A 1,153,433-nucleotide genomic window follows, 5' to 3' on the forward strand; every position below is an offset into this window, starting at 1 on the left:
GTCATCAAACAAATCAGAAGTGATTTCTGGCGTTCCCCAGAGTAGTGTTATAGGCCCTCTGTTATTCCTTGTCTACATGAACAATTTAGGAGACAAACTGAGCAGACATCTTAGGTTGTTTGCAGAAGAGGCTGTCGTTTGTCGCCTAGTAGAGTCATCGGAAGATCAAAAAAATTGCAAGACGATTTATGTAAAATAGCTGTATGGTGTGAAAATTGGCAATTGACCATAAATAGTGCAAAGTGTGAGGTCATCCACATGATTGCTAAAAGGAATCCGTTCAGCTTCAGTTACACGATAAATCAACCTATTCTATAGGCCGTAAAGTCAACTAAATACCTAGGAATTACAGTTACGAACAACTTAAATTGGAAAGAACACACAGAAAATGTTGTGGGGAATGCGAACCAAAAACTGCATTTTATTGGTAGAAGATGCAACAGATGTGCTAGAGAGACTGCCTACACTACGTTTATCCGTCATCCCTAGGAGTACTGCTGAGCGGTGCGGGATCCTTACCAGATAGGATTGACGCAAGAGATCGAGAAAGTTCAAAGAAAGGCAGCACGTTTTGTATTATCGAGAAACAGGGGAGAGCGTGTCACGGACATGATACAGGATTTTGCGTGGACATCATTAAAAGAAAGGTGATTCTCTTTGAGGCGGAATCTTCTAATGAAATTTCAATCACCAACTTTTTCCTCCGAATGCGAAAATATTTTGCTGACGTCAACCCACATAAGGAGAAACGATCGTCATAATAAAATACGGGAAATCAGAGCTCTCACAGGGAGATACAGGTCTGTTCCTCGTCGAGCTACTGTTCGTTTCAGTTTTGGCAAGAGTATGTGTCGTGTTCCACCCGGCTCTTTAGAAGTTCACGATTGGCTGGCTGATGTTATCCGTGTTACGCCTGATCAGGTAGATACTGCTTACTTTGATTCTGATTTGTATGTGTTCTTTGTGAACTTTTATGATGCCGTTCGGGTCGAACGGCTTCTCTCTCGGGTTGGTTCTAAAGTGTTGTTTCACATCGAGATGGTTCCGTTAAGTCAAGTCCTCCTTGAAAATGCGGCAATCGAGTATACTCAGGTTAGAGTTTATAATCTTCCTCCTGAAGTGGACTATTCATTTCTTAAAACAAGCGTTGTTTCCGTTTCGAGCAATACGACATGTCCGATGGGAGCGCTGGTTAGCACAACATCGCTTGCAGTGTTATAATTGTATCCGGACTATGGACATTTTCGTTAAAAAGAATATTCCTTCCCACGTAACTGTTTGTGGTTATCGGATTCATGTTACGTATGCAGGGCAAGAGGGAACATGGTTTCTCTGTAACGAAAGCGGTCATCTCAGATCCGATCGTCCGCACCGTACTACTGTTCTGACGTCGTCTTATCAAAAACGTCTTCCTTTAACATTAGCAACATAGTGTCTTCGTAGTCTACTGACAGTCAATCTCCAGCATTAAGCGATGTTGGGGCAACATTACCCCCTACTACTCGCGAATTTCCACCGTTAACGGCGCGTCCCAGTGCGGCCTCTGTCCATGTGAGGACGACAGCTCCAGCAGCGCAATCAAACGCCGGCGGACGGAGGACGATACAGATTTCGAGAGCGCCCCTCTCCAGTCTCATTCTTCTGATACAGCGTTGACAGAGGGTGCACCTTCTGGCGATAATGAGTTAACCGGTCCGGGTGCCCGAGCGGTTCTAGGCGCTATAGTCGGGAACCGCTTGACCACTACGGTCACAGGTTCGAATCCTGCATCGGGCATGGATGTGTGTGATGTCCTTAGGTTAGGTTTAAGTAGTTCTAAGTTCTAGGGGACTGATGACCTCAGAAGTTAAGTCCCGTAGTGCTCAGAGTCATTTGAACCATTTTGCTCAGAGCCATTTTTGGTAATGAGTTGGCTACTGGCGTTAATTGTGATTCCAGTGTTACCAGAGATGATGTAGCTGCTTCTGTTGATGGTGAAATGTGTGTTTTATCTGCGTCCCCCACTTCACCTGAAGACGCGACGGTTCCCGTGAGTTCAGATGTTCCCGCAGAGACGTTGCCTGCTGGCCAGTCTTTACAGTGTCCCAGTGAAATACCAACCCTCCTCCACTCTGAGACGGTGGGGCAACGGGATTCTACGGGTTCTCTTCCTGATGATCAGGTGATGCAATCCGAGGCCGGCACTTCATTACCTGTGTCTTCTGTACCTGATGCTGCTGTAAGTCGTTTTGAGTTCAAATGGTTCAAATGGCTCTGAGCACTATGGGACTTAACGTCTGAGGTCATCAGTCCCCTAGAACTTAGAACTACTTAAACCTAACTAACCTAAGGACACCACACACATGCATGCCCGAGGCAGGATTCGAACCTGCGGCCATAGCGGTCGCGCGGTTCCAGACTGAAGCGCCTAGAACCGCTCGCCCACTGCGGCAGGCCCGTTTTGAGTTGTGCTCCCCAATTTCCGATGAGTGCAGTGGAGATGGCTCCTCTATCAAATCGGAGCTTCATGTGCCCCCAACCCTTCCACGTCAAGAATGTATGTTTTCACGGAGTGGTGTGAAACAGCGTTTTCAACCTGCACGTGCAATGGCGCGTCGTAAAAACAAAAACGAGGATTCCTCGGCTTCCGGTGGGGGAGGATTAGAATAATACCATCTTTCCACCGCCTCCGGACGTTGAGGAGAGAAGGGCGGGATGAGTGCTTTTTCCTTGGTGTTCTTTCATTGACCTTACATGTGCTAGCGGATGCACGCATATACATTTCTCACCCTCAATGTTAATAGGATATGTTCCGAATTACGGCCTGCTACGTTACGCCAGTTTATTTACGATTCCCAAGCTGATATCGTGTGTTACAAGAGGTATTATTTGATGTGTTTTGTCTTCCTGGATACTCTATGTTTTTCAATGTCGCGCCTGAAAATTCTACCGGTATGGCTTTGCTTATCGAGATGGAATCCCGCTGATAGAAACGCTAGATGATGGTCGCGGTATAGGCTGTAGTTTTTATGACACCTTAATTCTTCTTTACGCTCCGTCTGAATCCGGTCGTTCATCCGACCGCACGCAGTTTTATAAGGAAGAAGTTGTTTCTTTACTCCGACGGAACACGCGCCAGGTTCTGTTGGGGGCCGATTTTAACTGCGTCTTACGTCGTGTAGATCAGACCCCCAATTATACATATCGTCGTGAACTCAATGATATAGTGACGTCTTTGCCTCTCCGAGATGCTTTGGTTTGCAGATCCTACATTGCTGCGGTTTACGTTTTTTTCAGCTACTCCAAGTAGCCGACTGGACCGCTTTTATTTATCTGCCCCCATAAGTAGTCAGCTTCTATCGATTGATGTAATTCCTGCCAGTTTCACTGATCACTGTGCTGTTTCAGTGACTTTTAACCACATCCCGCAGTGGGTCCATCTTTCACGCCCCTTATGGAAGCTAAAAAACTTACATCTCACGGACCCCTCTCTGGAAGGCATCATCGCAGACGTATGGCGGCGGACAATCCAGTCCCTGGTGCGTTATCCCTTAATTTTAGAATGGTGTGTTACCTTTGCTAAACCTCGGATTCGAAATACACTCAAGCATTTTAGCGCTGAAAAAGCGGCCGCAATAAGACGAACTAGGGAATTTTATTATGCCGTCCTTCGCGATCTTCACGATAATGTTCGTGATGCCCCTTGAGAGTCGTAGACGTCCACCGTGTGAAGGCAAAACTTCTGCAACTCAAACGTAGGCAAATGGATTATGTTCGATTGCGTTACAAGCCTCGTTCAATCGTACAGGATGAGTTGGCCTCTCTCTATCATCTTCTTCGGCTTCACAAGTAATCTCAAAGGACGTGTCTTACTACCATTCGTTCTCTAAATGGGCGTGAGTGGTCCTCCCAATCTGATATCATGCGTGAACTTTACCAGTACTTTTCCTAACTTTATACTGAAGTGGATTCAGTCGATCCACCGTCTCTTGATTTTACCTCCCTCCTTGATAGTGTTGTTACGCCAGCTCTCAACGAAGAGTTTTTCTCTGTATTCCATCGCAATGATATACGTGATATCGTGGCTCGTTCTCCCTCCCACAAATCGCCTGGCTTCGATGGCCTTCCCAAAGAATTTTATATTCGATTTTGTCCCCTGATAGGAGATACTATAACTTCTATGATGAATGAAGTATTCCACGGAGGCCTTCTCCCGCCCAGCTTTAAGGTTGCTAAAATTGTCCTAATCCTCAAAAAACAGGGACGTTTGTGTGTGGATCGGGTCCACCCGATAACCCTCTTCAATCATGATTATAAAATAGTGGTGCGAGTGGTAAATAGCAGACTATCGGTCTTGTTGGCTACCATCATCGCGAGCCATCAAAGTTGTCTTCCGGGTCGTACTCTCCTGACTCCTGTTGCTGAATGTCGTGATCTCATTTCGATTGCTTCCACCATTCCCGTGCCAAGCGCTTTGCTTTTCATTAATTTTCACCAAGCGTTCGGCCGCGTTAATCGTGGATTTCTTATGCGAGTGACTGTTGCTTTTAACGATGCTGCACGACGGCTGTTTAGCTCTCTAATTACAGGTATTCGGGCGTCCATTGACGTAAATGGCCGTCTTACTTCCCCCATCGCGGTGAGTCAGGGAGTCCTTCAAGGGAGTCCATTATCTATGTCACTCTACGTTCTGTTTCTGGAACCCTTATTGCGGTCTATAGCTGCTCGTTTGGGTGGCTGGTCGCTGTTGGGAGAAAGGTTTACCGTTCGTGCATATGCTGATGACGGTATGGTTCTTCTCCGAACTCATGATGATATACCACTGCTGAAGGAAGTTTTGGATGCTTTTTGTCGTCTTACGGAAGCGCGGGTTAATGACCAGAAATGTCGCTCACTCAGTTTGCGAGGACTTGACGCTGTTGAAATTCCATGGGCTTTGAAGGTCACCCGACGTCAATCATTAGTTGTTATCATTGACAGTTGTCCGCTAAAGATACCTACGATCAACTGGAAGTCTATCACGGATATGATTCACTGAGCAATCATTGAACACGAGCGTCGCTCTCTCTCAGTTCTTCATAAGGTCCGGCCCATGGAAACATATGTGTTAAGTAAGGCTTATTTTATTGCACAAATCTTTCCACTTCCTGCGATGATGTACCGCAAGCTGCAAAGTTTAACTGGCAGGCTTATCTGGCGCAACTCTATTTTTGGCGTGTGTTATGGGGTAACGGAGCGCTCCCGCCTGCTGGGAGGTTTGGGCCTCCCTGACACACGGGTTAAGGCTTCTGCCTTATTCATCCGTCGCACCGTTTTAACATGTCTACGCGCCCTCCAGTCACTTACAGCTCGCCTTCATGACTGTATACGACCGGCGAGTTTAACACTTCCAGTAGATAGTGGTAGCATTAGTTATAAACTAAGGCACGTTAAGGAATTTTTTCTTGAAGTCAGTTATTTAGGAGTAAATATCCTTTCCCAAGCGAGTCTCTCCCTAAAAATTCTGTTATGCCGCTGGCCAGTTCCTCACAGTATTCCCTCTGTGGAATCCCTGTCACCAGAAACGAATTGGAAGATTGTTTGGTCTAACGTTAGCCTCCCGATTTTTCCGATGGAAGTGGCGTCCTCGTGGTACCAAGTTGTTCATGATATTGTACCTACCAACGTGCGACTTTTTCGTATTTGCCTCAGTGTGACGTATCGCTGCAATCGTTGCCATGAAACTGATACATTATATCATCGGCTGATCCCCTGCAGTCATGGTCATTGGAGATGGCTTCGCTGACAACTGGCTTTTCTTCTCAGGACGTCGGAGGCGGCTATCTCGGGGGAGATTCTCTTGCATCCCGATTCAACCTTCTTTCTCCAATCGAAGAACACTGCCATCATCTGGCTTGTTGGACATTATGTCCACTACGTGATGGTGAGTGGATATGACGCAGATCCGAGTGATTTTTCCCAATATAAGGCCACAGCCCATTGGACGTGGCTCAGGATGCCATGTTATCGAGAGATTTTTTCTAATATGCTGCGTCTTGCTTTTCATCGACAAGGAGTTGGATGAGTTGAAATCCCCCCCCCCCCTTTTTTTGTGTGGGCGCTCTTGTTTGGATTTAAACGTTACTCGATGTAAAAGTGATGGAGGACAAAAGGTGTGTGCACGTTAAAATTAACGCCATATTCCTTTATATATGTTTTTCTGATTTAACCCTTTTGTTTTTGTCGAAATAACTTCTTTTGTTTTATTTTTAATTGATTAAAAGGTATAGAAAAGAAAAAAACAGCGTAATGGAATGTGAATCAAATGCCAGCTCATGATTTGTTGGTTCAAATCACTCTAGCGTCGTTTTTTTTCCTCGTTCAATTAAAAAAAGTGGCTAACGAAAAAAAAAAATGCCGCGTCCGGCCATCCTGATTTAGGCTTTCCGTGATTTCCCTAAATCGCTTCAGGCAAATTCCGGGACGGTTCCTTTGAAAGGGCACAGCCGACTTCCTTCCCCATCCTTCCCGAATCCGATAAGACCGATGACATCGCATTGCAGTTTGGTCTCCTCCCCCAAATCAATCCAATCCCTCTTATTTTCATAATTTCAGAAAATCTCCTTAGGGTATGACGCCAAAGAGTGAAAGGTTAAGGATGGCCGGGGACAATAAGTAACTCGGCACAAATATTGCTGACTAAATCCGGGCTTCTTACGAAACGAAATGTTTGTAATCTTGTTCACAGGATGGCTGAAAATCCCAGCTCAGTCTGTCTTCTCATGCTACAGTGCTAATATTCTTGGAAATCTCTAATGACGTCTTACACACTTAGAAACTAACCTCTCGTCTGACGAAGACAGTCGTAAGACGCAGTGGCAATTTCTCCAGATATGTTGACGACGATATTTTGAATTATCGCTATACTGAGTGACTGAAACGCAGTTCAGGTATCTGTGAACGTAAGAATACGTTAGAATTCGTTTTCTACACACGAACTTTACGGTACTGTATGGCTACTTACGTATTAATTACACTGTTAATATTTTCACAATTGTTTCTTTAATACAAAATTAAAGCCAGCGGAAGAACAAATTTAAAACATGCTTACTAATGACAGTTTTCTTGAGAAGAAATTTTCTGTGTCGACAAGTGTAATTTTTTCATTAGGTGATAAATCGCAGAAATCGCAGGAGTCACAGAAATCGCAAAAATCACAGGAGTCACAGAAATCACAGAAGTCGCAGAAGTCACAGCAGTCGCAGAAGTCTCATTGGTAGAATGGACTCGTTAACTGCGATTCTTAACTGCGACAAATCACAGTTAAGAATGACAGATACTGAAAAGTAGCATTCATAGAAATCACTGATGTCGGAAAAACGCAGTTTGGCCCATCACTAGTCAGTACCATGTGGGAGCTATAAGTCGGCGCGCGGGCTCCTTAGTTCTGATCGGGAGCAGTCGCCAACAGTTGGGAGACTTCGTGCCGTAGTGACTATCAGATGTTCGTTGCCAATTGTGCAGCGTACCACTAGCCGTTTTTCTCTGCAACGTCGTCTACTTTGTAGCTGAGCTCTAATATTACAGCTTCCAATATGACAGTTGTGGTTAATACCCCACATGTCTACAGATTTTTGCAATGTTACCACAGCAGAACTCATCTGTTTAAGTGTAATGAAATGAAAACAATATTATTGAGTCATATGAATGCCCCACTTTTGTTCTGAGACAGTTCAAGACTCTGGAGAAAAATTTTACGCCTGATATTCTACATGGCAACTGCACACACAACAACTTTTTGCGCTATTTTTTCGAAAAAAGTGATGATGCGGTTGCTAGCGCATTGCAGGGATACCTTCTACTCCAGTTCAAAAAAGGAAGCCGATTATCAGAAGCCCGTGGCAGCTCAAAACATACGTTTCTGTTGCCTGTACTGCATACTTACAGTGCATGAAGGCGGAGTTAGTTTCCCTTCGCATCCCACCTCCCTCGCAGCATAACCTATCCGCAACCCCTGCTCACCAAATGCCATGATACATTTCGCGAGTAGTAGCGAAGATGGATCGTTCGACAAGTGTTACCATGCGCAGCAGAGCTAAACAGTTTGCGAGTGAAAGTTTATAGGTTTCGGTAAGCAATATTTGAAAATTTTATAATGTTCTTATCGAGAGGGATAAAAAAAGGTGCTGTCTCAAAACATTGCCTTAAAAGTAATTATCATTTAGAACATAAATTAAGCATTTCCACATCGAAAAGGCAGCAAAAACAGATTTGTCGTTAGGTAAACAAAAGAAAGCTATAACTGAAAAGACAGAATTTATTCATGAAACAAGGGCATATTACTCAAAGCCAACATCCCACTGGAGAAGGTAGACGACCTTGCAGTCCGGGAATGGCTTCAAATGCAAATACCACGTATGTACTGTCGATCAATAAAACGTCACTGATAGTAAAACTATGATTTTCAATACCTCTTTCTGATATTTCTATTTCTTTATTCTATTGGATAGGGTCTGGAGACCTTCCCACAGCCAAACAACTAAGGGAACAATACATACCACGTTATGCAAACGAAATACTAGCAAGAATAAAAGTACTTAGCAGGGAAATCGGACTTGCCTCGAATCTGCGACGATGCTATTGACTCTTCAGGCCGCTGTGTGTTCGCAGTCTTGATCAAGACTCAAGATCCAGTATCTCAACAAGAAATATGTTTGGTAGAAGGTGCTTTTCTATACGTTGGGAACAGCAGAACGTATTCTCAAACATGCTTTCCAAATAACCCTGAGAATGTAAACTATTTAGTAACTGATTCTGACCTGTATATCTTAATACGTTGTTAACTATAGAAGGGAATTACGGGACAACATTTGATCCACATTACTTGCTAACCTCATAAATTCAGCTTGTTCGGTGATGTCTTGCAAAGGAATCTGAAAGAGCTTAATGCCATTGTGTTATAAACGAAGAACTGTTTTCGTATGTCAATGAAAATGAAACACTCGTTCCGTTCATATCCAAAAGGAAACTTCCCAGATGTTTCAACTTCATTGTATCCCGAGCTTATGTTGAATAGTTGAGGAAGTTGCTTCAAGTCACCTGCTACATATATACAAATTCAGATATCCTCCACTCATTTTCCAAAGAATTGTTATTAAAATTGTGTTCCCGTGTCAAACTGGTTGGCAGAAATGGAAGATGCCAGATTTTGCAACATGGTAAAATCCCAAGCAGCATTTCTTTTTTAAATTGTAAGTTTATTGCAGACTTCGTTTTGGAATTATCTGTATTTGGTTTCAAAAATAACAGAACTGGAGAATAGGATGCATGTAATTGCTTCTAGTCATGTTGGCGACATATTGAGATTATAGAGGGATTTAGTGACTCGTTCAAAAGAGATGCGGTTGTGCTCTTGCAAAATGTTAGTATTTTAAATGTAAACAAAATTGAAAAGCAGATGTCCCCAAGTGACGTTAACATGTTGTTTGGAATTCTTGACGATTTATTTCGTCTATCTAATGTAATTCAATGAAACTATACCAACATTTCGGTATTACGTGAATAAACACAAAAATTATCTTCTTTAAACTGTTAAAGTAGTATGGGTCCAAAAGAAGTGAAAATTACTTGTTCGACTCATCATTCAAGAAACATACAGTGGTTGATTACTTACCGTACCAAACAGAAAATTATTTTAACTGTGTTGATTGAAGAGTACTGTAGAGAACTGAAAATAGTATGAGACTGATGATTTTCGGCAATCTGACAGTTCGGTCAGAGTTTATTCCAGAGATAGTCTTTATGACTGACAATGTTCACTGAAGTTAATATTATAACCAGGACAGTTGAAAGTGCTTTTGCTTAAGATAGGAGTTTTTGGACGTTCAAATGTGCTAACTGCTTATCAAAAAATTTAAAAAATTTAGTGGCTTACATCTTAGGTAACAGAAATCTGAACACGGTCAGGACAAATTAATGAAAATTGATCTTCTACTATTTTTATACGTCGGAACCAGCTGCTGTAGCTTCGCATCAACAGATTACCCCTTCGCATCTTAACCAGCGACCAAGAAAGACCTGGGTGAGTGTTTTTCTTTCCACTTGCGAGTTGTCACTCGGGAACCTATAGTACTGGTACCACATACATCTGCGTATTTCAAGTGGTACCTCCTGTAGGAGACTTAGTATCACTTCGGTAAGAAACTGTGATCTTTTACCCGTTAAGATCTCTTCAGTGAAGTAAGGACCAGTCACACAGTGGAATGTCAACGTTTAGTAAGAGATTTTTGGAGACTGTCACTGAAGTTCAATTTTCCTCAGCCAACACAGATTCTCAGCGGCCCAATAACGCATATTTCTTACATTCGCCTTTCCATGATTTGTAAAGGTTCCCTTGTCGATAAAGAGAAGTCTTTGAAAAAAGAACCTACTGTTTTGATGTCGCCTCAGAACCGAGTGACAGAATGGCGAGCGTTTTCTGCAACGCCCCTTGTTAATCTGCGCCACACGAAACGGATGGAAGCTGTTTTCACGCAAACAGCCATCAACGCTGGGCTGACGTATTGCAGAGACACTTGCAGACTCCCTGGAGCTAATATGTGGTTTAGGAACAACAGTTGCTAGAACATTTACTTGTTTCGCTCTGCTCGCTACAGACTTGCTCCTTACCCCCTGCATGGAATTCCACTTCCCTTCCAATAACAATTTTTTTGCACATTTATTGAATTGTCATTCTCGTTGAACACGGTCTTACGGAATACCATTTCGCCTGCAGCTCAACTTTTCCTTCATGGAGTTCCTTCTGCGTACTCCACAAAGAAGTAGCGTACCTAGATTGTCTAGGTTTGTGAAAGACATTTATTTTTTAGAACTAATCAACACTCGACACACGTGAATGACGCAGACATTTCCTCTGTGTCTTTTTATATCGGTATCGCGGTGGTGCAACACTGTTTCCGCGTTATCTCATGTGATGTATTTTCCTACTAAATGAAGTCATGAACTTCCGCATTAGACAGCAATCGGTTTCATGTTCAAAACAGATCAATTTTAAGCTCTAAACCTTGTCGTTATTCTCAAACTAGTAAATGATGTTGAAGAATGAAAAGGCTTTGAATTCTCAATATGAGTAGCAGAAATCATTATAAGGGGTAGTTAAAATGTTCAAATGTTTGTGAATTCCTAAGGGACCAAACTGCTAAGGTCATCGGTCCCTAGACTAATTAAACTAACTTAAACTAACTAATGGTAAGAGCAGTACAAACACCCATGCCCAAGGAAGGACTCTAACCTCCGGCGGGAGGGGCCGCGCAATACGTGACATGGTGCCCTCGATCGCGCGGCCACTCCGCGCGGCTAAGGGGCAGTCAACTGGAAACGAGAGACACGGAAAAAAGTGAGTAACTGTTTATTATTTCAAAGGTAATCGCCGTAACTGTTAATACATTTATCCCACTGTGAGGTAAAGATGGTCAATACCTTCGTGGAAAAATGTTGCGGTTGCCTACGAAACCATGATTGTACCCAGGCATGCACCTCTTCGTCCGATGCATATCGGATGGAGTATGTGTAAGGGCTTCCCAGCGAAGTTTCTGTAGCGTACTCCAAACAACCTTGGCAACGTGCTAGGCGGGTATTACTCTGCAACGGAATGATGCTGTCCGTCAATATTCCTGGGTGTTAGGACTACGTTTTAGAAGTTTCACTAGGAAGCCCTTACATATCCTCAATACAGTTTCGATCTCTCGCCGTTATGGTTTCCATATATTTGAAGTCCTGAAGAAAGACATTTATGTCCCTCGATTTGTTTCGGACGATGAGATGCTTGACTGGGTACAATCATAGTTTCGTAGCTAACAGCAAACATTTTTCCACGAAGACATTGACTGTCTTTCTCACAATGTGGTAAATGTATTGACAGCTACGACAACTACTTTTGAAATAATAAACAATATGCCTACTTTTTTCAGTCTGTCTCGTTTTCATTTCACTGCCCCTTATATACACTGAAGCGCCAAAGAAACTGGTAAAGGCATGCTTAATCAAATACAGAGATATGTAAACAGGCAGAATGCGGCGCCTCGGTCGACAACGCCTGTTTAAGGCAAGTGTCTGGCGTAGTTGTTAGATCGCTTGCTGCTGCTACAATGGCAGGTTATCAAGATTTAAGAGTGTTTGAACGTGGTGTTACAGTCGATGCACGAGCAATGGGATACAGCATCTCCGAGGTAGCGATGAAGTGGGGATTTTGCAGTACGACCCTTTCAAAAGTGTATTGTGAATAACAGAAATCCGGGGAAACATCATATCTCCGACGTCTTTGCGGCCGGAAAAAGATCTTGCAAGAACGGGACCAACTACGACTGAAGAGAATCTTCAACCTGCCAGAAGTGCAATAATTCCGCAAATTGCTGCGGATTTCAATGCTGGGCCCTCAGTGAGTGCCAGCGTGCGAACCATTCAACGAAACATCACCGATATGGGCTTTCAGAACCGAAGGCCCACTCGTGTACTCTTGATGACTGCACGACACAAAGTTTTACACCTCGTCTGGGCCCGTCAATACCGACATTGTACTGTTGATGACCGGAAACATGTTGCCTGGTCAGACGAGTCTCGTTTCAAATTGTTTCGAGCGGATGGACGTGTACAGGTATGGAGTCGACCTCATGAATACATGGACACTGCATGTCAGCAGGTGACTGTTCAAGCAGGTAGAGGCTCTTGTAATGATGTGGAGAGTGTGCAGTTGGAGTGATATGGGACCCCTGATACGTCCAGATACGACTCTGATAGGTGGCGTGTACGTAAGCATCCTGTTAGATCACCTGCATTCATTCATATCAATTGTGCATCCCGACGACTTGGACAACTCCAGCAGGACAATGCGACACCCCACACGTCCAGAATTGCTACAGATTGGCTCCAGAAACACTCTTTTGAGTTTAAACATTTCCGCTGGCCAACAAACTCCCCAGACATGAACATTATTGAGCATATCTGGGATGCCTCGCAACGTGCTGTTCAGAAGAGATCTCCAACCCCCTCGTATTCTTAAGGATTTATGCAGGATTCATGGTGTCAATTCTCTCCAGCACTACTTCAGACACTAGGCCAGTCCATGCCACGTCGTGTTGCAGACTTCCGCGTGCTCGCAGGAGTCCTACACGGTATTAGGCAGGTATACCAGGTTCTTTGGCTCTTCAGTGTAGTTCTTACTGAATAACATCTATGGTATTAACATACTTACTAAAAGAGATATCTGTCTCAGGATTCATTTGTGTGAAAATATAACTACGATATCCTGAATGGTTCAGGAAATGTCTGATGTGAACACTAAGCTGAATCGTCGTCTGTCAAACTTCACCAGTCTCTAGTTGTAAAGCGCAAGGAATTGTTTAATCCAAATTCGTAACGGATGTCTTAAAATGTATTACGAACTGTACAAATTCTCATATGCGTTTTGTGAAAAAATATCGATGTTTGGCAACTTTAAGTTCACAGTTATTGAACAGGAACTGCTCCTTGTCGTTCCTTGCACAGTTGGAAAATTTGGACCAGAAGCAAGCGATACGGTATGCGACGTATATGCGAATGGATTATGGCAGTTGCAGAGGAAGAGACTCGCAGTCTGGCGAGCGTGTTATCTGCGAAGTGCATTAGCGAGGCGGCAGCAGCACGGCCACCACTGGGGCGGCATTAGAAGCGGGACACACTCCGCCCTGTGAGTAAGCCCGGAGCGACAGTCCACCAACACGTCCTGCTCGTCGAGGCGGGATTCCGGCCCGCGCATAAGATAGCGGGCTTTAACTGCAAAAGCGGCGGGACAACGGAAACGGGAAACCAGGCCGGGGGTGGGGGGTGGGAGGTGGGAGTGGTGGTGGTGGGGGGGGGGGGACGGGGGGGGGGGAAGAGAAGAAGCCACTGCTCTCTACTTGCTGGACGATGTGTGCCAGACGCTGCATAGCTGCAGTTCCCCCATTCTCAAAGCAACGGATGGGGAAGGCTTTGCATACTTCAAAAGACGCAAACATTCGTGGAGGCCTGATAATGCAATACCTCAGGGATCAGTTTGGTGTCCTGGTTATTCAAGCCATCACTATCTGAACAGTTATTCCTATAACACGAAAATTAATAAAGCTGAAACAAAAATTTTTGTTATGAATAGACAGAACGCCTTGCTCAAAGCTCACTTAACAATGAGTGACTGGAGACAGTAATTCCTTCGACCCTAGAGAGTAAAAGTACATCATGTGGAAGATCAAGGAATGATATTACAACCAGAATCTACCAGGCAAAGCCTGCTTTTAACAAGTGACGAAACCTTTACACGTCTAGCTGCATAGAGAAAAACACTGATATAAAGAAGACTCAACACCGAGACGGTGTTGCGCGATATACACGAAAGTTGTTAGGTGTGTTTCTACATCTGAAAGATGATGTCAATCAAAATTTCGTGCCAGTCGCATAAAAGTGGCGCTACCAGCGTCACTATGAGGATGTAAATCAGGTTTACTTTAAATATACGCTGTAACTGTTTTGAGCGATAGCAACCTTTCAGATTAGACGTGTTTACTTGATGCTAGAATGCCATTAAGGTGGCAAAGGCAACATTATCATCACCTCACCGAGTTTGAACGAGCTGGTGTAATAGAGCTACCAGAAGCTGGATGTCCCTTCTGCGATACTGCAGGAAGACTTGGCAGAAATGTAGCTGCTGTACTTGACTGCCGGCAGCAAAGGCTGCGAGGATATACGGACGAAGGAAGACGGGCTGGATGGCCACATGGCCCTACTGACAGGAAAGGCCGTCGTGATCAGCATATGGCTTTGGCAAGAAGATGGGCTCTGGATGGCCACATGGCACTAATGAGAGGGAAGACCGTCGTGTTCAGGATACGGCTCTCACAAGGAGACCAGCTCTGGATTGCCACATGGCACTACTGAGAGAAAAAATCGTCGTGTTCAGCGTATGGCTCTTGCAAGAAGACAGGCTCTGGATGACCACATGGCGCTACTGAGTGGAAAGATCGTCGTGTTTGGCGTATAGCTCTCGCAAGAAGACCGGCTCTGCATGGCCACATGGCACGACTGTGAGGAAAGACTGCCATGTTGGGAGTATGGCTCTTGCAAGAAGACGGGCTCTGGATGGCCACATGGCACTACTGACAGGAAAGACCGTCGTGTTCAGGGTACGGCTCTGACAAGAAGACCGGCTCTGGATTGCCACATGGCACTACTGAGAGAAAAAATCGTTGTGTTCAGCGTATGGCTCTTGAAAGAAGACAGGCTCTGGGTTGCCACATGGCACTACTGAGAGGAAAGATCGTCGTGTTTGGCGTATGACTCTTGCAAGAAGACGGGCTCTGGATGGCCAAATGGCACTACTGATAGGAAAGACCATCGTGTTCGGCGTATAGCTCTCGCAGGAAGACCGGCTCTGCATGGCCACATGGCACGACTGAGAGGAAAGACTGCCATGTTGGGAGTATGGCTCTTGCAAGAAGACGGGCTCTGGATGCCCACATGGCACTACTGAGAGGAAATACCATCGTGTTCGGTATATGGCTCTCGCGAGAAGACGGGCTCTGGATGGCCAAATGGCACTACTGAGAGAAAAAATCGTCGTGTTCAGCGTATGGCTCTTGCAAGAAGACAGGCTCTGGATTGCCACATGGCACTACTAAGAGAAAAGATCGTCGTGTTTGGCGTATGGCTCTCGCAAAAAGGTGGGCTCTGTATGGCCACATGGCACTACCGAGAGGAAACACTGTCGTCTTTGATATATGGCTCTTGCAAGAAGACGGGCTCGGGATGGCTACATGGCACTACTGAGAGGAAAGACCATCATGTTCAGTGTATGGCTCTCACAAGAAGAACGGCTCTGCATGGCCGCATGGCATGACTGAGAGGAAAGACCGTAGGGTTGGGAGTATGGCTCTTGCAAGAATGGCTCCATGGCACTACTGATATGAAAGACTGTTGTGTTTGGCGCATGGTTCTCGCAAGAAGACGGGCTCTTGATCGCCACATGTCACTACTGAGAGGAAAGACCCTCATGTTCGGCGTATGACTCTCTCAAGAAGATTTGCTCTGGATGGCCATATGGCATTACTGAGAGAAAAGACCGCTGTGTTCGGCGTATGTCTCTCGTGCTTCGTAGTGCATTTGCAGCAGCAATTCGAGCAGCAGTTCACACCACAGTGACACACCTAAAACAAACCGGTTCCTTCATAGAGACCTCCGAGCCAGAGGCTCTGTAGCGTGCATTCCATTACCCCAAACCACCGCCATTTGTGACTCAGTGGTGTCAAGCGATAGCTTACAGGCGGGCACGATGTAGGTCTGTTGTGTCTTCTGATGCAAGATGGTTGTGCCTCGGCCCCAGTGATGGTCGTATATTGATTGGAAGGAGGCCAGTTGAGGGCCCACAACCAGCTTGTCTGCGTGTTTAACACTCTGGACCTATACCTAGGGTTATGGCATCGGGAGAGATTTCGTATGACAGCAGGAGCACTCTCTTTATCACGCCACGCACCCTGAGAGAAAATTTGTACAACAGTCTGGTGATTCGACCTGTTCTGCTGCCATTCACGATTAGTATTCCAAGGGGTGTTTTGCAACAAAATAACGCTCCCCCACATACCGCTGTTGTAACGCAACATGCTCTACATAGGGTCGACATGTTGCCTTGGCCTGCTTGATCACCAGGTCTGTCTCCAGTCGAGCCTATATGGGACATCATCGGACGACAACTTCAGTGTCAACGACAACCATTGTTAACCGTCCCTGAACTGACCGACCTAATGCAACTGACGAAACTCCACCCCACAAACTGACGTCTGGCATCTGTACGACAGAATGTATGCAAATTTTCATGCTTGCGCTCACTATTCTGGCGGTTACATCGGTTATGAGTGTACCAGAATGTCACATTTGCAATGACTTACTCCGTGCTTATATTAACCTGTGATCTTGCAACGTTAATCACTTAAATAACTTACCTAGACAAATGTATTCCTGAAATTTCGTTTCTGTACATTAATTATTTTTTGTTACTGCGATTTTTTTCCATTAGTGTATCTCAGGAAAGATCCCACAAAGACGTTTGTTTGGAGTGTGCTGCTAAGTCACGTCCTCCATAAACAGCCCTTTTCAATCTATCCCAGACATGTTCGATAGGGTTCATGTCTGGAGAACATGCTGGCCACTCTAGTTGGGCGATGTCGTTACCCTGAATGAAGTCATTCAAAAGATGTGCATTACGGGAGCGAGAATTGTCGTCCATGAAGACGAATGCCTTGCCAATATGTTACCGATATGGTTGCACTATCAGTCGATGGGTGACATTCACATACCGTAGAGCCGTTACGGCACCTTCCATGATCACCAGCGGCGTACGTCGGCCCCACGCAATGTCACCCCATAACAGCATGGAACCTTCACCTTGCAGCATTCGCTGGACAGTGTGTTTATGGCGTCCAGCTTGACCAGGTTGCCTCCAATTGTCTGGCTGAAGGCATATGCGACACTCATCGGTGAAAAGAACGTGATTCCAATACTGAGCGGTGCATTTGGCGTGTTGTTGGGCCCATCTGTACCACGCTGCATGGCATCGTGGTTGCAAAAATGGATCTCGCCAGGGACGTCGGGAGTGAAGTTGCGCATCATGCAGCCTATTGCGCACAGTTTGAGTCGTAACACGACGTCCTGTGACTACACGAAAAGCATTATTCAACGTGGTGGCGTTGCTGTCAGGGTTCCTCCGAGTCATAATCCGTAGGTAGCGGTCAACCACTACAGTAGTACCCGTTGGGCGGCCTGAGCGAGGCACGTCACGGTTCCTGTCTAATGTATCTCCTCCATGTCCGAACAACATCGCTTTGGTTCACTCTGAGTCGCCTGGTCACTTCGCATGTTGAGAGGCCTTCCTGGCACAAAATGACAATGCGGACGTGATCGAACTGCGGTATTGACCGTCTAGGCATGTTTGAACTACAGAAAACGTGAGCCGTGTATCTCCTTCCTGCTGGAATGACTGGAACTGACCCCCTCCGTCTAATATTCGCTGGTTATGCATAGTTGTTTACATCTTTGGGCGGGTTTAGTATCTCTGAACAGACAAAGGGACCGTGTCTGCGATACAATATCCACATTCAACGTCTATGTTCAGCAGTTCTGGGAACGGGGGTGATGCAGACTTTTTTTAATGTCTGTATTTAAACAAATGATTTTCTATCCTGTGTTCACTGTTATTGTCCAGTGTGTACGTACAAATGGTTCGGTACACTTCCTTTTCCATGTTCCGCCTCTTGCAGGCAATGGAAGCCTCTTATTCCACAAGTGATAAATAGTGGACATGAGTTTCTGCTACGGTTTAACAAAAAGAAGTCACCTCGAGCCCATGTTCTCAGTTTTAAAGATATCCACGTCACAGAGTACCATGCTGTTAGTCGTTGGCCCTTTTTTCCAGCGTCTTAGAGACACACCAAAAAATTAAACATTAGAAGTCCTCGATCGGTCCACATGCCTAAGGTGAAGGAGTGTTATTATATTTAGTTGATGGAAAAGTGCAGTACAACGCAACTCGAACCACAAGACCGACTGCAAACTATTTAATCCTCAGACTGATATTTTCGTAGGATACCGCGATACAGAAAAGTTTCGCCGAACAACAATGCAACGACTAAGCTGATATCCACAACCAAAGGTCTTTCATCCTTAATATAAATAAATGTTAACATCGCACAAAGTATGCGTTTCCAAACCATGTTTATTTGATATATTTTTCTTGTCAGGGTGAGTACTATCCCCTATTAAAGTAATCTACACTTTTAACACCTTGTATAGGCGACCTTTTTTATTGTTGTTAACGATATATTATACACATATTTTTATGTGATTGTATATAGTACATTACATACGTTACAACTTGAATTAATTATATCTGAATGGGTTGCTATTTATTGAAACTTCATTCGTCATGGAAACTTCATCTTCACTATTTAATTATTGTAATCTTTGTACAAGCAGATCATTCCCTGAGGGGGAATACTATTATTTTTCGAACGTGTTCTTCAACAGTAGTACACACTTGAATATTTTAATAAAAGACTGCTCCTATCTGTTGTTAATTCATGAAGGATTTGTGAAGAAATTTTGAACTAGTCCAGCCATTAAGCAATGTTGTGAGGGACCAATATTGTCTACTCACAATTATTTTATTTCATTTCATGTTAACAAGCTATGGTTTTCCCTCCCTGCCCACGTGACTAACTTTTGATACGCAAGTATTCTCTATTTTCTTTCATGAACTTTGTATTCGAGTCGGCTAAACAATAAGATACATTATGGTGGCGCCTGTATCGGAAAAAAATAGTAACTACACGAAACACCTCAGAGGGCTGAGTGTAACCACTGGCCAACAGATGGTAATATGTTTATACTAATGTAACCTAGTCAAACAACGAAGACTTTAAAAACAATAAACTGTGATAAAAGAATAATACTCCTTTGGTGGATATATATCTGTGACGTAAAAAAAGGACTTCATATAAAATAATGGAAAAATTGCTGGCTTTGCTGTTTGTTAATACAAGAGAAAACATTGAAGTAAAACATTTTTGCTTTATATTTGCTTCTATCATTTAATGTTATCTAAGGGAATGTTGGTATTTGATTATATTAATTGTGTTTTGGTAGCGACAAACATAAAAGGCGCAGCTGAACGGCATTTTTTTTAATTCAAGCATCCTTCTGCTACATAACGTTTCTTATACTATCTGCGAGTCAAACGTAGTAAGCTGAGTTGAATTTACGTTTCTGCAGTTTATTGCAGACATAATTTGAATAGAGAAAAAAATTAAGTAAGATAACTGAAAATTTTATCAGAGCAATGCACAGCCTTTTTATTTTCATCGGCTTTACTAACTTAAAGATAAAAGAAACGAGCCTTAGACCATATTGATGTTAGAAGAATACGCAGTAATAGAAAAAAGATAATTCTATTGGCAACACGTTTCAGTTCGTGTAGCTACATAAAGGCAGTCACAGAAACGTAAATGGAGCTGATATTCAGTATACATTTTTATTGTACTATCACACATATGACCGTCTGACCAGGATTCGGGATTCAAAAACAAAACAGAAGACTTCTGTATAGCAGAATTATTAAATTTTTTACTGCCAGTGAACGACAGTAGATGACAAGTTCTATAATACTAAATCGGCACTGCCATTTTCTAGCGTTCAAAAAGGGATTCACAAACACTGGCAACAACGGCAGGACTTGCAGTCTTAAGACATCTATTTTTTATATTAACATTGATAGAAATAAAAATTTCCACCGAGTTTGCTCACTAGTAATAGCTTAGGTACAGACTGAAGCTATAGGTAACAAGTATAAGAGTCATACATAGTGGATGATACTTCCCTTATTTATGTTTTGCTATTTTTGTGATTGGCTTTAGAGGATTGAAGAGTGGATAGAATCTTGTACTGTGCGTTGGTTATATGAAACAATGGACAGTAGAATTGGATTTGTCTTGTATCCTAGATGCGTGTTTAGTAGAAGAAGGAGGGTACTGGTTTACTTATATTTTGTATGGTTTACTGGTGTATTAATTTTGCAGATTTGTCAAAGTGGCTGAGGAGGAGACTGCGTAAACACTTTTAACTAGATTTATAGCCAATCAACATAAAGAGAAACACGAGGAAACAGAAATAAGGATAGCAAAGACTTAAACCAGTTCGAAAGTTTCTTGGTAGAGGAATGCATCATTCACATTCGCTTGATTGGACGATACTAGTCTTACCGTTCCTATTAGTGTTTATTGCAAAACCGTCTAATGGTGTTTACATGTCAATGGCACGTTAGATGGATACACCGTATTCGGCGAATATCTGGAACCGCGAGACCGCTACGGTCGCAGGTTCGAATCCTGCCTCGGGCATGGATGTGTGTGATGTCCTTAGGTTAGTTAGGTTTAACTAGTTCTAAGTTCTAGGGGACTAATGACCTCAGCAGTTGAGTCCCATAGTGCTCAGAGCCATTTTTTTTATTCGGCGAATATTTACTATTTGGACGATATACGAGAGAGGATTGTCAGAGCATATGCTTCGATAATTTCTGATGTATAAGGAATACCACTCAATCCATTATTAGAAGATTGCAGTACTGCATTGATACCAATGGTCATCACTTCAAACACCTTCTGTAAATGGACGTTCATGCCACCTCTTTGACCTTCGTTGACCTTCAAAGACCTCACACATCATTGGATTCGTCTCAATAGACGCCATCAGAATATAAATACCAAACGATACCATCCCATTTAAAAAAAAAAAAAAAAAAGTTCACCTTCATATCTCTGAAACCAACCCACCTAGCAACAAAAAACCAACGTTATGTTATGGCCCCCGTTGTCCGATGCAACATTTGTCCCACAAATTTTTCAGCTCCTATCATACTTTCGGAGATATTCTTGGTGGCAATAGTTAGTTACTCACCCTGTGTATGTTTCGTCTCTTGTGCAAGGCATCATCAATTGTCTATAGAGATATTTTGAGATGAAATCCGTAATGATTAGTAGCAGCTCATTTAAATTTCCTAATTACTGATCACAAGGTTGGTTTTTTACGCTTACGTGCATTTTATGTCATCCTCGTCTATCTATGTGTTCTTCTGTGCGTACTAGTTGCAAATAGTGTTTCCAATTGATATGCCACATTTAAAAAGCTCATTCCATTGAGGTGACAAAAGTCATGGGATAGCGATATGCACATTTATAGATGGCGACAGTATCGCTTGCACGAGGTATCATAGGGCAGTGCATTGCCGAAGCTGTCATTCGTACTCAGGTGATACATGTGAAAAGTTTTCCGACGTCATTATGGTCGCACGACGGAATTAACAGACTTTTAGTGCGAAATGGTAGCTGGAACTAGACGCGTAGGACATTTCATTTCGGAAATAGTTAGGGAATTCAGTATTCCGAAATCCACCGCGTCAAAGTGTGCCGAGAATACCAAACTTCAGGCATTACCTCTCTCCCCGGACAACGCAGTGGCCAACGGCATTCACTTAATCTCCAAGAGCAGCGGCGTTCGGTAGAGTTGTTACTTCTAAGAGACTTCAGCATTGCATGAAATCACCGCAGAAATCAATGTGGGACCCACTACGAACGTATCCGTTCAGGCAGTGCGGTGAAATTAGGTGTTAATGGGCTATGGCAGCAGACGACCGACGCGACTGCCTTTGCTAACAGCACACCATCGCCCGCAGCGCCTGTCCTGGGCTCATGACCGTATTGGTTGGACACTAGACAAATGAAAAACCGAAGGCTGATTAGGTGAGTCCCAATTTCAGTTGGGGAGTGCTGATGGTAGCGTTCGAGTGTGACGCAGACCTCACGAAGGCATGGACCCAGGTTGTCAGCAAGACATTTTGCAAGCTGGTGGTGGCTCCTTAATGGTGTAGACTGTGTTTACGTGGAATGGACTGGGTCCAACAGAACTGATCATTGAAAATGCTTATGCTCGGCTAGTTGGAGGTCATTTACAGCCATTTTTGTAGATGACCATGTGCCATGTCATCATGCCGCAACTGTTAGCGATTAGTTTGAAGAACATTCTGGACAATTCGAGCGAGTGATTTAGCCACCCAAAGCACCCCGCGTGATTCGCATTGAACATTTATGGGACATAATCTGGGGACCAGTTCGTGTACAAAACTCTGCACTGCCAACACATTTGTAATTGTGGGAGGTTGTAGAGACGGCATAGTTCAATACTTCTGCAGGGGACTTCCAACGACTTGTTAAGTCCACGGTATGTCGAGTTGCAGTACTGCGTCGGGCAGAAGGTGGTCTGACACGATATTAAGAGCTGTCCAATGACTGTTTTCACCTCAGTGTACAATCCAGCACACTGCCGATCGCCTTGCTCGCATACTGTAGGGGTAACTGAGAAATCATGGGTGTTACGTTATAGGTTATGTGCAGTGAAATTTTTAAAGACATGTACTTCGTGCATCTGGTACATATAGAAGAACACATGGCAATATGATAAGACAGAAAAATGAATGTAAGTGTAAAAAATGCAGCCGTATATTTACAAATAGTAAGACAATTTAAATGAGCTGCCAGAAATCACTATAGATCTTCTATCAAAATATCATACTTAAATAAATTTCTTTATATTCTTCACCACTGATGATGCCTAGCAGTAAGAGGCGAAAGCCGGCCGCGGTGGCCGAGCGGTTCTAGGCGCTTCAGTCCGGAACCGCACGACTGCTACGGTAGCAGGTTCGGATCCTGCCTCGGGCGTGGATTGTGTGATGTCCTTAGGTTAGTTAGGTTTAAGTAGTTTTAAGTTCTAGGGGACTGATGACCTCAGATGTTAAGTCCCATAGTGCTCAGAGCCAAAGTAACAGGCAACATATTTTTGCTAGCCACAATTATATTATATTTAGTTGCAAAAGACGGAATTTTCCTTGAACTGTTTAGTAACGAACCGGGCTTCTCATGGCATCGTATTTGCATGCCTCACCAACTACCTAATTACAATTCGAACTACACTACAGTCCAAACAGTTTTTACTCTAAGACACAATCGAAGTAACATAAATATTCCCAGGTCATTAGAGGCAGAAGACAAGCTGGGAATGGAAAAAGCTGGAGACGAAAATCAGCCTTGTCCGTTCCATTAAAATTACCCCAACATTCGTCTTGAGCCTTTAGAGCGTTTTAAAAGTCTGTGATGAAACAGGTACTTGAATACCGCTTTTCTATTGTGCCACTTCACTCGCTTGATGTTGATTATGAATGTAGCGGTATGCCTAGAGTATCATGTTGCTCAGCAAAAAATGCTGTCACTCAGTGTCGACTTCTCTTGTACGTCACATTGCCAGCTAGCTGTCATATAGGCAAACACAATCACTTAATAGATAACACCTTATATGTCATGCGCCTATAAATTTTGAGAATTATTTCGTGATACGGCAACCTGCGATATTTGAATCTAAGGGTTGATGTATGTTTGTACTTATAGATGACACTGAATACACCAGCACTAAAGGCGGCCAATATGGTAGTGAAAGCGTTTGGGGAGGTATCATCTACGGATCCGAGACTATTCACTGATGAATGCAAACTGATGACCACCTGCTTAATACCGTGTTGGGCCACATTTGGAAAGCAGTGCAGCATCCATCCTGCGTGGCATGCGTTCGACAAGTTCTTGGTAGGTTTCCAGATGTATCTGGCACTAGTCACGCAATTCCCCTAAATTACGAGCGTATGGTTTGTGAGAGCGGAGCATTGCAGGTGTGTTCCATTAGGTTCAGGTCACGCGAATTTGGTGGCCAAGGTGTCAACTTGAGTTCACTTCAGCCCTCCTCAAACCACTGCAGCACGATTCTGGCCTTGTGACGAAGATAGTTACCCTGCTGGAAAATGTCGGGATCAAGTATGAAGTATGAAGGGATGGAGGTAGTTAGCAGTAAGGTTCACGTAGTGCACACCCGCCGTGGTGCCTTCGGTTGCTACCACACGTCCCACGGAAGTACAGATGAGAGTGCCCCGTAGCATAATAATGCCCCCATCGACCTTCGTCCTTGGGACGGTACATGTTTCTAGGAGCCGTTCGCCTGGATGCCTGTGTGTCCAGACACCACCATCGACCTGGTGTAAGAAACGTGATCCACCCGACAGGGCGACACATTTTGATTGATCCACCGGCCGATCTCTATGATCATTAGCCAACGGCAATCGCAACTGACGATATCGTTGGGTCAACTTGAGAACGCGTAGCAATCGTCTGTTGAGGAGCTCCATTTTCATCGACGTTAGCAGCAAAAGAACTGCTGAGCCCGATGAAACACGGACTGTCTGTTAAGCTACGGAGCGTGACTTATATCTTCGTTTTCACAGTGATACGAAACTGTGCTCTACTTGTCAGACGTGACTATTGACATAGTTCCTCTTGCGTTGGTGACCTCTGTTTTAGGCCTCTCGAATGGCTAGCGGTCTCGCTCCGCCTGGCGCGTAGGCAGACCCGCGCAACCAGCGTTGCTAGAGGGAAGGCTAGCTTGCAGTGGAGTTGTGATCAAGTGATTCACGTTCAAAACACTTAAGCTAAGTTTATATGCATGAATTTACTCCATCGTTCCACTAACTTTCTATAACTCTTCCTTAGATCGTTCTTTAACGTGTCTGTATCTATGCATCCTTTAGATTCTTTTCATTATATCACCTTACTTTGGCAGACTTTTCTGTCTCTCCTTGTTTCATATCCTTATCTGTACGGTGACTCGATCGAAATACAAGGTATTCATTTAGTAGGACTTCGACGCTTCCTTTCCTCTACGTGTGACTTGCGTCAGTTCTTAAACTTTACGATCTACAGCGACGCAATGCCTATCAGAGGGCTCGTCCATCCACTTTCACAATAATTCTCTATTATTCCACTCTCGTACATCGCGTGGAAAAAACGAACACGTATATCTTTCGGTGCGATCTCTGATTTTGCTTTATTTTATTATGTTGATCGATTCTCCCTATGTAGGTCGACGTCAAAAAAATATTTTCGGGTTCGGAGGAGAAAGTTGGTGGTTGAAATTTCGTGAGAAGATTTTGCCGCAAAGAAAAACGCCATTGTTTTAATTATGTCCACTCCGAATCCTGTATCATTTCGGTGACACTCTCTCCCCTATTTCACGATAATACAAAAAATGCTGCCCTTCTCTGAACTCTCTAGATGTACTCCGCCAATCCTATCTGATAAGGGTCTCACACTGCGCAGCAGTATTCTAAAAGAGGATGGACAAGCGTAGTGTAGACAGTCTCTTTAGTAGATCTGTTGCATTTTCTAAGTATCCTGGCAATAAAACGCAGTCTTTGGTTAGCCTTCCCCAGAACATTTTCTATGTGTTCCGTCCAAGTGAAGATCTTCGTAATTGTAATTCCTAGGTATTTAGTTGAATTTACGGCCTTTAGATTTGACTGATTTATCGTGTAACCGAAGTTTAACGGATTCCTTTTAGCACTCATGTGGATGACCTCACAGTATTCGTTATTTACGATCAATTGCCAATTTTCGCACCATACAGGATCTTTTATAAATCGTTTTGCAATTTGTTTTCATCTTCTGATGACTTTACTAGTCGATAAACGATAAACGACAGCATCATCTGCGAACAACCTAAGACGGCTGCTCATTTCGTCTCTTAAATCGTTTATATAAATGTTGAATAGCTAAGGTCCTATAACACTACCTATGGGAATGCCAGAAATCTGTTTTATTCAATAACTTTGCGTCTGTTGCTACGAAGTGTGACCTATGAAGTCACATAACTGACACGATACTTATATCCAGTTCCCCAAAAAGGACACACACGCACATTTCAAAAATACATAATTAAAAAAAAGTAAAGAACAAGACAGGTATAACATTACGTCAAGCACATCAGGATCCAGCCGACTGCACCGAGGTACTTACTCAGCGAAGGTCAGTTAGGGACAACTCCCGAATAATCGAGACAACTCTGCGCATGGCACTAGTAGCTGCTAGTACTACCTGGCAAGAAAAAGGATCTTTAAGGTCAACAAACAATGAAATCGTAAATTATATTTAACCTCCCAGTCATGAAACTAAACACAATATGGCTAAGAGCGTAATTACACACTCACAAACCAATAAAGGGGCAGAAACCAAGCTCTCCAGCATTAATAGCAAAAACCAATCGAGCCTTATTACTGAACACACACCAAAATCTCAACAAGGAGATAAGGAGATTTGCCCGCCAACCGCAATTCAGTTTGTAAACAAAGTCCGATGGCGTAACTGTAGCAAGGGGCTGCTACGCGGGACTGAAACTCAGCAAGATTTGAATGGATGCGCACGGTTGGCAAACGAACTTCGGTTGAGTTAGCAGACAGTACCTTAAATACCAAGCAATTGGCACGAATCCTTTTCTCCCAGAATTAACAAATTAGCTAGCATGCATGAAAGCTATTTGCAGCAATAAATGAGGTAACTTAAACCAAAGGGCACGAAGCTATCATATACAAGAAGGTAAAAAACACAGTTATCTTAATCACGGAAAGTCCCAAATTCACTGGTGGTACAATAAGCAGTCGGTACAAACACGTGCAGGCCTCTTGAACTAGCACTCAACGTACCCACGACCGGGGCTTTAGCAAACAGGAAGACTGAGTCACTATTTTTAGAGCTCTAATAGCCGTGAAGGCGAGTACGGCGCATAAGCAGATGGCGACACACTAGGAGACACAATAACAAGGAACACTTTGCGAGCCTCAACCTGTCCTCAAGCTCACTCAACAGAAGTAAGGTACCTCACTATAGTTCTAAGACGCCACGCTTCCATCTTAACCAAGGCGCCACGACGACGGACTTCAGCTGTAGGAATAACTTCGGTCATCTCGTGTCCTCCAGAGCCGCCAGGATGAAAACTTATTCTCGGACACATCGTCCCAGGGGGAATAATGAAGTCCAGTTGTCCGATAGAGAAATCGAACGAAATCTTTTCCTTCTTCTGAACAGCCCTATACATTGCAGTATGCTGAAACGTCATAGGTATATTCATTACTCGATGCATTCGCGGACTGTGCTGAAAAAAAATCATGGTTCCAGGTGAAAATATGCCACTGTAAGCAGTCAGAATATGAAATTATCTGTTTTGACATCAGTATGCTGTTTTCCGGTTGGCGACGCGTTTTGATTTCTTTTGTGAAGTGACTGTTTGTATAAAGGGTTAAGAAGTTTGAAGTTTTTCGTATGAAACGCAATGGAAGGATAGTGTGCTGCTGGTAAAGTTGTTTTATCAAAACGGGGGCTATAGCGGCGCTGCATTACGGGAATTGGCTGCCGCGAAGAGACCCCATATCAATAAACGAGCTAAAGAATATGATCAAGAGATCTAAAGAAACAGGAGAAATAGGTGGTCCAACAAGGAGAGAGAGGTGGCATATCCCCATGGCAGTTGAAGATGCCGTAGCTACAGTATAGCGGACCGAGTAAAAGATCCTCAAATTCTGCAGCCAGTGCTCGAGCTGTATCACGGCAATTGTTTCCCCCCCTGTTCAACAGTTCAAAAGCTTTTATGTAGCAGTTTACACTGGTATCCCTACAAGATTCAGAATGTGCACCATATGAAACCCCAGAATAGGCTATAATGCTGTGACTTTGCTCTTCGTTTTTTTATGCACTTGGAAATGGATGACATGTGACCGGCAAATAACTTAATAAATCACTGTTTCATAATTTTCTCGCAGTTGCATCTGCGCAGCATCTCGGCCGGGTGGGACTGTGTATAATCCGCTGTGTTTTGGCAAAAGATTCAAATTTTAACACGGCAACAAGAAAAATGTGCAAGTTTTACTCAAAATCTGTGACACTTCACTGAAAGCGGTGAGTGGTTAACAAGCCAGGCAAAAATAAATCGCTGCATTTTCGGCTGGAATTCATTTCAGATACGGTACTAGCCGAAGCAGAGATGACTGATCCTTCTCAATGCCCAACATGCAGGTGCGGGCGTGGAGGGGCCACTTAATATTTACAAGAAGTGTGAGAGTAGGCTTCAGTTTAGAACAGCATTTCTCCTCCAGCGCTCGACATCTCCCCTACAGCATCTGCCCGCAGCCCCCACCACTACCACTCTCCCCAAACGTGCCCTGACGTCCGCGCATCTACCACCAACGGTATTCTGTGACATGGCCAGCGTATTTGACATAAATAATTCTTACTTACCCTGTCTACATACATTAAATTTTCATAAACATTAATTACTGACAAAATTTATTAACATGTTTGTTTGCAAAAAATGGTTATAAACTTGAGAAATCAAGTAGCCAAAAAATAGGCGAAGCACTGGGTTGTAGAATCTTGGAGTTGAGAGCAAATTTAGTAGTGCATGGTAGCAGCGTATGCGACTATGTCTTGTGCATGGGTGTGAACTTTTGTGGGCAATCGCAGAACACAGCGGGCGGCGAGGTATGTCGCGCCAAAAATGTAGTGCGAGATGCTGAAGACTGTTCCATGACAGATTTTTACACTTTCCACTATCGCCTTGACGCTGATACGGTCGTCTTCGAGTACTAGGTCCTTCACTTCTCTTGAGAAATCTGGTTCTTCACAGACATTCGGTTGCCACTTCGTCATTCGGACTTGCGTGACCACTCTGTAAGCGTTTACGCCACCTAGCCATTGTGTTACATGATGGTGCATTGTTATCGTACTCTTCTACCAACTAAGTATGAACTGTTGCAACGTTGTACCCCTTGAAATCCAGAAAACGAACTATCGCACGATACATCACATTATAAAAGAGCTACACCAGACTCCAACCTCGCTGTCTCCCACGGATTGGGGCTGGCTACGTTAACGTAATGGCAGGTAGCACTTGTGCAAAGATGTGGTGGTTACATGAAGAAATGTTTCCTTTATTTAAAAACATGCGGTTGGAATTTTCTATGGAAACTGAACTCAGCAACTGCTTTGGTAAATGGTTCGACAAACGGTTAACTTCTGCCCTTGTCCACGTCTAAAAAATAAAATAAAACACCTTGCTGTTACTGACGCTCAGTGGAAATCTTGAAATTTCACTGGGGCGGTGGTAGAAATCTCGGCAAAACTTGGCTAGACATTTAACGGCGGTCAGAATTCATTACCGCCATCGGTGGATGACTTAGAGCTTTTCCAAATCCAGAGAGAGGTTAGAATTTTAGTAAGGACACTATTCCTTCTGCCTCCAAGAACGATGGTCTTGCTGCAGCCTCTTGGGCCACACACACAAAGATGCTAACTTCCACACTGTTAACCGCCACACACGGACGGCGCACACAAAGTCACGAGTACTGGAATTTATTTTGTGCGATTCGAGCAGCAATGATTTTCCGTGGTATAATTTAGGGGACGGGGTTTTTTTTTAACTTTGCGGAGTTAGTCGTTGCGGTAATTGATGACCGCAGTTAGTTCTGTGATTTGCAAGATGTACTTAGCATCTTTGAACGGTGTTATCTCTTTCGAGTTCACTTTTCATTAGTGCTTTCTGATATACTTTCCGCTTGAACATTGGCTATATTCATTACGCGGTCCCAAAATTAAAATTGGTACCAAGATCGGAACTAAATGTTATTGTTTCTTTAACATCGTATTTATTGTCATCTGGTTGAAGCTTTTTCCAGTGAAACGCACATTAAGGGAAATAAATAGCATTTTTTCTAAGTGTGCATTTTCGTTCGATAGTTGGATGCCTCTCTTAACTAATCTGAGGTGTCGTGTGGTGGTTGATCTGTGTATTTCATGCATGACTATTAACTTTTAAAGGTGGACTTACCGCTGTTAAATTCATATTTACTAAGACGTTGTCCATGCTGCAACTTGTTTTATTACCTTTTAAAAGTAAATTCGCATGATTGCATAGCGAGCAACACTCCGTTTGCCGATCACGAGTACTTTAATTGTTCCATCTCAGTGGTATGCACAACCACAACCCCACTACACTATCTCGCATGGGGATTACGAGATACTCGTTACCTCTACATTGAGTTCTATGACGATTTCTTCTTGTCGCCTTCCACAGTCATGAGTCAGTAGCCTGTGTCACAAAATATACAGGGAGTTTGTAAATTCCCGTTACAGACTTCTACTACTTATAGAGAGGAGTGAGTGCATAATATTTTGAAAACGAACCCAAGCCTGGAAACGTCATCCAAAGACGGTACAGAACGTCAAAGTTGTGGGTGCCAGCACTTGTAAATGTATGTATATACAAGATGACTGCGTGATGACGTTACAAACTTTCAAAGGTGATGGAAAAGGAGCTGATGTTTACTAGACATTTTTCCTTCTTTGGTCCATACTACCACCTCTGAAATTTCCTACCCTACCATCTTAGCAACAACAGTATCAGTAAATGTATTACACTGTCAGAGGTATCAGAACGATTTTAGCTGTAACTTTCGACTCGTTCGTTTCTGTTACAGGGACCTTACCTCAAACTGATACACTTGTCCTTCGCCATCACCCTAGAAAGATTGTAGTATCATCACGGAATCACCCTATAATATACGGGGTGGTTTGAAATTCCCGTTAAAAACTTCTAGGACACGTAGAGGGTAGTGAGTACATAACATTTTGAATAGGAACCCATGTCCGGAAACGTATCGTTTCCGTTCTGCGACAGTTTCAATGCAGATGATTATCTCATCCACACCCATGTGAGGAATGTACTTAGGCGTTACCCAGTACAACTGTTGCAATCCATTTCAAAAGAATACTGACGCGTTCCGTTATTACTTACGCATTTGCATTACAACTTCCACCTTATGGTTTACATTAGTCGACAACAACAAGAACCCAGCATCTACGGCACCAGCCGCAACGTACCGATGCATTACAACAGTGGCTCGATGTGGCGACCACCAACGCTGTTACACACATTGTACCTCCGGAGCATGTTCTGGTACACTCTCTCCATCCCACCTGGTGCCTCTTCATTGTCTTGTGCAGCGGCCAGAACTCGTGCCAGCAGATCTTCCTCTGTCTCTACAGGTGTCTCATAAATTAGGCTCTTCATACGACCCCACAAGAAGTCCATAGGGATTAAATCCGGCGCTCGTGGCGGCCACGCGGTTGGACCACCACGGCCTATCCATCTTTCACCATACCGTCTGTTGAGATGTCTCCTGACAGCCAGTGAAAAGTGAGGTGGTGCTCCATCGTGCTGAAACCACATTTCCTGACGGACATTCAATGGCACAGCTTCCAAGAACGGATCCATTACGTGTCGTATGAAGACTAAGTACGCGGGATTCGTGAGCTTTGATGGAAGGAGGTATGGTCCAATCGCATGACCGTCCAGAATACCTGCCCACACGTTAATTCCAAACCTGTCTTGAAATCCCTGAACATGCGTGGCATGAGGGCTTTCGTCCGCGCAGAATACAATCCGTTGTGAACCCACATTCATCTGTGAAGAGAACTCGACGTGGAAACAGGGGCACGTAGATGCAACGGTGCAGGAATCATGTGCAGAAGCGACGCGTTGTGGAATGTCTGCTGGACCCATAGCGTGTACCCTTCGTAAGTGGCACGGATGTAATTGTTGCTCATGCAGGACGGCCGGCCGATGTGGCCGAACGGTTCTAGGCGCTTCAGTCTGGATCCTCGCGACCGCTACGGCCGCAGGTTCGAATCCTGCCTCAGTCATGGATGTGTGTGATGTCCTTAGGTTAGTTAGGTTTAAGTAGTTCTAAGATCTAGGTGACTGATGACCTCAGATGTTAAGTCCCATAGTGCTCAGAGCCATTTGAACCATGCAGGACGTCCAAGACGGTACTGTGACTGACAGCCAATGCACGCGCAATTTGTTAGCGAACTCGTTGACGGGCCATCTTCAATGCGACGCAGTACACCTTCGTCAAATTCGGGAGTGCGGTGTCGCCGTGGAGCACCACAGTCCTGCCTCCTCACGGTGAAGGTACCCGTTTCGCGTAGCCGTTGTGTAACTTGGACAAACAGTTTGTGAGATGGTGTGGGACGGTGTGGAAAACGTTCGTGATACAGCCGACTAGCAGCTCTTCCGTTACCTCCACCTTCGCCATACACAATGAGAATATCTGTGTACTACGCAAACGTGTACTGCACCACGTTTCCTCTATCAGTGATGCACAAAAAAATGGTTCAAATGGCTCTGAGCACTATGGGACTCAACTGCTGAGGTCATTAGTCCCCTAGAACTTAGAACTAGTTAAACCTAAGGACATCACAAACATCCATGCCCGAGGCAGGATTCGAACCTGCGACCGTAGCGGTCTTGCGGTTCCAGACTGCAGCGCCTTTAACCGCACGGCCACTTCGGCCGGCTCAGTGATGCACAGGTATTGACTAGGTCTCACAGCAAAGCGGACAATAAGTGACATCCGGGGATCGTTTGACGTAGTACACGTCATCGTGTCTACCCTGTCGCATACCACGACAGGGAACTCTGAGACGTTTCTCTTGCCCTAAGCAGACGTTGACGAGGTACACATCTGAATTGAAACAGTCGTAGAATACAATTCCGGACATGGGTTCCTATTCAAAATGTTCTGTATTCACTACCCTCTACATGTCCTAGAAGCTTGTAACGGGAATTTCCGACCACCCTGTATAAATACGTTTATAGGGGCTGACTCCTGTACTCTGACGCTCTGCAGCATCGTTCGATGGCGCTTCTACACTTAGGTTGTTATTTAAAATATAATATACTCACTCTCCTCTGAAAGCACTGGAAGCTTGTAACAGGAATTTTCGAACCCCCTGTATTTCGCGTTTGTATCGATTGCATACAAAAGTGGCTCGATTCGTCCTTCAAACTTCATGTTAGCCATAGTGGCTCTTGACAAACCAAAACGGTTCATAACCTGAAAATTTTGCAGCATGTTTCAAACACACGTGGAGACCGTTTTGCCCAGCCCTCATAAAGAAAGTGTACGTAGCTATTCGATTAATAATAATTCCAGCAGAAGGAAAATGACAAATCTGATAACCGCAGTCGCGGGTCGATTACATAAATACACACTGAGACAAAAAAAGAGGCCTCATGAAAGAATTATTCGAACGGAACGGAAATTGATAGATGTGATGTACATGTTCAGACAAACAAATGATAACAATCTCAGAAAAAATGGATGATTTATCCAAGAGAAACAGTTTCAGAAATCGAGCAAAACAATAATGCGTTGATCCACCTCTGGCCCTTATACAAGCAGTTATTCCGCTTGGCATTGGTTGATAGAATTGTTGGATGTCCTGTTCGATGAGATTTCGGGATTGCAGCCGGATCACAGTGACTTCTTGCCACGATATTTCGGCTGGCAATCGTCCAGCCATCTTCAGGTGAGTGTCCGTCACTGGAGACTGGAAGTTCCCGGAGTCAACTTTATAGTAAAAAATTGGCGAGAAAACGCATGCGCATTGGTCTCCGTCACAGGAGCGTCCTCTATCTATTGTTGGATGTTCTCCTGAGAGACATTGTGCCAGATTCTGTCCAAGTATCGCGTTAGATGGTCAAAAACCCGAGAAGGTTGGAGGGTCCTGCCCAGAATGCTACAAATGTTCTCAGTTGGGGAGAGATCCGGCGGCCTTGCTGCCAAAGGCAGGGCTTAGCAAGCACGAAGACAAGCAGTCGACACTCTCGCCGTGTGTGGGCGTGCATTGTCTTGCTGTAAACCCTCAGAATGGCTTACCAGGAAGAGCAACAAAACGGGGCGTAGAATATCGTCGACGTGACGCTGTGATGCAAGGGTGCTGCGGATGAGAACCAAACGGGTCCTAATGTGAAAGGAAATAGCAGACCAGGCAATCGCTGCTGGTTGTGGCCGTATGGCGGGCGACAGTTAGGTTGGTAGTACCCCACTGTTGTCCGGGCCTTTTCCAGACAAGTTTTCGGCCTGGAATCTCATTGACCGGAGTAGAATTGTCTTCAGTGATGAGTCCCGCCTCGAACTGAGACCCGATGACCAACGGAGACGTGTCTGGAGACGTTCCAGACACTTGTGGAGCACGAACCTGACTGTCACCCGCTATACATAAAGCACACACACCCGTCATACATAAAGCACACCACTGGCAAGACGCAATCAATACTTTCACTGCGCGATAACAACGGTGAAGTCATTGATGACAGTGCCACTAAAGCAGAGTTATTAAACACGGTTTTCAGAAAGAAACCAAAGAAGACGAGGTAAATATTCCCGAATTCCAATCAAGAACAACTGCCAAAATGAGAAACATAGAAGTATATATCCTCGGTGTAACAAAGCAGCTTAAATCACTTAATAAAGGCAAGGCCTCCGGCCCAGATTGTATACCAGCCAGGTTCCTCTCAGAGTATGCTGATAAAATACGTAGCTCCATATTTAGCAGTTATATACAACCACTTGCTCTCAGAAAGATCCGTACCTAAAGACTGGAAAATTGCTCAAGGTACACCAATACACGAACAGAGAAGTAGGAGTAATCCGCTGAATTATAGCCTATATCACTAACGTCGATTTGCAGTAGGGTTTTGGAACATATACTGTATTCGAACACTATGAAGTGCCTCGAAGAAAACGATTTATTCACACATAGTCAGCACGGATTCAGAAAATATAGTTCTTGTGAAACACAACTAGCTCTTTATAGTTATGAAGTAATAAGTGATATCGACAAGGGATGTCAAATTGATTCCATATTTTTAGATTTCCAGAAGGCTTTCGACACTGTTCCTCACAAGCGTCTTCTAACTAAACTTTGTGCCTACGGAATATCGCCTCAGTTGCGCCACTGGATTAGTGATTTCCTGTGAGAAAGGTCACAGTACGTACTAATAGACGGAAAGTCATCGAGTAAAACAGAAGTAATATCCGGCGATCCCCAAGGAAGTGTTATAGGCCCTCTATTGTTCCTTATCTATATTAACGACATAGGAGACAATCTTAGTAGCCGTCTTAGATTGTTTGCAGATGATACTGTCATTTATCGTCTTGTAAAGTCATCATATGATCAAAACGACTTGCAAAATGATTTAGATAAGATATCTGTATAGTACGAATGTATGGTATGAATAAAGAAAAGTGTCAAGTTGTTCACATGAGTACTAAAAGAAATCAGCTAAATTTCGATTACGCGATAAGTCACACAAATCTGAAAGCTGTAAATTCAGCTAAATACATAGGGATTACAATTACAAACAACCTAAATTGGAACGATAACATAGATAATGTTGTGGGTAGAGCAAACCAAAGACTGCGATTCATTGGCAGAACACTTACAACGTGCAACAGGTCTACTAAAGAGATTGCTTACGCCACGCTTGTCCGCCCTATTCTGGAGTATTGCTGTGCGGTGTGGGATCCGCAGCAGGTGGGACTGACGGATGGCATAGAAAAAGTACAAAGAAGGGCAGCTCGTTTCGTATTATCGCGAAATAGGGGAGATAGTGTCACAGACATGATACGTGGAGTGGCGATCATTAGAACAAAGGCTTTTTTCGTTGCGACGGGATCTTCTCACGAAATTTCAATCGCCAGATTTCTCCTCAGATTGCGAAAACATTGTGTTGGCACCTACCTACATAGGGAGAAATGATCATCAAGGTAAAATAAGAGAAATCAGGGCTCGCACAGAAAAATTCAAGTGCTCGTTTTTCCCGCGTGCCGTTCGAGAGTGGAACGGTAGAGAGACAGCTTGAAGGTCGCTCACTGAACCCTCTGCCACGCACTTTATTGTGAATAGCAGAGTAATCATATAGATGGAGATGCGTGCCAGCCAGGAGCGATGGTCGGGCGTGCCATTTCATAGCAGGACCCCTGTGGTTGTTATCCGGGGCACCCTTACGGCACAGCAGTACGTCGTCGATATTCTACGCCCCACTTTGTTGACCTTAATAGCAAGTCATCCTGAGCTTACGTTTCAGGAAGGTAATGCCCTCACAAACACGGCGAGAGAATCTGCTGCTTGTCTCCATGCTTGCTAAACCCTCCAATTGCCAGGAAGGTCGCCGCATCTCTTCCCAGTTGGAAACGTTTCAGCAGTCTCTTTCAACCATCTTGGGATTTTGAAGATCTAAAGCGCTCTTTGGACATAATGTGCCACATTATCGCTCAGCAGCACAATCATCAGTCAATGCCGAACTGAGACACTGCTTGCATAAGGGCGCGATGTGGACCAAAGCGTCATTGACTTCTTCGATTTGTGAACTTTTTCCTCTTGACTAAATCATCCAGTTTTTCTGAAATTGCCGGCCGGTGTGGCCGTGCGGTTCTAGGCTCTTCAATCTGGAACCGCGTAACCGCTACGGTCGCAGGTTCGAATTCTGTCTCGGGCATGGATGTGTGTGATGTCCTTAGGTTAGTTACTTTTAAGTAGTTTTAAGTTCTAGGGGACTGATGACCAAAGATGTTAAGTCCCATAGTGCTCAGAGCCATTTGAACCATTTTTCTGAAATTGTAATAATTTGTTTGCAACGATTTCCGTCACTTTCGGGTAATTCCTTCGTGGTGTGTCTTTTTTATTCTTTGTCTTAGAGTGTATTTAAAAAATCACAAAATTTCGTGTGAAAATTTCTAGTAAAATATCAATTTTTGTTAGTACTCTAGACGCGCTGATGTTTTGTAGACATACAGGACAATCGGATAGTGAAGTAATTTTAATGTCCGCCAGTTACACTGTATAAAAAAGTCACAAGATGGCGTATATCGTTAAAGAAAGAAGCAGTTGCATTCTCGTTGGCTTTGCAGTCATGCTGCCGCGCAGTGAGACCTTTTCCGCAGCGGTTGGCGACTGGCGCACAGCGCCAATGAGTCCCCTCCACCCCCACCCCCACTACACCTAAATAGCCGCAGGAGTGCTCAGCGCAGGCTGTCCAGTAAACATGGTTGCAGCAACTACATTTTACCGATTTAGACACTTTACTGTGTCTCCACCATGGCAACGCGGTTTGTTCTGCTAGCTGGCTGCACGTCACACACTGATGCTGCTTGGGTAATAATTGCCATGCCTGCCGCACTTTGCGTTCAAATCTCGTATCTCTCATGGTCAATAAGATCTCGCATCTTAGTCTCAAGGTGGTTTCCCACGTTTTATTACTTAGGACTCGCTAGCGCTGGACGAACACTTACTTCACCATTGATAAGTTTTATCTTGTAATTTCCATGGAAGACTGACAATGCAACGAGTAATCAGGTATAGTAAATTGGTGTAGATCCATGCTGTAAAGCCTATCTTGCATTCTATTGTGTTTTACACTGAAGCGACAAAGAAACTGGTATAGCCATGCGTATTCAAATACAGGGATATGTAAACAGGCAGAATATGGCGCTGCAGTCCGCAAAGCCTATATAAGACGACAAGAGTCTGGCGAAGTTGTTAGTTCGGTTACCGCTGCTACAATAGCAGGCTATCAAAATTTAAGGGAGTCTAAACATAGTGTTATAATCGGCGCTCGAGCGATGAGAGACAGCATCTCGAGGTAGCGATAAAGTGGAGATTTTTCCATACGACATTTCACGAGTGTACCGTGAATGTTGTATACATGGAAGAACCCTGGAAATACTAAAAGGTATCAGATAGATTATATAATGATAAGAAAGAGATTTAGGAACCAGGTTTTAAATTGTAAGACATTTCCAGGGGCTGATGTGGACTCTGACCACAGTCTATTGGTTATGAACTGCAGATTAAAACTGAAGAAACTGCAAAAAGGTGGGAATTTAAGGAGATGGGACTTGGATAAACTGAAAGAACGAGAGGTTGTACAGAGTTTCAGGGAGAGCATAAGGGGACAAATGGCAGGAATGGTGGTTATAAATACAGCAGAAGAAGAATGGGTAGCTTAGAGGGATGAAGTAGTGAAGGCAGCAGAGGATCATGTAGATAAAAAGACGAGGGCTAGTAGAAATCCTTGGGTAACAGAAGAAATATTGAATTTAATTGATGAAAGGAGAAAATACAAAAATGCAGTAAATGAAGCAGGCAAAAAGGAATACAAACGTCTCAAAAATGAGATCGACAGGAAGTGCAAAATGGCTAAGCAGGGATGGCTAGAGGATAAATGTAAGGATGTAGAGGCTTATCTCACTAGGGGTAAGATAGATACTGCCTACAGGAAAATTAAAGAGACCTTTGGAGAAAAGAGAACCACTTGTATGAATATCAAGAGCTCAGATGGAAACCCAGTTCTAAGCAAAGAAGGGAAAGCAGAAAGGTGGAAGGAGTATATAGAGGGTCTATACAAGGACGATGTACTTGAGGACAATATTATGGAAATGGAAGAGGATGTAGATGAAGATGAAATGGGAGATATGATACTGCGTGAAGAGTTTGACAGAGCACTGAAAGACCTGAGTCGAAACAAGGCCCCGGGAGCCAGTCCTGACAAAACTCTACCGTCTGGTGAACAAGATGTATGAGACAGGAGAAATACCCTCAGACTTCAAGAAGAATATAATAATCCCAATCCCAAAGAAAGCAGGTGTTGATAGATGTGAAAATTACCGAACTATCAGTTTAATAAGTCACGGCTGCAAAATACTAACGCGAATTCTTTACAGACGAATGGAAAAACTAGTAGAAGCCGACCTCGGGGAAGATCAGTTTGGATTCCGTAGAAATATTGGAACACATGAGGCAATACTGACCCCATGACTTATCTTAGAAGAAAGATTAAGGAAAGGCAAACCTACGTTTCTAGCATTTGTAGACTTAGAGAAAGCTTTTGACAATGTTGACTGGAATACTCTCTTTCAAATTCTGAAGGTGGCAGGGATAAAATATAGGGAGCGAAAGGCTATTTACAATTTGTATAGAAACCAAATGGCAGTTATAAGAGTTGAGGGGCATCAAAGGGAAGAAGTGGTTGGGAAGGGAGTGAGACAGGTTTGTAGCCTCTCCCAGATGTGATTCAATCTGTATATTGAGCAAGCAGTGAAGGAAACAAAAGAAAAATTCGGAGTAGGTATTAAAATCCATGGAGAAGAAATAAAAACTTTGAGGTTCGCCGATGACATTGTAATTCTGTCAGAGACAGCAAAGGACATGGAAGAGCAGTTGAACGGAATGGATGGTGTCTTGAAGGGAGGATATAAGATGAACATCAACAAAAGCAAAACGAGGATAATGGAATGTAGTCGAATTAAGTCGGATGATGTTGAGGGAATTAGATTAGGAAATGAGACACTTAAAGTAGTAAAGGAGTTTTGCTATTTGGGGAGCAAAATAACTGATGATGGTCGAAGTAGAGAGGCTATAAAATGTAGACTGGCAATGGGAAGGAAAGCGTTTCTGAAGAAAAGAAATTTGTTAACATCGAGTATTGATTTAAGTGTTAGGAAGTCGTTTCTGAAAGTATTTGTATGGAGTGTAGCCATGTATGGAAGTGAAACATGGACGATAAATAGTTTGGACAAGAAGAGTATAGAAGCTTTCGAAATGTGGTGCTACAGAAGAATGCTGAAGATTAGATGTGTGTTCACCGCGATGTCGCCAAACACGGATGCGACCATCATGATGCTGTAAACAGAACCCGGATTCGTCCGAAAAAATGACGTTTTGCCATTCGTGCACCCAGGTTCGTCGTTGAGTGCACTATCGCAGGCGCTCCTGTCTGTGATGCAGCGTCAAGGGTAACCGCAGCCATGGTCTCCGAGCTGATAGTCCATGCTGCTGCAAACGTTGTCGAACTGTTCGTGCAGATGGTTGTTGTCTCGCAAAAGTCCCCATCTGTTGACTCAGGGATCGAGATGTGGCTGCACGATCCGTTACAGCCATGCGGATAAGATGCCTGTCATCTCGATTGCTAGTGATACGAGGCCGTTGGGATCTAGCACGGCGTTCCGTATTACCCTCCCGAACCCACCGATTCCATATTCTGCTAACAGTCATTGGATCTCGACCAACGCGAGCAGCAATGTCGCGATACGATAAACCGCAATCGCGATAGGCTACAATCCGACCTTTATCAATGTCTGAAACGTGATGGTACCCATTTGTCCTCCTTACACGAGGCATCACAACAACGCCGGCCAACTGCTGTTTGTGTATGAGAAATCGGTTGGAAACTTTCCTCATGTCACCACGTTGTAGGTGTCACCACCGGCGCCAACCTTGTGTGAATGCTCTGAAAAGCTAATCATTTGCATATCACAGCATCTTCTTCCTGGTGGTTAAATTTCGCGTCTGTAGCACGTCATCTTCGTGGTGTAACAATTTTAATGGCCAGTAGTGTAAAATGGGTCTTACTACACTACTGTTTGGAAAAGGTGAAACACCAAGAGCGAAATATGTGATTACAGTGAAATTTAGTCCACTGTTTAGGGACCTAACACTACACAAATGTTTAGAATTACACACCTGTACAAGCACTTTGACTGTGAAGATTCAGTACGGAGTAGCGCCACCACGTGCTGCAATCATATTCGTTAAACGTCGTGGCATGGAATCAAAGAGAGCTGGTATATACTGCTGGGGAACACTTTGCCACGCGATCTGTAGACGTGTCTACAAAGCATCAACTGTGGCTACAGGAGGACCTGAACGAACAAGTTGCCAAGTAACCGTGGCCAAGATATGCTCGACGGGAAACATGTGGGTCGAGCAGGCAAGCCAGGATGTAGTCGTATTCGTCGTTCTTCGAAGAAGGCTTGCACAGTCCCCGCCATACACGACTGGGTGTTGCCCTCTTGAAATATGGCGTGTGCAACGGCCTGTAAGAGGGTGTAATCTCCCCCCTCCTTCCTAATTTCAATTATTGTCTACAGTAAGCATAGCCTCTTACGAAAAATTTGAGAGGAGCGAAGATTACAATAAACTTTCTAGTTTACTTAGCTTTTCGTGTAGAATTGGCTCCAGTTCTTCTTGTCTAGGGGTCTGATTCTTGAAGTTGAAATTCTCACATTTTTGTTGTTACGTTAATATATTTTGTCAGATTTTAGTATATCATACAATCTTTTGATTTTTCACGTTAACAAAGCTGTAATTATATTGATCGCTCAAAATACAAAAATACGTCCTATCACATCAGAGGCATGCTTGCGTATTGAACCAGGGAGCTAGAAACGACGGAGAGGCTTCGTCCTGCCGTAGCCCTCAGTGGTCCACAACCCCAAAACAGGCTACAGCAGTTCACCCACCTCACCGCTGCTCCACGCCGAACCCAGGGTTATTGTGCCGTTTGGCCCCTAGTGGACCCCCACCGGGAACGTCTCATACCAGACGAGAGTAACCCCAGTGTTTGCATGGTAGAGTAATTAATGTGAACGCGTACGTGGAGACAGTGTTTGCGCAGCAATCGCCGACATAGTGTAACTGTGGGGGAATATGGGGAACCAGCCCGCATTCGCCGAGGCAGATGGAAAATCGCCTTAAAAACCATCCACAGGCTGGCCGGCACACCAGACCTCGACACTAATCCGCCGAGCTTCCCGCTCGGGAAGCAGTGCGTTAGACCGCACGGCTAGCCGGGTGGGCGAGGAATGCTTCCTCCTACTTCACTCAGCGGAAATAACAATATTCCAAATGGTTTACAATTTTTCTTGACAAATGAATTTCTATTAGTTTCATAAATGAATCCAGAAATAAACATAATGAACAGTACTAGATTGTGTAATTTGTAAGCGTGCCAAATAATTCGTAATTTCAAATATTTCTGAAAAAAATAATTTAAACTGTACATCCAGAGCTAGTACTTTATTTATTTATTGTTCAGCTAATTCAATCTATACAAGATGTAGCCTCTTTAAGTTATTAAATACATTTTAAGAGGTTTTTCCATGCATCTCTGTCCGCTGCTGTCTTCTGCCAGTTGAAACCCGCACCTTTCCTGACTTCCTTATCCCAGCGATCAAATGGTCTCCCTGGTAGTCTTCGTTTTTCTCTGGGACTCCACTCTAAAACTGATTTTGTCTATTTTCCATCCTTCTTTCTCGCAGTATGTTCTGCCCACTGCCATTTTAGAGTCTTAACCCGTTCTATAATATCTTTTACCCCTGTTGCTGCTCGAATGTCTTCACTTTTCTGTCGATCTTTCTTAGTGAGACCTAACATTGACCTTTCCATAGCTCTCTGAGCAGTTCTAAGTTTCCTTTTGAAAAATTCATTTAAAGTCCAAGTTTCACACCCATACGTTAAAACCGGTAGGGCACACTTATCAAAAACTTATCGATTGTAAAATCGAAAATAAAGTAATTCCTTTTCATAAATTTTAGCTTGAAATATAACGCATTGTGGATAAAATTATATGAAAGTTTTCAGAAGAGCAGCTGAGATAATAATGACCTGTCCAAAATTCGAAAAATAATACTGGTGTCGACAACTTCTGTTGAGGAAAAGTATTGCTAGAGGAGGATGTCCCGTTACAAGGAGCAGTTCCTGGGGCTGTAAATCCTCCTCGATGTAGTGGTAGCTGTTCAAATTGCTTTTAAGACGTAGGAGGAGAGATCGTGTGTTATAGGCAATGGCACCTCAAACCATCGCACTTGGCGTTCGTCTGCTATGCCACTCAACAATAGTGTGCCGGAGTACGTTCACTACAGCGGCATTGAAAGTGTATTCGGCCAACGCTGGAGGACAAGTTGAAGTGAGACTCGCTCGGAAACACAACGTTTAGCCACTCAGCGCGGCAGTGTTGGCGTCACATGCCAGTTGCAGCCTGCGGCGTTGCTGGATTCTGGTCAATGGCAGCCGACGCAATGGCAAGCGTACCACCAGTCTAGCCTGCAGAAGACGGCGTCGAACCATCGACAGCCCGCATCTCGTGGTCGTGCGGTAGCGTTCTCGCTTCCCACGCCCGGGTTCCCGGGTTCGATTCCCGGCGGGGTCAGGGATTTTCTCTGCCTCGTGATGGCTGGGTGTTGTGTGATGTCCTTAGGTTAGTTAGGTTTAAGTAGTTCTAAGTTCTAGGGGACTGATGACCGTAGATGTTAAGTCCCATAGTGCTCAGAGCCATTTTTGAACCATCGACGCAGACATGTCCACACCCGTTACAGTGCTCCAACGTCATGCCAACACTGGGGACGAAGCTGTTCTGCCCGTTACGGCCAAGCGGACAAGATAGTAGTCATCTCGCGCCGCGGTCGCATTGTGTCATCCAGTACCCTGTCGGCGTTGCGTATGGCTCTCTTCTCTTCACTGGTTACACATGCGGCTCACTGTTGAAGCAGCTTGCTCTGTTCGAGCCGCAATGTCATGGAACTACAGACTCGCCTCCCGGAGACCAATCATTCTGCCCCATTCAACCGCACTCACACGCCGATATTCCACCCTGTGATGTCTGCGAGCGGCGAGTTATAGCGGCAGTTGGTTACACATTTCCACTTCATGTGACGGCTTCGCACTGACTAAGCGTTGCGTAACACTGACGTGTCCGGCCACACAAAAGAGGGCGCTGCTGGGCCTACGTGCACGACACCTATGTGCCATTTAAATTATTTGTTGCAGTTACGCTGCTCTACACGTCCTCTTATCGTGGCGTATCGCAAACCACCGCTTCTGAGTGTTTCACTTTTTGCGAACAGTAGTGTACTCATAGCGGAATCTGAACCACTATTTAGCTTGGATTCCTTCGTACAATGTGTTGCAGAAGGAGGATGAAATACACTCCTGGAAATGGAAAAAAGAACACATTGACACCGGTGTGTCAGACCCACCATACTTGCTCCGGACACTGCGAGAGGGCTGTAGAAGCAATGATCACACGCACGGCACAGCGGACACACCAGGAACCGCGGTGTTGGCCGTCGAATGGCGCTAGCTGCGCAGCATTTGTGCACCGCCGCCGTCAGTGTCAGCCAGTTTGCTGTGGCATACGGAGCTCCATCGCAGTCTGTAACACTGGTAGCATGCCGCGACAGCGTGGACGTGAACCGTATGTGCAGTTGACGGACTTTGAGCGAGGGCGTATAGTGGGCATGCGGGAGGCCAGGTGGACGTACCGCCGAATTGCTCAACACGTGGGGCGTGAGGTCTCCACAGTACATCGATGTTGTCGCCAGTGGTCGGCGGAAGGTGCACGTGCCCGTCGAGCTGGGACCGGACCGCAGCGACGCACGGATGCACGCCAAGACCGTAGGATCCTACGCAGTGCCGTAGGGGACCGCACCGCCACTTCCCAGCAAATTAGGGACACTGTTGCTCCTGGGGTATCGGCGAGGACCATTCGCAACTGTCTCCATGAAGCTGGGCTACGGTCCCGCACACCGTTAGGCCGTCTTCCGCTCACGCCCCAACATCGTGCAGCCCGCCTCCAGTGGTGTCGCGACAGGCGTGAATGGAAGGACGTGTCGTCTTCAGCGATGAGAGTCGCTTCTGCCTTGGTGCCAATGATGGTCGTATGCGTGTTTGGCGCCGTGCAGGTGAGCGCCACAATCAGGACTGTTACGACCGAGGCACACAGGGCCTACACCCGGCATCATGGTGTGGGGAGCGATCTCCTACACTGGCCGTACACCACTGGTGATCGTCGAGGGGACACTGAATAGTGCACGGTACATCCAAACCGCCATCGAACCCATCGTTCTACCATTCCTAGACCGGCAAGGGAACTTGCTGTTCCAACAGGACAATGCACGTCCGCATGTATCCCGTGCCACCCAACGTGCTCTAGAAGGTGTAAGTCAACTACCCTGGCCAGCAAGATCTCCGGATCTGTCCCCCATCGAGCATGTTTGGGACTGGATGAAGCGTCGTCTCACGCGGTCTGCACGTCCAGCACGAACGCTGGTCCAACTGAGGCGCCAGGTGGAAATGGCATGGCAAGCCGTTCCACAGGACTACATCCAGCATCTCTACAATCGTCTCCATGGGAGAATAGCAGCCTGCATTGCTGCGAAAGGTGGATATACACTGTACTAGTGCCGACATTGTGCATGCTCTGTTGCCTGTGTCTATGTGCCTGTGGTTCTGTCAGTGTGATCATGTGATGTATCTGACCCCAGGAATGTGTCAATAAAGTTTCCCCTTCCTGGGACAATGAATTCACGGTGTTCTTATTTCAATTTCCAGGAGTGTATATCAAGAGATACGAGGGGACTTCAAAAAGTAAATTACACATTGTCATCACAGCCCAGGTAGCTTTTATTAACTGCTGCACTGCACTTCAAAGCGACACAGATACGTGACACTTATTTTCAGCATACTCGCTAAGTTTTTTGAATAAAACAGTCTACTGCTACTGAATCTCGGTTTGCAAGTTCCAAGTTTTGATCTGATGATGGCAGTAGCCAAAATGGAATAAGAAATAAAGTAATACCGGTTGTAATGGATGTAAGTGCAGATATTTTTATAAGTGGTGCCTTAACATGTACAAACATCAGCGTGTTGAATTTTTTTCTCTATGTCGCACAGTCTTCCCAAACAAAAAAAATGGTTCAAATGGCTCTGAGCACTATGGGACTTAATATCTGAGGTCATCAGTCCCCTAGACTTAGAACTACTTAAACCTAACTAACCTAGAGACATCACACACATCCATGCCCGAGGCAGGATTGTAACCTCCGACCGTAGCGGTGGCGCGGTTCCAGACTGAAGCGCCTAGAACCACTCGGTCACACCGGCCGGCTTCCCACAAACAGATCACAAACTTTACGACCTGATGTTTTCCTGCATAGTCGTATCTGCGCCACACCATGGACTATGTCTGTCAGTATAGAGTAACAGTTTTATGTGCAAGTGTCCACACTTCAACATCTGACCTACTGGCTAAGGAAAAATAAACATTAATGGCTTGCTATTGCCACTTGTACTTGCAAGTACTAACCAACCTAAAAACGTACGACTTCTAGTAGCTATAGTTATTAGTTTTAGATGACGTAAATACTGATGTAATGTTCAGTACACTATGCTCAATGACCAGCAGAAATATCTGCAATTATATCTGTTACACCCTGTATGCCGGCCGTTGTGGCCGAGCGGTTCTAGGCGCTTCTGTCCGGAACCACGTGGCTGCTACGGTCGTAGGTTCGAATCCTGCCTCGGCCATGGATGTGTGTGATGTCCTTAGGTTAGTTAGGTTTAAGTAGTTCTAAGTCTAGGGGACTGATGACCTCAGATGTTAAGTCCCATAGTGCTCAGAGCCATTTGAACCATTTGAGCATCCTGTATATTAGTCGATTTATACGGTTTCACTCACAAAATATTCACAGTGATCGCAGACTTCTACATGAAATGTACACTGAAGGACCTAAGAAACTGATGTACCTGCCTAATATCGTGTAGGGCCCCCGAGCACGCAGAAGTGCCGCAACCCGCCCTGGCATGGACTCGAATAATTTCTGAAGTAGTGCTGGAAGGAACTGACACAATGAATCCTGCAGGACTACCCATAAATCCGTATGAGTACAGGGGGGGGGGGGGGGGGTTGGAGATCTCTTCTAAACAGCACGTTGCAAGGCATCCAGGATATGCTCAATAATTTTCGTGTGTGGGGAGTTTGGTGGCCAGCGGAAGTGATTGAACTCAGAAGAGTGTTCCTGGAGCCACTCTGTAGCAATTCTGGACGTGTGGGCTATTGCATTGTCCTGCTGGAATTGCCCAAGTCTGTCGGAAGGCACAATGGACATGAGTGGATGCAGGTGATCAGACAGGATGCATACCTACATGTCACCTACCAGAGCCGTATCTAGACGTATCAGGGGTCCCGTATAGCTCCAATTGCACACGCTCCCCACCATTACAGAGTCTCCACCAGCTTCAACAATCCCCTGCTGACATGCAGAGTCCATGGACTCATGAGGTTGTTTCCATACTCGTACACGTCCATCCGTTGGATACAATTTGAAACGAGGCTCGTCCGACCAGGCAACATGCTTCCAGTCGTCAACAGTTCAATGCCGGTGCTTACGGGCCCAGGCGAGGCGCAAAGCTTTGTTTCGTGCAGTCATCAAGGGTACACAAGTGAGCCTTCGGCTCCAAAGGCTCATATCGATGATGTTTCGTTGAATGGTTCGCACCCTGACACGTGTTGATGGTCCAGCATTGAAATCTGCAGCACTTTGCGGAAGGTTGCACTTCAGTCACGCTGAACGATTCTCTTTGGCTGTCGTTGGTCCCATTCTTGCAGGATGTTTTTCCAGCCGCACCGATGTCGGAGATTTGATGTTTTACCGGATTCCTGATATTCACGGTTGTTGTTGTTGTGGTCTTCAGTCCTGAGACTGGTTTGATGCAGCTCTCCATGCTACTCTATCCTGTGCAAGCTTCTTCATCTCCCAGTACCTACTGCAACCTACACCCTTCTCAATCTGCTTGGTCTATTCATCTCTTGGTCTCCCTCTCCCGGCGTGATGGTATGGGGTGCCATTGGTTACACGTCTCGGTCACCTCTTGTTCGCATTGACGGCACTTTGAACAGTGGACGTTACATTTCAGATGTGTTACGACCCGTAACTCTACCCTTCATTCGATCCCTGCGAAACCCTACATTTCAGCAGGATAATGCACGACTGCATTTTGCAGGTCCTGTACGGGCCTTTCTGGATACAGAAAATGTTCGACTGCTGCCCTGGCCAGCACATTCTCCAGATCTCTCACCAGTTGAAAACGTCTGGTCAATGGTGGTCGAGCAACTGGCTAGTCACAATACGCCAATTACAACTCTTGGTGAACTGTGGTATCGTGTTGAAGCTGCATGGGCAGCTGTACCTGTACACGCCATCCAAGCTCTGTTTGACTTAATGCCCAGAGTATCAAGGCCGTTATTACAGGCAGAGGTGGTTGTTCTGGGTACTGATTTCTCAGGATCTATGAACGCAAATTGCGTGAAAAAGGAATCACATGTCAGTTCTAGTATAATATATTTTTCGAATTAATACCCGTTTATCATCTGCATTTCTTCTTGGTGTGGCTATTTTAATGGCCAGTAATGTATAACAGAGTGAGCCAGTCATAACATCACCTTCAGATAAGGACACAGTACCTCCGACATGAGCATGGCTAGTAAAGGACCGCGACAGTCTCGCGGCTGATTACTGCTTTACTTTGCATAGGAACGATGTGCTGCAGCGAAACGCGGCGTGGGAGCAGGATGGCGCCAGGGGCGTCAGACACGATGTCCGCCGTGTAAGGCAGAGCGTGCGCCGCCTCGCAGATTCTAATAAAGGCTGACAGCTGTGAGGCTCCTCAGGAGCCGCCCGGGGCGCTGCCGCTGGGCGGACCGTGCAGATTAAAACGATAAACAAGGCGTGCCCAGGTGCAGGCGCTGCCCGCGCTAATCTCGTGCCGTGAGGCCGACACCTCGCTATGGTGGGTGCTCATCCCGCCTACAGAAACCTCTCCTCACCGGCCAGATCGAGAACGACGAGACCCCAGCCAGCGTCCTAGCATTCCAGCCAGACTGCAATATCTGGTCTTCCCCGGCCGTCTTTTACGTTTAGGGTAGGAGTATCTGCGACCACACTGAGGAGGCCCTAGGTGTAGAACAGCGCTGCTCACGAAGCGGTTGTTCCGAAGTCAGAGGTAACTGCGATTTCAGTTGTAGTCTCCGACGGCAGCAGCAAGTGAAAGGACTTAGCGTTGGAGTGAGGCTTTTGGAAATTCTTCAGTGAACTTGCTTATAAATACAGAGGGGTCCAAAAAAACGTATCCACTGTTTAAAAGTCCATAACTTGCAAACGGAATTGTCTCATTTTTGGTGAAAGTGTAGCTTAAAGTCCAACTTAAAGATATCACTGTAGGTGTTCGATACCTAAAGGTATCACTGTAGGTGTTCACAATTAACATCCACACGCAAACGATGCCGCCGAACTGCAGCACGAACTACTGACTGCAACATGTTCAGTTGGATATTTGCACATGAATGTACGATGGATTCTCGAAGTTCGTCCAATGTGCGTGGCTTTTGTCGATAAACGATGTCCTTTAGTGTTCCCCACAGGTAAAAGTCCAGAGGAGTTAGGTCTGGGGAACCTGGTGGATACTCCACAGCACCTCTACGGCTTCAAATTTGTCTCGATTTGTCTCGAATGCGATGAATCGTCAAACGTGTCTCTGTTTGATACTCATTTCGCCATTGCCGTTGAACCTCATTAATGTTTTCGTACTTAAAATACCACTTCAAAACTGACTTCCTTTCATCGAATGTAAGCCTTGCGCCAGTCATGTTTACTCGAGTAACTAGGTGCAACTAAGAACAAAACAGTGACTATCTGGGGACTGTCATCTGACAAAACAAAACAACGCAATACAACGCATGTGTGGCGATTGCCGGAACTACGAACTATTACACTGCGAAAGATGAGATAACTCCGTCAATCGGTTTGCCAGTTATGGACTTTTAAACAATGGATACCTTTTTTTGGACCCCTCTGTATATTCCGAGATATTCATTTGCATGCAAATATCCTCTGCTGTAGATGAACTTCAACAATGAACAGAAATACCGTTAAGTTCAGTACATCCGTTTCTTTCATTCCCCCTTGAAACATTAGTTCAGAATGCTATACTAGAGCAATGTATACTGCTCAAAAGAATTAGGGGAACATGACTTTGGGCGTCTGTCATGCTCCACTGAGCAATTCACAAATTAAGCTCACAACAAAATGTAATTATATCTGCCATCGTTTGCACAAAAGAACTGAACTGTGCGATATGTGTCGGAAAGGAAGTGGAAACGGTCATTCATTCCATCGTCCTAGGTGCTTTTCATTGGACTTTGAGAGCTTCAGTGACCTCCGTGAACGTTTATCACTGCCTGACAGCTACAGAGGTCACCCTATAGTATCCGTTGCCAATCTTCTTGGAGAGTCTGTGTTGGAACAGGACGACGAACGCGTCTATCAAGCCTGTCCCACTTACGCACGATAGGTGTTATGTAGGGACTCGCCGGCCGGAGTGGCAAAGCGGTTCTAGGCGCTACAGTTTGGAACCGCGCGACCGCTACGGTCGCAGGTTCGAATCCTGCCTCGGGCATGGAGGGGTGTGATGTCTTCAGGTTAGTTAGGTTTAAGTAGTTCTAGGACTGATGACCTCAGCAGTTCAGTGACTCACTGCCGGCCATTCCGTTACCTCAACGTCCAGGCTTCGAACGATATCCCCATCCCCGTCGCATAGGCCCTGGCTTTGGATGGAATTCAGTGCCACCACCATATGCAGCCACTACACGGTCCAACAGGACCTGGTCGATGTACTGCCTGGCGGTAAGGCGACCATGGACAGCGTCAATATCGTTATGGCCGTCAACACTGAAACCTCCTCACAACATCACAAGATCTTGGAATTCTGTCGGCTTCCTGGAGAACATTTGGTAGATACCGCTCACCACGAGTCTCTACACACGAACACGGCCATCATCATGCCTCAGAGAATGTCTGGCGTCGTCTGTGGACAAAACATTCCGCCAGTGGCGAAGTTGCCAGTTGACGTCGGAATGGCAGAACTGAAGGCGAGATTCAAGATGTTGTTGTGTGAAGCGGAGTACTCGAACAGGAGTCTGGGTTATAAGATCCTTTCACGTAACCTGTTCCTTACAGTCAGATCGCACACAGCGTCTCCAGTGGCCCTAGTGAGATCGTCTTGCAGCGCTCTGGCGGTATCCGTACTACGCCATAACACAGAGACGGCCAAATACAGGTGTGGCTGCAATGCGTCGGCGATCTCGTCCAACTAGATTTGTGTGCTGATCTGTCTTTCTGTAGCGTGTCCGCAATCTAGGGATGACAGTTGAAGAGACATTATCATCTGCATCAACACGGCTGAAATTCCATTCTTTTTGGATCAAACAGACCGCCCTTGCAAACTGCACTGCATTAGGATATCACATTGATATGCTTGGTTGAATACAACGTCCACGAATGACAACCGCCATCTGTGTACCACTCTAGAAAACACTGGGACAGCGGTACTCACTTCCTTCTGAGCGGTCACCTGTTTCTGTAATGCGTAACGTAGACAATAGATGGTAAATGATTTTAGTTGTTGCCTTCATTGAAAGCGAAAATCTCAAGCGATATGATAATACGTGATGTGAGGAAAGTAAGTGGGAAGAAAATCTTTCATCAATCATTGAGTGAAAATCTGTTACATATTCTCGTCGACTAAGAGCTTCAAAGCCGCTACTCATCTTCGAGCTCCAGGAAAAGAATTTCGTGGATAACAGATCGATCGAGGTGGGGGCACAGAACACTGTCTGCCCGCAGCTTACCCATAACTATTTTCTAGGTCTGTTAAAACATTTCTTCCATAACAAATTTCTTCACAAATGCTGTGTACTTCTGGAGAACCTTCCCTAGAGCTCCGTATCTTCCATTCATATTCTCTGTTACTCATTTGCTGTACTTTTTCCAAATCAAACTATGATATTTCACAGTATTACCCCTAGCTATTTACATCACACTCCAGATTTTTACCTCTTATCTTGTATCTACAGCTGCACTCTTCAGACCATCGTGAAGTGCACGGCAGAGAGTACATATCATTGTACCAATTATTAGGGTTTTTTCTCATTCCATTCAAATGTGGAGCACAGAAAGAATGCTCATATAAATGACTCCCTGTGTGCTTTTATTACGCTAATCATGTCCTCACAATCAGTATGGGAGTGAGATGTATGGGGTTGAGTCATCATGTAAAGCCAGTTCTTGAAACTTTGTGAGTATGATTTATTGAGCTAGTTTATGTCCATCTTCAAGTGTCTGCCAGTTCAGTTTCCTCATCATCTCTGTGACACTCTCCCATGGACCACACACACTTGTGATCATTTGTGCTGCCCTTCTCTGTATACATTCAATGTCCCCTGTTAACCCTATTTGGTAAGCGTCCACAGATTTGGGCAAAATTCTAGAGTGGGTTACGCTGTTTCGTATACAGTGTCCTTTGTACACTAACTGTATTTTCCTAGCATTCTATCAATAAACCAAAGTCTGCTACTTGCTTTGTACATGACTTACTCTATGTGATCATTCCATTTCAGTTCTCTATAAGTATTCCACCCAGGTATTTGTATGAGTTGTCCAATTCCAACTATGACTCATGGACATTATATCGCAGGAAACTACTTTTTTTCATTTTGTGAAGTGTACAGTTTTACATTTCTGAATGTTTAAAGCAAGTTGTCAATCTGTGCACAACTTAAAAATCCTGTCAAGACTTGAGTGAATATTCATGCAGTACTTCATTACAGATAAATGTATTATTTCCAAAAAGTCTGAGGCCCATAATGTCATTAATACTGAACATGATCAGCAAGGGTCTCACATATTTCTCTTGGGCATCCCAAACTTACATCTACATCTACCAATGACTCTTCATCCAAAATAACTTGCTGCATCCTCCCTACCAAAAATCCTCAGTCCAGTCACAAATTTCACTTGATATCCTATATGATAGTACTTTTGATAATAAGTGTAGTTGTGGTATTGAGTCAGACGCTTCCCAATACCAAGAAATACTGCATCTACCCGACTGCCTTGATCCAAAGCTTTCAGTGTGATGTATGAGAAAAAAGGCAAGTTGGTTTTCACATGACCAATGTTTAGGAATCCATGCTGGCTGGCATTGAGGAGATCATCCTACTCATGATATCTCGTTATATTTGAGTTCAGAATATGTTTTAAGAGTCTACAACAAATCAATATTAATTATTGTAAATGGGTGTGATGTGTTTTCTTCCAACAAATGGGCATGTTTTCTGATATCTATGACAGATTGTAGTTAAAAAAATTGTTTAACTCAGCTGCAAATTCAATATATAATCTAACAGAGATTCCATGGGCCCTGGAGCTTTGTTCAGTTTTAATTATTTCAGACATTTCCCAACACCACTGACACAAACACACATTTCATTCATCTTTCAGTGGTGTGAGGGATAACTGGGGAAAATGTCCTGGATTTTCCTTTGTAAAGGAACATTTGAAAGTGCAGTTAATCATTTCTGCTTTTGCTTTCTACACTCAGTTTCAGTTCCTGTCTCATCCATGAGTGACTGGATTCTAACTTTGGTGTCATTAACAGTCTTTACATATGACCACAATTTCTTTGATTTTTGTGAAAGATCATTTTACAGCTTCCTGCTACAGTAATCATTGAGGGTTTCATGCATTTCTCTTTGGACAGCTTAATGTGTTTCACTCAGCATCTCTCTATCTATAGCCCTGCTGCAATTATGAGAGCAATTGACTGAAGTGCACTGTGCAGTGTGGTGCAAGGTGATATCTTTACCTTGCTGGTGGCGTTTGTCTTCTGTGTTTGTAATGTGCTTATGTTACCAGTGTCCCTTTCAAAATGTATTTTCTGAATAAATTATGGTTATATATTACAGTACACCATTTCATCATTTGAAGTTATGGTAACACCACAAAAGGGCTCCTACATTGGTGACTTGTAGATTATTTCATGCAGAATATTTACAAACAGGGTCAACAGTTTAATCATCATATACAGTGGATACTCCTCTGAAGACACTTTCTACTGCATCAGAAACCAACAATACTTTGCTCTGTACTCCAACCAACACAAGTCCAAACACATATGTGCAATCACATTCTCACTCAAATTCAGCTGATCAAGATGTTTCTTCTTCGGCAAGCTTGCTAATGTGAAAATCCCACCATTCTGGTCAACAAGCTGTAAACTGAGGTTTCTTCACCTAGAAGCAATTTTTCACAAACACTAAGTGCAGAGTGATTTTTTTTTGTTCTTTTTTTTGTTTTGTTTTTAGGGCGCAAAACTGCTATGGTCATTAGCGCCCGGTCCGTGACTTAGGAAACAGTAAAAAACCGAAATTGAAAACCAGCAGCAATGGGAACGAAAGTCATAAAATTGGAGAAACTAAAAGCAGAAAGAAGGCTTAAAAATCCACTACAGAAAGGGGTTGGTTGTCCCCAAAAAAAGCTTAAAATGACTGACGTCATTTCACTGGCACTAATAAACTTGAGAACACGGTCGGCTGAGCGCGTGTCATCTGCTAAAATCGACGATATATCAGGCGATAGCTGTAGACGGGAGCGTAACGGATTAAAATAGGGGCACTCAATTAAAAGGTGTCTTACCGTCCACAGCTGAGAGCAGTGGGGACAGAGTGGGGGAGGACCGCCGCTTAAAAGATGTCGATGGCTAAAAAGACAGTGCCCTATCCGGAGTCTAGTTAAAATTACCTCCTCCCGACGACGCGTTCGGGAGGAAGAGGTACAAGCACAAGGAAGAGCTTTCACGTCCCGCAATTTATTATGGGTAAGTGTCGACCAATGCGTGTGCCATAAATGAACAACACGTCGACATAAAACGCTCTGTAGATCGGCGAAGGGAATCGATTGAATAGCTGGCCGAGGAAGAGAGACTGCAGCCTTGGCTGCAATATCGGCCGCCTCATTTCCACAGATACCAACGTGTCCCGGGAGCCAGAGGAACGCCACGGAGACGCCCCCCAGGTGGAGCAAGCGCAGACAGTCCTGAATCCGGTGGACCAGAGGGTACACAGGATAAAGAGCTTGGAGACTGAGGAGAGAGCTGAGAGAATCTGAGCAGATAACGTACTGTATCCGCTGGAGAACAGCGTAAAGCTCCGCAGTATAAACCGAACACTGGTCGGGAAGCCGAAAGTGATTTTGGGTGTCGCCAACAATATAGGCACTCCCTACACCTAACGATGTTTTCGAGCCGTCGGTGTAAATAAATGTGGCGTCCGTCATTTGTGCACATAGAGCAGCAAATGCCCGACGATAAACAAGTGAAGGGGTACCATCCTTGGGAAATCGACAAAGGGCACGGAGCAGGCAGATCCGGGGATGGAGCCAAGGCGGTGCTGTACCCCAAGTTGTCAAGAAGGTTTTAGGAAAGCGAAAGGAAAGAGAATGGAGCAGTTGACGGAAGCGGACTCCCGGTGGTAGTAGGGAGGAGGGGCGGCCTGCATACCCGACATCAAAGGAGGCGTCGAAAAAAAGGTCATGGGCTGGATTAGCAGGCATGGAAGACAGATGGCTAGCATAACGACTCAGAAGGACTGCTCGCCGATTGGACAGCGGAGGTTCAGCAGTCTCAGCATAAAGGCTTTCCACAGGGCTGGTGTAAAAAGCTCCAGACACTAAACGTAATCCACGGTGGTGGATAGAGTCGAGACGCCGAAGAATAGACGGCCGAGCAGAGGAGTAGACTATGCTTCCATAGTCCAATTTCGAGCGCACTAAGGCGCGATAGAGGCGGAGAAGGACCACTCGGTCCGCTCCCCAGGTGGTACCATTCAGGACACGGAGGGTGTTAAGGGATCGCAGACAGCGAGCCGAAAGATAGGAAACGTGGGAGGACCAGCACAGTTTTCTGTCAAACATAAGACCCAAGAATTTAGCGACGTTGGAAAACGGAAGGTTGACAGGACCTAGATGTAAGGAGGGCGGAAGAAACTCCTTACGTCGCCAAAAATTAACACAAACGGTCTTACTGGGAGAAAAACGGAAGCCGGTTTCGATGCTCCAAGAGTGGAGGCGATCGAGACATCCTTGAAGACGTCGTTCAAGAAGGCTGGTCCGTTGAGAGCTGTAGTAGATCGCAAAATCGTCCACAAAGAGGGAGCCCGAGACATCAGGAAGGAGACAACCCATAATTGGATTGATGGCAATGGCAAACAGTACAACACTCAGCACGGAGCCCTGGGGTACCCCGTTTTCTTGGGAGAAAGTACGGGAGAAAAAAATGGCTCTGAGCACTATGGGACTTAACATCTATGGTCATCAGTCCCCTAGAACTTAGAACTACTTAAACCTAACTAACCTAAGGACAGCACACAACACCCAGCCATCACGAGGCAGAGAAAATCCCTGACCCCGCCGGGAATCGAACCCGGGAACCCGAAAGTACGGGAGAGAGTAGTGTTCACCCGCACCCTAAATGTGCGCTCTGCCATAAATTCGCGAAGAAAAAGGGGCAGACGACCTCGAAAGCCCCAAGAGAACAGTGTGCGGAGGTTGCCTGTCCTCCAACAGGTATCGTATGCTCTCTCCAGATCAAAAAATATTGCTACTGTTTGCCGTTTCCGGAGAAAATTGTTCATGATATAAGTGAAGAGAGCAACAAGATGGTCAACTGCAGAACGATGCTTTCGGAATCCGCATCGGGCAGGTGTTAAAAGACTGCGGGATTCCAGCCACCACGCTAAATGGTAATTCACCATACGCTCCAAAACCTTACAGACACTACTCGTGAGAGAAACGGAGCGATAGCTAGAGGGGAGATGTTTGTCCTTTCCAGGTTTCGGAACAGGAACGACGATAGCTTCCCGCCATCGTCTGGGAAAAGTACTGTCGGTCCAAATTCGATTATAAAATCGAAGGAGGTAACGCAGACTATGGGTTGATAAATGCAGCAACATTTAGACGTGGATACCATCCGGTCCTGGGGCGGAGGAGCGAGAAGAAGAGAGTGCATGTTGGAGTTCCCGCATGGAGAAAACAGTATTGTAGCTTTCGCGATTTTGAGACGAGAAAACAACAGGTCGCACTTCCGCTGCACGTTTCTTCGGGAGAAACGCTGGCAGGTAATTTGAAGAGCTCGAAATCTCAGCAAAGTGCTGACCCAACGAGTTAGAAATTGTGACGGGGTCCACTAATGTGTCATGCGCAACAGTGAGCCCAGAGACTGGGGAGAAACTAGGCGCGCCTGAGAACCGTCGAAGCCGACTCCAAACTTCCGAGGAGGGAGTGAAGGTGTTAAATGAGCTAATAAAGAATTTCCAGCTTGCCTTCTTGCTATCGCGGATGACACGACGGCATCGCGCTCGGAACTGCTTATAGTGGATACAGTTGGCCAAAGTAGGATGGTGGCGGAAAACGCGGAGAGCACGTCGCCGCTCACGTATTGCATCACGGCATGCCTCGTTCCACCAAGGAACTGGGGGGCGCCGGGGCAATTCGGAGGTGTGTGGTATTGAATGTTCCGCAGCTGTAAGAATAACGTCGGTAATATGTGTGACCTCATCGTCGACGCTGGGAAAGTGACGGTCATCGAATGTCGATAGAGACGAAAAAAGTGTCCAATCAGCTTGGGCAAACTTCCAGCGTCGCGGGCGCATGTAGGGCAGTTGAGGATGCAGTCTAAGGACACATGGAAAGTGGTCACTCGAGTGTGTATCATCAAGGGCGAACCATTCGAAGCGCCGAGCTAGCGGAACAGTACCGACCGCAAGGTCCAAATGAGATAAATTTGTCGTGGAGGCAGACAAAAATGTAGGGACCCCAGTGTTGAGGCAAACTAGATCTGCTTGGTGGAAGACGTCTAGCAATAGTGAGCCACGTGGACAAGGATGTGGAGATCCCCAAAGCGGGTGGTGGGCATTGAAGTCCCCAACCAGCAAATATGGGGGTGGAAGCTGACCAAGAAGATGAAGGAGATCAGATCGTGCCATTGGTGTGGACGATGGAATGTATACAGTACAAAGAGAGAACGTGTATCCGGAAAGGGAAAGACGGACGGCGACAGCTTGGAAGGAAGTGTTTAAATGGATTGGGTGATAATGGAGAGTTTCATGGAGAAGAATCATGAGTTCTCCATGTGCAGGAGTGCCTTCAACAGAGGGGAGATCATATCGGACGGACTGAAAATGAGGGAGAACAAAGCAGTCATGGGGACGCAACTTTGTTTCCTGAAGACAGAAGATGACCGGCGAGTAGGGTCGTAAGAGGATCGACAATTCATCCCGATTGGCTCGAATACCGTGGATATTCCAGTGGATAATGGACATAGGGTGAACAGAAAATGGAGGAATGTGACCAAGGTCGCTGTCAACTCAGCGACTGCTCAGAGCTTGCGACCGACAGCATGGAATGGCATTCAGCCGAAGGCAGAAGATCCTGATCCATAGGTTGGTCAGGAACAGCTCCTGCCACCAGCGATCGGCCGGTTGATCGGCCGCCAGCAGTGCGCCTCGGCGACACGGAAGACGGCCGAGGGCGATTTCCGCCAGGTGGTGCTGTAGATGGGACACGCCTTGGCGGAGAAGGAGAGGAACTGTGTTTCTTTGTAGCCTTCTTGGAAGTAAGATGTTTAGAGGAAGGAGGAACCGATGGTTGGGAAGTTGCGGTACATAAAAACTCTTCACGAGTATGCTCTTTTTTCGAAGTCTTGGTGTCTGACTTTTGGGCTTGAGATTTAGCATAACTTGACGAAGGGTGAGCCAGAGAGTGGGCAGGCTAAAGTGGTGATGTGGAACGGGTGATCTTTGCGCTGGCCGATCTGACGACCATGGCACTAAAGGTGAGGTCGCAAGTCTGCGTGGCCGCCTCCTTTGTTGGCCAAGGAGAAGCAAGGACAGTTCTGTATTTTCCTGTCTGAGGCACGGTGGGCTGTCGACTGGCGAATAATTTTCGAGCAGCAAAGGTCGACACCTTTTCCTTTACTCTAATTTCCTGGATGAGCTTTTCGTCCTTAAAAACGGGACAATCTCGAGAGGAAGCAGCGTGGTCACCCATACAGTTGATGCAGCGAGGGGATGGAGGTGGACAAGCACCCTCATGGGCATCCTTGCCACACGTAACACATTTGGCCGGATTGGAACAGGACTGGCTGGTGTGATTGAACCGCTGACACCGATAGCAACGCGTAGGGTTTGGGACGTAAGGACGAACGGAAATTATCTCATAGCCTGCTTTGATTTTCAGTGGGAGTTGAACTTTGTCAAATGTCAAGAAGACAGTGCGGGTTGGAATGATGTTCGTGTCAATCCTTTTCATAACCCTATGAACAGCCGTTATGCCCTGGTCAGACAGGTAGTGCTGAATTTCTTCTTCAGACAATCCATCGAGGGAGCGTGTATAAACGACTCCACGCGAGGAATTTAAAGTACGGTGCGGTTCTACCCGGACAGGGAAGGTGTGTAGTAGTGAGATATGCAGCAATTTTTGTGCCTGGAGGGCACTGACTGTTTCTAACTACAGGGTGCCATTCCGTAATCTGGAACAAGACTTTACAGGACCTGCAATTGCGTCGACACCTTTCTGAATAATGAAAGGGTTGACCGTGGAGAAGTGACCTTTGTCAGACCGAGAAACAACAAGGAACTGTGGCAACGAGGGAAGAACTGTCTGTGGCTGAGACTCAGTGAACTTACGCTTGTGAGCAGACATAGTGGAAGGTGAGGAAATCATTGCGGAAGAATCCCCCATGATTACCGGCGTCTCCGATGGCGTGCTCCTCCCTTGTGGGGGCTCTCTCTGAGGGCACTCCCGCCTTAGGTGATTGTTCACACCTCAGGTCACACCTCCCGACAAACGGACGGAGGGACCAATCGGCACTTTCGGAAGGTATCAGCTCGGGTAATTACCCCTCCCTGGGCCTGGCCGTTACCAGGGGGTACGTACGTGTCCTACCTGTCTACCTGGGGCGGGGAATTACGCGTTACCCCGTCACCGGCTACGCATGGAAGTGCGTGGGTCGGCCTTCAGACACGCACAGGGAGGAAAAAAGAGAAAGGGAAAGGAAAGAAGAGGGGTCTCAAACGCCACAGCGGAGAAAAGGGCAAAGAGAAGAGGGAAGGAAAAGAGAAGGACAGAGGAAGGACGAAGACTTGCAAGTGTAGAAAGCAAGGAATTTGTAACAGTTTCAAGCGTCCGTCTCTGGACGTAGGCACAAACCATACTCCCAGAGGGGGAGAAAGGGAAGGAAAGAGCCAGGGGTGACGGGGGGGGGGGGGGGGGCGAAGATGGGGGACGGGGAAGGATGCGGAAAGGGAGGGTATACAGCCCGGAAAGGAAGGAGGGCCACATTAGCTCGGGGTCCCGTGCTCGCTACGCACGTATCCACAAAAGAGTTGTGGACCCCCTGGGGGGGGGCATAGTGATTTTGACAGATAAGTGCAAGAAAACATTGAGGATGTGCTAAATGACTAGTCACACACTTCTATGAAACACACATTGATTGAACTTTATTTGTTGCCTCAGCGTGAATGTTTGAAAAACTTCGTGCAACCGAAACCTTCTTAAGATTTAAGGGAACTGCACTTGTTTGCACATAAAGATTTCCTAAAGGAAACCGCATTACATCTCACATGGGTTAACAAACTCCCAATTAAATTATGCCCCGTGTTGGTGGCAGATACTAATCTACCTTTGGTAAAACTTGCAAAGGAGGCTGACATTATGGCTAGCTACTAAGAAGATGATTTCAGTGATGAGGTTTCTCCATTTTCTGGGTGTGACTAGCTTTGAACCACGCATGCCACCTCAGCCAGTGCTACCAATGCCAGTTCATATGACTTCTCACCTAGGTCTGCACCTGCCAAAAAAATCTCTTGTGTATAGAGAACTGAACTCTAATGACAATACAAATGCTGCACAAAAGATGCTACTTGATATTGGATCAACAAAAAGTTTTGACAGAAAGCTACAGAACATGCAGTACCACACAATATTGCTAGTGGGAACTTCAATAAGAACACAGACATTCACCATGTACAGTGCTTCAACGCTGCAGTAGCAGCTCGACAGTGCAACAGGTTGTTAGTTAAAGACAGAAACACAGGATGCAATGTTTTAGTTGACTGAGGATCTGAGATTAGCGTTTTTTCATGGCATCTGTGATCTGAGCTGATATCAGCTACTTACCATTCCTTGACAGCAGCAAACAATGCACACATCAATTCCTATGGTGCATGAGAGATCTCATTACACCTTTTTGCTGATTTGCCAGAGGCTGTACCACTTGCAGACATCATGGCTGTACTCATTGTCAAGCCGCTTGTCAGCATCTGGTTTCCTCATCATGGAATTTCTCTTATAACCACCATGGGCTGCAGGCAACAGTTTGAGGGTTCTCTGTTCAATGAGCTATGTAACCTTTGTGGTAGTCATCACATTTATACCACAAGCTATCACATGGCCAGTAACAGTAGGATGGAGTTCATGCACCGCTCCCTGAAATCTATTCTCATGTGGCACAAAGATGCTTGGATCAATTAATTGCTGTGAGCTCAGCTAGGGCTATGGACGGCCATAATGGATGATTTGTCTTTATCATGAATGCAATTGGTATTTGGCAAACAGCTGTGTGTTACTGGTGACTCTACCATGTTAACAGTCCATACAACTCAGCCATCTTGTGACCACACAGGATCTTCAGCCACATAACCGACAACACCACAGACAATGTCATCCTTTCATTTTCAAAGAATTGAAAACAGATTGGTTGTGTAATGACGCTCTACATCTGCCTCTTACTCCTCCATATTCCACCCACCCCCACAAGTGACATCAAAAGGAACAAATGTCTTCATCATCTGCAAAGGCAGCATGTACAAAATGTATCCATTGAGTGACTTAACGTCTGCTTTCCTTGACAGTTTGACAATTCTCTGGGTTGGCACGAGCATGACACCAACAAGCAGCAGTTATGCTCCTCTTCACTCTAAATCCTGCAATACCTGGGTGGGATCTGTCATACTTTCTGCTCTCCTTCCCCCTCTCCCCCCCTTGCCCCCCATACTTCTACTGTAATGACTTGCACAGGCAGACTGATCACATGCAAGTACCCGGATGTTCCCAGAATGCCAGGATATCATGCAGACAGACAGTGTCAGGACACTGTGACTTAGCTGAATGAAATTCCTGTAAAAATTTCTACATTCTCTGTTGGTTGCCCCCTTTCTTCTTTCCTTGACTGATTCTGAAATGGGCCAGTGATGTACCTGCTCCAGCAGCCTGCCAAGGGGATGTGTTTGTCACCATCCCAAAGTCATCAGTGAGGACAGAAGAAAGTTGAGGCACAACGTACAACTTTCCAAGGGCTGATGGGTGGGGAGGGGTGCAAAGTGATATCTTCAAATTTCTTGTGTTTTGTGTCTTTATGTTTTTATTATGCTTATGATACTGGTGTCTCTTTCAAAGTGTATTTTCTGAATAAATTATGGCTACGTGTTATCATGGTTGTGAAAGGGAAGGATTGATTAAGAAATGAGTGAGACAGGTTTGTAGCCTATCCCCAATGTTACTCAATCTGTGCATTGAGCAAGCAAGAAAAAAAGCACAGAAAAATGTGGAGTAATAATTTAAGTTCAGGGACAAGAAATGAAAACTTTGAGGTTTGCTGATGACATTGTAATTCTGTCAGAGACAGCAAGGAATGTGGAACAGCAGTTGAATGGTATCGATAGTGTCTTGAAAGGAAGATATGATATGAATTCAGCAAAAGGAAAACAAGGATAATGGAATGTAGTCGAATTAAATCAGGTGGTGCTTAGGGATAGATCTGTGCATTAGGAAGTTTGTGTGGAGTCTGGAATGGAAGTGAAACGTTATCATAAACAGTTCAGACAAGAAGAGAATAGAAGCTTTAGAAATATGATGTTACAGAAGAATGCTGAAGATTTGATGGGTAGATCTTGCAACTAATGTGGAGATACTTGATAGAATTGGGGAGAAAAGAAATTTATGGCAGCACCTAAGTAGAAGAAGGGATCAGTTGGTAGCACACATTCTGAGACCTCAATTGGAGGGAATTATGGGGGTAAAAATTGTAGAGGGAGACCAATAGACGAATACAGTAAGCAGATTCAGTAGAATGTAGGTTGCAATAGTTATTCAGAGACGAAGAGGCTTGCACAGGATTGAACAGCATGGATAGCTGCATCAAATCAGTCTATGGACTGAAGACCACAGCAACAACAATGAAAATTGAAATCAGAATGTTTGTTTTATTAGCTTTGCAAGCCAGACACTATCAGAATGTGAACATGCTTACTCAGCTACAGAACTGGAAACATTAGCAATAGTCTGGGCATTTAAAAAGTTTAATTATTACATTTGTGCAAAAAGAATTAAAGTTTACTGCAATCATCAAGTGTTAATCTTTGTGCAAAAAGAATTAAAGTTTACTCTAATCATCAAATGTTAATCTTACTGTTGTCTTGCAAATTACTTCACCCACTCTTAGTGCACTGTTTCCACAAGAATACTGTTATATTTCCAGTAAGGTAACATTTTGGCCAATGCATTATTATGATTACCACAGGGAGTACCAGAATACACAGAACTTAATGAGAAATCTAATGATCACAGTGTCACTCTCATGAAAGGTAACAATTGCAGACAATACTACCTAGATATATGCAAAAACATGGCAGAACTATGGAATGCTAAGCCGCTCTGCTACAAGGTTAAAACTTTGCTTACACTAAATTTATCAGATAAGATAAAACAACAGTAAACATTACAAAGTAAGTTCTGTTTTACAGGCATGATCCAAGATTTGATGTGTGCTGTGATTGTGTACCAACTTCATGCTAGAATGCATTAATCTGGAATACCCTTAATTTGTGGAGCCACTATGGTGCATCCATATGCACTAAGATCACCCTATACAGCTACTTTCTGAACATGAGGAGACGTATCCTGCTACTCTTGAAAATATGCCAAATATATCAAAAAGTTAAACTCACAAACAAGTGTTGTCATACAGAACTACACCCATAAAAACATCAAAACTGCTGGAAACCATAATTGCTGTTGCAGGCAACGCCATCAAATAGAGATAGGGTTAAATATGTGAGCACAGTGTACGATGTTTTTATCAAGTATGTTAAGTTACATGCTACACAGTCCACTGCAGGAGGATTCATCATTAAAAGAATAATAAACAGTTACATTCCAACAGTTGCCAAACCTACTACTCTGCTATCAGATAATACTACAAACCTTACATGCCACAAATGGAAAACATTTTTACATAAAAATAACATTAAACAAATACTTATATGACACTTTCATCTACAAGGAAATCTGACCAGATGTATTTTTTTTTGAGAATTCAGTCAGTTCATTAGAACTTATGCATATGGTAATCAATCCAATAGGGTAGAATATTTAGGTCTCTGAGCAGGGTTGAATGATTTGCCACTACACAACACACAAATTACACCAGCAGAACTTATAAGTAGTATGAAGGAGAGCAATGAATGGATTGATCCTCTTCCTCAAATATGCAGAGACTCGTGTTGATGGTAGAAAAGATGAGATGAGCTCTAATTTCACTTACTGAACAAGCACCTCCAAGGAAGAATTATATTATAACAGAATATTACAATGACAACAGAAGTACCAGGTATGAAAACATATTTTGCTGAAAACTCACCCAGTGTCATCACTTATATGAGAGAAAAACTGCAAACAGCTATATAAGATTGTGATTATTATGCATGCAGGGAGTTATCTTCTGGCACACCCCATAATCAAACAGATTAAGGGGTTGTATGTCAATCACAATCTGAAGAAATACTTTCACATGTAAAAAGGAATTTATCTTTATTGAATTAATGTTTAGTACTTAGTTTAACTATTAGTTATGAGTGAATTTGGATTAACAAGTGCTGATGGTAAAAGAATTGATGATATTTGAGAAAAGATTTGTATCAACTAAGAAAAGACTTAAGATGTTTTTGTGAGCAGTAGTTAAATGTTCTAGGAGAAAGTTTATGGTAGTGAAGGGTAACTGAACAAAACTCCTACTGCTAGACTAAACACATAGAGTGCACTATTTGCTAGGCATTCTCTGCCTGGAGTATTAAACATATTAGAAGATGTATGTAAGTAGTAGTTGTAGGCTGAATTGACCAGACACACTGTAGTGTTACATTACATATGCTACTTGATTAGTACACAGTATTTTTGACAATGAGAAAGTGTGAATGAAACATTCTCGGTTTTCCAGCCACATCAATTTGATTTTATTCATGTATGCCATCGTGAAAGACTCCAAGGACACAATGAGAAAGTGTTCCAGACACTGAGTACATCCTATTTCATTTTTTGTTACCACAAGTAGTTGTAATAAATCATTTAGATATATTACTGTCTAAGACTTTGTAAATATTAGTCTTAAGTAAAGCAAGGAAGCAAGTCTTGTATGAGTGCAATTTCCTGGCTTCTTGCAATTTTGAACATTCCTCAGCTTTGAGCCTCAATTTTCTTTGGACTTTCATTACCCTATCCATGTCCCATGCATTAACTTGACCTGACACTCTATGTGATGGTTAGACTTGTCACTCTACAACTATACAATGTTAGTCTAACCTGTCAATAATGTGTTCCTAATATGAAGTAAGCACACATGCTGGTCAGGTCTGAATCATAACTGATATGATAAAATGATAGAGAGTTCCCTTCATTGCAGTGTATGGCAATAATTTTTACACCATAAGATGGGATAAATGTCTTGTAAATATGTTAATAAGGAATATTATGTTAGAGGCACTTGGATTCTGTGGGGAAGGAAATGATGTAGACTATCATTTTTCTTTTAGTGTTCAACCCTGAGGTTGGTTTGCAGCAGAGCGCCATTCCTCTCTTCTCTCTGCCTTCCTCTTCATTTCCATGTATGTGTTACATCCAACATCATTCATGATCTGTTGCATGTATGATATTCTTTGTCGCCCCCGCTGATTCCTTCCCTCAATAGCTCCTTCTGCTATTGTTCCAATGATGTTGTTGTGTCATAAAATGTGCCCTACAAGTTTTTCTCTTCTTGTTTGGATGTGCCTCCTCAGAGATCTGGTTTCCTGTACTCTTCTAAGAACCTCTTCATTTGTTACTTTGTCTCTCCAGCTGATCTTCATCATCCTTCTATAATACCACATCTCCAGGGCCTCTAGCTGTCTTCTCTCTTCTCTTCCAATTGTCCATGTTTCACATCCGTATAGGGCCACACTCCAAACGAAACCTTTCATGATACGTTTCCTTATTTTCAGACTGATGTTGTTGGTGGTGAGTAAGTTCCTTCTCCCATTAAATGCAATTTTGGCCTTTTGTATTCTGCTCGTAATTTCTTTCCGGTTTCTACCATCCTTGTGATTTTGCTTCCCAGGTAAGTAAATTCTTCTATCACTTCCAACTCCTCTCTTCCAATTCTCATTCTCAGAGGTTCATATTCTGCTCCTGTACTGCATCATCACTTAAGTCTTTTTCTTGTTTATTCTCATTCCATACTGATTACACTGAATTTTTTCCATTGTTCTGAGGACTTCCTCTAAATCTTCTTTTGCCTCCGTGACTATAGCAATATCATCTGCATAATGTAGCATGTCTTTTTTGCCCATTGATTTTGATCCCCACCTCAGTAGTTTCTCGAACTTGGTCTACAGCTTCCTGGATGTAAGCATTGAATATAAGAGGAGAGAGAGCAGATCCTTGTCTTACCCCTTTTCTAATATTTGCTTCTTGTTCCTGGTGACAGTTCCCAATCACTTCCACCTCATTCTTATAGAAACTGAGTATCACACGGATGTCTTTGCACTTTATTCCACTTTTCCTCAGCACTCTGAACATCTCTTGCCAGATAACGTTATCAAATGCCTTTTCCAAGTCTACAAAAGCAATATAAGTTGGTTTATTTTTCTGTAATTGCTTTTTGATAACAAGTCTCAGTGCCAGAATCGCCTTTCTTGTTCCCAATCCCCTTCTGAAACCAAACTGATCTTCACTCAGCATATCCTCCACCTTCTCTTCAATTATCTTCAGAGCTATTTTTATGAGAATTTTTTATGCATGTGATATTAGGCTTAGAGTTCAGTACTGTTCACATTTTGTAGCTGCTGCCTTCTATGGTATAGAAACAATGATACATTTCTGGAACTCTGTCGGTATCTCTCCTGCATTATTGATGGAACTAATAAGTTTAAGCAGCATCATTTTCATGCTGTCATCAGCATTCTTTATTAGTTCTGCAGAGATGTCATCAATACCCATTGCTTTATTGTCCCGTAGTTCTTTTAGAGCTCTGTCAAATTCTTCTTGCGGAATGTCATCTCCCTTATCATCTTCGTCTACTTGCTCTTCTCTTCCTATTACTTCCTCCGAAAGAGGTGCTCCGGCATACAACTCCTCTATGTACTCTTTCCATCCCTTCATCCTGTCTTCACCAAACAGCATTTTCCCCTCTTTATTTTCTATTGTGCCTGAAAGTGTTGTTTTACATTTGTTAAAAAATTGATTTGCTGTTCTGTAGACTAAATCAGTTCTTCCGTTTTGCACATTTTCTTCCACTTCCCTGTACATTTCTTCAAGAAAATTTTCTTTTGCTTTCCTAGCTTCTCTATTAACTAAATTCATTTTCCTTGTTCATCAGTTGCATTTTTGTATAATCTCCTGTTTTCTATAAGCTCAATAATATCTGCTGTAATCCATTTCCTCTTATTTTTGGGTTCAGTTCTTCCATCTATCTTTTTGCTACTTTGTATATACGAGATTTAATTTGATCCCAGTCTTCATTTACTCCATCATGTTGAAAATTTTTAGCTAGGTTGTCTGTTTCACGAGCATAGTGCTTTGCCAGTCCCTCAGTTTTCAGTTTTTCTGGTTCACATTTAAGTTTTACTGGCTTCTTCTTCAAACACTTGAATCTCAGTGAACTTTTCATCAGGACCAGGTTATGATCACTGCCTATGTCTGCAGATGGATAGCTCCTGCAATCTTGTATCTGGTTCCTAAAACGTGCTTTCACTGGGATGTAATCAATCTGTTGTCTCCTCAGGTTTCCAGGGGCCTTCCATGTGTATCTTCTTCATTTGTGATGTTGGAAAAGTGTGTTTGCAACAACTAATTGGTGCCTCAAGCAGAACTCAATTAGTCAATCTCCTCTTTCATTTCTTCTTCCAAGTCCATATTTGTCAACAAATCCTTCCTCCGGTTCTTCACCCACAATCACGTTCCAGTCCTCCATGGCAATCAGGTTTTCATCTCCCTTAACATTTCTCATTGCATTACTTATTTCTTCATATATTTCATCAATGACTGCATCTTCTTCTTTGGGTGTTGGCATGTATATTTGTATTATCACAGTGTCCTTTGGTTTGGTTTCAAGTTTGACTAGTATTATTCGAGAGCTATATTGCACATATCCCTTGACACATGAGCCATAGTTTTTCCTCAAAATTATTCCAACTCCTTCTATTCCTGGTCTATCTTTGTCAGTTCCAGTGTGAATGACTCTGTATTCTCCAGACCAGAAATCACCTGGTTGGGGCCATCTCATCTCCTATATGCCTAGGATATTGATTTCCAATCGTTCCATTTCAAGTTTTACATTTTCTAGCTTCCTACACTGAAGCAGTGTTCTCACATTCCTAGTGGCTATGTTAAAATTGGGATTCTTTTCCTTCACATTGTCTGTATATTTTGCAATCCCCACCCGGAGATCTGACTGGGGGCTATTTTATCTCCGGAAAATTTTACAGAAGATACTAACTTGGTTTACTGCTGATACTTGGAATAACCACAGTTCTTTAATGTGGTATTTTCCTTTTGCCTTCCACATCCTATGCTGTTGACCATCAGCTGGTTCTTCCACCTTTGGAAATGATTTCTCTTTTCCAGGGCAAAAGGGTGCCCTGTCCAACAAATGCTGTTGTGATGACCGGTCATCCCTCTGTCCCTTTCTATGCTAGCCATCACATGAAGTGACGTTGCCCACTATCTACCTCGTGGAGGTGTAGATCAGGAGTTTCCCTTCATCGGGTCTAGACTATAAATTGTTAAAACATTGGACTATGATGTTATGAGCTCAGTTTCTAGGAAACAAGATTCTTATGACTGTAAATAAGTGACATGATAAGACAGTGATGAACACTACAAAGGTAATGGTGGCATGGTCAAAGCATGTTGCAGTGGACTTCAAAATAAACCAAAAGATTGCCAGCGCATGCTTGTAATGGGATGTGATACTCGCCAGTGACATACTCATCGATGGGTCATCTGCTGCTGGTGTGATACAAATTTATGACAGTGCTAACCAGTGTGAAATGTGACTTCTGCTTGCTAGGTACACAGAGACTCACACTGAAGGATCCACTGTTATGACGTGCAGGAGTTGGCAACCCCAAATGTGCCCGACCATTGCTGAGCATAGTGCTCACCTGTAATGTCACTGTGGACGTTTGGTGCACCAACATTGTTAAATGGGAAATCATGTTTTGAAAACTAAAAGGACTTGCTGAGAGAGACACTAAAGATGTGCATGTTATACACATCAAATAAAGTAATGACTATAGTTCAAGCACTCATTCATCATGAGCTTTAGTAACTGTATTTGTATTTTGTATATTTATTGGTCCTGTGAATGATACACTGTACAGGGGTACATAATGATATAGGACAAGTCAAATGTTATGTAAACAAAAGTGACACTTCAAAAATGAAGAATATAAAAGAATCTTCTTGAAATCCCCTCCCCCCACCTCCTCCCCCCCCCCCCCCCAAATAAAAGCTAAATTCATTCCATGTACCAATTAATGTTATTATTGTGTTTGACATAAGGAAAAAAAACTGTTTTTTGTAAGCTAATGAAATATTCCGTCAATGTAATTTGTGTAAGTTTTCCCCTGCATAGTATTCATCCAGTTGTACGAGCGTCTCATGTGATCCAACTACATAATGCTATATAAGGCAGAAATGAGAGACAAGAAACTCTGGATATAATATCATGCCCATTCTTCAATGACGAAATCTCCTGCCCAAAATCTAATCATTCAACTGAGTCCAGTCTCAAATGACAACACCAACTCAAACAAATCCCCAGCCTGTCACATCTGATCATATTGCTACAGCCTTCAACATTCAATCACAGCACAACCAACATGAACTGTTCCACCTCAATTCTGTAAACAATAAATGAAATTTGTACTGTGTAACCTCTGTAACCACTGATGTAGTGATACAACATTTATAAGAACATTAAAAATTAATTAACTTTACTTAAATCACAATTTGTTTCAAAAAGTGTAATTCTCCAAACATTACTTGTTTAAACTATCTGGAGCATACTGAATTCAAGTCACTAAAGCAAATGCTAGGCACACGATGTGTTACAGATGGAAACATTAAAGCAGGGGTGTGCAACATTTTAGCTTATCTGGGCTATGGAAGAAAACGAGTGTTTCTGGACCACACATAATACACTTTACACTAACAATACCCACTGAGAAAATAAAATTATCATAGCTTTACATAAACTTTATTGGGGCTGCATGTGGGCTGTGAGCTGTGGGCTGTGGGTTGGAAACCTCTGCACTAAACTATTTGTAATGACTGTCTTCAGAGCAATTATTCACCAAAACTGTTGTATTATTTATAACAGTTGTTTTGGACTTTTCAAATTAATGCAAGAACCAAGTACAATATAGTGTAACTTCTGTGTAATGAAATGTGATAGTGAACTGCTACTATGACCTATGTGTACTATGTTATGTGAAAGTAAACCTAAAAAATTATAACTTAATGGTTGCCCCAATATTGTTACCAATAATATCACCACTATTTGAGGGGGCAATGTAAGTAAGTTTATGGTCAGTTTAAGGATGGTCGTTGTAACATAGATGGGAAGATGAAAGAATGTACGAAAAAAGACAGTGTTATCATTCCAGGTGGGGTGAATGATGTCACAAGGAAATTTGAGGATTTCAAATGTGCCCTAACTGATTCTCTTCAAAAGACAGTCCACACAAAAGTAATCTTGTGCACAATTCCATACAGATATGATGTGCAAAAATCGAACAACAGAATCTATGCTACAAAGAAATTTTCAATGAGCACTGCGAAAAATTACGAGCATGTAATGGTAATGGATGTCAATTCATTTCTCAGCGGAAGTGATTATACAAAGCATGGACTTCACTTACAAATGGAAGGCAAAGAGAAATTATGTAGACATTTACAGCTAGTAATAAGAGACCAGTGTGCAAATACCAGCTCTGATGCACATATAGTATGAAAACCTTTCAATAAAGATGTAAGTGAAAACACAATAAAAATCCACAACAAAAATGGACTTACAACTCAACAGTGATGAAAGAAAAATGAGGAGCCACAAGAAAGAACCATACAATGCCATCATCACTCAAAGAAGATGCAGCAAAATAAAACTATCAAAGACCAAACCAGGGTGTGATACCAGCAACAGCACCTCGTCCAAAAATAGCAACTCAACTAAGTTCCACAACAAAAGAAGTTCAAGATACAACAAGAAGAAATGTGCAACTTCATTCTGAATCAGCATTGTTGAAGGCTGTGACAAGATCTTCTACATGACAATGCAGACCTCCAGCCAACAACCAGGATTTCCCGGGGGGAGGAACAACAACAGCTCCCAGATAGCAGCTCACCAAAATACAACAGATGCAGAAAGCAAACTCCATAAACATGCATTAGAGTAGAACTTGGTGAGTGGTGGCCCAAAACTTTATCTACAGTCTAAAGAGCATAAAAAAGCCATCTGTCCCAAAAGAAAACAGACACTAGTACCTCTTAAAATATTACACCATAATGTGCAGTCAATGTTCAATAAATTATTAGAAATAGATCTATTCCTGAAAACTAATTTACAACTAGATATTCTCTGTAATTCTGAGCATTGGCTAACAAAAGATAAAATTGAAAAAAAGCGCTGGTTGGAGAATATAATCTAGCTAGTTTCTCTTGTCAAATTGAAAGTGAAGGAAGTAGTAAAGCTATATATGTTAAAAGGAATGTGAAGTACAAACTTCTCACAAAGCATATTAATATGCTGATAGAAAAAGATTTTGAATTTTCCTTAATTGAGCTTGACAGACTTTGATGTACTAATACTGAATGTGTATAGATCTCCCACTGGAAATATCCAGACATTCAGTCACTTGCTTGAAGCACTACTAAATAAACTTTATGCACTCAATAAAATTTTGCTAATATGTGGAGATTTTAATATCAACTTCCTTAAACCTGGAAAAAAAGATGAACTGCTAAATATTACTAATTCATTCCATCTATCCCCAACTGTTGGTACCCCAACCAGAATCACTGAAAACTCGAAATCATCTCCCAAGCAGATCTTTATAAACATAGGAAAAGATAGACTGCTATCCACCGTAAAGAAGACATGCCAAGTTGCAGACAGGCTTGATTAAAAGACACACGCACATAGCTTTTGGCCACAGCTTCATCAGTAATGACACACACACACACACACACACACACACACACACACACACACACACACACACACACAAGCAAGCACACCTCATGCACACATGACTACTAACTTCGGCCCGAGATACTGGTGTTGATGTCATATGTGCGTGAGGTGTGCTTTCTAGTGAGTGTGTGTGAATGTTACATGTATGTGTGTGTGTGTGTGTGTGTGTCTTTCGTTACTGACAAAGGCCATGGCTGAAAGCTATGTGTGAAAGTCTTTTAATCATGCCTGTCTGCAACTTGATGTTCTTCTTTATGGTAAGTAGCAATTTGTCTTTTCCTACATTGTTGATATTCATACCTGGAGTTTCCATTGTTCATATTTATAAATGTAGAATTCAACTGAAATCATTAATACAGGTTACAGTAACCATGAAGCCCAGATGCTAGCAGTGAATTTAAACTGCTAAAAGCAATGTCCTAAAAAAACTATAGTGCAAAGGCAGGTTATTGATGAAAACATAACACTTTTAATTATCTTCTAAGGACTGAGAAATGGTCAAAGATATATGAAGCAAATGATGTTAATATCAAGTTTAATTCATTTCATAAAACATTTCTTCACTGTTTCAATAGTGCATTTCCATTAAAGTCAAGGAGAATTGGAAATGGAAGCACAAATTAATAGATAACAAAAGGGATAAAAATCTCTAGCCAAAAAAGCACTACCTGAAGAACTAGATGAAACACAATGATGTTGATGACAAGTTTAGAACATATTGTAAGTCTCACTGTACTTTTTACAAAAAAGTAATTCAGCAAGCAAAAAAGGTATATAATGATAAATTAATAGCAGAATCTAAAAATAAAATAAAAGGCACTTGGAAAGTTCTGAAAAATGAAACTAACAATGAGTACCATGCTACAAACAAAACTTTGGAACTGAATCTAAATGATGAGTTGACACCAGAACCAGAAAAAATTGTAAATGTTGTTAATGACTATTTCAGTACAGTAGCTGATAATCTGATAAAGAAGAAATGCTACAGAGCCCACACTTAACACCCAGTGCATGTGGAAACCAGAAAAGCATCAATGTTTCTCCACAAAACCTCAAACACTAAAGTGCTCACAGTCATAAAAAGAGTAAAAAATAAATACTCCAGTGGCAGTGGCAACTTACCAAACTTTATTGTAAAGAATTGTGGGAAATACATTGTAGAACCATTAACATTTATAATTAATGCATCTTTTAGTAATGAACTTTTCCCTGAGCACCTAAATGTGGCTGAAGTTACCCCACTCTACACAAAGGGACCAGAAAATGATGTAGCCAATTACAGGCCAGAAGCACAACTCAGCACATTTTCAAAAATATTTGAGAAATTGTTTTACACCAGATTAGAAAATTTTATTAACAGATTCTCTTTAATATTGGAGCACTAGCATGCATTTAGAAAGCTAAAAGAATAAGCACAGCAGTGCATGGATATCTCAACACAACTTTAAAATCATTAGCTAATAAAGAAATTAATTATGGTATTTTTTGAGATTTGTCTAAAGCTTTTGATGTTATTGATCACACCATACTTTGTAGAAAGTTAGCTAATAAGGGTGTGAGAGGAACTGCAAACTAGAATCATATCTGTCAAGTAGAGTGCAAAAAGTTGAAATGAAACTTGAGAAAAAGAATACTAATGTTCATCAATATACTGTGCACTCCTCTGAGAAAATGCGTTAGATATGGTGCACCATAAGGCCGACCCTGGGACCCATACTTTTTCTGCTATTTATTAGTGAAAAAAACATGAAGCTTACTTCAGGGTATACTGCACTATTTGCAGATGACACAAGTATTCTGGTAACAAGCGCAGACAAAGCTGAGCATTATCAAAAGATTAAACCACTTGTTCATCACTAAGCGAATGGTTCAATGACAATATTCTCATCATGAATGTGCAAAAAAACCTGCATAAGTTTCAGGCTCTCATCTCAAAAACAAGAAATCTCTGACTTGCTCCTAAACAACCAAGAACTCTCCAGTGTGATCTCCATTAAGTTTCTTGATATATGGCTTGAAGAAAATCTTAAATGGAACACTTATGTCAATTATATCTCAAACAAACTGTTAACTGTGTGATATTCTAAGAGTACTCAGCAAATCAGTCACAAAATTAGTCCCTACACAAGCAAATATATTGTTCTTACTTTCACTCCATATTACAATAAGGGATCGTATTCTGGGGGAACTCACTTTGCAGCAGAAATATCTTTAAAATGCAAAAAAAGGCAATACATGTAATATGCAATCTGAAATATAATGAATCAGGCAGGCAACACTTGTTTACATTTATAGTATTATAATCATTTGTTAAAACCTACCTATTAAGCAAAGACAGCCCAATAACATTAAATGAACACATTCACAGCTATAAAAGAAGACAGCAGTCTGTCCTACATACGATTCGGTCCATAAAAACTTGTTTTCAAAAAATTCTCCTACATGTTGGGATACAGATGTATAATAGCTTACCAAGTTAAAGAAAATACAAAAAATACCAAGAGTTTTCACATACAAATTAAAAAAAAATCTTTTGGAGCAAAACGTTTACACAGTAAGTGGTTTTTTTGAAGACGGTAATAAATGTTAACTTATTTCATAATAATTGGCCACTTAAGCCTGATTACAGTGCATGTTTCCTTCAAATATGAACAAGCAATATTAAACAAACTTTCATGAAACAATTGAAACTATAAATATATAATTGTAAAACTTACTTGTAAAAATGTATTCTGACCTTTTCAGTATCATAGGTGCAAATTGTACACTATTAAGATTATTTGGAACAATAAAACAAAAGACAATACAATTTCAGTGTGAAAGTGAACCTAAGTTGATGCTACCAAATTAAAGCAGAAATCACTGATGTGAATTATGACATTCCTTTGTAAATAAGAGAGGCATGATTCATCTTCTATCCTTTGTCACTTCCTTTCTGGTTCTCACTTTTTCAGATGCTTAGCATGTAAGCATCGTTGTAATTACATGTAAGAAATTTTGTAATAATAATCGTAATTACTATTTTTGTCCATGCTTCATTTGTAGATTATCGTTGTTACCTTTTGCCACTAAAGATATGAAAAATTAACTCTGTTTCAGTGTAAATGAAGTTGGAAGGAGATCATTTTGGTGATATTTTGATTTGTGCACCAATCACACACAATTTTATGTACATTTGCACACTACAGAAAAGTTGAAACTTTGTAATTTAAGTTTATTACATGAAGTCCCATTCCAGCACTACACAGCCAACATTTCACCCATCGCACTCAGTCTTTCTCCTTTATCCGCTACTTCTTCCTCCCCCCCCCCCCCCCCCCCACCACCACCACCACCATCACCACCACCACCACCACCACCACCACCACCTCTCCCCTGCCCTCAGTCTAACCTGCAGCACTTCACAGTCTGCCACCTCCCACCATACTATCCCTCCCCCTCTTCACCCCAGCCTTCTCCTTACCTCCACCCAGTCATGAGTCCCATCATGCACTGGTGCTGCTGCTCGCAATGTGTTTTCAGTTGCCTGACACTGTGTGTGTTGCATTTCTGCTAGCATTAATGATATGAAATATCAAGCCTTGGTACAGGGATCCCTTCTTTTCTTGAATTTTGTAAGTAACATTAAATACTGCTCCCCAAATCCAAAAGAAATTTTATATGCTGACCTGCAAGCATATTGATTTTGACCAGTTAGAAATGTTGTGAAACTTAATAACAAATAAAACACTTCACTATGTCAATGAAAGCTACTTCAGTGTGACAACCAAAAAACAGCAGTAACAGATTTAATTCCAAAAGACAAAATTTGAAATACAGCTGTATATTGGAACTGATATTGCACTAAAGATACTATGTAAAACTACTGGGAAAAACAGTACAAAATACACTTCTATGGGATATGACTGTCACTCTGGCAAGCAAACTGGCTGAAAATACAGAGCGAGTTGAAAAGGACTTTACAAGTTTGGGGTGATATAGAAATTTCTTGAGACATCTAGAAGAAATGGTAGATGTGTCATTTTGTAGCAAACAATATTTTGGCTTGATGTGACTATCCTTTGTAATGTGGCAAACATCCCAACAATGATTAATTTCTTCCCATGTTTATTGCAGCAGATCAGGCATAACTCGTGCAACTGTCAATGTAGATTTGATTTTTCAGGTTGACTAAATTGTTTGGTAGGGGGGGGGGGGGGGGGGGGAAGAGAGATGGCTATGCAGTTGGCCTTTCATGGTCGGTCTACTGACCTGGGAAGCAATTATTGAGGAAACCTCGAACTTCTGTGAGGAAATGAGGTGGTACACCATCTTTCTGTTAGTGAACCATTTCATGTTGATCTGGGAATTAAAAAGTTTTCAAGCATAACCAAAACCCACAGTGAGCAAGCTCCACACTAGTGAACGAAGTCATTTTATTTGTGCACTATGTTGGCACTCCTGGTAGAAGAATGGAATACTGATGCACTACTTGAATCAAACTTGAGGTTGTTTCCTACAAAATGGCACTTCTACAAATTCTGTTAGTTTCTATATCATTCCAAAGTTGTAAAGTCTTTTTGACTCTCATTTGCAATAAATATATTTAACAAATACTGTGATCATACCCATGTACAAAGGACTGCTTATCACACACTAAGGGGGTGGGGGGGGCGGGGGGGGGGGGGGTGGAGGTGATTAGAGTTGAATGTCCTGTTTATACAGCAAGGTTATTACAGATGGAGCAGAAACTCAGATTACAGAATTATGCAGAAGGAAATTGGGCATGCCCTTTTCAAAGGAGTGATTTAGGGAAATCATGGAGAACCTAAATCTGGATGGCCAGTCAGGGATTTGAATACAATTTACTGATGTCATCCAATATAAATTATGGAACAGCAGTATGTGTTGCTGCAACATAAGCAAACCTTTACAATCTTTTAAAGTTAGAGGAAAAGGCTAAAAGATAAAATTAAAACTCATGCTGCAATTTATTCTATAAAGCAGGTATATTAACCATTATAAAAATGTATATTTTTATTTGATTATGCTGGCTCATACACATAAACAAATTGTAAGCTCTGTCCTTGACAAACACAACACTAGAAACAAAGATCAATTTCATCTTATAAGCCACAGAACTGCATTGTAATTTTAAGAAAAAGAAAGAAACCTTTCCGTGTGCAGGGCTGAGATTTCCCAATGCATTTCCAAGTTCCCACACCTCTCCCCACTCCAAAATTTAAAACCAGACTACAAAGAATACTAAATGGCAACTCATACTACTCACTAGATGAGTATCTCAGCTATACACAGAATAAAAAAGTTATGTAGGCTTCATGGGTGTATACCAGTATTACTGAATGCAGGGTGTCTGTAATTGAAATTCTAGTTTCAAAATGCTGTAGATAGAAAGCCACTGCTCATAATGACGTCAAATTTGAACAGCACATTATTTGTACAAGGGAAAAGGTCATGGGACAAAAGTAATTGAACGAAAATTTTTACCAATAGATGGTGCTGTAAACATCGAAACGTGAAAGGGGTTGGCTATAGATGACAGATGAATTGCAGTATGATGCCTGTGGCTCATGTTGCACATTACACCATCTGTACTGTTCAGTTTGTGTGACTGCACAAATTTGGCAGTCAACAGTTTTGGCATTGCTTGTTAGGTAAGCCCCTCCACCACAGCAAGGTTGTACCAACTTGTATGGGAAAAATCAGTTTTTAATTGTCTTGAAGCCAAAAACTGCATAAAAAACAAAATGACATCAGTTTCAAATCATCATGAGACTGGCATAGGATATGACCAATACAGTGTCCACTATTTTCTGCCTCAAGTTTAAACTGAGAAATAGCATGTTCCATAACAGACTGTAATGTCTTGGGGGTCACATTCAGAATGTGTTGCACAATTAGTGCCTTCAGTTTAGCTATATATTTAATTGGAGTAGTGGAAAGTGCATCTTTTAGATAACCCACAGCCAGAAGTCATGCAGATTAAGTTCAGGTGATCTGCACAGTCAAGCTGTAGGGAACTGATAACTGATAATTCTAGCATTGCCAAAAAGCCTTCAAAGCAGCTGCTAACAATGGCTATCTAATGTGTGGAGGAGCTCCATCTTCCACAAAAATAATCCTACCCACACATCCATAGCATTGATATGCAAAAAGACTCTCGTAGCATTTACTAGGGGTGGTACAGGTAACAGATCTCACAGGACTCATCTCCTTGATGAAATATGGCCCTATGATAAAATTATGCTGTCAACCCACATTTTTTGTTACCCATTTCTGCAATCTTATGCTCCATGGTCATTCACTGTCCACTTCCACGTGAGCAAGAAATTCCAGAGTCAACATTTGTCTTATTGGTAGGTCAGCAGGAGGGCAATTCCTGAAAATGGATTGATTTCATTTTGGGTGGCAGTTCAGGACATTTCACAGGATTTTATGCACTATGTCCACAGACATGTCCCAATGTTCGGACAGTTCGCCATGAAACTGCATGTTTGCACTTCATTGTCCGATGCTTATTGCAATGTTTGTGGCCATATCTTTCGCAGACATTAGATCAACAGCTTTCCTGCCCCCTGCTACTTACCTTTCTAAATTTTGTAATCTTTTCTCCAAACACATATTAACATCAGAACAATACCTTTATTCATAACCTTTGAGTTTCAGTAGCTTCTGGGAGGACTACTGGCACGCAGTCACCATTCTTGTAAAAGCCCCAGAGCTGTGTGCCATGAATCTGTTATTAGTGTGCATATTCTGATACTAACAGTGCCACTTGTTGGTCAGTCCCCCCCCCCCCCCTCCCTCCCTCATGACACTCCTCCTGTGCCAGTAACACACTGTTTTAAATTTGAGATCATTCTGAGCAGTGATTCTCTTTCTACAGTGTTCTGAAATTGGAACTTAAATTATGGATACTTTGTATAAGAACTCAGCATTCAGTTAGTCACTTCTTAAATAAATAATCTAAAATAAGTCTTACTTACTAAGATGAAGTGTTTTCTACCTTCCAATCAAGCCTTGCCTATAAGAAAATTATTTGTAAACCTATCTTTTCATATCAGAGTTTGTTATAAAATGTATGTAAAAGAATTATGAACTGATGAATTCAGGAGAATAACTATTATTATTATTATTATTGATACTTTACATGTCCATATATTTACTGATTGGGAAGAAACAATGGTATAGTAAACATTGCCGTGAATTATTTTTCTTTTTTTTTCCAGGGAGTTTGTTGCTAAGCTGCAAACCCATGTGAAATGAGCCCTTTTTGCACTGTGCAATATTGGTGTGAGTTATGTGAAAGTTTATGTTCAGTTTTGTTTTGCCCTTGGCAACATCACAGTCTTTTGCAGCCTTTTTTTTTTCTTTGGCATTTACATTTACTTGAAAGAATAGAAATGTTTCTCTAACATAAAAGTGTGAAAGTAGGGTTGCATTGTTCCCTTATTTTGCTTCCATTTACTACTGTAATGACTTTTTGTACATTGTAATAATACTAAGTGATACTGGAGAGTTTCTTTGGAATATAAAACCATAAATTATTTGGTAATAAATACAAGCCTAGTAGCATTGATAATTGTTCCCATATTAGTGCTAAATTTCAGAGATCTTAAGAGATACCTCTACAAAGTTAATTCATTTTAGGTCTCCTTGCAGTCACATATCTACACATATTTTTATTGCTCATTCTTAATTGAAACAACAGCAGGTTAGCAGGTTTATGTGAACCCTTATTTTGATGAGTACAAAAATTTGTTTTGGCAGTCTTATTGTTTTTTTATGATTAACTGGTTCTCATATGCCCAACTACTGACTGACAATGTGAAAAAGTTTACAAATTGCTCCAACTCCTCATCATTTTCAGTATTAAGTAGAGCTGTGGTATCACCAGCAAATGGTATAATTTTCTGACAAGAAAATCCACATTTAGGATCATATTATTCATGCACTACTTGCCATTAAAACTGCAAAACCAGGAAGTATAGCAAATAATGAAATCTTACTTATTGTGGCTAAACAGTATACTAGCAAGAATACACGATTAAATTTCTAGGAAAATTGGGGATGTACAGATTGCAGCAACAATAACTCTGACCCAGTTGGACAATGAGTGGAACTGAGCTTGGATGACAGACAGATATGAGTACTTCATTCCATAATGCTTTAGCTCTGCACCAGAGTTCATTAATTGTAGTTGCTGGTGAGTGGTGGTGTACTAGTCTCTCAACCCATGACCAGAAGTTTTCAGTGGATGAGAGAGCTGGAGAGTGTGAAGTATGTCAGATCAACATACACGAAATGTCGCCCTGTGATACCCTTTTGAAAAATGACGTCACAGAGAGCTCTAATATAGGGCACAGCAACTGGCCTTAACACATCAGAAACATAATGGCTGCTCTCCAAATCACTAATCACGTGAATCAGAGATGAGCATTTTGTGCACTCAATCACATCCCATACCATCATTCTTGATCCTGGGCCCATACGATGATGATATATACAGTCTAGAAATATGGGGTTCTCCTCAGTGTCTTGATCCACAGACCTGTCTATCATGATGGTGCATGCAGATCTGGGACTTCTCTGAAAAGAAGATGTTGTGCCACTCCTGTGACTAATGATGTCATTGGATGTCTCTTGCTGCTGCCACATCAAAGAAAGCCACAACAATGATCACCATGCTGACAATTTACACTGATTTATATGTTGTCACACTAACTGAAAAGAAGCCCATTTTCTGTGTCAAGATACATGATTTTGGTGTACAATCCTGTACAGCCAAGTAAACTGTGTCTCTGTCCTCTCAGACACTAGTCATGTGTGTCTATAGAGATCCTGCATAGTGTTGAATATAGCCTTCCTGAACCCATCGGTTTCATATTCATATGAGCAATCCTACCATCAATATAGTGGAATGATGAGTTGCAGTCTTGATAGTCCACACTACTGATGGTGAACATTCAAATGATATTTCTGAATGAGAAAGCTGCTGCATAATCATTCCTTAAATACAGAATATAGACAGCAGTCTTCCACCTCCTGCGTGCAGTTTCGCTGAAATGATAATAATCTGCATGTAGCATACTCCATGCCAATTTGAAATTTTTTTACACTTCCTTCATGCTGTTTCACTTTTAATGGCCACGAGCGTATACAGCAGGAATGGAAGGTGTCTCATAACTGATCCCTAGTAGCACCTCGTTTTTGGCTAGACCCTCACTTGATAATGTTTCAGTGCTTACTTTGATCAGTGTACCTCACCAATATCAATTATTTCTGATTACTAAAGAATGAATTCATCCACATATTGGAGAGGATCAATATACCATAAGTGTAATCAAAATGGATTCTTTGGGTTTTGTGTAGTTTTTGGTTGAATGACAGTTGAACAAACACGTGAGTTGAGGTAGGTCCAGAGATGATGAACTAGTAACACTCTCCTAAGGAGTTATTTTTTTAATGGCATTGAAGTTGTAGTAACTATGTCTGACCTTGCAATTAAATGTTTCGGCAGTTCCAGTGGCAGTGGGTGTAATTCTAATATGCCACACACAGTTGGAACATTTTTGTAGCATTAAGGATATAAATGTGATGTGTATATCACAGCATTGGCTAACAAGAAACCAAGACGATAGTTTCATCCCTCAAGGATATGGCGTAGTGGAGGTAATGTGTAGAAAACAAAGAAAAAAATGGTTGTGCTGTAATTTACATCAAGAGTAGTTTAAAATTTTAGTTCTTTAATACTGGTTGAAGAAAACATAATTGTTACCCAATATAGGTCTCCAAATGCTGGTATAAATGTATTTTTCATTCAGTTTGAATTAGCAGTTATGAAACAGTTTAAGTTTAAAACAAACATTGTTGTCTGTGAGGATTTTAATATTGAAATGGAAGATCCAGAGCAACATGATTTCAGAATGTTTTGTAATATATTAAGATTTTTAAATTTGCATTGCCCAGACAAGTGTCCTACATGTAATAATGCATGTCTAGATAATATTATTGTTAATTTACATAGAGAAGAATATGTGATCAGCCTGCCCAGAGGTGATTTTCCAGATTATGATCCACTGCTTTCATCATTTTATCATAAGCAACCACCTTATTCCAATGAATTTATTGTGGGATGAGTAACAGACCACAGAGATTTATTGACAAGTGAAAGAACACAAATTGGTACTTAGTACACAAGAGTAAAATAGGAAAAGCTGGAAATGAAAATAATTTTCATAATTTTTTAAAATATGGAGACATATAGCATTCTTCTTCCCTTATCTATAAAAGTTAGCTCTATAGGTAAATATAAAAATAAAAAAGTTAACCGGTGTATAAAGAATGGGCATAAGTTAGATAAAAAACATTATCTACTGTACTGAATATACAGGGTGGTCGGAAATAGCCTGAAAAGCTAGGGGAGATACTGCTGGGAGGTAGTTGTTAAGAAAAAATTAAAAATCTATATGTTGCACCATTTCTGAGTTATTTAGCACTGAAGTTCGCCAGTCAGGTCATTGAGCATGCAAATTCAAGCTGCTTGCCAGAGACTAGTGTTGCTAAACTTGTTCTTCATTCGGCTTCCTCAGACCAAACAAATGTAGCTTTTGCTCTACTAGCAATTTTACTACTTCCAAAAATTGCACTTTTTTAACTGGTAATAAGCTTTTGCACAAATGGTAACTCACGGCCCCACATATGTCTGTGCATTATCCTATTTTAGCACATGCAAGTGCTTGAATTTGCATGCATAGTGACCAGATTGTCTAATTTCAATCATAAATAATTTGGAAATAGTGCAACATATCAAATTTTTTCTTAACAATTATTTCTCAGCACAACCACCCCTGCAACATCCTTGCATGCTTTTCAGACTCTTTCTAACTATCCTGCACAAAACTGAGGATAATTGAGGGACTGAGCAGAGGAATGTGGTTTGCAGTGCTTACCTTAGAAGTAAAAAGCTGTCTATCAGTTTTCATCTTTCATTGAATGGAATGTGCAGATGTCCATTTAATATATGCGGATTCTGCTTGTGATATGTGTTATCATCATCTGGCCACCAACTGCACAGAAGTGAGCAGTGAGTAACTGCATGTGCACAACTGACAATGCACAAGTGTGATTAATGCCTTTAGCAGCTTCAGTTCTTCTACCACTTGTTTCAGGATCATCATCAGAATCCTGAGAAATCAGCAGTTGTTAAGAACAGCCTCACAAACAAACAAATTTCTACATACAGGGATTCTGTTATTAAAGAGTGGGTAGAAATAAGAACATATGAGGACAACTTCAACTGGGACAATGTACATAATCTTAATGGTGCATGGAACCAAGCTCTAAATGCTGAGAACCAGCAGAGAAATTTGTCACAATGTTTACACTCCCATGTAAGTGGTGGTGCCACCACTGCAGGTGTTGATGCTATGTGTGGGAACATGACATAATTGCCAACCAATCAAAAGCCATCCTGACCTGTATAAGACCACTATAGCAGCAGCCATGCTGCAAGTTTCTCCTGACAAAGACAACAGTGGTAATCATCAAAAGCACAAATTTTGACTCTCTATTAACATGGCAATAAATTAGAGGACATTTTATACAAGAGTGTTGTCACAAAAAAACTTTGTTCTTATAATTTGCCCTATTGGAACATTCACTCCTCCATACACTGAGGTGATAAAAGTCATGAGGTGGCAATATTCACATATACACAAAAAAACTTTGTTCTTATAATTTGCCCTATTGGAACATGGTGGTAGTATCGTAAGCACAAGGTAAAAAAGGCCAATGCATTGTTGGAGCTGTCACTTGTACTCACATGATTCAGGTGAAAGGTTTTCGATGTGATTATGGCTGCATTACAGAAATTAGCAGACTTTGAGCACAGAAGGGTAGTTGGCACTAGATGCATGGGACATTCCATTTTGGAACCTGTAAAGAAATTCAATTTTCCGAAATCCACAGTGTCAAGAGTGCACCAAGAATACCAAATTACAGGCATTACTTTTCACCACGGACAATGTAGTGGCCAATGGCCTTCACTTCATGACCAGGAGCAGCAGCATTTGCATAGAGTTGTCACTGCTAACTGAGAAGCAGCACTGTGTGAAATAACCTCAGAAATCAATGCGGAAAGTATGACAAATGTATCTGTTAATAAAATATGGCTAAATTCAGTGTTAATGGGCTGCAGCAGCAGATGAATGATGTGGGTGCCTTTGCTAACAGCATAACATGCCTGTAGCACCTCTCCTGGACTCGTGACCATATCAGTTGGACCCTAGATGACTGGAAAACTATGACCTGGCCATATGAGTCCCACTTTCAGTTGGTAAGTTCATATGTGGCACAGACCCCATGAAGTCATGAACACAAATTGTCAACAAGGCCTTGTGTTCCATAATGGTGTGTACTGTCCTCTGGTCAAACTGAACTGATCATTCAGTAGAAATGATTATGTTGGTTATGTTTGACTACTCGGAGATCATTTGCAGCCATTCATGGACTTCATGTTCCCAAACAACAATGAAACCTTCATGGATGACAATGTGCTATGTCACTGGGCCACTATTGTTCACAATATGTTTGAAGAACATTGTGACAATAAAAGAGAATGGTTGGCCACCCACATCACCCAACATGAAACCCACCGAACATTTATGGGACATAATAGAAATATCAGTTTGTTTGCAAAATCCTCCACTGGTCCAGCAGATGTGAATATTCAGAGAGTTTTAAAGTGAAAATAATAAATATCAGTTATTAGCGATACCTGTATCATGAGAGAACAGTAGAACTAAACTTAAAGAGCTCAAAATATAAATTATACCCAGGTGTGAGTATGAAATAATTCTCTCTCTCATGTTAAAATGCACAGGTCAGTTAAACAGATCATCATAAATACAACTATGGCCTAAAGATAATTATAGCTTCAATAATAAAAGATTAAACTGATAGGGACCCAATAAATGCATGGAGTGTATTTTACAACAGACATTTTTAAAAGAATATTAAAGAGTTCTCATCTCTGGATGCTGATATGGCGTGAAACAATACTTACAGCCAAACTTTTAGATTTAAGTAGGAATCACACATAGTCTCTCTCATTAAAACCTATTTATTTATAACTATTTAAGTCCCATGCACCCTCTCACAACCACCTACTCCAGTCCTGTAACCCGGAAGGTGTACACAATCAAAGGCAGAGCCACATGTGAAAGCCCCCACGTGATTTACCAACTGACCTGCCTACACTGTGAAGCTTTCTATGTGGGAATGACCAGCAACAAACTGTCCATTTGCATGAATAGACACAGGTAGACAGTGTTTGTTGGTAATGAGGGTCACCCTGTGGCTAAACATGCCTTGGTGCACGGCCAGCACATCTTGGCACAGTGTTACACCATCCGGGTTAGCTGGATACTTCCCACTAACACCAACCTGTCAGAACTCTGGAGATGGGAACTTGCCCTTCAGCATATCCTCTCTTCTCGTTACCCACCAGGCCTCAACCTCTGCTAATCTCAAGTTGCCGCCGCTCATACCTCACCTGTCATTCAACAACATCTTGCCTCTGTACTTCCACCTCGACTGACATCTCTGCCCAAACTCTTTGCCTTTACAAATGTCTGCTTGTGTCTGTGTACGTGCGGATGGATATGTGTGTGTGTGCGCGCGTGCGAGTGTATACCTGTCCTTTTTTCCGCTCCCGTGATTGGAATGACTCCTTACCCTCTCCCTTAAAACCCACATCCTTTCGTCTGTCCCTCTTTCCTGATGAAGCAACCGTTGGTTGTGAAAGCTTGAATTTTGTATGTATGTTTGTGTTTGTTTGTGTGTCTATCAACATGCCAGCACTTTAGTTTGGTAAGTTACATCATCTTTGTTTTTAGATATATTTTTCCCACGTGGAATGTTTCCGTCTATTATATTCATAACTATTTAAGTAACTTAGACATGGAACAGACTGAAATTTACCTATTTGTATTTAAACCTGTACTTTTGTATTTGTAGCTGATACATTAAGTGTACAAATACTTACAATGTAAACTGTTGAAGGACACTCGAATAAATCAGTATTCACAGTGGTTTCTTAACTGATGATTCTCACCTGTCTATGTCCAAGAACTGTGGACACACACATACTACATAGTGCAGCTTGCTTCTCTGCAGTTATAGACTGCTGTAAATTTTGCCTAGTAAGAAATAATATCTATTTCTTGCAGCTGACTACTGCCACATTTATTATTATATTGCAACTTATATTTCAGGATATTATTGCAAACTTACTCATCCGAATTATCTGTGAAAGGTTGTATGACAACTGTTTGACAACATGCTAATTTCCTCAGGTGTTCATCTGTGTTCCAGGCAGTATATTAATATTTCATGGATTTCTTTCCACAGTATATTGTAACAATATGCAAAAAGTCCATTTATAGAATATTAAATTAATTTACATTTAAATGTAGCTGCTTCCTAACGATTTACAGGTGGGTTCACATAACTAACTCATTCATTCATTCATTCCTGTAAATCTCATCATGAAGGAGAGCCTTCAGAAGATGTAGAACAAGTTAAGTTATATATTAACAGACAGAACTGACCACTGAAAGCTACTTCTGTAAAATATAGCAATAAAAAGTTATGAATAACACTAATCTACTCATACCAATAACTACAGGAATTGTTTCTAAATTACGTTATATACATTTATCTTTTCACAAAATACTATTGAAAAAATTTAGAGGAAAAACCTGCTTTGAAATGAAGATAGTGCCCCCCTCTTCCATTCCTTAACTAGTAAGAGTTAGTTATTTGCATTTAATTGTGGCTTTTCACTTTGACATGGAACAAGTTAGTTTATAGCTATAGTGCACTTTCTCAGCGAAAAATATGACAACATTCTGAGCAAATATCATACAAAGCCATTATGAAACTTTACACAGATCACTATCAGCTGTCCATATACAACCAAAGTCAAGGTATGTTCAATACAAACATAAAAGATTTGCAGAATTCACATCCCTGAGTCCAAATATTCTGATAAAATATAGAGAGAGTGGTCAATGAAGTATTCTTTTACAATGATTTTGAAAATCTGGGAATTCTCAATGTCCTGCCTGATGTCTATGGACAATCTGTTGTAGACTTTTTGTGAAAAGTATAAAACTGTATTCTCAACCATAGATAGGAATCCATAGCCAAAAATCATTTTCCCTAGTGTTATGTTTATGAATTGCACATGTCAGTGATGACTGGCTATTAAATTCCATTAATTCTTCCTAACAGCATCTCAAAAAAGGGCAAGAGTAGAGCACTGAAAGCAGACCTATTAAACTAACAACAGACAGGCATTGCATATTCTACCACCAAACATATTGTTTGTACTTTTTTTAATGTTTTTGAAGGCATCAATCTTTGTACATTCTCAATTATTTGTCGAATGTATTCCAATCTCTGTCTTCCACTACAGCTTTTACCCTCTACAGTTCCCTCTACTACAGCGGAAGTTACTTCTCAGTATCTTAACACATGCCCTGTCATTCTGTCTCTGTGTCTTGTCAACGCTTTCCATATGTTCTTTTTTGCCAAATTCTGTGCAGAACCTCCTCATTCTTTATCTTATCAGTTCACCTAGTTTTCAACATTCTTCTGTTTTGTTTTGTTTTGTTTTAGGGCACAAAAACAATTAGGGTCATACACGCCCATGTCAGAAGACAAAAAGAGGAATTAAAAATGACTACAGATTAATCCCAATCAACAGAAGAAAAGACAGGTAAAAACAGGGATGTGGATGAAGGACTATAAAATATGCCATAGAGAAATGGAGGTCCTGAACTAAAGATTAAATATCCTTCATCAAATTACTATGATGCATAAAAAGTAAAACACGGTCAACAGCCTGCGTGTCGTTCACTAAAACAGCTGGTAACTCAGATGGCAAACACAAATGAGAACATACGTGATTAAAAAAAAAGGGCATTCCATCAGGAAATGGTGAGTCATCAAAGGTTGAGGACAATGAGCACAAATTGGTGGGGGAGTACCACTTAACAAATGGTGATGGCTTAAGAGACAGTGCCCAACATGCAACCTCACTAAAATGATCTCCTCATAGTGAGAGGGTCAAGAGGAGGTTGTCCAAGCTGCTCGGAAAGGCTTAGTAGCCCATAGTTTGTTCCCATGATGGGAGAACCAGTGGTGATGCCAAAGTAACACCACCTGCTGACAGATGGCAACACAAAGATCATAGGAGGGAATGTAAGAACTAGTAGGCTGAGGTACGAGGATTGCAGCCTCATCAGCAGCCTCATTTCCTGTCAGACCAACATGACCAGGAACCCACATAAACATCACAGTGGCTCCATCAAGAGTGACCAAGTGACAGCATTCCTGGACCCGTTGCACTAAGGGATGGATGGTGTACAGCACACAGAGGCTTTGAAGGACACTGAGAGAGTCAGAGCAGATGGTGCAATTGAAAAGCTTGTGTCGTCAAGTGTACTGTGTGGCCTGATATAGTGTGAAGAGCTCTGCCGTAAATACTAAGCAGTAATGAAGGCACACCCGACACCTCAATGTACACAAAAGTACTATTGCGAAGTTCCGTGAGAAGGTTGTGAAACTGAAGGTGATAGAGTGAGGCTGGAGTAGTGCCTTAAGAAGTGAGTGAAGGGCAAGGTGAACATGGGCTGCTGCACAAAGCCAAGGTGATGAAGGGTTCACACCCATTGGGAAAGTGGTAGGTAGTGTGAAGTTAAGCTGCCAGAGCAAGAGCTGAAAGCGAACTCCAGGAGGTAACAGAGAAAAGGGACGTGCCCCATACTTGTGATCAAAGGAGTCATCAAAGAAGGAGACATAGGATAGGAGTCCCTGAATGGCAGACAAATGGCATGCATATCTTTTATGGAGAAAGTCACAGCAGCAGGACAGAGGTAGTTCGGCAGCTTCCGCACACAGACTCTCAACCGGTCTAGTGTAAAAGGTGCCAGCGGCCCAGCAGATGCCATGATGGTGGCTTGTATTGAGATGTCATAAGAGGGATTGGTGTGCAGGTGCATAAATGAAACACATATAGTCTAGTTTTGAATGGATAAGGAACCAGTACAAATGGAGGAGGATGGTTTGATCTGCTTCCCAGGAAGTACCACTGAGGACATGTAGGACACTGAGGGACCACATATAGTGGGCTGCCACGTAAGACATATGGAAGGACCAAGAGAGTTTCCTATTGAACATGAGCCCCAGAAATTTCGTAGTCTCAGTGAACAGAAGGGCAACAGGCCCAAGATGTAAAGACAGTGGAAGAAGCCAATTGCACCACCAGAAATTCAAACAAACAGTTTTTTCAGTGGAAACTCAAAAGCCATTGTCAATGCTTCATAAGTAAAGATGACTGAGAAATTGCTAAAGACACTGCTCAATGAGAAAGGTCTGTGGAGAACTACAATAGATGGCAAAATTGTCAATGAAAAGGGAACCGGAGATGTCAGGCAGGAGACAGGCCATTATAGGGTTAATGGCAACGACAGCAAAGAGGAAGACACTCAGGATGGAACACTCAGGTGCGCTGTTTTCCTGGATGAAGGTGCCTGAAAAGGCGAAATCCACACATTCCTTGAAAACTTGATCTTTTAAAAACGCAGATGGATGTGGCCATGGAAGCCCCAGCTGTAGAGAGTATGGAGAATACCAGCCCTCCAGCAGATGCTGTAGACTTCTCCAAATCGAAAAATATGGCCATAATCTGGGATTTCCACAGAAAACTATTCATGACATGGGTGGACAAAGTGACAAGATGGTCAACTGCAAAACGGCGTGCTCAAAATCCACACTGTGTAATGGTTAGCAAATAATTAGACTTGAGCCACCATACCAGCTGGGTATTGTGACATTTGCCTGCTTTATTATCTCATTGCTAGTCCTCGATGATGTACATCATTGCTATACTGGCTGAAAAATGGGGGTATGGAAGTTTAACACTAACTACTGTAAATGATGTAGCCGACAGTTCCATAGTTGTGTTTAACAATTCTTTACTTTCACTCTTCACAACCCCCCAATATTACACAATTAATATGGCCAGTTCACTATTGGTTAACCTTTGATAAACCTCATTAATAGTTTTCAGGCAAACATCATCCTACTGCTGCAATAGTTTACTGTTGATTATCTATGAGCAGTAAAACCCTAACCACACAGTTCTTGTAGAATAATATGGTACGTATTGAACAAACACTGACATTGTTTTAACACATGGCCTATTTATCTTACACTTATTTCACAGTTAAGTTGATGCATTGTTGTTCTTCTAACTAGCATATGTTTCGCGTCTGAAACTTGGCCTTGGACTGACTGCCTCAGTACCAAGAATCAAGGGTTAAGCTGAATTATTTGTTTCAATGATGAAATTAACAGATATAGTTACACAAACAATACTTTTGACAAACCTGGTAATTACTTTGGAATTAATTAAGGGCTGGCTTTTCTAACATATATTTGCATAGAGCCAAATAAGTACTTTAAGAATAGTAGTGGTTGTTCCTCCAAATGTTTATAATTAGTACAGAATTTATATTTGTTTGTAAGTCAACAACAGAAATTAAGTTACAAAACGATTACTGATTTCGCCCTATAACAAAAGATATTAACTAAGAATAGTCAATATAAATCAGGAAATTAATTACATACACAAAACTCAGCACAAAATTAGATCTGATGCTATATTCTTTAAAACTGAGGGCCAACATTCTTCTTTCATGAAAATGCAGATTATACTTATGTATGTTATTGGTAATTACTAAAAAAAATGAATTTAAGGAGGCAGATGGCAAAACAGGAAGTAAAAAGATCCCAGCTCACTTTGTCACAGCATGAATCACACATCCCATCACCTTGTGAACATGGCTTGTGAGAAAAATGGGGTAGCAGCTAGAAGGAAAGTGTTTGTCCTTACTAGGCTTAGACATAGTTTAACAGTGGCATTACACCAGCTTCTGAGAAATGTCCCCTCTGCCCAGATGCAGTTGTACGTATGAAGGAGAAAGTGCTTGCCCACAAGAGAAAGGTGCTGCAACATGTGAATGTGAACATCATCTGATCCTGAGGCAGAGAACTGAGATGAAGTGAGAGCATATCTAGCTCCCTCGTAGTAAAGGTGGCATTGTAGAATTCACTACTCTGAGAAAAGAAGGGTATTGCCCAAACCTCCACTGCTCATTTCCATTAGAGGAAGGCAGGGTGATAGTGATAGGAGCTCGAAATCTCCACAAAATGGTGGCCCAAGATGTTGTAGATAGCAATAGGATCCACTATGACACTGTCTGCTACTGTCAGGCCGGAAATTGGGATATGAACCTTGGATATGAACCTTGATTCCAGTCAGCCACCAGAGGTGGGCCCACATGACAAAGAGAGAGTGGAACTGGTAAAATAACTAGTAAATGAAATCCAGCTAGATTTCTTGCTATCCCAAAGAATACATGACACTGTACATATAACTGTTTATAATGAATGTGAAAGGCATCACGGCACTCCTCAGTCCACCAACAGACTGGGACACGGTATGGGAAAAAAGAAGTGTGAGGAATGGAATGTTCTGCAGTGGTAAGGATAATGTTTGTAGGATATTCTACCTGGTGATAGCAACTGGTGCAATGTTGTTCATCAAAGGTTGCCAGAGAGGAGTATAGCCTTCAGTCAGCCTTAGGAAACTGCCATTGAGGGGGAGAGGGGGAGGGGGGAGGGGGGGGTAAGGACACATAGGTGGGGTAGGAGCCAGCAATCGGATGGCGCATGGGAAAAGTTTGCTCAAGTATGTGTCAGAGAGAATGGACCACTCAAGATGTTGGGCAGTGCAGAAGGAGAGGTCCAAATGGGAGTAGGTCAGAGTGAAGTCTGAAAGCCACATTCTTCTATAGCATCACATCACAAGTGCTTTGATTCCCATCTATTCCAGTTTTCCCACCAAATGCACATTCTCAGAAATTTCTTCCTCAAATTAAGGCATAGGTTTTCTTGCTTCACTTGTCATTGGCGATTTTGTTACCAAAGTAGCAGAATTCCTTAAGTTCAAATACTTTGTGACCATGAATTTTTATGTTAAGTTTCTCGTGATATTCATTATTTTCAATCCCTAGTCTGTACTCCTTAAATTGTTCATGCCATTCAGCAGGTCCTGCAATTATTCTTCCTCGCCTTCGCTGGGGTTAGCAATGTCATCAGCAAATCTTATCATTGATATCCTTTCATCCTGAATTTTAGTCCCACTCTTGAGCCTGTCTTACATTTCTGTAACTGCTTCTTTAGTGTACAGACAGAACAAATAGACTGCATCTCTGTCTTGCGCCATTTTTTTTTATCTGAACACTTCATTCTAGTTCTTACACTCTTGTTGTTTTCTTTTGATTCTAGTATACATATAATATTGGGCATCTCTTCCTATACCTTACTCCTATTTTCCCAGAATTTAAAACATCTTGCACCATTTTAAACTGTCAAACACTTTTTGTAGGTTGACAAATACTACAGTTGTGCCTCAAATTTTCATAAGTCGTGCTTCCATAATCTAGTGGAACCTCACAACTGCTTCTATTGTGCCTTTAACTTTCTGAAAGGAAGCAGATAGTCATCTAACTTATCTCTGTTTTTTTTCCCATTCTTCTGTATAATATTCTTGTCAGCAAGTTCTGTGCAAAAGACATTAAGCTCATTGTGTGATAGTAATCACACTTATCTGCCTTGCTATCTTCAGGACTATGTGGATAATATTTTTTTGAGAGTCTGATGGTATGTCACTAGACTCATACATTCTACACACGAATTTCAATAGATGTTTGGTTGCCAGATCCCCCAATGATTTTAGAAATTTTTAAGGCATATTATCTGTAATTTTCACCTTATTTAATCACAAGTCTTCCAAAGGCCTTTTAAGCTCTGGCTAATAGTGGATTCCCTACGTCCTCCATATCAACTCCCATTTCTTCTTCTATCATGTCATCAGAAAAGTTGTCACCTTCATAGAGGTCTTCAAGTATTCTTTTCATCCGTCTGCTCTCTCCCACCTGTGTTTAACAGTGGAATCCCCATCACGTTCTTAACATTGACACCCTCAGAGTTTGTTTCACTGTTCCTGTAGCCGGAGTCCTCCTGATGACCTTCCTTTTTCATTTTCTTTGCATTTTTCCTGCAGCCATTTCACATTGGCTTCCCTTCACTTCTTATTTCATCCATTCCTAAGTGATTTATACTGCTGTACTCCTGCCTTTCTTCAAATCTTTTTGTACTTCTTTTATCAACCAACAGAAGCATTTCTGCTACCGAATTTTTATTAGTAGTTACCGTCCTTGTACCTATGCTTGTCTGCCAAGTTTATGAGACTGCCCTTCTCAGAGATATCCATTTCACATCAACTGAACTGCTTACTGTACTATTCATTATTGCAGTATCTACAGCCTCAAGAACTTCAAACATATCTCATCATTCATCGGTATCTCAGTAGCACACTTCTCTCCACACTGATTCTTCTGGAGGATTTTCTTAAACTTCAGTCTCCTCTTCATCATTAGTAAACTGTGATCTGAGTAAATAACTGCTCCTGGGTATGCCTTACAATACAATATTAGATTTTGGAATCTCTGTATAGCTTTGGTGTAATACACTTGGGGTATTTCTGTATCTCCAGATCTTTTCCGAATATACCACCACCTCTTGTGATTTTTGAACAAAGTATTCACTATTGCTAACTGAAAGTTATTGCAGAACTTAGTTATTCTTCCTTACTTCTAATCCCTACTACCACACCCATATTATCCCATAACTCTTGGCTTCTATTTCTTCCACTACTACTGTGTTCCAGTTCTCTATGACTGTTAAATTATCATCTCCCTCTATTTATTTCAAACAATATCCCACATGGGCAAGAATAATATCTTCAGTACATCACAGTTTGGATCTCAAAAGAGTTGCTCAGCTATGGTTGCTACATTTTGTAAAATAAAAAGAAGCAGTGTTGATTCATTATTTGTCTATAACAATATTTTAAGACTAAAAGATGTATAATGTCACACACAAAATTACATAGCCATTCCATATATTTAATGGGGAGCACAAAATATTAATTGTTTTTCTTTGAACTTTCGGCATGTTTTAATAAATATCAGTCTCCGCAAATTTAAAAACTCTGAACAGTACATGCCTTCATAGTTCAACATCATCTGGATTCTACCTTTAATAAATATGTTGAACATCTATTTGTATCACACCAGTTATTTTTCACAAATCGAAAAATTTGCTCCACAAAGGCACTGACGTCATGGCTACTGAATAAATATCCTATCATCTTGTAAATATTTGGTACACCTTGCTCAGGAACTGAAGAAAAGAATTTAAATCATTTTTTATCGTAATCAGTAGGAGAACAGATTATATGCATTTATTTGCATGTTGCATATGCATTTACATATTTGGCTCCTTTTCACTGATCATTGCATTTTTTAACTAAAAACTGGTGACAATATATATTTTTTTCTCTATGTTTATAATATTTTAACAATTTAGATGGGCAGTCTCTAGTTGATCTAGTTTTGATATCTCACAGATTGACTGCGACCTGGAAATGCGTGCTAGTCCCGAGCCCCGGTTAATCCCTTCCACTTTATACCATTCGCATCAGCAACAGTTAACTTAACCTGCACAAACTTTCAGTCGCATGTCCATTGTTTCAGTTTAGCTTTCTGTTTTCTTGTACACAGTTGAACATGTTTACAACATGTAGTGTATAATGTGTTGCGCACCATGCCACCCAAAAAAAGAAATGTTGTTTCATGGATAGCTGACAATCCTGGAAAATTTACTTATGACAGAATATTTTTATATTGTCGAGTTTGTAAGAAAAACGTTTCAGGGAAAAAAAAAAGTTTTAAATAGACCGGCATGTCAAGACAAGTCTTCATATCCCAGGAATGCAGAAGAAAGGATCATGACAACAACTTCTGTCAACAGCAAGTTGCAGTAACAAGGATTTTTCCAAAGGTAACCAGAAAAAGTCGGTTTAACCCAGCCAGAGGTTGCGCTCCTCATGGTAATGGGCGCGGTCGCACCCAGCCCCACAGACCTGAGAGTCATTTTAGCTGTTTAATGTTGTATATTTAGCTGACCTAAGTCATGTCATATGTTTACCATCATTCTAGAATACAATAAAATGAAACTTAATATAATAATATGTATAATACATGTATTTACAAATTATATTTATAAAGAAATGTCATAGGAAATATATGCTAATAAACAATGTTTATAAATGAGAAACAAATTTTAATAGTATGCTTTACGTTTGAACAATCTTTACTTATTATTTCATACATTGGTATTTTGTTTTCATATCAATATTACTCGAACAAATGTAACATCTTTTCCTGACTTGGTTCGATCTCTTAGAACTGGTTCCACTCGATGGTTGTTGATACAATATTGCAAGTAAGTTGTCAATCGATGATCTCAGTTGCCTGCGAAGATTTTGCATGTACTTCCTCCATTTCACCTGCTCAGCAACAAGACCAAAAACAAGTTCTTTCAAAAAGGTACGCCTTTTTTCAGAAGAGTATATTTTTGCGAACTTACACTACCATTGCATTAATTCCACTAACATTCACCGGCCTTTTGGCAACTGTTTCAATCAAGAATTGGGTGCAATACAAATTTTGTTTATTTGCAATTCCAGGTGGTAATTCTTTTTTATTTTTTCTTACCGTCCCAACCATTGTCAACCTATTATTCAACAATTTTTCAGCCAGTGAAAAGCTACTGAACCAGTTGTCCAGAGTAATATTTCTGCCGATATTGTGCATAGGCTTCGTCAGACACATCACCACATCATGTGGAGACATGCCAGTCGAGAAGGGTCCAGGCGGTTGTTTTCCAGAATAAATTTCCAAACTGAGGGTATAAAAGGTCCATGCACCGGTAAGACCAAAAATCTTTACATCGTACCTGGTGGGTTTTGAAGGTATATATTGCTTGAAAGGACACCTTCCTCTGAAGGCCTCAAGCCTTTGGTCAGTTGCAGCTTATTCCCCAATAGTATAGCACTTTTGGAAATTACCGGCTACTCGTTCAAAAAGTTCTCTAATTGGAGTTAGTTTATCACCTTTTTCTCTCTTTTTACAAGTCCGTTTATCATCAAATCATAAATTTTGTAATAAAAATCTAAGCCTCTGCATGCTCATCACTGCTCTGGTAAACTCCTCACCGCTTGTATCATTAGCCCATATTTCCTCAAGGTTTGTACAATTCAGTTTTTTCAAATGAAGCATATATATTACACCCACAAATTATTTCAGATGATGCTCCCTATATGATCAAAGCAGGAAAAGCCCTCCAAGTATTTTATCCCAATTTGATTTCTGTGACATGCATTTCTCATGGAGTACATTTCCTTGATGTCCATAAAGAAAGTGTTTCTAAAAGCTCCTGCTCGCATCATGACCTACAAAGAAAAACTACCAGATGTGCCTTTACATCCTGAACCAGTGATAATTCATTGGGTTATGTGGGTCAAAACTGTGTTGTTTTATAAATTGAGGTCATTAGAGGGGTAGTAAATTACTTCAATAGTGCAGAGGCTTTGGCAGTTTTCCAGTGTAAGGAAGCTTTTCGTGATTCTGGCATTAAAAAAGACATTGCAGTGATTAGCACTCATTTTCCCCAAAGACCTGCAAGTATTACAGCTTGAGACTCAAGGTTTGGCATTGAATGAAACTATTCAGCTAATGAATAAAATTATTTTAGTGAACTCCTCATTAGCGGAGGTTTTCCCAAGAAAACTTAAAGAAAAGTTTGAAAACAGTTTAAACAATAACTCAGGCTTTGAACCCTTGTGCCAAATTGATTGTTTTATTAATGGTATGGGTGAACTTTTACCAGAAACAGTAAGTGCCAACATAGCACACAAATTCAAATATTGCCCAATTACCTTCTCCGCTTGTAAAAATTTTTTGAGTAATCGAAGACACAATCTTCCTACCGAACATTCGAAACAGTACTTGGGTGTTTATGTTTACAATAGTAGAAAAATGTAAAATAAATTGTAAATGATGCTTTGGTCCAATAGTATTAATTAAAAGTTAATGCTGTTCAAAAAAGTTCATGATTGCGTGTTGCTTTTTAAATAAAATATTCGGAGTTTTTGAGGGTGCCCCTCTGCATACAATGTATCTCAAAGTTGGTCCTGTACATATTGATTGTTTCTCTGCAACTCACTCGCATTGCATCCACTTGTTATCAACAACAATAGCAAAAAGGGAACAATTCTTGAAAGATGGCATGCATCCCCATTTTGCAAATAATCCCAGAATGGCCACCTACCTAACCTCTACGACAAAGTATTCACAAAATGATATCAGTGTTCTAAATGTACTGATTTTTCGCGTGGCCAGCACTCTTCCTCATAACTGATATGCACAGGTTCGACTTTGAGATACAATCCATGCAGTAACTACCATGTTTTTTTTTTTTTTTAATTGTTATTGTGCATATTTCAAAACTTTTCGTGCATTTTAAGCATTTTTCGTGCATATTTACATGCATGTTTTAAGATTTTTATGATGGATATAATCTGGTCTCTAGTAATCAATGTCTTTGTTAACACTGCTGCTAACGTAATCTTCATAATAGCGTCTGTATAAATATTTTCACTTTTATAAAATAATTCTACAGCCTTTTCAAAATCCTGGAACTCAATCCCTTTCTGCAGAGAAAATCTTACAAGGGATGTATAGAGGCTGTCACCTGTCATATCTTACCTTTTCTGCAGATACTGAAGCATACTGTTATAAAAGCTCTCAGGGTCTTCAGTTACCTTCTTCTCTTTCATTCTACCTTCTTCTGTCCATTCAGGGATTCTTTTGCTCTGGTGCCAAAGAAGTTGTCTTTCCTTCTTTGCTTGATTTTAGAACTGAGAAGTCTCATTTGTTTGTATGTCTCAAGTATACTTAAGATCAGACCTTTCTAGCAAAATTCAAATGGCTCTGAGCACTATGGGACTTAACATATGAGGTCATCAGTCCCCTAGAACTTAGATCTACTTAAACCTAACTAACCTAAGGACATCACACACATCCATGCCCAAGGCAGGATTCGAACCTGTGACCGTAGACCTTTCTAGCACTTGTAATAGTATTGGGTTTCGGATGCTGTGTATATAAAATATCTGTCAATTGTAAACTTAATTATGTTACATTCATCATTAGAACAATTGAGCGTTCAGTAAGCTAGGGTTGTTATTTCTTAGCAACTAATACATGGAATGTCTTTCTCCAGTGTTCACATTGGCATTGACAGTGCAGTACTATGACACATAATTCCCACACAAATTGTGTTTTTCTACATTCTCCAGTACCACATCAATAACTGTCATAGATGTTTTCTCAGCACATTCAGTAAAATCTAGAAGTTTATGCTGCACTCCCTTTCAAATAGCAAAGTATCGGACACAAAATATGAACATTTTTTGATTCCTGTATTTTGATGTATCAGTTGCCAATGAAAAACAATGTTACAGTCTTTTCTGGATACCTTAAAATAGACACCAAGCCATTAGCACATTTAGAAGCAAGAACATTCTTCACAATCATTTCCATGTTAGTGTGTCCACGTGAATTTTCGGAAGAAATTGCAGGACCACTAAAAATATGGGACAAGTTTTTTCAGTAGTCTACACTTGAATAACTTAGATCATATTTCATTGCACGATACACTAAACCAAGTTCACATATAGTGCTTTTATTGAACTCTTCTTTCCTGTCTAAGTTAACAAAACAGCTCAGTAGTTTATTTGATTGTCCAGAATTACCCTTTACCTTGAGTTGACATCCTTTTTATTGTGAATGTTGGCTCAGATCAGTCAATCCACGATTCAAAATACTAATACACTTCCTAAGCATAGAACAAAATATTTGGCTCTTGTCTGGTTCTGGGTTAACCCAAGAAAATGTATCTTCCCATTACTTGAGATATATTTGGTTATGTTTGCCTTGAGATCTAAACTTCTTTGTGGAGAAGTCTTTGATAGATCTTTTTGGCCCTCAAATATTTTTAACTTGAACCTAAGTTTCTAGCAAAGACTGACAGACTAAGAACATACTCCGAACCATGCTTGAATCATACTTGAGCTGCTGGAGAAAGTAATCAAATTACTGTCATTGGTTGTTGCTTTGGTTTGGAAGCTCACTCATTGCCAACGTAACCATAGAAACTGCAACAAAGTCATTTTGGAAGAAGGTAAGTTTGAAGATTATTTTTATTCCATAAATAAAATTTGTAGTAGACTTAAATATGAAATAGAGAATTATTCACCCAGAGTAAAAAATATATGATGGAAGAAAATTTGGGTGCAAAAATGGAAGAATGCATGAGTGGAAATGGAAGAATACAAGCGTGGCTGGTCAGAATCAGATCATCATTGATAACATTAAGACAAATACAGAAGACTGTGAAGCAGAAGTTCTGCAAACAGCAGTCACTGATCATGATGGGTTGTTGTTTTGCATGTACAAAAACAGGAGTTCAAAAATATAAATGCATCAAGACAAGAGAGAAGTCAAGGTTATAAATCTAGAAAACATGAGCACTTTTAAAATAACACAGAGGAAAGAAGACTGGATAGAAGCACTTCAAGAACACAATACAAATGAGAAGTGTGACGCATTTCTTAACACACTAATGCATTATTTTCATGCAGTCTTCTTCAGAATTACCTGTCAAGAAAAGCATGTTCACAGTAGGTAATGGATTACTAAAGAAATAATTGAACTCAGGATTAGAGTGAAAGGTCTCGAACATGGAACATGGAGAGACAAACTGTATCAGAATAAGTACAGGCAGTCAATAAGAGAACCAAAAGTAAGTTCAATGAAAAGAGCCATAGCAAATTCAAGTCATAAAAGTAAAACAGCATGGAACATAATCACCACTGAGAAATTAAGTCAATGAGAAGTGAGAACAATATAGCTTCAGATGGGACAGAAATTGCTAGTATGCTCAACAACAGTTGGTGTGCAAAATTTAAAAGGAGATGAAATCATCACAGGTCAAAGCATGCTAGAACACTTGGGAACCAACCCACTTGATGATTCTGGAACCAGTAACAAAAACACAACTCACAAAAGTAATTCAGAAAATAAAGTGAAGGAAGCCTGCAGAAGGTGATAAAATATCAAATTATTTAATGAAGCATATGAATGAAGAAATAACTGAACCACTTTTGGATATACCAGACTGCTCATCCGGATGAAGATTATTTCCATAAAAATTAAAAAGTAAATGTAGTAGTACCAATATATACAAAAGCCAACAAACATGACCTGAATAACTACAGACTAGTATCTTTAATCTATGGGTTCTCAAAAATATTAGATATGCTCATATACAGTAGGATGACCACATTCCTACAGAAACATAAAGCTGTATGTGACAACAGAATCTGGATGCAGATGTGAAATCAGGGATATTAAGTACTGTACACCAAACAGATCTGTACTTGGCCAGTTTGTGTTCACCCTATTTGTAAACAAATTCAAAGCCAGTGAAACAGATTAAAAAATGTATACCAATGAAATGATAGCGAATGTAGAAGAAAACCTGTAAACATTGGAAAGAGGGGTGGTTGTGTCATTAAATAATGCAGCACAACGGCTCGTACAGAATGACTCAACCACGGATCTAAAAAAGACAATGTTCATGGCATTCACAAATAGAGAAAATAAAGCTCATACAGATATATTCATAGCTGAAACAAAATTGAAAGAAAGTATCTCTATGAAATTTTTGGGATCTACAGTCAAAAATAATCTCCAATGGAGACAACATATAGACAATATCTCTCGCAAATTAAGCACCATAATATTTATTATGGAACAGCTTGACATTATGCTAGTAAGCAACTCCTATGTACAGTATAACATTCCCTATTTGAAGCATACTTACAGTATAGAATTACTGTTTACGGAAACTCCAGTAGCAATAATATAAAAAGAATTTTTGTATAAGAAATAAGGCTATTAGAACAATTTCGAATAGAAACAAACAAACTCATCCAGAACTGCCTGCTGTAATCTGCAAATATTGTCTTTCCCATCTATGCACATATACAAATCAATACTTTCATTAATCACAGGGAATACATTCCTAGAAAAAGTGCAGATGTTCATTCATACACAAGAAAGGCTATCTGAGACATATTCCTCAAAGATTGAGAACTGCTCAAAAAGGTCCTCGACACCCAAATGCCCAACTGGTAAAGCATCTTCCTAAGAGGCTATAGGACAGTGAGTGAAAGGACACTCCAGAAATGACATTCCAGTAACTTCCAAATGATTAGTTACAGAATTTTTGTAGTGTAGAGGAGTATATGCATAAAGAATGAGGAATGCTGTTATTATTTATCTTTATGTATGTATGTATGTATGTCCTGTAACCAACTGAAAATATTAAAGTATGTGCATGTAAATAGTTCCTTGGTTTATACTGTAATATGACAATAAATTACGTTGACCTGTCCTATATTACAAGTACACATACTGTACACATGTTCAACTGAGAATTCCATTTACCTATTCACTCACCAAATTTTACAAGCATTAAATAAAAAACAGTACCAGCTGGTACTTTCTCTGACCTATATGAGGCATTTGTAAATGACAGTACCTTTTTAGATAAACTGAGATTTTGTGCAGTTAAAAACAATGGAAAGTCCAGGGTGGAATATCAACAATATTAAGAAAAGGATAGCCTGCTTCACACCATAGAGATGATACACTTTCTGCAGTCATGTATGCATGAGGTGTGCTTGCGAGTGTGAATGTGCGTGTGTGTTTTCTTTTCTTTTATGAAGGCTTTGGCCAAAAGATAAATGTGAGTTGTAGTTGTGCCTGTCTGCAACTCAATATGTCATCTTTAAGGTCAGTTGCAATTTATCCTTTTCTCAATATTGTTTTATGGAATTGCTGATATAGCCAATCAATGGATAAAGTCATATCCAACCAAAAGAATGCAGAAAGTTGTACTTAGTAATTAAACCAATGCAATCAGGAGAGATTCTTAGAATAAACTAAGAAAATTTAACATAAAAATCTGGACCTTCAAATCTACCGAGTTTTGTTACATCTTCATCAGTTAATGTCTTTGATAAAGTTAATATCTTTGCTTCAAATGTTATCTTCTTCCTTGGGAACACTGGGCAGGAAGTTGTGTGGAGGCAAGCCACGTATGTGATGTGCTAAAAAGTAGACAATGAAGCTGGAACTAATAGCTTACGGAAAGTGAATGAATGTTAGATTTTGTTATTCTGATGTTTGAAGAGTTAAAAGAAAGATATTTTTCTGATTTGATAGTGTTACATCAGATTTTCATAAACCTAGCATCAGTGGCTGTTCTTTGTACAAAGAAGACCAGCAGCATTATCATACCTTTATAATAAGACAATGAAGCCAACTTCAAGACAATCTGCTAAATATTTAGTAAAATGAATATACCCTTCAATGCAAATCCATCCAGGATAATGACAAATGTCCATTCCATGGACAAGTCATTGTGTAACCAGTACTGAATCAGTAACTGCTTCCACAAAGCTCAACTTTATGTCCACTATTGTTCCTCAGATATGTAACAGGCATTCTGTCTAATATACAAGAAGTAGAATTAGTTCTTTTTCCAGATGACGTTAGTATTATAATCAATCCAAACATACATACAGCAACAGAAAAATAGTAAATAATGCTCTTGAAGTATTAACCAATGGTTTTCTGTGAATGATCTCACTCTCAAATTCAAAATGACAACATATTCATTTCTGCACATCTAGGGATATTGCACCAATAATAAGAGCAGCAAATGGTAAGGACATAATAAATAGGGTGGCAACATTTTTAGGTGTCCATATTAATGAGAATTTGAACCAGAAAAAGCACATTTTAGAAGTTCTAAAATAACTTGGTTCATCACATCTGCACTTAGAACCATTGTAAGTCTTTGGAAGATACAAATTGTGACGTTGACATATTTTCATTCAGCAATGTCACAAAGAATAATGCTCTTGCGTAACTCATCAGAAAGTCTTCATTGCTCAAAAATATACTGTAAGAATAATGTGCAACTGTCACCAACAACCTTATTGTAGACATTTGTTTAAAGATTTAGGCATATTGACTACTGCTTCACAGTATATTTATTCCCTCATTACATTTGTCCCTTTGGAACTGCAGTTGATCATTTACAACCATGATGTACACAAAAATACCAGAAGAGAGAAGTACATTCATTACTTCATATTATGATTGTTTTTAGCACTAAACAATTGCACAATGCAGCAACCAAAATTTTTGATCAGTTACCCAGTGATACAAAATGTCTGACAGAAAGTAAAATTTCAAAACAAATTGAAGAAGTGTCTTCTTGACAACTTCCATTATTTCATAGAAAAATCTTTATTTTTTTTAACATGTAAAAGGTAATAAAATAATTTGTTCTGCATCATTGTAATTTATCATACGAATGACCCATTGAACATGAAACTAACAAATATACTGAATTATCCACTCAATACCCTCATACATTTCCTTTCTCTCTTCATTTTCTGTTTGTGAAATTGGCATGTATAATTGAACTACTGTTGTTAGCTTTTGCTTGCTCTCAGTGTTCACAGTAGCTCACTTTCTGCTCTACCTTCCTACCCACAACGAATCCTACGCCCATTGTACCATTTTTGTTACTGTTGCTATTGCTAGTACCCTACATTCATCTGATCAGAAATCCCTGTCTTTCAATTTGACTTCACTGATCCCAACTATAGCTAGACTGAGCCTTTCCATTTCCTTTTTCAGATGTTCTTTTTCCCTACCACGTTCAAACTTCTGACGTTCCACACTTGTAGCAGGTTATCCTTTCATTGGTTATTCAATCTGTGTCTCGTAGTTTCTCCCCCTTACTAGTCCCCTCTCAAAGACCTGAATGGAAGAACAATCCAGAATCTTTTGCCACTGGAGAAATCACTGTGGCGCTTTCAATTACTGGCCACATGTCATGTGGTTATACACTATGTGGCTTTAATGAAGCCATTTCCATTGGTTTCTGTATCTGCATGTCATTGATCTGAGTCAATTCATCCACCTCTTACAGGCAGTTTCCCACTCCAAGGACACGAGGTTGACTTGAAATTCTGTCTATTCTTCCACTCTCTTTGACAAGGCCATTGACTTTTTCAAAATTTAATGGCAATGGACAGGTTTAAACCCAGGCCCCGGTAAGTTTTGATTACTAGTCAAAGATGCAATTCCTGCACTATATTATCCAATTAGCATCACCAAATCATGTATTAGAGAGATCAGAGTGCCTTTAAAAGACAATGGATTTCTGTAGGAACTGAGAAAAAAGTCGCTTCATCTTGATAAGTCAGGGGCCTAAGTCAACCATGCCTAGGTGTAGTAAGTAAAATTAATTTTCCATGTACCTACAATTTCATTATAAAATGCACATGTATGTGACACTTACAATAAAATAATCAGAAACTGAGCGGAAGAGGTTAACTGACCTAAATTCTTAAGAGGATAAATGAAATATGTCTGCAGTAAATAAATTCTATAGAATTTACATTACATATATAATAATTACTATTTACTGTATTCTGCATTATTATTATTATTACTTGTAAATATAACACTTCATCTTGTCGATTGAAGAAGTAATCAGGTGACAGTGTTTTGTATTTTATTGTAGCAAGAAATGGTCTGTGGTAAATTCTTCACAGGCTTATTATTCAGAAAGATTTACATTATTCACAATAAAGAACATATGTCAGTCTCAAAATATATTAGTGTTATGGAATGTACTATAAATCACATTCTTGATGCTTGAAGAGTTACAGCTTTTTTTAGCACTGTCCCACCAGAAGAATTTACAAAAAATATTTACAAAGCTCTTTAGTTAACAGTAACTTTCAAGTTTTTCTGTAAAACTAGGCATTAATATTTTTTGCAATATCCCATATGCGGTATTTTGCATATATTAGCTGATACAAAATCACAAGAACAAGGCACAGTATCTACATACAATACATGACAGTACACTTTATCTTGTAGATATTAATACCTTAATCTGAGGCACTTTTTAGATTCCACTTAAGCTTCTTCATAGGCATAACTGTCAAATAGGAATCCTGTTATACTTATACTGAAACACTATCATTCTCTCACATTTCCTTAGAAATTGTGCTGCTGGTAGTTAGAGTTATGGATTCACTGAAAGTAAAATTACATACAGTTCATCAAGAAATGATATCCACTATCACTCAACACTATCACACCAATCTTTTCAGAAATTTCAACTCTTACAATATCAATGTTCACACTTACACTCGTCATTCAAAAAATAATTCCCACTGTATTGCGACATTTGGCCTTCTTTGTACACTTCAAGAAAATACCTAAAGAACACTGTTAGCAAAGATGTCTACAATGATCTTCAGCTAAGAGCTGCTTCTCTTAATTCCCTCTCTTCAGGTGTCAGAGCAGCAGAGTAACTTGATGTGGATGACAGAAGTCTTCGCACTGACTGGTGCCTATTGTTTGAAATATGTCCATTTTCTCGTACTACATTGTCCAGTTTGCTTGCTTTTGTGTAGGTTGTGGTAATCTTCTTGGTTGATGAAAACTGGTCTGATGTTTTTACCTGTGAAGTTAACGTACTACTTTAATATAATGTAAAATTTCATAGTGATAAATTAGACAAGGAAAAGATTAAAATTTATATTTTGAGGAAGTAGTCATTGAAATTCTGTGTCTACACTGGCACATCAAGAGGAGAACTCTCAAATATTTGAAACAACTCAAAATATTTGTTACTACAAATATCTAACTGTAAATAACGATCTGTAGACTATCATTAATGGTAGTAAGTTACTTATGAAGATCCCTTCTTGCCTATTACACTTAAAAAGATATCAGATTGGGCTTTCACATAATTAACAGGACAACCTCTACTTTGTATAACTTTGCATGTAAATACTCATATAATTCGTAATAGCTGCCAGTATCATAGAACTCTCATTAAGCTGTTAATATCTGTGAATGGTTTTTTATATCTTTTGATTTGGAAAATTTAAATGAAACATGTTATAATATAAATGTGAGGAAGTTGATGACTCTTGGACTTTTGGTGTAGGAATACAATAAGTGAGTACAACAGCTGACCTCTCAACTTCTGATAATGATGCTGTGAAGACAAACATTTGTTTGATCAAGAGACCGATACTACACAACACAGAATTAAGGACATAGTCATTCACAATCATGTCATTTTGTAAAATATTTAGGGGTCATACTACAGTGTGATAACTGGGACAATCCTGTCAAATCACTATTAGGGGAATCAAATAGAAAAATCAGATTACTGTAGCTGGAAGGCACTGTTCTCATTAAACCTCACTATGCATTCACCATCCTCCCAAGAAGTTCCCAGAAATGTTTTATTCCTGGCATATAAGCAATGCCAGTGCAGAAACGATGGTGGCAGCTTGAACTAAAACTGTAAGCATGAGATGTGCACTGGACCAGCCAGTTATGAAAAGGCAGTGTTGTGTGTTGGACTTGTGGTCACATTGTGTCAATGTTGTAGTGTAACAGAGTAACATCTGTATATCAAGAGTTGAAAATGTTTTCCAGACTCTTTTGAGGAAGAGAAAAGTGTGTGTGGAGTTTGTCCCATACAACGTGACCGCCAAACAAAAATGATGTGTGCACCTTCTGCAACTTGATTGTAATGCAAAACAGAAAACATCATCATGTCTGTTGATACCTTGTGTTATCAACACAAAACTACCACAAAACAAAAAGGTGCAGAAATTCATGTGAGGTGTCACGACTTTGATGACATAACCAACATTCATGCCAATGTGATGTACAAGATGAACAAAATTCCAAAGAATGATTTTTCTGATTGCAACTTCACATGGTTTTATGAATGTTCTGTACATTGTACTCAAAGAGGGGGGCAGGTGGGGAGAGGGAGAGTGGGAGGGGTGGGGCGATGTGTGAGTACCTCAGTCACCTGAAGCATTAAAGCCATCATCTTAACTTTTTTCATTAATCCTGTCTCAAAGCATTTTGTACTGATGGTGTACATACTTCGCTAGCCATGGTACAGTGCACTGTGGGGGGAGGGGGGGGAGAAATTTTACCAGTATTATCTGTTTTCACTCCTATTCCATTCATATTGTTGCAGAAGAAGCTCAGTAGTGCAGTCACTGTGCTGTAGTGGTTATGATACTAGACTGTTGCATGGAGGGTCATGAGTTCAAAACTCACCTGAACTGTAAAATTTTAATTTCTATTTTCGGTACGAGTACATTCTAGAAGTATCCACAAATGTCAAGAATCATTGTACTGGAATGTTCTGTAACTGTATATATACCATACATGTTCTGGCCGGAGGCAGTTCACTCCGTGCTCTTGTATGTGCAAATGCTGAATAAACCTTTTTTAAGTGACATTAGTGTTCGTCATTCATCTAATTACACCTTCTTCTACCTGACAATATATTGTGGGAGGAAAAAGTAATGTCTTTATGCCTCTTTTCATGCTCTGTTTTTTCTTATGTTATTCTCATCATACCTACACAAGATATACAATAGTGGCAGCATACTGTTCATTGTCTTCTTCAGATACAGATTCTGTAAATTTTCCTAACAGGGATTCACATCAACTACATTATCATCAACTACATTACCATCAACTACATTACCATCAACTACATCATCAAATATTTCTGTTACACTTTTATGTGTCAAACCAGTGTGTAATGATCCTAGAAACCCATTCCTGGATTTGTTTGATATCTTGTCATGCCCCATTAATAAGGGCTCCAAACAATGCAACAAACTCTGTAACTGGTTGCACTGACATATTTGGGTAAATATAGAGAACCAGTATTCGAGGAAGACTATGCAAATATTCAGCTATCCCCATCATTGCATAGGGATGCTGAGAAGAAGATAAGAGACATAAAGGTTTTGACAGAGAAATAAGGTCCGTCAGTTTTCCCCATTCTCAATACACGACTAGCATAGGACAAAAAATCACATATATCGGTACAAATTTCCCTGTCATACTCTGTACAGTGGCCTACAGAGTATAATTTTAGCTTTAGATGTAGATGTAGGTTTTCACAATTCAGTGCTTGAGGTGAAAGGAAGGAAGGAAGGAAGGAAATGTAAAATCTAGCAACTAACATTCTAACATTCACTTGATGATCTTAAGAGTAATCTAGATCGCTCGTTTATCAGCTGTGCTTCAAGAAATTGTTTTCATACTTATATGTTTTTTTATAAAAATCTAATTATATTTTACATGTGACATTAAACATACAAAATTTGTGTGGTGAAAAACTAGGAGCACACTTCAATGCTGATCATCTCCGTTTTGCAACTGAGTGCCTATGAAGCACTGCACTATTTTAAATAGATTTTAACAGTTCATTACATTAGATACTACTTTACTGCAAATTACGTAAAACTTTCAGTGACAAACAATGCACAATAAGTACTTACAGTAAATACTGCTAGGCCAAAACCCAACACAAAACCACCCAGCACATCCCACCAGTGGTGCCTGTGGTCTGTTATGCGGGTGAGGGAGCACAGGAGAGCCCATGTGAGACACAGACACTGCAGCCAGGGCACCAGCAGGTACGTGATATCTCCTGGCACACGGCACTGCACGAACCACTGTTGGCCGTCATGAAGAATGTCCATAAGTATTACGTTGCATTCTGATCAGTTTTACACATAACTAATAGTGATATAGTCTACGATCTATAACTTCTTCTACATGTATCAAACAATGGAAAATCCAGGATGGAATGTAACAATATTAGAGAAAGAAAGTTGCTACTCACCATATAGCAGAGATGCTGAGTCACGATAGGCACAACAAAAAGATTCACACAATTATAGCTTTTGGCCATTAAGGCCTTTGTCAGCATGGGAGATTTGTTTTTGTACCTTCTTTCCAGTCTCCCACCGCCTTCCAAAGTCCCACAGTCTGGCCACAGAAGAGCATTCCCCTCATAACTCAGTACCATCCAGGAATGGAGCAATTGAACTACATTCTCCGCTAGAGTTTCAATTACCTCTCGTCGTGCCCTGAAATGAGAAATGTCCTCCCATCTAGATCCTAGACCGGTCCCATACATCCTCCCACCACCACCTACTCCAGTCCAGTCACTGACATCACCTATCCCATCAAAGGCAGGGCTACCTGTGAAACCAGTCATGTGGTCTATAAGCTCAGCTGCAACCACTGTGCTGCATTCTATGTAGGCATGACAACCAACAAGCTGCCTGTCCACATGAATGGCTATCGACAAACTGTGGCCAAGAAACAAGTGGACCACCCTGTTGCTGAACACGCTGCCGAACATGATATCCTTCATTTTAATGACTGCTTCACAGCCTGTGCCATGTGGATCCTTCCCACCAACACCAGCTTTTCTGAATTGCGCAGGTGGGAATTTTCCCTGCAAGACATCCTATGTTCCCATAACCCTCCTGGTCTGAACCTTCATTAGTCATTGTCCTCATCCATCCAGCCGTCTCCCTGATCCCATTCCAGCATCACACAGCTGTCATTTCACCACCACACCCATTCTTTTAATTTCTTTTTACTTCTCTCCATTCTGCTACTTACCCCTCCCCCTCCCCACCTTCTCTCCTGCCATCCGTTTAAACTGCAGCACTTCACTGTCCATCACCCCCACCATACTATCCCTCCCTCTCCCCACCCCTGCCTCCTCCTTACCCCCACCCAGTTGTCACCCCCACATGCACAGGTGCTGCTGCCTGCAGTGTGGTGGTTTCTGTTGTCTGAGACTGCAGATGTGTGTGGAAGTTGCATTTTGGTTTTGTGTGTGTGTGTGTGTGTGTGTGTGTGTGTGTGTGTGTGTGTGTGTGTGAGAGACAGAGAGAGAGAGAGAGAGAGAGAGAGAGAGAGAGAGAGAGAGAGAGAGAGAGAGAGACAATTGCTGACAAAGTCCTTAAAGGCCAAAAGCTACAATTGTGTGACTCTTTTTGTTGCATCTATCACGACTCAGCATCTCCGCTATATGGTGAGTGGCAACTTTCCTTCTCTAATATTATTTTGTCTACATATACATGCATACTCTGCAAATCACTGTGAAGCATGGTATCATTATTAAGTTTTGTTCCTGTTCCAATTCCATTTGGAGAACAGGAAGAATAGCTGCTTAAATAACTCTGTGCATGCCATACCTAGTCTAATTTTGTCTCCATAGGCAATACAGGAGTCATGAATAGGAGCATGAAGAATATCTCTAGGTTCTCCACTTAATACTGGCTCTTGCAGCTTTGTAAGTAGGCTTTTGGGGGATAACTAATTCAGGCTTCCAACATTTCTGTGATGCTTGAATCAAACAAACTTGTGACCATTAGCGGCACCATTCTTTGCTTTAGTCCATTTTATTATGCATCTCGCAGATTTTAGTAGTATCCTGGGCTGGGTTCCATGATTGTTTCTTAAGAAATCACCTTTGTAGACTAACTACATTTTCCCAGTATCTGCCACTTGTCTTACCTAAACTGAGCCTACATTACATTCCATTTAATATTCCTAGAAACTGTTACACTAAGGTATTTATATGAGTTGGCTGATTCCAGTTGTGAATCACTGGCATTTTAGTTATAGGATACTACTATTCTCTATTTTGTGACATACTTGTGAATCAAGTGGCTGGTCTTTGCAATATTTTAACACTTTCAAGGATCTGACTGAATATGTCTGCAACTTTTTTTACACAGTCCTTGATTATACATAAATGAATCATCTGCAAAATATCTGAGGTTACCATTAATATCAGCTGCAAGCTCATTATACAAGACCAACAGCAAGTCTCCCAACATACTTCCCTGGCAGACACCTGAAATTACTTCTACTTCTGCCAATGATCGTCCATCCAAGATAACTTTCCTCATCCAATATACCAAGAAATATTTGGAAGTCAAAAATACTGCATCCATCCAATCGCCTTGATCCACAGCTTTAAAGATTTCATGTGAGAAATAAACAACATGTGGTTTGCATAATCAGTATCTACATAGCTATACTCTCTAACTAGACGTTTTACACTCAAACTGGGCAGAAATGTCAATGAAAGACCTATCAGTCTGTCAATGTGTTTAAGTGAATGTGACAATGTCCTGATGAACACCTAAGTATCAGTAGCACATGAAATGTTATTCCAACTGCATTATCATAATAGCATGAGAAGATGTAGATGAAAAACTGATTTTGGAAGTTTTAGTAATTGATCCCACATTGATCCTTCAGCTAAAAGTTATTGGCTAGCTGAAAGGGGGTGGGGGCATGGGGTGTCTGTCTTAATGATCCAACTACAGTAGCATCATGTAAATTATATGTATGAAAATTTACAACAAGAGAGAAGATTATGCTGCTAGATAAGGAAAGTGGAGAATTACAGATACCAAAGTTCTTCACCACCACTACCACCACCACGTTGCATCTACACTCTTAGTTCTTTTCACCTTTTTGCCACATTAGTTAGGCAGTATAGTTAAAACTACATGAAAATTCTACCACACCAGAATAATGAAGACAGCCCCTTTAGCGTTAGAGTGAGCATACAGATTTCCTACAACCCACCTGAAAGATTTGGTTAACATAAACTTGGAACAATGTCATATTTTACTCCAGTATGACACATTTCTAAAGTGGCTATAACGAAAAAGAAACTCAATATTGATTCATTGTTTCTAGTTCACAGAATATCTGTTTTGTCTTGTACAGCCATCTGAATGTCCCAGGTGCAATTATTAATTTCAGCAAAGTATTTTAATGACATTTATTGTAACAACTCACCATTGTAAAAACTGATGCAAACACTGATAATGAAGCATGACCTGAGGGGAAGGATTTTGTTGAGTCTCGTACATACCAGTTCCCAACATCCTTATTGGTACATGTGAAATTATTCACATATCTGAAATGAAAAGACAAGTGTTGCACACATTTAAGAGCTCTCACTCATTTTAAGAATGATGCAGCACCTAACTGCAACAATAAATGACTCAGTTACAGATTTACTTAGACATGAAAAAATACAATAAAACTAGTAAAGAAAAGTAAAACAAGGAAAAACTGAACTGGGGATGAATAATGCTGTTGTGTTTTAATAGGAATCTACTGTTCATTTCTCAGGTTTTTTCAGCAATGATAAATGTTTACATCAGTGTATGAAGGTGCACTGAAAAGTAATACCTCCAATTTTTTAATGTGAAAAACCTTAAACCTTTTTAAACAAAACAAACTTCATTAACATTCAACATGTTTATTCTTCATGTCTACATATTTATTTCTCAACATAGTCACCAAGGTGACAAACATTTCTCTCAACAAGAGACCAGTTTGTTGAATGTTTGATTTCCCTAGGGTTTTCTTTAACTTCCGGAAACAGATGAAAATTGAATGGGACCAACTTGGGACGGTATGGAGGATGATCAATGTCAGTGAATCCAACACATCTGATTGTTGCAAATGCCGCAGTGCTCATGTGTGGTCTGGAATTGTCATACTGAGAGAGAAGGTGCTCCATGTGTGTATGAATTCTTCAAATTCTGAACTCCTGCTGTTTCTCATAAACCACTGTAATTCATTCCACACTGCCATGTTACAGACTACAATTTGTAGCCATCTAGCTGCAGATGGCTGCAAATATGTGGATCTGAAGAATAAAGATCTCAAATTTCAGAATTTTTTTTATTTGAAAAGCTTTAAGGGTTTTCACATTAAAAAACATTGGAAGCATTACTTTCCAGCACACCATCGTGTGAGTGGCTGCGATGTTTGGATCCTTACATGTTTCAACACTACTTTAGTTCATGGCAGTGGTTCAAGCACATTTTATTGGAGTATGATCTATTTTTCACTTTCCTCCTAAAACGTAATATACACAGAAATAATCTGAAAAAACTATTACCATAATCATCATACAAGAATGCAAAATGAATGTGAAAAATTTATCTTTTTTCCACATGTCTCAAAATAGTGGGATGAAGAATGAGATCACCTATAGGAAATAAAAGCTTGAAAGGTAGTAGAAAATCGTTTTAGAAAAACACTCTTACATTGTTGTTGAATATTTATACATCTGCTAATAACATAGAATAAACAAATAAAACTAAACAACATAAGATCCAAGAAAAAAGGATATGTCCTAGATTTTACACATCAGCACCACCAAAGCACTCCCACAAGAACAATATACTAATTAATAAACATATATTTCTGTTACAATGTCTGATCCAATAAATATTCTTTTTTAATAATGTTTTTAAGAGATTATGTAACATCACACCGTATTCTGATCTTTTATCATTCTTTATACCTACTTACAGTATTTTAAAATTGCAACTGAAACAATAATATGCCAGCAGGGGCAGAATTAACATTAATGATTTCTAAACATTCCTCTTTAATTTTGAAAAATGCACTAACATCCTGCCAACAGTGAATGTAAAGCTGTCTGCAATATTTGCTGTCTGAAATTATCTTCCCAAGAATCCTTCATTTCAAAACACTTGAAACTCTTGTTTCAAATGAGAGAAACTGTCATATCCTTGAGTGTCAAGCAGATGGATACCAGATAAAGGTGTGCCTTCAGCCAAAATCTCCAAAGGAAACATGGTCAACAACACCACATTGTCCTTCAAAGAAAGATGTCATTGCTTATTTCATTGCTTACAATGAATACATAATGACATTGGTTTAGAGGATCAAAGATTAGTTAATGATGAATGTCACAGCAGTAATTTATATACCCTCAAGTTATCCATGACATCAGGAAAAACAACCAAAAGTTTCACATGATTTTCCCACCATACCAATGGCATCTGTCACACTGCATGTGAAACAACTAATCACTAGATAGAGAGAAACATCAAATTAATGTCTCATTTACCACATTCATCTGAATCATCATCTACAGACTTCTTTTTGTTCCCTTATGTCAAACAAAATGCATGGACTGTGCTTCTGATCATCCCAAGTAGCAGCTGAATCTCTCTAAAACAGTGTTTTTAAGATGTCAACATCAGAGTGGAAAATTTTTTCCAGAATTGATTCAAATGCACGCAAAAGTATATAAAAGATATGTTGGATATTTTTAAAAACAATAAAACAATTTAAACTGAAAAATATTGTTTTTGCATAATTGTTAGGATGGTAAAATATGGGTGTGTAGATTTTTCGTGCCTCATAAGTTGTGTGTGACCAAACATTTTACAGTTAAAATCACAATTAATTGACAATATTCAGTACTGCAGCAAAAGCCTACATGGCTGAGATACTTCAAGACGACAGTTCTGCTGAAATGCTTTGCACCAATTTTGCTGGTTACTACACTGACAGAAATGGGAAGCATTTATCATGAAGCACCATGCTCACCTTTGTGGAGATGTTCATCACATGATAGGTACTAAATGATCAAAGTTTCATTCCACTCTTAACTGATGCCCATTGTCAACATCAGCATGATGTCTTTCTTCTCTGGCAAGAATAGACTTTAGTGCTCATTGTGACACAGAAGCTAACAGCCTCCAAATGCCATCTTAAGGAATTTCTTGCCATGGCTAACACACACGATGTGTCAGTTCATGAAGACTGATGGCTGGAGGTGGGTTTTAAAGTATACATTCTCCTATTGCATCCCACGTGGGTTTCATGGGTGATGCAGATGACCAGGTACAGCATTTCAGGGTCCATATATGCCTTCTGGCATTTGTAGTGTGAAATGAATTGCAAAGTCTTGTATTATCCTGTTGGAATATGTCACTGGTACCCCAGAAAAAAAAGTTGAGTCCATATTGTCACCACTCCTCCTAGTCACGGTACAACAGCTAACTGTAGGTGCGATCTGTCAAAAAGATGGTGATAAGCTCCACTTGCACTTGCTTTGGTTAGTTACCGTATACTTATCATTCTTCATATGTAGGAATGACTTTTTCCTGTACTGAAATGAGGCTTGCATAAGAATGAAATTTTAAACAACATATCCCACAGGAACAGCAATCCTGGAGTTTGGAAATGTTTGATCAAGGTGTCTGTGGTGTAAAATTTTCCATTTACATTTCCGTGGTTGTAATTTTAAAATAATGTGTGTTGTGACTCACCCGTCACAGTTTGGTGGCTGCGTGGGCCGGCAGGTGTCTAGGAAGTGCGGCCTGGGCTCCCCCACAAGCACCTTGCCCACCTCGGTGGTGAGGAAGACGATGGCGAGCCCCAGCAGGAAGTCGCGGTACCAGCGCGACGCCTCCCACAGGCCCTGCATGCAGCACTGCTTCTTCGTCTTGGGCACGTCATACTCGTTTAGGAATGCCACGCACAGCGTCTCCACCACCCAGATCTGGTCCAAAACAAACCAACAAGATGAAAGTTCTGTTAGACAGGCCACTATCCGCTATCCGGCATTTGGTGACTATATAGCACGGTATGCTTCAATGCGGTGTCTAGTAAATATGCAAATATACTGTTACTGCAACTCTGAGACGAATGTGTCTCAGGTAATTTTATAAAATAAGGCAACACCATCTTTGAGTGATTAAGGGACCTGCTTCTATTAAAGGAAATGCAAAGTCTTTACATAAAGTATATTTCAGATAAGGTTTTTGCGTCCTTAAGTTACCCAATAGTACGGAAAAAGTATGTTTATTTAGATGGATAGACGTAAGAAACCTTACACTTTCTGTGGATGTTCGAACATAGTACGTTTAGTTATCTTGCAGGGAGTTACTGCAATAAGTTACAGTTTTTTAAACAGAATATTATGTTGTTCTATCAGGTAGCTGTTGTATTGTGTACAAATGAATTCAAAACATTTAAATAAATTTAATTTGGGCCTCTAGAAACATTCGGAGTTTTTGAGATGGGTGCTACATGCTGTACATATTTGGCTGTGTTCGGATGGTGCTCTTGTGTCGGAATGTTCATTTTAAGGAAGATGTCCAAAGAAGTGTCCATTTTCCTGAATGCGCAGCTTGATGTGCCATCTTAATGACCTGGTGGCGAGATGTAAATTTAGTGACATCATGGAGCGGCAAGCTTCCTCTACACGCTGTTTGAAGTAACGTTCAGTTATGTTAGACTGTGCAACGTATCTTTACAGTTCCGTATACAAGGCAGGTCGGAATACACGAACAGACGATGTTCGGTCAGCCATGGGCACTGACGGGAATAAACAAGTCAAACAAATCCACCGAGTACTATGACATGTTGTTGATGCTCAGCGAATGCCTACACGACAATATAGCAGCCTAGGCTTATACCGTGAGCAGGCGCGGCTTGTAATTAGAGGCTCTGGGGCGAAGCCACCGCAAAATTTATAATAAAATAAATATCTCTGTAAGTAATCAGAACGCATTTCGCATATTCCCATTCGGATGTAAAGAACATCGGTTAACGTTTTTGGAACTGCTGATATGTAATATCAAGTGATGTTTTTCGAACAGGTAGCAGCTAGTCATAATGCCACAGCATGCTGCGCCTTGAAATGCCGCTTAGCTCTATGTAGCATAGGTATGGGGGCGTGTCGGAGGCTATGGTGTTTCGGCGTAAAGCTATCCTACCAATCTGCGCACAATTTTCAAGTTCCACTGCTTACATCAAAAGATAATGAACAGAGCCGCTGAAACTTTGCTAACGAATCTTTGTCTCTGTATTATGCTTTCATGCGTCATTAATCGACGTTTAGTATTATTATTTTGATAGTGTTTTAGACAGCTTTTTTGGCTATTCTAATTCCAACCACTGTTGGAATAAGTTTGCAGATGTCTCGCCAGAATGCAATAGAGTACAGTACCATATCACCAACTCTCACACCCTCTCTCCACCCCTCTCTTTGTTTCTCTCTCTCATATTTATTTATTTATTTATTTCTACAATGGTTTACATCAGTTTACAGCTTGAACATTTAGCTATTTTTCGACATAATCACCACTTCTGTCGATTCATTTTTGTAGACGCTGAGGCAGTTTTTGCATGCCCATGTCATACCAGCTCGCCGCCATGCTGTTCGTCGTCGGAGCTGAATTGCTTTCCGGCCAAACGTTCTTTTAACCTAGGGAACAGATGATAGTCAATGGGCGCCAAGTCAGGACTATGGAGTGGGTGGGTGATTATGTTCCACTGGAACTGTTGCAGGAGAGCAACGATTTGCCCGGCGATGTGTGGGCGATCGTTGTCAATGGAGAATGTGTACGCCCTTGCTCAGCATTCCTCTTCTCCGGTACTGAATTGCCCGTTTGATTTTTTTCAGAGTCTCACAGTACCGGTCAGCGTTAATTGTGGTCCCAGTGGGCATGAAGTCTGCCAACAATACCCCTTTCCGACCCCAAAAAACGGTTGTCATGACTTTACCGGCAGACTGTGTTTGTTTGAATTTACGCGGCTTTGGCGAAGAAGGATGCCGCCACTGGCGTGATTGTTGCTTGGTCTCAGGTGTAAAGTGGTATGCACAGGTTAAGAAATGCGCGGGAAGCATCAACTCGTTGCCGCATGTGGTCCTCAGTCAGCATACATGGCACCCATCTTGCGTACACCTTCCGGTAGTTCAGTGTTTCCGTTAAAATTCTGAGAGCGGTGCTTCAGGAAACTTCAGGAACCAACATGCAGTGATCATCCAGGTGATCCGCTGATCTTCACGCATGCTTTCCTCAACCTTCAACACTGACTCCTCAGAAATTGACGGTCTCCCGCTCCTTTGTTCGTCGTGAATTTCGGTCCGACCAGCTGCAAACTCTCTACACCACTTGCGAACACTTTTGACATCCATGCACGACTCACCATACACTGACGTCAATTGGCGATGGATTTCAATCGGCGCAGTGCCCTTTGCGTTCAAAAACCGAATAACTGCGCGCAATTCGCACTTGGCGGTAACATCCAACGGGGGCTCCATTCTCAACGGCTGCCAAGCCAAGACTGAGCGCCTCAGCGCAACGTGCGCATGTTTACACACAGCGCGTGAAGCACTCTTCGTAACAGTGTGACCAACTGCCACACAAACAGAACTCTGTACTTATATATATATATAAAAAATAGGAGACCTTACTTTTGGAATTACCCTCGCATATGTAGCGAGAGTTTCACGAATGATTAGAGGAAAAACTGCGCGAAAAATACCTCATATGCAAAATATGTCCCGTTACTGTAGTTTCCTTGCTTGCTGACTGCGGGTAAAGTGCGTTATTGGCTCAAATGGCTCTGAGCACTATGGGACTTGACAGCTATGGTCATCAGTCCACTAGAACTTAGAACTACTTAAACCTAACTAACCTAAGGACATCACACAACACCCAGTCATCACGAGGCAGAGAAAATCCCTGACCCCGCCGGGAATCGAACCCGGGAACCCGGGCGTGGGAAGTGAGATCGCTACCGCACGACCACGAGCTGCGGACAAAGTGCGTTATTAGCAAGTTTCTTTTTGTGAGTGTATTATACATGAGTTTAGAGAGTTTTACTTTCTTGTGAGTAACAGCAGCATACGACGAGTTCGAAAGTAGTACAATATAAATTCAGTGTGCAGTATGTCAGAAAAAGTTTGGGACATGCCGTTAGGATGAATGTGAAGGAACTTGAGGCGCCCAGACCCACCAGTGTAAACCCAAGCAACAGTTATACACTCAATTTTAACCGAGCAATGTACAATCGAGCTAAATAGTTGTGTGCGCTTCGTCACTTAAAGTGCATATTTTTGTAATACACAATTATAAATACGACAAATACGATGTGCAAATTATCACGGCGGTCAGCCAATCATAGGACAACATCCGTGACGTCAAGGAAACACCACTGCTTCGTCACGTGAACTCATAAACGCCGTGGTTTGGGCGCACAAAACACTAAACATCTGAGGTTTAGGAATAAAAATACCAAAAATATAAAGCACACAGCGAAGTTACCATACACTGCATTAAAGATCTCCGTAAAATGTGTCCTTTATTACAGAGCGGTCTAAGGCGCTGCAGTCATGGACTGTGCGGCTGGTCCCGGCGGAAGTTCGAGTCCTTCCTCGGGCATGGGTGCGTGTGTTTAGGATAATTTAGTTTAAGTAGTGTGTAAGCTTAGGGACTGATGACCTTAGCAGTTAAGTCCCATAAGATTTCACACACATTTGAACATTTTTGTCCTTTATTACGGTTTGTTGTGGTAAACTGTCGGGAAATGTGACGCTGGAGGATCAATAAGCTACTTGTAGATTGTGTCCTGGAGTTAGCTTTTGATGTCACTTACTGATTGACTATAAAACGGATAGAAGATACCATATGTTTGGCCAGAGTGTGATATAGCCGCCGCCGCCCCCCCCCCCCCCTTCTGAAATCTTGGTTGTGGTGACAGATTGATCTGTAGCGTGGCTCAAGGTCTAGATCAGTTCCCCAGTATGGAAGTGCTTTCAGGAAAATGGGCTCTCATTTGAATACCTCATTTAAATGAAAATTCAGTCACCACAACATCCAGCTGAACACAGCCAATATGTACAGCAACCTGCACTCACTCCTAATTGTTCTAGCTCCCTAAGTAAAACTGACAGAACTTATGTTTGAACTGATCTGTATACAGTTGGTTTAAATACTTCAGCTATATCATAGAAAAAAATACGTCCTATTTTTGAAAAATTCCAAGTCGTTGCTGTAATTCTGGAAAAGTAAATACCTGAACTATGGACATAAATCCGTAAGAAGAGAAGCATTTCTTATGTATTATTTTGAAAGTTACAGACAAAAACGTAAAATAGATTTCGGGAGTTTCTTCCAACAGTAGTCGGGTGCAATTTCTATGGTGTTTCGGTAGATATGTACAATTTCATTTTGAGTCGCGATCCTACAAAGTCACTACATAAAGCAGTCTCTTATTACTGCCGCTCGGCGTCTGCTCCACAGTATGGCTATATAAGCACATCAAGAATAAATGGCCTTGATTGGATTGCACATAAACTATCATTAAAATTACATATACTGTACATTGTGTTTATGCGGCGTCGTGTGTCCGCGCAACATTCAAAGTGCTCATAATTACATCACACAAAATGAGATAAAAAAATAATATTCTGCCATTATCCAGTAACATACAGTATGTAATGCTTAGAGCCCTTACACTAACTGATTACGTTACGGGTCTAACCACTTTGAGTTGTTCATTCTGACTATTTCGGTCGAATGACGCGAAAATGTGAGAGATACAAAGTCTTAGCAACAATTCCCGTTCGACTCAAAAATCGATAGTCCTTCAAGATTTGAAATTTATGCTCCACACAACTTCGCATACGTTCGTGAAAGATCGGGTGACTTTGCAATCCCCGTTTATTACCAAAAACCCAGATATTTTGATATCACTGACTCATGGTGGCACCTTAATAAATTAATTAAGATCCTTTCCCTAAGAAATTCATTAAGCTTCCGAGATATCCAGTGAAGTCACGACCGGAATGCAGATGATCCTGACGTACGATACAGATTACATGGCTGTTGCAATGAATATGAGCTACGAAAAACGAATAAAAAACTTCAATTCCACGGAAACTAATTCAGTTTATTGGACTCAATTTGATCTCGCTAAGTCCGTTTCTCCCATTAAATAGCATCCCCAGCTAGTTAATGACTCCACGAGCTGATCAGGCCTCTTCGTGCTAACCACACGGTGCTCACTAAGCCATATGCTTGCCCAAGTTTTCTGGAACGGAAAGAGTTCATCATTCAACAGCCGTGACCAGGAAACGCACCTACACATTTTTATAAATTTTCCGTACTGGAAGAATATTTTGTGAATCACAGTATATCGTCCTTGTCCAAACTTCGAAATCACCACTGCTATTCAAACAGCACTTTCTTTGCAGACAACCGTGGTTCCTACACCCAGAAGGCCTGTCAACCGACTCTTCTACTTCGCGAGCTCCAAGCATCTCAACGAAATTGTTTAAAAGATTCAGGCCTTTCAGTCAGCATCAAGAGCAGATTGTAGGTATTTTCATACGTCATTTCCTAGTCCCGTTAATAGGACTTGAGATGTAACTGATTCAACAAGGAAATAATAAATTGTTAGACACAGAGTTACACAGAACTGTAGGACCCCGGCAGGTGCGAGACAGAAAACATTGTTTTTCTGATGTATTGTGTGTCATTAACAATATTATAATAATATAGATCGATTGTTGAGAAACGCATATGGTTAAAGTGGACATCAATTGTGCAGAGCAAATATGTTGTATGCCTAGCTAAAACACGATACAAATTATTGAAAAAAAACAAGGGAAATTGTTAAAAGTCCAGTAGGAATGTAAATACATGCAAAAGTAATGTAAATCGCGACAGTATCTCAGGTCTGTCTATATTTGTCATTGTCTTCGCCACTGGCTGTGTTTACAGTTGTCAGATTTGACTAAATTATTTTTGTCTTAATGGCAAGAATTGTAATTAAACTGTATATTGTACTACATCTATTTTGGAACTTCTCTATCGAACGGGTACATAAAATCACACAACTTTTTTTTTTTCATTAAGCCCTCGGGACTGGGGTCTTCTGGACCAGGTAACCCTTTCGTTCTGTCAATAACCTGTGTGTGAAATCTTATGGTACTTAACTGCTAAGGTCATCATCAGTCCCTAAGCTTACTCACTACTTAACCTAAATTATCCTAAGGACAAACACACACACCCATGCCCGAGGGAGGACTCTAACCTCCGCCGGGACCAGCCGCACAGTACATGACTGCAGCGCCTTAGACCGCAATAACCTGTATTTAATGTTTATTGCTTCGTCTTACGTTCCGTGTGATCCTTGAAAATTCAGTTGACTTTCTTTAGACAAAACTTTATTTGGTGCAAATTGTAGTGTCGGTAGCTGGACCGACACCGTGATGTTGATTGCTGAAAAGGAATGCTAAACTAACGCTGTAGCCGATAGTGCACGCACGGCAATAAGCATACGGGCGTGAAGTCTGGAACATAAAAACTTATGAATGAATAAGAAGAAAAGTAGGTAGATGCTTTTTACTTAACTTTTAATAATTCCTTGGAATACATCTCTCTTGAATACTCGTAAGCTATAGGCACTGATACAAATGGCTCCTTGCTAGTTCGTAGCCATTAACTTCTGATGGCTATTCTGTCTCTCGGCTAATGAGAGAGAAAGGCTTCGTACAACTGGGCGATAGCTAGGTTCGCGTACAACTGGGCGGTAGCTTGGTTCTCGTACAACTGGGGTCGAGTCCACTCTCGTATCACGAGACCTGCCTTGGTGGTGGCGCTAGGTCTGCGATCACAGTGGCGACACGCGGGTCCGACAAGTACTACATGGACCGCGGCCGATTTAAACTACCACCTAGCCAGTGTGGTGTCTGGCGGTGACACCACATTCCTCCCCCGCAAATCGGCGAACGGTCGTGTAATAAGGCTTCCGCCCGCCGTGGGGAGGACCACATGTTGACGTATGCGATGAGGTGGGGAGCCTAACAACAGGCGAGGCTGTGCCACCCGCACCCGGCCATCCGGTCCGAGGGGAGCTAGGAAACGCCTGCAAAACTAGTCCAGGGTGCACGTCAACATGCGGTGTATGCGCCCGTAAAGAAACAGGAGGGGCCAAAGTGTCGACCTCCATTGCGTCGGGGTAGCCGACGCGCGATGACATCATGTGGTCCGGAGCGGGCGGGCGTTCCATGGCGGAGGACAGCTGGTCACGGGAAGCGATCGGCGGCGCGTGACCCTGGGAGGCACTTGGCGGCTGCAACGAAGCGTCGAATGCGGTCGGCGGCGGCGGCGGCTGCTGCTGCTGCTGCTGCTGCGGCGGCGGCGGCGCGTCGCCATGGGGCAAAATGGAAGGCATCGTCGGTAACACCTGGGGATGAGGCGAGCCAGTAGATGGGTCCCCAGGGCGCTGACCGGACGGCACCGTCGCTGAAAGCAGACGGGGAGCGGCAGAACCCGAGCGACGACAGAGGCGCAGCTGATTGAGATGCCGACGCACCTCACCAGAGGCCCCCAAAACCAAATACATCGCGCGGCCGAGGCAGCGAAGAATGCGCCCTGCGAGCCAACGCCGTGAACCTCGATAGTTGCGATAAAATACAACGTCGCCTGGAGCAAAAGCAGGAGTCTGCCGCTGCGCAGGAACCTGATGCGGCGGATGCAGCAAAGACATCAAGGTGCGATGAGGACGACCGTGGAGCAACTCAGCCGGCGAGCGACCCTCTCGGGGCTGAGAGCGATACGAAGACAAAAAGAGCAACAATGCGTCCTCCCGAGAATGCGACTCTTTCAATTTCAACATCTGTGACTTGAAAGTCCGGAGCAATCGTTCAGCGGCACCGTTGGACTGAGGCGAAAACGGCGCGGATGTCAGATGTTGAATACCATTGGCCTGGCAGAATGACTGAAATTCTGCGGACATGAATTGTGGGCCATTGTCGGAAACAATAGTCTGCGGAAGACCTTCAATGCAAAAGATAGCAGACAACGCTTGGATGGTGGCGGAGGACGTCGTGGAAGACATCCGGACAACAAAAGGAAAATTACTGAAGGCGTCGACCAGAACCAACCATCGAGCATTCCAGAATGGACCAGCAAAATCAATGTGCAAGCGTTGCCAAGGGGAAGTGGCTTTTGGCCACGCAAAGACTTTCCGCGGCGGTGCGGACTGTTGTTCGGCACACGCCGGGCACGAAGAACACATATTCGTAATCGCAGCATCGATTCCGAACCAAGTACAGTGCTGACGAGCAAGTTGTTTCGTTCGCACTATACCCCAATGTCCTTGGTGAAGAAGCCGTAAAACAGAGGACTGTAACGAACGTGGGACCACGACTCTGGACTGATCATTATCAGAACGCAACAACAAAACACCACGTCGAACAAAAAGTCTCTCCTTGTGAGCAAAAAATCGGCGAACCAACGGATCCTCGATCCGAGACTTTGACAAAGGCCATTGCGTAGCAACAAAACGTAAAACAGTAGCAAGGACAGGGTCAGCAGCTGTGGCTGTAGCGACACGACGAAAATCAATCGGAAACGATTCGACCACTTCATCGGTTTCCGCATCAATGAACATGCAAGCAAGTTCGGAAGAATCGAATGCTTTATCCTCAGCAACAGGCAAACGGGACAACGCATCGGCGTTTCCGTGCTTAGCAGTGGACCGATACAAGATATCGTAGCGGTACTGCGAGAGGAAAATAGACCAGCGAATGAATTTCTGCGCTGTACGTGGAGGTACAGGCTTGGTCGGATGAAAAAGCGATGTCAAAGGTTTGTGGTCTGTGATGATGGTAAAGTGACGACCATACAAGAAATCATGGAACTTAGTAACACCAAACACGAGAGCTAAAGCTTCTTTCTCTATCTGTGAATAATTTCTTTGCGCAGACGAGAGCAATTTGGACGCAAAGGCAATAGGGCGATCATGGGAGCCAACTTTGTGCGCAAGCACAGCACCGATCCCGAAATCCGATGCATCCCATCCTCGTCGCCAATAATTGTAGTGTCGGTAGCTGGACCGACACCGTGATGTTGATTGCTGAAAAGGAATGCTAAACTAACGCTGTAGCCGATAGTGCACGCACGGCAATAAGCATACGGGCGTGAAGTCTGGAACATAAAAACTTATGAATGAATAAGAAGAAAAGTAGGTAGATGCTTTTTACTTAACTTTTAATAATTCCTTGGAATACATCTCTCTTGAATACTCGTAAGCTATAGGCACTGATACAAATGGCTCCTTGCTAGTTCGTAGCCATTAACTTCTGATGGCTATTCTGTCTCTCGGCTAATGAGAGAGAAAGGCTTCGTACAACTGGGCGATAGCTAGGTTCGCGTACAACTGGGCGGTAGCTTGGTTCTCGTACAACTGGGGTCGAGTCCACTCTCGTATCACGAGACCTGCCTTGGTGGTGGCGCTAGGTCTGCGATCACAGTGGCGACACGCGGGTCCGACAAGTACTACATGGACCGCGGCCGATTTAAACTACCACCTAGCCAGTGTGGTGTCTGGCGGTGACACCACACAAATAAAATTAATTAATTTTCTTCATTAATTTTGTAATCCTACTCGTCCAATGCATTACAGGGGTCTTTCAGACCCCTTAGTAAACATGCCATCTTTCTAATGGTTTACTTTTCTTTTGTCTCAATGGCAAGCTATGTTGGCAAGATTACTTATAACAGTTAACACTTCGCCACTGTTACAGCCATTATTGAATATTCAGAAGTACTGTGGACGCTGCAGTCGAGTATTCTTTTGATAGTAAGTGTTTATCGTTAAGCTAAAGTTGTTTCGTTGAGCATAGGTTCAGCTTCACAAACAAAATAATTTTGCAAGGTAGGCTACGTTCATTATTTACTTACAGCTTGAATTCCATACTATCTGTTAGAAGTAAAAGCTCATCGTCTGAAGTCATAGCAAGTGAAAAAAATTTTGAATCAACGATTTTCGATTGGCTTGAAGATGAAGCTCTCTTTGATAAAGAAGATGACATTAGTCCAGTGACTGTCTCCAGGAGAATAAGTGTGTCTTCTAGCATTCCTAGTAAGAAAGTAGTGAAAAATCAAATAAAAAAACTACAGAAATGCTGATTTCTTTATCGCACATGATGGAACTAAGTGAAGCAAAACAGCGCCTCCAACCATGAGAATTCGAGTATGCATCATGAAAATTTCACCTGTTCCAGTAAGAGGTACTGTTATTTTCACTCCTAGGAACGCACGGGACTGCTTTGTCTCACAAAGAACGCTAAATGAGACTGTGCACTGTACTGATTTTGAAGGTGGGCGCATCGCTAGTATAAAAAAAAAATGACAAAATGTTACGCCTGAGGAAATGAATGCTTTTTTGGGCTCCTGATTATTGCTGGTGCAGGTAGAAACTGGGATGTGCCAATCAAAGAGCTCATTCACGATAACTTTGCCAATTCTACTTACCTCGCCACATTTTCAGTTAGCAGATTTGAAGATATACGAACAGTCTTGAGTTTTGATGAGAAACGGACCAGTTAGGCCAAGGGAAAGAGTGACAACATGACTCCAGTTTGCTACTTTTGGGAACTTTTCATATAAAACTGTCGACAAAGGATGCATCCCAATGAAACTAACTATCGATGAACAACATGTCCCTGCAGAGACCGTACCAAGTTTATTCAGTACATTCCCAGCAAACCAGGCAAATATGGAATCAAAATACTTTGGCTACGTGATTTTTGACTTCATATGCTAGTGATGGTTTTATCTATACTGCAAAGTCAAAACAAATCAGTGTTTCTTCCACAACAGTAAAAACAATAATGAAGACACTGAGAGACACCTCAGCAAATATTACCATGGATAATTTTTTCACAACTGTTCCTTTATTTGAAGAACTACTGCAGGACAAGACAACAGCAGTGAGAACTTTGACTCAGACAGACAGGAAATTTCACCACAAATGAAAGCTTCCAAGTCGAGGGAAGTTGTATCATCAGTTGGTTTCAAAGACAATTTATGTGCCCAAAAAGAACAAAAGTGCCATACTGTTAAGTTCTTTGTACCACACTGCCACAGGAGATGGAGGACATAAAAAGAAACCAGTGTTCATTTTATTCTCTAACAAAATTAAATAAGGAGTTGGTCCTCTTGACCAGACGGCACGTAGATACACATACAAGAAGACAGTCAAGGAGACAGCCATTCATCATATGGACAAACATTATGGATGTAGCAGCCATAAATGCCCTGTGTCAAATTTCACAGGAACACCCCAATTACCAGGAAAGAAGATCCGACAAAAGAAGAATTTTACTCAAGAAATTAGGGCATGAAATAATATATTATCATATGGAGTCCAGAGTCAACAACCGACGCCTTCAGACGAATGTTCTACAAGCCATGGCACGTTGTGGAGTTACTCGCTAACGGCCTAATATTGTGGAAACTGGAAGATCACCAAAAACCAAAAAGATGATGTTTCATGTGCCTACATCGACAAGACAGACAAAATGGTCAAATATGCAGTAAATGCTGCACAAACATTAGCAAAGAACATAACGTAATTATTTGCAAAGAGTGTCTCTTTCAATGAACAGAGATCTTCTGGTACTCTCAGTAAAATTAAAAGAAATTAAAAAGCAATTTATGACAACGCTTGTATACTAAAAGGTGACACTAACGTAACAGATATTATGTCATCATTCTGTTATCGTGTGACCGAATTTTAACGAATTCCTTTTAGCACTCATGTGGATGACCTCACACTTTTCGTTATTTAGGGTCAACTGCCAATTTTCGCACCATTCAGATATTTTTTCTAATTCGTTTTGATCTTCTGATGACTTTATTAGTCGATAAACGACACCGTCATCTGCAAACAACCTAAGACGGCTGCTCAGATTGTCTCCCAAATCGTTTACGTAGATAAGGAACAGCAAAGGGCCTATAACACTACCTTGGGGAACGCCAGAAATCACTTGTGTTTTACTCGATGAATCATATCCCATTATTTATTATGTGCACGGGACCGCCATCAATCGCCGTGATTTCCGTGTAATTTATTGCCTTTGAATAAAAGTGTCATTTCCGTTCGTCTCACTGCCTACTTCTTTCACTTTCCTTCTGGACTATACCGTAGCCGTTCTTTCTATGTGTGGCCCAAGTTTCATCGAGCTGTGTTACTTTGCAGCGACATATCATGCGAAAGTTACTTTCGTCCATAAGTTCTTCATACCAGTGTATTGTATACCCCGTATACGAATTCTGCATCTGCATACTCGTGGGACAACTCTCAGCTTGGCGCCACAAGCGGCCACTTGTCTTGATTGAGCTTTAAACCCGTCCTGCCTATATGACAGATGCTGTTGACGACAACCTCAAGCCCACTATCGCACTACATTACTTTGTCCCCCCTGTACCTAACAGGCACACAAAATTCCTTTCTCAAAAGCAATGCTGGCAACGACAAACAAATCGACAGTTTTCGTTTCCGTAGGGCGTAGTATGAAGCACATAGTGAGGACGATTTGTTATGACTGACTCAGTTTACATATCTTCAAAAACGGAATTGCAAATATCTACGAAGCAGCAGAGGAAATTCGCCTTATGGCTTAGCAGTACACACCAAGTTTGTTATAAAAGTTCTGTACAAGTCCTTACTGATATTACTGTATGTTGCAAGTGTAATGTGTTGAAAAACAATAATACAAGCATGGAGTTTGTTTAAAGGGGAATATTCTTACGATTTAGATTGCTAACATGGATTGAAGGAAGAATACTCCTCTCATAAGCGCGACGGGCATATAATAGGAATTTCTATGTAGTGAGCATTCAGAGGAGCAAAACGGAATTTTATGTTGCTAGCATACACTTCCTCCAAAGTCACGGTATAAAATTTGGCCGCATACGCCGAGCAGATATTGAATTCGTTACATCGCTAGTAAGGACATATTCCGTTCAGAAGTATCATGGAATTTGTACGCGCAGCTGATACGCATCGTAACAGTCTGCATTCAGTATCTGGAATCGACTGCTTTTCAAGCTTTAAAGAAAAAAGGCACGGATATTTCGAGAGTCTGCACTACATGTCATAGCTTACATTATACGTTTTTTGTTACACAAAAGAAGTGATAGGCTCCGTTATTTTTTATAATCTGTGCTGCACTTTATCGTACTACCGAGTCTTTGCTTTAATAAATTAATGCTGCAGAGGCATTGGGAGTTCTCTTCCTGTGACGCCAAAGTGAAACTGACTCGGAAGTCTTCGAATTTGGACGAAAAACAATATCTTTACGTTTAGTTTAACCTTAACAAAACCAAAATATTAATCACACAATCATTTCTTCACGCCATATGTATTAATAACACAATTTACTACTGTAAACTTTTTTTAAGCAAAGATAGTGGTGGTTGTTCTGAAGCAATGTCAAGCTGTCGTACATAAACCGTATCAGCAGGAGACGATTGCTCGAAATGTTTGTACTATCAACAGATTGACTGACAGCAAAGTACTGAATTTATCAAAAACTTGTGTCATAAATATATACATGACCATGCAGTCGCATAAAGAAGCCCTACGGTATTAACTCTTTATTACATCGTATCGCGATGTCTTTCAACACACAAAGTGCTTCTTACTGCTTCGATAACCGTAACTGGATATTTTTAGTGCTCATCTTTGTAAAGTAACTTTTCCTTCTCTTACCTCTTTCGATTTACATCCGTAGCAGCAACAATTACCATTGCTGAAATGAAATGAAATGTCGTACGGCTAGGACCTCCCGCCGGGTAGAGCGGTCGTCTTTTGAGCTGACGCCACTTCGGCGACTTGTGCATCGATGGGGATGAGATGATGATGGGGAACGACACAACACCCAGTCCCTGAGCGGAGAAACTCTCCAACCCAGCCGGGAATCGAACCCGGATCCCCTGGCATGACAGTCCGTCACACTGACCACTCAGCTGTCGGGGCGGACACCACTGCTGTTACACACTTAATTCCAGGTTGACGTTTGCGAAACGCACACAACGCTGTGCTCACTCCGTAGACATAAGCTTATTATATACTGAGTATTACATATTACTTATATATTAAGTATTATACTCGCTACGGTACATTACACTGTTCCACAGAAAATATGGGTACAATGTAATCAAGCTATAGTTCGCAATTTCAGCCCGCAACGGGTCGTCACAAACTGTAGAACATACGTAACAATCATCCATGTAGCCTGGGTCAAGTTAATCCGTGGAACAGCAACCCGTAACGAAGTCCAGTAAACAGTCGTGACTCCAAAGTACTGTGTAAGCAAGGTAAATAACGGGCGGTTATAACTAAAGTGCAGAAAATCACAGAGGTCCAATGTGGGTTGTAATTATCTTACGGCAGCGAAACTTCGAGGGCATTGTAATGCGTCAATGAGGATCCGATTTACGTTGGGAAAAAATTAGCTCCAATTTTGGCCACCAGGAGCAAAACTGGCGCTGGGAATGCTAGAAAGACGAACAGAAATGTTTCCATGTGTAACGGATTAGTAACAGGAGAATAGAAGGTTAAACAAGTGAGAAAGGCATAAAACGTTATCAACAGTTGCTCGCAGCGTTCCGGTGGTATCTGGTCCCTGTATACTATCTTTCAGAACAGGTAGAGACCAAACGTGTCACTGGTAAACTCTTTCTGTTAGATGTTCCCGAGGGTCAAAAGTCACATAGATTCAAATCAGATGATCCTGCATGCCATGCATCTGCAAGACGTCGGCAAGTATCACAATCGTGGAAGGTTGCATTAAAAAAATCTTTCACTGGGCGAGCGACATCAGGTTTTGCCCCATCTTGCATGAAAACAGTGGTTTCCTCACAGTTGCGCTCTTCCTGTACAAGGTGGTGTCGATAACGTGCAGACGTCATGGTACACTTGACAGGCCCTCTGGGTTTATTCTTTTCAAAGACGAACTGACCAAGATTAAAGATGCTTCTGAATCAACGCTGCACATTCACATACGGCGAGTGCATTGGCACTTCGTGCAGAACACGCGGTTTGACAGTACCACAAATTCGGCAGTTCTGTATATTCACTGCACCCTGTAGTGTAAAATGTGCCGCGTCACTCCATAGAGTATTATTTGGCGGCCACGTGTAATCTAACTTCGATCCGTGCCAGAAACCGAAGCGGAAATTCAGAACATGGCTGCGCATCATAAGGTCTCAGTTGCTGCACCGTCTGGATCTTGTAATATAGACAGAAAAACTTTGTGCTGTTGACCATGGGATGGACAATTCTCAAGACATTGCAAGACCACTAGCACTAGCTGCGACGCATGCGGAATGGTCAGTTACAGCAATGGCAACTTCGTCAGTAACTTCCACTGAGATAAGAGACCTTCCTCTTCCAGGTGCCACACCTACTTCCCCCATTTTGTCGAATTTTATCACCACCATTTTTAAACGATTTAATGATCGCCCCTCTCTTCAGGCCTCTCAGTCGGCGATACTCACTCAATGCTGCACTTTAATCGTTCCTGTTCACATAAAACAGTTTCACCAACAGCGCACCGTCTTTCTGCTTGAAAGGCATACTGTTCATTCACGTTATTGTTTGTCAAATGACAGCGTGGATGTCATACAGTCATACGAACAGTGTATAGCGCCATATTTGCAAAATGGTTCAAATGGCTCTGAGCACTATGCGACTTAACTTCTGAGGTCATCAGTCGCCTAGAACTTAGAACTAATTAAACCTAACTAACCTAAGGACATCACACACATCCATGCCCGAGGCAGGATTCGAACCTGCGACCGTAGCGGTCGCTCGGCTCCAAACTGTAGCGCCTAGAAACGCACGGCCACTCGGGCCGGCGCGCCATATTTCCACCTGGTGGCCAAAATTGGAACTAATTTCAAATGTTCAGACATGTGTGTGAATTCCTAAGGGACCAAACTGCTGAGGTCATCGGTCTCTAGACTTACACACTACTTAAACTACCTGAGGCTAAGAACGACACACACACACGAGGGAGGACTAATCTCCGGCGGAGGGGCCGCGCAATCCGTGACATGGCGCCTCAAACCACGCGGCCACTCCGCGCAGCGAACTAATGTTTTCCAGCCTAAATCGGTTCCGCTATGACATCTGCAAATCTACCAAGTTTGGCTGCATCTTATAATTACAGTCTACACTGCACCTCTGTGAGTAGCCGCACATTAATGATAACCACGCGGTACTTTAGCACAGCATGATGCGATGTGTCTTGCACCGGCCCGGTGTCACGGTTTTATCTCCAGCTCTGCGTCAGCGGCGAGGCCCAGTGGCTATAGAGTCAATGCGGACGTGCTGAAAGTGCGGTGTCGTGGCTGGTGGGAAGCATCGAGACCATGCAGTTTGCTTACAAAAGTGTACCGATTTTGAGTGAAAAGCTAAATAACGCGGACTACCGAATAGTAGCTGCATGTTTCAAAATCCCAAACTTTGACTAGCTGTGTGCTAGCACCATTAAAACTTTGGCGTTGACTGCGTGTACAGCAGTGAACAGCACACACAAGTAATAGGAAGCTTCTAGCACTTCGAGATTTTTTTTTTACTTTATTTAATCTATGGTCTTTTATTGAACGAGCCAGTGCGAAACGATATTTGTGTTTTCGTTGACTACATGAAGCGAATTTCGAGTAGCAATCCCTGTTGCTAACTACTGCGCGAAAGCCCACATAATTTGAAATTCTCGTTATTTCGTATACGATTAAAAAATGGTTATTGCTCCGAGGTGATTATTAGGACGCGTCAGCTTTGAGTAATGTGAGGATCAGACTATGTGACACGGGACAGATCAGCTGAAATCGTTTCTTCAAGCTACATGCTGAAGTTAATAATGAATGTTCCTTCATATAACAAAAAACCAATTATCGAAGTGCACAGATAATATTCTGAACCAAAACGCTACACTACTCTTAGATGAAATATGGAATAATGTTTATGCTGAGGTTAACGAATACACATTGCGACATATCAGTTTCATTTAGCGAATATTTCGATGATTAAGTACAAATGACAAAATTTTCCTACAGCGTACGAACACATTGATTCTATCCTCTATTCACACATGTTGACGACTACTATACTACATACCTTAATTTCAATACATGCACTCAACATACAAATGGGTTATACAAGTAATTGAACTTTCGCTACCTGAGAGGGCTCCCATGAAAACGAGTGATCGTAGGACACAAACTTTGCGAAAACATGTATAAGGACATACGGAGGAGAGAGAACGAACAGCCCACAGGAAGAACCACATTTTAATTTCCACATGAGAGTAACATGTGTTAATTGTGTACCATGTTTACGTTCCAGGCTTAAACGTTGCTCACTCAGTGTACTCACGACAGCCTGGAATCGCATTTCACAACTGTTCGCAGCACTTTTCCGACGGTGGACTATGGAATGTTCAGCTATCGTGGCACGACTCGTACCCTGCTTCAAGATCGCAGATCGCGTCCAGCATTCTCAGCCATGTGAAAGGGGGCTGTCCTATTTACCATGACGATTTTCAGGATGTTTCGGGCATAAATGCGAATGAAGCTGTGAATTTGATAAACGTACTCAATCTCTGTAATATCGATATAATCAAATTAGTTGTAAGACTGTGTTTGAGACCACAGATGTTCGTCAGAGTAAATCAGATAATATGTTTTGAGGAAAGTTATTGAGCAAATAAGATTATGTTAGTGGAAGAATGTGAAAACCAGCCTTTAAGGTAGTCCATTTACAACATTACGTGTGGTTGAAGTTTGCTGCAGAAATTTTACAGTGCAGCATATCGTCCTGTCTTATACTTGAAACAAGTGTCAAGGAAGGTAACTGTACACACGACTTATCAATACATATTTTTGCCAACTTTATGAAAAGGTGTATTGTCGTCTTGGGTTAATTAAGCATAGTTAAACTTGGAATCTTTCTTCTCATTTATCAGTTGTTAAAATCAGTTCTCTATTTTCATTTCCTTTCAAGATTGTTTGCACACTCGCATTGCACATCGTGAGTTATTCGAATTGGTAAGATGCCTTCTTGCATTGCACAGCGCAAGTGCGGCAAATGAAATTTGATTTCTAGCAGTCACATGTTATTCGTAACAGCGACAAGTTGCAGAGCAGACGAGCGTTCCGTGCGCGCAGGTAGGCCAATAAGTTGAATTATCGTCACAGTTGACGTCCACCTTTCTCTGCCTCGTGATGACTGGGTGTTGTGTGCTGTCCTTAGGTTAGTTAGGTTTAAGTAGTTCTAAGTTCTAGGGGACTGATGACCATAGATGTTAAGTCCCATAGTGCTCAGAGCCATTTGAACCATTTTTTTGACGTCCACCGTAATGCCCAGTGATTGTACTCTGAGAATGTGTTTGTGAAAATAATACATCAGATCAGTTCACTTCAGAAGCGTAATACCATTCAGACTTCAGTGAAGTGCTATCTTGTGAATTTTCAAGCAATTCTATCGGAAGTTAGATGCATTAATTTTTATGCTCATTGGCTCTGTAATTACAATAACAGTTCATATACAGTGATGGTTTGCAAGACTAAGGATAAAGATTAGCTATATCCAGGTTCAACATTTTGTTTAGTAGTCAGATGGCACATGTAAATTTCATTGAAAACGGATTGCTTTCTCGCAGGCGAATTGTTTGATGTACAGGTTATTATGGATTTCAAGTCATATTTCCATTCTTAGTTAAATCCTCATATAGTTTACGAATTAGATGTTCTAATAAGTTTTACGTGTATTTCAGACAAGTTGACAAAAGTACTATCTGAAAGCATAAGAATCTTCCATGTAGCATGAGTGACATCAATAATTTGTGGCGCAATTTTCAGTTGGTGTCTCCCAGGAGCAATTCCCAAATCGCCATTAATTCGAACTTATTAATCATGTTCTTCAACCTCGGTACGGAAAGAGAACCTCTCCGTATTCTTTTAACGCGTCGATATTCGCGAAGGGCAGCACCACTATTGCTGTTTTTTATAACACAGCTTGACGAGTAAAGCCCTACTCACCTGTCCCAGAGACCCATATCGACTGTCGGCAATTACAATGTGATTCAATCCTACGTCGCCGTACTAGTACCGGCGCCTAACGGCTAGTCACGACACTAACTGCAGCGCCGAGTCTAAACATCATTCCTGTTTCCAGAATGAGAGCACTTGCCCGCGAAAGGCAAAGGTCCCGAGTTCGAGTCTCGGTCGGGCACACAGTTTTAATCTGCCAGGAAGTTTCATCATTCCTGTTGTGTACCCATATGGTAAATAGTTTTCCGTTTGCAATGGCTGAATTAGCGAAAGTTTAATTGTAACTACCCTGTATGAAACTATTATTACTCACAACCATGGCCAGGTTCCACGTTCGAGACTCGTTTGATCATATTGTTTTAATTTAACGGGAAGCTCCAGAACAGCTCACACTCATTATGTATCCTCTAACTTGTGGTCTAACGTTCCATACTCAGATTTCCATCTGTTACCAGAATGAGATTTTCACTCTGCAGCGGAGTGTGCGCTGATATGAAACTTCCTGGCAGATTAAAACTGTGTGCCCGACCGAGACTCGAACTCGGGACCTTTGCCTTTCGCGGGCAAGTGCTCTACCAACTGAGCTACCGAAGCACGACTCACGTCCGGTACTCACAGCTTTACTTCTGCCAGTACCTCGTCTCCTACCTTCCAAACTTTACAGAAGCTCTCCTGCGAACCTTGCAGAACTAGCACTCCTGAAAGAAAGGATATTGCGGAGACATGGCTTAGCCACAGCCTGGGGGATGTTTCCAGAATGAGATTTTCACTCTGCAGCGGAGTGTGCGCTGATATGAGACTTCCTGGCAGATTAAAACTGTGTGCCCGACCGAGACTCGAACTCGGGACCTTTGCCTTTCGCGGGCAAGTGCTCTACCAACTGAGCTACCGAAGCACGACTCACGTCCGGTACTCACAGCTTTACTTCTGCCAGTACCTCGTCTCCTACCTTCCAAACTTTACAGAAGCTCTCCTGCGAACCTTGCAGAACTAGCACTCCTGAAAGAAAGGATATTGCGGAGACATGGCTTAGCCACAGCCTGGGGGATGTTTCCAGAATGAGATTTTCACTCTGCAGCGGAGTGTGCGCTGATATGAAACTTCCTGGCAGATTAAAACTGTGTGCCCGACCGAGACTCGAACTCGGGACCTTTGCCTTTCGCGGGCAAGTGCTCTACCAACTGAGCTACCGAAGCACGACTCACGTCCGGTACTCACAGCTTTACTTCTGCCAGTACCTCGTCTCCTACCTTCCAAACTTTACAGAAGCTCTCCTGCGAACCTTGCAGAACTAGCACTCCTGAAAGAAAGGATATTGCGGAGACATGGCTTAGCCACAGCCTGGGGGATGTTTCCAGAATGAGATTTTCACTCTGCAGCGGAGTGTGTGCTGATATGAAACTTCCTGGCAGATTAAAACTGTGTGCCCGACCGAGACTCGAACTCATTCTGGAAACATCCCCCAGGCTGTGGCTAAGCCATGTCTCCGCAATATCCTTTCTTTCAGGAGTGCTAGTTCTGCAAGGTTCGCAGGAGAGCTTCTGTAAAGTTTGGAAGGTAGGAGACGAGGTACTGGCAGAAGTAAAGCTGTGAGTACCGGACGTGAGTCGTGCTTCGGTAGCTCAGTTGGTAGAGCACTTGCCCGCGAAAGGCAAAGGTCCCGAGTTCGAGTCTCGGTCGGGCACACAGTTTTAATCTGCCAGGAAGTTTCATATCAGCGCACACTCCGCTGCAGAGTGAAAATCTCATTCTGGAAACATCCCCCAGGCTGTGGCTAAGCCATGTCTCCGCAATATCCTTTCTTTCAGGAGTGCTAGTTCTGCAAGGTTCGCAGGAGAGCTTCTGTAAAGTTTGGAAGGTAGGAGACGAGGTACTGGCACAAGTAAAGCTGTGAGTACCGGACGTGAGTCGTGCTTCGGTAGCTCAGTTGGTAGAGCACTTGCCCGCGAAAGGCAAAGGTCCCGAGTTCGAGTCTCGGTCGGGCACACAGTTTTGATCTGCCAGGAAGTTTCATATCAGCGCACACTCCGCTGCAGAGTGAAAATCTCATTCTGGAAACAGCCCCCAGGCTGTGGCTAAGCCATGTCTCCGCAATATCCTTTCTTTCAGGAGTGCTAGTTCTGCAAGGTTCGCAGGAGAGCTTCTGTAAAGTTTGGAAGGTAGGAGACGAGGTACTGGCAGAAGTAAAGCTGTGAGTACCGGACGTGAGTCGTGCTTCGGTAGCTCAGTTGGTAGAGCACTTGCCCGCGAAAGGCAAAGGTCCCGAGTTCGAGTCTCGGTCGGGCACACAGTTTTAATCTGCCAGGAAGTTTCATATCAGCGCACACTCCGCTGCAGAGTGAAAATCTCATTCTGGAAACATCCCCCAGGCTGTGGCTAAGCCATGTCTCCGCAATATCCTTTCTTTCAGGAGTGCTAGTTCTGCAAGGTTCGCAGGAGAGCTTCTGTAAAGTTTGGAAGGTAGGAGACGAGGTACTGGCAGAAGTAAAGCTGTGAGTACCGGACGTGAGTCGTGCTTCGGTAGCTCAGTTGGTAGAGCACTTGCCCGCGAAATGCAAAGGTCCCGAGTTCGAGTCTCGGTCGGGCACACAGTTTTAATCTGCCAGGAAGTTTCATATCAGCGCACACTCCGCTGCAGAGTGAAAATCTCATTCTGGAAACATCCCCCAGGCTGTGGCTAAGCCATGTCTCCGCAATATCCTTTCTTTCAGGAGTGCTAGTTCTGCAAGGTTCGCAGGAGAGCTTCTGTAAAGTTTGGAAGGTAGGAGACGAGGTACTGGCAGAAGTAAAGCTGTGAGTACCGGACGTGAGTCGTGCTTCGGTAGCTCAGTTGGTAGAGCACTTGCCCGCGAAAGGCAAAGGTCCCGAGTTCGAGTCTCGGTCGGGCACACAGTTTTAATCTGCCAGGAAGTTTCCATCTGTTAATTTACAATATTACTTAAACTACAACATCACTCGTAATCGCTGCAATCTTTGTGAAGTCGAGAATTTATATTCGTCCACCTCTTAATTTTCTCTTATTCATTGGATTACAAATAACGTACTGGATCACTGATTTATCTGCGCTTATTGATTCTCCACCGTTGAAAAACTACTTTCGTATTACCCTCTTCTCTTCCCAGCATTTGGCTTCAGCTACGTCTTGCCAGTTACAATTTTCTATTTTTTTCCCTTGAGCTTTCCAATGAACCTTTACTTGTAATGTCCTTTTGACTTACGTTCATCGAAGTTTCCCCACCGTGGTTCTACTTTTACTTCCTTCGAGTCCATTTTATTGTCTGCTCCACGTGCCATAACCTGTCTCTGGACCATGATTGTCGCAGGAATAAAATAGTTTATTTTAAAATCACTTGTTGACATTTATTTTGCGACTCGTAACCCTCCACTGACATTGCAATAGGACCCTCCCGCTGCTCTTATAATTTAGCCACCCATTCCACAACATCTAAGTTCTCGGTATCAGTTCTGGAAGAGTTTCAATACTTTTCCTTGTTCTGTAACCCGCTATTCTTCAGTTATTCCTTCTCTCATCACTTCGTTTGTTTTGTTTTTTCCATTCCCCATTCTTCTGTGACTCTTCCTTTTATTTCACACTACAGTGCTTCTGAATTCTGTATGTGTAATAGTAAAAGACTATAGTAACTGTCAAGACACATTCTTATCATAAATTAATTGTACCTTAAAATTCTGTTCGACATTCTCTCCCGGTTTGATTCGGGTTTGGCCGTCGCAAGGTTTATCATTTAGCGCGAACCACTTGACAGCCATTTAAATAGGAGACAACAAAAATGTGGATTTATTGTTCTCGGTTCATCATGTACAGTACAGTATAGTATAGCATAGTATAGGTCATGTCTTCTTCCTTTACATCTTTAGTTTTAATTCGTACTTTATCTATGGATGACTGTTATTCAGTTCTCTTTTGCAAGAGGTATCAGGGTTATTCCTCCATAGCTCTGCGTATTCTTTCTCGCCAGTTTTCTGAGTAAGTTTCCTGCATCTCTGAGCAATTTTAAGTATTCTACTCTGTAAGCAATACATAGATGATCCAATTTCTGATTATTTCTGTGCGTTGCGGTTGTACCACCTACAGTCCAACCATTGTCCATAATGCAACTCCTACGGGCCATTAAGACAAGTAATAAACAAAAAATTGCGTTAATACGTCAGTGAAGCTACTTACAAAGATGAGAGGCAAGAAGAATGTTCCCAGAAGAAGTGTGGTAATGCCTATGGTGTCGCCCCTGAACTTGAACGAAATTTTTGGGTCACCACAGTAATACCCTGTCTTCGCACTGGGAATAACTCCAGACTCTATCAAGGCGAGAAGAACAGCAACTGAAACAGACGAAGGAGGAATATAAAGATCAACAGGAGAAATCTCAATTAATAAAACAAGTTGAATTACATATCAAAGTACTGTGTAAGCGTGCACATGAAACAGAATTTTGTCAATTGCAAAAAATGCATATGCATTATCTTATTAGACATCACCGGATACCAAAGCGTTGGTTAAGACTATTAAAGAAGTTTACGTTAGCAATCATTAGATTATATAAAGTAAAAGACTATTTACAGGTCGATAATTTTCAGTACAGAGCACTTTAATAGCAATAAAATTCAGTTGTGTAGAGTCTCAACGAGGGAGTGTCAGGTATAGGATAGGGGTTATGTTAAAATCTGTGGCCCCTTAAAACTGTTTGGATTAGCCATATTTCATGTCGGGCAAACACGCCGCTTCTAAAATGCCCATACCCAATAAATGTAGTTTATATACCGCCTCGCACAAATGTGAAGTACCCCATACGCATACATGGTCGGACGTCAATGTAACTTCGTACACGTACACACCATCGACGGGGATATAAACGATTACAGATGCAATTCTCTGTGATAGAACAGCCCCTAGGGTACACTAGCGTTGTTCGTGTTCAGTGTTGTTACCAGGCCTGGTAAGGTATACAGGATTGGGGGGGGGAGGGGGGGGAGAACAGTACCATATGGTGAATGATTACTGTGTAGGACAAGGAGATGCTGCATGCTCTTCTGAGACAGCATTATCAACACCTGGCAGGATTTGAAACGGGCGTCATTGTGGGTTTTCAATTTACCGTCTGCTCGAATCGTGCCATGCGCATATTTCTAGGACATTCGGATGTGACTGTGGCCCGATGTTGGACTGCACGGAAACTTAAGGTCATGCATATTCGTTGTCCAGGTTCCGGCTTACCACATTGGCCCATCACAAAAACAGGATGGTTGTACTGTGCACAAAGCACACAGCAACCTCCTCCTATGTGCGCCTGCTATCCGTGAACAAGTAATGGGCTACCTGCAACATTCTGTATCATATTGCATCATTGTTCAGACACTAACTGCAGCCGGACTAGTGAATTATCTCCCATTCGTAGGATGCCGTTAATATCACAACACAGAAGGCTGTTGTTGGAGTGGTGCCTTGGCTGGGAAGCATCTACTGCTGATAAATGGCGTCGCGCTGTGTTCAGTGATGAATCGCGGTTCTGCACTACCCCGTATGTTCATCAATGGTGAGTATGGTGGAGACCCGGTGAGAAGTTTCATTCTTGCAATGTTTCAGAGGTGTGCTCCGATGTTACTTCTGACGTCATAGTGTGGGGAGCCATTGCGTATGACTTCATCTCATGTCTGGTAGTGATCGAAGGAACCCTTATGGTACAGTGGTACGTCACAGACATCCTCATCCTCATGTAATACTTAGCATATAATAGTATGGTACTACCATTTTTCGACAGGACAATGCTCCTGTAACATTGCACGTGTCCCTATGAACTGTCTGCGTGATGTTGAGATACTCCCGTGACTAGCAAGATTCACATACACTACTGGTCATTAAAATTAGCTACACCAAGAAGAAATGCAGATGATAAACGTGTATTCATTGGACAAATATATTATACTAGAAATGACATGTGATTACATTTTCACGCAATTTGGGTGCATAGATCCTGATAAATCAGTACCCAGAACAACCACCTCTGGCCGTAATAACGGCCTTGAACGCCTGGTCATTGAGTCAAAAAGAGCTTGGATGGCGTGTACAGGTACAGCTGCCCATGCAGCTTCAACACGATACCACAGTTCATAAAGAGTAGTGACTGGCGTATTGTGACGAGCCAGTTGCTCGGTCACCATTGACCAGACGTTTTCAATTGGTGAGAGATCTGGAGAAGGTGCTGGCCAGGGCAGCAGTCGAACATTTTCTGTATCCATAAAGGCCTGTACAGGATTATCCTGCTGAAATGTACAGTTTCGCAGGGATCGAATGAAGGGTAGAGCCACGGGTCGCAACACATCTGAAATGTAACGTCCATTGTTCAAAGTGCCTTCAATGTGAACAAGAGGTGACCAAGACGTGTAACCAATGGCACCCCATACCATCACGCCGAGTGATACGCCAGTATGGCGATGACAAATACACGCTTCCAATGTGGGTTCACCGCGATGTCGCCAAACACGGATGAGACCATCATGATGCCGTAAACAGAGCCTGGATTCATCCGAAAAAATGACGTTTTGCCGTTCGTGCACCCAGGTTCGTCGTTGAGTACACCATCGCAGGCGCTCCTGTCTGTGATGCAGCGTCAAGGGTAACCGGAGCCATGGTCTCCGAGCTGATAGTCCATGCTGCTGCAAACGTCGTCGAACTGTTCGTGCAGATGGTTGTTGTCTTGCAAACGTCCCCATCTGTTGACTCAGGGATCGAGACGTGGTTGCACGATCCGTTACAGCCATGCGGATAAGATGCCTGTCATCTCGACTGATAGTGAAACGAAGCCGTTGGGATCCAGCACGGCGTTCCGTATTACCTTCCTGAAGCCACCGATTCCATATTCTGCTAATAGTCATTGGATCTCGACCAACGCGAACAGCAATGTCGCAATACGATAAAGCGCAATCGCGATAGGCTACAATCCGACCTTTAACAAAGTCTGAAACGTGATGGTACGCATTTCTCCTCCTTACACGAGGTATCACAACAACGTTTCACCAGGCAACGCCGGTCAACTGTTGTTTGTGTATGAGAAATCGGTTGGAAATTTTCCTCATGTCAGCACGTTGTAGGTATCGCCACCGGCGCCAACCTTGTGTGAATGCTCTCAAAAGCCAATCATTTGCATATCACAGCATCTTCTTCCTGTCGGTTAAATTTCGCGTCTGTAGCACGTCATCTTCGTGGTGCAGCAATTTTAATGGTCAGTAGTGTATCTGTTCCCAGACCAGCTCGGGCGTCAAACCAAACGGGGTAGCGCAGTGGCTACCAAACTGGACTAGCATTCGAGAGGACGACGATCCAAATCCGCGTCCGGCTGATATGTTTTCCGTGATTTCTCTAAATCGCTTAAGGCAAATGCCGGGATGGTTCCTTCGAAAGGGCACGACCGCTTTCCTTCTCCATTCTTCCGTAACCACAGCTCCGTCTCTAATGACCTCTTTGTCGACGGCACATCAGTCTCCTCCTCGGGCGTCAGCTCTGTCCCAGTGCCCGTATGCGGGATATCAAGGGCCAGTTGCAACAGCTATAGGCCACTTTTCCTCAGGAGAGGATACAACGGCTTTATGACACCATTCCCAACCGAATCAGAGCATGCATCCGGACCAGTATGTTGCAACATCATACTGATAAGTGGGTTCATATACCCAAGTTCTTTCAAACTGTAGCTCGACTTTGTAATCAGTGAAATAACATCACATATCTTCTCAGCTCGTGAAGTTTCATTTCGTTTCCTTCTCCCCTTCTGTGTGTTTTTCTTTCTTTGTCAGGCAGTGAAAATGGACCCTCTGGGGTTTGGGACTGATTTACTCTGAAGTGTGAAGTGAAAGCCCCACTTGAACGAAACTGAGCAAGACAAGGTCATTACAGATGGAGCTAGAGCTCGAAACGCACAAAATGGGGAAGAAAATCGGCAGTGAACTTTTCATAATGTATATTTCGACTTTTGCCTAAAGTGATATAGGGAAACCTGAACCAGGGCTTGCTCTCAATCCTCTAATTCCTCCACGCCGACCAAGTGACCAATTCATTGTAAAGGAGAAAAATTTGCACTTCAGCTAGACAGACAACATTGTCGCGACCCACAGAAAGACTTCACGTCTCTAAGCATTCTGAAATGCCTGAACTTTTTTTCACAAGACGTGGAACGTAAACTTTTGCAGTCATTCGCTCTGCCACACCCCCACTATTAGAGATGTTACTGAAAATATCGTCCGTTTGCATTAATGTACAACTGACATCTGCGAACTGATAACTGTTTATCACGCTCAAAACAACCAGGCGCTTCACGAATAATGGCTGCGGCTTCAGCCAAATGGGCGATCAGCTCTTCTGGGATGTATCAGCGTCTTGTACACCAAACGCTTCATTCCCCAGCCCCCACCCCCCCACCCCCCCAAAAAAATGGAATCCATAGGTGCACAGCAGCTTCTCTAAAACAATATTCATTACCTAGAGCTTGACCACCGTGTCTGACATCGCTAGCATTAAAACCTTCATGGACTCCAAGCAGAGAAACGGAGCACCTGTGCCTTTTGCCACATAACAAAGTGTTTCTTTTTGCCTTATCTAAATAATTCGAAATCGTTTATGCGTAGTGCTTTTGGAATTATATATTTAATACATAGCAATAGCACGCTTTGTCGCATACCCAGTAGACCCGCTGATCCCTTCTTCTTGACATTAAGGTGAACAGCCGGCCGGTGTGGCCGAGGGGTTCGAGGCGCTTCAGTCTGGAACCGCGTGACCGCTACGGTCGCAGGTTCAAATCCTGCCTCGGGCATGGATGTGTGTGATGGTTCAAATGGCTCTGAGCACTATGGGACTTAACTTCTGAGGTCATCAGTCCCCTAGAACTTAGAACTACTTAAACCTAACTAACCTAAGGACATCACACACATCCATGCCCGAGGCAGGATTCGAACCTGCGACCGTAGCGGTCGCGCGGTTCCAGACTGTAGCGCCTAGAACCGCTCGGCCACCCCGGACGGCTGTGTGTGATGTCTTTAGGTTAGTTAGGCTTAAGTAGTTCTAAGTTCTAGGGGACTGATGACCTCAGATATTAAGTCCTATAGTGCTCAGACACATCTGAATCATTAAGGTGAACAGATGTTCTCACATCGCAATGATTTTTTAAATAACCTAGAGATTCTGCATGTAGAAGCTGCATATTCGACAATGAACATGTTCTCTAGCTCTGTCACATTATGTAAGGCAGTAACTTAGAAGGTCGCTTCACCACAAGAAGCCGGGGCCCCCCATCGACAATCTGTATCACTCTGCTAGTACGTGGCATTCGCTGAGTCTGAGCGCTTCATAAATAAAGTTTAACGTTCGCTCCGAATTATCATCGCATAAATCCTTTTCAATGTCTAGTTTATTTGAGTTAAGCAATTATCACTGCCTAAGTACAAAACGTGGAATCAAGATTCCATAATTATTCGAAGGACAGAGCTTTTGAAGTAAAACTGGCAGTAGTTATAGCACTTTATCGGCCATCACATTTCGTGTGAATATGTGCGCAGTAAAAACAGTGCACGTAGTACAGGTAGACTAAACTGTTACAAAGTTCTAATTACAGCGAGATAATAGGTTGAAAAAACCTGTGAACTACTTAATCGGTTCCACGTAAGCCACAACGTATGCCGGAACCAACACATTAGTGCATTACTATAGCAACTTTTTAACTGTTTTTGTAGCTAAAAGACCTGATGTAGGACAACAAACGAAGGTGGAGAAATTTTCTCCACAATATATTACACTCTTGCATCAACAGACAGTTCACATATAAAAACAGAACCACGTTCAAACAACTTACGGGAAGGTAGACAGGTGAAGTCTTCGGCAACCGCCAATATTTCGACGGGTGTTCACACTGTTAACACGCACGTTATCAGGTGAGTGATGAAAATAACGAGGTGGCACGTAAGTCGATGGCCTACCAACATAATTTGTCGTATTCTGCGAAAACTTATTGTAAGATTTGTTTTTCGACCACCATCTTATATCAGTGCTCTTTTAGGGTCTTCGGAAGAGGAACTTTATTTGCGTACCTAACTCCTTGCAGTCGTGGCATGCCATACGTTGGTCAGACCATTAAGACCGTCGAGGACCAATGCATTAAGCATAAGCATCACAGGCGCATACGCCAGTCGAGCAAATCTGCTATTGCAGAACATTGCCTTGGCACCGGTCATCGTATGGAATATAGCACGGAGATTCAGACATAAATTTTCCAAAATATGTCCCGTTTGCACAATACACGAAATGGTGCCAATACAACAGAATAAGATACGACAACACAACAATAGATCCATATCTATAAGGTAACACAGGCGAAAATATCTGTCAATGATTTTCTACAACCTCTCTGACCAAAGTATATAATAGAGTCAATACAATATTGGAAAATTTTTCGTCATCCTAGGTTTTCGAGAGTGGATAGCTAACAGTTAATCATCTGTCCACCAGCATGTAATATAAGCGGCGAGCAAATTTTTTTGAATGGGAAGAGAAACGGAAACGATTGTGGGTGATATATCGTGGATATTATACTACAATGCGAGGACGTTACAGAGCTACAGAAATCATTTCAGGATGGACGAGCAAACATGTCGCTTTGGGCCAATGAAAGAGCCCATCATAACTGCAAAGGAGATACCCATTTAAGAAATACTAGGAGGGTAAAAATCGTAGAGCGAGACCAAGAGATGAATACACTAAGCAGATTCAGAAGGATGTAGGTTGCAGTAGGTATTGGGAGATGAAGAAGCTTGCGCAGGATAGAGTAGCATGGAGAGCTGCATCAAACCAGTCTCAGGACTGAAGGCCATAACAACAACAACATTTCTGCTAAAGACCGTCTCACTGTTACGGTAAGACTTTAAGCGATAGATGAAATTTTATTTCAAATAAAAGCACAGCCTACGCAGAAAAAGACTTCTTTCAAGAATTTTACACCGTCTATAAACCTATCCATAAAAGAAACTCTTGTTATTTGTCACGTATAGATGCATTCAGCCATTTCAGTTATTCCTAACTTCGCGGACCAGTACCTGCTTAAACGCCGCTGATCGATGCAGCTAGTTTCTTATATGCTTTTAACCGTTTGTAGCGGCTTTCTTATCCGCATTGTTTGGATAATGCAGCGTTCCATTCTCTCCATATTGCTAAATGGTCAGGGGTGTAACAATCTGTGGCGATATGAAATGGGACGATCACATAGAATCAGTTACGGGTGTAGCAAGGGGGCTGCTGGCTTCGGTTCACACTACGGATACTGGGAAAGTACAGTCTAGAAAGGAGATTGCATGCAAAATATTAGTGCGATCCACCAGGTGTGTGAAATCCATATCAAACAGGAGTATTAGGAAAGGGCAGCACGAACGGTCACAGTTTTGCTTAACCCTCGGGAGAGCGTCATCGTTTTAGGCAATCATTTTTCCAGCGCTCCATAGGGGAATGGAATGGAATAAAGTCCTAATAAATGGTACCAGTGGAGGGAAACCTCTGTGATGTACTTCATAGTGTTTGCAGAGAACATAGACGAACTAACACACAGTACTACGGAAAGCTTCCTCTGCCACGCAGTTCACAATGGTCTGCAGAGTACGGTAAATCTTGATGTCGTTCTAGAAACAGAAGCAAAAGTAGTAGTATTTCATCTGCTCTTAGAAGCACCATATATGTAATGGCTACTTTTCAGAGACAAGATAGGACCATGCTCCAACTTCATCAAATATTTTTAGAACAACAATATCTTTTACGAAAGTACCCATCTAATACTGTCAGATATTTACAAAAGGGCTTTTATAAAAGTGATGTTAATATGTTCCAGCGTAATACGCGACTAAGCTGGACGGAGGTCTGCCAGTAGTAGCTTGCGCGGCGGTGCTTGGCGGGCCAGTGTTAATTGCTTCAGTGGGAGTGGAATACCCTCCAAGACAGAAGACCCTGACCGTGCGGAGACAGACTGCGAGACGGAGTTCTGGAGGCTGTCTGTCGCAGTGACAGTGACACGAATTGCATTATTGCACGTTGATGCATGTACCAGTATTAGTGGAGGGAATTTTTAATATTTCATCTAAGAAAGTGTGTCGGGTGCTATGCTCGTACATTGTGCTCCTTTGTTTCCCGCGATTGGTGGACTACGAGATCTAACACGCAAATAAAGCGTTTTCGTATCCATGTCCCTATAAGATATCTTGCTCTTTACGTGAAGACTCAGTACTTAAACTCTCGAGGTGCCTTTTTGCTACGCCGTGTATATTTGAAGCCTATGTTCGTTTCCCATACGGCAGTTACTACAGCTAATAATATTTTGTTTAAAAATTATTGTGCCTAGTTTGTTGAAAGATTAGCTGTCTGTTCGATGTAATATTATAAGCCGTTGACTAGCCAACTTACCAAAGCTAAAATAAAACTAGAGAACTCCGTCCTCAACGTACGTGCCAGCGTGTGTAGTGCCAACAGTAAAATTCGGAGGCAGTGATGTTATGGTGTGGTCGTCTTTTCATGCACCCCTTGTTGTTTTGGGTGGCACTATCACAGCACAGGCCTACATTGATGTTTTAAGCACCTTCTTGCTTCCCACTGTTGAAGAGCAATTCGGGGATGGCGCTTGCATCTTTCAACACGATCGAGTACCTGTTCATAATCCACGGCCTGTGGCGGAGTGGTTACACAATAACATCCCTGTAATGAACTGCCTGCACAGAGCCCTGACCTGAATCCTAAGAACACTTTTGGGATGTTTTGAACACCGACTTCGTGCCAGGCCTCACCGACCGACATCGATAGCTCTCCTCAGTACAGCACTCCGTGAAGAATGGACTGCCATTCCCCAAGAAACCTTCCAGCACCTGATTGAACGTATACCTGCAAGAGTGGAAGCTGTCATCAAGGCTAATGGTAGGCCAACACTATACTGAATTCCAGCATTACCGATGGAGGACGCCGCGAACTTTGAAGTCATTTTCAGCCAGGTGTCCGAATACTTTCGATCACATAGTGTACCTCCGAATACTTCACCAGATAATTAACTACAATGTTATCGCAAACTCGCAGCAAATCTATAAGAGACCATGAACCGACAAGTGTTGAATGTCTGAGACTGGAGGTCTCATCGTGTCTCATACGGGCCGTGAACCTAGCAGTAAAGTCAGTAAGTAAAGATGTTACCAGACCGAAGGTTAGTTTGAATACTGCAGTGCTTTAGTTTCATGGTCCTATAGAAGGTGTCATGCCCTTCCTTCCTCCGAGCCAGTTTTAGGGGAACCTACAGTTTAACATGAACTCCGAATTATGGTGTAACTCGGCATTTGACACATTGAGACATCATTAGCCGAGGGGAAAGAAGCGAGAGCTGTCAAAAAGTCCTAGGATCGACTGCCGATCTATATGCAGACTGGCCACATAGCAACGCATACGATGTAGAAACAATATAACAACAAAAGAATTGCTTAAAAAGCTATTTGAGTTCCAAATACCTTGTGGTCTCCTACACACAACGAGGGAAAGCACCTCGTCAGCGTAAGTATACCTGCGACTCGAGCTATCTTTTCATGACTTTTTGTCAGGGCGTTGTAAGTACAGGGTGATCGAAAAGTCAGTATAAATTTGAAAACTGAATAAATCACGGAATAATGTAGATATAGAGGTACAAATTGACACACATGCTTGGAATGACATGGGGTTTCATTAGAACCAAAAAAATACAAAAGTTCGAAAAATGTCCGACAGATGGCGCTTCATCTGATCAGAATAGCAATAATTAGCATAACAAAGTAAGACAAAGCCAAGATTATGTTCTTTACAGGAAATGCTCAATATGTCCACCATCATTCCTCAACAATAGCTGCAGTCGTGGAATAATGTTGTGAACAGCACTGTAAAGCATGTCCGGAGTTATGGTGAGGCACTGGCGTCGGATGTTGTCTTTCAGCATCCCTAGAGATGTCGATCGATCACGATACACTTGCGACTTCAGGTAACCCCTGAGTCAATAATCGCACGGACTGAGGTCTGGGGACCTGGGAGGTCAAGCACTAAGAAAGTGGTGGCTGAGCACACGATCACCACCAAACGACGCGCGCAAGAGATCTTTCACTCGTCTAGCAATATGGGGTGGTCCCAATAAAACCCCATGTCATTCCAAGCATGTATGTCAATTTTTACCTCTCTATCTACATTATTCCGTGGTTTATTAAGTTTTCAAATTTATACTGAGTTTTTGATCACCCGGTATATTAATGGCCTCGTGGATAACGTTTGAAGTTCGATGAGGCTCTTCGCAGATAATCTTTGTATGTAAAACAGCTTCAACGTTAGTGAATTGTAGCGAAATGCAGGAAGACTTGCAGAGGTCAATGTTTGGTGCATGGATTGGCAGTTGACCCTAGAAGAGTAATCAATATACAGACGAGGGGGGATGGGGAGCAGGGGGGAGAGGAGCTGCGGGGTACTGCTGTAAATGTAGAACATCAGTACTGTAGATGGGCATTCCTTGGCAAATTTGAGAGAGCTTCTGATTACTTCGTTTCTAATTCATTAGCCCAGTGCATCAAATGCCAGCCGTGGTGTAATGCTTATCCACTTGTACGTGTACCACTTTAGAGACTGAGAGGTTATTAATTCAGACGTGAGTGGAACAAGCCGCAGCCGTACTGCTTGCTTCAGTCTGGGAACCATCCAACAGGCGCTTATCTTAATAGGACTCCGGTTGGTCACATATCCTGATAACGCGGTCGCGATATGCCCATCAAAAAGGTGTCGTACCTCATGCGGCAGACACAGTGTACTACAGCAGAGATAACGTGTCTGTCAAGGTCTCCTGTTTTTATCCCAAGGCTATCGCGCACCAACAAATTACATATGAAAAGTGTCCTTTTGTGATGAGGGAACGATCACAGTGTAAATACAGAATACAATAATAGCAGGAAGGCAAGAAAACTAAATTCCTCAGGCATGAAAATCACAATTCATCCCAATATTACAATAGAGACTCCTTACAGAACAAAAGGGGCGAAGGAATATATTGGTAAAAGAGTTTACAGACAACTACCAATATTATGTCACAGTTATGTAGCATGGCAGAATCCAATAGATTGAATTATGCGTCTAAACTCTACTATAATATATGACTAATTATTTCAAATCCATGTCTGGAGTATCGACACTCATGAAAGGAAAGCTGAGGAATTATGATCCGCCTGTTCCATTTGAATTTTATATTATACTACAAAAGACCCAATTTCTCAATATATACAAGATAATAAAAAACGAAAACAAAGTCATGCAATATATGGCTCTGGAACAATTTACTTACTCTAGGCCAGCGGAAACCAGTTTTCTGGAGAATTCTCCATATTTACAGATAAAAGCGTTGTTATAACATAGGCACTGAAGTTTGATTAAACAATTCCTGCAGCAAGGATATTGATGCTTATAAGACCCAGTCTGTGGCGAAAGCTTTTAAGCCAGCCACAAACTCGAACAAAGAGAAGAACTTCTATTACAAGAATAGTTGAGAAGCTTAAAGAATAAAATTTTCTTCCATTATGGCGTATGTTTTTAAGGGTAAATTAAAACGAAGGAAAATCTAACTTGCGTAGCTCACAGAGATTTCACTTCTATCATTATGGATTTTGACAGTCAAGCTAAAACATAGGACCAACTGGCCGCAACGTTAACACTGTATTCCAGAAAGATATGAACGAATTCCAATACGCCACATCAAAAGAAAGTCTTCCATTACTGGTGTGTGTGATTATGGCAAACACAAATTTTAGCACAAATGCAGACCTTAAGGCACTGCACACTTAAAAAATCTTTGAACGCTGCGCCGAATAACAACAAAGCAGTTTACGAATACACTGCTGACATAAATCATGGGATGCCACCATGCATTTATTAGACAGAAAAATCATGGGTCGCACAACATTGTTGGCTGGGAGACTGATCACTTTTGTTTTGCCGTGTATGTGCGTAAGTGTATCTGGTTAGAGGGGAATAATGTTAAGATTCATTCTGGATGGGTGGTGTTAAAAGTTCGGGTCCTGCAGAGGCAGAATGCCAAGAATAAAATAAAAAATAATCTACATGCAAAGTATGTTTGATCCTGAGGTATCATAATATCCTGAAGTAAGTGTTATCTCGTTACTTTACAGCGTCACTAGCCATGTTTTCTTGCGACAAAGAATAACACAGAACATACGTGTCCTTATTGATAGGAATATTCATGGCTCGCTAGGAAAGACTTATCTGTCACTACGATTTCTTAATCACTGTTTCGTCGATTATGCAACAGGTGATGAAAATGCGCTTACAGATCAAAAGCAGGTCTGTGCAAGATCGATCACGTTACCGGCAGGAAAATTGAAATTTGAATCAGTAAATATGATTAACGACGCATGATAATTTAGACTTTTCTATAAAGTAGAAAATAAATCAGGAGATAACATTTTCTTCTATCAACGCCAACAATAGTAACGCCACAAGCACTCATGTTGCATACAGGATACCGTTACAGTTGAGGCATTTAACACGTAGGCCGCGCATGTGACCTCAACCAGAAAGGCTTCCTTACGGCAGGCTGTTAGCAGTTAGCCACACGATTAGATAATGACGAGAAGGAAGCGGGGTTAGGCTTTAATGTCACATAGCCCACAAAATCCTGACTTCGAGCTCCGACTGGACGAGAATGAACAAGGGAATCAACAGTGGGCTTCCAAATTGAACGATATTAGCTTTTTCATTATACGGACGACACTTAATTATTATTATTAATTATTATTATTATTATTATTATTATTATTGTTTCTTTCTTGTCTCAGACGTTATATCTGGTTAAAAATGGAAGGTGAAGCAGACCTTGATCAAGCGTCTCTTCCTTTTAACTGTATGGTATATGTTACATTGCATTTAGGAACTTTCGGGTAATTGAACAAGTGTCAATAATTACAGATTTCTGTAGTTATATATATAGGTTTGGATGTAGCTGTATTGCATTGATGTACTGGTGGATATTGTGTGGTATGACTCCTGTAGTTGATAGAATAATTGGTATGATGTCAACTTTATCCTGATGCCACATGTCCTTGACTTCCTCAGCCAGTTGGATGTATTTTTCAATTTTTTCTCCTGTTTTCTTTTGTATATTTGTTGTATTAGGTATGGATATTTTGATTAGTTGTGTTAATTTCTTCTTTTTATTGGTGAGTATGATGTCAAGTTCGTTATGTGGTGGTGTTTTATCTGTTATAATGGTTCTGTTCCAGTATAATTTGCATTCATCGTTCTCCAGTACATTTTGTGGTGCATACTTGTATGTGGGAACATATTGTTTTATAAGTTTATGTTGTAAGGCAAGCTGTTGATGTATTATATTTGCTACATTGTCATGTCTTCTGGGGTATTCTGTATTTGCTAGTATTGTACATCCGCTTATGATGTGATCTACTGTTTCTATTTGTTGTTTGCAAAGTCTGCATTTATCTGTTGTGGTATTGGGATCTTTAATTATATGCTTGCTGTAATATCTGGTGTTTATTGTTTGATCCTGTATTGCAATCATGAATCTTTCCGTCTCACTGTATATATTGCCTTTTCTTAGCCATGTGTTGGATGCGTCTTGATCAATATGTGGCTGTGTTAGATGATACGGGTGTTTGCCATGTAGTGTTTTCTTTTTCCAATTTACTTTCTTCGTATCTGTTGATGTTATGTGATCTAAAGGGTTGTAGAAGTGGTTATGAATTTGCAGTGATGTAGCCGATGTATTTATATGAGTGATTGCCTTGTGTATTTTGCTAGTTTCTGCTCGTTCTAGAAAGAATTTTCTTAAATTGTCTACCTGTCCATAATGTAGGTTTTTTATGTCGATAAATCCCCTTCCTCCTTCCTTTTGCTTAATGTGAATCTTTCAGTTGCTGAATGTATGTGATGTATTCTATATTTGTGGCATTGTGATCGTGTAAGTGTATTGAGTGCTTCTAGGTCTGTGTTACTCCATTTCACTATTCCAAATGAGTAGGTCAATATTGGTGTAGCATAAGTATTTATAGCTTTTGTCTTGTTTCTTGCTGTCAATCCTGTTTTCAGTATTTTTGTTAGTCTTTGTCTATATTTTTCTTTTAGTTCTTCTTTAATATTTGTATTATCTATTCCTATTTTTTGTCTGCATCCTAGATATTTATAGGCATCTGTTTTTTCCATCGCTTCTATGCAGTCGCTGTGGTTATCCAATATGTAATGTTCTTGTTTAGTGTGTTTTCCCTAGACTATGCTATTTTTCTTACATTTGTCTGTTCCAAAAGCCATATTAATATCGTTGCTGAATACTTCTGTTATCTTTAGTAATTGGTTGAGTTGTTGATTTGTTGCTGCCAGTAGTTTTAGATCATCCATGTATAGCAGATGTGTGATTTTCTGTGGGTATGTTCCAGTAATATTGTATCCATAATCTGTATTATTAGCATGTTGGATAGTGGGTTCAGAGCAAGGCAGAACCAGAAAGGACTTAATGAGTCTCCTTGGTATATTCCACACTTAATTTGTATTGGCTGTGATGTGATATTATTTGAATTTGTTTGGATATTAAGTGTGGTTTTCCGATTTTTCATTACTATGTTTAGGAACTGTGTCAATTTAGGATCTACTTTGTATATTTCCAATATTTGTAGTAACCATGAGTGGGGTACACTATCAAAAGCTTTTTGGTAATCAATGTATGCATAGTGTAGCGACCTTTGTTTAGTTTTAGCTTGATATGTCACCTCTGCATCTATTATCAGTTGCTCTTTACATCCTCGTGCTCCTTTGCAGCACCCTTTTTGTTCTTCATTTATAATTTTGTTCTGTGTTCTATGTGTCATTAATTTCTGTGTAATGACTGAAGTTAATATTTTGTATATTGTTGGTAGGCATGTTATGGGGCGATATTTAGCTGGGTTTGCTGTGTCTGCTTGATCTTTAGGTTTCAGATAAGTTATTCCATGTGTAAGTGTATCAGGGAATGTGTATGGGTCTGCAATGTAACTGTTAAATAATTTAGTTAGATGTGAATGTGTTGAGGTGAATTTCTTTAGCCAGAAATTTGCTATTTTATCTTTTCCAGGGGCTTTCCAATTGTGAGTAGAATTAATTGCTTGGGTGACTTCATATTGCAAAATTATCACTATTGCTTGGGTGACTTCATATTGCAAAATTATCACTTCAGGCATTTGTGGTATCATCTTCTATGTATCTGTTTCTGCTTGTATCCACTGTGCATGCCTGTTATGTTGTACCAGGTTTGACCATATGTTGCTCCAGAAGTGTTCCATGTCTGTTATGTTCGGTGGATTGTCTATTTTAATGTGTGTGTTATCTATTGTCTAGTAAAATTGCTTTTGGTTTGTGTTGAATGTTTGGTTTTGTTTCCTTCTATTTTCACTTTTTTTGTATCTTCTAAGTCGTTTGGCCAATGCTTGTAATTTCTGCTTCTTTTCATCTAATTGCTCTATCACTTCTTGTTGTGAGATTTTACCTAACCTTTTTCGTATTTTTTCTGACATTTAATTTCTTATAAATTGTGTTAGCTGTCCGATGTCTTTTCTCAGTTTTTCTATTCTGATCTGTAGCCTGTGTTGCCATGCTGGTTTTGTGGGTTTCTTCTGTGTGTTGGTTGGTTCTGATCTCTGCCTAGTGTGTATATTTAGTGTAGTGAGTGCTCCTATATAAACCAGTAGTTGTAACTCTTCCATAGTTGTGTTTTCATTTATTTTGTTGTGTATGATTGTATTGATAGTTTTTATTGTTGTTTCGACTTGTGGGTTATTTGGCAGTCTATGCAAGAATGGTCTAATGTCTGTATTTGTGTCTTTGTATTCTATGTATGTCAGCTGAAATTTTTCTTCTATATCTAACATGTGTGTCACTTTGTGTTCTATTTGTGCTCGTTCTGGTGGCTGTCTTAAGATTTCGTTTTCCTCTGACTGTTTAATTGATGCGTGTTGTTCTTTGTTTGTTTGCTCTGGGATGTTTGAGTCCATTACTGTGTTTTCTTCTTCTTCTAATTGCATATTATTTTGTTCCAGTATTTGTTGTTCTTGTTGTTTGATGTTTTCTAATTCTGACTGGGGTATCCTGTTATTTTTGATTATTACACGGATCTGATCAGCTAGTCGTTGTTCTGTTAAAAATTTTAATTCTGGGTATCTGGTAATAAATGTTGTGTATACTTTTGATCTGTATCCAGTTGTGTTGGTTCCTAGGTTTGTTGCTTGGTAATAACAGAACATGAGGTGTCGATTAACTTCATCTGACCATCTCATCCTCTGTCTTTGTTTTCTTTATAGGGTGGTTGCAGGAAGCATATCCTGCAAAATACTTCTATTTGGATTTGAATCACTTTCCAGTTGGCTAGCAGTGTCGTTACCATTGTGGGCGGGCATAGGGTTCAAGCGTCGTCCCCGACCATGACGGCGCTTGTCCGAGGCTTCTTTAGTTCTGTTCTGAACCAACTAATCACACTAAAAGGGGGGTTAGCCCTATTAGTGGTTTGTCCTTTCCGTCACCTTTTACGACTGGCAGAACATACCGGAGGCCTATTCTTTTCCCGGGCCTTTATTATTATTATTATTATTATTATTATTATTATTTCTGAAGGAACGGACACTATTGACGATCTATTATGTACGAAATTACTTCGAAATTAATTCCTTGACTGTGAAGTCGTTGACATCAGCGTACTAGTTCTGATCTACTACCCAACAGTGACATACGGGAATTTGGGCCGGACCAGGATTCGAACCCGGATTTACGGCTAATTGCGAGGTCTCTCTTTAACCACTTTGGCTTTCCGTCCACGCTCCCCAGACCATCCCAAACCTCCACACACCACACTGTCTACATTTTGATATCGTAGTCCACTATATAGCACTATGTAGCAACATTACTTGGATTCCTGGAACAGTGAGAATGAGACAATGGAATCTAAGTAATGTTGGGAGCACTAAATGATTACAGTGGACCACAATACAAGGATTCACCTGCCCTTACCGATATGTTTTATGCAACCCACAACGCCTTTAAACATCACTTATCAAATTTTCATATTTTCTCACTCACTACATGCAAGCTATTAGTTCTACACAAAAAAATTAACTGGACATTTTTGTACGAAATTTAGTTATTTTTTGTACTGTGATACGTTTTCGCTTGAGGCGTCGGTTTCAGAGTTACTGATGAAAAACGCATGTGAGGGTCATTTTTCTACGTTAACAGTTCGTAAACTACGGCCTCTAGCAAAATGTATCCCAGTAAAAAATTTAAGTGCATTAAATCTCCTACAAAAAGGTCATGTTTTTTCTGTAGGACTAATAGTTTACGCGTAGTGAGCGAGGGAGTATGAAAATCTCGTGCTTGGTATTTGAAGGCGTTGTGGGCTGCATAAAACCCATTGGTAGGGGCAGCTGACTCGCTCTGTGTGTCTTGACATACACAGGGTGCGGCGCTTAAATCTGGACAAGTTTCAATTTGAATTTCGCACCATATCTTAGTTCCGCCGGAGGTCGCAATCGGCTTTCTTGAAAGCCATAGGCATCTAGTAAACAGTCAGAACCTCAAAATGGCCGAGACGTTACGGACGAATGCGGAGTACAATTGAGAACCGCGATTATCGAAAGTCTTCGCGCTGGGCGTTCGCCCTCTGAAATAGTTCGATTCTTTGGGTACCCGAGATCACCTGTTTACGATATTGTGGCCAATAATAATGCTTCGGAGAAGTCTGAGGAAGGATCCGCTAAACCGGCGAAAAAAGCTCATTCGAGGAGACGCATCGCATGTCACGAACTGCGGCAGTTGTCGAAAAGACTCAGGCGCTGATTTCGCAGGACCTAGGGCAATCGCTAAGGAAACTGTAGTCAGTATTGAATGTTAACGAGCGAAAAATGAGTCTGATGGCAGAGGAGGCCCTCATACCAGCCATTTAGTCCAAAACCGTCTCTCGGATAACGTAGGCGTGTTCTGGTCAAAGGAATTTAATATCGCATCTCTACGCACCGCTATCGAAACAGTATTCGTGAATATGGACAGCGCTGTTTTAAAGAGTTTGAGTTGGTCATTGCGGCTGCAGTGGGTTACATCTAGCAACGTTACGCTTGAAAGATACCATTATTTACATGTAAAAAGATCTTCATTTTCATTAGTATTTTTTTAACAAATCTGCTTTTTTTAAAAGTTGCATTTGTTCGGATTTAAGAGCCGCATCTTGTATCAGCGGTGTAATGCCACATGACTGGATGGTACCAGTTTTACACTATCTACTACGTTCCAAAGCACTTGGTGTCCTCTTTTAAGCGAATGACTGGTATTTTGCCTGGTGAGTTACAAGAAACAAGGAATCAAGATTGAGATTAAACGTCCCATAGGCAACTAAATCCTTAAAGACTGAGCACTAGCTCCGACTGGACGAGGATGAACCAATAAATCTATAGTGGCCTTCCCAAAAGATTGGATATTCACCTTATCAGAAACGTCTGGATGGCTGGGTATTATCATAACCGCTCCTCTCGAACTGATTTCTGGCGCTCCTACCCGTTCAGATAACACAGGAACAAAAACAAATGTATCTTGTTGTGGTAGGGAATTATGACAGTTGAAATGGCTGTGATCCATGTGGCAACAACGGAATCATCGGCTTAAAGTAGGAAAGATATTCGCTCGTGAGTGCAGGTAAGATTCCACAGAACAAAAACACAACCAATGGAATACTACTACTACGTCGTAATACACGTAAAACACTTTTAAAAATTCGAACTGTGACAATTCAGCGAGAAATCTCTTAAATCACACTAACGATTCACAACAATGAGTGCTCATATACTCGCATATTTTAAAAAAACCCTATATAGTTTTCAGGATGTGGAAAATAATTGCATTAACGAAGGGACGTTCTACAAAGTAAGGAGTAGCATGTCTTCAGAAGCCTAACGCTTCAGTTTCTCGTCACGTAAACACTAGGATTTAAAGTAATTTATCAGCTGCAATAGGTCACGGTTCTGGTTAAATCTAAGTACGTATATTAATCACGACTTTCGCTCCCTGAACCAGAGACATTCATCAATTCTACGTTGTACGCTTTCTGCGAGTACACACTGTAGTACCTTGCACCACAGTATGCGAAGTTCGCGAAAGAAAAAATTTAATTACCGACGTTCTTCACTATCGCCGTATTGGAACAGACATTTGGGTCCCTGTTACCATCCCGAACGAATTTTCTGTTTTCTGTGGCAAACAAAGCATAATTGAGTAATAGGCGCGAAATACTTGCGAACATATTCATGTCGAAACAAATCTATAGCATACCACGCGTTCATTAACAGACTAATAACGTATCGTGATATGTATTCTCATTTGCCATTGTGGACAACCACCAGCTATATTGGAATGACAATGAAAATTTGTGCTGGGCAGGGACTCGAACCCAGATTTCCCGCTAACCGCGAGCGGTAGCCTTACCATTAGGTATCCGAGTACGAATCACGGCCAGACCCAAATTTCCATACGTCGTCAACCATGTGTCTACAATCTGCACTCGTACATTCATTAACTACATTCCCTTACAGGCGAGTCATTTTACTTGAAAGTCGCATGCCCAATGACGGCGGATAAATACGATATTTCAGTGCCTGTTTTCTTCACAAGTACGATGCAAAGTTCTTTCGGACATGCGTGCAATGAGTGTGGATCGGATTCCAGTAGTTTTAGCAAATGACTACAGCCGCCAGACGATCTATCACCAAGGTATCAATAGCGCCATTCATTCAGGTAATGCACAATTCAACAGTGTCAATGGAGTGTTCGATAATCAACTAACATGCAACTACACTGAGGCATCGTTCATAAAAATAAATTGCAAGGATATACAGATAACATCACTTACCTAATGTAACCCTAAAGTTAAACTTTAGACTCGTGTAACTATCTTTCTTACAATCATTAAAATAGAAACAACCTTTAACTGTTGCAACGATCATTAAGTTTACAGAGGGTGCAATTATTTAAGTGATTGGTGGAAGGCGTATCAGTCCACGAGATCTAAAGCCTTTCTTGTAACACGGAAGAGAAGATTCCACACGGTTAGCACTTTACGCTCAGAGATGAATATTGGATATTCTTTAAAATAAAACCGAGAACACAGAATTTCTGTCGAATTAAAGTGGTGATATTACATCCGGTTATCAGCCGTGCCGCAACTCCACATTGATGCGAAGTGCAGTATCTGAAGATGAGCAGTAAAACTGTTGAAACGCTGTTTCTCAGATGATAACCAGAAACGATTTGATCAGAATATTAAATTATTTTCTAAACGGAAGTAGTCTGTAAGAAAAAGCAAATGATTAACATAACGCAGACAGTTCTTAGCGCTGTGAACCTGGCGTTAAGAACCCGTGCTCCAGCTCTTCTACAACTCTGGGTTAAAGATAGACGGCCTCCCTCAGCAGCTCACGTTGCCATTTTTTGGGGCATCGTCGCTCCGTGCATAGCGGGTTTCAGTTATAGTCAGAGAGAAGACTTTTATACCAGAATTTTCGTGACATTGGGGTAGGATGTGTTTGCGTTCCATTGTTAGTGAGCAGACATTGTGATAACGTAGGCAACTCTGTTCAATCTCTAATCTGTCTGCCGCGCCATATGGCAAGATTGTTCCGTCTTATGGGTAAATTAAATTCCGCACCCCTTTTCGACGCTTCGAACACCGTCTGAAGCAGAAGGTGTCCAACACGCGGCCTAAAGTAAGTATCAATGCGGCACACGATCTGAAAAAAAAAAATAAAAATAAATAAATAAAATAAATCGCCCGTGCAACTTGAGCCAGCAGTCTCGTTCTTATAACCAGCCAGACCATCAGACGCCCCGACCTGTTATCTTACCGTTACTTCAGTTGCAACTGAGAAATTAAAGAGTTAGAGACGTATAATGAAATTAATTTATGCAAACATAAAGAAATTATGTGTTATTTCTGTTCGATTGTGATAAAGAACCTTTTCATCGTAGGTGTGACCATTACAAGTCAGCAGAAGTTAGACTTTTTTTGCTCACAGATTATTATTAGTGATAAGTACACCATGTGCAGCCCTAAAATACTCGTGTTCTTCCAGTGTGGCCCAGGTAAGCTGACTCTGTTGGGCATCTTGGTCTAAAGCTAAGACAGAGTAAGAGAACTAGCACAATTAGGTCAAATAAGAGTAAGAACAGACGTTGTTGTTCCAGCGAAGGTTAAGTATGAGTCGGCGTTTCAAACTAATATCTACAATATAAGAGCAACGTAATGTTGAAAGGAAATTAAAAATATAGTGTATTCATTTTCACTAACGCTGTACGCGCAGTTTTTGTCATTTACGGCCGGCCGGAATGGCCGTGCGGTTCTAGGCGCTGCAGTCTGGAGCCGAGCGACCGCTACGGTCGCAGGTTCGAATCCTGCCTCGGGCATGGATGTGTGTGTGCAGTCCTTAGGTTAGTTAGGTTTAATTAGTTCTAAGTTCTAGGCGACTGATGACCTCAGAAGTTAAGTCGCATAGTGCTCAGAGCCATTTTGTCATTTACGTGACAACATATGGAGGAACAACTGTAAAAGGCTATTTTGATTTCTGATTACAAACTCTTTATCCTGTTCTCACGAAGCAGTTGGCGGTCTGTCGAAAACAACTAGTAACCGACAATTTTCAACAAAATAAGTGTGATGAAAGATGCCACTCATTGTTTAGAAGTTGTATTTATCGAAATAAAAGACGGAAACTGAAAGGAAAATCGATAAAACGGTTCTTTCATTTGTTATAGAAGAGATGCAACAGTAAGTCTCCTTGTGAAGCTCTAACAAATTAATTCTTCATTCACGAAAGACAGCCAAGCACTGACTAGTGACAAACCGAAAGAACATAAAGACAATAACTTTGTTGTCGAAACATTTCTTCCGTCTTTTAAGATCTACATCTATATGGATACTCTGCAAATCACATTTAAGTGCCTGGCAGAGGATTCATAAATATAGATATATGTAAATATATATATAAATTCAACCAACACTGAAGACTTATGACTAGCTCAGGGACAAAAAATTTAAGCTCATCTGCAATGACTTGTGGAAACGAAAGGAGAACCTACAACACTATTGGGAGAGTGATAGTAAGGTTGGTTCGTCTTAAATATAAATCCATCATTCATTCAGTTCATTGGACGTGTATAGTTTGCGTAAATTATTAGACGCCACTTTCGTTCGCCGACAGTCTTTGAACCGAAGATGAGGACGTTAGGCACTAGAAAAGGCTTAACAGGGAACTAGGTGTCTCCTTTTCAAAGGAGCTATGCCGGTAATCGTCACCGTGGACTAATGGAAACTACGGAAAACCTAAATCTGTGTCGGCACGGGGATTTGAATTGCCCTCTTCTCGACTGCTCACACAGTGTCTTCGCTTCACCACTGCGCCATCTCACTCGGCAAACATTTTTTTCAATTCTAACGAAATATCTGCCATGCTGCTGTGGACTCATTTTGCGTAACGCGCAGTATCATGGAGGGGGAGGGGGGATGAGGAGGAAGGGAGGGGGTACTTCATGCCCACACTAAAAAAACTGAAAAAATACAAAATCTATTAACTGCTGTTAAAAAAAAATTCTTTTAAAAAACGTACAGATGTGTTAGAAGTGTCCTGAAAATGAAAATAATCAACACTCAATAACGTGTACTACCAATGGGTGGTCACTTTACACCCACTAAGAAACTTTAAAAATGAAAATTTCGTCAGTAGTTGTTGACTGTCACTCACAACATACTTTTTGAAGAGATATTGATATGTATTAAGGTCCTGAACCTGACATTCACTGGAGAAACTTACATTTAAACTTTGGAGATCTGGTAGAAGACTTTATTAAAGACAGTGCTTTTTTCAGAATTTTAAAATATAAGGTAACTTACTAGATTACAATATTTTCAAAAGTTGGGAACATAATACAACCCCCGCCCCAGGTATTGCGAGGGGTGAGTATTATGGCAGTATTATGCAACGATTAATTTCTTTTTGTCGGTGTTCCTCGCAAGACGATGAATAGCTGTAGTACTCACTATCAATTCGCCGACTGGAATATGGCAATTCCCGTCGTAAGAGTACACAGTCGAGTTAACTTTCTGGTACTCTTGCAGTTTTACTATTTTTTTTATTTTTTAGCATATGCGGATCTATTGCCTATTCGCCGATAGCGAATCATTCCTATTACGAGCAATGAATTCAAAAACTAATTACACAAAAGCTTCGAGAAAAAAGTACAGCTGCATTACAGTGAACGGCCGCGGAATATACTTTCAAGCAACTTCTTTGTAAACCCAACACCTTCGAGCATACTTTTCTGCATATTATGACAAATCAAAAAAAAGACAATCAATACCAATCCAGGTTTGACACACCGAAAGCAGTACGCGAGAAGTGATATTAGGCGTAGTCTGCGAAATCAAGCCACAAACGCACAAACCTGTGCTAAAGAATGTACAGCAAATTAAAGCAGCCAAAAAGAGTTATGTAATAACAATGGTGATAACGCCAACTATCTTCCACCGCTGTATCAGATAATGACAGCGTCACGCAGATAGCATAATATCTACAGCATTTGTTCCAAATGCATTAAGTTCATCATCAATCATCTTCTATTTGTAAATAAACTCTTTCAAAGTAAAGAATAAAGCAACACTACAGTCCGAAAGTGCAAGACAAGCGTGGGCCGTACATTTGGTTGGTTGATTGATTGATTTGGGAGATGGGAGCGAAACAGCGAGGTCATCCATCCCATCGGATTCCTTTCAAAGGAACCATCCCGGCATTTGTCTGAAGTGATTTAGAGAATCACGGAAAATATAAATCATGATGGCCAGACGCGGGATAGAAAAGTCGTCTTCGCGAATGCGAGTCCAGTGTACTAGCCATTGCGCCACCTCGCTCGGTGGATTGCAGTCAATTAACTTACGAAATTGGGTTTTTATGTTTGAATGTGTGGTCTCAATTTCAATGTGGTACCAACTCTACCACCGAGCGAGATGGCGCAGTGGTTAGCACATTGGACTCGCATTCGGGAGGACGACGGTTCCTGATTTAGGTTTTCCGTGATTTCCCTAAATAGTTCCAGGCAAATGCCGGGATGGTTCCTTTGAAAGGGCACGGCCGACTTCCTTCCCCGTCCTTCCCTAATCCGATAGCACCGATGACCTCGCTGTCTGGTCTCCGCCCCCAAACAACACAACCCAACTGCATTCCACCATAAGGGTACACGTTCCACAGTTACTTTATATTACGTGTCGTTCAGCGAAGCTTTGAAACCTATAGCCGCGAAATCTCGGAGGTACAGGCTCGTAAACGACTGTGTACATACAGGAAACTCCGACACATATGTTTGACGTTCGTGATTCCGCAGTCTTCGCAGAGTAAGCGTCAGGCGCTCCTGACCTTGGCAATATCTAAACAGTTTATGTTTTCCAAACACTAACAGGCGACTGCGGGGCTCGTGTGTTCCTTATACATGGGAGTCTCCTGGGAACCGACACTGCCTCCGTCGCAGGGACAACAGTCGTATTGTGTGGTTATTTGCTTTTCAGGAAACCACCACTTGCAGCCACAGAATTACAGAAAAGCTCAGGTTACCTACATTCGTTCGAAAGAATTACGAATTTGGAACTAATCATGACCGTTGGCTGAGAAATATTGCGTCCTCCGCACGTTGAATTACAAGGGCTGAACAAAAATATGATAATCCTGTGAGCAGTGCATGCTTGAACATAAATGCAGATGTTTCCAGAATGAGATTTTCACTCTGCAGCGGAGTGTGCGCTGATATGAAACTTCCTGAGAGATTAAAACTATGTGCCGGACCGAGACTCGAACTCGGGACCTTTGCCTTCCGCGGGCAAGTGCTCTACCAATTGAGCTACCCAAGCACGACTCACTATCCGTCCTCACAGTTTCAATTCTTCCAGTACCTCGTCTCCTACCTTATAAACTTCACAGGAGCTCTTCTGCGAACCTTGCAGAACTAGCTCTCCTGGAGGAAAGGATATTGCAGAGACATGGCTTAGCCACAGCCTGGGGGATGTTTCCAGAATGAGATTGTCACTCTGCAGCGGAGTGTGCGCTGATATGAAACTTCCTGGCAGATTAAAACTGTGTGCCGGACCGAGACTCGAACTCGGGATCTTTGCCTTTCGCGGAAAAGTGCTCTGCCAACTGAGCTACCCAAGCACGACTCACCGCGAAAGGCAAAGGTCCCGAGTTCGAGTCTCGGTCCGGCACACAGTTTTAATCTGCCATGAAGTTTCATAAATGCAGATGCTAGCCAAGCTTATTAGTGGCGCTGTTGTAATATGCTCATGAACGGCACCTGCGCAATGTCATCGATACGTTTCACGTGTCAGTCGTGGTCGGAACAGAGTTCTGTGTTGTAAGTGCATTATGTCGTAGTAAAGCGAATTCGTACGGGGGCAAATTGTTGAGGCTCGTATGGTGGTGCTTCCGTGACAAGAGAGTAGAAGTGTTTGGTGTTTCAAGGGGCATCGTATAGAAGATTTATATCACATACAAGGAAAGCGGGAAACATCATCGACAAAGTCACAACGTGGACGAAAGCGTGTGTTAAGTGATCGTAACAGACGGCCGTTGTGGAGGATTGTGGCGATAAATAAGGGAATGGCATCTGCATAAGTCACTGCGCAACTGAATGTAGCTGAAATGGCTCTAAGTACTATGGGACTTGACATTTGAAGCCATCAGTCCCTAGACTTAGAACTACTTAAACCTAACTAATCTAAGGACATCACACACATTCATGCTCGAGGCAGGATTCGAACCTGCGACCGTAGCAGCAGCGCGGTTCCGGACTGAAGCGCCTAGAACCGCTCGGCCACAGCGGCCGGCTTTGAATGTAGCATTGGCGAAACCTGTCGGAGCCAAAACAACACGAAGAGAGCTCTCTATAAGCACGGAGCTGCAATTTCAAAACCACTCATCAGTGATGCATATCCCCATAGCAGAAAAAACGCGGGCCCGAAGCTATAGAACGTGGAATATCGAGCAATGGAAGGATGTCTTTTGGTCGCTTGAGTTATTACCTACTGTTTCCAGCTTCTGGCCAAGTCTGTCTCGAAAGAGGGAAACAAGGCGGGGGCTCTGTGATGATATTGGCAGCCATATCGTGGTATTCCATGGGTATTCTGCGACGTCGCATTGCTGCGAAGGATTGTGAGACCATTTTGGATGATCAGATCCGTCCCATAGCTCAGTGTTTGTTCCCCAATGGTGATGCTGTATTCCAAGACGACGGAGCCCCTGTTCGGAGAGTTCGCATCGTCTACGACTGGTATTGCGAATACTAGGATGAATTGTCCTGTCTCCACTGGCCACCAGTCAGCAGATCTCTATACTGTTGAGCCTTTGTGGGCTAGTCTGGAGAGGAGAGTGTGTGATTGCTCTCCACCTCCACCACCGTTACACGATCTTAGTACTACTTTGCAGATAGAATGGTATATGATTCCCTTAAAAACCTTACAGGGGCTGTATTTACCCTTCCCTAGAGGAATGGAAACTCGCTTCAATGCCAACATGTTTTTTGCACCTTATTAGGTATGGCAATGTTGACTGGAATACTATTTAAAATTCTATAGGCTATTTACAATTTGAACAGAAACCAGATGGCAGTTATAAGAGTCGAGGGGCATAAAGGGAAGCAGTGGTTGGGAAGGGAGTGAGACAGGGCTGTAGCCTCTCCAAGATGCTATTTAATCTTTATATTGAACAAGCAGTTAAGGAAAAAAAAGAAAAATTTGGAGAAGAAATAAAAACTTTGAGGTTTGCCGATGACATTGTAATACTGTCAGAGACAGCAAAGGACTTGGAAGAGCAGTTGAACGGAATGGACAGTGTCTTGAAAGGAGGATATAAGATGAACATCAACAAAAACAAAACGAGGATAATGGAATGTAGTCGAATTCAGTCGGGTGATGCTGAGGGAATCAGATTAGGAAATGATACACGTAAAGTAGTAAAGGAGTTTTGCTATTTGGGGAATAAAATAACTGATGATGGTCGAAGTAGAGAGGATATAAAATGTAGACTGGCAATGGCAAGGAAAGTGTTTCTGAAGAAGAGAAATTTGTTAACATCGAGTATAGATTTAAGTGTCAGGAGGTCTCTTCTGGAAGTATTTGCATGGAGTGTAGCTACTATGGCAGTGAAACATGGACGACAAACAGTTTAGACAAGAAGAGAATAGAGGCTTTCGAAATGTGGCGCTACGGAAGAATGCTGAAGATTAGATGGATAGATCACGTAACTAGTGAGGAGGTACTGAATAGAATTGAGTAGAAGGGGAATTTGTGGCACAATTTGACTAGAAGAAGGGATCGGTTGGTAGGACATGTTCTGAGGCCTCAAGGAATCACCAGTTTCGTACTGGAGGTTAGCGTGGAGGGTAAAAATCGTAGAGAATAAAGAAGAGATGAATACACTAAGCAGATTTAGAAGGATGTAGGTTGCAGTAGGTACTTGGAGATGAAGTTTGCATAGGATAGAGCAGCATGGGGTGCTGCATCAAAACAGTCTCTGGACTGAAGACCACCACCACCACCACCACCACCACCAACAGGTATGGTAATGAGTTGTATTTTTGGTGTTTCCATATTTTTGTCAACCTCCAACACATGAACGATAAGTAATGCTTAAAATCAATATTGGCGCTGTTTGTGTTTGAAGATGCTCCCTCAGTACTTCAAGTGTACATATGTATAATCAGGCATGTCAAATTATGCCTTCAATATAAATCTGAGCCAAGTCAGAAAAAAACAGTAATTTTTATAGCGAACTAAATATAAGGCAGAGCATTTCTTCGAGAGGTGGAAGAATTAGCTTCTTAAATAAAAACTCAAGATGGGAAAGGACATTGACAGATACTGCTACGACTCGTCCACTTAGGCAGTCATAGAATATCCAGCAAAGGATGAGAGAAAACGATGTTCAGGGTACAAAAAGTGTCATTTGGAGTAAAATTGCAGTTTTAATGTACTGTATTTGTCATGTACAATACATCTTTTGAATCCTTTTTCCATGTTGTAGACAGGTGTTTGAAAGGGAGTGTCTGCTGTTCACGGAGTTTATCTGGACGCGGAGCTTTCGCTCCCGACTGCCTCCGGTTGAACACAATACATGTGATCTTCAAAAGCGCCTACTTCGTAAGACAGGTATCTATAGTTTCCTCGTTAGTCTGATGTACCTGCAGACAAAAAAATAGCGGAAATTTTTATGTGTGCATATATTTCTGGGGTATTATAAGTGCGCGGAAGTATTCAAATCCCTTATCTTTTGAACGTATGGATCCAGAATGTCCAAATCCATTATGCTCAGTTCTGTGTAAACTAGATCGATATTTTGCAGAACATGTTACATTTTGTTCTCCAAGAGGATGAAACTGCCAAACTGGTGGTGAGGTCTGTTGCTCATGATTGAAATTAAACTAACAGGAATAGTTAGTTTTGGCTTGGAAAGAAGAAAAAAATAAACTAGCAAAGCAAATAAAGAAACATATTTTAACTCCTCCCAAATAATGAAAAATTTACCTGAGTGAGCAGTTATATTAATAAAGAGAACAATATTTTCTCTTCTCCGCTCTTGGAAAAGCTGCCACACATGTTTGTAATCATGCAGTACTCTGTTTTACTTCAAAACATATCAAGACAAATAAGTCCTCTCTGGATGAGTATTGTGCTCCTTCTACGTCACTACAGAATCTGAAATTCAACTTAAACTGTATGAAACCTCTTCCGCTGTATTTCGTCAGAGACCGTCGCCTCCTTTTCCGCGTGGCCTCCTACAGTAGTTCTGCATGCAACCGGAGTTAAGAAACTGTGACTTACTCGACCATTAACCTCATCCGGTGACCAGCTCTAGGCCAGGACAAACAACACGGCCTACCTGGATAACAATGCTTTTGTTTTTTCTTCCTTAGTATTCCTGGACCCTAAAGTAGAGGAGGATTAAGCTTATTAGTTCCATGTTCGGCAGACTTCTGCGTACAGAATAGATTGAAATATTTTTTTTTTTTTTAATGCTGTAAATTGACATACAGTTTTATCGTCATGACGAGTAAAGGGCACTCTAAAAATTAATTACGTTAGCAACTATTAAAACTGTGTGCACTGCCTCCGCCAGTTCCTTGCGATTCCATCTACAGCTGCCCTAAATACAGATTTGACATGCAACCTTCACTGATTTCAGAAATAAAACTAACAGAAGTAAAACTGTGAAAACGTTTGTGTTACAATAAGCTGGAAAATTCCTCTAAATTGATTTCGTTCATAAATACCGATAATTTCGATGATTCTTATAATTTTGTGATAATTATGTTAATTTGTCCACAAATGACCTGTCCAAATTAATAGTGTATTTTACGTTGCTGAAAAATGGCACGCACTGTGCCACGGCTACATAAATGCAAGATGTCACCAAAGAGCAAATTTTACGCGATTCACGGTTCGCGAACTTGAGTGTTTTATGTTACACGCATGTCATAGTTTTTTGTAGGCCGAATAAGGTAAATGATGATGTCAGCACTGTAAAGAACTGTGCTTCCGAGGTAAACAGAGCCAACCGTCCAATCAGGATAAATTTTCAAATAGAATTGTAAGTAGAAACATTTACAGACAAAACTCCCTTCTCTCAAGAAAGAGTTACGGAAGAATTGAGACTCCGTGGAATAAGGTAGCTCTGAGTGACCGCAAAGGACCATTGTCCTTTCATCCTGCACATCTCATAGGACAGGTAGTTAACACGTGAAAATATTAAAACATGGCTTGAAAATTCTGGAAAAATACAATAGTGTCATTCTAGACATGTTTCCACAAGTGCTGCAAATATTTTCGTTAGTAGAAATCATGTTTTAAGACGCTGCTATATTTTTGTCACAAAATTGTTTTGAAAAGGTAATTTCTTTAAAAGTTTCGATTTTGTACGGCGTCTTCCAAACACATTGCTTTTTTTCTAATAAATCGATATGAGAGCATTAACATAAGTAAACAAACTTATAGGTAAGTTGCTTCTGCTCGTGATGGTGTAGGAGGAGGAAGAGCGATATTTGCGCCTCCTTAAGCCTTCCTTGTTTTACAGTAGAAATTAGAATACCATATGTATCTCGCTAGACATCCAAGACACGAAAGGGTGAAAGGAGAGAGTGCGGTGTTGCAAAAAATACGTTATCACACTTAGCAAGGCAGTGTGAGAAGCTCTCCCTCGCCGGAAGCTACCGATTTCCGTAACGAACCCAAACGGTAGCTTCCTAATGCAAAATCCGTTTATAATTTGCTTGTATGGACCCGGGTACTTACCAATAAGTAGTTTCTTCCGTGTCTTCATTCTAAGCGTCGCACACGCATACGCCCGGCCGCTGCCGTCCTCGGCGCTAACTGTCAAGAACGAAGCGACAGCTGAAAGCGGAAGGAGGACGCTGATTGGTCTACCCGTCTGACGTCACATCACATGACTCGCGTCTCTCTCCGGCCGTGAGTCACGTCGGGAAGAGTTGGAGGTAGGTTACGATTCGCCAGTCTGCCACAGCTGTTGCTTGTGTGCGGACGCTCGGACGTGGTACAATCTCATTTCGATAAGTAGTTGCCCACATACATCAAGCATTTCTTTATATCCGCTGCTCCGTTATTCTCATAATGTGCAAACAAATGTGTACGCAATCAGTAAAATAGGTTATTTGAAGTATTTTACCAGTACTTTAAATGTGGTCTGTGAATACAGTGATAACCAGGTAATGGGGAAAAAATGAACCACGTTTTACGTTATTTATTATCTTGTCATCAAGAGTAAAACATATGATGCTGGCAACAGTTCATTATTTTCACTAGATTTTAAAACATAAATATTGTCGAACACGTGTTTGGTTCATGTACAAGATGGCTTTAAGAAATAAAATCACCGTTAATGGAGTTTTGACTAAGTTCTGCTCCAATTTAAATGATCCACTCTAAAATGTGTGAGATAAAGCTCTATAAGTGTTTAAGACGTAACTCTTCTTTCTTAACAGACTAACAAGGGAACCCTCCTTACTGTAAATCACTGATTTTGATGCGCTTCCAATATGTTGTAGAAGCACTTACCCTGAGTACCTGGCTATCCGGTTTTTTAGCAACGGGCCTTGGTTTTAGAGAAAATTGATTCTGAAGTCCATTGCGCGCTTTGTATGCACGTGGCATTACATATTTTCCGAGCAAGTCAGCGTAGCGCAGCGGTAAAGGTTCACGGCTACCGCACTGGCGGTACCGTGTTCGAATCCTGCTCGCGGAGTAGATTTGCAGCGTATTTAATGGCATTTGTAATTTCGCCTTTTGATTCTTCGTTAACTTCTCTACTTGCGGATCTTCTTCTGGCTGCACTACTGCAGAAACACTTCGTTCTTCCATTTCACAGAATTTTTCGAACACATGGCACTAGAGACGCTTCGCGAGCAACTGACGTAGTTAGATGCGAAGGTAAAGGAATGCAACTCGCATCCTCATTGGCCGCAACTAGGAGCTGGGGTTCCCGTTACGTCTAACGATCAAGGGAGAGGGGACGATAATGGGCGGAGATCGATTTCAGGTAATACAAGAAGCGACCGTTGTACGAACATTTGGAACTCCAACTGCGACCCACAAAAGGAAAGAATATTTGAGAAAATTAATAACTGAAAATATCTTTATAATTTCGCACACCTTACACTGTTTGTTGATATTCTTTGAAATAAAATTGAAAAATTGGTAGATTTTGAAAAAAAAAAAAAAAAAAAAAGGCACACGAGCAGGTAACTCCAGCGCGGTAGCCGTGAACATTTATCATTGTACTGCGCTGAATTGCTTGGAATATATATTAATGTTACGGGTATACAAAGTTCGCAATGAACATCAAAATCGATGTTCTCAAAACCCAAGGCCCATCGCTAAAAAACCAGAAAGCCAGGTACTCAAGGTAAGTGCTTCTACAACATATTTGAAGCGCATCAAAATCCGTGATTTACGGTATGGAGGTGTAAGTGCAAAACATGCAATACCTTCAGAAATAATGTAAACATGTGAAACTAACATTCGGGCTGTGTGTTTCCACTAAGCATAAATCTGGTAAATAAAATTCAGCTTTGTAGCTATTGTCCGCAGCGCCCTAAAAAAACCTCTATAGAATTTCTAAGTCAAACCAAACCAAATCAAGAATCCAAAACTACCTCTGCACGATATTAACCTGGCTGTTTACAGTGTATATGGTAACAACCACAGTCGCTTACTTGGAATGACACACATTTTCACAAAAAACAGGCAATATTACGAGTGATAATGGTAGCGCTAAAAAGGGGTAAAATATAAAGACCAAGCAAAAGAAGCAACGAAAACGTGTTTACTCTGCTTATTTCATCTCATATGGTATCATATTACTGGACAGCTCTTCGCGTTCACAAACAGTATACACAGATGATGGGTGAGCAGTGAAGACGGTCTGCAGTGTCAGTTCCCGAATTTGAAGTGCCATTCCGGCACATAAAATCCTGCATGGGATTTTTCAAAAGAAAATGCATCATTGATTCAGTGAACAAATACAGAAAAAATTTGTACTAGGATCACCAATCCTTAAACATTATACACAAACTTGTACATAATTGTTTAGGCTCCATTTTCAATAGGTTTCCATCAACTTGGATATCAAGGTCTGTGTTATCACTCGGATGTTCAAGTAGGAAAGCTTCTTAGCTGTTGACTCAGTAGTGTACAGGAGTTGCTCACAATACTTTAGGTCTTTCGGTACACTGGGTTCCTCAGTGGTATATACTTCAGCAAACCCTTTCCTTTAATCTTTGATTTTTTTTTTTTAAATCAGAGGAGGAGGATATTAGTGTTTAACGTCCCGTCGACAACGAGGTCATTAGAGACGGAGCGCAAGCTCGTGTTAGGGAAGGATGGGGAAGGAAATCGGCCGTGCCCTTTCAAAGGAACCATCCCGGCATTTGCCTGAAGCGATTTAGGGAAATCACGGAAAACCTAAATCAGGATGGCCGGAGACGGGATTGAACCGTCGTCCTCCCGAATGCGAGTCCAGTGTGCTAACCACTGCGCCACCTCGCTCGGTTTTTAAATCAGAATTCTGTGAATTACGCAGTATCTTATTCCATGATTGCGCAGCTTGCGTTCGCCTAACTCCCACGAAACAAATGAAAAAATAAATTAATACCTTGGTGCCGCCACTTTAATAGACTGGAGATGCTGGAAACATCTCTTAAAACCCCAGTACTGTAGGATTGGTTTTGGGACATAAATGTGCATCATAGGTGGTTCCCCCCAACCGACATGTGGGTAAATACATTAACGACAAGTTGCTACGTCCCTGCGAAATTCATTGGAGGATGGAAAAAATAAACAGCTGGAGAGTACAATGGTGTTCTGGACAGCAGATATGATTAACAACTGGCATCCGTACGTGGTGATGACGAACAGAAGGAAATTCCGGACAGAGAATCTAAAACAACACATTTATGAGACTGTTTTAACCCCCAAAGCAACCTTCAGGGGGTCCAGCGTTTCTGACGTAGTGCAGTCGCGTGGATGTAATGGTTTCCGAAATCTAAATGAAATTCCTGGATTTAGAAGAATGACACATTCACGTTACTTACAGGAAGTTTTCTAATAAATGCACCTCTCGCATTAGACGCACATTGCTGATCACCATTATGGTAACACTATTTGCATCCTGCCATGGAGATGGTTTTGCAACTACCGCTAATAATAGACACGAGAATGTCACTCACGTTCACGACTTCTTATACCTAGGGATGTTACGGGATGAACAATGGAATCTAAAATTGAAACTTACAAGGTAGCACTCATATATAACGTACCAATTTTGCATGTTCTTTAGTGGGTCGTACTTTCCTCATGGTGGTGTGTTAAATATACAGCGTGTTACAAAAAGGTACTGCCAAACTTTCAGGAAACATTCCTCACACACAGATAAAGAAAAGATGTTATGTGGACATGTGTCCGGAAAACAATTTCCATGTTAGAGCTCATTTTAGTTTCTTCCACCTACGCTCAATGGAGCACGTTATCATGATTTCATACGGGATACTCTACCTGTGCTGCTAGAACATGTGCCTTTACAAGTACGACACAACATGTGGTTCATGCACGATGGAGCTCCTGCACATCTCAGTCGAAGTGTTCGTACGCTTCTCAACAACAGATTCGGTGACCGATGGATTGGTAGAGGCGGACCAATTCCATGGCCTCCACGCTCTCCTGACCTCAACCCCCTTGACTCTCATTTATGGGGGCATTTGAAAGCTCTTGTCTACGCAACCCCGGTACCAAATGTACAGACTCTTCGTGCTCGTATTGTGGACGGCTGTGATACAATACTCCATTCTCCAGTGCTGCATCAGCGCATCAGGGATTCCATGCGACGGAGGGTGGATGCATGTATCCTCGCTAACGGAGGACATTTTGAACATTTCTTGTAACAAAGTGTTTGAAGTCACGCTGGTACGTTCTGTTGCTGTGTGTTTCCATTCCATGATTAATGTGATTTGAAGAGAAGTAATAAAATGAGCTCTAACATGGAAAGTAAGCGTTTCCGGACACATGTCCACATAACATATTTTCTTTCTTTGTGTGTGAGGAATGTTTCCTGAAAGTTTGGCCGTACCTTTTTGTAACACCCTGTATTTATGTGTAGTGTGGGTGACTGATGACTCTTTGGGTAGTGTAACGTGTACTTTGGATAAATGTGGCAAGGAAATAGAAGAAAGAAATGAAAAATAGTTCCAACAAACAGTCTCTTGCTCTCTGGTAGGACCAAATGGACAGTCGAGCTTAATATACCTGTCCGACGAGCAAACGATAAATAACAGTTTCATATGCCGTCATTCCGTGAGCCGGAGCGAGTTGGTTTGGGTATTAACCCGGAACACTGGCGCATAGGTTGTTGACCAGGGATTCTATTACTCTTTCCAATCAGAACAGCAGAGTTTCTTCGACTGCCAAGATTTGGGCCTGCTGCTCCTGGTTAGAACGCCTCCGCAATAGCGAGCGTCAGTGACCTCTCCTTAGGGGAAGAGTCTTAAAATTGATGAAGAAAATAAATAACTCAGTGGCTCTTGCCAGCAACTCATCGCGACATTGCCTGCCGAACTATACTCGGCCTTTGCGTCATCAGGGGCACAATGGCTTTAGGTAAACAGCAGCAGTGTTTTCCCAGGGATTAGATCCTTCTGTGTTTGCAAGGCGCGTCGTGCCCACTGAAGAGGTAGCGCCGAGAGAAAACACTTGTCATTGTCCTCCCGCTCGAGTCTGGTTTGTCGCTAACCATCTGTTCTCTAAAAGCACAATGGACGTGGCAGGTACAACCATATTCGCAGGTTCAGCTCTACCATAGGCGTATTATTACATCTTTTTTTTTTTAATTTGAAAGAATAAGTACCGCCACTTGTCGTACAAGCCTATTGAAAGTGAAGAAATGCCGGACAAGGATACTGCAGGAAAGCGACTATAGTATATGCGTAAGAGACCACCACCAAGGGATGGAGGCAGTCTAAAGTGAAACATGCAGCATTGTGGCGTGATCTTTGGCAGTTTGCTACGTCGTGATTGCAACGGTGGGACGTCGTCAATCCTGGCTATATTTGGATCTAAGTATAAGTTAAATAACCGTGTAGAATTAATAATGCAGAATTAAAAAAGCCACTCACTAGCTGTTTAAGTGCTACAATTTACGTTTTAGTGCAACGGGTGTGTTTGTTTCTGAAAGCTGCATCCAGTGAAATCGCCTACCTAACCATGTTTCTCCTTTTGTTCTCTGAAGCGAGACGGAGTAGTTGTACCGTGCATCCACGTCGGGCATTAACACTGAGTGCACGCAATCCTACTCCTTAGTGGGGATCTTGCTTGTAGGCTGCACTGTAAGAAACATCCGAGCATGATGTATTTTGTAATAAGGGCGATAAGAATTTGTTTACTGACTACTCATTTCTTTCCGATATAGAGGCTTTTAAATTCCACGCTCACCCAATCTGTCGCCCAGCCGTTATGCCGTCCTCAAATGTGTCGTGATTTGTGGCATTGTAAGACGGAATTTCAGGCTGTGAAGCTTCTACGATAATGAACAACAGAGCAACGCCAAATACTGGATTCCCAAAATACGTTACGAAATGTGAAACGGTGTAACGCAAGTCTGTTTTCCATCTCGCAAGCCTAACCGCGCAGACGCCATCTAGGAATACAGTTTTCTGAAGTTAAGATGTCTCATTTGGAGGTTTCTATATTAAAATTTGCGTGCTATGAAAATAGTTGCTTCAAGGCAACGGCGGACTAACGATTCAAAATGAACGCGTCGTTTTTGGTGTGATTTCTTACAATGCAGCTCGAGAACGGTACTTTGGTGGCTGCTACTACTACATCCTTAAGTGCGAGTTTATGGATGGCAATATACGAGTAGAGCTCTGCAGACATTTCACTCGACAGATTTCTGCGTGCATTTCCGGTGATCGTATAGAAACAAAGGCTGAGATGACCTTAGGAGATATGGAGGAATAAAGGGAAAGTTTAATGACAGCCATGACCCATGTTCCACTTAACTGATAGTGTACAACGAAAACTTTGAATTTTAGATATGCTTCCTGGTCGAGCATAAAATTAACTCCTCATAAATGTTCCAAACTTCGTTTGCTTTTCCAAATACGTTGTCATTGATATTCAGTCTAGGGAGAATTGTAAAACGTAAATGTTACTACCCCTCAGAGATTAGGCCTCAACGGCTGTTCCTACTGGTCGACTCTGTAATAAGGAGCGCTCTATAATCGTGGGCCATGTAATCAGCAGTCGCCAATTCCTACAGCCACTGTTGCCAGTAGATGAATCCCGATGATGCCGCTGCTTCCTTACTCAAACAGCTCCTCATAAGCATCACGAGGCTTATGGCCCACGTTCAAAACATGCCTACACCTCCCGCTGCCCCCCCCCCTTTCACACACACACACACACACACACACACACACACACACACACACACACACACACACACACAAAAAGAGAAGCACACACTGAGGCACCGGTAATCGAACCCGGCTTCTGCACCATAGTCAGCGATGCTTACCATTCGGCAGGATCCAGGAAGAATTGTAATGTTATTTAAATTTTTCCACCGTTTTAAGCGCGCTTTGCATCCACCGACGCCTCCAAAATACTCTTCAGGATTTTTTGCAAGGATATTAGATTGTTGCTAATATAGTTATCGCAAAATTAGAGAAACTAGTATAGAACTTTCACCTTTAAGTAAAACAGTGCTCACTTTTTTTCCTTTCACACAACTATTTCATACGTATCCATACCCCGAAACAAAATCTGTGTGTCGTGCTCCAGACACAATCAGATGCCGTTAGAGTGATGCTCAGTGATCTTAGGTAGGAACAAAGAAAGTCTCTTGCGGGAGTAAGGAGGGAGGTCAAGCAGCTGAAACCGCAGTTCGTGGATTTAAGCCATGGCAATTGCTGATGTCAGACACGACGCATTGTCTTGGTGAAACAAATTTTTCTTCTTACGCTTGTCGTTTCTTCTTTCAGCTTGTCAAGTAATGCCGCGCTGTAATAGTTTTCTCCTTTTTCTCTAGCACCGTCTGGTGAACTTAAGCAATGTTATCGTCGGCGGTTGCAGTTTGTGCCCAACCCGAATGCTCGTCGTCACCCTATTTGGTACGACCGCGTCGCTTAAACTATACTGCCCAAAATTTCACAGTGGCAAATGATGGTACAAAGTCCCCGTACAAAGCGTTTAACTCGTGTTTAATTTGCGCAGGCGTATTGCCTTTCAAAAACAAAAATTTAGTGACAGCTCGATGTTCGATTCTGTCCATTTTCATGAAAACACTCATCGATTCACTAAAACAGCTGTCAAACAACAACTGAGCGTCCAAAATGTACGAAATTTTGATGAGTGCCTTACTAAGCACGCGCAAACAAATTCCTCAACTTTTGTTGACATATGCTGCTATCTCATGTTAAGCAGAGGGGGGCCAACCCGCGGGCCACATGCGACCCATAGTACGTTTCAATACGGCGCAAGAAGTGAGCATCTATCACAATAAAAAAATAATAAAATTCCGTTTATGTAAAGTTATGATAAACTTAATATTTTCAGCTTGAAACTCCCGCCCAGTGCTCTTCTCTCATTGGTCCATCCCGTCTTTTTTTTCTGCGGTTATTATTAGTGCCAAGTATATTATTTGCGGCCCAAAAATGGTCGTCTTCTTCCAATGTGGCCCAAGTAAGCTAAAAGGTTGGACACCCCTGATGTCGAGGCTACAAACTTTTCAGAGTACACCCGCTTTGTTACGGGTCGTATCTGAAGCCCATCGAGGTGTGTAGGGCCTCTAGCAATCAACTGAAAAATATGCTGCGTTAAATGCAGCTTGTAATTCGTGGAATTTCTTGACTTCTTTCATGCAACTTTACTCTGTATAAGTTAGGTGTGAAATTTAGAGATTGGTATATGAAGAAATTTAAACGTATCTAATAAGATGTAATGGAGGGGGTTGAGCCATGACCTTCCTGAACCCACCGTTGAATCCGAGCGTGTTGCGCATTCGATAGTAATGTCAACGCTTTGCTCGACTTGTAATACAGTTTATTTTGTAATAATTCTGTTATGAATGCTCACTACATGGTGCAGCAGAGGTCAAGCAGAAATTTGCGAAAAAGGAAGACCAGTAAACAGAACAATTTGGCGCTCTCTTCGTTATTTAGCTGATGCACAGCCATCTATCGGCTGCTCGCCGAAACCGAACCGTGTTGCTCAAAGCTGCCGCCAGATGACTCGACTGCCTGGCGACGCCTCCAGCGGCTAGACGAAAGAGCGTCAGTTTACATAGATCGTATATTGTATCCCATTCAATGTTAATGCTGAATAAATGAAGCACATTAGCTAACAAATTAAAACTGCTAGATTGTTTGGCTTTGCAGCCAATAATATCGGACATTTCTGGGAACGCTTTCGACAGTTAAAACTTCACACATACATACCGACAATATATTCGTTTACAGAATTACCCAGGGAGCACAGTCCCGTCCCATGAAATAAACATCTAGCAAATCGAACTCGCATCCTGCCCAGCAGGGCCGGTTCGAGAACGTATTTCCACAGAAGCGACTAATAATTTGGCGACGCTCCCCTTCGTACATTATCACCCGCATAAACTTACGATACTGACTATGATACGTACTGTACACAATCTTGCACTTGGCCAGGGGCGCCCGACACATTCCCATGGCGTCTCTCTGAACTTTGTGCTCCGAGCGGCTATTACCAACTGTGGTACACCAGCTATAGAAATCTTACAGCTGTGACAGCTTGGTACACCTGTTAGCTTCTCGCCCAAAGTGACGGTTTGTGTCGCTTGGGCCTCAAACTGACCCCATCAGTTTGAAGAAATGCATAACATGAAATGAACGTTGGCTAGCAGAGGAAAGTACCTAGAGCCATTTGTAGTGAAATCTCAAAATTATTTTTCAGTCGCTGCGGAGCGACTCTTGCCGCCACGCCCACCCACTTCCCCTTCTACTACATATGTCCTGGGTATATGTTTTTTCAACACAACAATTTAAATGAGTTCCCTATCCAAAATACGCGTTTCACTTCCATAGGTGCCTGAAAATATGTAATCTATACTGTGTTATCAGATATCGAAAATCTGTTTTTGATAACACAGAAGTAAGAGTTTTTTACGGGAGGTTAGGTTGTTGCAGTTCTCCTTTTAATGTTTTGTTTCTGCTGTTCCCGCGGCACTGTTGTTGTGAACACTTACCTATGGAGGTCTCTTAAGCTCTGCACTCGCTCACGTGATAGTGATGGTCTTGTAGGGAATAGTATAAGGGATAATCAAATGAAAAAAGTAAGTGAACTGTTTATTATTTCAAAAGTAATAGCCATGACTTAATACATTTATCCCTCTGTGAGACAAGACGGTCAATGTCTTCACAGGAAAATGATTGCGGTTGCCTACAGAATCATGACTGTATGCAGGAGTGTACTGCTTTGTCCGAAGCCAATCGACGGCCACGAATGTCTCTCTTCAGCGTTCCAACATCCAACAATATGGAAATCGCATGGGCAGAGATCGGGACTTTATGCAGGATGTGTAATGGCTTTCCAGCGAAACTTCTGCTGTCTGCTCTAAACACCGTTGGCAATATAATGCATCAAAATATATTAGCCAAGTGGCAGTGGACGAGCAATTTACTACAAACATATGAAGGGATGCAGACCCAGGTTTTCAGACAGAAAAAAAGGAAGCCACGAAAGAAGTAATGGAGATGCAGCAGCTTCATCGTGGCCCTGGCGTCTGTCGAAGAGGTGTGTGTGTGTGTGTGTGTGTGTGTGTGTGTGTGTGTGTCTCAGAGAGAGAGAGAGAGAGAGAGAGAGAGAGAGAAAGAAGAGAGTTAAATACAAAGGGATCATCTGCTACAAATGCGTCTTATATATTTTTTTCCTGTAGACCAAATGTGGGATTTCAGCCGAAATTTCTATTCGTCTTTCCCATTTAACAATGATTTAATGTAGTGTATGAAGACATTTAGCCTGTTGTGCAGATTAGTGCGATGTTGCCGAAACTTTTATGTATGGTGCTTGTTTTGCGTTCAAATGTTTACTACATTGGTCTCAGATTTTTTTGTTCAAATTTCCTGTATTCGTTGCAAAATTAACTTTAATTTTTCCTATTGTCTTCCTTTCCTCCCAAATTAGGACTCTCAATTGCGTCTCTGTGCGATATAATCTGTCATGCTATCACTAATACGCGATGACTATGCGTATCTGAAGTAACTTCCCATGTCCCATACCCATGTTTCACTGGCGCGACTAGAAACGGTTAAGTCGAAATTTCGATACTGCGCCCTAATTCCATACTTCAGTTGTAATTTAAAACATGTTTTGTTGATGTTTACTATCTGAATTGTTTTACTACAACAGAACCCGCGACAAATAAATTTCATAATTTGTCAATTTCCAACGCCCCAATCAAACACGCTTTTTCAATTGTAACTGCGTTATTTTCATATCTGTAGTAGGCAGCATCTGGTGCTGAGATTACATTCTTGTTTAATTTCCTTACCGAAAGTGAAAACAAATGAAAAATCTAAATCAAATTAGTATCAGCAGCAGTTCGGAAAGGAATTGTGAAGACATATGTAAAAATTCTATACTGGTGAGGGTGAAAGAATTCTGAGAAACATTTTTATGACCTTCAGTGTCCAAACAAACGAACGTGAGAATTAATTTAACAAAACATAAGGAAATAATAAATTAAATATACGTATAATAGTTGTTCTGTAAGTATCACTGAAAGATATTCTGTGGTATTTGCCAAATCAACCGCTATGTTCTCGACTCATCACGGTTAAAATAACTTTTTCTGTACATTTGGATTTAAAAATGTTGGTGTCATTACATGTTTTACTGATATTTGATCATTTAGTGGATAAGACTACTACGTCTATTTGTTGTTTCTGTTCGAGTATTTTATGAGCTTATTCGGAGTGCATACTTCAAAAACGTATCTATTTATGCTCTAAAAGAGGATTACTGCATAAGAAACAGTAGCAATTATACGTCACTGTACGTTAAACTGTAGGTTCTCCTACAACTGATTACGCCTTTTCATGGGTAGGAGGAAGGAGAGGGAAGCTTTTCAACAGGATCATGCCTAACAAAAGAACTGGCGTTCGAAACAACCTTAGGATTGAGAATAGGTGAATCTTTTCACGTAGGAATTATTTAACTTTTAATTATGCTCTCTTTCCTAGTAAACTGACTAATACTGTAAAAATCATCCGTGGATAAATATACTACCACTGCCACTACTACTGCTAATTCAAACAAAACTGTAAGCAATAACATATCAAAAATAGAATCTTCCCCTACTGTTCATATGGATTACAGTGTCAATCTGAAGTTATCAGGGATCTAACTTTTCTAGAAACCAGACTGAGGCTCTAAGAATCAAAGGACTGAAAGGGAGGCAGTAGTTTAGAAGGGAGTGAGACAGGTTTGTTCCCTATCTCTCTACGTTATTCTGTTTCTGAAGCTAAAGAGAAATTTGGAAAGAGAAGAAAGGTCCAGGGAGAAGAAACAAAAACTTTCATGTTCGTCGATGACACTGTTATTCTGTCAGAAACGGGAACAGTTGGAGGATCATTTGAATGGAATGTACAGTGTCTGGAAAAAAAGGTCGTAAGGCGAACCCCAATAAAAGTGAAGCAAAGGTAATACAATGTAGTGTAATTGAACTGGGCGATATTGAGGGAATTGAGACTAGGAAATGTGGCAGTAAAAGTAGCTGACAAGTTTTGCAAGCTTGGGAAAAAAAACAACGACGGAAGTAAAAACTCAGACTCCCGATATCCAGATATGCTTTCCTGAAAATGATATACGTTAACATCTGTTATAAATTTAATTGTTAGGGAGTCTTTCTGTGGGTATTTTTGCCAGCCGGAGTGGCCGAGCGGTTCTAGACGATACAGTCTGGAACCGCGCGACCGCTACGGTCGCAGGATCGAATCCTGCCTCGGGCATGGATGTGTGTGATGTCCTTAGGTTAGTTAGGTTTAAGTAGTTCTAAGTTCTAGGGGACTGATGACCTCTGAAGTTAAGTCCCATAGTGCCCAGAGCCATTTGAGGGTATTTTTCTGCAGTGTGGCATTATATGGAAACGACACGTGGACTCTTAACAGTATAAATAAGAAGAGAACAGAAGTTTTAAAACTGTGGTGCTATAGCAGAACGCTCCAGATTTTATGGGTACACCGGTAACTAATGAAGAGGCATTGAATGGAGTTGGGGAGAAAAGAGTTCGATGGTACAAATTACTTGGTTTGGATTGAATTGTGTGCGTGTGTGTGAGAGAGAGAGAGAGAGAGAGAGAGAGAGAGAGAGTGAGAGAGAGAGAGAGAAGAGCGAGCTGGTAGGGGAGGAGTGGGGTGGGCTGCAGAGGGAGACCAATGCTTGACGTGACTAAGTAATTTCAAATGTTCGCAGGGTGCAGTACTTGTACAGATGTGGGAAGACTTGCACAAAATAGAGTAGCGTGGAGCGCTCCATCAGACCTGTCTTCATCAATACTCGTGCAAGCATTGCGACATGTTACAGTGTTAAGGTGCATTTACACAGACAATATTTTACGTCAATATTTGTTCGAAATAGCGTTGCCCTCAGCACTGATATAAAGTGGCTGCAATACACAGCAATTTTGCGCCTGGGCCGGACAATATAGCTGATGTTGCAGACTGTTGAAGGTTTATTGCTGACATATTACCGAGGGGTTGCCAAGGTTGGAGAATATTTCGTACTGAAGGGCACTATGTAATTCTGTCCTTGTCTGTAAGTGGCTCCCTGTTGCTTTCACATTTGTTTCCGGTTTCTCTCACCGACAGCGCTGCACTCAAGATTCTGACGAGAAGACCTTACAGTCTCGGGAATTCAGTTCCGGATGAGGCGTCGCAGGTTAGCAGTAAACCTCAAAGAGGTCCACGCATAAACGTTGAAAGCGCAGTAGTCAGAACATTAAAAGAAAAAGGGCTCTAACTTTCTACGCGCAGCTCCTGTGCCGGTGAATTTAAACACTATGGCAGCACAGCGAAATGGCTGCGTCTGTAGCTGATTCGCTTGCCACGTAGGCGATTCAAGTTCTGTCCTATCTTCGGATAACTTTTTTCATTTTATTTTTTTATTAATTATTTCAAAAAATTATAACAACTTGCAAGTAATGTTAATGGCCTAAAGTGTTGTCAGTTACATCATAAACAAAATTTCATTTATGAAATGATTATTACACATAATTAACATAAAATGTGAATTACAGCTAAGGGTCCATCATCAGCCATAACTGCGAATTTTTAATGAAACGTTCCGGTATGCTTCCAGGCTTTCTGATGAAAGAGAAGTTTTCACGAATATTAAAGGAGAATGTTTTCCAATATCTCTAAAAAAATGTCCTTCATGTAAACTATCGCCCTTCATAAACTGAGCAAGATGTCAAAATATTCTTTTTTGTTTTCGATGTTTCTACGATGATTATCATTCTGGCACTAGTCTGTAAATTACGAGATTGACAAAAAACGACGATATTGCAAACATTTTCGTATAAATAAAACTCTACCAGAAATTTTGATACAGTGGTTATTAAAGCTTTGATTTACCTCCATTAAAAGTGCGTTTGAAATTAGTCAACTTTTGAAAAAGAAAATATTAATTGGAATTCAATTTTTAATATAAATTAGTTGAAACAGTCATTTCTTAAACGAAATTCTTTATGATTTGTTGTGGTTATTGTTGTGGTCTTCAGTCCTGAGACTGGTTTGATGCAGCTCTCCATGCTACTCTATCCTGTGCAAGCTTCTTCATCTCCCAGTACCTACTGCAACCTACATCCATCTCAATCTGCTTAGTGTATTCATCTCTTGGTCTCCCTCTACGAGTTTTACCTTCCACGCTGCCCTCCAATACTAAATTGGTGATCCCTTGATGCTCACAACATGTCCTACCAACCGATCCCTTTATTTAATTTTGCTTTTGTTCGAAAGTTTGCGCTCCTGAATTTGTCCATTTGTTTTGCTAGTTAATTCTTATTGTGAGTTTATTGTGTGCAGCAGTGGCAAAGTGGTCAAACGAGAGAACTTTGAATTTTATAAATGCAATTCATCAACGACCATAGCTGTGGGGCGTCGAAAGTAATGTATAGAAAGTTCGCATTCTGAAAAATAACATTTGGCAAGTCGTTGCTGATTAGCTCTGAATCACGATTGATTCCGTTGTGAAGTTTATCACGTGTGTTTCCGTGTGCTGGTGAACGGAAAGAAAATACAAAAACTTGTATGCTCGTTTCAAACTTACCTTAATGAAATCCCTCAGCCCTGCTACCAAAGCGTCGCATACTTCCGGTACCAAGAGGCTCATTGAAGAGTAGTGCCCATTAAAGATGTATGTTAGAGTTCTGTACGACCCACCGGTAATTAAAAACCGAAGGGTGATTGGTATATTCGTGCGCTCTCTCAGATTTATATTAGATTAGCAATTATCGGACCAACTGCTTGTACGAGATATTCGGTATCGTGTCCGGACGTTATGGTAAAATACCGGAAAGAGGTATGTAGTTCACGAGTTAAATTTTCCGAAACATTCCGCTTACTTAAAAAAAGAATGCATCCACGAAGTTGAGCTCATTTTTTTCTAGCTTTATTCCTTGTGTGCTGTAAAAGCAGTAGAATCGTATTCACTTCTATTAGTTCGCGTCCGTCTATTTTGCGGCAGTAGCGTGTCCCCGTGTAAGCACTTCTGCCCCCTAAATGTATTGCCCCAAATGTTGCCGGGAAATAGCGGCCGGTACTGTTGTGGTGCATGTGGCCGCAATTCGTGCAGCCCCAATATTGCTGGACAACATTGTCGGGATATACTGTCGGCAATATGACATTTTTATGGCCCTTGTAAACGTAACTTTAGAAACTGTTGCGACTGTATGAAGCACAAGTGCCCACTATTGTGTACCGGAGCTCGGCTGGTTATAGCGTTGACGCTGCAGGGCGTTGAGCGGTGGGCGTGTGAGGCACGCGAGGGTTTCCCACGGTGCCGCGAATTGGCAAACCGTGGCCCGGAGGGGGCCGCGACAGCCGGGAAGCGCCATTACCACCGCCTGCATTCAAGGGCGCTCCAGGGCCATCCAGCCGCCACGTGCCACACAGACAGTGCTGGCCGCACCTCGATCGTGACCAGCCTCTGTAACAATAACACCACGAGTTTTAGGTCGTTAGCCTCTCAATCTGCTCGAAAGATGAAAGGCTGGTCCTTTTTTCCGTTTTAAGTCGATAAAAATGAAACTCTCATAGGGTCACTTTTCTGCCTGCCTGTCTGCCTGTATGTCTGTCCAACTGTCACGACCCCTTTTTCTCAAGAATGGGTAGCGATATCAATTTGAAATTTATGTCATACACAGTCTCTTGGCGGTGTAAACAATTTAACATTCTAAGCCTATGCAGTCAAAAGTTACGGCCATTTATGTCACATAGTTTGATTCTCACTAACTCACTAATCAAAACCTGTAGATAAACTATCTATATACAAATCGAGCCTGGTGGTCTAGCACTTTAGCGCGTGCCTGGAAACGGAGAGCGTGCGGAATTTATTCTTTCTCCGGATGGTGTACTGAGGTAGGTTAGGGACAAGCAAGTCGCCGAAGTGGCGTCCAGTACAAAGACTTGCACCAGACCATTGAACCACACGAAATTATTGTTCTTATCTACATACATAATTAAGTTTTTACGGACCACTTAGAGAGCGAGACCTATTCGCACTCGCCTCTATTTTTTTTAACTGCCGTTCTCGCACTCGATGTCGACAGGACATTAAAGAATGCATTTCAGAATTGTCCCGATATTGTTTAGGGAAACCACAGAAAACTCGGTCTTTCAAATGTAAGTCCAGTGCATGCGAACTGTTGACCATTCTCTTCCTCCTCCCCCAGTCTTAGGTGCCGACAGTTCAGGATCGTGTAGCAGCTTCAGGTCTCCAAGAAGCATTGGACAAGCAGCGGATGTTATGCTGCGGTGTCAAATGGGGGAGTTGTGAACATCGATGGTTACAGACTGTTGATATTTCCAATACCAAGTGAGGTGGGGAAGTGCCCAAGTGCCCAACACAGAGGGGGGGGGGGGAGGGGGGGGGGGACCAGGCGGCTGAGTTCATTTAATTAAAATTCCTATCCAACCACGTAAATTCTTCCCATAGTCCTCTTCAAATATGAGTGCCCTGTCTTTAATTACCTCACTGTTTAAGAATACTATACTGTATCCTTCCATCCTTTTTACTGTAAGCAAAATTTCAGTGCAGCAGTAAACACCAAACTAGCAATATTTCTACAGTGCATTACCTGCCAACAAGAAAACGCCCAGCCGCATTACGGTCACAGTAACCATTTCTTTTTACAGTTTAAGAGGAAACTATTTATTGATTTATTCTACCTGTCCGAAAGGTAGGTCGCCAAGTGAGCGTGCATGGTTCCATGTACGGACTGCATTAATTCCATACCGTCACCTGTAGAGGTTTAGGTTTCAGTTAATAGTAGCATCGTAAAATTCGGATTTCTTCGTGCTAGTCATACCTCAGTCGATTAATTATACCATGCATGTCTTCCCAGCCCATAAAATTGTGAAAGGCATGGCAGTGTTTTGCCCACCAGAGCATACAGGCTGAGGTGTTAAACATTTTCACTTCTAATTACTTCGGCTCAGATACGCTTGTGATCTCTTTTCACCTAGACCAGAGGCTTAATAAACAAAAGCAAACGCGATTTTGCAATTTCATCTACCACTGAGGTACAGGCGTACATTAAAAAAATGAATTGTGGAACTTTTTTGTTGATCTGACAAACTATGGGGTGAAAATACTTTTAATATCTGCTGTTTCAATGGCACATTTTCCAGAAATTTGCTCTATTGCACCTCTCTATCGATACTGATGTAGAGATTACGTGTCGCTTGCCCTGCGGCCGCTTCGGTTTGCGTGAACAGTGCCGTGAACTCCATGGCGGCGTAACATCAACCGGAGACAACAGCATAGGAATGCACATATCGAATGTCTTCTTTTGTCAGACTTACAGAAGAGCTGTGTCACTGAATTTATCTCTCAAAAATCTGCTATTCTAGCCCAAGATATATCACAGTTGTAATTTTTTTTTTAAGTTAAAGCCTGTTTCTCGATAATCAAGTTGCGAAGTTCACGAGCCCCTGGTTACTACTCATCCAGATGAAAGAGCCCCTGGTTACTACTCATCCTCGCCCGAAAACCTCAAACCACACACACTACTCATCCAGATGAAAGAAGTTACAAATACATTTAACGAAGCGAAAGTTATTTGAAGTAAAGACCTTAGGCGCCAGTGCACAGCACAGCGGGTGCACAGTCTGATGGGACAGGGATGGTGGTCAACTCGGCCGCTTGGCAGGTGTGCCGTGGGAGCGCCAGGCTGCGCGGCGCTCCTAATTGCTCTATCTCGGTCACGCCCGCCCGCAGCAGCTTGCCCTAATGCCCTCTGTTCCTGCAGCGCTTACCAGTGCCCATCTCTGCTCAAGCGCGTGTTAATGGCAGTGGTCTCAATGTTTCCCTGTAGGGTACTAGTGGTTTTCCTCTCTGTTGAGAGCCAGTGTAGCCTTACGTAACTCATCGTGTGCGCCTAGCGCGATAGCGAAGCATTTTTCGAACTTGTATAAGTGCGTGCCAAGTGGTCAGCGCAGTCGTTGCACGTGAGAACGAGAACTGTGTGAACTCAGTAAAAGCATGCACGAGATACACTTGTGGCAATTACTCCCAAGCGAAGCAATGCGAAACAAAATGTGAACATAAGAAGTGAACTGCCCATCGTGTGAATAAGTTTGATCCAAACTGGTATTCTTAAACGGGCTTTCAGCTAAGGAAACAGAATAGGCATGACGACGTTAGAGGTCCTACGGAAAGATGGGTGCGGGGGAGCATGTTTTGTATCTCCACGGTGAAAGGTGCAGATTTTAATACCTGTATGGCTCAAATACAAGGACATTACTTGAACTGAAGTGTAATTTTCACCTACCAAATAAGTTGTCAACTAAAGTATTCAAACATTTTCATTAACTTTTCTGCATGTTTTCCTAAGAGAAAGAAAGGGAAAGAGAAGCAGAAGGATGGTGATCAGGATCGATGAGTAACGGCGACGTAACACATCTAGAATTCCCTCAGAACTCATTTGTAAACGTGATCAACCTTTTTGTAAATACATCCATTTATGGTGGCAGTACACAACAGTGCCAGCCAGCCATGGCAGCCTAGTGTTACCGAGCTGAGAAAGTCTTTAAGAAGTAGTCAGTAGGATCACTCACCCTTCTTCACTTTTGTCGGTATTCTAGAGCAGGAAATTCCTAAGTGTCTTCGCATACCTTTGCACTGCACTACATATTGTGCTACCACGAGCACTTGATTTTATAGGAATACCATTTGCAAAATAAGACAAGAATGTCTAGAAGCTGAGAGACGACAATTACCAAAGAAAAGAAAGTTAATTCGAGTTAACAAAACAGATACAGTTAACGCGAAGAAGCGGCGTTACTCGGTCTTCGAGATAGTAATAATAGTAGTTTGAAATATCGTAAGGAAAGCCCTAATCTCACAGAAGCTGTCTGCTATCGATGGAATGCTTTTACGCTTTGAAGATGAAAAGATGTTATTAGTGCTACGGAAACAGTGGACGAAGTTGTTAAAAAATGTTAGAGTTTTTATATTGAGTGTTACCTTGTATATCGCTGTCAGATTAGTTCATCAGTTTCAGGCGTCAATCCCCTGTTTCTTATATGCATATTATTTCCTCCTCTGCAAAAGGAGAGTGAAGACGGATTTCAATGTTCCACCTACACCTCTCTTTTTCACGTGCAGTAATTTCTTGTAGCATACAGCCCATATCTCACTCCAGAGCAAAACCCTATACAGCGTTGCTCCCATTGCCAGGTACATACACGTTTGACCAACCTACTGTGTGTAGATTTGATTGCTTAAGCGAATCACTTGATATATGTCTCGTACGTCTTACTGTAAGGAATAATACGATGCTACTCTGTGCTATTTAAAGGTGTCCCGCCATATTACCAAGTAGGCGTATCTGCGTATCCAGACTTGACACAAAATGTGTCAGTTTACTTCGTTAGTCCTGTCATTCACATTGACAATTCGTAAGAGCCTTTTTTCAGTTTCTCATGATTGTGCAATATTGATAAGTTATGAAACGAAATGTGATACTCAACCATAAATGTGTATGAACCTTTTACATGAACAATAATTCACTCCTCAAAGTCTACAGGGTGTTCAATGATTGCATCCGGCAGACTTTTTCTTACACCGGTGCGCAGACGAATAGCTGTTTCCTGCTCTCGTAGCGAACACTGTGGGTACGTCAGACACTATATTGTAATTTTTCTAGGTATGTGATAGGTAACACCAAGAGGACGCTGTAATATACGAACAATGGGACGGCCACCTGCTTTCTTTGAATGTTTTTCACTTCCTTCTTCGCCTTGTCAGAACACATGGTAGCCATTCCATAATGCTGGAGAGGTTTCACGTTGACTGCTCAAATTCATTTAATCATTTTTTTTCGTGATTCTTTTGAGAACATCCTGTGTATAGCCATTTTCGATAATGAGGTGTAGTTTCTACCTGGACACGTTTGCAGTCAGAATATTCGTCTGACTGAGCTGACAACCTTCACCAGTGAATTATACTGCATCTGCATCGATCAGAAAATTGCTAACGATGTGTCATAAATCGGCAGCTCTTTATTGGACTAATTTTATTCAATGACGCCATCAACGGAGGATACTACCTCAATCAATTTCTAGAAAATTTCGTGACCTAACTCAAGGACCACATGAGAGTCAACAAACAGAATTGTCCAAACGACTGATGTTTATTCCACTTTTAGACCTATTATTTGCTGATACTGGTAGATATGGTATATCTCCGGATCTTATCCTGTTGGATTTATACCAATGTAGTTCACTATAGAAACAAGTATACGAAACTTTGTGTGTGGTTTTTGGCTACTCAGCCATATAGCCGGTACATCAGTGTTTTTGTAATCTCTGACACTTTTTATTCTGTACTTATCACACAAATTATTTTTTCATTTCATTAGTTTAATCATCTTATATGAACTTTGAGACGGACATATCTTTTCAATTATATTCTAAATTTATACGCAGGACGTACACAGTACTGGCAAATTGATGACAAACTTATGCACACGCAGAACTCGAAACAGTGCCCTCCAATTGGCGAGGGAGTGCAACTATTCCGAAACCACGTATCTTAGCTATTCCAATGCAGACACAGACACCCACTACTCAGAAAATAACTAACAGAAAATGTTCGGTGTTGTTAAGCGTCGTGCACAGACACCCCTTAAGAACGTAATTTAGAGCAAAGTGCACTGCCTTACGTACCATTTCAATTTTTTTTTATATGTCACACTTCTGGCGTTCATTTACACTGACATATGCTAGGACAATCTGGGTTAATGCAGCTCCAACACATGTGCGCTGCCAGCTTGTCATACAGAACGCAGTTCTACGAATCATAAGCAATGCCTCACGATACACATGCACTGCGGACATACACAATCAATTACGCTTCGACAGCAACGGAACTCACAACGCGACTGTACACGAACTCGAGACACTAACAGCTCCTTCATCCACAACTACAACCATAACCAAAGGTGAGGCCCAAAAATACTTATCGTTCGGGATTTTTAATCACATATGGCAAGCTTAAACTAGGCACACAGTCCACGCATTGTCGCCGAGCCACTGTATTATGGCAAAAATGACTGGCGCTGCCACTGTAGGTCTTATAACCCACAAACTGACAACAACAAGAAGCCGAACATGCATTACCCACCCGACATCCTACAATGAGAGGCAATTGTTATGATCAAATTGACCTCTTTGATGGCGACTTTGGCATTTTATAGATACGCTGACGCCGGAGATGACCCACAAGACAAACACTACCGGAAAAAAACTTAGTACTCCTGGAAATATGACGTCGATTTCGATGACGGCATAAGCCACCTGGGGGATGCTAGATGTACTGATAATGGTTTCAGCGTCGTTCCCCAACAGATAGTGTAGTGGCACAGCTACAATACTGGCCATTAAAATTGCTACACCACGAAGATGACGTGATACAGACGCGAAACTTAACTGACAGGAAGAAGATGCTGTGATATGCAAATGATTAGCTGTTCAGAGCATTCACACAAGATTGGCGCCGGTGTCGACACCTACAACTTGCTGACATGAGGAAAGTTTCCAACCAATTTCTCATACACAAACAGCAGTTGACCGGCGTTGCCTGGTGAAACGTCATTGTGATGCCTCGTGTAAGGAGGACAAATGCGTATCATGACGTTTCCGAGTTTGATAAAGGTTTGATTGTAGCCTATCGTGATTGCGGTTTGTCGTATTGCGACATTGCTGTTCGCGTTGGTCGAGATCCAATGACTATTAGCAGAATATGGAATCGGTGGCTTCAGGAAGGTAATACGGAACGCCGTGCTGGATCCCAACGGCCTCGTTTAACTAGCAGTCGAGATGACAGGCATCTTATCCGCATGGCTGTAACGGATCGTGCAACCACGTCTCGATCCCTGAGTCAACAGATGGTGACGTTTGCAAGACAACAACCATCTGCACGAACAGTTCGACGACGTTTGCAGCAGCATGGATTATCAGCTCGGAGACCATGGCTGCGGTTACCCTTGACGCTGCATCACAGACAGGAGCGCCTGCGATGGTGTACTCAACGACGAACCTGGGTGCACGAATGGCAAAACGTCATTTTTTCGGATGAATCCAGGTTCTGTTTACAGCATCATGACATCGCGGTGAACCCAGATTGGAAGCGTGTATTCGTCATCGCCATACTGGCGTATCACCCGGCGTGATGGTATGGGGTGCTATTGGTTACACGTCTCGGTCACCTCTTGTTCGCATTGACGGCACTTTGAAAAGTGGACGTTACATTTCAGATGTGTTACGACCCGTGGCTCTACCCTTCATTCGATCCCTGCGTAACCCTGCATTTCAGCAGGATAATGCACGACGGCATGTTGCAGGTCCTGTACGGGCCTTTCTGGATACAGAAAATGTTCGAGTGCTGTCCTGGCCAGCACATTCTCCAGATCTCTCACCAATTCAAAATGTCTCGTCAATGGTGGCCGAGCAACTGGCTCGTCACAATACACCAGTCACTACTCTTTTGAACTGTGGTATCGTCTTGAAACTTCATGGGCAGCTGTACCTGTACACACCACCCAAGCTCTGTCTGACTCAATGCCCAGGCGTATCATGGCCGTTATTACGACCAGAGGTGGTTGTTCTGGGTACCGATTTCTCAGGATCTATGCACCCAAATTGCGTGAAAATGTAATCACATGTCAGTTCTAGTATAAAATATTGGTCCAATGAATACCCGTTTATCATCTGCATTTCTTCTTGGTGTAGCAATTTTAATGGCCAGTACTGTATCAGTGTGTCACCTGTGTCAACCCTTTAATAGGGAATGCTCACAGCCGGAAAGCTCAGTGTGGTGCAAACGTGTAAATCGAGCGGGCAACCATGCCACAGAGATGCACTCTGCTTCCTGCAGCTAACTGAGCGAATCTGAAGCGGGTCAAATTGTGGCCTTCCGAGTGGCGGGATGGTTCCTTCGGAGAACTGCTACACAAATTGGACGTGCTGCGTCAGTTGTGTAACGATGCTGCTATCAGTGGTCACTTGAACATTCTGACAACCGTAGGTTGTGGACGTACTCGCAGCACAGACGCCTGCCAGGATGGTCAATATTGTAAGAGCAACAGTGGCAGTGAACTGGAAACTTCTAAAAGGACGCTCTAATTTTTTTCCGGCAACGTAGTTGGTGCCCACTGTGAGCATTTCCTCATCACCATGCATGAACTATCGCTGCTAGAAGCATAAATACGCCCGTAGCCGTACTACCCGTCCAGACTTTCTACACGGTGCCTGCCATCACGCTTTCCTGATCTTCCTTTCACCGACATACACCTGCTATTCTGCAATCACTTTTCTATGTTCTAGATGAGGCAGTATTAGTGGGTGATCGCACCCAGACGTTCGGACATCACACTCGCGCTTCTCATGACTCCTGGATAGAAATACTAACCCTTTTGCAAAGGTGACTGTAGAACTTTTTGTGATGGCCGCCATGCAAGTGCGTACGCGCACGAACACCATTAAATAATAATTACAATTCACGCTGTACATGGACGTTTATAAAATTGGGGCAGGGAGGAACGGAGGGTTCTAGTAACTTTTTTAGACAATTTTTCCATTTTCATTAATGACATTTCCCTTTTCTTCTCAATCTGGAGGTTTGTTCGCAACATACCTCGTCCCCCTTTCTCAGCCCTCTTCTGCCGTCTCTTCAGTTCACATTACATTTGTACTTGACTGGCGTACGGAAGCCTTGGCCTCCCTCGTGCGTTCTGTCCCGGAATTTTTTCTTCCACCATCTGCTCTGCGATAGGACAATGTCTGTACAGGTGCCCACCGCTCCCAGCGGGTGAGACACTGGAATCACCTTCTGAGAAGTGGGGTTCAATGCCCAATCAGTCCACCCAGGTTTAGATTTTCCGTGGTTCCACACACCGGCAATATGTCCTGTTTTGTAGAACGCTCCTGTACTCTTTATTCAGTCTCTCCAAGGGTCTTTACTATCTTTCTCCAACACCAAGCATCAAATGCTTGCAAACGTTTTTGTTCTGCTCCCTCTTCTACTCATATAGCTGAACCAGAGAGGTCAACTTTTCAAACTAAACTACTCAAACAATAGTTTCCTGTTGTTTAACGTAATACTGTTTAACGTTTCTTCCTCTCACTGAATACTGTTTCAGCGTGTGCAATTCTCAATTCTCAATTTAATTAACTAGCAGTTTCTAGGATGCTCTTTTATTCTGCCACGTAGATACATAAACCTGGTGACTATTTTCATGTTTTCCCCGCCCAGATTTAAGTTTGTTGAACTGACACTTTGCTACCATGGTTTCAATTTTGTACTTGTTTATTACGTATTATGTGTTTCTGAAATGGAACACATTTTCCCTATGTATTATTACTCCCACAAAATAAAGACTTTCACATTAACCCCCCTCCCCTCCATGACCTACACAAGTTATGAAAGAGTAAAGTGAAATGTGGATGACAAATGGTCAGGTTAAGCTGCGGAGAATAGTGAAGATTAAATGGATACATCGGATAACTAACGTTGTCGTGAATCGAATTATGGAGAAAAGAAATTTAAAGAGCAACTTGGCTAAGACAAGTGGTCTTTTGATACGACATTGATTTTTTTCTCTTTTTTTGTTTTCGAATCGTGTCCATTCAGTCAACTCAGTAATGATGGACGATAAGATAACGTATTGGAGGCGACTTTCTTGTCAGTTACGACGGTACGAGTGTAAGAACAACACAACGCCCAGTCCAGGAGCAGAGAAAATCTCCGACCCGGACGAGAATCGAACCTGGGTCTCCATGGTTAGCATCTATCACGCTGACAGAGCATCTAACGAGGCAAATGAGGGCATTTTGAGACATTATAGAATTGTCAATACGGTAACTAAAGAAAGTGTGGTGGTGGGGGGAACTGAGGAATTGTAGAGCGAGACCAAGACTTGCATACAATAAACAGGCTCAAACGGATGTAGGGTGAACCAGTTAGGCAGAGATTCAGACGACTGCAGAAGATAGACGAGCATGAAAGTTGCATCAAACAAATATTCAAGCTGACGACGACGACCACCACCACCACCACCACCACCACCACCACCACCAACAACAACAACAACAACAACAACAACAAAACAACACCGCCACCGCAGCAATAACAACACAATAGTAGCAGCAGCGGCTCAGTTTACTCCATCTTCATCTTAAATGTTGAGCACGAAGGGAGAAAGGCTGTTCACATCTACACTGATGATAAAATAGAACAAACTGAAAGCTACACATGTTTAAGGAACAATTATACATGGGGAAAACAATAATAGGCTTAGATTCGCAGACAACGTGAGACAATTAGCAGAATCCAAACACTGCCTTCAAAAGGCCAATGAAGCACTACATCTACGTGATTACTCTGCTATTCACAATAAAGTGCCTGGCAGAGGGTTCAATGAACCACCTTCAAGCTGTCTCTCTACCGTTCCACACTCGAACGGCATGCGGGAAAAACGAGCACTTACATTTTTGTGTGCGAGCCCTGATTTCTCTTATTTTATCGTGATGATCATTTCTCCCTACGTAGATGGGTGCCAACCGAATGTTTTAATGATTGCCACCCCAATTCACGTATGATGTCTGTGGCACTATCTCCCATATTTCGCGATAGTACAAAACGAACTGCCCTTCTTCGAACTTTTTCGATGTCATCCATCAGTCCCACCTGATACGGATGCCACACCGCACACCAATACTTCAGAATCGGGCGAACAAGCGTGGTATAAGCAGTCTCTTTGGTAGTCCTGTTGCACCCTCTAAGTTTTCAGCCAATGAATCGCAGTCTTTGGTTTGCTCTACCCACAACACTATCTATGTGATCGTTCCAATTTAGGTTATTTGTAATTGTAATCCGTAAGTATTTAGTTGAATTTACAGCCTCCAGATTTGTGTGACTTGTCGCGTAATAGAAATTTAGCTGATTTCTTTTAGTACTCATGTGAATAACTTCACACTTTTCCTTATTCGGGGTCAATTGTCACTTTTCGCACCATACAGATATCTTATCTAAATCATTTTTCAAGTCGTTTTGATCATCTGATGACTTTACACGACGATAAATGACAGCGTCATCTACAAACAATCTAAGACGGCTACTCAGATTGTCTCCTATGTCGTTCATATAGATCAGGAACAATAGAAGGCCTATAACACTTCCTTGGGGAACGCCGGATATTACTTGTTTTACTCGATTACTTTCCATCTACTACTACGAACTGTGACCTTTTTGATAGGAAATCACGAATCCAATCGCACAACTGAGGCGATACTCCGTAGGCACGCAGTTTGGTTAGAAGACGCTTGTGAGGAACGGTGTCGAAAGCCTTCTGGAAATCTAAAAATATGGAATCAATTTGACATCCTCTATCGATAGCACTTATTACTTCATGAGTATAAAGAGCTAGTTGTGTTTCACAAGAACGATATTTTCTGAAACCGTGCTGACTATAAAATGGGGCAGGGGCTAGACTCGCCTGGAGGGGAGGCTGTTCGTAAAAGACTGGCCTTCAAATAAGGAGAAAAAGAAGTGAATTGGGAGTCCATGGGGTCACGTTACCCAAGGTCGAGGAGGCCGGCTGACCACTAGCGGCTATCTTAATTGCCGGCGCGTTAACTGAAAGGCGTTGCCGACCGTAAATTTGTGGAGGAGCCTTTGTCCGGATGGGACCGCCTCAGTCGTAACAAACTTGCCGGCCCAACTAGGGGCAGTAAATCCCGCGCTCCAGCCCACAGGGCATTCCCTCACGGCGCTAGGCCAGCAGGCATGCGGCCTGCCCGAATACTAATGCACGGCGGCCGGCGTAACATGCCGTGCTGTACTCACAGTTCAGAGCACGCTACCAGGACAACGCCACAATAGGAAGATTGGTACCCATTGGCCGCCCTGTGTAGCCGAGCGGTTCTAAGCGCTTCAGTCTGGAACCGCGCGACCGCTACGGTCGCAGGTTCGAATCCTGCCTCGGGCATGGATGTGTGTGATATCCTTAGGTTAGTTAGGTTTAAGTAGTTCTAAATTCTAGGGGACTGATGACCTCAGATGATAAGTCCCGTAGTGCTCAGAACCATTTGATACCCATTGCAATAGAGCTTGTCACAGAGGACACGCTTAGAAGGCAGTGGACAATTCAAACTTAAGAACCTCGTAGCAGATAAAAATGTGTTCCGGACCGATATTCGAACCCAGAACCTTGCTTGCCTTTCGCGGGCTATGTCATTACCAACTGAACTATTCTGCCTAACTTCCAAATTTCGCAGAACAGCCGTAGTTAACAACGTTTATAATCTCCCCCCTCCTTCCTAATTTCAGCTGTTATCCACAATATGCAAAATCTTTTATGAAAAATTTGAGTGGAGCGAAGGTTACAATAAACTTTCTGGCTTACTTAGCTTTTCGTGTAGAGTTGTCTCCAGTTCTTCTTGTCTCGGGGTCTGATTCTTGAAGCTCAAATTCTCACATTTTAGGCCCTCATTGTTGAATTGACCTAAATAAATTTGAAGTTTGTTGTTGCAGAACTTTTGTTGTTACGTTAATATATTTTGTCACATTTTAGTATATCATAGACTTGAATTTTCACGTTAACAAAGCCGAAATTACATTGTTCGCCCACAGTACAAAAATACGTCCGATCACATCAAAGGCATGGTTACTACTCCTTCATTCTGCGGTAATAACCGTATTCCAAAGGGTTTACAAATTTTCTTGACAAATGAATTTCTATTAATTTCGATTATTTCATAAATGAATCCAGGAATAAACATAGTAAATAGTACTAGATTGCGTAATTAATAACATAAATTTTAAGTGTGCCAAATAATTCGTAGTTTCAAAAGTTTCTTTTAAAAAAAATCATTTTAACAGTACATTCAAAGATAGTACTTACCGATCGTAGCATCGAAAATAAAGGAATTCCTTTTCATAAATTTTGGCTTGAAGTAAAACACATCATTTACAAAATTATATGAAAGTTTTCAGGAAAGCAACTGAGATAGTATTAACCTGCCCAAAATTCGAAAAATAATACTAGTACCGACAACTACTGTTGAAGAAAAGTAATGTTATAGGACGATGTCCCTTTACACGTTATAGCCCACGGTTTATGGACATGGTGCCATGCCGTTGACCTATTCTGCGCAGGATATTGTGGTCGATGCGCAATGACCAATTTTCGTCCGTAGCATTGGGCGAGTTCATTCGCTTTTTCGGAAAGGGAGGCCGACATTACCTTCTCTCGGCCGGTCGGCTTCTCTCTGGAATGACGCAATCGAGACGCACGCCCTGTAGTGTCTCTCAAACGATTTTAAAGAAACTGCTCGGTAAAAAAATTCATTTTTGCATTACTAATAGCTTTATATGTTAACTTCATGATGACGTACCCATCACTTCGTTAATCGTCATAGTTATTGTGATATTTGGGTTTAGTAAGACACTGCACGAAATTTGAAAAAGTTTGCAAAGAAAAATAAGGGTCACTATAATTTTGCATTTGCTACATATTACATAAACGTGCTGCAGCATATGAAATTTAGCCAACATATTGCATTTTTCTTTGGAATTGGATACAGATCTCTATCTGTCACCAATCTCGAATAAATTGGTCTGATGTAGCAAACTCATCTGCGATAGCGCGCGCCAACGACAAAGCCAAAATGAAATATCCACAGCATTACTCATATTTCATAAATGGTTTGAGATATCGATATGAGGTTTTGGCAAATGACAGCATGCAAAGAGGACAGTTCAAATGGCTCTGAGCACTATGGGACTTAACATCTGTGGTCATCAGTCCCCTAGAACTTAGAACTACTTAAACCTAACTAACCTAAGGACATCACACACATCCATGCCCGAGGCAGGATTCGAACCTGCGACCGTAGCAGAAGAGGACAGTATTTTGCCTTATGATTATTATGCAAAACTTCATTATGTACCGTGTTATTCTACGAACTACAAACGTTTTTGTTGAAAGAATAAAATTTTTAAGGGCCACCGGTAACTGGTTAAACGAGAATTACTTTGCGTTTTGTAACAGCGTAAGTGAATACATATGGTTAGTTTTGTATCGAGGATGTACTGTTTCATTAGCTATTGACCTTACTTTCCTTCAGTTCCTTAAACTTAACAAGTCATTTTTTTTAGAATTCTCCCACAACTGCGTCTGCACGACATATTAGTGGAGTGACAATGTGTAAATTCCGCTGAGTTTTGGCGAAAGGAGCAAATTTTAACATGGCAGAAAGGGAAATGTACGTTTTACTCAAAATTCGCCACTCGTGTCGCTTTTCTGAAATTTGCAAATGGTTAACAAACCAGGCGAAAATAAATCGCTGCTTTTGTTGTACATTCAGCGGAATTCTTTCTAGACTTAACTGTAGCAGAGGTGACAGGCCTTATTGAATGGTCACCATGCAAGTGTGGGCGTGGAGGAGCTCCATTTAATATTTACAAAAACATGTGAGTGCGACCTTCAGTTTAGAAAGGCAATTCCCCTCCAGCTCTCGGTATTTCCCCTACTGCTCCCGCCGGCAACTCCTACCACTTTCGCTCTCCCCAAGGCGTGCCCTGCCGTTTGCGCATCTACCGGCCACATTACTCTGCGCGCACTCTACTACCGTGACGTCACACGCACGGATTGCCTACTTGCGGGGCACAGGCTGCGGCGGTTGCTTTGTCAGCGCGCGCACTCACTCTCACAACATACAGTGGTTGGACAAAAATATGGAAACACTGTACGAAATACATGCTTGAATATAAATGCAGATGCTAGCCTCGCCTGAATTTTGTACTGTCGTATCTGACCATAAATGGCACCTGTGCAATGTCCTCAGTACCCTGCAAGTGTCAGTCGTTCTGTGTAGTTGTGAGGGCATTATGCCGGAACTACGTGACTTCGAACATAAGCAAATTGTTGGTCCTCGCACAGTGGGTGCTTCCGTAACCAGGGGATGCAAAGTATTTGGTGTTTCAAGAGGTACGGTATTGAATGTAAACCGCAAACAGGGAAAGCGAAAAAACATTATCCGCTAGGTCACGATGCCGACGGAAGTGTGTGTTGAGTCATCGTGAAAACTGGCTTTTAACAGGACTGTTACGAGAAATGAAGATACGACGGTTGGAAAAGTCACTGAAGAACTTTATGTTGCGCTAAGGGAGCTCCAGAAGGTGGAAATTGCCGGGCGAGCTGGATCTCCAGAACCACTCATCAGTGATGCAAATTAACGTAAAAAGGGAAACGTGGCGCCGAAGCCATAAAACCTAGACTATGGAGGGATGGAAGAAAGTCATTTGGTCGGATGAGTCTTGTTTCACAGTGTTTCCATTTCTGGCCGAATTTACGTTCCAAGAGTGAAACATGGCAGTGGTTTGGCGATGATTCGGGCACCGTATCTTAATGTTCCATGGGTCTCACGGTTATTCTGCAAGGTCGCATTACTGCCAAGGATTATTCGATCATTTTGGATGACCAGGTTCATCCCATAGAACAAGCTCTATTCTCCAATGGTGATAGTATGTTCCAATTAGGGCCGTTGATAAAATATCGATATACTGATTTTTACCCTATATATTGATATGGCAATATCGAGTGCTGGTATTTTTATTTATATATGTTATTTTTTTCGGAATTTTCGGTAAATATTTGAAACTGTTCTTTTGAAATTGCAGAAGAACGAAATTGTACTTTCACTGTAAGAACGAGTTACTTCTTTTTGAGCTTTCGTCACGTCCAGTCTTTCTCTTTGACTGTGTGAAGTCAGTATAGGTGGCACAAATTAGCAGTCCGATTGCACAGGGGGAGGGGGAAATGCTGACGTAATCGGCGCACGGCGCCACCAACAGAAACTGCAACATTTAACTTCACCACGCAATTTGGACGCTACGACTGCTACGTCGTTGGCGTTTGCAAAAATGAAAACACCGGGAAGTCGACGTGAAGGATTCCAAACAAACCCCGTATGTGACAAAATGGACCTAGCGGACACCTTTTATTGTGTCATTTAAATGCAGTTACCATTGTGTCTGGGCCCGGTAGTTGAGTGGTCACCGTGACAGAATGTCAATCCTAAGGGCCCGGGTTCGATTCCCGGCTGGGTAGGAGATTTTCTCCGCTCAGGGACTGGGGGTTGTGCTGTCTAAATCATCATCATTTCATCACCATCGACGTGCAAGTCGCTGAAGTGGCGTCAAATCGAAAGTCTCTCCTGCAAAAACCTTACAAGCTTTTCAGTCTGTTCCTGACCACCTTGCACATTACTATCTGAATCGTTCACCCCGTCAGCCGATCACAGTTTCAGTATGGTAGCCATTTGCTTTCGGGGGCAACAAAGATTCGATTTTCAATATTTCATTTGATTACTGACTTTAAAAAATTAAAATTTTATCATTCTACTCAAGTAGTAAAGTTAGAAACTAGGTGTGCCTTGAGTAATAGTAAACTCACTGCGCGTAAATTACCCAAACTACATTCAGACAGTGATTAAGAATGAGGGCACTTAGCGACTTGCAACAAATTTTACACATAGTGCCAAACCTTTCTGAAACTTTTTCTCGCTGATACCCCAGCAAAATAATGAAAGGAAAAAGTTTACCACTTACTATATTTTCGCAGTTTCTGCAGGATCAGACATGACTCTCTAATTTATTACTTCTTTGTTACTAGCTCTATTCGGAACAAATGTTGTTAATACAATCTACATATAGCACTGAATGCAATTGCGAAATTATATTATTGTATGACTTGTAGTTCAGGAGATATGACGTCATAAACTTTGAGATGTGAGAAAAAAATGGATGTTGGAAGACATTTTATGCATGATAGTTCGATGCCTCAAAGAACTAGGGATGGAGACAATATTGGTCGAAAGATATTTGATTAATCGTAACAATGTACGCACGGAAATCCTATGACGAGTAATACGGAGTTGCGGATACCGCGCTAAGACACGTATGAAGCTGTACTGCAACAACTGAAGCCTATACTACAAAATAACCGATTTAATCTATAATGAAGCATGTATGTGGCAGTTGCAGGTGTATGGTTCACGAGATCCAATTCATTTTCCAGCGTAATCTGATGAAGACACAAATGAATTAATGACATTAGCTGCTAATGGACACTGATTTAAATCAATGGGGTAAGTTGAAAATTTGTGCTGGACGAGAATTCGTACCCGGGTCTCCTAGTATGCAGATGCGGTGACCACTGCGCCATACGGACACAGTCGTCATCGCAACTGCACCGAGTAGCATAGCACACCTCCTGTCAGACCCCAACTCTCAACTTATCCACACGCTACAGATGTAGTGCTCCTTACCAATTATCCTAATTACTCGCGGTATGTCACCGATTATCTTAACAGTTAGAGCCTGGTGTGCATCTGCACTGAAATGATAAATTGGTCGTCCTCACCTTACATATACCATGGAATAAAGGTGTGAGGAAAACTATTTAGGAAATGTAAATTTTCTTGAACGGTGTAGATTTAATTGGTCATCCTGAAAGAAAACAATGTTCAACATCATTGTACTAGGAATATTTCTTCCTTCCTTGCCCCATTTGACAACTCTTTCCATCCTTACCGCAGTTTGGTTCTTTAAAATGCTATACGAAACAGCAACAGAAACATCAAAAACAGGACTAGAGAATGGTTATGTAATTCTCATTAGTTGTAGTAGTAGTAGTAGTAGTAGTAGTAGAAGAAGAAGGTTCAGAAGTAATGCATTTCATGTTCAGATTCATCAGACTCCGCCGTTTACCGTCATTCGACGTAACAGCGCGACGGAGGAGGGCTACGGCAATTCGCAACAGTCTGTATCTTTTGTCTTGACGGTCAGCATTCCTTTCGTCGCCGATAAACAACTTTGCAGAACATTTGTTTTGGTCTGAAGACAGCAGACCTTAAACACAAACATTGCTAGTGTTTGTATGCTGAAATATAAGCAAACTAACGTACGTCAGCTCACTTTTTGCACACGCTTCTGACGAGCAAGTGACGTAACAAATTCAAAGCTAAATACAGGAGACGCTGTACTTGAGTTCAAGTGGCTGAGTTCGAGCATGCACAAAGTCAAATCGCTGGTCCCTTATGGCCTTCATACATAAACTTCGCAAAGCAGCTGTTACAGGATTCTACGTACCTTTGTGCGTGCTCTGCTGGAGCAAATATTCACCAGAAAAAAAACACATATGCCACATCTATATTACTAAACGGTTAAAACGATCAGCAAGAACCCAGTTGCAGGTAGCCTCTCTAATGGCTTCCAGGAGCATCAGAAATATGATTTTCTGTGCTTCATATAATTATTGGCCGAATTTAAAAGTGTGTGTGCGTGCGCGTGCGCGCGCGCGCGCGCGCGGCAGCGCAACTCAGAGCCCGCAAACTACACTGGTTTTTTTTATGCAGTATCTGAGAATGAAAGCACTTAGTGATATTCTGAAAAATTATGTGTGAGATGGATTCTATAAAGAATCGGCTGGAGGATTCTTTAAAGAATCGGCTCGAGGGATCACTGGTGTATGACTCACTTAATAAACTATCGAAGTTAAGAACCAACACTACCGCGAGCTGCAGTGAATGAAAGTGTCTTCGTAAAGGTGTCCGCACAGAACTGCTATGTTTCATGATCAGGTCTTAGGACCTGCCGGATTGTTTCCATCAAAGCTTAATATCCTGTGGTAGTGGAAGATTTACAAGAAATGTCTAAAATGTTTGATGCACGTTATCCAACAAGAAAACAGCAGATACTAAGAAAATACCTTATTCCCCTTCAATCACCAAGTTTCTCCTACGAATGCGAAAATATCTTGTTGACGCCGACCTACATAGTGAGTAACGATCATCATAATAAAGTAAGTGAAATCGGAGCTCGCACGGAAAGATATAGATGTTCGTTTTTTTTTGCACGCGCTATTCGATAGTGGAATTACAGAATTAATGTGTAGGTGGTCTGCCACGCACTTAAGTGTGATTTGCAGAGTAGCCATGTAGATGTAGAAAGTAATTTCTATTGCACGTATTCACGACACAATTTAGCAAGTGTACAAGTCATTATTTGGGGGTAAAGAAAAGGACTGATGTCACACGCATTTGGACGCTTACCGAAATGCGCGTCCGATAACGGTGCACTGCTGCGATCGTAAAGTTTGCCGACTGTATTCTCTGTGCAACTGGTAGCTCCAGGCCTTATCATCCGCCATGATAAATCTGAAATGTTACATAAATGTGTCACATGTCTCACTGAACTCTTCGCCATTTTCTTCTGCATTGTCTTCAGATTGAAATTCAATTTGTATTACTCAAATAGGGAACAAATCTTACGCTTACTCAGATTTTGGCGAATGAAGGCCATAACATGGCCCTCATTCATCCGACGTCAATCTCTGAGACATACACTGAATTTTTTGGCAGGCTCTGTGACATTTGTTCATTCTCGTTAATCGTTATAGGTGGTGATGACCAGGTAATTGGTTTATTACCAAAGGCTTCCTTTTCGTCCTCAATACGTTTTAACTAAACTTAAATGCATTTTATATTAATGGGTTTTCTTCCATACACTTTTACCGACATAATATTTGTCTTTGTTGGTTTTTATCACAATTTAAATTTAATTTTACATTTATTCGTTACCTGATTGCGATATGGTAGGAGTCTTCAGCCTTATGATGTCTGGCTGGACGCAATAGACAAATACACTCCAGCTTGATTTGTTCGATATTTCTCTCCGTGTATAGGTCAACACAGGCAGGCTATCAGACAAGAGACAGTTGCTCCTATTACTTATGTTACAAAATTATGGGGACCTGATGGTAGTGCATTGCTTTGCTGGATTATAGGTCAGCTTCTGAATTGAAAGAAGAATATGACTTTGGTTCATACAACTTACTGTTGGGGACATGTGTTATTAGTCACATTCTAGATCGAGAATGATATGCGATGCACATCATGTCGTCATGTCTGTGATTCTTTCAGCCCTATGCTCCAAAATGTGCGCAGATACTTCAACAGCACAGTTCGCATGTACCCGTTCTTGTAACTTAAGACAAGCGAGAATTTTTCGAAAAATGTAATTTCTCTTCAACACGGATTCTATTGGAGGTATTCCTGCGTTTAATGTAAACTGAGGCGCCCACAGTTCATGTTCATCTCCACACCATATTAGAGCTTTACGAAAGGCTAAAAATGGGGATGATGGCATCGGGCATCGCGATTGCCGTTCATCCACTTGCTATCACTATACTATCTTGGCGGAATCATCAGTACTGCCCCAGACAGCTTAAGTGTTTTCGGTGAGTAAAGTTTTTGTCCCTTGCCCTCGTTAAGAGCGTTGTACAGGGTTTGTCTGATGGTGGAACTAGACTTCTAGGCCTATTTCTCTGACAAGGTAGCTTCCCTTAGCCAAAATACACCCTGTTTCAGAGCACCGGAAACTCGTACCGCGCAGGGTTACGCCATTCGCCTTCGAGGACATGGAAGTAAGATTTGCTGCCTGACCCGGCAGCGGCATTTTTCATCGTTTTTGTGTCCTAATGGCAGGAAGAGAAATGTAGATTGCAGGAAAAATTTAATATATTTAATGTGAATGAAGAAATAGTGTAGTATAAGAACAAATGGAAAGAGCATTCAAGAAAACTGCAACAAACCTGAACACCAGACTCACTTCTGAAGTATAAACCAAAACCGAGGTGAAGGCCGTTCGGTCAGCCGACGGAAAGATGTCCATGACAAAAATGACCAACGTGAAGTTTCAGGTGCTAAAGTAAAAAACTTCCTTCTGCACTGCATACCAACAAGAAAACACGATAACACCAGGACCCAAAAATGATCCGAAAACGAACTAAATTTTGTGATGCTAGTCTTCCACATGTGTCAATAATTGAATATGCACGGCAAACGATATCGCATCTCATAGTACTTCAGAATCTTCCGCAAATAACTAGCAGTGAACCATGGATTTCAGTCGAAACAATCCAGCAGATAATAACTCATACATACATACATACACGGATTTACTCAATTTCTAGGTGAAGGTTTTACTTACATTTATTCCAAATTCAGCGATTCGTCTTTCAATGGCAACGATTTAGTGACACGTGTTTAAAAGTTTCATCATTTCGTAGCATCACTATTTGTCATAGTTACAAGGTATCAGATTCTTGTATTCCTTACAGTTTCTTTCAACTTTTACACTAAATTGTGAACTGTGTGTTAAGAGAGATACCTGAAGAACAGTCTACAACTAAAACACCTATAACAAGGACGAAACCGGAGTTGCATAACATTGACTTCCATTACACTCTCACGTTCATGGTTTCTCTGGTTTTCCCTTGGAAGATTCCATTCTCAGTCAGAATATTGGCCAACGTAAAGCTGGTCTACATAGTTTCATTCTCAATCTGCCGAGCCACGGACAGCTGGAGATCATCGACTGCTCCATATGGAGCATCGTTAGTAGCAGAGGTAACACTGCTATTACGTTTCTGAAACGGGCGCACAATCGTTTCTTCCGTTACATACGGATCACAGGTGGTTCAAATTTGCTAAGTGAAAGAAATTCAGCAATGTGTGCGGGGTTTTCGTTTTGTAATTAGCTCGTGGCACTTCTCCTAGCTTCTTAGTAAGTGGAAATGTAGGCCCCTCTAAGCGGCGTTGATTGAAGCGAAGATGAAAACTTGATACTGTAATGATCAGTTATGTTATCCAGTGACATCATCTATCGCGGTTTGACAACACAATTTCACATTTAAGAATGTAAAGGATACAACTGTTAATATTTTATTGATACTCGTATTTTGCGTATCTTAAATGGCCATCAGGAACTGACTAAATGAACATCTTTGACAATATTCAATTGTCTCCAGAAGATGGCCTTTTTAGGTAAACGATATTCGAAAAATAATTGCTAGTAGAACATTCTGCATCTACAATCACAATGCTTAGGAAATATTTTCTGCAACAAACTTCTATACACAATCCGTCCAGCGATTGTGTTAATGTAGATTGTAAAGTTTACAGAGCCTAATTTTTTTAATTACTAAGCTCCTTTTCAATTGTTTTGTACATAAGTGCCGGCAGTTGTCTACTGCAAAGGCATAAATTTTGCGTTACACTGTAATATTTAATACTACTCATACATCCAGTGTGGATGGAATTCGTATGAAATATAGCTACGCGTCAGCTGCAAATTCTATTTACATATCCTCGTTTATTAATCAACCTAATGTTCACACACACGTTCCTATTTTAATTGACTCAAATCATTTCTCTTTGGTTTTTTCGCTCATAAGAAAGTGTCATTTACTTTGGAGTTTCTTCCATGCTTTTAAAAAACGTGGCCACGTTAATGAAGTAAAACAAAATTGTCGCACGAAGATGATGATGCTACCCTTTGAAATATGTCATCTAAATAATTGTTTACTTAGCTGGTTTGTATATTCTCATTAGATACGTACGTTTTTATTTCTTATAATTTCCTTTAGTACTGTGTGATTTACATTTGACTTACATACTTTATTGGGACATGATTCTGTTTTGGTTTTCTCAGCTTGGATCTTTCCTCTGCGTTAAGTTCCAAGGATACTCAGTTATTTATCGTAGTGAGTATATTATTTTCTTTGACCAATAGCATCGCGAGCTGCAGGAAGAAGTAGAATTGCATCTCTGGACGAAACAATAGCTTTTGTGCGCAGATCGTTCGAGCGCAGTCGATCGCCTGAGTTCGTAGCAGTTGTGAGCGGGTGTTACAATGTGTACAGGTCCGATATTATTCTTGCTGTTACATGACTGAGAACAGATTTCATGATTGAGAATTAGGATAGTAAGTTAATGGCCCAATACAGGATCAGGACGTCTGTGACCACAAGTTTATTTAAACGTTATACCATAATAATTGTGCAAATCTTACATTTATATAAAACATATATTTGATTGCCTGTTGTAAATTCTAATCTCATTAATGTAGTTTGCCTTCGCTGTCTGGCTATCTTTAGTTATAATACATTCCCAGTCTCGAAAAGTGAAGTGCTTGTTGGCAGAGCTTACATGGGTCAATAAATTAAAAACTGTCACACTCAGTTGGAGAGAATCTTGGGTTCAACGAAAAAGGTGAATAGAGAACAACGTAAGAAGTAAATAATCCTAATAAACATAGGTCCGGAAATCAATGGTTTCCCCGATATGATGTATTATGGTTCAAAAAAAAGGTTCAAATGGCTATGAGCACTATGGGACTTAACTTCTGAGGTCATCAGTCGCCTAGAACTTAGAACTACTTAAACCTAACTAAACTAAGGACATTACACACATCGATGCCCGAGGCAGGATTCGAACCTGTGACCGTACCAGCAGAACGGTTCCGGACTGAAGCGCCTAGAACCGCTAGGCCACAGCGGCCGGTTCTACTTGTTCGTTTTGATTCTACCTATAACGGTCCAACGCCTTTTATACATCGGGAGGAGTAGATGTAACATTGATCTCTTTCCGCTTTTTAGTTATCGGCCTCCCGATCCACTTGTTAACATTTCGTCTGCGTACAGTACGAATTGTCACGAATATGCGATGTCGCCCGCGAATAAGTCGGAGTTAGTTGCAAGCTAGACACAACAGTCTGCACGCCAGCCTACGGGACGCGACTATCTTTGACCGGCGCTGCGAAACGCGCACAGCGGGTGAAGGGGTTGCATTGTTGCACCGTGGGAAACGGACAGTGCTTGACGTGATTTGGTAACGCAGCAGGGACAGCGCGGCACGCATGACGTGTCCCATTTTTGTATCTGCGCTGTACTGTATTTATAGTAACGAGCTTACCACTGGCTGGGGGAGGTGGCATTGTGGTGGCCACAGCTGCCGCCGTGGGGCATCAGGAGCTCCCTACGTGGGCCCGGCGAACACATTGTAGGCCTCAGCACGCACGCACACACAACCCCCCCCCCTCCCTAACACGTCATCCCCCTCCTGTAGCCGAAGGACGTGCCACTCGATAAAACAGGACACGATCTCTCTGTCGGTGAAAAAAAAAAGGATACCCCGACATGGGGGAAACAATGGAGCACACCCCTCAGCGGTTCCGTATTTATGTGCCTCGATTTGGAAAAACAATGGCGCGTTTTTAGGAGATGCCAGGCGTTGCTCACTTCCTCTTTGAGTGTCCTTAGCGACTCCGGACGACGCGGGACGACTGTACGTTTGAATGTATTTTCTAGCTCGCTCTTAGTTCTAATGGTTGGCGAAGCTACTGACACCAAAGTTACAGGTTCTATTCCCAGTGGCATACTCTAATTTTTCTGGCAAAGAAACGTCTGGAAGTGTGTCCACCCAGTCTCTTGAGTCTAAAAGAAGCTGTTAGATTAAATAAGTAGTGAAGTATGCACACAAACTGCGGAATTAACTTCGAATAGAAAGGCTCGCACCCGGCTCTGAGCCACAAGATGTTGGGCTTCTTTCTATCTTTCTAACTAATTCATTCCTTATAGAGCTCGAGAAAAATCAAGTTCTCGTCTTAACAGCACCACCCGATATCAGACTGAAAAAAAGACAGCCTTCTGACTGCTTTGACGCGACCCACTACGAATTCCTCTTCTGTGCCAACCTTTTCAAGTAGCAATTGCAACCTACCTCCTAAATTATTTGCTGAATGTATTCCAATCTATGTCTTGCTCTGTAGGGTTTATCCTCTACAGTTCCATCTAGTAACATGTGTTAAAGAGTGAGATTAAAATGCAAGGTGAAAGGATATAAATGATAAGATTCGCTGATAACATTGCTATTCTCAGTGAAAGTGAGAAAGATTTACAGCATGTGTTGAATGGGACGAACAGTTAGTTTAATGAGTACAGAATATGGATTGAGGGTCAATCGAAGAAAGACGAAAGTAATCAGATGCAGCAGAAAGGATAACAGTGAGAAATGTAACATCAGAATAGGTGATCACTAAGTAATCCATGAAGGACGGAGCAAGGAGGACATCAAACGCGGACTAGCATTGGCGAAAAGGGCATTCCTGGCCAAGAGAAGTCTACTAGTATTAAACGTAGGCCTTAATTTGAGGAAGACATTTCTGAGAATGTAATTTTGGAAGCCAGATGTTCTACCATCCTGTCCCTTCTTCCTAGTTTCCTCGCCGATTCTACGGAGAACCTCATCATTCCTTACCTTATCGGTTCACCTAATTTTCAACATTCTTCTGTAACACCATATCTCAAATGCTTCTGTTCTTTTCTGTTTCGATTGTCCCACAGTCCATATTTCACTGCCAAGTAATGCTGTCTTCCAAAATTACATTATCAGATTTTTTTCCTCAAATTAAGACCTATGTTTGATAGTAGTAGACTTTCCTTGGCAAGGAATGCCCCTTTTGTCAGTGCTAGTCTTCTCTTGATGTCCATTTTGCTCTGTCCATCATCGATTATTTTGCTGCTTAGGTAGCAGAATTCCCAACTTTTTCTACTTCATGATCACCAATTCTGATTTCAAATTCCTCACTGTTCTCATTCCTGCTACTTCTGGCTACTTTCGTCTTTCTTCGATTTACTCTCAATCCATATTCTGTACTCATTAGACTCTTCAGTCCATGTAACACTTCCTGTAATTCTTTTTCACTTTCACTGAAGTTTCAATGTTATCATCGAATCTTATCATTTATATCCCACTCTGTAACCTATTTATTTACGTCTTTGCTTCTCCGTTATACAGACTGATACACGTGTAGATAGCTATCCGCCAAATCCGAAAGGAGAAAAGTCAACACTGATAATAGGCACACACTTCATGAGCATGAACCTATTGCTCAACGTCTTCGCTGCAGGAAAGCTTTATTTCAAGTACTGCTCCCCTAATGAACTCAAACGCAGAAGAGAGGCTGCAATGCTGGCAGGATAGAACTGAACGTGGTCGAATACCACCAAAAGATGAGCTACTCTCTTGAAAGCAGCCTGATCACTTAGAGGGCTTCGTTTGAGAACTGGCCGAAGTAAACCTGCCATTCTAAAATAGGGACTCTGCGATAACCTAGTTGCGTTCTTTGCATGTAGTACTAAGCAGACTCTAGGCGCTACAGTCTGGAACCGCGCGACCGCAGCGGTCGTAGGTTCGAATCCTGCCTCGGGCATGGATGTGTGTGATGTCCTTAGGTTAGTTAGGTTTAAGTAGTTCTAAGTCTAGGGGACTGATGACCTCAGATGTTAAGTCCCATAGTGCTCAGAGCCATTTGAACCATTTGAACTAAACAGACGATGTGCCACTTCGTCGCTACACTTCATTTAAATGTCATACAGTGGTTGTCGTACACACGCTAAGAAGTAGTAGCTCCCGTCGATACCAAAATGTATACGCTTTCGAAGTTTCTAATAGCAGTAAATTTGCATCAGCTATCCCGGCCTTCGTTACTATCGCTTTAAGGAAGCCATTCTGAGAATCTAGCGCCACCTAGGTTGTTCGTTTGGCTTGAATGAATTATCAGGTCATCACTCATTTGCACAATCACCACTGCCATCAACAAGTAGAGCGGACGGGTATGGCGTTCCAGTGGGGACAAGCATGAGCAGAGGCACGGTTCCGTCTGTGAAAGCCTCTGGGCTGAGTATGCAGTACAAGCTTGCCAACCCTTTACACCTCACTGTTCTGAAATGCCGTATAGCATTATTGGCTTCCATCGGTCGCGTAGTGCGCGTCTCTTTATTTGACGCCATTTTGGCGATGTGGACGTCGATGGCGATGATGGAGGCAACACAACATCCAGTCCTCGAGCGGATAAAATCTCCGATCCGGCCGGGAATCGAACCCAGACCCCCTGAATGGCAGTCAGGCGCGCTGACCTCCCAGCTAAGGAGGCGGACGTTTTCTGTTTTCTACGAAGCCTTGGGTGAAACAATTTTCTTCCTCCAAAGCGGCATGCAAATGTGCAAGCCTGGAGAGAGACGAAGCCAACTCCACCCAGCCGGTTCGAGTTACGCGTAGGCTGCGTAGTTCATTGCGCCAGCGCAGGAGCGGCGAGGGCATTGCCATCCGGTCCAGGCCGGACGTCACATCCGCTCAGATGTCACTTTCCTTATCTGTCGCCGGTCGATTGCTGACGTTTCATCTGCACCGTGCAGAACGGGCTGCGGAGACAGGTTCTCTCGCGACGTTTGTGCGCCGAGGCACTTCCCACTTCGCTGTATTTGCTTCTAATCGGTCACGTTTCGACGGCCGACTCGCAAGTGTCACGGACCAATTTACCTGAGAACGTAGTCTTTCATGAAGGCACTGTTACATAAAACATTCACGGACTTCTTGCAGCCTCAGTTCAGGGCAAAATTTCAAGCTTTCGACGATTACCTCCATCGTCTTCGGCAGGAGCAACTGGCTGTCAAAACTGCTGCTGTGGTAACCTTATATAGCCCATAGATGGCTTCTGAATGGTCAAAACTAAAGTTTTGTCCCAGGTTCCTACATACTGGGATTCCACTTCAACCGTGACAGCGGATATAACCTGCAAGCGAGCTCTAGATGCAGAGAAGAGACAGACACTCGTAGCATTGTTTACACTACTATGGAAGCGGTGGTGCCACTAGCACAGACGTTGACACCATCTGCGACAGCATTACGTAATTACCGACCAATCAGAAGCGATATATGACTGTGAGGCCCCCACAGTAGCAGTTTTGGCAGTCAGTTGCTCATGACACAGGCGATGTAGGCAATCGTCAAAGGCTTCAGTTTTTACCCTGTATCGACGCGGGAAGAAGTCCCGGAATGTTTTGTACACCAGTTTACCTCATTTCACTTTACTGAACTCTGCTAACTTAAAACGCTCTTCTGTACAATATAATGTAACAGCAGAAATAAATAGTATGCGTATCAAACATTTAGAGATGGTTCCGGGCACATGATTTTTCGTAGAGGCTGCCTTTTCAGCAAGAGACGAAATCCATGAGAAGATCGTCTCCGTGGTCTATTGATTAGTGTTATTAGACAGTAATGAGGAGGTCCCAGGTTAGATTCCTGATAGTTATCTCAAATTTTTCTATGGACCACACAGCCACAGCCTTCGGAGGCCAAACAGGGAAATGATTGAATGAATAAGCACCGGTACTGAGATACCGGCCGCCTTTGCGGACTTAAATCGAAAGATTTGCAACGGGCTTTATATACCCGAAGAGACACTGTAACTAATTTCAGGGTCTGAGAAGAAACGATCTGATATATAGGGCGTCCGGAAACAATCTGAAAACCTTGTAAGGGTGACTTAAGATCGGTCGTGCTCGGAAAGGACTTCAGAAAAATTCTGATACTTTGCGCCATTTCCGAGTTGATTAGCGTCGAAGGTAGCCAATCAGGCCGTTGCACGCGCAAATTCAAGCGGCTCGTCAGAGACGGTGTCACCAAACGTGCTCTTCATTTTGTTTCCTGAAATCAAACAAGTGAGCGACACAAAAATTTGACATGGGACGGTAGTAAAAATCGAACCCGAGCCAAAGTCTGGGTAGTTTCGTGGGCTATCATACATGTTATGAGAACAACTGGCACTAACTGCTTCGGGCGGGCCGCGTGAATTTGTGCGCCCAACGGCCTGATGGGCTAACTTAAGTACTAATTAGCCCGGAAACGGTACAACGTACCAAATTTTTCCTTAACAATTATTTATCAGCACAATCTATGCTGCAATTCCCTTAAGAGCTTTTCAGACTGTTTCTGACCGCACTGTATATTGCTGTAGTTCTATGAGATGTCGACATTTAGTTGCACTATAAGAACACTACCTGTCTTTACCACACTCTATTGTGGTCAAGACAAATAGTGTTATTAGAATACATGTCTGGTACTGTGTGTGAGGACTTATCCTCGTTCCGTATTCCTTGGAAAGAACGATGATATACAGGAAGTTAGTTTGTCCATCATAAACGACGTTTTTTTTTTTTTTCTAAAGGCCGCTGCTGTATCAGTAACGACGTATATAATAAAGTTTTTGCACCAATTGTTTTTCTTTTTCCTCCAGGCGCAGAGAATTATTTGCTTTCACTTGTGCTGTAGGAAATAATTCTTGAATACAATGTCTGTGTGTTATTCTGCTTCTGTATCGCTGCACTCTTCTTTTTATTTTCTCGCTTCGTTCCGAAACGCGAAAAATATCAGCATCTAATTTCGAAAATATTACGTTGCTCTCGTACATTTCTCAACGATTGTATGTAATTTGTCGTTTGGCGGATGAGCTCTTGGGGTGGAAAGGATGTGGAAAGGGACGCGGGAAGTCCGTTTCAAGCCAACAAGCGAGTGGCCGGGTAACCGAGATCCAGACAGCGTGGTGTCCAGACTCGCGTGCTACTACTGCTGCCGGCTGCGTAGCGGCGCGGCCGGAGGTGTGCGCGGCACGCCCACACCTTGCTTCCGGTCACAAGCGGTCGTCGCTAGGCGGCGCGCCATCCACAGTCCGCACTCCGTCTCGATTATTCTGTCAACTACTGTTAACTATTCTAGAAAGAAATATTCTTTGCATTCACTGTCTGCTAATTCCCGTCGATAAAACTTGTAGATTTAAGTTTTTCAGTGTTATTTTCACCTTCTTATTGGTCAACTGGGATAACTACCAATTCCAGATGATCAGATTACTGTGTGTTTCACTTTTGTCCATTACTTCGTGCTCTACCTATGTTCTCTTCTATTTTCTTATGTCCATGTTGTTCCTTTCGGCCTTGCCGCAGTGGTAACACCGGTTCCCGTCAGATCACCGAAGTTAAGCGCTGCCGGACTGGGCTAGCACTTGGATGGGTGACCATCCGGTCTGCCGAGCGCTGTTAGCAAGCGTGGTGCACTCAGCCCTTGTGAGGCAAACTGGGGAGCTACTGTTTGAGTAGTAGTGGCTCCGGTGTCGTAAACTGACATACGGCCGGGAGAGCGGTGTGCTGACCACATGCCCTTCCATACCCGTATTCGGTGACGCCTGTGGGCTGAGGGTGACACGGCGGCCGATCGGTACCGTTGGGCCTTCCAAGTCGTGTTCGGATGGAGTTTAGTTTATGTTGTTCCTTAATTCTTAATTTCTGTATTTAAAGCTTTCTAAATTTAGTATTTAATTTTCCCGATTCTTTGATATTGTTTCTCTCTAGTTCTTTTCTTACTTCTCCAGTCCACGCTATTGTTGACTTCCTTTTTTTCAGAAATACAGTGATGTTTGTTTCGTTAGACTGTTCTCATTTACTGGGCAGATCTGCCCAAAGAGGATTATTTCTCTTACTTTCTGGCCGGCCGGTGTGGCCGAGCGGTTCTAGGCACTTCAGTCTGGACCCACGCGACCACTATGGTCGCAGGTTCGAATCCTGCCTCGGGCATGGATGTGTGTCATGTCGTTAGGTTTAAGTAGTTCTAAGTTCTAGGGGACTCATGACCTCAGATGTTAAGTCCCATGGTCCTCAGAGCTAACTGAACCATTTTGTTACCTTCTGTATATTTTAGCAGTATTTCTCACTCTCCAACCACCTGTAGCTTGTGTTACATCCATTATTTTTGTAAAAATCCGTCTATCAAGGGTTTCTACGCTGTCCTACGTAACTTTTTCTTAAGTATGCTTTGGGCATCATGCATATAGTCAGAGATCAACAAGGAGTCAAAATCCAATATATTCAGGGAGTTACATTTTATTGTGCATGTATAGGATACAGCACACAAAATATAAGCCTACCCAGATTATGACATATTCTGATGAATCTGATATATTTGCAATGTATACACGAGAATGACACTTCAAAACCCTCACAAATTCCCGAACGGGACTCTTAAACCGCGAAACACTACACCTTGATGACGGAGGCAAGCAAAGCGCTAAGTTCACTGTATCTTTGCCGGCCGCGGTGGTCTCGCGGTTAAGGCGCTCAGTCCGGAACCGCGCGACTGCTACGGTCGCAGGTTCGAATCCTGCCTCGGGCATGGATGTGTGTGATGTCCTTAGGTTAGTTAGGTTTAAGTAGTTCTAAGTTCTAGGGGACTGATGACCACAGAAGTTAAGTCCCATAGTGCTCAGAGCCATTTGAACCATTTCACTGTATCTTTCATACAATGTTCCGGAGTAAGAATGGCACTAACTCGTCACAGAGCGTAATAATAACATATATTGCTTCGTCTACTTCTTCTTCTTATGCTTGAGGATGATTAAGCATGAATCTCATTTCTTCTTCGCGAATTGTTCAACCATTTCGTTAGTCTTCCTAATGTAAATATATATAAGCTAATGTTAATTCGGGAAGCCATATGTTGTTTCTAATCTGTTACTAACATTTAATGTCAAAGTAGTACGTTTTAAGTCCTTTCGGAGTCACCCACCGTTTCTCGTCTGACATTCGCAAACACTATCACGTGTTGCGGTAGCCAAACATTGTTTTTTTCCTTTTCTCATGTGCTCAGTTCTTTTCAGAAATTGCGTTTCAGCAATTTGTATTTCAGGCATCCCAAGATGTAGAAACCAATTTTTATAGAATTTTATTCTTATTCTTATTTCCCCGTCAGGTCTTACATTTTAGTGAGTCATGGGTGACCCCGAAGAAAAAAAATTTCAAACTGAAAATGTACATTTGTTTTACAAATATTGTAATAACAATGGGAACAAACTTTGACATGGACACCTTATGTAAAAGAAAAATTACAGAATTCGGTTTAAATATATGTAATTAGTTTATGTCGAACTTGGTCGTACCAACAGCTTCCACTATACTTTAACATCGGGTATGTTTCAAGGAATCGTAATAGGACCGCCATCGTTTTCTGAAAACAGAAAATATCAAAATATGGTGTCAGCAGCGCTATCAGATTGTTCGCTGAGGATGGTATTGTCTATAGGAAGATTTCGTCTTTCGACGATCGTAACAAAATGCAGAACAACTTTGACAGAATTTCCACTTGGCGCAATGAATGGTGGCTCTATTTAAATGTGGATAAACACAATATAATGCCAAGGAGAAAGAGGGAAGCAGGCACATCTGATTTAAGAGTAAGTAGTTTCCATGCGGTAATACTACGAAAGGACACTAAACGGAAAGAACAAGTGAAATCAATGGTGGAAGGATGAGTGACAGATTGTTTTTTTTTTTTCTCTCTCTCCTTATAGTGTTCTTGGAGTGAGCGGTGCGGCTGTAAAGGAAACGCGTGTAAGACTAGCCACATTACTTCTAGAATGCCTACTCCAGTGTTCCAATTCCTTATCAATCAAGAAAAACAGGCATCGAACGACTTCAGAGACGCGTTGCTGGGATTGTAACACATCGGTTTAGCAGATCCAGAAGTTAAGAGCAATGCTCGGGAAGCTTCAATGGAATTTTTTGGAGGAATAACGACTTTGTTCCCGGGAAGTCCTGTTGGGCAAATTCAGACCACTGGTTTTAGGGGGAGACTGCCTGCATCGTGCATGTCCTATAGACATCACGAGGAAAATATGAGAGATAGAAGAAAGTACACAGGCACAAAAAGTTATTTTTCTCTTGCTCCATGAGCGAATAGAATAGGACAGAAAATCTCTCTAATACTGGTACGAAGTACTCTTCATCAAACATAGTGTGCGTTGTATTACATGTTGAGACAAATGGTACTGCTAACACCATTCTATGCGACCTTGTCGAGGCCTGAGAAATCGTGGAATTCGATACGCAGGTGACCGTCTCGAGTGACGGTAAGGGCGGTGTGGGACAGAGAGAGGGGCTGGAGGTGGGGGTGGGATGAAGGGCAAAGAAGGAGAATGCAGGCGGAAAAAAATCCATCTCCTGCTAGGGCGCGGCGGTGGTGCACAGTTTCTGTTCACCAAATTGTGATATGTTCTGGGTAGAATCGAAATTCTCTCGTGGGATGTGCATGCGATATTTTTCAGACAGTCCGCTGGACTGTGATCTCACATAACGGCATGAACGAACGCCGCAGTATAATGTGCAGTCAGCACTGTGACACTTCTATACTATGCAAGAACACTGAACGTGACAAAGAACACTGCACTCTTAACTAACCTAAGGTAACCGGTCGTGTCTAAGACCAAGACTGCACTGCAGTTACGTGGTTGAACGAGCAGACGCATATCTCGCTTCTTCCAGTATAGTACAACATCGATCACCTATGTGAGCATCTTAAATAACCACTTGTTTGATTAACATCGCCTTTTCAATTACCACATCATTTAGTTAGTTAACCTATAATACCGCGATTCTTTAAAAAATCGAAGTCGCGCGTATAAAACAGCTTCAAAATCTGATTACTATACTAATGAGTTAATGTGCTAACTGTCGGGTGGCTATCATTAAAGTACAGTGTGGGCTGTAATTATCGTACGGCAGCGAAACTTGGTATATACGCTAATGCGTTAATGTGGAACAGACTTTCGCTGGAGAAAATTAGTTTCAGATTTGGCCATCAGGTGCAAATTTAGCGAAGTGAATTTAAGAAAGATGTATAGAAATATTTCCGTATGTAATGAGTTAAGAATGGGACGTAGGTAGAGAAAGTAAAACTAGCAAGAAAGGCATAGTGTTAATTTCATTAGTAACAGCTGTTTCCACAGCTTGTTCAATATGAGCATAGGAGGCGTCGACGAGATGCTGCATCCGCAAAACAGCGTGATCAGCAGTTGCTCGCAGGGGGTGGAATCTCTACGCTTGCATGACCTGTCGCAGTCAGCAAGACATCCGCTACTGCTCTTACTACCCGCCCTAGCTATCGCCCCTTGGCGCTTGGCTTGGCACTTTTTTTCCCCTCTGCCCTTCAAACCGCTACCTTTCGCTCGACTTTCGACCCAATCTATCTCCAGATGAGCGTGTGTTAAGGGTTAACCTTAACCAGACGTACGCAAACATCGCAGTCCCCACATCCTGCGACACCTCACTTTAGTGAAAACTAACCCTTTATGCAGAGATGGCAGTAGACCTTTTGAGTTGGCCATCATGCCGGTGTGGGCGTGGAGAGGCTCCACCTCTTGACGAAAAAAAATGTTAACTCTCAGCTACGTGTTCCTGTTTATAGCCTTCAGACAGGGTAGAGACCGAACGTGTCCCTGGTAAACGCGTTATTTGACGTATCTCAGAGCCAAAAATCACGGTTTCCGATCAGGTGATCTCCCAGGCCATGCTTCTGGAAAACATCTGGAGAAAAAACATTCATGGATTGTTGCATTAAGCAGATCTCTCACTGGGTGAGCGACATTGCATAAAAACGGTGGTTACCACACTGTTCCGATCTTTCACATGATGTACAAGGAGGTTGCGATAACGTGCAGACGTCACGATACCCCCTACAGGCCGTCTGGTTGCATTTTCTTCAAAGAAGAACGGACTGAGAATAAAGGTGCTTGTAAACCCACCCCACACAGTCACATACGGAGAGTGCAGTGGCTCTTCGTACGCAACACACGCTTTAGCAGTGCCCCAAATTCGGCAGTTTTGTATATTCACTGCTCCCTGTAGTGTAACATGTGCTGCGTCACTCCACAGAACATAGCCAGGCCACATGTCATTAACTTCAATCCGTGCCAGAATTCGTAGGGAAAATTCAGAACGTTGCTGTAGACCTTGAGGTTTCGGCTGCTGCAAAACACATCGTAAGACTTTCCGTACTGTTGAACATGAGATGTGACAGTTCTCGTGGCACTGCACGAGCACTAGCACTAGCACTACCAGGGTGACGTACTGCATGATCAGTTACAGCAACAGCAACCTCGCCAATAGCTTCCAACGGGATGGGATGCGTTCCTCATCTAGGTACCACCACCCAAGCTCAGTATGTTTTCGGAAGTCACTATTATTATTTTCTTTAAAGTATTTAATGACATCAGGCCTCTCCTCAGACTTTTCAGCCGGCGATACTCTCTCAGAGCAGCACTGTATTTGCTGCCATTCACAACAAACAATTTCACTAACAGCACGTAGTCTATTTTCTCGATAGCCATACTGTTCACTCACGTTATGGATTGCACAGTGCACGAATTGACAATATTTACGTATAAAATCACTGGTGGTAGGAATTCCTCGTGAATGTCTGCCGTGAAGGGTAATAATGAAGTAGTGAAGGTGTTCTCGACCTGAATACAGCAGTGCTTTATTAGGTATCGTCCTGTTGGACAGAGTATGGTCTTGCTTTACTCTCGTCTTTTAACTGCCTACCTCTCACCAATTATAGGAACTCCTAACCACGAGATAACTTGGAACTTTTCACTTACACAAATCATACCCAGAGGTGAAAGGAACAGTGAGTTACATAAAAACGTCATAGTACTGACCGGGGAATGAACTCGGAACCTGCGAATTTGTAGTCTTAACGATTATTGATTGACCACAAAGCTGTATAGGTCCGAATCTAAATTAGATGAATGTGTGGTGCTTGTATAACAGTGTGACATCAACGCGGTCAGAACAATGTGCACAGCGCTTGATTTGCACCCGCGGCAACTGGAACTATTTTTTTCCCCAACATAAATCGGTTCCGCATTAACGCATTAGCGTATCTACGAAGTTTCACAGCGTAAGATAATTACAGCCTTCAAAGGTCTTCCGTGAGTAGCTACTCTTTAATTATAACCACACACTACTGGACGTTAAGCACACATGAGAGAAAAAGTTTAGAAAAGGTCTGAAACTACGCTTTCCGTTTGTTGGGAGTCGCTACGTGCTCTCATTATGAAACACTGGATGAATATGATCTGAGTAATCAGCACTCCATTTTAAGCAAAAGCTAGTTTCTCAGTCATCTCAATGTTTACGACATCATCTTTCTTATCTATCTGTCGTAGAATGATAATTTTGCAGGTATAGTCAGTGATATATGGAGATACTGTCTGCAAACAGTGTTGCGAATAGAGTCGGTAGCAAAGAAATAATAAATTGAAACGTCATACCTGATGCGCCATCCGGGAGACAGTGTTACCGCAACTGTACGGACTATCTCTGCTCGCCTCACGGCCGACCCACACTCCCATCGAGCACCACCTGTCTGCAGCCCCTGTCCATTTCCCCCATATTCGCTCTTCTGAGATTCCTACGGGAGGTCGGACGTATCTGTTCATCCGCACTGAAGAAGGTGGATTCATTGCCCAGTTACGCGTATCAGATTATAGAAATGTGTGGTGTGTCTTTCCGACATGGCGCAATGGTTATCGCACCTCTCTAGTAAGCTGGAGATCCCAGTTTCGAATCCCGGTCCGGTACATATTTTCACTAGTCGCCGCCGATTCTGCGTAATGTCCCAATGCAGCTGACAACAGTGACCCCTTCCCCCTTTTCCCTTTTTTCCCTTTTCCCTTTTCCCTTCCTTTTTCATTATTGCCCTTAATGGCAGACATTCACGAGGAATTACTACCACCATTCATTTCGTAAGTAAATATTGTCAATTCATACACCGTGCTAGGAGATGTGCCGTTCCCATGAAGCGTAACGCTACACGTGCCGGTCAGCATCTAGCCGTACCACGTATAGGCAGTTTTAGGCACAGGGCTAGCTAATTTGAAATGCTGTAAGCAGCAGAAAGCAACTAAGTTTAGAGACGCTACTGCTATCACAGACTGAGGACGTAGGGCCTAAGTAGAATGAAAAAATGAGATTGGCGCAGGATAGACAGAAGAAAGATCAAGAATGGAACTACGAAACGTAGTACACAAGAATACTGTGATTCTACTACTCTTTAACATTATCAACAGTTACTCAGAATTCACATTCTCCCTACTTGTGCCCGGTATACGAGACGACGCTTTCTGCACTCAGCTTGTTGCTTTGTTCTTTCCAGGCCACTCCATTATAAAGCAACTCCTGTCTTAGAGTGAGAAGCTCTCACAGCGCTAGGTGCATTCTGCCGTTGTAGACAGCGCTAGAGCGTAGCTAATTGCCTTCACGGGTTCAGTGGCATTTCCGGGATGCGGGCAGCGTCCTTTCACGTTCTCAGTTGCTGCACACAACAAGGCGATATCTCCATTAAAACTTGAGTAATTGGTTTACATACAACAGGAAGGTGCTTCACTGCAAGAAAACGAAATGAACTTCGTAAACAGTAGGCCTACTCAGCCAATGGACGGACACATGGACTCCTAGTTCATCGCAGCAACGCTAGGGGGTCCCAAGCATGTGACAGTTTTAGACCACAACCGTTACATACTTAATTTTACGACTCCAAGTTCACTTTTATCATTTAAATAACTTATTTGTAAACACAATGCCAGGTATGTAAAATAGAAGTCATTCTTGGAAATGAGTACTGTCATAAGAAGTTTTAAGTCATTGTTTTTAACGGTTTCATGTAGTATGTACGGAAAAAGCCGTGACTATCCTGTCACCTGGCTGCTGAAACACAGGAAGAGTTAAGCGAAAAGCAAAGGAAGTTTAAAGATTCACGCCTTGTAAATGATCAAGTCGTTAGAAACGGGAACAAGCTCAGAATGGACATGAATGAGAGAAAAAAATGACAGTTTTCTTTCAAGAGTTTGTCCCAGCAACCGCCTTTGTTGGTTTTGGGAAGTCAGTGTCTTAACAACTGCTCATATTGTTTAAAATATACAGCATTCGAGGTACGATATGTAACTAAGCGCATCAAACTTAATTTTGAAGTTCAGTAAATTTTTTCAAGACTTGGGAACAGCAGTGATTGTTTCTGAAGACTTTTATTTATTTTTGTTTTTAATTAAAATGGTGGTCACAATCTCGCTAGTCGAAGAGTAAGTTCTGTTTTCTGTCATCCGACTTATACGTACGGGATAACTAATATTTTAACCGAAGCATAAAATTATGAAAGCCATTTCCGTTTTCAGTGAGTCGATAAATAGACCTCGTCGAGGCATCAGATATACTAGAATCTTCCCTGTTCTATCAGAGAGACGAGGAGCCTCCATATAGTTCTTAAGCAGAAAAAAATAAAGCAAGCGGTTATATTCGCGAAGTACTCTATATTGTTATTTACCAAAGACCAGAAGGAAATTACATACCTGGAACTGTAATGTAAATATGCTCTAACTGCCTACGAATACGTCAAATGTCAACTGGTGTTTTATTCGGTAAGCTCTGAAACACGGCGACAGACTTTTTTTTATTATTTTTTATTTACACTCCTGGAAATTGAAATAAGAACACCGTGAATTCATTGTCCCAGGAAGGGGAAACTTTATTGACACATTCCTGGGGTCAGATACATCACATGATCACACTGACAGAACCACAGGCACATAGACACAGGCAACAGAGCATGCACAATGTCGGCACTAGTACAGTGTATATCCACCTTTCGCAGCAATGCAGGCTGCTATTCTCCCATGGAGACGATCGTAGAGATGCTGGATGTAGTCCTGTGGAACGGCTTGCCATGCCATTTCCACCTGGCGCTTCAGTTGGACCAGCGTTCGTGCTGGACGTGCAGACCGCGTGAGACGACGCTTCATCCAGTCCCAAACATGCTCAATGGGGGACAGATCCGGAGATCTTGCTGGCCAGGGTAGTTGACTTACACCTTCTAGAGCACGTTGGGTGGCACGGGATACATGCGGACGTGCATTGTCCTGTTGGAACAGCAAGTTCCCTTGCCGGTCTAGGAATGGTAGAACGATGGGTTCGATGACGGTTTGGATGTACCGTGCACTATTCAGTGTCCCCTCGACGATCACCAGTGGTGTACGGCCAGTGTAGGAGATCGCTCCCCACACAATGATGCCGGGTGTTGGCCCTGTGTGCCTCGGTCGTATGCAGTCCTGATTGTGGCGCTCACCTGCACGGCGCCAAACACGCATACGACCATCATTGGCACCAAGGCAGAAGCGACTCTCATCGCTGACGACGACACGTCTCCATTCGTCCCTCCATTCACGGCTGTCGCGACACCACTGGAGGCGGGCTGCACGATGTTGGGGCGTGAGCGGAAGACGGCCTAACGGTGTGCGGGACCGTAGCCCAGCTTCATGGAGACGGTTGCGAATGGTCCTCGCCGATACCCCAGGAGCAACAGTGTCCCTAATTTGCTGGGAAGTGGCGGTGCGGTCCCCTACAGCACTGCGTAGGATCCTACGGTCTTGGCGTGCATCCGTGCGTCGCTGCGGTCCGGTCCCAGATCGACGGGCACGTGCACCTTCCGCCGACCACTGGCGACAACATCGATGTACTGTGGAGACCTCACGCCCCACGTGTTGAGCAATTCGGCGGTACGTCCACCCGGCCTCCCGCATGCCCACTATACGTCCTCGCTCAAAGTCCGTCAACTGCACATACGGTTCACGTCCACGCTGTCGCGGCATGCTACCAGTGTTAAAGACTGCGATGGAGCTCCGTATGCCACGGCAAACTGGCTGACACTGACGGCGGCGGTGCACAAATGCTGCGCAGCTAGCGCCATTCGACGGCCAACACCGCGGTTCCTGGTGTGTCCGCTGTGCCGCGCGTGTGATCATTGCTTGTACAGCCCTCTCGCAGTGTCCGGAGCAAGTATGGTGGGTCTGACACACCGGTGTCAATGTGTTCTTTTTTCCATTTCCAGGAGTGTATTTATTTTTTTTTATTTTTTTTTTACTACTTGGTGGTTCATGGTGTGGGTTCCTGTAGTCATGTCCTAGTTCATGAACCACGGGCAACGTATGAGTGGACAATTAAGTGGTTCCGACAGTCGGGATACCAGTTACTTTGGAATAAGGCTGGACATCTCGGACATATTCTGAGTCGTGGTCACCTTTGTGCTCATGCGGCAAAGACTACCAAATCCACCGGTTAGTCCCTCAACCGTTAGGGTTAAAACTCAATGGGACTCGGGGCAAGTAAGGCTAGCAACCTGCTTCCCTGGTACTTTAAATATGATGCTGGCAACAATCAGAGCAAAATGCCTCGGACCTTTGGAGGTGACGGAGTCCCACCTCTAACTGACAAACCAGGAACTCCTAAGATACGAGTTGGCAAACAAATGGTAATGAGATGGGGACCTATCAATATCAATGGGGGCTACTCTGGGAAGAAGGTAGAGCTAGCAGAGGCTGCAAGTAAGATGGGGCTGGACGTTTTAGCTGTTAGTGACATTCGGGTAAGGGGCGAGAAAGAAGAGGAAGTGGGAGAATACAAGGTCTACCTGTCAGGAGTCAAAGCAGGAATAGCACAATCGGGTGTAGGGCTTTACATCAGGAAAGAAATGGAACCCAGCATAGTTGCAATAAGGTATGTAAACGAACGACTGATGTGGATAGATTTGACAGTGTCTAGCAAGAAAATTAGGACTGTGTCAGTATATTCGTATTGTGAAGGGACAGATCAAGATAAGATGGATAGTTTTTATGAGGCACTCAGTGATGTAGTTGTTAGAGTAAAGAACAAGGACAGTGTTCTGCTCATGGGTGATTTTAATGCCAGGATTGGAAATCGAACAGAAGGGTATGAAAAGGTTATGGGTAAATTTGGAGAGGATATGGAGGCCAACAGGAACGGGAAACAACTCTTTGATTTCTGTGCCAGTATGGGCTTAGTAATCACAAACTCCTTTTTAAAACATAAGAACATTCACCGGTATACTTGGGAAGGCAGGGGAACCTGATCTGTCATTGACTATATAATAACAGATCAGGAACTCAGGAAGGCTGTGAGGGACACACGTGTATTCAGGGGATTCTTTGATGACACTGATCATTATTTAATCTGCAGTGAAATTGGGATTGTGAGGCCGAAAGCGCAGGAGGTCAGGTCCATATGTAGGAGGGTAACAGTGGAGAAACTTCAGGATAAGGAAATCAGGCACAAGTACATAACAGCGATCTCAGAAAGGTACCAGTTAGTTGAATGTAGTCAATTACAGTCATTGGAAAAGGAATGGACAAGGTACAGGGACACAGTACTAGAAGTGGCTAAAGAATGTCTTGGAACAGTAGAGTGTAAAAGTAGGATGAAGCAAACAGCTTGGTGGAATGACACAGTCAAGGCAGTCTGTAAAAGGAAAAAGAAGGCGTATCAAAAATGGCTACACACTAGAACTCAGGTAGACAGAGAAAGTTATGTTGAAGAAAGAAACAAAGCCAAACAGATAATTGCAGCATCCAAGAAGAAATCTTGGGAAGACTTTGGAAACAGGTTGGAGACTATGGGTCAAGCTGCTGGAAAACCATTCTGAAGTGTAATTAGCAGTCTTCGAAAGGGAGGTAAGAAGGAAATGACAAGTATTTTGGACAGGTCAGGAAAACTGCTGGTGAATCCTGTGGATGCCTCGGGCAGATGGAGAGAATATTTTGAAGAGTTGCTCAATGTAGGTGAAAATACGATCAGTAATGTTTCAGATTTCGAGGTAGAATTGGATAGGAATGATGATGGAAGTAGGATCACATTTGAGGAAGTAGAGAAAATGGTCAATAGATTGCAGTGCAATAAAGCAGCTGGGGTGTATGAAATTAAGTCGGAACTCATCAAATACAGTGGAATGTCAGGTCTTAAATGGCTACACATGATAATTGAAATGGCCTGGGAGACGGGACAGGTTCCATCAGACTGGACAAAAGCAGTAATCACACCAATCTTTAAACATGGAAACAGAAAAGATTGTAACAACTACAGAGGTATCTCTTTAATCAGCGTTGTGGGTAAAATCTTCTGAGGTATTGTTGAAAGGAAAGTGCGAGTATTAGTTGAGGACCAATTGGATGAAAATCAGTGTGGGTTTAGGCCTCTTGGAGGTTGTCAGGACCAGATCTTTAGCTTACGGAAAATAATGGAGAAGTGTTATGAGTGGAACAGGGAATTGTATCTATGCTTTATAGATCTAGAAAAGGCATATGACCGGGTTCCTAGGAGGAAGTTATTGTCTGTTCTACGAGATTATGGAATAGGAGGCAAACTTTTGCAAGCAATTAAAGGTCTTTACATGGATAGGCAGGCAGCAGTTAGAGTTGACGGTAAATTGAGTTCATGGTTCAGAGTAGTTTCAGGAGTAAAACAAGGCTGCAACCTGTCTCCACTGTTGTTCATATTATTTATGGATCATATGTTAAAAACAATAGACTGGCTGGGTGAGATTAAGATATGTGAACACAAAATAAGTAGTCTTGCATATGCGGATGACTTAGTTGTGATAGCAGATTCGATTGAAAGTTTGCAAAGTAATATTTCAGAGCTAGATCAGAAATGTAAGGACTATGGTATGAAGATTAGCATCTCCAAAACGAAAGTAATGTCAGTGGGAAAGAAATATAAACGGATTGAGTGCCAAATAGGAGGAACAAAGTTAGAACAGGTGGACGGTTTCAAGTACTTATGATGCATATTCTCACAGTATGGCAACATAGTGAAAGAACCGGAAGCGAGGTGTAGCAAAGCTAATGCAGTGAGCGCTCAGCTACGATCTACTCTCTTCTGCAAGAAGGAAGTCAGTACCAAGACTAAGTTATCTGTGCACCGTTCAAGCTTTCGACCAACTTTGTTGTATGGGAGCGAAAGCTGGGTGGATTCAGGTTACCTTATCAATAAGGTTGAGGGTACGGATATGAAAGTAGCTAGGATGATTGCAGGTACTAGTAGATGGGAACAATGGCAGGAGGATGTCCACAATGAGGAAATCAAAGAAAAACTTGGAATGAACTCTATAGATGCAGCAGTCAGGGCGAACAGGCTTAGATGGTGGGGTCATGTTACACGCATGGGAGAAGCAAGGTTACCCAAGAGACTCATGGGTTCAGCAGTAGGGGGTAGGAGGAGTCGGGGCAGACCAAGGAGAAGGTACCTGGATTCGGTTAAGAATGATTTTGAAGTAATAGGTTTAACATCAGAAGAGGCACCAATGTTAGCCCTGAATAGGGGATCATGGAGAAATTTTATAAGGGGGCTATGCTCCAGACTGAAGGCTGAAAGACATAATCAGTCTTAAATGATGATGATGATGACTACTTTCTTGGGTGGTCTTGTGCGGCCACTAACTGGCGCTGTAATTCATCGCAGGTACGGTGAGTTGGGTTGGGAACAGTGTGCTAAGGCGATTTCTATTGTGGCGTCATTAGTTTATGGCTTCCTCTTCATGAAATAAATCGTTGTTGGGTTGAAAGCTAAACCGGCTAGTTACAAATCATTACCGTAGAGGGCAGCAGGCTTATATGTTCCAGCATCCTTGTTTCGACAAAAATAAACAAACCAGTATTTGTAACGCCACCTCCCTGAAATTTCACAATCTGAACATTCCACTCTCATCTGCGACATCTCGTCATTCCACATACGACTTTCTTACATTGTGTTGGTGTCTGCCAGAATAGTAATTCGTAAACGAGGACAAATAATAATGAGAGAGATGGCGGTGTCATATTTGAATGTAATTCCCATGGTCATTCTGAGTCATCACGTTCCGTCGGTTCCTTAGTCATTCTAGTGCAGAGCCACCGACGATTATATAATGAATCATACATGGTGTCAACATTTATCGTGGTAAAAGAGTGCACAGCTAGAGATTATGTAAATGTTCAAATGTGTGTTAATTTCTAAGGGACCAAACCGCTGAGGTGGTCGGTCTCTTAGACTTACACACTACTTAAACTAACTTAAGCTAAGAACAATACACGCACCCATGCCCGAGGGAGGACTCGAACCTCCGGCGGAAGGGGCCGCGTAATCCGTGACATGGCGCCTCTAACCACGGGCCACTCGGCGCGGCGATTTTGTAGATCTGACATGCTTTAGCGGTACTCAAGTACTGGTAGAAGAAGTACAGGGCGTTTCAAAAAGAAAGAGCAGATTTCAAACATTTATTTCTCAAAAACTACAAATGATAGAAACACAATTCAAACGTTTCTTGTCAGAGAAAGGTTCAAAGTTTTTCAATGGTCCGCGCAGAAGTTCCATGCAAATCCGCAGTGGCGCTGGCGTTTGTTTGTAGGAAAATGGCGACGACACCACAGGAACGATCATTTTGTGTGCTGCAATTTGCAAAGTTAGAGTCCATTGTTGGTGTGCAACGTGCATTCCGCCGTCAATTCAACAAACAGCCGCCTCGTCATAAGCAAATTTATGAGTGGCATCACAGATTCGTAGAAGATGGTTGCATCTGCAAGCGAAAAAGCACGGGTCGTCCACGCACATCGGATGAAAATGTCGAGCGTGTCCGTGCAGCTTACGAAAGGAGCCCTAGAAAATCCACGGCACGGGCAAGTCACGAACTAAACATGTCTAAAACAACGGTATGGCGCGTTCTGAGTAACCGTCTGCACATGAAGCCGTACAAACTGCAGTTATTGCAAGCATTGCGTCCTGACGACCACAACAAAAGGTTCGAATTTTCAACTGCAATTCTACAGGACATGGAAGAGGACAATTTTGCCGAACGATTAATTTTTTCAGATGAATCAATGTTTCACATTTCTGGTAAAGTTAATCGGCATAACGTACGAATTTGGGCGAGTGAAACTCCGAGGGACGTTATTCAACATGAAAGAGACTCACCAAAGGTTAACGTCTTTTGTGCAATTTCGGTAAACAAAGTTTATGGACCTTTCTTTTTCATGGAGAAAACTATCACAGGAACCATTTACCTGGACATGTTAGAAAACTGGCTATTTCCTCAACTTCAGGAAGATTCAAATCACTTCATCTTCATGCAAGATGGCGCCCCACCACACTTCTCTGAACCTGTACGACGGTACCTAAATAACACCATTCCAGGACGGTGGATTGGAAGAGCAGGAGCACAAGATCAATGTCATCGTCTGTGGCCTCCCAGGTCACCAGACCTTACTCCCTGCGATTTTTATTTGTGGGGGTACAAAAAGGACTGTGTTTATGTCCCACCTATGCCCGCTACTCTTCAAGAGGTACGACATCGAATTGTTGCGGCCGTGAATTCGGTAACTAAAGACCAGTTGCGTCGTGTGTGGCAAGAAATGAGATACCGGTTTGATATTTGTCGTGTAACAAATGGTGCTCATATTGAGGTACAGTTTTGATATTTGTTGTGTAACATTTGGTACTCATATTGAGTGAAGGACCGTTGGAATTGTGTTTCTATCATTTGTAGTTTTTGAGAAATAAATGTTTGAAATCTGCTCTTTCTTTTTGAAACGCCCTGTATTTTTAAGCAATATCTTTGGTAGAGACAATGCAGTTTGTCAGTCAATGAATTTAAGCTAATCATTTGCTTTATCCACCACTCAATTGATATGATCGTGTTACACCATTCGTCACTGTGACATACTTGGGTGGGGGAGAACTACTCGTCTAGAACGTAATTACGGATTAATGTATTCCCACTGCGTGCAGTTCCCAACATTAGAGAGAGAGAGAGAGAGAGAGAGAGAGAGAGAGAGAGAGAGAGAGAAGTACGCCTATTCCTTTAGCTTCTTTTTGCTTTTCAGATCATACATCGGCAATCTATCTTCTGATTTGTGAAAAGCCTTTAGTTGGAATTAATATCTTCCAAGTTATTTATATGAGATTCTCAGGTTTGTGAACTTGCCATCGTGTGTCGCTGACGACTGTCTGATAAAATGAGCTCTACGATTTAAAAATCGTAACGTTTAAGCGTCTCAACATTTCTCTGTGTAGGTTATAGTGAAGTAGTAAGGCGCAAACGATCGATGTCTTCATTCACGCTTAATGGCTGTTGCACGTCAGATTACGTACACAGTTGTACGTGAGTGACTGGCCTGTGTGTAGTGTACAGTTCTACTTGTACATTTCAGAACTTACACATTGATTGAATCCTGTATTTTATGTTATAATTTTGGATCTGGGTTGGCATGACAAATTCTTTGTAAATCTGTCTAAGCTCTTTGAAAGTGTTCGTTTTATTGCTATATGTAAAACTTCTAATAGCCGATTATGGGGTAAGAATATTTTTTCTCGATTTTCACCATTTATGTCAGTAACCTTCGGTACTGGCTTTTCTTTAAGAAGCTTGACAATGGATGCGTGTCTTACACGTATTTTACCTCTTTGTTGTAAAGATAGAGGATAAAATAACTCTTTAAGTGGAACTTTACGGAATTTATAGTTTAGTTTTTCGTACGGACTTCAGAAGATGATCTCAACTGTATCTGCCTGTCTTCGTGCGAAAACATTTTGTTGTAAAAGCTGTGACAACTCAACCAACTTGGCGCGTTTGTATAGTGGACCGATGCGAGAATCTGTCAAATTAGCGAAAAAATATAAAGGGGCGGATATCATAGGAAGCTTCGGTGGGAAACAACGGGATAAAATACATGTCAACAACTGTTCCCTTGAAGACACAGATATAGGTGTCGTTTATTTGTTAAATTTAAAGTTAGCCCTTGGACACTCACTCTCCTCCCCTTTCTCTCTCTCTCTCTCTCTCTCACACACACACACACACACACACACACACACACACACACACATCCGAGGCTTCGTCTACAGCAACGCTCCGAAGTCATTATAAGCCAGTTATGATAGATGATAGACTTCCATGCACCATTAAGTTTGCAGCCGCTGTTCCGCTTGAAGTTATTGATAAACGACAGTGCGCCTATAACCTCAGTTGTGAATAAAAGCAACAGGGAAATCTGTTACGTTGTTTCGCTTTAAACATGGGCGCTGACACCACTAGCGTCCCTCCATGGCAAACATCACTTACGACCTCTGGTAGGATCATGGGCCAATTATTCATTCAAAAAGTGTCCCCCTCCTCAACATTTTAGCACTTCTTCTCACGCTCTCTATGTGTATCCCACTTCGTCACACGGATCCCAATCACATCGATAGTGCTACACATACAATTCAGTAGAAGCGCAAAACCCCATTCACCCCCGCCCTCAAATCTCTCCACTCTGGGCTGCTGTAATGCCAGTGTCAAAGACATATTCCCTATCGCCCACTTCCATACCGCCATACCATATTCGAAGGGAAAACAGACTCCCTCTCTCCAAATAAGAACTCCGTGCTGACATCTACCCGTCCTACCAGATACAGCCCTGCCCCTACGCCCTACCTAAGATCTAGGTTCTGATGCCTCATCCACTTTCGTGACCACCATAACGCCAACGCCACTCCTCCGTGTTCCAGCTTCCACCTATAGGTCAAACACTTCTCTCCATCTCATTCCACTCCCAAATATAACAATCCATCCATGAGCCCTTCATTCTATCCTGCTCTGTCCCTTGCCTTACAGTACTTACTTCTGGAATTCCTGTGAGCAATATCTTCATCTACATCACTGATATGTGCTTTTACAGCAAAACTATAAGCAAACCTATTTTATCGTAATTTAATCTTACTACTGATTACTTCTCAATACTATTAAAGAGCATTTACTTTCTCCCCCTCCCCATTATTGAGTAGGGGATGCGAGTGAAGGGAATCAAAAGAGCAATTAACAAGTCACAGCAGTCAGTTGCTGTGAACGAAAATGATGATGAAGCTATCATCCGAAGATCAAGTTTTTACTCTAATCTGATGGGGCAGGAACACTGAGGTCGTTTTAGCCAAAGACGTCGCCACAAGAACCTTCTTTCCGAGCAACGATCCTATTGCAATTCCCAGTTATGAACGACTGACGTTACTTCCGTGAAAGTTCGTGGGCGGTTGCTTCACTGGAATACGTGCCGAATGTGGTACCACTTTTCGCGCGGCGCGTTTAATCGTGGAATGTTGGGCTTTTAAACGAGGCTGTCCCGTTAGTTGATGGACGCACCCCGCACAGTAGCGCCTGCACAGCGGGGCGGCTCGGCGATCAAAAGGCGTCGTTAAAGGTGGAACTGGGCGTGGGGGCGGCGGACCCACCGCCACAAAGGAGCCACGGCGGCGCACACCTGCGCGCCATTCAGGCCGTCTGCTTTTGAGGTCTCCTGGCGTTGCGCGTAAAGCGGAGGGGCACTCCCACGCACCGAGGGACTGCGTAGGAAACGTGGAGCAGGCGACGCGCAGGTGGCCCTCTGGGTACAACGTGCGACCCAGCCGCGCTCTTCGCTGCCGCAGGCGCACCAGCCAGTGAGCATACATTCTTGTAGGGTCCGCGCAGGATACGGTAGCCGACGCGCAGTGACCAGTTTTCGTCCAGTGCGCTGCACGAGTTCATTCGTTTGTTCGAAAGGGGAGGCCGATTAGTGTTCTCCAACGTTCGGCCGGTCAGCGATGACAGAATCGAGGCGCACGCACTGCAATCTTTCTTCAACGATTTTACAGAGACTATTTGAAAAAAAATTTCATTTTTGCTTTACTTGTAACTTTATATGTCAGTTTCATGATGATGTGCCCATCATTTCGTTAATGACCATAGTTATTGTGATATTTACGTGGAAATAAGGCACTGCGCGAAAATCGGAAAAGTTTGCACTGAAAAATAGAGGTCGGTATGATTTTGCGTTCGGTACATATTACATGTGTTGTTGCGTATGAAATTTAGCGAACATATTAAATGTTTCTTTAGACTCGGGTGGAGGTATCTGTCACCAAACTCTAGAAAACTGATCAGACGTAGCACATCCATTTGCGATTGCGCCGCGCCAGCGATAAGGCCATTGTGAAATATCCACATTCCTCATATTTCTTAAACGGTTACAGATATCGAAATTAGATTTTGGCAAATGATAGCACACAAGAGGAGAGTATTTTGCCATATCGTTACTATGTAAAATTTCATAATCTACCGTGTTATTCCACTAACTACAGACTTTTTCGATGAAAGAATGTAAGTTTTAAGGGCCGTCGATAGGTGGTGAAATGAGAAATGCTACAAATTTTGGAACAACGTAAATGAAGACATTACACGTTTTTTGCACCGAGGATGTGCTTCCTCATGAACTATTGACCTTACTTTTCCTCAGTTCCTCACTTAATAAACTTACTAAGACAGTGTTTCAGAATTCTCTCGCAGTTCTGTCTGCACAACATATTACTCAGGTGAGACTGTGTAAACTCCACTGTGTTTTGGCAAAAGAAGCAAATTTTAACCTGGCCCCTAGAGAAATGTGTAGGTTTTACTCAAAATTCGCCACTCATGACGCTTCTCTGAAAGATACAAATGGCCAGGCCAGGTGAAAATAAATCGCTGCATTTTCGGCGGAACTCATTTTAGATACTACCCAAATCAGAGGTGACAGTAGATATTTCTGAATGATCAGCATACAAGTGTGGGTGTGGAGGGGACCCACTTAATGTTTACAAAGAAAGTGAGCCAGGCTCGCCGTTTCCCCTACTACGCCTGCCCGTAACCAAACCACTACTGCTCTCCTTGCCGGTCGGAGTGGCCGAGCGGTTCTAGGCGCTACAGTCTGGAACCGCGCGACCGCCACGTCGCAGGTTCGAATCCTGCCCCGGGCATGGATGTGTGTGATGGTTCAAACGGTTCTGAGCACTATGGGACTTAACTTCTAAGGTCATCAGTCCCCTAGAACTTAGAACTACTTAAACCTAACTAACCTAAGGACATCACACACACCCATGCCCGAGGCAGGATTCGAACCTGCGACCGCAGCAGACCCGCGGTTCCGGACTGCAGCGCCAGAACCGCACGGCCACCGCGGCCGGCGATGTGTGTGATGTCCTTAGGTTAGTTAGGTTTAAGTAGTTCTAAGTTCTAGGGGACTGATGACCTCAGAAGTTAAGTCCCATAGTGCTCAGAGCCATTTGAACCATTTTTGAACTGCTCTCCTCACGCGTGCTCTGCCGTCAAAGCATCTACCGGCCACGGCATCCTGCGCGGACTATAAAAGGGGTCCCAATCATCTCGAAAATATAAAGTTACGGAATTAATATTTTGTTTGTTTTCCTCGAATAACAAGACAGATACTGAACTTAACTGACGAGAGAAGAAAATATCTTCATATTTATACCAAAGATCTTCGGACTGACAATCATACAAGCCTCACAGAAATCATAGTAAATCACTTTCAAAGCTCATTTCGATTTCACAAAAAAAGCAATTGGCTCTTACTGAATTACAAAGATATGGGAAATTTGGCAAATATTACTAAGTAATGTTGCTGAAAATCATTCGTTCTCTCGTATTGACATCCGGTTTATGTATGGTCCGTAGCTATTTTTTCGAACAAAGCCAATCTAGCGGCGTACGAGCTTGGCGAAATTTTGCGTTCAGAGGAGACAGACACAATAGTTCAAGTCTCCACTTGTGGAAGATTCGGGGCGAGAGCCCCATTACCACCACCTAAGCAAAAATACATTTGACATCTTCATTGAAGGTTTACGCTAATTAGCCTGTTTCTATGCCCACTGTTTCTCTGGTCTCTCAGGGTCCCACTTGGCACCAGCTCGATATGTCGATATTTTCAAAAGGAAGCGACATTAAATGTATGGTAATCCTCCAGCGTTCCTACAGTCCCTTACTTTATTCAGCACACTACACTCTTAGTTCCGTCTACACTAACGGAAAATAATCGCAACAACCAAAAATAATGAATATAGGCTAATTAAACTTTGGAAATATATTTGTCTAGATAACGTATTTAAGTGACTGACGTTTCAAGATCACAGGTTTATGTAAGCGCCAGATAAGCCATTGCAAATGTAAAATGCTGGTAAATTACATTAATAATCAGTGTAGCCCGATGGTTAAAAAATGGTTCAAATGGCTCTGAGCACTATGGGACATAACTTCTGAGGTCACCAGTCCCCTAGAGCTTAGAACTACTTAAACCTAACTAACCTAAGGACATCACAGACATCCATGCCCGAGGCAGGATTCGAACCTGCGACCGTAGCGGTCGCGCATTTCAAGTCTGAAGCGCCTAGAACCGCTCGGCCACCCAGGCCGGCTCCCGATGGTTACTCTGCAAGCTCGCATTACTGCCAAGGATTACGAGACGATTTTGGCTGATCAGTTTCATTCGATGGAACAATGTCTCTTCCCCGGTGGTGATGCTGTGTTCCTAGACGACTGAGCCCCTAGCCACAAAACTAGCATCATCCAGGACTGGTTTTGTGAGCACGAGGATGGACGTCGCATCTCACCTGGTCGCCAATCAGCAAATCTCAATAGTACTGATCTTCGTGGTTTACTTTGGAGAGTAGGGTGCGTGGTCGCTATCCACCTCCACCATCGTTACCTGAACTTGCCATTATTTTGCAGAAAGAATGGCGCAAGATTCCCTTGAAAACCATACAGGACTCTACTTATACATTCCGAGACGTCTGGAAGCCGTTTTAAATGCCAACGGTTTACCTACAGCACACTAGGGAAGGTAATGTGCTGTGTTTTTGTAGTTTCCGCATGTTTGTACACGTCCTATATATTAATTATACGTTTTCCTTCTATTGCTGTACAGAATCATTTCAGTAGACTCCATCATCAACGCTTTCCTCTTCGCATATGTCCATGTTTCGTTTCAACACAGCAGGATCGGAATCAATATTCTGTTGTAAAATTTGGTTCTTATTCGTTTGTTCCGCAGGGCTTTTTGTAGTGTACTATACATCTATCTTATTCAACTAGGTTTTTTCCCTAATGACGTCATTATCTCTATTGAAATTGAAATACATCCTAAATATTTGTAATGTGGCACTTTATTTATTTATTTATTTATTTATTTATTTACACATCAAGTTCCGTAGGACCAAATTGAGGAGCAAATCTCCAAGGTCATGGACCGTGTCAGTACATGAACTTACAACATAAAAGTAACAACAGATAAAAATAAATGTTGATGAACCTCAAAAAAGTCAGACGATAAGTTTAAGTAAACGCTATCAGCAATACAATAAGAATCAGCTTAATTTTTCAAGGAACTCCTCGACATAATAGAAGGAGTGACCCATGAGGAAACTCTTCGATTTCGATTTGAAAGCGCGTGGATTACTGCTAAGATTTTTGAATTCGAGTGGCGGCTTACTGAAAATGGATGCAGCAGTATACTGCACACCTTTTTGCACAAGAGTTAAGGAAGTCCGATCCAAATGCAGGTTTGATTACTGCCAAGTATTAACCGAGTGAAAGCTGCTTATTCTTGGGAATAAACTAATATTTTTAACATGAAACAACAATAAGGAATATACATATTGAGAGGCCAATGTCAAAATACCCAGACTCGTGAACAGAGGTAGACAAGAGGTTCGTGAACTCACACCACTTATTGCCCGAACCGCCCGTTTCTGAGCCAAAAATATCCTTGTAGAATGGGAAGAGTTACCCCAAAATATAATACCATACGACATAAGTGAATGAAAATAAGCAAAGTAGACTTATTTACGTGTCGAAGTATCACTCACTTTTGATACCTCGAATAGTAAAAATGACAGTATTAAGTCTCTGAACAAGATCCTGAATGTGGGCTTTCCACGACAGCTTACTATGTATCTGAACACCTAGAAATTTGAACTGTTCAGTTTCACGAATCATATGCCCGTTCTGTGAGATTAAAACGTCAGGTTTTGTTGAATTGTGTGTTAAAAATTGTAAAATCTGAGTCTTACTGTGATTTAACGTTAGTTTATTTTCTACAAGCCATGAACTGAGGTCATGTACTGCACTATTTGTTGCACAGCCGGCCGTTGTGGCCGAGCGGTTCTAGGCGCTTCAGTCTGGAACCACGCGACCGTTACGGTCGCAGGTTCGAATCCTGCCTCGGGCATGGATGTGTGTGATGTCCTTAGGTTAGTTAGGTTTAAGTAGTTCTAAGTTCTAGGGGACCGATGACCTCAGATGTTAAATCCCATAGTGCTCAGAGCCATTTGAACCATTTTGAATGTTGCACACAACATCCTTTACTACCAAGCTAGTGTCATCAGCAAACAGAAATATTTTAGAGTTACCCATAATACTAGGGTGCATATCATTTATATAAATAAGCCATGGTTGTTGGTTATTTTTGGGGAAGGAGACCAGACAGCGAGGTCATCGGTCTCATCGGATTAGGGAAGGAAACCGGCCGTGCCCTTTGAAAGGAACCATCCCGGCATTTGCCTGGAGTGATTTAGGGAAATCATCGAAAACCTAAATCAGGATGGCCGGACGCGGGATTGAACCGTCGTCCTCCCGAATGCGAGTCCATATAAATAAGCATACGGTCTTCCAACAAACCAGTATTTTTCTTAGTATAGCCGTAACCATTGGCGGTCAGTAACTAATAAATAAAAAATATTCGTACGCCGTGAACATCAATTTTTTTGATCACTTTGTCATCTATTAGGAATGTCCCAATTTCGAAGAGAAAAAGCTTGGTTCAACTGGATTACGGGAACGCGGTCATCTACTTATCTATACGCTTGTTCGACAAAGATACATCAGGGAGAGGCTGGCCTTATTAACTCGGGTTAAGTGATTTATAGCGTGTAGAACTAAAATGATCAGTCAGATCAGAGTTTGAAACTTCGTGTAACCTGGTATGAACCCGCGCGCGTTATGTGGATTAGTGGGAGAGGAGAAGCGGGGTGGAAAAGGGAGGGAAGGGCAACGGAGTGGAGTTGTGTGCGTGTACGTAGGTCGTGAGCGAACGGAACATTGGAGTACTGAAAGAGCCGCAGACAACTTGTGTCGCGCGTGACGGACGCGCTATGCTAACAGCCTCCAAAGACTAATGGTGACGCCCCTGCAGCAGCGGCAGTCAGAGGAGACAACGGCGGTAATTGGGCTTGATTTGTGCCGGGGTTGCCGCTTGTGGGCCATTAAGCGGCGCCTGCGGGGCGTAGCCAGAGACTGCTGCTGGCGCGACAATCACTTTCCCTGGCGTGGCGGCGCACACAGCCGTAGAATCCTGTACGCTTGGACGTACAGCTATGCCAAACGCATCATGCTCTTTGTTTCACTAAATATCACAACTTCGTGAAGACTTAACGGTAGTTACTTTGGATGTCTCATCACAACACCTATTTTTTTGTCGTCAGTCTCCTGACTGGTTTGATGCGGCCCGCCATCAATTCCTCTCCTTTCCCAACCTTTTCATTTCAGAGTACTACTAGCAACCTACGCCCTCAGTTATTTGATGAACGTATTCAAATCTCTGTATTCCTCTACAGTTTTTACCCTCTGCAGTTTTTACGTTATTCACTAATGTCTTACAAAATGTTCTATCATCCTGTTCCTTGTTGCTGTCAGTGTTTTTCATATATTCCTTTCCTCGCCGATTCTGCGCAGAACCTATTCATTCCTTACCTTATCAGGCCACGCAATTTTCAAAATTATTCTGTAGCACCATGTCCCTAATGCTTCGTTTCTCTTCTGTCCTGATTTTCCCACAGTCCACGTTTCACTACCACACAATGCTGTGCTCCAAATGTACATTCCTCTAGCAACAGTTTATAATTCAGTATGGTTTGTATACACATGTTTTGCTTTAAGCTTATCTGCATTGTAATGCTTATATGGGATTACTGATAACAGTAAATAAAATAATACATGCGCCACAATGTATTATTATTATTATTATTATTATTATTATCATCATTATTATTAGTAGTAGTTTTGGATAATTAATCCTCTGTCTTTTGGCAAAATATCATATCATGAACAGCAGCAATCGTTCTACATTAACTGTTGTGTAAAGGCCCTCATCTAGACTTTACAAACCATTACGGTCTCCTGCTACATTGTTCTTCCTTATTTTTCTAATACCATCCGTCCAACTTCCATTAGATCTGAGTTTCGAACCTTTTTTCTATCTTTCTTCTATCATCTAGAGAAGCAAGTTGGAGGGAATCAAAGAGCAAAGAGGGATAGGGGAGAAACATGATGAGCAAGTGGAGGGGGAGAAAGCAGATGAGCAAGGTTGGACGTTAAATCACAGGAGAAAGGGGAGGGAGAAATCGCAGGATCGTGTGTGTGTGTGTGTGTGTGTGTGTGTGTGTGTGTGTGTGTGTGTGTGCGCGCGCGTGAAATTCTAAGGGACCAAACTGCTGAGGTCATTAATCCCTAGACTTACACACTTCTTAAACTAATTTACGCTAAGTTACACTAAATACAGCACACTCACCCATGCCTGAGGGAAGACTCGAACCTCCGGATGAAGGGGCCGCGCAATACATGACAGGGCGCCTCAAACCTCGCGGCCTGGAGCATGTGGGGGGGGGGGGGGGGATGGGGGGAGGATAGAAACCAGAGGTGCATGTGATTGGGGTGTAGAAACTACATTAGTAATTGAGGGGGTAGGGGAAGAAACCATTGAAGCAAATGATGGGGGAAAAACCACTGAATCTAGTGGTGGGGGGCAAGAAACTATTGAAGCAAATGGTGGAGGAAGAAACCACGGAAGAAAGCACTGGAGCAAATGTGGAGGAGAGGAGAAACCACAAGAGCAAGTTTGGAGGGGAGCAAGTGGTAAGGGGAGAAGAAACCACTGAAGCAAGTGGCAAGGGGAGAAGAAACCATTTGAGCACGTAGTGAGGGGAAGAACTGGAGCAAGTGGCGGGGGGGAAAAACCGCTGTAACAAGTGGTGGGAGAAAGAAATCACTGCAGCAAGTAGAGTGGAGAACAAAACCACTGGAGCAAATGGACGGAAGAAGAAACCACTGGAACAAGTAGAGGGGAGAAAGCACCAGAGGGGCAAGTAGAGGAGGAGTGACCAATGAACAAAAGTAGAGAAACCACAAGGACAAGAGCAGAGAAACCAGAGCACTAAAGGGCAGGGAGAAGAAACCCGAGAAGCAAGTGGCGTGGGAAAAGAAACCGCAAGAGCAATAGGAGGCTGGCAGAGCGCGGAAACAAAGAAGTGCAGAGGAAGAATGATTAGAATTTATTCTCCAGGATCAAGTCAAAAGCTAAGTGTGTTTAGGTTCGAAAATGTAATCTGCTGTGATTTTGTTGAATGCAAGCTCACAATGTTAAATTGAAGTGATTTAGGGTAACCATAGGATACAAACTAGAGAGGAGGATGTTAAGTTGAGCCCTTTTCCTCCGAGAACGAGACTCACGTTATCCACTTTACCACACAAATAGGTTAATGCTATGGACGAGCTTTCTGGCGTCTCATGATACTTGATGGCATCTTACAAATATGCCTCCTCACATATTTTTAAAATGCTATCTTCCATTGATAACACCAAATAACTAACATGTTTAACAACAGAAAATCACACTCCTTTTTGCCGGCCGATGTGGCCGAGCGGTTCTAGGCACTACAGTCTGGAACCGCGCGACCGCTACGGTCGCAGGTTCGAATCCTGCCTCGTGCATGGATGTGTGTGATGTCCTTAGGTTAGTTAGGTTTAAGTAGTTCTAAGTTCTAGGGGACTGATGACCTCAGAAGTTAAGTCCCATAGTGCTCAGAGCCAATTGAACCAACACTCCTTTTTCGGACAACTAGTAGCATCGGCACTACAAGAGGAGGTTGCCGGAGTCACATAGATGGAAAGCAACTGCAGTGCGTGCCGAGGAACAGAGTCTGGAGCAGGTGGTGCTAAGCACTGTAAATACCTTCCCAGTCCGACAGCACGGAGAGAGTTTTATGGCTCACTTCCTTTTATTGTTCTCACCAGCCGTTGAGAAAACGGCCGTTCACAGGGTTACGAGTCTGCCCTCCGTTTTATATCTCTGTCTACGCTCAAACTGACAATGAGGATTTCGAATGTCTGTAGTGTTATCCGGTAGACGCGTTAGAAGCCGCGTTATTATGCGAGGTTTATGGCCCATGAAACCTTCTACATACATTCCTATTGTATTCTTTTACTTTGGTCCCAGCTATATTTCCCTAAAACTGGCCACAACAGAAAATTATATTTCTTGCACTCCTCTCATAATACATGCATTTTAAGTAGGCTAACAGACAGATAGATGACAAATACTTCTCATGACTTACAACCATTTTATGGTACTATAGCGTCAAGTGTTTTTAAAAATAACAGACCTCAGAAAAGATGCTTTCGTAGTGAAAGTGATATTAGTTTAGTTCATTAGTCATTCATCGTTGTGTTTTCTGTGGAAGACTGTATACTGCTCAAAGTAAGTTGGCGACCATACAAGTTAACCCTTCATCTGGCTCTAGAAGACGTTAAGAAAGTCCCAAACAAATACTGCAATACATCTCACGTAGGAGATGTGTAACCGTGGAACAGCTAACACCTCCAGGTGTCAGACACTCAGATCGGTCCCAAACGTTGTATGTCGATAGAGAATCAACCAAAGCTCCGATTTAGTTCGTATTATGAGCTGTCGTTCAGCAGAGTGGGCGCAAACGTTAATTAAAAATAACACCAGAACTACAGAGCACATCAAAAGCATAAGTGTGAGCAACCAACACATGTTGCTTCCGTGGGAAAGTTGATAGTGCCTTCGATCCTCCTACCAAGACTCCCGAGTTCAAACCCCAATGATGACAATCTTTAACTGTATTATGTGTGGAAGTTTTATATGGGACAACGTGTTTCTGACATGTAAACGGCTGTTTGGAGTTTACAGCTATGTTCTCTTGGCAGTCTGCTTTTGCTCAGTTTCTTTGAAAGGAGTAAACCTATAGAGTATATCTGCAGTTTGACAGAATATACAGTCAGAATAGAAAAATAAAGAGATAATTGCATCACACGTGCGGAAGTAATAGTAATAATAATAATTAATAATAAACAAAATAATAAGATCAATAATAAGTACATAACGTTCAACTAACGAAGCGAAAGCAGACTGTCAAAAGAACATTGCTACAAACTCCGTGAAACCCTTTTACAAGTCAGAAAAATGTTATCCCCTATAACAATTTCATGCGTTAACAGTTAAAACAAATATAGTCACTGGTAGGATTTAAACGCGGCACGTTTGGTACGACGACCTAACGTGCTACCATTTAACCCACGCGAGGTCTACTGTTCTGCCACTCACAGATACGCTTCTCCTGTGCTCCGTGGCTCTGGTGATACTTTTAATTGCCGTTTACTTTATCCACATATAACGTTTGGTACTGATCTGAGTGTCTGACATCCGGAGGTGTGTGTGGCAGTATGGCAAGGCTACTACATTGGCGATAACGCTGTGTGGCTTGTGATCAAGTCAGGTAGGCAACAGAGCATCAAATTAGCCAACAACAGACGAATGAGGATATTGAGCCGCTTGTGGAAGAGCGATACGACTTCCTGGCTGCCATATAGTGGGTCTCTCGAGAACATGCCCGGTATGCTCAATACAACTTAAGCCCTCCGAAAACGCATGGCTCTAACATCTGGTAGGTTTCACCTCTGCACTGTAGCAGGTCATGTACTAGCTTTTGAGGGGACAAGCATCTTCAATGGACAGCAATGAATGACCAGTGACACCGCCTTATGGCAGAACAAACCGATGAGGACATCTTCTCCATCCAGTAAAGTCAGAAAACGATTTTAGACGATACGGAAATGCTTTTGTCAGATGCTGTTTATTCTTGTTCACGTTACAACGTCCCTTCTAGTTAAATCCGGGCTCACCAGACCGTGCGATTTTTATCGCTTGACTTAACAGCACATGCGTATGTTTCGTTTAGACAGAACCGTGAGTCGCCCAACAGTTCCTTTACATAGTGCTAACGTCATTTATATAACGTCATTTATATAATTTAAAACATGTTTTGGGAGTTGCTGTAACTCTACTCTTCAATGAAACAGAAAGATGTCCAATTTAGTCTTAAATTTCATTAAATTACGTAGAAGGTATTAATATGTATTGAAAGCCCTTTATTTCTGTTTGTATTCCGAAGTAGCATGTATAAGATAGCTGGTGCCCTTGTGTGATATTATAGCGAACGTCGTCCGTGAGAACTAATAACCACTGTAGCGCTACGTCTCAAATACTGGAATACTAACTTGGGACCATATTTCTGCACGATAACGCTCCAACACTTATTGGACAAAGTGTTGAAACTTTCCTCGCTACGCATAAGAGCTGTGTCATCCCTGGCTAGGTTCCTGGACTGAGAAGTTTTCGACGAGAAATACACTGAAACGCCAAAGAAACTGGTACAGGCATGCGTAATCAAATACAGAGATACGTAAACAGGCAGAATACGGCGCTGCGGTCGGCAACGCCTATATAAGACAACAAGTGTCTGGCGCAGTTCTTAGATGGGTTACTGCTGCAAAAAAGGAGGTTATCAAAATTTAAATGTGTTTGAACGTGGTGTTACAGTCGGCGCACGAACGATGGGACACCGCATCTCCGAGGTAGCGATGAAGTGGGGATTTTCCACGTACGATCATTTCATGAGTGTACCGTGAATATGAGGAATCCGGTAAAACAAATTCTCCGCTGCGAGTGGAAAATGATCGTCCAAGAACGACGACTGAAGAGAATCGTTCAACGTGACAGAAGTGCAACCCTTTCACAAATTGCTACAAATTTCCATGATGGCCATCAACAGGTGTCAACGTGCGAACCATTCAACGAAACAACATGGATATGGGCTTTTGGAGCCGAAAGCCCACTCCTGTACCCTTGATGACTGCATGACACAAAACTTTACCCCTCGCCTGGTCCCATCAACGCTGATATTGGACTGTTGACGACTGGAAACACGTTGCCTGGTCAGACAAGTCTCGTATCAAATTGAGGTTCAAATGGCTCTGAGCACTATGGGACTTAACATCTGAGGTCATCAGTCTCCTAGAACTTAGAACTACTAAAACCTAACTAAACTAAGGACATCACACACATCCATGCCCGAGGCAGGATTCGAACCTGCGACCGTAGCAGTCGCACGGCTCCAGACTAAAGTCCCTAGAACCGCTCGGCCACTGCGGCTGGCCGTATCAAATTGTATAGAGCGGATGGACGTGTACGGGTATGGAGACAACTTCATGAATCCATGGGCCCTGCATATCAGCAGGGGACTGCTCAATCTAGTGGAGCTCTGTAATGGTGTGGGGTGTGTGCAGTTGGAGTGATATGGTACCTCTGAAACCTGCATCCATTCATGTCCATTGTGCATTGCGACGAACTTGGGCATTTCCAGCAGGACAATGCGAGACCCCACACGTCCAGAATTGCTACAGAGTGGCTCCAGGAACACTCTTCTGAGTATAAACACTACCGCTGGTGACCAAAGCCCACAGACATGAACATTATCGAGCATATCTGGGATGACTTGCAACGTGCTGTTCAGAAGAGATCTCCATTCTCGTACTCTTACGGATTTATGGACAGCCCCGCAGGATTCATGGTGTCAGTTCCCTCCAGCATTACTTCAGACATTAGTGAGTCCATGCCACGTCGTTTTGCGGCACTTCTGCGTGCTCGCGGGGGCTCTACTCGATATTAGGCAGGTGTGCCAGCTCCTTTGGCTCTTCAGTGTATAAAATAACATCTTCAAATGGGCTGCGTACTTGGTTCAAAATAATGTGGCCAGATAAACTTCGGAAACATCAAACTCATCTTCAAATTTAAACTGAATAAAAACCGCTGTCATCCATCCGAAGCTCGATTCGAAAAGAAGACGTAGAGTTTAACGCGAAGCGCGGTCGTAGAGTGAAACTTCCTTTCTGACGTACGTCATTATTTGGGATGTAGGATACTAATTAAGTTCCAGAGAAAAACATAGGTCCATCTGGAGATCAAATCACGTATCTTGAACATTTTTTTCCTGTCTTAACCGTATTGCAATTTCAGAATGTGTTACACCTTATAGACGCGTCTCACTTTCATTGACAAAGCATCACTGGTGATTCTGTGAGTATTGCATACATTATAAAGCTTTTCCTTTTTTTTATTCTTATATGTTATGAACTGTTTTTGCTTAGGAATGTGGTACGTAAGTAAACTGTACACTACACTGATTAGCAAAAGTTATTCTCTAAAGCGAGTGAAAATGAGGAAACATTGTTATGTACTGTAATGTGTGCCATACGATGCTTTGGCAATAAAAGCGAAATGCGAGTGATGTAACACTCTGAAAAAAAAAAAAAATATGTAACAGCTGCTGTGGAACATGTCCACACAAACAAACGTATTATAAACCTTTAAATTTGTGAAATGAAACGTCGCCACAGACGCACAAACTTTTTAAAAAGGTATGTGGAAGCCTGGAGTAGCTACACAAAATGCGTGCTTCGTTGCAGTACTGTAGCATTAGCATCACAGTTGTCAGCTAAGCCGTCCTCTCACAGGACGTAGAAATGCACGTGGACGTCATAGCGCATAATTATTCGATCATCTACACTGCGGAGCGTGAACTCAAGAATCTGGCACGGCAAATTTTTGCCTCGTGGAGAGGGAGCCGCCATATTGTATGGCGCTAAACATCGTGTTTGGTGGGCTTGCTTTCTCATAGAGTACGTGGTACGAATACAAGCTGTTTCAGAGCATCAGTAAATTGAGGATCTTTCGAGAACGCCTCGTTTTAGATACGATTTATTATAGTAAAATGACAGCAAGCTACATATCGGTAGGGGAAGATTTTCTGTAGTTGATGTTTTCAATGTTATAACTTGTGTGCTACGAAAGTATACCGTCCTAATCATACGTTCCGATGATCTATTAAAAGCGCTTCTCTTTGATACAGTTTGCATATTAAATATCAAATAATGACATGACATTTGTAGATATAATTTTTACGTAGTGTATGTATGCCGTATACGGAGCCCAAGATACGAAGTCAGGACTGTGACGTAGTTGACAGCGTCGTGAGTTGTGTGCAGTTTACGGAGTGATAGCGTGACAGTGTCTACCCATGTTCAAAATTTTTTTCATATTTTGTTTTCTAAAAGATTCTGGGTCTTTCTTATTCATTTAATAGAAGAATTATCTCGAATTCGACGTTATTTATTAGAAACAATGTATTTGCCGCCATGTTGATGGAATTGCCAACGACTGGAATGTTTCCCTAGTGGTTAGAAATCTTAACGTGACTGGTACTCTATATCAGAAAATAAAACGAACTGCGTACTGGAAGTTTTTGCTATTATGAAACTTTCTGTGCAATATATATATACCTATCACTGGGTTTATGGACTGGCTCATGTTTGCATCCTGCTAGTGAAAATCTATTTCAGTAATGGTGAGCAGCTTCTATTCGAATGACATTACGAAACGAATCTCAATCTTGGAATTTACGTGATTAAGTGCGTTATTTGAGAATGATGTTAGTCAATGCAACATCGAGAATAAGGATGTTATGCTTGCGGAAACTGACATTAGACACTATACTTTAACTATATTCAACTTAAAACCGAAATTTTTTCGAGAATTTAACTAATTTAACGAATGTCTTCTACTAGTATATACCTCAGAGCGTTATATAGCATTACGTAATGTTCCTCTACCAGCAATTCAATCGCTGTTCATGACATGACACCGACGAGTCCATAGTCTTCTTCGTGATTTTATTTGCTTTTGTATGCCCATTCTTTTGACAGGAGGTCTTTGGGACGATGGCCGTTTACTATTGTGAGAAAAATGAAACACCTACAGCCGTCCTTACGATTTTATTTATTTTGTTGCAACCAATGTCGGCGCTTTGGTGTCAATTGGCAGTTGAGGGTTAGAGTGCTGACGCCGAAGTTCTCAGTCTGCGTAACCAGCTATGCTGGCCACTGATGCGATATATGTATATAAGGATAGTGTCAACTCCTTCCGCATCAACTACAACCCTAAGATGGCGCATTGGAGGCCCGAAACTAGTAACAACAAAATAAAATCACAAGGACGGCTGTAGTGTTTCATTTTCTCACAGTTTTTTTTTTTTTTGCTGATCCTCGACAATCGTGAACAGAGCTAACACAGCTGTTGAAACCGCGTCCTTGCGTCCTTTTTGGTAAGGAAACTGTGTGGTTTTCGTATAAAATAAAACAGACAACGGCCGCTGGTGAGTGCAAATCACGTCAAGCAGCTCGTCCCGTGTGCCGTCGGCGCTGGGTCTCGAGAGGTCGGATGTCCTGTCCGCATCAGTGTCAACTTTAGCTGCCTCGTCGCGTGGGAGGACAGCTTTACGTATCACCACTAGACAACTACGGCACAACCTCAACGCTTATTAGATAGTTCCCCACGAAGGAACTTTTTGTCTAATAACAGATAGGTTGACCAGATGCAATTGTTTAAAAAGGACAAACAGCTTCAAAAAGGAGGACAAAGGAAGAAGAAAGGACACATCAAACGGGTCAACTGCAGATGAGTATACCACCCGTCAGCTTTGTACAAGTCACGTGACTGCCGGGAATTACCGGTAAAACTAGTAGTTGATTGTTACTGATGGTCAGGTGGTGGTTAACTGAGCAATATAAAACAAATTAAGAACATTGATTGTGGTGACAGTGTGGCGTCAATTGTTTTGTTATGTCAACAACACGGAATTGTTTACAAAGCGAAAAACCATTCACCTCCATTCATTCAACGCACCGCTACCAACATCTACAATTCAAGCAGCAGCTGACGACATGTAAACTGTACTTTAACCTCCTGAATACAAATAAATTGAATGACTATGAAACAATGAAATGAAACCATGACAGTTAATCTGTCGAGTTATTTCTTACCTTTATTGGCCACTCACTAAGACGTGCGTTCCAGCTCCACATATCTTACATTCCGCTTCAAATTCATTTCTCCCTTTCTTGAAAGCTGGATATTTGCAGGAAAGGACATCAGAAAATGTACACTTTCGTTTAGGCACAGCCAAATATTTTACGTGACTCACTCGATTAAAAATTAACTCACAAATCACACGTGCACTACAGGAAGCCAAGCCAATACAAAGGGAAGATACGAAACGAAAATTTTAAATAATCGATATTTGTATTCGCTTATAGATCGATCAACGATAACATCGACGATCCTGGTGCCACCTACTAACCTTCGTGCGTGTTTATCACGAAGGCTGTGCCAATAGTTAAAGTATTTAAGAAAAGAGCAATAGAACGGGACGAATTGTAAAGGTAACTGTATTACGCTCTGCTTTGCGAAAAAGCCGGACACTGTAAAAATCCGCCCGGAACCCGGACAAAGAGCTAAGAGGAGGACATGTCCGGATTAACCCGGACTTCTGGTCACCCTAATAACAGATAACTTGCGGTAGGAACGCAGAGTGATACATGGGTGCTGCGAATCCCGAAGTCCGCGGTGCCGCAAACGACAGGGCGGCCATTGAGGCGACGCGGGCTGGCTGCAGGCGCCATTCATAAGCGGCGCGGCTTACGGGTGCGTGTGGCATGGGGCACGCGGCCGCAAAAACAGGCGGTGCTGACGTCACGGGCGAGTCAACAGTGGCCACCAGCACACAGCGGCGCGGAGCAGATGCTCGCTGACCGCGACCGCGAACCGGCGCACGCCCGGCGGAAGCAGCGCGGAAGCCAGCGGACGACTGATATAGCTGCGTCTGTCGAAAGGTCACCAGCCGCAGTTACGGACCGAGTGCACCCAGCAGAAATATGCAGGGTTCCTGTGTAAATAATGAGGAGGGAGCGGCCGCTATCACAGCCTGATGCCGTACTCAGGAGGGACGGATCTCTCACCATGAAACACGGCAAACGTTGTATTCATTGTGGTTGTTGCACGCTCAGAAACGAGATGGTACATCACAAGGAACTTGCTCCTCAACGTGATCTGCGTCCGCAGTGTTCTCCGGCGGTACTTGACGGGCGGCTGTCGAGGTCGAAAAGTTGCTAGCCGAACAAATAAAGAATGACAGAAATTTCATAATACCAATTTATTCTTCAATAAAATGCCCGCTTACACCAATACACTTGCGGGCATGCTCAGATAACTTCTGCAAACCATTCAAATAAAAGGTCTACGATTTCGAGTCCAACAAAGCGTTCACAACGTCAATCACTGCATCATCATTATCAATTCGGCGTCCTTTAAAGTCTTTTTTTTAGGTTTGGGGAAAGAAAAAAGTCTGGTGGAGCCAAATCTGGAGAATATGGCGGACGACGTAACAATTCGAACCCGCAGTGACGCAGTTTCTAGTGTTGCGGGGGCTTTGTGCGCCGGTGCGCTGTCCTGATGCAAAAGAACTCCCCGCGCCTTTTTTTAATCTCTTCTCTCAAAAGGCGCGGAGGGTGCAGTAGTATGATGTTTTGATAGTTACGCCCGTTTGCAAGTAATCTATCATAATTACCCCTTCTGTATCCCAGAAGACCGATGCCGTCATATTACCAGCTGATTTTTGCACCGGGATTTGTCTTGGGGTAGAGGATGAAGGATGTTTCCGTTGTTATGACTATTGTTTTGCCTCAGTATCAAGGTGGTGAACCCACGTTTCGTACTTTGTCAAATACCTTGCAGGAAAGCCGTCTTCATCCGCTTCAAATTGGCGGACGATTTCTTCGGAGCATTGTACACGCTCCCGTCTCTGATCTGCATTCAAGTCTTTCGAGACCAACCGAGATGAAACGTTCTGCATTCCCAAGATATCCACAAAATTGTCATGAGCTCGCCCATGGGAGATTCCAAATGTGGTTTCAAAGTGCTGCAACGTTGTTCGACAATTCTGCAAAATCGTATCGTGAACTGCAGTCACTGTATCATCAGTGGCAACGGAGACAGGCTTTCTCCTCCTTGACGCATCTTCCACACTCCTTCCACGTTTGAAGTCGGACACCCAGTTTTTCACTGCTGCATAAGACGGAGCACTGCCCTTAAGTGTATTCCGCATGTGGTCCGCAATTTCCCTGGGCGTCATTCCCTTCAAATGAAGATATTCAATCACAGCACGGCTCTTGATTCTCTCGATATTCCCCATTTTGCTTATACTACGGTATAAAACGCATCCTCGAGGCAAAACTAACGAAGCTGGAGCCGCGAAATTTGACTTTCATACCCGCAAAGGGTCACCATAAAAGTAGTTTCAAATGGTTCAATGGCTCTAAGCACTATGCGACTTAACATCAGAGGTCATCAGCCCCCTATAAAAGTAGGTGGTGGTGTTTGTGCGGGACATTACGGTAACTATCTCGGGCTAGAAACTTTTCAACCGCCGCTCGTGTATTTGACTTTCACAAATACGCGAGAAAGTGTCTCAGCCCGGCAATGTGTTTTCTTAATGCCAGTGGTATCTGTTCAGTTGGACATGTTCGACAGAACACACGACACTCGCGATGAAGCAGCTGGGACATATACATGAATATTTTGAAGTGAAAGGAATCGATAGGAAATGGGACGGGAAAGAGATACGAAGGGAATAATGACTTCCACATTGCGGCAATGCGAGGGCGAAGGCTGAAAATTTGTGTGGGACCGGAACTCTAACCCAGATGCTCCGCTTCTCTAGAACGGTTGCTTTAACAGCCTCGGCCCTCCTGACACACTTTCCGTCAAACCCAAATTCCCAACTTCTCGCTTGCGACACCGCAACGACCCACGCCTATTAATCCTTCTCGAAGGAGTTCGGACGTTGGTTGTGCATCCGCACTGAAACAAACAGCCGTCGCTCCGATGTAATTATAGACGTGAGGGGTGTTGGGAATTCTGATCTGATGTCAGGATGGACATGCGCTTAAGGCAACCAAACTACAGAAGCGGAGCAGCCGGGTTCGATTCCCGACCCAGCATAAATTTTCAGCTCTCGCCATTGCATTGCCGCAATGTCCTGGGCATCTCGAAGTCATTATTTCCTTCCTTCCCTTCCTCTTTGCCCTCTCTTTTGCTCTCCATTCCTTCCACCTTAAAATGTTCACGAATGTGTCTACTGTTGTAACTGTTTCAACACTTTACAAGTACTGTTCCTCTTTCACTGCGTCTATTAAAAGGCAAATTTGCTTCCGCGTCCAAGTGCTAGCCTGTTGTTCGTCTGTAGTAAACGCTGCACTGAAATACGAAGGAATCAAACTGCTTCCAATCACAACAGTGATTTATGTTTCTAAACAATGTATTTCGAGCCCTCGGGGCTCATCTTCAGATGCCTGGTCAATTTACATCGTTTTTGAATTTAGTAGGTTACTGCTGGTCTATTTCCAGTCGTGGTTACACAGTTTTCAAGCTTTGTATGAGTAGACATCTTTACATGCGTACTTACTGAATACCCGGGGAATGCCCGGGTATGTATTTATTCTAATCTTGTATTAGTCCATCTCCTCCTTCTCCCCCTCTCTTTCCATCTCCTTCGCCCCCTGTATGTCGATCTCCTCCACCACATCTCTATCCACCACCTCCGCCCCGCCTCCCACGCACTTTTTGTCCATCTCCTCCTCCTCTCTCTCTATCCACCACCTCTTTCCATTGCCGGCAGCGGTGGCCGAGCGGTTCTAGGCGCTTCAATCCCGAACTGCGCGACTGCTACGGTCGCAGGATCGAATCCTGCCTCGAGCATGGATGTGTGTGATGTCCTTAGGTTAGTTAGGTTTAAGTAGTTCTAAGTTCTAGGGGACTGATGATCTCAGAAGTTAAGTCCCATAGCGCTCAGAGCCATTTGAACCTCTTTCCATTTCTGTCTCCAAGTTATCACTCTCATCCCAAGAGGAGGCTGTTGCTTCTTAACCCTCCTTTCCAGATCGTAACTAATATATGCACCAAATTTGGCTGAAATTATTTCCGGAGTTTAAAACCAACTTTCTGCCCGAGGTTTTGCCCATGTAAGCACATGTAAACTACATTTCACATATTATATTTAACATATTTCACACGTACCTCTTGCGAATTTCGCCCTGGAGTTTCATTTTCTCGCAGTTCAATGTTTTTGACGTCATATCCCCTGAACTATGTGCTGTAGAGTAATGTAATTTTGCACGTACATCCAGTGGTATATGTGGTTACTGTTTGCGAAATGTGTTGCCAACAGAGTTAGTAGTAAACAAGTAATAAATTAAAACGCCAAACGTGATGCCGTATTTTTCACGTATCTCAGTGTTTGACGTCATCTCTCCTGAATTATGTGTCGAGAATGATATATTTTTGTAGGTACATTCAGCGACATACGTGGATACTGTCTTCGAAATGTGTCGTGAATAGAGCAAGTAGTAAAGAAATAATAAATTAAAACGTCCACGCTTCATGCGGCAGTTTTACTGCATGAACATCGAAAACGCAGTAACCGATAAACTCTTTTCCTTTCATCATTTTGCGGAGGTTGTCAAAGAGAAAAGGTTTTAAATTATATGTTTAGTTTTTTGCAAGCCACTAAGTGCTCTTATTCTCAAATACTGGTTGCTAAATTTGTGAGTATTCCAGCGTCATGGGCAACATTGCTTTTTCAACCCCACCCTCACCCCTTTGATGGGCAGGTGGTTCTTACGACACAGCGATTCTTTCCAGACAGTACGTGATATGCGTAACGAGTTTGGCAGAAATTGGACCAGTGGTTTAGCAGGAAATGTGGGACATACATACATACATATATAAATTTTCATAATATGTATGGATACACATTTTACGTATCGCAGCAAATTTGTAATCAACATCCAACTCAGTCACAAGACTAGGAGAGGAAAACACACTATTCACAGCAACAGCCAACAGCAAAGGCTGTCACAAAATTTCGTTCAACCTAAATACCTGCGTCTCATCATGAGCTTGTAGCAGCTTGGGAACTAGTTAATGGTATGAAAAATAAATTTTATGAAACATTCAAAAACAGTGACTAGCTGCGTATTATACCCAAATAAATCGCCAATATAAATCACAGTTGGAGTTCGCCATCCACAGTGGATATAGTTAATTGACTTTATTATTTTAACAACCATCACCACCACTACTTGCACGACCGCATCATTGCAATCCGAGAGAGAGGTGTTGAAGTGCACAGCAGACATACATAAAGGCCAACTGGCTCCGTGAAATGCGCAACGTGGGGCTCTGTCTGCCTGGCAGCGGCAGGGGAAAGATGGGATCACTGGAAAGTGGTCACTGTCACAAAGATCATCATGGAGTGACCAATGTAGGAAAGCCACGAGAGCAGGGGACGAGATCGTGACATCGATAGCAGAAGAGGTGCTGTGAGTGGCACTGAACTGGATAGGGGAATCGTCGCTGAGGAGGCACAAGTCAAAGGCTGTAATAAGTTGGTCAATTAGAAGACTCCTACCCATCGAAGTGGCACTCACCCACAAGGGGTGGTGGGTATTGAAGTCGCTGAGGAGGACGTAAAGAGGCGGGAGTTTATCTACGAAGGTAGGCAGTTCAACGTAAGGAAGTGGCCTACTTAAAGGGAGATACACATTGCTAATGGTGACTGCTGCTGGTACCGCTATTGCTAATGGTGACTGCTGCTGGTACCGCTATTGCTAATGGTGACTGCTGCTGGTACCGCTATTGCTTCCAGGTTGATATGAATGGGGATCCAATCAATAATGGCATTTGTGAAACCAAGGTTCAGACCCCTCTAGATGGTGTCACAGAATGCCTGATAACCACGAAACATTGGAGAGAGGTCATCACGGAAGTGTGTTTCACTGGATTGGAGTGTAGCGAGAGTCCAAATTAGTCAAAGAAGCCAATGGACGGTCATGTCATCGGTCAGTGGTTGTCATCGACAAAAATGGCGTGACATCCATAAAAAAGAAGTCAGACGCAGGTTGTGAGGGAGGAGACAGCACTTCTGGGACCACAGTAGGTGCGTTGTCGTGGGACTTACGTTTCTTCTTCTCTTTTGGAGGAAGCAGAGAGCAGAGCACAGAGGTAGAAAAGGCATCTGCAATATCCGGGACTGAAAGAGAGCGAGCAGCCTTGGGGCGTAACAGATGGGGTGTCTTGTGTCCAAGTTGTGATAGTAGGCTTCTGGCTTGAGAAACGCCGGGGGGGGGGGGGGGGAGAGGGAGAGAGAGAGAGAGAGAGAGAGAGAGAGAGAGAGAGAGAGGTCCCAGGGGGGAGCCCCACCATCGGTGGATGCCGAAGAACGGGGGGCACCTCCTCGGTCGTGGAGGGGGTGTGGCATCTGGAGGAGAAGGCACGGGAGCTGCAGAGGAAGGGGAGGGTTGAGGGAGATGAGGCTGGTGTAAGGAGGAAGAGGGGGAAGGATGTAACAGAGGCAAAAGTTGAAGAAAGTGACACTGGGTGGAGTCTGTCACATTTTTGGGAGCCTCAGCATAAAATACGCGATCCAGGGACTTGTACTCTTGGATCTTCTTTTCTTTCTTGTAGGCTGGGCAGTCTGGCGAGCATGGAGAGTGGCGGTTGTAACAAGTTACACACACAGGTGGTGGAACACAGCGGCTTCCCTTATGAAGTGGAGTCTGCAGTCATCACACAGATGGTCCACCATATAATGGGAAGACATATGCCCAAAACACAAACACTGGAAACACCTCATGGGTGGTGGGATGTACAGCTTCACATCGTATTGGTAACACATGACCTTGACCTTCTCTGGGAGGGTATCTCCCTCGAAAATCAGATTAAGGGCGCCAGTGTTGGTGCGACTGTCTTTATGACCGTTCTGCACATATCAAACAGAGTAAACGCCGCGTCGCTAGAAATTATTCCAGAGTTCCTTATCAGTTTGCAGGATGAGGTCCCAATGAAAAGTCACTCCGTTGAGCATATTCAGTGACTGGTGATAGGTAATAGACACCGGGACGTCGTCAAGACGATCACAACCACGAAGAGCTGCAGATTGGTTAGCAGAAGAAGCTTTGATCAACAAGAGTCCGACTGCATCTTGCCAAGAGACTCCACTTCCCAAAACATGTCCTTAAAATTCTCCACAAAAAACAATGGCTTTGTGGCACTGAATGGGTTCCCAGGTACCGGGGAAAGTGTTTCATCCCAAGAAGGTGAGTCTGGGTCTCCTCCCAGGGTGTAGCCAGGGAAGGGAAGGTTGCAGGATCATATGAAGTAGCGTTCAATGACCATTTACCACTTGGAAAAAAGGCCTTTGGGAAAAGGCCAGATTTTTGCTGCTTGATACGCTTCATGTGCCAAGCATCCACCCTGACACAACTCACTCTGATCAGGGGTCCTCCCAATGAGCGCCACCTCGCCACAGCAAGGGCCATCTGGCATGGTGGTCATTGCTGGGAGTTCCGATGCTCCACAATAAACAACCACTCCTTGGCATACATGGGGAGCCAACGGCTCAAGTGTCAGCAGTGCGATTCCTGTGTTGTCAGGGGACTGAGCTGTATGGGTACATAACAGCCCCACCACATCGACTGGCTATATGTGCTGGAAACCTAGCGGGGCAGACGGGGGGGCTATGGTGGGGAAGGAAGGTGGGAGAGGAATCTATGCCGTAGACACTGGGAAGGGAGTTCTTCCCCAAATGGCCGGCCGAGGTGGCCAAGCGGTTCTAGGCGCTACAGTCTGGAATCGCGCCACCGCTACGGTCGCAGGTTCGAATCCTGCCTCGGGCATGGATGTGTGTGATGTCCTTAGGTTAGTTAGGTTTAATTAGTTCTAAGTTCTAGGTGACTGATGACCTCAGAAGTTAAGTCCCATAGTGCTCAGAGCAATTTTTTTCCCCAAATGACTAAAACTGAAATCAGAAAATTTTGAAGTGGAGGTCAAACCCTAAGAGGGGATCAAAACGCCATAAAAGATGAAAGACCAGGCGAGATGAATTGTAAGGAATACAGGGAACCAGGTAGATAGTCAGATCGACATAAATCAGAACACCAAGAAAGAGGAAGGTGGGGAAACGGGGAAGAAGCGATGATGGGGAGGAAGTGAGGGACACGGTGAAGGAAATACAGTCAGGGAAGGAAGAATGGGCTGCAATAGCTCGGGGCCCTGTGTGTGCCATGTATGAACTCCCACAAGAACCGTGAGCCCCTTCATGTGCCACACAGCTGACAGTGTGCGTGCGTGGTTCGAAGGGTACCAGGATGAGTTTACCATATTCCCATGGTCACCAAACTCATCTGACTGAAGCCCAGTCGAAAGTACTGGGACCACTTGGATTGGACAGTTCGCACAATGGATCCTCAACCGAGAAATTTAGCGCAGCTGGCCAAACGTTGGAGTTGACACAGTTCTACATCCCTTTCTTTACGTATCGCAGTGATCTGCACTGCCAAGGATGGTTATTCAGGCTTTTGACAGGTGGTCACATTGATGTGACTGAAAAGTGTATAAATGACGATGGTTTGGGTTATTAGTTTCCTTGGGCAGTAAGACTTAATGCTCATGAAATATGCATTTAGTGAAGTGAATGCGCTCAGTCAGGAATTCCACCTCTGCAGTTACGCAGACGAACTCGTGAGCACCAAGTGCGTCTAGAAAACTGGCGAGACAACTATATCAACGAGTAATGAAATGGGCGTGAGTGGGCTGCAAGACCTTGCGTCTGGTGAGAGCAATATTTAAACGGCCAGTGGCTCGGCTTGCTCGCCCTCGGTTGCAGCCCTGAGTCATGCGCTGCTCTCCCAAGAAGGCGTCGCCGTGTGACACCTCCGCGCCCGTGTTTAGAGGCGGCAGTCTGCGCCCGCACACCCCAGCTGCACTCCGAAGCTGCAAGACCAGCCCGCAGTAATCCCGTCGGACGGCGTGGGATGCTCGGGCCAGCCGGCAACAGCGTCGGTAGGTTCTCCAGCAATCGCGGATCTTTCTTGCATACACTGATGAATATACGTTGCACACATAGCGCCTTAGTAATTATTTCCCTCAACTTTGGGCGTACCGCAAGGGATTATTTTAGGCCCATTACTTTTAACATAATACAGACAGACCCCGTTACACGCGGATTCGTTACCCTGTTTTCACATATGCACGATTTTAGTGTTAAGTACAGAGCTGCCATTTGTTTACAGTACGCGGAAGCACTAATGCGTTAGCGCAACTCAACGCTCATCTTCTATCGTGATCGTCGTGACGTGAATCGTCAGTTCTGATCAGTGGAGCTGTGAAGCTGCAGTTGACAGGTCTGTATTTAAAATATCGGATAAAAGGAAGGAATCTGTGCCTGTCTAGGGAAAGACGCGTGTACAAAAGTCTCATTCATTAGAAACGAAGCTAGAACATCTGGATTGCTAGGTGAAAGGTGAGCGTATTGTTGACATTCATCCGGCTTTGAAATCCATTGTGAGAACTATTCGTAGCAATGCGGAATCATTTCGGAAACCGGCTCAATCTTCAACTGGTGTAAGAGTGCCTAGAGTGACCAGATCTCGCCTGGAAGCGATAGGAAGACTGGAAAAAATGCTAAGCCGTTTGACAAAGAACCACAACCAACAGCACGTGCCTCTATCTGGAGCTGCTATTCAATTTACAGCCAAGAGCTTGCACGCAAATTTAACGAAGGAGGAGGAAAATCCAGCACCGCTTTCGATCAAATCTGGTTGGTTTGCTCGGTTCAAGCAGCGTTTTGGCTTTCACAACTTTAAACTGACATGAGAGCCAGCTGCAGCAGACAAAGTTGGCACCGAAGATTTTAAAAAGATGTTTAATGAAACTGACAGAAAAAGGCTATATTGCGTAGCGGGTTTTCGACTTTGATGAAGCAAACTTATTCGGAAACGAATGACTAGACGCAAGTTCATTTCTACTGAAGAAACAACACCATCTGGCTTTAAGTACCAAGGACTAACACACTCTTCTTTTCGGAGGAAATATTGCAAGGGGTTATAAATTAAAGCCCCTTATTATCTACAACACAGAATCCTAGGACACTAAAGAGTTTCAACAGGAGCAGCCTTGGATGGAGTAAAAAAGGTTGGATGACTTCTACTATTTTCAGTGACTATTTTGTTATGGAACTGAATAGAGAACTGAAAGCCTACTGTAAGAAAGAAAAAATTCCCAGCCACACAACTTTCATTACTGATTCAAGTCAAAACACTGAAGTCCGTTTCCGCCACCGAACACTACATCTATACTGCCACCCATGGATTTGGGAGTTATTTCTACATTTAAGGTATTATCTGCATAAAACTTTCTCAAATCTCATAGAAGAAAGTGGAACTTACCGTCAAGAGTTTTTGGCGACTGTTTAATATTAATGTAGCGAGTGGTGATATTAAAGACGCTTGGACTGATATCACTCCAAAATGCGTGAATGGTGTGGAGGAGTCTGTGACCCGATGCTGAAACAGACGAAGATGAAGTGATGTCACCACTGCAACGAGAGAAACTGCGGACATGGCACGGCATGCTGCATTCACTGACGTCTACGAAGAGAATGTCTGTGGCCCTCTAAACTCTCCTTCTGAGAATCTGAGCAAAGAAAATTTGCATGCAACGAAATGCGTTAAGGAAACTGAATTGCTTACAGGACCATCAGATTCTTTCGATGTAGATGGTCCAGAGGCAATTCAGGTTGTAGATGGATTGAATGATTTGGTTTTCGCTCATTACTGTATGAATCAGCTTCATATTTTTAAGTGTATTACTTTTGCATTAAAATGGATTTCAGAAAGGCGATAATGGTTATTTTTGGTAAAAGTACTAAGAACCTCTGCTACTGTAAACTCAATATGTAAATAAATGAGCCGACCGATGTGGCCGTGCGGTTCTAGGCGCGTCAATCTGGAACTGCGTGACCGCTGTGGTCGCAGGTTCGAATCCTGCCTCGGGCATGGATGTGTGTGATGTCCTTAGGTTAGTTAGGTTTAAGTAGTTCTAAGTTCTAGGGGCCTGATGACCACAGATGTTGAGTCCCATGGTGCTCAGAGCCATTTTGTAAATAAATGAGAACATAACCCCATATTTTACATATAAAATTACTCTCAATTTACGCGAATTCGGTATGCGTGGTGGTTCCACGGACGTGACTATCGCGTATAACGAGGTTTACCTGTATATAAATTACCTACTGGATGACGTTGTAGTTCAATGAAGCTTTCCGCAGAGGATGCTGTTGTACACAGAGGAGTCGTAACGCTAGCAAATTGTAGTAAAATGCAAGAAGATAGTCGACTCTTGGTGCAGGGATTGGCAAATGACCCTCAAAATAAACAAGTTTGAAGGATTACGCATAAATAGGGGAAATATCTATTAGTATATGATTACACGAGTATAGTAGAACCACTGAAAGTATTCAAATTCATAAAATATCTACTAGAATGCGTCTGGAACTTTTTAAAGTCTAATGAGTATATAAACTAATTGCAGGTAAGGCAGAAGCCAGACATAGTCACTGGAAGTATCCTCAGAAAACGTAGTCCACCCGGAAAGGAGATACGTTGCCATAACCTCGTTCGACCAGTGCTTGAATATTAATCGTCGTGAATACTTGGGGTGAAAGGAATGAAAAGAAAATGGCGTGGGAAAGGGATAGGAAGGAAAGAATGACTTCGAGCCACACGGAGCATTGCGACAATGCAGCGGCGAGAGTTGAAGATTTGTATCAGACCGGGACTCTAACCCGAACGCTGCGCTTTTCTAGAAAGGTTGTAAGGGGTTCACCACCCTGCTGGAGCAAATGTAATCTCGATGTATTGCTCACTTGCTAGGACAACAATTCACAGGCGCTGCCTGAGACATAAAATATCTTTGCCCCTGTTAAAAGAGAGCTGCAATAAAGTCGCAGGTCAGAGCACTCTCTGCCACAGTTGCAATCGCTCACTGCTACAGTGTAGTTGTAATCTGTCGCTGGTATAGCGCAGTTTATAGCTAGCAGTTGTTAATGTCACAGTGCAAAACAAATTGTAAAATTTTATCATATGGAATTGAATAATAATTGAGATCAGCCGCAGAGCTAAATGATACCATGGAATGAGATGACGATCAACAAATGAATAATTGTTAATATAATGAAAAATTAACAGTGTAATTAAGTCAACCATCTATTTTATAATTTTTATTGGCATGCGCATAGGTAAGTCACTTGCCTCAGATGTTAATAAGAATTTGTTTCAATCTTTTCTTTTGTGATTCGTCAGCATCAGTTGACCCAGATTTGTAATATATTAAATTTTCCCGTGTAATGGATTGTAGATCTTTATCGATAACGTAAAAAAATTTCAGAATATAATTGTTTCTACCAGGCAACTATAAAAGTATAATTTCCTCTTAAGTCATTCTCAGTCCCGAACCAGTCATTTATCTAAATTAAAAATATTCCAGAATTTTTGTCAGATCATAGTCATGTGCTCCTTAGTAATCAGACGACCAGCTGTCAGCTGTGTCACTAAGAAAAGTCAGTTTTCTAGTAATTCAGATCTCAGACAAATGTTATCCAGTATTAGTAGATAGGCCAGCATTGCACTAAGCTGCGCCATTAACGAGCAGATATTTAGACAACGTTATCCGGCGACACCATCACGAGGTAAGAATTTTTCAGTTTGTTTCTCACGAACAGATTCAGATTGATTTCACAGGGCAATGGCGTAGCGCTGTTTATGTCAAAATTTATCAGGTTTTCAGGAGTTAAGATTTATCAGTTTTCGTACGTCAGAATTTAATTATCCAAATTTAATTTTTTTTTTATTTTCTGTTCGGAAAGGTTACACATTGCTATTTTTTTTTATTTATACTGGAAGGTTACAGGGTTACCTTAACCGCTTCGACCATCCGGACACGCTTACCGTAAGACCCAAATTCCCAACTTACCGCTCGCCGCACCGCAAAGACCCCCGCCCATTAACCCTCTACTCGCAGGTTTTTGATTCCCGTAGGAGTTCGGCCGTTGGCTGGCACTCTTTCGTCAAACAGCCGTTGTACCCACAGAATTGTAGATGTGAGTGGTATCTGTTCTGTCACAGTCTAGTATCCGTACCATACAGAGTTGACAGAGGAAACAGGTAAGACCCAAATAAGAGCAGCGCGTTTCGGTACAGGATCATTTCGTAAGTGCGAAAGCGTTACGAAGATGCTCAGGTAACTGCAGTGGCAGATGCTACAAGAGAGGCGTTCTGTACCAGGCGTGCTTTACTGTTTATGTTCCGAGAGCGTATGTTGCTGAAAAAGTTAACCAACATATTGCTTCCTACTGCGTACATCTCGCTAAAAGACCATGAGAGTAAAATTATAGAGACTGTAGCTCACAGGAAGGCTTATCAGCAATCGTTCTTCCCGCGAACCACTCGCGACTGGAACGGAAAAAGGGAGGGAGTCATGGTGGTACACAAAGTACCCTCTTGCAGAATACAGATGTAGGAGCAGACAGTGTTATCGCTGTCTACGCCAAGGATGAAGCTAGTGATATACTATCAGGTTTTGTTAAGCGGCGAGTTTGTTGTAAGCGCTTTACACGACTTCAAGCGTCGCTTAGCATTGGCTTCAGAAATGTGTGGCTCATGAGGAGCTCCTCGATCATTGTACCCCATTATTTTTTTAACTCCCTACACACAGACACTGTGTTAGCAGGACTGGTGGTAGCACTTTGGAACTGACGAATGATTTCTTCCAGTGGTTTCGTGCGACTCTTACAACCACCTTCTGCAATGCTCGATGGTATCTGTGCGTCAGTACAGGAGATCAGCCTGGTCTTGTTTTAACGGTGCTGGTTCCTTCGCGTTACCACCTCAAAGTAACATCTCCAGCAGTCGATTTAGGTAGCTTTAGAATGACTGAAATCTCCCTGATGACCATGTCTCTCGGATGCCACCCAATGACTAGTTCACGTTCGAAGTCACTGAGCTCTTCTAGCCGACCAATTCTCCTCCTACTGCTTCTCTATTGAAAACTCAATACTCCTTGTCTCCTATTATACCACTGAGTCAACCTCTAGTGACGTGTAGCGGACAATTCCGCTTTGCATAGTGATGGCCAGATACTTTCGATCCGACAGTATATCAAACTAACTCTGGAAAAAGTGAGAGTTCTTAGTAATTATGATGCCGTTGTGTTAGTGTAAAATAAAGGTGGAGATATTTTTACATAACGGATGTAAAACGTTCGTCTAAGAATGGGTTGACGAATTTGTGGGTCCATAACAAAATGTGGGAGCCGCTTTCTCAGCGAATAAGTGGTGGAACCTGTGAACTCGGATTCAAGACGTGTAATGACGATTTGAGAAAAAGTACAGTCAATGAAGGTAACTTTTTACCAGTCGTGGTATCTTTGTACCACGTACCACTTACCACTTTTGTTTCAAATGGCTGCTGCTCCACCTACTTGCATTATTTTGTACTAAAAGTAACAGTTTTATTATGTCTGTGATTTCTAGTTAGTGTTTCAGTTGTCGTTATAACTTCCTACAAGTTCTTAGGCTTGTGATTATCCTTTAATTGGGTTGGCTCAGGAGAGTGTTTCTGTCGACAGGGATTTAAGTTTAACAATGCCAGGTCGAAACAAATATTTTGACATTCCGAAGTATATCTGCAGCACTGAATTAACACTTTTTTTACTACTTCTTAACACCTGATTTCTTTTTTAAGGCCTAGTCCAAAGTTATCCTGAATGAAAGCCTAATTTTGTACCAGCATTAAAACTGAAATTTTAGTCTAATGGCCGGCCGGAGTGGCCGAGCGGTTAAAGGCGCTACAGTCTGGAACCGCACGACCGCTACGGTCGCAGGTTCGAATCCTGCCTCGGGCATGGATGTGTGTGATGTCCTTAGGTTAGTTAGGTTTAAGTAGTTCTAAGTTCTAGGGGACTGATGACCTCAGAAGTTAAGTCCCATAGTGCTCAGAGGCATTTGAACCATTTGAATTTAGTCTAATGGAGCATAGTTAGTATACTTTTTCAGTTTCCGAAGCATTCAGTAACTACAGATGTAAAATGTTACGACGGTTGTTAGGAAAGTGAGGTCCGATGGGGTACGAACCCACAATGTGGGAGTGTCTCTGTTAATTCCGTCGATAGTGTCACGTCGCTCTTTTCAGTTCTGAGCGCACAGTGAGTACGTAAAGGTGCTCAGAACAATAGTGTCTCCTGCCAAGTATAAGGGCCTGGTGTGAGATTTCGCCTGATGTTATGCAGTCCACATAATATAACTGTCATACGTTTCATTTTGCTTGACAATTCTCGGCCGCACTCTGAAGGGACATTGAAGATGTTCCTGCAGCGTTTTCGATGTGAAGTGTTTGATCACCCACAACAGAGCCCGTAACTAGCTCAGAGTTTCATCTCTGCTCACATGAACAACGTTCTGCCACAGACAATGAGTTGTAGATCAGCGTAGAGAACCGGCAGGAAGCACAGGCGGCTTTCTTATATGACGAGGGTATTGGAAAGTTGGTGCAGCGCTACGAAAAACGTCTAAATCGGAGCGGCGACTATGTACAGAAGTAGCTGGAATGTGTAGCTAACTGTTGCAAATAAAACATTTTTGATTTTCACACTGGTTTCCATTTTGCGACCGATCGGACCTTACATGCCGAACAGATCACGTACAATGTCTGTTGCGGTGTGCAACCTATCTCGTGTCCAGTATTTTCAGAAAATACTGAAAAGTGGTACAGCGACTGAACGTTATTGCGTAACGGTCTTGGGCCGTCGAGTTGAAGCAGAGTCGACCGATATCGGCCCGCGACAAAATGGTCTTGAATCACGACGAAGCATCTTTCAGTCATTTGGCATTGCATTGGCAATAGTGCTCCACATGTGCTTTAGAACAGTTCAGAAATCAGCTTTGGCCATTTTGTAGTATTACCTACCTTCAGAAAAATGTGCAAAAACAAACAACAAATTTACACCGAACAGAATGGAGTTTACGCAGAGATGGAATTATTTTCCTGAGAAAATAATCTGCTGTCGGACGCGAACAGTTTTGTTAAGATTAATGATTATTTTGCGAAAGTTTTAATGCTGGAAAAAATTACTATGTTTTTACCATACAGTATTGATAGCCACAGTTCCGTCCTCAGTCTCACACTTTCATCGTTATTATGTTATTTGTCTGTGGTACCGGCCATTGTCTGACTGCCAGACCTTGGAGCCGCTATTTCTCATTCAGTCAGCTCCTTAGCTGGCTGAGTGCACTACGTTACAGTGCCTCCCACCGGGGAAGAATCCCTAGCACTACCGGGAATTAAAATCCGGGTCCTCTGCATAGCAGCCAGACACACCGACCACTCAGCTACGAAAGCGGACTTAACGACGATGTTAGCAAACTCTTAAATCCACTGCCTTGCCATGCCTGAGTTTGTTACTTGTAGTAGCGAATCGCTTGTGGTAACAAGATCTTTGCACCACTTTCTACTTCTCCCTGTTTTTACACTACAAAAGAGCTCGCTCCCTATTCATTATGACCTCAATAGACCCAAGTAAAAGAAATGGCCCGACTAGGATCAAAATCTGTATAATCAGGTGGAGAAAGAAAGCAATGTGAACCCAGTGTAGCTTTAAGCAGAAGAACGCCTGTCATTAGAGCGGTCGGGTGGTCGTCGGGAGAAGTAAACTATGGAGTAAAAACAAATTTGAAGTCATTTCTCCCAAGGAGATGAAATTATAAAACTAGAATTACACACGTGAACGTACAAACGAAAAAAACGAAATATGCAAAGAAAGCATTGCCGAAGAGATAATTATCATCAATTTTTCTTCGTCAACCTTTCTCCATCCATTGCTGGACAAAGAGTTCATTTTTTTAAACTATGGCCATATTCCTCACACTGATATACAGTAATTTTTTCGTGTCGAGAAGACATTTAAGGTATTAAGAAGGGACAACTCTGAATTCGTCCGAGCAGGAGTGAAATTCTCCATGAAGTTTACAGCACTGCTTACTTGCGTCCCTCGTATTCGACTTTTTATTTCCACTGCTGTATTTCAATCTATCTAGTGGAAACGGAAGTCACGTATATAATACGTTGTGCAATCGTGCAAGATACAGTCCTGAGGCTGGACGCCTGATAAACGCAACTATTCGAGCGCGGTATATTTCCCGGCGTAGATCATGAAGGGATAGTTCCGAAAATCGATTCGCACTTTGCTGCATCCATCAACGCGTTTCCAAGTCGAACGCTCGTTCGTCACGCCCGAGGATACGACTTCACCTTGCAGAGTGGCCATTCGTTACGGACGATTTTACAAGCGAAATTCCTCACTCGTTTCGTGGACGCAGAAAAGAGTTATCCTTGTTTTTATGGCAGACAGAACTGCGCTACAAGTTCCAGCTCGTCTTAAACACCCCGTGATTACGGTCATCGGAGGACTTCGCTAACAGAAGGAAGGGAGATTAGAGTCCATAATGGGGTCACTAGAGGTAGAGCAAAATCCTGAATGGCGAAAGATGGGGAAGGAAATCGGCAATGCTCACTGAAAGGAACCACCATCCAGGCATTCGCCTCACGCGATTTACCGAATTCACTGAAAACTATATCTGGATGTGGGCTGTGGGTGGAGGGGGTAGGATGGGGGCGGGGTAGAGGGCAGGAGGGATTTGAACCGCCATCCTTCCGAATAAAACTTAGGTGTCTTCTCACTGCGACATACCGCGTGGATTGTGATAACGTATTGCGGGAGGTATAATCGAAACGATAGAGAGAGAGAGAGAGAGAGAGAGAGAGAGAGAGAGAGAGACAGATAGATAGATAGAGAGAGAGAGAGAGAGAGAGAGAGAGAGAGGAATACAAGAAAAGACAGGAGAAATTTAAGTCACAGCTGCTACATGCGCGACTCACTAATTTTAGAAATATCGGATGTCACTCAGTAACGGTATCGCAAGACGGTATCTTATGAGAATTGCTAAAAGAAATGGCCATTGGCTATTTTTGTGTTTGTCTATCTGACCAGTTTCCTGAAACCATGATTTTACGCACAAATTTCTCACGTTACAATTCAGTTAAATGACAACTAGTATAGCTATTACACAGACCTGCTCGTATAGCTTACAGCGAGCTGAACGACACCTAGATCGAATCCGTATGCTGGATGAACGATCGTATGTTGTCCGTCCAGAAAGTTCTGGGACATATTCGATTCCTGGCGTACAAGAAATGTCGGCGCAGTAACTACGGTAGCAGCTTGAACTAACAACTGTAAGCAAAAGAGGTGCATTCGACTAGTCAGTTGTGAGCAGTTAGTGTTTAGTGGACGAGCGACCTGGTCAGTCATCGTCGTGTAACAAATCGCAGTGGAGCAATATCTCTGCGTTAATTGATCAAGACATTCTCCAGAACGTTTTGGAGAAGGGAAAGGTGTGTGTGGTTCGTACCCCACATCATGGCTCCTACACAAAAACAGTGAAACGTGGACGCTTGCCGCGACGTGATTGAAATACAACATACCTACCATTCTCTTCTGGAAAAAATCACGGGTAATTAGATCTGGACTTCGTGTTAGCAATACGAACATATCACAAAACGACGAAGTGCAGAAATTCACATCAAGGGTCAACGCTATGACGATGTAACCGACATTCAAACCAGTGTGACGCATGAGTTGAACAACATACCAAGAAAAACTTTTTTGAGTGGGGAGATTATGTAGAACACATGAAGCCTTAAAACCATCATCTTAACTTTTCTCTATTTTTATTATTCCAGCCTCTTAAATTTTTGTACTGACGGGGTAGATCTGGACAAGGACATCGACCAATCCGAGTGTGGTTTTTAGAGTTTCCAGCAATAGCCTACGCAAATGGCAGGCTGATCTCCAATCTCTGCCCCAGGAAATACGACACACAAACTGTTCTGTACCTGATTGTATTTTAACGAGGCTGAGGCAGCTCACAGATGACGCACATGACTTTCTTCCGTAGATTAAATGACAATTGTGGTGGTACAAACGGAATCCAGCCACAAAGATAAAAATGAGTTAATTGCCTAGTCATAAAATACACTGACGGAAAACATCACAAAACCAAATAATAATTAATGTAGCGTAATGAAATTTCGGAAACACGTTTCTCTAGGTAGCACATTTAAGTGATTAATACTGAAAGACCACTAGTTAATATAAGCGAGAGATAAGCCATTGCAAATGTGAAATGAAGGCACTCTTCCATTAATAACCGGTGTAACCACCAGAATGTTAAATTCGGTGAATGCAGCGACAGTTAATGCTGGTCGTGGTTGAAGCTGCAGTTATCGTCCGATGATGTCCCATATGTGCTCGATTCGAGACAGATCTCGTGATCGAGCATGTCAAGGCAACATGTGGACGCTCCTCAAGGAAACATGTCGACACTCCGTAGAGCGTGTTGGGTTACAACAGCAGTATGTAGGCAAGCATGTTGCAAAACATCTCCTGGAATGCCTTTCACGAATGGTAGCGGCAACACCGTTCGAATCACCAGATTGACGTACATATTTGCAGTCAGAGTGCGTGGGATAGCAATGACAGTTCTCCGCATATCAAATCGCACTCGAGACCATAACTTCAGGTGTAGGTCCAGAGTGTGTAGCACGCAGGTAGGCTGTTGCAGGCCCTCAACTGACCTCCTCGTAACCAACATGGCCATTACTGGCTCTGAGGCAGAACCAGCTTTAACCAGGAAACAGCATACCTACACCCTGCCTCCGATGGGCTCAAGCTTGACACCGGAAATAGCAGTGGTTTGATGTCAGTGGAATGTATGCTACAGGGCGTCTGGCTCTGAGCTGCCCTTGAAGTAACCGATATGTAACAGTTCGTTGTGTCACTGTGGTGCCAAATGTTGCTCAGATTGCTGCTGCAGTTACAGTACGGTGTGCCAGTTCCATACGCAGAACAACATGGTCTTTATGCCCTGGTCTTCTTGCGACCGTATATTCTCATGACCAACACTGCCAGACATCATGTACGGTGGCTACATGCCTGCCAGGTTTGTATGCAGTATCGCTGAAGGAACATCCAGCTTCACGTAACCATATTACACGCCCTCGTTCGAACTCAGTAAGCTGTTGATAATGACATCTTTGTCGCCTTCAAGGCATTCTTGACTAACATGAAATCACGAAGTCCAATCTCAAAGGTAGCTAAAGCTCACGACCGTTACAGCGTGTATTTAAAGCAAACCTGATTTACATCCTACTAGCGCCACTTGTGTAACTGGTGCGAAATTAGACGTCATCTTTCCGATGTAGAGCCACGCTTACCAACTTTCGTTTATGTCGCACAACAACTCCTTGGTGTAGCGACTTTTTTCCAAATGGTTCAAATGGCTCTGAGCACTATGGGACTTAACATCTGAGGTCATTAGTCCCCTAGAACTTAGAACTACTTAAACCGAACTAACCTAAGGACATCACACACATCCATGCCCGAGGCAGGATTCGAACCTGCGACCGTAGCAGTCGCGCGATTCCGGACTGAAGATTTTTTTCCGTTAGTGTAAAAGGTATCCCGTGACAAGAAAGACGGGTGACTGTTACCATAAATAGTAATAGAAATTATAGGAAATAATATAATAAAAACGGGGAAAAGTAAATAATCAAGACTGGGGAGTCAACAAAAAAAAAAGAGAGAAATGTCAAGAGACCGTTACTTTAGAGGCTACGGTATGTAGGAAGAGCTGGGAGGCAGTGGAGAGTAAAGGACGTTTCAGTGTCAAGGAGAAGTGTTATTGTCGTTTCAGCAAACAAATGAATAGCCGTCTTCCGAAGCCAAATTTATCGGTCAATTCTATGCTAAAGTAATAGATTATTCCACAGTAGAGTTCCCGCTAAGGAAAAGGATTTACCAGAAGTTGCCAGTCATGGAGTGGAACGAAAATAGGTTTGCTCTGATGACAACGATTATCTCTCCTATCTTGTTCAGATATTAAGGCCAAGGAGATATTGCACCCCCTGATCACGTGGAAAAGCAGTGTGTACGGAAATGTATGTTATTATCCGCACACAATCGGTGTAACTGTGTATAAAATGGTCAAATATGATAGGTATATGACGTTTCGTCCTTTCCTATCTTAAACAGGCGTTCATTAGTAGTTCCAGGTTCTATGACGTGTCCTGAGTAGGTCTTTTCAGGATGACATTTTAATCAGTAATTAAAAGTAAAAGTTGTACATTTTTCAAGTGAGAACGAAAAGGGGCTCTCATATTTTTGAGCTGTGTGGAGAAATGATAACATGTTAGAAGTTGTAATTGCGTTCAACCCAGTTTCGGTTTTCAACAACGTCAATTTTTACATCTACGTAAATACTCCGAATGTCACCATACAGTCTTAGCGTAGGGTACTATGAACCACAGCTGGTCATCCCCTTTCTGTTCCACTCGCAAATGCAATGAGGGGAAAATGAAGTTCCTCTGCTTTGTTCCTATGCGATATGAAGCTTTGAGGCATTATACTATTTCTGCAGTCATATCGCAGCTGTTATTACTGTAAACTTCAATTTATTCTTCTTGTTTTCCTCGTCTTATCCCGCATCTTCACAGTCGGCATGTTAATTGCTGGATATGGTAATGTTAGCGGTAAAGGGTGGCCGGGCGTCTTTCCTGCTGCCACCCCTTCCTTCAGGGACAGAATTTGCGTACGCCATCTGCCTGCGACTAGCGTTAACCCCTGTGAAAGTTTGCGAACGCTTTCTAAATGGTTGCTAATCACGTAACTGATACATGACGTGGGCAATAGCCCTGTATTCACCTAGTCGGATGTGGAAAACCGCCTGAAAACCACGTACAGGCTGGCCGGCATACCGGCCCTCGTTAATCGAGAAGAGAAAGGCGTTTTCCCGGATCCCGGAAGCGGCGTGCTAACGCGCGCCGCCATCCGGGCGAGTACTGTAATCTTCGTCAATAGTTCCTTGAATATAAGCTAAGGAAGAGAAATTTAAGGCTGAGACCTACATATGGGAGATATTCCCAAAATATCGGTCGAAAGTGCGTCAAATTGCCAGACAGAACTGAATGTGGTTTTCGATGGTATCGAGAAAGACCAGTTGTAACAATGCAGTCATTGAAAGACTTGAAATTATTGGTAATGTCTATGATCTGCAGTTTTTCTAAAAATGTAATAAGGACGTGACCGAGATTTGCTGCTGGACTATGTAGCTAACTGCAGAAACCGTACGAACAGTCTGGAATGAGAGTGTCTATATCAATTTGAAACACGATCCTTTTGTGCTGGGTAAGCGAGAACGGTGGACTTAAGACACAAAGGAGCGGCAGCGCGTCGCTTTGCTGTGATATGTTTGTTGTGGAGGGAGCGGCAGCGGAGATGGCGCGGAACCCTGACCTAAGCCTTGGCAGCGCTGACGCAACGGGACGATGCCCCCGCGCCGTGCCACCATTGCGCTGATTGGCTGATTTAGGGCGGCCTGTCCCGTACACACGCGGCTGTGCGACAGCTGGACCTCAGATGTCGTCCATTGCCGAGAGCTCCTGAAGCTAAGCCAGCCTGCGGAAGGTCACTCAGTCCGCGTCTCCAGGCCAGTCTGTTTGTCGTTCGAAGAGGCTTCTCTCTTTCCGTAACAGGCCCAGGCAACGGTTTAGTCAACAACGTGTCTTCCAAGTACAACCAACGAATCGTTTCAGCTCTCTAAGTTGTAACTGTGTATCAAATTCACGTGTCTTACCCTTTGTGGACATAGGTAGTTGCGTGGAACCACTAGTTCTGTGTCTCTCAGAATGCGTGACGAAGTAAGGCTGTTTTGTAGTGACAGAAGAGCCCTAGTTTGCGTAGACGGAAATGTAGGGAGTAGAGTCCAGGTGTTTCGGAGCAGAAGAAGGAAGGAAGGAAGATAAGGATCATTAGGGACTGAGCGCAAGCTCATATTGGCCCACCATGCCGAAAGAAATCGTCCCTGTCTTTTCCAAAGAAACAATTCTGGTATTGTCATGATTTATGGAACCCACAACTTAAATGCGGTTGGCTAGACTGGTGTTCTACAGAACTAGTCTTTCTGACAATGTGATAAAGAAATGGTTTGCACGAGCTCCTAATCTCGTCTGTCGTTTTTGAACGATGCGAGATTAGGGTTTAGTGCCCCGTCCACGACGTGGTCATTAGAGGCAGATCACCACTTGGATACAGCGGGAAAGTAAATCAGATTGTCGTTCTGAAACAGCCATCTTAGCATTCGCGTTAACTTGTTCAGAGTAACCAGGAAAACCAAAATTGGAATGGACGACTAATGATTCGAACCCCACTCCTTTCGAATGCGAGTCCTGAGAGTTAATCATTGCGTAACCTTGCTCGTTTTCTGCCGTTGTATGATTTTCCCCGTACGCAAATGAAGACATGACATTTCATTTCATTTATTACTTATCTTTTGATTAAAATATTTCCGGCGAAATACAGCACAGAGAAATTTTCTCTTATTCACTAACCTGAAATGAGATATCTGCTTGCTACTGAGATCAAATAGACAAAATTTTGAAAATGCTCGCCAGCAGTAGACGGAAATTGTCGTCTTTTCAAATTCCATATCAAATGACATTTTCACTTCCATCAAAGGTAGCATGTAAAATAGTAAACTTCTACAGTAAACGAGATTATAAAATTTCGATATACGTATTTCCATTTACCTCGAGAAGTTACACCTTACATTTAAGCTTCATTCTCTCCCTTCTCCCTCGTGGTCAATAACTGCACAAACAGGACACAAACTCCACACGTCGTCATCACAGTCATCCACACTCAACAGATAGACTAAGACAACGGACGATATGCACGAAAAACAACTTTCCAACAAAGCAACTGGATCTACATCTACGTATATATGCCATAAACCACATTACAGTGTGTGGCAGAGGGTATTTCATGCACTGTTGTGACATCTCCTCTTTCTGTCCTAACAGCGAAAACCAAAATACTGGCTGTTTTCCAAATTTTGACAGTAAACCAAGCTGTGATGCAGGACTGGAGTTGGATGATCACCTCTGTGATGCTTTCACATTTCTCTTGTTTTGATGTTCTCTATTTTCTCTATCAATTTTATGTAATAAGGGCCCCAGGCAATGAGCAATGCTGTAGTATCGGTCGAATGGCAGTTCTGTAAACTACCTACTCCATGGATTGCCTTCACTTGCTGAGGATTCTTTCAATGAATATCAGTCTGGCTTATGCCTTTCCTACGATTAACTTTACGTGATCATTCCGCTTTAAATCGCTATGTCTGCATTCTTTCAGATACTTTGTGTATGCGACTGTTTCCTGTGACTGTTCCCCAACACATTTATCAAGTAATAACGGGTTTCCGTCTATTTATGCGCAGTATGTTACGTTTGTTTATGCTGAGGGTGAATTGCCAATAGCTGCACCAAATGTCCGTTCCCTGCAGGTCTTCCTGCACTGCACTAAAGTCTTTTAGCATTGCGACTTGTGTTCGTACAACAACATCATATGTGAACAGCCTCATGCACTTTCTGTCGATGTTCACCAGGCCGTTTATATACACTCTAAGAAAATCAAGAGATGTACCAGGAAGGATTTATTCAAATTGGTGACAAACTGTTACTCATACAGGTACCAATGGAAAAAATGCAAAATTGTAAACTTTAGCTTCCGATGAATGAATGTGTGACGCTGCAGTGCAATACAACCGCGGCTGGCAAGGATAGTAAACAGGGGACGTGTTGATACCAGGGCATAAAGTCTCTGCGAATTTCATTCTGCGTACTCAGTTGGACAGTAACTGTGCTTCTCAGACAGTCTTGTGAGCATTAAACGCAAATGTCAGCATTTGAGAGGGGACATGTAGTTGGGCTCAAAGAAGCTGGTTGGAATAATCGGCGAATCATTGGACATTTGAATAGGAGCGATACCATTACTCAACGATGTTGAAATTAATGGGTGTACCATGGCGAAACACAGCATCAAGAAAGAAGAGGTCGACTTAGAGAGACAACAGAATATGAGGCCCGAACAATTGTCAGAGAGGCACTCGGAGCCCTGGATTCATCGTCATCATCGATCCGACGCGCATCTGGTGCTTCAGTGACCACAAGGTCCATTAATAGATTCAAAGAAAGGGGACTGAGCTCGCGGCGCCCCTTGTGCCGACTGCCATTGGCCTCTGCACACCAACAAGCCCGTTTGTAGGGGTGGCGGGAACATTCGCAGTGGAATCTCACTGACTCGAGCAGAATTATTGTCTTCAGTGAAGAATCTCGCTTCGAACTGAGCCCCGATGACCACTGAAGACGTGTCTGGATACGCCCTGGGGAGTGGTGGGACATCTACTAGACTGTGGTCCACCATACGACCCGACAACCAAGAGCGATGGTCTTGAGCGCCATTTCATCTCACAGCAGGACCACTTCGGTTATCATTCGTGGCACACTTACAGGGGTATGTCCACAATATTCTACGCCTCATTTTGTTACCCTTAATAACAAGCCATCTTGGGTTTACATTTCAGCAAGATAACGAGAGTTTATATTACTTGTCTTCTTGCTTGCCAGACTCTACGTTGGCCAGCAAGCTCGCTGGATCAGTTGAGAACTTTTGGAGCATTATGGGCCAGGTCCTCCAACCATCTCGGGGCTTCGACAATCTAAAGCGCCAGTTGGAGAGAATATGGAACGGTGTCCCTCAGAGGACATCCAGCAATGCTATCAAACAATGCCAAGCCGAATAACGCTTGCATAATGGCCAGATGTGGACCAACGCGTTATTGACTTGCTCAATTTGCGAAGCTCTTAATCTTAAATAAATAATCCAATTTTTTTTGAAATTGTAACATTTGTTTGTCTATAAATGTACATCGCATGTACCGATTTCTATTTTATTCGAGTAATTCCTCTGTGGTGCGTCTTCTTTTGACTTGGAGGGTGTATTCTGGTCAATGAAGGACCTTTAAAATTCCCTTGTGGGTAAGCCCAAAGATGCTTTTATGTTAGGAGATATCTCTACGTTAAGAACCTACTAACTAGGATCTTCCGCGGAATGTCATATGACTAATTTTAACGGTAGAAGGCAAACTTCGTCGTAAAACAAGGGCTGTTTCAGAGAAACTGTCAGCCATGTGGGAAAGAAGATATATGAACGGGTTTTTCCACGCAGACGCAGTGAGTCAGCACCCGTAAACAACCAGCTGTCACTCGCCAGATAGTGTAAGCCGTTGGACTTTCGAGTGGCACTTGTGAGCATGAGCATGTTTCGCTTATATCTTGTTATTGTGCCGCTTCCGTCGCAGGCTAGGAGATAAAATGTGCGCACTTAAGACAATGAGTTCAAAAGCGTGGCACCGTTATCGGTAAAGTTTCCGACAGCTCACTGCCCTCCTGAAGCTGCGCATTGTTGAGGTTCGTCTGCCCTTTCCATCGGTAATTTCGAATAAAAATATTTTGAGGGCACCGTCATTGTAAAGCACTAGCGACTTTTCGACCATCTTTGCAGCGGTCCTCTTCAATGATTATCAATTACCATTAGGGCCAATATTTAGTTGCCTGAGTGCACACGTGTGTCTACGAAGGTACAGATAGCCTCACGTACTTTTCACTGAATATACTGGTATTAACGCTTCGTCAAAGGAGCCTGATATTACATCCGGCGTTTCGTGGGGAGGGAATATTTTTCTTAATTTATGGCCAATTTTAAGTTTGATGTCCTGCAATCTATGTTAATGCCATAAACTCAGTCACTTGAAAATGGCATAAAAGGCCGAATCTTGGGTTGTAAATAAATAAACAAAAATAGTCAACTGGCGGTGTGTTCACTTAAAAATTATTGAACGACAGCTGCTCAGCAACATCAAAAGGAGTAGTATAGTTGCGTGGTACATGAAGTTTAAACAGACTGGCAGTGTGTTGGATCTTCCGCGTTCAGGACAGCCTTCGGTCAGTGAACAAAGTGTCGGAGCTGTCAACAGCCGTTCTTACGATACCATTCCAGATCTACTCTAAGCGCATCTCGTGGATTAGGGATTCGTAGGACTACTGTGTGAAGAACTCTACAAAACAGATAGTATCTGCTTGCCTGTAAGTTCCAGATATGACACGCATTACAAGCAGATGTGTAACTTGCCGAGCAGCTTTTGCGACTGAGATGTTGGCAGGAATAGACACCAGCAATGAGTATCTTCAACGAATTTGTTTTTTAGATGAGGCTACTTTCCACATATGAGGTAAAGTTAACGACCACAATGTGAGGATTTGGGATTCGGGAGGTCCACACGTTGCCTTAGGTAATTTTAGGGATTCCCAGAAAATCAATGTGTGGTGTGGTTTAATGCACAACGGAGTCACTGGGTCTTTCTTTTTTGTTGAGAAATCAGTAACAGTTAATATCTATCTGGACATGCTAGAACAATTTGTGGAATCGCAACTGAGGGCTTGCAGGCTGATGTGATTTTCCAACAAGATGGTGCACCACCGCATTGGGGACTGCATGTTAGAAATTTTCTTGATGAAACATCTCCTAAGAGGCGGATTGGGTGTGATGGTCCCACTGCCTGTCCTGCAAGATCACCAGGCATAATGCCTTTAGATTTTCTTTTTGTGAGGGAACGTGATGGACAGGGTGTACGCTACACTGGTATCTGATCTGGATGCATTAAAAGTATAACAAATGCTGTTGCCAGTGTTACACAAGGAATGTTGTCAAACATGTGGCGTGAACTCCAATATCTATTAGACATTCTTCGAGTAACGGACGGCGCACATATTGAAGTTGATTTACATCGTAACAAAAACTTGGGATTCAATATTTCATTGGTCACAAACCACAAATTTGTAAGTTCTATAGTATTTGCAAAATACATATTGGAAGTTGTACAGTGACGTCAGGGTCATCCGGATTTCGTTTCAAGCGAGTAAGGAAACATTTGAAAGCAACTGGACTTCCATACACGGTTCCCTTTCCTGTACAGATGCTCTGCTCTATCTAACAATCTCCCAACAAATGTAATTTTTTCGTTTTGCCTTCCTTAGTACTGATTTTATATGTTTGTTCCATTTCAAATGCTCTTTATCATTCCCCCCAATTATTGCAATGATGTGACCTCCTGAGCCACCAGCTCGAAGGTACGTGGACCAGAACTAAACACTTCAGAATAAACAATGTCGTCCATCGACAGAATACTGCCAAAAGTCAGACGGGATAGGTCTTTCCTTTCCTGCGTAAATCTTGAAACTATGCAAACAGACAATGTTTCTACTAGGACCGAGCGAGGTGGCGCAGTGGTTATCACACTGGACTCGCATTCGGGAGGACGACGGTTCAATCCCGTCTCCGGCCATCCTGATTTAGGTTTTCCGTGATTTCCCTAAATCCTTTCAGGCAAATGCCGGGATGGTTCCTTTCAAAGGGCACGGCCGATTTCCTTCCCCGTCCTTCCCTAACCCGAGCTTGCGCTCCGTCTCTAATGACCCCGTTGTCGACGGGACGTTAAACACTAATCTCCTGTTCCTCCTCCTACTAGGAAGCGCCGCGCGGGATTATCCGTGCGGTCTAGGGCGCTGCAGTCATGGACTGTGCGGCTGGTTCCGGCGGAGGTTCGAGTCCTCCCTCGGGCATGGGTGTGTGTGTTTGTCCTTAGGATAATTTAGGTTAAGTAGTGTGTAAGCTTAGGGACTGATGACATTAGCAGTTAAGTCCCATAAGATTTCACCCACATTAGAACATTTTTTACTAGGAAGCATTTCGAAGAGCAGATTAAATTATTTCTCTCCCCCTTGTTTCTCTGCTTACAACTGACAACGAGACTAAGCATTGTAGTATCTGTGGATAGCGCATGCAACTCGTTATTAACTGACAAAAAACACAAGCTTATACTTATATGGATATGGTGTCTGTTCTTTCGGACATGTCCGACATGACCTGCAGGCGTCTAGAAAGAAATTAGAATTATATTAATACCTTCAGCTGCTAACGGGCGTTGATACATATCAACGGGGACAGGTGAAAATGTGTGCCGCGACCGGGACCCAAACCCGGGATCTCTTGCTTACATGGCAGACGCTCTATCCATCTGAGCCACCGAGGGCACAGAGGATAGCGCGACTGCAGGGACTATCTCGCGCACGCCTGCCGCGAGACCCCACATTCTCACCTTGTATGTCCACTCACTACATTCGTAGTGTCGCACCCCAACACACTCATTACTCGTGGAAGACATTCTTACCAAGTCCCGTAAGAGTTCGGAGAATATGTGTGCATCCACACAGAAGAAGGAGGTCATGGCTGGTGTTGCCAGAACTATATACTTATATGGATATGGTGTCTGCTCTTTCGGACATGAACGACCCTCGCAGTGTTGCTGGGAAGTGTAAGGGCAAATTTCGTCTGCAAAAAAAGTTATTCCCCATGATGTGATCCATCAACCCTAGTCATTCCTTGCAGAATCTTTGAAACACCCTGTGTGTGTGTGTGTGTGTGTGTGTGTGTGTGTGTGGTTTTTTCTCTGCATCTAACGGTCTTCTCGCAAACACATCACATAATTCACTATCTGACATTTTCTGCACGATTGTAAATGCACCACAAATTGAACTACGCCTGTCAGTATTGGCTAACCGTTTTGCGTCCAAGCATTCACACATTAACACCTGACCTGCTATACAGGGGAAAATAAGCATTAATGGCTTCGTCTTGCCACGTGTACTTTGAGGTATTTAACCAACCTAAAAAGTAAAACTTCTAGTAACTATAATTATTACTCTGCAAACGAAGCAAATACTGATGTAATATTGTTAAGTAAGCTGTTCCTGTCACCAATAAAAGTGCCTGGATTTATAGCCCCATGTTATTCAGTACGCTGTCCTCAGTCACCAATAAAAATATCTCATCTTACAGGCCAAATAAATCCTGGTGGCAAACGAGCGAGGTGGTACAGTGGTAAAGACATTTGACTCGCATTCGGGAGGTTGACGATTAACGAGCAAATCCCCATTCGATTAGCCAGCATTAGGTTACCAATGGCATCGTCGTTGACGGGGTTTCAAACCATAATTATCCTTACTTTTATCTTAGGTACTTTTCTTTTCCTGCAGGCGTAAGAAATCATCATTCATCCAATACGGAAAGAAGAGCCAGTGCTATATCACTCTAGTTAAAGCAGACTGTTTTCCAGTTGAAATTAAAAACTCTGCAGTAACGAATAACACAGGACATAGTGAGCGAAACATTTTTCTTTTTATACCTGAAAAAATTTCGTGACTACCACGTACCCCCCTCCGTCGATAGTCCCCCGCCCGCCAAGGGTGTAACTTCCTTCGGCTTGGGAATCAATGCTTTACTGTAATAAGAGGAGATATAAGCTTTTCACTGAATAAGACATTTACGTGCTCAGGAGCAAAAATTTAGTATATGTGAACTGAGAGGAGCCTGCACCCGAATATACGCCTACGCGGGTAAATACCACGGTGATAAAGTAAGAAAACACGAACACATTGTAATACAAAAATCCTGCAGCGTCATCTCTGTGGTGGGCAGCGTTACGTATGTGATACACGGCCCGAGGCTCTCGACCCAGGGTCACGGCGCATTGTGTGCTGACGGCTGAGGGCCCGGCGCGCCCCCCACGGTCATTACGCCTACTTAAAAATACACGGCGTCCCGTTGTGGCAGCCGACACCCCGCCGCGCGCAGCCTTATTGATGGGCCCATCTTCCGGCTCCTGAGCGCGCCTAGCCGGCCGCCTATCGAAACATCAACGTCCTCCGAGAGGCTGCCGCCCTCCCCCTCGAGTGCTTTGGCCTCGCCGCGTACTGGAGGGCGTCGTTCTCCCGCAAGTACTCTCAGAGACCAACAAAGGAATGCGTGGCCGAGTGCGCGGCTAGCGGCGTCACAGCATCTGCAGCCGGACGCAATGCACCTTACGAACTTGCTGCATCCACAAAGTTTGAATTATCACCTCGACAGAATCAAGCCGAGACCATGATTCTTGGTGACGGTTTGATTCTTTTCTACATATTCATCCATCAGTGCGACACATTTTTCCCAAGATAGTAGGCTGGTTAGAGATCTTCGTTGTAGAAGTGTATATCTTTTATAATCCATTACATTTCGGGCATGCAGCGGCGCAAATAAAATTTCCTCCACTGATATTTCGGCCGCGTATCGTCCGGCCATCCTCAGATGCAACAAATGCAACAGCGGAAACTTAAAACAGCTGTTGCATTTGTAGATTTAACCGCTGCATACGATACTGTGTGGAGGCATGGTCTTCTTAGCAACATACTTGAGATTATCCCTTGCCAGACCTTGTACGAATTACTAAGTGATACGCTCGGCAATAGAACCCTTGAAGTTGATCTAGAAGGAAAGAAGAGTCGAACCATTGTTTCAAACAACGGCTTACCCCAAGGTTCTGTATTGGCACCATTACTTTTCAATGTCTACATAAGCGACATACCAACAACAAATGCGCGGAAGTTCTGTTACGCAGATGACATAGCACTGGCTGTGCAACACGAAAGTTTTGAACAGTGTGAAAACTCCCTTAACCAAGACCTCGGAGTAATGGGTAAATACTTCAGATCTTGGAGATTAATTCCTAACCCAATAAAGTCAGAAGTTACAGTGTTTCACTTAAACAACCAACAGGCAACCTGATCCCTTGACGTTACCTTTGCTGGTAGAAAGTTAAAGTATAACCCAAACCCAAAATATCTTGGTATTAAATTGGATAGATCGCTTACATTCAAACCATACCTAATAGATACTCCTACTAAGATACGTACAAGAAATAATATTATTCAAAAGCTCGCCAATACTAGCTGGGGAGCTGATGTACATACTCTGAAGATTTCTTCTGCAGCGCTGGTATACTCTGTTGCGGAATATTGCAGCCCTGTTTGGCTTTACAGCAGCCACACGTCTAAAGTGGATACTCAACTAAACAATATCATGAGAACCATAACTGGGACCATTAAATCCACCCCACTACCTTGGCTTCCTGTTCTCTGCAGTATAGCTCCACCACATCTTAGGCGGCAATCCGCCTCAGTTAATGAATGGCGTAAAATCTCCTCCAATACCAACCTTCCAATCCATCAGGACATTGCCCCAAATCTTTCCCGACTAAGATCTAGAAGACCACCATGGAGAACAGCTCAAAACCTTATGGCTAAGTCTTAAGATGCTATGGATTCATGGAAAAATGAATGGTCTCAGAGTGGACTATCCAAGAACTGCAATGAAATATCACCTGGTGGAAACCTACCTGGTACAAACCTGCCAAGAAGAACTTGGATTATACTCAACAGACTCAGAACTGGTCATGGCAGAAGCGGCGAAATGCTCTGTAGATGGGGTATACGAGATTCACCACAGTGCGATTGTGGACATCCAGAGCAAACGATCTAGCACATCATTCAGGAATGCCCTAAACGTGCGTTTAAAGGATCCATTCGAGAACTTTATGCAGCCTCCCCTGCAACGGTCGAATGGATGGAAAACCTAGACATAGAACTTTGAAGAGACTCTATAGATTCCATATATGTGATTGCTGAATGACCTTATAGCAACAATTTCTATATGATAAATTTATCTTATTTATGACAAGATACCTTATTGTAACAACCTGTGTATGCCTACTTTATCATTAATTGAATGTCCATAAGACGAGACATTATTTGTGTGTTATAATGTATGTTGATTTTATCTTTATCTGTCCGTATGTATTTAAACATGAAACCATTTGTACTTGAAAACCACATACGCTAAATAAATAATCCTCAGAGTGAGTCACAGGACTGACGACAAGATGCCAAACGCGGCCTTATATGCACCACCAGGCGGTACTGCGCATGCCGGTCACAGTTGCTGGTCGGCGGCAGAGACATACGCTTACACATGCGCCGCCTGTGGCGAAGGCGTACAGACATTCGATTCGATTATCGATGTATGATCGGCGGAGGTGACACGATGACGACTTCACTGCAGTTTAATTACTCCAAGAGCCGGATTCCATGCTTTGTCCAAATTAAACCCATATTCATTACGCCGCGAGAAGTTGAAAATGCACATATATTTTTTCTGTTCATGAAAAGTTCTACCATGCAAATCACCTCGCTGTCATTTTGTAGACGCCTTCCATACAATGATGTCTTCGCCAGAGGAAAGAGGGAGAACTGTAATCCAATCAAAGCGCCAGCTACACTTTTTTTTTTATTTTAACTGTCACGACAGGTTTCAGACACCAATATCCAAACCTCCAGATATCAGACACTCAGATCGGTACCAAACGTTGTATATCGATAGAGTATCAACCAAAACACCGATTTAGTTCGTGCTATGTGCTGTCGTTCAATAGAACATGCGTAAACGATAATTAAAAGTAACACTTGATCGACGGAGGACAGAAGGAGATTGAAAGATGGAGATCTCGCCTGGGTGAGTTGATGGAACGTGAGATCATCGTAGCAGAGGTACTCCGTCCAAATCCCACCGATGACAAATGTATTTTAATTGTTCACACGCCAAACTGTTATATGGGAGAACATTTTCCTGCCATGTAAAAGGACTTTTCGGAGTTGGTAGAAATGTTGCTGTGGCAGTTTGCTTTCGCTTCTTTAGTTGAAAATAGCAAACCTGTAGAGCTCATTTGGATACATAAGTGTGATGTTCTGTCGGACATGTGCGACAGAACAGGCACCATTCGTAATGAAGCAGCTAGTGCATTTGTAGTTTCAGAGAATTAACATAAACAATAGGAATAGGAGAATAAAAAACAATTGCATCACACGTGCGGAAGTGTTATTAGTCCCATAACACTTTCACTCATAACATACTAAAAAAGTTGTCAACATAGGGGTTTGAACCCAGGACCCTTCACACGACGGTCATGCGTTCTACCAACTTCCCCACGAAAGCTATGCGTATTAACTACTCACAGTTATGATTTACCTGTGCTCCGTAGTTCCGGTGTTACTTTTAATTAAAATTCACATCAGTTCTGCTGGACGAGAGTGTGTGCCTGACACCTAGAGGTTTGGGTGTAAGCAATATTGACAAACGAATTACAATCGTACAAGTTGTATGAAAAATACAATAACAGACATCGTCAAAGAACAAAGAGAGAAAATAGTGTTGCATAAAAACTCGTCTACACTTTCAGAAAATAACATACAGGGTATCCCAGAAGGAATGTTTAGTATTCAGGGACATGACAGGAACGATCATTCTAAGCCAAAAATTCTACTAAACGTGGGCTCCTGGATGCATGGCTTAAAAGGTATGAGCACTTGTTCATTTTCGCGACAGTGAAATACCTCTTCTACTGAAGCAGTGCTCATAGCTTTTGAGGTATTCATTTTTGAGTCCATGTTTAGTGGACTTTTTGCAACGAATGATCGTTCTTGTCATATCCCGGAGTATTCATTACTCCTTGGACGCCATGTATATAACTGGAACTTAAGTATCTAACATTGTGGGAGTGCATACACAAGCTGATGAGACATTAGAAATGATGGTATTTATGTAAGCAATGGTATTCACAGATACAGACGGTAGATGGCAGGGAAGGTCGACAGGGCGAAGTTTTATGAAAATAAATGCAAGGAAACACCTCCACGAACCATGGCTGAATGTTGTACGTATCTTTTTAAGGCGGAGTCTTTCGGATTCCACTGATGTACGGATTGAGTGTAAGGTTGTTACCCGCCTTTGCATGGATTATGATATCTCGCAGTATTTTCCCCATCAGTACAAGTATTCCGTTTCTCCTGTCTATAAATGACTTGAACTATTCGTTCAGCTTCATACTGCCAACAAACATTAAGCTTAGATATGCGATCTACTTGACATACTAGACATATGTCGCTCACACTGTCATCGAATCATGTCTGATTTTCTGAAGTTTACGTAGATTATCTTCCATTTATTTTTATTTAATGCGAAATGTTTTTAGTACACGAATTGTAAATATGACTCAATCATTCCTAATTTCCTTACAGTGTACAACCAGGAGATTTCTTTATGATGCATTGATAATTCTTCGATCAAACAGATTACGTCGTCCATTAGATAACAATTCCCAGACGTACCATACACCTGTCTAAAATCTATGAACTTAGCACCCGCCGTTTCGCTTCGATCCATGACCGTCGTATAATGTGGACCAAAATTCACAAAGGGGTTTAACTGGGCATAACTCAATTCATCACGACTTTCCACTGATATTTCATAAACAAAGACTAAGGACGGAAGGATTGTTTACACCTGAGAGTATAATGTACAATAGAAAGGAGAAAAGAGTAAATAAAAAGTTATTTACAGTTATAACCATTTAGTGATTTAGGGCCCAAAGTGTATTTGTTTAGGGTGGAGCCTGCCACATGGTTACTCTCAAGTTTTTTCTGACGGGTGGAAGCCTTTCTTTCTCGAGCTTCATCGTGGTATTTGATTACGTGGGCGAGAAAAGATTTTTTATATTAACTGAATCGGAAAGTGTTCTTCAGATTAGAAGCGAATTTCTCGAACGAGTATTTACGTAGAGTAACAGGATGCTCCAGCGCGAGTCGTTGACCGCCGAGAGAAAGAAGAAAACATTTCCATGCACGACGGTATTGAAAGTCAGTGGCAACAAATCTTTTAGACTGACAGCCGTATCTCTGATACCAAAAGTGCTGAACGTGACCGTGAACCCTGCCAATATAAATTTTCTCGTGTTCTTGTATTCTGAACACAAGAAGCGTCATGATTGTTATTCAAATCGTCACCGTCAACATATTTCTGCGTTATCTTCTAAACGTCCGATCACTGCTGACGCTATTCGAAGTCAATATTTGGTAACGCAGTCCGCTGTGACCTGCTACTTAACAGTCGTGAAATGAGGAAAAAATAAGGCAGGCGCATTGAGTATGACCGTTTAGCGCCTGAGTTTCAAGGAATAATTTGATTATTCACTTTTAACGCTATATTTCATATCTTTGTGTGTACAGTTTCTCGTACGATAATCTAACATATGTTACGCATACCTTACGCACCTTTATTTCCTGATAATACTTGTATGAATTCTCGTCAACATTAAGGTCTGCTGTGAAGATGGACTTAGGCTCGGAAAAAGTTGCGCAAAAAGTTTTCTTTCACCAGACGAAATTTCTATTTCAGAGTTTGTCTCACTCTTGAAATAATGATGATGTAGGTCCATATTTAAAAGAATCTGATCAAATCTGTTTCGACTTGGTCGTTGCCGCTACGCAGTGCATTTTGTTGCGATGTAGCAAAACGATATTGTATCATTCTGAGAACGTAATTAATACCAACGGTCGCACACTGAACAAAAGCCTGAATTCGCACTTTTAGCGATTCGAATCCTCGTTCATTCATTCTTATTCAGTTATTCTATTTTAATGAATGTAGAATAATGTTGGTCTAATTTCTTGTTCATTTTTCGTGAGTAGAGTTAGATTTACAACGACCTTACCTTCGACGTAACGCTGCACATTACGAAGCTCGCCACATACTTCTTAGTGTATAGTGGACTTGGAAATCTTGATAGTTTTTATCCTGACAACCTTTACAGATTTTATGAGGCTGGTTATTTGTATATGAATGAATCAATGTTTGTTTGTAACATGGGACACTGAGAAATAAACAACTGAGAAAATACAGATTAACTGCAGTTTTAAGATCACCGTTAATCCTTACAATCATGGTTTCACCAGAGTCTTATTTACAAATGCAAACACACAAACGTTAATCTGCATTTACAGGAATATAGGTAAGAATTACTCGTTGGATGGTAAGGTGTCAGACAACAGATCCACAGATTCGAGGTTCATTCCCATGCAGGTCCTAGAAATTTTTCCATCACTTACCTTTGTTTTACTTCTGGTAATGATGATACGATACCCAGTTACAAATCGATTTTAAGTGCAGACTCAAATGTTGGTTCCACGGTAACTGGCTGGTAATTCAGTCGTGAAATCTGAGGAACACAAGGACACATCGGTCGTACTAGCGGAAGGTACCTATCAAGGCACTCAAACTAAGGTTGAATGAAAAAAGATTATGATTTAACGACACGTCGATGAAGAGATCATTATAGCCGGAGCACAAGCTCGGATTGGACATGGATGGGGAGGAAATCTGACATGCCCTCCCAATCAAAAGGATTTTCCGTGAGTGAAATCATTAAAAAGCTAAATCTGGTCGTTCTGATAGGGATTTGAACAGCTGAGTTCCCGAATACGAATCAAGACTCCTAACACAGCACCACTTCGCCCGGTCCTTTACGTCTAGGACAGCTTTCTATCTTGTTTTAGCCGATTTTAGCATAAAACAAGTGTTTCCGCGCAACGTGAATGTTCCTAGACGCTTTGTGTCCAGTGTTACTACGACCAACAACGGTTACAGAAATATATCCTTCCCAAGCTACAAGAATTAATGACTGTAACAAACCGACGATGGCCGATGGGATAAGGATATAAAATCTAGACTGGAAATAGCAAGAAATCATTTCTGAAAGAGAGACATTTGTTTACAGCAAATACTAATTTAAATGTTAGGAAATCTTTTCGGAATGTCTGTCTCGAGTGTAACGTTGCATGAAAGTGAAACGCCGACGATAAGCAGTTCAGGCAAGAAGAGAGTAGAAGCTTATAGAACGTGGTGCTACAGAAGAATGGCGAAGATTAGTTGGTTATTCACCTGATAACCACGAAAGAGGCACTGATTTCGATTAGGGAGAAAATTTTGTGGCGCATGCTCACTAAAAGAGGGGATCGACTGATAATGCACAACCTGAGGCATCAAGATATTGTCAGTTTGGTCTTCAGATTGAAGACTACAACAACAACGAAATACCCTCACCAGAGGGGTCAATCCAATTAACCTTAGAACGCTGGTGAAACACTGATGAAAATACACCTGGAATGCATTTTTCGGTATGCACGGAATGTGAGCTGATATGAAACTTCCTCCCAGATGAACCGTTTTGCCTGATCGAGAGTCGAATTCTGAACTTTTGCGTATCACGGAAAACTGATCCACAAACTGAGCGACCCAAGCACGACTCACGACCCGTCCTCAATGCCTTACTTCCGCCATTACTTCATCTCTGATCTTCCAAACTACACGAAAGTTCTCTCAGAGGTATACTTTCTTCCAGGAGTGCCAGTTCCGCAAGTTTCAAAATACAGCATATTATTAGTGGTAATAAGTACATCGTTTTGGAGCAAAATCCATCTTACAGTATGCAATAATACATGTCATTCTAAGGTGGTATCTGAAGTGAATTTCGCTGCATACTGCTTCAGCCCGAATACGTCATGCACCACGGATAAAAAATATGCTGCATTGAAAGTGGGATATTTCCGAAAGAAAGGAAGGAAGGAATACTATGGTTTAAGGTCCCGTCGACGACGAGATCATCAGAAAAGGAGCAAGAAACGAGTAAGGAAGGATGTGAACGTAAAGGGCCCGTGCTCTTTGTAGAGGAACATTCTCGGCATTTCGTCCAAATTATTTAGGAAACACAGAAAACGTGGTCTGGAGTGCCAGAAGGGTGTTTGAGCCCCTGCAGACTCCAGGAGGAGACCAGTGTGTTAACTATTGCGCCACCTCGTTCAGTGACATTTGTTGTTTCGTAAGTTAAGATCTCTTTCTCATCCGGCAGTTCTCACACCAAACATCCGCCGCGTGAAAGCCACCTGGCACACGGAAGGAGGTACACAATATTTCCGACACTGCTGAAGAACACATCCTGTTGTTGTCACTCTCCAGTGTCCGGTTGTCGTGGAATTCGTTCCACTTCCTTTCCCGTCGGCCTGCGAATTTTTCTTTGCTCGCTGTGCATAGTCGGCAGCCGGTAAGCCAGTCTGAACCTCATGTACAGCTTCCGCAATATACGAACTACCTACAAACTTTTCCCTTTTTTTTTACGTAGTGTTTTGAATGGAAGTGATGACGTAAGCAACAATTCGCACGTTTAGTTCTATTGGATAGTAGTTGTGTTTGAAGTTAAAATTTATTATTTACAAAGTAAGTAGTCAACACAGTAAACTTATTCAGGAGAAGTTGGTTTAAATGTCCCTGACACCATCTTATTTAAGTTTTCCGAGGTTTACATAAATAGTGGTAACCAAATGCCGGAATGGAATCCTAAAAAGGTGGCAGCTGCTTTGTTCCAAGCGCTTGCTAAAGCTGACACACATAGCTAACGCATGTTGAGTAGTTGGATGTAATTTAAGTTGAAACCTCTGACAGGGGTGGATACGGCTTGCTTAAATGCAGCCACCAAATAATTTGTTAACCATACAGGGCAAATTTTCGAATTCGTTAGAGTTGCCTGTGTGCTTTCGGTTTCTTACCGGATCGCGGCACAAACAACCTTGTTAACAATTTTAACTATAAATGCGAACATTTTTGGTTAGGCTTTACCGTGACTTATTGACATTAAATGAAACAAGTTTACTGTTACCAGTCACTGTTTATTTGTCTCCATGACGCGTTTCAAGGGGTTTAAACTTCCGTCATCAGGTGGATTTACGTTTGTTGGTATGACATGTGCCTGTGTGTTGTGTTACGATTTTTGGGAAGAACTTGTGGCACTGTCTAGTGGGAGAAACAAAACACTATTTCAGAACATGGTTTTGGGTTTCTTTTGACAAAAAACTAAACTTATATCTAACGGTGAAAATAAAATAAGTAAAATAGAGTACATGTATAAATGTGATGTGTTACGACAGTAAAAGGAACCTGTGACCACTGGAGGTACTCTATTTACTTATTTTATTTTTACCGTTAGATATAAGTTTAGTTTTTTGTGAAAAGAAACCCAAAACTATGTTCTGAAATATTGTTTTGTTTCTCCCACTAGACAGTGCCACAAGTTCATCCAAAAATCGTAGCACAACACACACAAACGTCATACAAACAAATGTAAATCCACCTGATGGAGGTTTAAACCTTTGAAACGCGTCGTGGAGATAAATAAACAGTGACTGTTAACAGTAAACTTCTTGTTTCACTTAACATTTTTATTAACAGAGTATAGTTCTTGGCGAGGACGGAGATAAATTACATATATATTTATGTGGAACAATAGAAGTTCGTCGTCACAAGCACCCGTTGTTCGTGGACGGTTAATATTAATGAATTCCGGTAACATGGGAGAGTGAGAGACGGGGTGGGAGGGGCAGGGGGGGGGGGGGGAGAGAAGGGGCTGCGGCGACCAAGCGTGCCGATGTTCGTGGACCATCGATCAAACCATTCACACAGTTCTGGAGTGGCAGTATGGTGCATTGTCTTTCTGAAGACACGGTCGCCTGCAGGATGCTGTAAATGAAGAAACGCACGTACATGACCGGGTAGGAGACTTCAGTGTCATTCTTAAGTACAGCTGACGTATTAGGAGGCCCCCACACGAGAATACCTGAATTAACTACCCGAATGTTGCCTTGTTATTATGAGGAATACACCATTTAATGTGGTTTTCGACTTACTCTTAAACTTCTAAAAAGAACAATCGCGCTATTAGCCTCAAAGGATTGACTGGAATCACGGGAGTCCTCCAGCTCAATGGCCGCATAAGGATTTGAACCTTGCTCCTCCAGAATGAGAGACCATTGCATTAAGAACTAACCTCACTCGGTAGCGTATGTCAGTGAGCTCTTTGCGGAGGCGTTTATTTGATTCAGTTTATTGGTTTTCGGCTTACAAGGCCATCATCATGCAGTAACTTTCATTGTCTGATGATGGTTTTGTAAGCCGAAAACTGGTTTACTAAGCCAACTGAAAAGGTCGCTGGAATTGGGTTCTAACTCTCGCCCACGTAAGATAGTCTGAGTACGCTATTTGTTTTATTTTTGAATGCACCACAAGCTGGTAACAAGTACAGGGGTGGACAAAAATATGGACACCCCGCGAGAAATGCTTGCTTAAACATAAATGCAAATGCCAGCCAAGCGTGCAATGTGCAACGTTATATTTGTCCAAGAACGGCACCTTTGCAGTATCCTTAACATGTTACAAGTGTCACCGTACTCCGTGCAGTTCTGAGTGCACTATGTAGGAGCTAAGTTAACTCGAACACGGGCAGATTGTTGGTGCTCATATGGTGGATGTTTCCTTAACCGAGCGAGCTGAAGTGTTAGGTGTTTTCAGGGGCACCACAACGAAGATTTATACCGCATGCAGGGAAAACGGACTACGATCATCTGCTAAGTCACAACGCAGATGAAAGTGCGTGTTGAGTGAACGTGACGGACGGTCATTGAAGAGGATTGTAACGAAAAAATAACAGGACTGTAGCTGAAAAGGTGAATGCAGAACAGAATGTCGCACTCACGAACCCTATCAGAACCAAAACAATACGCAGGCAATTCCATAAGAAGGGAATTGCAGCAGCGCTGGAATTCGAAAAGGAGTTACCAGTGATGTAGATGCCCGCAACCGGAAAACGTGTTGTAGAAGTCATAAAACCTGGACTATGGAGCAATGGAAGGAAGACATTGGGTAAAATTAGAGTGTTTCACACAGTTGGCAACTTTCGGTCGAGTGTACGTCGGACGAGTGAAACATGGAATGTGTTTGCTAATGATTTGGACAGCCATATCGTTGTAACCCATGGGCTCCATGGTTACCCTGCAAGGTCGCATTACTGCCAAGGTTTATGTGACCATTTTAGCCGATCAGATCCATCCCGTGGTACAATATTTGCTCCCCAATGGTGACGCTGTTTTCCAAGAAGACAGGGCCCCTGTTCACAAAACTCGCATCGTCCAGGACTGGTTCTGTGAGCACGAAGATGAACTGTCGCATCGCCCCTGGCCACGACAGTCACCAGATTTCAGTATTATTGAGCCTCTGTGGCCTACTTTGGGGAGAAGGGTGTGTGAACGCTATCTACTTCCGCCGCCGTTACTTGAGCGTGCCACTGTTTTGCGGGAAGAATGGTATAAGATTCCCTTGAAAACCATAAAGACCTGTATTTGTCCATTACGAGACGACTGGAGGCATTTTTGAATGCCAGCGGTGTAGGAAATCGATTTAGGTATGGTAATGTACTGTGTTTTTGGTGTTTCTATGTTTTTGTCCACCCCTGTAATTCCATATTTGCCGTTGGTAGCCGCGGTCTGCTATATAAATGTTTTCGACTGGTTGTATTTACGTTATTGTTTTCAGGGAACATACACACATCAAAAAAAGTTTTGCATCACCTCGGTACCAACAGTTCCGGGACCTGTACAGAAAACTGGAATAGAGATCAACAAAATGTCATTTCCGCCCTTATTATTTCTCATGAAAACCACACATTGCATGTTGTACCACCATCCACTGAGAGCTTAAGAGGTGCTGATCCAAACTGCTGTAAACATCGGTACCTCTAATACCAACTAGCACGTCCTCTTGCACTGATGCATGCCTGTATTCGTCGTGGCATACTATCCAAAAGTTCATCAAGGCACTGATGGTCCAGATTGTCCCACTCCTCGACGGCGATTCGGCGTAGATCCCTCAGAGTGGTTGGTGGGTCACATTGCTCATAAACAGCCCTTTTCAATCTATCCCAGGCATGTTCGATAGGGTTCATGTCTGGAGAACATGCTGGCCACTCTAGTCGAGCGATGTCGCTATCCTGATGTTCACGACGGGGACGCGAATTGTCGTCCACGAAGATGAACAGATGAACACCTCGCTATCGGTCGGAGGATAGCACATTCACGTATTGTACAGGCGTTACGGCGCCTTCCATGACCACCAGCTACGTACGTCGGCCCCACATAATGCCACACCAAAACAGCAGGGAACCTCCACCTAGTGCACTCGCTGGACAGTGTGTCTAAGGAGTTTAGCCTGACCGGGTTGCCTCCAAACACGTCTCCGATGATTGTCTGGTTGAAGGCATATGCGGCACTCATTCGTGAAGAGAACGTGATGCGGTCCATTCTGCATGTTGCTGGGCCCATCTGTACAACGCTGCATGGTGTCGTGGTTGCAAAAATGGACCTCACCGTGAACGTCGGGAGTGAAGTTGCGCATCATGCAGCCTATTGCGCACAATTTGAGTCGTAACACGACGTCCTGTGGCTGCACGAAAAACATTATTCAACATGGTGGCTTTGCTGTCAGGGTTCCTCCGTAGGTAGCGGTCATCCACTGCAGTAGCAGCTCTAAGGCGGCCTGAGCGAAGCATGTCATCGACAGTTCCTGTCTCTCTGTATCTCCTTCATGTCCGAACAACATAGCTTTGGTTCACTTCGAGATGCCTGGACACTTCCCTTAGTGCGAGCCCTTCCTGGCACAAAGTAACAATGCGGACGCGATCGAACCGCGGTATTGACCGTCTAGGCATGGTTGAACTACAGACAACACGAGCCGTGTACCTCCTTCCTGGTGGAATGACTGAAACTGGTCGGCTGTCGGGCCCTCTCCGTTTAATAGGCGCTGCTCATACTCGGTTGTTTACATCTTTGGGCGGGTTTAGTGACATTTCTGAACAGTCAAAGGGACTGCGTCTGTGATACAATATTCACAATCAACGTCTATCTTCAGGAGTTCTGGAAACTGGGGTGATGCAAAACCTTTTTTTGATGTGTGTACAACAGCCAAAAACTCAAAACTGGTTGAATTAGTGCATAGAATATCTACATTTCTGAGCTTTTCATTTATTAAGAGCCAATATGTCTTCAGGTGTATTGCATAGGAGGTGTTACAGAGTGACAATCAGGGGGAAAAGGTCAGGAATGGAAGTGATACAGGGTTACTACTTCTCCTGCGACATTTTCTCCTGTCTCTCCATCTCCTCTCCCCTCCCCTCCCACCACCTGGCGAAAGTGAACATCTCAAATGCTGTCAACCCCGCCGGTAACCAAGCGCCGCAGTAACTGGAATGACGTAAGACTAACTGGAGCCCTAGACGTCAGAAATCTATAGCGCGTAACATTGGTAATACATGTGGCTGGCTCTGTAATTTACAGGCTGATGCTCCTCGTGCTGTCAGCCAGCCATCGCATCACAGCGGCTGCAGGCAGTTAGCATTCCAGCCGCAAACAAGCGTGCTTACGGCAGCCATCAGGGGTCGTTACGGCGGCAGCCACTGCCGCAGCCGTGCCCGGCTAGGAGTGGAGCGGAGCGTGCTGAGGTCCGCTGCGAGTGGGCAGGAAGCGGGCCGGGACCGCCGGGTCGCGACCTCCGCCCACGACACAGCCGCACACGCTTCCTAGTCAACACGGCTACGTCCACCGCCACGCTGTGCCGTACCCGAACAAAGACGAATACAGAGACGCTTCCAAGGTTATTCTACGACGGACGTTGAATAAAAAAAGCTTCACATCTTTTTTCTCTGACAGTTTCAGTTGAAGAATATGCCAAGTTTGTTGGATATCTTGGAAAATTTCGCTTCAACCTCTATAGTTTCATTAAGTTCCCGTAGGTGTCGGCGCTATTTGCAGTCTGCGTTCCAAGCAGATAGCTGTCATTGAGTTTCTTTTCGTGGAAAATAAGATCTTCGAAGATAATCAGAGGCAGAAACCTGGCAGTGAACGAAAGTACGATGAGTAGTTGCGCGAGGCGTCTGTCATCATCGCAGTAAGGTCGCGCGAATGCTTTCATGTTCCGCGTGCTGGCCGGCCGCACACAGCTGTGACTCCTGCAGTGCTGGAACGTGTGGACACACTCATTCGAAATGATCGACGGGTCACAATCAAACATCTCGCTGCGGAACTGGACGCCCCTGTTCTTTGTACTGACACACTCCTCCACAAGTTGGGGTACTCAAAGACTGTGCCTGTTGGGTTCCACACCACCTAGAAAACCATAAAGTCATCATATATATAAGATGACTTTTGAACATTATTAAGGTAAATACATTGTTTTCTCTCCATCAAAATCTTTCATTTGCTAACTAAGCCTATCAGTAGTTAGTGCCTTCAGTAGTTAGAATCTTTTGTTCAGCTGGCGGTATTGGAACACGCTGTATTGCAGTAGTTTGAGTAACGAAGATTTTTGTGAGGTAAGTGATTCATGAAAGGTATAGGTTATTGTTAGTCAGGGCCATTCTTTTGTAGCGATTATTTAAAGTCAGATTGCGTTGCGCTGAAAATAGTGTGTCAGTTTAAGCACAGTCATTTATAATTTTTTAAGGGGACGTTTCAACCTCTCCTCCGAAGAAAAACTTCAGAGCCACAGCCTCAGCCGGAAAGTTATGGCGACGGTCTTCTGGAAGTCTGAATGGACTTCATATCTTCCCTCATGATGCAACGATCAAACCTGAAGTGTACTGTATTACCCTCATGAAACTGAAGAAACGACTTCAGCGTGTTCGTCGACACAAAAATGAAAAAGAACTACTACTTCTCCATGACAACGCGAGGCATCACAGAGAGGAGCTCACGAAACTTCATTGGACTGTTCTTCCCCACCAGACCTACAGTCTGGTTCTGGCACGTTCACATTTCCGTCTATTTGTCCCACTAAAGGATGCATTCGGTGGGAAGCAGTACGTGGATGAAGGGGAGGTTATTGATGCAGCATGATGCCGGCTCCAACGTCGACCAGTAGAGTACTAGTGTTGTGGACTGGCAAGACAGCCAATCCACTATGACAGGAAGCCGAAAGGCACGCGTTTAAACTCACGCAGGCTGGCGTGAGGTCTGGAACAGGACAAGGAATTTATAGTAGCAAAGAACGTACGTATCTTCTGGAATACTTAACTTTAATCCATAATTGGTGAACATCGCTCTTGACGGTACAGGTTTTACAGCATCAATAGTAACTGGCAATGGCGCCTTGCTAGGTCGCAGCAAATGACGTAGCTGAAGGCTAAGCTAACTATCGTCTCGGCAAATGAGAGCGTAATTTGTCAGTGAACCATCGCTAGCAAAGTCGGCTGTACAAATGGGGCAAGTGCTAGGAAGTCTCTCTAGACCTGCCGTGTGGCGGCGCTCGGTCTGCAATCACTGATAGTGGCGACACGCGGGTCCGACGTATACTAACGAACCGCAGCCGATTTAAAGGCTACCACCTAGCAAGTGTGGTGTCTGGCGGTGACACCACAACTAGGATGCGGGAATACCGGCCCTCCCAGTAAGATGGCGTAAAGGCCGTCGCATTAAATGGAGATTACAATGAAAAACAGGGTTTTGTAGCCGAAAGACTGAGGAATAATACAGTGTATTGGAATCTTAAATAAAGCGAAGTTTCTTTCACGAAGAACGTGTTGCGTTACTTATTGAACGTCCCTTGTATAACACGCATCTGTATCACCAACCGGACAGCATGGTCACCCCAGTTCACTTGCAGGTTGCCCATCTAATGGCCTCCAAGGGACAAAAATTTGATTTTATGTATTTCGTACCATTTTGACCGAATTTAAGAATTTAAAATACTGCCATATCTACACATAACGAGATATACCATTACGTAAAAGTTTAACACAGTAAGACAAGTTTTACAATAAGTGTATTTCCAGTTGCGAATATGGACAACAATGAGCTGTATAATGGAATGACGACTATGAAAATTTGTGCCGGACGGGGACTCAAACCCCGATTTCCCGCGTACCGTAAGCTGCCACCTCCAGAAAGCGGCATCACTTCTGCCTCTATGCTGTTCATTTTTGGAACACAACCTACGACCAGCTTAGAGACAGAAGTGATGACACATTCTGCAGGACCTGACCATCATTTTGGAGGACAATGCTCAACCACATGCAAGCTGTTACTGATTTGTTTGACTGATGGGGCTGCTAAGTGCTGTACCACCTACTGCACTCCCCTGACTTAGGCCACGTGAGTTCAACTCGGTTTCTAAACTTAACACTTCACGGCGTTCGCTTCAGAACTGCTTCAAATTCGTCGGGAAATAGACCGCACCGCTCTAACTTAACACAACTGGCACAGCTAATAGTATACTACGACTTCCACATCGCTGGCAACGGGTTATACACAATGCTGGTGACTACTTCGAAGGTCAGTGAAGTGTTGGCAGAAGAGCCAACACCGTGTTGCTAGAAGAGGCCGAAATGCACGCTTTTAACTCACGCAGACTGGCGTGAGGTCTGGAACAGTTAAGGAAATTAATAGTAGCAAATAAAGTACGAAGATCTTGGAATACTTAACTTTAATCCATAATTGGAGAACATCGCTGTTGTTAGACATTATTACACTGAATATAAACTGGTAATGGTGCCTTGCTAGGTCGTAGCAAATGCCGTAGCTGAAGGCTAAGCTAACTATCGTCTCGGCAAATGAGAGCGTATTGGTCAGTGTAGCTTCGCTAGCAACGTCGGCTGTACAACTGGGGCGAGTGCTAGGAAGTCTCTCTAGACCTGCCGTGTGGTGGCGCTCGGTCTGTAATCACTGACAGTGGCGACACGCGGGTCCGACGTATACTAACGGACCGCGGCCGATTTAAAGGCTACCATCTAGCAAGTGTGGTGTCTGGCGGTGACACCACAGTCAGTAAAACTTTGAAACACTTATCTATTTTGTACGAGCTGTAAATGAAAAGTTGCCACTGTTAAAATTCCAAACCTCGTATATTCCTGTACTGAGAAGACATTTTACTTGAAAGTCGCTTGCCCGGTGTCGGCAAATAAAAACGATATTCAGTGTCTGTGTCATTCCGAATTACGATCCAACTGCGAATACATTTCGTGTATCTAACAACGCCAGTAATCGGCGCAGTGTCTGTGCCTTCAGACATGCAAGCACGTCTGAAGGAACTTCTCAGAATATTCAGAATAACACAGGCACTGCAATATCAAAGAAGTTATTACAGTTAACAACTTTGTGTATGCCTTGAGGTAGCGTAACTAATGTTGCACTAATTACCCACACTATTGCATAACGTCTGCAAATAATTGTCTGCAAATGCATATGCAAGTGGTGGACAAAAATACTGGAACGCCAAAAACACAACATTTTACCATCCCTAATACGGTGTAAGAAAACCATTAGCATCCAAAACGGCTTCCAGTCGTCTCGGAATGGATAAATATGCTATGGTTTTCAAAGGAATCTTACAGCCTACCATTCTTTCTTCAAATTAGTGGCAAGATCAGATAACGATGATGGAGACGGATAGCTATCTCGCACCCTTCTCTCCAACGCAGGCCACAAACGCTCACAAATACTGCTATCTGGTGCCTGTGGTGACCAGGCCAGATCCGACAGTTCAGCCTCGTGCTCACAAAAACCAGTCCTGGACGATGCAAGCTGTGTGACCAGTGGACCCATCGTCTTGGAACATAGCATCACTACTGAGTAACAAATATTGTACCATGGGGTGGAGCTGATCACCTAGATTGGTAAATAATCTTTGGCAGTAGTGCGAGCTTGCAGAGTACCAATGGGGCCAATGGAATACCACGATATGGCTGCCAAAATCATCACAGATGGTTCAAATGGCTCTGAGCACTATGGGACTTAACATCTGTGGTCATCAGTCCCCTAGAACTTAGAACTACTTAAACCTAACTAACCTAAGAACATCACATACATCCATGCCCGAGGCAGGATTCTAACCTGCGACCGTAGCAGCCGTGCTCTTCCAGACTGAAGCGTCTAGAACCGCTCGGCCACAGCGGCCGGCAAAATCATCACAGTACCCCCGCCAAGTTTCGCTCTTGGGACGTAAACCCGGCCAGAAGCTGGAAGCAGTGTGAAACAAGACTCATCTGACGAAATTATTTTTTTCCCCTGCTCCATGGCCAAGGTTTAATGGCTTTGGCGCCACGTCCCCCTTTTTACGGGGATTTGCGGCACTAACGAGTCGTATTGGAATTCAAGCTCAGCCTGCAATTCTCTGGTTATGGAGCCCTGTGTTGTTCCGGTGCCGGCAGGGTACGGGAGTGTGACATTCAGTTCTGCCGCGACTTTTGCAGTTGTCGTCCCCTTATTTTTCGTTACAGTTATCTTCGTTGACCGTCTGTCGCGATGATTCAACACACACTTCCGTCCGTGTTGTGACGTAGCGGATGATGTACTTCCTCTTTTCCTTTATGCGGTATAAATCTTCGATAAGATGCCTCTTGAAACATGTAACACTTCGGATCCCTTGATTACGAAAGCACCCACCATACACAGAAATCTGTTTTGACTACGACTGATACTTTCAACGTAATGAGGACATTGCAAAGTGCTGTTCGTGGTCAAATACAACAGCTCAACATACAGGTTGGCTAGCATCTGCATTTGTGTTCAAGCATGTACTTCTCGAGGTGTTTTTGTCCAACCCCTGTATATTGATCCGATATTCGATCATGACAGCACTTAGCGACTTTCAACGAAGGGGTCATCTGAAAGTTTTTCTTGCTGATATCCCCCACAAAATAATGGAAAGAAAATGTTTATTGCTGATTACATTTTCACTTTCCATGCGGTAAAACTTCATCATCGAATACGATTGGTGTTTTAAAGTTGAATAAAAAGTACACTGTTTTTCTTCTACCGATTTTTTGTTTATTTCGAGCTAGTTTTCCGCTTATTATGCCACCTTCACGAAACAACTGACTAGCGTCTGGAAGGGACACTGATTCTTGGGTAATCACACCTTATAGTCAGTCGAAGATACAAGTACTTGGATAGCGTGCTGTGCATCAAACTTCTTTTTTAATGTTCAAAAATGGTTCAAATGGCTCTGAGAACTATGGGACTTAGCATCTGAGGTCATCAGCCCCCTAGACTTAGAACTACTTAAACCTAACTAACCTAACGACAGCACACACATCTATGCCCGTGGCAGGATTCGAACCTGCGACCGTGTGTGCGCGTGTGTGCGTGTGTGTCTGGTCCTTTCCTGACGCCAGTCAGTTGTTTCCCGAAGATGGCCTAATAATCAGAAAACTAGCTCGAAATAAACAAAAATCAATAGAAAGGAAACAGTGTACCTGTTACTCAACCTTAAATACGGAATTGTTTTACCAAGAAGTAACGGAAGAATCCATAAATAAAAAACTGACATTTTAATTAATCACTTCTTTACTACTATTTGCTACATATTTTGCAGACACTGCTCACGTATACAACTGACTGTACATGCAATGTTATATATGATTATGTGACACGCAATTCAGGAGATACGAAGTCATAAATATTGAAATACGTGAGAAAATAACTGGTCTTAAAACAGAGCACAAATTACTCAGACTACACTCATCCAATGCTCATCCAGTGTATGATACTGAGAATACTTAGCTTAAAATTATTTTTAGTCCGATGCAAGTCGCTGTTTTAAAGAATCGGTTTTATTTATTTTTAAAATTTTCCTTTTCCTTCTGGGAGGAAGAGGGGGGGGGGGGGAATGTCTCAAAATGCCTGCGCGAAATTTTTCTTCTGTCCACCTAGATCTAGATATAGGTCTTATGTGATTTCCCTAAGAATCTTAAGGCAAATTCCAGGTCATTCCTTTGGAAAGGACACGAGCAATTTCCTTCCTTATCCTTGCCCCATCTGAACTTGCTTTCCGTCACTAATGACATCCACGTGAAGGGAATTTACCTGGTGATCATCTTGCCTTTCTTAAATTCAATTAAGATGTGGAAAATATGCGGAACAACGGCATTCGATAGTAGATGAAATTAGGATATTGTCGTGTATTCAGGCAATGTGGAATACAGTGAGCCGCGCGGGATTATCCGAGCGGTTTGGTGCTGCACTCACGGACTGTGTGGCTGGTCCCGGCGGAGGTTCGAGTCCTCCCTCGGGCATGGGTGTGTGTGTTTGTCCTTAGGATAATTTAGGTTAAGTAGTGTGTAAGCTTAGGGACTGATGACCTTAGCAGTTAAGCCCTATAAGATTTCACACACATTTGAATACAGTGATTTATCATCAGTCGAGCGCTGTTCGGGCGGATGAGGCACGTGAACTATTTGGAAAAGTTTCCGTGGTGCTCTGTACAGAGTGCAGTTCGTCTACAGACATCATGAGACTTACGGCGCAGAGAAATTGTTCTCGCAGTTCGACAAAATTTTTGCAGATGAGTGTACAAAAATTTGCAATAATTATTGAAAATTTGCACTAACAATTAAAACTATGCAACTTACTAAGTAAAAGAGTAGTAGGTCGTTACGTCTTGTTCGAATTTTGGCTATGGATACAGTTGATTCTGTTTTTATTTTGTGAAGTCCAAGATGGCGCGACGGACAATACGGAATATCTGATATTTCTTTACTGTACAGGTGTTGAGAACGAAGTTCACATCTGTGACCTCTGAAAACCGATGAATGAATTTTATTTTGTTTATTACTGGTAAGTAATCCGTTTAACACTTTAAGACCAATTTGAATTATATTTTATGTACATTAATATGTTTTCCTCCAAATTATTTGATATTTTTTACCACTATATTCTGTAACTCCCGACTACTGCATATTAACCCTCAAGTGCAACTTCTTTTTAAAACATCACTTCGGTGGTAAGTATTTTTAAATTTTATCGAGAGATATACAAAATAATTGAAGTTTATGATAAAGTGCGTTTTCTCAGATCTGAGAATGAGTTCAGCTTTTAGATACGACTGCAGAACTATATGGTACTTCTCAACACCCGAACTTAATCTGTAACTTATCGAATTCTGTTGGTGATCGTTTTGCACTCTATGACGCCTCATACCACCGTGCGTGGTGCTGGGCAGACAGGACCATGACGATCGCAATCTGGCGACGTTCGTTCTCCTCGGAGACTCCACAAACGGATACATCCATAGAGATGCTGTAAGCAGATCCGCGACTAGTCTGAAAAGGCGACGTGATTCCACTCTCGTCGAATTCCGAAACGCGCCGGTAGACGTTTCCCCTATCTCAAAAGAGGCGTCATACGAACTTACCACAAACAATCAATAATCAACCGCGATTTTCCGGTGAATAACCTGCTGTGTAATTTTTGTTTGAATACAGAAGCAGTTGCTCTGTAATGATTATAGTTTAGATTTGCAGGGCTGTAGCCACTTCACGACAATCTTGCGTTTCTTTCGTGATATCTTCACGGCGCTGCAATTTTCATGGCCAGCAGTGTACACTGGGTGACTCAGCTGCCCTTACCGCTGTCGTTTTATGCAACGTGCAATGTTATAACCGACCTTAAAAACCAATGCGAGATTTTCATGTTCTCTTGGTCGCAACGTGAAAACCTTTAGGCCTACAGAAAAAATGAACAGGACCTTTTTGCAGGAAATTTATTATAGTTAAATTTTTTATTGGGATATGTTTTCGCTGGTGGTCATAGTATACAAGAAAAACGTACAAAACGGAGCTTCAATCGAACCCCCACGGCCACCCCAACATTCGTCCCTCACCAGTCAGGATTTCTAGTACGTTGCTCGTGGCACTCCCTCGTACTGCTGTATAAAAATTTCCAACTAGATGAAGTATTCCCTATTTTCGACATTTCTTTACCTCCATTAGCCGGCCGGAGTGGCCGTGCGGTTCTGGGCGCTACAGTCTGGAGCCGAGTGACCGCTACGGTCGCAGGTTCGAATCCTGCCTCGGGCATGGATGTGTGGGATGTCCTTAGGTTAGTTAGGTTTAATTAGTTCCAAGTTCTAGGCGACTGATGACCTCAGACGTTAAGACGCATAGTGCTCAGAGCCATTTGAACCATTTATCTCCATTAGTTGTGCTATTACGCCACTAACATTGTGTGCAATTTCGTTAACATTATTAATTTAAACGTGCCTGTGAGGGTAATGAGCGAAAAACGACTTTTGTAAACGTTACGCTAAAACTAATTGCGTTGAAAGTTCGATCTTGGTTTAAGCCTTACAAGCACAGTAGTTTTGTAGTCACTAGGCCTGGCGAATAACACGGCGTAATTGTCTGTTTCTTGCTGTTAACATTCACAAAACTGTTAGGTAAAATTTACACAGACATCAGTATTACAGTCTGCAAGTGCTCAACTTGGACAGTGGCCTAGTAGGCCAGCCAGTGAAGACCAAAATAAAGGTCGAATGTGGAAAACAATTCGTGTAGTCGCAAACTTTTGTATGTTGTGGGAGGGAGTGGTATGTCCAACATACCAGAAATCCTGACCGGTGAGGTCTGAGTGTGTTAGTGGTCGTGAATTTGAGGGTAGTTTTTGCACGTTTTTCCTTGAATAACTCGAAAACTACGGCCTCTAGAGAAAACGTACCCAAATACAAAATTTAGCTAGATTAAATTGCTACAAAAACGTCCTGTTAATTTTTTCTGTAGGACTATTGGTTTGCGCGTAGCGAGTGAGAAAAATCTCGCGCATGGTTTTTGAAGGGTAGTTATAACATAGTGGGTCGCATAAATCGACAGCGGCCTGTACATTAAATACGATGTATCCACCACTGTGCCCTTGTCAGCCTGCGATGTATGGGAGCTACGCGAGAGGAGACACGACAGAAGCTTGAGGCACGCCCACGGACAGATGAAATATGGAGTCGTTATTGTTAATGCTGACACGAGGAACGATGTAATGTATGTGACGCATCAAGTGGGAAATGATAAACGAGATGCCTGGGATGTGAATAGGTGATTGAAGGTCACACATGGTTCCGGTCTGCCGAGATGACTACACAGGATCTACGGTGGAATAAATCCTGGACAGGCTTGTTTTCGTCGTCACAAAGTCACGTTCTAAGAGTTTTGCGCCAACAGTGTATTGTGTCGGATTTCAGGTAAAATAACTGAGTATGGTAACACTGGTTTTAATCCTTCAAACAAGAGGCAATGCATAACGTGCTTGTTCTTCTTCAAACCATCGAAGATTGACTTCCCCCTCCGTTCGAATCTCTGTTATTTGTCACAAAATTGCACTGCTTTCAAATAATTGGACGATATAAAAAGGCTGTTTTGGAAAAACACACACACACACACACACACACACACACACACACACACACACAAAGTCTAGCACATGATCGCGCCACCAGCTCAAAGTCAAGAGTTAAGAAGTTTCAACATTAATTCGACGTACCATTTAAGAATAAATTATGTTATTGTTGTTGTTTTTGTACTAGTTAGGTATGGGTGTGAATAGTGGTATTGCTTTTTGATTGGTATTTGAGCGTCAATTTTAACACCATACTGCTCCTAACACATCGATCCGGAGGTTCTGTGTTACATAGTGAATCTAATTTCAGGGCGAAAGATGTACATTTGGGTTCAAATGTAAGTGAAGATACAGTTGACAGGATCTGTCAATGATTTTACAAAGAGAGCCCAGAAATCAGCATGTCAGCAGCTAGATATCTACAGAAACAGGGTATACCCTACGGAACTGCAGAGGAACCTGTACAAAACGCAGCCAAAAATGGCCAACGTTCGCCCGCTGGGAAGTGGGTCCTAGTTTTAGCGTAGTGGGTGTGCTTTGCGTTGCTGGACCTAGACAATAGCGCAAACTAAAGAAGCAGGGAAGTTCTGAATCGACAACAAGCTACGCTGCTTTATTCTGTGGAGAGTCTTAGTGAAGTTGTACCACCTTCGTCTGAGAGGAACCATACTTCTGTGGCTACTACCAGCGCATTTAAATTCACTCATCCACACTTCCTAGTAATTATTCAAGGACAGACTGGGAAAAGAAAGGGGCTGCTAATGAAACGTACTCTGTTTCCAGTTACTTAATCAGACAATAGGAAATCCTCTGTGAGACTTTTTAATAAGCTAGCAGGACGCGATAATTAAAAAAAAATGAAAGCAGGCCACAACAGAGTACAGGCACAGTATACACAACTTAATAGTTCCCCTTTCCTAAACTTCACATAATCCTCTCAATTTTTCATTACTTCCCGCACTGCCTCTTCCTTCATATTTTCTCATTCTCCTGTCTTCATTGAGTTCTTTTATTTTATTGAAATTGTCTATGTAATCCATATAGTCTGCAGATGGTATCTGTTCTCTCGGACAGAAGGAACAGATAATGTCCGAAAGAACAGATACCGTCTTCACATAGATAAGGCTTACCGGCCAATGATCTTCTTCAGTGCGGATGCACTCACATTGCTCAACATTATCGGAATCGGTAGATTGACTGCCGCGAGTTATGAGTGTAGTGGGCAGGGACACTACAAATGTAGTGTGTGGACAGAAAGTTGGAAATGTGGGTCTCGTGGGGAGCGTGCCAGAGATAAGTCCCTGCAGTCACACTATCCTCTGTGTCCTCGATGGCTCAGTCGGATAGAGCGTCTGCCGTGTAAGCAGGAGATCCCGGGTTAGAGTCCCAGTCGTGGCACACATTTTCAACTGTCCACGTTGATATTTATCAACACCTGTAAGCAGCTAATGGTGAGGATTGCATTGTAATTTCATACTTCGAGAGCTGCACGATCACCAATGGTACCTATTCTTTCGGACATCTTCATATAGGCGATAATGAGGTCGAAGTGGCGGCGAGGTGTGTGCGGCGGGGGTGGGTGGCGGCTGGCCGGTCCCCGGGACGCAGCGGGCCGCGCCTCAACGAGGACCATTCTCGGCAGCGTGCTAAGTAATCTCCGCTCCAAGGCCGCCAAGGAAGCGCCGCGGCAAAAAAAGCGAGGCGCGTGTCGCCGGTTCACACGCAGCCACCACGCATCGCCGTGCTGGAGCGCGGGGGCGTGTGCGTGCCCGAGGCGGCAGGGCCAGCCCACGAACCGCAACATCCAGACACGCTGAGAAGTCTACGCACGTTACTAAAAGAAATAGTCATCAAGTTTTAATTATAAACTCCAAAATATAAAGTTAGTAATTATGTTTGTTTGCGGGTACATGTCTTCAGTCCTCTTATACGTACCACAGTACTGTAGCACGTCGCTAGAGGAGTCAAAAGGAAATGGTGCACCCCACTGGCTGCTTGATTGGTTGGTTGTTGGAGTTAAAGGGCCGGCCGAGGTGGACGAGCGGATCTAGGCGCTACAGTCTGGACCCGCCCGACCGCTACGGTCGCAAGTTCGAATCATGCCTCGGGAATGGATGTTTGTGATATCCTTAGGTTAGAAAGGTTTAAGTAGTTCTAAGTTGTAGGGGACTGATGACCTTAGAAGTCCCATAGTGCTCAGAGCCATTTGAACCATTTGGAGTTAAAGGAACCAAACTGAAAGGTCGTCAGTCCCTTTATCCTATATGTATTGAACCAGGGATAATCTTCGGAAGAAGGATACAAAATGAAAATCCTGGAAAGCCAGATTGTAAGGAAGATACAATAAGACAGAAATAACATCAAGGAGAAGTAATAAGGGAGTGAGAGGGCGTAAGGTGGGGGAGCTGCTCTGGCCAGAATGCAGTTTAGGTCCCCAGAATACGGCATACGGTGGGAGAGACACCCTCTGTATCCCACCATTGTCACCTAACCAACCGTCTACTACTACAAGAAAACGAGCAGCACAGATAAGGTGATAAAATTCTAGGAAAGATGATGTTGTTGTTGTTGTTGTTGTTGTTGTTGTGGCCTTCAGTCCTGAGACTGGTTTGATGCAGCTCTCCATGCTACTCTAGCCTGTGCAAGCCTCTTCATCTCCCAGTACTTACTGCAACCTACATCCTTCTGAATCTGCTTCGTGTATTCATCTCTTGGTCTCCCTCTACGATTTTTACCCTCCACGCTGCCCTCCAATGCTAAATTTGTGATCCCTTGATGCCTGAGAACATGCCCTACCAACCGGTCCCTTCTTCTTGTAAAGTTGTGCCACAAACTCCTCTTCTCCCCAATTCTATTCAATACCTCCTCATTAGTTACGTGATCTACCCATCTAATCTTCATCATTCTTCTGTAACATTACATTTCGAAAGCTTCTATTCTCTTCTTGTCCAACCTATTTATCGTCCATGTTTCACTTCCATACATGGCTACACTCTCTCCCACCGTATGCCGTATTCTGGGGACCTAAACTGCATTCTGGCCAGAGCAGCTCCCCCACCTTACGCCCTTTCACTCCCTTATTACTTCTCCTTGATGTTATCTCTGTCTTGTTGTATCTTCCTTACAATCTGGCTTTCCAGGATACTTTCATAAACGACTTCCTGACACTTAAATCTATACTCGATGTTAACAAATTTCTCTTCTTCAGAAACGCTTTCCTTGCCATTGCCAGTCTACATTTTACACCCTCTCTACTACGACCATCATCAGTTATTTTGTTCCCCAAATAGCGAAACTCCTTTACTAATTTAAGTGTCTCATTTCCTAATCTGATTCCTCAGCATCACCTGACTTAATTCGACTACATTCCATTATCCTCGTTTTGTTTTTGTTGATGTTCATCTTATATCCTCCTTTCAAGACACTGTCCATTCCGTTCAGCTGCTCTTCCAAGTCCTTTGCTGTCTCTGACAGAATTACAATGTCATCGGCGAACCTCAAAATTTTTATTTCTTCTCCATTGATTTCAATTCCTACTCCGAATTTTTCTTTTGTTTCCTTTACTGCTTGCTCAATATACAGATCGAATAACATCGGGGAGAGGCTACAACCCTGTCTCACTCCCTTCCCATCCACTGCTTCCCTTTCATGCCCCTCTACTCTTATACCTTCTTTCTGTAGGAAAGATAAAACATTAAAAACGACAAACATGAAAGAACAAGAAGAATAAAAAGGTGGGAAGGTTAGGAGTCAGGCAAGACTGCTGAGGATGGGGCGCCATGGGACTCCTGGGCCAGAGCAGGCGAGGGGTGCCCCTCCACCCCCTCTGGCGGTCAGTGAGGCCGAAGTACCCTATCTCGAGTGAAACGTAAAACCAAGCCAGCCGCTTTGGCGTCGTCCACTAGCACCAGAGATCGTGTGTCAGGAGGATTAAGAGATCGCCGAAAAGCAATCAGATTTGGGCAGTCTAGTAGGATGTGAGCCACCGCCAGAGAGACACCACATAGGCAGTAAGGTTGATCCTCGCGTCGGATAATGTGGTGTGCGTCAGCCGAGTGCGGCCATTGAATATCAGAGAAAGGACACTGCATTCCCTGCGAGAAGCGCGACAGAAGACTGCCACGTGGTTGTGGTCTTCTTTATTGTCCTCAGTTTGGGAAGTCAGGGCGAACCATTCCGAGTTCCAGGCATCCAACAATGCACACCACTGCTAAAGCGGAGTATCGCGCGGTAATTCGTTTTCTTTATTTGAATGGAAAAAAGCTGCAGCCATCCGTGTTGATTTGGTGGAAGTGTTGGGCAACAATGCACCATTATATGGTACAGTGGTTAGGTGGCGCAGACGCCTCCACAGTGGTCAAACAAATTTGAATGACGAATGACGAAGAGGGGGACCGTCTCTGCGACAAGATGTGAAGGCCATGCTGCTCGAGGACCGGACTGTTTCACTCGCAAATAGAGCGAGGAAAAAACGACTATCTAGATGCCTCCGTATGAGCCCTAATTTTTGGTATTTTAAGGCCCTTATGCGCAGTGTATGTTGGCGACAGTAGAATTGTTTGACAGTCAGCTTCAAATGCCGGTTCCCCAAATTTTCTCAGTAGTGTCGCCTTCCCTCCAGGGATTCCCATTTGAGTTCCCAAAGGGTCTCTATAACACTTGCATGTTGTTCGAACTCACAGGTAACAAACCTAGCAGCCCGCCTCAGAACTGCTTCGCTGTCTTCCTTAAATACGATCTGGTATGATGCCCAAACACTCGAGCAGTACTCAAGAATAGGTCGCACCAGCGTCCTATATGCGGTCTCCTTTATAGGTGAACCATTCTTTCCTAAAATTCTTGAAGTCGACCATTCGCCTTCCCTGCCACAGCTCTCACATGCTCGTTCCACTTCATATTGCTTTTGAACGTTACGCCCAGATATTTAAACGACATGACTGTGTCAAGCAGGACACTAGTAATACTGTATCCCAACATTGCAAGTTTGTTCCTCCTACTGATCCGCTTTCTCCTGATATGGATGTGTTACAATTTTCACAGTTGCTGTTCCGTTCTTTTGATGTAGTTGTGTCTAATATCAGACCTGGCTGTCCGATAAAACTAAAAAGAAGGTAATTACGTGCCATACTACAAAGTCAGACGTCTGTTTAATTCGCGCTGTATTTTGGCGTTTTTTTATCACTATTTTATCTCCGGCACTGTTTTTTATGCAATAATTGCTAAGTTGCGCTGTGGTTCGTAGTCCACAATAACCTGTAGGGCCCAGTAATTGGCTGAGTGAGTCAGTCCGCAGGTCAGCGCAAGGCAAGAGCGTACCAATTCCAACAGGACAATCCGTAGAATAGTACTGCACTGTTCATACCACCTTTGAGGTGGTCATTCAGTTAACTTATTTCTTTACTTGAAAAGAAGTCAGTGTCTTTTTCCTACTCAGTTATTTTACTTATTAGTGAATATCTCTTACATTACGGAGAGGAGGCTGATAAGTCTATATTTCATCTTTCTCCTTTCTTATTGTTATCAGAAGTTTCCAATGACGTGGCGCGTGGATTACATTCGTTACCAAAAATTAAAGTACAAAACTGAAGTCGTCATCAACCCTAAATGTGGTCGAACATAAAATGTTATAGAAATAGTAATAGCAGAGTTAGTATCACCCCATTTACATCAGCTCTGAGAACTGGCTCACTCTGCTAGTTATCGGGGGACTTCAGTTTAACGTGGAATCCGAACCACGGTACAAAACTGACTTGAGTGGCTACGCGAAGACATGTACATAGCGTAAAGCCCTTGATGACCAGGCTGTGTCCCAATTTCTGGGATTAGGTTCTAAATTTCTCTGAGTCTGTCATGCAGAAAGCATTGAAAGCAAGCGCCGTACGGCATTGTTGGCTGGGAAATATCGAGAGTTAGGTTCAGCTGCCTAATCGAATAGCGCTTTCTTCCTCCACGCACAGTGACCCCCTGTCCTCATGGTGTGAGAAATGTATCTCTTGAGTGTAGGAGACTAATGGGTGAGAGTATTTTGTTGCTTTGAACAGGATGAGGCATTCAAATAGGAATATTAAGAAAATGGTACATACTGGAGAGTTTATCATATTTATTTTTGATATGAATCCAGACAACGTCCTTGGCTTCGCACACATCGTCGGAGTCTAACGGCGAATCCGACGACGACGTTGCATAGCATCTCTAACGGAACGTTGTTTATTTCTTAGCGAATTAGCTTTTTCAAATTCATCTGTTCTGTGACTCTTGAATGATTTTCCTGGAAAACTTTTGGCTTGAGGCAATCACCAAAGACATCTGGATCTGATAAATCTGGTGAAATGGGAGGCCAAGGAATACCGCCATTTCTGCTGACGAGACGACAACGAAATGCGAGCCTAAGTAAATCCATTGACGCTGCAGCAGTATGACTTTGTCGCACCGTCCTGCTGGAAGCGTGTTTCTTCACCTGGATCACAGGCATCGAGTTCAGGCAGAGAAAGCGTTACCAACACGCCACCGTGTTCACCCTGAAAAAAGTGAGGTCAGTTTATTGTCCGAGATGATACTGAGCACCAAAGTTACTTTCTTGAATGGAGAGATGTTTTATGGAGACAATGCAGTTTTTCATGAGACCAATATCGAAAGTTCTGCTTGTTAAGAAAACCGGTGAGGTGACAATATGTTTCGTCTGTTGCGTCTGGGGTGGTCACAACAGTAATTCGTAGACTAGGAAGTAGGAGACAGACCTGGATAGCTGGGCACACTACAGAACATAAATAGACAGTGCTATGAACACATTTACATATTTTGAGAAACAGTTCATGTTGAACACACCAAGCATTTCAAGTTGGTTGGTTGTTTGGGAGAAGAGACCAAACTGCGAGGTCATCGGTCTCATTGGATTAGGGAAGGATGGGGAAGGAAACGGGCCGTGCCCTTTCAAAGGAACCATCCCGGCATTTGCCTGGAGCGATTTAGGGAAATCACGGAAAACCTGAATCAGGATGGCCGGACGCGGGATTGAACCGTCGTCCTCCCGAATAGCATTTCAAGTCTCTGAATGTCTTATCAGCTCAACAGAAAGCTATCTTTCTAGCTGCGCTGGTTCTCACAGACCTAACTATGACGTCGGCAACCGCTGTACCGTGCAGTTTAACTGCCGAACTGAGGAGACTATCTGCACTGACAAACTAGCTCCCGATCACTGTCGTCGGCGTCCTTTATGCCAGCGCCGGAGATGGCGTTCGTGTCGCGTGTCTTCCCAGAGAGAGGTGGAGCGGCGTTTGATTTGCGTGTACTGCCATACTGGCGCCTGGCGCCACACCTCTGGGTCCGCAGACACTGACGGTCGTCTTGGCGAGCTTTTGACGGCCAGCTCATTCATTGTGAACATTCACCATTTTCTCCAATAACATACAACATAAGTTGACAAAGGCGCATGCGGCTATTGTAATACTGAGGTTGGAGGGCTTGCACAACCTGCATTCGGTATGGATGGTGGTGGAGATCATTCCTCAAAATCCTTCTCATATCTGTTGCTGAGACCAAGATCTGCGCTGTGCCATCTAGCTGATTTTTGTGGACTTTCAGAAAAGCACACAACCAATATTCTCTTGGTCTCAATGTTTTCTCGTTGCGATTCATAGTGTACTCCCGGGTGTTCTGCCGCGATGTTGTTTCCATTTTATGCACGATATTTCGACGACCAACACAGTCGTCTTCTTCAGAATGGTTGGCAGCGAGTACACATAACAGCAAAACTCTCAGCGCCTGAATGAGACGGTTAGTCGGTCGTAGAAATATTGTGCATAAAATGGAACCCAAATCCCGGCACAACATTCGGAAGTACACTGTTAATATTCTCTTGGGCCTGGCTATTTTTACACCATCACCTATTTTTCTGTGGTTTTACCAGTAGCTTCAAAGTTTCTCACCCAAAGGTCGACACCGTTGAAAAAAATGGGTAGGGAAGTCGTGGGGGTAAATTACACTCTCAGCGGAAAGCGTGTTGAGCTTCAACGAAACTACAGGCACAGGGTCAACTCGCTCACTCCCATAACTCATCCACCACGGCCGCCAACCAGCCCTCAAATATTACCGTTTGGCTGCCTGCCCATGTGTGATGAAAGAAGGAAGGGGACGGGACCCACAGAAGGCTTGTACTATACAATGAAGATGCCTGAGAGCAGAGTAGATGAATCATATAAATGAGCAGTGACGAAAAGCAGTGATCGGAGTTGTCTGTATCGCTACGGGACTCAGCTCCAGGCTTAGCTGTGGGGCCCCGTCATGGAGAAGTCATTAGAGGCGCGTTAACTTAACGCTGTTTTTGACGTAATGTCGTAACCGATAGTGTAGCCATTTGTTAGTCACTATCTTTACTGTTACTACAGTCAACTCGCCTTGGATATGTGTGTTAGGTTAACAACAGCCAATCACATTTGAAAAATTATTGAATATGTCGTTGACACTGTAGGCATGAGTCTCGCAGACCGAGTCATACCTACATGAGAGCGATTAATACACAGAGTAGAATACTGTGGACCTTTCTCGTCTAGCATATTTCTCCGATGTACACCAAGGAGAACACCCTTTTAAAATCCAGTTCATTTTTTGAAACTTTGGGTTCAGTGATAAGACAATCAGAATAGTTGGAACATTTAAGATAGTGGACGGACGTTATAAAATTAACCCAACTATCTAAATATATAAAATTGCAACCAGTCACTTTTTTTAAAAAAAATAGGTATTTATTTCGTGAACCGGTTTTTGAACCTTTTAAGGCTCATCTTCAGATGGTATTCCAGCAGTTACATAGCTATTTCAAGCATAGTGCTGGATAGTGGCTCGCGACAGTATGGGCGGGCTTTGTTGTTAGTATCCATCTGTCTTTTTCCGTTGAGATGGCCATTTGGTACCACACCACTCAGTTTTACACAATATGTATTCATATACACTGTGATAACGAAACTTTTGCCAGCATCTGGCAGAAATGTATAGCACCTGCTGGATGCTGGCAGAGGTTTCGTTGTCACAGTGAATATGCAAACATGTTGTGTAAAACTGAGTGACGTGGTACCAACTGGCCATCACAATGGAAGCAGATTGATGGATACTAGCAACAAAAAATGGTTCGAATGGCTCTGAGCACTATGGGACTTAACAGCTGTGGTCATCAGTCCCCTAGACCTTAGAACTACTTAAACCTAACTAACCTAAGGACATCACACACAGCCATGCCCGAGGTAGGATTCGAACCTGCGACCGTAGGAGTCGCGCGGTTCCTGACTGAGCGCCTAGAAGCGCTAGACCACCGCGGCCGGCCTAGCAACAAAAGCCGCCCATACTGTCGCAAGCCAGCACCCAACATTATGCTTGAAATAGCTATTTAACTTCTGGAAAACCAGCTGAAGATGAGCCTGAAAATGTTCTAAAATCGGTTCATGGAATGAATAAATAACGTTTTTTTAAAGTGATTATTTGCAGTTTTATGTATTTACATTGAATAAACAGTCACGGATTATAAAACAGCCATAATGGATAAGCTTATCCTGGCCATATTTTACAGGTTGAAAGACATAGAAAAGTTACGTAATATAAACAACAATTATTTCAGCTGCTGTCTCTCGACATGAAGGTAGCTGTGCCGCCCAACACGACTAGATGTATTAATCTTTTATATTACATTGGAGTTTTTCGGATACATGAGATGCATGATTGCCGCCAAATGATCTCGAGAGGACCTTTCATAGTGGCCAGCGTTGGATATCCTCTACAAGCATGTCAGTACAGGCAATCCTTACTACTATGTAACTTTTCATGGATTTTTTACCCGACACCAGCGAAGACAATGAGACATTCATCATATTCTCAGAAGTTCTGCGCTACAACTTTATGAATGTTAAGTCACATGCTAGGCCAGATGACGACGATGAATGCTGCCTGGCAACGTTCGTTCTCCTCTACGTCTCCACTCAAGAATGTGTGCATGGTTACGTTATACACACAAAAGAAACTCGTCTTAAAAGACGACGCGGTGTCACTTTTACACTGATAAGCCAAAATATTGTGACAACCTGCTTAATAGCGTATTTGTCCAGCCAGCCGGTGTGGCCGAGCGGTTCTAGGCGCTTAAGTCTGGAACCGCGCGACCGCTACGGTCGCAGGTTCGAATCATGCCTCGGGTATGGATGTGTGTGATGTGCTTAGGTTAGTTAGGTTTAAGTAATTCTAAGTTCTAGGGGACTGATGACCTAAGATGTTAAGTCCCACAGTGCTCAGAGCCATTTGAACCATTTTTTAAGCGTATTTGTCCGTCTTTGGAACGAAATACATCACCGAATCTGCGTTGTCAGGGATCCGACAGTTTACTGGTAGGCTTGTGGAGGTATGCGGCATTAGAATGTGTACGCACAGCTTATGTAATTCCCGTAAATAACGGGCCGCTAATTTGCGTACGCGGTGATGGCGCCCGGTAGCAACCCGGATGGGCACCATAGGATTTACATCAGGTTTAGTCGCCGAGACATCAACGTGAGTTCACTATAGTGCTCCTCAAACCGATGTAGCACGTTTCTGGCACCGAGACGTCGCTATCGGGGAAGACATCAAGCATGAACGGATGCAGGTGGTTCGCAGCTGTCAGCGTGTCTGTCATTACTAACAAAGGTCCCATGCAAGTGCAGGAGAATGTCTCCCACAGCATAATGCTGCTCCTAAGAGCCTCCGTCCATGGTGCAATGCACGTTTCGAGCCGCTATTTAACGCGATGACGGCGTTTGTGGAGAAGACCAGCGACCTAGTACAGCAAAAATGTGATTCACACGAAAAGCCGACATGATTCCATTGGTCAACAGTCAAATCCTTATGGTCCCGTGCTCACTGCAATGGTAATTAACGATGTCGCTATGTGAACATGTGAACACATGCGGAGCTCGACGTTGAACAATGTGCGATGAACGGTGTACTCTGAAGCACTTGTGCATGCACCAGCATGGTGCTCTTTCGGCAGAGATGCCATAGATCACCGTCTATCCTACTTTACAGAGCAAACAAGCCTCCGAAACCTACGTTCTGTGAAGAGTCGTGGACGTCCAACCAACCATAGTTTCACTGACCTACCTCGTTCCGTAGACGTTCACGGGAGTAGCACGTGAACATTCGACCAGCTTCGCCGTTTTCGTGATACTCGTTCACAGGCTCTTTGTAATAATAATCTGCCCTTTGTCACAGTCGCTTATCTCAATTGATTTTCCCGTTTGCAGACCATTTCTTCGCTAGGATGATCCCCCTTCCATGTCTGCTCCGCTTGCGTACGTTAGTTACCGCGTCTCATGCCCGCAACGCCACCAGGTGGCATCCAACGTTCCGGTGGGCAGTGCACATATTGTTTTGGCTGATCAGTATACGCCCAGTGTTGTTGTGCGCACCACTACCGGCGCGCCCGTCTGCTGCCGCTCACTGCAAGACTGTAACAATGGTCGCCATGCTGACAGTCTGTGGTGCTTCAGACGTCGTCGCACTCGGGCGCTAGTCGCGTGGGACAATAGAGATCCAGCATGGGTTTCAGTATGGTCCTCCAATTCCGTATTCGCAGGACAATAGCGGGATCCCGACCAAGGCGAGTAGTAGAATCGCCCAACGATAAACCGGAGTCTCGATCCAGCCGCTGTCCAGAGAAGTCACAAAAGATTGTGGAATGAAACAAAATCCAACGAGCAAGCGCTAAAAAAGAAGAAGAAGAAAAAAGGAAGAATGGGAGGAATGCATCAGGGAGTGGTGCGGGCCCTTGAAGGCAGCTGTGTGGTAAGACAGGTGACCATTAGACCTGCGTCTGCCTTACGAGCCGTTGACGCTTGAGAGCCCGGGGCGCAAGACGCGCCGCTCCCCCCACCAAAGCGTGGACTGTGGCCGGCGATCAGACCGGTAGGTAGATGGGGAACTTGTCAGCCGCGCCGCGGCCTCCCAACCTGCAGGTATGCGGCCAGGCGCTTCCACTGTTCCACACACCTAATCTCGGGGGAAGGCGTGACGCATTTTCCTGCCCTGACCAGGCGCGCTCTCCGGCTTCTCTCATCGTTCTACCGGAAACGGCACAAGATCTTCGCTAGTTATTTATTATAGTATAGAAGAAATTCCGTTGTAGCCGTTAACGTTACTGAATATTTCCAAATGCTGTCGACTAGTCCTGTGCATAGAAGGATAACAAGTGCAATGTTCTCACGTGGACAGACAATTCAGACGTAACGCTCTCACGGAATGTCTAGGCAGATTTGTGATTGGCTCTGGGCACAGCTGAATTACACAACACAATACGTTTACTGGACGGCGAATGTACAACAACAACGAACGAAAGTCGGGTTACGTCTAGTGATGCACAATATGACCTCTAATATCCTCAATATACAAAACGCGTTATTGGGCAGGATCAGCAGCAGCGGCAGCAGCAGATTGTTCAGGGACGATGCTGTAGTCTACAGGAGCGTATAGTGGTTGGATAATCATAGGGAACTGCAGAAGACTGACAAAATTATCATTCTTTAGATGTTGACAAATGAAAGAATGCCTACAACACGAAAAAAGAGCCCAATAGTACGCGATTACAAGATTAGTGGGCAACACCTTCAGCATGTGACGTATATACTGGTAATACTAAGAAGTGTTGGTTTGGGTCTAGGAAAGTGCAGTCTGTATAGGAAATTGCAGAGAAGGCTATAGTAGGACCAATTTTAGAATGTGGTTCCATTGTTTGAAGTCTTTATCAAGCACGCATAACAGCCGGAGACAACAGATATTGAAAGAATTCAAACGTGCTGCCAGGATCATTTTACCAGAAATACTTGGGAGACTTAAATTGAGAATCCTCACAAGAAAGGCAACGTATTTCTTCTGACACCTTGCTCGGTAAATGTAGAGAACCTGTATTCGAAGAAGATTGTGCGACCGTTATGCTGCCATCTACGTACACTATCTCATCAAACGTATCCAGACACGTATTAGTGGACATTAATATGGGGTGTCTCCACCATTCGCTGTTATGACGGCTTCGTTTGCTGAATGTGGAAAAATGGCAGCACATTCTTCAAGAGCCGGAACCGGAGAAGGGAGTGATGTTGGTCACTGGAGTCTGCAGCGTAACTGACATTCCGACTCACACCGTAGGAGTTCCAGTCGGGTCAGGTCGAGACACTAGGAGGCCACTCCGTTTCAGGAATGATATTTTCCACAAACCATTGCCTCACAAATGCTGGTTTAAGAAAAGGACCGTGATTCATCACTCCATATCACTCGTTTCCAGTCATCAACTGTCCAGCATTGTCGCATTTTACCCCACCTCAATCTTTGTTTACCACTGGCTACAGATATGCGTGGCTCATGAAGAGCTGCTAGACCATTGTACTACATTACTTTTAATTTCCTGACACAGTCATTGTGCTACCTCGACTGCTAGTAGCTTTTTGGAACTCACGAATGATTTCTTTCGCTGATTTCATACGATTTTTTTAGAGAAACTATCAGCAATGCTCGATGTTCCCTGTCCCTCAGTTCATGACGTCTGCCTAGTCTTAATTCAGCTGTGTCCGTTAGTTCGCGTTTCCACTTCACAGTCACGTCACCAACAGGCGAGTTGGGCAGATTTAGAAGGATTGGAATGTCTCTGTTGAATCTCTTCTAAGATAATACCCAATAACTACTCCACGCTCGAAGTCAGTGAGCTCTCCTGATCGTACGATTCTACTGTTGTTGCTTCTTTACTGACACAAAACACTCCCCGTCTCTTTCATACTGGCAGGTCTGCCTCTCCTAACATCTAGTGGTCAGTTCGGCATTACATAGGAGTGCCCTGATACTTTTCATCAGATAGTGTTTCCCTCGCTTTGCGATCATGAGAATAAGGTGAAAGTAGTGAGGCCGCGTATAGACGCAAATAGAAGTCACTTTTCTCTCGCTCAGTATACGAATGCAATCGAACAGGAAATGTGTAATATTAGTACGTATTTACTTGCGAAGTATAAGCACTGATGTACGAGGGTCGTTCAATAAGTAATGCCTTACATTTTTTTAAGAAAGCCATTAATATACATAGACAAACTTCCTTGTTGGTGCTTCACATTTGATGTTTGTTCTGTCCGCCGGTGAAGTTTGGAACCGTTGTGGCAGATGGCAGAGCCGTAGTACAGCGTTAAAATGGCGTCTACATACGAGTCAGGGTACAAGCAGTGTGCTGTTATTGAATTCGTGTATACAGAAAAAGAAACCGTGGTGAACATCCACAAACGTTTTTGTGCAGTGTATGGCGATGCTGTAGTTCATAGGAGTGCAGTTGGGCGATGGCTAAAGAAAGGTACAGCCTCAGGAAATGCAGAAACAGAGTTCCATGATCAGCCACCCTCGGGATTTCCTGTCACAGCCACTGCTCTAGACATGCTGAATCGTGCGGATGCCATTATTCATGCCAACCGACGCATCGTAACTCGACAATTGGCTCCACAGTTGCCGGGCAGCATTGGAAGTTCGTCTGCAATGATCAAGACTCTCTCAAATTCAAAGAGGTGCTCACACTGGGTTCCAAGAATGCTCACAGCGGACCACAAGATTCACAGAAAGGCCATTTCATCTGATCATTAGGAGGTACGAAAGCTGAGTGGACCACTTCGCGCCAGAAATAAAAAGGCAGTCCATGGAGTGGCATTATCATCATTCACCACAAAAGAAGAATCTCTAGACAACCCCCTCTGCCGGAAAAGACATGGTGACAGTCTTCTGGCATCTGTGGCGTCATTCTCGTGGGTGTGGTGCCACGAGGGTCAACCATCAATTCAGTGGTATGCGTGAAGACTGAATAAACCCAAGAACCGTTTCCGACATGTTCGTTCGGACAAGACTCCAGCAGAATTCTTGCTCCAACACGATAATGCACGACTACACACTAGAATGAGAACCCGGGAACACATCACCAAACTGGGCACGACATCATTGCCTCATTCACCCAACAGTCCAGACCTGGCACCCTTGGACTTCCATCTCCTTGGGCTGCGTAAAGATTCTCTACGGGGAACACACTTTGAAGATGACGAGAGTGTCAGTAATGCAGTGAAAACATGGCTACGCCTACAAGACAAGCGTTTTTACTAGCAGGGAATACATGCTCTTTCACAACGTTGGCGTACGTCCATAGAAAGCGATGGAGACTACGTAAAAAAATAGGACACGGACAAGACATGCTGATGTACAGTGTCACAAAATTGTGATTCTTAACAATAACTATATCCTGAGAAAAAAAATGTGGCGCGTTACTTATTCAACGACCCTTGTAGGTGTGGAACGTCCACCGTGGCCTTGTTGGAAACAAGTACAAGGAATGAAGGCGATTAGTTCGATGTCACATCGGCGTAGAGCGCATTTGGAGAAGGATGGAGAATAAAAGCGATCGTAACTGTTCGAAGATATCGCACTTGCATTTGCCTCTCATGAATTATGGTAATCACGAGACTCTAAATTAGATTGCAGGACAAGAATTTTAACCCGCTTTCTCTGGAAGGTGAGCCCAGTACCTTAACTGGTGCGTAACCTCACACGGACTTCGTGCGCCTTGTACACCAAGGATTTTCTTTGTCTGCTTGGCGCCGTCATGCTTCGATTACATGGCGCGCACCGTTCGATTCTTGTCCATGTTGGATATGGTTTTTGTTTCGGTCGCTGGATAACCTTCTTGAAACTACAGCGTTGCCTTTCTTCAAGCGGAGGAATATCGTTTTTCTCAGTGAGAGAAGCGGAGCAGTGGTTAGCACAATGGGCGCACATTCAGGACAAACGTGATTCAGATCCACATCCGGCCATCAGGTTATCTTCGGTTTGTTGCATCGATCGAAACGGAAGTCGGGATGCTTCCCTTGAAAAAGGCACGTCCGGTTCCCTTCTCTATTCGCACTGAATCCCAGCTAGTGCTTCGTCTATGATGACCTAGTAGTCAGTAGGAGTTTTTTAACACTTAATTTTATTTATGGGTCTACTACCCAGCTATTTGGCCAGTAGTAAAATTACGCACTTATATGTCTCACTCACAGTATTTCGTCGGCAACCAAAGTCAGCTAGGCTCTCAATTGTGATCCGTTGGCAATATAGTGTAAACGACTTTAGTAACAGATTTTTGACTGTAAAAGCGGCTACACTACTAACAATCATAACATTCTCGCTTTCTGGATTTCACCGCCACCATTCCCCGCATGGTGAAATGCGACCGCACAAACAACCTACAGCTACATTTATACTCTTTAAGCTAACTTTACGGTTTGTAGTGGGGGACAATTTCCTGTTCCGAAGACGAGTGGTGCGTAGGAAAAACCATATTGGTAATTCGCTGTTTCCCGAATCTCTGTAATTTTAATTTGAAGGTCTTTTAGCGAGATGCCTTTAAGCCAAAGAATCAACAAAAAAAAAAAAAAAAAAAAATGGTTCAAATGGCTCTGAGCACTATGGGACTTAACATCTATGGTCATCAGTCCCCTAGAACTTAGAACTACTTAAACCTAACTAACCTAAGGACATCACACAACACCCAGTCATCACGAGGCAGAGAAAAAGAATTAACAGCTCTACCAAAATTTACCTTGCGACTTAAACTAACAATGGGAAATATTAGAAAATGTTAATTTTTATGCAGTTTCATTTTTCTGTTAAGTCCTTAAACGTGGTGTACTCAAAATCTGACTGACGTGTGCGCAGGGTGAGGTATTTTTAATTTGCTGTGTGTGAAACTATCTACGAGGAGCGTTCAGAAGTAATTCAACACTTTTTTCCTTCAAGTCGGTTGTTTTTAGTCGTGATTCCAATACACCATATTATTCCCCTCTCTTTCGGATACAAAATTCTAGTTTTCAACGTAATCTCCGTTCAATGTGACAGCCTTAAGCCATCTTGCTGCGAGAGCCTGTATGCCCGCATGGTAGCACTCTTCTGATGGACGTTAGAGCCGACGTGGATCCTTCATTGGGCCAAACAGATGGAAGTCGGAAGGTGCGAAATCCAATCTGTAGGCTGGATGACGAAGAACAGTCTAACAGAGTTTTGTGAACTCCTCTCGGGTGTGCAGACTTGTATGAGACCTCGCGCTGTCATAGAAAAGGAGAAGTTCGTTTGAATTTTTATGGTGACGAACACGCTGAAGCCGTTTCTTCAGTTTACTGAGGATAGCACAGTACTTTTCAGAGTTCACCGTTGCACCATGAGGGAGGAAATCAAACAGAATAACCCTGTCAGTGTTGTAAGACGCCCGGGAGTACGAATGGGTGGGGTACTTTAAACTGACTTCTCATTTCGTGACCGTGCGCCCTGTCCACACCACGTACCTTATAATCCCGCGGCGGTCGTATTGTCCTGTTCCACACTGCTGTTGGCTTGCCTGAAATTATCTATCGAAATATGCAAGCGGGTTTAGGGGAGCCACTCAACGTTGAAACACAACACTGTCCTATGCCTGGTATGAACATCTATGTTCTGAGACAATATGGAACCACAGGTTGCACTGTTTACACTCTAGCTCGTAAATGTTTATCCCAATTAACAATCTTGATGATAAACAGTCCAAAATGTTATACGGACGAGCGTACGCGTAACCGACACGACGCGGCTGATTGTTGATAATGCGGAAACGCGATGATCGAACGCACGTCCTCACACTCGCTACAAGACACTGGCACTTGACTGCACTCTTTTATGGTAACTAATTTCTACTGATTCACATCAGTTCATTCTGGGAGACCGAATACGGCGCGGTTGATTGATACTGTACGACACGCAACGAGAGGATACACAAATACGTTATCGGCGGCACTGCTCATTTTTAATTACACCTAGACGCACTTTCCTCTGAATTACTTCCATATTTCATCACTTTACTGTAATAGCACTTGTAGCAACACTTCAACCTGAATACTAACAATGCTTTTACATGCAGAGCTACACACTACACAACGTAACAGTTTCGTGTCCCGTGCTCGACTCACTATAGACGCGGCTGCCCGCAAAGATACTCCACAACTAAGCCAGCGATATGACAATACGCTTACAGTGTCACAAAAGACTGTCGCCACGACTTTACCTGCCGAGGATGCGGCTTTGAACTTTTTCTTCGGAGGAGAGATGGTGTGGCGCCAATCCATGGATTGTCGTTTTGTTTCTGGTTCGAAGTGACGAACCAATCATAGTCTGGGAAGATGGTCGATAAAAAGGTGTCTTAATCAGTCTCGTAACACGCGATCATTTCCGCACAGGTGGTCCATCGTTGCTATTTACGGTATTCTGTTATGCTCTGAGGAACACAGTGGGCAGACACCTTTGAGCACCCCAACTGGTGGACTAGTGTGTCAGCACTACCAATAGATACGTCCAGTTGAGCTGTGAGTTGTGTGATTGCGATCCGTCGATCACCTCGAATGAGAGTGACTGCACGTTCCAATAGTACAGGAATCTCAGCTGTGTGCGGCCGGGACATCGGACAGGTTTGCGCGACCTTGCTACGCATCGTCCAACGACTCACCGCGCTTTTGTTCACTGCCAGGTCTCCGTAGATATTCTGCAAGCGCCTAAGAATACCTGCGATTCTCTGGTTTTCCGACAAAAGGAACTCAATGACAGCTCCTTCCTCGGAATACACCTCCTTTACAGGTGCCATTTTGAAGACGCGTAATGCGCCGCTACCTAAGGGAACTTTATGGAACTATACGAGCTGAAGCGGGAATATTCCACGATGTACCACAGAAAATTACGCATTTTTTCAAGAGAAATTGGTCGAGAACAAAAATGTGTTGCATTACTGATTGAACGCCCCTCGTATATGACGAAATTAGCTATTTTTGTGTTTTTTGATGGTTGCAACCGAGACTGCCTTTATTCAAACAATATCATAACCGCTACTGCACCAGACAGCCAATGATGGAATCGGTTGAATATTAATTTTGTCCCACATGCTGACTTATTGTCAGCTTGCAACTGTGTCTATGTACATGGTATATGCTTATGGATTTTACACTGCCTACCGATAAAATTTCAACATCAGCAAAGACAGCAAATAATGAGTACACTAGAAACAAAACGTGATTAAATTTGTAGGAGATTTGTGTGTCCACAGGGTACGAAATTTAGTTCATAGGCCTGTCAACTCTAGCAGCAACAACGCCTCTAACCGAGGTAGGCACCGAATCGAGCTTTGCTTGGATGACAGTTCCAGACAAGCCATTGAATGCGCCTTCAACTCTGTGCCCGAGTTCATCAATCGCCGTAGCGGTGAAGCGATGGCGTAGTTGGTGTGCCAGTCTGTCGGCAATGTATGGCCAGAAGTTTTCAGTGCGATGAGAGATAAGGAGAATTAGTTGTTTACCGAACAGTTGGACACACTACAAAAAAAGGTTTAAAATGACTCTGAGCACTATGGGACTTAACATCTGAGGTCATCAGTCCCCTAGAACTTAGAACTACTTAAACCTAACTAACGTAAGGACATCACACACACCAATGCCCGAGGCAGGATTCGAACCTGTGACCGTAGCGGTCGCACGGTTCCAGACTGAAGCGCCCAGAACCGCTCGGCCACTGGACACACTACGTATCGTGATAGTTTAAGAGAGCATGGGCGATATGCGGTCTCTCGTTATTTTATAGAAAGACAACGACACGGATAGCTCGAAGACAGGGGTCAGTCACCGGCCTTAACACTACGAAAATGTAATGGCTGGTGCCCAGATTATCAGATGTACGAGCCAGAGGTGATCGTGTTGCATTCCATACCATCAGACCAGGCGCTGGACCCTGATGACCATGACGAATGCCTCCAATGAAAAGACGACGTGGTGTCATGCCTCTGTTCAGTGCTGCCATTGGTCAGACCACTGTCAGCCTGCTCTCTCTACTGCCGCGTCAAAGCAGTCCGTAACAATGATCACTGTAGTAACAATGTCCATATACCTACGCACTGTCCGTGTTGGTACTTGTGTTACTCCAACAGGCAATTTCCGGAATCGATACGTCTGTCCTATAGCGAGCTAGTTACGTGGGCCCAGTGAGATCTTCTATGGTGTTGGGAATAGCTCTCCTGTACCAATCTATTCATATTCGCATAAAGGTCGTTGGATCCTCAGCAAAGGGAACACAGATATCGCAGGACGATGAACTGCAGTTTCGATACGCCACGGAATTGTTACTGTCTTAATTGCCTTCAAATGTGGTTTCTGAATGAGAAATCCGCTGGTTAATCTTTTCTGTGAGTTTATTTATCGATCGTTATTTTTATATTTCTAGTTCACTGTTTCTATTGGAGTTTACATTGACCTTTGTCATTTCGAGATAGTGAGTGGAGCTGTGGACGCTAGAACATTGTATGCCAAGTGGAAAAATCGGAACATTTGTGACATATTCTTCTGCTTCAGGTCAATAGAGGGATGACAGCAGCGGAGGCAGCCAGAAACATTTGCGCCGTGTATGGGGATAATGTCACTGGACAGACCACGGGAAGAAAATTTTATGGACGACCGTTTTGGTTTTAGTGACCCTCCACGTTCAGGAAGACCTTCGGGTTTGATGAAATTTGTTTAAACGCATTAATCCACGATGATCCACGTCAGTGTACTCGAGGACTCCCAAATGTAGTGAACTATTCTACCATCGTGCGACATTTGCATGCAGTGGGGAAGGTTCAGAAATCGGGTTTATGTGTATCGCACGCTCCAAGCTAGAATCAGAAAAATGAGCAGGTGGCCATATGTGCATCTCTGCTTGCTCGTCATCAACTGGCTCGTGAACAGCACCGACCATTCCTATCTTGTATCGTTAGTGGCGGCAAGAAGAACGTCTTTATGCTATCATAAGGAAAAGAAAGGAATGGTTGAGCCCAAACAGAGCAGCTATTCCCTGTACAAACACTCGCACGCATCTACAAAAGATAACGGTATGCATCTGGTGGAACAGCGACGGTTTGGTGTGCTACGAACTGCTTCCTCGAGCTGTAACCATCACTGCTGACATTTATTGTCAACAACGGTGACATCTTGCAGACGCCATCCAAGACTGCTTGAAGTGGTGCAACTCCACGACACCGTCCGCCCGCATTCTACTAGACTGACGACAAACAGTATGCAGGGATTGGCTTGGGAGGTCATTCCGCAATCACCTTATTCACCTCATTTTGTGCCTTCATACACTACTGGCCATTAAAACTGCTACACCAAGAAGAAGTGCAGATGAAAAACGGGTATTTATTGGACAAATATATTATACTAGAACTGACATGCGAATACATTTTCACGCAATTTGGGTGCATAGATCCCGAGAAATCAGTACCCAGAACAACCACCTCTGGCCGTAATAACGGCCTTGATACGCCTGGACATTGAGTCCAACAGAGCTGGGATGGCGTGTACAGGTACAGCTGCCCATGCATGTTCAACACAATACCACAGTTCATGAAGAGTAGTGACTGGCGTATTGTGACGAGCCAATTGCTCGGCCACCATTGACCAGACGTTTTCAATTGGTGAGAAATGTGCTGGCCAGGCCAGCAGTCGAACATTTTCTGTATCCAGAAAGGCACGTACAGGACATGCTACATGCGGTCGTGTATTATTCTGCTGAAATGTAGGGTTTCTCTGGGATCGAATGAAGGGTAGAGTCACGGGTCGTAACACGTCTGAAATGTAACGTCCACGGTTCAAAGTGCCGTCAATGCGAACAAGAGCTGACCGAGACGTGTAACCAATGGCACCCCATACCATCACGCCGTGTGATACGCCAGCATGGCGATGACGAATACACGCTTCCAATGTGCGTTCACCGCGATGTCGCCAAACACGGATGCGATCATCATGATGCTGTAAACAGAGCCTGGATTCATCCGAAAAAATGGAGTTTTGCCATTCGTGCACCCAGGTTCGTCGCTGAGTACACCATTGCAGGCGCTCCTGTCTGTGATGCAGCGTCAAGGGTAACCGCAGCCATGGTCTCCGAGCTGATAGTCCATGCTACTGCAAACGTCATCGAACTGATCGTGCAGATGGTTGTTGTCTTGCAAACGTCCCCATCTGTTGACTCAGGGATCGAGACGTGGTTGCACGATCCGTTACAGCCATGTGGATAAGATGCCTGTCATCTCGACTGCTAGTGATAGGAGGCCGTTGGGATCCAGCACGGCGTTCCGTATTACCCTCCTGAACCCATAGATTCCATATTCTGCTAAGTCATTGGATTTCGACCAACGCGAGCAGCAACCTCGCGATACGATGGACCGCAATGGCGATAGGCTACAATCCGGCCTTTATCAAAGTCGGAAACGTGGTGGTACACATTTCTCCTCCTTACACGAGGCATCACAACAACGTCTCACCAGGCAACGCCGGTCAACTGCTGTTTGTGTATGAGAAATCGGTTGGAAACTTTCCTCATGTCAGTACGTTGTAGGTGTCGCCACCGGCGCCAAGGTTGTGTGAATGCTCTGAAAAGCTAATCATTTGCATATCACAGCATCTTCTTGCTGTTGGTTAAATTTCGCGTCTGTAGCACGTCATCTTCGTCGTGTAGCAATTTTAATGGCCAGTAGTGTATTTTCACCTTCTCCGCTCTTTGTTGAACAACCTTCAAGGAACTTCCCTTCCGGATGAACATCGCTCGACGAGTTGTTCGCCTCAAAAACCACTTGGTTTCTACAGTTGCGGATTCGAAAAGATACCCCACCGTTGGTACACTGTTGTAAATAGTGAAGGAGAATATATTATTGATGACTTAAGTCTCTGCTGTGTTTATTAAACTTACTGAAAAACACTACCAACTTTTGTACCAACCTAATTAAAAGGATGTAGATGGAATTACTACTACCTACTTGTACTCAAAGGTTAACATTTGCCTATCCAAGCATGTGGTAAGTATCGTTCGACAAAATCTGGCGTTTCTTGGACTCCACCTTCATGATGTTGCGCTTTTAATGGCCAGAAGTGTATTTTTGACGGTACGTGCGATATGTAGGTCACGAGTATGACCACATATGCGACCTTACTTGATAATGACAATTCGAATGACCTGTAGTGGCGAAGCATTTTGTGTGAGACCATTGATACTGCTGGTCTAGTATTTCTTTCCGCCGTACTCAATAATTTTATACTAGTCTTTTGACTTTTAGATTGTTTATGTAAGATGCAAGTATAAAAATGATTTGGCGTCGTAGCATCACGTTCAGAAAATGTCTCCAAATCTCTAACCGTTCACGAAATATTTGCCACTGCCAAAGAAAGTCCGTATGTTTCACTCGCTGCTCGTTTCTCAAGATCGCCCAGCGTTCCCTTATGGAGAATGTCACGAAATCTGCTCAGCGCTTTAGAAGGACAAGAAGGGGAGAGTATTTCCTTCGGGATAGCCGGTTAGTTCCCGAGTGGCGAAGCAAGAAGTGGCGTACAGCTTTAAGCAAAGTGGTACTTCGGCGAGGCAGCCGGAAGCGCTGGGACATGGCGCGTCGGCTGCTTCAGAGGGAGGACAGTGTTCCAGCAGGACACGGGGTAAAAAACACTGAGCGGTCAGCCGAACAACTCGGGAGCCGTCAAGAGTCAGTACAAGGCATGGCCTTGTACGGAGTCATCGCCGTTTATAGCCGGGGACGCAGCAACCCGTTCCGCGATATACGCTTAACGGTAGCCGAGCCAAAACGAGCAACACGGGAATGGGCCGGGATGCGCCTGGGTCCTCGCCGTCAACTTATGTGCACAAGCTGCGGTTGTCGTGTCGCTAAATGTACGTCTGCTGTACCCTGGACAAACATAGGTAGCAATTGTGGGGGGTGGTGGAGGGAGGGGGAGCATTCGGACAATGTTAATACGTTCGTACCATCTCCCACCACATATACTGCGACTGTCAACAACGGAGTCACTCTCGTACAATGCAGACATTTGTCCTTCCGTGTAAATTGACGCTGATGACCTAATAATACGGGGGTTGGAACTTTAATAGAGGCAACTATTTATTTACAGCGGTACAAAATAGATACGTGTTTCAAAGTTTTACTGACCTTCAAAGTAGTCACCAGCATTTTGTATAACCCGTTGCCAGCGATGTGGAAATCGCAGCATTCCTCTCAGCAGTCCCAGTTGTGTTGACAGTTCGAGCGGCCCGGTCTATTGCCCGACGAATTTGTAGCACTTCTGAAGCGAATGCCGTGAAGTGTTTCCTTCAGTTTAGAAATCGAGTTGAACTTACGAGGGCTTAAGTCAGGGGAGTGCAGTAGGTGGTATAGCACTTAGCAGCCCCATCAGTCAAACAAATCAGTAACAGCTTGCACTGTACGTGCTTGAGCATTGTCCTACAAAATGATGGTCAGGTCCTGTAGAAAGTGTCATCACTTCTGTTTCTAAGGTGGTCGCAGGTTGTGTTCCAAAAATGAACAACAGAGACAGAAGTGATGACAGTTTCTGCAGGACCTGACCATCATTTTGTAGGACAATGCTCAAGCACGTACAGTGCATGCTGTTACTGATTCGTTTGACTAATGAGGCTGCTAAGTGCTACACCACCTACTCCACTCCACTGACTTAAGCCCTCGTAAATTTGATTTCTAAACTGAAGGAAACGCTTCACGGCATTCGCTTCAGAACTGCTACAAATTCGTCGGGCAATAGACCGCGCCGTTCGAACTGTCAACACAACTGGCACTGCTAAGAGTATACTACGACTTGCACATCGCTGGCAACGGGTTATACACAATGCTGGTGACTACTCTGAAGGTCAGTAAAACTTTGAAACACGTATCTATTTTGTACGCGCTGTAAATAAATAGTTGCCACCATTTAAGTTCCAACCCTCATATATTTCAAATACTTAATTATTTCTTAATTATCGATTAACAGGAGCAAAGCTATAAAAGGTATTCTGCGTCACGCGCCCACATTCGATATTTCATAAGAGCTACGAGATAGTGAATGCATTCGATGTATTGAAAAAAAAAAAAAATGTTTTAGGCAAGCTAAAGTACGTGGAGGGCGCTGTTATATTTTGTGTGGTTGATATTTAATACCAAAATACGGTATCAACGGTTTTACAGTGAATCTATACTCTAGCGGCATGTCAATGTTACAAGGAAATAATTTATCAAAAATAGCTTGTAAATCTTCGAAATGAGAAGTCGAAGAATACCGAAGTGATGGAAACAATGCATACATGATCCACACTGACTGCTATTCGTCGAGTACTGGTTCGCATTTAACATACTCTCACGGAATTTTTTTACAGATTTCAGACAAAATATTAAAAAAATAAAAGTACACTCGTATTCAGAAAAAAGAATACCTCGGACGACAAGAGATAGGATGTTCGTATTCGCAGGAAAAAATTACTAGCGTTTTACTACCTCTATTTAGCATGTGTCCTGTTGTCTACTACACACAGGTTCCGGCATGGGCCCAGATTTGTGCCATGCGTGATGGCATTAACACGTGTAAGGTGCGAATGACGTCCTGTGGGAAAGCCATCCATGCCACATTCACCTGGTTCCAAAGTTCATCTGTGATGGTTGGCAATGAGTCACAGCACTGCTCTCGTCATTTCAACATACCTCCACACGTTTTCAGTTGGCGACGACTCTGGTGAGCCAGAGCAAAAGGCTGACATCCTGTGACACCAAAAGGCACGCGTTCCTGCAACATGTTGTCGTGCATTGTCTTGCTGAAAATGGCGTCTGGGGTGTCCAGCAGAATGGGTATGGCTATGGGTTGCAGGATTTCATTCACGTAGGTCACACAGGTTGCAATGCTTTGGACACGCACCAAATGTGATTCGTGGTTTTACCACCCCCCCTCCCCACCCACCCACCAACCCATAAGGCCTTGAATTGGCGTTGTGTGTCTTGCACGAATGCAGTCACTGAGATGCCGCTCGCTCCCCCTGTCTGCGGCGAACCAAAATGCGGCCATCATTTTTAAACAAACAATCTGGATTCGTCCGAAAACAGTATCTGATGCCATTCCTGTCCACAGTGACGTCGGTCCATACACCACTGCCGTCTAGCATGTTTCTGCACATTCGTCAAATGTAGGCGGGAAAGTGGACGATGAACACGTAACCCATGCCGTAATAAACTGCGGCGGATTGTCACGCTTGATAGTGTACGATGCGTTACATGTTCCTTTGTTGTGCCAGAGACGAGGAGGATGCAGATCTGTCCTGTGATGCTATTCAGACGAGGTGTCGATCTTCTTGGGGGGTGGTTTGGGTGGTGCGACCTGACCCATCTCCTCGTGTTCTACGGCCTTCCGTGAAAAATTCTGCACACACACGTTCCACTGCCGATACCCTTCGTCTCACACCAGCAGCAATTTCCTGGATGGATGCATCACATTATCTTATGCCAATAATGCGCCCTATTTCAACCTCACGGACTGGACGGTACGGTTCGTGCATACGTCTGAGGGACACGTCTGCTCAAGTCACACTGATCCATTACCTTCGGCTTACAGCGACAACGAGAGCAGCAGGCACATTTCACCGGTAGGTGGTGTCGCACCGCGATATGGTTCAAGTGCTACATGGTTCAAATGCTAATCATTTCTGCAGAACATACTAATGTACATGTCCTGTGAATATGAACGTCGTATCTATACCCGTTCAAAGTGTTCTGTTTTTCTGAACATGAGTGTACGTTGCATCTATATCGCTGAGGATAAAACAGAAGGATTTAGGTTGACGCCTCCAAGACGATGAGATCATAAAGGGAACACAAGTTTGGAATGAGTAAAAATGATGTTGCCCTTTCCAAAAGACCAATCCTGGAAACCAGGAAAAATATAAATCTTCGTGGATAGATTCCCGAATGAGAATCCATTGTCTTTCTATTGCGTCACCTAGTCTCTCTGAAGGAAAAAAAAAAAGCATTTATCATGCAGCGTAATATTCCCTTTTGTAAATTGTTTGCCAAAAATGTTGTTTCATTATCTTCAATTGTTTATGAAATATTAGATGTGTACAGGTTCCATGGATCGCGCTATATATTATCTGATTAAAAACATCTGGAAAACCATTAGGGACATTAATATGGGGTGTGTCCACCCTTCGTCACCATAACGGCTACTACTCTGCTGGGGACACTGTCAATAAGGAGCCTGAACATCAGTGGAGGAATGACGGCCCATTCTTCCTCAAGGGCCGAAACCTGAACAGGTAGTGGTGTTGGATGCTGGAGTCTGGAGCTAAGATGACGGTCTCACTCATCCCAGCGGTACTTGACTGGGTCCAGGTAGGGACTCTGGGCAGGATAGTGGATTTCAAGAATATTGTCGTCCACAAATCATTGCCTCACAGACGTTGCTTTATGAAAGGTGCGTTGTCATGCTGATACAGTCATCGCCTCCGAAGAGTTCCTCACCTCCATGCATTACACAGTGCTGTAAAATATGTTTGTATCCTTCCGTACTTAGGTTTTTTTAAGCACCATTAGGGGACGACTCTCTGACCACAAAAAACCCGTACCGGAAGACCACCTCCTCCGTACCTCACTGTAGGCACCACACATGATGGCATTCGGCGAGCCCAAGCCCTTCCATTGGACTGCCACAGGGTACAGCGTGATTCATCACTCAAATTCACACGTTTCCTATCATCCACTATCCAGATACGTCGCTGTTTACACCAGTTCAAGCGTGGCTTAGCACTGACTTATGAGGTGCTGCTTGACCATTGTACTCATATTCTTTTAACTCCCTATGCACGATCATTACGCTAGGTGGACTGCTGGAAGCGGTTTGGAACTCACGAGTCATTCCATCCTCCGCTTTCATGCGATTTTTTTTACAATTACTCTCCGCTATGCTCGACGGTTGCTGCCCGTCACTACACGAGTTCTGCCTGCTCTTGGTTCAGCTGTGGTTCCTTCGCGTTTGCACTTCACAGTCACATCGCAAACAGTCTAATTGGTGAGCTGTAGAAGGGTTGAAATGTTCCTTATAGACTTTTACCCTTGGTGACGCCCAGTCACTAGTCCACGATCGAGATCACTGACTGCTCCTGACTAACTCATTCTACGGTTACGGCTTCTCTTCTGACAACACGATATTCCCCGCTCCCCTTTTATATTGGCGGGTTCCCCTCTTGTGACATCTAGTCGTCAGTTCCGCATTACACAGGGCTTCCCGTTTACTTTTGATCAGATAGTGTACATATTAACCAATATGTGTGACTGTCACAGTGGCGATCCGACTACACTTTCCGTCTTCAGTGGGGAGAATTAGTATTATCACCGGAATCTCCTCAGAATAACTTAGGGAAGAAATATTGTGGTTTAGTTTAGCAACGACAAAGTGGTCATTGGAGACGGAGCTCAATCACGCACTGACCAAAGATTCGTCGGTAATTCTGCCGTGATCTTCTCAAAACAACTGTCAAATGATGACAACTGAGGAATTACTTTTAAAAGCTTCATATTCCGAAAAACACCACTGGTAGGTAGGTGAGGAACTTGTTGCCCAGTGGCCACACAGCTCCGCAGTTCTGCCTGTCACTGACGTCCCAGATAAGGGATGAAGGAATCGCCGATTGGAACGCCAATATATTATAGTGCAATATTTTGACTTAAGTCCTACGGCTGTGCAACTATGTCGCTAGTTATATAATAAGATCTGCATTTGTACTCCACAAGATATCTTACTGTTTGTAGCAAAGGATACTTCTGGTATCACCTGGCACCACTGTCATTCCCCTCTTGTAGATCCTTTCGCGAACGGGAAAAACGACTGTCGGGAATCCTCCGTACGAGCTCTAAATTCTTTATTTCCTCATCATCCTAAGTATATGGGAGGGCATAAATGTCGGCCGACTCGTCTTGGATCGTAAACTCCCAAAATCTGCGTGATGCAGAACGTCTCTCTTGTAGCGTCCACTACCAGGATTTTATCATCATCTCTATGACGCTTTCGCGTTTACTGACCATATCCATGACAAAAAAGGCGGCCCTTATTTTTACCTTCTCTATTTTCTGTCTAGTAAGGGTCCCTAGTGACGAGCAATACTGAGGAATCAAGACACAAAGAAATTAGAGACATCCGCTCCGAACGGGCAGAAACAATAACGAGTCTTTCTGCCTATTTTATTTTGATGATCAACTACTGTTCCTTAACACAAAGCGTCGGCCAATACCCACAAAATGGAAGAAATGTTGAACATGTGACATCAGCAGATTACGTACCTCGTCGCACTCGTGCAGCTGTTGGACTTGAGGGTGAGGAATGACGGAGCGACACAATACTTTTATTCGTGCAACGGTGCAAATTTCGACCACCTTTTGTAAATGATCTCTTGTAAACATAGAAGTTACAGAATTATTGTCCTTACTGCAACTAAGTGCAAGCTGTAGCTGTTCTTATTTTGTGTTTCTTTCCTTCTGTCCCTTCTTTTTTTGTTTACAGTCGTTACATAGTGAAGTAAAAAATTTGGAAATTTGTGGCAAGGCCGTACGGGACCAAACTACTGAGATCATCGGCCTCTAAGCTTACACATTACTTAATCTAACTTACGGTAAGGACGACACACACACACACACACACACACACACACACACACACACACACACACACACACACACACACCCATGCCCGAGGGAGGACTCGAACCTCCGACAGGGGCAGTCGCACGGACCGTGACAAGACGCCTCACACCGGGCGGCTACCCCGCGAGGCAATAAAATAAAAGTACGTCATTTACAGGTAGCGACGCAGTTCGGAAGCTTATACTTATTTACTTGCGACGCAATACGGTAGTTTTTTGCTGTACTGTACTTTGCAATAAACCAACGGAGACAACGGGACCGGTAAATAAAATAACAAATCTTACCTCAAAGTAAATACATAACTGTCTAACGCAACGGAAAACGTAATGTCTGCCAGACGCAAGATTCGAACCCCGGGCTCACGCGCTTAAATCGCGCAAGTGGGCTCAGAGCCGTACTGACGGAAATACTTGACTTGGGTTGTGCTGACCATGTGCGACAGACCTAAAGGCTCCACCGCTGCACGTGCCGAGAAGTACGTCATGTGGTGACGTACCATGTTCAACATTTATCTTCCACTTTTGTGGTATTTCCCGATATTTGCGGCCCCATTTGTCTCACATTGAATTACTTGTCTCAGCGTCATCTCTGTCGCTTCGGACGTTTTTAAACGTTAATAAGAACCACCCCGTATATTGGAAACAGTAAGAGCTCTATGATATTCCTGTATGATACCCCAGACATCTGACGATACAGGCCGGTGCTAACGACGTGCTCAGTTGTATGTGTTGGAACACACAAGAAAGCTGTCGATCTTTTTTAAGCAATTTTACTATTGTGGTACTAAATGTATTAAACACGCCTTTCTGTAAGTATGGTTGCGAAAAATTCTGAACTATGCTTTTAGAGTGGAAGGAGTATTTTGATACGCTAATAGCTTTTTTTTTTCGTTCAGAAGTAGAGACGAATATGTTTCTCCTACGAGAGGAGCAGTTCGTGGGGAGAACACGAGGGCGACGATCACACTTCGTTAATTCCTTTAAGGTTTTTTTGTTTACCCTTTGTAAGTTAGGCCGGTATTACACTATCAAATTTCTTTGTCAAACATTTAATCAAAGATGTGATCAAATATTCCGTCAAATATATTTGACAAAGATCTTTGACGTAGCGCTACAAGGGGCATTACACCGTCATCATATTTTTCGTCAAAGTTCAAGATGGCTGACAACAACAACTTGTTACTAACCGCAGAAATTGCATGTACCACAATTACACTATGTGCTCATGCAGAAGAGAAGCGGGGGAAAAATGGAAACATACCCGGGTGAAGCCGTGGGTTTTACGACGACACGATAAAAGCATTTAACAAAACTTGCTACTTGAGCTTTAGTGGAGGACGTCGAGCCGTACGTCAATAACTTAAGAATAGATGAGCATACATTTCTGTATGTGCTCAGTGAAGTGTATCCTCGTATCACAAAGCACAATATTCACTTAACAACTGCTACATCTGCGGAAGACAGGTTCACTGTAACACTCCTATTCCTTTCCAGAATGAGATTTTCACTCTGAAGCGAAGTGTGCGCTGATATGAAACTTCCTGGCAGATTAAAACTGTGTGCCGGATCGAGACTCGAACTCGGGACCTTTGCCTTTCGCGGGCAAGTGCTCTACCGACTGAGCCCAAGCACGACTCACGCCCCGTCCTCACAGCTTTACTTCTGCCAGTACCTCGTCTCCTACCTTCCAAACTTAACAGAAGCTCTCCTGCGAACCTGCAGCGAGGCCCTAGATTTGATCAAATGTTGGACGACATTTGACAATGTTCCCTATTACACCGTCAAATATCTTTGACAAAGATTTTTGACAAAGATATTTGGCAAAGATATTTGGCAAAGATATTTGACAAAGAAATTTGACAAAGAAATTTGACAAAGAAATTTGACAAAGAAATTTGACAAAGAAATTTGATAGTGTAATACTGGCCTTACAAGCACGGTGCCGGAAGTACGACGATCAGTGCGACCGGTGGCAGTGATTCGGGTCTGTTGGTGGTGTGCACGTGCTGCGAGCTGCGGCTACGAGCGACTTGATGCCTTGTTTAGACTGCAATGCGCAGCTGCTGGCACCACAACGTGATCACGGTTGGAGGCGCCCGCTTCACATGACATCAACATTGCCGCACCAGATGTCAGAGTCCAGTGCGCATGCGTTTCTAACAGTACCCCCGTTACTCACAGATACAGTCCTGCTGGTTTAAATATGGACGACAGTGATAACCGTTATCAAGTGCAGGCTGATGCTGTGCAAGAGAATAGGCCTACCGGGGACAAACACTTCTCTCCCATCTACGACCAGCATTAACTCTAAAACGACTGTTTCGAGACACTGACCTGCCTTCTAATCCAATTTTTTGCTTGTTTCTACTAAGACATTGCAGATTCGTTCCAGGAATATTCGTTCGATTGTCCCAGGTTTGTTCCTTCATCCAGCTTTTCGAACGGATCTTGGGCTGCTCCTGTGACGACCTCTGCAGGGTCTTGTAAAACCTTAGGGCCAAAATTGTGCAGATGGTAGACCAGCCTAAAATGAGTGCTTTGAGGTAAGAAACTAATGGTCACAAACAAATTTTTAGCTTTGCTGACTAACTTTCACCTAAGAGGTGTATTTCCGAACACTAAAACGCAGTTAATCTGTTGTACAATATTATGAAACACATTTTATCGTAACGTATTATGATGTTTTCGGGGAACGAAAATCTTTCACCATTGATACCGCAAACAGAGATCTTAAGCAATTCAACCCGCTCTGTATGTCCATGAAAGCCAAAGCGCTGTAGACATCGGCACCCGCGTTAATTCCGCGTTCCTTGACTTACGGAAGACATTTAATACAGTCTCGCATTTCGTTTAGTGAACAAAGTACGAGCTTACCGAGTATCGGACAAGATTTGTGAATGGATATGGGACAAACAGAACTCAACATGTCCTCGGCGGAACAAAATCAACAGAGGTGAAAATTATTTCAGGAGTACCACAAGAAGCCCGCCCGGTTAGCCGTGCGTCCTAAAGCATGCCTTTCCGGATTGGGAGAGAGCGTCTGATCCCCGGCAGTAATCCGCCGGGAGGACGTGTGTCGAGGTCCGGTGAGTCGGCCAGTCTGTGGATGGTTTTTAGGCGGTTTTCCATCTGCCTCGGCAAATGCGGGCTGGTTCCCCTTATTCCGCCTCAGTTACACTATGTCGGCGATTGCTGCGCAAACAAATATTCCACGTACGCGTACACTACCATTACTCTGCCACGCAAACATAGGGGTTACACTCGTCTGGTGTGAGAAGTTCCCTGCGGGGGTGGGGATCCAACGGGGGACCAAACCGCACAACAACCCTGAAAGAGTGGTTCGTTGTGGGCGGCGGAGGGGTGAAGTGGACTGCGGTAGTCGTCGTGGGGTTGTGGACCACTGAGGCTGCGGCGGGGACGGAGCCTCTCCGTCGTTTCTAGGCCCCCGGTTAACGTACAATACAATGTAATTCCACAAGAAAGTGAGAAATAGCCGTTACTGTTTACAATATGTATACGCAGTCTAGTCATGTTAATGTGACCACTGCTACTATTCGAGGTCAACGAGGAGTAACAACTCACAGACGGCAGCTGGCACCACAAGCAGTGGAGGGTGTAGAAAACATGTCAGGGATGTGGAAACCACTGCAGTCGTTGTCGTAATGCGGAAACACAGCGATTTATCTAACGTCCAGAAGGGCAGTATCAATGGCTTCCAGGGAAAGAGTGGGAGCATTTCCGAAATGACTAATCCTGTTAACAGTCCGCGTGGTTAAATTGTAATGTGCATAGAAAAATGGCACTAACCAAAATCGGCGCCGAGGAAACTGTGGTGCACCACGGGTCATAGATGACATGGGTGAACGATGACTGCGGATATGTGTACGGGTGAACAGACGTGCAACTGCTGAGCAAATAACCAACCACATGAACCAAGGGGCTACCAGAGCGTATCCTCAACGACCATTTGGCCGTGCGGGGTAGCCGCGCAGTCTAAGGCATCCTGTCACGGTCCGCGTCGGAGGTTCGAGTCCTTCCTAGGGCATGGGAGTGTGCATTGTCCTTAGCGTAAGTTAGTTTAAGTTAGATTAAGTAGTGCGTAAGCTTAGGGACCAATGACCTCAGCAGTTTGGTCCCATAAGACCTTACCACAGATTTGCAATTTCAACGACCGTTGAGCAAATGTTGCTGCATACCATCTTTCACAGCAGGCGCCTACTTCAAGCACTCAGGCTGACCGCTTTTCGTCAGCGACGAAGGCTGGAATTTGCACACCAACATCGGAACTAAACGTCCATGAGTGGTCACAGCTGGGCTTTTCAGATGAATCAAGTTTTATAATCCATCGGACAGAAAGCAAATACCCTGCAATAATCTTCGGAAGAGTCGAGGTCAGAGGAAGGAGCGTTATGATCTGGAGAATATTTTCGTCAGATCTCATCATTCTGAAAGATACGATGGAGCAACACAAGTATGCATCTATCCTTATGGACCATGACCACCATTACACCCAGTTTATTTTCCTCGGCATAATGGCATCTACTAGCACCATCATGCGACGCGTTACACAGTTCGCAGTGTACGTAAGTGTTTGGAAGGACATCAGGATGAGTTTCACGCACTTCCTGGCAACTAAACTCCCCAATCCAGAATCTGTGAGACCACCTCGATCGAGCTGCACATACCATGGGTCTCAACCGAGGAACCTAGCGCAGCTGGCCATAGGACTGTAGTCAGCATGGCGCCAGATCCCTGTCGGTACCTTCTAGAACCTTGCTGACACACTTCCTGTACGTCTCGCAGCGGTACGCGCTGCAACAGGTGGCTATTCAGGCTTTTGACAGGTGGTCACATTAATGTGAGTGGAGGGTGTGAATGGTCCAGTGGTTAACTTCAGAAGTTTCATGAGAGTATTTGCAGAAAATGTTGTCTATAGGGAGGTAGCAACGCCAGAAGACAGTTGGGGAAGATCTGCAGAAGGTCATGATTTGCGTAGCAACGGGAGCAGACCCCGAACGTAAATAAATGTAACGTATTGCTCATAAATAGGCGAAGAAAACAATTACTTTTCGATTACACTATGGCGACAAATCATTGGAAATGGTAACTATCAAAAAATGACTCGGAGTTGCCATCTGAAGTGGAGAAATTGGAATGACGGTGTAAACCAAACTGTACGAAAAGCAGATACCACGATGAGATTAAATTGAAGAATTTTAAAGAAAAGTAATTCGTTCACGACAGAAGTGGCTAAAGGAACATTTGTTCGGCCGATTCTTGCGTCTTGCTCGTCAATTTGGGACCCTTGCCAGGTTGGTCTCGTAGAAGATAGGGAAGGTTCGACACAGTTGGGCACGTTTCGTGACGGGATCATATGGTCGACGCGAGAATGTTAGAGATCCTCGGCAAACTCTGTTGTACAGACGTCTATTATTGAAATTCCGATAGAGCACGTTCCGGGAAGAGTCGGGTAACATATTACTTCCACTCATGCACATCTCATGAAATGTCCACAACAAGAAAATGAGGGAAATTAAAGCTCATACGGAGATTTACCGACAAGCAATGGAACATAGAAGGGTGGGGTGACGGGGCAGGGAGAGAGAGAGAGAGAGAGAGAGAGAGAGAGAGAGAGAGAGAGAGAGAGAGAGAGAGAGAGAGACCACACCACAATCGCCATCAGCAGTCACACAATAAGATGTCTTGCAGAGTATATATATAGATGAAATCTTAGCATACGATTCGAAGAGAGTAGTACACGTAAGAATAAGTTTTAGGACACGTGACATCGCGATTAATAAAAACTCGGGTGACGCAGGATAGCGCTCTGACAGATGAGACACACATGGCCTGTCCCACTAATGCGTACTGTAATGGAAAGTACCGGAGGACGGTCTACGAACCGCCGACAGTTTTGCAAGTGTTTACGAACAGAAGAGATTGTGACGGCGCTTTGTGCCGCTGTGCGTTACGCAAATGGCTGCGAGTTTTACGTCGTTTTCCCAAATCCGGCAGCCTGCGGTGCAGGACCAGAGCACGAGATTTATAGTGTTTACAGTGAGCAAGGCGGGACTAAAGACAAGTCTACGGCGGTCGCGCCGCCGCCTGCTGTGACAAACGGGGCGCCGGCCTTATGATGTACTGCATGGAGGTCCGACAGCGAGGTCCCAGAGTCAGCGTACTCTGCATCTGAAGAGACAGCGCCACCGTTACGAAGTGGTGGCGCTCTAAGGAACACTGGTGACAAGCATGTTTATTACTGTTTCTATCCAACTTACGTTCGGTGAAAGAAGCGTTGTATGGTACCCTTGCCGTTCAACGGCCTAAATTAAAAAGTCTCTCTATTCCTCTCCATCTACATCTGCATCTGCAGTCTGCAAATCACTGATAAGGATGGCAGAGGACGCTTCACACTGAACTACATATTGGGGTTTCTTCCCGTTGCATTCTGCTGTGGAGCGCCGGAAGTGTGACTGTTTTGCCTCTGTGGCCGGCCTTTGTGGCCGAGCGGTTTTAGGCGCTTCAGTCTGGAACCGCTACGGTCGCAGGTTCGAATCCTGCCTCGGGCATGGATGTGTGTGATGTCCTTAGGTTAGTTAGGTTTACGTAGTTCTAAGTCTAGGGGACTGATGACCTCAGACGTTTAGTGCTCAGAGCCATTTGAACCATTTGCCTCTGTGCATACTGTGAATAGTGTGATCTTATCTCCGAGGTCGCTAATGGAGTGATACGCAGGAGACGGCAGTATATTCCCTGTTTCCTCACTAAATCCTGATTCCTGAGGTCTTGTAATCAAGTTTTCGTGGGATAATTGTAATTTTCTTCAAGCGTCTGCAATTTCAGGTTTTCCAGCACCTCCGTGATGGTTCCCCGTGGGTCACACAGACCTATGACAATTTATCGTGCGCCCTTTCCCGTTGGTTCTGTTCACTACAGGGCCCAAATTTTTCTTAGGGACACTTAATAGTCTATTGCAAGCTTCAACTAAGCACAGAGACAACGCTGTTCCGGCGAAATTTTGTACTACAGCAAATATGACTGGCGTTGCCATGTAAGTTCATACAATCGACAGACAGGCAACGACAGGGAAGCCGCACACACGAAAACGCAAACAAAACCCACACGACTTTCTACCCCCGACGGCCGTTTTATGATGAAACTGATCGCTCTCGTGGTGACCTTGACCAAAAGGCAAAATCCACTTTCCACGTGACAATACAGAAAATGAGAGAAGACGGAAAAGAAAGGAAACAATTACAGCTGTGTCTCGTGGGGTGAGTCACCAGACGAAAGTAGTTTTAACTGCCTTGCAGGCCACAGGAGCCGATTACTGCCGCCCGAGCTCCCTGTTATTATCCAGTAACGCGAGGCATAAGCGTGGTTGGCTCCTGCTTTTACTGCTCCACCGCAGTGACAGCGAGGAAACTGAGTCCCACTTTTATTACTCACCAGGTTACCATTAAAAGGAACACAGACAACAGAAGCTAGAAACGCAGAGACTACATTTACTGCTTATCCAGTTCCGTGCGTGTACCTGTTGTCAGTGTTAACCAAGATCACATAATAAAGTGATATGCTGCTTAAGTATGCTTGGCAAGTATTAACGCTGCCTTATTTGTTACGGTTCTCTCCCTCCCTTTGAGTGTCCCTCGGAGACCAGAGTCTGAAACTGCAACACATTATCCGCTAAGAATTCCCCCTGTTGGCCTGTTTCGTAATGCAATGGAATGTATTCATTGTACTTAAAGAAATAAATTAGTTGCCTAGCCATAAAGGGGTAAGAATATTTACAGGGGAAATTACTGCCAGACTTACGCCTTATGACGGAGTACAACTTTTCTTCCAATTTTTTTTCCGTACATGTTTTCTGATTTTATCATCAAGCATGAGAAAAGACGCGACTGAAATTAGGGAGAAACGCAATCCTGATGTAGGTGCTCCGTGGTTTCCCTATTGCACTTCATGTGATTTGAGGGATGGTTCCATCAATAAGGCTTCCTTATCCCTGGCGAGCTAAGTTTTTCTCACTCTCTAGTGACTTCGACAATGTGTAGACACGTTCTGTTCTTTCTCACTTCTGTTACTATCTTCAGAAAGTATTTTTGAAAGTGAAATGTTCATGTTATTAATGTTGTTGTTGTTGTTGTTGTTGTTGTTGTGGCCTTCAGTCCAAAGACTGGTTTGAATCAGCTCTCCCTGCTACTCTATCCTGTGCAAGCCTCTTCATCTACGAGTAACTACCGCAACCTACATCCTTTTGAACCTGCTTACTGTATTCATATCTTGGTTTCCCTCTTCAATTTTTATCCCCCCACCATACCCTCCAATACTGCATTGGTGATCCATTGACGTATTAGTATATTCATAATAACTTTCTTATTGCAAGTAATGAGAAACGTAAGTGTAACTATATGAAAAGTTTAACTGAGAGAAACCATGTACTTCCTCCAAACAAAAAATGTGTTTTCAGTATTTTGCTAGATTAATTTTGCGTGAAAGAGCGGATGAAAATTTTACAGCGTGCAGAAGTAATTGAAAAAATAGGTGAAACGGGGTACTGTTCTCTTCCTGAAGAGAACTGAGCACCACATTGTTTTACAAGACATGTATGAAACGACTTAGCCAGTTGTAGGAATACCTACTCTGACCTGTGACTGTCTTTACATATTTCGCATATAAATAATTGACTGATGTGAAAGAAGCAGTAAGTGACAGAAAAAAAGTCTAGGACCTACCGTAGATCAAACTCGAGACCATTCGCTTTATAGTTGGCACCCATATTGTTTTTGTTCCGTCAAATACATTTACAAGCAATTAACGATTTCTGACAAGCCCTCATACAGTTAACCAACACAACACGAAGGTCATAAAAATACATAAAATAATTAACAGAAATTACGCAGACGAGTATAATTCAGCAGAGCTGGATGACATTTTCCCTAATAAAATGTTCAAATCTGTCAAGAGTCCATGTATCCAACCATTGCTTATACGTTTCGCCCTGGTTCGATTTCCATCATAGTTTTACCTTATCCCTGTCATTTTGATGCATTATTGAAATTCTTAATGTTATTTTTTCCAATAATTTCTTTATAGTACTCTGCTTCAATATAGATATTTATATTCCTCTGTTCTGGCCGGTTCTCTTATGTTTAACATGATTTACAAAATTATTGCGCAGTTACATAACTACATAATTATTCTGGTTTGGGAATTAAATCGCTTCCGAGCGATCAGTTCCGCCGCAGTTTTTTATGTCTCGTCGTTTCATCTGAAGAAGGCTGCCTGGTCGTCATTCGAATCCATACAGCTTTATTGCACTTGAAATTAAAGCGATAAATTAGCATACAAACTAATCCGCATTTGACATACAATATGATTCCACTGAGTCTCCTTGCATGCGGTCTGTCGTTGCCTATTGAACCCCGACGTACTATGTATGAATTTTTTATCATCGCTCCATATCCTATCAGTAGTCAATCAAAACCTGACGTATGCTCTTACAAAGATTTCCCTAGGTTGTCCTAACGTAATGTCATTTATTTAACAAGTTACTTGTTTTCAAATAATTATCCTTTATTTTAATAATAATAATAAGTTTTTTTTACAGCTGTTGCTATTTCTAGTATTTCAGTAGTCAGTGCTGTTGATATTCCCTGTTTCCGCTTGTGGACTTTGGGCTTCCATGAAGTCTTTAACTTCTGTACTCCAATTCTGTCAGACAATTTAGTGTTTATGGTGGGTAGAGGAACATTATGAACAAAATGTATTTGATTTACCACCTCGATGTCATCGTCTGGCGATGTTCTGCTAGCGTCCATCGACCGCGGTTTTTTTCTGTCCAGCATGCACAGATTGCACAAACAAAACAGTGTCACAAACACAATGCGATCCGTTTCGGTACGTGATAGCTGTTATCTGCTGTTTATGGCTCACATTACAACTGCTCAAAATGCAGGGCAATTCTTTTATCTGTCCAGATCACACCACACAAGCTTTGTTTGCGTTACGACAGTTGCCCCATGTTTCGGAAAGCAGTATGAAACTGCTTCGATCATCAGCAGAGTCGCATGCCACTCACAATGAATACCTCGTTTTTTGAGTAAACTGGAAGTGTATATTGTCAAATACGGTACATTTTTGACAATATGCGACAGGAAATAAACTGAAAATCACTTTTCTAGGACCTCCACCGAACTGTGTGGCTTGGTGACTACAGAGCGACTTACGCAATAATTAGCGTGGCTAACAGAGAATATGGAATCTTGTTTGAAGGAATTTTTGCAGACAGACTATAAATGTTCACAACTTGGGAAAGTTTTTTGATGATTATGACTATTATTTTATGAAAAAGAATGGGGTGTACAGAGAAAGAGAGAGAGAGAGAAAACGAGGGAGGGAGGGAGCAAAGTGTTACGGCGTAAAGTCAAGCGCCGGCACGGCAGTCGGATACGATAGAGAAGAGATGGCTATGAGAAGACATCAGCCAGTAGCACGCTGACCGACCCCTCTCCAGGACTACAACGCGACAACAGCGGCCCCTATGTGAAGAGGACATAAGCGCCGAGCCCAACTGGCGGCAACCCAGTACCATAGTAGCTTCAAGACTGCTCACATCGCTCGTACTATCTATGTAGCACAGATTTGTGATTGTCTATACAGAAGAAGTTTCATTATTTCGTATGTAGCCCTTTGCTTGCGACACATCTGTGTAATTGCGAAGTTAAGTATTGTAGCTTTTCATTTTGTAATAAGACTCATCATTACGATTTGTTTGAATTGTTTGTCTAGCGAACCGAGTACGCAGGAGTCCTAGACTCCACATATTTGACGACGAGCATGGAGACATAATATTTGACGACTAGGCTATATTTAACACATAAGGAAGGAGATTTGGGGAGAGGAAGAAGAGACAAAAAGAGAGAAGATTTGGAAAAACACAACATTTTGTGTATCATTTGTATTTACATATAGCCTAAACTGAATCAGAAGTGAGAGTGCCCTGCAATCTCTCAAAGTAATTCGTGCGGTTGTGCGAACCGCTGTGCTAAGATAGCTTAGTGACTAATGCAAATGCCTAGTTAGCAGGAGAGCCGGGTTAGATTCCCGTTCTTGGTACAAATTTTCACTTGCTGCTTCAGTGTATTTGCATATTAATTAAAACCTGTTATATTAATGTGGCGGTGAAAGAAATCTATACTGATAGAGGTACATTGTTACACTGCAGAAGATGCCGGTGTTGAAACTGTTGTGACTACATTGTTTGCATGTGTCTGACACATCGTTGGCAGATTCAGGTAATCCGTTGGAAGAAAATCAGATAGTGAGAACGAAAGTGCGGATCGAGGATGTGGAGCTGTGTAGGAATGTTGGTTAGAAAAGTAATTCTCAAGTGAACTTTCCAGCAGGTTCGAGGTAAGGGAAAAGGATGTGCCCATCATTCATCACAACCTTCTAGTCTTTCCAACCAGAATCATATTGTGGGTCTGTAGATATTACAATATTCTACAGAAAAAGGCACAAAAATACGTTATATCTTTGTTTACTTGACTGCTACTGGTTTTGGAGTGAAATTCTTTGTTTTAAAGTGCTGTCTTTATTCTGGCGTCATCACTGGTCAAAGACCAGACGAATGATCTTTGACTCACCCATCAGAAGGAGCAACTACATCACAGAAGACTTTTGCCTCAGGTGCTGCAATGTCGCTGCATCCCAGTGCAGTAGCCTTAAGCCTGTCCACTGTGGCCTATAGTGGTCATAGTAGTTTTCCCTGCCCATTCCAAACTGCCTTTGCTTATGGCGAATACGGAGACGTTTCCACACTGGACCACGCCCACATATCCCTTGTATGTATGTTGAACTGTGTAAGTGATACATCTCTCTTCACCTGACTACCGATGAGACAATAAACTGTGTCCTACTTACTTGTCTGTCTGCCTCATTTATTTCCTTCCTTCCCCAGTATTTACGTAGTAGTCAGGTGTTGCGTTTACTAGATGATAGTAATTATTCTCAGTCAGTTCCGTGTGTTCATTTCGACGTGTTTTGTATTGTTGTAATAGTCTGAATCTTAACACGGTGAAGGAAGAATATCTGGGAGTTCAAAATATGGTTCAAATGGCTCTGAGCATTATGGGACTTAACATCTGAGGTCATCAGTCCCCTAGAACTTAGAATTACTTAAACCTAACTAACCTAAGGACATCACACACATTCATACCCGAGGCAGGATTCGAACCTGCGACCGTAGCAGTCGCGCGGTTCCTGACTGAAGCGCCTAGAACCGCTCGGTCACAACGGCCGGCTATCTGGGAGTCACCAAGATATCACAATGGTATTAAGCACCGAAAAATTTAACTTTGCTTTTACTATGCAGGTTGCACCCAAATTTTAATATAACGTCTATCATGTAAAGATGTATCAGTACCAAAGTTCTGAAGCGCACAACTTAATTGGTTTCTGAGTTTTGAATTTTTAATGTGATTTTTAATGGTACTCTTGAGAAGCAATTTTTGGTGCTCAGACCTCAATTTTCACATTCCACTTTTTTTTAGAAAATTCACAAGACCATTCTGCGCATTCGTTTAATGAGTAATGTTAATTTACTTTCAGTATTTTTTTCAAATTTCAGACTTAAATTTTCTTTAATTATCGGTTTATAAATGTGGTAAAATAGACAATCTTCCTATAATATTGATACATAGAAGCACGCAAATGTCTCAACATTACTTCTTGCAAAAATTTCATTGAGTTTAGTTAATACCTAGGATAAAATAGTGGGCATTGAACTTTGATAAACTTATGAGGAAAGGAATTCTAAAATTTTATTTAAAACACACATGCCCATTAAAATTCACCGTGCCTTACGTTTCCCCTTCCTACTTTGTAAGGCCGCTTCTTGTAATTTCAAGATAGGGTAACATTTTCCTTGAATTTTTCCTTCTCCAGGCAGCGTCTTGTGGACTGCATCGTTCACCTCTGGACAAGATCTGCTGTGGGGATGATAAAGGAATGGTGGGAAGCCTGCTCTCTTCAGTTTTCAAACATCGCATATATGACTCAGAAAGAGCTTCTACAAGACCCAGAAGTATCTTCTTTTTTGACACCAAAATTTCTTTGGAACACTTGAACTAAATGATACTGTGCAAAGTTTCATTTGCATTTTGTGTCTTGGTGTCAGAGCATCTTGCCAGCAGTGCATGAGGTGCAATTCGCTGATAGACAGGTACTATCTTGACTACATCATCTGTACTGAGAGGATTGTGATTATTTTCTATGCGAGAACCTGGTACTTCACCTAGTACTTATAATGCGAATACAGCCAGATTGTTTTGGCATCTAAGAGTCAACACTCCAAAGACGTGAGCTAGCCATATACTCCTACTACAACCTACATGTGTCAACACGTGCATCTTATCATTTTATGTTGAAATACCTGTTTTCTTTCTGCAATTGCATGTTTTCTCAGAGGAGCAATTCTCCTTGGAATTCTCCTTATAATTAAATATTGTTTTTCTGCGCTAGAGATTTGCATTTCAATATCATATGCCTCTAAGAGGAAAGATACACTTATGCCATACAGGAAATCTTACATTACTCAAAACTACGCATTTTTTTTACTTTCAACTAACATATAAGAAGGAAAGGCGAGTGGTGAGGGGGGTTTGAGAAAAGAGATAAAATATATCATCACGCAGTGCGCCTTCATTTTATCATTATCACGTGAAAATCATGCGAAGATACCTACAGCTATCTGACCGCCAACAGCTCCATTATCGATGTCAACAAACGGTGTGAGTGATACTGTGATTACAAACACTGAAAGCTTGCGTTCTTGCAATTAGACTTATGCAGTTCCTTGTGCCTCTAACCAAGCCACTTCGATGCTCAGCGCTATAAGGGGCGATCGGTCACAGTCCTGTAACTTCAAGAACTCGCGTTGTGACCACCACTACTCGACTGACCGCGAACAGACTTTGTCGACTATCCGAAATGCGTCACTGACCGTAAACGTCTGTCTTTTCCTGTTGGAACAACCAGACGCTCCAGACGATTACAAACTACTCGTCGTGCATTAGCGTTATAAATGAAATGAAATGAGCGTGTGACGTTGTTGGCCAGGAGGCCCCATCCGGGGATGTTCGGCCGCCGAGTGCAAGTCTTATAAATTTTGTATAGATGGAAAAGATTCGTTTGCAATTAATAACGAAATAGTTTTGAGATTTCATGATAGTGACAAATGGCTCTTGGTTCATTTGCTGCTAATCAATATCCACTACATATTCTGGTTTTATTCGTATTGATATTGAATTAATAATCTGTCTAGCGGTGTAGTTGGTAAAAATAATTTCTGTTTGGGAGGGGAGGGAGGGGGGAAGGAACAGCCGGTTTCTGCCTGGCGCTGGGTACCCTTATTGCTAATGGAAGTTTTCAGCATTTGTTGAAAGTTTCTGACTTTAAAACTTCACAAACATTTCCTTAATTAGCAACTCAAAATCCATGGGTATTCAGACATACAGCAATATGGACTTTTTTCTTTGTTTTGTGTGAGAAATCCGCCTCCAACAGTTGTAAAAATATGACAGATTGCAAAGACGAAACAGACAAGAGGAAAGAAGCAAACAGGTAGGGTATTTCTGTAATGAAGGCACAGATATTCAGTAATGATGGTGAAGCCCTAAGGTAGCAAATTAAGATCGTATTCTGAGCTGCAACTGCACTGTTAGTTTGTTGATATTTTTGAAAAGCGTCATTGGACTGACAATGGTATATTAGAAGTAGAGAGTAAGGCTCTAAAACAGAGTTGCTAAATTATAAGTCTTATTTCTGGAAATAAAAACGTATAAATATTTAAAATTCTAAATCGAAAGCCATTTTTATTCCCGTGAGGAGATTCAAATGGTTCAAATGGCTCTGAGCACTATGGGACTTAACATCTGAGGTCATCAGTGCCCTAGAACTTAGAATTACTTAAACCTAACTAACCTAAGGACATCACACACATTCATACCCGAGGCAGGATTCGAACCTGCGACCGTAGCAGTCGCGCGGTTCCGGACTACAGCGCCTAGAACCGCATGGACACCGCGGCCGGATCCCGTGAGGAGAAAGTAGGCGCATGAATCCGTCCATTGCTTCTCTTTTCAGACTGATGATTATCAAAGAGTGTATCAAAAGTATGTTTCAAAGTGTGGTCGTTCGTAGATGGGTACCATGTGAGCATACTGCGCTAGTGAACTTATGTTTGATAACACTTATTTTGCGTGGAGAGGGACGTAGGTAGTTTGGATCACAATAGCTGTGCAAAGAATAAAGGAGACAATGTAAATTATTGTGAATAACCACCAGTTTAATTTACTTACCGAAGGTGCTCAATATGACAATCAACTTCGATATTTTTGTGTATCGCCTGTTGATGTCTTGCCAAATCCTTGAGAAGATTTCCCGCCTATCACGAATGAGTCCAGCTGTTACTTCTATTCGTGCCACAAGATCTTGTGAGGACTCCATGTGTGCCTCGTACAACTGGGTTTTCATATACCCTCGGATCCAATGGAGTCAGGTCCGATGAGTCTCCACGCCTATCTGTTGGCAAAGTTGTCATTCATGTGGCCACGTACCTCATTGTCGAAGTGCGCTGGGGAGCCATCCTGCTGCCTGCAGTTTGCATTATCTCCTTTACTCCTTCTAGCTTGTGTGGTCCAAACTGCCTACGTCCTCCTCCACATTTCACAGATGGTAGCATGCAAACGAAGTGTTATCGAACATAAGTTTATTAGCACAATATGCTCACAAGGTGTACCCATTACTTGTAACATACTTTTTGATGAAATGAAATGTCATGTGGCTAGGGCCTCCCGTCGGGTAGACCGTTCGTATAGTACAAGTATTTTGAGTTGGTGCCACTTCGGCGACTTGCGCGTCGATGGGGATGAGATGATGATGATGATCATCATCGTCATCATCATGATAACACACAGTCCCTGAGCGGAGAAATCCGGGCCCCTTTGCATGACATTCCGTCGCTCTGACCACTCAGCTACCGAGGCGGACATACTTACACCATGCATACAGGGTGAAAAGTATTTAAACCGACAAACTCTGGGAGGTTGCAGGGGACATCAAAACAAGTATTTTTCCCTAATGTCATTTTTTCCTATAAGGATTATTTAAACCGGTGGAGGGCGTATTACGCTCTTCAGTTGTTAGAGGCCGTATTACGATCTTCAGTTGTTAGAGGCCGTATTACGATCTTCAGTTGTAGGCAACTGCTCTCCACCAATGTAGTAATGCATTGTCTCTGTTTACTAATAGAGCGATACACCTGGAGTGAGTACACTGATATGGCTGGTGCGAACTGCGTAGCGCACCACAACGGACGAGCTGCACAGCGGTTTATCAACAACAACATCCTAATCGCCGTATCCCGGATCATACGACCTTTGCTGCTGTGTACCAACGTCTGCTTGAGACCGGGTCATTTAGCAGATTACCTGTACAGGGACACCGTCGCACGGTAAGAACGCTGCAATTTGAGGAAGCTGTCTTGCAGCGTGTGGAGCGGGATCTTTCAACCACCACTCGTGCAATTGCACGTAACATGGGGACGAATCAGACGAATGTAAGAACAGTACTTCGACAGCAGTTGTTACGTCCATTTCACTTACAGTGTGTCCACAACCTGGAACCAGTTGAATGTCCACCCAGAGCACAGTTCGTCTACCGGTTTAAATACTCCTCATAGGAAAAAAAAATGTCATTAGGGAAAAATATTTGTTTTGATGTCCCCTACAACCTCCCAGAGTTTGTCGGTTTAAATACTTTTCACCCTGTATTACTGAACAGCTAAGCTGGGGCATGATCCCAGCTACACGGTACCTATCTACCAGCTTCCAAAGGCAACAAAAATTTGACTATCGGTGTTTCACACTGTAATATCTTATTTTAAAAATTTAAAATGCTGACACAATACACTAGTTTAGCGCTATAATCTTACGTTAAGCCTTTAACGCAGTAAATCATATATTACACTTACAAAAATTATGAAAGGAAAGAAGTTTATTGTTTAATATATGTTCGCTGTTTATGTGGTAAAACCGCAGAATCAGGCATGTCGTTTTAATTTATTACTTCTTTACTAATAACTCAATTCGCAACACATTTTGCACACAGTAGTCTCGTACACCACTGAATGTATCTGCAAAATTATGTGATGCATAGTTCCGGAGTTTGATACATGTGAGTTCGTAAGCTCACAGAACGCAGCATGTCATTCTCAATAGAGAGAAGTCTTCCGAAATAAGAGTGATTTCAGGTGTGCCGCAGGGGAGTGTCGTAGGACCGTTGCTATTCACAATATACATAAATGACCTTGTGGATGACATCGGAAGTTCACTGAGGCTTTTTGCGGATGATGCTGTGGTATATCGAGAGGTTGTAACAATGGAAAATTGTACTGAAATGCTGGAGGATCTGCAGCGAATTGACGCATGGTGCAGGGAACGGCAATTGAATCTCAATGTAGACAAGTGTAATGTGATGCTAATACATGGAAAGAAATATCCCTTATCATTTAGCTACAATATAGCAGGTCAGCAACTGAAAGCAGTTAATTCCATAAATTATCTGGGAGTATGCATTAGGAGTGATTTAAAATGGAATGATCATATAAAGTTGATCGTCGGTAAAGCAGATGCCAGACTGAGATTCACTGGAAGAATCCTAAGTAAAATCCAATCCGAAAACAAAGGAAGTAGGTTACAGTACGCTTGTTCGCCCACTGCTTGAATGCTGCTCAGCATTGTGGGATCCGTAGCAGATAGGGTTGATAGAAGAGATAGAGAAGATCCAACGGAGAGCAGCGCGCTTCGTTACAGGATCATTTAGTAATCGCGAAAGCGTTACGGAGACGATAGATAAACTCTAGTGGAAGACTCTGTTGGAGAGACGCTCAGTAGCTCGGTACGGGCTTTTGTTGAAGTTTCGAGAACATACCTTCACCGAGGAGTCAAGCAGTATATTGCTCCCTCCTACGTATATCTCGCGAAGAGACTATGAGGATAAAATCGGAGAGACTAGAGCCCACACAGAGGCATACCGATAATCCTTCTTTCCACGAACAATACGAGACTGGAATAGAAAGGAGAAACGATAGAGGTACTCAAGGTACCCTCCGCCATACACCGTCATGTGGCTTGCGGAGTATGGATGTAGATGTAGATTTAGATTTCTTAAAGAATTGGGGCGGGGTTTTACTGGTTCTTTACCGGATCTACACAACAGCACTGGAAAAAATAAAATAAAAAATGGCGGAGAAGTAGATGGACCACGAACATATCGACGGCACCGTCCCAAAAGGTTGAAGTGGATTTGGGCGAACAACGAAAAACCGAAAACAGCGAGGCGGGATGAGCATTCGAACTGAGTTCCTACGCGACACAGGCTATCTCAACGCCCTCACGCGTTCTGTCTGCAGCCACCCTCCGTACTACCAGCACCGCCTCCGCTGCTTTGTGTGCACTTAGCGGTCAGGCGCAGGGCTCGTGATCACATGTAAGAAACCGTGATGACGGCAGGACGCGATGACTGTTGATGCCTCGGAGCCAAAATTGCAATCCGAGTACGTCAGCTCTTGCGACGGTGCGCGCCCAATGTTTACACTACAGAAAACAAGCATGACGCGCGCCGTTCCTATTCATCGCGTAAGGCGATCGCACTCCGAGTGAGGTGGCGCCGGGACAAACCCACTGCACTCGCGTTCCGGACAAGCGGAGGGAGGTGTCAGCTTCCTAACCATCCAGTTTTCTTCAGTAATATCTCCAGTGCAGGGGTAGTTTTCTCAATATCACTGTACACTGTTCCCCAGTCAGTGTTCAACTGGGTTGCTGCTAACCTCAGTGATTTCGACATCACGGGACATTTAGTTCTAATTCTCCTTCCTGAAAATGTAATTCTGCTATTTCTTTTCATTCTCAGATACATTAGATGATTAACAGAAACAGAGACGAGCGATATGCGTCTCTGTCTTCTTTATTTTCACATCACAGCTAACAGGATGGTATGTCTCATCATTATGTTTAGTGGAGATCTTCTGCATCTTCATCTTGTAGCCCCCTTAATAGATTATTAAGGTATATGTGATAATCGATAGAAATTGCTTCATTCGACATGCCGTCAGGTCATTATTAAAACACTTACCGCATTCAATTCCACAACTCTCACAAACAAATATATCGCTTATTGTGGTGTCTGAATCTGTCAACGGCTGCCGTGTGCTATTTGTGACGATATGTGTACGGTAGAAAGTTACTCAGCCCTACTTTTCCATTACACAACGGCCATTACATAGTTTTCTACTCTGTATCCAATCTTCATAATAGATTGTCACCCCAAATAGCATAAAAAAAAGGTTCAAACGGCTCTGAGCACTATGGGACTTAACTTCTGAGGTCATCAGTCCCCTAGAACTTAGAACGACTTAAACCTAACCAACCTAAGGGCATCACACACATCCATGCCCGAGGCAGGATTCGAACCTGCGACCGTAGCGGTCGCGCGGTTCCAGACTGTAGCGCCTAGAACCGCTCGGCCACCCCGACAGGCAATAGCATTTCCTTGAGTCCATACACCTAGGGACTCTACTACCTTTGTTAAGTATTGAACTGTTTAATACCCTCAAATGCCTGGTTGTGCTTCACACGACACAAGAAGCAGTATCGAAATACAATGACACTGAGTGGTGCAAAAAATAAGCGAGGCTGCCGCTTATTTGGGTATTTATCAAATGCGGTTATTTAGTAGAGGTAGCCTTTATAGTAGAGGCGATCTGGGTTCATACACATCCGCATTCCTTCGTTTCACTGCGGTAAACATATCTGCAGCTCGTTTTATGTCAGATTACGCAGGATTTCCGCCATCTCTGCCTTCGGGGTATTCACCTGAAGTGAACCGCTAGTAAACTGCCGCTAGAAAGCTTGTCACAGAATAAGGACACAGCTGAATGCCTGATATCAGACGCACACTAACAACAAGACAAAGTTCCTTGATTTGACATTTCTCCACTAATTGTACGTCCGTCACCGTCTGAGGTTCACATTGTTTTGTGGGTGTACTGATCTCCAAGTCTGCGTCGACGGCCTCGGCAAAGATACACAGGTTCTCGTCCGGTTACCAAAGTTAAGCAACGTAGGGTGCCGCTAGTGCTTGGATGAATGACCACGTGTGAACGCCAGATGCTCTTGGTTCAGTAACGCGGAAGTGGCTTCCACTTGAAAGACTTGTACCAGGCCGTTGAGCCACATGTAATTATTATTATTATCATCATCATCGAGGCTGTCATCTCAAATAATGCTTCTAACTTGGCCGCGTGAGGTAGCCGCGCGGTCTCGGGCAAAGTACAGATCTTAGGCGTGAGCATCAGAAGCACAATGAAGGAAAAAACAGCACTGAGTTCGACTTAAGTACGGTAGCAAAATTGTTTCTCATGAGAGCAGTGCGCAAAACCTCTTGTCTTGAAAAGGAGAAAAACTTTTCATTTGTCCCGTAAGACACGGATTAATAAAGATCCGACTACGAAGCAGAAAACTATGAATGCTATGTGTATCAAAGCCGTTAAACAAAATACAGGGTGTTTAAAAACATTGGTCCGATCTCACAAGACTATATGTTCCACATGAATGAAGATAGAAATTTGGGGTGATTTTTAAATTTCGCACAGAACTACAAATGATTTATTTTCAAAAGAACCGTTCGATTTTTCAGAAAGTAACTTCTGCATGTGTGTACATATAACCTCAGCGTACTTTTTATAATTGCATTTAGGATGAATTGTTTTTTTTCATTTACATTTCATAAATGTTCAATGTGCCCTCCACCGGACGCACTACTAACAACCTGACGATATTCCAACTAGTCGCGTATTTCTGCGAGATGTCTGAAGTTAACAGCCGGCCGGTGTGGCCGAGCGGTTCTAGGCGCTACAGTCTGGAACCGCGCGACCACTACGGTCGCAGGTTCGAATCCTGCCTCGGGCATGGATGTGTGTGATATCCTTAGGTTAGTTAGGTTTAAGTAGTTCTAAGTTCTAGGGGACTGATGACCTCAGGGATCAAGTCCCATATTGCTCAGAGCCATTTGGACCATTTTTTGAAGTTAATATATTCACTGCGCCACAGTTAAAAGTTAATTAAACACGTCGAAATGGTGTACGCAAAACGCCTTTTTATTGTTGTGATGTCGCCATTTCGAGTCTACGCACATTTGGTACCGGAGGAGCTACCTACGGTCATCTAGAAGACGACTCCTGACAATCATACGAAAAAGCACTTATAACTAGCGCGATCGTTAACTTACAGTTTCGACGCGTAGTTTGTAATTTACTTCATATTTGTCTCCAGACATGAAGATATTGTCCTGTGACATTGGACGATTTTTTTTTAATACCAACGAGTAAATGTATAAAGAAAATATTTATCGACTCCGCTAACGACAGTAATTGGCCACTTCTGTAGAGATATGTAGGTATAAATGGGTCACCTCAAAATCCGTTTCAGCTAATTAGCAGTGATCTATTAAAAAAATTCTTGGCACTGCCGCACAGAAGCCTTTATCCGATGTCTTCACATATAATTTTAAACATCGTCTCAAAATCTCTTAGCACACTTCGCTTACACAAACAAGATGGCCACTTGCGAAAGCAGCGTTGAGAGCCATTTAAAACCTCAGCACCTGCTGCCATTCGCACTGTGGAATTCGTAACCAAGGCCCTTTTACTTAGCCGCACAAAGAGAGAGAGAGAGAGAGAGAGAGAGAGAGAGAGAGAGAATAACAGTGACTAGCTCAACAGTGAGCGACGTTCTGCAGTGATAGGACGCCGCATTCGGGCTTCAGAGCAGCTGGGTTTTAAATGATTTAAGGTGTCTCGTGGCCTCCTTAAATCGTATGGGGGCTACTGAAACAACTGCTGTTACATTTGGGAAGCAGAGCTCTTAAAATTTTATCACAGAGGGGAGGATGTGAATGATCCTTCTACCCTTGTCCAGTTGATCTTTATATTTGTGATGTATATATGTAAGCTGAATCGACGAATAAAAATTTGTACGAAGGCCGGGATTCGAACTTGGGTCTGCTTCCACCACAGGTGCTGCTCCTATGAAGATGCGCTAACCACTACACACCCTGGCACAGTGGTTTTGCCCAACTATACGGTTTATCCTAACATGCCTCCCTCCTCAGTCCAAATTCCCATTCATGCCTCAGCCCACACGGTATTCCCCCTAAGCTCGAACACCATCCTCTAGAACCATAGAGTTTCATTTGCATTAAAACACCAACGCCTGGGTTTCAGGCAGGATCCCCGGTTCGTTCGTTGCGGAGGTCTTATTGCAATACAATTAGGGGAGCCTCTGCAAGGCTGTTCGGGTTTAGGGGCAATACCAACAACGCTGAGGTGTGAATATGAATTTGGATTGAGCATGGAGGTGTACAAGCGTAGTCTGTGCAATTCTGCAAAGCCACTGTGTCAGGGTGGCGTAGTGCTTAGTGCATCTGCGGTGTGAGCAGGAGACCCGGGTTCAAATCCTGGCCGTGGTACAAATTTTCATTCGTTGCTTCAGTCGGCATATATAGGGTGTTACAAGAAGGTACGGCCAAACTTTCAGGAAACATTCCTCACACACAAATAAAGAAAAGATGTTACGTGGACATGTATACGGAAACGCTTAATTTCCATGTTAGAGCTCATTTGAGTTTAGTCAGTATGTACTGTACTTCCTTCATTCACCGCCAGTTGGCCCAATTGAAGGAAGGTAATGTTGACTTCGGTGCTTGTGTCGACATGCGACTCATTGCTCTACAGTACTAGCATCAAGCACATCAGTACGTAGCATCAACGGGTTAGTGTTCATCACGAACGTGGTTTTGCAGTTAGTGCAATGTTTACAAATGCGGAGTTGGCAGATGCCCATTAGATGTATGGATTAGCACGGGGCAACAGCCGTGGCGCGGTACGTTTGTATCGAGACAGATTTCCAGAACGAAGGTGTCCCGACAGGAAGACGTTCGAAGCAATTGATCGGCGTCTTAGGGAGCACGGAACATTCCACCCTATGACTCGCGACTGGGGAAGACCTAGAATGACGAGGACTCCTGCAATGGAAGAGGCAATTCTTCGTGCAGTTGACGATAACCCTAATGTCAGCGCCAGAGAAGTTGTTGCTGTACAAGGTAACGTTGACCACGTCACTGTATGGAGAGTGCTACGGGAGAACCAGTTGTTTCCGTACCATGTACAGCGTGTGCAGGCACTATCAGCAGCTGATTGGCCTCCACGGGTACACTTCTGCGAATGGTTAATCCAACAATGTGTCAATCCTCATTTCAGTGCAGATTTTCTCTTTACGGATGAGGCTTCATTCCAACGTGATCAAACTGTAAATTTTCACAATCAACATGTGTGGGCTGACGAGAATCCGCACGCATTTATGCAATCACGTCATCAACACAGATTTTCTGTGAACGTTTGGGCAGGCATTGTTGGTGATGTCTTGATTGGGCCCCATGTTCTTCCACCTATGCTCAATGGAGCACGTTATCATGATTTCATACGGGATACTCTACCTGTGCTGCTAGAACATGTGCCTTTACAAGTACGACACAACCTGTGGTTCATGAACGATGGAGCTCCTGCACATTTCAGTCGAAGTGTTCGTACGCTTCTCAACAACAGATTCGGTGACCGATGGATTGGTAGAAGCGGACCAATTCCATGGCCTCCACGCTCTCCTGATCTCAACCCTCTTGACTTTCATTTATGGGGGTATTTGAAAGCTCTTGTCTACGCAACCCCGGTACCAAATGTAGAGACTCTTCGTGCTCGTATTGTGGACGGCTGTGATACAATACGCCATTCTCCAGGGCTGCATCAGCGCATCAGGGATTCCATGCGACGGAGGGTGGATGCATGTATCCTCGCTAACGGAAGACATTTTGAACATTTCCTGTAACAAAGTGTTTGAAGTCACGCTGGTACGTCCTGTTGCTGTGTGTTTCCATTCCATGATTAATGTGATTTGAAGAGAAGCAATAAAATGAGCTCCAACATGGAAAGTAAGCGTTTCCGGACACATGTCCACATAACATATTTTCTTTCTTTGTGTGTGAGGAATGTTTCCTGAAAGTTTGGCCGTACCTTTTTGTAACACCCTGTATACATAATAGATGCAGTGCATTTGAGAGGGAACAACGCTACAACATTCTGAGAAGATGGATGTTTACGGCAACAATGCACCATTATACGTCGCAGTTGCAAGGTGGCGCAGATGCTTCCAGTGCGGTCAAACGAAGAACAAACTAGCAGACTCTCAGTCCAGGAAAGCGCAAGAGAAGTGTAGGTCCTGATGTTCGGAGAACAGCGAATTACATTCGAGACGTTAGCGGGAAAATTAAAAATCATTCATTCGTTTTCAACATCTTGCAACACATTTTAAACATAACAGAGGTCACCGCCCACTGGGCTCTGCGACTGTCCACATTCATTCAGATATCCCGCCGAATCGGAGCGGAAAGGCCACATCTGTATCAGGCCAATTCAGATAGCTCGTATCAGTACGACACCGAGACAAGGAACGAAGAATGCAGTAGGAAGTTGGGTTTTTTTCTTCTGACCGACTTGGTGCGGCTCGCCCCGAATTCCTCTCCTGTGCCAACCTTTTCATCTCCGAGTAGCACTTGCAACGCACATCCTGATTATTTTCTGGATGTATTCCAATCTCTGTCTTCCTCTACAGTTTTATACCACATATTCCTTTCCTCGCCGATTCTGAGAATAACCACCTCATTCCCTACCTTATCAATGTTCTTCTGTAGCACCACATCTCAAATGCTTCGATTCTCTTCCGTTCCGGTTTTCCCACAGTCCATACTTCACTATCATACAATACTGTGCTCCAAACGTACATACTCGAAAATTTGTTCCTGAAATTAAGGCATATATTTCATTCCAGAAGACTTGTGTTGCCCAAGAATGCCCTTTTTGACAGTGCTACTCTGCTTTTTACGTCCTACTTGCTCCCCTGCCTAGGTAGCAGAATTTCTTAACTACTTCTACTTTGTGATTGCCAATTATGATGTAAAGTTTCTCACTGTTCTCGTTTCTGCTACCTCTCATTACTTTAGTCATCCTTCATTTTAATCTCAGTTTATTTTCTCTGCTCATTAGACTGTTCATTCCATTCAACAGATAGTGTAATTCTTCTTCACATTCTCTGAACATAGCTGTCACCAGTGAATCTTATCATTGATATCCTTTCTCCTTGAATTTTAATCCCACTGTTGAAACTTTTTGAATTTGTCGCTGCCAAAAAAGGACAGCCCATCCATCATCGGACATGGTGATACTGCGTATTTTTTAGATTACCATGGTGTGGCGCTAAGAAATGTGTACTACTGTAATCTCCTTAGTAGGTAACAGGAAACTCTGAAGATGAAGCATCATGGGAAAGTATCCAAGGGGGTAGTTTTGCTCCTAATCTTACCTCCACAGGCATTTCTAGAATGACGACGAGGTGTTTTGCGAAGTGGAACGTTTCCTAAACAGTGGCATTGCCGACATCATTCATCGTTTGGAAAAACGTATCGATTCTTTTCGAGGTGGTAGACAGAACTTTGTGACTAATCACTATATGAAATGCTACCGCTCATTACAGCTGCTACATAGTATGACAGAGAGGTAACAACGTATTTCAGGTTATTTTTTCCGTAGTGGACAGCGACACGAACAAAGGGTAGCTAATTTCCTTACCTCTTGGACGTGCTTCTTTAGGTTCTCGTTCGTCTCTACGCTCCACCTTATTAGCACCTTTCTCTTCTTGAGGATTTACACCGCCAACGGGACAGGTTTACACCCTTACTGCTCTCCTCTCGAGGCCAGACACGTTTTTACAGCATCTGTTATGGCCTCATCGGTATTTCCAGTTCTTGTAGGGTATGATTTGAAAACCTGACGCCTTTAAAGTTAACGAGTCTTCTGCCTGACTCTCCCCAGTACGAGGACCGTTTCCTCGTGAACACAGTCGTTGACGAGCGACGTGTAAGACGCAAATTACATCAGCCATAAATAAATCGATACCATAGAGTGAAATTTTCAAATCTTGAGTTGCATACTGACGGTCTCACACTAGCTCGAACCGCGAACGTGTTTTATAAATTAAAAGCCTTTACCTATAGTTTCTGCGGAAAATGGCCCGCCAGCCGCTGTAGCCCCGCGGTTCTAGGCGCTTTAGTCCGGAACCGCGCTGCTGCTACGGTCGCAGGTTCGAATCCTGCCTAGGGCATGGATGTGTGTGCTGTCCTTTGGTTAGTTAGGTTTAAGTAGTTCTAATTCTAGATGTTAAGTCCCGTAGTGCTTAAAGCCATTTGAACCATTTTTTTTTTAAATGGCGCCTCCAACATGTGTGTGCATTTGCCGACTCCATGTTTCAGGATATATTTACGTAATATTTTCGTAGGACATCACAATCATTCATGTGGAATGATAAATAAGCGGAAATTGAGAAGGGAGACCTGATCCGCTAACGGCACAGTCTAAAGATGTATGCGAAAACAAGAGGATTTAAAAGTTACCTATTACCTTCTAAGGAGATTGCAGTAGTAGCGCCACACACTGTCTGAATTCCTGTCATGAACCCCTCTTCAGTGTCGCATAGAAATATTTCCACATGAAGGCACATGCAGTAACTGTGGAGGTAAGATTATGTCACGAAACAGGATTGCTCATGGTTAACGACTGCGCGTTGATCAGATTTGCCCACCTGATAATACTGGCAACTACTCGTTGATCTGTTGGACGACTGTTCACTATCTTAAATCGATACATTTGCCCTTTTATATTGCTGTGTCCGCCGAGAGATACGGAAAACAACCTACATAGTAGATCGCCGAGTTGCTTCGTTTTCGGGTGCAGCTGAGTTAAGGCTACACTTCACAGCGAGCGCCACACAGCCTGAACTATTTTGTGCCTCCGCAATACGTCAAGCACGTAGTTCCTAAGTGGACATCCATCCCCTAAAAGCGGATATAAGCAGACACACGGGTCCATTCAGCAGTCGCCCTGATGTGGCGGCACAGACGACCAGATGTCACGCAACTCAGACCGCAGGACGCTTGCAGAGACAGATTTATGAGCACCAAACTGACACGACACGTTTAGCACTCTCAACACTCAGGCGATTCTTGTCACAAAGTGGCTGTTCAGAGCTATAGCAGACATCACACGTGATCGCCAACTCACGTGAAACACCACGCCGACGACACATGAAGTAAATTATTACTGTCCTGGGAGACATTTACCCACTGCCTAATGAGGGCTCTGCCCCCTTTGGAGACTGCAGACTGAGGATCTTCCTAGCGATGACGCTATCAATTATGGACTACGCCTGTCCTGTGTGGGTAACTGCAGCTGAACTGGTACTCATGAAGCGCTTCGGAGCATACACCACGCTCCCAGCTTGCTACCTTCACTAAGCTGAAGGAGAGAAATAAGTGTTCTAGAAATCCAAGGAGCATGTAGAACGTTTGTATAGTACGTCGTGACACTCAGCAAATGCTTTCATACAGCGCTTAGGTCAGCTTAGTGAGAAGACACACCGTTCCAAGCGGCCCGTGGCTCTACTGGAAATGTAGTAGGTCCACATCACATCAGATACTAGCCATTAAAGTATGCTACAAGAGAAGACACGCTAATCACTAGAAGTTCTAATATAACACCCACCACCAGGCCTAGCAGGTAACACCTTCGGGTAAAGCACTGCACCTAACAACTCAACAGAAACTACCCAGAAGCCAGAGAAGGTCACTCAGTAGCCAGTAACAACAATGTTGCACAGTATCAACAGTCAAGACAGCGTCAGGACCACCAAGAAGAGCCATGCTGGACGTTCTACAACTGATCGTAGTTATCGTTCACTGGACTGAGCTCTAGACCAGAGTGAAAGACTGGTCAGTGCATGTAAGTTGTACACTAGTGCCACGCAACGTCTTCATACTAAATCCAAGTATTGTAATATTTCTAATAATAAATTATTGTAAATTCTCGCTAACCTGTGTTGGCAATAGTTTTGTCGTAGCTACTGCTGTGCGAGGCTGCAAACGCGCTGCGCGCAACGAAGCCGCCTCAGTAAAAGCACCTACTTTCGGCGGTAAGGGGTTCTCTTCCCACCACATATTTGCGTTTGACGTCAAATGTATTTGATAAAAACAACAAGTATTATCCTAGAAAGTTTGTAACACCACGGCCAACACAGAAATGCGATCGCGTCCTCTTCCTCTTCAATAAAAATAAATACAATATTCAGTTCCTATCAAAGTTTTCGGGGTTTTCCTTGCTTGTACGGTGAGTGCCAAAACTGGTAATCCCAAATATTCTCGCGTTGGAATCTTTCTGCCTCTCTCTTAGGTCTCTGGGATTCGGCTGAAAACAATCGAGCTCTACAACGTGCCAGACTTCCAACAGCCCGTTCCACACTTCAGTTTAAGAAATGGAAGGTAAGAAATTTTATAATACGTACGGGTGTGTGGAGCATGTGGTGTTTTAGAACTGGATCCTTACACACTGTTTTGTACAACGTAAGTAACTGTGCCTTGTTTTATTTCATTTCTTCGGTCTACATCTACATCGATACTGCGCAAGCCATAGTAAGGTGCGTGGTGGAGCGTACCCTATAACACTACTTATCATTCCCCCTCGTGTTCCACTCGCAAATAGAGAGAGGAAAAAACGACTGTGTGTACGCCTCCGTATGAGCCCTAATTTCTCGTATCTTACCTTCGGGATCCTTACGCTCGATGTATGTAGGTGGGAGCAGAATCCTTCAGCAGTCAGCTTCAAATGACCGTTCTCTAAATTTTCTCATTAATGTTTTCCGAAAAGAACGCCGCCCTATCTCCAGCGATTCCCATTTGAGTTCCCGAAGCATCTCCATAACACTTGTGTTCGAACCTACCGGTAACAAATCTAGCAGCCCTCCTCTGAATTCCTTCGATGTCTTCCTTCAATCCGACCTGGTACGGATCCCAAACACTCGAGCAGTGCTCAAGAAAAGGTCGCACCAGCGTCCTATAAGCGATCTCCTTTACTGGAGAACAACTCGTCCCTAAAATTCTCCCAATAAACCAAAGTTCACCACTTGCCTTCCCTACCACAGTTTTCACAATCTCGTTCCGTTGCATATCGCTTTGCAACGGTATGTCTAGATATTTAAACGACTTGACTAGGTGAAGCTGGACACTAGTAATGCTGTATCCGAACATTACAAGTTTGTTCCTCCCACTCATCGGCATTAACTTACATTTTTCCACATTTAGGGCTAGCTGCCATTCAGCACATAACCGGAAATTTTGTCTAAGTAGTCTTCTGTCTTCCTACAGTCACTCAACTTCGACTCCTTACCGTACACCACGGCGTCATCAGCAAACAACCGCAGATTGCTGCCCACCCTGTCCGCCAAGTGTATACAGAGAACAACAACAGCGGTCCTATCACACTTCCCTGGGGCGCTCCTGACGATAGCCTTGTCTCCGATGAACACTCGCCGTCAAGGACAACATACTGAGTTCTATTATTTAAGCTAATCACATATCTGTGAACTTATTCCGTATGCTCGTACCTTCGTTGACAGCTGTAATGGGGCACTATGTGAAATGCTTTCCGGAAATCTAGAAATATGGAATCATCCTGTTGCCCTTCATCCATAATTCATAGTATATCATGTGAGAAAAGGGCAAGTTGAGTTTCCCAAGAGCGATTTCTTAGCCTCAAGAAAGTGTATTGTATTCGAACTGAGAATGTGTTCACGGATGTTGCAGCAAACAGAAGTTACGGATATTGGTCTGTAAGTTTGTTGATGCGGAAATGGATTTTTCAACGTGTACTTTATGATGCCACCCTTAACTTTTGTTGTTGTTGTTGTGTCACTAAATGGCTTGGCGCAGCTCTTTCAATTGGACGTCTCTTGGGTGACTTGTGTGTCCCTAACTTATCCCACCTATTCAACCGCGAAAAGGGGACCTACAGTTAAATATTTCATTTCTGGCGAATCTCCAATCCATTAAGAGATGAATGTTAGGTGAGGTGATCCACATGAGTTCCAAAAGAAATCCGTTGGAATTCGATTACTCGATAAATAGTACAATTCTCAAGGCTGTCAATTCAACTAAGTACCTGGGTGATAAAATTACGAACAACTTCAGTTGGAAAGACCACATAGATAAGATTGTGGGGAAGGCGGGCCAAAGGTTGCGTTTCATTGGCAGGGCACTTAGAAGATGCAACAAGTCCACTAAAGAGACAGCTTACACTACACTCGTTCGTCCTCTGTTAGAATATTGCTGCGCGGTGTGGGATCCTAACCAGGTGGGATTGACGGAGGACATCGAAAGGGTGCAAAAAAAGGGCAGCTCGTTTTGTATTATCACGTAATAGAGGAGAGAGTGTGGCAGATATGATACGCGAGTTGGTATGGAAGTCATTAAAGCAAAGACGTTTTTGGTCGCGGAGAGATCTATTTACGAAATCTCAGTCACCATCTTTCTCTTCCGAATGCGAAAATATTTTGTTGAGCCCAAGCTACATAGGTAGGAATGATCATCAAAATAAAATAAGAGAAATCAGAGCTCGAACAGAAAGGTTTAGGTGTTCGTTTTTCCCGCGCGCTGTTCGGGAGTGGTATGGTAGAGAGATAGTATGATTGTGGTTCGATGAACCCTCTGCCAAGCACTTAAATGTGAATTGCAGAGGAATCGTGTAGATGTAGATGTAAAAGGCAGACTCAAAAGCCCACGGTCTGACCGGGATTCGAACCCGCAATCTTTCGGGTTCCAGACACGCGCTATACCGCTACAGCACCGCATACAGGGAAAGCTGAGAAATATGTTCCGCTGAACCACGTAGACGAAAGTGTGTGCTGAGTGATCGTGACGGATGACCATTGAAGAGGATTGTGACGAAGAATAAATGACAGCTGCAGAAGTCGCTGCAGAACTGAGCGTCGCACTCGCGAACACTGTCAGCACCAAAACGACACGAAGGGAGCTCCATAAGCTGCGAGTTGCAGGGTGAGCTGGAATTCCAAAACCACTCGTCAGTGAGGTCCAAGCAATAAAACCTGGTACAGTGGAAGGACGTCATTTGGTTGGATTAGTGATTTTTCACACTGTTTCCAACTTCTGGTCGTGTTTACGTCCCAAGACGTAAACATTGCGGGGGTTCGGTGGTGATTCGGGCAGCCATACTGTGGTATCCCATGGTTTCTCTGAAAAGTCGCAATGGTGTCAAGGGTTTTGGTTCAGAATGGTTCGAATGGCTCTGAGCACTATGGGACTTAACTGCTGTGGTCATCAGTCCCCTAGAACTTAGAACTACTTAAACCTAACTAACCTAAGGACATCACACACACCCATGCCCGAGGCAGGATTCGAACCTGCGACCGTAGTCAAGGGTTTTGGCTTACAATCCCACGGTTCCCCCAATGGTGACGGTGTGTTCCTAGTCTGGTCCCCGTTCACATAGCTCGCATCATCCAGTCTGGTTTTGTGAGCACGAGGATGAATTCTCGAATCTTCCCTGGCCATCAGACACTGGATCTCAATATTACTCAGCCTTTGTGATCTATTTTGGAGAGAAGGATGAGTGTCCGCTCTGCACTTCCATCGTCGTTTCCTGAACTTGCCACTATTTAACAGGAAGAATGGTACAACACTCCCTTGAAAACAGTACAAGACCTGCAGTTACCCATTCCAAGACGACTCGGTGCTGTTTTGAGAGCCAATGGCTTTCTTAAATCGTACTGGGTAGTGTAATATGTTGTTTATTTGGTATTTTCGCGAGATAGCCCGTTTTAAGAGGCTATTAGGTATGGAGAGCCGTCCCGTGTACACTGCAGGCTGCGCGCGCGGCGGTAACCCACAGCTGAGATGGGGCCGCGCGGTGCCGTGGGAGAGTCGCGAGATTGGATAAGTGGCGCCCAGCCACATCTGGCTCCCCCGTCGCTTCATTGATGTCGAGCCACTGCTGTGGATCGAAACAAACCAGAGCACCGACATTATGCAAAATATTTCATCTCTAATCTCGTCTCAGATATAGCATTCAACTCCTTCAAGACTTATACCCTTGGAACACTGGACTACTAAAAATCTGATTTTCATCTCGGGTCTCCGTATAGGTTAGAAAGTTATTCACGACCAGTGCATTGTATTAGTGCTAACCTGTTGCTCCAAGATCTGGCGTTTGAATGAGAAGCTCAGAACATCAGTTTAATAGCAAGTGCTGAACGGTGCTGGAATTCTGGTGATTGTTTACAATGAACAGTGATTAATTTTCTCACCAATTCGCAGTAATAATAATTTCGTGTGGCTCAATGACGGAGTGCAAGTCTTCCCAATTGGACGCTACTTATATGACTTGCATGTTCCCATCCAATGTAGCCCATCTTAACCAGGAATCCGCAGCACCTGTTGTCTCTCGCTAATCTTTACATCACTGAGAGGTGAAGGCTCAATTAGAGGCAAACGAAAAATCTCTATGGCGTCTTCGTTTTCAGGCACGTGCCGTACCGCTAGGCCACCAAGCCGGGCTACAACAAGCAATGAAACCTGCCAGGTAAATATTAAAAACAATACCACTCACTGAGCGCAAGCTGGTACCCAGCATCAAGTAACAAAAATAAATATGTTACTTCTTAAAGCCCCGGCTGAAGGTGAACCTGAAAAGGCTGGAAAACCAGTTTATAAAAACAAATAAGTATTTCGCAAATGTCTGATCGCACTTGTTTGAATTTATATTCAAGGTAATACAGTCACGTATTCTACAATACCCATAATGGATAAAGTTTATCCTGAAAATATTAGTGTACGTAACATGGATTGTTTCGGAGTTTTAAGTGATGTGATGGTCCATGCTCGGCCAAGTTTATACGTATGTAGAAGCTAGTATGAACTCCCACGAATTGTCAGCATCATCACAACTTGGGTCAGCTTACATTGCAAATAAGATGATATACTATCCTATAATGCTCTTCAAACAATAACTAAAAGAGGTCATATACGTTATGACTCGTTTCCTATCGAGTAACCTCCTGTTTTTCCATGTCTGTTTGATAACCTTATTTTATATGGCTGCAGACATTAACATAATCTCTTGTCAGACTGCAGCGCCGAAAACAGTTACAGAAAAAAAAAATTAAATTATAACGCAGATGCCTAAATGAGATTCTGAATACGATAGGATGTCCTTGCAGTTCTACGTGGCGTGTTTTTTAAGTACCGTTTTGAAATTAAAAAAAGACGTTCTAAGATATCTCAATAATTTTATTTTTACGTGAAAGCCTGTACCTTAATCTACTTTTCTACATATTTCCGTCAATATTGATGCCCTCCTCACAGAAGTCTGCCGCCTGACTTGTTAACCACTGCATCACCACTGTTTTGACTTCGTCATCGTCTTGAAGACGCTGACCACCCAGGTGTTTCTTCAAGATGAAACATGGGTGGCCTACGTCACACAAGAATCAAAACAACAGTCCATGGAATGGCGACATTCAAATTCACCCAGGAAAGTGAAGTTTAAGCAAACAATTTCTGCTCGGAAAATCATGTGCACAGTTTTTTGGGACAGCAAACGAGTATTGCTTGTGGAATTTCTGCCTCGTAATGAGACAATCAATGCAGCAGCTTACTGTAATACAGTGCACAATCTGCGCCGTTCAATTCAGAACAAAAGACGTGGCAAGTTGAGCAAGGGCATCGTTTTGCTGCAAAGACAATGCCCGTCCGCATGTGGCGAATCAGACCAAAGATCTCATCACATCTTTTCGATGGGAAACTCTAAATCATCCTCCGTACAGCCCCGAGCTTGCTCCCAGTGACTACCATCTGGTCCTGCACTTGAAGAAACACCTGGGCGGCCAGCGTCTTCATGACGAAATCAAAACAGTGGTGATGCAGTGGTTGACAAGTCAGGCGGCAGACTTCTATGAAGAGGGTATTCAAAAACCGGTACAACGTTATGACAAGTGCTTCAATATTGACGGAAATTATGTGGAAAGTAGATTAAAGTACAGGATTTCATGTAAAAATAAAATTATTGAGATATCTTAGCACGTCATTTTTTAATTTCAAAACTGTACTTACTTAAAAAAACACGCCTCGTACATTAGATAAGAAATTTCCTGGTTGCCTTTCAACGTATAATCTCTGCACTCCGTCGATGAGAATTCCACCCACTTCGTTTATAATTCATCCAGGACAAACCAATGGTTTACAGGCGTGCGTCTGATTACAGATGAGCATTCTAGGCACAGTATAGACCAACCCACGTACACATTAACTTATTGCTTGCGCCCAAGTTTACTGCTTCCTCTGCAACACTCAGCTCTTTGTCCTGTGCGTATTTAAATAATTCACGCGGATTCCAATGATCTTTCCCACGCCCATATATTTTAATACAAGTTGCGTGTAAACTATCCAGTAAATGAGCCGACATCTCAATATCAAAAACGTATGTGCCCGAGCAGGGACATGTCGACCGGTGCCATGTAGAGCGCCGACACACTATGCTGCAGCAAGTAAATCTGTTGTGGCGAACCAAATGTTGTGTGCCTCAAGTCTCCTGACGTAATGATATGGCGCATGGCATGTTGTTGTTGTTGTTGTTGTCTTCAGTCCCGAGCCTGGTTTGATGCAGCTCTCCATGCTACTCTATCCTGTGCAAGCTTCTTCATCTCCCAGTACCTACTGCAGCCTACATCCTTCTGAATCTGCTTAGTGTATTCATCTCTTGGTCTCCCTCTACGATTTTTACCCTCCACGCTGCTCTCCAATACTAAATTGGTGATACCTTGATGCCTCAGAACATGTCCTACCAACCGATACGTTCTTCTGGTCAAATTGTGCCACAAACTCCTCTTCTCCCCAATTCTATTCAATATCTCCTCATTAGTTATGTGATCTACCCATCTAATTTTCAACATTCTTCTGTAGCACCACATTTCGAAAACTTTTATTCTCTTCTTATCTAAACTCTTTATCGTCCATGTTTCACTTCCATACATGGCTACACTCCATACAAATTCTGTCAGAAACGACTTCCTGACACTTAGATCTATACTCGATGTTAACAAATTTCTCTTCTTCAGAAACGCTTTCCTTGCCATTGCCAGTCTACACTTTATATCCTCTCTACTTCGACCATCATCAGTTATTTTGCTCCCTTAATAGCAAAACTCCTTTGCTACTTTAAGTGTCTCATTTCCTAATCTAATTCCCTCAGCATCACCCGACTTCATTAGACTACATTCCATTATCCTCGTTTTGTTTTTGTTGATGTTCATCTTATATCCTCGTTTCAAGACACTGTCCATTCCTTTCAACTGCTCTTCCAAGTCCTGCGCTGTCTCTGACAGAATTACAATATCATCGGCGAACCTCAAAATTTTTATTTCTTCTTCATTGATTTTAATACCTACTCCGAACTTTTCTTTTGTTTCCTTTACTGCTTGCTCAATATACAGATTGAATAGCATCGGGGAGAGGGTACAACCCTGTCTCACTCCCTTCCCAACCACTGCTCCCTTTCATGTCCCTCGACTCTTATAACTGCTATCTGCTTTCTGTACAAATTGGAAATAGCCTTTCGCTGTATTTTACCCCTGCCACCTTCAGGATTTGAAAGAGAGTATTCCAGTCAACATTGTCAATAGTCAAAAGTCTACAAAGCGCAAGGCATAAACATAGCGGTTTTTTTTTAAATTAAGAGGAAGTTACGGTATCAGATGCATGCAATGTTGAGACAGAATCTGCGAGCAGGAAATGTGTTCACATATGGTGCAAAAGCTGTAACACCGAAAGGAAACTCTTGTTGATGCATCACGTTCAGCGTGACAGGAACCGTAGCAACAGACCTCGATAAAAAGCGACAGATGGCGGTGCAAAATCTGCGACTGTCTCAGACAGAGTCGTGGAAAATCGGGGATTAGCAAGGAGAGTATTTAACCATCGTTCACAGGTATGAAATCCATATTGTAATTAAATCCACCAATGCTGCATTTTTTATATTTTCATAAATTTGTTGAGCCTGCAAAACAGCATGCACAAGAAATTAATGGAATGTATGTCCTCAATTTGTGACACACACAAACGCCGGCCGCTGTGGCCGAGCGGTTCTAGGCGCTTCAGTCCGGAGCCACGCTGCTGCTACGGTCACAGGTTCGAATCCTGGCGCGGGCATGGGTGTGTGTGATGTTCTTAGGTTAGTTAGGTTTAAGTAGTTCTAAGTCTAGGGGACTGATGACCTCAGATGTTAATTAAGTCCCATAGTGCTTAGAGCCATTTTGAACACACACAAAACCACACACACACACACACACACACACACACACACACACACACACACGCACACACGCACATGTTTACTAACGACGTGTGACGGGGCTCCACCTTTTCGGGAAAAGGGTCATCGCATGGGACGTAACATTGTGTGACCAGTAAAGTTCCGGAGTAGGGCAGCCATCTGCAACAGCCGCAGTGCATACTTGAGTACATCACGTTAGGACGGAAAATCAAGAGATATAGAACTACTATACTTATATCGAATTGAGAAGAACCCTTCGCTGAAAGTTTCCAGTAACTTTAGAAACGTCGCCAAAGCTTTATTTATTACGTATCAGTTGGTGGCTACGCCGGCCGCGGTGGCCGAGCGGTTCTAGGCGGTTCAGTCCGGAACCGCGCGACCGCTACGATCGCAGGTTCGAATCCTGCCTCGGTCATGGATGTGTGTGATGCCCTTAGGTTAGTTAGGTTTAAGTAGTGCTAAGTTCTAGGGGACTGATGACCTCAGATGTTAAGTCCCATAGTGCTCAAAGCCATTTGAACCAATTTGGTGGCTGCGCTCGTCGGCTGGTGCTGGCCGCTATTGTGAACGCCAGCGCCGGTATTCCCGTTTCAACTGGAAGGGGACTATTCTCCAGTCTGGAGATAACGGGCCCGCCTTCCCTTCATCCATCTAAAGGTGGTGGTCGGACTCGACCCTGCTGTTTTCAAAGGCGAGGGATTCCCACTTGAGAGCCGGTGTTTCTTAATACCTTTTAAGAAACAAACTACTCAGAGGGTTGCCAGGAAGCAGCACCTTACAGCAAGTGCTACGAGTGTTAGTAGGAAACGGGGAATATGACAAAAGTCTCCCTGCAGAACGTTCTACTACTTTCGGGCTTCCCCTGGACAACAGCGACAACCGGCTAATTCTCTCAAACCAGATGCGCCACAATCAATAGAGCCATTTCAAACAATCGCTAGAAGCATTTTAAATGCCTCGCAAGGAAACTAAAGCGTCGTATCAGAAATACTTTCGACAATCAGCTTTGTGAACATAGAAGGTCCATCTTGCAAAGAACAACTGCTACACGAGTTATGTCGATCAAAAAAATATGACGTACTCTGCGTGCAAGAAACACATAGGGGCATCTGTCTGGAACGATCAAACGTTCTACAGACTCAAAAAGACCACACGCGCATTATCGGAATGCAGTCTGCACGAAACTTTACCTCCAAGAATCATATGCGACACGGACGAGAATAATACCGAGAGCATCACGGTTGAGCTTAGGGATTACACAGTGGTTCCAGTGTATGTGTCTCCAAATGAGAAGTTCAGCTTTAAGTCACTAGGAAACCTAGAAAAAAAAGAGTACCTTCATCAAAGGTGACTGGGCAGAATCATGTCGATTGTCACTTATTCGCGGCAATACACTACCTGCGTTTTTCAAAAGCGGAAGATGGCTCCGTGGATACAACGCTGACCTTTTCGTGAGTGAGAAAGCAGCACAGCATTGTTCCAAATCAGTCTGCCCTCCTCTTCTGAACACATAGCACCGACTAATAACGTGCCAAATGCTACCAGCTATCTGACCACAAAAGGTGCAGATCAGAAGGAGATGCAATTTAGGGAGGCTAACTAAGGCAGATTTCGTGGGCTGTTAGGTAAGGAAATCCAGACCACCAACCTGAATCGATCGCTTCATGGACATCGACAGAACTTGCTCTAGATTGTGGATTCCTACCGAACACCGATCAAATTTTATAAAAGGTTTTTCTCGTGAGACAGCAGTGTTCCTGGGCACGTAATGTGAAAGAGATTCCTATTGAGAAGAAACTCTTGCACAGGTAACCCTCATTATACCCTCAATATCCGATGCAAAGAAGAAAGAATGGGTCAAGGTAACGGAAGAAAGAAATATTGTTTGAAGCAGCTAGAAGGCATCTTAACCATCTAACCAGCGCCCTCACGAAAAAACCAACACACGCAAATGTCAAATCAGATTAAATTGCATATCGGCTGCCCAAAATGAGAGACCGTTAGATATACGCGATACTAGCTAGCTGGAGACACCCTAGCAGCCCGCATCTCGTGGTCGTGCGGTAGCGTTCTCGCTTCCCACGCCCGGGTTCCCGGGTTCGATTCCCGGCGGGGTCAGGGATTTTCTCTACCTCGTGATGGCTGGGTGTTGTGTGATGTCCTTAGGTTAGTTAGGTTTAAGTAGTTCTAAGTTCTAGGGGACTGATGACCATAGATGTTAAGTCCCATAGTGCTCAGAGCCAGCCACACCCTAGCTGTAGTTAATGTTTGATAACTTGGCGAGGTGTCATACAGGAAAACAAATTCCATTTGTTCCAGTAGTGTTTTTGTGCGTGATGTTCTTCCTCATCACATAAGACAGTCATCGAGTTTTCTGTATGGAGGAGATATTACGCAGCTCAAAAGCATTAGGAGAAAATGTGTATCAACGTCCGGTATGTTAAATCTATTTTGATACGGGGGGCACCTAAGGTGTTACTGTGTAGCCTGAGATCTTCGCTTTCAATGTACGGAACAACTAGTCATTCGCCATCTATCGGCTGTTCCGCTGTTTTATGCATTTGAGCGTCGGCTGACACCTCAGAAGGAAGTGAGTACCGGTGTCCCAGTGTCCTCTAGTAAGATACGCAGCTGGCCGTTGTCATCGGTCGATGCTGTATGCAACCAAGCGCATGCAGTGCGATATGTTAATGCAGAGCAAGTTGCAACGGCAGTCTGTTTGATCCAAGAAGGGTGGACTACTTTCCGTCGTGATGCTGCCGATGCCAATGTCTCCCCATCTGTCATCCATAGGTTGTGGATACGCTGCACGGAGACAGATCAGTACACAAGGCGAGTTGGACAGGGTCACTGGCGCATTGCAGCGCCATGTGGAGACGGATATCTGCCAGAAAAACCACTGAAGAGTACAACGAATAAAGAATCTGTTATGTCCTAGCCAGTAATGCCACCCGAGCCCGCTGCCAAAAGGTTGGCAGCATCAAAGTCCGGACGCCGTCCGTATAAGCAGCGCCAGCGATACAGGAAATCGCCGCAAGTCTGCGCGCGCCACCGCTGGCTTCTGGGTTCTTAAGCGCTGGAGTCGCGAGCGCTAGGACAGTTCTGTATTCGCCGCTCAGTTGTATACTCGCCACCGAATTGTGTACTTGCTAGTCAGTTGTGTGTTCATCGCAGCAGAGTTGTTGTTTGTCGTCAGCCGACGCTGACCGAGCCGCTCCGACTCGAACTAGACAGATTTCTGTAGACACCGAGTTCACTACTGTGTTACTGTATCTTCATAAATAAAAGATAAGTACCGACTTTTATTTAATCAGAGTGTTTGGGATTTCATCTTTCTGTTTACTGTTCCAGCGGACCGGTCGGCCCGCTATTAAAAGTGTGGCGGTGACTTCGTAAGCCATTTCTACAGCCAAGTGTTTGTCGCTACAAACACCGCCACAAAAGAATCAATAATTTCACTCGTAAAATCACTAAATATACACTACACATACTTTTGAATTATTAAGTACGCTTTTATATACTCATAATTAAAGGCATTGCTTTCGAATTTTTTCCTGTCTTAAGCGTACGTTGTACGTAATCCGTCTGAAAAACCTATACATTCATAAACTTTCTCTTAAGCTCTGATTTTTCAAATGTTTCGTATCTTATGTATGTACCTATAGTACTCTTGGAAAATTCAAGTCAAAATATTGCTACGTTAAATTTATCATTATTTAAAATTTTTAATCTCTCTGTTCCTAAGTAGAACATTTAATAAAGGCTACTCGCCTGAGGTTTTCATAACGTCTCATATTCTCTTAATTCGCTCATCTGTTCGACATCTCGTCAAAGTTTCTAAGTTGATGTCGGAAAATTAAACTAAACTGCCGATGTTACCTGCCTGTCATTTCTATTTTATGTCTTAATTTGATTCAGGTTCGTTTTTTCAACATCAATCTGCAACTCTTTTTTCTCGGGCATAATTCAGTTACACAAGCCACATACGCTTCCAGTAGTAAAAGTAACGTATCACTCAGTGTTTGAGACCTGTGACAGAACTTGAAATTACCTCGCAGTATTTGTAATAGGAACATATTTTTATTGTAACATTCCTGAATTCCTCCTCAAAGCGTCGATACTAAGCTGGTGGAGCAAATCACTTCTGAACATTAAGCTATATGAATAATAATTTAGTCTTCGTTAAACCCAGCAAGATTTATTATTGATATTTTCTTAGATAGTTGCTACAAACATGCGTATTTCGCCCAATTACCAAGAAATAATTTCTCATCAAATTTTTATTGTTTGTTTCACCAGAGACTACCTTAAGTCTGAGACATCCGCTTCTGTGGATAGATATTTTGCAGATGGCTAACTGATCAAACCTAGCTGTCAACAATACGAAAAATACTACTAAATGATAATAATAATAATCAATAAATCAACTGCTGCCGCTGAGGAAGGATTGTATGAGACGTAATGGAATCGTGGTCTATTGGTTTTGACCTGGACCCCTGTGGCCTTTCGGAACTGCTCATTTTCAGATCCAAAAAAAAAAAAAAAAAAAAAAAAATTGTTCAAATGGCTCTGAGCACTATGGAACTTAACATCTGTGGTCATCAGTCCCCTAGAACTTAGAACTACTTAAACCTAACTAACCTAAGGACATCACACACATCCATGCCCGAAGCAGGATTCGAACCTGCGACCGTAGCGGTCACGCGATTCCAGACTGAAGAGCCTTTAACCGCACTGCCACACCGGCCGGCCCTTCAGATCCAACTTTTTTAAAGTTTCAGACATGGTTTCACTTCCGTTAATGGCTTATGTAGAAGGGAATTACCTCGTCAATAAGTACTTCAGATATCACATTAAACGAGAAGTTCCTAAGTAATTTATTTTCTAACTTAACTCTCAAATCGGAGAAACTTATACCGTCTCCAGTATCACCATGCAACCAAAGCGTGCAACATTAACCATTAACTTGCTGATTGCTTCGTATATGCATCAGAATTTGTGAGCATTTTTACCAAAGAGCGAGTAACGGATTTACACCAAGTCTTACGCATACAGACAGGGATTGATATCAGCCTCTGATAGAGTGACGCTAGACGAATGGGCTTTAACGGATAGTGGCGAGGCGAGTGTCCGAAGCCCATCGGGAACAGACGTCCGTGTTAATGCGCTTAACGCGTTGGCTAGTCTCACCATCTCCGATAAGGCGGCACAAAAAGCTGTGCCTTCTCCTCCCCCCCCCCCCCCCCCCCCCCTCCCACAACAGCTCCAGAGGCCAGCCATCGAGAACACAACGTTCCGGTTCCTGAGAGCTAAGCTGTAAGCTTGGAGAAACGATGCTCCTTGAGCTCTCTCTCTCTCTCTCTCTCTCTCTCTCTCTCTCTCTCTCTCTCTCTCTCCGCTATGTCTCTCGAAACCAATTTCCATTCAGTAGGCACCCCAGCGTGACCGAATCCCGACGGCGTGCCGAGGAGTATGCCGGAGGAGCGCAGAGATAAATATAACACGGCAGGTAGTGGATACGATTGGCAGTGCTCTCTGACATCGAGGACAACGTAGCTGAATGCAGAGAAGCGGCAGCTTCAGCATTCACACAATCAACGCTTGGCCACGCGGGGTAGTCGCGCGGTCTTAGGCGTCTTGTCACGGTCCGCGCGGCTCCCCTCGTCGGAGGTTCGAGTCCTCCCTCGGGCATGGGTGTGTGTGTGTTGTCCTTACCGTAAGTCAGGTTAAGTTAGATTAATTAGTGAGTAAGCCTAGGGACCTATGACATCAGCAGTTTGGTCCCATAGTCCTTACCACAAATTTCCTATTTCCAACGCTTGTCACTACGAACAGAAGTAGACACACAATTTAAATTATGGTCGTACACTGAAATAAACGAATATATACTCTAGCGATTCATTACACTATCAGCGGACGATCAATCGAACGAGCATGTATACAAACCTCGCGATTATAATTAAAGTGCAGCTACTCAGAGTTCCAGTGTAGACTGTAGTTGTCGTATGGCAGCGAAATTTAGTAGATCTTATAGTGCGTTAATGCTAAACTGATTTACAATGGAAAAACAATTAGTTCCCATTTTGGCTACCAGGTACAAATATGGCGCTGTGAATGCAAGGAAGACGTATAGAAATGTTTCCTTGTATAATGGATTAGGAATGGGACGTGGGCAGAAAATGTGAAACAAATGACAAAGGCATACTGTTGATATTGTTAACCGCCGCTTGTGCAGTTTGCTCCATATGAGCATCGAAGACATGAACGACAGCCAATACAGTGTCAGATTTGCACCTGGTAGCTAAAATTCGAACTAATTTTTTTCCAGCGTAAATCGGTTCTGCAGTCATTGCATTACAATATCTACTAAGTTTCGCTGCCGTACGATAATTACAGCTCACACTGGACCTCTGCTAGTAGCTACAGTTTAATTATAACCTCCCGGTACGTTACAGGCACTGAAAAGCCATAAATGGATCATTGGGGACGAAATCAATGAACATATAGTGACATGAGGTGATATCAGTGGAACACTTACACATATGCCGAATATGGAATGTAATGGATGTCTTCGTCCAGCACATATTTTCGGTTCTCTTTGCACATTCATTACATTGCAGGTTCGTCCACTTAGCACTGATATTTCATATCATTGCGTCTTCACTGATTTCATTTCCATAGCACATTTCAGTGGATTTCATTCATTTCATACATGTTCCTTGTGACAGGGTAAGACCACGGCACTCTACCGACTCCGTTGCCGCAGAACCACCCCACCGTGCCCCGGGGAAAATACTCTGGCCCAACGTGCCACGAACCCGACGCAATAACCCCTTGTGGCAATGTTTAAAAAGCGTAGGTGGAAACGTCCGTGACTCCGGCCTGGAGATCTGATCATACACTGAGGTGTCAAAAGTCATGGGATAGCGATAAGCACATGTACAGATGGCTATGGTCTCGCATACGTAAAGTATAAAAGGGCAGGGCATTGGCAGAGCTCTCATTTGTACTCGGATGATTCGTGGGAGAAGTTCTTCGACGTGATTATGGCCGCACACGGGATTTACGACTTTGGGCGCGAACTGGTACTTCGAGCTAGACTCATGGAAAATTCAATTTCGGAAATCGCTAGAGAATTAAATATTCCTTGATCCACAATGTCAAGAGAGTGCCGAGAATACCAAATTTAGGCATTTCCCATTACCACGGACAACACAGTGGCCGACGACTTTCACTTAACGACCGAGAGCAGCGACGTTTGTGTACAGTTGTCAGTGCTAACAGACAAGAAACACTGCGTGAGATAACCACAGAAATCAATGTGGGACGTACGACGAACGTATCCGTTAGGAGACTGCGGCGAAATTTTGCGTTAATGGGCTGTGCCAGCAGACGACCGACGGAGTGCCATTTGTAGCAGCACGACATCGCTTTCATCGCCTCTCCTGGGTTCCTGGTCATATCAATTGGACCCTAGACGGAAAACCGTGGCCTGGTCGGATGAGTCCAGATTGAACTTGGTGACAGCTGATGGCAGAGTTCGAGAATGGCGCAGACCCCACGAATCATGGGCCCAAGTTGTCAACAAGACAGTGTGCAAGCTGATGGAGGCTCTATAATGGTGTGGGCTGTGTTCACATAAAATGGGCTGGGTCCTGTGGTCCAATTGAACCGAATATTGTGTGGAAATCGTTATGTTCCTTAACTTGGAGAATATTTGCAGCGGCCGAGCGGTTCTAGGCGCTTCAGTCCGGAACCGCGCGACAGCTCAGTCGCAGGTTCGAATCCTGCCTCGGGCATGGATGTCTGTGATGTCCTTATGTTAGTTAGGTTTAAGTAGTTCTAAGTTCGAGGGGACTGATGACCTCAGTTGTTAAGTCCCATAGTGCTCAGAGCCATTTGAACCAATTGAACTATTTGCAGCCATTCATGAACTTCATGTCACCAAACAACGATGGAATTGTATGGGGACAAGGCCCCATGTCACCGGACCGTAATTGTTCACGATTGGTTATAAGAGCATTCTGGACCATCCGAGCAAATGATTTGGCCGCCCAGATCGCCCGAAACGAATCCCATCGAACATATGTGGGACATATTTGAGAGGTCAGTTCGAGCACAAAATTCTGCACTGGCAACACTTTCACAATAATGGTCGGCTGTAGAGACAACATGGCTCAATATTTCTGTATTGTACTTCGAACGACTTGTTGAGTCCATGCTACATCGCGTTGCTGCACTACATCGGGCAAATGGAGGCCCGACATGATTTTAGGATGTATCCTATGACTTTTGTCACATCACTGTATAGGCAATGGTTAAGGCGATTGCTCGCAGAAAGCAAGAAATCCGTCTTCGATTCCCAGTTTCGCATAGATTTCCCATCGCCACTACATGTTCTTTATATACAGTGTGTTTAATGAAAAGTGTCACATTTCTACAAGAGAAATTGGTCAAAACTAGAAGAAAAATTCCTATAATGATATGTCCGGAAACCAATCCTTGTTTGGATACGGGCCATTTTACTTGTGATGAGTAATGTGTAGGTGTCGTTGGTTCAGGCAGGATTCACAAGAGATGGCACAGCAAATTGCTCAATACAACGATTGTGCAGATAGTCAACTATAACTGCACGTTGTATAAAATTAATACATAGTTTTAGAACACAACTTGGACAACACATTATAGATTGACAAAGCAACAAGTCGAGTAAGGAAAGCACTGAGTGAATGAAATGTTACGCGGGCCTGTGCCTTTGGCTCATGCATCTCTCAACGAACAACCTAGTATTTGTTGACATTATTAATAAGTCATGGAAAGTATTCAATATAACTTGTTCTACAGTACTAATCAGTGTTCTGGTGCGGTTCAACTACTTTCAAAAGACTCTCACATCCGACCACTGGATTGAACTAGCACCGCAAACTATTACTACACCGACTCCAACCGGTTTATACACAGCTGGAAAGAATTAGGGGAACCTGATTGAGGGCGTCTACCACACTCAGATGAGCTATAATTGAGGGGTGGGTGTGCTACCAAATTACACCTTTATCTTTTACAGATTAAGAACATAACAAAACATTACACTCAATTCATTTCCATAACAAGAACGGAAATGACTGACCGAGAGCTTCGGACAGTGATGGACTGTGCGGCTGGTCCCGATGCTAACCCTAGATACGTACACACAATGACACATTATTCTTGATACATTTCCTCCGTTTTTAAGTCGCTGTGGCAAATCACATTCTGAAAACGAATATTTCATTCCGTAATAATATTTCCACCTGCCATACGTCACACATGTAATTACTGAAAGCAGAACTATTACTTAATATTCTAAGGGCCAGTTTCACGAGATTTTAAGTAAAATTGACAAATTATGTAGTTGTGTTACAGTTTCTAGATTTCAAAAATACACGTAGCATCGCGTATAATGCAGCAAAACAGAGGAAAATCTCACACTCTGGTATTGTTAATCTGTCAAAAATAATGCAAAAAATACGAAATTTCTCTGTGGTTCGGAGCCCCCGTCAAGCAGTAAGTTCGCCTAGAATGAGTGGGTAAGTCAATATAAACGCCCGAAAAACGTAAGGGCATACAGCTTCCGATAGGACCATCCCTAAAAGCACTGATGTACTGAAGCCAATCTTCCGGTTGAAAACAGCTTCACTTGCAACAGGAGTGGAAATAGTTAGTTTCCGTACTTTAAGCCTAATATATTTGTACCACGTAAGGATTGGAAATTAGAGGTCATACATTTTTTGGGTCACAAGCCATGTAACTGGTTTGATGCGGCCCACAACGGCTTCCTCCCGAGTGCCGACCGCTTCACCTCAGAGTAGCACTTAACATTCAGCGTTCTCAGTTACCTGTTGAATTCATTCCAGTCTCTGCCTTGCCCTACAGTTTTTGCCCCTACAGCCCCCTCTAGTACCTGATGTCTTAATGCATACTGAGCGAGGCGGCGCAGTGGTTAGCACACTGAACTCGCATTCGAGAGGACGACACTTCACACATGCACCCGGCCATACTGCTTTAGGTTTTACGGGATTTCCCTAAATTTCTCCAGGCAAATTTCGGGATGGTTCTCTTGACAGGGCACGGCCGATTTCCTTCCCCAGCCTTCTATAATCAAGAGCTTGTGCTCCGTCTGTAATAACCTTAGTGTCAATTGGGCGCTAAACCCTAATTTGCCTTCCTTCCTTCCTTCTTCTTAACACATGTCCTGTAATTCTATTCCTCCTTCTTGTCCATGTTTTCCACATACTTCTGTTGTCACCTATTCTATGGAGAGCCTTCTCATTTCTTAACTTTTTCAGTCACTGCATATAAAAACTTCACTACATTTCTAAAACCATTGCTGTGTCATGCACTCCTGCTTATTTCCACACTGAACGGAAACGATGCGTTTCGGTTGTACACTGACGTGTTATAAAACTTAAATAGGCTTGTTGTATGGCATTAATATAGTCAGGTATATATTTTGTGCAGTACATTTTTCGTTTTCGATTCTAATAGAAAATTGGCGAAATGAATACCCTGGAAATGACGTGTTTGTGAGGTTGTTGCCTTATAAAATGTGCGCCGCAGTGACACACCCTGAAGCCTCTTGAGATGTAGCATTAACACATTTTACGCGTTCTGAATGACTCTTATACTCACAGTATAAGTAAACTAGGCTGTGTACGCAGCGCATGTTCGAAATCTAGATTTCCGTCGCATGTAAAGTACGCGATGGAATGGGTGTGAATATATCAACTGGCAAATAAAGTTTGTGCTGGGACTTACATATGAAAGTGGCTGGTCTCCATCTCGCGCGTTGCAGAACTCTTTCGCAAGGGCCTAACAGCTGCGCTTTCCTTCGGCCAATGAAGTGCCCATTTGATGTCACCAGCAAATGGAATACATTAAAGTGCTGACCAATAAAAATCGTGGAATGTAAATCCGATTTCGGAACGGCAGGTATAAAATCCGTAGCAGGAATTTATTGTGGCTTAAGTCAAATGACGCAGTGGAAATTCTGGTTTTAAACGTCCTGATTTGGTAACATTTTGCTTGAGAAACACGTTGGAAACTGGTAGTATGTCATGACAACTTTGTCACCGACTAAGCAATAACTTTGAAAAAAATGTTTGTCTCAATGAAAACTGTTCTTAGCTGATTAGTCTACGATTATCTTTACGATTGAAAAAACTGTTTCTGCAAGTTGTGAGTGGACAATTGCAAGTGTAGAGTTCGACGGTATGGCGTCGCCTTTGAAAACGCATGGTTCGCTGCAGGCATTGCCCCACTAGTACAGCTTATAAAAAAGGCTGTTTGACATTTATGTAAGATGGTCATGTTACAGCGCATTATGCATTTTTAAAGTATTTGGCTGGAAATTACATTTTTGTAATAAGTATTTTCCAGCGAAAGGCCGATAATGAGTTAATTTTGAAAAAAAGTAGGGGAATGTTTTCAGAATGAATCTTTCACCCAGCAGCGGAGAATGCGATGTTCTGAAACTTCCCGATAAATAAAGACAGTTAGGAAACTTTAAAACGACGTACGCAATATGCACCATAGGTTGTGCCAAGCAACTTCTGTGCGGTATCATTTTTTGCAGAAATGCTAGGCCAACAATATACCCACCAGAGCTTCTGTGACTTCTCGAAAGTAGGACAAGTATTGACACAACTGAAGCTTTAATGCAAGTTGTGGGCTGTAATCGGATAGATCAGAGTGTAAGGCCTTACCTTGTGGAAGCCACGGTCCAATTTACCGTCTCGGTCCAAATCTCAGTCTGGATCTACCATTAAATACTTTTACTTTAAAAGTAATCTACCTCGACGATAATATGAAATGTTCCTTCCTGTCTGTCGCCTCGGGGATTCCGGTAGCGTCTGACGAAGACTGCGGCCAGAATCCACGCGCTCTTGGCAATTTGTGGAGCGCTAGACAAATTGTGCAACTCAACGTTCCGCAGACGGAAACGTTTGTTGACGGACCCAGGTTATTTCTCCGCATTGCTACACATACACCACCGAGCTAAATAAGGGTCACATTGATCCGCGAGATATGGTTGACAGGAATATGGAAATCTGTTTAGACTTCCGCGACCCTAAGTCATCAAGGTCTGTTATAAATGCATCATCAGCCATGTTGGAGAAGTATTGGGAAGGAAATCGACGGTAGCGAGATTGGAGATGCCATCAAGGGATTTGCGGGACATTGGGATATTCCTACACTACACAGAAATCTTAGACAAGTAGTCACAAATATTTGTTTCTGTCAACATACCACCGTAGATCAATAGAATTCATTAAGAGCAGACCTTCGAATGTTTAGTGTATATCACAATAACAGATAGTGCAGAGTGATAAATAGACGGTATAATTATGTCAGTAGTTCAATTAGGAAGAGATGGAAAACAAAACCATTATCTAAATAACAGCACCATGTGGATATTTAATTTCCTTGTTTTAGATAACTTCCGTCGATATTTTGGACAGACAATCGTATTACACAAAGTTCTCTATTACACGTTGCTACTGATGTTGCTGTGAAGTATTTGTAACTCTCCTGCATGATGTTGATGGGTGAATAACACTGGCAGGCTCGGAGGCGCCATCTGGTTTGTGACTCACCGTGTCGTGTCATGTGAGACAGCATATAGTTTCGTAAACCGAGGGGCGACATTCCATATATACAGAGATTACGTACTGCTGTGTGACTGATGCTACATGGATTGAGGGCACCCTCAATAGCTCACAAACTTTTCAAGGTATCTAAACAAGATTTTCGACAAATTGTATTAGGCAAAAGGGTACGAGAATTTTTCTGCGCTATTAATACTCATGATCGGTATATCCATCGTTGAAATGAAGCAAATTTGATTTTTGAAATGAAACGAGGTATCCTGAAAAGCCATATTTCCTTCGAGGCTATAATTGCCTAGAACACAGTTTATTTCTGCCACCATGGTCCAGTTTCGGCTACATATCCATTTTCAAGTCAACATTAGGGGTCTGAATAAACACTTTGCTATGTAAATGTAGTTTCACGGATATAACGTCATTTTTCAAAAAAATTCAAGTTACTTCAGAAACAAACGTCAAAATTAAACATGAAACGACTTAGTTCATTCAGTGACATTCAAGGGGTCATCGAAAGAGGGATAACATGATGAAACGTTTGTTAATGTTTGCAGGAAAATTTCCCATAACATTGGTAAATAAACTAATATATATATATCATCCTAAGCAGCCTCCCTAGCTTATCATACCATAAACAGAGACGTAAGGGCGTCTGGCGAAATGCAATCCAGCACTGATTGAACATTTACCACATTTCCTAGCTACGTTTGCGAAAATTTTGATGTCGAGCACTAACATGTATTCGTCATTGTATTACTATTTTTAAGAACTGTCGAATTCAATTTTAAAAAGTCACGGTTCCTTCAATACTTCCGTAAAGCCACGTGTAATGCTTATACCGCAATTTACTCGTTCCCTTTTCCTGCCAAGTTTGGTCAAAAATATTTGTTCGGCATACTTGACCGCTTTTGAAATATGAGCCGTGTGCACATTACGTTGCGCACCCCGAGTATTATTCATATGCTCCTCAGTAACTGAATAACAAAAACCTACGCAGTAGTGCGCAGCACCAAAAATAGTCCTGGTATAGACTCCTCCTTGAGCCACTAAACTTTAGAGAGACATCCTAATCTGCAATCGAGCAACTACCGCCGACAAGCGTCAGAGATTGTTTTGAACTGGCTTCGAGGGGCAGAGTTCTCGCTTGATGGTGTTCCAGATGTAATTAATTGGACAGGAACTTTTGGGTGTCTATTGGGGTGAGGGTGCTGATGAGGGTGAAGGTGGAGCGAGCAGAGACTCGCTAAAACCATGTCCAAGAACACTGCTCAAAGTCCCGTAACAACTCACATGCGATGGAGTCGTACATTGTCACAACTGCGGAATGATGACGTGTTTACGCATTAGGTTCCTGTATCGATCGCCGGTGAAATTTGACAGTAAATTAATATATGGGACAGTTATATCCAAGGTATACGACACCCACACGATATCACAACCACTTGCCTGAGCAATGGCACGATAGCAAGCAGGATGCATAGCTCCATGTGGTTTTCTACGTACAATAATCATAACACCGGCGTGTACCAACATGCACTGCGACTTCCTTTCTATGGGCGTACACTGGCGTCCAATCGCTACAAATCTCTGTGCCTTGCGACATCTTTTGAGCAGCGGTAAATGTCTTTCAGCATCGAATGAGCAAGTGGTTTGCTGCAGTGTGTCTCACCTGACTGGTCTTAGAAACACAACAGTCGATGGAGATCCACGTCATTAAGAAAGTAGGAATACTGGGGTTTAACTATCAGTCACCGGAGATGAGCTCAGATTGTAGGAAGGATGGGAAACGAAATAGACAGTATCCTTTTCAAAGAAACCATTCCGGCAATGTATTGAACGAATAGCGGAATTCATGACAAAGCTAAGTGTGGATGGTTGAAAGGGGATTTGAACCGTCGTCCTCCTGATACGAGACCAGTGTCGCGGATGTGGTTTTCCTTGACTGAAGGTACTGGCGGTACACCGCTGATGAGCGTTTATATGTAAAGCGAAGTGCAGGCGTGACGTCGGAAACAGTTTCCGATATGTCAGGCACCCACGATCTGGCGGTGATCAGAGGAGCTGATATCTTGGATATTGTCCATCGTGCACTTACTGTTACACGGACGGCCGTTACATGTTTTGACGACATCCCATTCACGAAACAGGCTGAACCATTTTATTCGCCTTGGCAACAGGAGCACTCTGTCCGTCATGGCGTATGTCTCAAGTGTATTTGAGTGTATCATGAAATAGCTTCTGTTACTTTCAATTTTTCGGTATAGTTTGTATAAATTTCAGTCATACTCAGATAGTTTCAATTCTCATTTTTCAAGACTCGTCTGAGCAGCTTTGTCTGTCATCATTCTAAGACTTCAAAGGCGTAGATGTAGGTCGAGGCGGTGTTAGGAGTTTTTCTGTTTTGAACGTCTTTTTCTCTGTGAACTGCCACTAGTTTTGGAAGCAGGGCAATATCGCGACCACGCTCGGGAGAACTTGAAATTGGAATTCCAGTGATCGGGCCCCAAAAAATGGTTCAAATGGTTCTGAGCACTATGGGACTTAACATCTGAGGTCATCAAGTCCCCTAGAACTTAGAACTACTTAAACCTAACTAACCTAAGGACAACATACACATTCATGCCCGAGGCAGGATTCGAACCTGCGACCGTAGCGGATCGGGTCCCAGTTTAGACTTCTCGCTGATGGGAAGGTACTGAGAGTACGATATTTCAGTGCCTGTGTTATTCTGAATTACGATGCAATGTTCCTTCGGACACACATGCAAGCCGGTCAGTGTGGCCGAGTGGTTCTAGGCGCTTCAGTCCGGAACCGCGCGACCGCAACGGTCGCAGGTTCGAATCCTGCCTCGGGCATGGATGTGTGTGATGTCCTTAGGTTAGTTAGGTTTAGGTAGTTCTAAGTTCTAGGGGACTGATGACCTCAGCAGTTAAGTCCCATGTGCTCAGAGCCATTTTGAACACACCCGGGCAAGCAATTTCCAAGTAAAGTTCTCCCCTGTCCGAGAATATACATAATGGGTGTGCGAATACAGGATGTAGACGCATGGAAGACATGTGGAAGTTTGGGTCTGCTCTTGGGTCGTGCTCGGATAGCCAAATGGTAAGGCGACCGCTCGCGATAAGCGGGAAATTCGCGTTCGAGTTCCCGTTCGGCATACATTTTCACTGTCGTCATTCCATTATACAGCAGAAGGTTGTCCATATTCGCAACTGCGAAAACATTTAATGTATTACTGAAAGCAGTCTGGCGGCGTCGAAGTGTGTGTGTGTTTTTTTTTCTTTTTCAGAATGACGTTTCGATAAACAGTAATACGAGTAAATGTTAGCTGGCACTGCTGACAGTCAGAAAGGCAGTTAGTCGTAAAGAGAGGGACAAGCAAAAATTTTTGATTTGTTTATAAGTAATACCAGATGAATTTGGCTAAGAAGAGTGTTGAGTAAGTAAATTACTTTAAGAGCGAAAATTATAATAGTCGTTGCGCCACAACTGATTTATGCAGACGTTCGCTTCGATAATCTGTTTTCTTAAAATTTAAGCTAGGCTATAGGAGTTTTGCCTGAATGTAGGAGTGTCCATAACGGTTACATGAAAGTTTATGTTCAGAGTATATTATCAGGAACTTGCCAGAATAGATAGAAGAAATACTGTTTAGGTGTGTGAAAGCTGCTTCGTGAGCTAAAGCACGGCACGTAACCAGTAAATACTCTGTGAACCGACGTCATCTGGAAGAAGAGGAAGAGCAGTTATAAAGTTCCACCCTTTTCAAGATCCTTTGTTGGATAAAAGTCTCTTCAAACCGGAGGCAGACGACAGCGTGGAGAAGGGTTTGCTGCACGACCGCAGGGTCAAAGACACGGCCGGTAGCCGACGCGAGTCACGCCCGCGCAGGGCCGCGTCGAGTTGACGACGCTGCATATAGAGCGGCCACGGCGACAGAGGGAGGTGTGTGTGTGTGTGTGTGTGTGTGTGTGTGTGTGTGTGTGTGTGTGTACACGGCACCCACGTGCGTTAAGTCGCTGCATCCACTCTGCAGCCGTGCTTGCAGTGCAGAGCTCTAGCTTGTGTATATGGAAATCGCTCGCCGACAAAGGCCGCGTTTTGTTCATCCACCTACCTGAATAAGTGTAGCCCTACCAAGTGATGCATATTGTATATGCCTACAGTTGAGTGCAGAACTGTTTTGTATTGTGGTGCGCTTCGCAGGGTAACAGATGGAGCTATTTGAGCTATTTGCGCACAGTGGTCGCGCCACGAAATGTCCTCAGCTGTCGGGGGGGGGGGGGGGGGTAAGGGGGGGTACAAGTACTGAAGGAGGAATGTGGCCTGTGCGCATGCGTAAGACGAGTAGCGAAGTCCTTGAGGGAAACATCAGCCGTCTCCATGTCACCGCGGTACGCGGGCCAGTATTGATACAGTCCTGGCTGTAGCCTCACTGCCAGCACACATGGAACAAAATTGTAGGAAAATAAAAATCCCGATTCTAAGTTAATATTTTACAGTTGGTAATGTTCTTCACTATGCAGAAAGAATTCAGGATAATGAGAAACGAAGAAGCAATGAGATCACTGCTCCTCACAAAGTTGCAAAACTTTCGTTGATCTTCTGTGCCCCTAGAACACTAGGTTCGGCCTTTACCGTCTTTGTGACAGTGCTTAAGTGCCTTTCTGGTAATTCAGCTATTGTCGCTGCAGCTTATTAAGAACTACAATGCGACTCTTTCTTAAGGGAGGCTTTTCCTTTTTTTACTAGCTTTCGGGACATGCCCATCCAGCAGTCTCAATATATGAATGCTCGAATGTCAGTTATGACTATACGAGGAGGACAATATAACACCCAGTCCCCGAGCAAAGAAAACCTCCAACCCCACCAGGAATCGAACCAGAGCCCCTTCGGTTAGCAATCCTCCGTTTTGACCGTCTAGCTACCGAACTGGACAAGGCAGGGTGTTACTGCACATAGTATTTCTTTTAAATTTAATTCTTGATAGAATTTCCTCTCCCCCCTCCCCCCGTGTTGATCATTACTCATTAGTCATAGGTTAAAATTGTGTTCGGGGCCTGAATTTCAATATCTTTACACAGCTTGATAATTGCTAAGGAACAGCTGACACTTGCTAAGGAACAACTCCCAATTGGCACGGAACAACTGACAGTTGCTACGGAGCACCCGCCCAATGATAGTAAAAGGAAATGTAAAGGGCGGGACCTCAGCGAAGTGTGTACTCGAACGCTTTGAATGCATTCAACAGTTCATCCAGTACGGTGTTTGACGAAAGTGTGGTATCGATAGCTACGATGCCACGGCGTAATTTAAGTTGGCACTAGTACGAGAGACCGACGACAGCGACCTCTAGCAGTCGCTGTTGAGATCTACGAGCTCCGCTGCAGATTCAGCCCAGTTGATCTAGAGCAGACGGCCGGGACACTTCGCACCTCATTGCAAAGTTATGTACTCTTGCTAGAGTAAAGGTGATTTAAATTCATACTGCAGTACCGACGTGTATTACCTTTACCTGCTCCAACTCACTTCCTTCATTCGGCCAACCTTTCAGTTTCCAGCAGCAGACCCGCACGCGGCCTTCCAGGCGGGATACAAAAGAAAGTGGTTGTTGAACTGATTAGTGCGACACTCCGTATGGTACGGCAACATATCTGCAACACATCATTTGCTTGCCTACGATCGTGGACGAGCAGCTGGACGGCTTGAAGCTGGTCAAAGTGTCACTATTGTGGCTACAGTAACAAGTGTGTCCGAATGTGTCATGTCGCGATTAAAAAAAGGCTGCTGATGGAATAAATGCTACGCGAAAGAATGCTGGAAGTCGTAGACGGACCATCACACCGTGAGAGGATCGATATGTAGCCCTAGTAGCGAAAAGGAACAGACATCTCAGTCTTAAGCAGATGGCTGCAGACCTTGCAACTGCTACCGGTACACATGCCTCTGCCAGAACAATTTTGTGGGGATTAAATCAGGCTGCGTTGTTTGCTATGAAGCCTATAAAATGCATCCCACTTCAACCACGCGATTGTCGAGAAATAGTTCTTTGGTGTAGGGAGGATCTTTTCTGGGGGGCAGCAACAATGATCCAGAGTGATTTTCTCCGACGAATCCCGCTTCACTGTGGTAAGTGATTCTGGCCGCCAGTTGGTGTGAAGAGTGAGGTGAAAACGTTATAAACCACAAAATGTTCGTGAACATCATCGGTATGTCCCAGACGTTATGGTGTAGGCAAGCATGATGCACAGTGGCCGAACACCGCTGCATGACTTCACGCGAAGTCCTGTTACAGCACAGCGGTATTGCCGGGAGCTTATTATGAATCATGTGTCTGTTTAGGGCTGCGGTAGGTTCCGACTTCCTGTTTATGGACGACAATATTCGCCCGCACAGGTTCAAATGGCTCTGAGCACTATCGGACTGAACTGCTGAGGTCATCAGTCCCCTAGAACTACTTAAACCTAACTAACCTAAGGACATCACACAACACCCGGTCATCACGAGGCAGAGAAAATCCCTGACCCCGCCGTGGGGAAGGAGACCAGACAGCGAAGTCATCGGTCTCATCGTGTTAGGGAAGGACGGGGAAGGAAGTCTGTTATGCCTTTTCAAAGGAACCATCCCAGCATTTGCCTGGTGCGATTTAGGGAAATCACTGAAAGCCTAAATCAGGATGGCCGGACGCGGGATTGAACCGTCGTCCTCCCGAATGCGAGTCCAGCGTCTAACCACTGCGCCCCCTCGCTCGGTTTGAAACTGCTATTGAGAAAGAAGCGGGACAATATCTCAACGGTTCGGTAGACAACGTGAATGACAGGCGCAAAATGTGCATTAGTGACCGAGGAGGGCATATTTCTTACTGAGTGTCCAATATCGATCTTGATGTTGGGAGACTGACATATGTCAAACATGAACGTTATTTACGTCTGTTTACCTGCTTTCCCTTGTGGTGACATGTCTACCATTTTTCGTTGTAAATGTACAACCCCACTTGTATTAAGTATGTACTATGTTTCATATCGCCCATCATTGCCTGGAGTTATTCCTACCCAACAGTTTCTATGTTCTTAGCAACTGTCGAGCAGTCTATCATCTAGAAGCTGTTTCAAAGAGGTTATCTCATTCTCCTACAATCCGCCTTAGCAGCTCTTGGCTAAGGCAGTACTGGCAGACTATGTGGATGTCATCGGCAGCACGAGATAATTCCTGGCATCCAGCGAGAGAAAAGAGCATCCCATCCCACCTTTCTCATCAACAGACATTCGCGCGGTACGTCTGGAAATTAGTCTCGCCGGCAATACATGTGAGAGACACCACCCAAAAGTTAAAACATTATGCTAATTAAGATACATCTTCATTTATCGGACGACAATGCGCTACCGCATCGAAATGGGCAGTTGGAGGAGCTCTTGGAACGACAGGATATTCGGCGAACGGTCTGGCCTATCCGTATCCCTGACTTAAATCCCATGGAGTAGTATGTGATACGTTGGGAAGACGTACTGCAGCACGTCCATATTCACCAACAATCATCCAGCAACTGTAAACTGCGCTAATGCAGGAATGGAACGCCTTACCGCAAGAACTCTTTATCAAACTTGTAACCAGTATGAGAGCACGCTGCAGAACACGCATTTAGGTTCGTTGCGATCGCACATCCTGTTAAGAATCCTGTCCTGCTTTTTGCAGTGCCTAGGGACCCATCATGAATCGCGGTGGCTTCAGAGTAATTATTGTATTTGAATGAAAGTGTCATTCCTGTTCGCCTCATTATCTATTTCGTAGTTACCTTCTGTATTACTCGTATATTTTGTGCATATTGTCCAAGATTCATCTTTTTTTTTTTTTTTTTTTTTTTTTTTTTTACTTGGTAAGTAGCACATCATGCTGTGACTTCCGCTCTGAAGGTTTGCACATCAATGTAGTACACCCCAATCCCTCCCCCCATCCACCCAACGATTTCGACAAAAATCGCTGAGTGGCACAATGTGGACTGATATACGCCACTCCCCCCACTGTATTCACATCTAGAAAGGATGCTACGCCCATCAGCTCCACACTTTGATCTGGCCCTGTTGTTCGGGCACTGACGGCTGACTAAGCAACTCCATTAGACGCTAGCCACTCTCATAGGAGACAGCTCTTCTGTGTGTCATCACGTTCCCGTCGCATACATCTCTCCTTTGAAAGGGTTAGCCGCACATTTTTTGTTTCTCGGTCACGGCCGCGGTCACTCGATATTTTTCACCGGAGGACAAGAAAGGAAATAAGAAGAGGACCCAAATCCCAGAATCCGGTTCTTCTGGAAGCCGCTTATTAGGGAAGGATTGTCTACTCCACCCTCCAGAGTTATTGCCCCACGTGATGAGATTAAGGATACCTGCGAACGGAACACAGAAAAAAATAATAATAATCCATGAAGCTAAGGTCTGTATCGGAGTGTAGTGGATCGGAGGTAATGTCAAATTACGTCCCTCCTCCGACCATAGAGTCACGCTCATCTGCTTCACCTGTTGAATATTCGGCAGCAATCAGCTGAACATTCTGACTCGCACTAGAGGTATGAGTTAGCATCTATATCCAGATTGGAATTTTCGTATCGTTGCCAAGAACGTAGCAGGGGTACGACATAATACAGTTTCTTCCTGTTCCATTAGCAAACAGATCATGACAACGAAGTTTACAATATATAATCTGTACTACGTAAGCCACCATACAGTGTATGGAGGAAGATTCATTTTGTACTAGGTACATTGGACCACTTTTTTCGCTTTGTGATAGATGGCGCTGTAACAGTCACAAACGTATAAGTACGTGGTATCACGTAACATTCCGCCAGTGCGGACGGTATATGCTTCGTGATACATTACACGTGTTAAAATGGACCGTTTACCAATTGCGGAAAAGTTCGATATCGTGTTGATGAAAGGCTATTGTGATCAAAATACCCAACGGGCGTGTGCTATGTATGCTGCTCAGTATCCTGGACGACATCCGGACCGTTCGCCGGATAGTTCCGTTATTTAAGGAAACTAATCCGCACATCAGTGGCAGAAAAACTGCGCGAGAATCGAGAATCTCAAAAACGTCGGTGTTGAGAATGCTACATCAACATCGATTGCACCCGTACCATATTTCTATGCACCAGGAATTGCATGGCGACGACTTTCAACTTCGTGTACAGTTCTGCCACTGGGCACAAGAGAAATTAAAGGACGATGACAGATTTTCTGGACGCGTTCTATTGACCGATGAAGCGTCATTCACCAACAGCGGTAACGTAAACCGGCATAATATGCACTATTGGGCAACAGAAAATCCACGATGGCTGCGACAAGTGGAACATCAGCGACCTTGGCGGGTTAATATGTGGTGCGGCATTATGGGAGGAAAGATAATTGGCCCCCATTTTATCGATGGCAATCTAAATGGTGCAATGTATGCTGATTTCCTACGTAATGTTCTACCGATGTTACTACAAGATGTTTCACTGCATGACAGAATGGCGATGTACTTCCAACATGATGGATGTCCGACACATAGCTCGCGTGCGGTTGAAGCGGTATTGAATAGCATATTTCATGACAGCTGGATTGGTCGTCGAAATACCGTACCACGGCCCGCACGTTCACCGGATCTGACGTCCCCGGATTTCTTTCTGTGGTGATAGTTGAAGGATATTTGCTATCGTGATCCGCCGACAACGCCTGACAACATGCGTCAGCTGCATTGAAGTTGACGGACATCATTTTGAGCATTTATTGCATTAATGTGGTATTTATAGGTAATCACGCTGTAACAGCATTGGTTCTCAGAAATAATAAGTTCACAAAGGTACATGTATCACATTGGAACAACCGAAATAAACCGTTCAAACGTACCTACGTTATGTATTTTAATTTAAAAAACCGACCTGTTACCAACTGTTCGTCTAAATCTGTGAGCCATATGTTTCTTACTATTACAGCGCCATCTATCACAAAGCGAAAAAAGTGGTCCAACTAAAACATTCATATTTCTTTACGTAATACACGAATATGTAATAAAAATGGGGGTTCCTATTTAAAAAAACGCAATTGATATCCGTTTGACCTATGGCAGCGCCATCTAGCGGGCCAACCATAGCGCCATCTGGTTTCCCCCTTCAAGTTAGACAAGTTTCGTTCTTTGTAGTTTTTTCATATTGCGCTTACTTCATGAGATATTTCGCCCGGTCACGATCAATGGACCACCTTGTATAGTGTCTGGAACTGCGCTGCGGAAACTGTGGAGAAATGGCAGCGCATTCTTCGTCAAGAGCGGAAATCAGAAAAGGCGGTGATGTTGGACGCTCGGGTTTGGAGCGAAGTCGACGTTCTACTTTATTCCAAAGGCATTCCATTGGCTTCAGGTCGGAACTCTGGGAAACCAGTTCATTTCAGAAATTTTATGGTCACCAAGCCATTGCCTCACTGATGCAGCTTTATGACATGATCACAGGTGGACGGCCATGCTTGTAATAGAGCATGTTGAAAAGTAATGCGGCCCCATGTCGCAAAACTTGTCAAAACATACTTGGAAACATTGAAATGGGAAGTCTTACCCCACCTGCCCTATTCTCCAATTAAAGCTCCCTCACACTACCACCTTTTTCGATCAATAGCACATGGCCTGGCTGACCTTCACTTCCGGTCGTATGACAAGTGCGTAATAAGATCGATTCATTGACCACCTCAAAAGACGCCCAGTTCTTCCGCCGCAGGATTCGTTTGCTGACCGCAAGATGGGAGAAAATAGTGGCTAGCGATGGCTAACACTTTTAATCTTAGAATTTTTGAGAGCCTTCCCCAATAAAGCCTCGAACTTCGAAAAAAAATGGCGAAAGCAAAGTTCTAAACCTGTTATTTGTCTATTAAATGTTACAATTTCATACAATTATTTCTTTTTTTTCTCTGAAGAAAACTTACGGAATATGGTTATTAATGGATAACTGCACAATATAAACTAATGAAGCGTGTCAGGACAGATCACGCTTCAGCAGGAACTCTTGTGTGAGGTGTTAGTGTGAATAAATCGGAGAGCAGTACTGTCCAGAGTTTCCAGACGGGTAACGCCGTTCATGGCATGTCGCCCCTGGCTTTGCGTTCATAAAAGGTGTATGGAGCGGAAAACGCTGCCGGGGTGATTTGGGGGAGGGGGAGGGGGGAGCGATATTTCAATGATTCACTTGTGGGGAGAGATTACACGTAGGTGTGATATTTTTTTCTGTACTAATCGATAGATACACGAGGTTTTGAACTGTTCCGGGCTCTGTTCCCGCGAGATGCTCACAAAGCGCCACTGACTAACGCGAGGAGATGCGAGTCAAACGTGCGAGGTACGCTAAAGAAGAGGAAAACGGACATTGTCTTCTGCAGAAGAAGGAAATACTATTGGTGAATACAAGGCAATTGTACTGGCACCGACAAGATCAGCAAAGCACTGTATCCATCTTCCAGTGAAAACCTCAGAACGTAATTATGGACCTTCAAACACGGACAAAGCGATTGTGTAAGATTGCTTGTGTACTTTGTAAACTTAATTCCATATTTTACGAAGTACGTTCATTCCCATCTCATCAGTACTACCTTCAACCGACAGGCTACTTTTTACCTCCACAAAAGCAGGGTAATGCATATTCCGTATCACATTTAATTTGTGACCTGAGGCGTGCTCTGGCCAACTGACGTGGTCACTGTACTAAAACGATGAACTTGCATTCGGGAGGGCGGCGGTTCAAATCCCCGTCCGGTCATCCTGGTACAGGATTTCCGCGGTTCCCAAAATGACTTACTTTCGATTGCCGGGATGGTTGCTTTGAGAAGAACAGAGCCGATTTCTTTACTTACTCTTCCCCACCACAGCTTGCGTTCCATCTTTAACGACACAATCGACGAGACGTCAGACCCTCATCTTCCATTCTTCTAATCTGTGGCAACGCCTACGAACTCATTTTGTTGAGCGCTTTGGCATATTAGTATCTAGAGGACATTCACCAAAGATTCATTCATAAGATAACCGTTGTTGCTCGGGTTGAGAATGTCATTTCAAAAGCATTTGACCTCGCATAGGCCAAAATTCAGGATTTATATGCATAGATACAGAAGTGGATCCGAGCTGTTTTGGATGTCAGAGTTGGTCGTTCTCCGTATTTGGTGGGTGTTCATGTTACGCTGCTGGCCATTAAAATTGCAAGACCATGAAAACAGAATGCAGCAAATGTCAAATTGGCGTGATGCGTACTGCATACTTAGGTACGCAAATGACTAGTATTTTACTACAAGTGCTCAAAGTGTCAGGTGGCTATAATTAAAGTACAGCTATTTACAGAAATCCAGTGAGCGCCGTAATTATCATATGGCAGCGAACCTTGGTAGATATTCTAATACATTAACGCGGAACCGATTTACGCTGAAAAAAGAAATTGTTGCAGTTTTGGGCACCAGGTGCACTGTGAACGAAAAAAAGATGCATAGAAATGTTGCCGTATGTAAAAGCTTAGGAACGGAACGTGGTAGAAAAGGTCAAACAAGTGAAAAAGGCATAATGTTGATTTTATTATTAACCCCGCCACTTACACAGCCTGCGCCAGATTTGCAGCTGGTGGCTAAAATTGGAACTAATTAGTTTTTTCCAGGGTAAATCGGTTCCCCGTTAACGCATTGGCGTATCTACCGATTGCCGCTGTCAGAACACATTGGACCTCCATGAGTAGTGCACTTTAATTATAACCACCCAGCAGGTAGAATATAGAATGTACGTACATTCCGTATACAAGGCACGATTGCACTTTTTTTTTTTTTTTGGTGGGTTGATCTTGTTATGCCTAATCTAAGAATCAGAAATTTCTACTAGCACATGTTTGAATCCGACAGTGGCAAGACCGTGGCCTATCGAGAATGCGGTTTACTGTTCTGCGAGGTCTGAATAGATGGGTTCAGGAGGCCATCCCATACACAGTACAGACTCTCAGCTGCTCCACACGACTACCGCCCAAGACGGAATGTATTTATTGTTCGCCCTCCTTGAAAGATTCGACAGCCACACCAGGTACCGTAAGTCAGCAACTGGGGTTGTTTGCAGCAAGAACAGTAAGGAAGGAGGAAGGAAGATTAGAGTCTATAGTGTCGTCGATAGCACGGTCATTAGAGACCGAGTACAAGCTCGGTTAACTGAAAGGTCGGCGAATAAAAAAAGGCGCGCCCTTTTCAAAGGAACGAATGGCGGAATTTGCCTGAGACTATTTTAGGGAAATCACGGAAAATCTAAATCTGGATGGCCGAACGGAATTTCAGCCGAGCCGCGCGGGATTAGCCGAACGGTCTTAGGCGCTGCAGTCACGGACTGTGCGGCTGGTCCCGGCGGAGGTTCGAGTCCTCCCTCGGGCATGGGTGTGTGTGTTTGTTCTTAGGATAATTTAGGTTAAGTAGTGTGTAAGCTTAGGGACTGATGACCTTAGCAGTTAAGTCCCATAAGATTTCACACACATTTGAACAATTTCAGCCGTCGTTTTCCCAAATACGAGTCCAGAGTGCTGACAATTGCGCCATCTCGCTTGGTAGGAAGAAAAGTATCCAAACCGACAGTCCGTCCGCCTCCGGTAGCTAAATGGTCAGCGTGACGGCTTGTCAATTCTCTGTGCCCGGGTTCGATTCCCGGCTGGGTCGGGGAATTTTCTTCGCCCAGAGACTGGGTGTTGTGCTGTTATCATCATCCTATCATCTTCATCGACTGCAGGTCGCTGAAGTGGCCTCACATTGAAAGACCGGTACCTGGTGAACGGTCTGCCCGACGGGGAGCCCTAGCCATACGATTAAATTAAATTTAAAAAAAATTTAAAAAACCGACAGTCTGGCGACCTTTGGAGCACCGTGGATGTCTACACGAGCAACATTTTGGCAGCTTCCCTTGTCATGGCATCAGAGAGAGGCACGCTGACAGTGCTACGTGTAACAACACTGCAGACAGTAGTAGCATCACGCCATCTTTCCAGACGAGTTCCGACTGCATAGGATTACCTTTGACGTATACCTGTGTGGAGGCTGCCGTAACGAACGTGGCAAGATTGCATTCGTCATCATATGACCCCAGGATGTGATGGTATGGATTGCCATGAAGTAACATTAACTATTCTAGTTGGTATAGAAAGTAATTTTGAGACGAGGCGTCACATTTTTCCGGTGTTTAGGCCAATGGCTGGCATTTCGAGGTCGTCAGCAACAAGATAACGCAAAGCCGCCTGTGCTGTCCTGATCTGTCTTGATACCGAAGGTGTTGACAAGAGAATGGCACGCCAGCCAACAGCCTTATGTCGTTGAATACTCCAGCTGCAGTCAAATCAGCGATGTTAAGCAACGTCGGACGCTGCCGGCACTTGGACGGGTAAAGGCTCGGGTGCGGCACGCTCTGTTTGGAGCTTTGCCTTTCCGGCAAAGGGGAGGAGAGGTTGGTGGCGTAAAGTTCCTGTTCACCAGTCTTCACGTCAATGTACTGCATTAAATTCCAAGCCTGCTAGCAGTGTTTCGCGGATTGAGGACGTGTGACTGATAACGACGACCCGTCCGTCGGATACGGACATTAAGCTCGGCGATCCCCTTCGGTGTTACTCGAGGGGAGTAAGCTATGGGCTGGCACCACGTTTCGTGCTCTCCCTTCTATCATCATACGACGTAAACATGACACCACAGAACAAACACAAGCATTACAGTCACCTACGCGTGTCAGACATACTTTGCAAACTACTCTTACACTTTGCAAATAGGAAAAAGCTTCTCAGGCAGCTGAACCTGCCTCTCTGAGTCCCCTAGCTAACGATACCATACGACTTTACTTTTTACTGGCACTCCATCACGCGCCAGCCGTTACAACTGAAGAGGCCTTGACTGAGTGGAAGCAGCATGGAATGACGTATCCGTTCAAGTTGATTTCCAGCCGAGTTAAGGGCACTGTTGCTGAGAGAGTTGGCAGCTGTGTGCACTGAATTTCGCGCCCTGTTTGTTCCGGAAATTGAAATTTGTGGTAAGCTTCTATGGGACCAAACTGCTGTCATCGGTCCCTAGCCCTACACAGTACCGCGCGAACCGTGACAAGACGCCTACCCCGCGCGGCTGTTTATTCCGAAATCACTCCACAATTTTCATCTTTTATTCTTTCTACTATACTGCAGACGCAAAATAAGTAAAACTCCTTTATTCAAAGGTTTCAATGACATTAGCCCGATTTTTTCATTGAAATGAATCAATGGTGATAGGTAAAAATTTGTGCCGGGCCGGGACTCGAATCACGATCTCCGCTCATCGCGAACGGTCGCCTTAGTAGACGGGGCCATCCGAGGACCCGTACCATCTGACACAAATTCCCAACCTGTTGCACGCTACTGACGTAGCGTCATATACCTACGAAAGACTTACTCGCAGTTCCTGATTCCCGTAAGAGACCGCACATGGTTTGCATCTGCACTGAAAGAAAAGAATATAATCAGCTAAAAGTTGCAGCGCAAATGGAAAATGCTATTGATGTGTGGTTTTCACAGAATCAAAAAAAAATGGCTCTGAGCACTATGCGACTTAACTTCTGAGGTCATCAGTCGCCTAGAACTTAACACTAATTAAACCTAACTAACCTAAGGACATCACACACATCCATGCCCGAGGCAGGATTCGAACCTGCGACCGGAGCGGTCGCTCGGCTCCAGACTCTAGCGCCTAGAACCGCACGGCCACTAAGGCCGGCTTTCACAGAATCTATTGGCAGTCAGGGGCGCGTATTAACAGCCAATAACCGGATTGCAATAATACTTAGGAAGTGTATTTTCTACGCAAACATACAGATTTTTAAAAGGAACAATGCATATTGACACTGACAAACTAAAAGTAGGGTAAATTAGAATGTTAATGTTAATGGTGTTTGTTGTAGGAATCCAATGCAAGTCTTTTATTAGATATCGTATTTTGAAAAGTTTCCACACTGACACTTGTTTGTGCCATTCAAACTGCGTAACTGCTAGATACGTTGCTGTTATGTTTACTTGCAGTGCCGTTCTGTGCCCCTTGAGGGCATCACGACTTACTAATCAGTTAGTGTGTGACTGTCCAGGCAACTAGTCGTGAGCGGACGATGGGATTTACCAATGCAGAAAAAGCATGGTGTATGGAGAGCGTAGGAAGAACGCAGTTCGCACTTGTGCGGTGTTTGCGGCAGGATATCCCAATAAAAGTCAACCATCTCGGCAATTATTCATCAACCTTTTCAGCCGTTACCTGGAAGTGATAGTGTAACACCTAGACAACGTAACAGAAGGAAACAAGTGACATCAGAAGTGGAGGAAATTAATGTTTTTGCTGTTGTTGCAGTTGACGCGCACGTTAGCTCCCGCACAATTGCACGAGGAAGTGGCATGAGGCAGGGAAGTGCCCTACGCATTCTCCATCGACTTAGGTTCCATACCTATCACATCTCTCTCCATCAAGAGCTGCATGGCAGTGATTATAAGAATCTTGCTCAATTCTGTACATGGGCATTAAGACAGGATACTCCAGATTTATCCGGTATTTTGTTTAGTGATGAGGGCACATTTACAAATCAGGGACAAGTAAACAGCCGAAACATGCAATTGGACAGAGGTCGCGCAGGGCTGCTGAGATTGTACCTATACCCGTCGATTCCATGTTCGTACGACATTCCTGACATTCCAACCGATGCCAGCATCACTATCGCGGAATAAGGACACCACATTCTAGACATCCTACGATTCTCTAGCTGTTGAGTGCGCACACATGCTGGTAATACAAGCTCTTCACAAACAACCAATACACAGTGCATAACCGATTTCCGAATAAAAAGCCCGTTGCATAGTCTTCTTTAGTCAGCGATAACACGTTTAAGTATGCCATATACTTCATGCCATTTCGATGCCAGTTAAGATGTTTGTCGTCACCGCACCCCGTTGGCTTGTTCAGGTGAAACGTCAGCGTCCAAAGAGCGTAAACGGATGGTGTGTGATTGTGAATCATCAGCCCACAGGCTTGTTTTTCATAGACGGAGCACTGAACGCGCACAAGTAAGGCGTCTCTTAACAGACAACCTTCCGCGGCTGCTAGGAGACGTTCCTCTGCAGACTAGGAGGAACCTGTGGTACCAACACGATGGCTGTCTAGCATGTACTGCACGAAGTACTACAGCATGTTTTCACGAATTGTCTCCAAATCGTTGGATTGGACGCAGAGGACCTGCACCTCGGCCGGCCCATTGCCCGAATTTGACGCCTGGAGACTTTTTGTTGATGGGAAAGACACCGTCTACTGGGACGTATCAACTACACCCGATGACATACAGCAACACATTATTGCAGCCTGTTTGGACATCTCCGTTAAAATTCTAGGACGTGTGCAGTAGTTATTCCATATCACACTGGAAGCGTGTAAGGCCGCTTCCGATGGTCATTATGAACACGACATGTGATGGCCAATTGTATCGTTCGATTTCCAGAATCCAGACAACTAGTGTATGCACTCGTGTTGTTCTTTAGTGTGAGCTACCACAGGTATAGTACAAGTGCCGGAAACTTTTCAAAATACGATATCTCGTAAACGACTCTTCCTAGACTCCTGCAACAAACACAACTGACATTCTAATTTATCCTACTTTTAGTTTGTTAATGTCAACAGGCATCGTTCCATCTAAAAAAGTGTATGTTTCCACAAAAAATACACTTTCTATGTGTTATTACAATCTGTTGACTGGATAACAACACGAACCCCTGACTTCCAATCCATTCTGTGAAAACTGCTCCTCAATAACACTTTCCATTTCCGTAATATCTGCGGTGAAAATTTTAGATGGTTTATCCTGTATATATTTTACACTGAAGAACAAAGAAACTGATACACGTGCCTAATATCGTGTAGGGCCCCCGAGAGCACGCAGAAGTGCCTCAACACGATGTGGCATGGACTCGAGGGGAGGGAATGGACACCATGACTCCTGCAGGGCTGTCCATAAATTCGTAAGAGTACGAGGGGTGGAGATCTTTCCTGAGCAGCACGTTGCAAGGCATCCCAGATATGGTCAGTAACGTTCATGTCTGGGCAGTCTGGTGGCCAGTGGAAGTGTTTAAACTGAGAAGAATGTTCCTGGAGTCACTCTGTAGCAATTCTGGAAGTGTGTCGGAGTGACAATAGAAATGAATGGATGTAGGTGATCAGACAGGAAGCTTACGTACGTACCACCTGTCAGAGTCGTATCTACATGTATCAGGGGTCTCATATCAATCAAGCTGCACACGTCCCACACCATTACAGAGCCTCCACCAGCTTGAAAAGTCCCCTGGTGACATACAGGGTCCATGAATTCATGAGGTTGTCTCCATACTAGTACACGTCCATCCGCTCGACACAATTTGAAACGAGACTCGTCCGACCAGGCAACATGTTTCCAGTCATCAACAGTTGACGTGCCCAGGCGAGACGTAAAACTTTGTATCGTGCAGTCATCAAGGGTACACTAGTGGGCCTTCTTCCCCGAAAGCCCATATTGATGATATTTCGTTGAATGGTTCGCACGCTGACACTTGATGACCCAGCATTCAAATCTGCAGCAAATTGGGGAAGGTTCGACATCTGTCAAGCTGAACAATTCTCTTTAGTCGTCGTTGGTCCCGTTCTTGCTGGATCTTTTTCCGGCCGCAGCGATGTCAAGGATTTGATATTTTAACGGATTCCTGATATTCACGGTACACCCGTGAAATGGTCCTACCGGAAAATTCCCACTTGATCGCTACCCCGGAGATGCTGTATCCCATCGCTCGTGCGCCGACTATAACACCACGTTCAGACTCATTTAAATCTTGATAACCTGCCATTGACTGGAATACTCTCTTTCAAATTCTGAAGGTAGCAGGGGTAAACTACAGGGAGCGAAAGGCTATTTACAATTTGTACAGAAAGCACATGGCAGTTATAAGAGTCGAGGGACATGAAAGGGAAGCAGTGGTTGGGAAGGGAGTGAGACAGGGTTGTAGTCTCTCCCCGATGTTATTCAATCTGTATATTTAGCAAGCAGTAAAGGAAACAAAAGAAAAATTCGGAGTAGGTGTTAAAATTCATGGAGAAGAAATAAAAACTTTAAGGTTCGACGATGACATTGTAATTCTGTCAGAGACAGCAAAGGGCTTGGAAGAGCAGTTGAACGGAATGGATAGTGTCTTGAAGGGAGGATATAAGATGAACATCAACAAAAGCAAAACGAGGATAATGGAATGTAGTAGAATTAAGTCGGGTGATGCTGAGGGAATTAGATTAGGAAATGAGACACTTAAAGTAGTAAAGGAGTTTTGCTATTAAGGGAGCAAAATAACTGATGATGGTCGAAGTAGAGAGGATATAAAGTGTAGACTGGCAATTGCAAGGAAAGCGTTTCTGAAGAAGAGAAATTTGTTAACATCGAGTATAGATTTAAGTGTCAGGAAGTCGCTTCTGAAAGTATTTGTACAGAATGTAGCCATGTATGAAAGTGAAACATGGACGATAAATAGTTTAGACAAGAATAGAATAGAAGCTTTCGAAATGTGGTGCTACAGAAGAATGCTGAAGATTAAATGGGTAGATCACATAACTAATGAGGAGGTATTGAATAGAATCGGGGAGAAGAGGAGTTTGTGGCACAATTTGACCAGAAGAACGTATCGGTTGGTAGGACATGTTCTGAGGCATCAAGGGATCACCAATTTAGTATTGGAGGGCAGCGTGGAGGGTAAAAATCGTAGAGGGAGACCAAGAGATGAATACACTAAACAGATTCAGAAGGATGTAGGCTGCAGTAAGTACTGGGAGATGAAGAAGCTTGCACAGGATAGAGTAGCATGGAGAGCTACATCAAACCAGTCTCAGGACTGAAGACCGCAACAACAACAACAACAACAACAACCTGCCATTGTAGCAGCAATAACCAATCTAAGAACTGCGCCAGACACTTGTTGTCTTATATAGGCGTTTTCGACAGCAGCGCCGTATTCCGCCTGTTTACATATCTCTGTATTTGAATACGCATGCTTATATGAGTTTCTTGGGCGCGTCATGTATATGAAAATGACTGTTTGCCATCCTTCCTGGTGTTGCAGAGATGACGGTCAGTAGTGTATTCCTCCTGTATTGAAAGCGGTCAGTTGACACGGATAAATAAGCGAGACTCTAAAGGCGTCTAAACTCCCGTAAACAACACGCGTGCGCGGTGGTCACAGGGCGGCGTTTTGAAGTTGTAAATTTGCATTCCTGCAGGCCGGCCGGGCCGGCGACCTGGCGGTGAGATGCTGGCTCGGCGGCTGCGAGCTGTCAGCGCGCGGGCCGCGGTGTTTGTAGGCAGGTGCCCGCCTGGGCCGTGGCCTTTGTACGGGGCGCGTTTGCTCTTCCGGCCGCGAGAGATCTGCTCCAGACGCTCGGCCCGGCGCGCCAGCAGGGCGAGCCTTCGCTCATCTGGCCGCGCCGCGCTGTGTTGTTACTGATAACAGCTGCGCCAGCGCCACGCGCTGCGCGAGCGGGTTTGTTTTTGCTGCCCTCTTCCGTATTGCCGACGCCCCGCCACGAAACAAAGGCCCCAGCCGGCACACCGCCTCAAGAGCCTCTCCTCCCGATGACAGCAGCCTGCTGAAAGCTTCCACCGACACACCACTGCTGCTTGAGCAAAAGAACTGCTGCAGCCTTTACGCTCCGGTGCGAACACGGTCGGCGTGGCTGCAAAGTTTCGTTGCACGAAACAACAAGTTTTTGAAGAATGCTTAGAGTTTCCAAATTCGCATAATAATAAATGTCTGTAAGAACGTAAGTCTGAGACGTTCAACAGCAACTGCCTACGTTTTTTCTGTTTACGAGGGGCGTTTGAAAAATTCGTGCAAAAATGAAAACTACTTACGTATTTGGGGTAAATCTTTTTTATTTTTTCGACGTAGTCTCCTTTTAGACTTATACACTTCGTCCAACGCTGTTCTAATAATAGGAATTGTCGAAGTCTGCAAAATCGCTATTAGCTGCTGCAATCATCTCCTCGTTTGAATAAAATCTTGGTCCCGCCAACCATTCCTTCAAATTGGGGAACAAATATTAGTCCGAGGGAATAGGGGGGGGGGGGATGTGAAACGAGTTGGAATCTTATTTCCATTAATTTTGCGACCACAACTGCTGAGGTGTGTGCTGGTGCATTGTTGTGATGGAAAAGGACTTCTTTGCGGTCCACTCGCCGGTGTTTTTCTTGCAGCTCGGTTTTCAAACGATCCAATAAGGATGAATAATATGCACTTGTAATAGTTTTAACCTTTTTCAGGGAGTCGATGAGGACTATCCCTTTCGAATACCACAAGACAGTCGCCATAACCTTTCCGGCCGAAGGAATGGTCTCGCCTTTTTGGTGCACATACTCCCTTGGTAACCCATTATTTAGATTGTTCTTTGGTCTCAGGAGTATAGTAATGTATCCATGTTTCATCCACAGTGAAGAAACGACGCTTAAAGTCCTGCGGATTCTTCCTGAACAGCTGCAAACCATCTTTGCAATACTTCACACGATTCCGTTTTTGGTCAAGCGTGAGCAATCCCGGAACCCATCTTGCGGAGAGCTTTCTCATGTCCAAATGGTTCAATCCTCTGAGCACTATGGGACTTAATTTCTGAGGTCATCAGTCCCCTAGAACTTAGAGCTACTTAAACCTAACTAACCTAAGGACATCACACACATCCATGCCCGAGGCAGGATTCGAACCTGCGACCGTAGCAGGCGCGCGGTTCCGGACTGCAGCGCCTAGAACCGCGTGGCCACCGCGGTCGGCCAGGTCCAAATGTTTATACAAAATATTATGTACCCATTCATTCGAGATGCCCACAGCACTAGCAATCTCGCGCACCTCTGTCATCCACCACCATATCATGGATTTTATCAATGATTTCTGGAGTCGTAACCTCGACAGGGCGTTCAGAACGTTCAGCATCACTTGTGCCCACATGTCCACTCCGAAAATTTTGAAACCGCTTATAAACTGTCCTAATCGAAGGTGCAGAGTCAGCGTAATGTTTATCAAGCTTCTCTTCACTCTCCTAAGGCGTTTTGCCTTTCATAAAGTAATGTTTAATCACCACAAGAAATTCTTTTTCGTCCATTTTTTGACAATCACTCGACTTCCTTGATTTACACGAATGCCAAACACAAAGAAATAGACCAATATGTCTGAAACTTGGTGTGCGTTCTTTCCAAACATGCTGCTAATTAAACATGACCTCAATACGCGCCGGTGGTGCCGCCTCTCGCCGGCTGGAGTGGCCGAGCGGTTCTAGGCGCTACAGTCTGGAGCCGAGCTACCGCTACGGTCGCAGGTTCGAATCCTGCCTCAGGCATGGATGTGTGTGACGTCCTTAGGTTAGTTAGGTTTAAGTAGTTCTAAGTTATAGGGCACTGATAACCTCAGCAGTTAAGTCCCATAGTGCTCAGAGCCATTTGCACGGACTTTTCAAACGCACCTCGTATGTGTACAAAGAAGAGACCGCGATTACAAAAGGAGCTAGAAAAGGATGTCCACCATCTCAACATTTACTTAATGTGTTAATTGAGAAAGCTATTCAGATCGTGAAGTAGAAGACACAAGGGAATAGAAGTCAATGGTGAAAGGATTCACAACATCAGATTTGCCATTCTTCAGTACTGCTCGAGTGTTTGCGATCCCCACCAGGCCCACTGAGGGTAAACATCGAAGCAATTCAGAGGCAGATGCTAGATTTGTTATCCATAGGTTCGATCATCACCCGACGGAGATGCTTCGTAAAATCAAGTGGGAATCCCTGGAGGCAAGACGACGTTCTTTTTCGCGAAACACTATCGAAAAAATTTAAGTTAACCCTCATCCGCAGCTGATGCAGAAACGTTATGTTGCAGCCGACGTACATTTCACGTAAGGACTTCTAGAATAAGATAAGAGAAATTAGGGATCGTACGGAGAGATACAGACAGACGTTTTTCCCTCGCTCTGTTTGCGAGTGGAACACTAAAGTAAATGACTAGTAAATGGCACAAGGTACGCTCCGCCACGCACCATATGGTGACTTGAGGGGTACGAATGCGGATGTAGGGGATATCGTAATAGTTGCAGACTCCGAAAAAGAAATGGATAGAATGCTGCAAGCTCCAACACACACTTTTAAACTATGGAAACTCAACGTGAACGGGAAAACTACAATAACGGAGGTGCGAAAAAAATAGGGAAGGAATTAACACCAATACAAAAATTGATGACGTCAGAACTGATAGGTGAAACAATTTTGTTATCTCGGTAGTAAACTCATAGAGAACAATGAATGCTTAATAGAAGTGAATAGAAGGGTTGAATTAGCAACACACACATTAATGACTAAGACAAACATTTTAACCAGCAAACATACAAATGTAGATGTCAGAAAATGTTTTACAAAAGCGTTTCAATGGGCCACACTGCTCTGTGGAACAAAGTTGAGCTCTGTGTAAATTTGAAAGAAACCGACTTGAAGCTGCTGAAATGTGAATAAGGCGGAAAATGACAAGAACGAGCTAGAAGAAGGAGATTTTTAAAGGAAATGGAAAACAGAAAAATAGAGTTTATTGGACATTTCATTCGAGACAGAAAGAAGACAAAGCGCTGGGGAAGAAAGGGAGAGGATGACCTAGGAAGAAGTATTTGAAAGACATCGAAAAGAGGATGGGATGTGAATTAAATAGAACTGAGACGACAGTCAGTGACAGAACAGAGGCTGCGTCGACAAGGCGTTAGTATTTAGAATTTGTATGTGTACAATATGTAATTTACTAACGTCATCTTCAGAAATCCATATGACGGTCCAATCTATGGACATGAAATAGTGCGCACAAGGAAGACATTACAGATATTTATCGTGTTGCGAGATACATACATTTGTCTGACAAACCGGCAGTTTTGTGAGGAAAGGAAAGAAGCAAAATGAGGTTTAGGCCCTGTCGACAACGATATCATTAAGGACGGAGCACAAGCTCGGATTAGCTAACGATGCGAAAGGAAATCGGAGGTGTCCCTTTCAAAGGAACCATTCCGGCATTTGCCTGTAGCGATTTACGAGAATAGTAGAAAACCTAAATCTGTATTGCCTGGTGGGGGGTTTGCATAGCCGTCCTCCCGAATCCTAGCCCATTGTGTTAACCACAGAGCCAAATCGTTCGGTGACGGAGTTATGAAGCATGTTTCTTTTTTCTAGTTACTACGAAAAGCTATTCTGAAGTCGACACACGTACGTCTATGACACAACACGTGAAACACATGTTAGTAACAAAAACAGACGAACACCGCAAAATTCCGTTTGATCGCACGACAATGAATCTTTCTCGCTGCCCGCCATCCACCGTGTGTGCTGCACGGATAACTACCGCTGGCGGTTCTGTTGAGTTATTCCGCACGATGCTCTACATCTGCCTCTGTATTGAACGGTCTACCGTTTTATGTGCGGCGGTGGCTACATAATTCACCAGGTTATTTTTCCCCCCCCTTTTCGATGGTTCGCGTCTAATTCTGTAGGCGTGTAGACTTTTCAGATCTACGCATTTAGTCATAAGACACTTCTGTCTACGTGCTCGTTAGAACTTTTAGTACTATTACCCGTTTTATAAACAGTGTCCTCTCCGCGCAACCTGACAAACTGTGCTTGCATTATGAACTTGCACTGGCGAAGGTTCTTTCCTCATTGGAGACCGATGTTTACGAAGAATAACAACGCAACAATGATAGGTACTCAATAAATCTGTTCATTGGTGCTGTATACAGCGATTCGTTCAAGAAAGCACGAAAATAACACCTGTATATACTTCAAGCACGCAAGAAGATATGGTGACTGAGTCGGAGTGTCTCTCGTCTTGCAAAGAAGACACGAAAAGTTCGTTTTCTTCAAATGGATCGAGAGGTGAACAAAAAGGTTAATGAAAAGTGCGGCGCCGTGTGAAAGATGTTCATGACTTCAGCTTAAAATATTCAGAAAAAGTAGCTGCAATAAAGTTAAAAGTCATAAGAAATCAGAACAGTCCAGAGCACACTAGTCTTACGGCGAGGGAAGTGGAGACTGTTGTCGATCGCGTTATGTAGAAAGGAATGGCCTTTCACTCTAGATTTAGAGTAATATGGGAGAACAGATCCAAGAAATTTATCCATCGTGTTTCATCTCCGTGACTGTGGAATGAATTACTGGAAGAAATACAACAACCAGCCGCTTTAGACAAGCTTTATTTATGTCAAGATGTGTTTCGGTTTTCCACCGATCTTTAGTTGCTCTAACCAGCACGGTGGTTTTGAAAATATAAAGGTATTACGCCAATTAAAGATTGAAGAAAACCCGATAAGGTTCTCTGCAAAAATGTAACTATATACGAGGGGGTTTCAAATAGCAAGTTACACGTTATTATGACAAGCCAAGTGACACTTACTGAATGCTGCACTACTCGTCAAAATGACACAGACACAGGACACTACGTATTATTCAACATTGACACGAAGTCTCTGTAAACAATGATTGGAGCGTTCTACCAATCTTTCACCTCCCTGACGATAGAAATCCGTTCCTTGGTGACGGAGCCATTCGAGAACCGCTGTGAGATCCTCCTCATCGTTGGAAAATCTCTTTCAACTTGCCGAAAAGATTGAAATGGCATGGTGGAAGATGAGAGCGTCCCTATCAGTACAACCCACATCTGTATGGCCTTGGTGAAACTGTTGCCAGCATTTCACTATGGTTGGATGCGGCATTGCATCCGGTCCGTATATCGCCTCAACTTCACAGTGAATGTATGTGCAATTTAGACATTTTGTCTACAAGAATTGTACTGTCACGCGATTTCACAGCTGGTGTAACTTTCCAATTGCCTCGCCATTTCCCTAGCACTCTGAGAAGCACGTGTTATCCGTACCACAGCAGAACTGTGTCTGCAGAAAAATCGGAGCGTGTATTCTTCTCTGACAATGCGCCATTCTTGATGTGCAATGATCGTAGCGTGTGACAACATGTGTAACTTACTCTCCGAATCCCTACGTAAAGTTTAAGATGTGTAATAACCTAAGGTATTTATCTACACATACAGGTTTTCCAAAAGAAGCGATGCAAAGAAATTTGCATTATTTTCGCTTTCTGCTCTCCCATTCTCTTGAATCTTTCCTCTCTTGCCTAACTAGAACTTTCATTGCCTAACTAGAACTTGTCACGTTGAAATGAGATGAAATGTCGTGTGACAGGTAGACCTGATCGCCTGCAAGTCTTCTGAGGTGACGCCACTTCGGCGACTTGCGCGTCGAGAAGGACGAAATGACGATGATGAAGACGACCAAAAAAAACCAGTCCCTGAGCGGAGAAAATCTCCATCTCAGCCGGGAATCGAACCCGGAACCCCGGCATGACAAGCCGGCGCGCTGTCCACTTTTTTTTTTTTTGCATTTTGTTCGTTATTGTTCGTTGTGTTTGGTCGTAACGCACGTCACATGACATCCGTTGAAGTTCGTTGTTGATCCTTTCACTCAGTTTTTGCATTACAGAGAGCAGCCAGCGCTCCGACCGAGGTACCGCGCCGGCATTATTATTATTATTATTATTATTATTGTTCGGGGCGGGTGTTCTATGACAGCTCCTTAAGTTCATCGTTGATCCGTTCACTCAGTTTTTTTATTACCGAGGGCCGGTAACCCTCTGACCGAACACGCTGAGCTACCGTGCTGACACTCAGCTACGGTGGTGGACAACTTGTCTGGTTGATAGGCCGCAGTAATAATGTACTCTCAATATGCGCCGCAAGATGAAAACCCAAGACAACGCAAGCGATATATTATGTTAACAAAAACATTCAAATAAGCGATTCTTTAGCTACAGATGGGCCTCCTTAGAGGGTACCTGTAACGCAGTCCTTTTCCTTCATTAGACATGCACCAAAGATTTTTACTACATCTGCACCATCCAAGCGGGGATTTAACCAATGTGTAATATTTTCTCAGAGACTCTAAAACAAATGGCGAATGAAAGATTGTATGACGTATTCATATAGAGATACTAACCGTTTTTAGAAACGTCCGGAGAATAGTGCGTTCGTGATCTGATTAGATCCTTGCGTATATAAGGGGTGTCAAGCGCACATCTATTCGGTTATTACTACAAAATCTGTACTGTCCACATGCGGATCGCAAAGGATACTGTTCCTCCTGTCGTGTAGCTTCTTTCTTTGAACTGTAATGTCACAAGTGATAAGAGTTAGAACGACTGAATGCGGAAAACTTCATGCTCCTTCATGTTTATAGTATCCACAACTGTCTGAGTAGTAGTAACTGTGGTGACTGTTACAAAGCGACTGACAGCGTATTATTGACAGCAATGACTAGCTTACGTTCATAAACGTCCAGGATGTCTTGAAATCGCTGTTGTACACACCACTGTTGTCACGGTTTACCATCTAGTTCCATCGAAAGGCGATAGTGGGGCACCGAAGGTTGGAATTATCAATGCCTTTATCAAAAATCATTTGATACGAATGTCATGCAAATATTTAAAATTGCATAGTAACAAGATAAAATCTCATCCGCTGTTGCATCTCGCATCCAATCAGACACATAACAGATGTACGCAACACTGTCATTGTGCGTCACTGTCTGCGATAATGTTTCATCTCGTAGCAATATTTCTGTAATCAGGAAAACTAGTAATAATAATACATAATTACTAACCTAATCTATGTTGACTAATTTGTGTTGTGAAGTCAGGATACGGAACGGTATCACGAAATATGTTAACGCGTGCGTCATTTTCTCTGCGGCTGCCGTTGTCAAGCCTGCAACACGCTTATCTGGGAACGCCCGCTACAGCAGCGCTTCATTGTTTGTTTGTGTACCTTCATAATTGTGTCATGAATGAGTTACGATAAACGGTCATTACATGCGACTTAATATTTCACATATCGTCTGCTACTCGTGCTGTAAATACCACATACGAGCCGTTACAGGATTTAAGGTTTTCCCTGTTAGTAGAATGTACCTGCATTACTATTATAACAAAGAAGTACGTGAAATATAAAAGAAATATAACATAACCAACAAAATTTTTCCTTCTGTTTGTTCAAATGGTTCAAATGGCTCTGAGCACTATGGGACTTAACTTCTGAGGTCATCAGTCCCCTAGAACTTAGAACTACTTAAACCTAACCAACCTATGGACATCACACACATCCATGCCCGAGGCAGGATTCGAACCTGCTACTGGAGCGGTCGCGCGGCTGCAGACTGTAGCACCTAGAACTGCTCGGCCACACCGGCACGCGTTTTATTATGTTTTCCGTCCTCATTTCGGCACTTCACATGTATTTTTCAGTTGACATACACAAAAATTGCCATTTTTGGACTTGTGTCGCTTTTCTTGCTGCGGTGCGATATACACAGCTGGTGCGTCATAATCTCCACAGTGACATCGCGATATAGTTGCATTATGGGTTTAAAACAGATGCATACAGTTATTAAATTATTGATAAACTTCAACTAAAGCTATTCAGGAAGCACGAGACACGGATGGATCACAGAAGTGCAGAACAGTTGCTTTTACGTCATTTCGTACGTATGGCACTGCACACGACGTTATCACAGCTAGCAGCTTACTTGGCAGTAGATGTTGTGCGTCGTAATTATAAACAGCGGTATGCGATAATGTCCAAACACTTTTCATAAAGCCAACGTAACATCTTTTCCATGACATCTGACTGCATTTCCTCGTCTTTTAAACGAATAGTAAACAATTCGGTAAGAAACATTACGAGATATATCGACAGCTCGAAGGAACATCCGTAATAGAACAGTGTTTACTATTACGCACTTGAAATGACCGTAGGCAAAACGATAGATGTAAGGGACGAAAAAAAAAAAATCTTACGGGGATGACAGCAGAAATGCGGACGTCAAGTCTTGTAAACAATATGCTGCCGGAACCCGGTGGCACGTCCACACGCACCGGTAGCGGAAATCGCGCGACAGGCTGCGCCGCAGCGGTACTCACCGACGGCGAAGATGGAGAAGTCGAGCATGTACTTCCAGGCGGGTCTACGCGCGGCCATGCGTGCGCTGTCGCCGGCTGCGGCGGACTCGAGCGAGCGGCGGCTGCTGCACCGGCCCTGCGGACACAAGCGCGCGTCACTCACTGCGCGTGCGCGGACCGCCGCTGGCTGCGCCGCCCCCTCCGCTAGCGCCCTCCGCCCCCAGTGGCTGCCGCCGCCACAGGCCGCGCCGCCTCCGACGCCGCTGCGTGGCCATCACTGGCACTCGTCCACAGATACCCCAAGTTCGGATGAAAGCTATTCGTACGACGGAAGCAGTGTAAAATGAAATTACCGTATGGCGTATTTGGGGTTGTCTGACCGCCTGGTGCAGGCCTTTGATACTTGGGCGTAGAATAGAAGCAGTGAAGAATACGATACGATGTCTCAGCTCTGACCAGTGACCTGCTCGTATAGCGAAACGCGCAGCGCGCTAGCTTGCGAGACAAGGAGGTGGGTCTGACCGACATCGAATCATCCGTGCGGTGGATTAGCTATCGTTGGTTGGTACACAGGCCAACCCGTGTATGATGCTGGACTAGTACCTAAAAATCCACCTAAGAGAATACGACACACAAACAGTTAAAATGCGCCGTTTGCATGAGTGCCACTCTAATTGTGGTGTGCGTACTGTAAGACCTTCGGTACACACACCATCAGATTATTTGACTTGTCGCTCTAACGAAGTAGGCGAGTGTCAGAAATATGTCGTGGTCTTATCGTGGCGTGTTCATCTTCTGCCGTTAGGTCAGACGATAGAAATGCCACTTGTACGCTTAGAGTAGCAGATTGACAATGACCAACTTTAAACAGAACTTGATTAATTTTCACACACATTTATTAAAATAATAAAAAGCATAGACATTACGTAACTTGACTCTGGATGCTGTTTACAACTGACAATCTGAAGTTCCTTTGGTCTTGGTACGTTAATCTTATTCTCACATATCTCTGATACTTGACAAAGTGTCTATTCATTTATCTTCATGGCTATGTACAGGAATATGGTAATCTTATTAGGCGCAGACTGAAACTTGACTATAGACTGGTACAGACAAATGTAGAACTAGTACAGACTGGTGCAGACTGACTAATTGGAGGTCTGTACACTCGTTATAATGCCTCGCGCGTTCAGGTATCACTGCGCGAGTGTGATCCGCGAGGAGAAAAGGTTCTACGTTAGCAGCGATTTCACTGACTGCGTTACATATTAATACGCGGATCGGCGGAAGCAGAATTTGGTCCCTCTCTAAGGCAGCGCCATCTCGTAGTGCGGAATCGGACGAGCGCTGCGCCAGCGCTGTTGTGCTTAGCGGAGCGCGCTCTAGTGGGAAAGTTGTGTACGCGCTGACTACGCGGAACTATGTACACAACACTAATCATTTTCTTCTCGCGAAGGTGAGTGGCATCGAAACGTCGCGGAATACTAAGGCAGCCACTCCGATGGAAATCTGAGAAAATTTTATCAGCAGTACTGTCGGGAAGGTTTACATTCACTCAGAACGAAGTACACGAGCCACAGACAGATGCACATGAATCTTCCCTGCCCCCTCCCCCCCCCCCCCCACTTCTCCAGACCCCCGCATCCCCCACCCCCAATCCATTGGCCTCAGAAAGAGCATCCGGCGACAAACTTAATAATAAAATGAAATTTACCAAATCGTGAAGAGACGGACCCCATACAGGACGAGATGAACGTTAGGGAAAAGAAAAAAACCTCAGGTTTGACCAATGACACCTGTCCTACACAGTGAATAGCCAAAGAAACTGGTGCACGTGCCTAATATAGTGTAGGGCCTCCGCGAGCACACAGATGTGCTGCAACACGACGTGGCATGGACTCAATGTCTGAACTAGTGCTGGAGGGAACTGAATGGGTCAAATGGCTCTGAGCACTATGGGACTTAACTTCTAAGGTCATCAGTCCCCTAGAACTTAGAACTACTTAAACCTAACTAACTTAAGGACATCACACACATCCATGCCTGAGGCAGGATTCGAACCTGCGACCGTAGCGGTAGCGCGGTTCCAGACTGTAGTGCCTAGAACCGCTCGGCCTCCCCGGCCGGCGAGTGAATTGACATCATGAAGCCTGCAGGGCTGTCCATAAATCCGAAAGAGTACGAGAGGTTTGGAGATGGCTTCTGAACAGCTTGTTGCAAGGCATCCCAGATATGCTCAATAATGTTTATGTCTGGGGAGTTTGCTGGCCAGCGAAAGTGTCTAAACTCAGAAGAGTGTACCTAGGGCCAGTCTGTAGGAATTCTGAACGTGTTAGATATCGCACTGTCTGGCTGGAATTGCCCAAATCCGTCGGAATGCACAATGGACATGAATGGATGCAGATGATAAGACAGGATTATTACGTACGTGTCACCTGTCAGAGTCGTAATTAGACCGTCAGGGGTCCCTTATCACTCTAACCGCACACCTCCCACACCATTACAGAGCTTCCACCGGCTTTAACAGTCCCCTGCTGACATGCAGGGTCCATGGATTCATGAGGTTGTGCTTACCCGTACGAGTCCATCCACTCGATATAATATAAAACGAGACTCGTCCGACCTCGCAACATGTTTCCAGTCATCAGCAGTCCAGTGTCGGTGTTGACGGACCCAAGCGAGCCGTAATGCTTTGTGTCGTGTAGTCTTCAAGTGTTCGCGTGTGGGCGGGTGCAGCAATTTGTGGAAGTGTTGCACTTCTGTCACGTTCAAGGATTCTCTTCAGTCTTCGTTGGTCCCGTTCTTGTAGGATCTTTTTCCGGCCGCAGCGATGTCGGAGATTTGATGTTTCACCGGATTCCTGATATACATGGTACACTCGTGAAATGGTCGTACGGGAAAATCTCCACTTCATCGCTACCTCGGAGATGCTGTGTCCCATCGCTCGTGAGCCGTCTATAACACAACGTTCAGCCACACTTATATCTTGATAACCTGCCATTGTAGCAGCAGTAACCGATCTAACAATTGCGCCAGATATTTGTTGCCTTATATTTGCGTTGCCGACCGTAGCACCGTATTCTGCCAGTTTACATATCTCTGTATTTGAATACGCATGCCTATACCAGTTTCTTTGACGCTTCAGCGTATATTACTTCTCAAGTCAACATCCGTCGCTCTCAACACATACTATTCGTATGTGCCGCCCGGCGTCTTCTTTATAGCGTCACCTATTCCAGTTTGTAAACATTTCTATGACTTTTACGTTGGCTACACCAACACTTCAATAATCGTACAGCTTGTCTTTGAGTCTGTTCTAACTATTCCACTGACACTATTTGGTAAGGGCTCCTTATTGACGAACGCTACTCGAAAAATAGGTCGAACTAGGTTTTGTAAGCGACTTTTTATGTCTGTGGCTTATAATTTCTAGAAGACGCACGTAGGAGAAAGGTGCATAACACATGAAGTGTAATACAGGGCAGTAAACAGTTCCGATACTACTTCTAGACTGCTTTAAACACAAAAAAGTGATTGTTAAGGCAGAGGTAGAACAGTACGGTGTTTTGACGCCATTCGAGAACACACACACACACACACACACACACACACACACACACACACACACACACACAGAGAGAGAGAGAGAGAGAGAGAGAGAGAGAGAGCGTGTCCCCGAAATGTTGTGACGAACTTGAGGATTGTAGAGGGCGTACTAACGGGCAAATCGAGGATAACTTTGTCCATCGACGCTACAGGGTGTCGAAGCCACTGGCGCCAGCGCCTTCCATTAGGCTACCCCTTCGACAGCAAACGTGACTTGTGCGCTGACGGACCATGGCTGGAACGTCTCACGACAATGTTAGTTACGCAGTAATTGTGAATGACTTCCACGATCGCCAGTGGAGATGACAGGGCTGGTTGCTGCGTAGCAAGGTCTCGTCTCCCATGAATGCGATGCTCTGTTGTCTCGGTGGATGACAGTTACGAACACGAGTTTCTATTCACAGTTTATTTTTCTTCTGGAACACTCTAAAATCGCCATTGTTTTTCCCTATACAGGAGAAAAATAAAATGTATATGGAAACCAGTGCGTCAAACCGTCATCGACCGAGGCAAAATACCATCGCATTCATAGGAGACAAGACCTTCTACACAGTAGCTAGCTCCATCTTCGCCTCTGGCGATCATCGCAATCACTCGTGACCACTGAACCACAAACAACGTTGCGCCTAGCGAGAGGCCGCCGGCCGGTGTGGCCGTGCGGTTCTAGGCGCTTCAGACTGGAACCGCGTGGCCGTTACGGTCGGAGGTTCGAATCCTGCCTCGGGCATGGATGTGTGTGATGTCCTTAGGTTAGTTAGGTTTAAGTAGTTCTAAGTTCTAGGGGACTGATGACCACAGATATTGAGTCCCGTAGTGCTGAGAGCCATTTGAACCAAGTGACAGGCCTCAGCGGCTGTAACTTCGTCGCACTGTAGCGTTGTTGATGACGTTTCCGGACGCGGGTTCCTGTCCTTGATTTGTTTCTCAAGACATCCCCTACAATCCCTAGAAGTTTGTCGCAACATTTCTGGGACACCCTGTACACAGGGTTTTCTAAAACTTCCCTTACAAACTTCCAGGTCTTATAGAAAGGACTGAGTAGATAACATTTTGAACTGGAACCCATATCCGGTTATCAGAACCTATTAATGTCACTAAAGGTTTGCGACAAGGTTGCAGTATGTCACCCATCTTGTTCAATTGATATGCAGAAGTGGATCTCCGAAATTGGAAGAGCAGCTGCAGAGGAATGGGAATAACTGTCAACGATATAGAGATGTTTTCCATTAAGTTTTGCTGACAATCAAGCTATTATAGCACAAGATGATACGACGATTATATCAGGAACACAACATATGGGTAGTACAAATGAGTCCATCAAAAAGAGAGTATCTGGTGGTGAATAGTGATGTTAATTTGAAGTACACATCAGTGACAAAGCAGTTATGAGACAGGTAGAGAAATTTAAATATCTCGGGGCACATATTGATAAAAATGGATTGGGCCATACAGAAGTAAAATATAGAATACAGCAAAGCAGAATAGTGTTAGGGTGTATGCATTCTTTTTCGTGGGATAAGAGTATTTCTAACAACAATAAGAAAAGATTAGGTACGATAATGGTTGAATCAGTGCTATGCTATGGATCAGAACAATGGATCTTAAATGCGGATCTTAAAAGAAGACTAACAGCTGTGGAAATGGATCATTTGCGTAGGAGTGTCAGAATATCAAGAATCGAAAGGAAAACTAATGATGAAGTAAGACCTAGAATGAAGACATAAATACATTGATAGATAGAACTGAAAGAAAATTACACTACTGACCATTAAAATTGCTACACCAAGAAGAAATGCAGATGATAAACGGGTATTCATTGGACAAATATGTTATACTAGAACTGACATGTGATTACATTTTCACGCAGTTTGGGTGCATAGATCCTGAGAAATCAGTACCCAGAACAATCACCTCTGGCCGTAATAACGGCCTTGATACGCCTGGGCACTGAGACAAACAGAGCTTGGACGGTGTGTACAGGTACAGCTGCCCATGCAGCTTCAACACTATACCACAGTTCATCAAGAGTAGTGACTGGCGTATTGTGACGAGCCAGTTGCTCGGCCACCATTGACCAGACTTTTCAATTGGTGAGAGATCTGGAGAATATGCTGGCCAGGGCAGCAGTCGAACGTCTTCTGTATCCAGAAAGGCCCGTACAGGACCTTCAACATGCGGTCGTGCATTATCCTGCTGAAATGTAGGGTTTTGCAGGGATAGAATGAAGGGGAGAGCCGCGGGTCGTAACACGTCTGAAATGTAACGCCCACTGTTCAAAGTGCCGTCAATGCGAACAAGAGGTGACCGAGACGTGTAACCAATGGCACCCCATACCATCACGCCGGGTGATACGCCAGTATGGCGATGACGAATACACGCTTATAATCTGCGTTCACCGCGATGTCGCCAAACACGGATGCGACCATCATGATGCTGTAAGCAGATCCTGGATTCATCCGAAAAAATGACGTTTTGCCATTCGTGCACCCAGATTCGTCGTTGAGTACACTATCGCAGGGGCTCCTGTCTGTGATGCAGCGTCAAGGGTAACCGCAGACATGGTCTCCGACCTAAAAGTCCATGCTGCTGCAAACGTCGTCGAACTGTTCGTGCAGATGGTTGTTGTCTTGCAAACGTTCCCATCTGTTGACTCAGGGATCGAGACGTGGCTGCACGATCCGTTACAGCCATGTGGATAAGATGCCTGTCATCTCGACTGCTAGTGATACGAGGCCGTTGGGATCCAGCACGACGTTCCGTATTACCCTCCTGAACCCACCGATTCCATATTCTGCTAACAGTCATTGGATCTCGACCAACGCGAGCAGCAATGTCGCTATACAATAAACCGCAATCGCGATAGGCTACAGTCCGACTTTTGTCAAAGTCTGAAACGCGATGGTACGCATTTCTCGTCCTTACACGAGGCACCACATACGTTTCACCAGGCAACACCGGTCAGCTACTGTTTGTGTATGAGAAATCGGTTGGAAACTTTCCTCATATCAGCACGTTGTAGGCGTCGCCACCGGCGCCAAACTTGTGTGAATGCTCTGAAAAGCTAATCATTTGCATATCACAGCATCTTGTTCCTGTCGGTTAAATTTCGCCTCTGTTGCACGTCAACTTCGTGGTGTAGCAATTTTAATGGCCAGTAGTGTATTGAAATGGTACGGGCATATGATGAGATTGCCAGATCATCGATGGCCAAAGAAGGTTTATGAATGTAAACCACCCGGCAGAGGTAAGCGCGGAAGACCACGACGTTCTTGGACAGAGCACACAAATGCAGTAATGGAACATCGCAGCATCGACAAGGAAGATGCGCTGGATAAACAGGCTTGGTGGAGGATAACAGGAATACAATAAGATGTTGTTATTAATTAATCTTTGTATTGATCAATCCTGTTATAATAATAATAATAATAATAATAATAAATCCATATCCGGAAACGTACCGCTTCCGTGCTACAACGATCTGAAAACAGGTTAGTAATTTACTGGGTGTGCCCCAGTACATCAGTCGTTTTACAGTTACGCACATTGATAAGCAAAGAAACAAAAAGGAAACTTAATCAGTTTTCACACATACTGTAGTCTACAGTTTAACTGTTAACATTTTAATCCACTGTAAGTAAGCCTCGATGAGGCAACCACCAATTTCAATGCACATATTATACACTGAAGTGCCAAAGAAACTGGTACAGGCATGCGTGACAGAAGTGCAATCCTTCCGCAAATTGCCGCAGATTTCAATGCTGGGCCATAAACAAGTATCAGCGTGCGAACCTTTCAACGAAACATCATCGATATGGGCTTTCGGAACCGAAGGCCCACTCGTGTACTCTTGATGACTGCGCCATACAAGCTTTACGCCTCGCCTGAGCCCGTCAGCACCGACATTGGACTGTTGATGAATGAAAACATGTAGCCTGGTCGGACGAGTCTCGTTTCAAATTGTGTCGAGCGGATGGACGTTTACAGGTATGAAGACTCCATGGAACCTCCATGTTCAAGCTGGTGGATGCTATGTAATGGTGTGGGGCGTGTGCAGTTGGAGTGATGTGGGACCCCTGATACATCTAGATATGACTCTGACAGGTGACACGTACGTAATCATCCTGTCTGATCACCTGCATTCATTCATGTCCATTGTGCATTCTGACGGACATCGGCAATTCCAGCTAGACAATGCGGCATCCGACACTTCCAGAATTGCTACAGAGTGGCTCCAGGAACTGAGTTGAAACACTTCTGCTGGCCACCAGACTACCCAGAACCTTATTAAGCATGTCTGGGAGACCTTGCAACGTGCTGTTCCGAAGAGATCTCCACCCTCTCGTACTCTTACCGATTTATGGACAGCCCTGCAGGATTCATGGTGTCAGTTCCCTCCACCACTACTTCAGACATTACTAGGGTCCTTACTACGTCATGTTGCGGCACTGCTGCTTGCTCACACGGGTTCTATACAATATTAGGCAGTTGTAATAGTTTCCTTGGCTCTTGAGTGTACCTACGCAATCACACATCGTGCAGTACGGCCTCTTGCAATTCAGATGTATGGTGTTTGCCTGGAGCACCACTGTCACTCCTGTTGAAAGATAAGGTGCCCCTTTCTCGAAGCCGTTGCGTAATTGTAGCGGAGTCGAACGTTGTGGAGAAAGATCTTCATCCAGGCGACGACCAGCTCTTCCATTACTGTTAACTTCGCCATACAGAACGATTATATCGGTGTATTCTGAAAATGTGTACTCAACGATGTCGCTTTAACACCATAGAAATCTGAATGAGGCTTGAACCAGATCAGAGAGGTAGAAAAGGCATCAAATGACATCAGCCGATCCGACGTAAGCACCCCTCCCCCTCTCCCATGACTACCCTGCTGCATACCTACTAGCAAATATATTTCCAAACGGCTGTCGGACATGAGTTCTAATTAAAAATATTGTCCGCTCAGTCCTCCTCTACAAGTCGTAGAAGTTTGTAAGAAGGTTAGAGACCATGTGTAAGGGGCAGTCAAAAGAAAACGAGACAGATCGAAAAAAGTATGCAAACTGTTTATTATTTCAAAAGCAATCGCCATAATTGTTAATACATTTATGCCACTGTGAGACAAGATGGTCAATGCCTTCATGGAAAAATGTTTGCGGTTGCCTCCTATGCACCTTTTCGTTCGAAGCAAATCGACGGCCATGAATTGGAAATCACATTAGGAGAGGTGCGACTATATGGAGGACTACTGTAAGGGCTTCCCAGCGAGACTTCTGCAGTGTAGTCGCAAGAAACCTGGCAATATACATAGGATGACTATATTCTCTCAAACTGTTCCTCTCTGCCCTCTGCGCACTTAGAACCAACTCAAAAATAGTTCTTAGTGTTAAATATAGTCTGTCTAGTATGCATTCTCCTTTTTAAACCTCCATTGTCTCTATACATGGGTATATTCTCTCAACTAATTCTTTTGTTGACACACAAAATTTTTTACATTGCTTATAATAATAATAATAATAATAATTATTATTATTATTATTATGTTGAGACACGACTTTTTAATCAGTTACAAGTGACTTCAAAAAATGTTAAAACACGACATATTATATAAATAGAGTAAGTACAAAGCAAATATTAGATAAATAAATACCGAAAAAATCTGTTACTAATTTTCCGATGGCAAAGCCACAGTACAATGTTCTCGTCTCCATAGCCTAGGTGGCCCTGGTGGGCATGCTCAATGGCGCTCGCTTAGAAGGTAATCGGTTTGATTCTTGAGGTTAGGAAATACTTTCCTTGCCGATGTTTAGCCGGCAAGGTGAGTTGATGAGATGGGGACGTAACGTTTCTGATCACCAGACAGCCTGTTAGTGCGGTGGGATACACCTCAAAAATTCGCCACAGTGTCTGATGGAATGAACGCGTGTGACATTGTTGCTTGTGATCCGTCTGTCGGATAATGGCATTAAGTTAAGTGGTACTCTTGCTCTTAGACGAGAGGAATAGTCTATGTGCCAGCACCGAGTACTATCCTTTTTCACCCATCGCACCAGTATCAACGTTTATGTATTGTTTGAAGACGTATTGGGTTATGTGCCTATAGATAATCATATAATACACTATATGATCAAAACCATCCTGACACCCCCAAAAACATACATTAGGTGCATTGCGCTGCCACCTACTGCCAGGTACTCCGTATCAGCGACTCAGTAGTCATTAGACATTGTGAGGGAGCAGAATGGGACGCTACGCGGAACTCACAGACTTCGAACGTGGTCAGATGATTTGGTGTCACTTGTGTCATACGTCTGTACGCGAGATTTCCACACTCCTAAACATCCCTAGGTCCACTTTTTCCGATGTGATAGTGAAGTGGAAACGTGAAGGGACACATACAGCACAAAAGCGTACAGGCCGACCTCGTCTGTTGACTGACAGAGAACGCCGACAGTTGAAGAGGGTCGTATTGTGTAATAGGCAGACAGCTATCCAAACCATCACACAGAAATACCAAACTGCATCAGGATCCACTGGGGCACTATGAAAGTTAGGTGGGAGGTGGGAAAACGTGGATTTCATGGTCGAGCGGCTGCTCATAAACCATATATCACGCCGGTAAATGCCAAACGACACCTCGATTGGTGTAAGAAGTGTAAACATTGGACGATAGAACAGTGGAGAAACGTTGTGTGGAGTGACGAATCACGGCACACAACACGGCGATCCGATGGCAGGGTGTGGGTATGGCGAATACCTTGGTAAACATCATCTGTGTAGTGCCAACAGCAAAATTCGGAGGCGGTGGTGTTATGGTGTGGCAGCCCGCCCGGCTAGCAGCGCGGTCTAACGCGCTGCTTCCCGAGCGGGAAGGCTTGCCGGTCCCCGGCACGAATCCGCCTGGCGGATTAGTGGCGAGGTCCGGTGGGCCGGTCAGCCTATGATGGTTTTTAACGTGGTTTTCCATCTGCCTCGGCGAATGCGGGCTGGTTTCCCTTATTCCGCCTCAGTTACACTATGTCGGCGATTGCTGCGCAAACACTGTCTCCAGGTACGCATACACCATAATTACCAGTTCAATACACAATACACACAAAGTGGTGTGGTCGAGTTTATCATGGAGGGGCTTGCACCCCTTGTTGTTTTGCGTGGCACTATCACAGCACAGACCTACATTGATGTTTTAAGCACCATCTTGCTTGCCACTGTTGAAGAGCAATTCGGGGATGGCGATTGCATCTTTCAACACGATCGAGCACCCGTTCATAATGCATGGCCTGTGGCGGGGTGGTTACACGACAATAACATCCCCGTAATGGACTGGCCTGCGCAGAGTCCTGACCTAAATCCTATAGAACACCTTTGGGATGCTTTGGAACGCCGACTTCGCGCCAGGCCTCACCGACGGACATCGATACCGTTCCTCTGTGCAGCACTCCGTGAAGAATGGTCTGCCATTCCCCAAGAAACCTTCCAGCATCTGATTGCACGTATGTTTGCGAGAGTGGAAGCTGTCATCAAGGCTGAGAGTGGGCCAACATCATATTGAATTCTAGCATTACTGATGGAGGGCGCCACGAACTTTTAAGTCATTTTCAGCCAGGTGTCCGGATACTTTTGATCACGTAGTGTATATACATTACACTGATTGTGGCCTATATAATTTTATGAGTGTTGTTCTTAGGTGGGATGTCATATTAAATATAGTATTTTTTTATTGTACAGAGAAATTCAGAATTAATGTAGCGATAATAAAAGTTAATAATCATTAATGCATGGCGATACATGGATAAGAATTACGGAAAACGTAAAAAAGAGTTCAGATTTTTTTTCTGCGTAGACGGACAACATCAAGCAAAAATCCATTTCACGCCATACATTCTGAAGCGTATGTGGAGGTAAAGACACAAACGCATTTTTAATTCTGAAATTGTTTCCGGCAGAAACAAGGCCTTTCACACGTCCTCATAACCAAAAATCCATGGGAGATATAGGTAGCCTAGACTAGAACACAGCGTCGTTATGTCCAGTACGACAGACGCGACGGTTTGGACACATTTACTTAAGAGCGAACTTCCATACCCCAATGAGGGGGTTCTCCATTTTGCTGAAAGACGTAATTGGTGGAGTATATATGAAGCTGTGGCATCGGTCTTTGTTCAAGCATGACAAGGAAAATGTTCGTTGAAACACTTAGCTCAATGAAGAAAAATGGAGCGTACATTCCTTGTGCTGACGTGGCACAGAGCGCATTAACTGTCGGCGAGAGTCTCCCACATGTTCAGTTACACACGGAGCCTCTCCCCCATATCATACTGGAGTGTTGCGCCGGTTAACCTTGCCACTTATTTGGAAAGTTACCTCATCGCTAAAAATGAGATGTTCCTCCATGATTTCCAGTATTGCCATAGCATAGTTCGTACGTTTTCTGTTTTCTTGTTTCAATTCCTGTAAAATCTGCGCCAACTTCACATTCACTGTATTTGTACAACGATCGAAATTCTGAACTTTCCTGTGCAGTCTCTGTAATTCCTATGAATCTATCGCTATGCACCAAATAGTTGTAGCTGTTTGGAATTGCTTTATTCATTTTCAGTTGCCTTGTATAACTGAAGAATAAGTACAAATAATAATTCCAATCCCAAAGAAAGCAGGTGTTGACAGATGTGAAAATTACCGAACTATCAGCTTAATAAGTCACAGCTGCAAAATACTAACACGAATTCTTTACAGACGAATGGAAAAACTAGTAGAAGCCAACCTCGGGGAAGATCAGTTTGGATTCCGTAGAAACACTGGAACACGTGAGGCAATACTGACCTTACGACTTATCTTAGAAGAAAGATTAAGGAAAGGCAAACCTACGTTTCTAGCATTTGTAGACTTAGAGAAAGCTTTTGACAATGTTGACTGGAATACTCTCTTTCAAATTCTAAAGGTGGCAGGGGTAAAATACAGGGAGCGAAAGGCTATTTACAATTTGTACAGAAACCAGATGGCAGTTATAAGAGTCGAGGGACATGAAAGGGAAGCAGTGGTTGGGAAGGGAGTAAGACAGGGTTGTAGCCTCTCCCCGATGTTGTTCAATCTGTATATTGAGCAAGCAGTAAAGGAAACAAAAGAAAAATTCGGAGTAGGTATTAAAATCCATGGAGAAGAAATAAAAACTTTGAGGTTTGCCGATGACATTGTAATTCTGTCAGAGACAGCAAAGGACTTGGAAGAGCAGTTGAATGGAATGGACAGTGTCTTGAAAGGAGGATATAAGATGAACGTCAACAAAAGCAAAACAAGGATAATGGAATGTAGTCTAATTAAGTCGGGTGATGCTGAGGGAATTAGATTAGGAAATGAGGCACTTAAAGTAGTTAAGGAGTTTTGCTATTTGGGGAGCAAAATAACTGATGATGGTCGAAGTAGAGAGGATAGAAAATGTAGGCTGGCAATGGCAAGGAAAGCGTTCCTGAAGAAGAGAAATTTGTTAACATCCAGTACAGATTTAAGTGTCAGGAAGTCATTTCTGAAAGTATTCGTATGGAGTGTAGCCATGTATGGAAGTGAAACATGGACGATAAATAGTTTGGACAAGAAGAGAATAGAAGCTTTCGAAATGTGGTGCTATAGAAGAATGCTGAAGATTAGATGGGTAGATCACATAACTAATGAGGAAGTATTGAATAGGATTGGGGAGAAGAGAAGTTTGTGGCACAACTTGACCAGAAGAAGGGATCGGTTGGTAGGACATGTTCTGAGGCATCAAGGGATCACCAATTTAGTATTGGAGGGCAGCGTGGAGGGTAAAAATCGTAGAGGGAGACCAAGAGATGAATACACTAAGCAGATTCAGAAGGATGTAGGATGCAGTAGGTACTGGGAGATGAAAAAGCTTGCACAGAATAGAGTAGCATGGAGAGCTGCATCAAACCAGTCTCAGGACTGAAGACCACAACAACAACAACAAGTACAAAGGAGTATCATAACGAAAATCATAGTTAAATAAAGTAGAAATGACTGAACATAACAGGTCAATCCAATATAAAAACTGAAAGTCTAGATTAATTATCATCATTGACAACACAAACATTACCCCCAACACAAGCTTATCAGAGTCTTTGCCTACACACAGCTACACATCTAAACTAGCAACCAGTTAAGTGACTTGCATCTGAAAATGACAGAAAAATGGTTCAAATGGCTCTGAGCACTATGGGACTTAACATCTGAGGTCATCAGTCCCCTAGAACTTAGAACTACTTAAACCTAACTAACCTAAGGACATCACACACATCCATGACCGAGGCAGGATTCGAACCTGCGACCGTAGCGGTTTCGCGGTTCCAGACTGAAGCGCCTAGAACTGCTCGGCCACTCCGTCCGGCAAAATGAGAAACATTGGAAGTAAAGTACATAAAGCGTAACCAAAAAATAATAACTGCAACTGAACAGTTGTAGTTTCAAATATACGCATTATCCCCCACAAAACGTAAACGTTCCCAGTTTTCATAACATGTTCGAGATATCGAAACGCGAATTGCGACAAAATGAATGTACATAATGGTAATGGTTAACGTAAAATCAGTAAGCCCCAGTTCTTTAAAGAATCGAGCTTCAATGCCTAAAAGAGCTTCAAACTTCTGATTACTTTAAAAATCATTAAATGTGTTAAATATTTGTCATTAAGTATGTGAGCAAGGTTAAGTTCCAAAGCGTTGAAATTATGTGTGGAGTTTATTGGAAGTCACTAAGGGTTCTCATTAAGAAACACTGGATACCGGTAGTCGGGGTAATTTGCGTTCCGTTTCAAGCAAAAACTAGTTTTTCACGCTTCTCAGTGTTTACAACGTCGTATCTCCTGAACTATGTTCCGTACAATGTATATGTGGACACGGTCTGCAAAATGTGTTGCGAGCAGAGTTAGTAATAAAGAAGCAATAAATTGAAACATCATACCTGATGCTGAAGTTTTACTGCATGAACAGAGAAAATGTAAAAGTAAGCGATGAAGCTGGTTTCCTCTGATAATTTTGTGCGAAGTTTTAGCGAAAAAAAGTTTCGCAAAGGTTTGAAATTATGTGTAAAGCTTCTTGGAAGGCGCCAAGTGCTCTCATTTTCAAATGCTGGATGAATATAGAGTAATTTGAGCGTAGTGAGCTATGCGGCCTCACGACATGTACACAATTCCTACCTGTTTTAGTTGTGTTAAGCCTTTAACATAAGTTTATAGCTCTTAAAGAGTAGATTATGACAGCATTTTTAATTTTTCAAATTCGGTCAATAATTATATGAAATGTTAGGAACCAAATTTTTGTTTTGTCCCTGGTGGACGTTATATATTGCAACCTGGCAGTGGAACCGGGTGATCATGACCGAATTAGCTATTTCTTAATACTGATCTTTACGTATTAATTACGTTAACTTGTTTACCAAGCGAGATACAGCAAAAACGAGTTTTCGTTATAAAGTGGAATGGGGTATTTCGTTATAATGATTTGTAAGGTCTGGAAAATATGAGAACAGCATTATGGAAACTACACTCTAAGACAATAAATGACCTAGTAGATAGTGTCGGAAGTCCCATGCGGCTTTTCGCGGATGATGCTGTAGTATACAGAGAAGTTGCAGCATTAGAAAATTGTAGCGAAATGCAGGAAGATCTGCAGCGGATAGGCACTTGGTGCAGGGAGTGGCAACTGACCCTTAACATAGACAAATGTAATGTATTGCGAATACATAGAAAGAAGGATCCTTTATTGTATGATTATATGATAGCGAAACAAACACTGGTAGCAGTTACTTCTGTAAAATATCTGGGAGTATGCGTGCGGAACGATTTGAAGTGGAATGATCATATAAAATTAATTGTTGGTAAGGCGGGTACCAGGTTGAGATTCATTGGGAGAGTCCTTAGAAAATGTAGTCCATCAACAAAGGAGGTGGCTTACAAAACACTCGTTCGACCTATACTTGAGTATTGCTCATCAGTGTGGGATCCGTACCAGATCGGGTTGACGGAGGAGATAGAGAAGATCCAAAGAAGAGCGGCGCGTTTCGTCACAGGGTTATTTGGTAACCGTGATAGCGTTACGGAGATGTTTAACAAACTCAAGTGGCAGATTCTGCAAGAGAGGCGCTCTGCATCGCGGTGTAGCTCGCTCGCCAGGTTTCGAGAGGGTGCGTTTCTGGATGAGGTATCGAATATATTGCTTCCCCCTACTTATACCTCCCGAGGAGATCACGAATGTAAAATTAGAGAGATTAGAGCGCGCACGGAGGCTTTCAGACAGTCGTTCTTCCCGCGAACCATACGCGACTGGAACAGGAAAGGGAGGTAATGACAGTGGCACGTAAAGTGCCCTCCGCCACACACCGTTGGGTGGCTTGCGGAGTATAAATGTAGATGTAGATGTAAACGACGCACAACGAAGGAATTATCCTAATGGGACTGCAATCGGTAGACGTGATGTACATGTACAGAAAAACAAATTATAATTTCAGAAAAATTGGATGATTTATTCTAGAGAAAGAGCTTAACAAACTGAGCGAGTGAATAGCGCGTTGGACCACCTCTGCCCCTTATGAAAGAAGTTATTCGGCTTGGCATTGATTGGTAGAGTTGTTGGATGTCATAAGGGATATCGTGCCAAATTCTGTCCAACTGGAGCGTCAGATCGCCAAAATCCCGAGATAGTTGGAGGGCCCTGTCCATAATGCTCCAAATGTTCTCCACTGGAGAGAGAGGTGACGACCTTGCCGACTAAGATAGGATTTGGCAAGCAAGAAGAAACACACGCCATGTGCGGACGGGCATTATCTTGCTGAAATGTAAGCCCATGATAGCTTACCATGAAGGGCAACAGAACTGTGCGTAGAATATAGTTCTGCTGTAAGGGTGTCGCGGATGACAACCAAAAGCATCCTGATATGAAAAGAAATTGCCCCCCACATCATCACTCCTGATTATCGGGCCGAAAAGCGGCCGACAGTCAGTGTGGTATCCGAACGCTGTCCGGGACGTCTCCAAACATGTCTTCGGGCTAGAATCTCATCGGCTGGAGTAAAATTGTCTTCAGTAATGAGTCCCGCTTCGAACTGAGCCCCGATGACGTGTTTGGAGATGTCCTGGACAGCGGTGGGAATACGTACCTGACTGTCGCCAGCCTTGCGCTCCGACAGCCAGGAGTGATGGTCTGGGGTGACATTTAATTTCATAGAAGGACCCCGCTGGTTGTCATCTGCGGCACACTTACGGCACAGCGGTACGCCGATGATATTCTATGCAGCGTTTTGTTGGCCTTCGCTGCAAGTCATCCTGGTCTGACATTTTAGCAAGATAATGCTAGTTCACACACGGCAAGAGTTTCTACTTCGTGTCTTCTTGCTTGCCAAACCGTATCTCTCCCGAAATGAGAACGTTTGGTGCATTTTGGGCAGGACCCTCCAACCGCTCAGGATTTTTGCAGATCTAACGTGTCAATTGAACAGAATTCTGGACGTTACGCCTCAGGAGGACATTCAACAACTCTAACATTCAATGCCAAGGCGAATAACAGCTTGCATAAGGGCCTGAGGTGGAACAAAACGTTATTGGCTTGCTCAATGTGTGAAGCTCCTTATCTTGGATAAATCATCCAATTTTTCTGAAACTGAAACCATTTGTTTCTATGTACATTTACATCACATACACTAGCCGCTGTGATCGAGCGGTTCTAGGCGCTTCAGTCCGGAACCACGGGGCTGCTATGGTCGCAGGTTTGAATCCTGTCTCGAGCAGGGATGTGTGTGATGTCGTTAGGTTAGTTAGGTTTAAGTAGTTCTAGGTATAGGGGACTGATGACCTCAGATGTTAAGTCCCATAGTGCTTACAGCCATTTGAACCATTTTAGAACATGACATACATATCATCTTCCGATTTTTCTTTCCATTCAGGTATTTCTTTCGTGGTGCGCTTTTTTTTCCCCAGAGTGTCTTGCAGACAAACATCGTCGAGAAAGGATGGAAGTCTGCTGCTACGTCAGCGAGTGGTGGACAACATATGAGCTAAGCAGGGAATTCTACGAAGACTCCTTAAGCTAAGTCACAGATGATTCTTACAGCTTTACGTAACTCAAAACAGGTGGCAGAAGGAAACAATAGTCAGCCGCAGACGGAAGTGTTACGTCTCTCAAAATTTAATTGATTGCATAAAATAAAGTCAACATAACATTTCTATTTTTTTTGGATATTCTATTAATGTCTAGTATCTCAAGATATAAAAATTGTATCTCGAAAAATTTTGTGAATCATTTTTCTTTCGACGAAGAATTACAATTTAAAGTGCCCTTCTGAAATCTAAACGGAACAGTCAAAGTGACAGAAAAGAGGAGAATCAGCATATGGTTTCATTTTGTGTAGTTTCCACTGTCGCAGCGCGTTCTGTATCACTGCAAGGTAATTTTCGATTCTGGAAACAGGAGACGATCGTTTTCCTCCATGTGTGCTAGTGTTTACATGTTTCCCGTCTATTATGGACACAGATTTCGTTCTCCTGCAGGTAAACATGTCGAGAAGGCATTGCTTGGCTGGTGCTCGCTTTAAATACCGTGCGTGATGCAGTCGTTCCACGGGGGAACTGGGGTGAGCGGAAGTAGGACGGGTCGCTAATGAGACACAGCTGGCTGGTCCACCCAGTTCTCCGCCCTTCCGGCCGGCGAGAACCCAACGTGCCGGCATAACGTGATTACCACCTCATTCGCTTCTGTCGCTCAGCGTCGGAGGCAGATGTAGATATTACCGTAAGTGTCTAGGAGACTTCCGTAATACAGCGCTGATGTGGCCTTCTTACGATAATTTAATTCGAGCCGCAGAGGCCTTATGGACTTTTGAGCTGACTGTTATTTCTCCGCAAGCGCAAATTTTTATGTCCAGAATATGAAATATTCTTACTGCTTGTTGATCGAGGATTCGAACTAGGTTCTTGCCTTTCAGGATCAATGCTCTCACTAGCTCAACTACCCGAGAAAATCTTAAGATATGACACATTTTTTCCGTATGCCATTATCTCTCTTCCACTTTCAAACTCCACAGAGGGTCTACATCATATTTCCTTGATAAACGATGTTCAGAAGGCCATATGAAGGTTCTATAAAGGTTGAAGCAGAACATCAGCCGGCCGGGGTGGCCGAGCGGTTCTAGGCGCTACAGTCTGGAACCGCGCGACCGCTACGGTCGCAGGTTCGGATACTGCCTCGGGCATGGATGTGTGTGATGTCCTTAGGTTAGTTAGGTTTAAGTAGTTCTAAGTTCTAGGGGACTGATGACCTCAGACGTTAAGTAAATGAGTAAATAATATTTTGAACAGGAACCAGTGACCGGAAATTTACCGTTCTCGTTCTACGACGGTTTCAGGTCAGATGTTTCACTCATTCGCTCCTGCTTGAGAAATTTAATTAGTCCTGACGCAGTACAGTTACTTTGTATTGGGTAAAAATTTGGAAGGAAACATAACGATACATCCATTATCACTTAAGCACATTTGTCTGTATTAACACTTAAACATTACGTGTGTATATAATTCCAAACAAAAAAGAACCGCCGGCCGGTGTGGCCGTGCGGATCTAGACGCTACAGTCTGGAGCCGGGCGACTGCTACGGTCGCAGGTTCGAATCCTGCCTCGGGCATGGATGTGTGTGATGTCCTTAGGTTAGTTAGGTTTAATTAGTTCTAAGTTCTAGGCGACTGATGACCTCAGAAGTTAAGTCGCATAGTGCTCAGAGCCATTTGAACCATTTGAAAAAAGAACCCAGCATACTGTACCTTCAGAAAAGTGTTGATGCGTTATAACAGCGGCTCAATGTGGCGATCAGCAACGTTGTTACAGACATTGTACCTATGAAGCATGTTACGGTACACAGTCTCCATCCGACCTGCTGTCATTTCAATTTCTTGTGCAGCGACCAGAACTCGTTCTAGCAGATCTTCCTCAGTTTCTCCAGGAGTCTCGTAAATTAAGCTTTGCGTACGTTAAGTGGCAACAGGTGATCGTTTGACGTAGTACACGCCATCCAGTCTACCCTATTGTACACCAGTGCAAGCAACTCAAGACTTTTATCTTTCCCTCAACAGACGTGGACGCGTTACACATCCGAACAGAAACCGCCATAGAACGGAAATGGTACGTTTCCAGACATGGGTTCCTATTCGAAATATTATGTACTCCTATCCCTCTACAAGTCCTAGAAGTCTGTAACGGGAATTTCTGAACACCGTATATAAGACACACAAATCAGAAGAAAATAAATTCCAAATGGGGAAATCTACCCTTACTTAAGTTAGGTAAATTTTCACCAAGATAAAACAGGGCAAGGGCATCAGAACACGAGCAGCAGACATGGATTAAATATTTGCCCGTCAGGTTCCTTCTTAAAAAATGTAATGAAGTAATTGACACACACACACACACACACACACACACACACACACACATGTACGTGCAATGTCAGTGTGATACCGTCTCTACACATCGATAAAGAACTAAAGAGACGTCCAGGAGCACGACTAGCTGTTAAACCAAGTAATACTTCCCAATCAGCACACTGTACACCAATTTCCTGACACAATTTTTTTTATCTTGCCAAGTAATTCTTCTTCTTCCTCGTTCTCATTCACGTAATATTACACTGCTCATACGTACACTACAGAGGTCACAAGTCGCAGACATACATTTCACATTTCATGGAGACGCACAGGAATAAGACAAAGGCGAACCATTTCGACTAGCGACTTTCTTAAGACAGCAAGGCAGAATATATACGTTGTAGCAAAGATACGTTGTAGTACACGACTTACGCAACACTCACAACTACATAGTATTTTGAATTACTAACGATACAAGTTGTTGCGAGGCCACAGACAACACTGTGGAACAAGCGGTGGAGACACCGCTGACGGCACAGAGGGCGATGGCGACCCCGACGATGTACCGGCATTTCATGGTAGTTACGATTAGAAAGTTTCTCCATTGTGTAAAACTTCGCCACCGTCTGTTTCCCAGGAGATTCTACATCGGTGAGTGCCCGGTTGTTGCGTCTGTAGAATACTGGGTGCAGCGCAGGTGCGGGTTGTACACCGGTAACAATTATGTGACACGCACGTTTATAAGATGCTAAGAATCGCTGAACAATTCTTCTGGTCAACGAGACTTCCAGGAGTCCTCAAGCGTCAGGTCTCAGCAAAACGTGTTCTCTCTCTTGTGTCGCACTTTCCTGGGATTCGGCCGGGAACGCTGAAAGAAAAATGGGGGCTTCGTAAGTAATATAAATCGTTTCTCCGCGCTGCAACAGATAGTGGGAAACGTCACCACAGTACATCATCAGTGTGTCGAATTAAAGTTCGTAACACTCGCGCCAACAAGGAAATTTCGCTGTTAACTGCGAATGTTAGGTAAAGTTGAGTAACTTCTCAAGCCAGCAGCAAGTCTCCCATGAGGTACGTCACGGGTTGTAAGTTGGATAGTCTGCTTCCAAGGAGCTCAATTACACTTCAAGTGCCAGGAATCACGAGACAGCTGAGGGAAATAATCTAATAGCGCTACCGTGGTGTGAAACCTGTGTCCACTGTAGAGCCACATTATTATGAAAAGATACTACGGTAGCCAGGAGCAGAAGAATTCCTGCGTGGGGTGAGGTGGGGAGCGAGAAGCCAGTCATTCATCCAGCTGCCTCCCTCCTCGCGGCTCCGCATGGTGTGTGTCAATGACAGTCAGAAAAATACCACCCTAGTAGCAGCCTTCATTTCCAGGCTTGTTGTGGTTCTTTGTTCGCCATTTATGGATTCTCAGTTTCTTTTATTTGTTATGTGCTCCTCAAATGAAATGTACATGCATACATCAGATGAATAATGGAAGAAAGAAACAGACGAGGAAAACTAACGATAACTTAGTATAATGGAACGTGGACACTGACGAAAAAACGCATTTTAGTAACTGCGTACAAATTGCTAGAATTAAAAAATTATTAATACATCTGTTTCTGATACCGTCTACACAGCGAACAATGAGAAAAAACATTATTAGCACCAGCTTAATTCGGTGGTCGTCCACTTTTGGAGCGCAATACAGCAGCGATTCTGCATGGCACGTATTCGACAGGCAATTGGCTGGTTTCCGGAGGTACAGGGACTGAACAAAAACATGGAAACACCATGAGAAATACATGCTTGAACATAAATGGCGATGCTAGGCAGACTGCAAGTTGTGTTGCTGTATTTGACTAAAAACAGCGCCTGTGAAATGTCCTCAATACGCTGCTAGTGTCAGAGGTAGACCTAACAGTATTCTGTGTAGTTGTGAGTGCAGTATATCGGAGCAAAATGACTCAGAAGATGTGCAAATTATTCGTGCTCTTATGGGGCATGCTCCCGTTGTCTAGGGGTAGCGTCTTTACTTAGTAATCAAATGACCTCGGTCCCGGGTTTGAACCCCGCCACTGTTTAAATTTGGAATAAAAATCATCAGCAATGCTGGCCTAAAACTTCTCGCATAACAAGTCACCCTCTTTCTGCCAACGCCCTTGTCAAAGAGGGCGGAGGAGCCAGCAGAGCTTCAGGGCACCCTGTTGCCCTTTGGATGGAAAACTGTCCCTTAAGGCGGAAGAATCAGCAATGATCAACGGCACAAGAATGCAAAACCAATAGAAACTACGGCATTAACGACACATTATGTGTACCCATAGGACATGTGGCCTGTAACTGAGAAGGTGTAAAGATGAACTCTCCATTGAAAAAAGATGCTGGACTAGTCCGCCATAAGGATTGCCAGAAGGAGGTGACCATGAGAAAAAGATTGAAAAAAAAACAACGAAACGATCACGTTCTTTGAGTCGGCGCGTGGAATGTTAGAACTTTGAACGTGGTAGGGACTTTAGAAAACCTGAAAACGGAAACACTAAGACTCAGTCTATATATAGTGGGGCAATCTGAGCACTATGGGACTTAACATCTGTGGTCGTCAGTCCCCTAGAACTTAGAACTACTTAAACCTAACTAACCTAATGACATCACACACATCCATGCCCGAGACAGGATTCGAACCTGCGACCGTAGCGGTCACGCACTTCCAGACTGAAGCGCCTAGAACCGCACGGCCACACCGGCCGGCAGTCTATATATAGTGGAGGTCAGTGAAGTGAAATGGAAAGAAGATAATGACTTCTGGTCAGATGAGGAAAGGGTAATATCAACAGCAGCAGAAAATGGTATAACAGGAAGAAGATAGCATAGTGTATAAGCTGCTGCGAACAGTTCAGTGATAGTGTTGCTCTCATCAGAATCGACAGCCAACCAACAATAGTTCAGGTATACATGCCGATGTTGCAAGCAGAAGACGAGGATATAGAGAAAGTAGATGATGATACTGAACGGGTTATTCACTACGGTAAGAGAGATTAAAATCTAAGTGTCACGGGGGATTGGAATGCCGTTGTAGGGGAACAAGTAGTAGACAGGGTTATGGGGGAAAACAGGATTGGTAAAAGGAATGAGAGAGGAGAAAGACTAATTGAGTTCGGCAACAAATTTCAGCTACTAATAGCGAATACTGTATTCAAGAATCACAAGAGGAGGAGATATACTTGCAAAAGGCCGGGAGATACGGGAAGATTTCAATTAGACTACATCATGATCAGGCAGAATCCCGAAATCAGATATTGGATTATAAGGTGTACCAGGAGCAGAAATAGACTCAGATCACATTTTAGTAACGATTAAGAGTAGGCTGAAGTTTAAGAAAATAGTCAGGAAGAATCGTAGCGCAAAAAAATGGCATACAGAAGCACTGAGGAATGAAGAGATGGGCTTGAAGTTCTCTGAGGCTGTAGATACTGCGCCGGCCGAAGTGGCCATGCGGTTCTAGGCGCTACAGTCTGGAACCGAGCGACCGCTACGGTCGCAGGTTCGAATCCTGCCTCGGGCATGGATGTGTTGATGTCCTTAAGTTAGTTAGGTATAATTAGTTCTAAGTTCTAGGTGACTGATGACCTCAGAAGTTAAGTCGCATAGTGCTCAGAGCCACTTGTAGATACTGCGATAATGAACAGCTTAGTATGCAGTTCAGTTGAAGAGGAATAGACATCTCTGAAAAGGGCAATCACAGAAGATGGAAAGAGAAACTTAGGTGCCAGGAACGTAATTACGAAGAAACCATGGGTAACAAAAGAATACTGCAGTTGATGAACAAAAGACGGATGTATAAAAGTGTTCAAGGATATTCAGGAATACGGAAGTACAAGTGAAGTCAGTAATGAAATGAACTGGAAGTGCAGGGAAGCTAAGGTGAAATGGCCGCATGAATGATGTGAAGAAATAGAAAAATAAATGATTCTCGGAAGAACTGACTCAGCAGAAGGGATGGATAAAATTCCATCAGTATTTCTAAAATCGTTGGGTGAAGTGGCAACAAAATGACTATTCATGTTGGTATGCAGTATGTACGAGACTGGCGATAAACCATCAGACTTTCGGGAAAACATCATCCACACAGTTCCAAAGATCTGAAGAGCCGAAAAGTGCGAGAACTGTGGGTCAATCAGCTTAACAGCTCATGCACCCAAGTTGCTGACAAGAATAATAAAGAATAATATACGCAAGAATGGAAAAGAAAATTGAGGATGTGTTAGATGATGATGAGTTTGGCTTTAGGAAAGATAAAGACAGAGAGGCGATTCTGAAGTTGCGGTTGATAATGGAAGTCAGAGTGAAGAAAAATCAAGACACGTTCATAGGATTTGTCGACCTGGAAAAAGCGTTCGACAATGTAAAATGGTGCAAGATATTCGAAATCCTGTAAAAAATAGGGATAAGCTACAGGCGAAGACGGGTAATATACAATATGTACAAGAACCAAGAGGGAACAACAAGACTGCAAGACAAAGAAAGAGGTGCTCGAATTAAAAATGGTGTAAGACGGAGACGTAGTCTTTCGCCCCTACTGTTCAATTTATTAGAGACTCTGTTGAATGGAACGAAAAGGCTAACGAGACAGAATTGAGACAGAGAGCAAATCGAAGTAAGACGAAAGTAATGAGAAGTAGCAGAAACGAAAAAAGCGATGAGCTTAATATCGAAATTGATGATCACGGAGTAGATGAAAAAAGGAATTTTGCTACCTAGGCAGCAAAATAATCCATGATGGACGGCGCAAGGAGGATATAAAAAGCAGACTGACACAGGCAAAAAGTAGACTAACACAGGAAGAAAGGACATTCCAGGCTAAGAGAAGTCTGCTAGTATCAAATATAGGCCTTAATTTGAAGAAATTTTTGGGAATATACGTTTGGTGGTAGCGAAATATAGACTTTGGGGAAGCCGGAACAGAAAGGAGTCGAGGCACTTGAGATGTGGTGTTACAGAAGAATGTTCAAAATTGAGTGTTGATAAGATGGGGAATGAGGAGGTTCTCCGCAGAGTCGGCAAGGAAAGGAATAAATGGAAAAACCTGCCAAGAAGAAGGGATAGGATGATAGGACAGATTTTAAGACATCAGGGAATATCTTACATGGTTGTAAAGGGAGCTACATAGGATAAAAACTATAGAGGCAGACAGAGCTTGGAATACATTCAGCAAATAATTGAGAATGTAAGGTGCAATTGCTACTCTGAGATGAAAAAGTAGGAATTCGAGACGGGCCGCATCAAACGAGTCAGACCATTGATGACGGAAAAAAAAAGAAAAGCGAAACAAGTGGTGGGTGCTTCCGTAACCAAAGCAGCCCAAGTGTTTGATGTCTCAAGAAACGAAAAAAAAAAAAAAAAAACACCATCCGCTAAGTCAAAACGCAGATAAAAGTATGTGTGTGTGATCGTGAGAGATGGTCACTGAAGAGGATTGTGACGAAAAACAAGGGAACCGCAACTGCAGAAGTCACTGCAGAACTGCATGTAGCACTCGCGAACTCTGTCAACACCAAAACAACACGAAGGCAGCTCCATAAGCTGCGAATTGTGGAAGAAAGTCTTTGGTCGGAGGAGCTCTGTTTCACATTGTTTCCAATTTGTGGCGGAATTTATGTCCAGGATTCAAACAAGGCTGAGTTTCGATGATGATGTGGGTAGCCATATCGTGCTATTCCATGGACCCCACGGTTACTCTGTGAGGTTGCATTACTGCCAAATTTTATGTCTTCATTTTGGCTGATCAGGTCCATCCCTCGGTACAATGTTTGTTCGTGAATGGCGATGCTGTGTTCCAAGACAACAGACGACTGTTCACACAGCTCGCATCGTCGAGGACTGGTTTGGTGACTTCGAGGATGAATAGTAGCATCTCTTCTGGCCACGCTAGTCACCATATTTCAGTGTTATGGAGCCTCTGTGGTTTACTTTGGGGAGGGGTGCTTGATCGCTATCCACTTCCTTCATCGCTACTTGAATTTGCCGCTATTTTGCGGGCAGAATAGTATAAGACTCCACTGAAAACTATACATAACTTGTATTTACCCATTCCGACATAACTAGAAGCTATTTTGAATGTCTACTGGTTTTCTAGATCGTATTAGGCATGGTGGAATGTTGCGTTTCCGCGCCGGTGGTTAATGGGAGCCAAGCTGGCACCCGATAGCGTGCCAGATGAACTGTGTCGGGTTCAGATCAGGTGAATTTGGTGCCCAAATAATCAACGTGAATTGACTATCATGTTCCTCAAAACACTACAGCACGAGTATGGTCTTTTGGCATGGACAGTTATCCAGCTGAATGTTGTCATCGACGTTCACGTAGTCCACAGCTGACATGATGCGTGGCGCCATGGAACCCCGTGTGAATGTCCCCTACAGCATTGTACAGGCCCCACCGGCCTGTGTCCGTCGCGCGGTACTTGTTTCGAGCAGCCGTTCCCCTGGATGACAGCATATCTGAATACATCGACTTTGTGCAACAAGAAACGTGGTTCCTACGACCATGCGACACGTTTCCATTGATCCAAGGTCCAATCTCGGCGTTCCCGTTTCCAGTTCACGATGTCGTTGGGTGAACATGGGATCACACAGAGGTCGTCTGCTGCGGAAGCCCGTGTTCAACAATGAGCGCTGCTTGATGTACTCCGAAACACTTGTGCCCGCAGCAGCATTGCTATTTCTATTTCCCGCCCGTATCGTCCCCAGAATGATTCCTCACTTTTCTTTACGTCTTTTCAGCCAATATCCCAGTAGCCCGAGAGTGGGGCAGAGTGGTTTCCTAATTGTGATTACTTAGCTTCCACACCGCATCACGTGTCCGCAACTTCACCAGGGTGCATGCAATCTCACGATGGGCAGCATCGATAAAGTTCTGGCTCATCAATGTAAACTGAAAATTTGATCGAGGCTATTTTGGAAGTATCAGTATGCTGTAGATATGACAAGCTTTAATATATTTCCTTCGGTCGAATCTCCTTAAATCTGCCACAGTTTCAATACCGCTAAAAGTGAATTCATGAAACTGTTTCTGGAATGGTGTGTGCTGTTCTGTCTGGACCACGTAACCCGCTCGCAGCCTCAATATTGTCGGCTCATTCTTCTTGGCTGCGGACTATGCATGCGCTGTGAGTACTATCACCATTGGAGGGTGGTACGGGACACCGCAACGTCGCTGCCCTATGGTTGAATTTAGTGCCTCACCAGCACAGTTAGACCGCGAAATACGGGTGATGCTGTATTGTACCGTATCACAATAAAAAAGCATGTGCTGCAATAGCAAGCGGCTCATTTCACAAGAAGTACACTCCTGGAAATGGAAAAAAGAACACATTGACACCGGTGTGTCAGACCCACCATACTTGCTCCGGACACTGCGAGAGGGCTGTACAAGCAATGATCACACGCACGGCACAGCGGACACACCAGGAACCGCGGTGTTGGCCGTCGAATGGCGCTAGCTGCGCAGCATTTGTGCACCGCCGCCGTCAATGTCAGCCAGTTTGCCGTGGCATACGGAGCTCCATCGCAGTCTTTAACACTGGTAGCATGCCGCGACAGCGTGGACGTGAACCGTATGTGCAGTTGACGGACTTTGAGCGAGGGCGTATAGTGGGCATGCGGGAGGCCGGGTGGACGTACCGCCGAATTGTTCAACATGTGGGGCGTGAGGTCTCCACAGTACATCGATGTTGTCGCCAGTGGTCGGCGGAAGGTGCACGTGCCCGTCGACCTGGGACCGGACCGCAGCGACGCACGGAGGCATGCCAAGACCGTAGGATCCTACGCAGTGCCGTAGGGGACCGCACCGCCACTTCCCAGCAAATTAGGGACACTGTTGCTCCTGGGGTATCGGCGAGGACCATTCGCAACCGTCTCCATGAAGCTGGGCTACGGTCCCGCACACCGTTAGGCCGTCTTCCGCTCACGCCCCAACATCGTGCAGCCCGTCTCCAGTGGTGTCGCGACAGGCGTGAATGGAGGGACGAATGGAGACGTGTCGTCTTCAGCGATGAGAGTCGCTTCTGCCTTGGTGCCAATGATGGTCGTATGCGTGTTTGGCGCCGTGCAGGTGAGCGCCACAATCAGGACTGCATACGACCGAGGCACACAGGGCCAACACCCGGCATCATGGTGTGGGGAGCGATCTCCTACACTGGCCGTACACCACTGGTGATCGTCGAGGGGACACTGAATAGTGCACGGTACATCCAAACCGTCATCGAACCCATCGTTCTACCATTCCTAGACCGGCAAGGGAACTTGCTGTTCCAACAGGACAATGCACGTCTGCATGTATCCCGTGCCACCCAACGTGCTCTAGAAGGTGTAAGTCAACTACCCTGGCCAGCAAGATCTCCGGATCTGTCCCCCATTGAGCATGTTTGGGACTGGATGAAGCGTCGTCTCACGCGGTCTGCACGTCCAGCACGAACGCTGGTCCAACTGAGGCGCCAGGTGGAAATGGCATGGCAAGCCGTTCCACAGGACTACATCCAGCATCTCTACGATCGTCTCCATGGGAGAATAGCAGCCTGCATTGCTGAGAAAGGTGGATATACACTGTACTAGTGCCGACATTGTGCATGCTCTGTTGCCTGTGTCTATGTGCCTGTGGTTCTGTCAGTGTGATCATGTGATGTATCTGACCCCAGGAATGTGTCAATAAAGTTTCCCCTTCCTGGGACAATGAATTCACGGTGTTCTTATTTCAATTTCCAGGAGTGTATGTATTTAGTAGTCGCTACACAACAACTTATGTTAATTGGCTGGTGACACATTTCATTTCAAGGGAAATGATGCTGTCTCCTTGGACTGCTCTGCAGTCAATGTGTAACAGAACACTGTCAAGGTAGTCGCCAGACTTCCCTCTGCTGCTAGCTTATACAGCCCTTATCAAGCTGGAGGAAAGGAAGGGTTCAGCACCAAGAGGTTGACACTCTTTTCGTCCCATTTGGAGATACGCACCCTCCATACAGTCCCAATCTCTCTCCATACGATTTTCTTATTTTTGGAGCCTTGAAGAAAGATATTCGTGACCGGCGATTTGCTTCGGACGAAGAGGTGCACGCCTGGGTACAATCATTGTTCCGTAGGTAATCACAGACATTTTTCCATGAAGGCACTGACCGTTTAGTCTCACAGTAGGATAAATGTATTAACAGTCATAGCGATTATTTCTGAAAAACCAAACAGTTTACTTACTTTTTTCCATCTGTCTCGTTTGCATTTGACTGCCCCTTATAAATCTACAATCCAATTGGACTGTTTAACGTGTTTAGTCGGAAAGGTGAAGCAGGTCTCGGTTTAATCATAAGTTGTTAAGAGGTGGTTCTACAAGATAATTTGAAGATAATTTACGGAGGTTTTCGCATTCCTCTAGTTGAATGGTGAGCATTTGCTCGAACAATTTAAAAGAATGCAGCTTCCAAAACACATTTGCTTTAGCTTTATATCAGTCGATATGAAAAAATAATTCAAGGAATCCATCAACACGATCAGACGTGAAGCATTGTAAGCGAAGTGTTTCAGATGGTATCAAAATTAAATACGGATTTTTTTAAGTTTATTTACTGAATTACACTTAGAAGAGTATTGCTCAACAGCATCTTTTATCAGTTATTTTTTTTAATATTCAACATGAATTTCTCTGTTCTGTTCTTTTTTTCTTCAATTTTGGATTTTCAGTGTAAACCTAGGATTATTGGTACATGAACAGAATAATTTTGTTAATGTTTTTACCTTTTTTCAAAACTCATTGAATTATTTAAAAAATATGGCGTTCATAATTTTATTAATGAAACAAAAGATGCACTTTTTACACGCTACTTAATCTGATTACTTGTTGGGTATCAAAGTAACCCACCTTCCAAAAAAATTGAGTGGACACCTATCACTCCTTTGAGATACAAAACTTTTACGTATTCCCTTCAACATTAAGTTCTCGGGATACTACACTGAATTAGCTATGCTAATAATGGCAGTTTTAGATCTTGCCACCTCCTGGATAAATACCTGCGGCCACCCACGAACAAGGTACAATATAGAGTCTCCTCTTCCACGTACTATACAGCGATCTGCATAGTCAATGTAGATGTACGTGGAGTCATACATGCAGAACATATAGCAGTAACTGTACTTTCAGTTTCACGTGACAGTTTCCTGAAATATGGTAGTCAGTTTTAATCTATTTAAAAATACAGCCATGTTCTCTTTCATCACTGCTTACATATTATTTCCACGATCTGAATGACTTCCTACTTTGGTTTATCTGCCTCTTTATGTTGCACATATCAGCGAAGCAGCACTCAACTTTTATTTCTATTAGTGTCCTGAAGTGGAAGAAACACTGTTCCAAATCGCTTCAACATAACTTTTTCTTGAGGATTCTAGAAAGTGGACCAGGAAATCAAAATAGATTACGAATGATAACCTTTCAAGTGTGCTAGAAACAATGCAGTTTTACCTTTATAAGCACTCGCCGAATATTCTCCGCCACAATTTTGAAATAAAATCCTTCTGGTCGTCCTGACCTTGTTGGATCCATTGTGTTGCGGATGCTTCCGCTGTGTGTTCGAAACATTTGCATTAAGTGCTGAAGAACACACGACCACACGCAACAAATGCGTAGAAGGGCGTTAGCGTTCCCAGTAGTACGGGCGCCATCCATACAAATACGTCTTAACGAGATGGCGCGACGAGAATATGGAACACAGGACTGATCAAACAGCAGGATTGTAATTCGGCACATTGTCTTACAGTACACAAGGGATCAAGTCAGGCAACACTGGAGATACATGAATACCAAGGAGAAAAAGGAAGGTGATTTCCGGAACTGTATGAGTTATTGTTTGCTTCCTACACTATAAGCAGAAGAACCGAAGCAAGAAATTAGTCAGCATATAGGCCTATACTTAGCAATTCATCGCAGAGGATATGGTACCTATATTGATATTTTCAACAAGCGAAGTGGCGCTGTTGTTAGTACACTGGATCCGCATTTCCGAGTACGGCGTTTTAAATCTTTGTCCAGCAATCCAAATTTAGGATTTATGTCTTTTCCTGTAATCGCTTAAGGCTAGGACGTCAAACGGGCCGACTTGGAGCAGGAGAGGCACCACAGAACATTTTAATTTCCACTGTCTATACTTTTACAAATAAATTCATAAAACTTTGAAAGCATGATCAGAAAGGATTTAGGATTCATACTCATAGCAGTGGAAGCTTAAAAACGTAACAAAATAAATTTTTTACATGTGAAATTTCATTATTTTTCACTTACTACTGGCTGCATTTGTTGCTATAGGTACACTTTTCTTCCTAAGTAAGAGAGATTCTTCGATAAATTTTGCACAACATACAAACTATAGTAACATGTGTATGAAACTCTAGAGTTTATTTAATTTATGAAAAAATGAATGAACTGTTACATTTTAAACTTCATGTTTAGAAAAGACTCAAATTTTATAGTTAATTATCTCAATTTCTACCACATTTTTTAATAGATTTGGAAAATTCTAGAGTTTCATACACCTGTAAGTACTGCTTGTATGCTGTGTAAAATTCATTGAAGAATCTCTCTTACTTACGAAGAAAAGTGTACCTACAGAAACAAATGCAGCCAGTAGTACGTGAAAAAATGATGAAATGTCACACGTAAAAAAAGCTATTTTGCTACGTTTTTGAACTTCCACTGCTATGAGTGTGAGTTCTCAATCCTTCCTGGTCATGCTGACAAAGTTTTTTGAATTTATTTGTAAAAGTATAGACAGTGGAAATTAAAATGTCCTGTGGTGACTCTCCTGCTCCAAGTCGGCCCATTTGACGTCCTACCCCCCTTAAGGCAAATGCCAGGATAATTCCTTTGTAGAAGACACGACTGATTTCCTTTCGTTCTTTTAAAATCGAACTTGTGCTCCGTGTCTGATCACCTCGTCGCCAAGACGTTAAACCTTAATGTTCTCGCCTTCGGCATTTCCCCTTACCTATCCTGTTTTATTTGCGAAAGGAGAGCAGGATGAATGAGTGTCTTAATTTCCTTGACCTCGAATTTTATCGGTTCGCTGGTATCAATCACATATACATGGTTTGAAAAAAAGAAATAGCGATTTTTAAAAAATTTTGCGGGTTGTACCCTTCTAATTCACACATTTGGTTGTTATCTTGATGTAATCGTTTGTAACGTAAATTTTCGATTGCCCGAAACACTACTCTTGTTTTGGAACGCTCAGTAATGGTGGAAAAACGGAACATATTATTTACATTAAATTACGTTTTCTTTTTTAGAAAACTGTTTGGGGGTATCTTCTAGGAACGACTCAAGCGTTTACAAACGGTACAAATGCATCCAAGAGGACCGTGAGTACTTTGAAAATGACGAGCACTCTGGACATCGCTGCACACCATCAATCAGACTGCAACATTGGAAGAAAAAATTCGGAAATTCGTGGTAAGTTCCTATGGCACCAAACTGCTGAGATCATCGGCCCCTAGGCTTACACGTTGCTTAATCTAACTTAAACTAACTTACGCTAAGGACAACACACATACCCATGCCTGAGGGGGGACTCGAACCTCCGACGGGGGGAGCTGCGCAAACTGCGGTAAGGCGCGTCAGTTCGCGCGGCTACCCCGCGCGGCGCATTGGAAGAGTGAGGAAATTTACTTTTAATAGTCAGCGAATCGTTGCTGATGCTAGCGTAAGGTTTGCCTCCGTGTTTTGGGCATGAAGTGTGTGGCAACTAATTATGTTCCGGAATTGTTGAAATTCGACCAAAACCAAAGTCCAATCCGTATAGCTCAAGAGTTGGTGAATGGCATTTAAGACGATCCAGAGGTGCTCGCGTGTTTTAGCTACTGATAAAACATGAGCTTATAGGTACAACGTCGAAACTATCGCCTAGTCATCCGAACAGGAAGCTTCTTGAAGAGCCTTGAGTGAATAAAGGGCGACTAATTTGAATCCTAAGGTTCTGCACACTTACACACAAAGTACTACACAGCTCCCACTGCAGGTAAAAATCTTGCTCTCTTAAGTGACACACCACACTCACGTGCAAAATGGATCACACACAAAAAGACTTACTCTCGCAGAGGTCGTCAACGGCTTGCTGTCTCTCCTCAGTCCAGACTGCAGAATGAGCGAGTAAAGATGCCTAGAAAGTAGTGTCTCCCGCCATGTGTGGATGGCTGCCGGAAGACTTCGCTTGATTGCATGCAACCCCACATAACGTAACCGTCATGCTTTTCCTTCTTCATGACAGTTGTCGGCCGCACACTGCAGGGGTATGAGGACGCTCCCCCAACGTTTTCGATGGGAAGTGTTTGGTCATCGACGATACAACCCAGACTTGGCTCCCTCTGACTTTTATCTCGCTCAGATGGCCCGCTGAGCCTGAAGATAACACTTCCTGGCGGATTAAAACTGTGTGCCCGACCGAGACTCGAACTCGGGACCTTTGCCTTTCGTGGGCAAGTGCTCTACCATCTGAGCTACCGAAGCACGACTCACGCCCGGTCCTCACAGCTTCACTTCTGCTGTGAGGACCGGGCGTGAGTCGTGCTTCGGTAGCTCAGATGGTAGAGCACTTGCCCGCGAAAGGCAAAGGTCCCGAGTTCGAGTCTCGGTCGGGCACACAGTTACAATCCGACAGGAAGTTTCATATCAGCGCACACTCCGCTGCAGAGTGAAAATCTCATTCTGAAGATAACATTTTGGCACACACAACGAGCTGCAGTCCAGCGTAGAAAATTGATGGAAAGTACGGGAGGCTGCCTTCTATGACGAGGGTATTGGAAGCTGCTCCAACGCTACGACAGATGTCTACGTCGGAGCGGCAACTATGTAAAGAAATAGCTGGAAGGTGATGCTAACTATTGCAAATGAAAGAGTTTTAATTTTCACTGCGGTTTCCTTACTTTCCGAATAGCCAACGTTAGTGGTCGTCTTTATCGCAAAAAAATGAATCCTAGGGATGCTCATTTAGTGTTACATCTGTTGCAGTTTGATAAACCAAACTGTTCTCGACTATTCATCATCTGGGTTTGCAGCTCTTGTATTTTTCGTGTTTGCAGTTAAAATTGTTGGATGTAAGGTCCGCCAGTTATGCAAAACAGCGTTTTTTCAAAGTTCCCAAACATGTTTCAGTACCTCTGTGCCATCATCAGTGGGTTTCTGTTTTATTTAAATGTAAAGATTAAATATAAAAGAAACCCACTGAAGATAGCACAGAGGTGCTGAAACATGTTTGGGAACTTAGAAAAAACGGTGTTTTGCATAACTGGCGAACCTTACATCCAACAATGTTCTCGATTATATTTTTCAGTAATAGATAGACATTTTTAATGCTCCTAACGAATTGGGATGCGTATTTTGACATTATAATATAGAAAAGGTGAGTTTTTACCACTGTAGTCTACGCATAAGTAGAAATTCAGTAGAAGAATACACCACTTCCCACATAGTTTGCATCTGTAAAGGGGAATACAAAACTCTTGTGCAGCCTATTCTTGCGCATTACTCAACTGCATAAGGAGGCGTGAAGCCAGATTCGCAACAAGTCGGTTCACTGTGTTATAGAGATAGTGAGGAGTGCTAGGTGGGAAATTTTGGAAGAAAGGCCGTGTTCTATATGGAAAGCAGTGATGGGCAAATTTGAACAACCAACACTTGGGACAGGCTGTAAAACCATACTACTGCATGTGTCGTATATCTTACGTAGGAACCGTAAGGGCAAGATAAGAGAAATTAGGGCGCGTCTGGAGGTATACAAACAATCTCTTCCCCGTGCTGCATTAGAGAGACACGAACAGAAAAGGGAGTGATACATAGCCATGTTCAGAAAAAAACAAAATACCTTGAAAGACTAGAGATAGGAGATTCATATTCACAGGCTATGTACATTAGAATATTCTGCAGAAATGGTTAGCGTTTGAATCATGGCAGTCCTCTGTTTCGATATCGCGGCGCAACACCACCTACGGGTAAAATGTGCCTGCGGCTCTCGTTGTCGAAGGTAATGGATAAATGTGACTTCAGCAGACGTGAAGGATGCCTCGTAGACGTATGCGCGACTCGTACCGTCAAATCAGTGAGTTTGAAAGAAGACGCATTGTTGGCATGAGAGAATCTGATGCATCCTTCCAGAAAACTGTTGCTCGTGTGGGACGAAGTGTTTCGGCAGTGCAAAGTGTCTGTGAAGATCGACATTTCATACGAATGGCATTGCAGGATAGATGTGCTTCCTCCTCGGCTCTGGTGCGAAAGTAGAACAGTGTAACACATCGTACACTCTCAGGGCTGACAATTCGTCGCCGTTTGTTACAGCATAGGTTAGTGCGCGTCGTTCACTTCTCCGCCTACGTTTAACTAACATGCAGAAACATGCTAGACGGCAATAATGTATGGAACTGGGAATAGAAATGACACCAGACAGTGTTTTCGGACGAATCCAGGTTCTCTTTGTTTGAAAATGATAGCCGCATTTTGCTTTTCCGCAGAGAGGGGGAGTGGCATCACAGTGATCGCACTCGCACAAGACATAACTTAAGGCCTTATGGCGTGAGGTGCTATCGTATACAACCACAAATCATGGTTGATGTGTGTCCAGGGCACTGTGACCAGTGTGACCTACGTGGCTGGGATCCTGCGACCCGTAGCAATTCCCTTTCTTGCACAAAACCCCAGATGCCATTTTTCAGCAAGATAATGCACGACCACATGTTGCTGTGCGAACATGTGCCTTCTTGGTGTCACAGGATCACCAGACTTGTCGTAAATCGAAAATGTGTGGGATCTGATGAAACGACGAGTGCAGCGCTGTGACCCAATGCCAATCCCCACAGATGAACTTGGGAAACACGTGACTACAGCATGGATGGCTATATCACAGGACGCCATTCGCGCCTTATGCGCGTCGATGCCATCACGCATGGAACAAGTTATCAGAGCCATGGGGGATCCCGTGCCTACTAGGCAACAGGACACAAGCAGAACCGAGTTGACTGAAATGCTAATCATTTATGCAGAACGTACTAATGTACATGTCTTGTGAATATGAACGTCCGATCTCTATTCGTTCTACGTGCTCTGTTTTTTCTGAAAATTAATGTATTTCTGCACGGAGCACTTTCTGCCTTCCATTCTACATCGACTTACGACATGTATTCATCTCGATGTAGAAAACAGCGATTAAAATTTAGGCTTTATGTATTATTATCAAGCTTGTACACCAAGTCGAATGCCACATTGGATACATTTCAGTAACACTGTACCATATTTATGCAGCAAATCAGTGTCAAATACAAAGACTAATTCTAAGTTCTCAATATTTATACTTGGCTATATTAGGTTGCAACAATCAGATGTCAAACTTGAAGTGCCTTACGAAGGTGGCGTATTTTGTTCTACGGTGCGACTTTCAATATGTCCATCGAGGTCTGTGTTTACCACGATGTCCCTGGGTAACTTAAAGTAAATGTCGGGACACTGGCGACTTTCTTCCCCAAGTCGGGCTTAACCTCAGTCTTAAATGACCCCGTCGTCGACGAGACATTAAATCCTAATTTTCCGTTCTTTCAGCGGCGTCTTCTGATTTCGGGCTACAATACAACCCCCACATCACTCAGTGTAAATAGGGATTTTCTCACTGTCTTTTTCCTTTACATATTTTCTCTTTTGAGAGCTTGTGACCGATTCTACCATAGTATAATATTAATGTATTCATTTTATTTACTCACATTTCATCTGTGTAATTGGAAAAATTCTAGAAGCCGCAATTTGGCATTGCACTGCGATAATGAAGAGAACTTCAGAAAGTATTTCTCATACATGGTTGCGACACATGGAGGGAAACAAAAGCTAAAACGACCGTGCGCGGTGAAAGCTTGTTGCGGCAATAATCCTTACATATAAAATTAAAAGCAAAAGCAAAAACACATTTTCTAATAGGAAAAGAATCCTCTTACAAAGAGAGATTTGGATTTTCAGGTAGAAGTTGTTAGTAACACACCGAGCATGAAACAGTGACATAGCTATACGCGAGCTTCCTATATGTTGAAGACAGCAGTGTCGTTGTATTGGCAATTGAAGTGCTGTTAATCGCCGGCAGTTAAAATAGTCAGTTACTGTACATTGGCCCATTCTCCACCAGAAGGGAGTCTTTTCCACAATGTTTGCAGTTATAACTGAATCAGCCCTTTGCCACAATTAAGATGCTTTCCATCCAGACTTCCACAGTACTACGTTATAGTTTCGCTAACGAAACGCAATGAGAGAGCTGTAAATGGATCCGTCTCTCACCTGCGAATTCTTTTTACACCGAACAGTAGCAATCTCTGCAACAGGTATCTCTTGCAAGCTATTCGTATCGGCCGTCGAAATGCGTCAGTGATACCTAACATCCGTGAGAAAGCTCTAAAGATTATCTGGCGCTACATAATCAACAGCAATCTTATCTTCATCAAAATTGCCTTTCTGAAGTATTCGTAAAGTAGTATCTAAGTACTCAACAAATCGCCCGTCCACGTGTTATAGTAAATACCGCGATTTTGGGCATTAAATCACGGAATGCAGTTGTACGAGATCGAGCCTTAGGTTGTTTGCTACTAGTTTTTCACCATCTTCTCCATATTTACTAAGGATAATTTGTGAGTCAGTAGTCGATGAAGTATATTTTTGGAAATAGCATCACCACATTATAAGTGTCCAGTCAAGATACATTAATTGCATTTACATTGTTTTTACAACCATGTTTTGAAGGAAAAATTGAGTTTTAATTTTACAACAACCTGCGTGAAATTCAGTGGAAAAATGTAGGTAATTATCAGAAAGTATTTCTTACAACTGCTTTCACTCTTTCGAACAATTAATTGGTATCCTTCTTCGCCTAATCTCAGGTGAAAAATTTAAGTAGACTTGTGGTGTCACCGCCAGACACCACACTTGCTAGGTGGTAGCCTTTAAATCGGCCGCGGTCCGTTAGTATACGTCGGACCCCCGTGTCGCCACTATCAGTGATTTCAGACCGAGCGCCGTCACACGGCAGGTCTAGAGAGACTTCCTAGCACTCGCCCCAGTTGTACAGCCGACTTTGCTAGCGATGGTTCACTGACAAAATACGCTCTCATTTGCCGAGACGATAGTTAGCATAACCTTCAGCTACGTCATTTGCTACGACCTAGCAAGGCGCCATTATCAGTTGCTATTGATATTGTAAATAATGTACAGACAAGAGCTACGTTCAACATTACTGGATTAAAGTTAAGTATTCCACCATCTGCGTCCGTTTTTCTAAGTTCTAATTCCTTGTCCTGTTGCAGACCTCACGCCAGCATGCGTGAGCTTAAACGCGAGCCTTTCGGCTTCCTCCATTTATATGGGTTGGCTCTCCTGCCAGCTCACAACAAGACCTAAGGCTGAAAACCTGAATCCAAAGCCAGCAGATGGAGTTTTATTTCAGAAATTCGTCGGACATCAGACAAAATAACGGTTCATTGTTACTAAATGCGCTAACCTAGGAGTTACCGCCCCGGCACGCGAGCAGGAAAAATTTTGACTTATGACACGTATTTTGCTACAGCGGTTTTCAAATGGCTCTGAGCACTATGGGACTTAACATCTGAGGTCATCAGTCCCCTAGAACTTAGAACTACTTAAACCTAACTAACCTAAGGACATCACACACATCCATGCCCGAGGCAGGATTCGAACCTGCGACCGTAGCGGTCGCGCTGTTCCAGACTGAAGCGCCTAGAACCGCTCGGCCACCCCCGGCCGGCTACAGCGGTTTTCATAATAAAATTCTAATCAATATTTAGTTATACTGCATGAAGTCTGGCAAACGGCTGCTCAGAATAGCTCGCGTTAATCCATTGTTCTGAAGGATAGTTTTGTTTTGAAACGGACTGTAGTACGATAATTCACGATGGCAGCGAACAGAAATCTTATCTTTAGGAAAGATATCTTCATCCAGAAGGTTAGTCTGAACACCATCATTCAGAAAGTTTGTTTGAACTCCACAGTTCTTCTACTAAGCATGGTGACGATGTGTCTTTTACTTCCTCAGATCTTAAAGTTCACAGGAAGTTACAGAAAAACCTACAGTTTAATGTGGACTCCGAACCACCAATTACTTTTAAAGATTGATATTTAGTAGTACGTAATGTAAAGCCGTTCAGCTGCATACCAGTAACATACTGTTACTGGATAATCCATTCACCTGTTTTTCTATTCGTATTTAATCCACATCATCGATTCCGATATTGTGCAGGTTCATCTTCAGACGTATTTGCGGCAGTCCAACACAAATGAAACACTGAAGTTCACAAAGATATCCAGAAAGTAACAGCACTGAAAATCAGTAATGCTGCCTACTGTAGCATAAATATGTCAGTTCTTGAGTGCAGCAATATGAAGTAACCTAAGTTTCATGCCTGCCCAACGAAAACTAAGTTCGTTAGTTTTACTTAGATTTCATTCGGCAGTATCTTAATCACTGCACAATGCCCCTCCAAACTTGCTGTCTCCCCATCCAGCATAATCCCTCAGGGGTTTCATAATTACACCGACTCATTTAACAAGGGAACTGCTCCAAGTACTTGGTTAATGGGACGGGAAAACCATTTTCAGCTAGATAACTTTCCTTTGAGCACTGCATATTTTATGTCTACTTAGTTTTCCTTAGGTTTACAACAAAAATTGAAGATCGATGCGATAAAGTTTAGATTTTTCAGCTGTACACTGAGGTGACAAAAGCCATTGGATACCGATATGCACATATACTGATGAAGGTAGTATCGCGTACGCAAGGTATAAAAGCAAAGTGCATTGGCGAGCTGTCATCTGCACTCAGATGATTCATGTGAAAAGGTTTCCGACGTGATTATAGCCGCACGACGTGAATTAACAGACTTTGAACGTGGAATGGTAGTTGGAGGTAGGCGCATGGGACATTGCATTTCGGAAATCGATAAGAAATTTAGTACTCTGCGATCTACAGTGTCAAGATAGTGCCGAGAACACCAAATTTAAGGCATTACCTCTCACCATGAACAGCGCAGTGGCCGATGGCCCTCACTTAACGACCGACAGTAGCGGCGTTTGCATACAGTTGTCAGTGCTAACAACAAGCAACACTGCGTGAAATAACCGCAGAAATAAAAGTGGGACGTACGACGAACGTATTCATTAAGATAGTGGAGTGAAATTTGGCGTTATTTGGCTATGGCAGCAGGCGCCAGTGTCTTTGCTAACAGCTCATCGCCTGCATCGCCTCTCCTGGACTTGTGACCATATCTGTTGGATCCTAGACGACTGGAAAACAGTCAGATGAGTCCCGATTTCAGTTGGTAAGAGTTGATGGTAGGGTTCGAGAGTGGCGTAGACTCCACAAAGCCACGGACCAGATTGTCAACCAGGCACTGTGCAAGCTGATGGTTCTCCATAATGGTGTGAGCTGTGTTTACATTGAGTGTACTAGGTCATCTGGGCGTCCAGCTACTTGGAGATCATTTGCAGCCATTTACGGACGCCATGTTCCAAAACAACGACGTAATTTTTATGGATGTCAATGCGCCACGTCACCGAGCCACAGTTATTCGCGATTGGTTTGAAGAACATTCTGGACAGTTCCAGCGAATGATTTGGTCACCCAGATCGCCCGACATGAATTCCATGGAACATGTATGGGACATAAGCGAGAGGTCAGTTTGTGCACAAAATCCTGGACCGGCAACACTTTCGAAATTTTGAACGGCTATAGAAGCAACGTGGCTCGATACTCTTATTTCTGCTGGGGACTTCCAAAGACCTGTTGAGTCCAATCCACGTAGAGTTCCTGCGCTACACCGGGCAAAAGGAGGTCCGACACGATATTGGGAAGTTTCCCGTGACTTTTGTCACATCAGTGTTTGATGGTTGGGTTCTTTGTAGAATACCTTTCTACTGTTTACGTGATTCGTCACAGTAGCTTACAATCTATCGCTGCGCTGTAATATTCATATCAATTTCCCGTCTGAAATCTCTTGTTTATCGAAACCTTTTGTAACCAGTAGTATGAAAGGCAGTGGTTTTTGTCGTGAGTAACTTTCATACTTCAGGCAACTGCGCACCGTGCTTAAGTCACTTTTAGAGTCACAGGTGATCAGTCACCGGCCGTCCCTGTCGGCGAAAGCGGCACACTTTTACCAAACAGGAAAGAGCACATATCTCTTGTAGCAACGCCAGAGATTTGGCTAATGCTTGCGAATCAGAATGCTGGGCACGCATAGTACGGTTGATCGACTCATGCAGTTTGAAGAACAAAAGCATTTTTCTGTCGTCTTTCGCCCTGGGCAGCACACCGCTGCAGAAGTGTTTCACACTCTTGCCTTGTGTGTTTGATAGGGGCGCATTCGACCATTCAACGAAATCGTGAGGTTACAGCAAGTAGTGAGCATTCGGGTTGTATTCACATGACAAGAAACAATGAGGGTGTTGAAGTTCTGTAAAATGGCGTCCTTTTCGCGTTGCATTTTACATTTCGACTATACCGTGCATGATGTCGTGCTCTGGTTACCCGCCAGGTAAGCCGAGAGCGCTAATGCGCTACTTCCTGGACTCTGGTAGACCTTCCGGCCCCGGATCGAATACGCCCGACGGATTAACAACGTGGGCCGGTGTGCCAGCCAGATTGGATGTGGTTTTTAGGCGGTTTTCCACATCATCCTAGGTGAACACCGGACTGGTCCCCAAATCCCGCCTCAGTTACGCTACTCGCAGACATTTGAAACACGTTCGCACTCTTTCATGTTTACACTAGACGAAGACAGCTGGGGTACACTGATTCCGTCCCGGGAGGTATGGGGTGGCGGCAGAAAGGGCATCCGGCCACCCCTTTAAATTAACCATGCCAAATCACATTGTAACAATGCCGACCCTGCGAAAATTGCAGGACAAGGCACAAGTAAACTAAGAAAAGAAGAAGAATGTCGTGATTTGGTACTCGCTTTCGACTGAATCAGAACACGTCGTGGTCAGTATCCATATCTGAGTTAACTATCTGTAGATTCAGGTGACTTACAGATTCTGTCACTTGCAAGGCTATTTAATGACATTTTGCAAATTTATATTCACGTACTATAATGCCATTATGTTCAGAGGGGATGTTAAATGTCCTAATTCGAGGTTTGTGCTTACCCATAGTGATTGCCTTTCGTATCAGATTTGTTTACCCTTCATGCTAGAATTTTCATGTATTTGGGCTTCGCAAATTCATTATATTAAACTTTTCCTTTGTTCAAAAATTCAACCTCGGGTACCCTTCCTCCATATCTGAATACTTAATAATTGTTTCACAAAGAACGTGTTCCATTCGCTTGTATTGCAATTTGCTAAGGTCTATGCTACATAGTCTTACCGATCGTATATTTACCTTTCGTAACAACTTTTCAGCAATACAGATAAGGCGATGCTAATGCAGTTCTACGAGCTACACGGCGGCAGAGAGGGAGACGTCGTGAATTAATGCATCCATTGTACAAGTTCCCTATTTTCAGGTTATTAGTTAGTGTACGCAACAGATGACAAACACATCACTCCTGCACAAACTGAACCTATCAAGGCTCGAGTTTACTACACTTTGAGGAAGTTCAAAACTCAATTCTGTTACTTCCGTGTATGGTTCAAATGGCTCTGAGCACTATGGGACTTAACATCTGTGGTCATCAGTCCCCTAGAACTTAGAACTACTTAAACCTAACTAACCTAAGGACACCACACACATCCATGCCCGAGGCAGCATTCGAACCTGCGACCGTAGCGATCGCGCGGTTTCAGACTGTAGTGGCTAGAACCGCTCGGCCACCACGGGCGGCTTACTTCCGTGTCATTCAGCGTTATTCAACATCTTGCAAAATATTTCGGGGCAGAATTCGGGTTCATAATCTTGCATGAACACTCACGTACAATTTAAAAAGTAATAGCAGACATGCAACTAAACGAACTACATAATGAATTACTTAGTGGCTCGTCCCATAAACACGTAGCTTTAGCTTAATTTCTCAAACGTAATGTGTGGGTGAAGAAATTGAAGCCGTTTCGACTTTTTCGAGCGTGGCTGTCTCAAGAAATATGTAAAGGCTTTTTTATTTTATTTTTTTAAGATTACCGCTACCAGTCACAAACTTTGTCAACTATTGTGTTACTTATTTATTTAGCAACATGTTTCGAGGTAAAACTCATCTTCAGGCTAAATGTCATTAAAAAAACAACTTTAAAATAAGGCCATACTGATGTTACATAGTCTTTTCGAAAATGCTGTGGTCATCTTTAGAATAAGGCCACGGCAGAAGAAAAGAGATGACCACAGTATTTACGAAAACACTGTGTAACATCAGTATGGCCTTATTTTAAAGTTGTTTTTGTAATGTGTAGGTTTTTTTTATCTCTCTCTCTCTCTCTCTCTCTCTCTCTCTCTCTCTCTCTCTCTCCGTTCCTTTCCCTCTTTTCATCAGATCCATAGAAGAATCTGAGCTAAAGCTATTTGTCCATGGGACGAGCCACTAAGTAACTGATTATGCAGTTCCCTTACTGGGGGTTCACGCAAGCTAATATTTACGGTGGCATCACAATGTTTCTGTAGCTCACAAAAACAGACTGGGCGAACATAAAACTAATTAATATCGATGGCAGGCAATTTTGTTAAATTTTGCAGGTGAAGCGAAAACAGTTTCTTAGAAAATAATATAAAGAGATACAAAAAGTTTCCACACGTGTAACTGTATGGTATAAGACTAGTTATTGGCAGTTTACAGAAATCCACGCACTTTCAAACATCTCTTTGATTATGAAGTTACTGGTTACTGGAATTTCAAGTTCTGACAGACAGATTAAGTTAAGAGGTTTTCATTGCCTACTATCGATATGTAAAATGATCAGATTATAAAGATTTAATGAAGTTGTATCATCTAAGAGAAGTTTGTTTGTCGCAAAATGCACGAAAAGTTTCACTGGTGAAGCAAGGAAAGATGGGTAGTAACTTCGGAAGCACCGCACTTAATCTGGGTTTGTCCTGTAGTGCTTATCTTTTCCTTGTGCACGACATTCCCTAACACCTCTGCCGACATGGCGTAAGGCTGCCTGTTCAGGTCACAGGCGGTTTCCAAATGTCTTTCCTACAAACAAAGAAAAATCTGAAACTTCCTGGCAGATTAAAACTCTGTGCCGGACCGAGACTCGAACTCGGGACCTTTGCCTTTCGCGGGCAAGTGCTCTACTGAGGTCCCGAGTTCGAGTTTCGGTCCGGCACACAGTTTTAATCTGCCGGGAAGTTTCATATCAGCGCACACTCCACTGCAGACTGAAAATCTCATTCTGGAAAGAAAAATCTTCTAAAAAAATTGTTGACTAACCTGTCCGCCAAGCAAAAATGCAAAGGGTATTTTCATCTGCAAATTATCTGCACTTTCTGCAGTCGTTTCCGTATGTCACCATTGTTCCGGATAGGCAAAACAAAACTGGCCCAGAACATATTTCACATACATTAAGACAGACAACCCAAATAACATTATACGCACCTGAGGAAGATGATGTAAGTTCGTTGCTATCTTAAGGAGCGCGGAATTTCACCGGGCAAATTTTATTTTGCCCATCCTGTAAATATAGGGTATCCCAAGAAAGAATGATCAATATTCTGGGACACGATTGGAAGATCATACTATGGGAAAAAAACCTAGGAAATTTGGGCTCTAAAATGCACACCTTATGAGTTATAAGCACTACTTCATCTTCGCTATTGTGAAAAATCTCTCTCCTACTGAACAAGTGCTCATAGATCTTAAGGTATAAATTTTAAGGCCCTTGTATAGTGGACTTTTTTCCTTCGAATGATCGTTCTGTCATATTCCTGAATGCTAACTCTTCATCGTGGGACAGCCTGTATAGGTACTAACAGAATGATAACATACGTAGCGGTTCTAGGCACTACAGTGTGGAACCGCGCGACCGCTACGGTCGCAGGTTCGAATCCTGCCTCGGGCATGGATGTGTGTGATGTCCGTAGGTTAGTTAGGTTTAAGTAGTTCTAAGTTCTAGGGGACTGATGACCACAGATGTTAAGTCCCATAGTGCTCAGAGCCATTTGAACCATTTTAGAACATACGTAAACTATGAATTACCTGCGAGCTTCACTAAGCACGACTTTCTAATTACGCAGAAACTAGGGATCGTTGCAAATTTAATTTCACTTCCGTCATCTTTTATCTCACGAGAGAGCGGTTAGAGGAGGACAGTACTCGAGTACCACTTTCCAAACACGCACATCTGTATTGGAACGTACGTTACTCTAACAACAAACGGACGAGAGCAACAAGTGAAACGTGGAGCTCAGTCCCACACGTGCGACATTAGGACGAGTAACGAGCAACAAACAGACACGGTAACACACAGACGGGGGCCGCGAACAGACGCTGAGGCGCCAGCCGGCTGAGCACGTACCATCTGGCGATGTCTCGCTGGTGTCGGCCTCTGCTGTGTACTGACGTCCCGGCGGTCTCCGCACGCAGATAGCGGAATTAGGTATGTGTAGCGGCCGCACACTTTATCGGCTTCGCAAGGACACCAGAGCCACGACAAACTGTATCTCTCCAGTTGTCGCGGTGCACTAAACTGTCAAATCCCTCTCTTGTCTGTGGACTCTTCGGAGTGATCAGCAGTTAGAACTGACGTAAACATTTCTTGCTTACTGAGTTGTTATAATCTTTAAATCCTTTACGTCACTAGCACAATCGGTTATCGACGTGTGAAGATCTGGAGCTGATGTGTGTTGTGACAGATGCCACGTGCATATCGAGTATTGGATAATAAGCGACTCGTAGCCCAGCACTGTCAGAGCCAAAGGTGACCGAACATTCAGTGTGTTTGCGGCGCCCTCTCTTACGTCTTTCCCTGACAAATGGACTAGCGACATTCGTAACTTCTGTTAGTCGTCTCAGCACCTCATGTTATAAAGAGAGATTACAGTTCAACTTCCCGTCGACAACGAGGTCGTTACAAAGGGCAAGCCCGTGTATGGAAAGGAAATCGGCCGGGTCCTTTTAAAAGGAATCATCCCCGTATTTTCATTAAGCGTTTTCGGGGAACAATGTTAAACGTGAATGTGGATGCCCGACATGAATTTGAATCGCCGTCTTCGCGAAGGTTTGTTTAGGGGGGGACCGAACATTACGTTCGAATTCCACTTCCAAGTGCGATAAAAATAATAATTAACAAAAGCTTGCACGGGCCCACGCCCCATTGTTGTTCTGTTTTTCCTCATGTTATTTATTTCTGCGGTGTCTTCTTCCAGTTTTATGCAGTCACAGTGTGGGGAATATTTCGATGTTTATCTAATCTACTACTTCTACAAAAGTATATGCAAGGAAAAACTCAAAATCCTAACTAACATTTACAACTTTCTGATAGGGAAACCATGCCCCAAGACAACATTTGTTTCCACAACTACTGACGAAGCTGCAGAGTATTATGCTTGTTTAGTTTTCAATTGTGCTAATCTTGGCTGTCTACCAATTCTAAGGAGCCTAGGATTTGATCCAAGCGCATACACACTGTCGATATTCAAGGTAATCGATAACATACTGATGCAACAGATATTATTGTCTCTAATTTGAAAATCAGGTTAACCTAAGAGGACAAGCAAAAGGAAGACTGCTTGAGTACGAAGAGGAGAGCGCATATGGTTTGCACTAATTCACCCAGGTAAGGAAAGGCAAAATACATACACTGTCAAATCTTTGATTCAGGTTTCCCGCAACTTACATATTGGCAAATATATGTCAGTTTTCCTGAAAAACCATTGACATTATAAGCTTAGTCAGTACTATAATGAAATATTCAGCGGAAGGTATTTTCATTTACTACAATAGTAAGGTAATTATGTAAGAAAAGAGCCCTAAGATTTGCTACATTTTTAATTGATATTTGGAGAATTGTTCCACAGACATTTGTAATAATGCTGTATCAAATTTTGTACAAAAATACATTACTTTCGTTCGGACAGATTTCTCAAAAAAGGAACATCTGTGCTCTTCTTGTTGAAAAAAATTAAAATGTTTATAATTAAAAAGTGTAAGTTCGATAAGCATGAAAACGTATGTGTGTATGCATACAACATTCCTTAACGACTGTGCCAAATTTAGCTACATTACCTTGAAAACTTTGTACTTTATACGGCTTTTGTTTTACGGAGTATTACAACTTCGCATACGTCTTCCCTGAAAGGCAAGGACATTTTTAGAAACCTGAATGTAAGGCTCTTTAAGCTAGACGAAAATTGTTTAGCGAAACCCTACTTATGAAATTTTGAGAATCAGTAGTAAATGAAAAATTTAGATATATTCTTCAATTCTTGGAGTATGGCGTTTGCAGGGATTGTGGAGACAGTATTAGAATAATTACGGAATTCCGGGAGGCATTTAAGCAGACATTCTTAGGATTTATCGACCTATCGACATGAAAATCATTAGAGAGGGAGCACAAGTTCGATTGTGACAAGGATGCGGAATGAAATCGGCCGTGCCCTTCCAAAGGAACCATTCCGGCGTTTGCCCGGTGCAACTGAAGGCAATCTCGGAAGACCTAAATCAGGATGGCCGGACACTAATTTGAACCGTCATCCCACCGAATACAAGTCCAGTGTGCTAACAATTGCGCCACCTTACCCGCTGATCGGAAAGTCGAGAAACCTTCACATATAGTATTACGCTAAATACCCTATGCATTTTTCACAGTCGTCTGCAGAGCATGTATGTGTATGTAGATGGATGTGACTCCCTTGTGTCAAGCATTGTTCCGTCTTGCTTAGCATCTCATGTTGGTTGGACGAAAGTCGCACCCAGTTCGTACCCAGATAACATGATAATGGGTTGCGCATGTGGGGTGCATGCTGGGACGTCACAGCCATACACATTGTAGTATTTACTTCTATTCGAGATATCTTTTTGTCCACAACGAAGATCTTGGCTGGGTCGCACGGTGTTTACCTCCAAAGCACTGGACTACGCAGTATCTCGTAAAGGAGAATAGTCGTAACTTGCAGGGTAAATGTGAGGAAGAGGTGATCAATCTCAGTGACGAATCGCCAAACGCGGTGACAGAAGTTTCGCCAGTGCGACTACCGTGAGTCCCTTGGGTACTGCCTGAGGACCTAGGAACAAACTGGGCTCGATACGGGGTAGATCTGGCCTCTTCGAACATAGGGTCAACACTGACTGTATAGATATTTTGTCAGAAGAGTGTCCGTGTAGTTCTCCGCGGGCAATGGTCGGTAATATCGCTGCTGGCTAGCGCCTTAAGGAGATTCTTCTCGGAGGATTTTTATGAGCCAGTTTACTACTCGATGCGTAGAGCTAGCGGTAGGTATCACCACACGTTATACTAACATACTGACTGACCACTGACTAGGAGAAACACTTTATGACAAGAGGAATTTTCCAAAATATACGTTACATTCTGTTGCTTAGTGTGGGCTGTTTTGAATCTTACTCACAGACTGAAACTGTGTTCCACCCCAGGACTCGAACCTAGAAGTTTGCATTTCGCAAGCAGTTCTTTTATCCACTGAGCCACCCGGGCACGGGTCACGATTCGCCCTCACTGCTTCGATTGTGCCAGGGTATTTCTCACACTTCCCAAACGTCTCAGAAGTTCTGCTTATCTTGTTGGACCAGCAAATCTGGAAGAGAGGATACTACGGGGAGAGTTAACTGGCTAAGTGATGGTGCGACAGCAGGTAGTGGATCTTGCGTGTACATTTCAGTCGGTAACAGATTAAAAATACTGTGTTCGAGTCTCCGTTCACCACACAGTTTCGGTTTCCCAGGAAAATTTCCTAGGGAAGATTATCGCCAGTGCCTTGATTGATTTGAAAAGAAGTCTTCACAGACAGTTACTTCTAAACAATATTTTTTGAGCTTAAAACATAAGTAAGATTTTTGTGTAATTTTCTAATTTTTTACAGGCAGGCGTCTAGGGGCCGCCTCCCTCGTTTTCTGATGAGCTCAAATTAAACACAATTGATTTTGAAGTGCAATGGAACCAAACTGGCGGGTAGTATGGAACTTGAGAAATAAGAACAACCATATTCGCTAGTGTAGGCGACCTTTTACCATGCTTCGAGCACTCAACGGTAGCACTCCTGCGGCCATGCTTATCTCCCTTGGCCTGTGACTTTATACATGCATATGCCCAAGTGACGGGCGCTCTCAGCGTAGCTATGATCATATACTGGAATGTCGCGCCTCTCGGCAATTCTGCACTCGACTATCACGTCAGCGATCAGTGCAAGGTCAGATAAGACACCAGTTGCGGGACACGAGGAACTGTTCTGTTTAAATGATCGTGTAACATTACCGGCCGGGAGACCTCGTCTGGGGTAGATGACAGCCTAGTATCTACATCTACATCCATACTCCGCAAGCCACCTGACAGTGTGTGGCGGAGGGTACTTTGAGTATCTCTATCGGTTCTCCCTTCTATTCCAGTCTCGTATTGTTTGTGGGAAGAAAGATTGTCGGTATGCCTCTGTGTGGGCTCTAATCTCTCTCATTTTATCCTCATGGTCTCTTCGTGAGATATACGTAGGAGGGAGCAATATACTGCTTGACTCCTCGGTGATGTTATATTCTCGAAACTTCAACAAAAGCCCGTACCGAGCTACTGAGCGTCTCTCCTGCAGAGTCTTTCACTGGAGTTTATCTATCATCTCCGTAACGCTTTCGCGATTACTAAATGATCCTGTAACGAAGCGCGCTGCTCTCCGTTGGATCTTCTCTATCTCTTCTATCAACCCTATCTGGCACGGATCCCACACTGGTGAGCAATATTCAAGCAGTGGGCGAACAAGTGTACTGTAATCTACTTCCTTTGTTTTCGGACTGCATTTCCTTAGGAGTCTTCCAATGAATCTGGCATCTGCTTTACCGACTATTAATTTTATATGGTCATTCCATTTTAAATCACTCCTAATGCCTACTCCCAGATAATTTATGGGATTAACTGCTTCCAGTTGCTGACCTGCTATATTGTAGCTAAATGATAAAGGATCTTTCTTTCTATGTATTCGCAGCACATTACACTTGTCAACATTGAGATTCAATTGCCATTGCCTGCACCATGCGTCAATTCGTTGCAGATCCTCCTGCATTTCAGTACAATTTTCCATTGTTACAACCTCTCGATATAACACAGCATTATCCGCAAAAAGCCTCAGTGAACTTCCGATGTTATCCACAAGGTCATTTATATATATTGTGAATAACAACGGTCCTACGACACTCCCCTTCGGCACACCTGAAATCACTCTTACTTCGGAAGACTTCTCTCCATTGAGAATGACATGCTCCGTTCTGTTATCTACGAACTCTTCAATCCAATCACACAATTTGTCTGATAGCCCATATGCTCTTACTTTGTTCATTAAACGACTGTGGGAAACTGTATCAAACGCCTTGCGGAAGTGAAGAAACACGGCATCTACCTGGGAACCCGTGTCTATGGCCCTCTAAGTCTCGTGGACGAATAGCGCGAGCTGGGTTTCACACGATCGTCTTTTTCGAAACCCATGCTGATTCCTACAAAGTAGATTTCTGGCCTCCAGAAAAGTCGTCATACTCGAACATAATACGTGTTCCAAAATTCTACAACTAATCGACGTTAGAAATATAGGTCTATAGTTCTGCACATCTGTACGACGTCCCTTCTTGAAAACGGGGATGACCTGTGCCCTTTTCTAATCTTCTACTTGAAGCACTTCGGAGACTTGCACGTTGACGAAGTTAAGATGAAATGAGTAAGACAACCCAAACAGCCGTTTCCAGAGCGAAGAAAATAGCCGATCCGGTCAGGAAAGGAATCCGAGAGCTCGTGATGTAGAGACGCTAACCACTAGAAGCACGAGCTGCCGTCATTATTCCATTCGAAGTGGCCGTTACTTTCTCTCTCAACAGCGCATGTGCTATTTCAATTTCAAGAGAATTCAATGTCCTTATCAATGGGTTGTCCATAATATCATTTGTATTTACGATTATTTAGATGAAGCTGGATATACAGGGTACCTTATAGGCGTAGAACCACCCTACTAAAACAAAAAGAGGTGGATGAACAGAAATTTTTAGTAAAGTAGTGTAAGATGGGAGAGGAGGAAAACCTATGTAGCCATTTGAAAAATGTCATATTACCGCCTTGAGCTGCTGAAAATATACTTTATTTATGCAACAAGTTTCAGTAGCCTGATCATCAAAAGGTTCTTATATACCAAATAAAATAATACACAAGTAACATTGCACGTTTATACTATCACGAATCTGTTAACCGATGTAAATATGAACAACAACCTGCATGTAATGGAAAGTCACATACTCACATAACACCATTCACAGGACCATGTTAGGTGAAATATGAAATCGTTATCGTCAGGTGATGAATCCATGAATAACACACTGCGTAATATTAACAATAGTAATAAAATAATAATAATAGTACGCTGAACAACATGTGATAAGCTGGACCATTCCTTGCAAAGTGCAGATTTTTACATCTGATCGAGGGCAGTCGATATTGTTGAGTTCCGTGTGCAGAATGGGAGATATGCAAGCTGGACGAAAACCATAGTTTTCTCTTTCACGTATTGTTTATGGATGAAGCTACAAGGGTTGGACGAAAATATGGAAACACCACAAGAAATGCATGTTTGAACGTAAATGCAGATGCTGACCTGCGCAATGTCACAGTGACAGTCGTGGGCAGAATAGTGTTCTGTGCAACTGTGAGTGCATTATGTCGGAGCTAAGTGAATTCTAACGTGGGCAAATTGTTGCTGCTCGTACTGTGAATGCTTCCGAAACCAAGGTAGACGAAGTGTTTGGTGTTTCAAGAAACCCCGTATCGAAGACTTACACCGCATACAGGGAAAGAGGAAAAACGTTATCCGTTGAGTTACAACGCGGACGAAAGAGTTTATTGACTGATAGTAATAGAGGCTCATTTAAGGGGATTGTGACGAAAAAGAAAGAGACTATAGCTGCAAAAGTCGCTGCAGAACTGAATGTCGCACTCGCGAATCCTGGCAACACCAATGCTACAAGAAAGAAAATTCCATAAACAACGAACAGCAGGGCGTGCTGGAATTCCATTGCCACTCATCAGTGATGCAAATGCCCGCAACAGGAAAACGTGGTGTCAAAGCCATAAAACCTTGAATTTGGAGCAATTCAAGAAAGTCGCTTGGTCGGATGAGTGAGAAAGTCGTTTAGTTGGATGAGTGCTTCCACGTTCTGGCCGAGTTTACGTTCCGAGAATGAAACATGGCGGAGGTTCGTGTACGCTCTGGGCAGCCATATCGTGAGCCCCATGGTTACTCTGAACTTCATTAGACTTCTATTTGTTGGGGCATGTGAAAGCAATCTCACATGCGCTGAAGATTAGGAACCTCACGGAGGGGATTGTTGATGACTGAGCTTGCACGTCGGTACATTTATTGGTTAAAAATGGTAATGAATGGGTGCATCAGCTAACAATCACATTACAATGTGCTGACAACACGATGAGCACGTCCTGTAGCCTTTGTGTATTATCTCCAGCGCTTTCCTTGTTCTGTACGAAATGTGACACACTAAAGAATGAGTAAAAGCTATATGCAAATGAAAGAAGCCATTGTTTCTCTCGCGTAACTGACATGTCACACGACCTCTTTCCATTCCAGTATTACAGCAGGTGATATAACGGCTAGTAAAATAGCTTACTCTTCAACCTCAAACTACTTGACTTTAAATTTTTGTTTACTTTTCCGTGTTTCTTTTAGAAGAGCTGTGCCATACCTACGGACAGCCCTGTATTTTGTAGTATGAGATCCTATAAGCCGCTCTCTCATTATATTTAAAAAAGATAATTACAATGGCCGCCTTAAATTTTAGTCATGAATATTTTCCATTCTGTAAATGATGGGCCTTTTACTAGCAATTATCACGCGCAGGCGGCTGACGTTTATATAACCTTACAAGGTCTCACGTTATCGAGACGTCATATTCAATGTCTTTGGCTACATAACTTTCGTTCTGATTAGATAAAGGTATCATGAGTAGTTGACGGCTTCTTCACCAAGCCGACATGACAACTAAATGCAATGAACTGAATCAACAACGAAAAAAGAAATCTTGCATGCTTTACTCGGTGACGAAATAATTATAGCAGATGTCAAAACACCCATACACGTTCAATTCATGAATTTTCAACGTGACAATCGTCGAAGAATATCTTAATGGCACTAATATCATACATTTTGTGCGCATCAAATTCAAACAACAAAAAACATCTCAGCGAGTTCAGGTTCTCTGCTGAGCAATCGTAAAAATCTCTTTTTCAGTAGAGCTATTTAGGCAGAGACTTCGGTAAATATGAAAAAAACTGTAATCGTAATTTTTTTTCCATTTCGTCGAATAATTATTAATTTTGTAATTAGACCAAAGCAAATCTAATCAGGTTTGCACGTAGTACAACGAGTAAAAGTAGTCAAAACTGAAAGGGACGCCACAGCTAGGAAGTGTACCAATTTTGCTTTTTGTCATCAGTCTTTACGGCTACAGAGATTTAGCAAATCACAATTATACGTACAACATCTGAAAAAGTACAAAACCTCTCATTTACCTGATGGATTGCCTTAACACCGTAGAGCTTTACTATGAATGACCGCTATTTGTTGTGGTATATTCATGCTATCCTCCTACCTGAGAATTAATTTTTAATTTATAGTTTCGTGTACAATCCCAAGCAAAGTGGCAACTTGACATTTATCGCATATGAAAAGCACTGTTGAACGTGAAAGTCACGTTTAGCACCAGAAAAAAAAATCCTGGGAGACAACTTGGGAAAGGGAAACAGGGAAACGGACAACACGTTGGTCCAGTCCAAACGGAGCACAAGACCTACAACTTCTGCAGATCTATTTCTACAGTATTTTGATGATATTCCTTTGGCAGCAAGCGTATGCGACGTATCGTCGCCTCTCGCAGTGCTGCCTGCTGTTCTCCTCTCATCAATAATGTTTCATAATGATGACGGTCGGGATGAGGAACCTAATAAGGCGTCTTCTCTACTGCTGAAGAACATCCGTTGCCAGAAACAACGCACATATATTCAATTACGGTTGACTATTCTACATACAGATCGATTAGCAAAACAAAGTCAAACTGTCAAACATCGACAGCATTTTGCATACCAAAGACAAGCGTTAAAACATGTCTGTGTTAGGTGGTCGATTAGTAGCTTCCGAACAACAGCATTACGGTGTTTCAGATTTTATTTTTATAACCTCCTTAGGTAGAAAATACTGACTTAGCAACTATTTAAATACAAATGTTCTGTTAATGTGAAACTCTCACATCTTCCTCGCGATCTGCGGCTGGTTGGTTTGTTGATTTGGGGGAGGGGCCCAAACATCGAGGTCATCGGTCCCAGCGGATTAGGGAAGGATGGGGGAGGAAGTCGGCCGTCCTCTTTCAAAGGAACCATCCCGGCATTTGCCTGAAGAGATTTAGGAAAATCCCGGAAAACCGAAATCAGGATGGCCGGACATTGGTTTAAACCGTCGTCCTCCCGAATGCGAGTCCGGTGAGCTAACCAATGCGCCACCTCGCTCGTTTCGATCTGTGGCATGGATCGTAAGTGAAACGTAGGAAAGTGCTGCTCAGATGGCAGCAGTGTTTTCGCATGGTTACCCAAGACCATTCGATCTTTCTCCGCTACATTAGTTGGTCACATTATACATTTTCGTCTGCAGACAGAACGGAGGAACTATTTGCTCGCGTTTTAAGTGCGTTACAAAAAGAATTTATTGAACTATCACTCTACTCCGCGTGATGGATTGAGGAGGGTTCATTGCATCCGCCCACACTTCACCTTTATGACGGAGTTAATTCTTCTGGGACATTTTCCGTGAGGAAGCCCATTCCTCCCCAAGAGCCGAGTTGTGGACGGCTGACATCGATGTTTCGATTCCATAGAGTGCTGTCATTAAACTCCACTTAAGGAGGAAATATCTGATCCTGGAATTCATCTGAGATTTGAGCGCAATATGGAAATATGTGTTGAGTGGACGCCAGCAGTATAAAATGGGTGAAACAGTTCAGAGATGGGAACGTGGAATCCGAGATGAACCTCGCAGCTGTAGACATCAAACTGTCTCACGACATGGAACAAGGCTCTGAGCACTATGCGACTTAACTTCGCTCGGTTCCAGACTGTAGCGCCTAGAACCGCACGGCCACTCCGGCCGGCGGAACAAGGAAGTATTTGACGACTGCATCAAAGAGGACAGACATGTCACTGTGAATGCAATCGCAACAACAATTTAACAATGATGATTACGTTTTAACGCCCCGTCGGCAACGATGTCCTCAGAGACAGAACACAAGCTCGATTGTTTCAAGACTGGGGAAGGAAATAGGCCGTGCCCTTTCCAAGGAGCCATCCCAGCATTTGCCTGCAATGATTTAGGGAAACCACGGGAAATCCTCACTCAGGTGACAAAAGTAATTGGATAGCGATATGCACACATACAGATGGCGGTAGTATCGCATCACAAGGTATAAAACGGTAGGGGATTGGCGGAGTTGTCACTCGTACTCAGGTGATCCATATGGAAAGGTTTTCGGCGTGATTATTGCCGCATGACGAGAATTAACAGACTTTCAGCGCGGAAAGGTAGTTGGAGCAGGACGCATGGAATATTCTGTTTCGGAAGTTGTTAGCGTATTCAATGTTCCGAGATACACAGAGTCAAGAATGTGCCGAGAACACCACATTTCAGGCATTACCTCTCACCACGGACAATGCCGTGGCCGACGGCCTTCACTTAACGTTTCCGAAGCGTTGTCGGTGCTAACAGATAAGCAACACTGTGCGAAATAACGGCATAAATCACTGTTGGACATATCCATTGGGAGAGTGGGCGGAATTTGCGTTAATGGGCTATGGCAGCAGGCTAACGATGCGAGACTCTTTGCAAACAGCACGACATCGCCTCAGCGCCTCTCCTGGACTCGTGACTGTATCGGTTGGACCCTAGATGACTGGAAAACCGTGGCCTGGTCGGATGCATCCCAGTTTCAGTGGTAAGAACTAATGGTAGGTTTCGAGTGCGGCGCAGAACCCACGAAGCCACGGACCCAGATTGTCAACAAGGCACTGTGCAGCCTGGAGGTGGCTCCATAACGGTGTGGGCTACGGTTACATTGTTCGCGATTGGTTTGAAGAACATTCTGGACAGTTCGAGCTACTCAGATGGCCCGACATGAATTCCATCGAACATTTACGGGATACAGAGATCATTTCGTGTACCCACTCCTGCACCGACGACACTTCAGCAATTAAGGTCGGCTACACAGACAGCATAGCTCAATACTTCTGCAGGAGACATAGAGTTGATGCACTACACCGGGTAAAAGGAGGTTAGACACGATATTGGGAGGTATCCGAAGACTTCTGTCACCTCAGTGTAAATCAGGATGGTCGGACGCGAATCTGCACCGTCGTCCTCCCGAATGCGAGTCAAGTTGCTAACTACTGTGTCAAGTCGCTCGGCAAGACACAACAAAAATTGCAGTAGGCCATAGTGCAGTGCAAGAAGCGACTTAAAGCCTGCGTCATTGAAAAGGAAAGCAAGAACAGTTCGATCTTCTGGGAAGCGTCTTCTTGCATGTAATGTGTTGCATTTTGATTTTTTTTACTTTAACCTGAGCACGTCACAAATGCTGTCCCCTACATCCAGATGCACATTTCGGTCGAAAAGTCTTCCCCAACATTCCCTATTGTCTGGACTTAGCACCTTCCCAGTGCCAGCTTTTTGGTTATGTGAAAATGCAGTTGCGATGCCAAGACTACGAAACGCTGGATACAACCAGAAAGTGGTGTCAGTGTCTTCGGGCAGCCGGAACGAAGATATGCCCCAAGGGAACTTTCAGAATTGCAATACGGTCGAAAAATCTGTAAAAAGAAAGAGAGACTATGTTGAAAAGTAAGAGAAAAGTCTGTAGATTAAGAAGATATACATGGAGTTTTTGCAAATCAATCTATCTCATTTTAGACTAGTGCTTTGATTGAAGAGAAGCGCCCAAAGATGTAAATTACCATGCATGACCAGTTACTATTAGACGGAGGGGGTCCGACAGCAGATCAGTTCCAGTCAGTCCACCAGGAAGGAGGTACACGGCTTGTGTTGTCTGTAGTTAACCATGCCTAGACGGTCAATACCGCGGTTCGATCGCGTCCGCATTGTTACTTTGTGCCAGGATGGGCTCTCAACAAGGGAAGTGTCCAGGCGTCTCGGAGTGAACCAAAGTGATGATGATCGGGCATGGAGGAGATACAGAACGACAACAACTGTCGATGACATGCCTGGCTCAGGCCGTCCAAGGGCTACTACTGCAGTGGATGACCGCTACCTGCGGATTATTGCTCGGAGGAACCCTGACAGCAACGCCACCATGTTGAATAATGCTTTTCGTGCAGCCACAGGACGTCGTCTTACGATTCAACTGTGCGCAATAGGCTGCATGATACGCAACTTCACTCCCGACGTCCATGGCGAGGTCCATCTTTGCAACCACGACACCATGCAGCGCGGTACAGAAGGGCCCAACAACATGCCGAATGAACCGCTCAGGATTGGCATCACGTTCTCTTCACCGATAAGTGTCGCATATGCCTTCAACCAGACAATCGTCGGAGACGTGATTGGAGGCAACCCGGTCAGACTGAACGCCTTAGACACACTGTCCAGTGAGTGTAGCAAGGTGGGGGTTCCCTGCTGTTTGGGGGTGGCATTATGTGGGGCCGACGTACGCCGCTGGTGGTCATGGAAGGCGCCGTAACGGCTGTGCGACATGTGAATGCCATCCTCTGACCGATAGTGCAACCATATCGGCAGTATACTGGTGAAGAATTCGTCTTCATGGACGACAATTCGCGCCCCCCATTGTGCACGTCTTGTGAATGACTTCCTTCAGGATAACGAAATCGCTCGACTAGAGTGGCCATCATGCTCTCCAGACATGAACCCTATCGAACATGCCTGTGATAGGTTGAAAAGGGCTATTTATAGACGACGTGGCCCACCAACCACTCTGAGGGATCTATGCCGAATCGCCATTGAGGAGAGGGACAATCTGGACCAACAGTGCCTTGATGAACTTGTGGATAGTATGCCACGACGAATACAGGCATGCACAATGCAAGAGGACGTGCTACTGGGTATTAGAGGCACCGGTGTGTACAGTAATCTGGACCACCACCTCTGAAGGTCTCGATGTGTGGTGTACAACATGCAATGTGTGGTTTCCATGAGCAATAAAAAGGGCGGACATGATATTTATGTTGATCTCTATTCTAATTTTCTCTACAGGTTCTGGAAATCTCGGAACCGAGGTGATACAAAACTTCTTTTGGTGTGTGTATACCGGGTGAGTCAGGAGGGGTGATAGGAGGCTTTGAGGGGTGATAGTATTAGTGATTATGAACAAAAAACTTCATATGGACGTATGCCCTACTCCGAATGGTTCAGAGACAGAACACGTTTAATATCACTTTTGTACGTTTTTCTTGAATAATTCGAAAACCGCACCCTCCAGCGAAAACGTGTCGCAGTACAAAAGTAAACTACACTCCTGGAAATTGAAATAAGAACACCGTGAATTCATTGTCCCAGGAAGCGGAAACTTTATTGACACATTCCTGGGGTCAGATACATCACATGATCACACTGACAGAACCACAGGCACATAGACACAGGCAACAGAGCATGCACAATGTCGGCACTAGTACAGTGTATATCCACCTTTCGCAGCAATGCAGGCTGCTATTCTCCCATGGAGACGATCGTAGAGATGCTGGATGTAGTCCTGTGGAACGGCTTGCCATGCCATTTCCACCTGGCGCCTCAGTTGGACCAGCGTTCGTGCTGGACGTGCAGACCGCGTGAGACGACGCTTCATCCAGTCCCAAACATGCTCAATGGGGGACAGATCCGGAGATCTTGCTGGCCAGGGTAGTTGACTTACACCTTCTAGAGCACGTTGGGTGGCACGGGATACATGCGGACGTGCATTGTCCTGTTGGAACAGCAAGTTCCCTTGCCGGTCTAGGAATGGTAGAACGATGGGTTCGATGACGGTTTGGATGTACCGTGCACTATTCAGTGTCCCCTCGACGATCACCAGTGGTGTACGGCCAGTGTAGGAGATCGCTCCCCACACCATGATGCCGGGTGTTGGCCCTGTGTGCCTCGGTCGTATGCAGTCCTGATTGTGGCGCTCACCTGCACGGCGCCAAACACGCATACGACCATCATTGGCACCAAGGCAGAAGCGACTCTCATCGCTGAAGACGACACGTCTCCATTCGTCCCTCCATTCACGCCTGTCGCGACACCACTGGAGGCGGGCTGCACGATGTTGGGGCGTGAGCGGAAGACGGCCTAACGGTGTGCGGGACCGTAGCCCAGCTTCATGGAGACGGTTGCGAATGGTCCTCGCCGATACCCCAGGAGCAACAGTGTCCCTAATTTGCTGGGAAGTGGCGGTGCGGTCCCCTACGGCACTGCGTAGGATCCTACGGTCTTGGCGTGCATCCGTGCGTCGCTGCGGTCCGGTCCCAGGTCGACGGGCACGTGCACCTTCCGCCGACCACTGGCGACAACATCGATGTACTGTGGAGACCTCACGCCCCAAGTGTTGAGCAATTCGGCGGTACGTCCACCCGGCCTCCCGCATGCCCACTATACGCCCTCGCTCAAAGTCCGTCAACTGCACATACGGTTCACGTCCACGCTGTCGCGGCATGCTACCAGTGTTAAAGACTGCGATGGAGCTCCGTATGCCACGGCAAACTGGCTGACACTGACGGCGGCGGTGCACAAATGCTGCGCAGCTAGCGCCATTCGACGGCCAACACTGCGGTTCCTGGTGTGTCCGCTGTGCCGTGCGTGTGATCATTGCTTGTACAGCCCTCTCGCAGTGTCCGGAGCAAGTATGGTGGGTCTGACACACCGGTGTCAATGTGTTCTTTTTTCCATTTCCAGGAGTGTATATTAAATTTCACACAAAAAAGGTCCTATTCATTTTGTTCTCTATAACTAATGGTATGCGCGATGAGACCGCGAGAATGTAGAAAAACTCGCTCTACGTTCGTGCGCTTCAGCTTACGTAGTTTTTGTAGGCCAATTTGAGGTAGTTACCCGACTTGATATAACCCAAGTGTCCCGTATGAAACTGTTCGTCTCAACTTGCTCTATACTACTGTGGTAAATTGTAAACAGTGACAATGTTTGGCATTACAGAACATAAATAACAATGAATATTAAATGCGTTCTATCTGGGAAACCATTTAAAGTAGGGCATAAGTCCATATGAAGCTTTTTATTCAGTATCACTAATACTGTCACCCCTCAAAGCATGTACCTTTCCTCCTGACTCACCCTGTATATATAATACAACGAGAGAATCGAGAATATAGGGTGTCTCATTTATCTTGATCGCCCTAAATAACTGTTAGTCCAGAAGCAAATTACAAAATGTTTCAAGCAAACGTTCTTTAGCTGTCAGGGTGACATCAATCAGTATGATTACCTTCGTTGTCGCTTTGTTTTTTTACAAAGATATGAACAGCGGTATGACTTTTTTAAATGGCACCCTGTATTTTTTATTCGGTAATTAATTTCCTCTCCTAGAGACCAATTCAAAAATGTACCACAGTGTACCATTCACTGAAACACAACGTTATTAATAACATAACACAACATTGACGTTTTTACTCTCCCAGCGCTTAGTGCAAGTACTCGGGGTAATGGAACACATCAACGTGCTGACGTTGACATAGGACAAATGTAAACGTAAGTAGAATGCACACCCGTCATTCCGTCAACCATTATCAGTTGAAGAGTTGTGTGAATAGAATGTACACCAACGAAAACAAGGTAAACATGCTTCTCATCTATGGGGAATGTAAGTTAGCAGAACAGTAATTGCAATACTGTTTTCTTATGTACGGGTACATTTAGTACAGTAGTTTAGTCCCTTTAAATACTGTTGTGTAGAGTAGGCATACAGTAAAGGTTGTCCTTGCTATAAACAGCATCGACATAACGTTTCTTTTATTATTATTATTGTTGTTGTTGTTGTTGTTGTGTTGAAGGTAGGCGAAATGCTACGCAGGCAGCGGAACTGTACAGAGAGCAATATTCTGACAAGAACCCACCTTCCCGATGATGTTTTCTCGTCTTGTTGCGACGCTTCAGGAAACGGGAAGTTTCAACCCACGACAACGCAATCGTAGTAGCACTCGCACAGACGAATCTGCTGAAGTAACTGTTCTCGCCTCCGTTGCTATGAATCCACATGTGAGCACACGACAGCTTCAACACGAGATTGGCATTCCTAAAACCAGGGTACATCGTATTCCTAACACTTCACTGGTTCCATCCTTACCATGTACACCTACATTAAGAATTGCATGGGAATGATTTCCAGAATCGTGTACAGTTCTGCACAGCAGCAAATCCTCGCCAACCCGAACTTCTTCTCCAACGTTATATTTACCGATGAATGTTCCTTCTAAAACAAAGGACAGGTGAATACGAGTAACATGCATTATTGGTCCAGCGACAACCCACGATGGCTTAGACAGGTGGGACATCAGCGTCAATGCAGAGTTAACGTCTGGTACGGGATGCTTGGTCTTAGAATTATTGTCCCTTATTTCATCAATGATATTCTAAATGGCACAGTAAATGCCAACTTCCTCAGACGAATTCTTCCTCCTCTTCTGGGTGAAGTGCCGCTAAGAACCAGAATGCTTATGTTGTGTCAACACGATGGATGTCCAGCACATAATGCCTTGCGTGCACGTCGTGTTCGGAACCGAAGGTATCCTACCAGATGGATTGGTCGAGGAGGAACAGTTACTTATCCTGCTAGGTCTCCTAATTTGAATCCTCTGACTTTTTTTCTCTACGGATGCATTAAAGACGTTGTCTACCGCGATATTCCAACAACTCCAGAGGACACGCACGAACGTATCGTGCTTGCTTGTAACTCTCTTCAGCAGGCAACACTGGAAGCAGTAAACAATTCTTTCATTCAACGAGTGCACCAGTGTATCGGTGTCCCGGGTCACAACTTTGAGCATCTTTGAATGTTCTACTCCTGGGAAATGGTACAGGAGAGTCAAAGTCAATTTTGTGTTATGTTTTTACTTGGTTTTCATTTGTTTTCTGACAACTCAAGCAAGTGGACGAGTTTGTGATCTCGGGTTCAAAGTCAATGTTGTGTTATGTAATTAATAACGTACACTGTGATACACTTTTGAATAGATATTTGGAGAGGAAATTAATTACCGAATAAAAAATACAGGCGCCATTTAAAAGAGTCATACCGCTGTTCATATCTTTGTAAAAAACAAAGCTACAACGAAGGCAATCATACTGGTTGATGTCCTCCTGACGGTTAAAGAACATTTGCTTGAAACATTTTGTAATTTGCATCTGGACAAACAGTTATTTAGGGTGATCAAGATAAATGGGACACCCTGTATATACCCTCAGTGCACGAATTCTACTCGCATTTCGCCAATTTTTCCCATCTGTCTCGTTTCCACTTGGCTGCCCATTACAGGTGTTGCCCGTGACGAAAGGCGAAAGAGCCTGTAGCGTGTGGTATCGAGGAATGCGCCGTGACGACAGAACAGTAGCAGCGAAGAGACGATGGATGTTGCGTTGTGTAACATGAAACTGGCGGGCACGCCGCAGAGGCGCACGTGGCCGCATCTTTTTGTCCAGTCGGGCGTCAGAGCAGACGTGAAGGATGCAGCCCGCGCGGGACGCAGCCGAGGAGTCTCGGACATCAAAAACCAATCTGTGTCTGATTAACATTCAACGGAGCGGCTGTTAGCCGGCCAGGAGGGAAAGCCGGACTGCCGGCTCTAGAGCCCTAATTAGACGCCGGCACGGCGGGTCGTCATCCGTCATCTCGCCACGGGCTGCCGCCTGCACATGCGCACAGCGAGCACCAATCCCGGCCGCCCGTCGACGGTGACAAACGACAAGCGTGCCTTTTTTTTGGGGGGGGGGGGGGGTGGAGGGGCAGATACACCGGAGAAACCAGTCAGACCTCCTGAACCCATTTGAGAGTTGGTGTCGTCCGGAGATGCCGATGTTATCGTCAACAGCTAGTTAGCAGCTCACCTCTACTTCCCAAATGCTATTATTTTTGGGTAACTACGTTCCGGAAGGGATACGTCGACAGCAGAGCATCGTGTGACTGTGGGACGCGGCGCGTGGGAAATATGGAGGTATCTGATACGCCCCGTACTGTCAACTGCAGAAAACAAAGGCATTTTTTACTAGCTGTGTGTACCCATGTACCGGAAGATTACATCAAGATGAATCTGATGATAGCCAAGGCGTGTACTCAGTACTGTTACGACCCACAGCGTGTTTCACAATTCTTTTCACAGGTTTCCAGTTTTTGTAAAGGGGACGTAATAGACAATGATTGATTTACCGTAGTCGCACAAACTGAGAACAGTGCTGTCAGTCCGTGGTTTTTTTAAGAAGAAAGGTACAGCGTTACCAATGGATCTCGGTCAGCCTGTCTTGGTGCAAAGGTAAAATTGTTCTATCCTACAACTACGTCATTCCAATGACATCATTGGAGTGCACGTTGAAGATGTTGCGATGGCAGCCGATAGGTAACACAGCTACATGGATACTGATATTGGTGGTCGTATGATGGTCGATAAATATCGAAAGGTCGTATCAAGACTGACATCTTATTAGTGACCGTAACAGGGCTATCGTTAGCCATGGCCTGAATCAGATTCCTCGAGGATATCGTCACATACATTTTCGTCAGACTTCAAAAGTGCTGATAGAGACTGGCAGGTCCGCAAAGATAGAAAAAGGGCTGCAAGTAACTGGTAGGTTCGCAACTATTAGGCTTGACAGTTGGCTGGCTCTGAGCACTATGGGACTCAACTGCTGAGGTCATTAGTCCCCTAGAACTTAGAACTAGTTAAACCTAACTAACCTAAGGACATCACAAACATCCATGCCCGAGGCTGGATTCGAACCTGCGACCGTAGCGGTCTTGCGGTTCCAGACTGCAGCGCCTTTAACCGCACGGCCACTTCGGCCGGCAGGCTTGACAGTGGTGTTCCACTTACGCGCCACACTCTCGCTATCAAGTGGATTTTCTTCGTCACATAGAAAAGAAACCGACGACGAGTACTCGAAATATTATCGAGTCCATAGGCTCCTGTAGAGCAAATTGGCCAGAGTTCATCTCCGCTCTGTGTGTACCATAAGTGTATCTTTTGAGTGTAGGTGACTGGTAGAGCAGTTTTAGGCGCGGGCAAGTGCTCTACCATCTGAGCTACCCAAGCACGACTCACGCCCTGTACTCACAGCTTTACTTCTACCAGTACCTTGGTAGAGCACGTGCCCGCGAAAGGCAAAGGTCCCGAGTTCGAGTCTCGGTCCGGCACACAGTTTTAATCTGCCAGGAAGTTTCAGATCAATCCACCCTTCAGCCATATTCCCTAACTTAGATACTAAACACAAATCAAGAAGACATATTTACAAGGAATTTAAAATTTTATTAAAAGGTGATGTTAATGGGAGAATGTAGGAAATAATGCTGTAAACATGAATAGTTTAAAAATAGTGATAAAAATGTGGATAGACAGCACAGTTAAAAACACTTGAAAAACGCTAAACACCTGTTACAAATACTTGAAAAGCAATAAATGCGACGGAAGGGCCGCTGATCACTAACATCCAAGCGCTGTACACTTTCACTAAAATTGCGAAAGTATCTGCCCTCGGATGGTAGGAGATTGTTGATGGAAAGATGGTACCCGTAGGGAGATAGGAGAGTGGTGGTGACGAGGAGTGAGGACTGGTAAGAGAGGTCGTGATGAGACAGGGGTTGCCATAGGAACGAGGAGAGTGAGGTAGCTGGTACTGGGATCTATAAATTTGATAGGAAAAAGAGGTGGGGTGCGACATGGAAAGGGAAACGAGGGAGGTGTGGTAAGGGGAGAGGAGGGAGCCCTTTGGGCAGGGATTGGGGAATGGATAGGATGTGGTGGATTCAGAGTTGGTAGGATGGGTATATGTCGGGTCAAAATTCTGGTCTGGGAGAAGGATGTGGTCGAAATTTCATTGCGAGAGGATGTGGAGGGTATGCAAGTGAAGGGTTGGTGGGATGTGTAGGTAGAGAAGCAGCAGTCTTCTCAAGTGCCGCCGAGGGCGGCCGAGTGCCGCCGAGGGCGGCCGAATGCCGCCGAGGTTGGCCGAGTACTGCTGAGGATGGTTAAGTACTGCTGAGGATGGTTAAGTACTGCTGAGGATGGTTAAGTCCTGCTGAGTGTGGTGTCAATGCCAGACACCACACTTGCTAGGTGGTAGCCTTTAAATCGGCCGCGGCCCGTTAGTATACGTCGGATCCGCGTGTCGCCACTATCAGTGATTGCAGACCGAGCGCCGCCACACGGCAGGTCTAGAGAGACTTCTTAGCATTCGCCCCAGTTGTACAGCCGACTTTCCTAGCGATGTTTCACTGGCAAATTACGTTCTCATTTGCCGAGACGATAGTTAGCATAACCTTCAGCTACGTCATTTGCTACAACCTAGCAAGGCGCCATTACCAGTTACTATTGATGCTGTAAAACATGTACCGTCAAGAGCGATGTTCACCAGTTATGGATTAAAGTTAAGTATTCAGCAGCTACGTACGTTTTTTGTTAGTCTCATTTCCTTGACCTGTTCCAGACCTTACGCCAGCCTGCGTGAGCTAAAACGCGTGCCTTTCGGCTTCCTCTCGTAGTGGGTTGGCTGTCTAGCCAATCCACAACACTGAGGATGGTTAAGTACTGCTGAGGATGGTTAAGTGCTGCTCTGAATAGCTAAGTACTGCTCAGAATTGTTAAGTGCTGCTGAGGATAGTTGGCTCTTCTTTCAATTGTGAAGCTCTCATTCTCTTGGTGAAGTCTAATGTAAGCAGTAACACTGATGCACAGGCTGACCCGAAAGTCCGTTAACATTTGAAAATGCATTAATTCACGGAATAATGTTGGTAGACGGGTAAAACCAGACACCCATGTCTGAAATAACGTGGTATTCATTGATACGTAAAGAGAGTGCAAAAAGCAGCCACAGATGGTGCTGGACAGCAACATGTCAGTGACACAGAGTGAGAATCGCGTATAAAACCATCTGTAGGGAGAGAGGAATTCATATGAACCAGTAATTGCGGCTTGTAAACTTTATCAGAAAAGGCATTGTTAGTGAAGGTTTTCTACCAGAACGAAGGATCCGTTACCACAACATTACGATCCTATCGGCAAAAGAAGGTATTCGAATGGGCAAAAGTCGTATGTCAACTGTCACTGAGAAGAAAATGATCACGAAGTTTGAAGCCACGGGTTGTTTAAACGATCGGTCCCGGAGTGGGTGACCAAACGCAAGGGCTACTGCTGCTCGGACATTCAGGAAGAAATGAAGACTTCAGGGGGTTCATATCCGCATGACGGAGTCAGCACTCTAGAGGTCGCACGTCTTACCGGCGTTCCACGTACTAGTCTTTGGAGATCAATACGACGTATCCCCCAATGCTATCCACAGAAAATCGAGCGTCACCATGAACTGTTAGCCAATGATTTTGTGACGCAGAGAGTATCTGCGGTGTGGGCACTTCAGAATATGCGATAAAGTGACGACTAGTTGTCTAGCGTGCTGTGGACCGAGGATCCGTCAATACACACAACTGTCGCATTTGGGATACCGAATATGCTAGAACTGTCGTGGAAACCATATTGAATGACTAGAAAGTCACGGTGTGATCTGGATTTACCACATCAGTCGTGATCGTACCCATTTTCTTCGAGGAAATGCGGGGAACTGGGTTTTCAGACTCTCATCGTGACGGGCGCGATGTACGCCGATATGTTACAGTATAGTATGATCTGCAGCCTGGCTGATAAAGACCTTCTGGAATGTACGACTTTCATGCAAGGTGGTGCTCCACTACATATTGTGACACGCGTGAAAGATTTCTTGCGCACATCGTTTGTTGAGGATCGCGTACTGAGCCGCATTTCTCTCATGCTTGGTCTGCGAGGTCCCAAGACCACAATCCGAGTGATTATTGGTTGTGAAGTTACATAAAGTCGCCTGTCTACCACGATCGTCCGACTTCATTAAGGAAGTGTAAGACAACATACGACGCTATTTCTCACCATACCTTCTGATACGTTGCACAGTGCTGTTCACATCATTGCCCTTCGACTGCAGGTATTGTTGATGAATGACGGTCGATATGTTGACCATTTCTTACAAAGAACATCATCTTTGCTACAAATCAACTGTTATACTAATTATTGCTTTTGTACAATATGAATCACCATCTGTTGGTCATTTTGTGAACTTTTTTCGGTTTCAATAAAACCCTATGTCATTTTAAGCATGTGTGTCAATTTTTACCTCTCTATCTATATTGTTCCGTGAATTAGTGTATTTTCATGTGTTATTGTATACTAACACAGGATGAACGAATGCTGTGCTTTTTTTAATAGCTGATAGTGTTGCTTTTGTAGATACTGAGTCAAAGGGGTTTTCAAAACCTATGAATCACGGACAAAACGGTCAATACTACTCGTTCTTCGGGCCAAAATTTCGTTTAAGATTTGCAAGGGTTCCACTGTGCTCTGTTCACTTCTGGAACCACCTGTTTCCTTTGATTGAACTCTTGGTTTCCTTCTGTGCGGTTGGTAATGATTATAGTGAATATATTTACAGTATGTAAACGAGATTTGTGTGTTTCGGCAGACACAGATTTTGTAGAAAATTAATCTACAATTTCCAACAAAGTTTTAGTTCTTACTTATAACTTCTTTTCTGAATATCGTTCAGGACTTACAAGTGCTCCACTTACAAATACAGATTTTTTTTTTCAAATCACCAGTAAACTTTTAAATATACCGCAAAAGGTCAAATGATTTAGTAACTTGGGTGTTTAATATGAAGTAAGCTACAAAAGATGAAATGGCGAATCCGTTAAGCCGCCTTTCTTTTCGAAAACGCTGTAAAACCGCGGCGTGGAAACTACTGTTTTCTTTTAGTTTGTTACTAAACAATTGAAGATACAGTAAAAGTCCATATGTGCTTTATTGCAGCATGTTTTCTTACGAAGAGGCAATATATTGTCAAATCTGATTGGATATGACTTATAGCTGTAAAATCTCAAAAACGTTAAAACGTTGGAAATGTCCTCTAGTGACTTAAACGGCTGCCATCTCGAAATGACACAAATTTCAGAACAGAAATAAGCATAAACTTTCCCAAAAAATATTGCGCAAAATACTAGCTCATTTGGTTCACTAATTTGTGTATGATAGAATGACGTGTTTGAGCAAGGAGTAAAGGAAACAAAAGAAAAATTTGCAGTAGGAGTTAAAATCCATGGAGCACAAATAAAAACTTTGAGGTTTGCCGATGACATTGTTATTCTGTCAGACAGCAAAGGAGCTGGAAGAGCAGTTGAACGGAATGGACAGAGTCTTGAAAGGAGGATATAAGGTGGACATCAACAAAAGGAAAACGACGATAATGGAATGTAGTCGAATTAAATCAGGTGATGTTGAGGGAATTAGGTTAGGAAAGGAGAAACTTAAAGTAGTAGATGAGTTTTGCTGTTTGGTAAGTAAAATAGCCAATGATGGTCGAAGCAGAGAGGATATCAAATGTAGACTGGTAATGGCAAGGAAAGCGTTTCTGAAGAAGAGAAGTTTGTTAACATCGAGTATAGATTTAAGTGTCAGGAAGTATTTTCTGAAAGTATTTGTATGGAGTGTAGCCATGTATGGAAGTGAAACATGGACGATAAATAGTTTAGACAAGAAGAGAATAGAATCTTTCAAAACGTGGTGCTACAGAAGAATGTTGAAGATTAGATGGGTAGATCACGTAACTAACGAGGAGGTACTGAATAGAGTTGGGGAGAAAAGAAATTTGTGGCACAACTTGACTAGAAGAAGGGATCGGTTGGTAGGATATGTTCTGAGGCATCAAGGGATCACCAATTTAGTATTGGAGGGCAGCGTGGAGGGTAAAAATCGTAGAGGGTGACCAAGAAATGAATACACTAAGCAGATTCAGAAGGATGTCGGTTGCAGTAAGTACTGAGAGATGAAGCTTGCACAGGATAGAGTAGCATGGAGAGTTCCATCATACCAGTCTCTGGACTGTAGACCACAACCACAACAACAGAACGACGTGTGGACGGATACAATTTCAGTTCTATGGATAGGTAACGTCATATTAGGGAGAAAGCTGACGCAGAATGGTGTCCTTCCGGTGGCAGAAGACTGCATTCTGAAGTCAGATGTTGACCTCTCGAGCACTATATACTAGCTGGAAGCTGAATAACCGGAGCGGTTCCCCGTTTCTCCATCTGGGGTGGTACGCGTGGCAGAGTGTATGCCGAGAGGCTGCGTATTCCATCGTTTTGTGGGCACGTGCGTTCATTAGGCCGACTCCATATACAATCAAGTCATTAGGGGGCATGGCGCTCAAGGTTATTTCCATAATTACGGAGCGGGCCAGTTACTACGGAATTACACGTTTAGAGGCAGCACGCGTGACTTGAATGGGGAATGTTCCCTCCATTGTCGGCACCAGAGGGTCAGGACACATCTCTCATAGCTCGGAGCGACAATCGATAGCCGCCGAGGTCATGCAGCATCCACATACGTGACTGGGATGTTGGATCGGAAGTAATTCATGAGGTACTGCTTTGTCGTATAACTTCATCGGCTAGCTCCGTCGGCATTCTTACAAGCGGTAATGAATCTCGAACGTCTACAATTGAATAAAAACGCATTTAAAATTACGATGAAGTGCCTTTTTCTCTGTGATCAATAGCCATCGGTTACTATTTCTTTAACATATTGTTAAGGGATACTTTGTTCATCTCTTTTTTATTGATGGTGCTCAGTTCACATGATCGTTTTCGGAAATATACAGTTTCATTTTCAGATGTCTTCCAAGCAAAACACATGACAAAAGTGCATACAATCTTACTGCAATGCACCAGCATACAAAAAGACACATGAAATATGTAGCCAAAATGTAAAAATAATAATTATTTATTACAGTTTTAAGAAAGCAGATCAAAGTATTATTCTGTTGGTCTCTCAGCGATGACATAGCCACAACTTAAGTCTCTCATCGAAACACATACAAAAAGTTATCATCATCTGATTAAAGTCTGCATAATAAAGGCCATTGGTAACCGTCATGAAAGTAAAACGAGATTATCATCATCTGACTAAAGTCTGCATAATAACGGTCATTGGTACCAGTCATGAAAGTAAAACGAGATTATGTGGCTAAAACAGTGGTGTGAAATGTACAATCAAATCTCGGAAGTATCCTGATTTATCTGTCGTCTATCTGTATACAACAACGCCATGTTGTGATGTGAAGGCATGTACCGCCTGCAATGAACAGACCACAGTTATTATGTTGTATCATTCGGTACCTGTATCTAGTAATATCTGTAGTTCAATGGTTCAAATGGCTCTGAGCACTATGGGACTTAACATCTATGGTCATCAGTCCCCTAGAACTTAGAACTACTTAAACCTAACTAACGTAAGGACATCACACAACACCCAGTCATCACGAGGCAGAGAAAATCCCTGACCCCGCCGGGAATCGAACCCGGGAACCCGGGCGTGGGAAGCGAGAACGCTACCGCACGACCACGAGCTGCGAACTAATATCTGTAGTCACTCTGCTTATTTTCTTCTTTATTTATATCGAAATCGATCATGCGAATTAGGTACCATCAGCAAAACAGCAGAATTGATTATCCAATGAAGTCGTATGACGCTGTTGGCTGGGAGACCACAAAGGGCAGATTAAGCTGCCTAGTGGGAAGGATTTGGTTGGTTGGTTGGTTGTTGGAATTAAAGGAACCAAACTGCCACGTCATCAGTCCCTTCAGCCTATATATATTGAACAGGAATACCCTTCAGAAGCAGAATACGAAAGGCAAATCCTGGGAAGCCCGATTGTGAGCAAGATATAATAAGAGGGAGAGAAAATAAAGGAGACGTAGGAGGGGAGTGAGAGGGGTAAGGTGGGCGAGCTGCACTGCCGGAATGCAGCTGTAGGTCCCTGGAACATGGTATGCGCTGGGAGATGCACCCTCTGCATCCCACCAGCACCACCTCAGCGTCCGTTATCCCAAGAAAACAAACAACACAGACAAGGCAATAAAAATTTAGCAAAGATAAAATATTAAAAACGGCAAACATGAAATAACAAGGAGAACAAAAAGGTGGGAAAGTAGGGGCCAAACCAGACCTCTGAGTAATGGCATTCATGGGACCCGTCAGGCAGTCAAAGAAGCCAAGGTATCCCAACTCACAGACACGAGAAGAAACCATCTTCATAGATGAAATTAAAACCAGGTCAGGTGCTTTGGAATCGTCCACTAGCAACAGAGGTAGCGTGTTAGCAGGTTTAACATATTGCCACAAAGCATGCGAATTTGGGCAGTTTAGTAGAATGTGAGCCACCATCAGGGGGCACTACAATGGCAGTAAGGCAGGTCCTCAGGTCGGAGAATGTGACTGTCGGTCCATGAAGTGCGACCAATGCATAGCCGATAAAGGACAGTTGATTTCTTCTGAGAAATATGAAGGGAAGACTTCCACGTGGTTGTCACCTTTATTGCACTTAGTTTGTTTGGGAATTCCGGGGCGAACCATTTCGAGTACAGACATCCAACAACTGATAACAGAGGTCCTGTTCTGGGACCCCATTTCCAAATGGCATCCTGGCAGCCAACGTTGCCAAGCAGACGGCATTTTCATCCCAAGAGATCCCAACATTTCCAGGTGTCCAAACAAAGACGACTGGCTGTCCCATCTAATGGAGGTCAGAAAGAAGGTAGTCGTGACCAATGAGCGACGAGGGTAGCCCTGGTTTGTAGCCTGCAGGCTCCTCAGAGAGTCGCTGCAGATTAGAAGCATCCTGCCAGCAAGAGCGAGCATGGCTAAAGGCTCGTTTTGCCCGCCCGGTTCGCCGCGTGGTCTAACGCGCTGCTTCCCAAGTTGGTAGGCGTGCCGGTCCCCAGCACGAATCCGCCAGGTAGATTAGTGAGGTATGGTTTGCAAGCCAGCCTGCGGATGGTTTTTAAGGCGGTTTTTCATATACCTTGGTGAATGCGGGCTGGCTCCCCTTATTCTGTCTCAGTTACACTGTGTTAGCGATTGCTGCGCAAAGACCGTTTCCACGTATGCATACACCATAATTATTCTACCAGGCAATCATTTGGGTCTATACTCGTCTGGTACGAGACGTTTCCAGGCTGATCCACTGGGGGCCGAACCGCACAATAACCCTGGGTTTGGTGTGGGGTGGCGGTGGGGTGGGTGGGCTGCTGTGGCCTGTTGTTGGGTTGTGAACCACTGAGGGCTACGGCGGGACGAAGCCTTTCCTTCGTTTCTAGGTCCCCGGTTTAATACATACATACATACATACATACACACAAAGGCTCATTTGTTGGCCACCAGTTTTCCAGTGAAGACACTGAATACCTCCAACAAGGAGAGTAATTCACTGCACCTTATATGTGTGTATGCAAAACCAGTTCATCCATCGACCATTGAACTGTCAGTGTATACCACTTCTGATATGGGAAAGGCATCGAGGACAGCCAGGAACTGGTGGCGAAACACCATAGGGGCAACTGAATCTTTCTGTCCACAGAATAAATGGAGCCAGAGCCGAGAGTACATGCCCTGGGGGCATAACTGATTGCTGCTTGACAAGAGGCGACAGTGGGGGAAGTAGGTAATTTAGAGCAGAGACACTGTAGTTGAAAAGTCGATCTGTAATTTTGACCTCAGTTCCAAGTCTCTGCTGTGGGAGACCTCCCTACCAGAAAAAAGGTCACAGTAGTTGGGATGCTTAGGGGGACTGTGAACATGTATTATATAATTGGGTAGTTCTTGTTGTACCTGACCTGTAGAGGAGTGACCCCAGCCTCCATGAATAGGCTGATCACAGGGCTAATTCTAAAGGCTCATGTTGTAAGTCAGACCCCACAGTGGTGTGTCGGGTCCAGTGACGCAATGTTGAAGGTGACGCTGAACCATATGCTAGGACTCCAATAATTAAGACGTGACAGGATCAGGGCTTTGGAAAGCTGCAGAAGGGGAGTTTGGGCTTCACCCCAGCTGGTGTTACTGAGGCAGCGAAGTGTATTTAGGGTTTAGCCAGCACTTTTGCTTTAGTTAGCTAAGACTGGGAAGCCACATCAGCCAGGCATGAAAGACCAGTCCCTAAAAGCGATAATTCTCCACTACATTGAGTAATTGGTCATAGAGGTAAAGTTCTGGTTGTGGATGAACAGTCCAAAGGCGACAGAAATACTTGATGCGAGTCTTGGCAGTGGAAAATTGAAAGCCATCGGTGAGGGCTCATGACTACACCTTTCAAATGGCGCCCTGCAGTCGGCGTTCAGCAACACTCAAACTAGAGGAGCAATAGTAAAAGCAAAAATCGTCAGCATACAACGAAGGTGATCCCAAAGATCCCACAGTTGCTGTAAGACCATTGACAGCCACTAAAAGGAGATGGAGACATAATACAGAGCCCTGTAGGACATCATTCTCTTTGACATTGGGGGGGAGTACTGTGCAAAGCACCAACTCTAATGTGGGAAGTACAGTGCGACAAGAAATTCTGGTCAAAAATTGGAAGTGGCCCCCAGCGACCTAACTCATGTAATGTAGCGAAGATGTGTTGTTGCCATGTGATGTCATAAGCCTTTTGTAGGCCGAAGAAGACAGCAATATGATGTTGATATCAGTCAAATGCTGTCCAGATGGCACAGTTCAGGCAAACCAAATTATCAGCAGTGGAACAGCCTTGCGAAAACAGCTCTGGGACAGAGGAAGTAGGCCCTGGGACTCATGGTGAGAACATAGCCATTGTTTCACCATGTGTTCAAGCAACTTACAGAAAACACTGGTGAGACTAATTGGGCAATGCTATCCATCTCTAGGGGAGACCCAGGTACAGAGCCATTTAAAGGCAATGAGGTGCTCGATTGATTAATGCCACTTATGGCATTGGAGAGCCTGCCTGTGATCTCCACTGGCCTTGACGATTTCTGAAGTCCACCAGAGTACAACCTTACAACAAGGGGATCACAAAGAATAGGGGATCGCTAAGTTGGCTGTCAATAGAATGCCTGCTTCTGCATTCTGGACAGTGTCATCAGTGCCTCCATTTAGCATAGAGTTCAGAACGACAGTGGAGGTGAAAGCATCCCAGTCGACATTGTGTGGAGCCCATCTAGGTGGATGGCCAGGTGAGTGATGCTGATGGAGGTGCAAGACTATTTGGAATTGGTCACTACCACACAGGTCATCGTGGACTTTCCAGTGGATGCATGGAAGAAGACCAGGGCTGCAAATTGAAAGATCAATGGCTGAGTAAGTTCCATGTGCCACACTGAAGTGTGTGGAGGCATCAGTGTTGAGGAGACCTAACTGTGAGTTTTTCATGCCTTTACCATGGAGAGTAATTGTGGTTCCATTTATCAAAGGGTTATGGGCTTTGAAGTTGACCATGATTAGGAAAGGTGGGAGGAGGTGAGAAACCAATGCAGACAATACATTCTGAGGCACTCCACCACTGGCAAGGAGATAAACATTACAGATGATAAAATCCTGAAATGTCCTTACCTGAATAGTCACAGCCTCCAAAGTTGTATCAAAAGGCACAAATTTGCTATATACAGAGTCCAGAACATACGTGTAATCTCCACCTGACACCATATCAAAATCAGCATGGTTCTTAAAATATCTCCAGTAGTCACGAAGGGTAGGGTCCACATTTCAGGAAATCAAATTTTCTGGAGGGCATTGCAGAAAGCAGGGTAGGAGGTTAAGAGATGTAGTTCAGCAAGGCAGTGGAAAAAACTACCACAATTCCAATGGAGAAACGTGATGTTGGTATACTCTGAGGGTGTGAAGGGACCAAGGAGACAGCTGATGTCCCAGGGTCCCCTGCTGCCACTGGTTGGAAAGTATGGTATCAAGACACATAGGTTATGAGACACATCTGAAGCTTCAGGGGCCACTGGGATTGCTGCTGCAGTTACAGAAGCAGAACATGTGGGATGCGGTCGGTGATGTGTGGACCACTGGAATTCCCTTCATATTGGAAGACTTTTTTGTTCTTCTTTTCTTTAGGGGATTTGGATTTCTTGCAGGGCTTTCCTGAATGGTTTCAAGGACTGAAGAAGATCATGAAGCCCTGCAACCATCAGCCTGTGACTCCTTCAGCCACTGGCTGGTGTCCAGTTATGGATGGACTGGCAGAAATATTGGAGGGGACTGTCGCAGGGACCCCTTCCCGGTGTGAAAAGCTGGACAAGGATGATGTGTCTCCATTTGGGGGATGGGGATCGGCGTCCGCAGTGGGAGGGGGTCATTGCTCCCAAAGTGGGTGTTGGGGAAGCAGCAGGACGAGAGCCACCAACTATTGTGGGGGGAGGGGGGAGGCGGCAAAGTCGACTGGCTCTGAGGGCCTGCTGTACGATGCATAATGGAGGAAAGTACCATATGCAGAGAGAGTGACATCATCATAGCTGTAGCGTATGATATTATCATGCATGCAGAACATGGACACTCATGCTTTTCCTTGGCATCTTGGTGTGTCAGTCTGTCCGGAGTCTTATATTCTTGTAATTTTTTCTCTCTCTGAAAGACAGTGCAGTTTAGTGAAGAAGGAGAATGGTGTTCTCCACAGCTGATATAGATGGGGTGAGGAGCAGAAGGAATGTTCATGTGCAACGCTGGTCCACAACGCCTGCAGAATGAGCTGGCATTGCAGTGAAGGGCGACACGCGAAATAAACAAGCATCTTCAGTATATATAATTCCTAATACAAGTGAAGCAATATAGTTGACGCTTCTATTCAGGTCGCTAGCCCTGAAGCTTCTCTTCGAACTGGTTCAAATGGCTCTGAGCACTATGAGACTCAACTGCTGAGGTCATTAGTCCCCTGGGCCGCTGCCAGTCTGACGGGGTGCTTATGTTCTCTTCGCATAGAGGACGCTGCTGTCGTGTTGTCATCCTGGACAGGGGTCGGTCAGCGTGCAATTGGCTGATGTCTTGTCACAGTCCTCTCTGCCCTGTCGTTTCCGACGGGCGTGTCGGCGCTTTACTTTACACCATAACAGTTATGAGCAACAGATTCTCAAATCACGAATCAAGTATTACTTGGCAAAAAGTGTAATAGTATAGTATACGCACTTGACAAAGGCAACATGTGGACATAGTACTTTGTTTTCAGTGTGTCTGCATTGCAGCAGTACAATCTTAAAAGCCAGTGATCACATTAGTCAGTGCTCTGTCAGGAGCTGTTTTTTCACTCTACTTTGTTTTAACCCCGTCACTGAAATTCCACATTTGCACTTCGATGACGAATAAGTGAAGAACGTGCAACAACAAAGGAACTTCTATTTTGGGAAACATAGTGTTGTAAGTATTGTGAACAGTGTGTCCCACCTAATTCTGTGACATCATAAATTTCTGAAATGAAACAAAATGTGAAAAATGCAAAAATTCAATTGGCCAGGGATGAACTTATGACAGGGGCCCACGCTGTAGACAGTAATGCATAATCCGTAATGGTCAACGAACACCACTTGCAACACAAAGTTCGTTTTCTTTAAATGGCACATTTATGTTTTTTCTACAGAATGTTTGACGTTTAGATCAGTAAAACCAAGTCTGGCATCACTAATTGTGCCTTTAGTTTTCATTTTTGTAGAAAAACATATGTGTTCCAGACCCAACTTCGTGTTGAATGTGGTGTTCGTTGACCATTATGGATGGCGCATTCCTGCCCATTGTGTAAGCCTTTAATATTGATGCATCCCTCGCCAACTGCATTTTTCACATTTTTTTCGGAAATATATGAGGTATTACCCTGTATTATCATATATTGGGTGTATCATAATTGATGGCGCAAACGCATGTCTTTGGAAGCATGCATCACTAGAAGCAAAAATGTCTAGTAAACGTGGGCTCTATAGAGCATACCTTAGGAGCTATGAGCGCTTCTTCGCTACTGTGAAATACATCTCTTCTACTGAACAGTGATCGTTGCTGTTAATGTATGCATTTCAGAGCCTATATTTACTAGACTTCTTAGCGCCTAGTATCATGTAGTTTCAGTTGTATGCATTGATGCCGTTAATAATGGTACACCATCTATTGTTTCTGTCCAGTAACGCCCAATTTATGACTCTCGTGAATCTGCTAGTCATAACTGTTAGACGGTATTGTTTCTTCAGGGTTTTGGGCTTGTTTATTTTTTAGATTCGATAATATTCAAACATCGATTTCACACAAAGGCAGTGTTGTACACATAACTGACCATGACACATCTCGGTATTTTAAAATCAGCTTTATTCACTTTTAGGTGATTTAGCAGGGGTATTTCCCTTGTTAGAGGGACAGAAACGAGAAAGGGCCTTCTAAATGTAGATACCAGCGACGGCACTTCTCGTGCACTTCAGTGAATGGTCGGGCGAGTTATCACACCCTGATAATATGGCTCTGAGCACTATGGGACTTAACTGCTGAGATCATCAGTCCCCTAGAACTTAGAACTAATTAAACCTAACTAACCTAAGGACATCACACACATCCATGCCCGAGGCAGGATTGGAACCTGCGACCGTATCGGTCGCGCGGTTCCAGACTGTAGCGCCTAGAACCGCTCGGCCACTCCGGCCGGCCTTGATAATACGTCATGATTTTAATGTACAGTACCTTATATCAAGTCACTAGTGCTTATAGTTTATCTCAGATCGAACCAAACTGGATTATAGAATCTAATATACTGAAAAGAAATTTATCTGCAGAGGAAGAAGATCAACTGCCGCAACGAGCGGAAAGAATAAGACTGCGTTATCTCTCATTTAAGCTACAGGAGTTCTTGGGCGAACTATTTGCTGCAACAACATAACCCACTGTGATTCTTCACTTTTTCATGTACGAAGAAATCTCGGAAGAGCAGTAGACATATTCAATACTTCCACAACATTAGAGTTGCTGATACGCTGACAGAGCCAGGAAGACGTTCGCAGCGGTTATTATGACACTCTGTGGATCGGCCTGGGACAAGCATAAGATACCAATAATCGGTGTATGAAACAGAATTGATATTTGAAGAGGGTCGATAGAAAGGTTAAGGGCAAGTGGGAGATTTTTCATTACTACGTTACCAGGCCTAGTATAGGCTGATAATCTATCATAGCTAGACTTTGCGGTATGAAAATTAGAATGTTATAGGTATATTGGCAAAACATGTTAAAGAAATGGTCAGTGACTATTTATAACGTGATGACTGACTACACAAATAATACTACAGTAGCTAGTAAACAGAGTAGGGGTGTGATGTACTACTACCTGGAAGAAATTTAGTATTTGCTATTGTACAAGACTCAATCTGAGATCACTGGGCGTATAAACATAAAACAGAGATAAACTTGGTACGTGCCCACCAATTTAGGCTCTTGGTCGCATGAAATTCCTGACCCCAATTTACGAGAATCCCTGATGCTGCCCCCCCCCCCCCCCGCCCCCCGTCCCTCCCACACGGGGTCGTGCGCGTGTTCTGTAAGCGAAGCACACGGTTGAGAAAACATGTTATGGGGCAGTGCAGAACTAAAACTTTATGAAAAGTCAACAAACTGGTTGTTGACACCATTTGCAACTAACGTCACTTCAAAGTCTGTATTCAACTACGACGCAGATATTCTGATAAACGTAAACGGAGCTAAGTTTTATGACTTTCGTTTTGCCTTGTTATTGCTTGTCATAGATACTAGTACTGAACAACCTGAAACAAAGAAGTAAATTTTGTGGGGAAAATGGTTGTTGACGCCAAATATGGTTCATGTAACATTTGGTTAAGTGCTGACCTATCTGACTGATAAGGAGAGTACTTACAGCAGTTCTAAAAATAGAATAATTTATCTTAAAGATAATCTTTGCTGCGATATTAGGGCGAGTTATACTTTTAAGTACTGGGTAATATAGCAAGATAAACCTGTCAACAACATCCAACTGACCGTTACAAACACTTCATTCAGCTAACACTTCTTGCAACATGAAGCAATTTTTTTATATTATATCTTCATTACTGATTTTAGAACAAACTGTCGTATGCGCAAATATGTGCAATTTATCATATTTCGGATATGTTTAATGCAACCTCTTTACATGCAGTTCATCGAATATGAAGACAAATATCTGACATTCTTTTCCAGTATCCAATTTAGAATGTACTATTGTTTCTTCGATAGATGTGCGTTGTTACAACTAATGTTGAATAGCGATTCACAGATGTACTGAAGCGAATATTTTCTTTTCTAGGTTATTGTATTACATAAATTTAAGACACAGAGCGAAAAATCAGGTCATATAATGAATAAGTACAAACAAAAAGAAACCCAACTTTATAACTTAAGATTAAATTGTACCACGAAAATCCATCATAGTTTACAGATTACATTACACAAAATTATTATTTACTCCAGTTAAGTCTTTAACATTAACACATGCGTTTTGGCTTCATAAATGATAGGCGTTAACAGCCTCGAAACTGAATGCTCTAAACTCAAACGGACTAATTCATAAAAGACCTATCCTTAGTTTCAGACGCTTGCCGTCCACCACACTCCTTTTGTGAGTGACCAGTTACACTGAAACGCCAAAGAAACTGCTGCGGTCGGCAACGCCTATACAAGACAACACGTGTCTGGTACAGTTCTTAGATGGGTTGCTGCTGCTACAGTGGGAGGTTATCAAGATTTAAGTGAGTTTGAACGTGGTGTTATAGTCGGAACACGAGCGATGAGACCCAGCATCTCTGAGGTAACGATGAAGTGGGGGATTTTCCCGTACAACCATTTCATGAGTGTATCGCGAATAACGGGAATCCGGTAAAACATCACATCTCCGACATCGCTGTAGCCGGAAAAAGATCGTGCAAGAAGGAGAAATTTATTTGGAAATTTGTGGTAAGGTCTTATGGGACCAAACTGCTAAGGTCATCAATCCCTAAGCTTACACACTACTTAACCTAAATTATCCTAAGGACAAACACACACACCCATGCCCGAGGGAGGACTCGAACCTCCGCCGGGACCAGCCGCACTGTCCATGACTGCAGCGCCTGAGACCGCACGGCTAATCCGGCACGGCAATTGTGTACCCTTGATGACGCATGACACAAAGCTTTACGTCTCGTCTGAGCCCGTCAATACCGACAATGGACTGTTGATGGCTGGAAACATGTTGTTTGCTTGGACGAGACTCTTTTCAAACTGTATCGAGCGGATGGACGTGTACAGGTATGGAGACAACCTCATGAATCCACGGACCCTGCATGTCAGCAGGGGACTGTTCAAGTCGGTGGAGGCTCTGTAATGGTATCTGGCGTGTGCAGTTGGAGTGATATGGCACCCCTGATAAGACCCTGACAGGTGACACGTACGTAGGCATCCTGTCAGATAACTTGTATCCATTTATGCCCATTGTGCAGTCCGACGGGCTTGGGCAGTTCCACCACGACAATGTGACACCCCACACGTCCAGAATTGCTACAGAGTGGCTCCAGGAACACTTCCGCTGGCCATCAAATTCCCCAGACATGAACAATATTGAGCATATCTTGGATGCATTGCAACGTGCTGTTCAGAGGAGATCTTCACCCCCTCGTACTCTTACGGATTTATGGACAACCCTGCAAGATTCATCATGTCAGTTCCACCAGCACTACCTCAGACATTAGTCGAGTTAATGGTTCAAATGGCTCTGAGCACTATGGGACTTAACATCTGAGGTCATCAGTCCCCTAGAACTTAGAACTACTTAAACCTAACTAACCTAAGGACATCACACACATCCATGCCCGAGGCAGGATTCGAACCTGCGACCGTAGCAGTCGCGCGGTTCCGGACTGAAGCGCCTAGAACCACTCGGCCGCCGTGGCCGGCTATTCGAGTTAATGCCACGTCAGGTGGCAGAGCGGTACTAAGGCGCTTCAGTCTGGAACCGCGCGACCGCTAAAGTCGTAGGTTCGAATCCTGCCTCGGGCATGGATGTGTGTGATGTCCTTAGGTTAGTTAGGTTTAAGTAGCTCTAAGTTCTAGGGGACTGATGACCTCAGCAGTTAAGTCCCATAGTGCTCAGAGCCATTTCAAGCCAACCCTCCCCCCCCCCCCCTCACTCTCTCACTCTCTCACTCTCTCTCTCTCTCTCTCTCTCTCTCTCTCTCTCGTGTGTGTGTGTGTGTGTGTGTGTGTGTGTGTGTGTAATTTCGCAAGGAACTAGGAACGCCCGAGAAAGAAATTCCGCGCTCTGTCTAATACAATGCAAGATTTCCGATCGAGATGCAGGAAGTTCCTCACAGGCGGCATGTTCACAAGGCCGAAAGCGACTATCGGATGATGACATTTCTTCCGCCGATAACTCGCCACAGTGGAAGGAGGAAACTTTTGTCTCTCTCAAATAACTCCCGAAGATGAGATACAAAACTGAAACAGAGATGACTGGCGACGTCCGCCTACACCACAAAATTAGTCATCATTCCGCCATTTCGCCAAACGAGTTAGCTACCTTAAGGATAGCTGATAGTTTCTGCTATAGTCTCACAGTTTAGACTGCACAGATCCTTAATGTTATGATTTATAAAGCACTAGCGATCCACGCCCCTTCGCACGGGTAGCACTATCGCCAGACAACTTTTTTTAGTAACATCTATAGATACACATAAACGCTGCTGCTAGAGAAAACCGTATCAAAATCGCTACAATAGTTCCTGAGATTAGTCCTAACATACAGACAGAAAACTACAGCGGGGGCTTTATAATATGTATAGATGCCTGTCACTTACTTAATAGATCATAAAGTTCTTAATTGCTCTGATAGAGGAATATAAACAAATAGTTCAGATAACAGACTGGACTTAAAGGCGTAATCATGGTGGCAATAAAAATGAAGTGGAGGCAGGAGGGTTATGTAGCCAGGCGAAAGGGTTATAGAAAAAAATTGTTTATTTTCTATACATATACGGTTGCTGACGCGCTGCATGATGTTAAAGATTTGTAAAAGAAAGGATTATAGATGGGCCAAGGAAATTCTCTGTTGGATCCAAAATATACGAAACCAAAGATACGCCGACAAAAATTAGGATAGGCAGATGATATTAGAAAATGGATAGTAGCAGCATGGATACGCATTTCTGAAGACCGTAACATATGGAAAAGTCTAGAGGAGTCCTTTTATCCAGTAGCCGATATCAAACTGCTGATGGTGATAATGATCGCACTTTCCCATTTACCGCACGTTACTGGTGGCCCAGTCTTCACAAGAGTACTATTTTCCACTTCTGTTCGTTTTTTAGGGTTCCGTACCTCAATCGGTGAAAACGGAACCATTACAGGATCACTTTATTGCCCGTCGGTCAGTCCGTCTGTTAAGATCCCTTTTTCCTCCGGAAAGAGTAGAGGTATCAAGTTGAAATCTGTGTCAAATTCTAAGGTCTACGGTCCCTTGGCGGTGTAAAAAAATTAAGCTTCTAAGTCAACGCATCCAGGTACGGCCATTTATGTCACATAGTTTGACACTCGCCAACTCACTCATCAAAACTACAGATGAACTGTTCGCATACTTAAGTAAGTCTGAACGGAACCCTCAGGACGCAAGTTCTACTTGCACTTATCTGTTTTTTCCGTTTGTTAACTTACACTCAAAAACAGTCCTTGTTTTTCCGGAACTCTCACTTCCAATACATATATATACAGCCATTCTTGTCAATTAACGCCATAGAGCACACACGCCCTGATAATATATCTAAATATCAATATCCAGTCCCGTGTCGGTACTCGAAAAAAATGGTTCAAATGGCTCTGAGCACTATAGGACTGAACTGCTGAGGTCATCAGTCCCCTAGAACTTAGAACTACTTAAACCTAACTAACCTAAGGACATCACACACATCCATGCCCGAGGCAGGATTCGAACCTGCGACTGTAGCAGTCACGCGGTTCCGGACTGAAGCGCCTAGAACCGCTTGGCCACCGCGGCCGTCCGGTACTCGAACCTACAAAAATTGCTGTAAAGGGCAGCCAAAGTGGACTGAAGATTAGTGTTTAACCACTGGTCGATCATGAAGTCACTGGCGACCACAAGCTCAGAATGGACGAGGACGAGGAAATAGATTGGCCGTGATACTTCCAAAGTAACCACCCGTCACTTATCTTAATAGATTTAAGGAAAACATGTAAAATCTAAATCTGTATCTGGATAGCCTACATACTGAACCGCTCAGCATTCAAGTCAAATGTCTTAACCACCACGTCACCTTGTTAAGTTTATAGAGAGGAAAGATGCGGCCGGTTTTCATCTGCAGCCTTCTCGATTCACCATCAACCGTTAAAATGCCATCTACAAACAAACAACAAAATAAAAATTTGAAATAGGACGGCTGTTTTCATGCTGGCTTTTCCCTATTTTCGGTTTGTAGTAGAATGGAAATAAGAATAACGTACTTTGAAACAGCGTATTTTTACGTACATTTGACGCATCGGACAGCTGGAAACAGTGGGCCCAGTCAGAGCTTCAACTAGGATCCTAAGCTTTTCCCGCAAAAGGCAATAACCATCGTTAGAATCCCTGTCAAAAAATGGTTCAAATGGCTCTGAGTACTATGAGACTTAGCATCTGAGGTCATCAGTCCCCTAGACTTAGAACTACTTAAACCTAACTAACCTAAGGACATCACACACATCCATGCCCGAGGCAGGATTCGAACCTGCGACCGTAGCTGTCGCGCGGTTCCAGACTGAAGCGCCTAGAACCGCTCGGCCACTCCGGCCGGCTGAATCCCTGTCGAGACTGAGCCGACTTCAGAGCCCTTTACTTGAACAGACGGGGTAATTCTGCACGTAATTTAAAAATTCATGCTGATCCACTGAAGCGTTAGGGTAGGAGGAAAGGAAGGAAGATTAGTGCTTACGAGGAGACACTTACGGAAGGAAAGAGGGGAGGAGATTTGAGTTTACCGTCCAGTCAATATCTAGGTCACTAGAGATGGAGCACAAGCTCGGATTAGGGAAGGATGGAGAAGGAAAGCGTCCAGATACTTTCGAACACATAGTGTATGTACACGAATAATAGGAACATAAACCACACAAGCATATTTTGTAGAGGAAGTAGCCTACTCAGAATTTTGCCAGTGCATATTATTCATTAGATCGTTCTATCGCACATCTCTTTGAGTGGTCGCTGTCATCTACCTGACGATTGTTAAAAATTCCCGTGCTTGCAAATACGCTGTTCTAAAGCTGTTTTCACATTTTCTGCGCCAAGGTGCATGGTGTTTATGTAATACTAATTACTTAAATATAGGCAGTGGCCAATCGTTTTTCGTGAAGACGTACCTCAAGTGTAGCATAATGAAATAAAACCAATTAAACTAGTTGTCGGACGGGGTAAAAATGAACTAAACTGTAAAATCTCAATTGTAGATTTCAGGAATACCCTAGGGGGTGTCCGTTTGTCTTTGCAATGGATAAATTCGGAAGCTCCGCGAGGCTGCTCACTCACAATGGTTTTCGTCTAGAGGAAGGTCGCACCGCTAGAGAACGGTAGCGGAATGCAGGAAGACCTGTGGGAGAATACGACTGGTTCAAAGACATGCGGTTGAAACTTTATGCAAATAAATATAAAATGTTACCAATCAGTAAGCGAAAATATCTGATACTGTCAGGCACACATCGGCTATACATCACTGGAAATAGTAACCACCACAAAATACCTAGGAATATCCATCTGAAGCGACCTGAAGTGAAATGACCTCTTAGCTTTCGAAAAGGCAGACGTCAGACTTATAGTCACTGAAGAATTTTAAGGAAATTTAATTCATCGACGCAACAAGGGTCAAAAAATGCTAAGCTAAAGTCGTATGCCATGAATGGCAGGGAGACCCTAAAGGGCAGGTTCGGCTGTGGGCGCCGAGCTTAACGTCCCTATCCGACAGACGATCACCCACAATATGAGACACTGCGAAGAGGTTTGGAATTTTATCCAGGACATTGGTACAAAGATTGGTGGCTCGTTCGGCCAATTCTTGAGTACTGATATCAAGCGTGTAATGCGAATTACTTGCGGTGTTAACTTAAGAAAGTCTCGCAGAAGCCTACGCTAGGAACTGCTTGTACTAAGTACAGTTTCTCAGTTTATTTAATCCTTAATGAGATATGTTGTAAATAATATATCTCTTTTTCAAAAGAACAGCTGAATTCACAGATTCAATGTTAGCAACAAAAGTAATTTACATGAAGATTCATTGTCATTTACTTTGATCCACAAATGTGTGCATTATTCAGGAATATAAGAAACATACCTTACAATAACATGCTTGCTAACAACCATAAAATGCAGTTACTAATAAAGCTCAGTTTAAAAGGAGTTTGAAATATTTATTGGAGGCCAACTCCTTCTGTTCCAATGGTGAATTTATTAGCATAATCTGTAGAACAATCGGTTGTACCAGTAAATTTGCCAATGGAGTAGAAGAAGTTGAACACCAACAAATCGTTCATACTCCTCTTAAACTGAACTTTATTAATAACTAAACATTTTTTCGATGATAGCCAGTATGTTATTGGAAATGTGTATTTATTATATTCCTGAATAATGCACACATTTGTGGATCGTAGTAAGTGACGCTGAATCTTTATGTAGATTACTTTTGTTGCCAACACTGAATCTGTGAACTCAGCAGTTCGTTTGAAAAATAAATTTGTTATTTGCGACATATTCACTTATTCATTGTACACTCTGTTGTATAGTGTTTGATTTTAGTGCTTCAATTTGGGCATAAGCTACGTAAATAAATAAATTTACGGCACATCTCATTAAGGATTAAATGTACTGAGAAGCAGTACTTACTATAGGAAGTTCCTAAAATAGGCCCCTGCAGGAGTTTCTTAAGGTAACACCGCAAATAATTCATATTACATGCTTTTGGACTCGGAAAACTTTAGTTTGACTTAGTGAGCTATTGCAAAAGCACTTTCCTGTATGACATACGGAATTACAGTAAGCGAAGCGTACAGGCTTACTTTTGTTTGTGTCGCCTGTGTTCGGAAACATCCGCATTGCAACTAAATACTTGTTTAAGTTCTTCACCAGTTCAGTGATATACTCCTTCCGGTTGAATTTATTATCTAGTTATAATCCCAACAGTTTAACATTGTCAGCCTCTGCTATCTGCCTGTCGTAATATTTTAGACATTATATATATAGTGTTACGTAAACTGCACATCTTCAGTTGATTAATGTGATGATTTAATGTTTGATTTTGTGTGCCTATAACAGACTAAGAATTATGACACGCACGTCACTGTATTGTACATTTATATGTTTTGTGAAACTTTTATTATTACTTTTCACATGAAAGTGTGGTGTCACCGCCAGACACCACACTTGCTAGGTGGTAGCCTTTAAATCGGCCGCGGTCCGTTAGTATACGTCGGACCCGCGTGTCGCCACTGTCAGTGATTGCAGACCGAGCGCCGCCACACGGCAGGTCTAGAGAGACTTCCTAGCACTCGCCCCAGTTGTACAGCCGACTTTGCTAGAGATGGTTCACTGACAAAATACGCTCTCATTTGCCGAGACGATAGTTAGCATAGCCTTCAGCTACGTCATTTGCTACGACCTAGCAAGGCGCCATTATCAGTTGCTATTGATATTGTAAATAATGTACAGACAAGAGCTACGTTCAACATTAATGGATTAAAGTTAAGTATTCCACCATCTGCGTCCGTTTTTATAAGTTCTAATTTCCTTGTCATGTTCCAGACCTCACGCCAGCCTGCGTGAGCTAAAACGCGTGCCTTTCGGCTTCCTCTAACATTAGTGGGTTGGCTCTCCTGCCAATCCACAACAGAAAGTATGTTTAAGATTTTTTGAGTTATTCCACGTCCATGAGGACCTTTCACTTAGAGTGTGGAGAAGACATATTAGCATATCTCCATATTTTATGGCATGATCTACGATACTGACGCTTTCCTCACACTCCATCGATAAAACAAAAGTATAATTAATCTTATCTGGAAAGGAAGGCAATGGTTTAAAGTCCCGTCGAGGACGAGAACGTTTCACGCGGGGCAGAAGTTCAAAAGGACAAAGATCTCACCCGTTCAAAAAGGATTTTAACAGAGTTCGCCTTAATTTTTGTAGAAAAACACGAGAATCTGAATCAACGGAAGGAAATTCGCGATCCGAGTCCAGCGCCTTAAGCACTATCGTAGTCGCTTTCTCTTTTAATGTTGATGTTTAACGTGTTTCTTCAATTTTAGTTCATAATCAGTTAAATGAAATTTTAAACGATACGATTGGTGATAAGGACGGTAGACCCGTAACAGTTAAGAATATGGCAGATAGTAGATGATGATTCATAATCGGCGGATGATGTGCCTCTCCCACTTGTTTTGCCACCAGTTAAATCTGTATATGCGAATCATCAGTTTTGTTTAAGAATGAAATTATGATCTTTTCTTCCCTTCTTTGAAGCTAGAGAAAACGTTAGTATCCTCGAAATGACGCTTCTGCTGTTGAAACGACGGTGTCGTGGAACCTTCCGAGTTATGACAAGCAGTGCAGTTTATCACAGTGCTTACTGCGCTGAGATGGAAAACGCAATGCGGCTGGTGTGTTGTGAGTGCCGAGAAGCCGGCGTGTCCGCAGCCAGACGCAGCGGGCGGCCGGGTCCCCTCCGCTGGCTGCCATCTGGCCCTCTGCCCTGCGCGCTGTTCAGCGGTCCGTGTGTGACGCCCCGAGGCGGCGCGCAGCAGCCGTAATGTCGCACCGCCCTACCCTGCCCATCCCTGCTCTGCTCTGCCGCAGTTCCTGCTGTCCTTGTCTCTCTGGCGCCGCTGTCTAGCTCATGCCTAACGACACATACACTGAAGCGCCAAAGAAACTGGTGTAGGTATGTGCATTCAAATACAGAGATATGTAAACAAACAGATACGGCGCTCCGGTCGGCAACGCCTATATAACTACTGTCTCGCGCAGTTGTTAAATCGGTTACTGCGGCTACAATGGCAAGTTATCAAGATTTAAGAGAGTTTGAAAGCTGTCTTATAATCGGCGCACGAGCGATGGGACACAGCACCTCCAGGTAACGAAGAAGTGGGGATTTTCCCATACGACCATTTCACGAGTGTACCGTGAATACCAGATATCCGGTAATCAGATCTCCCATATCGCTGCGGCCGGAAAAAAGATCCAGCAAGAACGGGACCAACGACGACTGAAGAGTATCGTTCCACATGACAGAAATACAACCCTTCCGCAAATTTCTGCAGGTTTCAAAACTGGGCCAACAACAAGTGTCAGCGTGCGAACCATTCAACGAAACATCATCGACATGGGCTTTCGGAGCCGAAGGCCCACTCGTGTACACTTGACGCACGACACAAAGCTATACGCCTCGTCTGGGCCCGTCAACACCGATATTAGACTGTTGATGACCGAAAACATGTTGCTGGTCGTCTCGTTTCAAATTGTATCCAGCAGATGGAAATATACGGGTATGGAGACAACCTCATGAATTCATGGACGCTTCATGTTAGCCGGGGACTGTTCAAGCTGGTGGAGGCTCTGTAATGGTGTGGGGCGTGTGCAGTTGGAGTGATATGGGACCCCTGTTACGTCTAGATACGACTCTGACAAATGACACGTACGTAAGTATCCTGTCTGATCACCTGCGTCCATTCATGTCCATTGTGCATTCCGACGAACTTGGGTAATTCCAGTAGGACAATGCGACACCCCACATGTCCAGAATTGCTACAGAGTGGCTCCAGGAACACTCTTCCGAGTTCAACACTCCCGCTGGCTACCAAACTCCCGAGACATGCACATTATTGAGCATATCTGGTATGCCTTGCAACGTGCTGTTCAGAAGAGATCTCCAACCCCTCGTACTCTTACGGATTTATGGACAGCCCTTTAGTACTCGTGGTGTCAAATCTCTCCAGCACTACTTCATACTATTTGACTGTGTGGTATCATTTCATAAGCTCTGTCATTCTCTGTCGGTTTTTCTTCAAGGAGAAGACACGTGAAACGACAGACGTACAGCGACATCTGCACATTATATGGACCACCTTGTGCGACACGTGATTCCAGCTGTGCAAGAACGCAACTGTGTCCACATCACTATTTTCGTGCAAGATGGAGCAACGAGACATGTCGTTTGTCAGGTGAGATATTTGTTTCGAGAAACTTTCCATAACGACTGCAGAGTCTCTAGACAAGTTCAAAATATATGGCCTTCCAGACCTCCTCATATAAATCCGTGTGACTTCTGGTTGTGGGGATACCTGAAAGATCGTGTCGATCAGGGATGAATCCGAACTCTTCTTTATCTGAAGGATAGTATCCGACGACATATCGCTGTAATTATACCGAATGTGCTGCGAGGAACTGTCGACCGTGCCGCGTTATGAACGCAGCGTGTTGCTAAGTCAGGAGACCACACTGAACATATGTTGTGACTTGTGACCATATCCTACTAAAGGACCCAGAAACACCCTTATGTGGTTGATCGTTCCTTCCTTTTTCCTGCACCCTCACCACATTCTGACTGCTTACAGCGCTACATTTTCAACTGGTGACAAAAAGTGGAACTATTTTCTTCAGTATACTCCGCGAGCGCACCGATTAATGAACACACCTACTCTGTTAGAGCGTTTTGCAATTTATACAGCCTGCAGTGCAGCACTCGAAACACAGTCTGTTTAATTATAACCACCTGGTATAACATTCTGGGTTCTATTGATCAAAAATAATTGAACCAATCACTTATCTTCAAAGATTGCTACAGTAGCAAACGTATTTCGAATGTCTAGTAAGACAAAACGCACCTGCTCTTGTGCAGCTACCGTTTGTAAGATATAATATTCGAAGTAAGCAAATTGTATTTCATGTGACTGCTGCTTTTCTAAATTCGCGCTGGTTTGCTTAAACCTTCTACAGTTATGAAATCGAATATTAAAAAAATATAGATCTAGTTCAAATGTTGCGAAGGTCACTTTTGGTCTAGGGGAGTTCCAAAAATGGGTGATACCTGCGCACACGTAACTGCAAACTTGACGAGCATGCGCGAAGGAGTCCAAGCATGCACAAATACCCTTCGCCTTCAAACTGTCCAAACAAGGTTGTATAGGCGTCGGTTTGTGCTTAGAATACGCGTATCTACAGTGAAGACTATCTGCTATGTTCGGCCGGCTTTTCCTTTGTGATGCGGAGAAACAATAGAAAAAAATAATGAAAGAAGAATTGCGATGTGTGTGGTGGAGACTGGTTAATGGAATGGGAATGACATTCTCACACTAAGTTACTTAGTCGTAAAGATGTGTTCATATAATTAGTATTATTATTTGAAGGTAAATAGGGGAACATATTTTAACCTCGTATTATACACAAAATTTTCAATTTAAATGCAGGACACAGTCACGGGAGAAACAGCACACAAAAGACTAACAGCAATACTGCGATTTCTCGCATGCTGAAAGGGCTATGAAGACTTCAGATACGCATATATAACCTACGCATCAGTCATAAGCAAGTGTTGACTTCCTGCCACGAATTAATAAATACGTTCGACTTTTCACCTCTTGTCGTTGGTTTTGGAGAATGCATCTTTTAATAGTGACATGCTAGTCTATGATTGTTTTGTATTTTGTTAAGCGTATAACACATGCAACATTCTCCTTTACTTTACCATGATAGGCTTTCAATTTAATTCTTTTGATACAAGGCCATCTGTCGTATACTCGAGTAAACTTTTCGTTTTGGGACTGATTTGCCTCATGGCGCGATACATAATAAATTAGCAGAATTTCCTTAGCAATTACCAAGATTGCCTCATGAGTGACGATTGCTTGTACAAGCATTCACGCTCAAGCATATTTAGTGTGGTACACTTGCACAAGTTTGCACGACTGAAAATCGATCAAGTTGCAAGCAGCTCAAACTGTCCTAATGCTTGCGTTACATAACCCTACAGTCGGTCAAGCTTGTTTGCCCAAAGTAATTAAACATACGTACTTGTTAAGCTTATAGTTACCTCTGTGTCCACCTTATGCAGAATAGTGGCCCAATGTACTGAGGCAATAAAACTCACGGGATTCCACCTAATATCGTGTCGGACCTCAATTTGCGTGGCGTAGTGCAGCAGCTCGGCGTGGCATGGAATCAAAAACTCATTGGAAGTTCTCTGCAGAAATGTTGAGCCATGCTGCCTCTATAACCATCCATAATTGCAAAAGTGTTACTGGTGCAGGATTTTGTGCTTGAACTGACGTCTCCATCAGATCTCATAAATATTCGATAGGATTTATGTCGCGCGATCTGGGTGGCCAAATCATTCGCTCGAATTGTTCAGAACATCTTTCAAACCAATCGCGAACAACTGTGGCCCCGGGGCATGGCGCAAGATCATCCACAAAATTCCATCGTTATTTGGGCACATGAAGTCCATGAATGACTAAAATGGTCGCCAAGTAGCCGAACATCCAGAAGGCCCAGTTCATTCCATGCAAACACAGTTGACACCGTTAAGGAGGAACAAAAGATTGCAAAGTGCGTTGTTGACAACTTGTATCAATGGCTGCGTGGGGTCTGCGCCACACTCGAACCCTACCATCGGCACTAACCAACTGGAACTGGGACTCATCTGATCAGTCTACGGTTTCCCATTCGTTTAAGAGTCCAATTCATACGGTGACAAGCCCAGGAGAGGCGCTGCAGGCGATATCGTGCTGTTAGCAAAGGCACTCGCGTCGATCGTCTGGTACTGTAGTCCATTGACGCTAAATTTCGCCACACTGACCTAACAGATACGTTCGTCGTACATCTCACATTGATTTCTGCGGTTATTTCACGCAGTGTTGCTTGTCTGTTAGCACTGACAACTTTACGCAAACACCGCTGTTCTCCGTCGTTAAGTGAGGGCCTTAGGCTACTGCTTTGTCCTTGGTGAGAGGTAATGCATGAAATGTTGTATTCTCAGCACACACTTCAACAATGTGGATCTCGGAATATTGAATCCCTGTACGATTTCCGAGATGGAATATCCCATGCGCCAAGCTCCAGCTACCATTCCGCGATCGAAGTCTGTTGATTTTCGTCGTGTGGCGTTAATCACGTCGGAAACCTTTTCTCATCAATCACTTGAGTGCAAATGACAGCTGTGCCGCCGGCCGGAGGGGCCGAGCGGTTCTACGCGCTACGGTCGCAGGTTCGAATCCTGCCTCGGGCATGGATGTGTGTGATGTCCTTAGGTTAGTTAGGTTTAAGTAGTTCTAAGTTCTAGGGGACTGATGACCTCAGAAGTTAAGTCCCATAGTGCTCAGAGCCATTTGAACATGAGAACACAGGATGTTCGTGATGTGGAGCGCTTTAAGTTCCATCAGTGACTACCAGCCATGACCTGAAATCATACCCGACGGCTTCCCAGATAATGACGCCAGAAGTCACACTGTTGCGCCTCTCCAAGATATTAGAAGAATAAGACCTATTTCCAGGTCGCTCCCATACTCTCCGACGACGGTCATCCAGGGTTGTGTAAAACCGTAATTTATCACTGAACACATTGTGAGATCATTCATCAGCAGACCTTGCTTCCCGATCACAGCATCACTCGAAACGCAGCCTTATGTGTTGTAATGTTAATGGCAACCTACGCATGGGACGGTAATTCTCTAGTCCAGCTGCTGCCAGTCTCCGGCCAATGGTGCGAGATGTCACAGAATGTTGCAGGCAGCTCATCACCTGATCTCGGATGGCAGGCACAGATGTAAAGGGGTTACGATTGCTTGGTGCACAATGTGCGGCAGTCCTCCCCTGAGGCGACCAGAAGAGGTCGACCGGAACCTTGACGACGTTTCCATGCAGTTCAACACTGGTCCACTGTGATACCTGAATGCCCCACAAATCTGGCTTTTGCGTGAATCTACCAGCCGGCCAAATGAAAACCCACAACGAGGTCCCTTTCAATCTACGTTAGGCACTGATATTAATGTCTCAATTGCGTACGCGGCATCTTCCTGTCCTTGACAGTGACCACTGAACATCTGGCGCTGTTCGCACCAGGCCTGGAAACAACACAGATCACGAAAAACACTAGTGCACTCTGGTTGCTGTTCTACATCTGACACAGAATTGCTTCTCTAATCAACCACGTACCCATGGATAGTGTGCCGTGTACGAAATTACGCTAACACCGGACCGTGTCTTCCGTGTGCTTCACTTTTTTGTCAGGCCGTGTAGGTAACCTGGCAATAATCAGGGTTACAAGCCACACTATTACATCTAACAACGCATAACACATATTTTGAATTACATTAAGATTGTCCCGTTAGAAGTTACATATAATGCACAAGACTATACAACATCTACATGACTACTCTGCAACGCCGGTCGGGGTAGCCGAGTGGTTCTACGCGCTACGGTCTGGAACCACGCGACCGCTACGGTTGCAGGTTCGAATCCTGCCTCGGGCATGGATGTGTATGATGTCCTTAGGTTAGTCAGGTTTAAGTAGTTCTAAGTTCTAGGGGACTGATGACCTCAGAAGTTAAGTCCCATTGTGCTCAGAGACATTTGAACCATACTCTACAACTGACATTTAAGAGCCTGGCAGAGAGCTCTTCGAGCTACCTTTAGGCTATTTCGCTACCGTTCCACTCTCTAAAAGCACGTGGGAAAAACCAACACTTACATCTTTCAATACGAGCTCTGATTTCTATTACTTTATTTTGATCATCATTTCTCCCTAGGTAGGTTGGCGACAGTAAAATATTTTCACACTGAGAAGAGAAAGTTGGCGGTTGAAAATTCGTGAAAAGACCTTGCCGCAGCGAAAAACGCCTTTGTTTTAATGACTTCTATCCCAGCTCGCTCACAATATCCGTGACACTCTCCCCCCTATTTCGCGATAATACAAAACGAGCTGCCCTTCTTTGAATACCGTATTTTTCTAAGTAAACAAACCGAATCTGGACTGTGGCCACAAATGAAGCGTATCACACTCTTGAAAGGTATCAGATGTTTCTTCTCGTGCCTGTCTGTGACATTTGATTCACTCATCTTCCTGTCTATGCTTTAATCCATATATTCTCCCAATCGTTTACGACCCATTTCTGTAACTTCTCCTTACTGCCGATCTTTCGCTCTGCTTTTGCTGTAAATAGCTACTAAATTTCTCCACGATTCATGATTGGCGTATTAACTGAATGCAACAGAAAAATCGCGAAAGTAATTCCACTGGCGTAGTCCTGCAAGCTACCACGAGACTGAGGACTACTCTCAACTGCATTCTGCACAAGGCCCTATCTGGTCATATCTGCTGGAGCTTATGCTCCCAAGTGCGGCTATAAACAGAACTATGGCTTCATTGTATAGATGCAATACATTGTCAGGAAGCTTAAAGTTCACAAAGGCTCTTGTGGCAACCATATTCACAATTTTGGAAGACGACAGGAGTAAATTTGTTCATGTAGTAATACGATTCTTTCAAATGGTTTCAAAGATAATCACTCACGTGTACCCTAGCACAGGTAAGGAGGGCATTGTTCACCAAAAGAAAAGTCTACTAGTATCGATAGAAGGTCTTAATTTGAGGAAAAAGTTCGTGAGTTTGTACGTTGGAGCACAGCACTGTATGGAAATGAATCATGGAACAGACAAAAAGAGAATCTAAGGCAAAAACTGATTACACGGACGATGAGAAATGTAGATGTTCTCCCTAGGATCACGGGGAAAAGAATATGCTTAAAACACAGAATATGCGTAAAACACAGAATATGCGTAAAACACAGAATATGCGTAAAACACAGAATATGCATAAAACACAGAATATGCGTAAAACACAGAATATGCGTAAAACACAGAATATGCGTAAAACACTAAATAAAAGAAGGGCCAGGATGATAGGACCTTTGCTAAGATTCCAGAATAACTCCCACAGCAGCAGGGAGGACAGTGGAGGATAAAAATTGTAGGAAAAGACAGAGAGTGTAATATATCCAATTAATAATCTGGACCTTGGATGGAAGTGCTGCTCTGTGAAGAGATTGGCACAGGAAAGCAAAATTGTGTCAATCCAGTCAGGAGAGTGATGATTCGACAAAACAAAGAAAAAAGCGAATCCCAACGTACATGGATACATTACATCCAAATTACGAAGACGGAACACGATGGCGTCCGCTAGAGAAGCAAAAAAGAGCCTGGCCTCTTTGGAGGGCCTGGAAGTACATCGGAGGACCCTTGGTTGCGAGCAACGACCACGCCCTGCCCATCGTATAATGGCGACAGTGAAACGGCCCCGTCTCTGCGAGCAGTGTTACAAATTGATTTAAAGTGCTGTTTCCGGCCGTATTGAGCCCAGGTACAAAGGGTCACATATCAGCTGCTACAGCGTCAGCCCACTGCCGCTCTTTCTGCCGCTTACTTCGAATAATGGAAGCCACGTGGGGGGTAGACTGCAAGGGCGTAGGCCTGTTCAAGTTGTTTATCGTTACTGCTGTAGGAATAAAAGCTGCCTATATTAAACTGCCAGTGGTAAAGCCACGCAGCGCAGCTACAACGAAGCAGATAGTGTTCTCTATTGAAACGACGGCAACTGAGCCGACACACAGAAGTGAGTTGAAGCCGATTTGCTTGTAAGTACAAGCAGCTCTGACAAAAAGAGGTGATAACTCGGCACAAACTCAAAATAAATGATTATATACATTTAACAATTTGAGCTAAACTTTGCACCGGATACTGATACAATATTCTATCTAAAAAAAATAGTTCTTTGAGGGTGGGGTACCCTTAGGCGCAGGGTTTGGGTTGGGGTGGGAGAGTTGGTACTACATTTTCACCTATGCTCTGAAAGCCATCTTAAGTCCATGATGAGAACACTTCTCACCATGCCACAAATTAAAGTTTCTTTTCGTTCACTATGCATATGGGGCACAGAAGGGTTACTGTTTAATAAGTGCGCGATGTAATTAGTCTAATATTTTCCTGATGGGTCCTGCGGACTGATATTTACAGGCTTGCAATACTCTTCTATTCACCTCTTGATAGTGGTTCTTCAAACAATGTAAGTAGGCTTTCGCGTAATGTTGAAATGAAATGATTATGCGGCATTGAGGACCGAGATTCCCCCACCTCAGGAAGTTCGGCTGCCAAATTGTAAGTCTGTTCAGTTGAGGCCACACTGGGGGACTTGCGTCTCGATGATGATGAAATGATGATGAAGATTACACATTAACCAGTCCCCGAACGGAGAAAATGAGACGGAAAAAAATGAGACGGAAAAAAATGAGTCCGATTGCATGATAGTGGACCTCTATCTTTAAGCGTCTGCCAGTTCATGGTTGCAGCGTATTTGTGACTCTCTCTCACGGGTAAGACCATGCACTGTTCATCAGTATGTGATCCACATCAGGTAGGACTGATAGCAAGGTAGAGAAGATCCAATGAAGAGCGGCGCGTTTCGTCAGGGGATCGTTTAGTCGGCACGAGAGCGTTACAGAGATGTTCAACCAACTGTTTGTAGACGTTACAAGAGAGGCGTTATACATCACGGAGAGGTTTACTATTGAAATTTTGAGAGAGCGCTTTCCGGGAAGAGTCTGCCAACGTATTACTTCCTCCCACATACATCTCGCGTAACGACCACAACGAAAAAATTCGAGAAATTAGAGCCAATACAGAGGGTTACCGACGATCATTCTTCCCACGCGTCATTCGCGAGTGAACAGGGTAGTTAGTGGTACCAGAAGTACCCTCCGCCATACACCATGAGATGCCTTGCGGAATATGATGTAGACGTAGTGTGTGGCCATTCGCACTGACGTTCATTACACACGTTCAATATCCCGTGTTAGTTGTGACTGGTATGGGTCCTACATACTTGAAGCAGTGTTCTAGGATACGTCGCAAATTATTTTGTAAGCAATCTCTTTTGTACATTACCTGCATTTTTCGCAGTTCTATCCGGTATGAGTTGACCAATTCTGATTGTGACTCACTGATACTCTAGTCAAACGAAAAAACATTTTTTCGTTTCGTGAAGTTCGTAATTTTATATTTCTGATGGTATAAAACATGTTGCCAATCTTCGCAACAGTTTGGCGCCTTATCAGTTCGTGATTGGTTACTTTGGCAGCTTTTTTCAGATAGTAGTTCGCTATAGATACCTGCATCATCTGCGAAAAGTCTGGGGTTACTACTAATATTGTCAGTTAGGCCGTTACTGTTCAATATGAACAGAAAGAGTGTCAACGCGGCACGCCTGAAGTTACTTCTACATCTGTCGATGACTCTCCATCCAAGACAAGGTGCTGAGACCTCCTTACTAAAAAAATTCTCAATCTAGTCACCAATTTCACAATCCAGATAGAGTTCCGTGCTCGAGACCAAGTTACGGATAGGAAAATCCGACCAGATAAAACCAATACCGGCGTTTTAGTTCTGAATATCCAGTATTTTTCGGCATTTGTTTGGTCCCGTTTATAACAAGTGTTTTTTTATTAATAATGGAGTAAAAACCCGAAATATAAATTAGCCATAACAGCAGCACTAAATTTTTTTTCATTTTTTAAAAAATAGCCATTTTCAAAAGGAGTAATTTTTATTCGTAATTTTTGCATTGGTTTGAAATATTGTTTTATTATGGGAAATGGGAAAAGCGATCAACGCTATTTTAATAGCAATGTCGACAGAAACGAACGACAAACATTCGGCATGAGGATTAGTATAGCATTGCTGGGACAATAATGACCCTGTTGCCGTGTGTCGTGCTTGAAGGTACGGGAATACATGAAGTGTGCAAGACTTTTCACCTGATCTATAAGGCAGTTTCTTAATGTCGTAGCCGGCCATCAACATTAGTCTGGAAACATTTTTACAAAGCGACGTAGCAGTGAAGTTCAATGCTCCATTTGTTTTAAAATATTAAAGATATCTGCCATTTCTGTGAAATAATAACTGAGGAATGATATTACAGTAATAGTAATAAATTAAAACCGTAACAATTCATTCATGGCATACAATAAAAATAGAAAGTAGCTGATCTGCTCCATGTGCCTATATAATATGTCTTTATCCACTTGTAGCCCCTGTAAACGGACAAATTAACATGAAAAACAGTTCTTCAAACTCAGTTTTTACCGTATATTGATAATTTTTATTTATGGACCGTCTGACAGCAACTGAATAAAAAACAATTTTAGTGCCACACGCGTTTCGCCTTTATTTTCTGCAAGGCATCATCAGTGGCAGGTTGCGTGGGCAATTTCTTACATATTACGCTCCTATTGCGTTTTTGGTGTTGTTCTTCTTCTTATGAATGCCAATTTGCGGTTTTTTCCACATTCCACAGCACTATGCACTGAACGCTTGTTTTAAAGCGTTTTTACCCTTTAGCAATGACTATTCGTAATGTCCTAATTATGGTATGATCCCCGCTTACATGATTTTTGAGCATCGTTTCAAAAATTTAGAATCATGGGGGGAATACTGGCGATTTTTTTGTAGTATTCAACCACTTATCACTTTTCGGAAAAAGCAGCAAACAGTAGAGGAGCTAAGTTTTCTTTTATTTGACTATTTAATATTTTGATTTTATATATCTGGAAACTGAGATGGTCAATTTTTTCAATTTTGTTAGATTTCTACATTTATTACAAAAAACAATAGGACTAAAAAAAACGAAAATCGGTTATTTCAGAAACCTTTTATTTTGCGCGGTTTTAACGGTCACATTAGAGTGACGTGGGAAAAAAACGATGTAACCGAAAACAGTTGTTTCGGCGATAACCGCCATCCCTAGACCACGTCCAAGAGGTATTGTTGCGGAAGAATACGAGGGGCGGTTCAAATGGTTCAAATGACTCTGAGGACTATGCGACTTAACTTCTGAGGTCATCAGTCGCCTAGAACTTAGAACTAATCAAACCTAACTAACCTAAGGACATCACACACATCCATGCCCGAGGCAGGATTCGAACCTGCGACCGTAGCGGTAGCTCGGCTCCAGACTGTAGCGCCTAGAACCGCACGGCCACTCCGGCCGGCGAGGGGCGGTCGAAAAGTTTCTAGTCCGAGATAGTTCCGTAATGTCTCACACAAACAACACCACCTACTTGTAAGTAGGCTGTTTAGGTTTTTATATTGGTAACGCCACGTAGCGCTCTATATGAAAATCACTGACTGTGCTGTGTGCAGTCTGAGGCTGGTCGGCATTGTTGCAATAGTCGCTATTGTAGTGCTGTTAACAGCGCGTAGCGTTGCGCAGTTGGAGGTGAGCCGCCAGCAGTGGTGGATGTGCAAGTCAAATTTTGCGGTTCCAGCTTCCTTAAAAAAATGGTTCAAATGGCTCTGAGCACTATGGGACTTAACATCTGAGGTCATCAGTCCCCTAGACTTAGAACTACTTGAACCCAACTAACCGAAGGACATCACACACATCCATGCCCGAGGCAGGATTCGAACCTGCGACCGTAGCAACAGCGCGGTTCCGAGATGAAGCGCCTAGAACCGCTCGGCCACAGCGGCCAGCCCAACTAGGATGCGTTGTATACCGTAGTGTAAGGAAAATGGCGAATATCGAGAGAATCAAGAACCGTACTGTGATTGAATATCTTCATTTGAATGGAATAGCACCCAAGGAAATTGCGGAGGGCATGCGGAATACACCTAAGGGCAGTGCTCCGTCTTATGCAATAGTGAAAAACGGGGTGGTCGACTTCAAACGTGGAAGAAGGAGTGCGGAAGATGCGCCAAGGAGGGGAAAGCCTGTCACCGTTGCCACTGATGAAACAATGACTGCAATTCACGATACGATTTTGCAGGATTGTCGAACAACGTTGCAGCACATTGAAACCACATTTGGCATCTCTCATGGGCGTGCTCTGACATTGTTGTGGATATTTTGGGAATGCGGAAAGTTTTACCTCGGTGGGTCCCGAGAGCCTTGAATGTAGATTAGAGACGGGAAGATGTGCAGTATTGTGAAGAAACCGTCCGCCAATTTTAAGCGGATGAAGACGGCTTTCTTGCAAGGTATGTGACAATGGACAAAACGTGGGTTCGTCACTTTGATCCTGAGACAAATCAACAGTCACAACAATGGAAACAGCCTTCATTCCCCTACCGCAAATAATTCCGGGTGCAAAAATCAGACAGTAAGGTGATCAATCTTCTGGTATGCAGAAGGGGTAATTATGGTGGATTACTTGCAAAAGGACGTAACTATCAGCGCATTATTCTATTGCACCCTCCTGCGCCGTTTGAGAGAAGAGATAGAGAAAAAAAGCTCGGAGTTCTTTTGCACCAGGACAGCGCACAAAGCCCTCGCAACACTGAAAACTCTGCGTGACTACGGGTTCGAATTGTTACGTCGTCCGCCATGTTCTCCAGATTTGCCTCCACCAGACTATTTTCTTTTCCCAAACCTAAAAAAAGACCTCAAAAGACAACGATTTGACAATGATGGAGTGACAAACTGTGAACGCTTGATTGGACTCGAAACAGAAGACTTTTTATCTGAATGGTTTGCAGAAGTTATCTGAGCGTTCCCGCAAGTGTATCTGTGTACACGGGTGTTATATTGAAAAATAAATTGGTATTATGAAATTTCTGTCATTATTTTGTTACGCTAGAAACTTTTCGACCCCCCTCCCTCGTAAGACAGTTGCTATTCCACATTCAATTTGTAATTGTTAGACGTACCACTTGTGGTGCAATGGGTGTTCGCCACTAGTCAGCTAGGCACCAGCCTGGAGCAGCGACGAGTGCAGTGTCTGCAGAAAGCAAAACACAGCAAAGCGCGCAGGGCGTCCGGGAAGGGCGGCTGCCGCTGCGGCTGCGGCAATTCCAGCCCTGTGTGCGCTCACCGTGTCGCGGCCCCATATGGCACCGGAAAAAACACCGCGGGAGGCAAACCGAGAACGCTGTGCAACTGCGCCACGCACCCAACGCACAAATCTCTCACAGACCACATCTTGACAAAATTTCACAGTCCATTCTGTCCTTCTGCTTGCTTCGGTCATGCTCCCGACACTTTCAAAGGCGAGAGACCGTCTACCTCCAGACCAGTGGAGACTGTGGAAACACGATGGTCCATGACAAGTCCAGAGCCGTGGAGGCCGATTGCGCTGACGTACGACTACTAGTACCGCGGGTCTAATATAGCAGTTCAAAGATGTAAAAAAATAAAAGCCAAATGCGAGTAGGACTCGAGGACTGAGGGCTCCGTACAAACTTAACTACGTACGTATATACAGGAGATAGGCAAAATAACGTGAACACCTGTACCTACTTGAGAATTATTTATTAATAAGGGGTTGGACCCCATTTGCCCGTAATACAGCTGCGATCCTTCTTGGAATACTAGCATATAATGACTGTATAGTCTCCAGTGGAATGTTATGCCGCTAGTCGACCAGAACCTCCTTCGACTCCTGCAGTGACGAAGGAGGCGGAAATATGCTGAGGAGTCTGCGCTCCAATACCGCCCACAAGGGTTCTATAATATTCAAGTCCGGGGAGTGCGCTGGCCAGGGAAATCGCTGCAGTTCAGTTGCTTGCTCCTCATATCACGAATGCACTGTCCTGGCTGTGTGAATGGGTGAATTATCGTCCTGAAATATGGCATCAGTGTTGGGGAACGACATCTGAATCATGGGGTGCACCTGATCACCTAATCGTTGGCCGCAAACGGCCTTTGAGAGTAATGATGGGACCAGCAGAATACCATGATATGGCTGCCCACACCATCACATTTCCACCTCCATGCTTAACCTTTGGAATTACTCAATCAGGAGTACAGGCCCGATGTTGGAAAAAACGAAAACGTTGACTCGTCGGACCATATGACTTGTTTCCACTGATCAGCTGTCCAGGATTTATGCTCCTGACACGATGTTTTACGCTTCTTTGCGTTGGGTGCCGTAACTAATTGTTCGGTATAGCAGCTCGTCCATGAATGGAATTCTCGGCGGACAGTCTCGATAGATACGGGGTCTCGAAGAAGGCTATTGAGCTCTGCAGTCACTTTAGCCACCATAGTTTCGTGTTGTTTTGACACAATTCGTGTTAGGGTACGACGATCTCTGTCATTTAGTTTTGATTTGCGCCCACTATTACGTTTACACGATGATGTCTTCCCATGCTTTGTATAGGCTGTCATGACTTGAAACAGTTGCTCTTGAAACATTCAATAAGTTGGCTGTCTTGGTTACTGATGCTCCAGCTAATCGAGCCCCCAAAATCTGCCCTCTTTGGATCTCTGTTAGGTCTTTCATTGCACGTCGACCTTGACCTCTGAATGCAAATACGAAGTGTGCGCTACTCGGAAACAATCTGCACTGATGGCTAATCCGTACTGAACATCGCTTCCCACGCCCGGGTTCCCGGGTTCGATTCCCGGCGGGGTCAGGGATTTTCTCTGCCTTGTGATGACTGGGTGTTGTGTGATGTCCTTAGGTTAGTTAGGTTTAAGTAGTTGTAAGTTCTAGGGGGCTGATGACCATAGATGTTAAGTCCCATAGTGCTCAGAGCCATTTGAACGTACTGAACACGCAAAGTCTAGCGCGGCACGTGCTTGACCTGCGTTGTTGACAGTCAAACACAACGATCCCATTACTACCACTATTCACATTATTTTGCCTATCCCCTGTATCTACAGTTCATCGATCCTGGGAATCGATGAGCTCAACGATTTTTTGGTTGTTACCGACATCGAAACTGGCAAGACATTGGTCTCGGGAATTCCAAAACAGTATCAAAAACTCTACAGTAGTTCCTCAGACTAGCCCGGACATAAAAAAGAACGAACAGGGGACTTGACTTTATATGTGTAGAGAGAGAGAGAGAGAGAGAGAGAGAAGATGTAATAAAACCTTTTTTATTTACTTACTAAAACATGACTGCAACTTACATTTTATGTTTGCATGCAGTAATGTTCGTCTATTATGCTTATGACGGATGATGAATGCAGCGTATGTTCAAATGGCAGAATGTTCCAGAGAAAAAGAGATCTTGAAAGACACACAGACAGAAGGATAACAAAATGACCAAAAAATGTTTTTCGTCTCATATAATTACAAAGTAGCAATTTTCGGATTTTTTCCTTTACTTGTACTATGGACGTTGTTACTTGATTCCAAGTGAACGGAAGGAGTGGATTCTCGAGTATCAGAATGAGTGACAGATGGCCGTATTTTTGACTGAAGTGACTTAGAATCTTAGAATCTTATAATTTTTACACCGCCAAAGAACAATACCCCTTAATATGTGACATAATTTTGAACTTGGTAGGCCGGCCGGTGTGGCCGTGCGGTTCTAGGCGCTTCAGTCTGGAATCGCGTGACCGCTACGGTCGCAGGTTCGAATCCCGTGTGATGCCCTTAGGTTAGTTAGGTTTAAGTAGTTCTAGGTTATAGGGGACTGATGACCACAGATGTTAAGTCCCATAGTGCTCAGAGCCATTTGAACCATTTTTTTGAACTTTATAGTTCTACCCGTTTCTGAGTAAAAATGTTGTTAACAGTCGAACAGACAGACATATAGACAGACGGACAAAAAAGCGATCCTATACGGTTGGTTGGTTGATTTTGGAAAGGGGACCAAACAGCGAGGTCATCGGCCCCATCGTATTAGGGAATGGTGGGGAAGGAAGCCAGCCGTGCCTTTTTCAAAGAAACAAGTCCGGCATTTGCCTGAAGCGATCTAGGGAAATCACGCGGGTTTGAACCGTCGTCCTCCCGAACGCGAGTCCAGTGTGCCAACCACTGCGCTACGTCTCTCGGTCGATTCTATATGGGTCCCGTTTTTACAGCTTGAGGCTTGGAACCCCAAAAACAGGTGGATGGACAGACATTTAAAGTCTAGCAGTATGAGATGCGAGAGGAGGAAAACCTATGAGGCTACGTTAGCAATTAGATGCCACTTTGGTGTCCGTCATTTGAGCAAAGCTTTATTTATTCTCAAGTTCTGACTGATATTTTTTCCTTACGGGTGACATCAAATCTGATGACGTTAACACAAGCCGAACGCATTGAGATCATCTTGGTATCACAAGAGACGAGGACGCACGTTATCGCAGAGTATTTCAACCAGCACCACCCAGACAGACCGCTCATTACCTACAGTGCAGTGGCGAAACTTCTTGTAAAATTCCGTGAAAGTGACTCTGTTGCAGAGAAACCGAAAGGTGGACGACTGAAAACGGCTACCGATGAACTATCAACCGCTGTTATGGCAGGAAACTGAGACCAGCTGAACATAAATATTGACCGTTTACCCCACTCATAAATGACACTTATATAAAATATCTCACCGAACAAGACCCAGATAGTCGGGTTCAGTTTGTAGAATGCGTAATACGGAAGCTGAACGAAAGCCGTCGCATACCCTACAGCGCACATCCTCCTACGGCGCCTTGTTAATGGATGAAGTTAAAATCCGTGTGAAGAAAGAGGAAAATAAATAGAATCAAACATACTGGCCAGTTGTCAAACCTCACTGGATATATTCATCGAAGGCAGTTGGCGCATTGAAAGTGATGGTTTGAAGTAGAATGTGTTCTCGTATTGTTGGGTCCTTCTTCGTTCAGGGAACACTGAGAGCAGCCCCTTATCTGCAGTTGTTAGATAAAGATTTGCAACCATTCCAGCTGTCTCAAGACGGGACATTCCCAACTTCCTTTCAGCGAAATGATGGGGTGGCGTAGTAAAGTTCCTTATCGCCAGACTTCGTGCAGTGTCTTGGATTAAATTCCAAACCTCTCCACAGTGTCTCATATTGATGGTGATCCGTCCGTCGGATGGGGAAGTTAAGCTCGGAGGGGCCCTTGGTGTTATTCGAGAGGAGCAGGCTACGTGCCGGCATCGAGTTTCACCGTCTTCCCTTCTTTCATCGCCATACAATGCAAAAGTGACACCTCACTACATACACACCCGTTGCAGTCACGTGCACGTATCAGACACACTTAAACAAACAGATCTCACACTTCGCGAAGGAAAGGCATCAGTGTGTCCAAAACATGGACGAAATTTTTCCAATTAGGCGGCTGAAGCTGCTCCTCGAGGTCTTCATCCAATCATGTCATACGCCTTTACTTCTTTTTTTTACTCCGATGGCGCACGAAGTTATTTGTTGTGAAACAAAAGTAGTTTATACACTCATGCCTCATCGTTTTACTCATCCATGACCCCGTACCGCCAGATATATTCTTTTCCAGCTTTGGATCCTCTTTCGAAACATCCAGTTTAGAGTCCTGTTATGTATATCTGTATTTATGTGGCTACAGTCTGGAACTGCGCGACCGCTCCGGTCGTAGGTTCGAATCCTGCCTTGGGCATGGATGTGTGTGATGTCCTTAGGTTAGTTAGGTTTAAGTAGTTCTACGTTCTAGGGGACTGATGACCTCAGAAGTTAACTCCCATAGTGCTCAGAGCCATTTGAACCATTTTATATTTATGTGACCCTATCATCGCATCTGAATCCCCAAATAGATAAAAAAAGAAAAAAATTAATTTGATAAACAAATAATTATTGTAAAGTGACTATATTGTTTAGTTTACCTCTTCCTAAGTGCTATTTTACAGTAGCATTCATTCATTCATGTACATACGCTCGTCAGTCTGGTTGACAACGAATGCAGAAACAGGGAGATAAACATGTAACACGCGTTCCCGTCGTTAAAGAGACCTGCAGGTTCGTCACAGGTTCTTACGTCAGCTTAAAACATCCGTCCTCTCACCTAGTGAAAGAAATCCAGAATCCTAAGAATGCACGTTCCACGGTTTACGAGACGCAATCCGTCATATTGACTTTTACGCCCGGCCGACTCTGCATGTTTGAGAGACACTTGTGGGCCGGGAAAACGTGACTGCGCTAGGACGCGCGTGACGGAATCTGAGAGAAGGCGAGAGGTGGCCAGTGTACTCTCGTAGGCCTTGCTTGTTGGCCGTGGCCCATTGGCCGCCACGAGGGCTGTTGGTAAGCTAATAAGAGAGAAAAGTATATTGCTGGTACAGGCTGGCCTAACGACTGAAACAAACAAGTTCATCCGCGAAAACGACCGAATCCGTATGGAAAGCTAACGAGGACTCGATGGAAATTCGATAGAGCCGATATCTAACTGAAATGAGAGGGGAGCTGGGGGGAACAAGTTTTCCTTTCTCTACGCTCGCGGTCTACTGCGACGCAAAAGTGGGCACACTATACTGTGAGTGGAACAAGTTTGTTTCCAAACAAGACACAAGGCGCGTATCATTAACTGTAATTCTTGTCGGGTTCGGTGTTCTAGTGGTAGGGCGAGTGCCTAGAAACCTAGGATTCGTCAGAAACGACGTGTGGTACGGTTCCCATGCAAGACGCCTTCTGCCTTTAATCCACTGCTGTGGAAGTATTTTTCAGTGCAACACGGGTTCAGAGATAAATGTGGGTATGAAATCAATCGAAAAGCAATTACTCTGCAACGAACCATGAGAGACCGCAGGTTACTCATACCGAAATACACTCATAAAATATACTCTAAGACAAAAACTACGACGCGCCACGAAGCAATTATCCGAATGGTACTGAATTCGTTAGATGTGAAGTATATGAAGAGCCAAACAAATGATTACAGTTTCAGAAAAATTGGATGATTTATTCAAGAGAAAGAGCTTCTCAAACTGAACAAGCCAGTAAAGCGTTGGTCCACCTCTGGCCCTTAATGCGAGCAGTTATTCGGCTTGGCACTTACTGATACAGTTGTTTGATGTCCTCCTAGGCAGATCGTGCCAAGTTTTGTCCAATTGCTGTCGGTTGGATTTTCAAAATTGCGAGATGTTTGGAGCATTCTGCGCATAATGCCTCAAGAGTTCTGAACTGGTGAGTGATAATGAGAGCTAGATGGCCGACGTAGCATGAAGACAAGCAGTATGAACAGTCGTCCTTTGCGAGCGGGCATTATCTTGTTGAAATGTAAAACCAGAATCGCTTGCCATGAAGGGCGACAAAACTGGGCGTAGAATATCGTCGATCTACCTGAAATGGGACTACGTCCCCATCCCTATCTGAAATTCCTTCCTCATGTCAACATTCTTTGAAGAGGTCAGTTTAACTCGAATTTTTAACTTTCTGTACTTTATACTTTTATGTCTATACCCAGTTCCAGTAGTAAACTGCTCTTTCAAATATGAGTACAAATGAGTTTACTATCCCTCATTAAATTTCTTATTAATATGTTACCCGATTTATATTAGCAGCTAAGATGAGTAAGCCGTTTGTTAATAATCCAATTTCGAAATTTTGTGATATGAACTGTGCAGTCATGTTGCACCACATATTCTTGAAAATTTACTTCTCCCCTATTTCTGAAAAGCTACGATGAGTATTCATTATGATTATTTAAAATTAAAACTGTACTTGAGAGCTATCCAAAATACCCTTAACAATATTTAAATCAAAGTGATTTGTTTATAATTAACAAAAATTAAATTTAAATTGTTGTATTGTAAAACTCGTTGAAATTGTATATGAAATTAAGTAAACTTTTTCAAATTGAATATCAGATCATGTATGGTAACATGTGGCCCTTTACTGATGTTAGTAACGAAACGCATCTAATGACTATAAATCTTACATTTAACAATGAATTCGATGGTTTAGTTTTATATAAGAGGAAGTGACGCACGAGTCACGCAGGCAGTAGGCAATAAGAAAAAGGCATATAAAAGAGAGATAGTCAGAGACAGTAAGTCAGTGAATCTGCATTATTGCCTGTGTGCGACTCTTTCGGGGGCTGTCAGACAAGAAATGTATGTATCATAAATGTACGTCCAAATCGGTCACAATACAAAGCAAGAAAAGTGATACACTCTGTGTTTTATTTAAAAATCAGTACATCAGCAACGTCGAACGCTGGGACTTTCTGAAACAACAACCCCCGAGGATATCAAAGTTGAGTATCTTATCATATGGAGCAGCTCGGTTGTTATGGGAACTTTCATTAACTGTGACTGAAAGTTTCTAGTTGTCACTCGTCATCGTACTTGTGAATAGTGGAAGCCTAAACTATTAAGTTGCACCGATGGTATGATTGAGAATTCACTATTGACTGTCCAATTATAGATATTGTTGTTGTTGTGGTCTTCAGTCCTGAGACTGGTTTGATGCAGCTCTCCATGCTACCCTATCCTGTGCAAGCTTCTTCATCTCCCAGTACTTACTGCAACCTACATCCTTCTGAATCTGCTTAGTGTATTTATCTCTTGGTCTCCCTCTACGATTTTTACCCTCCACGTTGCCCTCCAATGCTAAATTGGTGATCCCTTGATGCCTCAGAACATGTCCTACTAACCGGTCCCTTCTTTTTGTCAAGTTGTGCCACATACTCCTCTTCTCCCCAATTCTATTCAATACTTCATCATTAGTTATGTGATCTACCCATCTAATCCTCAGCATTTTTCTGTAGCACCACATTTTGAAAGCTTCAATTCTCTTCTTGTCCAAACTATTTATCGTTCATGTTTCACTTCCATACATGCCTACACTCCATACAAATACTTTCAGAAACGACTTCCTGACACTTAAATCTATACTCGATGTTAACAAATTTCTTTTCTTCAGAAACGCTTTCCTTCCCATTGCCAGTCTACATTTTATATCCTCTCTACTTCGACCATCATCACTTATTTTGCTCCCCAAATAGCAAAACTCCTTTACTACTTTAAGTGTCTCATTTCCTAATCTAATTCCCTCAGCATCACCCGACTTAATTCGACCACATTCCATTATCCTCGTCTTGCTTTTGTTGATGTTCATCTTATATCCTCCCTTCAAGACACTAACCATTCCGTTCAACTGCTCTTCCAAGTCCTTTGCTGTCTCTGACAGAATTACAATGTCATCGGCGAACCTTAAAGTTTTTATTTCTTCTCCATGGATTTTAATACCTACTCAGAATTTTTCTTTTGTTTCCTTTACTGCTTGCTCAATATACAGATTGAATAACATCGGGGAGAGGCTACAACCCTGTCTCACTCCCTTCCCAACCACTGCCTCCCTTTCATGCCCCTCGACTCTTACAACTGCCATCTCGTTTCTGTACAAATTGTAAATAGCCTTTCGCTCTTTGTATTTTACCCCTGCCACCTTCAGAATTTGAAAGAGAGTATTCCAGTCAACATTGTCAAAAGCTTTCTCTAAGTCTACAAATGCTAGAAACGTAGGTTTGCCTTTCCTTAATCTTTCTTCTACGATAAGTCGTAAGGTCAGTATTGCCTCACGTGTTCCTACATTTCTACGGAATCCAAACTGATCTTCCCCGAGGTCGGCTTCCACCAGTTTTTTCATTCGTCCGTAAAGAATTCGCGTTAGTATTTTGCAGCTGTGACTTATTAAACTAATAGTTCGGTAATTTTCACATCTATCAACACCTGCTTTCTTTGGGATTGGAATTATTATATTCTTCTTGAAGTCTGAGGGTATTTCGCCTGTCTCATACATCTTGCTCACCAGATGGTAGAGTTTTGTCAGGGCTGGCTCTCCCAAGGCCATCAGTAGTTCTAATGGAATGTTGTCTACTCCCGGGGTCTTGTTTCGACTCAGGTCTTTCAGTGCTCTGTCAAACTCTTCACGCAGTATCATATCTCCCATTTCATCTTCATCTACATCCTCTTCCATTTCCATAATATTGTCCTCAAGTACATCGCCCTTGTATAGACCCTCTATACACTCCTTCCACCTTTCTGCTTTCCCTTCTTTGCTTCGAACTGGGTTTCTATCTGAGCTCTTGATGTTCATGCAAGTGGTTCTCTTATCTCCAAAGGTCTCTTTAATTTTCCTGTAGGCAGTATCTATCTTACCCCTAGTGAGATAAGCCTCTACATCCTTACATTTGTCCTCTAGCCATCCCTGCTTAGCCATTTTGCACTTCCTGTCGATCTCGTTTTTGAGACGTCTGTATTCCTTTTTGCCTGCTTCGTTTACTGCATTTTTATATTTTCTCCTTTCATCAATTAAGTTCAATATTTCTTCTGTTACCCAAGGAGTTCTACGAGCCCTCGTCTTGATCCTCTGCTGCCTTCACTACTTCATCCCTCAGAGCTACCCATTCTTCTTCTGCTGTACTTCTTTCCCCCATTCCCGTCAATTGTTCCCTTATGCTCTCCCTGAAACTCTGTACAATCTCTGGTTCTTTCAGTTTATCCAGGTCCCATCTCCTTAAATTCCCACCTTTTTGCAGTTTCTTCAGTTTTAATGTACAGTTCATAACCAATAGATTGTGGTCAGAGTCCACATCTGCCCCTGGATGTGTCTTACAATTTAAAACCTGGTTCCTAAATCTTTGTCTTACCATTATATAATCTATCTGATACCTTCTAGTGTCTCCAGGATACTTCCAAGTATACAACCTTCTTTCATGATTCTTGAACCAAGTGTTAGCTATGGTTAAGTTATGCTCTGTACAAAACTGTACCAGGCGGCTTCCTCTTTCATTTCTTAGCCCCAATCCATATTCACCTACTATGTTTCCTTTTCTCCCTTTTCCTACTCTCGAATTCCAGTCACCCATGACTATCAAGTTTTCGTCTCCCTTCACTACCTGAATAATTTCTTTTATCTCATCATACATTTCTTCAATTTCTTCATCATCTGCAGAGCTAGTTGGCATATAAACTTGTACTACTGTAGTAGGCGTGGGCTTCGTGTCTATCTTGGCCACAATAACCCGTTCACTATGCTGTTTGTAGTAGCTTACCCGCAAACCTATTTTTTTATCCATTATTAAACCTACTCCTGCATTACCCCTATTTGATTTTGTGTTCATAACCCTGTATTCACCTGACCAAAAGTCTTGTTCCTCCTGCCACCGAACTTCGCTAATTCCCTCTATATCTAACTTTAACCTATCCATTTCCCTTTTTAAATTTTCTAATCTACCTGCCCGGTTAAGGAATCTGACGTTCCACGCTCCGATCCGTAGAACGCCAGTTTTCTTTTTCCTGATAACGACGTCCTCTTGAGTAGTCCCCACTCAGAGATCCGAATGGGGGACTATTTTACCTCCGGAATATTTTACCCAAGAGGACGCCATCATCATTTAATCATACAGTAAAGCTGCATGTCCTCGGGAAAAATTACGGCCGTAGTTTCCCCTTGCTTTCAGCCGTTCGCAGTACCAGCACAGCAAGGCCGTTTTGGTTAATGTTGCAAGGCCAGGTCAGTCAATCATCCAGACTTAGAACTACTTACGCCTAACTAACCTAAGGACATGACATACATCCATGACCGAGGCAGGATTCGAACCTGCGACCGTAGCAGCAGCGCAGTTCCGGACTGAAGCACCTAGAACCGCTCGGCCACAGCGGCCGGCTCTTCGTAGATCATCGGGGCTCAATTCTACTCCAGTCACTCTATTCCAGGCAGCAGTCATCTTGCATGGAAGCTGTACCACATGTCGTTTCTGACGAATCTTAGGTTCCCAGGCAAGCGCTGTACCGCTGTAACGCCAGGTCCGACAACTATTCCACTTATAAATTGTTTGTATGTCTTCAAGCAGCGTAATTCACGGTGTGAAAATTATCCAGACTATACTGACTCACTAATGGCAATGAAAGCACTTGGCAACATCCAAAAAAACTTTACACATAATTTCCAATCTTTGAAAAACTTGCTGTAGCTGACACCACCACTTGCTTACTACATTTTCGCTGTTCATGTAATGAACTGCAACATCAGGCACGACGTTTTAACGTATTACTTCTTTACTACTATAAATAATTGTATTCGCAGCGCGTTTGCAGACAGTGTCCACGTATACGACTGAACATACCTGCAAAATTATGTTATTGTACGACATATAGTTCGTGAGATATGATATTCTATAAACGTGAGTACTATTCTTTAAAGAATCGGGGGTGTGGACATATTAGACTCCGGCCGGCCAGGCGGCCCGCCGGCCGCAGTGGCCGAGCGGTTCTAGGAGTTACAGTCTGGAACCGCGCGACCGCTACGATCGCAGGTTCGAATCCTGCCTCGGGCATGGATGTGTGTGATGTTCTTAGGCTAGTTAGGTTTAAGTAGTTCTAAGTTCTAGGGACTGATGACATCGGAAGTTAAGTCCCGCCGCGCGGGATTAGCCGAGCGGTCTCACGCGGTGCAGTCATGGACTGTGCGGCTGATACCGGCGGAGGTTCGATTCCTCCCTCGGGCATGGGTGTGTGTGTATGTCCTTAGGATGATTTAGGTTGGTTAATGTGTAAGCTTAGGGACTGATGACCTTAGCAGTTAAGTCCCATAAGATTTCACACACATTTGAACATTTTTGAGTTAAGTCCCATAGTGCTCAGAGCCATATTAGACTGAATAACTTACGAAATTTTGTCGGTGGAGTTGGGGTTCACTCTGTTTAGGGACCGAGGAAGGTGGCGCAGTTCAAATGTGTGTGAAATCTTATGGGACCATTGCTAAGGTCATCAGTCCCTAAGCTTACACACTACTTAACCTAAATTATCCTAAGGACAAACACACACCCATGCCCGAGGAAGGACTCGCACCTCTGCCTGGACCAGCCGCACAGTCCATGACTGCAGCGCCCTGAGACCGATCGGCTAATGCCGCGCGGCTGTGGCGCAGTGGTAAGGTACTGGGCTCGTCTTAAAGGGGACTGCAGTTCAAACCCCTGTCCAGTCCGTCAGATTTACTTTTTCCGTGATTTCTATAAATCGGTTAAGGCACATACCGAAAAAAAAAGAAGGGCATGTCTGATTTCCTCCCCCAATCCGAGCTTGCGTTCCTCTTCTACTGACTTCATCGCCTGCCTCTGTGGCCGAGCGGTTCTAGGCGCTTCAGTCCGGAACCTAGTTGCTGCTACGGTCACAGGTTCGAATCCTGCCTCGGGCATGGCTGTGTGTGATGTTCTTAGTTTAGTTAGGTTTAAGTAGTTCTAAGTCTAGAGGACTGATGACCTCAGATGTTAAGTCCCGTAGTGCTTAGATCTATTTGAATTTAATGACTTCGTCACCGACGGGACCTTAATAAATAAAGCAAATGAACAACATTATAAAACGCAGTTCGCATATAAAAACTGCTAATGGAAACAGTCTTCCTCACGTGTTGCGGTCAATCCGACCATGTTCGGGCTCCCGATACAGCACCGCCCATGACAACGAAGCCCTCGGTCCCGCATCTCGCTTCGTATTCGCAGGCGGCCTTCAGCGGGACGCGCGGTGCCTGTCCGGCAGTGCGCAGTGTCAGAGCCGCATACATCAGGCGAGCTGCCAAAAGTCGCGGGCGTGACCTCACATCCACGTTCGCGACGATCGCACGCAAAAGTTTGCAGATGACGCCATTAGACGAGCATCCGTATTACAAACTCAGGCCCCGACGGCATCTCGGATGGCACCGCGACTATTGAAGCAGCGTTTGAATGGCGATGCGGGTGGCTTGCGAACTGAAGGCGCTCGGCGGGATCCTTAACCATTTCTCTAACTTCATAAAAATATAAAAAAACTGACATATAGCTTTGTAAATATGAGATCAGAAGACCGTTCATTAAAATGCTAAATTTTATTTTAACTATTTAAAACCAAAATTTGCTACCGAAAAAACAATCATCCACGAAATTTACGGAAACTTGATTCAGTGCAAAGTGGTAAGTTGCTCCAGGTGTTTCTATACGACGTGCGTTCAAAAGGAACCGGAATTTTGTAATTTTACGTGTTGTATTAGCCAGATTGGTGAGATTTTCTCGTCGTTGTGTTGGTATCCATGTCTAAAAAGTATCTGTACAATGTTAGCCGTATCGGATATTTAGTCTGTTGTCAGCTGTCAAAAATGTTGCACGTATTTCGGTAGTATTGGAAACTGATTATTTTGTATGAAATGGGTCGGAAAATTTGAATCAGGGTTTACTATAAGAACAGGATAAAGTGCAGTAAAGTTTTAGAAATGTTCTCTTGGTGAGTCTGCCATAAGAAAAAGCTGAGTATAAACATTTTTCGGTAATAACTACTATGGCAAAAAAGTTATGCCTAAAACATTTAAAGTCTGTTGGGTACAGGGGCAAACACACAGAGCTGCAAACTAAACTCTGTGTCTTTGTTAAGTTTCGAAGTTTTAGTTTGTGTGATCCAGCAGAAGCATGTATTGTGTGTCTGCGAGTGTTTCTACAGAATCTCAGCATATATACATATAGGGCAGATACGACGAAAATAACTGAAGGTAATCGCAAAATATAATCGCGAATTTTTTCTGGAAACAAATCACGTTTCTAGAAAAAAATATTTATTAACTCGCCAACTAACGTCACAATAAAGCCATTTCGTTGCAGATGTCAAGTTATAGAATAATGAAAAGATGGTGTTACGGTTGCTACCTATCCAGATAATAAGGTGAAAGTTACAATAGATTTGAAACGTATTAGGCCTAATTTAGTGTTACAATAGTTATTACTTGGATTTCAGAGACTGAAATAAAAATATCCACTGATTATTACATAAAGATGGTAAAACATGTCTGATCAAAAAATGTCAATGACTGCCAATAAAATTCTTCAGGGTATGTGACCGCATTGTCAGTGTATAAAATTCTCTCACAGTCGGTCACTGTTACAGATGGCTTTCCTCAGGATATTTCACAAAACACCCTGAGAAAGGCCTTTTTAACAGTAGCCGAAACATCGGGGAATTTCATATACTGACAACGCCGTCACATACCCCAAAGAATTTTATTGATAGTGGTAACGCCCGCGGTAGTCTACACTTACAAGGCTAATAGTTGTCTGCATAATAGGCGAATCTGAATTTCCAAAAACAAATAACGGCGTCTGTATTTTTGTTCCGAAAAGGGAAAGGAATCCACAACTTTGACAAATCGTACATCCTCAGCTGATGCTTCATTTTTTTTTCTCTGAGAGCTTCGCAGTCTCCCTTTCAGTTAAAAAGTTGAGAGGCTATCAAACAACTGTCTCCGCACTCGAAAAATCGATTGAACTTGATAGCCTTGATTTTCTTTACTCAGCTTCCAGAAAACATGGAAGCATCAACAATCAGCAAGTCACTTATGAAGCAAAAACTTCGATGCCACCATTCCATTTGTGACAATGCCAACCGACTGAAATCATAAGTTAGTTTAATTAGTGTGTAAGTCTAAGGACCGATGACCTCAGCAGTTTGGTCCCTTAGGAAGTCACACACATTTGAACAAACTTGATCGAAATTATCAACGCCTTCCTTTTTATTACATGTATTAAGTAACTGTCCAGTACGCTTTTGAAAAAATTTCGGTATTTTATTTTTTCCTCTTTCATTTTCCTCCCACATTTGCTCAATTTTTCGCTTTTTGATTTGAAATTAATTTTATCCGCCATTTGTCGCTCTAGGCGGCCGCCTAGTCTTACATAAAGGTAGAAAAGGCACTGGTTACTGCCATTTGGGTAAATTCCTAACAACATGTAGACAATGCAGTACTGTGCACAGGGAACTCGGATTTTTTTCTGGTGAGAGAGCCCTTGTAGGAAGAGCTGACATGCTTACCAAGCGGGGCCATGAGGCTGTCAGCATTTGTAGCGCCTCTTGACAGGTGAAGAGCGCTAGCGAGATTGCTTGTGAAGGCCGCCGGACCAGCTGCAGTCCTCTGGCGCCCGCTGTCTACCAGACACGGAAGACACGTAGCAGACCCGTGCTGTGCTTTATCTGCCTCTCAGGAGCTGACTAACACTATTCTCAGCTGTCAGCTGCAACCTAATCCGCTGCACGTCGCCTCCGTCTTCGTCTCGTCGTGCCCCACAAAAACCCTACTGCACTTCTTTATGTTTTCTTATTTCACCCCTTTCTTTCTGCCCCGTCTAGCTTTGAAGGCGCATCAGTTAATGGTATCACAAAAGCCAGAGTTCCCAATGAAATACCTTTATTCAGCTCCAGATTAACCACACTGCTCCAGTCACAGTACTGGGAAAGTTGGAACGAATGGGAACAGGAGGGAACTTAGTGGATTCATGTGACGCCGCGCAAACAGTGATCTTTGTTTTGGAAGTCGACAGCTACATAATGTTTTTATTTTATTTATTCATCTTTCGTTCTCTGCGACTAATTTCGGCTACGCAGTCCCAATTTCAAGCAATCTGGGTACAGGAAGGTTTAAAGTTTTATGTTCGCACAGATGCTATACTATATACTCAACATTGAGCACTGTGCGTTGCTCGAGAAACATCGAACGGTAGTCCATTTCATTCCACACACGAATGAACAGGTCCCCGTTTACTGAATCGACAGCTTCAACAATTCGATTTCTTAGCTGTTGAGAGTAGCTGCCATCGACGGAACAGAGACTGTGTCTTTTATGTAGCCCCAAATAAAAAAATCGCAAAGTGTAAAGTCTGATGATCTGCGAGACCAAAAGCAATGCTCAAGATCTTGTCGTCCACCTCTTCCACTCCAACGTTGAGGAATGGTGTTAAGATAACGGCTCACCTCAAGGTGAAAGTGAGGTGGGCGCTGTTCTGAATAAAAATGAAATCATTGGAATCTTTATCAAGTTGAGGAAACGCGCAGCATGTCCAGGTGTGACATTCCTGTCACAGTTTCCTCCACAACAAAAGAAAGAGCCACAAACTTCAAGAACAGAAACGGCACAAAACACATTCAGTTTCGGTGAGTCATGTTCGACGGCGACGCCATGATTTTGTGACACCCACATCCATACATAACGGCAGTTTACTTTACCCGATAGATGCAACGTGGATTTGGCCGAAAAGAAGAGTCGTTTGGAAAACGTGTCCTTTGCCATGTCCTGGAGAACTGAAATGTAAACTTCGTACCTTCTGTTACGGTCGCCGGGACGCAACTGCTGTATTAACCGCAACTTTTAAGCCATCGAAAGCATGCGTCGCTTCAGAACGCGTAACAACGTTGTTTGAGTACGTTGAAGTTCCCGGCCTGACCGCCTTGTGGACTTCCGAGGGCTCCGTGTCTCTCGGATACGCTCGACTATTCATCAGACGTGCCTGACCGATCAGTCTCTTCTTTTGCACATACATCCAGCTTCTAAGAATTTTGTATGCCAGTCATAAATATGCTAGTGAAGAAGCAATTCTTGCCGAATCTACGGCGGAATGCACGTTGCACTTGAACAACGGATTGACTTCGCGCAAATTCCAACACACAAAATGATTTCTCTTGTGGTGTAGTCACACAGCTGTGTCAAAACTCTGAACTTTCCTCCGTCCAGCGACATGCGCAATGTGTTTATATCTTTTATAGTGAAAAATCTGTTCTTTCTTTTTGAATGGGCCGGTCATTGCTGGTTACGGACCAGCCAGTAAAATCAGTGGAGAAGATCATGCCAAATATATATGAAAGATATCTTTTCTTGAATTTAATTTTGTTATTCTCTCGCAAAAATTTAAAAGATATGAGAAATGGCTTTTTTTACTACAGTTCTACTAGTTAAAATAATGTATCTCTGACTTGTATTATCTACATAACTAGAAATGTAAATGTTCGTTTTTTAAAGAACGTGTATCTCCGAAATTTCTTGACCAATCCCTTTGAAATTTTGTCACAACATTTGTAAGAGGTATGCGCTGCCTGCGATATAGAATCGCTGACCAAAGAGCAGTGTTGACTGCAGTACGAACTGTGTAACTGTAGCAGTTAGTTGTTGCTAGTCGCTAGTCTGAGGTTGTCTGCGCTTGTCTGCAGTCTGCTCTGGTCGGGAATCTGGAGATGGAGTATTATTGTATCAGGTAAAGAAGCAGCGTCGCGCATATCTAGTAATGTATCTGAACTGTCATCCAAATGTTTTATAAATGTCCTAATAATAATTTTGGTAATATAAAGTAATTTTTCTTAAAAAAGCATTCATTTAAAAAAAAATCAGTTGCTTCCTTTCACAAATCACAAATGTATAGGCCAGCATTGCACGGAGCTGTGCTGAAAAATTTTTTAGGTAAGAGCAGATATATTCGCCGTTTTTATTGAGGTAAGAATTTTTGCTTTTTATTCAGAATGATCTTAGAGGGCCACGACGCAGCACTGCTGTCGTCCAAATTTTACCAGGTTACTGAATTTATTTTTTATTATGAGGTTTAGGAATTTTTTTTTTGTTTCGTGCTTACATTAAATGAGAAAAGAATTTTGTGGGTACATTAAATGTGAATGCATTTGTGCACGGAGATTATAAATGGGAATAATGTACCCAAAAAATTCTTTTCTCATTTAATGTAAGCACGAAACAAAAAAAATTCCTAAACCGCATAATAAAAAAATAAATTCAGTAACCTGGTAAAGTTTGGACGACAGCAGTGCTGCGTCGTGGCCCTCTAAGATCATTCTGAATAAAAAGCAAAAATTCTTACCTCAATAAAAACGGCGAATATATCTGCTCTTACCTAAAAAATTTTTCAGCACAGCTACGTGCAATGCTGGCCTATACATTTGTGATTTGTGAAAGGAAGCAACTGATTTTTTTTTAAATGAATGCTTTTTTTAAAAAAAATTACTTTATATTACCAAAATTATTATTAGGACATTTTTAAAACATTTGGATGACAGTTCAGATACATTACTAGATATGCGCGACGCTGCTTCTTTACCTTATACAATAATACTCCATCTCCAGATTCCCGACCAGAGCAGACTGCAGACAAGCGCAGACAACCTCAGACTAGCGACTAGCAACAACTAACTGCTACAGTTACACAGTTCGTACTGCAGTCAACACTGCTCTCTGGTCAGCGAATACCTCTTACACATTGCATTCTACTACAGGCGTCTCTTACGTTCTTATATGCGCGCGCGCGCACCCGTGTGCGTGCGTGACAACGTTGCCCTATTATTAAATTTATAAAAAATTGTATATTAGATTATTAGATGTATGTATATAGATGTATGTATACAGATGTATATAGATGTTGATTTAGATGTAGCCATACAGTATGGCTAAAGATCATTTTATGGCAATGCCCTCGATCTCTTTCCGAAATACATATTTAAATTCTTACTGTGTGTCATTGTATCCATTACAGCTGCGAAGAAGCCGTTATTCGGTTCGTATTTTTTCCGACAGATGTTTCTCTAAATAATTTGTGATTGAGTATCGTAGTTGTGCCTCGAAGTGTTTCTTTGTAAGATGCAATATATACTTTTAATCAAAACTGAGCTTTCTTTAAATTTCTAAAACCTTGGTCAAGGGTATTTGATGTAGCAGCCATACCGTTCACGTCGTCTGATGTCACAGGTCAACGCCCGTAACCTATTCTGCAATTCCCATATTTTTCACCATTATTAATGCAAATATATGTAAGTTGATGGAAGCGTATTCCGTCTTGGCAACTAAATGAAAGGCAGTTTGTTTTTTGCCATATGCGGAAATAGCCATTCTTCTTTTGCCGAACACTTGATAAAACATAAACAAGAACCATCCAACAGCACATCAACATTATACCAGTGAACAATTACAAAAAAGCTCGTGACATTACAGAAAAACTTTTATATACAACGAGACCTTGCCATGAACAAACAAGTAATTAATTACCAAGTCAATATAAGCACTAATCTACTGATCATATTAGCCACTAAAAGAATAACAAACAGTGATATAAAATATAACCTGGCTAAATAAGTGATCTCTCTCATTCTCTCTCTCCCCCTCTCTTTAGCCGTACTGTATAGCTCAAATGGACACTGCGATACCCATTTATGAAACTTTGTTATTTTTTATCCAGCATCCCGTGTCTTCACAGAGCCGGCACATTATTCTATATTAGTGATAAAGGGTGGTCAGATGCCTTACACACCCTCCCCCCTCCCCCCCCCCCACCCCACCATACACACACACACACAAATAAATCCACTTACACATACCAACGCAAGCACAGACAAAACAAAAAACAAACCATACGTAGACACCACAACACAAACGAAAGATGAAGGATAAGCACTCAACGATAGCTGGCGACACTGCAAACTGTAAACACACACACAAAGTGTGACCAGTGAAGATGTGAGCTGCGTCAAACGACGTAAAAGACATGGCGGCCTCACAGTGAAAAGTGGAAGTGAAGTCCTAAAATAAATGCGATCGGAAAAAGGACAAAAATCGGACATCTGGAGTATGCTAACCGAGTAGATAGATCTCCAGGTCAACACACGTGGATTCACATAATCAGAAATCGTAAGTAAAACCAAATGATAATTTAATCTAACGAAACTTGTGTGGCAAAAGTTGTTGTCAACCTGAAAAATAAGGGAACAACAACAGAAAACGTAATATAGTAACATTTTCGAATTATTATATAATCCATTTATTACACGCGTAAAACAAACACCGAGCGAGGTGGCACATCGTACTCGTATTTGGGAGGACGACGGTTCGAACCCGCGTTCTACCATCCTGATTTAGGTTTCCCTTGATTTCCCTAGATCGCAAATGCCTGGATGGTTCCTTTGAAAGGGCACGGCCGACTTCCTTCCCCATCCTTTCCTAATCCGATGGAGATGAGATCGATGACCTCAGTGTATGGTTCCCTCCCCCCAAATCAATCAACCAACCAATTACACTGAAGCACCAAAGAAACTGGTATACGCATGCGTATTCAGATACAGAGTATGTAAACACGAAGAATACAGCGTTGCGGTTGGCAGTGCCGACACGACAAGTGTCGGGCGCAGTTGTTAGATCGCTTACTGCTATTACAATGGCAGGTTATCAAGATTTAAGTGAGTTTCAACGTGGCGTTATAGTTGGCGCACGAGCGATGGGACACACTATCTCCGAGGTTGCGATGAAATGGGGACTTTCCCGAGCGAGCATTTCACGAGTGTACCGTGAATATCAAACATCACATCTGGAACATCGCTGCGACGAAAAAAAGACCCTGCAAGAACGGACCAACGTCGACTGAGGGGAATCGTTCAACGTGACAGAATTGCAATGCTTCCGTAAATTGCTGCATATTTCAGTGCTAGACCACCAATAAGTGTCAGCGTGCGAACCACTCAAATAAACATCACCGACATGGGCTCTCGGAACCGAAGGTTCATTCATGTACCCTTGATGACTGCACGACACAAAGTTTTACGCCTCGCCTGGGCCCGTCAACACCGCCATTGGACTGTTGGTGAATGCACTCATGTTACCCGGTCGGACGGGCCTCGTTTGAAACTGTGTCGAGCGGATGGACTGTACGGCTATGGAGACAATCGCATGAACCCATGGATCTTGCGTGTCAGCAGGGGACTGTTCACGCTGGTGGAGGCTCTGTAATGGTGTGGGGCATGTGCAGTTGGAGTGATATGGGACTCCTGATACGTCTAGATACGACTGCGACAAGTGACACGTACATAAGCATCCTGTCTGATCAGCTGCATCCATTCACGTCCATTGTGCATTCCGACGAACTTGGGCAATTCCAGCACGACAATGCGACACCCCACACGCCCAGAATTGCCACCAACTCCCCAAACATGAACATAATTGAGCATATCTGGGATGCCTTGCAACGTGCTGTTCTGAAGAGATTTCCGTCCTTCGTACTCTGGACAGCCCTGCAAGTTTCATGGTGTCAGTTCCCTTCAGCACTGCTTCAGACATAACTCGAGTCCTTGCCATGTCGTGTTACGGCGCCACTGAGTGCTCGTGGGGGCCCTACACGATATTAGGCATGTGTACCAGTTTCTTCGTTTCTTCGGTGTAAAACGAACATGTAATAACGGGCACTGAATATATCACAAATAAAAGAAGTGAAACGCATATGGCAAAAAGCAAGCTGCCTTTCATTTACTTGTAAAACCGGAATACATCTCCATGAATTTTGAAGCAGCCAAGTGAAGACGCAAAACGGGTAAAATGGCGGTATTTAAACTGGCTAAAACGACCGTCAGCTCAGTGATAGGGCTGCATAGAATTTAAAAAATCTAATCACTTCCATTGGTTGCTGGTGGCAACTGTTACCAAAAGACTACTGAAACTCACGTCGCAGTACGCCTTAAACACCACTGTTGTCAAACTTATTTTACCCACTGCAACTACGCCCAGTGAGAGGGCTATAAATCGGCGACAATCCAGAGCGTCTTTGAATCTGCTACAAAACAAGGAAGTTAGAATCTAGTCTCTTTGCTACAAACGATATGAGCGATGATCTGATTGTTGCGTTGCCATACATACCGAAACCGTCGTGTTCCTCTGTCCATCGCTGTTGTGGATAGAAACGGCGACTCCACATTTACCGCGAGTACGTGCGTCTATTAGATCCCTGGAGCCCGGATTTCGGCCATAAACGATAAAAAGTAAATAACGCTGAGTAATAACCATCACGCACCAATTTCTACACAACAACAACTTCTACTTAATGGACACAGAGAAAACAGAACTAATTGTATGTCAAGGAGTATAAACACGAATCAGGGATAATGTTAACATGGAACACATTTTTATACCAGGGTAGGAATAATAATTATTCTTTGGTAGATGCCACAACCGTGAAATCACAGCTGTTATACTAGTAAGATGAGCTTTATGCGTTGATTGGTAACGGCATATTGTGTAATGAATGAATAAGATAGTACAAGCAACGTACGTGATTGTATGGCTTCGTATGTATGACGGAAATGGTGAAGTAATTCGGTATTGTGGGAGTGTGCTACCAGTCAATCCGTTGAGTGTACACACGTTTCGCACAATCTTAACCTGCTGATAAGATTTATGTATGACATTCTGGGTTATTTATTTCGTACTAATCAGTTATCCAAATCATTGTCTTTATTTTACAGTAGTCATAAAATACCTATGAAGTGGTGAACGGCTACGTGCGATTAATATTTTAGTTTCCCTAAGGATGAACAAAGATTAAACAGAATGCATCAGAAAGTAAGAATGAAGAACTTTAGTCCCTAAAATATTTAAAATTGTAATAAATCGCTCATTTATTGCAAGTCGTAGCTCCAAGTTTGAAGTTATTCGGGACATTTTCACTTTGGCGAACTAAGATGTCATTTCTCAGTGTTAATGCCAGCTCAACATAATTTATTGAAACAGAGCATACAATCAAATGCTGTACGAAATCTAAAAAATGACAATGGCTGTCACTTCTATTCTTGTATAAAAAAAGCAGCGTCATCTGAACTGCAACACTTGTCTCAAGTATGCCATATCCCGTTGATTTTATCTCTTGAAAACGTTAAGTCATACTAGTCCCAGATATTGGAATCCTACTTTCAAAATGCCTTTGAAACGAGCGGCTATGATTTTGTTCGTAGCTTTAGCTCAGCAGCTGCAGAGTATTCTTTGTGGTGACAACTGACTGTCTTTGTTGAAAGAACATTCACAACCAATAAATCGCTTCAAACCTACCACTGCACCATAAACCTGTGACTTTTGGAGTCAAGGAGGATAATGTAATCAAAAAAATTCCGGACACGTTTGAGTGGACATTAATACACCCTTCGCCTTTATGGCGGCTTGAACTCTGCTGGGAACACTTTCATTGAGGTGTCTGAATGTCTGAAGAAATGGTAGCCCATTCTTCCTCAAGAGCTGTAACCGGAGAAGGTAATGATGCTGGACGCTGGGACGTGGAGGGAAGGCGACTTTTCTTAATTCATCCCAAAGGTGTTCCATTGGGTTCAGGTCGGAATTCTGGACAGGCCAGTCCATTTCAGGAACGTTATTGTCCACAAACCATTGCGTCATAGATGCTGCTTCGTGGCAAGCTGCATTGTCGTGCCGATATAAACAGTCATCATCTCCGTTCCTCTAGTGTACGCAGTATGCAATGCTGTAAAATGTGTTCTCACACTTCCACAACAGTGTTATCTCAAGCACATTAAGGAGATCACAACCTAACCATGAGAAACGCCCCTATTAAGTACCACCACCTCCTCCGTACTTCACTGCTGGCACTACACACTGTGATAAGAAAATTTCTACAGCCATTCGACAAGCCCAAACCTTTCACCGGATTGCTGCAGGTTGTAGCGTGGTTCATCAATCTAAATCAATCGTTTCCAGTCATCCACTGCCCAGTGGCGTCGGTGTTTACATCGATTGAAGCACCTCAGCATTGACTAAAGCAATATGCAGCTAGTAAGGAACTGCTTAACGAAATCGATTTGAGCAGCTCGAGAAGAGCTGAAATGTCCCTGATAGATTTGCTACTCAGGTGACATCCAATGATTAGTCCACGTTAGAACTCACTAAACTTTAGGTGACCCACTCTGCCGCTACTGCTTCTATTGGCAACACAATACTCCCGCCTCCTCTTATGTGCGGGCCCGTCTCTAGTGGTATCTAGTGGACAATTCCGCATTACCTAGGGCTGTTCGGATACTTCTGATCATATAGTGTACGTTCGGGACAAAAATTTTGCTGTGTACATTTGAATGCCGACTCCAGAATATTATTATTCTACGCTTGATCCGCTATACTTCCATTGTGGAATAATAAGTATGATTGGGATTTAGGGTCCCATCGACACAGAGATCGTTAGTGACGCACCACAAGATGGTATTGGGAAAAAATCGGCAATGTGCTTATCAACGCAACTACAACAATAATCGATATAGAGAAACCAAAGCAAACCTAAATCGAAATATTTAGATGGAGATTTAAACCGTCCTCCTTCAAATACGAGTCCAATCTCTCAGACAGTTTGAGTGCCGTTCAGGCAGCGAAGAAATCGAAGATCACGGCTTGCAATATCCGAACAAGCATACTTCGTCAATCGTCGAAACACGAATTACGTTCAAAAATGCAATCGTCAAAGCGGTTGTACACGAGAAAATATCAAAATACCATGGAGCTGTGCGACATAAACAAAGCTGGCAGGCGTGTTTCTGCATCTGAAAGATGACATCCATTCAGATTTCGCGCCAGTCGTGTAAGAGTGCTACTAGCAACGCCACTGTGAGGTAGCAAAAGACGTTTGCTCTAAATAGAAGCTGTAAGTGTCATGATCATTAGTTACGTTTGAGACTAGACGTGGTCAGTTGATGTTAGTCAAGAATGCCTTCAAGGGACAAAGACGCCATTCTCAATACCTCACGGACTTTGAATGAGGTCGTGTAATATGGCTACGAAAAGCTGGATGTTCCTTGTGCGATATTGCAGAAAGACTTTGAAGGAATGTACCCAAGAAGACGGGGCTCCGGACGGCCACGTGGCACTGCCGAAAAGGAAAATCATCGTGTTTTGTGTATGGTTCTGGTGCACCGTACATCATTTGCAGCAGGAATTCGAGCAGCAGTTGGCACCACAATGACACAACGAACTGTTACAAAGCGATTGCTTCAAGGACAACTTCGAGAAAGACATCCTGTAGTGTGCATTCCACTGACTCCAAACCACCGCCATTTCCGACTTCAGCAGTGCCAAGCGAGAACTCACTGGAGGGCAGGGTGGAGGTCTGTTGTGTTTTCTGGTGAAAGCTGATTCTGCCTCAGTGACAGTGATGGCCGTTTGTTGCTTAGGAGGAGGACAGTTGAGGGCCTGCCAACCAACCTGTCTGTGAGTTAGACAAACTGGACCTACTCCTGGAATTATTGTGTGGGGTGCGATTTCACATGACAGGACGAGCACTCTCTTGGTTATCCCACGCACACTGACTGAAAACCTGTACGCCAGTCTGGTGATTCTACCTGTTGTGTTCCCGTTTGAAGGGCTTATTTCAATAGTGGTACAAGTCCATTTTTGGTCATTGTGAGTAACAGGGTCCTAAAGGTAAATGAGCGCTGAAAATACTGCAGTTGAGATACCAGAAATATCCAAGCATATGGCTTCTTGCTAGAGGTGAACCTTTGTTTCTGTTTGTTTGGATCATTAATTTCAGAATCATTATAGACAGAAAAGTGGAGGTAGTGGACTTGTACCACTATTGAAAGAAGCCCTGCATTTGTGAACAGCATTCCAGGGGATGTTTTCCAACAGGATAACGCTTGCCCACATACCGCTGTTTTAACCCAATGTGCTCTGCAGAGTGTCGACGTGTTGCCTTGCCCCCCCCCCCCCCCCCTCAATCATCAGATCTGTCTCCAATCGAGCACATGCGGGACATCATCGCACGACAACTCCAGCGCCATCCACAAACAGCATTAAACGTCGCTGTATTGACCGACCAACTGCAAAAGGCGTGGATCTCTATCCCTTAAACTGAGATCCGGCCCCTGTACGACGCAATACATGCATGTTTGCTTGCTTGTAAACAACATTCTGGCGGTTACACCGGCTATAAATATGCCAGCATTTCTCATTTGCAATGGCTTATCCCGTGCTTACGTTAACTGGTGATGTTTTAATGTCAATCACTTAAATTTGTTACTAAGACAAATCTATTCCCGAAATTTCATTACGCTACTTCAATCATTTCTTGGTGCTGTGATTATTTTTCAACGGTATATACCTCCTGCCGGCCGGAGTGACTGTGCGGTTCTAGGCGCTACAGTCTGGAACCGCGTGACCGATACGGTCGCAGGTTCGAATCCTGCCTCGGGCGTGGATGTGTGTGATGTCCTTAGGTTAGTTAGGTTTAAGTAGTTCTAAGTTCTAGGGGACTGATGACCACAGCAGTTAAGTCCCATAGTGCTCAGAGCCATTTGAACCATTTAGCCATTTGTATACCTCCCACTGCTGAATGGGTGCAATGTTAATCATTTAAATTTGGTACCTTGACAAATGTATTCCTGAAATTCCATTAATCATTTTGTGGTGCTGCGATTTTTTTCCAACAGTATATACCCACCACTGCTGAATGGATGCCGTCGGTTGTAACGGACGTACATGTAGGAGCTCTGGATCACTTTAAGAGGTATCGTCATGCAGGCCTGCTGACGCGTGACTGTCCACTTGTGCCTCGTTTCCACCGCCTCTGCTCTGGCGCCTGAGGCCAGATGTTTCATTCAGCACAATCAGCGCCTCCAGGCAAGTGTTCATCTCCTGACTCATCTTGGCAACGACACTGTCCTTTAATGCCATTTATTGGCAGTCTGGGCTTAGCATCTGGTAATTTAAAATGAGCTACCGACTACTTTTTAAGAACATTAAACCACAAAATTGAAACAGTTGTTCATAAAATTTTTTTTCTTTATACAGCTCTGCAAATGAGTGAAGAAACAAGCACATAAACCTAGAATAACAACCACTAATAACAACCACTACCACGGAAATTAGAGCCAGGGAAACAAAGGAACAGGAAAAAGATCAAAATAGAGTACATTAAACATACTTATCTGTAAAAAAGAAAAATAACTTAAGACAAAGATTCTACTTCAAGTATGACCTCCCTATCGAGGATGTGGACAACTGAACATTACCCTGAGATCACAAATGTCATTGGATACCTTCTAATAACGTGTCGGTCCTCCTTTTGCCCGGCGTTGTGTAGCATCTCCACGTGGCATGGACTTAACAAGTCAATGGAAGTCACCTGCCGAAATACTGAGCTGCCTCAGTAGCCACCGATAATTGCGAAAGTGTTGCCGTTGCAGATTTTGTGCACGAATTAACCTCTCGACAGATAGATGTCGTGTGACTAGGGTCTCCCGTCGGGTAAACCGCTCGCAGGTGCAAGTCTTTCGATTTAATGCCACTTCGGCTACTTGCGCGTCGATGGGGATGAAATGAAGAGGGTTAGGACAACACAACACCCAGTCCCTGGGTGGAGAAAATCTCCGACCCAGCCGGGAATCGAACCCGGGCCCTTAGGATTGACATTCTGTCGCGCTGACCACTCAGCTACCGGGGGTGGACCTCTCGATTATGTCCCATAAATATGGGATTCATGCCGGGCGATCTGGGTGGCCAAATCAAAAATGGTTCAAATGGCTCTGAGCACTATGGGACTTAACTGCTGTGGTCATCAGTCCCCTAGAACTTAGAACTACTTAAACCTAACTAACCTAAGGACATCACACACATCCATGCCCGAGGTAGGATTCGAACCTGCGACCGTATCGGTCACGCGGTTCCAGACTGTAGCGCCTAGAACCGCACGACCACTCCGGCCGGCGGTGGCCAAATCATTTCCTCGAATTGTCCAGAACGCTCTTCAAACTAACTGCGAACAATTATGGTCCAATGACATGGCGCACTGTCATCCATAAGAACTCTATCAGTGTTTGGGAAAATGAAGTCAATGAATGGCTGCACATGGTCAATGATCGGTTCAGGTGGACCAGAGTACTTAGTCCATTCCATGTAAACTCAGCCCACACCATTATGGAACCACCACCAGCTTCCGCAGCGCCATGTTGAGAACTTGGGCCCACGGTTTCTTGAGGTCTGCACCAGACTACAAACCTACCATCAGCTCTTACCAAGTGAAATTGGGACTCGTCTGACACGGCCACGGTTTTTCAGTCGTTCATGGTCCAACCGAATGGTCACTAGCTCGGAAGAGGCGCTGCAGGCGACGTCGTGTTGTTAGTAAAGGCACTCGCTTCAGCTGCCTGCTGCCATAGCCTGTTAAAGCCAACTTTGGCTTCACTGTCCAAATGAAGACGTTTGTCGTACGTACCTCATTGATTTCTGGCGTTATTTCACGCAGCGTTGCTTGTCTGTTAGCACTGGCAACTCTGCGCAAACGCCGCTGCTCTCGGTCGTTAAGTGAAGACCGACGGCTACTGCGTTGTCCGTAGTGAGAGGTAACGCCTGGTATTTGGTATTTTCGGCACACTCTTGATACTGTTGATCTCAGAATATTGAATACCCTGACGATTTCCGAAATGGAACGCCCATGCGTCTAGCTCCAACTACTGTTCCTCATTTAAAGTCTGTTAATTCTGGTCGTGCGGCCATAGTCACGTCGGACACCTTTTCACGTGAAGCACCTGAGTACAGATGCCAATGCACTGCCCTTTTACACCTTGTGTACGGGATGCTAACGCCTCTGTATAAGTGCATATGGCTGTCCCATGACTTTTGTACTTCAGTGTTTTTCGAGCAACAAAATTTCGCTTACAGAGAATGTGAGCTGTTAACTCACCAATCAACGTCACAATTACTTCATTGTAGACGTTCTTGCAGATCCTAAAACTCCAGAAGATACAGTAATAGTCACAACAGAAATAAAATGTTAATTGGGCCCGATTTTCGTTCTTCAAATTATTGCTTAAAACATGTTTGCATTCTACAGAACTGAATAAAAGTACCCAATGATGCGGCACAAATGAGCCGAAGTAGGTTTGGGCGTTAAACGGAACAGCGCTTTGCGTAACAGGTGGACGTGAATTCGCAAAATAACTGATAACGTCGCAAAAGTTCTTTAGCTCTGCTTACACCATTGTCGCTAAGTGGAATCAATAATATCGAGTTCCGGCTGGATGGTAACACGCGACATTCCAGCGCTGAGGCATTTCTCCGGCTAAGTCCCTTACCAAGAATGGGTCCATTGTGTCGAGATGACGGAAGAGGTCGAGGCCCGCTGACGTTCCTGAATTAAAATTTCCGGTGCAACGATCTTTTGCCATGTGCAGTCTGTCACGCAGCGTCTGCTTCACATGCCGTGATATCCTTCATACCATATAATGAGGGATGCTATTGTACAGTATTGTCTAGTTTGGTTTTATTCAGACAAACGAAAAAAAATGGTTCAAATGGCTCTAAGCACTATGGGACTCAACATCTGAGGTCATCAGTCCCCTAGACTTAGAACTACTTAAACCTAACTAACCTAAGGACATCACACACATCCATGCCCGAGGCAGGATTCGAACCTGGGACCGTAGCAGCAGCGCGGTTCCGGACTGAAGCGCCTAGATCCGCTAGGTCACCACGGCCGGCCCGAAAAAAAAATGAAAGTTACAAATTTTTACTTTTAACTTTTGTCCCCGTCGTTTCTGGACCAGGACTCCTTATCTCAAATTGATACATTTCATCTCCGTCTTCCTTTTAAGTTTGTATCATCATCACCGAAAGACACTGTACATCACAAATTGGTACCCACTCGAAACAACAAGAACTTGAGAATGTTGTCGTCTTCTCACAACGGTGAGTAGTAGATCTATCTAGAGACATGGACGGTGTTTTTATTGGAAAGGCCAATACGCGGAGATTGGTTCTATGAGCTTGAATATGGGATAACCCGTTTTCCTAGTCCTGTAAAATTACCAGAAATAAGAATTATCGTGCTTTTAACACACTATTACTGTCCTCCGGGATATCTCAAATAAATAGACACACTTTTTTATTATGAATGGCATTGAATCCCATTGACCACCATTCAAAGTTTACAGGCTCCTATTCTGGACTTTTCCGCATGCTAGACGCTTGCTGACATTATTTTGTACAAACCTTGAACATGAGTTCATTGACTTTCACCGTGGCCAGGTGACTGTGTACCATCAGTCAAACAATCTGTTGCAGATCATTTCAGCGCCGTGAACGTATCTAAGCTAATTGTTTCCATGGAGGAAATGGAAACGAAATGAGACGTACAAAGCTAAAAGTAAAACGATTTACCATACATTTAGCCCTCCACAAACAGTCGAGTTGTACTGTAAAGCCGGCCGCGGTGGCCGTGCGGTTCTAGGCGCTTCAGTCCGGAACCGCGGGACTGCTACGGTCGCAGGTTCGATTCCTGCCTCGGGCATGGATGTGTGTGATGTCCTTCGGTTAGTTAGGTTTAAGTAGTTCTAAGTTCTAGGGGACTGATAACCTAAGATCTTAAGTCCCATACTTCTCAGAGCCATTTGAACCATTTTTTTTTTTTTACTGTAAAACTTGTGTCATGTAATCGCCAATATCCCAGCACCATGCTCAGCGAAGAACTCCATCATAAAACATTAGCTATTCCTACCAATGTCACTGTTCGGCGCGATTTTCATTTCTTTATTTTTTGCTGGAGTACATGTAGGTCTGCTGTCGAGATAATAAAGTAGAAAGTTATTTTGCACTGCTCATAATAAATGTTATTCTTTAATTATATTTAGCACTTACTAAATAAATTTTTCTGCATTCTACCTAAGTACTCGGCCCTTTCTTTTGCTTGTATCCTAGTTACACACGTCTGCATGTGTTGACAATAATATTACTGCCTTCTGCGTAGCGTGTTTAAAATTCACACGAAAGTACTTAAAAATTGAGTTACGCACGCTGTCCTACGGTAATAACATTGCGCATTATCAGAAGAGAGTACATGCTCCAGGTTTCCTGTAGAGACAGTTCCCTGCGGTACGGATAAGAGGCGCATACAGTGTAGAACTGAAATAGCCCGGCAAACTGGAAAGTACACCAAAGGTAAGGTAAGCAGGACAGTATGATTCTTGTAGGCAAAACTTTTGAATTGTGCATAGATTCAGTGTGGAATTCTGGAGGTATATGGTACCAAATGTAATGTAGCGCCTGGCCAAAGTGAAATGGTGTCAATAATTTGACTAAAGTCGCACAGACGAGGCTAAAGTTGATAGGGAAGAAAGGTATCGAGCACAGACGATAATATGTAAGCCGTCGGGAAACTGATTCGCAGCTATCGCAGATTTTCCAACGATGAGGACACTCACAAGCGGATACTCGAATGGCTCCGTGACCAAGGGGCGAATTTCAGCCGTCGAGGAACAGAACGAAAGGTAGTCTCGTTACAGAGAGTTAGTGCCTACATTGCAAACTGCTGTAATTTATCTCTGTGACTTTGAAGTGTAGTGCAAGATTCAACAGAAGCAACCTGGCCTGCTTTAATAAGGAGTAACTTACGTTTCAAAGTCCCCTCGTAGCTGCATTGCAGTTCAAAGTAAATACCGTACCGGCAGGTTTGCTGCCTCCGGCACTAGCGTGATGTTCCTAGAATTCTGAAGACCTTGACCAACCTGAAGAATCAAAATTTCTTACTTTCTAGATTTCCTTAAACATTTCCACAGTTGTATACTGATTTTAGACGTGTTTTTCGTTCTCGCATCCACGCTTTCTACATCTACATCTACATTGATACTCCGCAAGCCACCCAACGGTGTGTGGCGGAGGGCACTTTACGTGCCACTGTCATTACCTCCCTTTCCTGTTCCAGTCGCGTATGGTTCGCGGGAAGAACGACTGTCTGAAAGCCTCCGTGCGCGCTCGAATCTCTCTAATTTTACATTCGTGATCTCCTCGGGAGGTATAAGTAGGGGGAAGCAATATATTCGATACCTCATCCAGAAACGCACCCTCTCGAAACCTGGCGAGCAAGCTACACCGCGATGCAGAGCGCCTCTCTTGCAGAGTCTGCCACTTGAGTTTATTAAACATCTCCGTAACGCTATCACGGTTACCAAATAACCCTGTGACGAAACGCGCCGCTCTTCTTTGGATCTTCTCTATCTCCTCCGTCAGACCGATCTGGTACGGATCCCACACTGATGAGCAATACTCAAGTATAGGTCGAACGAGTGTTTTGTAAGCCACTTCCTTTGTTGATGGACTACATTTTCTAAGCACTCTTCCAATGAATCTCAACCTGGTACCCGCCTTACCAACAATTAATTTTATATGATCATTCCACTTCAAATCGTTCCGCACGCATACTCCCAGATATTTTACAGAAGTAACTGCTACCAGTGTTTGTTCCGCTATCATATAATCATACAATAAAGGATCCTTCTTTCTATGTATTCGCAATACATTACATTTGTCTATGTTAAGGGTCAGTTGCCACTCCCTGCACCAAGTGCCTATCCGCTGCAGATCTTCCTGCATTTCGCTACAATTTTCTAATGCTGCAACTTCTCTGTATACTACAGCATCATCCGCGAAAAGCCGCATGGAACTTCCGACACTATCTACTAAGTCATTTATATATATTGTGAAAAGCAATGGTCCCATAACACTCCCCTGTGGCACGCCAGAGGTTACTTTAACGTCTGTAGACGTCTCTCCATTGATAACAACATGCTGTGTTCTGTTTGCTAAAAACTCTTCAATCCAGCCACACAGCTGGTCTGATATTCCGTAGGCTCTTACTTTGTTTATCAGGCGACAGTGCGGAACTGTATCGAACGCCTTCCGGAAGTCAAGAAAAATAGCATCTACCTGGGAGCCTGTATCTAATATTTTCTGGGTCTCATGAACAAATAAGGCGAGTTGGGTCTCACACGATCGCTGTTTCCGGAATCCATGTTGATTCCTACATAGTAGATTCTGGGTTTCCAGAAATGACATGATACGCGAGCAAAAAACATGTTCTAAAATTCTACAAGAGATCGACGTAAGAGATATAGGTCTATAGTTTTGCGCATCTGCTCGACGACCCTTCTTGAAGACTGGGACTATCTGTGCTCTTTTCCAATCATTTGGAACCCTCCGTTCCTCTAGAGACTTGCGGTACACGGCTGTTAGAAGGGGGGCAAGTTCTTTCGCGTACTCTGTGTAGAATCGAATTGGTATCCCGTCAGGTCCAGTGGACTTTCCTCTATTGAGTGATTCCAGTTGCTTTTCTATTCCTTGGACACTTATTTCGATGTGAGCCATTTTTTCGTTTGTGCGAGGATTTAGAGAAGGAACTGCAGTGCGGTGTTCCTCTGTGAAACAGCTTTGGAAAAAGGTGTTTAGTATTTCAGCTTTACGCGTGTCATCCTCTGTTTCAATGCCATCATCATTCCGTAGTGTCTGGATATGCTGTTTCGAGCCACTTACTGATTTAACGTAAGACCAGAACTTCCTAGGATTTTCTGTCAAGTCGGTACATAGAATTTCACTTTCGAATTCAATGAACGCTTCACGCATAGCCCCCCTTACGCTAACTTTGACATCGTTTAGCGGCTGTTTGTCTGAGAGGTTTTGGCTGCGTTTAAACTTGGAGTGGAGCTCTCTTTGCTTTCGCAGTAGTTTCCTAACTTTGTTGTTGTACCGCGGTGGGTTTTTCCCGTCCCTCACAGTTTTACTCGGCACGTACCTGTCTAAAACGCATTTTACGATTGCCTTGAACTTTTTCCATAAACACTCAACATTGTCAGTGTCGGAACAGAAATTTTCGTTTTGATCTGTTAGGTAGTCTGAAATCTGCCTTCTATTACTCTTGCTAAACAGATAAACCTTCCTCCCTTTTTTTATATTCCTATTAACTTCCATATTCAGGGATGCTGCAACGGCCTTATGATCACTGATTCCCTGTTCTGTACATACAGAGTCGAAAAGTTCGGGTCTGTTTGTTATCAGTAGGTCCAAGATGTTATCTCCACGAGTCGGTTCTCTGTTTAATTGCTGGAGGTAATTTTCGGATAGTGCACTCAGTATAATGTCACTCGATGCTCTGTCCCTACCATCCGTCCTAAACAACTGAGTGTCCCAGTCTATATCTGGTAAATTGAAATCTCCACCTAAGACTATAACATGCTGAGAAAACTTATGTGAAATGTATTCCAAATTTTCTCTCGGTTGTTCTGCCACTAATGCTGCTGAGTCGGGAGGTCGGTAAAAGGAGCCAATTATTAACCTAGTTCGGTTGTTTAGTGTAACCTCCACCCATAATAATTCACAGGAACTATCCACTTCTACTTCACAACAGGATAAACTACTACTAACAGCGACGAACACTCGACCACCTGTTGCATGCAATCTATCCTTTCTAAACACCGTCTGTACCTTTGTAAAAATTTCGGCAGAATTTATCTCTGGCTTAAGCCAGCTTTCTGTACCTATAACGATTTCAGCGGCATGCTTTCTTAGGCTCTGAAGCTGCCTCCGTGACTCAAGAAAGAACTCACACTACACGATAGTGAGGGTTCAGTCTTCTTCTTTCACCCTTCGGTCTCTGTAGCCTAGAGCCCACAGAAACTTTAACTTCTACTGCTCTTCAACGCTCATCACCCCACTCAATGCATCTGAGCTAATGTCTCCGCCTCTTTCTGCGCATCACCTTCTTCACCTACTCTGTCCATCTCCTACACTCCCCTCTCTGGCCATCTCCTCCTCCTCCCCCTCTGTCCATCTCCTCCTTCCCCTTCTCTGCCCACTGCCCCCCCCCCCCCCCCACCTCTGTCCATCTGCACCTACCCCTCTCTCTGACAGTGAATCTTGTTTACTGTTATTGGAAGTTCAGATTCCGTATTGATGTTCTAATAATATGCCGATTAGCCATGAATACAACTTTACCTTTTCCTGTGAACATCGACAACGAGGAAGAAAACAAAGCAGCTCATTGTTTTATATACAAGTTTTATTACAATCCCAAATATTCACAGCAAAGCACACCACAGTGTTTTCTTTCTCGCAGTAGTTTTTTGCAGAGAACCTGTCGTTGTTAAAAAGATAGGTAAGAAACTAGTGTAGCTAATTTAACGTTAGCATAATTTTGAATAGAGAGGGAGAGACAGGGGGGCGGGGGGAGGGAGGGAGAGGAAACGGAAATATTGGCTGTGCCGCAGTCTTCTAGAGAGAAATCAGTGCAAAGATTATGACAGCACATTTATTATGCACGATTTTTAGCACTCCATAATGTGACTTTGAAGTGCAGTGCAGCATTCAATAGAAGTTCTCTACGAAGTTTATTAGGGTATGCCGTACAAATCTGAAGGAAATAGGTCAATAACTTTTGAGATTTTTGGTAACAATGTTTTCTCCCTTATACATATTTAAGTATTATTTATATTAAGGCATATAAATATCTAAGCTCTCCATAAGATCAGTGGAGTATCATGTAAAAATTTCGAGTAAATCAGCCAAGAACTTTTCGAGGTTTTTGGTAAGAATATTTCCCCATGATATATTACATAGATATTTATATAGCCTACGTCTCTCTGCAGGTTCCATCTTGGGTCCGTTGCTTTTTCTTGTGTATATTAATGATCTCCTGTCTGTTACGTTGCCAGATGCTAAGTTTGTTTTGTTTGCAGAAGATACAAACACTGGAATAAGTAGCAGGTCATGTACAGATTTAGAAATGGCTGCTAATCCAATTTTCACTTACGTTAATAAATGGTTTAAAGCTAATTCACTGCCTTTAAATTTTGGAACGACCAACTATATGCAGTTCAAAGCCTATAAGAGATTTCTTCCAGCATGTCTATAACATATGAAGACATGCAAATCAAAGAGGTTGACAGTCTTAAATTTGTGGGATTGCATCTCGATAATAAATTCAGTTGGTAAGGGCGCACCACAGAACTGCTGAAGTGCCTAAACAAGTCTGTATTTGCAGTGAGAATGATGTCAGATGTAGGAGATATAAATATAAAAAACTTGCATACTTCGCTTACTTCCATTCTACTGTGTCATATGGAATCACATTCTGGGCTATCTCATCAAACTGAGCAGAAGTTCTTAGCGAGCAAAAGCGTGTAATAAGAATCATTTCTTGTGTAAAATCAAAGACATCATGTAGAAGCCTGTTCAATGAACTTTGTATTCAAACCACTGCTTCTCAGTATATTTATTCCTTAATGAAATTTGTTACAAGTAATATATCTCTATTTCCAAGTATTATATCTCTATTTCCATCCAATAGCTCAATGCATAGTATCAACACTAGGAATAAGAAGAATCTACATAAAGACCCAAAACCGCTTACCTTGGTCCAAATAGAGGTCCAGTATTCAGGGATACACATTTTCAATAAATTACTAGCAACAGTTAAAAACGTGGTTTCAGGTGAAACACAGTTTAAACAGATATTGAAAGATTTTTTGATAAGCAACTCCTTCTACTCTATAGATGAATATCTTAATAGGCATTGTTACACCAGGCTACGTAAAAAAAGTCTGTTAAGATTTCAGTTTTGACAGCACCTGGTCAAAAGAGTCAAGATTAGGTACTTTGTGATGATAAATTCATTAAAAGTGCATAACTATGTTTCATTCTGACAGTGTATTAACTCTGTAAATATTATCAGTTCTAGTTTCCCTTAATGTATTCACTTATTTTATCCATCTCCTGACAAATGAGTATTATGTTAATATGTTTTATGTTTTTTATGTTGTACTTTCTGACATGTGCCACATCCACGAGAGTCATCTCATTTTTGGGTCTGTGGAACGAAAACTGAATCTAATCTAAGCCAAACGCTTCCCACTTATATATTACATTAAATGTTATATATACTAAAATATATATAGCTTATGTTCATTAGAGTATCGTGTAAAAATTTGACATAAATCAATCAAGTACCTTTCGAGAGTTTTGGTGATAACGTTCAACAATGACTTGTCTTTATATAGTAACATAGATTATTAGTTGAGGAGATTCGACGCGATGTGTGTAAACTCAGTTATATGTGTCACACTGTCGTAGGTGAATATGTCCAACAACGAGTTTCGCTTAAAACTAATAATAGTCGACGTTCATAATTTCAATCTTTTCTATCGCTAAAACATACCTGGCTGCATTCCTAAAGTAGGTTTAACAAACCAATACATCATGCAGAAGATTCAGACTTTATTTTTCCTTCATCCACCAACACGACACAGCTTAAGGTAGATAAAAGCTTCGTGCTGAATTACGTTCCAAAGCATTTTGTTCTCATTGAAGCAACTGATAGCAAGTGTTTTGAGATACGCCGGGTCGCGGGATCAGTGTGGACATTATTTAAGACGTCAACCAATGAAGACTGAAAACTGCCCATCACTAGTAGCAAACGTTAACATAATTTTGACTAGAGAGAGAGAGAGAGAGAGAGAGAGAGAGAGAGAGAGAGAGAGGGGGGGGGGGGGAGGGGGAAGGAGGGAGGGAGATGAAACGGAAATATTGGCTGCGCCCCAGTCTTCTAGAGAGAAATCAGCACAACGATAATGACAGCACATTTATTATGCAGAAAGATTTGTAGCACTCCATAACGTATCTGTATAAAGTTTAGACGCGTTCAATCTGAATATAACTTCTGTTTGGTACAATTTATAGGACGTTCCTGTAAGCCACATAATTTGTAACCAAAAGTGTTCTCGATATGGTACTTTTTTCTGTCTCTAAAAATTATTGCATCATGATATTAAGTTTTCTCTTGACTCCACCTACCACTCCAGAAATGTCAAGAATTTTAAACCATGTATCTTGCTTGAAGCTTAAGAATTTGTATTTTCAAGTTTTGGTATTCCACAAACACTCAAAACATTGTATGAGTCAGTCAATTATATTAAGAAATAATTATGCTTTTTACAGTTGACTACTTCCACTGCAGAAAACATTATCAGCTGAGGTATGTTGATGTTTGCTGCTCCTTTTCTTTTTAAGCCTACCGGTTCCAATGAAAGCAGGCAACACAAGTCAACATTCAGTTTTTGCGACAAAACAAGAGGTAACTACACGAACAGTGAGAATAACTGTTAGTAAACGGGCAACAACAACACAAAATACGTCACGTGTTAGTATGAAAGATACGTACCTTACTAATGCACTTTTCTCGTCGTGCGTGAAGTGGATTTAATTACACGAGTCCACTTTCTGCAACAGCCCTCGTCAGAATAATAACCACATAGCCCGGATCACTGTTTCCCCGAATAAAAGCCCTGCTTTCTCTCACGCTGTCAACTTTACTAGTAAATTAACCTCTGTGATTTTGGACGAGTGTTCACAACAGGGGTACTTGACGGAAGTGTGATTTTGGTCTCCATGTATGCAAACGATATGTGGTATAACAATAGCAGCACTCTGTTGCTGATGACGCTTAATCTCACATAACGTGTGTCTCTCGATTCCTTGGGATACGCTGGGAGACCCTTGCTCAGTAATCAGCCAGTAAAAATCTGTTTTTCTCAGTCCGTAATTCGACTGTAAAGATTTTGTCATGTTGTTTATACTAATATGTAGTACTTCAACAAGTGTATTCGTCACTGACAAGATTTCATTGGCTGATACCCCACATCTCACTATCACATTCTTATCATCTCACTTTCGGAATGCATACTGCAACATGTTTTCATTACCTCGTAATAGCCAGCCTGGCGCCCAGTTCAATGGCTTACCTGAAAGTTTTGAGCATAAAAAACTTATCTCATTGCTGTACTACTGGGAGTTTTATTCGTATCGCCATATCAGTAGTACCAGCACACGCCCTGATGAACTACTTTAGAAAATTTTGTTTTTCAATTTCGTAACAGTTACTCCGACGTGCCAGCAAAGCGTAAAAAATGTATTATAAACAAAATTTTTGCGTGTAACAGTCATTAACTTTTAGTCTGAACGAAGCTGCTAAGAAGGGGTACGCCAGCCGTTCATGTTTTATCAGTCGCTTGTGAATTACCTAAAATGAAGGACTAAGAGATTATGGCTCAGTCCCCTCCCGGTTTTGAGGTAATCATTCGTAACGTCCATGATGCGAAAACGACTCAGAATTGATGGAATCTATAGATAATTGAAAATTGAACATTTCTCATCGCCATATATAAGAGTCACGAACTTTATATTTCCCGAGAATTTGAGAAAAGAAAATTTTGCGGCAGAATGTTCATACAAGTATCTGAAACCGTAAAAAAAAACTGTTCTTTTTCTCGTTGTTCAACTCTCACTTCACATTTGCACTTTCTTTGGCTTTGCGTAAGATCAGAGACCCATTCTGCATTTTTTCGATTTGTGGTAGGTTCGTGTTGGTAACATCACGTTTTGAGACCCGTGGTAATTTTTTCCAGATAAGGTCAGCATTTTTTTCACTTCAGTCAAGGTGCGTATAATGCAAACTTTGCACACATTTTTCTCTACTTCATTCTTCAAAACATTCTCGAGAATACATGACATGCATTCCCACTTTAGAATACGAAAAAGCATCAGCTGTATAAAGGAACGGCGACAATGAAAATTTGTGCCAGACCGGGACTCGAACCCGTATTTCCCACTTCACGCGAGTGGTCGCTTCAAGCGCTTTTTTTTAATGCACGACGATTATGACTTTTGGTTTTTCTTTTGTTTTATTTTTGAAATGTGGTAAAAAAAATACAGTTGGACGCGAACAGGCGACCACGAACCTAGAATGCACGACGATTACCACTTCTTTTTATAGCCAGCTATCCTAGCCACTTTTTTTTAACAAAAATGAAAAAAAGGAAAAAGGATTTTGGAAGGTTTGTTTTTCTGCTTTTTTATTTTTATTTTATTTTATTTTTATACAAATGGATAAAAGGAAGGCCGTTCCTCTTTGGCTACATAAACAGACTAACAGGAAGTCGTCCCGTTACGACAAAGGATGCTCCATGCTATAGCCCGCTGCGAATTTTTCGATGACTGTCGTCTCGTTGCCATGTTGTTTCCGTTGTTTGTTCAATCTCATTAAAAAAGGAACTGGGAAGAGGTGCTATGGTTATCTTCTCATGTCATCGATAATCCAGCTGCGAGGCGGATTATGGAATGCGCTCCAAAGAAAATTAGAAAAATATTGCCTATATTCAGGGTTCTTAACGATCGCACAATGTCGTTCGTTGAGGTAATACCAAGAATCGGGTAGTGCCTTTTCGCCGTTACCGAACAGGTAGTGAACAGCGTGGCCGCTGATCCACGTCACAGAGTTCGTTTTTGTTCTTGGGAAATACGTCTCATCGGGGAAAAGAAGTGATCGGGTAGTTATCCTGTCGGGAGTCGTGCGTGTGAAAAAAGCCAGTATCTGACGCACCAAATACCAAACGTCCTTTGCCGACCCGCATTCGAAACGATGTTCATCCGTGTCAGTCACTTGGCATTTGGCACACAAGAGTGAATCAGCGAGGTGGATGTGATGTAGGCGGGACTGGCACAACTGTTTCCCATTAACAGTGACGCACCATGCAGATTGCATGTCAGTATCAAGGGTGGTGGCATTCACTGCCTGCCAACAGCGCGCCACTTTGTAGTGGGGTGTTTGCTTTCAATCACATTCGGCGTCCTGTTCATTTGCATGGCAGCATATATCGCCCTCGTCATCATCAAGCGTGTGGGTAGTAGTGCGGTGCGGATGTAGCTTAATTCAAGGAAGAATTGACTAATGTAGAAGAAAGGTGCTGGGATGTCCGATATCATCACAGGGGGTGCGAGTGAGATTGGTCGTAAGGCTTCCAGTAAGAGACTTGCGAGGCACGTCGGACTTCGTCGCCACAGTTGCGGGTGACAGCTGACGAACAGGGCCTTCGCTCTGTTCTGAACATGACAAAGGCCTAAACCCCCTCTGCTCCTCGGGAGGGACTCGTGACGAATCTTAAATAACATGCCCGTATTAACGAAGGATCGCGCTTTGGCTATCCGAGTACGACACACGGCCAGATGTTGTCGGTCCTGCGTCACAGCCTGCTATTCGAACACACCTTATGCAATTCCCTTACACGGGAGGATATTTTCCACTGGAAGTCGCTGCATGGTATCCGCGGATCAATACGATATTACAAAGTACAGTGTCTGTTGTTAAGAGGAACGATACGACATACAAGCATGTCCAAAGGAACGTTGCAACGTTCTTCTTAACAACAGAGGCACTGCCATATCATATTCTAGAGAACGTCTTGAACACTTCGTTTAGAGATGTTGAGTTCATACCTCAATAGCGATTTGTGGCAGAAAAACTATGACACACTACGACCCCACATGCACTACTTAACAATTCCTGCTCACAACAGACTGGTCTAATGGCCATCTGCTCCTTGCAGTTGTTTGTTCAAGCTGCCATCGTAGTTACTGTGCTGACGTCGTTTATACGCCAGGAATCAAATCAGTCTGGGAACAACAATGGACGGACGGTCCTATAAGGTTAATGCCGTCCAAGGGAAACGGTGACGACTGAGTGACCAAGGCAACAAGCTGGGAAGTGGAGGATCTTTGTTAAATTACTACCTGTATTCTGTAAATTTTTTCATATGTATTTTTATCTGTACCTAAACTGGTGGTAATTATAAGGTTAAGAAAGTAAAGATATCAGCAAGGAAGAGTGACAAGGTAGGTAAATAAATTTCTCTAGTAACTTGGATTAGTGAAGAATTAAATTGTCAACAAACAGTTTTTTATGTTGGTGAGCAACAGTTACACAATATTTTTTAAAGGAACACCCCGCCATTTGACATTTTTTTTATTAATTTAAGCACAGCCCAGGGTTCGGCTTTGAGAACATGTTAAGTGTCCCGCAATATATGATAAAGACATAAATAAAATCAATACTTGAAATTGGCATAAAAGGCCGAAACCTGGGTTGTACTTAAATAAACAATAAAAAAGTCAAATAGCTGAGTGTTCCTTTAAAAAAAAAAAGTCTTAATCATCGTTGTATGAAAATATATCCGACAAGGATGTTTCGAATTCGTCACAGCCGTAAAATAATATTGGGACAACAATAATTTTATAAAATTTCTGATGGCTGGGTGTTGTGTGATGTCCTTAGGTTAGTTAGGTTTAAGTAGTTCTAAGTTCTAGGGGACTGATGACCATAGATGTTAAGTCCCATAGTGCTCAGAGCCATAAAATTTCATGTTTGCGTAAACATAGACTTTCCAAACCAGGGGCAGACTCCTCTATGTCTTAATTTAGGATAAATATCTGTAGTGTTCGAAAAATGTCATAATTACCGCCCTGAGCTACTAATAATCTTTATTTAAACAAACGGACCGACATCATCAACTTAGAAGACTAAAGAGTGAAAATGTTATATTGTTACAAAACCATCGTAAATTTTACTACTCCACACTTTATTCAAAGGAATAATAATTTACATTTTACGCACTTGTTAATTTTAAAAAAATGTTCAAATTTGTGTGAAATCTTATGGGACTTAACTGCTAAGGTCATCAGTCCCTAAGCTTACACACAACTTAACCTAAAGTATCCTAAGTACACACACACACACACACACACACACACACACATGCCCGAGGGAGGACTCGAACCTTCGCTGGGACCAGCCGCACAGTCTATGACTGCAGCGCCATAAACCGCTTTTTTCTTTTTTTTTAAATCTCATTTTATTCGTTTCAGTTCGTTGCCTCTGCTCGGGGCGGACATCGCAAGACATCCGTTTCAGTTCGTCATTGATCCTTCCACTCAGTTTTTTTATTACAGAGGGCAGCTAACACTCTGACCGAACACGCTGATCTACCGTGCCGACGTGCTCGGCTAATCCCGCGCGGCTTGTTAATTCAAATCATGAAGTCCCTAACGGTACACTATATACAAAATAAGTACTCAATGTCCGGTTTGACACCCTACACTGACGGTATCAAATTGGCGAAACTGTGAATTGGTGCCAACTGCAATCGTAAGTTTTACGAGGGTTTAATAGTCCAGGGTTAAAAGTACGTGCAGCATCATATTAGGTGATTATAAACCACTGACATCACATAATGAAACCATGAATTTGTTATCGTTGTCACACCATGGGATTATTATCTGACGTCATTGATTTTATATCTAATTATAGAGACACGTCAAAGCTTTACTACAGTACGCAGATGCAACTGCAAGTAGGTTGTAGTAGCTACGCAGAGATGAATGGACTTGCACAGGATAGAGCAATGTGGAGAGCTGCATGAAACGAGACTTCGAACTAAAAGCAGGTGTGGAGCCAACGCGTGAAAAGGAGGAGCAGAGAGGGGGTTGGGGGGAGGGTTGTGGGAGCCATGATCCCCAACCCCACACTCCCATGAACAAGCATCTATATTTTTAGACGAGTGTTTCCAGATTTGCGAATAAAGTTGCGTGAAAACCACAGAGTTTCGAAAATGGCAAGGAACTGGCGAATTATCCACTAAGAAATAATAGTTCCCACTCTTCCTATCATTCACGGTCGCTCTGCCTTTCTTTCTTTCTCTCTCTCTCTCTCTCTCTCTCTCTCTCTCTCAAGCGCGCGCGCGCGTGCGCGCGCGTGCGCGCGCGTGCGCGCGCGCGCGTGCGTGTGTGTGTGTGTGTGTGTGTGTGTGTGTGTGTGTGTGTAAAAATGATTTAAGCGATCGCTACGTTTGTTCCGCTCTGCAGCGACAACGAGGCAGTAACAACCCCTCTCGTGTCCCTGACAAGACTCTCAGACCCTGCTTCACGCGGACGGCAATGAGACAAAGCGCTTCCAGTGTTGTAAACAGAGCGCATGTCCAGCCTGTAGCTGCGCGCATCTCCACCAGATGGCAGCAGTTCTGCCGGGCGGCGTGCTGAGAGACACCCCGCTGTGTTGGAGGGGCATTCCTAACCTAACAGCAGCCAAGTGTTCTCTCTATGTAAATAGGCCCCCACCTCCTCTCTTGTTAGAGGCCGGCGGTTTATTTGTTAACCCTGCCGTCCCATATCTGGGGCATTAATCTCGGGGACACGTGACCCAATGAAAGCAAACAGCCATCGACAAGTGGGAGATGCGAGCCCCAGCTGCCGCGAGCGGAGAGCAGTATCAAAGTCGGCCAGCTGTGGTGCTTCGTCACGCTGTGGTCTCCAGAACGGGGCTAGCCCAGCCACAATTGCTCTGAACTGCTCAGCGAAACAAAGTACAGATCAAATCGCATTAATTTTACTGTGGTTACCGGTTACGATTGCACAGTAGCCATGATGAGTCCAGTTTTTAAAATACGTAGCACGTAATGGGTCATAACCACAACAAGAGATGACATAGTATTCTCAACAAGGAACCATAATAAAACAAACTTAGTAACAGGCCAAAATAACATCAAGTTCAGATGAGGTGTTACGGCAAGTTGACCTAACTAACCTAAGGACATCACACACATCCATGCCCGAGGTAGGATTTTAACCTGCGACCGTAGCAGCAGCGCGGTTCCGGACTGAAGCGCCTAGAACCAATCGGCCACAACGGCCGACTACGGCACGTTGAAAAAGAGACGGAGTGTGATACATACGTGCCTATTATCAACCCTTTCTCTCGCAAATTTCTCTCCTTCATACCTCCTCTGTGTTAACACAGATGACGTGCACTGACCTCCTTTGTACTAAGATTGCAGTACAAACGAGGTGCCTGTTTGTTGCCACCGCCCTGAGTGGAATGCATAAGTTCTAATAAAAGTTCACCAACCTGCAGTCTTCTATAGATGTTGTCCCCTGGGCAGAAAACAGCACGTAGGTCGTGGATCCTTTATCCTGAGGCTGCAATAAACTCTTAGCGAGGAACTGATATTTTATAAATAATTAAATTTCCAAATAGTTTGTTTATACGGGAAGCCACTCGCTTTTTATTAGCAGAATACGAGAAACTGCACAATTACATTCCACTTTATGAATCGCAAATAATCTACAATCATAATTTCATAAGAACATACCAATGAACTGCGTATTTGCGTAATTACTATCAAATTGTTCTCACTTGCATGTCCACATAACCAGAAATTGCTAATAAAGTCTTAATTGACATTGACCACGGCAGACAACATGTCTGTCCTCCGAGTCTACCGAACCAGCTCTGGTGTTACAGCCGAACCACTTCGCCCGCCATCCAAGTTACGCGCTATCTCCAAGTGCTTCGTCTGCCTTTTGTTTAGCAGTTATTATTCTGCTGATTATTAATACTTATGAAATAATGGAATGATAGCACGTTATTGAGAAGTGCTTAAATATAAAATGCAAGTAAATACGCTGTTTAGTTTTTCTAATGTTAATAACAGAAGATTATCGTTTTGGCGCGCAACTACCGAACGCAGCAGCCAATCGCGGAGAAGTTCCACAATGTAGACCGTCTTTCCCCCGACACACGTTCCGAATAAACCATTTGTCATCGGCACCTCACACCACATTACGTCGTCTTCCCACTGCTGCCTTCTCGACTGCTTTAAGAGGGGCTTCTTGTAGCCGAATGAGATGGGTGTCAAGCCAGAAATATTACAGGATCAGTGCACGGCGCCGCTGTGTCACTGCTTTCATTTATTCCTTCTTTTATTAGCGTCAATACCTTCTATAGTTCAATTCTCTTATCTTGGCGGCTCGCGCATGCCCGCCCAGACGCGGGAGATTGCTGCGTTGCCAGTTGCACGCGCCAAGAGAAGCAGCGCCATGGTACAGTATAGTTCGCAAACTTACGTTTGGGGTGGGGGGCGCAGTTTATGAAGTAAAGCCACCACGGCCGCATTAACCCTTTCGCTGCTTCAGAGACGTGCTCCACGCATTCCATGCTGTGCGCGATTTTGTCATCACTGCACTGCTCGCCTGTGCAAACACATGGTGTTCCGACTGCTTTGACACACTTATGATTCGATTTCACATGCACATCTTCTTGACTGATACCTTCCCCCCATAAATGACAATTTTGTTTCGATGTTCAACGCAGTTATCGTGCACCATTAAATGTAATAAACCATTGCACGAAATTTTGAAGAGTTTGCAGAGGTGAAAGTACACGGAGTATACTTTCCGTATGGTCGATTTTAGTTGCCACTAGAAATTTCAAAAAATTACATTCAAACGAATAAAAATCATGAAGTAAGACACTTCGATATTGATTTTTAAATAAAGAAAATATTAGGTACCGAACAAGGTTTGAACTCTGAGCCTATTGCTTAACTGCCAAATACCCTCCCCATTACACTAACGTAACTCGTCGTTTGCCTGCGTTCCTGCAGTACTTTAAAGAGTCACGCTAAATACCGACAAACACTGTTGGTATGACTATGAATTACTCACGTTTCGTCGAAGTACAATAGGAAATAAACAATTATCGCTGTTCTTTACTGCGAAAAAGCGGTTAGTGAGAATGAATTTCCTTACTATCGCCTGAATTAGGAGGCTTATTGCTTGTTTGGTTTAATTAAATAATAGAATATGAAGCAGTTGGTATAAAGAATGCTTTTTCCAAACTATCTTTTGTAGAAAGTCTGCTATCAAGACATTGCTTTTGTTCAATTACTTTATTTATGACTGAACGTTTCTAAAACTGAAGACATTCGTCCGTGCTCTGCACTGCAGTCGAGCTCTGGCAACGTCGTTCTCTGTTCATTGGCTGACTGTCTTGTGACGTCAGATGCGCAGAACGAACCTGAACTCGGCCGCCGTCGTAAATGAAGCGCACTTTTTTTTTTTTTTTTTTTTTTAAGTACATGCTCCGCTATACTCAACCTTTGGCAAATTATTTTTTATTTGACTTTAGTGACTCGAAGCCCTTAACTCTCGCCGCAGTCTTCAGTCGCGTGCGCGGCCTGTCTGCTGACTGTGTAAACTTTATTCTGTGTGTGATCGTATTGTAACTATTTGTGTATCATATCCGCCGAGGCAGGAAGTGGGGATTATCCCAAAATTTCCCTAAACGAGCGTCGGAAACCGCCTAGAAACGACACTCAGCTGGCCGGAGCACCAGCCACAGCGTTGATCCTCTGAGTGAATTCGATCCTAGTCTTGCCCCCTCCCTGTCTTGGAAGCTAGCAGGCTGTGCGTTAAGCCGTCGGCACAAGTTCGTGCATTCCAACTTGAGCATAAGAAATGCAACGTTCTTGGTGCAGTTTGTTATAATTAAATGTCAGTTGATAATATATCTAAGCTTGAGGCTTTCAGGAGACTGTAAAATAAAAAGTATGGTCCTACAACACTCATGGTCAGTGCAGTGCAATGAGTAGATTCGCAGAATTGTGAGGTGTCGGGTGCTGTGTTGCTGGCTTGCGTCTCACTGCCTGCAAAACTCTTTTTATGCTAGCCTTCGCGTTTTCTAATAGGTTCTGACACTTTTTTTATTAGTTTCGATGTTAGGTAGATGTAAGTATGCTCTTTCTGAGGAGCGAGTTTGTTCCATTAGCTTAATCTGTAAGACAGCTTTCACTATTTGCTGTAAGATATTTTGCACTTTCTTGTTTTACGTTTTGTATTTCACATATTGACAAGATTCTGGTGCTGAATATGAACAGTAATCAAATAAGACTGATCTTAGAATTTTACTAAAAACTGAGAGTGATGAATAATTTTTATCTTTCGATAACTACGGTAAATTTGTATCGCACTATTTGTAATGGAACTTTCATAAGCTGATGTTCGTATAGATATTGAGTGGACATGATCCTTTCCTTTTCGCCTTACAACATTCCATGGATATTGAAGTTTTTATTTATGTATACTACAGACAGAACAACATTTCTACTATATCGACAAGGGAACAAATTTGTATTTTAATAGAGCTAACTTAGGAATTCTACGCCCATAATTTTTGTAAGCAGTGTGATATGCGAGCCAGATGCACCGTATGCCGACGGCTTTACGCTATACTCGTGCTATAGTAATGTCGGCGGAAGTTGATTCCTGATATCTGGCATCCCTGTTGCTAGATTTCAGTTATGAAGAGCTAACGGCTGCAGGCGAAAACAATAGCCATCTGTTGATCTCCGGCAACAATAAGGCCTTGCTATTGAGACGTTTATAAATTCTTGCATCATGACTGGTTGTGGTAGGTGCGCGAAGCTGCTGCGCGCACCCCATTGCAAGTGTCAAGAGATCATCTTACAGCGACTCGACTGCAGCAGGTCTACTTGATAATTTATTGAGGTTATTTACTACGATTTCTTGCTGCGAATAATATATGCTGCTGGTGTGATGACTCATTTTGTGTTGTGTATTTCAGAAACTGGCTTTATGATGATTATTATTTAACCAGTACTTTTAACCAGAAGAGAGGCTGTGACACGTTATTTAGTACTTTCAGCCATATTTTGTAAGCGCATTCTGCGATTGTTTTGAAAACGGGAGAATTCATATGTGATCTTGTAAGATAAGCAATTGCCGAATTCATTTTCCAGACCATGCCTGCCGTTTACGATGCGTACAACTGCACGCACAGAAGCATAAAACTAGGAATGTTTTTTTGTTTCAAGAGAGTACTGCTTAAAAGTATTAACTGTTAGTGGTTTTGTAGATTTGTCTTATACACCAGCACAGAAAGAAGTCGTCATTTGTTCTGTTTTCCGTCGTTTCTTAGTTTGTGTGGTGTCACCGCCAGACACCACACTTGCTTGGTGGTAGCCTTTAAATAGGCCGCGGTCCGGTAGTATACGTCGGACCCGCGTGTCGCCACTATCAGTGATTGCAGACCGAGCGCCGCCACACGGCAGGTCTAGAGAGACTTCCTAGCACTCGCCCCAGTTGTACAGCCGACTTTGATAGCGATGGTTCATTGCCAAATTACGCTCTCAATTGCCGAGACGATAGTTAGCATAGCCATCAGCTACGTCATTTGCTACGACCTAGCAAGGCGCCATTATCAACTACTATTTATCTTGTGATGCATGTACCGTCAGGCCGATGTTCACCAATTATGGATTAAAGTTAAGTATTCCAGAAGCTACGTACTATTTTTGCTACTATAAAGACCTTGTCCTGTTCCAGACCTCACGCCATCCTGCGTGAGCTTAAACGCGTGCCCTTCGGCCTCCCGTCCTAGTGGATTGGCTGTCTTGCCAGTCCACAAAAGTTTGACTTGTTTTTTTCTTGTTCTTTGGGTTAGAATCAGCTTTTGTAGAACAAATATCGTGATGTGAAACTATCCTTCGCTGTTACTTACGATTTCCAGCGTTGTTAGCCCATGTGTGTGGACCTGGAGTTGCGTTCATTAGTCTCCATGCTCCAGTTGGCCGATTTCCGGTGTTCTTTCACACACATTGCATACATCAATTGCACTTTACATTTTGTGTTCAACATTTGTGTGTTTTCGGTGTGTAGTGTCGCCAACTGTCGCTGTTGCAAATTGTAAAGTGCAGGTGATGTATGCGTTGTGCTGAATCAAATGTCGGTGAAAGGACCCAGGAAATCGGGCAAATGGAGCATGGAGACTAATGAACACTTCTCGAGGACCACATACATAGGCTAACAGCTCTGAAAATAGTGACACCGAACGATGGTTTCACATCACGAAACTTTTGCTACAAAAGTTGATTCTAACCTAAACAACAAAAGAAAAAGAAAACAAAATGTCACACACACTTATTAACATATTGTAACTAACACACAATACATTTATTATATGTATAAAAGGAAACATGTATTACAGGCCACAGAAGATGCTTCACAAATAAAAAAAGCGAAACTCTTATGGTAATAAACAAACTGCTTTCAATTAATTGCATAGACGAAATACATCTCCACGAACAGAAAGAAGTTTTGCGTATTTAGTTTTGCGTGCATCTGTGAATTAATTTTTCACCCTAGTTTTCCACTGCAGAACAAGCTGTTCACGAACGAATGGGTTCTGCGATGACAAAATTGGCTTCCCCCAGAACATACTCGTGTTTCGCACCCCAGCAAGGAAAGTGACAGGTCGAAATATGACATCTTTAGTGTGCCACTGAAAAGTACGTCTTGTGAAGTACCCCAACGCGCATAAAAGATATGATGAAATTTTCTGCCAACAATTCTTACTTTAAATTTATGGAAGCTTATACTGTTTCAACATAAGTTTTACAGAATTAATTATTTAATTAGAGTTGTCTCAAGTATTGCATTTTTGAGCTGTGTCGTTGTTCTTGTCGGGGCTGGATTTGTTCTCCACATTTTGAAGTCAGTTTATGTACGAAGTGAAAGGGCAACTGTATAACAACGATGTGTCTAGTATTTTCGATTTTCCGAGTCATCTGCAAAACTTCCCTTACTGACTATCACTTATCAACCCCTCTTTGTTTTGTACAGTGGTCGAGGATTGTCGAGGTGTTGCCTCTCTATGGTATTCTGTCTTTCTGAGACTGATGCTTTTCATTTATAAAAAGTGCAGTCGCTAATTCATTCATTTATTCATTCCAGTTCTAGCACGACGGCAAGGATTCATCGTTCACAACAAGTTTTGCGCCGCCCTCATAACCCACGTAGTTAGTGTTTTCTGTTCAGTAAGACCTTTCTCAACGACCTTTAGACCACAGGAAATCTGTACTGCGTAATAGAGGCAAAGCTAAATCTGCATTCTCAATGCGGTTCAGTAACGTGCGTTGCGTCTCCAATTGTGAACGGAACAACGCGGTATATGTAAACTGTTCCTTCTGTGCCGCGAGGGGTAGCCGCATGGTCTAGGGTGTCTTGTCACGGTCCTTGCGGCTCCCCCGTCGGAGGTTCGAATCCTCCCTCGGTCATGGGTGTGTGTGAGTTGTCCAAAGCCTAAATTAGTTTAAGGTAGATTAAGTTGTGTGTAGGCTTAGGGACCGATGACATCGGCAGCTTGGTCCCATAAGACCTTACCACAAATTTCCAAATTTTTTTTTTTTTTTGGTTCCTTCTGTCAACATGCCTCGAGCTCGGCGAATCACTTTGCTACAATAGGCGTTATCAGCACTTGAGCTTGCTCAACGGATTGGCGAACACCACAGAGACGTCGTTACAACATGCAAAACTCTGAAGATCTCCCTCGTGGTCGCCCGCAATGAACAACACCTGCTGGTGACCGCTTCCTACAAATTGTAGTTAGTAGGTACCTCGAGGAGAATGCAACATAACTGGGGACTACCTTTCTGCAGGCAACTGGAAGGGCTGTCGACGTGGACAGTACATCCATGACTAACGACTTTACGTAGTTGAAGATGTAGGATTAAGCTGGTGAGCTGCCTTTTACGGATGGCATTCCCACACAGTCCCTTCTCAGGCATCATGACGCGAGAGGCCATTAGTTGCAACCTGAGGCCACATTTGGCGTTTATGCAGGACAGAGCAACCATTGCCCGCTACATTGCAGAGCCTTTTATCCCAGTGCTATTGCCATTTCCTCAACAGGAAGGTGATGTGCTTTTTCAACTGGACAGTTCACGTCCACATACGGTCGCAGCGATGCAACGTGCTCTGTGTGGTGTACAACTGACCTGCCCAGCACGATTACCAGATCTCTCGCCTACTGAACACGTATGGGACACGAAGAAGCGGAAATTTACTCGTTCTCCAGGCCCTGCAAGCACCAATGCCAAAATGCATCAAAAGGCGAAATATTGTTAGGACAGTCCTTCGCACGATGCCATTTAGCAAAATGGCTCTGAGCACTAAGGGACTTAACATCTGAGGTCATCAGTCCCCTAGAACTTACAACTACTTAAACCTAACTAACCTAAGTACATCACACACATCCATGCCCGAGGCAGGATTCGAACCTGCGACGTAGCGGTCGCGCGGTTCCAGTCTGTAGCGCTTAGAACGGCTAGGGCCACTCCGGTCGACCGCCATTTAGCACCCTTTATGATCGTTTGCATGCGAGAGTACACGCCTGCCCTGCCACCAGGGGGGGGGGGGGAGGGTACGGGAGGGGAGATTCTGTACTCATGCAACTGTTTGGTTAAGATTTACGGTAACATGTGTGTTTCATTTGGTATGAATTATGAGCAACCTGTCATCTCACTTGGCAATAACATGACCTTGTCCTTGAAGGTGGTGCATCTTTATCCAGCAGTGTATATCTTCAATGATTGGTAAATACGCCCAGCGCCAAGCTACTTGAAGGAATGTTAAGTGGGTACCTGGAATGAAACCTGGAATACTGGAGTCGGGTTCTCTTCACAGTCGAGTACAAGATCTGCATGACGCCCGACGAGAGATTACATTCCGCTGCACGTCGCAGGCTGCGGTTCGGGACATCGGCAGATCATATCTCCATACAGACAACCAGGTTTGGGTTTCCCGTGATTCCCCTATTCGCTTAAGGCAAGTGTTGGGATGATTGCCTTGAAGACGACTATTTGAATGACTTGCTGGAGACCAGTATGATATATGTACACTACCTGATAAAAAATATAAGGGTACTTATTAGTGGACATAAATATCACCTGCTCTATACTTCACTGTTGGCACTACACATGATAGCAGGTATCATTCTCCAGGCATTTGCTAATCTCGGACCCTTCCACAGGAATGTCACTGGGTATAGCTATTCATCACTCCAAATCACTGATTTCCAGTCATCGATAGCCCAATGGCGTCGCTCTTTACACACCTCAAGTGTCGCTTAGCATTAACTACAGAAACATGTGGCTTATACAGAGCTGCTTGACCACTGTGCCCAATTCTTTTAAACTCCCTACGCACATTAATTGTGCTAGTTGGTCAGCTGGCAGTTCATGCAACTTTTTGCAACTGCGCTTCGCAATGCTCGACGGTTCCTGTCCGTCAGTTGCTGGTGTCTGCCTTGTCTTTGTTTAGTTGTGGTTGTTCCTTTGCGTTTCCAATTCACAAACACATCATCAACAGCCGACTACGGGGGGCGGGGGAGGGGGGGGAAGGGGGGAGGGGGGGAAAGATGGCTTCAGAAGGACTGAAATGTATCTGATAGGTTTGTCACTCAGGTGATATCCCATGACTAGTTCACTTTCGAAATCATTGAGCTCTCTTGACCGATCCATTCTACTGTTCCTGTTTTTCTACTGACAACGCAACACTCCCGCTTCCCTTTACAGTGGCCAGTGCGCCTCCCGTGACATCCAGTGCTTAGTTCCGCATTACATAGGGCTGTGCGCGTACTTTTGATCAGATAATATATCTTGTAAGCAAAGGCTATTCCTTTTTGACGTTTCTCGAAGAGCGGAGCTTTATACTTCTTTGCCCATCTTTCCGCCCGACTAATACATTCTCAACGTATAACTCGATATTTGTAATTTTGTTGTACACTTCACTGTAAGTAACCAAATTATTGGCGGAAAATCCGAGATTACAACTAATATTGTCCACAAAGTCATCTGACCAGTTAGCGTTTCTGACTGCCATGTGGAAGGACCTGGGTGCAATCCCTGGTACAGCCAGGAATTTTTCCATTGTTGGAGGACAGGAAAGAGGTGACAGCCTCGTGAAGCAACTTTAATGAGAAGTAGCGCTTCCAACGTCTGGAACGCCGAGAACGACTGGGAGAGCGGTGTGTTGACCCCATGCCCCGCCATGCTGCATCCAATTGACGCCATATAGCACGTGATTACAGGGGCATGCCATGGTCCTGTGAGTCTGATCGGGCGATTACTTGTTTTTCATTAACTGTAATAGTTTCATTACACTTTTTTGCGGTGTACGAGAAATTACGTCTGTTACATGAGTAAGTTCTGTCGCAAACTCTTGCAAGTAAGAGACTTATCTTCCGATTGCTCCCGCTTAAGCTCCTTAAGCATCTCCTTGGAGCTACAGTGACCTTCGCGCCTTTTAAAGTTTAACGACCCGGCTGTGACGAGGTTAGTACAGACGGAGCCCACTCTCGAGCTGGGAAAGGATAGGGCAGGATATCCGCCGTCTTCTTAGGAAGTAGCTATACCGCTGTTGACACTAACCGATTTAGGGAAACCGCGCAAAACCTCAATCTGTATAGTCGGGCGATGCATCGAACCTCAATCTTCCTGAATTCGTGTCCAGTAAGCGGATGTTTACAGATTTTTTCGGAAGCACTAAACAGTTTAGTGACAGTATTGGCGCTTTCGCGTCCGCACTGCGCGCAAGCAGAAGCATCGGAGCTAGGAAAAGCGACTGCAGCACACTTGGGTGGCTACGGCTAGGACGGCAGCGCCTAATGGAAAGCAAACAGGCGGTTCTGGAGAGCTGCAAACAGGAAGGGCGCGCCGGGCCGCATGGCTAATCACCCGCGCGCTCGCACTTGTTTGCCGAGACCATTCTGCGACGCCTTCTGCCGGCGAGTGCAGCCCGGGCGCAACGAGTCTCTAGCGGCGTTCGTGAGCCCTCTCTGAGGATCAACGCATCAAGTAATACGCTCTAAACCTCCCATTAAGGGCCCCAGGGGAAGGAGTGAGCCTGCATGCATCATTGCCCTTGTTACTGTGAATCCTAAGTGTTATCCTACATCTTGTACGAAGCGTTATGCAGCCACAATCAACAGATCCTTCTTAAACAGTAAAGATTGTAAAACAAGCTGACGGCCGCCAGGTCATTAGATGTCTAGTTTAATTGTAAAAAATGTATTTGAGGGGCAGTCATAACGTTTTAGTTGTCATCTCGGAGACAAGATACCGGTGCTGAATCACAGGGTGTTTCACAATGTTTTGATGGTTTAAAATTTGAAAACCACATGAACTAACTGCAAAATGAAGCTGAACTTTTTACACAAGGTACATCACCTATTCAAGTTTACTTACGAAACACTACATCGAACAAATACGATACTCGCGGCGTTTGACCCAGTTTCTGAACACATCTTTCAAACTGCTGGTACATTTCTAGAAATTTCATTGTCAGTTAGTTTTATTAACTATTGCAAGCTTCTCGGCCGGTCGTTTGGACACGTATTCGTACCGAACTATGAGGGCTTGCCTGTAAACTGCTATCCTCGCGTTCGATGTTCTCGGGAGTTCGGTTTTCCAAGAGCCGACTGACTTTCGATTCGATGCACTGGCAGTTGCACGCAAATTCCTTACCCAGTTCGATATTGTTCCAGAATAGGAATTGGATATCCCGCACCTGAGTCTTGAAATGCTTACGAAAGGCGCGTTGCACGCGCACGTCAGACACGCCGTAGCGAAAACAGCACTCCAATGTGAACGCACGATATTGCTTCGACCAGTGCGACATGATTGCTGACCTGTACATGCAATGAAACGTGACCCTACGCACCACTACTAGATGGCACTAGCGTCGTAATATGTTGTTTTCAGCGAGAATTCTTCAAATATGAAACCATCAAAATATTATGAAACACCCTGAATTTTGATGTAACTCTTCAGGCTTTCCCGGCGATCTAATGACATCTTGGGTTGTCGGGTGTTCTGCCGGATATCAGCGTCGTACTTGCACGATATTTCGGTCACGTAGCTCGTAACCTTCATCAGGTGCGACCTGAGACTGCACCTCGAGTGGACCTGGTCCAGTATTTATGCCTATGGCCTTCCCCCTCCACCAACGGCTGCAGGCGCTTCCTCTGTGGTCCGCGCCCATTCCCTGCGACCTGCTGGAGCGTTGCTGCTCCGTTTTCCGTCCGCTGTGGTTCTAGGTGTTCCCTCTGCGGTCCGCACCCACCAGACCCGCTCCTGGGAGTTTCATCTACGGTCTGGGGTACCAAGCGTTCCGCCTGCGGTCCGCGCCCGCTCACCACGACCTGTTGGAGCGTTGCCGCTCCGTTTTTTGTCCGCTGCGGCTCTGGATGTTCCCTCTGCGGTCCGCGCCCACCAGTCCCACTTCTGGGTGTTCCATCTTCGGTCTGGTGCGCCTGGCAGTCCGACAGGGGCTCGTTTCCCATCTCCTTGTCTCTGGTTCTTCTGTTTGTGTAGTGTTGCAGCTGGCCCCCTTGCCCCTTTAACAATTCCAGAGCCGGATCCCAGGCTCTACTTAGCTGGTACCCTGTGTCACGGTTCATAAGATCGTCAGCCATTGTTATTTCTATCGATTCTCTTATAACACTGTCCCAAAATCTGGGTGTTTGTGCTAGAATCTTGGTATCCTCATACTTCATGGCATGATCTAGTTCTAGACAGTGTTCAGCTATAGCTGACTTAGTCACCTGTCTTAATCTAGTGTGCCTCTGATATTCTTTGCACCTGATCTTCACAGTTCTTGTGGTCTGGCCAATGTAGGACATGCCACATTGACAAGGTATATTGTAAATCCCTGGTTTTCGTAACCCCAGGTCGTCTTTGACACTCCCCAGCAGTCGCCTGATCTTGTTGGATGGACAGAAAACACTTGATATTGTGTTTACGGAGGATCCTACTGATTCTGGCAGAAATAGAGCCAGCATAGGGCAGATATGCCACCTTCTTTGCTTCATCTTGGTCTTCTTCAGGAAACTGTGGTATAGTGGCTGGTTGGAGTGCCCTCTCAATTTGTCTGTCCGTGTATCCATTCTTGGAGAAAACTGTTTTGAGACGTTCTATCTCTATAGGTAGATTCTCTTGGTCTGACAGGGCATGTGCTCTGTGGACCAAAGTCTTCAGAACCCCATTCTTCTGTGCAGGGTGGTGACAGCTGCTGGCCTGCAGATATAAGTCAGTGTGTGTTGGTTTTCGGTACACACTGTGGCCAGTTGATCCATCTGCTTTCCTCTGGACTAGTACATCCAGAAATGGCAGCTGGCCATTCTTCTCCAGTTCCATGGTGAACTTGATATTAGGGTGGCATGAGTTCAAGAAACTCATTGAGCCTGTCCATCTCATGTGGCCAGATCACTAAGGTGTCATCCACATACCTAAAGAAGCATGTGGGTTTAAATGTGGCTGTCTCCAATTCCCTCTCCTCAAAACTCACTCTCGTGGTCGTGCGGTAGCGTTCTCGCTTCCCATGCCCGGGTTCCCGGGTTCGATTCCCGGCGGGGTCAGGGATTTTCTCTGCCTCGTGATGGCTGGGTGTTGTGTGATGTCCTTAGGTTAGTTAGGTTTAAGTAGTTCTAAGTTCAAGGGTCTGATGACCATAGATGTTAAGTCCCATAGTGCTCAGAGCCATTTGAACCATTTTTTTTCCAAAACTCTCCATAAACCTGTTGGAAACCACAGGGGACAGTGGGCTGCCCATAGCTACACCTTCAGTTTGTTCGTAATATTGGTTTCTGTACAGGAAATACGTGGATGTCAGTGTATGAGTGAACAGGTCCAACAGAGCACCGTCAAATTTCTCTGCAATCAGTTCTAGTGAGTCCTTCAGTGGGACTCTGGTGGACAGCGTGATGTCGAGATGGAGAAGTGGTACCAGTATTTGCCAGAATTAAACATCACATCAACTCCAGAGCGGCGAACAAAATAAAACGCAGAGCCAGCATGGCACTGGTGAGAGAGAGGATTCGAGATATGCGCCACAGGTTAGATGTTGTGGCCAGGGAGCTGTTACACATTCACCTGTACATGGCAGCCTCCTTAACCAGAGAAGATTGGGATTGGATAGACCGTGCCTCCTGGTCTTTAGCGGAGTGTGCTAGAAGGAATGCCTCATCTTGCCAATCTGCAAAGTTTGAGCGCATGAGTAAGAAAGCACAGCAGATGGAAGAGACACGCACTGTGACGAATCTGAGTGGCATACAGTTTGATGATACAACCTTAAAGGTACTCAGCAAGGGTCTCAACTTTGCTACGACCCCTAGAAACGTACCCATTTCAGGTTTCCTCAGTGCAGTAGAGCAAGTTGCAGCCACACTTCCACCTAATGTGGCAGAGGAAGTCCGCCAAGAGATCGGCAGGGCCCTCACCAAGGCCAGGCCACCGAAACCGAACATCACAACCGAGGAGAGGCTTGCACTCAAGAAACTCCGGGAAGACAACAGTATTGTGGTACTGCCAGCAGACAAAGGGAACTCCACTGTCATCTTGCAGCAGGTGGATTATGATGAGAAAGTACGCCAACTTCTGGAGGACCCTGCATACAGAATTCTGGAGTGTGACCCCACGGACAAGGTGCTCTCTTGAAGGAAACAGGGATGCCCGATAAGATCATCAGACAACTACGGGAAAAAGCGCCAGTGCCACCTAGACTGTATGGTCTGCCTAAAATACACAAGGAGGGCGTGCCCCTACGTCCAATTGTCAGTAATAGTGGGGCACCTACGTACACAACAGCCAAGTACTTGAAAGGTCTCCTGTCTCCGTATGTGGGGAAATGTATTCACCACATCCGCAACTCAGAAGATTTCCTGCAGCGCCTCAAGCAACTGCACATCACAGATTCGGACATCATGGTTATTTTTGATGTGGTATCGCTGTTCACCAGGGTCCCACTGAAGGACTCACTAGAACTGATTGCAGAGAAATTTGACGGTGCTCTGTTGGACCTGTTCAGTGATACACTGACATCCACGTATTTCCTGTACAGAAACCAATATTACGAGCAAACTGAAGGTGTAGCTATGGGCAGCCCACTGTCCCCTGTGGTTGCCAACATGTTTATGGAGAGTTTTGAGGAGAGGGCATTGGAGACAGCCACATTTAAACCCACATGCTTCTTTAGGTATGTGGATGACACCTTAGTGATCTGGCCACATGGGATGGACAGGCTCAATGAGTTTCTTGAACTCATGCCACCCTAATATCAAGTTCACCATGGAACTGGAGAAGAATGGCCAGCTGCCATTTCTGGATGTACTAGTCCAGAGGAAAGCAGATGGATCAACTGGCCACAGTGTGTACCGAAAACCAACACACACTGACTTATATCTGCAGGCCAGCAGCTGTCACCACCCTGCACAGAAGAATGGGGTTCTGAAGACTTTGGTCCACAGAGCATGTGCCCTGTCAGACCAAGAGAATCTACCTATAGAGATAGAACGTCTCAAAACAGTTTTCTCCAAGAATGGATACACGGACAGACAAATTGAGAGGGCACTCCAACCAGCCACTATACCACAGTTTCCTGAAGAAGACCAAGATGAAGCAAAGAAGGTGGCATATCTGCCCTATGCTGGCTCTATTTCTGCCAGAATCAGTAGGATCCTCCGTAAACACAATATCAAGTGTGTTTTCTGTCCGTCCAACAAGATCAGGGCACTGCTGGGGAGTGTCAAAGACGACCTGGGGTTACGAAAACCAGGGATTTACAATATACCTTGTCAATGTGGCATGTCCTACATTGGCCAGACGACAAGAACTGTGGAGATCAGGTGCAAAGAATATCAGAGGCACACTAGATTAAGACAGGTGACTAAGTCAGCTACAGCTGAACACTGTCTAGAACTAGATCATGCCATGAAGTATGAGGATACCAAGATTCTAGCACAAACACCCAGATTTTGGGACAGTGTTATAAGAGAATCGATAGAAATAACAATAGCTGACGATCTTATGAACCGTGACACAGGGTACCAGCTAAGCAGAGCCTGGGATCCGGCTCTGGAATCGTTAAAGGAGCAACGGGGCCAGCTGCAACACTACACAAACAGAAGAACCAGAGACAAGGAGATGGAAAACGAGCCCCTGTCGGACTACCAGGCGCACCAGACCGAAGATGGAACACCCAGAAGTGGGACTGGTGGGCGCGGACCGCAAAGGGAACATCCAGAGCCGCGGCGGACAAAAAACGGAGCGGCAACGCTCCAACAGGTCGTGGTGAGCGGGCGCGGACCGCAGGCGGAACGCTTGGTACCCCAGACCGTAGATGAAACCCCCAGGAGCGGGTCTGGTGGGTGCGGACCGCAGAGGGAACACCTAGAACCACAGCGGACGGAAAACGGAGCAGCAACGCTCCAGCAGGTCGCAGGGAATGGGCGCGGACCACAGAGGAAGCGCCTGCAGCCGTTGGTGGAGGGGGAAGGCCATAGGCATAAATACTGGACCAGGTCCACTCGAGGAGCAGTCTGAGGTCGCACCTGATGAAGGTTACGAGCTACGTGACCGAAATATTGTGCAAGTACGACGCTGATATCCGGCAGAACACCCGACAACCCAAGGTGTCACCCTGTATTTTGTTTATTTGCAGGTACATGTCTGCACTCGGGTAGTCATTTAAGTCCCCGCATCGCTATAATACCGTAACACACCGCTAGAGAAGCCAGAACAAACTGGCGCAGTCCATTGGTAAACTGAAGTATCGTGCGTCAGTTCCTTTTTTTTGCATTTTAAGGGGAGCGACTCTGCCACAATCCATGCCACCGAGCGAGGTGGCGCAGTGGTTAGCACACTGGACTTGCATTCGGGAGGGCGACGGTTCAAACCCGCGTTCGGCCATGCTGCTTCAGGTTTTCCGTGATTTCCCTAACTCGGTTCTGCAAATGTCGGGATGGTTCTTTTGAAAGGGCACGGTCGACATCTCTCCCTATCCTTCGCTCATCCGATAGGCCCGATGATCTCGGTGTTTGATCCTCTCCCAACGGACCACAATCCATGTCAAGTTGGTGGAAGTGTAGGGCAGTGACGCACTGTCATCCCACACTGTGATTGAGCGACGCCGACGCTTCCATTGTGGTCAAACAAGTGTAAATGAAGAACAAAATGGGACTTAACTTCTGAGGCCATCAGTCCCCTAGAACTTAGAACTACGTAAACCTAAGGACATCACACACATCCATGCCCGAGGCAGGATTCGAATCTGCGACCGTAGCGGTCGCGCGGTTGCAGACTAGCGCTTAGAACCGCTCGGCCACTCCGGCCGACGAAGAACAACAAAGTGGCAGACCATTTGTTTGGGAAGAACTGAGATTGCAAGAGAAGTGGTGGCCTTGGTGATATAAAACCGACGAATAAAAATCGAGGCGATAGCGTAAAAACTGAGAAACAAATCGTGGATCAGTTTTCAACATATTGCACAAGACTTTGAACACGGCATAGATTGCCACCCTGTGAGTTCTGCAACTGCTTATATCGCTCACATCCATTCAAAAAGCCTGCCGAGCCGAGGCAGCAACGTAAATGTTGCACCCATCTAGGTGACTTCTTTAGCCGCCTAATCGACATGGACGAGTTCTGGGTGCGTCACTGTGACTCTGGGACAAAAAAACAAAGCGAGAGTGTGTGGTGTGCGTACTGTAAGACCTTCGGTACACACACCATCAGATTATTTGACTTGTCGCTGTAACGAAGTAGGCGAGTGTCAGCAATATGTCTTGTGGTCTTATCGTGGCGTGTTTATCTTCTGCCGTTAGGTCAGACGATAGAAATGCCACTTGCACGCTTAGAGTAACAGATTGATAGTGACCAACTTTAAACAGAACTTGATTAATTTTCACACACATTTATTAAAATAATAACAATCATAAACCTTACTTAACTTGATTCTGGATGCTATTTGCAATTGACAATCTGAAGTTGCTTTGGTCTTGGTACGTTAATATTATTCTCACATATCTCCGATGCTTGACAAAGTTCCTATACATTTCTCTTGATGGCTATGTACAGGAATATGATAATCTTATTAGGCGCAGACTGAAACTTGACTACAGACTAATGCAGACTAACGCAGACTGACTAATCGGAGGTCTGTACACTCGTTATAATACTTCGAGCGTTCAGGTATCACTGCGCGAGTGTGATCTGCGAGGAGTAAAGGTTCTACATTAGCAGCAATCTCATTGGCTGCGAGACATATTAATACGCGGATCGGCGGAAGCAGAATTTGGTCCATCTCTAAGACTGCGCCATCTCGTAGTGCGAAGACAGACGAGCGCTGCGCCTGCGCTGTTGTGCTTAGCGGGGCTCGCTCTATTGGGAAAGTTGTGTACGCGCTGACTACGAGGAACTATGTACACAGCAGAGTGGAAACGTGTGGGTTCACCACTGATGAAAAAGTCAACGAGGCAACCATCACTGGAAAAACTGACACTGAGTGTCAATGTGATTGTATGGTGTGGTGCAAACAGATTATACTCGTACGGGGCAAACCAAAACAGGAAGCATGCTACCGAAATCTTAAGTTACGAGAGGTTGTCAAGACGAAGCGTTGCGGGAAGCTGTACACGGGGGTGTTGTGCTAAATCTCAATGCCAGAGCTAATTTTGCACAGGGGCATAACCACATACTTCGTCCAGTCGCATTAATGTGACAACCTGTCAAAAGCCTGAATAACCACCTTTTGTAGCGTGGACCGCTGCGAGACGTGCAGAAAGAGAGTCAAATAAAATTCTGGAAGGTACCGAGAGGTATGTGGAGTCATGGCGATTCCAGTGCCGTGGCCATCGCACCGAGTTTCTCGGTTGAGAATCCACGGCGCGAAACAACCTGGTTGAGGTGGTCCTACAGATTCTCGATTGAATGTAAATCCGTGGAGTTTGGTGGCCAGGGAAGTGCGGTCAACTCATACTCTTCCAAACACGCACGTACACTGCGAGCTGTGTGACATATTGCTTAGTCCTGCTGGTAGGAGCCATCGGGCAGAGGAGAAATAAACTGGGTGTAGTGATGAATATGGCCCCTAAAGATGGATGGATACTTGTATTGATCCATTTAGCCTTCCAGAATGACAAAATCCTCAAGGAAAGGCCACGCAAACATTTCCCGGACCATAACGTTCCCTCCTCCGGACTGAACACTTCCGTCGATTGTTGGAGAATGTTTGCTTTCAGACGTTTCACGCCGATGTAGCATAAAACGTGATTCATCTGGAAAGGCCATCTGTCGCCACTCAGTGGACGTTCAGTTGCGATACTGCCGTGCAAATTCCAGCCCTCGTCACCGATGGACAGCAGTCAACGTGGGTCCATGAACCACGTGCGTGCTGCGGAGGCCTATATGCAGCAACGCTCACTGAACAGTTGTTGAGGTGACACTTGGTGGTAACCCATTGGTTCATCTGGGCGGTCAGTTGCTCAACGGTTGCACATCCATCGGCCCATATACATCTCCTCAGCGGTCATTCTCCCCCCTATAGACCGTGGTGCACCACAGTTGCCCGGCGCTGGCACTGGATAGCGGTATTTTGTCACGCACGGTATACTTCTATCTCTGCGGCATGCGAACAATTTACAGACTTAGCCGTTTGTGAAATGTTTCCATCCTTGGCCCGAAAGCCAATGACGATGCCATGTAAGACTTCAGACCGATCGCTCCTTTTCCGCATTAGGACACGAGTGCACTGTTTCCCGTCCTCCGACGCGCTTTATACAGGGTGTTACAAAAAGGTACGGCCAAACTTTCAGGAAACATTCCTCACACACAAGGAAAGAAAATATGTTATGTGGATATGTGTCCGGAAACGCTTACTTTTCATGTTAGAGCTCATTTTATTACTTCTCTTCAAATTACATTAATCATGGAATGGAAACACACAGCAACAGAACGTACCAGCGTGACTTCAAACACTTTGTTACAGGAAATGTTCAAAATGTCCTCCGTTAGCGAGGATACATGCATCCACCCTCCGTCGCATGGAATCCCTGATGCACTGATGCAGCCCTGGAGAATGGCGTACTGTATCACAGCCGTCCACAATACGAGCACGAAGAGTCTCTACATTTGGTACCGGGGTTGCGTAGACAAGAGCTTTCAAATGCCCCCATAAATGAAAGTCAAGAGGATTGAGGTCAGGAGAGCGTGGAGGCCATGGAATTGGTCCGCCTCTACCAATCCATCGGTCACCGAATCTGTTGTTGAGAAGCGCACGAACACTTCGACTGAAATATGCAGGAGCTCCATCGTGCATGAACCACATGTTGTGTCGTACTCGTAAAGGCACATGTTCTAGCAGCACAGGTCGAGTATCCCGCATGAAATCATGATAACGTGCTCCATTGAGCGTAGGTGGGAGAACATGGGGCCCAATCAAGACATCACCACCAATGCCTGCCCAAACGTTCACAGAAAATCTGTGTTGATGACGTGATTGCACAATTGCGTGCGGATTCTCGTCAGCCCACACATGTTGATTGTGAAAATTTACAATTTGATCATCAGAATCGAGGAAGTACAATACATACTGACGAAAATAAAATGAGCTCTAACATGGAAATTAAGCGTTTCCGGACACATGTCCACATAACATCTTTTTTTTATTTGTGTGTGAGGAATGTTTCCTTAAAGTTTGGACGTACCTTTTTGTAACACCTTGTATACTGTCCACTGCTAGCGCTGTTATCTACTGCCTGTGAGTGGTTACTGTACGTCGCCGTTAAACACAGGCGATGGCCACATTACCGTGAACGGACCGAGTATAATGATGCTTTGGGCTATCGAATTTTTCCTCAGCCCTGTATTCTCCTGGCGTGGGACCCAGTGACTGTTTCCTCGGATGAAGAAACCATTGCATGGTATGCATTTCTAGTATGACGACGAGGTGACTTTCGAGGAGGAATCTTTCCTGAGCACCCACAATGCAAATTTCAACAACCATGCTCCACCAAGTCATCCATCCTTGTGAAAAATGAGTCGCATTGAAGAGCGAATACGTAGAGGAGGACTAAAACTATCACAAAGTTTCATGGTCGAAGCTTACTTTTTTTTAATTTATTGGATTTCGTGACGTGCCAATACAGCCATCTCAATAGTAGAATGTCAATTACGATGATATGAACTTGAGGACAATACAACACCCACTCCCCGAGGGGATAATATCTCCGTCCAACGGCCATGCCGCAGTGGTAACACCTGTTCCCGTCAGATCACCGAAGTTAAGCGCTGTCGGGCTGGGCTAGAACTTTGGTGGATGAGCATCCGGTCTGCCGAGCGCTGTTGGCACGCAGGATGGACTCAGCCCTTATGAGGGAATCTGAGGGGCTACCTGATTGAGCAGTAGCGGCTCCGGTCTCGGAAACTGACATACGGCCGTGAGAGCGGTGTGTTTACCACATGCCTCTCCCTATCCGCGTCCTGTGATGCCTATGGGCTGAGGATGACACGGCAGCCGGTCGGTACCATTCAGCCTTCATGGCCTGTTCAGGAGGAGTTTAGTTTAGTTTTAGATAAAATCTCCGACCCAGCCGGGAATCGAACTCCGGCCCCTTCGTTTAACAATCCGCTGCACTGACCGCGCGACTAGGGAAGCGGACTGGGGTTAATATTTTCGATCTGAGAATTAAAAGTTTGTGACTGTCCTCAGTAATGCCATAAACTGTGAAATTTCGTGGCATTCCATGTCGTGGAGGGTGTAATGGCGTAGTCCTTAAGTGTGGTGGTTCCGAGACACAAACCTTCAAACACAATGTCGGAATATTACTCATCCACGTTTTTCTTCGTGAATTTGCTTTTAATTAGTTGCATTTCGAGTGACACCAAACCATTCGAATGCAACAATACGCAAAAAAAACATTAAATGACGCCAAAATGTGTGCGAGAGCTACGAAAACTGCCAGACGCCCTCTTTTGAGCTGCAGAAATAAAACAAATCCATTTTATCTCTTTCAGTCTGATAATCGGCAGACAGTAAACACCACTGTCCAAAAAATCTCTCTTAGCAACGCGTGTGCATTGTGTCTAAGACGCTCACAAAGCACTACAGAATGCGCATTTCATTACAAAGTAGTACTTCAACTTCCGTATTTAATATCGAAACTCCGGAACACAAATTTCCTAAACAAACTGTTGGCTCTCAAAAATCAATTCCAACCTTACTTCAGTTCTATCTATCTATCTATCGCTTGTGCCTTTGTCCCGTATTTTGCGCGGGGTTAGCGTGGTTAAATCGGATTTGGCATGTTAATGTGAAGCTGTGGCTGGCATGTTAATGTGAAGCTGTGGCCGGATGCCCTTCCTGCCGCGCCACCCCGTACCCCCCCCCCCCCCCCCCCCGGGATGGAATCAAGAGTACCCCATCTGCCTTCGTCCAGTGTAAATCATGGAAAAGTCCGGATGAGTTTCAAATGTCTGAGTCGTGTAACTGAGGCGGGACGTGGGGACCAGCGCGATAATCACCTAGAGGGATGTGGAAAACCGCCTAAAAACCACATCCAGGCTGGCCAGCCCACCGGCCTTATATAGCTAAATCCATATAATTCTTATGAATTTTTAGTTTTTATGTACTCATTAATTAAAAAAAATACAGGCAGACGGGAGTGTGTAGCTCACTTTCAACATTGACCCTAAAACTAAAGGCATAAAATTTGCGTACTGCGTTATTATTACTTATCTACGTTTCAGAGGATGAGTCTCAGCCTTCAAGGACCGGGCAATCGCAGAGGGTGGGCTTATTGGTAGTTGGGAGCTCCAATGTTAGGCGCGTAATGGGGCCTCTTAGGGATACGGCGGCTAAGGAGGGGAAGAAATTCAGTGTGCACTCCGTGCGCATTCCGGGTGGAGTCATTCCTGATGTGGAAGGGGTCCTTCCGGATGCCATGAAGACCACAGCGTGCAGCCAGCTGCAGGTGGTGGCACATGTCGGTACTAATGACATGTATCGTTTTGGATCTGAGGAAATTCTCTCTGGATTCCAGCAGCTATCTGATTTGGTGAAGGCTGCCGGTCTTTATTACGAGATGAAGGCAGAGCTCACCATCTGCGGCATTGTTGACAGAACCGACTGCGGACCTTTGGTGCAGAGCCGGATGGAGGGTCTGTATCAGAGGCTCAGACGGTTTTGCGACCGTGTTGGTTGCAGATTCCTTGACTTGCGCCATAGGGTGGTGGGGTTTCGGGTTCCGCTGTATAGGTCAGGAGTTCACTACACTCAGCTGGCGGCTACACGGGTAGCGGAGGCTGCGTGTCGTGGACTGGGCGTTTTTCTAGGTTAGAAGGCCTCGGGAAAGTACGGGGTTGGCCGCAATCTCAAAGGGTGCATGGCAAATACAGGACGTGCTTGGATCAAGGAACAGTCGGAATTGTAGTTGTAAATTGTTTTAGTTGTGCTGGGAAAGTCCCTGAGCTTCAAGTGCTAATAGAAAGCGCAGAAGCTGAAATCGTTATAGGTACAGAAAACTGGCTAAAGCCTGAAATAAGTTCTGCGGAAATTTTTACAAAGTCTCAGACGGTGATCAGGAAAGATAGATTAGGCAGAATTGGCGGTGTAGTGTTTGTGTCTGTCAGTAGTGGTTTATCTTGTAGTGAAGTCGAAGTAGATACTCCGTGCGAATTGGTATGGGTGGAGGTTATACTTAACAGCCGAACTAAGTTAATAATTGGCTCCTTCTACCGACCCCCAGACTCCGATGATATAGTTGCTGAACAGTTCAGAGAAAATTTGAGTCTCTTAACAAATAAATACCCCACTCCTACGGTTATAGTTGGTGGAGACTTCAACCTTCCCTCGATATGTTGGCAAAAATACTTGTTCAAAATCCGTGGTAGGCAGAAAACATCTTCCGAGATTGTCCTAAATGCTTTCTCCGAAAATTATTTCGAGCAGTTAGTCCACGAACCCACGCGAATTGTAAATGGTAGCGAAAACACACTTGACCTCTTAGTCACAAACAATCCAGAGCTAATAGAGAGCATCATGACTGATACAGGGATTAGTGATCACAAGGTCGTTGTAGCTAGACTCAATATCGTTTCTTCCAAATCCACCAGAAACAAACGCAAAATAATTTTATTTAAAAAAGCGGATAAAGTGTCACTAGAAGCCTTCCTAAGAGAATCTCCATTCCTTCCGAACTGCAAATGTAGACGAGATGTGGCTCAAATTCAAAGATATAGTAGCAACAGCAATTGAGAGATTCATACCTCATAAATTGGTAAAAGGTGGAACTGATCCCCCATGGTACTCAAAACAGGTCCGAACGCTGTTGCAGAGGCAACGGAAAAAGCATGCGAAGTTCAGAAGAACGCGAAATCCCGAAGATTGGCTAAAATTTACAGACGCGCGAAATTTGGCACGTACTTCAATGCGAGATGCCTTTAATAGGTTCCACAACGAAACATTGTCTCGAAATTTGGTACACAAGCGGCAAGACGCAGTCAATACCTTCGCTGCGCAGTGCCGATGGAACTGTTACCGACGACAGTGCAGCTAAAGCGGAGTTATTGAACGCAGTTTTCCGAAATTCCTTCACCAGGGAAGACGAATGGAATATTCCAGAATTTGAAACACCGAAAGCTGCTAGCATGAGTTTCTTAGAAGTAGATACCTTAGGGGTTGCGAAGCAACTCAAATCGCTTGATACGGGCAAGTCTTCAGGTCCAGATTGTATACCGATTAGGTTCCTTTCAGATTACGCTGATACAATAGCTCCCTACTTAGCAATCATATACAACCGCTCGCTCACCGATAGATCGGTACCTACAGATTGGAAAATTGCGCAGGTCGCACCAGTGTTTAAGAAGGGTAGTAGGGGTAATCCATCGAACTACAGACCTATATCATTGACGTCGGTTTGCAGTAGGGTTTTGGAGCATATACTGTATTCAAACATTATGAATCACCTCGAAGGGAACGATCTATTGATACGTAATCAGCATGGTTTCAGAAAACATCGTTCTTGTACAACGCAGCTAGCTCTTTATTCGCACGAAGTAATGGCCGCTATCGACAGGGGATCTCAAGTTGATTCCGTATTTCTAGATTTCCGGAAAGCTTTTGACACCGTTCTTCACAAGCGACTTCTCATCAAGCTGCAGGCCTATGGGGTATCGTCTCAGTTGTGCGACTGGATTCGTGATTTCCTGTCAGGAAGGTCGCAGTTCGTAGTAATAGACGGCAAATCATCGAGTAAAACTGAATTGATATCAGGTGTTCCCCAGGGAAGCGTCCTGGGACCTCTGCTGTTCCTGATCTATATAAATGACCTGGGTGACAATCTGAGCAGTTCTCTTAGGTTGTTCGCAGATGATGTTGTAATTTACCGTCTAGAAAAGTCATCGGAAGACCAGTATCAGTTGCAAAGCGATTTAGAAAAGATTGCTGTATGGTGTGGCAGGTGGCAGTTGACGCTAAATTACAAAAAGTATGAGGTGATCGACATGAGTTCCAAAAGAAAACCGTTGGAATTCGATTACTCGATAAATAGTACAATTCTCAAGGCTGTCAATTCAACTAAGTACCTGGGAGCTAAAATTACGAACAACTTCAGTTGGAAAGACCACATAGATAATATTGTGGTGGAAGGCGAGCCAAAGGTTGCGTTTCATTGGCAGGACACTTAGAAGATGCAACAAGTCCACTAAAGAGACAGCTTACACTACACGTTGCTGCGCGGTATGGGATCCTTACCAGGTGGGATTGACGGAGGACATCGAAAGGGTCCAAAAAAAGGGCAGCTTGTTTTGTATTATCACGTAATAGGGGAGAGAGTGTGGCAGATATGTTACGCGAGTTGGGATGGAAGTCATTAAAGCAAAGACGTTTTTCGCCGCGGCGAGATTTACGAAATTTCAGTTAGCAACATTCTCTTCCGAATGCGAAAATATTTTGTTGAGCGCCACCTTCATAGGTTGGAATGATCATTAAAATAAAATAAGACAAATCAGAGCTCGAACAGAAAGGTTTAGGTGTTCGTTTTTCCCGCGCGCTGTTCGGGAGTGGAATGGTAGAGAGACAGTAAGATCGTGGTTCAAGGAACCCTCTGCCAAGCACTTATATGTGAATTGCAGAGTAATCATGTAGATGTAGAAAACATCTGCATGGAAGGTTTGCATTTAAAATATTCAGTGAATTATTTATTTTAATTTATTTATTCAATTATTTATCTATTTATCCTGGCTGGATATGTGCCACTTTTCCCTCTCTTAGGAATAACGAACTATTCTTCACATTTTATTATTACATTTATTACAATACACGCTTTTCAAGAGTTCGTGAATTTAGTATGGAGTCTACCACTTACGATAAAACCATTATGTTTTGAACTGGGATAGATGTAACAGAAAAAGAGCCACAGTGTATACTTAATTTTTAAGACTGGAGTAAGAGAGAGAATTTAGTGGCAGGAAGACTGACAATGCATTACTCGCGTAATGAGGCGAGAGAAAATATGGATCCGGAAGAGAAACGGCATGAAGGGAAGTTGTGCAGGTCAAACAATGAAAAAAAAAAAGAGGAAAAATTTACATGACGGCACTACCAGTAAAGCGGAAGGAAGAAGATGCGTAACTGGAACAAGTAGTTAAAACTATTTGGAGTTATCCCTACTCGTACCATTTTATCAAGAGAGCTGTCAAAGTAGAAAGACACTGAACTCGGATTTGCGAGGACGAAGTAGTTAGGTGTCCGTGGTTTCACTGAACTGCTCAAGCTAATTCTAGGATGGATCCAGCGAATTTCTTCCCGAATGTGGGCTTGTGCTGTCTTTAATGACTTCGCCGTCGACGGGAACCAGCCGTGGACACATTTTCTTCGCTCTGTACTGGAGGAGAAGATTAGTGTTTAATGTCCCATCATCAACGAGGTCATTAGAGACGGAGCACAAGCTCGGACTGGAGAAGGATAGCCCGGCATTTACCTTAAGCGATTTAGGGAAATCACTGCAGAGCTAAATCAGGATGGCCGAACGCGGGTTTTAACAGTCGTCCTTCCGAATGCGAGTCCAATGTGCTGTTAACCACTGCGCTACCTCACTCGGTCACCCTGTGCACTCGTGTGCGATGTAGTATGTTTCCGTTGCCGCTTTTGTCAGTTTTTAGTGGCATGTGATATTTAACCATATCTGCATTGCGCTATCACTCAAGTCTTCACCACACACACACACACACACACACACACACACACACACACTACTTTCTTCCGGTCGCAGGCGCCAAATCTGCCAATTACCAGTTCGTTTTATTGGCATAAAACAGACGCCACTTTCTCATTTGTTTAGAGATATGACCATCCCATATGTTGAGCATGACTTTCACCTGACGGAGCTTAATGCCAATTTTGCTACAGCCTATAATGGAGCAACATTTTTGACCTGCAATTAAACTGTGGGACTTCGTAAATTCCCCATTGTTTGAGGCTAATAATTGCGTCACCGGTAGTATTCCCAAAATAAGAGTGCACAGCAGCTAAAGCAGTTTGGAGAGTATTCATTCACTATGAATCCCATCAATTCATAAGACCTTTTTTCAGTATAAGTGGTTTGAAGAATCTTAAATATTAACAAATTTACTACTTCGTTGTAGTACACTTGAACTTAGAGCACGATTCTTCAAGCTCGTGTGCGTACACGACCATTTACTACACGTTGACATCTAGATATTAATCCATTCAGTGAATTTTCTGATGCATTTTCTATAAAAACTTGAGAAAGTCAAGACGTGAGAAGGGCCCTTGTGTTCCAACGCTGTATTTCGTTGTTCCTCGGTTCTAGATTAGTCACGTTCTACACCTATAGTGACAACTGAAAATTTGTGCCACATCGCGACCCAACCCACGTTACCTTCTTATCGCGACCAATAGACTTAACCATTAGGATTTATGAGTTCCCCTCCAGGCCTGATTCACACATCGATTGTCACTCGGGTTTCCAGCTATGATTTTCAAACACTACTAAGAGAGTTTCTCCGATGTGGGAATTAAACTACCGGGGGCCAGATTCCTGGATTTTGTCTGTGCTCAGAAGATAAGCTTGCATGTAGAATATACACTCATGACGATCTGGATTTGATTTGCCCTAACAACAATTTGAATACTACGAGACACTGCAAATGCCGGGGAGCCATCCTGACCCGTTGGCACAAACTGCATCCTTTTGCTCATCTGCTGCACTATGAAAGCAACTGAACCTTCAGCAAGACAACGGATCACTCCAAAGCTCCCGAATTGTATTAGAAGAATACCGCACCGACGTAAGTGTTTCCTCAGGTCAGCTGAGATCAGTACTATTGAGCATAATGGTTCAAATGGCTCTGAGCACTATGGGACTTAACATCTGTGGTCATCAGTCCCCTAGAACTTAGAACTACTTAAACCTAACTAACCTAAGGACATCACACACATCCACGCCCGAGGCAGGATTCGAACCTGCGACCGTAGCAGTCCCGCGGTTCCGGACTGAGCGCCTAGAACCGCTAGACCACCGCGGCCGGCTATTGAGCATATCTGTGATATCTGCATGGCTTGCGCATAGCTCCGAACAATCTCTGTGTGCTGAGGGCAGAGGTTGTTCAGACATGGATTTATATCTATCCTCAATTCTTTCAGTGTCTTTTGGTGCCAATGCCACGATACACTTTCGCCGTTATCGAGGTGAAATTGTATTCTATGGATGATTAGGTAGGTGTGTTTGTGTCAATGGCTCAACAGTGTAGCCTCTATAGAACCGAAATTGTAACAGCTTATTCGAAACCCATATCCATACCCAAACCGACGAACACGCACCCCAGAACTGATCCTCACAGTACTCCGGTCGAAATTTGATACTGTCAGCCCTAGGATGCTTTCGAGTTTTTGAGTAAGTGAGTGTTATCGAACAAAAATGCTTTTACTCTAGCTGTTTTTGGCAGTTCCTACGTCGTTTGTTAGCGGCGTGTTCTTACCAAGAAGAGAAAATTAAGAATGAAGCAAAGGCATTTTGGCACAAAAAGATCCACGGTTATTACGTTTTCTGTGTAAAATGTGTTAATTCCAAATTGCCTTGTGCACCTATCGTTGTCATGCCTCCCAAAATAAAAAAGAATACTGATGCAAATGAAATGGAACAGTACTATGGGAGATAATATGAAATATTAATTTTATTATTGGTTTATTTTATTTTAAAAATTTGTTTTACCATGTTCCTTCAAAGTTTTAAGTTCAGTTTACTCAGAAAGTCTGAACTTGATACAGCAAACTTTTCTACACTCGTATATGTCACAAAACTAACATACTAACGCCAGCTGTTCTTGAGGGAGGCTTCAAGCGTTAAGTACCATTAACAGAAATTAGATGGAAAAATAGCGAAATTCGATACGAATGTGACCAGAGACGTGAAGCTTTTCGGATATGGCACAACGTGAGATTGCATGGTCCTTTTGAAGAACTGCCAAACACGTTGCGCTTGAGGTGTTTCGTATGTATTAAACTTGATGCCAATCGATTTATTCGTCTTGCTGCTTCCAGATGGTAACAGGTTCCCGTCAGGAATGATTCATTAGACGAGCAGCCACTGCTATGCAAATTACTGCCAGTGTCGCAGCCAGAGTGTCAGCTGGAACTGTATACTGGAAAACAGACTATGAGCAACAATGATCAGTCACCAACCCTGTTATATCCTAGCCAGTAATGCCACCCGAGCCCGCTGCCAAAAGGTTGGCAGCATCAAAGTCCGGACGCCGTCCGCATAAGCAGCGCCAGCGAGACAGGAAATCGCCGCAAGTCTGCGCGCGCCACCGCTGGCTTCTGGTTTCTTAAGCGCTGGAGTCGCGAGCGCTAGGACAGTTCTGTATTCGCCGCTAAGTTGTATACTCGCCACCGAATTGTGTACTTGCTAGTCAGTTGTGTGTTCATCGCAGCAGAGTTGTTGTTTGTCGTCAGCCGACGCTGACCTAGCCGCTCCGACTCGAACTAGACAGATTTCTGTAGACACGGAGTTCACTACTGTGTTTCTGTATCTTCGTTAATAAAGATAAGTACCGACTTTTATTTAACCAGAGTGTTTGGGTTTTCATCTTTCTGTTCACTGTTCCAGCGGACCGGTCGGCCCGCTATTAAAAGTGTGGCGGTGACTTCGCAAGCCGTTTCTACAGCGAATTGTTTGTCGCTACGAACGCCGCCACAAAAAACCCTTTTATCATACTTCATCAGTATACAACCTGCTTCCGATGGCAGTGCTACTGACTTAGCTGATGAGATGAATAGCGCAAAACTGTGTTTCGTGTTGACAGCACCGCCTTGACTTTAGCGATGGTGATTTGCTAGTGCGGCTTTTACGATGAAAGCAGAAACAAGCGCAGTACATCAGGGAACGGTATACAGGACTACCTACGGGCATTATGGCCCCGCTAAGAGTTGACGGCCTGGTCCAGTGCACGGTTCTAATTCGTCTTGCAAATAAATTTATACAGGTTGCCGCAAGGTGAAAGGCCCATTCTCGAAGTAACTAAGGAACACTAGGTTTTAACGTCCCGTCGACGTCGAGGCCATTACAGACTGAACACAAGCTCGCATTAAAATAGACTGGAGAAGGCAATTGGCTATGTCCTTTCATAGGAACTATCCCGAAGTTTGCCGTAAGCGACTTAGGGAAATGACGGGAAATCTGATTCTGAATGGCTTGTCGCGGATTTGAATAGTCATCCTCCCGAATGCTAGTCCAGTGCGTTATCCACTCCGCTACATCGTTCAGTCGATTCATTATCGAACATTTTGTACGAAGTGAGGTAAATTTGATTCAATTCCAACTTTTAGCACGTGACTTCAGGAAAAATGGTTACAGATGCGAATTATCTTTTTAACGTATTAACTTGTCAACTTCTGTCCAGCTCGACAGAGGCGAAACTCACGCAGTGATTGAGGAATTATGTTAACTTTTTATATCTGGATCATAAAATGTTGGAATCACCAGGCATAGTCATATCTTTAACGTAATTTTTATTCTTCATTCGCACAATCATAAGTATTAATATTCAAGAGTCACTTGTTAAATCTACTATTAAATTATTACTAAAGTGGTACTACGAACGTGACAAAAAAAATTAACTGTTTTCTGACAGTGAAACATTCGACACAGACGAGACCCGTTACCCTACGCAGTGGGCAACCGCGAGTGGTCCTCACATCTGCTGACAATATCCAGCAGTTATCTGTTTAAAGTGTTTATCACAGGTGACATATGTTAACTGCTAGGTCCGACAAATTGAAATCATATTAAGTGGTGCCACCAAAAATTGTCGATTTCAAAGTATCTGTGTTCGAACCTGTTACCACTACCGTGTGATTTCACATCTGTTCATAGTTGCTGCGGATCTCAAAACAAATACACATTTTATCTGGATCCAACAATGTTTCCATTGACATGCTAGATGTTGCATGGGGGCTTAATTAAATATGATTGAAAATATTTTTAGTAGCTGTAAGTCCGATTACGCAATTCTCGTAAACGGTTGGCCCTGACTAGTATTATTACGCTATCTGACTGCAAAGAACAACAACAAAGAATGAAATGAAAATTTTGTTAACACAATTAATTAATTAAATCCCCAGCAACTATGAAACCTACGAAACCAAAGCATAAGTATAACTGTTCTGTATGTGGAAGTATGACTCAACGCACATCTGGCACGGTTCTTCTTCAACAAGACAAGAATTTTTAAATACCAATTTTACTGACGTGATAAAAGAAAATTACAAATACTATAATTGCGTAAGGAAAGCAGAATTACACTCTAATACAAGAACACACGCCAGATGCTTTGTTGACTGAACCTGTAATGACGCATTATTTAGGACACTGAAATAAAAACAAACGGAGTTAGTTACCTCATTTATATTGATGAAAATCATTCTAATCCTTACATTATATCTCAACCAGAACTCTCCAATATCACATCTCGGCAAGCACTGCCTAATAGCACATCTCAACAAACACTCTCTGCTACAAGTTCTTAACAAGCACTGACTGCTACGAGCTCTCGACAAGCACTGACTACTACCAGCTCTCCCCAAGCACTGACTGCTACGAGTTCTTAACAGGCACTGTGGAGGCGGCAGAATAATACTCTTTGGCGCAATCTCTGGCGCAGTGGCTCAGTGTAGCCACCTTTCAATGTCTTAATGCGTATCTGTGCTGCTCAGATCCTCACAGTGTGCGTCATAACATTACCGTACAGTCGTTTAGCTGGTAGGTCTTACCTTTTCTTTACTTTAAAGTTGGACATACTGCGAAGTGCAGAGCCTGGAAATCCGTAGAGGTTTCTGGACACCCGCTTACCTGAAACAAAACAGACAGTCCAATTTCAGGTATCACATGCAACATGCCGTGGACATAAATACAGCTTGGTTGCTCCGAAAATATGTGCAGCAACAGATGTATACAAAAATAACACGGATCAAAATGTCAGTATGATACTCAGATAAAGAACACACACACCTCCATCCTGAGCAAGGCTTTAGTAGAGGTGTTACGAAGTGACAGGTGCGTATCTGTGTCTTAAGGAGAATTGTGATGAGTGTATATACAGTGCTTTGATTGTGTTCAAATGGCTTTGAGCACTATGCGACTTAACTTCTGAGGTCATGAGTCGCCTAGAACTTAGAACTAATTAAACCTAACTAACCTAAGGATATCACACACATCCATGCTCGAGGCAGGATTCGAACCTGCGACCGTAGCGGACGCTCGGTTCCAGACTGTAGCGCCCAGAACCGCACGGCCACTCTGGCCGGCTTTGATTGTGTTGTTAATGATGGAAGAAAGAGAGAGGGAGGAACCGGTGTCGGAACGCAGCCTGCTCCTGGCTAATAGCACTAACTTTTAAGCGGATTTCCGTCAGTCCAAGAGAGAATGCGGTGTTTGGAAAGCAATACAGGACAGTAAAGCAAAGCCTGGAATTTAGCAACTTTACGCCTTCATCTCCTTTATCAACAAAATACTGTGGATGAAACTTTTTTTCCACTAGCATGATTCGAACCGGTTACATTCGAATCGAGAACCACTCAAGGAGATGATGAGTCACCAGTAATCTTGTAACTTCTACCTACAACTACATCTACGGCTACGTGATTACTGCACTATTCACAATAAAGTGCCTGGCAAAGGGTTCAATGAGTCACCTTCAAGCTGTCTCTCTACCGTTCCGCTCTCGAACAACACGCGGGAAAAACGAGCACTTAAATTTTTCTGTGCGTGCCCTGATTTATCGGAGGAGAAAACTGGTGATTGAAATTTCATGAGAAGATCCCGTCGCAACGAGAAACGCCTATGTCTTAATGATTGCCACTCCAATTCATGTGTCATGTCTGTGACACTATCTCCCCTACCTCGCTATAATACAAAACGAGCTGCCCTTCTTTGTACTTTTTAGATGTCATCCGTGAGTCCCACCTGATACGAATCCCACACCGCACAGCAATACTCCAGGATAGGGCGGACAATCGTGGTGTAACCAGTCTCTCTAGTAGACTTGTTGCACCTTCTAAGTTCTGTCAATGAATCGCAGTCTTACGATTGCTCTACCCGTAATATTATCTACGTGATGGTTCCAATAATGATGGAAGACGGCGGGAACATCAGCTGATAAGGATTTAATGAAGGAAAAATAAATATTTGTATACATGGCAGAGGGAAACAATGTAATAATAAGATCAGGGGACATCGAGTGAAGCAAAAATCTTCCGTATGCCATAGGTCAGAAATGCAGTTTGTAGAGGTACAGTCATAAAACGACAACCAATCTGCGATCTGCATTTAAATCAACACAGATAATATCTATCTGTGCGGTCCTGCCCACTCGTCGCTTATGCGATGCCTATAGAATGCTGCGTTCTTGGAATGCTATATAGAGGATTGACAATACTTAATTTGGAAGTAACAATGTCGCAAGTGATGGGCGACATGCAAACATAAATCCCAGTCCTTTGCTATATACAATGTTCATGCAAGTTTGACACAGTTTGTGTATCACTAACAACTGTTATCGTAGCGTTCTCTGCTAGGCCTGTCCGTACGCTGTCCTAAACCTTTCCGAATACTGAGCGGCTGAGGTTGGCAGGAGCCGCGCTTATATTCTCCTCTTGTAGACGCCGCTCCTGTCGTGGTGCGATCCTAATCAGGGCACCATTGGCCGACGTCGTTTCACCGCCTTCTCTTCTCTTGCGTTCTTCATCTTCGTTCCGGCGCTTGTGGTCACGCCACAACATCTATTATGGTAAACAATACAGTAACTGATTAAATTAGCTTTAGATAATGGATTTAGTTAAAACGTCATTGCTAGGTAAACTTTAAATTCCTATTCAAGGCTGGTTACTCTGGATGCTAAACTATTAAGTCAGCTATGCTACAAGTACCGTAGTATCATTAATTTATTAAAATAGTAAGGCGTATTGCAGAAGCAGCATTGCAGTAAGATAGTCAGTGTATGGTGCTTTAAGGTGTAATGTTACTAATACCGAAATGTAACGGTTACAAGTTTTAATTTTTGCTAAAGTACAGAGAGCATGAATGAACTTTTATTCTAACACGTATAGTAGATCAGTAAGTGTGAACTAAGACAACGGTGAAAAGTAAGCACTTTTTCTTTAAATAACATTTTTAATAGGAAATGCTCGAAATCTCTGCCTCCAATATTGTTACAAGGTTCACGTCATCGAAGAAATGATTGATAGTGAAACGCCTCCTTAGAAAAATTATAAATGACTGTGCTTAAACTGACACACAATATTTTTAGCGCAACGCAATCTGACTTTCAAAAATCCCTACAAAAGAATGGCACTGACTAACAATAACCTATACCTTTCATGAATCACTTACCTCACAAAAATCTTCGTTACTCAAACTACTGCAATACAGCGAGCGCCACTACTGCCAGCTGAATAAAAGATTCTAACTACTGAAGGCACTAACTACTGATAGGCTAATGAAAGATTTTGATAGAGAACAAACAATGTATTTACCTTAATAGTGTTCAAAGTCATAATATATCCAGTACTACAAATTTACTCTCTCTGATGGGCACACGTCCCGATCATCCGCTCTCAAAACTCCGCCATCTCTCTCCCCACATCCACCACTGCTGGCGGCTCACCAACTGCGCAAGGCTACGCCCTGTTAGCAGCCAACTGCCCAACACTACAATAGCAGCTATTTCAACAATGCCCACCAATCACAGACTGCACACAGCACAGCCAGTGATTTTCATACAGAGCGCTAGGTGACGTTACCAACATAAAAACCTAAACAGCCTACTTACAATAGGACGACACAGCGTTTTTGGAAATTAAAAACACGGTCGCTTACCGGACTGACTTGCGTGCGCTCTTCGCTTATTGCCTGTCGTTTCATTGCTGTAGCTGCAAAATTGTCCATGGCCGACTTCCGATCACCTGGAAAATGTTACTCTATTCGACATCCCCTGCCCTGCTCTCACCTTATAATCAGCTTGTTTTTCTCCATCCTCTATTCCTATTTTAATATCCCCGCCAACCGGACATCGAGATGGATGCAGATAAGCTGGCGTGGGAGTCGCAGCAGATTAGCGCAGAACGCTGTCACAGGGGGTGCACGCCAATCGTGGCAAGGGCAGCGCCACTGACCCAGGTGTTTACTCGCCCGCGGTAGTAGGCCGGGTCCGGCAGTTTCTACTCTCACATTAATGTGGTTTCGTTCAGAGATGGCGGTGCGACACCAAACTCGGCAACCCACGTCGATGCCACAGACGTTAAGCGTGATCTCGCTGCCATCCGCAACTACGAATGGGAGAGGCTGAAGAGGACACGCCCATTCTCTCAGCACAGTAGTGTCCTCGAACAGATCCAATATACAACCGAGCATAAAAGAGCTCTGTCCCAGTTGGTGATGTCGGCTGAAGCAGTCAACTTCATCGAAGCCGGCCGCGGTGGTCGTGCGGTTCTAGCGCTGCAGTCTGGAACCGCGCGACCGCTACGGTAGCAGGTTCGAATCCTGCCTCGGGCATGGATGTGTGTGATGTCCTTAGGTTAGTTAGGTTTAAGTAGCTCTGAGTTCTAGGGGACTGATGACCTAAGATATTATGTCCCATAGCACTCAGAGCCATTTGAACCATTTTGAACTTCATCGAATAGATTAAGATGTTATTAAAGTGTGAGGTGGAAACGTACTATTGTAAACTTCGCACGTTGTTCTTGAAAAGAAAGGTTTGTTAATTAGTGCATCAAGTGATACTTTAATAGTTAATGATAGTTGTACATTATCAAGCACTCTTGGGGCATTGTATGAAGCTAAGTAAATAATTTTTTAATTAATCGAATAATAAAGAGAACTAATTTTTATATGCTGCAGTTTGCTCTCGGTTTGTGTCGTGGTCTGTGTTCTACGTGACTTGTTGTTCCGTCGTTCACACTGATTCAAAAAATGGTTCAAATGGCTCCGAGCACTATGGGACTCAACTGATGAGGTCATCGGTCCCCTAGAACTTAGAACTACTTAAACCTAACTAACCTAAGGACATCACACACATCCATGCCCGAGGCAGGATTGGAACCTGCGACCGTAGCGGTCGCGGGGTTCCAGACTGAAGCGCCTAGAACCGAGTTGTTCTGTCGTCCACACTGGTCACATTGCGTTTCCTCGTCGCCCGTCTCTACGCAGTGTTCCGATTCTCTGCTCCCCCGGTAAATTGACTCGCACGTTGAATTTCGTTCCCTCTTCCCGGGTTCAGCTCCCCGGCTTTGCAGTCGAACCACCGCCACGTACAGTTTGCATTTGAGGCGACAGTGGCGGTTCACGGCGTTGTCACGACCCGTGCAGATACAAAACCTATCTTTGCTTTTAGTTCTACTAATTAATTGTATTTATTGATGTCCGTTTAAATGTCGTGTGGGGAATTATGGCACAGTGACTGTTCTGTCACTATCATACGATGACGTAGATTGTGTACTTAGATTGATTCCTGCATCTTGTACGCTGGCTGAAGTTGGAGCTGTTTTACTCCGATATCTCTAGTATGTAACGATGACATCAGGAAGTGCAGCTGAGTGGAAAATAGAAAAAGGAAAATCTGGGAATATAAAAATACACTTCTCGAAAAAAAAAAAAAAAAAAAAAGTATTGCAACAGCAAGGAGTTATCCGACATAAATGAAAGTTGGTAGTTGTGTTTATACACATGAAAGAAGATATCTGTTCACATTTCGTGCCAGTCGCATTAAGAGCGGTGCTAGTAGCGCCACTATAAGGATGTAAATCAAGTTTGCTTTTAACACATGCTCCGAGCGGTCTAAGGCGCTGCAGTCATGGACTGTGCGGCTGGTCCCGGCGGAGGTTCGAGTCCTCCCTCGGGCATGGCTGTGTGTGTTCTTGTCCTTAGGATAATTTAGGTTAAGTAGTGTGTAAGCTTAGGGACTGATGACCTTAGCAGTTAAGTCCCATAAGATTTCACACACATTTGAACATTTTTGAAATACACGCTGTGATGGTCGTGAGTGTTAGTTCCCTGACACTGGATGTGGTGAGTTGATATTAGTCTAGAACAACTTTAAGGCGACAAAGACGCATCTGTCAGCACCTCACTGATTTTGAATGGAGTCGTGTAATAGGACTACGAGAAGCTGGATTTTCATTCTACGATACTTCAGAATGACTCGGCAGGAATGCAGCCACTGTACATGAATGCTGGCAGTGGTGATCACGAGAATGTACGGCCGCAAGGAGACCGGACTTCGGACGGTCACGTGACGCAACGGAGAGGGAAGACCATCGTGTTCAGTGTATGGCTCTGGCAGCTGCAGCTGATATTTGAGCAGCAGTTGCCAGCACAGTGACATAACGAACTGTTACAAATCGGTAACTTCAAGGACAGCTCAGAGTCTTACGCCCTATAGCATGCATTACGCTGAACCCAAACCAGCGCGATTTGCGGACTTCATTGGTGTCAAGCGACAGCTCATTGGATGGCAGGGTGGACGTCTGTTGTGTTTTCTGATGAAAGATGGTTCTGCCCCGGTGCCAGTGATGGCCGTGTGTTGGTTAGGAGGATGCCAGCTGACGGACTGCAACTAACCTGTCTGCGCCCTAGACACGCTGGACCTACACCAGGAGTTGTGGTCTGCAGTGCGATTTCTGTCTGACGATTCAACATGTTGTGCTCCCATTCATGAACACCGTCCCAGGGTGTGCTCTCCAATTGGACAACGCTCGCCCACATACCACCTTGGTAACCCAACATGCCCTACAGGATGTCGACTTGCTGCCTTGGCCTCCTCGATCACCAAATCTGTCTCCAGTCGGAGACAACTCCGGCGTCATCTACAAACAGCGTTAACTACCCTGTCCAAGCTCTACAGGCTTGGAACTCCATCCCACAAACTGAAATCCGACACCTGTGGAACACAATGCATACGCGTTTGCATGCTTGCATTCAACATTCTGGAGGTTTACACTGGTTATTAATGGAGCAGATTTTACATTTTCAATGGCTTTTATCATGTTCACATTAATTTGTGATGTTTCAATCTGAATCACTGAAATATGTTACCTAGACATATGTATTCCCGAAATTTGATTACTCTACATGTATTTCTTTTGTGTTGCGGCTTTTTTTCAGTGAGTGCATTTATTTTTCCTCTTTGAGGCCACAGCTAGGTTCCGTACGTAGTGATCTATCGAGATATGTACTGAAGTCAAGAACTTTCTTCGCCTCTCAAGGGAATGGTCAATCTCGACCTGTAGAAAATTTGCACGAAATGTTATACAGTCCAGCGAAATATGTCTACATTTTAGTTGTCAAAATGCACTGAATTATACTTTTAATGTTAGAAAGAGCCAATATCGCAGAATTCCATTTTGTTGGAAAGGCGGTTATACCCTTTGGAGCTGGGGAACAAATATAATGTTATCTTACAAGTGCAGTTTAGTTTATAGCAAATCTCTCCATAGAGTCGCGTAAATACCATAGACTGAGGACATGTGACGCTGTTGATAGTGATCTGCCTGTCAGATTAGCTCGGTGAACCCTATGGTGCTATCAAGTGGTGACGACTTCCGTTCTCCCTCGTTGTCGTCGTTGTCGTCGTCGTCATCGTCTCTATTGTCATTATCATCATCATCATCATCATCATCATCATCGAGAAAGGAAGTGTTTTAAGTCCCGTCGACAGCGAGGTTATTGAAATTCGACTAAGAGCTCGAGCTGGGAAAGAAATAGGAGAGAAAATGGCTTTCTCTGTAATCGATATAGAGGAAGCAAGGTAAACTTACATGTGTATGATCGGACGGGGATTTGAGTCACACTCCTCCCGACTACGAGTCCAATGGCTTAAACACTGTGCCTTCTCATTCTGTTTCTTAGTTCGACACGTAGAACCCAACCTCAGGGAAGTTCAGTCTGGATTACGGAGAAATGTAGGAACACAAGAGAAATACTGATCCTGTGAATTATCTTAGAAGATAGGTTGAAGGAAAGCAAACTTGCGTTTATAGTATTTGTAGATTTAGACAAAATTTTTGACGATTTTGACTGGAATAGACTTTGAATTTCCAAAGGAAGCACCGATAACAAATTCAGGAAGTGAAATGCCACATACAATTTGTACATAAAGAAGACGGCATTAATATGACAAGGAAGCGAGACAGGGTTGTAGATGATTCTGGATGTTACTCAATCTGTATACTTGAGCAAGCAGTAAAGAAAACGTGGGGTGAATTTGGAAAGGGAATTAAGGTTAAAGGAGAGGAAATTAAAACCCTGAGCTTTGCCGATGACATTGTAATTCTGTCAGAGATGACAAAGAAGTTGGACGGGCAGTAAAGGAAGCTATGAGACGAACATCAACATAGGCAAAACAAGTGCAATACTACATGTGGTGTCGTTCGCCACAGACATCATACCGGGCGTGTCGCTTCCTATTTCATAGGTTGGTGCCAGACGCTACGAGTTTTGCCGCCAGAGCAGCAACCGGCGGCCCCCCAATCGACGGGTCGGCCGGAGTGGCCGAGCGGTTCTAGGCGCTACAGTCTAGAACCGCGCGACCGCTACGTCGCAGGTTCGAATCCTGCCTCGGGCATGGATGTGTGTGGTGTCCTTAGGTTAGTTAGGTTTAAGTAGTTCTAAGTTCTAGGGGACTGATGACCTCAGAAGTTAAGTCCCATAGTGCTCAGAGCCATTTGAACCATTTTGGAACCCAATCGACGGCCGGTGCCGGCAGCGCGGCGATCCAAGTGTGTAATGGGGATGGGTAACCTAGATATAAATATCGATATTCGATATAATCGAACGGCATGCTGTCCTATATCGACAGCGACGACTAATCGAACGAAAGATGTTGATATTTCGATATACAGGTGCCTAAACAATAGTACATAGACACTGCTGCCTTGACCTTATTTTCTCCACTGTCTGCAACTACAGCTGTGATCTTATCACGAGGTGTTTTGAACTATTCACAAATATTTTTTAGAACACAAGAAATATGGCCTGTGTTATGCCATTCTGTAAGTTGAAAAAGTTGCAAAGAAACTGAGCTTATCTCATCCCTATCAGAAACCACATTATGGGTAGTGACGACACCCATAAAACTTTCTGTTTGATATCTCGTAGTCCATACATCAGCAATTAATGTTACTGTTGTTAGCTTACTTAATTCTTCCTGAAACTGCTAACGAAGCATTTCGTAAGAATTTTTTTTTCACGACCATCATCTGTAGCAAGCATAGAAATATTCATTCTGTAAATAAAACATGCCTTTTTCTTGCTGCAACGTATTTTATTTATTCCAGAGGCGTTTCGCCATTTTGCTTTAACCCATCTTCCGTGGAATCTAGAATGGTACAGTTTTGTTTTGATATGCCATACTTGTAGAACACAAAATAGTTATTCACTCGTTTTATAACTAAGTGATCACTTACAGTTATTTGAATTTTTGGTTGGGAACTGCGTTTCCTCCAGCATGTAGATGAGAGGAAATGTAGATGTCAACCAAAAACTGTAAGTGATCACTTATTTACTTAAAAAACAAGTCATTAACTGTTTTAAATTCAAAAAAATCGCATATCAAAACAAAACTATATCATTCTAAATTCCAGTGATGATGCCTTAAAGTAAAAAATCGAAATGCATCTGGAGAAAATACACTACTCTGCAGCAAGAAAAAGGCGGTTTTTATTTATAAAATGAATCATTTCCTATTTGTCTTGTACAACTTTTCTAAGAGTAATGAAACCTTCGTTCTCCACAGTATAAAATACACACAATTTCTGCAAATATGAAATAAATCCGCTTTATTTATTTTTCATCTTCGTTTCCTCCTTCTACAAACAAAGCAGCATTCTTTAAAGCATTGGCGGTACCTCCTTCTGCACAGTCTGAATAAGCAGCTGATGAAGTCGAAGCGAGTACTGGACTGGAAGTGGAATTAAGAGATTTACTTGCTATAGAAACACTATCGGTCTTTCACTTTAACTCGGTGTTTCTGGACGGGTCCGTAGCCGTCCGTTTCTGATGAAAAGCTTTCGGATACTGGGTTTTAAATGAGCTTTTATGGTGTTACCTGAAGTTTGGAGTGTCTTTCCGTAATAATTGCACTTCACACATCTATCGTTTGATTCCACACACTACTTTTAAGAGTTTCTTTTTTTGTTTCGCACACTGCAAAATCACTACTATAAACACGTGAAGCGAAGTTTCGAGGATTGCATTTCAAACATTTCTACCAACCTTACTTTCTAGCAAGGTGAGGTTACGAAAATACACATTGACAACAGTCAGAATTTCTCTAAGAAGCATGTAAGTAGCCTGTTTGTATGTTGGCAACGCTATAGACTGTGTTAATATCGCTGACAGCGCTCTGCGCCCTCGGCAAAAGGTTCTGTGGTTGGACGGACTAGCAGCTAGCGAATGGATAGAAAAGTGTGTGGATATGTTTTTTCTTAGTGGAGACTGTGTTGGTAGGACAAGCAATGTACAGTGAGATGAAATTTCTTATAAGAAAATATGCAAGGAAATGTATGATAATGGATGTATGGTTGATAATGTTTGGGCAGTGGAATTATTGACAACTATACAATTTTTGGAACTGGACGTCAATTGATTTTTTTAAATACATTGTTTGCTCTTCAACAAAAACCTTTCTTTCGCTAACCATATGCATCCTAGTAGTTAGAGCCTATAGTAGAATCTCTTTATTTAGCTATCCGTTGGTGCTACTAGCTGTAATTGCTGTAGTTCGTGTTATGAAGATTTTCTGTGAGGTAAGTGGCTTATGTCCGCAGCTCATGGTCTCGCGGTAGCGTTCTCGCTTCCCGAGCACGGGGTCCCGGGTTCGATTCCCGGCGAGGTCAGGGATTTTTCCTGCCTCGAGATGACTGGGTGTTGTTGTGTCGTCTTCATCCCCATTACGGTCGGAGGAAGGCAATGGCAAACCACCTCCACTAGGACCTTGCCTAGTAAGGCGGCGTGGGTCTCCCGCGTAGCTCCCCTACGCTCTGTAAAGGAGTATGGGACTCATCATCAAGTGACTTATTGAAAAGGATGGGGTTTCCACTATCGGGATTCGTGATTGAATTGAGTTTAGGCAATTAACAGAGTTGGGGGCAGTACCATATTTCTTTAATTTCATATTTTTTGGATTTTTGTTAGGATTTCTTGCAATTCAGGGCCATTCTTTTGTGTTAATTATTGGTAGTCATGGTTTCAATGTACAGCAGTCAGACTGCGTTGGGCTTGTTCATTGTGAGTAATAAATGAATAGGTTACGTTCGAGTTGTCTTTGTCAGGGAAAATTGTGTAGGTCAGTGTTTAATAAAAAAAAAATAAAAATAAAAATAAAAATAAAAAAATAAAAATAAAAAATAAAAATAAAAAATAAAAATAAAAAATAAAAATAAAAAAATTAAAGACTTAGTTTCAACTTCAATGCAAAAAGAACAGCAAATAGAGTTCTCGCGTTTTAAATATTTCAATATTAAAAAGAAAGTAGTGTTGTGTTCTCTCTGTTATGAGTCAGATGATGATGATCATGATGATGATGATATCCGATTACGTCGCCACAAAATATTGATGTTACTGATATGTCGGTTGAATTAATGTCGATTAATAATATCGCGTAACTGAAATCGAAATATCGTTATTTCGGTATATCGCTGTTTGTCCTCTCAACCCTATTGTGTAAGAGGCAGCAGCTGTCTATCATCAGCCCCCTTCAATCCAGTGTCTACTAAGCATGGGAGTACTCAGCCTCTCTCTCGGTGATTATTGCATTACTGATCTGGCTACGGACCTGGAACTCTCTGGACTCTTGTTTTGATCTGCCAGCATTGTGTGCAGCACCTCTTGAGCTGAGTAAACGATATCACGCTGTAACAGCATGCGTTCTTAGAAATGATGAGTTCACAAAGGTACATGTATCACATTGGAACAACCGAAATAAAATGTTCAAACGTACCTACGTTCTGTATTTTAATTTAAAAAACCTACCTCTTACAACTGTTCGTCTAAAATTGTGAGCCATATGTTTGTGACTGTTACAGCGCCATATATCCACAAAGCGAAAAAGTGGTCCAACTAAAACATTCATATTTCTTTACGTACTACACGAATACGTAATAAAGAATGGGGGTTCCTATTTTTTAAAAAAACTCAGTTGATATCCGTTTGACGTATGGCAGCGCCATCTAGCGTGCCAACCATAGCTCCATCTGGTTTCCCCCTTCAAGCTAGATGAGTTTCGTTCTTTGTAGTTTTTTCGTTTGACGCTTATTTCGTGGGATATTTGGCCCGGTCACGATTAATGGACCACAATGTATATGAACAGTGTCTGTTCTTTCGAACATGCATATCCTAAAGACAAATCACCAGCCGTACATAACTGAGTACAGTGCACTGTCAGCCGCAACCTCACTATGCCCTACTGACGATCGTCCTGTTCTTCCCATCACCATGTGACGAAATGCTTCACGTGTTATTGTTGCCTTAACACAGGATAACAGTAACTCACTTATACCAAGCGACCGACGAACTCTGAGGATCCCTGACCCGACAGGTGTGGCTACACCAAAGTTCACCGCTAGAAGAATGAAACACGTGTTTCACAACGAAAATTCCTGCAGGATACCTCTCTTTAAGTCAGCCTCTCTCTCACGGAAGCGCAGGGAAAGGAACACGCCTACGCACCTAACAATCTTCCCGAAGTGCTCAGCTTGACCTTCCCGTGGCGAACAGTGGGAAAGCGGGCACGCAGCCCCACGGGTCACGCACCGCTTCTGGGAGGAGGCAGCGCGACTGGTTTGGGTGCCGCCGACGCCGTAAAGAAAGCCACTTATCTGACCGGCTGTGACAGCCACTTTTACTCCTCGGCATGTGGTAACGAGTGACAGACATGCGCCGCTAAGCAGGAGCGGTCCTCCGCGTTTTGACAGCAGCTGCTGTGGGCCGCGGTCGTTAGCTCCCCGCCTGGCGTTTACGAGTTGGGACACTTTTTGCGCCCGCTTTACTCCTGGCCTTGACTCACTGTGCGCGGCCACTAAATGCCGAACTCAAACCAACTCTCTCTTTAGGCCGCGAACGCAATGCGGTTGACACATTAGCATCTAATTACTCTACTAATCACACGCGTCTTATCTAGACAGCAGCCATATGCAGTAAGATAACCACTTGGAACTCTCTTGGTAATAGTGTAGTTGTTAATTTTCTGGAATGACAGTTTGTGTGAAGTTACGTAATAGACTGCTATGCAGGCTCATATCAGAAGACACATTGTGTAGGACCCTACAGCTCTAGCAGTAGCTTTTAGTAATTGCTGGTGTGCCAGACCTTTGGAGGAAACTCAACACTGATCAAATTTATGCATTTGGGAATAGTTTACATGAAGGAAAACCAGATAATAGTATACTGCACAGTCTCCAGGCAGCGAATCTTTTCCAGTCAGTAAAGCAAAGACATGAGTGGAGCAGTCTTCAGCTGCGATATTAATATGAAATGTTTAGACTATCTCAGTTGACTTGCTTAGGTATAAACGAAGAGACTTAGACAAATGTTTCTTTTTTTTAGGTTTCCGTACCACAATCGGTAAAAACGGAACCGTTATAGCTTCACTTTATTGTCCGCCCGTCTGTCTGTCTATCTGCCTGTCTGTCCGACTGTTAAAAACCCTTTCTGTCAGCAACAGGTACACGAATCGAATTGAAATTTATATCACACACTGAGGTCCACAGTCCCTTAGCGGTGTAAAAAACTGAAGCTCCTACGTCAATGCTACCAATAGATTTGGCCGTTTATGTCACAGATTTTGATACTTGAAACTAACTCATTAAAACCTACAGCATACTTCCGATTGACGTAAAATCATGAAATTTGGCAAGAAGCAAGGCTTCAAGTACAAGTAAAGGAAAAAAAATCAGAAAATCGTTCATTTGTAAGAAAATAATTCTTTTGATATCTGTAGTTCGTCGTCGAAATTTAAACATTCTCGAAAGTCCTGGAATTTCTGGGACCGACACCTTGCCAGTATCAATGTTGACAACAGGCAAAAATTGTCGAGATTTTCGATTTCCGGAAAGGATGAACTGTTTGTATATATAATTAAGTTCGTACGGAATCCTCAGTCCACGAATCCTACTCGGACTTCGCCAATTTTTTTTCTTCTTAACTCCAGGTAACTGTTCTCGCCCCAGGTTGTATATTAACATTATGACGAAATGAATCACTCACAAGAGGAGGAAGACCATCATTATTCTCGGAATCACTTTAAAACACTGTCACAGCAGCGTAATCATCGCCCAAAACTTCCGAAAGTATTTCTGATTCCTTTATTTCCTTCCATTTTCTGAGTAGAGCCACCTCTAAAAGCAGGAGGAACTTAAAAGATGAAAACAGGAACTAATTGTGTAAGTAGGCTGTTTAGGTTTTTATGTTGGTAACACCACGTAGCGCTCTGTATGAAAATCACTGACTGTGCTTTGTGCAGTCTGTGGCTGGTTTGCATTGTTGGAATATTCGCTATTGTAGTGTTGGGCTGTTGGATGTGAACAGCGTGTAGCGTTGGCAGTTGGAGGTGAACCGCCAGCAGTGGTGGATGTGGGGAGAGAGATGGCGGAGTTTTGAGAGCGGACGATCTGGACGTGTGCCCGTCAGAAAAAGGAAATTTGTGAGACTGGATGTCATGAACTAATATATATATATATATATATATATATATATATATATATATATATATATATAATGACTTTTGAACGCTATTAAGGTAAATACATTGTTTACTCTCCATCAAAAGCTTTCATTTGCTAACTATGCCTATCAGTAGTTAATGCCTTCCATAGGTAGAATCCTTTATTTAGTTGGCAGTATTGGCGCTCGCTATATTAACGAAGATTTTTGTGAGGTAAGTGTTTCCTGAAAGGTATAAGTTATTGTTAGTCAGGGCCATTCTTTTGTAGGGATTATTGAAAGTCAGATTGCGTTGCGCTAAAAAAAAAAAATTATTTTGTGTCAGTTTAGTCTTGATCGGAATAAGTAAAGTGACAAATGTCTGAGTACGTTCAGTTTTACTCAGCTGTTTGAAACCAAAGAACGTAGAGGTTTTCCAGCACCGTCATTTATAATTTTTCTAAGGGGATGTTTCAATTGAAATATCAGAACACAATTAGAATGCTAAATAGGTAAAAAATACGCGAAGGCAATCAAGTTTGACACATTGACAATAAGTGTAAACACCTAAATAGAAAAAGTAGTAAAAATATATCACAGCAGATGGCATCTACAGACATCTCTCGAGATCCGCACGTAACGTGTGGCGCGCGAAACATGAGTAAACCTGGGATCCGTCCGCGATGTGTTATTGTAGTGCATAGGCTGCAGTGGTTCAAATGGCTCTGAGCGCTATGGGACTTAACTTCTGAGGTCATCAGTCCCCTAGACTTAGAACTACTTAAACGTATGTAACCTAAGGACATCACACACATCTATGTCCGAGGCAGGACTCGAACCTGCGACCGTAGCGGTCGCGCGGCTCCAAACTGTAGCGCCTAGAACCGCTCGGCCATCCCGGTCGGCCATAGACTGCCGCTCGACGTATTACTGCAGTGCTTTCTCACCAATCGTAGCAGGAAGTCCAATGCCAAATGATGTAATGATTTCTCAGCAGACGAGTGTCATCAAACATCTGCTCTCTGTAAGCCACTACACGGCATACAGCGGAGGGTGCTTCATGTACCATTCTCACTTCCCCGTTTTCCCATTCCAACCGCAAATGATGCACGAAAAGAATTACCGTTGGTAAGCCTATGCGTGAACTTGGCCCTGTAACACCATGGCTCTAATACTCTACTGGTTTATTTTGCCTTTTGTTTTATTTAATGTTACATCATTGAGCTTCTGTAAATATGTTTGATTGAATAGATAACACAAAATTGTATACTGCTTTCTTTATACAAACTTTGATGTCATGGTTTGGTTCTATGCAATGTAGTGTATCTGTCATTTAAACTCTTTGTCCCATTTGGAGGGAACAAAACTTACTGTATATAATTGTAATTTTGTGTGAATAATTTTTTGTGGAAATGTCTATATGTGCAAATGTTCTGTTTTGTTTAAAATGATTGTTTACTGTTATGTAAACTGCTGATCCTCACTTAGGGTTCTTAGTTTGTATGTAAAAGGTGTAGTGGTTCCCATCGGGAACGGAACTGTGTAGCGCGCGCAAATTGTGGTTGGCCTAGGTGGAAAAGGTGGAACTGATAGTCAGTCGGGGGACAAGCTATGAGTCGGGGACGAGCTACGAGTCGGGGACGAGCTACCAAACTGTGCACTGCCATGTAAAGTATGCATATTGTGCTGGTTCCGAGAGAGGCTTTTACTGCTACTTTCCAATGCCTCGGATGGATGGATAAATAGCTGGAACTATTCTGGAATTTGTATCTATCATCGCCACCAAGAAATGACAGAGTCCAGCAATTCTACCTGCAATTCCACCTACCAACATGCAATCGCCACCTCATTGCGCAATCACTGTAATGGAGCACTATAGTAATGTACAGTGAAGGATCAGCTTGATGGATGTGTTAGTGTGCACAAATATAAGGTAATTTATACCTAAATTTATGTACCTACCTTAATTTTTTCCTAATCATAACACCTCTCAGGTTCCTTTCCATTTGAACTAAAGTAATTACCGAGTGTCCCTACTGAAAGAACATTTATGACCAATGTTACGCTAATTAATGCCTCTTGAACTTAGTAAAAAGAAAGTTAAAGTTAATGTGGCAAGAGAGTGAGTTAAAGTAAATGATGTTTGCTGAAAATAATTTTCCTATTAAAACTGCTTATTAAAGTGCTGTTGCCAACTGCAAAATTAAAAGTGCTTAAGACTGAGGCTTATAAAGTTTTGCTTAGCAAATGATCACCTTGATTTGTATTAAATTCAGAAAGGTGAGTCAGTTTCTTGCAATTTTGTCAACATTGTGTTTCGCTGTAGTAAAAGTGGAAAACTGCAATAGTAGGAAATTATATGTTCATGATTGCTAAATGTTTGTCTCTCTTGTGTATTGGAAGTGCATATTAATCGTATAACTGGATCCACAGTTTGTCTATTGTGTTAATGCTGAGTAACAAGTAACGGAAAGACCATTAATTATGAAAATCAATTTCTTTCTTCAAATGATAGTGAGAAGCAATCTTTCAGTGGATTCCAATTAACTTTCATTTTAAATAGTAAAGTATTTAACAGAGAGACTTAACCTATATCCACTTAATGATTCTGCAGTGAATGTTAATAGTAATATTATAAAGACCATTCAGTTTGAACAAGCCCTGAAAGTAATAGTGTGTTTCGTCATCTATTATAATTTTACAAATAGTTTGTGCTGCTCTAGCTGTTTGTTCCAACCTTAACGTTAACATATGCAGGTGTCAGAGTTCATTGCACTCGCATGTGGCCAAGTCTAGGTTGTGTTTATCCATTAGAGTTACTAATAACTATTTTCTTGAACGAGAATGTTAATCATTCTCTTGCCTTGTTAGGCTGGCGACCGTTTTCTTAATCAGTTAAACAGTGCAGATAGGCAAAATTTTGTTTGTTACTGTTTGAATATTTACGTAATTCTGACTTTCACTTCCGATAAGCCACCTCCGTTAGGTACAATACGGTCAATATAATAAAATTCCTCTCAGAGGGTAACACTGCTCTGTTGCGTTATACCATAATTACTCTAACAAAATAATTCTGTTTTGCAAACTGCCTCCAGCTTCGAGGTTATGGTATAGCAGTAGCAGACGGGAGCGTTATAGCCCCTCTAACTATACCATCATGTTCTTATTACGAGATATGTGTAGGAATAGAGCAGTGTGGTGGTTGAACCTCTGAGCAACGTACACTCACGGAGTTTTTACAGTCAACCACCCAGTCACACACAACGCCCTCTTTATAGCGTCTGCCAAACCCTGTGCCAAGCTTTGATCCACTGCATGTCTTTCCGCAATTCACTACAGTTTGATAGCATTGAGAGTTCTCTACATAAACTGCTCGACAATTGCTAAGGAACAACTATCACTTGCTAAGGAACAGCTGCCAATTGCTACGGAACAATCGACAATTGCTATGGAATACCCGACCACTGCTACTGAAAGGAAATATAGAGGGCGGAACGTGTTAACTGTAGCGAAGCTTGTGCACGAACGCTCTGTGTGCATCCGATAGTTCATACAGAATCGTATTTGACGAAAGTTTCTGTGGAAGCTGTTAGTGCGACATTCCGTGTGGTATGCCAACATATCTGCAAGACATCACTTAGTGCTTACAATGATAGACGAGCAGTTGGACGGTTCGGAGCGGGTAAAAGCGTCACTATTGTGGCCATAGTAATGGATGCGCCCAAAGGTGTAATCTCGCATTTAAAAAGGTCACCGAGGGTGGAAATGCTATGTGAAAACATGCTGGTGATCGTTGATGGACCACCACACCGCCAAGAGGATCGATACATAACCCTGGTGGCGAAAGAGAACAGACATCTCACTCCTAGGTGGATTGCTGCAGACCTTCCAACCGCTACCGGTATATGTGTCTCTGCCAGAACCATTTCGCATCGATTACATCAGACTGATATGTGTGCTTGCAAGATTGTTAAATATATCCCACTTCAACGACGGTCAGCAACAGTGGTCCAGGGTGATGTTCTCCGACAAGTCCCGCTTGACTGAGGCAAGTGGTTCTGACCACCAGTTAGTGTGGAGAGCGAGGGGGGAACATGTTACACACCACAGATAATACACGAACGTCTTCAGTATGACCGAGCCGTTACGGTGAGGGGAGGCATGATACGCAGTGACCGAACGCCGCTGCATATCTTTGCACGACGTACCGTTACAGCACAGTGGTATTCCAGGGAGATTATCCTGGATCGTGTCTGTCTGTTTAGGGATGCGATAGGTCCTGCCTTTCTGTCTGTGAATGACGAAGTCCGCCCACACAGGACCACTGAGGTGGACAGACTGCAAAGTGAAGATACCGAACGCTATGAGGTGCGCATGTCATCTTGGCTGTTAGATAATTGTTAACTTCTTACTTTCAAATACAGATATGCACATATCAGAGCAAGCCATGTTGATCCGCGATCTTTGGTTGAGTGGTTACTCGCTTTTCGGAGGACGACGGCTCAAACCCGCGTGCGGCCATCTTGATTTAGATTTCCCGTGATTTCCCTAAACCGCTTAAGGCAAATGCCAGCATGTTTCCTTGGAAAGGGCACAGCCGTTTTCCTTCTTTAGCCTTCACTTATCTGAACTTGTGCTCTGTCACTAATGACCACGTTGTCGGCGGGACGTTAACTACCAATCTCCCCCTACTCTTCGTGGACCTGTGGTTACGCGGTCTCTACCAGAAGGCGTTCACAGAGGCAGTACTGTTATTAGTCAAGGTGTGCTGGGAATCAGACGTGGATCTGAAAGTCGTGAGGGATAGGCAGATTTTGGTGAAGTAATATTGATAGCTGCCTTGTATAAGTTTTTATGTGAAGATATTTATATGACTGCATTGCTGAAAGCAACCTTCACACAAAAAGCAAGTGTTACACATGCAATACGATACATTTTTGACCAGTTGTGACATAAATGCTTTTCTACAGTTTATGTGCTGTTATTATTAATAAGTCGTCTCCCAACACTAACAGTTTCGTCTTTTTGTCAGCCCAATACATTTCACGAGGCCACGTAAAAAATATCCAGGTAGATTCACCACGAACATATAACATGATGCAATACATTGTAGTGGCTCTCATGGGATAGGGAAAACCACATGTACAGATAGCCGTATTATCACGTACATAAGGTATAAAAAGGAAGCGCATTTGGGGAGTTTTCATTTGAACTCAGGTGATTCGTGTGAAAAGGTTTCCGTCGTGGTTATGGCCGCACGACGGGAATTAACAGACACTGAACGCGAAATGACAGTTGGAATTAGACGCATAGAACACTCCATTTCGGAAATCGTTAGAGAATTCAATATACCGAGATACACAGTGTCGAGAGTATGACGACAATACCAAATTTCAGGCATTACATCTGACCACGGACAACGCAGCGGCCGACGGCCTTCACTTAACGACCGAGAGCCAACGGCGTTAGCGTAGAGGTGTCAGTGCTAACAGACAAGCAACACTGCATTAAATAACTGTAGAAATCAATGTGGGATGTACGACGAACGTAATCCTTAGGACAGTGCAGCGAAATTTGGCGTTAATGGGCTATGGCAACAGACGACCGACGCGAGTGCCATTACTAACAGCACGACATCGCCTGCAGCACCTCTCCTAGGCTAGTGACCACCTCGATTGGATCCCAGACGACTGGTAAACTGTCGCGTGGTCGGGTGAGTCCCGATTTCAGTTGGTTTGATGGCAGGGTTCGGGTATGGGTGGCACGGACTCCACGAAGCCATGGACCAAAGTTGTCAACAAGGCACTGTACAAGCTGGTGGTGGCCCAATAACGGTGTGTGCTGTGTTTACATGGAATGCGCTGGGTCATCTGGTTCAACTGAATCGATCATTGACGAAATATGGTTTTGTTCCGCTACTTGGAGACCATTTGCAGCCACTGATGGACTTCATATCTCCAAACAACGACGGAATTTTTATGGATGACAGTCCACCACGTCCCCGGGCCATAATTTTTTGTGACTGGCTTGAAGAACATTCTTAACTATTCGAGCGAGTGATCTGGCCGCCCAGATCGCCGAACATTTATGGGACATAATCAAGAAGTCAGTTACTGCAAGAAATCCTGCACCGGGAACACTTTCGCAATTATGAATGGCTATATCTGCATCTACATCTACATCCATACTCCGCAAGCGACCTGACGGTGTGTGGCGGAGGGTATTTTGAGTACCTCTATCGGTTTTCCCTACCTTCCAGCTTCGCAGGAGGGCTTCTGTAAAGTTTGGAAGGTAGGAGATGAGATACTGGCAGAAGTAAAGCTGTGAGGACTGGGCGTGAATTGTGCTTGGGTAGCTCAGATGGTAGAGCACTTGCCCTCGAAAGGCAAAGATCCCGAGTTTGAGTCTCGGTCCGGCACACAGTTTTAATCTGCCAGGAAGTTTCAAGAAACAGTTTATGCCCACTGACTTCACACGATTTTCTATTATTATTATTATCTTTCCTTTCTCAGACGTCATGTCTGGTTAAAAATGGAAAGTGACGCGGACCTTGATCAAGCGTGACTTCCTTTTAACTGTACGGTATGTGTTACATTGCATTTAGGAACTTTCGGGTAATAATAATAATAATAATAATAATAATAATAATAATAATTATTATTATTATTATTATTATTATTATTATTACAGAAGTGTAGACCGCTAGCGTCTACTTGAGATAAGATTTCCTCAAGCACCATACTTCTTTCGTCTTTTCACAATGCATTTTCTGTCTTTCTTCCAACCAAGTTGTTCGTCTCTTGAGTTTCTTGACGTCTTGACTCACTTTACAGTTGAGTACTTCGTGAATAAATGATTGTATATCTGAGTCTGTTATGTAGTATCCGGCAGGACGTTTCTGACTTTGGTGATTCACTACATGTTCTTAATGCTTTCTGTTTACTCCAAGATGTGTTCAGTTTGTAGGGTATATGGAAGTCGACGTTTTTTAATCTCGTGTACTATGTTAGATATCTGTTAGCTTTCTTGTCTACAATACAATCTATAGATTTCTTCAATCTTACTGGGATTTAGGATTTTTCTGATTATTCTTTTCTTTAGTTCCTTCATATTTTCTAGTGTACCTTTCCGATCCATGACCAACATTTCTGATGCATACTAGATTTATGGCTCGATGACAGTGCTGTAATATTTCACTTTTACATTACGAGACAGGCATAATTTATTGTAGTTGTTACCAGACTACAAGGATGCTCTTGTCATATTTCGATTTCTTTGTTCGTGAGATTCTTTTTCTATTCCTTTTACCTGTATCATGTCCCCAATGTATCTGAATTGCGAATTCTCTTGATCCCACCATACATTGCCGTGATATTTTTTAGTACATCTTTATGGTTTGACATGTGTTCTGCTCCTACCTTTTCAGCCTCTCCTTTCAGGACCTCTATTTTCTTTACCGCTGTTTATGGGTTATCTGTGAGTATTGCCAAGACATCAGCGACGCCAGACAGTTCTCTGGTTTGCCATCGTAATGTGACTGATTTATGAAGTTCTTGTATCTTCGATTGTTTTTCCCATTCCCTGAGAAGCTTGTTTAATGGTATATTGAATAACAATGGTGAAATACTATCTCCCAATCTCACTCCTGTTCTTATCTCGAAGAGCTCTGATAACCCTCTATAAGTTTAATTTTGGATTTGATATCTGTTAGTTCTGATAATGTTCACTGTTTCTCGTCCAAGTCCCTCTCTTCCATTTCTTCGATCAGTGATCTATCTATAGAGTTATACGCCTTTTTCAAATCTAAAAAGACGCACACGGACTCTCTGCTTCTCATCACTCGGTAAATTGAGTATCTTAAATATTTTCAACATTTCGCGGCCCTGTCAGCAACTGTATAAATATTAATGTTAATAACCAACAGCCTCAGTTACACCGTTTACCTAGAACTTACCAAGGTTTCAGTCGGGACAACCCAACCTTCTTCAGAATAAAAGTAACTACCATTTGTCCATAGTGGACATCATCAATCTAAAACTACAAATCCATAAATTCTCGTCAGCTTGTAAAAACTTATCTGAAACTGCCTCGGCCCCCCTTCGCGATCGCGATGCGGCAGCCACGAGTGCTGTACTGGAACTCAGAGATGTTATTAACAAAGATAGAAGGCTTGTGCTTCACTATTAATTCCTTTCTCACTCCCAATCTATGCACACGCTACATGCCGTACAGACATTGCTTCATAACGGAACATTACACACATTATCAGCTGATGTCAACCATAGCGACGATGTTTGGTTTTATTTTGTGCGCCGCAGCTTCTCATTTGCCAGCCTGAAAAACTAAGTCAGCTTCCCTTTATAATGAGTGGTATGTCAAGTTTAGAAAGAAGATACACTCTTATTATTATACGAGTACTTTGCATAGCTTTAGGAATAAGGATTTCGAGTAAAGAAAAGAAGAAGGAAAAACATAGTGTGGAAGTGTTACGTGAAATGATAGACGCTGTATTAGCGTTATTTTGGTAGCCTTGTCGGACTCTGACTAGTCCAAGCAGTCTGCGATGGCATTATGTTACATCTGCAAAAATTATTACTCGAAAAAAAAGAGCCTATGTGAAATTCAATTTTAAATAGAGTTTCTGTTTCATGAAACTCGAGCCAAGATGGAGAACATGGCCAAGAAAATTCGCGAAGTTGTAAAAAACAGTTTTTGTTAAATAAGTAAAATCCTATAGTTCCGACCAAAAATTATTAAAAAAGAAAGTAGTAAGCCTCAAAAAGAACTGTCGATTGTTTTTTTTTAAATATCAACTGATTTGTTACGTTTTGAGGTATATCGAGAAATCTGTTAAAAAGCTCGTTAACTTTATGTTCTCAAACTTGCAGTTTATTCGAAGTGTAGTCCACGATAAGTCAGAGAGAGACGTATCTGAAAAATTAAAAATATTAATTGTTTTTCGAGATACATCGATTTTTTAAGAAAAAGCTCTCACGATAACAGGCTAGATTAACTCAGTGGAAGGCCCTCCGGTGACTTATATAAATGTGTGGTGTCTATTTCTTCACAAAAAATTGTACAACGTGCTGTAAGATAATTTCTAACCGATTTTGTTCACTGTAAGATTCAAAAAATGATTTCGAAAAACTTAGTTTTTTTGGGCGTTTTTTCTCACTATCCCAATTTTTATTTTACGAAAAAACTTTTAAAGAAAGCAATTGCTGACATTGTTACACGAATTGAAAAAAAATTGCTATGAACTTTTGGAGCCTTGATAACAGTGTTAAAAAACAAAGATTTGGTGGAGGCAATTATGTAACATTTTACAGCGATGGGCTCTATGGAGATTAATATTGAATACTTATATTTTCACGAAAAAAATAGTAGGACACGCGCGCCGGTTCCTCGCACTCCGCCGCCCCCTTCAGTTGACGTTCTCCGCGCTTGCAAGCTTCACTTTATTACTCAACCAGCTTTTACCAGCGATTTTGTCCGCCTGGATCACCAACTCACATGAATTTTGAAAAATCCTGAAGCTTATTATCGGTGAGAAAAACGTGTACAAAAACCTGAAGGTGAAGCTGTCAAAAGTGCGTACGGTAAGGAACTGATGTGTTTGTAAGCACCGACACAGATGTTTGAAGTACGAAATACCAATAGACATGGATAGTGGAAGGCCTAGTGTTGTACTTCAAGAAACTGCGAAAATTAAAGAAACTATGCTTACAAACCTATAAATTCTTTATAGCTGCGCCGTTTTGACCTGTTTGCCTTCAGGTTTTTATATTCGTTTTTCTCATAGACAATATGCTTCAGTATTTTTTGAAATTCATGCTGGTTCGAGATCCACGCGGACGATGTCGCGGGGAAGGTATATTGCTTCCCCCTACTTATACTTCCCGAGGAGATCACGAATGTAAAATTAGAGAGATTAGAGCGCGCACGGAGGCTTTCAGACAGTCGTTCTTCCCGCGAACCATACGCGACTGGAACAGGAAAGGGAGGTAATGACAGTGGCACGTAAAGTGCCCTCCGCCACACACCGTTGGGTGGCTTGCGGAGTATCAATGTAGATGTAGATGTAGATACTACTCAACAAACTTATCAACGATTCATACGCTGAAGCGCCAAAGAAATTGGTATAGGCATGTGTATTCAAATACAGAGATATGTTAAAAGGGAGAATACGACGCAGCCGTCGGCAACGCCTATATAACAAGCATCTGGCGCAGTTGTTAGATCGGATACTGCTGCTACAATGACAAGTTATCAAGATTTAAGTGAATTTTAAGGTGGTGTTATAGACGGCGCACATGTGATGGGACACAGCATCTCCGAGGTAGCGATGAAGTGGGGATTTTCCTGTACGACCATTTCACAAGGGTACTGTGAACATCAGGAATCCGGTAAAACATTAAATCTCCGACATCGCTGCGACTGGAAAAAGATCTTGCAAGAACGGATCAACGATGACTGAAGGATGTCGTTCAACGTGACAGAAGTGCAACCCTTCCGCAAATTGCTGCAGATTTCAATGATAGGCCACCAACAAGTGTTAGCGTGGGAACCATTCCACGGAACATCATCGATATGGGCTTCCGCAGCCGAAGGCCCACTCGTGTACCCTTGATGACAGCACGCCAAGAAGCTTTACGCCTCACCTGGGCCCGTCAACACCGACATTAGACTGTTAATGACTGGAAGCATGTTGCCTAGTCGGACGAGTCTCGTTTCAAATTGTATCGAGCGGATGGACTTGCACGGGTATGGAAACAACCTCACGAATCCATGGACCCTGCATGTCAGCAGAGGACTGTTCAAGCTGGTGGAGGCTCTGTAATGGTGTGGGACGTGTGCAGTTGGAGAGATATGGGACCCCTGATACGTCTAGATACGACTCTGAGACGTGACGCGTACGTAAGGATCGTGTCTGATCACCTGCATCCATTCATATCTATCGTGCATTCCGACGGACGTGGGCAGCTCCAGTAGGACAATGCGACACCCTACACATCCAGAATTGCTACAGAGTGGCTCCAGGAACACTTTCCTAAGTTTAAACACTTCCGGTGGCCACCGAACTCCCCAGACATGAACATTATTCAGCATATGCTTTGCAATGTGATGTTCACAAGAGATCTTCACCTCCTTGTACTATTACAAATTTATGGACATCCCTGAAGGATTCATGGTGTCAGCTCCATTCAGCACCACTTCAGACATTAGTCGATTCAACACGACGTCGTGTTGCGGCACTTGGGCGTGCTCGCGGGGGCCCTACACGATATTAGGCAGGTGTACCAGCTTCTTTGGCTCTTCAGTGTAGTTACACCAACTGAAGAATAAATTCAAGCATTAAAGAAGTTAAACTAAAGGCACCACTAATACGAAGTCATGGCAATTGTATCATTTCACATATATTGATAAGGGACGATGGAAATCTCTGAAGAGATGTACGAATGTGATTTTTAGTGGTAACTCGTCGAATTTTTCGACGATAATAGTTACACCGATTCAAGAATGAATTCAGGAATGTCTATGGATAAGGGGATTAAACTGTTAACATTAATATTATTATGATAAAACGTTAAAAATATTACTTTTTACGGATTCAAACATTTCTATCCTCGTTTATTTAGCTTAGCTTTATAAAACTTCCGCTGTCCCGATTTTTTTCTTCCAATATAATGAAATAATCCTTACATAAAAAATGAGTCTATCCACATAACAAAAATTTTGCCAGTTTTACTCATTTTCATGGGAAACTCACGCTCGACCAAAAATTTCACCATGGCAAAAGTGTTTGCATAAAAAAGCATCTAAAAAGGTTCCTAAGATAGTTTCCCTGTATATCCTATACATTTTCAGTTTCCCTTTACCGACCCAGTTCAAGAAAACAGTCAATATGTATAGATAACTCGGCTTGTTTGCGGTTGTATCAAGATGGAACATGTACCATATTTTAAGTTAGATCTGCAACAATACAACTGTGAAAACTGTATACAATTTCGTGCAGTAGTTTTTGCGTGATGCGTCATGTGGACGGACGGACAGACAGATACACACACACACACACACACACACAAAGAAACAAAAATTCCAAAAATAAATGTTTTGCTTTCTGTTGCTGTTATAAAGATCCCTCATATCAAGTTTTCGTAAATATCTCCTATGTATGGACATTGACCAGTTACAATTTTATTATACGTATAGATATAGATGTATAGATTGCTGTTGCTAAGAATCAATTAAACATACTCTAGTATTATTTTCATGAAAATATAAGTATTCAGTATCAACTTCCATCAAGCGCATCGCTGTAAAATGTTAATTGCGTCCACTGGATTTTTTAAAAGTTATTTCACTCCAGAAGATCACTCTTTTTTAACTATTGAGAAAATGTCAGCAATTTTTCTCTTTGCAAAGAAAACAAGCCTAAAATCAGTACTGTACGGCCATCCGCTGAGAAGATCTAGCTAATCATCGAAAAGCCTTTTTTTCAAAAGATCGGTGCATCTCGAAAAATAATTAATATATTATAATTTTTCAAACAGTTTCTCTTTTGACTTGCCGCAGGATATATTTACAGTAAATATCAATTATGGAAAAGTGCATGTCAACGAGATTTTTAAGGTGAATGTTAACGAGATATTTTGCGATTTTTTCGATGTATCTCGGAACGTAGCAAGTCAATCGATACTTTTAAAGACGCATTCGATAGATCTTTGTAAGCCATACACCACTTTTATTTGAGATACCTAAAAGCCAAGGGGTGCTCCATGGCGTTGCCGCGGTGATAAGACCGGTTACCGTCAGATTACCGACGTTAAGCATTCACTGTTGGGCTTCGCTAGTATATGGATGGGTGGGCGTCTGGGTCTGCCGAGCGCTGTTGCACTCAGCCCCGGCGAGGCCAATTGATGAGCTACTTGACTGAGAAGTAGCGACTCCGATCATGATAACTCACAACGGCCGGGAGAGTGGTGTGCTGATCAGATGCCCCTCCATATCTGTGTCCAGTGACGCCTATCGTTGAGGTTGACACGGCGGTCGGCCATTACAGTTGGGCATTCCGAGGCGTTTTCGGACGGAGCGAGAGAGTAGTCAAGGGATTTAAGTAACAAAATATTAGTTCTGAGTAAATGATGTTCAAAGTTGAGACATTCCAAAAAATCCCATTAACAACTTAAAGGAAAAATAATTATTTGCATACAGGGTTATTACAAATGATTGAAGCGATTTCGCAGCTCTACAATAACTTTATTATTTGAGATATTTTCACAATGCTTTGCACACACATACAAAAACTCAAAAAGTTTTTTTAGGCATTCACAAATGTTCGATATGTGCCCCTTTAGTGATTCGGCAGACATCAAGCCGACAATCAAGTTCCTCCCACACTCGGCGCAGCATGTCCCCATCAATGAGTTCGAAAGCATCGTTGATGCGAGCTCGCAGTTCTGGCACGTTTCTTGGTAGAGGAGGTTTAAAAACTGAATCTTTCACATAACCCCACAGAAAGAAATCGCATGGGGTTAAGTCGGGAGAGCGTGGAGGCCATGACATGAATTGCTGATCATGATCTCCATCAGGACCGATCCATCGGTTTTCCAATCTCCTGTTTAAGAAATGCCGAACATCATGATGGAAGTGCGGTGGAGCACCATCCTGTTGAAAGATGAAGTCGGCGCTGTCGGTCTCCAGTTGTGGCATGAGCCAATTTTCCAGCATGTCCAGATACACGTGTCCTGTAACGTTTTTTTCGCAGAAGAAAAAGGGGCCGTAAACTTTAAACCGTGAGATTGCACAAAACACGTTAACTTTTGGTGAATTGCGAATTTTCTGCACGAATGCGTGAGGATTCTCTACCGCCCAGAGTCGCACATTGTGTCTGTTCACTTCACCATTAAGAAAAAATGTTGCTTCATAACTGAAAACAAGTTTCGCACTGAACGCATCCTCTTCCATGAGCTGTTGCAACCGCGCCGAAAATTCAAAGCGTTTGACTTTGTCATCGGATGTCAGGGCTTGTAGCAATTGTAAACGGTAAGGCTTCTGCTTTAGCCTTTTCCGTAAGATTTTCCAAACCGTCGGCTGTGGTACGTTTAGCTCCCTGCTTGCTTTATTCGTCGACTTCCGCGGGCTACGCGTGAAACTTGCCCGCACGCGTTCAACCGTTTCTTCGCTCACTGCAGGCCGACCCGTTGATTTCCCCTTACAGAGGCATCCAGAAGCTTTAAACTGCGCATACCATCGCCGAATGGAGTTAGCAGTTGGTGGATCTTTGTTGAACTTCGTCCTGAAGTGTCGTTGCACTGTTATGACTGACTGATGTGAGTGCATTACAAGCACGACATACGCTTTCTCGGCTCCTGTCGCCATTTTGTCTCACTGCGCTCTCGAGCGATCTGGCGGCAGAAACCTGAAGTGCGGCTTCAGCCGAACAAAACTTTATGAGTTTTTCTACGTATCTGTAGTGTGTCGTGACCATATGTCAATGAATGGAGCTACAGTGAATTTATGAAATCGCTTCAATCATTTGTAATAGCCCTGTACTTGTGAAGCTTTATTGCCTATATTATACAGAACAATTAATGCTGAGTTTTGGCAGTCAGCAATTTTTTTAGTGATAATTAAAAATAATGGATCACAGTGACATTAATAGGAACGCTTTAATGGCAGGCAGTAACTTACTACTTGGGATGAACGTGACTATGAATCCACTCAGAGTGTTTCCAGCATCCTGTCATGTTTATTTTCTGAATAAACTTCCTCAGGATTCTGATTAAATGGCTTCAGTCTTCTTGCAGCTGTATGGTGTGGAAGTTTCTGGTAAAATTCGTGATGTATTGGTGGCACAAATGGAAGCAGAGTCTGTAGGGCTCTCAGATATTTTAACTTACGTTTTTCATTATTTAGACACTGATATTTCTGCCACAACAATGTGCATTATTGTTATTAACATTTTGTCAATCTTCCAGCTTTTCATTGAAGGCTTCTTTGTAAAAGAATATGAAGAGTGACTTCTTTTGAAAATATAACCACTGCGTTCTTCTCAAGCCTTTCACTGAGTACTTGAGACATTCATTGAGTCCACTTAGTGTGATGAAATCATTGTCATTCATCTGAATTTCCTGCTGGGCTTCGAAATAAGCAATGCCCATTCATCAGATACAAAACTCCAAGGATATTTCCTGTAAACCTTCTCAATAATTCCAAACTCTTGGTCGCATTCCATACAGGAGCGACAAGAAATCAGGAATTTGTGATATCTGCGGCTTCAGTGTGTGTACTCTAGGTGATGTAATACCAGAACTTTACAATGAATTAGTTTTATTTTGACCGCTAGCGTTGTCACTAAAAGCTGTGATGTGTTTAACTGATGTGAGCAATCTACTCGCATAGTGTAAAAGACAGGAGACAATTTCTTGGCATCCACGAGCAGCTTGACTCAGCCAGGAAAACAAAGAGCTGTTTGCTGTTTGCAGTCACTTGGAAGCCAAGAGATACAGATGCACTTATACATGTTGACTTCGAAAGAAAATATGAGATTGTCTTAGCAGTTTTCTTTTCAGCCACTAGATGTCAGCTCCAGACTGCTTGTTAATTGTATTTTTTGTTGTCTTAGAAGTTTTCTTTCCAGCCACTAGATGTCAGCACCAGACTGGTTGTTACTTGTATCTTATATGTCTGCTTTAACTACTGAAATCTTCATTTACCTTCAGAATTAAAAATTTTTAACTTTAGACCTAAGCTCCCAAGTGTCTCATTTAATATTTTAGATAGGAGCTATTTATTTAAGAAAAACAGTTTCTTACAATTTTACGGAATATTGTCTTTTTTTATTGAATCGAGTTCCATGAAACAAATTCTACTTGGAATCTAATTTTCTATACGCTCTCCGTTTTTGCAGTCACTTCTTGATAATACTTGGACTAGACATGATCGAGATGGACGCAGCAGCGTGTCCGTCCAGAGCTGGTTGGCTCCATGGCCGCACCGCGGGCAGCATGAACTACGCGTCGGTCAGCAAGACCCTCTAACGGCGTTAAGCTAGGTGGAGAGTGGGCTCACTTCCCTCGTGCAGTAGTGTTGATATTTCCAAAGCTTTCCGATCGCCGACGTTAATTTGCACAAAGTCACTTGCCTGTTGTTGGTTTTTCCTTTCGGTATCCTATTGTGGCTTTGTGCGCAGTTTACGATTCTTAGTCTCCACGTTTTGGATTACTCTCGGTTTCTCCTTTCGGATTTTGTGTGCGGGTTATGGTGTCGACCATTCGTTCTTTCGGTCGCACGCCGTATTCTTAGAAACCGACTCGTGCCGTTTCCACGCACCTTGGTATTGTGTTACTAAAGACATTATTTATTTGTGTTACAAAAACGTTCTCTGTGTTATCTAAGAACTGCTTCACTATGTAGAATGTATTGCTTACTACACGTAAATTCCCTGATTATGGATGTGGAATTCCATATTACGGACAGCCTAGCGTGTAAGTGAAGCGCGAGTATTGTTCGACGGTGCTGAAAGTCCCAAAACAATTCATTAGGATATCTACAGATGGCGGAGACTGGAGGAGGACTAATTCATTTTATACTACATGTAGTAGATCTCAAATACACACAGAATGCTACTCTTATCAACACAGTGCGTAACAAAATATTGGTGAATACAATGCTAAGGCACACAAGCTCAGATAATTAAACCTGATCTTATATAAAATAACGCCGGCCGGGGTGCCCGAGCGGTTCCAGACGCTACAGTCTGGAACCGCGCGACCGCTACGGTCGCAGGTTCGAATCCTGCCTCGGGCATGGATGTGTGTAATGTCCTTAGGTTAGTTAGGTTTAAGTAGTTCTAAGTTCTAGGAAACTGATGACCTTTGAAGTTAAGTCCCATAGCGCTCAGGGCCATTTGAACCATTTGGTATAAAATAGGACCACATAATGGTAAGAATAACGTAAATGTTCAGTTTCGTGCAGTTAACTGTGGCCAACTACGTGTTTTTTGCAGTAAAGTTTGTGAAACTTACTCAAATAATACTTTCTAATAATATTTTCAATAATTAATCCAAAATGAATTTTTTTTGCTTCTCGTGTCAGTCTGACTTTATTAACAGCAGTCCAGAAACTAAAAATGGGTAAATGATGCTAGCATTGTTTCTACATAGGTATGGCAACAGTCTTTTATAAATTTAACTTTAGATTACTAAACCCTCGTAAAATTTACCAAACTGTATTTTCAGCAGTGAATATTGCTTTTATTATGTTATCATTGCACTTCAACAAAAGTGTTTATATAAAATTGAACAATTTCCTATTTGTTTATCTGCAATGATCCAGGAGTAATTATTGGTGACAGTGAGCTTGAGACCTCCTTAATTAACTCCAGTGATTCATCTGTTTACAATATATAACTTGGCTGTACAGCACGATCGCCCTGAAGCAACTGTTGAATTGAAGCTGTGAGCGTGAATTGTGTTTGTGTAGTCCAGCTCATAAGAGCATTTCCAGCAGTAGGCCAGGTGGTGGGTTCGAGTCGCTGTCTGACACAGAGTTTTAATCTCCCGAGAAATCCAAAACAGCGCACATTCCTCTGCAGAATCAGTGATTCGTTATAGAGCAAGGATGGTGAAGATGCAAAAGTAAAGTGATGATTTAACATGACAGTATTTGTAGTGAATTGTAACGTACGTGACGTAAGAGCGATGAAGACACAGCTTCCAGTCAACATATGATCAGAAGAGGGATCTGCGATTCTATTTGGGTGTAATCATTTACTAACGAACGAGAAATGAAATGCAGTACGTAACTGTGTGAAAGAAAATGGTGGAGAATGTAATTTCGTACATTTGCTTCGCAACTAATCAGATGTTTGCTTTTAATGCGTGGTAATGAATTCACAGAACACGTTCTTAAGCTAGAATGACGTCGTAAAAGTGGTGAGAGACGTTTACTTCAAGAGAAAGACGTGTGGAAATATTTATGGAGTGATTAATACGTAACGGTGCGTTTTATGCATGCAAGAGTCCAAGCCATGAGCCGATGACAGTATTTAATGGTGAAGTGCCGTCAACAAGTCTGGGTGGTGAGGCTATCGGCGTAACCGGTTACCTAAATCAAAAAATAAATGAAAAAGCGTTTGCCATACTTGTGCGCTTGGGTGACCACGCCTCGATATTGGTCGTGGGAGTCAGATTTCAAAAACATAGTGGGTGGCTTAAAGAGATGTTTGCGCATGACTCAGCGGTACTGAATTAACTGCTTCATACTGGACGACCTAAAGCTGCAGTTTCTATCTTTTAACGCCGTACAGAGCTATATAGGAGTGCATCAACATCGAGGAACAACACTGTCGGGAACAAACGCAAGTTATAGTTAAAAAGCAGTTATTTTCAATACAGTCGTAAGTAATATCGATCACTGAATTTTGTTAAGCTCAAAATAAATGATTTTTTTTTTTTTTTGCATTTTAGTACTGAAAGTTAATCACACAGTCCCGACATAGGACCCTCAGCTTCGTATTAGGTTTTCTATTTTCGCCATTATGTTTTATCCTCTCTTCATGTTGTTTCTATTTATTTTTCCCTCCAACGATTGCTTCTTTATTGAATTCTGTGCCCTTCGGACTCAATCTAATACCCCGTCCTTGAAAGTGTTTCTTTCTGTCGCTGCCAGGTCATTGATTTTATTCCTTTCTGAGTTTCCTTGATCCAAGACATTATACGAGAGTTGCCCACAAAGTAATGCACCACATTTTTTTCTTCAACAATTCTTTATTAAACATAATGGGAATTATACACACGAAAGAATGGCGTTTTATCTACACACCCTACATTTCCACGTAATCTCCACCCCGTACTATGGCCTTCCTCCAGCGCGAAACAAGGGCGTGCATACCCTGTCGGTACCAATCCTTGTCCTGGTGGTGGAGCCAGTGCTTCACTGCGTGAACTTCCTTTGCTGATTGACTGATGCATCGCCAACTGCCGAGTCGTAATGCGTCTTTACTCGCGAATGACAACATCAACTCGCTGCAACATGTCAGGTGCAACTGCCGTGGATGGTCTCTCCGACCGCTGCAGATCGTGGAGCTCCGCCGAACCGCCTTCTGATGACCTCAGCCTCCGTGCTCAGCGACTAACTCTGCTTCTGTCCACAGCAGATGCTCCATAGACTTTGCGCAAGCGTTTGTGAATATTCCCCACAGTTTCTTTCTCTGCAGTGAGAAATTCAATGATGGCACGTTTCTTGTAACGTACATCACCTACAGATGCCATTTTGAAACTGTCCTTCAGCTACGCTATATGCCGGAAGTGACGGAAACTTTCGCGCTCACTTAGGAGGCTTCAAATAATACCTACGTAACGTTTCGCATTCGTAGCATTGTTTTCCGCTGACGAAAAAAAAAAATGCGGTGCATTACTTTCTGGGCAACCTTGTTAGATGCCTCTTTGCAAGATATCTGAATCCAGCATATTTTGCATAATGTATACCTATATCACTTCATTTTCTCATCTCTAATCTGTCCTACCTATGAATCATTAACGACATTAATTCGCAATTATTGTTAGTTTTACCTTGTACCACTTTCGCATTGCTGCCATAAATTAGTTGTGCTTGATGGCCTTCACTACGACCACACATCCGTTCCGTCCTACAGATTCTTTAACGTAACGAAGACTTTTTTTTTATATTTCTTCTTTAACGATGTCTCTCAGCCACAGCAGGTTCTAGATATCGTCTATGTACGTTCTGTTGTAGGGGCATATCTTTTTTTAATTTTCCAAGATTTTGTTTCTTCTGTGTAATCTTACAACGGCCCTGCCGGTTCCCGTGAGATCACTGAAGTTAAGAGCTGTGGGGCGCGGTCGGCACTTGGAAGGATGACCATCCAGGCAACCATGCGCTGTTGCCATTTTTCAGGGTGCACTCTGCCTCGTGATGCCAATTGAGGAGCTTCTCGACCGAATAGTAGCGGCTTCGGTCAAGAATACCATCATAACGACCGGGAGAGCAGTGTGCTGACCCCACGCCCCTCCTATCCGCATCCTCCACTGAGGATGACACGGCGGTCGGATGGTCCCGGTAGGTCACTCGTGGCCTGAAGACGGAGTGTGTATATCTTTTACAAACCGCACTTATAAGAACTTACAAGAAACGTAGGGCATGAAAAGGAAGTAGTAATTCAGATGGGAGGAAGATAGGGTTGTAGCTTCTCCCCGACATTATTCGATCAGTATACTGTGGAGGAGGAGGAAGAGATTAGTGTTTAACGTCCCGTCGACAACGAGGTCTTTAGAGACAGAGCGCAAGCTGGTATTAGGGAAGGATGGGGAAGGAAACCGTTAGGAAAATCACGGAAAACCTAAATCTGGATAGCTGGACCCGGGTTTGAACCGTCGTCCTCCCGAATGCGAGTCAATGTGCTAACCACTGACCGTCTCGCTCGGACGATCAGTATAGTGAGGAAACAGTGAGGCAAACCAAGGACGAATTTGGAAACAGAATTAAAGTTAAGGGAGAAGAAACAAAACCTTTAATGTTTGCCGACGACAATGTAGTTCTGTCACAGATGAAAAAGGATTTGGAACTGATAATGTCTTGATAATGGAATGAAGTCTAGTTAAATCAGGTATTGCTGATAAAATTAGATTAGGAAATGAGAGACTAAAAGCAGCATAGCTCTTCGGGCAGCAGAATAACTGAAGATGGCCGAAAAGAGTGGATATGAAATACAGACTCTCAACAGCAAGAAAAGGATTCTGAAAAAGAGAAATTGGTCAACGTCGAACATAAATTTAAAGGTAAGGAACTTTTTTCTGAAGGAATTGACACTGACGTGAAAAAAATCGTGCGATAGCTATGTGCACACATACAGATGGCAGTAGTATCGCGCACACACGGTATACAAGGGCAGTGCGTTAGCGGAGCTGTCATTTGTACTCAGGTGATTCATGAGAAAAGCTTTCCAACGTGATTATGGGCGCACGATGGAAATTCATAGTATATTAATGTGCAATGGTAGTTGCAACTAGACGAATGGGACATTTCATTTCGTAAACCGCGATGGAATCCAATATTCCGAGATCCACAATGTCAAGAGTGTGCCGAAAATACCACGTTTCAGGAATTATCTGTCACCACGGACAACTGAATGACCGACGGCCTTCAATTACTGATCGAGAGCAGCGGCGGTTGTGTAGAGTTGTCAGTGCTAAAAGGTAAGCAACACTGCGTGCAGAAACCAATATGGGACGTACGATGAACGTATCCGTTAGGACAGTGTGGCGAAATTTGGCGTTATAGGCTGTGGCAGCAGACAACCGACGTGAATGCCTTTGGCAACAGCGCGTCATCGCCTGCAGCGCCTCTCTTGGTCTCGTCACCGTATCGTTTGGATCCGAGACGACTGAAAAATCGTGGTCTGGTCAGACGATTCCTGATTTGAGTTGGTAAGAGCTGATGGTAGGGTTCGAGCACGGTGCAGACCCCACGGAGCCATGGGCCCAGATTGTCAACAAGGCACTGTGTAAGCAGACGGTGGTTCCACAGTGGTCTGGGCTGTGTTTGCATGGAATGGACTGAGTCCTAATGATATTTAGCTACTTGGAGATCATTTGCAACCATTCATAGACGTCATGTTCCCAAACAACGATGGACCTTTGTGGAAGACAATGTACCATATCATCAGGCCACAAGAGTTCACGATTTGTTTGAAGACCGTTTTGGACAGGTCGAACATATGGTTTGGCCATCGAGACCGCCCCGACATGAATCCCATTGAACGTCTGTGGGACAAAATCGACAGGTCAGTTTGTGTACAAAATCCTCCGTCGGCAACATTTTTGCCATTATGGACGGCTATAGAGACAGCGTGGCTCATTGTTTCTGCAGGGGACTTCCAACGACTTGAGTCCACGCCACGTCGAGTTACTGCACACCTCCGGGCAGAAGGAGATCAGACACGATATTAGGAGGTGTCCCGTGACTTTTGTCACCTCAGTGTACGTGCAGTGACGCCTTGCACTGAAGTGAAACGCGGACGAGAAACAGCGGAGATAAAGAGAGAATAGGACGTTTGTAATGGTGTGCTATAGAAGGACACTGACGGCTAGAGGGCTAAATACTTAATATGGAGGTACTAGATCGAGCTGGGGAAAAAAGAAATTTGTGGCACAGAGTGACTGAAAGATTGGATCGATTTGTAGGACTCGTCCTGTTGCCTCAAGGAATCGTCAACTTGGTAACGGAAGGAAGTGTTGGGGTCAACACTGTACAGGGAGACCAAGGTTAGAGTACGGTAAGCAGGTGCAAATGGTTGTAGGTCGCGGTAGTTATGTAGAGATGAGCATACTCGCACAGAATAGAGTAGCGTGGAGAGCTGCATCGAACTAGCCTTCGGACTGACGACTAAAACCAACAACAACATTATGAGCAATGATTTGTTATCTATTATTTATAAAAGAGGTATATGAGTTAATTTAAACTTACAGATCTTATTATTCTACCCTTCCATCCTCACAACATTCATCAGTGGTAACATTTCATTTCATACAATTTCTTACCAAATATCGGGTTTTCTGAAATGAATATACTTTTTAGCCTACGAATATCACATTTATTGGAATCACAGTTCAAACCATCCTGAACTATTGATATGCTGTCGCTCTGTTTAACCATCATCACAGTTCTCTTTTAGTTCTTGGATAAGCGACATCGTTAGCTCGTAGTTTACAAAATGATGAGTAAGCTTCTATTTTAGTTCTGAAGCGAGATGCATTCCTTTAGCTTCCACGCTTGTATTCCGAAACGAATTACTTTCCTTAATTTACATTTTTAACATGTGTTTTTCACTCGCAATTATCAGTCTTCATTAAAACGTCACTTATTACAATACTTCACGAAAGCTTCGACCAACTTTTTTTCCCGTTCAGCATACTTGATACACTGAAACTTCGCAATAGCCGATCACACTTGACTGCTCATTAACTAAAGCGCACAGCCGAAAGCGCTCAACAGTGCCCTGTTGAAAAACGACATACAACACAAGCAAGAACTTTCAGAAGAGTACAGACACTTAATACGTAAATCTACCTACCAAAGACTGTATTACTGCCAGATACTACACGCTTAGAATCTCTCAACATTAATAACGTTTCCCCGAAGTAAATCACCTTGCGGTTACTCAGTAAGATTCCTCGCCGCACAAGGACCCGTCGTCGCCAAATTAGTTTCCAGTGATTCCAAGGTTTGGGCCGGTTACTATTTTCCTTTCAGACGAACCACGATAAGAATTGTCATGGAAACCCAAACCGGGTTCTTCCATTATAAAAGTGCTCGTCTTTGCACTGCCGAACGTCAGGCGCATAGACCAATTGCTTTGAGTTTCGGGTACATATTTTATCAAGATATTGCAGCTCTTGCGGCAGTCTGAAGCTTCCAGGCCAATAGTTTTGCTGTTGGATTTCGCCGCGCAGCCCTCCCACGACTTCTGTGATCAACCTGCATGTGGATTTGCAGTCGCTATTCTCCGTAGTAGGTGGATATGGATTGGGGCTAATAAATCAAAGAGGAAGCCGCCTGGTAGAATTTTGCACAGAGCACAACTTAATCATAGCTAACACTTGGTTTAAGAATCATGAAAGAAGGTTGTATACATGGAAGAATCCTGGAGATACTAAAAGGTATCAGATAGATTATATAATGGCAAGACAGAGATTTAGGAACCAGGTTTTAAATTGTAAGACATTTCCAGGGGCAGATGTGGACTCTGACCACAATGTATTGGTTATGACCTGTAGATTAAAACTGAAGAAACTACAAAAAGGTGGGAATTTAAGGAGATGGGACCTGGATAAACTGAAAGAACCAGAGGTTGTACAGAGTTTCAGGGAGAGCATAAAGGAACAATTGACAGCAATGGGGGAAAGAAATACAGTAGAAGAAGAATGGGTAGCTTTGAGGGATGAAGTAGTGAAGGCAGCAGAGGATCAAGTAGGTAAAAAGACGAGGGCTAGTAGAAATCCTTGGGTAACACAAGAAATATTGAATTTAATTGATGAAAGGAGAAAATATAAAAATGCAATAAATGAAGCAGGCAAAAAGGAATACAAACGTCTCAAAAATGAGATCGACAGGAACTGCAAAATGGCTAAGCAGGGATGGCTAGAGGACAGATGTAAGGATGTAGAGGCTTATCTCACTAGGGGTAAGATAGATAGTGCCTACAGGAAAATTAAAGAGACCTTTGGCGAAAAGGAACCACTTGTATGAATATCAAAAGCTCAGATGGAAACCCAGTTCTAAGCAAAGAAGGGAAAGCAGAAAGGTGGAAGGAGTATATAGAGGGTCTATACAAGGGGGATGTACTTGAGGGCAATATTATGGAAATGGAAGAGGATGTAGGTGAAGATGAAATGGGAGATACGATACTGCGTGAAGAGTTTGACAGAGCACTGAAAGACCTGAGTCGAAACAAGGCCCCCGGAGTAGACAACATTCCATTAGAACTACTGACGGCCTTGGGAGAGCCAGTCCTGACAAAACTCTACCATCTGGTGAGCAAGATGTATGAAACAGGCGAAATACCCTCAGACTTAAAGAAGAGTATAATAAGTCCAATCCCAAAGAAAGCAGGTGTTGACAGATGTGAAAATTACCGAACAATCAGTTTAATAAGACACAGCTGCAAAATACTAACACGAATTCTTTACAGACGAATGGAAAAACTAGTAGAAGCCGACCTCGGGGAAGATCAGTTCGGATTTCGTAGAAATACTGGAACACGTGAGACAATACTGACCTTACGACTTATCTTACAAGAAAGATTAAGGAAAGGCAAACCTACGTTTCTAGCATTTGTAGACTTAGAGAAAGCTTTTGACAATGTTGACTGGAATACTCTCTTTCAAATTCTAAAGGTGGCAGGGGTAAAATACAGGGAGCGAAAGGCTATTTACGATTTGTATAGAAACCAGATAGCAGTTATAAGAGTCGAGGGGCATGAAAGGGAAGCAGTGGTTGGGAAGGGTGTAAGACAGGGTTGTAGCCTCTCCCCGATGTTATTCAATCTGTATATTGAGCGAGCAGTAAAGGAAACAAAAGAAAAATTCGGAGTAGGTATTAAAATCCATGGAGAAGAAATAAAAACTTTGAGGTTCGCCGATGACATTGCAATTCTGTCGGAGACAGGAAAGGACTTGGAAGAGCAGTTGAATGGAATGGACAGTGTCTTGAAAGGAGGATATAAGATAACATCAACAAAAGCAAAACGAGGATAATGGAATGTGGTAGAATTAAGTCGGGTGATGCTGAGGGAATTAGATTAGGAAATGAGACACTTAAAGTAGTAAAGGAGTTTTGCTATTTGGGGAGCAAAATAACTGATGATGGTCGAAGTAGAGAGGATATAAAATGTAGACTGGCAATGGCAAGGAAAGCGTTTCTGAAGAAGAGAAATTTGTTAACGTCGAGTATAGATTTAAGTGTCAGGAAGTCTTTTCTGAAAGTATTTGTATGGAGTGTAGCCATGTATGGAAGTGAAACATGTACGATAAATAGTTTGGACAAGAAGAGAATAGAAGCTTTCGAAATGTGGTGCTACAGAAGAATGCTGAAGATTAGATGGGTAGATCACATAACTAATGAGGAAGTATTGAATAGGATTGGGGAGAAGAGAAGTTTGTGGCACAACTTGACCAGAAGAAGGGATCGGTTGGTAGGACATGTTCTGAGGCATCAAGGGATCACCAATTTAGTATTGGATGGCAGCGTGGAGGGTAAAAAGCATAGAGGGAGGCCAAGAGATGAATACACTAAGCAGATTCAGAAGGATGTAGGTTGCGGTAGGTACTGGGAGATGAAGAAACTTGCACAGATAGAGTAGCATGGAGAGCTGCATCAAACCAGTCTCAGGACTGAAGACCACAACAACAACAACATTCTACAGCATGTTCTGTCTCCAACTAGTCCCTTAGGCTCGATGTAACTGTTTATCAGTTGAGTAATGTGCTTCAGCTTAAGTCGTTCTCTGCTATTCTCTCCTTCCACTGTTCGTTCTAAAACTGTCTTTACCATTCCTTCATATCTTAGTACATTGACAAACGCAGCTCCATAGTATAATTAATGCAGAGTAATGAAGTTTTGGGAATAAATTTGTCTCGGTAACATATTTCAATGATTAACATTACAAGATTGCAGGTTATTGTAAGCGCGAGATAAGCCAGTGCAAATGTGAAAGCATGGTACTCTTACTTTAATATCCAGTGTAACCGCCAGATTGTTTAATGCAAGGATACAAACGGGCATGAATTGCGTTGTACATGTGCCAGATGTGAGTTTGTGGGATGGAATTCACATGCCTGTTGCACTTGGTCGATCAATTAAAGGACGTTTACTGTTCGTTTTTGGTGAGGCTGGTGTTGTCGTCCAATGATATCCTGTATGTGCTCGATTGGAGACGGATCTGGGGATTGAGCAGGCTAAGGCAACGTATCGATACTCAGTAGCGCGTGTTAGGTGCGCTACCCTGTTAGAAAACAACCCCTGGAATGCTATTCATGAATCACTGCACAACAGGTCGAATCACAAGAATGAGTACAATTTTGCAGTTAGGACGTCTGGGATAACCACGACAGTGATCCTGCTGTCATACGAAATCGCATTCCAGACCGTAACTCCATGTGTAGGTCCAGTGTGTCTAGCAGGCAGACAGGCTGGTTGCAGGCCCTCAACTGGCCTCCTCCTAACCCACACACGGCCGTCACCGGCACTGAGGCAGAACCAGCTTTCATCAAAAAACTCAACAGATCCTACACCCTACCGTCCACTGAGCTCTCGCTTGACCCTACTGAAGTCGCAAATGGCGGTGGTTTGAGGTCAGGGCGTCTGGCTCTGAGATGTCCTTGAAGTAACAGATTTATGTCACCGAGCTGGCAATTGCTGCTCAAATGGCTGCTGCAGATGCAGTACGATGCGCCAGGCCATACGCCGAACGCGATTGCCTTCAGTCTCGGTAGGGCCACGTGGCTGTCCGGAGACCAGTCTTCTTGCGACCGTACAGTCTCGCGGCTACCGCTGCCAGCAATTATGTACAGTGGCTACATTCCTGCAAATTCTTTCTGCAGTATTGCAGAAGGCACATCCAGCTTCTCGTAGCCCTATTACACGACCTCGATTAAACTCAGCGAGGTGTTGATAATGGCGTCTTTGTCGCCTTAAAGGCATTCTTGATCGACATCACCTCGCCGCGTCCGATCCCAAAGGTAGCTAACGCTCACGACCGTTACATTGAGTTTAAAAGCAGACCTGACTTGCAGCCTCATAGTGGCACTACTAGGGCCGCTCTTACGCGACTGGCGCGAAATCTGAATAGACGGCATCTGTCACATGTAGAAACACGCCTACCAACTTCCTTTTATGTCGCACAACTCCTTGTTGTTGCAGTTGTTTTCCGTCAGTACAAATTGCTTAAAAATATACTTGGAATCGAACATTTCGAAACCCATACATTTCTCATTGTTGTTAAAGTGTTCCGCACGTCTACTTTTGCCCCCAATAGTACGACACCACCTCCGTCGGTAACTCCGTTCTCCGATAGCACCCTGACTCAAAAGCTTCAGTTCTCATCTTCTTTCTTCCTTCTATCGTATAATTTTCTCTTCCATCTACTGGCACCAGCATTATGTGTCGTACAAAGCACTTGACTGCAATCCTCGTTAAGTTAATTCTAATGCTTTTTTAAAAAAGAAAAAAGCAAAAGAAGGCTTTCTCGTCTTATTAAAAGGGAAACAAGTTTGTAGTTAAGCACAGATATAGGTCCTACTGTGGGATGGTTCCTCTTGGTCGCCCTTGTACTGTGTCTCAGAACCGTGGCGAAAGGCTTGGAACAACGTTGTTTTTCTACACTGCTGCGACTACAGTGTGTATTTACCTGCTTCTATGTTTTCGTGGATTTTGTACCGTAAAACAGGATGAAATTGGAATCTTTGAGGAATTTCGTTCGAAAACAATATACCCTGCTAAGAGAGAAAGAGCATATGCTACTAAGGCTATGTGGGTCTACTCTGTTGCTTTCCGTTATCTCTCTGAATCGCATATTTATTCGAAGTTAAGATACTCCTTTCTTACGCGCGACACCGATTTGCGGAAGAATCTTGATAGTAATTTCCGCTCTTGCCCTCCTTTTCTCTTGCCACTTTCCTCTTTTCTTGATTACGTTTAACGTTTTGATCATGCAGTCGATTGTAACCTTACTGAACGAGGATGAAGTTGTTTATAAAACAGCCGAAAAGCTACATGACGACAAACGAGCGGGTCTTGAAACTCCCATATAAGAACCAATCGTTTGTTTTCCTTACAAACGTGAAGTACTATCTCACAAAATGTCAGAGATTCAGGGACAATCGTTGGAGCTGTTGGAAAGTGAACAACACCTCTTTCAGTACGGTTATAAAAATTCATTTTTTTATTTCCCAAGGGTGCAGTTCTCTAATGTGAAAAATAACTCTCTTCCCTGCATGGCCAAGCAATGTGCTTGTAACATAAGATGTGTGTGTGTGTGTTTTCTACTACTGCATTTCAAAAAAATGTGTTGTATAAGAAACTTCTCCTCTTGATATTTTATTTCGTGTTACAAATTATGATATTTCGTACTACCATACATACTGTATAAATTGGCACAAATAAAAGACGATGGGTTTTTATTTAATAGCTCGTTGTCGCAAACTAAGAGCTATCGGGTATGAAAAATAATCAAAAACTTAAGCGAACTCGTCCTCGGTGATTAAACTTCTGTACGGCTAACTTGCTACAGGGAACCTGAGGAAAACTCTTATAAGAAAGTTCTGTTGGGAATTAAGTTATAGAAAACACCTGCAATTCCTTTTTGCCTTGTGTAGGTGGAGTCAGCCCAAACAAATAACGTTCATCAAGTCTTTCATGCAAAGGAAAGAGTCGGTTTGTTTCCCGTTGCAAACAAAATGATTCTTAAATCGGAATTTTACGTGATCATCCGATCGAACGCTCCCAGATTTGTCTAGTGAAATTTTCCTTTTATTCAACGTATTAACAGGTACAGTACAAACTCTAAGAATAACCAATGGTGACAACACCGCCCTGGCCCGCGCTGATTGCTACAGCCAAGCAAAAGTCGCCGCTGAACTGCTGTTTATTCTTCGCGTTTTACTGTCCCTGTTCATGTATATCTAAAAAGTGAATATCGGACTTGACTAATTTCGGAGCGCTCTGTCTAATGGGCGCGTAAAATCTCGATTTAAAAATAATTTTGTTAGTAACCGGAAACAAACCGATGCTTTCTGTTAACATTGGGCGTCGCATGAAAGAAATGACAAGCAGGAATTGTTTATTTGTTTGGGCTGATGCCAATGCAGAGAAAATGCGCCTGGTCCCTCTTAGGAAAAACACCTTATGAATGTATGATATTTCGTAGTAGAAGACCAAAGAAATTGATACACCTGCCCAATATAGTGTAGGGCTCCCGCGAGCACGTAGAAGTGCTGCAACAAAACGTGGCATGGACTCATCTAATGTCTGAAGTAGTGCTGGAGGGAACTGACACTATGAATCCTGCAGGGCAGTCCATGAATCCGTAAGAATACGACGGCGTGGAGATCTCTTCTGAACAGAACACTGCAAGGCATCACAGATATGCTCAATAATGTTCATGTCTGGGGAGTCTGGTGGCCAGCGGAAGTGTTTAAATTCATATGAGTCTTCCTGGAGCCACTCTGTAGGAATTCTGGACGTGTGGGGTGTCGCATTGTCCTGCTGGAATTGCCCAAGTTAGTCGGAATGCGCAATGAATATGAATCGGCGCAGGTGATCAGATACGATGCTTACGTGCGTATCCCCTGTCAGAGTCGTATGTAGACGTATCAGGCGTCCCGTACCACTCCAACTGCACACGCCTCAAACCATTACAGAGCCTCCACTAACTTGAATAGTCCCCTGCTGACATGCAGGCTCCATGGATTCATGAGGTTGTCTCCATACCCGTACACGTCCATCCATTCAATAAAATCTGAAACGAGACTTGTCCGACCAAGCAACATGTTTCCAGTCATCTGCAGCCCAGTGTAGTTTCGTTGAATGGTTCGCACGCTGACACTTGTTGATGGCCCATCATTGAAATCTGCAGCAATTTGCGGAAGTGTTGCACTTCTGTCACGTTGAACGATTCTCTTCAGTCGTCGCTGATTCAGTTTTTGCAGGATCTCTTTCCGGCCGCAGCGATGTCGGAGTTTAATGGTTTATGCGATTCCTGATATTCATGGTACACTCGTGAAATGGTCGTAAGGGAAAAAGTCGCCTCTTCGTCGCTACCTCTGAGATGCTGTGTTCTTTTGCTCGTGCGTGGACTATAACACCAGGTTCAAACTCACTTAAAACCTGATAACCAGACATTGTAGCAGCAGTAACCGATCTAACATTTGCGCCAGACATTTGTCTCATTCAGGCGTTGCCGACCGCAGCGCCGTATTCTGCCTGTTTACATACTTGTGTGTTTGAATACACATGCCTATACCAGTTTCTTTGGGGCTTCAGTGTAAATGAGGGAGAGATTTCGAAAGACAGTAACGACCTGTTCTTAAAAGGCAGCCGGAAGTCTACAAGAGATGGTGTGTTGCTTTTCTCGCTACGATGGGAGACAAGGGCGTGTTCCGACTGCTCGCTCCGGGACGTTTCATTTCAAAGGGAATCAGATAATGAGCTGGGTAGGCATTGTGATGAGCATTAGTAAAACAGTCCATACATTTCAGTATGCGATAGCTCCGGGCTGATAAATCTTAATCGGGTTTCTTCTCACAGTAACCTAATTGTGTAGAGGCACTGTTATTCAAAATGCAGTTTCGTGACAATAAGGCAGACGCGAAAGGCACGTGGTGGGAAACACAATGGAATTCTCCGCTGCTTTCTTGACACAAAAAGATTAAAATCGTTTCATTTCCTCACTTTTCTTCCATGTTCATTTAATTTATTTCCAGATGTTATACTTCAAAAACGAAATATTAACACTTTCTTGAGATCCAGTTAAGTCACAATCTGAAGAAGTCTCCTCCACCAACAAAATTGTGGACTAACATTAATTAACATTAATTTCTTCTTGCTTGCTATTTTTCGTTTCGACCTATGACTTGTTGACGGACTCGACGGGTTTATGACATGCATATTGCAACAACTACCGTTTGTTCCAAAGTCCCCAGCCATATGTATAATTACTTTTAGGATGCCCAATTACTAACATTTACGAAACACATCCAATACAAATTTATTTGCATGCAATACCTCAATAGATATTTCGCATCTCAGACTACTGTATTTTAAAATGGCCAAACACATTCAATGTCCCAAAATGCGGAGCCACATCGCAGATTCGCTGTAATAGGCACACACTAGAAAAGCAAAACACAGGTGAGGGGTCTAAGGTGAAATGATTGCTCCCCAAAGAGCGTGAGCGACTGATTGCTCATCCAAAATCGCCATATCTAGCTGTGGATCGAATACTGCCTGCCTTTCTCAACTAACCAATCTGAACGTGGATAATATGTGAAATTGTATTTCAACGTACAGTAGCTCTTTGACAGTATGTATTAAGCTGGCGCACTCTGTAGACGTTGTATTGCACCTACTTAATAAATTTTCTCATTTGATATTAAATACTACAAATATAGCCAAAGAGACGTATTGTTTAAACAAACAGCAAAGCAAGCTCGTTAAAAAATAAAAAAACGACAGCGAGTTCATCTTCAGTAACACCATAGCTATCCATATTTCCGAATTGACGTTAAAGGACATAGTTACAGTGTCACATGCTATGGTATGCTTACTTACGAAACAAAACTATCGATGTGACAGTGTCATTATGTGCATGAGTACTTCATATTGAGTGACATGGCTTCAGGGAAAAATTTCTACTAAGGTCTGATACGAAGGAGGAGGTACGTCTTTCCATTTCACTGAAATATTGCTGTTTCTGAATTAATTATGTCCGTTATCTACTCACCTGAAAGCATCTTAAAGATTTTCATTGCTTCACGAAGAGGTTTTCGGTACCCCGGTCAAGTACTTTCACGTGATTTCCTTCCGATCACGATGCAACGGTCCTCGCTTCGCGTGCAGGAGAATTCTAATGTTGATAGTAGATCTGCACACGCTGGAAGTTGAAACGTCCCCTTTGAACAGTTTATATATGGCTGTGCTTAACCTGACACACAATATTTTTTAGCGCAACGCAATCTGACTTTCAAAATTCCCTACAAAAGAATGGCCCTGACTAACATTAAACTATACCTTTCACAAATCACTTACCTCACAAAAATCTTCGCTGCTCAAGCTACTGCAATACAGCGAGTGCCACTACTGCCAGCTAAATAAAAGATTCAAACTACGGAAGGCACTAACTACTGATAGGGATAGTTAGCAAATGAAAGATATTAATAGAGAACAAACAATGTATTTACCTTGATATCACCATATATAAATATAGCAGTTCATGACAAATTTCAAAACTCCGCCATCTCTCTCCCCACATCCACCACTGCTGGCGGCTCACCTCCAACTGCGCAACGCTACGCGCTGTTCACAGCCAGCTGCCTAACACTACAATGGCGAGAATTACAACAATGCAAAGCAGCCACAGACTGCACACAGCACAGCCAGTGATTTTCATATTGAGCGCTACGTAACGTTGCCAATAAGAAAACATAAACAGCCTACTTACATAGAGAAAACATAAACAGCCTACTTACATAGAGAAAACATAAACAGCCTACTTACATAGCCCCCATGCTCCCCACAAAAAATTTTACAAATTTTTTTTGGGCAGTGGCCAATAATGATTTGATAAAATTTTTCATAATTACAATAACAAAGAAATCAAATGCACACACTTATTGATACAATGTTGGTCAAAAGCTAAAATTTTCTCACAGTCCATAAAGATAGTCCTGATCATTCATCATAACAGTAATTACAGGTTTTTTTTCACAAAGTGTCATTAGTAAAAGAAATTGCACACAGAAGTAGTGGATTTCCATGCAGTCTTGAAGAAGTAGTGTTGTCCTTCCAACGGAAAGACAGTGCTGACTCTTGACATGCATACAGGTAATGGGCCACAACAGAGCAAACCCACAGCAGAGTCATTTGAAGTTTGGAAGAATATTGGTAGGTAGGTCATCACAGAGCAGACCCACTGTAGTCCTGGTAGAGATTACAGTATTGGTGGGCCACCAGAGGTGCAGACCCACTGTAGTCCTGGTAGAGATTGTGGTAATGGTGGGCCATCAAAGATGCAGACCCACTGTAGTCCTTGTAGAGATAATGGTAATGGTGGGCCATCAAAGATGCAGACCCACTGTAGTCCTTGTAGAGATAATGGTAATGGTGGGCCATCAAAGATGCAGACCCACTGTAGTCCTTGTAGAGATGGCCAGCAGCCATCTGTTGCGATTGTGCAGGTGCACACTCACCATCAAAGAGTCTTGCGGAGAATATAGCAAGTCCATAAACCACCACTTGTGCACTCACAAAGTTTTTGGAATTGTCCTTAGAACCAGCAATGCTGTTATCCAGTCCCTTGCTGAATTATTAACACACGTGCAAACACTAACAGTCCCTACTTCTCACATATTGTCCATATACTATGACCAACAGAAACGTGTGCAGTGAAATGTAACTTAATTGGAAGAACTGGTGTCTGTACAATTATAAATTTACAACATGAAAATACAATTACAAAGGTACAAAATACATCATTAAAGAACATAACAATACAGATAACATTTGTAGTAACACAGGCTTTACAAAAGAATAGAAATAAACATATACATCAGTGGAATTATGACATGAGTACATACATAAAGGATCACAATAACTTTTGAAACATCAACTTCACACATGAGCATTGAACAGAACAGAATTAATAATGTCTAACATCTTTACAAAGTAAATAACATATTATTAATGCCAATTATATTCGAGGATAACAGTATTCCTCATCATAGTGAATGTAGCTTAATATTAAAAGAAGAAAAAATTCTATGAAACTACACAGAGACAGGAAGAAAACAAATACACAAGGGTACACACACACATAGTGGGATAACACCAATAGGAAAGGACAGGGTTCGTTTTCAGTGTAACATTTGGTACTGCAGTCCAACCCAAAACTTCATATATCTTTCCTCTTATTTCATCCTTTGTTTCCACCAAAAAAATTCTATCTAAGCATGCTTTCTGTATTTATATGTTCACACATTTCTCACCTCAACATTTATTTCCAAGAAAATCCTACCTAAACCTGTTTTCTGTATTCTAACCATATTTCTTTCAAAAGAAATATGGCTCATTGTGCAATACTCATTTAGGCCCAAATCGTTTTCATATAACTTTCAAAGCATTCTTTCCCTATTCTCCATAGTTAGGTTCTTATATAGTCTACCCCCTCTTAAGGTAACTTAAATCTACTGAGCTCAGATACTAAACTAAGGAACGTGGCAATGCAGCAGCACATAAAACAATTAATATAAACAGCAATAAAAAAATAGAAAATCGCAAAGCAAGCTACAGTAAATCTAAATTACCAAGCAATTCAACATTACAACTAATATGAGGCAATGCAGCAAACAAAAAATAAATCTGGCTTAGCAGAGTAACACAAATTAAAGTTCAGTAGCACTATGCCTGGCAAACAGCAGCTTATATCTAAACATGACATACCTCAAGCAGAAAAAATAGTACACTAAAGATAACAATGCAGATAAGGGAAATGTATATTCACATCTTAATGTCTATGTAATTAAAGTGGTGCACCACAACAACTGATTGTAAAAGAAATATTACCATGTACTTGAAAAGAAAATTATGTGTTACTGTTACTAGTTCCTTCTTATTGTTCTTTCCTTTCCAAGTGCTCCTTTTTTAAAGAATGTGGATTATAAAATAATTATTTAATAGATCTGTTGACAGAAAGTGTTCACATTAGCAAATGCATTTCATTTTATAAAAGCAATGCTGCAACACAGCTGGAAACCAGATATCAAATGAAATAAGCAACTATGAAAAGCAAAGCATAAAAATATCATTCAGTAGTCATGTGACATTTCATAAGTTAGTAGAAATTCTCTCAACTCTCATAGAAAGACGCTTGTCATAATCAGGTGTGCAGATGTAAAAATATTTCTTGTCATTTTATTAGGCATTTCAGTAAATATCAGAAAGTACGATATGTTTCCAAGTAATCAGCGTGTCGGATTTGCGATGCTTTCTCTAAAGGAATGGCAATGGCCAGGATAATGGCCTCCCTTTTTTTTTTGTTCTACCTGTGCCGCTGAAAAGGGCTCGCAATAATGGCTTTTTCTCCAGGCGTCTGACACAGCTGGGTGCCCGCGACGCATTACGTGCAGGTGGTCACTTAACTTTCGTACCGAAATATTTACGACAGCAGTTTCTGCTACCATTGCAGTCTCATATAAAAATATTTCACAGGTCAAGAATTAGCGTTGCAAATCTGTAGAAACAAAATCCTATAAATATAAGTTTCCAAAAAAAATATTCGTCAGCATTGTGATACAGTCACACATTTCATAACTCTTAAAGTACGTTTCTTGGTTTCCAACATCCTTTTCATAAATCAGAGTCCCTAAACACTACTCATTATTCCTTACCTCATTATACATATACATATTCGTCGACACTTCTTCAATATTTCATCATGAGAAATACGTAGCATAATAAACATTCCTCAACAACATAATACACATCGTCGTCGTAATAATAACATCATAACACTTCAGTCAAATCTCAAAATCGTCGTAACTTCCTCCAATAATTTCTAAGCCTAAAATAATTCTCTGCTCATGTCAAAAGTGTCAGCTGCCTCAAACGTACTTTAAAAATCATGATCTCATACCAAATACATCATTCAAAGCTCTCATAGTATCACAATGATTCCGAAAAAATATGAACAGTTTACAAAGTACAGACAAAATACAGTTTCATAAGTGTGAAGTTATCCAACGGTGTAATTGCGTAAACATCTGTCACTGATGTAGTAAAAAACATGTTTATCTCTCAGTTAAATGATCAGATAGCTGTGTAATTTGTGTGTTAGAGAAATATGGTACCGATGTGTAAAGTTGTATAAGCAAATACCATATTAGCTAGGGCTCCTTGTGCTTGCCAAACACATGGTACACAAAGTAAGCGTGTACCCCCCTGAGGATTAATGTAATTATACCCTCAGGTGTTACAGATTACAGCAATGGAATGAAATGTATCATGGAAAAACTTCGTATCATTGTACTTCAAATATCTTAAAAAATAAATTTTTAAAGTACAAAATTAATCACTCAAATGCGTGTCCTGTAGCGCTAAATGTGCGTCTTGTTGCAACATAATCTCTGTGGAAGTGTCGTAGTTATCGTCCTCCAAAAGCTAAGTTCTGCAGAAGTCAATGTACTTACCTCATAATACACAAAAGTGAAATGCTTTGCGTATAAATGTCTTAGTTATTACGCTTATTGCCGTGATGAAGAAAGTACTGTACTGTAACGTAATGTTGTGCCACGAAAAAGGCTGTCTCATTGTTGCTATACCACAAAAGTTACTACTAAAACATGTTTTTCTTTCCAGAAGAATTCAGAAAACTGTGCAGATATAAAACAGATACACCGCAAAAGCAACATTGTAAATTGTCACTCATTAGTAGCGTCGTGATAAAAATCGTGTAGCTGTCACATAAACTAACCTCTGTGTCATCTGGTATCTCTCAGAAAGCACTTTAAATTCAGAATGTATTTTCAAATAAACCAAAATGTTGCATTAAAATCTCATTAGCAGTACTGGTAAATGTTCTAAGTATGTGAGCCTTATAGTCGTTACGTAATCGTGCAACAAACAAGCAAGAATGTACACACACAATAACACTGTGACGTCTGTTCACTATAACAATGCATTCGTCATTTCTGTTTAAATATTTCCCTAGGTTCTAGACTGGATATTTCACTTCAAACATTGTTACATGTTAACAGATTCTAAATCTGACAAAGCATATTAGTAATGTGAAGCGAAAAATTTTATGACAAAGACTAAGTTAAAAAGCAGATTATCTTTCAATAAACGGTTTTACATGTGAAATGTGGTGTAAACCTTTACTCTTCCTAGTACGCAGAGTTTCAACTTCAACGCAATTATCGTGTGGTATACGTCGTTAAACAATACTGGAATTTTTCTTAAGGTTAGCGTCTATGTCATTTTTCTCTGAGCCAGCCGGCGCAGGTGGCTGCCTGCGGTGCGGGTCATTGTCTGTTCCTTTGTTGGCGCGCGTCGTTACTGGGATTAGGAGGCCTAACTTCCACAAATTCGCCTTGCCGAGAGGGCCCAGCTCTGTTTAAAGCTCGCCAGTTCTGATGGAATTCAGGTCTGTCGTTTTGTCGGTAGTTTACACAGTTTCTTTCGTGTCGGTCACGTGGTGGAGAATTTCTCCCTGAATCGTAACTGCGCGCTGAACTGTTGCGTCTGAAATTATTCTGTCTCCCTTGATAATAATAGTTCTGATTACCATATTGTCTGTTTCTCTGATTGTCTCTGTGATAGTCATTACTACGGAAATGCGATCTTTCTCTGTAACTATTATTACTCTGCCAGCGGTTGTCATATGGGTGGTGTCTGTTTTGGTCACGATTTGCGTTGTAAGAATAGCCTTGTCGCGTCCAGTTATTATTTCTTTCATCGCGGAATTGCGACTGATGTAATCTGTAATTATTGTGCTCCTGCGTTCCGCGATTGTCAGTGTCACTTTCCAGTTCTTGTAACAGTCCCTGAAAAGCTTCAATGTCGTCTTTGCAACGTCCTGTCAAAATAATATGTCGTAAATGTTCAGGTAATTTGATTAAGCAAATGCGGATGAGTTCTGAGGGGCTGTATGGGTTTGACAGGTACTGATTCTTGTGCAACATGTCTTCAAAATATTTCACAAGACTGGAGAATTCAGATTGTTCGAAATGTTTCATCATTATGATACCATGTTTTACGCGGTCTTGTGTGGCTTGAGACCAATACGCTGAGAGGAAGGCATGGTAAAATTCTCCTTCACTGTGGCAATCGTGAATGACCGATCGCATTCTTACAGCTGGTTCATTCTCTAAGTAGCCACACATAAATTCTAATCTGTGTTCCAACGACCAGTTGGGAGGAAAACAATGAGAGAATTGATGGAGCCATGCTTGTGGATGAATGTCGTTGCCAGAATTCTTAAATGTTTTGAATTTACGTGTAGTAATGAACAGCTTATAGTCAAAATTGTCATGTCGGCGAGTCGCATACCGGTCATTGTTAGGTCGTGTCGGCCGTTCCATCTCAAAATTCGGTGCACATTGCCAATTTCTTTCATAACTTCCGAAATGCCCTGTGTTATTATTTTGCGGCTTTTCCGTGTTTCTAAGTCCCTCTTCCCGTGTTGGAGCGCGAGTGTCCTCTGAAATACGTAATTCTTGTATTACCTGTGTCAGCTGATCTTGTACTTCCCGGATTTCTCTTTGGTGTTGTGTATTAATTTGATTCTGATTTTGTTTGAATTTTCTGATTTGTTCATACTCTTCTGTGTCAGTGAAGGCTACGGGTCTTGTGTCATTCAGATCATCATCTACCTTTGTAGATAAGTTAGTGACCTGATCCGAAAGTTCGGCTACTTTCTCCGATAGTGTACTTATTTCTTCAGTGTGTTTTTCTGAACCAAGTTTCAGAATATCTACTGTGTCCTTAAAGTTTTCCTGAGTTTTTGCAAGTTGCGTAACCGAATCGGTAGATGCAACTGAGTCAATTTTAGCCCACAAGGTCTCATGATTTTCATGAACAATGGTTTGCAGTTCTTTTATGGCTGCTTCGTGATTCTGTAATGCATTTTCATGCCGCGAAAAAATAGGTTGAAAATGCTCACAAATTTGTGTTTTTACGTCATTACAGACTTTTTGACATTTCGATTCAATGTTATGTAACTCAGTAGTTAAATCTTCACGTGTTTGTTCAAGTGTGGTGTGAAGATTTTGTTCCATTGCGTCTAACTGTTGCTGTGTTTGTCTCTGGTGTTGTTCCATTGTGTCTAACTTTTTAAGATTTTGTCCCATTTGTCTCTGATTTTGTTCCATTTGTTGCATTAATTGCAATAATAATGTATTAGTGTCTGGAATCTGTTTCTCTACGCTTTTCGGCAGTGCATTTGCACCGGCAACATTCACATTTTGACAAGCAGAAAATGTGTCTTGACTTATTTGAGAAAACGGTGATGACCCAAAACCTGAATCTACAGTATTTGCGATATTGTGTTCTGTCATTCCCGATTCCTGAGGCGAGCTGTTGCCGACCAATCGATCGATAACGCTTCCCTGTTCACTACCTGTTTCACTGTCTACACCATTATTTGCCGCCCGCTCCATTTCCCTATGCGCAATTACCAAATTACTACTTTGAACATTAGTTAATTCATTACTCTGCGGCGCTAACACACTGCCTTCGTCTTCACTGCCATTTCTCAGTTTACTTTGGAGCCTAGTATTACGTTTTTCACACGCCATAATTGTCACAATATTTCACACGATAACACAGAAAAGCACAATTTGAAGAGCAAAATAAAATAACATAGCAATGGAAATAATGTCTACTTAATTGCCAGCGCAGCTGCGAAATACTTGGTGCAAATCTACATGCATGCCACAACTGTTTTACTGTACAACAATGAAAGGCTACAACTACAAAGGAGATTCTCTCTACAATTACGCCCTAGCAATAAACAAAATCTACACTAATTACACAAACTACAAGAAAAATCAGAAGATTCCAGTGAGGTATCCTCGGCTAAGGGTCGACATATGAAACGTCCCCTTTGAACAGTTTATATATGGCTGTGCTTAACCTGACACACAATATTTTTTAGCGCAACGCAATCTGACTTTCAAAATTCCCTACAAAAGAATGGCCCTGACTAACATTAAACTATACCTTTCACAAATCACTTACCTCACAAAAATCTTCGCTGCTCAAGCTACTGCAATACAGCGAGTGCCACTACTGCCAGCTAAATAAAAGATTCAAACTACGGAAGGCACTAACTACTGATAGGGATAGTTAGCAAATGAAAGATATTAATAGAGAACAAACAATGTATTTACCTTGATATCACCATATATAAATATAGCAGTTCATGACAAATTTCAAAACTCCGCCATCTCTCTCCCCACATCCACCACTGCTGGCGGCTCACCTCCAACTGCGCAACGCTACGCGCTGTTCACAGCCAGCTGCCTAACACTACAATGGCGAGAATTACAACAATGCAAAGCAGCCACAGACTGCACACAGCACAGCCAGTGATTTTCATATTGAGCGCTACGTAACGTTGCCAATAAGAAAACATAAACAGCCTACTTACATAGAGAAAACATAAACAGCCTACTTACATAGAGAAAACATAAACAGCCTACTTACAAAGTGTCTTATGTTTCGACGAAATATTCTTTTTTATGTTTTTATATCTTGGTTGGGATTCTCAAAGAAAAGATGACCTTAGCTGCGTAAATAGGAAAATATTGACTTTTTTACGTTTCTATATTATTTTGTCTCTCAGTCATAACAAAAGCTACAGGGACGGTAGCCAGACTACACGAATGACCACGTGATTTTAAGAGGCAAACATTGGCTTATCAGTGCTTGTAAGTAAATCTTCTACACGGGGAAAATTATCCGGTAATCACTGGTATCAGCAAAACTCGTAGTCACTTAAGTTGACATGGATAGCAAAGAAACCGTTGTGCCATGAATTGGCGTGGCTTTGAAAGTAGACCCAAAAATAAACAGACAGCAATTCACGGCCAGTTGAATTCACTATGGCTCAATTATACATGCTATAATATTCATTTCTCAGTATCCCGGTAATGGAGCCAAATGCACACAGTTTGCCTGTAATGGAAATGTCGTGTGACTTGGGCCTCCCTTCGCGTAGACCGTTCGCCGGGTGCAAGTCTTTTGATTTGACGCCACTTCGGCGACTTGCGCGTCGATGGGGATGAAATGATAATGATTAGGACAACGCAACACCCAGTCACTGAGCGGAGAAAATCTCTGACCAGGCCGGGAATCTAACACGGGCCCTGACGATTGACATTCTGTCGAGCTGACCACTTTTTTTTTCTTTTTGTAGACGAGGGCTGGAATGTGGTAAAAAAATACAGTTAGACGCGAACACGCGATTATAAGTTTAGAATTCGCGACGATTACCACTTTTTTGTGTTAGGAAAAAGGCGTCTTTCACTTACGACAAGCAAAATTAGAGTTTACATCCATATCAATAACAAAACAAGAGTACTTTCGAAACTATGAAATAGAATTTAAAACTAATAGTAAAATGATACATTATAGAAAAAGAAATGTAACCAAATCTTGCACGCCATTCCGTGTGCATGGCCCATCTGCGCACAAATGCCATGTTGCGAGTTGATAAACATTTCGCAGCGTGTGGAGCTTCATGACGGCGGTCATGCTCTGCCCGGTACTCCCCAACTGTGAGGGGGGGGGGGGGGGGGAGGGATTATCGATGACACTGCGCAAGTAGTTCGCAAATAGCTGCCAGTATCGGGGTGTACGCTCAAGTGTGCTATGACTGTCCTGGAGAAATTGCCAGTAATCAAGGACCATCTTCTCATCATCTCGAAAGAGGTAGTATATGGACATGCCTTTAACCCATGTGAGAGCGTGAGTCTTGGCAGGCGGGAAATAAGTATCCTCCGGAGAAAGGAGGAGCCGTGGCTCAATTGTGCGAGGCGCGACACGTAGGTAGCAGGCGAGGATCTTCTGCACTAGCAGCCACACTCAGCTATTGGGGACGGGCATTGCCTGTAATGAAGCCCTCGCTCTGTTTCCTGCATACGACTTTCGTAATATCACGCGATCAAGACCTGATGCACGCCCTATAAAACTCTGTCTGTTTGGCGGACGAAGTCCTGCGTTGCCACGTTCCTCGAGCAAAGCATATTCCAAACGTCACGTGAACTATAAACTTATAAAAATATGTATACAGTGCGCGACATTCTATCTCAGCAGGCAGTAGGATGACAAGCATACGCGGTCCAGTCACATTAATGTGACCATCTGTCAAAAGCTTCAAAAACACACCTTTTGCAGTCAAGGACGTTCTAGAGGGTACCGGCAGGGATATGGAGTCATGCCTACTCCAGTGCATGGCCAGCTGCGCTAGATTTCATGGCTGAGGATCCGTGGCGCAGCGAGCGCAGAGCAGCACGCGGCACGGGGCGCCGGCCGTCAGGAGATCCCAACACGGCCAGCCGTCCCGCCTACACGGCTGCACAACTCTTCCAGCACCTGGCGCATGTGTCCCGGCGATGCAGTCCCGCCCACGAGTACGTCGCGCTGCACATGCTGAGACCTTGCAAGCCATATCACAAAACAAGTCACTCGTTACTTTCCACTGTCTGATATCCCATGTTACGCTTGGAGGAGGTCTGTGCTAACGAACGGGCTAGTAAGCGAAATCAATTCTCCTGCACATAGCATGTGTATTTTTTTTTCTTTTTAAAGCACTTTGTGGTGATGTAGCTCGGTAGCTACAAATGCTGCTGAAAGAAGTCACTGCACTAAGACGTACCTAAATCCATACTGGGTGGTTATAATTAAACTACACAACCGGCCATTAAAATAGCTACAGCACGAAGATGACGTGCTACAGACGTGAAATTTAACTGACAGGAAGAAGATGCTGTGATATGCAAATGATTAGCTTTTCAAAGCATTCACACAAGGTTGGCGCCGGTGGCGACACCTACAAAGTGCTGACATGAGGAAAGTTTCCAGCCGATTTCTCATACACAAACAGCAGTTGACCGGCGTTGCCTGGTGAAACCTTGTTGTGATGCCTTGTGTAAGGAGTAGAAATGCGTACCATCACGTTTCCGACTTTGATAAAGGTCGGATTGTAGCCTATCGCGATTGCGGCGTATCGTATCGCGACACTGCTGCTCGCGTTGCTCGAGATCCAATGACTGTTAGCAGACTATGGAATCGGTGGGTTCAGGAGGGTAATACGGAACGCCGTGCTGGATCCCAACGACCTCTTATCCACTAGCAGTCGAGATGACAGGCATCTTATCCGCACGGCTGTAACGGATCGTGCAGACACGTCTCGATCCCTGAGTCAACAGATGCGGACGTTTGCAAGACAACCACCATCTGCACGAATAGTTCGACGACGTTTGCAGCAGCATGGACTATCAGCTCGGAAACCATTGCTACGGTCATCCTTGACGCTGCATCACAGACATGAGCACCTGCGATGGTGTACTCAACGACGAACCTGGGTGCACGAATGGCAAAACTCAATTTTTTCGGATGAATCCAGGTTCTGTTTACAGCATCATGATGATCGCATCCGTGTTTGGCGACACCGCGGTGCACGCACATTGGAAGCGTGTATTAGTCATCGCCATACTGGCCTATCACCCGCTGTGATGGTATGGGGTGCCATTGGTTACACGTCTCGGTCACCTCTTGTTCGCATTGATGGGACTTTGAACAGTGGACGTTACATTTCAGATGTGTTATCACCCGTGGCTCTACCCTTCATTCGATCCCTGCGAAACCCTACATTTCAGCAGGATAATGCACGACGGCATGTTGTAGGTCATGTACGGGCCTTTCTGGATACAGAAAATCTTCGACTGCTGCCCTGGCCAGCACATTCTCCAGATCTCTCACCAATTGAAAACGTCTGGTCAATGGTGGCTGAACAACTGGCTCCTCACAATACGCCAGTCAACTGTGGTATAGTGTTGAAGCTGCATGGGCAGCTGTACCTGTACACGCCATCCAAGCTCTGTTTGACTCAATGCCCAGGCGTATCAAGGCCGTTATTACGGCCAGAGGTGGTTCTTCTGGGTACTGATTTCTCAGGATCTATGCACCCAAATTGCGTGAAAATGTAATCACATGTCAGTTCTAGTATATTTGTCCAATGAATACCCGTTTATCATCTGCATTTCTTCTTGGTGTAGCAATTTTAATGGCCAGTAGTGTAGTTACCGTACGAGTTCCAAACTTGGTAGCATTAATGTCCAGAGTATGGTGTTCCAGTTTCAACTATCGCCACCAGGTGCCGTGATCAGTCATCGCAATTCATAGTCTCACACCTGACTAGTCGCAGTGCACTTGTTGACGTCTCGACATGAGCTTGGACAAAAGGAGCAGGGCATTATTGGTGAAGCTCTATTATGAAAACAACAGTAACGCTGCAGCTGCACTTCGAGAATATCGCCGGCTGAAAGGTTTACGGAAGCGTCTTCTTTCTCCACCTGCTGTGCAGAGCATGGTGAAGAAGTTCGAATCAACTGGAGAACTGGGCGTCACTCCCGGAAGAGGCCGACGACCGGTTGTGTGGTGTCGATAGCTACGATGCCGCAACGTAGATGCGCTCTGCTAGGTTGGCACTAGGACACAGACACCGACGACAGCGCCCTCTAGACGGCGCTGTGCAGCTCTACGAGCGCTGCTCCGGATTCAGCCCAATTTGATTCCGAGTAGACGACCAAGTAACATTGTTTCTATTTCATAGTGGGCGAGCCACTACAGATTTTGCCTGTGTAACTGTTTGTGAGCTTTGAGACATCCTGCTTCGCACTTACGTGCTCCTCAGTGCAAAGTTATGTATTCACATTCTTCCTATAGTAAAGGTGATCTAAATTTACACGCGGTACCGAGAGATTTTCACTTTTTCCTGCTCCTACTCACTTCCTACTTTCGGCCTACCCTTCAGTTTACAGGAGCTTACCCACGCGCCGCCTTCCAGGCGGGATACAAGAGGTTGCACCACAGGTGGTTGGCGGAATCGCTGTCGCTATGGTAGACAACGCCGCGGGCAGTTCCCGATCGTCAGGCAGTGTGCGTGCTGTCACGACATTTGAACCATCCTCAAATGGTATCCGTAAAGATCCATATCGTACAGCAGCTTGAACCACAGGACGCACAACAACGTGTTCACTTCGCTCTCCAATTTCTCGCAAGGATTGAAGTTGACCAGGGCTGGTCGTGGACCATCCTATGGACAGACGAAGCTCATTTTTCTCTGACGGGTGAGTTGCACACTTAGAATTGGCGAGTGTGGGGATCTTCACGTTCAGTCACTGTGCATGAAGTTCCTCTGCATAGTGAACATGTCATGGTGTGGTGTGACTTCACGGCTACGTTCATCATTGGCTCATTCTTCTTCGAACAGGTTGGCGCTCGAGGACCAAAACGTGCAGTGTGATGCAGTGTGACTGGCAAGCGCTACTGCGATATGCTTCGCAGCACGTGATACCCGCCCTACAGAAGAGAGATGCATTGAACTCGTTTTCATCTAAGATGGGGCTCGAACGCACGTCGCTCGTGAAGTTCACTTGCTTCTTCGAAACACATTTGGAAACGATCGAATTATCAGCCGATTGTTTCCAAATCCTTGGCCAACACGATCACCTGATCTGTAATTTCTGGTTGTGGGGCTACCTGAAAGACACGGTTTACCAGGGGAACATTCACACATGTGCTGATCTGAAGCGCAGCATATCAAGAGAGGTAGCCAGCATACCTACGGCCATGCCTCGTTCTGCTATGCAGAATGCAATCCTGCGCTTTCAGACTCTTCTGGACACTGATGGGCGCCATATGGAGCCCCTTTTGTAGCAGTAATGATACCGGTATATAATGGTATGATGTATCGTAGCAGCACATAAAAAGTGTTTCAATTGATTTGATTCTGCATTATTTCTCTTCCCCCATGTCACTGGAATTAATGCTACCAAGTTTGGGCCTCATGCGGTAATTAGTTTCCGAGTTATAACGTGTGAAATAGGGAAAGTTTAACTGTAACCAGCCGGTATGTTAGGTGAAGAAAAAATCTTACGTTAATTCCTGTAGTCTTTATTTGGATTATTATTGTTCCTACATTATGCATTTCTTCTGAATATAACATGGCATCTTTGCCATTGAGATATAACTAAAGCAGCCGATCGCTGTGGCCGAGCGGTTCTAGGCGCTTCAGTCTGGAACAGCGCGACCGCTACGGTTGCAATTTCGAATCCTGCCTCGGGCATGGATGTGTGTGATGTCCTAAGGTTAGTTAGGTTTAAGTAGTTCTAAGTTCTAGGGGACTGATGACCTCAGATGTTAAGTCCCCTAGTGCTCAGAGCCATTTGAACCATATAACTAACGCAACGATATACATCGCATGACAAAAAATGTGAAGCACACAGACGACATGCTCGGATGGAAATGTAACTTCGTATACGTACACACCAGCAGCATATACGTTAATGATTACAATTGCTGTTGTCTGGGATAAGTGGAACTGCTACCAGAGGGTATTAGTGTTGTTGCTGCTGCTTAGAGTAGTTACCAGGCGTGGTAGTGAATATAATGAGCGTAATCAGCGCCCGATGTTGATAGAACACTGTGAAGGAGGCTAATATGTAGCAAGGATGAGAAACGATGTTGTCACACCGATGATAACCAGGGTACCAAATGGCATTTTCCAGCAGGGTAATGCAAGTAACCACACTGCAGTTCATAACACAAATACCACGAGGAGTGTGCGGATCCTTGATAGACCTGCCCGGGCCCTTGTTTGCCACCCATAAACCAAGTCTGGGATGCGATGGGAAGACGTGCACTTTTATATCAGCCTCCACCTGGCAGTCTTCATCAACTGACACAGCCTGTGGCAAGAAATTCCTCAAGATTACATTCGGAGGCTGCTTTCTTTCATGTCACGCTTCATGTTGATGTTGATTGAGGACTACAGTCTTGAATGAAATAAAAGTTTCGTCATTTGGCTGCGTTCATCGTCACATGCTGTACGCAGCTTATAACCACAGAGGGCGTCACTAGCCAGGCAGTCTACAGCTTGTTGCCACACAGTTCAGACCATTTGTCTCATACAGGGCGCACATAACACGAACCTTACTATGCTTCCGCCACACATAGTGCGCTCCATCAGACAGAGAAGGCACCGATACAAACCACTACTGGCCTCATCCGCAAAACAGATGACAGATGGACATCCTTCCTCTGTTTGTGGATAAAGTCCGACGCAAGCTTCACTCGGGCATTTGTCGAGTAGTTCCAGTTGCCGAACAGTTACTTACTGTTCCGGTATTTACAATCTAGCAACGAGTGATCACCGGACAGTAAACACCGCGGCTGGTCCCGGCGGAGGTTCGAGTCCTCCCTCGGGCATGGGTGTGTGTGTTTGTCCTTAGGATAATTTAGGTTAAGTGGTGTGTAAGCTTAGGGACTGATGACCTTAGCAGTTAAGCCCCATAAGATTTCACACACTTTTTTTTTAGTAAACACCGAGTGTCAACGTGTTTAATTTCCACACAGCCTGAACTAACAGACTGCAAACGGACAGTAGACCATGACTGAGCATCTGTTGGTTTAGATAGTCATCATACACTGAGTTAAGAACTTATATTCCAATGCCACGCATCTTCATCAAACTAAGATGGGTATTGAAACTGCATATGCTTTTAACAAATGACTTATTTCACATTGTGTCGCCTACGTTATTTCTGTTAGAGTATTAACTGCCCTGTGACGAGTGTGCTGCAAGCATGGCACCTTCAGCAGAGCAACTACTTTTCCATGGCACAGGTTTCGCTTCCTGCTACCTTCATGCTGCTCCCCAAACTAATTTGGTGGTCACAACACATTTAATACCCGTTATGTGATGAACGTTTCTACAGAGTTCGATGTTTATCGGAATGGCGCTTTATGGAGTAACGCTTCCCCTTTTCCATCAGTGTAGACTGAATGTGAGCAATGATTTACATTCTAACATAGGCTATATAGAGGACACACTAAATTCATGTCTAAGTACTTCAAGAGTTACATTCTAATCTATTCAAATGGAGCATACGGTAATGAATCATTAAATATGTGCGCTTATCCCTGAGACGGAAACCTAATATATTACTCCGCCTTAAAAGGCAACAACGCTACTGCGATACTAAGGACTTCGGCTGTTTACGGCAATTTATAGTCTGTGCATAGACATCTGATACTGTTTATTTCCGTTCACATAGGTTGCAGAAGCTCTGCCATGACGAAATGCTGCTGTTTCGTAGCCAGAAGGACATCAATCACATTGCTAATGAGGTGAAACTAGTGTTCTGGTACGTCAGTGCACGCAGGAAAAGTTGAATTATTCCCCTGTGTGTATCGAACTGCTAATATCTAAATTCAGATGTTAAAAGTTTTCAGCATATTTGTAGCGTCTCTTTCACTTACCCCAATTGCATGACCGAATTACAAGTTGAACGATGGGTCTTCATGCTATTTTGACCTCTTACGGGAGCAGTTCGTATGGACCGCTAATACCGAAACAGTATACAGGAGAGTGTTGCACGAGATGTTTCTAAAACGCTCTTCTTCGCAGATTCGGTACACACCTCTAGAAGTCTTCCAATGAAGCAGATTCCGTACTTGTTCTTCCCTTCGACCGATCAACTTGGTGTTCTTTCTATCACGCTGTTGAGCTGTAGTTAGAGATCTTGCACATATAACTGTATCGAGAGACACTTCAGTGATGCAGTAGTAGAGAACTGTCAGCTTCTTACACTTTGTTGCCCAATATCATACATCCAACCACATTTAGATGAGCTGTCACTCGGCATAAAGCGTGACAGTCTTCTTACAGATGGTTCTAGATGTTGGATACCCCATAGCAGAAGTCTAGTCTTGTAAGAAGCATCATTGTCAAAACAGATCTAAGAGCACGGCTACCTGTATCTAGCGGTGTTTTATATTTTACGAAGATGATCTTGTTGTCGCACAAACACAAACACAAACACAAACACAAACACAAACACACACACACACACACACACACACACAGTTCTCCGCGCATCTGAAGAAACTTCGGCATATTTGTGAAATTTTATTTTCACATATCTTCATCGATGCCTCATAATACTATCGTCAAATATCCATAGATAACCATCGGAGCTATCTGGGATGATATGAAGCGCTTACGTACATCCAGTTGTCGAAAAGACAAATTCCAAATTGAAGTTCATTAGAGGAATATGGAATAGCTCGACTACAAAATGTTCGTCCGACAGATTCGTGAGTGTTATTCGTCAGTTTGAGACTCTTACCAACTACTTAAATTGGCAAATGAGATAGAATGAGAGTGCCACAGAAGTTCTGAAACAAGTGCAGTTGAATGTATTACGGAAAGGTGGTGGTACATCACAGAAAGACTTACTGTTAACATGAGCAGAGATGCACATTCCGAAGCAAATCAACAACCGCGAAGTGTTTAAGGAACTCGGAATAGACTTTACGTAACTATATATGTTACATACAGAGGACCATTAGTTATTGAAAACACACTTCATTTTTAAAACGTCGTGTATGAATTAGAATTCTGAGGTTTTCGCACTGTTCTGAGAGTGAATAACGACTAGTGTAGACAAATTGCATTTCATTAAGTTATGATTGGATGTCTTTACAACAATTGCTTAATCACTGTATTCTCAGCCGCATTACATGTTTGTTGTCACAACAGTAGCTGTCCACAACCATCTAGCCTGGGATCGTGTTTTATGTAGTGCAATACGTCGCTGAGTGAGGTAAACATCTCGGATCTGGTGGTAATTGCAATTAGATAAAAATAATGTGGACTACACACTTATCATGCCTGAAAAAGAAAAAAATCGAGGTAAATCAAGCTAAGGCAGTGGCCACGTAACAGATCGTAGTCGCCCAATCCAGATTTCCCCTAAGACAACAGCTGTGCTCGCATATCATTCCGAAATGTGTTGGGACTCCGTCATGCTGGAGCCACGGGTTGATTCACATATCAAACGGTTATGTGTTGACAGGATACGAAAGTGTGATAGGCATAACCTAATAGTACGCTTTTCAAGTTAACAGTGCTGGCGGAAGTACAAGTCCTGGAAGATGATTTACCAACCACTGTAGCCCAAATACTCACAAAAAAAGTGTTGCTGAGATCTGACAGCATATTGGGTGTCGAATATACCTTTTACAATTGTTAAAATAAACCGAATGAGGTGGAACAGTTGCTAACATATGGGACTCGAATTCTGGAGGACCGTCCGCACTTCCATGGTTTCCTGTAGTCACCAGAGAGATGCTGTATTCGTTTTTGAAGGGAAAAAAAACACGGGGCTCATTCTTTTTCCATCCTTTCGCTAATTTAAGCTTATACTTCGTTGTGATCTCAAATTATATTTCTTTCTTCATTAAAGTAGTCGCTTTTGCGAAGTACATCGCAGATGTGAATGAAATGAATGTGTATGTATGTATGTATGTGTGTGTGTGTGTGTATATGTGTAGGACAGTGGAGATGAGGATGAGGACAGCGTCTTTAGCAAAAACAAGGAAGAATAGAGTTTAGCGTCTCGTCCACGAGAGGGTCAATGGGCGATGGAGGTGACAGATTTATTTGGGTGCATTACACGTGCTTTTAAGCGCCGAGGTCATTAGAGTCGGAGCACAAGTTCGGAAAAGGGAATGATGCGAAAAGAAATCGGCTGTGCTGTTTCAACGAACCATCCCGCCATTTGCCTTAAGAGCTTTAGGGAAACTCCTGAAAAGCAAAATCTGTATTCCCAAGCAATTCTCGTGAATGAAAGTCCGGTGTCTTCCCACTGCGCAACCTCGCTAAGTAGCATCTATAGCATTTAGATGAAAAAACTCGCCCCACAAATTCCACAAGAGACGCAAAACTGAGTGCTCCCAGTGTTTGTATTCCTACAATGCCGACTAACGTTTACGAGATCTGTGCCTACGGCGCAAGTGACAGGCTGTAGGTGCATTACCAAACCTCTTTATCACGGCATCCGGCTTTCTCACATCACGCCTTCTACTGTAAACATCCCCAGGATGAAGACTGTTTCTCGAAGGCGTCGATAAAGTGCAACAAAGATATTGTCAAGTAGATTTCTCCACCGATGTCCCTCGCCCCACTGTAACTCATGGTGTGACGAACTTCACACGTAGACTTCAACAAATCTTAAGACACGCTAAATGCTTGTAAGTAGGCCAACTACTAAATATAAATTGGCTACGATACTGTGACCAATGCGCTTCTCAGTCATGCGTTAACGAATGAATGACTAGTTCAAATTAACATGTTCCTCAACTGAAAATTATACACTGTGTGTAGCCTCCACGTTTGTCAATGACGTCCTGAACAACCTCTATATTGGTTACTGCGACACAAAACTCGCGATACCATGATGAGAATATTAGAAACATTTGTGACTTCCTGGCGGGTTAAAACTGTTTTCCGAAGCGGTTCTCGAATCTGGGAGCCTCGCCTTCCGCAGGCAAGTGCTATACTGACTAGAGAAATTCCTTTCGGGAGTTCATACGCACTTGCTTTCCTGCAGCCAGTGAGTCGACTTATACACTCCATACTGTTGGACCTCGAGTTAAATGTGGAATTCGAATCGCGGTACGACTTGGATTGATCCTAAGATTCTTTGGTGTCTGTTTAACGTGACGTTCATCTCTGCTTTATGTATGTTAAACGCATGAAATTATGCTACGTTTCGGATTTCACATTATGGTACATGAGACGAACCAAGTCGAGTATCCAATCTCATCTGCTATGTTTTTCGGCTATCAAAGATTTTCTAAATTTCTTTCTAAACTATGTTAATGACAATATAATTAGTACGTAGTATCCAGTGAGCGCATAGTAATTTCAGATTCATAAATAAACTTAGTCTCATTGAATTTCAATGCACATTGCGTACTACCTGGTAATATAGTTGCAGTAATCTAATTAGTTAACTCAGAAATTTTGTTAACTATAAAATATTTTTTTTTCAAAAGGTTCATACAGTACGACTACATCATTAGTAGGATGGAGGTAACAGCTAGACTACCCGTGGTCTAGGGGTAGCGTCTTCGATTAATAATCAAATCGTCTTTAGTCCCGGGTTCGAATACCGCCGCTGCTTAAATTTTGATTAGTAATCAGCATTGGCGGCCGAAGTCATAAGAAGTCACTCTCATTCTGCCAACGACGGCGGAGGAGCGTACAGAGGTTCAGGGCACTGTCTTGTCCTAGGGGTGGGGAAACTGCCCCTAAAGGCGGAAGAATCAGCAATGATCAATGGTATGAGGATGCAGAAGGCAATGGAAACCACGTCATTAAAGACACGTAACGTGTATCCATAGGACAGGTGACCTGTAATTGAAGAAGTGTCATGATGATCACTCCATTGCCAAAAGATTCCGGAATACTCTCCCATTCGGATCTCCGAAAGGGGACTGTCAAGGAGGAGGTTACCATGAGGAAAAGATTGAATAATCAACGGAAGGATAACGTTCTAAGAGTCGGGGCGTGGAGTGTCAGAAGCTTGAACGTGGTAGAGAAACTAGAAAATCTGAAAAGGGAAATGCAAAGGCTCAATCTAGATACAGTAGGGGTCAGTGAAATGAAGTGGAAAGAAGACGAGGATTTCTGGTCAGATGAGTGTAGGGTAATATTAACAGCAGCAGAAAATGGTACAACAGGAGTAGGATTCGTTATTAATAGAAAGGTAGGGCAGAGAGTGTGTTACTGTGACAGGGTTGTTCTTATTAGAATCGACAGCAGGTTAGCCGTGCGGCACTTGTTAACACAACGTGAGTTGGTTCAAATGGCTCTGAGCACTATGGGACTTAACATCTATGGTCATCAGTCTCCCAGAACTTAGGACTACTTAAACCTAACTAACCTAAGGACATCACACAACACCCAGTCATCACGAGGCAGAGAAAATCCCTGACCCCGCCGGGAATCGAACCCGGGAACCCGGGTGTGGGAAGCGAGAACGCTACCGCACGACCACGAGCTGCGACACACAACGTGAGCATGAGTGATCTATCATAAATATCACATATATAGTACAATCTCTACCACCTCAACCACCAGCATCATTGCAATGATTATTTGACAACACTCATGTAGTATGCGTAATATGCTTATTATAATGATTAGTATACTGTCAGTATTATCATTATCATTATCTCCTTCCCATAAACGATTCGTATTGTAAAGGGTGTCTGGTTAAGTGTAATACAAGTTCTAAATGGCTTAGCCTTTCCAGATGAAATAAATAGATCAATAAACAAGCACTCTTTCTCCCCACTCACTTTAGTATTCCTTCATTAGTGATCTGACGTACCCACTTAATTTTCAGCAAATTTCTATAACACCATCTTTCAAAACCTTCCATTCTCTTCTTGGCTGTATTGTTTGTGAGCCACGCTACACTTTCATATAACGCAACACTCCATAAAATGCTTTTAAAAAAAAAAAAAAAAAAAAAAAGACTTCCTGACATTTATATTTGATGTCAAAAGATTTGACTTTTCCAGAAAATATTTTCTTACCACAGGAATTCTGCATTGATTCTTATAGCTGCTGCCTGGATTCTCTTTACAGGTTTGAACCTTATCACTCCTGAGCATAGATTTTACGAACGGAAGGTTTATATTGGTGATAAATGAATTTCTCTGGGCTACAATGAGGTTCAAATACCGATGTAAAAAATCGGTGCGATTTATAGAAATTTTAGATGCTTAGAGCGAATAATGCTTGTGTTGTAGAATAACAGAAATATTTGTAGTACTCAGGAAACTCAATATCAGACGTCTAAAAATTATGGAAACAGTGTGAACGTACAGGTCGTTGCTGAATGTAGCCCAAGTGCTACATCGAAACAAATTATTGCTGTATTATTACGATGAAATAAACGATCACACATTATCGTCCAAAATTACTAACAACTTACAGGAATTGCCTTCATTTCTCGAAGGCTTGCTGAGATGGCGATAAACAGATTTCTTTACGCAGATGCTGCTATGTACTGGGAACACACACAAATGAAAACAAGTAATGCACCGAAAGCACATGGTTTAAGGTACACTGAGGTGACAAAAGTCACGGGATACGTCATAATATCGAGTCGGACCTCCTTTTGCCCAATATAGTGCAGCAACTCGATGTGGCATGAACTCAACAAGTAATTGGAAGTCCCCTGCAGAAATATTCGGCCACGCTGCTGCTACAGCCGTCCGTAATTGCGAATGTTTTGCCAGTGCAAAATTTCGTGCACGAACTGACCTCTCGATTATGTTCCATAAATGTTTGATGGGTGGACAAATCATTCGCCCGAACTGTCCAGAATGTTCGTCAAACCGATCATGAACAACTATGGCCCTGTGACATGGCTCATTGCCATCCATAAAAATCCCATCGTTGTTTGCGAACATGAGGTCTATGAATGGCTGCAAATGGTCTCCTACTAGCCGAAAATAAACCTTTCCATTCAATGATCGGGTCAATTGGACCAGAGGAAACAGTCCATTTCCTGTAGACACAGCCCACACCATTAAAGAGCCACCATCAGCTTGCAGGGTGCCTTGTTGACAATTTGGATCCATGGCTTCGTGGGGTCTGCGCCACACTCGAACCCTACCATCAGCTCTTACAATAAAATCGGGACTCATATGACCAGGCAAAGGTTTTCCTATCTAGGTTCCAACCGATATGGTCTCGAGTCCAGCAGAGGCGCTGCAGGCAATGTCGTGCTGTTAGCAAAGGCACTGGCGTCGATCGTCTGCTGCCATATCCTATTAACGCCGAATTTCGCCGGACTGTCTTAACGGATGCGGTCGTCGTACGTCCCACATCGATTTTTGAGGTTATTTAACGCTGTGTTGCTTGTCCGTTTGGCGCTGACAACTCTGCGCAGACGCCGCTATTCTTGGTCGTTAAGTGAAGGCCCACTGCGTTTTCCGTGGTGAGGGGCAATGCCGGATATTTGGTATTCTCTTGACTCTCTTCACACTGTGGATCTCGGAATCCTGAATTCCCTAATGATCTCCGAAACTTAACGCGTTTATTTACCGACTGTCATTTGTAGTTCAGTGTTGCCGTTCTGAGTTTACGTATTGTCATTTTGTCATTTGGAGGTAGTGATTAGAGCTGTGGACGTTGCAAAGGGGAGTGGCAATTGGAAAAATCTGAACAGTTCGGATATATCCTTCTGTTTGAGATCAATAGAGGGGTAACATCAGCAGAGGCAGCCCTGCCTTGTATAGGGATAATGGCACTGGACAGAGCACGGCAAGAAAATGGTTTTCTCGTTTTAAGGAGGATCGTTTTGACATTTGTGACTCTCCAAGTTCAGGAAGACCTTCGGCGTTTGATGAAGATCATTTAAAAGCATTAATCCACAATGATCCCTATCAAGTCAGAGTACTCGAGAACTGGTAAATGTGATGAACTGTGATCATTCCACCATCGTGCGACATTTGCATGCAATGGAGAAGGTTCAAAAATTGGACGTTTGGGTACCGTACGCTCTAAGGTTCAAATGGCTCTGAGCACTATGGGACTTAACTTCAGAGGTCATCAGTCCCCCAGAACTTAGAGCTACTTAAACCTAACTAACCTAAGGACATCACACACATCTACGCCCAAGGCAGGATTCGAACCTGCGACCGTAGCGGTCGCGCGGGTCCAGACTGTAGCGCCTAGAACCGCTCGGCCACCACGGCCGGCGTACGCTCTAAGCCAAAATCAAAAAATTCTGCGGGTGGCCATATGAAGGGGTTTATGGAGTAATGGTGTAAGTCAGTTTTGCTCATTTTGAGAAACTGAACTTTTGTGAAACGTACATAAAAATCAGGAAAGTCTAATTGAAGAACGTAGTGAGTCTGATAAGGGATAGTATTAACGCTGGAGCATAAATTGAGTGAATTAATATTAATATAATCAGCGTAATTATTATAAATTCCATCAACTTCATTTTGGTTCAACAATTCACTTCAAATTAAAAATACCGGGGCACAGTTAAGTGTAGTAATATTGATATTATCATAATTGTGTATAAACTGCGTGACTTTCGATTTGAATTATCACAGAAATACGTCTTAATCATCTTTGTCCTCAAAAGTTTCTTTCAGAGAATGAAACAACACATGATGAACAGGAGTGTTGTATAGTAACAGTCTAACATGTCGTCCTCCTCTAAGTTATTGTCTAATCGTATTTCATCGTATAGCGGCTCCTGTTATATACCGTTGAGCTGAACTGAACGTCCTTTCTTTTTGCATGTCCAAAGCGAAAAACTCCATTCAGCATTCAAAGTTTTAATGTGTCTTCGGAGGTTCACATCTTTTATATTGTAACTACTAAATTTGGAGGCAAGATACTGGACACTTTAATTCATTAGTTTTGCGGCTAACTACTGCCTTGTCCAAAGCTACTCTCAATACAGATTCTTCTTGCTTTATCTGCACTACTGCAATTGGCTTCTTTCTTCGTGGCTGAGCAATAGTATTCCCTTTTGCCTACAATTCCAAAGAGCCAGAACCAGCATCATTTGGCAGATACGAGTTCCCACATGTCATAAAAATATAGTCAAGAACATCCACTTTAAGTAGTGCATCTGTCACTAGTTTCAAACAGAAAAGTGCCATTTTAAAATTTCTATTTTTTTCAGTGAAGGCGTGACTGCACATTATTTTGTTTTTCCTTGTACTAGCCATTTCTTTTATGCGTTGCACTACGCATGATGGAATTTACTGAGATTCTCTGGAAGCTACAGTTCTTTTTCCATTTATAGAAGAAAGCATAGTCAGTTCTGAGGGCGTGACTCAGTGATCATAACATTATAAAAAGCATTATTAATAGGCTACTGAACATCTTAACTTTGGAAAAGTCAGGGCTTTCTCAAATCAAATATAAAAGCATAAAAATATGTGGAGTTGGATTTTGATAATTTCTTTTGCACTTTCATCGAATTTTGTGCAGATTCAGCTCTCCTTAAATGTAACTAATGTTGCACTTCTAATTGTTTTTTGTTTTCACCTTCAGCAACTGATATCCGCATCTGATACTTACCACACGCTGTGCACGTATATCTTCTTGGCGGATGAAAACTTAGACTGAAATCGCGATTGAAAATATTTCCATACAAAGCCTCTCACACTGCTTTAACGTTATCTTCAACACATTCTTCTTTATATAAATTGTACATATCTCTGATGTTCAATTCAGGACTCAAGTAATGTTTGTTAGCGCCTTCTGCTCGAGAATAATGTGAATAATGACATGGAAAACTTCTAACGTGGGAATGAATACGACTGACTGTACCTTCTGGAGCTACATTGGAAGGTTTATGACCACTTCGTAAATCACTATCAAGTTACTGTCCTCTCTTTGCTTTTTGTATACACTGAGTCATCCTGCTATTGTAAATTCGAAAAAGTCTCAGAAAATACTTTTTACTGACTTCAGCTGATCAATTTTGAACATGTAAATAGTATTTATTAAAAGTCTTTGGAGGTTGAGATCCTGTTCGTGGTCTTCATGCTGCAGTCGATTATCAACTGATTAGTCCACATAGGTAGGCATTTTCAGAATTAAAGGATCCCATTGTTCCAAAAACTATAAAAAACTCCTTTCCTTCCTTCTTCAGTTATTTTTGAAGCAAATTGCAGTCTACAGCGGCAGTCATCTTATTAAGATATTTCAACAGGAACTTTACAGTTTCTGATACTGTATGCTTCACCTTATTCATTTCCAGTTTCATCTCCTGTTTTCTATCTTCTCCCTGTCGTTTTCTTCCGCGTTGGTGCTATCGTTCATCTTTTTCATTAGACTCACTTTTGGATGGATGATATTCTGAAGCAAAATAGGGAATTTATCCCTTTTTGTTCATGATTTTTTCTAAGACTTTCTGACTTACTTATGTTACCACAAACATAAGATCATACAAACACTAGAAACAGTTGCCAAATAATCAAGCTAACACTTTCGACAACATTAAAATAAAACTTCTCTGAAAACAGTCTAGACAATGTCATCTTACAAAACTCACCTGAAAACAGTTTTGATAATGTTAAAATAACAGAAACTTGTCTGCAAACAAATAATAATAATAATAATAATAAAGAAAGGAAAAGTTACCGGTGGTGCACCAAAAAATCTAATTTTGTTTCATGACATCGCGGTGCAAGTCAGATTTACTTCACTTTATCATAACATGTATCACACAAACCATTTCACAATAGAATTTGTGGTGCCGTATGTGGTGCTAATGTGCATACAGTGACATACACCGCTATGCCATCCCAAAGAGTGCAGTTTCTACTGCATAACATAGTACTTAACTCGTATTCCACAAAATCATTATGCCATAGCGTGCCTCGATAGCCGAGTGGTCAGCTCGACGGAATGCCATGCTTAGGGGCCCGGGTTCGATTCCCGGCTGGGTCGGAGATGATATCCGCTCAGGTACCGGGTGTTGTTTTCAACTTCATCATCTCATATCCACGGACGCGCAAGTCGCCGAAGTAGCGTCAAATCTAAAGACTTTCACCATGCGACCGGTCTACCGACTGGAGGCCCTAGCCACACATTTCATTTCATTATGCCACAAACCCCTTCATATGTGATGAACTGTTATCATTCTGCCATCGTGCGACATTTACATATAAACATCTGCATGCAGTGGGGAAGGTTAAAAAAAAATCAGATGTAGGAGTACCCCATGCTCAAAGCCAAAATCACAAAAATCAGCCATATGTGCATCTCTGCTCGTCATATATTAGCTCGTGAACAACACCCACTTTTCCTAACCTGTATCGTTAGAGGTGACGAAAAATGGTGTCTTCATGGTAACATAAGGAAAAGAAAGAAGTGGTCGAGCCCAAACAAAGGAGCATCTCCCCGTACGAAGAGCTGCGCGCATCCAGAAAAAAATATTGGTTTTGCATGTGGTGGAACAGCGACGGCGAGGCGCACTACGATTGCTTCCCCGAGGTGTAACCATCACTGCTAACATTTAGTGTCAACAACTGAGGAGTCTTGCTGACGCAATTCGAGAACAACGACCAGGAAGACAGCGCTAGACTGACCGAAAGTACTACACTACTGGCCATTAAATTTGCTACACCAAGAAGAAATGCAGATGATAAACGGGTATTCATTAGACAAATATATTACACTAGAACTGACATGTGATTACATTTTTCACGCAATTTGGGTGCATAGATCCTGAGAAATCAGTACCCAGAACAACCACCTCTGGCCGTAATAACGGCCTTGATACGCCTGGGCATTGAGTCAAACAGAGCTTGGGTGGTGTGAACAGGTACAGCTGCCCATGCAGCTTCAACACGATACCACAGTTCATCAAGAGTAGTGACTGGCGTACTGTGACGAGCCAGTTGCTCCGCCACCATTGACCAGACGTTTTCAGTTGGTGAGAGATCTGGAGAATGTGCTGACCAGTGCAGCAGCCGAACATTTTCTGTATCCAGAAAGGCCCGTACAGGACCTGCAACATACGGTCGTGCATTATCCTGCTGAAATGTAGGGTTTCGCAGGGATCGGATGAAGGATAGAGCCACGGGTCGTAACACGTCTGAAATGTAACATCCACTGTTCAAAGTGCCGTCTATGTGAACAAGAGGTGACCGAGACGTGTAACCAGTGGCACCCCATACCATCACGCCGGGTGATACGCCAGTATGGCGATGACGAATACACGCTTCCAATATGCGTTCACCGCGATGTCGCCAAACACGGATGCGATCATCATGATGCTGTAAACAGAACCTGAAATTCATCCGAAAAAATGGCGTTTTGCCGTTCGTGCACCCAGATTCGTCGTTGAGTACACCATCGCAGCCGCTCCTGTCTGTGATGCAGAGTCAAGGATAACCGCAGCCATGGTCTCCCAGCTGATAGTCCATGCTGCTGCAAACATCGTCGAACTGTTCGGACAGATGGTTGTTGTCTTGCAAACGTCCCCACCTGTTGACTCAGGCATCGAGACGTGGCTGCACGATCTGTTACAGCCAGGCGGATAAGATGCCTGTCATCTCGACTGCTAGTGATATGTGGCCGTTGGGATCCAGCACGGCGTTCCGTATTACCCTCCTGAATCCACCGATTCCATATTCTTCTAACAGCCATTGGATCTCGAGCAACGCGAGCAGCAGTGTCGCGATACGATAAGCCGCAATCGCGATAGGCTACAATCCGACCTTTATCAAAGTCGGAAACTTGATGGTACGCATTTCTACTCCTTACACAAGGCATCACAACAAGGTTTCACCAGGCAACGCCGGTCAACTGCTGTTTGTGTATGAGAAATCGGCTGGAAACTTTCCTCATGTCAGCACTTTGTAGGTGTCGCCACCGGCGCCAACCTTGTGTGAATCCTCTGAAAAGCTAATGATTTGCATATCACAGCATCTTCTTCCTGTCGGTTAAATTTCGCGTCTGTAGCACGTCACCTTCGTGGTGTAGCAATTTTAATGGCCAGTAGTGTATATAGGAGTTGGGTTGGGAAGTCATTCGGGACCCAACTTGTTTAGCTGCTCTTGCGCCCTCAGATTTTCACCTTTTCGCTCTCTGTCGAAAAACCAAGGAACTCCCTTTCCGGATGAAAATGCGCTTCGAACATGATTAGAACTTCGCCTCAGAACGAAGAGATTTATACAGTCTCTGAATCGAAAAGTTACCTCATCGTTGGCAGCCTGTTGTAAATAGTGAAGGAGAGTATATTATTGAAGACTTAAGTTTCTATTATGTGTATCTGTTGTGTTCATTAAACTTATGAAAAGACGTTACGAACTTATGTACTAACCTAATACCACAGTTCCTTTATAATCAGGGAAGCCTATAGTTCTGGTTGTGTCTCCGCCCCGTGGCCGAGGTGCTGTACAGAGACCGGAGCCGCCCACGTGGGCACGTGCCCTGCCGGAAGCCTCGCCGCCCACACGTGCCCACGCACCACGCAACACGGTGCTCCGCGCCTTCCGGAGGCTATCGGCCGCGTTATTCACGCCCAAGGTCCCAACGAGAGTGTTACGGGCCATAAATAACTACGCTTTACTGTGCATCTGCTTAAGCTCTAAAGAGAAGTAGTTTTTTTATTATTATAATTTTATCCTTCTCTAGCAAGATGTTCTAACGCCTACTCCTTCCGTCCTCGGTCGGCTTTCCTTTTATTTGCTTTGTAGAGCGCTGTTGCAGTATGTCTCCACCTGCCAGCTGCCCTTTTTTCATTGGTTGCACAGGGTGGGTACAGTAAGACGTAAAACCTCTCGTATTTTGTGAACGGTGCAAGAAATCGAAACGATGTTTTCGGCAAATGATACTGGAAGGTTATAATTTAAGTGCAGCTACTCACGGAGGTCCAGTCTGCGCTGTAATTATCTTATGACAGCGAAACTTGGTAGATATTCTAATGCGTTAATGCGGCATTCATACTGACAAAAAGTTACTTCCAGTTCTGGTCACAAGGAACAAATCTGGTGCTGTAAATGCAAGAAAGGCCTATACAAATGTTTCCATACGTAATGAATGAGGGACGGGACGTGTCTATGAGAGGTCAAACAAGTTAGAAAGGAACAATCTTGATTTTATTATTAACCGCCGCTTATGTAATTTATTCAATATGAGCGCTAGATACGTGCACATACGTCGTATCCGTAAAACGGCATGATCAGTAGTTGTTCGCAGCAGTTCCGATAGAATATGAGCGACATGTTCCTGTATACTGTCATCCAGATTAGGTAGAAATCGAATGTGACCCTCGTAAACGCGTTCTTTTATGCACTGAAGAGCCAAAGAAACTGATATAGACAAGCGTATTCAAATACAGAAATATGTAAACAGAATACGGCGCTGCGGTCAACAACCCCTATATAAGACAGCAAGTGTCTGGCGCAGTTGTTAGGTCAGGTACTGCTGCTATAATGGCAGGTGATCAAGATTTAAATAGGTTTCAACGTGGTATTATATTCGCGTGAGCGATGGTACACGGCATCTCCGAGATAGCGATATAGTGGGGATTTTCCCGTACGACAATTTCACGCGTGTACCGTGAATATCAGGAATCCGGTAAAACATCAGATTTCCGACATCGCTGTGGCAGAATAAAGATCCAGCAAGAACGGGACCAACGACCACTGAAGAGAATCGTTTAGCGTGACAGAAGCGCAACCCTTCCTTAAATTACTGCAGATTTCAATACTGGGCCACCAACAAGTAACAACGTGCGAACCATTCAACGAAGGCCCACTCGTGCACCCTTGATGACTACACGACACAAAGCTTTACGCCTCGCCTGGGACCGTCAACACCGAGATTTCACTGTTGATGACTGGAAACATGTTACCTGGTCGGTATTTCACTGTTGATGACTGGAAACATGTTACCTGGTCGGACGACTCTCGTTTCAAATTGTATCGAGCAGATGAACGTGTACGGGTATTGAGACAATCTCGTGAATCCATGGACCGTGCAGGGGACTGTTCAAGCTAGTGGCGGCTCTGTAATGGTTTGGGGCGTAAGCGGTTACAGTGATATGGGATCCCTGACATGTCTAGATACGACTGACAGGTGATAGGTACATAAGCATCCTATCTGATCACCTGCATCCATTCACGTCCATTGTGCATCTCACCGACTTGGGCAATTCCAGCAGGACAATGAGACACCACACACGTCCAGAACTGTTACAGAGTGGCTCCAGCAACACACTTCTGAGTTTAAACACTTCCACTGGCCACCAGACCCTCGAGACATGAACAGTATTGAGCATATCTGAGATGCCTTGCAACGTGCTCTTCAGAACAGATCTCCACCCCCTCGTACTCTTACGGATTTATGGACAGCCCTGCTGGATTCATGTCGTCAGGTCCCTCCAGCACTACATCAGGCATTAGTTGAGTTCATGCCGCGTCCTGTTGCGGCACTTCTTCGTGCTCGCGGGGGCCCTCCACGATATTAGGCAGGTGTACCAGTTTCTTTGGCTCTTCAGTGTATATCTCCAGAGCCAAAAATCACATGGGTTCAGACCAGATGATCTTGCAAGCCATGCATCTGGACAACCTCTGAAGATAACACGTCCGTGAAAGGATGCATTAAGTAGATCTTAAAAGGAGGTCTCGATGACAGGCAGCCATCGTGGTACACATGGCAGGCGCTCGGGTGTATTCTATTATACACGGTGCAGTTTCTATACGTTTTTCTTCCATTCACAGCGTCAGATTTGCTCCTGGTGACCAAAATCGGTGCCTCATAAACGTATTAGCGTATCTGCCAAGTTTTGCTGTCGTACGATAATTACAGCCCACACTCGTCCTCTGTGAGTAGCTGCACTTCAATTATAATCACCCGCTATTGCGGAAAAAGGCCACATAATTTTGTTGTATGGTTGGTGCCCTGAATCCTTGTACTAACCGAGGTACTGAAATAATTATGTGGTTCCTGTTTTTAATGGTACGATTAAGTCGTTTAACGACATTCTAAAACTCTTGAAAAGACGAGTTCAGTGCAATAAAGCCCGCTAAAGTTGGCGCTGAAACTTCGCGCAACCGTATCCACGGAAAGTGCTAAAACTGTACTGCAGGGCAGCCGGGAAAGGTTGTTACGGTGAAATCTTCCCCAAGTGGGTCTGTCATGACAGGCTCCGTTGTTATTTGCAGGAATAATAGGCCTGTGTTACTGGAGTAAAATGTCATTCCTCTTGGTCCTGGGGTTATACGACACAGGCAGTGTGTCAGCTATAATATTAGTAAACGGAATTGCGTCCTAACTTCTACGTGTCAGAAAGACTTAGAAAACCTATTCCAAACATGTGCATGTAATTATTTTAAATGAGCAGCTTTTTGGAGACGAGCAGGCAGTCGGAGCCTCGTATCTGTGTCCCATTTGGTGTGTTTACAACACAATAGCCGGCCCCGGCTGCCTGGTCTTTAAATTTTAACTCATTTCTCGAACGCCTGGCCGCCCACATAGCCAAGTAGTTAGGATCTACCTCACTACACATCATCAAATACTGGCTAAGACCACAAAGTACAAAGCAAAGTACGCAAATTTCTTCAAAATAAAAGTCAGGTAAACATTTCAGCGACCATATACACTACTGACCATTAAAATTGCTACACCACGAAGATGACGTGATACGGGCGCGAAATTTAGCCGACAGGACGAAGATGCTGCGATATGCAAATGATGAGCTTTTCAGAGCATTCACACAAGGTTGGCGCCGATGGCGACACCTACAACGTGCTGACATGAGGAAAGTTTCCAACCGATTTCTCATACACAAACAGCAGTTGACCGGCGTTGTCTGGTGAAACCTTGTTGTGATGCCTCGTGTAAGGAGTAGAAATGCGTACCATCACGTTTCCGACTTTGATAAAGGTCGGATTGTAGCCTATCGCGATTGCGGCTTATCGTATCGCGACACTGCTGCTCGCGTTGCTCGAGATCCAATGGCTGTTAGAAGAATATGGAATCGGTGGATTCAGGAAGGTAATGCGGAACGCCGTGCTAGATCCCAACGGCCTCGTCGAGATGACGGGCATCTTATACGCATGGCTGTAATGGATCGTGCAGTCACGTCTCGATCCCTGAGTCAACAGGTGGGGACGTTTGCAAGACAACAACCATCTGCACGAACAGTTCGACGACGTTTGCAACAGCATGGACTATCAGCTGGGAGACCATGGCTGCGGTTACCCTTGATTCTGCATCACAGACAGGAGCGCCAGCGATGGTGTACTCAACGACGAACATGGGTGCAAGAACGGCAAAACGTCATTTTTTCGGATGTATCCAAGTTCTGTTTACAGCATCATGATGATCGCATTCATGATGGCGACATCGCGGTAAACGCATATTGGAAGCGTGTATTCGTCATCGCCATACTGGCATATCACCCGGCGTGATGGTATGGGGTGCCACTGGTTACACGTCTCTGTCACCTCTTGTTCACATAGACGGCACTTTGAACAGTGGATGTTACATTTCAGACGTGTTACGACCCGTGGCTCTATCCTACATCCGATCCCTGCGAAACCCTACATTTCAGCAGGATAATGCACGACGGCATGTTGTAGGTCTTGTACAGGCCTTTCTGGATACAGAAAATGTTCGACTGCTGCCCTGGCCAGCACATCCTCCAGATCTCTCGCCAACTGAAAACATCTGGTCAATGGTGGCCGAGCAACTGGCTCGTCACAATACGCGAGTTACTACTCTTGATAAACTGCGGTACCGTGTTGAAGCTGCATGGGCAGCTGTACCTATACACGCCATCCAAGCTCTGTTTGTCTCATTGCCCAGGCGTATCAAGGCCAGAGGTGGTTGTTCTGAGTACTGGTTTCTCAGGATCTATGCACCCAAATTGCGTGAAAATGTAATCACATGTCAGTTCTAGTATAATATATTTGTCCAGTGAATACCCGTTTACCATCTGCATTTCTTCTTGGTGTAGCAATTTTAATGGCCAGTAGTGTAGAACGTACTATGACGAAGTACAGAAGCTCGACCAAAATGAAGCAGTCACTGAAACATTCCTGGTCCGACCGGGATTCGATCCCCCGACTTCTCCGCTAGACAACAGAACCGGCATAATTATTTGTAGTGTTTCACAAAGATTACAAAAAGACGGTATATATAAAGTGGCTTCGGAAAAATACTCGCACATTTGCAACTTAGTTTACAGACTTCTTTTGTTAATTTGCTTACACCTGTTTAAACAAGAGTCTTGTAAACTTCAATTTATGATGGTCATCATAACCTAGTTCCTATAGCGCACTGTCAAAGTCATATTCTACCGTACAGGCCGTAGTTTGTTGTCTATTCTCTCCAAAGGTGCGAAACAATATTTTCGTTCAATAAACGAATTATTTTCTGGTATCTTCTAATGAGCAAGCTTCACAGATTTTAGTAGGCCTACAACATAGTTTTCATATCACGCTTGTCACGATTTTAACCCAGAATTTCGATTTTCTACAGATTCAAGCGAATAAAAAGTATAGCGAATCTATGTAATTGAAATAAGACGGGTGTTACAGGAATGAACCTCTGTACTTACAGGCAGAAATTCAGGAGGTAGTTACGCCTAAGCCGAGAACAACGAGATGGGAAGCAGGAGAACAAATAAAAATACATTTTTATCTTTCATAACGGAAACAAAGCGATCATATCTCGACAAAACGTGGGACCAACGCAATGTGTGCACACACAGTGTGGTAACGTGCCCACGCGACGCACTTGCCCCACAGGTCGGCGTCAATGTTTTCCAATGAAAGGGGGGGGGGGGAAGGGGGGGGGAACGGCGGGGGATGACACTTCAAACTGTTCTACCTGCAACATTTGTGACACAGATTTGTTTCTGTTCTGCTTATCAGTGTTCAGATTGTGTGAAAGTTGCTTCGAACTGACCAGTGTTCTATGGTAGGACGTTCCTCTAAAGAGTAAACTGTCACGATTACGCCGGTCTGAGTGGCCGAGCGGTTCTAGGCGCTACAGTCTGGTACCGCGTAGGCGCTACAGTCTGGAACCGCGTGACCGCTACGGTCGCAGGTTCGAATCCTGCCTCGGGCATGGGTGTGTGTGTGTGTGTGTGTATGTGTGTGTGTGTGTGTGTGATGTCCTTAGGTTAGTTAGGTTTAAGTAGTTTTAAGTTCTAGGGGACTGATGACCTTAGCAGTTAAGTCCCATAATGCTCATAGCCATTTGAACCATTTTGTCACGATTACTGATATGGCATACTCACGAAGTCTGCAGAATTCGCAGTATTCTGTCCGTCAGACGAGAGCGTAGCCATGATTTGATCTGCAAGGACGAGGGGATTCGTATTAAGAAGGTGGAAGTGATTGTTAATTATAATAAAACAATCATATAGCCGGTTTCGGGGCGTTATTGTCTTGAAATATGTGAACGCCCAAGGACGAAACAGTTTTCAGATTGCAGGACAAATGCGTTCACTTTAACTAGTAGTCAGTATCCATTACATGTTCCGACTTCCTTCAAACTTACAAAGAACTGATGCCTCTGCAGACGCGATGGAGCTGTATGCGAATTTGGATCCCGAAGATTATTAGCATCTGTTCTGTCCTGCTGATCGCTGGGTACCCCGTTGCTGCCAGAAAATATAACTTGTTCTCGTTTTGCTGAACTTTGTCAGAGGTGAGTGTGGCGTGTGGAAATTGATAACTTCGTCTCCTTCAAAGCCGCCACGCGAAGGAGAAAGGAGCTTTTTCTCTCATCGTTGCCCACATCCTAAGAAATGGCTACTGTGTTTTGTTCTTTGAGCGAAGCGGCTCAGTTTAAAGATGGCCTTCAGAGACAATGAACTCCTGAATATTTCGCATAAACCGAAACCTTAGAACAATCAGACAGTACCATGAAATGACCGACCTGTCAATAACAATAATGGCACTACATGTCCTACTGCGCCACCATGTTGTTTGTCCGAAAGGATGCAAAAATCCAAACCATATTCACTCTCCGTCGAAAGACTTGCGACTTCTGCCTGTTGCCGGTTAGAGAGCAGAGAGCTGAGGGTAAAATGAGAAAATATTACTTGCGAATCGACAGTTATAGTATACTGTTTGCAATCTCTATACAATACCGCCGTCAATATCGTTTTATTTGCTGCACCACTCCTACAATGACTGTCTTTGTATTCTTTACTATTTATTTACTGCGCTCTTAGCTGTCTTTATGCCAAGAAGAATCATATCGGTTTTTAATTAATCACTGAGCTGACTTATGTTTTATTACAGGTTGTTCTATTGCTTTTGTTCTCCTCACTCTGTTGTTGGAGATAGAATCTACATTGTTTAATACGATGGATAAATTGAATAAAATATTGTTGTTGTGTTGGCAGAAGAACCAACACCGGGTTACTAGAGGAGGCTGAAATGCACGCGTTTTAGCTTACGCAGGCTGGCGTGAGGAGGGAAGGACTATACTGACGTGAGGTCTGGAACATGACAAGGAATTAGAATTCAGAAAGCGGACGTAATTAGTTTGATACTTAACTTTAATCCATTAATGATGAACGTCGCTCTTGACGGTACATGATTCACAATATTATCTGTTCAGAATACATTCATAGTTACTGAATATGGCGCCTTGCTAGGTCGTAGCAAATGATGTAGCTGAAGGCTATGTTAAACTGTCGTCTCTGCAAATGAGAGCGTATGTAGTCAGTGAACCATCGCTAGCAAAAGTCGGCTGTACAACTGGGCGAGTGCTAGGAAGTCTCTCTAGACTAGACCTGCCGTGTGGCGGCGCTCGGTCTGCAATCACTGATAGTGGCGACACGCGTTTCCGACGTATACTAACGGACCGCGGCCGATTTAAAGGTTACCACCTAGCAAGTGTGGTGTCTGGCGGTGACACCACAATTGTAGTGCTCTAAACTGTGTCTTGGTTTTGTACGGTTACAGCGAAGCAGTTGTGCAAACAGTGCAATTATGATATAGGACTCTGCTGAATTCATCACTGTCAGAATCAGTTGAACGACTGTTTCTCAGTGGAAACTCTTTACTCCTTATAAACTCAATTTTCACGTAAAAATAGTTGGTTCTATTGTACCAGAACAATAATTTTCGGCTAAAATATAAAATTGTTTTCAATTAGCTGTGTTCTTTCAGACCAATCGTTTTACTTGTAGAGACACGAATATTTTTAGTCAACGAGTCATGTGCAATTAATTAATCTCAGGCGGAGACGGAGAAACGGGCATTACCTATATTTACTCTGACAGTTGCAGATATTTTATAGATTATGCCTAACATTCCTAAATTTATGAAATTTATTGTAAGGCAGAACCACTTCTTAATCGCAGTTGGATAATAGGTTGATACACTTGCTGTTGACGGTTTTTGAAAACAATCTTTTGAAACTATTGAGCCATCTCAGTAAAACTTCTGCTGTCCAAAAACCTCAAATAGGACGTTGATGAAATTGACCAAAAATGTCAATTTTCGATTAATTTTTTATTTGTTAGTACAACTCATGGACAATAAGTTCTCTAAGTTTCTATGTTGAAATCGCATCCGGGGTGCCTGAAAATTAGTTAAAGGTGTGACGCGGCCTCCCTGCCACGCCAGTCTCAGAGGGATAACAACCCCTACATCCACATGGAGAGGCTTCCAAATTGTATCCTGGGTCTTGTCACGCCCACTTACAGGTTTCTGGCCGATCCTGCACTTCTCAAAAAGTGTGCTCATGGCAAAACCCAAAATCCAAATGAGTCTCTAAATTCACTCATATGGAAACGAGGCATTAAAATACATCTGCATCTGCTACAGTTGTCAGAATTGCAAATTATGATGCAGTTATTTAATGTTGGGAACGTCGGGAGGATGAAGGTATTAGAAAGAATGGGCTTCAAGATAGGGAATTTTACTCAAGACATCCTGAGAAAAATAAATTTACAGCGCGTCTCTGCAGCTGAAAGGTCAGTTGAGAACCTGGTAAAGGAAAGAAGACAGACAACAAGAAACCAGAAGAGAAGCCTTGAAGGGAAAGACGACCCAGAGTACAAATGTGGTGCCTTCTGAAGAAGAGACATGAGGAAAAAGTTAGGTTGAACTTTAAATTGCGTTTCCTGAAAAGTTTGTTTTATAAAGTTTATGTACCTTTTCCTCAGATTCTATGAATGCTAGAATTATGAAATTTTGTACACATATTTCTGTAAAACTAATAAACGTTGTCTGAAGAGCAAATTTTGAAATTCTGTTTGCAAGCTGAGATATCGGGCAAAGTGCTTGGAATTTTGCATGAATTTAAAATTGTACATGTGGAATTATAATTTAAAAATTATGAAAATTCTCCTATTTGACCTATTCCAAAAATCTCATAAGAGAAGCTTACAACATATAAAGAGACGAAACAGAGAAATTTTTGCAGAAATCTCTTGAATACTTTCTGAGAAAAAGGAACATACATTATTTTTTTAAAATAAAACTTCAAATTTCATTTTAAAAAAGTTGGATACATATATAATCAAAGTAATTTTTTATGTAAATGTGTTACTTTCATGTAAAGCGTGGTACAAAATTTCATTGCCACATCTCTAAAACTGTGGATTTGGTGCAATTTTGAAATAGTGTGTGTTTTTGATCAACGTCCCCCTTAACAAAAAAGACAATGTTTCATTGACATTGATTAATTAAAACACCAATAAGAATACATAGAAATCTTTGTAAAAATACTGCCTCGACAAAATCTCATTCCAGGTACATATTTTGTCAATTTTGAAGTACATTTGTGTCTGTAGGGTTTCACTCCTTCTGTCCACATGTCACCACATTTTGATAAACATATTATAAACTTGATCTGCATGCAAAGGGAACCAGTGCTCTATGAGGAACACCAGTTCCTATTATTATACGCTGAATCGTGCAGAAAAATGGTTCTTACCTTGATTTGTAATTACATAGATATAGACAGGGACAGTTAATGTCTCTCACCCCAAATATAGCCACAACGAGTAATACGCCGAGGTGCGGTTTTCGTTAACTTATTGTGTATAATGTGGTGCAGTTGTCTGACGTCCGCAACTAATTTATTATGTTTATAGCTGTCGAAATATGATATCGAATTTTTTCCAGTTGAAATATACTTTTTTTTTCCTTTGGCATTGGAACGAGCCTACCTAAAACACTTCATCGACATAACGCGTGTGGAGCTTGATTAAATAGTAACAAGATACCATTGCCGCAACCACTTTCCCGCTATCTGGAGAAGAGGTGCCACAAACGTCTGCCCTCCTTTACCAAACGGAAGCAGACACGTAACTTAGCTACGTTTTGTTTGTTTACCTGGCGCTCGCAAGGGAAACTGTCCATCTCACTCCTCTCAGATTTAGCGGTGAAGTGGCCCAGTGGATATACCATCAAAAACTGAACACACATCAACCATGAAAACAGGAAGAAGGTGCACTGAACTGTGAAAAAAGAAGCAAAATAGAAACAGCGAACGGTCCAAGTTCAAGATATGTAACATCGAGCGCACTGCAAGAATCACTGCGTCGTGGCTGTGTGGTTCCGATGTTAAACTGTAAAGCTCCGTGTTCTAATGTCCCTCGTGTCCCCCCTCCCCCCTTTTTTTAAAGCAGATAATTCTGAACTTTCCGTCCGGTCACTGACGTTTCTATTCTCCTTCTGTAGTCTTGAGAATTGTCATACTATGCACTGGTTACAGAATATGAGTCGTACGGTAAGATTATGTTACCGACACAAGCAAATGTGATGAATAGTGAGAGCACGCGAGATGCCGCACAGAGCGCTCACAGAAATGAAAACAACAAATGAAATGGTGTGAACTATGTTATAAGAAAGGAATTCGACAGTCAGAACTTCCGAAACGGAACACAAGAGTCATGACATGTGGTACTTGTATAGAACAAATAGGAGGAACGTAAGTGACTTCGTAGGCTTTCCCGGTGTAGTAAATCTTTAAAGTCTCTTAGGGTTTGCTGCCGGATCCTAAAATCAACTCGATTCAATATTTCGGCGATCCAAGTGTTCCCCATCTTCAAGAGAAAGCTGCTTCTGCTGATAAGTCCCCCCTCATCAGCGGCGATCCAACTGGTCGCCACCTTCACGAAGACGCTACTTCTGCTGATGAGTCCCGCTGAGAACTGCGGGATTCATCAGCGGGACTCAACAGAAGCAGCGTTCTCGTGAAGGTGACGACCAGTTGGATCGCCGAAATGTTGAATCGAGTTGATTTTATGATCCGGCAGCAAACCCGAATTGACATTCAAGGTCGTACGTACGTCTGGAGGTTCCTAGCTTACACCTCGCTACTGCAAACGGACGTTACACCACGACACAGACACAACTTGGAATACAGCGAACAGACACGTTATGACCGGACGGACAGTTTACAGTTTTGTGAAAAAAAGATGTGGGGCACGATGAAGATTTGAACAAGGATCTCCCTCTTCGTAGCCCAATACCGTAACCACACAACAACGATCTACTGGCCATTCAAATGCGGACAATGTAGCACATCTTGAGCTTGGACCGTTCACTGTTTCTATTTTGCTTCTTTTTTCACAGTTCAGTACAGCTTCTTCCTGCTTTCATGCTTGGGCTGTGTTCAATTTTTGACGGGCTATCCATTAGGCCATCTTAACACAACATCTGAGGGAGGTGTGAAGGGGAGTTTCCCTTGTTAGAAGCAGATGCGACGATGCTCTGCTGTTGTAGCGTCCAGGCAACCGGCTCATGAAGCTATTCACACTTTTACAGTTGCCACGGTTTTAGTTGATGGCGCATATCGGGATCCGTTAGAACAGTTATGCGCTTATATGCTGGAATGTATCGTGATAGCGGTAAGTCCTCGTGATGTGTCTGACAGACATTTTAAAATATCTGGATGTGAGAGAAATGTAACTAACATTTTAGCAGCGGAAGGCTATTTACAATTTGTACAGAAACCAGTTATAAGAGTCGAGGGGCATGTAAGGTTCAAAATGGTTCAAATGACTCTGAGCACTATGGGACTCAACTGCTGAGGTCATTAGTCCCCTAGAACTCAGAACTACTTAAACCTAACTAACCTAAGGACATCACAAACATCCATGCCCGAGGCAGGATTAGAACCCGCGACCGTAGCGGTCTGGCGGTTACAGACTGCAGCGCCTTTAACCGCACTGCCACTTCGGCCGGCGGCATGTAAGGGAAGCGGTGGTTAGGAAGGGAGTCAGACAGAGCTGTAGCCTATCCCCAATGTCATTCAGTCTGTATATTGAGCAAGCAGTAGAGGAAACAAAAGAAAAATTCGGAGTAGGTATTAAAATCCATGGAGAAGAAATAAAAACTTTAAGGTTCGCCGATGACATTGTAATTCTATCAGAGACAGCAAAGGACCTGGAAGAGCAGTTGAACGGAATGGACAGTGTCTTGAAAGGAGGATATAAGATGAATATCAACAAAAGCAAAACGAGGATAATGGAATGTAGTCGAATTACTTCGGGTGATGCTGAGGGAATCAGATTAGGAAATGAGACACTTAAAGTAGTAGATGAGTTTTGCTATTTGGGGAGCAAAAAACTGATGCTCGAAGTAGAGGGGATGTAAAATGTAGACTGGCAATGGCAAGGAAAGCGTTTCTGAAGAAGAGACATTTGTTAACATCGAGTATAGATTTAAGTGTCAGGAAGTCGTTTTGAAAGTATTTGTATAGAGTGTAGCCATGTATGGAAGTGAAACATGGACGATAAATTGTTTGGACAAGGAGAGAATAGAATCTTTCAAAACGTGGTGCTACAGAAGAATGTTGAAGATTAGATGGGTAGATCACGTAACTGATGAGGAGGTATTGAATAGAATTGGAAAGAAGAGAAATTTGTGGCACAACTTGACTAGAAGAAGGGATAGGTTGGTAGGACATGTTCTGAGGCATCAAGGAATTACCAGTTTAGTATTGGAGTGCAGCGTGGAGGGTAAAAATCGTAGTGGGAGACCAAGAGATGAATACACTAAGCAAATTCAGGAAGATGTAGGTTGCAGTACGTACTGGGAGATGAAGCAGCTGGCACAGGATAGAGTAGCATGGAGAGCTGCATCAAACCAGTCTCTGGACTGAAGGCCATAACAACAACAAGCACACAATCTAAACATCACTATGGGGCAGCTTCAACGTCCGACTGAGCTGAGCTAAACGACTAGTCTGCGAGTAGCAACTTCCAGCGTATTTCATCCTTTCCGTCAACGGTTTCACGCCAGTGACTTTCAATATCGGTTACCGTTCCTCGAATGGAGTACAAATCGTCAGAGTGCACTCAGCCTTAGATTTAAAATTCTTCGTACACATTACTTTGCAAGTCATTTGTGAGCGCAGGAAATATGAATCGTTTGTGAAGGTTACAGTAAATAAGTTTACATTCTTTGTCAGTCTGAAGTATTCTTAGCCTGTCACTTTTTGTCAAAATCTTCCATCACTTGGACGGGTCTCACAAGGTTCCTCATTTCATTTGCATGTTATTCAGTTTGACATGCTGCAGCGTCGTATTACGAACATGGTTTCTTCCAAATTTTGTTACTTTTCACCTTATTCACTTCAAATCTCCTTTTCTCCTCGGTAACCACTTCTTTTGTTTCTTAATCTTACTCCTAAATACCTATTGACAGGGCCGCTTCGAAAACATTTTTGCACACAAACGGAATATCATTTGCTGCTTCCTGATCCCCCTCCTCTATGCAAAGAACATGTCATTTGGCGCCCAGCCCCATCTCCCTATCATTCACTTGTGTCAGTTTTCGCCCCTGTTACAACTTGTGTACAGATTGCATACTCAATACCTACGGCGTCCCCTCTCAGTTTCAAGTACCAAGCGGCCGCTTTTGTCTTACGGTTCTTAAACCGCCCCTCTGGCTGTAAGTGGTCAACATAGGGCAGGGTAGAGTGGTAAGGTGGTCAGTCGTGTGGAACATGCAGAATCTCAGTGGCTGCGCTTCGTGCGCGTGGCGCACCGTTGCACTTACTGCTCCATCTGTCGACTAGCCGTCCGCCGCGTCTGCTTTCTGTTTGTTTACCCTCTCGGCTTTCCCGACACTCAGCGCCTGAGGAATGCACCGCCGAGCCGCTCTTAAATCACGTCACTTTAGACGATCTCCATATTATGCAGATGAGTACGGCGACTCGGACGCATTGTTCGCTTACGAGATTAGGAAACATTTGCCTTCGCGGGGCTTCATGTTGCATTTCCCGCATAAGTGAGCATCATCTATGATAATGTTGGAAAGTAGAGGCAACATACAGGCATTTGAATATAAGTTACAGTAAACGGGTCACGAAACAGGGGTATGTAAAACGTGAAGGCACATACTACCGATGAATTCACCCTCGGCAAACTATCGCCGGACGACGTAAACGTCAACAGCTGCTGAACTTCAAGGTAGCTGATCACCGAATTAATGAAGTAGAAAGAGGCAGAATAAGGCAACTGTTTGGTACCCATTTACCACGCAGCCTATAAACAAGAGTTGGAGACATTAGAAGCGCCACTTAAAAGTACAGCAGTCACACAGGAAACCCACGCGCGCTGCACTGTTTGCAGAAGTGCAACATGTAATACCGACATTGTACAAGCTACTTTTCGTCGCTACCTCCCTCCGTTGTTTCAACCGAAATCATTCCCTCCTGCGTAAATGGAAGACCTCCGTAATTATTGAATACATCATAATTATTGATTTGGGCCGAAAAGTTGTCATCGGGCGAGGTGCGCCGTTGTTTAGTCACTGTGCGTGGTTTTCGAAGCGGCTGGTTTCATTTCCTCATTTCACCATCCACATTTAAAAGTTCCAGGATTTACCCGCCAGGGTAGCCCAGTGCGCTAATGCGCTGCTTCGTGGACTCGGGTAGGCGCGCCAGCACCGGATCGAATCCGCCCTGCGGGTTAATGACGAAGGCCTGCATGCTGCCCAGCCTGGATGTGGTTTTTAGGCGGTTTTCCACATCCCGCTAGGTGAATACCGGGCTGGTCACCACATTCCGCCTCAGTTACACGACTCGCAGATACCTGAAAATGTTCGCACTATTCCATGGCTTACACTAGTCGGAGACTGCTGGGGTACACTAATTCTGTCCTGGGGGGATGGGGTTTCGGGGTGGCGGCAGGAAGGGCGTCCGGCCACCCTCTGCAACTAACACTGCCACATCAACAGTAACACGGCCGACCCCGCGTGACGCGGGACAAAGACCCTAAGCAAGTAAACAAGCAAGAATTTAAAAGTTCCATGATTTCCCTAAATAATTTAAGGCTAGTACCAGGATGGTTGCGTTGAGAAGGACACGGCAAATTCGTCCCTTGTGCAATCTGATCTTGATCTGATGACAGAATGGGACGATATGTTCTGTATTGATACGTTTTTATAACAACAGAATTTGCACTTGAGTGCGGCATTTGTAATTATATTGATGGAAATCTTAGGATCGCTTTCTAGAGTGTTGGTTGCTAATTTGAGTCGAATGAAACATTGGCAGGCGTACTTTTATAGGCATATTCCAGTGAATTTCATTTAGCATATGAAAAGTGATGGTAGGCTGATGTTGCGAGACTCGCAGCTTTGGCTGCGCATCAGCAGCATCATTGGGGGGGGGGGGGGATGTCGCCTGTTCGTGGACCGGGTTGCATCGCACCCTCGGCCGTAGCGGTGATGATTCTGGCTAACAGTAATCATGCGCTATCTGGCCAAGAGTATCTAGAGGCTTATGACGTGGGTGCGTCCACTCTTCACCTTAATGACACTGCTGGGGACACTTTCAGTGAAGTGTCAATGTCTGAATGTCCTCAATAATCTTTCTCAAGAATCAGAGAAGGTAATGATGTGGGAAGCTCGGGTCTGGAGCGAAGTCGAGGTTCTAACTCATGCCAAATGTGTTCCACTGGGTCCACTGGGTCCTGTCCATTTTAGAAATGGTATTGCCCACAAACCATTGCCTCACGAATGCATTACAACAGGGGATACTGTCATTCTCATATAATCATCCTCTCTGAATCGTTCCTCTACTGTACACTATACACAACGCTGCAAAATATATTCACATCCTTTCGAATTTAGAGTTTTCTTGCGTTCGATGAGAGGAACGCTTACTAACCACGTAACTCGCCCATATACCATGTCACCACCTCCTCCTTACTTCGCTATTGGGACTACAGATAATGGCAAGTAACGTTCTCCATGCATTCGCCAAACCCAAACCCCTTCATCTAATTGCCACAAGGTATAGAGTAATTTATGACTCAATCACTCGCCTCCAGTCATCCATTGTGCGATGGCGTCACTCTTCACACCAATTCCACTGTCGCTTAGCGTTGACCGCAGAAATGTGTGGCTTATGAGGACCTACTCGACAGTTATACCCCATTCTTTTCAACTCCCTACGCACAGTCATTGTGCTAGCTGGATTGCTAGCAGCACTTAGAAACTCCCGAGTGATTCCTCCTTCCCTTGATTTTATGCGGTTTTTAGGGCTACACGCCGCAACACTCTACGGTCTCTGTCCGTTAATATATGAGGTCTGCCTGGTCTTTGTTTATCTGTGGTTGTTTCTTCGCGCTTCCATTTAACAATCAGATCACGCATTATAGACTTGTGCATCTTTGAGAAAGTTTAAATGTCCCTGACAGATTTGTTACTTTGGCAACATTTGGTTGTAATGTCTCTTGCAGCAGTCTCTCCGCGATATTTTCAGAAATTTTATAAATTATATAACTCAGTACATATCTCGAAATATCTCTTATCTTACCGATTCCTAAACTTTAATATACGATGATTATCAAAGTAGTTTCAAGCCCTATTATTCCTTGGAGCTTCCATTTACTCCATGGAATAGCTTTTCTGCTATCTATGTTTTCTCTTATGAAAAGAAGGATTCAGATCTTGCCGATTATCCGTAAAAGAAGGAGGATGTATATGTATGTATTGTTGAGCTAGTCGTCATCTTGATGAGATTCTGTACGAGAAGGAATTTAATACATCAACTAAACTAAAGTAAGTGTGTTCGCGTATTATTTATGTGGTGTCACCGCCAGACACCACACTTGCTAGGTGGTAGCCTTTAAATCGGCCGCGGTCCGTTAGTATACGTCGGACCCGCGTGTCGCCACTATCAGTGATTGCAGACCGAGCGCCGCCACACGGCAGGTCTAGAGAGACTTCCTAGCACTCGCCCCAGTTGTACAACCGACTTTGCTAGCGATGGTTCACTGACAAAATACGCTCTCATTAGCCGAGACGATAGTTAGCATAGCCTTCAGCTACGTCATTTGGTACGACCTAGCAAGACGCCATTATCAGTCGCTATTGATCTTGTTAATCATGTACCTTCAGACCGACGTTCACCATTAATGGATTAAAGTTAAGTATTCCACCAGCTACGTCCGTTTTTTTTAAAGTCTAATTTCCTTGTCCTGTTCCAGACCTCACGCCAGCCTGCGTGAGCTAAAACGCGTGCCTTTCGGCTTCCTCTAATAGGGTGTTGGCTCTCCTGCCAACCCACAACAATATAACTGATTATTAATGACAGTGTCTGCTTACTATGCTGTGTTGCACGGGATCAGTGGGGAACGTCTGATTTACTCTGAACGAACCTGCCGTTTTGTACGCTCAAGATGTCCAGTTCAAATAAATAGGCTAACACGGTCTTACCAGCAGATCTCCGGTCTTCCCCATGTGATCACCGAAAGTTAATAATTATTACAAATGTTTTCAGGAGATCGACTGACAATTCTCGTCGCACCGAGACTTCGAAATTGGTTCACTGCCTTATGGAATTTAAGTTAAGCCCAATTTAATCAGGATAGAACAGTATTGAACTGTGTGAATGTGATAAGCCTGCTTTGTGAATGAAAATTCCCTTAATATACGCATGTTTTTACTATCCTGATCAGTGAAGCTAAACAGGCCGGTGTGAGAGAGGTTTTTTAAATTTTTTAATTTTTTTGAATAGCACAAAAAAAATTAAATGGTGACTAGTCCACGTTCGAAGTTACTGGGGTCTCTTGACCGAGCTACACTGCTGTCACTGCTTCTCTGCTGACAAACACAACATTTCCCACCTCCTTTCACAGTGGCGGGTCTGTCTCTCGTGATATATAGCGATCAATTATGCACTTCAGAGGTGGGTCCGGATAACTGCATATGTCATGACCAACGGTAACGCTAAACGGCCCTGCTCACTACGAAACATCTTGTCGTTTTGTGTTAACTTACTGGCTCTCTCTCTAGGGACGATTTCGCTAAGCGTCCTGACAGTACTAGCGTTACGTGATATTTGCAGCTGGCTGGGCTAAATAAAAAATCACTTTTTAAAGCATACTGCTTTGTTCCAGTTAAGTGGTCACATCCACAGGCCAGTGCTGCCCCAACGTAAAGACCCCAAGCAACATGTGTCTGGGCCCTTCACCCCTTGCGCTGCTTCCGCCACATTCCGAGACACAATGTAGTCCGTCCAAAATAACAAAGATTTCTACAACTTCCCCACATTCTGGCATTCTAAAACTATTTTCTACGGTTAAATGTCGCTGTTCTTGAGCAAATATAACTATTTTATTTTAATTCTACGGAAAATTCTTGTAAGACATATGGCGTATGGATACACTAGTAAGCATACTGATTTCCTGCGAAAATAACCAACTTGTGGAAATAGTATCTTTGTATTATTTCACAGAGCCTCTATGATGTCTGCCACTGAGTATCGATGTTACTGCAATATTATACAATGTCATTCGCGATCTCCAGAAGGCTCTTTCCGATCCGTCGAAAAGCAGTATATAGGTAAATAAAGAGTTTGTGTTTCAGTTCAGCAGCTATAAACGCTGGAAATTACTTGCATACTTAAGAAATTTGGCCGCTTTGTCCCTTGTGTCTCTGCAATAGCTGCAATCGCTCTGAGGATACAGGGTCGTTACAATTAAACTTTCGTTTCTTGAGCCAGTGTAGATAAACTATTTACTTTTTGGTCACCGCACTGTATAGGAATGATGTTCAGACCGTGCGCTGCAATATGTAGTGTTAGCGTCATGACTTGCCGTTAGGTACTAGTACGGCGATGTAGGTTAATTGGTTGAGTAGGGATGATGAAGTCCCATACTCCGTGACAGAGCGTAGGGGAACGATGCGGCAGAACCGCACCAGGGGGAGGGGACCAAACAACGGGGTCGTCGGTCCCATTGGATTAAGGAAGAATAAGGAAGGAAATCGGCCGCGACCTTTCAAAGGAACCATCCCGGCATTCGCCTGTAGTGATTTAGGGAAGTCACGGAAAACCTAAATCAGGATGGCCGGACTAGGGTTTGAACCGTCGACCTTCCGAATGCGGGCGACATAGGGGTTGAAACAAGAATCAATGTGCGTTACAGTTGCCGACAGTCAACATGGGTCTGGACTAGGTGAGCACGCCTTTACTCGTCAAGTTGTCCTATTAAAGTAACACCAACAGCGCTGCTGCTCTCCTCGAGTATCGACGCAATAAAGGAATGCAGAGAGGTCCTCCTACCGCACCGGGTGCGAAGGACATGATTCCGAAGTTCGAATTAACTGGCGGTTTGGGAATTGCTCCTGGGAGACGCCGAAGGACAATTGCGCCACAAGTTGTCGAAGTTACTATTGCAATGGCTGAGAATACTGGACGCAATGTGTGAGCTTCAAGCAGTGCACGAGCTGTGTTTTGACAGATGAACCTCCCAATGTTCACCATTGTTTCGAGGAGCATTACAGCAATCACTAGTGCTGGATGCAGATGGTAGTGACATTGAGCAGCGTTTGTGACCTGGAACATAAATGTAGTATGCAATTAACAAATGCTGCCCTCTCACGTGGAAATTAAAATGTGTTTCTATCAATGGTCTATTCGACATTTCTCTTTCGTATGTCCTTACAAATGTTTCCAGAAAAGTTTCGTAGTCCTGCGAACACTCGTTTTTGGCGAGGGCCCCTCTCAAGTAGCGAAAGTTCAGTTGTAACACACTGTATTTTTGGTTGCTTGTGTTGGTTACTTCAATCCGTGCAAGGACGGACACGCAGCTGCCACAAGATAGTCGTCTGGAATGGGGACGGGTGTTGGTGATGAACAAGTGACAGAATGGTCCTGGTTGACTGAAGGCAAGGTCCTCCAGAGAACAGGCCGCGGTCTTGCCTGCCTTTCTGCAGGTCCCTGTGTTCTGATTCGCCCCCCACACCCACCGCCCTCTACCCGCTGCCGCAGCTCACGGTTCCCAGATTCCTGAGCGCGACCTCCCACCTCCCCAAGTGGGTGCCGATGGTAGGTAACGTGTCGGCCGCGGGCCTGGAGGTGGGCTGGAAGTCATCCCAGGCCGTGGCGGCAGATGCGCGCACGATAAGCCACCCGCCATCTCCTGGGTGGTCTGACTGCAGATAGTGAGCCAGATGCCGCTACCTCGATACCTCCCGCAAAGCCAGTTATCACGAACACAGATTCACTCGTTAAGATTGCTTAAAAGGTATCTGGACGTTGCGCCGCAAATGGTGTAAAAATTGTGGAGCGTTTCAACGAGGCGGCAGCTTGTTATCTTCAGGTGCGACTGACGGGATAGGGATATTTGGCCTTTAGGTAGCAAAAGCTCCACTAGGCATTGGGCCCCTCAGACTTCTGAGAGTGTTGTACAGGGTGAAGGAGAATTCGCGCACTCTGACTTCGCAGCCCGATTCCTCACATACTGGCAATACCAAAATGTCTCAAACAAAATTTCATCCTGCGCTTAATTTCAGCGGTAAACGGACGTTAAAGGCTGGGAAATTGGCAACACTCTGATTACATGTACGATAACTAAGACTGTCAGCAGATAATACAGTGAAACTTCCTGGCAGATTAAAACTGTGTGCCGGACCGAGACTCGAACTCGGGACCTTTGCCATGTCTCCGCAATATCTTTTCTTTCAGGAGTGCTAATTCTGCAGGGTTCGCAGGAGAGCTTCTGTAAAGTTTGGAAAGTAGGAGACGAGGTACTGGCAGAAGTAAAGCTGTGAGGAGGGGGCGTGAGTGGTGCTTGGGTAGCTCAGTTGGTAGAGCACTTGCCCGCGAAAGGCGAAGGTCCCGAGTTCGAGTCTCGGTCCGGCACACAGTTTTAATCTGCCAGAAAGTTTCATATCAGCGCACACTCCGCTGCAGAGTGAAAATCTCATTCTAGATACTACAGCGCTCTGCAGCTGGTGTAGTGGCTAGCGTTTTGAGTCAGCATGCAGGAGGTGGAGGGTTCGACGCTGGGTCGAGGCTTTGCTAAAAGTAGTCTCCATGGTACGATACCTGGCGTCTTAATCGTCACACGATGATTACATTGTGTCTTCTACAAAAAGTTTGCAAAAATTGAAGTACAATCGGTTTCATTTGTCAGCGATTAAAGGAGCTTTTTGCACGTCGTGGACGCGAATTTTTCGCGCCACTGCATCTACTAGATTCCAAACGTGCCTTCTGTGTACACTCCCCCAATGGTCCCGTTGAAATTATTTGCAAAGCACCTTGCTAGCCCTACTGGTGACGTAAGACCTTAACGAATTGTAATGGATATGGACGTGGCAGGAATAATAGTTGGGATTAATCGATGAGACCTTTGGGGGAGGGAACACAGAAAACAAGTTTGGAATCTAGTAGATGCAGGGGTGTGAAACAATTTGGCCTGTAAAAGACTTCTTTAAAAGCTAACCAATGAAAACGATTGTATTTCCATGTTTGTGTTCGCAGCACGTAACTGCAACTATTTTGTAGAGGACCCACTGTAACCGCTGTATAACGATTAAGATGCCAGATACCATACGACACAGACTACTTTAAGCAAATAAAAAGAAATAAGCCTCGACCCAGTTTCGAACCGTCGACCTCCTGCATACTAACCCAACTGCAGAGCACTACCTCTATCCCCTTACAGAGGTACTTACCGTGTACACGTGATTACAGTGTTGCCAGATTGCCAATCTTTAACGTCCATTTACAGCCCAAAATACGCGCTCGACGAATTTTCGTAAGAGACATTTTTGTATTGCTCCTATGTGACGAATCGTGTTGCGAATTCCGAATGCGCGAATTTTTCTTCACCCTGTATATGCAGGGTATTCCACAATTCCTATTGAAGGCTTCTAGAAGGGGTTGTATAGTGGAATTTGTAGTTAGTTTTGATCAGGTATGCATGTCCGGTTCAAATGGCTCTAAGCACTATGGGACTTAACATCTGAGGTCATCAATCCCCTAGACTAAGAACTACTTAAAACTAACTAACCTAAGGACATAAAACACATCCATGCCCGAGGCAGGATTCTAACCTGCGACCGTAGTAGCCGCGTGGTTCCGGACTAAAGCACCTAGAACTACTCGACCACAGCGGCCGGCTGCATGTCAGGGGCTGTACCGTTTGGATATAAAACAAGTTTTAAGAAAAGATTATTTTCAAATCTCCGCTTCACAGTACAGCACTGGCAGAGCTGCTTAACGCATGTATCAAGGAAGTTTTTCGTTCGCTTCAGTCTATCGCATATCATTTTCAATCGACTTCAACAACGGCTGCCAAGAACTGATACATTCTCTACTAAGAGGGTTGACTGAGGTGTTCCACAGAAGCGCACCAGTGTTTGTGGACCTTGTCTATGAAAGAATGTGTCGCAGATAACACCTCTTGCAACGAACTGCAGGTTCCCCTCGTAGAGCGGCTTCTGTAGAACACACATGTCAGAGCTCATCATCTCCGTTGTGTGGGTACCACGAAGCGGCACATCTGAAAGCGATCCGATCTTCAAACTTATTTTACATGTAAACGGTAAATCTCCGGACAGGGATGCCTTATCTGAACTTTATCTAATATGTCGCTTCTATAACTCCTAAAAAGTTGTAACAGAAATTTTTTCTGTACAGAGAAGTGATCCGTGTGGTAGCTTGTGTGTTCTGCCTCTCCTGTATGTGTGTTTGTCAGCGCCCAAATTTTCTTGTGAGAGTTACCTAAGCTGTTTTAAGAAAATGAACGTATGAGATTGTAGTGAGAAGAATTTGTTTCAGTATAAAACTCGGTGGAGTTTTATCTGATGATGTCATGATATGATGAAATGCTTAATATGGCTATTGAGAATATCACGGTCATATTGACATAACATGAAAATTTTGTTTCGAAGAGACTGCAGACTTTTAAGCAGGAGCGGTTTAGGCGTTACATCTTTGACGCCCCTCTCTCTCCTTGCCATAGTATTAACTTGCCTTTCTTTGGGCTCTTGGTAAGTTCTTTATGAATAACTCTAAATCTCGTGTTCATGGAAATGGGTTGTATGTTTCATTTAAAATAATATTACATAATCCTTTGTAGCAGACATGAATTACTGCATGTTAATCCAGCGCAAAACGTGGAAGAAGACACGATTTCCATTAAAGGTAACTTTTGTGATCTTTAAAAGGTGTTAGCGAAAGCCAAAAGAAGTAGAGGTATTGTATTGTTCTAATTTTAATTAAAAAAGTGCTGTCTATGAAACTGAGTGGAAAGAATGAAAATGTAAAAGTAAATTCTTTTAAATTAATAATGGTGCCCTTTAATTCTATAATTTGCAAAATATTTCACTTTCCAGTAAAAAAAAAGTGGCAAAAATACAAAAAGTAACGTCTCATTTTGTCTTTATTGTTAAATATGTGATACTGTTTACCTGCTTAAGTTCTAAGCTGCATACGAGGGAAATTTGCCATGAATGTAGTTGTAAGCCGACCGCGGTGGCCACGTGGTTCTAGGCGCTGCAGTCCGGAACCGCGCGACTGTTACGGTCGCAGGTTCGAATCCTGCCTCGGGCATGGATGTGTGTGATGTCCTTAGGTTAGTTAGGTTTAAGTAGTTCTAAGTTCTAGGGGACTGATGACCTCAGATGTTAAGTCCCATAGTGCTCAGAGCCATTTGAACCATTTGTAGTTGAAAATTGATAAACATGGCCAAATATTTCATGTATGCAACGGAGCAGAAAATGCAAGTATGTTTGTTGGCTGACTGGCGGATTTGGGGGAGGGGACAAAGCAGCGAGGACAATATTTGATACTGCAGTCAGCGACTGCTCGTAAGCAAACATCCGAAACTCGTCTTGCAAACGGCTTTGGTTTTCACTGGAACGTTTTTGCTTCTATTATCATGTACCTCCACTCGAGTCTATTTTCGCTACTAATTATTCTTCACCCTGGATACAAATTTCGCATTTGGGCTCCTCTGGCGACCCTCCCGTCATGACGCCAGAAGCGACCGCTTGCGTAGCGTCGGCCTTAAACCGGCCTCGTGCGCCAGATAGTCTTACTTCGTCCGATAGTTCCTCACTTTTTAACGAGCAGGTACAACTTATACAACAGGCTGCAACCTACGTTGACCGCACTGGTTATATGCGATCGCCAAGTCAATCTCTTGTCAGTAGTGAGGCCAATGTATTTGAGATGCACCAAGTGAGCCGTAATGGTGATTTATAAGCTAGCTCGCTAGAAAAAGTATACGCGCCACAAGGACGAGAGACGCTATACCGTCACCACAGTGGTCGTTACCCTCCAAAGCCCCCAGCTAAGAGATAAGAGCTGACGAGCTCATGACTCCGCACGCGCGGCGCGCGATAAGACCGGTCGCAAGTCGCAGATCCAACCGTAGGCGTGCGGGCATATTGTTACCGACCAGCCTAGATGTCCTGGCTTCGAGCCCCAATTGGCGTGTTTTCGTATTCGTTCCCCTCCGGCTGACGATCTCTTATCACCACCAAAGCTGGCTCTTATTCTTTAGAGAGCTGAACTCCTGTATTTCCCTGCCGCCGTTGGATAAGCAGCTGCAGCAGCAAGTCGTATACTCTTAGCTCACTTATTTGTTACATAGTTTAATTCTTAATTTCTTTGCGTGTTTTTGGTACTTGCATTGTTTAATTCATAAATTTCGGGTGTATTATAGTATTTCAGAGTGTAGCATCGCGTTTTAGTACCTGAATAGTGTAAAATCGCGTAGTCTCCTTCCGCCGCCGAGCAGTGTGTCAGCAGTGCGCAAGCAGCAGCATTACTGCATCTATTAGGCAATCTTGTATTTTAATAACCGTTTAAATTTTGTGTCGAATTGTTTGTGCTCTCTGTAGATTAGTTCAGACGTTCTTTGCACAACAGTTTTTAGAATGGATAGGGACTGAAACTGCTGTGTTCGGATGCAGGCTGAGTTGGCATCCCTTCGCTCCCAGCTTCAGGCAGTGTTGGCTTCGGTCACACAGCTTGAGGCTGTTGCCAATGGGCATCACTGTGGGGGTCCGGATGGAGGTTTGTCGGGGGCGGTCAGCTCGTCCCACGCATCCTCCTATCGGACTACGACTGTGGCTGCCCGGGATACTGCCCACATTGAGGCTGATCCCTCACCTGTGGTAGAGTGGGAGGTCGTCTCGAGGTGTGGCAGGGGGCGAAAGACATTCCGGAGGGCTGAACGGAAGGCATCTCCAGTTTGTCTGACGAACTGGTTTCAGGCTCTGTCCCAGGCTGATACTGATTTTCGGCCGGACATGGCTGCTTGTCCTCTTCCAGAGGTTGCCCCTCAGTCTGAAAGATCCGGGCGGTAGCAGAGGGTGGGCTTACTGGTAGTTTGGGGCTCCAACGTCAGGCGCGTAATGGGGCCCCTTAGGGATATGGCAGCAAGATAGGGGAAGAAAACCAATGTGTACTCCGTGTGCATACCGGGGGGAGTCATTCCAGATGTGGAAAGGGTCCTTAAGGATGCCATGAAGGGTACAGGGTGCACCCATCTGCAGGTGGTCGCTCATGTCGGCACCAATGATGTGTGTCGCTATGGATCGGAGGAAATCCTCTCTGGCTTCCGGCGGCTATCTGATTTGGTGAAGACTGACAGTCTCGCTAGCGGGATGAAAGCAGAGCTCACCATCTGCAGCATCGTCGACAGGACTGACTGCGGACCTTTGGTACAGAGCCGAGTGGAGGGTCTGAATCAGAGGCTGAGACGGTTCTGCGACCGTGTGGGCTGCAGATTCCTCGACTTGCGCCATTGGGTGGTGGGGTTTCGGGTTCCGCTGGATAGGTCAGGAGTCCACTACACGCAGCAAGCGGCTACACGGGTAGCAGGGGTTGTGTGGCGTGGACTGGGCGGTTTTTTAGGTTAGATGGCCTCGGGTAAGTAGAGAAAGAGCAACAGCCTCAAAGGGTGCGGGGCAAAGTCAGGACATGCGGGGACCAAGCAGCAGTCGGTATTGTAATAGTAAACTGTCGAAGCTGCATTGGTACAGTACCGGAACTTCAAGCGCTGATAGAAAGCACCGAATCTGCAATCGTTATAGGTACAGAAAGCTGGCTGAAGCCAGAGATAGATTCTGCCGAAATTTTTACAAAGGCACAGACGGTGTTTAGAAAGGGTAGATTGCATGCAACCGGTGGTGGCGTGTTTGTCGCTGTTAGTAGTAGTTTATCCTGTGGTGAAGTAGAAGTGGATAGTTCCTGTGAATAATTATGGGTGGAGGTTACACTCAACAACCGAGCTAGGTTAATAGTTGGCTCCTTTTACCGACCTCCCGACTCAGCAGCATTAGTGGCAGAACAACTGAGAGAAAATTTGGAATACATTTCACATAAATTTTGTCAGCATGTTATAGTCTTAGGTGGATATTTCAATTTACCAGATATAGACTGGGACACTCAGATGTTTAGGACGGGTGGTAGGGACAGAGCATCGAGTGACGTTATACTGAGTGCACTATCCGAAAATTACCTCGAGCAATTAAACAGAGAACCGACTCATGGAGATAACATCTTGGACCTACTGATAGGAAGTTCTGGTCTTACGTTAAATCAGTAAGTGGCTCGAAACAGCATATCCAGACACTCCGGGATGATGATGGCATTGAAACAGAGGATGACACGCGTAAAGCTGAAATACTAAACACCTTTTTCCAAAGCTGTTTCACAGAGGAAGACCGCACTGCAGTTCCTTCTCTAAATCCTCGCACAAACGAAAAAATGGCTCACATTGAAATAAGTGTCCAAGGAATAGAAAAGCAACTGGAATCACTCAACAGAGGAAAGTCCACTGGACCTGACGGGATACCAATTCGATTCTACACAGAGTACGCGAAAGAACTTGCCCCCCCCCCCCCTTCTAACAGCAGTGTACCGCAAGTTTCTAGAGGAACGGAAGGTTCCAAATAATTGGAAAAGAGCACAGGTAGTCCCAGTCTTCAAGAAGGGTCGTCGAGCAAATGCGCAAAACTATAGTCCTATAGCTCTGACGTCGATCTGTTGTAGAATTTTAGAACATGTTTTTTGCTCGCGTATCATGTCGTTTTTGGAAACCCAGGATCTACTCTGTAGGAATCAACATGGATTCCGGAAACAGCGATCGTGAGAGACCCAACTCGCTTTATTTGTTCATGAGACCCAGGAAATATTAGGTACAGGCTCCCAGGTAGATGCTATTTTCCTTGACTTCCGGAAGGCGTTCGATACAGTTCCGCACTGTCACCTGATAAACAAAGTAAGAGCCTACGGAATATCAGACCAGCTGTGTGGCTAGATTGAAGAGTTTTTAGCAAACAGAACACAGCATGTTGTTATCAATGGAGGGACATTTACAGACGTTAAGGTAACCTCTGGCGTGCCACAGGGGAGTGTTATGGGACCATTGCTTTTCACAATATATATAAATGACCTAGTAGATAGTGTCGGAAGTTCCATGCGGCTTTTCGCGGATGATGCTGTAGTATACAGAGAAGTTGCAGCATTAGAAAATTGTAGCGAAATGCAGGAAGATCTGCAGCGGATAGGCACTTGGTGCAGGGAGTGGCAACTGACCCTTAACATAGACAAATGTAATGTATTGCGAATACATAGAAAGAAGGATCCTTTATTGTATGATTATATGCTAGCGGAACAAACACTGGTAGCAGTTACTTCTGTAAAATATCTGGGAGTATGCGTGCGGAACGATTTGAAGTGGAATGATCACATAAAATTAATTTTTGGTAAGGCGGGTACCAGGTTGAGATTCATTGGGAGAGTCCTTAGAAAATGTAGTCCATCAACAAAGGAGGTGGCTTACAAAACACTCGTTTGACCTATACTTGAGTATTGCTCATCCGTGTGGGATCCGTACCAGATCGGGTTGACGGAGGAGATAGAGAAGATCCAAAGAAGAGCGGCACGTTTCGTCACAGGGTTATTTGGTAACCGTGATAGCATTACGGAGATCTTCAGCAAACTCAAGTGGCAGACTCTGCAACAGAGGCGCTCTGCATCGCGGTGTAGCTTGCTCGCCAGGTTTCGAGAGGGTGCGTTTCTGGATGAGGTATCGAATATATTGCTTCCCCCTATTTATACCTCCCGAGGAGATTGCGAATGTAAAATTAGAGAGATTCGAGCGCGCACGGAGGCTTTCAGACAGTCGTTCTTCCCGCGAACCATACGCGACTGGAACAGAAAAGGGAGGTAATGACAGTGGCACGTTAAGTGCCCTCCGCCACACACCGTTGGGTGGCTTGCGGAGTATAAATGTAGATGTAGATGTAATTAAGTCATTTGCTGTAAATTTTTGAGCGCTTCGTTATCGACGGAGACTCATTAAATCGAAACATCAATCGTCGTCTGTCGCACAGCCTGGAATCGATAGGACAGGTACACTGTTTATGTCTAGTAAGTGATCGACTTTACTTTCTTGCATACACATACATATACCGACAAACGAACAAACACACACACACATACACACACACACACACACACACACACACACACACACACACACACACACACACACACACACATTAGCCCTCACTAAGCAACAAGGATACGATATCGACTGGTGTCTCTGGAAGAAGGACTTTTGCTGCGCGGTGTGTGGGTTTCGTAGGTGAGTGCTCGTTTGGTTAGTAGCAACGAGTAGTCAGAACGAGTATGAGATAAAGGAAAGCACCGAAGTGTGGCGCAGTGAGAAGAAGGTGAAATCTTAATCGAATATATCTAATACTGTGATTACTGAAGTGATACAAATGTAAGCTAATGAATGAAGGTAATAAATAGAAGTGGAGTAAAAGGAAACATTAATTAAAGAATCCCGTGGAAAGTAACGTATTGAGAAGTTATGAGCGAAATGTGTTCAGGAAGACTGCCATAAATTTTCAAGATGCTGAGAGATGGTACTTGCACGAAACGGTATTACATTTTAGCTTCAGCCAGTTTTATGGCAAATATTCTAGCGTCGATATCCCAAATGAGCCTCGTATTGTAGCAACCACTACTGTAAGTGCGAGCTGAAAAATTATTAAATTACATTTTTTGCGTAATAAACAGTGATATTACTTCCAAGTACTACTTATTCATTAGCCACGAGGGCATGCCGAAAAGTAATCTCTACGAATTTTTTACGTGAAAACTCAAAGCCTTTTTAAATAAAAAGAAAACTTTATTAGCTGTCTACATCTTTATTCTTCATGTCTATACATACAACCACGCCTCTGCTTGCATCGCTTCATCACTAGTCCTAGACGGTGTTCTTTAAGTTCCGTAACAGAAGAAAGTCTATGGGGCCAAGTCGAGGCTGTATGGAGGATGATCGTTGACAGAGAATCAAAGGCTGGACAAACTCGATTATGGCACGCAGTTTTTCATGCAGCGACATAAGTTACGTTACTCACCGCTATGTTACACACTCGGAGCCCCCTAGGGCAGAGGGCTGCATATGTATATAGACATGAAGAATGAAAATGTAAAATGTTAGTGACGATTATTATTTTAAAGAGCTTTAAGAGTTCCAAATAAAAAATTCGGAGGCATTAATTTTGAATATGCCTTTCATATCAAAAATCTTTATATTATCTCAAATTTCAACATAAGAATACCGCTAACCATATCAAAGATCGGAACAGTTACATGGGATTGTTCACAGGCACATAGAAAAAACTCGTAATCTTCTTTTGTTCGCCCTTGTATAGGTTTTTCACCCCAACTAAAACATATTCCCTTGAACTTGATTAAATTTATGACAACTAAATAAACATTTTAAACGCACTACATGATAAAAAATGGGTAAAACCTAGAAGACATGGTCGGATGTCATTGTAACTTCGTACACGTACACACCACCGGCGGGTCTGTAAGTGATTAGAGTAGCAGTTGTGTGTGACAGATAGAACGGCTACCATAGAGCATTAGTGTTGTTCGTATTTAGCGTTTTTACCAAACTTGGCAGGATATATAAGGGACCTGAAGGGCGTCACATAGTGAGTAATCACTGTGACCGATGCGGTAATACCACGTACTCCTGTCAGACCGCGTTATCAGCGACTGACAGGGTTTTACAAGAGGTCTCATTGCGGATCTCTCTCTAGCTGCTGGTCAAATCGTGCAGCATCCAGATTTGTGGGGTTATCAGATGAGACAATGGACTGATATTGGAATGCAAAGCAATGTGACGGCATTAATACTCGTAGTCGAGATTTCGGTCGACCACGTCAGACCTCCAGAAGGAGCATCGCCGTACTGTGCACCAAGCCCATCAAAACCCCATCACACGTGCGCCTGCCATCCGAGAAATGTGATGGACTCCTTGCAGTCATCCCACATTATTGATCGGAGAATAGCAGCACCTTGACAGGAGAATACCGTCCCATACTTAGGCTGCCGTTAACTCCCCACCATTATGGTTGATTTTGTAGCGATGCCGTGTCCGAGAAGTACTGACTGCTTATGACTGTTGTCACATGGAGTGTTTCGGTACGAGTCGCGGTTCTACACTTTCCCGAGTGATAATTGTCAGCGAGCATGGCGGCGACCTGGAGAAAGATCTCATTCCCCAATGTTTTGGATAGACACAGTGATATAATTCCTGACGTCATGTCACGGCTTGCAGTCATTAACAGTACTCTGACGGCACAACAGTACGTAAAGGTTTGCCGCGTCCTCATATGTTACAGCTCATACAACAGAACAATGCTCGTCCGCACATCGTACGTGTCTCTAAGAACATCTGGGTGATGATGAAGCACTCCTGTGTCCATCAAGATTCACAGCTTTGTCCCCAATAGCACTTGCGTGGTGCCAACTGGAACGTCAACTCCCTCGCAGGGCCAGTACCCAAGATACGAAGGACTAGTTGTGGACCAACTTGCCTCAGGACAGAATGCAACGGTACGATGATATCCTTTCCAACGGCATCAGTGGCTGCATCCAGGCCACAGGGGGCGCAGCGTCATACTGATAAGTGGGCTCTTACTCCCATGTTCTTCGTAAATCTGACTCGATTTCGTAATCAGTGATATAATATCGAACATCCTCTGAACCAGTGAAGTTTCCCTCCTCTCCTAAGCGCTCCACTTTTTTGTCAGGCATGTACAAAGATATGGCGAGGCATGCTACACCTACTCTTCAGGTGTAGGGAAGACAGAGCTAGAGAAAAAGAGAAGAAAAAGCGTTTTAATCGTACAGAGAATCTCTGGAATGTGTTAGGGAAAAAAATCTGAAGATCGTCAGCCGCCTCTAAGCACACCATACCAGCGCGGGTGTCAGGAGAGGAATCGATCGGCAATACGAGATTTCGGAGCATCACTTAGAGCACGGACAACATTGGATCACCATACACTTTATTAAATGTTTTGCTACTTTAGTAGCGTCTTCCCTCGTTCGTTACTTATCAAAAATTTGTTTTCGATTCAGAATTTTTAAAATGACGTGCCTGGACATTGTTGTGTGTCATACATGTTGCAGTTGAGCTTCACCTTAATCCGTAGCCCTTTCTACGTCTTATTCAGCAAATATTGTCTCGTGTATAGATTACAGGATTACAGTTAGCCTTTGGACATTAGAGTAGGTCGGTCTTCATAATTGAGAGATCATAAAGAATTTGAACTATTAACTGCAATGCCCAACTTAGAGCTGATACGCACTCGTCATGTAGTGTGTTGGATAGTGTGTTGGACGAAAATAATTTTGATAATGTCAAGTTACAGCTTAGGATGATAAGTACACTACATGTGGAGCACTTATAGGAATTTTAGATTTAGCTGAAAGCTGTTGAGCTGATGCACATGGAATGTATGTATGTATTCAACTGTCATTCACAAAATTATATTTACACCAGAGACTTTCCCCAGTCTCGCGAGAGACTTTTGTCTGGCGTAGCGTTAATAAATTACACACGAAATCCCTTGTCGTGAATCAGTGTATTTATAACTGAAAACCGTATCAAAGCCCTTATGATAGTTCCTGACATTAGCCTTCACATACAGAAAGAGAAACATTGCTGGTGACGAGAATTTAGTACAGTGTGTAGATTATGGAATATGAAATTTCAGACTCTTTAATTCTATTTTCAGTTATTTCTTTTCTTTCAGCGAATACATGTGGTTTCCTGTAAGCAGAGGCATTTGTGCCTAGTGGTCGCAGTTTGTTACTGTTTTCCACATCACCCTTGCAAAATATTATTTCCGGTCATCCACACTTTTAAAGTGCCACGGATACCTACGATTTTAATAACAATAACAATGAAAATAAAATGTTTTAATAGAGTAATAATAATTATTTATTTACATCAGTACTTAGTATATTGCTTTAGTGTAACATCCAAGAAACTGGGTTTGTCCAAAAATTTTAGAACATGAGTCATGTAATTACTTGAAGAACTATAACAGTAAATAACAGCTGTGGTGCTACGGAAGAATGCTGAAGATTAGATGGGAAGATCACATAACTAATGAGGAGGTACTGAATAGGATTGGGGAGAAGAGAAGTTTGTGTCACAACTTGACTAGACGAAGGGATCGGTTGGTAGGACATGTTCTGAGGCATCAAGGGATCACCAATTTAGTATTGGAGGGCAGCGTGGAGGGTAAAAATCGTAGAGGGAGACTAAGAGATGAATACACCAAGCAGGCTCAGAAGGATGTAGGTTGCAGTAGGTACTGGGAGATGAAGTTTGCACAGGATAGAGTACCGTGGAGAGCTACATCAAACCAGTCTCAGGACTGAAGACCACAACAACAACAACAACAACAACAACAACAACAGCTTTAGTAACAACATAATTTACACCATATAATATCACAGGAAAGGAAGAAAATCGAAGCATTTGAGATGTGGTTCTACAGACGAATGTTGAAAATTAGGTGGACTGATGAGGTTAAGAATGACGAGATTCTGCGCTGAATCGGAGAGGAAAGGAATATGAGGAAAACACTGACAAGAAGAAGGAACAGGATAGTAGGACGTCTGTTAAGACATCAGGAAATGAGTTCCATGATACTACAGCGAGCTGTAGAGGGCAGAAGCTGTAGAGGAAGACAGAGATTGAAATACATCTAGCAAATAATTGAGGACGTAGGTTGCAAGATCCACATTGAGATGAAGACGTTGGCACAGGAGAGGAATTCGTGGCGGGCCGCATCAAACCAGTCAGAAGACAAAGAAATCGAAGTGCGCTCTCATCATTATCAGCATTTCACTTGACTCTGCGACTGTGAATACAGGTGTGAAGATTACTGCTATCCGAGCGCGTGAATGAGGGAGTGGAGTTTCTTCCTATCGTTTCCACATATGTTCGGAATGTCAGACTTTCTGTTGTTACATTTTCTTAGGGAAGGGTCTTCCTCTTCCTTTGCTCAACTTCCTGTGGTTTGTCGGTTCTACCTGTGGACTCACAAATCATGTCAGTTTTGTTGTTGATTGTAGGTGCGGTCAGCTTGGGAATGTGTGCCTTTACTAGGCTATAATACTCCGGGTCATGTCTGAAGTTCATTCACGTGGACAGACCCTGGCCGGCCGGTGTGGCCGAGCGGTTCTAGGCCCTTCAGTCTGGAACCGCGCGACCGCTACGGTCGCAGGTTCGAACCCTGCCTCGGGCATGGATGTGTGTGATGTCCTTAGGTTAGTTAGGTTTAAGTAGCTCTAAGTTCTAGGGGACTGATGACCTCAGATGATAAGTCCCATCGTGCTCAGAGCCAATTGAACCAATTGACAGACCGTGCACAAGAAATTTAAAAGTTATGTGCTACATGTATTGTATTATATTGTATTGTATGTTAACCGGGGACCTAGAAACGACGGAGACACTCCGTCCCCGCCGCAGCCGCAGTGGTCCACAACCCCACGACGACTACCGCAGTCCACTTCACCCCTCCGCCGCCCAACACCGAACCCAGGGTTATTTTTTTATGAAGGTATTATTCGTCTTCTCTCACAGTGGGATAAATGTCTTAACGGTTATGGCGATTACTTTTCAAATAATTAATGAATTACTTTCTTCTTTCCACCTGTCTCGTTTTTATATGACTACCACTTACATTGAATGCTTCAGCTGCTCCTACCAATGGGCGTTATGCAACCCTTAACACCTTCAAAAACCACGTGCGAGATTTTCATATTCTCTCGTAAACTGGTTGCAAACTGTTAGTATTACAGAAAAAATGAGCAGAATCTTTTGTAGGAAATTTATTGTAGTTGAATTTTGTACTGGGATATGTTTCCGCTGAAGGACACGGTTTTCGAGTCATTCACGAAAAAAGCATTCAAAGGTCACTTTTGTATGTTTTTTTTTAATAATGCGGAAACTACGGCCTCCAGCGAAAACGTATGTCAGTACAAAATTTAACTACATTAGATTTCCTAGAAAAAGATCATGTTCATTTTTTTCTGTAGGATTAGTGGTTCGCGCGTAGCGAGCAATGGTGGTATTTGAAGCTATAGTACATTGAATAAAACCCATAGGTAGGGGCAACTGAATCACACTGTACAAACGTTTCAAGTGAAATTTGTTTTTCAGAAGGGGACAGGAGCAGGGGGTGATGATTCCCTCTTGGATCCACACGTATCTTTATAGTTCCTTATATCACTGTAACAAATGGTTCAAATGGCTCTGAGCACTATGGGACTCAACGTCTGAGGTCATCAGTCCCCTAGAACTTAGAACTAATTAAACCTAACTAACCTGAGGACATCAAACACATCCATGCCCGAGGCAGGATTCGAACCTGCGACCGTAGCAGTCGCGCGGTTCCGGACTGAAGCGGCTAGAACCGCTCGTCCACCGGGGCCGGCTCACTGTAGCAGTGTTAGCCAGTGGGAATGTGAAGGCCATGACAGTAAAACGTTTTGGCTATGTGATGGTTTCGTCATGTTGGTTATAAAGCTATTGTTTTAGGCATTGTTGGTTTACATTGGCCAAAAAGTTGGCTTCATAAGCAACATTACGACGCGGTACCACAACTGGACGCGTTTTATTCAGAATGTGAAGTAGCTCCAAGCGCACAAAAATGTCATTATGTAGCATGGTAACAGCACAATATTTACTGATGTTACAAATACAAATAATTACACACATTCATTTGAATTATCGCAGTCACTTTTTCCTTCCTAACGGATCAGAGCTGATAGGTGCCTCCCGTGTGGACAACACGGCAGTTAATCAAAATCCGGTTGTCAACTGCACAGTTAAGCACAGCTCTAAGAGGGGCCTCGTCTGTGCCGCGCCTTTAGCAACACGGATACGAAAGGCTGCTAAGTGTTTGGCGAAACAGCCAATCACCCTGACAATGGGAGGCGGAGGAGCGAGTTAGCCAGGCGCTCTCTGCTTGTGTGCGCGACTGCTTCGCAGCTGCCGATCCGCTCACAGTACACGCCGACGGCGACAAACAGCTACGCCCCTGGTCAACAATCGGCGTAAACATCGGACTTCCATGTGTGTCCGGACGTTTTACAAAAGGAAACATCTGCGACGTCGTGAGACTCGAGAAAGTTTTCGAGTACCACGTCGATGTTTCCCGCAGAGAAAGAAGAATGTACGATATTTTGATGCACACGTCACGTGCAATGAAAGAGAATGATTTAATTTAAGCAAGCAAAGAAACAGGCTGGTTATAAACTGATAGAGAACAATGGATACTTGCAAGTGGTTGGCGAAATTATGTCACGGAGTTATGAATATGGATTATCGTTTCGTATAGCTTCAGATACTTTGAGAACTTTTTGATTCAATCCCCAGTAAATCTTTTCCAGCAGCCCCTGAGAAGCTAATCGCTGGTCCAACCTCTGAACATACTCAAGAGTAAATACGTCATTACTGCAGTATTCATTCCGTATTCACTGAACTTCATTTAATAGTGAAAAATAGAAAACTGAACAGAGTCAGGCAAGGAGATTCCACATTACCAAAGCAGTTCTCAAGGACTCTAGAGCAAGTTTTCGAGTCCTTAACTCGGAAAGCGAAGAAGGAATATTGATTATTAAAGGAACATATACTCAGGCCAGTCTCATTAAAGTGACCATCGCCTACGTTCAGCGTCAACGAACAATAATCACACACAGACGGCGTGTGGCAGCACTAGCAATGGAGGGTATATACACGACAACGACTACACTACACATATGTATACAGGGTGGTATACTGAAATTTGTCTAGCTTGAAGGAACCAGATGGCGCTATGGTTCGCCCGCTAGATAGCGCTGCCATAGGTCAAACTGATATCAACTGCGTTTTTTTAAATAGGAACCCCCATTTTTTATTACATATTCGTGTAGTACGTAAAGAAATATGAATGTTCTAGTTGCACCACTTTTTTCGCTTTGTGACAGATGGCGCTGTAATAGTCACAAACATATGGCTCACGATTTTAGACGAACAGTTGGTAACAGGTAGGTTTTTTAAATTAAAATGCGGAACGTAGGTATGTTTGAACATTTTATTTCGGTTTTTCCAATGTGATACATGTACCTTTGTGAACTTATTTCTGAGAACGTATGCTGTTACAGTGTGATTACCCGTAAATGCCACATTAATGCAATAAATGCTCAAAATGATGTCCGTCAACCTCAATGCGTTTGGCAATAAGTGTAACGACATTCCTCACAACAGCGAATAGTTCACCTTCAGTAATGTTCGCACATGCATTGACAATGTGCTAACGCATGTTGTCAGGCGTTGTCGGTGGATCACGGTAGCAAATATCCTTCAACTTTCCCCACAGAAAGAAAGCCGGGGACGTCATATCCGGTGAACGTGCGGGCCATGGTATGCTGCTTAGACGGCCATTCCACCTCTCATGAAATATGCTATTCAATACAGTTTCAACCGCACGTGAACTATGTGCCGGACATCCATCATGTTGGAAGTACATCGCCATTCTGTCATGCAGTGAAACATCTTGTAGTAACCTCGGTAGAACATTAGGTAGGAAATCAGCATACATTGCACCATTTATATTGCCATCGATAAAATGGGGGCCAATTATCCTTCCTCCCAAAATGCCGACGTTGAAAGTCGTCGCCATGCAATTCCTGGTGCATCGAAATATGGTACGGGTGCAATCGATGTTGATGAAGCATTCTCAACACCGATGTTTTCGACATTCCCGATTCTCGCGCAATTTGTCTGCTACTGATGTGTGGATTAGCCGCGACAGCAGCTAAAACACCTACTTGGGCATCATTTGTTGCAGGTCGTGGTTGACGTTTCACATGTGGCTGAACACTTCCTGTTTCCTTAAATAACGTAACTACCCGGCGAACGGTCCGGACACTTGTCGTCCAGGATACCGAGCAGCATACACAGGACACGCCCATTGGGCATTTTGATCACAATAGCCCTACATCAACACGATATCGACCTAGTCCGCAATTGGTAAACGGTGCATTTTAACACGGGTAATGTATCACGAAGTTTATACCTTCCGCACTGGCCGAATGTTACGTGATACCACGCACTTATACGTTTGTGACTATTACAGCGCCATCCATCACAAAGCGATAAAAGTGGTCCAACTACAACATTCATATTTCTTTACGTACTACACGAATATGTAATAAAACGCAGTTGATATCCGTTTTACCTATGGCAGCTCCATCTAGCGGGGCAACCATAGCGCCATCTGGTTTTCCCCTTCAAGCTAGACGAGTTTCGTTCTTTGTAGTTTTCTCGTTTGATGCTTATTTCGTGAGATATTTGGCCCGGTCACTATCAATGGACCACCCTGTATATGCGTGTCTGGCGTACAGTCGTTACCGTAATGCGGAAACGCAGCGATTTATCTGACGTTCAAAAGGGCATGAGCATTGGTTTTCAGGCCAAGGGCTGAAGCATTTCCGAAACGGCTAAGTCTACAAACTGTTAACCATGGTTAAAGTATACCGTCCATGGCAAAATGGTGTCATCCAGAGCCGGCACAGAGGCAACAGTGGTGCACCACAGGCCATTGATGACAGGACTAAACGACGGCTGCGAAGATGTGTACGGACGAACAGACGTGCAATAGTCGAGCAGTTGACCACCCAGATGAACCAAGGGGCTACCAATGTTGTCTCCTCAACGACCGTTCAGCGAACGATGCTGCGTATGCGCATCCGCAGCAGGTGTCCGGTTCATGCACCCACCCTGACTGCTGTTCATCGGCGACCAAGGTTGGAATTTGCACGCCAGTAGCGCAACTGGACGTCCACCGAGTGGCGATAGGTGGTATTTTCAGATGTATCACGCTCTATGCTCCAGCGGAAGGACGGTCGTTAGCGTGCATGGCCCCCCAACAATCGTCCTAAGGGTCCAGCCCGGACGAGCGAGCGTTAGGGTCTGGGGAATGTTTCGGTGCATTCCCTGGGTGATATCGTCGTTATGGAAAGCACAATGGATCAACAAATGTATGCATCCGTGATTGGAGACCATGGCCACCCCTACATGCAATTCGTTTTTTCTCGGCACGATGGTGTCTACTAGCCAGGACAATGCAACGTGTCACACAGCTCGCAGTGTACGTTCGTGGCTCAAAGAGCACCAGGATGAGTTTACCGTACCCCCCTGGCCACCGAACTCCCCGGATTTAAACCCACCCTAGATCTTCAACCAAGAACTCTAGCCTAGCTGGTGGCGGTACTGTAGTCGGCATGGATCCACATCCCTGTCGGTACCTTCCAGAACCTCATTGGCTCTCTTCCTATGTGTCTACATCTACACGGGTACTCTGCAAACCACATTTAAGTGCCTGGCAGAGGGTTCATCGAACCACCTTCACAATTCTTTATTACTCCAATCTCGGCCGGCCGCAGTGGTCTCGCGGTTCCAGGCGCGCAGTCCGGAACCGCGCGACTGCTCCGGTCGCAGGTTCGAATCCTGCCTCGGGCATGGATGTGTGTGATGTCCTTAGGTTAGTTAGGTTTAACTAGTTCTAAGTTCTAGGGGACTGATGACCTAAGATGTTAAGTCCCATAGTGCTCAGAGCCATTTGAACCATTTTGAACTCCAATCTCGTATAGCGCGCGGAAAGAACGAACACCTATATCTTTCCGTACGACCTCTGATTTCCCTTATTTTATCGTGGTGATCTTTCCTCCCTATGTAGGTCGGTGTCAACAAAATATTTTCGCATTCGGAGGAGAAAGTTGGTGATTGAAATTTCGTGAGAAGATTCCGTCGCAACGAAAAACGCCTTTCTTTTAACGATGTCCAGCCCAGATCCTGTATCATTTCTGTGACACTCTCCCATATTTCGCGATAATACAAAACGTGCTGCCCTTCTTTGAACTTTTTAGATGTACTCCGTCAGTCCTATCTGGTAAGGATGCCAGACCGTGCAGCAGTATTCTAAAAGAGGACGGACAAGCGTAGTGTAGGCAGTCTCCTTAGTAGGTCTGTTACATTTTCTAAGTGTCCTGCCAATAAAACGCAGTCTTTGATTAGCCTTCCCCACAACATTTTCTGTGTGTTCCTGCCAATTTAAGTTGTTCGTAGTTGTAATAGCTAGGTATTTAGTTGAATTTATGGCTTTTAGGTTAGACTGATTTTGTTGTGGATTGGCAAGACAGCCAACCCACTATGACAGGAAGCCGAAAGGCACGCGTTTCAGCTCACGCAGGCTGGCGTGAGGTCTGGAACAGGTCAAGGAAATGAGACTAGCAAAAAACGTACGTAACTGCTGGAATACTTAACTTTAATCCATAATTGGTGAACATCGCTCTTGACGGTACATGTTTTACAGCATCAATGGTAACTGGTACTGGCGCCTTGCTAGGTCGTAGCAAATGACGTAGCTGAAGGCTATGCTAACTATCGTCTCGGCAAATGAGAGCGTATTTTGTCAGTGAACCATCGCTAGCAAAGTCGGTTGTACAACTGGGGCGAGTGCTAGGAAATCTCTCTAGACCTGCCGTGTGGCGGCGCTCGGTCTGCAATCACTGATTGTGGCGACAGGCGGGTCCGACGTATACTAACGGACCGCGGCCGATTTAAAGGCTGCCACCTAGCAAGTGTGGTGTCTGGCGGTGACACCACAGATTTATCGTGTAACCGAAGGCTAACTAGTTCCTTTTGGTTCTCATGTAGATGACCTCACACTTTGCGTTATTTAGGATCAACTGCCACTTTCCGCACCATTCAGATATATTTTCTAAAAAGTTTTGCAGATTTTTATCTTCTAATGGCTTTATTAGTCGATAAACGACAGCGTCATCTGCAAACAACCGAAGACGGCTGCTCAGAGTGTCTGCCAAATCGTTTATATAGATAAGGAACAGCAAAGGGCCTATAACACTATCCTGGGGAACGCAAGAAATCACTTCTGTTTTACTCGATGACTTTCCGTCTGCGCTGCAAAAGAAAGTTATTCTGACTTTTCACAGGCGGTAACATTAATTTGATTGGATTCTGTGTTAGTCACATCTGTTTTGCAGATAAACATTGTACGGATTGCCCCTGGCGCAAATAATGTCCCTCAAATAATGGAGTAATGTAACAGGGCAAGTTTTGATGTAGAACAGAAAATCAAGTACAACATCACCATAATAATGTTCAATGGACAGCTCAAAAAGGAAATAGAACAAGTTAACATTAAAATTGCGGAACTTACAATGACATTACGCAGTGGATTTAAAGAGGTATGAAAATTCTTGATTTTTCGTAAAATGTACAGTGCAGCAAAGTACAACAAGAACTACACTCGAGCTTTGTGACTTTAATAAGAAAATAATTCTAAAAGGGAGGTAATGAAAGCGCTAAGACCTAAAACCAGTGAACATTGCTGCCGCGATTATAGGTAACGCAAGCGCACTGCGTATGTCATATGTCTCCTGACGAGCGGATGTATGGAAGTGCAGTTCGTTGGTGATGGGATGCAGAATGCAACTGAACGGTACCCAGACTCACCGGAACCGCCCGGAATACTTGATATGCACGAAAGGGCACAAAATTCTGGTGGGGCTGGGGTCAGCAACTACCGTAAAATTATTTAATTTCAGTATACTACACACGACTGACGATTCCACGAAAATAACTGCGACATTGTCCGACATTACCTATTTTCTTCTGACAGCCACGACAGAACGAGCCTCACTTTAGCCTGGCGTAGTGTGTAAGAGAAATGTCTTATTTTAAAATCTGATGATGTGATAATACCGTGTGGCCCAATGGCCTCTTCGGCGTCTTGTGCGTCCCCAACACACCACAGTTATCGAACCAGGGAAGAGGAACTAGGTTGTAACATGGAATCCGAACGACGTGTTTGTGATAACCCTCACGTTTTTGAAAGTAGAAGGTTAGATTACAGGTAGACTGAAAACTTCTGTGGTCCGACCAGGTTTCGATTCCGCGACCTCTTTGTTTCCAGGCACGCGCTTTACCACCAGACTCGACAAATCTGCTGTAAGCTGACAGTGTGCTCTATTATTCCCCCACTTCGCATCAGGACAATATTACCCTCATGAGTGAAATGGTACTTAAGGTATATATGTATATGGCACATGAAAAGTATTCGCAATTGCGAATATGGACAACCATCAGCTTTATAATGAAACGACGACGATGAAAGTTCGTGCCGAACAAGGACTAGAACCCTGACTACCCGCTTATTGCGAGCAGTCGCCTTACCATTACGCATCCGATCATGACTCATGATCAGACTCAAACTTCCATTTGTTGTCAAACATGTGTCTACAACCTCCATTCGTACACGTTCATTATGTATATTCCTGTATGGGGGAGCCATTTTAACTAGAAGTCGCTTGGCCTGTGTCGGCGGATAAATACGATAATGCAGTGCCTGAGTTGTATCTATGAACAACACAGACACTGCAATATCGTATATGTATATGAGGAAATACTAAAACAACGTCGTCCCGACTATTGGAAGGCTTTTTAGCGCGTGACGCCTACACGCATAGAGTAAACTCACGGCACGACGGGTAAATACGGTTGGTTGCATAGATTCCAGGCGTCAGCTGCCGCATAGCTCTACTGAGATTCGCTGTCGTTACACAGTTCGACCTCAAATTCCACTCTGTAAGAGGTTCAGAAGACTCTTCGCCGACTTCTTTGATATAAAAAACTCGTGATCTCCAGCGGTTAGAGAATAATCAAACAAATTAATAGTTTAATTGTTTCGCAAGAAGAAAACAGTGATTTTTTAAAAATAATTTTATGAACATAGCACAGTCTAGACACGTATTTTATGACCAGCTGATGCCAAGTTATCATTCATTCCGTGTTTTACACCTGGAGATGGTCTTACTCTTCCAAAACCCGAATATTACCACTTGTTACAAATTTCACGCAACATATGCAGAGTTACTCAAGAGTAACTCTGGGCTTTCAGGAAAAGACTGCGCGGGAATCACAAGACATACAGAAAACATGACCAGGTGTGAGTAAGACTCGCGCATTGAGGATACCGTTCAAATTTAGTTATGAATGCAGACAGTTTATCCATTCCGGGAATCGAAGATATTGACGATTTTTGCCTGTTATTAACATTGATTTTGGCAAGACATTGGTCGCAGGGATTCCAAGACTTTTGAGGATGTTTTAACTTCAAGTTTGAAGTCGGATGACAAATGACCAAACAAACGTTTTCACGTGTGATATAATTACCAGTCAACAAGTTAGAATTTTTGCTTTACATGTACTGTGGAACATTGCTTCTTGCCAAATTTCAGGATTCTAGGTCAATGGGAACTACCCTATAGGTTTCGATGAGTGATTTTAGACATCATTGTTGGTTGGAGTACAGCGATCGGTATAAAATGCTAAAAATCAATTAAAACAGTTTCGATAGCGTTTTCAGATTTTTTATTTGTTAGCAACCGGTTTCGATCCTTTTCTCAGATTATCTTCAAGCTTATCATAGCCATTATGGCTGCTGGTGGCGGCAGAGGGAGCGAGATCCGTAGAAGTACGGCCGTCACTGCAGTACTCATGAACTTCGCCGTTAATCGCTTGTTGCTGTTGGTCAGTCACGTAACTCCTTTTCAGTATAAATACGGTTCTTTTTATCGCTCACGTCTGCCCTAACAAAACAGTTTTTCCAAAGGTAAGACAGTCAACGAAAGAACGCGCTCAACGTAAACGCCACTTCTCACAACCAATTTCTTCGCAATACTTCGTGTTCTTCCTTCATAGATAGGAATATTTATAAATAATATGAATCAACCCAAATCTCTTATTCCAATTATTAGTCTTCATATGTGCACAGATCTCTCTAAGTGCCCACAACTATAGCTCCAACAATTTTCAGTGCTGTATGAAGTTCATCAATAGGATCATCTTCAATTAAATTAGTTTCATCCTTCATTGCACACTCCCCAAGAGCAAACACGATTCTGATGGCTGTTTTGTTGATTTGTAGGAGAGGACTAAAGAGCAAGGTCATCGGTCCCTTCGATTTAGGGAAGGTTGGGGAAAGAAGTCAGCGCACCCTTTCGAAGGAAACATCCCTGCATTTGCCTGAAGTGATTTAGGCAAAATCACGGAAAACCTAAATCAGGATTGCCGGATTGGGGTTTGTACCCTCGTCCTCCCGAATGCGAGTCCAGTGTGCCAACCACTGCGCCACCTTGCTCCGTCACGATTCTGAATTTGCTTTAGTACAGCACACCATATGTTTGCTGTCTGAGAGGTGATCCGTAACCCTAACGAGTGTCAGAAGCCTCTTTGCGCAGCGGTCGTCAATTCCGGAAAATGACTTGATTCTGCCAGTCACATAGCGGTATTGGGAGCCTTACTTGCGCAGAGTGTTAACGTATATCTACGAGGGTTGACTGAAAAGTAATGCCTCCACCTTCGTAACTCTTCAACAGTTGGCAGCAGTGGTATGCGGCAGGTACTGGCTTGTTCTGTAGCCTCTTCTCTACAGCTCCAGTTGGCGGGACGCCTTAGCATTGAACGGTTGTGTTGTTACAGTGTAAAGTATGGAACCCTGCACAGACGGTCGATAAAAGCGATTTAAGCAACGTGCAGTCATTGAATCCTTGACAGTAGAAGGTGTCACCCCAAAGGAGAATTCATCAGAGAATGAAAGCAGTTTATGGTGATTATATTGATGTGAGTACTGTGCGTATTCATTCTCGTAACGCGAGAGGAGTTCCTGGCAAATTTCAAGTCGGTGCGCTTTCATTTCAGGAGTCAGCATCCGGGGTACCCATCGTGCACAGATCTTCCGATAGCCAAGCAAAGCAATAATGTGACCCATACGTTCTTGTGAAACGCCGATTATGCTTGCAATTTCTCTCTCAGTGATACAACGGTCGTTCTGAATCAATCCGTCATCATTTTTCTTATGAAACTCGGTGGTCGCCGTCAGATGTTCACGCCTCAGCATCTTTAAGCCTACTCGCCCAACGACGAACAGTAATCACATCAATACAATCACCATAAACTGCTTTCATTCTCTGATGAATCACCTCTGGGGTGAAACCTTCTCCTGTCAAGAATTCAATGACTGCACGTTCCTTAAATAGCATTGACCGACCGCCTGCGCAGGGTTCAAACCTTTACATTGTAACAACACAACCGTTCAATGCTAAGGCTTCCCGCCAACTGGAGGTGTAGAGAAGAGGCTACGGAACAAGCTAGTACCTGCCGCAGACCAATGCTGCCAGCTGTTGAAGAGTTTCGAAGGTGGAGGCATTACTTTTCAGTCAAGCCTCGTAACTGATGTACAACACTGACGCTACATCCTCAACTCCGATTCTAAAGACATCTTCGTTCCCTGCTCCTTTCCTTCGTCCTCAGTTTCAACGAACGCGTGGATGCTTTCTCCACAGAAAGTGACCTCAGGAAAGATGACTCTCACCTAAGACGTACACATCTGCCATGAAAATGGCAGTGGAGAAAGTGAACTTGTAAGATTCAAATCTACGAAAAAAGCCCATGAACTAGAGATTTACGGAAAATATGGTACTATTGGCTAATGTCAGAGGGACAGCAGTCTATGGTTACTAATTTTACCTCCAAACGTAAGGTAGCAGTGCTCTTTCTGAATATTTAGAAAACGAAATCACGCTGAACTCGCGGGTTGCAGATAGAAACGTTTACACTGACATCTGAAAAAGGCCAACAACTACATATTCTTGATTGGCTCGTGTATGCGAGGGATAATATAAGACCTGAATCTTCTGGTCCATCAAACTATGGTTGGAAAACATGCAGAAATCGTCACATGCAAGATTACAATAAATCTGAAGAAAACAGTTTACGACCTGTGTGTTATAATATTCCTGACTCATCGTTGCGAGACCTGGACTCTGCTTGAATTCACCAAGGAAAAAGCCAGTCCTGAGACCTATGGAAAGGCTGACGCCAGACTTTTACCGTTACAGGTAGCTTGATTTAGGAGTGATACTGTCACAATGGCGTCTATGTAGTAGGAAGTGCAATCTTTTTTGTGGTATCACGAAACCCGGTCGCCTATTACAGCTCAGTTCTGCAGTGGAAAGCATCATAGAACGAAAAATTTAGAAACAGTGGCAACGGTGGCAAGAAGTCAAGAAGCCGTAGACCTGGAGTGAGTGACTACACTATTGGTACCGTGTATGCGGCATTTCAAGGAAGTGTACGGAAATAGACAAGTTGTATATACAGAGAAACAGGCGTATTTCAGAGCACTGTAGGGAGCATTTTGCATAAACAGCTGCCTTTAAATGCATACAAAATGAATGCATACAAAATGCAACTCCTGCAAGTTTTGCAGTCAAATGACAGGCCCCGACCTGCTGATTTTGCTACGATACCTTAATAAAGGTCGTTTTTCCGAAGAAGCGGCTTTTCGTATCTCCGTATCTCCGAGAGAGTAGACAGGCCTAATGTCCGGATCTGGGTGTCGTGAAAATCGGATAAAGCCAAGTCAGGACTGTATGGGGCATGATCGACAACAGTGAACCAAAGGCGTCGGATTGTACGGTAGGGAAGAGACAGGCCGCAACTTAATTTGTGGTATCGCTTAACGCACGACCACTGAACCGTTCTTTCCCAGTCGGCCTACCATTAAAGCAATAGTTTACCTGGGCATATTGGAACTTTACGTTGCATCCGAGTTACTGGAATTTCAACGGTGAGTGGTGTTTCAACAGGATGAAGGACCACCAAACTGGGGTTATTTGATGGCCTGTTCTCTGATGCAACATTTCTGGACACGGTCCAACACCCTGGCCGCCACGTTCACCAGACATAGCCCCTCTTCACTTTCTGTGGGGTTATGTTAAAGGATGATGTGTCCAGTTCACCAGTTTCTAATAAGCAGTCTCTTACAGGAGGAATATGAAACGCTGTAGAGGAGGTGACGGAAGAGATGTTGCCAAATACACGGAGAGAAATTGAGTTTCGCTTAAACGTTCTACGGGCAACTAAAGGAGCACACGTGGAAACGTTTCCATAAAAAAAATGCTATCGTTTAAGCTACCATTTTCAGTACAGCGGTATATAGTATAGTTTCTTGGAAATAAATTTTTGTAATCAGGGAAGGACTTTATGCTCATCTTGTGTGTTCTTTAACGCTCTTCAACATTCTGCAAACGGTACTTGGCTGTTCACATCGGCAGAATCTAAGACTAGCAGCTTTTACTCTTACTGAAACCGTATCTTACAGAAACGAACACAGAAGCGGTCAAAAGACAGATACACCAATAGCTCCCAACATCAGTTACATAGAAGTAGAAATTCTCAAGGGTAGCGAAATAACTTAAATTACTTATAGAAGGTACGTCTTCTGGTCCAGACAGTACCCCAATTTAGTTAAAGTAGAAACTTCTCCTAAAAATGATTGGTTACTAAAACTGAATAACTGTGTCTGCTCAAGGCAGAACCACCTTTCTCTATTACATGAAAATCGGATGGGGCCAAGTTGGGACTGTATGGAGGACGATCGATGACAGTGAATCCAAGGCGTCGGATTGTTGCAGTTATCGCTGCGCTCGTGTATGGTCTGGCACATGTGGACAAACTCTTAGAATTCGGAACACGACGACATCACACTGTTTCTCACGCACAGATATAGTTACGTTACACATCGTCAAGTTACATGCTACAATTCGGAGTACTCTAGCGCCAGAGGGCTGCAGATATGTAGGCATGAAGAAGAAAGATGTAGAACGTTAATAAAATTTGTTTTACTTAATAGGCTTTAAGAGTTTTTACATAAAAAATTCGAAGACATTAATTTTCAGAACGCCCTCGTAGTAACGTTTTGGAGTTCAGTGCAACTCCTTTTCAAACGTTAATGCCATACTGCAATACTTTTAAAGATTTTTTGCGCGATTCAGTGAATTGAATACAGAGATCTGCCTTTCACAGTTATAGTTTTGCCATCTGAGATAGTCACGAGTGTCTCACCGAAATCTAAAATTTGTCAATAACGGCACTCTCACGGTGTCTTTCCTCAGTGCAGTACTGTTCCTTTCTGGCACTAAGGTCAGTTCTGCACAGAGGGCGTGACGCTAGTTCCCAATATTTTGACTGCAAATTCAGAATTTGTCACCTTATTGTTTCACCAAGGAAGTTTGGCCTTAATAAAATACCAGAAGAGATCCTGTAGATCCAGAGTAAACCCGCTCTCGTAATGAAACTAGGCATCATAGCATATTTACTGCTATTTTGCTACTGTCATTTATTCACATGTAGATTACCCACCTAACGCCAAAATTGTACCAAAACATGACTCATTTTGAATATTTTAATAGCAATTGCTCTGAGAACAATGCTTTCATTTTACATCGATAAGCCGGCCGAAGTGGCCGTGCGGTTAAAGGCGCTGCAGTCTGGAACCGCGAGACCGCTACGGTCGCAGGTTCGAATCCTGCCTCGGGCATGGATGTTTGTGATTTCCTTAGGTTAGTTAGGTTTAACTAGTTCTAAGTTCTAGGGGACTGATGACCTCAGCAGTTGAGTCCCATAGTGCTCAGAGCCATTTGAACCATTTTTTTCATCGATCGAAACTTTTTATACACTTTTCGCCGACAGAGAACATTTTCTTCTAATGTAAATTTGAACGAACTAGTAATTATCTTCAGTATTTATTCACTATTCCGTATTTAAGGATTTGTATTATTCAAAAATTAGCTGTTGACTGACAATTTATGACATTTTTGAAAACTCTATATTTCAACAAATGAATTTTAAGTAACACTACAATGTCTGTTTTTGTACATTTTGGAAACTGTTAGGAAAAATTATGATCTGTACACCAATATAATTAAAATTTGATTAACTTCACAATTTTCATGCAAAAATGTTATCTGTACAACTAAAGTCAAAGTAATGGATTCTGTTTGCATTTACCGTTAAATTAAAATAATCTGACTTAGAATATACAAATAATTAGTTCAGCAGACCATCCAGATAAGATGGTAAATAAAGTAAACATTTACATCAAAAATATAATATGTATATGTGAAAGAGTATGAGTAAGATGTGTAGATGAACCGCTCATGCTAAGACGTGTAGATGTGCAGCTCAATGTGTTCTGTATGACTGAATTGGTCTCGATTGGCAGTATTGTATTGTTATTACATGATGGACGGAATCAAGAACTGAAAACAAACTATCTGCAGCAAGAACCACGATTTTTTTATGAATGGTATTGAACATCAAAGAGCCTTGCAAATATTTTTGGGAAGCAGTCATCTCCTATACAACAAGACACGTATATTGGAACAGAATTTTATAATTTGTATCCAACTGCCCCATCCTGTAGGTGACTTGTAAGCATGAGAACGAAATTGCTGACATTTCTGTTACACACTGTGAGTTGGAATTGGGAGGATGCTAAATATCCAAATTAGTCTTCTTGGTATGCATACGAAACACATAAAGCCGCAATTAGAGAGGGACCTGTTAGACACAGTGCAGTGTGGACCTGTCTCACAGGCGAAGACATTAGACCAGGTCGGGACTCTAAATCAGGATCACTGCTGCAGAATTCAGAAATCACGACTGAAGTCCCGGTCCACCACACAGATTAATCACTTGCGGGTGTTGTGATTTCCCGAGGATATTTCCTTAAATAAGTTCCTTACATTCTGGGAAAACCAGCATTTACATGACGCAACGAACTTACTGCTGTTTCCATGACGACTGCCTTTTTTGTTCTCTTTGGTTGTATGCTCTGTCACGTTAGCTACTTTATCTGTAAGAATGCGGCTTTTATCACCCACGTTTTCAACAACAAAACTCTTCTTCGAAAACAGAGGTGAGGTTAGCAAACGAATATGCCTAACATGTGACTCAGTTCTTCACAATGAACTGGCTATAATCACCTCAGTTTACTGTAAAACCTACCTCTTCTCGAAACACTCGTAAACTATGTGTTCACCACCTTCATTAAATGTTACGTTCTATTTACGATGGTTAATGGACAATATGTTATAAGATAGTGGAAAATGATTTTATACTTTTTTGTATTCACTCCTTCCACTACACGGAAGAATAAACTTTATTGGCTTATATTATTCTGTGGAAGACTTAGTTCCCAAGAGATAAAATTTTTATTACATCTACACCTAACATCTACATGACTACTCTGCAGTTCACATTTAAGTGCTGGCAGAGGGTTCGTCGAACCGCCTTTGTTTTTCTGCTGTAACACTCTCGAACAGCGTGCGGAAAAACGAACATTTTAATCTTTCCGTGCGAGCTCTATTTCTCTTATTTTATTACGACAATCATTTTAACTTCTGTACGTCGGAGCCAACAAAATATTCTCACACTGTGAGGTGATGAAAGTTAGTGACTAAAATTTCATGAGAAGATCCTGTTGGAACGAAAAACGCCTGTTTTTAATGACTGCCACCTCAAGTCGCGTATCATGTCCGTGACACTCTCCCCCGTATTTTGAGATAGAACAAAAAGATCTGCTCTGCCTTGAATGTTTTCGATGACCTCCGTCAATCAAAAAATGGTTCAATGGTTCTGAGCACTATGCGACTTAACTTCTGAGGTCATCAGTCGCCTAGAACTTAGAACTAATTAAACCTAACTAACCTAAGGAGATCACATACATCCATGCCCGAGGCAGGATTCGAACCTGCGACCGTAGCAGTCGCTCGGTTCCAGACTGTAGCGCCTAGAACCGCACGGCCACTCCGGCCGGCCCTCCGTCAATCCTACTTGGTAAGGATCCCTTATCTCACAGCAATACTCCAGACGAGGGCGAAAAACCGTAGTGTAAGCAGTCTCATTAGTTGACCTACTGCATTTTCTAAGTGTCTAAATTGTACTTTTTGGTTTGCTTTCCCCACAATTCGTTCTAATTTGAGCTATTCGTAACTGTAACACCTAATTGCTTAGTACTGTGTGATCTATCATGCAAAGGAAACTTAGCGGATTTCTCTTAGTACTCATACTTCTCATTGTTTGGAGTCAATTGTCGCTTTTCGCGCTGTACAAATATCTTGTCTAAATCATTTTGGAATTGGTCTCGATCATCTGATGTCTTTACAAGCTGGTAAATGAGAGCATCACCTGCAAAAAATCTGAGACGACTGCTCAGATTGTCTCCTGAATCGGTTATGAATCACGTACAGCACAGGGCCTGTCACAGTTCCTTTGAGAACGCCAGATATTACTGGTGTTTTGCTGTATGACTTCCCGTCAATTACTACGAACTGTGACCTTTCTGACGTGAAATCACCAATCCTGTCGCACAACTTAGACGATACACCACAGACAATTTGATTAGAAGCTGCTGGTGAGGAATGATATCATAAGCGTTTTGGAAATCTAGAAATACGGAGTCAATTTGACATCCCCTGTCGATAGCACTCACTGCTTCATGAGAACAAAGAGATGGTTGTGTTTCACAAGAACTACATTTTCTGAGTCTTTGCTGAGAGTTTCTCAATACAGCGTTTTCTTCGAGGTACCATATTTCATAGTGTCTGAACACAGTATATGTTTCAAAATACTACTGCAAATCGACGTTAGTGATATGAGTCTGTGATTCATCGGCTTTTGAGAATCGTGTTGTACTGCTGTAGGAAATTGGTGACAGGGCACCGACTTTCAGATTCTGTAAGTACGAAGAAAATAATAGAGAGAGAATTCGTAACGTACCCTTCTAATACATCTTATTTGCAAACCAAATAAGGTTTTCCAGAAGGAGATCTACAGCGATCACCAGAACTGCGACACAAGTACATTTCTTCTTTTATTTTCAAGTTGGCCAGGCACAGTATTTCTCAGTCGTGTGCACGCAATTCAGCAATACGAGCAATTTTAACTTGCTACATCGAGCACGTGTCTGAATTATAAAAACAGTGTCTGTTGGTCGGTAGCTCAGTGGTAGGACAACAAATTCGTTAAGTCTGGTGTTCAATACTCCATAGCCACACAATTTAATTAGAAGTCGCTTGTGAGGAACAATTAGAGATCCACTGTCGATAGCACTCATTAATTCGTAAGAATCCGTGTTGTTTATTTATCAATAAATCGTTTTCCTCGACGTAACTGTATTGTTCATTCTGCGAAGAAGTTATTAATTGACAAACGAATAGCTACTACGTAGGAAGATATTTATTGTGCGTGAATATACTTTCTCCAGCACTCTTCATAAAGAGGATGACTGGACACTTGTTTTCTGGGAGCTAATGGTATTGTGGTGTTTCCAGAACTAGGTATGTCTCCTAATATCAGTGATCTACAAGATTTCTGTTATGAGCCGTCGGAAATCTACTGCAAAACAGAGACAAAGGCGTTTTTAAAATATTCCTATACGTAAAGTATACTTGGGACTTCAGCGGCACCATAGGACAGCAGTGTTGTGTGAAAAAAATGTTCAGTCGGAAAGCAGACAGTCTAAGCATGGGTACTGAACGTCAGAAAATGAAAATCTTTCGTAACAGATATGTGGAAATTGAAATATAAATTACTGCATCTTCGTGTATGATTGCTACGTTGAGTGTAAGGAGACTACGGTACTTTCCTACGAAATACACCAAAATACTCAATAGCAAATACAGGTGTGGAAATCTGAATAAGGTACGTAGGTGGCAGGGATAATTACTTTAAGAGGACGTTCAGATAAGATAGAGACTAGCTTGCAGCGTACGTTCAATGGCCACGGCATAAAGCGACCTCGCATTTTTCCTGCTGTAACAAGAATTTTTAATGTGAACGATATTTCTTTCGTCGTCGTGGCAGTGGCAGTGACATGACAATGTTCTGAACAACACAAAGTTAACCTATCTTCTTTAAAAATTGGGGGTAGGACGTCAAACGGGCCGACCTGGAGCAGAAGAGACACCACAGGACATTTTAGTTTCCACTGTCTATACTTCTACAAATAAATTCATAAACCTTTGTCAGCATGACCAGGAAAGATTCAGGATTCACACTCATAGCAGTGGATGTTCAAAAACACAACATAATAAATTCATCATAGGTACACTTGTCTTCATAAGTAAGAGATTCTTCGATGAATTTTGCACAGCATACAAACCATACTTACAGGTGTATGAAACTCTAGAATTTCTTTCATTTATGAAAAAATGAATGAGCTGTTACATTTTAAACTTCATGTTTAGAAAAAATCTCAAATTTTATAATTATCTCAATTTTATCACAGTTTTTAATAGATTTGGAAAATTCTAGAGGTTTCATACACCTGTAAGTATGGTTTGTATGCTGTGCAAAATTCATCGAAGAATCTTTCTTACTCATGAAGAAAAGTGTACCTATAGCAACAAATGTGGCCAATAGCAAGTGTAAAAATGATGAAATTTCAGGCGTAAAAAAATTATTTTGTTGTGTTTTTGGACTTCCACTGTTATAAGTGTGAATCCTGAATCCTTCCTAGTGATGTTGGCAAAAGTTTTATGAATTTATTTGTAAAAGTGTAGACAGTGGAAATTAAAATGTCCTGTGCCGCCTCTCCTGCTTCAAGTCGGCCCCCTTAATAGCTTTATAGGTGTGTAATTAGGATTTCAAAGTAGCACTGTCACTTAAAGAAGCCTTCATTCGAGATACAGTCACTTCGTTAAAAAATTAAGTTTCATGTTGCAGAATATTTTCACAGTTAAGGAAAATTAAGACACACTGTTCCACGTGTAAACGTTCTTACACTGGTGAAACACCTACAAAACTACTGATTTACGTTTTAGGTACAAATCTCGCTTTCTGAAGAATTAGTTGAAATTTACTTACAGATGCCCAGTGTAGCTTCTAGAACATACCTGCAAAGAAACAAAATGTTATTGAGGTAACTGTTCAACTGTAATTCAAATAGTTCTAATCAATGTTAATACGAATATCAATAAACGACAGAAGCATAGAATTAGGTACACTGCATTAAAATTCGTTTAATTATTAAATATGATAATCACAAACTACCGTATTTCATTACAGATCAGCTGAGTATATCTTGATTCGTCAAAGTACTAAGACACCGCTGACGGAGAATAAGCATGTTATCTACTATTCGTTCTAGCACCAAATCGTATAGATACTGGGAGACGATTCTTGTTATATATTGACAGTAAATGCTTGAAAATAGAGATAATGAGAAGTATGAAAAAGTCATAGTAATATAGTTTGGAAAAAAATATTGTCAATAATGATACCTCTAATGAAACACACTTTACAGTTGGTTCTCTACAATTTACTTTTGTTATTGTCTAACATTTAACATCCCATAGAATGTACATATGACAGCAGTATTCGACTTTGTGAACAAAATACCACTTGGCAAAGAAAAGCCTGTCATGGTTTATACAAGTTTAAATTTGCAGCCGAGCTGTAATTTTCCTTTCAGTATACTTTGGGAACTTCCGTAGTGGTCTTTGTCCGGTGGCGGAAGCGGATTTCGTTGCTAGCTGTTTGCACTCTAACCGACCAGTCTGTTTGCACGTTGAAAGAAGAGGGGTTTTGGTTGGGTCGTTTGGGGGAGGAGACCAGACAGCGAGGTCATCGGTCTCATCGGAGTAGGGAAGGACGGGGAATGAAGTCGGCCGTGCCCTTTCAAAGGAACAATCCCAGCATTGTCCTGTAGCGATTTAGGGAAATCACAGGAAACCTAAATCAGGATGGCCGGATGCGTGATTGTACCGTCGTCTTCCCGAATGCGAGTCTAGTGTGCTACGAAATGATCACGACGAAAAAATAGGAGAAATAAGAGTTCATGCAGACACTTGTCAAGCACTGTTCCTCTTGTACACCATTCGCGGATGGAAAAGCAGAGGAGAAATCACAATGGTACCTGAATAATCCTACACCACACTCTGTATGGTAGTTTGCGGACTACAGGCGTAGATGTAGAAATATTTAAGAAATTAGAATGGACCTGGCGACGCCCTGGGAACAGGCGAAGCGGAAAATAACAGCAAGAACAATAAAAACAGAACTTGACAACGCACAGTAATAGGAAAGTTGGACTGAAACTCAGTCAACAGCACCGGCCACAAGGCCGCCGAAAAAGGTGCAGGGAGCGGAACACCAGCTGAAGTGAAATGAAATGTCTAAAGCGAACAACGGGCAGTAAAAGGGAAAAAAAGACAACTTTGTGATTAGCACACTGGACTCGCAATCCGGTGGACGGCGGTTAGAATTCCCGTCCAGTCTTATAGATTCAGGAAAGGGTGCGGTCAATTTCATTCTCCATTCTTCCTCAGTTTGAGCATGTGCTCCGTCTGTAATAGCCCTGTATTGACGGGACGTTAAGCTCTAATCTTTCTTTCACCCTCTGTTATAAGCCTTCATGTAAGGGAACCTCTGTTTCACAGCACGGAGCCTGTAGAGTCAGAGTCATGGTCAACAGATCTAACAGGACAAAAAATTAGTCACCGCAGACACTTGTCAAGCACTGTTCCTCTTGTACACTATTCGCGGATGGAAAAGCAGAGGAGAAATCACAATGGTACCTGAATAATCCTACACCACACTCTGTATGGTAGTTTGCGGACTACAGGCGTAGATGTAGAAATATTTAAGAAATTAGAATGGACCTGGCGACGCCCTGGGAACAGGCGAAGCGGAAAATAACAGCAAGAACAATAAAAACAGAACTTGACAACGCACAGTAATAGGAAAGTTGGACTGAAACTCAGTCAACAGCACCGGCCACAAGGCCGCCGAAAAAGGTGCAGGGAGCGGAACACCAGCTGAAGTGAAATGAAATGTCTAAAGCGAACAACGGGCAGTAAAAGGGAAAAAAAGACGACTTTGTGATTAGCACACTGGACTCGCAATCCGGTGGACGGCGGTTAGAATTCCCGTCCAGTCTTATAGATTCAGGAAAGGGTGCGGTCAATTTCATTCTCCATTCTTCCTCAGTTTGAGCATGTGCTCCGTCTGTAATAGCCCTGTATTGACGGGACGTTAAGCTCTAATCTTTCTTTCACCCTCTGTTATAAGCCTTCATGTAAGGGAACCTCTGTTTCACAGCACGGAGCCTGTAGAGTCAGAGTCATGGTCAACAGATCTAACAGGACAAAAAATTAGTCACCGCCATAAGACGTCTCCCTAATGCAGTATACCTCCACCTCTTTCCTTGATAATGGCCTTACGTCGGTGAGGAAGAGAATGCACACGTTTGTTCAGGTATGCCGTTAGGAGGAGGAGGAGGAGGAGGAGGAGGAGGAGGAAGAGAAGGAGATTAGTGTTTAACGCCCCGTTGACAACTAGGTCATTAGAGACGGAGCACAAGATTGGATTAGGTAAGGGTGGAGAAGGAAAGCAGCCGTGTCCTTTCGAAGGAACCATCCCGGCATTTTCTCTAGCGATTTAGAAAAATCATTGAAGACCTAAATCAGGATGGGCGGACGCGGGCTTGAACTATCGTCCTCCAGAATGTGAGGGCAGCGTCCTAACCACTGTCACGTATGCCGCATCCGAGTGAAGCCTCTCGTCGATGATTAGATCCTGTAGCGCTACAAAACTACAGGGATGTTCCTGGTAGGCTAAAACTGTGTACCGGATCTGGACTCCAGCCTGGGACCTTTGCCTCTTCACAGTGAAAATTCATTCTGGAAACAATACCCCAGGCTGTAGTTAAACCACGAACATCTTTTCTTCAAGGAGTGCTAATCCCACATGGCATGAAGTAAACTTCTGTGTAGTTTGTGTAGTTTGGGAGGTGGGATATGAGGCAATGGCGGAAATTAAGCTGCGAGGGTGGGCCGTCATTCGTGCCTGGATAGCTCAGCCGGTAGAGCACTTGCCCGTGAAAGGCGAAGGTCCTAGATTCGAGTTCCTGTCCGGCGTACAGTTTTAATCTCTCAAGAAGTTTTAAATCAACGCACACTCGGCTGCAGCGTGAAAATTCATTCTACGAATGGAAGGATGTTGGTTGCTACCTCTTACCCGCTATTCCAAATAATCGCAAACATTTTCTATGGAATCAAGGTCGGGAACGTATTCGCGGAACCTATAAACAAAGCAGTTGCTTCACCTTGGAAGACAGCGGTGCCCACAGCATACTGATCACGAAGAGGTAGAAGAAAGGGAAACACTTGGTCACAGAGAGTGTTCAAATTCATGTTCACGTTAACTAATTTTCGTTGTCATTCCATTACACAGCTGGAAGTGGTTAATATTCGCAACTGAGAATATATTACATGTCTTTCTTAAAAGCTGTAGTAGCCGCAGTGCCTGTTCTTTCGGATATGCATGCATCAATCTCGAAGGAACATTGCATCATGCTTCTTGACAACACAGGCACTACTATTCTGTATTTATCGGCCGATACCGGGCCTGCGGCTTACAAATAATGTGTCTCCCCCGTATGGGATTAATATTAATGGGATTTACGAGTACAGGTACGACATCTACATCCATATCTACATAGATACTCCGCAAGTCGCCGTACAGTGAGTGACAGAGAGTACGCCGCACCACTACTAGTCATTCCCTTCCTGTTACACTCGCAAATAGAGCGAGAGGAAAACTACTATCCCCGTGCCTCCGTATGAGCCCTAACTTCTCTTATCTTATCTTCGTGGTCCTTATGCGCAATGTATGTTGGCAGCAGAAGAATCGTTTGGCATTCAGCTTCAAAAGTCGATTTTCTAAATTTTCTCAACAGTATTTCTCGAAAAGAACGTCGCCTTCCCTCCAGGGATTCCCATTTGAGTTCCCGAAGCAACTGGGTAACACTTGCGTGTTGTTCAAACCTTCCGGTACAAATCTAGCAGCCCGCCTCTAAATTGCTTCGATGTCTTCCTTCTATCCGACCTGTTTCGGATTCCAAACACTCGAGCAGTGCTCAAGAACAGATCGAATCAGCGTCCTACATGCGGTCTCCTTTACAGGTGAACCATTCTTTCCTAAACTTTTTCCAATGAGCCAAAGTCGACCATTAGCCTTCCCTATCAAAGTTGTGGGCACCCCCGTCTTCCAAGCTGAGGCAACTGCTTTGTTTACAGGTTCCACGAATACGTTCCTGACCTTGAGTACGTAGAAAATGTTTGCGACTATTTGGAATAGCGGGTAAAAGGTAACAACCAACATGCCTCTATTTTTAGAATGAATTTTCACGCTGTGCGTTGATCTGAAGCTTCTTGAGAGATTAAAACTGTACGCCAGACAGGAACTCGAGACTGGGATCTTTGCCTTTCACGGGCAAGTGCTTTACCGGCTGAGCTATCCAGGCACGAATCGCGGCCCACCCTCGCAGCTTAATTTCCGCCATTGCCTCATATCCCACCTCCCAAACTACACAGAAGTTTTCTATGTGCCATGTGGGATTAGGACTCCTTGAAGAAAAGATGTTCGTGGTTTAACTACAGCCTGGGGTATTGTTTCCAGAATGAATTTTCACTCTGAAGAGGCAAAGGACCCAGGCTCGTTCCATCTCATATTGCTCTGGAACTTTACGGCCAAATATTTAAACGACTTGACTGTGTCAAGTTGGACACTAGTGATAATGTATCCAAATGTTACAGGTTTGTTCGTCCTACTCATCCACATAAACTTATATTTCTTCGATATTTAGGGCTAGTACCATTCATCTTACCAACTGGAAGTTTTGTCTAAATAGTCTTTTATCTTTCTACAGTTACTCACGTCTACGTCTACGTCATTACTCCTCTATTCACAATAAAATGCCTGGCAGAGGGTTCAATGAACAGCCTTCAAGCTATCTCGCTACCGTTCCACTCTCGAACGGCGCGCGAGGAAAACGAGCACTTAAACTTTTTCTGCGCGAGCCCTGATTTCTCTTATTTTATCGTGATGATCGTTTCTCCCTAAGAAGGTGGGTGCCAACAGAATGTTTCCGCAATCGGAGGAGAAAACTGGTGATTGAAATTTACGAAAAGATCCCGACGCAACGAAACACGCCTTGTTTTAAAGATTGCCACTCCACGTATCATGTCTGTGACACTATCTCCCCTATTTCGCTGTAGTATAAAACGAACCGCCCTTCTTTGAACTTTTCCTATGTCATCCGTCAGTCCCACCTGATGCGGATCCCAAACCACACAGCAATACTCCAGAATCGGACGGACAAGCGTGGTGTAAGCAGTCTCTTTTAGTAGTCCTGTTGCACCTTCTAAGTGTTCTGCCGATGAATCGCAGTCTTTGGTTTGCTCTACCTACAACATTATCTGTGTGATCGTTCCAATTAGGTTATTTGTAATTGTGATCGTTAAGTATTTAGTTGAATTTACAACCTTCAGGTTTGTGTGATTAGTGCGTAATCGAAATTTAGCGGATTTCTTTTAGTAATCATGTGAATAGCTTCACACTTTTCTTCATTCAGAGTCAATAGCCACTTTTCACACCATACAGATATGTTATCTAAATCATTTTGCAAATTCGTTTTCGTCATCTGATGACTTTACAAGACGGTAAAAGAGAGCATCATCTGCAAAGAATCTATAGGGCTACTCAGATTGTCTCCTACGTCATTAATATAGATCGTAAACAATAGAGGGCCCATAACACTTCTTTGGGGAACGCCGGATATTACTTCTGTTTTACTCAAATTCTTTCCGTCTATTACTACGAACTGTGACCTTTCCGGCAGGGAATCCCGAATCCAGTCGCACAACTGAGGCGGTATTCCATAGGCACGCAGTTTGGTTAGAAGACGCTTGTGAGAAAAAGTGTCGAAGGCGTTCTGGAAATCTAAAAATATGGAATGAATCTGTCGATAGCACTCATTACTTCATGAGTATAAAGAGCTAGTTGTGTTTCACAAGACTATGTGTCAATATATAGTTTTCTTCTATGTAATTCATAATGTTCGTGCAAAGCATATGTTCCAAAACCCTTCTGCAAATCTACGTTAGTGATATGGGCCTGTAATTCGGCGGATTAGTATTGGAGTAACTTGAGCAATTTTCTAGTCTTTAGGTACGGAACTTTCCGTCGACATCTTACCGTACGGCACGGCATCACGAGCAAACAACCGCAGACTGCTGCCCACTCTGTCCGCCAAATCATTTATGCATATAGAGAACAACAGCGGTCCTATCACACTTCCCTGGGGCGCTCCTGACGATACTCTTGTCTCTGATGAACACTTGCCGTCGAGGACAACATACTGGGTTCTATTACTTAACAAGCTTCGAGCCACTCACATATGTGTGAACTTGTTCCATATGCTAGTACCTTCTTTAATAGCCTGCAATGGGACACCGTGTCAAATGCTTTTCGGAAATCTAAAAATATGGAATCTGCCTGTTGCAGTATATCATGTGACAAAAGGGCAAGTTGAGTTCCGCACGAGCGATGCCTTCTAAAACCATGCTGACTCGTGGACGTAAGCTTCTCAGTCTCAAGAACGTTTATTATATTCGAAATGAGAATATGTTCAAGGATCGTGTAGCAAACAGAAATTAGGAATATTGGTCGGTAATTTTGCGGGTCTGTTCTTTTACCCTTTTATATACTGGAGTCACTTGCGTTTTTTCCAGTCGCTTGGTCTTTGTGATGAGCGAGAGATTCGGATAAATGCAAGCTAGGTAAAGGACCAATGCCACGGCGTACTCTTTCTAAAGTCGTACTGGGATTCCATCCTGACCCGGTAATATATTTGCTTTCAAATTTTTCATTGACAACGACATATGGAGTTCTGGGTCTGACCATGAGTTATGCTCGCATAGCTGAAGCCGTTAAAGCGACCGTCCGCCGGCAAATCCGGTCCGGCACAAATTTTCATTGTCATTCCATTATACAGCCTGAGGTGTGTTATATTCGCAACCGCAAAATCGTACATCTCATCATGTCTTCCCTAGCAGTTGTGGTCGCCGCAGTGCCTGTTCCTTCGAACATGCATGCAGCAGTAACTGTAATTTCGTTCGTAACTTGAATGAGTGGGCGAAGTCATAGTACGAGAAACACACCCAAAACATCACAGATTCACCTACACCCTTATGTGCGGGTTGTATGCCTCATCGGACCTCCCACATTCTCGACGCCTTGCGGCATTTCAAAATAGAGAAAATCACCGCTAGTCGGACAACACTATTCTTACAATTACAAATAACCTAAATTGGAACGATCACATAGATAATATTGTGGGTAGAGCAAACCAAAGACTGCGATTCATTGGCAGAACACTTAGAAGGTGCACCGGCCGAAGTGGCCGTGCGGTTAAAGGCGCTGCAGTCTGGAACCGCAAGACCGCTACGGTCGCAGGTTCGAATCCTGCCTCGGGCATGGATGTTTGTGATGTCCTTAGGTTAGTTAGGTTTAACTAGTTCTAAGTTCTAGGGGACTAATGACCTCAGCAGTTGAGTCCCATAGTGCTCAGAGCCATTTGAACCATTTGAACTTAGAAGGTGCAACAGGTCTACCAAAGAGACTGCTTACACTACGCTTGTCCGCCCTATTCTGGAGTATTGCTGTGTGGTGTGGGATTCACATCAGGTGGGACTGATGGATGACATCGAAAAAGGCAGCTCGTTTTGTAGTATCGCGAAGTAGGGGAGATAGTGTCACAGACATGATACGTGAATTGGAGTGGCAATCATTAAAACAAAGGCGTTTTTCGTTGCGACGGGATCTTCTCATGAAATTTCAATCACCAATTTTCTCCTCCGATTGTGAAAACATTCTGTTGGCACCCACCTACATAGGGAGAAATGATCATCAAGATAAAATAAGAGAAATCAGGACTCGCACGGAAAAATTTAAGTGCTCGTTTTTTCCGCGTGCCGTTCGAGAGTATAACGGTAGAGAGAAAGCATGAAGGTGGTTCATTGAACCCTCTGCGAGGCACTTGATTGTGAATAGCAGAGTAATCACGTAGATGTAGATGTAATCTCATCCAACATACTGCCATCCAATTTCTTTGTTGTTTGGCCCATCGAAGACGTTTAAGCTTACGTTCAGCTGTGAGTAATGGTCTTTTGCGAGAAAGCTGACTCCAGATGTCCATTGTAAGCAGTTCCTTTCGTAGTGTTCTCTAGGGAAATGGTTGAGACGTGTCTGCATTCACTAAGAGCAGTATTCCCGTTGGGTTTGAAACCGACTGTCACTGACAGCCTCCGCTTCCTGCCGGTTACGATCTTTTCACGACTACTATTCTTCCGCCGTGTCATATAACTGCTAGAAAAACATCATTCCTTGTAGACACGCAAGATTGTCTGCGTTGCTATATAACAAATGGGGCAACTCCATTCACGTTGTGGCAGTGGGTACTTCCAAAAACGATAGCTGACTTCTGTCTGCTCTCCAAGGCGACTCATCTTACTGTGCTGACTCCATAAAACTGAATGGCACATGGACACCATTTCACCGGCGTGAATTACATGAGAGATGGAGGGTAACATGGCCTGGTTGGTGGCAGTTTTACGCCACCTGAAGCACTCCAAAGTGAGTAGTGTGCTCTTTTAAAGGGTCCTTCTATGAAAAGAAATGATACCCCAGAGCATGAGCCCTGGTTGTTGGGCTGTATGGCGGGCGGGCAACAGTCAGGGTGGCATCCCACCATTGCCCGGGGCATGTCCAGACACGTCTTCGCTGATTATCGGGGCTCAGTTCAAAGCGGGATTGATCACTGAAGACGATTCTGCTCCAGTCAGTGAGATTCCAGGCCGAAGACGCGTGTGGAGACATGCCTTACGTGGACTTTGTAAGATATCAACGGATGCACTAGGCAGAGAAGACGGTCGTCTTCACTGATTATCTGCAGGGGATAAAACCATCACGTTCATGGGAAACGTAGGTGTTGAAACTTCCAAATCCTTCGGAGTCGGACAGAGCGTGGTCTACCATAAATGCACTGTCTCTCCTGCATAGTTCGCGTATAATCTTCGCACAGCATTTGGTGGGTTATAATCAATGGGCGGAGTATAGCAGTTGGACCCAGAAATTCCAGTTCACGCAGCTGGGTGTTGCATCGGCGTTTGCTTCCTAAAAATCGTGTATTCTGAGCAACATACGTTTATAGCTTACAAACCCGAAAAATTTTGGAATGGGGTTATTTGTTTTGCAGCAACAATTTTGTTCATGCGTATTGGGAGCGAAGCTCACATGTTTTTCTACTGTTTCGACAAAGTCAAGTTCATAACCGATGGAGCGCGAACTAAGTTTTGCGACAAGAGGAGCGGGAGTAAGAGGAAGGAATCGTCTGTTTTAACTAAATTACAGATTTAGGCACTCACCTGAAATTATTCACTGAGACCACATAAAATATATATATCTGGATGGCTGGATAACACAGAGTGCTTTAAGGCGGCTTAATCACTGACCTGTCACACTTACTCTGTAATTGGAATAATCTCTATCCTGGATCTTTCGTATTTTATTAGCTTTCACGTACGAACTATGAAGCAGAAATAGGCGCTCTAGTTCCGTGTTTGTTAAACAGGTCTAGAGAAACAACTGAAAATAACACTCACGCTGTCCGATACACCACAATGGTGCGTTGACTCCGTGCGTCTCTGACTCACACCGCTATCTAGAAAGCTAACGCTCTAAGTGTTCCATTAGCAGAGCAAATGGCGGCCATAAACTACGTCAGGCATGAATTCTGATTAATCCTCCGTCGTACCTCTACTTTCATATTCGTCGATTCAGGGGCTCTTGAACCATATAAAAACTTTGCAAGTGATGGATGCGCCTGTTTTTCAGAACAGTTTATCAAAACGTGGTGTGATACTCGGAATAGTTTAAAGTGGTCATCTCTGATGTCACAGTTCGTTGAAACAAAAGAAGAAAAATCAAGGCCGTGCCTGATAATGTTGGAAGAATTAATATTTGTTTCGTAAAACAGTTCTGTTCAGTGTATGGACTGGCAGTTGGCACTCAAAGAAATGTAGCGTACTACGCATATAGAGGGTGTTCCAGGAGGTATGGTCAATATCCAGGGATTTGTAGGAACGCTCAGTCGAAGCAAAAATGTCTAGTAAATATGGGCTCTAAAATGCATACCATAAGAACTACTAGCACTTCTTTATATTCGAAATTGTGAAAAATATCTCTTCCCCTGCGCCCTCTTTGCCTTCCATATTTTGAGAGAAGTTAATATGAACCAGAACAAGAAAAAATTGTATGATAAGAAATGGGTCTAAAATGCATATATTAAGAGCTGCGAGCACTTGCTCAGTAGAATAGATGTGTTTCACAATAGCTAAGATGAAGAAGTGCTTTTAGTTCTCAAGGTGCGAATTTTAGAGCTCATTTTTACTAGACCTTTTTGCTTGGAATTATCATTCCTGTCATGTCCCTAAGTACTGACCATTCTCCCCTGGGACACTTTGTACAGGCGGAGGGACCCTTTGCTGGTTAATTACAGGATTGTTGAACAATCACTGGAGGCAGTCGTACCCATTAAATGACTGTATGCGAACGGAGCGGTTTAAAGTGGAACAAGCACATAAAACTGACCGTAAGAAAGGTAGATCGCAGGCTGAGATTCACTGGTATAATCTTGACTTGCTGTAACATTGCCAGAAAAAAACTGAGAAGGTCCAAAGAAGAGCAGCATGTTTCGTCGCAGCCCGTTCAGTAAGAACGAAATCTTCATGGAGATGCTCGTCCAGTTCCAATGATAGATGTTACAAGAAAGATAATGTGCATCGCTGGGTGATTTATTGTTAAAAGTCGGAGAGCGTATTTCCTGGAAGAGTCAATCAATATATTTACTCCTTCCAAATATATCTCACGAAAAGATTTCTAAGACAAAATGAGATTCACGTGACACGCAGTCTTAACTGTCATACTCCCTGCATATCATTTGCGACTGAACCAGGAGGGTTGGAAAGTAAAACTGGTACACGATAGGCATCCTACACCACACGTTCTAACGTAGCTTGCAGAGTATAAATTCACTCGCTTAAATACACTTTATAGATAATTCAAACAGAAACGTCATTTTGAATTATATGATTGTTAGCAGCTCATGAATGCTCACCCTTCCTCTCACCTTCTGGGAGTCCAATACGCGCTCCTGAGGAGGGCAGGAAGGTGTACAGTTCTTTGAATCTAATATATTTGCAATAACAGCCACGAATGCAGTAACAAAGCGTGCATCGACAACTTTTCCCGTTTGGAAGTGTGTAAGATCCAACATAACAACAGGTCAACATCCCACCACAAAGATTACAGACGTGTTGGTGACTCAGCAAACTTCTAGGTATGTTATAGCGAGGTCGAAAACAGAATACAATATTGGTAATCTGGACATAATTTAGAAAACGAGCTCCACTTATGAGTTATTTCTACAATGATGTTCATATTACTTATTTCAAGGCCAAGATTAACTGGCAAATTTGCTGTGCAAATTCGTGTGAACACGTGTCAATACATTCAATCGTATGTAGTTCAACAGTGCAAAGAAAGTATATCGCAACATCTGCGTACCAGCACATACGACTTCTAGTTTTTGTTACACGTTCAGTGTGTATAAAACTGAGGTCGTTCCGTTCCGTTTGAGCGTCGTTGAGATTTAACGTCGCGTCGACGGCCTGATCGTAAGAAACTTAGGCGTACTTGGCTTGCATCATTCGACACGCTCGGTGACGTATTGGCACAGCTGCTTGACCCGCGAGATCTTTACGTTTTGTACTCACACATCACACTTGCGGATAAAACCAGACGGCCACGTGACTGCCGTCTACCAAGACACACGCAGTATGAACGATAAAATGGCGCCAGAGCGCCGTTCCAAAGACTGCAAATGGAGTATCTTGCCGCACCATTTTGCACAGTGGCACGCAGACCTAGGAGCACGAAAGGAACAATACATTTACATGACTGTTCTCTAGTTCACAATTTAGTGCCTGGTAAAGGGTTCATTATGTCACCATCAAGCTATTTCTCTACGGTTCCACTCTCCAACACCGCGCGGGGATAACGAACACTTCAATCTTTCCGAAGAGCTCTACTTTCTCTTATTTTATTACAATGATTATTTCTCCCTTTGTAGGTGAGCGCCAACAAATATAATCGCATTCGGAGGATATTGAAATTTCACAAAACGCAACAGAACAGGGCTTTGTTTTAATGACAGCCACTCCAACTCGTATCTTTTCCGTGACACTCTCTCTCCACATTCGTAAAAATACAAAACGAGCTGCTCTTCTTTGAACATTTTCGATGTCTTCCGGCAATCCTATCTGATGAGGATCCAACACCGCGCAGCAATACTCCAGAAGAAGACGGGCAAGCGTGGTGCGCGCAATCTCTTTAGTAGACCTGTATCGTCTTCTAAGTGTTCTGCCAATAAATCGCAGTCTTTGGCTAGCTTTCCCCACAATATTATCTGTGTGATAGTTCCAGTTGAAGTCATTCGCTACGGTCGCAGATTCGAATCATGCCTCGGGCATGGATGTGTGTGTGATGTCCTTAGGCTAGTTAGGTTTAAGTAGTTCTAAGTTCTAGGGGACTGATGACCTCAAATGTTAGGCCTAAGTCCCATAGTGCTCATTTGAACCATTTAAGTCATTCGTCATTGTAATCCCTAACCATTTAGTTGAATTTACAGCCTTTAAATTTGGCGATTTATACCGTAATCGACTCCTCTCAGTACTCATGTGGATGACATCACACTTTTCATTATTTTGAGTCCACTGCCACTTTTTCCAACAGACAAATACCTTTACATCATTTTGCAATTAGTTTTGATCATCTGATGACTGTACAAGACGGTAAATAACAGCGTCATCTGCAAAAAATCTAAGAGGGCTGCTCAGATTGTCTCATATCGTTTATGTAGACCAGGAACAGCAAAGGGCCTATAACACTTCCTTGGAGAACGCCACATATTACTTCCGTTTTAATCTATGGCTTTCTGTCAATTACTACGAACTGTGACCTCTGTGACAGGAACTCATGAGTTCAGTCGCACATCTCCATAGGCATGCAATTTGATTAAAAGCTTGGGAAGAACGGTGTCGAAAGCCTTCTGGAAATCTAGGAACAGGGAATCAAGTTGTGTGTGAATAAAGAGCTAGTTGTGTTTCACAAGAACGACATTTTCTGATTCTTTGATTATTATGTGTCAATACATCGTTTTCTTCGAGATATTTCATAACGTTGGAACTCAGTATATGTTCCGAAATTCTACGGCAAATCAACGTTGCTGATACACGTCTGTAATTCAGCGGATTGTTCCTATTTCCCTTCTTGAGTATTGACGCGACCTTTGCATTTTTTCATTCTTTAGGTACAGATCTTCGGTCGAGCGAGCGGTTGTATATGATTGCTAAGTATGGAGATATTATATCAGCATACCGTGAAAGGAACCTAATTGGTGTACAGCCGGAACCGGAGGACTTGCCTTTATTATGTGACTTAAGTTGCTTTGCTACCCCGATCTATTCTGCTTCTAAGTTACTCATGTTGGCAGCCATTCTCTATTCGCATTCTGGATTATTTAATTCGTCTTCTTTGATCAAGGATTTCGGAAAACCGTGTTTAGTACCTTCGTTTTAGTGGCACTGTCATCGGTAACACCATAATTTCTATTGCTCAATGAAGGTATTTATTATAATTTTCCGCTTGTGTTTTTTACGTACCAGCAGAATCTCTTTGGAGATTTGAGACAGAGTTTGGCTGTGGAAACTATTAAAAGCATCTCGCACTGAAGTAGGGGCTGGTTTTCGAGCTTTAGTAAAACATCCCCAATCTTGGAGATGTAGCGTTCTTTTAAGTCTGGTGTGATTTTTTCGCTCCTTCTGCAACAGCGTTCTGACCTGATTTGTGTACCAAGGGGACTAGTATTACCTCTCAATAGTTTGTATATATATGCAGTATGTATTCAAATTGTTACACCTCTGTATTTGTATAAGTTGGCTGATTCTAAACGTGAGTCAGTCATATGGTAGTTCTAGGACACAACGCCTTTTTCTCTTTCTGAAGTGCATAATTCTACTTTTCTGTATATTTAAGTGAAGTACTCAATCTTTGTACCTCTTTGAAATCTTAATCACAACTCACAGAATATGTCTGCAGCGTTTTTCAGGCAAGACTAAATTAGAAATAACCACTTCATCTATGGAAAGTCTGAGATTGCTAGTGATATTATCTTCAAGGATCCCAATGCACTTCCCTGAGGCATACTTGAAATTACTTTTACATCTGTCGATAACTCTCCATCCAAGAAAACATGCTGCATCCTGCCTACCAAGAAATCCTCAACCTAGTCACAAATTTTTTTACTGCACCGTAGCCATCCATGCTTCAGTGGCGATGATTCAGTTTCAGTCATCGTTCTCCGCAATAAAAATTTGTGAAATTGACAAACAAAAACTTCTCCCACTTCCTCTTCGCTTCTTACTTACTCTCTCTCTCTCTCTCTCTCTCTCTCTCTCTCTCTCTCTCTCTCTCTCTCTCTCTCTCTATCCATCTACCTTTCTGTTTATCTATCTATCTATCTATCTATTCCTCTCTGCAAACCGCCTTCCGACGTGACGTGCACTATTTTTTTAATAGTTTGCTTTTTAGTGTTTCTATTTAGCACCTCTGTACTCCTATTGTTAAAAGATCTAAGCGTAAAATTACGGAGCAATATGACGCAATACCTAACCAGACTACTAGTATTGCTGAGGGCGATGAAATGATATTATCTTATTCATAAAATTCTGAAACAGTGTAACATCTGTTAGAGACACGCTACTAGAGAGTAGTGCAGCCCGTTCTTGTGCACTGGAGTACTCGATTGAATGGGATGTTCACCAAGTCAACCAGAATGAAGTGTTTGAAATACGCTGAGAGGTATGAAACCGGTCGGTTAAGTCCGCGCGATCATGGTAATAGGAAGTACTCAGCGAACACAAAAAAGACCGTCCTTCCGAAAAACGTTACGAGGAATTCTATGAAATTTATGAAATTACTATTAAACCTATACTACACCGATTGTTAAAAAGAAAGAGTTGTGCGACATAAACGAAAGTTGGAAGGCGTGTTTCTACATCTGAAAGATGATTTCTATTCAAATTCCAGCCAGCCGTTTAAGTGTGGCGCTAGAAGCGCCACTATGAGGCTGCAAATCAGATTTGCTTTGAATAAACACTGTAACGGTTGTGAGCGTTAGCTACTTTTGAGATTGGACGTGAGGAGTTGATGTTCGTCAAGAATGCGTTTAAGGTGACAAAGACGCCACTGTCAACATCTCATTGAATTTGAACGAGGTTGTGTAGGGCTACGGGAAGTTGCTTTTTCCTTCCTCGATACTGCAGAAAGATTCTGCAGGTATGTAGCCACAGTACTCGTACATGATTGCTGGCGGCGGTGGTCAGAGGAACGTACAGTCGCAAAAAAAAAACGGGCTCTGGACAGCCACGTGGCACTACCGAGAGGGAACATCGTGTTCAGTGTCTTGCTCTGGCGCATCGTACTGCAGCTGCAGCTGCAATCTGAGCAGCAGTTGGTACCACAGTGACACAACGAACTGTTACAAACCGATCACTGTCAAGAACAGTTCCGAGCCAGACGCCCTGTAGTGTGCATTCCACTGACCCCAAACCACTGCCATTTGTGACTTCAGTGGTGTTAAGCGAGAGCACATTGGAGGGCAGGGTGGAGGTCTGTTGTGTTTTCTAATGGAAGATGGTTCAGCCCAGGCGCCAGAGCCGTCGTGTGTTGGTTAGCAGGAGAACTGGACCTACATCTGGAGTTATGGTTTGGTGTGCGATTTCGTATGATAGTAAGAGCACCCTCATTGCAAAATTGTACGCCAATCTGGTGATTCGGCCTCTTGCGCTGCCACTCATGAACATCGTTCCCGGGAGTATTTTCCAACAGGCTACCGCTCGCCACATACCGCTGTTGTAACCCAATGTGCTTTACTGGAAACGTTGCCTTGGCCTGCTCGATCACCAGATGTCTCCAATCGATTACATATAAGACATCATCGGACAACAACTCCAGCGTCACCTACAAACAGCATTAACCGTCCCTGTATTGACCATCCAAGTTCAACAGGCATGGAACTTCAACCCACAAACTAGCATCCGGCTCCTCTGCAACACAATGCAAGCACGTTTGCATGTTTGCATTCAACATTCTGGCTGTTACACCGGTTATTAACGTACTAGCATTTCACATTTACAATAGCTTATCTCGCATTTACTTAACCTGTGAGCTTGCAATGATAATCACTTAGCTTACATATGTTATCTAGACACATGTATTCTCGAAATTTAATTACCCTACAAAAAAATGGTTCAAATGGCTCTGAGCACTATGGGACTCGACTGCTGTGGTCATTAGTCCCCTAGAACTTAGAACTACTTAAACCTAACTAACCTAAGGACATCACACACATCCATGCCCGAGGCAGGATTCGAACCTGCGACCGTAGCAGTCGCACGGTTCCGGACTGCGCGCCTAGAACCGCGAGACCACCGCGGCCGGCAATTACTCTACATTAACTATTTTTTTGGTGCTGCGATTTTTTCCGTCAGAGCATATATCATTTTCATTATCGTATGTTCGCTGAAGGTCGATAACATGATTAGTGCACACAAGGAGGCGGGCAAAGATGCATCTTTCCTTGAAATCACAAATAGACCAAGAAAGGGAGACAATAACTATGGCCCGAAATACCGTTCGACGTACGCTGTACAGTGGTCTGCTCAGATGATACGTGACCGAAAATCCAGCTGTATAAACGCTAATCATTCCCGTTTTGTCGTTCTACTCGAGTACAGTGGACGGACTCTGTAGACCCAGGTGGGCGCACAACTTTTGGGAAGCGCCAAATTTCAGTGGGAAATCTAGAAAACATTCAAGAAATTGCATTGTCTGCACGTTTGCATTGTTAGTGGTTTAACTTCCAGATCAGCATAATTACAAATTGCCTTTTCGGGGTCACCCAAGCACCAGCTACGTAAGACGCTAGTGTTCAAGTAGAACGTAGAAAATAATTAGATATGTATTCAAGAAGTTCTACACGCATTGAAAATCATTTTTATTGTTTGTCCATTCTAAGCGTTTACTTTCATTTATAGTCCAAAATATGTTCTGTTACTAAAATTAGTCGTAGTTCCGGTTAGCTTACTTAGTAAATATGATTCCCATGAAACATAGTCGCAGGTGCGAATACGAACAACCATCAGCTGTACAAGGGGATGACTACAATGAAAATTTGTCGTGGACCGGGACTTGAACTCGGATTTCGCGCTTTATGGGAGTCGTCGCCTTAAGGACTTTGGCTATCCGTGCACGACTCACGGTCGCACCCAAACTTCCGTTTGTCCTCGTTCGTACATCACGGCCTGTACTCGTACACACATTATGTAATTTCTGTACAGGGGAGGACATTTTAACTGATAGTTGCCGCCTGGTATGGGCGGATAAATACGATATTGCTGAGCCTTTATTGTTAGGAAGAACAATGCCATTTTCCTCTTAATAACTCAGGCGCTGCAATCTCGTTGTTATATGATTATTGTTATTATTACTGCCGACACCAGGTGATAAGTGGTTAGAGCGTCAGTCAGTAATTCTCAAATGCACAGGTTCAAATTCACTTAAGGTCATGATTATTTTCTTCACTCGAACCTAAAACTCCTTGATGTCAGTGATTGTATTTTCAACTCATGCTGTCAGGTCCTCCGCACACCAAGTAGTAAAAGGATCTAGCCACCAAGAGAACACAGGAGAACATCTAATTTACTTCTGGTAAAACTGAAACTAGTAATTTCGCCTTCACATTGTCACTCCTGCCATAGACATTAAAAATGTACGGGTATGTCAACGCTGTTCTTTGACACAGAAGATGAAGGCTAGTTATTATTAATATTATTATTATTGTTTCTCGACTGTATCTACTTCTCAAACTTCGTTAATGTGCAATTTTTCTGCTGTTTTTCTTTTTCATAACCAAACGAACTTCTGACGCACTATAATTTTAATATCGATCTAGAAACACAATGTGTTCAAATGGCTCTGCGCACTATGTGACTTAACATCTGAGGTCATCAGTCCCCTAGAACTTAGAACTACTTAAACCTAACTCACCTAAGGACATCACACACATCCATGCCCGAGGCAGGATTCGAACCTGCGACTGTAGCGGTCGCGCGGTTCCAGACTGAAGCGCCTACAACCGCTCGGCTACACCGGCCGGCCTCAATGTGTTATACTGGACACAAGATAATATATTGTCAATATTTTCTGCCATTCTCCTTCGGATACTATTTACGTAGTGTTTATCACCATCATATATTCCTTTTTCAAGAGAATTTTTATTTTTATTATTGCTACTAACCAAACTTATATCATCAAATTTACTACGTTCCTCCAATGGTTTTTATACCTCCCAGCTTTTGTGTGTCCATTGGCTCTTGTATAAGCACCTCTGGACACAAATTTCTTTGATAGGTTTTCGATCAATTGCGTGTCATAAACTAGTTCTTCACTTTATTATTATAATAATAATTTAATAGCAAAAGAAGAATAAGATTCTTGTCTACGAGATAAACAGCATAATGCAGCATACGACAATTTAGAGTTTTTTGTTGGGGGTAGGAATAGGGTACAACAATGAGCGATGAAGGCGAAGGGAGAGGCGGGGGGGGGGGGGGGCGAACACGTTACTCTCCTAGGGAATGTTAATCTAAATTCCTGACCGAGCGAGGTGGCGTAGTGGTTAGCACACTGGACTCGCATTCGGGAGGACGACGGTTCAATCCCGCGTCCGGCCATCCTGATTTAGGTTTTCCGTGGTTTCCCTAACTCGCTCCAGGCAAATGCTGGGATGGTTCCTTTGAAAGGGCACGGCCGACTTCCTCCCCCGTCCTTCCCTAGTCCGATGAGGCCGATGACCTAGCTGTTTGGCATCTTCCCCAAAACAATCCAATCCTAAATTCCTGCAGCCGGCCCTGTGCCTCATTAATACTAAAGATCTCGAATGTTCGGAGGCCAACGTTACAAGGGCCTGCACTTGAGGCGTGCCACGAAGTAATTCCTTTCCTTCCCGTCATATAAACTCCCCCATCCCCTACGGTACAAGCCTTGTCTCCAGCGACTCTGGTCCTCTTCCTCAAATTGCATTTAAGTGCTTCCCCATTTAAGAGTGGAGCGTTCTTAATGCGCGCGTGACAGGTAAATAAATTACACGGGTTAAGTACCACGGGTGACTAATATGAGAAAACCGTACTACTAGCGTTGATTTGTTTTTTTTTCTTTTTTTTTGTGGTTTTAGGGCGCAAAACTTCTATGGTCATTAGCGCCCAGCCCGTGACGTAGGAAACAGGAAAAAAACGAAATTTAAAATCAGCAGCAAGGGGAACAAAGTCATAAAATTTGAGAAACTTAAGGCAGAAGGAATGCTTAAAAATCCACTATAGAAAGGGGTTGGTTGTCACCAAAAAAAAAAAAATCAAATGACTGACGTCATTTCACTGTCACTAATAAACTGTAGAACGCGGTCAGCTGAGCGCGTGTCATCTGCTAAAATCAACGATAGATCAGGCGATAGCTGTAGACGGGAGCGTAACGGATTAAAATAGGGGCATTCAATTAAAAGCTGTCTGACCGTCCACAGCTGAGAGCAGTGGAGTCTAGCTAAAATTACCTCCTCCCGACGACGCGTTCGGGAGGAAGAGGTCCAAGCGCAAGGAAGGGCTTTCACTTCCCGCAATTTATTGTGGGGAAGTGTTGACCAATGCGCATGCCATAAATGAGCAACTTGGCGACATAAACCGCTCCGTAGATCGGTAAACGGAAGAGACTGAATAGCTGGCCGAGGAAGAGAGACTGCAGCCTTGGCCGCTATATCGGCCGCCTCATTCCCACAGATACCAGCGTGTCCCGGGAGCCAGAGGAACGCCACTGAGACGCCCCCCAGGTGGAGCAAGCGCAGACAGTCCTGAATCCGGTGGACCAGAGGGTGCACAGGGTAAAGAGCTTGGAGACTTAGGAGAGAGCTGAGAGAATCTGAGCAGATTACGTACTGTATCCGCTGATGGCGGCGGATGTAGTGGACAGCCTGGAGAACAGCGTAAAGCTCCGCAGTATAAACCGAACACTGGTCGGGAAGCCGAAAGTGATTTGGGGTGTCGCCAACAATATAGGCACTCCCTACACCTAACGATGTTTTCGAGCCGTCGGTGTAAATAAATGTGGCTTCCGTCATTTGTGCACATAGAGCAGCAAATGCCCGACGGTAGACAAGCATTGATTTGACCGGACGTAGACATTCATTGCGTCGTACACATATGAGCTACCGATCAAGCTGAGGAGGAATCGGTATAACAGAACCACTGTGGTACGACGTAATGCCTATTAAAATTGTCACATTTTCCAAAGAAGCGAACACAACTACGACGCAAGATTTTTCACAAGTACATGATACAATGGGCGTTCAACAAGTAATGAACACATTTTTTTCTCGGCCAATTTCGATTGAAAAAATATAGAATTAGTTTTGGGACAACTGCAGTATTCCTGCTTACTGTGGTTCCTATCGTTTTGCACAGCAGTGAAATGAAACAGTAAAGCAAAACCAATTTTCTTATCCACCGGTTAATGTCCGAATCACATCGATGTCTGGCACTGAGACGGTAGAACTGCCACCAGTATTGCAGTCCATTTGAAACACGTTTTTTTCCGGATATTTGGGAAATCTAATGCAATAGAATGTTATAGGTGAAAACCTGGTAAGTATTTTCTTTTGTTTTCTACTTCCACTTAATGGCCACCGTGTTATAATGAGGCAAGAAACGAAGTACGAGGTTTTTGTCAAGATGCTCAAATAGAGCATCCAGTTTAGGCAGAGAGCACTTGACATAACTGTTGATAGAAATCAGTCTCAGTGCGGTTTTTATTCATGTTTTCAAACAGATGCAACACACCCTTGTTTGTTAACAGATGACGTAAATAACCGGTGTCTTACGTTTCATAGAAACACAAGGAACTAATACATTACAGTGATACGACATTATGCAGATAACAACAGCAACATGCAAACATGCTACATCATTCATGGTGTATCCGCGTTGTGGTAATTCTATAGAATTGGGCTACAGATGTTTGAGATGTTATGCACTGTTGCCAGATTTCTGATATCACAATGGTGTCATGCAATGTTGCGATATTTCAGTCCCTCCTACACCCATCTTTTTAATGTCAGAGTGTGACATAGGACAGTTGTCCTATGTATTCAATGGCAAGAAATTCAAAAATCCATGACAGTGGGCTTCATTCATTTGTCCTAAACATAGAATTCAAAAATGGTTTAAATGGCTGTGAGCACTATGGGACACAACTTCTGAGGTCATCAGTCCCCTAGAACTTAGAACTACTTAAACCTAACTAACCTAAAGACATCACACACATCCACGCCCGAGGCGGGATTCGAACCTGCGACCGTAGCGGTCGCGCGGTTCGAGACAAGCGCCTTGAACCGCTCGGCCACTCCGGCCGGCTATAGAATACAAGATGGCAGGTCTTAGGGCAGCCTCTATGATGTCATAATCCAAGATGGCAGATCTTACAACAGTTTCTATGACGTCACATCTCAACTCCTTGGCTAAAATCCAAGATCGTGGAAGTACAGAACACAGATGGCTACTCGTCCTACTTGGTTTTCCCCGACACTCTAGCATCAGAATGCAAGACGCTGGAGGTACAGAATGAAAGATGGCTGATTGTAGGACAGGCTGTGTGGATGCCAGGCCACTTGTGCTAAGAGTCTAATTGCCCTGAGTGTAAAATGTTGGGGACTTCATAATTCTACGAAGATATGCTGAAAAATAATGCCTTCGAATTTTTACGTCAAACCTCTTAAAGCTTTTAAAATAAATCAAATGTTATTAACATTTTACATCTTCATTCTTCACGTCTACATATTCATTTCTCAACATAGTTACCCTGGCGATAAACATATTTCTCCTAATGAGAGATCAGTTTGTTGATACTGCCACTGCAGAATGTTTGACTTAGTAGACAGAGGCACAGCCTCACCTCTGCTTGCACTTCTTCGTCACTATAGAAGATAAGTGCTTGAAGGTGTTCTTTAAGTTTTGGAAACAGATGACAATCGAGTGTGGCCAAGTTGAGATCGTATGGAGGATGCTCGATTACAGTGAACCCAAGGCGTCGGATTCTTGCAGATGTCGCAGGGCACAGAGCTTGTCTGATCTGGCATTATCATCCTGAAGGAGAGGGTGCTCCACGTATGGACGGAATCCTCGAATTCGTGCTTTCAGTTTTCTGAGGGTCTCTTCCGCACTGACATAGTAACTACACGCGCAAGCAAAGTTGACACTCAGCGCGGCGGCTGATGGGAGCGACCATAAAGGTATTTCCCATTTACAGTCGCTCCCACCAGCCACCGCGCCGAGTGTCAGCTCTGTTTGCGCGAATTATGTCACACACCACCATCTTAAACGTTACAATTCAGAAATCTTCTGTGGCAGAGTGTTGCAACTTGCTTCAGCTCAGCTGGGAGAATGAAAAATTCGTAGGCGTTACTTTTCAGCACGCCTTCATACTAAGTTTAAATCTATTTGTGCTAAACAGAATTTCCACCACACCAGTTGTTAGCCCACTTGTATTGTTTAAATATAACGATGTGTGCAGTAGGATAGGATAATTTATTTAATCAAATGTGGGATGTACCAGGGAGACCATCTGCACCGCGCAGTGGCACATTCTGAGACAAGAAGGGCGTCTTGTCACGGTCCGCGCGGTTCCCCCCGTCGGAGGTTCGAGTCCTCCCTCGGGCATGGGTGTGTGTGTTGTTTATGTGGTGTCACCGCCAGACACCACACTTGCTAGGTGGTAGCCTTTAAATCGGCCGGTCCGTTAGTATACGTCGGACCCGCGTGTCGCCACTATCAGTGATTGCCGACCGATCGCCGCCACACGGCAGGTCTAGAGAGACTTCCTAGCACTCGCCCCAGTTGTACAACCGACTGTGCTAGCGATGGTTCACTGACAAAATACGCTCATTTGCCGAGACGATAGTTAGCATAGCCTTCAGCTACGTCATTTGCTACGACCTAGCAAGGCGCCATTACCAGTTACTATTGATATTATGAATAATGTACCGTCAAGAGCGACGCTCACCATTTATGGATTAAAGTTAAGTATTCCACCAGCTACGTCCGTTTTTTCTAAATTCTAATTTCCTTGTCCTGTTCCAGACCTCACGCCAGCCTGCGTGAGCTAAAACGCGTGCCTTTCGGCTTCCTCTTGTAACCCGGTGTTGGCTCTCCTGCCAACCCACAACAGTTTAGTTAGCTTAAATTAGGTTAAGTAGTGTGTAAGCTTAGGGACCGATGACCTCAGCAGTTTGGTCCCATAAGACCTTACCAGAAATTTCCAAATTTCTGAGACAAGACAGCCGCCCACCTCCCGGAACGGGAATCAGCCACCACCGGCCACCACGTTTCCGCACTGGGCTGCACCGTGCCGGAGAAGTAGCCAGCTAGGCACAACTGCATGCTGCCCAGCTGGCAGGCGACCGCAGAATGGTGAGTCAGCCTGACCAAGACAGCGACATTGGAAGTTACGGCTAGCTGGAAGGCGTAGATGTGCAGCGGCCTGTCTTGCCAGGTGCGGCGTGGTGCGGAACCTTAAGCCATTGGCACACGGGACCAGGTAGCTAACGTTGACTTGCACACGAACAGTATATCCAACGTTACGAGACACAGCGTCGTCAGCACACGGGACGATAGGTTAACGTAATTTTGCGCTCTCAGCGCTTTCGGGTGGCAGTTGTCGGCTTAATTCGGCTCGCAAACTGTACAGTTCTTCACCAAAATACACGTGCGTAGAATTTTCATGTTAGCTCTATTAAGGCGCACACTTCCTCCCTTGTCTGCTTGCTAGTCATGTTGTACTGTGGGTCGTATACACACTCGGTGAACATGTAATAAGACAAGAAGGAAAGATACATGACCACCCAGAAGGCCATCAGCTTATAGAAGTTCATCAAATCAAACAAACTCATTCGTAATTGAGAACATATTTGTATGGGCATGACAAGTATTTCAAGAAGCGTTTCTATTAATTTCATGACGAAATCCCAAAATTAAAAAATAGTAAATGCAAAGAACCTTTATTATTTTTATTTTTTTTCTAACCCTCTGCCTACCCAATCTCTGTCCCATAGCGTTGTGCCTCTGCTATCTACACTAGGTTGAGCTACGCGATAAATGGCATTGTATCTTATGGTTCAAATGGCTCTGAGCACTATGGGACTTAACTTCTGAGGTCATCAGTCCCCTAGAACTTAGAACTACTTAAACCTAAGGACATCACACACATCCATACCCGAGGCAGGATTCGAACCTGAGACGGGAGCGGTAACGTGGTTCCAGACTGTAGCGCCTAGAACCGCTCAGCCACCCTGACCGTCTGTATCTCATGTTACAGTTATTTTTATAGGCTTTAATCGGCGCAGTGTTTTAAATTTACATTTAATTGTAACAAATCCTAACGAGAACGACAAGTTTGTCATGAATCTTCAATGTTCCATTGCCTTAAAACGTATTACTCTCATAAAATGACGAGTTATAATGCGAAAATAACTAAACATGAAAATTCTTTAATCACCAGTACGACGTTTCCGCCGTTTCATTGTAACGAATCGTGTCAATAACGATTCGTTCTTCAAGGTGTTGATGCTAAAGAAACCGCATACGTTCGCGTGTTGTATGGTACAATGTGCAACCCACCAAATATGGGCATCTACGTAAATACAATATGGCGTCTCGCTTTCTGTGAGGCTCAAGCTTTCTACTTGTGACGTAGGGAGCGCTCTTGTTTCCAATTGCTTCTACTATACATGATAACGTCGCCGAAATATCGCAGGATTTATTTTGCGTTTCACGTGACGAAATGGCTCCTCAACGTGAATCAGCAAAAAGTGACGTCACAAAACTCGGAGAGCGCCACGTGAAAGCCAACTCGTCCCTTGTGCCGACTGCTCTAGCGGCCGCCGTGGGAAGCGGGTGGCTGCCGAACTCTGTGCGCACCGCGGCACAGTGGGCCTGCCCTGGGCATCCGTATTTGTTTAAGTAACGGCAGTTTCTCGTATCCTGTCCTATTACACACATCACAAACGTTTAAACAGTGAAGATGTGGATTTAAACACGGCCTCTGAGCGCAAGTGATTTGGCAACCATGTAGTTTATCCTAAGGTCCGCCATCTTGGACTTTAAACATAGGGAGAACTGAGCTGTGTTTGCCATCTTGATTTTTTAATTTCTTGCCAATTTTATACTTAGCAAAATTGGCCTATGGTTGGTTGGTTGGTTTTTGGGGGAGGAGGCCAGACAGCGAGGTCATCGGTCTCATCGGAGTAGGGGCGGATGGGGAAGGAAGTCGGCCATGCCCTTTGAAAGGAACCATCCCGGCATTTGCCTGGAGCGATTTAGGGAAATCACGGAAAACCTAAATCAGGATGGCCGGACGCGGGATTGAACCGTCGTCCTCCCGAATGCGAGTCCAGTGAATTGGCCTATGTCCACTGTGACCTCAGAGGGGTGTGGGGAACAGGGGGTGAAATCTGAAAATGTTGCGTAATGCCATTGGAAATCCAGACTTCCCATGACGCCCACAGGCTACTATTTTTGATGATTGTGATTTTTTATATTGGACTACTGCTTTTCAGATAGACCAGGGATGACGTAGCGTATGAGAAGGCTATTTACACCCTCTGCTAACAAGCAACTGTGTGTTCTATCACTGCCTAAGCTGGATACTGTGCTGTTCGAGTGTGTCGGCCACAGATCCTCATACTTATGCGGTGACCATGAAGTATAACTAGAATACAAAAGAAAATACCCGCCGATTCTGACTGTATTACTTCGGATGTCCCATATATCTGAACTAAACTGTTTCAGAAAGCAACACTTGCAACTTACATTATCAGTTAATGCTGTATGTATTGTAATCTGTCTTCCGATAAAGTTTTTACTCTCTGCAGCTCCCTCTAGAACCGGAGGAGAATGTTTCGTTCGCTAGACAGTCATTTCGCCGTAATATGCAGCTGCACATTTGTAATCCTGATGTCTTAACACATGTCCTATCACCTGCTCCTTCTTCTTGTCAGTGCTTTCCATATATTCCTTTCCTCGCCGATTCTGCAGACGATCTCCTTATTCTTTACCTTATCAGTCTACTTAATTTTCAACGTTCTTCCGTAGAACTGCAACTCAGATGCTTCGATTATCTTCCGATTCGGTTTTCCCACAGTCCATCTTTCACCACCACACAATGTTGTGCTCCAAACGTACATACTCAAATTTCTTCCTCAAATTAAGACTTACGTTTGGTATTAGTGGACTTCTCCCCAGGAATTCAATTCCATCCTCGAAATAGTGGCATCCAGCGCTGTTCAAACAACAGAAGCAAAATTGACTATAGGTCCAAATTAGTGACAGTGTGTGCAGTGCATCAGATTTCTCTTATAAGATATTATTTAAAAAGGAAAGGAAAGGAAAAGAAATTCACCCCAACCGGAGGAGAATGTTTCGTTCGCTAGACAGTCATTTCGCCGTAATATGCAGCTGCACATTTGTAATCCTTCCGCGTTCCCGTTTTGGAAGTAATTTCGTTTGTTTCTTCACATCGTACAGACTCGTAAAGATAAGTTATTACCCTCTACAGTTCATGAATTGCGCAACACGACGGAACTGCAAACGAGAGTATCCACTATGAAGAGGTTATTATATTATTAATAGACATTTCGTAGTTTTATGCTCAGGGTGACGCGTCTTTTTATATTATGACTATTTTGATAATAACATACCGACAGCATTCAGTACCAAAATTTTGCTTTTCAACGTAAGTGCGATTTCACTGCAGAAGGATGTCCAGATGCTGACATGTTGCCTTCCCCTGCCGAATTTGGAGTACACAGAGCGTGTCACCACCATTTCTCTGGGATATAAGAAGTATTTTCCGTCACCTATTAAATTTATCTCTTGCAACATGGCACCCCTCGAAACTAACCAACTAGTTTTTATAACAAATGGCAATTTTAGACTTTCTACCCCTGTCCTGTACATATTTCTTCGGGCAGTTAAGCAAATAATATCTCATTGCTTTTCCGTTGTTGAATGAAGGTTATATCTATATGACTTCGTTTCCAACACGCTATTGTTGCAAAAATAACTGTCGTCTGTTTTATCTTCATCCCTACGTGAAGTACTGACGTAGTCACGCTATCAAAACTTGAATGTGCTCCTTGAAACTGAGTTTCAGTTCCTAAACGTGTAGTGCGTCAATAGAAAAGTAAAATATTTCAGCTGGAAATGGTAAATTATTATATTTATAAACCGAAGAATTAGCTTGTGCCATCTATTGAGAGCCAGGCAGAAGCGAATCACTCCGGCCATCTCTGGATATCACAAGAATTATCAAGGCAGAGCCACCTCTCGACGGTTGTGAGAACTACCACGCCGGAGGTACGGAGTAGGTAATTTGTAGTCTCCAGTCTCTTCGCGGGCTGCATTCCATGATCCTTGGTCTACTCCAGTGCGCACCCAACGTTAAACCATTGTTGCCAATCTGAGGAAAAGTCACTAAATATGGTTTACCTGACATCAGAACAGGGACTGAAATTCATGTTGGCACTGGCGATTTTTTTGGGGTCGGCTTGGATATAATATGTAACACTTGAAGATCTTTCATTACCATAACTCCAAAATTATACTCTGTACTTCCACAACACTTTTGCAATACAGTAATGTAGAGAGACATAGGGAGAAAATATGTACACCAAGTACTTCTTATGCAATTGTGGGTTCTGTTGTGCGTGAGGGGAAAGAAAGAACATGTTTTCCATTGTAAAAGATGAGTAAGCCTTATTTCCGCGTAGTCCTGACGCTAGCACTCATCTTACATACCAACAACAATCAGTAAGAGCTTTGCTGAGTAAATGAACGTGATTCCTTCCCGCATTGCACCACCTACGAAGCAAGAGCAACTTGCACTGTTAACTCCCTTGTTCTAATCTAAAGAACAAAACAAGTTGTAACAATGAGTCTCGCATGCCGTGTAGTGTTATACAGTTTGCTTCCAATGTTGAGTTACGTTCGTTTCGATGTTTGATTCCGTGTCCGTGTGCAAAAATTGTGCATTTCGCTGATGTTTCGCGATGGGACCTAATCCTAAATACGAACGATATTACAGACAGGTTTGGCAGTTCCATCCTCAGTTTAAAGAGTGGTTATGTTCTGTTCAAAATTACACAACAAAAGCCCAGCGCACTTTCTGCAAGTGCGAAATTAATACAAAATTAACTGACATTAAAAAGCATGTTAAAACTTACAAATGAAGTAAATTTTCCGATCCTTTCGAAAGTTCTCCCACAACGGAAGCTTCCGTTTCAAAAGGGAGACTAAAACAAATGCCAATAAATTATTGGAAGCAGAAATCTGCATGTTCATAGCTGAACACAGTTCATTTCTTTAGTGTGATCGCGGAATTACGCAAAAGACAATTTCCAGATACCAAATGTGTGAGAGAACTCCATTTACACAGAACTAAGTGCAGAGAAATGGTCGTAAGCGTGTTAGCTCCACACTTTTCGGAAATGCTGCGTCAAGATATTCGTGAAAATGGATTCAGCTCAATTTTAGATGAAGCAATAGATATATCCGTTACAAAATTTCTCACGTTTGTAGGCGCTATTTCAGTGCCTCAAGGCAAATAATAGTGTACACGTTCTTGGGTTTTGTGGAATAAGAAACTGGTACAGTGGAAGCCATTGTTAATCAATAAAAGCTTTGTTGAAATGCCTTAAACTTAATCCAGAAAACATGATTAGGGTCGGGGTTCACATTGATCCCGTAAACACAGGAATAAACAAAGGTTTATATGAGAGGCTGAAACGAGATTTAAACTTACCACACCTGATAATGCTGCGTTGTGTTCGTCATTCATTACAGTTAGCAATCTCTCAAGCAACAGAAGGGACACTGGGAAGAAATATCGAGTTTGTGATTCGAGAAAACACAAGGATATTTATGAAACATTAAATGAAGGGGAAAAATCTTTGAAAATTCCAGCTGTGTGTGGGACGCGATGGCTTTCTGTTGTTACAAGAATATAATCACAGTGGGAAGAAATGAAACTTCACTTTCAGATTGTCAGATCTAAAGAAAACAGCTACACAGCAGAAAGGCTGTACAAAGTGTATTGAGAACCTGATAAGTAAAATTTGTGTCATTTACAACCAGTAGTACAGGAAGTGCAAAAGATAACCAAGGCTTTTGAAAGTGAGAACGTTGACACTACAAAACTACTTCAGGATATGACAGATCCCATTCAGACAGTGAGTAGGAGAATTATAATACCTACAGCGAAAGCAGGTATCCCGACAAGTGATACAGAATCGTATGTAGATTCTACAGTAAGTCATATATGGGGCATGGATTTGACTTAATGACTTCAGATATTAAAGGCAATCCTGAAACTGAAAATCACCTTCGTAACGGTGCTTCGATTTCACAATAAAACTCACTGCAGAACTAAGAAATTGGCTTTCTAATAACATTCACATCCTGAAAAGAACCAACATATTCTCTGTCTTAAGGAACCAATTACTGATTTAGCAGAAATATTTGATAATACTACGCCCAACGCAGCTGAATCCGTCTTTAGTCTGTGCAGGAATATCAGTTTCATAAAATGGCGCAACAATAGTGATATCGTGGATTTTTGGGCTGAAGTAGGTGCTTATAAAGGTTCCACAGGCATGAATTCCTTTCTAGAGTTTGGTGTCTCGCAGTTAGCAAGTGTTAAGTCTCCCATATTCAAATGTGGAAGTGGAAAGAGTTTTCTTTTAGTGTTCCACCCTGAGGTTGGTTTGCAGCAGAGCGCCATTACTCTCTTCTGTCTGCCTTCCTCTTCATTTCCACGTATGTCTTACACCCAACGTCATTCATGATCTGTTGCATGTATGATATCCTTCGCCGCCCCCGCCAATTCCTTCCCTCGATAGCTCCTTCTGCTATTGTTCCAATGATGTTGTGTCATAGGATGTACCCTACAAGTTTGTCTCTTCTTGTTTGGATGTGCCTCCACAGAGATCTGGTTTCCTGTACTCTTCTAAGCACCTCTTCATTTGTTACTTTGTCTCTCCAGCTGATCTTCATCGGTCTTCTATAGCACCACATCTCCAGGGCCTGTAGCCGTCTTCTCTCTTCTCTTCCAATTGCCCAAGTTTCACATCCGTATAGGGCCACTCTCCAAACGAAACCTTTCATGATACGTTTCCTTATTTTCAGACTGATGTTGTTGCTGGTGAGTATGTTCCTTCTGCGATTAAATGCAATTTTGGCCTTTTGTATTCTGGTCACAATTTCTTTCCGGCTTCTACCATCTCTTGTGATTTTGCTTCCCAGGTAAGTAAATTTCTCTATCACTTCCAGCTCCACTCTTCCAATTCTCATTCTCAATGGTTCATCATATTCTGCTCCTGTACTGCATGCCATCACTTTAGTAGTCTTTTTCTTGTTTATTCTCATTCCATACTGATTGCATAGAATTTTTTCCATTGTTCTGAGGACTTCCTCTAGATCTTTCGTCCCCGTGACTATAGCAATATCGTCTGCACAACGTAGCATTGTTACATCAAAATTGCGTAAAAGGATGAATATCGATACTCTGAACTCGATTCTTACATTACGAAGTGCGCTAAAGCTCATAGGAAAGTGTTGTTATTCAAATGAACTACCTGATTCCGTGTCTAAGTTGATAGGTACAACGTCAAGTTTCACCAGACAGTCTGCTTCTGACAGCGGAGCAGCTGGATCTAGTCAGTCATCTTCAAGAGTGGAGGAATATCGAAGGGACGATGAGGTGTTTTTAAAACCACCTTATTTTAAGTAGTATCTTATTGTCATTATCAATTTTTTTTAAATATAATAATATACACTCCTGGAAATGGAAAAAAGAACACATTGACACCGGTGTGTCAGACCCACCATACTTGCTCCGGGCACTGCGAGAGGGCTGTACAAGCAAAGATCACACGCACGGCACAGCGGACACACCAGAAACCGCGGTGTTGGCCGTCGAATGGCGCTAGCTGCGCAGCATTTGTGCACCGCCGCCGTCAGTGTCAGCCAGTTTGCCGTGGCATACGGAGCTCCATCGCAGTCTTTAACACTGGTAGCATGCCGCGACAGCGTGGACGTGAACCGTATGTGCAGTTGACGGACTTTGAGCGAGGGCGTATAGTGGGCATGCGGGAGGCCGGGTGGACGTACCGCCGAATTGCTCAACACGTGGGGCGTGAGGTCTCCACAGTACATCGATGTTGTCGCCAGTTGTCGGCGGAAGGTGCACGTGCCCGTCGACCTGGGACCGGACCGCAGCGACGCACGGATGCACGCCAAGACCGTAGGATCCTACGCAGTGCCGTAGGGGACCGCACCGCCACTTCCCAGCAAATTAGGGACACTGTTGCTCCTGGGGTATCGGCGAGGACCATTCGCAACCGTCTCCATGAAGCTGGGCTACGGTCCCGCACACCGTTAGGCCGTCTTCCGCTCACGCCCCAACATCGTGCAGCCCGCCTCCAGTGGTGTCGCGACAGGCGTGAATGGAGGGACGAATGGAGACGTGTCGTCTTCAGCGATGAGAGTCGCTTCTGCCTTGGTGCCAATGATGGTCGTATGCGTGTTTGGCGCCGTGCAGGTGAGCGCCACAATCAGGACTGCATACGACCGAGGCACACAGGGCCAACACCCGGCATCATGGTGTGGGGAGCGATCTCCTACACTGGCTGTACACCACTGGTGATCGTCGAGGGGACACTGAATAGTGCACGGTACATCCAAACCGTCATCGAACCCATCGTTCTACCATTCCTAGACCGGCAAGGGAACTTGCTGTTCCAACAGGACAATGCACGTCCGCATGTATCCCGTGCCACCCAACGTGCTCTAGAAGGTGTAAGTCAACTACCCTGGCCAGCAAGATCTCCGGATCTGTCCCCCATTGAGCATGTTTGGGACTGGATGAAGCGTCGTCTCACGCGGTCTGCACGTCCAGCACGAACGCTGGTCCAACTGAGGCGCCAGGTGGAAATGGCATGGCAAGCCGTTCCACAGGACTACATCCAGCATCTCTACGATCGTCTCCATGGGGGAATACCAGCCTGCATTGCTGCGAAAGGTGGATATACACTGTACTAGTGCCGATATTGTGCATGCTCTGTTGCCTGTGTCTATGTGCCTGTGGTTCTGTCAGTGTGATCATGTGATGTATCTGACCCCAGGAATGTGTCAATAAAGTTTCCCCTTCCTGGGACAATGAATTCACGGTGTTCTTATTTCAATTTCCAGGAGTGTATTTTAAGCGAAATTTGATATTATATTTATTTCTATATTTGTTTTAAATCTGGGGTATTTTGACTGAAAACGGCAACATTTTAAATGGCTTTTGGGAACCTTCAGTATCACCGAGTTTGCAACACTTCGCTAAACTGAATCTCCATCCGCTGTCCTACACACACATCGTCTCTGCCTAGTTCCAATAGCTCATGATCTGGGAGAAACCGTCCATTAGTCGCAACGGTTCATTCAGAAACTCCTGTGATCTGCTGAAGAACTTGGTGTGAGCGTTCTATACTGCAAGGATCACACTGAATATCAACAAGCAGTTTACTAAAGTGAAATTATTCGTATCTTTTCCCGTTAACTGTTTCCAGTATCAAAATCTTTCTTCATATGAAAACTGGAATTGTTCTGCCGGTCATTATTGTTAGTTCAAACAGCTGAAATGATTGTACAGCGGTGAAATTAGCTATGCTTTTGTACTCACAATACATCAAATTTTATACCATTCGCTTAGCTTAGTATATTAAATTCTCTGTTTGCAGCACTCAGGAACAAAACGGGATCTATTAACAAACAGTGTTCAGGATTTCAGTGTCTAATCTCAGGGACGAAAGATCTCACGCAGATGATAGCTTTTTGTTATCGGACGTATTAACTCTTCGTAGATGATTTATGTGCCAGAATGAGACGGTAAGATCATGATATGTGACGCACGGTAGCTCATTCGTTCGGTGTGTTATAGGGGTTGTTGTAATTTGCTGGTGAGGTTTTAGGTCATGGATAGACTATGTATTACTAAAGCCTACGCATGTGTGTACTGGTAACAACTTTTTAACTCTTAATTATCCATAGAATATTTAGTTTCCCAACTTAAATATTCTCTATGCCATAGAAATTCGGTAATCGCTCTTTATAATTATGAACGGATTAAATTTCCTGGCAGATTGAAACTGTGTGCCAGACAGACTCGAACTCGGGACCTTTGCCACTCCCGGGCACGTATTCTACCAACTGAGCTACTCAAGCACGACTCACGACCCGTCCTCACGCCTTTACTTCCGCCAGTATCTCGTCTCCTACCTTCCAAACTTCACAGAAGCTCTCCTGCAAACCTTGCAAGACTAGCACTCCTGTAAGAAAGAATATTCAAAACTCTTGATTTGTAAATAACATTTTTTTCGAGTTATTAATGTCTTGTGTTTATAGGGGATGAGCAGAAATGTAGAAATACCAGAACACAACATATTACAATGCCTAATATGGTGTAGGAAAACCACTGGCATTCAAAACAACTTCCAGTCGTCTCGGAGTGGAGAAATACAGCTGTTGTATGGTTTTCAAGGGAATCTTATATCATTCTTCCTGCAAAACGGTGGCAAGTTCAGGTGACGACTATGAAGGTGGATAGCGATCACGTACCCTTCTCTCCAAAGTGGACCACAAGGGCTGCACAATATTGAGATCTGGTGACAGTGGTGGCCCGGGGAGATGCGACAATTCATCCTCGTGCTCACAAAAGTAGTTCCGGGCGTTGCAAGTTGTGTTAACATGGGCTATGTCGTCTTAGAACACAGAATCATCGTTGGGAAACACACATTGTACCATGGAATGGACTTGATCAGCCCAAATGTTCATGTAATCCTTGGCAGTAGTATGACGTTGCACAGTACGCACGACGATTTGGCTGCCCAAATCATACCGAATCCCAGCCTTATTTCACTCTATGGACCTAAACTAGGCCAAAATTTGGAAACAATGTGAATGAAGCCTCATACGACCAAATGTCTTTTTTCCATTGCTCCATGGTCAAGGTTCTATAGCTTCGGCACCACGTTTTCCTGGTATGGGCATATGCATCACCGAGTGGTTTTCGAATTCCAGCTCGCCCTGAATTCCCAGCTTAAGGAGTGCCCTGCGTGTTGCTTTGTGCTGACATGGTTTGCGACTTTAAAATTCAGTTCTGCTGTGACTTTTGCAGCTGTCGTCTTGGTGTTTTTCGTCACAACCACGCAAGACACACTTTTGTGAGCGTTGCGACTTAGCGGATGATGTTTTTCCACTTTCCACGTATGCGGTGTAACTCTTCGTTATGGTGTCTCTTGAAATACCAAAGGCTTCGGCTTTCTTGGTTACAGTAGACCCACCACACGACCACCAACAACCTACCCACATTCGAATTCACTTAGCTCCGACATAACTGACTTACAACTTCACAGAACACTGTTCGGAGTTCTGACCACGACTCATAACAACGTATTGCGGACGTTTCACAAGTGTCGTTTCTGATCAAATACAAACATAAAAAAAACTTTGCATCACCCTGGTTCCCAGAACTCCTGAAGAGAGACGTTGACTGTGGATATTGTATCCAGACACAGTCCCTCTGAATGTTCAGAGATGTCACTAAAACCGCCCAAAAATGTAAACAACCATGCATGAGCAGCGTCTATTAGACGGAGGGGGTCCAACAGCTGATCAGTTCCAGTCGTTCCACCAGGAAGGATGTACACGGCACTTGTTGACTGTAGTTCAACCATGCCTAGACGGTCAATACCGCCGTTCGATCGCGTCCGCGTAGTTACTTTATGCCAGGAAGGGCTCTCAACAAAGGAAGTGTCCAGGCGTCTCGGAGCGAACTAAAGTGAAGTTGTTCGGACATGGAGGAGATACAGAGAGACGGAAACTGTCGATGACATGCCTCGCTCAGGCCGACCAAGGGCTACTACTGCAGTAGATGACCGCTACCTACGGATTATGGCTCGGAGGAACCGTGACAGCAACACCACTATGTTGAATAATGCTCATTGAGCAGCCACAGGACGTCGTGTTACGACTCAAACTGTGCACAACAGGCTGCATGATGCCCAACTTCACTCCCGACGTCCATGGTGAGGCCAATCTTCGCAACCACGACACCACGCAGCGCGGTACAGATGGGCCCAACAACATGCCGAATGGACCGCTCAGGATTGGCATCACGTTCTCCTCACCGATGACGTCGCGTATGCTTTCAACCAGACGATCGTTGGAGACGTGTTTGGAGGCAACCCGGTCAAGCTGAACGCCTTAGACACACTGTCCAGCGAGTGCAGCAATGTGGAGGTTCCCTGATGTTTTGGGGTGGCATTATGTGGGCCGACGTACGCCGCTGGTGGTCACGGAAGGCGCCGTAACGGCTGTACGATACGACCGATAGTGCAACCATATCGGCAGTATACTGGCGAGGCATTCGTCTTCGTGGACGACAATTCGCGCCCCGATCGAGCACATCGACATCGCTCGGCTAAAGTGGCCAGCATGTTCTCCAGACATGAACCTTACCCAACATGCCTGGGATAGATTGAAAAGGACTGTTTATGGACGACGTGACCCACCAACCATTCTGAGGGATCTACGCCGAATAGCTGTTCTGGACCAACAGTGGCTTGATGAACTTGTGAATAGTAAGCCAAGACAAATACAGATATGCGTCAACGCAAGAGGACGTGGTACTGGGTATTATTAGAGGTACCGGTGTGTACAGCAATCTGGATCACCACCTCTGAAGGTCTCGCTGTATGGTGGTACAACATGCAATGTGTGGTTTTCATGAGCAATAAATAGGGCAGAAATGATATGTTGATCCATATTCCATGTTTTTACCAAAATGCTCGGTAACCTGACATGTGAAACCTCGCATTGTTACTCACGCGTTACTCGCCGGAAACGGACTATTTAGTCACAAAATTTCACTTAAAGCAAACTGAATTTCGTATCACTTGCTTTCGGATCTCTTTCTAGGAAGTATCATCCAGTGTTTTCTGTTTCCGCTTTTCGTTCAGTTTTCTCCTTATGACAGTTGTTATTTTCCGAGATTCAATACATGGGTACAGTCAAACGTATATTGTTCTACAAACTTTAATAACAGATGGACGCATTTCAGTGCCTCAGTGTCCGTGATGCTGGGTTTTTCGACCGCTTGGTCTTCGTTCTCTTCCGAACACACTTGGTTCACTATATTCGCTTCACAAAGCCGATGAAATCCTATCCCTCACGGATGTTTTCGTTGCACTTTTTCACAACAGGAAGTTTGTAATCCAAACGAAAATATTCGTTGTACTTATAACAGAACAGTTGAGGTCTCTTTATTTTTCAAAAATCGCTAACTACGCACGGATAATCTGCAAGCCGGAAATCGGGAGCCTGTTGCATCTACGTCTATATCTATTTGATTACTCTGCAATTCACAATTAAGTGCCTGGCAGAGGGTTCATCTAAGCGCCTTTAATCTATTTCTTTACCGTTCCATTCTCTAACAGCGCACGGAAAAACGAACACTATTTTTTCCGAGCAAGCTCTGATTTCTCTAATTTTATTAGATGATTATTTCTCCTTATGTAGGTGGGCGCCAACAAAATGCTTATCTAATCAGAAGTAGCCGCACATCCCTACGTAACGCGGAATTGACCACTAGACGTCTCGAGAGGCGACCCCGCCAGTATAAAAGGAGACGAGGGTATTATGTTTTCAGTACAGAAGCAGTAACTGCAGAATTGGTCGATAACGATAGCTCACTAACTTCGAACGGGGTCTGGTCATTAGATGTCACCTGACTAGTGCATCAGGGACATTTCAGTCTGTCCAGGTCGACTGTTGATGATGCGATTGGGAAGTGGAAACGGGAAGGACCTGCCGCAGCTAAACAAAGACCAAATAGACATCGTGTGAAAGGCCGAGGCCATTTAACAGTGGGTGACTATACTGTGTAGCGATTCGATGGAAGGATCTGTTTGGCGAAGACCTGAAGAATGTCACCTCCCATCATGTGTAGTACCAATAGTGAAGTATGGAAGAGGTGGTGTGATGATATAGAAGTATTTTTCGTGCTTAAGATGCGGTCCCCTTATTGCGCCTTAGAAATCCCTAAATGCGGAAGGGTATGAAACCCTTCTGCAACATTGTCTACTGTGTAAAGCAGAAGAACAGTTCGGAGACTGATTATTCGTACCAACATGACAATGTATCCTGTCATAAAGCAACATCTTTGAAGCAGTGGTTTGTGGACAACAATAACGTTGAAATAGACTGCCCTGCCTAGACCCCGACCTGAACCAAATGGAACACATTTGGGATGAGATACGCTCTCTATTTCGCTACGTACCACAACGTCCAGAATCGCTACCTTCTCTGCTTTCGGCTCTTGAGGAAGAATGGGCTGCAGTTCCTCCACAGACGTCCAGACAACCTCTCTGAAATTGTTCCCAGGAGAGCTCAAGGTTTCATAAAGGCGACGGGTCGACACACCCCATATTAATGTCCACTAATAGGTATCTGGATACATTCGATCGGATAGTGAATGTCGTTCATTTACTGCTAGGTGACAAACTGAAGAGGTTAACGCTAAAAAACGTTAATGTACGTTTGAAACTAGAGTCGTACCTACGAAATGTAATATTGAGTCCTGCCCGCGGTTCTAGGCGCTAGTCTGGAACCGCGCGACCGCTACGGTCGCAGGTTCGAATCCTGCCTCGGGCATGGATGTGTGTGACGTCCTTGGGTTGGTTAGGTTTAAGTAGTTCTAAGTTCTAGGGGACTGATGACCCCAGAAGTTAAGTCACATAGTGCTCAGAGCCATTTGAACACATTAAAAAAAAACGAACTTATTAATTATATATTATTATTATTATAGAAACGCGATCTACTGAAACAGGAAAATAAAATATTGTGATTGAGGCAGTATATTAATGACAAAATATTTCTATAGTATAAGTTACAGCCACGGACAGCCGCTGGCGAAACGTCCATATTGGTTGTGGAATACGTCAAGACTGCGTTAAATAATGGATTGGTGCATAAGATCGTAGTGTTTTTGTTTTTCATGTTGGTATTCTGGTTGTTATGGGTTTATTTATCGAGTGTCATTTTTTATTTGTAGTTCACTGTTGCTGTTTGAGTTTACATATTGTCATTTTGTCGTTTGGAGATAGATAGTGGAGTTGTGGACGGTGGAAAATGGAGAGCCGAATGTAGAAATCGTAACATTTCCGACACATTCTTTTATTTGAGTTCAGTAGAGGCGTGACAGCAATGTAGGCACATTGCGCCGTGGATGGGTACAATGCTACCAGACAGAGCGCAGCAAGAAAATGATTTTCTCGTTTCAAGGCGGATCGTTTTCACATTAGTGACTCTCCACGTTCAGGAAGACCTTTGCAGTTTAATGATGATCGTTTAAAGGCCTTAGTCTACAATGATCCACATCAGTGTACTCGAGAACTGAGAAATGTGATGAACTGTGATCATTCCACCATCGTTCAACATTTGGATGCAACGGGGAAGGTTCAAAAATCGCGTGTATGGGTACTGCACGCTCTAAGCCAAAATCACAAAAATCGGCGGCTGATCATATGTGCAAGTCTGCTTGCTCGTCATCAATTGGTTTCTGAACAACACCGACTTTTCCTACCCTGTATCGCTACTGCTGATGAGGAATGGTCTCTTTGTGCAAACACAAGGGAAATAAAAGAATGGTTGAGCACAAACAGTCACTCCCCGTACAAAGAACTGTGCGCATCCACAAAAGATAATGTTATGTGTGGTGTCACCGCCAGACACCACACTTGCTAGGTGGTAGCCTTTAAATCGGCCGCGGTCCGTTAGTATACGTCGGACCCGCGTGTCGCCACTGTCAGTGATTGCAGACCGAGCGCCGCCACACGGCGGGTCTAGAGAGACTTACTAGCACTCGCCCCAGTTGAACAGCAGACTTTGCTAGCGATGCTACACTGACAAATACGCTCTCATTTGCCGAGACGATAGTTAGCATAGCCTTCAGCTACGTCATTTGCTACGACCTAGCAAGGCGCCATTACCAGTATATATTGAGATTATAATTCTGTATCATCAAGAGCGATGTTCTACAATTATGGATTAAAGTTAAGTATTACAGCAACTGCGTCCGTTTTTCTAAGTTCTCATTTCCTTGTAATGTTACAGACCTCACGCCAGTTTGCGTGAGCTTGAGCGCGTGCCTTTCGGCTTCCTCTCGTGGTGACTTGCCTGTCTTGCCAAGTCACAACATTATGCATCTGGGAGAACACCGCCGGTGTGGTGCACTACGAATTGCTTCCCCAAGGTGTAACTACCAGTGTCAACAACTGAGGCGTCTTGCTGACACAGTCAAAGGGCAACGACCAGGAAGACTGCGTGAAGTGATGCTACTTCATGATATTGCCAGCCTGCATTCTGCCAGATTGACAAAGAACACCATACAGTAGTTGGGTTGGACAGTCATTTCGCACCCACCTTATTTACCTAATGTTTCGCCCTCAGATTTTCATCTTTTCCGCTGTTTGTCGAAGAACCTTCAAAGAACTTCCTTTCCGGATGAAAATGCGCTCCGAACATGACTCGACGAGTTCTTCGCCTGAGAACTACGTAGACTTCTACAGTCGCGGAATCAATAAGGTACCCACGCGTTAAGAGACTGTTGTGAAGAGTGAAGGAGAACATAATATTCAACTTAAGTTCTCTGTTGTGTTTAAACTTATGGAAAACATGCACCAACCCATTAATGAAATAAATAAATTAGTTAACTAAGAAATTAAATAAATTTGTCACCAACCACGGATACTGATCCGTTTAACTTGTTTCTATGTCTGAGAAACCACATCTGGACGCCACTCAGTGTTTAAACACTTCCAGTACAGTCCTGGTATGTCAGCAGATAGTGCCAGATTCCAAATCTAGTTCTAGGAGTCAGTTCTTTGTCATTTATCGCTTTTCTCCACTTCTAGCAATGATTTGTTAATTTGAAAAATGCCAAACAGTGCCGTGATTCGGAGTCCACGTTATACTCTAGGTATTGCTGTAGCCGTCTGTATAAGTCAGTTGAAAAGTTGGAGGAAAGAAAAGGCATTTCACTGACAATAGGACTATGTCAAGTAAGACACTGTTCTGTTCAAAGCAGCGTGCGGGTTGAGGACAGCTTTAACTTTAGCCATATGTTACGTATATGCAGCTACCCAGAGATATACTCGTAAATGCACCATCATTGAATCATATATGCAGAACATTATTTATAACTGACAGGTTTTTCGTAATTTAAAATATATATTGCAAAAATGATACACAGTTGTAGCAAATAACATGACATGAGTGAGTACAGCAACCAGTCCTGTTAAACGTAACGACCAGCCACGGTTTGCTGCGGCAGAATTGCCGCGCGGGATTAGCCGAGCGGTCTTAGGCGCTGCAGTGTGCGGCTGGTCCCGGCGGAGGTTCGAGTCCTCTCCCGGGCATGGGTGTGTGTGTTTGTGTTAGGATAATTTAGGTTAAGTAGTGTGTAAGCTTAGGGACTGATGACCTTAGCAGTTAAGTCCCGTAAGACTTCACACACATTTGAACATTTTACGGCAGAACTCCTAACACGCTGACCGCCACTCTACAACTGGCAGTCACAGCAGAGCCTCGTGCCTGGCGCCGTGTTTCCGCCCGACGCCTGCGAGCCCGCTGCTGTGTAGTGCTGTACATCTTTCGATGGCATGTTTGCAATATAACCACAGTCTCACACCGCTTCATGATTAAATGTATGCTGTGGGTGAAAGTAGCTTGTAAATGAGATCTTGCGCTGGCAGGGTATTATCAGTTTAACCTCGGTTGCAGTTTTGGGTTCTTACAGTTTTTATTGCTACAGATTTCTTGCCGGCCATCATCATTACCAGTACAATCGCTGTCATCGTCATTGCTGCCGCTATCAGTTGGGTCATCAAACGCACGTTCTTCGTCCGAAAACTCCGATAATCCTGGACCATCTTCGTTAAAATTTGATTCTTCCACGTCTCCAAAATCAGTAAAATCAATCATTTTCAACGGTTACAATTTCGTACCGTCGCATTGGTTCACGGTACGGGATCCATTTGAGCTAAAACCATTTATGCTCATACTACACTACTGGCCATTAAAATTGCTACACCAAGAAGAAATGCAGATGATAAACAGGTATTCATTGGACAAATATATAATACTAGAACTGACATGTGATTACATTTTCAGATAATTTGGGTGCATAGATCCTGAGAAATCAGTACCCAGAACAACCACCTCTGGCCGTAATAACGGCCTTGATACGCCTGGGCATTGAGTCAAACAGAGCTTGGATGGTGTGTACAGGTAGAGCTGCCCATGCAGCTTCAACACGATACCACAGCTCATCAAGAGTAGTGACTGGCGTATTGTGACGAGCCAGTTGCTCGGCCATCATTGACCAGACGTTTTCAATTGGTGAGAGACCTGGAGAATGTGCTGGCCAGGCCAGCAGACGAACATTTTCTGTATCCAGAAATGACCGTACAGGACCTTCAACATGCGGTAGTGCATTACCTTGCTGAAATGTAGGGTTTCCCAGGGATTGAATGAAGGGTAAAGCCACTGGTCGTAACACATCTGAAATGTAACGTCCACGGTTCAAAGTGCCGTCAATGCGAACAAGAGGTGACCGAGACGTGTAACCAATGGCACCCCATACCATCACGCCGGGTGATAGGCCAGTATGGCGATGACAAATACATGCTTCCAATGTACGTTCACCGCGATGTCGCCAAAGAAGGATGCGGTCATCATGATGCTGTAAACAGAACCTAGATTCATCCGAAAAAATGACGTTTTGCCATTCGTGCACCCAGGGTCGTCGTTGAGTACACCATCGCAGGCGCTCCCGTCTGTGATGCAGCGTCAAGGGTAACCGCAGCCGTGGTCTCCGAGCTGATAGTCCATACTGCTGCAAACGTCGTCTAACTGCTCGTGCAGATGGTTGTTGTCTTCAAACGTCCCCATCTGTTGCCTTAGGGATCGAGACGTGGCTGCACGATCCGCTACAGCCATGGGGATAGGATGCCTGTCATCTCGACTACTAGTGATACGACGCCGTTGGGATCCAGCACGGCGTTCCGTATTACCCTCCTGAACCCACCGATCCCATATTCTGCTAACAGTCATTGGATCTCGACAAACGTGAGCAGCAATGTCGCGATACGATAAACCGCAATCGCGGTAGGCTACAATCCGCCATTTATCAAAGTCGGAAACGTGATGGTACGCATTTCTCCTCCTTACACGAGGCATCACAACAACGTTTCACCAGGCAACGCCGGTCAACTGCTGTTTGTGTATGAGAAATCGGTTGGAAACTTTCCTCATGTCAGCACGTTGTAGGTGTCGCCACCGGCGCCATCCTTGTGTGATGCTCTGAAAAGCTAATCATTTGCATATCACAGCATCTTCTTCCTGTCGGTTAAATTTCGCGTCTGTAGCACGTCATCTTCGTGGTGTAGCAATTGTTCACTTTGTTAAGCATAGTATTGTTCAGACCAACTTTATGTGTAAAGATTACGTGAAGTTTTGCTCTGTCTGTTTGAATACGAACTTCATTTTAAACTCGTTGTCTTGGAATATCATTTCGTAGGAGTAGTTACTCTCCCCATCCCACTGTTTATCATTACGCGTAGCCACATTGTACCATGTAGTAGACAACAGTGTGAGTATAGTCTGGAAATTTTATTTAGAAATAATCTAGCTTAGCACTGCCTGCTTGCTGTCTGATGTTGTGCTTTCGAGAAATCTGCAACAATGTTGTCAAGGCGCGAAGAAAGGGGAAATTTTGATTAGGGCCAGATAATTGTTTTACTTCAGTTGCACATTTAATACAACGACAAGTTGCATTCAGATCAGTTACATTTCAGTTCAGATTAGGTTCTGTTTAGTTAAACGTTAGCATACGAGCGAAAGTTGGATAAAAGTTTGTGGGGACATAGTTTGGTAATACGTAGACTTTTATAGAGTGGGAGGTAAATTAGGGTCTAAATTTCAAATGTTCAGACGTTAAAATGTGTGTGAGGTCATCAGTCCCTAAGCTTACACACTAGTTGACCTAAATTATCCTACGGACACACACACACACACACACACACACACACACACACACACACACACACATGCCCGCGGGAGGACTCGAACCTCCGCCGGGACCAGCCGCACAGTCCATGACTGCAGCGCTTTAGACCGCTCGGCTAATCCCGACTAAATTTAATTTCAGACACAAACGAATTGGGGGGGGGGGGGGGGAGGTTACACCTTGAAGCTATTTCCATCACAGTTCCCTGTCAGTTTGTCTCAGGCAAAGCACTATTGTGTGTGTGTGTGTGTGTGTGTGTGTGTGTGTGTGTGTGTGTGTGTAAATTTTCCATTCAAACAATCATGGATCCGTCTTGCATCAAAACTGACGATATCAGACAGAATGCAGAAACTTGGGGACCAGTTCAGCGTTCGCCTACACGAATGCGGGAAACTGCCTAAACAGCACACTGAGAGCGGTGTACCATCCCACGGTCGTTAATCTGTGGCGCGTGTTCGATCCGGATCAGACTCACGTCCATGTCTCCCACGGCTGCGCGTTACGCTATAGCTGTAGGAGCAGGTCCGATATAAAGAAACAATTAAGAATACTTAAAGTAAACAAGGCACCAGGTTCCGACGTAATTGCAGTTACGTTTTACGTTGAATACGCCTCACAATCAGGTCCTTTCTAGCATAAAAATATCGAGAACGTCTTGCGCAGTACCGTGTGGATGGAAAAGGTTCAAGGCCTTTCTGTCTGCAAAAATGTTAAAAGATAGGATGTAAGAATGACAGATCATTATCGCTGACTTCTGTTTGTTGCAGGATCGCACAATAACCTCTAACCTCAAATATTATGACCAGAGACCGGAACTTTCTCAGCGTGTCTCTTCAAATGTGTTAAATCCATCTTCAGTTTGAACGTGAATATGTATGATTGACATCTTTGTGATTGAAACGCCGTATTTTTATGTTGCCTTCTGCCTTTTTCATTTGAACGCTTAACTGCCAAAACAAATGCCTTTGTGGTCTTTTTGGTTTTATTTATTGCTTTGTTATTAAAAAAAGCCGAAATAAATGCCTTTTGTGGTCTTTTTTGGTTTTATTTATTGCTATGTTATTAAAACAACAATGAGCGTCACCGCAAAAATAGGTAACAAGTGGTAAAGGATTTCATTATCACCTGTGTTTACTTGGCTTCCTATGAGATTACAAGTCCTTCAAAAGCATCAATGAGCACCGGAGCTTAAACGTGGTTTCATTATTGTTCTAAATTTCTTTTTCTTTCACTTTTCATTGCGACTTTGTTGAGCAAGGTACGTAGTAACATGCCGAAATGTGGTTTTTCTTTACGCAGAAACTTGTAAAATTAAATTAATACTTTCAGATCCGATGTATTTTCCACTGAGAGTAAAACACTTCGGCACAAAATAATTGAGCAGTCAGTGAACTACGAAAAGAAATATTTCATTTCCGACCGGTCGACTGATCCTACGGGTCGCTTTATTGCCAATGTCATTTTTGGACGATTAGATCCTCAACGTGGGTGAATCAATAAAAGCACTCTTGCTTACAACAGAGGATTTGCCAAAAGTTAATAAGTCAACTCTCGCATAGTTATTTACCACTTCATTACAGTTACTGTGCCCTTAAGAATTTAAATATGACAGTTTATTAATTTTCATCTCAGTGTACCAAACGTAAAAACCGCTGGTGCTATTTCCAAACATGTTTCACATAACCAGCGTGGCACATGATTTCGACAGGCTGTTAGAAGAGATACAAAGCTAGTTCGCAGATGTTGACAAATTTCCAATATTAAAATCTTTCTCAAAGCCCCTTTAAGGATTCTGACATTTAAACACATTTCACCAGACATACCTCTGCTCCCTCAGCATACCATAACGATATGGGGGACATCGGTTTCAGCAGCAGCTTGCTACGCTTCAAATTTCCCGAGGTGGTCATCGCTCTAGAGAATGAAGCACTTCCAATTGTAGCAGCAAAGAAATGTCTCCAGTCCTCTGAACTCTAGAAATTAATTAAATTTCATCGCAGCTGAGCTGCCACACGTGATCTTCCAGCTTCAAGAAACAGGGCAGCCCTTGACGAAGTCAGTGAAAATTATGGCTGATGACATGCAAAAATTGAAGATTGTGACAGGGAAATGGGGTTCATTAGTTAGGGAAAAGTGTAAAACCGTGTTTCCAAAAACCGTGTTCTTGAACTTAGAAACTTTTCAAAATTCCCACACGATGACAATTCTATTGCAGGAGAAACGGACCCCAAATAGTTCGATGTTTCAGATTTGGTCCAATTAACTCTATTCATATTCAGAGGGCATTTTTTCAGATGAAGAAAGTATTATCTGACAGGATACTCCAGAAAAAAAAGCATTTGGTTGTCAAGTACACCCAATAAGCTGATAATGTATTAAAGTTTGTAAGCTTTCAAGAAACATTTTTTATTTTTTATGTCAAGTACAGTTTGCATTTTGTTTAAAACTTTGAAGTTACGGTAAAAATATAAAACAACACAATGTTAACATAGATGTATAGACTGCTGAATAGTGCAATCTAGTAAGAAATAGACAATGTGAGCACACTGGTTTGTGAGAACACTGGTTTGTCACATGTCGCTAATCGGCAATATATACATACATCGAAAAAAGTTTTGCATCATCTCGGTTCTCAGATCTCCTGAAGAGAAACGTTGGCTGTGGGTAGTGTATCACAGACACAGTCTTTTTGACTGTTGAGGGATGTCACTAAATCCGCCCAAAGATGTAAACAACCATGCGCGCGCAGCGCCTATTAGACGGAGGGAGTCCGACAGCCGATCAGTTCCAGTCATTCCACCAGGAAGGAGGTACACGGCTCTTGTCTGTAGTTCAACCATGCCTACACGGTCAATACCGCGGTTCGATCGCGTCCGCATAGTTACTTTATGCCAGGGAAGGGCTCACAACAAGGGAAGTGGTGATGACATGCCTCGCTCATGCCGACCAAGGGCTACTACTGCAGTGAATGACCGCTACCTACGGATTATGGCTCGGAGGAACACTGACTGCAATCCCACCACGTTGAATAATGCTTTCCGTGCAGCCACAGGACGTCGTGTTACGACTCAAACTGTGCACAATAGGCAGCATGATGCCCAACTTCACTCCCGACGTCCATGGTGAGGGCCATCTTCGCAACCACGACACCGTGCAGCGCGGTACAAATGGGCCCAACAACATGCCGAATGGACCGCTCAGGTTTGGCATCACGTCCTCTTCACCAATGATGTCGCGTATGCTTTCAACCACACAATCGTCGGAGACGTGTTTGGAGGCAACCCTGTCAGGCTGAACGCCTTAGACACACTGTCCAGCGAGTGCAGCAACGTGGAGGTCCCCTGATGGAGGTCCCCTGATGTTTTGGGGTGGCATTATGTGGGACTGAAGTACGCCGCTGGTGGTCATGGAAGGCGCCGCAACGGTTGCACGATACGTGAATGCCATCCTCTGACTGATAGTGCAACCATATTGGCAGCATATTGGCGAGGCATTCGTCTTCGTGGACGACAATTCGCGCCCCGATCGTTCACATCTTGTGAATGACTTCCTTCAGGATAACGACATCGCTCGACTAAAGGTTGCCAGCATGTTCTCCAGACATGAATCCTATCTAACATGCCAGGGATAGATTGCAAAGTGCTGTTTATGGACGACGTGACACACCAACCACTCTGAGGGATCTACGCCGAATCGCCGTTGAGGACTGGGACAATCGAACCGACAGTGCCTTGATGATCTTGTGGACAGTATGCCACGTCGAATACAGGCATGCATCAGTGCAAGAGGACGTGCTACTGTACATTAGATGTACCGGTGTGTACAGCAATCTGGACCACCACCTCTGAAAGTCTCGCTGTATGGTGGTACAACATGCAGTGTGTGGTTTCCGTGAGCAATAAAAAGTGTGGAAATGATATTTATGTTGATCTCTATTCCAGTTTTCTGTACAGGTTTCGGAATTCTCAGAACCGAGGGGATACAAAACTTTTTTTGATCTGTGTATAACCATTTTAAGATGTAGTCTCGTAAACTTTCTGAATGGGAAAACAGGACCTGTGAATTCTGACGTTTTAGCTCGTGTTTTTCCCACTTGTTGGAATGTGGCAAGAAAGGACAGCAGCACGCATTAAACGTTTGGTGGGCAATAGCGGAAATCCAGGAGGTTTCCCACCTGAAATCCCACGGGCAGTGAGAACGTGAGTAAATCGCTTTGTGTGGCTTTACGCCAGAGTACTTCTAAAGTACCTTTGAAAGCATTGCAATCACGTGAATTCCCGTGAGAATTACTCAAAATCCCACAGGTTTTCCTACAAGCGAATGCAGAGAAAGAACTACCACTATGTTTCCATAACAGTGAAAGCGAGCTGCATTTTCACGCCCAGACATCTTTCCGTCAATCACAAGGCGAGGGCCACTACGCTGCCAACCTTCAATTCAGTAACAGGGAACACAACAAGCGGCGGAGGAGTGAACTCTGCAGGTTTTCCCTGCATGACGGAAGAGAGGGGACAATTTTCAGTTGTCACTGTGGCAAACTTCGCAATTTTCTGCTCTTCTACGGCAATTTTTTGGAGTATAGGAGAGTCGAGAGTCAGTCCGTAGCTCGCTTTGGGGCGAGTTCATGTTCCTCTTTAGCTGTTTTGGAGTAAGTGTCGAGTACAGCGTTTGCGTTATCTTTGCACTGCATAGCTGACAATTTGCGAGTCTGCTTTGCAACTTGTGATCGGTTTTTATCGATACTTCTCTACCGCCCTGGTATCAAGAGTCGATGATGTCCAGTTCATGCGCCGTTTATGAGTTCCCAGACTTTGGAAAGCGATTTGCACCTCAATTTACAGTCTTCCAAAAAGCATTCAGGTGCCTTCTGCACATATATAATGTTCCTGATTTTGAAGATAATCTTGCTGGTTACTAAAATAAAACGTTGACATTGTATGGATATTGGTATGTACATATTTGATGAAAGTAACTGTATATTCATACAACTGATTGAGGGCAAATAAATTAGTACTTCAAATATAACTTTTCCTCGCTCCATCTTTTCCTCCAAAACGTTATGATGAGGCGATCTTTCTATTATATTAAAAATTGTCCAAGGATTCTGGCTCATTATGTCGCAATCTTACTGTGACGGTGCTTTCGATGTAACACAGGTTCCATTACGAGAAATACACTGAAGAGTCAAAGAAATTGGTACACCTGCCTAATATCGTGTAGGGCCCCTGCGAGCACGTGGAAGTGCCGCAACACGACGTGGCATGGACTCGACTAATATCCGAAGTAGTGCTGGAGGGAACTGACACCATGAATAGTGTAGGGCTGTCCATAAATCCGTGGAAGTATGGGGGCTGGAGATCTCTTCTGAACAGCACGTTGCAAGGCATTCCAGATATGCTCAATAATGTTCATGTCTGGGGAGCTTGGTGGCCGTCGGAAGTGTTTAAACTCAGAATAGTGTTCCTGGAGCCACTATGTAGCAATTCTTGACGTGTGGTGCGTCGCATTGTCCTGCTGCAATTGCCCAAGTCCGTCAGAATGCACAATGGATATGAATGTATGCAGGTGATCAGATAGGACGCTTACGTACGTGTCACCTGTCAGAGTCGTATCTTGTATCAGAGGTCCCGTATCACTCCAACTGCACACGCCCGACACCGTTATAGAGCCTCTACCAGCTTGTGTCCCATCGCTCGTGCGTCGACTATAACATCACGTTCAAACTCTCGTAAATTTTGATAAAGTCCCATTGTAGCACCAATAACCGATCTAACAACTGCGGCAGACACGTGTTGATTTATCTAGGCGTTGCCGGCCGCAGCGCCGTATTCTGCCTGTTTACATATCTCTGTATTTGAATACGCATGCCTATACCAGTTTCTTTGGCGCTTCAGTGTATATTTCTTTCTTAGCAGCGTGAATAATTATATTTGTAATAATCGTACGATTGTCTTGTATTCTATCAAAGCACAAAATTGCTTGTTTGGTCATTTGTGTGTTGAGTTCGTGACAGTGGCAGGAAGCTTGCATGAACGAGTGCCGAACTTCAATCGACTCACACACCACACGATACAAAACGTACGGAATAGACAGCGACATTTCAGCCTTTTATTGCCTTTTTTAGCAAATTATGATGCATTTTTGCCTGTCTGTTTCAATGATTTATAAAATCTAAACTTCCGGTGTCTAATTATGCCACAGATAACAGTTGAGTAGTATGATTGGCGGTCGGCAACCCTGTAACAACTACCGTAGCAGCTGCAGTGCAGATTGCCAGCTACACCTTCGGGTTTTCGCCAGCAGTAACGTAGTAAACTGTAACGTCCCGCCCTCGTTTGTTAATGTATTTAAGGGATGATCAAAAAATTTCCGTTTGCGGAAGCTACTGCAGCTTATGTGCAACGTAGGGCAACTCCTGTGAGCGTATACAAGCATCGACATGTAGGCAAGGGATTAGTGTGACATTCGTGTCTTTCCTACGTGCGTGCGGTAAAAACGGAAACGTGAACTACGTCTGCGTTATACGTCCAAACGAGACCAACGTGCTGCTGTTCTTTTCTTGGTTGAAAAAGTACAAAAAACGGTGGACGTCCATCGAATAATGAAGAATGGATACGGGTCAGCGTGTCTGTGGAAAACCATCGTTGTGGAATGGTGTGCCAAGTTCTGTGCCGGTCGCGATGTGACGCCAGTCAGACGGGGAGGCTAGCCTCACCCATTACAGAGAACAAGTGGGAGATACTCGAGCAGTAGTCCTATAATCCTGGTCTCTCGCCATGCGATTATCATACCTTCGGTCCCTTGAAAAAGGCCCTGAAGGGTCGACTATAACAGTCGTACGAGGACGTGTAGCGAATAGCTATGGGCTTCTTCACGCAGCAGAACAGGGTGATTTACCAAACGGCTACCTTCAACGTGGTGCGACGATTGCCTCAAAGTGAGGTGTCACCGCCAGACACCACACTTGCTAGGTGGTAGCCTTTAAATCGGCCGCGGTCCGTTAGTATACGTCGGACCCGCGTGTCGCCACTATCAGTGATTGCAGACCGAGCGCCGCCACACGGCAGGTCTAGTCTACAGAGACTCCCTAGCACTCGCCCCAGTTGTACAGCCGACTTTGCTAGCGATGGTTCATTGCCTACATTTGCAGAGACGACAGTTTAGCATAGCCTTCAGCTACGTCATTTGCTACGACCTAGCAAGGCGCCATATTCAGTTACTATAATTACTTTGTGAATCATGTAGCGTCAAGAGCGACGTTCATCATTAATGGATTAAAGTTAAGTATCAAACTAATTACGTCCGCTTTCTGAATTCTAATTCCTTGTCATGTTCCAGACGTCACAGCAGTAGAGTCCTTCCCTCCTCACGCCAGCGTGCGTGAGCTAAAACGCGTGCATTTCGGCCCCCACCAGTAACACGGTTCTGCCAACACAACACAAAGCTCACGTAGATTCTGCCCGATTGGCATACTGATTCTAGACTATACAGCCAACAAACGGAAACTTTTTGATCGCTTCTTATATATCGATTCCCGTGTCTTGCATTTTTCATTTTTCGAGTTTCAGCTCTCGAGATTCTCTCTCTCACCCCCCCCCCCCCCCCGCCCCTCTCTCTCTCTATCTCTCTCACCGTGTCTGTCATCCTCTCCGTCCCTATCACCTCCCCTCTGTCTCTCTCCCTCTCTCTCACCCTCTCTTCCCCCCCCCCTCTTCCCCCCCCCTCTCTCTTTCTGTCTTGGTTTTCAATTTTTCAGTATACCTTCTTGCTTCTATAACCGTAATTTCCCTTACTGTACCTTTTCCCTGTCCCTTTCTTTTTATAAATTATATCATCCACTGGACAACCATACGCTGCAAAGAGGTGAGGAAGGCGGATGCCTACGCGGTGATGGGGCAGCAGATCAGCAGGTGAGTGACTCTCTCGCTGTCTGAAAGGGAAAAGGTGTTAGGCGACAATTCATTCGTCTTCTCTGTGTCGTCACTGACGTGACGGCAGCGACAATCACTGTAACGCTTCGTTACGACCAAGCGATAAAGTTCCACTCGCTAACTTATGACGTTTTATTCACTGAACTTTAATTGCGTCGCGATACAAGTGTGTCATATGCAACCTGTTGGAAGAAAAAGCGGTAGTTCAGTACTATTTCTTATAAATTCACTTTGGTGCAAGTGATATGTCACACAAGTTGAGACTACTCTTTGATGAAATAGCTGTTGCGGTTAAAGCTTGTGATACGATAAAATTGTGTGCCATAAAAGTTGTACAATTAACGGGCTCAGTGTATGCTATGAGTAACATATGTGTTCACTTTGGTCTGGGAAACACAAGGAAAACATACTATAAATGTGCATACGGAATGTTTTGCGCAGACATGAATGCCATCGAATGTTTATGGGACATAATCGAGAGGTCATTTCGACCACAGAATCCTGCACTGGCAACGCTTCCGCAATTATGGACACCTATAAACGGAACATGGCTCAGTTATTTTGCAGGGAATTGCCATCGACTTGTTGAGTCTGTGATATGTTGAGTTGCTGCACTATGCCGTGCAAAAGGAGGTCCGACACGGTATTAGGAGATATCGCAAGAATTTTTTCATCTCAGTGTATGTCACCCTGTTTGCGGGAAATTATGCCGATTGCTTGGTAGGTCGCTGGAGGGAATTGGCACCATATCTGCACTTACAAGTCACCCAACTCCCGTAAATTCCGGGGAGAGGGCGATGAGTTCTGACGCTACTTTCAATCACATCCCAGGTGTGTTCGATCGGGTTCAGATATGGCGAGTTGCGGGGCCAGCACATAGATTGGAACTCGCCACTGTGTTCCTCGAACCACTCCATCACACTTCTGGCCTTGTGACATGGCGCATTATGTTGTTGAAAAGTGCCACTGCCGTCGGGAAATATGGTCGTCAAGAAGGGATGTACGTGGTCTGCAACCAGTGTACGATGCTCCTTGGCTGGCATGGTGCCTTACACGAGCTCCACTGGGACCATGGATGTCCACGTGAATGTTGCACCGAAAATAATGGAGCCGCCGCCAGCTTGTCTACGTCCCGCAGTACAGGTGTCACGGAGCTGTTCCCCTGGAAGACGACGAAGTCGCGCCCTCCCATCGACATGATGAAGGTATGAAACGTGGCTACACTGAGCCACAGCGCCAGAGATCGCGCCAGAGAGTTTTGATCGGCCGCCTCCACTGGCAGTGATTATTGAGAAGTAGCGGAGTGCAGTGATTGTCGAGAACTCGTAGTGGAGTGCTTGCTGAGATGTGGTAGTGAAAAGTTCTCGTCGAGATGTCGTAGTAGTGAGTGCTTGTTCCATGTTTTATGCAGTTATTTGATGGGCGAGATAGCAGATGTTGTTCTAATGGAGATGTTGTAATGATTAGAGTGCTTTTCGTCAATATATATGAAGGTAAAAGAAAAAAATTTTTCCTTTTCTTTTTATTATCTCAATGTCTTAAATAATGCGTCATTACAGGTTCAGTCAACAATGCATCTGGCTTGTGTTCTTGTATTAGAGTGTAATTCTGGTTTTGTTGCGCAGTTATAGTATTTCTATTTTTTTAATTACTTCAGTATAAATGGTATTTAAACTTTCTTGTCTTGTTGAAGAAGAACCGTGCCAGATGTGTACGTTGAATCACACTCCCACACACAGAACAATTACACTTGTGTTTTGATTTCGTAGGTTTTATAGTTGCTGGGGCCTTAATTAATTAATTGTGTTAACGGAAATTTTCTTTCATTCTTTGTTGTTATTCTATGCAGTCAGATTGCGTACAAATACTAGTCAGGGCCAACCGTTTACGAGACTTCGTAATCGAACATACAGCGACTAAAAAATTAAACGTATTTGCATCCTTTTTAATAATTAAGCCCCCATGCACGTGGCGACCGCTGCTTCGGATCGTCCCTTGGAATTCTTCTGATTGTAAAAATAGTAGACAGTAGTATTGTTGTAGTAATTTGTAGTTTAGTAATTGTAGTCTATTTTGCATGTGTAGATTTGGTAATTGTCATTCTTCTAATGGTATTTCAGAATTTAATTTTGTTGTCTTGTATACGCGTTTTACAATTTAGTGCAATTATTTCAATTGTTCGTTAATCGTGTTTGAGGGAAACATTTCGTGTGAATGGTATTGTTGGAGATAAAGAGTCATTGTGTGTAATTTTCATATAGTGACGAGTTTTGTATGTTTTGTAAATGATTACGCGATCAATGAAAAAGGCGAAAATGATGGATAGTGAGAATGACGAAATTGTTAACATGGCGAACTCGCCAACACAGGAGAACAGTATGACGAATAATGAAGTTGAAAATAATTTAATAAGTCGGGAAAGTAGTCCGGAACCATTTCAAAATTTTTCACAATCAAAAAATTTGCAGAATACGAGATTAACGACAGAAGATTCTGGGATAGTATCGAACACAGATAGCTTTACTGCTATGACGAAGGAAGTTAGTTTTACGGGAAATGTTAGGGGCGAAAAGAATTTCGAACAATTCAATATGGAGCAGTTGATGAGTGCAATATTAAATTTGGGATCTGAATTAAAAACAGAGATAGGAACAATTAAAACTGAGATAGGAACAATTGGAAACACGGTTAGACTCACAAATAGGAACAATTAAAACTGAGATGGGAACAATGGAAACACGGTTAGACTCACTTGGATCACAGTTAGGATCTGAATTAAAAACAGAGATAGGAACAATTAAAACTGAGATGGGAACAATGGAAACACGGTTAGACTCACGAATAGGGACATGTTTCAAAAATATGAAAAATGAATTAAAGAAAGAAATCAGAGAAGAAGTACAACCGATTTTGAATTCTCACAATAACAGATTAATTGCAGTAGAGATTAGACAAAGGGAACAGGATAGAGAACAGGAAGAAAGAGATCGCGTGATAGTACAGAAATTTTCAGAGTTAAATTTACAACGTGCACACGATAAGGAAGAAATATTTGAGAGAATCGAGGAATCCGTACCAAATGACAGATTAAATAACCTAACACAACAATATGAACAGTTAACTACCAAATGTGTCGATACTGAAACCCGAGTCGCGACACTTACGGAAGACGTAAATAAACAGAAAGAAAAAATAGGTGACTTATCGGAAAGAGTTGAGGAGATTTCAGATAAATTGACAAATCTTGGTTTACATGGGGACAGAGATTCAGATGATACAGCTCTATTGCCATTTGCAGAAACCTAAGAGTACCAGAACATAAATAAACATGTCGAAAATCAGGGAAAATTTAATGAACGCGTCAAAAGGGAATTTGAGGCATTACGAAAGCAAGTCAAACAAATTGAAGGTGAAATCGTAGGAAAAGATAGCAGAATAAATTTAGAATCACAGATAGCAGAGGGGTTTGAAGAAAATAATTTGTTTCATTTACGGGATGCAACAAGAGAGCGCCAGGCGCGCGAACTTGACAATAATCGACATTCGGACTGGAACAGTCGCGGTAGGTCTTTGTCGCCACGAGGCGAAAACTTTGACTATAAGCACTTTTTGACTGTTCGGAAATTTAAGATCTTTCGCAATTCTAAGAATGACATACATCCATGTTCATGGTTAGATCAATTTATGTACGCACTTCCACCAAATTGGCCACTAAGTCACAAACTGTAATTTATGTGTGGATATTTAGAAAACGAACCGGCGACGCGCATGCGCGCACTTATTAGATATTGTAATAATCTAAATGATTTTTATCATGCATTTCTATCGGCATATTGGTCCGAAAACACGCAAGACAGAGCCAAACACAGTCTTATTATGCAGCGTAATTTTAAACAGTCTGAGTTCCGCACGCCACCACAATACTTTGAAGATATGATTCGAAAGAATCAGTTCCTTTCCAGCCCTTATAGCCCAACTGAATTAATTCGCATTTGTTTAACTAAGCTGCCACAATCCATAAGACAAATTGCCTTAGCCGGAAGATGTAAAGACGACATTGAGACTTTTAAGACTTTGCTACAAGAACTTGAGTATGATAACGACGACGGGACAGAACTTTTAATTTTTTCAGTAACGGTAATCATAATAGATTTTCAGAGAAAAGGGATAGTGATCGGAACGGACGTTATATGGGTCATTTTGAGAATAACAGACGAAACAGACAGGATAATAGATACTAGCCTTATGACAATAACAGACCTTCTAACAGAAATTACACAGACAATTATAATAACGGTAATTCGTACCGGAATGATCAATCATACGGAAACAATAATCGGTATCATCAAGACAGAAATTATTCTTCCAATAATAGAAATTCTTACTACAGAAATAACCAGGGTAGTAGGTCTAACAGTAATTTCAGAAGTGACAGTCAAAATTACACAAGAAGTAGTCGTTCAGATAGACAGGAAAATAGAGATTTTTATAACAGACACAACCAGAAATTTGCATCTAACAGACAGGAAGGACCTAATTGGCATCCTCCACGTGACAAATTCAGAGAGACAAGTGCAAATAGTAGAAATTGATCCGCGAAATGACGCGAATAATCAAAGACATGACGCAAGCAATCGACAATGACTTGTAGCTTCGGCTTCTGGCAGCAATATAGACGGTTCAGAAAGTAATGACACTACAACTTTACACTACGTACGCCTGGAAGACATGAGAGACATTATGCTAGACGAAAAGGAAAATAATGTAGACGCATTTTTACATCCTGTTATTGAAGTATGTGTGGGTAAGAATAAGTTCAATGCAGTTTTATTTCTGGGAGCCCATTGAATGTCATTAGTGAATCAGTTTTTCGTATATGTGTAAGAACTATTGCTTGTCCTGTGTTATCTGTTTCTAAAACTACAATTCGAGGAGCGATTTCTGGAAAAAGTGTGGAAGTTAAACAACAGACCAACTTAAATTTCATTTGTCAAGGATACGAATTTTCTGCTAATTTTATTATTGTTCCATTACTCAGTACAGAAATTATATTAGGTATGGAGTTGCTTAACACACATAGGGCAATTTTGAACTTTAAAGAAGGAAGTGTGAATTTGACTGTTGCCGGAATACCGAAATGTTTGAAATTTTTCGAGTGTTTAACTAGATGTGAATCAGATACAAAATGTTTAAGATTTCTTACTTCTGATGTTTTCGTTAAGCATTATGACGACAGTGTGTTTATTCATGACAATGACAATAGATACAGAGACGCGATGGATGATATAATTAATAGCGAAGAATTAATTAATGAAAAGGTTAAGAAAGCTGAAGTGTCAGATGACGTTGCAAGAGAAGAGCTGCACCACATTTTGACTTCACATGCTACAGTATTTAGTCATCACACAGGAACTATACAAGGCCTACAATATTTATTTAAAGTAAAAGAACACACACCATTTTTGGGGAAAACGTACGCTATTCCTTTGGCTTACAGAGACAAGGTTAAGAGTGAACTTCAATACATGATAGATCAAGGCATTATTGAGCCAGCAGTCAGTCCTTATACCAGCCCATTACACGTTGTTTTTAAAGAGGATGGGTCAATTCGTTTGGTTCTGGATTCCAGACAGATAAATAATATCATCATTCCTGAAACTGACCGTCCACAAAATTTAGATGAACTTCTTCAACATTTCCATGGAATTAAAGTTTTATCCACGATTGATATGCGCGCAAGTTTTTGGCAAATAGAACTCCACCCTGATTGTAGAAAATACACGGCCTTTTTAGCCTTTGGTAACTGTTACCAGTTTCGGAAATTACCATTTGGACTTACTGTATCTTCAGCAGCATTCATTCGTAGTTTAAACGAAATCTTACCTGTTTATCTTCGTGACAATATTACTTCATATGTTGACGATATTCTTATTGCTAAACGTTCCTGGAGTGAGCATAACAAAATTTTGGATTCATTATTACGTATTTTTGCAAGAGTTGGCATTACAGTGAACTTAGAAAAATCTGAATTTGGTCGTTCTCAGGGAAATTTCTCGATCACATTATTTCTACAGAAGGTATTCTTCCTGATCCAGAGAAACTAGACGCTATTCTTAATTATGCTGTTCCTATTACAAAACGTGATGTTCGTAGTTTCCTTGGTGTCTGTAATTTTCTTAGACGCTTTGTTAGATTGGAAAATTTGACCACACCTCGTTTATGTGCACTATCTGGAAAGAATTCTAATTGGTGTTGGGATGAGGAAGCTCAGTCAGAATTTGAACAACTTCGTGATGCTTTAGTTGCTTCTCCACTTCTTTCACATCCGGATTTATCTAAAGATTTTTGTTTGGCGACGGACTCATCATACAAAGGCCTAGGTGCACATTTATTTCAAGAGATAGAAGAAAACGGCGTTGTAGTACAGAAGACTATTGCATTTGGAAGTCGTGTTCTCTCTAAATCCGAAAAGAATTATTCGATTACGGAACTTGAAGCTTTAGCTGTTGTTTGGGCTTTTACAAAATTTCGCACATTTTTGTTTGGCAGACATACTAAGGTTTACACCGATCATCGAGCTCTGGAATTTCTTATGTCGACAAAATTAACTCACGGAAGATTGTCACGATGGGCGCTGTACCTACAGGAATTTGACTTTAGTATTGTTTACATACAGGGTTCTTCTAATATTGTTGCTGATGCTTTATCATGTGCACCTGTGGGTTTGAAACAAAGTGCTGAAGAGGACTGCATAGAAAACAATTATTGTTTGATGTATATTCAAGGTGTTGCGTTCGAGAACTTTATTTCGTCTTCGCTCCAGGACATCGCTAAGGAGCAAAATAAGGATCCAATCTGGAAGGACATTAAGGAGAAGTGGAGGAAAAAGGAAAGCGTAGCGATTAGACAGCATTATTTAGTTCGCAATGACATTCTTTTTAAACGAAAATCGGTCGACAACTCTGTTTGGTTAGTTTGTATTCCTGATGAGTGGGTCAATAAATTGATTTGGTACACACATTTCAGTTATGCACACTTTGGTCCCAGAAAATGCTTTCATAAATTACGAGAAAATTGCTACTTCAGTAATATGGAAAAACGTATTCGATCTGTTCTTGCCAAATGCATATTATGTCAAAAGGCTAAGCCGCCAACTATTTCTCACAGAGCACCGTTGTTTCCTATCATTCCAGCGAAATTAAAGGACATGGCTGCAGTCGATTTGTTCGGTCCAGTGGTTCGTTCTACTAATGGTTCTGCGTACATTTTCGTAGCAGTGGAACTGACATCAAAATATGTGTGTTTTACACCTTTACGCAAAGCAACAGCTCGTTCAGTATCTAATGCTTTCATTAAACATTTTCTTAAAGAAGTGGGTCATGTTGATAAGGTTATATCAGATAATGGATCACAGTTTCGTTCTAAAATTTGGCTTCATACTCTACGGCGTCGTAAGATTAAACCAATCTTCATTTCACTTTTTCACCCTCAATCTAATGCTTCAGAGAGATGGATGAAGGAAATCAATAAATTGTGTCGACTTTATTGTCATCAGAATCACAGAACTTGGGATCAGAATCTTCATATTTTTCAAAACATTCTGAATGAACTTCCTAATGACTCAACTTCTTTACCGCCTACACTGATATTAAAAAACAAAGCACCGACAAATCGCATTTCTGAAATCGTTCCTTTTCCGCCTACACGGAAATTGCGGCATTCTGAAGTTGTCAACCTGGCTCTACAAAATATTGTGTCTGCGGCTGCTAGAAGAGAGAAATCAGCTAAACATTCTGGTCGTTTAAAAACTTTGTCAGTTGGTCAAAAGGTATTAATTAAGTCCCACCGTTTGTCTCACAAAGGAAAGGGATTGTGTCGCAAATTTTTTCTGCTTTATGACGGTCCATATAGGGTTCGCAAAATCATTCATGATAACACTGTTGAAGTAGAAACTCTTAAATCTCGACGCTCTAAGGGAATACATCATATATCTAACGTTAAAATTTTTGTGGAATGATGTACTTTTGAAAAATTTTTGGGGAATGACATACTTTAGAGAAACTAACAGCTACATGTAAACATGCAGAGAATACAAGGATACCGCGCTGTGTTTTGGCGGCGGCACATACTCAAAGCAACAGTCAAGTCTGCGCGCCGCACAAGGCAGTCGTTGACCGCAAACAATTACTTCCTACGTCGCGCGCCTACAGCTGATCGGGCGCTCCGTGCGAATGCACTGACAGCCGTAAACAAATACACAGTCTAATTTCTCCGACTAAATTCAGTATAAAGCTATAGTGACTTGATGAATTATGTTATTAACTTTCAGTATTTTTCAGGATACGGTTGTATAAAATATTTAAGAACTTCAGGTAAATTCTGTGTGTGTCCGACGTTAAGAGGACTTGCTATCGACAAAATTTCAGGAAGAATGTAATTTCGAAGAAGAAACTAATAAACTAAAAAGGTAACTATTAATTGAGTTTATTTTTCAGGTAACATATTTCCACTTTGGTACGTACTTTAGACGTAATTTGCTGCTCGCGATTACGTGATTCATACTTTGTACTAAATTTCATGTTCTATGAATTTACGTGTGAAGCGACGTGCTTGCGTACGTTAACTGATTTTGACAATGATTGATTAATGAACAGGGTTGTTATTTGTATATATTATGCATCGCTTGGCTGCTATGCTTTTTCAGTGATGTCATATTTTTCTGTTATGTGCCTGCTGTGCTTATTTATTTAAATTATAATTGTCACCTGATTAATTGTGCTGACTGAGGTTATGTATGTAAGTTATACTTTGTGATGTATCTGCTTGCGCCTTCATGTTTACTGATTAAGATGACATATGAACATTTATTTGCTTATGTTGATGTGATGCTAATGACCTGTTTATTGTGTAAGATATATATTTGCTGCTTCGCGTATGGATTGCATATTTACACATTTCTGTTTTGTTGTCATAACTACTCTTCAATTTAGAATATAGCAATGCTGATGTACAGTGTACGAACATAGAGTTTAGGTCACACTATGGTATTAATTATAGATTGTTTGCTTGGCAGAGCCTCGTTGTAGGAATTGTGCTGCATCCACTTGCTGACATTCTGTTCTCCACTGGTATATTTATTCGCTATTGCATGTTTGCTTACGCTCAGTGCCTTATATTTTAAGATAAGAAAATGAACTGCTATAATTCGAGGAACGACATTAATACAAGAAACTTGATAGACGTCACATGAGCTGGAGGTTTTATGGAAGCTGTATAAATTTATGCTAATGGGAAGGAAGCTAACGACATGACATACCAACACTAGGTTTAGACCATTGACAGTTATTACACTGCAAATACTCCACATGTTTGCTTCTGCCATGATTCTTGAAGTGGTGTACACACTGTGAAATATTATGATCATTCACACTCCGTAATCGTACTTAATTACTGAGAGTTATTCGAACTAAAGTCTGTTAGAGGTCATGTATGCATTTCTTTTATTTAATGATGTACAAGGTAACCAAAATGTATTTTATGATTCATAATGAGTAGAAGATATGGGTCAGGTGGACTACACAGAGGTTGTGTGTGGACATTGTGTCTTCGGATTGTATGGGATGATGAACTGAAGTTTGCACTAGGATTTTATCTGTACTTGTTCGAGGAGACTGACTAGAGGAAAGAGTTGTTATGGAAGTGAAATGATATTGGTAATAAGGTTTATATGTATCGAGGTATTGAAGAGGTATTACGGAGGTATTAAGATTATGTGATGCTAATGATTATTGGAGTTTGGGTGGATAAGTGGTGAAGTAAGTGATGAGTATATTTTTTTGTTGGTTTATATGGAACAAGGAGGATGAAGATGGCAGACTAGAACACTAAAGTAGAAGGAAGATTGTCTACACACACTTTGTTGAATCAATAAGCAGCACATACTTTTTTGGAGAGAGGAAGCATTTGCATATCTTGGCACACCGACAGTTGTTCAGCAACTGTACATTTTGATCTGGCTTGGCAAACATTGGTCTTGACATGATGACTATGACGTTGACTAACTATTATTGACTGTTATACACTGTGCCACTACTACTTGATACACAAGTTGAACATCAAATCTTAGACAGAACTGTATTTACACAGTTAACACTATTCAATTACACAGTAGCACTAATGTGGACGAAAGATGAGTGAGTGTGTTTTGTGTGTTTTCCTTTCCCAATCCCAAATTGGTCCCAACCTATCTCCTAAATATTATTTTACTTGTTTGTTGTGGCTTGCACTGACACCCATAAATATTATAGGTTTACTGATATTTGTGCATTTGTAATAGTTAAGATGACAATTATCTGATATCATTTGTGTGTTTCTTATAATTTGTATGTTTAGTGTAAGAGCATTGGGAATAATTTTGTAAAAGCAATTGTGTGTGCATTCAAACTATTGTTCATGCCTGAACTGTCTGATTAGTGATAGTGAATATTATGGACTGTTACCTGCACTTCTTCAACTTAATGGGTGCCACTTAGAAATGTTTAATTTCTGCTGATGAACTGTGTGATTAGTGATAGTGAATATTATTGACTGTTACTTATACTTTTTCTACATGATTGGTGCCACTAGGACACGTTTAATTTCTGCTTATAAACTCTGATGAACAGTGTGATTAGTGATAGTGAATATTATGGACTGCTGTCTGCACCTGTTCAACATTACTGGGTGCCACAGATGGAACAAATGTTTAATTTCTGCTGATGAGCTGTGTGATTAGCGATAGTGAATATTATGGACTGCTGTCTGCACCTGTTCAACATTACTGGGTGCCACAGATAGGACTGCTTCTACTGAAATGAAGTCACTTGTTGGTGTCTCCACCTGCTCAACATTACTGGGTGCCACTGATGGACTGTTTTTACTGAAATAATGTGACTTGTTGCTGTGTGTACCTGTTCAACATTGCTGGGTGCCACAGATGGGTCTGCTTCTACTGAAATGAAGTCACTTCTTGGTGTCTGCACCTGCTCAACATTACTGGGTGCCACTGATGGACTGTTTCTACTGAAAGATGTCACTTGTTGGTGTCTGCAACTGTTCAACATTACTAGGTGCCAATGATGGACTGCTTCTACTGACATAATGTCACTTGTTGGTCTCTGCACCTGTTCAACATTGCTGGGTGCTACTGATGGAACTGCTTTTACTAAAATGATGTCACTTGTTGGTGTTTGCACCTGTTGACCATTGCTGGGTGCTGCTGCTGGAACTATCAACTACTTGTTTTTTTGGATAATTAAAAGCATTTTATGTGAACATTTGTATAAACTGATTTTTTGTGTATTGTGTAAACTATTATGTAAAGTCACATGTATGAAAGAATTTGTATTGCTTACTGTACTTCATATATTAGGTTATTGAAAGGTCAGTGCAAAGCCAAAATTTTATCTAGTTATGTGATATTTATGTATTAATTTTATCTTTTATTTTTTGTCTGTACTTTTTTTTTGGACGAATTTGGTGGTATTTTCACCACCAATGCTGGCAAGAATACCATCAAATTCTAGCCCGTGGAGGAAGGGCATATGAAAGGTGGCTACACTGAGCCACAGCGCCAGAGATCGCGCCAGAGAGTTTTGATCGGCCGCCTCCACTGGCAGTGATTATTGAGAAGTAGCGGATTGTCGAGAACTCTTAGTGGATTGCTTGCTGAGATGTGGTAGTGAAAAGTTCTCGTCGAGATGTCGTAGTAGTGAGTGCTTGTTTCATGTTTTATGCAGTTATTTGATGGGCGAGATAGCAGATATTGTTCTAATGGAGATGTTGTAATGATTAGAGTGCTTTTCGTCAATATATATGAAGGTAAAAGAAAAAAATTTTTCCTTTTCTTTTTATTATCTCAATGTCTTAAATAATGCGTCATTACAGGTTCAGTCAACAATGCATCTGGCTTGTGTTCTTGTATTAGAGTGTAATTCTGGTTTTGTTGCGCAGTTATAGTATTTCTATTTTTTTAATTACTTCAGTATAAATGGTATTTAAACTTTCTTGTCTTGTTGAAGAAGAACCGTGCCAGATGTGTACGTTGAATCACACTCCCACACACAGAACAATTACACTTGTGTTTTGGTTTCGTAGGTTTTATAGTTGCTGGGGACTTGATTAATTAATTGTGTTAACGGAAATTTTCTTTCATTCTTTGTTGTTATTCTATGCAGTCAGATTGCGTACAAATACTAGTCAGGGCCAACCGTTCACGAGACTTCGTAATCGAACATACAGTGACTAAAAAATTAAACGTATTTGCATCCTTTTTAATAATTAAGCCCCCATGCAGGTATAGGGGTTCATCAGACCCTGCAAAGCTCTGCACTGCGCCAAATGTCCAGTGCCAATAGTCATGAGTCTATTTCCATCGTAATTTCCAATGTCGCGGTGTTAACACTGCACATGAATGGGTTCCTCTTCTGCGGAGACCCATCCTTAGGAGTGTTCGGTGCACTGTATGTTCAGACACACTTGTAATCTGCCCAGCATTAAAATCTGATTTTAGTTCCGCCGCAGTTCGCCGCCTATCCTATTTTACCGGTCTGACATCTGTAATGAGGGACTGCCGCCCAGCACCACGACCTCTGGGCATGGATGTTTGTGATGTCCTTAGGTTAGTTAGGTTTAACTAGTTCTAAGTTCTAGGGGACTAATGACCTCAGCAGTTGAGCCCCATAGTGCTCAGAGCCACTTGACAAGTCATGCAGTTGCCGAAATGCTCGTACCGAGCCTCCGGACTATCACTGATACAACATGCACTGGGCATGTGTCTGACAAGCAGTCATTTATCACCAGGTGACGCTGCAATCGCCTGGACGGGTTTATATCGATAGTAGGTCGGTGGTCATAATGTTCTAACTGATCAGTGCACAGTATACACACTACTGGCCATTAAAATTGCTAAACCAAGAAGAAATGCAGATGATAAACAGGTATTCATTGGAAAAATATATTATACTAGAACTGACATGTGACTACATTTTCACGCAATTTGGGTGCAATGATCCTGAGAAATCAGTACACAGAGCAACCACCTCTGGCCGTAATAAGGCCCCTGATACGCTCGGGCATTGAGTCAAACAGAGCTTGGATGGCGTGTACAGGTACAGCTGCCCATGAAGCTTCAAAACGATACCACAGTTCATCAAGAGTAGTGACTGGCGTATTGTGACGAGCCAGTTGCTCGGCCACCAATGTCCAGACGTTTTCAATTGGTGAGAGATCTGGAGGATGTGCTGGCCAGGGCAGCAGTCGAACATTTTCTGTATCCAGAAAGGCCTGTACAGGACTTGCAACATGCGGTCTTGCATTACCCTGCTGGAATGTAGGATTTCGCAGGGGTGGAATGAAGGGTAGAGCCACGGGTGGTAACACATCCGAAATGTAACGTCCACTGTTCAAAGTGCCGTCAATGGGAACAAGAGGTGACCAAGACGTGTAACCAATGGCACCCCATACCATCACACCGGGTGATACGGCAGTATGGCGATGACGAATACACGCTTCCAATATGCGTTCACCGCGATGTCACCAAACACGGATGCGAGCATCATGATGCTGTAAACAGAATCTGGATTCATCCGAAAAAATTAAGTTTTGCCATTCGTGCACCCAGGTTCGTCTTTGAGTACACCATCGCAGGCGCTCTTGTCTGTGATGCAGCGTCAAGGGTAACCGCAGCCATGGTCTCCGAGCTGATAGTCCATGCTGCTGCAAACGTCGTCGAACTGTTCGTGCAGGTGGTTGTTGTCTTGCAAACGTCCCCATCTGTTGACTCAGGGATCGAGACGTGGCTGCACAATCCGTTGCAGCCATGCGCATAAGATGCCTGTCATCTCGACTGCTAGTGATACGACGCCGTTGGGATCCAGCACGGCGTTCCGTATTACCCTCCTGAACCCACCGATTCCATATTCTGCTAACACTCATTGGATTTCGACCAACGCGAGCAGCAATGTCGCGATACGACAAACCGCAATCGTGATAGGCTACAATCCGCCATTTATCAAAGTCGGAAACGTGATGGTACGCATTTCTCCTCCTTACACGAGGCATCACAACAACGTTTCAGCAGGCAACGCCGGTCAACTGTTGTTTGTGTATGAGAAATCGGTTGGAAACTTTCCTCATGTCAGCACGTTGTAGGTGTCGCCACTGGCGGCAACCTAGTGTGAATGCTCTGAAAAGGTAAATATTTGCATATCACAGCAACTTGTTTCTGTCGGTTAAATTTCACTCATCTTCGTGGTGTAGCAATTTTAATGGCCAGTAGTGTAGTTGAAAATATACATCACTTAGATTTCTTAGTTTGCCATTCCACGCGAGTTCTCGGACAATAAGCTGTCTGTACTATACGAGTAGCGTCATGCTAGGTGCGTAGTGATTATCTCACTGCGAGTCTTCTGAGATCTGTGCCGGAGCTCGGTGTGCGGTGTCTTGAAAAGCTGGGTGGTGGGTTACATTTGCATGCAGTGGCTCGAAGCGAAGACGGGCACCTCTGGTGGCATCCGCAGCCACTCCGAGCCTCGGAGTGAGAGTGGCTCAGCGGTGGCGCGCTGGTAGCCAGTTTAACTATACGAGTATCTTCTTCCACCGAGATGTTAGCGGCGCGTCGTGAGCGCGTGCGATCGACAAAGACACCGTCGATACTGCGTAAGTCCTTCGCCGTCTCTGATTCAATAATAATGTCTTCGTCAGATCTCAAAATGCAACATTATGGCAGCAACCGAAGGCAGGAGACACGCGGCTGCACGCTAGCCGGAATGAATGAGACACTTTGTTTGCCCGCTTCGGCGCAGCTGGTGGCCGACACGCTTCTGTTGCAAATTGGAAGCGCGCTCGGGTCAGTTACTCTGCAGTCTTTCTCAAACGATGTTACAAAAACTATTCTGTGAAAAATTTTGGTTTTTCGTGAATTATAGCTTCACATATCAGCTTCATTTGGATTGACAATCTTTTCATTAAGAGTCATAGTCATTGTGATATGTCGGGATTACGTACTTCACATCACGAACTTCGAGTATTGTGCAGTGAAAAATAGGAGTCGCTACGAATTGCATTTGTTGGTTACACTGAGAGGGTAAAAGTATGGCATACGACGCAGTAGTTTGCTGGACCTCCTTTTGCCTGACGTAGTGCAGCACCTCGACGTGGCATGGACTCAACAAGTCGTTGGAGGTCCCTTGCAGAAATATTGAGCCATGCTGCCTCTATAGCCTTCCATAATTCCGAATGTTTTGCCGATGCAAGATTTTGTGCACGAACTGACTATCGATTATATCCTATAAATGTACGATAGTATTCATTTCGGGCGATCTGGGTAGCCAAATCATTCCCTCGAATTGTCCACAACGTTCTTGAATCCAATCGCAAACAATCGTGACGCACTGACATGACGCATTGTCACCCATAAATATTCCGTCATTGTTTGGGAGCGTCGAGTCCATGAATGGTTGCAGATGATCTCCGAGTAGCCGAGCGCAACCATTTCAGGTCAATGATCGGTCCGGTTGGACCAGGGAACCCAGTCCATTCCACCCTTTTAAGGAATCACCACCAGCTAGCACAGAGCCTTGTTGACGACTTAGGTCCACGGCGTCGTGGGGTCTGCGCCACATTCGAACCCTACCATCAGCTCTTACCAACTGAAATTGGGACTCATTCTGACCAGGTCACGGTTTTCCAGTCGTCTAGGATCCAACTGATGTGGTCACGAGCCCAGGAGAGGTGCTGCAGGTGATGTCGTGCTGTTAACAAAGGCACTACCGTCGGTCGCCTGTTGCCATAGCCCATTAATGCTGCCACGGATACGTTCGTCGTACGTCCCACATTGATTTCTACGGTTATTTCACTGAGTCTGTTAGCACGCAAACGCCACTGCTCTCGGTCGTTAAGTAATGCCTGAAATCTGGTATTCTTGGCACACTCTTGACACTGTGGATCTCGGAATATTGAATTTCCTAAAGATTTCCGAAACGGAATGTTCCATGCGCCTAGCTCCAACTACCATTCCGCGTTCAACGTCTGTTAATTTCCGTCGTGTAACCATAGTCAGGTCGGGAATCTTTTCACAAGAATCGCCTGAGTACAAATGACAGCTCCGCCAATGCACTGTCCTTTTATACCTTGTGTACGCTATACCACCGCCATCTGCATATGTGTATATCGCAATCGCTTGACTTTTGTCACCTCAGTTTATCAGACCATACACTGCTGCGTTTAAATGTAGTTTTTATTTTAACTTGATAGGAGGGACCTCATTTTGGATATACGTATCGTATATAGCGTGTTCGCTTCCACTCGCGCGCTAACTACACAGCTAGAGTGAAATATTTATAACAACCGTCATATATCATACATAGGTCGAGATATCGAAACGACATTTTGGAGTATGGTAACATGCCAAGAAGAGGGTATTTTGCCATACGGTTAACATGACAAACTTTCTTGTCTACTGCGGTAGACGATTAACAACGGTCTTTTTGATGGAATAATATAATTTTTAAGGGCCATCGACTGCTGGTGAAATGTCTGTTCACTGCGTCAACAGTGGTTCATAAGGGTCGGTATAACTTTGCGGCGCACACTGTCGTTGCTTTTCGTGACGCAGTAGGGTAGACAGGTTGGGGAATCATCTTCTCTCTCTTCAGACCTGTAAAGACCTGTGCAGACCTGTAAAGGAGGGAGCGCGTGACCAAAATCCGGTGACCTACCTCCACACGCGCTTCTGTCCTCCACCATATTACATCCCCGGGACACAATTTATCCATTAGTACGGTTCTACTGGACTTATATGGGCACATAAACTTAATATTTGTTCTTAACCTTCTTCATTTTACAGTAAACATTACTTTTATACCACCAAAACAATATTTTTAATAATATGCGATTTTTTCATCCTGTGCAATGGGGAAACTATTAGTCCTCGAGAAAAATAAATAGGATCTTGTTTGTAGGGAACTTACTGTTTAATTTTGTAGTGGGATCAATTTTCGCTAGAAGCCGCGGTTTTCGACTTGTCCAATAGAAACAACATCCTATTCATTTTTTCTCTAGGAATAATAGTTTCCGTATTGCAGAGAATGAAAAAATCTGCCTATTATTAAAATTTTGTTTTGATGGAATAAAATTAATGTTTACGCCTCACATCTACGCTCACATCTCGCCGTTGGGGATACTCCCTCTTATCACTGTCCAAAAATTTGCGACGCCACGACTGTCTTCCCTCCACTTTACCTTCTTTCAGTCTTGGTTGAATGGGCTAAGTGGCTTTGCTGCACCTTCATTAGCGGCCTAACCAAAGTTCTGTGTGTGCTTGTACCGAGCGAGGTGGCGGAGTGGTTAGCACACTGGATTAGCATTCGGAAAGATGACGGTTCTATCCCGCGTCCGACCATCCAGATTTACGTTTTCCGCGATTTCCCTAAATCGATCCAGGCAAATGCCGAGATGGTTTCTCTGAAAGGGTACTGCCGATTTACTTCCCCATCATTGACACAATCCGAGCTTGTGCTCCGTCTCTAATGGCCTCGATGTCGACGGGATGTTAAACCCACTTTTCCATCCTTCCTTCTGTATGCACCCGCAGGCGCATATAACTGAGCTGGACAGCACGGAGAGTTGGCACGCAGACTACCAGCTTTCTTTGTGTCCCCACGGATAATTCCCTGCATCGTTCGCCTCTTAGGTAACATACTATTTCCCTTTGTGAAGATCTATGAGCTGCTCCGTATTATTGCGACAGCATACCAAGTTGCCTATTGCATAGATCGGCTGAGAATCACTGTGATGATGAAATCTAGCACGTAGCCTCAAGACGTAGCGTGGGAAGGTTAGCTAGACGGATTGCCTAACCGGTAGTAGTTCTGGAAGCAACGACTGTTGTGCTTGTGTTCACCAGTCACGAAGTTAAATCAGCTGCCCAGTATGCGTATCGGTTGCTGTCTACACGCCAGGAGAAATCGCAACAGCTTGTAGTTCTGTCATCTGGATCTGGCGCTGCAACCTGAACTGCCAACCTTGCCCCATCTAGCACGCTAACAATGAGACGGATGATGTTTGTCGCTGAGACTTTGCTAATCGTGATGCGGATGCGCACAGCGCACTTGTCTCTTCCGCGCCCCTCGTTCCACTAACAGAGATCATCACAGGCGCAACCATAGTATGAAGCGAGGTTGAACGGAACAATGAAGGACTTGCGAGCAAGTCTGAAGGAACAGATACTGTTGATTATCCACAGCTCTACGAAATTTTTCGAAATTAATTCGCTGACAACTAATTCCTTGAGAGCATCTGTATTAGGTATAGATTGACTACCAAACAGAGACAGGAAAATTTGTGCCTCACCAGCACTCGAACCCAGATTTCCCGCTTATCGCGATCGGTCGCATGACTGCTTCAGCTATGTTAAAAATGAAGAAACTCCTCCAGCTATATTTAAGGTGTAGACTTTTTTTCGGCAACTAGTTTCAACGTTGTAACAACGTCATCTTCAGGCACTAAAACATATACCACACATACAACAACCAATGTGACATCAGTAACCTATGAGTTATGTAAGAAAATACACTATTGGCCATTAAAATTGCTACACCACGAAGATGACGTGCTACAGACGCGAAGATGCTGTGATATGCAAATGATTAGCTTTTCAGAGCATTCACACAAGGTTGGCGTCTTTGGCGACACCTACAACGTGCTGACATGAGTAAAGTTTCCAACCGATTTCTCATACACAAACAGCAGTTGACCGGCGTTGCCTGCTGAAACGTTGTTGTGATGCCTCGTGTAACGAGGAGAAATGAGTACCATCACGTTTCCGACTTTGATAAAGATCGGACTGTAGCCAATCGCGATTGCGGTTTATCGTATCGCGACATTGCTGCTCGCATTGGTCGAAATCCAATGACTGTTAGCAGAATGTGGAATCGGTGGGTTCAGGAGGGTAGTACGGAACGCCGTGCTGGATCCCAACGGCCTCGTATCACTAGCAGTCGAGATGATAGGAATCTTATGCGCATGGCTGTAACGGATCGTGCAGCCACGTCTCGATCCCTGAGTCAACAGATGGGGACGTTTGTAAGACAACAACCACATGCACGAACAGTACGACGTTTGCAGCAGCATGGACTATCAGCTCTGAGACTATGGCTGCGGTTACCCTTGACGCTGCATCACAGACAAGAGCGCCTGCGATGGTGTACTCAAAGACGAACCTGGGTGCACGAATGGCAAAACTTAATTTTTTCGGATGAATCCAGATTCTGTTTACAGCATCATGATGCTCGCATCCGTGTTTGGTGACATCGCGGTGAACGCATATTGGAAGCGTGTATTCGTCATCGCCATACTGCCGTATCACCCGGTGTGATGGTATGGGGTGCCATTGGTTACACGTCTTGGTCACCTCTTGTTCCCATTGACGGCACTTTGAACAGTGGACGTTACATTTCAGATGTGTTACCACCCGTGGCTCTACCCTTCATTCCACCCCTGCGAAATCCTACATTCCAGCAGGGTAATGCAAGACCGCATGTTGCAAGTCCTGTACAGGCCTTTCTGGATACAGAAAATGTTCGACTGTTGCCCTGGCCAGCACATTCTCCAGATCTCTTACCAATTGAAAACGTCTGGTCAATGGTGGCGGAGCAACTGGCTCGTCACAATACGCCAGTCACTACTCTTGAACTGTGGTATCGTGTTGAAGCTGCATGGGCAGCTGTACCTGTACACGCCATCCAAGCTCTGTTTGACTCAATGACCAGGCTATCAAGGCCGTTATTACGGGCAGAGGTAGTTGTTCTGGGTATTGATTTCTCAGGATCATTGCACCCAAATTGCGTGAAAATATGATCACAGGTCAGTTCTAGTATAATATATTTGTCCAAAGAATACCTGTTTATCATCTGCATTTCTTCTTGGTGTAGCAATTTTAATGGCCAATAGTGTATATTATAACCATATTACATAATGGACGAATTCAATAAAATTAATTACATTTTGGCCGTTTTCATTAAATGCAATCATTCTGGAAATTCATAATTTACGTGGTACAAATAAGTACAAATGAAATTATGTATACATGATTGTTTTTATTACAGATCATTGTGAAGTATTAAATGAAATGGGAATATATATAAAAAACGCAGGTGACAAGCCGTTACGCTTACGGATAATTAACAGTGCTGAGGAGAATATACATTGCTAATCAGACATATGTAGGGTAAGATCCATCATTAAAGAACAGTAAAGGGGGGGGGGGCAGGTAGAAATAGAGTTATGTTTGCATAACACTTCATTGTCATCATACTAAAGTGACAGTGAAGCAAGTTACTTAAACAATGTCAGTCATAACGTCGCAAAACGAATAATAAGGAACCGGAAAACGAATCTGGAACCTAATTAATAAAAGGTAGTCTGTGGTGTAAAAATACGTACAAATCAATCTAAAACCTACTCATTCGACTAAAAAATGTAAGTTAAAATGTCGCTGAAAAACTATTTCAACATCTTTGTCTCTTCAACGGCAGTAATCTTGGTCATACGTAGTGTAATTCTAGTATGCTTACATGGTCAACAGAACGATCAAGTTCATAGCAATACTCCAAACGAAGTAACTAGGTATTGACAGTCGAAACAATTCGTCACACCTGTAAAATATTTGCTGTTCCTCTAATAAACACTTATCAGAACGAAGACACACAGCAAAGTATACAGCGTATACCACTCTTATTTTAAATGTGATCTAGTCAAAGGTTGATTAGGGTAATTACACTCAATGACATGCTTAATCACTACTTATTAGGACGGCGGAAAGTCTAACAACCAATATCACCAATACACCATAGGTACTCATTCGTTTCGCTTATCCATATACATCAGTTCTTGTGTAAAATTAATAGTTAAAATATAAGCTATCCACTTATTACGAGAACAAGCATGAGTGGGAAGTAAAATTATTCTGAACACAAGGCCTCTTAAGTGATTAGGATGAAACTGACTCGTAACAGTGAAAGACGATGTGTCCAGTATGGAGTCTGACAAGGGAAAGCGAATTCTCTATCGAATTGACCACATACTGAACTCCATAGTAGGTATAACCGAGCACAAACACATGAAACACTACCTTATAATCAATACTAACGGACAAATCTCCATATAGAGGGGTGTCAATCCAAGTACGTGAATTCACATAATCTAGAGGCTAATCATCAACCACAATATGGGAAACCATGAGAATCTGTACGGATGATTGGCATCCGGTAATCGTTACCACGCCGACGTCTCTCGCGATAACGCTTCATGTAATCAAAGGAATAACATCGGTCCTATTTACAGCACAATTTTTGTAAATATTTATACTACTGTTTATCTGCACTACCGACAAAATACTATTAACTTCAAAGTGAGTGGTTATTTCTTGTTCATACAGAAGTCAGTACTGCTCTGTACTGCACGCCAAAGAAAACGGAAAGTAGTATTTAAAACTGTATCGATGTCTACTGATCAAATAGTTTGAGACCCAAATACATAATCGTTGTTATCGTGCAATACTCGTGGAGTAGAACACATCGACACCATTCTTTCATCGTCAAACGCCGATTACACTTTTCGACATTACTAAATCAAGGTGAACATAATCTTATTTTCAGAGATGAACTCCGTTACTGTCACTCCCACTAGTGTATTATAACCATATACTAATCCTGTAGCTTCTACTAATAAGTAACCATAACATAGAATACAGCTCTATATGAAGACACAAATCGTTCTAGACGAAAGATATTCTTTACGATAAACACATCATGGCAGTACCATGACTAACATAATTAAACTTCATGTTAATGTCTACAGAGGGATAGGAGGCATAGAGATAAAGTCTATATTGAAAGTGGTATTCCTACTTCGCTTAACCTAACGTTCCTTTACCACTCGTTGTATACTCTTGTAAACGCATTGTAATAGGGGAACTAAATATTTTAAAAAACGTTGACTCTGCACATTGGCGTATTGTTTCATACTTGTTATCACGCCAAAATCTATTATGCTATCACATTTTGTAATACGTCAGCATACGGCTATTTTGTTAATGTAATCCGGTAAAGTTCTGAAATAACGTAACTAGGGGGAAGCGGATTCTCTGTAAACACGTCGTTTATATGTCTATGTTTATATCGAACATCAAACGCGTGAAATTCCAGCCTACAAAAAAGAAAAACAAGTCATTCCGAAAATGAGACAAAACCACATGGTGTACAGCAGAGAAGCGATGTTATTTACCGATACTACTTATGGGACGTCTAACGACGTTCGTAGTAACCGTCGAATGCGTTGTCAACAAGCCTTCTAGCAAGCTACGACGTTCTACGATGTGCCAGTAACGCGTGGTATGCGGATTATTACGATGTATGGGACGTCTAAATAGACAACATGTTCCGGTTAACTCACCATACACTCGTTGACGTCAACTACGTGTGGCTGATACTAGAAGTCAGTGGTGAGATATGGACGTGCTCCGTGTGGAAGGTGGGTAATAACTAGTATGAAGTTTAGATCGGTAGTTGAAAGATGGTAACCAAGAGCTTCATCGCCAAAGATGCATCATCAAGGAGTAACCAACTTACACTATCCTGCCGAATACTGAGTGCATACGTATGAAAGTCATGCAAATGTAATGCAAACTACTCCGAAACATCTTCTAACTCTTATCGTACGTAATTCTTATAGTAACTTCATCAATGGCCGACGAACATTAAAAACCTCTCATACGCACAAAAGTGCAGTTGATAAATCTTTTCTTTTTTTAAAGTTTTTCATATGGAATACTTCGTCATATGTCTGATTACAATGCGTATATGCTGTATATCAAAGTAGTCTTCAAACTACATAAAGAAAATATAATGGTGTTACATATTTGTGCTTAAAAAAATAATAATGGCTCACAACTGTAGGTGTCCGTATGTTCAGATAAGCAAGCTATGTGTGTATATAATTACATCCACAAGTGTAAGATTTCCTGGTTGAATAATGTAACACAATGACAGCCATATAGGTAAAATAAATAAAATAAAACTATAACGTGGGTCATGTGGGTTCTTAGTTACATAAGAGATTCTGAAAAATATCGAAGAATGCCTTATTCTTTGATTCGACTTGATCATTTAGGAGGGTCAAGGGTTTTTTCTGTGACGCAATATAAATTTCTAGGGTTTCTACTAGGTCCATAGTCCCCCCTTTGTCTATAATACGCAGTATTTTAAAATTCTTGTCAATACTTGTGACATGGTGGTTCTCGGTTAGTAAGTGTTGTTTAAATGTTGAATGTTTTACAGTGTGAAGTGTTGTATGTTCTCGGTATCTTTCCTTAAAACTTCTTCATGTCTGGCCTATATATATGCATTCACAATCATCACAGGTAATGCTATAGACCCCAGATTTTTGGAGTGGCTCAGGTTGTTCAACCGAATGCGTCAGTAATCTAGAAAGCATGTATTTGTTTCTAAAACTTATATGAATGTCGATTTTGTTAAAGGATCGTGCAACGTTGTGAGATATTGGGCCAATGAAGTCCATACTGGCGTAAAATACGTTTTTCTTGGTGTAACGTTGGAGGGTTATTTTCTTCATGTGACCGGAATTTTTTAAAATCTTGGAATAGACGTTGTCAACTACTTCGGGTCTGAAGCCATTAATATATGCAATGTCTTTAAGGATGTGTTTTTCATGTTCAATCTTTTCCAATCCCAAGGGAATTTTTACTATTCTGCTGATCGCGCTATACAAGAAGGACATCTTATATCTATCGTGGTGTGCAGAATTGTGTGAAATGATTGCATCTGTGGTAGTTGGTTTTCTATAAATGCCTGACATTGATCTGTAATAAAAACGATCATGTATATATAATTTCATTTGTACTTATTGGTACCACATAAATTAATTTCCAGAATGATTGTATTTAATGAAAATGGCCAAAATGCAATTACTTTTTGTTGAATTTCTCCATTATGTAATATGGTTATAATATATTTGTTTACATAACAATTCGTAGATTACTGATGTCACGTTGGTTGTTGTATGTATGGTATATGTTATAGGGCCTGAAGACGTTGTTACAACGTTGAAACTAGTTGCCAAAATAAAATCGACACCTTAAATACAGCTGGAGGAATTTCTTCATTTTAATACAAATTTATACCAGCTGGCATCCCACTGTCCTGTATTTTAGCTATGGATGTACGAAGACTTCAGATATGCGTGCACGCTCACTATTGGGTAGTAGATCTATACCTAATACACCTGATGTCCGGCATTTCGCAGTCAGCTAATTAATTCTGAAGTATTTCGTAAAGCTGTGGATCGTCAACAATGTCCCCTTTCAGACAGGCGTGTAAGTATCACAAGCATAGGCGGGCACGCGACGACAACACTGGTCTCAATTCTATCGTTCTCCCTGTTTCGGGAACCCAAGTGAGATTCCGAGCATTAGGTGATGAATTTAGTTGGCACATAAAAGGGTGCAGACAGTGTGATATGTGGAAGTTTGTGTCGGTCTGGGGAGCGTGTACAGATAGCCAAAGTTGTTAAGGCGACTGGTCGCTATAAGTGGGAAAATCGAGTCCGGGTCCGGCACAAATTTTCATATGTATCTATTAGCTAGTATATCTATACCTAATACAGGTGATGTCAGCGGATTAATTTCGAAGACAATTAAGGACCTCTCTTATCAATACTCTTGATTTGATCAACTTGGCCGGTGCTCACTAACTAATTTAAAAGGGTGTTTCCATATACGCTGACGGAAAAAAAATCGCAACACCAAGAAGGGGTTGAGAGACATAAACGAAAGTTTTTGGACGTGTTTTACATGTCAAAGATGATGTGGATTCAAATTTTGCGCCAATCGCACAAGAGCGGCGCTAGTAACGCCACTATGAAAATGGATGAAATGGCTCTGAGCACTATGGGACTTAACAGCTGAGGTCATCAGTCCCCTAGAACTTAGAACTACTTAAACCTAACTAACCTGAGGACATAACACACACCCATCCCCGAGGCAGGATTCGAACCTGCGACCGTAGCGGTCGCGCGGTTCCAGACTGAAGCGCCTAGAACCGCTCGGTCACTCCGGCCGGCGCCACTATGAAGATACAAATCACGTCGTGAGCAGTAGTTACCTTTGAGACTGGACGTAGTGCGCTGATGTTATTAAAAATGCCTTTAAGCGACAAAGACGCCATTATCAATACCTCACTCAGCTTGAACCAGGTTGTGTAATACAGCTACGAGAAGCTGGGTGTTCCTTCTGTGATTTTGCACAAAGACTTGGCAAGAATGTAGTCACTGCACATAATTGCTGGCAGCGGTGGTCACAAGAATGTAAGGTCACAAGAAGACCGGGTTCCGGACGACCACGTATCGAGACGAAATAGCGTCGCGTTCGGCGTATGGCTCTGGCGCATCGTACTGCAACTGAAGCAGCAATTTGAGCAGCTGTTGGCACTACAGTGACAAAACGAACTGTTACAAATCGGTTACTTCAAGGACAGCTCCAAGTAGACACTCTGCAGCATGCATTCCACTGACCCTAAACCACCGCCATTTGCGATTTTAGTGGTGTCAGGTAAGAGTTCATTGGAGGGCAGGCTGGAGATCTGTTGTGTTTTCTGCTGAAAGCTGGTTCTGCCTCAGTGCCAGTGATGGCCGTGTGTTGGTTAGGAGGAGGCCAGTTGAGGGCCTGCAACGAACCTGTCTGCGTGCTAGGCACACTGGACCTACAACACCCGGAGTGTCTGGGGTGTGATTTCGTGTGACATCAGGAGCGCTGTCGTGGTTATCCCACACACGCTGACTGCCAATTTGTACGTTAATCTGCTGATGCGACATGTTGCGCTGCAATTCATGAACACGACTTCAGGGGGCGTTTTCCAACAGGATAACGCTGGCCCATCGTTGTTGTAACCAAAATCTCTAAGCATGGTCGACGTGTTGCCTTGAATCGAGCACATATGGGGCATCATCGGACGACAACTTCAGCGCCATGCGCAACCTGCAATAAACGTCCCTATATTGACCGACTAAGTGCAACAGGCATAGAACTCCAATTCCCAAACCGAAATCCGGCACCTGGACGACACAAAGCATGCATGTTTCCATATCTGCATTCGACATTCCGGCGGTTACACTAATTATTAATGTGCCAGCATTTTATACTGTATTTGCTATGGCTTATCTCACACTTACATAAACTTGTGCGCTTGCAATGTTTATCATTTAACTATGTTACCTAGACAAATACAAGGTCATTTTTTCCACCGTGTACAAACTCTAAGTATTGATCGATGAGAGGATACGGAACAAAAAATGTCTAATGAACTTCTGTTCGGAAATGCATGGTTTCCATGCTAGAGATCATTTATTCAGTCATACTTTGTTACTGAGACTGTGATCTAATACGCGCTGTTTCTTGCAGCCACAGTTACAGCTTGCATGGTTTCCTCCTAGAGCATGGTACTGTTCCTCATACGTCATGCCCTAGACCCAGCTCCTGCCATAGTAATTGGTACCGTTGTGTCCGTTTCACTTCTCTTGGTGACTCACCTAGTAGTGGATGTAATACAGCGTTGAACACAACGATTCCGTATTCGAATCGAGAGCTTGCTGAAATGGTCTTTACTTACGGAAAGGAAAATGACTGTATCAAAAGACCTATCCCCGCCGACAACAACTACAGCATTCAATATTTGCAACAGTGTTTCGCCGTTTGTCTGAGACAAAGTCGTTTCAGGAAGCAGGAAATCATGAAGGACGTGCCAGAAATATTCGGATACCAGTCTTGGAGGAAAATGTGATTAAGTCTGTGCAAGGCGACCGACGTGCCAGTACCAGACAGTTGGTCCGCCAGTACAGGGTAAGACGGACGACCTTGTGGAACATTCTCCATGACAACTGTTACTACCCTTATCACTTACAGCGTGTGGAGGACTTACTAGCGACAGACTTTCCACATTGGGAGCAGTTTTGTCACTGCTTTCTTCACCAGGCAACCTGGATTTGTGTTAACATGAAGCCACCTTTACGAGGATTGGTATCTTCAACTTTAATAAGTCATCTGTGGCATAGCATGCAGAATCCCCATTGTATGGTGACAGTGAATCAGCCGGAGTGTGTGGGCCGGGACAATTGGTGACCGTATTTTGGTATCAGTCTTCCTTCCACGACGCCTAACAGACCGGAACTATCGGCGTTTCTTGCGGGTGACTTTGCCTCCCTGCTGGAAGAAGTGCCATTGATGATTCGGAGGGTTAAGTGGCTGCTACATGATGGTGCTACAGGCTACTTCGCCGTTAACGTCCGGACGCATCTCAATCGTGTTCTCCCTTGTCGATGGATCGGACGAGGGCGTACAGTTGCATGACCCGCTCGTTCACCGGATCTTAACCTGTGCAATTTCTGGTTCCGTGATCACCTCAAAAGTATCGTGTATGCACAGCCCATTCCAGATGTGGAGACACTGCAGCAGCGTATTCATGATGCCTTTGACACTGTTCGGATGGAGCGTGGCCGATGTGAAAGTATGAAAGAGAACATGCTACGGAGCATACACGCATGCGTTGAGCCACATGGAAACAATTTTCAACAGATACTGTAACTGCGCTTGCATGGTACAGCGCGTATTAGACCGCAGTCTCTGTAACAAGATATGATTCAATAAATGGCCTCTAGCATGGCAACCATGCGTTTCCGTACATGAGTTCATTAGACCTTTTTTTTCCATGACCTCTCATCGAGCAATCCCTAGAGTTTCTACACCACAGAAAAAAATCGTCTGTGTATTCCCTAAATTTCATTACTCTGCATGAATTATTTTTAGTGTCGCGAGTTTTTCCGTCATTATATTTGTAACTACTGTGTGAGGGGTTTCCAATTCTGACATGCAGCAGATTACAAATGAGTCACATGGAAACACAGGATTTCACAGAGAAACATTATTGGCCTTTTCTTACTACAAGTATTTACTATAAAGGCAGTATAATCACAATTAGTTGGTAGGGCACTTGCCCGCGAAAGGCAAAGGTCCCGAGTTCGAGTCTCGGTCCGGCACACAGTTTTAATCTGCCAGGAAGTTTCATATCAGCGCACACTCCGCTGCAGAGTGAAAATCTCATTCTGGAAACATCCCCCCGGCTGTGGCTAAGCCATGTCTCCGCAATATCCTTTCTTTCAGGAGTGCTAGCGCTGCAGGGTTCGCAGGAGAGCTTCTGTAAAGTTTGGAATGTAGGATGCGAGGTACTGGCAGAAGTAAAGCTGCGGGGACGGGGCGTGAGTCGCACTTGGGTAGCTCAGTTGGTAGAGCACTTGCCCACGAAAGGCAAAGGTCCCGAGTTCGAGTCTCGGTCCGGCACACAGTTTTAATCTGCCAGGAAGTTTCATATCAGCGCACACTCCGCTGCAGAGTGAAAATCTCATTCTACAAAGATTCTTAGTTTCTCACATATTTTGAGACAAGAGTACATTAATGTTGTTGCTAAGAATAGTCCAAATATTGCTGTAAGGCACAGATCAGATTTTAACAGATCCATCCACACGAAAAATTTGTGAGAGCAATATGCAGGCTGATTCGTGGTATTGTCACAAGCTTTCAGGATTGGTGGAGAAGCGTAACTGTTTCAATTTGAGGTAAGGAACCCTGGTCCGGACACGACGAGTGGAAAGCTATAAGAGAAAATCGTTCTGATACCTCTGACAATGGAATACATGTACCGGTACTGTTGTTGCTAAGATTAAACAGCAGGCAACTTTCAGAAGTGGTAGTATGGACCAAAACAAGAAAAAAAAAGTCCGGTAAAGATGGGTTCTAAAATTCATGGACAATTATTTAGTAGAAGAGACGTGTTTCACTGTTGTGAAGATGAAGAAGGGCTCATAGCTCTTAAGGTATGCATTTTAGAGCCCTTATTTAATAGACTTTTTTTCGTGTTTTGGTAAATACGACCATCTCTGCCTACCCTACTTTCTTAGCAGCAACAATACCCTTACACTGTGGCCGAGCGGTTCTAGGCGCTACAGTCTGGAACCGCGTGACCGCTACGATCGCAGGTTCGAATCCTGCCTCGGGCATGGATGTGTGTGATGTCCTTAGGTTAGTTAGGTTTAAGTAGTTCTAAGTTCTAGTGGACTGATGACCTTAGAAGTTAAGTCCCATAGTGCTGAGAGCCATTTGAATCATTTGAACTCTTACACTATCAGAAGTATCGGAACGTTTTTCGTTTATACTTTCGAATCGGTCGTTTCCGGACCAGTGTCGCTTAGTCACATTGATACTTTGCCCTTCTCCGTCATCCCTGAGAGTTTGTGACATCACCACAGAATCACCCAGTATAGTCACACACAGGCACGACACTTCAAACAGCAAGGTATCGACACATGCGAGAAAAAGGCCACAGCTCAGAAGTCCATGTGACGTGCAAGATGTGTTAATGGAGTCACATTGGCACCAAATTTCACCACAATTCTGCCCAACGCACCGTGGACGTTCACACCATGGGAAGGTCATCACAGCCCCTCTTACACACATTTCACGCCTTCTTTTGACGCCTTTGCGATGGAGGTCAGAACAGCGAAGCCCAGCGTTGAAATCACGCTGTTTTCTTACGAGTGGCAGAGGAAAAGGTTTCAAACACACCGCCGCTCAGAATCGACAGGAAAAGCCCTCACGGGGTAGCATAAAGGGCGTCGACAGAACCGCCCATTTTCCTCGGACGTCGATTCCGACACATTCACCGTGCGATGAGCAACAGGAAGACGTAATTGACAACCTTTGACAGAACTAACATCCTCGGATGTTGCAACCAAGAATTTTGGGGAGCTGCATCCCAATTAAACGTGAACGCATCCGTTTGGAGTGCAGCGTGACCGCAGTTTTTGCTCTCGTGTACAGGTTGAAACCACTAGAGCCCGTTGAAAACCATTCGACGCAATTTGAACGTGATCCGGAGCAGGAAAGGATGATTATGCTTTTCCAGCCCTCCTGTTTTGCGTCCTCCTTTGTTGTGGTCACAGAAAGGTGCGACATTGGTAGAAGAGTGAATAAAACGGCAAAGGCTCCATCTCGGAAGGTCCATTTCTTCGAAACCCACGGCGTCACTCGCCCACCTCTACTGAGAATATTAAAAATGAACCTATGCATAGAGAACGTGTATAGCAGTCCGAGGCCCCTGCAGGTAGGCAACTCCTTGACATCTCTACGATTCCAGTTGCCTGCATGCAAGTGCCTCGTACTGCTTTACAGGTTGTCTGTATGCACGTTCATTTTTAAAATTCTCACTAATGGTGGACGGGTGCCGCCGAGGATTTTTCCAAACTGGTGGTCTGAGAGGGCCCCTTCGCCGCTTTATTCACGCATGTGTCGATATCGCACCCATCAGTAATCACAACACAGGAGAACGCAAAACAGGAGGGCTGGGAAACCATAAACAACCTTTTCTTCTTCGGATCACGTTCAGATTTTGTCGGATAGTTTTGAACGGGCCCTGTGGGTTCCAACCTGTACGTGGGAGCTAAAATTGCAGTCGCGGTGCACTCCAAAAGGGGGGCGATCAGCTTTGATGGGGATGCAGTACCACAATGTCCGTGTAAAAGGGCTGAAACGTCCGAGGGTTCAGCAGTGTCAAAGTTTGTCAAGAAGGTCTTCCTGTTGCTCATCACATTGCGAAATGTCGCTTTCGACCGCGAAATGTATGTAAATTAACGCAGAAGGGATAGGGGCGGTTTCACTGACGCCCTTTATGCCACCCCGTTAATCCTTTTCGTGTCGATTGTGAAAGGCGGTGTGTTTGGAATGTTTTACTCGGCCACTCAAAAGAAAACCACATGATTTCAACGCTGGGTTTCGCGTCTCTGACCTCTCAACGTAGAGGCTTCAAAAGCAGGGATGAAAAGTGTGCAAGAGCGGCTGTGATGACCTTCCCACGGTCCACGGTGGCGTTGGGTAGAATTGTGGTGAAATTTGGTGCCAACGTGTTATCATTAGTCCACCTTACATCTCACATGAACTTCTGAGCCGTGGCCTTTTCTCGCATGTGAGAACCCCTAGCTGTTTGAAGCTTCGTCGAGCCCGAGGGTGACGTCACAGGGCGGTTTTGCACCATTACAGAGGAAGCTTGTACCCAACTTTGAGCGAAACTTTAAACCTATGTGTCGCCAGTGGGAGGCAATTACGAGGTTTCTAAAATGTTACCCTCCAATTCTGTTGCGCAGTGTAACTGGCGTTTTGGGAATTGCTCCTGGGAGAGGCTGATGGCCAACTGCGCCAAAAACTGAAGAAATTACTGTTGCCACGGCTGAGAATTCTGGAAGCAATGTGCGATCTCCTAGCAATGCACGAGCTGTGTCACGACAGCTGAACATTCCATGGTACACCGCTCGAAAAGTGCTGCGAACAACTGTGAAATGGTATCTATAAGAACTCCACACGACTCACCAACTTTTGCCACGGGAAACGGACATTCGAGTAGGTTTTGCTCTTACGTTCCTTGGAAGGGTTGAAGTTGACGATATGTGGCCTTGTAACTCTTTGCGGGTTGATGAAGTACACATTACACTCACTGGAGTAGTGCATTAGGGAATCGTCACCGTCAACGAACGTTAATGAAGTTCCCTTGCATAGTGCACGCGTCACAGTATGGTGTGCATTCACAGTACAGTTCATGATTGGTCCATTTTTCTCTGAGGAACTCGTATCCAAAGGGCAAGGATATGCAGCGGGAACAACAGGTGTTACTGTGATCTGCTTCGCCAACATGTGATACTTGTTCTACGGAACACAGGTGCTTTTGACTCAACCGCTTTGAAGCACGACGTAGTTCTTCCTCATATTGCCCGTGAGGTCTCTCGGCTACTCCATAACACATTTGGAGAAAACCCAATCAATTGGCCGATCATTCTGTGTGGCCACCAACATCACTAGATTTGAACCCTTGTGATTTTTTGTCTATAGGCTTACCTGAAGATAGGGGTTATCAATGGTGCAGTAATACACGTTGGAGGTTAAAGATGAGTATAGCGAGAGAGGCACCCAACATCCCCACCTAAAACGTTTCGGGCAGCAGTAGAGAAACTTCTAGTGCGTTTCCAGTCTGTCGTGGACGCAGATATTCGTCACACTGAGCAACGTTTGTAACTTAGAACGTAAATATGGTTTTCAGTTGACAAATGTTACTTTCCCATGCGGAAATTAAAATGTGTTTCTTTCAATTGTTTAGTCGTTCCCAGAATGAGATTTTCACTCTGCAGCGGAGTGTGCGCTAATATGAAACTTCCTGGCAGATTAAAACTGTGTGCCGGACCGAGACTCGAACTCGGGACCTTTGCCTTTCGCGGGCAAGTGCTCTACCAACTGAGCTACCCAAGCACGACTCACTTCCCGTCCTCACAGCTTTACTTCTGCCAGTACCTCGTCTCCTACATTCGAAACTTTACAGAAGCTCTCCTGCGAACCTTGCAGAAGTAGCACTCCTGAAAGAAAGGATATTGCGGAGACATGGCTTAGCCACAGCCTGGGGAATGTTTCCAGAATGAGATTTTTACTCTGCAGCGGAGTGTGCGCTGATATGAAACTTCCTGGCAAATTAAAACTGTGTGCCGGACCGAGACTCGAACTCAGGACCTTTGACTTTCGTGGGCAAGTGCTCTACCGACTGAGCTACCCAAGCACCTGCCCGCGAAAGGCAAAGGTCCCGAGTTCGAGTCTCGGTCCGGCACACAGTTTTAATCTGCCAGGAAGGTTTAGTCGTTATTTGTCTTTCGCACGACGATCAGCCACAGTCATAGCTGGTGAACGTAGAGCGTAGTCGGGTCGTAGCTTCACGGAAGGAGCACTCTCCACCTGTAAATTCTGACGTCCATCAACACCTCATTGCCTTGTAATGAAGGGGAGAAATGGACCTGACTTGAAGTCGATCCTCTAATGTCCCTGCCGCGCGGGATTAGCCGAGCGGTCTGAGGCGGCCGGCCGATGTGGCCGTGCGGTTCTAGGCGCTTCAGTCTGGAACCGCGCGACCACTACGGTCGCAGGTTCGAATCCTGCCTCGGGCATGGTTGTGTGTGATGTCCTTAGGTTAGTTAGGTTTAAGTAGTTCTAAGTTCTAGGGGACTGATGACCAAAGAAGTTAAGTCCCATAGTGCTCAGAGCCATTTGAACCAACCAGTAGAGAAAAGCTATCCTGAGATTTTTTATTGATATAACGGGTGTATTATTTCTTCTTTTTTTTAATCTAATTTCGTAATGAAAATACGGTATTTGTTTCAGAAAGATTTATTAATTGTGTAGAGAGTAACTACGATCAATTTTGGCCTGGTCTAAAACAGATGGTTCAAATGGTTCAAGTGGCTGTGAGCACTATGGGCTTAGGAAGTTAAGTATATAAATTAGTGTCATTGCTTGGGTCAATCACCATATTACACAATGCAATACTTACGAAAATCCGTAAATATATACAAAAAACAGCGAAATAACTGGGCCACCATAAGTAAATGCTCTTTGATAATCGTAACAGGAAATTGTAGCCACACAGATACTGTATTTTTCGTAGGTTACTGACAACTCTATGCCGATAGCAGTAATGGGTAGTCTGCGCCGTCATGGTACGCGTCATCTCGGCTTCCCCTCCCCCCCCCCTACTCCCTCTCCCTACTCCCTTTCGCCTTCTCTCTCTCTCTCTCCCCCCCCCCCTCTCTCTCTCTCTCTCTCTCTCTCTCTCTCTGTACGCGCCTGCCACGGCGTTGGCGTCACGGTGAAACCGCCGCCCAGGCGCAGCCTTGGCCAGTTCCGGTTCCGATGAAGGCAAGACGCTCCATGCGCTCACCGGCAGGTCGCGAATTGGCGCAACGGTTGACTGCAGCGTTCTCCGCCGAATGATCCGTTCGACCTGCGCGCAGCTGCAAAACCACAGACAAACGCTATTTTCTGCGCAGAGGAGGCTTCTGTGTCCTGGGCACGAATTAATGGCGCGTTATCGCGATGGAATGAGTATCCCCCTATCCCCCCATCCCGCCCCTTTGCTCTCTGCAACCTGTTAAACATCGGCGGTGGTCGCGTACCGTCAGTGCCTCGTGAAAGAAATGTCGAATTTGACTCCAACCTCGGCCATTTGTGTGTTGTTACTCTGTATGTTCTGTGTACTATTAAGAATTCAAGCTTCTTTCGTGTGTTCGTTTACAATAACCGTGCCACTACATTTCAGCAAGACCGTTAAAACATTATATTTCTTACTTCGAAGAAGACAACGCCCAAGAAAATGAAGCCCACCGTCTACGCGTCACTTTCGCAGAATACCGACAGCAACAGACTTTCATTGACCTTAATTTGTCAGGCGTGTCACGCACTGTGAGTAACGGCCGCACGGCATAGCTCCCATAAGACTGTCCTTCCAGTCAGCGAACCTAACTCGAGTTACCCTAACATTCAACAGCTCAGAAACACAGCCAGCTGTTGTCTGATTCACTGCGGTGCGCCTAGAAGCTGCTATAGTAATTCACCGTAGCCAAAAATATCATTATTGCACTAATTTGCTAGTATTGACTTATCTGCCTGACATTAACACTTAGTTCAGCTGACATTAGTTATTTGCGACGTCAGCTTCGTACGTACACTTCCTTACAGCAAGTAAACGTTATGGTCATCCTTTCTCTAGCAACACAAAGGATATTAACGTACAAAATTCAAGTTGAAATAGTTACACTAATCTCTGGACGTGAGGGAACTAGTTTGTTAATTTCATGTTGTAATATGAAATATTCATGGCATCTAGGTTTGATGTGAAAGTGTCAAATGTTTTAATAACTGTTTATTTATGCCTGCTCTATTCATACATGATATCTGACAAATAGCAGATGCAGACGTGAACACTTAGAGTCTGTCTTTTTAGAATTTTCTAAAAACGTTCGACTATGCACCACATCTTCGACTAATAAACAACATAAGATAATACCGGTTATATACATGTATTTCAGATTGGTTGGGGATTTCTTTTTACTAATACAACCTACGTTGAAACGCCAAAGAAACTGGTGTAGGCATGCATATTCAAATTCAGAGATATGTAAACAGGCTGAATATGTCGCTGCGATCGGCAACGCCTATATAAGAGATAAGTGTCTGGCGCAGTTGTTAGATCGATTACTGCTACTACAGTGGCAGGTTATCAATATTTAAGTGAGTCTGAACGCGGTGTTACAGTCGACGCACGAGCGATGCGACACAGCATCTCCGAGGTATCGATGAAGTGGGGATTTTCCTGTACGACCATATCACGAGTGTATCGTGAATATCAGGAATCCGGTAAAATATCAAGTCTCCGACATCGCTGCGAACGGAAAAGATACTGCAAGAACGGGGCCAACGATGCCTGCAGAGAATCGTTGAACGTGACATTGCTGCAGATTTCGGTGCTGGGGGCATCAACAAGTGTCAGCGTGCGGACCATTCAACGAAACATCATCGGTATGGGCTTTCGGAGGTGAAGGCCCACTCGTGTACCCTTGATGACTGGACGACACAAAGCTTTACGCATCGCCTGGGCCCGTCAGCATCGATGTTGGACTGTTGATGACCGGAAACATGTTGTCTGGTCGGACGAGTGCACGGAAATGGAGACAACCTCATGAATCCATGTTCCCTGCATGTGAGCAGGAGACTGTTCAAGCTTGTGGAGGCTCTGTAACGGTGTGGAACGTGTGCAGTTGGAGTGATATAGTACCCCTGATACTTCCAGATACGACTCTGACAGGTCACACGTACGTAGGCACCCTGTCTGATCACCTGTACTCATTCATGTCTATTGTGCATTCCGACGAACTTGGGCAATTCCAGCAGGACAATGCGACACCCCACACGTCTAGAATTGCTACAGAGTAGCTGGAGGAAAACTCTTGTGAGTTTAACCACTTCCGCTGGCCACCAAACTCCCCAGACATGAACATTATTTAGCATATCTGTGATGCCTTGCAAAGCGCTGTTCAGAAGAGATCTCCACCCCCTCGTACTCTCACGAATTTATGGACAGCCCTACAGGATTCAAGGTGTCAGTTCCCTCCATCATTACTTCAGACATTAGTCAAGTCCATCCACGTCGTGTTGCGGCACTTCTGCATGCTCGCAGGTTCGAACCCTGCCTCGGGCATGGATGTGTGTGATATCCTTAGGTTAGTTAGGTTTAAGTAGTTCTAAGTTCTAGGGGACTGATGACCTCAGATGTTAAGTCCCATAGTGCTCAGAGCCATTTGAACCATTTTTTGCATGCTCGCGAGGGCCCTGCAGTATATTAGGCAGGTGAACCAATTCCTTCGGCTCTTCAGTGTAGTACGTTATAATGTATGGCGAATGTCTAACAGAAACGAAAATAACAACCTCTAATGTTATCTCATTATACATACAGTATGTGATGATAAGTATCTAGACACTCCGACGTAATGCAGAACTGACCATGTGATGTCTCAAGAAGCGGGTTTACCAATATAATAGGAGATGGGGCGTATTGTGTCGTCAGTAGAGATGCATTAACAGGAGAACGGATCGGTCGGAAGATCCCAGTGACTTCGAAAGTCAACTAGCCATTGGATGTCACCTGAGTAATAAAAGCATCATGGGACTCCAATCCTTCTAAACCTGTCCAAGTCGACTGTTGGTGCTGTGACTGTGAAATGTAAACACGAAGTAATAACCGCAGCTAAACCAAGACCATGCAGACCTCATGTACAGACCGGCAGAGACCGTCGAACATTGCGGAGTGTGGGTGTAAGAAATCACATGAAATCAGGGGAAGAAATAACTCCTGATTTACAAAGTGTTACCAGCAGTCCATCCAGCAGAATGACTGTGCATAAGGAGTTAGGAATAATGGGATACAATGCCCGAGCAGCCCCTCAAAAGCCATACATTTCTGGAGTCAAGGCTAAGCGGCGTAAAGAGCGACGCCACTGGGCAGTGGATGACTGGAAACGAATGATACGGAGTGATGACTCACGCTACGCTCTGGATCCAATGAAAGTGTTTGGGTTTGGCGAATGCCTGGAGAACGTTATCTTCCGTCATGCATAGCGTCAACAGCCGAAGGAGGTGGTGTTACGGTACGGGGGTGTTATCACGGTAGGGATGTGGTTCCCCGAGTACGCTCGATAAAACGCTAAATGTGGAAGGATACTAACACGTTTTTCCAGCATTGTGAACTAGGTACAGTAGAGGAACGGTTCGGAGACTATCATTGTTTGTATCACCATGACAATGCACCCTGTCTTCAGGTAACATCTGTGAAGCACTGGTTTGTGGACAACAACATTCCTCAAATGGACTGGCCTGCGCACAATCCCGACCTGAACGCAAAGGAACACATGCAGGATGAGTTCCAGATCCCAGCGTACAACATAACTACCTTCTCTGGCTTCGGCTCTTGGGCTGCCATTCCTCCATACACATTCAGAGACGACATTGGAAGTGTCCGAGACTGCAAGAGGAGTTCAAGCCGTCATAAAGGCGATGGGTGGACACACCCAATACTGTTGTTGTTGTGGTCTTCAGTCCTGAGACTAGTTTGATGCAGCTCTCCATGTTACCCTATCCTGTGCAAGCTTCTTCATCTCCCAGTACTTACTGCAACCTACATCCTTCTGAATCTGCTTAGTGTATTCATCTCTTAGTCTCCCTCTATGATTTTTCCCCTCCATGCACCCCTCCAACGCTAAATTTGTGATCCCTTGATGCCTTAGAACATGTCCTGCCAACCGGTCCCTTGTTCTTGTCAATTTGTACCACAACCTCCTCTTCTACCCAATTCTATTCAATACCTCCTCATTAGTTAAGTGATCTACCCATCTAATCTTCAGCATTCTTTTGTGGCACCGCATTTCGAAAGCTTTTATTCTCTTCTTATCCAAACTTCCATACATGGCAACACTCCATACAAATACTTTCAGAAAAGACTTCCTGACACTTAAATCTATACTCGATGTTAACAAATTTCTCTTCTTCAGAAACGCTTTCCTTGCCATTGCCAGTCTACATTTTATATATTCTCTACTTCAACCATCATCAGTTATTTTGCTCCCCAAATAGCAAAACTCTTTTACTACTTTAAGTGTCTCATTTCCTAATCTAATTCCCTCAGCATCACACTACTTAATACGACTACGTTCCATTATCCTCGTTTTGCTTTTGTTGATGTTCATCTTATATCCTCCTTTCAAGACACTGTCCATTCCGTTGAACTGCTCTTCCAAGTCCTTTCCAAGTCCCAATACTAACGTACCCTAATAGGAGTCCGTGTATTTTTGATCAGATAGTGTAGTGCAATAAAGGATTATGTGGTAGGCTCTGGAGCACTATCAGACTGATCGCCGACGATGCTGTTGCCTACAGGAAAGTATCACCATTGCACGATCGTAAAGAAATCCACCAAGACGTAGTATAATGAATGGCAGCCCTCTTTAAATGTGGATAAATGTAAAGTAACGTGTGTAATAACGAGAAAGAAGCTGATACTATCCAGTTACAAGATTTATAGTAAACAACAGGCGTACGCCACATCGTTTAAATATTTAGGGCTAATGGTAGGAGGCCAGGTGAAATGGGACGAATACATAAAATATGGAGCCACTGTGATGTTTATGTGGGTTCCTGGTCACGTCGGTCTGACGGGAAACGAGACCGCTGACGCTGCTGCCAAGGCTGCAGTTCTCGTACCTCGGCCCGCTATTTCTTCCCCTCTGATGATCTTCTTGTTGCCGTCTGTCAGCAAGTGGTGTCTCTTTGTCATTACCACTGGTCTTCCCTTCATGGAAACAAGCTCCAGGGGATTAAACTCTCCCAGAGGCTCGGACGACCTCCTCTCGGCACTCTCGCAGCAAGAAGATCATTTTAGCTAGGCTGCGTATCAGGCACTGTCTTTTTAGCCATCGCCATTTGTTAAGTGGTGCTCCCCCACCACTTCGTGCTCATTGCACTCAACCTTTGACGGTTCGCCATTTCCTGACGGAATGTGATTTTTTTGAGCATTTACGTTCTCATTTATGTTTGCCGTCTGAGTTATCGGCCGTTTTAGCGAACGACGCGCGGCCTGTCGACGGCGTTTTACTTTTTATCCGTCGTAGCAATATGGCGAAGCACATTTAATATTTAGTTCAGGTCCTCCGTTTCTCTATGGAGTATTTTATGGACCTCACTCCAAGTCCCTGTTGGCCGGCCGCTGTGGCCGACGGTTCTAGGCGCCTCAGTCCGGAACCACGCAGCTGCTACGGTCGCAGGTTCGAATCCTGCCTCGGGCACGGATGTGTGTGATGTCCTTAGGTTAGTCAGGTTTAAGTAGTTCTAAGCCTAGGGGACTGATGACCTCAGATGTTAAGTCCCATAGTGCTTAGAGCCATTTGAACCAAGTCCCTGTTTTTAGCTTTCCTTCCGTCGATTGGGCTTAACGTGTCGTCGTTTTTAACTCATTTTACTTTGTCTTCGTGTTCACGGGTCTGACATGGGCGCGTATGACCCTAGTTGTTTTTGCAGCCTAAAACAAAAACAAAAAAATATGCAGTAGGTAAGGCGAACGGAAGACAGGTTTCTTAGAACAGGTCAAGGAAAATGAAATGCAGTTGTAAAGAAAATCACGTACAAGACATTAGGGCGGCCATTTCCAGAGAATTGTTCCAGAGTTTGAAGTCCTTGCCAAGTAGACATGACAGCAGACGTAACAGCTATTCAGAGACGCGCTGCTATGATAAGGACGGTCCAGCACAAACGGAAGTGTAACGGAGACGCTCGGGAACTTCAGTTGGAATCTTTGGAAAACGGCGACCCTGTTCTCTCCGAGACATAACGACCTGACACGAGTTTGAACCTCATATCTCACAATGACTAGTCTAGCATCTTAACTACTACATCACCTTCTGTGGTAATAATTTCATGCAATTCTTACGAGAGTTACTATTTCGAATTCCATGCCGTCGGTATTTTCTGGTACTCATCTCCTTTCCCCCATTTTTCATTTTGTGTGGCAAAACTATAATGTAGGCTTAACTTCAAATAAGCACTAAAATACAGCCCAAACAGAAATTAATCTCTCATTATGCTGATTACAGGATTCGAGAGAAATAATCCGCGGAGACTGTAACAACACACAGAAGAGAAATATAACTCTGTTAGACCACTTGTCCACTCGTCATTACTATGTTTACCCCACGCTCAAGCAAGTTTTGATATACACTTTGATGATATTACGGACACAGAGATTACAAAAACGTTAGTGTTGAATTCCGCTGCAGAATGTATTGTACAGGTTTGTCACATACCCCACATTTATCCTATCTAGATAGAACAGTGAAGTTTTGCTACTGCCAGTTGCCTGTTAAACACTGGTTTGCTCAGCTCCTGATAACATGATGATACTGCACGTCTGTAAGTTGTCGCGAGACATCATCTTGCACCTTCGAGTTTTTCTTGTCCTTTGATCTTGACATTAGAAATTGTGATAGATGTTTTTTTCCAGTGATGGGTAAAACTTACCTGTCTTTCCAACTGACGGTCTTAACACAAGTCTTCATATGCATATTTCTGTTACACATTAACTTTTCAATATCTTCATTTTCCTTTTTCGATATTATAGAAAATAGAAACTTTGTTAGGAGTTACCCTAAAATACGCTTCACGCAAATTCTTCAGTTACTTTTTCCCCTAAACTGGAATTTCTGTTTTTGGTGTAGAAGTCCTTTTCGGTAACACCTTAAATCGCATTAGCACTTTCCAACAAGCGAAACTTACATCTGAATTGCATAAAATGAAAATAAAAGTATAGAACAAGTAGTACAATAGCTTTCTTGCGTCCACATGAGTAACATTAGCGTTAACTTCGCGTCATGTAACTGAAAATGTGGAATGTCCTTTCCCAGTTTACGTTACTTACGGTCTTACATTTTTGCCATACTAAGCAGTTTTTCTTATTTCATGTGCATTTCAGGTATGGTGTAAGTTGTATGGTTTTATCTGACGTGAGTATAGTACTAAAAGGTACGATAGGCATTACCGAAAGCACATCGTGGGTTGGAGACAGCACTGCTAACTTTGTACCAGTTTCCAGTGCCATAAAGGATTACTGTTATTACTGTTCTTTGTCCGCGATCCTGCAGTACGGTGCATGCAAATCCGCGAGCAATTTGGCTAAAATAGTTCAAATGGCTCTGAGCACTATGGGACTTAACTTCTGAGGTCATCAGTCCCCTAGAACTTAGAACTACTTAAACCTAACATCCATGCCCGAGGCAGGATTCGAACCTGCGACCGTAGCAGTCGCGCGGTTCCAGACTGAAACGCCTAGAACCGCTCGGCCACTCCGGCCGGCGCGAGCAATTTGCTCGAAATGTTTGGTTCTTGGCAGCACCCGATCTCATTAGCCTCTTGAACTGCAGACTTTTTAAGGCTACCATCAACATTTCATATTTGTTAAGTATTGCAATAAGTGTAGTTGCGTACTTCCGACTGTGGCTTGACTGTTCCATTACACGTGACGGAAAGATATTGCGGCAGATGACAAGCTCGGATTAGACAACGATGAAAAAAAACAGCAGTTTCCTTTTCTAAGGCACATTCGCCAAAATCAGTAACGGGAGCTACAGGAAACCAAAAGTGATAGGTCCTAAGGGGATTTGAACTCTGCTTATTTTAAATAGCAAGTCAGTGTCTGAACACTCGCTTGACATCCATATCCTGTTCAAGTGACATTCTCACAGTACATGCACAAGCCACATTTGTGTGTTTTATTACCATTTTCAGCGTTTTCATTTCCAAACATCTTATTTCGTCTCGTTTTCACTAGTATACAATTCCTTATATTCAACTTCGCGTCCCTACACCAGTATGAAACGGGTACCGAAAAATAAGTATTCGAGCCGAATGTCCTGTTCACGACGATATCATAAGAGACGAAACACATGATCGGGCTCTGCGAAGGGTGAGGAGGAAAATCAGCCAGGTCCTAATCGAAAGAATCACCCCATCAGTTGCCTTAAGCGATTTATGCAAACAACGAAGATTAAATGTAGGCGGCCGGATGGTGACTGAACCGTCGTCCTCCCGATTGCGAGTCAAGTGTGTTAACCCAATGCGCCATCTCGCACTGTGCAACAGTAAACGAGTCATGCCCAAACGGAACCGGGATAAATTGCACGGCAATTCCTGAATCTTGCATCCAAACTGACAATTTTGGTAGACGGAAAACGCAATCATAAGTCAAGCAGTGCCAGTGATCCATAGTCACCGAACTTACCGAGGTGAATGCTTCTTATTTTCAAATGAACGCTTTATTATTTCATAAATAATGGCTGGACGCTTTTCGAAAGAAGCAAAGCAAGGTCAGAGCTTAATATTTCTTTGATATGTATTCATTAGAGAAGAAGAGTAATTCAATTAGGAAAACACCTGAGAGTCATCTACCATGGCAATATTAAAGGAACCAGGACAGATTTCGTCTGAAATGATTTAGGCAAACAATTTAAAACCTAAATGAGGTATCTCGATAGGTAGTTGTTTCCCACACCTTGCGAATAACAAGCCACTGCCCAAACCACTGTGCCATCTCATTCGATTAGTCGCCTCAAACACATGGGAGACTAACGAGTACTCCAACGGGAAGTTCGTAATCACATAATGAGGAGTCTGGCAATGGACTGGTCAGGAAATTATATCATATCCGGTCGTGAGTCACATTCTGAAAATTCTTCACACTTCAGGAATTCAACAACAGCAGACTGTTGTATACTACAGGCTTGCTATAGTACTAGGAGGCGTGCTTCCGAATCCGTGTCCGCGAAATGCCTCTATGAAATTTATACGTTAGGCAGATAGTACCTTGGTGTACTGTCCTCATTGTACTCTGCACCTAATGCCTGTTGCTGTTTGGCCGAGCGGTTCTAGGCGCTACAGTCTGGAACCGCGCGACCGCTACGGTCGCAGGTTCGAATCCTGCCTCAACATGGATGTGTCTGATGTCCTTAGATTAGTTAGGTTTAAGCAGTTCTAAGTTCTAGAGGACTGATGACCTCAGAAGTTAAGTCCCATAGTGCTCACAGCCATTTGAACCTGTTGCTGTTTACCAGACGTTGATGCGTGACATTGGTCAACAGCGACAGTTTTTCTTCTTTTTTTCTGAATCCAGAAATTACTATTATTGATCTGTTCTTCATTCCTCACCGGCAGAAGGACCAAGAGAGCATTATTATCCCTTATATTAGCTCGAGTTCAATACTTAATTCGTAGGTAACGAACGATACTAAAATTTTACCAATGAACGTCAAACGCAAACATTGTCTGAAACCTGCAGCCTTCTTTGAGTATGAGAGCCATTATGTTAAGTATTATTAAAACTGTTCTCTAGAGATCTTTACTTTTACGACATTTTCATTAACAAGCTGATAGACAGTGCACTCTCTTAGGTAAATTCTATGCCTTGTTTATTTATTTAGTTAGTTCCAGCCCGAAAGAATTTTGCGTTGATGAATCTCCGCCATGGAATATATCATTATACATCGCTTGTCATTAAAATTACATCACCAGGGTAGCAATAACAGAATTTTAGGTGTTGCGCGTATATAGTAGGAAGAATACTTGACTAAATCTGAAGGTGACTTAGGGGGGTACAGACTGCGTAATTTTGTACATAGAGCTGCCACATCTGGCAGAAACAACGGTTTTAACCCAGCTGGCCATCAGTAGAAGTAATGACCAGTAAAGGTACGTAATTCCATGCTACTTCAAATCTGTGTCAAGGTTTATCAATTGTAGCAGCTGGCGATTGGTGGCATTCCAGTCTCTCGACAAAGCATGACGTGTCAGCCCAATGGGTGACTGGTCTGGATAACGTGCTGACCATGGTAACAGTGAAACATCTTCTCCGTCAAGGTAAGTGTGGAGAACACGGGCATGTTGCTGTCTTGCGTTATCTTGTTGAAAGATAACGACTCAGCGATATTGAACATACGAGGGGCGTTCTATAAGTAATGCAACACTTTTTTTTCTGAAAGCAGGTTGGTTTCATTCAGGATTTCAATACATCACACTATTTGTCAGTCTTTTAGCTACAAAACGCTGTTCTCAACGTAACCTCCATTCGAAGCGACAGCCTTACTCCACCTTATTGGGAGGGCCTCTATGCCCTCGTTGTAACACTTCTACATCTACATGATTACTCTGCAATTCACATTTAAGTGCTTGGCAGAGGGTTCATCGAACCACAACCTTACTACCTCTCTACCATTCCACTCCCGAACAGCGCGCGGGAAAAACAAACACCTAAACCTTTCTGTTCGAGCTCTGATTTCTCTTATTTTATTTTGATGATCGTTCCTACCGATGTAGGTTGGGCTCAACAAAATATTTTCGCATTCGGAAGAGAAAGTTGGTGACTGAAATTTCGTAAATAGATCTCCCCGCGACGAAAAACGTCTTTGCTTTAATGACTTCCATCCCAACTCGCGTATCATATCTGCCACACTCTCTCCCCTATTACGTGATAATACAAAACGAGCTGCCCCTTTTTTGCACCCTTTCGATGTCCTCCGTCAATTCCACCTGGTAAGGATCCCACACCGCGCAGCAATATTCTAACAGAGGACGAACGAGTGTAGTGTAAGCTGTCTCTTTAGTGGACTTGTTGCATCTTCTAAGTGTCCTGCCAATGAAACGCAACCTTTGGCTCGCCTTCCCCACAATATTATCTATGTGGTTCAAAATGGTTCAAATGGCTCTGAGCACTATGGGACTTAACTACTGAGGTCATCAGTCCCCTAGAACTTAGAACTACTTAAACCTAACTAACCTAAGGACATCACACACATCCATGCCCGAGGCAGGATTCGAACCTGCGACCGTAGCGGTCACGCGGTTCCAAACTGACGCGCTTAGAACCGCACGGCCACACCGGCCGGCCTATCTACGTGGTGTTTCCAACTGAAGTTGTTCGTAATTTTAACACCCAGGTACTTAGTTGAATTGACAGCCTTAAGAATTGTACTATTTATCGAGTAATCGAATTCCAACGGATTTCTTTTGGAACTCATGTGGATCACCTCACACTTTTCGTTATTTAGCGTCAACTGCCACCTGCCACACCATACAGCAATCTTTTCTGAATCGCTTTACAACTGATACTGGTCTTCGGATGACCTTACTAGACGGTAAATTACAGCATCATCTCCGAACAACCTAAGAGAACTGCTCAGATTGTCACCCAGGTCATTTATATAGATCAGGAACAGCAGAGGTCCCAGGCCGCTTCCCTGGGGAAGACCTGATATCACTTCAATTTTACTCGATGATTTGCCGTCTATTACTACGAACTGTGACCTTCCTGACAGGAAATCACGAATCCAGTCGCACAACTGAGACGATACCCCATAGGCCCGCAGCTTGATTAGAAGTCGCTTGTTATGAACGGTGTCAAAAGCTTTCCGGAAATCTAGAAATACGGAATCAACTTGAGATCCCCTATCGATAGCGGCTATTACTTCGTGCGAATAAAGAGCTAGCTGCGTTGCACAAGAACGATGTTTTCTGAAACCATGCTGATTACGTATCAACAGATCGTTCCCTTCGAGGTGATTCATAATGTTTGAATACAATATATGCTCCAAAACCCTACTGCAAACCGACGTCAATGATATAGGTCTGTAGTTCGATGGATTACTCCTACTACCCTTCTTAAACACTGGTGCGACCTGCGCAATTTTCCAATCTGTAAGTACAGATTTATCGGTGAGCGAGCGGTTGTATATGATTGCTAAATAGGGAGCTATTGTATCAGCGTAATCTGAAAGGAACCTAATCAGTATACAGTCTGGACCTGAAGACTTGCCCGTATCAAGCGATTTGAGTTGCTTCGCAACCCCTAAGGTATCTACTTCTATGAAACTCATGCTAGCAGCTGTTCGTGTTTCAAATTCTGGAATATTCCATTCGTCTTCCCTGGTGAAGGAATTTCGGAAAACTGCGTTCAATAACTCCGCTTTAGCGGCACAGTCGTCGGTAACAGTACCATCGGCACTGCGCAGCGGAGGTATTGACTGCGTCTTGCCGCATGTGTACTTTACATACGACCAGAATTTCTTCGGATTTTCTACCAAATTTCGAGACAATGTTTCGTTGTGGAACCTATTAAAGGCATCTCGCATTGAAGTCCGTCGACGGTCGACGTGGGAGCCAAAGTCTCGCTGCATCAATTGCCTCCCCAACATCCACGTACTGCTTTCCGATGAGTGCATCCTTCATTGGGCCAAACAGATAGAAGTGGGAAGGTGTGAGATTCGGAATGTAGGGAGGATGAAGAAAAATAGTCCAATGAAGTTTGTGAGCTTCTTTCGGGTGCATAGAGTTGTGTGAGGCCTTGCATTGTCATGGAAAAGGGGAAACTCGTTTCCATTTTTGTGGCGACGAACACGCTGAAGTCCTTTCTTCAATTTCCTGAGAGTAGCACAGTATATTTCAGAGTTTATCGTTGCACCGTGAGGGAGTGCATCAAACAGAATACCACCTTCAGAGTCACAGAAGATCGTCGCCACGACTTTACCGGCTGAGTGTGCAACTTTGAACTTTTTCATCGAAGGAGAGGTGGTGTGGCGCCATTCCAAGGGCTGCTTTTTTATTTTAGGTCCGAAGTGATAAACCCACGATTCATCGCCTTTGACGATGTTTGACATAAAATCAGCCTCTTAACCCGCAAGCAATTCCGCGCAGATAAACCTTCGTTGTTCTTTATGGTCTTCTGTTCGGTAGCGAGGAACCTAGCGGGTACACATTTTTAAGTGCCCCAACTGGTGGACGAGTGTGTCTGCACTACCAACAGAAATGTCCAGTTGCGCGGCAAGGTATTTGATTGTTATCCGTCGATCACCTCAAGTGAGTGTGTCCGCACGTTCCAACACTGCAGGAGTCACAGCTGTGTGGGACCGGCCGGCACGTGAGAGATCGGACAGTTTTGCGCGACCTTTTTGCGATTATGACAGACGCCTCGTTCAACGATTGACGGTGCTGTTGTTGACTACTAGGCCTCCGCAGACATTTTGCAACCGCCAATGCATCTCTGCGGTGTTCTGGTTTTCCGCTAAGAGAAACTCACTGGCAGCTCTGCACTTGTAACGCACCTCCGTTTTGACGCCATTTTGAAGGCTACGTTTAGCGCCGCCACCTATCGGACCTTCATGAAACTAGAGCTGAAACAGGTATAGTCCACGTCCCACAACAAGTTCCGCATGTTTTCAATTGAAATTGGCCGAGAAATAAATTTGTGCTGCTTTACTTATTAAACGCTCCTGGTTGCTCATAGGCACCTGCCTTAACACGACACGTGTTAACGCCTGCCGACCACATTACCGGCTATGTGAACCAGAAGTGATCGTATTATGTATCAGTTGGCGTCCCATATCATCACGGCAGGGGGTGGGCTCGTGTGAGAATTCCACCTGGCCTCCACATATCATGCTGCTGTACGCAGAATCGAAACTCGTCTTAAAAGACGATGTGATGCCAGACCTGTCCCTGATTTATCGTTGGCGCACCTTTCTGCTGCCGCCTCAAGGGAGCATGCAACAATGGTTGTCGTACTGGCACTCTGCGGTGCTCCAGACGTCATCATACTCTCCGTGTGGATACTTTCCTTGCTGCGAACAACAAACGTCCTGACTCAACGTTTCTGACGAGGGTGTACGATCCAGCACGCCCGGACGTGTTCTGAGCATGTCCTCTCGGGCGCTAGGTACGTAGAAATCCAGCATGGCGTTCAGTATGGCCCTCTTGATCTCATCGAATCCATATTCGCATGAGAATCGTGGGATCGCGACCAAAGAGATCAGAAATATCGCCGAAAGATAAATCGCAATCTCGATAGCATACGATCCTGCCGCTGTCGAATTTCGTCACGTGCTTTTAGAAACTTCTCGTTCTAGCGCAAGCAATAATACGAGCTTCTCACAACCAACCAAAACTGAAATGCGACTTCTGGATGAGAAACCCGCTGCTTATTCTTTCTTTACACGCAGAATGTAGATGGTTTCAGTCTTACCCAATTTGTGCTGTTGCACTGAAATGCTGATCGTTTGCGTACCCAAGTATACTTCATACCATTTTGACATCAATTCCGTGCTGCCTTCATGCTGTGGCAGCTTTAATGGTCTGCAGTGTACAGTGAGGTGTGAAAAAGCCATGTGATAGCGATATGCCTGTATGCACGTAGCTGTAGTACTGCGAACACAAGTATAAAAGGGCAGTGCATTGGCGCAGCTGTAATTTGCACTCAGCTGCTTCATGTGAAAAGGTTTCCGTAGTGATTGTGGCAACTGGACGGGAATTAACAGGCTTTGAACGCGTATTTCTAGTTGAAGCTAGACGCGTAGGATATTCCACTTCGGAAATCATCGGCAATTCAGAACTCCGAGATCCACAGTGTCAAGAATGTGCCGAGAGTACCAAATTTAGGGTATTACCTCTCACCACGGATAACACAGCTGCCGACGGTCTTCACTTAACGACGGAGAGCATTAGCATTTGCATAGAGTTGTCAGTTTTAACAGACAAGCAAAACTGTGTGAAATGACCGCTGAAATCAGTACGGTACGTACGACGAAGGTATCCGTTAGGTCAGAGCGGCGAAATTTGGCGTTAACGGGCTATGGAAGCAGACGACCGACGAGATGCTTTTGCTAACGGCGAGACATCGCCTCCAGCGCCTCTCCTTGACTCGTGACCATATCGGCTGGACCCTAGACGACTGGAAAATCATAGCCTGGTCAGATGAGTTTCAGTTGGTAGGAGCTGGTGGTAGCGTTCGAGTAAGGTGCAGACCCCACGAAGCTATGGATCCAAGTTGTCAAGAAAGCGCTTTGCAAGCTAGTAGTGGCTTCATAATGGTGTGAACTCTGTTTACGTGGAACTGAACGGATGACTGACTGGAAATGGTTATGTTCGACTACTTGGATACCGTTTGCAGCTCTTCATGGACTTAATGTTCCCTGTCAACGAAGGAATTTTTCTGGATGATAATGCGCGATGCCACCGAGCCGCAGGTGTTTGCGATTGGTCAGAAGAACATCCTGGACAATTCGAGCGAATGATTTGGCCACCCGGATCGCTTGGCATGAATCGCATCGAACATTTAAGGCACATAATCAAGAAGACTGTTCGCGGACAAAATCCTGCACCAGCAACACTTTTGCCATTATGGACGGCTATAAAGGCAGCATGGCTCAGTATTTCTGTAGAGGTCTTCCACCGACTTGTCGAGTCCACGCCACATCGAGTTGCTGCATTACGCCGGGGAAAAGGAGGTCCGACGCGATATTAGGAGGTATGCCATGACTTTTGTCACCTTAGTGTATATCCGCACCGTTAACGAAGAGAAAATGACAGAATTTGAAAACATTAATTGATATGAAAATAATAATATGGTAAATACTGAAATTCAGCCAGCCGGGGTGGCCGAGCGGTTCTAGGCGCTACAGTCTGGAACCGCGCGACCGTTACGGCCGCAGGTTCGAATCCTGCCTCGGGTATGAGTGTGTGTGATGTCCTTAGGTTAGTTAGGTTTAAGTAGTTCTAAGTTCTAGGGGACTGATGACCTCAGAAGTTAAGTCGCATAGTGCTCAGAGCCATTTGAACCATTTGAACTAAAATTCTACCTAGTTTTGTATTAAGGAGATACGAAAACTTAATGTTAATTTCTGAGCAATGGCTACAGATTCTGTCGTTGTTGCACACACCTTAAACACGATTCTGTCGTTTCTAGTTTTGCCACTAACAATTTTAACCTACAGCATGGTGTGCAGAAGCGTAATAATCGTTGTTTGTATGTATAAGACCGTAAGAAACAGAGCGTGAATGAAAAGCGTGACACTAAAGTCACCAGAGAACTGAACTCTGTACCTCTTAGAAAACTGCTTACGTGCCTTCCATTGAGCGTTTGAAACGTGAAAATTACAGAAACATAGAGTTCAAATTAATTTATTAATGGAGCAAGTGATTTATGGGACGGTCTTCTAAAGCGAAAAGTCAACTACAAGGACTTTTAAGACTGCGCCTTCCAGAGCTAAGCGATTCTGATGAGACGACGTCGTTCAACAGCAGCACACTACTAAATGCCTCCGTTAGCCTGCGCCACATCTACGTCATTAACGGTCTTTTGGAGGTTACAAACACCAACAGCGCAAAGCTGATGTCGCTGGTAGCTGTCATCAGTTTTTTTACAGTACCACATACACAGTGTTACAGGTTGAGAGCGGAGTACACTCTGATCAGGAAATATACTGTGAGCGTAGCCATACTGTCTGTAGAGAAATTCAGTAAGCGTTCGACGGTTACAAGTGATTATTTGTTACAGTCACAGTTGCTATAAGTGTTTACCCGTTTCGGGCATTATGTGCTAAAATAGTTCAAATGGCTCTGAGCACTATGGAACTTAACATCTGAGGTCATCAGTCCCCTAGAATTCAGAACTACTTAAACCTAACCAACCTAACGACATCACATACATCCATGCCCCAGGCAGGATTGGAACCTGCGACCGTAGCAGTCGCGCGGTTCCGGACTGAAGCACCTAGAACCGCTCTGCCACAGCGGCCGGCATTATGTGCTACCTAAGCATCATTTCAACTTGGTTTCAATGCAATACGTCAAGTTCGTTACTCTGTATAGTTGTCTCCTATTCACTGCTAAGCAGAAATCGCCGACCAGTAAATTGTTCACCCTCTAATAAGACATGTCTATTAGGATTAGATGATCGTCAGATTGTTAAGTTTTACCCTGGACTGCCAGTAACGACCAAAACCGGTCATCACCTATTTTTTTATATCGCAGCTGTAACTGCCACAAAACTCAGAAATCTGGTGTAGATCGTCTGCATTTTATAAAGTCTACTAGCGGGTACATATCTTGTCAACTTGCTTGTCTACGCCAATCGGCACAACTACTTCATCGATCGACGAAGAATGTAGTAACGTAATAGAACCTTTGTTTTTAATAGCTAGCTATGGAAATTTGTTTATTCACTAGTCCATTCAAATGCTGGGGAATATAGTTTTAGTTAAAAGTATCGTGACAGGCTCGTCTGCTATGCGGTACAACAACAAGGAAGTGCTCATCCAACTCCAGTAACAAGCACTACAAGAGGGGAATTATGCATCACGCTTTGTTTTCCTGTTTAAATTCCGATAGCATATGTTCTTAGAAGATTCAGCCAATAGCTTTCTTCCTCATGCGTAAACCTGAAGACAAAATTAGAGAGATTCGAGCTCACACAGAGGCTTACCAATAGTTGTTGTTGCCACGCAGCATTCGTGATGGAACAAGAAAAGGGGACGGGGGATAATACAATGAGAAAGTAGACATCGTTGGTTGCCACCATACTATTTATTAGAATCGAACCATCTGAAACTGTTTCTGACGTCACTCTGCTGGTAACTGGCAAAGCTATCCAGAACTACCCGTCACTGTCCAGTGTCCACCTCATCTCAGACGGCTTCTTTTATTATAGTGACTTGTGATGTCATTTTCATAGCGTCAACTAAGTCCTACACTACTAGCCATTAAAATTGCTACACCACGAAGATGACGTGCTACAGACGCGAATTTAACCGACAGGAAGAAGATTCTGTGATATGCAAATGATTAGCTTTTCAGAGCATTCACACAAGGTTGGCGCCGGTGGCGACACCTACAACGTGCTGACATGAGGTAAGTTTCCAACCGATTTCTCATACACAAACAGCAGTTGACCGGCGTTGCCTGCTGAAACGTTGTTGTGACGCCTCGTGTAAGGAGGAGAAATGCGTACCATCACGTTTCCGACTTTGATAAAGGTCGGATTGTAGCCTATCGCGATTGCGGTTTACCGTATCGCGACATTGCTGCTCGCGTTGGTCCAGATCCAATGACTGATAGCAGAATATGGAATCGGTGGGTTCAGGAGGCTAATATGGAACGCCGTGCTGGATCCCAACGGCCTCGTATCACTAGCAGTCGAGATGACAGGCATCTTATCCGCACGGCTGTAATGGATCGTGCAGTCACGTCTCGATCCCTGAGTCAACAGATGGGGACGTTTGCAAGACAACCATCTGCACGAACAGTTCGACGATGTTTGCAGCAGCATGGACTGTCAGCTCGGAGACCGTGGCTGCGGTTACCCTTGACGCTGTATCATAGACTGGAGCGCCTGCGATGGTATACTCAAAGACGAACCTGGGTGCACGAATGTCAAGACGTCATTTTTTTGGATGAATCCAGGTTCTGTTTACAGCATCATGATGGTCTCATCCGCGTTTGGCGACATCGCGGTGAACGCACATTGGAAGCGTGTATTCGTCATCGCCATACTGAGTATCACCCGGCGTGATGGTATGGGGTGTCATTGGTTACACGTCTTGGGCACCTCATGTACGCATTGAGGGCACTTTGAACAGTGGACGTTACATTTAAGATGTGTTACGACCCGTGGCTCTACCCTTCATTCGATCCCTGCGAAACCCTACATTTCAGCAGGATAATGCACGACCGCATGTTGCAGGTGCTGTACGGGCCTTTCTGGATACAGAAAATGTTCGACTGCTGCCCTGGCCAGCACATTCTCCAGATCTCTCACCAATTGAAAACGTCTGGTCAATGGTGGCCGAGCAACTGGCTCGTCACGCCAGTCACTACTCATGATGAACTGTGGTATCGTGTTGAAGCTGCATGGGCAGCTGTACCTGTACACGCCATCCAAGCTCTGTTTGACTCAATGCCCAGGCGTATCAAGGCCGTTATTATGGCCAGAGGTGGTTGTTCTGGGTACTGATTTCTCAGGATCTATGCACCCAAATTGCGTGAAAATGTAATCACATGTCAATTCTAGTATAATATATTTGTCCAATGAATACCCGTTTATCATCTGCATTTCTTCTTGGTGTAGCAATTTTAATGGGCAGTAGTGTATATTAGAATTATGGAGTGTTTGGAATCAAACGGTCGTTTGTACAATTGCCAGTGACACTGAAGTCCGATTTTCAGTACGATTCAGTTGATCAAAATAAAATTAGAGTCCCACACAGACTCCCGCGTCTGTTAGCATGAAAATAATGTACATAACGTAATGTATTCTATGAGTCAAGCGACATGGGAACAGAAGGGCTAAAAACGGATAGACAGGTGGTGGGGATGTAGATGTAGAATGTTTCAGTCGCAAACACGCGATAAAAGTTGTGCATAAAAATGAAAGAGTTGTTTATCTTTAACCGTCATTCTTGCCATATGCATAGGTAGTACACTACTGGCTAGCACGATAGTACGTCACGGACATGCTGCGTCCTTACGTGTTACCTCTCATGTAACAAGGTAGTGGTCCCATTTTCCAACAGGACAATACTCGTCCACAGATGGAACGTGTCTCTAGAACTGTCGGTGTGATGTTGAGGTCCTTCCGTAACCAGCAAGATCCCCATACCCGTCTTCTATAGAAAATCTGTAGGACCAGCTCAGACGTCAATTCCGTCCTAGTGCCAGTAGCCATGATTAATAAAAGGTTTATTTAGTTTCAGATGACATCTCAAAACTACAACGAATCTGAAACTATCAGAAGACGTAATATTCGCATCAGATATCGAGGACCAGTTACAACAGTTGTGGGCCAGCTTGCCTTACGAGACGATACAACGGCTTTGTGACAGTGTTCCCAACCGAATCAGAGGCTCAATGCCAGAGGGGATGAAACGTCATACCGATAAATGCAGCTCAGACTGCCAAGTTCTTTATAAATTTGACTCGATTTTGTAATCACAGAAACATCACATATTCTCTCAATCATCGAAGCTTGAATTCGTTTCCTCTTCTCCTACTGTGTGCTTCACTTTTTCTTCAGGAACTGATTTTTATACTTTTGTAGTGATTTCCGCTTTTGAACGTTTTTAGCCATTCTATCCCCATGTCACTCCAATTCAATTAACACTTTATACACTGGAGAGCCAAAGAAACTGGTACACCTGCCTAATATCGTCTAGGGCACCAACGAGCACGCCGAAGTGCCGCAACACGACGTGGCATGGACTCGGCTAATGTCTGATGTAGTGCAGGAAGGACTGACACCATGAATCTTGCAGGGCTGCCCATAAGTCCGTAAGATTACGAGGACGTGGAGATCTCTTCTGAACAGCACGTTGCAAGGCATTCCAGATTTGCTCAATAATGTTCATGTCAGGGGAGTTTGGTGGCCAGCGGAAGTGTTTAAAATCAGAACAGTGTTCCTGGAGCCACTCTGTAGCAATTCTGGACGTGTGGTGCGTCGCATTCTCCTGCTGGAAGTGCCTAAGTCCGTCGGAATTCACCATGGATATGAATGGAAATATGTGATCAGACAGAACGCTTACGTACTTGTCACCTCTCAGAGTCGTATCTGGAAGTATCAGGGATGTCATATCGCTCCAAATGCACACGCCCCACACCATTACAGAGCCTCCATCAGCTCGAACAGTCCCCTGCTGACATGCAGGGTCCATGGATTCATGAGGTTGTTTCCATACCCGGACACTTTCATCCGCTCGATACGATTTGAAACGAGACTCGTCCGACCAGGCAACATGTTTACAGTCATCAACAGTCAATGTCGGTGTTGACGGGCCCAGGCGAGGCGTAAAGCTTTGTGTCGTGCAGTCATCAAGGGTACACGAGTTTCAGTTGTCGTTGGTCCCGTTCTTCCTGGATGTTTTTCCGGTCGCAGCGATGTCGGAGATTTGATGTTTTACCGGATTCCTGATGTTCAGGTACAGTCGTGAAATGGTCGTACGGGAAAATCCCCACTTCATCGCTATCTCGGAGATGCCGTGTCCCATCGCTCGTGCTCCGACTATAACACCAAGTTCAGACTCACTTAAATCTTGATAAACTAACATTGTAGCAGCGGTAACCGATCTCACAACTGCGCCAGACACGTTTTGTCTTATATAGGCGTTGCCGACCTCAGCGTCGTATTGTGCCTGTTTACACATCACCGTGTTTGATACGAGTGCCGATACCAGTTTCTTTGGCGTTTCACTGTTTTATAAACATAATTTTCATGCGAACAGACGCGGTAGTCTGTGAGAGATTCTATTTTGATCAAGTGAATCCTACTGAAAATCGGCCTTCAGTGTCATTGGTAATTGCACAAACGATCGTTTGGTCCGCAAGACTCTCCGTAATTCTAATAGAGGACTTGGTTCACGCCATGAGAATGACGTCGGAAGCTACTATAACAAAAGGAGCCGTCTCAGATGAAGTGGGTAGTTGCAGTTAGTTCTGGAGAGTGTTCAGTGAGTTAGGCCAGTTGCCAGTCGAGTGACGGGAGAAACAGTTTCAGGTGATTCGAATCTAATAAATATTATAGTGGCAACACTGAGGCGGCACTATATTAAAGAGAAGTAATATGTTTTTGTTTTGTGCTTTTTGCGCGTATCTGGTCGTGTGACTGTACTGACCGCTTAAGGTTTCAATCTGATGAAAAGACTTCCAGCAAATGTGTCCCATAGCCTATAGTTCAAATGGTTCAAATGGCTCTGAGCACTATGGGACTTAACTTCTGAGGTCATCAGTCCCCTAGAACTAAGAACTACTTAAACCTAACTAACCTAAGGACATCACACACATCCATGCCCGAGGCAGGATTCGAACCTGCGACCGTAGCGGTCGCGCAGTTCCAGACTGTAGCGCCTAGAACCGCTCGGCCACTACGGCCGGCGTACCGCTCGGCCACCCCGCCCGGTCAGCCTGTAGTTCCACGAGACAATGCAGAGGGATTTGGTATGTAGCTTCACATACTTACAGACGGTCAGATACTCGGAAAATGTACCTCATTCTGTCTTCTTACTTTGGCGGCCAAATTTCTTCTACCATCAGCGGTAGTGTAGCTTAATGGCATGCGATACGGAGGCGAGTACAGCACGGTGTCACATCGCGCAGAAGTGAAAGTTACATTCTTGGCCCGAAGTAGAAAGTCAGCTACTACACAGCACGTCCTTGCAGACAAAGAAATATTTCTTGGTCTTCGAACGAAGTCGTACAGGATAGATGGAGGAAAATAAATGGTACTCCAGATGACAATTTCGTAATACAAACTGTGTGACGTCGGCGTACGATCCAGCACCCTGAGTAACTTTGCTGTAAAGAGCAATGTACTTCAGGCGAAAAGGCGTTCTTGGACTAAAGAAATACATTGGTCAGACACGTGCCATGTATTAAGTAATGGGTGCAAAGAAGAAGACAGGTACTGGCAGAAGCTGCTAGGGCTACTCGTAAGTCGTGGCTGGACAGGTCAGCTTTGCCATACAAACGCAAAGTCCAGGTCCGGCACAAAGTTTTAATCTGTTAGGAAGGTTCATTAAGGAAAAAAGATTAGGAGAGAACGGAATTTCGACATACTGCGCATTCTCGCATTAAAATTTTTTCAGTTCAATTTAAAATATTGCCCAAGAATACGAGCATGTTGACGTGCACGTTCACTGCCGCTGGGAAGGTTGATACTGATGACGGAGTTCGAGGTCAATAACAGTCGCCCAGTAATACGCCACGACAAACAGCCGCTTAGAAGCGGGACCAGCGTCGTTCCTTCTAAGACGATAGTACCCCTGGTACTGAGAGACTGCACGCACTCATTTTACAAAGTAGATCTCTTTTTAGGACAAAACAATTTCTCTAAGTTTTTTCCAGCTAGCAGAGTCCATCCCCGTAGTGCGATTGTGATCTGTGGGTAAATCCCAGACTACAAATCAGAAGCTCTATAGGTCGATACCCAGTCGATTCTAGGACTTTTTTCTGTCACTTATCGCTCCTTTCACAGCTACATATACGTACTTCGCAAGCCACGTACGATGCATGGTAGACGGAACTTTTTACCACTCCCAGTCATTCCCTTTCCTGTTCCATTCTCAAGTGAAGCAAGGGTAAAATGCCTGTCTATACGGCACCGTACGAGCCATAATTTTTCTTTTCTTGCCGGCCGCGGTGGTCTCGCGGTTAAGGCGCTCAGTCCGGAAGCGCGCGACTGCTACGGTCGCAGGTTCGAATCCTGCCTCGGGCATGGATGTGTGTGATGTCCTTAGGTTAGTTAGGTTTAAGTAGTTCTAAGTTCTAGGGGACTGATGACCACAGAAGTTAAGTCCCATAGTGCTCAGAGCCATTTGAACCATTTTTCTTTTCTTCGTGGTTTTTACGCGAAATGTACGCTGGCGCTTGTAGAATCATTCTGCTGTCAGCCGCAAATGGCGGTTCTCTAAATTTTATCAATATTGTTTCGCGGAAAGAATGTTGTCTTCTCTCTGGCGATTCCCATTCCAGTTCATGGAACATCTCTGTGATACTTGCGTGTTGTTGGGATCTACCAGTAACAAATCTAGCAGACTCCTTTGATTTGCTTCGATGTCTTCCTTTAGTCAGATCTGGTGAGGAATCCAAACAATCGAGGAATAACCAAGAATGGGTCGCACAAGTGTTTTATGCACAATGTTCTTTACAAATTAACTACTCTGTCCCACAAATCGCCCAACGAACCGAAATCGACCACTCGGCTTTCCTACTACCGACATTACGTGCTGGTGACATGTCACATCGCATTGCTGTGTTACGTCTACGTAAGTCATCGACGCTACTGCGTCTAATAGCACATCACTAACACTGCATTCGGACATTATTGTACTATTTTTCCTAATTATCCGCATTAAGTTACATTTGATTATATTTACAGGGAGCTGCCATTCATCACACTATTAGAATTCCGTCTGAGCCATCCTGTGTGCGCCTGCAGTTACTCAACAACGACACCTGCCCGTATGCTACAGCCTTATCAACAAACAGTAGCAGATTGCTGCTCACGCTATCCATCTGGTCGTTTGTGTGTATAGGGAACAAGAGCAGTCCTATCACGCTTCCCTGGGCCACTGCCGGTGATACCCTACTCTGTGATGAACACCCGCTGCTCAGGGCAACGTACTTGATTCTATTACTCAGGAAGTCGTCGAGTCGCTCACACATCTTGGAACACTTGCCGTACGCTCGGACCTTTGTAAACAGTATGCAGAGGGCACTGTGTCAAACGGTACCTTTGTCTATCATCTGTCAATGGAAAGAACAAGAAGTTGCACCGAGGATCGGAGTCCACGGTAAACTATCATTCCCTGTGTAAGTGGCTCGGTAAATCAGTTCAAGGTTGTTGGAAGGAAAAGGGATACCACCTCCAACAGGAAAATGCCCAGTAAAGCACTGTTGTGTTCAAAGCAACTTTCGGGTTGAACTTTATTTCCTTAGAAATAACTCATATGGGACGGTGGCAACCGTGTACAAATGACCTTCAAAATACAGACATGGGTCTCTTCTGCCTCCTATTACGTTCATGTGCCTATCATATACTGCGTTTGTGTACAGTCTGTGTTTGAAGATTAACGAATCCTAAAGGCTATATAGAAGCTCAAGTCGTCGAAGAAACAATGGCGCCTAACAGACGTTTATGACCAACATTTCAGGGCTTATTAATGAGGTTTAATTTGGCAAGAGGTAAACATTTGTTTGAAATAATATACGTCAACACACGCATTTCTTACAATCATATTTCTCAAAATAGTTCTCGTATTGCCGTACGTTCTTCGCTTAGCTTCAAACAGATCAGAATAGAACAGTACGCACTTTCGCAAAGGCAGCATCTGGGCGTCCTACACTATTTTCTTTGTGTCCGCTTTGCATTAGTCCAACATAAATAGCCATGGTGTTAACATTATCCAAATCTTTGCCACGAACTGTTCCATTCCACTGTGTTTCAATCACTTAACTGAAACTCAACACCTACATTGCGATGAAGAATACAGGAAGAACATACGATAACACAGCATCTTCTGTTTCGGAAATATGCCTTTTTAACTACTGCATCTGTTAACATGTATTGTTGAGCAAATTAAAAGCTTTCACATACTCTCGTTCTAGATCGAGTGTCTCTTCTTTCTCAGACGTAATCATGCGGATATCAGATATTACCTTGTCAGGTACTTATGGTATAATACCTACAACTAGAAATTTGATACTATTATTCAGTGGCCTACACGAAATTAATGAACGGACACAGGAGGTCTTTGTGATAGGCGTTTTCTGGGTTAAGAATATCCTCTGCGACTGTGCAAGATACTACGAAATACTAAATCTTAGAACAGAGTGAAAAGAAGCAAACTAAACAAGTTGCGCAACTAATCCAACCTACATCTATTTAACTTACGTACTACAGACAAGTCTTGATTCCCTCAACAGCTTTTTACTCCTTTCCGTCCCACACGTGCGCACACACACGCACACACACACACACACACACACACACACACACACAAAATATCCGCGATTCCTTTTTGCCGCAGGACGACGTGTCCTGTTATCATTTTTTTTACTCAAGTTGTGCCATAAATTTCTTTTCTTCTTTTCTCCTCAATTCGATACAGCACCCCCTCACTATACATCCAATCTACCCATCTAATAGCCAGCAGTCTTCAGTAGCAACATATTTCAAAAGCTCCTATTCTCTTCATTTTTCTGAACTGCTTGTAGTCCACGTTTCACTTTCCTACAAGACTACATTCCACACAAATATATTAAGAAAATACATTTAAAGATTTGCATTTACTAGTATCACCTGTAGTTGAAATTCGAACAACCGTTTCAAAATTTTTGCTAGGGGAGTGTTAACAGGCGTCAAGTAAGTTATGAAATGCATGTGTAATCATAAGTTGATTTATTGAATTTTTTTAGCTGGTTTCAGTCTTAGACCACCTCAACCAATATCCATCCAAAGGTAGAAACATAGGTAAATATAGTGCACAGAAATATGCTAAGAAATTATAAAGAGGTACAAAACGAGCGTAAATACCTAAAGACTAAGAACAGTTCAAGTAACTACGTCTCTCACATCATTGTTTGACAGTGGATACATCACATGTAACAAATTCCAGTAGAGTGAGCTATACACAGGACATGTAGGGTGCGCTCACCAGTGACATCAGTTAACAGGACAGTACATACATTAATGAGAAGGCTAAAGATGTAAGTACTGTCATGGTGCAAACACTGAAGAATTGGACAAAGTCCTTCACTAAATCTCTTCATCATATGATACGACGTTTATCGATATTGAGTTAACTGCGGATTGCAGGAGACTAGATTATCGTTAGACTGCTTTGGTAGAGTGGAAAACGAAGGTGACACAACAAATACATAAAAACATCTATCCCACAGGAAGAAGGTACAAACCTCTGCAATATCTAGATGCTAAACAGTCGCACAATTATTGCATAATAATCCATGAGGTGTGTAAGAAAACAAAATCAATGAGAGCATAAATGTAATGTAGATGGTGTTCATAACATAAAATTGGTTAAAAATAAAGTCCTTAAAAATAGGTACAAGTTGTCAGCTACCATTCATTTATACCCTATTTACAAGGAAACACCTGATATATTCATTTCATGAATCGATCAACTGTGAATATAAAGTTACGAAAGTCAAATCTTTAAAAATAATTAATTGGATCTCAGATAAAAAATATATCGTCTATCTTAAAGCGATACATTCCATGTAAAACCGTCTGAAATTTTAGCCTCAGAAATGGCCATAACAAATGCTGCATTGTAGCTAGGAGTATTATTTAAATAATACTTTGATTTCTATTTAATTGTTCGTTCAGTTGAAGTGAGTCCTTGATATAGTGCGTTAAAAATAAGTTTTGTGTTAACAGCAACAAATTATCTTTTCCCCTATGAGAACACAATGTGAATGCCATTGTATCACGCAAAGAAATCTCAGATGCAAATATTTTGCATCACAAAATCCGCACTTTAAGATCGTCAAACCACATTTACAACTCTCAAAATTATTTGGAACTACGTTCAGTGTACATTTAAATGTATCTCTCAAAACAACAAAAGAACTATCATTATCAACGACTACATTATTCTTGTTTCTTCGTCTAGGCTAAGATTCTCCCTATCTCTTCGTCTCTCTGTTCTATCCGCTAGCTTTCTTCTTCGAGGCATAGCCTAAAACAAATGTAGTTTCTGTATAAGACGGGAAGTCGTAGCTACTCAGAAGAAAGAAACTGAAGATTAGGAACTTACTTCATATTTTGTGGTAACGGCGTCAAATGAACACTAGGTTAGTTTCGTTTAGTCTTAAACAAGAATAAGCGATGAAACAATGCCAATAAAAAACACGTGTGTTGCTCCCGAAGGCTTCGTTACTTTATAGCATATAGTATGTTTTCTATTTCTGACAACATCAACGATCTAGTAGTTGTGGCATTGTAGCTGCCCAGTAAGCACGTATTACTGCACATGAACTATTTGCAATACTTAACAATGAACGCTCCTAGAACGCGATTTCCCGAAACGTTGTTACTTTCGTGTGTCATTTCTATCATAGCACCTGATCGGTACGCGGATAGAAGTCGGTAGCAGTACGAGTCACAGAGAAAAACTTCTCCCTTGTATGCTCGTCTACTTCCTTTTATCTCTTTTAACGGCTACGTACACACGTGACTTTTTTGTGCACATCATTGGCGAAGTACCTTTCGAATTATATACGTATACCAAATATTAAAAATCGGTACTTCAGTTTTTGATGCACGTGATTTTTTTGTGCACATCATTGGCGAAGTACCTTTCGAATTATATACGTAGACCTAATATTAAAAATAGGTACTTCAGTTTTCGATGTTCATGTTATTATGATGAACCTATTGAATCTAAAACAGTCTTCGATCTTTTCTTTATTTGATGACCGGTTCCTATCAGTCAGATCATCATCAGATTTACCTGCCTCCTTAAACTAGCAAATAAAACTTGTAGCCAAGATTGGAGTGTCACAGGATATCAGAACGTAGTAATACTGTGATAAACGCAAACGACCCGTAATGTAGGGTCACCATGAGCATACTGTATTCTTCAGTGTCACCATGACACCCTTCCTTCATATTTATACTAGCGACCCGCCACAGTTGTGCACCGGTAGTCCGACAATTTGTCTGGCCTAGCAGTAATAAAGTATATACGCAAACCTTCTTTATGAATCAATCTATTTATCAGTGTAAACCGTATCAAAATCTCTACAGTAGTTCCTGAGATTACACTTTACATACAGATAGAAAAGTGTGGCGGGGGGACTTTAATTTTACAATATGTTGAGATAGAGCCGATGTTAACGAATTTCCCTTTTTCAAGAAATGCTTTTCTTGCATTTGTCAGCCTGTATTTTATATCGTTTCTTATTTGGTCATGGTCAGTTATTCGGTTCCTGAAATAGCAAATCTCATCTATTAATTTTAATCTCTTTTCCCTAATTTAATTCCCTCGGCATCCATGATACGTGTCCACTACATTACATTACCTTTGTTTTACTTTTCCTAATATTTCTCTAACAGACTCTTTTCAAGACGCTAACCATTCCGTTTAACTGATCTTCCAAATGTTTTGCAGTCTCTGATATAATAGGTTTTCGTCAGCAAACCTCACAGTTTTAATTCTTCTACGTGAATTATAACTTCCTTTCCAAATTATTCCTTGGTTTTCTTTACAGTTTGATTATTGTACTCGCACAGATTGAATAACAGGGGGTACAGGCAACAAACCTGTCTCACTTCCTCCTCAACTACTGCTTCCGTTCCATGTGCATATATTCGTAAGAGTATGAGGGGGTGGAGATCTCTTCTGAATAGCACGTTGCAAGGCATCTCAGATATATAACTGTAGTCTGGTTTCCGTACAAGTTGTAGACAATTTTTGGACCCTATATTTTATGCCTGCTGCCTTCACAATTTCAACGTGTATTCCATTCAGTCAACGTTATCAAAAGCTCTCTCTGAATCTATAAATGCTTAACAATATAATTTGCTTTCTTTATGCTATCTTTTAATATGAGTCGTAAGGTCAGTATCGTAAGATCAGTACTGCCTCGCATGTTCCCACATTTCTCCACAACGAAACCTGATTTTCCCCGAGGTCGGCGTACACCATTATTCTATATAAAATTTGTGTCAGTATTGTGAAGCTTTGATTAATTAAAAAAGTAGTTCAGTAATACTTACAGCTGGCAGGGCCTATCTTCTTTGGGATAGAAATTAACACATCCTTCCTGAAGTCTGAGAGTATTTCGCCTGTCCCATACATCTCGTATACCGGGAAGAATAGTATTTTCTGTTCCGCAAGAATCCCAATAATTCCGATGGAATGCTGCTTACTGCGGTTACTTTGTTTCGACGTAGGCCTTCAGTGCTCCATCAAATTCTTGTCGCAGTATTACACTGAACAGCCACATGAACTGGTACACCTGCCTATTATCGTGTAGGACCCCCGCGATCACGCAGGAATGCCGCAACACGACGTGGCATGGACTCGACTAATGTCTGAAGTAGTGCTGGAGGGAAATGACACCATGAATCCTGCACGGCTGTCCATAAATCCGTAAGAGTACGAGGGGGTGGAGATCTCTTCTGAATAGCATGTTGCAAGGCATCTCAGATATGTTCCATAATGTTCATGTCTGGGGAGTTTGGTGGCCAGTGGAAGTGTTTAAACTCAGAGGAGTGTCCCTGGAACCACTCTGTAGAAATTCTGGACGTGTGGAGTGTCGCATTACCCTGCTAGAATTGTCAAAGTCCGTCGGAATGCACAATGGGCATGAAGGGATGCAGGTGATCAGACGGGATGCTTACGTACGGGTCACCTGTCAGAGTCGTATCTAGACGTATCAGGGGCCCCACATCACTCCAACTGCACACGCCCCACACCATTACAGAGCTTCCACAAGCTTGAAAAGTCCCCTGCTGAAATGCAGGGAACATGGATTCATGAGGTCGTCTCCTTACCCGTACATGTCCATCCGCTCGATACAATTTGAAACGAGACTCGTCCGACCAGACATGTTTCCAGTCATCAACAGCCAAATGTTGCTGTTGGCGGGCCCAGGCGTAGCGTAAAGATTTCTGTCGTACTGCAATCAAGGGTACACGAATAGGGCTTCGGCATCGAAAGCCCATATCGATGGTGCTTCTTGATTAGTTCGCACGCTGACATTTGTTGACGGCCCAGCGTTGAAATCTGCAGAAATTTGAGGAAGGATTGGACTTCTGTCACGTTGAACGATTCTCAACAGTCGTCGTTACTCCTGTTCTTGCAGGATCTTTTTCCGGCCGCACCGATGTCGGGGATTTGATTTTTTATCGGATTCCTGATATTCACGGTACACTCATGAAATTGTCGTAGTGAAAATCCCCATTTCATCGCTACCTCGGAGATGCTGTCCCATCGCCCATGCGCCGACTATAACACGTTCAGAACTCACTTAAATCTTGATAACGTGCCGTTATAGCAGCAGGAACCTACCTAACAACTGGCCACCTGCTCTTTGATTATTTCCTCTTCCATTGTGTATTAGAGGATGAAGTATCCCGCCGTAGCTTTGGCGGCTTTGAGCGCAATCTTGTTGAACGACAGCAGGCGACTGTTGCGTCCACCTATCGCCACACCTTCAACGTGCACTCCAGTGATGTCATTGCAATGATGACATTGCAAGATAGAAAAATTTTTTCACCTACCCCAAGACAGTAAGGCCGCTATCCACCGGTGACGCTGTACCACGACCAACCACAAATTAAAAAAAAAAAATCTATATTACTGTTAACATGTCCGTTTCCCGTGTTTAGCCGTTCTACATATTCCTTTCAACTTGAAGCCTTCCCTTCTCTGCTTATTACTGAACTGCTGTCTGAGCTCCTAATATTCACACAGACGAATCTTCTTCCTCAAAAGGTTTCTTTAATTTTCCTATAGGTTCATGTATCTTTCCCATGCCAAGCATACTTCTACAGATACTCATTTGTACTCCAGCCATTTCTGCTTTTCCATTTTGTACTTTCTGACAGTCTCATTTTGTAGATGTCTGTATTCGGTTTTGCGTGCTTCATTAGTGCATGTTGTGATTTCTTCTTCCGTCAGTTAAATTCAATACCTCGCGAGTTATCCAAAGCTATCTACTGGCCATTTCTTTTTGCATATTTTATCTTCTGCTGTCTATACTGTTCCATTCCTAGAAAGTTAATCATTCGTCGTCTATTTTTTTCCTTTCCCCTATTTCAGTCAATATTTACCTAACGCTGCTTAGCAACTGTGGACGACCACTGATCCTTTCTATTTATCCAGGTATTTCGTAACTTCCTGCAATTTCATAATCAATAAGTTGCGGTCAGAGTCCACATCTGCCCCTGGAAATTATGAGCATTTTCAAATTTGCTTTACAAATCTCTATACTATGATTATATTACAAACATAGAATCCTTTTGGTGTCTCCAGACCTGTTCAACGTATACAATCTCTCACGGTTCTTAACCTAAATATCAGCAATGATTAAATTGTGTTCTGTGCAAAATTCTAACAAGGGACTTACTCTTTCATTCCTTTCCTCATGTGAAAGAATTACTATTTTTTCTTCATTTCGTTTTCTTGCTATCGAATTCCAGTTTTCCATCGCAAATGTATGTCTCCCTTTTTATTTAATCAATTCTTTCAACCTCTGCAGGGCTAGTAGGCATTTTCTGGTTCTGTGATGAGTGGTGGCTTTGTGTCAATCGTGGCCACTGCTTTGCGCTCCCTATACTGTTCGTAGTAGCTCACCCGAATTTATATCTCCTTATTCATTCTTACACAACTTTTGCATTACCCCCGATTTGATTTTGTGTATTTAATCCTGTACTCGTCTAACCAGAATACCTGCTCTTCCTACCGCCTCAACTTCACTAATTCTCGCTATATCTAACATCAATCTATTCATTTCTCTTTTTTGATACAGGGGAAAGTAATGAGAAGTAGCAGAAATGAGAACAATGAGAAACTTAGCGTCGGGAGATCACGAAGCATATGAAGTTAAGGAATTCTTCTACCTAGGCAGCAAAATAACGCATGAATAACGGAGCAAGGAGAACATATAAAGCATACTAGCACTGGCAAAAAGGGCATTCCTAAACAAGACGAGTTACTAATAACAAACATAGGGCTTAGTTTGTGGAAGAAATTTCTGAGAATGCACGTTTGGAGCACTGCAGTGTATGATAGTTAGGATGGACTCTGGGAAAACCGGAACAAAGGCGAGTCGAAGCCTTTCAGATGTGGTGCTACAGAACGTTGAAAATTAGGTGGACTAATAAGATAAGGAATCAGAAAGATCTGCGCAGAATCGACCCTTTCCGGGAACCACATGTTCGTCTGGTCTCTCCGCAGATACGTCTCCTATGGTGAATTATTCTGGTATTGAACCCAAAAGAATCTGATTTACCTGATTTCACCGATGAGGCAATGTTAACTGTGGTTGTCAGTTGTCAATTTATCTACTGCACCAAATATACACTACTGCCCATTAAAATTGCTACACTAAGAAGAAATGCAGGTGATAAACGGGTATTCATTGGATAAATATATTATACTAGAATCGACATGTGATTACATTTTCATGCGGTTTGGGTGCATAGATCCTGAGAAATCATTACCCAGAACCACGACATCTGGCCGTAATAACGGCCTTGATACACCTGGGCATTGAGTCAAACAGAGCTTGGATGGCCTGTACAGGTACAGCTGCCCATGAAGCTTCAACACGATAACATAGTTCATCAAGAGTAGTGACTGGCGTATTGTGACGAGCCAGTTGCTCGGCCACCATTGACCAGACGTTTTCAATTGGTGAGAGATCTGGAGAATGTGCTGGCCAGGGCAGCAGTCGAACATTTCCTTCATCCAGAAAGGCCCATACAGTACCTGCAACATGCGATCGTGCATTATGCTGCTGAAATGTAGGGTTTCGCAGGGATCGAATGAAGGGTAGAGCCACGGGTCGTAACACATCTGAAATATAACGTCCACTGTTCAAAGTGCCGTCGAAGCGAACAAGAGGTGCCCAAGACGTGTAACCAATGACACCCCATACCATCACGCCGGGTGATACGCCAGTATGGCGATGACGAATACACGCTTCCAATGTGCGTTCACTGCGATGTCGCCAAACACGGATGCGGCCATCATGATGCTGGAAACAGAACCTGGATTCATCCGAAAAAATGACGTTTTGCCATTCGTACACCCAGGTTCGTCGTTGAGTACACCATCGCAGGCGCTCCTGTCTGTGATGCAGCGTCAAGGGTAACCGCAGCCATGGTCTCCGAGCTGATAGTCCATGCTGCTGCAAACGTCGTCGAACTGTTCGTACAGATGGTTGTTGTCTTGCAAACGTCCCGATCTGTTGAGCCAGGGATCGAGACGTGGCTGCAAGATCCGTTACAGCCATTCGGATAAGATGTCTGTCATCTCGACTGCTAGTGATACGAGGCCGTTGGGATCCAGCACAGCATTCCGTATCACCCTCCTGAACCCACCGATTCCATATTCTGCTAACAGTCATTGGATCTCGACCAACGCGAACAGCAATGTCGCGATACGATAAACCGTAATCGCGATAGGCTACAATTCGTCCTTTATCAAAGTCGGAAACTTGATGGTACGCGTTTCTCCTCTTTACACAAGGCATCACAACGACGTTTCACCAGGCAACGCCGGTCAACTGCTGTTTGTGTATGAGAAATCGCTTGGAAACTTTCCTCATGTCATCACGTTGTAGGTGTCGCCACCGGTGCCAACCTCGTGTGAATGCTCTGAAAAGCTAATCATTTGCATATCACAGCATCTTCTTCCTGTCGGTGAAATTTCGCGTCTGTGGCACGTCATCTTCGTGGTGTAGCAATTTTAATGGTCAGTACTGTATTTTCTCCTTAGCTGTGAAATTTATCCCCAAGTAATCGACAAAAGCCCCGAGTTAAAATTATCTCAAGAAACCAGGGAAGGTGAAAGCATCGGCGGAGTCTGAATGAGAAACTGACTGGTACCAGCATCACAACCATGTCGCAACTAATGACCACTTTGAGCCTATTTCCACCACAAATATTACATTTGTTAATGAGATCTACGTTTTATGACGAATTTTTAAGACGTCGCTCTCACTGTATTACAACTTTGCCTCACACCACTTGTTCCGAAAGCGCAAATGTTTCGCAGTAAACGTGTATAAGTTAGCAGCATAAAAACGTGAAAGTGAGTTCTGAATTTAGGGGAAAACAAGGAGAGGAGGAATAGCAGGCATTTGGAACTAGTGTATGGGAGGAATGTAATGATTGTGATGAAATATGAAATGATGTAGTTCTACATAGAATACGCAAAATCACCAATTGTTGAGTGATCTATATCGGAATGATCATCAGGGTACTGTGCAAAATGGTAATACAGTCAGTTCCGGCTAACTTAATACGTAGGAAGCTACACAGGCCCCAAAGTTTTAAAACAATGCAGTATGAGTGCCGGGGTATTAGTGAGCTCCACGTAAGCGCATACTTCCTGCAAAAACAGTCCTGCAACACATACTTCACTCCTCGGTTACAATGTGCTGTCAGAGCAGTGGCATTGTGTTAAGTTACGTAAGGAGGCGACGTGAATCACCTTCGTGTCACACAACACAGCACCCAGCTTTTTATCGAGCAGTTCGCTGTTCCACTAGAGCAGTGGTTCCAACTTTTCCGAGACAAACGTGTCTGAACGGGAACAGTGAATACCGGTAACAAAGTTTAGTACCAAACTAAAATTTACAGTTAATAGCTCCTATTTCTAAAGTGATGAAAGATAATTAAAATTTACTTAATGTTAAATAAAATGTATTTTTTCAGGCTTTTATTAAACCAACAATTAATGAGCCAGTGAGACTTGCGGTACTTTATTCAGTTCCCTTTGTCTTCTTTGTTACCACAGTTGAAAATCTACTGCCACACGTGGTGTCGGTATTCTTAGAACTTTTTTCGATAATAATGAATACTCACCGCCAACTTTGTTGCGAGTTCTGTTTCATCAAATCTGTTTCCATTTTGTGTTGTCATCACTGAGTCCAAGAAAACGGTGCGGAAAGACTGCAAAATATCCCTCTACACCTGCCGTACCCTCATCATAAACATTTTTCTACTATCATAGTCCTGACACATGCTAACAGGTCAGATAACTTTTGGGTCCCTGTATTTGATCCCTGATACTTTCATAAATTCCAGTCAAAAATGTCAAAAGCTTTCTCTGAAACTTAAACATGGCTGCAAAACAACAACTGTGTAAATCTGAAGAGGTTGAAAACATCAGCCAGCCAGTTTGCAAAACAACGGCTTTTAGCCCTTGACCTAGGTTTCAACATTTCTAAAAATATCTTTTTCAGAATGAGTAGGCCCTAAAATGTAAATAACCAGTTACAAAATTATTTTTACAAACATAACAAAATGTTAATAGAAAAATATTTGTGACGTAAGCGTATTCACTTGTTAAATGACATGGTGGTACATTACATTAGCTGAAGCCGAGAGGCTGTTATATATAAAATTGACTGAACAAGAATTATTCCAAACCATGGCTTTAGATAGCAGCCAGATTACATATATGGTACTTCAGTATGAACGCTCACTAGTAAATGCCCACAGGTAGAGGCCCTTGTCAACATAAAACTGTAACAGCGGTCACAGGATAAAATATTTCCAGAAGTTACGTTTACATCATGCCAGAGACTAAGGCCAGCTGTTACGAATATACAGGCTCAAGCGACCAGGAAAAATTGGGCTGCAGAGGCCACTAAATACATGCGGGTAAGAACTGCGCCTTGCTTGTGTTGAATAACTGAATTTCACATTAAAGCAAGCATGAGATTTCCTCTACCAGGCTGCTAAAAAGTAATAGATTTACGAGTATACATTATTTATAAAATTACTAATACATCTGCTGACAGAGTAGCACTGCACACAAATTCAGTGTGCAGAAGGTAGAATTCTGTTTACAAAACATTCCTGTTACAAATGCGTGGGGACAGAAGACCAATTCTCTCCCCCGAGTCCTTTTGCATTTCCCTGCTCTGCCTTTTCCCATTCCCTCTCGCGTCTGCCCTGCCCTGCCCCCCCCCCCCCCCTCTTTATGAGTCCTCTCACTCCTTTTGTTCCCCCCTTTCGTTTTTCCTCTCCTCCCTCCTAGTCCCCCCCCTTCATCTGCCCAGCCCCCCCCCCCTCTGCCCTCGGCTATGGTGTGTTATCTTTGTGCGACATTTTAGTACAGTGTTTACAGTGAGTGTTCAGTGTTGTGTGCCTTCTACGAAGTGTTGCGAACGGACATCATACTGTCGCTGGGTGTGATTTTTATATTTCTTGCAAACAGAAACCAGACTGTCGCCATGTTTTTGAATTGTCTGTCTACTATGTTCCCTGTCTGCTTCCTGTGTATTTTTTAGCTTTGACACCCCTTTGCTTTGCCGGCCGGAGTGGCCGAGCGGTTCTAGGCGCTACAGTCTGGAACCACGCCACCGCTACGGTCGCAGGTTCGAATCCTGCCTCGGGCATGGCTGTGTGTGGCGTCCTTAGGTTAGTTAGGTTTAAGTAGTTCTAAGTTCTAGGGGACTGATGACCACAGCAGTTAAGTCCCATAGTGCTCAGAGCCATTTGAACCATTTGAACCCCTTTGCTTTATGTTTTAACTCTCCACAATTTCCCGCCGTTTTACAATTTCAGTCACCGTTTTATCGCCTGCTTTTATTGTTTCTTATCTTCTTTCTTACGTTTCAAAAAGTCTGTAGGGTGCTGCCAGCCCACCCCCCCTTCGTGGGGGGGGGGAGATCGAAATACGATAAAGGAAAAAAAAGAAGACCAAATCTGCACTCCCTCCTGCCTTGTCTTCCCTCTTCATCTCCCACCCCACCTGTCTCCTGCCTCTTGGTGCGCCCCCTGATGCTCCTACTCTTTTCATCCCGCACCCTCCCCTGCTGCACCTTGCTCTCCCCTCCTTTTCCATCCTCTCCGGCCTCTCCCTCGGAAGGTCCCACCTGGCAGTTTTATTCTTCATCATGTGTGCTCCAAGTGGGTTTTAAGTGTGTTGCTCTGGAGTGTTTTTCGTACTGTGGTTGACTTTTAATCTGTGCGTGTGCCTTCAGTGTCTCCTTTGTGTTTTAAGAAATGTGTTTTTTATCTTTATGTCGACCTTTTTTAATTGCCCCCCCATGAACGTCTCTATGTCTGTGTATTTTTACCTCCATTATCTCCCCTTACTGTGTTTTATGTCCCCCTTTTTTATTCTTACCTTAGTTGTCATATCACTCGCCTGAAGAGCGGCGGATTGTGCCGCTGACAGCCCTCCCCTGCCCATGTGGGGCAGGGGAATGAAATCACAATAAAGGAAAAAAAGAAGCCCAAATACACGCTAAAACAACGACACTAAAAAGAAAAAAAGAAAAAACTTCCGCTTAGCACTACGCAAGCTTAAGCAGCGATAAGGAAAATGGAAAAGCTGTGGGCGCTATATACATGTGCATAAGCACTGCGTCTTGCTGGTGTTATGTAGCATAATTTTACAATAAAGCAATATGACAATTCCAGAATGAGATTTTCACTCTGCAGCGGAGTGTGAGCTGATATGAAACTTCCTGGCAGATTAAAACTGTGTGCCCGACCAAGACTCGAACTCGGGACCTTTGCCTTTCGCGGGCAAGTGCTCTACCATCTGAGCTACCGAAGCACGACTCACAGCTGGTCCTCAAAGCTTTACTTCTGCCAGCTTTAATATGACAATTTCTTATAGAAGCCCACTAATAAATGCAATAATTTTAGAAGTATAAATAAAATATAAAATTACCTGTAAAGCATTTATGTAGCAAAGTTACACGACAATAACATTCCTGTAACAGACTGGCTTACACAGAGTCCTGACGTTAATCCTATAGAACACCTTTTGGATGTTTTGGAACGCCGACTTCGTGCCAGGCCTCACCGACCAACATAATTCCTCTCCTCAGTGCAGCACTCCGTGAAGAATGGGCTGCCATTCCCCAAGAAACCCTCCAGCACCTGATTGAGCGTATTCCTGCGATAGTGGAAGCTGTCATCAAGGCTAAGGGTGGGCCAACACTATATTGATTCCAGCACTACCGACGGAGGGCGCCACGGACTTGTAAGTCATTTTCAAACAGGTGTCCGGATACTTTTGATCACGTAGTGTATATCCGTTTTATGTTTCAAATTATTGTTTTACGCTTTAAATTAACTTTTTTGTTTTTTAGTCTACCGTTTCACATACGTGTACTTAGTTATGATATGTAACTCATAATTATGATAGAAAACAATTAAATAATAATAATCTGTAAAGAAATGCATAAAACATAACGTTTTTTACATCATGCACATAAAATGAACGAGTTCTCTTAACATAATATACACGATGGAGGAGACAATACGAAACAAAATTCAGCAGGATTTCAGACTTTCACGTGTAATTCTCTACATTTCCTACACTGTATCAGGCATATTTCAGTACATTATAAGCCTTGGCGAAGGGAACTGATTATTTACTAATGACTGCAGCTTGATTATATTGTTTCTCAAGTGGAGATTGACATCATAAACACTCAACAGTCTAGATCTGGAAGTCTTCTCACAAAGCTATATACGTCGCACGGCTGTATCTGTGCCATCGAGCTCTTTGGGATCACCGGATGAACGAATTCCTTGTCCTCAGCTACGATGCTCTAAATGATTTTTTTAACTCTGATAGCCGCAAGAGACTAACGATAATACAGATACTTCTCCCTCACTGGGAAAGAAAAATTTTTTAAATATCTTTTGACCTAGTCAGACATTCGTTTCGCAGATTTCGATGCTGCCACAAGAACATTTGGCGCTTCAAAAAGAGATTCTCGGTCCATACGCACCATTAGTTTCTAAAACTATGAAAAGGCAGGTGTTCAGTGTGAAAAAAAATGTTTTGAGCGTCTTACCCGAGGACGCAGGCTGGTGTGAGGTCTGGAACAGGACAAGGAAATTAGAATTTAGAAAAACGGACGTAGCTGGTGGAATATTTAACTTTAATCCGTTAATGGTGAACGTCGGTCTTGACGGTACATGGTTCAGTATCAATAGTAACTGATAATGGCGCCTTGCTAGGTCGTAGCAAATGACGTAGCTGAAGGTTATGCTAAACTATCGTCTCGGCAAATGAGAGCGTATGTAGTCAGTGAACCATAGCTAGCAAAGTCGGCTGTACAACTGGGGCGAGTGCTAGGAAGTCTCTCTAGACCTGCCGTGTGGCGGCGCTCGGTCTGCAATCACTGATAATGGCGACACGCGGGTCCGACGTATACTAACGGACCGCGGCCGATTTAAAGGCTACCACCTAGCAAGTGTGGTGTCTGGCGGTGACACCACATAATCAAGCTGTAGTCATTGGTACATTTTGAATTATTCTCTTCGTTAAGGCTTATCAATATACTGAAATATGCCTGATACGAGTAAGAATATTTAGAGGATCGCCCGTGACAGTTTGAAATCCTGCTGAATTTTGTTTTACATTGTTTTCTCCATCGTGTATATTACGTGAAGAAATTTCGTTCCTTTTATGTGCATGGTGCAAGAAATGCTATGTTTTAAGCATTTCCTTAAAGATTACCGTTATCGTTATTACTTTATATTTTAATAATGAGTTACTTATTATTTTCAATTAACAAAACTCACATATGCGAAGTGGTAAACTAAAAAAACAAACCATAACGTAAAACAACAATTTAAACTTAAAACAAATATAATTAAAATACATAATTAGAAAAGTATTGAATGTTTAGATATTTTAATTAAGTATGTTGAAAATATTCTGGTAACACATAGTGAACAGCTTATATCCAAAAATGGCATTCAGAAATCAGCTTTATTACACAGGGTGTGTGTGGCTTGAAATCTTGTTTATGTTGCAACAAAAGTTTTCATTTATCACAATTAATTATTGGTGGTGGCGTATTTTGAAAAATTTCAAACTATTACAAAAGTTGATTACATAGTTCTGAAAAACGTAAGTTACATATCAACTTTTATATGCAAAATATTTTTTATGTATCATCGTTTCGAAGATATTCCCTCTAAACCTAAAACGCCAAATTGCATTCCCGGGCGCGTTTTACCACTTATAGGGGGAACACTCATAGCAGCACTTCATGATGGGTTTGAAATCGACTGTCATTGGCCGGCCGGTGTGGCCGAGCGGTTCTGGCGCTTCAGTCTGGGACTGCACGACCGCTCTGGTCGCAGGTTCGAATCCTGCCTCGGGCATGGATGTATGTGATGTCCTTAGGTTAGTTAGGTTTAAGTAGTTCTAAGTTCTAGAGGACTGATGACCTCAGATGTTAAGTCGCGTTGTGCTCAGAGCCATTTGAACCATTTTTTAGCATGTGCGATGTCTGCATGTGTGTTTTCGTGCCTCTCTTGTATCGTAGTCGTCTTTTTGAGGTTATACTGCAATCGGAAGCAAGTCCGTCCGACAGGCCTTGGAAGGCCCAACGGTACTGACCGACCGCTGCGTCATCCTCGCTAATGACGTCATCGGACGCGGATATAGAGGTTTGTCAGTTTTCGTGACTTGGAGCTGCTAGTATTCGGTCAAGTAGCTCATCACGAATCTGTGTGCAATCTGCTCAAGAAATCATGGCGGCCCGGAGGGTCACCCATTCAAGTGCCAACCATGCCCGACGGTGCTTAACTTCGGTGATCTGAAGGGGATCTGTGTATTCACCGCCACACGGCCGTTGACGCAGTCTGAAAACGGACGAAATAAATGTTGGTTTTCGTTACGTTTTGATGTTAGAAACAGCATTTTTATCTGTTTACTTACAGGTAACCTACCTTTTCCGTTACGCAGAATGCCACACACATGCAAATCATCAACCACACTGTTTGTTTTTTGAAACCGTACTGTCATAATATCTTTGTAAAATATTTTGTTTTCAAAAACAAACAATGTGACTGATGATTTGCACATGAGTTTATTCTGCATGGCGGAAGACACACAGTACACGTAAGCAGACAGGCAAAAATACTATTTCTAACTTTAGCAAATAAGAAACATCCCAGACTTCCTGATTGTAGTATAACCTCAAAAAGACACCACAGTACAAGAGAGGCGAAAAAACAGACATGCAAGAATCATACACAATACTCATGTAAATTCTCAAAAATGGTTCAAATGGCTCTGAGCACTATGGGACTTAACATCTGTGGTCATCAGTCCCCTAGAACTTAGAACTATTTAAACCTATCTAACCTAAGGACGTCACACACATCCATGCCCGAGGCAGGATTCGAAGCTGCGATCGTAGCAGTCGCGCGGTTCCGGACTGAGCGCCTAGAACCGCTAGACCACCGCGGCCGGCAAGTAAATTCTCGAAATGCGTTGTGTTTAGCATAAAAAATTACGTAACTGCTGTAGCGATTCGTTATTTAAATTACTCTGTTCTGAACACTAAACAGGGATATATAGTCGATATGAAAATTGCTTTTAGTTATAGCATTTTGGGATTCACAGGTCTACCCACATTCACTCTTATTACTACCCTCAAATACATGTGCAGAGTAAATCTACTGGCACATGAGTGTAAGAATCCCAAGATCCCAGAAGAGACTTCTGCAAGAATTTCAGTTTACAGTTTTACGTAACATTCTCAGTAGATTAAATGTGCTGTAGAATAAATACACATTAGACCTCAATTACATTTTCCCACGAGATGATGCCACATGACAGAATTCAGTGAAAGTATGTACAGTAGGCTAAACTGAGCTGAATTTACTGGTACTGCGATCTTTACTGTAAATGGAAGGGAGCCAGTGTCTACCGTTTCTTCAAGCATTCCACCAGAGAAGATGATAGTTCAAATGCATAAGAGGACAAAAGGAAAACGACGGTGATCTTGTTTTAAGGAACCAGTCTGTTTTTTTACCTGAAGTGTTTCAGAGATATTACAGAAACCCATTCTAATGCTGCCACCAATGTGTCCCCTCACTCTACCTACTTTACAGTGAAACACAGGGGAATGAAAGCGAGCACTCTGTATTTCCCCAGACACCAGGGACGAACGGACATCAACGTGTTTTCTATCACTTCAACTATAAACTAGATTAAGGCTATGCTTGATTGCCCTCCTTAACTAAAACAGCTGGGATAGTGCTGTGTGCCAGGACAGTAGAAATGAACATATCAAAGCCGTAAATGACTGAACAGCATTTCATGTACGGAGTTCCCGAAATTAACGCAACAGAAGTCCAACGGACGGTTTCCAGAAAATATGATATTCAAACGATTGAATAAGAAAGTGTGAGACAGAGAGACGTTAAAAATCAGAGTGACTCACAGATTCAACAATTTAGAACCCCAAATTTTCGTCTCGAAAGACGGATTTCGAGCGCCTTGAATATAATGCACGTACAAGAAGAATGGCGCCAACGGCCTTGTCGCAGTGGTAACACCGGTTCCTGTCAGATCACCGAGCGCTGACGGGCTGGGCTAGCACTTGGATGGGTGACCATCCGGTCTGTCCAGCGCTGTTGGCAAGCGGGGTGCACTCAGCCCTTGTGAGGCAAACTGAGGGGCTACTTGATTGAGAAGTAGCGGCTCCGGTCTCGTAAACTGACATACAGCCGGGAGAGCGGTGTGCTGACCACATACCCTTCCATATCCGCATCCAATGACGCCTGTGGGCTGAGGATGACACGGCGGCCGGTCGGTAGCGTTGGGCATTCATGGCCTGTTCGGACGGAGTTTAGTTTTACAAGAGGAATAGCATTAACGAATAAAACAACACAAAGAACGTCGTTAAAAACATTTACCGTAACTACTATTATACCTGTATCAGTTTTATTTAGTACTGTCTCTGACGAACAAAGACATATTTCCAAGAGCGAAGTTATGTTCTTCGTTTCTGCAAATGTCTATCGTGTATTTGAACTTTAACGTCAAGTTCTTATTTCCCGGTAATACTGACTGACAAGACTTGAAATCTTCGAATGCCATTCTACTTATTACTGAGCTGAAGAAATTCATATATCTCTCTTGTAATGGAAAGTTATGAAATTATGAATACCTCCGAAATTGTTTCAGGCATACAACACCAAAATTCACAGCGAATGGTACGCGGGAAATGAGTTTATTAATTCACAGGTTGGTGTGTGATTTAAGAAGACTACTACTGCCTTGTTGCTTGTCGTATCGCTCCAGTGGGAACACAAGTGGCGCACTGACGAGTGTGATGTCGCGCGACGCTTATTACAATGTGTCGCGTCGTTTATCTTGTCATCTCCGTTCGAACCGCGCCTTAAGCGATCACGGAGATGGAATTTAACGTAACTCGTCATGTGGACCTCCGCAAGCCAGTTGAGCAGGCTTTGACTTCATTGCGTGCTTGAGGCCAATAATAACGGATAAAACAAAACAAAGAACGTCTCAAAAAATTTAGGACGACAAATATTTTACCTGTGTGGGTTTTACACTGAAGAGCCACTGGTACACCTCCCTAATATCGTCTAGGGCCGCCGCGAGCACACAGAAGTGCCGCAACACGACGTGGCATGGACTCGACTAATGTCTGAAGTAGCGCTGAAGAGAATTGACACCATGAATCCTTCAGGACTGTCCATAAATCCGTAAGGGTACGAGGGGGTGGAGATCTCTTCTGAACAGCACGTTGCAAGGCATCTCACATATGCCCAATAATGTTCATGTCTGGGGAGTTTGCGGGCCAGCGAAAGTGGTTAAACACAGACGAGTGTTGCTGGAGACACTCTGTAGCAATTTTGGACGTGTGGGGTGTCGCATTTCCCTACTAGACTTACCCAAATACGTCGTGATGCACAATGGACATGAATGGATGCAGGTGATTAGGCACGATGCTTACATACGTGTCACCTGTCAGCGTCGAATCTAGACATATCAGAGGTCCCATATCACTCCAACTGCACACGTCCCACACCATTACAGAGCCTCCATCAGCTTGAACAGTCCCCTGCTGACATGCAGGGTCCATGGATTCATGAGATTGTCTCCATACCCGTATACGTCCATCCGCTCGATACAATTTGAAACGAGACTCGTCCGACCAGGCAACATGTTTCTAGTGATCAACAGTCCAATGTCGGTGCAGACGGGCCCAGGCGAGGCGTAAAGTTTTCTGTCGTACAGTCATCAAGCGTACCCAATTGGACCTTCGGCTCCGAAAGCCCATTCGATGATGTTTCGTTGAATGGTTCGCACGCAGACACTTGTTGATGGCCCAGCATTGAAATCTGTAGATATTTGTGGAAGGGTCGCACTTTTGTCACGTTGAACGATTCTCTTCAGTCATCGTGGGTCCCGTTCCTGAAGGACTTTTTTCCGGCTGCACCGATGTCGTACGAGAAAATCCCTACTTCATCACTACCTCGGAGATGCTGTGTTCTAGCGCTCGTGCGCCGACTATAACACGACGCGTTTACTCACTTAAATCTTGATAACCTGCCATTGTAGGAGCAGTAACCGGTCTAACAACTGTGCCAGACACTTGTCTTCTATAGGCGTTGCCGACCGCAGCGCCGTATTCTGCCTTTATACATATCTCTGTATTTGAATGTGTGTGCCCATACCAGTTTCTTTGGCACTTCATTGTGTGTATGTGACGAAGAAAGACATATTTCCACAGTAAAGTTATATTCTTTGTTTCTGCATTACTCATTAGGCGTTCAATATCTTACAATAAATTATCTTGGCAGGAATGATGACCGCTGCAATAGGGCGGTGTTTCACGTTGCGACGGAAAAAATAGTCCGAATAATCGCGAATTACGAATTATTTAAGTCTGAGGTAATGAGGGTTTACTGTATAGTTAATCTAGAATTCACTACTACCACTGAAATACTTTGACAGCACACACACGACGGGTGAAAACAGACCTATAAAAACGTTTCTGAAATAGTGTAAGAATTTGTAGGTTGAGAGCTGTACGCTGATTTTAAAATAGCAATTAATTATTGTGAGCAATTTCTGTGCAGGCAAGCATTTCTATCATCACCGCCGCCGCCGAAACCACCACCACCACCACCACCTAATCCCCTTTTAAAGTCAATGGACTTTTTCCAGAGAGTAAGCAAATACACACCACCTCAGAATTGCGACTCTCAGATCTCACCCAAATTGCTATTTTCATTGCGCTCAACATTTTAACAGCCACAAACATTTTTATTTGTGAGAACAGGTGAAAGTCAGAGGATGATAAGAGTACTGAATGGTGTAGATGCTTCAATAATTCGTACTTCAGTTTTTCCCTAGCCAAAGCACCTAATGCTATTGTGACGAAAATATGATTTGTTCTTAGTTTTGCAATCAAGGCCTCATTTTATCTATTTTTCCGTCCATTATTCCATTGTTTTCCTGGGTGGCTTAACAGCAGCCATACCAGCAAGGGCAACATGAAATTCAATACAACAATGCGTATGGTCGCATAATGTGTACAAACTCTCCCGGCTCGGAGCCATAACTCTGCAATTGAACTCTTGGGGCAGGAACTTTATTACGTAAGTGTGAGAATACACTGGAAAAACCAGGGTTCCCATTCAAGAATATATCCCAAGTACTGCATCCGACAAACTAAAATCCAGACAGCAACAAAAATTATTGTAGAACTTCTTGACGAAGTACTAATATGGATAAAGCATGCACCTCCAGGAGTTCAAAATGAACTAAACTACCACATTTAAGCAGCAAGTTTCGATTTACATCAAAGTACATGGAAGACAGCAAATAGAATCCGTACAAACAATGAAGTAAGCATTTTCTTTTCAGAGTGGAAAAAAGTGCAAGATCCATCTTGTAGTTTCGACGAGACAGTACTGACTGTGTGGATGAAATGAAGCACAATTTATTGGAAAATGAACTGAAAATTCTTTATCACCCAACATAGTAGCGAACCATTATATAATAGGTATCTACAACGTACAATGTACAGCACTTAATTAATAGAGTACAGTATTTATGAGGTTTATTCATAATTTTGCTGTTAAGCAGTTTACGTTTAGGTACATACGAATGCTTCCTGTATCCACATTATTAGTAGTTTCCGATATTTACTGATAACAAAAAAACATGGCAACGCTACTTAAATCTGTAACGCAGTGATTTACGTAAGCACAGATATAATTTCGGTCTCATATTTGGGCTCCTGAAAAAATTTCGAGTAATTTGATACTGAACTCAAAACGGTCATTTGGTTAGTTAAAAGTCGCCAAATTTAATTAGCTTTTTTATAATATCGAGTTAATTTTCCGAGGCCAGCAGACACCGTCGATGTCTTGTCTATGCAAAGGACCATCGGTTGGAGAGGACAGGGTAATTTTAACATTCCATTAAGTTCCTTGGCCATTATTTCAAAGTTAAGTTGAAGCCATGAGGTGGCGGAGTCATAATTACATCCATCGTTCTGAGAATTCGCGCCGACCGTCTTGGCCGAGCGGTTCTAGGCGCTTCAGTTTGGAACCGCGCGACCGCTAGTTCTAAGTTCTAGGGGACTGATGACCATTGAAGTTAAGTCTCATAGTGCTCAGAGCCATTTGAACCATTTGAGAATTCGCGCCAAAACAAATGTCCCATCCTGGGTGTCAACAGGACGGTGCAAACCCCCCCAGGCCGAGTCTGTGGGAACGGCACCACCTCCGGTCCTTGCTATGTTGGTTACGGGAAACTATTTGTTAACCGCGGACACACTCGACTGTGTGGCACCCGAGGTTACAAATAGCGCAGAGAGCCTCTCTTCTGCCCAATTCGATTGCAGTTCCTGAACGAGGCCACATCGCGAGAGGCATAGCGCGGCAATTACCGCCATTTTGCTGCCAGTGTTACCTTCCTACTCTTTGGGAGCTGTCATGTGTTCAGCCATCCACAGCATGATAAGAACGCCTGTCACGCAGGGTCTGCCACTGGAGTCGACTGAGCATCTCCGTGGTTGCTAATGGAACCCGTAACGAAACGCGCTGTTCTTCGTCGGAACTTTCCAGCGCAGTCCTAAAGCATCGACTGCGCACTGACCAGCGCAGCGCCGCGAAACGGCATCAAGAAGGCACTGACCCGCGCGTCAACGGAAAGAGCGGGCAGCGCCACACCTTTAGGAAGACGAGAGTTCAGCGCCCCCTGTCAACGCTGACTCCACAACCCGCCCATCGCTGGTTGGCCCCAGTTCCGTCGCAAACTTCGAGAGCATCTGACTAATAACAAGACGATACTTAGCCTGCGTTCTGCGAGTAGTCGTAGAGGAAAGTAATCACATGTAAGAGGCACAGGAAACCACTTCATATCGAGAATTTAGGTTTCTTTCCTGTTTGGAAATAAAGTGTTTTATTAATTTGAATGTGTATGTATAGATCATTTTGGATTCCGACCGCCGGCCATCGCAATCTCCTTCCTTGTTTGCGTCGGTGCTGACTCCCGCAGTAGCCGACACAATATTCCCCATCCGCGATTTGTTCTTCTTGATTTGCATACAGGTGTGTTTACACCTGTGTGATTTTCCACACGCACTAGGTGCAAGCAGCTGTTGCACGTAGGAAAAGGCAGGGAGGCGCATGCATCGGCGCAAAGTCGCGCATGCCTCTGATTTGTGCGCACGAGGGTGTAGGAGTCTTCTCCACCCGCCAGGGTAGCCAGACGAGAGCGCTAACGCGCTGCTTCCTGGGCTCGGGTAGGCGAGCCAGTCCCAGATCGAATCCGCCAGGCGGATTGACGACAAGAGCCGGTGTGCCGACCAGCCTGGGTGTGGTATTTAGGCGGTTTTCCACATCCCGCTAGGTGAATACCGGGCTGGTCCCCACGTTCCGCCTCAGTTACACAGCTCGCAGACATCTGAAGACATTCACACTATTTCATGGATTCCACTGGACACAGACAGTTGGGGTACACTGATTCCGTCCTGGGGGGTACAGGGTGGCGGCAGGGACGACATCTGGCCACCCCTTAAAACTTGTTGTTGTTGTTGTGGTCTTCAGTCCAGAGACTGGTTTGATGCAGCTCTCCATGCTACTCTATCCTGTGCAAGCTTCTTCATCTCCCAGTAACTACTGCAACCTACATCCTTCTGAATCTGTTTAGTGTATTCATCTCTTGGTCTCCCTCTACGATTTTTACCCCCCACGCTTCCCTCCAATACTAAATTGGTTATACCTTGATGTCTCAGAATATGCCCTTCTTCTAGTCAAGTTGTGCCACAAACTCCTCTTCTTAAAACTTAACATGCCAAATCAGGTTAACCATGGCGGACCCTGCGTAACCGCGGGACAAGGCGCAAGCGATAGAAGTAGGGTGTAGGAGTCTCTCCATAGTATACTTCGTTCACAATAAGAATAAACCTGATGTAAGCAAACACAGACGCGATGGCTTGTCAGCAGCCGTAGCTCTCGTACACTGGTGATATTCCGCTCTCGGAAGTAGGTCCAACATTTCTATTAGATACCTTATTACTATGCCACTGTAAATGAAACTTTAAAACATTCTGATGTATTAACAGCCATCAAAGTTTTTCTTAATCCTACTTTAACTGCGTAATTTTTATTTCAAATATTGTGTACAGTCACAATCTCTGTAAGCGCTGCTCCTGCTCTGATTGTCTCAGTGATCATATGTAACGCGAATGTGGATGACATTACTTCCTGCTTCATTGTGAAACGCGCGCGCGGAACACCGTTACTGGCTAGAAACAAGTTGTTTCTCAATGTTTTTCATAACATTGCAGAGAAAAATCAGCTTTGACGTTTGTCAAGAAACATTATGTAATAAATCTTAGGGATGGTGTCTCGGATATATTCGTGGCGTGACCGGTAGTGACGTAGATTGATAATGCGTCGGTGGTTCGCGAGGTTCACAACCCGATATGATCTACTACTTTTTTGTTCGGCTTGACTACCTAAATCATTTAAATATGAAATTTATCAAATATGTGTTATTTATCTCATACTTAACCATCATTTTTTCAAGAAAAATCCACATCTTCTAGTTTCTAATTACAAACCGCACACAGAATTCTTGTTTTCATTGTAAATACACATTCTTAATGATCGAAGTATTATAAAAATTGTTAAAGGTTTTGAAGTTAAGAAAACATTACAGAATTAAATTTTTTGGAGAAAAATGAAAAGTCAAATACTCTTTGTTTGAATATGCCCATTGTTTTATAGAAAAGATATGGTCGCACACGAGCCAGAGTGATACGCGTCGTAGAAAAACGGGAAACAATAATTTCCACGGTGTGGAGCACACTGTACAAATGATGCATTTTTACAGTTGTCACCTTAACACTGCAATCTGAATCCAATAGAATTGATGTGGAGCCAAGTTAAGGGATTTGTCGCGAGAAATAACACGACATTTAAGCTACCGAACTAACTGGAACTAATGCAATGAGCTTTGTGACACGTCACTGCCGAACGACGGCGAAATGCAGCACAGCACTCACAAAAGAGGAGGAGGAAATGTGGACTTTTTGGTGACTTGTGATTCTCTTGCTGGTCGCCTCTTTATCAACGTAGCAGTACTGAAATGTAGCGCATTCCTCCGAGTCCGATATGAAGTTCAGAGATTACCAGACGACTGACTGTCATACCTTCAGTGGCTTCAATATTTAACTACATGGTGAAATCTCAGCAGTGCGCTGTTACGCCGTACATAACTCAATTAAGGCATGTTCTTGTGAGTTTAGTACAATTCTAAGTTACTTATGTAACCAGTCAATTATAACTGGAACATTTCCTGACTGGCTAAAATACGCAGATGTTAAACCTCTATTCAAGAAAAGGGATAAAGAGATACCATCAAACTATAGACAGATTTCCCTTTTTCCAGCATTCTCAAAAATTTTAGAAAAAGTAATGTACAGGCAGCTTCTCAACCAGCTCACCGCAAATAACATATTTTCAAGGACACAGTTTGGATTTCTGAAGGGTTCTGATATCGAGAAGGCTATTTATACCTACAGTGAAAATGTGCTTAATTCATTAAATAACAAATTACAAGCAGCAGGTATTTTCTGTGATATGACAAAGGTATTTGATTGTGTGAACGACAACATCCTTTTAAATAAATTAGAACTCTATGGTGTCAAGGGCAGTGCTGCAAAATGGTTCAAGTCATACCTCACTAACAGAAAACAAAGGGTGTCAGTGCAAGAAACTAGTGAATTAAGTCATCAGTCATCATCAGAATGGGAAGAAATTACATGTGGTGTCCCACAATGATCCATCTTAGGGCCATTGCTTTTTCTTGATCTCTCATCAGTTCACTGCCAGAAGCAGAATTCGTTTTGTTTGTAGATGACACAAGTATTGCAATAAATAGTATGTTGAGTGTAGTTCTAGAAAGATCTGCTAATTATATTTTCATGGATATTAATAAATGGTTTAAAGCCAACTCACTGACATTAAACTTCGAAAAGACTCACTATATGCAATTCAGAACCTGTAAGAGGTTTCCACCCAGCATATGCATAAAGTGCGAAGAAGAGCAGAGAGAAGAGGTTGACAGTCTTAAATTCCTGGCATTACAACTTGATAATAAATTCAGTTGGGAGGAGCACACCACAGAACTCACCACAGAACTGCAGAAACGCCTTAACAAATCTGTATTTGCAATTCGAGTGTTAGCAGACACAGGCGACATAAAAATGAAAAAGCTTGCATACTTTGCCTACTTTCATCCATAATGTCATATGGTATAATATTTTGGGGTAACTCTTCAAGTCAAACAAAAGTTTTCAGAGTCTAAAAGCGTGTAATACGTATTATTTGTGGAGTAAATTCGCGGGCGTCCTGTATAAACCTCTTCAAAGAAATGGATATATACATATACTGCCTCTCAGTATATTTACTCCTTAATGACATTTGTCCTAAATAATATGTCTCTTTTTCCAACAAACAGATCAGTTCATACATACAATACCAGGAACAAAAATGATCTGCACAAGGATTTAAAAGCACTTACTTTAGTTCAAAAAGGGGTCCACTACTCAGGAACACTCATCTTCAATAATTTTCCAGAAAACATAAAAAATTTAGTTACAAATAATGATCAGTTTAAAAGGAGCCTGAAAGACTTACTAGCGGCCAACTCCTTCTACACCATCGACGAATTTTTTAATAGAAACAAATGATGTATTGTATATACTCATATTATTAGTACTGTTATTTCAGCTTAAAAAATGATGATACTATTAGTATTGCATGATGATACTATTAGTATTGTTATTTCAGCTAAAAAAAAATTGACATGTTCCACATCCACGAGGATCTCCTCAGCACGGATCTATGGAACGAAAAACTAATGTAGTCTAATCTGCAGAAAATTTCCCTTGTTAAAGCCAGGAATTTTCTTCACCCTCGTTTTTAATTACAATACTATGTTAACTAAGATCGAGAGTATGTCATGTATTCCATCAGCTCACCTAAGAAGCGTATCACCTGAGTTTTACCATTATTTCCTTCTGTTCAAAAATTATATGACATTCAAGTTCACTACTCGTCTCTTTTTACGTCTTTACCAAACCTGTTCACACCACTGCAGGTTAGCTGGACCAGGTGGCTGGCCAGTGATTTCCATGTGAAATGCGACGGTAAGCTGTTGTCCCGTGTTATCGCTGATTCGATGTACGCGTAACGCACAGCACAAAACGTATCCTCATTATCGTACTTGACTGTAGTCGAGAAAGCTTGGCTTCTGTTCCACGTGAACCAAAATCCAATGAGGTTCCAGCAAACGCGGAAGAATACATAATGTGATGTTTACATGAGGTTTATTCTTACGATGAATGACGTACAGACGGGGAGCAAGCACAGCCGCACGGAGACTAGCTGCAAGACGCACACGGGTATAAACGCAACTTCTGGGTGAGCGCCGCAACTTCGATGATTGCGACTGTGCTATCGCGACATTTACAGCGCGAGTTACCGGCACTGCAAATCCACATGACGTAGCGTGGCAAGTTTTATCGTCCGACCCCTGATTTCTGGGGTAGTATTCTTTACCCGTGGCTGGCCTCTTTCATCGTCCTGTATCAGTTTGATTTACTTTCTGCACTCTCTCTAGTGATCGGAGTTTACTCTGTTACTGTATCCATTTGCGGGTCTTTTGGTTACTTCTGACTTGTCTTACAGCAAGTCAGTTGCCCGCCAAGAGGTTATTAATTGTGAGAGATGCCTTAAGGAAGATTTGTAACAAGGTTCCCCCGCAGATGTGAGTTAATTCTGAGCAGAAGATTTCATTACCAGCATCTACTAACTTTCATCGGCCTGGAGCTTCCCTGCTGTCCCTCTTTGTTTAGTTAATTCACAATTAGGTGGAGGTACCCTGTAGTAGGAGACGAAATTCGACGCCTTTGACAGAAGATCAACAGGTGAGAGTGTTCCGTTAAGGAACGATGAACGCTACGACACTTATTCCATTTTTTTCCTTGTCTGCGAATAATAGATGAGTTACAGAGCCCAGAGCCACGTGGTATTTTCAGTTACACGTAGAACAGCGTACAGCGAAATAATTTTTGAAATTTCACGACAAATAGCTCTGGGAGACTTGTTACTGTCTAGCTTTTTTTTTAACTGACACATCTATATCTATATATGGCAACCCCTTTACAGTGTGTGGCGGAGGGTACTTTGGCTACCACTGTCATGTTCCCCTTTTCCTGTTCCAGTCGCGAATGGTTCGCCGGAAGAACGATTGCCGGTAAGTCTCCGTGCGAGACAGCGTGACTCTGAGCACTATGGGACTTAACAGCTGTGGTCATCAGTCCCCTAGAACTTAGAACTACTTAAACCTAACTAACCTAAGTAGATCACACACACCCATGCCCGAGGCAGGATTCGAACCTGCTGCGACCGTAGCGGTTGCGCGGTTCCAGACAGAAGCGCCTAGAACCGCTCGGCCACTCCGGCCGGCGAGACAGCATCTCCGTTGTTTTACCTTCATGGTCTTTTCGCGAAATGTACGCAGAAGGAAGCAACATTTTAATTGACTCTACAGGGAACGTACGCCCTCGGAAATTTAACCATAAACCGCAACGTAATGGGTCTGCCAGTTGAGCTGACTGAGCATCTCGATGAAGTTTCGTGCTTACTAAGTGAACCGTAACGAAACGTGCCGCTCTTCTTTGCATGTTCTCTACTTTCTCTATGAATCCTATCTGGTATCGATCCCAGTCTCACGAGTGATACTGAAATGTTGGTCGAACAACGGTTTTGCAAGCTACCTCCTTCGTGCGTGGACTACATTTCCCGAGGATTCTTCCAGTGAATCTCGGTGTGGCATCTGCCGTACCAGCGATAAGTTTTATGTGGTCGTTTCAGTTTGAGTAAGTCCGTACACACACTCCCAATATTTATGGGTGGAACTGCTTCCACTGATTCTTGCGTACGTTACATTTGTTTATGTCAAGGGTCCATTGTCATTTACCAAGTGACGATCCTCTGCATACGGTAAGGCGAGGAACAGTGCGAACTCCGCTAGCGAGTTGCCCGTTTTGCCAAGTTGTCAGTATTGTCCAAGGAAACCTCGTTTCCAGAATGAGATTTTCAAACTGGTTCAAATGGCTATGAGCAGTATGAGGCTTAACATCTGAGGTCATCAGTCCCCTAGAACTTAGAACTAATTAAACCTAACTAACCTATGGACATCACAAACATGCAAGCCCGAGGCAGGATTCGAACCTGCGACCGTAGCGATCGCGCGGTTCTAGGCTGAAGCGCCTAGGACCGCTCGGCCACACCGGCCGGCTGAGATTTTCACTCTGCAGAGGAGTGTGCGCTGATATGAAACTTCTTGGCAGATTAAAACTGTGTGACGGACCGAGACTCGAACTCGGGACCTTTGCCTTTAGCGGGCAAGTGCTCTACCATCTGCTTGGGTAGCTCAGATGGTAGAGCACTTGCCCGTGAAAGCTCGTTTGTTACATTTCGACTGTCTGGTTTGCGAAACCAATAGTCTTTCCAGTAAGGCGTTGTGCACTTACGTGGATCTCCATATCACGCTATACAACACAGCTCCAGGATATACAGGTAGGCTAAGAATTGTGTGGGTCAATAACACTAGCACGCAGTGAAAAGCAACGTCGCCACTTGTACCCGGGTGGCAGGTGGCAATAGACACCGTTATCTTAAATCTGTGTGTGTGTGTGTGTGTGTGTGTGTGTGTGTGTGTGTGCTGACTCATCTGGTGGCTCAACTCATTCACAGCTGTCAGGGCTCAAGAACTTGTTTTTTCCTAACTGTAACTCCCTTCAGGTAGAGCAGCTGACAGAATTTCTATCACACTGTCAAATGGTTCAAATGGCTCTGAGCACTATGGGACTTAACATCTGAGGTCATCAGTCCCCTAGAACTTTAGAACTACTTAAACCTAACTAACCTAAGGACATCACACACATCCATGCCTGAGGCAGCATTCGAACCTGCAACCGTAGCGGTCGCGCGGTTCCACAGTGAAGAGCCTAGAACCGCTCGGCCACATCGGCCGGCTGTCACACTGTCGAACTCTAAGCATCGTACTGAAGGCTCGCATTAGATGAATATTCTAAACAGATGGCGCCGATGAATCGCACGGTAGCGATTAACAGTCCTTTAAGTTTTAGTGTACTGTGAGGTACAGCAGGCACCGTGAAATACAGAAGTTCTCCTATTCTTTCTTCTTGTGAACTCATATGATCCTGTCGAAAAAATACGAAATTAAAATAACGTAAGTCAGTCACTCTATTCTCCGAGACAGCAAGCCATTTTTCTCAAAACACGGAGATAAAATACGTCTACCTCGCACTGTGTTGCAGAAACAGCCAGGAACATCAAAAGATCGTTTTAATCTGAGGCAATAAGAGAACTACATACTAACAATTCTGGTCCAATGATGCAAAGGTCGCTTGATAAGGTAGCAGCTAAGCGTCTAAAATCACACAGATAACACACACACACACACACACACACACACACACACACACACACACACACACGCACGCACGCACGCGCGCGCGCGCGTTATATAAGTAGGAAAATCTGGGGTAGAATAGGGTATGGGGATGAAACCGGGAACCGTCATATTTCTCGTTACGAATTGGTAACAATTTTTTTCCCGTTAGACCATGAATACAGCCAGCTACTTCAGTACCGCCACGAGGTTTGGTAGTGTCAGACGCGTTGTTGTTAAACAAAATAATTTGCTAGATTTTTGTGGTTGTATATCTTAATCTGCAATATTTTGTTCTCATAAGGAATTTACACCGTCGTATTACGATTTCAAACTAATAATACAATGAATATTTATGAACATATGCCGTGTTAAACAATTCTTCAGCATCTTTCATATGCAGAAGTAATTTTACAGACAGGGTACAGTTGGGGTGAAACTGGGTAGAAGCAATAGGGTAAAACCGGAACTATCTGATATTAGCCTGTGGCTCCGTTACATAGCTTGTATGTGTGACGCAAGACGTATATGCTTTTAACGGTAAGCTACTTGCGCGTACGTGTTTTAATAACTACAGTTTAAGAATCACATATTGAATTCAAAATTATCTTGCCTCAATTTTTAGATTATTTTGTCACTAATAAAATGATTAATTATCCCTTATTTAAGAGGTACATTTTCTTTTGAGATGAGACCATTAAGCGCTTGATACGGTTAGGAAATTAAGACATAGCTTCATAGTCGTCTGGGAAGAGTGGCAGCACAGTACCAAACAGTTCATTTGCTAGGACTTGCATGCACCAGAACAGCAAACAATGTAAAATAGCCTATCTGGGTTTAAAAAGCTTAATGCAATTCCATTTGGCGAAGAGAAAATTTCACCATTAGATACAACAGATTCACAGAACACAACAGAGTCAGTTACCTCTTCATCTCCATATCCTGGTCCGTCGGCTGATGCGCAAACAGTCTTCATTCAGGGTATCACCGAAGTGTGTAAAGGTAGTTCCTCATTACGAGAGAGCATCATCAACCAGGTGAAGAGGAAAATGCGCAGTGATCACGTAGTCTCCCTACAAAAATGAACTCAATGCAACAAAAGCGTTTTCCCAACTGGTTAAAAAAACTGAAGGACTCCGGGTCTAGACCATAAGAAAGAGTCATAAGAGTCTGAAGACGTGTGAGGCAAACAGCACGTCTGAAGGCAAGAATGAAACACCTTGTGTTGTTTGCAAAGAGACCTACTCGTCAACAAGAAAATCAGATGATTTGGTGAAGCATTTGAAGTGTGAGAAGTTGGCTCTTGAGGATCGTATAGGGTGGACGGAAGATGAATTGCATGAGTATCGGTGTGTCCCTTGCCTCAGACGGAAAGTATAACAGTGCCCGTTTGTACCGCACAGAATACCTGCTTTTACCCCAAAATAGGGGTAAACCATATACTGCACAGTATTGAGTTATAGTAAATATAATTTAAACCATCAAAAATAAGTCCTCATATTTCATATATGTTGTCCATCCCATGTTTATCTTCACTGAAATAAATTTGAAGTCTCAGCAATGAAATTATAGTTGTTATAAAGCTTTTTCCTTAGGTACCCGATTATAACCAACTTTCCTACTACTGTTGAAGATGTGGACTGGAAGGCTAACGACACAATTTTGACTGGAGAGATAGTTATCAAGTAATACACAATGAAACGTTTTGGCAAATTAAAAGTTCGCGCTAGGGCAGGATCCGTACACAGAACATAGAATTTCACGGACAATGGTCTACTGCCGTTTACCCAGCCATGACTCACGGCCCACACTCAAAGTTGCACTCCTTCCAGAATCCCTCTCCGCAGTGTGATTTGCCCAATTTGCTACAACAACTTAAAAGTGACTAATAAAATTGTTGTGTTCACTATACAGCTTTGAACAATATATATCTAAGGTAAATACAGAGGGTGACAGAAAATGTATACATATTTCAAGAAAATAACAAGTTCCACGCATATGATAATACTAAATTGATGCAAACATCAGTGTGGAAGAATATTAAGCCGTCCAGTCCCGCACTTACTAAAGTTGCTCGAAATGACCACAACTACTTGAGCAACGTCCATCAGATTGTTCACTGAGGTTGTTCATACACTGAAGCGCCAAAGAAACTGGTACAGACATGCGTATTCAAATACAGAGATATGTGAACAGACAGAATACGGCGTTGCAGTCGACAATGCCTATATGAGACAACAAGTGTCTGGCGCAGTTGTCAGATCGGTTAGTATTGTTACAATGGCAGGTTATCAAGATTTAAGTGAGTCTGCACGTGGTGTTATAGTCGGAACACGAGCGATGGGACGCAACATCTCCGAGGTAGCGATGAAGTGGGGGTTTTCCCGTACGAACATATTTCGAGTGTACCATCAATATCAAGAATCCGGTAAAACATCAAATCCCCGACATCGCTGCGGCCGGAACAGGATCATGAAACAACGGGACCAACGACGACTGAAGAGAATCAACACGACGTAAGTGCAACCCTTCCACAAATTGCTGCAGATTTCAGTGCTTGGCCATCAACAAGTGTCTGCGTGCGAACCATTCAACGAAACATAATCGATATGGGCTTTCGGAGGTGAAGGCCCACCCGTGTACCCTTGATGACTGCAAGACATAAAGCTTTACGCCTTGCCTGGGCTCGTCGACTCTGACATTGAACTGTTGATGACTGGAAACATGTTGCCTGGTCGAACGAGTTTCGTTTCAAATTGTATGGAACAGATGGACGTGTACGGGTATGGAGACAACCTCATGAACCCATGGACCCCGCACGTCAGCAGGGGGTTGTTCAAGCTGGTGGAGGCTGTGTAATGTTGTGGGGCGTGCGCAGTTGGAGTGATATGGGACGTTTAGATACGACTCTGATAGGTGACACACATACAGCCATGTCCATTGTGTATTCCGAAGGACTTGGACAATTATAGCAGGACATTGCGACACCCCACACGTCCAGAATTGCTTTAGAGTGGCTCCAGGAATGCTCTTCTGAGTTTAAACAGTTCCGCTGGCCACCAAACTCCACAGACATGAACATTATTGAGCATATCTGGGATTCCTTGTGCAACGTGCTGTTCATAAGAGATCTCCACTTCCTCGTACTCTTACGGATTTATGGACAGGCCTGCAGGATTAATAGTGTCAGTTCCCTCGAGCTGTACTTCAGACATTAGTCGAGTCCATGCAACGTCATGTTGCGGCACTTCTGCGTGCTCGTAGGAACCCTACAAGATATTAGGCAGGTGTACCAATTTCTTTGGCTCTTGAGTGTAGGAACTCAATTTATTGCCCAATGTTATGCCTACGTAGCTTCATTTCTGTGGTAGGGAACGTCCTGTATGCCACCTGTTAGAGAGAAGTGAAGGGGTGCTAGTGTTGCAGAATGTGGGGGAAGCTTATTTATATGTCCTCATTAAACGCAGTGTCCGAGGAGGTTTTTATCGAGGTAGTACTAATAAACGTAAATTGAAGTCCAAGAAGGTAAAGAGAAAGCAGTTAACAACGGTAAAACCTAAGCAAGTTGAAGCTATCATAAATTAAGACTGCCTTAAAAAAAATAAAAATAAAAAACATAACAATAGAAATAATGCTGCTTAGAGGAGCTACTGATGTGGAAAATCAATGGAATAGCATTAAAATGTGTAGTTAATAAAATATGAAATGTACTAGATTTTAAAAAGTTAGAAAAGAGCCAGCCTTTAACAACAGATGCGCTACTGGGACAGTTCTGAAATGCGAAAACTTTGAAACTGCAGAGCAACAGTGTACACCGCATGAGAAAAAATGAAGTACCCAAAAAAATGGTCGGATTTCAATCAAACTTCGTAAACGTACTGGCCATAAGCGGCTATGCAATTGATTAAAAGTTGCAATTTCCTGCTTCTTGTAGAACGGTCACCAGAATGCATGAGTATTGTTCATGTTTATTGTTGTTACCAGGCCTGGTAGAGTAGCAAAAGAGCGTGAACAACGTCAGATGTTAAGTGATCGCTGTGAAGGACGAGGAGACGCTGCATACTCATGTGAGACAGCGTTATCATCACTTGACAGAATTTAAAGGGGTATAATTGTGGGTCTCCATTAGGCCGGCTCGTCGAGTCGTGCAATATCCAGATTTGTGGTGCATTTGGATGTGACAGTAGCCTGATGTTGAAGGAAGGAAGATTAGGGTTTAACGTCCCGTCGACATCGTGGTCATTAGAAAATGGTTCAGATGGCTCTGAGCACTATGGGACTTAACATCTGAGGTCATCAGTCCCCTAGACTTAGAATTACTTAAACCTAACCAACCTAAGGACATCACACACATCCATGCCCGAGGCAGGATTGGAACCTGCGACCGTAGTAGCAGCGCGGTTCCGGACTGAAGCGCCTAGAACCTCTCGGCCACAACTGCCAGTGAGGTCATTAGAGAGGGAGCATTAAGCCAGAATGTTTTCAGGGTGGGGAAGGAAACATACCGTGCCCTTTCAAAGGAACCATCGCGGCGTAAGGCTGGAGCGATTTCGGGAAAACACGGTAAATCTAAATCTGGATGACTGGACGCGGATTTGAACCGATCGTCCTCCCGAATACGAGTCAGTCTGCTAGCTCGATGTTAGACTGCTAGGGAGCGTGAGGACAGGAATACTCATCGTCTGAGTTGCAGTCGACTATGTCTGACTGCCACAAGGGAGAACCGCCATGTCGTGCACCAAGCACAATTTAACCGCTTCGCGTCTGCGCCTGCCATCCGAGAACTAGAAATGAACAGCCTGCAATATTCTGTGTCATCCCGCAACACTGGTTGGAGACTAGCAGTAGCGCCGGCTTCCGTGATGGAGAGGCGCACCAACCCCAGCTGCAATCCGCCAGGCAGATTAATGACGAGGCCGGTGTGCCGGCCAGCCTGTACGTAGATTTTAGACGGTTTCCCACACACTACTAGGTGAATATTGGGCCGGTATCCACGCCCCGCCTCGCATACACGTTGCACAAACATTTAGAAAACTTTCTCAAACTTGGCCGGCCTAGGTGGCCGAGCGGTTCTAGGCGCTACAGTCTGGAACCGCGCGACCGCTACGGTCGCAGGTTCGAATCCTGCCTCGGGTATGGCTGTGTGTGATGTCCTTATGCTAGTTAGGTTTAAGTAGTTCTAAGTTCTAGGGGACTGATGACCTCAGCAGTTAAGTCCCATAGCACTCAGAGCCATTTCAACCATTTTTTCTCAAACTTGCATACTGGATTTACTCTAGGCGCAGCTGCTGCACATAGAGTATTAATTATTTTAAGCAGAACGCAGTGACCCGAGATCAAAAAGGTATCTGAGTGGTGGCAGCAAAAAATAAGAGGAAAAATTGAAAAAAATACTTGAAGAAACTTTGTAGTTGCCCAGAAGAAATTAGCCCAATTGAAAATATAGACAAGTACAAGAAGATAAGAGCGATTACAAATGAATCTCTAAATTTCAAAAGACTACGCAACCACTCAGAAGGAGCAAATAAACAAGTATTGCTGAAATACTAGCAGAACACTTGTGCGCACCAGGCTGAAAGGCGATGGGAGAAACGCAATTATTACGGCGCCTGAGAGCAACAGAGCGGATGAAAGGGTAAATTATCGTACACTCTGGTACCACGTGCATACAGATATTCACACGAGCAGTTCATAGAAGAAGAAAAGTAAAAACACAGTAGAGGAGTACTATTTGGCTTTAGGAGAAACAGGGCAGTCGAGAAGCAATTTCAGCACTGCAGCTAGTAACAGAGGGCACATTTTGGAAAAAGAATGAAACGTACATTGCATTGGTATATCTGTAGGTGACTGTTGATCACCTCAAACGAATAAAAAGTTCTTCCTTTTAGTCAGGGTGGTCTCAACTTATTTGTGTCACTCAGGCCGTCGGCACTGACGAAATGCTGCAAGAGGCCAAGATCACAATAGGTGTACGACTTCTGTTTTACTCATGGATTTCATCTGTCTGTTGAAGAGACAATGAAGGAAGTAAAGAACTATCCTGATGCTGAAATGGTTTGTCAGAAAATAAGTATGATATCGTTCGCTAATGACACAGCCGTGGTCGCCGAAAGTGAACAAGTATTAAGTGGACGGTTTATAAGTTGGCCACGATATATAAATAAAGAAAAAGAAAGCTACAGCAATAGTTTGCACATCAGGTGGATATGGGATGCATCCAGATGTTAAAGTAAATCAAGAGACTACTGAAGAGGGGGATAAACTGCTATCTCAGAAGTAGAAAAGAAGAAAAATTCAGGTAGGATATATCTCGGAAACGGCGAGGCTGGTCGCCTATTCACGAGCTACTGTCCTGAGCAGTTATGGAAAGTGGTCTGGACGACGGTGAAAACACGATTAGGCAACGCCTTATCACAGAACGTGGAAGTTGTAAGGTACCCCTTCTGATCAAGCCACATGTAATTTTCTTACTTTCCAGTTTGACATTTTTTTGTCACGCCTCGCCTACAAGTATCATTTAGTATTCAGCGAGTAAAGCGGTACTGCAGAATCCACACAGTCAGGAGTAAGATTTCAGTTCCCACGTTGGCTGAAGGAGCCGGTGGACCATACGGCACTGACAGTGGACTGTGGTTTGAGGCGCTGTGGCTAAATATGAAAAAGCCTGTTACTTTAGCAGCGAGGTACGTAGGGAAAGCACAATTATTCTGGTGCGAAGCAAGTATTCTTACTTAATAAATATTTGCTAATAAAAGTTACTTTTCCAATACAGATATCAGGAGACGGCTCAGGTCGTAAATACCTTTTTACAACAATGTGACAACGCCAGATATCGGTCATCTTAATAAATAAAGGAGTTATGTTCAAGCTAACGAAAATGTACGAACGGCTACGAAACACAACGAATTTAAGTACGAGGTACAGGCTGCGCGCCATCGTCGCCAGTCGCCGACAGGTCGTCTTTCTATCTAGTTCTGTCGTAAGACCATCCTCTCAGGAAATTGTTAGTTTTCAGTTAATCAGTATTAACTGTGTCCATATTATCAGTTTATGGTATTAAGTAAATTAATACATCATGATGGCATCCCTTATAAACGTTATTCCGAATAACGTGGCATCCCGCTTCCATCACTTAGAATCACAGGAAGTAAAATTGCACTTTACAGGGAACCAGATGGCGCTGATACTTTTTCTGTGAGGGACGTAAACTTCGAGAGCTTCTCGACAAAACAGGTGGGAAGAATCGTACACGACGACTCACTAAGATAGTCCAAGGACGGATTGACTTCCTCTCCACAAAACTCGAATGGAAAAGCACGGCCGGTCATACTGCACGCCTCTTAAACCATCATCTACAGGCTCACTAGCTAAACTGAGATATTCCTGGTGGTTTAGCACAACTGGGGGTTCTTGCAAGGTCTGAGGCTTGTTTCGCTCTGTATACGAGGATAGGTGGCGATCTGTGCAAGATATGACGAAAGAGTACAATGCTGGTGCACTCAAAAGTGCTTCGTAGCACACCGTTCAGTGCCGACTGTTGAACACGGGGCCTCGCAGCATATCAACCAAGGATATAGTCAGCTACGATTGTAGAAGGCACAGGATCATCAGGACTGGACCGTGGAAATGGAAACGTGTCGTCTGATCGCACTAATCACGTTTCTAATCTGGCCCGGATGGAACACACCTGCAACGCTACTGAGCGCTAGCTCCGCGCGCACAATCTACTAGCCCGTAATTTATGGGAATTGGTGACCTGTGCGCCGACATGTAATGCTACATACCGCCGGAAACCTACCAAAGACTTGTCGAATCCATGCCACACAGAACTGCTGCTGCACTGCGTTCCAAAGTTGGACCAAAAAGCATTAAGCATGGGGTCCAAATGTTTTCGCCCATCGTTGCGTGTTTGGTGCACATGTTTATAGGCATGTAGAACATGAACAATGGGGAAGACAGAAATGGAACAATTAGGAGCCTTTCAAATGTGACATTGAAGATCGGATGGTCTTACCGAGTAAGACCATCATGTAAACAGTCAACGATAAAAAGTTTCTAATAAAGAACTTAATTAATCAGAGAAAGGGAATTGTTGGATGCGTTCAAAACTACAGTTAAGGAGGGATGTACACAAAATTGATAAAAAATGTTGTTCTATTTTTCTTTTTTTCTACGAGGTAGTTCTGTAGCATGTTAGAAATTTTGTCTACAGTTCGAGCTACAAATGTTGTAAAAGCCATCTTATTTCAGACGAATAGTGCCTCGTCCCCTTTTGTAAAGGCTCTGTCCTTTTTTGCCATATTTTAATAGTTCCAGCCATCAAAAAAGATATCTGTAGAGTGTAGAAGGGTGTGAGCGAATTTACTATGCGATTTATCAAAGAAATGCAGGCATGGTGGAACAAAAACTCGAACGAAAGCTTAAACAACCTCATTTAGAAGAGACGCCCAAAGACAACATTTTGCCCGTCTACTATTGTCAAAATTAACTCATATGATGCTTGTCTTGCGTTCAAGAACTGGAAGAATCAGGAACTTATGAAACTAGGAGTTGATGCACGTTGCTTTACTGAAAACCTGTTGAAGTATATTGATGATGGGCGCATTGCTAATTCTGAAATTTCAGTGAAGGATATTGCCACAAGGCCACGCCGAAACGATCAGACTAGAAGAAAAGAGCTACATGAAGACCAAAAAGACCAAATGTATGGTTATGGCCAACATTAATGTTTGTTTCTGGCATAAATGCTAATAAAATCTTTTTTCTGAATTTCCTGCAGCTTTCATTTTTCAGAGAATAAGGATCATTTTCTTCTGAGCCATTGCAGATAAAAAGATGAAATTTCCTACAGACTTTTTATGTACGATAATACAACTTCCTGCGGTACAATTTTTTCAAAGCGTATTACTCTCAAATTTATTTAAATTTTTGTGAAGCAAAATTTGCTATGTAAATTTTCAAAAAAATGTTGCGAGGGTTCTAAGACTGATATTACAAAACTGGTACACAGATTTGTTTATCTAATTGCTAAGAACAATGTACCACATTTTGAAAGAGTTAAGTATAGTAACCTTTGAGAAAATGTTCCTCATGTGACTGAATGTGTTCTTAAAGTGCCCAGCTAAAAGAAAAATGACAACAATGCAAAATTTGATTCAATTATGTCTCGAACATTAAAAGTGGCAGTTGCTTATAAGTACCCGTGTATTCTCATACGTCCCTCCCCCGCCTCCCCCCCCACCCACTCCCCCAGTTAATGAGGTGGTGGAAGAAAAGAATCGCAGGGGAAGCCTTATAGATGAATATACAGGGTATTAAAAGAAAGTATTCCACGTTATGAGAGGTAGTTTTCGTAACACGCCATATGATGTGGACCGTTGATCATGTAGGATGTAGCATTTATACCGATAGATTAGGTTGGTGCATGAGTTCGTTGCGTTTTTCCATATGTTTAATAAACACAACAGAAATATATAACACAGACTTTAGTCATCAACAATATATTCTGCTTCACTATTTACAAGTCTGCCAAAGCTGGATTAACTTTTCGATTCCGCGATTGTAGAAATTACGTGGTTTTGAGGGGAAGAACTTGTGGAGCCATGTTCGGAGCGCATTTTCATCCGGAAAGGAAGTTCCTTTAAGGTTGCTCGATAGGGAGCACAAAAGGTAAAAATATGAGAGCGCAAGATCAGGTGAATAAGGTCGGTGCGGAATGACTTCCCAACCCAACTCCTATATAACGTTTTTAGTCAATGCATCGGGCGTTAACTTTGAGTAGCGTCACTTCAATAAGTCTCCCTGGTCGTTGTTCTTGGACTGCGTCTGCAAGACGAGACGTATCAATAGTTGACAATAAATGTCAGCAGTGACGGCTACCCCTCGCGGAAGCAATTCGTCGTGCACCACACCGTCGCTGTTCCAGCAGACGCATAACGTCACCTTTTGCGGATGGGCGCAGGTCTTTGTACGGACAGTTGCTGCGTTGCTTCAGCTTAACCATTTCTTTCGCTTCCATACGTTAGCATAAAGAAACTATTCCTCACCAGTAACGATACGGGATAGGAATGATAGGTGTTGTTCCGGAACAAATTGATGACGAGCAAGCTGAGATGCACATATGGTCACCCGCTGATTTTTGTGATTTTGGCTTAGAGCATGTGGTACCCACACACCTGATTTTTTAACCTTCCCCGTTGCGTGCAAACGTTTGCATGCAAATGTCGGGCACGATGGTAGAATGGTCACAGTTCATCACATTTCGCAGTTCTCAAGTACACTGACGTGGATCATTGTGGATTAATGCGTTTAAACGATCTGCATCAAACTCTGAAGGTCTTCCTGCTGAACGCGAGGAGTCACTAATGTCAAAACGATTCTCCTTTATTCGAGAAAACCATGTTCTTGCCGTGCTGTGTTCAACTGCATTATCCCCATATAAGGCGCAAATGTTTCCGACTGCCTCCGCTGCTATCACCCCGCACTGAACTGAAGCAGAAGAACATGTCGGAAATGTTCAAATTTCTCCAGGTGGCACTCCATTTTCGGCGCCCACCGCTTTACTCACTATCTCAAAATAACAACATGTAAAACTCAAATACTGTAGCAACAGTCAAATACAAATAAAAAATGTCACTCGATAAATGAACCTATAGCAACCTGAATATCAACATGCAAAACAAAAACGTTACGAACTTATTAAAAAAATTAAATGCACCCGCCTAATACCTGCACTCTTTCCACCTTGTTGAACGCTTTATTTATTTAACCTGACAAAATTAGGACCACGAGGCCCCTTTTCTCATCTAATCTCACATTCTATATGTTTTGCATTATATTCATTAGTATGAGCGCAAGTTATATCTAGTATACAACACTGTAAAACATTTAGTAATTAACAACTGCGGAAAGAAAAAAAGGACAGTTTCCAGTCGTTCATGTGTACAGTAATAGGTTACACGGGGTAGTCTCACACTATGGGGGCTAGCAGCAGCAATGGATACAAGAAAAGTAGGGGAAGAGAGGGAGAAGGGGAATATGATGAAACAGAGTATTATGAAGACAGGGGAAAAGGCTGTTTGCGAAATGAAAAGAACAAGAAGCGTAACTGACAGACTGAGAGAGATTTGCTTTAGTGTTTGGCACAGGGAAAACTGGATATGCGCGTTAATACAGGGGGGCGCACGAAAACCAGCCCCGAGTAGACTGCTCGCCAGTTACGCGCGAAATGTCACCCGCCGCGAGCAGATACAACAACAAATAGATAATCACGTAATAATGAGATAGTAAAGAAATAACAAGCAACAGCTACGAAACAATTGATGACGACTCGCGGGCGACAGTGAGCAATCTAGTACTCGGAGCCGGTTTTTCGTGCGCTAACTTGTGTTTGGTGAAGCGTTATGAGTTTGTCAGGGGGAACTGTTTCAGCTTCTTAAAACCAATAAGGCACTTAACTATGTGCAGAGTGCAGAACAGCTTGTTCCAGAGGTGGACGGCAGAAACAGAGAAGGAGTCTGCGAATGTTTTTGTTTCATGAATGGCCACAGTTGGGGTACAAACACCTGCTCCTCGATGGAATGTATGAAACACAGTGAATGAAGAGGATACAGAGATGGCTAGGAAGTGGACTGGAGAACTGCGTCAAATCAGACCAATCTTAGGAATGCTGACGAGCGACATATTCGTACGTCTCGATGGCAATCTTGTGATTCATCATTCTACTGAAAATAAGTTTGTTTGTTGCCTTATATTCTACGAATAATAGCAAGATGGGTGTGCTCAGTATGCCTAACACTTTTGGTCACTTAATGTTTCTCGAAAAAAGAACGGAGTAATTAGAGCTCCATACACACGGTAACATCTATTTCCACAAAACCACATGTATTGCCTGCTGACCAGTGCGCACAAGGCATGCCTGCCTTTCTGTTCAACAACAACCGGTATTTCTCGGAAAAGGCCAATTTTCCCCATGAATTTTCTGCCTATTGCGTAATGTTACCTAACTGCTTACTGGATCGTCTTCATTGAATACGGGCAAAAGCCATGGGATGTATGCTTTAAACACTCTCGTCTTGACAGTGCTCCATCCACTGGTTCCACCAACCTTACTCTTAAAAGAAAATTGTTAGATTTATGCAATGAGCTCGTAAAATGTTCCAACGCTAGGCTTAGAAATTACAACTTGTACAAGCTATCCCAGGGCTCTTGTACAACCCACAAAATACTACCAGTTTCAAAATTAGCAAGGAAATGCGAATTTATTACTCACTTGTTGAGTAATTTTTATCGACATATCGGCATTGAGTCTTCATCATCATTTCATCCCCATCCAGCATGCAGGTCGCCCAATGTGACGTCGAATGTAATAAGACCTGCACCAAGGTGGCCAGACCTGCCCCGTGAGGGGCCTCCCGGCCAATGACGCCAAACGCTCATTTCCATTTTTCGACCTTTTACAAACTGCATTCTATTGTTGGAGTGACCAAACTGAGGACTGTTAATACCACGTGTAGAAAAGTGTTGTGTCGACTTTTTATAGATGTCGAACGTGTGATATCTCCAGGCGTTTTACGAGTACTACTGCATTGAAGACGCCTGTGTTCATCTGTCGAATGGTTCCGATAACAGCGGCAGAAAGGACTTTCACAGAAGGAAAACGATGTCCTCGCATAGGCAGTTTCAACTTCGAAAGTAGTTCGAACCCTGCAGGAATCATATCCGGACAATTGGGAGCGTGACGCAAGTTCTGTGCAGCTTTTCGGTTACATCAGTTCCGTTGTGCGGCTGAGCGTCGCACGGAGAATAGGTGGTCCAGTACTGGGTAACTGAGACGTGATTTTACGTATTTCCTAGGCGATATTTCATTATGACATAATAATAAATTGCCGTGTCACTTGTTTTACGTGGAACTTATCTGTCATGGAAATATGTGGATGACGGTACGTTATGTATCGTGATGTAATTCACTGACTGAGCTCGTCAGGTTTCTTCAGTAACAACTCAACAAAAAAAAAAGGCTTGATCGTCAATGTTGAAGCATTGTTTCAGCAACATTCAATGTACACACTTTCCGCTTCCGTTCAGCCGTGAGGTCTTCATTGCACACAAAGTTTTGTTCCGTCACATCATTTGTCAGGACTCCGGATTTGGTGGGCCTCTGGTGTCCTCATATGTAGCACAACGAACTTCTTCAAGAGCTTATACACTACAGTTTCGCACATTGTTTATTTGTTGATTGTTTTCGGCCTTCTTGATCTTGGATCTTCACTTATGCTCGTACGATGACTAAGAAGAGAAATAGACCGACGAGAAACTGTTTTACCATGCACTGTCCGCTGTTAATTCACCTCAAACTTCACTCAAAGCACAGTGTATTTCTGTCAGGGTTTCGTCACAAAGCTTGATTTGTAGAATTCTTGAATGTCCGCCTTGGTCACATCGTGAGTTCCCCACGACAGTTCGGCAAACAGACTCGCCACCTTCAGCTCTATTCGGGTCGGCTTCGTATTATACGTTGGCTGTTACCCCATCAAATTTCGTCCACGTAAATGTACTTGATAAGCGATATGATGTTTTCCAACTTGTAGAATTGACTGGTTTCCGTCCAAGTCAAGTCGTAAGATCTTCAAGTTCTAATCATCTTGATGTTGAAGCTCTTTTGTCTGTGTTTGCTTTAACAATAAGATATGTTTTTGAGTGGGATCTACCTTTAGCAAAACACGATTTTGATTTTTGTCCCAGACATGTTTCACTGCAGTTGCAGCATCATCAGTGGGATTTTTTCATTGTTATGGCTGTTAAACATAAGGAATGTTCTTTACTGTCTAAATGCATACAAATATTAGTTTGTAAATCGTAATTACAGGTTTTTGAGGAGCACATACAATTGTGTATTCATTCCCTCTTACCACATATTATGGTTTCTCTGCTGTATTACGTTTATATACTGTTTGTTTTTCTTTACAGTTTGTCACCTGCAACTATATACAACTTAACGTAGGCAAAATATTTACGCAAAAATTACGATTTCCAAACTGTTATCATTTGACTAATCCCACTCGCACTTCCAAGCAGGCTTGTAGTGACGTGTAGATTGTATCTCGCCGCTGCTAAAACTGTTAGTTGCATTTCTCTCATCCGCAGCAGTTCTTTTTCTTTGGCGTGTGTAACCCATCACACTTCCATTCTCTTGAAATATTTTTATAGTCTTTGCGAAGACATATCACGAGGGCTTGGCACTCCTGGCGTACCTTTCAGCATAACATCGCGACATTCGCCGTGAACGAGAACCAAATCTACTTTTTCCGCTGTCGTGTGCGTTTTGAACAGGTTCACAAGCATGCTGTCTGACAGCCACAACAGTAGAGCGCAATCTGATGGGCCTTATGTGTACACGTAAATACACGAACGGTAGCCGAGCTACGTATTTGCTTACATTTGGTGCGGGGCAAACGTTTGTAGGGACTTTTCCCCTGCCAGAGGGGCAGTGATCAGCAGCGCTGTTATCTCGTTAGTATTGGAAGTTCCACGCATGTTATGCCGCTGAAGTCCTCTTTGAAGGTTATTTCCGTGTCACAGAAATAAGTACACTGGTGGAAAAAAGTGCAACACTCTCAATGACAAGGTTATTTTATTAACAAGTGATATGACAGGTAGTTCATCATTTTAGGAGTATACGATAACAAATTCAGACACAGTAACGGGTGTCAAAACAGTACAGTGTACCCTCCTCTTGCGTCAACGCAGGCGTGTATTGTCACATGCAAATTATCATAAAAGCGCCGAACAGTATCCTGCAATAGATTGTCCCAAGCACCGTTCGCCTTTTGTTGCAAATCGACGCCGGCCGCTGTGGCCGAGCGGTTCTAGGCACTTCAGTCCGGAACCGCGCTGCTGCTACGTCGCAGGTTCGAATCCTGCCCCGGGCATGGATGTGTGTGATGTCCTTAGGTTAGTTAGGTTCAAGTAGTTCTAAGTCTAGGGGACTGATAACCTCAGATGTTAAGTCCCATAGTGCTTGGAGCCATTTGAATTTGCAAATTGGCGATGGATATTGCGGGCTTTGGAGAACGTGTAAACTCCCGCTCCATCATGTCTCATACGTGTCCACTTGGCGAGAGATTTGGTGATCTTGCTGACCGAGGCAGTTGACTTACATCACGAAGAGGACGTTGTGTCGCAGCAGACGTATGTGGACGTGCGTTAGCCTGTTGAAAGAGCACTTCACCCTTGTGTTGCAGAAATGGCAATGGCACAGGTATAACAATGTACAATGTAGAGGGTCCTGGTTAGTTTTTCCTGCAGGTATGCCAAATGCGAGCGCGAAATGCAACTGATGGCCCCACACACTATCAAGCGTGGGACAGAGCGTGTGTGTCGTGGACGAATGTACTCTGGAACAGACAGCTCACCAGGTCTACGCCTATAGGTGGAACCTACGCTCAGCACTGATGGCAACAGAGCTCCATTCCACACTCCACTTGACTCTTTCACGACACCAGAGTAGCCAAGTTGGTGGTGTCGCGGTGTCAATTGGAGCCTGCCAGAGGCTACTGCAAGCAGACGGTTCCAAATAGACCCTGTTGACACAGCAGCTGCAACTTCTGCCCGGATATCGTCCCTGGATGAAATTTGGTCAGCCATCGCAGCTCGCATATTGCGTCGATATGGAAGCCCGCAAATATAATACTACACGGACCCCTAGAACCTCGTCTACAGGTGTGGGAATGTTCCAGAGACCATTGCTGAAAGCAGCAACACACCGCTGATACACAGTGCCCAACATGTGCAGCAGTCCGTCGATACGTCCGCCATCTTTCAGAAGGCCCACAATGACACCCCATTCAAACGGTTGAAGCTTTTCAGCTGGAGTATGTACTCGTTGGTGGAGCATGGTCATCCCTAGAATGAACGTTGCACAGACTGTTCACCTCTAAACACGGTGCAGTTACTGCCTGCAGAAGAGAAACAGAGAGTGCACAGGTAGGCCTCCTGAGCGCCATCTGATAGCAGATGAGCGTGACGAATGAATCACTAACACTACAACCCCACAGTAAGCACATGTTGCACCCACGGGCAATGAACATAGTGCTTGATAGCGTTGTATTTTCTTCCGGGAGAGTATATTGTTCTCATACTGCTAAGTTCTTCGTAAATTGCACGCGATTTTGTAATCACTGAAATAACATCACACACACTCTCAACCCCTGAAGTTTCATTTCGTTTCCTCCTCTCCTACTGGGTGCTCCACTGTTTTCATCTGTCAATGTAATTCGCGGCTTGCTGTAAACATTCCTGTAGCTCGGCTTAACTTCCTCGAAGAGCAGAAATGTGAGCACTGACGCAGAGGACGAACCCATTATCAAGCACTCAAATAATTTTTTAGTCCTCTAGCTTGCTCTGATTGATTGTAAGAGTGAAGGAGAAAATTTCTCAACCTGTCAGTGTTTTGCAGACCAAAAATGTAGGTATTTCTCGACGTAGTCCGGGTGACCAAGAGGCCCTGAAGAGCACCACTGCAAAGATTGTCGAAACATGTTTTAACAGTGGTTTTAATCTCAAAATAAAGTGGCCTAATGCCCAAAAGGTTTTTCTTCAATTTGACATTGGCTGTGGAAGTCTTCGCACATACATGAAAAGATATCGGCGACGAACACGTTACATTTTATAGTAAAAGAACGATTAATTTAGCAGTTGTCGCTTAATATGAAGCCAGAGTTATGAGTGTGATTTTTATCAGTGGAAGTGAGCGGCTGAATTAAGAGCTTAATTATGCTCATCAAATAGTTAGAATGCAAGTACAGCATATACATCGCCGGCCGAAGTGGCCGTGCGGTTAAAGGCGCTGCAGTCTGGAACCGCAAGACCGCTACGGTCGCAGGTTCGAATCCTGCCGCGGGCATGGATGTTTGTGATGTCCTTAGGTTAGTTAGGTTTAACTACACTCCTGGAAATAGAAAAAAGAACACATTGACACCGGTGTGTCAGACCCACCATACTTGCTCCGGACACTGCGAGAGGGCTGTACAAGCAATGATCACACGCACGGCACAGCGGACACACCAGGAACCGCGGTGTTGGCCGTCGAATGGCGCTAGCTGCGCAGCATTTGTGCACCGCCGCCGTCAGTGTCAGCCAGTTTGCCGTGGCATACGGAGCTCCATCGCAGTCTTTAACACTGGTAGCATGCCGCGACAGCGTGGACGTGAACCGTATGTGCAGTTGACGGACTTTGAGCGAGGGCGTATAGTGGGCATGCGGGAGGCCGGGTGGACGTACCGCCGAATTGCTCAACACGTGGGGCGTGAGGTCTCCACAGTACATCGATGTTGTCGCCAGTGGTCGGCGGATGGTGCACGTGCCCGTCGACCTGGGACCGGACCGCAGCGACGCACGGATGCACGCCAAGACCATAGGATCCTACGCAGTGCCGTAGGGGACCGCACCGCCACTTCCCAGCAAATTAGGGACACTGTTGCTCCTGGGGTATCGGCGAGGACCATTCGCAACCGTCTCCATGAAGCTGGGCTACGGTCCCGCACACCGTTAGGCCGTCTTCCGCTCACGCCCCAACATCGTGCAGCCCGCCTCCAGTGGTGTCGCGACAGGCGTGAATGGAGGGACGAATGGAGACGTGTCGTCTTCAGCGATGAGAGTCGCTTCTGCCTTGGTGCCAATGATGGTCGTATGCGTGTTTGGCGCCGTGCAGGTGAGCGCCACAATCAGGACTGCATACGACCGAGGCACACAGGGCCAACACCCGGCATCATGGTGTGGGGAGCGATCTCCTACACTGGCCGTACACCACTGGTGATCGTCGAGGGGACACTGAATAGTGCACGGTACATCCAAACCGTCATCGAACCCATCGTTCTACCATTCCTAGACCGGCAAGGGAACTTGCTGTTCCAACAGGACAATGCACGTCCGCATGTATCCCGTGCCACCCAACGTGCTCTAGAAGGTGTAAGTCAACTACCCTGGCCAGCAAGATCTCCGGATCTGTCCCCCATTGAGCATGTTTGGGACTGGATGAAGCGTCGTCTCACGCGGTCTGCACGTCCAGCACGAACGCTGGTCCAACTGAGGCGCCAGGTGGAAATGGCATGGCAAGCCGTTCCACAGGACTACATCCAGCATCTCTACGATCGTCTCCATGGGAGAATAGCAGCCTGCATTGCTGCGAAAGGTGGATATACACTGTACTAGTGCCGACATTGTGCATGCTCTGTTGCCTGTGTCTATGTGCCTGTGGTTCTGTCAGTGTGATCATGTGATGTATTTGACCCCAGGAATGTGTCAATAAAGTTTCCCCTTCCTGGGACAATGAATTCACGGTGTTCTTATTTCAATTTCCAGGAGTGTAGTTCTAAGTTCTAGGGGACTAATGACCTCAGCAGTTGAGTCCCATAGTGCTCAGAGCCATTTGAACCATTTGAACCAGCATATACATCAAATTATAAATGGGTCTGAAATGGCAGCAAAGAGTGTATAGAAAAAATGTAGCAATGTCAAAATATCTACTAACAATGTCGTCCATTTACGAAGAAAGCTGCAGTTAAGTATCCCTTCAAAAATTCATTCAAGATGGAAAAGGGGAATAGAAAAATAAGCTATATGTGGAAGAGCACATAACGGCAGTAGAAACATCGACCGACAACCTGGTCAGGCAAACTTGTCGTCCCATGGTTTCGGTGGAAGACATTATTCTGGGTGTGTATTCTGATTCTCGTAATCAGTGAACTCAGAATATTACTTGTGTGTAGGTACTCAATATAAACTTCAGCCGTCGTGGGACGTACCTGTAGGTTCACCATGAGAGTCCTCCAACGAGCCAAGCCTGGTGGAAGGAAGAAAGATAAGAGTTTAACGTCCCGTCGTCAGCGAGGTCATAAGAGACGGAGCACAAGTTCGGAATAGGAAAGGATGGGGAAGGAAATCGACTGTGACCTTTCAACAAAATAGCCTTAGGCTATTTAAGGAAATCATGGAAAACCTAAATTCGGATAGCCAGACGGGGATTCGAACCGTCGTCCATCCTAACGCGCGTCCAGCGTGTTAACCACCGCGCCATCCTGCTAAACAAGCCTGGTAGATGCGTGTCGTCACATCCGCACGAAATGACGAGAGAGAGGATGAACCCTCTTGTTGTGTTGTATTAATATCTCGGTGCTGAGCAAATAAACACGAAAAAACGAAGTTGACTATATTTCTCGCAGGCCTCTGAAAAACAAGTTAACAGTCCGCTGCGGCCGGAGAGAGCGGAATGTGTGCGTGAGGTGTGCTTTCTTTTGTGAATGTATTTATGGAAAAAATGGCTCTGAGCACTATGGGACTTAACTTCTGAGGTCATCAGTCCCCTAGAACTTAGAACTACTTAAACCTAAGGACATAACACACATCCATGCCCGAGGCAGGATTCGAACCTGCGACCGTAGCGGTCGCGCGGTTCCAGACTGTAGCGCCTAGAACTGCTCGGCCATCCCGGCCGGCAATGTATTTATATTTTCTTTTCTTTTCTGATGAAGACTTTGGTCGAAAGTTCAGTGTGTAACAATGTTTTCGTTGTGCCTGTCTGCAACTCAATAAATCGTCAATTTAATTATACCACAAACACCGTTTTTCTCGTATGTCACTTTTCCTCTGTCATTGAACGTCATTCTGAGCAGTGGTTCTCTTTCTACACCATTTTAAAACTAGAACTTTAATTATGTGTATCAAATTATAAATACGTCTTTTGGGTGTAAAATTACAAGCGTAATGAGTTAGACACGTATTTGCGTCGAGAAGAGAAAGAAAAACAAATCCGTACTGTTCGTATACAGCATCAGTATCATGCTGTTTGACAGACTCACGTCGATTAAATATCGGTGCGTAAAGTTGCAAAGTGATGTGGAATGGAATGTCCATATAATGATTGTAGTAGAGAAGACGAATGGTCGACTTCCTTTTATTGAGAGAATTTTAGGAAAATGTGGTTCATCTGTAAAGAAGACCACATATAGGACACTAGTACGATCCATTCTCAAGCACTGCTTGGGTGTTTGGGATCCCCACTAGGTCGTATTAAAGGAAGTCATCGAAGCAATTCAGAGGCGGGCTGCTAGATTTCTACCGAGCGAGGTGGCGCTGTGGTTGGCACACTGGACTCGAATTCGGGAGGACGACGGTACAAAGCAGGGTCCAGCCATTCAGATTTAAGTTTTCCATGATTTCGCTAAAACGCTTTTCCGTCATTTCCCTAAAATGCTCCATGAAAATGCCGGGATGGTTCATTTGAAAGGGCACGGCCGATTTCCTTCACCGTCCTTCACACAATTCGAGCTTGTGTTCCGTCTCTAATGACCTCGATGTCGACGGGGCGTTAAACCAAACCTTTCCTCCTTCCCTTGCTAGGGTTATTAACGGTAGGTTCGAAAAACATGCATGTATTACGGAGATGCTTCGATAACTCAAATGGGAATCCCTGGAGGAAAGACGACGTTCTTTTGGAGGAACAGACGGAAGGAGTGGCCGAGCGGTTCTAGGCGCTACAGTCTGGAACTGCGCGACCGCTACGGTCACAGGTTCTAATCCTGCCTCGGACATGGATGTGTGTGATGTCCTTAGGTTAGTTAGGTGTAAGTAGTTCGAAGTTTTACCATTTGACGCTGAGTGCCGGACACTTCTACTGCCACCAGCGTACATTAGGCGTACGAATCACGAAGATAAGATACGGGAAACTAGGGCTTGTGCGGAGGCATTTACGCAGTCGTTTCTCCCTCACTGTGTTTGCGAGCAGAACACGGAAGGAAATGACTAGTAGTGGCACAGAATACTCTCTGACAGTAGTGTACGGTGGCCTGCGCAGTATGTATGCAGATGTAGAGTTCTTGTGCAGTGTTTTTTATTGCATTGTGTCGTTATTGATAGTTACCAAGGAGTAACCATGCAGAGCGAAAGAGAGTGGAATGGCCAGATAAAACTAATAGTAGAAAAAGCAGATGCCGAGCTGAGATTCATTGGGAGAAAAAAAAAGTTCAAATGTGGGTGAAATCTTATGGGACTTAACTGCTAAGGTCATCAGTCCCTAATCTTACACACTACTTAACCTAAATTATCCTAAGGACTAACACACACACCCATGCCCGAGGGAGGACTCGAACTTCCGCCGGGACCAGCTGCACAGTCCATGACTGCAGCGCCTAAGACCGCTCGGCCAATCCCGCGCGGCCATTGGGAGAATCTTAAGGAAATGTAATTCATCCACGAAAGAAGTGGTTTACAATAACCTTGTAAGGCCGATTCTTCAGCAATTTTCAGCGGTATGGGACCCTTGCAACGTTGAATTAATAGAAGAGATTGAGAAGATCCAATGAAGAGTGACACGTTTCCTCAGGAGATCATTTAACAGGGGGAACGTTACTGACCGTGCGCTATTTGGGAGGCGTTGTGCTTCACAAAGAGGTTTCATACCGATAACTCACGTTCCAAGAAGAGTCGGGAAACATTTTTACTTCCCCCCACACACAGTTCGCCAAATGACAAGGAGAAAATCAGATTAACTAGAGCTTATCAGAGGTTTATAGACAGTCGCCCTTCTCAAGCACTGCTGTGTAGACGTAGGTCCAGATCACGGTCATAATAACAACTCCCTCACCGGAAGAACACTTCAATGATTTGTATTTCATATTTATTGATTTTCCAATTTTTCAAGAAATTGCCGATGAATAGAGCAGCAGTAAAAGTAGACGCAGACGTCATGCCGATACTAGTGATAAAATATCTGAAGCTCTCCTTTAGCTCACCTACAAGTGTACTTATATTGTTTTAAAATTATGGATCTACTACCAGTGAATACAGCAAAAGCAGAATGCACATTCTCAAACTTTCGTCACCTGAAGACTTGGCTTAGGGGCTTGGCTTAGAGGAGAACACGACCTAACGAACTTGCTGTATTGCATTTCTATTGGGATATTGTCACAGTTATTACTGCGCATCAAATGAAAACCTTATGGCCGCGCGGTTACAGGCGCCGTGTCACTGACTGCGCAGCCCCTTCCGCCGGATGTTCGAGTCCTCCCTCGGGCATGGGTGTGTGTGTGTGTTGTTCTTAGGATAGGTTAGTTTAAGTTAGTTTAAGTAGTGTGTATGTCTAGGGACCGATGACCTCTGCAGTTTGGTCCCCTAAGAACTCACACACATTTGAACATTTTGAAAACCTTAAAAGTGCAATAACATTCCTAACCGTTGTACTCTCGATATGCCAGTTGGGAGCAGTTATCCTTTTATTTCGACAAATGATAGACAGTTGGCAGCCTGTTGTTGCATCACAGGAAAGGAAGCTATCAGAACAAAGAAGGCTGTCTCATTGTCTATTTGCACCGCGTCGGAGCAGCGATCTGCGTAGTGAAGCTGTTACATCTGTTGAAATGCATCGCAGAATACAAACGCAGCAAGATGATTCGTGTGTGTCCATGCAGCAAGCATACGAGTCGTGCAGAAAATTTTTGGAAGACGATCCGAATCGGTCCAGGCACTTCTCATACTGACTAACGAAAACACTGCCGCAGTGGAAGAGCTCGTGAAGGAAAACAGGCGTACTGCAGTAAACGAAGTAGCCACTGTTTAGGATACTGGTGTTGGTTCAGCAGATAAAATTGTGCCTAATGCGCTGCTATTCAATAAAAGTTTCCGAAAGGTGGGTGCCACGTGGGCTGACTGCCGAACTAAGGGATCGTCCGGTGGATGTCTGTGAGAAACGTCTCCGTCATTTCAGGTAAAAAATTACGGATTTCTGGATATAACTGTTACACAAGATGCAAATTGGGTCCACTGTCACCAACCTGAAACGAAAATATCGCCCTGAGAATTACGCCATAGCTCTTCGCCAAAACAAAAAATTTTTGTATTCAACCATCGGCACGATAAGTCACGCTTATAATCTTCTAAACTGCAGAATGAGTAATTTTGGAACATTTCATGGAAAGGAGATGAGTTAGCGCCATCGTCCGCAATGGAGTCAACCAACCTAAGGAATCGACAACATCAAACCCGTACAGCCTGCTCTTTCTGGGAGACGCATGTAAGTCACCTGTAAATTTTCATTTATTCTGCTGGGTCTGCCGTAGCTGCCACGCTGTTCGTCACGGATCGACTGCTTCCGGTCGTTTGTGTGTAGGAGTTAATTTCGGCGTCGGTGAATGTTTGCTGATATTCACTGCACTCACAGTATTCACTTCAGTATTATCACGAACAATCGGGTGTTTTCTTACAGTGCCCCTATTTTCTAAACCAGGGAACCCGTGAGAAACTTTCGCAGTTTCACAGTTTTAAATAATGACCGTATTTGCAATAAGTTTAGTCGCTGACATAAGGGTAGTCGTTGGTGTAAAAGCCCTACCGCACTGGTCTGCTGGCACAGACGCCAGACGGAAACCTGGGACACAGTGGAACCTCCAGCATCTGGCATCTGCCTGACTGTGGCAGCTCTCCCGGCAGAGAGGCCGTAGTCAGGTTATGCTGGCAGGCCTGCCAGTGGAACACACGGCAGCCTGTGGCCACGCCAGCAGATCAGCCAAGCGCTACCCGCCGCTAACCCGTACCCAGTGTTATCCGTCAACGTGAGCGCTATGGATAGTTTTGACACCGAAACTTCTATCTGCGAGATTCAGATGAGATCAGCAACTTGGGACAGAACTATTCAGAACGCCAAGTGAGAAAAAAATGGCTGGGAATTACGAGGACCATAAGTGAAGCACAGTTCGAAGAATAAGCCTCTCCACATTATAATTGCGTTCAAACTACTCACAATACGCACTTTCTGGACTCTGTCTGGCTGGAGATCGTAGAAATTATCGATCCTTAATTTCCTCGCACCCTGTTCCTGATGCTCCACTCTAATCACAAGAGCTTTACACCGCAGACAAAGCACGTTTACTATCTGAGCTATATAAGTTTGCTCTGAGATGAAGCGAAGCCGGCCGCGGTGGCCGAGCGGTTCTAAGCGCTTCACTCCGGAACCGCGCGACTGCTACGGTCCCAGGTTCGAATCCTGCCTCGGGCATGGATGTGTGTGATGTCCTTAGGTTAGTTAGGTTTAAGTAGTTCTAAGTTCTAGGGGACTGATGACGTCAGATGTTAAATCCCATAGTACTCAGAGCCATTTGAATGTTTTGAGATGAAGAGGTTTTTGGCACAGGAGAGGAATTCGTGGCGGGCCGCATCAAACCAAGGGGACTGATGGCTCAAAAAAAAAAAAAAAAAAAAAAAAAAAAAAAAAAAAAAAAAACACAGTTTTCCTCGAAACCTACTTTCAGACCGAAACAGCACAGCTATATCTCTTGCTTCAGCAAGTGATGCTAATGGGCCAGATACATCAGACAAGCTAGAATTATTTTAAGAAAAAAAAGGTCTTCACTGCAACCTGTCTCCACTGTTGTTCATATTATTTATGGATCATATGTTGAAAACAATAGACTGGCTGGGTGAGATTAAGATATGTGAACACAAAATAAGCAGTCTTGCGTATGCAGATGACTTAGTTGTGATGGCAGATTCGACTGAAAGTTTGCAAAGTAATATTTCAGAGCTAGATCAGAAATGTAAGGACTATGGTATGAAGATTAGCATCTCCAAAACGAAAGTAATGTCAGTGGGAAAGAGATATAAAAGGATTGAGTGCCAAATAGGAGGAACAAAGTTAGAACAGGTGGACGGTTTCAAGTACTTAGGATCCATATTCTCACAGGATGGCAACATAGTGAAAGAACTGGAAGCGAGGTGTAGCAAAGCTAATGCAGTGAGCGCTCAGCTACGATCTACTCTATTCTGCAAGAAGGAAGTCAGTACCAAGACTAAGTTATCTGTGCACCTTTCAATCTTTCGACCAACTTTGTTGTATGGGAGCGAAAGCTGGGTGGATCCAGGCTACCTTATCAATAAGGTTGAGGTTACGGATATGAAAGTAGCTAGGATGATCGCAGCTACTAGTAGATGGGAACAATGGCAGGAGGGTGTCCACAATGAGGAAACCAAAGAAAAACTGGGAATGAACTCTATAGATGTAGCAGTCAGGGCGAACAGGCTTAGATGGTGGGGTCATGTTACACGCATGGGAGAAGCAAAAAAAAATGGCTCTGAGCACTATGGGACTTAACATCTATGGTCATCAGTCCCCTAGAACTTAGAACTACTTAAACCTAACTAACCTAAGGACATCACACAACACCCAGCCATCACGAGGCAGAGAAAATTCCCGACCCCACCTGGGAGAAGCAAGGTTACCCAAGAGACTCATGGGTTCAGCAGCAGAGGGTAGGAGGAGTCGGGGCAGACCAAGGAGAAGGTACCTAGATTCGGTTAAGAATGATTTTGAAGTAATAGGCTTAACATCAGAAGAGGCACCAATGTTAGCGCTGAATAGGGGATCATGGAGGAATTTTATAAGGGGGACTATGCTCCAGACTGAACGCTGAAAGGCATAACCAGTCTTAAATGATGATGATGATGATGAAAAAAGGTATGTAAACAAAGGAGGCAGGTTTCTGACTTCTTGTCTGAAACATTTATAAATTTAAGTTTATTATAACATACGTTTCAAATAAAAGCTAAAGAACACGTCCATGTATACTTTACAGTTACAACTAAAACTGTAAATATCACTGCAGAGAACAAATAATTAGCTACTGAGGAAACAGGTCACGAAAATCTCTTCCTCTGATGGAGTTACTTTCCTGAAAGCGGTGACCTGTTTCGTCAGTTAATCTCGGGAGATCTCTATTACCTCGCCAAGTGAACATAAATGACATTCTCAGATTACTGGAAAATTTAGCATTATAATTTCTTAAATCATTATAAAACGTGTCAAATAACGCGTTACTGTCACGATCAGCAATGAAAGTATGTGCCCAGAACTCCCTTTCCTGGATTCTCTCTTTATTTCGAACTTGCACACAGAGCTTGTAGCTCTTTTAGTAAACGGAGACTGAAGGCGTTCCTCTGGCGTCTCGTATTGATAGACCTGACCACTGCCAGCAGAGCGGCCACAGACCTGCCCTGGCGTCCCAGTACGGTAGAGCCCTAAGGGTAGTCGTTGGGACATGGGTAGTCGTTGAGATCACGGTTGTTGTGGAAATGAACAGAAGACTTCTTTAAAGATGAACCGAACGACGTGAAATAATAACCATGAATTTATGATAAATACTTGCATTATACACTGAAGCGCCAAATAAACTGGTATAGCCATGCGTATTCAAATACACAGACATGTGTAAAGGCAGAATACGGTGCTGCGGTCGGCAACGCCTATATAAGGCAACAAGTGTCTGGCACGGTTGTTAGATCGGTTACTGCTGCTACAATGGCAGGTTATCAAGATTTAAGTTAGTTTGAACGTGGTGATATAGTCGGCACACGAGCGATGGGACACAGCATCTCGGAGGTAGCGATGAAGTGGAGATTTTCCCGTACGACCAATTCACGAGCGTACCATGAATATCAGGTATCCGGTAAAACATCAAATCTCCGACATCGCTGCGGCCGGAAGAAGATCCTGCAAGAACGGCGCCAACGACGACTGAAGAAAATTGTCCAATGTGACAGAAGTGCAACCCTTTGGACAATTGTTCCACATTTCAATGCTGGGCCATTAACTAATGTCAGCGTGCTAACCATTCAACGAAACATCATCGATATGGGCTTTCGAAACCGAAGGCCCAGTCGTGTACCCTTCATAACTGCCCGACACAAAGCTTTACGCCTCGCCTGGGCCCGTCAACACCGACATTGGACTGTTGATGACTGGAAACATGTTGGCTGGCCGGATGAGTTTCGCTTCAAATTGTATCGAGGGGATGGACGTGTACGGGTATGGAGATAACCTCATGAACCCATGGACCCTGCATGTCAGCAGGGGACTGCTCAAGCTGTTGAAGACTCTGTAATGGTGTGGGGCGTACGCAGTTAGAGTGATATGGGACCCCTGATACGTCTAGATACGACTGTGACAGGTGACACATACGTAGGCATCCTGTGCAATCACCTGGGTCTGTTCATGAGCATTGTGAATTCCGACGGACTTGAGCAATTCCAGTAGGACTATGCGACACCTCACATGTCCAGAATTGCTACAGAGTGGCTCCAGGAACACTCTTCTGAGTTTAAACTCTTCCGCTGGTCACCGAACTCCCCAGGCTTGAACATTTTTGAGCATATCTGGGATGCCTTGCAACGTGCTGTTCAGAAGAGATCTTCACTCCATCGTAGTCTTACTGATTTATGGACAACCCAGCAGGACTCATGGTGTCACCTCCAGCACTACTTCAGACATTAATCGAGTCCATGTCACGTCGTGTTGCGGCACTTCTGTGTGCTCGCAGGGGCCCTACACGATATTAGGCACGTGTACTGGTTTCTTTGGTTCTTCAGTGTATTTCCATGCATGCAGTTTTGAACAAAATTCCTTACGAAGCATTACAATAGCTCAGTGTAAATGATATTTGCCGTAAAAATGTAATCTCTGCGTACTTTTTTTTTCATTTACTTTAAGGGATACAAAAACGTTGGTTGATTTAGTTACCCTTGAAAAGGCATCATACAGTTGTTCGTGAGTAAAGACGGGATTTGCTTAACACAATTCTGATCTTTGAAGCATTTGTCCCTACGATTTGTTAATATTGATCGCAAATGCAATTTCAGTAGTTAACTATCTTCCTGTCAATTGAAAAGAATGTTTGGATCAGATGGTGATTAAGTTCATTCGGGGTGTTGCAGCAGTTTTCCCAGTATATTTCAGCCGAGAATTAATTGTGAATTCATTGAGTTTTGTTCTTATAAGTACGTTAAGCGGAAGTAGCAATAAGGGAATCACAATTCAAGGCGACAATGTCGTTTCGAAAAGTATATTCGTTGATGAGAGTCAGCTTGTACGACGGGCGGAGATAATGGACTAACGCAGTGGTCACAGTTATCATCTATGAGAATGCTGAGTACACAGTATCCATTTAATAAGTACTTTAAAACAAATAGAATGGTATTTGTAATAAGATAATAGGAAAAGGCAAATCTCTTATTCGTGATTAATAAGTTAGCTTCGTAAAATATTAGTATGAAGCTGGGCACCCATGACGCAATTTTGCCTATGATAGTTAATAGTCTCTTTTATGTAAAAATTTTCCACAAATAGTAAATTTTACCGCGGAATCAGTATGTAATGTCAGAAGCCGGTTAAAAAAACCTCTCTAACGATATCTCATTCATCCCTGTACGATTAGTATGTGTTGAGAAAAAGGAATGTTGACTCAAAAAATTATGTTATTTGCCACTTCGTTCACCAGTTGCCATTTGTCTTTGACTCTAACAATGTTACTTACTGCACCAATGTCTGTTATTTTACTCTGCAAGTATTCGTAGGCGGGGAACTCTAGTATGATATGGCCTGGTGTACCAATGTCGCCACATGCACACATATTTGTCGGACATTTCTCTATATTATATAAATATTCTAGGTATGGTCCATGGCCTGTCAGACAGCGGATCACGCCTCTAGATGGATTTACATGCCTTTTAAACACCCTCTGCTCAATATTTGGAAATATACCATACACTTTGCCACCTGTTGTAGTGCTGTCCCATCTCTTTGCCACTCAAGCGCTTTCCATAATTTTAGATCTATTCTGATTTTTAATTCTTTGCCCATAATATGTCTCGCCTTGGGAAGGTTCCCTTTATGAAGTCAGTAGAGAGAGCCTCTGTACCTTACAGTAATATCTGTTGGGCACATGCCTAGTATGACTAATAGTCCCTCCACCGGTGTTGTCCTAAAGGCTCTTCTGTGAGTCTCAACAGCACACACTTCTGTGTAAGCCATTGGATTGAACGAATGTACAATGAGAAGGCTGATTACGGGTGTTATTCTAATCCGAAGGAATTTATCGCCGTGGATAAAATTATGAGAAAAACTGCTTAATCTTCAAATCATTTATAATTACAGTTACATATAACTTTCTGTAGCTACGAGAAAGTAAGACGCACGCTACATTCTCGGTGACAGGTGTCGAAATTTTAAGTAATAACACATAGATAAATGTATGCACATTCATTCAGCTTTCCTGGCACTATATCCATACTGCATGTCTGCAGGTTCCTGTAACGAATGGTCCCTCACTTTCGGTAACGAGGCATAAACTGCAAACAGTGGGAAATATAGCGTGGACGCATCACACACGATCGAGTATTATTTTCCAAGTAACACTACCGGCGTAAATGCGACATGTAGTATTTTTTTCATGAATCATTAGCAATTCACCAAGATGTGCCATGCACGCATGGCTCATTCAAGACTTAATAACACCGAAAATAATCACTTCCGACCACTGTTTTCTTACGTCACAATATTCCATTTGGCATCCTCTTCAGTCACAACGTTTACGTGATCTCCCAAACTCAAACCTCCATTCACCGATATCTTAACTCCGCTTGTGACCTGTCATGTACACACTTCAATTTTGATTCTGCAAAGGCAGTTCGGGGTCCCGGATCTCAATTTCCACAATTTGTTTTCAGCTCAATGCAGACACTCTACTAAATTTGTTTCGCTAATGGGTTATCAGGTTGCTTCTTGCTTTTAAAAATCTTGTTTAATGTGGTCTAAGTGATTTGGTGTGGAGTGGAGGAAATGTAATAGTATTAGACTTACCGGAAAGTTATTAACTGACAACACAATTTTTTTTTCTTTATGGGGCAGAACGAGGTCCATTAATACAGATATTTTCCGATAAGCTAAACAGAACTGCTTGGCAACAACCCTGTATTTTGAGTAGCAGGTTAATTTGTTTATTTGTACACCGACTCACGCATTGAATGGCAAAAGTTCTATGTATCACACAGTCAATGGTCGGGGACAAAATATTCGCTAATTCTATGCGTATGATCAAGAATCTGTGTACTCACTAGGAAGTGTTCCTAGTCATTCCAAATCTCGAAAATCTCTGAGTGTAATAATATTCGAGCAGTTGTCGCTTCGCACTTTTCCCAAAACGCAAGTATTCTAGGTGGCTGTAATAAAACGGTTTCTCATTCATTAACTGCCGTAAATAAGGTTTTGAAACATGTTTCTCTTGATGAACGCCTCTTACGTCGTCCTCATGAGTTCACTGATATTAATAATAAAATCATACTCTCTCTTTATTAAAAAAAATTACAGAAAGTACTGATAACACTTCGTCGTGTCAACAAAATGGAAGTGCTTGGTTTACAGGCACCATTTAAGTAAAACAATTGACGCTCGGAAAAACGGTATTTGATCGGGTTAGCGAAACAAGCCCTCGCCTTACATATAAACAAGACAGCGAGATGCGATTTCCGAAATCGGTTTCCGTCTTCCGCAAGTTGTGCTGAGTGCGAACGTGACCTTGCGTGGATCTAAGAATGATACCATACGGGTTATGAGACCCCACCTGCCGAAACAATATTTTACTAGAAGTGTTTATATTTTTACATATATTAACATCCAAATATTTCAATTAACCTTCAGAGGAAAAAGCAGCTTGAAAACTAGGAGTGTAGAAAATAGCAAAAAATTCTGAAAAATTGGAAACAGGACACATTTCAGTTTCTTTCCTGAGGTCTAGTTCATGTGAACTGGTTTGTGGCCTGACTTTCTGTAGAAACATTTCAGACAAGAAAAGATGCCCACTGGCAGACTAACCATACCTGCAGACAACACAAACCCGACACGGTTCATGAGTCGCAGGTGGAACCGGAAAACCATAAGAAGTTGACTAAGATACGAGAGAAGGGGAAAAACGCTCGACTAGGAAAATAATAACAGAATGACTAACTTTCCTGAACGTAGGCGAACACTATTGAAAGAAAGAGTATTCCGCCTGGTTGCATGTTGGTAGAGCCAGAAACTGCACACTTGTGTTCATAATCTTAGTTTTAAGTAAAATTCTGATATGGCGAGCGCACATGCCAATTTCATACTGTATAAATTATGTTGTCAAAGTTGTGAAAGTTTGTTTCTATTATGGTTCTTAAATCATTTGCGTGATACAGGTATTTCTCAAATTTTTGCACGAATGTTATTCAGGTGATGTGTTTCTATGAACTGCAGTTTCTTGACAATTATGCTAAATCGGTGAACTAATCACTGTTGTAGAAGACAAGTCGAAAAAAGGCCCAGGAAGTAGACGACATTCCTTCAGAAATATTGATAGCCTTGGGAGAGCCCAAAACTCTTCCATCTAGTGCGCAAGATGTATGGGACAGGCGAAATGCCTTCAGACGTCAAGAAGAATGTAATAATTCCAGTAACAAAGAATGCACCTGCTGACAGTTGAACATTATCAAACTGTCAGTTTAATAAGTTAGGGTTGCAAAATTCTAACACGAATTCTTTACAGAAGAACGGAAAAACTGGTAGAAGCAGACCTCGGGGAAGATCAGTTTGGATTCCGGAGAAATATTGGAACACGCGAGACAATACTGACCGACGACTTATCTTAGAAGATAGTTTAAGCAAAGGCAAACCTACGCTTATAGCTTTTGTGGACTTGGAGAAAGCTTATCACAGTGTTGGCCGGGACACTCTCTTTGAAGTTCTGAAGGTGGCAGGGCTAAAATACAGGGAGCGAAAGGCTATTTACAATTTGTACAGAAACCAGGCAGCAGTTATAAGAATCGAGGGGCATGAAAAGGAAGCAGTGGTTGAGAGGGGAGTGAGACAGGGTTGTAGCCTACCCCGATGTTATTCAATCTGTACACTGAGCAAGCGGTGAAGCAAACCAAAGAAAAATTTGGTGTAGGAATTAAAGTCCAGCAGCCGCGTGGTTCCGGACTGAAGCGCCTAGAACCGCTCGGCCACCACGGCCGGCCACAGGGGAGGGAGGGGGGGACGGAGAGGTGGCGGCAGGAGGGGGGGGGAGGGACAAACCGTGGTATCTGCCCCTGACGGCAATTTCAGAGGGCGTCAAATTCATATTCTTGAAGGAAAAACACCTGGTTTCACAAACCGACTAGCATCCAGTGCAAGTTGGTCTATCCATTATTCATACGATTTTGGCCATTATTCATACTATTTTGATACGCATCGCAATTGGTTTCTGAACATTTTTGAATGCATGCATAGTGTACTTGACGTCTCTGCCAGGGGAATACCCGTCACATCTAGAAATAAAAACCTTTCCCGCAGACAAAAGGGGACTGGCTATACGAGCTGAGCCGAATAAACCCGAAAGGGTGAATGTCAATCGCTGTTTGTTTATGTGGGTGATTGGGTGTGCGAATGATCAGCGTTGTTATAATTATCTGTGAAATCCATAGATTCAGACTACCAGAGTTGAAATAAATGACTAACAGAAATATCAGGTAAGAAAGATTACATAGTATTTTCTCGGTGAATCCAAGAGAAAGAAATTTGGACAGGAAATTTTGCCAAAACGCTTCGCTACTAGGGACCAGTTGTACAGTCCCCGGTTAGCAGTCGCTTAAGTTCTATTCTCGGAATTCCGCGAAAACGTGTTTTACAAACACACAATGATGCCTAACCGGCGAAAATACGCGGGGTAACTGAACTGTGTTTCTGACAGGGTTAGTGAAGTTATCCGGTGAATAGGTTTTGTCACTGGGAGGAATAATTACAGAATTATTGATGATAAGATTGCTTGCTAGAACAAGGAAGCAGAGGGAAAGGGGACATCACACAAATTATTTGGAAGAATATGATTCCAAATTTATACAAAAATTTCGCGCTTCAATTTTTCGGTATCATGCTTGAGAAACTGGAGCATATGAATGAAATGTAAAACTATTTCCTAATATAAAAATGTCTGCTTCTAGTAGGCCTAACAGGAATTTCATATTGGTACTTCGTGAATCATATTCTGTCATATTGTTTATATAAACAAGGTAGATAAAAATGATCATGTGTACCGAAACAGTCTCGCTTATTTGGCGTGTTTTACAATTGCAGCAATATAAGAAAGGCCTACTTCGTTTTTTCTAGCAGACAGTGACAAAATAGACGTAATTATATCGAGAAACCACACCAATCTTGGGTACTATTCGTATTAACAGCTTTTCGAGTATTAGACAAAATTTCGATTTTTCATGTAGCAAAACGATGGACGAATTTTGATGAGGTAACAGATTCTTTCGCAGAAAGGAAGATTAGAGAGAAAAAAATGCTGGGACCTAAGAATTGAAGAAATGTGTACTGACTTGCTTGTCTCTTGTCTTTACTGTTTTATGTTTCCTATATTTAATTTTGTGTCACCCAGAATAGAAAGTTGTTAGCTAATAGGCAATAAAGAGCGCAAATTTTCTGAAGGTTCATATTCTCCCAGCCACAAATAATTCCACTCAGTATTAATTGCGAGTTTTTTTAAGGAGTGTAGGATGTCAGACCGGCCGACTGATGCAGGAGAGGCACCACAGGAGATATTAATTTACACTGTCCTGAATATAGGTTCGATGGCTTCCATTACAGAATACACACGCTTGAATCCCACACAGTGAAATACAGTGAATGCGATAGAAGAATGCTGTGCTACAAAATGAAAATATTTTTGAAAAATCAATTTTTTGAAAATTTTTGACGACCTTCTCAAACGCTTGTCCTGTCACGTTTTCGCCCTGGCTCGGAAATATCGTAGACCTGAGACTGCCCTGGATACGGTATTGTTTTGAATTCAAAGTTTTGGGACGGCCTGTGTAACTGTCGCCTGCGGGCGAAAGCGATGTCAGGGCTCGGCGCGCAGTGTCGCGCCTGTTTTGTTTCGCATGCTGGCACGCGGAATGAGCGCAGTAGAGTAACTCTCTCTCTGGCTGCACAGCTGGCGCGCGAGTCGTGAAGCAGCAACAGCTGTGCCGTTACCTGAAGGACGTCAGTCGAGCCGTACGGAGAGCCGGCCTCCTCGGCGGGGCGCGACACGGTGAACACTCGCTGCAGCCTCATGGCGGCGCTGCGGACAGGTGTTGACTGGGGACCGGCTCCGGCACAGACTGACTGTGCCACCTGTAGCGTGCCGGGCTGCGCTGGCTCCGTGTTGTGGCGCGGACGCGGCCGTGCGTGACTCAACGCGGAACTGCGCGCGGCGCACCGCCACACACGCCTGCGGAACTCGCCGACCACGTGGTGCGCCTCCCACCGGCGCCCCCGAGTCTGCACTGCCCACCCCTGAAGCCCTCCTCATACGGCAAGTGAAAGCAACCGTGGAGCTGGACGAATTTTGTGACGTCACAACGTTGTCATGGAATGGCTAAGGCCGGTATTACCACAGTCTAACATAACAGTCGCGACACTCACAGCTATAAAAGTTGTTACCATTTGACAGATGGAGCGACACTAGCGCGAGTAGGGTGAACATCAGACGCATCGTAAGCATAATACTTGTTTTGCATCCATTTCCTACGTAATTTACGAAATATTTGAGCTATTTTCTTGCCTCCAAGGGTTTGTGTAGTATCAGACGGCATCTATGTTTCTAAAAAGATTGTAAAATAAGTGCACGTAAGGACAAAAACCACGAATCGAGTGGCAAGCTACAATACATTCGTGAAGAAACTCTTTTGACGTTGGAGAGAATTGCACCTTACCTCGTTAATATTCAATTCAATTCAATTCAATTTTTATTATCACATAACATGCCTTATACAATCAAAGATTGTGACATAGGTGACTTGTCAGTTTTTACACTATATATAACAATACTAAAAATACAACAAACTAATAATATACATGGTGTAACATCTTCAAAGAATATAAACACACAGCTTCACATGTAAGAAGCACAGACATGTACTTGTACATGCAAAAGCGATCGACAGCTCATTTATCGTTCTGTAGGCCTATGTTTGTCATTGTCGCCTGTTGCCACAAGTACGACATTCATCTCTATATTATTCTAAGTGGGACAAGTAACTGCCAAATAGTGGGTGAAATATGTTGAAAACGTTATAACGAGCTGATTACATTACATTTCACGCAACACCAAATATTTGAGTAATTTTCAAACAATCTGTCAGTGAACAAGGTGCTAAAAAAATAATGTCACCACACGAAGGAAGCAAGGAAAATTAAGTGACTAACAACAGAAGTGAATGAAATACATACCAAACATTACGCTTTTGTAAGACACGAATAACTGCACTTAATCTAACTTCATCGTCAAAGCAGGTCTGTGTTGACGATTCACACGAAGTGTGGCAGTGATACATGGAGAGCTGAACTGGCTGCTTCTGTGTCATAGGCCGGTTTTACAGCTTTAGATGGATTGACGAATCTTTGTGGCAGTTTCTTCTTCATTGTAAGTTGAGGTGGCTTATTTGAGATGTCAAACAGTGTGGGTACTGCATTCCACACGAATTTATTATTGTCTGCGGTCATGAACTGGTTTTGTTCGAAATGTAGCGAACAAAACCTAATATTATTATACTGGTAAACTGGGTCTTTCTTCATAACGTCTTCTCATCTGCTATTAACTAGCCATTTTCTGCTCCTAAAACGAAACATTAATCATTAATACACATGTAGTTTGCAAGTGAATCCTGACGATACAGTTTAGTAACAAGATGGTATATATCTTTCAGGATCCTTAGGAAACCTAAAAAAATATAGCTGTGCCGTCTTCTTCCTGTTGTTGCTGCAATTTATTGCGCTGCAAATGCTCCGGCTTGTAGAAAACCATAGTAGAAATCAAAATAAACAACCACTATTCGCTTTCACGATCGCGCCGAACTCACAGTTTAAATTACTGGCCGCTTGGGGCGCTGCTGGCGGGGTAGGCAACAAAATCGAGGGAAGTGTCGCGACTGTAATGTTAGACTGTGGTATTACCCCTATCATATTTCTTTGACAAAGATTTGATCAAAGAAATGACCAAATATTCGTCAAATTTCTTCCACAAAGATCTTTGACGTGGCGCTAAAAAGGGGCATTACACTGTCATCATTTTTCCGTCAAAGTTCAAGATGGCTGACAAAAACAACTTGTTATTATGCGCAGCTATCGCATGTACCACAATTGTACTGTGTACGCATTTGGAAGAGAAACGAAGGAAAAACAGGAAACGTACTTGGGTGAAGGTGTAGGTTTTACGACGAGACGATAAAAGCATTCAACAAAATTTGATACGTGAGCTTAAAATGGAGGACGTCAATTCGTACATATATTACTTAAGGATGGATGAGCATACGTCTCAGTATTTGCTTAGTCAAGTGTCTCCTATTATCACAAAGCGCAAAACTCACTTAAGATCTGTTACATCTGCAGAAGACAGGCTCACAGTAACATTCTGATTTCTTGCTACAGGAGAGAGTTACTCTAGCTAACAGTACAGCACGCGAATACCACAGTGCATATTAACTAAAATAATAACTGAAACATGTGGAGCAATTTATAAAACACTGAAGGACCAATATCTGAAGGTAAATAAATGTTCAAAACACTTTATATGTGCATTAAGACTCTAGCTTGCAGTACAGCACTAGAATACCACAGTGCACATTAACTAAAATAATATCTGAAACGTGTGAAGCAATTTATAAAGCACTAGAGGACCAATATCTGAAGGGAAATACATGTTCAATACACCTCATGTGCATTAAGAACTATTTTTATTGTAGATCAAAGTAATAATTACATTTTGTATCCCACATCTACAAACTTAATAGAAATGTATGAAGCTGATGAGGCATTCTGAGTACAGAAATAGATTAAGATAGATTCAGAAGACTGGAGAGCTCAGAATATGTATGTGTGTGTTCTTCTCCTGCATACCAGCTTGCTGGAAGCTTACCTGGATGTGCCCAGAGGTGGATGGTTGTGGCTGTGGAACTGTCGCTTGCAGCAAATCACACCGGTCCATCACAATAAACGATTTTAACCCTACGTAGTGCCCATTGCGAATACTTTAACACCCACATTTTCCATCTCCCGCAGTTCAGCTGCGATGTGGGTGGCAAAGGCACTAAACCGATCTTCCCGGGCAGGCCGGGTCTGAGTTTTGCTCATATCAAAAAGTGGTTCAAATGGCTCTGAGCACTATGGGACTTAACATCTGTGGTCATCAGTCCCCTAGAACTTAGAACTACGTGAACCTAACTAAGCTAAGGACATCACAAACATCCATGTCCGAGGCAGGATTCGAACCTGCGACTGTAGCAGTCGCACGGTTTGCTCATATCAGCCACAGCCTTCAACGTTTTGGTGGCCTCCACAAGAACGTCTGTCGTCATTTTTCTTCTCTTTGTGGGAGGCCGGTCATAATGCTGGGACCGTTGCGGTGGCTCACTGAAGGCGACATCAGTCTCATCTTGAGACGAGTACTGAGTCCGTACTTCATGCTACAAATATAGAAATGAAAGCCATTAGTTACAGACTATCTTACACATACATAAATTTTATTTACAGGTACCCACAACCAGAGAAGAGCGGGAGCAAATTGCAAATGATTTCTAGGAGAAGTGGAACTATCATTACACTGTAGGAGCAATGGACGGAAAGCATATTCGCATTAAATGCCCACAAGATAGTGGATCTCACATTTTCATTTATAAATCCTTTAACAGCATAATTTTATTTGCCATGATAGATGCTACCTACAAATTCTTGTATGTTGATGCACGAACTAATGGGCTTGTTGGTAATGCTGGAGTGTTCTCAAAAAGCAAACTTCTATTCTGAACATTCCTGAAGGCAAAAAGCTTTGGAACACAAACATTACAACTCCAGTGGTTGTACTGGCAGATGAAGCTGTGCCCCTTAAAGGGAATCAGTAAGGAAGAAAAGGTTTTCAATTACAGACTGTCACGAGGAAGAAGATTAGTGGAAAGCAGTTTTGGCATTCTTGCCAGTCGCTCCAGGATTTTTCCTACCACCATTAATCCGCCTCCAGAGACAGTTACTACAATTACACTGGCTGCCTGCTCACTACGTAACTTGTTAACTGAGAGAAGAAAACTCGTGTACACTCGTCTGGAAACAATGTCTTCGGCAGTAGGAAACTGCACTTATCTTGAGTCTCAGAGCACTGAGGACCTACAACGAATGGAACCAATAGTTTGCCAAGCTGCTTCTGGACGTTCAGTACATGGGAGAGCAGTTAAGACAATGGTTTAAAACATTTTACAACCGGTGCTGGGAAAGTACATTTCGTAATGTACAATGCAAACAAGTGCCTACCTCAAAAATTTCTTCGAACGTGGGTGTTCCACGTTATTGCAAGTACCTGCAGTGAACATATTTATGTAAATCATTTGTATGTCATGTAAACATTACTTCCATAAATAAAATGAAATAAGTAAGTCGATACGTACTTTTACTTTCTCGTGAGAGTACCTTGAACGGCGCCATTAATTTTCTTTTTTATGTCGTCAGCCGTGCACTCGGGCCGTATCTCACGGCTAATGACCTCCGCAATTTTTTGTAGCTCTCCAGTCTTCTTAATCTATTTTTGAACTCTGGGCGCCTCGCGTTGTAAAGCGCCATCAACTTCATACATTTCTATTCATTTTGCAGTTGACGACACACACCAATTAAACTTCGCAGCCATGTTTTACAAACACACTATTGGCGACAGAATGCTGCAGCGATGCTAGCGCTCCAAGTGGTAACATTTCACGTTGCAGTCAATAGAAAACAATCTACTTTTATGATCAAATATACAACGAGGCCCTAGATTTGATCATATGATATTTGATGTTGTAATAGGGAGCTTCGTCAAATTTCGCCCGTCGTCAAGTAATTGACTACGGGCGGGATTTTACGAAGTTCCCTATTACACCATCAAATTTCTTTGACATAAACATTTGACGTATCAACTTTGACAAAGAAATACGATACGATAGTGTAGTACGGCCTAAGACTCCTATAACCTCAGCTGAATTGTCCACCATGTTTTCTCCAAAATGTAGGATATTCATCCTTTCTTACATATGAGTCACCATTCGGTTGGTGATTTCTAATTAAATGAATTGAAGGATTCGTCATAATATGAGTGGTCGCTCGGCTGTGAACTGCACTAACTATTTGCAAAAACGGTTTTCGCATGTTTAGATTTCCAGGAGACTCCGAATGAAGAAAAAGATAGGCCTAAATTGCAGGAGAGACAACTGGAACCAGGACTTGGTGCTCATCTGCATATTGTAAATATACGTTGCATTTCTTCCCCGAGTCGAAAACTGTACTCAAGCAGCTCGTCTCAAATTTTTTTGTCATGAGATATTTTCGCAGTAGGCTAAGTGGAGAGGAATATTTGTGATGTATTTTTACGTCGTTATCGTAAACATACATATGCAAACTGAATAATTCTTAATCCATTACTTATATAGATACGGTAGGACGAGTGATAAGATATTTTTCTACCGGATTGGTTTTTGTGAGGGAACCTGCACATAACATTCAAAGAATAAAGATTTACTACAACTTAAGAAGCAACAAACCTATCCTGAAGTACACAAAATGAATGCTGGTTAAACAATAGGTGAAACTATTAGTAAAAATTTGTTTCATTGTAACATGAAACTATGCCGCCCTCCCCCCTTGTACAACAACAAAGCCGCATTTCTTAAAGTACCTACCAATGATTAAAAAATAAACACCACTCTTACAAGTGTCTTGCCGAAAAACTAATAAAAAGGAATGGGTTGTTACTGCATAACACCCATATTTGAAGTCATTGGTACCGACTACTTAACTCATTACATTTAATATTTACAAACTACCACGCAAGTTCCGAACCTACATTAATATTGGTGCTTAATATTACATTTCAATCTTTCTGTTTTATGAAAAGATTATTTTAAATATTTCTATACATAATAATTACTCTTCGGTACACTTCATACATGCAATATCTGATATTTTAAAAGTTATCCACCTAAGCCGGCCGGTGTGGCCGAGCGGTTCTAGGCGCTTCAGTCTGGAATCGCGCGAACGCTCCGGTCGCAGGTTCGAATCCTGCCTCGGGCATGGATGTGTGTGATGTCCTTAGGTTAGTTAAGTTTAAGTAGTTCTATGTTCTAGGGGACTGATGACCTCAGATGTTAAGTCCCATAGTGCTCAGAGCCATTTGAACCATTTTATCCACCTAAAATGTAAACATAGCCGAATCCTTAGAGTTTTGGAAAACATGGCGAATGATTCAGCCCATTACATACGATGAAGCCGGCCGGTGTGGCCGTGCGGTTAAAGGCGCTTCAGTCTGGAACCGCGTGACCGCTACGGTCGCAGGTTCGAATCCTGCCTCGGGCATGGATGTGTGTGATGTCCTTAGGTTTAATTAGTTCTAAGTTCTAGGCGACTGATGACCTCAGAAGTTAAGTCGCATAGTGCTCAGAGCCATTTTTGAACATACGATGAAGAGCTAAAGAAACTGGTACATCTGCCTAATATCGTGTAGGCCCCCGCGAACACGCAGAAGCGCCGCATCACGACGTGGCATGGATTCAACTAATCTCTGAAGTAGTGCTGGAGGAACTGGCACCATGAATCCTGCAGGGCTGTCCATAAATCCGTAAGAGTACGAGGGGGTGGAGATCTCTTCTGAATAGCACGTTGCAAGGCATTCCAGATATGCTGAATAATGTTCATGACTGGGGAGGTTGGAGGCCAGCGGAAGTGTTAAAATTCAGAAGAGTGTTCCTGGAGCCACTCTGGGCATCTGGGTTATCGCATTGTCTAACTGGAATTGCCAAATTCCGTCGGAACACACAATGGTCATGGGATGCAGTTGTTCAGACAGGATGCTTACGTATATGTCATCCGTCAGAGTCGTATCTAGACGTGTCAAGGGTCCCATATCACTCCAGCTGCACACGCCCCACACAATTACAGACCCTCCACCAGTTTGAACAGTCCCCTGCTAACATGGAGGGTCCATGAATTCATGAAGTTTTCTCCGTACCCGTACACGTCATCCGCTCTATACAACTTGAAACGCGTCTCGTCCGACCAGGCAACACGTTTCCAATTATCAACAGTCCAATCTCGGTGTTGACGGTCTCAGGTGACACATAAAGGTTTGTGTCGTACTGTCATCAAGGGCACGCGAGTGAGTCTTCGGCTCCAAAACCCCACAGTGATGATGTTTCGTTGAATGGTTCGCATGCTGATACTTGCTGATGGCCCAGCATTGCAATGTGCAGCAAATTGCGAAAGGGTTGCACTTCTGTCAAGATGAAAGATTTTCTTCAGTCATCGGTAGTTCCGTTCTTGCAGGATCCTTTTCCGGCCGCAGCGATTTCGGAGATTTGATGTTTTATCGGATTTCTTATATTCACGGTACACTCGTGAAATGGTCGTACGGGAAAATCCCAACTTCATCGCTACCTCGGAGATGCTGTGCCCCATTGCTCATGGGTCTACTATTACACCACATTCAAACTCACTTAAATCTTGGTAACCTGCCACTGTAGTAGCAGTAGCCGGTCTAACAACTGCGCCAGACAGTTGCTGTCTTATATAGGCGTACGGTATTCTGCCTGTTTACATATCTCTGTATTTGAATACGCATGCCTATACCAGGTTCTTTGGTGCTTCAGAAAGGCTCTGGAAGATAGGAAAAATAAAGCCGAAGTTTTAAATTTCGCATTTAAGATGTCGTTCACGCAAGAGAATCGTACAGACAAACCGCACCAACGCACAGACTGCTGAATGGAGGACATAGTAATAAACATCGCTGGTGGGGAAAAACAACTGAAAGAATTGAAAGCAAATAAATCGCCAGGTCCTGATAGAATGGCAGTTCGGTTTTACAAATAGTACTCCACAATATTGGCTCTTTATATAGATTGCATTTATCGCGAATCTCTCACCAAGAGCAAAGTCCCAAGCGACAGGAAAAGAAGCGCAGGTGACCCCTCTACGTAAGAAAGGTAAAAGAACGGACACGAAAATTTGCAGACCAACATCCGTAACGTCAGTTTGGTATAGATCCCTTGAACATATTCTCAGATCGAATATCATAGATATCCATGAGAGGGAAAAGCTTCTGTCCTCAGACCAGCACCGCTTTAGAAAGCATCGGTCATGCGAAACTCAGTTTCCCCTTTTCTCACCTCCCGCGAACTATGGATGAATGGCAACATGCGGATTCCATACTCCTAGATTCCCATAAGGCATTTGAATGGTGTCACACTGACGACTGTCAGCGGGGGTACGAGTGTACGGAATAGGTTCCCAGGTATGTTGAGTGGCTCTAAGACTTCTTAAGTAACAGAACCCAGTATATTATCTTCGACGTAGATGATCTGGCGGACAGGGTAAGCAGCAGTCTGCTTCTTTTCGCTGACGATGCTGTGGTGTATGGGAATGTGTCGTCGTTGAGTGACTGTAGGAGTATACAAGATGACTTAGGCAAGATTTGTAATTGGCGTGATGAATTGCAGCAGAGCAATATGATATGGAATGAGCATGTAAGGATTGTAGTAGGGAAAGGTGAATGGTCGACTTCAGTTTATTGGCAGAATTTTAGGAAAGTGTGGTTCATCTGTAAAGGAGACCGCATATAGGACGCTAGTGTGGCCCATCGTTTAGTACCGCTCGAGTGTTTTGGGTCTGCACCAGGTCGGATTACAGGAAGACATCACAGAAATTTAGAGGCGAGCTTCTAGATTTCTTACCGATACGTTCGAACAACGCACAAGTATTATGGAGATGCTTCAGGAACTCAAGCTGGGATCACTGGAGAATAGAGCGATGTTCTTTTCGAGGAATTTAGAGAACCGGTATTTGAGGCTGAATGCAGAACGATTCTACTGTCACCGACGTACATTTCGCGAAAGGACCGTGAAGAGAAGTTCAGAAAGGTTAGGGCTCGTACGCGGGCATATAGACAGACTCATTTTCCTTGCTCTATTTGCAAGTGGGACAGAAAAGGTTTTTTTTATGGTTTTAGGGCGCAAAACTGCTACGGTCATTAGCGTCCGGTCTGTGACTTAGGAAAAGCTAAAAAAACAGAAAAGGAAATGACTAGTAGTGGTACGGAGTACTCTCCGCCACGCACTATACGGCGGCTTGCGCAGCATATATGTAGCTGTAGATGTAGAATCTCATGTTGCGAGGCATCCCCGAGCTTGACAGACAGAAACAGAAGCGTCAGATTTTTGCAGTGTGGTAAGTAGTTAACATAAAGTTAAATAAACGAGGAACCTTCTTAAATCGTTTACTACAGTACCTAGCCTACGCTGACGATGTGGCATTACTTGCACGAAACACTGCTGTGCTAGGCGAAGCCTATCAACAACTGGAGAAAGGCGCAAGAGAACTTGGCCTGACAGTCAATGTCGAAAACAGCAAGTATATGGCAATGACCAACCAAAAAAACCTGCCAAATCTCAGGATAGCCGACAGGGAGTTTGAAAGGGTGCGACACTACAAGTACCTTGGGTCGACTATCACTGAGACAAATTACACTGAGGTGAAAGCCAGAATAGCAGCAGGTAATAGATGCTACTTTGCCGCATTACCCATGCTTAGGAGTTCACTTCTATCACGAAAATCCAAAATCCTCATTTACAAAACAGTTATAAGACCAGTTTTTATGTATGGTGCCGAAACGTGGACCACGACTGTAAATGAGGAAAGTATCCTTAGCTTTTGGAAGAAAAGGGTGCTACGTAAAATATATGGCCCAATATATGATCAAGAAGGTTTGCGCATTCGTACGAATGCAGAACTACTACACCTTTTTGAAGAACCTAACATTGTCACTACCATTAAAATAAGAAGACTGTGGTGGGCAGGTCACGTGGTCAGAATGGAAGAAGACAGAGCAAGAAGAGGATTTTTGAAGGCAAGGCTGGAGGCAGACGGCGGAGGGGACGCCCCAGAAAGAGATGGGTGAATGGAGTTGAAGAAGACATGAAAAAGCTGGTGTCTGAGGATGGAGACGGAAAGCCATGGATCGGATTGAATGGCAGGGTATTGTGATGCAGGCCAAGGGCCTTCAAGGGCTGTAGAGCCGAGGAGTAAGTAAGTAAGTAACATGGACAATTAGATGCAAAATAGTTATCCGGCGCAATCACATCTTAGGATATGCCGTACTGAATAAATCGCTCTTACTTGAAGCCCGTTTTAGGGGCTTTTAAATTATAACTCACATGCTATGAATATGTTCTGTTTCAAAGCATCGGTTCACTGAAGATTTCTCGAAAACGCATTGTTTTTGGTACATGTTATAATAAAGTGGCGGGGGACATGAGCATCTGCACAAATTTATCCAGTAGGTGGCAACACTCTGCGAGGGGTCTTCAATAAGTAATGCACACTTTTTTCCTGTAAGCAGGTTGGTTTCATTCAGGATTCCAATAGACCAAATTATTGCCCACTCTGTTGGCTACAAAATCCTATTTGTCAGCCGAGCGAGGAGGCGCAGTGGTTAGACACTGGACTCGCATTCGGGAAGACGGCGGTTCAATCCCGTCTCCGGCCATCCTGATTTAGGTTCTCCGTGATTTCCCTAAATCGCTTCAGGCAAATGCCGGGATGGTTCCTTTGAAAGGGCACGGCCGATTTCCTTCCCCGTCCTTCCCTCACCCGAGCTTGCGCTCCGTCTCTAATGACCTCGTTGTCGACGGGACGTTAAACACTAATCTCCTCCTCCTCCTCCTATTTGTCAACGTAATCTCCGTTCATTGAGACGGCCTTACGCCACCTTACTGGGAAGGCCAGTACGCCCACGTCGCACCACTCTACTGGTCGATGTCGGAGCCAACGTCATAATGCTTCAATAACCTCCCTATCATCCACGTACTGCTTCCCCCGGAGTACTTAATTGAGCCAAACAGATGGAAGTCTTGTATGGTATGGCGAGGAGCCCAGCCGGTAGACATTTTTGAGTCCCCCGCTGGTGAACCGGCGTATAACAATACCAACAGAGACGTCCAGTTGTGCAGCGAGGTGTTTGATGGTCATGCATCGATCTCCTCGAATGAGAGTGTCCCCAAGTTCGAGCATTGCAGAAGTCACAGCTCTGTGCGGCAGGGCGGCACGCTGGAGATCAGACAGGTTTGCGCGACGTTGTTGCGATGATGAGACACCTCGCCCAACTACTCAACGTGCTTTTGTTCATTGCCAAGTCTCGGAAGATATTCTGCAAGCGCCTATGAATATCTGCGGTGCTCTGGTTTCCCGCGAAGGAAAGTCAGTGACAGCTCTCTGCTTAGAACGCACCTCCGTTACAGACGTCATTTTGAAGGCTACGATAGCACAGCCATCTATCGGAACTTCGTGGAACTATAGGCGCTGAAGTGGGACTATTCCATGGATGTTCCACAACAAATTCCGCAGTTTTCAACCGAAACTGGCCGAGAAAGAAACTGCGCTGCATTACTTATTGAACGCCCCTTGTAAAATTGTCATTTTCTATATAAACGTTTCAGTTAGTTCGAAAGTGTGCTGCGCCCCAAACTCTAATATTGGCAGGCAGTTTATGAAAGTATATCTCAAACGATTGCTAATCATCAACTTAGAACATTTACACTGGATTGTGTGTATTGGGTATTGAACTGCGGACCTAGAAACGATGGAGAGGCTTCGTCCTGCCGTAGCCTTCAGTGGTTCACAACCCCACAACAGGCCACAGCAGTCCACCCACTCCACCGCCGCCCCACCCTGAACCCAGGGTTATTGTGCGGTTCGGCCCCCAGTGGACTCCTCCCCCCCCCCTCCCCTTCCCGGGAACGTCTCATACCATACGAATGTAACCCCAAATGTTTGAGTGGTCGGAGTAATTACGGTGTGCGCGTTCGTGGAGACAGTGTTTGCACAGCAATCGCCGACATAGTGTAACTGAGGCAGAAGAAGGAGAACCAGCCCGCATTCGCCGAGGCAGATGGAAAACTGCCTTAAAAACCATCCACAGTCTGGCCGGCACACCGGACCTCGACACTAATCCGCTGGGCGAATTCGTGCCGGGGACCGGCACGCCTTCCTGCTCGGGAAGCAGCGCATTAGACCGCGCGGCTAGACGGGCCGACTTACACTTACATATGTAAACAGTTTGCACATTTCTATACAACAGTCTTTTGATATTATTAATATGAAAATGGGTGGTATCTTTTTTTATTCAACAAGCAAATTGGGCCTACATCATCATGTGAATACATACAGGGAAACCACTCAGTTATGAAGTATAGCAAAAAAAAACACATAAAATATATCATATTGTATTAATGTTGCACTGAAAATGAATTAAAAAATATAAAATATAAAAATTCGGAGCGAATGAGAAAATCCTTTTGCATATCTACAAAAACAACCAACAAGAAAATGGCACTTCAGTGCTCCACAAAGTGGAGAAAAAGGGAATAAACTTTAAAAAAACTTTTTAAACTTTGATCACAACTGCAACACTAGGTCCTTATGCGAAATGTATGTTGGCGGCAGCAGAATCTATCTGCTGTGAGCTTCAGATGCCAGTTCTCTAAATTTTCTCAATAGTGTTCCTCGAGAAAAACATCACCTTCGCTCCAAGGATTCCCATATGAGCTCCAGAAGCATCTGCGTAATAATTGTGATTTTTTTTGGGACCTATTGGTAACAAATCTAGCACCCCGCCTCTGAATGGCTTCGATGTCTTCCTTTAATCCAAACTGTTGCGGGTCCCAAACACTCGAGAGGTAAGAACGGATCGTACTAGGTTCCATGTGCGGTCTCATTTACAGCTGAACCACACTTTCCTAGAATTCTCTCAATAAACCAGAGTCGACCATTCGCCTTCCCTACTACAATCCTTACATGCTCGTTCCATTTCATATCGCTTTGCAATGTTTGGCCTAGTCCATGTGACTCTGTCAATCAGCACACTAGTAATGCTACGTTCGAACATTACGGGTTTGTCTTTCCTACTCATCTGCATTAACTTAAATTCTTCTATATGTAGAGCTAGCTGTAGTTCATGACACCAACTAGAAATTTTGTCTGAGTCATCTTGCATCCTTCTACAGTCACTCAACGACATCTTCCTGTACACCACACCGTCATCAGCAAACAGCCGCAGACAGAAAATAACACACTTCGCTGGGCCACTCTTGTCTCTGATGATGGGGTTAATTGCAATTGTTGCACCTCATAGAGTTTGAGAAGGTCCAAATTCCTGTGTGTGGGGAGAGGGGGGGGGGGGGGGGGGAACGAATGTGGACAGACTTAGTAAAATGGAAGCATACCCGCAAAGAAAGCGGGGAAAGATGAAAAATGCTGTATAAGAAAATAAAACGTAAGGGAAACGAGAAAGGAGCATTAAGGATGCCACGGGAAATTGTCACTGGTTGGCCACTATATGGGCGACCCAGTCACCCCGTGAACAAATTAAGACCCTCTCCCTAAAACCTTGGTAAAAACATTGGACAAGTTACAGAACTTTAAAACTTTAACCACATTCGTTTGAGTATTTCCTAAAAGAGATGGCAGATCCGCCGGCAAGTCAACCGCGGCCCGCTGGTCGGAAAATAAAACGCAATCCAATAAGACGTGGCGCACAGTGACCTGGACGCCACAAGCACCACACATTGGAGGATCCTCTCGCCCCTCGTTCCGTCAACGTGGCTGGAAGGAAGTACACCACACACGCGTTGTGGGCTTGACTAAACGGAGCTTATTGTCAGTCATTTCCAGCCACTCATCCACCCACCGACGCATGACTCGTGAGCAACAGCGAGGTGAGTGCGTGCAGGGGGATGTCACACTGAAATACTTGTGGACCGAGACACGCCTCCTTGGCTGCGAGATCTGCCCTTTCATTCCCAGCAATGGCGATGTGCCCTGGAACCAGGTAGAAAGCCACCTCCTTCCCCATTCGTAGTTGGAGGAGAGCATCCTGGATGGTCTGGACTATTTTATCTGCTGGATAAAAACGTTGCACACATGGTTCACATGGCTCTGAGCACTATGGGACTTAACAGCGGAGGTCATCAGTCCCCTAGAACTTAGAATTACTTAAACCTAACTAACAGAAGGACATCACACACATCCACGCCCGAGGTAGGATTCGAACCTGCGACCGTAGCGGTCGTGCGGTTCCAGATTGAAGCGCCTACAACCGCTCGGCCACTCCGGCCGGCTGAACTTTGCAATGAGTGAAGGGCACTTAGTGAATCGGAACAGACAAGAAATTTAGGACGGGAAGAGCGTCTCATCTGCTCCAGTGCCCGCAAAATCGCAGACAATCCCTGGAGAAGACATCTTTTCGACCTTGACTTTTCACACCCTGTTGTATTTCTTCCGTTTCAGAAAACGGTGTTATCTTTTTTCGTCTGTTTGGCTATCAAATGGTTCAAATGGCTCTGAGCACAATGGGACTCAACTGCTGAGGTCATTAGTCCCCTAGAACTTAGAACTAGTTAAACCTAACTAACCTAAGGACATCACAAACATCCATGCCCGAGGCAGGATTCGAACCTGCGACCGTAGCGGTCTTGCGGTTCCAGACTGCAGCGCCTTTAACCGCACGGCCACTTCGGCCGGCTTGGCTATCAAGATTACATATAAATGTATATACCGAAAAAATAGCAATGAAGTGTTCTTCAGAGAACTGTGCAGTTTGTCGAGTCCGTTGTACAACAAAGGGAGGGCGCGTCCTTATGCGAATTGGGGGACAGATGTCGGGCACGTATCCTGTTAGCATGTTTATGTTGTTCTGCCAAATGGCGTCGAAATCCGCGCACCAGGTGACCTGCAGGATAATGGCTGTATGAGGAGGGGACAGAGAAAATACTGAAGACACTATTTCGGTACGCTTCGAAGGTTCGCATTCCTCTTGACCGCAGAAGAGCGCCGAAATCGCCGCCACACCTAGGAATCGACACAATTTTCGTGAAATTCCCTCGAGTGCTCATTATTGCCCTCCCCCCTTGCGGATGCATGTGGCGGGAAATGATATAGGGTGAGTCAGGAGGAAAGGTACATGCTTTGAAATGTGATATATTAGTGATTCTGAACAACAAATTTCATAAGGGTGTTATCCCTATACCGAATGGTTTCCGACATTGTGCACATTTAATATTACTTTTGTATGTCTTCCTCCCATAACTCGAAAACCGCGCCCTCCAGCGAAAACGTCTCTCAGTACAAAATTAAACTACTTTACATTTCCTACGAAAAAGTCCCATTCATCTTTTTTTTTCTGAGACTGATAGTGGAGCAAAGGGAGCGTGAGAATATTGAAAATCTCGCGCTGCAGCTTACCTAAATTCTGTAGGCCAACTTGAGGTTGTTTCCCGAATTATGTTCCACAAGTGTCCCGTGACAAATTTTCGTCTCGACTTCCTCTACAATGCTGTGGTACGTTGTAAACAGTGACAATGTTTCAATAATACAGAAAATAAGTAACAGTGTACATTAAATGTCTTCCATCTCTGAAAGCATTCGGAATACGGAATACGTCCATGTGAAGTTTTTTTGGTTCAGAATCACCAATATCATCACCCCTCAAAGCATGTACCTTTCCTCTTAACTCAGTCTGTGTATCTGTGGTTAACAGATCTGTGTATTACAACATGCACGCTGCGAAAGTTCGTTGTTCCAAGGTACCGCCTCATTAGAGATTTATATTTAAAAGATTGCATCGCTTTTGATACGATTTGTCGCAATAAAGTGTCAGGTAATGACATACTGGCAACGGCATTGCCACAGTGGATACACCGGTTCCCGTGAGATCATCTAAGTTAAGCGCTGTCGGGCGTGGCCGGCACCTGGATGGGTGACCATCCAGGCCGCCATGCGCTGTTGCAATTTTTCGTGGTGCACTCAGCCTCGTGATGCCAATTGAGGAGCTACTCCATCGAAAGTAGCGGCTCCGGTCAAAGAAAACCATCACAACGACCGGGAGAGCGGTGTGCTGACCACACGTCCCTCCTGTCCGCATCATCAACTGAGGATGCCACGGCGGTCGGGTGGTCCCGATGGGCCACTTGTGGCCTGAAGACGGAGTGCTTTAATGGCATACTGACAGTTAAAGCCGTCAGGGCATCGTAAAAGTAAAGACACAGACTTACGTAATAGCATCTGTCAACCGTTGCTCAGCGAATAACAAAGCGGAATCTGAACTGGAAGGTTGTTGATTAGTGTACTCCTTTTCGAAAATGTTTCTTAAATTTTTATTCACTTTCATTTTCCCTAAAAGATTCCAAGACCTTTTTTAATTTAATAGAAGTATGTTCTGGAATATTCGATGTTTTGTATAAATAAGAGTGCTCTCCATTCAGGAGTGAGTACTATGAATCTTGTGAATATGCTAAGAAACATGGAACACTGCCCTGCAAGATTGCTGTCTGATTCACTGGCTGATTCCCTCGCAGTTCAGCACAATCAGTAATACAGACAGACCAAAACGACTAGCTCGTGGATAAGGGAGTAAGTGCGCGTTCTAAAACAGAGCTATTTTACGGGCGTCCATTTTCGTAAACAAATTCTGTGGTTTGCGCACCAAACATAATCGACAGCAGTGGAGAGTGCTGCGATGGCAGATCACGATGAACAGTACGTTCCGTGTAGTGTACCAGCTCGTTTCTGAGCTTGCACCAACCGAGATAGAAACCATTTTTGGATTAATTTACATTGAGAAACACGACCCGTGTGATGTCACCATTACTATTCACAAGTTTCACCAGAGGCTCAAAACTTGCCTTGTCTACGCCCAGTGAGCGTGTTCTCTTTTTATATTCTACAGTCAGACTACACTCCACCAGACAACTACATCCAAAAACGAAAAGGGAGAACATCTCGCATCATACCTACGAAGAAACCGGCACACCTGACCTTCATAGAATCTCCACGCAGGGTGACTCACGATTCCTGCGACAAATTCCGAGAATAACAGGCCTCGCAATGAGTCGGTCTCTTCGCCTAAGTCTGTTTGAAACGAACTGACTACCAGTGGTGGGTGCGTGTCATAATCTAGGGTCTAAATCACCACCAGCCACGTCACGAGTGAGTCGATAACGCCAATGATTGTGCCGAGTTTAGAGCTGCAGAATAATGAGTATGCTGAAGGCCGCACATCCTCAGGAACAGAGGATAGTGACGTCGTCTGCTAACATTTGAAGTAAGCATATTCTTGCAGCAGCTCACTCATGTTATTGTAACGCACTTTATGCTTTTGTGTCTTCTTAATCTTTATTTTTATTTTTTACTTTGTTTTCGTGACACAATACAAATAACCTAACTTGGAACGATCGCATAGATAATATTGTGGGTAGAGCAATCTAAGGACTGTGATTCATTAGCAGAACACTTAGGTGCAACAGGTCTACTAAAGAGACTGCTTACACCACGCTTGTCCGCCCTATTCTGGAATATTGCTGTGCGGTGTGGGATCCGCATCAGGTGGGACTGACGGATGACATTGAAAAAGTACAAAGAAGGGCAGCTCGTTTTGTATTATCGTGAAATAGGGGAGATAGTATCACAGACATGATACGTGAATTGGAGTGGCAATCATTAAAACAAAGGCGTATTTCATTGCGACGGTATCTTCTCATGAAATTTCAAGCACCAGTTTTCTCCTCCGATTGCGAAAACATTCTGTTGGCACCCACTTACATAGGGAGAAATTATCATTACGATAAAATAAGAGAAATCAGGACTCGCACAGAAAAATTTAAGTGCTCGTTTTGTGCCCTTCGAGAGTGGAACGGTAGAGTGACAGCTTGAAGGTGGTTCATTGAACCGTCTGCCAGGCACTTTATTGTGAATAGCAGAGTAATCACGTAGATGTAGATGTAGATTGCATGATAGCTTGATATCTTTCCTTCTACTGTTCTCCCACAAGAAGGACCAGCTATCTGAAAACAAAAAGTTATTCAATTTTTACAATAACCAGACAAAGACAAAGCCTACATTGTGCATAAATAATAATGTAAACAGATAAACATTTTTACGAAAACTGCATCAATAGTGAAAAAGGTCAGATCTATTGAACGAGAAAAATAATTTTCCGTGTTATTTCGCGGTTATAAGGAAAATATGATACGAAGGACGAAGTGAACAGGTGCTGTTTATTGTCTTCTAAATATTGTTTGATGTGTCTCTATGCACATATTTTCTCGAGCAAATAAATATTGATGTTTTGAAATGTTTGGACGCGCAGCAGTGTGGAAAATTTACCATACGGTCTTCGTTAAGTCAATCCGCGATGAAGTGACTTCGTAGGCTTTCCCGGCGTAGTAAGATTTGATAGTGTCTTCGGGTTTCCTGCATGATCCTAAAACCAACTTTATTCAATATTTCGGCGATGCAACTGATCACCATCTTCAGGAGAACGCTGCTGCTGCTGCCGCTGCTGCTGCTTAGTCCCGCTGAAAACTGATACCAAGGGTGCAGATCGACATCCCACATAGGCGTCCGTACCTTATACGCCGCGTGGGTCGCCCATCACAGCTGCTGCCCTCCAAGAGTGGGAGAGGTAGAAAACCGGCGGCAACTATACATCGCTCTCAGAGACTATTTTCGCTCTCGGACTGACCACATAGAAGAACGTTCTGTTTTGATGTGGACTAGTGCAGGGTTCCAGGTCCTGCTAATGGAAAGCCGTTGTCTGTGTTAATCAAGTTGTCTGACAACTTAATTTCGATTGGCTCTGTACAAAAACTGTCCCAAAAACAGGAAGTGTTGGCAACTATCACCGTCCCGTCAAACTGACGGCTGTTCGGCGACTTTTCTTTGGTAAATATCTGACCGGCCGCTGTCCCGTATCAACACTGGATCAACAGAGATCTTGAATTAGATTTTCCATGGTATTCCTAAATCGCTTAAGGTGACTGCTGGGATGGTTCATCTGAAAGGCCAAGATCGATTTCCTTGTCAATATGATCTTGTATTTAGTCTCTAATGATTTCATTGTCAACAGTGCTTTAAATTCTAATCTTCCTTTCTTATTCTTCTCTATCTATTATTCTCCACGCAACTCAACCTTGCACCTGCATATTTAGATACCCGTCTTTTAATTGTTTGTTGCTGCGCAGGAAACATCTTTTATATCACATTTACGTGTTTACATGGCATACTAAAACTACTTATTCGTGGTATTGCTAAGAATGGGGCGCGTGAAGACATTGTCATTAATATCTGTATGTAGTTAAACAAAATGTGACTCAACAGCATTTAAATAATTTTCTTTTTATAGTAAAATGTGACAGTAGCATTAAAAATTAAATGTGTGTCATCATCAGCCGGCCGAGGTGGCCGAGCGGTTCTAGACGCTACTGTCTGGAACCACGCGACCGCTACGGTCGCAGGTTCGAATTCTGCCTCGGGCATGGATGTGTGTGATGTCCTTAGATTAGTTAGGTTTAAGTAGTTCTAAGTTCTAGGGGACTGATGACCTCAGAAGTTAATTCCCATAGTGCTCAGAGCCATTTGAATTTTTTTGTCATCATCATCATCATCATCATCATCAGACATTTTATGTCCATTGACTTTCAAAATTTTCTATTCAAATGGCACAGAAAAAAATCTCCAGAGGTTGAGTGCAGCGCAGAGATGAAAATAACCAACAACGTCAGCTGCTGTAGACCACTGTATCTCCAATGGACGCAGCATGAATTACGCCGGCACTAAGTTATTAAAACAGAACAACATATTGTGGGCTTGCGTTTCAAAATAATCTGTAGGTATCCGGCTACAGCATAAACTGATAAATAAAGACAGCAGTTTGCAGATAACTAAACTTTGGGGACGCAGCCTTAAGCGTACTCATCGCACAACGACATTCTTTTGTTGTTGCTGTGGTCTTCAGTCCTGAGACTGGTTTGATGCAGCTCTCCATGCTACTCTATCCTGTGCAAGCTTCTTCATCTCCCAGTACCTACCGCAACCTACATCCTTCTGAATCTGCTTAGTGTATTCATCTCTTGGTCTCCCTCTACGATTTTTACCCTCCACGCTGCCCTCCAATACTAAATTGGTGATCCCTTGATGCCTCGGAACATGCCCTACCAACCGATCCCTTCTTCTAGTCAAGTCGTGCCACAAATTTCTCTTCTCCCCAATTCTATTCAATACTTCCTCATTAGTTATGTGATCTACCCATCTAATCTTCAGCATTCTTCTGTAGCACCACATTTCAAAAGCTTCTATTCTCTTCTTGTCCAAACTATTTATCGTCCATGTTTCACTTCCATACATTTCTACACTCCATACAAATACTTTCAAAAATGACTTCCTGACACTTGAATCAATACTCGATGTTAACGAATTTCTCTTCTTCAGAAACGCTTTCCTTGCCATTGCCAGTCTACATTTTATATCCTCTCTACTTCGACCATCATCAGTTATTTTGCTCACCAAATAGCAAAACTCCTTTACTACTTTAAGTGTCTCATTTCCTAATCTAATTCCCTCAGCATCACCCGATTTAATTCTACCACATTCCATTATCCTCGTTTTGCTTTTGTTGATGTTCATCTTATATCCTCCTTTCAAGACACTATCCATTCCGTTCAACTGCTCTTCCAAGTCCTTTGCTGCCTCTGACAGAATTACAATGTCATCGGCGAACCTCAAAGTTTTTATTTCTTCTCCATGGATTTTAATACCTACTCCGAATTTTGCTTTTGTTTCCTTTACTGCTTGCTCAATATACAGATTGAATAACATCGGGGAGAGGCTACAATCCTGTCTCTTATCCCTTCCCAACCACTACTTCCCTTTCATGCCCCTCAACTCTTACAACTGCCATCTGGTTTCTGTACAAATTGTAAATAGCCTTTCGCTCCCTGTATTTTATCCCTGCCACCTTCAGAATTTGAAAGAGAGTATTCCAGTCAACATTGTCAAAAGCTTTCTCTAAGTCTACAAATGCTAGAAACGTAGGTTTGTCCTTCCTTAATCTAGCTTCTAAGATAAGTCAGTATTGCCTCACGAGTTCCAACATTTCTACGGAATCCAAACTGATCTTCCCCGAGGTCGGCTTCTACTAGTTTCTCCATTCGTCTGTAAAGAATTCGCGTTAGTATTTTGCAGCTGTGACTTATTAAACTGATAGTTCGGTAATTTTCACATCTGTCACACCTGCTTTCTTTGGGATTGGAATTATTATATTCATCTTGAAGTCTGAGGGTATTTCGCCTGTCTCATACATCTTGCTCACCAGATGGTAGAGTTTTGTCAGGACTGGCTCTCCCAAGGCCGTCAGTAGTTCTAATGGAACGTTGTCTACTCCGGGGGCCTTGTTTCGACTCAGGTCTTTCAGTGCTCTGTCAAACTCTTCACGCAGTATCGTATCTCCCATTTCTTCTTCATCTACATCCTCTTCCTTTTCCATAGTATTGTCCTCAAATACATCGCCCTTGTATAGACCGTCTATATACTCCTTCCACCTTTCTGCTTTCCCTTCTTTGCTTAGAACTGGGTTTCCATCTGAGCTCTTGATGTTCATGCAAGTGGTTCTCTTATCTCCAAAGGTCTCTTTAATTTTCCTGTTGGCAGTATCTATCTTACACCTAGTGATACTCGCTTCTACATCCTTACATTTGTCCTCTACCCATCCCTGCGTAGCAATTTTGCACTTCCTGTCGATCTCATTTTTGAGACGTTTGTATTCCTTTTTGCCGGCTTCATTTACTGCATTTTTATATTTTCTCCTTTCATCAATTAAATTCAATATATCTTCTATTACCCAAGGATTTCTACTAGCCCTCGTCTTTTTACCTACTTGATCCTCTGCTGCCTTCACTACTTCATCCCTCAGAGCTACCCATTCTTCTTCTATTGTATTTCTTTCTCCCATTCCTGTCAATTGTTCCCTTATGCTCTTTCTGAAACTCTGTACAACCTCTGGTTTAGTCAGTTTATCCAGATCCCATCTCCTTAAATTCCCACCTTTTTGCAGTTTCTTCAGTCCACATCTGCTCCTGGAAATGTCTTACAATTTAAAATCTGGTTCCTAAATCTCTGTATTACCATTATATAATCTATCTGATACATTTTAGTATCTCCAGGATTCTTCCATGTATACAACCTTCTTTTATGATTCTTGAACCAAGTGTTAGCTACGATTAACTTATGCTCTGTGCAAAATTCTACCAGGCGGCTTCCTCTTTCATTTCTTAGCCCCAATCCATATTCACCTACTACATTTCCTTCTCTCCCTTTTCCTACTACCGAATTCCAGTCACCCACGACTATTAAATTTTCGTCACCCTTCACTATTTGAATAATTTCTTTTATTTTATCATACATTTCTTCAATTTCTTCGTCATCTGCAGAGCTAGTTGCCATATAAACTTGTATTACTGTAGTAGGCGTGGGCTTCGTATCTATCTTTGCCACCATAATGCGTTCACTATGCTGTTTGTAGTAGTTTACCCGCATTCCTATTTTCCTATTCATTATTAAACCTACTCCTGCATTACCCCTATTTGATTTTGTGTTTATAACCCTGTAGTCACCTGACCAGAAGTCTTGTTCCTCCTGCCACTGAACTTCACTAATTCCCACTATATCTAATTTTAACCTATCCATTTCCCTTTTTAAATTTTCTAACCTACCTGCCCGATTAAGGGATCTGACATTCCACGCTCCGACCCGTAGAACGCCAGTTTTCTTTCTCCTGATAACGACATCGTCTTGAGTAGTCCCCGCCCGGAGATCCGAATGGGGGACTATTTTACCTCCGGAATATTTAACCCAGAGGACGCCATCATCATTTAACCATACAGTAAAGCTGCATGCCCTCGGGAAAAATTAAGGCCGTAGTTTCCCCTTGCTTTCAGCCGTTCGCAGTACCAGCACAGCAAGGCTGTTTTGGTTAGTGTTACAAGGCCAGATCAGTCAATCATCCAGACTGTTGCCCTTGCAACTACTGAAAAGGCTGCTGCCCCTCTTCAGGAACCACATGTTTGTCTGGCCTACGGTACGGCTATCTGTATCGCTGAGGCACGCAAGCCTCCCCACCAACGGCAAGGTCCATGGTTCATGGGGGGACATTCTGTGAAAAAAAATCCACTCTGACCACGCAAACTGAAGAGCTAAGATCACACCTCGCAGAGGCGCATCAACAGCGTCCCGACTTCTGTGTTGGTACCACAGAGATTGAGGACTACATCCCGTGTCCCAGCCGTGCACTCCCCCCTTCACCTCGCCAGCAGCAGTGGAGGGGTTGTATAAGACAGTGCATACCGGCGACACAGAAATTACTGGACCACACCTTCAACAACTATTGAATGCCGCATTTAAATTACAAAGAACACCACAATACTGGAAAAACACTCAAGTGAAAATGCTACCGGAACCACAAAAAGGGAACCGAGGGTCGCAAACACCACGGGAGGGCGTTACGGTCACGTGTGAGCTGGCATCGTCGGAGACTGTTTAGTTGGGCCGTTTATTACCCGGACCAGCTTGATGGTCGCACGTATATCTCATATTTCAGCGAGAGGTTCTGCCGAGCATGCTGAATGATGTTCCCACACGTCGCCGCATTCAATTTCAGCACAAAAGAGTCCCCGCGCATTTCAGCTGACAAGTGAAGGCACATTTGTAGGCAACCTTTTGGTGTCGGTGGCACAGTCGCATGGCCAACACGACCACTCGATATGGCCCAATCTATTTTTTCCTGTGGGGGTATCTGAAGGGCATTGTGTATGAAACAGCCGTTACACCGCCGGAGGAACTAGTGAGCAGAGTTGTTGTGGCAGCAGGATGTCTTCGAGGTACACCAAGTATTTGCGAGAGAGTGCGCCGTTGAATGCAGCGTCGATGTCAGATGTGTCTCGATGCATCTGGACAAAACTTTGAGCATCTCCTGTAATCGGCGTCCATTTTTAACCTGTGACTAAAGAACTGCATCGCTATTTAGTAGCCCCGGATGGCCTTTGCGGCCCCTGATACCTACGTGATTACTGATCCCTGCTGTATGATCGACGTACCACGTCAGTTTGTAAACTTTTTTTTTTTAGTAATTCAGTAGACCAACAGCGTTCCTACCAGTTATCAAAAAACGTCTGACGCCGTCTTTACGAATAGAATACAAAAATTCACAGACAAAAGAACATATTACCGAACGAGCAAGCTTTCATCCGAAAAAGAAATAGAAGCACTGTCGATCTAATACTGCGAGTGGTCAGTAGCAGCGCTGAGGCAATTAACATTGGCAGTATAGCAGCTGCTACTACTAGACACTGAAAGGGTCTTTCACAAGGTATGGCACAAAGGGCTACTCATCAAGGTAATAAAATACGAAATCCGAACAGAGATAATTAAACTGATTAGAAACATAATAACAGAAAGATACCTAAAAACAAAGGTAGGAAATTAATTCTCGGAAACCTGGACTACTGCGAGAGGCGATAATATCACCAGTGCTATACAGTTTATACACAGCAGACATACCACAACCAACAGGATTAAACGAAGACATAGCTCTACATGCCGACGATACGGCTTTCTGATGATAGGTCGCGAGCACAGAACTATTATCGACAAAAACGAATAGAACTAATATCAGCAAAAACGAGCAGATGTATCGAGGCCCTCAAAGAATGGAAGTCAACGTGGAGGATACGCCCTAATCCAACAAAATCACAACTACTGATAATAAAGCACAGGCCCATTACGCAATACGGACAACAAAATCCAAATAACGCACTAATCACACTCTGGGGAAAAAGAGTAGAGCCAACGACAACAGCAAAATACCTCGGGCTGGAAATCGACAACCTCTTAAATTGAGAGAAAAACACTGCACAAAAAATTGGAGCAGCAAATACAAAATTAACCAAAATCAGGCTATTCAGCACTGAAACGGAGGAGCTGCGATTCCTACTGTTCTCCACATTTACAAAATGATTGTTAGACCGGTACTGGAATACGCTGCGATTGCATGGTGCGACACAGAAACACAGTGCAATAAAATCAGATCCGCAGACCGGAGAATGCTGAGAACTATCTCAAAACTACCGTATCAAACAATAGAACACTACACGTCAAACTAGCAACAGAATCCATAGAGTAAAGATTAATAAAGCAAATGACAGCATACGGAGGCAGTACACTCACTACCTGCAACATCAAGCAACCTTTGCAGAAAATTCCATTTCATTCCAACAGACCAAGATATAAATACCCGTACTCACCACACATCACGGTCATGGCAACAGAAATAATACAGCCAGGCTAACACTCAGAAATGAGGTCAAGCACTGAAGACAAATAATCACCAGAACATCTACAAATGCAACAAAAGAGAAGAAAAGAATAACAAAGAAATGTTAACCAACTCCTGCTTCGGCTTTAAGGGTTTCCCTGAGCCGTGAGGCACATACTGCAGTTGTATGTATCCTACTCAGTAACAAAAAGAAAAACAACATAAAGTAAAAATAATGGTAAAATATCGGAAGAAAACCAAAAGACAAATTAGATCCCTTCCCAAAATACGAAATAAATGGTATCAAAACAGCAATACATAAGAGTAAGCCAATGGTCTGAAGGGGCATTAAGACCTACATCCGGTGCGGTATGAAAAGAAAGAAATTGCTACAGATAATGGCAGATTTCGTAAGGACCAGACAGGAAACCACGCAATAAGACTTTAGGTAAAACACAACGTGTCAAAACTTCATCTTAAACTGGAAGTTGAGAGTCACCAGTACTGAAGCCCGGGTCGTCGTCTACACATTCTACATTTACGTGAGACACAACTTTCGGAAGACGAAAAACGAATTTCGGAAACCGCTTTTTGCTGTTGTGTGTTCAAGATCTAAGGCGGTTTTGGTAGAGTATTCAAATATCGGTTTTCCGTTCGTCAGTTGTTTTACACAAATGGCATCTGGAAATCAGCTTTTCCAGTTCCTGATTGTGTCACCGCAACGGCTATTTCTCTCCATTTAAATATCGGAGGTGGTGAACTTCATGCTCAGTCCAATATCTCTGCTTCTCCATCACTACACTAGAAGTCACTCCGTCCAGATTAGCCAAAATCTTTTAAAACATAAACGTAGTTTGGCAACCCAAGCACACGCTTCAAAACGACTGTGCTTTTACATGGGAACGGAACTCGACTGTGGTAGAGGAAATCTGACATCTAGAACTGCATTTCCAGAATTAGTTTTGGAGTGTTTACTTGACTAGCCAGAAGCTGTAATGGGACATTGGTTTGTGGAATTGAGTTTTGGGAGTCCCGTGTAAACGTAGTGATAGTGACACAACTAGATATCTGGGACTTTCCTGTGACAAACCCTTAGACTTGCAACAGTTTAGAATAAATACTTAACGAAAAAAGAAAACACGATTGGCTAGTATAGCGAATACAAGGGAGGCCCAATAGATGCAGATCCCAAACAGCAGTTCACACACACAAAACCTGTGTACAAGACAACTGCTAGAATATGGTACCCGTGGCCGAGGAGGAATGACGACATTAGAAGCAAACAACATGTACTCAGTGCAGACAAGACTGCTATGCATTTTCATGAGAATGAATAACAACACGCCCAGTGAGAAACTACGCGAGGCCTTGAAAATTACACCACTTAAAACACGATTAGTAAATCTGGGAGCAACACACCTACTCCCAAGCTCCCCGACTCCAACCAGAGTCCAGGCAGTGAGTACACATGACAGCAAAACTCACAGCATCTTAAGAAAACAACTGGTCACCAAAATATTGTGTGTAAAATACAAATGACAATCCGGTTTTATAATTTTGGAAACACACCATTAGTCAATCATGCTTAGAAAACCTGAGAGATGACACAGTGTTGTTTATTTATTAAGACTGGTACCAATTGGAGCTAAAACACTAGGGTTTAGTCTTCCGACTTTTACCGACTGAGAACTAGAAAGCCAATCATTAAATAAAAAGTACACAAAATCAAATTAACAGTCTTCGAATATGCATATGTGTCTCTTAGCTTCATCCAGGTTCACAGCTCCTTCCGCCCTTTCTGTTTGTGGCTGGATGCCCTTCCTGTTTATTAACATTGCCACAGTCTCCAACCTACATAGACTTAATTCTGTTTGTAACTGTGATTTAAGAAGAGTGGCGGAAATAGGGAGTGTTACACCATGAAAGGACAAGTCCGATACTCTTCAAACTTAGTGTCGAAAACACTGTTTAGACTCTTGAAAACCATATTCATCGTCATCACCGATATCAGATGTTAAGGGGAGGGGGGGCGGGGAGGATGACCACGACATAACAAATATTAAATGATTACACTTTCATTTGCTTCTGAACTGGTGCCCACTGTCAATATTTTTGTAAAGTGTAAATTCCAACTCCACAGGCACAAATATACCTGCTGCACCGTTGTGGCAGGGAAGCAAACAGCCTCAGAACGTCACCCTGAGGAATTTCTTGCCATGTCTGAAATTCATACTGTGTCAGTTCATGAAACTTGGTGGTTGGAGGGTGGTATAAAAGTGTATGAATTCCCACACATGTTCTAATGATGAGAAATAGGAATTGGATAGATTAGTCAAGTGTGAACTGCAGCTTGCGCTCAAACATTATTTTATTAGAATAAGCCATTAGATTCCCTACTATTTTTGTCACATGTAGGAGAGCACTGAGCTTGCCTTCAACAGTTACGTAACCAATACTGCTGCCATATCCAGCAGCTCCTCACGCCATGATTTCAGCTGCTGGAGTGGTCTGGGTCTCAAGAATCGCTGCTTTCTGTGACCTTTCGCGAGGTCATCTACAGACACATTGGCCCCGATTTGACAACCACAGACAGAAGCGAGCCTCATTGCTGAGCGCCACAGAATGCCACTGGACGTCGCATTTGACATTGGCTCTACACCATGCAAGTCTCTGTTGTCCGCGATATTGCGTCAGCGGTAAACGACGCATGACAGCTGGAACTCCCAATCCAGCTTCCAGGACTCTGTTGCTGACGGTTCGTGGTGATACTCTATCTATAACATATGCCAAAATTTCCCCTTTTGTCACCAGTCTCTTCGCAAGAGCCAGTCGAACAATTCTATGCTATTCTCGTGGTGCTGTCCTTGTTCCTTGTGAGAGGACCCCGTGCCTGCTCCTCTTGCCGCACCGTTGTCCTCAGCACATCTTGTCACCACTCTGTCTCCAGTCACTGTACTGAAGCCAAGTGTCTGTCCGATCTGTCTGCATTATGCTCCCGTTCCCTCATGTCAATGATCTACCTTCTCAAAGTCCAAAAGACAGCTATAAGCGATACGTACACATTCTCTTGGCATGCTACGTAGCGGTCTGCACCTGAAAATGTCTAGTACGCTAGAGGCCACACCATTCTTCGTCTGTAGGAATGGATGTTTTCTCATATGCCGTTTTTCTGTTATGAAAATACTGTAAATAATGGATGAAACTTTAATCAACATATCCCACAGGCAGTTAAAATAATGGAGTATTCATGGTGAAACACTTTCCGTGTCCGTTAATGTACTCTCTAAGCCAAAAAGAAAAACGACGTGACGCGAAGGAATTATCCGAATCGGACGGAAATCGGTAGATACATGTACAGACAAACAAATGAGTACAATTTCAGAAAAATTGAATGATTTATGTATTGGAGCAAGTCAATAACGCGTTGCTCCACCTCTGGCCCTTATGCAAGCAGTTGCTCAGCATTGACTGACAGTGTTGTTGCATGTCCTTCTGAGGAATATCGAGTCAGATTCTTTCCAACTGGCGCGTTAGATCGCAAAAATCCCGAGATGGGTGGAGGGCCCTACCCATGCTGTACCAAACGTCCTCAACTAGGGGAATCCAGCGACCTTGTCGGAAAGCACGAAAACAATCAGTAGAAACTCTCACCGTGTGAGAGCGGACATTATCTTTCAGAAACGTAAGCCCAGGACGGGTTGCCGTGAAGGGTAACAAAACGGGGTGAAGAATATCGTCCTCGCACCGCTATGCTATTAGGATCTTGCGGATGACAACTAAATGGCTCCTGATATGAAATTAAATGGCATCTGCAGACCATCACTTCTGGTTGTTGGGGCGCATGGAGGGCGGGAGCCGGGTTGGTATCCCACAGTTGTCCAGGGCATTTCCAGTCGCGTCTTCACTGTTCATCAGGGGTCAGCTCGAAGCGGGACTCTTCGCTGAAGACAGCTGTACTCACGTCAGTGCCATTCCAGGCCGTAGACGTGAATGGAGACGCCCCAGACTGTAGTGCGATAACAGTCTGACTGTTGCCCACTGTATAGCCCGACAAACGGGAGTGATTGTCTGCGGTGCAATTTCTTCCCCTAGCAGGACCCCCCTGGGTGCCATCCGCGGCATCATTACAGCACAGCAGGTCCGTCTACGACTTTGTTGCCCTTAATGGCAGGCCATCCTGACCTTCATTTCAGCAAGATAAATCGCGCCCACAACGGCGAGACTTTCTACCGCTTGTCATTGTGCTAGCCAAACCCAACGCTGGTCCGTAGGATCTCTTCCCAATTGAGAACATCTGGAGCATTTTGAGCAGAGCTCTCCAACCATCTCGGGATTTTTACGATATAACAGAATTTGGCACGATACCCCTCAAGAGGGCCTCGAACATCTCTATTAATCAATGCCAACCGAGTAACTGCTTGATAAGGGCCAGAGGAGAACAAACACGTTATTTACTTGCTCAATATATTAAGCTCTTTCTCTCGAATAAATCAAGCAGTTTATCTGTAATTCTAATCCTTTGTTTGTCTGTATGATGTACATTACATCTAACTACTTTGGTCTCATTCTGACAATTCCTTCATTTTGCGTCGTCGGATTCTTTTTTTTCTTTTTTTTTTGCGTCTTGTGTTTACGATTATGCAGATGGCGCTACATCACCTCCTTTCATACCGGAAGAACTACAACTGTGTTATGAATTCATATGATCGATTTAGGTGTCCCGTAGTTCTTGCACAACCTGCATCGGCCCCAATCCTCTCAGAAAATAACACTTGTATCTACATTTCCGACGGAGTATGAGATTAAGTGGATTAGTTTTCATATCTGGGTAGTAACATGTGTAAGGTTAATATCCGCACACCTAGTGTGGGGAAGAGGATATATGTACCTCATACAGCCTTTGGAAGACTATAGTTCCTTTGCTTGTCTGTATTTTGGTCCCATTCTGGCAATTCCTTCATTTTGAGTCGTCTTTTTGTTTACGTCTTGTGTTTATGATTATTCAGATGGCGCTACATCACCTGCTTTCACACTGGAAGAACTACAACTGTGTTATGAATTCATATAATCGATTTAGATGTCCCGTAGTTCTTGCACAACCTGCATCAGCCCCAATCCTCTCAGACAATAACACTCGTATCCGCATTTCCGACGGAGTATGAGATTAAGTAGATTGGTTTTCATATCTGGGTAGTACCATGTGTAAGGTTAATACGCACACCCCTAGTGTGGGGAAGAGGATATGTGTACCTCATACAGCCTTTGGAAGACTATCGTGCGGCGTCTTCATGAACAAAGATCTTAGAGTGCACTCAAATCTTGTGCTGTGTCAAGGTACTGTCTCTACTACTTTACTGTGCAGTAGCGAAACCTGAACGCTATATCTTTGTGGCGTCAACAAACATCAGCGCTTCCACCAACAAAATCTCCGAACAGTTTTGAGCATCAAGTGGGAGGACTATGTCATCAACACAATAGTCCCAGAAAGATCGCATATCATATGCAGAGAAGGCACCTTAATCCTACGTCAGCTGAGATGATTTGCACGCTTACTCCGTTTGAGTGAGACATGACTCCCTTTCAAACTCCCTGCTTCGAAGTGTACTGTAGTTAGAAACCACGTCGTGGTTCCAATGATGTGTTACAAAGACCATCTCAAACATACCATGAGGACGACCCATAATCGAAAATTGATTTGGTGAGACCACGATTGTTTAAAGATACAGAATGATCCGTAAAGAAAAACAGCTACCAGTCACTGTTATCAAAAACAAATGGCACCGTTGCCATTTTCGAATAATCATGTTCATCGTCAGACAGCAGTTCATGTTTAATTTTTACATTAAATTATGCTGCACACAGGAAATCGGGTATTTTGGACTGTGACGGAACTTTCAGAGCTGTGCACTGCCTGTGTCTCCAAAATTCAGAAAAGTGTTCAATTGTGCATAATATTCCGCGGAATATAATGCTTTTCATAAACAGTCAACAATGTCGTAATAGTGACGCAGAATTCTCGATGGCAACGCTATCCAAAGCCTTTGCTGCTACCAAAAACAGACGACACCTTGTACGCTCCATAATTTAAGAACTGCATATTATCTGTCGACTAACGATAAACCTGTCTATTCGTAACCGGTGACGGCGCTTTTGTTTTTGATAAATGGAATTATTAACAGTAGATGGTCGCTGGTTTTCACTTTTTGAAAAGAGTTGAGCTGGAACAAGGTCAGTCAGCAGACCTGAAAGAAACTAACAGGAAAACGTAAATATTGGCACGAATGTGTTTTTCTAGCTGTTAGTACATTTGGCATAAAGAACTGCAAGTGACAGACAAGAAAGTTTCACAATACTCATCCACGCCCACCTCCAACCATCGAGGACGCTGAAAATGAAAGTAAATTTCACCAAATATTACGTTAAGCGCAATAAGATTGAAACCAGGTACATTCGGAATGATGCATGGCCGTCGACTAATCCAGGAGCGGAGAAGGTTGTGTAGGGTGTAGGGTGTGTAGGGGTGTATTCAGGTATGAGGATGTAGGAAAACCACTTGGCCTACTGACTGGGACTAATTTCAGAAACCTGTGGTTTGTTGAATTTCAGTAACAAAATGAAAATGAAAGAGAAGGCTCGTTCGACTTGGAATACATGCAAAGTAAGGAAGGAGCATTAAGCTTGATAGTCCTGTTGGTGACTAAGCACAATCTCCCATTTAAGAAGGATTGGACAGGAGATCGGCCGTAGTCTTTTTCAAATCATTCATCACGTCATTCCCCTGAAGTAATTTTGGGAAATCATGGAAAACCGTGTGTTTTGTGAACTCAGAGCACAAATAGGTGACGCTCTCCAAATTGATCATACCGACTAGCTTGTCGAAGCTATACGACTGACTGCAATGAGAGGATTGTCTATCATGTTCCATGTTGGCTTCAGCACACTACAATTAATACTGTAACTACTGGAACACTACTAAGTTTTCATAGTGCTGGTCTCTAATAGAAACCAAAAGAAGCCAGCAAGCTATTTCGCCTCTTAAATAATCCACTCCCCCAAGCGCAACCAGATTTCTTCACAAGTGGCGAACCTGAAATGTAAATAGTATGCACTGAAATTCGTGGATTTCCTTACCACATAAAACAAAATTTTTCGTTTTACCTTGCAGTTTTAGTAATTGATAATGAGAAATATGCTAATTATGAAACGCATGTTGGCAACATCTGAGATCGCGCAAAATTAAAAACGGCAGAATGGGTCGCAAAACATTATTCACGCGTGTATTGAATGATGACGAAACGGCATTTATAACCAAAAATAGCATTCAAAATAAGCTAACATCATTGTTCCGAGAGTTACTATTGTCGCGGCTCGTGGTCTTGCGGTAGCGTTCTGGCTTCCCGCGCACGGGGTCCCGGGTTCGATTCCCGGCGGGAATCTCTGCCTCGAGATGACTGGGTGTTGTGTGTCTTTCATCATCATTTCATCCTCACTCACTCGCAAGTCGCCGTAGTGGCGTTAAAGAACTTGTGGAGCGGTGGCCGAACCGCCCCGCGAGGGGTCTCCCGACCACGAATGCCATACGCTCATTCATTCATTCATTGCGGACCGCTCTGCTACCAGCAACTAATAATATACTTTCGGGTCCCAATCACATTACCACCTGTGAATAAGAAAAATTTTGGGTCTACTCTATCATTATTGCAATCTTCACTGCCGTCGCTTTGCTCCCAGCAATTAAAGCTCTGCTATTTCCCTCGCCTAAACGATCACCTCAGAATATACAACACATTCTAAGGGAACGACGTAAAAAGTGGCCAATTATCGATGTAACCATCGTTTCTGCTTTATAGATGTTCAGATGTGTGTGAAATCTTGTGGGACTTAACTGCTAAGGTCATCAGTCCCCAAGCTTACACACTACTTAACCTAAATTATCCTAAGAACAAACACACACACCCATGCCCGAGGGAGGACTCGAACCTCCGCCGGGGCCAGCCGCACAGTCCATGACTGCAGCGCCCCAAACCGCTCGGCTAATCCCGCGCGGCTTCTGCTTTATACCCTCAGGTCACAATCTAATCAGCACCTCGATGTATGTAGCTTGATCAAAGAGACATTCAGAAAGATGTGTCTGCCGTTATGATAATTTAACATTGTGCAAAAAATCATTACGAATTTGAGTATAAAAATGCAATGGATCTGACGACGATCTTTCTAATTTCCTATAAGCCCCTCATACATTCGTTGCTTCATAAGATTTTACTTTATCAGAGGCGCTTCGACTTAGGGCACTGGGTATTGTGTCACTGAATCCATATCCGAAACAAAATTATTTATTTAAAGATGGCCAATGACTACAAAGAGTCTACTAAGAGCTGACCGCAATGTTGTCAAATATGAAGGCACGATCTACTAGAGGAGCTTCGCTGGCTACAGAACGCGACAGCACCGGGTGCTTTTACATACCAGTCTGATTACGACGGTCACGAAGTTTGATGCTGGGGCTGCTAGGGCTGAGATAGGCGCCAGGACTGCTCCAGGGATTCGCCTCATTCGCGCTTCCGTCAATTCACATCGAACCATCACGGACTGCTTAGGCAGCAAAATTTGCCTAGCAACAACATCTCTGTGCCCAAAACAATGGCAGCATTCGCTGGCCTCTATGAGCGTGTTAGTTATCATCGCAGTTGAAGAGAATGTAGAGTCACCAGTCTTTAGTACGTTGAGGCATATTATTTCGTAGAGAAGGTAGATGGATACATCCCTTTTCACTTCCTAAAAGAAGCTCATACCGTATTTTATATGAAACTTATTTATTCGTATATACCTTTTATAGTTGATGCAGTTATCTGGAATGAATTAGAAGCTGAAAAAAGTTGCACAAGTATTCAGTCACGTCATGATAAGATTTCAGAGTGATGCAAAAGATAGGCAGCGTGCTTTAAACGTTCAGAAATGTAAATTTGTGCAGTTCTCGAAGCACAGAAACGTATTGTCCTATGACTGCAACATGAATCAATGAATCGCAAATGGAATCATTCAAGTCATACATTAAACAGGTATAATAATTTGTGGGAAAATGAGATAAGTGAAACTGGAATAGAAAAACAACTAACGTCGCTCATTAGTGGAAAGGCGTTTGGACCAGGGGAGAAACCTGTATGATTCTACACAGATTATGCGAAAGAACTTGCTCCACTTCTAGCAGTAGTTTATGGTGGGTCTCTGGGACAACGGAGATTACCAAGCGGAAAAAAAGCGGAGGTCATTCCTGTTTTCTAGAAGGATCGTCGAAATGGTGCATATAATTATGGGCCCGTATCGCTGAAATCAATCTACTGCAGAATTACGGAACATGTATGCATTATGATGCTTTTGGAGGACGAAAATCTTTTCTATAGAGACAAGAGTGCAGTAGACCAAGGCACCTAGGTTGATGCCATGTTCCTTGACTTCCTGAAGGCTTTCGAAGCCGTTCCGCACTTTGTCTAATGAATAAAATATGAGCTTACCGAGCATCGGACCGGATTTGCGACTGGACTCCAGAATTTCTATGAGACAGAACTCAGTACGTTATTCTTAAGGGAACGAAATCAACGGAGGTAAATACATAGGGTGGCGCAAGAGATGTTGAACCGTTTAAATTTATTTGGATATTATGACACACAACATTATGAACTACATAAACAAAGAGTCACAAACTCATGGAGAATTGATGTCAATGAATAACACGTTCAATGTGGCTACCATTCTTCCACAGCTGTTCAAGGTTAACAGTCATATTCCTCACTACTCGCCAGAACTGATCTCCGTCGAGTGTATTGTCAACTTTCATTACGCGGATTCTGAGTTCCACTAGATCTCGACGACGCCGACGAAAGAGTTCTTCTTTTAAATATCCCCACAGAAAATATCGCAGGAGCTGATGTCGGGGCAGTGAGATGGCCGAATTTGAACACATTAAAGGTGCTGAGGAAAGCAATAAGACAACATTCTTTCACCAAAAGTTTCTTGAAGATAGTCGAGAACAACAATGGCGGATTCCATTCTGATTTTCATCACCCAGACAAGCATGTAAGTATCCTCGCACATCCACATTTTTGTCGTACTTACTTCAGTTCTACATACACTCCTGGAAATTGAAATAAGAACACCGTGAATTCATTGTCCCAGGAAGGGGAAACTTTATTGACACATTCCTGGGGTCAGATACATCACATGATCACACTGACAGAACCACAGGCACATAGACACAGGCAACAGAGCATGCACAATGTCAGCACTAGTATAGCACTAGTGCAGCAATGCAGGCTGCTATTCTCCCATGGAGACGATCGTAGAGATGCTGGATGTAGTCCTGTGGAACGGCTTGCCATGCCATTTCCACCTGGCGCCTCAGTTGGACCAGCGTTCGTGCTGGACGTGCAGACCGCGTGAGACGAGGCTTCATCCAGTCCCAAACATGCTCAATGGGGGACAGATCCGGAGATCTTGCTGGCCAGGGTAGTTGACTTACACCATCTAGAGCACGTTGTGTGGCACGGGATACATGCGGACGTGCATTGTCCTGTTGGAACAGCAAGTTCCCTTGCCGGTCTAGGAATGGTAGAACGATGGGTTCGATGACGGTTTGGATGTACCGTGCACTATTCAGTGTCCCCTCGACGATCACCAGTGGTGTACGGCCAGTGTAGGAGATCGCTCCCCACACCATGATGCCAGGTGTTGGCCCTGTGTGCCTCGGTCGTATGCAGTCCTGATTGTGGCGCTCACCTGCACGGCGCCAAACACGCATACGACCATCATTGGCACCAAGGCAGAAGCGACTCTCATCGCTGAAGACGACACGTCTCCATTCGTCCCTCCATTCACGCCTGTCGCGACACCACTGGAGGCGGGCTGCACGATGTTGGGTCGTGAGCGGAAGACGGCCTAACGGTGTGCGGGACCGTAGCCCAGCTTCATGGAGACGGTTGCGAATGGTCCTCGCCGATACCCCAGGAGCAACAGTGTCCCTGATTTGCTGGGAAGTGGCGGTGCGGTCCCCTACGGCACTGCGTAGGATCCTACGGTCTTGGCGTGCATCCGTGCGTCGCTGCGGTCCGGTCCCAGGTCGACGGGCACGTGCACCTTCCGCCGACCACTGGCGACAACATCGATGTACTGTGGAGACCTCACGCCCCACGTGTTGAGCAATTCGGCGGTACGTCCACCCGGCCTCCCGCATGCCCACTATACGCCCTCGCTCAAAGTCCGTCAACTGCACATACGGTTCATGTCCACGCTGTCGCGGCATGCTACCAGTGTTAAAGACTGCGATGGAGCTCCGTATGCCACGGCAAACTGGCTGACACTGACGGCGGCGGTGCACAAATGCTGCGCAGCTAGCGCCATTCGACGGCCAACACCGCGGTTCCTGGTGTGTCCGCTGTGCCGTGCGTGTGATCATTGCTTGTACAGCCCTCTCGCAGTGTCCGGAGCAAGTATGGTGGGTCTGACACACCGGTGTCAATGTGTTCTTTTTTCCATTTCCAGGAGTGTATTTTCCATCAATTTTCATAATTTTTCTAGGTTTTCCTTAATTTAATAGCATTTTCACATTACTCGAGCTCCAAACCACCACTCTCGACGACCTGTCACGTCAACAAAACGTCTCATCGCGTCGACCTCGTGATGTTATCAGTCGATGACACTGCAGCGTGATTCTCAGTTTTGGTATCAAAGCTAAACCACCCCCCTCCACTACTTTGAGAGTGCTACAAACATGTGGAGACATCGCGAACCCTGTTACACTGCCTACATCACATAACACAAATACTGTTTCTTAGTGAAAGAAGTAGGTATCAACAGAGATGTGGTGCATAAACTTTGTTCCTTAGCCGAAAAAATTTAAAAATTCAGTAATATTTTGCTATAATTACCCATCTCTCGCTGCATAGTCAGGTGTCACAAACCATTCTCGCATTCGTGGATCCTGAGCAGAACACTAGAGGGCCTCTCTCTACATCTTGTAAATGCTCCTCTGTCTGTAACCAGCCCTTCCTGCAACATTGTCTCCGATTTAATTTCGAACTGACGAGAAAAAGGAGGGCACTATACATACTGCATTCGACGTCTCGTGAAGGAACGGAACGAGCTGAGTTCCGCGTAATCAGCAAATTTCGATATTTTGCTCCTGGAAAGAGCATAACACCTGTTCGAAACTGGCACAAACGACAGACGTTAGTGATACAGACTGTTATTCTCATTCCAATACTGTAAATGCCATTCTGCGAAGAGCGAAGACTGTTCCATACCAATCTTGCTCACATCAGCCATCCAAGTTCACACGATGCATTCTAAGGAAGTTAGCACTCCTTAGTGGTGTATGGTTAGATTGAGCCTGATACACTACTGACCATTAAAATTGCTACACCACGAAGATGACTTGCTACAGACGCGAAATTTAACCGACAGGATGAAGGTGCTGTGATATGCAAATGATTAGCTTTTCAGAGAATTCACACAAGGTTGGCGCGGTGGCGACACCTACAACGTGCTGACATGAGGAAAGTTTCCAACCGATTTCTCATACACAAACAGCAGTTGACCGGCGTTGCCTGGTGAAACGTTGTTGTGGTGCCTCGTGTAAGGAGGAGAAATGCGTACTACCACGTTTCCGACTTTGATAAAGGTCGTATTGTAGCCTATCGCGATTGCGGTTTATCGTATCGCGATATTGCTGCTCGCGTTGGTCGAAATCCAATGACTATTAGCAGAATATGGAATCTGTGGGTTCAGTAGGGTAATACGGAACGCCGTGCTGGATCCCAACGGCCTCATATCACTACTAGTCGAATTGATAGGCATCTTATCCGCATGGCTGTAACGGATCGTGCAGCCACGTCTCGATTTCTGAGTCAGCAGATGGGGACGTTTGCAAGACAACAACCATCTGCACGAACAGTTCGACGATGTTTGCAGCAGCATGGACTATCAGCTCGGAGACCATGGCTGCGGTTACCCTTGACGCTGCATCACAAGAGAGGAGCACCTGCGATGGTGTACACAACGACGAACCTGGGTGCACGAATGGCAAAACGTCATTTTTTCGGATGAATCCAGTTTCTATTTACAGCATCATGATGGTCGCATCCGTGTTTCGCGATATCGCGGCGAACGCACATTGGAAGCGTGTATTCGTCATCGCCATACTGGCGTATCACCCGGCGTGATGGTATGGGGTGTCATTGTTTACACGTCTCGGTCATCTCTTGTTCGCATTGATGGCACTTTGAAAAGTGGACGTTACATTTCAGATGTGTTACGACCCGTGGCTCTACCCTTCATTCGATCCCTTCGAAACCCTACATTTCAGCAGGATAATGCACGGCCGCATGCTGCAGGTCCTGTACGGGCCTTTCTGGATACAGAAAATGTTCGACTGCTGCCCTGGCCAGCACATTCTCCAGATCTCTCACCAACTGAAAACGTCAGGTCAATATTGGCCGAGCAACTGGCTCGTCACAATACGCCAGTCACTACTCTTGATGAACTGTGGTGTCGTGTTGAAGCTGCATGGGCAGCTGTACCTGTACACGCCATCCAAGCTCTGTTTGACTCAATGCCCAGGCGTATCAAGGCCTTTATTACGGCCAGAGGTGGTTGTTCTAGGTACTGATTTCTCAGGATCTATGCACCCAAATTGCGTGAAAATATAATCACATGTCAGTTCTAGTATAATATATTTGTCCAATGAATACCCGTTTATCATCTGCATTTCTTCTTGGTGTAGCAATTTTAATGGCCAGTAGTGTACATTTGAGAGTACTGTGGCGATATAACAGACGGTTAACAAGAAGAAGAAACGTAGAGTTTATGTATGATGGAGCTCCAGACAGAAGGAGTATGAAACATTTTACGTAATTCACTTGGCTGTCAATTCTGTAGTATTGTTGTAATGTTTGGATTCCATACCAAGTAGGCTCTGGAAAGAGAGAAATGATCATAGAACGTAAACACACGCTCCTCCGGTCACTTGGCTCTGTACTTAAACATGCTATAATGTTAAAGCAATGTGGTTTCCGATATAGTAGTGGTGTGGAATGCAACACTGTTAATACAACAATGCAGGAAATAATTTCCAACACCTGACATACATTCACCCTACAAGTTTTCTATCTCACTCACTATGGTGAGAAACTTTAAGATGATAAGACTACTACATTCTACACTAAAGGAAAAAAAGTACATTCTTTGTGATACAAGCACTATATTGCTTTTTAGAGGCTATGACATTCACTGTCCGCATCCGATTACCGTTCAGAAATTATGCTACGCTCGCGTCATTCCTATAAAATGATCGTCAGGAACGGAAAAATGCATGAAAAAACGACATCTAATGAGGAAATACGCAAATGCATAGCAGCGGCGTTTGACGTGTGAAATTACACACCATGCTGTACTAACTGCATGAACAGAATAGACCTACATCTCTTCCTCACACATCTGTCAAGCAATTATATACACACGGATTTCAGAACCTCACAAACTTCTGTCACTGTCTTACAACCACTGCAGTTATGAAAATGAAGACTCGATTTATGCCCAAGATGTGGCAGCGAAATGGAGTACTTCGCATACATCATCGTTCGTGTACAGGAGGATGCAGAAGTAGGTTTTCCATCGGTTTGGTAGACATGATACATCACACATGCCTTGGAAGTCCTCTGCTGATTGTGGTATAGGTGGTGGGAGGAGGTTTTTCTGTTAACGACAATGGGTAGATACCGCTCTAAGTAACACACAGAAAATGCAGTTGCATATGAGTCGAACACAGGTTATCCCACACAACTGATACAGCCTGAGAGAACAATAGAAAAACATGGTTCAGTGTGCAATGAATTACCTACAACAACATCTTCCTCTCTCTAGAATGCATCATCAGTCTACCATTAAATAATACCTCGTTACAACTCCTCTTAACCGGTTACTCCATCTACTTTCTAACATCCTTCAACGCAGATCCATGTCAATTTAGAGACAGGTGGTTCTCTTTTCTACGAAAGCATCCAAGATAGCAGTCAACTTGCATGTATTCCTATTACCCCAGTAGACGTACTGCAGAATTTTGTTAAAAACCATGCAGCAATTGTTCTCTAAGATACCTGATAGCTGACATCGCACGGTTGTGGTTGTTAGAATGTACAGAAAATCGCATTGTATATATTGTTACAGTTTAAAACACTTACACAGTCTTGTACAGGGCCAAACATGCGATCGATTCGGTAGTTGTATGTTGCATCCCCAAATTGGTAATACAATGCTCTTTAGCTAAGGAGAACGTAAAGTTTATCGTAGCCACATGTTTGATCACTTTATAAAAATCTATAAAGTGGTTTCTGAAAACTTTGGGTCACACCTGAGCATATGATCCTACATATATAATTTTATTACTCTACATTGGGTGGTCATCCATGTTAAACAATCTATTCCAGCCATCTTATCGCTGTCGACGAAAAAATTACTCTTTGCTTGATTCCCAGCGCTCCCATATCGACTTTTCGTCGTATTCCTCTTGTTGTCACAGACTCGTTTCCGTGTACAAGAATTTTCCTGCACCAAGCGCACATGTAAGCACGCTTTCATCCTCCCTCAATTTTCCCATATTTTGTCGTACTTTCCCTCAATTTATACGTATTTTCCATCAATTTTCGTAATTTTACTGATTTTATGTTACATGTGATCATGACCTCACTTCCAGGCGTGTATTCTAAAATTGCTTGTGAATGTAGTACAGTTGCAACACCTAGTGAAACTACGCTATTGTTCTGTGTGTGTGTGTGTGTGTGTGTGTGTGTGTGTGTGTGTGTGTATGTGTGTGTGTTTGTGTGTGTGTATCGGTTTTGCGTGGGGGCCCCGTGACCGCTGGTGAATCCACCTTCAGACACCGCCCAAGACACATCGCAGGTGGATTCACCTTACAACCCTATAATTGCTGTAGCGCATTGTGGATCTGCTTCTGAACTCTGTCTCAACCATAACTCATGGTGAATACACATTCGAACCCTCTACTGGCCATAATGCGTGGTGGATTCACCTCCGAACATTATCCTGGCCATAACGAACGGTGGATCCACTTTTGAACCCTATCCCAGCCGTATTGCATGCTGGATCCCCCTTGGAACGCTATTCCTGACGTAATGCGTGGTGCATCCTCCTACGAGTTCTACCTCAGGCCCGTCCAAAACCTATCCTATGCCACTGAGGACCCCCACATGAAACCAATACACACACATAAGCATAAAAATAGCAGTTGCGCTAGATGTTGACAACTGTACTACAAGCAATTTTACAATACATGACCGCCGGCCGATGTGGCCGAGCGGTTCTAGGCGCTTCAGTCTGGAACCGCGCGACCGCTACGGCCGCAGGTTCGAATCCTGCCTCGGGCATGATTGTGTGTTATATCTTTAGGTTAGTTAGGTTTAAGTAGTTCTAAGTTCTAGGGGTCTGATGACCTCAGATGTTTAGTCCCATAGTGCTCAGAGCCATTTGAACGACATTGTGCAGCATTTCCTTAAGATTACTTAGTTTAGTTTACTTTATTAGAATTCTTTGCATCACTTATGTGATATAGGATTTGTTATAATACCATAGAGCATACGCTCAGTACAATTGTACATATTAATATAGTAAATATACACTGTAGAGCTAAAGAAGCTGGTACGCCTGTAGGGCCCCGCGAGCACGCAGAAGTGCCGCAGCACGACGTGGCATGAACTTGACTAATATCTCAAGTAGTGCTGGAGGGAATTGGCACCATGACTCCTGCAGGGCTTTACATAAATCCGTAAGAATACGAGGCGGTGGAGATCTCTTCTGAACAGGATGTTGCAAGGCATCCCAGACATGCTCAATAATGTTCATGTCTGGGGAGTTTAGCGGCCAGCGGAAGTGTTTAAAACTCAGAAGATTGTTCCTGGAGATTTTCGCTGCTCAAGAACTGGGTGTTTGTGTCGTCTTCATCATCATAATTTCGTCCTCATCGACACGCAAATCACCGAAGTGGCGTCATCTCGAAAGACTTGCACCAAGCGATCAGGCCCACCCGCTGGGAGGCCCACGCCACACGACATTTCATTTCATCCTCCCTACTAGATAATATCTTCACTGTTCAGGCCTAACCTCAAACCGAGCGAGGTGGCGCAGTGGTTAGCACACTGGACTCGCATTCGGGAGGACGACGGTTCAATCCCGTCTCCGGCCATCCTGATTTAGGTTTTCCGTGATCTTCCTAAATCGCTTCAGGCAAACGCCGGGATGGTTCCTTTGAAAGGGCACGGCCGACTTCCTTCCCCATCCTTCCCTCATCCGAGCTTGCGCTCCGTCTCTAATGACCTCGTTGTCGACGGGACGTTAAACACTAATCTCCTCCTCCTCCTCCTAACCTCAAGCACCGGCACGAAGACGAAGAACGCAATAGCAGAGAAGGCTGTGAGACGACGTCAGCCAATAGTTTGTTGACTAGGACCGCACCACTACAGGAGCGGCCTCTAGCTGAAGAGAACGTAAGTGCCGCTCCTGCCAGCTCGGCCGCAAAGGAGTAGACCGGCACTAGCATACCAGGACAGTAGCATCAGCACTGCAAGAGCCGTCAGCTTAACTGTTATACTGAGACTTGTGCCTTATATCAGTTGCTTACATGCACTTGGTCTATAGCGAAGGACATTGATTATTTGCATGTCGCCCATCGCTTGCGACTACTCGTTGTAAATACAAAATTCAGTATTGTCAATCTGCTTTATTGTAATAAAAAACCATTAATGTGATTTGCTTGAATTGTTGTATAGCTATCCGAGAAAGCAGCATCCTCTAAGCACCCTATAAGAGTCGAGTGGGCAGGACCCCATATTCACAAATATGAAAAATGGTGTCACTGAGGCACTAAATGTGAACTTAGGTCTTTCAGATCACATCACACTCATCATATGTATAAATTCTTCAACACCCAAGGTGGTAAAATATAATAGGCAATATAAAAGGCACTTCTGCACAGAAAAAGTGAATATTTGTATGCAGGTGTTAGCAAAAGAAACCTAGGAAAATGTATTTGCGAAAACAGCAACGAATGAATCATTCAATGCACTTTCTAGTACTTTCATGTCCCTAAATGAGATGCGTTTTCCAAAGAAAGCTTACAAAAAGAAATGTCAGCCAAGGAACAACAGCCAGTGCATATCAGCTGCTACCAGAGTATTTAGGCAAACTAAAACATATCACTCAACTCAGAAAGGACAACAAAGATAAATACTTCGCAGACTAACTTAAGACAGGGTGACTTATTTTATAAAAAGCATTTAATTAGATCATCAGAATTTCTTTCATGTTTACTTTCAGCTTCCAAACTTGAGGGAAGTATGGTTGGATGTCGTGCAGGTTTTTGAAATGATGTGGAATTCCCTACACTGGGGTCTTTGGACGCCAAACATGTGGTCCTACAGTGCCTACACAACAGTGGAAGCAGCTGTTTCAACTATAAGAAAAATGTCAGTCTTGTTTTTTTGGCTGTCGTCAACGCAAACTATTTATTTCTGTTGTATCCTAGCCAGTAATGCCAACCGAGCCCGCTGCCAAAAGGTTGGCAGCATCAAAGTACGGACGCCGTCCGCATAAGCAGCGCCAGCGATACAGGAAATCGCCGCAAGTCTGCGCGCGCCACCGCTGGCTTCTGGCTTCTTAAGCGCTGGAGTCGCGAGCGCTAGGACAGTTCTGTATTCGCCGCTCAGTTGTATACTCGCCACCGAATTGTGTACTGACTAGTCAGTTGTGTGTTCATCGCGGCAGAGTTGTTGTTTGTCGTCAGCCGACGCTGACCTAGCCGCTCCGACTCGGACAGATTTCTGTAGACACCGAGTTCACTATTGTGTTATTGTATCTTCATAAATAAAAGATAAGTACCGACTTTTATTTAATCTGAGTGTTTGGGCTTTCATCTTTCTGTTCCCTGTTCCAGCGGACCGGTCGGCCCGCTATTAAAAGTGTGGCGGTGACTTCGTAAGCCATTTCCACAGCCAAGTGTTTGTCGCTACGAACACCGCCACAAAACTGGCGACGAGGTCTTCCGAACTCGTGTGCAGGGCTGGTTCAACTTGTTCTTGTTATACTACTTATAGCGATAAACTTTTGGGGGCTGGTTTCATTTGTGTTCACTATGTCTGCCGATTTACAACAGTTGATCTTGTTACAGAGTCAGCAAATACAAAGTCTGGTGGAAGCAATCTCCAAACAAGCGGCTAATCCTCCAACACAAAAGGAACAAGCACAGGCAGCACCACCATTCCGGGCTTTTGATGAATCCAGAGAAGAATGGCGAGAATATTTCGCGCAGTTGCAGGCGCACATGACAGTCTACAAAATCACAGGTACTGAGCGGCAGCTTTATTTAATTTCCACTGCAGGCGTGGAAATCTATCGACTCCTTTGTAAGTTGTTCCCGGAATCCCAGCCAGAAGCTTTAGACTATGCCATTGTTGTTAACAAGCTTGCTGAGTATTTCGAGTCGCGAGTTCATGTGGCAGCAGCCAGATTCAAGTTCTTCAGATTAAAGAAACTGCCACATCAATCTAATAAACAGTGGTTAACAGATTTACGGGGCCTCACCCGTCAGTGCCGATTTAATTGTGTGTGTGGAGCTTCCTACAGTGATGTCATGTTACGAGACGCTATTACGCAAAACGTTGCAGATTCTCGTATTCGTGCTGCTATCTTAAAGTTGCCTGACCCGTCATTAGAGACTGTGATGAACATCATTGAAGCCCAAGATACTTTTGACTATGCTGAGTGTGAGTTAGATCAGCCATGTATTTCTCAAATTGCCTGTGCTAAGCAAGTTCTGTCACGCCCGCGGCCCCACCGGCCGCGTCATGTGAAACACATTCGTCAGCCGCGTGTGCAAAATGATAGAGTTAAGTCTTGCCCTAAGTGTGTTCTTGCTCATCCTCGTGAACGTTGCCCGTTGAGAAACGCGGTTTGTCACTTTTGTCAAAGGAAAGGACACATCCAGACTGTTTGTTTGCGTAAACGTAAGAACAATTCTAGTGCTGCCCAGCCCATGGATATTCATGTTCTTCAAAGCCAGCCCGCCCAGAAGGTCGCGTTTAAAGACTCTTCCACGGTTCGTGTGGGTAATAAACTTGTTCGCATTAAGCCACCCACCCAGCCCTCTGCTATGCGACCCAAGCGTAATTCAAACGCTGTGAAAAGTGATGTACAGACTGCAAGTGAAGCGGGAGTTGTTGTTCCACCCGCCCAACCCACGAGTTGTCGTAAGCAGCGAACACGCGCTAAACGCGCTGATTTTGTGTCTTCCGCCTCCACTGCACCGATCCAGAGACAGTGTAATAAACTATTTGTGAAGCTACGCATCCAGGATAAGACCTTCAATTTTCAATTAGACACTGGTGCGTCTGTGACTCTCATCAATAGTGCTACGTATGCGGCTATCGGCCGCCCTAAACTTTCAGCGGCAAAACATTCTTTGGCTACTTATAGTGGAGAACAAATTCCTGTGTTAGGTGTATGTAGCGTGCCAGCCACATTCCGTGGCAATACAAAAACAGTTTCATTCACAGTGCTCCGCGCTACAGACAGTGTAAACATTTTCGGATTGGACTGTTTTGACTTGTTTGGCCTGTCTATCCAAGACAATGTGTTGCAAATTCATTCTGTTGTTGTTCCTCAAGACAGCATAACCGATTTGTGTAAACGATACAGTGACATATTTAAAGACGAACTAGGTTGTGCTGCGAACTTTGCCGCTCATATTACGTTAAAAGATAATGCTCAGCCTCGATTTTGTCGTGCTCGTCCAGTGCCTCACGCCCTCCGGGCACCTGTAGAAGATGAACTTCGTCGTTGGCAAAACAACGGTGTTATTCAACCCGTTTCAGCGAGCCAGTGGGCTTCTCCCTTAGTTATTATAAAGAAACCGTCTGGCGAGTTACGTTTGTGTGCTGATTTTAAGTCGACAGTTAATCCTCAGACTGTCATTGATTCTTTTCCTTTGCCTAGACCGGACGAGCTGATGGATAAGTTAGGGGAAGCTCGTTTCTTTTCCAAAATTGATCTCCGTGAAGCATATTTGCAATTACCCCTCGACGAGCAATCACAACAGTATTTTGTCATAAACATGTCGTTGGGGTTGTTCCGTTTTCTGCGTTTGCCTTTTGGTTGTGCGTCAGCTCCAGCTGTTTTTCAGCGTTTTTTGTCACAACTTCTGGCTAATGTGCCATCGTGTTGCAACTATTTAGACGATATTGTTGTGTCCGGTCGGACGCCTGCTGAACATTTCCGTAATTTGGAGTGTTTGTTTAAAGTGTTGTCTCAGGCAGGCCTACGTTGCAACATCGATAAATGTTCATTTTTCCTTACGGAGATGGAGTATCTGGGACATGTTATTAATGCTCAAGGCATTCATCCCTCCCAGTCACATTTAGCAGCTATTCGTGATTTGCCCGCCCCTCGCAATCTGCATGAATTGCAAGCAGTTCTTGGCAAATTGACGTATTATATTCGGTTTATACCTAATGCATCACAGATTGCTGCACCGTTGCATCGTCTCCGCCGTAAGAATGTTCCGTTTGTGTGGTCAGCTGATTGCCAATCAGCCTTTCAGCAGCTTAAAGAGGCTTTATTGAATGATCGTTGTCTGGTCCATTACGACCCTAACAAGCCTCTGGTGTTAGCTTGTGATGCCTCTTCTTTCGGCCTCGGTGCTGTGTTGTCTCACCGAGTCGGTAACACTGAACGTCCTATTGCGTTCGCATCTAAATTGCTAAACAAAGCTCAGTGTAATTATAGCCAGTTGGACAAGGAAGCGTTGGCTATTGTGTTCGGTGTCACAAAATTCCATCACTACCTCTATGGTAGACCATTCTATTTAGTAACGGATCACAAGCCCCTGACGTCGCTGTTTCATCCGTCTAAACCAGTTCCTCAGCGGACAGCTCAAAGACTACAACGTTGGGCTCTTTTGTTATCACAATACCAGTATGAGATACTGTATCGCCCTACAGCTCAGCATGCAAACGCTGACGCGCTTTCTAGATTGCCGATTGCTGCGGATGATGTCTTCGATTCCTCTGAAGATTCTTGCCATCAGATTGACGCCGATGAGCATCAATCCCTCCGGGATTTTCCGATTGATTATCGTCAGGTGGCACGTGAGACAGCTACGGATCCTCATCTGAGTTTACTATTACGTTTTGTTCAACGTGGTTGGCCGTCCAAGGCAAAGGACATATCGGATCCTGTGGTTCGTCGCTATTATCCGCAACGTCATCTGTTGTCTGTTTCGCACGGAGTTTTGCTGTTACGCACCGAGAATGACCAGCTTCGTGTAGTGGTTCCCCAAGTGCTCCAATCAAAGGTCCTCGACTTGTTGCATCAAGGTCATTGGGGAGTGGTCCGCACCAAGCAGCTTGCCCGCCGTCATTGTACATGGATCGGCATTGATAAGCAGATTACGCAGATGTCTACAGATTGTTCGACGTGTACCGAACACCAAGCTGCTCCGCCTCAACGCTATTTTGAGTGGGCACGCCCTGCCGGTCCCTGGCAGCGAGTACATATTGATTTCGCTGGTCCATATTGGAATTCTCGTTGGCTCATCGTGATAGATGCATTTAGTAATTTTCCGTTTGTTGTGCCCATGCAGTCTACAACGTCTGCACAAACTATACAGGCGTTGACTTCAATTTTTTGTATTGAGGGTCTTCCAGAAGTTTTAGTGTCTGACAATGGTCCACAATTTACCTCTGCTGAATTTGAACGTTTTTGTTCTGCCAATGGCATTCGCCATGTTCTTACTCCGCCGTTCCACCCTCAATCGAATGGTGCAGCGGAACGTTTTGTACGCACATTCAAGGATCATATGGACCGCCTTCGTGCTACGCACTCTCGTCAGCAGGCCCTCATCACGTTCCTGTCGTCGTACCGGACCACGCCACGCGACGGCCCTTCGCCTGCGGAGCTTCTCCACGGCCGTCGTCATCGCACCCTACTACGGTTGTTGCACCCCCCGGATCGACCCGCCGCTTCTGAGCATCGCACGCGTTTTCAGCGCAACGACGCCGTTTTTTTCAGAGTTTATCACGGTCGCCGTCGTTGGGAACGTGGTACCGTGATAAGTGTCCAGGGTCGCGGTTTTTATACTGTTCAAGGTGCTACTGGGGTGCACAGGAGGCATCAGAACCAGTTGCGCCGCGCTGGCCGCCCGGATTCTGCCGCTCGTTCTTTGTCCACAGATTTGGTCCGCGGCGGGTTCCAGCCGCGCCTTCCGACTTCGCTGCCGCCCCCAGGGCAGCAGCAGCCGTCGCCGCTACCACGCCGACAGCCCGTCCCGTTGATGCCTCCCGCGCAGCTTCATTCGGGAGCGCCCCAGGTGGTCGCTCCGGCGCCTGCGGTCCCTCTTCAGTCGCCACCGCCTTCGGAGCTGATGGACGTCGACCCCTCAGCCGGGCCGCCTTCCCAAGCGGTGGCTATGCAGCCTGTCCTGCAGCCGCTTTCCTTGGGCACCCCCAAGGAGTCTGACACCGCAGCGCCTTGTCCTGCGCCCACTCAGCAGCCGTCGACGCAGCGTCAGGAGACGCTGCCTCTCTTCGTGGGTCCCGACGCCCCGTCGCGTCCAGTACCAGAAGCTGCGCCCGTGGTCACAGGCGTGCGCCCTGACCTCGGTATTCAGTCGGTGTGCTGGAGGGAATTGGCACCATGACTCCTGCAGGGCTTTACATAAATCCGTAAGAATACGAGGCGGTGGAGATCTCTTCTGAACAGGATGTTGCAAGGCATCCCAGACATGCTCAATAATGTTCATGTCTGGGGAGTTTAGCGGCCAGCGGAAGTGTTTAAAACTCAGAAGATTGTTCCTGGAGATTTTCGCTGCTCAAGAACTGGGTGTTTGTGTCGTCTTCATCATCATAATTTCGTCCTCATCGACACGCAAATCACCGAAGTGGCGTCATCTCGAAAGACTTGCACCAAGCGATCAGGCCCACCCGCTGGGAGGCCCACGCCACACGACATTTCATTTCATCCTCCCTACTAGATAATATCTTCACTGTTCAGGCCTAACCTCAAACCGAGCGAGGTGGCGCAGTGGTTAGCACACTGGACTCGCATTCGGGAGGACGACGGTTCAATCCCGTCTCCGGCCATCCTGATTTAGGTTTTCCGTGATCTTCCTAAATCGCTTCAGGCAAACGCCGGGATGGTTCCTTTGAAAGGGCACGGCCGACTTCCTTCCCCATCCTTCCCTCATCCGAGCTTGCGCTCCGTCTCTAATGACCTCGTTGTCGACGGGACGTTAAACACTAATCTCCTCCTCCTCCTCCTAACCTCAAGCACCGGCACGAAGACGAAGAACGCAATAGCAGAGAAGGCTGTGAGACGACGTCAGCCAATAGTTTGTTGACTAGGACCGCACCACTACAGGAGCGGCCTCTAGCTGAAGAGAACGTAAGTGCCGCTCCTGCCAGCTCGGCCGCAAAGGAGTAGACCGGCACTAGCATACCAGGACAGTAGCATCAGCACTGCAAGAGCCGTCAGCTTAACTGTTATACTGAGACTTGTGCCTTATATCAGTTGCTTACATGCACTTGGTCTATAGCGAAGGACATTGATTATTTGCATGTCGCCCATCGCTTGCGACTACTCGTTGTAAATACAAAATTCAGTATTGTCAATCTGCTTTATTGTAATAAAAAACCATTAATGTGATTTGCTTGAATTGTTGTATAGCTATCCGAGAAAGCAGCATCCTCTAAGCACCCTATAAGAGTCGAGTGGGCAGGACCCCATATTCACAAATATGAAAAATGGTGTCACTGAGGCACTAAATGTGAACTTAGGTCTTTCAGATCACATCACACTCATCATATGTATAAATTCTTCAACACCCAAGGTGGTAAAATATAATAGGCAATATAAAAGGCACTTCTGCACAGAAAAAGTGAATATTTGTATGCAGGTGTTAGCAAAAGAAACCTAGGAAAATGTATTTGCGAAAACAGCAACGAATGAATCATTCAATGCACTTTCTAGTACTTTCATGTCCCTAAATGAGATGCGTTTTCCAAAGAAAGCTTACAAAAAGAAATGTCAGCCAAGGAACAACAGCCAGTGCATATCAGCTGCTACCAGAGTATTTAGGCAAACTAAAACATATCACTCAACTCAGAAAGGACAACAAAGATAAATACTTCGCAGACTAACTTAAGACAGGGTGACTTATTTTATAAAAAGCATTTAATTAGATCATCAGAATTTCTTTCATGTTTACTTTCAGCTTCCAAACTTGAGGGAAGTATGGTTGGATGTCGTGCAGGTTTTTGAAATGATGTGGAATTCCCTACACTGGGGTCTTTGGACGCCAAACATGTGGTCCTACAGTGCCTACACAACAGTGGAAGCAGCTGTTTCAACTATAAGAAAAATGTCAGTCTTGTTTTTTTGGCTGTCGTCAACGCAAACTATTTATTTCTGTTGTATCCTAGCCAGTAATGCCAACCGAGCCCGCTGCCAAAAGGTTGGCAGCATCAAAGTACGGACGCCGTCCGCATAAGCAGCGCCAGCGATACAGGAAATCGCCGCAAGTCTGCGCGCGCCACCGCTGGCTTCTGGCTTCTTAAGCGCTGGAGTCGCGAGCGCTAGGACAGTTCTGTATTCGCCGCTCAGTTGTATACTCGCCACCGAATTGTGTACTGACTAGTCAGTTGTGTGTTCATCGCGGCAGAGTTGTTGTTTGTCGTCAGCCGACGCTGACCTAGCCGCTCCGACTCGGACAGATTTCTGTAGACACCGAGTTCACTATTGTGTTATTGTATCTTCATAAATAAAAGATAAGTACCGACTTTTATTTAATCTGAGTGTTTGGGCTTTCATCTTTCTGTTCCCTGTTCCAGCGGACCGGTCGGCCCGCTATTAAAAGTGTGGCGGTGACTTCGTAAGCCATTTCCACAGCCAAGTGTTTGTCGCTACGAACACCGCCACAAAAATTTCGATAATCAAATGTAGGTATTCTAGGCTGGACATCTGATGGTGCGATATTTCTCCAAACGTCATTATACTGAACATGGAAACTTAAACGTTCCGTGAAAGAGCCTCTTCCAGGAAGTACTAACTCAACACTATGTGCGTTCATTACACATGACGTCTTTTCGTTATCATCCTGCGTAATGTAACCATTGCCAAGTGAACTGCACTCTGGATCTCTGTGGCGTGTGTACAATTACAGACAGTCAAGAGCACGGTATCTAGTAGAGAATGCGTTTGTGTTTTAGCATCTGTATGGGAATTTTTAGAAAGTCAATGAATATGAGAACTGATACAGTCGAGTTTATTGTTCTCACATGTGTTTCCCTACACAACATCCTTCGAATAAGTGCAGCTTCATCACATCTATACTGTGGTGTCACCGCCAGACACCACACTTGCTAGGTGGTAGCTTTAAATCGGCCGCGGTCCATTAGTACATGTCGGACCCGCGTGTCGCCACTTTCAGTGATAGCAGACTGAGCGCCACCACACGGCAGGTCTAGAGAGACCTACTAGCACTCGCCCCAGTTGTACGGACGACGTAGCTAGCGATGCACACTGACGAAGCCTCGCTCCTTTGCAGAGCAGATAGTTAGAATAGCCTTCAGCTAAGTCAATGGCTACGACCTAGCAAGGCGCCATTAGCAGTATATTGTCTGAAACTATAGAGTCTCACTTGTATCGTCAATAGCGATGTACCAAGGATGGATTAAAGTTAAGTATTCCAGAAGCTACGTACTTTTCTTTATAGCATTCATTACGTATCCTGTTTCAGACCTCACGCCATCCTGCGTGAGCTTATAGCATGTACACTTCTGGAAATTGAAATAAGAACACCGTGAATTCATTGTCCCAGGAAGGGGAAACTTTATTGACACATTCCTGGGGTCAGATACATCATATGATCACACTGACAGAACCACAGGCACATAGACACAGGCAACAGAGCATGCACAATGTCGGCACTAGTACAGTGTATATCCACCTTTCGCAGCAATGCAGGCTGCTATTCTCCCATGGAGACGATCGTAGAGATGCTGGTGTAGTCCTGTGGAACGGCTTGCCATGCCATTTCCACCTGGCGCCTCAGTTGGAACAGCGTTCGTGCTGGACGTGCAGACCGCGTGAGACGACGCTTCATCCAGTCCCAAACATGCTCAATGGGGGACAGATCCGGAGATCTTGCTGGCCAGGGTAGTTGACTTACACCTTCTAGAGCACGTTGGGTGACACGGGATACATGCGGACGTGCATTGTCCTGTTGGAACAGCAAGTTCTCTTGCCGGTCTAGGAATGGTAGAACGATGGGTTCGATGACGGTTTGGATGTACCGTGCACTATTCAGTGTCCCCTCGACGATCACCAGTGGTGTACGGCCAGTGTAGGAGATCGCTCCCCACACCATGATGCCGGGTGTTGGCCCTGTGTGCCTCGGTCGTATGCAGTCCTGATTGTGGCGCTCACCTGCACGGCGCCAAACACGCATACGACCATCATTGGCACCAAGGCAGAAGCGACTCTCATCGCTGAAGACGACACGTCTCCATTCGTCCCTCCATTCACGCCTGTCCCGACACCACTGGAGGCGGGCTGCACGATGTTGGGGCGTGAGCGGAAGACGGCCTAACGGTGTGCGGGACCGTAGCCCAGCTTCATGGAGACGGTTGCGAATGGTCCTCGCCGATACCCCAGGAGCAACAGTGTCCCTAATTTGCTGGGAAGTGGCGGTGCGGTCCCCTACGGCACTGCGTAGGATCCTATGGTCTTGGCGTGCATCCGTGCGTCGCTGCGGTCCGGTCCCAGGTCGACGGGCACGTGCACCTTCCGCTGACCACTGGCGACAACATCGATGTACTGTGGAGACCTCACGCCCCACGTGTTGAGCAATTCGGCGGTACGTCCACCCGGCCTCCCGCATGCCCACTATACGCCCTCGCTCAAAGTCCGTCAACTGCACATACGGTTCAAGTCCACGCTGTCGCGGCATGCTACCAGTGTTAAAGACTGCGATGGAGCTCCGTATGCCACGGCAAACTGGCTGACACTGACGGCGGCGGTGCACAAATGCTGCGCAGCTAGCGCCATTCGACGGCCAACACCGCGGTTCCTGGTGTGTCCGCTGTGCCGTGCGTGTGATCATTGCTTGTACAGCCCTCTCGCAGTGTGCGGAGCAAGTATGGTGGGTCTGACACACCGGTGTCAATGTGTTCTTTTTTCCATTTCCAGGAGTGTATTTCGGTCTCCTCAAATCACACTGTGTCGGCACTTCTGTCGACACATCATATACTATCCTCCTGGATACATTGATACCGGTAGTGAAAATACTTGAGAAGGAAGAGTAATATCATGGAAATGGAAAACAGATATTGGGAGTAACATAGGACTTATGGGTCTTCAAGGAACTTCACGAAACGCCAGATCTTTCCGAGAAAACTTTATGAATTACTTTGCTTCTGATTACGGCCGTGTCACCTGGCAAGACAAATATGTGTATGGTAATTTTACTTGTAAATAAAACTAGTCTTTTACGCACTGCAGTACTTCTTTGACTACGATAAACTGGGACAAGTTTGCCACATTTTTTTTCCCTTCAGTCTGGTTTCTTACCTAATAATGCAAAGAAAAACGTTTTTGAAACCGTCCTAAAACATGAGTCTCAATCTCTGACTACATAACCCGTGGACAGATGACAACTTACTTATGTATTTATGTATAAAAAATGAAAAATGCGTTTAGCAAGTTACCTGGAAAACTTTGTAACTTTGCCAACTGTGTTAAAATCAATGGAAATCACAAAAAATTACGGAAAAATACGTTCAAAGCATTGAAAACCATTTACACATTAGTATTAAACACTTTAATGCAAAGATAGATATAAAGAAAGTGATACAGAAAGGTATACACAAAATTCAAAGTTAAAACAAAAGGTTAGCATTTTCACTAGAAAAGAAAAATTTGCCTCGGTTTTGACTGCAAGGATTATTAATTACGTACACAATGTCTTCTACATTCAGGGATGCTTCATATGGCACATCTGGGAAGTAAAAACTTTTACCCTTGTCTGTCTATTCCGTCTCGACTGGTAAATGATGCAGACCTAGTAATAAAAGTAATTATAAAAGTTGTATGAAGATACGACACCTCGAACTCCCCGTCTCCGCAGAACTGAATAAGTTTGGCAACAAAATGTTTGACACTTTTTTGTCAGGAGTTTTACCACAACGAACATTCCAAGCCTTATATTTGTAAGATCCTGGGCCATTCTGGCATTAATTTCATTATGTTCACGAATGGCTGAATTACGATCCTCTTCACAGCAAAAAGCGAGATCAATAGGATCAACTAATTCCTGACTACCAAGTTCTTCGGCAGGTTCTGCACCTTGTTCACAATCGGTGTCAGATGTGTCATGTAAAGAAAAAGCACAGTCAGATTCATCGCTGCTGTGATGGCTGTTCCTCTGAGTTTCCTTCCTTCTACAAATCCCCTCATTCTGTTTCGTTAAAGAGGTACTCGGAAGAGATTGGTGCTTCATCAAGTGTGATACATCAACAGCTTTTCCTGGTGTCACATCATTTCTCCTTTTCTCCTCGACAGTGTACTCTATTATTTGCGTGACAGGCATGAAGGTAATTCATGAGCGAATCACTAATTCTTGTAGGTGTACCGTTACCATCAGCTCTCTCTGTATCTGGGATTCCAGGCTAAACGTCTTCGGGATTTTGTGGCACTGTCACGTTTCTTGAACCCTGGTACAATGTTCGGTTTCATTTTCTCCCCTTCGTCCAAAGCAATGAGAACTTTTGCCAACAGTTTGGGAAATGCTCTTTTCTCGAGCGTCTTGGAGCTAGATGAGTTTCTCATCTTATGATCTGTCAGTACAGTTCTCCATTTTCTTTTACGGGGAACAAAGACTGAAAAATCCAGAGGTTGACACAGACGAGTGGATGCTGCGGGCAAGAACACAAAGCGAACGTCGTGAATTCTGCATGCATTGATAACTAATCATATGGCTACTAAGATTATCTCCTATGGAACATTTGGGGCCAGATAGATTTCTTGCCTATAGTACAAGAACATGGAAAGACCACTTTTCAAAATGCGGAATGTGAAAGCATCCACTTGCTGTATTACCGTATGTTGTTCCTTTCAGTCCTTGGGTTGGCGAGAGAAGATGTCTGCTGAAGGTTGTAAGAGAAAGGAAAAAGAACCGGTTGGTACATTCATTGAGAAGGGAGTGCTTGCTAGTATATGCTTTGGAAGGATTGGTTTGCGGTAGAAGACTGAGAGGAAGAAGGAGATAAAAGATGATAGACGACATAAAGGGAAGAGGAAATTATGCAGACCTGAAGAGGATGGCACAAGACTGGACAGCTTGGAGAACTACCATGTGAAAACCTGCCTTTTGGCAGAACACTGATGATGATGATGATTCAGTCGTTCTAAAATCCATGTGTCCTATAACGGCTTTGAATGATAAACCGCGAAAGGAGGAAGCGGTTTTCCTGATGCCGAAGCTGCAAACATTAAAGAAACACTTGCATTGGTAAAATCTATAACTCTTTCTGGATATTTGCATCACCTACCAAATGACATTGTTTTTACCCTGGATCATCAGTCAAATTTGTTTTGTCATAGTTTAATATGTGGGATGGAGGAATTCCTTCTAACGAGTCTTTCAGGTGAGTAAGGTATGCTTAAAGCTGTTCCAATGCTAGTTACTTTTAAATTGTGAAATCGGCTTTCTCATCGAATCCAAGAAATTTTACAAGATGAACTGTAGATCAAGGGCATCAAGAGGCGTTCCCCAATCTGCACACATGAGGACTTGTTTGAGAATCTCTTCTTCTTCTGCACTGCACTGTGCAGCCTGACGCCATGGTTTCTCTCTATGGAGACTCTTCACTTTGTTTTCAGTTGTTCTTTGAGGAATATTGAACCCTTTTGCTGCTTTTCCACTGGTCATTCGCTTATAGATCACTGGAGAGACAGTTAGCTGTAGCGTAGTGTCATCATAATTTCGATACCTGTGTGCTCCCAGTTTGGTTCTAATGAGCCTCGGCATTTTAACGTCCTATACAGAGACCTAAAAATGTTCGATTAAAAGAAAAAAACCGTGAAAGAGGTAAAAAAACGGCAAAATTCTAGGTTGGCAAAGTTGTCCCATTTTTACCAAGCTTCCTGATGTAACATTGCGAAGTTATGTTATTATATTAAATACACCATACAATTTTATTTCTGAAAGTGATTCTGAAACGTAATTATATACTGTATTGAACAAAAGAAATAGTTTTCACTTAGGTTAGAACGAGTGTGCGGGACGAGACACTTCTGTAGACCACCAGAAAACGCGTGTCCCACAAGCTGGAAGGAAAAGCACTGTCAAAGACCAGGAAACAGTCAGTAAATGTAAAATGCGTGACATCCGTCGTTCATTGTCGCGTTGTGCAGTGAGAGCACTGGCGAGTGGCGCCTCTATTCGATGAGGCACGATCTTGATAGGACGCCAGAGATATTCTTATTCATCTTGGTAGGACGCCAGAGATATTCTTATTCATCTTGGTAGGACGCCAGAGATATTCTTATTCAAAAAGTGGCAAAGTTATTCTGCTTGGCAAAGTTGCCCCAGTTTACGTTAATTTGTTTTATTGTGAGAATAGACTCGAGTATTTAAGCGAAACAGTACTGCTCCTACAATTACATTTCACTTAAGAAAATTTGCTGCGCCATTCTCAGCATTTGATATACAAATTCTAATACTCCTGAAAGTCCCTACAAACATTTAACAAAAAAGGCGAATTTTAATGCACACAGATCTGTATCATCTCAGAGGCTACGATGAAATCAACGCAAGACTGACTTAAAGAGTAAGTTTATGCTGCAGACTCTGGCTGCGCTCACATGCATAATCGCTGATCGCGCGGGCGCAGCTACAACTGCAGATCAAATGCTGCATCTTGAACGTATCCGCTAATGGCAGGCTGAGTGAGGATCACCTGGCGCTTCTTATAAAGCTTACTGTGAGGAACAGCATTTGGTAGATTCAGAACTATTACAACAAACAGGCCAAGAATATACGAGAAAGTGTATTTTATTTCGTACCTCACAACACTTGAATTCATGGTGATAAATTATAAACGAGAGACTGCTTTACGTTAAGAAAAAATTAAAAATCAACAAGGTTGTAAAGTTTATCAGTTTTTTGAAGAACAGGAGGGAACAGTTTCTGTACTGTTTGGAGCTGCACCATACATGGACTTGCTGGCGGGTGATGAAGTAACTCTATTTGGGAACGCAAGGACACCACACGTTACATCTTGAGTTTCTGATTCCATTTTCAAATCGAAATGCATTTTCTGCTAGAGACTGGAGACCTCTGCTACTAAGATTTCTAATTTTTTCACAGATACATTCTCCAAAAGAAGTTAGGTGAAATTTTGGTTCACTGAACGCAGGAGGGTAAGTGCCTCGCCATTTGCATGGTCTACGTCGCCAGTTACTCTGCGTTTTACGCAATCCTGAGAATTTGTTGCTGTGTTTTTTCCTCATATATACCTTTCAGTAGAAACACTACAACTACCATTGTCCAACATTCGAGGCCTGATAGCTCCATTTCCTTGTTCTGCTTCCTCCATTACGATACTTCAGATGTAATTTACACTCAGTGGCAGGATCATCCATGGAGTCACCAGCCTTCTCGCTCTCGCCTCTATGCATACTCTACAATGAATAAATATATTAAAGCAACACTACGTATGCATCTTATAAGAACTCCAAAAATTTAAAATACGCAGTGATATGAAAATATTGGCGGTTGTTTAAACACACACAGCTATTCAAAGATATAATGTTATTTCCTTATACGTTTGTGAAGCGGCATCTCATTTCTGTGTGTGTGTGTGTGTGTGTGTGTGTGTGTGTGTGTGTGCGTGTGACACACACACACACACACACACACACACACACAGAGAGAGAGAGAGAGAGAGAGAGAGAGAGAGAGAGAGAGTAGGAGAGAGAGAGAGAGAGATCGAGTTTTTCGTTTCTACCTAGCTTTCAAACTCTAGAGGAGAATGGTTGTTAAGTTAAATTTGATTTTGAAATGATGAGGGAGTTTCGATAATGGTGGCATTAGAAGCAATCATGTAGTTTTGAAATGATGAAAACTGACCTCTCTGTCCGATGTAATCGTGAAACTGTCTTTGCCAGGCCTTCGCTCTGCCCCAACGAGAATCAACGAACCGGCTCGTAGAGGAACCAGTACGGCTTTGGCACCCCAAGGGCTCCAGAACCACTTTTCTTCTTCGACATGTAGTCGTTATGTACGAAGGTTTGTTTTAACTTTTTCAGTGCTGCTTACGTTATATGTTATTTGCGAAAAACTATATACAGTTATTTCCCTTAATTTTGTCCTTATAATTGGAAGAATTGACGAAACACAAACCAGGAAAATAACGATAATTCTCCACTAATTCCGTTTGTTTCTCTTTAGCCCAAGTAGTCGTTGTGCTAATGCCAACACGGGGCAAAAACTGAATCTTTCAATTGTCGATGGCAGTCAAAGAAACGAATAAACAGAGAGAACCGTGGGCATGACCACGACTGTTGCGCGTCTCTCCTGACTGAAGGGGAGATTCTTGCGTCTGCGCACGCATCAGAGGCATGCGCAACTGCGTACCGCCGCTGCGCCCCCTTGTCACTGCGTACAATGGCCGCATGCGCCTAGTGGGCTCGAAAAGTCACACCGATTGTTGTTGTTGTGGTCTTCAGTCCGAAGGATGTTTTTATGCAGCTCTCCATGCTGCTCTACCTTGTGCGAGCCTCTTCATCTCTCAATAACCACTGCAATCTACATATTTCTGAATCTGCTTACTGTATTCATCTCTTGGTCTCCCTCTACAATTTTTACCACCCGCACTTTCCTCCAGTACAAAATTGGTGATCCTTTGATGTCTCAGAGTCTGTCCTTTCAACCTATCCTTTCTTTTTGCCAAGTTGTGCCGTAAATTCCTTTTTCCCCAACTCTATTCAGTACCTCGTCATTAGCTACGTGATAGACCTACCTAATCTTCGGCATTCTTCAGTAGCACCACATTTCGAAAGCTTCTATTCTCATGTTGTCTAAATTGTTTATTGTCCATGTTTCACTTCCATACATGGCTACACTCTGGACAAATATCCTCTCTACTCTGGCTCTCATCAGTTATTTTGCTGCCTAAATAACAAAACTCATCTACTACTTTAATTGCTTAATTTCCTAATCTGATTCCCTTAGCATCACATGATTTAATTCGACTACATTCCATTACTCTTGTTTTGCCTTTGCTGATGTTCATCTTATATCTTCCTTTCAAGACACTGTCCTTTCTGGTCGACTGTTGTTCCAAGTCCTTTGCTGCCTCTGACAGAATTACAATGTCGTTGGCAAACCTCAAAGTTTTTATTTCTTCTCGCTGAAATTTAATTTCTACTCCAAATTTTTCTTTGCTTTCCTTTAATGCTTATTCAATATACATATTAAATAACGTGGGGACATGCTACAACCCTATCTCACTCCCTTCTCAACAACTGCTTTCCTTTCATGCACCTCGACTCCTATAGCTGCTGTCTGGTTTCTGTACAAATTGTAAATACTGTTTCGCTCCCTGTATTTTACCCCTGCTACCTTCAGAATTTCAGTCAACATTGTCAAAAGCTTTCTCCATGTTCACAAATGCTATAAATGTAGGTTTTCCTTTCCTTAACCTGTCTTCTAAGAGAAGTCGTAGGGTCAGTATTGCATCATGTATTCCTATATTTCTCTGGAATGCACACTGATCTTCCCCATGGTCTGCTTCTGCCAGTTTTTTCATTCTTCTGTAGAGAATTCGTGTTAGTATTTTGCAACCATGACTTATTAAACTGATTGTTACGTAATTTTCACACCTGTCAGCAACTGTTTTCTTTGGAATTGAAATTACTACATTCTTCTTGAAGTCTGAGAGTGTTTTGCCTGTCTCACACATCCCGTGGATCAGATGAAGAGTTTTGTCATGGCTGGCTCTCCCAAGCCTATTAGTAGTTCTGACGGAATATCGTCTTCTTCTGGGGTATTGTTTCGAGTTACATCTTTCAGAGCTTTGTCAAATTTTTCTTGCATTATCTTATCTCCTACCTCATCTTCATCTATGTCCACTTCCCTTTCTATAATTTTGCTTACAAGTACAAACATATACTCCTTCCAATTTTCAGCTTTCTCTTTTTTGCATAGGACTGGTTTACCACTTGAGCTCTAGATATTCATACAGTTGCTTTTCTTGCCCAAAGGCCTCTTTAATTTTCCTGTAGGTGGTATCTATGTTCCCCACGTGAAATATGTTTCTAAGTCCTTACATTTGTTCTCTAGCCATTATTGCTTAGCAATTCTGCACTTCCTGTCATTCTAATTTTTTAAACATTTGTATTCCTTTTCACCTGCTTCAGTTTTAAATTTTCTCCTTTCATGAATTAGATTTAATCTCTCTTGTGATATCCAAGGTATCCTGCTAGGCCTTCTCTTTTTACCTCTTTGATCCTCTGCAGCCTCCACTATTTCATCTCTTAAAGCTACCCATATGGCTTCTACTATATTCCTTTCCCCTGTTCTAGTCAACCATTGTATAATGATCTCTCTGAAGCTCCCAATAACCTCTGGTTCTTACAACTTATTCAGGTCACATCTCCTTAATTTCCTACCCTTTTCCAATTTCTTCAAGTTTACTCTACAATTCATAACCACTAAATTGTGGTCAGAATCCACATCTGCCCCTGGAAATGTCTTACAATTTAAAATCTAGTTTCTAAAACTCTGTCTAACCATTATATGATCAATCTCAAACCTTCAGGTGTCTCCAGGTCTGTTCCACGTATACAACTTTCTTTTATGGTTCTTAAACCAAATATTAAATTATGCACCGTGCAAAATTCTACCATGCAACTTCCTCTTTCATTCCTTTTGCCTAGTCCACATTCACCAACTAGTTTTCATTCTCTCCTTTTTCCTACAATTGAATTCCAATCCCCCATCATGATTAAATTTTTGGCTCCTTTAACTATTTGAATAATTCCTTTTATCTCTCATCTCTTCAATCTCCTCATCATCTACAGAGATAGCTGGCATGTAAACTTGTACTTCTGTGGTAGGTGTGGGCTTGGTGTCTATCTTGGTTGCAATAATGCATTCACTATGCTGTTCATAGTAGCTTACCTGCATTCCTATTTTCTTATTCATCATTAAACCTACTCCTGCACTATCTCTATTTGATTTTGTATTTATAACCCTGTATTCATCGAACCAGAATACCTGTTCCTCCTGCCATTGAACTTCACTAATTCCCACTATATCTAACTTCAACCTATCCATTTCCCTTTTTAAATTTTCTAAACTACCTGCTCGAATAAGAGATCTAACACTCCACACTCCAGTTCGTAGGATGCCAGTTTTGTTTCTGTTGATGATGACACCCTCCTAAGTAGTCCCCCCTTGGAGATCTGAATGGGGGACTATTTTACCTCTGGAATATTTTACCCAAGAGGATTCCATCGTCATTTAACCATACAGTAGAGCTGCATGTCCTCAGGCAAAATTATGGTTGCAGTTTCCTCTTGCTTTCAGCCATTTGCAGTATCAGCACAGTAAGGCCATTTTGATTGATGTTACGAGAACAGATCAGTCAATCATCCAGACTGTTGCCCCTGCAAGTACTAAAAGGCTGCAGCCCCTCTTCAGGAATGACATATTTGTGTCGCCCCTTGACACATATCTTTCTGTTTAGTTGTACCTACAGTACAACTGTCTGTATCACTGATGGTAAGGTCCACGGCTCCTGGGGTTTAGTTTATGAGGGACAATTCCTTCTTTCAGTGATGTACTGAATATGTTGCATCAGATAGCACTTACATATTTATAAAAACATTTCAATGTTTTACTAGAAATGTGCGCACCAATGACCTTTTATTTTTCAATGACTTAATTATTATTTCAATCTCATTTAATGTAACAGGAGGTAGGAATATCCGTGAGTTTCTGTTGCTGGTAGCTTTCTATAAAAGAGCAATAGCTTTGTCCACAGATCTGTTACAGCCTTCCTTTTCCACTGCTGTCAAAACATGTTTGTTTAATATTTCTGAAACCATTTGAGGTTTCTTTATAATATTGTCATCTTGCATAATTTCAATCAGTGTCACGTCTCCTGTTTTTCTGCCAGTTTCTCTCCTTATCACAATGCAGATTGTTTTTGTTTTGTTTTATGACTTATCAGTTTCAGACTTTATGCACGTACTCATAGATTTAGGCCTTATTTATATTTTTATTTATCAACCAGAATATTACAATAGCAACAAGAGTTCACTTAGGCAGTGCTTTGAAAAATACATCAACAAGACTCAGTATTGGAGCAGCACTACAAACTTTACTGTAGCGCCCAAAAGATTAGATTTGGGTGCTACAGTAAAGTTTGTAGTGCTGCTTCAATACCGAGTCTTGTCGATGTATTTTTCAAGGTACTGGCTAAGCGAACTCTTGTTGCTATTGTAATATTCTGGCTGATAAACTTCCTTTCACAATCATTCCTGTTTATTCTTAGACCAATATTTTGATAGAAAACGTTGCTCAAATTCCACACGTGTTACAATTTTTGCTGGCCTCTGCCACCCAAAGTGCAGCTTCACCAGTGAGTTTGGACACGATGAATTGCAGCTTGTCCTGCTCTGACCAGGTATGTGGAAAAACACATTTAAACTGATTGATAAAAATTCTGGGATGAATGTTGTCCTTTTCTGATGAGAAAGTCGGAAACTGCCAGCTTTTAAAGATGCTGGTTTCCACTTTCAATCATGACATGCACCTTCTATGTACAAAGGGATCTTGTTCCTGCTCACAACATTCACAAGACATGTCAAGTATTATTCCATCACAGTTGGACTTACTTTCACTTTTCAGTTTGTTGACTGAATGATGATCAACAGTCAACATAGTATTTGATGACTTCTGGCCCAAATCGGACATTTTAACACTACTGGTTGGTTGCTCCTTCAATATTCCCTCCATATATATGTTTAATTTTTTTTTATTTTTAGTCACTCAGAAGCTTTCTTTCTGGACTCCTAAGTGGCCAACTGTGCTGTATACTCTACTTTATCAGTGTGAACCTTGTCTATCCGTTCAAGTTCTCTGATGCAGTTTGCTCCAAGATTAATTCCCATATGCTGTAGCACTTTCACCCTACCAATGTTGCCATCATTAAAAGCAATAACAGCATCACTGACCCCACACTTCAGTATCTTCATCCCAACAAAAACATTTTTTGGTAAGCGAGTCCATATAAGATACTGAACGATTCATTGGGATTTTGAGTCTGACCATGCAGACATTTCTTCAGTAATTCAGGATTTGCCAGGTCTCTGTAAATAGGTTTTATGATATCCACGACTACTGCTGGGATGGAATGTTTATGGCTGTATGAACTGTTTGAGTGCTGAGCATTGGAGTAACTGCACTATGAATCAGGCCCAGGAGGACAAAGGTGGTGTACTGGTTTTTCATCAGATGACAGTTGGGAAGAAGGTAGCCCATACTGCCTGCTCCACTTTCAGCAAATCCTCAGTATTATTTCTAATGGACAACCCATAATGTTGCTGTGGTTCATCAATCATTTTGTCTGTCAGCCTGCCTCTTATGGTTTTACCATCCGAAAGTTTCTTGTCTCTCAAACTTTGCTTCAACTTCCTCAACCTGGTGCCCATCCTCTTCTGGACATGGCCAACACATTCAAGTTTTGTGATAATCTTCTCACCATGAGGCTGAGCGGCTACTACACTGTTATATATTTTTTAGTCTCCATCACCTAAGAACTTAATGTAACACACTCCCCTTTCATTCACAGATCGACTAAAAATTTCAATAGCTGCAGAGGCCTCCATACCACCACTTGTTCCTTCATAGTTTCTGTCACAGATATGCCTTTCTTCATTTACACTTATAACAATGTTTGGTTAAAATCTGGAAATCTATTACCGTTCCAGTATCCACACTGGTCACCATAGCAACAGAATTCTTAGAACTGTAGCCGCACTTCTGCCAAGTGCCATCAAACGCTGCAAGTATGTCAGTCATACCATCATTTATTTCAACAGCTTTGTTTGCAGCATCCTTCATTGACTCACATAGCAACAGATTCCACAACAGCTTGAGTAAATCCTGCATACTTGTCGATTCTACAAAGTGGGAGTGGCATATCCATCACGGCACGCATTGTTTCTGCTGCAGTGGGTCCTTTGCCAATAGCCCTCAATCCATAAAACCACCTAATGTTTACTTCAAATTAATTATCTTTACACTTACCAGAATTCCAAAATGAATGAGTATCCAGAATGAGATTTTCACTCTGCAGCAGAGTGTGCGCTGATATGAAACTTGCTGGCAGATTAAAACTGTGTGCCCGACCGAGACTCGAACTCGGGACCGAGTTCGAGTTCGAGTCTCGGTCGGGCACACAGTTTTAATCTGCCAGGAAGTTTCATGAATGAGTATATTTACAACTAGCACAACTAATGATAAGTTTCCTGGCTAGTCCATTTGATACCTCACTGTCTTCATGTAAACTAACTGGCCTTCCACATATTTTACAACACATACATTAACCTAACACCCTTGTTAGGATGTGTAAATCTACCTGAATATAACCTAACCTACCATTTACATCACTTTCGTTTTGAGAAAACTGTGTACCACAACGTTTTATTTTAATCTTCGAAGCACTGATGTGTGTTTCTCTAGATACAGTCAAGTTTGCCTGTATTTCATTGTCTGTAACTTCACACGCCGCATGTTGAACACAATGTTTCCCTTCATTCGAAAATCTATTACCATGAAACTCATGTTTCTTAAAAAGACTTCATGTTGGCATTGTACTTTACTTTTTGAGAGATTTAGGTACCTAATTCATAATTTAATCTTTATAACACTGCAATCCATAGACTTCTATATAAAAAAAAATTACCGATTTTATTAGATCTTGATGTAAAGCGTGTAAAAATTTTAACATTTTCAACTGGTGTAGTTTATATTTAAAAAAATAAAATAAAATACTTCTCAAGAGATATACATATATATCATTTTATTTGGAAAATTGCAAATTTTATAATGAGATAAAAACCTGAAAGTGCAAAAAAAAAAAAAAAAAAAAAAAAAAAAAAAAAAAAAAAAAATTTCCATTCTAACTCCCCCCAAAAAAAAAAAAAAAAAAAAAAAAAATCCATTCTAACTCCCCTTAAGCATCTGCTTCTGTCTATTAATACATAGTAACTTCATTCATTCCACAATCTTGAGGGTTCTCCTTCTTGACGGAATGTATGTAACAAAATGAGTGAATCCATAGTCTTTTCATTTAACCTGTACTAAACCGCTTCCATCTAAGTTTCATGCAGTATTTCGTTTCAGTTATCTTGCTTTCTGTTTCTGAACTGACTACAAGCCTTCTTTGTTACATTACTACTGCTTCTTCATTATATCCTGTTGGCATATACATCTCATGAAGAGGTAATGAATTATAATCACACAGGGATAATGTATTCAATTTTATTTGCTTTTTGTGAACTGGGAAAAATTGGTACATAAGCCTCTCTTTTGTGTCTCAGCCTTTGGGTCATAGATGTTTCTTTTAGGGCTTCAGCTTTGCCTCACCACTTCTTTTCTCAATTTTGGTCAATCTTTATGTAACTACTGGTGTTTTGCTTTCTTTCTGATTAAGATGTTCCATAAGGAAAGGTTCCATGAAAGTATGCAACAGTTAATCTCAGAACTAAGGTCCACTGCACAGTGACTTCTAGCTCTGAGTAGTTGTGTAAAGTGCAGCCATACAGTTGTTCAGCTGGTTGACAGTGGCTAGAGGGAAACTTGGTCTGGCTGAATGTTGAAATCCATGGTGTGACGAGGTGAGGACTTGGAGAATAAAACTCATTGGAGTTTATTTATTTATACATTTAGCTAGCACCCATCACATTTGTGACACTGGACTTATCAAAGTACAAATCAGTATTAAGTGTTACCTATTTACATTCATGCACAAAATAAAGTCACATATAACTAGAAATATTTCATTAAGGTTAGATGCTTTCTTATCAACACATCTTCATGACTGTAGTAACATAAGTAGTTTTCTACTTAACTAGGCATAAGAAAATAAAATTTTGTACATACATATAGAGAAAATGGACATATTGCTGAGAAGTTACTGAAACGTCTTGGTCAATTTTACTAAAGTATAATAGTGAAAGAGGCATAATAACATGTAGAATTTCATATCCACATACAAGGATTGTTTTTTTAAGTAAGGGCCATTTTTATTTTTTAAAAAAGATACAAATACTTTTGTAAAAAAACTTTTAGTTTCTGATTCTACACACTTTTACCTATTTTTCTATATAGTTGCCTTGTTTATTTAAGCACTTGTCGTACCATACAACTAAGTTTTTAATTCCCTCTTCAAAGAATTCGGCCGCCTGCTCCGACAGCCAAGAGTTCACGGCCGCTTTCACTTCATCGTCGTCATTGGAGCGCTGCCCGCCAAGATGGTGTTTCAGGTACCGGAAAAGGTGAAAATCGCTAGGAGCAAGGTCGGGGCTGTATGGTGCATGGTCCAACACTTCCCAGCCAAAAGAATCAATCAAATCCTGAGTCTTTTGAGAGCTGTGAGGCCTAGCGTTATCGTGCAGGAGCAAAACTCCTTTTGTCAGCATGCCACGCCTTTTGTTTTGAATTGCTCTGCAGAGCTTCTTTAGAGTTGCACAGTAGGCATCTGAGTTGATTGTCGTTCCACGTGGCATAAAGTCTACTAGCAAAACACCGTGCCGGTCCCAGAACACAGTTGCCATAATCTTGCGCTTTGACAGCGTCTGTTTGGCTTTGACCTTGACGGGTGAGGTTGTGTGTCACCATTCCATCAATTGTCGCTTGCTTTCGGGAGTGATATGGGATACCCATGTTTCATCTCCAGTGACAATTTGACTCAACATGTCATCCCCTTCTTCTTCATAACAAATCAAAAAGTCCAATGAAGTGGCAAATCTCTTCCCTTTGTGGTCCTCTGTGAGGAGTCTGGGTACCCACCGAGAACACAGTTTCTTAAAGTTTAGGTTTTCAGACACGATTTTGTACAAAACCTATCTTGAAACTTGTGGAAATTCCAAAGAAAGAGTGGAAATTGTGAATCTTCTGTCCTCACGAATCTTTGTTTCGACTGCAGCCACCAAATCATCAGTGATCACAGAGGGCCGGCCTGAGCGTTCTTCGTCATGGACGTTTCGACGGCCATTTTTAAACTCTCTAACCCATTGACGCACTTTACCTTCACTCATTGCATTCAAGCCATAAACTTCTGTTAACTGATGATGAATTTCTGCAGCTGATAGGCTTCTTGCAGTCAAAAAATGTATCACTGACCGTATCTCACACGCGGCGAGCGATTCAATAGTCGTAAACATTATAAAGTAGCACAGCGATGCGTACTCGTCAGCTACAGAGCTGCAACTTGCATCAGTGTGAATGGGAAGGATGGCGGCAAGTGGCACGGTGGCTTGTTGCGGCGTCCGCGCGAACTACGGGACTATATGCGCGAACGGCCCTTACTTAAAAAACAACCCTCGTATAACGCTCAACAAAAGTTTGGAATACTATAGTAAAATACAGTCTACAATACTAGAGGACTCACTGACCTAGGCATTTCATGCCAGTTAGAACCCTAATACTGCATGGTGTTTACAACTGGCATGCTTTGCGACCATTTCTTAGTCGTGCTAACGTACCACTGCCACAGTGGCACACCGCGAGCAGTCCAGTATCAACAACAACTTCATTCAGTTTGTGTTCAGCTCTGCAGTAACATGTAATGTAGAGGCATACAACACTTTGATAGTGTCAGGATAGCGACTTTACTTTCAGCAGATTATACACAGCAAGATGTTTTCGATTGGTTTCAAGTTACTCCAAGCGGTGTGCTTAAAGTGTGGAGAAAGTAAGGAAAATGGGAAATATGAACGATGGACCTCGCAATGATCGTGCTCGTACAACAACACCAATGCAGGATCACTTCCTCCAACTGTCAGTTAGCAGGCCCCCAACACCAGCTTCTAGAAATATTGGAAACGACATCTCCTGGACAACAGGGATTCATATCTCAGGCCAGATAGTGCATAGAAGATTGCATCAGGGTGGTCGTCATTCCAGAAGACCAATGAGAACATCTGCACTGAACCAATGGAACCAAAGCAATTGAAGGACCTGAACTCTTGCACATCAACATTGGGCAGTTGCAGAATGGAGTAATATCATGTTTGCTGATAAGAGCAGGATTGGTCCGCGACCAGACACTAGACATGTTAGGTTTGGAGAAGTGCTACACAACACTAGGAATGCCAATACGTTCGGAAAGTTCATCCATTTTCAGGTGTAAGTGTAATGTTCTGGGTGGCAATACTAATCTACATCTACATATATGCTCTGCTAGCCACCAAGCAGTGTGTGGCAGAGGGCACAGTTTGCACCAGAACAATATATCCCCCCCTCTGTTCCACTCGCGGATGGCACAAGGGAAAAACGACTGTCTGAATGCCTCAGTATGAGCTCTAATTTCCCTTATCTTTGAATGGTGATCATTGTGTGATTTGAAAGTTGGTGGTAATAATAGATGCTCTACATCCTCGGGGAAGATCGGATTTCAGAATTTAGTGAGCAGCCCCTTCCGCTTAGCACACTGTCTATCTGCAAGTGTGTCCCACATCAAACTTTCTATGAGATTTGTAATGCTCTCACGATGGCTAAATGTACCAGTCACAAATCTTGCCACTCTTCTTTGGACCTTCTCAATCTCTTGAATCAGACCCAACTGGTAAGGGTCCCATACAGATGAACAGTGCTCTAACACTGGGTGAACTAATGTATTGTTAGCTATTTCCTTTGTTGAAGGACTGTATCACTTCAGGATTCTACCAATAAACTGTAATCTAGAGTTCACCTTACCCGTTAATTGTGTAATCTGATCATTCCATTTGAGATCATTTTGAATAGTCACACCCAGATACTTGACGGATGTTACTGCTTGCAAAGACTGGGCATTTATTTTGTGCTTGTACATTACTGGAGATTTTTGCCTTGTTATATGCAGTAGGTTACTCTTACTAATATTGAGAGATAACTGACAGTCATTACACCACGCATTTATTTTCTGCAAATCCTCATTGATTTGTTCACAGCTTTCATGTGATACTACTTTCCTGTAGACTACAGCATCATTGGCGAACAGTCTAATGCTACTGTCAATACCATCAACCAGATCATTTATGTAAATCGTAAAAAGCAGCATACCTATTATGCAGCCCTGGGGCACATCTGAAGTTAAACTTGTTTTTGTTAAAGTCACCCCATTCAGGACGACATACTGCTCCCTGTCTGTTAGAAAACTTTCTATCCAACCACATAAGTCATCAGATAGACCATACGTGCACACTTTTTGGAGCAAGCGACAGTGCGGAACTGAGTCGAATGCCTTTCGAAAGTTGAGGAATATGGCATCAGCTTGGGAGCCGGTGTCTAGAGCCTGTTGTATATCATGCACAAAGAGAGCCAGCTGTGTCTCGCATGACCACTGTTTCCTAAAACCATTCTGGTTTCTGCAGATGAGCTTCTCAGATTCTAGGAAGGTCATTATGTCTGAACACAAAAATATGTTCCATGAGTCTACAATAAATCGATGTCAGTGAAATTGGCCGGTAATTATGTGCATCTGATTTTCTACCCTTTTTATAGATTGCTATGACCTGGGCCTTCTCCCAGTCCCGTGGAATTTTCTGCTCTTCCAATGATCTCTGATGGATGATGGATAAAAATGGTGCTATATTTGTAGCATAGTCAACATATAATCTTACGGGGAGACCATCTAGGCCAGATGCCTTCCTGGCATCTAAGGATCTTAACTGTTTTACAATACCAGATACACTAAACACTATGTCAGCCATCCGTGCGTTTGTTTGATAATTGAAAGGGGGAATGGTGTTGCAGTCCCCTACCGTAAATGAGTTTTTGAAATCTAGGTTTAGAATTTTAGCCTTTTGTTTATCATCATCAGTTACATTAGCCGTACTGTCAGTAAGAGAAGGTATTGAATTATTTGTAGCATTCATAGATTTTACGCACGACCAAAATTTTTTGGGGTTATTTTTAGAATCTGCAGATAAAATATTGCTTTCAAATTTGTTAAAAGACTCTCTCATTGTCCTTTCATTTTGCTTAATTTCTGTTTGTCAGTGGGGCAGTGACTACATTTAAAACAACTGTGAAAAGCTCTCTGCTTTCTCAGCAACTTCCTAATATGTTTGTTGTACCGAGGTGTATCTTTTCCCTCCCCTATATCTTTGCTAGGCACATTCTTCTCTAGAACATGGTGGACAATACCTTTAAATGCCAACCAAAGATGCTCAATATCTCTGTGTCCTGCAGTGAATGCTTGGAGCTGACTATGAAGATATTCATTAATGACACTTTTATTTGCTTTCCCAAACAAGAAAACTCTATGCTGTTTCTTTGATTTTTTTGCAACTTCCACTGGCATAGAAGACACAACAACATTATGGTTGCTAATACATTCTTCTAGATTAACTTCCTCAAAAAAATCAGGTCTGTTTGTCGCCAAGATATCTAATATGTTCCCATCTCGAGTTGGTTTTCTAACCAATTGCTCATGGTTGTATGTTGAGAGCGCTCCTAGAATAACTTCAGATGGATCTTTGCTTCTGCCCCCTGTGATAGATGTGTAATTTTCCCAGTCAATGGATGCGAGATTAAAGTCTCCACCTATAACTAATGGATAATTTGGATATTTACTTCCTATGTACTCAAGACTTTCCCTGAAACATTCTGCGACGTTTGTTGCGGATCCTGGTCGTCTATAAAAACATCCTAATACATGTCAGGTCCCACTAACTCCCATCTACAGCAATTTTACTGGTTCACAATACCTCCAAGATGTCCTACAAATGATTGTAAGGCCCTACAGATGTATAGTCAGTGACAACTTCATCTTAGTCAATGACAATGCCAGACCGCATTGTACTTTAGCAATGTCTTGGTATCTTCAAAGGTGCAACATCAACTGAATGCATTGGCCAGCACAGTCCACAGGCATGAATGCAACTGAGCAGCCATGGGATTGTTGAAAGTAGCCATTGCACAGTGTTGAATCTACCTTTTAATCTTCAGGACCTCACTGTAGTCACCATTGAGGAGTGGGATCTCACACCCCAAGATAAAAATGATGGTCTCATCCAGAGCATGCTTTGCTGAGTGGAAGAACTCATCCATGTGTGAGGAGGACATACTACTAAAGACTGATAATAATCATTATAAAATATTTTCACTGCTTTTGTTTTTAAGATCTACACTTAGGAGAGATGCTGCTTTGTTTTGTAATGATTTTTTTGTAACTAACCAAAATCGTTTTTGTTTTCAGAAGTAATTGTGTTAACAAGTTACTGTAAAAACCTCAAAGGGTATACTATAAGAAGTCATTGTAGTAAACTCCGTGATGCACAAAACTTTTGTTGAGATGTGTATATGGCACAAAAGATAGGTACATAATGAGACACTTGAGTACATTAGGGAAAAGAATTTAGTTCTACATAGGAATACATTGATAATTACGATTTTTTTCCTTAGGGAGATGAGACCATTGGTCCCTATCAATGACGAACTAGCTAGTAACAGTACTGAAACTAAATTCCTAGGATGTTGGCTACAGAGCAATGTTAAATTGAATAAGCATATCGAATACCTTAATGTAGAACTGAGCAAGGCATGTTACCTTCCTTGTTCACTAAAATCATGCTGCAGTGAGAAAACAGTTATGAATGCCTACTTCCATTCTCACCTTAAATATGGAGTCATTTTCTGAGAAAACTCTAAACAGCTAATAGCACTTTCAATCCAAAAAACAGGGCCATTAGAATCATGTTTGGATGCAAAACTAGAGACTCTCGCAAACCTCTGTTTAAGATGTCTGATATTATTCGCTTAACATGTGTATACATTATGGGAACCCCTATATGCATTAAAATAATTGTAATAGGTAAGGATTGAAGACTGCAAAAAACTGTGATATACATGATCATTTTACAATAATAATAATAATAATTTACATATAAAACAAATCAACATATCTCTGTGCCTAAAGGTACTTTCCACATAGGAATTAAACTTTATAACAAAATTCTCAAAAACATAAAAGCTATTACTGAGGTTAAAAACCTTTGGACAATCTCTAAAGTCATATTTACAGCATCATTGCTTTTACTGCATTGAAGAGTATATAAATTTTTGAAGTGTGCTATACTAATACTTAATGCATATAGTGTTTTATTGTAATCCTTAAATAAGTATGCCTAGAAATCACTTTCAGAAGTGTACTTGTAACTTGACTTTTCCAATGTCTTATGCAAAAGATGCTTTGTAGACAACCGGACAAATAAATACAAAACAATACAAATACAAATACAGACTTGAGCACCATTCCAGACATTCATTAATACTGTAGAAGCTGTTGTTTATTGATGGATTTTTAGTTCTTTTTTTAAATGTATTAATGGTTTTTTGATGTTATGTGGCAATGCACAGTAAAGGATTTTTGGTTTGCAAACTACATATCCTGATATATTGAGTTTCTTTGTACATCCTTGTCATGGTCAACCCTATTCCTTGTTTGATAATTGTGGATCTCATGGTCAGTAAAATTCTTCTGGGTTTGTGACCACATTGTCACAAACCAAGAAGAATTTTATTGGCTGTGTCAATGACCACAGAAGCCTATGTTTACACTTAATGTGGATCTCACTGTTCAATGCTGAAAACTCTGTGGCTCTTATTGAAGCCTATACTTCCAAATCTAAACATAGATGGTAGGGTCATAATTTTTAATTCCTTAAAAACACCTCTACATGGTTCTCTGTAAGCAGCATCCTTTATTAACAGCTTTCTGTTGAAGTTGAAAAGACTGCTTTGCAAAAGAGATATTCCTCAGAATAATATGCCATACCTTAGCAGACTATACATGTAGGTCTAATAAGCACTTAACACTGTTTCATCATTGCAACAATCTTTAAGCATTCTTAATATGTAATAGCACTTGCTTAATTTTTTGTTAAACATTTCTGTGTGTTTTTTCTATGTTGGATGTTCATCCACCCATAGTCCTAAAAATTTTATGTGATTCTTTAGCTGAATTTGACTATTCCATAATGTAAACTTCACATTGGTCCTATTTTGTTTCTTATATGCTTGAAGTTAACCCATATTGTTTTTTGTCATTAACAATCACATAGTTATCTTTAAACCATTTTCCATCACTTCTATTGTTTTATCAATTTTTGTTGCAACTCATAACCATTCTTTCCTTTCATAAAGAAGCTGGTATCATCAGCAAATAATATAGTATCAGCTATTGAAAATTGTTGTGGAATGTCATTAATAAAAACAAAGAACAACAAGGAGCCCAATACTGAGCCCTGGGGCACCCCATAATTAACCTTTTTATATTCAGACTAGTACACGTTACCATCCTGAAAAATTCGCACTCTTTGCTTCTTATCCGATAAATATGACTTGAACCACTCATAGGAAACACCTCAGACACCATAACTATATAGTTTAAAAAGTGATAGATTATGATATATACAGTCAAAAGCTTTGAAAAGTCCAAAAACAACCCACAAATTAGTTCACTGCCCTCAACAGCTCTGTAAACAAGTTTTAGGAAATTGAAGAGGGCTATCTGTGTTGATTTGCCTTTCCTGAAACCATTCTGTGTATTTATAAAGAACTTTGTTTTTGTTTAGGGAGTCTAGCAATCTATCATACATTATTCTTTCAGTTAGTTTTGAAAATACAGATAATAATGATGATGGCCTAAAATGTCTAATTGTATTACTCCTCAGTTTACTCTGAAATCTCAGATACAATGTCAGTTGCCATGGCTGCTATGTACTCACAAAGTGGCCTAGTCTTAACACAGTGGTGATGACAGTCTTTCACTGTTCTTTCAACTCTCAGTGAAATCTGTCAGTGGCTCCCACAGGAGTACAGAGACCGCTGTTTTCTCTTAGTCCCCATGAACTGACTAATATTTGCTGCAGCTGCCAACCAGTTAGCAACTCTGTCAAATGCTAACTTCAGCTTCAACCTTAACTCCCCATCTGCAACTCCTGCTTGGTGTGTCCAAGCTGCAATTTTTGTTTGCTTTTCCTCTCACACCTCCCCCGCCATAGCAGCGATGTAATATGAAATGCTTCTCTCTTCTTCATTAGCTGCAAAGAAGTTATGTTGTACCTTCCACTTTTGGCTATGTCCAAGGGCTATATAGAGATAGGAGGTGCTCTTTTTAGTATGGGCTATGGATGAAGTAACACTGCTTCTCAGTTCTTTCAGTGGTCATCAATGGTGTGATGGATTCTCGCCGTGAGCCTTCTCTCTTTGTCTCTCACCTCCCACACCCTCTGTATCACCAAGAATGCTAGCTTCAGCATTATTGTGGTAATAGTAGTTGGTTGTGATAATCTTTTTCACAGTAAACATTAATGCATTGACTTTCAGAGCCCACTGCCCCAGTAAAGATGTGGCCCTCCTCTGTTAGAGACTCTGTCGGTGTCTTTTATTGTGTGCAAATTGTCCAGCAGCCTGGGATCTCTGCACTGTCATGGCTTGACTAAAAAATGCTCCGTGGCTTAGCTTGTCTTGCTGCTCAGACACTTGTCTTTCATTTCTAGCTGTTACTATGTCTAAGAATTGGCTTTTTTCCTGTTGACTTGGCACTATGTTACAACATCCAAACTACAGCGTGCCATAGGTTTATCATTATCATCATCTGATCAGCACAATACAAAATAAATACTAACAACAAATAGAAAATACATTCCTTCTCCTACACACACATTCTCACATTAAAATGAAGTTTTCAGAAACTTCTTACAATAAAGTCGTGCTTTGCAATATTTATATCAGTCTTAAAGTATTGTTTATAATAGAAGGAAACATTCCACGTGGGAAAAATATATATAAAAAACAAAGATGCTGGGACTTGCCAAACGAGAAAGCGCTGGTAGATAGACACAATAAAAAACACACAAACACACACACAAATTTCAAGCTTTCGCAACCCAAGGTCGCTTCATCAGGAAAGAGGGAAGGAGGGGGAAAGACGAAAGGATGTGGGTTTTAAGGGAGAGGGTAAGGAGTCATTCCAACCCTGGGAGCGGAAAGACTTACCTTGGGAGCGCGCACGCGCACACACACACACACCTGCACATACACAGACACAGGCAGACACATGTAAATGCAAAGAGGTTGGGCAGAGATATCAGTCGAGGCGGAAGTACAGAGGCAAAGATGTTGTTGAATGACAGGTGATGTACGAGGGGCGGCAACTTGAAATTAGTGGAGGTTGAGGCCTGGTGGGTAACGGGAAGAGAGAATATATTGAAGGGCAAGTTCCCATCTCCGGAGTTCAGGATGGCCACAAACTGTGCCCACTGACAACACTGCTCGAGTTTACCAAATGGTGCTGGGGAAAAACGACAAAAATATTACAGTATCATACTAAGTGACATTACTTGACAAGCTGAAATTGAGGAAAAATTGGTCCCATTTGCAAACGAAAAAAAAAAAATTATTTCACCAAGATAACATGTTGACTCATACCTCAGCAGTTGCCATGGCAAAAATTCACGAATTGTGATTTAAGCTTCTTGACTGCTGCTCTTAATCACCAGATCTAGCCCCACGACTTCATATTTGTTCCCTTTGCTAAAAGATGAGTTTGGAGGGCAAAAATTTTCATCGAATGAAGAGTCCATCACCTTTGTAAGCAACAATTTTGCAGTGAAAGACACTAATTATTATTTAGATGGGTTAAAGAGATGGAAGAATCACTGGGAGAAGCATATAGACTCACATGAAGATTATGTTGAAGAATAAAAATAAATCTGAAGAAAATATGTCTTTTTTTAGGTTGGAAACTTTTCAAACCATCCTTATGTATCTAACTTCAGCCTATCCATTTCCCTTTATAAATTTTCTAGCCTACCAATGCAATTAAAGGATCTAACATCTGACACACTGCCCAACAGGGTGCCAGATTTGTTTTTCCTTATTTAAAGATCCTCCTGAGTAGCCTCTGCCTATAGATCTGAATGGGGAACTATTTGACATCTAGAATATCCTACGATACCCTCGTAACTACTGAAAAGATTGCTGCCCCTCTCCAGAAACCATAGGTTAGTATGATCTCTCCACACTTACCCCAACATTATAGTTGTACCTATCATATGGCTCTCTGCATCACTGAAGCATGAAAGCAACCATACATCTGCAAGGCTCATGGTTCATGGGGGTATCATGTGTGGTACCAAACATTATTTGTCACTGGACTGAGGAAATATTGGTATGTAGCACACAGCATGTTATCTCAGATGGAGGGTCATCGACAGATGTAGAACTCATCGACAGATGTAGAACTCATCGACAGATGTAGAAGTAACATCAGGAAGTGTGTTAGGACTCTTGCTGACTGTGTTGCATACTAATGACATGGCCGGCAGTTTTAATATTAATCCCAGACTTCTCGCAGATGATGCAATTATCTATAAAGGGGTTGTTCAGGGATATTGTCTGAGTATTTTGGTGTAAGGAACCAGCGGTCTCCAATGGCTACTTGTAGAGTAATTTCATTTTGCGGATTTCTTACTCCCATTTATCCTTTTGTCTATACTGCACTGTAAATATCTGTTCAACAGTGGACATGTTGACAGTGTGTGTTGTATGTCTTGTTTGGAAACAAACATGTTCCATTCGCTCACAGTTCTTGCTGTTGATACCAGTAATACCACTTTACTCTTCGCCCTTAAGCTTGCATTCAGTGCTACTCAACTCTTGTTTCACATTTGTCTTTCTGGCAGTTTTAGCTGTTGATTAACAGTGATACACAACAGTACAAGTAATATTACTGTTGAATTGTTGGCTAACTCAGACCTCATGTATGGGTCCAATGAATGCAATTGAAGAGCAGCACAACAATACTATATTGAGCTGTTTCTGCAGCAACAGAAATCACATTCAGGTACTTTTGCATCTATCTCAGGGTTACTGTCTTCTGTGTTCTACATTTTTGTGATTCAATATTAAGGCTTTTTTACTGTTGTAAGGGAAAAAAAAGATAACTGGATAACAAACCAAATAAATTATTACTACATTATTGCTCTATAGTAAACCAGCAGAGACCCTACACAAAAAGTCAAGAGAATATCACTAAACTACCCCCAAGATTTTGTCACTTGAGTTTGGGTTCACCCCATATACAGTTGCTCCTTGCGGTTTCAAAAAATTATCAATAATTCCTGATGCAGGACAAATTGCATAACTAACTTCTGCATTTCTCCCCCCAGGGGACTTCATCTAGAAGTAACGTGGGTGGCATCTACATCTACATCTACATTTATACTCCGCAAGCCACCCAACGGTGTGTGGCGGAGGGCACTTTACGTGCCACTGTCATTACCTCCCTTTCCTGTTCCAGTCGCGTATGGTTCGCGGGAAGAACGACCGTCTGAAAGCCTCCGTGCGTGCTCGAATCTCTCTAATTTTACATTCGTGATCTCCTCGGGAGGTATAAGTAGGGGGAAGCTATATATATATTCGATACCTCATCCAGAAACGCACCCTCTCGAAACCTGGCGAGCAAGCTACACCACGATGCAGAGCGCCTCTCTTGCAGAGTCTGCCACTTGAGTTTGCTAAACACCTCCGTAACGCTATCACGGTTACCAAATAACCCTATGAAGAAACGCGCCGCTCTTCTTTGGATCTTCTCTATCTCCTCCTTCAACCTGATCTGGTACGGATCCCACACTGATGAGCAATACTCAAGTATAGGTCGAACGAGTGTTTTGCAAGCCACCTCTTTTGTTGATGGACTACATTTTCTAAGGACTCTCCCAATGAATCCCAACCTGGTACCCGCTTTACCAACAATTAATTTTATATGATCATTCCACTTCAAATCGTTCCGCACGCATACTCCCACATATTTTACAGAAGTAACTGCTACCAGTGTTTGTTCCGCTATCATATAAATAAAGGGTCCTTCTTTCTATGTATTCGCAATACATTACACTTGTCGATGTTAAGGGTCAGTTGCCACTCCCTGCACCAAGTGCCTATCCGCTGCAGATCTTCCAGCATTTCGCTACAATTTTCTAATGCAGCAACTTCTCTGTATACTACAGCATCATCCGCTAAAAGCCGCATGGATCTTCCGACACTATCCAGTAGGTCATTTATATATATTGTGAAAAGCAATGGTCCCATAACACTCCCCTGTGGCACGCCAGCGGTTACTTCAACGTCTGTAGACGTCTCTCCATTGATAACAACATGCTGTGTTCTGCTTGCTAAAAACTCTTCACTCCAGCCACACAGCTGGTCTGATATTCCGTAGGCTCTTACTTTGTTTATCAGGCGACAGTGCGGAACTGTATCGAACGCCTTCCGGAAGTCAAGAAAAATAGCACCTACCTGGGCGCCTGTATCTAATATTTTCTGGGTCTCATGAACAAATAAAGCGAGTTGGGTCTCACACAATCGCTGTTTCCGGAATCCATGTTGATTCCTTCATAGTAGATTCTGGGTTTCCAAAAACGACATGATACGCGAGCAAAAAACATGTTCTAAAATTCTACAACGGATCGACGTCAGAGATATAGGTCCATAGTTTTGCGCATTTGTTCGACGACCCTTCTTGAAGACTGTGACTACCTGTGCTCTTTTCCAATCATTCGGAACCTTCCGTTCCTCTCCTATGCACTTACTTATTGAGAATGACACGGCGGTCGGATGGTCCCGATGGGCCACTTGTGGCCTGAAGACGGAGTGCTCCTGCTGCTAGCTGAAGCTGCCATTCGCGTTCAAAGTCTGTTAATTCCCGTCGTGCAGGCATAATCATGTCGGAAACCTTTTTAATGAATCGTCTGAATATAAATGACAGCTCCGACAATACACTGTCCTTTGACACATTGTGTACATGATACTTCCACCTCCTGTAGATATGCATTTGGCTATCCCTTCATTTCCGTCACCTCAGTGTATAAAACGAGTCTGAAGTATGCTTAAAATATTATTTAGTTACTGTGACATTCCAAGAAAATGAATAATTTTATGTATGTATCGTGTGAGGTAACTGCTGTTTGAAAACTGCTTGGTATTACAAAATTCAGAAGTACTAAATAATTTTAAACACCTGCAGAATTCTGTTCATATTACACTACTGGCCATTAGAATTGCTACAGCTCGTGGTCGTGCGGTAGCGTTCTCGCTTCCCGCGCCCGGGTTCGATTCCCGGCGGGGTCAGGGATTTTCTCTGCCTCGTGAAGACTGGGTGTTGTGTGATGTCCTCAGATTAGCCGGGCCCAAACAGTTCCAAGTTCTAGGGGACTGATGACCATTGATGTTAAGTCCCATAGTGCTCAGAGCCATTTGAACCATTTAATTGCTACACCACGAAGATGACGTGTTATAGACGAGAAATTTAACCGACAGGAAGAAGATGCTGTGATATGCAAATGATTAGCTTTTCAGAGCATTCACACAAGGTTGCGGCCGGTTGCGGCACCTAGAACGTCCAGACACGTGGAATGTTTCCAACCAATTTCTCATGCACAAACAGCAGTTGATCGGCATTGCCTGGTGAAACGTTGTTGTGATGCCTCATGTAAGGAAGAGAAATGAGTACCATCACGTTTCCGGCTTTGATAAATGTCGGATTGTAGCCTATCGCGATTGTGGTTTATCGTATCGCGACATTGCTGCTCGCGTTGGTCGAGATCCAATGACTGTTACCAAAATATGGAATTGGTGAGTTCAGGAGGGTAATACGGAACGCCGGGTGCGGGGCCCTGAGCTGAGTCTGACATTGCTTCCACTTACTTTTGTCTGGCTCCTTGTTTCTCCTTCCCTGTTGGCCTCCCTTGGCCAACTCTTGCTTTTTTGAGCCCATCAATATTAGGTTTCGAGGCCAGAGGGTGTCTTCCCAATTTTCTTATTCCTATCTCTAACCCAACTCCTGAGGGGAGCCCACCCCTTAAGGAAAGTCAGCAATCCTGTATGCTGTGAGGGTAACACTGCAGGTTGAACAAGAGGCTAGCACCCTCTCTTCATAGAAAAAAAAAAGAAACATGCTTTCAAGACTACAAGTAAGCCTTGGAACATTACTGATAATACTAGATGACGTCAATGGCAAAGAAACGGTATACAATTTGGAACGTGGAATGTAAGGAGTCAGTACAAGACAGGAGCTGCAATCAGTGTTGTCAAAGAAATTCAGAGGTACAAACCAGACCTAGTTGCACTGCAAGAAATCCGGTGGGAGGATGCTGGCAGCATAGATGTTGAAAGCTGTACTATTTTGTATGGAGCCTGCAAACAAGTTCATCTGTTAGACACTGGTTTCTGGGTCAGTAAGACTTTGGCCACTAATGTTTCAGAGTTTGCGTCAGTCAACCCAAGAATATCTGTTTCCAACAGTGGACGTAAAGCATGTTAAGGCAGCTTTTGTGAACTATCATGCTCCCACAGAAGACAGCAAAAGTGAAGTAAAAGACGAGTTATATGCACAGATAGGAGGCATTGATGGACGCTATACCAAATGAGTGCCTGAGGATTCTCCTTGGTGATATGAATGCCAAGGTGGGAAAGGACAAATATTCCAAGACACACCAGGAAGGCACAGTCTACACGACCTAAGCAATGACAATGGGGTGAGATTCATCAGCTTCGCTACATCATCAGGGTTGTTCATCTCCAGTAGTAACTTCCAGTGGAAAAACACCCATCTCTTGGCTCGTAGTTATAACTATAAATCAAATAGACCATGCTATCATTTATCTACGAGCCAAGAGATGGGTGTTAGATGTTGAGACAGCACAGGGTGCCGAAGGAGGGAGCGGTCATTTCCTGGTCAGAGGCCTTTTAAATGTGCAGTGTAAAGGAAGAACAGGGCCTAAGTTAAAGAGAGTTGAATGGTACCATGTGGAGAAACTAAAAGATGAAGCAATGACGACCGAATACCATGTACAACTTAGTAACCGCTTTGAAGCACTCAGTGAAATGGACGCGAATCCGGACCTTGAACTAATGTGGGGAAACATACAGAGCTCAGTTAGGGATGCAGCAAAGGAAACACTTATGGGAAGCACAGTGGGCAAGAAGATCTGGTTTGGAAAGGGATGTGCAGATGCTCTGGAAAGGAGGAAGGAAGCCAGGAACAAGTTGCTGAAGGGGAGAAATCTGGCACAGGGCAAAGCTCAGTTTGAGGTGGTCTGAAAGACTACACAAGCAACTCTGAGAAGAGCAAAGAGGAAATATAAGGGATATCATCATTGAAGCAGAAACAGACTTCAGAGGACAAAAGGCTAGGAAAATGTGTCCGAAGGTGAAGTACCTCTGCAAAGTCAACAGGCCAAGCAGAAATTTGTCAAACATTCCCATGATAAGATCCTGACGAATGATAGCAATATAGCTGAGAGATGGAAAGATTATTTTCGACAGGTGCTAAATTGTGATGAACCTGAACTGCAGTTTCATTTCCAGTACCCAATTACAGCCGATGCAGATTATCCTCCACCTATCCTGGATGAGATAAAAACCAGAATCACACACCTTAAGCAGAATAAGAGTCCAGGTGAAGATCGAATACAGGCTGAAATAATCCTGGTAGGGGGAGAGAAACCCGCAGAAAGAATACACTGACTGATGCAGGTAAAATGGACCAAAGAAGAACTACCAGCAGTATGGAAAACAGCTCCGATTTGTCCAATACATAAGAAGGGCGACAAACTGAAATGTGACAACTATTGAGGAATCACCCTGCTTAATGTCTGCTATAAGATCCTGTCTAATTGACTCGTAAATAGAATTCAGCCAGTGGTTGAATTGGCGATTTTGGAGTACCAGGGAGGTTTCCGGCCAGGGCGGTCAATAGTAAATCACTTTTTCAATCTGCGGCAGCTCACTGAGGAATTGTGTGAATATGGTAAAGATTTGCATATTTTTCATTGATTTTAAGAAGGCCTATGACTGTGTACATCGCAAGAGCCTCCTCAGCTGTTTAAGGGAGTTTCGCATGGCAGAGAAACTCATCAATCTGATAAAGATCTGTCTGAGTGAAACACGTGCAAAGGTGAAGATGGGAAATCGCGTTTAGTGAGGAATTTGAAATTGTGGCAGCACTCAGGCAAAGAGATGGTTTGTCTCCTATCCTGTTCAACTTTGCCCTTCAGAAGATCGTACGTGAGACCTTCCAAGGGAACGAAGGGATTGAAATCAAAGGAAAGAGACTGACATACTTAGCCTATGCAGACATCTGTTTACCCTCTAGGTCTGGAGAGGAGTTGGAGCAAATGACCAGAGCACTAAAGGAGGCTGCAAGCAAATTTGGGCTAATTATAAACAAAGTACAAAAAACAAGAGTACCTCATTACGACACGTGGTCAAAGTCAGACTTCTGGTCATCTACAATCACTGCTGGTGGGAGACCAGTCGTACAAGGGAGTGCACGAGTTTAAATATCTCAAGGCACTTTTCACTGAGAACTTGTCATGTGAAGTGGAGATCAATGCCAGAATATAAGCAGGAAACCAATCTTGCCACGTCCTAACACAACTGCTTCAGTCCAGATATATCTCCAGACAGTTCAAGATTCGACTATACAAAACCCTGATCCAGCCTGTTGTTCTATATGGCTGTGAGACATGAAGTATCCAGAACCAGGACTTCCACAAGCTCCTCATTTTTAAGATAAAAGTGCTTTGGAAAATCTTTGGTCTGGTTCTGGGTGCAGACACAGGGGAATGGAGTATCAGACACAACCAAGAGCTTGAAGAACTATACCAGCAGCCCAACGTAGCAGAAACTGTCAAAGCCAAACAAATGCAGTGGGCCGGCCATGTGGCCGGGATGGAAGATCACAGATGGCCTCGGAAGCTACTGGATTTCACACCTACAGGAAAGGGATCCCCAAGAGGTGTTGGAGGGATGGCCTTCGTGACGATTTAAACCAAGCACGTGGGCAGATCGCGGATAGCAGCAATGGACAGAATACAATGGAGGAGGGAACTTGTAGCAGCATGCGGTCCACTGGGCCTGATCATGTAGAAGAAGAAAAGAAGAAGAAGAAGAACTCCTGCATTTCAGGTACATCTGCATACCACTTTAGATCTGCTTCTATAGATCTGTGTAAACTTTGACCATTTACTTGCTATGTAATCCATAAATTCATGTTAGCCAGGGGGGACCTTGACTGGTTTAGATGATCTGGTGAGTAAAATATATCAGGCTGAAAGACAGACTTCATACAGGCTGCTGAAGACACTTAAAAAGATGAATCTTCACTAGCGTTTTTTCCTTTCATGATTAAAATACTATTTTTACTTCTAAAAGCTGTTTTAGCTTTTCAACAAGCTGATGTGTAATAGCAGAGTCTCTTTGCAGCAGGAACTCTAGAAATTCACACTTTATGGCAAGCAGAATTTCTCTGGCTTCCACTAAAACAGTATTTGTCGCTAATTATTTGATGGATCCTAAAAGGTCTTGGGACTTAATATCAAGCTTCATTATGCTCTGATTAAAATTACTTTGTGACTGATGTTTCAATAAGCCAAGCAGCGTGAGCCAGCCGCCATCCAATCGTAGCAATGCTTTGAGCGCCACATACTCACCATGTTGCAGGTAAGTGCAGCACCTTGAGAAGTGTGGCCGGCTGCACACCAACAACACTGCATGTTTCAGTCAATTTGAAGCATGGTATAGTACATATTGTGGGGAATTTCTATAGATAAAACATCCATAGATAAGGAGAGACTGTATGACAGCATTCAGCAATCATAACATTTCATTCCATGCCCCACTGTACATGACAAACATGCTTTCTCAAACTTGGAGCAGGGGTACTTTATTTGTCATTGTCAACTATGCCTGCTATCCAGGCGGAGTCCCACTAATTTCATCAAAATTTTCACATTAAACAGAAAAGGGCCAGGATAAAGTTTGCATGAGCCATACATCAAGCATTGTCTGGTAAAGGTAAAAAATGATTCTTAAATTACTTGGCTTAGAGTGTTTGCAGTAGTTAATGGCAACTTTGATTTTTGCTGCAATGCTCATTTTTTAGATTCCTACATACAATCTATAGATGCCGTTCACAGTCAGGCTAAACTGCTGATCTAAATCAGTAACGAACATGACGTATAGGTGGCGGCTCAAGATTTCACCTTTCGAGGTCCTCTTACTATAAATCAGGGTTCATATAATTCATTATGTGCTCACTTTACAAGATAGAGCACTGCTGTGATATATGGTAAAGCCCTCAAAGATAAATATGTTAGCCAAAGTAGACTTAGAAACAGTGATGCATCTGCTTTGGCTCGAAAATGGTTCAAATGGCTCTGAGCACTATGGGACTTAACATCGGAGGTCATCAGTCCCCTAAAACTTAGAACTACTTAAACCTAACTAACCTAAGGACATCACACACATCCATGCCCGAGGCAGGATTCGAACCTGCGACCGTAGCAGTCACGCGGTTCCGGACTGAAGCGCCCTAACCGCACGGCCACCGCGGCCGGCCGTCTGCTTTGTCATATGCACTTCCTACATCCAGGACCAGAGTAGTAGTAAACCTTGAATAGCAAAGGCTATTTTGAAATCCAATGTAAAAATGTTCTTTTCAAAAACAAAATTCTGTAGTTGTTGACAACATAACATAATATAATTGGATAGAAAAAAATCTACTCACCAAGCAGTGGCAGGAGAACACACACATGAAAAAAAAAAGTTTTATGAGTGCAAGCTTTCAGAGCCAGTGGCTCCTCCTTCCGGCATAAGGGTTGAAGGGGAAGGAAGAGGATGAAGGAAAAGAACTGGAAAAGTTTTGTATAGTTGGTAAAGGATCTTGTGTTCTACCCCTCACTTGAGGCAGTTTTATTAAGCATCCAAATGTCTAAATCACAGACGAAGCCAATGTTAATGGTTGATATAATTAAGCAAGGCTTTGGTCTTTACCCAGACTGGATATCAGAGTAATTACATATGTGGTCCATTGAAATAGTGTGTTGTCTTATAACTAAATTTCATTAAAATGTTCTAACAGAATTCTCTGGTCATGGGCAATTTGCTTAACTGCTTAGCACAGTTTAATGACACTCAAGAGTTATTTCAGGCTTCACCCAATTCTTTTGTAAAAGGTTCCAGACACATTTTTGATGACCTGTTTGTTGATCCTTTGTGACATTGCCAACTAAGAGAGAGGAGGCGAGTGGTTGGTGGAGCGGGAGCAAAGAGGTTGGGGGAGCAAAGAGGTTGGGTATGCCGGATACCCCCCCCCCCCCCCCCCCAGAAACTGAAGTACAAAGTGTTTATTCATTGCAGAATTCTCACAGAGTTGTAGGAGTGAGTGGATAACCACCATACCTCTGGGGTAAAAGTGATTTTTGTATGATCTAAAACATTTAAGTTTTTGTGGCATGACTTGTCTCAAAACTGACAAACTCATTTGTATCAAAATTGTCAATTTTAGACTCTTGCCTCCCACCTCCTGGATAAATTTCTGGGGCATCCATGTAAGGGGGTACACACAATCCATTTAAAAGTTTTACAAAACAAACCTTTAGTAATTGTGGAAAAATTAAACAACTTACAGGAATTTCTGGTACAACACTGTCGTATCTGTAATCAGTTTCCTGCCAAATCCTACAAGGGAAATCTTGATGTATAGCTTGTCTTATCCGCTGTGGCAGTTCATCGTTTCCCTGATCTGGAGGAACAAACACACTTGTCTTTAACATAATCCCTTACACAGAAGACCACTGGGGTTAAATCAGATGATTGTGGTGGCCAAGATACTGCTCCACCCCATTCAATCCAAGTCAGCATATTCCTACGGAGGTACGCAACAACTTCTGAATGACAGGCATTTCATAATACCTTCCACACTGCAGCATTAGACATATTTAATTCTAAGCTTGCACATCTTGTTGACTTACCCGGGCTACAATATAGGACTAGTTCAATTGCTGCATCAGACAACTGGCTTACCCTGACATGGCATCCTATGTGACACACAGACAGTTTTGGTGAAATGACTGTCAATTAATAAATACCCTGTATGTTTGACTTCCTCTTTATACTACTGTTGGAGAAATCTTATTAGAAAAATCTTCTAACCAGTTTCTCATGCCATTTCTAAGGGCACATATATCTTGCATTTCACTCAATATATGAGACACTGTCATGCATCTTGATATCTTTTTACAGTACTCTCTCCAACTGGGCTTTTCAAGAGACTTAAAGGGAGACTCAGATACATTTTTGCCATTTTCCTAATTGAAATATTTTTCACATGTATCGTTTCATTCATATTTTGTATAAGCTAATCTTCATTGCGCTATCACACGCGGATATTCTGAACTGCTGTAGGATGATGCTGGTTCTTACGGATTTTGAACAGCCGCCTGTAGGAAGAAGCTTCATTTAAAATGTTTATAAATTTTTTCTTTCAGAACAAGGTGCAATGAGATTTTACTACTAATTGAAATAAAACTGCACATCATATTTCTTTCAAACAGGCAAAACATTTTATTGTGTAACAACATAGTCTTAAATTCTATAACAGTCACATGATTGACAATAAACAAATGCATGACAAATACATCATGAAACAATGTGTTCAAATAATATAAATACAATAACTGAAAAATTAAACTTGTGTACTTTTTCTCGTAAGGGCTAGACATTTACCTAAGTTAAAGCCCATGAATGATACATTTGAACTTTGTTCTTAACACCAAGCAAACATCACACTAACCAAAGAGCACCATGAAGAGTAAAACAAAATTTATAATTATTGCTAAGTAAGAGAATCTACTACTTCCTGGTGTGCAAAAAAAAAAAAATCTCTGCACACATTACAAGAACTCTTTAACAATTTTGAACAAAGTGCACAAATTTTTTGAAGGGTTAATTATTATTTCTTATAAATAACTGGAAGACAAGGCACTGGCAAAAACTGTTCACTACATTATGCTCAAAATGCAGTAAAATAGCTGTGCAACATCTCTTGGAATAACTAAAATAACATTTTAAATACGTATAAATTGTGTACAAAATATAAAATAGAATCATTACATACCACTATAAGGTGTTGACAAACACAAAATTCTCTGCTTTATGGGCTCCCAGATTTATACATTTCAGATGAAGGCATTTCAATTCCTTCCTAAATTTCAGCCTAAGCCTTAACATCCCAAAGCTTACACGTTTTCAGGCATAATGCAATTGTCAACCTAAATGAATGATCAATAATAAATGAAAATGTAATTTACATAATTTTTACACTATTTACACATAAATACCATATTTAGTGGAAAGTTATATGTACAATTCTTACACTGTACACATGAATCTATAGCATGCACAGAAAGTGAGGGAAGCTTTCAGTGCATTGAGCATTTATGTTTGAGGCGAACTCTTTTTGGACACACACACACACACACACACACACACACACACACACACACACACACACACACACACACACACACACAGAAGGGCAGGGGACAGAATAATGAATTCATGAATTAAGAGGTTAACACTGTAAGGCAAATTAATTGAACGCACTTTCAAGCTTACTCTGTCAACAAACTCACTTCAGAAAACACACTTACACAGACAATGTGTAAACAGAATGCACAGGCAAGGATTAACAGTTTATGTATATTGCTGAGTCACACAAAGAAACACATTATTTATGTAATTAGAGTAACTTGGATGCTTTTAGTCGGATGAAAACAACCAACCCTAAAGATAATAACAGAAACAATGCACATACTATGTAACAATTCTTTTGTCCAGGACACATAGATACTGACACTAATTCAATGAACAAAGTTAAACTGTTCTTGAAAGTTAAGTGTAGAAACACTGTGGTAGTCCTGATATTAATTATAAGGCAGTCAGTACTAATTCTATCATTAACACAATTATTTTAAAATATCTTAAATTCTTACATTTAACTGTAATACCACCACTACAGCAGCAGTGTCTTACACATAACTGACATTAGAAAGTTAAAACTTTACATACACAATGGTAGCTTAATATTAACTTTATACCTAAAATCAGTCTTATTATTTGTGAAGTGTAAGAATGCATCAGATTTCAACAGCATGTTATATTACTTTATGAATGCAACATTCCACTTAAGACCCATGTGCATCACAAATGGACACAAATTGATACAGCACATTCAGAAATTTGAATGAAAATATACTGAAAAGTAACAACCATGTGAATAATTCATATTCTCCAAAATTATTGGTCATAAATCTTCATTTATGGCAGTAATGTACTGTATTTTCACAATTATTGTACAATGATTAAAAAATCCTAACACAAGATAAAGGGCTTTATATGTGCTCCATCAATACACTGATTGACAGCAAAAAAATCCTTGTAAATTCTGAATTCTGGATGAATGCTATATGTCTGATCAGTAAGATACACTGGCAAGTGGAAGACATAATTATTAGTAAATTTTTATGCATATTGCCATTATCTACAATTTCACCAATAATACTTTTAACACAGGAAGACATCATTTGTAAACAATTGTGCATTGGAATTAATGGGTCTCTGTCCTTAACTTTCTGGTTCCAAATTATAAAGCACCTGAAACCCTATAAATAACTATGTAGATACGTAATCAACAACATTTATTTTTAACTGCGATACAGTCATTACAAAATTATGTTATTCTTCATTACGATGACATTATGAATGGTTTTAGAATACAATATTTGTAACTGTCTCAGAAGAAAAATGCACAGTGGAACATAAAGGCGATACAACAAAAAGTGATATAACAATAAGTTTAATTACTTATATCTCAGTACATATATTTCCATTTCTAGAACACTATATTACACACATTCACAAAGCCCCTCCCCTATACACAAACAGCATCTCTTGGAATCTGGGAATTAACAACTTCATTTAAAACATGGGTAAGTCACTTCAACCTGAATATCAAATGTATAAATTATTTTAACAAATGCATATAAAAATACAATTTATCTTAAAAGCAAATGAGAAGTATTCAATGATTTGAGAATGGATCAAAAAATACTACATATCATAATTGATGCTCTCAAGAAAGTGACATGTGGTAATGAAATGTTTAAGCAGCATTACCAAAAGTACCTACATTACTAATTGGTATGTACTGACCTTGACTAAGTCATCTGATGAAATGTGCATCAAATTCAAAAAAATTGAAAATCAATTATAATGAAACAATGTCAGCATTCTACTATAAATTTCAAAGATTAATTAGTCTCTTATTTGGGTACATAATTACCAGTGGCATGTTATACGTACTGAAAATGGTGTTTCATTATTGCCAAACAAGCAGCTTACCATGAATGTCTGACATCACAATGAGCTCAGATGTGACATACTTCAAAATTGGGCATATGTCTATGGTGGATGAGATGAGTTTCGAATGTTCTATGAATTAAACAGGTGAAAAACTCAGTCACCTGCTTTTATCTGCCACTCATTTAAGGCACCATTTAGTACCACTACAGGGACGCACAATTAGGTATATTTACTAATCTGAATTGCCATTATTTAAATTTCTTGAGGCTTAAATTGTTTATTCAGTGTTGTGCAAATAAACTAATCTGTTTCTACATTTGCTCCAGTCAGAAATTACAACAATGTGTAAAGTTACCATCCCAACAAAGTGGAAAATATTTCTCACACATTCGTTACGGAATGTCCAAGTAAATGCATTGAACATGGAATGTTTTCCTCAATGTCAGTTCAGTCTATTCCGGGGATGGTTTATGATGAATGTGGAAGGAAAAATTTTTTAATTGATTTGAACTATAAGCTTTTGGTGAGCCGTAATTTTTCTTGAAAGTGACCAGAGGGATCTGATAACTTACTAAAACAAGGATAGTCCAGCTGGATTCCTAGTCTGAAACAAATTATCAGAGGAATTAAATGCACACTGAATAAAGATGAATGCTTGTTAGTTTTTCATTTGCTTCAATCCTATACTAGACATTACTTTCAGATTTCCTAACAATGCTTATCTACCTTCTTGATCTTTACTTCTCAATTTTTGCAGTACAACTACTGTTACATTCAGGAACTATCTACAAAAATATCTTACAAATAATAATAATAATAATAATAATGTAGTCATAAAAATGACAATAGGCGGCATTTAAACCACCTGCTATCAAAAATAGATTGTATGAAACTAGAAATTAAATGCCAACAATTGTAAAATTTAGAAACAAGACATTTCAAGTAGCAAATTACTATCCCGTGATACAGTATTAAAATTAATTTTTTTGTAATACAATTTAACTGAGCGAAACAAAAACAATTTCAATATTAAGTTTCAAATGTGGAATAAATTCAGCCATTTAGTTCAATTCTTTTAATTTAGTATGTATTTCTGAATTCTAATTTAGCACAGAGGAGTAAAACAACTACACTAGCTCAGATAAAAATCAGTATTATCTGTTAGAAACCAGATCTTTGAACACATTTCTTTGAGCTGATCTCCATAAAACACACTTAATATTACAAAAATAATAAAATTTAATTGACACAACTGACAAAGAGATAACAACCTAGATTATAATGGTTACATTTAATTCTAGTGCTGAAAAGTAAGGCAACTCATGAGTACATGTGAACAGGTTCACAGTCTCTAAAGGCCCTAATTAAGACCATTTTGTAAATAAGTTAAATGCTATTTCCTGTCAAGTAGTCATATTAAAACGCATCACAACAGAACTGGTTATCGATACAGATGTTAGTTCTGATAATTTACACTAGCCATTTAATGTTTACAATTTTTGGCTTAAGCTTTGGTCTTTGAAAGTTATCGTTAAGCTCACAAAATAAGGTATTCATGAGCTAAACGAAGGTTCTTACACACTCCAGTAAGGAGATTCTCAAAAATAGTATGTTGTAGGCTTAAAAATATTACAAAACATGTTATGAAAACCTTCTATAAAAATTCAGTACAGAAATGTTCTTTTATGACAGCACTTAGTAAGGCACATCGTTTTTAATGTATGTAACAACACTTGCTTACACTGTTTCTTTCCAACATCAAAAAAATATGAACATTTTTAATGCTTCAATATACAATATAAAGTAGTCCCATAATGAATATACAGTGCAGAAACTCATATTGTGCTCCCTGATAAAAACTAAGTTTCAGTGGAGCATAAGAGATTCCAAATTTCTATGTAGGATTGTATCCTTTACGGCATTAAACACAACCTTGATGTTTTCAGTGTCAACAGCTGTTGTAAAATGATGAAAAAGTGGCTTCCTTGGATCACGTTTCACATTAGAAAACATGTTTAGAATAAATGTCTGTACACTAACCAAATTATGTGGGTCTCCTACATACTGTGGAAAATGTTTTCTAATGTCCGTTTTTCTGGACTTCAGTTTTTCAATTAACAAATCTGTTTTATTCATGAATAAAATGATTGAGACACCACGAAATACAACATTGTTAACAATTGTATCAAAAATGTTTCGAGATTCTTCCAACCTATTTGTTTTCCTGCAAAAGAAGAAAAATTAAATCTGAATTAGTGACCAACATTCACTGAAGAGCTATATTTAAGTGTAGCAAAAATATAAATGAATCGTGTGTAAATTAACACTGCCAAGAAACATCACACAACAAATTCAAGTCCTGTCATTTCAAAAATTTAACAGATTATATTACTTAAGATTTCTACTCAAAACTGAAATAGTGATAACAGTACAGACGTTATCAGTAAACTCTTCCGGGCTAAGTTGCCGTGGTCGATCTGTAGAACTTCTTCTCCCTGACGTTTCGTTCTCAACTGCGGAGAACATCTTCCGAGGTGAGTCGACGACTGGCTGCTAGGAGCTGCGCCGCCGCTTATATAGAGATCGTAGGGGGCGCCACCACACGTCACATGGCGTCGATGTGCAGCTATCTCTGGCTATCGTCTGTTCTCTCGATTGCAGGCAATCGATTGTCACGTGATTGATGCAACGTCGACCGCCATATCTTATCCAATTTTAATCCTTCTTCTTTACGATTAAAATTGTATTGATGTTTGTGGATTTCAATTGCCTCTCTATACATACGTGTATAATAGTGCGACGTCCTCGCTAGCACGCTTGTTTCACCAAATTTTGTGTCGTGATCTCCATCCTTAAAAACATGTTCCGCTACTGCCGATTTGTCGATATGTCCCAAGCGACAGTTTCTTTTGTGCTCCGTCAACCGTGTATTGATGCTTCTTTTGGTAGTTCCTATGTAAACCCTGCCGCAACTACACGGAATTTTATATACCCCTGGGGTGGCTAGGGGGTGACGAGCATCTTTTGTTGATCTTAGGCATTCACTAATTTTCTTAGTAGGTCTAAAAATGGTCTCTACCTGAAACTTGGCTAGTACTTTTCCAATGCGATCCGTGATATTATGGATGAACGGAAGAAATACTTTTCCAGCTGATAGTTGTTGCTGTCTCCTATTTTTAGGCATTTTTCTATTTGGGTGAAGTGCTCGATTAATCTCGTTTTTTGTATAACCATTTTTCGCAAAGGCCATTCGTAAATGATTTAGTTCTTCTTGTAAGTAGCCTGGTTCACAAATATTATTGGCCCTATCCACTAGTGTTTTTATGACCCCCCTCTTTTGCCTAGGGTGGTGGTTTGAGTTCTTATGGAGGTAGCGATCGGTATGTATCTTTGTGAAACGGAGGCTTATCCTCCGAGATTATATGGATTACCAAAGATACATAAACCTGATGTTCCTTTGAGACCAATAGTCAGCGCAATTGGAGCTCCTACCCAAGAACTAGCCAGACACCTTGCCTCTTTGTTACAACCTCACATAGGCAAAACTGAGAGTCATATTAAAAACTCTCTACACTTCATTGAGAAATTGAGGGAAATTACTGTCGGTCCTAATGACATACTTGTCAGTTTTGATATAGTGTCTTTGTTCACGATGGTTCAAGTTGATGAAGCTCTCTCCCATATAGCCAATATGTTCCCTACTGATATAGTAGCCTTGTTCCAACACTGTCTATCCTCAACCTATTTTCAGTATAATGGTGAATTTTATGAACAGATCGATGGGGTAGCCATGGGAAGTGCCCTAAGTCCCGCAATTGCGAATTTATTCATGGAATATTTTGAACATCAAGCATTGCAGTCGGCCAAAAAAAAGCCCCTCGAAGTGGTATCGGTATGTGGATGATACCATGTAATATGGAATCATGAGGAAGAAGACTTGAATGATTTTCTGGTACACTTAAATAGCATCAACCCAAAGATTAAATTTACTATGGAGAAGGAGAAGAATGGACAACTTAACTTCTTGGATGTATCAGTTATCAAACGGGCGGATGGGACCTTAGGCCATAAGGTCTACAGGAAAGGTACACATACCGATCGCTACCTCCATAAGAACTCAAACCACCACCCTAGGCAAAAGAGGGGGGTCATAAAAACACTAGTGGATAGGGCCAATAATATTTGTGAACCAGGCTACTTACAAGAAGAACTAAATCATTTACGAATGGCCTTTGCGAAAAATGGTTATACAAAAAACGAGATTAATCGAGCACTTCACCCAAATAGAAAAATGCCTAAAAATAGGAGACAGCAACAACTATCAGCTGGAAAAGTATTTCTTCCGTTCATCCATAATATCACGGATCGCATTGGAAAAGTACTAGCCAAGTTTCAGGTAGAGACCATTTTTAGACCTACTAAGAAAATTAGTGAATGCCTAAGATCAACAAAAGATGCTCGTCACCCCCTAGCCACCCCAGGGGTATATAAAATTCCGTGTAGTTGCGGCAGGGTTTACATAGGAACTACCAAAAGAAGCATCAATACACGGTTGACGGAGCACAAAAGAAACTGTCGCTTGGGACATATCGACAAATCGGCAGTAGCGGAACATGTTTTTAAGGATGGAGATCACGACACAAAATTTGGTGAAACAAGCGTGCTAGCGAGGACGTCGCACTATTATACACGTATGTATAGAGAGGCAATTGAAATCCACAAACATCAATACAATTTTAATCGTAAAGAAGAAGGATTAAAATTGGATAAGATATGGCGGTCGATGTTGCATCAATCACGTGACAATCGATTGCCTGCAATCGAGAGAACAGACGATAGCCAGAGATAGCTGCACATCGACGCCATGTGACGTGTGGTGGCGCCCCCTACAATCTCTATATAAGCGGCGGCCCCAGCTCCTAGCAGCCAGTCGTCGACTCACCTCGGAAGATGTTCTCCGCAGTTGAGAACGAAACGTCAGGGAGAAGAAGTTCTACAGATCGACCACGGCAACTTAGCCCGGAAGAGTTTACTGATAAAGACGCCGGCCGTGAAAGCCTACATGGAATGAGTACAGACGTTGTCACAAAAAAGAATTTTTGTTACAACTATCTTTTACTCTAAGCCCAGACAAAGGTTCTTGCAATATTTCCTTCAGGACATTTTGTCACAGCATCACCCAACTGGATGTCAAAGAATGATGTATGTTACACATGATATTGGTATGAGCAGCAACAGTATGTATTTCCTGAATCTATATGTAGAAGGGAAAACTGATATTTATGCAGTCACTTATTTTGAAGTCTACTTGACCCAGTAAAATCAGAGCTAAGAGGCTCATCTCTTGTATACAAACCGTCATTCTACAATAAGTTACTTTAAAACAGTATTCAACTAAAAACAAAAGTTCAAGTTAGGTGTTACTAATTTTGTAATGATGATTAGAAATACAACATTGGCACTATTTGAAATATAAAATCTATTTTGGATGAGTAAAATTTATGCTAACAGAGTAGTAATAACTGAAAATGAAGGAAGCAAGTCTGTTTTGAACTAGCCAATTTTGCTTTTTATGATCCAATTCGGAGTATTTACACATCCATCATCAAACGGTTAATTTCAATACATTACATAAGTTGTCAACTTAAAAAATTTCTTTAGACAACATGAGGGGTTTAATGCTCAAAATCTATTCTCAAAATTATGCACAATTAAACATTTCAGTTTCTGGGTGATAATGTTTTTGCATTCCACATTGTGCCATGGTTACAACTAAAGGTAAATTAATAGTACTATAACAAAAAAGCATTCAATTTTTAGTATATCTGTAAAATGTGGCTACATTAGATGATAAGGGAATCACAAATACACAGCATAGATTCCAGATCAGACTTGTGGTAAACTGCATGCAAGAGAAGGTGGAGATGAAATTGTGATGACATAATTTACAGAAAGATAAGAAATTAAAAAAGAAAGAAACAAGGGGAAAAACAAATGGAACAACAGACTGATTTATATATTGGACAAGAAGGATGGGTTAGCCACTGAAAGGAAAATTTCCACAGGTAACATAAGATGCTCCACACACCTCTTGGAAAGCACTGTCGTTCTGGATAACATGGAAATCACTGAGAAATTGTTTCAGGGATGGGTAGATGTAGCAGTGGGGTAGTTAAAGAATGTTCTACAGTTTTCATAGGTACCAGTAACCCCTCCCCCCCCCCCCCCCCCCCACACACACACACATACACATTCTTAAAAAAAAAAATTGGTGTATAAAATGCATATCACTTTCATGACACCAAATCTCCTGAATACAATGATATAATTTTGCAAGCACATTCAGTGACATACGTGGATGCTGTATGCAAAATGAGCTGAAAATAGATTCAGTTGTATAGAATTAACAAATTAAATCATCATTCCTAATGCTGAAGTTTTACTGCATGAACAGGGAAAATGCATTACACACTTTTCCTTTCATTATTCTGTGTGGGCTGTCAGGGAAAAGTTTTGAAAAGGTTTAGTATTATACATGAAGTTTTTTGGAAGTCACTGAGTGCTATGATTCTCAAATACAGGATGAATATAGTCTGCCTCAAGACACATACATGGTTTCTAACCTTAATACTTGAATTATTGTGTTGAAAGTTTAACGTAAGATTATACTCCTAACGAGCTCATTACGATAGCATTTAAATTTTTTTAATTCAGTCAATAATTATATAAAATACTAAAAATTATGGTTTTGTTTCCCCTGGAAAACATTACAGGCAACCTACCACTGGGACTGGGGAACATGAACTGGGATAGCAGTTTATTAATTTAGATTGCCAAGACATTAGATAAATCAGATACAGTGCTACACTCATTACAAATTTTAGTTAGCTGGGTAATATCACTGTAAAATAATCTGTGGATGAATAGGTATGTCAACTTAATATATAAACAAACAACAAAAAGTAAAACAACATTAAAAGTTAATAAAACCATTCCTGTAGGCAATTACTAATACTAAACAGGTCTAACTCCACAGTGATTTACACACTGTGAACAATGCTCTTTTATAAACAGTCCAGTCACATTAATGTGACCACCACCTACGTTCGACATCAACGTGCAATAACCACTTACAGATGGCAGTGCTAGCAGTGGAGGGTATAAAACATGTCGGGAGGATGCAGAAAACAGTGCAGTCGTCATCACAATACAGAAACGCAGTGACTTACATGAATTGGATAAAAACTGATGGCAATACTGTCGTCACACAAAGGATGTGTGTCACATGGCATGCCTGCTGTCTGTAGCTGATAGTAGAAGGTCAGTTGAAGTAGTGCAGTGAGAGCTGGCAGCTGTTCAAATGGCTCTGAGCACTATGCGACTTATCATCTGAGCCCATCAGTCCTCTAGAACTTAGAACTACTTAAACCTAACTAACCTAAGGACATCACACACATCCATGCCCGAGGCAGGATTCGAACCTGCGACCGTAGCGGTCGCACGGTTGATGGCTGCTGTATTTGAGTCAGTTACTGTGTGTACTGTCTGAAAGCATGGAAGGCCAGTTCAAAGGCCCTAACAATATGTTTAGGAAATGCGAACTATATGCGTGGTTCATGATTGATGTGGCAGGTGCTCGGAGTGCAAAACGTTGCCTTCTGGCACTGCATTCCGTCATCCTTTAAGACAGTGCATGATGCCACATGACGAATCCCATGCAGAAGCTCCTGCATTCGTAGGGGTGGGAGATTATGGAACACCCAGCATATTCACCCAATATGAGTCTGTACAATTATGGGATGTTTGCCAAAATGAAGGAACCTCTACATGGCACACACTATAACACAAAAAAAGACATCATCCCTGCCATTGGGCGACCTTGCAAGATGTCAGAGATGGATGTGCCAAAGATGTACATGCCAAAGATATACGATGCCTTCCATTTGTGTGGAAGAAGGTGATTGAGATGCTGTGCGATTATACTGAAGGCATGTAACAGTGAACGCCTGACAAAATGTGATTTGAATTACAACCGTGTTTCCATTATTTTTTATCGAACCATGTAACTGACATCCAAGAGGGCACAATCAGTGGATTTCGGGCCAAAGGTGAAAGCATTTCCAAAATGGCTAAGTTTGCAAAGTGTTCATGAGCCAGTGTGGTTAAAGTATACTGATGGCCTATTCTACCGTATCTTCCTTCGCCGTCGGCGTTGTCGTGGTTACCGTGAGACACCGTTATACCAAGAGGAAAGGCGCGTCGATCTTAGAGCATGAGATATGATGACCTTAAGCCATAGACAACACACAACGGTCACGGTAGCACCTGATTCCGGAATAGCTGCAGTAGTTAAGATCTACGAACTATCCCCTGTTGACCAGGTCCCCAAAACTTAACTCGTAACGAGATCCCTTCAAAGCAAATTGTCATACAATCGTCTATAAAGGCTTCGTACAACGAGAGTACATGTTACGGTTTATGGAATAATAACAGATACGACCAAACTGTCTTGTCTCTTCTGCTTTATTTAACATAACTTCGTTCACAGTTTCATTTCGCATTCACCACTCATTCACCGAAACCCTTTGATGAACAGTTTTGGTTGCATAACACCAACAGTCAATGATAATGATACAGCTTTTCTCCTTTTTATAAATTGAAGCCCACTCTCCGTGATATAATAAAAAAAACCGGTCTCAATACCGCGTGCCTCGTGAGACGCGAATAGACTTATCCTGGAATTGACCGCCCTGTAGGTGTACTCAATTTAATGGCCACACTTCACTGTCCGCTATTTCGCGTAACTGAATGTCCATTTGTTGGTCTGATTATACACTGTAGCTATTTAAAATTCGCCCCTATATTTTTCACAACGCACAAATAGCACTTCGTTACTGGTTTTCTTTTTTTTCTTCTAAGAGTAAACGGAAAAAAAAAGACGCCGTATCATCGGCTTAGTCGATATAAAGCAAAACACCTTAATATGCCCAATTTTACCTCTTCTTATAGGATCGGCTACCTTAATCATTAATTTATTACATATTATTTCCAATAACGCTAAACAGGTATCGCCGTTATATTTTAATTGTATTCAAAAGCATGTTACTACTATTACGACCGACCAAATCATAACAAATCGCGCGGCGTGCGGTTTTAACGATAACTTTACGCTATTCAAGTTCCGTTACAGCTGTCTTGACTCGTAATGTTACACTATCCCGAACCAGCACAGAGGCAACTGTGGTGTACCGCAAGCTATAGATGACAGGTGAACAATGGCTGCAGAGATGTGTATGGGACAAAAGATGCAACTGCCGAGTAACTGATTCTCCAAGTGAACAAAAGAGTACCAACAGTGTCTCCTCAAAAACCATTTAGGAACCACAGCTGAGTAAGGGCCTCTGCAGCAGGCACCTGGTTAAGGCAGTCTTGTTGACTGCTGTTCATCGACGACAAAGGCAGGAATTTGCATTCCAATCTGCGACTGGACGTCCACTGAGTGGTGACAGTAGGCCTTTTCAGATGAATCACGTTTTATGCGCCATTGGACAGGTGGTCATTGGTTTTGTTTTTGTTTTAAGCGCCCACATATCAACCTTAGAACACTAATACAAAAAGGAAGTTAAAAAGAGACTAAAAGTTAAGCCCAACTGACGGAAGGAAATAAGAGCTAAGAACAAGGACTTCCTCTTGGTGAAAGGTTCACAAAATACACTGTAGAGACAACAGAGGTCTCAAACCAAATGTCCTTTACCATATCACTTTGATGGATAACAAGTAAAATACGATCAGCAGCCCACATGTTGTTCACTATAACGGCCAATAGCTCACACAGCAAACACACACTAGAAAGTAAGCAGTTAAAAAACAGGATTCAGTCAGGAAATGGCAAATGACAATGAGCACAAACTAGTGTGGATCACCATTTAATAAATGGCAATGGCTACAAAGACTGTGTCCAATACACAATGAAGCTAAAATGGTCTCCTTGTGGCGAGAGGAGGTTGGTTAAGTCGCTGGGAAAGGTTTAATTCCCCGAAGCTTGTTCCCATGAAGAGGAGACTAGTGGTGATGCCAAAGTGACACCACCTGCTGACAGACGGCAACATGGGGATTGTCCAAAGGAATGGAAGAGCTAGCAGGCCAAGGGGCAAGGACTGCAACTTTGGCAGCAGCCTCATTTCCCATCAGATCAATGTGACCAGGAACCCAGGTGAACATCAGAGCAGCTCCCTCAACAGCGAGCAAGTGGAAGCTTTCTTGAACCTGTGGCACTAAGGGATGGACTGTGTACAGCACACAAAGGATCTGATGGGCACTGAGCAGAGTATGCAACACAATTAAAAAGCCTGTGTCACTGGATATACCGGGCGGCATGATAGAGGACGAAGAGCTCTATTGCATATATTGAGCAGTTTTCTGGAAGCCAATACCGAAAATGAGTCAGTGTCAGTGACGAAGGCACACTCGAAACCACAGTCAGTCTTAGAGCCATCAGTATACACAAAGGAGCTATTGCTAAGTTGCGTGTGAAGGTTGAGACACTTACAGCGATAGACTGGATCCAGAGTAGAGTCCTTAGGAAGCAAATGAAGTCCAAGATGGACACAGGCCACCGTATGAAGCCAAGGTGGTGAAGGGTTCACACCTGTTGGGAATGTGGCAGGTATCATGCAGTTAAGCTGCAGGAGCAGGAGCCGAAAGCTAACTGTGGGAAGTAACAGAGAAGAAGGGCGCAGCCCATACTGAGGCAGTCAAGTGAGTAATCAAAAAAGGAGGCGTAGCATGGGTGGTTGGGCATGGCAGACAAAAGGCATGTATATTGGCTGAGGAGAACATCACACCAGTATGACAGTGGTAGCTCAGCAGCTTCTGCATACAGCCTTTCAATTGGGCTAGTGAAGAAGGGGCCAGTGGCCAAACGAGTTCCACAATGGTGGATTGTATAAAGACGGTGTAAGATGGATGGACATGTGGATGAATGAACAAAACACTCAATTTAGTTTGGAACAGACATGGAGTTGGTACAAATGGAACAGGGTGGTCCAATGAACTCCCTAGGAAGTAATGCTTAGGAGACGGTCACTAAGGGACCACCTATAGTATGCAGCCACATAAGACATGTAGGAGGACCAACACAGAATGGGTGCTCCACAGAACTCACGGACTTCGAACGTGGTCAGGTGACTGTGTGTCACTTGTGCCATACGTCTGTACGCGAGATTTCCACACTCCTAAACATCCCTAGGTCCACCATTTCCGACGTGATAGTGAAGTGGAAATGCGAAGGAACATGTACAGCACAAAAGCTTACAGACTGATCTCATCTGCTAACTGACAGAGACTGCTTACAGTTGAAGAGGGTCATAAAGTCTATTAGGCAGACATCTATCCAGACCATCACACAGGAATTCCAAACAGCATCAGGATCCACTGCAAGTACTATGTCAGTTAGGCAGAAAGTGAGAAAACTTGGATTTTATGGTCGAGTGGCTGCTCATAAGCCACACATCACACCAACAAATGCCAAACGATGTCTTGCTTGGTGTAAGGAGCATAAACATTGGATGATTGAACAGTGAAAAAACCTTGTGTGGGGTGATTAATCACGGTACACAATGTGACGATCTGATGGCAGGGTGTGGGTATGGCGAATGCCCTGTGAACGTCATCTGCCACTGTGTGTAGTGCCAACAGTAAAATTCGGACATGGTGGTGTTATGGTGTGGTGGTGGTTTTCATGGAAGGGGCTTGCACCCCTTGTTCTGCATGGCACTATCACAGCAATGCACAGCCTGTGGCAGAGTGGTTACACAACAATAACATTCCTGTAATGGACTGGCCCACACAGTCCTGACCTGAATCCTTTAGAACACCGTTGAGATGTTTTGGAACGAGGACTTCATGCCAGGCCTCACCGACAGACATCGATTCCTATACTCAGTGCAGCACTCCATGAAGAATGGGCTGCCATTCCCCAAGAAACCTTCCAGCACCTGATTGAACGTATGCTTGAGAGAGTGGAAGCTGTCATCAAGGCTAAGGGTGGGCCAACACCATTTTGAATTCCAGCATTACCAATGGAGGGTGGCATCAACTTTTAAGTCATTTTCAGCCATGTGTTCGGATACTTTTGATCACATGGTGTAGCTCATGGGAGAAATGGTGCAGTAGCTAGAAGGAGGGTTTTTGTCCTTACCGGGCTTATGTATAGGTGTGACAGTGGCTTCACGCCAGTGTCTGGTAAACATGCCATCTGCCCAAATGAGATTGTATGTATGAATGAGAAATTGCTTGCCTGAACGACATATGTGCTGCAACATCTGAATGTGATCATCATCCGGCCCTGCGGCAGGCAGAAGATCGGGATGAAGTGAGAGCATGATCTAGCTTGCTCGTAATAAAGACGATATTGTAGGATTCATGATTCTGAGACGATAAGGGTATCGCCCGAGCCGCCTCCACTCGTTTCCGAGGGAGGGAGATGGGGAGATAGTGAGTAGAGTTCAAAATCTCCACAGAATAGTGGCATGAGGTGTTGGAGATAGCAATAGGGTCCACAATGACATCATCTGCTAAGGTTAGCCCGGGAATCAGGAAATGGACCTTGGTCCCAGAGAGCTGACTGGAGATTACCCTACACAACAGAAATGGGAGTGAAACTGTTGAAGGAATTAGTGAATGAAACCAGCTATTTTGCTATTCCAAAGAATGCGAAGATACTACACACGCAACTGTTGATGATGAATACAGTTTGCCATTGTAGGATGATGGTTAGAAACGCGGAGAGCACGTCTCTGCATGCATGCCTGAGTCCACCGGTCGAACAAGATACGGAGCGGCAAGGATGAAGTGCGAAGTATGGAATGTTCTGTGGCAGTAAGGATAATGTTCATAAGGTACTCTACATGGTCATCACAAGTGGGGAAATGTTGTTTGTCAAAGATCACCAAGGAGGAGTAAAGCCTCCAGTTGGCCATAGAAAACTAAAGCTGGGTGTACACGTAGGTGGGGTAGGAGTCAGCAAACGGATAGCACGCAAGAAATGGTCACTTGAGCACATGTCACAGAGAACAGACCACTCGAGATGATGGGCAAGCTGGGCAGTGCAGAATGAGAGGTCCAGATGGGGACAGGTGTGTGTGGAGTCTGAAAGAAACGTGGGTGCTCCAGTGTTAAGGCTGATGAGGTTGAGTTGACTGAGGTCAGCCAAAAGGAAACCTCTTGGAAACATACTGGAAGAGCGCATTAAAGTCACTGAGCAGAAAAAGGGGTGATGGAGTTGACCAACAAGCTGGAGGGAGTCTGCCTTGGTGACACTGAAGGATGGAGGAATGCAGCATTGCAAAGAGAAAAGGTGAAGCAAGGAAGGATAATGCTGACTGCAACAGCTTGCAGCCAAGTGTTCATTGAGATGATATGGCTATGACTCCCCCACAAGGTCAAAGCATGCTGGAAGGAAACGCGAGAGGTCAAAGTGGTCGTGAAGACGTAATTTTGTTTCTTGGAGGCAGAGAACAAGTGGATGCTGTGATTTCATGAGCAGCTGTAATTTCTCCTTGTTGGATCTAATGCCGCAAATGTTCCATTGCAGAAGAGTCAGAAAGGGGAATGGGAAGGAGAGAACAAATGAAGAGAATTTACCTTGGCAGCTGCCAAGTGCCAGCCTTCAAAGACTCACTACTACAAGGCACAGAGGCTGGAGGATCCTGTTCCATGAGATCTACCGAGGCATTGGCATACTACCTGAGTCAGTCTGGGGATTCCAGAGCAGAAAAATGGTAGGCAGTACAGACTAGTGAAACTGAGGTTGGCTGGGTAAAGAGTATCATGTGGCGACACCATTGAAGATGATCTCCTAGTCTGGGAAAGAGAAGACTGTTTGCGTTTGATTGATTTCTTAGAGACTTTGCAGTTGGACAGATGAAGACTCAGATGTCTGTCAGCTGGAAGGATGTAAAAAGTCTTCACTGGGGTAGTCTTTTTGTCCTTTCCGGCCTGCTAGTTGTGTAGCAGATAATTTCGCCACCAGGGGCGAACATTTGGTGGCTTGTTGTGCAGCAGTAGGAGTAGGAAGAGGAGGACATGGGGATGCTATCGAGATACTGGATGATTTTACAACTGCAATGCTGAACTGGAGGTCGCAAGTACAAGTATGCACGACCATATCCTTCATGGACTGAGGCATACCAGGAACGATACTGTAAGTGCCAGATGGTAAGATGAAAGGCTTTCGATTAGCCAATAACTTGCGAGCGACAGGGTAATATACTTTTTTTCTTCACCCCGATCTGGACTGCCTGCTCATTAAGATACAAGGGCCATTCACAGGATGAGGTGGCATGGTCGCTATTACAATTGATACAGCGGTGAGAAGGCGGTGGACAATCACCCCCATGAGCATCCCTACCACAACAACACATTTGGCCATTTTGAGAGGACATGCGAGTGTGGTTGTAATGTTGACACTGGTAGCAACGCAGTGGGTTTGGGATATATGGTTGGACCATAATGACTTTATAGCCTGCTTTGATCATTGGTTGAAGCATTACACAATCAAATGTAAGAAAACGAGTGAGTGTGGGCACTGAGGTTGCATCAACCCCCGATCAGAGTGACAAGTTTGGATTTCTACCTCATCAGCCCATCAAGTACCCCAGTGTAAATGACACCACCCGAGGAATTCAGCATTTGGTGAGCCTTGACGTGAGCAGGATAGCCATGGAGGAGTGAAGCTGTAAGCAGTTGCTGGGCTTGCCCATCACAACTGGTCTCACTAAGTTCCATTACGTACACAAGAGTAGGAGTTCACTGGGCTGCAAGTGCATCAACACTTTTCTGAACAATACATGAATTAACTGTAACAAAGGACTGACCTCCTTTGGTGTGTGATACCACGAGGAATCGAGGTGCACCTGGGAGTGTCTATGAATCTTTAGCCTGACAGACAGACTCAGACGAAGGTGACTGGTTCATAGTGAAGAAATCCCCTATGGCTGCCAGCATCTCTGATGGTGTGCTCCTAACTAGCCCCCCCCCCCCCCCCCACCCCACCCCACTCAGAGGGAGGCTCACCTGCCTTAGGTGATTTTTCACACCTGAGGTCATAACTCCCATACTCCTGACAAAAGGGACCAATCGGCAATCTGGGAAAGTAACAGCTCAGGCAGTTACCCCTCCCTGGGCCTGGACTGTACCAGGGGATACATGCAAACCCTACCTGTCGACCCAGTGCTGGGAATTATGAATTATGCAGTCACCTGTTACATGTGTAACATGTGGGCCAGCCTTCAGGAGTGCACAGGGAGGAAGAAGAAGAAGAAGAAGAAGAAGAAGAAGAAACCTCAAATGCTGAAGTGGAGGAAGGGTAGGAGATGAAGAACGAAGGAAGAAAGAAAGAGAAAACAGATGAGGGACTGGTCTGAAAGGCAAGCTGGAAGGCTATCGAAACTTCAGAACACATTCCTAAAAATATCCCAGACATGTTCCCCAATGGAGAAGATACATCTACATTTATACTCCACAAGCCACCCAACAATGTGTGGCGGAGGGCACTTTACATGCCAGTCATTACCTCCCTTTCTTGTTGCAGTCGCGTATGGTTCGCGTGAAGAACGACTGCCGGAAGGCCTCCGTGCACACTCGAATCTCTCTAATTTTACATTCATGATCTCCTTGGGAGGTGAAAGTAGGGGAAAGCAATATATTCGATACCTCACCCAGAAACGCACTCTCTCGAAACCTGGACAGCAAGCTACACCGTGACGTGGAGCGCCTCTCTTGCAGAGTCTGCCACTTGAGTTTGCTAAACATCTCCGTAACGCTATCACAATTACCAAATAACCCTGTGACAAAACACACCGCTCTTCTTTGGATCTTCTCTATCTCCTCTGTCAATCCAACATGGTGCGGATCCCACACTGATGAGCAATACTCAATAGCAGGAAGATAGACATGAAGCATGGCAAGGGAAGAGGTGCTGCAAAGGCTGGGACACTTTGGCAGCCATGTACGAACTCACCAAAGAGTAGCGAGCCCCCTGGGGGGAGATGGCCATTGGCTTGTACAATGTGGAAAGTCTGAAATCATACACACAGCAACAATTGCTGGAAGTGATCATGCCAGAGGAGGGATCGTTATGGTCTGGGGAATGTTTTCATGGCATTCAATGGGTGATTGTCATTCTGGAAGGCACAATGGATCAACACATGTATGCACATTTCCACGGGGACTATGTCCGCCCTTATATGCAGTGCGTTCATCGACATGTCGATGTTGGCATATACCAGCAGAACAATGCTCTACACATGCAGATCGCTTCATAAGTGTGTGGTTAGAGAAGCACCTCAAAAAGTTTACCGTACTCCACTGACCACCAAACTCCCTGCATTTAAACCCAATCAAGAATCTGTGGGACCACGTCAATCGGACCATTCGCACTTTGGATCCTCAACTGGGAAACCTAGCACAGATAGCCACGGCACAAGTCGGCATGGCTCCACATCCCTGTCAGTACCTGCCAAAACCTCAATGACACTCTTCCTGCACATTTCGCAGTCAGTTATTCTGGCTTCTGACAGGTGGTCACATTAATGTGACTGGGCGGTGTGTGTATAAACTTCCAAACACACTAGCTGATAATGCTAAAAATAATGTTTCAATCCTAATTTCCATCTCATAAGTTGCCACTGCAGTTACTTCACATACCCCTTTTAGCTGACATCAGTGCCAAACAAAGGACACACATGATCTTATACAAGTTTTGCTGATTGGTTTCGGGATGTCTAAACTTTATACTTGTCATGTTGCATCAAATTATGTAACTATTGTAAGGATCTGTATAATATATGACTGGAGAAGTTTGTAGTAAATTGTTAAGACCACAGTATGAGAAAGAGCTTTTCCTATATGATATGATTGCCAAACACTCTTCTCAGTACTTCAAGAACGAGGTGTGTATTACAACACACACCCCCTCATCAGACAGACACTGACAGATACAGCCTCTACGGTGAAGTTCAGAGGAGAACTATCTCAGGGTTCCAACATCAAAATCGGAGCACAACACCCATTCTGTTTAATCTAGAGCCTGAAAAAGTCATCAAAACCTGGGAATGTACACTAAGGGATCAAACCAGTTACCATTGGAGTCGAGACCCAAAGAATTGAGATAAGGTGCCTTGCTGATGATGCTGTCACTGTTGTCCAAGCCCTGCATGAGACAGCGGTGAAGTCCGGGCTACAAATATCGTTTGGCAAGACCAAATACTTTGAGAACCGGCACTCCACTAACATGCCTTTGATGACCATACATGGAACGAATGGGAGCGTCAATCACTTTCTGTACCTTGGTGAAAGGGTCCACCCCAATGGTAGAGAAAGCTCAACGCAGCATACCATCTGTCCCACAATCTGTACAGTAAGAAGTGCATTTCAGAGACTGCTTATGTCTGTCGTTACAGAACTGCTGTCACACCACAGTTTCTGTAAGCCACAATGAATGACCTGGAGAAGACGTATTCTCAGAAAAATTCATGGCCCAAGATTGCTCCCAGATGGAACCTATCGACTGAAGTCTAATCCTGAACTGTATCAACAGTTAGAATCAGCCAACACCGGTATGCAACGTAGGAGGCTCAAGTTCTATGGCCACCCACAATGATGAACAACAATAAGCTTACCAAGAAAATCTTCTCATTGGCTAAAAGCTAGAAGACTGGAAGCTTGTGGCTTAATGAAGTACTAAAGGACTTGGATTCAGCTGGGATATCTGATCTTGAGGTAGAAGGTCATTCCAAATTTTGTGCTATGGTAGAGTCTTGGACCCATTGCCTAGAGTCCCTAAACATTGGAAGCCCCTTTCACAGGAGAGGAAGGAGAAATTATCAGCACGGCTCAAGAAATATTGGGAACGGAAGGGAGCATCGAAGATTAACTAGTCATAAGCACTCCTTAGTGGGCTTAAATCAATAATAATAATAATAATAATAATAATAATAATAATAATAATAACCATTTATACTCAATTTAAAATTATTTTGTGATTGACAGATTGCAGTACTGGGGGACAGTGTTGCTGGTGCACAGCCAGCCACGCTTCCCAAGGTGCTGCATGTGTTTACAAAACAGTCAACACAGTGAGCACATGGTACATTGAATTATGGATGGCCCTTACTACTAAACTCACTGAAACATCAATCAAAGTATCTCTCATAATGATTATTAATTGATCTTTCATTTCTTTTTGGAGTGTAATGGGTTATCAGTGGCAAGAAGTTCTCAAGAGAAAAATTTTCTAATCACCTCATTTGCTATAGCAAGGCTCTCATAATAAAAACAGCACGATACAAGAGAAATGTTCATTGCTCTGCAGTCACAATCAAATTTTGGACTGTGGGTCTTTCTGCACCTACATAGGGTTATTCAAAATGATCACTTTCGAGTAAATGTAAAAACTTTTGTATTGGGGTAAGGTACTATATGATTATACAGGGTGTTTATAAATAAGTTAAATAAAAGTAACCTTTTGTTAAAAGGGTAAAGAACTTGCAGAAACATCTGACAGAGCACTGAATGCAGTGTATCTTTAAGTTTTATTTCTGCCTAAAACTCTTAGTTCCCAACATTCCTGCTACATGGAAAGCGCAAATGAGTTATTCCAACATTCATCGTGGAGTCATATAACAGTGATGACATAACAGCGCACAGTGCGTGCAGTGTTGTTTATGGTTTCATGAATCCAAATCTGCAACTACAGTTCAGAAACAATTCAGGACAAAATAGCACAAACCACAGCATCAAAGACGAACTGGTATAATTATTTAAACCAAACTAGCTGCATATTACACAGGGCAGCACGTCAGGATTGGCCAGCTGTCTCTGATGCACCAATTTAAGAAATTCAGCAGTTTCACATTTGTAGTCCAGGTAAATCAGCGAGACATGTCGCTTATAATTGAATGTGCCTAGTGTTACAGTGTGCAAGGTATCAACAGTTATCATTCAACCCTAAAAACTAGAAATGTTGCAAGCTTTAAGAGAAAGTGACAAAGAAAAATGCAATTAGTTTTGTGCAGAAATGTTTAACAAAATGCAGACTGAAGATGATTTTATTAATAAAATTGGATTCAGTGATGAAGTCGCCTTCCATACCTGCGGTAAAGTTAATCACCATAATGTTCGGATATGGGGTGAACAGAAACCATGTCACATAATTGAACACGCACGAGATTCGCCTAAGATAAATGTTTTTGCACTTTAAATTGTAACAAGATTTACAGTCCTTTCTTTTCTGCCAAGTCAACTGTGACTGGAACATCGTACCGGGACATACCTGAACATTATCCGATTCCTCAGTCCCAACAAGACATGGGCAAAGAATTTATTTTCCAGCAGAATGGCACACCACCACATTATCATATGGAAGATGTCACATATTTCCATAGGAATGTGTGGACTTAGACTGGATATGATGGAACAATATCCTGGCCACCATGATCACCAGATTTAACCCAATGGTCTTCTGTGTATGGGATTACACTAAATACAGAGTACTTGTTCCTCTGCTTCTGGGAAACAGCAATTATCTGTGGCAACAGATAACAAAAACAGTTGCCACAATACATCAAGACCAACTTCACAGGATTTGGCAGGAAACTAATTAGAGGTGGGGCATTTGTCATATTACAAAAAATAGCCACAGCGTACATTTTTAAATAAAACTTGATGATATACTGCATTCAGTGGTGTATCAAACATTTTTGGAAGCTATTTATCTTTTTCACAATTAAAAGATACTTTTGTACAACTAATTTATAAATGTTCTGTATGTATGGATGCAGCAACTCCAGAAACTTTTTTTCCCCCCACAGTGACTTACAATAACATGGCTGCCAGACCAACAGAGATGGCATTTTACATGATGGAGTTCTGCAACAGTGAGTCCCCAACTGCGGCGCACCGGAAATACAGGTCCACATTAAACAAGGCTCTATCGACCAGATGTTTCAGTTATCAGTAGATGCAGAAGTTTAAGGAAACAGGATGTCTTTGTAAACACACACATATCAGGGCACAGCATGTGAAGTGCACACTTCATATGGTACACGACAGAGTTTCTTTCCATGTGTATTGAGCTTAAATTGAAATTAGTTTATCGTAACTGAAAAACGAATGATTAATAAAAGAAGTACACACAGAGTACTAGCCTGTCAATGTTCATTTCTTAGTTTAGGGTCATTCCATGTAAAGTCATCCAGGACATACTCCCACCACCTCAGATTTGGATGAAACTTAACTCATTTATTCTCACTATGGAGATAAACAACCACAACAATTTTCAGCATTTTTATTTCTGTTTCTATTTCATGACACTTAAAAGTTTGGATACTTTGTCCTTTTCAACACTGTTATCACACAAAATGACACTTGTTAATATTTTGAAAATAAGTTACCATTTTATTTAATTTTCATCCAAACACATACAATTTCAGGTTGCACACACTATAACACAAGGATTGTATGAAAACCCCTCATATATTTAAGTATAAGCATAAAGGAAGGCACAAATGACATTTTAATATTTTATTTTCCAAAAAACATGGTTTGCCATTACATTGAATATCCCATAAATGAAGAGAGAGAATCTGTAAAAAAGCTTTTATAAAATAATCAATGGTCAATCAAATGAAAAATAAAATTAATGGTTTCTCCTTTGTTAGTTTTTTATTTTGTAATAAATGATAGCTTTTAATTTTTTCTTAAAATGCTAAAATAAACAATTGAAATTTCAAAGGTCTTGAATAATGTACTTTGACCCAACTGAAATTTTAAGTTTTAAACTTATAGAAATATAGGTGCAACCAAAAATCTTTTTAAAACCAGCTCAAGTTAATTCAACTTTCTGAGCAATACTAGACACAATAGACTCATTTTTTCCTGAATGAAGCATATACAGTCATCTAAAAATTGGGAAATGCTTTCAGTTGATGTTTTAGGACATTTGATAACGAGCACACTAGGAATGAAGCCTGGGCAGATATTCTCCCATTTCAGCCAACGGAATGATGGCTACTGTTCTGAAGGATACAGAAATTTTACAGTAACATCATGTTCTATTCCATTTAATTAAACGATTGTGTTAAAGTACCAAAGATTGGAAATATTTACAAGCTATATGTCTTGATGGAATATGGACTTGCTGACTGGTAACATAACCATAACAAGTTACACTTAGGTACAAAGAAGAAACAAATTCAGTTGCTTACTATCCCCAGGTAACTGAATTGTTCTCAGCAAAAATTTCAAAATACTTCCAATGTTTCTGAATACCAGCATATCAAGCACAAAATATTTTTAACAAAAAGGGTTCTAGCAGAACCAAGCCTGAACAACAGAAGAAACTAAAAACTGAAGTCATAAATATTGTATGTTATGCTGCTCATGCTGTACTGGTAGCGAATAATGGGGGCAATTTACAAAGATTACTTCACCAATTTAAAAACACAAAAGGAATACAACAAGGAAATCTCATCTAAAAAAACTAAAAGTAATATCAAAAGCACCTGTAAAATGTAAATTAAAATTAGATAGTGTTGGTTGGTTGATTGATTTGGGAGAGGGGACCTAACAGCGAGGTCAGCGGTCCCATCGGATTAGGGAAGGACGGGGAAGGAAGTCAGCCGTGCCCTTTCACAGGAAACATCCCAGCATTTACCTGATGCAATTTAGTGAAATGACGGAAAAACTAAATCAGATAACGTAAAGAGGGTTTGAACGGTAGTCCTCCCGAATGTGAGTCCAGTGTGCTAACCACTGTGCCACCTTGCTCAGTAGTAGATAGTGTGCCAATTGAACAAGTGATGAGCTTTAATTATTAAAGAACTGTTATCACTTGCTAAGAAGACTTAACCAAGGAAGTGGAAAATCAAGTGACAAAGGCAGTAAGGCTGGCCGGATGCCGGCAAAATACTGTATGCAGAAACAAATTTATGACAACTGAGGTGAAAATAAAAATACGTATAGGCGTGGTACGTTCTGATTAATCATACGCAGCAGGAACTACAGCAGAAACAATAAAGATAAAACAACAGTTAACGGCAGTGGAAATTAAGGTGCTGAGACAGATCCAAGGAGTAATCATGTGCGACAATAGGACAAATGTGTTGATAAGGGAACTGCGTGGGATACAAAATAAAAATAAATGTAATTGGAATCAAACAATGGAAAATCCACGATGGAATGTAACAATATTAGAGAAGGAAAGTTACCACTCACCATATAGAGGATATGCTGAGTCGCAATAGGCTTTTGGCCATTAAGGCCTTTGTCAGCAATAAATACACACACACACACACACACACACACACACACACACACACAACTTCAACTTGCACACATGTCTGCAGTCTCAGACTACTGAAACCACAATTACTGAAAGTAATTGGAAGGATGATATGGAAGAAGAAACTGAAAGAGGTTGGTTTTAGACAATTTATACAAAACTTACTCAAATTTTAAAAGTGAATATCCAAAAGGTAAAGTAGATTTTTCTACATTTGGTTCACTTTGCCCAAAATGATGTGTTTTGCTGGGGGCTAACGGTATCCTCTCAGTATGTACCTGTACCATTTATCACAACATAAATGTATCATTATTTCAAGAAAGCTGTAAACATCTCACAAAAATGGCAGTATATGAAAGCACAACCTCTGCATGTATCTACTGTGCTATAACAAGTGTCCTAAACAACTGTGCTGAAGATGAAATCATCGATTTTCATTAACAGATTATAATAGGCAAAACATAAACGATTACATACACACAAACTTTACTGACTTTCTCATCTAAATTGGAAAAGGTTGCTCCACATTATATATTACCAATTCTCAATCAAAATATCATACGACACTTTAAGAATCATCTGATGCAAAAGTCGCTGTACAGTGTCAGTGGACTTTAGTGAAAATTACCCTTGTACTACCCAGGATGAAGCCCAATGATACCAATGAACATTCTTGCACTGCACCGGTCTCTACGGTCCACAAATCCAGGAAACTGTGTCTGAATTTGCCAAAGAAACAACCAAATGCTCAAATATCCAACAATTTGGAATGGATGTGCAGGCCAATAAAAGAATAAATTTAATTTTATAAAATTAGGTCTTCATTAAAACAATTTTCATACCAGTGCTGAGTAGTCATTCTTCACAACTAGCCATGGAAGAACTGAGTGTGAAGATGTAGGAGAGACAGTTACCAGATTAGCACAAAAGGGGAATTTTACAGGGTGTGAAGGTGACATGGTATGTTACACTTTCCACCTTCTAATACCATGTCACCCTCACAACATCCCCACAACGACCCCATTAAGTTTTATTTACATTCCCAACAAGCTTTTTTGCTATCTCTGATAAAGTGACAACACTCTGCATACAATTGTTCATAATGAATACAGTTCTCCTCTGTGTGATGGCATTCAAAGACGCATGTGTCTGTGTGCAAAGCCCATCGCAGCATTCCTCAGCCCACCAGGAGACTGGGATATGTCGAGGTAGAGAATAGGATCAGAAGATCGAACATTCTGAGGCAGTAAGGATAATATTCGTAAGGTACTCTACGTGATCGTACCTGCCGCGGAAATGTCGTTTATCGAAGGTTGCCAGTGAAGAGCAGAGCCTCCAGCCAGCTCTAGCAAGCTGACAGCTGGTCTTCCACACAGACGAGACACACTTTAGCAGATGAATTATGCACAGATAATGGTCACTGACATATGGGTTTGAGAGGATGGACCACTCTAGATTGTGGGCAATCTGTGCATTTCAGAATGAGAGATCCACGTGTGGGAAAGTGTGTGTGGAATCTGAAAGAAATGTGTATTCACCAGTGTTGAGAAAATGAGAGTACACCGGTTGAGAATATCTGACAGGAAAGAGCTTCTCAGACAGGCTCTCAGAGAGCCCCAAATGGTATGGTGGGCATTAAAATTGCCGAGTAGAAGAAAGTGTTGAGAGAGCTGAGTGATAAGCAGCAGTGTGTGTAGTGTGGTGAGATCAGATGACGGGTGTATGTAGATATTACAAAGAGTAAAGGTATAACGGGGGAAAGAAAGACAAAATGGCAACAGCTTGTAACTGGGTGTTCAAAGAAATGGTTTGACTATGGATGTCATCCAGAATGAACATCATGATTCCCCCATGAGCTGCAGTTCCTTCCTCTGAAGGAAACCCAAAACATAACTGGAGTGAAGTGTAAGAGGACAAAGTGGTCTTGAGGGTGTAATTTCGTTTCTTAGAAGCACAAATCAACTGGGCATTCCAATTGCAAAAGGAGTTGTAAGTCTGCTCTGTGTGATCTGATGCCACAAATGTTCCATTGCAAAACAGCCATGTTAGATGGTAGGAGATATTTCTCTCCTAAGGGACAATTAGTTCGGTCGCTGCAAGGTGCCAGATTTTGGCTGCATACTTCTACAGGGTCCTGAGGCTGGAGAATCCCATTCCATTATTTTTTCAGAGGTACCAGTAACCTTCCAGGTGGAGAATCGGTTGGTGATTCACACGGGTGAAATGGAGGTGTAGCAGACAGATATGTTGTGCGGTGTCAACATTAGAGAGGATCTCTGATTTGGAGACGGGGAAGAACGTTTTGTCTTTGTTTGACTTCTTAGTACCTTTGTGTTTGTCAGATGTGGACCCAGATGTTTGCTCACTTGAGGTGCGCAAAAATTATCTCCAGATTATTTCTTTTTCAATTTCAGTTGTTCTGGTCGCACCACACCACAGGTGACTTCACTGGTGTGGGCAAATGTTCTTTTGCGCGTCGAACAGCTTTAGTGGATGGAGATGAGAATGTCACCTTAGCACCAGGCAATTTCACAACTATAGCACTGAACTGGAGGTCTCAGGTCTGTGTGATCCTATCTTTCGTGGATCATGATGTAGCAACAATGACACTGTAACTGCTGGATAGTGGTAGGCAAGGCTTTCTGCTAGCTAACATTTTGCAACATTGAAGGGTACCTTATCATTCCCTGAATCTCCTGAATGGCTTGCTCATTGAGGTACAAAGGGCATTCGCAGGATGAAGTGGCACAATTGCCACGGCAGTTGATGCAGCAGGGAGAAGGTGGTGGGCAGTCTCCCTCGTGAACATCCTTGCTAAAAGTTACACATTTGGCTGTGTTTTTACAGGACATGCAAGTATGGTTATAATGCTGACATTGGTAGCAACACATTGAGATTTTTATGTAGGGTCAGATGATGATGACTTCATAGCCCACCTTGATCTTCGATGGGAGCTCTACTGTACCAAATGTTAAGAAAAGAGTGTGGGTAGGCACTAATTCTGCATCAAACCTATTCATAACCTCGTGGACTATTGTTGTTATGCCCTGATCAGAGAGATAATGTTGTGTATCTCCCTCAATCACACCATCAAGCAGCCGAGTGTATGACACCATGTGAAAAATTCAGTGTTCGATAGACCTTCACATGAACAGGTTATCCGTGAAGGAGCGTTACTTTAAGCAGTTTTTGAGCTTGAAAGGCATTGTCTGTCTAGAAGCAAAGATAGACTGTGTACGCAAGTGCAGGACTTTGGTGGGTCTGCAATTGTATCCACACCTTGCTGAATGATGAACAGGTTCACTGCAGCAAAGTTCTGACTTCCTCCTGAGCTTGATACCATGAGGTAGTGGGGTGCAACTGGAAAATTCATAGGGTCTTTGGCCTCATTCCATTTCCATTTAATAGACAGAAGCGCGGGTGAATCCCCCATGACTATCCATGTCTCTGATGGTGCGCTCCTTCCTTCTGGGAGGGCCCCACAGAGGGAGAACATACTCATCTCAGGTAACTGTTGCCATCTCCGGTCACACCTCCTGAACTCCAGACAGAGAGACAAACTGGCAATTGAGAAGGTAAAAGCTCAGGCCTTTACCAGGGGTATGCATGAGCCGTACCTCTTGATCAGCATGCTGGGAGTTACGCATTACCCAGTTTCCCTTTATGTATCAATGTCATGAGCCAGTCTTCAGGCGTACACACAGGGAGCAAAAAAGGCAAACAGGGAGACCACAAACACCAATGCGGAGGAAGAACAGGTTGGAAAAAGAAAAGAGAGAGACAAAAATGAAATCCACCAAAGTCTTCAGATACTTTCACAAGTTTCGGTTTCCTTATTGTACACTAGACATGGTCCTTACGGGAGGGGAGAAAGAATAGGAGGAGGATAGACATGCAACATGGAAAAAGGAAGGTATATTGCAATGACACAGGCCCCATGTGTGCCACGCACATACAAAAGAGTTGCGAGTCCCCTGGTGCATTTAGCTGGGGCTGGCAGATGAGAGGAAGGGGAGACTTGGGCAGGGGAGAAGAGGGTGTGGGTGCAGGATAAGTGGAGTTAGGGTCTTGGGAAAGGGGAGATGTAGGTGCAGGGTGGGGTAAGTGGAGACTGAAGCCAAGAGGATTACAAGAACAAAGGATGTGTTGCAGGGGTGATTCCAGTCTACGTAGTTCAGCAAAAATCGTGCTTCGGGGAAGGGAGAGATCCAGATCGCACAGGTAATGAAGCAGCTATTGAAATCGAAACATGCTGAGCACTATGTTCAGTGACTGAGTGGCCGACTCGGCTTTGTTCACAGTTTGTCATGGTCATTCATTCGGGTGGAAATTCTCATAACTGCTGAAGTGCCATGTTTCTGGCCATACCCACATAAAATGCTGTTCAAAAACTGCAGCAGTTCTACTAAATGATGTGGCTGCTTTCACAGGTGGCACTGCCTCTGATGGAATACAATAAGCCTATGCTGGAACTGGGGTAGGTTACGCTGGGTAGGTGCACTCTACAGGTCCTGCACCTGGGCCTTCCACATGGATATAGCTCATGTGAAAGGGGCTGGGAGAGTGTGTGATGGACTAGGATATTGTATAGATTGGGTGGGCAGCTGACTACCACTTTAGGAGAATTGGAAAAGCATTACAACATTCCTTATTTCCTGGCAGAGGACATTATCAGTTGTCAGGAGTTGCTCCTTTGCAGCTCGTTCTTGGGGACAACAGAAGGATTAAGGGTGCCTGAGGCAGGAGATGGGAATCAGATTGCAGACTAGGTTTCGGGGATAGTGTGTCTGCGATGAACTTAGTGGCACCTTAAGCATACTGGGCAAGGAATTTCTCATCACTGCAGATATGCCATCCACAGGTAGAAAGACTATATGAGAGCAGTTTTCTGGGGAGGGAAGGGATGACAGCTGTTAAAATGCAAGTATCATTGATGGTTAGTGGCCTTGCTATGAATAGAAGTATGTATGGAGTCATCACAGAAGTAGAGGTCAACATCAGAAAGATGACATGTTGGACTGAGGAGGATTAGCTGCAGCGAATGGATGAGGAGTTGTTGAGGCTGGGAGGAATGAGGACAGGGTGTCTAACTGGCTAAAGATCATGATGATATCATCAATGAACCTCAACCAAACAAGGGCTTTGTCAGCACATTCTGCCCGAACTTTCCATACCATATTTATAAAATATAACTAAAGGAACTGCTGACCTGTCATTAAAACATGTTTCTCCATTTCAAGAACTAATTTAATTATTTATGCATCAGGCTACCACAGTGAGTCAACTTTACATTTGTACAGCACATGAATAATAGACAGGGTGTTTGTTTTAATTAACTTTAAACAACTAAATATCTCGAAAATGGCACATTATACAAAAGAAATGTTGTAGGTTAAAGTTGATATTAGTAAAGAGGACATCTGCCTGTGCTGCAACCAGCCTACCTCCTAACTAACCCGGAGTGGGTGGGATCAACTTTGCATTTTCAAATGGAAAACACCCCCCCCCCCCTCCCCATTTTATTGCATATTTCGATTATACGGCAAAAATTATGTTCATTTAACAATTGTTTCCCATTCATGATAGATGGTACTATAATCAACAGACATCAAGTGTGCCTGTTTTTGGAACCAATGCATTTGGGTCTACATTTCATTTATGATGTAAATGTAAAACTATGTTCAAAATTTACTTTAGTGATGCAAAGTTGATTGTACACTACAATATGGTCAGCTGTTTTAATGTCTGGTTAGAAACTACATTTAGTGTGTCCAGGCACAATGACATGGATGTCATGGTTTTCTGTGCCAATTGGGAGTTCGATCCCAAACAGTAGGGGTAGTTAGGAGGTGGCCAATTGTAGCATAGACAGATGTCCCCTTTGCTGATACTAACTTTTCACCTAGAACATTTTTTTTTCCGTAGGATCATCTTTTTGAGATATACAGTTGTTTCACATTAAAACAAACACCTTCATAATTATAATGATAAAAATGTTATGTGGATTTATGAAATGTCTTTCTTCTTAACATTCAGAAATTTCCTCAGTTCATTCTCGCTGAATGTGAGTAGTGAAATCTAACAGAAATGACACCAGTATGGTGGTAATAAAAACAAAGAAGAAGTTGACTGGCCAGATAAAGGGTGAGAAACAAAGCGATAATACCAAAAAGAAGATGAGATGGAAGGAGGGATGAGAAAAGCATAAATTGTTTACAACACGGCAGAGATACTCATTCCCTGTTGGACAGAAAGAAACCAGCTGAGATATGCTGGGAGGGAAGTTACACTGATGTCAACAATTGGAGCTTTGGGTAAGTTGCAAGTTGCAGATTAATTTGTTCCCTAGTTGTATGGCTTAAATGGAAATAGAGATGAAAAGGTACTGGGCATATCTGATCTGGAACTGCAGTTATGGAATGGTGATAAATCTGATGTGTGTGAAGGAGAGGTACTGAGGATATCAGACTACGAAACAAAAGAAGTGAAAAAAGCGTGTGAAAACTGAACCGCATATCAAGTCGCACACAACATCAGTATAGGAAAGACTGATTTCATTTAACACTTGAATGTTGCACGCATCATAGGCAAGTATTCATAGTTCGCTCGAGTCATCTACAGTTTACACTATTTGTGTCATGTTGAACTATACTAAAGCAGTAAAGATTTCGCAGGACTAAGGACTGGACTAATTTTTGTTTAATCTGAAGAAAAAATAATTTCCTACAGTTTTGGATTGTATATAGGCAGGAAAGAGATTTCCAGTATACTGCAACAGTTTGTTCTTCACAATTCAGATGCTCATCCAAGATTATGCGATGGTCTTTTACTGTTTTTTTGAAATGTTAACTGGGTACAGCTGAGGAGTGATGGAGGAACTGTTTCACAAAAATGTCTGCTGATCAACTTTCTGTGCGATATGAGGTGACCTGTGACTTCCTAGGATTCAGTTTAAGATCCAGATTTTGTGAGCTTTGTGATACTGAACAAAAACCATCACTGTATGTAAGTGGTTGTTAAAAGATTGAAGCATTGAAGACATGTCACTGATATACAGCAGATATCACTTTTCACAATGTTTAAAGCGCTAGGATGACATTCTAAAAAAGTGTCAAAGTTTCTGTAGCAGATTTTGATTTCGTGCCTACCCTGTGAGTCCCTACAGGTAAATATCAAAATGCTTCCTCCAATCTCAAAAAAGCATTGATAAGATGATGATGATGATGTGTGAATACCTATTCTTATTAGTCAACAGATTTGAAAGATCATTTACTCGCCAACTCAAGTCCATTAAGAACACTTAGTAAAGAGCAAGAAGAATTGAAATCTCCAAATCTTTTGGTTTGTATTTCTTTTAGGTCAGTACAAAATAATAATACTGTATCCTCCAGCTTCCTGAGAAGCAATATTCATTTCTGTAGTTCCTGATAGTTAAGGACACATTAGCCATCTTCAACTGGTTTTTAGTGTGCTACTCTTTTGGAATGTTATTTCACATTGATTTTAAACAGTTAAAAAATTATGTAAATAACCTTTTAACTGGTCACTGTGCTTGACTGTATCTCACTGAACTTTCGCACAGTACATGTTATGCCCTGTCGTATTCTTCTTAGTTGATCTGAGGGACAATGGTATAAGATTAAAACTAGTGGTATATTGAAATCGTATAACTTGCTTCTTCAACAATGAAAGAACAAAATGCAATGAACAAATAGTTTATAATGAGATACAGTCAGCATAATACTACTTGTACAGTATAAAAGAGAGAAACCAAGGAAATCTGAAATTTAAAAATAAAAACTCAACAGCATAAAAATTTAAAGAGAAATTTGAAAGATTAAATGCATACTTGTGTACGACTTCATATCATCTGGAGAGCCAAATCCTCATCATTTATGACTGAAGATTGTACTGGTAGCGGAGCTTGAAGTATTCGATACAAAATGACGAATATAAGAAGTTCATCTAATTCACACTAGCATGTATCCAAAACCATAAGAGTGCTTATCTCTAAACTCACCTATCTTCCAACAGAACTTGGTCAAATTCTGATGATGATACTAGAAAGAGTATTGATGTGACACAGTCAAAACACTGAAACCATTTTTGTCTCTGAGATCGCTGGCCCCCAACATCAACAAATTGGAATGGAATGTTATTGATCAGAACCACAAACTCTGAGATTCCTTTGGTTGCTTTACGACAATGCAAGATGTCTTGATGTGTGGGTACATAATCCTGAAAAAATAAGAAATAAAAACATATATAAACTAATAGTTGGCTGAAATACAGATGGAACAGAATTTATTTGGTAAAGTAACAGTCAACCAAGAATTTTCTAGAGGAACTGACTTTTACACAAATAGTTGTCATTATTAAAGAAACAATACCACATAATTGATTTTTCCAATTTTCCTGGTTTCGGTCAGTTGGGAAACTTGCCTGCTTTTACCATAGAATGTCGAAATTTCACTTCTTTACAATGAAAATTAAGCTGGAAGAATACTATGTACGCCACACAAGTAGTTTTTATGTGTAAATTCTGTGAAAATGCAAAAGAATGAAATTTTGCGTCACACCAATGTCAGAAGCATTGTGAGGCTGTTCACAGATGATGCTTTTGTCTATAGGGAGGATGCAACATCTGTAGACTATAACAAAATGCCGGAGGAGCTGCAGAGAGTAAAAAGTTCTTGGCTTATTTGCCACATCAAATTCGGATAAAATCACAGGCTTTTGTTGATCGCCTCCATCATTATCATTGTCATCATCAGGGACATATTTCACTGGAGTGAAACAGGCAAGGCTCCCACTTTTACAATCTGAGGAGGGCATGAGATTGGCTGGATTACGTCATAACAACAACATGGAGATAGTACATATGGAAGCGGGCCTCTCTACGTCCATAAATTGCTTGCAGCACCATCCATGACAACAAGTGGTAGACTTCCTCTTTGCTTTTCCTTTATCAACTGCAAGCTTCCATGCATTGCTAAGTGAACAGCAAGTACCTCTACCTACGTTGTTTTCACAAAGTCTAATTTTAACTGCTGCCCTGACCACAGAGTCCCAGTAGTTAAATTCATGAGAAAGTATTCTTATTCGTTCGAACCAAATTTTGTGTTTATTTAACTGGCTGTGATTGGTCACCACAGATTTTTCCAAATACCTGTATTTAAGGTGACACAGCAATGGTTAATAGTCCCTATAGAGTGGCACAGTAACTTTTGCCACAACTGGAAGGACTATTATAAATTTCTGGCACCCTCAGGTCGAGATTATCTACAACGGGTCGCAATATTTCTTTAAGTTTCTTGGCTGTTTAGAACTCTACCTATCTTAGTAGCTGTTGTGCCACTGAATGGAAACTGTGGTACATGCTGGTCTTCTCGGCTTGTTTGAAAGGTGTCATGCCTGTTTCCTCGACAGCACTGACCTAATATAAATGGCAGAATACCGTTCCTTCTGAACACTGTTGTCATATGGTTAATCTTGAGCCGATATGATCCTATTCTGAAATAATCCTGCCTAAGCTATGCAGCATAGCTAGCTCTCTTTTGAATTGGATGATGGAAGGTACACTCATTGAGATACAGGTTTATATGCAACAGTTTTCTCTATGCAGAATGCCAAATTGTCCATCAGCTTTTTGTTCGATTAGCACACCTAGGGAAGTCACTTTCCACCGTTTTCCACCTTCATTGTAAATCTTATGATTTATATCATTCAAATAGTCAATGAACTGCTGCAGCACCTCACTCCCATGTGATCAAATTAAAAATGTTTTATAAACATATCTAAAAAAAAACAGGATGGACAGAAGAGAGCATTTTTTCAATGCTTGTTCTTCAAAATACTCCAAGAATCCTTGAGATTTTATCCAAATTTGAGGAAACAAGTAAAGCAGGAACTTTTTATGCAAGGACACTGTCACGAAAGACATCATAGCCAGGTCTGCTGAGAATTGATGACTGGGTACTGACTGACAGCTGTCAACGACTCTCAAAACAACTCTTCACTTTCTCATTTTACTGTCAAGTGAGCCACAATTTATTTCCCAGTGTACACATCATATAGTGAAATGCTATTCATACTTATTAATGAAGGCCTTGACTTTAGAACTGCTTTCTAACATGGTATTGTTTCTTAAATGACAAATTCTGCAATTATTTTCCTCTAAGTGACAAAATGCCAATTTCAAAGACTTTATTGTTCTCTGTAAATGGCCAGTTTACTCACCATTCTTGCTATCCTCTCCAAATTATCAAAGAAGTACTGAACAGAATCACTCTGGAAAGAAGCAGAGGAATATCAGCTAATTACTCTGAAACAGGTAGCACTTCTAAATAAAAAAAAGGGTTTTGTATAAGAATCAATCTGATACAGCCAGTGTTGGACAACATACATGCTGACAGTTTCCATGCATCTAAATGCACCTGCAACATTGTTGCAACAACTAACTACAATTATTTCACAGTGTAAGGAAAGCTTAAACAGGCCAATTGGTAAACATGGACAGCTAATTCTGGGATTTCAGACTCTCAAACTCTTCCACAGTGAAAAACCTAGCATTCTGACCAATGTCTCCAACATTCAACACTTCAATTCAAATCAAGAACTTGTTAGCTGCAGTACATCGCACCATTCTAGATACGGACCATCTTTCCAATATCTACACTCGTTTACATCTGGATCACTCCATAGCAATCAACCAATTCTGCCTAATTTTTAGAACTTTTTGTCTTACATTTCTCTAAATTTTTGTTTGGTGCACCCATATAGTTAAAAAATACTGCAAATTTGAAGAGCTTTTGAGCATGCCAATGTTTCATTTTTGAGAAATACTTGTCAGATTTTCCAAACATTTTGAAGAGTTAATTGGAGTATAGCTCCTAAAATACTACAGCTACAGGTAACTGGTGCCTTTTTAAAGCTGTGCTTCACTTTGATATGTAACAACAATACTGTAAGATTAATTTTCCAAAAATCTCAAGTTTTTATTTATTCATGTTTTTTAAAATCTCAAATCATTCATTTTATTTTTCCTCAAAAATATATGTCTGTGTCACCTGTTTCTGACTGTTAATAATAAAATTTGAAATGAGGAAAGGATGTATTGAACGTGAAGCTAATTTTTAAGTGCAGTACAACACTACATCAATTTTTCTTAGCAGTTGATACTCCAAGAAACAGTCAACTCTAACTGTTATTGAGTAGCTTTTTACTGGTGTAGAACTAACTTGAGGAAAAGGAAGAGTTGTCACATATATTGAGACATAACAAAAGTTCAAAACCATTGAAACAAGTAGATTTATTACGAATAAGCGCACAGAAGTTTGTGCTTGTGAATTAATAATGAAGATAGTTAACTTTTAATTGTAACTGTATACAGATCCATCATAGGAAATTTTAAACTCTTTTTGAGGCTTACGGATTTCTTACTATGCTCTGCGCCAGACAGCAACAAGCTGTTCTTAGTCTGTTGTGATTTCAGTACACATTTTGTAAAGAAATCTGATAGATAAAATGATTTGGAAAATTTGTTTGGTCCAACACAGCGTGTAAAGAAACTAGGACTCTGATAATGTTTTCTTTGATGTAGCTCAAAGCATGAAAAGAACCATACATAAAGTAACAAATGTTCTGTCTTATCACAATGCACAGTTAGTTAGGATAAATAAGATACTCCCTTATTGTACAGATATTACTCAGCAGAAATTTAACAATATTTTACAAGAAATGCTACAAGGACAGAAGGGAGTTATCAAAGATATTGAAAATGAACTCCCAACATGGTATGGTTACCTTACAAGGAAACATCCCCAACTTAACATATTTTAAGGAGAAAAAAGCACACTCATGGTAAATCAATCCTAGCAATGGTTACTGTGTGAAAATTTGGCCAGTTATGACTTTCTGACTGTGCAGCTTTTAAATTTGATGAATACAGGTTGTTTGTTATTCACTCCATCCCACTGCAGCCTCTTAATTAGCCGAGTGTGAAGTAATGTACAGCAGAGTGTCAACCAGAGCCCTCCTATTAATGGGATGTTAATGGCAAAGGAAAATGAGGGGAGAGTGGGTCACTTCTGCTGAATGTGTTTTGAAATCTTGTTCACAAACACATTGTTTTACAGGAAAATAGTACCTAATATGCCAACTCACACACATGCACATTCAATATTACTTTGCCTGAAAATCAAACTGAATAAACCTAAGAAACCAAAGCATAATTTTGAAAGAGTTGACGATTTTTGATGTACAATTTAATCATGTCAATCACATTGAAGGATATTGCATCTCCTGCAAATGTACTTCTCTTTAACAGTGTCAGTTTTCCCATCCAAAGATAATAATTCACAACAGTGATGTTAATAATTTAATAGTACTATGCTACTTCTTTAATGATGCACTCATTCATTTTGTTAATTTGAACTTCACTTGCAAAACACAACATAAGTATTCAAAGTAGAGAGACCTCTGGCACCAACTATACTGAGGTGACGAAAGTCACGGGCTAGCGATATCCACATATACATATGGCTGTAGTAACGCATACACAAGGTACAAAATGGCTGTACATTGGAGCACTTGTCATTTGTAATCATGTGATTTATGTGAAAAGATTTCAACGTGATTATGGCCATACCATGGGAATTAACAGAACTGAAGGCAGAATGGTAGTTGGAGCTAAGTACATGGGACGTTCCATTTTGGAAAGCATTAGAGAATTCAATATGCCAAGATCCAGTGTAAAAAGTGTGTGGAGAATGCCAAATTTCGGACATTACTTCTCTCCACGGATAATGTAGTGGCAGACAGCCTTGACTTAACAACCAAGAGCAGTGGAGTTTATGTACAGTTGTAAGTGCTAACAGACAAGGAACACTGTGTGAAATAACTGCAGAAACCAATTTGGTACATCCAACAAATGTACCTGTTTGGACAGTGTGGCGAAATTTGGCATTAATGGGCTATGGTAGCAGATGATTGATGCAAGTGCCTTTGCCTACTGCACAACATCGCCTGCAGCGCCTCTCCTGGGCTCATAACCATACCGGTTGGTACCTATATGACTGGAAAATCGTGGCATGGTCAGATGAGTCCCAATTTCAGTTGGTAAGAGCCGATGGCAGGGTCGAGTATAGTGTAGATTCCAAGAAGCCTTGGACCAAAGTTGTCGAAAAGGCACTCTGCAAGCTGGTGGTGGCCCATAATGATGTGGGCTGTGTTTACATGGAATGGACTGGGTCCTCTGGTCCAACTGAACTGATCATTGACTCGAAATGGTTATGTTCGGCTACTTGTAGATGATCTGCAGTCATTCATGGACTTTGTGTTCCCAAATAATGATGGAATTCTTTTGGATAACAATACACCATGTCACCAGTCCACAATTCTTTATGACTGGTTTGAAAAACATTCTGTACGGTTTGAACAAATGATCTGGCCACCCATCAAACATTTATGAGACATGATTGAGAGGTCAGTCATACACAAAATCCTGCACCGGCAACGCTTTTGCAAGTGTGGATAGCTATAGAGGCAGCATGCCTCAATATCTCTGCAGAGGATTTTCATTGACTTGTTGAGTCCATGCCACATCAAGTCGCAGCATTATGTTGGGCAAAAGGAGGTCCGAGTCGATATTAGGGTGCATCCCACGACTTTTATCATCTCAATGTAATTGTTGGAAACTGCACACCACGATACCTATGAACAACACACTATCACTTGTTTGTTCATTGACATATGAACATGAACCTCTTGCTCGCTCTGCTGTAGAGCATTTCACACTTGGGCTTAGGTGGCTGCATTGAGCTTGAGTGAGTGGCAAACAACCGGTGAGTGTGAAATTTAAAAGCTGTACACTCAGTCAGCCATAACTGCATACTTTCAGAATTATGAACCAAATTTTTGTGCGAGATCGATTGCTGGGGCTGGTATCTTGACGTGTGCGTTTTTCTCCTTAAAATATGAGGTTCAGTTGGTGATGTTTCCTTGTTAGGAGACCACCAGAGGAAATATGACCTCCTAAAATTAGCACTGGAAATCTCCATGATACAGAAGGAGAGGAAGACCCAAACTAAACTGGGAAACTGGAGTGAGGCATGCAATGCAGAATAGAGCTATGTACGACGAAGATTGGCAAGATAGGTTATGAAAACCTAGGTGCAAGAGACACCACATGGTATATGAAACTCACAAGAAGGAGAAGTTTAGAAGAGATAATCTGGGATCATATTTACAAGTCGACAATAATTAAACCACATGAAATTAAATCATCATAATTTCTGAACAGTTTGTGTTAGGACATCCAAACTTCATGTTTGATCATGTGGCATGACAGGAATTAGTATGCACATTCAAGGTTTGGTTTAGAAATGAAGCTCACTATCATTTGAATGGGTTCGTCAATAAGCAAAATTGGCTCATTTGGGGGATTGACAAACAGCATTTTGCGAGCAAGAAGCCTCTTAACCCTCAATGGGTGACTGTGTGATGTGCAATGTCCAGTCATGGAATAATTGGTGCGATATTCATTGATGGTATGGTGTCTACCAAACGGTACATAAAACTTTTGGAAGATGATTTCATCCCAATTCTCCAAAGTGACCCTGATTTTGACAAGATGTGGTTCATGCAAGATGGAGCTCAACCCCATCGAAGGAGGAGAGTGTTGGATGCCCTGGAAGAGCACTTTGGGAACCACATTCTGGTCCTGGGGTACCCAAAGGCCACTGGCATGGGCCTTGATTGGCCGCCATATTCTCCGGATCTGAAGAACATATGCAACTTATTTTTGTGGGGCTTTATTAAAGACAAGGTGTACAGCAATAATCCCAAAACCATTGCTGAGCTGAAAACAGCCTGGACAACACTGATGTTCCAACACTTCAGCAGATCATGCAGAATTTCGCTATCCGTCTCCGCCGCATGATCGCCAATGATGGCCAGCATAGCGAACGTGCCATTACCTAAATTCGAATATTTATGACGACGTTTACATGTTGAATAAATTGTGTGGACCCCATAGTTTTTAGTAACTTACTTTTTTTCACATAGTTCAATAATTGTGATCCCATGTAATGAACCAAATGCCGACATAAAATTTAATTTTGTTCACGATAAATTCATATCATTATCTGAAAATAGTTGTTCTCATAAACAAATCACCCATGTAAAAAAGATCATGGATCACTAGAAGGTTTAAAGTATCTTTCGAAGGGAAAATAGGAATCTGCCTATTGTCAAGAACAAGTAAAATCCTAGTAGTTGCAAAACCACCCAAAATTACTACAAAAAGTTTTTTAAAAACTAAGAGCATGCATATTATGTCAGAAACCAGTATTTCAACAACAAATTTAAATCAATAATGAAAATAGTAAAATGAAAGAAAGGACAACAGGCCAGAGAATAGGATAACATCACTGTTGACTTAAACTGAAGGGCTATAAATGAAAAGTCACACGTAGCGGCCCTGTTTAATATTCATTTCTTAAAAGTAGTAGGAATTTTAAGAACAAGCAACTCGGGAGAGAAATCCAAGCAGTTTGTTGAAAAAGCAATATTCAATTCTTAAAAGTAGTAGAAAATTTAAGAACAGGCAATTCAAGATAGAAATCATATTTATGTCTTGCCCACTTCTCATTCTAAAATTAAGAAAATTTCATTTTGAAAGAAAAGCTACCTTCATCTCCCATAAAATAGTGCAGTCTCTTCTAAAATGCATAATCTATAACTAAATCAGGACATTTTTTCAGAGGGATTGAATATAATTTGTAAACAACTCTATAAGGAAGGTAATACAGATATCAATAACTGCCGACAGTTTCATTACTGACATTTTCCAAAATATTTGAGGAGATGTATTCTAGAATAGTATCCCACCTGAGCAATAGTAACATCCTCAGCAAGTCACAGTTTGGATTAAAGAAGAGTTCTCTGCTGAAAATGCTATCTGGAAGTTCACTCCTCAAATTCTACAGGCATTCAATACCAAAACAGCATTGGTTGGTATTTTCTATGACCTAAGGCATTTGACAGTGTGAATCACAATTTTCTCCTAAATAAATTGAGGTTTTATAGAATTCAGCCAACCAAAGGATAATTATACATAATCAAAATAAGGCAAAAAGCTATATTTAATGATTCAACCAATGTAAATAGAGGAGCTTCATCTGACCAGGGAGAAACCACATAGGGGGTTTCACTAGTCCCAATCTTAAGTCCATTATTGTTTCCCTATTATGTAAATTACTACCTGTCTAATATACAAGTAGTTCTTTCTGCAGATAACACTAGCACTGTAACCAATCCAAATATATATGCAACAAGATAACAACAGGTAAATACTGTTCTCAGAAGTATTATTGAATGGTTTTCTGCAAATGGCCCCACTATCAATTTGAAAAGGCACAACATTTTAAGTTCTGCACATTTAGAGGTACTACACCAATGATAAGAGCAAGGAAATAGTAACTAGGATGGGACCTTCAAAATTTTGAAGCATCCAGGATAATGAGAATTTAGACGAAAAAACACATTCTAGAACTCCCAAAGTATAACGAGTGTTCGAATGAAAAGGTATGAGATGCTGTAACATCCAAACCTACTGAAATTTGTATACACCACTTTGGGACAACATAGTGAGACATCTAGGGACATGAGTGTCACTTTCGGCACAGTTGTGTACATGCTCGGGCACATGGTGCAGGAAAGAACAAGGCAGTTGTATGTTCCATCCATTTGATGAAGCAGTGCATGTGATGACACCATGGGTCACACTGCAAAATTCAATTTAACGACTGAGTAGCAGCAAGATGTTATCAGATTTCTGACTGCAGAAGGGGTTAAACCAACCAATATTCGTAGCCAGATGGTGGTTGTATACATGTGAGCCTGTGTGTCCAACATACCAGTGAGAAAAAGGAGTGCCCATTTTTGTGATGTGTTTAAGTGAGGACGCAACACTAGGCACTAGGCCAGGCGAACTATGGCTGAACTCATTGTCAAGGTGCACGACCTGGTAAGAAGTGATCAGTGTGTCACAATACGAATGCTGAAAGAGGTGGTGGGGGCCAGTGTCTGAACAGTGTGGGCAACTGTGCACAAGTTGCATTACCGGAATGTGAAGGCGCAATGGATTCCAAAACAGTTCAGCAAACCACAAATGCAACACTTGTTCCAGTATCTTCAAGATATCGCTTTCTTGGAGCGGACTGCTGCTGGACATACGAGCTGGTGCCGTTGTTTCAAGCCAGAGACAAAGCAGGACAGCATACAATGGAAGCATGTGTTGTCACCTCCCCTAAGAAATTCAGAGCTGTGCCTTCAGCAGGCAAGGTGATGCTCATCATCTTTTTCAATTTTTGAGATACAATACCCATTGAATTCCTTGAACACAGAAAAACCATTAACAGTAATGTGTACTGAGAGACACTCCATAGCCTATGCCAGTCCATCAAGAGCAAACATCCTGAGCTCGTGGAGAAAGTGATTCTGTTCCATGATAATGAGTCTCTACACATCTCCAAGGTCACACAAAGTGTAATGGCCTAGATGAAGCAGTAGGATAATTGTGCTCAAGCCTCTAGTGATTACTTTTGACTAAAGACTTCATTTATACCCACCGTTTTGTGGGCGTCTTTTCTTTTGAACACCTGTCATAACTTAGTTCAGCCGTATTAGCACTCTGAAATGCTGCAAATTTTTGGGAGAGACAAATCAGTAAGTTACGGTATTCTGTGTATTTTCATATGGATTAATGTTTTGGGTAATTAACCTTTAACCCATGAGTGGGTGCGCATATGTATAAAGTGCGTGCCAATGACAAGTAACACTGTCTTGTACCATTCCACTGTTTTTTACAACTGCGAGTCTGTACCTATTCCTTCATCATTGCTTCAGCTAACACAGCAATAAATGGTACTGTAATACATCTAAATGAGCAGCAGTAATATAAAATAATAGCGGTGAGAAAAAATTTACTATCCAAGCGAGAAAATGACCCAGATTCTGAGCTAGCAGCACAATCTCACAATGAAGCTGTTCTCCAAGACATAGTTATTAAATGTTTGGCAGGGAGCTGATGGAACTAGGCTGTTTAATGCTCGGAGGGGGTCACTGCTGTGGGGTAACACTTGTACATGGCAACTGAGCAAGAAAATGCAAGTTTATTTTATTATTGTTTAACTAAACTCTGATAAGTTTATGTTATTGCTGTCTAATTAAAGTATGATTAAATGGAGATTTTTCCCATACATGTTTACCTTGGTAACATAAAAACAGCTAATCTTTAGTGCACACAAAGTACGCCACACGTCAACTTATGTTATGTAAATCAACATGGCCACTCGACGGTTATGAAAGTCTTCATTGCTTAAAAGAATGCTGTCAAAATAAAGTGGTGCTCCCCATAATCACCTTGCCGACATCTGCCTATGGGGTTATGCACACTGACTTCTTCTACAACACGGTATATTTATTCCCTCATGAAGTTTGTTGTAAATAACCCACTACAATTCAAAAGAAACAATGATGTATGTAATTACAATAACAGAAGAAAAAATGTCATTCACTGTTCTGAATTAGGGTTGTGTTTAGCACAAAAAGATGTTTACAATACTGCCACAAAATTTTTTGTCTCTTATTCAAGGGCACAGAAAGTCTGACCGACAGCAGTGATAAGATCGAAAACAAATGTAAAAAGTTCCACCTTGAGAAGTACTATTCTGTATAAAAATTCCTGTTTCTGCCATGTGTAGAAGGTGGGTAGGAAATAAATAAAACTTTGTGAATTGTCAGCATGTTTAAATATTTACATATGAATGTGTAGTGTGAATGTAAAACGATTTGTTCCATATCATTACAATTAATAGTACGAACCAGTCATGGAATATGGAACTAACTAACAAGAGAAAGTTTATTCCACCTTTTATTCTACTATGAGGCAAAAGTTTTTGTATTGTAGTGTTTACAGATATTGCTAATTAATTGGTTTATGTACTTATTGACAATATTAATACAGTCATTGCTGAAGCTGCTTCTGAAAATAATTGGCCTCAGCTTCTAGTTCATGTAGAAAATGAGGCAAACCAGTTTTCTGGCTATATGAAAAACTTACAAACAGAACATGTTCTCATGATCTGTTATTTTGCTGAAAATTACTCTTTACTCCTTCAATATGAAACTCAGTCGTACAGCTGGAGGATCAGCTAAACCTCTTTTTGTTGTGTACTGCAATGATGATAACGCAAACATCTGACTTAGGCCTTCGTGTTTTATTGTTTTAAACACAATACAGTGGCATTTTATGTTCTCCAGTGAAAGATGCCCAACATAAAAAGTATGTTCTACTTTCCTAGTGGTAGTGTTGCACCATATAAAAACAGAAAGAAATTTTTGACACAAAATTCCACAAGACTGATTACATCGCTGAAATAAAATTGCACTATTATGCCACAGCACATGGCAAAAGTGCTCTCTATGGACACGGTGGTCACTAAAAAACCCACTGCTAAAACCAGTTTACAAAGGCCAAATGAAAATCAAATCAATTTTTAATTACATACAGCACAGAAATACAAGAAAAATGAAACAGGGCTACTATCACAATTCAGTAATTCAAAAATAATCCCACGGGCTCACAATGTGCTCTCTCATTCCAGGGACTGATTTTTCAGGTTGCAATTAAGTCTTACTTCTTGAATGGTAAATCAAGCACACAAACCAATTTTAAACACCATGCTTTCTTAGATGGTTCGGGCATGATTGAAAATGGATTTGTTACAACTATCTTAAGCAAATTATGCCAGTTGGTGGTACATTGCGTAAAATCTTGAAATGGACAATAATCCTACAAAATTAAAGTTTAGTGCCATTCGTCCTAAAAGGTTTATGCAGTTTTTTTAATCCTTACCTAAACAATGAAATCTTAGAAGCATTACCTACCTGACTGTAACATGAGAAGGGTTGAAGCCTGTATGTTAACATCAAGAATCTCTACAATGAAAGTTGATTTAGATACCATATCATGACTTATTTGTAAGACTTCACTTATAGCTCAAGTGAGTACTTTAGATTTCCTTGTGTACCTTCTTTATTTATTGTTATTCTCCATTTCAGAAAAATATTGCTTAAAACTTTTCTAAAAAAGAAAATGGTGTTCATTAAAATGATTATTACACACGTGATTCTGTTTCAGGTAACTTTTATTGCTTGAATATTTTATCAGGTTTCAACTCAAGGATTATCTAGCACTAAAGCATGTGTCTGGAAGCAAAGATCACAGGATTGAATCCTGGACAGACCAAAGATTTTTTCAGTCTGTCTTTAACCTAGAATTCACCTCTCAGTGATATTAAGATTTGTCAGAATCAACTGGCATTTCGTGTGGTGGGTGTCTAAAATGAGGTCTCATGCAAAAAGTTTGTACCTCATGATGGCACCATAAGTAAAGACAGTTCCTGCAAGACACAGTAACGAATAAGAGAAGTTGGCATAGACACGCCCCCAAATGTTTCCTTATGCTGACACTGCCAAAAGTGGAAGTTATTTATGTCCGAGCAAAGTGCCGCTCGCCCCTATCACTATGTAATCCGCAATCAATTTACTACGCCAGTCTCGCCATTGTAGATCTGACTATATGTGAATAGAAAAGTTATTCTGAGCTTATTATCAGTTAAAGACTATTGTACTCTGATATGAAATTATCATTCTGTAATTAAGTGCTAAATATTAATAAGTGTCAGCGACAGCATCAATTTCATGTCATCTGTATGAACACTAATTGTTTCTAAAGTTAAGTATTTACCATGTTCAAGTTTTAATAAATTACTAATAATTTGCATGGGTGGTGTATTATCTGCTCCCCATTAAACTGTAAGTCCCTCTCACCAGTTAAAGTAGCTTACGGACATGCAAGTCGCTGAAGTGGTGTCCAATTGAAAGATTTGCATCAGGCTACTGAGACATATGAAATTATTACTATAATAAACATGTAACCTTTTTCTCAATAAGCTTACTACCACAGCTCAGTTTTAAAGGAAAGTTGTAACTTAACAATTTTATACAAAAAATTTTTAGTTCTGAAGTATGTAATATGACGTTCTTAATTTTACATCTCAAAAAGCCATTCTTTTTCAATCTTATAATTTAAGACATACTTAAAAATAAAAGTGATGTTTTTATATTTTCCACAAGAGATTTTTCAGATTTCCGTGAACTCAACCAAACGTTATAGCATTATCTAATATATAAGGGGGAAACATTGTTTCCAAAGATCTAGCAATGCACCAGACTGATTTACTTCATATTTTTACACAATACTCACATACATTTGAACAAACAAGTGCTATATATTTCTTTAATCAACAATTTGCAGGTTTTCTATTAAAACTGTGTGAGAAAGAAAATGCTGGTCAGTGAAAAATGTGCAGTTTTGTTTTCTTCTTGCAGGAAGTTTCAACAGAAAAACTACATACCGTATTTACTCGAATCTAAGCCGCACTTTTTTCCGGTTTTCGTAATCCAAAAAATCGCCTGCGGCTTAGAATCGAGTGCAAAGCAAGCGGAAGTTCTGAAAAATGTTGGTAGGTGCCGTCACAACTAACTAATGCTGTCGGAATATATGTAGCGCTACACAGGCATGCTTTGCAGGCACAAAGATAAATACTGGCGCCAAAACCTCTGAGTCAGTAAATAAATTTAAAAAAAAGGTAGAAGACGAGCCTTTTTCTCCGCCCCGAGTTTCGACCACTGGATTTTCATACATTATCCAGCGAAGTAAATACAAATTCCGTATTGTTCATCTTCGAATGTAGCAGAATTTCAATGTACTACGAAAATCCGACTGGCAAGACTGTTTGGGATGTTTGTCAATATGGCCAACTCTACGTTCTGAATTTTTCCCTACGTGTGAGAAGAGATGGTTGCTAATAGGAACTTCTATGAATTGTGAATCACATGCAGTATTCTCTTCACCATGAGAATAATACGAATATAAACATTTTGCAATGTAGTCTTTCGTGTTTGCTGCGATCTCATTTAAATCCTGTCTGCCTAATAAACTACGAAACTACTGTGAGACAACAGCAAACGCGGAAGAAAATACATTTCATGTCATGTTTATATTCGTATTATTCTTATGCCCAATAGTGATAGTCAGAAACGAAGTACGGCAATTGACTAGATTTTTAAATCTAAGATGACCCTAATTTCTGTGCAGAATTGTAATGTACAAAAGAGGTGTCTGCAAAGATTTTCAAACGGAGAAAAATTTTAGCTAAACTCTCGTTCAGAACATCATCTATCATACGCAGTCTATTATTTGGTTCTTGCTGTTCATTATCGAAGAAAGCAGCAGTGTAAGTAACAACAAACAGCAGTCTCTTGCCATTGTTTCGCTAATGAGTGAATTCCTCCCTTTTTTTTATTGTAAGCGACGGTAGCGCGCACAAAAGCAAGCCATGCCGCGACAAACAATGCATGACAATTCAATAATGCATTTTCAGCTTAGAGTGACGTAAACACCTATAACAAAGAAAACGGCACTTATCAGATCGAAGAAAAATAAGCAATCGATTCAAACCAGACGAAGCACGTGAAAAAGGAAGGGTACTCGTATAAATACGGACGGAGCGCCTGATGCATAGCAATGGCAACCTGATAAAGCTTAACTGCTAAGCGTAAGTCTCGAACCAAGCTACTGTAGCTGTATCGTCATTCATTCGACCTAAATTGTGTCTCATATTACGATGGACCAACTTTGTTTCGATTTTGAGGTGCGGCTTAGATTCGGGATTTTTTTTCCTTGACTAAGAGTATCATTTTTCAGGTGCGGCTTAGATTCGAGTAAATATGGTGTTAAGAAACTTGTATCTGTGCTTATCAAAAGGTCAACAGGTAAATACATTTGGATTTACTTACAAAAAGAGTGCTCTTACCATGGTCAATTTTAAATATACTTTCACTAGTAGTTTATAAAATAAGTTCATATTCCCACCATACATATTAAAAAAGTGAAAAGTGTATATTCTGAACTTATGTAGTTTTGTTAATTATAAATAATTAAAGAAAACCTTAAATACAAGAAAAACCAAAATCACAGGACTTTGTTTCATTCATATTATATAGGATTTATTATAGTTTCAAGTAATACAATTAAAGTGGGTGAAGCTGCGACAAGGAGCCGAAATTTGCATTCTGACAGTTCCCCAGGGGACCACAGTTAGGACGTATGACGTCTGATAAAGAATCATGGGATTTTTTTTTTTGCGAACACCTGATGGATTTGAATCTAGTGCACTTGCACGAGTCGACCTTAAACTTTCATGTACATGCACGAATTTTTTCCTGCCTGTTGATAGAATCTGCTGCTGGTAAGCAACAGTTGTGTCAGGTAGTATGTAGTGCTCACGTCGGTTTATTGTAAAAGATATGATGGAACAACTGGAGCAGCACTACTGCACCAAATTTTCCAGGAAACAGGGCGACAGCCAGGTGGAAGGTTCAGATGGCTTTTGGTAATGATGCTATGGGCATCGAACAGATTAAGGAGACGTTCAATAGGTTTAATGATGGCTGCACATTGGTGGATAGTGAGACATGCATTGGTCAGCCGTCCACATGCCAAAATGACAAGGTCATTGCCAAAGTGAGCACTGTGACACTATGAAACCATCGTGTGACTATCAGAAAATTGTGAAAGAGGTGGGCATCAGCACTTTTTCGGCACATTTCACTGTGACCAAAGATTTGGCCATGAGGAGAGTGTCAGCAAATTGATGGAGCAAACACAACTTCATGTAGAAGTTTCACAGGACATTCTAGTCTCCACAAACAGTGACGTCGACTTTGTAAACATCATAATCACTGGTGACGAGGCCTGGGTGTACGGGTACGGCCCAGAAACCAAATTCCAGTCATCACAATGGAAGCATTCCTTATTACCATCACCAAAGAAGGCCCGTCAAGTGCACAAGAATGCCAAATTTTTGCAGACTGCTTCCTTTGACTCCTGCGGTGTGGTGCACCAATAGTACGCACCACAGGGTCAAACAATCACCAAGGAGAAGTACAGGGATGTCCTCCTGTCACTTATGTGATGCTGTGCAGAACAAGAGACCGAACTTGCAGCCAACAGGAAATTGGCGCCTCCATCACAACAATGATCCAGCACATTTCTCGCACTTGATTCAGACTTTTTTGGCAAAAAGCAAATGCCTGTGCTTCAATAGGCTTCTTACTCTCGTGATATGGCTCCCTGCGACTTCTCGTTGTTCCCCAAACTCAAGAGGCCCCTGAAAGGAATGCGATTTTAGACAAGAGAGGGCATTACGCAGCAACAGCCAAGCTAAACTCCATTCTGAAATAGACTTTCTTATTTTGCTTCCAACAATGGCAGTGCTGCTGGGAGAAATGTATGGAGTGCCGGAGTCCCAAGGGAACTACTTTAAGGGTGATTAGGCGTCCAACGCTCCAGGTAAGCCTGTCCTCCCCCTGCCAGTCAAAGGCCAGATACTTTTCTAACAGACCTCTTATACCCAATTCCCACACACACATTTGCTGGATTCACTAGATGTATTATGTCAGACTAAAACTTAAGGGCTTTACAATGACTTCTGATTCATCTTCCTAGCATCTCTAGAACAATTTCTTTTGCATTGCACTCACAGAAAAATGAAAAATTTTCACTTCTTGAAGTTTACAGAAAGGTGATGTTCGCATCAAGAGTGTATGAATTTTTGTTTCATTTTGTTTTTTTTTTTAAATTTTATTCTTTTTGCAAAAAGCAATGTATGCATCATGAGCATATGAAAATTTGTACTTTTTGTCATCTCTATAGGCATGACGAAGGAGTATATAGACGGTCTATACAGGGGCAATGTTCTTGAGGACAATATTATGGAAATGGAAGAGGAGGTAGATGAAGATGAAATGGGAGATATGATATTGCGTGAAGAGTTTGACAGAGCACTGAAAGACCTAAGTGGAAACAAGGCCCCAGGAGTAGACAACATTCCATTAGAACTACCGACAGCCTTGAGAGAGCCAGTCCTGACAAAACTCTACCATCTGGTGAGCAAGATGTATGAGACAGGCGAAATACCCTCAGACTTCAAGAAGAATATAATAATTCCAACCCCAAAGAAAGCAGGTGTTGACAGATGTGAAAATTACCAAACTATCAGTTTAATAAGTCACAGCTGCAAAATACTAATGCGAATTCTTCACAGACGAATGGAAAAACTGGTAGAAGTTGACCTCAGGGAAGATCAGTTTGGATTCCGTAGAAATGTTGGAACTCGTGAGGCAATACTGACTTATCTTAGAAGCTAGATTAAGGAAAGGCAAACCTATGTTTCTAGCATTTGTAGACTTAGAGAAAGCTTTCGACAATGTTGACTGAAATACTCTCTTTCAAATTCTGAAGGTGGCAGGGGTAGAATACAGGGAGCGAAAGGCTATTTACAATTTGTACAGAAACCAGATGGCAGTTATAAGAGTTGAGCGACATGAAAGGGAAGCAGTGGTTGGGAAGGGAGTGAGACAGGGTTGTAGTTTCTCCCCTATGTTATTCAATCTGTATATTGAGCAAGCAATAAACGAAACAAAAGAAAAATTCGGAGTAGGTATTAAAATCCATGGAGAAGAAATAAAAACTTTGAGGTTCGCCGATGACATTGTAATTCTGTCAGAGACAGCAAAGGACTTGGAAGAGCAGTTGAACGGAATGGATAGTGTCTTGAAAGGAGGATATAAGATGAACATCAACAAAAGCAAAACGAGGATAATGGAATGCATTCGAATTAAGTCGGGTGATGCTGAGGGAATAAGATTAGGAAATGAGACACTTGAAGTTGTAAAGGAGTTTTGCTATTTGGGGAGCAAAATAACTCATGATGGTCGAAGTAGAGAGGATATAAAATGTAGACTGGCAATGGCAAGGAAAGCGTTTCTGAAGAGAAATTTGTTAACATCAAGTATTGATTTAAGTGTCAAGAAGTCGTTTCTGAGGGTATTTGTATGGAGTGTGGTCATGTATGGAAGTGAAACATGGACGATAAATAGTTTGGACAAGAAGAGCTTTTGAAATGTGGTGCTACAGAAGAATGCTGAAGATTAGATGGGTAGATCACATAACTAATGAGGAGGTATTGAATAGAATTGGGGAGAAGAGGACTAGAAGAAGGGATCGGTTTGTAGGACATGTTCTGAGGCATCAAGGGATCACCAATTTAGTACTGGAGGGCAGCGTGGAGGGTAAAAATCATAGAGGGAGACCAAGAGATGAATACACTAAGCAGATTCAGAGGGATGTAGACTGCCGTAGGTACTGGGAGATGAAGAACCTTGCACAGAATAGAGTAGCATGGAGAGCTGCATCAAACCAGTCTCAGGACTGAAGACCACAACAACAACAACAACATAGACACACAGATCCTAACATCTGCCTGGAGCGATTTAGGGAAAACATGGAAAACCCAATTCAGGACGGCTAGATGAGGGGTGAACTGTCACCCTCTCGAATGCGACAACACTGTGCTAACCACTGAGCTGCCTCACTCAGTTCCTTAAAATATATGATGCACTCTTCCAATACGGCGCATACTGACTGGCATGTGTCGTAGTTGCATACTGCAGAGTCCTCTCATTACAGAAGGAATCTTTATGTCCAAGAGAAATGTATAATACAGAAGTGACATGAGCATTGTGACAATATATCTACACCACAGATAGCTTTTACCAACCAGTTTGTTGTTCCTCAGTTTTAGCAGATCCTCCTCACAAAAAGGCATAAACTTAAGCCTAAAAAATAAATTGTTGCACGAAAGAGGACTCTCCTTGCACAACAGGAGGTATTGTGCAAATCCTGTAGCAAATGCCAGTTAGTTGCCCGAAATTCTCACATGCCTGCAAAACCAGCAAAATATCACCTTCTGTCCCAGATATTTAAGGCCAGGCCTGCGCAAAATTTGTGCTCCTGTGCTATTCAGAAGAGGTGTGCAAGTGACACAGTTACGTGTCGAAGGCTGCGGCAAGCAGAAAAAGGTGCAGGATGTGCTCATAAATCAGTGTAACTACTTCTAGGAGGTAAACGTATCCATTCATACAGTGCATTACAAGCATGTAATGTTGTGATTATTAAACACTATGCTCAGACTTCAAATAACATGAAAAAATAAATCAACTTACACTTCACACTTCAGAAGAAAATGCTCATAAAAATATACCTCTACTAATCTTCAAAAGCTTCTATTTCTTAGAAGTGGACAAAGATTAAAGGATGCCATAAAATTAAATACTTAGTAAAAATCTAAAATGTGCAATAAATACAAAATCGTGACATTAAAACTACTACAAACATCAACTTTATACTTTTTGAAGTACCTCTCATTAATTTTAGAAACAGTCCAACTCAGTTGATATTGTATTATTCAGTATTTGAGTACTGTTAGGATGCTGTAATAGAATGTTACTATTAATTCAGACCAAACAAGCACAGTAGCAAAAAACTTTTTTATTTTTTAGTTCATTACAATGGGTGGCAGGATGTACACTAGTACTATCGCTAACGACACATTTGCTTACAGGTCGGCACAAAAACAGAAATGTGGTAGCACAATAGGAAATAATCAATAATATTTATTTAGAATTATGATAAAAACTTTACTTTACTTCTGGTAATTGTGTGACTCATGGCACTTGATGCTGTGTATCTAATACAAAGAAATACAAATAATTTACCAGTCTCTTGCAGTCTATGAAACAGTCAATTTGACTGACTGTCATTGTGCACACTCTAGGTTGACTGGATCTAGTTCTCCAAAAATAACAAACACTAAGTTGGGATGTAGTCTTCAGAATGCAGCTCATGGAACTGCGCTCTGTAATTTAACTGCAAAAATTGTACTGAGCTGGCTGACTATGTATGTGTCTATGCCTGTAGGCAGAATGATCTCCACTCCAGCAGCACTAGGAGCAACCGTAGTAATCCCTCGATCTCAGCTCTGTCTTTGCTGATGAATACAAAGTTCTGATGGACGTGGCAGCACAAGTGAGCCCCATTTGGAGGATGCTGTTTGGAACTGAGAGGCGCCAGGCAAGTGGTTCTTCTTGTGTGGTGGCCGCTTCTCATGATATTTGCTGTGTACTTTTGAACTTGGTACACAAGTACAAGGATTGTCCGTAAAATAAGGTTCCCATGACGCTACAGTCCCGTAAAGCGCTGTACAGTGGATCCCACGATTCTGTAGTGTATCTTGGTTCCCCCACTCCAAATCTCCTGCCTAGCGAGCTGCCTGCGGAGCTCAGTCTTGGCTTGGCAGCCGTATGTGATGGATCTCCCCCTCGCTTCGCCTGCCAGGTGTGAGCTGAGTTCGGTGATCTGTTTCCTGTCTGCAAAAAACATTTCGCCGGCAGAAATCCACTCTCAGCTATGCAAAATCTATGGAGACAAGTGTATGAGCATACAACACGTGCGCAAATGGTGCAGAGAGTTCAAGAACAGGCATACTGACATCCATGGTGAACGTTTTGGACGGCCATCTGTTTCCGACGAAACAATTGCAAAAGTGGAGGCAGCGGTGCTCTCAGATCAAAGAGTGACGGTTCATGAGCTCTACGAAATGATCCCTGACATCAGCAAAACCTCTACTGACAAGATTTTGACGGAGCTCCTAGGGTACGCTAAGGTTTGCGCAAAGTGGGTGCCAAGAATGCTGACTGAAGACCAGAAACATCAACGCGTTGAAGAGGCCCAAGAACTACTTCAAGATCATGGAACTCATGGCAAGGAATACCTCGACTCCATCGTCACTGGAGATGGAACTTGGGTGCACTACCGCACACTGGAAACCAAAGAACAGTCCAAACAATGGAAGCACCTACAGTCACCGAGATCCCGAAAACTCAAACAAACGTAAAGTGTCGGCAAAGTGGTGCCAGCAGTGTTTTGGGACAGGAAGGGGGTATTGTTGTGAGAGTTCTTGCCCACCGGTACAACAGTCAGCGCTGCCGGGTACTGCGAGACACTGCAAAAATTGCGCCGTGCAATTCAAAATAAGAGGAGGGGTATGTTGTCCAAGAGGGTGCGTTTGCATCAGGATAATGCTCGACAACACACCACTACAGCTAACAACGAGCTCATCGCGAAATTTGGATGGGGTATTGTCAAACACCCACCCTACAGCTCGGACTTAGCCCCCAAGTGACTACCATCTCTTCCCTGACATGAAGGAACACCTGGATGGAACGCATTTCGACGACAGAGAAGAGCTGGAAGAAGTGGTTCTCAGTTATCTGCATGGCTTGGTGGCAGCTTCTTTTTTTTGACTCGGGCATTAAAAAGTTCATACACCGCATGCAAAAACGTATTGACCTCAGTGGGGACTATGTAGGAAAATAGGTTAAAGTCTGCACTTTTCAAAAATGTACGCATTCATGAAATAAACATTTTACACTGTGAAAAAAAAAAAAAAAAAAAAAAAAGGGAACCTTATTTTACAGGCACCCCTCGTACATACTGCACATATAAAATAGGGCTGATCTGTGTCAAGTGAAAAAATCTAGAAAGATACACGCAGCTCAACAATTCTCAGTTTTGATGAGGTACGTCGTGGTGGTCTAGCAGCTAAAGCACTAGACTCTGGTCCTGGAGGTCCCGAGTTCAATCTCGGATAGGGATGGGAATACTTCCTTGCTCCCATCCCTCCAAAACAGTGCCAGGTCCACTCAGTCTGCTATCAAATAAGTAACAGGTATCTTCTGAGGGGGTGAAATGTAGCCAGGGTGATGTGTCCGCCAAACTTGCATCGTGGCAAAGAAAAGGCAAGCATGTATCTCCAGTGGCCCAGGAGAAGGACTGAACAGCTCCACAATGACACATTAAATAAACATAACTTAGGCTCCTATGAAACTGCAGAAACACTTCAAATCCACTCTCTCTCATAAACACAAGTGGTATACTGGGTGGGTGTAATGTCTATATAATTACTTTACCAGTCCAATCAATACTGATCACAAATGATACTTTATCATTTGACACACTGTCAAGTCAAGTCTTGTTTCATCAACTGACACAAAGTAGCATTGATCCTATGATCAACTTTGGCTTTTTATTCTTTTTAAACAAAATAAGTTAAATACCACACATTTTCTTTGTAATATTTAAATAAATCACTTGGCGTTAAAATTTGGCTTGTTACGGAATGCTAAAGTCTAGGTCATGACGCTAAACATTTAACTGCAACTACAATTCAAGCAGTGTGATTTGCCAGAGGTTAATTCAAATAATTCCATTCTGTACTAACATTAAAATCCATATACTGCTAGCACAGCCAACCAAAATTTCTTAATAATGTTTAATGGCAAACCTCGTAATTACATTTAGAAATGGGGAATCCACTGAATTATATCTTTTTAAAATTTTCCAGTGTCATATGTAGTGTGCAAATATAATGAAATGTTCAACTATTCATGATAATATGTGATGGTAAGGCTAGCTTCAAGACATTTGGATCTTATAAAAAAAACTGTATCCCAATTCCATGATTATCATTTTTCAATCTATTTTTGTATTTATTTCATGTTTACAGTACTGCAGAAAACAGATGGTTATAAATTATTTCGTAACTTTTAATGCTTCTTTGCTAATGGAGACTTGGTAGCAAATGAAGTAAAAAAAAGTCTGTAATATTCCATTTCTTTAAAATTCTTTTCACAGCTCCCCCTGTAGACATTTACTGCTAAAATTCTGAGAACCCACGTGTGTTGTGTACCTCTAGTGTACAGGCCATGTGCTCTGTTACTGCGCACTACTTCTCCACAGGACATAGTAAGAATAATGACTGGACCACAGTGTTCTGACATGCCAATACATTCTGGGATTACATCCTAAAGGAATTGGAGATCTCCCTTATAAATAAGGACATCCGTAGTATCCTGCCCACTCATCTACTATAGGGTGCCTGGGAAGCTGTTTTCTCGGATTACTAGACAACAATTCTAGAAAATTATATTAATGGAATTTATTACAGTAAGTTAAATTGACAATACTTAACTTTGCGTATTGACAAAGATGTGCCACAAGCAAATAGTGACATGTAAATAATCAATGTCCTTTGGTATATACAATTTCAATGCAAGCAAAACAAAACAGTTCATAAGTCATTGCTATAGCGTTTGAATGATGGCTCGTCATCCACTCCAGCCGCGGCGCTTATATTCTCTCCGCCCCTGTCTTGGTGTTGTCTAGTCAGTGTACTATGGCTGACATCATCTTACAGCCCCCTCTGCTGTAACATTCCAGGCCGATGTGCCAGCACTTGATGTTACACCAGAACACCATCAGTTACTGCTAAGTGAATTCTGAAGTTGCTCCAAGCAAAACACCTGTGAATTAGTAGCTTTGTTCTCCCATTTTTATTCCAATGCCAGCTACCTATTCAGTTAATGATGCTCCACGAAATATACAATGATATCTATATTCGAGTCAGTGTGTCATGCCACTGCAGAAAATAAAAATTAAGACGCGACTACAGAATGTGTGTCATCTGCTAAAACAACTGACAAAGTAGACAGCAAACATAGACGTAAACAGTTAAAAAAAATGGGCACCACATCAAAGTGGTGCACCCTCAAGGGTTGAGAGCAGTAGGTACAGAGTGGGGCAAGGTCATCACTTAATAAATGGTGGTGACTAAAATGACAGTGTCCTATACACAGCTGAGCTAAAATGATTTTCTTGTGACATGAGTGCTGAGAGAAAGTTGGTCATGCTACTGGGAAAGGTTTAATGTCCCGGAGTGTGTTCCTCTGGAGAGAAGACCATTGTGCACTCCAAATCAATACTACATGTCGACAGACAGCAACAAGGAGATCATCCGAGGAAACAGAATGACTAGCATGCCGAGGGAGGAGGGCTGCAGCCTTTGCAGCAGCATCAGCAGCTTCGTTCCCTGGCAAGCTGATGTGATTAGGAACCCACAGGAACATCACGTTGGCTCCCCGCACAGTGAGTGGGTGAGTGGAGACATTCTTGGATCCACAGTAAAAAAAGGGTGGACTGGATACGGTGCAAGAAGGCTCTGAGAAAATCTGAGTACGTGACACAATTGAGAAGGCCATGTCGTCGGATGTACTGGGTGGCCAGATAAAGGGTGTAGAGCTCCACAATAAAAATCGAGCACTGGTCAAGAAACTGATAGTGAAAAGGATTATTAAGCACAGAAGCACACCCGACACCACGGTTGGTCGGTGTAAACGAAGACAGTGTCCCCAAGCCGCTTGCTAAGTGCAAGAAACTTGTTACGATACACCAGGCCAGTAGTAGTGTCCTTAGGAAGCAAATGAAGTCCGAAGTGAACACACACCTTGGCACGAAGCCGGGAACTCCTGGAGGCAACACAGATGACAGGCACAGCCCATACTGGCGGTCACGGGAAGCATAAAAAATGTGAGCATAGGATGGATGACCGGGCAAAGAAGACAGATGGCTCATATAATGACTGAGGAGAATATCCCACAGGTATGGCAATATTAAGTCAGTAGCCACAGCATGAAGACTCTCAACGGGACTATAGCCCGCGTCACTTAGGATGGCTCTTCTTCACATCGAGCCAGAGCATTAAGGAAGCATGCAAGGATGAGGACCATGCAAGCGGAGCAGCAGAGAGCGGGTAAAGTCCACACTGCCGAACTGCACTGCTGTGGACAACAGTCAGGCTCATTTGCCTACGGTGCATCATATTATACGTTCAAATCTATGAGGGGAACAGTAAATATTAAAAACAAATTCTATCAATCATCATGAGAGAAATATTAATTCACGTCTTGAAGATGTTGCATCCACCGGCGCCATGGATTTACTCCTTGTGGCGTTGGGAGATGAGAACAGCTGACACAGCTTTGTGAAGACGTGAAGTACAATTTCTCTCTCTCTCTCTCTCTCTCTCTCTCTCTCTCTCTCTCGTGTGTGTGTTTCGACTATAGTTAAGTGTAATCACTGTGCATAAAAAAGAATTAGTGGTAGAAAAGACTAATGTAACAGACTATCACAACAAGTGGTCAGTAAGGTGTCATATTATTCGCTGTTAACAGGCATTATGAGTGTAAAGTAACTCGTTTGACATTATAGCGACAGACTGCATTTATAAACCACAATTAACCATCATCTGCAAATAACTCCATGGAATGCTGACTGACAACATCGAAAACCTCTGATAACTCAACAAGTAACATTTTAGGGCCTTATTCCGTTCGTGCCTTGAAAATGACAGAGGTTTGCATGTGGAAGTATCAGACTTTGATGAATTTATCCAGCCGCATTCTCGCATGTTATTACAGCATATAACATGGTGGGAGAAGCTTAACTTCTCCTTGGATGATATGTTGCACATTATAGGCTGCATAATTCAAAGGATACAAAGTCATAATCAAAAGGCTAGGAAGTTCTCATAATTATGTATGCAATTGATATGTTGACAAACACATTCTGTAAACAAGTAGTCCTTAAAACTAAAAAATATTATTAATTTGTTCCAAAGTCTACATCATAATACCACCACCACTTCTATTTGAGTGTTTCTGAACAATCTGATCGTAAATTTACGATGATAGGTTCAAGGCTTATATCCATCACCACTTCCCAGTCAAATTCTTCTTTCTGAAGCTTTTCAGCATGTCGCACAGACTGTACCCATGCTACAGGTGGGATGTTGTCTATTGCCTAATGCACTAAGCGATTCAGTGTACATTATCTTTAATGTTCTGTTTTTATCTCCCACATAGCCTTAACTAACCCTTCACCCAAATTAATTCCATGATGACAGACTGGTTTGATGCGGCCCGCCACGAATTTCTTTCCTGTGCTAACCTCTTCATCTCAGAGTAGCACTTGCAACCTACGTCCTCAATTATTTGCTTGACATATTCCAATCTCTGTCTTCCTATACAGTTTTTGCCCTCTACAGCTCCCTCTAGTACCGTGGAAGACATTCCCTCATGTCTTAGCAGATGTCCTACCATCCTGTCCCTTCTCCTTATCAGTGTTTTCCACATATTCCTTTCCTCTCCGATTCTGCGAAGAACCTCCTCATTCCTTACCTTATCAGTCCACCTAATTTTCAACATTCGTCTATAGCACCACATCTCAAATGCTTCGATTCTCTTCTGTTCCGGTTTTCCCACAGTCCATGTTTCACTACCATACAATGCTGTACTTCAGACGTACATCCTCAGAAATTTCTTCCTCAAATTAAGGCCGGTATTTGATATTAGTAGACTTCTCTTGGCCAGAAATGCCTTTTTTGCCATAGTGAGTCTGCTTTTGATGTCCTCCTTGCTCCGTCCGTCATTGGTTATTTTACTGTCTAGATAGCAGAATTCTTTAACTTCATTGACTTCGTGACCATCAATCCTGATGTTAAGTTTCTCGCTGTTCTCATTTCTACTACTTCTCATTACCTTCGTCTTTCTCCGATTTACTCTCAAACCATACTGTGTACTCATTAGACTGCTCATTCCGTTCAGCAGATCATTTAATTCTTCTTCACTTTCACTCAGGATAGCAATGTCATCAGCGAATCGTATCATTGATATCCTTTCACCTTGTATTTTAATTCCACTCCTGAACCTTTCTTTTATTTCCATCATTGCTTCTTCGATGTACAGATTGAAGAGTAGGGGCGAAAGGCTACAGCCTTGTCTTACACCCTTCTTAATACGAGCACTTCGTTCTTGATCGTCCACTCTTATTATTCCCTCTTGGTTGTTGTACATATCGTATATGACCCGTCTCTCCCTATAGCTTACCCCAACTTTTTTCAGAATCTTGAACAGCTTGCACCATTTTATATTGTCGAACGCTTTTTCCAGGTCGACAAATCCTATGAAAGTGTCTTGATTTTTCTTTAGCCTTGCTTCTATTATTAGCTGTAACGTCAGAATTGCCTCTCTCGTCCCTTTACTTTTCCTAAAGCCAAACTGGTCTTCACCTAGTGCATTCTCAATTTTCTTTTCCATTCTTCTGTATATTATTCTTGTAAGCAGCTTCGATGCATGAGCTGTTAAGCTGATTGTGCGATAAATCTCGCACTTGTCAGCTCTTGCCATCTTCGCAATTGTGTGGATGATGCTTTTCCGAAAGTCAGATGGTATATCGCCAGACTCGTATATTCTACACACCAACGTGAATAGTCGTTTTGTTGCCTCTTCCCCCAATGATTTTAGAAATTTTGATGGAACGTTATCTATCCCTTCTGCCTTATTTGACCGTAAGTCCTCCAAAGCTCTTTTAAATTCCGATTCTAATACTGGATCCCCTATCTCTTCTAAATCGACTCCTGTTTCTTCTTCTATCACATCAGACAAATCTTCACCCTCGTAGAGGCTTTCAATGTATTCTTTCCACCTATCTGCTCTCTCCTCTGCATTTAACAGTGGAATTCCCGTTGCACTCTTAATGTTACCACCGTTGCTTTTAATGTCACCAAAGGTTGTTTTGACTTTCCTGTATGCTGAGTCTGTCCTTCCGACAATCATATCTTTTTCGATGTCTTCACATTTTTCCTGCAGCCATTTCGTCTTAGCTTCCCTGCACTTCCTATTTATTTCATTCCTCAGCAACTTGTATTTCTGTATTCCTGATTTTCCCGGAACATGTTTGTACTTCCTCCTTTCATCGATCAACTGAAGTATTTCTTCTGTTACCCATGGTTTCTTCGCAGCTACCTTCTTTGTACCTATGTTTTCCTTCCCAACTTCTGTGATGGCCCTTTTTAGAGATGTCCATTCCTCTTCAACTGTACTGCCTACTGAGCTATTCCTTATTGCTGTATCTATAGCGTTAGAGAACTTCAAATGTATCTCGTCATTCCTTAGTACTTCCGTATCCCACTTCTTTGTGTATTGATTCTTCCTGACTAATGTCTTGAACTTCAGCCTACTCTTCATCACTACTATATTGTGATCTGAGTCTATATCTGCTCCTGGGTACGCCTTACAATCCAGTATCTGATTTCGGAATCTCTGTCTGACCATGATGTAATCTAATTGAAATCTTCCTGTATCTCCCGGCCTTTTCCAAGTATACCTCCTCCTCTTGTGATTCTTGAACATGGTATTCGCTATTACTAGCTGAAACTTGTTACAGAACTCAATTAGTCTTTCTCCTCTTTCATTCCTTGTCCCAAGCCCATATTCTCCTGTAACCTTTTCTTCTACTCCTTCCCCTACAACTGCATTCCAGTCGCCCATGACTATTAAATTTTTGTCCCCCTTTACATACTGCATTAGCCTTTCAATATCCTCGTACACTTTCTCTATCTGTTCATCTTCAGCTTGCGACGTCGGCATGTATACCTGAACTATCGCTGTCGGTGTTGGTCTGCTGTCGATTCTGATTAGAACAACTCAGTCACTGAATTGACTGCTAGCTGCTCAGAAAGAGAATGAATATTATTGGCTGCCAGTGGCTAGTGGAGGGGAATGCACAGAACACCTGAAATTTGGGCTGCCTTCCTGCATGACACAGACTATAGGCCTAGTATAGGAGGCACCAGTGGCTAAAAATCCATAATCCAATTTCAAATACATGAGGGACTGGTTTAAATGGAGGAGGATGGTCGATCCACTCCCCACATGGCACCGCATAAAACACTGAGGGAGCGAGTACAACAAGCTGCCAGGTAAGAAACGTGGGAAGACTACCAGAGGTTCCTATCAAATGCGAGTCCCAAAAATTTCGATGTGTCAACGAACAAAAGAAGGAATGGGCCGAGATGTAAGGATGGGGGAAGAAATTCCCACCACCACCACCATAAGTTCATACAAACAGCCTTGTCAGCAGAAAAGCTCCACGAGTAAACATGATCCCAGGCACTGCTCAAGCAGACAGTTTAAATGAGAGCTGCAATAGATCGCAAAGTCATCAACGAAAAGAGAGCCTGAGATACCTGTTGGGAGACAATCCATAACAGAGTTAATGGCTATGGCAAATGAGATGATGCTGAGCACAGAACCCTGAGGCACCATATTCTCTTGAGTAAAAGTGTCTGACAGAGCTGCCCACATGTACCTTAAAAACCCAGTCTTTTAAAAATTCCCGGACAAAAAGGGGGAGGCAACCCTGGAAGCCCCACTCGTACATAACACGGAGGGTACCCATCCTCCAGCGGGTGCCATACACCTTCTCCAAATCAAAAAACATGGCCACAGTTTGGCACTTTCAGAAAAACAATGTTCGTAATACGAGTTGACAAGGTGGTGATCAACTGCAGAGTGGTGCCTGTGGAATCCACATTGGGCTTTAGGGGGGAGATTCCAAGACTCAAGCTATCACACCAGCCCACCATTAATCATATATTCTATCACCTTGCATATGCTACTGCTACTGGTGACAGAATACGGGTGTAGCTATGGGTATGACAATGGCCTCCTGCCAGTAACTGGGAAGTATGCCACCTGGCAAAATGTTGTTACAACTATGGAGCAGAAAGCATAGGCCCTCAGGAGATAGATGTTGCAACATCAGAATGTGAATGTCGTCCGGTCCTGATGCAGATGGCTGGGACAAAGAAAGTGGATGCTGAAGCTCCCTCAAGGAAAAAGCAGTATTGTAAAATTCATGATTCTGGGAGGAAAAGATATCATATGTTGATCGTGTTAGGACAGCAACCAGCCACAAATTTACTTTGAGTTCCTTTATTCAAAGGAAACCGTTACCGGTTTCGAATCGTTGCGATTCATCATCAGACGGTTTACACGCTTTCTTTCTACATTTGGTGTGTTTTTTACAGATTAATTGTCCTAAAATATAAATAAAACACAATTACAAAACACGCCACACACAGATGGTTGCGTTGCACATTTTCGTTGCATGTGACTTACGTGAAATGTCGGTTTCGAGTGATTGTTTCTATAACGTTCATCCAATCGATGTAAATGCATTCCCACTGCATCCTCGTTGTTGCACACGTAATAGTTCTCATTGTACACTTTAGATTTGTCACTGAGTTCATTCCAACCACGCACCACATGTTTTGGTACATACAAAGAGCTTACAAACATATGGGTGTCACAGATGCTATGATATATCGTAACATTTGACGATGATGTCCTATGTTTGGAAAGGATCATATATTCTTTTACAAAACTGTTATGTCTTTTACATTAGTGTAGAGAGACTGATTTTTTTTTTTTAAATATATAAGTATAAATCTGTTATTGCTAATTTAATTATAAAGTTTTTTATATATATTTAGAGCTGTATAGGTAAAATAGTACATTATTTTATTACATTTGGCAGCATGAGAATTTTATAGTAACAAATTTTCTACTTGATCTGCAGATAGGTGTATTAATATTATTTTTTGCTTTGGAGGCTGGAAAGCAATTTTTGGAAATTTTTCAGGAAAGGGGTGTTAGCCAACTCTGTTTGTTCGTTAAGGATATAGTCTGGGGTGCTGTTTTGTGTGTGTGTATTTCTAATTCTTCTAATATATTCATAGTGGCCCCTTTTTCTGTTAGATGTAAAATCTTTAAGTTGTCCTCAATGTTACCCACTGAATAGTTTTCTTTAGCAATATGGGCTGCAAATGCTGATTTGTTCAAGTTACCGAGTCTTAGGGCGTCAATATGTTCTTTATATCTAATTTCAAAACTTCTGCCTGTCTGTCCAATGTAGAATTTGGGGCATGTATCACACTTGAGTTTGTATATTCCTGATTTGCGGTAGGGACTCTTGGAGGTGTTTACATCATGTGTCACTTTTTGTTGTAATTTATTTTTTGTGGAAAAGCTGATTCTAATATTTTTCTTCTTTTTGAATAAGTTTGCTATTTGGTATGAAAGTGGGCCTATGTATGGGAGAGTAGCATATTTAGGTTTGGCTTCAGTGGCACACTGATTTGACTTGAAGTGACTGCTGTGAAGTGGATTTGTGGGTTTTGTCTGCATTTTGTTGTGGAGTTTTTCTATTATTGTGGGTTTATATTCATTATTATGAGCAACTGTTTTAATTATATTGATTTCATTTTGTTGATCTGTGTCACTCATTGGTACTTTTTTAATTCGGTGTAGCATCGTTCTGAAATATGCCATTTTTTGTTGGCGGGGGTGGCAAGATGAGTTGCTAATACTGACATCTGTGGTGGTAGGTTTTCTGTAAATACTGAATTGATGTTTATTGTTAGTATTGCAAATTTTCAGGTCAAGAAAGTTAATGCTTTTATTAGTTTCATGTTCAACTGTGAATTTAATATTTTTGTGCATTTTGCTAAGATCTGCTGCTAATGTATCTATTTCATTGCTTGTACCATCAAAAAGCAGTATTGTATCATCAACATATCTTCTGTAGTATATTATTTTGTTTGAGATGTGCTGGTTGGCAGAAAAGAATTTTTGTTCTATATGGTTGATATAAATGTCAGCCAATATCCCAGCTAAGCTACTTCCCATTGCCAAATCATCATGTTGTTGGTACAGTTTGTTGCTGAAGCTAAAGTAATTATGGTCTAGAATAAGTGAAAGTATTTCTATGAGTTCACAGATCTCTGCAACACTAATTTTCTTATATTTAAGCAGATTGTTTCTTATAATGTTAATAGTCTCTTTTACAGGGATGTTCGTGTACAGGTTGACTATGTCTAGTGATGCTAATTTAGCTGTTGGTGGGATGTGGATGTCTTTGATTAAGCTTATGAGTTCATGTGTGTTATGTATGGTGTAGTTATTTTCAAATGTATAGTATTTGGTAATGAGGTCTTTTAATTTACGGCTTATGAAGTATGCAGGGCTGTTTCTTGAGTTAACAATCGGGCGAATGGGACAATTTTCTTTATGAACCTTTGGCTGTGCACGCAGTTTTGGTGCCGAGGGATTCATTGTTATGCAGTTACGTATTTCATATTTGTTCAGTAAAAAGTTACAGTTTTGTAGTAGCTTTCGGAGTTTAGTTTGGAATTTTACTGTAGGATCCGTCTTTATTTCAGTAATATTGTTACTATGGAAAAATTGCAAGGTTTTCTCTACATATTCCCTTTCATGCATTATGATTAAAGAATTTCCTTTGTCAGCTTTTACTATGAGTGCTTTACTTTCAGACAGTTTGCTATTAATATTTTTCAAATCTTTAAGTTCAGTGTTTTTGCGGGTATTATTTGTTTGAAGTTGTTTCATTATCAGTTTATTTGTCTCGTATGCAAATGCATTTTTCTCACATGTGTCTAGTTTTGCTGTGTCACAAGCAAGTTTTGTGCAGGCTATGAGGTTTTTAACACTGTGATTATTGAGATTTGTTCCAATATTATGTTTCAGACCTTTATTTAACAAAGTGAGTTCACTGCTGCTAAATTGGATATCAGTTGTATTAATGACTATCAAAAAATTTGTGTTGGCTTAGCTGTTTGTTATTATCAAACTCTGGATTGTTCATAGATTTTAAGGCTTCAATTTTCTTTTTGTGTTTGGATAGGATTATCTTTTGTTCTTTGTCTACTTTATCGTCTATGTGCTGTAGGATGTGCGAGAATTGTAAAGGTGAGAGGCTGTGTCCTAGCTGCAGATGCAAGTTGTACATGACATTGTTTAAGTGTTCTTTTTTCTTGTATTGCATTTTAATCTCTGTTTTTAACCATATATTTTCACATTTTTGCTTAGCAAATCTGGCAGCTTTAGTTTTGCAGTTAATTTTGACTTTGACATATTTTGGGACTATTTTAAGTGACATACACTCTTTGTTGAATTTAATGTTAAGAGACGTTTTCATTACGTTAATTTTATGTTTCTTGAAAGCATGTATATTTCTCATTACCTGGCGAGGTAAGCTTAATGCAATTTTGTCATACTTGGCACCGCTGCCCATTTCATTTGGTAGTAGACATTTTTGAAATGTTTGCAAAATATCAAACCAAAGTATTAGAGGTATCAAGATGGTCTATAATAACACTGCTTTGGTCAAACTAGGAAGCAGGGAATGAACCACTGTTCCTAAATGCCAATGGAGATTACCCCAAACAGCAGAAGAGGGTGTAAAACTGTTAAAAGAGCTTTGGAAAGGAAGCCAACTAGGTTTTTGCCATCCCTGAAAATGTGTTAAGACTGTGTACAAGGGATACAGTTTACCATTTTGGGATGGCGTTTATAAACACGGACAGCTCATCTCCGTATGCATATTGTGTTGCGACGTATCTCAGTCCACCTGTGAGGAAGAGGAACGAGGTATGGAAGATTCTGCAGCAGTAGGGATAGCGTTTGTAAGGTATTCTACCTCGTCATCAATGCAGGAATGTTGATCAAACATGGCTTGTGAGGAATAGAGCTGCCAGTAAGCTTCGGAGAATTGCCAGTTGGTTGAAAACACAGATGGGATAGGCGATAGCAAATGAATGACACAGGGGAATTGGTCACTTGAGTGTGTGTCAAAGAGAACAGACCATTAGAGATGACAAACAAGCTGAGCAGTACAGATCGAAGGTCCAAGTGGGAAAAAGAGTGTGGAGTCAGAGAGAAATGTGGGTACCCATATTCATTGAGTTGGATGAAGATATCCACTAAGAGAGAGCCTCTCAGACGGGTGTGGAGAGCTCCAAAGGGATGGTTGGCATTTAAGTCGCTGAGCAGCAACAAAGGAGGAGGAAGTTGTGCAATAAGTTGCAAAAAGTCTGCCCTGGAGACAGAGGAAGATGAGGGTGAGTAGATGTTGCAAAGAGAGAAGGTGATACTGAGAAGGGAAAGAGGGAGAGCAACAGTTTGAAGCTGGGTGTGGAAGGAAATGGTGTGACTATGGACATCATCCTCAATGAGCAACATGACTCTCTCATGAGACAGAGTCCTCACCTTGGGGTGTGACCAAAACTGACTGAAGTGAAGCGTAGGAGATGAAAGCGATTGTGAGGACGTAATTTTGTTTCCTGGAGACAAAACAACTGGACAGTACGGCAGTATGATCACAAGAGGAGCTGTAATTCAATCCTATTGGATCTGATGCCACGAATGTTCTATTGGAGAATAACCATATCCGATGATAGACAGGAGATGGGCCAAAAAAGGGGACAATCACGGCAGTGGCTTCCAAGTGCCAGAATTCGAACATGCAGAACGACCAGGTTCAGAGGTTGGAGGATCCTGGTCCATCAGTTCCGCAGAGATGTCGGTACTTGCCTTCGGTTGGCCAACGAACTGGCTGTTGGCAAAGTACCCATGCAAAACTGAGATTGGCCAGGTGAGGGTATTGAGTCATGACACAGCTGAAGAAGAATGCTGAGGTGGAGAAGGTGAAGATTGTCTACCTTTGTTCAACTTCTTAGAGCCTTGGCATCTGTCAGGCGCAGACCCAGACGTTAGCTGGCTAGATGTACGCAGAAAGTCATTGCGGGAGTACTCCTCTTTGGATTTCCTAACTTCTGTTTGTGAGGCATGTAATTTCACTAATTCAGGCAAAGGTTTATTGGTACAGCGTGCACCTGGAGCAGCTGAAGATGAGGGTGTGGCTACTGAGCTGGACAATTCCACAACCAAGGCAGATAAAGTCACACATCTGCATAGCCATGTCCACCTTAGGTCGAGGTGTAGCAAGAACTGTACTGTAATTGCAAGAGGGTAGTGTACAAAGATTGTGGTAGTCAAAATTTTCCGAGCAATGTGAGTAGGAACCTTTGAAACTTCACCTGGATCTTCTGAATGCCTCTCTTTGAGGCAGGTTGGACAGTCACAGAAACAAAAATGTTGCATTTTCATAAGACTCACAGGTGTAGTTGTAGCGCTGACATTTATAGCAACTTGTGGGGTTCAGGATACATGGTCTGACATTAACTGCTTCATAGCCAGCTGTAATTTTTGACTGAAGTACCACTTATGGTCAAATGCGTGGAATAGGGTGCGGGTTGGCACTAATTCTTTATCAAATCTTTTCATGACATGGAGAGTTCAACCACTACCTTGACAGCAAGATAGGCTGTTATTTAAGCCTCGATTAGGCTATCAAGCAGCTGAGTGTATATGACACCAGGGGAGAAATTCAGAGCACAGTCTACCTCTAATAGGATAGCTGTGGAGAAGCGTTGCATTAACCAGTTTCTGTGCGTGAAGAAGCTCTACCTGTCTCCAGAAGCAAGGTCCCATTATGCAACCAAGAGTAGAACTTCACAGGACCGGCAAGGGCCTCTACAGTCTTCTGAATTAACAAATGGAAACCACCATGAAATTGTGACCATCTTCTGTGCATGACACCTCAAATTACAGGGTGCAGCCATGAGAGACATCAATTCTTTCATCTCAACCCATTTATGTTTCTGAGATGAGGAACTCTTTGCAGAAAAATCCCCATGCTTGCCAGCGTCTACAATGGTACGCTCCTTCCTGCTGGCGGCCCTCCTTAGGGAGGCTCACCTGCCTTAGGCGAATCACCACAACTCAGATCACACCTCCCAGATTCCAGACAGAAGGACCAATCGGCATAGAGGAAGGTACCACCTCAAGCAATCAACCCTCCCTGGGCTTGGCTTTACCAGAGGGTACATACAAACCCTACTTGTTGACCTGGGGTTGGAAATTACGCTTTACCCAGTCACCTTTTGCATGTCAAATGTATAGGCCAGCCTGCAGGAAAGCATAGTGGAAAAAAGAGACTTCAGAGACTTAAAATGCCAAAGCGGAGGAAGAGTAAGAAGAGGACGGACAGGGAAAGAACGATAGGTGACAGGACAAATCCATACACAGTTTTACCAAGAACTTCAGTTTGCCGAAGGAGGCATATGACTCGGTCCCCAAGGGAGGGAGGAAAAATATAGCAGGAGGATTCACACGCAGCACGGGGAGGAAAGTAGTGCTGCAAAGGCTGGGGGCCCCATTGTAGCCAAGCACATACCAAAGAGTGGTGAGCCCCATGGGGGGGTAACAACTTGGGAGTCTGGTGGGTTAGCGTTCATCAGAGGCAGGGGTATCATCAGGAGTGCCCCAGGGAAGAGTGATATAGGACCGTTGTTATTTTCTATATACATAAATGACCTGGCAGAAAGGAAAAGCAGCAGTCCAACTGTTTGCCAATGATGCTGTTGTGTATGGGAAGATGTCATTGTTGAGTGACTGTACAAGGATACAGGACAACTGATAAAATTTCTAGTTGGTGTGATGAATGGCAGCCACCTCTAAATGTAGAAAAATGTAAGCTAATGCAGATAAGTAGAAGAAACCAACCCATAATGTTCAAATACAGTATTTGTAGTGTACGGCTTGGCACCGTCACATCACTCAAATATCTACGAGTAATGTTGCAAAGCAATGTGAAATGGAATGAGCAAGTAATGACTGTAGTAGGAAAAACGAATGGTTGACTTTGGTTCACCAGGAATATTTTAGGAAAGTGTGGTTCATCTGTAAAGGAGACAGCATGTAAGATACTAATGTGACCCATTCTTGAGTACTGTTTAAGTGTTTTGGATCCATACCAACCAGTCTGGCTCACCAACATACCAACCAGTCTGGCTCACCAACATGTTACAACATAAATTTAAACTTGGGAACACTTCTCTAAAATCTACACAGAGTTATACTGAACACTGTTCTCATTCTATACTTCTGTGAAAGAAATGCTGTGTTCCTCAATGGCAAGTTACACCAGAATATTATGCCAGAAGCCAACAGCGAATGAAAAGTAGATTTTAGTTAATTTTTTGACATTTCCATCTCCAAAAACTGATATTATCTGTAATGCAAAAGTTGCACAGCTTTGATGTTTAAGAGGATCTGGAACATGTGACTTCTACTCCAGGTTCTTAACGACATCAACACTTCAGGCATAAACTTCGACTACTGTTTTTCATTTACTTATTTATTTATGCTTGCGGATTATTCCCAATTAGTTTTTGGCTTGTGCAGTACAGGATTCCGTGTCATTCAGTGACAGTCCCTTGAGTCAGCTATTAATTTCCAACAAAATTTATTCACTTTCAAGATTAAAGTCTCTTCATTATGTTCCATTATAATACTTGCACAATCAAAAAATAAAACTATTTCTGTTCTTAGATACTTGATGGTAGGTCATTTACATACAACAAGAATGACTGCGACAAAATGTCTGTAGCACACTTTTTACTTGTTATTCCCGATTCTGAAGATTTTATTTCACTGTGTACACCCCCTGAATTTCTTAATGCGACACTCTGCATGCTTTTAGTTAGATGGGATGGAAACCAGCTACCAGTCAGATATTTTATACCATGATATTTGAGTAGCAGGGTACTGTAAACTGAACAATCAAAAGATTGTGACAATTCACAGGAAACACCAGCTGCCAAAATTTTGTATAATTTGATTTAAAAAACACATTATGTACAGAAATGCTTTTCAAATTCAAATAAAGACCGAACATCTTTATTTTTGAGGGAGATATGTTACTGTTTCCTGTAAATCAGAGAGAGGTAAGCAATGGGACGGGTCAGTAACAATTAATGGCTGTCTTACTTCATTTCTTGTGAAAGAGTGACAATGGTATTGTCTGGAAATATCCCTCATGATATTGAATTCTTCTTTTTTTTTTTGTCATCAGTCTTTTGCCAAGTGGGCTACTGCGACTTCTCCTCATTTGCCAAGCTCTCACATTAGCCTTTCCGTCCAATGTTTTCAATTATTAGTTGAATATATTACAATCTCTATCGACCTCTACTGTGTTTCCCCTCTACAGCCCCCTCTAGCACAATGGAAGTTATTCCCTGATGTCCTAACACATGCCTCCTCTTCTCCTCAATTTCTTGCCCGCCGATTCTGCGGATAAGCCCCACATTTCTTATCATATCAATCTGCCTAACTTCCAACATCCTTCTACAGGACCACATCTAATGTGCTTTGATTCTCTTCTTTTCTGGTTTTGCATATGTAACTCAATATATCACTTACGCGAGACGAATAGGATGTCTCAAGTCTAGTACAGAGCCAGCAGCCATTTCAGCTTTTCTACTGTTCACAGGTTGGCAACACATCAGTTTGGGATGATACTACCACATAATCAATGAGGAGGTGAGGCAATGAATCTCTAGAGCCGAAATAGGAACCATTCTCTTCTTCGCTGTTGTAAATATTTCACCTTTTTTTAAAAAAATTATTCTCGAGTATGTCACGAATTACTAGGTTATGGTTAGACAACAATATTATGAAAAGGTCAGATTGCTACTCACCATATTGCAGAGATGGTGAGCCACAGACAGGCACAACAGAAAGACTACTAAACATGAGAGAGAGAGAGAGAGAGAGAGAGAGAGAGAGAGAGAGAGAGAACCACTGTCTTTGGCTGCCAGACTGTGTGTATGTTGGTCTATTTTACTACTTTATCCATTAAATTCTCCACATCAATCTTCTGAGATAATTCCAGCAAGCAGTTACTAAACACGTTGAAAACCCAAATGCTATAATTTATTAATTGGCCATTTCCTTAAATAATTACTCCTCACATTTGGCTTCACACAGAAATCCTAAAGGCTTTTAGTGCATTAAATACTGACCCAAAAATAGTGTATACAAAACAAGAAATCTATTACAAGAGCCTCCTCTCAGCTTACTGGTTGAAAGGGGCACAGGAAAGAATGATATATGTTACTTAACTGAATTTTTACTTTTTGGCAGTTCCATAATTTGTATAATACCTGCAACTTTGGAGTCAGTCAAAAGATTCAGCACGAGTGCCCCAGCATTCAATATACGCAAAATAATGGTTCATACTGCAAATATTTCTTATTCATTATAAGAAGTATACTGTCTGTGGCAGGAAATATTCAACAATAAATCTGAATACATAGTATGTGGTGACAATGTGTGTTGTTCTGATAGGTGTTGGTATTTGATGTCTCCCGTGGAGAAAAAATCTGCTAGAGTTTCTAAGGGTTCATTTACTCCAAGTGCAATGGAAGAAATAAACGCTCAGCTACACAATAGTGTCAGCACAAGGATATGCCCTCACCAAGGTGCTGCAGGTAGCACGTGTTATACAATGCTGAATGCCCATTCTTCTCCTCTATTATAGACATGGAATTCTTGTGAAAGTTTGCACTTCTTTAATGAGGACCAAAATGAGAAAATTACTTCCGGAGGGCACGATAAATAATCAGGGAGTTTTAAAACATATTTTAACTTATCTATGCCAGAAAAATTTCTAAAACTAACATCTACATAGGCCTACTATCTCACAGATAGAATATCAAATAGTAGGTTTTGGTTGCCCACCAACAGCAAAATAATTTACAGTAGCCCAATGTTTTTGGGTTGTGTACTTCAGAGCTTGTCTATTTAGTTCGTATCATCCACATATTCTCCAAATGGGCATGAACAGCAGTGTGGTGAAACTGTTTGTCATGTAGTTCATGAAGGATTCCCCAGCAAACAAATTTTCTTCTGCCATCGTAAGATTGATAGCTACTTTTCTCAGAAAACAACATTTTTCAGATAATCCTTATTCTTATTCCATTTTCAATGGAACTTAGTCTTTCATAAAGCTAACGCCTTAAGCACAAGACTGCTATAGCAACAATCTCAGTCATGTTACCATGGAATAGACCTATAGTTCCATTGGCGGGCTGGGCGTGGCAGCTTCAAGGGCCTACCACAACCAAAAACATAACACAATTTTGTAAACATCTCTATGGCAACACCTCAGTGTTGTAAAAACTCTGTATACGGCTGCTGTTTTCGCATACAGCCATTAACACTCTGCAGTTAAAAGCTGGCAACAGTGGTGCGGGCTGTCAGGGTTCTACTTACACTGTCTTGATATAATATAGCCTATGCCTAATACAGATATCAACAATAAAGTAATAGAGAACATGATGTTCAAGAAAATGAGGCAATTTTATGAAGAACAACTGAAGGGCACAGGTTATTTGCACAGAACACACTTAGATGAACACAAGAATTGAGAGTCTTCCACGCTATATGCCAGATGAAATTGTATATTCGGGTCTAGTGCAGCAGGGGATACAACCCGTCGGCTTTGGACAAAGACGCCACAAGCCACCAGAGAGCAGTTTACCATTTTCGCTTTTGCTGTTATGTTTGTTTAGTTTTTTTACTGATTGCTTAATAAAGTGGATCTGTTTATTCTATCTCGTGAGATTTTTTTTTTTAAAAGTCAAAAAACACTTATCAGCCACTGAAGGGAGCTACAACACTAAGAAGAATCGCTTCTCGATTGGCCACTTGTGACGTCATTGTCCAAAGCCGACGGGTTGTATCCCCTGCTGCACTAGTCCCGTATATTCAGCAAGCACTGCTACTATCTGAGAGTAAAAATTTATTACTGAATGAAAGTTAGAAATGCAACAGGACCAACGTATAGGAGAGTCATTTTGTCATTCCATGGAGCAGGTCTACGCATGTAAAAATAGCAATCTTCTCAGACACTCATAAAAAAGGATTGGATACCATTCTTGAATCGACCTTGTCACAAAGTTACATGTACAACTGATGCCTTACAGTATCACCTTCAACAACGTACTATTCGGAGGCTCTATCACGTGCTATGTTAACTAACCAGTCGTACACAATAAACCTCTTATAGTGACTATCCTCTCATCCAACTGTAGGCTTATTTTGTACAGAATATGCAAATCCAAAAACATTAGTCACAAATAGGTTCCACAAGCTGTATCCTCTCACATATTTCTCTAGTTTTCTGCCACTAATGGTAATGACCATTTAAGTATAATTAGCATGTACATGGTTACAATTTTTACACAGGAAATCAATGAGTCATATGTCACTCATTTTAATTCATATTACATGTTTGTTGAAAACAAAGAGGGTGAGAAAGACTAAAGTACAGATTACACCGAATTTCAAGCAATGCCTCTATTAATAGAAAGACCAATTTTGCATCTAGGGATAGGTGGCAATTTGTTGGTCATGAATTACTGTCCAAATTACATACAAGGCAATGGAAGGTTTACAACAAGCCTTCTGAATGACAGTTACATTACAATGTAAAGTCTCTTAATTATCAAAATTATCAAGTCCCTCTCGCTTCTCTAGTCAGCACGGGTATGAATTACTTTGATGATGATACACGTAACCATTGCTATACAATAAAAAAATAAATAATAGATTGATCATTCTCGCTACCATAACTGAACTGCACACAGAATCATTTCTATTCAAAGACATTAAGTTCTTTTTCTAAAAGGAGTAAGGAAAAGTGAGTACAAATACCAATGCCACACCCACTTATGGGCAGTACAATGGGAAAAAAATGTTAAATGAACTTTAACAAGCTAGATTTTGTTCCCCATACATTATCAAAGTGGACATAAAATTGAATTTACTGATAGGCCTAAGCTAGTAATCCAGGTAAAGACATGAGAAAAATGGTAAGTACACTTTAATATTTGTGTCTACGGGAACAAAGTACTTGTCACACAACTGCACAAACATTACGCTGACATTAGCTCCTACCAGTCAATACCTCCACTTCACAATCACCAAATGCCATGACTTTATTATAATGTAAACAATGGAAAAATCTCCTGGGTTAACAAGCTCTCACTACTGGGACGATTAAAACATGCAGTTAGCAAATAAAAAAGGTAATAATAATTAGAATACGATATACTTACAAGCTGGAATTCGCTTCTTCTATCGTAGGCATGCCTTATTCCAGCGTCCTTCCACAAGTTACTTAGGGACGATGCGTACTGTAAAAACAATCTAGCATCTAGAATCATGCTGTTTTCGAAACTCAAGACGTGTTTTCCACTTTCACTGTTTTCTGGCCTTTCCCATGGAATTTGTAATTTGTCTCTCGCATCAACTAAAACTTTCATACCTTTCACAATGTTAAGATATATCACTTGTTGATATTCTTTAATAAGTTCAGGTTCGAACTTTACCCCATGGATGATCCGCATTTGTTTAAGAAAAGTTGACTTCCCACTTTCACCAGCACCTAACAGCAGCAGCTTCACTTGCCGTCGGAACGTCTGCTTGTCTTTTTCAATAAGTCTGTCAATTTCTTGGCTCTTGTGTCGCTGTTCTATTTCTTCAGGACTAAATTTAAACTGCAGACAGCAAGCACACGACCGCACACCGGCCGCCATCTTGCCTAACACTGTTACTCAACAGATCACCCAGCATTCACAGAAACTGTTTAGCTTCATGACGTCACAAGACCGACGTATCATTGGACGCCAAACGCCCAGTGTCAATGAATAGCGAATTGTTGTGGTGAAATTATAATAATTTCACTTAACAACGAAAGCGCTGACGCCCGAACTTCAGCGTCAATGAAAATAACCAAAGCCTATATGTTAGTTAATTATAATAGACATAAAAGAATTAAAACACAACGCTTTCTATGGAACATGATCCCCACACGGCAAACTGACATGGTATTTACGCTTATTTTATTGTTCGAAAATGGTATTCATGTTTCATCTTTACCATTCGCAACTATCATAAATTCCGACTTTTAGATGAGCGTAAAGTTGTAATTGTGACAGCTGAAGCACTAACAGAATGGGGATTATTTCTCCTTATGAAATAATTTCCTATAACAATGGTAAGAATTTGACTAAAGATTTCAAAACGTAAGTCGGTAAATTCACGATATTGCTGTTATGGTACGACAAAAACTTATTATTAGTTACCTCCAGTTACGAGAAACAAATTCCCATAAAAGAATCATGACGACAACACGCAAAAAATATCCTTCGCGTCAACCGCATTACGTAAAATGATTAACTTCGTATGAGCTCTTTTTATGCAGCATACAATAAAAGATTAATCTTTTAGCTAGAAATAATAATAATAATGTTGATGAAGCTGTGTATTTACGCAGGGCGTGAGCAAGGTTTTTCACGTGGATTCAGTGAGTAATACTTAAACTCTTGTTACCGGTACTGCTGAACTTCCGTCTTTGGATAAAATATTCCTGCTACAGGAAAACAAATTTTCAAATAAAATAACTGCAATTAATTTTACTCCCGATGGATTAGCAATAAGTGTGGTAAGCTATTGGGTGATGGTGGGGAAGGAGAGTAGAGCAGATCATTGGTCAAAATTTTCGTTTAATCATTCAATTACATTTCAGTCTTCTGCTGCGCAGCTTCGTGTCAAGACTGATTAAACTATATCGCAGATTAAATTAATACCTCACTGGAATTTGTGTCAGCTATAGACTAGTGGAATTAAAGTCACCCATGATGTCAGCTGATGGATCTTGTCAAAAATCACCCTCTAGGACGATGGCTTAAATGCATCGTTATTGGAATCTATTGAGTACTATGCCCTTGGCAATAGTTTAACCTCTAAGTCTCTGTGTCCCCTGTAGGAGACAAAGAACATATACTATTAAAAAAATTGTGGTGACAAAATTCAAGCATTGTTCAGAGTGTTAGCCATTTCAACGCGTAAACGGAAGGTGGCAGCACATGCTGGAACTGAAACAAGCCACGCAGATTGCCTTCTGTTTGCTCTACGGCAGTGCCAAAATGGCTGACAGAAGAGGAAGGCATTTTGTCGGTGCTCAAGCATGTAAGTAGTTTTTATCAGTCATAGTTCACTAATTAAGACGATAATTTCAATGCAGTTACAGTGTTTAATATTCAAACTAAAAACATTACAGTAAAATAACATAAAAATAAGTTTTGCATATATATACCATGCTGCAAATTTTGGATATCCCATGGAGGGGACAATTGGACTCAGCACTATAAAAAGTATTGTTTATTTTTCTTAGATTAGAAACGTATTGGCCGAGGTTTCTTGCATTTTCATTCTACTTTGTAACAGGTTTTCATCATAAAACTTAGAACAATTCTAAAATGTAAGCAAGCAGTTAAAATTTTCCGAAATTTTTAAAATTTCTGTAAATTTAGTGTTCTTCTTTCCTTTAAAATTAGAAATAATTTGAGGCTTTTGTTAGTGAAGTTTTAAATGAAGATTATAGTGAGATAGGAGTCTCTGATGACAACGATGATACAGGTGGAGATTTTGAGGTCACTGATACCACTCTCAGGAATGAAAATATAGATAGCAGGGAAGGAGAGGAAGATGGACAAGAAAAGTATGGTAATTCCACAGCTTCTAAACCATTCTACCAATATAAGAACATTCTGGAAGAAAACTTTAAACTTTGCTCCACTCCCAGCAGCACTTGAATACAAGCAACCAGTGATAATTCACACGCATTTCAAACCTCAACAATATGCGAATAAATATCTCCTTGAATATATCTTTGTTACACTGACTGACTGTAGTAACTGAAGATATTTAAAAGAAACTCGTAAACCTCTAAAGTGTGTACTTGTAGAAACGGAAAAGATTATTCTGCAACAATAATGGTGTCATTTCTCAAATATCCCAGGATTAGGATGTATTGAGGCAATAAAACTAGAGTTAAGGGCTACTGCAGAAAATATTTGCCATGGCAGGTATTTCTTCATAAGGAAGCACCTCAAACTTATTTATGACAATGAAGTTTGCACAAACCAACAAAGAAAGGAAAAAGTTCCGAAAACCCATTTATCAGTATGATCTGAATGGATGTAGATTAAATCAAAGACGTCCAAAAGTTGGAGTGGGTGAGCAGATGATTTCTTTCTGGAGCTATATATCAGTGTGGCAGGTTATCAAAACAAAAAATACCCCTGTGGTTTAAAGAATTTTGTCTTAGCTGCCCCTGAAGAACAACAACTGAATCTCCTTATTCATCAAGGAGAAGGTGATCTGACTTTAGGTGACGACCATTATAAAAATTTTAAAGTGTGTGGAAGAGCGGTTTTAAAACTTTCAGAAACTCCATGTATAACAATATATATGGATAGATACTTTTTGTCTGAACTTCTGTTGAATATGCTACACAGTGAAACTGAGTGTCAGGGTATTCCATAAAAGTAAAGTTCTTCAACTATCAAAAGACATGTGCAACAAAGAGATTCTGAAAATAGAACGGAGTTCAGTGTATCTGTTGGACAGAAATGATGGTTTGATAATCGGGGCAATGACATCCAGCAAGGAAGGAGTCAATCATGTTGGCAAGTTCAGTGTATCTGTTGGACAGAAATGATGGTTTGATAATCGGGGCAATGACATCCAGCAAGGAAGGAGTCAATCATGTTGGCAAGTGCCAGTGCTGGTACCAAAAAAAAAAAAAAAAAGGTTACAAAGAAGTAAAAGGTACTCATATCATAAAAGCATACATCACAAGTATGGGCAGTGTTGACTTCTTGGATAGGCTGATTAGTCTGTATAGAATAACAGCAAGAAGAAGGAAATGGACTCTACAAGTGATTATGAATTTCATCAATTTTGCAATCTTTGCTTCATAGATAGAGTAAAGATGTGACCAGAAGCCGTAAAAGCCCCCAACCAAGAAATTTTAGTCTGTCTAAAGTTGAGAGGAATATATGAAGAATCTCTCTGCCATACTGTCCAAAACGATTTGTCATCCAAGGCTGATTCAAGCTGTGAACCTCCAGCACCAAAAGACTACACAGATGGAAGACCATAGTTCCTCAATCACTAGATATTCTATGAGAAATGTATGGTTTACATCTCTCACAATTCCCCAAACCTGTCACCAGAAACGGCATTTTACAGAATGTTCACCACACATATGTTGTTGTATCTCCAAAGTGTTATTGTGTTTGCAAGACGCACACGACTGTTTCAAACTGTATCAGGAGCTTTGATAATGGTTGGTTAAAAATGTGAAAAAGTTATGTTACACATACTCAGTCCAGAATTATGGACTTAAGTCTTTGATTTAAGTAATGCTATTTTTGTTACATGTCAAAATTTTTTGTAACTAGATCTTTGTCTCTATGTTTGAGTATAGGAAGGGAACTCCACTCAAATATCCATGGAACACTTTATTTGGTGTACAGTCAGTTTATACTATCATTAACAAAGTAAATAAAGGGAAATTAACATAAAGTGTAGTATTAAATATAATGCCCATACTGAGTATTGTTGTACCTAATGTCCTGATGTCTCCTATTGGGGACATAAGTTGTTATAAACAGTAAAGAGGTAGGATTCATTAAAATCATTTATGAAGCGTTTTTAGAAAATTATTACTCATAAAATGAAACAAAATACAAACACACTGAAAAAAATTCCCAAGACTGAGGAGGCTAATTGCAAATAGGAAGATAGAATTGATAACAACTGATATTTTGAGATTTTACACAACAGATAATTTTAGAGTATTATTCAAAACATATATAGTGCCATTAATTTTAGCTTCTGCATCATGTACTGAGCTTTTTAGCTGTCTATTGAACTCAGGCACCCCTTATTCACATGTGTTCTGTTCCTAACACTATCAGGTAAATTTTAGATATTGCTCTCATGTAAACTGCCTTTCTCTTCTTCATCCTTGTGGTCACTGACAGTAGTGTATCGATGGGCCCACAAGTGCAGATAATGATCTATGTCAAGGTCACTGCACCCGACTCTCAGGAAATTGTGAGTGGTAAATTCAAGGTCACAATTTAATTTATACCTGTCATGTGACAAGACAACCCCCTACCCGTTTGCCCACAGCAGTTGTATTACATGAAATAGGTGAGAAAATGAAGGTCACCCAGCCACAGAAGCTCACTTTCATGGCCACCCTTTCCCCATTGATCTAAGCCAATAGGAGGCTTAAAATGGCAGGAATGTAAACCCCTCTCCATTTTCCTTTCTCTCAATCACTAATTATGCAAGTCTTGTCATTTGAGCTCTCGCTACACTGTAGTGAAAGGATCACCACGAATTGCCAGCAGCAGAGTTATGCTACTTAAAAAATCCATCAAATATTATCTTAATTTATGGTCCATAATGAGGTAAGACATTTTGATATTACAGTGTGTGACTAAATATTTCAGGGATGTTATGACATTTTCTCTAAGCACTCTAACATATGATCACATACTATTGCTGTTTACAATTTAGGAGCAGTTACTACATTTACTGGTGTGTCCCCCCTCCCTGATATTTTAATATCCACTTTTCAAGATAGTAAGCCAATGTCACACATAAATATAGAACCTGTAATGTTTAGCAGTTATCACAGAGCATTATTAAACCAAATAAACTCTTTGTATGTTTCACTGTAAGGAACTCACGCTAGAACATTAAAAAATACTGACATCATAGTGCTTTAAAAACAATAATGGCACTATAATGCTGCCTTATGGGAGTCAGAGACTGTAGGATTATAGTAGACTCGCAAATAATATGGAAAATCCAAATATACATACACATGCATGATATTGATACATTACCCTCAAGCCCCTGCAACCAAAACCAACATTGGATAGGAATGGTAGAGACATGCACTTTATTTAAAATAAACTAAAAGTGTGTGGTGGAGTCCTGGATGTAATCGTCTTTGTGATCATGTGAGACTCTTCAGATAGCCATCTCAGGACCCAATGCTGCGACTGCTCATTGCTGCTGGACACTGACCACCCATGTCAGAAGCTGCAGCGTTGATAAGAGTCAGCAGATCACGACCAGAAGATCGCAGACATCACATGCTGACCAGCAACCATCAGAATCACACACATGCCTGAAAGATAATATTATTGGAGAGTGACAGAGACGGAGACAGTCTCTAGGCCACCATTTGTTGCATCAGCAAGTGCCTCAGTGACCGCTAGAGGTGAACCATCCATGAATTACAGGGCCCAAATGAACAGTTGACTAAAGTGAACAAAAAGACCAAGGGACAACTTCAAAGGAACAAATGTTCCCATTCGTTATGGTTATTGTCAGTATAGTTTTCAGGAGCGGTCATTCACCATTCTGTTTGGTCAGCTGGTCTCGTTCCTGGGAATAGTCTTTCACTGTTCACTATGGCTGGTCTTGTTCCTGCCTTGATCTCGTTCAGGTAGTCTCATGCCTTGATCCAATTCCTCCATTCCTCATCCCCATTTCAGTCTCATTTGGCCTGCTTTGTTGTTTTTTGTGTAGTGACTAATTTCTTGTTCCATTTTAAATTTCTTATAATTAATTGTTATGTACAATATTAGTTTTATGTAATACATACTGTGTGATTGTAATTAAAGTTCCAGTTTCAAAATGCCATAAGAAAAGAACCACTGCGCAGAATGTTGTCACCACTGAACGGAAGAAGAATGGGGAAACGTCGTGGAAACAAAAAAATTAATGAAAGTTTTACCACTAGATGACGCCGTAAGCGACAAATATGCAAAATAAAGACGTGGAGTATACGACAGTCCCTTAACTTATGTCTGAACTGTTCGGCATGACTATCTCAAGGCATGATTGCAAACTGCTGGTAAAGCTCTCTTACAAGAAGGTGACTTGGCAGCAGTAGCTCTACAGAAGTTCCCGACATACAAAGAAATGAAAATAGACATTTCTCTGTTGCCTGCCATGAGTATAGAGTAAGTGCTTGCGAAATTCGAAAAGGCAGGTTCTTTTCAATTACAGTGTGTCAGAAGACAGAAAACAGTTGATTTGATGTTAGCAGAAGCTTCGATTAAAAGAAAATGTGCGAATATTTTTCACTGTACTTCAGGGACATTGCAGCTTCTTTTCAACATCTCCACAAAGGACAGCAGTTCTCGAAGAAATAGTACGAAAACGACTGCCGCGTTCAGTGACTACATGATGGAATTTCCCGTCAAGGAGTGTCAGTACAGAGCTGTAATTGAATGTTATTCTTGTTTGGTAGCAGAGAAACTTTGACAGAACCCTCTGTTATTTATGGAGGAGAAGAGTTCAAAAGTATATGTGGAGCTTTAAGCTTGCTCGATTACGTAATAGATAATAATTTTTGTGATACATTGAGCGAAACTGTGAAACTCTTGAAAGCGGTAATTACAATTACAACGACCACGTCAAAAGCGTTGTTGTTCATCACCGAATCACATCAAAACCTTCTTGCAGAATACCAAGAAATACTATCAGCACTCTCAAAGCCCCCTGTTTAGGTATTCCTGAATTTGCAAGTATAGGCCTATAGGAAAGAATAATGTATCTCTTGTACAAGTGTTCATCACTACATCAAAATGCAGAGATATAATCGGACAATGTTAACACCGGTTCTGCTGAAAAAGGTTATAAGGCAGCCTACTGTTTTTTGCTGACAATGAGTAGCAATTCATTTTAATTTCTTTTGTTCTGCAAAGTAGTATTTTATTCTGTGTACATGTTTTGGTGTTATTACGAGTAGATTCTGCAGTGACATGAGCGAGCGATTTGTTTACACCAGGCATTACATAAACATAGTAAGTACCCTAATTTTCTCTCCTTTGTCAATGTATTTCTTGGCGTGCAAAGTGCACCACCGTCTTTTTTGGTCACGAGTCGCCACTACTTTTTATATTGGAAGAGTTTATTTTCCTGTATAATGCACTGTGGTAATTCGGAAATATTACAAGTCCTGTATTTTCGTGTCTTTGGATTAAGATTTTGAAAATTGGGTATTTGCAGTACTGGACTGGGAAAATAGACCAGAAATGTTACAAATTGCCTCAAAATTGTCAATAGCAATGGGAACTGGTCATACAATGGAGTGCTTACAAAAATGCCATTACGTCATTAAATTATAGTAATTCAGCCAATAGGATAATAGTGCACCTTCAAATTCCTCACATTTTTTTACTTACATATGGTAAGTTTCTTACGTGATTTTGGATCATAAATTAAGATAATATTTCCCGTCATTTTTAAGTAGGATAACTCAGCCGGTTTCATGTCATGACGATCCTTTCACTACGGTGTACAGAGGCCAAATGACGAAACTCGTACAAATGGACTAGTGAGGGAATGGAGAGGGGAGAGGGAGGGGCTTGATCTTCCCGCCATTTTAAAGTCATCCTGTTGGCCTAGCTCAGTGGGATGAAGGTGGCCTTGAAAGTGAACTCATATGCTGGCAGTGGGTGGAAGGGGGAAGGGTATTGTTATCTTGACACGTGAGAGACACAGGGTTACATCGTAAACCTGTATTTACCGCACACATTTGCTCCCGAGGCGTTGGCGATGACATTGACTTAGATCATTATCTGCCCTTGTATGCCCTTTGATACCCACTATCATTTTAATTATCTACTGTCGGAATCATCATTAGAACTAGCAGGCGTATCATGAACACTAGCATCAACCTTTATTTCCAGCTGCATTCTCACTCCAAGTATTATGTGGTAAACTATTATTAAGAAAAGTTGGTCGATTCAAGAGTTCGAGGGCAAGTTATTAAGAAAAAGCGATCTCTGCTGAAACACTCCACCTAACGATGATATTAGTGATTAGTGCGTATGCTTTCAAACCCAATCAGTGAGAGCTTATAGAAGCAAAACATGTGCCACTTTCAAAGAAGTAACCAACCTCACGCTTAATCCCTATGGGCAGTACGCTAAACCACAGATGAGGGCCTAACAACATGTTCACAGCAGTCGTCGGTATTCGGCTAACTGAGCAAGCTTTCAGGACCAACCCAAACTTTCCCTTTAATGTTTCCGACACTGATTTCCGAGCAGTGCTATCAGAGGATCTCCTACTGGGTATGTGGGGACAGAGACAAAGGGCGAATGGAGTCGGTTAAGTTCTCGGTTTGCCCTGTCATGAGGGATATATACTGATGAACCAAAATATTACGACCCCCTGCTTAATAACGTGATGGCCCTCCTCTTGAATGCAGTGCAAGAGAGATTCCACATGCCAGCTATTTCATAAGTTCGTTGGCTGGTACCAGATGACTACACACCGGTCAAGGAATTTCTGTAAATTAGAAGCTGGTGGTGCCCAGGAGCGAAGCTGGGCCCCAATGGCTTCCCACATGTGTCCCATTGGATTCTGATAAGGCCAATTTGGTGCTAAATAAATCATCGTTTGTTAACTATCTGGCTCCCGAAACCACTGTGGTACTACCCTGGCCTAGTGATATGGACAGTTATCCTGCTGGAATATGACTTCCTACTGGGGAAGACACCAAGCATAAAAAGATGCAGTGATGTTCAGGTAGTCCACAGCTGTTAAGATGCATTCGATTACTACCATAGGTCCACGGAAACCCAGGTGAATGTTCCCCATAGCATATGAGTAATACTGCCTCCACACACCTGCATTCCATAGTGTGGTGTATGTTGCCCAAACACCCTTTCGCCTAGATGGCGGCGAGTACAGACACGACCATCGACCTGGTGTAGCAATGAATGTGTGTAATTCGACCAGGTGATACGTTTCCACTGAGCCACCGCCTAGTCTCGACGACCATTTGCCTGCTGCAATCATAACTGGTAATGCCATTGGGTCTACATGGAAACATGTAGAGGTAAAGTGCTCCAGGGTCTCAGTTCAACAATATGTGCAGAACAGTGTGGTTCGAAACTCTGTTGTTCAGATGTGCCACAGATCGCCTCTCATCTTGATTGACAGAGCAGGAAAATCTCCGACCTCCGTTTCCGAGATGCACGTCCCTAGGTGCTGGGCCATAACAATCTGCTCTTTGTCAAAGTCGTTTATGTCAGTGAATTTCACCATTCACTTCTCGTATCATTTCAATACAATGCTTCAGCCAAATGCCTGTATGGTACCTACTGTAAGATCATGGACGATTACCTTCCCCAAACGTGTCGAATGAGAGCTGTAGGTATGTGAATACCAGTATGTATTAAATATGTTCTGGTGACGTGTGTTGTGCAGTTGGTGATGGATGCATAACTCATAAATACATTCTAAGACAAAAAAAAAGCAACAACGTCTCACCACGAAGGAATTGTCCTAATGGGACGAAAATCAGTAAACGTAATGTATATGTACAGAAAAACGAACGATTGTTTGTTTTGCGGTCTTCAGTCCAAAGACTGGTTTGACGCAGCTCTCCGTGCTACTCTATCATGTGCAAGCCTCTACATCTCCAAATAACTACTGAAACCTACATCCTTCTGAATCTCTTTAGCGTATTCATGTCTTGGTCTCCCTCTACGATATTTACCCTCCACACTTCCCTACAATACTAAATTGGTGATTCCTTGATGCCTCAGAATGTGTCCTACCAACCGACCCCTTCTTCTAGTCAGGTTGTACCACAAATTCCTTTTCTCACCAATTCTATTCAGTACCTCCTCTTTAGTTAACAAATAATTACAATTAAGGAAGAAATAGTTTATTCCAGGTAAAGAACTTTCCACAATGAGCAAGTCAATAATGTGTTGGTTCACCTCTGGCCCTTATGCAAGCAGTTATTCGATTTGGCACTGACTGTCAGAGTTGTTGGACTTTCGCCTGAGGGATAGCGTGCCAAATTCTGTCTAATTGGCGCGTTTGATCGTCAAAATCCGGAAGTGGTAAGAGGGCCCTGTCCATAATGCTCCAAACGTTCCAATTGCGGAGAAATCCGGCGACCATGCTGGCCAAGGTAGGGTTTGTCAAGTACGAAAACGAGCCATAGAAACTCTCGCCGTGTGCGAGTGGCCATTATCTTGCTTAAATGTAAGCCCAGGATAATTTTCCACAAGGTCAACAAAACGGGGCATAGAGTATCACCGACGTACCGCTGTGATGTAAGAGTGTAGCAGATGACAACCAAAGCGGTCCTGCTATGAAATAAAATGGGACCCGAGACCATTGCTTCTTATTGTGGGGCGGTATGGCGGGAGACAGTCAGGTTGTTATCCCACCGCTGTCCAGGGCGTCTCTAGACATGTCTTCGGCACGGAATTTCATTGACTGGAGTAGAGTCACCCCACTTAGATTTGAGCCCCAATGATCAATGAAGAGGTGGCTGGAGAGAGACCAGACAGCAGTGGAATACCACCAACCACCCTGACTGTCGCCCGTCATAGTGCTCAATAATCAGGAGTGATATTCTGTGCTGCCATATCCTTTCATAGCACAAGCCTTTTGGTTGTCATCCGCGGCACCTTTACACCACAGCGGTACGTCAACGACACGCCAAGTCATCCTGCGCTTACATTTCGATAAGATAATCCCCTCCTGGACTCAGTGAGAGTTGTTGCTGCTTGTCTTTGTGCTTGCCAAACCCTACCTTGGCCAACGAGGTGGCTGAATCTCTTCTCAATTGGAAACGTTTGGAGTGCTATGTGCAGGGCCCTCCAACCAGTTTGGAATTTTGACGAGCTAACGTGCCAATTGATCAGAATTTGGCGCATTAGCTCTCAGGAGGATATCCAAGAACTCTGTCACTAAATTCCAAGTCGAATAATTGCCTGCAAAACGGCTGGAGGTGAACCAACGAGTTATTCACTTGCTCAATTTGTGAAGCTCTTTCTCTTAAATGAATCATCCAATATTTCTGAAATTGCTTGTCTGTGTATGTAAACGCATCTACATATTTCTGTCCCATTAGGATCATTCCTTCGTGGCGCGTCCTTTTGTTATCTTAGAGTATGATGAAAGTCATTTTTTGTTTATGACTATGAGCTGCTGACAAAACACTTTCCTTTGCTACCAGTTTCAGTTGAACTAATTGTGTCCTGTTGGGACGTCGTTGGACCCTATGGCAAAAAATGTACACTGAAAACCACAGACACTGGTGAAAGTTTTAATATAATTGTATAAGCAACTTTGTAAAATGATTCCACTGAATGTTCTAATAAGAGATGCCTGAGTCTGTTACACTTGTACTCGCAGCTCTAACGTAGACCAAAGACTGAAGAAGCTGGAGAGTCAAATGCTATAGCCAGAACGCTGGAGCCCGAACACTGGAGGCTCCTTGAGGTGGCCTCTTATCGATCTGGTGGAGGGCGCTGGCGGCGCCAGTCCGAGGGAACGTGTCCCAGAGGCATCCGGCGGTTGGAGGAAGCGGTCGCCCATGGCTGCCCCTCGCGGTAACCTAGACAACTGCAATTGCCAACTTCGTATAGCGGAATGATGCCCCTTACGTGGTATTGATTGCTGATGGTACCACACTGATCAGCATTAGACAACATGTAATTCTTATAGCAGTGTCTCCAACTGTGGCTTCAATAAGAAAAATATAATTATAAAAGGCATTCTGCATCACCGGTGTAAAATAGACAGTTTCCCAGATTATTTAATTGTATGGCCAGCAGTGGACAGTAGTGACTGGCCGTTAAAATTGCTACACCAAGAAGAAATGCAGATGATAAACGGGTGTTCATTGGACAAATATTTATACTAGAACCGACATGTGATTACATTTTCACGCAATTTGGTTGCATAGATCCTGAGAAATCAGTACTCAGAACAACCACCTCTGGCCGTAATAACGGCCTTGATACTCCTGGGCATTTAGTCAAACAGAGCTTGGATGGCGTGTGCAGGTTCATCCGAAAAAATGACGTTTTACCATTCGTGCACCCAGGTCCGTCGTTGAGTACACCATCGCAGGCGCTCCTGTCTGTGATGCAGCGTCAAGTGTAGCCGCAGCCACGGTCTCCGAGCTGATAGTCCATGCTGCTGCAAACGTCGTCGAACTGTTCGTGCATATGGTTGTTGTCTTGCAAACGTCCCCATCTGTTGACTCAGGGATCGAGACGTGGCTGTACGATCCGCTACAGCCATGCTGATAAGATGCCTGTCTCTCGACTGCTAGTGATACGAGGCCGTTGGGATCCAGCACGGCGTTCCGTATTGCCCTCCTGAACCCACCGATTCCATATTCTGCTAACAGTCAGTCGATCTCGACCAACGCGAGCAGCAGTGTCGCGATACGATAAACTGCAATCGCGATGAGCTACAATCCGACCTTTATCAAAGTCGGAAACGTGATAGTATGCATTTCTCCTCCTTACACGAGGCATCACAACAACGTTTCGCCAGGCAACGCCGGTCAACTGCTGTTTGTGTATGAGAAATCGGTTGTAAACTTTCCTCATGTCAGCACGTTGTAGGTGTCGCCACCAGCACCAACCTAGTGTGAATGCTCTGAAAAGCTAATCATTTCCATATCACAGCATCTTCTTCCTGTCGGTTAAATTTCGCATCTGTAGCAGGTCATCTTCGCGGTGTAGCAATTTTAATGGCCAGTCGTGTATAAATGCATAAGAAAATGTTTTTTATTCTTATACTGTAGTACCTTCACACATCCAATATCCTTGTAAAAGCGACCTACAGATGAATGCTTCTACTACTACTACTTCCACCACCACTGCAGTCAGTTACACAACGCAGTCATAAAGTTTTAATTATCAGATAAAATAAAATTACGTAACTGTTTTTATGTTTGTTAGCAGGTATGTGTCTGTAATCCTGCTTCACACTGAAATCCCCATGCCCCCGTACCGTAGCACGCCGCTAGGGACCCAAACACAAAGGCGCAGCACGATGATAAAGTGAACTATTGTGCGATAACTCGTTTTCAGTATTTGAAGGGAAATAACGCTGCTACAATCTATGTTGAGTTGGTAAAAGAGTGCGGCAACAATGCATCGTGACTTGACAAAGTGGTTAGAAGGCGCTGACGCTTCCAGTGTTGTGAAATAAGTCTGAATGATGAAGAACGAAATGGCAGACATCTGTCTGTGAAGGACCGGTAACAACAAGAAAAGTGGAAGGCGTAATGACCGAAGACCGGCGTATCTCAGTCAGAGCGACCGTAGAGAAAGTGGAAATTGGTCGCGGATCAGTTCTCAGCATTGTGAAGGACGTTTTGAACATGACAAAAGTCGCCGCCCACTGGGTTCCACGACAGCTCACATCCACTCAAAGAGCCTGGCGAACCCAGGACGAAGCGACAATGTTCCAGATATGTCAGGTCTGTCCACATGACTTGTTTAGGCGCTCGACCACCATGGACGAGTGCTAGATGTATCATTTATACTCCGAGACGAGAAAGCCAAGCAGTCATTAGAAAAGTGGATCCACCACCGCCAAAAAAGTGAAGATTCGAGGCAAGGTGATTCCGAGTGTCTTTTGGGACTGCCATGCTGTGCTGCATGGACTATGCTTGTAAGAGGCAAACCGTGATAAGAATATACTACCAAAAGATCCTGACGAATTTTTGAAAGCTGTGAAGATGAAACTTCGTGGGAAGCTGTGCAAGGGGGTGCTTTTTACTCCACAACAACAGCCCTGTTCACTCTGCACAGGACACAGTCACACGTGTTACTCATTTGGGTTATCAAAATTCGCCTCCCCTCCCCCTCCCCCCTTCCAGAGTATTCTGACATGACACCTAATGACTTCTTCCTGTTTTCTCGGGTGGAGAAATCATTGCGTTGTTGGCATATCCAGAATGATGCCAAGGCTATTTTCAAAGTGTAATGTTTCCTGAATGACCAAAACACAGACTTCTACAACCAAAGTCTGCATCTACTAATCTGTCACTAGAGAAATTATGTCGAACTGATTGATGAATATGTAGAGAAGGACTCACTTCGTCACCAAGTTTTGTGGTTGCCCTTTTTTGTGGCGATGACTGGCTGACTTTAGATCCATTGGCAGGAGTTTAGAAAACAGTTGGAAATGAAAAACATTTGAATGTGGAGGAAACGTAAATGGACCTGGTTAGGCACCCACTATATTCTGTATCGAATAAGCGGAAACGCTAACCTCTCTTCTAGCTTTCTCAGATTTATGGAACAATAGAGTGGCCGATGTGATCGTAGAAAGGTGCAGGTTGTTTCAGTCATTAAGAACAGTCGCAGCGCAGAACTTCATACATCACTGAAGACAGTTTGCTGTAGAGTTATGGATCATATTTTGTGGTCGCATGCGAAGCCTTTTTTGATGACCGAAGAAATCCTGTGTAGAAATCAGCACGGATTCTGTAAGCATTGCTCGAGTGAGAATCGGCTTCTTCCGATTGTAAACGAGTTTTAGAAGGCTTTAAATTAGCGGTACTCATACTGATGCTGCTGTGTCGGCAGTTATACAATACACGGCGACAGCACCGGGAGAGGGCCCCAAAGCACACACTCCTGGCTCATCGCTGCATAGATAGCGCACATAATCTGGAACCAATATCTGCTTCCCACACGGAACCCTGAGAGAGTTAAAATGAAATGATAATTAAATCAAGATCCAACGCTGTCGACAGGCGTAGGTATACATCAACGGGGACAGTTGAAAATGTGTGCCCCGACCGGGACTCGAACGCGGGATCTCCTGCCTACAGGGCAGACGCTCTATCCATCTGAGCCAGCGAGGGCACAGAGGATAGTGCGACTGCAGGGATTTATCCTTTGCACGCTCCCCGTGAGACCCACATTCCCAACTTAATGTCCACACACTACATTTATAGTACTCCTGCCCGTTGCACTCATTACTCGCGGCAGACAATCTTACCGAGTCCCGTAAGAGTTCGGGCAATGCGTGTGGATCCGCACAGAAGAAGAAGTTCAATGGCCGGTTGTCCGAAAGAACAGATATCATCTTCATATAGTTAAGGCTAACCGGCCATTGACCTTCTTCTTCTGTGCGGATCCACACGTATTGCCCGAACTCTTAAGTGACACAGTTAGATTGTCTGTCGTGAGTAATGGGCAGGGGCACTACGAATGTAGTGTGTGGACATTAAGTTGGGAATGTGGGTCTCACGGGAAGCGTGCAAAGGATAAATCCCTGCAGTCGCGCTATACTCTGTGCCCTCGGCGGCTCAGATGGATCAGCCGGCACGGTAGCTCAGCTTGTTCGGTCAGAGGGTTAGCTGCCCTCTGTAATAAAAAAAACTGAGTTACTCGATTAACAACGACCTTAAACGGATGTCTTACGACGTCCGCCATGAGCAGATGCAACGAACAAAATGAGGTATTAAAAAAAAAAAAAATTGGTTAGAGCATCTACCATCTAAGCAGGAGATCACGGTTTCGAGTCCCAGTCTGGGCACACATTTTCAACTGTCCCTGTTGATGTATATCAACGCCTGTAGACAGCGTAGGGTCTTGATTTAATTATTATTTGATTCTAGAGCGCTGCATATTCACCAATGTTATCTGTTCTTTCGGACATGTCTGAAAGAACAGATACCATCTTCATATTGAGAGAGTTAGATCCATCCCCTGATAGTTCCTTCAGTCGCCACAGAGGGCGCTGATACCAGAACTACTTTTCTGTTTTCGCCAACGAGATTGCAAATGCAAGATTATCTAACCGGTCGAGGAAAAATGGAGAAGCGCGACGCCACTCAGCCAGTTCCTGCAGTTCCACAGTTGCGCATCAAATTGCTGTCCATCATTTCTTCAGCGTAAAACTTCCAGTCTATAAATCCAGTCTACACTGATCATCCATTGTTGCCTTAATAGAGAGTTGGTTGGTTGGTTGATTTGGGGAAGGGGACCAAACAGCGAAGCCATCGGCCCCAACAGATTAGGGAAATATGGAGAAGGGAGTCGGCCGTACACTTTCAAAGGAACCATCCCGGAATTTGTTTGAAGCGATTTAGGGAAATCACGGGAAACCCAAATCAGCATGGTTGGACGCGGGTTTGAACCGTCGTCCTCCTGAATGCGAGTCCAGTGTGCTAACCATTACGCCACCTCGCTTGGTAATAGCAAGTTACTGTCTACGAGTGAGCATGAGATAATTAAACGCCGAATGTCTTGCGAAATTCAGATTCAAATACTACACTTAATAACTGTCTACAGAACACTGTAGATTAGATAGTTAACTTTTAACGTATTAGGGTAGTTACTGGTCGGAACTAGCGGTGCAAAGCAACGCATCTATCAAAACTTCACACTGCGTGGCGTCCCTCCTACGAATCGTCAGACGATTTTTCTCTGATGCTTCGGCAGATATCTGCAGTGTCGTGTTTACATCATGTTGCTGGAGTTAGCGGGAAGAAATACTTCCCATCACATGTTTCATGTGTCGCCCAGTGTCGACGGAGAGCGTCAGTTTTTTCCTTTTCATTTCAAAGTGGAATTTTACGTGCCCATTCGACAGAGCGGTGACAAATTAGTCTAGTGCGATATTCGTTTTATCGATGTGTGTTAACAGGGATAATCGATACTCCAGCATCGACTCAGCAGCGCTGCTGCATGGCGGTGCTGTCGCTACTGGAGTACTGGTTTCCTTCGTGTTTTACTGTCCCTGTTAAAACATACCAATAAAACGAAAATTGTACTAGACTAATTTGGAACCGCTGTGTAATCTTAAATATGATTTAGTTTGTGACGAGAAATAAACTGACGCTTTTCGCGTGGCATGAAAGACGTGATGAGCAGTATTTGTCACATAGGACACAGAGCGTGCAAGCCAACTACCCTGTACAGCAACGAATACTCTGTAGTAGTAGGTTCGCCACTTGATTCCTTGGATTTTGGCGCTCGACTTGCTTTAGTGAATATAACAGGTGCTTTATATCTTGACTTTCAAATATCTTTCGATAGAGTTCGGCATCGACGCCTAGCAAACGAAACATGTCCTTAAGGGATATCCCTACAGGTTAAAACTGGACTGAAGACGTCCTAACAAAACATTTCTCAGTACGTCATACTTAGTGGAAAGCTATCGTTGGCTGACAGATGAAACAGCTTCAGAACGTTAATGAAGTGCGATATGATGATGTATGAAGGATAGTAAAGAAACATGTGAAATACTTTTAGAAGGAAGAAAGGGGCATTACACTTTAACATCCCGCCGATAGCGCGGTCGTTAGAGGCGGAGCACAAGCTCGGATTACGAAAGCATGGGGAAGGAAATCGACCGTTCTCTTTTGAAAGAATCATCCCAGCATCTGCTTGGAGCGATTTAGGAAATTCACGGAAAACCTGAATCTGGATGACGGGATGGGTTTGAACCATCGTCCTAGCGAATGCGACTCAGTGCGCTAACTAGTGCTCCATCTCCTTGAGTCGGATACTTTGGGACGTAATAGTATCCATCTAAACAAGAAAAAAGTCTAGTCAACAAGGGTCCAGAAACACATACTTTCTGAGATCTATTCACAGGAAGGGCACAACGTGGCGCGGGTACATCACACTTGTTCATAGGAGATGCTGTGCGTAACGTCCATTCAGAGCAATGCATCATTCTGCCCTTCAGAGTAAAGAATCACGTACTCGTTTTGCTGTTGTACCTGCTAACATGCATAATCTTGTAATGCATTAGCTTATAATGTCTGCACATTCGGTTCTTTCAAGGTCTCCACAGCGTAAGTTTAGGCAACGATGGCTGGGAAACGGGGAGGCCAAAGACTGGGGTCTCCCCAAGTAATGGAGTGGCCCTGGAATGTTAGTATCAGATGTCCACACGCATTACTGAACGGACCATATCCCTAGCCTTTGCTGATATGGCGCTTTTCCAGTAAGTTCGGCAACACCTGAACGAGGAAGTCCTGATAATGAATTAGTTTTAATATCTGTGGTAGCACATTTTGCCAGTCTTAACCTGTCACCAAGAACGCCTGACCATACATTAAATGAAAAGCCCTCTTTCTGCAATTTGGTATGTCATTTGCGCCACCTGTTTCCGCAGCAACCGACCACGTGCATCTACACTGACGGAAAAAATCGCAGCACAAAAAAAATTATTAGTGCAGAGTAATGAAATTTCGGAAATGCATCCGTCTAGGTAACATATTTTAGTGATTAACACTGCAAGATCACAAGTTAATGTGAGCGCGAGATAAGCCATTGCAGATGGGAAATGCTTGAACGAAATTACAATGAAATGAACACTATTAGCTGCTTACAGGCGTTGACATACGTCAACGGGGACAGATGAAAATGTGTGCCCCGACCGGGACTCGAACCCGGGGTCTCCTACTTTCATTGCAGACGCTCTATCCAGCTGAGCCACCGAGAACACAGAGGATAGCGCGACTGCAGGGATTTATCTCAGGCATGCCTCTCGCGAAACCCACATTTTCAACGTATTGTCCCGCATTACATTCGTAGTGCCCCTGCCCATTATACTCATTACTCGCGGCGCGTTGCAGATTCACGTAAGAGTTCGGGCACTGTTTGTGCATTCGCACAGAAGAAGAAGATGGTCAAGTGGCCGGTGAGCCTTAACTACGAGGGCCATTCAGAAAGTAACCTCCGGTTGATTTAAAAAAATACACCAAGTTAAATAAAAATATTTTAATATATACATCTTACAACTACATCTTTGCACTATTTTTCTACATAGTCTCCATAGCGATTGAGGCACTTATCGTATCTCTTCACAAGCTTTGAAATTCCTTCTGCATAAAAATCACCCGCTTGTGCCGGGAGCCAGCCTGTGACCGCATCTTTGAGCTCTTCCTCGTCATCAAACCGCTGTGACCCGAGCCATTTCTTCAAATGCATGAAGAGGTGATAATCACTTGGTGCCAGGTCTGGGCTGTAAGGTGGATGGTTGATAACGTCCCACTTGAAGGACTCAAGAAGGGCCGTTGTTCTGCGAGCAGAGTGAGGACGGGCGTTATCGTGCAAAAAAACGATACCGGAAGTCTGCATACCACGGCGTTTGTTCTGTATGGCCCGTCGTAACTTTTTTATTGTTTCACAGTACACGTCTTGATTAATGGTCGTACCACGTTCCATGAATTCAACCAACAACACCCCTTTGGCATCCCAAAACACCGTTGCCATCAGTTTTCTGGCAGAAAAATCTTGCGAGGCTTTTCTTGGTTTGGTAGGCGAATTTGAAAGCGCCCACATCTTTGATTGTTCTTTTGTCTCAGGGTTCACGTGCTTAATCCAGGTTTCGTCACCGGTCACGATTCTGTTTAACAATGGTTCTCCTTCGTCCTTATAACGTGACAGAAAGTCTAATGCGGAGGCCATTCTTTGAGTTTTGTGGTGGTCGGTAAGAATTTTGGGCACCCATCGTGCACAGAACTTACGGTAACCCAATCTTGCTGTCACTATCTCGTACAAGAGAGTCTTAGAAATCTGTGGAAAACCAGTAGACAACTCCGACATTGAGAAACGTCGATTTTCACGAACTTTTGCATCAACTGTCTGAACGAGTTCATCAGTCACCAATGATGGTCTACCACTCCTCTCTTCATCATGAACGTTTTCTCGTCCACTTTTAAATAAACGTACCCATTCAAGGACAACTCCTTCACTCATAACTCTTGGTCCGTACACGGCACAAAGCTCACGATGAATAGCTGCTGCAGAATATCCTTTGGCTGTAAAAAACCTTATGACAGCACGCACTTCACATTTGGCGGGGTTTTCTATTGCAGCACACATTTCAAACTGCCACAAAAACTAAACTAGCGCAGGTACGACGTTCACTCGACCACGGCTTGATGCCGACTGACCTGTTGAGTGCGTGAACGCACAGATGGCGTCGCTACTCCCCCCACAACCCGCACTGTGACCAATCGGAGGTTACTTTCTGAACCGCCCTCGTATATACATACTAAGATGGAATCTGTCCTTTCGGACAAGTATATATACTTGACCATCTTCTTCTTCTGTGCGAATGCACAAACAGTGCCCGAACTCTTACGGGAATCGGCAACGCGCCGCGAGTAATGAGTATAATGGACAGGGGCACTACGAATGTAGTGCGGGACAATACGTTGAGAATGTGGGTTTCGCGAGAGGCGTGCCTGAGATAAATTCCTGCAGTGGCGCTATCCTCCGTTTCCTCGGTGGCTCAGCTGGATAGAGCGTCTGCCATGTAAGCAGGAGATCCCGGGTTCGAGACCCGGTCGGGGCACACATTTTCATCCCCTCCCCGTTGACGTATGTCAACTCCTGTAAGCAGCTAATAGTGTTCATTTCATTGCAATTTCATTCTAACGAGCTGCATGGTCACCGATGGTATCTGTTCTTTCGGATATGTCCGAAAGAACAGATACCATCTTAGTATATATCTTAGCATATAAATGCTTGTACATTAATAGCTGGTGTAACCGCCATAATGTTGCATGCAAGCATGCAAACGTGCATGCGTTGTGTTGTTCGGCTGTCGGATGTCAGTTTGTGGGATGGACTTCCATGCCTGTTGTACTTGGTCGGTCAATACAGGGACGGTTAATGCTGGATTAAGGCTGTTTGTGGAATGTGCTGGAGCTGTCGTCCGATGATGTACCGTATGTGCTCTATTGGAGACAGATCTAGTGTTCGAGCAGGCCAGGGGAACATGTCGACCTTGTAGAGCGTGTGGGCTACAACAGCGACATGTGGACGAGCCTCATCCTGTTGAAAAACGTCCCCTGAAATGCTGTTCATGAATAGTAGCACAACAGTTCGAATCACCAAATTGACGTACAGTCCTGCAGTCAGGGTGTGTAGAATAACCACGAGAGGGCTCCTGCCCTCATACAAAGCCATATCTCAGGCCGTAACTCCTGGTTTAGCTTCAGTGTGTCTGGCACGCAGACAGGTTGGTTGCAAGCCCTCAACTGGCCTCTTGCTAACCAACACACGACCGTCACTGGCACTGAGGTAGCCAGCTTTCATCAGAAAACACAACAGAATTCCACTCTGTCTTCCAACGGGCTCTCGCTTGACACCACTAACTCGCAAATGGCGGTCGTTTCGGGTCAGTGGAATGCACACTAAAGAGCGTCCGTCTTTGAGGTGACCTTGGAGCAATCGATTTGTAACAGTTCGTTGTGTCACTGTGGTGCCGATGCAGTACGATGCGCGAGAGACACAGGCCGAAAACGATGGTCCTACCTCTCGTTAGCGCCACGAAGTCGTCCGGAGACTACTCTTCTTGTGACCATACATTCTCGTGACCACCTTTGCCAGCGAGCATATACAGTGGCTACAATTCTGCCAAGTCTTACTGCATTATCGCAGAATGAACATTCGGCTTCTCGTAGGCATATTACACGACCTCGTTCAAACTTAGTGAAGTGTCGATAATGGCGTCTTTGTCGCCTTAGAGGTATTTAAAGCAAACGTGATTTGCATCACCATAGTGGCATTACTAGCGCCACTCTCTTATGCTACTGGCGCGAAATATGAATAGATATCATCTGTCACGTGTAGAAAGACATCTACCAACTTTCGTTCATGTCACACAAGCCCTTCTTGGTGCGATTTTTTTCCGTCAGTGTATTTTAACAAGGTTTATTATGTTTTAAAGGGACGTATGTTGTAACTAGAAAAGATTGTGTTCTGTTTGTTTTTCATTTTTACTGGCGATCACGGAGACACTTCATGACGCCTCCGTAGACAGAGCCATGTCGAGTAGCTGGTCACCTGCTGCAAATGCGGCGAAGGCCATCGCTCCTCGGAGAAGAGCACACGTTTCCTGGGATGTTGCGTTCTTTGTAAAACACTGGAAACCTGTTATTTTCTGTTAACGAGATTGGACATTGTATCACTCTTGACGGATAAAATTGTTCAGTTATTATTGTTGAAATTTTGTAGAGAAATTGTCAGCTCTGTTTCAGAGTGAATGAAAATCAGTGTTAATCTGAGGTTGGCATATTTATTTCTGTGCTGATAGATATAAGGACGAGCTGAAAAGTAATGCTTCCCAATTTTTTTATGTGAAAACTCTTTAAGGTCATTCTCAATGGAGAGAAGTCTTCCGAAGTAAGAGTGATTTCAGGTGTGCCGCAGGGGAGTGTCGCAGGGCCATTGCTATTCACAATATACATGAATGACCTTGTGGATAACATCGGAAGTTCACTGAGGCTTTTTGCGGATGATGCTGTAGTATATCGAGAGGTTGTAACAATGGAAAATTGTACTGAAATGCAGGAGGATCTGCAACGAATTGACGCATGGTACAACGAATGCCAATTGAATCTCAATGTAGACAAGTGTAATGTGCTGCGAATACATAGAAAGAAAGATCCTTTGTCATTTAGCTACAATATAGCAGGTCAGCAACTGGAAGTAGTTAATTCCATAAATTATCTGGGAGTAGGCATTAGGAGTGATTTAAAATGGAATGATCATATAAAGTTGATCGTCGGTAAAGCAGATTCCAGACTGAGATTCATTGGAAGAATCCTAAGGAAATGCAATCCGCAAACAAAGGAAGTAGGTTACAGTACACTTGTTTGCCCACTGCTTGAATACTGCTCACCGGTGTGGGATCCGTACCAGATAGGGTTGATAGAAGACATAGGGAAGATCCAACGGAGAGCAGCGCGCTTCGTTACAGGATCATTTAGTAATCGCGAAAGAGTTAGGGAGATGTTAGATAAACTCCAGTGGAAGACTCTGCAGGAGAGACGCTCAGTAGCTCGGTACGGGCTTTTGTTGAAGTTTCGAGAACATACCTTCACCGAGGAGTCAAGCAGTATGTTGCTACCTCCTACGTATATCTCGCGAAGAGACCATGAGGATAAAATCAGAGAGATTAGAGCCCACACAGAGGCATACCGACAATCTTTCTTTCCACGAACAGTACGAGATTGGAGTAGAAGGGAGAACCGATAGAGGTACTCAAAGTACTCTCCGCCACACACCGTCAGGTGGCTTGCGGAGTAGGGATGTAGATGTAGATCTGTTTGTTGATAGGCCCCTGCCGCCAGTGTAGAATATTTGACTCTGTAGACGGAGCCACAACCTCACCTCTTCTTGCAACGCTTCATCACTATCAAAGTGAAGTCCTCAAAAACAGCTGAAAATCGAATGGAGCCAAGTCGGGACTGCGTGAAAGATGATCGGTGACAGCGAACCCAAGGCACAGGATTGTTGCGGATGTCGTAGCGCTCGTGTGTGATCCGACACTGTCATGCGGAAGGAGAGAATACTCCGTGTGTGGACCAACTCTTCGAATTCGTGCTGTCAGTTTTCTGAGGGTCTCGCAGAATACCGACATAATTATGTAACACACTACAATTCGAAGCCTTCTAGCAGCAGAGGGTTGCAACTTGCGTCAGAAAAGTGGAAAGGTCGACCGAGTAATATGTGTGACATGTAATATGAGGGACATTTCATGAAAGATGAACACTAATTTGTTTTTACTTGCAATTTTTTTTTAATATCTCATTACAGTCCTTCAGTATAATCTCCCTGCTTCTCTATGACTGAATCCCATCGTCTCGGAAGCTCTGCTATTCCATCCAGGACACCACTTCTGTTCATCTGTCGAATAGCTCGGGTGACGGTGGTAGAAATCTCTTCCAGACAAAGATATCGACGTCCAACCATTTGTTTTTTCAACTTCGGGAACAAGCTGAAGTCTGGTGGACACATGTCCGGGCTGTAGGGAGGTTGCGGGAACACTTCCCATCCGTATTCGCTCAGTTTTTGGGCGATATGCGGGCGAGCACTGTCGGGAGAACGAGTGGCCCAGCCTTGACCAACAGAGATCGGGTTTGTGCATTATTCTCCGCAGGTTTTTCATGAAGTAACCATGATACACTGTTGTGACACTTGTTCCACATGCGACTCTATCTGTCATGATGATTCCTTGGTGATCATAAGCAAAAATCATCATTTGCTTGAGCTTTGATAGAGCAAATCGAATTTATTGTAATATATATATATATATATATATATATATATATATATATTTATTTATTTATTTATTTATTATTTATTTAAGAATTTGAAGCTCTTCATTCATTGGACTGTGATTTCAACTCCTGTTCTAATTCACATTTCATTAACAGCGACAATTAGACACAAGACTCCTTGACCTTCTCGGTGGAATCGTGTTTGAGCAAGGTTGCAAATGGCTCTGAGCACTATGGGACTTAACTTCTGAGGTCATCAGTCCCCCAGAACTCAGAACTACCTAAACCTAACTAACCTATCACACACATTCATACCCGAGGCAGGATTCGAACCTGCGACCATAGCGGTCGCACGCTTCCAGGCTGTAGCGCCTAGAACCGCTCGACCATCCCGGCCGGCCAAGGTTGTAATGTCGAGGCGTTTCTGCTTCTCTTCAGCAGTTAAACAGTTTGAGACCCATCCCGCACAAATTTTTGTCTTCTTCAAATCATTTGTCAGAATACGGAATATTGAGATGTAGCAATCCTGTGGCTTCAGAGAGTTCCTCACAAGTCACACTGCGATCTTCTATGAGCATGTGCCAGAAGCTTCACATTTCGTTCATCTGTTGACGTTTTCGGCCTCCCGAACCTTGAATTATCGTTTATGCTCGTGCGACCACCACGAAAACGATTAACGCAACGCGAAACTGTACTACGGTCCGTTGTAAACTCACCAAAAACTTCACTTAACGCACTGTGGTTTCTGACGGGATTTTACCGCGTAAAGTTTCGATCTTGATGTATGCCCTCTGTCTGGTCTTCAATCGTCACAATACCCAAGGCCCCTGCAGGGTCCATTTCTACCTCTCGACAATTTTGTATTAGAGTACACAGCGAAAAAAGCTCCCAACTATATTTGACGGAATTTTCATTGTTTTTGCATCAACCACTCCACATTAATAAAAACTTGTGCGTTATTAATGAAATGCCATTCGTACGTCAGCCGATGGCGAGAACAGTATAAAAAATTCGGATCATTTCTTTTCAGCAAGCCCTTGTAACATCACAGACCACTCTATCAAAGTGACGAAGAATAAATTTAATGTATGACTTATTTTTATTTCTGCGCCTGAGAGGGTTTTATTACGAGAAATTTGTGGAAGTTTTTGCATATACATTCTTTGCCTATCTGAGGCAGAAATTTGAATGATTGATGACAGCTTAACTGGAAGAAGTTAATCACTGTTGTAATCCCTGCTATTTCTGATATGTGTTAGTCTTTCTCGTGGTGATAAATGAACATGCAATAATATTCTGGAATTAATTGAATCAGATAAGTAAGTTTGGATAGAAACAAAGAGATTATACAGAATGAAATTACAGAGTTTCATTGACGTACAGAGTTTGCTTTATGTGGGTTATACAAGCAACAGTTACATATGATTCTTCATTTTCTCATGCTTGAATGTTTATGTGTATTCTGCAGCGAATAGGTACTGATAATTGTCACGGAGATACACTGCGACGATGCATATTTCATTTTTCATTTGCGTTATGACCTTTGTATAAATATCCTTACAACTAAATTGTTTACTCGAGGTGCGGCCCCGTTTCTTCATTTGGTACTCTCGACGTAATTCTCTTCCTCTGCGCAGTGACGATGCACTGGTCGCTGAAAGAAAAAAACTAATTGCATTACGTAGCTCGGTGGCCACTGATACATTTGGTGATTGCATACGTCCGCAGATATTTCCATACTTTGTTAAAATGCACAGACATTCGTTTATTCTGTTACCCATTATGATCATTTACTCTGCAAAGAAAATTATTTGACATTTTTAATGGTATTTTGTCGTTTGCCCTTAGCTTAGACGTCTCGAATAATTTTTCATAATGCTTCCTTTTGCTTGTAGATATGTTGTATATAGCTTAGTATTTAAATAAATCTCTGTGTACATGTATCAATAGGTTCCTTAGTTCTTAGCCAGTAGATGTATTTGCGTAGTATTTCCATTTACTTTGTATTTAAGTTAGGTACTTATACATATTGCATTCCTATTTGGTTGCGCCTTCTGCCAGTCTGTCGCCTTCTCTCCTACTACAGACGTCAGCGCGTATTGTTGAGCGCGGACAGCTGAGCCAAAAGCTAATTTTGTTTATACCTTCGCTTCGCATTAAGCGGTGTATTACTTCTCATTGCTGTTAATTTTATGCCTACGTGTAAAAATCAAAAGAATTACTTATACCTATAAACGATAAATTTTTCGGCCATGTTATATGAATATGTAAAAAAAAAAAAAAAAAAATCACAAAAATGTTAAAAATTTCATATGCAAATTTGTACACTTGATAATTGTAATTCACGTGATGCCAAAGCCTGTTTTACGTCTATTATGATGTGCAAACTATTGTATTGCAATTCTTTATGTTTTACTGACAATATGTATCACCCTGAAAAATTCCTGTAAATTTTTCACAATAAAATTCAAGGAAGAGAATAACGAGGAAAAGGTTTCTATCTACGGTACATCAAAAGAGGCGCCGAACAAAACAGCTTACTATGGAAAATTTTACGTAACCTGCGTACAGCTCTTATTAACTTCCTGAATTTCTCCTTAATTTTTGCCTTTTTGCTTTACTTGCTCCCCGTCGTGATCCATACAAACAGAAAATGCAGAGTGTTAGTTTTTATGATTCATAACAATGTCATAGAAATTTCTTGCTATAACAACATTTAACAAACCCTACTCACAACTGGTCCTGAAGTCCTGGCACGCAGGTCGACAGTTGAGTTGTAAATAAAAATAAATAAATAAATAAATAAAAATATACATACGAAAAACATTTAAAAGGGATAATGCAATTGCGTAATTAGAAATATTCTGTGCTTATACGAATTTTTAGGCTATCCGACGTCTTCTCTTACTTTTCAATTGTAAATGCAGGCAGCGGACTCCAAGTACACCAGTGCGTGTCATAATTAAGAAAATCCTCCTTACTTGGTTTCATTTCCCTTGAATAAAAAATGCTTAATACTGGTATCAATTTTTTTCTTATGTCGAAACATGTATGATACAAAACACTCGTAGCCTGTCATCCTCTGCACGGTTCTTCTTAACAGAAGTTCTACATACAAGATATATGGTTTTTTCATTTGTCTGCGCCTTGCCACGCATTCATAATTAACGTCTTTGCCAACGCTTACGGTCGATCGGTGTTTCATTTTTTGTTTTTAATAAATTTTAACCTTACGATATCCTAGGGGTCTTTCATGTACCTACACACTCTCGGAACCACACAGAATGGATTACGACCAGAACAAGGATCTGATACAGATGTCCAAATACTGGGGCTGTGTCATTAAAGAATCTATCGAGATACGGGAACCGCTGATCAATCGAGATAGCAGTTACATCCTTAATAAGGCCTGGGAACCCGCTTTGAATCTGATTAAAAGGAGAAAGAAGGCATCCCACCACGAACTGACTTCGAGAACAGGCAGAGATACTAAGAAGACACCGCCGGCAGGGGGCCTTGGCGTGGACTGCGAAAGGGACGGATGACGGATGCTGGACGCTCCGCGCTTGCGGACCGCGTGCGGTGGGGAGGGGGGGGGGGGGGGAGATACAAGCCTGACGCCGGCGCCTCGTCGGTCAGTCGTCAGAGCACCTGATGATGGCAACGTGGTCGCTTGGCGAAATATTGTACCTGTTGGACACTAACACCCAGCTGTTCACCCATGTACTCTTTCGTCAACAGTTTAATTAAATAATAGTGACCTACTACAATTCCATAGGGATTGTCATGAGCTCTCACTTTCTGAATACGAAAATTCACAGCACTATGTCTTGTAAACAACGTTTTATTAGCAAATAAAATCTTAGCGGTAAACAATGGAGCCTCATCTCACTTTCGCAAGAGCTATTGACTGTGTTCAATTCGATTTCTAAACTGAAGGAAACACTTCACGGCATTCTCTTCAGAACTGCTACAAATTCGTTGGGCAATAGACCGCGCAGCTCGAACTTTCAACACAAATGGCACGTCGCTGGCAACGGGTTATACACAAGGCTGGTGACTACTCTGAAGGTCAGTAAAACCTTGAAACACGTATCTATTTTGTACGAGCTGTAAATAAATAGTTGCCACTATTAATGCTCCAACCCTCGTACATAATGGACGTACGAGTACAAGCTCTAGACACATGGTTGATGACATATGGAAGTTGGGGCCCGGCCGTGAGTGCTGCACAGATAGCCAAATAGTAAGGCGATCATTCGCAATAATCGGGAAATCCGGGTTCGAGTCCTGGTCTAGCACAAATTGTCATTGCCGTTATTCCATTCCAATTCAGTGTAAAACACCAGACATGTCATAGGAGCCCCTGACGAAGGACCTGTGCAATCTTGGTCGTAGAAGTTACCCGAAGGTTCAAATGGCTCTGAGCACTATGGGACTCAACTTCTGAGGTCATCAGTCCCCTAGAACTTAGAACTACTTAAACCTAACTAACCTAAGGACATCACACACATCCATGCCCGCGGTAGGATTCGAACCTGCGACCGTAGCGGCCGCCCGGTTCCAGACTGTAGCGCCCAGAACCGCACGGCCACTCCGGCCGGCTTACCCAGAGGAATCGAACACAAAACAGAAAGGAATGGAAGCAGTTTGTGAAAGCAGCACGTGGTCTGCAGGACCTGTGATTTCTGGGTGTGTATGTGTGTATTCAGAGTGATGCAGCTGTCCCTATCGCTGGGTTTTATGTAACCCGCAATGCCTGCTAAAACCACATGTGAGATTTTCATATTCTTTCGCTCGGTCTGTACAAACCATTAGTCCAACAGAAAAAAAATGAATAATACCTTTTTGTAGGAAATTTAATGTAATTAGCCGGCCGAAGTGGCCGTGCGGTTAAAGGCGCTGCAGTCTGGAACCGCAAGACCGCTACGGTCGCAGGTTCGAATCCTGCCTCGGGCATGGATGTTTGTGATGTCCTGAGGTTAGTTAGGTTTAACTAGTTCTAAGTTCTAGGGGCCTAATGACCTCAGCAGTTGAGTCCCATAGTGCTCAGAGCCATTTGAACCATTTAATGTAATTAAATTTTTTTTACTGGGATACATTTCTGCTGGAGGTCATGGTTTTCGAATTATTGAAGAAAAACTTTTTGAACGTCACTTCAGTGCGTTCTTCTTGAATAATTCGAAAACTACTGTCTCTAGCGAAAACGTATCCCCGTACAAAATTTAACTACTTTAAATTTCCCACGTAGAGGTCCTGTTCATTTTTTTCTGTAGTTTGCAAGTAGCGAGCGAGAGAATAAGAAAATCTTGCCTGTGATATTTGAAGGTGTTTCAGGTTGCATAAAACCCATAGATAGAGCAGCTGAATCACCAGTATGTATTGGCAACGGGAAGCTCTAAATTGAAGAACCTCCTGGGATCCTATGTGCCACGCCGAGTAGAGGCCACATCACCAAGTGATCGAATTGACTGATGATGGTAATGACGGTATTTACTCTGCGACGTGGATATTTTTCAGTGTAGGGGGTACGGCTCTCAACCTGCAGCAGGATCCTATTGCTAACAAGTGGTCGAAAAGAGAGAAAAAATGCACTGAGCCGTTAGTGCGTACCAATCACAACAACACTGCTGAAAATGTAGTGCAACACATCTCGAACCACACAAGTGACTGCAGACTTCCTGATGCTAAGATTCATGAGTACCTAGAGTATTGTGATACAGCAAAACATAAAAATACTGCAACCAAGGCTGCTTGCTCTAACGACACTGGGGAGAAGGCGCATCGGATATAGTCACAGACTGCGGTCCCCAAGTAGTAACAGTTCCTTGTGTGGGTAGCACTGTGATTTAGACTGTCACTGTTGCTTTTCTAGTGAAAACTGAATTTCCGGTGAAGTAAGTAAGAGCAGGCACAATTGGTCCATAAAACGAGGTTATTATGTGTCATCGTTTTTTAAAAAAAAACGAGGATTGAGCCACATTAGCAACAGAAGAATAAAATAAGGACCTCAGAGGACAATTAGAAAAAATAAAATTAAGGTTAAATGGCTTGTCACGTCCTAAGAAGCAACAAATTGAAATATAAGACTGTTAGTGAAAGCGTTTCCAATCACTGAAGATTCGATGTGTACTAAGAAAGGGAAAGTGTGTTATCTCGAGTACTATCTCCCGCTTTTGTTAAAACGTCAGTGGAAGTAGAGACATATGGCTGAAATTTCTTCACAGTGACTATAGCATCATTAGAAAAAATAGCGTTTCCATTTCTGGTGAGGAGTATTTTCTGTACTAAGATCTACTGTCCCTTCGCGATGTAAATAATTTAAGTTTCTAAGTCAGTACTGTCTAAAAATACGACCATGCAGGTCACAAATTTTGATACTCGCAAACTCACTCATCTAAAACTATAGATGAACTATCTATATGCATGTCGGACGAGTAAGTGAAGCGGGAGGTCGCGGGGTCGAATCCTGGTCGGACCACGGATATCTGAGTCTTCGATTTAACCTAGCCTTCACATCTCAACCATTTAAGGGGTCGCCACAAACAACACGTGGTTCGTATCCCACGTTAACTGTAGTTTCTTCTTCCCCAGTTTGATAACTGAGGCAGCTTAGGGACACACAAGTCGTTGAAGTGGCGCCCTATAGAAAGACTTGCACCAGGCCATTGAGCCACACGAAATTATAATCATTATCTATATAATTATTATCTATATACATAAGTTTATGTGGACCTTGAGAGCGCGAATGCTACTGTCACTTGTCCGTTTCTTTTTTTTTTTATCCGAACAGATATCCCAAAATCTTCTTAAAAATTCTCCCATTTTTACGGAAAATCATGTTTTTTGGGGTATCTCGTGTTCAGCACGTATCGTTTACTAGCTCAATGAAATTACCTTCGCAACTTTTTCAGCACATATTTCACAGCTTGTGCAGAGTATCGTGGAGGTAATTGTGCAGTTATCCTCACTTTGGTGTGCATTTCTAGTCTGAAATACGAAACATCATCGAAAGACCATCCTTCTGATGGTCTGATGAACTTCTTTGTCACGGTCATGACATCGGCAAAACGAATTCTTATTCTAGTAAGTGGTTTCTTGGTAATTTCAATAACAATTTCAGTACATTACAGAATATCCTTATTATCATGTTACGAGCCGTGTGGTTTGAAGTACTTTTTATTTGTGGACAGCCTAAGTAACTTCGACTTTTTCTAACTTTGGCACCCACGTCGCAAGCAGTAGTTACAGTGAGTAGTTCAGCTCCTTCCGGTTCTCTTATTGTTCTTTCTAAGAGCTCAGTGGTCGTTGTGACGTCGAAATCGTAACATACTGGCTGCTTCCATGTCTCATTTAAATTCAGGGTACTATTACCTGTAGTATCACATCAGCATATATAACTTATTCGACTGTCAATGTTCATTTTGTCGAAGGGAAGAACACAAACTTCTACGAAGGTTTTAAACATTTCTCTTAGACTTCTAATTAAGCTACTTCGTCCACGTTTGGAACTTCGAACAGCAGGCCAAATGATTCTTCTATCTCCTCAAATAATTGTGTGCCCTGGGAGAAAACAACGCAGATTATGAAAACTGTGTTTGTAGTAAGTTATGCGTAAAATGAGGCGCAAATTTAACCTGTAAATAGTGTTATAATAGTTCTGAAGTCAGAAGCGAAGACAACTTGCTTCCATATATTGTATGCAAATATTCGGTATGTCCCAGTGAAGATGGGACAGTTAATATGCTGAAGTATCTGGGAGATTGTCTTCAAATGCGAGAATGTTGAAAGCTCACCGGGAGATCAAATAAAAAATTGTCAGCCTGTTGCAAAAGAATCGGATCGTGGCTAGATTTCTGTGATTTCCAAAGCAGGTTTCAAATCTCCATCAACTGTATGCCTGAGTACATCGCTAGAGTTCAAGCGTATGTTCGCAAATATCGTTAAAGTAACATCACCATAATTTATTAACTTACATAATATATCTGCAGTGAATCAGTGCTACGGTTAAAAAGGTACGCACGTTGGTCTGATAATTAATATGTTGGGTAAACATTGTGACTGTGAAGGAGTCAGAATAGCAATTTTTTAAATCTGCCATTGCCAAAAGATATAAGTATTTACTTTCAGTGTGAAAAATTCGCCTATTTAAAAACGTCGCGGTCACCGCTTTGCGCGGCGGAGAACAGATGTCCGCAACATTGCTCTCTCTCCGCGGCCGGACTCCGGTGTCAGACGAATAGCTGTGAATCACACGAGAGTGGCCTACCTGCCAAGTGTCTGCTTGGCCCTCGTATGAACGAATGTCATTATCTCATAAAACAGGTGTTTGGTGGGCCCGTATCTATTGCACTTGAGAAAACACAACAATCAACCACTTGTTGTGTAGTTTTATGTCAAGATGCGTTTAGGCCTGCCATGTATCTTCAATAGCTTCACAGATTTATACATGGTGACTGAGCTTCCTCTACCTATGGATTTTATGCAACCCACAACGCCTTCAAAAACCAGCGGGAGATATTCATATTCTCTCACTCGTTATGCACAGACTAGGTAAATACTGTAGTGGGATACGTTTCCGCTGGAGATCATGGTTTTCGAGTTATTCAAGAAAACCTGTTTGAATGTCACCTTTGCACAATTTCTTGAATAACTGGAAAATTACGGCCTCTAGTGAAAACGTATCCCTATACAAAATTTAACTACATTAAATTTTCTACAAATAGGTCGTGTTCATTTTTTTCTGTAGGATTAATAGTTTGTGTATAACGAGCGAGAGTGTATGAAAATCTCGTTGAAGACGTTGTAGGTTGCATAAAATCCATCGGTAGGGGCAGATGAATGACCCTGTATAAATGTATGAAGCTACTTAAGACCACAGTTTTCGACTTATTCAGGAGAAACGCGTCACTTTTGTACGTTTTTCTTGAATAATTTGAAAAATAAGGCCTCTAGCGAAAACGTATCCCAGTAAAAATTTCACTATATTACATTTCCTAGAAAAAGTTTATTTTCATATTTTCTGTAGGGCTAATAGTTAGTGTTTTGGTTGGCAGGAGAGCCAACACCGTGTTACTAAAAGGAGGCCGAAAGGCACGCGTTTCAGCTCACGCAGGCTGGCGTGAGGCCTGGAACAGGACAAGGAAATTAGAATTTAGAAAAACGGACGTAGCTGGTGGAATACTTAACTTTAATCCGTTAATGGTGAACGTCGGTCTGGTGGGTACATGATTCACAAGATCAATAGTAACTAATAATGGCGCCTTGTTAGGTCGAAGCAAATGACGTAGCTGAAGGCTATGCTAAACTATCGTCTCGGCAAATGAGAGCGTAATTTGTCAGTGAACCATCGCTAGCAAAATCGGTTGTACAACTGAGGCGAGTGCTAGGAAGTCTCTGTAGACCTGCCGTGTGGCGGCGCTCGGTCTGCAATCACTGATAGTGGCGACACGCGGGTCCGACGTATACTAACGGACCGCGGCCGATTTAAAGGCTACCACCTAGCAAGTGTGGTGTCTGGCGGTGACACCACAGTTAGCATGTAGTGAGCGAGAGAATATGAAAATGTTGTTCTTGGTTTTTGAAGAAGTTGTGCATTGCGTAAAACCGATAGGTAGACGGAGTTGAGCCACCCTGAATATTCGTCAGTATAAAGTTTTTATCAACTGAATTTTTAACTCTGCAGCTGTCCTGCGACGAATACTTAACGCCAGTTGAAGATGGATGAAAGCCCAAAACGCGTCTTGGCACAAAATACAGCTACACAAAAACTGGTTGGTTGGTCTGTTTCTTCTGGCAATTGAATCCACTGCCACAGAGCTCAACCACTATAAACATGGATAATTTTATTGGAGTTGTTTACTTTCGATGAGCACCACCATCTCACAAAATATTTGACACTTTCTTTTAGCATCTTATAAGAAAGATGCTTTTAGGTCATGTGGCTGTTCTCAGACAACACGGATATGTATTCGGAAAGCAGGGTCCTAGGAAATTATTGGTAAATGGAGGAATACTTGTGGATTATGAGCACTTGGTGCAAAGAGTGGCAGCGGAGCCTTATTATACACGGTCGGACAAAAATATGAGAATACCAGAAACACAACAAACTACCATGCCTAATGATGATGGAGTCCCATACTCCGTGACGGAGCGTAGGGGAACGATGCGGGAGACGCGCACCGCCGTACTAGGCAGGGTCCTAGTGGAGGTGGTTTTCCATTGCCTTCCTCCGACCGTAATGGGGATGAATGATGATGATGAAGACGACACAACAACACCCAGTCATCTCGAGGCAGGAAAAATCCCGGACCCCGCCGGGAATCGAACCCGGACCATGCCTAATACGGTGTAGGAAACCCGTTGACATTCCAAACAGCTTCCAGTCGTCTCGGAATGGATATATGCAGGTCCTGTCGGTCTTCGAGGGAATTTTGTACCATTCTACGTGCAATATAGTGGCAACATGAGTTAACAGTGATGCACATGTATAACGAAACAGTGTTAATATCATTGTATGAGAGCTGCAGATCCAAAAGATGAATATGCATGTAGTGTGTTGTCAGACCTGACATGTTTATTTAGTACTTTAGTAAAAGTTTATTTAAGATGTAAATTCATGAATAAATTGTTGTTCTCAAATTAATAAGATAAAATAAATCATTTCTCTATGGTATGAGCTCCTCCTTGAAGTTGGTATTAATTATTATTACGAAAAGTATAAAATCGTACATGAGAAAGAAGTAAGCTATTCGGCCTAAGAGAGACCAAGCTTTTATCCTTGCCGTTTCCGTTTTGTGAACGCGTTTTCTGCAAGGGAGAAGGAGAAGAAAGCGGGCCCAGGGGACAGTGCTGAGATAGGGGTAACAGGTGGCTTTGTCGCGTTCCATTTTGGGGAACACCTTTTCTGTGGAAGAAAAGTTTCCCGCAGCAGCCTGAACAGTGAGTGTAGCCAGTCAGCAGTGATAGTGAGAGCTCGTGTTTTGGTCCGCTCTGCAAGACATTACTGTTTGCGCTAATATAGGCACATGTTATAGGAAGACTAAGTTTATTAATGCTTCTGCATTAAGAACTCGTCTCTGATAATTATTAGCCATGGTTGCGAGATTTACCAGGTTTAATCATGGTGCTCCAAAGTTTGTACAACTTGACTTCAAGCAGGCTTAATAACGGTAGCCATTACGACGTCATTGTCATTTCATTTTAACCAGAGTCGCGAAGAATTTGCAGAAGCTCCTCAATTGCACTGTTCATAACGAGGCAAGCTACACACTATTTGTTTCTTGTTCTTGTAAAAGGAGAGAGAGATTTAATTCAACATGTACTGTTAACAAGTATATTTTTGGTCAGTATAGAGACATTTATTTTATATACTTGTGACTTATTTCAATTACCAATTTCATTTTCATTGAATCTTAAATCCTATATCAAAATTTATCAATGCCGAGTGTTAAAGCAGTAACAGTAATTTTTGTGTGTTACAGGCAGTTCTTTGAGACAGAGTATTCCACATGTTTTATGGATCGCCTTGTTGCAGCAGCTGAGTAAAATTTTGTTTGTATAAAATAGTTTTCTTAAAGTTTCAGGAGTATATTAACTTTATTCATCTTTATTCAAATGACAAAATGTCTTTTGGAAGGACTTAAAGTAACGAAAGGAAGTCGATAGTTATCTTATAAGTTTCATTCTGGTTCTGAATAGCAAGTTATAAAGTTATTAAACATTAATTAAAAAACTGTTACAAGTTCAATGAACAGATTTAACTTTCTAAATTTGTTCCATCAGGCCTTGGTGACCATCAATAGCAAATTGTGGAGTTAAATTTCAGGAGGAACTGCTCAAGGTGAGTTTAATCGCGATTCCTGTTCCTGTGGTGAATGCAGTCACTAGGTTTAGTGGTAAACATAAATTATCAACGTGATAATTCAAGATAATCAGTGAAGGGCAACGAATACTTTGTCGCTAAATACAACGTCCCAATAGTTTGTCTATTAAACAAAGTAGTTCTATAGCCACATTAAAATTCTGCCACATAAATTCGCAGTCAAGATTAGTCAAAGAGTGCATTAGTCTACCATGGTGTTCAAAGTGTTCACATTTTTACCTGGATTCCCGAGTCCGGATTTAGTGACGACGGAAGACAGACAAAGTCGTAGCAAGGCTCGTAAAAACAGACGTAAAGAGAATATTATATCCGAGAGTAGGAAAGAGGGCGTTAGGATTATTATAAGGAGATGTCACGCACCCTTGTCTCCAAAATAGACCACAAAGGCTCAATAATATTAAGATCTGATGAGTTTGGTGATCAGGACAGATACGACAATTCACCCTCCTCATGCTCACTAAACTAGTCATGGACGACGCGAACTATGTGAACGGCGGCCCTGTCGTTTTGGAATACAGCATCACCATTGAGGAACAAACGTTGTTCCACGGGATGGACTTCATCAACCAAAATGGTCACGTAATCCTTGGTAGTAATGCGGCTTTGCAGAGCAACCACGGATCCCATGGAATACACGACATGGGTGCCACAATTATAACGAAACATGTTTCACTCATAGAGACGTAAACTCGGTCAGAAGTTGGAAACAGTGTGAAACTAGATTCATCCAACCAAATGACATCTCCCACTGAAATTTTCACTCTGCAACGGAGTGTGCGCTGATATGAAACTTCCTGGCAGATTAAAACTGTGTGCCAGACCGAGACTCGAACTTGGGACCTTTGCCTTTCGCGGGCAAGTGCTCTACCATCTGAGCTACTCAAGCACGACTCATGCCCAGTCCTCACAGCTTTACTTCCGCCAGTACCTCGTCTCCTACCTTCCAAACTTGCCTGTGAAAGGCAAGGAGCCCGAGTTCGAGTCTCGATCCGGCATACAGTTTTAATCTGCCAGGAAGTTTCATATCAGCGAACACTCCACTGCAGAGTAAAATTTCAATCTGGAAACATCCCCCAGGCTGTAGCAAAGCCATTTCACCGCAATATCCTTTCCTCCAGGAGTGCTAGTTCTGCAAGTTTCGCAGGAGAGCTTCTGTGAACCAGAATCAGATTTTCACTCTGCGGCGGAGTGTGCGCTGGTATGAAACTTCCTGGCAGATTAAAACTGTGTGCCGGACCGAGACTCGAACTCAATATCCTTTCTTTCAGGAGTGCTAGTTCTGCAAGGTTTGCAGGAGAGCTTCTGTAAAGTTTGGAAGGTAGGAGACGAGGTACTGGCGGAAGTAAAGCTGTGACGATGGGGCGTGAGTCGTGCTGGGGTAGCTCAGATGGTAGAGCACTTGCCCGCGAAAGGAAAAGGTCCCCAGTTCGAGTCTCGGTCCATCACACAGTTTTAATCTGCCAGGAAGTTTCATATCAGCGCACACTCCGCTGCAGAGTGAAAATCTCATTCTGGAAACATCCCCCAGGCTGTGGCTAAGCCATGTCTCCTCGCAATATCCTTTCTTTCAGGAGTGCTAGTTCTCCAAGGTTCGCAGGAGATGTTCTGTAAAGTTTGGAAGGTAAGAGACGAGGTACTGGCAGAAGTAAAGCTGTGAGGACGAGGCCTGGGTCGTGCTTGGGTAGCTCAGATGGTAGAGCACTTACTCGCGAAAGGCAAAGGTCCCGAGTTCGAGTCTCGGTCGGGCGCACATGTTTAATCTGGCACGAAGTTTGATATCTCCCATTGCTCCATAGCCCAGGTTTTATAGTTTCGCATCAAGTTTTCTTGTTACGGCCATTTGCATCAATGGATGAGTAGCTTTGTAATATTCCAGCTCGCTCTGCAATTCCCTGGTCAAATCCTTATTGTTTTCGTGCTGATAGGGCCACGAGTGCGACATTCAATTCCTCAATGGCCTTTGCACCTGTCGTCCTCTTACTTTTCGTCGCAATCCTCTTCAATGACTGTCCGTCACAGTCAAAACATATACACTTTCGTCCGCTTTGTGACTTAGTGGAAAATGTTTCCTCTGTTTCTCCCTATACGGTATAAATCTTCAATACGGTGCTTCTTGAAACACCAAACATTTGGGATACCTTGGTTACAGAAACATCCACTATACGAACACCAACAATTTGCCAACGTTTAAGTTCACTTAGCTCCGACACAGTGCTCTCACAATTATACGGAACAGTGCTCTACGCACGACTGAAATTTGCAACGTATTGAGAACGTTGCACAGGTGCCATTCGTGGTCAAACACAACAGCGGAAGCTGTATGCTTGCCTAGCACCTGCGTTTATGTTCAAGCATGCATTGCTCGGGGTGCTACCATATTCTTGTCCAACTCGTGCAAATAAGTGTCAAGAGTTGCGCATAAACAGGCAGAAAGAACTGAATCATTTCGCTAAACGATCGTCTATCAGTCACGGGAATCAATTACAGACATCATGAATATACTGTCTGATCAAAAGTATCCAGACGTATCCAGATACCTATTAATGGACGTTAATCTGGTGTGTATCCACCCTTCACCTTAATGACTACTTCAGTTTTGCTGAGTAAACCCTCAGTGATGTGTCTGTATGTCCGTGGAGGGGTGGTAGCCCATTCTTCTTCAAGGGCCGAAAACAGAGAAGAGAGTGATTGTGGATACTACGGTATGGAGCGAAGTCGACGTTCTGACTCATCCCACCGGAGATCCACTGGACTCATGGCAAGCCACTCCAATTCAGGTACGTTATCGTTTACCACAGTAGTACAAGTTTATATGCCAACTGGCTCCGCAGATGACGGAGAGATTGATGAAATGTATGATGAGATAAAAGAAATTATTCAGATAGTGAAGGGAGACGAAAATTTAAGTAATGGGTGACTGGAATTCGACAGTAGGAAAACGAAGAGAAGGAAACGTAGTAGGTGAATATGGAATGGGGGTAAGGAATGCAAGAGGAAGCCGCCTAGTAGAATTTTGCACAGAGCACCACTTAATCATAGCTAACACTTGATTCAAGAATCATAATAGAAGGTTGTACACATGGAAGAAGCCTGAAGATACTGAGAGGTTTCAGATAGATTATATAATGGTAAGACAGAGATTTAGGAACCAGGTTTTAAATTGTTAAACAATTCCAGGGGCAGATGTGGACTCTGAACACAATCTATTGGTTATGAACTGTAGATTAAAACTGAAGAAACTGTAAAAGGTGGGAATTTAAGGAGATGGGATCTGGATAAAATGAGAGAACTAGAGGTTGTAGTGAGTTTCAGGGAGAGCATTAGGGAACGATTGACAAGAATGGGGGAAAGAAATACAGTAGAAGATGAATGGGTAGCTTTGAAGGATGAAATAGTGAAGGCAGCAGAGGATGAAGTAGGTAAAAAGACGAGGTCTAGTAGAAATCCTTGGGTAACCGAAGATATATTGAATTTAATTGATGAAAGGAGAAAATATAAAAATGCAATAAATGAAGCAGGCAAAAAGGAATGCAAACGTCTCAAAAATGAGATCGACATAAAGTGAAAATGGCTAAGCACGGATGGCTAGAGGACAAATGTAAGGATGTAGAGGCATATCTCACTAGGGGTAAGATAGATACCGCCTACAGGAAAATTAAAGAGACTTTTGGAGAAAAGAGAACCTATTGTATGAATACCAAGAGCTCAGATGGAAACCCAGTTTTAAGCAAAGAAGAGAAAGCAGAAAGGTGGAAGGAGTATATAGAGGGTCTGTACAAGGGTGATGTACTTGAGGACAATATTATGGAAATGGAATAGCATGTAGATCAAGATGAAATGGGAGATACGATATTGCGTGAAGAGTTTGATAGGGCACTGAAAGACCTAAGTCGAAACAAGGCTCCGAGAGTAGACAACATTCCATTAGAACTACTGATAGCCTTGGGAGAGCCAGCCCTGACAAAACTCTACCGTCTGGTGAGCAAGATGTATGAGACAGGCGAAATACCCTCAGACTTCAAGAAGAATATAATAATTCCAATCCCAAAGAAAGCAGGTGTTGACATGTGTGAAAATTTCCGAACTATCAGTTTAATAAGCCATGGCTGCAAAATACTAACACGAGTTCTTTACAGACGAATGGTAAAACTGGCAGAAGCCGACCTCGGGGAAGATCAGTTTGGATTCTGTAGAAATGTTAGAACATATGGGGCAATACTGACCCTACGACTTACCTTAGAAAATAGATTAAAGAAAGGCAAACCTACGTTTCTAGCACTTGTAGACTTAAGCTTTTGACAATGTTAACAGGAATACTCTCTTTCCAATTCTGAAGGTGGCAGGGGTAAAATACAGGGAGCGAAAGGCTATTTACAATTTGTACAGAAACCAGACGACAGTTATAAGAGTCGAGGGGTATGAAAGGGAAGCAGTGGTAGGAAGGGAGTGAGACGGGGTTGCAGCCTATCCCCGATGTTATGCAAAACAAAAGAAAAATTCGGAGTAGGAATTAAAATCCATGGAGAAGAAATAAAATCTTTGAGGTTCGCCGATGACACCGTAATACTGTCAGAGACAGCAAAGGATCTGAAAGAGCAGCTAAACGGAATGTACAGTACCTTGAAAGGAGCATATAAGATGAACATCAACAAAAGCAAAACGAGGATAATGGAATGTAGTCGAATTAAATCGGGTGATGCTGAGGGAATTAGATTAGGAAATGAGACACTTAAAGTAGTAAAAGAGTTTTGCTATTTGGGGAGCAAAATAACTGATGATGGTCGAAGTAGAGAGGATATAAAATGTAGACGCAATGACAAGGAAAGTGTTTCTGAAGAAGAGAAATTTATTAACATCGAGTATAGATTTAAGTGTCAGGAAGTCGTTTCTGAAAGTATTTGTATGGAGTGTGACCATGTGAGGAAGTGAAACGTAGACGAGAAGAGAACAGAAGCTTTCTAAATGTGGTGCTACAGAAGAATGCTGAAGATTAGACGGGTAGATCACGTAACTAATGAGGAGGTATTGAATAGAATTAGGGAGAAGGGAAATTTGTGGCACACCTTGACTAGAAGAAGGGATCGGTTGGTAGGACATGTTCTGAGGCATCAAGGGATCACCAATTTAGTATTGGAGGGCAGAGTGGAGAGTAAAAATCGTAGAGGGAGACCAAGTGATGAATACGCTAAGCAATTCAGAAGGATGTAGGTTGCAGTAGGTACTGGGAGATGAAGAAGCTTGCACAGGATAGAGTAGCATGGAGAGCTACATCAAAGCAGTCTCTGGACTGAAGGCCACAACAACAACAACATTGTCTATTAACTATTGCTTCACAAATGCTGCCTTATGACATGGTGCATTGTCATGCTGTTACGAACAGTCAGCGATCTGAACTGGTCCTCTACTTTACGCAGTAGACAATAGTATAAATTGTGTTCACATACTTAGGCATTTAACGATTTTGTAAGCGGAATAAAGCTAGCACACCCTAGGCACGAGAAAGACCCCCACATCACAACACGACCTCCTCCGTATTTCAATGTTGGCACTACACCTGATGACAGTTAACGTTGCTCAGCCATTCGTTAGCTCTAAACCCTTTGATCTGATTGTCAGACAGTATACCGCAATTCATTATTCCAAACAACTCGTTGCACTCAACCACTCTCTAGTGGCATCGCTTGTTACACCATCTCAAGTGTGCTTGGAACTGACTACAGAAATACACTGAGGTGACAATAGTCATGGGATGCTTCCTAATATCCTGTCGAACCTGCTTTTGCCCATCCTAGTACAGCAATTCGACGTGGCATGCACTCAGTAAGTCGTTGGAAGTCCACAAAAGAAATATTGAGCCGCGCTGTCTCCATAGCTTGTCGTAACTGTGAAAGTATTGCCAGGGCAGGTTTTTGTGCACGAACTGACCTCTCGATTATGCCCCATAAGAGTTCGATGGGATTCATGTTGGACGATTTGAATAGCCAACTTATTCGTCGAACTGTCCAGATCATTCGCTGACAAGCCGCAGACAACTGTGACCCAGTGACATGATGTACTGTCATCCACAAAAATTCCATCCTTGTTTGGGAAAATGAAGTCCATGAATGGCTGCAAATGGTCTTCAAGTAGCCGAAAATAACCATTTCCAGTCAATGATCGGTTAAGGTGGAGCGGACGACCCAGTCCATTCCGTGTAAACACAGCCCATATCATTATGGATCCACCACCAGTTTGCACAATGCCTTGTTGACAACTTATGTTCATGGCTTCGTGGGTCTGCGCCACACTTGAACTCTACCATTAGCTCTTATAACTGAAATCGGGTCTCACCTGACCAGGCCACGGTTTCCAGTCGTCTAGGGCCCAACTAATATGAACATGAGTCCTGGACAGGCGCTGCAGGCAATGTCGTGTTGTTAGCAAAGGCAGTCGCGTCGGTCGTCTGTCACCATAGCCCATTAACGCCAAATTTTGCCGCATGGTACTAACGGATACGTTTGTCGTACTTCCCACATTGATTTCTGCGGTTATTTCACGCAGGAATTCCATGAACTGTGTACAAAGCCAGACCAACAGGCATTACATGCATTGACCAAAAAAAGGATAGTGCACTGAGAATGCCTAGTTGCTAGCTGAAATCTAGATCTTCCAATAAATATTCCAAAGGACGACTGATAGCTGAAATCTATTACTTACAAATCAAAATAACGGTCGCTGCGTGCAACAGCCTCTGAATGGAGGGTAACCTAATAAACTTTGTACTAAAAGTATCGCTGTCAAGGTGGGTGCCGCCCCCAACTATTTAGTAGTGCACTGAAGCCCCAAAGAAACTGATATATGCGTCCGTATTCAAATTCAGACATATGTAAACAGGCAGAGTACGGCGCTGCGGTGGGCAACGCCTATATAAGACAAGTGCCCGGGGCAGTTGTTAGATCGGCTACTGCTGCTACAATGGCAAGTTATCAAAATTTAAGTGAGTTTGAGCGTGGTGTTACGGTCGGCGCACGAGGAATAGGACACAGCATCTCCGACGGAGCAATGAAGTGGGGATTTTCTCGTACGATCATTTCACGAGTGTACCATGAATATCAAGAATCTGGTAAAACGTCAAATCTCCGACATCATTGCGGCCGGAAAAAGAGCCTGCAAGAATGGCACCTACGACGACGGAAGAGAATCGTCCAACGTGACAGAAATGTAACCTTTCCGCAAATTGTTGCAAATTTCAATGCTGGGCCATCAAAAAGTGTCAGCATGAGAACCATTCAACGAAACATCATCGATATGGGCTTTCGGAGCCAAATGTTCACTTGTGTACCCTTGATGACCGCACGACACACCACTACGGTCGCAGGTTCGAATCTTGCCTCGGGCATTGATGTGTGTGATGGCCTTAGGTTAATTAGGTTTAAGTAGTTCTAAGTTCTAGGGGACTGATGACCTCAGATGTTAAGTCCCATAGTGCTCAGAGCCATATGAACCATTTTTGCACGACACAAAGCTTTACGCCTCGCCTGGGCCCGCCAGTATCCACATAGGACTGTTGATGACTGGAAACAAGTTGCCTGGTCGGACGAGTCTCGTTTCAAATTGTATCGAGCAGATGGATGTGTAGGCAACTTCAAGAATCGATGGACCTTGCATGTCAGCTGGTGAAGGCTCTGTAATGGTGTGATGTGTGTGCAGTTGGAGTGATATGGGACCCCTGATACGTCTAGATACGACTCTGACAGGTGACACGTACGTAAGCATACTATCTGATCACTTGCATTCATTCTTGTCCATTGTGCATTCCGACGGACTTGGGCAATTCCAGCAGGACAATGGACACCCCACACGTCCATAATTGCTAAAGTGTGGGTCCAGGAACACTCTTCTAAGTGTGACACTTCCGCTGGCCACCAAACTCCCAGACATAAACATTATTGACCACATCTAGGATACCTTTGCAATGTGCTGTTCAAAAGAAACCTCCATCCCCTCGTACACTTACGGATTTATTGACAGCCCTGCAGGATTCATGATGCCAATTCCTTCCAGCACTTCTTCAGACATTAGTCGAATCCATGCCATGTCGTGTTGCGGCACTTCTGCGTGCTCGCATGGGCCCTACACGATATTAGGCAGATGTATCAATTTTTGTGGGTCTTCAATGTATATCCTGTGTGCCGACTAACTTGCCCTGCCTCATCACGATAAGCTCGGTCATAGGGGCTGGTTGTCTTATACATTTGACCAGTACAATCAGGGACAGGCGACCTGTCAAGCTGCAGGTTTGTAATAGCCATGACCTCATAGCACAGGTGAGTGACGCGTGCGTTTGCGCCACTTGGCGATATCATCATCTGGCACATGCTTTATGTGTTCTGGCTCGCTCCGAAAAGCTTCTCTTGTGGTACCTGATTCAGGTGATGTCTCAGCTTCAGCTCGCTGTATCGCATATTTCCATTTGGTGTTTAACTTTTCATTGACATGTTTGTCCTTTTCATCTGACCACTTCACAAATTCATTAGAAAATATTTTCCCTTGAGCGTCTAGGCACTATCGCAACACTTTTTTCAGGTTCATACACTACATTTTGAACCCGTAGAGACAGTTGCTGCACTGTACTTTCAGTTGTATCCTGAGCTGTCTGTAGTGACTGAACACCACATGTTAATTTCTTTACGGCTTCGGGTATGCCCTCATAAGATTTCTTGAGTCTGAAATTTCAGTAGAAGCATTAACAAAACCAAATCTAATTGGCTTTGCTAATTGTATTTATTTGCGTGGTACACTCTTTGTCTCGCACATCCCGTTACGTTGCTTATTATTTGTCATTTTCTTCCATTCGCGTGGATAATTCTTCGTCACGCTCCGCAAGTGTGGTACTCACATAAGCAGAAATTCATGTGGTCGAGTTTTCGTTCTACTCTGTAGTGTTTATTTGCGTGGCAAACTGCTTATCGCCATTCTCCATTTGCATTGCTAATGCTTGATCATGAGTGTTTATCATAGCTGCAATTTTCTTAAACAATTCTACTAACAGATCTACATTTTTCTCAGGTTTCTGGAATTTCCTCATTATGCGATGATTGGAAATTTAACTCGAGTTTGGAAATGGCGGGATTCGTATGCTCTACTGTTGGATCGGCGTTACTGCTGCAGTCGACAACATATTCAAGATTTATTTCGTCAACATTGTCCATCTTTACTATTCTCCAAATCTTAAGCGTGCGACACTAATAAATCTTGTGATACAGAGAATAAATCTTAAAACCAAGCGCAGAAAATTATCTTAACATTAAACTATGCAAGATGGATATTACTACATGAAACAGCAGAATGACATGTTCAATCCATCTTGCGTTCATGCTGCTCAAAAGCTGCCATCTTGGTCATGATCACTCGCAACAATGTAACTTATACGTTTTAGACTTTTTCAAAACCGGACACTTAATAATTAGACATGCGTCACGAACGGCTCAACGTTATGTTCGAAAAAAATCTTGAGAAGCAAAATGCAAGCAACCAAACAATAGTATCTTTTATCTCCAATTCTTCTACCCGTGTTGTATCGATGCTTCCTGTTACATTAAACATTCCTAAATGTAGTTAATTCATTTTTTAGTTTTGCTGCTCTCTCTTAGTAATTCCTCTTCAGATAACATGGATTTTTGCTCCAGAATTGATTTCTGAACATTAAACAGAAAATACATCTTGTAGTTACAGCTGGCCGTTGTGGTCGAGCGATTCTAGGCGCTTCAGTACGGAACCGCGCTGCTGCTACTGTCGCAGGTTCGAATCCTGCCTCGGGCATGGATGTGTGTGATGTCCTTAGGTTAGCTAGGTTTAAGTAGTTCTAAGTCTAGAGGACTGATGACCTCAGATGTTAAGTCCCATAGTGCTTAGAGTTATTTGAACCATTTGTAATGACAAGCAGTAATGGAATTTTACACATCGGAGACCACGCTGGGCGCAAGATGTGGCGTTGCCTTCTGGCTCGCACTGAGATTTTCAATTGAAGTTTCTCAAAGGGACAATTTTAGACAGCAGTTCATAAAAGAAAGTGATTGTATTTAAGTTGACTGTTGCGATATAAAGGCAAGTCACATTCATCTACATCTACATCTATATCCATACTCCGCAAGCCCCTGACGGTGTGTGGCGGAGGGTACTTTGAGTACCTCTATCGGTTCTCCCTTCTATTCCAGTCTCGTATTATTCGTGGAAAGAAAGATTGTCGGTATGCCTCTGTATGGGCTCTAATCTCTCTGATTTTATCCACATGGTCTCTTCGCGAGATATACGTAGGAGGGAGCAACATACCCCAGTGAAGGTATGTTCTCCAAACTTCAGCAAAAGCCCGTACCGAGCTACTGATAATAGGCCTAATCTCCTTTAACAGTATCATATGGTACAGCTCACTGTAATGTCTGTTATTCTGAATTTTATCTGTTTTATTCCTTCAGCTTATTATTTTTTTATAACTATTGCCACTTCAGGCCAATGAATAGGTTAGTAGGCGTGAGGAGGCAACCTACCACACACACACACACACACACACACACACACACACACACACAAAACTCTCACGATAAAATGTTAATTGTGGCAAGGGAACTGATCGAAAAAATATCTCAGGTTGGTTCTAGCTTCCGATAAAGAAGAAGCTAACGAAAGATCGAGAATAGTGTTTGGTCGTTCACCCTCGAACAATAAGTCTCCAACATCTCCTATCTCGCCACTGAAAAACATTCAAAACACCTTACAGGTTATAAGTATGAATAAGAAACAGGGTGTCAGTGCTTTTTTAAATAATTAACTCGACTAATTAAAGTGAAATAAGTAATTGTAAAGCCAGCAAACTATGACTGAATCGAACTTACATGTTGTCTGTACAAGCTCACAAGACATAAAGACAAAATGGTGATCAGGTGACAAGTGATGTAGCCTTTGTCATTTTTTTCTCAGTGACATTACTTTACCATCTTCCTCAGATCTAGCGGCTTTGCTAAGCATAAATGTTGATTATAATTACGAAAATGCTCGCTGGTTTATTGACAAGCAACATATTTTATCAGATATATATATATATATATATATATATATATATATATATATATATATATATATGAATAAATTGCCTTTTCTCTATAGTGAATCATTTCGAAAATCAGTTATATAAAAGGAAAATATAAAAATGAAAGGAAACGTTTTAACGACATTCCCAGTAAAACGGAGTATTGCAGAAACGTATGCAGAGATGGAGGCTGCTTGTTAGGCATAGTAAACGGTACGTGACATAAATTTTTGGTGCACACAAGCGCTCCTGTGTCAGTAGCGAGTCTGGTCATCTTATGTAGGAAGAGACTGAAGTCTCCACGGTATAGAATACATGGAGAAGGTGACAATGACATGACGTCATTGGGGAGAGCACCACTCAGTTTTAGTGTTGGAACTAAAAGTTTTCAGAAGTATTTTGAAGTGTTTCCATGTGATGTTGAAGGGAAGTGAGCGATTCTGGAAGATCACTTCCTCGATGAACATCATGCAAGTACTGACCTTCGCCAGTATTCATTTGAACTCGATGGGACATTGTTTCACTGGGTACAACGACTGCAATTGGGACAACGTTGCAAAGTTTACCAATCGTGGAGGTGCTACCAAATGAACTGTGAACATTTACGCTGAAGATCATTTTGCATGATAATATACCGCAAGATACAGGGAAATTAGCCTTGGATAGTGTAGGTACAGACTTACCAAAGAAAGCATTACGTGTTGTACAATCATTAAGAAGCAATGATGAGTTGGATAAGTCACATTGTTTTCTACTCAAAAGTGTAGTACACATCAAGGAAATAGACGGGGATTTTGTGGTTCCTTTTAGTCTTGATAATTTTGGAATGGACAAGTTGAGTCTGCAGTAGGGGTTACCGACTGCTAATTTAGATGTCCTATAGGAGGAGTATATAGATATGTGAAGTGAGGACCTTAGCTGCAAGCAAACTGTCGATACATGGGCTCTACATGAGAAGTGATAGGAAAGCAATAGAAACCTTTTTACTGCAATTTACAGAGTTATATAATCCAAAAGGTCCACTTCCAGAAAAACCAGTCACACAGTACAGAATACTAACTGGCAACAATGTGCCAGTATACAGAAAAACATACAGTATCGCAAGATGCCTGCAATAATTGAAGGAAGAGTTCATTGATCAGCATTTGTCTGATGGGATTCTTGAACATAGTGAGAGTCAATGAGATACGGCCATTGTATCACTCCTGAAAAAGATCACAAGATGACACTTAAAAAACATAAATTTAGTTGTGCTTATTGGTATCTTAACGCGGAACTGGTGTCAATGTACTACCATACCGAACATAAGATAAATTCTGGAAAAGCTGGAGCAGTCTAAATAGTTTTCAACAATGAATTTGAAAAATGACTGTCACCAACTGGAGATGATGATGGACAACTGGCCAAAGACAGCTTTTAGGGTCCAATGGGGCCATTATCAGGACCGCTGAATGGCCTTCAGAATTAAAAATGCACTGACTACCTTTCAGAGACTATAGGATGGGAACTTAGAGGGTTAAAACCAAAATGTTGCATGGCGCATCTGGCTGACATCATAGTGTTTTCAGTGGACTTGGAGAAGCATGTATGATGATTGGAGGAAGTGTTCAAGAGACCGTGCACAGCACGTTTATTACAGAGTATTGATAAATGTCGTGTTACAGTAACAGAAGTAAACTTTCTCAGGCATGTGATCAATCATAATTTTGTTCCCTTGGCATCTCATGAAATATTCTGTGAGAAATACGTCCAGTTCAATGCTTCTCTGTAATTGTTTAGTGCAGAAACTTCCTACTATTTCATTACCTCCACTGTCATTTAGAATGCAGATTCTCGGATTTGTCTGCTCCACCTGGATACGATAAGTATATCTGTTGACCAGTTTGGTAGACATGATTTGTCAAATGCACTCTTGTGTTATGGAAGTGTGCCTATCACCTACATTAAATATCAATATATATTGATCCATCTTTTTAATATGACTGTGTACAATATTTAGAAACTCATTATCATGCATATAAATTGATTTCATGGTTATTGTTCGATATATGATTCAGTTATACTGCTCAATTATTTGTGGAAGAATATCCATCCATTTGTATAATCTATGGAGATAAAAATGCATCCACATAATGGGTTTTTATCGTTCTCTTCAAACATTCCATCACACTTGCTTTTCATCTAGGAGAATGTTGAATAGTGCTGTGTATCATACTGATCCGATATTGTCTTGAAATGTCTATTATGTAACTGACCACCATAAGCAGTTTGAAGGTTTACTAGACAGCAATTCGTCCACATCTGCACCAATTGGATCAGCGCCAGTGTAACTGCCTTCCCTGTCTTCGTTTTAACAGGTAAGTCCCAAGCGACTTTAAATACATATCAAAGAGCATAAAAATATATTTGAAGCCTTCGTTTCCTTCATATCTAGTAGATCAGCCAGCCATAAGTCATCTAATGCTTTTGCTGTTTATTGCCTACGCAAGAATGTTTTGTGTGCTGCTTTGTGTAGTTGTCGAATAACCATCTCCATAATCTCTGTGCTCTGAAGTCATTGACAAGACTTCATTAATATGAGCAGTATTTCCTGGAGTGGCCATTGATGTGAGCAGTATTAATCGTTCTACTAACTGATTGCAGTCACGATATATTTGCTGCAGAGACCAAATGTATGCTGAATGTCAATACAGGCACCACCACCACCATGTTCACTTAATGTTGGTTTAATAATATTTTTATATAATTTACTGTGTAGACTTTTTATTGGTCGTACTAGGGAATTGTTTTTCCTATGTACATTAGCCATACATAATATATCTACATACATTTTTGATTCTTTCATTAAACATTCATCACGCTTTGAAAATCTGTAGAATATTAGATTCAACAAAGTAGGTATTCTTTCAAATTCTCTCTTTCCAGTCGATGTTTTGTGCTTGGTGACACTAACAGGTAATGCACCCAACATTTGTAGTTTTTTTCCTACTGACTCCGTATGTTCCATGTATCTCGGTATTGCTATGATGTTAATGAACTCGCCACTCATATCATCTTGTACACCGTTGCATTACTGGTCATTTTCGAGTTGTCATTCAGGAGTTTAAGTAGCAAGCTTAAATGTTTCTCTGGTCTCTCTCCAAGTGACATGCACTTAGCAATCGCAGTTTCTGTCGAACTGCATTATGTGTTTGAGGACTTTGTGTTTTGTCATTATGGCTGACAGATGTTGTGCACTAAACAGACTTTGTGACAGTGTGCAACTTATATACTCTCAGACTATCTGATTTTCTTTTTTACTTTCTGTTAGTACATTTTCTAGTACTACAACTCTTGCAGCTAACATTTTTGTTTTGTTATGCTCAAAAAATTCCCGAATTTTGTGTTAATGATCCTAATATGGTTTTTCCCGGGACGTTTCTATCCCTGATGGTTTTACACTCATTTCAATTTTTGCAACAACATATAAGGATGTTCTACCTTAGAACTCTCTCAGTCTGAATGTGACGTGTGGGAATTTGTCCATAGTGTATTGTATTATGACGTAATGTATTATGGTGTAATTTTGTATAAAGTTCTTCCACAGCTTTTTATAGCTGATTTCATGCTTTGTATCAGTAGTTTAACATTTTTGTGTAGATGTATAAGAATATTCAGTAATAATTGAACTGTGAGGGCTATATATATTTGCTTGCAAGGATGTGCCGTACGACCATATTTGTCCATGATGTGTTATAATACATGTACATTCAGTTACAAGTACATATTGTACAACTGTATTTGGCTGTTATGTGCTATATACTGACATCTTAGCTATTGTTGCATTACATTTTTTTTTTAACTGAACATATTGTTCTCAATTCCATGAACATCATGTCAGTTTCTATATGTGCTTGATAAATGTCTGAAATCAAAATAAATTTTGTGTCATACCTCACCAGCTGTTTTGGAATTCACAAGTATATTTGGCTGAAATGAAAAAAAAAACAAATATTTTTGTATCTGTTTCTCTTTTCCCACAGCAACATCACCAATTATAGATGCACTATTTGAGTTTGACCTTTCTGGTGATGGAACAGCATCACTTTCTTGTAGTGTCTTGTATGTCACACCATCAATGATTGACGATCTCTCGTAATAGCTGTTAGAGGAGTTGAAATAATGTTTTTGATAGTACCTATTCATATTCAAAGTGAACTCCATAGAGATATGATAACTTACATCTCGACCTAATACAAAGGACCGACAATCGTTGAATGTATATTGTCAGGCAGAATTGGACCATTCTTCATTTTTTCTGTAGTATGGAGGACCAGTCAGTTGATAAAAGTCCATTCATCTAGTCATGATATTGACTACATGATTACATTTGGGAACAAGGGATTTTATAGGAAGAAACAATAGGAAAAACATGGCTAACACCTTTTTATTTATTGTGCATAGACACATCATAAATTGCATATAGGTGAATATATGAACTTGCTTAAATATGGTGGTAGTTCTGTGCCAACATCTATCATGGAGGAGTCATACATATTATTACATACTGATGCATAGCATGCATCAAAATGCTCGCTAACGAAGAGGTATATTCTGAAGTGCGAGATCCGCTAAATTCTTTCAGAGATTCTCATAAAAGCAATTTATATTTGGCTGTCAGTTGATGCATTCATCGACAGCACACTGGGTAGCAAAGCTGGCATATATTCTTTAATGCACAAGTATGATTTTGTAAATGCATGTATTTTCTGTCTATATATATCTTCAATTTTAATGGGATGTCATTACTGCAGACAGTATGATTATGTACTACCACTAAGGGAGTTTGAGTGCTTCTGCTGAACATGGGTGCAGTTAACATTGCATTACTGCATAGATCAGAGATCTCGAATTTTTCCTGGCTATGCTGCATGGGGAAGAGTGAGAAGGGAGGAGACGAAGAGGAGAGGGGAGGAGACAGTGGATGGGTTGGTCTTGAGGGGGAGGGGTCAACCCTCATGACGCTGGTATCGAAGAATTCCTATTGTCTCCACCAGCACTCTCCTTCATCCACTACTTATCTGCTGCTGTGAGCAACGATCTTTTAAGAGGTACCACACACAAAATTTTCACTTCATGCTGTTCTTTTCGCAATATTCAGTCAGGAAATGGTTGAGATGAACCTGTGTTTACTAACGGCACCAGTCCCTGTTGAATATGAAACCGATTGTTATTGACTAGGTATGACACCTGTCTCCCATTCCTGTCAGTTAGATCTTTTATACAACACTGTACTTAAGCCATTGTACATGGCTATAAGAGTTGTCGTAGATACATTGCACAGTCAGTGTCGACACACCAACAAACTCGACAACTTCATTGACGATGTGGTTATGGGCATGTCCAAACACGAAAGCTCTTTCCTGCCATTATGTCGCTCTCCACGAGGACATATCTTGCTGTGGTGTTTCCTTGATTTCTGGGCTCGTTTCACTCAGTGTTACATGGCTATTAGCACTGACTGCTATAGGCAAATGCTGCTGCTCTCGATCGTTAAGTGAACGTCGTCGGCCACTGCGTTGTCCGTCGTGAGAGGTAATGCCTGAAATTTGGTATTCTCGGCGCACCCTTCACTCTGTAGAGCTCGAAATATTGAATTCCCCAGCGATTTCCGAAATGGAACATCCTATGCTTACAGCTGCAGTTAACATTCCGCCTTCAGCGTCTGTTAATTCCCCTCGTGCGGCCATAATCCGTCGATAATGTTTTCAGGTGTCTCACACGAGTACAAATGACAGCTCCGCCTATGCACTGCCCTTTTACACCTTGTGTACGCGATACTACCACCATCTGTATAGGTGCACATCACTGTCCGATGACTTTTGTCACCTGAGTGTAATGTTACGCCTAGGGAGGATATTGGTGCCACCATGGTTCCTTTGCAGAACTGACAGGATAATAAGATGGAAAAAAATCACTCTCCAGGCTAAACCCATCTCTTACGTGCAGTTTGTTACTGTTCGCACATTCCTCGAAATATAACTTGTCCTCAGGTCCACTTTTAACGAACCATTGGTGTTAAGGTTTTCTTAACAATAACAATGGTATATGTGAAATGTTTAAATATAGTAATTGTTGTGACTTGGCAAGACAGCCAAGCCACTAGGAGGAAGCCGAAAGGCACGCGTTAAGCTCACGCAGGCTGGCGTGAGGTCTGGAACAGGTCAAGTAATGGAGACTAGCAAATGGAGTACGTAGCTGCTGGAATACTTAACTTTAATCCATAATTGGTGAACATCGGTCTGACGGTACATGCATCACAAGATAAATAGCAAATGATAATGGCGCCTTGCTAGGTCGTAGCAAATGACGTAGCTGAAGGCTATGCTAACTATCGTCTCGGCAAATGAGAGCGTAATTTGTCAGTGAACCATCGCTAGCAAAGTCGGCTGTACAACTGGGGTGAGTGCTAGAAGTCTCTCTAGACCTGCCGTGTGGCGGCGCTCGGTCTGCAATCACTGATAGTGGCGACACGCGGGTCCAACGTATACTACCGGACCGCGGCCGATCTAAAGGCTACCACCTAGCAAGTGTGGTGTCTGGCGGTGACACCACAGTAATAACAACTTGCTTGCCTCAGTGCTTAGCACATTGCTGTAGCATAACTTCCACAAAGTTGCAATTCAGATAAATATAACTTTAGAGAAACATTTCCCCATAATTTGAGACGTACTTTTTTAATGCAATGTTTTAGAAATTATAATAGCAACAAATGTTTTACAATTTTGGCAGCTTCATTATTTATACGTCGTAAAATCGAAATGCACAATTACCGTTATCAGTATTTTTCATAGCACTAATATTGTAAACAAATGTCTGACACAATGGCTATGTGAACATGTAAATGAATGCTGCATCATTCAGTGATTTTCCATTTCTGTCTTGCCTTACTCAGTTCCCTCAGTGGTTTGCCGGCTCCGTCTTTGAACTGACGAACAACGTCATATTCCTTGTTCATAGCAATTGTGGTCAGTCAGTGAATGGTAGCCTTTTCCAGCCTGGAATGTTTTCTGCTGCCAGTCAGGCAGAAACCAAACCACATGGGAGAGGTTTTGTGAGAAGGGTATGCGTATGTCATCAAGCACAAACAGCAGCCTAGAAGCGGGCAATACGCAGACCGATGGGATGGGAGATGTGGAAGCCAATGTTGCTGAGTTCTCCAGGAGGTGTATATTCCCTCTGATTGACTCAGTATTTGTCTTCTCTTACTTTATTGATGTTAAATGAGGAGAGTATTCCTGAGTTTTAACGATCTTTACGTAATAGATATAGCCGGAATGTGCCGCAACAAATCTCAATAACCTGAGATAATTTATCTCTGAAATAAACAGCCCCTTATACAGTCTTTTGCTTTCTTTCTCGTATTGAATTTCAGGTTCTCGGTATCGACAATACAGAACGAAGAAAATTTCATAGAAAGACTAATTAGTAAAACTTAAAAAAATCGTAGCTATTTAAGGTCAAAACAGTTGCCAGTAGTTTCTAAAATAAACTCCGGAATACAATATCTTAAAAATTCAAATTACTCGCTTTACATATATTCCAGTTTGCTCAGTCATAAAATGCTAATAAATCAGTTTTCAAATGTTCAAATGTGTGTGAGTTCTTAAGGGACTAAACTCCAGAGGTCATCGGTCCCTAGACTTACACACTACTTAATCTAACTTAAACTAACCTATGCCAAGAACAACACACACACCCATGCCCGAGGGAGGACTCGAACTTCCGGCGGGAGGAAATCAGTTTTCAGTTTCGTGAAATGACACCAGCTAATAGCTCAAATACAAAACAAACATGAACTCTGTCATTCGACAGACGAACAACGACAAAGCTTTTTTTACTGCACATTACAAGGTTTATTTACAATGAATATTTCTATCGTATTTGTACAATTACGAACAAAGGATATCTTGACCAAGCAAATGCCATCATCTTGTTGTCGCTGGCTGTGAGGTAAAGGATGGCGTTGTCCGGCTCTCTGAAGGTCCATCTCAAATGAGATAGACGGTACAGAGTTCTCACGATTCCCGTCAATGCCACATAAAAAAGAAGAAACACGTCTGCACGAATGTACTGAAATATATCTACAAGGTGTACAGCTTTGCTTCCACAATTTTTTCTGCAACATTTGAAGCTCTAATGAAACAAATTGGTTACACATATAATCAGTCATAGTATTTTCGAACACTGGCCACTACTTTCTCCCATCTTTCGGGCCTTGTACGTATCCCGCGTTGAAAAAATCGTTCATCTTTTGAAGCGATTCACGAATCGATCCAATTTATGACTTCTCCATGAGATCGGAAGTTTTGGTCTTCCAGGCCATGCGCCATTGATCTACGTTTCCAAGTACATTTTGATCTCTTTTGCAACGTGGGGTAGAGACTTGTCGTGCTTCAAAATCACTTTATCGTGCCTCTCGCTGTACTGCGGCCGTTTGTGTTTTAATGCTCTGCTCAGACGCATTAATTGCGTTCGATAACGAGCACCTGCGATTGTTTCACTTAGTGTTAACACCTCATAGTACACGACGCCGAGCTGATCCCACCAAATGCAGAGCATGATCTTGGAGCCGTGAATATTCGGTTTGGCGGTCGACGTGGAAGCATGGCAGGGATATCCCCATGATTTTTTGCGTTTAGGGTTATCGTAATGAACCAATTTTTCGTCCCCGGTCACAACACAATGCAGAAATCGCTTCCGTTATTGCCTCTGAAGCAACTGTTCACAGCCGCGCGGGATTAGCCGAGCGGTCTAAGGCGCTGCAGTCATGGACTCTGCGGCTGGTTCCGGCGGAGGTTCGAGTCCTCCTTCGGGCATGGGTGAGTGTGTTTGTCCTTGGGATAATTTAGGTTAAGTAGTGTGTAAGCTTAGGGACTGATGACCTTAGCAGTTAAGTCCCATAAGATTTCACACACATTTCATTTCAACTGTTCACAAACACACAAACGCCATTCAACGTCTCTTGGTTTCAGCTCTCACGGGATCCAAGTTCTTTCTTTCTGAATCATGCCCATAGCCTTGAGACGTTTTGAAATGGCTTGCTGTGTCACTCCCACTAATCGTGCCAATTCTTCTTGATTTTGACGTGAGTCTTCACTCAGCGATGTCTCCAATTCTGCATCTTCTAAACCATTCTCTCTTCCACAACTATACCGGTCTACGACGTTAAAATCACCGTTCTTGAAGCGCTGAAACCACTCACGACACGTTGTTTCACTAATAACGTCCTTACCATACGTATTTAAGACCATTAGATGAGACTCAGACACTGTTTTCCTCATGTTGAAACAAGACAGTAACACCTCCCTAAAATGACGAGAATTAGGCTCGTAAAATGACATTTTCAATCAAGAACAACTTCATGATGCAGACACAAATCGACTAATGTTTGAATGAGGTTATGTTGACCAAGGTCGAAGCTAACTGTATGAAGTCTGCGATCTGTTTCTTTCGAACTCTACTTACCGTTGTCGCCACCTATCGGCAAACGGCGGGAGCAAAGTTGTACACCTTGTAGATATACTGCCGTCCATTAAAATTGCTAGTATCAAGAGGGAAAACAAATAAGAAATTTTGCGTGTTGTATCTATACAGTATAATAGGAAGAGTTCATGATTAAGTTCGTAGGATATACAGGGTGTGAAATACGAGTATGCATGCAGTACACAGAGCTGCCTGCTCTGGTAGCAACAATGGCTCGAGTCCGGCTGTGCATTTGTGGGATGTTGGTTGTGCTGTTTTGCATACGCCTATGAAGCTGGAGACGGATCTCTTGTGACCTACAGAGAAGGGAAGCACCCCACATGATCATGCAATTTAATTACAGGAAGTCATAGTATCATGCAAATGGAAACGTCTTAATGAATGACAATTAATAGGGTGGCCCAATCAAACATAACAATATGGGTAACAGACCATGCACACAGACATGTTAATGACAGGAGGGATGATCTACTCTACAACAGAAACAACTGGTCACTATAAAAACAAGATTTATCATCGCAAAGTAAAACACGTGAGTTAATCACTGAGATAAACAACTGAACGAAATACGCTCATGTCCAGAAAAAAAAAAAAATAACAGAACACCGTGGCTGGCGGGAGATAGGACGTTCATATTCACATGAGATGTACATCAGCATGTTCTGCAAAAATAACTAGTATTTCAGTCACTCGGTTCAGCATGTTTCCTCTCGCCTAGTAGGCACAGACCTGCCATGGACTCTAATAACTTGTTCCGTGCGTGATGGAATCGATGCGTATAAGGCTCGAATGGCAGCACTGCAGCAGTCATTTCACAATAACCTACACATTTTCGATTGGCGACAAGTCTGGTGATCTGGCAGGCCAAGGGAACAGGCTGACATTCTATGACACCAAGATGGTACCATGTTCGTGTAGCAAAATGTGGTCGTTCATTGTTTTGCTGAAAAATTACGTCTGGTGTCTTGTGCAGAAAGGGTGCGGCTACAGGTCGCAGAATGTCACATAGGTCACACTGGTCACAGCGTCCTGGACACGCACCAAGTGTGATTCGAGATTGTACCTACTAGCACTCCACACCTTAAGGCCATGAGCTGGCGCTGTATGTCTCGTGTGAATGCAGTAACTGTGATGTCGCTCCCCTTGTCTGCGGCGAACCAAACTGCGGCCATCATTTCCAAACAAACAGAACGTGGATTCGCCCGAAAACACTAACTGATGCCATTCCTGTCCCCATTGAAGTCATTCCGTACACCATTGTCGTCTAGCATGTTTCTGCACATTCGTCAAAGGTGAGCGGAGAAGTGGACGATGCGCACGTAACACATGCCGTAATAAACGGCGACGGACTGTCACCTCTGGTAGTGTACGATGTGTTACACTGTTCCACTACTGCGCCAGAGCCGAGGAGGACGCAGATCTGTCCTGCAATGCCATTCGGATGAGATGTCGATCTTCTCGGGGTGTGGTCTGGGTTGTGTCACTAGACCTATTTCGTCGTGTTCTACGGTCTTCCGTGAAGCATTCTGCACACACGAGTTGCACTGCCGAAGCTCTTCGTCCCACACGAGTACCAATTCCCCGGATGGATTCATCACATTCTCTCATGACAATAATGTGCCCTATATGAAACTCACTGACTTGACGGTACGGTTTGGTCATACGTCTGCGAGGCATCCTGCACGTCTGCTCAAGTCACAATAATCCATTACCTTCGGTCTATAGCAATAACGAGAGAGAAATAGATCAAATTAAATTATTTACATGTTAAATCATGACATGGACACGAGCAAATATTCCTTGTCTATGAGTAAATGACGCAATTAACGAATAATCAGGTATGCAGAAAGTATGGGTCCAGGGTACCTCAAGCGTTCCTAAAACTTTTTCTTAATTATTAGAACAGTCAAGAAATATCAGCCTAACCTAATGCGATGTAAGTCCAACAGTGGAATAGACAGCCAGTCAAAAATAAAAGTTTAAAAGACCTGCAATGAATCTGGAACAGGCGACACTAAGCCAAACATAACTGGTTGATAATTGGATATAGGGTCACAATCCATCCACAATGCCTAAAAATTAATAAAATTGTGTGAGAAGTGTCAACAAGAACCCATTTAGTACTAAAAACAGTAAAGAGACGATAACTGATGGGGAAATTTGTATGAGAGTGGCATACCATAAATACAGCAGACCGTAATGCATGGAGATGCAGGCGGGAATGTGGTCACATTCGTAGACAAAAAGTATCGGGATCCTGCCCCAAATAGCATAACAGACACTTACATATTGTATCTATACAGTATAACAGGAAGAGTTCATGATTGAGTTCGTAGGATACACAGGGTCTGAAATACGAGTATGCATGCAGTACACAGAGCTGCCTGCTCTGGTGGCAACAATGGCCCTAGTCCGGCTTTATCGCATTAGGTCGGGCAGATATTTCTTGACATTTCTTATACACTGAGATGACAGAAGTCATGGGATAGCGATAGACACATATACAGACGGCGGTAATGTCGCGTACACAAGGTACAAAACGAAAATGCATTGGCAGACCTGTCATTTGTACTCGGGTGATTCATGTCAAAAGGTGTCCAACGTGATTACGGCCGCACGACAGGAATGAATAGACTTTGGGCGCTGAATGGTAGTTGGAGCTAGACGCTTGGAACATTCCATTTCGGAAATCGCTAGATAATTCATTATTCCGAGATTCACAGTGTCAAGAGTGTGACGAGAATACAAAATTTCAGGCATTATCCCTCACCATGGACAACACAGTGGTCGACGACCTTCACTTAACGACAGAGAGCAGCGGCGTTTGCGTACTGTTGTCAATACTAACACACAAGAAACAACGCGTGAAATAACCCCAGAAATCAATGTGGGACATACGACGAACGTGTGCATTAGGACAGTGCGGCGAAATTTGGGGTTAATGGGCTATGGCAGCAGGTGACCAGCGCAGGTACCTTTGCTAACAGCACGACATTCCCTGCAGCGCCTCTCCTGGGCTCGTGATCATATTGGTTGGTACCTAGACGGCTGAAAAATCGTGGAATGGTCAGATGAGTTCAGATTTCAGTTGGTAAGAGCCAATGGCAGGGTCTGAGTGTGCCGTAGACCCCACGAAGCCATTGACCAAAGTTGTCAACGAGGCACTGTGGAAGCTGGTGGTTTCTCCGTAATGGTGCGGGCTATGTATACGTGGAAAGGAGTGGGTCCTCTGATCCATCTGAACCGATCATTGACTGTAAATGGTTGTGCTCGGCTACTCGGAGATCATCTGCAGCCATTCATGGACTTCATGTACCCAAACAATGACGCCATGTCACAGGGGACAATTGTTCGCGATTCGTTTGAAGAACATTCTGGACAATTCGGGTGAATGATTTGGCTACCCAGATCGCCCGACACGAATCTCATCGAACATTTATGAGACGTAACCGAGAGGTCAGTTCGTGCACAACATCCAGCACTGGCAACCCTTCTGCAGCTAGAGACGGTTATAAAAGCAGCGGGTTTCAGTATTTCCTTTGGAGGTACCCGATGACTTTTGTCATAGCAGAGTAGTTAAAGAAAATGGCGTTCTTCAGGGACTGTGGACCCACACTTCTGGCTTACTTGATGGTTCTCGAATTCTGTCATTTAGTTGTAAGCTAGGAATGTTCAGACCCATCCATGTTGCAAATAATGTCATGACTTAACATGTCAGTAACGGACCAAAATCGTAGCGGACGATTTTTTTTTTTTGTTTTGTTTAACAGATCTAGCCTGATGATGTGGCTTCTAGGCTGTGAAATTGGCTGTTAAATAAATTAACTACAAAAGCAGCCAAGATGTTATTATTGAAGACATTCAGATGAACTGAGCTAGGATGCTCCTTCTTGTCGGGGCATCGCTGGCCACACCAATGAGACGGAAGTAACAAGACACGTCCACAGACTTTCTCCGCGCCACCGTCTGTGGTCTGTCTTGAAATAGACCAACAAACTGACACGAGGTCAGTTCTATGCCGGGCTACGTTCCAATCAACGCCTAGTCCACAGCGAGCATCGAGAATAGTACAGCGACCGGCGACATCAGAGTTAAAAGTCGGTCTGTGCAACTTCAACTCTACGCGAGAGTTCATCAGTTGTAGTGGCTCGTGACTGCATGTGGTCCATTCCTTTGGCAATCTATGGCCAAATGTTTTCAATAGGTGAGACACCTGGAGAACATACTGACCCAGGTAGTAGACAAACACCAGGTCAGGATAGCCCGGGCAACATGGGTCCTGCGTTCTTACCATGCCAGAAATGTAACAGCTGTTATGTGATCCAGAGATGCTGACGAGTGCAATCTGGCAACAATTGTTATCCTCGGCACCTACACACACACACACACACACACACACACACACACACACACACACAGATGCGATTAACGTGTTGGTTAACGCCTAACTGGGACTCGTCTGACGTAGTGCGGCTCCTCTGATCGGTTTTGTTATTGTGCGCAGCACTGTCGGCATGCCACTCTCTATCGTTCTGTCAAGTGAAGCCGCAAAAATGGTTGTCATGGTGTTGGTGCAGGAGTGCTCCAGACCCTGTTCTTTCTGTGTGGATACTGGTCTTATTACATACAAATCTATTTCCTGACTGAAGATAATGTAATGCGGCTGTACTATCAGGCATAACCCATATTACATAAATGGAAGGAGGGGACTGCGGCTGGTCGATGACTTGGAGAAAATAGGTGTTGTTGCGACGGGCTGTCACACATGAACAGCTGATAACTGAGATAATTACTGTATGAATAAAATGTAAGAATTGCAATACACAGGGTGTAACAAATATGTACGGCACAAATTGCAGGATACATTTCTCACACATACACAAAGAAACTTATGTTATAAGAACATTGGCCTGGAAACACTTTGTTTCCACGTTACACCTCATTTTCTCCAACTTATTAATCACAGGAAATACACAAGAACAGAACGTCAGAATCATGGGGAAAGGCACTCTAAGTGACGTCTGGTCACGTTGTGTACGGCCAGTGTTTTGTTTTACATGACCCCGGTGCCATGCGACGACCGTCATTGCTTGTTTGCAAGTAATATCAACTGTTCCAGATTGAGATTTTCACTCTGCAGCGGAGTGTGCGCTGATATGAAACTTCCTGGCAGATTAAAACTTTGTGCCAGACCGAGACTCGAACTCGGGTCCTTTGCCTTTCGCGGGCAAGTGCACTACCAACTGAGCTACCCAAGCTAGCTCAGTCTCGGTCCGGCACACAGTTTTAATCTGCCAGGAAGTCTCAACTGTTCCAGATGTTCAGTACGATCGTTGCAAGCACATGGGTTACTACATCCAGTTAATCACTGACTTGGGCCGTGAAATGGCAGTGTACACAAATGCAGAGATGGAAGATGCCTATTTTGATGTGTGGATCAGCTGACGGAAATGGGGCTCGCGCTCAGCGTTTGTACCGGGAGAGATTTCCAGGATGAAGGTGTCGCCCCGAGAGGAAAACATTTGAAGCCATTGATCGTCAACATAGGGAACATGAGGCACTTAAGCTTGATCCTCGCGACCGGGAAAGGCCCATAAGGACGAGGACATCGCAACGGGAGGGGACACTGTTTCGTGCAGTTGATGACGACCTTCGTGTCAGTACAAGACACGTAGCCGCAACACTGACTGTTGACCATATGACTGTCTGGCGAGTGCTACACGAGGACCAGCAGTAACCATGCCATTTACAGAGTGTGCAGGCACTATCAGCAGCTGATTTTCCTGCACGTGTACTCTTGTGTGAGTAGTTTATTCATTAAAGCATCAACCCTAATTTTAGTGCATCGATGGTGTTCACAGATAAGGCGTCGTTTCAACGAGATCAGGTAGTAAATTTTCACGATCGGCATGTATGAGCAGACGTCAGTCCTCACGCAACTGTTGAAGCAAGTCATCAAAAAAGATTTTCTGTCAGTGTTTGGGCCGGCTTTGTTGGTGACTCTTTGATAGGGCCTCACTTTCTTCCACCCACGCTCGACGGACAAACTTGTCATATCTCGTAGAGAATGTTCTACCTGATCTGTTAGCATATGTGCCTTTAGCTGTGCGACAATACATGTACTTCATGCACGACGGAGCACCTTCTTATTTTAGTGTTAATGGCCGTCGGCTTCGAAATATTCGGTGACGGATGGAAAGGTAAAAATGGATCAATTGCCTGGCCTCCGCGCTCTCCGGACCTAAACCGATCGGACTATTATTTGTGGGGCATTTGAAAGCCCTTGTGTGTGGAACCCCAGCACAAGATGTTCAGAATCTCCGTGCCCCTCTTATGGAAGGCTGCGAAATCACACGCAGTACTCAAGGTATGCATCAACGCATCCAAGATTCACTACGACGGCAGGTTGACGCAAGTATTAATAACCACGAAGGGCATATTGAAGGTCTCCTGTGAGAACGAGTCGCATGTGGTATGTTGGAGCGTTCTGTTCGTGTGTTTCCCATGAGTCATGAGTTGTGACATGGAAACAAAGCGTTTCCACAATCATGTTCATACAGTATAACAAAATTTCTCCTCCTATGTGTGAGGAATGTGTCCTGCCATTTGAGCTGTACATTTTTGTTACAGCCTGTATTTACAGAGGAAATGAACACTTATCTTTTATTATACAACTTCTTTGTTGTGACTATGAGTCAGAGTGTAGGTACAGTTACACATACTGATAGAAGCAGTCTAGCACTTGTAATGAAATGTCGCTGGTAATACAACTCGAGCACTGTTCAGTAGAAACTCCTTCTAGTACCACTGTACGTGTAATACAAACTCTTTCTCGTAGCACTGTTCAAAAACAAAAGTTCGCGAACATGTGCAAGGACTGGCAGATTAACTTGAAGAGTCTAACTGGTTGTCTCTGACTCTGTTGTCACCGGACACTGTACTCTTCTCACTGCTCGCTGTGGATCAGGCGTTGACTGGAATGCAGCCTGGCGTTGAACTGACCTCGTGCCAGTGTGTCGGTCTGTTTCAAGACAGACCACTGACGGTGGCGCGGAGAACTTCTGTGGGCGTGTCTCGCTACTTCCGTCTCATTGGTGTGTCCAGCGATACTCTGATAGCAAAGAGCACCTTTGTGGTGTCGATAGCAGGCGCCAGCGCTATGCCTATCGACTACACCATTGATATCTAACAGCCGTAAATTTATGGAATAATTTTATTACGCTACCAGTTTCGGTGCCTCATTCGCATCATCTTCAGACGACAGCATTAGATGTGTCAATTGTCCACCTCTGATATCTGCAAAAACCAGTTTGATACAGTGGTTCATTTAGTTACCACAAGCAACTGGATGGCTTATCTCGTTTCGTGTATAGAGGACTGAGTAACGTGCCAATGAGGCACCAAAACCGGTAGCGTAATAATATTACTCCGTAAATTTACGGGTGTTCGATATCTGTTTTTTGCAAGCAATCGAACAACAACCGAGTTAGAAAACTGCTGCGGAAGCAAAGGGAACTTCACAGCAAACATAAACATAGCCAAAGCCTTGCAGACAAACAAAAATTACGCGAAGCGAAATGTAGTGTGAGGAGGGCTATGCGAGAGGCGTTCAATGAATTCGAAAGTAAAGTTCTATGTACTGACTTGGCAGAAAATCCTAAGAAATTTTGGTCTTATGTCAAAGCGGTAGGTGAATCAAAACAAAATGTCCAGACACTCTGTGACCAAAATGGTACTGAAACAGAGGATGACAGACTAAAGGCCGAAATACTAAATGTCTTTTTCCAAAGTTGTTTCACAGAGGAAGATTGCACTGTAGTTCCTTCTCTAGATTGTCGCACAGATGACAAAATGGTAGATATCGAAATAGACGACAGAGGGATAGAGAAACAATTAAAATCGCTCAAAAGAGGAAAGGCCTCTGGACCTGATGGGATACCAGTTCAATTTTACACAGAGTACGCGAAGGAACTTGCCCCCCTTCTTGCAGCGGTGTACCGTAGGTCTCTAGAAGAGCGTAGCGTTCCAAAGGATTGGAAAAGGGCACAGGTCATCCCCGTTTTCAAGAAGGGACGTCGAGCAGATGTGCAGAACTATAGACCTATATCTCTAACGTCGATCAGTTGTAGAATTTTGGAACACGTATTGTGTTCGAGTATAATGACTTTTCTGGAGACTAGAAATCTACTCTGTAGGAATCAGAATAGGTTTCGAAAAAGACGGTCATGTGAAACCCAGCTCGCGCTATTCGTCCACGAGACTCAGAGGGCCATAGACACGGGTTCACAGGTAGATGCCGTGTTTCTTGACTTCCGCAAGGCGTTCGATACAGTTCCCCACAGTCGTTTAATGAACAAAGTAAGAGCATATGCACTATCAGACCAATTGTGTGATTGGATTGAAGACTTCCTAGATAACAGAACGCAGCATGTCATTCTCAATGGAGAGAAGTCTTCCGAAGTAAGAGTGATTTCAGGTGTGCCGCAGGGGAGTGTCGTAGGACCGTTGCTATTCACAATATACATAAATGACCTTGTGGATGACATCGAAAGTTCACTGAGGCTTTTTGCAGATGATGCGGTGGTGTATCGAGAGGTTGTAACAATGGAAAATTGTACTGAAATGCAGGAGGATCTGCAGCGAATTGACGCATGGTGCAGGGAATGGCAATTGAATCTCAATGTAGACAAGTGTAATGTGCTGCGAATACACAGAAAGATAGATCCTTTATCATTTAGCTACAAAATAGCAGGTCAGCAACTGGAAGCAGTTAATACCATAAATTATCTGGGAGTACGCATTAGGAGTGATTTAAAATGGAATGACCATATAATGTTGATCGTCGGTAAAGCAGATGCCAGACTGAGATTCATTGGAAGAATCCTAAGGAAATGCAATCCGAAAACAAAGGAAGTAGGTTACAGTACACTTGTTCGCCCACTGCTTAAATATTGCTCACAAGTGTGGGATCCGTACCAGATAGGGTTGATAGAAGATATAGAGAAGATCCAACAGGGAGCAGCGCGCTTCGTTACAGGATCATTTAGTAATCGCGAAAGCGTTACGGAGATGATATATAAACTCCAGTGGAAGACTCTGCAGGAGAGACGCTCAGTAGCTCGGTACGGGCTTTTGTCAAAGTTTCGAGAACATACCTTCACCGAAGAGTCAATCAGTATATTGCTCCCTCCTACGTATATCTCGCGAAGAGACCATGAGGATAAAATCAGAGAGATTAGAGCCCACACAGAGGCATACCGACAATCCTTCTTTCCACGAACAATACGAGACTGGAATGGAAGGGAGAACCGATAGAGGTACTCAAGGTACCCTCCGCCACACACCGTCAGGTGGCTTGCGGAGTATGGGTGTAGATTTAGATGTAGATATCTTTCCTATCAGGCGCTAGTCACACGGGGCTGTTGAGATCCTGGATGGTGTTGAGTATGGCCCTGAATGAGGCTCACTGCGTAGTCTTTCCTTACATACAAAATACAGATGGCTTTACTTCTACCTACTTTGTGCGATTCATTGAAATGCATGCTCTGGATAAACTTCGTCTGGCATCTTAAAGGAAGATAATGATGTTGGATCTGGGTTGTAGCACAATAGCTGAATGTCTTCTCTGTCCTGCAATCGCGTCAATAGTTTTGAAATGAGGCTACAAGCAACATTCAATTCCGAGCCCACCACTTGTTGTTTGTGGCTGATCTATAATCTACTAGTGACGTGGCCATGCACTATATCAAACGGCCGTGTCCGATGTTACGGTCTACAATTGGACTGAACCTACCAGTACCGGACGTCGGCTTTGACCTGCGAAGTAATGACGTCGTATGGGAGGCCATACGTGAGCAAACACTGCAATCCCTGCCGAGCCATGCCGATGGTACGAAATATTGTTACCCCAAACTACAAACGAGTTCTTCTAATCTATCTGGCAGATTAAAACTGTGGGTCGGACCGAGTCTCAAAATCGGGACATTAGCCTTTCGCGGGCAAGAGCTCTACTGACAGAGCTACCCGAACACTTTTATGCAGTCTGGAGGATAAGTGATGAGGTACAGACGGAAGTAAACCTGTGGAGGACGGGTCGTCAGTCATGCTTGGGTAGCTCAGTCGGTCTGCCGACACGGTGGCTCAGCGTGTTCGGTCAGAAAGTTGGCAGCCCTCTGTAATAAAAAAAAAAATGAGTGAAGTACTGAACGATGAACTCGAAGGACTGTCATGTGACGTTTGCCCAAACCAAAGGATGAGAACAAAGAAAAAAGAGTCCACAGAGGCAAAGATCCCGAGATCGAGTCTCGGTCCGGCCCATAGATTTAATTTTTCAGGAAGTTTCATAACAGCGCATCCTCCGCTGCAGAGTGAAAATTTCATGCTGGAGTTCTTCGAAAGTTATTTAGGTACTTCCGCACGATGTTTCAGTATCTCACAATCGGTTATTTCTTGCGTATACCTCAATTCGCGAATTCGTGAGACTGCAACTGGTTCACAGCAAACCGTTTTAAATCTCAATCTCTTGCAATCTGACATTATGGAATTAAAAACAAAAAGTATTAGAAATAAATGCCTATACATTAAATGAAACGTCCTGTGTAAAATTTCATGTGTCCATTTGAATACTGTGATCAGATGCAGTCGGCACGTTCAAAAGTTAAAAGATCTTCGCCGTCCACGAGGAAAGCATTCCATCTTGACTACCTTTTGTGAACTAAACTGTAACAGGACGACACGGAAACACGTGACGTACAAGAGTCTGCTAAAAAAATATTTTTCACGGCAATTATAGGCGTCAGCAACCGCGACCTGCCATTGGCGGCACGGTATCACCACATATGTCACAACATTCCACGTTATTACATTCTTTCACTTTCGTTTAATTTCCGTGCTGCTGTTATTTGAATGAGAGGTAGTACAATGTTAGTAGCAACGGATGCAACGCCTCGTTCATAGGAGCAACAATGGGGCATAACATTTTATTTGAAAGTGGGGAAAACGTTAACGGAAATGTTTGACAGTTCTGAGTAAGTTTGCATAGATGATATTCTGGACCAAAAGTAGTGATAAATGTAAGACAATGGATATAATAGGGAGAAAGAACCCAGGAATATGCGACATCCAGGTTACGCCACACCATACAAGTATTTAGTGGGAATACTAAGAAGCTGAACTGGTACGACACTTAAAATCAGTATCCTGGAAAGCGAATGGAGGACTTTGATTTGTTTGGAAGGCTCTGGCAAAATGCAACTCATCTTTAAAGGAAATGGATGGGGTTGTTTGGGGGGAAGAGACCAAACTGCGAGGTCATCGGTCTCATCAGATTAGGCAAGGACGGGGAGGGAAGTCTGCCGTGGCCTTTCAAAGGAACCATCCCGACATTTGCCTAGACGGAAAATCTATATCAGGATGGCCGGACGCGGGATTGAACCGTCGTCCTCCAGAATGCGAGTCCAGTGTGCTAACCTCTGCGCCACCTCGCTCGGTAAAGGAAATGGAATATGAGACGCTAGTGAGACCAATTTTATAGCATTGTGGGAAAACCGGCATTTCATTCGTTGAGATGGTGACTGACTTATTGTGAGATATTATTTCTTTATATTTGACTCAACCGGTTTCGGCCTTCAAAGGCCATCTTCATATGCTACGGGCGGTATTTAGTGATTTGTCCATCAAATGGCGCCCATGGCATCTGAAGATTGCCTTTGGAGGACGAAACGTGTTATGATTGTATCACAAAAAGGTGATTGAGTCAAAAATAAAGAATAATACGTTACTAAAGTCCTTATCAAACGGGCATGACAGCAAGCATCGATCAAATTTAGAGACATGTTGCTAGAAGATAGTAAACAGATGGATGTAGCGCATACGAAATGCTCGGATGTATGGGAATCCTCGGAGAAACACATACGGTTCTCACGAAACCCTGTTGTTTAAATTTAGAGCATCTGTATTCGAAGAAAACTATGCGACCATTCTGCTATTACCATCGTACATCTCGCGTAGGAATCACGAGAATATGGTAAGAGAGATTAGGGTACGTGCAGAGGCACATAGACGGACATTTTCCCGGCACTCAGTACGTGAATGGAGTAGAAAAAAGAATCAATAATTGTGGCCCGACATACCCTCCACCAAGCACTGTAAAGTGGCTTTCGGGATACATATCAAAAGTATCCGGACACGTGTTAGCGGACATTAATAGTGGGCGCGTCTACTCATCGCCTTTATGACGGCTTCAGTTCTGCTGGAGCACTTTCAGTGAGGTGTCTGAATATCCGTGAAGGAATGGCAGCCCAGTCTTTCTCACGATCCATAACCACAGAAGGCAGTAACGTCTGACGCTGGAGCGAAGTCGACGTTGTAATTCATCCCAAAGGTGTCCCACGGGGTTCAAGTTGGGACTGTGGACAGGCCAGTCCGTTTGAGGCCCGTCATTGGTCGCAAACCTTTGCCTCACAGATGCAACTTAATAACAGGGTGCATTGTCAAGCAGATGCAATAACCGTCTCCGAATTGTTCTTCCACTGTCCACAATGCTGTAAAGTGTGTTCATGATCTACCAAATTTATCACTTTCTAAAGCGCAATAAGGGGACCAGACCGTAACCATAAAACACACCCTCATACCATACACCAGCTCCTCCGTACTTCACAGTTGGCACTACACATAATGGCACGTAACAGTCTCCAGGCATTCGCCAAACGCAAACCCTTCCATACGATTGCAACAATGTGAAGCTGATTCATCGCTCCAAATCACCTATTTCCAGTCATCCACAGACCAGTCGCGGCGCTCTTTACACCAGCTCAAGCGCCGCTTAGAAATGACTGCAAAAACGTGTGACTTATGAGGAGCTGCTCGACAATTGTAGCCTTTTCTTTTTAACACCCTACTCACAATCATTGTACTAGCTGGATTGCTGGTAACATTTTGGAACTCGCAACTGGTTCTTTCCGCCCCTGTACGTCAGTACAATAGGTCGGTTTTGCTGTCGTTGTTCCTTCGCGTTCCCGCTTCACAGCTGGATCACCAACAGTCGTCTTGGGCAGCTTCAGAAGGGTTGAAATGTCCCTAATGGATTTGTTACTCAGATGACGTCCAATGACAAGTCCACGTTAGAAGTCTCCTACCGACGCACTGCGCTGTTACTGCTTCTCTGCTGACAAGACAATACTCTCCCGCCTTACTTTATATTGACGGGTGACATCTAGTGGTCATAGCCGTGCCCAGATACATTCATTGGAAATTGGAAGTTTGCGTTAAGTTCCTATGGGACCAAACTGCTGAGGTCGTCGGTCCCTAGGCTTGTATTGTACTGTATTGTATGTTAACCGGGGACCTATAAACGACGGAGAGGCTCCGTCCCCGCCGCAGCCTCAGTGATCCACAACCCCACGACGACTACCGCAGTCCACTTCACCCCTCCACCGCCCTACACCGAACCCAGGGTTAACCCCCCCCGCCAGGAACGTCTCACATCAGACGAATGTAACCCCTATGTTTGCGTGGTAGAGTAAAGGTGGTGTACGCGTACGTGGAGAACTTGTTTGCGCAGCAACGGCCGACTTAGTGTAACTGAGGCGGAATAAGGGGAACCAGCCCGCATTCGCCGAGGCAGATGGAAAACCGCCTAAAAACCATCCACAGACTGGCCGGTTCACCGGACCTCGACACAAATCCGCCGGGCGGATTCGTGCCGGGGACCAGGCGCTCCTTCCCGCCCGGAAAGCCGTGCGTTAGACCGCACGGCCAACCGGGCGGGCCTCACTAGGCTTAGACACTACTTAATCTAACTTAAAACTAACTTACGCTAAGGGCAAAACACACACACCCATGCCCGAGGGAGGACTCGAACCTCCGACGGAGGGAACCGTGCGAACCGTGACAAAGCGCCCTACACCGCGCAGCTATCCCGCGCGGCTAGATACATTCATCAGATAGTGTATGTAGATGTGCGAATAGTTCTCCCGGTTCAAAAGTGGTCCTAATTTAATTACAGAGTGCATTCGAGAAGAAAGGCTTCAAACCTCTAGTATTTCTCACATTCAGAAAATCAGGGTCTTTTACATGCAGAGCCAGAAAACTTGCAAAAGAAATAAGGATCTCAACTGGTTTATTTTGAAAAGGCTGCGAGAGAAAATTTGCAGGAAGGAGACAGCAACGTAGGCAACACAACTCACCGCTCTTTCAGTCCGAAAATGGGCTTACCCAGCGAACTTTTTCAAAAGCAAAACTGAAGTGACTGTCATCCCCTAGTCCTCTACTCCCAAGACCTCGTTCATTGCGTCTTTTCTTGTTTATAAGTTTTGTAGTGAGAGACAACCCTATTCACTGCAGAGTTGCACCAAAACTTTTTCTGATGATGTGAAATATTGTCATCCTAACCAAAGAGAATAATAATATTTATTTATTTACTTATCGCATGAGTTTTAAGCTCAAAATTAAACATAACACAGACAATAACAAGTGTAATTTACAAACAGACATCTAAAACTTTAATACAATCAATTGCGTCATTCGTTACCATTGTTTGCCCGGCTAATCCACAATCGCAATTTAGAGATGAAGAGAATTCATGCTTCTGCCACGATTGGTGTGTATTCTGTTAAACATCGTCCATATTTTGCGAGACTGGTCAAAGGCAGGGAGTTTCTTTGTTACGCAGGCCAAGTTCTTGCAATGTGGAGCGCAAGCCTCTGTCCAGTCTCGTTCCCATGAGTCTGTTAGGTCGAACAGAGACATGTGCAGTTCCATGAGTGTTTTCGTTGATGGTTTTCTTGATCGAAGCCGATTTCTTTCTAGGTTAACTGCGTTTTGATTTGTAGAGAGTTCCAGATTGCCTTGTATGCGTTTAGACTCACGGGGTAGAGTTGCCTCTCGTCGAAGTCCAGGAGATGGAATGTGGCTCAGTATCGACAGCCATTCGATTGGGGTTGATCTTAGTGTACTACCGATAATTCTCGTTGTATTCGTCAGCTGTGCGTCGAGAGTGTGTGTGTGCACTACTGAGCCGTACAGAATACCACATTCGGTAGCAGAGCATACTAGCTCAACTGCTGAAGTGTGCAGTGTTTCACCAGCGGAGTCCAAAGTTGTTCCGCACAGCTAATGTAGGATGTTGTTGTTCCTAGTTCAGATCTTCTCAGCGGTAGATGCTTCTTGTCGGACAGTGTCCGATACAACGTAACTGCTAGATATTTTGGGTGCTGATTGTGGTGAAGTAGTCTGTCACCAAAATAGACCTGGAGCTGTCTATCTGGCCCTCTGTTGCGCAAATAAAAGCAAGCCGTCACCGTCTTGGTGGGGTTTAGTTTCAGCACCCCTCTTCGAAAGTATACTCCGATTATCGCCATATCAGATGTTAACGTAACTCCCGTTTCTTCAAAATTTCGATGTGCGGCTGCCAGCACCCAGTCATCGGCGAATCCACACTTTCGAGGATTAGTTTTATGCATATGGGAGACGCACAAATTCAACAGGGGTGGGACGAGGACAGATCCCCGAAGAGCTTATCCTACTGACCTTTCATCAAGCATGCTATTAATAAATTGGACTGGTTTTCTGCATGGGATTATTCGAGTGGGTTTGTAGAGAAGACCGTGTCTCTATACTGTGTTATAAGCTGTTGAGATATCTGTAAATGCAGTTGACGTTTTTAAAGTCTTTTGGAAGCCATCTTCTATGTAGGTTGTGCGCGACATTATCTGGACTGTACACCTTTTTTCTCGACGAAAGCCAGTTTGTCCACTCGGAATTTTCTCATGTATGTAGCCGGGATTCTTTGTAGATGACTCTTTGAAGAAGCTTATGTATTCAGCTAACAAGACCTATCGTATGGTAGCTTTTCGGTTCGTTGTGTGGTTTTCCTGGCCTAAGGACAGCGATGTCGTTAGGCTTTTTCATTCTGTTCGGGATTCTCTCTCTCATTATGATATCAGTAAAGAACTCTGCTAGCCATTTTTTGATATGTTTGCCACAGTTGAGGAGGAATTCAGGACGAATTCCATCACACCCTGGTGCCTTCTCCACTTTAAATTCTTTGAGGGCCATTGTTATTTTCTCAACACTAAATGGCTGGGAAAATTCGGTCTGGTCGGGGCTACATGTCTTCAGAGCCGTGAATTCATGTTTGATATGGGTGGTGTGTGCTGTGTTCTGTGGGGCTATTGGAGTAGTCACAACGTGATCCAGCTATACCTTTCTGCGATAAGAGAAAACAGAGTGCTTAACTCATGAATTAAGAACACAGACGATTTAGATTCTAATATTAGAATTGTTCGGTTTATCCGTGCAAGTTTCGTAATGAGTAAGTCCATTTCAAGCGTACGTTACATCGAACACACTCAAATCGACACGGACTTGTCAGTAGACGACCATCGCTGCATCGAATGCCGTGCAACAAACGGCAGAGCGCCGCCTCTCCCTTCTTGTTCTTCGTTTTACTGAATTCTCGTGTGCCGACTGACGAGGATTATCGGCTGGCGCTGACCCCTGTCGGCTTTTAATAGTACGATAATCGTTCCGCCACGGAAACCAAAGTACAGACATTACTGCAACCGCTGTGAGGCGGCCGCTTTTCTGAGTCATCCGGCACCGCGCCACCGACTCACGTCTCCATCCATCGCAACTTGGGCGCCAATAACGCCATCGGCTGGAACTTTCCCAACCTTTCCCAACCATTTTTTTCTTACACAGGGAAGAGCACTAAAATTTCGGAAGCTCTGAATAGCTTTTTCCACTTTTGTTTCTGTTATGGGAAGTGGTTTTCGCCTGTTTCTACACAGACGTCTGTTTCTTGCTCAAACATGTTTCGACAGCTTTGGGCCATCGTTAGTATGGTGACATTTTACTGGAGTCATAATTAATAGTTTGTTACGTTTTGTAGGTTGTCTTTTCTTCATGTAAATTTTCCTGTGTTACGTATGGAGGCAAAAAAACACTGCACATGTTACTTTTGCGAGGGCTGATCAGCAAAGACTACCTGGTTTTTCCCTGTAGCTTCTGTGATGGTTTCCTGTCTGTACCGTGAATATTTGAAAAGAGCGCGTTTTTACGTATAATGTCCATAGGTTGCAGCACTCTCTCATCGGTAGTAATGCTCCATTTCGTAGACGCTCTTTGCATTTCGCATTCAAAACAATCGAGGTGACGAGGGAGGAGCAGTACGCAATAAAACTCTGTGTTCGTTTAAACCAAACTGTCACTGAAACTTACGAAAAGCTGCAGCAAGCGTATGGTGAAGATGCACTACCTCTGACAGTGAAATAGCCACACCAAGAAAGGCGAATGTTGTTTTAGCCACAGGAAATTGATGTTGATCACAAATTTTGACTGTCATGGAATGATTTAGCAGCATGCACTTCCCCCTCATACTTCTGTTACGACTGCGTACTTCAAGTCAGTATTTGCTAAACTGAGGAATCTCATTGTAAGTCAACGGCCAGAACTTTCTCGGACTGGGTGGCGACTTCACCACGATAATGCCTCACGTCGTGAATCAAGTCACCTTGTTTCAGGCTCAGTTCAACATCACCGCATCCGCCTTATAGCCCCCACCTTACCCCCTGTGATTTTTTTAAAATTCTCATCACTAAAGACAAAGCTTCGGGCATTAGATTTGGGAAGCAATGCTCAATAAAAGTGATGCGATTCTCAAGGACCTGACAAAGAATGGTCTGCACCGTGTTCGAGAACAAACAGAGACACTGTAAATAGTCTTGTAAATAATAGATTTCAGCTATCAGTCGTCCTTTTTAAATTTTATTGGCAGATCTAAATTTCAGCTAGAAACTAGCCATTCTCAATGCACTATCATTTTTGATCAACGCATGTAATGCCTTCTGCTCGGGCTTCATCCACAGTTCAATGAATACTCAAAAATTATAGTGCATTGAGAATGGCTAGTTTCTAGCTGAAATTTAGATCTGCCAATAAAATTCAAAAGGGACGACTGAAAGCTGAAATTTATTATTTACAAGTCAATATAACAGTTGTTGAGTGCAACAGCCTTCTGAATGGAAGGTAACATGACTGTAGTGTATTTAAGTAGGAGGCGAGTACTTTGAAAAAGATCGTAAACATTGAAATGGACTAATAAACATCCGAGAAAAAATCAGCCTCAGTCTTTGTTGGTCATCAGTCGTAGTAAGTAGCATAAAGTTTAACCAATGGGCTTCAGAACAAAATGAGGGGAAAAAACCGAAGATGAAGATACAAGTGTTTCTATCGGAGTTCTTGCACTTCCGTCCCTGACGGTAAGCCATTTGGTCTGTCTTGATTTAACAATTTTCTCAACTGAATTTTCCTTGAGATACAATTAACTGCATTTCTGGCGTTGTTCTTCTGTTTTGCCAGGGTTTACTAATTGTAAACCTTGTCTGTTACTTCTTTTCTCATTTAGCGATTTCTTTTCTGTGCTCAGTGACCTGTTTTCCTTGTTTAGCGATAATGTTTTTAAGAAAATAGGTTCACAGTTAGATAGCCAGACAGATACTTTACCGCCGACCGCGTGGCCGAGCGGTTCTAAGCGCTTCAGTCCGGAACCGCGCGACTGCTACGGTCGCAGGATCGAATCCTGCCTCGGGCATGGATGTGTGTGATGTCCTTAGGTTAGTTAGGTTTAAGTAGTTCTAAGTTCTAGAGGACTGATGACCTCAGATGTTAAGTCCCATAGTGCTCAGAGCCATTTGAACCATTTTTTAGATACTTTACCCGTGTCAGTTCTTGCTGAATTCAGAGACCGGCCCCATGCGAATGACTCAGAGGTGTACCAAACGATTGTTTACATTTTTGGATTCTTCAAAGTACTAATTAGTAATGTATTTATTTAATATACATGGCTCACTATCAGTTGCATTTCCTTGAAGTAATCTGTTTCTAAATTTAGAAATCTGATTGTTGTTGCACCTCCTCCAGCTCTTTTGCACCTGCAGTAATTGAAAACGGTTTACAGAACAAATGGGTCACCAAAAACTTGCCGTCTAATGCAGGGCTAGCAAAGCAGGTTACTGCAATTTTTTCAAAAGTCGAAAAACACCAGTTTAGAATATACAATATCCGGAGGACGATTCGGCTGGTTGGTTGTTTGTATAAATGTTAAGGGACCAAACTGTGAGGTCATTAACCCATCGTCTAGAAGACAGGCCCTAAAATAGTAGTGTTGCCAGTTAGTGGTACAGACCATCTGATCAGGTTGTCATGATATGCAGTAAGGGTAGAATCGAGGTATATTGGTCAATGAGAATGGTTCGAATTCGAATCAGTGCTATTTTTATTTCCAAACCAGTTGTCCTGGATAAGGTGTGTTGTCCAGGATAGTCCGGATTTGTATTTATTCAACGATTCTGCAAGGGATTAATATCAGAGTAACAGCACGGGAACTTTATGGACGTTCTGTTGTCTCCTTGTAAAGTGTATGAATTTTGCTCTCACATATCCATCCGATAATTTTGTACTCAAGGGATCTATAGGAAATTTTGGTTGAGATTGGAGATCAGTCAGTTAGAGACTCAGTAAGCCTTAGGGCCTCGACTAATACTACATATTTTGCTTCCCAAAACCTCTGGCACTAATATTAGTTTTTATGTTGGCAGGGTAAAGCACAGGCAACGAATGTCTGGGTACAATTTTTTGGTTATTGATAGCTCTAACATATGACCAAAGTTACCTAGTTTTCTAATAGCGACACTGTACTACGCGTCTCTATCGGAAAGCATGATGTATTATCGTTCGGTCATCAAGAGCATGTTAATGTCTTCACTTCAAAATATTGCACCTATTATGCAGGAAAGCTATCTTTCTACAAGTAATTTTTAACTGGCTGATTAAAAACCAAATATTGCTATTATCACTTCCCACTTTTCTGTCTCATTAGCCGGTGTTTGCCGGAACGAACGACTGGCGGTAAGTCTTAGTAAGAAGTAGAACTTCCTTAATGCTCCCGTCGTGGCCATTGAATGAGATGTAAGTGGGAGGAAGTAACACTTTTACATGATGCTTTGTTGGAATTTTCACTCTTTGAACGCTAACAAGATACCTCTTTCCGATGCACACCGCCTCTCTTGTAGCGTCTGCCACTGGGGTTCGATAAGCATCTCCTTCATGCTCCTCTTCGGAACTTCTCTGTTAATCCCACCTGGTAAAGGCACAGAACCGGTCGCTGTGACCGAGCAGTTCTAGGCACTTCAGTCCGGAACCGTGCTGCTGCTATGGTCGCAGGTTCGAATTCTCCCTCGGGCATGGATGTGTGTGATGTCCTTAGATTAGTTAGGTTTAAGTAGTTCTAAGTCTAGGCGACTGATGAACTCATATGTTAAGCCCCGTAGTGCTTAGAGCCATTTTAACCATTTGAAAGGCACAGAATGGAAGAGATTTTCGTCGTTCAAGAAGATCATACTATGCGAATATAAAACTAGTCCCATAATTCTACCACAGATTGACCGTGAGCGATATAGGCCTCTATTATGTGAATCTGCCAGACGAAACTTCTTGAAAACGTGGATGACTTGCGTCATTTTCTAAGATCTTGCAACGCTTTGTTGGTTCAGCGACGCACGATAAACTGCTGCTAGGAGGAGGAAAAGCTATTTCGCATAATCTAAACTGCTCAAAAAAGTTTTGCACCGGTTACGTATTTTGCGAAAGTGCATGAGCCAAGATTCATGAGACTCTAGAATGAAATAACAGGCCCTTAAAGGTAGTCTTTTCGTGGTGCACTCAGCCTCGTGATGACAATTGAGGAGCCCGCATCTCGTGGTCGTGCGGTAGCGTTCTCGCTTCCCACGCCCGGGTTCCCGGGTTCGATTCCCGGCGGGGTCAAGGATTTTCTTTGCCTCGTGATGGCTGGGTGTTGTGTGCTGTCCCTTAGGTTAGTTAGGTTTAAGTAGTTCTAAGTTCTAGGGAACTTATGACCACCGCAGTTGAGTCCCATAGTGCTCAGAGCCATTTGAACCATTTGATGCCAATTGAGGAGCTACTCGACCGAATAGTAGCGGCTTCGGTCAAGAATACCATCATAACTACCGGGAGAGCGGTGTGCTGACCACACGCCCCTCCCATCGGCATCCTCCAATGAGGATTACACGGCGATCGGATGGTCCAGATAGGCCACTCGTGGCCTGAAGACGGAGTGTTTTTTCTTTTAGTGTAGTCTGTTTGAACGAGCACATATCCGCTGGGTAACATTCAATACCTTCAATGAGATTTTCACTCTGCAGCGGAATGTGCGCTGATATGAAACTTCCTGGCAGATTAAAACTGTGTGCCCGACCGAGACTCGAACTCGGGACCTTTGCCTTTCGCGGGCAAGTGCTCTACCATCTGAGCTACCGAAGCACACTACAGTCTTGTGTTCTAGAAATCGGGAGTTCCCTGTTCTTAAACCAGCGTAGGCGGACGTGACATGCAGTCCGACTGCAGCATCGTCACTCGCGGAAGAACTTTCATGGCGAGCTGCGCAATGAGAAGAGGAATGTTGGGGGACAGAGACTCCGCTTTCAAGGAAACAGCAAAGCGTTAATACTGGCCACAGCGAGCAGAACAGTGCGAAGCTTGGACAGCCCGTAGCCGACCGGCGTTAAGTGGTACCAGATGGTACACAAGGAGGCGGAAATACGGGAAGCGGAAAGCCTGCTAATTCTACGAGTACACGACAAGCGGGATGCAGTCGAGAAATAGACTCAAGGAGTAGCAAATTTACACCAACGACATACTCTATTCACCCGTTTACAGATCTTGGTAAGCCTTGGGTACCTGTAAGACCATCGCGGCGTCACTGAAAAACTGGAAGAGGTACGCTATTACGCCTATAGAGTGTCAACGCCGCCCTCATCTTACACTTCTTGACTTACCAGACGCCGGCGGAAGATCGTAACGGCGGTCGCGTCTTGTTGTACATAAAGCTAACTAAAGGATATAGTATAAGGAATGGTGTAAAGCCATAGAAGGTGGTACGCTACACCCAGCAGTTCAGAAAAAATGCCTGAGAGGAGTGAAGTGGGATGCGAGGAAACAGTCGTTCACCTCGCACCCTTTCGCCCTTCCGCCTCGCAGATGCCAATGGTCAGTGGTATTGGCCGTCCGCCGGCCGGTGTAGCCGAGCGGTTCTAAGCGCTTCAGTCTAGAACCGCGCGACCGTTACGGTAGCAGGTTCGAATACAGCCTCGGGCATGGATGTGTGTGATGTCCTTAGGTTAGTTAGGTTTAAGTAGTTATAAGTTCTAGGGGACTGATGACCTCAGCAGTTACGACCCATAGTGCTCAGAGCCATTTGAACCATTTATTGGCCATCCGAAAGATGTCGCCTTACCAGCATTTCCTATAAGCCACGTTGCGTCGTGCTTTGTTATTCCCAATCTATCAGCACATGCATAACAGGAGAGTGCATAACGCACACTGACTGATCTGAATACTTTATTCGTACTAGGATAATAATTATCTATGCAACAGATGAGTTTTTTATCATATACGTTGCTTCTTGTTGATTTAAAACATGACAGTGGAGGCGTTTTGCCGTCTGCTCCTCATTTATGAAGGAATGTGTTGCCTTATTACACACTCCGCACGTATTTTACACTTGACCTTGATTTCTTCTCCTTTTTTTAGGGTTCCGTGCCACAACTTGTAACAACGGAACCCTTACAGAATCACTTTGTTGTCGTCTGTCTGTCTGTCTGTCTGTCAAGAACCATTTTTCTCGGGAAGGAGTAGACGTATCAAGTTCAAATTCATGTTACTTTAAGGTCTGTGGTCCCTAAGCGGTGTAAAAATGTCAAGCTTCTAACTCGATTAAATGAAAAGATACGGCCATCGAGTATAGATTTAAGTGTTAGCAAGTCGTTTCTGAAAGTATTTGTATGCAATGTAGCCATGTATGGAAGTGAAACATGGACGCTAAATAGTCTGGACAAGAAGAGAATAGAAGCTTTCGAAATGTGGTGCCACAGAAGAATGCTGAAGATTGGATGGGTAGATCATGTAACTAATGAAGAGGTACTAAATAGAATTGGGGAGATGAGGAATTTGTGACACAACTTGACTAGAAGAAGGGATCGGTTGGTAGGACATATTCTGAGGGATCAAGGGATCACCAATTTAGTACTGGAGGGCAGCGTGGAGGGTAAAAATCGTAGAGGGAGACCAAGAAATAAATACACTAAGCAGATTCAGAAGGATGTAGGTTGCAGTAGGTACTGGGAGATGAAGAAGCTTGCACAGGATATAGTAGCATGGAGAACTGCATCAAAACATTCTCTGGACTGAAGACCACAACAACAACACGGCCATTTATGTCACATGTTTTGATATTCGAAAACTCGCTCATCAAAACTTGTAGAGTGCTTCCCGTTGACCCAGAAATTTGGCAATAAGCGAGGTTTCATTGTACAAGTAAAGGGAAAAATCCTTAACTGTTAATTTGCAATTATATTGCACGAAAGAAATATTTCTTTCGTCATTTGTTACCCGACTCCAAACTTGAAATTAATACATTCTCGAAACCCTTGGAATCCCTACAGTCTTGCCTGTATCAATGGCGATAACAGGTAAAAGTCGTCAGTATACTCGATCACCGGAATGGATAAACTGTCTCCATACATAATTAAGTTTGTACCGAACTCCCACTGTGCGAGTCGCAATCGCACTGGGCTAGTTTTTTTTTTATTATTATTATTTACAGGCTCAGTGTCAAAGGTGAGAATTCTTCTAAAACGTGCATGTTGACATCAAATCATCATTGCAAGGAAGAAACGCAGGAAAGCGTTTCCTGTGTCATGATATTTAACTGAATAAGACGAGAAGTACGCCGTGACCAAAACAAATAAATAAATAAAACACATTTCAACAGTTTCAAACACGGTACCTATGTATCCGGCAACTACCGACACCATGATCATGCAAATGATAAATTTTACCGAAATTATTTCAGAAGTATAAGTATGCTGAAAAATTTGTTGCCGGCCGGTGTGGCCGTGAGGTTAAAGGCGCTTCAGTCTGGAACCGCGTGACCGCTACGGTCGCAGGTTCGAATCCTGCCTCGGGCATGGATGTGTGTGATGTCCTTAGGTTAGTTAGGTTTAATTAGTTCCAAGTTCTAGGCGACTGATGATCTCGGAATTTAAGTCGCATAGTGCTCAGAGCCAAAAATTTGTTGGTTAATGTATTTACATGGGTCGGATGTAAACAAGTAATTCACGCAATGTCGACCCAAGCGCATTAACTATAATGTTTTGAAAACGGAGCTTACTATTCGTCGCTAGACTACGTCACAGTGATATCCGGACTGGCTACCGCATTCCTGTCATGTGCATTCTTCTCAGCAGCGGACAGTATGTAAACACTTATGTACCAAAAAGTCCTGAAAAGCTGCTTAATAGCATGCTGGTCCACCTTTGGCACGAAATACAGAAGGCATTCGGTGTGGCATGGATTCCATGAGTCCTTGCCAGGCTATCCGGAGCTAAGTGGCACCAGATGTGTACGCAAAGGTCACGCATTTTCCGTAAATCACGGGCCGCTGGTTCGCGGCCGCTGAGCTGGAGTCCGATAGCGTGCCACATGGCTGCCACTAGGTTGAGTTGAGATGCATTTGACGGCCAGAAAATCAACGTGAGTGCACTATAATGCTGCTCAAACCTCTGTAGCAAGATTCTGTCCTTGTGATACCGACAACTGTCCTGCTGGAAGAAGCCATCGCCGTCAGGGGAGACATCAAGCAAAAAGGGATGCACGTGGTCCAGCAATGACGTCATCGTAGTACGCAGCATGGAGCCCACGATTACATCAGCAAGTCCCACGGAAACCCAGTATGAAGAGCGCTCAGTAAGTAATGCAACGCTTTTTTTCTGAAAGCAGGTTGGTTTTATTCAGGATTCCAATATACTGTATTATTCCCCACTCTCTCGGCTACAAAAGCCCCTTTTTGATCATAATTTCCATTCAATGACACGGCCTTACGCCACTTTACTGTGAGGACCTGTGTGCCCACATGGTACTACCTTACTGGTTGACGTCGGATCCAACGTCTTGCTACTTGAATAACCTCCCCATCCACATACTGCTTTCCTCGGAGTGTATCCTTTATTGGGCCAAACAGATGGATGTCGGAAGATGCGAGATCTGGACTGTAGGGTGGATGAGGAAGAACAGTCCAATAAAGTTTTGTGAACGCTGAAGTTGTTTCTTCAATTATCTGTGGGTAGCCCAATACACTTCAGAGTTGATTGTTCCACCATGATGGAGGACATCAATCAGAATAACCGCTTCAGAGTCCCAAAACACCGTCGCCATAACTTTATCGGCTGAGGGTGTGGCTTCGCTGTTTTAGGAGGAGAGGTGATGTAGCACAACTACATTAATTGCCTTTTAGTTTCTGATTCAAAGTGATGGATCCATGTTTCATCTCATATTACGATGTTATACAAAAAATTGTCACGATCAGCCTCGCAGTACGCAAGGTATTCCACACAGATGGTCCTCCGTTGCTCTTTACTGTTCGGTGGCGAGGAACCCAGGAGCACACACCTTTGAGTACACCAACTGGTGGGCGAATGAGTCAGTACTACAAACAGAGACGTCGATTTGAGTAGCGAGGTGTCTGATTACGATCCGTCGATCACACCGAATGGGAGCGTCCGCACGTTCCAACACTGCATCACTTTCATCTGTTTGCGACCTGCCAGCGCCCGAGAGATCGAGACAGGTTTGTGCAACCTTGTTGGATGACGACAGACGCCTCTCCCAACGACTCGCCGTGCTTTTGTTCACTGTCAGACCTCTCTAGACATTCTGCAAGCGCTTATGAATATCTGCGAAGTTCTGCCTTTCCGCCAAAAGAAATTCAATGACAGCTCTATGCTTGGAACGCAACTCCGTTACAGACGCCATTTCGAAGGATACGCATAACGCCGCCACCTATCGTAACTGCATGAAACTATACGGGCTCAAGCGGGAATAATCCATTATGTGCCACAACAAATTCCGTATTTTTTCAAGTGAAACCGGCCGAGAAAAAATGTGTTGCATCAGTTATTGAATATCCCTCGGCCAACCCAGTCCCCAACGGCCTGCGTCCCTGGCGTAATGCATGCATCCTTAGAGCGGACGTTTGCCTGGATGACGGCATATTCGGACACGACCAGCGACCTACGGTAAAAATAAGTGATTCAGAATGAGATTTTCATTCTGCAGCGGAGTGTGCGCTGATAAGAAACTTTCTGGAGGATTAAAACTGTGTGCCGGACCGAGACTCGAACTCGAGACTTTTGCCTTTGGCGGGCAAGTGCTCTACCGTCTGAGCTACCCAAGCGCTACTCACGACCCGTCCTCACAGCTTCAATTCTGCCGGTACCTCGTCTAGGAGAGCTTCACAGAAGCTCTTCTGCGAACCTTGCAGAACTCCTGGAAGAAAGGATATAGCGGAGACATGGCTTAGCCACAGCCTGGGGGATGTTACCAGAATGAGATTTTCACTCGGAAAGGCAAAGGTCCCGAGTTCGAGTCTCGGTCCGGCACACAGTTTTAATCCGCCAGGAAGTTTCATATCAGTGCACACTCCGCTGCAGCGTCAAAATCTCATTCTGGAAACATCCCCCAGGCTGTGGCTAAACCATGTCTCCGCAATATCCTTTCTTCCAGGAGTGCTAGTTCTGCAAGGTTCGCAGAAGAGCTTCTGTGCAGTTTGGAAGGTTGTCTTGTGACAGCCAGAGCGAGAGCACCAGCAGCAGCGAGTACTGTTTGTATAAAGCGTTTATTTTGCATTTTGTTTACGACCTTCCACTAAGGAAGGGATTCTATTTGTGTTTATCTGCTCTGCATAGTAACTAACAGTTCTTGATAAAACTTTACGTAGTTTTCGTGTTAGATTTCTTAGTGTTTTCTTGATCGTTTAGAACAGAAAGCGCCCTAAAACCGTCTTTTGTTTGTTTCGCGGCCGTTAGCCACTAGTCACTTGAATCAGCAGTTGTCTTGTGACAGCCAGAGCGAGAACACCAGCAGCAGCGAGTACTGTTTGTATAAAGCGTTTTTGTACTTATTTGCTGCGCTTAGCTTTTAAATAGTTTTTCTGGGAAAACCTAGCGTAGTTTTCGCGTCTCGTATTTCAGTGAGTGTTTCTTGATTATCAGAGTAGCTCATCAGAAGATTATCTTGGGAATTTGTCACCGTATAGAGTAGGGTAAACATAGTCATGTGTAGGGACTGTGGTTGTTGTGAGCGGACGCAAGGAGAATTGGCCACTCTTCGGGGGCAGGTGGAGGCTTTGTCTGTTAGGCTCATCGAGCTCGAGGCGCAGGCGTCGGCTCGTAGTGGCATTGGGGCAACTGTGGTGAGACCTATGCCTACTTCGGTGGCCTTGGAATCACATGGAACCCCTGATGTCGCTGCGTCTTCCGGCAGTGAGCATCTTACCGGTCAGCCATCACTCCAGGGTGAATGGCGGACAGTGGTGGGCTCGCGCGTGCCTGGCCGAAAGGCGAAGGTGGGATCTGGCCGCGTGGCAGCTGCCTTACCCCTTTCCAACAGGTACGGGGTGCTTCCTAGTGGTGATGACATCGTTTCCGAGCCACCACAGGATGCCTCGCCTGTTGGGCCAGTGGCCGATTCTCCGGCAAGGTCCCGACAGTCACAGAGGGCGGGCCTATTAGTTATAGGGAGCTCCAACGTTAGGCGGGTTATGGAGCCCCTCAGGAAAATAGCGGGTAGGTCGGGGAAGAATGCCAGTGTGCACTCGGTGTGCTTGCCGGAGGGTCTCGTCCGTAATGTGGAGGAGGCCCTTCCGGCAGCTATTGAACGCACTGGGTGTGACCGGCTGCAGATAGTAGCACATGTCGGAACGAATGACGCCTGCCGCTTGGGTTCTGAGGCCATCCTTGGTTCCTTCCGGCGGCTGGCTGATTTGGTGAAGGCAACCAGCATCGCACGCGGAGTGCAAGCTGAGCTTAATATCTGCAGCATAGTGCCCAGAGTCGATCGCGGTCCTCTGGTTTGGAGCCGTGTGGAGGGTCTAAACCAGAGGCTCAGACGACTCTGCGACTATAATGGTTGCAAATTCATCGACCTCCGTTATTGGGTGGAGAACTGTAGGGCCCCCCTAGACAGGTCAGGCGTGCACTACACACCGGAAGCAGCTACTAGGGTAGCAGAGTACGTGTGGCGTGCACACGGGGGTTTTTTAGGTTAGAGGGACCCCCCCTTGGGCGAAACGATAAAATACCTGACGGCTTACCAGAGAGGACATTATCATCGTTGATAAAGAACGTCCGTCCTCAGAGACCAAAAACAGGAAAAGTTAACGTAATATTGGTAAACTGCAGGAGTATCCAGGGCAAGGTTCCTGAATTAGTATCTCTTATTGAAGGAAATAGTGCGCATATAGTATTAGGAACGGAAAGTTGGTTAAAACCGGAAGTGAACAGTAACGAAATCCTAGACACAGAATGGAATATGTACCGCAAGGATAGGATAAACGCCAATGGTGGAGGAGTATTTATAGCAGTAAAGAATTCAATAATATCCAGTGAAGTTATTAGCGAATGCGAATGTGAAATAATCTGGGTTAAGTTAAGTATCAAAGGTGGGTCAGATATGATAGTCGGATGCTTCTATAGACCACCTGCATCAGCAACCGTAGTAGTTGAGCGCCTCAGAGAGAACCTGCAGAACGTCGTGAAGAAGTTTCGTGATCATACTATTGTAATAGGGGGAGACTTCAATCTACCAGGTATAGAATGGGATAGTCACACAATCAGAACTGGAGCCAGGGACAGAGACTCTTGTGACATTATCCTGACTGCCTTGTCCGAGAATTACTTCGAGCAGATAGTTAGAGAACCAACTCGTGAAGCTAACGTTTTAGACCTCATAGCAACAAATAGACCGGAACTTTTCGACTCCGTGAGTGTAGAAGAGGGCATCAGTGATCATAAGTCAGTGGTTGCATCAATGACTACAAGTGTAATAAGAAATGCCAAGAAAGGAAGGAAAATATATTTGCTTAACAAGAGTGATAGGGCACAAATCGCAGAATATCTGAGTGACCACCATCAAACGTTCATTTCTGAGGAAGAGGATGTGGAACAAAAATGGAAAAAATTCAGAAACATCGTCCAGTACGCCTTAGATAAGTTCGTACCGACTAAGGTCCAAAGCGAGGGGAAAGATCCACCGTGGTATAACAATCATGTACGAAAGGTACTACGGAAACAAAGAAAGCTTCATCATAGGTTTAAGAGTAGTCGAATCATAGCTGATAAGGAAAAGCTGAACGAAGCGAAAAAGAGCGTAAAGAGAGCAATGAGAGAAGCATTCAACGAATTCGAACATAAAACATTGGCAAACAATCTAAACAAGAACCCTAAAAAGTTTTGGTCATATGCAAAATAGGTAAGCGGATCTAAATCCCCTATTCAGTCACTCGTTGACCACGATGGCACCGAAACAGAGGACGACCGAAGAAAGGCAGAAATACTGAATTCAGTGTTCCGAAACTGTTTCACTGCGGAAAATCGTAACACGGTCCCTGACTTCAGCCGTCGCACGGACGCCAAAATGGAAAATATTGAAATAAACGATATCGGAATTGAAAAACAACTGCTATCACTTAGTAGCGGAAAAGCATCCGGACCAGACGAGATACCCTTAAGATTCTACAGTGATTATGCTAAAGAACTTGCCCCCTTTCTATCAGCAATTTATCGTAGATCGCTGGAAGAACGTAAAGTACCTAGCGACTGGAAGAAAGCGCAGGTCGTTCCCATTTTCAAGAAGGGTCATAAATCAGATGCGAATAATTATAGGCCTATTTCGCTTACGTCAATCTGTTGTAGAATAATGGAACATGTTTTGTGTTCTCGTATTATGACGTTCTTAGATAATACAAATCTCCTTCATCATAACCAACATGGATTCCGCAAACAGAGATCATGTGAAACTCAGCTCGCCCTATTTGCCCAAGAAATTCACAGTGCCGTAGACACTGGCGAGCAGATTGATGCCGTATTCCTGGACTTCAGGAAGGCATTTGATACGGTTCCGCACTTACGTTTAGTGAAAAAAATACGAGCTTACGGAATATCGGACCAGGTTTGTGATTGGATTCAGGATTTCCTAGAAGAAAGAACACAACATGTCATTCTTAACGGTTCAAAATCTGCAGATGTAGAGGTAATTTCGGGAGTACCGCAGGGAAGCGTGATAGGACCTTTATTGTTTACAATATACATAAATGACTTAGTTGACAACATCGGTAGCTCCGTGAGGCTATTTGCAGATGACACGGTTGTCTACAAGAAAGTAGCAACATCAGAAGACTCGTACGTACTCCAGGAGGACCTGCAGAGGATTAATGCATGGTGCGACAGCTGGCAGCTTTCCCTAAACGTAGATAAATGTAATATAATGCGCATACATAGGGGCAGAAATCCATTCCAGTACGATTATGCCATAGGTGGTAAATCATTGGAAGCGGTAACGACCGTAAAATACTTAGGAGTTACTATCCGGAGCGATCTGAAGTGGAATGATCACATAAAACAAATAGTGGGAAAAGCAGGCGCCAGGTTGAGATTCATAGGAAGAATTCTAAGAAAATGTGACTCATCGACGAAAGAAGTAGCTTACAAAACGCTTGTTCGTCCGATTCTTGAGTATTGCTCATCAGTATGGGACCCTTACCAGGTTGGATTAATAGAAGAGATAGACATGATCCAGCGAAAAGCAGCGCGATTCGTCATGGGGACATTTAGTCAGCGCGAGAGCGTTACGGAGATGCTGAACAAGCTCCAGTGGCGGACACTTCAAGAAAGGCGTTACGCAATACGGAGAGGTTTATTATCGAAATTACGAGAGAGCACATTCCGGGAAGAGATGGGCAACATATTACTACCGCCCACATATATCTCGCGTAATGATCACAACGAAAAGATCCGAGAAATTAGAGCAAATACGGAGACTTACAAGCAGTCGTTCTTCCCACGCACAATTCGTGAATGGAACAGGGAAGGGGGGATCAGATAGTGGTACAATAAGTACCCTCCGCCACACACCGTAAGGTGGCTCGCGGAGTATAGATGTAGATGTAGATGTAGACGGTAGGAGACTATGTTCTGGCGGAATTGAAACTGTGAGGACGGGTCGTGAGTCGTGCTTGGGTAGCTCAGTTGGTAGAGCACTTGCCCGCGAAAGGTAAAGGTTCCGAGTTCGAGTCTCGATCCGGCACACAGTTTTAATCCGCCAGGAGGTTTCAGAAGTGATTCAACCAACCAACTATTGATCAACGGCCCAATATCGCTGGTCCTATGCCCACTGCAGACATAGCTGACGGTGTCGTTGGGTCAACATGGTAACACGTAGGTGTCGTCCGCTGAAGAGCCACGTGCCTAACGATGTGCACAAAACGATGGGCTCTGGAACGCTTAACGCCTGCGCGAGAATTGTACTCTGTTGTCAGATCGGCCACAAAGAGCCGCCTTTCCTGCATTATAGAGCGGGCAAACCCGCGACCTTCACATTATGTGATGTGGTGTGGACATCTAACACCTTGTAGCCCACAGTGGTCCTACTGCCCTTCAACCACTATCTATAGATGCTCTGGACAGTAGCACGCGAACAGTGGACCATCTTCACCATTTCTGAGATGCTCGGTCCCAGGCTCCGAGCCATAACAAACTGTCCTTTGTTAAAGTCGCTTATGCCGGAGGATTTGATCATGTGCGGCTCATGTCGTCGCTAGAATGATACCCTGTTTGTCTCTATTCTGCACTCCACTAGGCGGCATTCAGTCGCACTGTGGAAAGTGATCATAATGTTTTGGCTCGTCAGTATTTCCGACACGATTTTTCTTTCATAAAAGCCTGTTATCACCAACTTATTATTTGACCTTATGAAAATGCATTCAATGGGACACCATCTCAGTGGCCAGTGGACTGCCAATTACCAGTGCAGAGATTGCTCGAAAGTGTACACCGGCATTGTGGCTGTAAGAAAGAAAGCTCTTACGCCTTCGTTAGGTTACATCTCACTGAGTCGATTCCAGGTGAATTAAGATAAGAGTTCCAACAGAGGAAAAACACGTAACAAATATTAACTTTGGCCTCGGGGCCCCTACTTTCACATGCCATTCCTGGTCCATTGCATCAGCTTATTGGCTGTCAAGCAACTATGGAAAGCATGATTCGTAAGGAATGTCAGTGCAAAAGCAGTTTCTCGCCAGTTGGCAGTAAGATCAGCAACTATTACAGGCTCCAGCTACACTCTGCTCCCCTCTCATCTGTATGTGGAGATACATGAAATGTAGAAAATTTGTGTGGAACCGGTACGAGCCCGGATTTCCCCCTTTATGCGAACCGTCGCCGAATCGTTTTGGTTACCCGTGTACGACCTATAACCACACCCAAACTCCCATACGTCGTCGCTCATGCGTCACAACCTGCACTCGTACACAATATATAATTCCCGTCTAATTGGTGGACATTGTCACTGGAAAATGCATGCGTATCTGAAGGATCATTGCATCTTATTTCTTAACAACACTGGCGCTGTAATATCGTGTATGTTGGGAGCGTGGGACGGCGACAGCGAAGTTCAGTGTCGTCACACTGGAGATCGCATCTACATCTACACCTACATCTACATTGATAGAAAATCACACTGAAGTGGTTGTACACAGAACCACTTTCACAGTTCTGCAAAGGAATAGCACGTGGGAAGGGGAAGTTATTTTATTACGGTGATCATCTCTCTCAATGTAGATAGGAAAAATAACTGGGAAAGGAAACTCCGCGATCAGGCCCTGAAGACTACTCGATTGTTTACCGATCGTCATGTCATCTTCAGTAATTCATCATCCGAAGCGTTATGTAGCGGCATGGAATCAACATGCCATGACCATCGATTAAGTATAATGGCTTTTTAAAGTGAACCACCAGACATTCACTATCAGTTACTAACACAACGAACTGAAAAGACTATCTGTGTCTCCCTTTCACCTAACTGAAATACACATGACAGTGATCTCTGACGTTCATTATATGTGAACTTTCTGGAATTTGGAAGATTCAAGAAGCTATGTAGGTTGTTTCCCAAGATCTCAATGCAGACATGAAGCTCCGCTTTCTCGGAACGTAATTTTTTATTATTTTTTTAATTTTTTGTTGTTGCAGGTATCAGCCTATGTCTTGAAACATGTACTGCGCAATATCGTAACGGTTCGCAGCGATACGGCCTAGCGTTACGGTCGTTAGTATCTTTTTTTTTAATTTATAAGTTAAAACACGTGTGGAAGAGCAAAGAAAAAAAATGGTTCAAGTGGCTCTGAGCACTATGGGACTTAACATCTAAGGTCACCAGTATCCTAGAACTTAGAACTACTTAAACCTAACTAACCTAAGGACATCACACACATCCATGCCCGAGCCAGGATTCGAACCTGCGACCGTAGCGGTCGCGCGGTTTCAGACTGAAGCGCGTAGAACCGCTCGGCCACACCGGCCGGCAGAGCAAAGAAAAGTAACGTTCCAGAAATGTAAATAACAATCTCCCAATAGAGCTGTTTAAGACCTGTTTCATTACACTTCCTAGCTTACTACGAGTTATGTGTAATATTGTACCGACCAATTTGTCAGTATTATCTTTGCCATACACAACGGTCATCCTGCAAAATTCTGGCTGCAGAGGCCATGGGCTAGTGAAACAGGTGTACTGAGAGTTTGTTACTTGCATTTCTGGAGTTTGTACATACTTTGGATGTCTCAAACGCTAAGCGACAATTTTGAATTGCTTATAATTCGCACGCAGTCTGGTCAGACTAGCTGTGTCGCTGGAAGACGGCATCACTGCTTGGGAGCGAGGAGCGCGGGAGTTTATCGTTAGGGGAGTTGAGAGACAGACGCCGAGAAGAGGTCTTGTGGCAATGTAGATGTAAAGTTAGTGCATCCGTGTTTAAGTAAAATGATTTGTGTTTGAATACTGTGAAACAGAGGAGAAAGATTCGATTAATGATTTAGAATGAAATGAGATGTAATGAGATTAAAAAAGCGCATGAAGATAATATTTTTTATTTATTTGCATTGCAGTCTCTCGTAGTTTGGTACCATTCCTCAATGATAGACCCATATCAGGGAACTTCAGATTTTCATTAAAGATTAACTAATTTTCACTGTAACATATTTTGCACGTTTATTAATTATTTGTCTAACTTTTGTGGGAGTAAGAGTTTGATATCAATGTTGTCCTTCGTCAACGTTAATGGCTGTTGCAACATGAATTTCACACAAGTAACAATATATAAAAAACTTTAAAAACAGTTTATTGAAGAAATATTTCACCTAAAAGCACTGACTACATCCTCGACCCAAGCGATGTGTGTAAGATACTGTAGTTTAGTTGTTGTCTGGAGCATTCCACTAACCTCTCAGCAACTGTAGTTAGATATTTGCACCTGGGGCGTAGAGAGCAGCAGACACCGCGTTTCCAAGCAATTAATTACGATGTAAGGTATTTTAATTTCAGGATAAGTCGCTACGAATATTATCAATGCCCAGAGACCACTTTGTTTAATTAAAGAGATTATTAGTAAAGTTCAAGATTTAATCAATTTGCACATTTTTTAAAATTATAAAACAGGATCAAATTCTTGTTGTATTCTCGCAGACAGATATATCTGGTTTCCCTCGCAGTTTGAAATGCACAGTCACCCACACCTAAACAACAATAAAACTACCACCAACCGACCGAGTAAGTACGAGTTCAAAATCAAATAATTTCTAAAGGAAATCTTCACCCCCTCCATGTCAATGTCCTGATTTATGGAGGGTCGAAAACTATTGACTTGGGAACTTCGTATTTGTGTCTTGGTGCGGCTTCAGCCGCCCCTACTGAACCCGTTTGGTGTACTGTGCCTCAGAGAGCGTCGAACTTGTCGAATGTCTTTGTGGCCTTGTCTTTCATTTTGTGTTTAAGGTATTTCTCGCCGAGTTCGCTGTCAAGAGCTCGTTTCTCAACTATCAGAAGGCTCCCGTGGTCCAACGTAAACATCGATTTTGGAGGACTAGTAGATTTGGATATTGATCCCTATTACAAAGCTGGTTCTATTGTGGTGTGCTGAGTTGTAGCTTTGTGGGCGGATTCAGATCTGTGCTCTTCAGGAATGCGATCAGTGCGCCCGTCATCATCAGTCCAGTTATCTTCTTCTCTCACATGTAAGTTGTGTACATCAGATGGACGCTTAAGAATTTGACGATGTTGGGCCGTGGGACTGGTTGACCAGAGTCATCGGTCCCATCGAATCAGCGGATAGGGAAGGTTGTTGGCCAAGCCCTTTCATAGGAACCATCCCGGCATTTACCTGAAGCGAAAATGTAAATCAGGATGGCCGGACGCGGGTTTGAAACGTCGCCCTCCCGAACACCCAGCAGTTGACTATCGTCATTCAGCAGTTTCTGCTCCGTGTACAGCCACTGTCCATCAGTACGGGTACATCTGTGTTTTGTAATTTTACAGGTAATTTTAAGTTCTTTTTATGTATCCCTCTAATTTATATCCAGTGTCACATAACACAGTGCACCGACTGCCCAGCGAGGTGGTTAACCCGCAGTGGGTTGAGTAAATTTCGGACAGTTTATTCCGGATACCGTGAACATGGAACAAGATTTTCGTTTCAACATTCTAGGTGACCAAGCGTTGTCCTTTCTTCTACATCTTCAAGATGAGGATGCTGTGGACACGCCTGTCCTACAAGATGTCAAGAGCGGTGTTCACAGGACTACTTCCATACGTTCCTGATTTGATGAACACTGAGGCATTCTATCGCACCTCATCCGACATTAATTCCATAGAAAATGTCAAGTATCGCTTTAAACAGCAATTGAAATTTTGCCAACAACGTCACGAGAATAAGGCTAGCTCTGCAGGTTGTAATCGTCAATGAGTGGCCTCATTTGCATGTGGCTTACCTGAAGAAACTTGTGGACTCTCACCCTTGCTGAATTGAGGCTTTGTATGGCTAGTGATAGTAATACACTTTATTAACGTGATGTCTCCTGCGAGCCACCAACTTTTTTGTTTCGTGCGCTTAACCTAGCAGACATTAATTATTTTTGAAAACATTGCTGGAGAAAGTCAGCAATCAAAACGTGAATATTTTACATTAATTATAAAACAGTCTAGATCGCAAAGACACCTTTATTGTGGAGTGACCGGTTTCGGTCATCACACGATTACTTTTCCTCGTCTCCTCTTTTAATAAACACAATAAACCACTGTTTCAAAATTCTCTCGCAACTGTGTCTGTCTAACAAGTAACTGAGGTGACAGTGTGTAAACTTCGCTATGTTCTGGCAAAAGATGCAAATTTTAACATGGCAAGAACATGGGTGTGTAGGTTTCACTCAAAATTCGCCAATCATGACGCTCCTCTGAAAGCTACAAATGGTAGCAAGCTAGGGGGAAATAAATAGCTGCTTTTGCTGAATTTTTAGCGGAATTACTTTTAGATAGCATCCAAAGCAGAAATGAAAGATATTTTTGACTGGTCACCATGCAAATGTGGGACTGGAGCGCCTTCTCTTAATATTTACAAAAAGGAAACAAAAGAAAAATTTGGAGTAGGAATTAAAACCCATGGAGAGAAAATAAAACTTTGACATTGTAATTCTGTCAGAGGCAGCAAAGGACCTGGAAGAGCAGTCGAACGGAATGGACAGTGTTTTGAAAGGAGAATATAAGATGAACATAAAAAAAGCAAAACGAGGATAATGGAATGTAGTCGGATTAAATCAGGTGATGCTGAGGGAATTAGATTAGGAAATGAGACACTTAAAGTAGTAAATGAGTTCTGCTATTTGGGAAGCAAAATAACTGATGATGGTCGAAGAAGAGAGGATATGAAATGTAGACTGCCTCTGGCAAGGAAAACGTTTCTGAAGAAGAGAAATTTATTGACATCGAGTATAGAATTGTCAGGAAGTCGTTTGTGAAAGTATTTGTATGGAGTGTAGCCATGCATGGAAGTGAAACATGGACAATAAATAGTTTAGACAAGAAGAGAAAAGAGGCGTTAGAAACGTGGTGCTACAGAAGAATGCTGAAGATTAGATACGTTGATCACGTAACTAATGAGGAGGCCCTGAACAGAACTGGGAAGAAGAGGAATTTGTGGCGCACCTGACTAAAAGGAGGGATCGGTTGGTAGGACACGTTCTGAGACATGAAGGATCACCAGTTTAGTATTGGAGGGAAGTGTGGAGGGTAAAAATCGTAGAGGGAGACCAAGAGATGAATACACTAAGCAGATTCAGAAGGATGTAGGTTGCAGTAGTTACTCGGAGATGAAGAAGCTTGCACAGGATAGAGTTGCATGGAGAGCTGCATCAAACTAGCCTCTGGACTGAAGATCACAGCAACAACACGTAAGTAATGATTTATTAATAGATATTCTGTACATCCACAAGCAGCCTCCCTATCCCCCTTAGAGCAAGACTTAAAAGGAAAACGACTGATGTTCTCGCTTGGCGGTAACGACTCTGCTAACAATAGTAACTGCATGTAAGTGGCACAATAAAAGGTGTCCGATGGGTCCGTCGTTCGGTTTCGTCACGTATCGGATTTGTCCGGGACACTTCACGTCGACTTCCCTATTTTTTCATTTCTGCCAACGCCAGCGACCTAGCAGTTGTAGTGTCAAAACTGCGTGGTGAAGCTAAACGTTGCAGTTTCTGTTGATAGCACCGAGCACCGATTACGTCAGCATTTCCCCTCACAAGACTCCGTCCACCGCAAAGACCGATCTTGTGGTTTAGATTTTTGTTCATCATTTCCAAGGACTGTTTTTGAAGAATGCCTATGAGAAGAAATAGCACACTGGATGCGTTAAAAATTGTTTTTTAACGCAACTGGTGAGCTATTTCTTCACATCGGAAATTTTGTTATTTCATTCACATCGCCACCCCCCACCCCCCTCCCGCCCTCTCTCCCAGTGCCATCCAACTTCTTCTTTTGTGCCACATATGCTTCATATGCTTGCTTTACACAATCAAAGAGAAACATTGGAAGTGAAGAAAGCTCTAAAAGTAGTAAGACTCCTTCACACAGTGAAAGTAAATTTATGTTTTACAACAGTTTCAAAAGAACAACTTCAAATATTTATCAATAATTGTGAAAGAAGTGTAATATAAAATAAAAAAAATTCCCACTCGATATTACTGTTTTGATATCGATAGAAAAAGTATCGTCAACATATATCGATATTTTTGGATTTAGGCTCTAGTGATACATGCGGCCAACTGGGGCGCCATGCTGAGAGAGCCGCCACAGGCTCGCACGTGCAAAACTTGTGTACGGAATTTATCATAATTAGTTGCGAAAATAGACACGGGTGTAAATACACGATAATAGTAACATAAACGTTCCAGTGAGCATGATACTCCAAAGGAGTCTTTTACCATTTAATTGAGAAGTGATTGCGAATGCATTGCAAGAAAGCTACAAGAATTCAGATTTATTTGTTATACAATGATCCGGCATGAAATTATGTTTAGGTTCAACCAGGTCAGCAAAGCTCTACTAAGAGCTTCCTTATACACTCCTGGAAATTGAAATAAGAACACCGTGAATTCATTGTCCCAGGAAGGGGAAACTTTATTGACACATTCCTGGGGTCAGATACAACACATGATCACACTGACAGAACCACAGGCACATAGACACAGGCAATAGAGCATGCACAATGTCGGCACTAGTACAGTGTATATCCACCTTTCGCAGCAATGCAGGCTGCTATTCTCCCATGGAGACGATCGTAGAGATGCTGGATGTAGTCCTGTGGAACGGCTTGCCATGCCATTTCCACCTGGCGCCTCAGTTGGACCAGCGTTCGTGCTGGACGTGCAGACCGCGTGAGACGACGCTTCATCCAGTCCCAAACATGCTCAATGGGGGACAGATCCGGAGATCTTGCTGGCCAGGGTAGTTGACTTACACCTTCTAGAGCACGTTGGGTGGCACGGGATACATGCGGACGTGCATTGTCCTGTTGGAACAGCAAGTTCCCTTGCCGGTCTAGGAATGGTAGAACGATGGGTTCGATGACGGTTTGGATGTACCGTGCACTATTCAGTGTCCCCTCGACGATCACCAGTGGTGTACGGCCAGTGTAGGAGATCGCTCCCCACACCATGATGCCGGGTGTTGGCCCTGTGTGCCTCGGTCGTATGCAGTCCTGATTGTGGCACTCACCTGCACGGCGCCAAACACGCATACGACCATCATTGGCACCAAGGCAGAAGCGACTCTCATCGCTGAAGACGACACGTCTCCATTCGTCCCTCCATTCACGCCTGTCGCGACACCACTGGAGGCGGGCTGCACGATGTTGGGGAGTGAGCGGAAGACGGCCTAACGGTGTGCGGGACCGTAGCCCAGCTTCATGGAGACGGTTGCGAATGGTCCTCGCCGATACCCCAGGAGCAACAGTGTCCCTAATTTGCTGGAAAGTGGCGGTGCGGTCCTCTATGGCACTGCGTAGGATCCTACGGTCTTGGCGTGCATCCGTGCGTCGCTGCGGTCCGGTCCCAGGTCGACGGGCACATGCACCTTCCGCCGACCACTGGCGACAACATCGATGTACTGTGGAGACCTCACGCCCCACGTGTTGAGCAATTCGGTGGTACGTCCACCCGGCCTCCCGCATGCCCACTATACGCCCTCGCTCAAAGTCCGTCAACTGCACATACGGTTCACGTCCACGCTGTCGCGGCATGCTACCAGTGTTAAAGATTGCGATGGAGCTCCGTATGCCACGGCAAACTGGCTGACACTGACGGCGGCGGTGCACAAATGCTGCGCAGCTAGCGCCATTCGACGGCCAACACCGCGGTTCCTGGTGTGTCCGCTGTGCCGTTCGTGTGATCATTGCTTGTACAGCCCTCTCGCAGTGTCCGGAGCAAGTATGGTGGGTCTGACACACCGGTGTCAATGTGTTCTTTTTTCCATTTCCAGGAGTGTATATACGGTGTGCTGTGGAATTAATTGAAAGCGTTGGCAGTTTTTTGAAAAAGATGAGATCAAAAGAGGGCTTCAATAGTATGCTAACGGATACAAATATGCTCATTGACAAATTTTGACCTCTTTCAGACTTTGAAAAATAAAAATGGTTCAAATGGCTCTGGGCACTATGCGACTTAACTTCTGAGGTCATCAGTCGCTTAGAACTTAGAACTACTTAAACCTAACCAACCTAAGGACATCACACACATCCATGCCCGAGGCAGGATTTGAACCTGCGACCGCAGCGGTCGCGCGGTCCCAGACTGAAGCGCCTAGAACCGCTCGGCCACTCCGGCCGGCTAGAAAAATAAAATAAAATTCACCCCAGGAGAGCAAAGAAGCAATTTACTTGTGAGTCCAGCGGCAAAACCTATTGACGAAAGTGAAACAGGACGCTCCTTTAAAGTAAATTATTTCTGCCTTATTGTTGATACTGTTATCTTCTCACTAAAATATAGATGTGAGCTTATTGACACTTATAATAAGAACTTCGCTTTCTATTCGTTATTCTTAATCTTCAGACGTAGGATGGTGGAAAACTGAAAGCCACACGCAAGGCACTTGACTGTGACATTAGTGTGAAGGAATTTATATGCACTTTTGATCTTACTGTCCAGTCTTCTTTCTGGAAGTTCTCCACAAAGATCATTATCTCATTTTACAAAAAAAATTTCGTTGACATAACCAACCCGCCGCCTCAAATGTGGTGCTGATAAGCCATGAGGAAGCTAAGCCAGCATCTCGTGGTCGTGCGGTAGCGTTCTCGCTTCCCACGCCCGGGTTCCCGGGTTCGATTCCCGACGGGGTCAGGGATTTTCTCTGCCTCGTGATGGCTAGGTGTTGTGTGCTGTCCTTAGGTTAGTTAGGTTTAAGTAGTTCTAAGTTCTAGGGGACTGATGACCATCGATGTTAAGTCCCATAGTGCTCAGAGCCATTTGAACCATTTTTTTTTTTTGAGGAAGCTAAAATGGTGAAAGAAAGCGAACTCTGCTCGCACAGGGACTTAGACGACGCGGAAATAAACTGATTAATTTCCCGTATGGCAATACAAACTGAAGTGAAACTTACATACGTGAATTTCAAAATTTTACAAAAAAAATGTAAGTAAACGACTATATCTACCAATTAATATCTAGATTTTCAATCCATTCAAGGCCTACCTCTGTCACTTCAAAGAAATCTTCTAGATTTCCAGGTAAGCTCGTCTGCTACAGGTCGTCACGATGTGTTTGATGGTTTGATTTTCATTGCCACAGTCACATTGAGAAGATGAAGCGTTTCCCCATCGGTGGAGGCTTCCTGCACAGATGCCATGGCCTGTACAAATCCTGTTAACTGTTTTCAAAGGCGTCGCGGTAATTTCATGCCGGATGGTCTTGTGCCCGGCCTTAAGAGGATGTAACATTTCTCATGGGCAATATTATTCCACCATTCTGACCACTTCCTGCAGCGATTGTTGACTGCCTGGATTTTAATCGGCTTATTTTAAGTGCAGGCATGCCAGAGTGTACTGGGAGCTGAGGAATTTTAATTAATATGTCATATTATTTGCGGGGGCATTCTGGTTTTGAAGATCTGGTTAGAGTTGGTAACCAGACAAGAGAGGTAGTTCTGATGCAACCTGTTATTGCCCTCATTGCTGTGTTTAGCTGAACATAAATTTTTCTCACGTGTGAACTATTAAGTCACGCTGGAGCACTGTATTCAGCAGCAGTGGGCAAGAAAATCGCATTGTTGTAGCTTTTGCACCATGTAAGACACCGCTCACCGTTTGTTTTATGTTGCTGCTCGATCTCAGATTTGCTGCGGTGTTTTCCACGTGTTACTTGTAAAACAAGGTTCTATCAAGAGTTACTCCTAAATATTTTGGGAAGTCTTGGTGGTGGAGGACTTGATTATTAAAGGTGAAATGTTCCTTTGCATTGGCCGTTTTATTGTTAAGATGAAAACAGCTAACTTGGGTCTTCGTTGGGTTTGGTGTTAATCTCAACTTTTTGAAGCATGCATGCACTGTACTTAGACCTGCAGAGAGTATCTCCCCACCAGCATCAAGATTTCTCTGTTGAGTGGCCAAAACCATATCGCCCACATGTATGAACTTCCTCGGCTCTGTTTCAGGGAGATCAGATGTATATAAGTTGGACAGAATCGGTGCCAAAACTGAACCCTGTGGAAACAAATGAGGCATAATAAGTGAAACAAATAGTGCGACTATAGTGTTTTATCACTAATGTAGTGTGCTTAGCTAAGTGGAATTGTGTTTGCCTACCATGCAGCGGGTCCAGGTTCGATTTCCGGCAGGATTGGAGATTTTCTCCGCTCGTGGACTGGGTGTTGTGTCGCCCTCATCATCATTTCATCCTCATCACCGACGCGCAAGTCGCCCAATGTGGCGTCGACTGCTATAAGACTGGGCGGCCGAACTTCTCCGGATGGGGCCTCCCGGCCAACAACGCCACACTATCATTTTATTTTATTTATCGCTAATGTGGCGAACTAACAGTGGATGTGACCTTTAATGGCGCTGAACGCTACGAGCAGAAGTGAGACAGTCGCGCGGAGTGGCCGGGCGGTTTGAGGCGCAATGTCACGGACTACGCGGCCCCTCCCGCCGGAGGTTCGAGCCCTCCCTCGGGCTTGGGTGTGTGCGTGTGTTGTTAATAGCGTAAGTTAGTTTAAGTTGTGTGTAAGTCTAGGGACCGATGACCTAAGCAGTTGGTCCCTTAGGAATTCACACACATTTGAAAAATAGAAGTGAGACAACACATAGCTGTTGCTGCCGCCAGCACTGAGTGTAGTGGGAACCGGAGGCATGCCCGTCATCACGGTGCAGCCAGGATCTGCAAGAGACCTTGCGCTGTCACCACACCTCCTGTCCACCCCCCCCCCCCCCCCCCCCACTGCCCCTTCCTCCTCAGACGTCATCCACCACTCCCAGCGCTGCTGCAAGCAGGCGACACGAGCGCCACTCAACTCTGTTACAACTGCTGCTGCTGGTTTTCTCGTCGCATTTATTTGCTTCACGTTTGCTGTTACACTTTTGCGGAATCACACGTTAATACATACAGCATAAGTTATATCAAGATTACTTAAATTATTTATTGGCTGCTTTTAATCAATTAGCCAGAATGTAGTTTAGAGAAGAGGGCAGTTTACGGTAGAGCGGGGAGTAGCATCAGCTAGGGACATTGAGCATTTGAATTATTCGGGAGTACAGTCTAGTCAAATAATGCAGTGAGCTCTGCTGTTCGCAGTTCGAATGCAAAGTGTGGGTGTGAGATTGCCAGATTGGCAATTACTGTTTTTTCAACATTCAAACTGGAAATGAGTAAAGTGAGAAATGGGCAATATACAGACAGAAATGAGTACTGTAGGGTGAAAAAAAGGTGAAGCGAAATCTCAAATGAGTAGTTTAAGTCAAGACTTGAATGAAAAACGTGATTCAGCTACAAGTTGTATTGCTGAACTAAAAACACAAGTATAGGAATATACAGACAAGTATGAGAACATACAGACAACCTAGAAAGAAACTTAAAGGCTGAAATCAGTGAAGTACGTACAGAAAATGGTATGTAGAGGAAGATATTTAGAACATGATATAACTGGGCGAGAATAAGCTGCGAAGGTGAATAATATACTGGGGAAAAGAGAACTTAAAGTACAGTCCATACATCACATTTCAGATAAACAAAGAAAGAAACTGAGAGAAATGTTAATGAAGGATCATAATGTATTTTCAGAAAGGAAGCGTGTGGTAAGAAACTACGAATGCCATTTAAATATAAAACCTGGGCAATATTTTTTCAAGAAGCCTTGTCCAATACCTGTTGCTCACCAAGACGCTGTCAAAAAAGAAATTAGATGGATGTCAAAGTCAGGGGAGAGGGGGGGGGGGGTTAATGTAATTGTCAAAAAGTATGTTTAGTAAAATTATGGTGACAGTGTCAAGACGTGATTGAAGCATAAGGCTGGTGGTACTGACCATCCACAAAATATAGACAATTGTTACAGATATTCAGAGGATACTGGAATTTTCTTCTAGCAAATCGAGAAAGTATACAGCCTTTTTATATGATGGAGTTTGCTGTCAGTATTGGGTGGTTGCCTTTGGCTCGAATATATCAGTTTGTGTCTTTGCAAGAGGAGAAGGAGGAGGAGATTACTGTTTAACGTCCCGTCGACAACGAGGTCATTAGAGACGGAGCACAAGCTCGGATTAGGGAAGGATGGGGAAGGAAATCGGCCATGCCCTTTCTAAGGAACCATCCCGGCATTTGTCTGAAGCGATTTAGGGAAATCACCGAAAATCGAAATCAGGATGGCCGGACGTGGGATTGAACCGTCGTCCTCCCGAATGCGAGTCCAGTGTGCTAACCACTGCGTCACCTCGCTCGGTGTCTTTGTAAGAGATATATCTCAGATACTGAGGAAGGCACTATTAGAACAGGGGAAGGTTTATGTAGACGGGTCATTTCATGGTTCCGGAAATAACATTTGTACAGTTTATATCGAAGTATTAATATGAAAGTAAAAACAAAACAAACAAAAAAAAAACAGATAGACCTGAATATAAGACTATGTACAGCTATGTTGATGTGCCACTTATCAAAGGGACAGGAAGTGTTACGGATATAACAAAACCTTCACTTTTTATTGAATGACCCTTACGATCTACTGCTAGCATGTTCCATAGAGAAAGAACACATTAGTTTACTTGTTAAAGTGTTAGATGCAGTAGAAAAAGGTGGCATGAAACTGAAATTAAGAAAGAGCAAAGACATAACATGCCAGTTGGATTTCTTGGCCCATGAAATTAGCAGAGAAAGTATATTAGTGGAACCATTATCGAATAGCCTGAAGTACCAAATAATTAGAAACAACTTAAATCCATATTTGGCATATTTGGAATTTTCAGTGATTTGTAAGAGACCAAACACTCAATGCCCCTTCCTTGCAAAAAAGGATACTTTCTAGGTCTTGACTGCAGAATTTCTGGCTCGATTTGAAAAACTGAAAAATCTTTCGAACAGCGCACTGGTGCATCATCCACATGTTGGTAAACCTTTTCGTACGTCGACTGACTCATGCAAGTACGGAATCAGAATAGAGTGTTTCAAATAGAAAAAAAGAAGGAAACGCAGAAGCGCATAAGACAATACCTTTTGCAAGTAGATCACTGCAACCAGTGGAGCGAATTTACAGTGTACCAGAACAAGAAGAGCTGGTCAGTATATTTGTAATGCAGAAATTCCAGTCTTACTTATTAGGTCATAAGGTAATAATGTATAGTGACCACAAAGCACTTACAATTTTGGAACCTGTAATTTAAAATGTCCAAGACGAACTAGATGTAAATGATACCTTCAGCAGTTTGACCTTGAATTTGTCAGAAAAGTGCAATTTGGTGGCTCATGGATTATTTAAAAGTGGCAAGTTACATTAGGTGTCTGGAATTCCGTTGACAGGATACACATTATTGACATAAATGAAATCAAGGAGGAAAGCGCATTAAAAATATGTTCAAGTTTCAGAAGAAAGCATGATGGGGATGATCACATATAATTATTAAAAAGTCATTTAGTAGACCCTAAGCATCCTAAGGTTGGCCTATATTATTGTGTGCACTGGGGAATTTTGTTCAGGGGAAAGATATAAGGATTAAATAGAGAGGAAGATATGCTTCCTTTCCTAACATGTGCATTTTGACTACAGATCTGTGCCGAAGTCACAGTAGCACCGAGGAATTGGCATAATTTCCTATGAGTGGAGTAATGCCTAAGAAAACTTGAGATATATTGTGAATGATAAAGCTGCGGTATTCCTCTTTGTAATCGACAATGTTAAATCTGCAGTTTAGGGTGATAGCGGATATGACTGTTATAAATCCAACGAAATGTTGTAATGATTGAAACTGCTGCACCCAAATTAGAGTAGCGTGCAATTGTCCCACCTTGACGATGCCTATGAGTGCTAACCTTGGATGCTGTTTCTGGAAAAAGATTTAAGTATTTCTGAGTGAGACTATGGTTATAACTGTTCCATGTTTCATAAATCTGGACTTTCGTGTGAATTTTAGTAAAATCTAGATGAATAAATAGTGCTATCGCCTCATCCGCTTCAGTTTCGAAAGTTTCTGTGCGCCACCCGTATGTAAAATGCAGTGCTGAATGGAGCATTAAACTTTCTCCTCTTTTGGGCAATATATCGCTGATTAGACCGTCCGATGTTTTACTGAAACTGCAATTAATGGAATTCTGATGGGATTTAGAATCTGAACTGTGCCAAGTGCTGAGGAATTAGATTATAGTGTTTTGATCATGTGAGCCAAATAAACTATAAATACATGATTTCCCCCTTGGAACAGTGGTTATTTAACTTCAGTAACAATTTACTCATTACCTCACATTATTTTTACGACTTTTCAGCGAGGGAAAGCTGGAATGTCAGCAAGCAGAATGCAGACTACAGGTAACTCGTTCTCATTACTTTCAGGTTACCTATCTGAGTGGTTTACGGACCTTTGGACCTTTCTTGCTTGAGTGAACCAAATTACGATAAAACTAAAAACAAAACATTTACAATCACCCACCACTCCACCAGTGGATGAAAATCAAACGTTTGAAATACAACAGATTTTGTATACTTCCTCTTACATTTAATTATTGGCGTATCACATATTCTCAAAAATTGCAATTTAAGAATCCGTTCGCATCTTGGTTCCATTTCCGCGGACGCCTGTGCTTATGTTGGATATTATAACGAATATCAGACTATAGAATTTGTTGTCCGATACTTGCCCACTCAACTACCAATACCCCGTACATAGTGGAATCGGACTTTTGTAACTGTCTTTATCAGGGTTCGATTTCATTTAATCTCAATAGATCAATTAATGTCTGCATCTACATCTACGTGATTACTCTGCTATTCACAATAAAGTGCCTGGCAGAGGGTTCAATGAACCACCTTCAAGCTGTCTACCGTCCCACTCTCGAACGGCACGCGGGGAAAACGAGCACTTAAATTTTTCTGTGCGAACCCTGATTTCTCTTATTTTATCGTGATGATCATTTCTCCCTATGTAGGTTGGTGCCAACAGAATGTTTTCGCAATCGGAGCAGAAACCTGGCGATTGAAATTTCATGAGAAGATCCCGTCGCAACGAAAAACGCCTTTGTTTTAATGATTGCCACTCCAATTCACGTATCATGTCTGTGACAGTATCTCCCCTATTTTGCGATAATACAAAGAGAGCTCCCCTTCTTTGTACTTTTTCGATGTCATCCGTCGGTCCCACCTGATGCGGGTTCCATACCGCACAGCAATACTCCAGAGTAGGGCGGACAAGTGTGGTGTAAGCAGTCTCTCTAGTAGACCTGTTGCACCTTCTATGTGTTCTGCCAATGAATCGCAATCTTTGGTTGGCTCTACCCACAACGTTATCTATGTGATCGTTCCAATTTAGGTTATATGTAATTGTAATCCCTAAGTATTTAGCTGAATTTACGGCCTTCATATTTGTGTGACTTATCGCGTCATCGAAATTTAGCTGATTTCTTTTAGTGCTCATGTGAATAACTACACACTTTTCTTTATTCAGGGTCAATTGCCACTTTTCGCG

The 1,153,433-nt window shown here is 43.0% G+C and overlaps 2 protein-coding genes, 1 non-coding gene and 2 pseudogenes across 5 annotated transcripts; 3 read left to right on the top strand and 2 right to left on the bottom strand.

Annotated features, from left to right (window-relative positions):
* Nucleotides 1-105,161: 105,161 nt before the first annotated feature.
* LOC124788077 (phospholipid phosphatase 1-like) lies at nucleotides 105,162-887,019 on the bottom strand. 3 transcript variants are annotated; one of them, XM_047255170.1, is made up of 7 exons: nucleotides 886,904-887,019; nucleotides 409,090-409,204; nucleotides 139,220-139,374; nucleotides 115,654-115,886; nucleotides 112,346-112,466; nucleotides 109,003-109,179; nucleotides 105,162-106,127 (listed from the first exon to the last, which is right to left on the bottom strand). In XM_047255170.1, the coding sequence occupies exons 1-7, from the start codon at nucleotides 886,982-886,984 to the stop codon at nucleotides 105,921-105,923; spliced, it is 1,089 nt and encodes a 362-aa protein (XP_047111126.1). In that variant the 5' UTR covers nucleotides 886,985-887,019; the 3' UTR covers nucleotides 105,162-105,920. The 3 variants fall into 3 exon arrangements, with proteins under 3 accessions (XP_047111126.1, XP_047111125.1, XP_047111127.1); XM_047255169.1 differs by lacking the exon at nucleotides 886,904-887,019 and adding an exon at nucleotides 429,532-429,654; XM_047255171.1 differs by lacking the exons at nucleotides 409,090-409,204; nucleotides 886,904-887,019 and adding an exon at nucleotides 169,461-169,540 and having other exon boundaries at nucleotides 105,166-106,127.
* On the top strand, nucleotides 214,161-214,278 carry LOC124791193 (annotated as a pseudogene).
* LOC124790376 lies at nucleotides 573,987-574,104 on the top strand (annotated as a pseudogene).
* A 90,658-nt stretch (nucleotides 887,020-977,677) lies between the features above and the next one.
* On the bottom strand, nucleotides 977,678-1,049,130 carry LOC124789944 (guanine nucleotide-binding protein subunit alpha homolog). The gene is made up of 4 exons (XM_047257474.1): nucleotides 1,048,651-1,049,130; nucleotides 1,009,295-1,009,345; nucleotides 1,007,076-1,007,293; nucleotides 977,678-978,937 (listed from the first exon to the last, which is right to left on the bottom strand). The coding sequence occupies exons 1-4, from the start codon at nucleotides 1,049,128-1,049,130 to the stop codon at nucleotides 978,580-978,582; spliced, it is 1,107 nt and encodes a 368-aa protein (XP_047113430.1). The 3' UTR covers nucleotides 977,678-978,579.
* Nucleotides 1,049,131-1,069,511: 20,381 nt separating this feature from the next.
* On the top strand, nucleotides 1,069,512-1,069,585 carry Trnat-ugu. The gene has a single exon. It is a non-coding gene; the product is annotated as a tRNA-Thr (tRNA).
* Nucleotides 1,069,586-1,153,433: the final 83,848 nt, after the last annotated feature.

This window comes from Schistocerca piceifrons, chromosome 3, assembly GCF_021461385.2.
Source record: "Schistocerca piceifrons isolate TAMUIC-IGC-003096 chromosome 3, iqSchPice1.1, whole genome shotgun sequence".
In the NCBI taxonomy this organism is placed as follows: Eukaryota; Metazoa; Arthropoda; class Insecta; order Orthoptera; family Acrididae; genus Schistocerca; species Schistocerca piceifrons.

Excerpts from the sequence above, each read along its gene's own strand:
- LOC124788077 (XM_047255169.1), bottom strand. The coding sequence starts at position 429,633 with ATGCCGGTACATCGTCGGGGTCGCCATCGCCCTCTGTGCCGTCAGCGG. Across the intron at positions 409,205-429,531 it reads GCCTCGCAACAACTTGTATC|GGCCGGTGCAGCAGCCGCCG; the intron begins GTTAGTAATTCA and ends TTGTGTCCGCAG. Across the intron at positions 106,128-109,002 it reads TTGGCCTAGCAGTATTTACT|GTAAAAACATCAGACCAGTT; the intron begins GTAAGTACTTAT and ends TTAACTTCACAG.
- LOC124789944 (XM_047257474.1), bottom strand. The coding sequence starts at position 1,049,130 with ATGGCGGCCGGTGTGCGGTCGTGTGCTTGCTGTCTGCAGTTTAAATTT. Across the intron at positions 1,009,346-1,048,650 it reads GAAGAAGCGAATTCCAGCTT|AGTGATTCTGTTCAGTACTT; the intron begins GTAAGTATATCG and ends GCTTCTTTCCAG. Across the intron at positions 1,007,294-1,009,294 it reads TGGAGAGGATAGCAAGAATG|GATTATGTACCCACACATCA; the intron begins GTGAGTAAACTG and ends TTATTTTTTCAG.